We start from the raw sequence: 1,153,433 nt of genomic DNA, 5'->3' as shown, positions 1-1,153,433 counted from the left end.
TTTGGATGATACTTTGGCTCATGAGTAGGATTGTGTGTCCTTGGAGGGTACTTGAAAAGGGGGTAAGGTAAAAAATGATTATAATTGTAATTTGAGACAATGCTGCTTACCTAGCAATCTGTGATGATACTTTAATAACATATGCACTTATCAAGCAATCAAATAATCAAACTGTGCTTGATAATACCTGATTAATAGTACTAGAGTGATAAATAATACCAGGTAAAGAAGCACAAAGATTTATCATTGTAGAGGGAAAGAAGGGAGAGTGTGAGCACTGAGCAAATTCTATTCAATAGATTTGATCAAGAGAGGGAATAAGATATGTTCCTACTTAGGTTTAAAAATTTATCCTAATCTACAGGGAAGGGGGGACAGGGAAAGGGAAAGATAAGGGAAGAAGGGACTGATAAAAGGGAAGGTGAAGGTATAAGTGAAAATAAACTGAAAGTTAAATTTTAAAAGAAAAGTCATAGGGGAAAGGGAATAAAATTTTGGTGAGGAGTAATAAGAGGGAAGGAAAGAGAAAAAAATGGAGAAAGATAGTACAGAGGGAAACACAGAATTAGTAATCTTAACTGTAAATGTGAATGGGATGAATTGTCCCATAAAATGTAAATGGTTAGCAAAATGGATTAAAAACTAGAATCCTACAATATGTTGTTTATAAGAAACACATTTGAAGTAGAGAGATACAAGCAGGGTAAAGGTAAAATTTGTAGCAAAATATATTATGACATAGCTGAAGTTAAAAAATCAAGGGTAGCAATCCTGATCTCAGATAAAGTAAAAGTAAAAATCAATCTCATTGAAAGAGGATAAGGAAGGAAACTATATCTTCTTAAAAGGCACCACTGGCAATGAAACTATATCACTACTAAACATGTATATATGTATGTATGTAGGGGCATAGCATCTAAATTCCTAGAGGAAAAGCTGAATGGATTACAAGGAGGCAAAGACAGCAAAACTTTAATAATGGGGACCTCAATCTCCCTCTCTCAGAAATAGCTAAGTCTAACCAAAAAGTGAACAAGGAAGTTAAGAAGTTGAATGAAATTTTAGAGAACTTCTATATGATAGTCCTCTGGATAAAACTTAATGGGGATAGTAAAGAGCATACCTTTTTCTCAGCAGTACATATCACCTTCACCAAAACTGACCATGTACTAGGGCACAAAAACCTTATAATCTAATGCAAAAAGGCAGCAATAATATATTCTTCTCATCATGATGAAATAAAAATTACATGTCATAAAGGGTCATGGAAAGATTAACCAAAAAGTAATTGGAAATTAAATAACTCCATCTTACACAATGGGTGGATCAGACAGCAAATAATAGAAATAATGAATAATTATATCCAAGAAAATGATGCTAATGAGACAGCATACCAAAATTTATGTGATGCAGCCAAGGCAGTTTTGAGGGAAAACTTTATATCTCTAAATGCCTACAAGAATAAAATACAAAAGGAGGAGATCAATGAATCGGATATGCAACTAAAAAAAGCTAGAAAAAGTTCAAATTAAAGATCCCCAATTAAATACCAAATTATAAATTCTGAAAATTAAGGGAGAGATTAATAAAATGGAAAGCAAGAAAACCATTGCTCTCTTAAATAAAACTAAGAGTTGGTTTATGAAAAAGCCTATAATATAGACAAAACTTTGTTTATCTGAAAAAAAAAGAAAGAAGATAATCAAATTATGAGTATCAAAAATGAAAAGGGTGAACTAACCATCAATGAGGAGGCAATTAAAGAGATAATTTGGAGCTACTTTGGTGAACCATATGCCAATAAATTGGATAACCTGAGTAAAATGATAAATATTTACAAAAATACAAGCTGCCCAGATTAACAGAAGAGGAAATGTTACTTAAATAACCCCATTTCAGGGGCTGCTAGGTAGCGCAGTGGATAAAGCACTGGCCCTGCAGTCAGGAGTACCTGGGTTCAAATCCAGTCTCAGACACTTAATAATTACCTAGCTGTGTGACCTTGGGCAAGCCACTTAACCCCATTTGCCTTGTAGAAACCTAAAAAAAAAACCCATTTCAGAAAAAGAAATTGAATAAACCATCAATAAACTCCCTAATAAAAAGTCTCCAGATCCAGATGGATTTACAAGTGAATTCTACCAAACATTTAAGGAACAAATAATTCCTATTCTACATAAACTACTTTTAAAACTAGGAGAAGAGTTCTGCCAAACTCCTTTTATGGCATCAACACAGTGTTGATACCTAAACCAGGAAGAACCAAAACAGACAAAGAAAATTATAAACCAATCTCCCTATTGAATCTTGATGCAAAAAATCTTAAATAAAAATTTAACAATGAGACAAGTTATAATTAGGATAATACACTATGATCAGTTGGATTTATACCAGGTAGGCAGGGATGGTTCAATATTAGGAAAACACTCAACATAATTGAACATATCAATAGCAAAACCAACAGAAATCATATGGTTATCTCAATAGGTACTGAAAAAAATAAAATACAAGATCCATTCCTACTAAGAACACTAGAAAGTTAGGAATAAATGGAGTTTTCCTTAAAATAATAAAAAATATCTATTTAAAACCATCAAATATTATGTGTAATGAAAATAACTCAGAGCATTTCCAATAAAATCAGGGATAAACAAGGATGCCCATTTATCATCATTACTATTCACATAGTATTAGAAATGCTAGCAGTAGCAATAAGAGAAGAAAAAGAAATGGAAGGAATCAGAATTGGCAATGAGGAAGCAAAGCTTTCACTCCTTACAGAGGATATAATAGTATACTTGGAGAACCTGAGAAAATCATCTAAAAACTCCTTGAAACAATGAACAAATAATAAATGAACAATTCAGCAAAGTAGTAGGATATAAAATAAATTCTCATAAATCATAAGAAAGTAGTTACTAACTTCTTCAGGCAGTAAACAGCTAAGGTAGTTGGTTTAAGAGAAACAAAGCCAGTCATATGACAACAATCACTGACCCTGGACTCTCTAAGTCAACCCTCAAATTCAGCAATTTATCAGTATCATATAGATGATACTTTCCATGCCATCATTCATAAGATTCCATATATGAATAACAAAGCCCAAGAGCAAGAGATAGAAAAAGAAATTACACTTAAAGTAACTATAGACAACATTAAATACTTGGGAATCTACCTTCCAAGACAAATTCAGAAACTGTATGAACACAATTATAAAGCACTTCTCACCCAACTAAAGTCAGATCTAAATAACTGGAAAAATGTTAATTGCTCATGGTTAGATCGATCTAATATAATCAAAATGACAATTCTACCCAAATTAACTTATTCAGTGCCATACCAATCAAACTACCAAATAATAATTTTATTGAAGTAGAAAAAATAATAACAAAATTCATCTAGAGCAACAAAAGGTCAAGAATAGCAAGGGAACTGATGAAAAAAAATGAAAGGAAGGTAGCCTAGCTCTATTAAATAGATCTAAAACTATACTATAAAATGGCAGTCATCAAAACTGCTGATACTAGTTAAAAAATAGAGTAATGGATCAGTGGATTAGGCTAGGTTCAAAAGTAATGTCCGTAAATGACTACAGCAATCTACTGTTGAATAGACCCAAAGACAACAGCTTCTGGGATAAGAACTCACTATTTGACAAAAATTGTTGGGAAAACTGGAAAATTGTATGGCAAAATTAGGCATAGATCCATATTGCACACCCTATACCTTAATTAGGTTAAAATGGGGACAGGATTTAGATATAAAGGGTAACACCATAGATCAAGTAATAATCATCTATCAGACTTATGGAAAGGGAGTGAATTTGTGACCAAACAAGAATTAGAGTACATTATAAACTGCAAAATGAATGATTTTGACTTTATTAAATTAAATTTAAAAGGTTTTGCACTAATAAATTCAATGCTGCCAAAATTAGAAGGAAAGCAGAAAGCTGGGAAACAATCTTCACAACTAGGAGTTCTGATAAAAGTCTCATTTCTAAAATATATGAAGAATTGGAGAATATATGGAGAATATATATGGAGAATTTATAAGGTTTCAAGTCATTTCCCAATTTATAAATGGTCAAAAGAAATGAATAGATAGCTTTCAAATAAATAAATTAAAGCTATATATAAACATATGAAAAAAATGTTCCAAATCATTCTTGATTAGAGAAATGCAAATTAAAAGAACAATGAGGTATCATTTCACACCTATCAGATTGGGCAAGTTGAGAAAAAGGGAGACTTATCAATGTTGGAGAGGATGTGGAGGACTGGAACATTGACGCATTGCTGGTGGAGTTGTGAATAGATCCAACCATTCTGGAGAGCAATAAAGAGCAATCAAACTGTTCTTTCCCTTTGACCCAGCAATTTCAATTCTAGACCTATATCCAGAAGAAATCATAAAAAAGAAATAGGAAAAGTCCCAGATGTTCCAAAATATTCATAGTAGCTCTTTTTTTATAGTGGCAAAGAATTGGAAATTGAGAGAATGTCTATCAACTGGGAAATGGCTAAACAAGTTATGGCACATGAATACTATGGAATACTATTGTTCTATAAGAAACCATAAATGAGGGTGGCTAGGTGGCTCAGTGGATAAAGCACCGGCCCTGGAGTTGGGAGTACCTGAGTTCAAATCTGGCCTCAGACACTTAATACTTACCTAGCTGTGTGGCCTTGGGCAAGTCACTTAACCCCATTTGCCTTGCAAAAACCTTAAAAAAAAAAGAAACCATAAATGGTCAGACTTGAGAGAAGCGTGGAATGACTTACAGGATCTGATGCTGAGAGAAGGGAGCAGAACCAAGATAACAATGTACACATTAACAACATTGTGAGATGATCAATCTTGATGGAAGCAGCATCTCTCAGCAGTTCAGAGAGATAGGAGACTGACTATGAACACTGTTATCCCCATCCAGAGGTAGAAAAACAAAACAAAAACAAACAAAAAACTCAGTCCTTCAAAATCTGAACACTTTATAAAAAATTATCTCTTATGTATCTTTTCCCTTAATCCTAATTCCTCATACCAAAAAGACTAATCTGTAAACATGTTTATCAAAAATATGTATGTACAATACTGACCTGATATTTGCCACTGAGGGGAGGAGGGTGGGAAGGGAGGATGGAAGGAAATTTTGTAACTTAAAAAGATATATGTGCATATGGATGAAAAATAAATAGATAAAGATTCTACTCAAATAAAGATCATAAAATTATAATAGAATCACTCCCAGGTCATATCTAATTGATCTCCCACTATGAGCCTTGATGACAAGAATGAGAAGGGGCACATGCCTCATCTTCCTATATTTGAAAGCATGTAATTCAGCCCTGTTTAATTCTTTATCAGTGTTCATTCCTGTTTACTCTTTTATGTTTCTCTTCATTTTTAAGTTTGCATTTCCAAGTTTCTCCATGGCTCTGCTTTTTGGAACAATGAGTGTTGTGTTATGTTAGGATCTTAAAGACAGACTGAGGGCATGCAAGCTTTTAGTGCTCCCAGAATGCTGATCCAGAGCGAAGTCTGATTTTGTATTCCTTTTACCTTCCACCCCTATCCCTCCAACTCTGAAAGTTCCTGATCTGGGTTTGGATCTGAGCAAGAATGGACTGCCAACTGGAAAGTTCTGTTGGCTCAGAGTGACAGAAGTCTTCCTTTTGGCCCAGGATTCCCACTCTGGCTCTTCCTCTTCAAATTGGACTAGATATTAGAGTTGTCACTGCTTTGTGCCTGAGGTCTGAGTACTTACAGCAGCTTCTGATTTCTAAATGCTTTTTTCTCTTTACACATTGACCAAGATCTCCCTACCCAGGAATCCCAATGTAATGTGAAGTTCTTCTTCTTCTCACTCCCTGCTGGACTTGTGACACAAAAGTTGGCACTTATCCCTTTCAAGGTACCCTGGTATGAATTTAGAAAATGCCCCAGAATGGTTCTGAGACTTACTTTTGCTCTGCTCCACAGCTTCTCAGAGGATACTTGAGTGCTTCCCAGTAGTATGCTCCAAAGTCTCATACCACAATGTAATAAGTGTCCCCCTCACTATGCCAAGCCGGGCAGGACAAATGATTCATGATGATTTTAATTTTGATTTTCCCATCTGGATTTTCTTCTGGTGCCTTTCCTAGATCTAGTAGGAAAAGTTCCTAAAGAAAATTTCATTTTTGCTTCTTATCACTCTCTTTAAAAATATCTTCTTTGGTGATCTCTCATCTGCTCCAATGGATTCAATTACTATCTCTATACAGATAATTCTAAGATTTGCATATTTATAACTTGACTCTTCCTTAAGCTATACTTCCACCACTTTAGATACCTCTAACTGGTTGTTCTGTCTTAAACTATGTACCTTCCCAAATTCTCTCATAAACACCCCCTTTTCTCCATTCATACAACTATCACTCTTGTTTGGGACCTGGGATCTTACTATCAAAAATAAACTCAAGTCTCTCCTGACTCCAATCATCTTTTACAGAGCTGTCAAAATCATTTCTGGGAAGTGTAGGTCCTTACTGACTTCCTAATGCCTCCAAGATCAAATATAAAGGCCTTTGGTATTTAGAGCTCTTCAAAACATAGACTCTTCACACCTTTCTGGACTCATACTTTGCTTCAATTCTTTCCTACTCTCTCCTAGTTGCCATTCATTACACACAGCATCTCTTATCTCTAAACCTTTGAACTGACTGACATCCGTGCCTGCAATGCACTGTCTCCTCATTTCCTCTTTTTAGTTTGTCTGATTTTTTTTTAGGTTTTTGCAAGGCAAATGGGGTTAAGTGGCTTGCCCAAGGCCACACAGCTAGGTAATTATTAAGTGTCTGAGACCGGATTTGAACCCAGGTACTCCTGACTCCAAGGCCAGTGCTTTATCCACTACACCACCTAGCCACCCTTGTCTGATTTTCTTAAAGACAGTTCAGATCCCACCTTCTGCAATCTTTCCTGGTTCTCTAAGCTATTTGTACATTTCCCTTTGTGTTGTAAGGTTTTTGTTCCCCTGGTCCTTTTATATATAATGTGAGTTCTTTGAGGAGGACAATCCTTGCCTTTCTTGTATATCCATGACTTAAAACAGTGTCTGGGACACATTAAGCACTTAATATATGTTTGTTGATTCATTGACTAATTGACTAGTAAAAGAATGAATTTAATTATATTTAGAGAGATTCATCACCAGAGAATGCATTTTTTTAGTCATAGAAATTGTAGAAAAATATTTATCTCAAGATCTTACAATCTAAATATGTAGAGGGAATATTCAGATATAAAATAATGGGTTGTTGAATAATTTAAATATTCCTAAACAAATATTCACCTTACAGTTTTCTTCTTTTAGCCTTATCTTTGGCAGCTTTGAGGAGCAAAACTGTATTTACCTCATATAAACAATCAAATACCAATAAGCCTATATTTAATCTAATTCAACAAGTGATTATTAAATGTACTGACTTTTTAGTTAAAGGATTTGATTTCAAATCTCAGCATTATTTCATATAGGAACAACAAATTGCTTAACCTCTGTGGCCCTCTGTAAAATGAGGAATTTTGTTATATGACATCTAAATTCTAACATATATGATATCTTCCAATTCTAAATCTATGATCATATACAAGGTACCCTGAATATAAAAAAAATACTCTTTGCCCTCAAAGAGTTTGTATTTTACAAAAGAAGAAACCATCTTTGTGATAATAGGACTTTTTTTTCTTTAAAGGTTTGGAATATTTCTCTTTTTTATCTGTCAGGATTTTTAAAGATCTGCTTGTTTGGTTCTTGTCCTTAGTTATCAAAGAAGAACAAAGTGATATCACTATGTCTGAGACCAATTACAGTGTGTCTGACTGTGGCTGATCAGATCAGTAAGAGTAGGATTGCTCTATCACAGGTTGGGCATAAATAGTCTATGTGAACACCTGGGGTGGGTATTTTAAACTTACGTATGTCATGTTTCCTTTGAGTTGTTTCAGTCCTGCCTTCCTCATTGATGAGGTGGTCCTTTCCCTCACTATTCTGGGTAGTCCTTTACCAGTGTCTCCCATGCTGTATAATCAATTCTAAAGTTCTTCAGTGAGATCTTCAGGGTGTATCAGTGTTGCTTCTTCTGAGCCCCTTGCGTGTGTTTGATCTGTGTGAGTTCTCCATATGTCCACTTTCAAAACTTCTCCAGTTGCTGTAATCAATGGTTCTGTATATGAATGGTGTAGTGCTGGCTAGTGGAGAACCTGTGTTTTCTTGGTGTTAATTGTTAAACCAAAATTAGCACAAGCAACAGAGAATCAATCCATATTTTGTGGCATCTCAGCTTCAGAGGCTGCATTGAGTGCACAATCATCTGCAAACAGAAGATCATGCACTATCACTCCCTCCACTTTGGTCTTGATTTGTAGCCTTTTCAAGTTGAAGAATTTACCATTAGCTGACCTTGAGGCTATGTTCATCCTCAGTGAAGACATTTGACAATGTGGCTGAAAACATCATGCTAAAAAGTATGGGAGCAAGGACACATCCTTGTTTCACTCCATTGGTGATTGAGAAATTTTGAGAGCATCATCCATGATCCAGAACCCATCATGCATGTTGCCATGAGATTGATGTGCAATAATTATGAACTTCTCCAGGCAACCAAATTTTGACATAATTTTTCATAAACACTTTGACGGTATCAAAGACCTTGGTCCGATCTTCAAATGTTGTACACAGACCTCTGTTCTGTTCCTGGCATTTTTCCTGGGGTTAATTGGGCAGCAAGCACACCATATTGACTTTCCTCTACCCCTTCTGAAATCACACTGGCTCTCAGGGAGGTGACCATCTTCCAGGTGAAGGATCAGTCTATTGAGAAGGACTCTGGCAAGAACCTTGCCATCATGACTAAAAAAGGAATAATCCTGTAATTGTCATAGGATAATCTATCTATTCCCTTTACCTTTATAGTGATGGACAATGGAGAAGGAATTCTTGAATTCTCGGGGATAACCTCTTCATGCCATATAATTTGGAAAATTTCAGTCAGCTTTTGAATAAACATTGGACCCCCCACCTTGTAGGTCTCAGCTGGAATAGAATCAGCACCAGGTGCTTTGCCACTTGAAAGGAGTCAAATGGTACTTCACTTGGAACTTCAGCTAGGAACTGGTCAGATTTATCCTTCTAAAACCATTTATTTATTTCCTTTTTTTTCTTCTAGTTTTGATATGTGAGCAAGAAGAAGTTAATATTTGATACAATCAAGGTCAGCTTTATAAATAAGATGCCACCTAAACTGAGCCTTGAGATAAGGTTTAGGTTGTGAGAGGTAGAGATGACCAGAATATTCATTACAGACATCAGGGATAAATTTTTTTGTTTTGTTTTGTGAATGAATGGAAGTGAGAGAATTAATATTGAGTTCAAAGAACAGTTAGTAGGCACATTTTTGTCTAGAGACTAAACAGAGTTCTTGAGGAATAGTAATGGAAATAAGGTTGAAAAGATGGGCTGGAGTAATAACTGTTCATATAGCTAGATCATGAAGGGACTTTAAAGGTCTCTTGAGTTAAACTCCCTTACTTTACATACAAAAACTGAAGCCCAAAGAGGCTAAATGACTTGTCTTATAGAACTAGTAAGTACCTGAGACAGGATTCAAAAACAGGTCCTCCTGACTCCAAATCCAATAGTTTATCTACTACACCTTAGATTGTGGGATAAGCCTGGAAAGGTAGTTTGAAGTCTTAAAAAAAACCAGACTAAGTAAATTTATTTTATAGTTTGTATTGCATAGTGCATATATGCTGTAATTTTTAAAAACTGAATTGTATATATGAGTGAATTGGGAATCACTGAAGGCTATGAGGGGATATCATGGTCAGATCTGTCTGAGGGAGATTATTTGGCAGAAAGAATAGGAGTGAGGGGGAGAGGAAGGTGTATTTTAGAGACTTCAAGAAGGGAAATTTATATGAGTTTATTACAAGAGTCTACATGCAGGAGGTGATGAAGCACAGAACTAATGTGATGACTATTTAAGCTGGGAATACCAGAAAGATGTGAGATGTAGAGGGAAGATCAACAATAGCTCTAGGTGGCTCAGTGGATAGATGGCTGTGTCTAGAGTCAGCAACAACAGAAATTAAATCCAATGTCAAATGCCTACCAGCTGTGTGACCCTGGGCAAGTCACTTAATCACTATTTGCCTCAATTGCCTCATCTTTAAAATGGGGACATTAATACTTCCCAGGGTTGTTATGAGAATCAAATTAGATAGGACTTGTACAGCACTAAGCCTAGTACTTAGTATAAAGTACTATGTAGGGGTGGCTAGGTGGCATAGTGGATAGAGCACGGACCCTGGAGTCAGGAGTACCTGGGTTCAAATCCGGTCTCAGACACTTAATAATTACCTAGCTGTGTGGCCTTGGGCAAGCCACTTAATCCTGTTTGCCTTGCAAAAACCTTAAAAAAAAATAAAGTACTATGTAAATATGAGCTATTTATTGTTACTACTACTATTTTTTTTTTTTTAGTTTTTTGCAAGGCAAATGGGGTTAAGTAGCTTGCCCAAGGCCACACAGCTAGGTAATTATTAAGTGTCTGAGGTCGGATTTGAACTCAGGTACTCCTGACTCCAGGGCCCTTGCTCTATCCACTGGGCCACCTAGCCGCCCCAGTTGCTACTATTATTAACAATAACATCATCATATTAAATGTTTGGCTCATTGGGATAAAAGGAAGAAGGAATTATCAAAAGACATATTGGAGTTAAAGCACTTGCATGACTAGGAGAATGAAGTACCCTAAAAAGAAAAAAAGGGAAATTTAGAGGAGGGGGGAGGGAGAAAAAGAAGATGAAGAGAGACAACAAGGAGAGGAAGAATGATAAAGGGAGAGGGAGAGAAAGGAAGGGAGAGAGAAGAAGGATAAATGAAGAAAAAGGAAAAGAAAGGGAAAAGAAGGGGAAAGGAGTGGAGGAGGTTTAAGGAGAAAGAGAGGGAAGGAGAAGAGATAGAGAGGGAGAGAGAGAGAAAATGTTAAGAGAAATGTTCTTATATAATTTGCTGAAATAGCATAATCCAATTATCTTTCTCTTCTATAATTTTGATTCTAGAATTTCAGTAATTCTGAAGTTTCCTGGAATTATTGAATGAAAGAATTTTTTGTTGTTGTTGATTTTTCTTCATGACCCCATTTGGGGGGATTTCTTGACAAAAGATACTAAAGTGGTTTGCCATTTCTTCTTCCAACTCATTTTACATATGAGGAAATTGAGGCTAACAAGATTAAGTGACTTGCCCAGGGTCATATATCTAATAAATGTCTGAAGATTAGTTTATCTTACTCTAGACTCAGCACTCTAACCACTACACCACTTAGCTCCCCTTAGCTATAAAGAACCTTAAAGATCACTGTTTTAGAGAGAAATTATAAAGAAATTTTGTAGCACATTAATTATTCTTATCAGCTTTCAAGTAGCAAGAGGGAAGAAGCAAGGGTAAATCTCAGAGACCATGGGACCTGTGTGATGTTTGAGAGGAAAGCAGTAGTTGTAGATCTCAGGGACTATCCAACTTGGGTGATGCTGTTCTTTTGTACAATCACTTTCCTGGACCTTGGACTCCTACTCCTACTCAGCAGGTGTAGATGTCAACCTTCTAGAGCATGTTTGCTCTCTGGAATGATCTACCATGCCAAGATAGTTTCCCCTTTTATAACCTAGAATATACGACCCCTCTATAAGGTCATAGACACTCTGGAATCTGCCAGGCCAATATCGGTTAGATATCTTGTCATTTGTTTATCATCCTAGGTCATTCCAGAACAAGCAGCCTTCTTATAAAGCATGTGACAGACATAGGTCATTCCAGAACAGATAGAATTTTGTGATCTATAAGATGGAAGGGCAGCCCTGACCATCATACCACCAATATCTAGTGTAACCCCCTTATATGAGAATTAAGGAAATGGAAGTCCACAGATATATGTGACATCTCCAAGGTCACATTGCTGAGAGGCAGGCAGATCATGGCAGGGAACAGGCTTCCAGACTCCCATTCCAATGCAGACTTTCCTACCACACTGTCTCTCTAATCCCCACTCTGATTCCACCCCCTTGATCTTCCTTCCAAATCTGTCATCTTCACTGTACTGCTTCCAAATGTTTTTTCCAGTTATTTTCTGAGCTTATTTTTCCATTTCAGCTGTATTATGTGCCATCCTGACTTCTATTATATTAATTCTGCTTTTAGTTGCAGCCATTCATCTTCTCAAAATCACTTTGCTATTTTCCATCTTTCTCCCAATTTTGTCATTGTTTATTCTTATATATTTTAGGATCATTCAGTTATCAACTTAATTCTGCCTGAGATTTTTTTTTAATTTCATTTAATTCTTCTTTTAAAACCTATTATGCTTCCTGCCTCTCCCTCTCTACTTCTCTTGACTTCCTGGAATCTTTTATTCATTTGATTGTATCTCTAAGACTTCCTGGAATTACATCTTTTACTACTTCTGATACTTTCAGCATGTTTAACTTTTGTTGTTATATAATAAGAGTACCTTAATGCTGCTCCTAGTTACTAATATTTTGATATAGCAGAGTTCTTCAGTTTGTTGAGTGTTTTTTGGTGAATTTTAATTTTCTATTGAGTACTAATAGGTTTTTTAGGTTTTTTTTTTTTTTTTGCAAGGCAAACGGGGTTAAGTGGCTTGCCCAAGGCCACACAGCTAGGTAATTATTAAGTGTCTGAGACTGGATTTGAACCCAGGTACTCCTGACTCCAGGGCCAGTGCTTTATCCACTACGCCACCTAGCTGCCGAACTATTGAGTACTAATAGTAGCAGTTTTCTTTCTCTCTTTCATCCTTTTGTTTTCTTTGCTCATTCTCTTTTTTTTACTGTCTTTCTTTCTTTCACATATCTAGGCCTCCAAGTGATTTTTAACTAATATCAAAATCAAATCCACAAAGTCTTGCCACCTCTGGCAAAACTCAAGAAGACACTGGAGACTCTGTGGGAACACATCTTTCCCCTGTCTTCCCACTTCCCCCATGATTCATACAGATGTTTTGTCACATTCACTAAAGAAATTTGGAAATGTAGTCATTAAAAAATACCAGTCTCATTATTTTAAAGTCTTAGCCAATAAATCCTTGACTCCCACATCCTTAACTAGGGTAGGGTAACTAGAGCTTTCCCCAGAGTGATTTCTTGGAGCAGGGGGAAACCTCTTTCTTTTCCTGTCCCAGCTTCCCCAGCTTCTGTTTAGGGCCTGAAGGACACCTCTAGGGTTTTCTCCCTCTTCTTGGGGATTGTCCAAGGTTACTGCATCCCTTTGTCCTTTGTTGGCTCTGTTTTTTGTCACCATCTTTGCCTCCTCCCAGGGTCACCAGAATCAGCTATATGAGCAGGCCCAGTCCCTCTTCCAGGAGTTCACTTTCTGCTAGGAGGATATTGGTCTTCTGGTGAGTAGAGGAGGGAAGAGAAGGCTTTGGCTTTATCATGGAACCAATAATAATTAAAGCTGGTCCCATAAAAGATTATTTTAAAATAACTAATATATTTATGACAAAAAACTAAATTATAAGCAAAGCCAGAGAAAGCCTATTTAGAGCTTTCTCCTCTATTTTTATAGGCATGGTTGGAGGGGTAAGAGCTAATAAAAGGAATGTTAACAATTGGTCTTTGTAGCTACAACAGCTGAGACAGGTGGGAACAGATGAGTAAGTCATCTGGTTCATTCCACTCCCAGAACACTGATGTAGAAGACTATGAAGGCATTCAGACTTGCTAAAGGAAGATCAGTCTCTCCAGTACAATGAGTCCAGGTCCGTGAAAAACTGTTAAACAGTCCCTCACAATGATAGATGAATTCTACTTCTAAAAAGGGAAAGTAGCATAGTGGTATTTTATACTAGAACTCTGCCGATTTCAAAAACATGATGGGGGAAGGAGTGGTAACAAGCTTAGATTTTTAATTTTCATTTTTGAGGGAACAGAACAAGTTTAAGTTCATCCGAAGATCTTGATTGGTGATAATAAGTGTGACAAATGTTTCATTCAAATAGCCTTTATTGTAAATGTCCACGTGAAATGTTTAAGCTCCAAATGAAATCCTCAGCCCCAACATCATGTTACCACAGAAGATCTTACCCAGTTTCATGTGGGAGAAGCCTACAGCAGAAGACTGAAAGATTGATGTAATGTGCTCTTTTAAAAAAGCAACATCAAAATTTAAAATATGAGTATTGTAAGTAATACTAGACAATGGGCGAAGTTCTTCAGCACACTCAAATTCAGTCAGATTCAACTCTTCATGACTGACCCAGTTTGGGGTTTTCTTGGTAAAGACATTGGAGTGGTTTGTCATTTCCTTCTCTAGTTCCTTTTACAGATGAGGAAACCAAGGCAAACAGGATTAAGTGACTTTCCAGGATCACACAACTAATACCTGAGATCAGATTTTAATTCAGGAAGGTTCATCTTCCTAATTTCAGGGCCAGCACTCTATTTACTTCACCACCCAGCTGCCCCAAATTCTGCACATGAAAAAGCTAAAGAGCCTGCTTCCAGTAGAGTAATGAAGATGGGTAGTAGAAGTGCGTGCCCTGGAGAAATGATGGTGCATGTATAGTAGAGACATTTGGTAACTGTTTCTGTTCTACTAATTACACGGTTAGACAAAGTCTAAGCCAGGATCATGGTTGACTGGCTACAGAAAAATAAAAACTTGCATTTTTAGAGCTTTCTAAAGCTTAATAAATTATCTTTTCAGCAACCTTCCAAAGGTAAGAAGTAAACTGTCACCAGTAGTTTTCTAGATGAGGAAACTAATGCCTAGAGCAGTTGACTTTTTATATTAAAAACTTCCTCTAAGGGAGCAGCACAGTGGATAGAGAGCACTGGCTCTGGAGTCAGGAGTACCTGAGTTCAAAACCAGCCTGAGAAACTTAATAATTGCCTAGCTGTGTGGCCTTGAGCAAGTTACTTAACCCCATTGTCTTAAATAAAAAAAAAAATTAAAAACTTCCTCTAATATAGAGAAAGGGGCAGGAAAATCTGAATTCAAAGCTGGCCTCAGAAACTTACTAGCTGTATGACCCTGGGCAAGTCACTTATCCTTTTTTGCCTCAATTTCCTTACCTGCAAAAAATGAACAGGAGAAGGAAATGACAAATCACTAGAATTTTTGCCAAAGAAAACCACGTATAGATTCATGAAAATTTGGATATGACTGAAAAATGACTAAACAATAACAACATAGGCAATGGATACTTCTTGACACCCATTTCTGGAAGCAGTTTGTTTTAATCCCAGGAACACCTTCCCTCCTCAGAATTTCCTCTTTTTTTCAAAAAATGAAAGAAGGAAAATACCATCTTTTCACTGCCCTCTCTGCTATACAGGGGAGTTACCTCAGTGATACTAATGATCTTGGGCAAGCTAACTGATTTGTTCACTTATATTGACTGCTTCTTTATGATAACAGCTAATATTTATGTAATATTTCATATGTCTTATCTCATCTGATTCTCACAACAATTCTGTGAGGTAGGTACTATTATTATACCATTTTACAGATAAGGAAATAGAGGCTGAAAAGTTAAGAGACTTATTGGGGTCACATAGCTAGTAAGCCTCTGAGACAGAATCAATCTTTCTATAATGTCATAATATAGTCTTTCCTAACCCTAGATAATTAGGATTACAGGATTTAAATTGAGAAAGCAGCAAATTAGGGGGTTGTACAATATCATGGGAAGAACATTGGAGTTGGAGCCAGGAAACCTATGCTCAAATCCTATCAAGACCACCAAATTAGCCACATGTTTTTAGGCATGCTCCTTTGTTCTTCTAAATCTATTTCTTCCTTTGCAACTTGAGGATAATTAGTAATAATATTACCTACCTCAAAGGGTTTCTGTGGGATGAGGGGAGAAACACTTTGTAAAACACCATATACTGGGGGGCTAAAATATTCTGAGATGAGGATGATTTACCTTTCTGTAAGTCATAAGCCTGATTTACTTTATCTACAAAAAAGTTTTGTAGTTCAATCGTCCCCAAAGGGACAACTTGCACCTTACCCACTTCCTACTCTTAGGATAAAAAAGATCCAACCCTATTTTAGAAAAAAGATTTTCTCTACCCCACCCACCTCATCTACAATACCAAGGTTTCTCTGAAGGGGGAGAAAATGAAATCACAGTCAGAGAAGAGCCCAGGAAGGAATAAGCAAATGAACACTTGCTTCTTTTGCCAGCCAAGTTATTCAAGGCAAGAGGGTTGGGCCAGAGCAGGGCAGTGCTGCCTATAGAGTGACAGCACAGGCTGAGTCAACAGGAACCATGCCTACAGTGAGAATTCCTTTTTTGGAAACCAGGCTGCCTGACTCTTTCCAGGAGTGTTCAAAATCCTTGGTCAGTGACGCAATCCCACAACGAGCAAGAAACAACTGCTGGTTTGAAGAATTTGAAAAAAAAACAGGCCAAAAAAAGTTTTAAAATTCCATATTTATTTTGAGAGAATAAAAGGAAAAAAATTAGATTTAGCTCTTTCCCCACTAGGCTGCCCTGTTACTGAAAGAACTACTTAAGCTCTGTAGCAGGCTGGACCTACTAGCCTAAACAGATTTTAAGCAAAAATATTGGAGTTTTTTCCATTTACACTAAAAGAAAAAGTTTCTCAAGAAAGGGTTAAGGAAGGTTAGAAAGAAGGGGAAGGAGTCAGTGTCAAAAAAAGGCAAGAGTTTTTTTATTACTCATTTTTAAGATGTGCATGTGTTAAATGATTTTCAGAATGATTATTTTGAGTTATTTGTTCTTTTTAATAATCCCCAATGGTACTGCCGCATCAAAAAAACTGAAACACCATCATTTCAAGGGTAATTTATTCTATTAGGCCTTACCAGTTTCAGAATTATGTGATAAAACTATAGGTCAGCAGAAGGATGGGGTAGTGGGGAGGGGTAGGAGAGGGGTCTTCAGAGTAAGGGTTGTTCTAGCCTAAATAGACTCTCAGAGACCTATATCAGCTATTCATTTTGCTAATAAAAGCAGAGGAGAAAAAATAAGTTGTACTTCTGCCTCTGTTCTTTATTAAATCTCTTATTCAAATGTTAGCTCCTTTCAGTAGGAATCCTTGGGTATTTGTATGTATATACAAGGTATTGAATGAATACTTTATTGATTGATGAAAGAGGAAAAAGGAAATAAGTTGGTTTGATGGGTGGTGTAGGTTTTGGGTGCCAGAAGTCACCTAGTGGTGCTGCCAGATATGGGGAAGTGGGTAGAGTGCTGGTCCTGAAGTCAGGAGGACCTGAGTTTAAATTTAACATCATTTACACTATGTAACCTTAGTCACCTAACTCCAATTGCCTCACATCTGGGTCCATCTCCAGTCATCCTGATTCAGACTGGCCACTAGACTTAGATGGTTCTGGAGGAGAAAAGTGAGGCTGGTGACTTAGCCCAACACCCCCTCACTAAAATGCTTATGATGGCATCACCTCCCTAATGTCATGGTCTTCTTTGAGAATGAAGGACAAACATCATCAGAGACATAACCACCCAGACCTGGCTCATTTCTCTCCTTTTTGTTATTTTAGATGTCATGGATTAATTAATTAATTAGCTGACTGAGGAGGTGAAATGTGTTTAGTTGGCCATCTAATTGGGCACCAATTAAATGCAGGTAACCCATGATCCCTCTTGCTTGCATGTATACAAATTGCCACTAATCTTAGGTTCTATAGAGATCACTTCTGAAAGACTCCAACAACAAACCTCCCCCCCCAAATAAAACAACTAACATAAAACACAATGGGCAGCTAGTCTGTGCAGTGAATAGGATACTGGACTTGGAATCATTAGTTCAAATCCAGCCTCAGACACTTAAATCAGTAACTGTCTCAGTTCCTCATCTGTAGAATTAACTGGAGTAGGTAATGGCAAACCATTCTAGTACCCTTGCCAAGAAAATCCCAAATGGAGTCACAAAGAGTTGGATATGATTGAAAGAACAAAAAACATAAAATGCAAACCACATTCAGAGTAGGAAATGTGTCTTATCTCTGCTCTTCAAGTCTCAATCCCATGTTTGGGCCTTTATTTCTTTCATTCCTCCCTTCCCCCTTCCCTGAATTCTAAGAATTTGAAAATTTGCTTTTTTTTCAAAAAGAGTCTTACTGAAACAATCAGGGAGTGTAGGAAAACCAATCCAAAAAAAACAAAAGCCTTTCAAATAGCTGGAGGACTTGTTGCAACTTGGATCTAAACCTTTTCTCCCCTGGCACCTCTTACCAGCCAGAGAAGGGAAGAGAAAAGAAGAGGAAAGATTCAATCACTTTCATATCTTGTCATCTTTTTTCCTCAACAATCAATCTGAGGAAATGGGGTAAAGGGAAATATTGTATTTTGTCCAATTCATCTCAACCTGGCTAGGTTTCCCTAGTAATCATCTTGCCCACTGAGCCCCCAAATCCACTTTTCTTCTCTTCTGCATCTTTTCTGCCTATTCCTCTCTTCTCTAGGTCTATCCCTTCAAGAGATACCCATAGTACCCCCTGAGTTATTCTCCATTCTTGCTTCCCTCTGACCTAGGTAGAAACAGCAGGGGTATCCATCCACTCAAGGGCTCAAAAGGCAAAAAATCCCACATGGGGTCTGGACAAGTGTTCCTTTGCTTCTTCAAGTCAGAAAAATTGACATCAGAAAGTCTATTTGAAGATAAAAGAAAATAAAAACCTTAGGATTCTAGGAAATATAAAGCTTACCTTCCCACAAGCCTCACAAAATAACTCCAGTTATTTTATGAGATCTGAGATACATTAAAAGTGGAGAATTTTTCAATGATGAAAGTGATTAGTTAGATAGACTTTGAATATCTATCTATATATATAAGAACTCCAGTCATTCACCATGTTTAAAATTAAGCTTCTCTGAGAAGTCAAAAAACTGGCAAGCTTTAACTGCAATCTTATTTCAGTGAAGATACTGCATGTTTTGACCCTTCAATGCCCAGTAAATAATCTAAACTGTTTGCCAGCTCTTTATTTCTTTCATGTCATCCACGATCTGGATTGAAGACCCGAAAGTACTTTTCCCTCATTTGTTTACTAGAGATGTGATCTTATGTGAAAGCTAACTTTCAGAGACACATATATGAATTATAGAGGGCCCTGCCTACTGCAGTGAGTAAGCCAAAGCCTATTTTATTGAATCATATATTTATTGAGTTCTACAGAGTATATGCCTCTTCCCATTTCAGCCCTTGGAAGACTATTGTGTATAGCCTTTCTTCCAGGCTCACTTCTGCATATCATCCCTTTCATTAGCATAAAAGAATTTCCCAGGAAATAAAAAGTTGGCCACACCTAACTTTTACCTGTATTATTAATATTGAGTAGCAGTGACCAACTGTCTCCAATTGATGTGTCTAAGAATTTAAGCATCCTTGAAACCAATGGGAACAAAACTAAAAGAGCATCTACAATCTCTTTAATGCAAGGCACTGTCTCCCTATAGAAGCCACCCTTTGACTCTTGATTTCAGAGGAGGAGTAGAATTATCAGGGTCATCAAGCACACGTAACATGTAATTCCCCATGTAGATGAGAAACTGTCCGGTGACTTGGGCAACATAGGACATAAACCGCAAGAAGTGCCTAGAAGACAGCAGAAATAAGTTGAAAGCAAACCAAAAAAGGATCCAAAGATCTCATTCCTTGCTTGATTAAGCAATTTTAAATTATGATAGAAAAAAAATCACTTTACTCCTTCCATACATACCCTGGTCCCCAAAAACAATGGTTTGAAGGGTAAAAGGAGGCAACGGTTTCCAACATAAGTCTATTCCCTACCACTTCTGAAGTTAACTCAGTTATAATTAGACAGACACACCCTTTATCTAAGCCCTGATCTAAGTGGAATGCCAAGTTTAAATACTGAATAATATTGAATAGTCATTAATTTTCAGTAACTGTAGAATACTACTAAACCTTAAGAGTCTAATTGATGAAAATAATTAGTGTCGGCCTGAACTGAAGTTAGACACAGTAAGTGAAAGAAGAAAAACTTGATCAGTATCCCATTGCCCTTATAAAGGTATTAGTTAATTCATTCATTCCATTAGAGACAATCAGTTAAGTCATCAACTCAGAATAGTCTTTGGAAGTTAGAATTTCTCATGATTAAAAATATTCATCCTATCTTGCCTACCACTCACCACTGATTTTAGTATTAAAAATGAGTGATTCTTGTTTGTTAGAAATAACAGCTTTAACTTTTGTCCCTATTCCATTCAAAACTAAAAAAGAGGGTTTAAAAAAGAATTCCCCTTAAGTCCCTAAATTTGCGCCATGATCACGGCTTAGACAGGAATGGTATAAACTTCCCATGTGTTTTTGGTTGTGGGGGAATCTCTTCTGAACCTGTCTGGAGATGCCACAGACTAAATTACTGCTCTTTGTCAGGTGCAGCTTTTCTAGGGGCTTGTGCTCACAACAGTTGCTTAGAGCTAGACAGCTGGGCTGCTATCATCACAACTTTCTTAGTTTTTGTGGCTATTCATTGAATGTTTATTGCTTCTCAGGAGGCTCATTTGATCTTCTTGTTGATTTGAACTAATCAGAAGAAATCCTTAAGTTTGTCTTTCAGGAAAGTCCTTGCTGGGAATCAAATTGCAACAAGATGATTGCTAATAACTATCTTTTCCTAACTTGAAGGTACCTTGCTGCCTCCTCATTACTAGTGACATAAAAACAGTGATTTTTAACCAAATGACAAAAGTCAGATTAACTTTTTAATCCCAAGATTAATTGATAAACCTATTTGACTCTTATTATTTTCTTAAAGCCACATTCCTGACCTGTTCTACTACACTCAAGAGAATGGAGCTATAAGATCTATTATAGGAAAAATATAGAAAGGCAAGTTATTTCTGTTTCTGTCTCTCTTTGGTGAATAAGAACACAGTCCTCCTCACCAACTAGGAATTTAGAGGGAGCAATAGAATATCCATATAGGAGTTACCAAATTTTTGTATAAACATCCTAGGAACCTCCACTACCTTCCTAGAGACTCTCTTCAGGGAATCCTGTGGTCATAGGCTATGTTTCTTCTATGAAAAACAGTTCATCCAATGTTCTATGGGAACTCTGATGGAGACCCAGAGTAAAGATATTCAGAAACTTCTTAATCCATAAGCAACCCAGCATCTGAAATCACAGGAACTACAAAGGACCACTTAGTCCTAATTCCTTATGAAGAATCTCAAACTCAGAGGGGATGAAAGACTTGCCCCAAGGACACACAGTACTACTAATCTGATCAAATCAGAATCCATTGACTCCCAGAGCCCAGTGCTGCTTCTACTGTATCAGTTATAGGGACAGCAATTATGTACTTTTGATGTCCATACACAAGCTAATAGGAATCAAAATAAGCTCTGAGGTTAGACAAAGAGCTCCTCCTGCACCTTGCTATCAGTCATTATACTTTATTTATTATTTATCAAGCCCCTACTACATTCCAAGTATTTTTCTAAGTCCTGGAGATACAAAAAAAAGTAAAAGACAGCTCTCAAGGATCTTACAGTCTAATGAGACAACATTCAAACAGCTGTATATGAACAAGCTATACATTGGATAAATTAAAGATAATTAACAAGCCCTAGCATTAAGGAGGAACTGGAATGACTTCCTGTAAGAAGAAAGAAAGCTTCCAATTTAGCATTCTCAAACAATCAATAAGCATTATTATCAAGCTAGTATGTTATGTACCCGATCTATGCTAAGCATTGGGAATACAAAGAAAGGCCAAAAAAAAAAGTCCCTCTCCTCAAGGAGATTAAAATTAAGAGAATTAAAATACCAGTTACTGATGGAAAAAAATACATGGAAATAGTCTACTTGTATAAACATATTTAAGCCTCTAGAATGAACTTACCTCAACACAGCTTTGGCAGTTGTACATTTGATGTCATAGGACACAGAATACATCTCATACATGGTGGCTTTCACATTTAAACATCCAATGAAGTCTTTGGGATTCATTTTATACAAGTCAAAAGTGACTCTTGCTATTCCAGACCTTTTTGACTTCTGAGTAACGTATTTAGGTCCCTGTTTTGAGGAAAGATAGTTTTTAAAAGATAAAATAAAATTTTAAAAAATTCTAGCTAAACCAAACTTCTAGTTTTGTAACTTTGTAACTGACTTCAGACTTCTTTGAAGCCAGGGTAAAATATTGATGTTCATAGAGAACTTCTTAAAATGAGACCTACAATTTAAGCAGAGCTATTTGATTCAGAGTTTTGAATAATTTGTGACTTGCTCCAACATTGGTGCCACTGTGATTATGGCTCTGCTGCCAGAACTTTAGTGAGATAAAAGAGAATAAAATTAAAATTCAGCTTAGGGGCGGCTAGGTGGCGTAGTGGATAAAGCACTGGCCTTGGAGTCAGGAGTGCCTGAGTTCAAATCCGGTCTCAGACAATTGATAATTACCTAGCTGTGTGGCCTTGGGCAAGCCACTTAACCCCATTTGCCTTGCAAAAACCTAAAATTCAGCTTAAAGAAACAAGAGTCAGACTTCAATGAAATCTAGATAGAAGAGATAAAAGGTATTGAGATGTGTTCAGATTAACATGTTGCAACAGATATCAAATAGTTATTTGAGTGGGTCCTCTGCTCTTACTTGCTGACAATAAAGCACTTTACCATTCATTTTCAATTGAAAGGTAGCATGGTTTCCATTTTGGAGGAGCAGTCAGGTGGAAAATGTTGATATTATATTATTAGGAGGCGAGGTGGAATGAGGATTAAATGAGTTATCAATTTAGAGCTAGACAGGACCTGGCCATTCATCAAATCCACCTCCTTTGACTCTGAGAAAATGGAGACCCAGAGAAATTAAGAGATTTATCCAAGTCACATAGGTAGTAAGTGACAAGACTAAAATTTGACTTTAAATGCAGTATTGTTTCTACTCCCTCCCAAAAAAACTAAGCACTTCATTTAAAAAAAAATTCTCTTCATGAGGCAGAGAATGAGGAACAATATACAATGCTATGACATTTTCAGAACTCCATATTAGTTTAAGCTTTTTAGAACAAAAATATTTGAATTACATTATTAAAAATATTCCAACTGTTTTTGTCATCCAATCTTGTTTACTTATTATTTTTCTTTTTCCAAACTCACAGAGTTCTTTCTAAAATCCCTGAGCAGCAGACTACAGATGAACAATCTGCTAGAGACTCTGATCATAAGTCATTCCCTCACAGTCATATTGTCTCCTCAATGATAAGTGGTGGGTGGCCAAAAGTTGATGTGATCTGTAGTTAATGAAGAGATCCAAATTAAGCAGCAGCAAAGTCATAATCATGCCAGACCTATAAACCAAATCCCAAATCATCAGGGTCCATATAAGTAGCCATTATATCTGTTTTGAAAGGAAAGGTGCCTTAGTTGAGTGTAGGAGGAAACTTATACCAGAGCCCAGATACTTAACTCATCAATATCCAAGGACCCTGGAACTTATGGATTTATCCCATGAGATATAGAGAATGTTAGAAAACTATCTTCAAACCATATCTTTTCTTAAAAGGCTATAACAAATCACCTAATATTCTCAATCATTTAGTGGAGACCGACACCTCGTGGTCACTTTCCATATTACAGGTGACTGATTTTGATTGTCCATTTATAGCGTTTTCAGGATTTAAAATTTATTTATGCCTTTTTTTAAAATTTTACGCACAAAATCCGTTTCTCAATATTCCTTTACCCCTAGAATTAATTTTATATTTTCAAAAATTCTTGCCTCAGAACAATGTTATGAAATAGGTTTTACTATAGTGTTATCTCCATTTTCTAGACAAGGAAAATTACTATTTTGAATGGTTAAATGACTTGGTCATAGTCATAAAACTAGTAAATATCTCTCTGAATTTGGATTTGCACATAGATTTTCTGATTCCAATTAGTACTCTATACTATGTCAAGCTTTCTAAATGTTAGTATAAGCAGAGTAATCAAAAAAAGTTCCCATCACATCATATTTGCAGGTAGAAAACAAGGTCACCTTATCAACTTTGGTAGCTAAGTGTTACAGTGGATATAAAGCTCCTGGACTAGAGTTAGGAATCCCTGAAGTCAAATCTTACCTCTGACACTAGTTGTGTGACCCTGGGCAAGCCACTTAAACCCTGCTTGCCTCAGTTTCCTCATCAGCTGGAGAAGGAAATGGCAAACCACTCCAGTATCTTTGCCAAGAAAACCCCAAATGGGGTCATGAAGAGTCAGACATGACTGAACAACAATAAGAAAACAACTATTCTCTTTGATGAGGACAAGGGACCAAACCACATAGTATTCTCATTTTTATTTTAATCAACTAATAACTCATCAACAGATAAGACTCTTTATATGGGGTTTCAAAGTGTTTTTTCCTTATATATATCTAAGTATGTGCATATGAATACTTTGACTTATGAGGAAAGGAAAGTAAGTTGCAGTGAATAAATATTAGCGGTAGAGTTCTTTGGCCAAATCACTGTCTGTGAGATCCTGATCAAAAAACTTAAATTTTCAGTGCTCTACCTAACTCTCTAAGACTGTAAGTTGAAGAGAAGGTTACAACCTGTACTGGTAGAGAGTTTTCTTATCTAGGAGTTTATGCCAATGAAATCATAGGTCCAGTCCTTATCCTGCCCTATGATTAATTCTTACAACAGTGTATGCCTTTATTAAGATGAAAGAAAAAAGATCCAAGTGTTGAGTATGCACTTAAAAAAAGAACAGGACAAGAAACCAAGACAAAATTGATATGACTGAAAAATGAAAAAAATAATTAGAATTACAAAATAAAACTTGAAAGTTATCTTGATTTGTCTGGGACAGTCCCTATATCCCCAACTGTCTGTTAGGTATACAGGAAAAATGAAGAAAAGGAAATTTTTAAAAAATTAAGTGATTTGTTTTAAGGTCATACCTTAAACAAGGTCAGGACTAGACCCCCAGGTCTCCTTACTTCTATTTTTTTATTTTTTTTTTATTTTTTGCAAGGCAAATGGGGTTAAGTGGCTTGTCCAAGGCCACACAGCTAGGTAATTATTAAGTGAGGTTGGATTTGAACTCAGGTACTCCTGACTCCAGGGAGCCACCTAGCTGCTCCTCTCCTTACTTCTAGTTCAGTATCATTGCTTTACAATGTTTTCCCTTAAAGAACATGGAAAGAGTACCCACAAGTTTGAAGTTGAAATTTTTATTTTAAGCAATACTGAAAACCTGGGAAAAAATACTTCTGGACTTCAATCTAGTCTTCCCCTGGCCCATGGTGATCTTTCCTAAAATAAACTTTCTATAATCCTTGCTACAGACTCATTATACCACTACTGATATAGCCCTTTAGTACCATTCCATAATCATGCTTTCTGTCTTCTTTCTAAGCAAATTTCCTTCTCTTCTTTTCACTACTATATCCTTACTCTTCCTTGACCCCCATTTCTTCCCTCACCAAAATCTAGACAGTCTCAAATGAATAGAATAATTTCTTACTGTAAGCTCCATGACCCATCATGTTCAGGAATCTCTCTCTAATTAACTCTATGAATTTTCTGACCAAATAGTATATCCTTTCAATTAAAAAATTTATCAAGTATCAACTATGTGCCAGATGTTGAGTGAAATAATTTTAAAGATTAATAGATGAGTCTTATAACTTAATACCGTAAATATCTGAAATGTCCTTCTTTCTCTATTCTCCTCACTAACTTTTTACCAATCCTTTTAAGCCTAACTCAAATGCTATCTCTGGCATGTAGTATTTACTGATCACCCACCTATCCTCTCCTCATAGATCTCATAGCATTTTGTTTTATACCTCTCTAATGTATATATCATATAATTCTGTATATCATTACTCTCTGTTCTTTTCCCCCTACTAGACTGGAAGCTCCAAGAGGACAGGAACTAAGATTTCCATAAACTTTGTACCACTCTCCTCTGATCCAATAGTACAGATGAAACACTTAGTAAATATTTACTGAATAAATGTTGGCTGTTGGGATTGCTTGGTTCCCCCCCCCCCCAATTGTTCTTCTTGAAGACAGGGATATCTTCAGTTACCAGGCCACATCCGAATATACTGTAAATTGTCGATTACTGCCATAGAAATAACTATTTATTGATTCAGACAAGCCCCTCAACCTCTTTGACTTAATTCCTGAGGATACTACTTATGTTGGGAATATGGATAAAACTCTCACACTCCCTAGATATACATATCAGAAAAATACAAACTCCAACATTAGGAATTCTGCATATCTGCAGTGAGGCAAGAATTGGATGATATTTTTTCTTACCAGAGTCCACTTCTGCTCTTTTTCCAAGATCATGAAATGTGTATTATCTCCTAGAGTCTGAAAGAATTCTTCAGTATCCACAACTGTGCCATCTTCTTCTAATACCAAAGTAACCACTCCATTAGTAATTGATAGAGCATCCAGGGTCTAGATTTGTAATAGAACAGAAAACCAGTATCATTGACTTTGTAGGAAGTATGATCTGGTTCAGCTTTAGCCTTCAGTATAATCATCCATCTGATAACTTCCAAAGGAGACTACTGACATTACCAAGTATAGATAATGGCAAGAACAGACCATCACATATTTGTGTAACACTTTAATAATTTTTTTCTTTCACAAATTAAATTATATACCAAGGAAATAAAAATGAGAGATAAAGAACTCACATGTACAAGATTATTTATAACAACATTTTTGTAGTAGCAAAGAATAGGTAACAAAATAGATGCCTGTCAATTGGAGAACAATTAAATAAATTTTGGTATGTGAATTGGCAAAATATTATTGTCATAAGAAAGAAAAATAAAATGCAAGGAGGAAGGAAAATAGACATTTATTAAAAACCTATCTGTGTTAAGTATTTTACAAATACTGTCTCATTTGAGACAATAATAATAGACACTATTATTATTATCCCCATTTTACAGTGGAGGATATTGAGTCAGACAGAGGTGCAGTGATTTTCCTAGGGTCACCCAACTAGTCATTATCTGAGGTTAGATATGAACTCGGGTGTTCCTGACTCCAGGTCCAGTACTTTATTCATTTATACCAACAAGCTACCTCTATGTGAGGGATTCAGAGAAACATTAGAAGATTTTTATGAATGAATGTAACAATTGATTGCTATAATTTACTACTATGAAGAAAATTAACTTTGAAAGAACTTAGAGTCTTATCAAAGCACTTTAATCTTTAATCTTCAAAAAGTCCCACAACTTTATGAGTTAGGAAATTCCTCCATTCTATATATGGAGAAATCCATACTAGTAGTTAAGTGATTTACCTTTGGTCATAGTTATCAAGAATATAAAATTTAATCCAGGTCTTATTCCAAGGTTAGCACTCTTTCCACTGGGCTTTACTGCTTGTCCAAAATTAATTACTAAATGGTATTTTTGAAATGTAAAAATAAATGCCAATATGTTCTTCAGGCTATCACCTTGAAACAAAATAGCAGTTATATAAATCGTCAAATGGCTCTCCTTTTCATAACTTAATGGATTTCAAAGAAATATATAGCTGACCCCTCTCTCCTTTATTCTTTTGTTTCCCTTCCCTTAATGACTAAATTGGGAAAGAAGAGTCATTAGTCTAGGAGCAGTTAGGCAGCGCAGTGGATAGACCACTGGTCCTGGAGTCAGGAGGACCTGGGTTAAAATGTGATTTCAGACACTTAATAATCACCTAGCTGTGTGATCTGGGCAAGTTACTTAACTCCATTGCCTTGAAAAAAAAACAAACCAAAAAAGGTCTCGATTCATTTGCAAAAAGGGGGGGTGTGTCAAGTTTATCTAAAGTAATATCATTATAAGATGCATGCATGCATCTTCTGCAGTTCTTCTACTCTAATATTAGTGATAGATACTCTATATCAACTTACTTTGAAAATTACTCAAACATGTTTGATTGTTCCATTAAATTATACATGATTAAGGTCTACCATTCACAAAACCAATTATGGTCTTTTATATCATTTTTGAAAACTTAATATATGGCATGATGATCTCAACTCTTAATTTTCTTTCTCCAGTGACTTCCACATTGAAAACTTGTCAAAAAGGGGTCTGGCTCAAGTAAAAGTGAAGAGAGTCTTTGACTCTTCTTTTCCTTATCTCCCCTGAAAAAGTCCTTAAAATATAACATTCCCTATCATTCTCTCTAGACTTTTCCCCCAATGTTATTATCATTGACAACTAAAACAATTTGTATAATATTCTTCCTATAGATTTACTTGTACTCTATTGTTGACTCCAAGGCTTAAAATCAAAAGCCTATCTACAAATAAGATAAAAATCTACAGTGTCACCTTTGTTGAGTTTGACATTAAATTTTAGCTAGATGCAATACCACTACTAGGTCTATACCCTGAAGAGATCATGAAAAAGGGTAAAAACATCACTTGTACAAAAAATATTCATAGGAGCCCTGTTTGTGGTGGCAAAGAATTGGAAATTGAGTGAATGTCTATCAATTGCGGAATGGCTGAACAAATTGTGGTATATGTATATGTATATTATGGAAGACTCTTTTTATTAAAAACCAGGAGGGAGGGAATTCAGAGAAGCCTGGAAGGATTTACATGAAGCGATGCTGAGTGAGATGAGCAGAACCAGTAGAACATCGTACACCCTAACAGCAACATGGGGGTGATCCTTAATGGATTTGCTCATTTCATCAGTGCAACAATCAGAGACAATTTTGGGTTATCTGAGATGGAGAATACCACCTGTATCCAAAGAAAGAATTGTGGAGTTTAAACAAAGACCAAAGACCTTTAATTTTTTTTAAAAAAGTTGTCTTATTATGTAATTTTGCTATCTCTTATTTTTATTTTTTCCTTAAGGATTTGATTTCTCTTTCAGCACATTCAATTTTGTTCAATGTATAGCATGGAAACAATGTAAAGACTTATCAGATGGCATTCTGTGGGGGGATGGGGAGGGAAGTGAGATTGGGGGGAAAATTATAAAATTCAAAAAACTAAAAAAATGTTAACTGTCTGATTATACATTTGTAGCCTATATCAAATTGCTTGTTTTCTTAATAAGGGATGGGAGTAGGATAGGAGGAAGGGAGAGAATTGGAACTCAAAGTTTTAAAAATGAATGTTAATGATGCTGAATGAAGTGAGCAGAGCAAGATGAATATTTTACTCAGTCACAACAACATTAGGAGATGATCAACCATGATGGATTCAGCTCCTCTCTCCAGTTCAGTGATCAAGGACAATCAATCCTAAAAGATTTGTGATGGAAAATGTTATCCACATCCAGTAACTGGAAAAATAAAATAAAATAACATAACATAAAAAAGAATGTTAAAATTGTTTTTACATGTAACTGGGGAAAAACAAAATTCTAAAAAAATGTATTTTTTTAAAAATTTAACTTGGTAAACCTGCAAGTTAGCATTAATTCATTAATAGCATTATTCTTAATTCCTGAAACATATTTTTTCAGAGGCCAAAAAAAGAAAGTCCATTTCCAGAGTATGACAAGCCTTTAAAGAGATAGAAAAATCTTATTGCTTAGGATCTGACATTTGACACTGAGTTCTACTATGTGTATTGATTAGACTAACTATGACTAGTTAAATGAGAGCTTTGGGAATAATACCTTGCTGATGAGTTCCTTTAGTGTGTTGGCTGTCACCCCACGCCGGCTGCTTCGGTCATGATTTGAGACCCGGAAAGGTCGAGATGAATACATGAGGGGAGTTAACAGGACTCGTTTAGTTTGTGATCCCACAAAAGTCAAGGGCCTGAAAACAAAAGAGTCAAGTCAAATTCAATTCACTTTCAATTCAACACACATTTATTAAATAAATGCTTATTTATTTAATATAAGACCCTGGGGATACAAACTAAAATAGTCCTTGCCCTCAAGGAGTTTACATTCCCTTGTGGAATATAACACATAGGTGTGTAAGTATATAAAGTATGTATAAAGGCATACAAAATGATTTCAAGATTAACAGTATAATAATGGCTTGGAAATTCAGGAAAAGCTTTATGTGGAAAGTGAGAGGACCAGGGATCAGAACTATAGGTAGTAGAGACCAAAAAAAAAAAGGTTCAATAAATTAATTTTTGCCCCTAAGATACTAAGAACAACTATTCAATTTTTAAAAAAATGTTCTGTTCAATGTTGTGCAAAAATCATGTTCTGGTCATGTTGATGTGATCTAAAAAAAAAAAAAGGATCTTTCAGATTATTCTAAACTAGTTTCTATTGATAAATAAGGAAGATATTATAACCCTCTGCTTGTCTATAATATTGGTCACTCAAAACAATTAATCTGGAATAACTCCATGAAGATTTCCCTGATACTTTAAACTTACAATAATGACTAAGTCTCTTGGATTTGTCATCTGGGCCTCACAATTCAGCACTTCACCATCCTATTTCACATAGAGGGTTCTATCTATTCAGGAAGCTAAATATTTCATTATTGGTTGTGGAAACTCAGCTGATGTTCATTTTTTAAAATTATTTTATTTTGAATTTAAGAAAAAATAAGCATTTCCATAATACAGTAGAATAGAAAAGAGATGAATGCACATCAAACTGTAAATCTTTTATGTATAATTTTGCTATTCCTTTTAAATATGTAATAATCATGTACATTTCTTCTTTTCTTTTTTCTTTCTTCCTCTGCCTTAAAGATAGCTACCATTAGACACAAATATGTTTACAAACACACACACACACACACACACACACACACACACACACACCAGTGTTTCTGTAAAATCATTTTATACATGCTTCTATTTACCAATTCTTTCTCTGGATATAGATAGTGTCTTCCTTCATAGGTCCTTTGTAGTTAATTTGGGTATTTGTAATAGTCAAAATGACTTGGTCATTCAAAATCGTTCTTAAATAATATTGTTGTTACTGTATACAACATTTTCTTGGTTCTGCTTATTTCACTTTTCATTATTTCTATTCATATTCTTCTAAAGTCATCAAGTTCATGATTTCTTATAGCACTACTGTATTCCATCCTGATCATATACCACAACCAATTTGGTCATTATCTAACTGATGGGCATCCCCACAATTTCTGGTTCTTTGCCACTATAAAGAGAGCTACTAGAAATATTTTAGAACACATAGCCTTTTCCTCCTAATCATCTTGAGAAACAGTCTTGCTGGGTCAAAGGGTATAGACAGCTTAATGAATCTGGGCATAATTCCAGGTTGGGCTCCAAAATGGGTGAGTCAGTTCACAGTTTCACAAAAGTGAATTTAGTATCCCAATTTTTTCACATTCCCTCCAATTTATATCAGTTTTCCCTTCAACCATTTTAGTCAATCTGATAAGTGTAAAATGATATCTCAAGGTTGTTTTAATTTGTAGTTTTCTAATCAATAATGATTTAAACCATTTTATATGACTATAAATTGTTTTGATTTCTTCATCAGAAAACTCCCTGTTTATATCCTTTGATCATTTATCAATTGGGAAATGACTCATACTCCTAAAGATTTCACAAAATTGGGTGGGGGGGGGGGTAGATAGGTGGTGCAATGGAAAGAGCACTGGCCCTGGAGTCAGAAGAACCTGACTTCTAATCCGGCCTCAGACACTTAATAATTACCTAGTTTTGTGTGACCTGGGGCAAGTCACTCAATCCCACTGCCTTGCAAAAAGGAAAAAAAAAAGATTTGACAAAGTTCTTTATATATTTGAAATATGAGACCTTTAGCTTAGAAATTACTATCAATCCCCCTCCCCAATTTTATGTTTTCCTTCTGATCTTGACTGCATTGGCTTTACTTATTGAAAACCTTAATTTTATATAATCAAAATTATTCATTTTACACTTCATACTGCTCTCTAGTTCTTTATTCATAAGTTGCTCCCCTATACATGTTCATTACAAATTTTTTGTAATATCTTTATATCTAGGTCATGTATCTATTATATCTTGGTAAACAATTTAAGATATTAGTCTATTTATACCCAATTTCTATCAGACTGTTTTCCAAACAATTTTTTTTTACCAAATAACAAATTCTTATTCCTCTAAACTTAAGCCTTTATACTTATCAAACACACAGTTACTATAATCATTTGCATCTGTAAATTTTATATCTACTCTGTTCTACTGATCTCTCTATTTCTTAGCCAGTACCAGATAGTTCTGATAATAACTGTCTTATACTATATCTTTACTAAAACATGCAGGAACCTTTCTCAGTTTTTCTACCCTAACTTAAACCCCCCCTACTTTACCATTTTTTTCATGAGTTTCTTTGATATTCTTGACCTTTTTTTCTTCCAAATGAACTTTGTTATTATTTTTCCTAACTCAGTAAAATAATTTTTGATAATTTAATTGGGATGGCATTAAATATATAAATTAGTTTAGGTGAAATTGTCATTTTTATTATGTTGGTCCTGCCTTTCCATGAATAATGAATATTTCCCCAATAATTTAAATCTGATTTTATTTACATAAAAAGTTTTTTATATTTTTGTTTATATGGTTCTTGGATTTGTTTTAGCAGGTATACTCCCAGGTATTTCATACTGTCTCTTAGTATGTCTTCTTGCAAGATTTTGTTTCTGATATATGTATATATACATATATATGTGTTTGAGTGTGTGTGTGTGTGTGTGTGTGTGTGTGTGTATAGTGATGCTGATGATTTAAATAGATTTACTTTAAGTCCTGCTACTTTGCTAAATTATTGTTTCAACTAACTTTTCATTGAATCTTTATGATTTTCCAAGTATATTATAATGTCATCTGCAAAAAGAGATAGCTTTATTACTTCATTTCCTATTCCAATTATTTTTCTTCTCCTCATATTCATTGCATGAGCTCTTCTAGCTCTACCATCCTGTAACTGTTTTCCAAAACAGTCTGAACAATTTGTATCCTTCAAAATAAGTTGAAATAGAGTATCACTCATATTAAGTTAGGGTAGAAAAATTGCAGAAAGTGAGAGCTGCATGTGTATAGTAAAGGTATTTCTATAGATATCCTTAACACTTCCCATTTTCTGTAAATGAATACAAAACAATGATTCTAAAAGTTCTTACCCAATTTAGATAATGGAGGAAGGGAGAAAAAAGATGTGAAAGAGGAGCTGAGTACCTATAGATTCCTGTCTTCTCCAGCTGCTTCTTCTTGTCATGGCAGTACTTTATCCAAGATAATAATAATAATAATAATAATAATAATAATAATAATAATGTATTATTATTATTAATCAATGTCAATTACTAAACTATATGTCAAATCTTATTTCGGGTTCTGTAGAAAACATCAAAATAATAATATAAGACATGACTGTCTCTGCTTTTAAAGAGTTCATAATTTAGTTGAAGATAATTACATTATTGTGTTTAGTGGGCACAGAAGGAATAGGCCTAAGGCTTGCTATAGGATCTGTGTGGGATCTGTTGATTGATTTCAGAGGATCATTGAACTTTGATGAGGAAAATATATTTATTTTCACTAATCTCTAACAACACTGAAGCATTTCCTTTCATTATAGTTAAAAAGTTCAATTTTGTGAGGATTCTCTAGGCTTCACCAGACTCCTGAAGGACCATGACACAAAAAAGGTTAATAGCCTCTGTCCTATGGAGATTCTAGCCTCCATTAAAAAATGGCCACAGATACCCATTCTTGTTATAATTCTTGAATTTCTTCCTGTCTTTGAAAGTATATATTTCTTGGTCATAATCGACTGCTTTATTTACACAGAATTTTAAGTCACTAATTTGAAGGAGGAGCTCAGTTCTTCTAGGAATATGTATAATGGACTGGCTTTGTGATAGTTTTCCTCAATGTTGAGAACTTACTTTTTTACTTGTTTCCAGATTTCCAGTGGAGTTCTGAGAAACCTGATCTATTATTCTACTTGGTTTTCCTAGAACAGTCTGTTTCCTTCTTGATTTTTCTCTTAACTATGTTTTACTTAGTTAACTACCTTGAGTGTTTGTGTAGTTATGGCTACCAAGTTTGTAATATTCTTTCAAAAGGCAAAAATGAGTTCATCGATCTCATACTATCTATATGCAGACAAAATGATTTAATCAACTGATCTTCCTCCCTCAATCTCCAAGAACATAATTTTACTCTTTCCAGCTTTAATTGACCACGTTTTATGGTTTGTTTGTTTTTTAGGTTTTTTTGTTTGTTTACTTTGATTTTTGCAAGGCAATGATATTAAGTGACCTGCCCAACAGCTAGTTAATTAAGTGTCTGAGGCTGGATTTGAACTCAGTCCTCCTGATTCCAAGGCTGATGCTCTATCTACTGTACCACCTAGGTGTCCCCAGGTTTTATTTTTTTCAAGAACATAAGAATTTCTTTGGCAACAACTCTTGCTCAACAAATCCAGTTTCCATATGCTAAACATTGTGCTTATTCTTATCCAGGGTAATTATTATTTGGGAAAGAGAACAAGAAATGTTTTCTACCTCTAACAAGAAAAAGAAAGCCACAAGGAGAGAAACTAGGTTAGGTCACTAGTGTAATACTGAGCAAACAGGAAGAACCTTGGTTTCACATTCATCATATATCGTAATTGATAATGGGGTTAGATAAGGTATTCATGCTAAACCAATATAAATCTTTCTATGCCTCAAGTACTGTGTGGGTTTAGAAGGTAATCTGTGAAGGAGTTGGGATGTCCAACCTCAATTTAAAGAGATAGTAGCTAGTTTTCTAGCATCATACTTCTCATATTACTCAAATATTTGGGATCTACCATCAATTTATCAAAAAGAAGCACCTACTGATTAAGCGCCTACTAACTAAGTACCAGGTACCACTTACTATTAGGGATATAATGACAAAAGTAAAACAAATCTTTGACCTCAAGAAGCTTACATTCTAAAGAGCAGATGGCATATACAAGTCTACATATATACATAATATGTACAAAATGAATAAAGGGGAATTTTGAGTGAGAAGTTATCATTAGCTGGGGGGGGGGGGTAGTGAAATCTGGAAAGGGTTCATACAGAAGGTGGTGCTTGACCCGAAGGAAACCAGGAATTCTGAGAGTCAGAGAGGAAGTGAATTCTAGACAGTCCATGGAAAGGGATAGAGAAAGGAGACGGAACTTGCGTGTACAGAATGGTATGTAGGCCAATAGGATTGAATTGTAGTGTATGGGAAGAGAGAGGGTTGTATGAGAAGGGTCTAATTTGTACAGAACTTTAGTGCAAGACACAGTGCTAGATGTTTTCAGGAATACAAAAGCATGGACACTGACCTCAAGTAGCAAACCATCTAGTGAACTTTGAAAGCATCATGTGTTCTGTTGCATACTTTACCAAAGGAAGAGATGACATCCCCACTAATGGTCCCCTGGATATCCAGGGGAAATTTTTTTTTATCTTTTAGTAGTTCTATTTGCCAATACTTTCTGCAGTATCTCCTATTCTTGTAGTTAAATTCCAAACACTATGATTTAGTAAACCAAGGTTATTATTCTAAATGAAAGATCTTATAAATGGATAATTCATGTTATCCACTCAATTACTGTCTTAAACAATAACCACACACTGTTGAGTATAGCACATTCTTTGGTGCATTCATTTCAGTAGTATATGACATCATAATTGTGTAATTGTGAGGACACAAAATGACTTTGAATGATAAGGGTAAAGGTTCAGGAACTAAATAGTAATCATATTCCTATTTGTTTTATCTGTCTCCAACTGGAGAGAATAGTAGCCTACTAATTTCGGAAAAATAATCAAGAAACTTACTAATAAGTCTACTTAATGAAGAAATGATGTTATCACAACATTTTAGGAATCATTTTTATGACAATCTGATTGCATCTGTAATCATAAAATCATGAAACTCATCTAATCCAATCTTGACTAGATCTCCCTTTATTACCCAGATATGAAGTGTGGGGTCCACCTAGAGGCTAGCCCCATTCTGAAAAGCATTGTTCTGGGCAGTTCTTTAAGACAAGAAGTTGTTTTCCAACCTAACTCACCTCTCCCTGGGCAATTTGGCAATCCCCTATTGCAATGCTGAATTAAGTGTGAACACCAATCAGCATAGCTCACTTCAGCTTAGAACCCCCAAGCTCAAGAGATCCATCAGTCTCAGTCTTCTCATTAGTAGGTATTATAGATGTGTTCAACCACTGTCAGGTGTTAAAGTACAGCACTTTCCCACAGTTGACTTTGGAGAGACCCAATAAGACTTCAGAGTGATAGATTTGAAACAAAATAAAGGAACATTTTAACATTTCTGCAGAAATACTTTATGGTTCATATGTGATGACACATTTTAAAAATAGTGATCTGGTATAATACTGCTTCTAGTCTTAAATATTTAACAAAATAGTATCAATAATGGCTACTTATTGTTTAATAATTTCATCTTTTCTTTTTAATGGGACTAGTTTATGTGGTTCTTGATCACATTACTTTTACAGATGGGTAACTAAGAATCGTTCTAAACAGAAATGATAAACTATTGAAAATGACTAAAAAGAAATTTCTACTCTAGCCTAGTAAAGTATTGGAAGATCAGACATTGTTAAATTAGATTAAATCAGGCTTAAATTAGGCATAAAAATTAAGTATTGATGATACTGATAGTAGGTTTGACAAAAGCTTTGATCAACCAATTTTGAGCACTTGCTAGGTACAATGAACAAAAGAGGAAACAACCTTAATCATCTACAAAGAAGCACCAAAAATCTACATTCCCCCTTCAAGCAGCTAATGATTTAGTTGTTTAAGTGGATGCTATTAATTTAGGTACTTTCCATACTTTAATACCTATTATAACTGAATTCTCATATACCTAACAGAGACAATTACCTCTGAAAATTTATTTAGGAGCTTCCATCTCTGTTTCATCTTTAAGAGTAAGGGAATTCTGACTATTTTTCCCCTTACCACTGCTTTGAAGAGTTGATCAAATGTCAAGATATGACTCATGGGGTGAGGCAGATCAATCTGTAGAGTTGAATGTAAATTTATTATTCATATTCTAACTATTTTCATGAAGAAAATATCAATACCTCAGGAAATTTCAGAAGTTAGCATTACTCCCATTTTCATTATAATTACTTCCTTGCTAAGTAGTTTTACAGAGTTGAATGAATAATGCTGCTGGGACATGTTTCTAACATGCCAATGTCTTCACACTTTGGGATAGCTAGGTGGCATAGTGCATAGAACATTGGGCCTGAAATCAGGAATTCAACTTCAGACACTCACTGAGTGATCCTGGACAAATCACTCAGCCTCTGTATAATTGCTCAATTATAAAATTGGGAAAATAATAGTGCCTATCTCTCAGGGCTGTTGAAAAGCACAGCAGCACAAAGCACTTGATACATTGTAGGTGATTAATAAATGCTTGTTTCTTTTGTTTTCAATGGGTGATTTTGCTGTTTACTTTGATGTTGTTTACTTTCAGTTCTGGACTAGGAATTTGCCCTCTCCATCATTTTCTTTAGCCTGGAGAAGTATAGTACAATAGTAATAACTTAGGAGACCTGAGTTAAAATTCCAGCTCTGACACTTAAAATCTGTGAGACAGTGGATATACATTTTCTTCTTCAGGCTTTAATTTCCTAATCTAGAAAATGGGTTTAATGTGTTGAGAAAGAAGTAGTTCATAAGCCTTAAAGAGATATGTAGATGTGAGCTTTCATTATTCCTTATAAAAATATTTTTCTTGCATCTTACTCATCTTCTCTGTGTGACCTTGACCAAGTTAATTAATCTCTCTGTGTTCTAGGCAGTTCCCTAAGACTAGAAGTTGGAAAGAAGGTGCCAACTCCTAATGGTGAATGAAATTTTCTGTAGAAATGAAACTGCAGACCCAGTCTTGAGTCCTATTCTGTCTGACCCTCTTCTCTAGTCTCACTGCAACTACCTAGTAGAGATATTATTTATCCTCTAAACAGAATATGAAAACAGCCTAATAGGCTTTTTGTCTCTTTCTCATCTCAATTACACTCTTCATCCAAGTGCTAAACCGATTGATATTTATTTCTAGATATGGCCATATCATTCTGATTCTTAAAAAATCTCAAGTGGCTCCCTATAGTCTCCAGGATAAAGTTCAAACTCTTCTGCCTGGCATTTGGGCTCTTTCACAATCTCGCTTTTCAGTATTATTTCCTACTACTCCCTTTCACACCCTCTGCTTTCCAGGCAAATGAAGATACTCTCTCTCCCCTGATCAAGTCCTGGGCTCTTCTGTCACTTTGTCCTTGCTCACACTGGCCCATGTTTCATTTGCCAGCTGAAATCAAACTCACTTGTGTCAGTTGTTCAACTTTAAACTCAAATACAATTTCCATGAAGGCTTCTTATTTCTTCTCAGAAATAGTCCCCCTCCCATCTTAATGAGTTTTGTACCTATCTAATGCACTTAGCACAGAATACTGTGTATTGTCATTATCTAGGTTATCCTTCAATTAGCATGTTAGTTCTCTAAGGTTATCTTATCTAAACCTGTAATCTTTCCCAGTTGATTTATTCATGTATTAGTATGGTCCAATAAACATTTATTAAACCCTGTTTTAGAGAGGGAACTCTGTTAGATGCTGGGAAAGATATAACATTTAAATGAAACAGTGTGCCTACTCTTAGGTAGATTACATTCTAATGGAGGAGGTAGACACAATAAGTACAGAGATAAATAAAAGACAATTTTGAAAATTGTAAGCTCAAACAACTGAAGGAATCAGGAAATGAACAGAGAAAGAATGGGGTGGGGGACAGCTAGGTGGCACAGTGTATAGAGCACCGATCCTGGAGTCAGGAGGACCTGAGTTCAAATCCAACCTCAGACATTTAATAATTATCTAGCTATGTGCCCGTGGGCAAGTCACTTAACCCCATTGCCTTGCAAAAAGAAAGAAAGAAAGAAAGAAAGAAAGAAAGAAAGAAAGAAAGAAAGAAAGAAAGAAAGAGTGAAAGAGAGAAAGAGAGAAAGAGAGAAAGAGAGAAAGGGAGAAAGGGAGAAAGGGAGAAAGGGAGAAAGGGAGAAAGGGAGGAAGGGAGGAAGGGAGGAAGGGAGGAAGGGAGGAAGGGAGGAAGGGAGGAAGGGAGGAAGGGAGGGAGAGAAAGATTTGATTTTTGAAAGAGAAGAGTTTCAGAGGACTTGAAAAAAGTATGCCTTCTAGGAAAAGGGAATAGTTCCATTGAAGCATAAAATGGAGTCGAGTTCTTGAAGGTCTTAAACTCCAGAATAAGGAATTTTCAATTTTATGACTTTTTTCATAATCTTCATTCTTTTTGAGCTCTGTAGCATTTTACATCTCCCCCTTAACATTTCTCTTTTCCCTGGATTTTTGAGATAATGTTTTCTCTTGGTTTCTCTACCTATCTGGCCACTCTGACTCAACTGAGGATCCTCATTCTTACCCTGTCCCTTATTTGCAGATTTACTCCAAGGTATTATTCTGTCACTGGCTTTTCTTCTCAGGCTACACTCTTTGGATGATCTCATCAGCTCCCACAAGTTCAATTACCTGTTACATAGATACCTTCCAAATCCCTATATTAAGTCCCCTAGTTCCTAGCTCCTCTTCTCTAATCCTGTATCATCAATAGCTTATTGGATATTTTGAACTGAAAAAAAATGGAAATAACCATTTCAAACTCAACATATCCCAATCACAATTCATTATCTTTCCCGTAAAACTCATCTTTCTTCTGAATTTTCCTGTTTCTGTCAAGGGAACTACCATACTTCCAGTCATTACTTAGCAACTATATATCCAAATCAGTTGCAAAGTTTTATCAGTTCAAACTCCATAATTCATTCTCTCTCTCTCTCTCTCTCTCTCTCTCTCTCTCTCTCTCTCTCTCTCTCTCTCTCTCTCTCTCCCTCTCTCTCTCTCTCCTCACATGGCCCCATCAACTACTTAGCTCCATCAATCAATTCTAACTTGGACTTAACAAAATAATTTCTTTATTGCTTGTTCTACCTCTCAATCCATCCTTTGAACATAGCTGGCAAAATGACATTATTAATACACACATATGACTGTATCACACTCTCCCCAGTAAACTCCAGTGGCTCTCTATTGCCATCAGAATTGAAGACAAGCTGTTTGCTTTGGTGTTTAAAGACCTGTACCTTGGGTCCAGTTTATCTTTCCAGACCTATTACACTCTACTGTACTCTATGTATTCTTTTACTTTGCCAAACTGGCCTACGTTTTATTCCATTTCCTGTGTTTGTGGCTTGGCACAGGCTTTTCCTTCACACCTGGCACATATTCCCTCCTCACCTCTGGTTCTTAGAATCCTTACCTTTCTTCAGTGTCTAGCCCAATCACCACCTCTGATGGAAGGCTTTTCCTGATCCCCACTCCCCTGCTTCTATTCACTAGTACTTCCCTCAACTAAAATTACCTAGTATTTACTCTATGTATTATATATATATATATATATATATATATATATATGTTTGCAGATGACGGTGCTCTCAGTGCAGCCTCAGAAGCTAAGAAACAAGAAAGTATGGATCAGTTCTCTGATTCTTGTGCTAACAATTAATACCAAGAAAACACAGGTACTCCATCAGCCATCACCACACCATCCATATGTACAACCATCAATTATAGCAAATGGAGAAGTTTTGAGTACTGTGGACAAGTTCACTTATATACTTCCCAAGGAAGTACACATTGATAATGAATTTGACACAAGCATTACCAGAGTTAGCTCAGTGTTTGGGAAGCACCCAAAAGAAAGTGTGGGAGAAAAGAGGTATTAGCCTGACTACCAAACTAAAGATCTATAAAGCTGTTGTACTGACTTCATTGTTGTAAGCCTGTGAAACTTGTCCAGTCTACCAGTACCATGCCAGGAAACTGAATTGTTTCCATTTGAATTGTCTTAAGAAGATTCTGAAGATCACCTCACCTCATCAGACACTGGGGTCCTTTCTCGAAAGAAACTACCAAGCACTCAAACTCTATTGCAGAAAGCGCAACTCCAATAGATTGCTCATGTTCAATTGCCAAACATAAGAGTGCCAAAAAGACTATCTCATGGAGAACTCACACAGGGCAAGTGATTACATGGTAATCAGAAAAAAGCACTACTGAATTATGGAAGTAAACAGAAAAAAGGACACTGTCAAAGCTGTCTTAAGAACTTTGGAACTGATAGTGAGACATGGGAGATATTGGCACAAGGTTGCTCAGTAAGATGTGCCCTCATCAAAGAATGTGCTGTGCTCTATGAGCAAAGCAGAACATAGTAGATCAAAAGTAATTCAAGATATGCAAATGTAGAGACTCCACCCCAAATGTTCATATGGCCTATTTGTCCTGACCTGTGGTAGAACACATCAAACTTTTTTGGTCTGATCAAAACATAGTGATATCATTTTGGTCCTCTATGAGAGCAAAGGACAACCACCATATAAATGTAAACATAAGTGTATATATACATACATAAAATGTATATCCTTAAGTAAAATATGCATACATGTTATACATTAATATACACAAATGTTGTAAAAATTAAAAGATTTGCTTATTAAGCAAATTTTAAGATAAATGATTGAAATTCTGATAATTGATAAAGTGACTATCTAGGATACCATATTGGAAACATAGTCAAATTAAACTTACCACTGCAGTTATACATAATTGATCTTTATCTTTGCCATTTCCATCTATAAAAATGATTGCTTTGTCTCCTCTTCTAAGAAATCATCAGGAAATTGTTTGCTTCCAGATGCAGCTTGGGGAAAGTAGTTTTCAGGTAATCATAGCTAGAATTTGGCTGTAATAAACTGATATTAACTCATTCCTTGGGTGTACCAAGCTCAGCAGAGATACATAAGCCTTCTTGGAATTTCAGAAACTTCCTTAATCTTTTCTGTAACAAGACTTATTTAATCAAGTCAAACTAATATACAGCATATTTCTTATCCTTCACTATCAGGCACCACTTAACTTAGAGACTAACTATTTTCTTAAGCTTTAGTCTTCAACTTACATTACAATTTCATGTCATAGCTCCTTGTATATATTCCACATATAAAGAATCAGCATGTATTATAAATATGTAACTTTTAAATATATATCTTCTTAAATACAGAATGTCCATTCTTTAGGATGGCCAGTGGAAACATGAATCTTGACTGGGAAATCCAGAGGGCATTCATTATCTCCCTCCATTCCTTAAGTTTGCTACAAGAACTCTGATAGTTCTTGTTCAATAGACTTTATAGCTTCTTGAAGGCAGAAGCTCTGTATCTTCAGAGCCTTGTAGAGTGCTTTGCATGCAATAGGTGCTTAATAAATATGCATTGAATTGAAATATGAAAGCCAGTATTACTTGATGCAACATGAATTCCATAATTCCTATGTAAAAGATTGTTTTGAAATCCTTTGGTCCTAAAACTTTTTTTTTTGACAATTAAGTAACTAGTTGGTGAAGTACGTATAGTCTACATTTATATATTCATAGCAACTCTGTGAGGCAAATACTGTGGACACTAGAGTCTTCAATGTGCTCATGAAACAATGTGGGGCAGTGTATAAAATGCTGGACTTTGAAATATGTAAGACAAATTAAATTCTGCCTTTGAATCTTACAGCTGGGTAACCCTGGTCTAGTAATTGAATCTCCAAGTTTCTAAAACAACTCCTTGAACCTCCAACTGGTGATTTGCAAGGAAAGAAATCTTTCCACTATGTCATGTTGTCTCTTGAGTACTGAATATTCAGTCCATATCTTTTATTTGCAAATAAAACACAATCTTTAACATAGAGAAAGGGTTGCTTTATGCAACACCATGGATAAAGTACTCTACCTCCTGAGTTCCCATAGCTAAACTCATTCTCTTGCAAGGTTCAATGAAGCTTGGTAATCACACCTCATCTGAAACCTTTGCTCCTCTAATTGGATGTTAGAGTCATGTATTTCTAAATGTCCATTTAAGGAAGTGAGACAGGACAAACATCTGCTCATTTCTCATTGAGCTGGGTCCATTTTCAATTTCTTTGACTTTTTGTCCATGTTCCCAAACTGAGTGCCTTCTCCTTCCCTCCCCCCTTTCAAGTTTTCTTTTGTGTTTAGTCTTCCCCATTAGATTATAAGCTCTGAGGGCAGGAACTACTTTTCTTTTTAGTATGTTTTCGTATTCCCAATACTTAGTACAGTGCCCAACTCATAATAGATTCTTAATAAATGTTTATTGAGTTTTTACTGATTTGGGAATTAATCATTTCTAGATTTGGATTCACCAATCAATAATGTGTTTACTTGTAGTTATCACAGGATTAATAGGTTTGTCATTTGTACCTTAGTAGCATCTCAAACAGGGGGAGCTAATTGGTGCAGTGGATAGAATGCCAGACCTGGAGTCAGGAAGGTGAGTCTTCCTGAGTTCAAATTTGATGCATATACTGCCTGTATGGCCCTGTTTATCTCTATTTACTCTTCTGTAAAAATTGAGCCAAAGAGGAAAATGGCAAATCATTCTAGTATCTTTGCCAAGAAAACATCAAATGGGGTCATATATTTGGATATGACAAAATGATTGAACAACAACAACAACAACAAAAGCATCATTCACATATGTCCCCTTCTCTCCTATGACACAACTACACAACAGGATGTTGCAAGTTCTCATCACTTAATGCCTGGTTTATTACAGTATGATTGGATATGCATAACTTATATTGGATTACTTGTTATCTCAGGTTGGGGGGAGGAGAGGAAAGGAAAGAGGGTCAGAATTTGGAACTCACAATTCTTTTTAATCTTAAAAAATGTTTTAACATGTAAATGAAGAAAAATAAAATATTATATTTAAAATAATGCAATAGTCAGCAGGTTGGTCTCCCTGACACAAGTGTCTCTCTATTCCAGTCCTTCCTCCACTCAGATGACAAATTAATCTTCCTATAGTTCTGACCATGTAAACCTCTTAACACACACACACACACACACACACACACTTAAAAAACTCCACTTACTTTCTATTCCCTCCAGGATCAAAACTATATCTTACTTTTGGTTCTTAAAATCCTACATAACTATGCCCAAATGGCAATAAAACTATGAATAGCCTTTATCCAGCAATGCCACTATTAATACTGTATCCCAAAGAGAACAAAAAAAGTGAAAAAGACCCATGTGTAGCAGTTCTTATGAAGCCAAAGGATTGGAAATTGAGGGGATGCCCAATAAATGTGGAATGGCTGAGCAAATTGTGGCACATGAATATAATGGAATATTAATATTTTGTAAGAAAAATGAGTAGGCAGATTTCAGGGAAAAACCTGGAAAGACTTACATGAACTGATGCTGAGTAAAGTGAGAAGAACCAAGAGAACATTGTGTGATGATCAACTATGATAGACTTAGCTCTTCTCAGCAATACAATGATCAAAGACAATTCTAAAAGGTCTGCAATGGAAAATGCCATCCACATCCAAAGAAAGAGCTATAGAATCTGAATGCAGATCAAAGTATACTAATTTCATCATTTTAATTTTGTTTTTTGATTTTCTCTTCTTGTGATTTTTTCCCTTTTTTGTTCTGATTCTTCTTTCATGGCATGACCATTATGGAATTATGTTTAACACAATTGTATATATATAATCTATATCAGATTACTTGCTATCTTTGGATGGGAGAGAGAAAATTTTACAGAAATGAATGTTGAAAATTATCTCTACATATTGAAAAATAAATAATAAAGAAAAACATTTTTAAATCTACATATCTGCTATAACTGACTCTAATCATGCAGTCTCCTTACAGCTTATTCCCCTCCATGAACTTTGAGATCTAGGGATAATGGCCTTCTTTATGTTCCTCAAAAATTCCACTCTATCATCTCCCAGCTCACACTATTTTCACTGGCTATTCTCCATGCCTGGAATACTCTCCCTCCTCAACTCTACCTTCCTGGACTTCCTTCAAATCTCAGCTTAAGTCCTACCTTCTGCAAGAAAACTCTCCATCCTCCTTAATATTAATGTCTTCCCTCTGAAACTACTCTTAATGTATCTTGTGTCTTGTTTGTTTGTAGTTCTTTATAAGATGTCTCCTTGCTGTGAGTTGCTTTGAGAACAGGGTTTGTTTTTTGCCCTTTTGTTGTATCTTAGTAATATTGCCCAAGGCATAGTAGTAATTAATAAATGCTAGCTGATTATGTCCAGCCTGTTAGATCTAGGTGGGAATTTAGGGATCATACAGTCCCATGCCTAATTCTACACACCAGTAAATGGAAGCCCTGCGAAAAGTAACTTTTCCTGGGTCATATAGCTAGTTTGAGATAAAGTTATAACCGGAACCTGTTCAGGGACAGTTAAGTGGGTGAATACAGAACTGGGCCTGGAGTCAGGAAAACTCATATTCCTGAATTCAAATCTGGTCTTAGACTTACCAGCTGTGTGATCTAGGGCAAGTCACTTAACCCTTTTGGTCTTAGGTTTCTCATCTGTAAAATGAATTAGGGAAGGAAATGGAAAAACACTCTAGTATCTTTGTCAAGGTCTCAAAGAGTCAGATGAAGCTAAACAATAATAAAAAAAGAAACTATTTAGCTCTTAGAAAGACATGAGTTGAGTTTCCAGCAGCCCAGACTCTATCAGAGTAGCCAAGGGAAAAGGAAGTAATGGGAATCATGGTAGGAGAGAGGTAAAAGGGGTTATTGATTTTACTAAGGCTTGAAGGAGGTTGCCTGATTATTCTTAAGACTGTATAAGTCAAGATATCTTTCTGGTTTTCATAAACCCCTTTTTAGTCATGACCTATCGTTCAGGTAGTGATAGTTCTGGTAGATTTGGCAAAGTTAATATCTCCTAATTCTCATTCTAGGGTCCCTAGTGGCAGAGAGAATAGATTCAGCCTTGAAGTCAGGAAGACTTATTTTCATGAATTCAAATAGGCCCCCAGACTAGTTGTTTTTGATCCTGGGCAAGTCACTTAACACTTTTGTCTTGGTTTCATCATCTGTAAAATGAGCTGGAGAAGGAAATGGCAAACCATTCCAGTATCTCTGCCAAGAAAACCCCAAATGGGAAGAGTCAAACACAAAAGGAAAATCTACTAAACAAGCAATTTTCAATCCAAGGTTTATTCTACTATCCTGAACTATTCTACTACAGATGCAATTTAGTTCAATGACCCACATATGATATCTCTTACAATCCTCCAAGTCTTCATTTATTTCCTGCTATAAGTTATTCAGTTATGGAAATTCACTTCTTCATGAGGTAATTGAATTCAATAGGTATTTATTAAGTAACTATAAATACATTACACAGTATTTCACAATGGGGATAGAAAGCCAAAAATGAAGCATTCCTTGTCTTCATAGAACTTATATTTCACTTGGGAAGGGTGAAATATGCACAGATATATGCATTTCAAAACATATACAGAGTAATAATGACAGAGTGCTAAAAATGGAAGTAGGAGGAAGAAGGAGACAATTCAGGAAAAAAGACAACTTCAGAGAAACTCCACTTTAAATGTATATTCTGAAACCTCATGTGATTTCATGGATGCCTTTTAAAGATATTACCTCCAAAGACAGTCATAGACAAGATATGATCATTGAAACCTTTCAAGAAAACAGATGAAGAGCAACTTATCCAAAATAAGTAAACCCTAAAGAAACATTAAAAAGAACACTAGGTGGCCTTTACATTAGCTACCTAGAATTAGCTAAAAGAGAGACAGTGTTCAGGGATGTCACCTTTGGTGGTTGAGTCATTTCTGACTTTCCATAACTCCATTTGGGATTTTCTTGGCAAAGATACTGAAGTGGTTTGCTATTATTTCCTTCCCCAGCTCAATTTACAGATAAGGAACTGAGGCACACAGGATTAAGCGACTGGTGTCAGAGGTTGGATTTGAATTCACATCTTCCTGACTCCAGGACCTGAAATCTATCCGCTCCCTTATTCACTGTAGATGTGAAAAAACTGGATAACCATCTATCAGAGACAGAGGAGATCCCTAGGTAAGTAGGATGTATAATTAAAGTGTCAGGACCTCCATTTCTTCCTCTAGAAAATGAGAAAGGTTGGGCTAGATAATTGTCAAAATTCCCTTCCAGATTTAAATCCGACGGTCTCTTAGGCTCTCTGTTACTTTTAGAAACCGTGTGTCTGTGAAACAAAGCCCCTATTCTGAGATCCAGTCCAAGTCTTAACATTCTGTCATGACATGCTTTCTTCCCCTCCCTCCACCTCCGATTTGACAAAATTTCCACCAGGAAAACTAAATCACGACCTACCGCCTTCTAATGCAGAACACCAAGAGCCAACACCAATTCCAACGAGTAATGATTTTCATTGAAGAAGCTCTGGAGGGCATTTTCCCGTCCCAGGGGGCAACTATCCTACCAGTCCCCACTCCAAGGGGATGAGACACTGTCTCAGCCTCTTCTCCAATCTCCACCTTTTCTCAAACAAAGGCAATACTCTGGGCAGCAGTTTCGCAAATATTTCCAAAGCCAGAACATAAAAATAAAATAGACGGAGAGGTGGCCACTGATTTAGATACCTTGCCGTAGAGTAACATTTTATCATTATTAAATTTCTGACACTCGGCAGCTCTAGCAGGTTAAATTGGAACATGTACCTCCCTTTCCTCATTTTCTTTCTCCGCCACTTCCAAACGCCCAGATCCCTTGACCTTGAGAGTAGCCACTAATGGGTTACTCCCCACCCACCGTGCAGGCAGACCCAGGCGCCGCAGCGACCGGCGAGAAGCCCCGACGCTTTCCAGGGGAGCCCTGTGTGGGGCAGCAGCAGGTGCGTGGGGTGCGGGCGCTCCCGGCCAGGCACCCCTGGACTAGACCCTGAGGCGGCGGGTTGGGCCGGGAGGTCAGAGGATGGGAGGGTGGCCGCCCGGTAGAACAGCAGAGGACACGCAACGCCTAGCAGGGCAGGAGTCAAAGCCTCCAGGCTCCCTGCGTCCTCCTAACCAGAAGGGGCGGCTGCCCGGGCTCTGCCGGGACGCGGATGGGGCTCCTGCCTGGACCTGGACTGGCAGCCCGCGGAGAACGGGGGGCTGGGGGGACCGCACCGCGAGCCCACCTTATCAGGGTTCCGGCATAGTCCCTGGCGGCGTCCATAGCCTGGTGACCTCTGTGGTGGAGCTCCGAGGGAGAGTGGGCGGGTGGCGCAACTGGCCTCAAGCCACCCTCACACGCACCCCCTGCCCATTCTTAAGGCCCTGACCGCCGGGCCACGCCCCGCCCGGCCCGCCCCGGCCCTGACCCGGGGAGGTGGGGGACACCGGGGACTGGGGGCAGGTAACGGTGCCACGGGACAAGGAGGGGAGGGGGAAAGCGTGGCTCCTCAGGGCTGCCGGTGCGCACTTCCTCACTGATCGATTAACTTGTTCACCCGTTTAACAAGCAATTCTGAAGTGTTGTTTCTGCTTCTCTGGAGCATCGCAGACACAAACTGATTAACGAGAGGCTTGTTGTGGAGCAGATTCGGGAAACTGTTCACCGGGTCAAGCCCCCTCTCCTCTGGGCCTCCGGGAGTCTGCCCCGGGGCTTTCCTGTCGGGGGAAGCGTGACGGGCTATGCAGTGGGTCTTCGGTCCGGATCGCAATCCTTTCTGGAATTTCATGCTTGTTGGAGGATTTGCACCAATTTGTCTTTTGTCCTCAGGAGCTCCGCCATCACTCAGCAAACGACGTGCTCCCTTGGAAACCGCAAAGCGCCCCACAATCACTTAGCTGGATAGTTAGACCGCGTACTTCTCAGAGCAGGAAGGCCAAGGTGCTCTAGACATAATTAACAGCTGCAGGGTTTGGGGAGAGTGATCCTCACCTGAGAGCACAAGATGAGTTAAGATCATTTTGCAGACCAGGGGCACTGAATCAAATAAAGAATGCAGAGGACTGAATTAATCTCTAGTCCAAAATAGGCCAGGAGAAATTGGAAATGGACAATTAACTTGCAACTTTAAGATCAAGTTCCTATCAATCGAGCCAACAGAGCCGGCTAGAGACAGGAGGGTCAGGAATCAAATAGAAGTTTAATTTCAAAGTGAGGAGAGAACTTGCAAACAAGGACCGCAACTCTAGTGGGGGAAGAATCCACTTTAGTGTGGCTGAACCTTGATTTATATCCTTGTAACTAGACAAAGTGTCAAACGATGTGGTGTGAGGGGCAGCTAGGTTGCCCAGCTGATAGGGCACCTGCCCTGGAGTCAGGAAGACCTGAGTTCAAACGTGACCTCAGATCTTAATACTTTAAAAAAATTTTTTTAAACATTTTTTTTAGGTTTTTGCAAGGCAAAGGGGGTTAAATGGTTTGCCCAAGGCCACACAGCTAGGTAATTATTAAGTGTCTGAGGTCAGATTTGAACTCAGGTACTCCTGACTCCAGGGCCAGTGCTCTATCCATTGTGCCACCTAGCCACCCCCCTCTCAATACTTACTTAACTGTGTGACCTTGGACAAGTCACTTAACCCCATTGTCTTGACAAAAAAAAACAGGGGAAAAAACCCAATGTGGTATGGCCACAATAGTGAGGTTCAACAGCAATGGTGAGGTATGGGTGTCTAGTGACATAAAAATCTGAGTACAGATTGCTGTTTTGCCAAGTTCAGGTCACAGCTTGCTTGCTGGGTCTTATCTCTGGAAAACAGGGTGTCTCCTATCTTGACATTTCCCCCTTTTGACCAAAGGGAGAGGATCTGAAAGAATTCCTATCTTTCTGGCCAACAAAGAAGAGACAGATATAAGCCAACATGCCCTCAGAGGCCAGATAGGTCAGAATGAGATGTAGCTTAGGGATTTAGTTCCCAGAGGGAACTGATCCAGGAAGTGTTCCAAGTATCACTGCTAGTCATTGGTTACAAGCAGAAAAGAGAGGGGGGCCAAGAATGGAGAGGGGGAAAGTGCCAATACACACTTGAATCAGGGCCTTGGTTATTGGGCACAGAATAAAAAGGAAGAGAAAAAAACAACTAGAACAGTATACTCAGTCCTCACTCAGAGCTGTCTTTTCTGAATGTCAGCTGATTCTGGGTCCACACCAAATGAACCTTGAGGTCCCCAGAGGGTTTGCTATCCCCTCGGGAGAAGGGGTTTTCTTCAGATGCTGTAGGAGAACATGCCCACAAGTTTGACAGCTGTGGGAGTAATCAAAAGGACTTGTTATGGGCCCTTAGAAGACATATGGATTGATAATTGTGAGAAAAGTACTTGTATCAATCTTTGGAACTGGTCAGCATAATAGAAGTCCTGGATTAAGGATCTCTAAACAGCACACATAGATATAATCCAGTTTCCCGGCTACACAGGGGTTGGTTCACATAACGCAATAAAATTTTCTCACACTTCCCATACAACATTAAGTGTAGTAGAAAGCAAATTACTTAGAGGGTTTACAATGGACTGGTTTTGAGAAGGGAGATTTACATGTTACCAAGGTAACCAAGAAAACTTAAACATCTTGAAACAAAATACCAAAGCAGTACAATAGTTATCAATAATATTTAACTGACATCAAATCTCTTTATATCCTAGTAATCCATTCACAATATTCAGTTAACCAGAACATTTTAAGTCCCAGATGTCTTGTGTAGTTAGTTATCTGGTCCGTAGTAATTTTTTCTTGGACCATAGGCATTATTCTCAGGACAGCTCTAAAGGGGACTCTGCTTCTTTGGTCCCAAATCTAGAAGTTCCTAGATAACTCTGATTTAATATAATTTAATATAAGCACTTAAATTTGGTTCTTCAATCTTGAAACGTCAGAGAATTTCAGTTTATATGCAATTCAGTTTTTCTACAATGCTGTTTCTATCTTTACCTAAATGTGTATCTGATGTAAGAATCTTTTAAAAATTACCAAGGGTTCCAATTGACAAATGGTCAAAGGACATGCGGAGGCAATTTACAGATGAGAAAATCAAAGCAATCCATAGTCATTTGAAAAATCGCTCTAAATCACTACTTATTAGAGAAATGCAAATTAAAGCATCTCTGAGGTACCACCTCACACAAAGGGCAATAAAAATGTGCATACCCTTTGATCCAGCAATACCACTGGGTCTATACCCTGATGAGATCATGAAAAAGGGTATAAACATCAGTTGTACAAAAATATTCTTAGCAATCATGTTTGTAGTGGCAAAGAATTGGAAATTGAGTGAATGTCCATCAGTTGGGGAATGGCTGAACAAATTGTGGTATATGTATGTTATGGAACACTATTGTTCTATTAGAAACCAGGAGGCATGGGAATTCAGGGAAGCCTGGAAGGCTTTGCATGAACCGATGCTGAGTGAGGTGAGCAGAACTAGAAGAACATTGTACACCCTAACAGCAACATGGGGATGATGATCAACTTTAATGGACTTGCTCATTCCATCAGGGCAACAATCAGGGACAATTTTGGGCTATCTGCAATGGAGAATACCATCTGTATCCAGAGAAAGAATTGTGGAGTGTGAACAAAGACCAAAGACCTTTAATTTAAAAAGACTTATCTTATTATGTAATTTTGGAGCTCATATTTTATTCTTTTTCCTTAAGAAGATGATTTCTTTCTCAACACATTCAACTTAGATCAAGAAAACAGTATAAAGACTAACAGACTGCCTTCTGTGGGAGTTGGGAGGAGGGAAGTGAGATTAGGGGAAAAATTTTAAAACTCAAAAATAAATAAATAAATTACACAATAAAAACTTAATGAGGGTTCATCTACAAAATGAACTCTTCTGCCATTTAAGCTTATAAAAATATCTTAAAAATGGGGAAATTATTTCATTTTTACCATTATCAACATAATTTATAGGTAAAATCTTAATCTAATTTGGAGAAATTGGTGCTAAAACATTCAAAGTATGAATTTCCATGTCAGATAAATTTGAACCCAATCATATAATCCTGTTGCTGTCTCAAAATTTGCTATTCCATTTATTTAGAAAACTTTTACATCTTTGTATTAATACTTTGTCAAATTACTCCTGAAGCTTTCAAAAAAAGTTAATGACAGTTATGTGAAAAATCTACATTTTATTGATAAGGAAGTTGAAGTCATATAACCTGTTCTGCATTCTCACTTCATTAAATACTTTGTGATTTACTAATTTCTGACAAAAGTTTACTGAGCTTCTACTGTATTTAAGTCTATAAAAAACCCCTAAATATCCCTGTATTATTATCAAGAAGTTATCTTTTTTGTTTGTTTGTTTTGCTGGACCTATGATTTCATGAGAACATCTATTATTCAAATAAGTGCCTTCTCTGCAGAGCCTTAGAGAGTTACTTGCAACATTGATAGTGTACATGGCCTGTCTAGGGCGGCAAGCCAGTATATGTTAGATGCAAGATTTGAATCCAGGTCTTTTTTTACTCAGGAACCAGATCTCTATCTCAAGATCTTCTAGGTTACTACAGGGTAGGGGGGAAAAAAGATTATTTTCTCTCACATCTCTCTCAACCAACCCATCTACCAAAGTCCTATTCAAGATTTTACCACCTTTTCCCCCAAGTACTCTGAAATGTATGTCCTCTAGGTAATAAACTTGCTTCCATCTTAAAACTTCCCCTTTTTTGTTGCTTCCATGTCCTTTTACTCCCTGAAACCTGGCTCCTTCTTATAACAGAATCTTCAGCTACCTTTTCAACATTGGTTGCACTTTCACCCATTCCCTTGATTCATGGTAGAATTTGGGGGTTTGAAATACTTCTTGTACCTCATGATCACTTCTAGGTTCTTTTGGTACCACCATCGCTCAGTAAACTCTTCTCCTTTCAAGTCCATTCAATCCATATTTATCTCCCAATTAGGATTCTGGTAGCTTATTTTCTGAATTCTATAATATTCTTCTCCCTTCATTGATGAGTTCAGTCCCTGGTTAACAGTCTTTCAAGCTACCCCAACTCCCACCTTCATAATGAGGGACTTGATTACATATAGACACTCTCAACGTTCCTAATCTCCCTGGTCCTTAATTTGCTCATTGCTTATGATATACTCTTCTACCCCACCTCAATTATACACAGATTGTTAGACCCTTAATTTTGTAACCCCCTACAAGTTTCTTCCATGGTTATGAACGTTGATATTTATCTGATAAAAAAGAACTTTTTTGTAATTCTACCTTTCCCTCTGTCTTGCAACTCCTAATTCTATATTTTGTCTTTTGAACTCCAAACTGTCCACCCTTTAGATCTTTTCCTAGCTATTACCATTGCACTGGGTACTCTCCCCTTCTTTCCCTATCTTGACAGTTTGATGAATCAGTTCTACTCTACAATATACTCTTCTCTCTAGGTTCTTGCTCCCTTTTTCTATATCTTATCTTGTTCTACCAAGCCTCAACCTTGGATTATTTCCACCATGTGCTAACTTACCTCTTATTCATATGCTGGGTCCATTATAACTTTACATTCCATATTCTTAGTTGAATCCTCATTTATGGCAAATCATTCCTTTTATATTTCCCTAATCAATTCACTATCCCATCACAACAGTATCTTTTCCAAACCTCTTTATTCCTCCTCAAAATTCTCACAACTTTTCTTTCCCCTACCCTTTCAACTGAGAACCTTGCCTCAAACTTCACTGGAAAAAAATTGAGTCCATTCAACTGAAAGCTCTTTTATCTACCCTTTTCATTTTTCATCACTCAGTTACTTTCTTCCAAACATACCTCTTTACTCCCATTCCACATGAAAAGATAGCTTTGCTCAGGCTTTGTACGCACCATCCTGTCTTCTCCATCAGATTCCCCCTTCTATCATTCCCACTCTCTCTCACTTTCAATATCTTCCTGTGTTCTGGTTGCTTACATACTGTCTACAAGAACATGTTTCTGCCATTCTCCAAAAGCCCTCACTTGATCTGTTTATTCTGTTAACTATCATCCAATATGTTTTCCTATCTGTGGCTAAACTTGAGAAGACAATCCAGTCAATGCCTCTACTTCCTTTCCTCTTACTCTTTTCTTAATTTTCTACAGTCTGACTTTTGACCTCACCCATCAACTAAAACTACTCTTTCTAAAATTACCAATGATAATTGCCAAATCTAATGATTTTTTTAAGTCCTCAATTTTATTTCTCTGCAACCTATCAGGCTACAGATCATGCTTTTCATCTTCATACTCTCTTCTCTCTAGGCTTTATGCAGCACAGTCCTTTCCTTATTGTCCCTCATCTCTTTGACAATTCCTTCTTTCTCCTTTTTTCTGGATCTTTTTTCAGGTCCTCTTATCAGTCAGTGTACCCCAGGGATGTCTTAGGCTCCTCTATAGTATTCTTCTTGGTGATCTCATCAATTTCCAAGGATCGTTTCAATGTAGATTTTTCTCAGTATATTTATCTATCTCTAAATTCTTTCCCAATCTCCAGTATCACATCTCCAACAGTCTATTAGACATCTCAAAGTGGAGGACCTGAAGACATCTTAAACTCACCATATCCTTTCCCTTCAATCATCCCCTCTTCCTAACTTCCCTATTATTGTTATTTTTCATTCTCAAAGAAAACCATGACACCAGGGAGGTGAATGCCATGACAACCATATGCATTGAATTTCAATGAATGAATTTACTGTGCTAAATCACCAGCTTATCTTTCTCCTCTGGAGTCATCTAGGTCCAGTGGTCAGATATGAATCAGAATGACTAGATGATCCTGGATGCGAGGCAATCAGGGTTATGTGACCTTGGGCAAGTCACTTGCTGTTGATAGTATCTCCTTTCTCTCAGTCACCTAGACTTATAAGCAATGTCACTCTAAACTCCTCGTTCTTAATCCCATACTAAATCTATTACCAAGTTTTGTAGTTTATAGTTTCATAATATCTATTGTATAAGCTCCCTACTTTCCTTTGTCACTGTCACATCCTGCTTTATTGCAGTATCCTTCTGGTTGGTCTCCCTCTTTCAAGTCTCTCCTCACTCCAATCCATTCTCCAATTAGCTATTAAAATAATCTTCTTAAAGTAGAGGCCTTTTTCCTGTAAACTGCTCAATAGAGCTTACTACTTCCTATTAACTCCTATTTAGTTTATATTTTACATTATATTTCATATATAATATATAGATAATAATTTGTTATTATATTTTAGAACATATAACATAAATTTATGAAATCCTCTGGGTTTTAAATACTGTCAAAGCCTAGCCCTTTCCCTTCCTTTCCAGACTTCTTATTCCTTACTCCCCTCCTATATATATTCTACAATTCAGTGACAATGGCTTCCTTGGAGTTCCCCAGAGTTCCAACTAGATTCTGGTTCCATGCCTGGAATTATCTCCTAGCTCATCTTAGTCTCTGTTAAAATCCTGTCTTTTGACCTCCCTTAATTATAGTGCCTTCTCTCTGAGATTAGTTCCAATTTAGTCTATAGCTATATCAATATTTATCTTGTTTTTAGAGTTTGCATTTTCTTTTTCCCTATTAGATTTTGAGCTTCTTGAGAGCAGGAACTGATTTTGCTATTTTTCAAACATTCTTCCAACATTCCTTGAATTTATCACAGTACATATTAAGTGCTTAATAAATGTGTGTTGACTTTACTTGACATGTAATATTTGATTTCAAAGACTTTTCTCAACCCTCTCCAATGAGTACAGAGACAGAAAAAGCTAGTAGGTAGGGGAGCAATACCTAATTTCTTTAAGCTAGTAATTATTAGCTTTGGTCATATTATGACTGTTGTCTGCACATAAAGGGAAAAACTGCCATGAGTTAACTTTATTGCTTGGAGGGGCAACTAGGTGGCACAATGGTTAGAGTACCAGGTCTGGAGTTAGGAGGGCCTGAATTCAAATCTAGCCTCAGACACTTAATAATTACCCACTTAATGTGACCTTGGGCAAGTCACTTAGCCCCATAATTCTGCAAAAAAAAAAAAACCCAAAATCTTTATTGCATGGAAAATTAAAAACTGCTATTTATTTATATGAGAGGGGAAGATGATTTAAGTAGAATAATCTTACTTAGAGTAAAATCTTGGCTATTGGGGGGCCTGTGGTAAATGATTTCTGGATAATTGAGCTTTTCTAATAGTTCTTTTTTCCCCTAATTGAGTTTTTCTGAGAGTTTCTCTCTTACATCACACAACATATTAAAAAAACCTTTTTGAATGAAAAATTTCCTAAAATGGATAATTCTTTACCCTGTCTTGTTTAAAAACTTTAAAATTAATATATTTTTATTTTTATATCACTGAATAGATATATTTTCCAGTTAGTCATTCCCCTCACCTAAGAGGAAGAAAAACTTCATCAGATATACCATATTCTATCTTCTTCATGTCCTATTTATACAATGAAGGGAGGGAGATAGATGTCTTATCGATAAAGTATTGGATTTAGTGTTTGAAACCTACTTCAGATACTTGCTGTATGATCCTGAACACATCAATCAAGCTTTCTGGGCCTAGGTTTTCCCATTTGTGAATTGAAGCAGGTTGACTCATTGATCTCTAAAACACCTTCTAATTGTGAATCTTTGATCTTTTCTTTGGACTCAAGTTTGGCCATTATCATTTCACAGCATTCAATTTTGATTGTTTTGTTGTTCTTATTGTCATTTGTACATATTGTTTTCCTAGTTCTGCACATTTCACTTTGCATTAATTCTTATTTCTTCACATTCTTTTCTCTAAAATCATATTAATCATTTTTAGTGTTCAATAATATTCCAATATATTCACATACCAAAATTGTTTAGCCATTCCTTAAACAAAGGGGATGCCTCTTGAGTGAAGAATAGCTAACCATTGTCAAGATTCTAACATGCTTTGGTGCCAGTTCTCTGCTACTTCAAAAATATTTCTATAAATATTCCATTATATCTGGGATCTTCCTTCCTTTGTTCTGACTTAATTGCAAAATTTCCTTAATAATGTCCTCAAAATATTGCAAGATAAAACAAACAGGCAAATGAAGACATGGGCAATCAGCTTAAATGAAGACATAAATATGAATATTTTGAAGTGTAAACTCATATTTTCAATAAATGATTCCTCAGTATGATTATGCTATATAAGCTCTTTTTTAAGAAAAAAGACTATAGCATCTTGAATGAATTTTTTGATTCAAAGGTTAAGATCTTGACCTGCATGCTGTTAATTTATTTCTTAACCTTGAATTAACTTATGTCATTCCAATAAAAATCTGACTTGTTTTCTCTCTCCTCTCCTTCTCTCCCTACCTCCAGTCTTTTCTAAGATGGACAGTGTAAGAGTCCAAGATTTTCTTGTCCTTCCTCTTATGCCCCATTTGTTTAGCACAGGAAAATAGTTCTTTAGTTGGCTCACTTAATGGTGGAAAAAAAACATCCTTTGATTTGCAGAAGTAATGGAGACTGAAAATTATTTTCTTTCCCAATGTCACTGCCAGAATAGCTAAATCTAGCAGTAGGAGGTTTTTCAATTCAGTCATTTTTCAGTTATGTCCCACTCTTTGTGACCCTATTTGGGGTGTTCTTGTCAAAGATACTGGAGTAGTTTACCATTTCTTCTGCAACTCATTTTACAGATGAATAAACCAAGGCAAGCAAGATTAAGTGACTTGCCGAGGGTCACACAACTACTAATTTTCTGAGGCCAGATATACTCTCAGGAAGATGAGTTTTCCTGATTCCAGATCTGGTGTTGTCTACTGTACCATCTAGCTAGCTGCCCAGCAGTGGGAGGAATAGAAGCCAAAAGGACCACAGAATTCTATTTCAGAGAATCATAGACTCATGGAATATCAGACCTAGAAGGACCTTGGAGAGCTCAGACCTTGACTGTAAGAGATCCCAGAGACTAGTCTACCCTCTTTATTTTATAGATGAGGAAACTGAGGTTCAGGGAATGAAAGAAATTCATAGAAAGAATATGACACAATGACAAAGTTTAGTTAGTAGTTTTGTAGGTTAGTAGGTTAGGGAGAAATTCAAAAAGGCCTTAAATTTCTTCTTTTAAAAAAATTTAACTTTAAATGAACAGAAATAAAATTTCTTCCCTTCCCATGTTCCCTCTCCCAGTTGGAAAAAAATAAATCTTGTAAAAAAAAAGACAGAGTCAATACTGTAGGATGATTAGTTGTGAATGATTTAGCTTTTCTCATCAGTACTGTGACCCTAAACAACTCTGAAAGACTTATGATAAAGAATGCTATCCATCCCCACCCCTCCCCAAGCACAGTCAAATAAAACAAATTCACATTAGTCATGTTCAAAAAATTATATGTCTCTATCTAAAGATCTCGAGTTTCCATCTAAGGAATTTGATTTTTTTTCTTCTAGGCAATGGGGAGCCATTGAAAATTTCTGAGTTCTGGAAAACATGATCAAAGCTATGCTTTAATCTGGTACAAGTATAACTTTTACTCGCCACCATCAGGAGAGGGGAGGGAAGGAAGGGTGGTAGAAAAATGTGGAACTCATAAACTTACAAATGGATGAATGTTGAAAACTACCTTTGCATGCAAGTGGGAAAAAAATAAAATAATGAAGAAAAAAGTATATCTCTAGATTTACATAGACTTTTCACAGATTGACACATTTCACTTTAAATAAAACTTATTAGAAGCATATCAATTGTGCAGAGTGAAATGAAACTGTATTTTGTGAAAATTTAAAAAAAAAAGAAAAATTTACCTAGTGTCTTGTGCAGAAGGGACTAGATTTTGGAGATAAACTAGATTCTACTCTGAGAGGTAGTGAATTTGTTTAAACGAAGGAGAAGAGTATGAAAATGGAAAGTAAGGGAAAGATGAAGGAAAAAGCATTTTAATTTATCTAGAAACTGTTGTTATGAATAAAAAATATTCAGACTTGTTTACCATTTCAGAGTAATCGTTCCCTCTTGCCTCATACACACAAACCTTTTGCTAATACAGATTTGGAGGATCAGATGGTTATGTAACAGCTTCCCCAAAAGGCTTTGACTGTACAATTTGTTGTCAAACCATTAAGATCTGATGGAAGAGCTGAAGACCTATGACCCTATGGCCTTTGTATCTGGTACAGTTGAGTGGAGGTGGTTGGAACACTCTCTACTGTCAGATATTGAATTGCAAAACCTTGACTCATGAGACCAGTTGAACTATACAAGACAAGCAAAGAATTGAGCCACTCACTTCCATTTGTGGAACTATAAGGGTAGAAAAAATCTGCTTCTAATGCAAATACTTTTAACTTACAAATAATTCAAATTTATTATACTGGTAAAGGGCATAACACATGGCATGACCAGGGCTGGGCTTACCAGAATTATGAAGTTGGCAAAGTCTTTCTTTCAGGTCCCATTTTCTATTGTTACTTTCTCCTTCTGTGTTCTGGTACTCATTGTCCTCTTGTTCTCTCCATTTTTCTTGATTAATATCTACTCGCAGGAAAGGATCTGATAAAGTCATTCACTTTGAGCTGTAAAAAATTGCTAATGCTTAATGGGTTACCACTCTTGGGATGTGTGTACATTTTTATAACAGGGATATAAGAAGTGCTATAAAGCAAAGAGATGAAGTTCTACTGGAGAAATTTCTGACATCATTAAAATGATGTCATCCCAAAAGACCTTTTTTTTTAGATTTTTTCAAGGCAATGGGGTTAAGTGGCTTGCCCAAGGTCACACGGCTAGGTAATTATTAAGTGTCTGAGGTCAGATTTGAACCCAGGTCCTCCTGACTCCAAGGCCAGTGCTCTATTCACTGCACCACCTAGCCACCCCCCAAAAGACCTTCTTTGTATTCTAGAAATGACACCCTATATACACAGCTTCCTATTCCCCCAACATTGAACCTGTCTTATCCCAAATTTCAAAGTTGCATGTTCACTCGTTGAGGATCTCTGTTTTGTTGACAAAAATATTTTTTCTCTTTCTCCTTTCCCCAAGCAATCTAATGGCAAGAAGGAAAAAAGGAAAAAAAAAGATTTTCAGGAAATTACAATAAAATGAGTGTAATCCAAGAGAATAGGTGTGATGGTAGAATAGGAAATAGAAAATACAGCATTTTAATTCTTATGATGTTTTCTTTTTGGTTCTGTTTTGACACTGATTGGATAGCCACAATATGCTAAATGTTTTAACATTAGAAATAATCCTTTTATTAAGAATTCCTACCTTAATTTCAATGATAAATTAACTATAAGTGAGAATGAAGTCAGGAAAAGACTCACTATTGAACTATAATTCAAGAATTATAAATTTAGAACAAGGGTCATTTAGTCCAGTTCCTTCATTTTACAGATGAAGAAACTGAGGCCCAAGGAGTTAGGTTATTCTCCTGGTTTCATATAAGTAGTAAGTCTCATAGGTGGATTTTAACCCAGGACTTCAGTCTCCAGAGGTAGTAAGTACTTGTGCTCTGCCCTCAACAGTTTTGGAAGCCACATAAACATAGACTTACTTTAGCCTAATCCATGGTAACAAGAATATGAATGCTATTAGGCAATTTTGCCCAAAAGCTAGTGTGGTCAAAGATACAATTGTGAAAGGAGTTCTCAGTTTAGAAATTATTTTCTTAAGTTTTCTGAAAAACAAAGGGATCTTTCATTTTAGAATGTAAACCGAATTTTTTTTTTTTTGAGAGCAACTAAGTGCACTACATGAAAAACTTGTTGTTTGTCCTTCTTTCTGGAAGAGGAACATGATGCCATGACCTGCAAATGAATTGGATTTAATTGAGGGATGGCGGTTCAAAGTCACCGGCTCCTTCGGAGCCATCAGGGTTCAGTGGCAAGATAAAGATTAGGACAACTGGAGATGGCCCCAGGTGCTATGAGAGACTTTGGTCTTTTTAAGTTAAGGTCTTTTTCAGGTCTCAGTTTGCTTGAGGTAATCCCCTTTCAATGATTAAGGACCTCAAGAAATGAGGCAAGATTGGCCTCTTTTACATAGTTAAAAAAAATCAATCTGGAAGGGGGAGCTCCTCAGAGTTTCTGGCCAAAACAGAAATATTGCTTTTTATAATTCACTCTTGAGCCAATCACAGTTCAAACAATAATCAAGTGAGTCTTGGGTTGGGAACTATTGTTGGCCAGTATATAAGAGCCAGAGTGATTTGGGTTTAAGGCACGGTCCTTCAAGAAAAAAATCTAGCCAATAAATCCTAAAATTTCTTGCAAAGTTTTAGTGATCAGTATCTATATATCTTTATAGCTCTCTATTTAGGTAGGCAAGGAAATGAAGAGAAGAGATGAGAGTGAGGGAGAAAAGGAGGAAGGGAGGGAGGGAGGAAGGAAGGAAGGAAGGAAGGAAGGAAGGAAGGAAGGAAGGAAGGAAGGAAGGAAGGAAGGAAGGAAGGAAGGAGGGAGGGAGGGAGGGAGGGAGGGAGGGAGGGAAGGAAGGAAGGAGGGAAGGAGGGAAGGAGGGAAGGAGGGAAGGAGGGAAGGAGGGAAGGAGGGAAGGAGGGAAGGAGGGAAGGAGGGAAGGAGGGAAGGAGGGAAGGAGGGAAGGGAGGGAGGGAGGAAGAAGCTGTATACGATAAACTAAACCCCAGATTAACCAATCTCATTGGACAGCTATTGAAGGAACACGGTAGGCAGTAACTATGGTGTGGTTGAGCAAAACCAAAAGACAATTTCAAAACATAGTTTTTATAACTTACTAGCTAAGTGATCCTATTGCCACACCTTTCTGTGCTTAAAATTCCTCATCTTTAAAATAGGAATAATATTTCTTTTTTGCCCCATTTTGTCTTTTCATTAGTAGAATAGGATTTCAGATGAGGAAACTCCCTTGTTAAATTTTGATCTGCAACTTATATTCTCAGTGAATTTCAAGGGACTGGGAGCTTAAATGATTAGCTTATCTTCACACAGCCAGTATGTGTCAAAGACCAGACTTGAATTCAGGGCTTCATGTTTCATAAGACTAATTTTCTTTTCCACTACAACCCTTGTTACAGGAATAATAATAATAGTATCTACATTGATAATTCCTCTTTCTCACTAAGGTCTTATTTTGATACCTCATTGTGTTGAAGGGGTTTAGAATAATAAAGTACAAGTTTTAGAAGTCCTGCACTGAGACTTTGAACACTGGTCTGTGTCATCTAGGGGCCAGTCTAATATTTCCATCTACTTGAGAGGAGGGTGTCTTCACATAGATGAGGTTATGACTTTTTGAAACATTAAATTACTATATAAATGGCAATAATAATAATAATAATATCTAACATTTATTATAGTGTTTGCTATGTGCCAGATACTGTGCTAACCACTTTAGCATTATAATCTCATTCTATCCTCACAACAATCCAGGAAAGTAGGTGAAATTATTACCCTCATTTTACATATGAGGAAAATAGAGGTTAAGTATTTGCCCAGAGTCACATAGCTAATAAGTTTCTGGGACTGTATTTGAACTTGGGTCTTCCTGACTCCAGGTCTATCTCTCTTTCCACTGCACCACCTAATGTGAATGTTGTGATGATTAAATGAACTAAGCTTTATAAATCACTTTGGAAAATGGGAGTATCACAGAATTATAAAATCTATGAAGTGGGATCAAAGTGGGATCAAAAGCCATCCAGTCCAATCTTTTCTTTTTTTTGGGGGGGGGTGTTTATTTTGCTTTAAAGTCTTTATTAACCTGAATTTTAAAAAGACATAAAGATATATAAGTTTTTAAATGTGGAAACAATCACTTTTACAAGCAAAAAAATTGCAATAAAGGTTTATATATTAATGTGTCATAAAGAAGTAGAATTTTAATATTTTAACATACTATACAAAGAAACAAATATATAAAACATCTCACTACTACTTTAAGGTAATATGAAAAGTATACTCAGAAAAATCTTAGTAAAGTGACAGTGTAGTTTTCCAGCTTAAATTTGATTAGCGTTACACCCAACAAGGTGATCTAAGTTTCCATATGTCTTAGAATTGATCAGAGCCCAAAATACCTAAATAATGAGTGGGCAGTGGATTTAAGAAGACAAAACACAGCCTCTACGCCCCCAATATGAAGAGACAACAAAAAGTTAATTCTCAAGCACTTAAAAAAAATTTACACAATGCTTTTGATACTTAGGTTAAGATTATATTATTTATATTTATATTTATTATATTATATTATTGATAGCACAACCACTTCAATAAAGCTAGAATAAAAAGGTAGAAAGAGCTATAATGACTCTCATAGTTTATGCTAACCATAAAATAGCTCTAGGATGTGTAATTAATCTTTCTAGGGAAAATATTCTGCCTTTAATCGATAGAAATGACTTTCCACCAAACCAAGAGCCCAAAGAAATGGTTAACAATGAATAAAAAACTACCTCACCAAGGATTGTACTTTTTGAAACATGGGGGCGGTTGATAATGTTAAAGAATGAAATAACATTGTACTGAATCATTGATGATTGATGAGAATCCTCCGAATCTTCAGCATACCCACAAAGTGGTCATCTGGAATTTGCTTCAAAATTTTCAGTGAGGGGACTTTGCCTTCTCCTAAGGAAACCCATTCCTCTTTTGGATAGCTCAAATTCTAAAGAAGTTTTTCTTTATTTCCATAGTAAGCTTAAATTTGCCACTTTACATTTTATAGGATCATTGGAAGTGAACTCATAGGTTATCTCATTTACTTCCACTCGTTCTTAGCTCTGCATTTTGAAGACAATAAGGATGAGAGAGAAAGTATGGCAAGGTGCAAAATTTGGGAGTCAGAAGACTTGTTTTGAAATCCTGGCTCTACTACTTTCTATTTATGTGACATTGGACCAGTCATTGAACTTCTTTTTACTTCATTTTTATTTTTAAAGTGGGATAGAGATATTAGACTTTTTTTAGAATCAAAGAGCTAAAGTTGTATTTTACAGAGAAGCTAAGTTAGAACCAGAGAGGTTAAGTGATTTGTTCAAGGTCACACAGGTAGTAAAAGCCAGAATTTAATTTGGTCCTTTTTTAAGTTGCATTCCCAATTCATTGATCTCTTCTTTCTCTTTTATTCACATAAGCATTTAGAGATATAAAATTTCCCCCAATAACTACTTTGACTGTTTCCCACAAGTTTTGGTATGTTGCCTTATTATTGTCATTGTCTTGGACAAAATTATTAATTATTTCTGTGATTTGTTACTTGATTCACCTGTTCTTTAAAATTAGGTTATTTAGTTTCCAATTAATTTTCAGCACATCTTTCCATGGCCCTTTATTACAAGTGTTTATTGCAGCATGATCTAAAAATGATGCATTTAATATTTCTGCCTTTCTGCATTTGATTGTGAAGTTTTTATGTAAAATCCAGGATTTGAACTTAAATCCTCTGACTCCAAATGTAGTTCTCTTTTCAGCCTCTAATGGAGAAAAACAATTTATGATTTTGTTTATTTCTGTCCCACAATTGAAGTTTGCAATGGTCAGACATATAATACATAGTAATAAGTGATTATAATAAGCATGTGTGACAAATGTGAAGATTTAAATTTTTGAGATAAGAATTCACTACTCAGTAAAAATTGTTGGAAAAACTAGAAAGCAGACTAATATCTTAAACCATTTACCAAAAGAAGGTCAAAATTATATATGATCTTAGATATAAAGGGATATATCATAAGTAAATTAAAAGTAATCAAACATTAACTATGAGTGTTATGGATAGTGAAAGAATTTGTGAAGAAGAAGAAAAAGGGCATATTCTGAGGTATAAAATAGATGATTTTGATTACATTAAATTAAAAGAGGTTTTGTACAAATAAAACCAATACAATAAAGATTAGGAGGAAAGGAGAAAATTGGGGGAAAACTTTTATAGACAGTTTCTCAGATAAAGGTCTCATATCTCAAATATATAGAGAACTTTGTCAAATATATAATAATGAATAATTCCCTAATTGAGACATGGTCAAAAGGTATGAACAGACAGTTTTTAATGAAGAAATCAAAGCTATCTATAGTCATATGAAAAAATGCTCCAAGAGAAAAGTAAATTAAAGCAACCAATCACATTAAGCAAACTGGATAAAATGGTAGAATGGTAAAATTGACAAATATTGGAAGGTATATGGAAAAATTGGAACACTAATACCCTGCTGGTGGAACTGTGAACTGATCAAACCATTTTGGAGAGTAATCTGGAATTATATTCAAATACCCTTTGACCCCAAAGTGATCAAGGTAAAAGGAAAAGAACCTATAAATTCTAAAATATTTATAGCAGTTCTCTCTGTGGTGACAAAGAACTACAAATTGAGGAGATGTCCATCAATTGGGGAATGACTAAACAAGTTATGATATATGACTGTGACAGAATCCTACTGTGAAATAACAAGCAGGTTGATTTTAGAAAAACATCAAAAGACTTGCATTGAATAATGAAGAGAAAAATGAGTAGAACCAAGAAAATGTTGTACATAGAGCAATATTGTTTGAAGAATAACTATGAATGAATAAGTTATTCTAAGCATTATAAATACTCAAATCAACTATAAAGGACCTATGAAAGCAAAACAGCTGATAAATAGAAGTATATATAGTATGATCTTTACATATCTATATATCTATATCTGTGTCAAATTGTGGCCTTCTCTAGTCCAGAATGGAGAGAGAGAGAGAGAGAGAGAGAGAGAGAGAGAGAGAGAGAGAGAGAGAGAGAGAGGAGGAAAAGAGTCCATTCAGAATTTAAAATGTAACAAGAAACATAATAAAATAAAATAGTGCCAGTTAGGTAAAAAAAAAAAAAAAATTGGCAGTGGTCCTTGGCTACCTGAAAGAAATTCAAAACTATTTGGAACTCCACCTATCATCAACATTTTCCAGCTGTATGAATTGCCTCTATTAATAAATAATATTAGTTGTACACTTGCCATATTGTGATGGTGGTGGTGTTGACTCACACTTCATATTTTTTCTAAACATTTAAATAAGGATGAGACTCCAGTGCCAAATTTGTCTTTGCCCCTCCAAACTAGACCAAAGTACAAAACCAAGCACTTATTTCTGCAATCCATTTTTACTAGTTTCATTGGAAAAGTAGAAGTGCTTATGTTGATCATTTAAGAAATCATATCTTGATCCTTAATTCTAGCATTTATGCTTATGTAATTACATTTTACTTTCTTTACCTAAAGGAGATAGCCAAGTTGTAAAGATGCTTAGGTCAATGTCTTCTAGTTAAATTCACTCCACCTCATTCCTATGGCTTATTTTCTTTTTTTCCATCACTTTCTCAAAACTTACTTTTTTCAAGAAATATATCTTGACTACAGCTCATCAACTTTGTGTGATTTTCTTTTTCTATGTCACACATTTGCCTAATTGACACTGTTTTAATCTGCATGTTACTTTACATTTTCAGTATAGGTGTGTTTCTTTTCATCAATTGGACTTGTAAGCCTCAAGAAGACAGAGGTCTTCTTGTATTCCATTTCTTTTTTATTACCTTGAAGTGCCTAATAAAATTTTTTTTCTTATCAAATCTGTCTCTCTTTTTCATTTTATTTGCTTGTTTAATCCATTTACATATAAAATTATGAGTTAGATTTATATTTTTCTCCATCTCTCTCTAAAAATTTTTTTCCCCAAGCTATGATTTTTTTTCCTCTTCTGATGTGTGTAAATTTATGTTCCTTCATTTACTTTAACTTTTAACACTTTTAATACCTTTTAATTGTCCCTGTTCCTACTGGCGCTTTTCCCCTCGCTCATAATCCCCTCTCATTTGTTACCCCTTTCTCTTTAGGTTTTTATTTATTATTTCCTCTTACTTGCTTTTATATAATTATACATTTATTCCCTTTCTATGGTATGGAAATGCTTGTTTTATTTCTTAAGTTCAGAGCAAATAAACAAAAATTAAAAAAAAAGTCTTGCTATCTGTAGCATAGTAGGTGAGAGGGAAGTGCTGAATGAGCTCAGGGTCAGTGAGCATCACTTCCTGAATTCGAGGGCATTTTTTTAACCTTCTTTTGGATTCTGGGTGTCCTAGACCACAGAGACAGCTGAAGTTGCTTTTCTTTGGTGCATAATATCTGTTTTAGAGCAGTTTGAAGGGTCATGGGGGATGAGAGAAAATATCTAGACTGCCACCTTGTTGCTCACCAATAAAGCCCTTTACACTGAGAATTACTCATGATAGACTTTTTTGAGCATAAGAGGAAGGGTCCAGACTTGTGATCTGATTAGTCAGTAGAACTCCCTTGCTTTCTTAAAGGCTAGGTCAATGGAACACAAACTCTGGCAGGTTCAACAATGCTGGAATGTCTTGGAGTATAGCCCTGGTGACTGACTAAATCTGTTTTCTCAGGATCAATATAATCATTACATGAACTGGACATCTGATGATAAACTTGGTGGGACAGGGGAAGGAGGAGATGGAAAAAAATACAAAACTGTCCTCAGAATTTTGAAGCTCCCTCTGCTTCTAAAGTGATGGCAGCAGAGGGAAGAGATGACACAGAGAGAGCTTAAGATTACTTAGTTTTTAAATGGTCAAAAAAAATGTTAATTTGACTTTTGGTATGCTGAATGGAAGATCTTTGTCCATCCTCAATCAATTAGGGAATTAGGGAATCAATTAGGGAAATCTTACTGGAAAAAGATGAATTATATCAATTATGACATTCATATTCTAATGAATTTAGAAGAAAGAAGGAAATTAGAGCTAAATAGAAGGGTACTAACAAATATTCTTTGAAGAGAAAAAGTAAGTTCAGGCATGGTGGATTTTATTGTACTTCCAAAGGCAACAAAATAAAATGATGTAATGGGATAGTTGGTTGTTATGTATTTCAGTACTAATGATAAGTATCTGCAAAAGGACACCATAAAATAATTGTAATTTATATAGTAACAACATTTACTAAGGATAAAATAGCATAGAAATTTTATGAACTTTAACAATAGCCTCTAAATAAAATCAATATTCATTCTGATAACTAGTAAGTTCAATGCAAAGTGAAAAAGTAGGGATGGGGAGAAATATGTGGGAAAGCTTTGTTCCAAGAAAAAGGAATGTGAGAGACCAAAGACTTGTATATTTCACAGAAGGTGCAAAATTCTGTATCATGAACAATTTCTTTGAAAAAAAAAAGAATTGGGGTGGCTAGGTGGTGCAGTGGATGGAGCACAGGCCCTGGAGTCAGGAGGACCTGAGTTCAAATCCGACCTCAGACACTTGATAATTACCTAACTGTGTGGCCTTGGGCAAGCCGCTTAACCCCACTGCCTTGCAAAAAAAACCTAAAAAAGAAAAAAAAAAAGAATTGACTTTTGCTGGACACTGTAGACATTAATAACACTGAGTGCAACTCCTCTCTCATTTCTTCCTCTTTTCATGACTTCTCTTGATAATCTAGATCTCTTGTTTTTCCAAATAAATATTATTTTTTATCAAGTTCTATTCCTTTGATAATTTAATTGGTATAAAGTATATAAATCAATTTGTGTTATTTTGTCATTTTTATTAAGTTGTCATAATCTAGCCATGAGCACTCAATATTCTTCCAGTTATTTAAAGTTATGTAAGTTACTATTTCTTTAAGGAGGGTTTTGCAAATGAATCTATTCAAGTCTTTTCTGGGTATTGAATAGCTTTAGCCCTAGATATTTTATGCATTTTATAGTTGTTTGGAATGGGATTTTCCTTTATATTATTGCCTATATATTATTATCATTATATAGAAATGCAATTGATTTTTGAGGATTTATTTTGTAGCCTGCAACTTTGTAGCAAATTTTTGCTGATTCCCTAGAATTTTCCTAGTACCATCAACATATAGGGATACTTATATCTCTCCTTTCTAACTATTTTTAGGTCCATAATGTCTTTCTGTTGTCTTACTTGTGTTGTGAGCATTTTTCCAGAACTATGTAAAATAGTAGTAGGGAGAGCAGACATCCTTGTTTTACTCCTATATTTATTGGGGAAAGGTTTTAATCTATCCTTATTGTGTGCTTTAGGTTTTAAATACTTTTATAGTAAAAAAAAAAGTTATCTCTATACCTATACTCATAAGTGAGTATTGTGTTTTGTCTAAGACTTTTTCTCCATGTAATCAAATAATCATGTGTTTGGGGATGCTGTTGTTTTTTAATATAATCTGTTATGTTGATTATTTTCCTAATGTTGAACTATCCTTACAACCCTGGTATATTTTCAACTTGTTCAAAATGAAAGATTTCTTAGATTCAGCATCTGATTGCTACTGGAGAAGGATATAGTAAACCAATTTAATATCTTTACCAAGAAAACCTCAAATGGCACCATGAAGAGTAGGACATTACTGAAAAGACTGAACAAAAACTAAAGTCTATTTGACAAAATTTTGTTTAAAATTTTGAATCAATATCATTAATGATATTGATCTATCTATGTTTTACCATTCATTGAGTTAGGAATTAGAACTATATCTCATAAAAGAATTCTGGTGGGTGGGATGCTTCCTTTATTAATTTCTAAGGATAAATTGTGTAGCACAAGTTAACAGTTCTTTAAAAGTTCAATAGAATCCTCCTGTGAATCCATAAGGACCAGGAGGTATTTTCCCCCCTTTGGTAGTTCCTTTATAGCTAGTTGTTTCCTTTTTCAAAGATTGGTTTACTTAAGGTGTCTATTTGGTCTTCTATCAGTTTGAGTATTTTATATTTTTGAAAGTATAAATCAATTTCTTTTGTGCTTTCAGTTTGGGTAGTATATGACTTTGCTGAAAAGATCTGATTTGGGTTTTTTCCCCTGACTTTGTTGTGATCTCACCTTGCTCATATGCTTTATTGATTTGATTTATGCCTTCTTTTTAATCAGATTGAAGTTTGATGCCTTGTACTGTTTTTTCAAAGAACTAAGTTTTACTGATCATTATTTTTTTCAAATTTTTCTATTTTCCTCTAATTTTTAGTATCTCTTCTTTTGTGTGCTAATTTTATATTTCTTTATTTGTTGGCTATCTAATTTTCAAAATGCATTTACTTTATTGATCCCTCTTTTTTCTTTTCTTAGTGTGTGGATATGATTTTTCCCCCCATAAGGACTGCTTTAGTTTCATCCCAGAAATCATCATATATTATTGCATAATTATTATTTTCTTTCACAAAATAATTCATTGCTTTTGTGATTTGTTCTTTAGTCTACATTAGTCTACGTTATTTCAAATTTCATTGTAAAGTCTCTGGGTCTGTGCCTTTTATTTATGGTTAATGAGCTGATTCATATTTTTATTGTGTTATGATTTAGATTGTTTATACTTACTATTTCTATTTTTCATTTTTACCATTGTTGGCAATATCCCTGTGCCAATTACATGGACAATTTTTGTAAAAAATTCAATGACATGCTGACAAACACATCTTTTGCAGTCCCATTTAAAAGACAGCACAAGTCATAGCTCTAGTTTCTACAACAGTGTGTTCAGTTCTGTATTTTCCCTTTTGTTTATCTTTCAATTAGACTTAATCCAAAACTGAGAGGGATATTGAAATCTCCTGTCACCATTGTATTTAATATCCATGTATTCTTATAACTCAGTTAATATTTTTTATGAATTTGAATGCTAAGCCATTTGGAACACAGAACTTTATTATTGATTTTGGTGTGTAACCTATAGTTCCTTTCAAATTAATGTAGTTTTTCTCTGTTTATCTCTTCTTAAGTTTTGAATTTTTTTCTTTGATAACATAATCAAGTCCTTTTATGCACTTTTTTTTTTTAGGTTTTTGCAGGGCAAACAGGGTTAAGCGGTTTGCCCAAGGCCACACAGCTAGGTATTTATTAAGTGTCTGAGATCGGATTTGAACCCAGGTACTCCTGACTCCAGGGCCAGTACCTAGCCGCCCCCTTTTATGCACTTTCTAATTCTGTAATTTAGTCCCACAAAAAACATCACTTTGCCTGTTGGTGGTATGTAATGAAATGATTTACTTCATAATGTTTCAGGACTCTTTCTCTCCTATTACTTCTATTCTATTTCTACTTTTGGTCCCATCTCCTTGTGTAGATATAGAAAGAAATCTCAGTGGTAACTCTGGTGTTGTCTTTGGTTGCTGTTTTTGTTTACCTTTCATTTCTGTTGTCTTCGATGTTTGAGAAGGAAATGTTCTCTTCGGGGTTTGATTTTCTTTCTAAGATTGCTTCAAATGTTCCTTTATTATTGAACAGTCATCCCTTTTTCCATTTGTGATTGGGTTGGTTTGCAGGGTAGATCACTTGGACTATATCTTGAGTTCTACTGTTCTTCAGAACATATAAATCTACTCCCCCGCACCATGTTTTCTGATAGATGAAGAATGATTATATTTTTTTAAAAATTTCTTACCTTTATATTTGAAGGGCTTTCTCCTGATTGCTTGTACAATTTATTGTTTCTCAATGGAACTATTAAATTGAACCAGTATTTTTAGGTTTCACAGTATTGGTTTTTTTCCTGGAGGTAATTCATGATTTCTTTTGATTGGCACTTTGTTTTCTGTGTCTAGAAATTCTGTGCACTTTCTTATATTGGTTCTTGTATTTGGTGTTCAAGGTTTTTACTTTTTGAGTTCTTTTGGGAAACCTTTTATTTTTAAGTTGTTTCTATACAATGTTTACTAATATGGATATCATGCTTTTGAGCTTGCCACTATTTACTTAAATTTTTCTTGACTACCCTTCCTTTCCATGTACTTGCATTCTCAATCAATTATTATCTCTTGCTTCTTTAGTGAGACAACATTGTGAATTAAAAATTTTCTATTTTGTCAGTTATCTCTGTTGGTAAGCCATAAATTTTGCTCTCACAATTCTCATTTCTCTTTTAAAAATACACCATACTGTTTACATGCTCTCTTTAAAAAATAGATTCCTGTGGGCTGCATATTGAATTGAAAAGCCACTAATTAAAATTATCTATGTATTACTATATTTTAGTTTATTTCCATTTCAAAATTGTATATTTTAATTTTGTTTGGACTATATTCATGGACTATATGATTGAGGCCTCCACTCTACTTTTCATTTTATAATACTCATTCATAGGTATCTGAACTCTTTCTTGATCTGAAGGCCATATTTCCTTGTACTGTTAATGTCTATCCTGTTGGTTTATCTGCTTAAGCTTAAGATCTTTGAGTTTCTTCTTCCACAGATCTTTATTAATCCCCATTCTTACCTCCCTTATTTCTCCCCTATTGCTCACTTTCTCTCTCCTCTTTGATGGTGGTTTCTGGAGAGACTATTTCAAAGCATCTGTCTCCTTTAAGGTTGGACAACTTATAGTTCATCCATCTCAATTCCTGCCTCAAGGAAACTCAATTGGTTGCCAGACTCTTTCTCTTAGTCTTAGTGGAGTGAAACACAGATCCCCCTAAATATATCCTGTCCCTGTTCCCTCTTTCTTCAGTCCTCAGGTCCATCTCCGATGCAGCTTTCTATCATTAGTAGTTTGCAACTTCAAAGGGCATTGGGAGGGAGAGTTGCAGTCAGGGTATAGAGATTAAATGTGATGTCATCTCATAAAATAGAGAGAAATAGAACAAAAACTAATTTAAAGAAAACTTGACAAGCTGTCTAAGCAAAAGAATCCCCAAAGCAGTCAAGAACAAAAATGGAAGGACCACAAACAAGAAACATGGGAAAGTATTTACAATAATCTTTTTTAAAATAACAAAACTGAATGAATGAAAAATTATTTATTAGATATTTACTGTGTACAAGCTGAGGATACAAATACAAATGCAAAAATGGTTCCTGCTTCAGTGATCTTACAATTTAATAAAAGGAGACTGTAAATATGGCCAGGGAGAGGCACATAGATCTAGAAAGTTACCAGGATGTTGAGTGGGATAAAAGGGGAGCAGTGGGCAGAGTTGATATAATGATAAGAAAATGACATCAGGGAGGGAGAAAGGGAAGAGAGAGGAGCATGAGAATACATGTAAAACAGTTGATGAGGTGATGACTTGAGAATAGAGAGTAAAGTAAAGTGTGATTAGGTATGATATGAAAGTGTCAATTAGGACAATAGGGCCCCAGGATTTTAGGAAATAGAAGAGTTAAAATTTCTGGGCCATGATCCCTAGTCCAAGCAGCAGCAAAGTGATCATCAAGAAGATGACTGGAGAATGGGGGAAGAATTGTAGAAAAATAAAACTCATATATGTAACCCTTCCCAGTCCCTGCCTCTAGTCCCTTGTCAAAGAGATATACATACTAAAATTTTTAATGGTCAGGTTCAGAATTCTTCAATTTGCTATAAACTACTTAATGAAGAAGGACTCTGCCTTAGAAAAAAAAAGCAGTTCTTTCCCTTTGCCCTGGAAAAGTCACTCAAGAGAGTCACTCAATGTGCATCATTTCACAGAAATGAACTGAAATGCTCTGCACATAAATTTAGATAGAGACTGGAATAAGAATAAAGGCAGGTAGAGATGCTGTTTCTGGAACACCATCACAGTGTTATCTTTTCTGCTTTCCTAAGGTTGAATTGAAAAATGTATCTGGGCAGACCAGTCATTTCCAAATTTTTAATTCAGGAGAACTGATTCCAAAAGGTAAATTGGTAAATATATGCTTGGGACAGCATATATTAGATCACAAGCTTACTTGTATACATTCCTATTAGCTTATATTTCAGACCAATTTATTTTGAAATCTGGGATCAGGAAAAAATTAATCTCTGATTTATATGTTTCATTTTTGCAAATAGCTTATGAGAAAGATAGGAAATGGCCAGCATAATACATTAAGAAAGAGAATGAAACAGAAATTGGCTCCCTGTTGGAAACTATTGGAACTTTTCCTATGTGAGACACTGAAAGTAAATGAGAGAAAATTGTATTGATTAATATTTTACAAATTCCCCAAATAGGGTAAAAGTATGAATCCATTTTTTTTTCTTTAGTCAAAAGGTGAGCTCAGAACTAGGTTTTGTCTAAAGCTGGGCAAATTTTAGCTTCTAGTCATGTGGCCTTCCCCTACTGTTCTAATCTATACAAGCTCATAGAGACCTTCTTGGGTGGATGGGTGGGTGGAAGTAGCTGGAGATTAAAAAAACACCTAGTGAAAGGAGAAGTCTAACTGTAGGGGGAAAAATATTAACCATGCTCACATTCCAAAGGGAGCCTGGGGCGGGGCAGGTAGGGGGAGATTAAGAATTCCAATCTCTTCCTCTGCTGAAGCAGCCCAGTAGATCCCTTTTACTTTATAGAAATTATTCTTCATAATTCATTCAAAATGTGCAGTCTTCCCATGAAATTCAAATCAAAAAATATTTATTAATTCAATTCAATCTGCTTAAAAAAGCATTTATTAAGACCCTACTATGTGAAAAAGTGCTAGGCATCAAGGATGACAATAAAATAGTGGCAGTTTCTGCCTTTGAGGAGTTTAAATTCTCTTGGAACATACAACATATAAAGAAATCAGCAAATGTAAGATCTTGGAAAAGGAAAGAAGGCTGACAACTGGGAGAGGAGATAGTTAAGCAGTGTTAATAATGTTTTTTCATGGATATTGCCTTAGCAATAACTAAAAGCTCTAAGCAAATGATAATTAATGGCTCTTTGCAGTGATAACTATGAATTCTTAACTTCAACATGAGCAGATTAATGAAACACCAGTCAGGGTCACCTCTGTTTTTCGCTTCTATAGTTTCTCTAATATATTTTTTAAAAAAATAAAAAAGAATATATTTCCATTGTTTTGCTGTCACCTTCTTTTTAATTTTTTTTCATTAAACTTGTCCCTGAACATAATTTGGACTGAGACACTAGAGGTAGTAAGGGGAGAGGGGAACTTGTTGTACAGAACTCTGAATGACACTTGTGACCCCACGAAAGAATGAACTGAAGCTATTCTCAATGATAGAAATGTCAGGATTTGTGTGGACTGCCAACGGAGGGGGAAGGAGGAATGCAGCCTGGCATTGGTCATAGCCAGAAGACAGCAAAGGTCATCTAGACCAATATTCTGGACATTAGCTGTCCAGAGAATAATAATGCTTGAAATAAAGAACTCTACTTCTAATGCCTTATGATTGCCTCACAATAACTCCTCATGGTACTTGGCTATTCCAGTATCCCTTAAGTTACACAGTGGGTCAAAGATACACAGTATTACCAGAGGACCCATCTGGAAACAAGCTAAGCGGAAATTTTACCTCCTGTTTGCCACTAGATGGCAGTAGATATAAACTGCCTTTTCTATGGTTCAAGAGATTAGCCAGTACAGAAATGACATCATTTGGTTTGAAGTTTTTTCTTTCTTGTCTATCCTCCATTTTTCTCCCACAATTCCTTTCTTTGGATTCTCACCGCACAAATAAAACACCTTCCCACTGTATAATTATTATCCCCGTTGCTAGAGCACTAAATTTATGAGCACAATGCTCTGCATGCCTACACTATATATTCCCTGAAGATATGGAGAGTGTAAAAAAATTACTGAGTCAGTGTCTAATTTTACTGATGGTTGAGATGTTTTTAGGACTGATCTCTGGGTATATATGGTTCCTACAAAAGGCTACTTTACTTGGACTTAGATAATATATGTCATCTGAAACAGTGTAAAATTGGATGCTTTCACTGGTCACAGGAAGACAGTCTGGGTAGCTACAAAAAAGATTGAATTCTGAAATGCAACTTTTTCTCTAGATATTTGCAGCAAAGTCATTTATCTTCTAGTTCATAAACCAGATCTAGTCCTTGAAATAATTTCATCAGCAAGTTTGGATGGTTAATTTTTGGTCCACTTCAGAGATTAATTTCACTCTAATTTTTGCTTCAGAAAAGATTGTTTGGTAGTTTAAATATTAAAAAAATAGCTAAAGAACTGTTTTCCTGGATCATTGAAACTGAAAGGGACCTTAAAGGTCACCTATTCCAACTTTCTCATTTTACAGGTGAGGAAACCGTTTCAAAGAGGTAATTCACATAGTAAATTAGGGACAGAACCAGGATTATAATCCTAGTCTCTTAATTTCTCATTTTTTTTATTTGCTAACACTAATCAACTAATCATAACTTCAAAGGATAATGATAATAGGCAGGAACTTTTTCAGAAATTCAGAAATAGTGTGCATCAAAAAACTATTTGAGTCAAGACATGTGTTTTGTTGTACTAATTTGAAAAGTCACTGAATTAAATCAGCAAAGATAATAAAAATACTTAAATAACCAATATTTTGTGAGAAGATTTGTGTACTAATAAACTGACCAACAAATTCTGGAAAATAATTTGGAATTATATAAGAAAAATGTAACTATGTTATTTTATTATGCAGTGCTTCCATTAAGAAAAGGTTCCATACATACCGAAATATTTATAGCAATAATTTTTTTGTAGGAGCAAATAAAAACAAAAACCCCACAACAACTGTAAAAAATGTGGCTACAACTTGGGAATGACTAATTGTGGCATATTATTATAGTAGACTACTTTAAGAAATGAATTTTGAGACAATTTGAGACTTGTATGAACTGACACAGGGAAATGGGCAGAACTAGAAAAACAAAGTTTACAATGACTACAATAATGTAAATGAAAAGAATGAAAAAAAAGGTAGCTATACCCTGATAATGACCATCTTTGGTCCTAGAGAATAGATAAGGAAATTTACTTCCTTTCTCTTGGTAAAGAGGTGGGGAGGCTGGGAGAATGAAATGTGGCATATGCTACAATCTCAATTGTTATTAGTTTTGTTTCACTGTTTTCATTATTAAAAGATAGAATTTAGTTGCTGGGAGGTGATATCAAGAAATGACGTGCCAAAAAGAAAAGACATTAAAATAAACCTTTAAAACAGGGGGAAGTGGGTAAGGTTACAGTCTATTATTTATCTAAGAAAGAAAAAAAAAAGAAATTAAGTTTTATTATACCTAAGTGATCCTTAGGTTTTCTTTTGGCTTATCTATTGTTTTATTGGGGTGTTTTTTGCATAGGTCAGTGGCCACAGATAATGTTCTCCACACCTTCCTTACAATTTTCTTAGGTCTAATTAGATCTCTAAGATAATTAGTCAACAATAATTATAATAATAATATGATAATGATAATGTTGATGTTTTGTGCTTCCTTCTCAAAGAACACCAAGATAGTGGGCGGCTAGGTGGTGCAGTGGATAGAGCACCAGCCTTGGAGTCAGGACTACCTGGGTTCAAATCCAACCTCAGACACTTAATTATTACCACTTAACCCCATTGCCTTGAAAAATCTAAAAAAAAAAAAAAAAAGAACACCAAGATATCAGGTTGTAGAGGCCATGACAAGCATGTGAGTTGAATTTGAGTGAGGGGGTGTCACCAGATCTCACTTTCTCCTCTGGAGCCATCTGGGTCCCATGGCTAGATATAGATCAGAAGAACTGGAGATGGCTCTGGATGTAAGGCAAGCAGGCTTAAGTAACTTGCCTAGCTAGAAGTGTCAAGAATCTGAGGGAAGATTTGAATTGAGGTCCTCATGACTCCAGGGCAGGTATTCTACTCATTATGCCACCTAGCTGCCCTAATAATAATAATAATGAAGATGATGATGATGATGAAATAAAAATAGTTTCGTTGAGGCAAAGACTTTCACTTCTTTATTTACTATATCATAGTATTTGGCATATAGCCAGTGCTTAATAAATTTTTATTGATTGCTAGATTGACATGTTAAAAATATGCTGAATACTATACACATAATTTTGAACCTAATCAATGTTCCCATTTACAAACAGAATTGGCAATATTTCATATACTGAATCCCAGATTCTTTGAATGTTTACTAGAAGAATATCCTCAATAGTCTAACTAGATAAGAGTTTAGCCTTTGGAAATTCAGCAGGGAATTACATGGACTTTCTGATCCTAAGTTATTCTGAAACTTCTGACAAAGATGTGCCTCTTGGTGATCAGGTAATACAGGTAAAAAAGATAGATTTAAGATTGAGTCAATGATTAGCTGGGATGCCTCTGACTTATGATCCAAAGAACTTGACACCTAGAGTAAGGAAACTTCTAGTTTTGTTTTTGTTTTTTTGGTTTTTTTGGTTTTTAGGGGTTTTTTGCAAGGCAATGGGGTTAAGTGGCTTGCCCAAGGCCATGCAGCTAGGTAATTATTAAGTGTCTGAGGCCAGATGTGAACTCATGTAACTCCTGACTCCAGGGCAGGTCCTCTATCCACTGCACCACCTAGCCACCCCATAAGGAAACTTCTAGAAAGGAAATGACAATTTCAGGCAAGTCTCAGAGAAATAGAAAGAAAACCCTCATTATGGGGAAAACAACTGAGAAAAGTTTTCCCCAAGTCTGATGGCTGGATAAAGAAGGACTTCTGCCAGTTTCTAAAATATCTGTAATAGAAGTAGACTCCATGTTTAAAACTAAAATAGCAAGAGTAGAATACATTCCTCTGAAAAAGGAAGGAGTAACCCCTCAGCTACTCCTTTTATGAACTGGAACTGCCTAATTGAGATTGGGGGACTAATAGGACAATGACAAGGAACAATCACATCAGAAAGGACTATTACCTCTGGTGTGAGGGCTTGTCAAGCCCTTTTCAGGGTTGCTCATTCACCTTCGGCGTTCACCTCTCACCCCACTCTCACCTGTGACTCCAAGAAGCTATAGTGGCCATACTCCAGTAAAACTGTCTTGGCAGGCACACTAAACCAGATTGGGGGTATTCAACAAGCTTCAAATTCATTGGGAATTAAGAGGATATCTACCCCAAGCATATGAAAACTTCCCTGGGGGAATGGGCAGATGAGAACAACTGGTTCCAGTGGTTATGAAGCATGTGCTGTGGAGTACTTAGAGTCTGAGTCAGCCATAGGAAATGTCGAGGTCATCTATTGCATCCTGGACCATTGCCAGTCATCTTGATATTTGTCTTGTCAATAGACTTTGATGGAAGAGAGAGATGAGACTGATGACTTTGAGGAACTGCCTCACATAAATCCTGTTCATGAGCATATCAAAACATCATCCATGATGTCATCTCCTCTTGGAAAATAAAAGACAAAAACAATATGTCACATGAGACAAAGGCAGGTAGGGCTAGTGGGAGATGTGGGATGATGACATCACCAGAAGACATGGGCAGCCCCACAGGGTGGGAGGCATGAAGTATCCTCCACCAAGTGTGTCCTACATTTGTATTTCCCCTTGTGTGTCCCAGGATCATATGTACATTACCTATACATATAGAGAGTGTGTGCCCCTCTAGGTTGGCTTTGAGTCATACATGTTCTCTCTGTGTTTAACTTAATGTATAATCTCTTTGTACATCCAATCTTTCCAGTGAGAGCAAATATATTTGTGGAAGAACACACCACAGATTTTTCTTTCTACTTTTCTCACTGTTCTATTTCATTAAATAACTTTCCTTTGAATTGATTATATCCCCTGGCTGACTAGTTGATATAAATGCAATGGAGGCCTATGAGGTATGTTTTTAAGGGGAATAAAATACTGATAAAGTATCTTAAACTAAAGTATCCTCTATGATTTTCTGGGGTGCTACATTCCTCTGAGTTGCTTTACATTTTCTTTTTGAGGGAAACTGGTAGCACTTTGATGATAAATAACAATTCCTTGATCATTCCAGAAAGACATAGTGCAACTAATGTAGGTCCTTGCAAAATCCTCTAAGTTTCTTGTTATTCTTGATAATAGCTCTTATGTCCATCTCCCCTAGACAACTCCATTTGCCTTGTTAGTTCCTTGATAGCTATACCCAACTTTTATTTCTCTAACATGACTTTCCTCCTTCATCTAGCTTATTTCTCTTTGGTTTCTTCTCAAATAACACTCCCCTTTCTCAAATCTTCCCATTTCTAGCTTTTTTCACAATCCCTAAGCTTATTATTCCAGATATTCTTCACATTTTTTTCCCAGATCCTTCTTTTACTTCCCCCACCCTAGCCAAAAGTAGAAATACCAGTAGTTCCTTCCTCACAAGATTTTGTGAGAATCAAATGAGTTAATGATTATACAATGGTTTGTATACCTTAGAGCTTTAGAGTATAAAGTGTTCACTATTATTAATTGCTGGAAGCTCCACCTGCTTAAAATCTTTTGCCCTGCCCAAATATCACAATACAGGAAATTCTACCATTAGACTTTTCATTGGATTAAACAACCCTTGGGGGGGGGGAGTTGAAGATACAAATATCTCTGGGAAGCATAGCACATTAAATCTTAGAATATTCAATGCTGAAGGGTCCTAAGGAATCATCTGATTCAACCCTCTTGTTATGGAAATGTATTAAGAACTGGAACTTGTAAAATTTAAGAGATTGAGTCTAGGTCTTCACCTAATTCAATACATTTCTAATACATCAGCATCATTACACCTTAGTGTAAATCATTTCCTTCTGAGACAAGATAGAGGAACAGCATGAAAACAAGGAAATTTATGTTTCCAAAAGAGGAGATAAGAAAAAAAAACAGGTCAGAAGAGAAGCTTGACTGATCACAGTGTGGTTTGCAGATAGCCATGCTTGTCATTGTCTTTTGTCAACAGTGAATAATAAAAAGTTTCCTTCATTATACTCCAGGTGGGCAAGTAGTTTACACAGAGGTTAGAGCTCCAGGCCTGGAGTCAGGAAGATATGAGTAGATGTATGATGCTGGAAAAGTCACTTAAACCCTATTTGCTTCAGTTTTCTTATCTGTAAAAGGAGTTGGAGATAGAAATGACAAACCACTCCATCCAAGAAAACACCAAATGGTGTCAGGAAGAGTCAGGCATGACTGAAATGATGGAACAACAATATAAAAGATGTGAAAACCATCAAATGAAACTTGTAAGCAAAAACAAAGTAGGCAAAAATATGAACTGTTAAGGGGTATCATGGAGCACAGAAAGAACAGAACAGTACTTTTCATCTTGTGAATTTTCTTTAGGATAAGAACCCCCTTTTATACAATATCTGCTGTTACAAAATTTCTAATTTATTTTATCCTTATCATAACACTGTGAGATCAGCAGTATATATATAAGAAAGGACTAGTCCATAAGGGCCATTGGCAAGTATCATTCCTCCTCACATGTAATAGATATGTAGTGCTAGGTTTATTAAGGTTAAATGACTTGTCCAGATGCCTGTCAATTGGGGAATGACTGAATGGGGTGTGATGTATATGTATGATGGAGCACTATTGTTCTGTAGGAGGTTCATGGGGGATGGGATTTTGGAGGGGCCAAGAGGGACTTGCTAGGATTGATGTGGAGTAAGATGAATGGCCAGCTGTGGTGGTCTTGTTTATTTTAGCAGTGCAGTGGTCAAGGACAGTTTTGGAGGACTTGTGATGGAAGATGCCATTCATGTCCACAGAGGTAATGGAGTTTAAATGAAGACCAAAGCTTATTATCTTCAGTTTTTTAAAGTTGTCTTATATATTGTCATTTTTTCTCTCTCTGTTTTCTTTCTTACATTTGAATTTGATTCTTCTTTCATAATATGATCAATATGGTTCTATTGTTTAGCAGGTTATAATGTATAGCCTATATCAGATTGCTTTCTGTCAGGGGAGGAGGAGGGAAGGGAGTTGAGGAAGGAAAATGTAAAACTCAAAATCTTGCCAAAAAAAGCTTGGTTAAAACTACCATTGCATAAATATTTTTAAATAAATAAAATAAAATATTTTTTCCTTTTTTCTTTTCTTTTATTTTTGATCCAGCAATATCACTACTGGGTCTATACCCTGAAGAGATTATGAAAAAGGGTAAAAACATCACCTGTACAAAAATGTTCATAGCAGTTCTGTTTGTGGTGGCAAAGAAATGGAAACTGAGGGAATGTCCATAAATTGGGGAATGGCATAACAAAATGTGGTATATGTATGTGATGGAACACTATTGTTCTATTAGAACCCAGGAGGGATGGGAATTCAGGGAAGCCTGGAAGTATTTGCATGAACTGATGCTGAGTGAGATGAGCAGAACCAGAAGAACATTGTACACCCTAACAGCAACATGGGGTTGATGATCAACCTTAATGGACTTACTCATACCAACAGGGCAACATTCAGGTACAAATTTGGGGGTATCTGTGATGGAGAATGCCATCTGTATCCTGAGAAAGAATTGTGGAGTCTGAGCAAAGACCAAAGACTATTATCTTTAATTTTCTTAAAATGTATTATTAAGTAATTCTTCTATATTCTTCCTTAAGGATATGATCTCTCTCTCATCACATTCAACTTAGATCAATGCATACTATGGGAATGATGTAAAGACTAACAAACTGCTTTCTGTGGGGGGTGGGGGAGGGAAGCAAGATGGGGGGGGGGAAATTGTAAAACTCAAAATAAATTTAAAAAATAAAATATTTTTTAAAATAAAATAAATGACTTGCCCAGGGTTGTATAACTAACTCATAAGTGTCAGGGAGGGAGTCTAACTAAAAACAAAACAAAACAAAACAAAATTTAAAAACCCAAATAATTTTGGTCTTTCCTGGTTACATTATGCTTTGAACATCTTTTACTTGGATATGTTAAATTCTTAGTTATTAAATAGACCTGTTTTCTTATTAAATGAGAGGGTTGGTTTATACAATCTTTAAGGGAAGGGGGGAGCATATCTTGAGCATATAATAATACCCTTAGCTGAGTCTTTTATGATTATGATTTAAAAACAAGTAATAGATAAATGTGTGTGTACTCCTGTGGAAACATATATCACTCTGCAGGACGTGGTGAGGGCCATCAATTCACCACGTATAGGGCTGATTCAACACATGCCAATGTAGGGCAGGTAACAGACAATCTTAGAATAGACACCTGTGTCATCAGACCACTGGCAGCAGTCTGAGGAGTAAGGAATGGGGAACATGTATGGAAGAATTTCTTTTTTTCATGGCAGAAAGTATCCACAGGTGTGTACTCACCATACAGTGCTGGGAAGAGTAAAAGGACCATGATCTTCTTCTTCTTGGAACCTATGTCTTTTTTTTTTAATGTAGCCCAAGATCACATGGGATTTTTTTGTTGTCACTTTTCACTGCTGCTTCCTAATGATTCTACAATCCACTGAGATTCCCATATCATTTTCAGACAAATTGCTGTCTAACTGCAGCTCTCCCTTTCTCTGATTTGATGTGGGTTTTTGAACTCGTGTTAAAAAAAGACACCATTTATCCCTCATTCAGTTTGATCCTACTAGATCTAGCCTTATGTTCTAACCTTCTAGATCATTTTAAATCCTAAGCATTATCCATCTTGTTAGTGATCTCTCCAAACTCTTCAGATTTAATGAGGTGGCCATCTATACCCTTATCTATTGATAAAAACCATAGATTAAGATCCCTGACAAAAATAGTAAATATGAAAGTGCCAAATAGATTCCTCACATTCTCCTGGAGATTCTATATTACACTGATATTGAACCCAAAGAGCTGCTATTGTTTCAACCAATTATGAACCCATTTAATTCAATAGGATCAAAGGATAATAGATTTAAAACTGGAAGAGACTTCAGATGTTATCAGTTCTAAACTCCTCATTTACAAGTGAGGAAACTGAGGCTGAAAGTTAGAATGTTCCTGAGGCAAGACGTAATTTCAGGTCTTCTTTAAGTCCAATGTGCCAGGTAGCTGCATTAGCTGATAGATAATTGTATTATCATCTAGTCCACCTTCCTTAGTCTTTTCCATAACAATATTTTATGAGAGAGCTTTACTAAAATCTAAGTAAACACACAAGCTGATGACAGCCCAAGCTGGTGACTGGGTTTCTAGGAGCCCTTATTATGACTGAGGGGCAAAGAGAAGTACCTGACATTAGGTCACTAGTCAGAACTCAAAAAACAATAACACAAAAAACTTGAAGCCTGAGATATTATCCCCTGCACCTAGAGCCTAACACAAAGTCAAGAAATAAGTGGCTAAAAAGGAGGGGAAGGTAAGCAAAAGAGAAAGAACCCTACCACAGGTAGCTACTATGGTATTAGAAAAGATCTGGTTTCAAACTCAGAAGAAGATAGTAAAGTTAAAATAGTTACTTCTATTTTTTTAAAGCAAAATAGTCACAATTCTAAATTTTTTAGGAAGAGCTTAAAAAGAACTTTAAAAAATCAAATAAGTGAGGTTGAGGAAAAATAGAGAAAAATAGTAATGTAAGAAAAATTCAAGAAAATTATGAAAAGAAAGTCAAGAAATTGAAAAAAAAGAGATCCAATGACTTAGAAAGCAAAATAGCTCCTTAAAAATTAGTATTGGGAGGGGCAGTTAGGTAGTGCAGTGGATAGAGCACTGGCCCTGAAGTCAGGAGGACTTGAGTTCAAATCTGGCCTCAGATACTTAAATATTACCTAGCTATGTGACCATAAGCAAGTCACTTAAACCCACTGTCTTACAAAAACCAAAAAAAAAATTACTATTGCACAAGGAAAAGCTAGTTATTTCATAAGATACCAATAAATAATAATAAAATCAAAAGAAGGAAAAAAATTGAAGAAACTGAAGCAACTGACTTGGAGAATGGATTAAGAAAAGACAATATAAAAATTGTTGGACTACCTGAAAGTTTTGATTAAAAAAAGTCTTGATACTATACTTCTAGAGATTATTGAGGAAAATTTCCCTGACATTTTAGAATGAAAGAGTAAAATAGTAAAAGGAAAAATCTATCAATCACTGCATGAAAGAGATCCCAATATAAACACTAACAGGAACATCATAGCTAAGTTTCAAAGCTTGCAATTCAAGGAGAAAATACTACAAACAACTAGAAAAAATTATTTAGATACTGTTAAACTGCAGTCAGGAGAAAACAAGATTTAGCAACTTCTACATTAAAAGACCAAAGGTCATCAAACAATATATTCTGAAAAACAAAGGAGCTGGGCCTGCAACCAAAACTAACTTACCAAGGGCGGGTAGGTGGCACAGTGGATAGAGCACCAGCCCTGGAGTCAGGAGTACCTGAGTTCAAATCCAGCCTTATACACTTAATAACTCCCTAGCTGGGTGACCTTGGGCAAGCCACTTAACCTACCTAGTAAAGCTGTGTATTATCCTGAATGGAAAAAAAAATAGATGTTTAGTAAGCTAAAAGACTGTCAGGTAATTGTGAAAACTAAAACCAAATGGAAAATTTGACCTACCAGATTTAGGAGAAGGAAAATAGGCAAATACTAAAGCCTAATTATTAAGAACTTAATAAGGTCAAACACTTTACTTCTTACTTGGGAAACTGTTATCTATAACTGTTAAGAATGTTATCATTATGCAAAGACAATTTACGGCTGAGGAAATCAAAGCAATCCATAATAATATGAATATGACAGTTATTATTGGCCAGACTGGCCAATATGACCAGAAAAGACAATGATCAATGTTGGAAGAGATTTGGGAAATCTGGGACACTAATACATTGTTGGTGGAGCTATGAACTCATCCAGCCTTTCTGGAGAGAAATTTGAGATTATGCCCAAAGGGCAAAAGTGTATATCCAGCAATACCACTACTGGGTCTATACCCTGAAGAGATTATGAAAAAGGCTAAAAATATTACTTGCACAAAAATATTTATAGCAGTCCTGTTTGTGGTGGCAAAAAAATTGGAAATTAAGTGAATGTCCTTCAATTGGGGAATGGCTTAATAAACTGTGATATATGTATGCCATGGAAAACTATTGTTCTGTTAGAAACCAGGAGGGATGGGAATTCAAGGAAGCCTGGAAAGATTTGCATGAACTGATGCTGAGCGAGATGATCAGAACCAGTACACCCTAACAGCAACATGGGGGTGATGATCAACCTTGATGGACTTGCTCATTCTATCAGTGCAACAACCAGGGACAATTCTGGGGTATCTGCAATGGAGAACACCATCTGTATCCAGAGATAGAATTATGGACTTTGAACAATGTATTACCTTCAAATTAAAAAAAAAACCATTATCTTATTATGTAATTTTACTATCTCATACTTTTTCTTCCTTAAGGATATGATTTCTCTGTCATCACATTCAACAGAGATCAATGTATAACATGGAACCACTGTAAAGACTAATAGAATGCCTTCTGTGGGGGTGGGGGGAGGGAGGCAAGAATGAGGGGAAAATTCTAAAACTCAAAATAAATAAAATCTTTCTAAAAAAAGAGAATGTTATCATTACTTGAATAGTCTGAAAGAGCACACATAGATAGAAGGCTTCAAGTTGGGTTGAGTATGATTGTGATAAGCCTAAAAAATAAAATCAGGTAGGGAGAGGTAAAATGGAGCAATTATCTCATACAAATGAGGTAAGAATAGAAAAACTGCTACATTAAACACAAGTAGGGGAAGGGTTGCTAGTGTTAAAACATTATACTCATCAGAACTGGGTTAAAGAGGGAATAACATATACATTTTAAACAGAATAAAAGTTTTAACACAGAGAAATGAGAGGGTGAGGTGGGAGAGACTCTTAGAAGGGTATGTAGATCAAGAAATAGAGGATAAGGGGAAAAGAGAAGGGATTTTTAAAAGGGAGGGGTGAGGATAAGGGAGGGGAACCTGGACAATCTACCAGCACCATGTCAGGAAATTGAATTGCTTCCTTTTAAGTTGTCTTAGAGGAAAATTCTGAAGATCACTGGCAGGAGAAGATACCAGACACTTTAGTCCTTTCTCGGGTGAAACTGCCAAGCATTCCAACGTTATTACATCAAGTACAACTATGATGGGCTGGTCATATTGTTCGAATGCCAGATGTTGGCTTGCCAAAAAGACTATTTAATGTATAACTCACACAGGGCAAGTGCTCACAAGGGGGTCAGAAGAAGTGATGCCAGGACACCTTGAAGGTCTTTCTTAAAAACTTTAGCACTGATTGTACAGCATGGGAGACACTGACACAGGATTGCCCAGCATGGCATGCTCTCATCAATAAGGGTGCTGCACTCTATGAGGAAGGCAGAATTGAAGCAGCTCAAAGGAAACGTGACATATGTAAGTTTAGAGTACCCACACGAGGTATTCACATGGACTATTTGTTCCCCGACCTGTAGTAGAGCATTCTGAGCTCATATTGCTCTGATCAGCCATTGTAGATCACACTGTAATTTGTGTCAATCATATCATGTCTCAAACATGATAGTGATATCATTTTGGTCTTCTTCAATAAGAAGGACAAGGACCAGTAGGGTAAAGGGAAAAGATAAACAAAGAATTCTTAGAAGTGATGAGGAATAGGGAGGTAATGGTTAGAAGTCAACTAGACATTTGAGGAGGGATAGGGTAATAAGAGATGGAAATAAAAGTAAAAATAAAGGTACCACTAATGCAAAACAAGCAAATGTAACAATCAGATCTTAAACAAAGTTAAAACTAAACTAGATTGGGGCAGCTGTGGTGGCGGCACAGTATAATAGAGCACCAGTACTGGAATCCGGAGGACCTGAGTTCAAATGAAACCTCAGACAATTAATTACCTAGCTGTTGGGAAGGTCACTTAACACCATTGACTTGCCCCCCCCCCCCAAAAAACCCAAACTAAACTAGATTTAATTAAAGGGAATTAACAAAAGAACTACATTATTATAAAAGATACCATAGATAATGAAGATCAATATTAAACCTTCATGCACTGAATTGCATAGGATTCAAATTTTTAAAGGAAAATTTAAATGAATTTACTGATAGAACTAGACAGCAAAACTAGAATAGTGGGGGACTTCAGTCTTCTCTAGGAACTAGATGAATCTAACCAAAAAAGAAATAAGAAAGAAGTCAAGGAGGTGAATAGAATGTTGATAAGGGAATATGAAAGATAACTGGAGAGAATTCAATGGTAATAGAAAGGAACACCTTTTATTTCACTGGAATATGGTACTTCTGCAAAAATTGACCATATATTAAGGCATAAAAGCTTTACAATTAAATGTAGAAAAATAGAAATATTAAATGCATCCCTTTCAGAGACTATTATAATAAAATTATATTTAATATGGGACCATGGAATCCCAGATTAAAAATTATTTGGAGACTAAATTGCCTAATTTTAAGGAATGAGTGGGTTAAAGAACTAATCATAAAAACAATAATTTTATTAAAGAGAATACTAACTATGAAAGAGCATATCAAAACCTATGGTTTGCAGCAAAGCTGTAACCAGAGGGAAATTTATATCTTTAAATGCCTACTCAATAAAATAAAGAATGAGTAGACAAATGAATTGGCTATACAATTAAAAAAATAGAAAAAGAACAAACTAAAAATCCCCAATTGAATATCAAATTGGAAGTTCTAAAAATTAAATAAAATTGATTATAAGAAAACCATTGAATTAATAAACAAAACAAAGTATTAAAAAAACTCAATAAAATAGATAAATAATTGGTTAATATGATTTTTCAAACAGAAGAAAACTAAACAAAAATGAAAAAGATGAAAATATTACTCATGAAGATGAAATCCAAGCAATTATTAGGAGTTATTCTGCCCAATTATATGCCAATCAATTCAACAATTTCAGTGAAGTGGAAGAATATTTACAAAAATATAAACTGTATTGATTAACAGAAAAGAAAATGAATATCTAAATAGATCCATTTTAGAAAAAGAAATTGAGCAGGCCATAAATGAGTTTCCTTAGAAAAAAGCATCAAGGGGTGGCTAGGTGATGCAGTGGATAGAGCACTGGATAGAGCACTGGCCCTGGAGTCAGGAGTACCTGAGTTCAAATACCACTTCAGACACTTAATAATTACCTAGCTGTGTGGCCTTGGGCAAGCCACTTAACTCCATTTGCCTTGCAAAAACCTAAAAAAAAAAAATAGCATCAAGACAGGATGGATTTACAAGTGAATTCTATCAAACATTCAAAGATCAACTAATTTCAGTATCAAACAATTACTTGGAATAATAGACAAAGAAGTTGTATGAAATTCTTTTTTTTTGAAAAAATTATGGTGCTGATACCTAAACCAGAAAGAGCAAACATTAAAAAAAATTATAGACCAATTTCATTAATGAATTTAGATGCAAAATAAAATATTAGCCAGGAGACTGCAATAATATAAATATCTCAAAGATGATATATATAGTGATCAAGTGGGATTTATACCAGGAATGAAGGTATGTTTAAAAGAAAACTATTTGGTGGCTAGGTGGCGTAGTGGATAAAGCACTGACTGGCCTGGCCTTGGAGTCAGGAGTACCTGGGTTCAAATCCGGTCTCAGACACTTAATAATTACCTAGCTGTGTGGCCTTGGGCAAGCCATTTAATCCCATCTGCCTTGCACCCCCCCCCAACAAACAAAAAAACCCTATTAACATAAATGATTATATCAATAATAAAAATAACAAAAATCACGTGATTATATCAAAAGATGCAGAAAAGGCTTTTGATAAAATATAATACTCAGTATTAAAACATTCATATTAAAAACACTCAAAAATATAAATATAAATGAATTTTCCTTAAACTGGTAAGCAGTGGGGGCAGCTAGGTGGTACAGTAGATAGAGCATTGGCCCTGGAGTCAGGAGGACCTGAGTTCAAATCCAACCTCAGTCACTTAATATTTACTTAGCTGTGTGATCTTGGGCAAGTCACTTTATCCTATTGCCTTACAAAAACAAAAAAAAAATGTAAGTAGCATCTATTTAAAACCAGCAGCATACATTATTAGTAATAGGGATAATAAGCTAGAAGCCTTCCCAATAACATTAGGAGTGAAACAAGAATGCCCATTATCACCAACATTATTCAATATTGCATTAGAAATGCTAGTAATAGCAATAAAAGAAGATAAAGAAATGAAGGAATTAGAATAAGCAATAAGGTAATTTTCTCTTTGCTGACAATATGATGACTTGTATGAAATAATGATAGTGAAATGAACAGAACTAAGAGAACATTACAGATCTGTTATATCAATAATAAAAGTAACAAAAACCATATGACTACATCAATAAATGCAGAAAAAGCTTTTGACAAAATACAATATTGATTAGTATTAAAATTTTGGTATTAGAAACACTCAAAAACATAGATATCATCCACCAATCTATTTTGGTTTACAAAGCACTTCACCTATATAACCAGACCAACAAATAGCAATATTACACATGTTGAGTTTCTACTCCATTATCTTTATCTCCTTGATATTTTCTTCTCTCTAAATTTTTGTGACAGTGGTTTCTCCTGGTTCTACTCCTTGCTCCTAGATGAAATATTGATAGGGAGACAACCAAAAAACACTTGGAGATGCAGGCTGAAGTTTATGAGAGAAATTAAGATTGAATTTGGGAGTCACCTGAGTAGATATAATTGAACTGCTGGAACAGAAGAGATCACTAAGGTGGGAGGGGGAGAGGGAGGGAGAAAGAGAGCCAGAGCTAGAGAGCTAGAGAGCGAGAGCGAGAGTGAGAGCGAGAGCGAGAGAGAGAGAGAGAGAGAGAGAGAGAGAGAGAGAGAATGTGTCTGTGTAAGTTTGTGTGTGTAGGAGGAGGAGGAAGTGAAGCAAAAGTAAAAGGAAGAACAACAATAACAATAATAAGAGGGAGAATATACTTTGAGTGAAACCCATTATTTGTGAGATAGGTGTTGTATGTTGAACAAGCAGGAGGTAGGAGGAAAATCAATGTAAACCAGTGAAACAGATACAAAGGTAGATAATACTCAAGGCTAGGAGACAGTCAATAGTATCAAAATGTTTAAGGAGGGTGAAGACAGTTTATTTGATTCAGTAAGGTATGACAAGCAATTTTTTAAAAATATTTTATTTATTTGTTTTTCCAACTACATGCAACAGCAGTTTTTATCAATCCTTTTTTGCAAGGTTTTGAATTTTGCAATTGTTTTCTCTTCCTCCCTTCCTTCTCCCCTCCCTCTGACAGAAAGCAATCTGATATAGGCTCTATATTTATCACCATGCTTAAATATAGATCATATTGACATGTTGTGAGAGAAGAATCAGAACCAAACAGAAGAAAGAAAACATTAGAGAGAAAAAAAAGACATAATATATGAAAATTTTTAAAAATTGAAGATAATAAGTTTTGGTCTTCATTTAAATTCCACAGTTCCTTCTCTGATATGGATGGTATTTTCCATTATAAGTTTTTTAAAAGTGACTTTGATTATTATTCTCCTGAAATGAACAATCCCATGATGGTTGACTATCACCCCATGTTGCGGTTAGTGTGTATAATGTTCTTCTGGTTCTGCTCATTTCACTCAACATCAATTCATGTAACTCTTTCCAGGATTTTCTGAAATCCCATCACTCATACATACATATATCATAATTTGTTTATCCATTTCCCAATTGATGGGCATCCCCTCAATTTCTAATTCTTTGTCACTACAAAAAGAGCTGCTAAGAATATTTTTTCCATGTGGGATTTTTACCCTTTTTCATGATCTTTTCAGGATACAGACCCAGTAGTGTTATTGCTAGATCAAAGGGTATTCACATTTATATTGCCCTTACAAATTACCCTTCAGAAGGTTGGATCAGGTCACAACTCCATCAACAATGCATTAGTGTCCCAGTTTTCCCACGTCCCTTCCAACATTGATCATTATCCCTTTTAATCATACTGGCCAATCTGAGAGATGTGAAGTGGTACCTCAGAGATGCTTTACTTTGCATCTCTGATCAATATAATCTAGAGCAATTTTTCATATGACTATAGATGGTTTTGATTTCATTGGAGAATTGCCTTTCTATACCCATTGCCCATTTATCAACTGAGGAATGACTTGGTTTTCTTATAAATTTGACTCAGTTCTCTATGTATTTTAAAAATGAGTCCTTTGTCAGAAACACTAGTTGTAAAAATTGTTTCCTAACTTATTCATTTCATTCCTTTTAATCTTGGTTACAGTAGTTTTGTCTGTGCAGGAACATGTTAATTTAATGTAATCAAAATTAGTTTATTTTTTATGATGTTCTCTATCTCTTCTTTGGTCATAAACTGCTCCCCTTTCCATAGATCTGACAGGTATACTAATCCTTGTTCTCTTAATTGGCTTATAATATTATTTTTTATGTCTAAATCCTGTATCCATTTTGACCTTATCTTAATATAGGGTTTGAGATGTTGGTCTATGCCTAGTTTCTACCATACTAGCTTCCAGTTTTCCCAGGAATTTTTATTAAAGAGTTAGTTAAAATCTTTGGGTTTATCAAACAAAAGATTACTATAGTCATTTACACATGTCTGTTTTGTCCCTAATCTATTCTACTGATCCACCACTCTATTTCTTAGCCAATAGCAAACAGTTTTAATGACTGATGCTGTACAATTTTAGATCTGGTATGGCTAGTCCAGATAAGCAATTTTTGAGAAAAATTTCAATGGAGTTCAGAGTTTGAATCTAGATTGAATGTGGGTGGTGAGGAATTATAGTCATATATTATATATTATCATACTAATATAGATAGTATTTATATTGTACTTTAAAGTTTACAAAGCACTTCACCCATGTAACCAGACCAACAAAGCCTGGAACGTGTTCTTGCTGCATTTATGGAGGGATGTGTAAATTCTAATTAGTAGAGAACATTGATGCAAATTCTGAATCAGGATCAGAGATAGCCTGAGAACTTCAGAGGAGAGAGAGGCATATAAGCATGAGACATAAATTGGAAGCTACAGGTCTGTAGGGGAAGACAGCTCCTCAACCTGCCCCTGATTTTCAGCTTGCCTCCTTAGAGACATTGGAGATGTATCCCTTGAGCAAGACTAGGGTCTCTCTCTTGGTTGAGATGAGATTGTTCCCATCAAAATCTTTCATCTACTCATTCATTTTCTGGTTTAGTGTAATCTGAAGAATTTCTCTAATTTCTGTTACAGTACATAGTTTGGGAGTGTAACCAAGTTTTTTTTTCTAAACTTTTGAAACTGATGCATTTCTCTGACTAAGGTTCATTTGGTCATAACCCTAGTTTCAGAAAGTTCTTTGGATTCCTGAAGAGAACCGTGTGCTAGCTTTTCAAATTCTTCGACCATTGCCTTGCACCAAAAAGGGAAGGCTAGATTTCCAGTGGCTTCCCAAATACCATATAAAAGATGTCAAGCAATTCCTACAGCAAAATTTTTTAGATAATCTCTAAATTCCAGTCTTTAGGGCAAATATAGGCTTGTAACAGTTGGTGGATCTGTAAATCTTTATTGTACCAAGTATTTAAAAATAGACAAATTCAGGACACACTAATTACAACACATTCTATTCTATTCATAGTTCTTAAAGATCCCAAAACACAGACCTTTGTCTCTAGTTCTTAGCTCTAATTCTAAAAATTCAATATTCTTCCAATACATCATACTATGTTTCTTTGGTGATCTACAAAAAGTAAATGTTTCAATTTTATATTGAGGCATCAACTATAAAGATCCAAAACAGTTTCAACAATACTACAATCAAAATTGCTTTATCCGCATTTTAAAAAGACATTCTGAACCACAACAAAAAAGCCAAAGGATATTCATGACGATCTTTTTTTTTTTTTAGGTTTTTGCAAGGCAAACGGGGTTAAGTGGCTTGCCCAAGGCCACACAGCTAGATAATTATTAAGTGTCTGAGGCCGGATTTGAACTCAGGTACTCCTGACTCCAGGGCCAGTAGATAACTGTGACACCTAGCCGACCCTCATGATGATCTTAAAGGAAAGCACGATAGGGCCTGGAATCAGGAAGACTCATCTTTCTGATTTCAAATCTGACCTCAGAGCCTGGACAAGTCACTTAACCCTGTTGGTCTCAATTTCCTCATTTGCAAAATGAGCTGGAGCAAACTGCTCCAGTATCTTTGCAAGAAAATCCCCAAATGGACATGACTGAAAATAACTAAACAACCTTTGTGGGAAAAGTAGCATAAATGATTTCAAATATGTGTCTGATGTGAAAAAGAAGAGTGGGTCAGACATTTGGTACCCTTGAAATACTAACTGGTCAAGAGGAGGTCTCTAGGATAAATCTTCTGTGTAGGACTTGGGGAAAACACAGACAAGAATTACACAAAGGAGGGGGTGGAGAAGGTTTACAATTTGCAATGAGAGGAATAGAAAGCATATCAATAAAATCAGATTTATCCTAAGAATCAGTAATTTAGCATAATTGCCATTTCAAATTTCATACTTTCATTAATAATTTAAAAATTTGCTACCTTTTTGGGAAAAGCATCATTTAATCTAAAAGAAGGCACAGTGGAAGATTCCTGGATGAACCCAGCCATGACAAAAGAATTTCCTCCAAGATGATTCCTTTTCTGGAGAGCTTCAATTGCTTAAGAGGAGGAAAATGTTCAGTATCTAAATGCAGAACATCCAGATATTGGCTAGTCTTCTCATATTTTACCTGGACTTTTTGGCATCATGTAGCCTTTGTTGCTTCAGAGATGAAGAGCTTATAAAATGTACATGACCCCAGTCAGGACTTGAAGAGAGAGAACTTTGCAAGTGTTAAAAAGCAATTTCACATTGTTTGAGAACAAACTCTCCTGAGAGATGTCACAGCTATAAAATGTTATTTTCATTTCGGTTGCATCAGTTGTTTTGTCTTGATTTAAATCATAAAGGGCTATATGAATTTGGAATCTTAAACCAAAAGAAATCTCTGAGGCTATCTAGGGCTCAACCTTATTACTTTCCAGGTTCTAACCTTTCTAAAAACTGTATCTGTTACTAGGTTGATGTAGTAATTTATACAGTCCTCATTCTTTTTAAAGGACTTCCTTTTCTTCCTATCTTGTCTGTGTATGTGGCCATATGTGGATGTGTGTGTGTGTGTGTGTGTGTGTGTGTGTGTGAGAGAGAGAGAGAGAGAGAGAGAGAGAGAGAGAGAGAGAGAGAGAGAGAGAAAGGGAGGGAGACAGAGAAAACAGAGGGAGGAAAAAAGGGAGAGAGGGAGATGAGAGGAAGACAGAGGTTGGAATGATAGATTCTTAAGAAAGAGGAAATTAATTTAAATGTTTTATTTACCATAACAGCACCAATTTGAAACAAATTGCTAATAGTTGGGCATTGGACCTAATGTCCACTGGAGGTGACTTCAACTGAAAGCAGGCTGGTATTCTATGATTTCTAAAGGTTCTAAAATCTTTAAAGTATCAAGTCCAATTCTTTTATTTTACAGATGAAGAAACTGAGGCCAGAGAGGAAGTGACTGGTCTTGGGTGATACAGTATGTGTGTAAAGAATGAAGGGTAAAAGGAGTTATCAAATAAAGTATCTAAGGATTATTTGAGGATTGAGAGATTATTAACATCAGAAGGGAAGAAATAAGAAAAGGTGGCACCTGAACTGGACATTATAATAAGGCTTCTAAAAAGCTGAGAGGATGAGGTAATGTACACTAAGGATGGGAAAAGACCAGTTTGAATTTACAAAATAGGAAATGACATGTATTTGGGGAAATCTAGGAGGTCAGTTTGGCTGTAAAGTAATGTGAAATAAGGCTGAAGATAAATTGGTGCTGATCATAGAGCAGCTTAAATGTAAGATCAAGAAATTGTGGACAGGTGGAGCCAAGATGGCAACAGGAGAGGACTGGTCTCTTAGGTGCTCTTGAACAAAACTTATAAGCTAAGGACTCTACATTTTCAAGAGACAGAACCCACAGAGGGATCCAGTGGGGGCAGTTCTCCAACCCAAGGTAACCTGTAAAAGAGCGGAAAGGCTCAGCTCCACAGGGTCAAAGGGGTGGCCCACCAGAGGGGCGGCCCACCAGAGCAAAGGAACTTCAGCCTCCCAGAGGCAGCCCCAGGGTGCTGGGAGCTGAGGCTCTCAGCAGCAAGGGCAGTTTCCTGAGCTACACACCAGGGAGCAGCAGGCACAACTTGGGGGGAACAGTGGGGGGGACTTCTGCCAGAGCGAGCACATGAAGCCCAGCCCTCAGGGCACACAGCGAGCAGCATGGCCCAGCAGTCCAGATCCAGGAGCCAGAAGCAGAAGCCAGTAAGCAGGAGCCCCCAGGGCATGAATGCAGAGCCTAGAGAGGGGAGTGGAGAGAGACTGCCAAGCTCTGTCTTCTGTCCGTGGAACAGGATTCTGACCACATTCAGATCCTGATTGCAATTTAGGCCCCCCCCATAGAATAGCACACACCCCCCACCTCAGCCCCGTGGCAGAGGGGTGCACTTATTCACAGACCAGGAGGGAAGACAGAGCCTCACACACAGAGATCCTTGTGGGGGGGGTTGTCCCACTAGTACTCAAAAGTTCAGGAAGCACCCCAAAACCAGGCACAGGCTGGAGAAATGAGTAAGCAGAGAAAAAAGAGGAACACCATTGAAAAATACTTCGTCTGTGATCCCAAGAAGGATCAAAACACTTAATCTGAAGATGAGGAAGCAAAAGCTTCTGCATCTAAAGACTCCAAGAAAAAAACAGAAATTGGGCTCAGGCTATGACAGAGCTCAAAAAAACCTTTGAAAATCAAATGAGGGAGTTAGAAGAAAAACTGGGAAAAGAGATGAGAGAGATGCAGTAAAAACATGAAAAAGAAGTTAGCAGCTTTGTCAAGGAGATCCAAAAAAATGCTGAAGAAAATAACATGTTAAAACCCAGCATAGGTCAAATGGATAAAACAGTTCAAAAAGTTATTGAGGAGAAGAATGCTTTAAAAAGCAGAATTGGTCAGATGGAAAAAAAGATAAGAAAGCTCTCTGAGGAAAACAAATCCTTCAGACAAAGAATAGAACTCAGGGAGATTGCTGATTTTATGAGAAATCAGGATTCAATACTTCAAAACCAAAAGAATGAAAAATTAGAAGAAAATGTGAAAAAACAACAGATATGGAAAAAAGATTTAGGAAAGATAATTTAAAAATTATTGGAATACCTGTAAGTCATGACCAGGAAAAGCGCCTTGACATCATTTTCAAAGAATTATTACAGGAAAATTTCCTTGATATCCTAGAAGCAGAGGGCAAAATAGAAATGGAGAGAATCCACTGATCTCCCCGAGAAAGAGATCCAAAAAAAACAACCCCCAGGAATATTATAGACAAGTTCCAGAACTCCCAAGTCAAAAAGAAAATATTACAAGCAGCCAGAAGGACACAACTCAAATATCGTGGAGCAGCAGTCAGGATCCCACAGGACTTAGCGGCAACTACATTAAAAGCTCATAGGGCTTGGAATATAATATTCCAGAAGGCAAAAGAGCTTGGAATGCAACCAAGAATCAACTACACAGCAAAACTGAACGTCCTCTTCCAGGGGAAAAAAGATAGACTTTCAATGAACCAGGGGAATTTCAAATGTTCCTTTTGGAATGGCCAGAGCTGAACAGAAGGTTTAATCTTCAAATACAGGACTCAGGTGAAGCATTGAGAGTGGAGGAGGAGAAGGGGAAAATATGAGGGACTTAATGATGATGAACTGCATGTATTCCTGTATAGAAAAATGATACTGAGAATACTCATATGCACCTTCTCATTTAATAGAGCAGGTAGAAGGAGCTTTTATAGATGAAGCACAGGAGAAAACTGAATTTGAAGATATATTGTGGTGTAAAAATGGAGTCAATAGATAAAAGGGAAATAGGAGAAAGAAAAAGGAGAGGAGAAATAGGCTAAGTTATTTCATATAATAAGATTTTTCTTTATTACAATGAGCTATTGCAATGATATGGAAGGGGGGGAAGGCAAGAGGAAATGAGGGAATCTTCGCTCTCATCAGAGGTGGCTAGGAGAGGAAAGTGCATATATACTCAATGGGGTATAGACATCTGGAGTAAGAAGGAGAGGAAGGGGGACAGAGGGAAGGGGGTGGATGTGAGTGATGGAGGAGAGGATGATCACGGGGGGAGAGTGGTCAGATATAACGCATTTTCTTATTTACTTCTTACGAGGGGCTGGGAGTGGATGGCCTGTCCAGGACCATAGGGCCAGGTGGATGCTAGGCCTAAGGGGTGGTATGTGGCTCAGGGCCTCTTGGCCCCAGGGCCGGGGATTTGTCTGCTGTGCCACTCAGCTACCCCAGAGCAGAGACAGTGAAAAAAGAGAGAAAATATAGTACATGGTAGTGGAGAAATACGAAAGGAGGGAGTTGCAATCAGCAATGGCAATGGTGGAAAAATATGGAAGTAACTTTTGTGATGGACTTATCATAAAGAATGTGATCCACCCATGACAGAGCTGGTGGTGTTGGAAGAGAGACTGAAGCACATTTTTTATTATTTTGGGGGGGGGGGGTTGCAGGGCAAATGGGGCTGGGTGGCCTGCCTGGGGCCGTATAGCTGGGTGATTGTTGGTTGTCTGAGGCCAGATTTGGACCTGAGTGCTCCTGGCTCAAGGGCCAGTGATCTGTCTGCCACCTGGCTGCCCCTACTATTATCATTACTATTTTATTTTATTTTGGGGTTTTTTTTTGTTTTTGTAGGGCAATGGGGTTGGGGTGGCTTGCATGGGGTCACACAGCTGGATGATTGTTGGGTGTCTGGGGCTGGATTTGGGCTCGGGTATTCTTGGCTCCAAGGCCAGTGCTCCGTCCACTGCACCACCTGGCCATACCTACAATCTTTACTATTACTATTATTTTTTATTTTAATTTTAATTTTTTTCTCTCCCCTTTACTTTATTGCTCATGTAGGTCTATATTTTTTGTGGGAGAGGGGGTATTATGTTTACTCGTAAACAAGAATATTTTAGTAATGTATAAGAAAAATTATTTGTGCAAATAAAGAATAAATAAATAATAAAAAAAAGAAATGATCCTAGATATATGTGATGAGTACTTCCACCGCATTCTCAAGAAACCATTAGCAATCAATATTGAAGTCACTCCCTCTTTAGCCAAAACTCCTACTGAAGAAGAGGTTTTGAATGCCATTAGGTTTCTCTATAAAGGCAAAGTCTATGAAAAAAAATTGTGGAAATGAATAATATGAAAATTCTTATTTTACTATTTATCTGTTATTATTACTATGACAAAGTATTTGTATTTAGCTCACTTCTATACCTTTAAGATTAGGTGTGAGGAAAGGTCACTGTTCATCTAAAGAAATCCTAAATCAATTTACAACTGAGTAGATATACTTTGTTTTAGAGTAGCTAAACTCCATCAGATAAAACCTACACCCCTAAATCCCAGGCTTTGATCAGACCTACCCCTCAAGCCTGTAAAAATCTTTCATTAAAATTGATAAACTTAAAGTCTGGAGAAAGAAGAGATCATTTCTGAAATTAATGGAATTATTGATAACTGTCCTCTTCAGTGGGTGTGACTCAAAACACAGTCGATGACCCAAAATACAACTGGGAACTGCCAAATGGAAAAGTGCTAAAGATTCTATCTACTGAAAAACCTTGCCTTCTGACCATACTAGGGAATTTTAAAAAAAATGAACCATTAAGAACTCTTAACCTTGTGGGTTTTTCTTTTATGTAAAAGTACAGTAGGTCTAGTGAACATTAAACATATGAATGTTACTCTATTTGTCTTTTAAGCCAATTAATTTAAAAAATTTACCTTTGATAATGTTTTTGTTCTTTATTTTTGAAGACCATGACATCAGGAAGGTGATGCCAAGACAAACACATGAATTGGATTTGAGTGAGGAGGTGCTGTGCTAAGTCACCAGCCTCATTTTCTCCTCCAGTGGCTAGATATGAATCAGGATGACTAGAGATAGTTCTGGATTGAGGCCATTGGGGTTAAGTGCCTCATAAAAAGGCCAGAATGGAATAGCATCATGGTGGTGGACAACACCATCAAAACTATGAAGGTCAAGGAGGAAGTAAAGCCACAATGAAAAGGAAGTAAAGTTTATAGGGATTTGGGAAATTGCTTGTCTATTTATCCCACTCTGGAATGGGATATTGATACTTGCCCAGCTAGTATTATATTTCCTCATGTAGAAGATCCACCCTTTTCCAAAAAAATTTGGGGTCTAAAAACTGGGAGCATCTTATACAGTGGTTGTAGTTTTACTTGCATTTCCCACTTTTTTGTGCTTGTTGTGTTTGTGCTTGTTTCGCATTTGTTACCAGTATACTAGGTTACTAGCTTTTGCCATGTTCTACCTAGAAATGACTCAGAAAAAAATTTTGTGCACTGTTGAATTCAAATTCAAAGTGATCCAGTTTGCAAAAGTGAATGGAAATCATGCTGCTGAACATCAGTTTGGGCTTTCTCCAACTGAGAAAACAATCTGAGACTGGATATGAGACTGGAACGAGAAACCCTCCTGAAAAGGCCCCAGCAGTCAAAAGAGGCAAGTCAGCCAAATGATCTGATGTAGAGAGGGGATTGAAGAGCAAAGGGCAAGTGGAATTCCTGAGTCCACAAAGATGGTTCAGCAGGAAGCCAGAAGAATTGCTGATGAAAAAGAAATGACTGATTTCAAAGGAGGATACAACTGGTGCTTCAGGCTCATGAAACAGAATGGACCAAGCATGCGACCACACACCAGACTTGCCCATAGAGAGCTTGTGGTCAACCACAAACCAGAGCACAGGTAGAAGAGTTCCTAAGAGAGTGATTCGTCATCAAACACAGATGAGGATGTAATGGATGGGAGTTTTGACAGAGGAGTTATATGAATTTTATGATGAATAAAACTTGAGCTCAATAACTTTATGTAATGCATTTTTTTTTTCAAATTTCAGGTCCCCCAGAGTGGCTAGGTGCACAGCGGATAGAACACTGGCCCTGGAGTCAGAAGTTCCTGAGTTCAAATACGACCTCAGACACTTAATAATTACCTAGCAGTGTGGCCTTGGGCAAGCCACTTTTTTGCCTTGCAAAAAAAAAAAAAAAACCCCAAAAATTTCAGGTCCCCAAAATTAAGGTGGGTCTTATACATGGGAAAAATACACTAAGTAGCAAGTAAATGAAGCCAGATTCGAACTCCCCATCCACCTGATTCCAAGGACAGTGTTCTATCCACTGTATCACCTAGTTGCCCTATAATAGGGAATTACTGAAGGCTTTGGGGGGAGTGACCTAGTCAGACCTGTGCCTTAGGAAGATCATTTTAGTAACAGTAGTGGAAATAAGAGCAATTAATTTCAGAAATGATCTCTTCTTTCTCCTAATCTTAAATTTATCAATTATGCTTTTTACAGTAGTGTAAAAGGTGTTGAGGGTCTGAACAAGGACAGTGGCCATGGAAGTGGGAAGAAAGGAAAATTTGGGAGCCATATGACAGGTGATAGCATGGCCTACTGAATAAAGAGACCTGTGTTGAAGTCTTATCTCTAGCACATCTCGACTTTGTAACCCTGGAGGAGTTACTTAGTGCTTCAGGCAACTCTGACTTAACTGCAGAGTAGCTGTGTATTGGTAAAATGAGTCTTCTCAGGAGTTTCTCCTGCCAATAATATATCAGATCTAGTTACAAATTCTTTCTACCAATGTTTCTTGAATTCTTCAAAACATGCTTTATAGTTCATTCAATACTAAAGACTTTGAACATTTGTAGTCTCGGCTCAAACTATATTAAACATCCACTTACAAATTGCTCAAAAATATTAAATCTCTTTTAGATCTATGGTGTGAGTTCTCAACTTTTACCTGGAAGGGGATTAGAGAAGGAAATAGTCCTTTATGAAGCACTATTTTCTGACCGTTTGAAGAACCCTTACAGTAGGATGTTTTCTATTTTCTTTGGAATACCTGGTCTTCCCTCCACCCTGTACATAGGTGTAGCTGATGTTACTCCTACAGGGAAAGGTAGGGCCCATTGGGATGACCTTTGGCATTTTCAGGCCATTGAACTTCTGAAACAGAATGATCTCTCCACAACCCCCACTCCCAAGCAGCTTCCATACCTGACAAACTGGGCCCACCAGAAAGTAAACCCCATCAGAATTCAGACAAGAATTAGAGACTCAAGTACAGGACTGTCTCATTAGTTACCTGCTGGGATGATAGGAACATGATTTCATTTTAAGTGGGTGTTGAGCTTGGCTCCAGGCTAGAGTGGAACTGGCTCCTAGGGTAATCCTCAGGGTCTCTCAGCTATGGGGATCTTTACCTGACCCTGAGCAATGACTCAAAGATGAAGCAAATGAGGGAAGATGTGACTACAGGCCAGTTCTCCAAACTGCCATGGCTCATTTGTATACAATCAACCCATATTATCTTCCCACATTCACCACGGAAACCATTCTATCTCCCTCCTGCCTACCTTCAAGTTGCATAATACCCTCTGCTCAAAGCTGCCTCATATTTTTCATTTTCACCTCATCTCAGTGTCAGTAGCTATTTGATTTGACCTGACCTCTCTACTCTCCATTCCCTCCTTCCCTGGCCCTTCAGATCTCTTCTTTGGGAACAAAAATCATTTCACTAGTCAGGATCTGGCAAAGGACCATCCCTTTCAAAGCTTAATCTGATCATTTGTTTCTATAGCACAAACTTATCTTTAACATCTATTACTTGTAAATAAAAAGTAAATAGCAAAGAATTATGTGGTTAAAGTCCAAAAGAGAATCCACAAATTCTAAATTCAAGCCCAGTTTTCACTTGTCTTCTTGTACCTTGAATTGAAGCCATTATCTTTATGAAGGTGATATTACAGAAGTTAAATATTTACTAAATTCAGATGCATTCAGGTGATGCAGTAGTGGATAGAGCACTGGACTGGGAATTAGGAATCATCTGAGTTTAGATGGTGCTTCAGATTCCAAATAAGTCACCTAATTCAATTGTCTGTAAAGTGGGGATAATAAAAGCAACTATCTCTCAGGATTGTTGATTGGATCAAATGAAATAATATTTGTAAATATTCATATAATATTTATTTATATATTGTTATAGTCAATGAAGGAATTACTTCCCATTAATTCAGAGATTGAAATCAATTTAAATAAACATTAAACATATGCCATCTGCAAGGCACTCTGGTAGGAACTAGGATATGAAGACAGAAAGGAAACTTTTTATCCTCTTAGCACTTACATTTTACTTGAAGACAACACATAGAGAGATAAATGCAAGGTAACTTGAGGAGGGAGAGGTGGAGAATAAAGATCAGGTACTTGAGCCCACCCTCACAGGAAAATAAGAATTCTGAGAGAGGATAATGAAGAGATACTATATTTCAACTAGGGGGTGGAGGGATGTGAAGGAGGTTTAATCTATACTAAATAAGAGATACTATGTTCAGGTAACAGCTAGTTTCTATGGAAAGTAGAATTTCAAAGGAAGTGTTAGGAGGAATGGCTTGAAAGGTACATAATAAAGCAATATGAATCCATTGAAGATTTTAAAGTACAGAGACACAGCATAAACCCTGCTAGCTTGAAGAGTTTGTATAATTATCTTAGAGGGAGTTCTGGAAGGCTTTTGAGCAGTGTAGCAATAGTGTCAGACCTGTGCTTTAGGAAAGTTATTTTTGCCAGTATGTGAAGTCTAAATTAGAAAGGGGAGAAACTGTCTTAGATTAGGTTAGGATTATCAATCCAGGTGAGAGGTGAAGGAAGAGTGCCCTAAAGTGCTCGCCATGTAATTTGAGTGTAAATGGGAGATAATGTGGAAGTAGAAAGTACAAGATGTGGAAATGGATAGAATTGGTGAAGGAGGGAGAAAGAATAACAAAGGAAGAGAAATTCTAGTTACTAATTTAGGAAAGTAGAAGGATCACAAAACTGTTGAAAGAAAAAAGTTAGGAAGAGGAGTGAATTCCATTTTGGTCATGTAAGATGCCCACAGTACATTCATGTTGGAGCTGTCCAGTTGGCACTTATCAATGAGACTGAAGTTAATGAGAGATTACAGAAAATTGTGCAGATTTGGTAGTTATTTTGTTCATCATGAATGAATTGTTCACTGTGAATGACTAAGTCTATGGATCATTGGGAGTATTATAGAGAGAAGCAGATCCAGAACAATTTTAGAGTCTTAGTGGATACTCATATGGGAACAGGATAGAATAGGATGATGATGATCTAGCAAAGGAAACAGAAAAGGAGTAATTCAATAAAAGGACCAGGATGGAACAGCATCATGGTGGTGGGCAACACCATCAAAACTATGAAGGTCAAGGAGGCAGTAAAGTAAGTCACAATGAAAAGTAAGTGAAGTTTACAGGGATTTGGGAACTTGCTTGTCTATTTATCCCATTCTGGAATATTCTCCTGCTAAGAACATGATGAGATCCAGGAATAATTTCTATCCTTCTATCTTTCATCAACATCTATTTTATAAATAACATACATAGAATATAAATGTATATAGGTAATATAAACATAGATATGTATTATCACATATTATATATTAATATACACACACACATATATGTGGTACAGTAGATACAGCACCAGTCCTAGAGTCAGGACAGCCTGAGTTCAAATCTGACCTCAAGGCACTTGGCACATACTAGCTGTGTGACCTTGCGCAAGCAACTTGACCCTGATTGGCCTTGAATCCAGGGCCACTCCCAGCCATCCTGATTGATATCTGACTACTGGATCCAGATAGCTCTAGAGGAAAAAGTGAGGCTGGTGATTTAGCATAGCCCCCCTCCCCCAAATTTGATTCACTTGCTAATCATGTTATCACCTCCCTGATATCATGATCTTCCAGAATGAAGGACAAACACAAACCATCATCACCACCACCACCACCATACATAAATGGTATCCATATATGTTCTGTAAAGACTTCTGTCCCACTAATCATTACTATCATCCTGTACTACTAAAATCTTTAGAGTCCTCTTTTGGAAATTTCCTTTTCTCCCAGGAGCATTTCTTCACAGCTACCTTCCTCTCTATTTACTCACTCTATAAGTCATCACCTCTGTGAAGTTTTCCTCTAGACCTTAAATGATCTAGACCTTAAGTTTCCTGGAAGGTGGGACTGAGTTTCATATAATACTTCTGTTCCTCCCTCCTGCAGGGAGTGGAAAGCACAGTGTCTTACAAGTAGGAATGCTCAATTGCTATTGATTTATTGAACATTCATTGAACAAAGAGCTCCCTTGATTCAACAGCACACTTCTTTTGCTTGATGCTATCATTTAGATAACTGCACCAATGTTACACTTCATTTTGCTTAAACTGTCTTCCTGGACTAGCTTCTTTGTTCTCCAAGTAAGTAATCTAAATGGGCTTATTCTAAAAAGACATAGAACTGGGTCCTGGCCTCTCCTTTTCCAAATACTCAGCTGGAATTTGGCCTTCAGATTGACCTTCAGAGTGGAGACATAGGAGCACACTTGATTTTTGTTCCTGGCTCCACCTCCAAGGACTTCCAAAAAAGACAAGGGAAATTGAATGACAGTGGAGGTAAGTACTTAAAGTAAAGTGAAGGGATGTCTTTCTCAAGAAGGAAAAAAAAGAGGAAGGAAATACTGTTTTAAAAAAAAGCCTTAGCTAAAGGAGACTGCAAGAAAATACTCAAACACTGAAGCTATTTATAATTTTAGAAGCTCAAGTTCAAGATTTGAAATTCTAAAAAGAATCTCAAGGGAAAGTTTAAGATGTGCATGGTAATCTTGATAAATCCAGGTAATCATAGTAAACCCACATGTCCCTTTCTCCATTATTTATACATTTCAAAAATTAAGATACCTGGGTATGGAGAGACAAAATTTATTTTAATGTACTAATTTGACTTAATCTGTATTCTTAAAGATAACTTTAACTCCTACTACTCCTTGCCAAAAAAGGTTTTTCTAAGTTCCAGGAATCATGGTGACAAACCCTTCCTCCAAAACTTCCCCACCCACCCCAAACTCACTTTGTATTAATTTTGAGTTACTTGATATTACTGTATATATATATATATGTACATATATATAAATATATGTATGTATGTATATAGTTCTTATAGTTTCAAGTGCCAGCCTTATTTCCCAATAAGGAAACTTTCAGTGACCAAACAATATGTTGGAATCATCACATTTTAGGGTAAGAAGGGACTTTTAGGGATCATTTACTCCAGGTGTTCTTAATCTGGTGTCTGTTAACTTGGTTTGTTTTCCCTTACAATATTTTGATAATTGTGTTTCGTAAATGGTTTCCTTAGGTATTCCATGTGTTTATTTCATGTATTTAAAAGTAGCCTTTTGGAAAGAGTTCATAGGTTTCACCAGACTGGTAAAGGGGTCAAGGTATAATAAAAAGGTTAAGAAATCTTGCTCAAGTCAGACTTCTTTACAGGTGAACAAAATGAGGATGAAGACTCTCTTCTTTCCTATATCCCTACCAACCTCTAAGAAGTGGGGCAAAAGTATCTTCATTCACAGCATAATGTGCATAGGTTTAATATGCAATCCTTTCTGAAGGGTATACCTAAGTATCTATTAATAAATTTTTTTTCAGTCCTCCTGGGAGGCATCTAAAATGCTTCTATTATAGTAACATAGAGAAGAATAGTACCATTATTTTATTGTATTCTCCAATACCAGGTAAAAGAGAACTGTAGGCACAAACATAAGTGATTTATCTGCAGTTCTATGCTTTATTACCTGAGATCTGCATTATTAAAAAAAATAGAAATTTAATTATTGTTGCATATGTCATAGGAGAATTAGGTGTCAGCTGCCCCTACTTCCCATCCCACCCCACAAAATTCTTTTGAACTGTGATTGTAATTTTAGAAAGAAACCAACCAGAATACAAACCAAACACCAACCCCTGGTGGTAAGATATGTGAATTAAAGCAGGGAGGATACACACTTTAGTTGAACCATCCCTCAAGTCCCACCCTGAGGGTAGTTAGGAAAAATAAACATTGGACACTGAAAGCAAGCTGTTAAAGGTCTTCTATCCTCCAAGAAACCCATCTTGAAGTACATTTCCAGAAAGGCAGGCTCGTGGTTATAAGCAGCAGCACTTCCTTCCTTCCTTTGGTCACTTCTCATCATCACGCCCATAGTTAATAGTCTGTATTGCCTGAGCTATGAGCATAGCCATTTCTCTGGTACCAGCAGCAACCACTCTGCATGACATGAGATCAAGAGGGCCCCCTGAGGGAAAAAAGAAGGGAAGAAAGAGAGTGAAGCTGGCTGGTATCACATTGAGCATATTATTGTATGATCAATGTTGTAGAGCTAGATGGGACATGAAAATCTATCTAGTAAGGTCTCTTCATTTTGCAGTTGAGGAACCTGAGGCTCAGGAAGCTTAAGAGCCTTTACCAAGGGGCAGCTGGGTGGCACAGTGGATAGAGCGCTAGCCCTGGAGTCAGGAGTACCTGAGTTCAAATTCGGCCTCAGACACTTAATAATTACCTAGCTGTGTGATCTTGGGCAAATCACTTAACCCCGTTGCCTTGCAAAAACTTAACAAAAAAAAAGAGCCTTTACCAAGGTCTCATAGGGAAGAAGTGTGAGATTTGAATCAAGGACCTCTGATTCAATCCAGAAATGCTAAAGCCTGCAACTCTTACCTAATGGACTAATTTAGATGCTAAGGTAAAAACAAGGTTAAATATTGAGGAGCGTGTGTGTGTGTGTGTGTGTGTGTGTGTGTGTGTGTGTGTGTGTGAGAGAGAGAGAGAGAGAGAGAGATGCGTTATATGCAATAGAAATGAAGTAAAAGTGCCCAGATAAACATGAAAATAGTGAAGGGTATCCTGGCAAATTCTTAATAACTTCTCTCTAAAAGTATGTGACATACATTTAAATTTAATGTGCACAATTAACATTTTCTCCATTGTTCTTAAGTCTGAACAATAAATCAAGTCCTGATTTATAGTATTTGCTAATTTCTGAGGTGTAAATAAATGCTCACCCTGAAAATTTAATAACTGTCTTATTCCAACATTCCCCTAAAGCCAGCACTGTCTCGAAGACATTTGTCTATGTATTTGACCAGGGAATAAGGTTTTCTTGAATAATCACAATTTGAAAGTTCAAGTTTTCAGTCAGGTAAGATAACATGAGAGGAAGAAGGATGACTGAGTTCAAGCACAAAAAGGAAGTGACTATAATGATAAGGACCTAATCACAGGTGCATGCCACTCAGCCTTTATTTATTATAGCTCCAGTGTAGAGTCAATGCACAGCCAACCCCCCTATCCAGGATGAAAACTCTCTTCTTCCCTATATCCCTACCAACCTCTAAGAAGACAGTTACCTATTCCCTAGGATTTAATCCTAAATAGTGACTTGAGGGCATTTATCTCACATTATTCTGATCTCATGGACCATTTCATTAGTACATGGGGAGATCAGGCAGATAAATCCTGGAGAAGAAGCCAGCAGCAGAGGCTAATCTCTAATATTGTGGCAGAGATGAGCCAGCGTACACTATACAGAAGAGGAAGAAGTTCATAATTTTTTCCCAATGGAAGAGGTCAGTCACAAAATCCTCATTTTTAAACATTTGAGAGATATTGAGGGATGCAATTAAGACTGGTTTCCAAAAGAGGTACATGACTGTTTATCATGATATCTGTATCTTTTTTCTTTGGTCTGCACAATATATGTTCTACTGGTGTGCTGAAAATTCCAGGAAAAGTAATTACCGTTATTCCTTCCACATCGTAACTTTTCAACATTTTTTGAGTTAGCATAAGAAATTAGTGTAAATGGGAATTTGGGGGGGCTTCTGCAGAAGTCACAGATGACACATGAAGGCCAGTAGACTATAGAAAAAAATTTAGAAACTCAGAAATGCATAAAATTGACTATGATCAAATACTTAACCCAAATTTTATAAGGTACTATAAAAACCCATAAAAGGAAAAAAAATTTAGTTGGCTTCTCTGGTATGTAGGGAGGGTCAAAATATTTTACAGAGATTTTCCAAAGGGTGGGGGCGCTTGCCCTTCACGTGGAAGGGATAATTGTGAAATAGTTGTGTGTGCACATATGCATGTTTCAAGTGGGGTTTCCTTGGACCCTTGATTTTCTTGGACATTGTGTCTTTTGAACACACTAGATATATACATATATATATATACACACACATATACATATATGTATATCACAGTCACGTCACAGGAGTGAATCTGTAATGATAGCTAGGCTGCAAATCTGATTAAAAACTGAAACTATTTCCTTTTTTAAGGGTGATAGAGTTTCAGAGATGGTACATTTTTATCTTCAAGGAGAAAATAGAAGGGGAAATTTCTGCTGGCTTGAGTCCTAATATAAACCTTGTTAGTAATGACTACATTCCTTATTGGTAGTGATTACCAGTAGCTTTGGCTCACTTTATTTGGTTTCACACCTTGTTGGAAACTACAGGAAAGGTCAGCATTAAAACCTACTTGTCTTAAATGGCACTCCACTGAGACAAGCAGGAAACACTCCCCCCCACAATTTACAGTGCTTACAGTCTCTTCAATTGCTAGGTAACAAAGGTGAAACAAAACCAGAGAAGGGGAAAGTCACTCACCTGAAGTGTCTATTACAATACCACCCGCTTCCCTAATTATGACAGTGGCAGCTGCTAAGTCCCAACAATGTAAGCCAAACTGATAATATGCATCTGCTGCACCAGAGGCTAGGAGGCACAAAGCCAAGGTAGAGCTTCCAATCACACGTACCCTGTATCATCATGAAAAGAGGTAAAGAATTATTTCTAATTCTGGGAACACATACACACACATGTATCTGTAAATGAAGGCAGTAGCAGTAATCCTATTTCACTTCTGACTTTATATAGTGTCCAGCATAGTACCTGGAACATTATAGATAATAAATACTTATTAAATGAATGATTTCAAATCCTTCCTTTGGTACTTGAGTTATGTAACTTAGTGAGCAAATAATCTCTTTGAATCTATTTCTTCATCTGTAAAATGGAGCTAAAAACACCCACAGCATCTATTTCACAGATTACAAATACATGTAAAATGTTTTGTAAACCTTTAAATGCCACAAAATGTCAGCTACTATTATAAAAAGTTTAGAGACTGAAGGTAGAATGACATCTGTAAAGAACTCCCTCAGCCTTCAAACTAATTTTTCTAATTAGTCATTGTGTTAATGGTTTGATAAAATCTTAGATCTAGTAATAAATTCTAGATCACTGACAGTCATCTAATTCTACAAAACTATGGAAACCTAGACCAGAAAGAAAATCATCAAATGTGTCTTCCTTTTGACACCTGGCAGGCCTTTATAATCCCTGACTTTCAGGAATAAATCACATTATGTCCCAGTGCCTCTTAAAAGTTTCAGTCTGGTCTGCATTACACTGATACTGAGTCCTTATGGTTTTACCACTGGAATGTCTAGGGAGTTTTAGTAATATTGGACAACTGGTACTTTTCTGCTCAATCACAGGGCATTCTGGGAATTAAAAGTTCAATCTAGAATAGAAAAAATTCATACCCATGAGCTTTGGCATGAAGTAGCCTCTCCATGTTACTGAAGAACAATTTCAGAGTATCAGGATCACGTTTTGGACCAATTTCTGTTAAAACTAAAGCCTTTGAGAGATCTGTAATTAAAAAAAAAGCATACCCAGATTTAGACAAGTTGTTGCAGAATAATATGGACAGATTTAGAAGTATAATATATGCAATAATTACAACATTAAAAAAATAGAACTCTGAATTATTGAAGAACCCAACAATGATTCCAGATAGAAAAATGAAACCATACCTTCTTACTCTAGAAAGAGATGGGGAGACTCAAGATCAAAAGATTACATACTGTGTCAGATGTAGTTACTGTATCAGGTTTTGTTAATATTGTTATCTATTACAAGAGAGATTTCAGTTCAGAAGGAGTGGGATATATCCATAAATGACAGTGATGAAAAAGCAAATGACATCAATAAAATCTATTTTTGAAAAACTTCCAATCAAATAATCAGAAAACCCTTGAGAATCTTGACAATTTTTCCTCAATGAAATGCCTCAAACTTAACCAGTATATCAGAATTTTCAGCCTCTTATTCTTCAGAAGAATAAACCTCATTCAATCTAGACTGAGAAATTTAGAACTAGAAACTCATTTTCACCTAGCACATGAAAGCTTAATTACTTTGCTTAGGAAAAGAGACATGGTGAGGATAAATGAGATAAAAGAAAAAGCTGTCTTGTCAGTTTAGCTACTGCCTTCATTATTATTATTTCAAAATTTGCTTTTATTTTTTTTAGATTGCAAGGAGAATGCTTTCCTGTGCTCTTTTCCAGGAATAATAGATTATTCCAGGATTGTTGTGAGGATCAAATGGGATAATAATTGTAAAAAACACACAGCACAGTGACTGGTATATACTAAGCATTAAAAAAATTAGATTATTATCATTGCCACATTTGACAAATAATGTGAACAACCCTGCAAACTTTGTCAGTGAGCTAAAAACTGACTGAACTTCCAACCTCCTGAGAATCTGGATAAGTCAATTCTCCTCTCAGGGGCCTTCATTTCCCCTTTTGCAAAATGAGGTGACCTTTAAAATTAACTCCTATCTCTACAGCTATGCTCCTTTTTTTCCTTTTCCTTTTCATGAACCCATGATATCTAGAAGGAAAATGACTCCAGAATATCCTTGCTCAAATGCTTGAACAAATCCCAAGTCAGACCTATCCTCACAATGAGGAAAAGAGCTATCCTTCGAAGATTTTCTTTTCTATTTGTTGCAATCAAGCTCAGGTGGAATTGCTGCAGCTTTCTTCCTACCTGAACAGTCTTGTTTTGAGTCAGTGTCATAATCTAAAAATATCTCAAAGATGTTTAATATAATTAAGATGCAACAAATGGAAGGGAAAAGAGGATGCTTCTGAGGGTATATATATTCAAGATTTTATCCTTCAGAACAGGGAATGACCACAGATAATCAGATTAAATGCATCCACTCTTTCAGAGAAGTTACAGATGCCATCAAAGTTAGAAAGATAGATTGATAGAAGAAATTATAGGTGGGTGGTATCTAAGACTGCTACATTGCATTTCTGTAGTGATCAAAAAGCAGTTTCTTGTTGGCTTTTCTCATCCCTACAACCAAAAGCAAGAGAATTTAGCATATGCTGCATGTCCCATCAGGCCTAATTGCTCAGGCACAATATAGCCTAACCAGGTGTGTACTTAGAGTATAATAAAATAGATGTTGTTTCATGAAAAAGTAATGCAATTGTGCTTCATTTAATGAATTATATTAACAAGGAAGCAGACTGACCATATGAAGACAGTTTCTTCTTAAAATGTATCCTCCCCTGGAATTTCAAGGGTTTCTACTTTCTCACCTTAAAGCTTTTCTATGAAATACTTGCTCCTGCACAGGATGCCAGCTGCCTTCAGGGACTCTTGAGTTATTCAATGCCAGACACACCCAGAATTTTTCTGGGATCCATATTCTGTAAAAATCCAGTACCAGGAAGCCTCGTAGCTGAATATGCCATTGCAACAACAGACAATGGCAACAACTGATTCCAGCTGGTGATCACAATCTCCCAATACTCCATCTAGATAAGATCTTGGTTAATTTATAGATGCCTCACCCTGAATTCACATGGCATGAAACCGTGTTAGTGTTTTCTTAGAAAAAGGTCTCCTTTCATATCATATTCTCTCTTTCCTGTGGTACTGTTCAGTTCATAGTTTGGGGTTTTTCCCCCCATTAAGGGCATGGTTCCAAGCCCATTTTTCAATAATGTTTTTAACCAGAGTCTTAGTACACTTCTTAAACTATTTTAGAAGATCTTTAACCTACAAATCTTAGTTCATGCCTTGGCAGGTATTATTCTTGTTCCAGAGCTAGGGAGTGAGTATAGGAGAATGACTGAGAGGAAGGTGGGGAAAAAGGAATTGGCCTTGAAAACTCATTTGGGAGAACGACAGAACACCAAGGCTATGCTAGGACAGGTGCAATACTTGGTGGAAATATCATAGTTTCTGCAAAAAAGCACTCGTCACATTACACCCAATTTGTGAAAGTCCCACACATCAGTGCATCAGGAAGTACATATCCTCCCTCTTCCTCCACCCACCTGAGAGAGACAGAGAACTCTTAGTATGTTTCCCAACCACTTCTAAATCACTTTGGATAATAACCAAAATGCCTTGGGCTTACAGTGCAACCTGGTGGTTGTGATGTACTTATTTTATGCTGGGGTCCCCTCCCCCTATATCTTCCCTTCTCCTCTTTAACAATTTACAGCTTAGGGGGAGGCTAGTTGGCGCAGTGGATAAAGCACTGGCCCTGGAGTTAGGAGTACCTGGGTTCAAATCCGGTCTCAGACACTTAATAATTACCTAGCTGTGTGGCCTTGGGCAAGCCACTTAACCCCATTTGCCTTGCCAAAAAAAAATAATTTACTGCTTAGATAATTCTTTGTCATTTGTCAATTCTCTCTCCTGTAGATGCATATGCGTGCATACACATACACACACACACCTGTCCTTTTCCTCTTTCAGTTCTTTTTTAATTAGAACAAGAAAACCTATTTTTCCTCTTCCCTATCTTTCTTCATTCTATTTGTGACTCTGTCAGATCTATGGAGAGAGAAGTTTATGACAAACAAGAAATAGAGAACATTATAAATTACAAAATGAATGATTTTGACTATATTAAATTAAAAATGTTTTTCATAAATATAATAAAATAAATGCCATGTTTTGAAAGAAAACAGAAAGTTGGGAGTTTTCACAGTTAGTGTTTCTGATAAAGGGCTCATTTCTAAAATATATAGAGAACTCATTCTATTTGTGACCCCAAAATTAACCTAAGTTAAATGCTAGTGATATAACTATCAGAGAAAGGTCAAAACATATTTTGAAGTTTAATTAGACATGAGAGGATATCTCCAAAGTCTTAGTACAGTTTTAAGTTGTTTAATATAAAATCCTACTCTTTCAGAGTTAGAAGGGTCACAGAGGGCATTTAGTCTAATCTGTATCTGAGAAAAATTTTCTTCATTATCCCTTATAATCATCTAAATTCTTCTTGGAAATCTCCAAAGTTGGCAGCCAATTCCTCTTGTAAATACTTCTAACTATTATGAAGTTCATTTTTTAATAAATCCAGCTGGATTCTGCCCCTCTAGTACACCTACTTCTTGCTCTTAGTCTAGTTCTGACTACTTTTGCCAAATGAAACTACCTAATCTCATACCTTGAGTCAGGAAATCCTGAATGCAAATCTAGTCTTGAATATTCATTTAACTGTATGATCCTGGACAAGTTACATAATCTGTCTGGCTCAGTTTACTCAATGATAAAAAGAGAATAAAGGGTTGTTGGGAGTGCCTAACATATGGTAGGTACTTAAATGCTTCTTCTCCTTTCTATACCTTCATATCTCTTCCAATTCAATTAAACAAATATTTAGTAAGTATCTATTATGTCCCCAAAAGTACACTAAGTCCTGGAGATAATAGAGACAACCCCAAACCAGATCTAAAGGTCTTTACAATCAAATGGGGAGGAATGTTATTATCTACAATTCATGGGAAAGTGAGATCAGTGCAAAGAAGACATATAAGCAAAGCAGTAGCACAAGACATTTAAGGAGGGAAAGATCTTGAATATCTGGGGGTAGGACAATAGTCAGGGAGTCAGGGAAGATTTTGGAGAGGTGGCAGTATCAGCTAAATTGGGCTTTGAAGGCAAGGAAGAAAGAGAAGGGCAGGACAAAACCCAACATTTTGGGGGGGAGGATGAGGGGGGGAGAGAGAGGGGAAGAAGAGGAAAGGGAGGAGGGGAGGAAGGAGGAGGAAGAGGAAATCAAAGAGAATAAGGAAAATGAGGAGAGAAAAAAGGAGGGAGGGACAGAGGGGAGTGGGGGGAATAGATAGAGGGTAGAAGGAGAACCATAACAGTACAGTGTAGAGGGGAATAAGGGAAGATAGATCAAGTTGGTGATGCCAAGGGATTGAAAGCTAGGACAAGAGGGTGGCCTAGGGTTTAACTCAGTTTAAACAGGGCAGCTCCTTCCTCTCTATTGAGGGATTGCCACTCCCCCATTGAGAAATTATTCATTTTGTAATTTATAATGTTCTCTATGTCTTGTTTGGTCATAAACTTCTGACAGATCTGACGAGTCACAAATAGATGTCCTAGAGACAATGAGCATTTTCATCTCAGAAATAGGCAAATGCTACAAATCAGGATTTTTTTTTTTGTTTAATTGTCTAGACTTAAGGAAGTGATGTAGAAAATGTGAACAATGCAAGCTGAACTTTAAAATTTGACCTGAGCATTTTTTTCTTTTAATGGGCCAGTTGTTAAACATTTATATCATTTAGACAGGGTAGACCAGTACTTGGATGAAGCTAATGAGAAGCAGGAAAGATGAAAAGACTGACTTTTCCCTCCTCCCTTCAAGACTAAAGGATGCTTGCAGTTATTCTTGAAGATGGAGATCAAGCAGTTTCCCTTCTTTACAAACCACACTTAAAAGAAGTAAGCTAAGTGGTTTATTGAAAACACTGCTTCCTGCCAAAAATACTATAATAAAAATACTATAAATAAATAAATAAAAATACTATAAATTTTATCAGTCATAAGAGTACCAATGATTCAATGATTTTGCTTTAGAGGCATCTAGCTCAGATGCAGAGAATAGAAATTTTAATGTGGGGAAGCTAAAAACGAAAGATTTGTTATACAGAGCATATAAGAGATATTGGATCAGAGGAGCTGCTATAATACTTTTGTAGAACTAGAAGACTAGACAACAGATACGAGAGTCCTGTGTTTCTGGCAACAGTAAAACAAAGATATGAAATAGAAGGTTAGTCAGTCATGCAACCACCATTTATTAAGTCCCTACACTGTGCTAAAAAGCTCTGGGCATACCAAGGAAGGCAAAAGCATTTCCTATTCTCAAGAAACTCAAGAAGTTTAATGGGGGGAGACAATATGGAAAAAACAACATTCAAACAAGACAGTGGCAAAATAATTAGGGGTAACCTCAGAGGGAAGGTCCTAAGATGATAGGACTAGGAAAGGCTTCTTGTGGAAGGTGCAACTTTATTCATTTTATTTACTTTATTAAAGATATTATTTGAGTTTTACAATTTTCCCCCCAATCTTACTTCCCTCCCCCCACCCTCCCACGGAAAGCAATCTGTCAGTTTTTACTTTGTTTCCATGTTGTACATTGATCCAAATTGAGTGTGATGAGAGAGAAATCATATCCTTAAGGAAGAGACAAAAAGTCTAAGAGATAACAAGATCAGACCATAAGATATGTTTTTTTTTCTAAATTAAAGGAAATAGTCCTTGAACTTTGTTCAAACTCCACGGCTCTTTCTCTGGATACAGATGGCACTCTCCTTTGCAGACAGCCCAAAATTGTTCCCGATTGTTGCACTGATGGAATGAGTGAGTCCTTCAAGGTTGAACATCACCCCCATGTTGCTGTTAGGGTGTACAGTGTTTTTCTGGTTCTGCTTATCTCACTCAGCATCAGTTCATGAAAATCCCTCCAGGCTTCCCTGAAATCCTGTCCCTCCTGGTTTCTAATAGAACAATAGTGTTCCATGACATACATATACCACAGTTTGCTATGCCATTCCCCAATTGAAGGACATTTACTTGATTTCCAATTCTTTGCCACCACAAACAGGGCTGCTATAAATATTTTTGTAAAGTGATGTTTTTACCCTTTTTCATCATCTCTTCGGGGTACAGACCCAGTAGTGGTATCTGGGTCAAAGGGTATGCTCATTTTTGTTGCCCTTTGGGCATAGTTCAAAATTTCTCTCCAGAAAGGTTGGATGAGTTCACAGCTCCACCAACAGTGTAATAGTGTCCCAGATTTCCCACAACCTGGAAGGTGCAACTTTAGCTGAGATTTGAAAAAGCTAAAAGTGGAGAGATAAAGGAGATTACTCTGGGCGTGGGGGACTGCTAATGAAAACATCTGGAGTCAGGAGATAGAGTCCTGTAGATAAGGATCAGCAAGGAGGTAGACTAGAAAGATAGGAAGACACTAGATTCATAGAAAACAAGGTGAAAAGAAATGGAAAAAAAAAAAAAGAATAGGAACCTAAGGGGAGTATAGATCATATTCCGTAGAATAGGAAGGTGTAGGAGTAGGGCTACAAGCTGTCATGCAAGGTAAGAGAGTCTTCCCTGCAGGGGATGATAATTACCCACCAGGTATTTACTCACAAAATCTGGCAGTAGTAGACTGTAGGTGGTTTAAAGAGAAATGAGCACAACCGGAAGTCTATCTGTCAAAGAGATTGGGGAGTTGTTTTTGCCTCAATGTACTTACATGGCTGTAGCAAAGTGGAAGCTTCTAGATCCCCAAGGCATCAGACCAAGAGGTCAGTTATAGCAACCAAACATCTTTTTTTTGAGAAAGTGGTCCCGGAAGTTACAGTAGAAATTTCTATCTGGGGTGCAGGATTAGGAGAACAACAGGACTGAAGAAACAATGCCCTGCTGCTTCCTCAAATGATAAGAGGATACAGAAGGGAATAAGCATTTATGGAGCACCTACTATATGCCAGACAATGTGCTAAGCATTTTAATCTGAACCTCATAACAAGGCTTTGTTATTACCATTCCCTTTTTTACATATGAGACAACTGAGGCAAAATGGCTTGTCCCATTTCACACAGCTATTAAATGTCCAAAGATGAATTTAAACTCTGATCTTCCTGACTCCATAACCACTATTCTATCCATTCTACCATCTTAATAACCACAATAAAGGGCTCTGACCTCTGACTTCAGGTAGGAAAGTGGAAAAAAGAATTCTGAAGAGGAAGCCAGAATCATTAAAAAAGCAAGTGGTAGTGGGATGTCAAAATGGATATGTTGAAACTGAGTGATCTCATTTTTATGTGAAATACCTGTAAAGAGGGGAAGACTCAGTCCAATCCTGGGCTCTAGCTAGAGCAGAGGTTCCTCCCATTTTGGGGATTTTAGATCTATTTAACCTTCTGCGAAGCCTATGGTGTCCTTTGCAGAATAATGCTTTTAAATGTATGTAAAAAAGCATAGGATTACAAAGTAAACCAGGTAGTGTCATGGTACAACCTGCAGTCCCCTACCACTGCAGAGGCCAAGACTGATGTATTACTCAAGTTCAGGAGTTCTGACATGAAGAAGAATCAAAAGTGATGCATCAGATGTCTGCACTAAGTATCATGTCAATATAATGAGATTCTGGGAATTGATAGAAATATGCTACTCACGAATGGGTGAACAAGTTCAAGTTGGAAAAACAGAGCATGTTAATACTTCCATGCCAATCAGTGTTGGGATCAGGTTCATGAGTGGTCTCAGTCTCAGTCTGGACAAGATAGTCTCAAAAATAATAACAGCCACAACATCAACAAAGAAAACCAATTATGTTGAAATTCAGTTAGGAAAAAAAATGTTTAAATTCATGGATCCCAGGTTAAAAACCCCTGAGAAATAATTCCATGGAACACACTTGAAAGCTGGGTTCCTTCTGGCATCATTTGGCTTGGTTCCTTCTAGGGTGCCATTTGTATTGGATAAGAGCAAAAAGACCTGGTGGGATGATATAGTGAACCCTGGATGGTTCTTTGATCCCTGATAAGGGTATCTAGTGGAGGTAGCTATTTTTTTTTTAGGTTTTTGCAAGGCAAATGGGGTTAAGTGGCTTGCCCAAGGCCACACTGCTAGGTAATTATTAAGTGTCTGAGACCAGATTTGAACCCAGGTACTCCTGACTCCAGGGCCGGTGCTTTATCCACTGTGCCACCTAGCCACCCCTGGTAGCTACTTTTTAATTGACAACTAAGCTAGAGAGAGGCACCCATATACTAGACCTTAAAGAGAGTGATTCCATCCTCTTGACCTTTCTCTCTTCCTATCTGCAAAGCCTGACAGGCTTTTTGGAGGGGATAGGAACCTTCCCAAACCCTAGCAGGAAAGACAAACTGATCAGTTAGAATAGTTAGCATATTTAATGGTATGAGAGAGCCCAAGACTAGATCTCCCAGCCCTGACTCTCTTGCTTTGCATTTCTTTTCTGAACATAATGGATTGAGTGGTAACCCTAATTAAGGCTATCATTTCTAGCCTTGTAGGCAACCATGTAAGTTTGAGAGACTAGAAGCACAACTTTGTCTTTCTGAGAGGTTCCACAAAATGTTTCATATTTTGAAGTTTTAGTTCCAAAGAATAAGTCAAGTTACTATTTCTTAGTTTTGTTAATGCAAGTTTGAGTTTTTAGCATTTCTCTTGTTTGGAGGAAATAAAATCTTCCCTATACCAGAATAATATTAATTTTATGCCAGGTACCTTTCTAGTCCCTTTTTGGGAGTGTCCAGGCCTTGACCTGAAAGGTCACATGTGGCCTTCAAAGCCCATTCCTGCATCCATCCACGTAAACTGGAAAATGAAAGATGTCAAATGAGCTTTTGTTCAATTTCTTCTAATATAATTCTATCACTTATCATCAAAATCCAAGCTTCTGGAATATGATTTTTCTAAAAGGTTGGACACCTATGTTTATAGGATCCAAGCCTAAATTTTAAATGATTTTCTCCAGAGTTTTACTGTAGGGAATATAAGGAACCAGAAACTAGAGGAGAGCCTAACTTCTTTCTTTGGAGACCAGGCTTCTTTAGACTATGGCCCATGTTTCCAGGTCTGGGGTCCTCTGGAGACAGAGGATGAATGTTCCAGCATTCCTGGGCCATAACAGTTCTTCTATGTGTTCTTATACATATACACTGTACTCTGAGGTTTCTAAAAGTAACCTCTTCTAGTACGCAGATTCAATTTAACAGACATTTTTTAATTGTTTACTTTATACTAGGTGCTAGGTTGAGTAGAGAAGGTGAAGTGAATAGAAAGATGGAGTTCAAACCATTCCATTCCAGTTTAGCCTTGATTCCTTATATAGATGAAAAATGTCTTGATCTATCACAAATGATCTTGGACTAACTGCTAAAAGAACTCTGATCTTGTTTGGATAGACTGAGATCACTTGGTCATGTCATAGGATCATCTCTTTAGTTGTCAAATAAGTTAATAAAGGAAAAAAGTCCAGAAATTGAATTCTAGCCTTAATCACTTGAGAAGGAATTCTCTCCCCACTGCCCCAGGGGAAAAAAGATCTCAGTTTTGTTCTCCATCATTACTCCTTCCCTTTTCTCTTGACTATTAGGGGACTATCCTGCTTCAAAGAGTCTGGAAGATGTAGGACTCCCATTTTCTTTTCTTTTTTTTCTTTTTTGTTTTTGCAAAGCAGTGGGGTTAAGCAACTTGCCCAAGCTCACACAGCTAAGTAATTATTAAGTGTCTAAGGCTACATTTGAACTCATGTCCTCCTGACTCCAAGGCCTGTGCTCTCTCCACTATGCCATCTAGCTGCACCATTTTCTTATCAATGTACTAAATGGCACCCCTGGATCAACTGTCCTACATCATTGAAAGCCAATGACAGATTCAAGTCCTGGCTCTACAAGAACTCTGCAAAGAGACTACCATGCCTAGGGGATAACTTCTTAAGCATTCCATAAATGAGAATACCAAACTTTTAGCAATAAGGACTTGTGATCCTTTTGCCACATGTGCATTTAAATTCACTTTCTCTCTGGATTCTGTATATTTTGGAGGAAGTATCCCAGACTTGGGGAGGGGAATATTTTAAACAAGCTTTACTTAGTATGCAACCATGGTAATATACATTTTTTAAAAAGTCCTTAATGCTGGCTGATTAAATATTTGTCAACTTGATAACCTTGGGTCTTTAAATTGGAGGGGGGACATATGAAAGGAGAGAGGGAGAGAGGGAGTAGGTAGAGAAAGAGAGAAAGGGGAGGAGAGGAAGGGGAGGGGGAGGGAGAAGGACAGAGAAATCATGAATTTTCAGCCTAGGTTTGAGAACCTGACTCAACAGTGGTAGAAGAAGCTAGTAAAGGATACCAGAGCTTATATAAATTACATAAAGGTTTAAAAAAAAGTTAAAATTTTAAAAATCTAAAACAGCTGAGTGCTTATGCCTGTCACAGTCAGTGCTTAACAGACACTTAGTCTCCCCAAATCATGTAATGTTGTTAGAATGGTAAACTGATACAACTATTTGGCGGGGGGATTGGAGTTAAGAGATCCCAAGTTCAAATCCAGTTTCAGAAACTTGACATGTTACTAGCTGTGTGAACCTGAAGTCACTAAATCCTCACTGCCTAGAATCCAGGGCCATCTCCAGTCATCTTGATTCATATCTGGTCACTGGACCCAGATAGTTCTGGAGGAGAAAGTGAGGCTGGTGACTTAGCACAGCATCCCCCTCACTAAAATCCAATTCATGTCTTTTGTCAAGGAGTCACCTCCCTGATATCATCATCTTCTTCGAGAACCAAGGACTAACATCATCTTGACAATAGGTATATATTCCCAAGGAAATTAGGAACTGAGAAAAGGGCTTATAAATGTACAGGCAAAGGGGAAGTTGGGTGGCACAATGAATAGAGATCAGCCCTAGAGTCAGAAGGACCTCAGTTCCTATCTGGTCTCAGGCACTTAATACTTACTTAGCTGTGTGTGACCTTGGGCAAGTCACATAACCCTTGCAAAACAAGCAAACAAAATAAATGAACAGACATTATTTACAGCAGTCCTTCTTGATGTGGCAAAGAACTAGAAATAAACTAGATACCTGTCACCAGATAAATGGCTAAGCAAATTGTGACATATGAAAACAATGGAATTTTATGCAGCATAAGAAATGAAGAACATAACAGATTCATAAATATGGAAAGACCTGTATGAACTAATGAAAGGGAAAGTAAGCAGAATTAGGAGAACAAATTACAAAAAAATTTCAGTGATATAAAAGAAACTATTCTGAAAGATTTCGGAATTTGGATCAAATAAGATAATATTTGTAGAGCACATAAAACACTTCCTGGCACACAGAATAGCTGTTCATTCCTACCTTTACCTAAATCAGCCAACAATTATAATGTCAAAAGAATAATAATGAAATATACCTGGTACCTCTTGATAGTGCTGTTAGAGATTATAGGCATGGAAACAAGTGTGTATTCTCAGACTGGTCAATGTCTTGATTTGTTCTGTCTAGATTTAGTTGTTATAGAAGAAGGTGTCTATTCTTACATGGAAAAGGGAAAAGGGAGGTCAGAAAGAAATGAAGGTTGGTGGAACCCAAGTACGGCTAGTTGGTAAAATTCTAATTTAAAATATAAAACTAGTGTCATCACCAGCTTGTCAAAGACAAATCAATTCAAGAAAGAGCTGAACCCTCAAATTATAGCAGAGATTTCATTCATTGTAATGAAGTTCCATTTCTATGAAAGGTGTCAAATTAAGCATGTTTCTTTCCCGTTTCCTCAATCAAAATGCAAACTCAATGAACAAAGCCCAGACTAACCTGTCTCTCTGGATACTCGAAGCCTTTGTTCATTACAAAAGGCCCCCTGACCCCGTCTGCCAGTATATAAACGTTCTTCAGTACAGTGGTAAATCACTCCAAATTCAAGCTATAATTTTTATAAAAAGGAAAAAAAAGATAGATTAGTGAAATTATACCTCTGCATTACAAGTGGGAAATGACTACTGGTGACTATAAAGTTATGGTTGAGAATCATAGTGTGATAAATAAAATACAAATTGACTCATAAATGATGTAGAATGAAATGAGCAGCACCAGAACACTATACACATTAACAACATGAGATAATAATCAATTATGATGAAATTGTTCATTTCAGCAATACAATAATCAAGGAGAATTTAGAAAGATTTGTTATGGATAATTCTATCCATATTCAGAGAAGGAACTGTGAAGTTGAATTTAATTTCTAAAAATTGTCATATATTATGCCATTTTTTCTAATACTTTGCTGTTTGTATTCGATTCTTCTCTCACAATATGATCAATATAAATCTATTTTTAGCATGGATATAAATGTAGAGCCGATAAAACTTTGCAAAAAAAAAGGTTGGCAAAAACTACCATTACATTGGAAAAACAATAAAACATTTTTAATTGACTCATAAATATCAGTAAGGATTCAAAATTTAAAGAGTAGTTACAGAGACAAGAAGTTAATGGAATTCTCAGAAAGCATAAAGTTCACTTGGCCAAGTGAAGTGAACAGAACTAGGAGAACATTGTAGACATTAACAGCAACACTTTAAGATGATCAACTATGGTAGACTTAGTTCCTCTCAGTAGTTCAATGAACAAGGACAATTCTAAAAGACCTGTTGTTGGAAAATACCATCCATATCCAGAAAAAAAACTCTGGAGGAGTCTGAATCCAGACCAAAGCATACTATTTTCACTCTTTAGTCTTCCCCCCCCCCCCTTTTTCTATTCTTCTTTCACAACATGACTAAATGGAAATATATTAAACATAACTGTACATGTATAGTCTACATTAGACTACTCACTGTCAGGAAGGAGGGAGGGAAGTAGAAAAATGTGGAATTCAAAAGCTTAATATTGGGGCAGCTAGGTGGTACAGCAGATAGAGCACCGGCCCTGGAGTCAGGAGGACCTGAGTTCAAATCCAGCCTCAGATACCTAATAATTGCCTAACTGTATGACCTCATTGTCTTGCAAAAAAATGCTTAGCAAAAAGATTAATATTGCAAACTATCTTTACAAGTAACTGCAAAAAATAAAATAATTTTTTTTTAAAGTTCAAATTTAGGATAATCTGTAAAGACAACATTAGATAAATCTAATCTAATCATCTATTAGATGTGAATTCTTTGAGAATAGTGTTTATTTTTTCTTTATATCTCCAGTAGTTAGTACATAATAGGAATTTAACATTTATTGACTATTGACTAACAAAATAACCAATAATTAGTAAATAAATTTCTTGCAATGTTTTCATTCTTCAGAAAGGTTTCATTATTTGTGTTAAAAAGAAAGTTAACTGACTAGATGCCCTTAAAATTGCTGAAGTGTGAAGAATGTACTCCTATCACCAACCATAACATAGAAAATGTTATTGAAATGTCAACAAAGAGTCACCAAAGTACAAAGACAATCCTGTGAAGGTGTTGGGGGGGGGGGGATAAAGGGAAGGCCAAGGAAGGAGAAGGAAGAAATATCTTATCTACTCAAAGGACCAAAAATCCAGTCACAAGAAAAACCTGCTAATAACCTGAAAGGAAAAAGAAAGTGATTCAGTTATTTTATGTCAACATGCTTTGAACACATTTCTCCCTTTGTTTTCAGGGTGTGGGGCATTGGTAAAGCAGGTGAAAAAGGAAAGCAGGAAAGTTTGTCACACCCTCAATGCAAATATGAAAACGTGTAAGTCTCATACCTAGTGAGAAAACATCAAACTTCAAAAGTCCATCTGGCTTTTGCCCTGTTTGGAATGAGTTCAAACTAGAACAAACACTTATTCTGTCCAAATCTTGGTGTAAGATACCCACAGGGAGTCACTTACATTCTACAATTGATCCACAGTATTCAATCTAGAGTAGGTCTAGTAAGCTAAACTCTCAGTTTTAACCACAGTAGACTCACATACAAAGATTAGACCTAGAAATAATCTGACCTCTTGGGAGATCTTTGGCACTTGATGCCAATTTCAAGGTTTCTCTTCAATAGAGAGGATGGTCTAGTCTTGTGATCTGGAGTCTAAGACTGAACCAGACAGAAGAGACAAGAGAAAGTTCACTAAAGCACCTCATTACTTAAGGTTTGATGTGGACCTTCTTGTGGAAATCTATGACAACTATTTTGAAAAAGCCACTTAGAACATTAAGACAATATCAATCAGCTCTGAGAAACAACTGTGAAAAGATAGCCATCCTGCAAAAATTTTCAAGCCTAAGGTATTCTCATTGCTTCTTCATGTTGTTCAGTCATTTTGCAGTTGTGTCCGATCCTTCATGATTTTATTTGCAATTTTCTTGGCAAATATACCAGAGTGCTTTGCATTTCCTTCTCCAGCTTATTTTTAAAAATTAATTTTAATTAAAGATATTGAGTTTTACAATGTCCCCCCCAATCTTACTTCCCTCCCCCATCCCCCCCATGGAAAGCAATTTGTCAGTCTTTACTTTGTTTCCATGTTGTACATTGATCCAAACTGAGTGTGCCTTAAAGAAGAGACAAGAAGTCTAAGAGGTAATAAGATCAGACAGCAAGATATCTCCAGCTTATTTTGCTGATGAGAAAACAGAGGCAGTTAAGTGACTTATAGCAGGCTCACACAAGTAGTAAGTGTCTGAAGATGGATTTGAACTTAGGTGTTCCTGCCTCCAGGTCTCATGCTCTATCCATTGTGCTACCTAGCTTCCACACACTTAAATTCTATCACAATAAAACATCTTCTTGATGGCAAGGCCTGGCTGATTCAATATCCTTATTATGAATATTCAGTGCCACACTTCATTTTGGTTATGGAAATTGTACACTACACTCTTTAATGTCAAGTATAATATTTTAAATACAAATAATTCCTTTTTTCTTTTTCAATTTCAATATTAATGTTCTTTATTATCTTATCAGCATGGCAGAGAGAGAGCCAATCTTGGAGCCTGAAAGACCTGCTTTCAAGTCATGCCTCAGATACATACTTTCTGTGTGATATTCAGCAAGGCACTTAACTTCTTGGGGCTCCAGACCACTCTTGAAGGAATTTCCTCTTCTGGGAGTTCCCTGTAGCAATGAAATCATGTCTTGTCCCAATCCCTATTTTTACTTGTCTTTATTGTTAGCTCTTGGAAGTAGCACTGCTTCTATCCTAATGCAATCTGCACAATTCTGGAAAACAATCCCTTGAGAAATAAAACCAGGCAACTGCTCCTGTAGGTGCTGCAGCAGTCATAGCTACTGAAGAAAGACAGCTAGATAGCATGGTGAGTGGGTAGAGCACCTACTCAGAAGTCAGGAGGACCAGGTTCAAATCCAGCCTCAGATTCTTACTAGCTGTGTAACCTTGGACAAGACAGCATTGCATCCAGTGCTATCTCCAGTTGTTCTGATTCACATTTGGCCACTGGATTCAGATAGCTCTGGAGGGAAAAAGTGAGACTGGTGACTTAGCACAACACCCCCTCAGTCAAATCCAATAACTTGTCTGATGTCATGATCTTCTTTAAAAATGAAGGACAGAGGGGCAGTTAGGTGGTGCAGTGGATAGAGCACTGGCCCTGGAGTCAGGACGACCTGAGCTCAAATACGACCTCAGACACTTAATAATTACCTAGCTGTGTAACCTTGGACAAGTCACTTAAACCCATTGCCTTGCAAAAAGCAAAAAAAACCCTAAGAATGAAGGACAAATATCATCATCACTGAAGATGGAGAAAATTACTATAGTCCTTGGTACTGTCAAATGGCTCAACATCAAAAACCAGTATCATTTCATCAGCAGACATGATATTGAAGAAGAAGCATTATTAATATCCACTTTGCCAAAGTCCTAAGATCCATGGGATCTTTCCATCTGTCTTGCAGACAAAACCTTGCATATGTGTTCTTTTCCATTAGAACATGAGTTTTACTCTCTCTCTCATCCACAAATGACATACATCATATTAGCATGTTTCTCATGGGTTTCATATTGTTGTTTTCCTCAAAATCAGCATGGCTCTATCCTCATCCTCCTTGACCCCTTTTTGAAATTATGGCTATTTTCTTTTCTCTGGTTATGATAACATTGCTACCTCCTGATTTTCCTCCTATCTCTCTGGTATTTCTTTTGCATCCTATACTGGTTAATAGACTCTTTAGAATAAGAAGGGGTTACAGAGGCCAGTTAGTCTAGTCCATTCATGAATATATCAACAGTACAAAAACAATAGAAATTCCTTGTTTATGTGCAATTGCCTTTCAGGCAATCTAATTAAACTGATGGATTCATTTCTCAGAAGTATTTTTAAATTCATAGGATAAAAATACATAGAATTATAAAAGAAACCAATTTTTAAAAAATAAATTTATGTATTCAGATTAAGAAAAACCTGTTTCAGAACATATATTTTAAGAGGTAATCAATCTTTTGAATGCTTCTTAAAGACCTCAAGTAAGGCGGAAAACAGTGCCTGTCTAATTCTATTAGTGGACTGTTAAATTTCCTGTTAGATTAGGCCTAAATCTACCTCTCTGGATCTGCTTTTCATTCTATCCAAAAAAGATCAAGTATAATATCTCTTCCATGTAGCTTAGAAGGCATTGATCTTTCAGTACACTAAAGTTGGTAGAATTTTATTATTTGATCTGCATGAGTCTTCAAATGATCATTTTTGGTTATAGGTTTTTATTACAGTGATTAGGAAAGAACCCCTTCTTTTCCACAATTATGACTCTTTAAATAACCTCATACACATTTGATTTATATAAAAGTTCTATTCACAGTTTTAAAAAATGTATGTACTTTCTATTTTCCATTCTATCACATGTACTTTTCTAAAATTTTATTAAGATATTTTTTCTTTTCTTTTTTGTTTTTTTAAGGTTTTTGCAAGGCAAATGGGGTTAAGTGGCTTGCCCAAGACAACACAGCTAGGTAATTATTAAGTGTCTGAGGTCACATTTGAACTCAGGTCCTCCTGACTCCAGGACCGTGCTGTATCCACTGTGCCACCTAGCCTCCCCCTATTAAGATCTTTTGACTTCTTTTATTGCTTATTCTGTTTTTTATATTCTTATTTTCATCTAACTCTCAAAGAGGCATTTTAGCAAACTCAATAATTATTTGTTTTATTGCATATTTCTCCCTATAGTTCAATTAGCTTCTCCTTTAGATACTAAACCATTTTGTGTACTTGCATTGAGCAATGATATAATTTTATCTTTTGGGCCTTTAAATGTAATATAATTCCCCTACTTATCTCTTTTAACCACATATATCTTCATTGTTAACTTTCTTAAAAATATGGTGGTCACTCATATTTTTTTTTTGTTAAATGAGGGAGAGTAGATTCTACTCCAATCTATCATCTTAACTCCATATGAATTTTTAAAGTTTGCAAACATATTGTATTCTGTTTTCTAAGCCATTCTATCACCTTCTATTTAATGTGTAAATTTATGCAAATTATATTCAATAGTATGATTGGTATATGTGTTTGTCCTTCCAAAATATACTATTATAATGTCTTTTCTATTTATCTTGTTATCTTCTATTAGGTCCTTATATTTTAAGCTATTTTTTTTTCAGTCAATGAAAATCAACCCCCTCCAGACTCCTCCAAAAGAGAAAGAAAAACAAAACCCATATTAAAAACATGTACAGTCAAACAAAAAACTCTGTCTTTGATCGTATTCAAAAATATATTTCAGTCTTCATCCTGACTCCATCATCTCTTTGACAAGAAATAAGATAGCATGCTTCATCATGAATCCTCTGAAATTGTGGTTGGTCATTACATTGATCAGTTAAAAATTCAGAGTTCAAAGTTGTTTGCCTTTACAATAATGTTGTTATTATATAAATTGTTCCTGATTCTCTCCCTTAACTGAATTAGTTCCTACAAAAGTCTTCTCAGGTTTCTCTGAAACCATCCCCTTCATCATTTGTTATAGTACAACAGTATTCCAATTCATTCATATATTAAATTATTCAGGCTTTTCCCAATTGATGCGCCTACGTTTTTAATTCTATGCCATTGTTAAAAAAAACTACTATAAGTGTATTTATTCATGTGGTTCCTTTTTCTATTTCTTTGATCTCTTGGGGGTACAGATCAGGTAGCAGCATTTCGGGTATGTTCAATTTAGTCACATTTGGGGTATAATTCTAAATTGCTTTTTAGAATGTCTATACTAGTTCATAGTTCTACCAAAAGTGTATTAGCATATTTGTTTTTCCACAGTCATATCAGCATTTGTATTTTCCTTGTTAACTTTGTCAATCTGATAGGTATTTTATGGAACCTCAGAGTTGTTTTAATTTATATTCATGTAATTACTAGTGATTTAGAATATTTTCTCACATGACTAATGAGATCTTGGATTTCTTACTTGAAAAGTGACTTCATATACTTTGACAATTAATTGGAGAATGGCTCTTAAAAATTCTGATGGGGGGGCTAGGTGGCGCAGTGGATAGAGTATCGGCCCTGGAGTCAGGAGTATCTGAGTTCAAATCCGACCTCAGACACTTAATAATTACCTAGCTGTGTGGCCTTGGGCAAGCCACTCAAACCCCATTGCCTTGCAAAATCCTTTAAAAAAATTCTGATCAGCATAAAAAAATGTGTCTATATTTTGAAAATTTTTCATTCCATGAGGTTTGAAGATTATGAATATTTGATATAGTTACATGAATTGGAAATAATGCTCTTACATTTTTATGTAAATATTATTTTATTTGAATTATTTGAGCAATAATTCCAATATAGTCTATTTGTTGACTTTTCAAGGTAATTTTGAGGTCTGCATTTGCAGTATTGGGATGTCATCTTTTACTCCAAGAAACATAGTGAATTACTATGTATAACTGGAGTCACAAGATTTAAGAATTAAGTTGTGGGGGAGGCTAGGTGGCGCAGTGGATAGAGCACTGGCCCTGGAGTCAGGAATACCTGAGTTCAAATCTGGCCTCAGACACTTAATAATTACCTAGTTGTGTGGCCTTGGGCAAGTTACTTAGCCCCATATGCCTTACTTTGAGAACATCTATCAATCTTCTACCTTAGAGTGATAAGTCTGTTTTTTTGTTAATATTGTAAAAGTTTTGGTTTCAAATCTGTTATAGTTCATTTTGAAGTTCCAAAAAGAAAAATATGTGACCAAACTTGAATCATGTAGATGGTAATTATGTTTTATCCATTAAGTTTTGATGTTATAATGATAGTAAGTCCCATATATATAGCCACTGCCTTCCCTTGATGAGGTGATGCTTTGTCTCACCTGGAGATCAAGATGTTTTTTAAGTAACATCTTCAAACTGGCTCAATTTAACCTCCAAAGTCAAGCTAAAACAAAAAATTCATTATTTATTTTTAGTGTACATTAAGAATTTTGGATTTATCAAGAAAAATATATATATTTTAAATCACTGGACAAAGATTTCACAAGATGAATATTTTCACTATTCATATAACTTTAGGACATCTATGTACATCAAGTGACTAATAAGATGCTTTGAAGGGACAATTAACAACCCTTTGAAAGAATGCTCTGAATCATTAATAATGAGAGCTGCAAATCAAAACAACTATGAGGATTCATTCATTCATTCAGGAAATTGGCAAAAATGACTAATTAGGGGAGTAGTCAATGGAGAAATACTAATACACTGATGGGAAACCTGCAAATTTGTCCAGCCATTTTGAAAAGCAATTTGGAGTTATGCAAAGATAGTAATTAATATCTCCATGCCCTTTGATCCAGAGATTCCACTGTTCAGCATACATTTCAGGTAGGTCAAGGACACAAGAAAGGGCCTAAACATGCCAAAATACTTATAGCTATTTTTGTTGTAACAATGAACTAGAAATACAGAAGATTCACATTGATTGAGGACTGACTAAAGTTATAATGGAAAATTGTTGTAAAAAATGAATATCTGAATATAGAAACATGGGAAAACCTATAAATTGATTCAAAGTGAAGCAAGTAAAATCAGGAAAATAATATAAATGACTACAAAATAAAAAGAAAAAACAAAACAATTGCTACTGAATGCAATGAAGTTATGGTGACCAGGTTCAAGGCCAAAGAGGAGCCAAGCCTCCCCTCCTTCTTTGTCAGGGTCTCCCCCCTTTGGGACCATGAGTGTGGAACACTGAAGATAACTGTCAGTGTTTTGCATTGGTTAGCTTTTTTGAACTGGTTTCTTTTCCCCTTCTTTTTTTTTTTATTATCCTTTGTTTTAAGTCATAGCTTTCTGAGAGTAAAAGGGAGGTAGAATTTCCTACACTGGAAAATGTAGGTGATATAAAAAAAAAAAAAGAGGGATAAAGACTGGACCTTTGATATGGCAAAATTCCAGGATAAGGAAACTTCCTCTATCAAAGCAGGCCAGCACATTTTTTGCAATTTATTATCTTAAGGTGTAAGTCTAGAACATTGAGAGGTTAAGTGATTTTTTGTATAAGGTCATCCTGACAGTATGTGTCGGAAATAGGATTAGAACCAAGTTTTCTTGTCTCTGAAGCCAACATTCTATCCATTATAGATGTGTTATATCCATTATACCAGTTACCACTCTCTAAATAAGTTTAAAAAATTTTTTTTAAAGATCATTTGGAATCTTAACTTGGAAGTCACACTCATTTCCATTTAGACATCATCATCATCATCATCATCATCATCATAATATTATAATAATGGATATAAGGTTATTAGGACCATAAGGGACTCAACTCTCTCTGAAAGAAGACATGTTTTATATCAATTGTTCTCAACATTTATATCAATTGTTAGTGTCATGTTTTAAATGAAAAAGTTTTTTATGGGGCTAACAAAGAGTCTTGGTACAATAGTACTATTTTATAATTTTACAGATCATGTATAAACCATGACTATAGATCTGAGTTCAAAGGCTTTGAAAAACCTATAAAGAATGAATTTTATGATGCTTGTTCAATAATTACTAGATCATTTATAAGTTATTCTTTATAGTTCTGAGTCTTTGTGTTATAGCTTTTTAGTTTCTGGGTCAATATATGTTTTTACTTAGTTTAAATATTTTTTTAGTTATAGACAACAAGTAATTGGCCTATATTTGTAAGGATTGATATTATTATTGCTGTTTAGTCTGTGATATTGGCCAAGTTATTTATCATTTCTAAGTTTTAGGTTTCTCTTCTTTATGGGGACAATAAAACATACATGAGAAGGCAAGGAAAGTAAGGAAAGGGAAAATATATAACAATAATGATGATGTTAGCTAGTATTTATATAGCACTTCAAAGTTTGGAGTTTATCTCTCATTTAATCCTGAAAACTATTATGTAGATGCTATTACAATTACTATTTCAAAGATGGGGCAGTTGAAGAAGACAGAGGTTTTGCCTAGGGCCATACAGCTATTAAGTGTCCGCAGCAGGATCTGAACTCAGGTTTTCCTGACTCCATGTTCAACACTCTATCAATTATGCCACCTAGCTATCTATTAGTCTCAAGTTCTTCACTGATCCAATTTGCTTATTAAATATACAATAATTGTACACTATAGTTTTTAACTCTCTACCTTCCATAAGTTTGTTATGAAGTCAAAAGACATATAAAAGCACTACATAAATGACTTTCTAAAAATTTGGATCTACCACCTCCTATGCAAAACTTTTTCTGATCTCTCCAACTACCTGTATCTTATTCTTCCAACTTAGATTGTATTTATTTTTATATATGAACAAATTTGTAATAATTTAAGTATCTACATATACATATATGCATCTAAGTTTTCCCAACAGAATGTAAAATCCTGGAGAACAATTGTTTCCTATGTCTTTGTATCATCATTGCTTAAGACAGTGTCCAGACACATAAACCACACTTAAATGCTTAGTGATTGAATAACTGAAGTAAAATTTCCTGTTTGCTGCAAGCCAATCATGAGATTCTTTTTACTGTTCTCATAACTATCATTCTCCCAATAGTGCTACCATATAATCCAGGTAAAAAATGGAAGTTAGCCACTTACTAGAAAGTGGGAAAGAAAGATTAACTGAAAAGCCACACCCATACACCTTCACTACACCTCCTACACCCCTACTCCCTGCTATAATCACTTTAACAGGTTTAGATTTGTTTGCTGTGTTTGGTTATATTTGTACATTAGAAAGAAATGTACTTGGATTTAGTTGTCAACATTGAACATCCCCATAGGAAGAGTGCAGCCAAGGTCCTAAGATTGTAACTATACAAAGCTTTCAAGGAAGGATGATTAAACAAACAGATATAGACAATTGCTGTCTTTTGTACTGATTCTGAGTCAACTTCAACTTATCCAATTATAGAATACAATCTATATACACATACACAACAGATATATGTGCACACACACACAAACACACACAATATACCTCTCGATTAACAGCAAATCCAATGCTAACTGCCACTGTTGGAAATCTGCAAAGAAAACCAAACAATAATTTTTCATAACCCTGAATATCTTTAATAAATGTGCAAACCCTTAATAGCCACTGCAGAGTATTATGAGAAGGGTACCCAAGCACTTCACTGTTACTTTTATTTTTTCTCCTCTTAGAATCCTCAGTTTATAATGTTATAATGCTAATAATTTGATAGAAGCAAAGTCTTCTGAACTAGGCAGTGATGGTGTGGGATAAATGCTTGATGAACTACTTAATTTTCAATATCTCAGCCTCCTCATCTTTAAAATGCATATCTTTAGTACTTACCATCTGAGTTACTGGAAGGATCAAATAAACAATTCATATAAAAGGGTTTTGCAAACATTAAATAATGAGCTATTATTATTAATTTGTTGTTTTTCACTCATTTAAGTAGTGTCTAACTCTTTGCATCAGAAACCCCATTTGAGGTTTTCTTGACAAAGATACTGGAGTGATTGGCCATTCCCTTCTTCAGTTCATTTTATAGATTAAGAAACCAAGACCAACAAAGTTAAGTGATTTGCTCAGACACATAGCAAGTAAGTGTCTGAGGACAGATTTGAACTCAGGAAGAGAAGTCTATCTGACTCCCAGGTCAGTCATTCATCCACAGCTAGGCAGAGCCACCTAGCTTTCCCCTTATTATCAATTCGATTATGAAGTAGTATGTAAAGAGTAGTGGATTTGGAGTCAGGGGACCTAAATTCAAATTTCAGCTTTGTTACTGAGAATGGGTACATCACCATTTTGAGCCTTAGTTTCCTCATTTGCAAAATGAAGAGAATTGAGCCAGATGATCATTAATATTTTTTGTAGTTCCAAATCAAAAACAGTGGACTCCTTGAGACAAGGTACTGTCTTTTATCTTTCATTGCATCTTTAGGCTTAGCAAAACACATAGTGAGCTTGTAATAAATACTGGCTGACTGACTGATCACAATTACAGTAGTTATTTAGGGTTTATTTACTCTTCCAGCCTTGTATCATATTTCAGGGAAATGTCAGGACAGAGCCACAAGAGCAAAAACAGATATACACTCTAAGCTCTTCAAGTCATTGAGAGAGTGAATGAAGAGGTTTTCTGGGTGGAGAAATATCAGGTAGAAAAAGGTGCTCTAGGGTCAGCCACTACCCAACCACACACAACAGCAGTGGTGATAAAATGTCAGTCTGCCTTCATCCTTCTGTCAGTAATAATAATATCCTTAAGATGGCTCAGGGGTCAGCAGCTATTCATATTTAATCCTTTTTGTTTTTAAGGTCTTTGAATAATCAGTGACAGAAATCACTTTCACAAATTAAAATTAATATTATTTATTTTAACTTCTTTTTATTTTAACTTCTTTATTTATTTTAACTTCTAGACCTTAAGGGTTTCTTACCAGGGTTTAATTTGGGACTGCAATGGTGGAAGAAAAGGTTAAGAGTAAATGAATTAAATGGAAAAAAACAAACCCCTATTTGGTAACTATAAACATTTTTGCCACCATAAGAAAAACACAAAATATTTTCCCAGAAGAATTTTGAAAACTAAAGTCATTATTTAAATGCCATTCCTGAATAACATGTCTGCCCATGTTTCAATCTTAAAGCTCTTTAAAAAGGATGGAAGACTAGCATATGAATCACCAAAAGTCTTTTAGAAGTTTTTGGACCTGTATAATTCATGTAGCCATAGCTTTTATCACCTTTTAGTTCTTTGCAAAGCCCTAATTCAGTTCGTGCCTAGATTCTTAAGCTTTATATCCTTCCAAGTTACTTCCTTAGTCATCACTCTAGAAGTCTGGGTTAGGGAATACAAAAGAACTCTAAATTTATCTTTTGTATTCGGACCTCTACACCCAAAGTAAATGTTAACTGCTTAGAGGCAGCATCTTTTTTCATGCCGGCTGTTCTTAGAACAGTGCCCTGCACACAGTACAGGATTAATAAATGTTTGCTAAATTGAATTGTGAGTATTTAATACTCACAGTTCCATATGTAAATTATAAAAATGCTTATGGAGAGTTAAAAAATTTGATGATAAATGACTCATGTTATGAAAATGCACCTAAATGTGAGTAGAATATAATCTTAGTCTTAGAGAGTTTTCTAGAACATTGAAGGGTTATACCTGATTTTCCTAATGTTACATAGCCATTACATGTCAGAGATAAGACTTGAATACAGGTTTTCTTGATTCTAAGGCCATTCACTCAATCCTTTATGCTTTTGTATGTGAATAAAATAGAGGGTTAGATCTGTAAGGTTACACCACTGAACCACCTTTCCATCTATTACTCAGATTAGCTTCCATCTGGTGGTGCTATGCAGTCTTTCTGAACACTTAGTATGGGATCTGTTTCAGAAGTACCCTAGGAAAAGCAGCTAGTGCAATGAATGAACTTGGAGTCAGAAAGACTTAGTTTTGAATCTGAGTGTGTTCTAAGTCTGTTAACTTCTTTGAATGTCAGTTTTATCACCTATAAAATGCTGTCTGGTTTGTTTGTTTTTTTAACATTTTTGCAAGGCAAATAGGGTTAAATGGCTTACCCAAGGACACACAGCTAGGTAATTATTAAGTGTCTCAGGCCGAATTTGAACTCAAGTACTCCTGACTCTAAGGACGGTGCTCTATCCACTGTGCCATCTAGCTGCCCCTACAAAATGTTGTCAATAAGACCATAAGCTCCTACCTAATGGCAATTTTTTGAGGTTTAAATGAAGTAATGTATATGTAAGGTATTTTGTAAACCATAAAACCTAGAACAGTAAATATTATCACTTAACTTTAATAAATATACTTTCCAGCAAGGTAAATTATTTTTAATTTATGGAGTAAAGCAAACTTTTCCATAACACAGAACATGAAATTGTACAGCTTGCTATTCCTTTTAGATATATAATAAATGTAAATATATAAATTAACTTCTCTGGGTTTCTCTTTTCTCTCCTTCAAAACAAAGCATGATTAGACTAGATGACTTCTAAGGTCTCTTCCAGATTATTAATCTATGATTCTAGATAAACATTTTATAGGTGGGGAAAACGGAAACTCAAGAGTTAAGTGACTTACCCAAGGTGACATAAGCAAGTAAATGTGAGATAAGCTAGTAAATGTGAGAGTTACTTATAGGTTTCCTAACTTGTAGTCCAGAGCTCTTTCAACTACACCATGGGCCTCTTTGTGGCAGTGGGGTTGTCCTTGCTCTTCCAAGCCACCTGTCAAAGATATACTAGAACTATGACCTTCTTTCTTTCTGGATCAGTCCAGGCTTCATCTTTCAAATTTCCTATTTCCAGTTATTTTCCTTTTAACTATATAATTTACTCATACCTTTAAGTATTTCTTCTGCTTAGGTCAATAAAATTGCAAAAAAAAAATAAGCTTCTGAAATGATTTCTTCCTTTTTTTTTAAATTTTGAAATCTTTGAATTTTTGTAGTATTTTAAAATATTTAATTTATATGTATATAAAAAGTTATAAAGGGCATTTAAATTAAACTTTCCCAAATTATCTATTTTCTAAATTTAATATCTATTTCTCTAAATATATATCTCTAAATCTTTAATCCCTTAAAAATCTATTTCTGTTAAATGTCAAAAACATTAAAATTTTTTCAACATTAAATGAATTTTTCCTGTTTTTCCTTTAAACATCTCCATTATAAAATTCATCATCATCATCATCACCATAACCATCAACAATAAATAATTCAAATAAGTGATTTATTATGGTGTTTATTTTTCTTTTAAATACCTTGACACAAAGGGTTTTAAAAATCATACAGAGCATTTCCCTCATACCCACTAAGAGGGTAAATAGCAAATGTTCCTTTAAACAAATATCATAATAGCATTCAGACAATAATTAATTTTCCCCCCATTTCAACCTAAAAATATACTACTTCCACAAGAATGAGATCACTATTATAAAAAGGATTTACAAATAAGAATTTAAGATTCCTCATGATCTTATGCATACCTGTGTACAAAGTTGCAAGTACCATCAATAGGGTCAATGATCCAGGTAGGACTATCTGTGAGAACACACTTTTCCCCAGCAGCAGTAGATTCTTCTGCAATGAACCTGTAATTAAAATGGAATCAGCATATGACTTATGAGGAATCCACTATTGTTCCAAAAATTCCCCATTTTGTATTCTTAACTGACAGAATGATAGGATCTTAGAAGGGATCACTAATCACTTAGACCAAAACCTTCATTTTACAGGAGAAATAGAACCCTTGAGGCTAATAGTCAATTTCTAGAAGAACTGTGTTAATTTTCAGCAGTTAAGAATTTTACCAAATGATTTAAATTCTTTAACACTTTAAAACTGCTTTGAACTCTAATTTTAAAAGGGACATAATTGTATTTAACTGCAACTACTATCCCCAAGGTTACAAATGAATTTTTTTAATTATCAGAGATGAAGCCTTTTCTCAGTCATCCTTCTTGACCTCTCTGAAGTATTTGATCCTCCCTCCTGAATACTCCCTCTCCTCCCTGAGTTTTTCCATTCATTTGTCTATCCTTTCTTCTTAGTCTTCTTTGTTGGGTCATCATCCATGTGTATTCTAGGTCTCTGTGCTGAGCTCTCTACTCTTTCTCTTCTCCCTTTTCTCTTCTCCCTCTCCCATCTTATCTCTCTCTCTCTCTCTCTCTCTCTCTCTCTCTCTCTCTCTCTCTCTCACACACACACACACACACACATACACACACACAATATCTTAGCTTCCACTGGTTCACCTATCAGTTCTACTGAGATGGATCCCCAATCTACATTTATAGAGTCCCAATCTATCTTTTGAAATTCAGTTCTGCATAACAACTCTAATGAACACATCAAGTTCAATAAACATTTACTGAGTTGCCTGTTGTAAGTGCTAGAGATTCAAAAAGAAGAAAAAAGACAGTTCTTGCTCTCAAGGAGTCAATCTAACAATACGAAAAAAAGAAAATTGGTACAAATAAGTTCTAACCAGGATAAAGGATTATGAACATAAAAGTACTCAAAGCAAGATGGGTTAAGAAAAGCTTCCTGTTAATGATAGGATTTAATTGAGATATAAAGGAAGATAAGAGATGAGAGGAAAGCACTCTAAACCCAAGGAATAGCAAGAGAAAAATTCCTGGACCTGAGAGATAGAATGTCTTGTTCATAGAAAAACAAAGAGGTCAAAATCAACTCAAATTCAACATGTACAAAAAGAATTTATTATCTTCATCCATCCCAACTCCACCCTCTTCCTACTTCCAGGGTACCATCATCCTTCAAGTCACCTATTTCCTTTTTTTTTTTTTTTAGGTTTTTACAAGGCAAACGGGGTTAAGTGGCTTGCTCAAGGCCACACAGCTAGGTAATTATTAAGTGTCTGAGACCGGATTTGAACCCAGGTACTCCTGGTCCAGGGCTGGTGCTTTATCCACTGTGCCACTCAGCCACTCCCAAGTCACCTATTTTCACAAGTTCAGAGTCAACCTTGACCATTCTTCTTCCCTCACACTCATATCCAATCAGTTGCCAAGTCCTGTTGATTCTACATCTCCAGTATGTTTTCTATCCATTCCTTTCCCTCCACATACACAGCTATCACTCTTATTTGGTAAACTCTCTCTTAGACGTCTACAAAAGTCTTATAATAATTGGTCTCCTTGTCTTAAACTTCTGCCCTCCAATCCATCCTCCAAACAGCTGCCAGACTGATATTCCTAAAACAATGTGTGATCATGCCCCTAACCAGCTCAGATAACATCAGTAGCTTCCTCATTCCTCTTGGACAAAACACAAACTTTTCACCTTCAGGTTCCAGCCTGCCTTTTCAGATTTAATGCAAAGTATTTCCCTTAATATAGATTTATCATCTGATCAAACTCACTTACTTGCTTCCTTGTACCTTACATTTGTATCTCTTATCTCCAGTCTCTATATCGGCCATCTCCCATGCCTGGAATACATTCCTTACTTCTAACCTCTTTTAGTTTTCTTCATAGTTTCTCCATAGTTTTCTTAGAAAACCAACTCAAACTTGCTACCTCCTATAGAAAACCAATCCTAATCCCCCAGTTTTTATTTATCTTCTCCTAATATATCTCTTTGGATATATTGTCTTTAATTTTCTTTTATATGTTGTTTTCTCCCAATTGAAGAAGAGCTTAAAAGCATTTTTCATTTTTGTCTTTGTAACACCAGTGCCAGTCACAGATAGGTACTTAATAAGTGCTTATTGATTCAAATTGATGGTAGAAAGACTTCATTATGATTTCCCCTTCTTCAAAAAAATTCTTGCTCTGTCATCTCTTAGATAATTCAGTAGTTAGTTGGCTTTTAAGGATATACAAAACTCATAATCCTCTCTAATTTTTTTCCCCAAATAGAATGAAGTAAAAGAAAGACGTCAAATAATATACAAAGAGATAGTAAAGACTAAATAATTTTGGACTATTTCACCAGAAGAAAAGAGTGAAGGCAGATTTACTCTAACCTTCAATTACATAAAAGGTATTGTAATATGGTACAAAGACCGTAAGACTAAGGACCAGTTCATACTATTCCTAGATCTGCTATTAATTCATTGGGTGCCTTTGGAAAAGTCAATTAATTTCTCTGAGCTTCATTTTCCTCATATTTGAAATGAGATAATTGGCCTTGATTGGTCTCTGAAGTTCTTTCCAATTGTAAAGTAAGATTTGATGACTCCATGATATAGCATACATATGATGATTTGGTGTTAAGTTCTCAGAAAAATAATCAAGAAGGAATGGGCTTACAACAGAATAGATTTCAATGAGTTATTGGAAAAGATTTCCTATTTACAAGAATTATGTGATACCCAAACCCACAGTTTAAATAAAGATTTGAAGGAAGTTGATTTGTTTTTTCTTTTGATCTTGTAATTCATGGAGACTTTCCACCCCTACTCCCCAGATGTTTTCCTTTTTTTGCTAGCAAAATATAAGCATAATTTGGAGGTGAGGTAGGGAAACAAGAGCCTAAAGAAGTGAATTTCTAGGAAGCCCTCAGTTTTATATCCATGATGTAACAGTAGATTATTATAAAATAATTGCTTTACACCCAGAGTTCAGATTATCTCCACTTTTTAACAAAATGAAACTATATCATAAGGCAAATCATTTATTTCCTGTAAGAGCAACTGGTATTTATATTCAGTTCAAACTAAATATCTGATGACAAATTATGAAAAATTATGCCTGAATCAATCTACAATTTAAACAATAAACATTTATTAATTTCCTCTTATGGGTTAGGCATAGTATTTAGTGGTAAAAAATAACTGAAATAACAGAGGAAAAGGACCCAAAAAGATGAAGTGAATTATTCAAATTCACAAAGCCAGTTAGCAGGAAAGACAGAAAGAGAACCTAAGTCACCAGAGTCTCAGACCAGTGCTTTTTTCATTCAACTTAAGAAATGTAAAATAACAATGTAATTAAAAGGTAAGATTACAAAAACAAATGAATGTTCTTCAAGATCTTAAATTCTTCTGAAAATATAGCATATAAAGGTGAAATACACAAAAAATTATAAAGTTCTGTGAAATTAACATAAATCCATTATAAACATAAGGGTCCTAACATACTATATAGCATATATATAAAACACATACATATATAATTATGATGTGTCAGAAACTTGACTGATTTTATTATATCAATTGCAATAGACATTAATTATTTAGCAAACACTAATTTGTTTGCCTCCTTAAAATTTAGGAAAGCCTTGGAAGAATAATTTGGATAGCTTACATTTCTCTATTTTTTTTTAAAAAATTAAGTAGTATTTAAACTAGTGTCTTCATTTTTCCTTCTCAAAATTCCCTGAAGCAAGTAGAATCATTCAAAATAATTCTTTTTTAGAAATCACACCTTCCTCCCTTCTTTGCAAAGGATATAAGGTTTAAGTTACTACAAGGTACATACAACAAATACATAAATATATGTTGTTGTTTGTCCTTTGTTCTCCATGAAGACTATGACATGGGAGAGGTGATGCCATGCATGAGAATTGGATTTGAGTAAGGAGGGTACTATGGCAAGTCATCAGCCTCACTTTTTCCTCTGTTGCCATTTGTGACCACATATGAATTAGGATAACTGGAAATGGCCCTGGATGGAAGGCAATCAGGGTTAAGTGACTTGCCCAAGATCACAGCTAAATGACTCATAAAACTCATAAAATGCTGGGATCAAATCCATCCTCCACTACTTATTAATGACCCTAGGCAAATTGCTTGTCAGCCATTTCCTCATTCAGAAAATATTAGCACCTACCTTTTACTATTTAAAAATCTATACAAATGCTACTTATTATTATTATTATTATTATTATTATTATTATTATTATTATTATTATTCTTTGTCAGGGTCTCCCTTTGGGACCATGGATGTGGAACACTGAAGATGTCAGTCTTTTGCTGGTTAGCTTTGTTGAACTGATTTCTCCCCCCCCCTTTTTTTAATCCTTTGTTTTAAGTCAGTCAGAACTTTCTAAGAAAGCTTTTTTTCATTCTGGGAATCAAAAATAATTTTGGTTGCATTATCCAATATGTAAAGAAAAGCAATATGGGATAAGGTTGGAAAGGTAGAAAGAATGTCACCAAATTGAAAAAACTTTGAATGCCAAAGAATTCTGTATTGTTATCAAATAAATAGCAGAAAGGCACTGAAGATTTCTTAACAGTAAAGTGACAGATGTAGACCTATGACTAAGGAATAGTAGGTTGGTAGTAATATAAAGAATATACTGAGGAAAGGGACAGTAGAGATAGAAAGGCCTTTGCAACAGTCAAGGCAGTGATAAAGAGGTATGATCGAGAGAGGTGTTATATACAGATATTAGAGAGGACATAGTAATTGATTATGTATGAAAGGTGAAGAAAAGAGAAAAAGTCAGAGATAATATTCTTTAATCTGATCCTTTGCACTGACATTCTACAGTTCCTCCTCTTATTGGCTAAATTCTTTGTGAGTTTCCAACAGGAGGTGTATCTGCACCCTCTTTTCTCATTTTATTCTAATCTCAACATTCTATTGAAATTGTTCCCTCCAAAATTAGTAATAACCTTTGAATGGACAAATCTAATGGCTTTGCTCTCAATCTTCATCATTCTTGACCTCTATGTAGTTGCCAGTCATCAACATCTTCTGGAGAGTCTCTCTTCTTTCTAGGTTGTTTTTTTTTTTAATGACACTACCCTCTCTTGATTCTTCTTCTATTTATCTAATCATTTTTCAGTCCCCTTTACTACTGTATCTTCATCTAGGTCATGACAACAAACTATGTGGGAGTCACTTCAGGTTCTGTCTGGCCACTCTCTCTCTTCTCTTTATTTATTATCTTGCTTGATGATCTCATTAGCTTCCATGGATTCAATTATCATGCCTACTAAGATAATTCTAAGATTTCATGTTGTCATTGTTCAGTCATTTCAGTTGTATCTGACTCTTTAAGACCCCATTTGGGGGGAGGCTAGGTGGCGCAGTGGATAAAGCACTCCCTGGAGTCAGGAGTACCTGGGTTCAAATCCGATCTCAGACACTTAATAATTACCTAGCTGTGTGGCCTTGGGCAAGTCACTTAACTCCATTTGCCTTGCAAAAAAAAAAGGCCCCATTTGGAATTTTCTTGGCAAAAGATACTGCAGTTTGTCATTTTCTTCTCAGCTCATTTTACAGATGTGAAAACTGAAACTAACAGGGTTAAGTGACTTGCCCAGAACTGCATAGCTACTAAGTGTCTGAGGCCAGATTTGAACTCAGAAAATTGAATCTTCTTGACTCCAGGCTTAGCATTCTATTCACTGTGTCACCAAGATTCCATTTCCTGTTCTAATCTTCTTCCTGAGCTCCAGTTTTGTACAACTTACTACCTTTTTAAGATATTACAAATTGTATATGTGGTAGGTATCTAAACTCAACATGTCCAAACCAGAATTCAGCATCTTTCTTTCTCCCAAGTATTTCCTTCTTTCCAAATTTAAGGGAAGTCACCCAGGCCTTTAACACTGACGTCAAACCAGACTTCTTACTCTTTCCCACTCACATATGCAATCTTTTATCATATTAAAAATGATTCTTTAGTACCAATGAATTATAGTTTTTAACACAAATATGACAAAATTTATCAGTACTTTTCTGCACCTATCTGGCACACACATATAGTTTTAAATGTTCTTTTTATTGTGATTATCTTGCCAATTTTGAGCCACCATTATGTCCCTGGTATAAATCTAAATTAGAGTGAATGTTTCTTTGAATATATTGTTATTGTCTTTTAGCTATGATTTGAAATATAATTTAGCAAAACTGATTTATAATTTTTTATATTTCCTCCAGTAGTTTAGGTTTTAAGGTTATTTTTGTCTCATAAAAGGATTAGAATTGTCTTATTTTTTTTAAGAATAATTTACTTTCTGAAATAGTTTTAGAGATCTCTTTACTTTGACAACTGTTTTGTGTTGGTTAAACTTATCTAACAAACAGAGATAAACACAATGTCTTTATTCTATCCTTTTATTTTTCATAGAAAAAAGCTTGTTCGGGGCAGCTAGGTGGCGCAGTGTACAGAGCACCGGCCCTGGAATCAGGAAGACCTAAGTTCAAATTCAACCTCAGACACTTAATAATTGCCTAGCTGTGTGACCTTGGGCAAGTTACTTAACCTCAATGCCTTAAATAAATAAAAAAAATTTAAAAAAAGAAAAAAGAAAAGTTTGTTCCAATCAGGTTTACATGATTTATCAATCAATAAACCTTTATTAAGTATCTAATGTATAATAGGCACTGTGCACAATGGATACAAAAAAGAGGCAAAAGATAGTCCCTCTCCTCAAGGAGCTCACAATCTAAAGGAGAATATCACACACATGTACACAAACAAGATATATATAGATATAGATATGATAAATAGGAAGTAATTAATGGAGGGAAGGAATCTGAATTAAGGACTTGTAAAGGCTTCCTGTAGAAGATGGAATTTTAGTAGGGAGTTAAGGGAAGTGAGATAAGCCAAAAGGCCTTATCTATATATGTTACATGTGTCTAATAATTTATGTATTGTTCCCTAGAAAGCTTACTCCTTCAAGACAGAAACTGTTGTTTCCTTTCTTATAATCTCTAGTGTTCAGCAGACTATCTCACACAAAGGTATCCTCAAATAAATTTTAAAATGTATAACTAATATTTGTTAATTAATGTTGAATTACATCTCTCAGTCATAATCTAGATTTCTGCTTAAAGTGTGACCTTTTACTGCATGTATATACTCTCTCCCTTCTCCCAACCAAACCAATACTGAAGTATTGCTTTTGGAAAGGACATGTTTATCAACTCCCCTTTATGTGCTGTTTTCCCCCTATTAGAAAATAAATCCCTTAAGGACAGAATGAATTACTTTTGTATCCGTATCTTTCAGCAAAGTGCTTAGCATACAGTAATTACTTAATAAATTCCATTTTTACTATTTCATTCACTGCCCTTTCTTCTGTGTTGTACATTTTGATTTTTGCTCTAATTAACTAAGGCTATGAATGTAATCTTCTAAAAAACACTGATGCCCAAGCAGTGGATAGAGCACTGACCCTAGAATCAGAAGGACTTGAGTTCAAATTAGGGTTCAGACACTTACTGGGCTTTGATAAAAGTGTTGGATGAGTCTTCTGCCTTATAATTCTCTTTGTGAAGAAAGCATACTTTGTCCATTTATCAGGTATGTATTTTTAATTTTTTCCCTATCCTCCCTGAATCTGTTTTCACCTAGGAATTATCAAGAGTCAAGTGGCATGTTAACTTAGTTGGGTGGACTTCCGGCCAAGATGGCGGAGAGAAGACAGGCACAGTTCTAAAGTCTCCTGAACTCTTCCCCATCTATCACATGAAACAAACCTCTTAAAAGAAATCCAAACCAGGAAACCCAGAAAGAAAAGCCAGAAGAACAGCTACCTCAGGATTTGTATCCCGCAGCAGCCTTGGATGAATCCGGGCAGGTGAGTCTGGGTTCCAAGGGAGGATCAGCCCCAGATCAGCCAGATTAACAGCTGAATTGGAACCAGGAGTCTGAGGGCCCGAGAGCAGACCTGCTGGATCAGCGGTGGGGCTGGACGAAAGGGGCTTGGGTCCTTGGGAAAGCAGAGGCACTGGTGTTGGTGTTGGTGCTGGTCCCCTGGAGCTCGGGGACCAGGCTGGGGGAAGTATTCTGGTGCAGGAGAACGGCAGACACCATCCCTAGGCTCCTCGGGTCCTAGGAACTCTGTGGGCATGCCTCCATTGCACAGAGGCCTCTCCTCAAACAAAGGCAAATTACTTCTGCCTCAGGCCCAGGTGTGTGAGCAGAAGAACCAGCCCAGCTGAGGAATCACCTCAGGCCAGGGTAAAGCCCACCATTGATTGAAGGCAAGAGAATTCAATAGTTCCAACTCCTGCCTTTGGGCAAAGGGAGAAGGCCTCCCAACCAAGGTCACAGACACTCCAGAGAGGGCAACCAGCACCTCCGACTGGCCAGCCAGAGACACTGCACTCAGTAAAGCCTTCAGCACTCTCAAGCCCAGGTGAACCAGCCCCTCCCCCAACTCAAAGTCTTAGCATAATGAAGAAGGGTCAGGGGAAAGGTGGATCCATAGAAAAATTCCTGGAAGGGAAAGACCCCAACTCAGAGAGACCTGGAACCTCTGAGGAGAATACAATCTGGTCTCCAGCACAGAAAAACTTCCTTAAAGAAATAAGGAAGGAGCTTAAAAATTTGGGAGAGACAATTAATACCTTAGAAAGTACAATTGGACAAACACAAAAGGAGAATAAATCTCAGATCATTAATTGGACAATTACAAAGGGGATCCTCAAATGAGAAAATGCAAAAAGAAATTAATTCTCTCAAAACTTCAATTGATCAAATGGAAAGCTCTTTCCAAAGTAGAATTGACCAACTGGAAAAGGAGTTGCAAAAGGTTAATAAAGAAAACTCCTCCCCCCAAAAAATAATGGAGTCTACAGAAACTAATGACTCCATGAGACAGCAAGAGTCAGTTAAACAAAATCAAAAAATAGAAAAAATAGAAGCAAATGTAAAATACCTCATCAACAAAACCACTGACCTCGAGAATAGATCGAGGAGGGGCAACCTGAAAATTATAGGACTTCCTGAAAACATTGAAGAGAAAAAAAGCTTAGACTTAATATTACAGGATCTAGTGATGGAAAACTGCCCTGATATCATGGAATCGGAGGGCAAAGTAGTTACTGAAAGAGTACATGGATCCCCACCAGAAAAAGATCCTAAAATGAAAACACCAAGGAATGTTGTGGCCAAACTCCAGAACTATCAGATAAAAGAGAAAATCCTGCAAGCAGCCAGAAAGAAACAATTTAAATATCAAGGAGCCACAGTAAGGATCATGCAGGACCTGGCTGCATCAACTTTAAGGGATCGAAGGGCCTGGAACGAGATATTTTGAAGAGCATAGGAGCTTGAATGCAGCCAAGAATCCACTTTCCTGCAAAGCTGAGCCTTCTCTTCCAGGGAAAAAGATGGACATTTAACAAAACGGAAGAATTCCAAAAATTTCTGATGAAAAGACCAGAGCTAAACAGAAAATGTGGACATCAAACAGGAGGTTCAAGAGACACATGAAAAGGTAAAAAAGGGGGGGGCAGTAAAAGGAAAAAAAATGCAATCCAGTAAGTTGAAATTGGCTAAACCCCAGCATGGGGGTAAAAAAAAAAAGATTCTCATAAACCTTGAAAAATGTAACTCTAACAGAGAGAATACACCCAGCCAGAAATGATGGACATTCATGACCTATCCATGAGACTATTATCTAATGGGATGTAACTGGCTTTAACTCCACTTGGAAGAAAGACTCTAATAACTCTCAGGAATTTTGACTCTATTCGACAGAATGTACAGAACTAGAAGGCACAGACACTCAGAATTTTCTATGACTTAGACAGAAGGATCTTAAAAAAAACCACTACTGCCCTGAAAAGGGGAGCAGGAAAGAGCCGGGGGGGGGGGGGGGGGGGGGGGGACTGAATGGAGTAAATCTCATTACACTAAGAGGTACAAAAAAACCTATGGCAATAGTGGGGAAGAAGGGAACAGAGGAGAAACACCTGAATCTTCTTCTCATCAGATTTGGCTTAAAGTCAACCTACACATACTCAGTTAACTTTTAAAACATCTAACCTTTCAAGTATTAAAAGGGAAAAAGGGGAGGGGGGGAACAGAGAAAGGGAAGTGGAGTGGGGGAAATAAGGGGAAATAACAAAAGGAAGGGAAGGGAAAGGGGAAAGAAAAGGGGAGGGTGTGATATAGGAGGGCAAAAACACTGAAGGGGGTGGTTTTGAGAAACAAAAGACTGGGGAATATGGATAAAAGGTGGGGAAAGGGGGGAAAAATACAAACAGAGGGAAGATAGCACAGAGGGCAATAAAGAATTAGTAATCATAACCTTGAATGTGAATGGGATGAACTCTCCCTTAAAATGTAAGCAAACAGCAGAATGGATTAAAAACCAGAATCCTACAATATGCTGCTTACAAGAAACTCATTTGAAGCAGAGAGATACATATAGAGTAAAGGTAAAAGGTTGGAGCAAAATATATTTTGCTTCAGCTGAAGTAAAAAAAGCAGGGGTAGCAATCCTTATCTCAGACAAAGCAGCAGCAAAAATAGACAGTGTTAAAAGAGATAAGGAAGGAAACTTTATCCTCCTAAAAGGTACCATAGACAATAAAGTCATTTCAATATTGAATATATATGCACCCAGTGGGACAGCACCCAAATTCTTAGAGGAGAAGCTGAAAGAATTACAGGAAGACATTGACAGCAAAACTCTACTAGTGGGAGACCTCAACCTCCCGCTATCAGCTCTAGATAAATCGAATCATAAAACAAACAAGAAAGAAATTAGGGAGGTAAATAGATTGTTAGAAAAATTAGATATGGTAGACTTATGGAGGAAACTAAATGGGGATAGGAAGGAATATACCTTTTTCTCTGCAGTACATGGAACTTATACAAAAATTAACCATGCACTAGGACATAAAAACCTAATGATCAACTGCAGAAAGGCAGAAATAGTGAATACATCTTTCTCAGATCACAATGCAATAAAAGTCATATGAAATACTGGGCCAAGGAGATACAGACCCAGAACAAATTGGAAACTGAATAATCTCATTTTAAAAAATGAGTGGACCAAAAGACAAATTATAGAAAGAATTAACCATTTTATCCTAGATAATGATAATAATGAAACAACATACCAAAACCTATGGGATTCATTCACTCAGGGGATATATTATAGTTCTAAATGCTTATATGAATAAATGGAGAAAGAGAAAATCAATGAACTAAATATGCAACTAAAAAAATTAGAGAAAGAACAAATCAAAAATCCCCAATTAAGTACCAAATTAGAAATTCTAAAAATTAAAGGAGAAATTAATAAAATTGAAAGCAAAAAAACTATTGAATTAATAAATAAAACCAAAAGTTGGTATTATGAAAAAAACAATAAAATTGATAAACCTGTGGTCGATTTGATTAAAAAAAAGAAAACCAAATGCTAGTATCATAAATGAAAAAGGTGAACTCACCACCAATGAGGAGGAAATTAAAGTAATAATTCAAAATTATTTTGCCCAACTCTATGCCAATAAATTTGATAATCTAAGTGAAATGGATGAATATTTACAAAAATATAAGTTGCCCAGGTTAAATGAAAAAGAGATACCTAAACAACCCTATCTCAGAAAAAGAAATTCAACAAGCCATTACTGAACTCCCTAAAAAAAAAATCTCCAGGGCCAGATGGATTCACAAGTGAATTCTACCAAACATTTAAGGAACAATTGGTTCCAATCCTATACAAACTCTTTGGAAAAATAGGGAAAGATGGAACTCTGCCTAACTCTTTCTATGAAACCAATATGGTACTGTTACCTAAACCAGGAAGAGTTAAAACAGAGAAAGAAAATTATAGACCTATTTCCCTGATGAATATAGATGCAAAAATCCTAAATAAAATCTTAGCAAAATGATTACAAAAGTCATCACTAGGATAATACATTATGATCAAGTAGGATTTATTCCAGGAATGCAGGGTTGGTTCAATATTAGGAAAACTGTTAGTATACTCAATTATATCAACAACAAACCTATCAGAAATTATATGATCATATAAATAGATGCTGAAAAAGCTTTTGGCAAAATACAGCATCCATTCCTATTAAAAACACTAGAGAGTGTAGGAATAAATAGACTGTTCCTTAAAATAATTAGCAGTATTTATATGAAATCATCAACAAGCATTATATTCAATGGAGAGAGGCTAGAGGCATTCCCAATAAGATCAGGGGTGAAAACAAGGATGCCCATTATCACCACTACCATTTAATATTGTATTAGAAATGTTAGCAGCAGCAATTAGAGAAGAAAAAGAAATTAAAGGAATTAGAATTGGGAAGGAAGAGACAAAACTTTCACTCTTTGCAGATGACATGATGGTCTCCCTAGAGAATCCCAAGAAATCATCTAAAAAACTACTGGAAACAATTAGCAATTTTAGCAAAGTTGCAGGTTATAAAATAAACCCTCATAAATCCTCAACTTTTCTATATATGTCTAGCAAGAAACAGCAGGAAGAGCTAGAAAGAGAAATCCCAAATAAACTTAGTTGGGTGGATCTTAGCTCTTGGGAAGACATTTTTCACCATTTGTTCATAATGGAAAGAGAAAGTTAGGAGTCTGAGATGGGATTTGAACTCATCTTCCTGTCTCCAAGTCCTGCATTTTATACACTGTACCCTTTAGCTGCCTCTCATTAGCAGAATCAGTGCAGAAATGCAATGATTTTTGGATTCTTTGCTTAAGTTCATCATGAGCATAGTAAAACGAAAGAAGTAATGTTATTCATTCATTATTGTCTTTGGAACCACAGTAAAATCAATTGCTAGCTCCTTTTTTTTTTTTAACTTATCTTAGAATACACCTTCCACTTAGAATTCATTTATGTCTTCATGTTTCATTTATTATGGAAATGTCATTAGGAATATAATTCAGATCTTCTGGTGCTACAGAATCTTGGTCTCCAGATAAAGATTTGATATTTAGAGAATAAAAGGTTGAATTGCTGTCTGTGGCCATTTAAAAAACCTTGATTCTTAGATCTCTCTGCCTGCTTTCTTTCCAGTCATTGAACCATAATTACTAACCCTGTGGGGCACATGAGGGTGATATTCAGAACTGAGGGTCAATTTTGTATTCTTGGTTTCATGTGCTTGGCAAAACTACATTACCCAATGGAAACTTGTAGGTGATGAGCTTTTCTTTACCTATCTCAGGAAAACTGATACAGTCCCATCACCAGTCCTTTACATGTTTCAAATTTGATAGAATTTGCCAGAGCTTGTAATATGCTGGCTAGAAAAAGAATAGTCCCTGATCTCAATGGACTTGCATTTTCTCAGAAAATATGGGAGTTTAAGAAACATCTATAGGGAGATTATGACTTTTTTACAGAAGGTGGAACTTGAATTGAATCTTGATAAAAAGCATTCTGAGGCAGGGCTGAGAAGAACAAGTATTCCAGGCATGAGGAATAACAAATGCAAAACTAGAGAGAATGAAGGTAAAAGATCATGTGTGAGGATATCAAGTAAGTTAGCTAGGCTAGATTACTGAAAGAGGAGTAATGATAAGGATGGAAAGAATTGGGGCCAGCTTGTGAAGGACTTTTTAAATGATAGAGGAATCTCAATACCATCAACCAAAGAACACAGTTTTTCCCATTTTGGGAATGACTATTTTTTTTTAATTATTCCATCTTGAACTTGCCCATAGAATCTCAGTTGTGGAAACAGAGGCTCTGGGAGGATAAAGAATTACCCAAAGTAATACAGTTAGTGGATAAATAATAATAAAAAAGGACAACAATAACAACTAGCCTTTACAAAGCACTTTAAAGTTTGCAAAGTACCTATTACTTCATTTGTTTCTCACAATAACCCTAGTGATTTAGGTACTATTATTGACCTCCTTTTACAAATGAGGAAACTGAAGCTAAGAGAAATTAAAAGAATTGCCCAGAGTATGAGAGTTAATTGTCTGAGATAGGATTTGAACTCATCTTCCTGTGTCCAAGTCCCACACTATACACACTTATCATTTAGCTTCCTCTTATTAGCAGAAAATAAGTATATTAATTTATTCTATGGCTCTGTTTAGTTCCTATAATATCTACCTTTCTAAAAGATTAAATCCCGCATTACACAATAATGTGTAATTGCCTGAGTAGATTACAAAATTAGTGGATAGTCGCATGGAGGCTCAAACAAAATAATACCTATTTATCTGCTACCAAAATACCCACTAGGCCATGCAATTTCAAAGTGTGGTTTTCAGAATAAATTGATTTTTTTTATAGTAGAAGCAACATTAATTCAATCATATCAAGCCTCACAGCGACCTCAGAATCTTGATTAGTATTCTGAATAGTTTGGAATTGTCCCATTTCAACAACACCCAGGCTACATGAATCAGTTTTCTCTCCTATCTCTACAGAAACCTCAAGTATGAGGGTGGTTCCTAAATCAACCCCAAATAGTATCTTGGTTGACTTACTATATCAAGAATAAAAGTTATCAAGATGATTAATGTGGTTGCCCTGAGCCAAACAATTCAAAACACAACCATTTTTTAAAGCTTATGAATTTTTAAAGAAATGTAGACATTCTAGTTTAATAATAAATTAGAAAATATGAAAGGTAGGCAAAGAAAGATTGGGGTTAGAATATAAAGGACCATTAACAAAGAACACTGTGCCTTTTCTAAGAAGAATAGGGCCTAGAAGAAACAAAATATAACCAGAACATGGTTATTACTTTGCATCTGTATGGTATTTCTGCTTGCAGTGTGTTTCTGGCCTCTGTATTCTATCCATGGGTGGATAGAATAGAGAGAAGGGAATATTAGAGGCTGAATAATGTTTGTTCTTTTACTTTTAAGCTAACTCAGTCACCCTCCAGATTCATACTAATAGGAGTCATAAAAGAAATGCATCCACCAAAAATGCTATAAATACTCATTGGCAGAGAGTGTCATTTCATGGAGAGAATTTGGCAACCCCTAAAATAATCTAGGGAATCCAAGAGGAAATAAGAGCAGCATGAGGTCATGAAGAAGGACAACTGAGAAACTGATGTTTCAATACCAAAAAGAATTTGACCATTCATTTCATGAGTGAATGGTCAATGTATGCTGCTTATGTGTAAGGATCTGTGAGAAACATTTCTATGTATTTTTAATTGTAAGGGGGTCTGCCTCTTCCTCCCATTGGTAAAAATTATTATAATTCAGACATATTCAAGAAATTGGAGATTATAAAATTGTAACTATAGGATTTCATCTAAAGATATGGCTTCTCTCCTAATTACAATACACTTCTATTCAGCTGTTGCTTAGACCTACAGGGTTCCTACATGGTCCCTGGATTCTTGGATAATGAACTATTGGCTCTTCCAGTCATAGTGAAGCCTCCTCTTGGCTTAAAGTTATCCGGAACTAGTAAGTTATCAAAAACTCTCAAAAGGCTTCATGCTTTTCCTGAAGGTTTCTCTAGTACTAGACTAACACTCATGTCTTGGCCTGTTTCTTTCTGGTCTTTTCACTTTGTCAGAAGAATATTCATTTGCTGATTGTACAGATGAGTTTCATTGTTTGGTTAACTTTAGCTTCTTCCTCCTATATAGCAAGGAGTTCTCTTTTTTTTTGTTTCATGAATACCTTTGGCAGTTTGGTAAAGTTTAGGGATCTCTTCTATTATATAATATTTTAACAGCACAAAATAAAATTTAAATATATACATTTTTTTTTGTTTTTGCAAGGCAAATGGGGTTAAGTGGCTTGCCCAAGGCCACACAGCTAGGTAATTATTAAGTGTCTGAGACCGGATTTGAACCCAGGTACTCCTGACTCCAAATCTGGTGTTTTTATCCACTACGTCACCTAGCCGCCCCTAAATATATACATATTTAATTGCAAAGAAAAGCAATAATATTGAAATGTTATTATCAAAATATGTAATAAATCCCAAGTTAATATGACTTATGTTTAAGCAAACAAATGGAGATAATAGTAATAAAACTAACATTAATAACTAGGATTTAGTTCCTCTAAGCCTCACAATGACCCTGGACGATAGGTGCTATAATTATCTTCACTTTACAAAAAAAGAAAACAGACACAAGTAAAGTTTTAAGTGACTTGCCTAGAGTCACATGGCTGTTGAGGCTAGTTCTGAACTCAAGTCTTTTCTGACTCCAGGTCCATAATTCTCTCTATCATGCCAGCTAGCTGCCATAGTCTTGTTAATGACCACATGACCTGTACCTTTCTCCTGAGCACTTCTGCTTTGAATTAGTTTTCTCTAAAGATCATACTCCTTACTACTCTATTTGTTTCAAAGTTCACATTCCCTTCTAAGTCACCCTGTTTCATAACTAAGGAGGGTCAACAGGTCTCAATTTCATTTAAAGAACAGTTTTAATTACTAATCAAGTAATTAAGTACTAATCAAACTGTGGTTTGAGCTATCAGTTGTTTCTGTAACCCTATGTTCTTTTTAAGGAATATTTTTCAGCCAAGTAATGTCTCTCCCTTCCTCCTCATCCACCCAAATCCCAGGGGATTGGTTTTCTAGAATATTATTAATTTTCAATTTAAAAATAAAGCCACTATTTAACATATATTGAATAATAGTCATTATCTTTTAGGTGGAGGAAGGGGAAAAAGAAAATGGTTCCCCCATATGTACCTTCTGGCCATAGTAGGGAGAAAGATATCTCTAGCTCTATTCTTACAATAATTCATTGAACTATAACTTTATAGACAGAAAGAAGAATGGAATAATAGTTCCTAGGAAAGAAACTCACGATGGTGCACCCATGGATAGAATACAGATGCAGACTCCAAGTTTTTTTTGGGGGGGAAACATGCCTTAAAGCAGTAAAACAAGTAAGAGGTCATAACAGTTTCTCTGCCTATATTTATCCCACAGGCATTCTCTCACACAGTTGTAACTATTCCCATCTCCCCTTGTAATACTCTTACCTATGGGAAGGGAACTTCTTCCTTAGTTCAGAAATAATTAAATCTTCCACAAGATGATCTGTTTCTGTCACAAGATCTGCAGCTGATGTTTTTGTGGACACACGTTTTTCCTCAGTAAGGGCTTTTTTGATAATCTAATAAAACAAAATGTAGGTGACAAATTAAACTCATTCTAATCAAATATATTCCTCTGCTTATTAAGTATCATCTTTGGAAACAAGATGGGGGAGTGTACAAGTAAACTCTTACATATTGTATGTAAGTTTAATATATAGAAAACATTATATGTACATAATATAATAAGTATATACATACTTATGTATATGGAATCAATCTACCAATATACAAATAGAAATTATTTAAACACAACTAAAAAACACACTTTACAGAAATAAAAACACAAATAATTGGAGAGGCATCAATTTCTCATGCTGAAATAATTAAAATGATAGTAATCAACCAAATTAACTTAATAGTCAGTGCCACAATAACAGAAATTCAACTGGAGGAACGAAAGGTTAAGAATGTCAAGGGAGGGCAGCTAGGTGGTGCAGTGGATAGAGCACAAGCTGTAAAGTCAGGAGGACATGAGTTCAAATTTGACTTCAGATACTTAATTGCCTAGCTGTGTGACCTTGGGCAAGTCACTTAACCCCATTGCCTTAAATAAATAAAATTTTTAAAAAAGAATGCCAAGGGAAATAATGAAAAAAACAATTCGGAAGAAAGGGAGCCTTGCAGTACCAGATCTCAAACTCACTACAAAGCAATAAATTATGGAAATTATTTGGTACTGGTTAAAAAAATAGAAAAGTTGATCAATATTAAGTACAAAAGATTCAGAAGCAATCAAACAGTCACAGAATAGTATATAAACCCAAAAGGATTCCAAAGCGCTAGGGACAGATTATTTCACAAAAACAGTTAAGAAAATGGAAAAGTAGTCTTGGAAGAAATTAGATTTAGACCACTCTCTCACATAACACAACCCAATAAGCTCCAAACACATTAACCCTAGATATAAAAATTCATATCCTAAACAAATTAAAGAGATAAGAAAGGAGTTTGGATAGTGAATGAATGAATGACAAAATAAGAGATAGAAAAGATCATATGCAGTGAACTGGTCAAATTATACTGCACAGATAAAATAAATACAATTAGAATTAGAATGGAAAAAACCAACAGAGGAAAACCTTGGTGGCAAACTTCTCTAACAAAGTTCTGATCCAAGAGATAGGTACATAGATAGACAGCCAGATAGATAAATAGATAGATAAATTGACAGAGATGTTGATATAGATATATGTAATCAGTGCAAAATATCAGAATAGCAATTCCCAATATATAAATGATCAAAGGAAATAAATAGGCAGTTCTGAAAAGAAGACAGATAAGCTAACAATAACTATATAGTGTGCTTCAGAGACTTACAAAGTAAGTGCTTAACATAGATTATCTAATTTTCTCTTCTTAACAAACCTTTGAGGTATGAGATATTATTATACCCATTTCAGAAGGAGGAAACTGAAGCTGAAAGAGGTTAAGGACTTCTGCAGAGTCAAACACTATAAGTTGCTAAGGCAGAATTTAAATTCATCTTCTTTATTCCAAACCCAGCAATATATCCACTATTTAGCTATTATCAATCCAGATAACTGTGTCCAGAGAGTGAAGCTGGTGACTTTGCTTCACTTAGATGCAATTCACTTGCAAGTCATGACATACACCATCTCCTTGTCATGAACCTCTTCAAGAATGAAGGACAAACAACAAAAAATAACAACATATAAACGCTATCAACCAACTGAAGAAAAGTCTCTGAATCTGAAGGTAAGGGTAAGAGAAATGCAAATTTTAAAAACTCTGAAATTCCACCTCAAACTCATCAGATTAGCAAAAAGGACAAAAAAAAGAATCATCATAATTGTTATAGAAGGACTTTGGGAAGAACAATATACTAATGCACTTTTGGTGGAGCTGTAAAATAGTACAATCATTTTGGAAAGAAATTTGAAACTATACTCTATATTGCCCCAAAGTTGCTAAACTATGAGTCACTATTCTAAAAAATTTAGTATAGATGTATGAGATCAAAGAAAATATGAAAGACCCATATTTTTAAAACAACAATAAAAATAATTTCACAGGGTGGCTAGGTGGCACAGTGGATAAAGCACTGGCCCTGGAGTCAGCAGTACCTGAGTTCAAATCTGACCTCAGACACTTAATAATGACCTAGCTGTGTGGCCTTGGGCAAGCCACTTAACCCCATTGCCTAGCAAAAATTTTAAAAGGAAAAAGAAAGAAAGAGGATCACTCTATTCCAATATAAGTAGGTAAATCTTTATACACAGAATCCATTGTTGTAACACAAGATAAGGCAGCTAGCTGGTAAAGTGGATAAAGTGTTATACCTAGAGTCAGGAAGATCTGAGTTGAAATAAGCTGAGCAACCTTGCACAAGTCACTTCACATTTACTTGCCTCAGTTTCCTCAAATGTACATCTCCTTGGTCAAAAGTATAAGATTCTCAAACAATATTCCTGGTAAAAAAAAAACCACTGATTTCTTTATTGAGTACTCAGCCTTCATATCAGTCAACTTGCCAAACTTAGTAGGCAATTAAAACTCTTAGGTATTTTACTCTATGTTAACTACAAACTCAGGAGGAAGAGGATGCTGAGAGACTTGCCCAGTCAGGAAGAGACAACAAGAGATCAGACAGTACTATACAGGGTTAATAGTCTTTGAGGAGCAGTTTTGGGCAGAGATATCATGCAACTTTTAGTGTCAGGTCACACAAAGAAGGTTAATAATTTCCCCTATTTTCTGTTTTTGCATGAAAAGATCATCTCTTTCCTAGTTGAAGAATGGACCATTTTCATAATAGTAAATCCCAGAAAATAAAACTTCATGTCTAATCTATACTTTCTATCAATTTCAACTCTATATTTTTAAGACTTTTACATTTTTAGGTTTACCAACTCCTAAGGCTATTATGAGGATCAAATGAGATAATATTTGTAAATCACTCAGCACAGTAACTAGCACATTATAGGTGCTATATAAATGCTTATTCCCTTCCCCCTCTCTTCCCTTTTCCTCTGTTAGCCAAAAGTATCAATTGAAAAAAATGTTCTTTTGCCTACTCTGAAATGGACCTGCTTTTAGAAAATAAATGTTTTTGAATGTTTTATAATCTTGGTGGTTATGTTGTAGAATTTCACATCTTTTACCTTCTCCACACACTAAAAACCTCTAAGTCTAATTATCATCATTGCTATAAATCCCATAAACTTGGGTTTACACTTTTTATATTTGGATAAATATAAGTATTTGTATTTATGTATGGTAATTTGCTTGTTTTGTTATAGGAAGAAAAAAGTGGATATGTTTTTGGGTTATAAATTTGAACCTTTAAGTCCAGAATATTGATAATGTTCTGCCTTTCACCAATTTAGGGTTCTTAAAGTCATTAGCAAATCAAATAGAAATGCAATGAACTGGCTTTAATAGAAATCTGGTTTTTTTCAATTCTATTCTTGAATTTAGATTTATAGCTTCCATATATCCAAGCTGTCACCAATAGCCTGACTTATATCACAAAAAATAAAAGGATGTGTTGTGATAATTTTTATAACTAACAATATCAATACATTTATAATATTTATATAGCTCTTTAAAGTTTGTAAAGTGCTCTACATATATTATTTATTTTGATCCTCATAAATATCCTGTGAAATTCAGGCTATTTGTATTCATTTTACATATGAGGAAACAATCTGAGAAAGGTTACATAACTTGCTCAGGGGTCCAAGTAAGTATTTACACTTAGGTGTACCTAAGTCTCAGTGCAGCTAGGTGACAAGTGGGTAGAATGCTGAACCTAGAGTCAGGCAGACTCATTTTCAAGAGTTCAAATCTAGCCTCAGGCACTTAACAAACCATGTGATCCTGGGCAAGTCACTGAATCCTGTTTGTCAAAATGTCTTCATTTGTAGAATGAGCAGGAGAAAGAAATGGCAAACCACTGCATTATCTTTGCCCAGAAAACCCCAAATGGGGTCACAAAAAATTGGACATCAATAAACAAGGACAACTTCCTAACTCCATGTCCAGTAAGTTACCTCACTGCCAAATTAACAAAATTAAATACTCTCATTAAATTATGCTGAATTCCTACCCTACTTTATAAAGAAACAAAAGAAATCTATTTTCTGATAAGCTTTCACTTCATTTGCTCTTTCAACCTACTCTCAACAGGCTTAAAATAAACATTAACATTACAATGTGTTAGCAGTGTAACAAATGATCCCTTCAGTTTCTCAGTTTTATAGTTAACTCACTCAGTCTCTCAGCAAAAAACAAAAACAAAAAAAAACCCTCTTGCTTCTTTCTCTTTTAGCAGTTTTCAGATGACAGAAAAATCTTCTCTGAGATTGTTTCCTGTCAAAGATAAAGTAACAATACAAAGTCTATTTAATCAGGGCTAAAATATTAAAAAGCTTTTTCTTAAAGAGCTTAAAGAAAGTGTTGGGGAAAGCACAGATAAGTAAATACAAAAAAAATGACAAAGATAAACTATACAAGAAGTGCCCATTTGTTTTTAACTTTTCAAATAAGAAAAAATTCTATTGGAGAGGTATTATTGGGAGGTGGTGGAGTACAAAAAGTATCAGCAGTGCAATTCAAAATTGGAGTCCATATTCCTTAGACATGCATTCAAGACCCTTCTCAATTTGGTGCCTTCCAGGTCTAATCTTTTTTTCTTTTTGGTCAGTTATATATTTAAGAGCATTCCAGGCACACTGCTAAGCTCTGAGGATATCAAAAGAACAAGAAAAAAAAATGAAATCTGGGTCTACAAGTTTATATTCAAGTAGGGGAAAATAACAGAAGTGATAGGAGTGAGGTGTGTCCAAAATTAACCTCCCTTCTCCCAATCCTAAAGCAAATCAGATAGTAGGCTGCTTCCTCCTTCTGCCAACAGCCCAAAGATTGCCTTCTCGTTTCATTTAAAACTGACTTGGAAACTCATTTTATCTGCCTTCTAATGCATAAAAATGTGTTATTTATATGTGGGAAGGGGGAATGCCCCAGTGTTATTTTTATCCCAATCCTCCAAGGATGGTCAAAAGTAGCAAAGTATCAATGGCAATATTATAAATAGCTTAGAACATTGTAAAGGTAGTTTATCAATTAGTTCTGATTCATACATGCAGTAATTATACAAATAAGCTTCTTTCAAGATGATAAAGTGCTATGTCAGCAACTCCATAAAACTTTTACAAACCACAGAAAAGCCAAATAAAGTAAATGTAACTGAAAAATCCCCCAGACAGCAGAATATAATTCCTAGTTTCACCACATATTTGTCCAGTTCAAAGGGGGTACATTTAGACACTGGATATTCTAATTAATTATTTGTATGTAAATATAAGTTAAGCATAATGAATGATTTTGAAGATTTTTTAAAAACTGTGGCACAATATTGGTCCCATTCACCCCCTTACTACTTACATATTTTTAAAATGTAATTGCCAAATTTTTAAAAATAGGATAATTCTATATTAACAAGGAAAATGGTGATGGAATATTTTAAATACAAGTCAAGTGTTTTGTTTACAGAGAAGACTATTAGGTAAAAGCAAATTTGTTTTTTGACAGATTTATATCCACAGGTAAGATGGCCAAAAAAATCCCTCTACTGGTATTTGTTCCCACAGTTATTTCCTCTCAGTCTACTTAGGGATTCTAAACATTCCAAGGGGCTAGTGTGTGTCCTACTTTATCAGCTTTACTAAGCTACTCCGTTATTAAGTATGCATGCAAGTTCACAGACCTCCTGCACAGGATCTCTCTCACTAATTAATATCCTGTAAATATTTAAACCAGGTTATATTCAGCACATTGACCCTAGTCAACAAAACCTGGATTTTAACTTTGAGAGAAAGAGTCCTAATTTTCAATTCTAGTGTAGGCTTTGGAAACCAAAGTATTTCCAAAGACACAATATTATTTTTCTTCAGAAGTCTCTCTTTCAATCCCTGAAAATTTTACTCTTGCCCAATTCAATGAGCCACACTAGAAAATTCCTGATTGTGTATTAGTGTTCCCTTTCATGTTATTAAATCTCTACCATTCTCAACAACTTCCAACTATGAATGTTACAGAATCTGGATCTTGTAGCATACTATAAGGAAAAAGTGTTTTGGCCTGCATGAGAGAAACCGAAGTCCCAGAATCACAGAGAGCAGAAAGAAATCTTGGAAACTATCTTATCTAATTTGTACCTGAACAAGAAGGCCTTCTACATAATAACCAACAAGTGGTCAATTAAAAATTTCCTTGACGATTCCTGAGGAGAGGGTATCTTTTTTTTTAAGGTTTTTGCAAGAGAAATGGGGTTAAGTGGCTTGACCAAGGCCACACAGCTAGGTAATTATTAAGTGTCTGAGGCCAGATTTGAACTCAGGTACTCCTGACTCCAAGGCTGATGCTCTATCCACTGCGCCACCTAGCTGCCCTGGAGAGGGTATCTTCTAAAACAACTCATTTCACTTTTTAGCAAATTTTTTCTAACATCAAAATTTATCTCTCTGTAGCTTCTACCTACTGCTTCTAGGGTATATGAGGTTTTTAGGAGGAATAGCTCCTCTGAAGTGAGTGATCATTTCAAGGCTGCCCATCTATCCACCTTTAGTTTCCTTCCACCTGATTCACCCAATTCTTATCTATGACTCTAAGAAGCTGTAACATATGCATCTGCTACATTCCAGTAATGGGTCTCAGCAGATGGCCTAAACTAGGTTGAGGGTAACCTAACCATCAAGACTCAAACCTATTAGTAAATAAGGGAGATGTCTACCTCAAGCATGTGAAGACTTTTCCTGAAGGCTGAGAACAATTTTTTTTTTAACAAGCAATGAAGACAACTAAAGCAAGTTTTTCTGAAGGCTTAGAGCAGGGATGGGGAAAATTTTTTTCTGCCACAGGCCATTTTGTATTTATAACATCATTTCCAGGCTGCATAAAATTATCAACTTAAAAATTAGCCTAGATATATATGCAAAGGCAATTTACAGATGAGGAGATCAAAGCAATCCAGTCATATGAAAAATTGCTCTAAATCATTACTTATTAGAGCAATGAAAATTAAAGCTTCTCTGAGGTATCACCTCACACCTCTCAGACTGGCCAATATGACAAGAAAGGATAATGATCATTGTTGGAAGGGTTGTGGGAAATCTGGGACACTATTACATTGTTAATGGAGTTGTGAACTCATTCAACCTTTCTGGAGAGAAATTTGGAACTATACCCAAATGGCAACAAAAATGTGCATACCCTTTGATCCAGCAATACCACTACTGGGTCTGTACCCTGAAAAGATGATGGAAAAAAGGGTAAAAACATCACTTGTACAAAAAATATTCATAGTAGCTGTTTGTGGTGGCAAAGAATTGGAAATCAAGTAAATGTCCTTCAATTGGGGAATGGCTTAGCAAACTGGTATATGTATGTCATGGAACACTACTGTTCTATTAGAAACCAGGAGGGATGGGAATTCAGGGAAGCCTGGAGGGATCTGCATGAACTGATGCTGAGTGAGATGAGCAGAACCAGAAAAACACTGTATACCCTAACAGCAACATAGGGGTGATGATCAACCTTGATGATCTTGCTCATTCCATCAGTTCAACAATCAGGGACAATTTGAGGCTATCTGCAAAAGAGAATACCATCTGTATCCAGAGAAACAACTGTGGAATTTGAACAAAGACCTTAAATTAAGGAAAAAAACCTGATATCTTATTGTCTGATCTTGCTATCTCTTATACTTTATGTTTCTTCCTTAAGAATATGATTTCTCTCTCATCACACTCAATGTATACCATGGAAACAACGTAAAGACTGACAAATTGCCTTCTGTGGAGGGGTGAGAAGTAAGATTAAGGAAAAAAATTGTAAAACTCAAAATAAATAAAATCCTTAATTAAAAAAAATTAGCCTGCTCTTAGATTTATTGAATTTAATGTCCTACCTATGGTTGCCATGGCAGCACCAGACTAAATAATTTCAGGTGGCCATAAGGCCTCCAAGACCTGATGTTCCCTACCACTCACTTAGAGCTTGGTCAGACATAGAAGATGTCAAGGTCATCCATTACATCCAGGATCACTGAAAATTATCTTGACTTTTGTCCTGCCACTCTTGGACTTCAGTAACTCAGGGAAGGACGCTAATGAATTTGTGAAAGTCAGCCTCACTTAAATCCACAAGTCAAGATATTACCTTTGATGTCATTGTTCCTCATCAAGAACAAAGGACAAGCAACTAACTACCTATTGCTCCTAATTACAATTTGGTCTCTGGGACCAAAAGACAATAAGTAAAATCTCTCTTCTACATGCCAATCTTTACTTAAAAGTAATTTTCAAATTTTAAGTAAATTCATATGGAAAAACAAAAAAGTCAAGAATATCCAGGGATTTGATGGAAAAGGTGCAAAATAAGGTGGCTTAGCCTTACGAGATCTAAAATTATATTATAAAGAATCAGTCATCAACACTGTCTGGTACTGGCTAAGAAATAAAGTGGTGGATCAGTGGAATAGACTAGGTGCAAAAAAGAAAGCAGGATATGATTATAGTAATCTGCTGTTTGATAAACCCAAAGAGTCCAGTTTCTGGGATAAAAACTCTTTTTGATAAAACCACTGGAAAAATTGGAAGTTAGTATGGCAGAAACTTGGATTAGACCAACATCTCACATCCTATATCATCAAGATAAGATCAAAATGGGTACAGGATTTAGACATAAGCAAACTAGGAGATCAAAGAATAGTTTACCTGTCAGATCTATGGAAAGGAAGCAATTTATGATCAAGGAAGAGATGGATTAAAAACATCATTAAAAACAAACTAGAGGGTCAGTTAGGCAGCACAGTGGATAGAGCACTGGCCCTGGAGTCAGGAGTACCTGAGTTCAAATCTGGGCTCAGGCACTTAATAATTACCTAGCTGTGTGGCCTTGGGCAAGCCACTTAACCCCATTGCCCTGCAAAAGAAAAAAAAACTAGATAATTTTAATTACATTAAATTAAAAAGCTTTTACACAAACAAAACCACTGTAACCAAGATCAAAAGAAATGTAAATTGGGAAACAATTTTTACAGCTAGTATTACTGACAAAGGACTCAGTCCTACAATATATGGAGAACGGAGTCAAATTTATAAAAAAAACAAGCTATTCTCCAAGTGACAAATGGTCAAAGGATATACAGAGGCAATTTACAGATGAGGAAATCAAAAGCGATCCGAAGTCATATGAAGAATTGCTTTAAATTATTACTGATTAGAGAAATGCAAATTGAAGTACCTCTGAGGTACCACCTCACACCTATCAGATTGGCCAGTATGACCAGAAAAGACAATGATCAATGTTGGAAGAGGTGAGAAATCTGGGGCACTGATACATTGTTGGTGGAACTGTGAACTGATCCAGCCTTTCTGGAGAGCACGTTGGAGTTATGCCTAAAGGATAATAAAAATGTACATACCCTTTGATCCAGCAATATTACTACTGGGTCTATACCCTGAAGAGATCATGAAAAAGGGTAAAAAAAGCATCACTTGTACAAAAATATTCATAGTAGTCCTGTTGGTGGTGGCAAAGAAATCAAAAATCAAGTGAATGTCCATCAATTGGGGAATGGCTTAACAAACCGTGGTGTATGTATGTCATGGAACACTATTGTTCTATTAGAAACCAGGAGGGATGGGAATTCAGGGAAGCCTGGAGGGATTTGCATGAATTGAAGCTGAGTGAGATGAGCAGAACCAGAAAAACACTGTACACCCTAACAGCAACATGGGGGTGATGATCAACCTTGATGGACTTGCTCATTTCATCAGTGCAACAATCAGGGACAATTTTAGGGTATCTGAGATGGAGAATACCATCTGTACCTGAAGAAAGAATTGTGGAGTTTAATCAAAGACTAAAGACTATTACCTTCAATTAAACATGATTTTGTTATCTTATTTTTTACTTTTATTTTTATTTTTTCTCTCAACACATTCAATTTTGATCAATGTATAGCATTGAAACAATGTAAAGACTAATCAGACTGCCTTCTGTGGGGGTTAGGGGAGAGGGAAGCAAAGTTGGGGGGGGATTGTAAAATTCAAAAATAATAAATAAATAAAAGAAATTTTTCATGTCCTGCCACCTCTGCCTCCACCAAGTCTTCTTTTCCAGACCAAGCACTCAAACAGGCAGTCAATTAGTATTTATTAAGTGCCTACTTTATGCCAGACACTGAGGTACCACTGATAAGCATATGAAATACAAAGGCAAAAAAACACATATCTCAAATTAGTTCCTTCTTTCAAGAAATTCACTGTTCAATTAGAAAGACAACATGAAAGCAATTCGGTAGAAACAAGATATAAAAAAAAAAACTTTGGGGGGTAATTTCAAAGTGAAGAAGGCATTGAGATTAAAGACTTTGAAAAGTTTCTGGAGAATATAGGACTTTAGGTGAACCTTGAAGGGAACCAGGGAAGTCCAGATGAGGGGAGTAAGAGTACCCAGCTATTAGATAATGAATTCGGTTTTAGAAATTTTGTGTTTCACATATCTATGGGTCATCTGGTTTGAAATGTTTAATAGGCAGCTGAAGATACAAGATTAAGAGTTGAGAGGTTTAAATTGAACAAATGCAAATGCAAATTTGAACAAATGCAAAATTGAACTGCAAAGAGCTAGCAATTAAAAACAAGGGAACTGATGAGAACACTAAGAGAAACAGTACACAGAGAAAAGAGACAAGACAGAATATTTCTAGTTCCTGAATTCGGTACTCATATAGAATGATAGTGAATCCCTTCAGATTTTGGTGGTCTTTTTTTTCCTTTCTTTAGAGTTGTAGTACTACTTACCTCCGTGACTGACAGAGAATTTGAAAAATGCTCGTTTATTTGATTTGATATCCTCACCTTCTGTTTATCGGTCTTTACTTAAACCCAGACATTCTACAATTTGGATACAATATTCCAGATGTGATCTGATACTCTGGGTAGTACATAAACTGGATCTTCCCAGGCGTGTGAATATAATGCCTCTTTTAATGAAGCCTAAAATTGCCTCAACTTATTTATTTTTGCTGGCAAATCAATGTTAATTCATAGTTAATAGTCCACTAACATACCTCAGATCCTTCCATTTTTCCTTCTTTTCTTCCTCCCTCCCCCCCTCCCTTCCTATCTTGCTCAGGCTATAAATCTGAGGTTTTTAATAGATTCAATCCGACTTTGACTGTTTGCCCTTACTTAGGCGCCTTGAAGGTCCACTGCTTCTGCAGACTTACAGCATTAAAGCCAAATTTAGTGTGAACAAAGAATTGGTTTACTCTAGCTCAAATCTCACCATACTTGGACTCCTAGATATTTTTCAAAAGCACTATTATCTAGTCATATCTAACTCCCTATATTGTATTTAAGTTAATTTTTGGAACCTGAGTTTTTCAAATATCCCTCTTAAATTTACTCTCAGAAAGAAACAGATTGGTAAATTTATTTGAAGTAAATCTATAATCAGACATAAATGACATTCAGAATCTGTAAGCAATAATGCAGATACATTTTACATAGATAGAAATAACTATATAAATAGAAAAGACTAAAAACACATACCCAAAAGTAACAATGACTATAGAACATGAATGACTTTTTATCGAGAAAATATAAATCGTTGATATTGACATAGAAGATGATTAAATTCCTTAATAATCCAGATAAATAAAACTCAGACCACCCTTACAATATCATTTAATAATACCCACTAGCATGATAACAATATTTTAAAATGATAAAATCTCAATGTTGGCCAGGATGTAGGGAAGCAGACACACCATTTTTTTTTGTTTTTGCAAGGTAATGGGGTCAAGTGACTTGTCCAAGGTCACAAAGCTAGGCAATTATAAAGTGTCTGAAGCCGCATTTGAACTCAGGTCCTCCTGACTACTGGGTCAGTTCTTTATCTACTGTGCCACCTAGCTGCTCCAAAGTGTCAGTGTTTTAAAGGGCAGTGAAATCAAAGTTGCTAAATGGTTAATGCCTTTGGGCATGACTAACCTCTCCCCAATGGTATCATCAAAGGATATGAATGCATAAGAAATGCAAGCTATCAATAGTCACAAATGCTGATTTGAAAAAAAAGTAAATTAAATCATCTCTGAATTTTCTCCACATATCGTCCAGATTAGCATAACTGACAAAAAAAAATAAATGAATAAATAAAATGAATTAAGATGTATTAAATGCTTAATATGTGTAAAACACCGGAGATAAGATAGAAAGGTAAGTCAGTTCCTACTCTCCAGTAGTCCACTTCCTAATGGAAGAGACAACATGTGTGTGTGTGTGTGTGTGTGTAAAGCTTTAACTATAAGGCTGCTGGAAAGGTTCCTGGTCCTAATAGTGAAGTATCAAAGCAGAGAGTAATGCTTTCTTTAGCATCATTTCTATTGCTAAGATCATCTCATCTGATGCTGAATCATTTGAAAATGCCAAAGACTTTGGTGATGAGGCCTTTCTTTTCTGAGTCTTCAGTAGATGTGGCAGTAGCACCTGCAGAACGCTAGGCTACATCTCTTTAGAAATTCCTTCCCAGGATGATGACTGAGAGCACTAGGTTAGAACTTTTGCCATTATCAAGGCCCTTGGGGATTCAGTGTTTTGGAGGCAAGATAGTGTTCAAAATGACAATTATAACTCCCTGTCTTTCCCCCCAGCGTGCCTTGTTGCTTCAGTTAGACTATACATGAGTTGTAATTAGTTGACAGATAATAGGGATGACTGACTCCTCCAATGCAATCATTTCCCTAGATCAGGAGTGGAGAACATCTGTATAAGGCCAGCAAAATCATATGGTTTGGTGCTGCCATTGCTACTGCAGATATAACTTGAAATTCATTAAATCTGAATGTTTGGGAGAGAATTAAATGTTTGATCAACTATGGAAGACTAATTTTTAAATTGATAATTTTATGTGGCCCTTGAATGATGTTATAAATATTCAAATGGTACTTGACAGAAAAAAGGTTCCCTATCCCTGCCCAAAATGATGGTTATGAAGGATAGGCTGGAAATAAGGCTGGGATCTGGGGACCTGTCAACCTGGGGCATCCATGCCTATCTGTCTGCTGGTAAGAGCTGGTTAAGAATTGTTGCCATTGGTGATGGAGAAAGTGGACTCCCTCCATAATGATTCTTCCTCTTAATAATTTCTGTAGGAGCTAGTCTAAGGTGGTCTGATCATAAGTCTGATGGTTTGAGGGATACTTGTTATTTCCAATACTCTGACACTTAGCAATTATGTCCCTAAATCACTTAACTTCTCTCACAATTGGTTTCCTCATCTGTAAAATGGAGAGTAATAATAGCTCCTACTTCTTGAAATTGTTGTGAGGATCAAATAAGATCATGTATGTAAAGTACCTCATACATAAAAATGAAATGTAAATGTTAACTATTTTTATTATTTGGTTCTTTCATTCATCTCTATAAAACTATTTTAAATAACCAAATTTCTGTCATCTCACCAAGGCTTCTTGGTATCCATGCACTTGCTTCTTTCTTTTATAATATGTATAGATTTTTAAACATATTTTATATATTTAAGTAATCAATTAATAATTTATTTCCTTTGTAATCATATTTACTTTATTTTACACATTTAAAAACATTATTCCAAGAAGGAGTCCACAGATTTCTTCAGATTGCCAAAAAGGGAATATTTCGCACACACAAAAAAGATAGCAAGAACTATAGATTTCACTCAGAGGCTTTTTAATGTATTCCATAAGAAAAACATGGAATATTTTGTCAAGTGCTTAAAGTCTTTGTAAATTGTATCTATAACAGAGTAGCTTAGTAACTGTGTCCAAAAAGTAAATGAATATAGCTGTTCTTGGTATAGCTCATTTTTTTATTTTTTATTTTTTTTTGTATAGCTTGTTCTTGATGAAACTATACTAGCTTTTTGGGATCAATGCTTCCTTTTCTAGATGTTCACTAATTATCCCTTCAAAAATACACTCTATAATTTTGCCAGGAATTAAAGCCAAGCTCTTTGGCTTACATTTTGAATGCTCTGCCTTTCCTTTTGTTGAAAATGGGGCAACATTTGCCTTATTCCATTATTTTAAAGATTGCTGACAGTGGCACAGCAATCACATTAGATCCCCTTCCCCCTCAAAATACCCGATTCACCTTGGCCTGGAGATTTGAACTCATCCAGGGCAAATCAATTAGGTATGCTTCATTTTTGTTCTAGAATTTCTAGTTCAAAAACCATTCCCCTTGGTAGAGGAATTTGAAAGAAAGTAAGATTTGAGTTTTAATTCTCTTCATTTTGAATTGTATTTTGTATCCTAATTGTATCTTAAAATGCTCTACAAAATGCAAGCTATTATTTTTGTCTCCCACTTCTAATTTGTCTCCCTACCAAGTTTCCCTATCCAATCCAACCTTTACACAGGTAACAAAAGTTTTCCTAAAGCAGAGAACTTTCCATCTTACTCTTCTATTCTATAAACTCTCAGTGATCCCTGTTCTAGGATAAGATACAGGTTTTTCTGTTGACAAAAAAGTTCATTACAATCTGGTAACACCTTATCTTTCCAGATTTGTTATTCATTTTCCCTCTGTGCACATTCTTTGATCAAGCTATTTTGCTTGCTGATCCTCACTCATGATAGTTTATGATAGAGCGCTGGTCTTGAAGTCAGGAGGATGAGTGTCTGAATTCAACCCCAGACACTTGTCACTTACTAACTAGATGATCTTGGGCAAGTCACTTAAGCTTGACTGCCTCACATCCAGGGCCATCTCCAGTCTTTCTGATTCATATGTGGCCATTGGACCAAGATGGCTCTGGAGGAGAAAATAGGTTTGGTGACTTAGCATAGCACTCCCTCTTTCAAATCCAGTATATATGCTTGTGTTGGCATCACCTCCCTGATGTTATGGTCTTCTTCAAGAACATCATTATTTTTTTTTTTTAGTTTTTTGCAAAGCAAATGGGGTTAAGTGGCTTGCCCAAGGACACACAGCTAGGTAATTATTAAGTGTCTGAGGCCAGATTTGAATTCAGGTACTCCTGACTCCAGAGCCAGTGCTCTATCCACTGCTCCACCTAGCTGCCCCATCATCATTATCTTTTGATTCCATTCCTTGTAATGGCTATATCTTCCTAAGCTCCACCTCCTAGAATGCCTAACTTTTCTTCAGAGCTCAACCTGAACACACCTTGTATCCAAAACCTTTCCTGATATCTCACCATGCTAGTGTTTCTCCCCTCAACCAATTTCCTTGTGTTTATTTTGTGTGTATATGTATATATGATCTCCATATCTCTATCTGTATTTATATCCATATCTATTGTACTGTTGTTCAATCAGTTAGTCACATCTGATTCTTCTTTGTGACCCAATTTGGGATTTTCTTGGCAAAGATACTGAAATGATTTGCTATTTCATTCTCTAGCTTATTTTACAGAGGAGGAAACTGAGGCAAGAAGAGTTAAGTGACTTGCCTAAAGTCACACAGCTAATAAGTTTCCAAGGCCAGATGTGAACTCAGAAAAATGAGTTTTTTGTCTTCAGGTCCAGTCCTCTAGTCATTTCTTCACCTAGCCCACTATTTCCCTAAGAGAATATAAGACCCATCCATGATGGCAGGAACTTTTATTTTTGTCTTTGTATTCCCAGTGTATATAGCACATTGCCTAGAATATACTAGGCAATTAATAAGTTCTTGTTAATAGATTAAAACTCAAATTCACAGTTCAGACTCTGAATCTGTAATTGAATGTATTTATTCTGTTACCTACACTTGTTCACCCTTAAAAAAATATCTAAAGTTCATTGAACTCCATGTGCATTTATAGGAGTCTCTTTATATAATTACCCTCTCTTCTCCTCATTTGCAATTGTTTATCTTGATACTTCAGAATTTCACCTGAAATGAAATTTCTATCTTTCCCTGATAAATTTCACCAGAAAATTATAGTCCATTCAATTCTTATCATTTATCTGAAATTTTTGAAATTTAATATCCAAAATCTAGATTACATGTCAAACCACATATAGTTGTCTGCTCACTTTATCAAACATTATCAAATGGAGTAGTCATATTCTCTCAAGACTACTATCATTTCAATTTCAGTAGCCAGAGTTTTTGTTATTTTCATTTTTGTTGGCAATTTGATTGCAATAATCAAGCTCAGAATAACATTTTTTTTCTTTTCTTTCAACATCCCTTATGAAATGAAATTACACTTAAGGAATACTGAAAAATTAACTGCTCTGCTTTTGGTAGAGAGAGCTCCAGTGGATGTCTAGAAAACTGAGATTTTTATCACTGTTATATGATATATTCATGCCAGGTTTCTGATGTTTCTAGAATAGCTTATCTATTTTATCCTTGTTGGGTGGTCTGTATTATGTTTCCATTACAATATTGTTTTTGTTCCAGTCATTCCAGACCTTTAACTGTGTAGTAGAGTGCAAGACTTTAAATCAGGAAGAACTGGGTTCAAATTTCACCTCAGATACTTACTAACTTACTAACTGTGATCCAGAGCAAGTCACAAATTCTCTGGACCTCAATCAACTGGCTGATTTCATGATTTCCAGAAACTCATCATTCTGCTGGATAAAATCAACTTGGAAAACTCATACCACCTCTGATCATTTCCTACCCCACTAAAGATCAAGGACTATTTTTGCTTTTGACTTTTAATGGTCTCTGTTTAGTACGGAGACCTGTACTCAATCTACCACATAGTAAGATCCCAAGGATGACCCTGCTTTTTACCCACACTCTTTGTACAGACACCTGAAGTTTTATTGCTAATGTCTTCTAGAATTTTGTTTCCTGGGAATTTCTGACCATCTCTATAGTTATTTTGCTTCCTATATTGTATGTATGCATGTATGCATATATATATATATATATATATATATATGTATATATATATGTATATGTATATATGTGAAGCTTCTTCCTTACCCCTTCCTTTTTAGTTAAAGCCCTTTTGATGTGATTTGCAAGGCTCCAGGCAAATAATATTGGGAAAAAAAATAGCCTTGCTAAGTATACTCTAGGCTTGGTGAAGAATGTTTAATGTCTATTATCTTAGACAATGATCCAGAAATCTAACACCTATTATCCGATACTGGGAATATAGAAGGGCATTATTGCTACTCATCTCTGATCCATTATTGGATTATTTCTTATCTGTTGGCTCCTATGAGACAACCTAGCACAATGGACAGAACTCTGGATGGCAAGACCTTGATTTGAAATCTGCCATGGGTACTTGCTAGCTATGTGACACTGGCAAGGCCATTTCACTTCTTCCAAATGCCATTTTTTCATCTGTAAAATGAAAAAATAATTCCTGTAGTATTGTGTGGCATGACATAATGGATAAAGATCTGACCTCTGAGTCAGAAAGACCTGGAATCAAGGTGTGACCCTAGGCTAGTCACTTAAAGTCTCAACATTCCTAATTGTTGAGACATCATATTGAAGAATAGTTGCTGGCCAGTATTGTTAGATGAAATTCCTTCTACCAATGAAATCATAAGTCTGGAACAAAATATCAAAAACAGAAACAACCAACACTTTCTTTTTCTCTCTCTCTCTCTCTCTTTTTTTAAAGTTTTTGCAAGGCAGTGGGGGTTAAGTGGCTTGCCCAAGGCCACACAGCTAGGTAATTATTATGTGTCTGAGGCCAGATTTGAACTCAGGTACTCCTGACTCCAGGGCCAGTGCTCTATCCACTGCACCACCTAGCTGCCTCTAACCAATACTTTCTAAGGAGCTACTATGTGTCAGAAACTGTGATAAACACAGGGAATAGAAATATAAAGAGAAAGAAGACAGCATGCCCTCGAGGAGCTTATATTCTAATGAGGAAAGGGGAGAAGTACACATCAAAGAAAGCTAGAATGGAAAGGGACATATAGGTGGGCCAAGTCAACATGATGGAGAAAATCAGAGCACAACCTGGAAAAGAATGACACATGGCTGATCTGGATACCCTCCCTCATAGAGGTGCTAGGAAAAGCTGCAAAGGGTACTTCTAATATGTGAATTTGAGAGATCAAGAGTGAGACTTCAGGTTGAAGAGCTGCAAAATGGTAGAGAAGGTCTATAGTATAGCCTGGAGACTTATCTTACAGGCTAATTGTGGGGGTCAAATGAGGTTATGAGGAAATTGAGGTCCATTTAGTTTAAATGACTTGTCATCTCTTCACTCCCCCAGTCTTGCCTTTCTCTCTTTTAAGCTACTGCCTTCAAATTGTTGGCAGTGATGATAACACCATCTGTGCCCCTAAAGTCTTTAGTTTCTTGTCACATAAGTATCAGCAGTGTTTTCTGTATTCTTTCTGGAAGGTGTTATTTGGGTCCACATGAGTCACCAGATATTTGAAATGGCCATCAGGTTTGACAAATCTTGGGCAGTGTTCTGGCACATTCTCTGACAACAAACAGCAGACCTCACAATTGTTATTGTCAAATCAACAGTAATCTCAGAATCTCTCAGAACAGAGTAACCAACCACCATTACTCATTTGTTTTTCTTTTGACCTTTCCTGGATTATCTCTCATATGTTAGTACCCATGAATCCACCTCATCAAAAACATCCCTAACCATTCTACAGAAAATAGTAGCTGCTTCCTTTTATAGATCTAGCTTCCTCTTCTTCAGAGACTCAATCATTACTGAACTCCAAATAATCAGTGGTCCATGGTTCCACTGCTCCTTTATAAATCTTTTGTCAGCATCCTGACAAAATTAGCATTCCCTCTCATATTTTTTTTTAAAAAATAAGGGTCCTTTTTCTATTTTAAAAGAAATTTTTATTCTCCCTGGCAACCTGAGTAGTTGAGAGGTTAAGTCAAGCCAACAAACACTTTATAAGAGTTCCTATATGCTAAGAACTATCTGTCCCTGTTCTCAAGAAGCTTACCTAATGGGGAAGACAATATGCAAACTATGTACCAACAAACTACACACAGAATAAACTGAAGATAGTTTTAGAAGGAAGCTCCTAAGATTAAGGAGGTCTTAGGTTTCTGAAAGAAGATTCAACTTTATCTGAGACTTGAAGGAAACCAGGGAATTAGCAGGTGGAGTTGAGAAGAGTGAGAGTTCTAGGCATGGGGGAAAACTGGTGAAAATGCCAAGAGTCAGGAGATGGAGTGTTGTATGCAAGAAATAGCAAAGAGGCAGCATCGTTACTGGATCACAGAGTAATGGCAGGACAATAAGAAGACTAGAAAGGCAGGAAGGGGCCAGATAATGGAGGACTTTAAAAGTTGGAGGGATTTCATATTTGATCCTAAAGGTAATAAGAAATCTTTGGAGTTTATTGATTGGAGGGTGACATGATCAGACCTGCACTTTAAGATCACTTTGAATACTGAGTGAAGGACAGTATGGAGTAGGGGAAAAACTTAAAGAAAGAAAAACAACAGAAAGCTATTGCAGTGGTCCAGGCATGAGGTAACTGAGGCCTGCAAGGTACTTAAAAGAGGGTCAGGGGTATCATGGTCAGACCAGTTCTTAAAGATTATTTGGGTAGCTGACTGGAAGATGGATTAGAGTAGGGGAGGAAATTATAGACAAGAAGATTTGCAATAGCAAAAGGTAAAAATGATAACTTGACAAGTGATTTGCTTTAGGAGTATGTGGTATAAGAGAGAATGAAAAGTTGAAGATGCAAAGAGTAAGTTGCAAGCCTGGGTGACCGGCAAGGGGAAAAGTAAATCAATTCAATTTGGGGTATATTAAGATTGGGTACATTTAATGATTCTTTTAGACAGGGTCCTACACTTTCAAAATAGATAATATTTACTTGGCCATGAGAGAAAGATAAACCTCACACATTGGATATAAATAAATATCAAATTTTTCATACTCTCCACTTTGGGGGGGGGGAGAACAGCTCTTTTTCATTATTGCTAGTAGCTCTTCTGACCAAGTCTTTGAAAAATTGCAACTATTTATGGAGGTCTTCAATTTCAAAGCTGTCACATTTTTCCTTACTTCATTTATTTTCCCTTCTTATTAGCACTATAATAGGCATATCCTACTTGGCAGATAAGTATGACATAGTTGGAGATTAGGCTCAATATGGAGTCAAGAGTACCTTGCTATGATATAGGCTTTGTCATAAACTATCTGATTGACTTTAAACAAGTCATTTAACTTCTCTGGGACTCCATTTCTTCATTTATAAAATAAGGGTTAGAAGAACATTATATTTAGGTTTCCTTTCAACTCTATTATTTATGATCCTGTGATCCTAGAAACATTATTTCCCTTTTTTTTAAACCATTTTTCTTATCCTTCATTTCCTTCCATATTTCTTTCCCTTTACCCTTCAGTGTTTGTGCTCCTCCTCATTCCATATTCTAAACTTTGGTCTTCGTAATTCCAAAAATTGGAAATCTCCTTCATAATGTCTTCTCCTTTGATGGTATAACTTTATTTTATATAATCTCAACTGGGCTCTCTCTTCTAGAAGATATTGCTTATTGATTTCTAAATGATTCATTATAATACTCACCAATATTCTAAACCTTTTTTCCTCCCCTACCCATTCCACTAAAAACAAGTAGCCCCTACAAACCCTAAACCTATATTCTTTTATTTTTTAGGTTTTTTTGCAAGGCAAATGGGGTTAAGTGGCTTGCCCAAGGCCACACAGCTAGATAATTATTAAGTGTCTGAGATCGGATTTGAACCCAGCCAGGTACTCCTGACTGCAGGGCCAGTGCTCTATCCACTGAGCCACCTAGCCACCCCTACTGCGCCACGTAACCGCCCCAACCTATATTCTTGATCCTATTCTACCTTGTCTTTTCAAATTCTCACTAATCCTCATTCTCTTCCAATCAATGACTAAGCACATATCAAACTATATCATCTCCTTATTCAATAAACTCCAAGTATTCCCTATTTCCTTTAGGCCACATATAAAATATTCTGTTTGAGATAAAATGACTGTAACAGAGATCAAAAGAAATGTAGTAAATTGGAAAACAATTTTTACAACTAGTTATTTCTGACAAAGGACTCATTCCTAAAATATATAGAGAACTGAGTCAAATTTAAAAAAAAATATTCATCAACTGACAAATGGTCAAAGGACATGCAAAGGCAATTTACAGGTGAGGAAATTAAAGTGATCCATAGTCATATGGAAAAATTTCTCTAAATCATTACTTATTAGAGAAATGTAAATTAAAGCATCTCTGAGATACCACCTCATACCTCTCAGACTAGCCAATATGACCAGAAAGGACAATGATTAATACTGGAAGGGGTGTGGGAAATCTGGGACAGTAATACATTGTTGGTGGAGCTGTGAACTCATCCAACCTTTCTGGAGAGCAATATGGAATTAGGCCCAAAGGGCAACAAAAATGTACATACCTTTTGATCCAGCAATACCACTACTGGGTCTATACCCTGAAAAGATGATGGGGAAAAAAGGGTAAAAACATCACTTGTACAAAAATATTCATAGCAGCCCTGTTTGTGGTGGCAAAGAATTGGAAATCAAGTAAATGTCCTTCAATTGGGGAATGGCTGAACAAACTGTGGTATTATGAATGTCATGGAACACTATTGTTCTATTAGAAACCAGGAGGGATGGGAATTCAGGGAAGCCTGGAAGGATGTGCATGCACTGATGCTGAGCAAAATGAGCAGAACCAGAAAAACACTGTATACCCTAACAGCAACATGGGAGTGATGATCAACCTTGATGGACTTGCTCATTCCATCAGTGCAACAACCAGGGACAATTTTAGGGTATCTGAGATGGAAAATACCATCTGTATGCAGAGAAAGAATTGCGGAGTTTGAAAAAAGACCAGGGGTGGCTAGGTGGCACAGTGGATAGAGCACTGGCCCTGCAGTCAGGAGTACCTGGCTGGGTTCAAATCCGATCTCAGACACTTAATAATTATCTAGCTGTGTGGCCTTGGGCAAGCTACTTAACCCCATTGCCTTGCAAAAAAAATTAAAAAAAAAAGACCAAAGACTATTACCTTTAATTAAGGGGGGGGGAATTGTTATCTTACTATGTAATTCTGCTATCTCTTATACTTTATTTTTCTTCTTTAAGGATATGATTTCTCTCTCATCACATTCAACTTAGATCAATGTCTACCATGGAAACATTGCAAAGACGAACAAACTGCCTTCGGAGGTGGGGAGATTGAGAAAAATTGTAAAACTCAAAATAAAAAAAAATATTCTGTTTGACTTTTAAAGTCTTCACAACCTGACCCTTTTCTATCTTTCTAGTGTTCACATTACTCACTACCACACACAATCCAAATATAGTCTCCCTGTTTCTCACACCTGACCCTCCACTGCCAATCTCTGTGCCTTTTCACTGAATGCCCCTCATTCCTAGAATTTGCTTTCTCTTCATCTCCTCTTTCTGACTTCCTTAAAGACTCAGCTAAATTTCCATCTTCCTCAAGAGGCCTTCCCTTTCTCCCCCACACTTCATCCTTAGTGCTTTCTTTATGAGATTAACTGCGATTTCACATATGTAGCTTCTATTTATATTGACAGCTCTGTAAATATCTTCAATATTCATAGTTTCTAAATCTATATTTCCCACTAGCTTGTTTGTTACATAGAACTATGTGTAAGGTGACTGTACATATATAATCTATATCTCCTGGGAAGGGGGAAGGAAGAAAAATTTGGAACTCAAAATTTTATAAAAAAGGATGTTGGGGGATGGGGGGTGGGCAGAGCCAAGATGGCAACAGGAGAGGATGGTCTCTTAGGTGCTCTCACTCAAACTTATAAACTAAGGACTCTAAATTTTTGAGAGACAGAACCCACAGAGGGATCCAGTGAGGCAGTTCTCCAACCCAAGGTAACCTGGAAAAGAGAGTAAAGGCTCTGCTCCACAGGGTTGGAGGGGTACCCCATCAGAGCAAAGGAACTTCAGCCTCCAGGAGGCAGTCCCAGGGCGCTGGGAGCCATGGCTCACAGCAACGCGGGCAGTTTCCTGATCTACACCCCCCGGGAGCACCAAGCACAACTTAGGGGATCAACAGGGGGTACCTCTTCCCAGAGAGAACACGTGTAGCCCAGCCCTCAGGGCACACAGCGAGCAACCAGAAGCAGGCAGAGTGGATAAGCAGGAGCCCCCAGAGCATGAGTGATGAGCCTAGGGAGGGGAGTGGTAAGAGACACCAAGTTCTGTCCTCTATCCCTGGAACAGGACTCTAGGGTTCTGACCACATTCAGATCCTGATCACAATCTAGGCCCCCCATAGAACAGCAGGCCACCTCCACCTCAGCCCCATGGCAGAGGGGTATGCTTATGGTCATTCACAGACCAGGTGGGAAGACAGCTTCACACACTGAGATCCTTGTGGGGCTGTCCCAATAATACTCAAAAGCTCAGGAAGCACCCCAAAACCAGGCACAGGCTGGAGAAATGAGTAAGCAGAGAAAAAAACGAACACCATTGAGAAATACTTTCCCTGTGATCCCAAGAAGGATCAAAACACTCAATCTAAAGATGAGGAAGCACAAGCTCCTGCATCTAAAGATGCCAAGAAAAACAGAAATTGGGCTCAGGCTATGACAGAGCTCAAAAAAGACTTTGAAAATCAAGTGGGGGGGGCAGCTACGTGGCATAGTGGATAAAGCATCGGCCCTGGTGTCAGGAGTACCTAGGTTCAAATCCAGTCTCAGACACTTCATAATTACCTAGCTATGTGGCCTTGGGCAAGCCACTTAACCCCGTTTGCCTTGCAAAAAAGCTAAAAAAAAAATCAAGTGAGGGAGATAGAAGAAAAATTGGGAAAAGAAATGTGAGAGAGATGAGAGAGAAGCAGGAAAAACATGAAAATGAAGTCAGCAGCTTAGTCACGGAGATCCAAAAAAATGCTGAAGAAAATAACATGTTAAAAACCAGCATAGGTCAAATGGATAAAACAGTTCAAAAAGTTATTGAGGAGAAGAAGAATGCTTTAAAAAGCAGGATTGGCCAGATGGAAAGAGATGGAAAGAAAGCTCTCTGAGGAAAACAAATCCTTCAGACAAAGAATGGAACTGAGGGAGGTTGCTGATTTTATGAGAAATCAAGGACACGATACTTCAAAAGCAAAAGAATGAAAAATTATAAGAAAATGTTAAACATCTCATTGAAAAAACAACTGATATGGAAAACAAATTTAGGAAAGATAATTTAAAAATTATTGGAATACCTGAAAGTCATGACCAGGAAAAGAGCCTTGACATCATTTTCAAAGAATTATTACAGGAAAATTGCCTTGATATCCTAGAAGCAGAGGGCAAAATAGAAATAGAGAGAATCCACCAATCTCCCCGAGAAAGAGATCCAAAAAAAAAAACAACCCCCAGGAATATTATAGACAAGTTCCAGAACTCCCAAGTCAAAGAGAAAATATTACAAGCAGCCAAAGGGACACAATTCAATTATCGTGGAGCTGCAGTCAGGATCACAAAGGACTTAGCAGCAACTACATTAAAAGCTCGTAGAGCTTGGAATATAATATTCCGGCTAAAGAGCTTATAATGCAACTGAGAATCAACTACCCAGCAAAACTGAACATCCTCTTCCAGGGAAAAAGATGGACTTTCAATGAACCAGGGGAATTTCAAAGGTTCCTGTTGGAATGGCCAGAGCTGAACAAAAGGTTTGATCTTCAAATACAGGACTCAGGTGAAGCACAGAGAGTGGAGGAGAAGGGGAAAATATGAGGGACTTAATGATGATGAACTACATGTATTCCTGTATAGAAAAATAATACTGAGAATACTCATATGAACCTTCTCATTTGATAGAGCAGGTAGAAGGAGCTTTTATAGATGAAGCACAGGAGAAAGCTGAATTTGAAGATACAGTGTGGTATAAAAATGGAGTCAATAGATAAAAGGGAAATATAATGGGAGAAGGAAAAAGGAGAGGAGGAATAGGCTAAGATATTTCATATAAGATTTTTCCTTATTACAATGAGATATTGCAATGATATGGAAGGGGGGAAGTCAAGGGGAAATGAGGGAATCTTTGCTCTCATCAGAGGTGGCTAGGAGAGGAAACAGCATATATATTCAATTGGGTATAGGCATCTAGAGTAAGGAGAGAAGGGGGGACAGGGGGAACGGGGGGGGGGGGGATGTGAGTGATGGAGGAGAGGAAGGACCATGGGGGGAGAGTGGTCAGATATAACACATTTTCTTTTTTACTTCTTGCAAGGGGCTGGGAGTGGATGGCCTGTCTGGGACCATAGGGCTGGGAGGATGCTGGGCCTAAGGGGTGGTATGTGGCTCAGGATCTGTCTGCTGTGCCACTCAGCTACCCTACAGTAGAGACAAGAGTGAAAGGAGAGAGAAAATATAGTACATGGTAGTGGAGAAGTACAAATGGAAGGAGTTGTGATCAGCAATAGCAATGGTGGAAAAATATGGAAGTAACTTTTGTGATGGACTTAACATAAAGAATGTGATCCACCCATGACAGAGCTGGTGGTGTTGGAACACAGACTGAAGCACATTTTTTATTATTATTATTTTTTTGGGGGGTGTTGCAGGGCAAATGGGGCTGGGTGGACTGCCTGGGGCTGCATAGCTGGGTGATTGTTGGTTGTCTGAGGACGGATTTGGACCTGAGTGCTCCTGGCTCAAGCGCTAGTACTCTGTCTGCCACCTGGCCACCCCTATTATCCTTATTATTATTACTATTTTATTTTATTTTGGGTCTTTTTTTTTGGTTTTTGCAGGGGAATGGGGTTGGGGTGGCTTGCACCAGGTCACACAGCTGGGTGACTGTTGGGTGTCTGGGGCCGGATTTGGACTCAGGTGCTCCTGGCTCCAAGGCCGGTGCTCCGTCCACTGCGCCACCTGGTCATACCTACAATTATTATTATTATTTTTTTATTTTAATTTTTTTCTCTCCCCTTTACTTTACCACTCATGCAGGTCTATATTTTTGGGGGGGAGGGAGTATTATGTTTACTCTTAAACAAGAATAATTTAGTAATGTATAAAAAAATTATTTGTATAAAATGAGAATAAATAAATAAATGGGGAAAAAATAAAAGAAGAAGCTTATTGCAGTGGATACATTGCCCTCATGAGAAAGCCACTAGGGTAGAGGTATAGAAGTAGTCTGAGTCATCATGGGCTAATCTGGGTCTAAAGAGAAGATAGGGACATCATTATTTACTTTTCTTCTCTGGATTTGCCTTTGTAAACTACAGGGTTATGAAAGAGAGTTTTCTTCTTCATTTGTGCATTGGGAGAAATATTGATTTCCAAAGGAAAAAAAGAAAACAATGGATGTTGAAAGCTATCTTAACATGTACTTGAAAAATTTAAAACACTATTAAGGAGGGCGGCTAGGTGGATAAAGCACTGGCCTTAAGAGTCAGGAGTACCTGGGTTCAAATCCGATCTCAGACACTTAATAATTACCTAGCTGTGTGGCCTCGGGCAAGCCACTTAACCCCATTTGCCTTGCAAAAACCTAAAAAATAAATAAATAAAATAGAAGGGACCCCAAGAAGACAAGTAGTATATATAATCCATCCATACCTGAATAAAAATTTCTTCTATAAAGTATCTGAAAAGTAGATTGGTAATCCAGACTTTGCTCAATAACTTAAAGTTAGAGGAAATCCATTACTTCTCAAAGGAACTCATTCTACTTATGGATAGCTTTTTCTGAAAATCTTTCATTATAGCAAGTTTGAATTTTCAGAATACAGCAGGATTACCATTTTCTTCCTTTTTAATATTATGGGTTTATTTTTTTATATTAAAAAATGAAAAAATGAAACAAGGCTACATGACTAATGATTGAGAAATAGTTGGATAGTTTCTTGGTCTCAGTGAGGGCTCAGTTGTCATTAGGCAACATAAATTTGGTGGGGTTTTTTGACCATAAAATATCTGTTGGGTTTTTTTCCTAAATTAAAGGGAATAGTCCTTGAACTTTGTTCAAACTCCATGGCTCTTTATCTGGATACAGATGGCACTCTCCTTTGCAGACAGCCCACTGATGGAATGAGCAAGTCCTTCAAGGTTGAACATCACCCCCAAGGCAACATAAATTTGTAGTGGATGGATTAGTATGCTTCTAGTGATTCCTACAGGTTCATTCAGCATTTATGCTGAATAAACAGGATGGAAAAAGACACATAAAGGAATTAATCTGAGGCTGGAGATGGCAAGGAGTGATAGGCAGTAGAACAGGGGTACAATGGATTACAATATAGAGGACAGTATAGAGTTGAACTCTTCCCTCAGACCTGAAAAAAGAAATAGTTTTAATGCAAGGATGATAACCTGGGAAAGAACAAAAGTATAGACAGAAAGGATGTCAATAACCCCTCTAAAATCATAATTCCTCAATCTTCTCAGTTCCAAAAAATCATACTTCTTCATTTAACTTCAACCACTTAACATGGTCAAACCTTAAATGTCAACATCTCTCAAAACCACTCTGTCTCAAAGTTCCAGAATTTGGTGATCCCACTTTATTCATGCCCACACAATTCTTTTTAACTTTTGTTACTCTTTGATTCACCCTGAATCTATTCTTTACCCTTACTGTGATTCTCAAGTCCTTTCTCTTCTAGCTTAGATATCCCATGCTTATTTAGGTTTATACTTAAGTGTATCTATTTGTTGTTTGCCATATTAATATGTGTTCTCCTTTTTCCATCAGTTCCACTAATCCTACTATTCCAATTCACTTGTTTCTGGATGACCACCACAATTTTGTTTTTCCTCTCTTTTTTCTGCAAGGCCAGAGCAACACTGGAGAAAATGGTAATATTCAGCTGATTTCACTCACTACCAATTTGTTATACACAATCCCAGCTGGGCCTTCACAGCTGCTCAACAATCAAACTTTATCATTAATCCATGAGCCACAGTAACATTTTAAACCTTTTCTTCTTTCTTCTCTTCATCAACTATAGCTATAACCCCACAAATATGGCATATAATCCAGCTTCCTCCTTTGCTAAGAAGACAGAAGCCATTCCACTTAACTTTCCTGCCCTGGCCCTAGTACATGATACTTCCTCACTCATCTTCAATAAATACCATGTTCTTAATTCTGAGTGAGATGAGCTGAACCAGAAAAACATTGTACCCCCTAACAGCAACATGGGGGTGATGATCAACCTTGATGATCTAGCTCATTCCATCAGTGCAACAATTAGGGATAATTTGGGGCTGTCTGCAATGGAGAATGCCATCTGTATTGTATGCAGAGAAAGAACTGTGGAGTTTGAACAAAGACCAAGGTCTATTACCTTTAACTTAGGGGAAGAAACCTGATATCTTATTGTCTGATCTTGCTATCTCTTATACTTTATGTTTCTTCCTTAAGGATATGATTTCTCTCTCATCACATTCAATTTGGATCAATGTATACCATGGAAACAATGCAAAGACTGGCAAATTGCCTTCTGTGGGAGGTGGGGGGAGGGAAGTAAGATTAGGGGAAAAACTGTAAAACTCAAAATAAATAAATACCATGTTCCCCTGGTTTTCCTCCTACCTCTCTAGTTGCCCCCTTTTTTTAGTATTCTTCACTAGATTTTTGTTCCTATCTGACCACTTAATATTAATGTTCCTCATCTCTGATCCTCTTTTCCTTTCTCTACTCTCTCTACCCCTTTCTCCTTTCCACAACTCCTCTCCTCTTTTTCAGCAATCCCATTCCTTTAACTTCAAAATCAAATTCTAAGCAGAGAACTTCCCAATATGTATCTGCAGTCCTACTGTCTGCTGAACCCGACTCATTTCTATGTGATGATTCCACTGGCACTTCTTATTATGCCTAAAACAAAGGATTTACCTTAAGCATTGATATGATCATTTCACTTCACTATTCAGTATTCTCTCTACTGGCTCCCTATTACCTCTAGGATCAAAAATTAATGCCTGGTTGGCTTTCCAAACCCTTCACAACTTGTCTCCTATTTTTCCAGCCTTATTTGGTATCTACTGACTTTGTTTGACCTCCCAATACTCTATTTCCTTTCTCTGTCCCTTTGCACTCAACATCTCTCATGTCTTGGGAAAAAAAATCCCTAAATTTTCTTTCAAAACTTAGCTTAAACCCCACCTTTCCTTCCTAACTGCCTTTTCCATCCCCAAAGCAATTGCTAGTGCAATTTGAACTCTGCTAGGTTTTTCTTTATATACTTATTTGTTGTACTTTTACTCCCATGATGGTATGTAAACTCAGAACAGGGACTATTTTATATGTGTGTGTGTGTGTGTGTGTGTGTGTGTGTATTCTTTGAATTGCCAAATTTCCATCTCTGTATCCTCAGCACCTTACATGGTGTCTTGCATTTAGTAGTGCTTCATACATGTGTTAAATTCTTAAGTGGAAATAGAAATAAAGGAGAGGAGAAGAATTTAACTCATTAGTTGCTTGTTGGCATAAGATGAGGGAGAAACATTAAAGTCTATAATGAATGAGAAACTTTAGTGCTCTTTTCCAGGGACTGGAATAGTAGAAGCATTAATGCTATAAAGTACCATGAAAATAATTTAGTTAAATCCATTCATTTTATTGCTGAGAAAACTGGAACCCAGCAGAAATTAGGACCAAAGGATATTATTCAGTATCTTTTGGTGGCAGAAAGTGGAGTTATCACCCATATTCTATCTATATGATCCTTTTCCTACTATATTGTAATGTTTCTCAGCTATATTCTGAAAACCAAAAGTGCTCATGGGAACATGGTAGCCATGAAAATTACTCTGGCTGAAGAAGACCCAATTTGTTAAAAATTCATTATTTTTAACACCCTAAATGGACTAAATATCTAGACTAAAAGGTTTCTAAATTAGCTTTATGATTGTCTGGTAAGGTTATTAAAAAGATAGTTCTTCCATGAGGGTCACACTGAACTTGAATGGATTGTTTTCTACAGCCATGGTCAGTTGCCCTCCATCCTCTCTGCCAGGCAGGATGTATCAGCATAATGCTCAAGAGAGAGCTCCCAGAAACCAGGGAGTCCATGACTGGACTCCTAATTGCAGAATCTTTGCTCCATCTCTTCCCCCCCCCCCCCACCTTTTACAGCTTTTCTTGTGTGTTAGCAAAAAAAAAAAAATTGCCTTCTCTTTCTTTCAATCATTTAGACATTTCCTCTTTGTGTCATCCTCTCAACCTAACCTAGAAGAGTCCAAATAACAGCTTCTGAATCTCTGGGGAAGGTTTTTCCTAAAGTATCTTAGAAATCAAAGATTTATATAGGTCTTTAAAAATACAATGGTGATACACCTTATAAAGGAGGGTTTGAGGAAGAATCTGATAAGAAAGGGAGAAGGGTTTCATTCCTGGAGGAAGGTATGCTTTACAGGAAAATCTGCCAACTGTTTTTCTTTTCCCTGTCCTCCCAAGGTTTTGAAGGGTCTTTAGCTTTCAAGATTAAGAAAAACACAATGATAAATAGGCAAGAACATTTGCCCCACAGTTATAACAACAATCGCTATGTACAGGTTTGGGATCTTTTCCCACAGAAGAGAAGAAAACAGAAATCAAACCACAAGGATAATATTTTCACAATATGAATGATAATAATGAAATGAGGATCATATAATATACCAACTCCCCTCTTCATTCCAGAACTTTTCAAGCTCAGAATTATGCCAATATCCCATTCCAAAATCTTGTTACAGTTCCTTCAGAATTTGGGCTTGAAAAAAATGGTTTTTAATTATAATTGACCTAATCCCACTTAATAAAAATTCAATAACTGCCTTAAGCAAGTGGTAAATAGGGCAAATTTGAGTGACTTCTCAGGAAATAGCTCCCCCCCCAAAAAAAAAACAAAGCAAAAATGCCCTGAAAAGAGAAAATGGTATTTCATTTATTTAATCCATTAAGTTTTCATTAATCCTGCTGTTTGATCACTAGGTTTAATTCAATAAATATTTAAAGAGCACCTCCTATAGTTTTTTTTTAAGGTTTTTGCAAGGCAAACGGGTTTAAGTGGCTTGCCCAAGGCCACACAGCTAGGTAATTATTAAGTGTCTGAGACCGGATTTGAACCCAGGTAACTCCTGACTCCAGGGCCGGTGCTTTATCCACTTCGACACCTAGTCGCCCCTCCTATAGTTCTAACACTGTACCCAAGGACTGGTAATTTTAAATTCTGACTCTGAAATACTCTTTTAAAAAATTCCAGCTCGGGGAGTCAGGAGTACCTGGGTTCAAATCCGGTCTCAGACACTTAATAATTACCTAGCTGTGTGGCCTTGGGCAAGCCACTTAACCCTGTTTGCCTTGCAAAAACCTAAAAACAAAAAAAAAAGTTCCAGCTGTAATACTTATTCTGAGACTTGGGCACATCCCTTGACTCTCAGCTTCTCTGTGTATAAGATGAAGGCAGTGAACTAATCCTAAGATCATTTCTTAATGGCAAATTGCTGATGACTGTTTTGAGTTGTTAAACTGTTTGAGTAGTATTTCTTATCAATGTTCTTGGTGCATGAATTAGCATTCACTTGTCTTGTTTTGGAATCCTTGCTTTTTGGTCTCTTCTCTTGGACCTTACAGCCCAAAGCATGATTTTTTTTTCTTTTTGGAGGCAATCTGGGTTAAGTGATTTGCCCAGGGTCAAACTGCTAGTGTCTGGGGTCAGAATTTGAACTCTGGTTCTCTTGGCTCTAGGGCACATGCTCTATCCACTACCCCACCTAGCTGTCCCATCAAGTATGATAAATAAATTCAATCCTGGCTTTTCAAAAAGAGGACACTTTAACCTATAGTTGTCGGATCTGATGTTTGTTTTTCAATCTTGAATGGGAGGGGCAGCTAGGTGATACAGTGGATAGAGGACTGTCTCTGAAGTCAGGAGGACCTGACATTTAATAATTACCTAGCTGTGTGACCTTGGGCAAGTCACTTAACCCCATTGCCTTGCAACAACAAAAACCATGAATGGGGGGGTGATGCTGTGACAAGCAAGTGAATTGTATTGGAGTCCCTTGAGTCCAATGAGCCAAATCACAATCTACTTCCTCCTCTTCCTCTGGAATCATCTGGTTCCAGTGACCAGATATGAATCAAGCACATGGAGATGGCATCAAGGTTAGGTAACTTGCCCAAGATTACACTGCAAGTAAATATTAAGTGTCTGAGACCAAATTTGAACTCATGTCCTCCTGACTCCAGGGCTGGTGCTCTATTGCACTATATACCACCCAGCTTCCCCATGAAAGCTGGGTGGTACTGTGGCTAGATCTCTGGGCCTGAAAACAGAAAGACCTGAGTTCAAATGTGATCTCTTACACCTACTAGATATGTGAACTTAGGCAAGTCACTTAACTTTGCCCATAGTTAGCTAGAACTGTCAAAGGTCAAGGCCTGTGTCTCTTATAACCTCAGCTTTTTTTTTTAGATTTTTTTTTTCAAGGCAATGGAGTTAGGTGATTTGCCCAAGACACCCAGCTAAGTAGTTATTAAGCATCTGGGGTCAAATCTGAACTCAGGTCCTCCTGCCCCCAAAGTCAGTGCTCCATCCACTGTGCCATCTAGCTGCCCCAAGGCCTGTGTCTCTTAAACCTTCATCCGGTACTTCAATAGAGCACCATGGGTGCACCAGAGTAATGATATACACGAAGAGGACAAAAGAGAAGTGCAGTCCTCGCTAAGTGAAGAGAAAGCAAAGGTTTGTACAGGAAACAAAAACAAAGGGCTTCTTTGACTATATCTCACCCTAAGCTGAGAAACTAGGCAGGAACTCGGCAGAGAGATAGTTTATCTGACAGCACCACCAAATCCAAAAGATTACCAGGCCCGAAGAACACAAACACTGTCACCTCTAGGCTCGGACCCAGGAGCTGGGGGGTGAGAGGGGCGAGATGGGGGGAGGAGCGAGAGCCTGAGATAGGAAGTAAGGCCATATGGCTCCAGCCTCCCCGAAACACCTTCCCACGAGCTAAGTGTTAGCCTCTCAAACCACGCATCGGCTCCTGCCTAACCCAGCCCGCCGCGCTAGGCGACGGATGCCCGGGGCTTAGGTTGGGGTTTGTTTGGTCTTAAGAATCTTTAAAAGTCCCAAGGAACTGGGGGGCTCTGCTCTGAAGCCGCCCGCCTCCGGTTCCTCGGAAGGAGGATTTAGGAGAAGAGCGTGGCGGGGCGCGGGGAGCCAGGTGTCCCGCGGGTGCGGGACCTCCCCAGTCCGCTCCTCCCGCCCTCGCCCCCTCCCCGTCTCCGGGCGCTCGGGGAGGCGCCCCTCCACCGGGGGGAGGGGAGGGGAGGAGGGGGAGCCTGGGTCCCCCCGGAGCCCGGGGGCGGCCGCACGCGGAGGAGAGCCTGGGGGCCGCGCAGGCTGCTGACCTGTCCGGCCCGGAGCGCCAGCTGCGCCGCCAGCTCGGCACACTCCTTCCAGGGGTCCGCCGCCGCCGCCGCCGCCGCAGCCTCCTCTTCCTTGCAGGGCTTCATGGGTCCCCGGTCCTCTCCGGCGCCAGGCAGCCCTCCCTCCGGTCTTCTCCTGGCCCAGGGGGCCCCGACTGGCCGGGCAAGGAGCCCGCGGGCCGCGGGGGGCGGGGAGCGGCACGGCTAGCCCGGGTTGCCCCAGGCTTTAAACTTCCCTCCGAGAGCCAGAAACTTCTCCTTTTCCCTCGGGCGGGAGATGGGGGCCGCGGGCGCTGGGGGGAGGATGGAGGCTGCTGAAGGCGCCGGCAGCCTCGGACCTTCTCCCTCCCCGGGGACACGCTGCCCCGGCCCCCCGAGCCCCGCCTCCCGCCGCTCTCTTACCCGAAGGGGAGCCCCTTCCCCCTCCGGGCCGGAGCTGGGTCAGCCTGGTAGCTGGGAGAAGCGGAGGGGGTGGAGTAAAGCGGGGCGGGCGGGGAGCGAGCTTGATAAGGTCCGAGGGTGCGTGAGGGGCGGGGGTTATCCCCAGCCTCCTCCTGTCCTAGGACGAAGCGGGCCTGCCGCGCTCACGTAGGCTCCGTCTCTGAGGAGGGGACTCACACACAGAGCCCTCGGAGGGGGAGGGGGAGGTGGCGGTGGCCGGCCCGGGAGCCGCCGCGCCTGGCTGGGGCGGGGGCAGTGACTTACTTAGGGCCTCCTTGCTGCTCTTACCTGATTCACTGAAGAGCCCTTTTCTGCGTTTTAGCTGCCAAGTACGCTTCTGTGACTGCAGCTGTCCCGGACTAGGGGGTAGGCCAGGGTGGGAGGTGGGCCCAGGTTTCTGCCTGGATTCCTATTCTTTAATCTCCCCACTTGTTGGATCTAGCCGGTGGTGGTGGCTAACTTTGCTTGACCAAAAAAGTAGTAAGAGTTCTAGCAACAAAAAAATAGTGAGAATTTCATCTTAAAGAGAATCCTGATATGTTCATTAATTTTTCTCTTCCATTAAATTCAGTATCTCATCTGTTTTCCTCAATTATTGTTTTTTACTGGAAGTTCTCCATTTGGACAAGACCAACAACCCAGTTTTCCTTTTACTTCTCAGGCATCCATAGTGGCCAGCACAATACTCCTATGTTCCGGCTGAGGAGCAGAAGTGGGGGTGGGGTGAGGACAAAAACACCTTTTTTTGATTGTTTGTTTAGATGTTTAAATATAAACAACACAAAAAGTGTGTTGGGGGGGTTCCCTCTGTGACCTTAAAAGAAAAAAAAATGAGAGCCCTCTTCACTTTTCAATCAAAACCCATATTTGGAATCTTAAAATCCGTACTGGAACTCTGTCACACTCAGTGAGTGGACTTTTCAACCTTGAATTGTTCAACACTGGTAAATGCTGCTACTATCTTCTAAGCATAAATACAAGGCCTTTTCCCTTGGAGAGCCTGACCCGAGTGGCTTCTATTGCTTTCATTTCATAAGCTGCTCTGTATACAGCCTTTATGAAAGATGCTGAGCCACTTAAAAATTATACCATGGTGTTAGTTTTCATAGCTTGAGAACACAGTATTGCTTTCCAAATGAAACCTGGAAAGAACATTGGATGTGAAGATAGAAGTCCTACTTAATTAAATCCCAGCTGACACCTATTAGTTCTTTGCTCAATAAGCTGTGCCAGATGTGATTCTAGGTTCTAGCAATACAAAAAAAGGGCAAAATCTCAGTTCTTCCTTCAAAAAGCTTATATTCTAATGGGGTCATTCATATGGTAGGGTCACTTAACCCACTCTAAGCCCTATTTTCCATATTTGTAAATGTGGAAATATCTGTACAAGTGTATAAACACGCTTAATATTAATAAACTTACACTCCCTACCTCCTGTGGTTGTTGTGACTATAAGTATAATGGACAATATAAATACAAACTATTGCTTATTAAAACCCTGGTGAACCCTAAAAATTCAGCTATATTTCTTGTAACAGAATTGATTGTAACAATATTGTTACAATACAATATTGTTACAATGCTTGTAACAGTATTAACCATTTTTACACTGGAAATACTGTACTTAATATTGAAATTGTAAATGAGCATTGCTCAGAAACGTTGTGTTGGATAGAAAACAAATTGTCAGTAGCACATCATTAGGATGTTCAGCAGAGTCATTCAGGAATTTCTGGATCCTCTCTTGAGTCAATGAAATAATTATCTGGCCTTAGATGTTAACACTCTTCCTTATTCCTCCACGTTGTGTTTACTTGTCTCTCTCCTTCCTCCTCCTAAACAAGGATCCAATGCACTAGGGCAGCCTGACCCTTATTGGAAATTCCAGTGTGACACATGGATAGATCACAGAGTGAGTAACATTTGTCCTCAGCTTCTTCCCAAGTTATCTTTTAGCTACCTTTCTCCCCAGTTCTAGAGTATTGTATAATGAATTTGAATTTGGAGTCAGGAAGACTTGGATTCAAATTCCATCTCTGACACTTATTAGCTGTGTTCCTCCCTTGTAAGAAGACAGGGTTAGACTAGATGACCTCTAAATTTTTTTCTACTTCTAAATCTGTAATCCCAATCCAAAAAGCCTCATTGTTTATAGAAAGGATCCTGATTATCTTTCCAAAATGGGAATTATACATATTTCAATTGGTAATTCTTTAACACTCAAAACACCAAATCTCTGATAGTGACATTTTAGATCCCTTTTTTAAGTAACCCCCCAAAAAGAAGAAAAATAGCAACATTTTTCCAGGGTTCCCCGAATTTTCCTATATCAGCAATCATTCTGCCACTCCATGAAGCTGACTTTCCTGTTAGCCCATAAAACAGCTAAACACATAGAGGAGATTTTGTAATCTCCTTTCATAATACTTCTAGATATTACCTCCAATGGACATTTTCCACATAAATAATCAAAATCCCTCCTACTGTACCTAGAGGTTCCCTATGGAAATATAGAACAATTGTTTTTTTGACTATGGTTATATAACATACAGTATATGTTGTAGGCAGGATTTGACCCTAGGTCTTCCTAAGTCCTAGAAGTACTGTATACAGATGAGTAATTATTTCCCAGGTTTTGGTTTTTTTTTTTAGTATTCTCTAAACTAATGGAGATTATGACCAAGCATAAAATAGGAATCTCTCCTCTTGCATTCTCCCCATCTACCCCCAAAACATACACTACAGATCCCCATTAATTTTCTCTTCTTTAAGACAACTAATAATCCCTTTCCTGATGTCAGTCAGTCAGTCAATAAATACCTGCTATGGGTTCTGTACTGGGAAGACAATGAAAGGTAAAAGAGTCCCTCTTCTCAAGTCATATTCTAATGGGTAAACCAACATGCAAATAACTATGGATGGCAAACTTTATATTGAACAGAAACATAAGATGAACTTTCAACTCCCATCATTTATGTAACTGACATTCTATACTCTAAATTTATTTAAATGAGTAATATGTGTTTTTTAGACAAATTCATTCACAGAGATTGTTTACCTCCTTTTTTTGTTAGAAGTCAGTTCTCTGTTTACAAAACCTTCATCCAACCTAAATAAGTGTCATGGGACTTCACTTCCTCTAACCTTGTTGACTGGTTGGTGCCCTTCCATAAATGGAAATCAAGTAAAAAGAGGTTTTACAGTGTTCTTAGAGAAAGTAGAGCAACACTTAGCAAAATGCAATTAATAAGTGCTTAAAAGCATTTAAGAAAAGGAATCAAAGACTATCTTTTATCAGTTTATTAAAATTTGGCATCTTGAAATGAATAGAAGAAATAAAATTGAATAAAAGACTTACCTATTTCAGCACTCTACATCTTCATTAATAACCAATTCAAATAATGTGCAGACACATTTTCTTTGCCAATTCCTTAATAATTAGAGAACAGACCCTTAGAATGGGAAAATGGAATGAATGCAGTAGCTTTATGCCAAGTCTCTTTGTTCATACTGACAGATACTTCAATTTCATATGCTCTCCTTTACTACATAAACTACTTTTTTTCCAGAAATGGTTCTTCTACCTCTGGTCCTATACCTAAAATGAAAGAAATAAAAAAAAAAGACTTAGCTAAATTAATCATTAATTGATAAATTAGGGATTAGTCAGTCATTTTGAAAACACATTCTATGCCTTTTAAAGGCAAATTATTTATTAAATTAGAATTCCTGATAACTTGAAAAAATCATTTATTTAGATCTGAATTAAAAGATAAAAATCAAAATTTTTAAAAGTTTGTTATTTTTTTTTACCCATTAATATACTCTGGTAAGACCAAGACTCTTGCTGAGTGGGAAGTAGGGATCAAGGTGGGGAGCTCAAGAGGCAGAAATAGCTAGAGTGATTGATGAATCCATGTATAGAGAACTGAAGGAATATTTTGTTTATTTGGGGGGGGTTGTCTCTAATGTGCAGAAGATGTAAATTCCTGACCTGCATAATGGGTCTCAGTTCTCAGCCAAGGGGCAGCTAAATGGTATTGTAGATGGAGTCAGAAGGATAGGAGTTTGAATTTGGCCTCAGACACTTGATACTTACTACCTGTGTGACTTTACGCAAATCACTTTACCCTAATTGCCTTGTATCCAAGGCCATCTCCAGTTATTTTGATTCATGTCTGGACACTGCTGGAGAAGAAAGTGAGAATGTTGAATTAACATACACCCCTCACTTAAATCCAGTTCATGTGCTTGTCATAGTATTACCTCCCCTGATGTCATGGTCTTCTTTGAGAATGACAAACATCAGATAAATTCTCTGCCAATTCTCTTCTTTGGAGACTCTCCAAGTGAATAATCTTGGTGGAGTGCAACCTCCAGTAAGCTTCCAGTTTCAAAAGAGAAGATGAAAGAGGCCAACCCTACTACTTGTTGATGAAGGAAAAGACTCTGGAATGATATAAGGAGTTGACAGTCTCCATCATGTGCCAATTTCCAGTTTGCTACTCTAGAGACTTTAAGTGAAATTCAGGACCCTCTCTCTCTCTTTGTTGAGCTGAATTACCTCACTCCCAAAGGCCATTCTGTATCGTCTGGTATATATTCTTCAATGTATAACTTTCTCTGATATATGTTTTCCTACAATTTGAACAAATGGGTTTCTTTGCTATTCTCTATGTGTGTTCATTGTGAAAGCGTTAATGAGTGAGGAGGTGTCAAATCTTGAATATAGAACTTGAGAGGTCCTCTTCCCCTCTCCTCCCAAAAATAAAGCAATCATAAGTTAGATGGAACCAAATTATACCTCCTAGACTAGAAAATATTCTAAGTATTTAAGGGAGCAAATACTTATACCTATCTCTGAGGAAAATAGTAGCCTGTCTGCAACCTCCTACTTCCTATCTAACAGGAATGAAAGCCTCTCTTGAAGAAATGGGATGGGGAGAAGAGGCTAGACATGTCTATTCTGCCTTCCTTCAAGGTACACAAGGACAGACTTAGCACACATGGGTCTCCATATTTCTAACTAAAACATGCCAATTCTCTTTGTTTATTCCCATTTTAAGACATTAAAAGCCAATGTTCAAGAGTCACAAGTTCTAGCGAACTTGGGTGGTTGGCTGATTTGTTCTTGTCCTTTGTTATTGAGGAAGACCAAGATGAGATCACTATGTTAGAGATAGCTTAATTAGTTCCTAGCTAAAAAGTCACAGGTACTGACATGTGCTTTGTCACTTGATCCATATACCCTCTTTACCTATTTTTTCATTTTGATATTGTTTAATTATAACTAGATTCCCTGTGTGAACTGAATTCCTTAAATCCAGAGGCAGAGCTTTATACAAGCACTAAATACAGAATCTTGGACATAATTATCATGATAAAATATGTCACTTTAGAGTTTATAGAATATTGTTTTTTAAATAATTGTGAGGTAAGTAGTGCAAATAGTATTATCTTCATTTAATGCAGATGCATTAAATGTCCCACCTGCAGGCCATGTAAGGCCTACAAAATCATTTGGTTTGGTACTGCCATGGCAACCACATATGGAAGTCAAAATTTAATAAATCTGGGAGCTTTTTAGGGGCAAATTAAATGTATGACCAAATATAGAAAGTTAATATTTAAGTTGATAATTTTGTATGGCCCACAAATGACCCTGGCAAACTGAAAAATAGAAATGTTCTGAAACTCAGGCATTCTGACTTCTAGATCAATGTTTTCTCTCCACTATAATCAGGATCATAAGCTCTGAGCTCATATGAATCATATTCACTTTTGGGAGCTACTTCTTACATACTCATAGCTCTTTGGCTCATTATACCTCCACCCAGAGTTTACTCCAGGAAGATTTCATAATATCACTTATGTCTAAAATGCAAATATTGTAAGTAAAACAACCTTTATTTCTCCCCATATAGAATTTAGAAAATGAAGAACACTCTCACAAGCAATGAACAAATGCAGAAAAGACAGAGCTCACAATAGCCAGTAGATATTCACATAGCAATTTTTCTTCTCTGGTGATTCTCACTTTCCACCATATTCCTAAAATCTTCCAGGTTCAGCCCCTTGTGTGTTGGCCTCCTCTTAAAAGTGACCTCAATTTGGAAATTACCAGTGGGGTAATTCACCAAAATTCCAATGAATTTCTTTTCCTGGGAATGTGTTTTCTCTCACCTCACACCCAGAAGAAAAGTATCTCTGAGACTAGGACTGCCTAAAGAAACATATTTGGCATGACTAATCAGTCAACACATTGACCTTCTAGTGAGTCCCACTTTCTTTTCTTAGAGATCCTCAGAGGGTCTCTAATTTGGTATTTCCTGAAAGAGAAATATACTTTGTGTTTCTAAATAGACATGCTCCATTTTCACTGGTTCCACATTTATAGTTATCCCTTTCATATTCACAGAGGTTAGAGGCACAGTGCCTCTGCCCTCTGGAAAATCTTGATTTTTTTTTAGGTCTTCCCTTTGTACCAGAGAAGAAGTATGAATTATTAAAGATAAAACACGTTGATATTATACATATATTTTATGCATTTCTGAGTTTTTAAACATTTTCTGTGTCATTTGTGGCTTCTGCAGAACTTTCAGAAAATTCTCATTAAATTTCTTATGCCAACTCACAATAAACCAAAACCACGATGAGGAAAGTCATAATGTGTAATTTATTGCATTATCAGTATGCAAAGTACAGGTCCTTTACCCATCATAAGGGTTTACTTACCTAACATTAAAATTATTGCCCAATTCTCCTCTCTTACTGACTCATGCTTCTCAAGATATTTCCTTTCTCTTAATAGAATATTAGGTCCCTGAACTTTCCAACTTGGATTCCAACTTCTCAAGAAATTTCCCCACCTTGAAATATTAGAAGTTGCATTATCCGGAAACTTCCCTTGTGGGAAACATGAGCAAGCATATTTGTCTCTGCTATGTGCCTCTACCATAATGCAATGGTCATTGGCAATTAGAGATTGAGTTTTACCTATGTTCTCAGAAATTCTCCAGTTGAAAAATAAAAAGGGGAAAAGTGTTAATTAAAACTTTGTCCATCCTCTTTTATAAGCCAGTACAGAAGTATTTTTTCCCATTGCAATCTATCTCCCAAGAGTTCAAGCCAACTTCATCTTAACAGCTGCCATTACAGGATTTGAGTCAAAGTCATCACCTATAGGGAGATGCAATGAAAAGTCCCATACAAAAGCTTAGTAATTTTACTCACATCAACTTACTCGATTAACATCTACCACATTGCCTCCCTAGGTATAATTATGGATTATAGAGAAAATTGAATTCTAGTTTTCAATATAATTGTGTGCATGTTTTCCATTTATACCTTGTTGTCAAATGATAAATATCATCAAAAAAATGTATTAAGTGATTTTACTGTGAATAAAATGAAGACAGATTAGAGGAACATGTAGTAAAATAAAAACATAGTTATTGCCCTAAGATATTTAAATATGTATATAAATAAATGGATGGACATATATATATATATAAAAATTACCAATATTTATGATACACTATAACATTTATTTGTACAGGTGGAATCATAAATTTCCAAATTTGTAAGGGATCTCAGAAGTCAGGTAGTCCTCCTATTAAAGAAGCAATCTATTACATCATTCCCAATCTGTTATCTATTGTAAAATCTCCAATAAAATCTCTCACTATGTAGCCCTTTTATATTTAGAGGGTTCTAATTGTTAAAAGAAAAAAATTCTTCTGATATTGAACTTAAATCTGCCTTTTCCTTATATTTACCCATTATTCCTTGTTAAGGAATACCCTTATAGCATATATATGTGATACCAACCTATATAGAATCATTCTGGTGTCTCTTCCCCATGATAACTGTAGAGAATGAAAATGTTCCCAGTTAAGTCTCTCTTCTCCTTCAGTTATTCCTTAGAATCTTCTATGAATATGCTGTAGGTTGGTAACATCTTTCTTCAAAAGTAGCCTCAAGAATTGAACATGGGGGGCGTCTAGGTGGCACAGTGGATAAAGCACCGACCCTGGAGTCAGGAGTGCCTGAGTTCAAATCCGGCCTCAGACACTTAATAATTACCTAGTTGTGTGGCCTTGGGCAAGCCACTTAACCCCATTGCCCTGCAAAAAAAAAAAAACAACTAAAAAAAAAGAATTGAACATGATATCCTAGAAGTGATCTAATCAATATAAACTATAGCAAAACTGTCCTGTTCCTACTTCTGGAATCCAAACTTCTATCAATTCATGCGAAGATTTTATTAGCCTTTTTGACATACCATGCAGTTGATATGTTGAGTTTGCAGTTGATTAGAATGTCTAAGTCTTTTTCACACAAACTCCTTTTCAGTCTTCTCCATTTTGTACATCTTGACTTTATAAGCCTAAATGCAGAACTATATATTTATTACTATTAAATTTTATCTTACTGGATCCAACCAATGATTCCAAGTTGTCAAGATATTTTTAGGTTCTGATTCTACCAAGCAGTTTAGGTTTGATTTGAGGATAAGACTTTTGAACTTGTGACAACTATTGGGGAGGGGGGAATTAAATCCATGGAAAGGAGAATGTGAACTTTGAGAAATCTATTGCTCACTGGCAATATGCTCCCCATACTTAGGTATCAACTAATATCAGAATGAATCTTAAGCATACAAGTTCTTACTTTAAAAGGCAAGGGAAGAACATCAACTTAAAGTGATTCTAGAAGGCCCAGTCTAGCTCATAGAACCCTGGGAGAATATGTGTAATTTGGTCTGCTTTGGAGAAGATGCAGTTGTAGCCAATCTGGGATTTTGTGGGAAGGAGAGTATGCAAGATTCCCCAGGTTTGGACCTGAAGTCTCAGGTCATAGATAGAACTGATAAGATTTTTTCATATCAGAGATACCCTATAACAACCAGAAAATAACAAAAACAAGTGCAAGGTCATGTCCTGTCCTATTTAAAAGTTGCTTCCCCAGCATCTAGAGCAAAACCAACATTTTTGGTAGAAAACAAAGATAAAAATGTCATTTATCTTTCTGTATCACTTATTGCACTGATTGATCCAACACACACTGTTCATTCTATATTGACCCATACATTAGCAAAAGAAAGGAAAGAAAGGATTTAGAATGATAGGAATTTTCAGATTGATTGATGTTGATTGTGTTGCTTATTTTCCTTTGTGGCTTTTATATTTCTGGTACCAAAAACATTAGGGACTAAAGTAAGCATCATGAATTTGATTTCATTGAAGAAAAATAATGTCAGTTAAAAAAATGTAGCACTCATGTGGTCCATATTGAGATTAGGAAGGCAAGCTGCTAAGTATATAAAAATAGGCTCCCTGTTCATACTTCTCATGAGAGTGTAAGGTAAAGGTGAGGCCTGAGGATAAAGCTATGCAACATACTAAGTATGTTTCATATTACATAGAAGAATCAAAAGTTTTAGTGGAATATTTGAATAGTCATCAATTTGTGGAGAATGAAAAACCAGGAAACAGTAGCAGAAACCCTTGGAAACTCTAACCTATTGACTTCAAAAGCTTTCCAAAATGATTTAGCCTGAATTTCCTGATGGAAAATGTCAAAGTTGAACAGAAAATTTGATCCTCAAATACAAATTCAAGAAAAAAGCATTACTCTATAAGATTAAATTGTTTACATTCCAACATAGGAAGATGATATTTGTAACTCTTGAGAATTGTATCTCTTATTAGGGCACTTAGAAGGGATATACATAGAGAATGTGAATTTAGATTGGTGTTCATATGATGATGTTAAAATAAATTATGACATGAAAAATAAAGAGAGAAAAGGAAAGGGAGAAGCAGAATAGTACAAATTACATCACATGATGAGGCACAAAAGACCTATTACAGTAGAGGGAAAGAAGGGAGGGGATGAGCATTGTTTGAATCTTAGTCTCATTGAATTTGGCTTGAAGAGGGAATACCATACATTCTAAGTTGGATTTAGAAATTTATCTTATCCTACAGCAGGGGTGAGGAAACTTTTTCCTGCCAAGGGCCATTTGTATATTTATAACAACATTCTCTGGCCATACAAAATTATCAATTTAGCCTGTCATATTTGGTCAAACCTTTAATTAATTCACCCCTAAAGCCCTCCTAGATTTGTTAAATTCCTAGTCCCACCTGTGGTTGTTCTGGCAGCCTGAAATCAAATGATTTCAATAATCATTTAACCCTGAGCTGGTACTTTTTTTTAGTAGCAAAGATTTCAATGACATGATTCTGGGTGTGATACCTTATGCCATTACTCATTCTCTATACATTCAGAGAATTTTCCTTCCTTGTCAAGCACAAAAATGTTTCCATGGAATTAATGTTGTGATAGGAAAATTTACCAGCTTTCAAAAGACAGTAGTAGAAATACTGTTCTGTATTCTGACAATATTAGAAGTGAAATAACAATGAGAGTTCATATTTATAAAATACTCTATGATTTACAAACTCCTTTCCTAACAACAGCTTTGTTGCTATATAGGAACCTGAGACTCCAAGAAATAGAAAGATTTACACATAATCCCATGATTAAGAAGTCGCAGAGCTGAGATTTGAACCCTGACCATCTGCACCAAGTTCAGTTCTTGTTCACTTGTTTTATATTTTTTCATAGCTTGGGGAAAAAAATATCCTGTGCCTGTCAGAAGGAAAAGAAGTGACCATAAGGTTCTTTTAGTGTTATGTTTTTGGTAATAAAAATAGAAATTTCTTAACCCTATGATGACTAGAAAGTGGGACAATAATTTTACCATCAATAAAATACCTAACAATTTAGCCAACAGCATTAATTTAGAATTCATCTCAATTTGAGCAGGGACTAGGTTGAGATTGTCCTTTTTTTGGTAAAATAGGTTTTCAAAGAAATTAAATTTCCTATTATAGAATAGATAAATAGTGTAAATAATGTTAGAAGAAATGATTAAGATGTCAAAGGGAAAAATGCATTTGACTTATTTTTATAAGTTTATTATCAAGTACAGAAGCAAAATCAAAAACAAAAAAGGAATTAACAATATGAAAAGAAAAAATAATTGTACATATCCTCATAAACTTTGACCAAATAAAAGCTACATATGGTAGCTTGAATAGGATTGTGATAAAAATTCTGTGATATTTTTGTGACTAAATAACATAGGCTTATTGTTATTATTCTCTTTAATTACATTGAATAGTAGACATATATTGTCCTTTTGGCTTTCATTATATATCTTTGTATTCATTTTCTCACATTTCTTTGCATCCTTCAAATCTGTCATTTTATGTTACAATAACAAGTTATTCACTCACATCCAATTCTCCATGACATGATTGACAAAGATACTAGAATGGTTTGCTAGTTTCTTCTCCAGCTCATTTTATAGATGAAGAAACTAAAGCAAACAGGATTAAGTAATGACTTGCCCAGAGTCACACAGCTTGTGTCCCAGTCTAAATTTGAACTCAGGAAGATGAACCTTCTAGAATTCAGGACCAATACTTTATTCTTTATGTCACCTAACTGCCCCTAAATGTGTTCCTTGACTAGAACTATGTATGTGAAAGGATAAAAATCCATTAACTCTGTATAATCATAATAACCAAATTTGAACCTGAGAATGAAGTCAGAAAATACAATTTCCTCCCTTCTTTGCAGAGTGGGGAACACTCTCAATTAAAAGTAATGCATTGTTTGCTTTTATACAATTACTTCTTTCCTCTTTCTTTTTTTTTATTCCTGGTTACATGGGATGGTTTCATGCATTGGGGAGGAATATATTTGAAAATGGAGGCAATATAAAAATAAAAGTTATAAATAAAAATAGCTTTTCTAAGTGAATCAAATAAAATAAAAAGTTCAATGCAATAGCATTCCATTACTCTTGGTACCATTTTTTTAAGCCATTGAACCTCTAGTTTGTTTCTAGTTATTTGCTAAATTAAATAGTGCTTCTTGGATTCATTTTATGCAAATAAATATTTTTCTCCTTGTCAACATTTTCAGAATATAATGCGCATGCTACCCACTTCCTGATGGATCAAGACTTCATAATAAGACTTTTTATTTTTATTTTTTGGATATAGCCAATGTGGAAATTTGTTTTGCTTGACACTACATGTTTGTAACAAAGATTTTATTTTTCTTTTTTTCCTCAAAGGCAAATTTTCATTGCTTTAAAATTTTTTAATTCAAAATTTAAAAAGCAACAAAATTCTAGCAGTGACCATGATTATTTTAAAATTTTTCCACCTAAATTTATTTTGCTTTTCAAGAAGTATGTACCAGTTCACAGCTGCAAGAACACTATGTTAGCATGCCAATTTTTAACCACAGATAAGTCAATTTGAACTTTATTGGTTTTTTATTTTGCCAGTTATTTTAAAATTTAAAAACTTGTAAACCCTTCAATAGCACATGGAGGATGTATATGTATGAGTAATATACATAAACATGTGTAACAAATAATTATCTTCTTACAATGGATCCTTTAGTGACCTCTTCTAGGTTGTAATTTTTTGACACGGTTTAAGCCACTATGCATTTTAAAGTAATAAAATATATTTCATTTAAGATACTTCAACATAGGATTAAAGACAGTTATATTGGGGCGGCTAAGTGGATAAAGCACGGGCTCTGGAGTCAGGAGTACCTGGGTTCAAATCCGGTCTCAGACACTTAATAATTACCTAGCTGTGTGGCCTTGGGCAAGCCACTTAGCCCCATTTGCCTTGCAAAAAAAAAAAACAACTAAAAAAAAAAGACAGTTACATTAAAACACCTTGGTTGGAACTGTGAATTGATCCTACTATTCTGAAAAGAATATTTGGAATTTTTTTTAAGTGATTAAAATGAACATGCCATTTAACCTAGAGATCCCACTGCTAGACTTGTAGTAGAAATCCCTCTTCTAGACCCCCAAGGGGGGCTAAGGCAAGGGTTAGAAGTTCCATACACACCAGAAAAAAGCTAGAGCCAGAGATTAGCCTTGGAGACCTATTGCCTTTTGAATGTATCTCAGTTCCTTCAAGGCAGCCAATCAGCAATTCATCTCCCCACCACATGGCTATCGGACTAGAAACAAATGAAGAAAATTCATTTGTGCTCCAAACTGGGGAACAAGAATATTTGCATTTTACATGTCATCTTGTCTTTATAGAACCAGATTTACCGACCTCTTCCAAGTAGTTGATTGCATCAGCGCTTTTCTCCTGTTTCAAATTTATTTGTGAAAAGTGCTGTTTTTTTGGGTGTGTCTCCATCTCCCTCCCTCTCTGTTTATCCCTCCCCCCCCCCCCCCCCCCCCGCCCCCGACTTCGTTGAGTCTCTTAGGCTTTCAAGCTCTTTGTCTCTCCGTGTTTTGCTCTTTCTGTCTCCTTCCCTCCCCACCCATTTTGGGGAAGAACCCAAATCTGCTGTAATTTGTTTCTTTTCTGGCTCTGATAGTGTGACTCTGGACTCTGACACCATGTCTTTCACATGTCTTTCAGCTTCCTTTTATGTGTTGTCTTCCCGCCCTTTAGAAGGTAACCTCCCACAGGGATGGTCTCTTTTTATTTATTTATTTTTTTGTCCACTGTACTGCCTAGTTGCTCCTCCATATGAACTTTCACTGATTCCCCAGGTCTGGATTTCTCTCCTCTTCTCTGTTTCCTGGGACAGCTAGGTGGTGCAGTTGATAGAGCACAGGAGTTCGAATCTGGCATCAGACACTTGATTCTTACTGTGTGACCTTGGGCAAGTTACTTAACCCTGATTGCCTCGAATCCAGGGTTATCTCCAGTCGTCCCGATACAAAGCTTTGCCATTGGACCCAAATGACTCTGAAGGAGAAAGTGAGGCTGATGACTTAGTACAGTTCCCCCTCACTCAAATGCAATTCACTTGCTTGTCATAGCATCACCCCCCTGATGTCATGGTTTTTTTTGAAAATGAAAGATAAAACATTATAATTCATCGATAGTTCTCCAGCATCTCATCTATCCATATGAATTTTTAAAGTCTCTGATAATCCCTCTGCAATTATATGAAACCATTAACATTTCATTTTTTAGTTGGTATTTAGGTCTGTTCATTTATCCTCACTGTTAGGTATCAATCAACTTGTTATTTATCTTGGATTTCAAATGTTTTTGTTTAGACAAATTTTAATTTTTTATTAGGATTTTTTTACTTAATAGTCATTTATTTTTTTCCAATTACATGTAATGATAGTTTTCAACATTCATTTTTGTAAGATTTTCATTTCCAAATTTTTCTCCCTCCTTCCCTTCCCTCTCTCTTCCCCAAGACAGCAAGTAATGTGTTACAGATTACACATTTACAATCATATTAAACATATTTCCATATTAGTCATGTTGTGAAGGAATCAGAATAAAAGGGGGGAAAGCCACAAGAAAGAAAAATACAAAAAATTAAATTTAAAAAGTGAAAACAGTATGTTTTGATCTGCATTTAGACTCCTAAGTTCTTTTTCTAGATGTGGATGACACCTTCCAACACAAGTCTGCTGGAATTGTCTTTGATCACTGTTGCTCAGAACTAAATCTATCATAGTTAGCTAATCAATACATAATGTTATCGACAGTGTTCTCCTGGTTCTGCTCACTTCAGTGAGCATCAGTTCATGTAAGTCTTTCCAGGTTTTTCTGAAATCACCCTGCTCATCATTTCTTATAGAACAATAGTATTCCATTACATTCCTATACCACAACTTGTTCAACTGAAAATTCCCCAGTTATGGGCATCCTCTCAATTTATAAGTCTTTGCTACTACAAAAAGATATGCTATAAATATTTTTGCATATGTGAGCCCTATTCCCTTTTTTATGCCATCTTATGTATACAGATTTATAGTGATATTGCAAGTTCAAATTCTTAAGGTTTTTTTTTGTTCTTTGCATCTTGCTGCAAAGACCACTTACCTTGACTTTATTGTCCCTAAATACTTTTGGTTCAATGCCTTTTAAGTGAATTCATCCACATGTTTTCAAGCCGTGACATTTCCACCTTCATCAATATCATTTGTCTACAAATAATTACTACCATTGGGTAGTAACATTCAGATATGACATTTCCCAAGATGGTCTCTGTCATATCCTCTATTTGTGTCCCAGAAAAATAACAGATTTCTTCTGTTGTTTATGTCAGTTCGATAAATGGCTAATGCTTTACTCTTTGACAAAGAGTCATCCACTACCACTATCCATTTCTTTTTTTTTTAGGTTTTTTTGCAAGGCAAATGGAGTTAAGTGGCTTGCCCAAGGCCACACAGCTAGGTGATTATTAAGTGTCTGAGACAGGATTTGAACCCAGGTACTCCTGACTCCAGGGCTGGTGCTCTATTCACTGTGGCACCTAGCCACCCCTAGTGCTTACATTCTGTTAATTATTTCTTATTTAACTTGCATATTGCTTGCTCTGTGTGTATTTGTTTGAAATTTATCTTCCCCATTAGATTGTAAATTCCTTGAAGGAACAGATTGTCTTTTAACCTTTTATAAATTTAGAACTGTGACTGACACAAAATAGATGTTTAATAAAATGTATATTGCTTGAATGATTGTCTTTATATGCTTTAATTTCTCACTCCTCTTCAGAGTAGTCCTTCCTTGTGATTTAAAATCAATGAAAATGGATAAAGCACCGGCCCTGGAGTCAGGAGTACCTGGGTTCAAATCCAGTGTCTCAGACACTTAATAATTATAAGTGTCTCAGACACTTAATAATTACCTAGCTGTGTGGCATTGGGCAAGCCACTTAACCCCATTTGCCTTGCAAAAACCTAAAAGTAAAATAAAATCAAATCAATGAAGAAGAAATATTTGATCTAGGGATCATATTTGATGCTATATACAATATTCTTTCTTAGTAATCCTCTTCAATTCTCTATAACAAAAGTGGAAAGATATTTCATTATCTCGTTGGGATATAATTATTTTCCTTCCATCAGAGGTCAACTTCCTTTTACTTGATTGAAGATTCCCCAAGTTGCATGCTCTTAGCCCATGTGTGGAGAGCATGGCTTTCCTTGTAACTGTTTGAGTGATTTTGCAAAGTCCTCTGTCACTTAAATTCAATTGCATATTATGGATGTCAAAGTTGTCTTTGAAAATGAAGAACAAACAATTACAATAGTCACACATACTTGCTGGGGTTGTTAAGTGAAGTTTTCTTCATCTATAACAGACTTGTAGCCTTTCTTGCAATTTTATATTTGTTAATTTTGCAATGATCAGGATCCTGACAATGCCCTATTTAAAAAAAGTTCACATTTCTCGTCTGAAAGAGGGTCTCAAGCACAAGGTGGCAGCCTCTTAGTAACTATTTCTACCTCTTTCATTTTCCATCTAGTTAGATTTCAGATGTCTCTTTATTTCTTAACTCTCCTCAGTTGGTGTAACACCTCTGATTATTGGCCAGCTCATCGGATAGAGCACCGGCCTTGGAGTCAAGAGGAAAGGAGTTTGAATCTGGCCTCAGACACTTGATTCTTAATGACTGTGTGACCTTGGACAAGTCACTCAATCCTAATTGCCTCAGATCCAGAGCTATCTCTAGTCACCCTGATTCTTATCTGATAGCCACTGGACCCAGATGCCTTTGGAGGAGAAAGTGAGGCTGATAACTTAGCATAGCATCCCCTCACTCAAATCCAATTCATGGTCTTGGAGAGCAAAGAACAAATACCATCATCAATACTTCTTATTAGGTTATCAAAGTACCTTCCCCAGCTCAACCCTGTTAGAATTTCAGATCTGTAGAAAGATAGATTTTAAATTCAATAGATCTGCATCCATGTACAGTATCACTGCCATAGAACTGTCTGCTATGAGGCTATTTCACTTAAAGTTATATTTATTTGCTTGGTTTTTTTTTTCAGTATTAAATAGTCACATTAGGCAGGATGTTCCTTGATTTCAGTTTAGGAAATTAATGAAAAGAACTTTCCTAATACCCTTGTGAAGAGCAGGAGGTTTCATTGCCTTTTGAACAACTGTGCCAATTTGAGCCTGCATCTAAACCAACTGAGCACAGATGAAACAGATCTGTAACAAGGTAACAAAATTGGAAAATGATGGATTGAGCAAACATTTCTTCAGATTGAGTCTGTCTTTAATGTCTACTCCTTTCCCCTCTCTCTTCTGGGATCACACAGAATAAATAGAACCCCTTTAACACATAACAGCCTTTCATATATTCATAGATTACTTTAAGTCTTTTCTTAGATAATATTCCTTTAAATCAGGAGTTCTTGGGATCCATGCAAGGATTTGTGTGTAAATGTAGAGAGGAAAAAAAATTACATCTTATTTTCAAGAACATTAGTCTTCTTTGTTATCATTTTTATTTTATGTGTAATACTGATTGGCTCCCATTCCCTGAAGGGCAGGGATATTACATTTCACTTCTTTGCTACACTTGTCTAAAAATTCCAAATAGATTAGTTCAAGCCCCACTGATTGTGTTCTGTCAATTTTAGATGCTCCTAAAAACTTAGTTCCAATTATTCAACTGATTACCTTTTTTTTTTTTAGGTTTTTTCAAGGAAGTGGGGTTTAGTGGCTTGCCCAAGTTCACACAGCTAGGTAATTATTAAATGTCTGAGGTCTGATTTGAACTCAGGTACTCCTGACTCCAGGGCTGGTGCTCTATCCACTGTACCACCTAGCCACCCTCAACTGAGTCTTTTACAAAGGGATATTTCCTCCAAAATTTTGGTAAGAATAAATATACAAAGAAACTGTAGGACCTCAACACTTGGGAAGAAATAATCTCCCCTTCACTACTTAGTCTCAAGGGAGGGAAGGGGCATGGGTATCACAGCTTTCCTCAGTTTCTACATAGCATAATACCTCTAAGTTTCAAATCCAAAGCCTTCCTGGATTTATATTTTGGAAGTTTGGTTTCTCAGGAGCTGGCAGTAACATCTGATCTGAAATTCTGGTTCTAAGGTCAGCATGGTTTGAACTCCGAGGACTATATCTTCTCTACCTAGAATTGAAATGGCTAAACAAAATAGACCAAAACCCCAAAACCAATTCTTGGGGCCACAGAGTTTATGGGGTAAGGGGAAATAGATCTTTACATATTCCCAGATTAGTACTTGGGACCCATGCTATTAAGTTAAGAGAACTTTTATCCCTTGGATACTAGTAGAAGGAGAAGAAAAACTGGTAATGTTAAAGAAACACCCTGTTCTGATTATGTAGGTGATGGAAAGAGGCTACTTCTACCCCAAGGAAGGGCAACATAGTCTATCTTCTCCAAGAAGCAGTTCCCTGCTTTTTTTTTAATATATATTCTTCCATTTTAGGTGATTTGGGCAAACATAAAAACCCACTTGCATATGCATGTAAAAGTGTTCTGAGATGGGATCATGGATGTCAGCAGGCTATCAAAGGGCTTCAGGAATCAAAAAACTAAGAACCTTGTTAGATTAAGAACCCTTGCTTCAAGCACCATTTTAGGATATTCGCCTTTAATCTCCCTCCTCTGGATACTTTATGATTTATCAATACTTCCTAAAATGTGGCTCCCAGATTGGAACACTATATTGCAAAATGTTATGTGACAAGCCCTTCATAACCCATTTAGTTGGCTATAACCATAACACAAAACAAAATCTATGGAACTCTGATAGAAATCTTTACAAAAAGGCCCCACTAATACATAAATAATTCACTCAACCCCCTAACCAACAAAAATGACAACATGAATCCTTTACTGCTAATCTATCCTACTATATGCTAATAATAAAATATTGTCAAATAAGTCACCTTTGCTAGGATATACACCCACTGTAAATTCCACGTGCTCTGTTTCCAAGAAATCAAAGAACAATGGCCATAGATTCCTGGGAAGAAACTAGCCATCAAATGGAAACATAAAAATGAAAGCAGCATGTTCAGTTTGTTGGGTTTTTTTTTAAAAGTTTTTTTGCAAGGCAAATGGGGTTAAGTGGCTTGCCCAAGGCCACACAGCTAGGTAATTATTAAGTGTCTGAGACCGGATTTGAACCCAGGTACTCCTGACTCCAAGGCCGGTGCTTTATCCACTATGCCACCTAGCCGCCCCCAGTTTGTTGTTAATAAAACAAAATGTAGTTTTGACCAAAATGATGTCCCAATACCATCAATTCAATAGTCAACTGTAAATGGGGAACTGTTTTGCTTTTGTGAATTTAGAAAATTTAAGATCATTAAGCATGGACAATTCCTGGAGAATTAATAGTAATAACATCACATGGGACATTAGAAACAATTATGTACATAGCAAATTGAATTCAGTATGATTCAGACATGCCACCTAAACCTAATCCATGACTTGAAAGCATTGTCCTTGGATCTTCTAGTAAAAGAGCTCATCAGGATTTGCTAGTCCTTCCCATGGCTAGTTTGTATTCATTTTGGATATGATTATATATGCACCTGTTTTCTCCCCTTTTAGAATGAAAGACCCTTGAGGGCAAGAGAGGCTTTATTGCTTTATTGTCTTTGTATCCCCAATAATTAGGATTGCTGTGCCTGGCACAGAGTAGATATTTTATGCTTGTTGATTAATTGATTATCTTTGTTGAATACCATGTAGAAATAATGTACAAAGAAGTCATATTAATTTCTTTCTGCATCCAGAAAACACTGCCTATAGCTATATGAAATGATTTAGAATAAAGTCAATTAGTTCAGTGATGGCACTTGAAGAAGGTTAAAGGAAGTGAATGAAGTTGGCTGTTTTAGCCTCAGGGTAAAAACAATAATAGCTAGTTAAGTGCTTATTAGACATGATTTCACTTGGCCTCTCAAGAACTCTATGAGGTATGTACTATGAGTATTTTTATTCTCATCTTACAAATAAAAGCTCAAAAATGTTAAGGGGTTCCCCAATGATCACACATCTAGAGTGATACTCTATTCTCTACACCCTACTCTTTAATTAATATTCTAAAAAATGAATATTGTGTCTTTTAACCTATGAAGGCAAACTGACATTCTACCAGGACCCCGATCCAAAGAGATTCAGGTCATTATTATTTCTGTGTGAGGTGGTATGGTCCTTATTTTCTATATGACCATGGGTAAATCACTTTACCTGTTAGAAGAGGTGGGAGGGGTTCCTACCTTGATGAAATCATAGATCCATGTTTTATTGAGGTATCATTTCTAATTCTAGAAAATTTATCCCTCTCCAGATCCACCCTGGAGTCAGGAGGATCAGTATTCAAATCTGGTCTCAGAAACTTACTAGCTATGAGCCTGGACAAGTAACCTCCATTGCCTCTCCCAAAAAGTGATTTAGATCTATGGATTGGTATCTTTAATCCAGGAAAAGTATTCATAACAATTAGAGATGACTGACGTTGTAATCAATAAATTTCAGTGGGAATCAACTTTGTGCCAATTCTAACACATCAAACTTTCCTGAGAATTTAAGTAAAAATGACATTTTCTTTGTGAAAGAATTATGTTGACCTGAACTCAGTTCATAAGTTCAAACATATCTTTAAAATTAAAAGGAATGGGGGAAAGGGGGGGAGGGAACAACTAGTAATTCAAAAAAGAAAATCTTTAATTTTCTCAAAATATTTGGTAATCTAAAGAACAGCTCAATATAAAAGGTGAGGAATGTAAAAATAAAAATTTTACAGACTAAAAAATATAAAATGCCAGAAGGCCTCTTAAAATGAATTTTAAAAATATAGGATTAAATGAAAATATGTCTCTAAAATTTAGAGCCAACATGTATAATGGAGATAAATTCATCTATAGGAACAAAATAATCTCAAAAGAAATAAAGGTAGGTGGGGCAGCTAGGTAGCAGTGGATAGAGCATAGGCCCTGGAGTCAGGAGTACCTAAGTTCAAATCCAAACACTTAATAATTACCTAGCTGTGGCCTTGGGCAAGCCACTTAACCCCTTTTGCCTTGCAAAAACTAAAAATAAATAAATAAATGAAGATAGGAAAAGGACTTGGCAGTGCTAGATCACCAACTTGCAAAACTTTCCAAATAGTAAAAAGAAAAAATAGAAAAATTGATCAGTAGACCAAATTAGATTCACAAGACCTAGAAGCAAATAGACACTGTAATGTTCAATACAGGAAAATTCAACATTTATGGGGAAAAACTCATTAACTTCTTGAAAAGCTAGAATACAATCTGGAAGAAATTAGGATTAGAACAGAGCTTTGTATGATATATCACAATAAATTCCAAATGAATATATGATCTAAATATTAAAGGTCATATCATAAACAAATTAAAAACTCAGGAAGAGAGGTACCTTTTACAGCTCTGGATGGTGATTTGCCCCCAAATCCTCTGTGGAAGGCTATTCCAGGTTCCTCCACACAAGGAGAATGCTACCCAAACAAGGTTTGATATCAAATGAAGAAGGAGGCTGGGGAGTTCCAGAACAATTAATAATCAAAGTGGATTACTCATATGGAGCAGTCTGGGATGGCAGTCAGACAATATCTTTGATCCTCATAATAACCCTCCTCCCCTTTAGAGAATTATGGTATTTATAGAAAACAGACAAAGGAAAGTGAGTTGTAGAATATGTTAGTGAAGACTGGCTGATGCTTTTGGATTTCCTCTGCTCAGCACTCGCCTTGGGGACCAGACACCTGGTGCCACATAAGTGCTATTTGAGCTACCGTCCTGGACTTGTAAGGTTATAGACTAGATACATATAGTCATGATCCAGTAGTACTTTGGGTACGTTTTGGCTTACTTTAATATTAATTTGAGGAAAAGAAAAATGACTACTGTAAATAAAAATGAAGCTAGGAGGGTAGGATCCTCAGGATTTCTCAGTGATAAAAGTTGGTAGGAAAGCAGAGATGCTAAAAAGTTTCTTTTGTATAGTTCAAAAGAAGAAAAAAATTAGTCAGAAAGGGAGGGAGGAAGGGAGGAAGGAAAGAAGGAAGGAAGGAAGGAAGGAAGGAAGGAAGGAAGGAAGGAAGGAAGGAAGGAAGGAAGGAAGGAAGGAAGGAAAGGAAAGAGGAGCTTTGTAGCTCAATTTGCTAGCAATGGGGCTATCTCCTATTACTCAGGATGTTTGTCCTTCCTTCTAAAAAAAGATTGACATCAGGTAGGTGATGCCAGGCAGGTGAGGATCCAGAGGACAAATGTGGATCAGGATGGCTACAGATGGCCCTGGATGCAGTGGGAGACTTTGGCCTTTTAAAGTTAAGACTTTTCCAGGTCACTGTTTGATTAAGATAATGCCTATCCAGTGACTAAAGTTAGGTAAAAGAGATGAGGAAAAAAACACCAAGAATGATCCCTTTTATTTAGTCCACAAAAACAAATAAAATGAGGAGGAGATAGAAGAATAAAATTGAGAAAAGAATACTGTCTATAAGGACAATGCTGGAGAAAACTATCTTAAATTTGAATTTTACTAAAAACCCTCAAATTATGTATAATGAGAAAAATGACAAACTCTCCTTAACAGAAGCTCATAGTAACAATCTACTCTTTTGTTAATTTTGAATATAAAAAGTTTATATTTGTTGGTTCTTAAGTTCATATTAAAAACATTTATTTTTAAATGCCTCAAGAAAAATATATTGCAATACCAATAGTAGCAAAATCAGAATAAAAGCAAGACTCTTCATAAGACTAAGCAAAATAGATAATGAACACACTGAAGGAATATGGGGGGATTGTATTAAGAAAAACATCACTCATACTGTTTGATTAGATAAGTTCATGTTTATAAATGTAATTTGTATTACTTCTATGAAGCCTGGGAGGCTTGTTGTTGGTCCTATAATACATAACAAAAGCAGGAATCTGGAGTAAATGATTTGGGAGGAGGGTTGTGCTGGCTGGACCTCTTTTTCACCTGGAACCTACCTCAAAATACAACTATCTTATCACTTTCCGCCATCAAACTGAAGTAATGGATTATTATTGATGGATTATTGTTGATACTAATCATAGTCGTTATCATCATTGTCCTCATCATCATTTATTCAAACTAAAAGTGCAGTTCTCACTTTGGAAGGCTTTTCATAATGTGGGGAAATGTAGGGCATTGTTGGTCTTCACAGGGTGAAGGGGAGCCCCTTTGAAATCCATTACAAAGGGGGAATGGCCCCAGCCAATCCCCAAACTGGGAGAGCTCTCCCAATCCCATTCCAAAAATGACAAACCCAAGATTAAAAGAAACTAGTCCTTAACTGGTCAAGAGTGACCTAGAGATCTTGACCTAATGCAACTGAGTGTGCAATTAGGTAATTGAATATTATCTCACACACCCCCTTTGAATATTGGGGTTCATCAACATAACATGCTTCATATGATGTGGGGAGGAATCATATTAGGGACATGTCATGGGATGGGTGGACCTCTTAGACTTGTCTCATTCTGGGTTCATTCAGCTAAAGAAAGGAACAACCCTTACTGTAGGATGAGGAGGGGACAAGGTGAGAAAGAGGGGAAGGGATCCTAGGAAGAGGTGGGGGGCATGGAGGAGGGGAAAGTTGAGGAAAGGGGGAAGGGAACTCCAGAGGTGAGGGGGAGTTTGGAGGGAGTATTACAGTGAAAGGAACAGTCTAAAGACCCAACCCCAAAGTATACCTTGAGGGTCTATTGAAGGTCTTGCAAGCAGAGCTTTTGTTTTGTTTTACTCTTAGGAGAGTTGTCTTTTCAAATGCTAAGTGACTGGTATCCTGATTGGACCTTGCTAACTCCTCTGGTGCTTAATTTGATCTACAGGACGGTTAAGAAATTCAGAAATCTAAGTTTTAAAAACATTTACCTTTGAAGTGTCTGAGGTGGCATTTGTCCAGATCATCCTGAAGACAGGATTCTCTTCATTATACTAGAAGTTTGAAGGTTGTGATGGGGCATTGCTCCTAGAATGGTCAGAATCTGATTTAAAGTGTAACTGGGAGGGGCATCTAGGTGTCTCAGTGGTTAGAGCACCAGCCCTGGAGTCAGCAGGACTTGTTTAGGATTCGGCCTCAGACACTTAACTGACTGTGTGACTTTGGGCAAGTCACTCTTAACCCCATTGCCTTAAATTAAAAAAAAAATAGAATTGATAAATGGAAAAGGAGATTCAAAACCTAAATGGAGAAAATATTTTTGAAAAATAGATTGGGATTAGTAAAATGTAATGGGGGGAGAAGCTAGGTGGTACAGACTTGAGTACAAATGTGACCTCAGTGTGACCTAGCTATGTGACCTTGGGCAAATCACTTAACCCCATTGCCTTGAAAAAACCTAAAAAAATGTAATTGGGAAATATTTAACAAAACAAAACATAATGTTAATATGTGGTTTTCTAATGTTTCTATTTGAGTTTGACACCATGACACCTGTCTCTTAAAGAAACTTTTGTATTAAGAATGATTATTGTAATTCTTTTTTGCATGTGTATTGGGAATTAATAGTTTTCTTATGTTTATCAAAAGTGCTTCAGGTTTTTTTTCCCTTTTCCTCTAACTTTTGCTAAAGATTCTTTGCAGTACACCCTAAGAGCAGCTTCCATCAAAGTCATTTTGAGAATATTTATTTGTTCCTAAACTGAGCAGATTGCCAACCTTGAGATAACTTCCCAACTTCCATTGTCAACTGACTATCATCCTTAGAGAAGCCCGACCAGCATAAATTTCCCTCTAGACATTAGGGATCTGCATCTGAATTGATGAGGGTGTTGATTATGTTTCAAATCTATTACCTCAACCCCAACCAGCCATGAGAATAGAGAAGCTTGGTCACAAGCTAGGCATATCAGTGCTTGTAAATCTTCATAAATACTTATTATTGCAAGTGAGGAACAAAGTCAAAAATAGAGCTTTTTCTGTACATAATCAGGAATAATACAGTCTCATGTCCTGTGATGAACAATCAGGCAGGCAAAGAGATCATTCACTAAATGCTTATTACGTGACAGACTTGTTGCTGTTTGTCCTTCATTCTCAAAGAGGACTATGATATCAGGGAGGTGATGCCATGGGATATTATATTCGAGTGAATTGGATTTGAGTGAGGGGGGTGCTGTGCGAGGTCACCAGCCTCACTTTTTCATCTGAAGGCATCTAGGTCCAGTGGCCATATATGGATCAGGACGACTAGAGATGGCCATCTAGGTAGCACATCAGTGGAGCTACAATATAAACAAGTAAATTAGTGCCTATTTTATGGAGAAAGAGAAAGCAAAAGTTTCTTCCTAGTTTGATGATCTAGTATGTGGAGAGCTTATTTTCTTCATTAAAAGAACTGAAGTTTTAGAATAGGTGCTCTAAGTTGAAAGAAAGATGGCAGACACCAGTCTTTTATGGAAAGAGGTAGCTCCTCAACCAAAGCATAGAGAACCTCCAGAATCATAAGCCCAACAAAGTAGCATCTAAGAGAAATCATTAAATCTGGAGACTCTGTCTGGTAGATGCCATATAAGATCAACAGGGAACAACTTCAGTGGGAATAATGTTATGATATTCATAGAAGAGATCAATGGTACAGGTCAGAGATTTGAGCTGCCCCTGCATGTATGCATTCTTGTCTCACTTCCATTCATGTACAACCTAGCTATGACATGCACCCCACATGCATGTTCCTCTATATGTGATCCCTTAAATCATCTCTTTTCCCTTGATGGGGAAATGTTCTATTGCTACCTTTCTTGCTATATTATTTCATTTAATATCTTTGCTATACTTTTCTTTCCTCTTATTTCTTAACATTGACAAAATTCTCCTTAGGAAAATGAGATTTAATTATCTTTTTGCTAGCAACTGTAAAAAAAAAACCCTATTGTAATGGGTTTGTACAATCATCCTGGAGAGAATCTCATGTTTTATGGAATTTTGTGGCTGCTAAGACGCAGACATTCTGAATTAAGATGGAGTACTTGGCTATGTGACAAGATATGATACTCTTGCCCTCCTGATGGAGGCCTGAGGATGTGATATGAGGTAGCCATCCTGGGGCTATTAGGGAAATAACTTCATTGACTGTTACTAATCATTCTATGGTCCTTTGTCCACTTTCTATAAATATGCCCCAAAATCTCATTGAGGGGGGGCCCAGTTCCAACTTAGACCTCTCCCCACCCCCCCACAAAGCTTAGAAGAACAATTAAAGATACATATTAATAAATTTCTTTTGTTTTTGTTTTGTTTTTTAGTTTTTGCAAGGCAATGGGGTTATATGATTTGCCCAAGATCACACAGCTAGTTAATTATTTTTTTTAGGTCTTTTTTTTTTTTGCAAGGCATTGGGGTTAAGTGGCTTGCCCAAGATCACACAGCTAGTTAATTATTTTTTTTAGGTCTTTTTTTTTTTGCAAGGCATTGGGGTTAAGTGGCTTGCCCAAGGCCACACAGCTAGGTAATTATTAAGTGTCTGAGATCGGATTTGAACCCAGGTACTCCTGACTCCAGGGCCGGTGCTTTATCCACTGTGCCACCTAGCCACCCCTTCAGCTAGTTAATTATTAAGTGACTGAGGTCAAATTTGAATTCATATAGTTTAATTCTTTGTTAGAGCAAAAACTCATGAGTTTTCTCAACATATATTTTTCTGAACCAGTGACACTGACATTCCTTTCTGTTATGTGGAAAAAATATCCCATCTCTCAACTCTGGACATCTTCAGTGCCTGGAATATTCTCCCTCCTTAGCTGTACTTGATTAATAAGGTTGCATTGCTAGAGCTAGCACAGTATTTGGGAGGCTCCAAAAGAAAGTGTGGGAGAGAAGAGGTATTAGACTCACTTCCAAACTGAAGGTCTACAGAACTGTTGTGTTGACCTCATTGCTACGTGCCTGTGAAACCTGGACAGTCTTCCAGGGCCATGTCAGGAAACTGAATCACTTCCATTTAAATTGTCTTAGGAAGATTCTGAAAATCACCTGACAGCTGAGGTCCTTTCTTGAGCTAAACTGCCAGGCATTCAAATGTTACTACAGAGAGGGTAACTGGGATAGGTTAGCCACGTTGTTAGAATGCCAAATATACACTTGCCAAAAAGACTATTTTATGGAGAACTCACACAGGTTCACTTGGGGGTCAGAAGAAGTGATGCTGGGACACCCTGAAAGTCTCTCTTAAAAACTTTAGAACTGATTCTGTAGCATGGGAGATTTTGGTACATATGGCATGCCCTATGGCATGCCCTCATCAGAGAGGGTGCTGTGCCCTATGAGCAAGGCAGAATTGAAGCAGCACAAAGGTAATGTGATATCTGTAAGTTAGAAAGTCTAGGTGTTCACATGAACTATTCATGCCTAACTAGTGGCACATTCCAAACTCATTGATCTGATTAGCCAAAGTGGAATATACTGTAATTTTTCTCTAACATAATATTGCAGTTTTGATCTTCTTATTTATCACTTGCTTGTATATATTTGTTGATGGTTTGTTTTCCTCTTTAGATTATGAATTCCTTGAAAGTATGGACTGTCTTTTACCTCTTTTGGAATCCTCCAGGATTAGCTCAGGACCTAACACTGATTAGATGCTTAATAAGTATTTATTGACTGATTATTTTGAATTCATTCTATCCTCTGGCTAAAAGGTTATTCTGTGGTTGTGGTTTGTGACCTACAATTTGTTTGAGCAAATTCAAACTCATGGAGTATCTTGAACTTTGGATAACTTAGCTTTCCTGAGATTCCCATACATTAGGAAGATGGAAGGAAAGAAGGGAGGACACTTCATTTTCTTTGGTGTCAACTTTGGAGAGTTGACCCTGTTATCATCTGCCATTAATTTAAACATCATTACATACTGAAACAACCATTCACAAAGAGAAAAGGTCAAGGGTTTATTACCTAACAACTATGTTTCCCTTGTTATTGCCTCCTTATCTCAGAATCCAGGGTTGAAATTCCTTGTTCTTCCACTTCCAAACCTCTCTTAAATCTTCCTGCTCACCAGGGTACTTTTGTAGCTTCTCCTTATTACTACCTACTTCTACCTCATTTTATGTTTCAGTCATGGGGTCCATGGAAGAGAGGGGAAGATACAGGGAGGAGTAAGCCTGGCACTCTGCTGTCTTTTGTGAGCCAGACTTCAGGAAGATATTGAGGTTCCAAAGAAAAGGGAGAGGATGGAACTCTCAGGGAAGGGGGAGCAGAAAACAGATGCCTTGTTTATTTCCATGGGTACCCAGACAAAGAGAAGTTGTATGCAAAGGTACTTCATGTCCTGCTTTGTAGGAACTATGGCTGACTTTGCCTTTTTTTCTTTATCCACAGAGTTTTAAATAAATAGGCTTTCAGACCATCCTAAATGCCCCAGTGTCTGGAATTTCTCTTTTAGATCTAGGGGCCCCAAAGAGAAATGTTCTGCAAAAGTACTCTGGCTTAATGGTGCTAACTTTTGAGAAGCCATTCATCTATTTTTTACTCTCCTAGTTCAGAGACTAAGTATAATGAGGATAAGGCTCCTCAGCCCTTCCCCCAAGTATGTAAGTGTGGCTCAGCTTGAAGTGGGGCAAAGTTCATGAGACAAAAATAAAACCACATCACTATGGCAGCTCTTGACTTTGAATTTGGCTGTAGGGGTTTCTCCGAATGAACACTTGCTGCCCCCTAGTGTTCTTCCTTCCTATTTATATCTGAGGAAAATTTTTTTTTTGCATTAAACAAAATGAGATTATTATTCATAAATAGGTTTCTTAATAAAACATTCAGTTTTGAGGTAGCTATCATAGTGGCTAGAGAACTAGACTTGCAACTGGAAGAAATCTGAGTTCAAATCTGGTCTCAGACAGTACTAGCTAGGCAACCCTGGGTAAGTCATTCAACGAACTCTTTGCTTTAGATCTACTTTTCATAGATTTACTTTTTTAGGGTTATTGTGAGGATAAAATGTGCATTGTAAGTTTTAAAATGCTATAAAAATGTTAGTTATTTATTCAGTCTATATATTTTGGCTATATATTAATATAGCATGATGTCAATTTAATTCAACAAAAGATTTTAGTACCCGGTCCTGGGAATTCAAAGATGAAAACCAATACAATCCTTTCCCTTAAATAGGGTACATTAAATATCACACTAATAAGGCTGATACACATTGGGGCATAATGAAAGCAAAAGAGAGATGTAGACAAAATATTATGCAAAAATTAGAGGAGCTTATTCCAGAAATGGAGATTTTCCTACATCAGGGATTTTGAACTTGAGGTCTATAGACCCCAAAGGAATTCATGATCAAATTTCAGAGGGTCGCCAGCACAGAGTCTGACATATAGTAAGTGTTTAATAAATGTTGATTAATTGATTACATTTATCAGTCTACCTTCTCCAGGGTTCCCTTTTTCCTTATCAAGAGGCATTTTTCTTTCACCTTTCTTAATTTTAAACTATTTGCAACTTGTCATTCATATTGTCTAGTTTAAATCAAATATCTAGCATCTATAACTAAAAGAAGATTAGATACTATACATCTTTAACAGATTTTTTTTGGTTATATTATTCTTACATACCATTAAAAAGGCAGTTAGAGCAATTGATAAGAGTGCTAGGTTTGGAGTCAGGAAGACATGTTCACATTCAGTCATAGAAGCTTACAAGCTCTGTGACTCAGGGCAAGTCACTTAACTTTTGTCTGCCTCAGTTTCTTCAATTGGAAAATGGGGTTAACATGTTAACATTTTGTTACATACTAATAATTTGTTGTTAGAATAAAATGAAATTATCTTTGCAAAATGCTTAGCATAATGTCTAGAACACTTAATAAATACTTGTTTCATTTCTTCCTTAAAGAGGTTTAGAATTAGAACTAGAATCATAATTTAACTCTTTTAAACACATTAAACAAAATCTAACAAAATGTTTGTCTAAGTGATAAAATAATTTTCCTCTCCCATTCTCAAATGAGTTCTTGCTCTTAACTTTCTCTATTTTTAGCAATGGGTCCTCTCCCAGTAACTTACATTTAAAATCACAGAGGCATCAAATTCTTCCCTTGTCTTTGTCTTTTATTTCCAATCAGTCATCATCTTGATTCTTTCTTTTGTAAAACCTCTGGTAACAGTCCACTCTTTTCTATCCCCTGTAACAAGTATTCAAACCCTTGGCATCTCATTTAAAAATTACAGCAGTAATCTTTGACTTCAGTTTCTCCTCATGCCAAACAATCTTATATCTCTCTTTCAGATAATTCGCTCTTTTTATTATGCCACTATCCTACTCAAAAACATTCAGTTAAATAGTTAAATTAATTTTAGTTAAAGGTTAATGTTCAAATTTAGAGAAGAAATTCTTGGTCATCCATAATCTGTCTACTTTACTAATTTATTTCATCTTATTCTCAAGCATAAGCCCTCCAATCCAAGCAAATTGATCTCCTCCACTTTGTTCCTTAGGGAACACAACTTTTATGTTCCTTGTTCTGTATTTTTTCCCATGCCATATATTCCTACCTTGAAATCCTCTCTTCTTTTTTTTTTCTTAACCTATTCAAATGCTCCACATTTTTTCAGATATGGTTAAATCACCATTTTCTCAAGGAATATTTCCTTACAAATCCGTAAGAAAAACTGACTGCAAAATACTTACAAATAATAGTAAAGAATTGGAAATTGAAAAGATGCCCACCAATTAGGGAATGACTGAACAAATTATGGTACATAAATGTGATAAGAGTATTGTAAGAAATCATGAGTGGATGGACTTCAGAAAATCCAAGAAAAGCTTCCATTAACTGACACTAGTGCAGTGAGCAGAACCAGGAGAAAATTGCAAACATTAACATCAATACTGTGAGATGATCAACTATGATGAACTTAGTTCCTCTCAGAAATTCAATGATCAAGGACAATCCTAAAAGAACTGTTGTGGAAAATGTCATCCATATCCAAAGGAAAAACTATTTAATCCAAATGCAGAGTAAAATATACTATCTTCACTTTTTAAAATATCATGTTTTTCTTTCTTTCTCATGTATTTTTTTCATTTAGTTCCTCTTTCACAATATGACTGCTATGAAAATATGTCAAACAGTATTATACATGTACAACTTATATCAGATTGCTCTCTGCTATCAGGAGGAGGAAGGAAAGGGACGGTAGTAGAAAATGTGGAGTTTAAAAGCATGAATATTGAAAAGTATCTTTGCGTGTAAATGAAAAAATAAAATAACAAAATAACAAGGAGAACTACGAAACCTCAAAGAAAAATACAGCTTTGCTATGAGATCAACTAAAATTCCTAAAAGAAATAGTTGTAAAAGAGCTAAAAATTATATTATTAATATTAATGTCATAGAGAAAAGAATTAGAAAATAAATAGGTTTTGGAGGAAAGGCTTGAAAAGAGAATTAATAGCTTAACACAAATGTTACAAAACTTAACCAAGTATCAGACTCCTTGGAAATTGTTGTTCAGTCATTTCAATCATGTCAACCTCCTAGAGTTTTCTTGGCAATGATATTGGCAGGATTTGCTATTTCTTTCTCCAGCACATTATATGGATGAGGAACTGAGGTAAACAGGATTAAGTGACTTGCCTAGGGTCACATAACTAGTAAGGATCTAAGGCCAGATTTGAATTCCAAAAGACGATTTTTTTGACTTCAGACCTGGCACTCTATCCATCTGCCACCTAGCAATCCCCTTGAAAATTCAACTAGCCAAAAAAACAAATTGTTGATTCTTTGAGACAGGAAGAAATATTAAAACAAAGTCAAAAGATTTAAAAAATTAGTAGAAGATGTAGGGTATTTCATATAAACAACTGACATGGAAAACTGACAAGGAGAGATAATCTAAAAATCATTAGACTTCATGAAAATTATGACAAAATAAAATAATATTTCAAGAAACCATGAAATAAAATTGTCTAAACATATTATAAAGAAATGGCAAGGTGAAAACAGAAGAAATTCATAGATAATTTCTTAAACTACAACCCAATTAAAACTCCCAGGAATGTCATAAACAAAATTCAAAGCTCCCGGGTCTAAAAAAAAAAAATACTTCAAGCAGTGAAAAGAAAGTTTAAGTACTGAGGAACCAGTAAACAAGAATTATCAGTTACCACTCTGGAGGAGCAGAGAGCATGGGATATGATATTGTAAATGGCAAAAGATATAAGCTTACAAATAAGAATAATTTAACAAACCCTAATATAATTTTTTTTTTTTTGGTTTTTACAAGGCAATGGGTTTAAGTCACTTGCCCAAGTCATACAGCTAGGTAATTATTAAGCATCTGAGGCTGGATTTGAACTCAGGTCATCCTGACTCCAAGGCTGGTGCTCTATGCACTCCACCACTTAGTTGCCCTTAAGACCTAATAAAATGGATCTCTTACATGAGAAAAATGGATCTTTATTGAAACAAAGGTCTTTAAACATTACCAATAAAAAAATTTAGAACTGAGAAGACTTTTTTAAAAAAAATAAAACAGGGGAGTAAACATAAAAAAGTAAATGCAAGTGAGCAATTAGAAAGTCTCTTTAAGGATGAAGTGTTTATATTCTAATGAGGAAGGGAGAATGATATAAGCATCCCTACAAAAGCATAATGTCATCAGGATTATAGAGGAGTTAAATGAGATAGTGGACCTGGGAATTTGTCATATTTTGATCATCTTTAAAGCAGAAAAGAAAGGGAGAAGCAAAGGATATATAGGAGGAAAAAGAAGGCAATAGGGCATATGATTTATCTCATTCAATAGAAGAGCACAAGTAGAAGTTTATACAAGCAATAAAGAGAGGAGTGACATCACTTGAATCTCACCTTCATCTGATGATGATGATGATGAAAGGGAGAAGGAAGAAGAAGAATGATGAGAACTATGGAGAAAGAGAAGGTGGAGGAGGAAGAAGGAAAAAACAAGAGGAGGAGGAGCAGCAGCAGCAGCAGCATTTTTATTATGACTGTTATGGGCCAGATATTGTGATAAGTCCTTTACAGTTATTATATCTTTGATTTAACAACTCTTGCAAGTTGATGCCTCTCTTTCTCCTATTTTACAGTTGAGGAAACCAAGGCTAATTGCTCTTGGGGAGGCTATGCTAATATAAAAAAATTGGTGATACCATCTCCCCAAAGACACCAATGGATTACTTTATAGAACTAGAAAAAATAATAAGAAATTTTTGTGGAGGAACAAAAGGTCAAAAAACTCAAAGGAAACAATGAAAAAAGTGGACCTGAAGATGCCTTTGCAGTGTTGGGACTCAACTATAAAGTAGTAATCATCAGAACAATTTCATACTTTTAAAAAAAATAGAGGTTGATCAGTGAAACAGACTATATATATATATATATATATATATATATATATATATATATATACAGTATTCCTAAGCAAAATGAACCTTGTAATCTAGAGTTTGACACACCCAAAGACCATATCTCAAGATAAATTCTAAATACATACATTGCCTACACATACAATGAATATGATAAATAAAGTATGGGAACAGGGAAGAAATTAACATTCAGATCTATAGATAGGAGAAGAGTTCATGGCCAAACAATGGATACCAAAGCATACAGAAAATGGACAGTTCTGATTAGACAAAAATAAAACATTTTTTTAAACAAACAAATCCAGTGAAGTTAGATCAGATTAAGAAGAAGAAACACCAACAGCATTTTTATTGTGCTTGTTATGTACCAGGGAGTATGATAAATGTTTACCTATATAATTTCATTTGCTTTTCAAAACAACCCTTCGAAGTAGGTACCACTCTTTCTCCCAAACAACTGAATAGAAATACTACAGCACATTTTTCTGACAATGGTCTCATTTCCAAAATATATAAGGGATTGGTTCAAATTTTTAAGAATAAGAGCTATTCACTGCCAATCAAAATTCCAAAAAATTACTTTAATGAGTTAAAAAAATTGTAAGTAAATTCATATGGAGAAATAAAAAGTCAAGAATTTTTAGGGATCCAATGAAAAGTGCAAAAGAAGGGGGTTTAGCCCTACCTGATCTAAAATTATATTATAAAGCATCAGTCATCAAAACTGTCTGGTATTGGCTAAGAAAGAGAGTGGTGGGCCAGTGAAACAGACTAGGTGCAATAGCAGGAAACTATTCTAGTAATCTGCTGTTTGATAAACCCAAAGAATCTAGCTATTGCGATAAAAACTCTCTCTTTGATAAGAACTGCTAGGAAAATTGGAAGTTAGTATGGAAGAAACTTAGATTAGACCAACACCTCATACCCTATACCAAGATAAGATCCCAATGGATACAGGATTTAGACAAAAAAAACAATACTATAAGCAAATTAGAAGATCAAAGACTAGTTTACCTGTCAGATCTATGGAAAGGGAAGCAGTTTATGACTAAGGAAGAGATGGAGAACATCACTAAAAACAAACTAGGTGGTTTCTATTACATTGAATTAAAAAGCTTTTGCACAGACAAAACCACTGTAACCAAGATCAAAAGAAATGTAGTGAACTGGGAAACAAATCTTTACAACTAATGTTTCTGACAAAGGACTCATTTCTAAAATATAGAGAACTGAGTCATATTTTTTAAAAAAGCCATTCCCCAATTGCCAAATGGTCAAAGGATATGCAAAGGCAATTTACAGATGAGGAGATCAAAGCAATCCATAGCCATATGAAAAATTGCTTTAAATCATTACTTATTAGAAAAATGCAAATTAAACCACCTCACACTTCTCAGATTGGCCAATATGACCAGAAAGGATCATTGTTGGAAGGGTTGTGGGAAATCTGGGACACTATTACATTGTTGGTGGAGCTGTGAACTCATCCAACCTTTCTGGAGAGAAATTTGGAACTATGCCCAAAGGGCAACAAAAATGTGCATACCCTTTGAACCAGCAATACCACTACTGGGTCTATCCCCTGAAGAGATGATGAAAAAGGGTAAAAACATCACTTGTACAAAAATATTCATAGCAGCCCTGTTTGTGGTGGCAAAGAATTGTCCTTCAACTGGGGAATGGCATAGCAAACTGTGGTATATGTATGTCATGGAACACTATTGTTCTATTAGAAACCAGGAGGGATGGGAATTCAGGGAAGCCTGGAGGGATTTGCATGAACTGATGCTGAGTGAGATGAGCTGAGCCAGAAAAACTGTACACCCTAACAGCAACATAGGGGTGATGATCAACCTTGATGGACTTGCTCATTCCATCAATGCAACAATCAGGGACAATTTGGGGCTGTCTGCAATGGAGAATGCTATCTGTACCCAGAGAAACAATTGTGGAGTTGGAACAAAGACCAAAGACTATTACCTTAAATTTAGGGGGGAAAAACCTGACATCTTATTGTCTGATCTTGCTATCTCTTATACTTTATGTTTCTTCCTTAAGGATATGATTTCTCTCTCATCACACTCAATTTGGATCAATGTATACCATAGAAACAATGTAAAGACTGACAAATTGCCTTCTGTGGAGGGTGGGGCGAGGGAAGTAAGATTAGGGTAAAAAATTGTAAAACTCAAAATAAATAAAATCTTTAATTAAAGAGCTATTCACCAATTGATAAATGGTCAAGAATGACCACCAATCAGCAAGAAGCTCTCAGAAAAGAAATCCAAACCAGTGATAACCATATTTTTTTTAGAAAGCTCCAAATCACTATGGAGAAGTGCCAATCAAAGCAATTCTGAGGTTCTAACTCTCAACATATTGAGCAAAGTTGATAAAAAAATGAAAATGACCAATATTAGAGGGCATGTGGGAAAACAGATACATTGTTGGTGGAGCTAGAATTCTATTCCCCAAAAGCTATTAAGCTATGTATGCATATATCTGTATGTGTGTATATATATATATGTATATATATATATATATATATACATATATATATGTTGATCCAATAATACTATTACTAAATAAATATATCCCAAAATGATTATTGAAAGAGGAAAGGGTCTTAAATGTACAAAAATATTTATAGCTGTTCTTTTTGATGTAGCAAAGAAATGGAAATTAAGGAGGTAGCTAGTGACTGGAGAATGAACACATTATGTATATGTAATAGATTAATATTGTGCTGTAAGAAATGAAGAGATAGTTTAGAGGAAATTAGGAAAACTTGTATGAACTTACTCAGAATGATGTGAGCAGTGCCAGGAAAAAAATATAATTCTAGAACAATTGGATTTTAAGTCACACTATTAATAGTCACGGTCTGGACTGTTCACTTAATCCATTTCAAATTCACCTAACTGTGCTATATCACGTAGTCCAGATTAGTTCATTTTATCCACAAGAATAGTATGAAAGACTATAAAATGCTTTAATAAAATCTTGATAAATCTACTGCATTCCTCTGATCTCTTAGTTTAATAACCTTTTAAAAAGAGAGACCCTGTTAGTCTGACATGGCCTGTTCTTGATAAGGCTGCACCAAATGTTTATTTAATTTTTTTGATGATTTATTTATTTAGGTTTTTGCAAGGCAATGGGGTTAAGTGACTTGCCCAAGGCCACAGAGCTAGATAATTAGTAACTGAGGCTGATTTGAACTCAGGACCTCCTGACTCCAGGGGCTGTGCTCTATTCACTGTGCCTCCTAGCTGCCCCCTATACCAAATGTTTATGATTAATATTTTATTTTCTAGATATTCACTCATTCCCTTATTAATCCAGGATAGAACATTGTCAGAGAAAACAAAGTCAAGTTCACTAGTTCATATGTTGCAGCTCTCTTTCCTCCCGTTTATATTTACTCTTCTCCAGTCTTTCAGCATCTCTCTTCAGTACCTGAAATGTAATTCATTCTTGAAGTCATCTAAAGCATCTGGATGTCTTTGATTATATTCATTTCTTTTTTAGGGTTTTCTTCTGCAATGCAAATGGAGTTAAGTGGCTTGCCCAAGGCCACACAGCTAGGTAATTCTGAAGTGTCAGAGACCGGATTTGAACCCAGGTACTCCTGAATGCAGGGCTGGTGCTTTATCCACTGCACCATCTAACTGGCCCAATTATCTTCATTTTCAACACCTCATTAGCAATGGTTTGGTTTTTTTGGTGGGGTAAGGCAATGGGGTTTATTGACTTGCCCAAGGTCACACAGTTAAATAAGTATTAAGTGTCTTGAGGTCACATTTGAACTCAGGTCCTCCTGACTCCAAGGCTGGTGTGCTATCACTGTGTCACTTAGCTGTCCTCTCATTAACTATAGTTGCTCTGTCCTTTCCAGCCCACAAATTATTCTGATTGAGAAAATATGCAAAAGAAATGAGAAACTTTTTCCTTTTATCACTATATCCTCCCTGAACATGATCTCATATTCCTGTTTTTCTTTTCTCTAATTTAGTTTCTTAAAAAGGAAGTACTTAGCTTTCCTTAACAGTTTCAGCTCATTTTGAATTTTATCATTCCCAACATTACTTTTTTAATTTTTTAAAATTAAATTTATTTTTATTTAAGGCAATGTGGTTAAGAGTGACTTACCCAAGGTTACACAGCTAGGCAATTGTTAAGTGTCTGAGGCCGAATTTGAGCTCAGGTGCTCCTGACTCCAGGATCAGTGCTGCACCCCCCCCCCCCCATTATTCTTACAGAATCATACAGCCCTCTTGTATTAAATCGTTTGTTTTCACTTCTATCTTCTTTATAGCAGAGTAATTATTATCCAGGATTTTGTCTAAAGTGATAACATCAAGGAATTCCTCTGCTGGATGATCTATCCTTTGGCTGACTGTATTCTCTTGTACCTTGTCCTCTGCTTCCTCACCTAACAATGTGGCACATACACATTTTACCTATCATTTTGACATATCTGCAGCCATCTTCTTACCAAACCCCAGGCAATGAGGGTCAAATTGCTTCCAAATTTGGTCCCAACTGTTTCTGTTGCCTCTTTCCTCTAACCCACTTTCTGATGAACTCTTCAGTCTATTCCTGGTTTTCCCTCTCCTTTCCATCATGGAGTCCTCTATCCCAATCTATCACAAATTCGAGGGTTTCTTTCTGCTAGGCACATTTCCCTTATTTACTTTAAAAGCTTCCATTCTATTTCTCCACTTTGGTCTTCCCCTGATGTGAGGTTACATAACAGTGTGATATCACTAGAGAAACTCAGACTCAGAGGGTCCTCAGAGGACATCTGCTCCAGCATCTACCAAGATTACCCTATTCATACCGAGAGAAGTGTGTTGACCTTTTTTCAAGGTCTCCTGAGACATTTCATTCCGTTTTTGAATATCTTTGATTGTTAGAAAGTTTTTGTCTGAAAAATGCTGCAACAGCCACAATTCCTAGTTCTGCTCTTTGGAACAAAGACTATCTCTCCTCCATGTCAGTGACTCAAATATACTAGGAAATATTCATCATTTTGGTTCTTTTACTAGCTTTGTGACCCTGGTCAAGTCCTTTTTCAAGAAAAGTGATGGATTTATGGATTTTAAAAACGTTTCCAGGTACTGAATTACCCAGGAGAAGGGTAAAAATCATCTGGTTGTCAAACAGTGGGGGGAGGGAGAAAGAATGGGACTGCAAACTATAGGCTAGTGAACTTGATTTTTTTCTTAGAAATGTCTTAGATTAATAAAGGGATGGTTAGTGAATATTTAAAAAGAAATATCTAGAAAATGTAGTGAATCACAAATTAGATACTATATAAAATTTACTGTTGTCTTCATATTTACATTATAAATAATATTTAATAAAGCTATTTTAAGTACCTAAGAAGTATAGCATGGTAGGTTATAAATCCAAGAGAAGGAGAAATAGCAGAAAGAAAACTATTTGAGCTGAATAAAGAGAAGTAAAAAAATAAAGGTTAGGAAAGCAAGGTATGGAGAGTCAATCACTATAGGCATGCCTTCATCTATGGATGAAAGGCATCTTCCTGGGGGAAAGTAGAGAAAGGAAACTAGCAAGTCAAGGTAAGAGAACAGGGAAAGAAGGTAAAGGAAATTAAATGTAGCTGTCGGTACTAAAGAGGTGGGAAAGGAGAATGATTCATGGATTGTCAAATAGATCACCTACCCTAGTTTGCCCAAGAAATTCAGTGAGGGAACTACAAGGTAAATCAACACCTAGAATGGAAATCTGATACTAGTAGTAATCGGGGGCTTCCATTATCTAGATATCAATTGGACCCCCCCATCCCTGTCGTCCTCCCTTTCCCACAGCTTCTCTACCAAAAAGCAGAACAGTTCACCATTTCTCAGTTTATTATATTAATGCTAATTTTATCCCTTAAAAGGTGAATGATTCAAAAAAGGTGAATTCTATTCTGACTCAAATTGTCACCCACAGGGAAGGAACCATAGCTAGGAGGAAATGAATATAAGTAGGAAAACCTAATGAGAAAACGACTACTCCACCTTTCTTTGGAACATATTTTTATATTTTATTTTTACTGCGCACTTCAGAAACACCGAACAAGACGAGCATGTCCCTAAACACAACAGAACACAATAAAACACAATAGAAAGTATTCTACGTGACGCGGTGAGTCACTATGACATGCAGCTTATTTTTTCTTTTATAAATAAACTCATACGTGTAATTTTCAAAGCTTACTGATTTTTTTTTCTGGCCTTCCTTCTATCTTCTGTGCATTTAGAAGATTGCATCAATGATCCCGTTTTTATTTTTGGATAGCCCGTGCCCAGCCCCCCCCCCCCAGTACCGACAATTTTAAAACGACAACAAACAAACCCTCGGGACACACACCGATATACAGATTAATTGAGTAATAAATAATTAATATAATTAACGTATATTGAAGATAGACACGTTTCTGCATGGGAGCCCCGCGGCTCGCTCCGCACATGCGCCATCGCCGTCCTCGGGAGCCCCAGCTGCGCAGGCGTGAAGTCCTCCATGGGCGCTCCCCGTTCGCGCTTCCGGTTCCGGTTCCGGCCCCGCCCGTCCGCCGCCCGTCCGCCGCCCCGCCGCCGCCGCCTCAGTTCTGGGAGAGCCGCTGCTGCACGATGGTGATGAGCTCCAGGCAGAGCTGGATGACGTTGTTGCGGATGAGCGAGTAGTCGTTGACGGCGGTGAAGAGCGGCCGGTCCAACCAGGCCAGCAGGCTCTTGACGGCGCCGATCAGGTCCACCACGTGGTTGAGGAAGTCGTTGGGCAGCTTCCGGCCGGCGCCGCCGTCCTGGGGGCCGCTCTTCTTGCCCATGATGAAAGTCTCCAGGTTTCGGGCCGACGTGTTGAGCTTGCGCGACAGGACCTTGAGGTTCTCCGTCTCCAGGACGTTGTTGAGCGCGCCCAGCAGCTCCACCGCCTCCATGAGCAGCTCCTGGTGCGCCGCGCGGGTGACGCCCAGCTCCTTGAGCTGCGGCTGGGTGAGCCGGAGCAGCTGCTCCCCGTTGATCCGCCGCAGCTCGAAGGTCCGCACGTAGGGCTGCAGGCAGTCGTCCTGGCCCCGCAGCCAGCTCACCACCTGGCCCGGCGACCACTTGCTCACGGGTTCCATCAGGCGGGCCATGGGGAGCGGCGGCCGGGCGCCCCTGGGACGGCGTCCGTTCTCCCGCGCACAGTCCGGCCGCGCCCGGGCCCCGCCGCCAGCTGCTCGGCCGCCGGGCGCCGCGGGGCGTGGGCTGCGTGCGCTGCGGCGGGGGAGGGGCGCGGGGCATGCGCAGGTGCGGGTGCGGAGGCGCCGAGCGCCCCCTCGCCGCCGAGCGCCCCCTCGCCCCCGCGCCTAGGGCTAGGCTTGGCTTTTTCCCTTAATTTTAATTTTTTTTAAATTGTTTAATTGTTTATTATTTTATTTTTTTAATTGTTTATTTTTTCCAGTTACCTACAAGCACTCGTTTTTTTGGGGGGTAAGATTCACATTTTCCCCCCTCCCACCCCCTAACAGAGGTCACATGTGTAAATCTGTTAGAGACATCCTATTTTTTTCCTTTAATATCGTCATTTATGAATCATGTTGTGGGAGAAGAATCCAATCGAAACGGAGCAAAAAACATTTAGAGAGATAAAATAAACGTCATACATGAGACAACTTATAAAAAATTAAAGATGTTAAGCTTTGGTCTGCATTTAAGCTTCACAGTTCCTTCTCTGGATATGGATGGTATTTTCCATCACGTCTTTTTTTTTTTTTTAATTATTTAAATGTTTTATTTATTTGTCTATATGCATCTGTAGTTTACAAGAATCATTTTTTGAGCAAGATTTTGTGTTTTACATCTTTCTCCCCCTGACAGAAAGCGATCTGTTACAGGCTATACACATATAACCATGCTAAACATGGGTCCATTTTAATCATATTGTGAAAGAAAAATCAAATCCAAATAAAAAACATTAGCCAGACATAATACATAAGACAATGTAAGCTTTGCTCTGCATTTACACTCCACAGCTCCTTCTCTGGATATGGATGGTATTTTCCATCACGTCTTTTTTTAAAAAAATTATTTAAATATTTCTTTCTCTAACTATATGCATCTGTAGTGTACAAGAATCATTTTTTGAGCAAAATATTGTGTTTCACATTTTTCTCCCCCTCCCCCTGACAGAAAGCAATCTATTACAGGCTATACACATATAACCATGCTAAACATGGATCCATTTTAATCATATTATGAAAGAGGAATCAAATCCAAATAAAAAAAAATATTAGACAGACATAATACATAAGACAATGTAAGCTTTGCTCTGCATTTGCACTCCACAGTTCCTTCTCTGGATATGGATGATATTTTTCAACATAAGTCTTTTAAAATTGTCTTCAATTATTGTACTGCTGAAATGAACAGGTCCATCATGGGCGATCATCACACAATGCTACTGTTAGTGTGTACAATATTTTTTTAGTTCTCATTTATCTCAGCATCTGTTCAAGCCTTTCCAGGCAATCCTGAAGTCCTGTCCCATATTCTGCATATATTAGGAAACATAGGTATAGAGGTAGATATATAGATATACATGTTACATATGTATGAGAGATTCAAATGTGTATATATTATGGAATGAAATATATGCAATATATTTTATGATAAATATTTGACATATACACACACACACACACACACAGAAAAAGGAAGGTTAGTACTCTATCACACTCATACCACAATTTGTTCAGTCATCCCCTAACTGATGAGCCCCCTCAATTTCCATTTTTTGACACAAGAAAACAGCTACTATAAATATTTTTGTACATATGGGTTTTTTTTTTACCCTTTTTTGTAGTCTCTTTGGGATATAGACCTAGTAGTAGTATTGCTACAACAAAAGGTATGCACAGTTTGATTGCCTTTTGGAAGGAGTTCCAAATTACTCTCCAGAATGGTTGGATCAGTTTACAACTCTACAATAGTCAGTTCATTAGGGTCCCAGTTTTTCCACATCTGAGTTAGGTAGTTAGTCTTGATGGGAGAGTGTTCCACCAAGGTTTTGAAGGCCCTGACTACTTTTTTAAAGATTGTGCTTTGGAAGGAAAGGAAAGCCAGGAATAGATCAATAGGAATCCTAGATTTTTGTTTGTTTTTTTAGTTTTTGCAAGGCAATGGGGTTAAGTGGCTTGCCCAAGGCCACACAGCTAGGTAATTATTGAGGTCATATTTGAACTCAGTACTCCTAACTCCAAGGCCAGTGCTCTATCCACTTCGCCACTTAGCCACCCCCTAGGAAGCCTAGATTTTTATAAAGCAAATTTCAAAAGGTTGAAAAGATAGTTTTTGAAGGATAATTTTTCAGGACCTAAAATTCTATAGAGGAAGCATAATTCACGGAAGGCCTTTGCTCAAACCACAAAAGCACTAAGATATTGAAAACCATAACATAATAAAAAAAAGAACTTTTATTAAAGGTGATAAATGATGCACCTCTCCATTTCTTAACTAGGACCAAGTTGTTTTAATAAATACTTATACTTTGAGATCAGGTACTGTTAGATGTTCTTTCCATTTCTTTTCATTTTGTCTCTTGAGATTCTTGACCTTTTTCTTTATAAGAATTTCATCATTTTACTAATTCTATTAAAGTAATGCAAAACTTTAAGAAACAAAACTAATAAAGGTAATATTAAAAAAATAACTGGGAAAAATCTTTGCAACAAATTTCTCTGATGGGGTCACATTTCTAAGATATAGAAGGAATTGGTTCAATTGAGAAAAGTCATCCTCAATTGGTAAATGGTCTAGAATATGAATACTTAGTTCTCAAAAAGAAGAATTGTAAGCCTCTGACTCTACATTGATTGATCTTTTTCCTAGTATGCCATATTCCCTTATTTTACAATTGTGGAAACTGAGACCCAGAGAGGTCAATATGATTTGCTCAAAATCACACAGATAGTTGATGGCAAAACTAGAATTTAATTTAAACTCCTGTGCACCAACTCAAAATCCTTTATGCTCTTTCTACCACATTGGGTTAGAAAAATTTCATTTCCTTTTTGGACAGAATTTCAAGCCTAGATAGAATCTGGAAATGCATTGAGAATACAAATCTAGATTGAGACAGTGCCAAGTACTCAGGTACTCCTGACTCCTGGTGCTTTATCCATTGCGCCACCTAGCGACCCTTGAGTTAATTTTTTTTCTTTTTTTAGGTTTTTGTAAGGCAAACGGGGTTAAGTGGCTTGCCCAAGGCCACACAGCTAGGTAATTATTAAGTGTCTGAGACCGGATTTGAACCCAGGTACTCCTGCTGAGTTAAATTTTTAAGAAAACCAAAGAAACCAAGAAGTAGAGGTGGGGGTGAACGGAATTTTCCAGAATGGAATACAGTTCCTCAAAGACATGGAAGGAGAAATAGAGCATCATGTTTAAGGAATAGCAAACAGGATTATAGAATGAATGGAAGTAAGAAGGTTGAAAAAAAGTAGTAAGGTGGTATTTTTCTGTTTGACCTGGAGATAATAGGGAGTCGGGGCTAACAGCTAAACATGAGCCTTAGTACTTTGGTCATTGAAAGGAGGATGGGTTGAAATGGGGAGAGATCTGAGGCAGGGAAACCAACTTACCGAGCTATTGCAGAAATTCAGGTTTGAGGTGAAAAGAACTGAATCAGGATTAAGGCATTGCAAATGGAGAGAAATGGATGTGGACAGGAGATTTTGGGACTATAGAAATGTCATGAAGACAAATTGAATATGTAAGGTAAGAGAGAATTAGGAATTATAGATGACATCTAGGATACAACTCTGAATGACTAAGAAGAATAGTGGCACCCTGCATAATAAGAGGGGAGATTTTGAGGCAAAAGATAATGCATTTAGTTTTGAACATGTTGAATTAGAGATGTCTCTATTCATCAAATTTGCAAAAGACATGAATGTGGAAGGGATCTCTAACACATTGGCCGAAAAATACAAGATCCAAAAGAACTTGAATGACTAGTAATTTGGTCACTTGAAATTTAGTCAATTTGATATTTATTAGGAATAAAATTCTGAACTTGGATTTAAATAAACAATAGAAATTTATAGGATTTTAAATAAATTTAATAGGAATAAATAAAGTACTATATTTGGATTTTAAAATTAAGTTCCCCAAGGACTATATGATGGTAAGACCTGGTTACAAAATGGTTCTTTATTTGCAAAAAGACCTAAGGTTTTTCATGAACTTTAAACTTAGCAGGAGTCAATAACAGCAATACAACTGTCATTTATATAACCCTTTAAAGTTTGCAAGACAGTTTATGAATTCTCTTTGGAAAACTCTGAGGTAGGACATATGTATTTTTGTTTCTATTTTTCAGATAATGAAAATGAAGCTACTAGAGAGGTTGCTATAGTCATATAGTTATTGTTCACAGAAGCAGGTAGGCAACATAGAGTGCTGGGCCTGGAATGAGGAAGTCCTGAGTACAAATCTGACCTCATACACTAGCAGTATAATTTTAGGCAAATCACAGAATTTCAGTTGGCCTCAGTTTCCTTAACTGTAAAATAGGTATTAATAGCCCCTATAATTAAATGTGAGATGTCTGCCGTAGAAAATGTTTTTTCAATGATGGAAGTGGGACTTAATATTCACCGAATTCTTTGTTAAATTATACAGTACAGACTAATGGAAACCCAGTCCTTTTGGGAGGGAGTGAGGCAAGTTATATTCAAACTAAGTCTTTCATAATGCTGTTTCATTCAGGATGAAGCATTTGGTTTCCTGGGTCACAGATATTCAGATGTGTGCTGGTAAATGTTTGACAAACTGTTTATAAAACACACATTTAAGTTTAGCCACCCTATTAGCATTTTTCCCATCACTTCCTTAAGTCTAGACAGTTAACAGAACAATAAATCAAGTCCTGGTTTGTAGAATTTTCTGTTTTCCAAGGTGCAAATGTTTTCCCTGAAAATGGAATGATTGACTCTTGGGAGCTGGTAAGAGCTAGTTCTGGAGCACTCCTACATTTTTGTATCTGTTGTTTTTTGACTATGCAAAATTATAGGAGAACTCATTCTTTGGGGAGGATTGAATCAATAAATATTAGATGCCCTCAAATTTCCCAAAGCTGAGACTCACAAATATTCAGAGGTTTAGAAATTTGATTTGAGCACCAGAGGGAAGGATAGAGGTAGTGGTCAGCCTGAACATAGGAGGGCAGCAAGAGTGGTTGTGACCTCTTTATCTGTGGTCTTGTTAGTCTCACTTCTTAGGTTACATTCAGGGCCTAGGTAGTAGTGCTAGGTCAGACCTCAGCTCCCTAATCTGACTGGATTCTTTTCTACCAGGCAATGAGTTATTTAAATGCAAACCAGGAAAATGCTTAGAAGCATCACTACAGATTTAAGGATAATCAAAGTTGGAACTTGATAAAGGTACACTACCAGGTAATTTCAGGGCAGGTTAGTGGCTAACTAGGCTCATCAACAGGTAATGTGTCTGCTTCCCAAAAAAGGATCACTCAAGACAAGAGTATTCCATGACAAATTCTGACTTAGGGTTTAGAAGGAGGTAGAATATTCTACTGCAGTCAATTCCTTGTTCCTCTCTGGAAGATTAAATCTGGGAGGCTGATAACTTCTTTTTTTTTAATTAAATGTTTTATTTATTTTGAGTTTTACAATTTTTTCCCCCAATCTTACTCCCCCCGCCCCCAGAAAGCAATTTGTCAAGACTTACAACTTCTGATTAAAGGGGAGAGTCAAAATTGCCCTGTAAGCCTTTTGAGAAATCTTTTAACATTAGCCAATAGGAGACATGGGATGGTCCCACGTGTAACCTGTCCCACCATGTAAGATGTAATCTTGGCCTGAGGTATAAGAGTTCAGGTCCATAAATATTGGAGTATAAACCACTGGAGTGTCATTCTCTTCTTACTAATGAATTGTAGCTATATTTTTAGCTTTTCAAGAACTTACCAGGGACAGCTAGGGGATGTAGTGTATAACTCACTGACCCTGGAGTCAGTAGGACCTGAGTTCAGATAGAGCTTCAGACACTTAATAATTACTGTGCTGTGTGACCTTGGGCAAGTCACTTAACCCCATTGCCTTAAAATTAAAAAAAAAAGAATATACCAGAAAATAGCCGATCCTATGGAAGTTTGAACCAGATGTGGTAGAACTCCCAGGTCTGGTCCCTAAGCTCCCAACTTTCCCTTTGGATAGCAAACAGCTCAGCCATTGTTTTAGCTGTGGGATTGAGAAGTATAATTTTTTTTGTGTGTGTGAGGTAGTAATTGCCTTCTGAAGGAGTTTAGGGACTGGAGTATCTCATTGATTAAACACAATTAAAAGGTCCCAGCAGGTGGAAGAGAATGTGGTTCCAATTCTGTCTAGAAATATAAAGATCATAGGACTGGACTAAATCATTTTTTTTTTAAAATAAGGTAATTAAATCCCAGGATGAGGCAAGGTTCTGCAGTAGGTTTGTCCTGATACATATTTTATCAATGGATAATATTTATATTCACTGGACTGTGGGATATGTTTTGTCCCACACATTCTATGGCTATGAAATTTTGTGAGAAACAAGTAATATTAATCACAAGTAGCACAAGCCTCCAGTAGATGGAGCAATGCTGCTAAGCACATCAACAGCTTTTCCATGTATAAACTGATCATTATTTTAAACAATCTTTTTTCTTTTTATGTCACTAATATTGCTCCCAATTATGTAAGACTTTGAATTAAGGAGGAAATATCTCCAGCAGTCACTGGACAATAATCAAAGAAGAAAAAAAATATCCTGAAAAATTCTGTCATTCTTTCACTCTTTGTTTCTCTGTCTCTACCTCTGTCTCTGTTTCTGCCTGTCTGTTTCTGTCTCTTCTGTCTCTGTATCTCTGCCTGTTTCTTTCTGTTTCTGTCTCTGGCCCTCTTTGCCTGTTTGTCCTATTAGTCTCCATCTCCCTCATCTTCCCTCAGTGTCTCCCTCCCTCTGTCTCCCTCCCTCCCTTTTTTACATTGTGCTTTAAAATATGCTATCAGCATTTTTTATTCTTTTTGTGTCATTATGAAACTTTTAGAAATGAACTCGGTGTTCTCTTCAGGTGGTATTTTGAATTAAGCCTCAAAGGCAATGCTATTTAGTCTTCCTTTTGCCTCCTAATCCTAACTCAGGTATTAACTAGCTATGTGATTGTGATGGAGTTGCTTAATCAATTATTTGTAAAATGAGTGTCATATGGTTTCTCTAATCTCTTCCAGTTTTAAAATTCTATGATTTTATGATAGTAAAATCCTCTAGAATTTGTTAGAAATTTAAAAATGCTTAAATTGTTTATTGGCACTGACTATTCGTGATACATTCCTAGACTTATAACTTTGTGGTTGTACTTTCTAGTTACATATAATATAAGTAGAGAAGTAGATTTTATATATCTATCTTTATATTTATATATATATGTACATATGTGTATATATATATATTCCATCTAAAAATGGAGTTATAGAGTATTTCCTTATTCATCTACTAAAAGTAACTACTGATTACTTCTTAGTATAAAAGAATCAACCCAAGTATTATTTTTACTTCAAATTATGGGCAAAACTGAGCCACCTAGCTATCTCCTTACCTGACTCCAGATTGTGGGAGAAACTAGAAAAAAAATGGACTGTTAGGAACATGATTGATAACTTTAAGAAAATCACAGTGATTTCCTCTAAAAATGGATACATCATTTGTTTATTTTCTAATGATACTCTTCACTTTTGTTCAACTCTGTAACAATTTATAGCACCAGAGCAAGAAATTTAAGTTCAGCCTTCCCTGCTTCCTTTACCACAAACCTTCTTGGCCATCATTACACACTCTCTTGTTCTAACTCCAAATCAAAGATTGGAGGCACAACAGAGGCACATTCATACCAACGTTCTAATTAGAACCTTGAAACTTTTCTATCTACAAACCTTTCTACACTTCCCTGATCCTAAACTAGCAAAATTATAGAATTATAGAACCTCAAAGATTTTTGGGACCTTTGGGTTCATTTTGTTGTGTTTTGGTTGATGTTTGGTCATCTAGCCCCATTTCTATCTGGACAAGCATCTCCTATGCAACATTCCCTACAAACAATCATCCAGTCTTTGCCTGTACACATCTAGTGGTAAGGAAGACAATCAATTTCTGAGATGATCTTTTTAGTTTTTTTGTTGGTCCTGATTGTTAGAAAGTTTTTGTACTTGTTTCAAATTTAAAATTTTTTGCCTGCTACTTCTACCCACTGCTCCTAGTTCCATCCTTTGAAGCCAACAGGACAACCTTTCAAATGTAAAATAAGAATGATCATATATTTTTCTTCTCTGGGTTGAATATCTCCAGTTTCTTTAATTGATCTTCAAATGGCATGGTCTTGGGGTTAATCAGTATCTTGGTTTCTCTCCTCTGGACACCCTCAATCTTACTGTTTAAGTTCCTAAAATGAAGCAAAAGGCTCATCCAAGATGGTTGAAGAATAGGAAGTAGCATAGCTAAGCTCTTTCCCAAGCTACTTCAAAAAGATCTAGAAAACACAACAAAATGAACCTGGATCAGGGAATTAAAAAAAAAATCTCCTTGAGTCCTCCATGTTAGCATAGGGTAGGTTGGAATGATCCAGAGTAAGAAGATGATTTAACACAGAGGGCCCTGATTATATGCAGGAAGCAGGAAGAAATGCCAACTGGCAGTAATGTTGCCAATTATTTACTCCAGATCCAGTGCAAATTGAGGATGAGACCTACGCCCAGTGGGGCAGGGGCTAGGGTGGGTGGTAGTCTTTGTGGGAGCCTGCGAACTAACCAGAGAACAAGTGTAGAACCAAGTCAGGCAACAGCTGTGTGGCTCCAGTCCTAGGAATGAAGCAAGATCTCAGATCCATTCCCTGGTCCATTCTGAAACCTAAAGTAGAATAACCTGGAAATCCAGAATGAAAGAAAGAAGGAATGAAGGTAGAAAAGGAAAAGATGGGAGGAAGGAAGGAAAGAAGAGGGAAGGAAAGGAGTAAACAAGCATTTATTAAACTCTCTGTATTAGGCAAGGAAGTACAATGTGGCTCAGTGGATAGAGCCTTGGGCCTGCAGTCAGGAAGATCTGAATTCAAATATGACCTCAGACAGCGTGACCCTGGCAAGTCATTTAACCTCTTAATCCATAGGAGAAGGAAATGGTAAATGCCTCCAAATCTTTATCAAGGAAACCTCATGGACAATAGGATCCAGGGGTTACTAAGAGTTGGACATGATTGAAAAAACAAATGCCAGGAACTGTACTAAGCACTTTACAAATAAACACATAAAGGTTAATTGACTTGCCTGGTTCACATAGTTAATAAGGGTCTGAGACTGGATTTGAACTCAGATCTTCCTGATTCCAGGTCTAGTGCCTTTTCCAATGTGTTTGTTTCCTTCCATTGTGTTTGTTTCCTCCCTCCCTCCTTCCCTTCCTTCCTTGCTTCCTCCCTCCCCTCCTCCCTCCTTTCCTCCCTCCTTCCCTTCATTCCTCTCTCCCTTCCTTCTTTCCTTCCTTCCTTCCTTCCTTCCTTCCTTCCTTCCTTCCTTCCTTCCTTCCTTCTTTCTTCCTCCCTCCCTCTCTCCCTTTCTTTCTTCTTTCCTTCCTGTCTGGACTTCCCATTCTGGTTGCAAGAGCCTTTAGTTCTTTTACTTTGAAGTTGCATAGTTTTCCATTGTCAGATAGTAGCTGAGCCTGCTAGCAGTCTACTGCAGTACTAAGAGAATCAAATATTTTTCAAATGAAAAAATCATCCCTGCCCTCAGTTATACTGCTTTTGCATCTATTTGTACCTTTCCATCATGCTTTCCTTTTCCAGGATTGTCTTTTTATTTATATTTATATCCTCATTAGATCTTGGCATTAGTGGGTGCTTAATAAATAAATGTTTATTGACTGACTGTCATCTAGCCAAGTTATCCTCATCTTGTTCTCAGGAACTACATTTTAAAAATCTGAATATAAGACTTTACATTTACTCTATTAACTTTCATATTACTGGATTCATCCCAGTGTTCTAGTTTGTCAATCTCTTTTTGGATTCTGTGATTCAACCTCATAGTTGGTTATTCCTCTAGGCCTGTTTCATTTGAAGATTTGACAGGTACATCATCTTTGCCTTTCTCCAAATCACTGCTCAGATGAAAAATACAACAAGGTCAAGCACAGCAACCTGAGGACTCCACTAGGGACTTCACTCTAAGTTGAAAAAGACTCATAAAAGAGTGACTACATTTTAAATCCTATCATTCAACCAGTTCTGAATCCATTTAATTATTTGATCATCTTGACCACAGCTCTCCACCTTTCCATGGAAATAACTGAATATAAATAGCTAATAAATTAATTTTTGAATTCTTCATGGAATTTCTTTCCTTTCTAATCCTCTGCTACAGAAGCTGTCACATAGATTGGTCTTTTTTGGATATTTTCATCCTGACTGCTACAATTCAAGGTGATCCAGGGTCCCATGAAATAATGCTTCTGATTTCCTTTGCTTGTAAATCCAAGAACCAGTGGGCAAGAACCCATTTAACAGCATTTCTTGTATCTCCTTGCTTCACTTATGCTGAGAATATCAATATTGATATGATTCATTTCCTCCAATATGTCAATTTGTTGGTTGTTGGACAGGATCTCACATTTACAGTACCAATAGTTAAACCAGTGTTTATAGACAGTTGAAATGGGATGAATTGCAATAGGCTACAGCAAATTACAAATGAAAAATTGTTCAGCTAAAGCAACAAAAGGAATGTCATCCAAGAAATCTATTATAAGAAAAAAGAAGGGGGCAAAAATATGTCAAATGCAAGAGAAATCCAAAAGACAGCTTATTTTCCACTGGTGTTCACTATAGGTCATGGAACCTAGGGAAAGATCCCCAGCATATTAAATATTTTTCCATAGTCGATTTTCCCATAGCTGACATGAACAAGATTTGCATGGCTAGGTTAACAACATCAACAAGATCACAGATATACTAACATATGACAGTAATCAAATTCATTTAATTTTCATATCCTCTACCCTTCTTTCTGCTGATCTGTTCCCATCACAGAAGAAGTGGAAGGTAGTTGCAAAGAAATGAGGGTCATTTTGTATTTTTCTTTCTTTAATGTGTGGTAGATGCTTGGATATGTTTTATTTCTATGATAAGCAGAGGGAATTAAGGGGGTTCTCCTTGGGGAAACTGAGACAGATGGACACTGAAATTGAATTTTCCAAGTATAGTTTCACTTTTTAAAATTTGCTATTTGTTTTTTCTTTCTCCTGGTTCCCTGACCCCACCCCCAATTTATTCTAATTCTTTTTTCACAACAGGACTAATATGGAAATAACGTCTATCATGATTGTACATGTATGACCTATATTAAATTGATGATGATGATGTTTGTCCTTCATTCTCTAAAAGAACCATTACTTTAAGGAGGTGATGCCATGACAAGCAAGTGAATTAGATTTGAGTGAGGGGTTTGCTGTGCTAAGTCACCAACCTCACTTTCTCCTCTGTCATCTGGGTCCAGTGGCCAGATGTGGATCAGGATGACTGGTGATGACCCTGGATATGAGACAATCAGGGTTAAGATTTGCCCAAGGTCATATAGCTAACTGTCAAGTGACTGAGGGTGGATTTGAACTCAGACTCTCCTGACTTTAGAGCCAGTGCTTTATCCACTGTGCCACCTAGCTGCCCTCATATCAAATTACTTGCTGCCTTGGGGCAGGAGGAGCAAAGAGAGGGAGGAAGAAAACTGTAGAACTCAAAAGCTTATGAAAAACTGAATGTTGAAAATTATTTTTACATGTGATTGGAAAAAATTAAAAAAAAAGAAATTGGGATTTCATGAAATTGGGTCAAGATCATTAAGAAGCAATTTTTATGTGACAGGCACTTTGCTAAATACCAGGGATACAGAGGAAAAACAAAAAATACCCTATCCTCAAGGTATTCATGTTCTAATGAGAAAGACAGCAGGTAAGTAATTATGGACACAAAATACACATACAGAGCAAGTTAGCTTCTAACTCCTTTTCCTTTTGTTTTGTTTTTTTCTCCTCCCTTTGCCAAGAGAGGACTTATTGGGCTGCCTTTCAATTTAGCTATTAGGAAAAGAGAGAGAAAGATTTAGGTTATCTATCCACCATGCAGCAATGGACTTTGGCAATTGGATTTCCCAGATTACTGGTGTCATGGTACAATTTGTTATCTGCTGTGATAAGCAGCATGATAGCATAACTGAGATCCCAACCTGAAGCAGTGATGTAAGCTGTTGGCTGAGCCTGAGGGGAGAATGCCAAAAAATAATTCCAGAGTAATAGGATCTGCCATGCCAGCTATTGCAGAATGTAAGAGAAATGGAGTAGGGAAGAGAAGAGAAATGAATAGGGAAACATGTGACAGTTGCCTTCTGATTTAAACATCAAGGTCCCTTCTCATCAATGCTATCCCAAGCTTGTAAATCTGGGATGGTCAGAGGAAGTATGGGAACTGTTGGTATAAATGATAAGAGAAAAGATGAGCATTTGACATTTTTAATGCAAATTTTAAATGTTTAATAAAGAAAATGGCTATAATAATAATAATTGCTGCTTTCCTGTATTTCATAAATATGTTTAATCAACAGAGAGCAGCAAACCTCCCATCCAATCTAGGCTGGAATTCTATAGAACAATGAATGACCCTGTTTTTATAATTCTGAACAATAGTTTTCTATCAGGCTATGGATTCCTTCAAGGCCCAAGACATCAATTGTTCCTTTGTTCTTGTGGACAAAGTTATAGAATACATCATCTTAATAAGATGATGACCGTACTTGTAAAGTGACACAACATTTTGCTGCAAGACTACTGAAGGTAAGAGGTGAACCGGCATGGGATACTGGTCACTAGCTTAGGTATTGTCCCTGATACCTATCAAATAAATATCTACCATGTACTGATTTTGTCACAAATAGGTTGTCATAGTCAAAAACTGAATAATTCAGGGACACAATAAAAGGTAGTAGGTTGTAGTACAGAGATTATATCAGATAGGGAGGCATCAAGTCCTAAATGCAGATTCTATTTCAGACAATTAATTTAGGAGCATGGGTAAGTCAATATTTTAAGTTTGCTCAAGTCTAAAATGGGAATAATTATTATAGTTCTCATACCTATTTCACAGGTTTTTGTCATGATCAGACAAGATAATGCCCTTTTTGAACTTTCTGTCAGATATAGTTATTTTTTCCTTTTTCTGGAGGCAATTGGGTTTAGGTCACTTGTCAAGGATCACACAGCTATTAAGTGTTTGAGGCCAAATTTGAACTCAAGTTCTCCTGACTCCAGGGCTGTTGGTGATTTATTCACTGCACCATCTCTCTGTCCAATCATTTATGTTTATTGAGACACTAAATGGTATAGTGGATAGAAGACTAGTCTTGGACTGAATTCAAGGATTCTTATTCATCTGAGTTATTGGCCAAGGGCAAGTCACTTAACTTTCAGGAATCCAGACAATTGTAAGTCACATAGTAGTTGTGCATTAATGGAGGAAATTTCTATCCCAGGATTGCCCTATTCCAGTGAAATCACAGGTTTAGATCTTGTTGTTGTAGGAGCCTAAGATTCTTAGATCATACAGATTAATTCATTTTTCCATAAAGGGTATTAAAAATCATCATCAAGACTCAATTGATTCAGAAAACTAAAGTTGAACCTAAAAGTTGTAAGAAATTGTTAAAGGAACCATCAGTATATTTTTTAATTCCAAAATTCAACCCTGAATTTGAGACTGACATGAATCAGACGACTACCATCTCTCCCCCTCTCCCCTCAAAGAAATTATTATCACTATTATTCTAATGGTAATAAAAGCCTTTATACTTGACTAGGCTAATTCTCAAACTGTAGATATGATCAATGATTAGAGCTCTACTCAAAAGTCTTTTTGGCTTGGTAGTACCTGCCAAAGCCTATGCTCTCCTGGAATAGCCTTTGAGAGCCAGGGTTCAACTTTATACTATTATGGCAGGGCATTTTTGGAAAAGGTTATTATAAGATGAATGGAATATGCAAAGTAGCATGTTAAATGCCCAAAAGTGGACAGCACAGAATCACACAGGTTGACTTTTTTCCTCTAAAAAGAAATCTGTTAGGATAACTTTTCTAGAGTCCTTGATTATGCTCCCATTCATTGGGTTATACTAGAGCAATCATTCCTTATATGTGATTGAAGGAGCTCTATTCATTTCTTCAATTCTTGCCTGGACTATGGTAATAGCCTCTTACATAGTCTTTTTTTTTTTTTTTTTTGGTTTTTGCAAGGCAAATGGGGTTAAGTGGCTTGCCCAAGGACACACAGCTAGGTAATTATTAAGTGTCTGAGACCGGATTTGAACCCAGGTACTCCTGACTCCAAGGCAGTGCTTTATCCACTATGCCACCTAGCTGCCCCATCTCTTACATAGTCTTAATCGATTCTTTCACCCCTCTAATCCATTTTCACACATCTACTAAAATAATCATACTGTTATATAAATTGTTTTTATGCATTCTTTCTTTTTTTTAAACTCTAGCCATTTCTTTATCATCAATCAGACAAAATACAGATTAGTTAACTTGATATTTAAAATCTTCCACAATATGATTCCAACCTCTTCATACTGCCTTATTTCATTCTGTCCCTCTTTAGGAACTCTATCTATTGTATCCAAACACTATAAATTTGGTCACACAGGCACCATTCCTGGCTGAATCTGATCAGTCCTTTCACCCTCCACTCCTCTCCATATTCCTCTTAGAGTACTTTGACTGGATTTCTCCCCATCATTCTTATTTGTTTGCATGCTGTTTGCCCATATTTTAAGCTCCTTCAGGGAAGGTAGGAAGTCAATAAATCTTTACCAAACTGAATTCTGGAAATGAATTTTCTGGTCATCTCAACTCTTGCAGGATATGATCTAGAAAAAATGCAGGGTAGATAATTATTTTATTTTAAGCTGTTATATAATTATTTTTATAACTTCCCTTCAGAAATATGCCTATGTACATATACAAATATATTATGTGTAACTATATATGTGTATATGAATTTAACAAGATGGCATAGGTTATGAGTACTTATTGGTGGGTGGTGTAGCAGGATAATTTCATTCTTTTCTGCAACTGACAGAAAAATAGATTGTCAGTTAATAAAAAGTAAAAGTTGTAATTTATGAATTGGCCACCAGGTGACTCTACTCTCAAAGATCAGGAGCAGCCAGCAAGCATGTGCCAGGTTCAAAATTGATCTAGGGGTAAAAAAACAAGAAAATGGAAAATGACTCTGAAATATTATAATTATGGAAATCTCAAAGTGTCTCTTGACCCTCAGACCTCACATTTGGGAAATCTTCCCTTAGTCGACTAAACTTATTTATGAGATTTAGATAATTTACTGTTTATTGACCACAGGGTTTATTAAAGCATAGTAGCTTGAGCAACTTGTCACAAATATCTGAAGAGGAAAGTGTTAGTTTGCTTTTGCCTGTGAAGTGGACTGACTCCAGGACAGAATCTAGAATGGGAGACAAAGGAGGTAGTTTCATCTCTATCCTTGAAATGGTATATTGCTTGTGTTCATGTTAATATAAAAAGAGAAGTAAACTTGGGACTTATTTTAATGTTGGTATTTTTTAGAATTTTTATTCATGGGCCCTGGGAATAAATAATGGGAATATTTTTAAAATATCAGATGTGAACAACAAAAGCTTCTATTTACTTTTTCTATAATGTATTCTCCCACTAATGAAAATACAATCTTTACAGGGAATTTCAGTTCAATGACCAGATAGTCCAATCCTGATTATCAATTATTAGGATAATTATTTATTTGGTAGTGACTTTAGGTGCTCATATTGCATGTCAGTAGATGGAAAATCCAAAATGATCTGAGAACATATATCAACCATCTTGTTTCTGATATATTTATTACTTGAGACAAAAATATTTTAAAGCATGATTTCATCAATAGATTTCTGCAGAAAGAGGAAACCTAAGTAATTACTTAATCCAGGAATGTACTAGTAAATGTTTAACAACCTGCTATCTGGAAAAAAGTACAAACAAGAAACTTTTTAAATTTAATCTGAATTAACATTTTCACCATCAATTTCTCAAGTCTAGAAATCAATAAAATAACAAATCAAGCCATTTTTTAGCATTTACCATTAGAAGTATAAATGCTCACAATGAAAATTTAACAATGGATTCTTTTTAGAAGGTATGAACTGATTAGAGTACACCACTATAGCCATCTGTAATTATACTATTCAGAGAATTGAGAATGGGTTCCGTACTCAAATGACAAAATATTGAGTTCTTGTTGATAATATTTTTTTTTGTTTTATTTTATTTTGAAGATTGAGTCTTCTTGCCTTGCCTATCCTGGAAATAAAGGGCTACTCAGGATCCCAACTTCACTATTGATTTGGGTTTTTTTTTTTAGGTTTTTATTTTTTTTGCAAGGCAAATGGGGTTAAGTGGCTTGCCCAAGGCCACACAGCTAGGTAATTATTAAGTGTTTGAGACCGGATTTGAACTTAGGTACTCCTGACTCCAGGGCCGGTGCTTTATCCACTGCACCACCTAGCTGCCCTTCACTATTGATTTGTATAGGAATTTTAATCTGCTTTATATTTCTGAACTGAGCTAATTGATTCCTCTTAAACATTTTGTTCCACCCTCACTCCTATGGACTTACCAATTTGGTGCCAGAATTAGTGCAAACATCTGATCAGCCCAGGCTACTAGGGTTCAAAATCCCAGAGCTCAAGCAGTGCAATAGCTCTAGCCATCTCAGTATCAGGGATTATGCCTGCCATGTTGATAAAATTGATATAATGGGATTTATAATTCATATTGTACTCTAGATGGAAGAAAATAGGTAGTATTCATATCATATCCAAAATGATTTTAAGCTTCTCCCTAGCATAAAAAGCCTTTTTAAAATTTAATTTTAAAAAATTTGAATACAGCACACACTAAAAAAATTAACATTTCCATGTACACTATAAAACAGAAGAAGGGAGTTGTACATGAAATAATTTATAATATATAGAATGTCTTTAAAAGGATCTTTTGAATACCAGTATTCTCCTGGAGATACTATAAAGTTGTAAATCACCTTCACTATGATCTCCCAAGAACCAAAAGGCAATGGAGAGAGTTATGTGGAGGGCATTAAAAAAACTTCATAAAGAGTTATAATTATGGTAGGGCCCTTGGAGCTTTGCTTCACAGCACCAAAGTTTAAAGGGCATTGATAACATTATATATCTTAAGCAGGAGGAAAAAATTGAACTAAGAACCTTGTTATCAAGAATTGCTTAAAAAATGTCTCTAAGTGATTTAGTTCTTTAGCATAGCAGTCACCCTCAAAAGTGATCTCTAAATTCAGTCCATCCCAACCTGCTCTCCACAGTAGTGTTCTTTCTAATAGACAATTAGATGTTACAGGGTTTAGAGAAGTGAGCCTGAGTTCAATTTCAACCTTATACACTTTTAGGCTGTGTGACTTTGGTAATTAATAATTTCCGACTACCTTGGTATCTTCAACTGTAAAATAGGGATATGAATAGCAGCCATCTCCCAGGGTTGTTGTGAAGATTAAAAGGAATATTTATATAAAGTGTCTAATATAGTTCTTGGCACATTATAGGTGAATAATAAAATGTTTGTTTTCTTCCAACAAATCTTGCAACCTACAGGAAATTTCATCTACTATGCAACTCTCCACTCAGGACCATTATGTCCCAAGGCCTGATATCTCTCTGATGCTCTTCCCCTCCCTGTACCATTTCTCCTCAGTAGAGTTTTTCTTTAAAAGTTTTTGAATTTCATAGTATGTACCCTGGAATGCATTGATTGGCTGTGTGAGCCCTAGGATCAAAGTTCTAGCTGAAGAAAAACATTATAAAAGATATCAAGGACATAATATGTCTAATGTGAAAAGGTGGACTAGTCTCCATCTCTCTCTCTTACCGTATATATTTTGTATATTCTTTGCAAATATTTATATGTATGTGTACATCTTATTTTCCTTAACAGATTGTAATTTCTTTGAGGGCAAAGAGCATTGTTGACTTTGTACCTCCAATAGATAGCATGGTGCTTGGCATGTGCTTTTTTGATACCACTAGATAATTGTTCAACTTTCCAATGCATTTTATAATTTTTAGCACACAACTGAATTTGACTCACAAAATATAAACAAAAATTATGCAAAATCCTGAAATTTTCACTTTACTGTTTTTCATCACTTTTATCCTATTAGCTATCATTTTTGGTCAGAAAACATCTTAGAGACTATCTGGGGGTCACCAAAGTAGCCAGGGAGGGGAAGTTAGAGGTTTAAAGATGATCAGATACTTGTATTTCCAACCTTAAATGATGCTGACTAGTGCTCCTGTGATCCTGCGGCATTATACCCATGACCCACTAGGCAGCTTTTGAGAAACGAAAATTTTTGAGTTCCAGGAGTGTATGGTTGAAGGTCTGAGAGGAAAGACCATATGACAATTAGTCCACTTAGAGGGTTTGGATAACTGTGTTGTCCCAGTCCAGCACTGGGTGATTCACTGATATGTGAGGAAAACCCATAATGATTAGTCCATCTAGAGACAGATTTGGATATACTGTGAGTCCTTATTTTGTTGTCAGATATAACATACTGGCATTTTGCCTATATTTGATGGAGCATCAAGGTACCTAGCTGATATGGGAGAAGAAATCATACTCAAAGTCCAAGATTCCTGCAGCATCCAGACCACCACTAGTAGTTCTGTTTCTTATCAAATCAGGCTATAGGATTAAATGGTTCTGGAAAAGGCAAGTGAGAATATCTTTGCAGAACTACCCCTCACTAAAATAAACATGTGTAAGTCATGTCACCATTAACTTGGTTGGCATGGTCCTCTTTGAATGCAAAGGACAACCATTATATGTAACATTATTCCTTACATATTTTTATTTATTAATTCTTTCTCTGGATGCAGATAGCATCTTTCTTCATATGTCCTTTTTAGTTAATTTGGTTATTTATAATAGTGAAACTAACTTATTCACTCAAAGTTGTTCTCTCATACAATATTACTGTTACTGTATACAATGTTCTCTTGGTTCTGCTTATTTTATTCATTAGTTCATGCAAATCTTTCCATGTTTTTCTAAAATCATTGAATTAATCATTCCTTATAGTACATATAGTAGTATTCATTTCAAACTCAATGAATTTTCTTTTTTGCAAAATATAAATATTTTGTTTTCCAATTAAATACTAATAGTAGCTTTTATCAATCATTTCTTTTTTTATTAAAGATTTTATTTATTTTGAGTTTTACAATTTTCCCCCTAATTTTACTTCCCTCCTCCACCCCCCACAGAAAGCAATTTGTCAGTCTTTACATTGTTTCTGTGTTGTACATTGATCTAAATTAAGTATGATGAGAGAGAAATCACATCCTTAAGGAAGAAACATAAAGTATAAGAGATAACAAGATCAGACAATAAGATATCAGTTTTTTCCTAAATTAAAGGAAATAATCCTTGGACTTTGTTCAAACTCCACAGTTCTTTATCTGGATACAGATGGTATTCTCCATTGCAGACAGCACCAAATTGTCCCTGATTGTTTCACTGATAAAATGAGCATGTCCATCAAGGCTGATCATCACCCCCATGTTGCTGTTAGGATGTACAGTGTTTCTCTGGTTCTGCTCATCTCACTCAGCATCAGTTCATACAAATCCCTCCAGGTTTCCCTGAATTCCCATCCCTCCTGGTTTCTAATAGAACAATAGTGTTCCATGACATACATATACCACAGTTTGCTAAGCCATTCCCCAATTGAAAGACATTTACTTGATTTCCAATTCTTTACCACCACGAACAGGGCTGCTATGAATATTTTTGCATAATTGATGTTTTTACCCTTTTTCATCATCTCTTCAGGGGATAGACCCAGTAGTGGTATTGCTGGTTCAAAGGGTATGCACATTTTTGTTGTCCTTTGGGTGTAGTTTCAAATTTCTCTCCAGAAAGGTTGGATGAGTTCACAGCTCCACCATCAATGTAATAGTGTCCCAGATTTCCCACCACCCTTCCTACAATGATCATTATTCTTTCTGGTCATATTGGCCAGTCTGAGATGTGTGAGGTGGTACCTCAGAGAAGCTTTAATTTGCATTTCTCTAATAAGTAATGATTTAGAGCAATTTTTTCATATGACTATGGATTGCTTTGATCTCCTCATTTGTAAATTGCCTTTGTATATCCTTTGACCATTTGTCAATTGGGGAATGGCTTTTTTTTTTTAGATTTTTGCAAGGCAAATGGGGTTAAGTGGCTTGCCCAAGGCCACACAGCTAGGTAATTAAGTGTCTGAGGCTGGATTTGAACCCAGGTACTCCTGACTCCAAGGCTGGTGCTTTATCCACTACACCACCTAGCTGCCCGGGAATGGCTTTTTTAAAAAAATATGAGACAGTCCTCTGTATATTTTAGAAATGAGTCCTTTGTCAGAAACATTGGTTGTAAAGATTGTTTCCCAGTTTACTACATTTCTTTTGATCTTGGTTACAGTGGTTTTATCTGTACAAAAGCTTTTTAATTTAATGTAATGGAAATCATCTAGTTTGTTTTTAGTGATGTTCTCCATTTCTTCCTTAGTCATAAACTGCTTCCCTTTCCATAGATCTGACAGGTAAACTAGTCCTTGATCTTCTAATTTGCTTATAGTCCAACCATTTGTTTTGCAAGATTTTGAATTTTACAATTTTTACTCCTCCCTTCTCTTCCCCCAACAGATATGCATAGATCAAAATTAAAGGTGTTGAGAGGAAAAAACATCTCTTTAAGGAAGGAAAGATTAGAGATAGCAAAATTATGCAATATATAAGATGACTTTTTTAAAAATTGAAGATAATAATCTTTGGTCTTCTTTAAATTCCACAGTTCTGGATACAGATCCCCTAAAATTGTCCCTGATTATTGCATGTCCATCAAGGTTGATCATCACCCCATGTTATTGTTAGGGTGTACAATGTTCTTCTGGTTCTGCTCATCTCACTCAGTATCATGAATTAATTTTCAAAACACCAGAAGAGCTGTCATTTAGAGAAACCTTGAGGTGAAAAAATTTAAAAATAATGAACTCACTTAAAGTATTCCCTAATAAATTTTTTAAAAATAGGAATCTTTATATAAAATAATTACTAATTTGTAGCAAATGCTATGTTGAGGACCATAATGAAATAACAAACACCAAGTTAAGAAAATTCCTCTTGCAAAAGTATACTCAAGGGATTTAGACCTGTAGTGAATTACACTGAAATCCTGGAAGAGGAGTTATCCTGACCTGTATCTAAGACTCACCTTGCTAGAGATGAAGGAAAAAGACAATGTGGTAATGAACAGGTGGGACTTATTCTATTATTGTTGATTTTAAATGGGATATATATATATATATATATTGTGGTTCTTAATATATATATATATATATATATATATATATATATATATATATATATATATATTAAGAACCACAATATAATCTATTCTTTTTCTTTACTAAATATAGAAAGAGGGGGGCGGAGCCAAGATGGTGACAAGAAAGGATGGAGTCTTAGGCGCTCTCTGATAAAACTCATAAGCTAAGGACTCTAACTAAACTTTCGAGAAACAGAACCCACAGAGGGACCCAGAGAGGCAGTTCTCCTACTCAAGGTAACCTGGAAAAGAGCAGAAAGGTTCTGTTCCCTGGGTCTGAGGGGTGACCCACCAGAGGGAACGAACTTCAGCCTCCCGGAGGCAGCCCCAGGGCGCTGGGAGCCTCAGCTCACAGCAGTGGGGGAATCTCCTGAGCTGCACCCCGGGGAGCACCAGGCACAAAGTGGGGGAACAGTGGGGGACCTCTGCCAGAGCAAGCATGTGGAGCCCAGCCCCCAGGGCACACAACAAGCAGCGTGGTTTTTCGCAGCCCAGATCCAGGAACAGAAGCAGGCTGAGCCAGTAAGCAGGAGCCTCCAGGGCATGAGCCCATTGAGCAGAGGGAGGGGAATGAAGAGAGACTGCAGAGCTCTGTCCTCTGCTCCTGGAACAGGACTCTGGGGCTCTGAACACATTCAGATACTGATTGCAGTCTAGGCCCCCATACAGAACAGCAGTGGCCCCCCTCCACCTCAGGCCTGTGGCAGATGGGAGCGCATATGGTTATTCACAGACCAGGAGGGAGGACAGAGCCTCACACACTGAGACCCTTGTGGGAGTGTCCCAAAAGCTCAGGAAGCACCCCCAAAACAGGCTTAGGCTGGGAAAAAGAGCAAGCAGAGAAAAAAGAGGAACACCATTGAGAAATATATTATCTATGGTCCCAAGAAGGATGAATATACTCAGTCTGAAGATGAGGAAACACAAGCTCTTGCATCTAAAGACTCCCAGAAAAACAGAAACTGGGATCAGGCTATGACAGAGCTCAAAAAAGACTTTGAAAATCAAATGAGGGAGTTAGAAGAAAAACTGGGAAAAGAAATGAGAGAGATGCAGGAAAAACATGAAAATGAAGACAGCAGCTTAGTCAAGGAAATCCAAAAAAAAGGCTGAAGAAAACAGCATGCTTAAAACCAGCTTAGGTCAAATGGATAAAACAGTTCAAAAAAGTTATTGAGGAGATGAATGCTTTAAAAAGCAAAATTAGCCAGATGGAAAAAGAGATAAGAAAACTCTCTGAGGAGAACAAATCCTTCAGACAAAGAATAGAATTCAAGGAGATCAATGAATTTACCAGAAATCAGGAATCAATACTTCAAAACCAAAAAAATTAGAAGAAAATGTGAAATATCTAATTGAAAAAAACAACTGATATGGAAAACAGACTTAGGAAAGATAATTTAAAAATTATTGGAATACCTGAAAGTCATGATCAGGAAAAGAGCCTTGACATCATTTTCAACGAATTACTACAGGAAAATTGCCCTGATATTCTAGAAGCAGAGGGCAAAATAGAAATGGAGAGAATCCACCGATCCCCCCAAGAAAGAGATCCCAAAAAAACAACCCCTAGGAATATTATAGCCAAATTCCAGAATTCCCAAGTCAAAGAGAAAATATTACAAGCAGCCAGAAGGACACAGTTCAAATATCGTGGAGCTGCAGTCAGGATCACACAGGACTTGGCAGCAACTACATTGGAAGCTCGTAGGGCGTGGAATATAATATACCAGAAGGCAAAAGAGCTTAGAATGCAGCCAAGAATGAACTACCCAGCAAGGCTGAATGTCCTCTTCCAGGGAAAAAGATGGACTTTCAATGAACCAGGGGAATTTCAAATGTTCCTTTTGGAATGGCCAGAGCTGAACAGAAGGTTTGATCTTCAGATACAGGACTCAGGTGAAGCATGGAGATTGGAGGAGAGGGGGAAGATATGAGGGACTTAATGATGATGAACTGCATGTATTCCTGCATAGAAAAATGACACTGATAATACTCATATGAACCTTCTCAGCTAATAGAGCAGGTAGAAGGAGCTTTTATAGTTGAAGCACAGGAGAAAGCTGAATTCGAAGATAAAATATGGTATAAAAATGGAGTCAATAGAAAAAAAGGGAAATGGAATGGGAGAAAGAAAAAGGAGAGGGGGAATAGGCCAAGATATTTCATATAATAAGATTTTTCTTTATTACAATGAGCTATTGCAATGATATGGAAGGGAGAGGCAAAGGGGAATGAGGGAAACTTTGCTCTCATTAGAGGTGGCTAGGAGAGGAAACAGCAAATATACTCAATGGGGTATAGAAATCTGGAGTAAGAAGGAGGGGGGAGCAAGGGGAAGGGGTGGCGACGTGAATAAAGGAGGAGAGGATGGACCATGGTGGGAGAGTGGTCAGATGTAACACATTTTCTTTTTTACTTCTTGCAAGGGGCTGGGATTGGAAGGTCTGTCTAGGACCATGGGGCCAGGTGGATTCTGGGCCTAAAGGGGTGGTATGGGGGCTCAGGGCCTCTTGGCCCCAGGACCAGGGATCTGTCTGCTGCGCCACTCAGCGACCCTACAGCAGAGTCATAGTGAAAGGAGAGAGAAAATATAGTACATGGTAGTGGAGAAATAAGAAAGGAGGGAGATGCGATCAGCAGTGGCAACATTGGAAAAATATGGAAGTAACTTTTGTGATGGCCTTACCATAAAGAATGTGATCCACCCATGACAGAGTTGTTGGTGTTGGAACAAAGACTGAAGCACATTTTTATTATTATTATTATTTGGGGGAGGGTGCAGGGAAAATGGGGCTGGGTGGCCTTCCTGGGGCCACATAGCAGGGTGGTCTTTGGGTGTCTGAGGCTGGATTTGGACCCGGGTGCTCCTGGCTCAAGGGCCAATGCTCTGTCCGCCACCCAGCCACCCCTACTATTATTACTATTTTATTTTATTTTGGGTCTTTTTTTTTCTTCTTTTTGGTTTTTGCAGGGCAGTGGGGATCAGGTGGCTTGCATGTCACATGTTGGGTCTATGGGGCTGGATGTGGGCTTGGGTGCTTGTGGCTCCAGGCTGGTGCTTCGTCCATTGCGCCACCTGGCCATATCTACAATTATTACTATTTTTTTATTTTAATTTTTTTCTCTCCCCTTTACTTTATCGCTCAAGCAAGTCTATATTCATGGGGGGAAGGGGGTATTTTGTTTACTCTTAAACAAGAATATTTTATTAATGTAAAAAAACCCATTTGTACAAAATGAGAATAAAAAAATAAAATTTAAAACCTTAAAAATAAATATAGAAAGAAAATGAGATTGTCAGTCTATTTCCAATTTGTAGTCCCAGTAATAAATATCTCTTAATGATCAGCAGAAAATGCATAAATCTATGCTATTAATTTCCCTTCTATCAGAATGCTTATTTTGTTATAAAAATAGCTCCCAATATTCTACTCAGAATGCTACACTCTTAAAGAAACATCTTTTGGATTTTCTTAGAGGTTTTAATTTTGATTTTCCATTCCACATGTCCACTTAAAATATTTATCACAGTTAGTCAAGCATTAAGATAAGCAATTTGGTTATGCCATAAAATGGTTGATAGCAGCTACATTTAACTCTGCTTTTTTACTTAAAATAAGAACTACAAGAAACATTTTGTGAACAGTAACTAAAACATGACAAAACAAGTAAAAATATTATGTGGCATTTATATAGCACCCTAAGCTTTCTATACATTTTTCATTAGAATTTCAGAACAAACTCTTTGATTTGCATCTTTTAAAGGTAAAAATGAAGCATTAAGAAGTTATCTCTTTCATCTAAAATTACACAGATAGCAACCATCAGTCAATATTTGTATATAATTCTACTAGTTGTAAATTCTCACTTTTTAGATTTTTAACTTATAGCATTGTGTAAGTCTGAGTGATTATCTCTGACAATCACTGCTAGTACATAATTTCAACAGGTCAAGTTGTATTGGATAGTTTATATTAAAATGCATAAATTCTTTAGATATGTTCTAACACAATGAAAATTATTTATAGACATAGTAAAGTAATTTCATGTTTTATAAAGCAACATATTAGTTCTACTCTACTTCCTCCCATTTTATGGAGGTGCCCTTGGATTTATTAAAATTGGGATAATGTAGTATACAAGTTCTGACAGGTACTGTGACTATACTGGAAAAATTTAAGATTATAGACCCAGCAATGAGCAATGGGACTATATATCTTTTAAATTTGGAGAGATGACACCAGGCTGACTGCAGGATGATGATGAATTTTTGGCTGGAGAAACTCCCAAAGATCATGTACTAAATTAGAGAGGAACTGCCACCCTGACAATTATAGAATTTTGATGTATGAGGTATATGATTATACTTTATTAGATCTATGGTCACATACCTATCACCCAACTCTCATAGCAGCCACACCCTGGTAAAACCATTTTGGCAGACAGGTTAAACCAGGTTGACAGTAACCAAGTGTCTCAAATCTGTCAGTAAGGAGAAAGTAGGTGAAGACTTCTGCCAGAAAAATGGGTAGGTGAGAACAATTTGTTCCAATGACCAAGAAGTTTGCTGAAGTAGGGGCTGTGGAGAAATTAGAGTTTGGTCAGGTATTGAAGATGCCAAGGCCATCCATTGAATGCCAGGCCATTGCCAGTCATTATGACTTTTGTACTGCCATTGGATTTTGGTGACTCTAGCACTTAAATCCAATGAATTTGCAAGTCAGGTTATCACCCTATGATGTTATTATATCTCTTTAAAAATGAAGGATGAGCAAAAATACTTTATCATCATATGTAACTTTTAACTATATCCTCACACAATAACTCTACAGATTGGTGCAACTCACTACCTTCTGAGGCAGCACAGCTCATTTGTGGACTGCTCTTATTGTTAGGAAGTTCTTCCTAATAACAAAACTCGAAGTATCTCTTTGTAACATCTATTAATTACAACTGGATCTGTTTTATAAGTACAAATATAATCCTTTATTCAAATACTTGAAGACAGCTATCATGCCCCAGTCTCCCAAGACTTCTCAAGGCTAAGCATTTTTTAGTCTTTTAAAGTAATCCTCATGCCTTGGCCTTATTTCTCCTTTGCACATTCTTTAACTCATCAGTATCCTATGGCACAAAGAACTGAATGTGCTACCCCACATAAGGTCTTATGAGGTGACAATATAGAGTATCTCCTCTTTTTATTCCTAGAAATTGTTCCTCTCATAGAGAGGTATTTTTTTTAAACTGTCACCACACTGATAGCTCATATTGAGTTTGTAGTCCACTAAAGCTCCTTCCCCAAATCTTTTTCAAACTATTTAATCATAGCTATCTCATCTTGTTTGTGAAGTGGAAGAATTTATATTATCCTTACTTTAACATATTCAATTCAGTCCAAAGTTCTCTTAAATTTGCTGAGATCCTTTAGGATTATAACTCTTTGATTCAGCACATCAGCCATCCCTGTCAACTTTTTATCCTCTGTAAATCTGATAAGCATGCTACCTTTTCTCTCATTCAAGTCACTGGTTAAAAAGGTCAACAGCATCAACAGATTCTTAGGGCGTTCCATTGGAAAATTTTGTTATTCAACCAGTTCTGAATCCATCTAATTATAGTTTAGGCCATTTCTTTCCATCTTCTCTACAAAAATTAATATATATATATATATATATATACATATATATAATCAAAAGTTTTGTTAAAATCTAAGTTAAACTACATCTCCAGCATTCTCACTCTTTACTATCAAAAAAAATTTAATGTTATTAGTTTGACAGGACCTGATCCTGATAAAGTCAACATGTTGAGATTTTCCTCTAAGTCATTTAATATTTATGAGAATGCCAAAAAATTATGTGGATTTCTCATCTGTTGTCTCAATCTTATTACATAACTGCCTCACCTTCTTTATTGGTTATCCAGCTTTTTTTATGTCACTTTTTGCATGAAATTCATCATTGGTAATATATTACAAGTCTATTTATACCCTCTATATGTTTCCATACCCTCCTTCCGTGATCCATAATGTTGACTTTTCAGAGATTTTGTTATTTTGTCATTCATAGTTATATTGATTATGAAAGAATATTGATATTAAAACAGATTTCTGTTTCAAGGAAAAGTTTTTGGTACTTAAATGTGCTAAACATCTCAAATGCAATCCTTTTTGTTCCTTTCCCAATGTTTAATTCTGGCCCTATCTTATTGTCCATGTGTAGACTTTGTCCAAGGCAAATAAATACTGTCTCTCTCTCACTATATATATATACATATATATGTATATATATATGTGTGTGTGTGTGTGTGTGTGTGTGTACATATATGAAAACCCACTTAAGTATTGTGATTTTATGTACATATGTCAATATATAGCCTTACATATAATTTATTTTTATTAATATATCATATAATTACATTTTATATATTATATACATATATAATTTATTCATTTATAGATCAGTTCAACAGGTTGTTCATCCTCCATATTATAATCTTGATTTAATAATCATTCTTCAAATATTTTTTTCTGTGTGGATTGTCAGGCTGAAATTTCTAAGTGGTTTGGAAGTTTGAGAAGAAGATGATTTAGGAAGCTCTGTGGGGTTTTGAGACTTGATTAAATGCCTTGTCCATAGTTACATAGCTGGTAGAGAATTAGAACAAGATCTTCTTTACTAGAAGTTCAGCGCCCTATCTGGATGCTTCTGATTAATGTTTAATGATATAGCGGTCTAGTGAGGCAGCTCTTGAGCTCAGGTCTTCCTGGCTCTAAGATCAGCTTTCTGTCTACCACATCATGCTGTCTTTAAATTGATGTAGTATCATAATATTTATTACAATGGCATGGTTCAACCAATTGTCCTCTATTTCTGAAAATAATGTTTTGTAGTAGTATTCAAACAAGTTCCGAGTTGTCTTGATAAATTACTTTCCAGATATTTTATGCATTTGGAGTTATTTTGAAGAATTTCCCCCTATTTCTTCTTCTTCTTCTTCTTCTTCTTCTTCTTCTTCTTCTTCTTCTTTTTTGCAAGGCAAATGGAGTTAAGTGGCTTGCCCAAGGCCACACAGCTAGGTAATTATTAAGTGTCTGAGACCGGATTTGAACCCAGGTACTCCTGACTCCAGGGCCGGTGCTTTATCCACTGCGCCACCTAGCCACCCCCCCCCCCCATTTCTTCTTGATGGATTTTCTAAGTAATATACAGATAAACTAATGGTTTAAATTACAGAGATAATTTCAACATTCATTTTTGTAAACTTTTCTCACTTCCTTCTTTCTTCCCCCAAAGAGCAAGCAATCTGATCAGTAAAACATGCACAATCATGTTAAACATATTTCCATATTAGTTATATTGTGAAAGAAGAATCAAAACAAAAGAAAGAAAAAACAAAAATGAAGAATGTATGCATTGATCTTCATTCAGACAGGGCAGTTCTTTCTCTGGATGTGGATGGCATTTTCCATCACAAGTCTTTTAGAATTGTTTTTGATCATTGACAAGTGCTAAGTTTATCATAGCTGAACATCACATAAGTTACTTTTATTGTGTACAATGTTCTGGTTCTGCTCACTTCACTCAGCATCCTAAACTGATGGTTTTATGGATTAATTTTATATTCTCTTAACTGAAATTTTTGTTTTGATTTTTTAGAAATAGGATCTCTGAGGGCAGCCAGGTGGTGCAGTGGATAGAGTAATGAAGTTAAGAGGACCTGAGTTCAAATATGGTCTCAGATACTTATTAGCTTTCACCCTGGGCAAGTCACTTAACCCCAATTACCCCCTCCACTGTTAAAATAAAAAAATAGCATCTCTTGGATTTCCTATGCTAGAACAGGCTCTGTAATTCACTTTCCTAAGCTCCCATTTGTTCTGAAAGGATGGATCCTCAGAAGCTGGCTGGCTACTTGCTCCCCTTAAGGTTCTAGGGATGTTTATGGGTATTGTAGGGGCAAGAATAATATTGCTTACAAGTTTTCCTTCCTCCCATCTGCTTTGTTCCCCTCATTATCATTAAAAGAGTTAACATCTTTCCTATATCAATTATCCAATTAATTTCAATAAACTTTTAAAAAGAGATTTTTGACTGAGAAGATAAGAGTGAAGACTGAAATACGATGTTCCAGATTGAATCTCTCCTCTATACGCTTTGTTCTCTTGGGAGAGGAGATTCAGAATGGTTGCTATAAAACATTCCTCGCGTGTAATCTTTTTTCTCACTTCACAGAATCCACACCATATATACTTCTGGGTATGGCATAGCTACGCCTCCTTATTGAGATGTGAGTTGTGGTTGATTCCTCATCAGACTTGGCTACTGTAGCAGTTAGAAGATTCTTCTACAGAATCTAGTTCTTGGTTACTTATGTGCCGGGGGTCACACTTGAACTCAGGAAGATGGCACTCTTGGAAAAATTAAACGAGATGCTAAATTATAGCTGATTACCATAGCTGATTACTTTCTAAGTGTTTCATTTAAAAAACATACTCAAAGATGACCACTTGAATATACAGCAGAGAGCAATATAGCTATCAATCAAGTCAAGGGTGCAAAGCACCTTATTGGTGCATCATCCAGGACTGTTCCTTTAAAAATCTGAAAAGCTCGTTGTAGTATTCATATTGATATAAAGGGAAGAAAAATTCATAGCCATAATTGTGGGAGCATGGGTAAAAAGCGAAACTGTTATTGAAGGCCTTAATTCTGCCTGCACGACTTTGGGCAAGTCTCTCCACTGGGCCTTCATTTTCTCTTCTGTAAAGCGAAAGGATCGTATGATTATATATGACCTCTAAGTTCCCTTGATTGAAAAAACCCAGGATTCGTGGGAAGAAGAGGTAGAGGGAGGGACCAATAGTCCCCGCCCCCGACTCCTCGCCTTTCCCTCCCAGGTAGCGTCTATGGCATCTCCATCTCTATGGCAACGATGTGACCACAAACCGAAGCCCACTACCCTGAGTGCCTCACGCTTAGACTGTGCTCCTTAGTCTTGGGGTAAGTGGAGGATGGGCCGAGCAGCCCGAGACGCAGCATTCTGGACTGACAGTGCCCTCGTATTTGCCCTCCCTTTCTTGGCGCACTCCGGTTGGGGTTGGAGAGGCAGAAGGGCTCAGTGGTTGAGTTCTTGGAATTGAGCGCTTTAAACCCAGAAGGATGGAGAGCGTGCCCCCAGCCCCAAACTATCTCTTCCTGTCCCCTCCCCACATCCCCTCCTCCCCGGCAGTGAGTGGTGGACCTCAAGGCCCCCCTCCCCCCTTTTCTGTCTAGCTCTTGTTTGTCAGAGCCTCAAGCAAACTCCATCTCCCCACCCCTTCCCCATCTTTTTCACCTTCTCTTGTCGCCGTCTCCCTTCCCTCCTCCCCTCAATTCTGCTGCTTTTCGCCAACCGCTGCAGTCACTGAGAGAGCGGCCTGCAGTCGCCTCCCTCCCGGCTGCAGCAATTCCTCCTGTCTCTCTGCAGCTCTGTGGGGGAGCAATTCTGATTTTTGTTTGTATTTCACATCAAGAAACATTCCTTTATAAGCCCCATAGATGTAGAACTCTAGGAAAACATCGGAGATCATCCAGTTCAACCCCCTTATTTTACTGATGGTTCTATTAACAGAAGTTATGTCTTGCTCAAAGGTGCACAGGTAGTAAGTGGCAGAGCCCCGATTTAAACTCTAGTTTTCTGACTCCAAGGTAGACTTTTCTTTGGGTTATGTTTAATACTAGGTCTGTGCTACAAAAAATGAAAAACGACATATCCCTTAAAAAGCTTATGCCTATACTACTCAATGTGGAGATAAAGCAAGTGGGAACTGAGAAATTGGCCAACAAACATTAATTAGTTGATTGGACACATCAGGCACTGTGCTAAGTGATGATGTTGTTTGGCCTTGGTTCTTGAAGAAGACCATGACATTAAGGGAAGCAATATCATGATTAGCATATGAATTGGATTTGAGTGAGGGGGTGCTGGTATGAAGTTTCTGTCTAGTGTTTGGAACAACTCCACACTGCTACATATAATACAGGGTAAGCAGTGATGGGGCAAAGGAAACAAAAATCAGGTTAAGTATTAGGAATATTTGAAGAAACAGAGAACATAGTGGTTACAGTAGGAAAAAAAGCCTAGATGTGTGTGTGTGTGTGTGTGTGTGTGTGTGTGTGTGTGTGTGTGTGTGTGTGTTCAGATTTATATTATAGTTCTGTCACTAAATGTATAATGGGTATGTGGCTAGAAAGAGCATTGGATTTGGAGTCAGAATGATGGATAAGTCTAAAATGCATTGGACTTGAAGTCAGGAAGTTCTGAGTTCAAATACTACATCAGACATTTATTAGCTGTGTAATCTTGAGCAAGTCAATCAACCACTGTTCTTCAGTTTTCTCATCTGTAAAATGGGGATATTAATAGCATCTACTTCCCAGGTTCATTGTGGGGATTGAATGAAATGATATTTGTAAAGCAAATCTCAAAGTATTGTAAAAATTCTAGCTTCTTGGCCTTCAAGTGGAGCTGATGACTTTTGCACAGCTCTGCCTCACTATTTAAATGTCTCCAACTCACCTGCAAGTCAATATATCACCTTCCTGATGTCACTGGTGTCTTCAAGAATGAAGGACTAACAACAATAACAAATTCTGGCTATTATTGTTACTATTAACTGTCAGATGGGCAAATCTCTTAATCTGTGTTAATAATTATGCCTCAGTTTCTTCAACAATAAAAGTAGGGAATTAAACTAGATGGCAACTATGGTCCATGATTCTAGGATTACAATTCTGTGATCCTATGAGTTATCATTTAGAAAAGGGAATTAGTGAAGACTTAAAGGAAGAAGTAGTGATTAAGTTGATCCCTTGAAAGAAGAAGATATTGGATTACTTGCTTTCTCAGGGACAGGAGAAGAAAGGGAAGGAAGAGGAAGGTCAAGATCAAAATCTTAAAAAAAACAAATGTTGAAAACTATCTTTACATGTAATTGGAAAAATACAAAAAAAGGAAGAAAAGAAGAAAAGACTTGATAAGGAGAGACTATATTCTAGGTGTGTGTGTGTGGGGAGTGGCATAGCATGTACAGGTGCAGAGGTGGGAGTCATCATGTTGTGGCTGAGGAACTGCTGGTAGTCAACTTTGCTGTAATATAGACTATGAAGAAGAATAATGTGAAATAAGATAGAGTAGGTAGGTGGGAGTGGTATTTTGGAAAGTCTTAAACAGGTGAGACTCATTGTAGGGTTTTGATCAGGAGAGTGACGTGGGCCTTAGGAAGTTTATTTTGGCAACTGTGTGATGGCTGCATTACAGAGGGAAAAGAAAAGAGAGAAGGGAGACAAACCATTTCTCAACCTATTTCAATAGAGGTAAGAGGTGACCAAGACCTGAGCCCTTGTTATAGCCATGTAAGTGGAGATAAGGGAAAAAAATACAAGAAAAATTTATAAGATTATATACAAGAAAACTGACAAATATGGCAACTGATTCATCGGTACTAATGGAAGGCTCATTTCTTTCCCATTGTAGGAATTCTTGCCATTTTAAGTAGATGGAGTCATATAAGTTAAATTTACCTTGAACTTCTAAAACCACCATTAATATTGTTTATTTACAGTGACTTTGGACCAAAGGGTAGGATTTAATGAGACATAGAAAACTGAGAATGGGAGTGCTGTAGCACAATCTACTAGTTTCTGCTTTTTTAAGAAATTATTTTAATGGACTGAAAATCTCTTTGATACGGGAATTTCCTAAAACATTGAAGACTTCAAACTTCCTACCTCTTCTCAACCTATGCAATTCTGTACATGTCTTCTTATAACGATTTCAGAGGGAAGCCACCTCATATGAAGGGGAAGGGATCTTCTAGTTCTCTTGCTGTTGTGTGGATGCCAGGGTAACATTTGGACCCTTGTTTTGTTATTCCTTCTCACATCTGGTTTGAATGTTATATACACATAAGCTTTCAGCTTATTTATACCCACTGTTTATATCTCTCCTTTGCCCTTTGGATGACCTCCAATTTTGATTTCTTGAAGTTTGTGGTATTCCATGATTTGTTGCCATTTGTACCATGCAACTTTTGGTTTAAAAAAAGAGAGAGATTGGCTTATATTTCAGGAATAAACTTGAGGCCACTGACAGGACTTTGCAACTTTTATAATGTAATCCAGTCTGATATCTTCTTCCCATTTAAATATGGACCTACTTCATTGTCTATCTCATGTCTATCCAGAGTATATGTACCGATGCTTAATTCAATGTGCATAGTCCATCAATTGCATATCATATAGTATAGATAGTATTTTTATTACTTACTTTGTGGAGAGTTAGGCTGACCTCTATTGATTAATTATAGATCTCATTCAGTAAGTACCACACTGTTCCAGAGCTTAATGAGATCACAGCAATGTCACTGCAAAGAGCAACACCTAGGAGACCTCAGCATTGATATTCTAATTGTACTCTTTGAAACATATCCTTCATGATTGAAACAAACACATTCACTGAGGAAAGCCTCCTGTTTTTATGCCACCTTAATTTTTGATTGTCAGCATATCACTGAACAGAGCTATTGTTATGTCTGTCAGAGAATTTTGTATGATCTCAATATGCAGGGTAATACATAGCTAGATGAATAACCTTTAAGGAAACTTTTTTGCTCTACTGTATAAAATTCTTTTTAAAATAGGCAGTAAATAATATTGTGGGATGTTGATTTCACTATACTTTTTAGTCAGTTGTGTAATTGTGAAGATGATCTGATATTTAATAAATGTCATTTTCTTTTTCAGGTTTTTTTTTTTTTTTTTTTGCAAGGCAAACGGGGTTAAGTGGCTTGCCCAAGGCCACACAGCTAGGTAATTATTAAATGTCTGAGGCTGGATTTGAACTCAGGTACTCCTGACTCCAGGGCTGGTTCTCTATCCACTGCACCACCTAGCCACCCCTATTCTTTAATGCCAAAACATATAGAACATTGACTCATGTTCATTCAAAAAATATTTATTTAGCTTCTACTAAGAGAACCTGAAGCTCAGGAAACAGAGGCAGTACCCAGCTTACACCCTTAACTACTCATATTTCTCTTGAAGTTAAGGAAGCTGGAAGAAGTAATGAGCTTGTAACTCAAGGGAATTCACATTCATTAGAGATTTCAATTCCCTAATTCGTAAGTGATCCCATCATTGAATGCCAATGGTGCTTCAGAAGATTTAAAGATTAGAGTTGAGTGCTTATTCCATGAGTGGGTTATCTTCTGAGGATGCATCATCTTTGCCATTTTGGAACGAGACTATAAAACAGACACCCAATGTAACTTCAATCTCACCTGGAGAAACTGATCACCAGGTAATGACTGACTGTCCTGCTTCAAATCTATATTAAAAGTAAAGAACTTTGCCCAATAGTGCCCCTTAGAAACAGATGCCCCCAACTCAGGATATTGCCCTGACAGGACAATAAAGAATCTAAGGAGATTCCAGGATACTAGAAGACTATTGCTGGGGAAGCTGCTGATGAAAGAGAGCTTGCGGACTCCCTCCTCAAATTAGGGATATACGTGACACTTTGGATCAAACCTTGACTGCCCTTGCCTTTTAAAAACCCAACTTGTTTTAATTTTTGTATGACTTATACAGGAAGGGAAATACTATCATATTGCTCCTTAAATAAATAAACTTCAGTTTATTCTTGGTTTCATGTTCAAGATAAAAGCAATTCCCTATTCCTTCTCCTATCTCAGACCTCCCTACCTCTTCTCTTGGCTTTCTTCAAATCTTGGCTAAAATCCCACCTTCCACAAAAAGCCTTTCCTGATCCCCTTTAATTCTACAGAGCCTTCCTTCTGTTGTTTCTAATTTATCATGCATATAGATTATTTGTGTATAGTTCTTTATATGTTGTCTTTCCCATTAGATTAGAAGCTCCATGAGAGCAAGGATTGTCTTTTGTTTTTCTTTGTATCCCCTTTGTATTTAGTGTAGTGATAAGGCACTTTATGTGGATTATTTTTGAAAGTAAGTTTCTCACCATCACTCTTAGGTTTCTTCATATTCTTTCTCTTTAAGATAAAATTGTTGATCATAATTATGTACATTGTGAATCTAAATGGTGCTGCAAAAGTTGCATTTATCTAACAGGGATTGATGGTATGGAGGTGTTTGACAGAAGATATTGCTATTCTTTCTCTCTTTCCCTTCTTCCCATTATGTCCCTTATTCCCCTCATTTCCTTATCCCTTCCTCTTCTGCCTCATTCTCTATCTTTCTCTTCTTTCTTCTCTTTCTCTTCTCCATCCTTCCTCCCTCTCTTTTTTTTTAATTTTAATTTTTTTTTAGATTTTTTCAAGGCAAAGGGGTTAAGTGGCTTGCCCAAGGCCACACAGCTAGGTAATTATTAAGTGTCTGAGGTCGGATTTGAACTCAGGTACTCCTGACTCCAGGGCCAGTGCTCTATCCACTGGGCCACCTAGCCACCCCCCTTCCTCCTTCTCTTTTTTTCTTCTTTCCCTCAAAATAACAAGTGCTCAAAGCCACTTCCTCAGTGGGAAATTATTTCAAATCTCTGTTTACTAAAACTGCTATCTGAATGTAGTTGCCCCAAGTTGTCCCAAATTCACATAATTTCCCCCTGTAATTTTCAGGACCCTATGATAATACATATCTGAGTCCTCAGCAGGTAAAAATATTGCTTGGAAAGAGAATTTGCTTTTTTCTGCTTGTCTTCTGGGCTGCTCTTCCTTATTCTCTACTACTGATACCTCCCCTATTCATCAAAGAAATATATATATAATGAATAACTTAAAGAAATTGGGTTTTTTTTTGAGAAGTAGGCAGTAAAAATGTGAACAGACCAAAAAAAAAAAAAAGAATGAGGTGAAGACTCTGGGACCAGGAGGCAAGAGTTTCACTCCTGGGTTGTGGATAACTAACTCACCTAGTTATTATCTTGCTACAATCTTTTTCTTTTGGTGTCTTGCCATTCTATCTCCTGCAACTAGGTGGCCCAGTGGATAGAGAACTGGCCTTGGTGTCAGGCCTACAGGATCTTGAATCCAATCTCAGACACTTGATACTTCTAGCTGTGTGACTTTGGGTAAGTCACTTAACCCTGATTGCCTCATGTCCAGGGCCATCTCCAATGGTCCTGATTCATATTTGGTCATTGGACCCAGATGGCTCTGGAGGAGAAAGTGAGGCTAGTGACTATTTAATACAGCACCCCCCCTCACTCAAATCTAATTCATGTGCTTGTCATGGCATGACCTCCCTGATGTCAGTCTTTTTCAAGAATGAAGAACAAGCCATAGCAGAAAAAACAAGCTCTTCTTTCCTATCTCTTGCTAATTCTAGGTAGGATTTTCAGTCCTCTACCAATCACATGATTTCTGTTCTTCCCCTCCTTCAGGTCCAGAGGAAAAGCTGATTGTGTTTCTCAGGCACAGATCAAAGTGCTGGGGGATCCTTATCCTAACTTCTACTTAAACTTTCCCAGACTAGAGATGACCACATTTTTCTTTTACAGTCCCAGGGGTACTCCTGAGAGGGAGAAGGGTGTCTTTTTCCTAATCCATTGACTTGAACCCTCAATTCCAGTGTTTTCTTAAATATAACTAGTTATCTATCTTTTTTAAAAAAAATCATTGATTGATCCAGTGACAAATAATATCAATTAGTTTTCACAAAGAGATATTTGTTGAGAAGATATAGCAAGAAGTTACAAAGCATCCCCTCCCTTTCTCCAACATCAGAACTTTTAACACCCCTTTACTGCTCAGTTACTGTGGATATTGGGTTCAAATTACAGCATTCATCTTCTCAAGTTGATTTAGAATGTGGCATAGCTGTTGGCCAAGTTCTTCCCTTTGTTTTTTTGTTGTTGTTTTTAGGTTTTTGTTTTTTTTGCAAGGCAATGGGGTTAAGTGGCTTGCCCAAGGCCACACAGCTAGGTAATTAAGTGTCTGAGGTCACATTTGAACTCAGGTACTCCTGACTCCAGGGCAGGTGCTCTATCTATTGCGCCACCTAGCTGCCCCAAGTTCCCTTCTAAAGGACATATTGTCTCAGTGTCCTCCATCCACTGCTAGCCTGAGACTACAGGTTGCCCTCCTCAGGGCTGCACTCTTCACTGGGTTCTCATTGACAAACTCTGGCATGAACTTTAATTCTTGGATTTTGGGTAGTTTTTCTTTTATCCTTTAAAGTTCATACGGTGATAGCTTTCTCTAATACTTGTTGACTGAGAGAAAAAATACAATAAAGCCATTAAAATAGCAACATCATTCTCATGACAACAAGGCAACCCAGTTGGAAAGAGTACTTTGGAAGAGCAACTTTTGTTACCTCTTTGTTTTGGCTTGTAGACTTATAGCAGTCCTTGCCCCATTATAAACTGGAAGAAGAGGAAAGGCTGATTATATTAGTTAATGCCATTTAGATGCATACTCAGTTCCAATTCAGCAGCCAAGCAAAAGATGTTTTACCCCCATGTACTAGACAAGAAACAGACACAGAATAGAACCTTTGTTCTAGAGTGAAGAGAAAGTGAGGCTAGTGACTTAATACAGCACACCCAAATCCAATTCATGTGCTTGTCATGGCATGACCTCCTTGATGTCATGGTCTTCTTCAAGAATGAAGGATGATGGGGGTGGCTAGGTGGCACAGTGGATAGAGCACCGGCCCTGGAGTCAGGAGTACCTGGGTTCAAATCTGGTCTCAGACACTTAATAATCACCTAGCTGTGTGGCCTTGGGCAAGCCACTTAACTCCATCTGCCTTGCAAAAACCTAAAAAAAAATAATTTAGGATGATGTACCCTTATGTATCCCTAATTAATGTATACCATTATTCAGGGTCACCATATATCATTTTGAGGATTGCATCCTGCAGAGCACATTATGTATGTACCTAAGGACTGGTCTCTCCCAACCGAAGTTACAACGTATAGAATGCTGGACCTAGATTAAGGAAGATCCAAGTTCAAATCCAACTTCAGATATTATTTACTAATTATGTGACTGGGCAAGTAACTTAACCTCTGTTGGCATTCAGGTTTCTCAACTGTAAAATGGAAAGAAAAAAGCAAGAAGTTACAAAGCATCTTCTCCCTTCCCCCAACATCAGAAGTATAACCTCCCCTTTACCACCTCAATTACTGGAGATATTGGGTTCAAATTTAAAGATTTTGTGAGGAAGGCACTTATCATAATGCCATAAATGTTTAGTTTCATCTCTTACCCTTCCATCTCATTGACCAGCCTTCATTACACTTATCCTCATTCCTCAGTCAGGTCAATTCAATATACAATTCAGCTCTTATACTTTTCTAGATGTAGGAATATAAAGACAAAACAAAGCAGAACTTTCCTTCAGGAGGTAACTTTACTTGTATGTGTATGGAGCATACAATAAGTACTTGAAAATAATTTCAAGAGGGTAAGAGTAGTGTTTAGAGAATCAATTGATTAATCTTTAATTAATACCTTTGATAGTCATACCTTCTATTTTAACTTTAAAATAGTTTTATCCTATTCCTTCCCCTCTCCTAGATGGCATAGTAAATAAATCACTGGCTTTGGAGTTAGGAGGATGGGAGTTTGAATCCAGCCTCAGACCTAGCTGTGTGACCTTGGTCAATTCAATTAATCCTATTGTGTCACATCCAGAGCCATCTCTAGTCATCCTGATTCATATCTGGCTACTGGATGTAGATGGTTCTGGAGGAGGAAGGAGACTGGTGATTTAGCACAAATCTAATTCATGTGCTTGACATGCCATCACCTCCCTGATGTCATGGTCTTCTTTGGGAATGAAAGACAAAAAAATATTAATTCTTGTTCTATAAAGTATGTATGTATAGGAAGTCAACAAATGTATTTATGTTCCAAAAGTTCATTTGTAAGTCAGTTGTGTAAACCTTAGAAGTCATTTTCCCATAGGAATAGGGTTTTTAGTTGGGGTTGGGTTTTTAGGCTAGCTTATAAAAAACATATTTAAGCTATGATATAGATGACAGTAGTTGGCATTTTTATAGTTCTTTAAAATTGTTATACATATGTTTTATATACACAATGTTAATTGAAATTCTCAACAACTCTGAGGCCTACAGAAATTATTAATTCCATTCTACAGAAAAAGTGGGAAGATTCAGAGAAGTTTAAATGACTTGGTATGGTCTCATAACTAGTAAGTATCAAAAGTAAGATTTGAACTTCAAGTTTTACAAGCTATCTATGGGTAATTTCTCTGAATTTCATACAAGTGACATATATTACTTCTATGACCTATAGAATGACAGAAACATAGAAGTGTAGGGTTTGCTTTTTTTTCCTCAGAAGGCACTGTGATAATTTGAGAAAACCCTTATTTCCCTATCTCAGATGTTTCACAATGATACATTGATGTTAAGAAGGATACTTGATTATGCTAACCATATTTCCTTTTTCTTTTCTCTTCCACTATCCTCTAAGTCATGGTGCCACTGGTTTCTTGGTACATAAGAAAGAGATGGGATAACTCTGGAAATGCATCTCCTTCTCTGGAACCCCAGGGGAAGCTGCTACCTGTTCCTTCTGTGGGACTCAAACTGTGTAGTATAATTCAGGGAGTATTTGTATGTGCTTTCTATTAATAAAAAAGTCCTACCTGTGAAATGAAAAATATTTATTTAAAGATACTTCTTATAATTTTGATTTTCTGTATATTTTGATCTAAATAGAAAATGTAAGAGAAATTCAATTCAACAACAAACATTTGCTATTTTCTTACTCTGTTAGATGAGGACATATCATGCTAGCTTGTTATGAAGTTCATTAACATGAAGACCCAAATATTTTAAAATATCCAATCTGAGAAGATAACGGTAGGGGAATCAAGGTAGTTCACTGGATAGAGTGCTGGGCCTGGAAAATCCTATAAATCTGACCTCAAACACTTGACTAGCTTTGTGATCTTTGGCAAGTTTCTTCACTTTTACTTCAGTTTCCTCATCTGCAAAATAGTAATAATTACCACCCAGAGTTGTTGTGAGGATAAAATGAGATTGTACAAGGTAAGCTATTATCATTGTAAAGACAAAAATAGTCCCCATCCTCAAAGAGCTTGTATTTTACTAGGGGATATAACACACACATTTAGTAATTAAAGATAATTTGAGGGACATCAACAAAGGATTGAAGTTAGGGAAGGCTTGCAGAAATTTTTTTTTATTAAAACATAATGAACAGAATGATTTTAGAAAAACTTGAAAATACTTACAATGACCTGATACAAAGCAAAGTGAGTAGAACCAGAAGAACGATGTATACAGTAACAGTAATATTGTATGATAAAGAATTGTGAATGACTTGTGAATCTCAGCAATACAATTATCCAAGACAATACCAAAGGACTCATTATAAAGCATCCTATCTACCTCCAGAGAAAAAGCTGATATTGTCTGAATACAGACCAAAACATATTATTTTCTGTTTCATCCTTTTTTTTTAAATTCAAGTCTTTTTTTTTTTTTTTGAGGTTTTTGCAAGGCAAACAGGGTTAAGTGGCTTGCCCAAAGCCACACAGCTAGGTAATTATTAAGTGTCTGAGGCCGCATTTGAATTCAGGTACTCCTGACTCCAGGGCTGGTGCTCTACTGCATCACCTAGCTGCCCCTAGAAAATTCAAGTGTTTTTGAACAAAATGACTAATATGAAAATGTCTTATATGATAGCAACCCCCCCCCTCAACTTCATGAAACTGAAGTCTAAGACAGTAACAAAAAAGGGAATGAAGTTCAAGCATGGGGCACACCCAAGAAAAATTGTAGTAGAAGGCTGTACCATAGAGTTTTTGAAGGTTAGTATTATGAAATAAAAATGGGAAGATAATTTAGAGCTTTAAGAGCTAGACTGTGTTATGTCTTTGATCCAAGAGGCAGTGGGAAATCATTGGAGATCTCTAAATAGGTAAATAAGTAGATCTAAGCCAAAGGAAGATCATTTGGCAGGTGTATTGAGAATAGATTGTAGAGGGAAGAACCTGAAATACATTATTACAGCAGTCTAGTTAAAACATGATGAAGGCCTGAGTATGAGTTGAGAGAGGGAAGGGGGAATATAAGAACTCATATGGAAATAGAATCAACAAGAATTTTAGTTGATTGAGTATAGGTCAAAGGGGTAAGGAAGAATCAAGAATGATTTCAAATTTGTGTGACCCATAGGCTGGAAAAATAAATTAGGAAATTTCAAAGTGGAGGGGTGGGATTTTTGTAGAGGAAGATATTGAGAAGTGATCATTAATAACTAATGATATAGGGAGATTCAGATTTTCTCTTTTTTTTAAATTCTCATTTCAAGACCTTAGTTTTCTAAGGATTGAGCTAACCTCTTCTATCCAGACTCCACCCAGGAGGGGCAACTATTTCACCCTTTTCAGGTTTGGGTAGGAATAAATCTTTAAATAGATTATCCAAGTTTGGGGTTAATGCAGAAGTGACATAATCCAAATTCAATCCAACCCCCCCCCCCCCACCATTGTACTATCCATTATCTCATTGTTAGTCAATCTGTGTTTGAATGTCATCCTTGGGAGCATCCCTCTTCCAATGGGTATATAAGCCATGAGCCTACCTACCTAAGAAAGAAATGTCAAATGACCAGTCTTTTATCAAAATGCTGACATTATTTAAAAAATGATCAAATTACTTTGAGTCTTTTTAAAAATGTCACAGTACAATCAGTTCACTTTGGAATTTTTTTTTCCAGAGACTGAATCTCTCCTCCTTTCCCAGGCTGGCAGTGTAATGGCAACTCACTGTGCTAATCCCCCACTAAAACATGGAAGTTTCAACTTGTTCCATCTCTGATCTTTACTAGTGCAGTCCTCCTTAGATATCCTAGTGGTCCTATCTCAAACTCCAGGGGTGGAGGTGAGATGATGTCACTCTTTTGGTGCTAGACTTAGGGCAGACTCTATACCCAGGTGTTTCGGCATTTTGAGGGAATATCCATGCCCAACAAACAGTATCTAAACTATGTGATATCAGATTTTAAAGACAAATATGTATTCAAACAATTATTAAGTGTTCAAAGGATATGAATATTTTTAAAGGACATGAACATTTAAAAATATCCAATTTGACAAACAATAGTCATTCAAAAATTTATTCAAACTCTAATCAGAGAAATTCAAATAAAAACTTTGAAGTATTACCTTATATTCTTCAGACTGGTTGAAAACTTTTAGAAGATAAAATTGAACATCCACTACTCTTTAAGACACTTTGTTGCATTGTTGGTTCAACTGTAAAACTGGTACAATATTTTGAGGAAAAATGAGACTTAGAATGGTAAAATGATACCCTAATGAACAGTTCTAGGAAGTGGTTAGGTGAGTTTAGTATTCTTTCCTCTCCATTAACCCTATCTGTACAAAAGTATTTAGAATAGATTTAGTTGTAATAGGGAAAAATTGGATACAAACTGTGTTCTGTGTCCAGTGGTTGATTAATAGCTGAATATACTTTGGCAGTTCAATGGAAACAGAATGATACAATGGAGAGAGGATAGGCCTTGAAGTCAGAAAGGCCTGGACTCTAGTTCTACCTTTGATACTAATGTGATAGTAATTTTGTCAGCATGGGGAAAGTTTGGTGGCTAACTGGGCTTATAATCAGGGAAACTCATCTTCCTGAGGTCAAATTTGAACTCAGACATTTATTAGTTATGTGACCCTCCTTAAGTAAGTAAACCATGTTTGACTCAGTTTCCTCATCTGTAAAATAAACTGGAGAAGGAAATGGCAATTTACTCTAGTATCTTTGCCAAGAAAACTCCAAATGGGATTACAAAGAATTGAACACAACTGAAAAAAAATGACAATAACTTTGTAATCATGGAATAGTTATTTAACTTTTCTGTGTTATCTTTAATGATGGGAAAAGTTTCTGTACTTGTAATGTCTTTCCCATGCTGATGAAATTCTATTCCCACCCCCCATGTTTCTGTTTATTCATTCCTTTCCTCTATTGATATGTACATATATACATATGAAATATTTATATATATGCATATATTGAGAGTTGTAATATAAAATATGACTAATATAAAGATGTTGGAAATGTGTTACAGAAAAAATAGAATAAAGAAAAGATTAAATAAACATTAAAAGACTAAAATACATATTGACTATGTTCAAAATAACAATGTCCTTCATTTTCTTTCTTTTTTTTTTTTGCAAGGCAAATGGGGTTAAGTGGCTTGCCCAAGGCCACACAGCTAGGTAATTATTAAGTGTCTGAGACTGGATTTGAACCCAGGTATTCCTGACTCCAAGGCCAGTGCTTTATCCACTACGCCACCTAGCCACCCCTAGTTCTTCATTTTCAAAGAAGACCATAACATCAGGGAGGTGAGGGCATGACAGGCCCATTAATTAGATTTGAGTGAAGGGATGCTGGGCTAAATCACCAGCCTCACTTTCTCCTCTAGAGCCATCTGGTAGCCAGATATGACTCAGGACTACTGGAAATGACCCTGGATGTGGAGCAATCAAGGTTAAATGACTTGCCCAAGGTCACACAATATTTTACAAAACTGTACCATAGTGGGTGAAGATCTAGATTCTGAGTTTTGAAAACTGGCATTCAAACTTTGCTTCTCATTATTAGTATATAAAAAGTAACAACCATAACCTTTTTTTTAGTACACAGATGAAAAAAAGAATACAACCTAGAAAAAATAAGTTGCTATTGCTCTTATTTAATTTATATATTTTTCTTTTATTGTAAGCAGTACTTTTTAAAATTTTACTTGACATTTTGATTTCCATTTTTGTTTCTATTTGATGAGATTATTGTAGATAAGAATACTAAAAATATTCAAACTTAATCAAGTATGAAACCTATTCAAGATACACATGTCATTTTAATGCTTTATATTTTAAGTCTTTTGCATTTAGCAATATTTACAGTGACATTTATTTACTATGAACTTTAAAAATAGGCAAACATGAAGGGTTCTATGTTCAGAGAACAGAAGATGAGTGTATATGAAACTTTTAAAAAGTATTTGAATGTAAAATGAACTACCCATGGCAAGTAATGGAACCTCTTAATGTCCCAGGCTTAAAATCCAAGATAGGTGCTGATGTGTACTGGTAAAGGGAATTATTTGCTAGGAATTTGCTATTACCAACTAAATCATGAAAAGACTTAAATTTTAATATCATAGTTCTAACAAGCCCAGCTTGTTAGTGTTCCCTTCCAAATTTCCTTCTACTTTGTTCTGTGCATTCAGTTTGATTGAAGTGCATTTCTTTCATTTTTTAAATTTATTTTTTTATTCTCATTTTGTACAAATGTTTTTTTACATTAATAAAATATTCTTGTTTACAAGTAAACAAAATACCCCTCCTCCCCCATGAATATAGATAGACTTGCTTGGGAGAAAAAAGTAAAGGGGAGAGAAAAAAAATTAAAATAAAAAAAATAATAGTAATAATTGTAGGTATGGCCAGGTGGCACAATGGACGAAGCACCAGCCCTGGAGCCACGAGCACCCGAGCCCATATCCAGCATCGTAAACCCAACCATCACCCAGCCGTGTGACATGCAAGCCACCCGATCCCCACTGCCCTGCAAAAACCAAAAAGAAGAAAAAAAAAGACCCAAAATAAAATAAAATAGTAATGATAGTAGGGGTGGCTGGGTAGCAGACAGAGCATTGGCCCTTGAGCCAGGAGCACCTGGGTCCAAATCCGGCCCCAGACACCCAAAGATCACCCTGCTATGTGGCCCCAGGCAGGCCACCCAGCCCTACTTGCCCTGCACCCTCCCCCAAATAATAATAACAAAAAATGTGTGTCAGTCTTTGTTCCAACACCATCAACTGTCACGGGTAGATCACATTCTTTATGATAAGTCCATCACAAAAGTTACTTCCATATTTTTCCAATGTTTCCATTGCTGATTGCAACTCCCTCCTTTCTTATTTCTCCACTACCATGTACTCTATTTTCTCTCTCCTTTCACTATGACTCTGCTGTAGGGTAGCTGAGTGGCTCAGCAGACAGATCCCTAGTCCTGGGGCCAAGAGGCCCTGAGCCCCCATACCACCCCTTAGGCCCAGAATCCACCTGGCCCTATGGTCCTGGGCAGGCCTTCCAATCCCAGCCCCTTGCAAGAAGTAAGAAAGAAAATGTGTTATATCTGGCCACTCTCCCCCCATGGTCCATCCTCTCCTCCTTTATTCACATCCCCACCCCTTCCCCCTGCTCCCCCCTCCTTCTTACTCCAGATGTCTATACCCCATTGAGTATATATGCTGTTTCCTCTCCTAGCCATCTCTGATGAGAACAAAGGTTCCCTCATTCCTCCTTGCCTCCTCCCTTCCATATCATTGCAATAGCTCATTGTAATAAAAAAAAAATCTTATTATATGAAATATCTTGGACTATTCCCCCTCTCCTTTTTCTTTCTCCCATTCCATTTCCTTTTTCTATTGACTCCATTTTTACACCATATTTTATCTTCGAATTCAGCTTTCTCCTGTGCTTCAACTATAAAAGCTCTCTCTACCTGCTCTATTAACTGAGAAGGTTCATATGAATATTATCAGTGTCATTTTTCTAAGCAGGAATACATGCAGTTCATCCTCATTAAGCCCCTCATATTTCCCCCCTCTCCTCCAATCTCCATGCTTCACCTGAGTCCTGTATCTGAAGATCAAACCTTCTGTTCAGCTCTGGCCATTCCAAAAGGAACATTTGAAATTCCCCTGGTTCATTGAAAGTCCATCTTTTTCCCTGGAAGAGGACATTCAGCCTTGCTGGGTAGTTCATTCTTGGCTGCATTCTAAGCTCTTTTGCCTTCTGGTATATTGTATTCCAAGCCCTATGAACTTCCAATGTAGTTGCTGCTAAGTCCTGTGTGATCCTGACTGCAGCTCCATGATATTTGAACTGTGTCCTTCTGGCTGCTTGTAATATTTTCTCTTTGACTTGGGAGTTCTGGAACTTGGCTATAATATTCCTAGGGGTTGGTTTTTTGGCTCTTTCTTGGGGGGATAGGTGGATTCTCTCCATTTCTATTTTGTCCTCTGCTTCTAGAATATCAGGGCAATTTTCCTGTAGTAATTCTTTGAAAATGATGTCAAGGCTCTTTTCCTGATCATGACTTTCAGGTATTCCAATGATTTTTAAATTATCTTTCCTAAGTCTGTTTTCCATGTCAATTGTTTTTTCAATGAGATATTTCACATTTTCTTCTAATTTTTCATTTTTTTGGTTTTGAAGTATTGATTCCTGATTTCTGGTAAATTCATCAATCTCCCTGAATTCTATTCTTTGAAGGATTTGTTCTCCTCAGAGAGTTTTCTTATCTCTTTTTCCATCTGGCCAATTTTGCTTTTTAAAGCATTCTTCTCCTCAATAACTTTTGAACTGTTTTATCCATTTGACCTAAGCTGGTTTTTAGCATGCTATTTTCTTCAGCATTTTTTTGGATTTCCTTGACTAAGCTGCTGACTTCATTTTCATGTTTTTCCTGCATCTCTCTCCTTTCTTTTCCCAGTTTTTCTTCCAACTCCCTCATTTGATTTTCAGTCTTTTTTGAGTTCTGTCATAGCCTGAGCCCAATTTCTGTTTTTCTTGGAGTCTTTAGATGCAGGAACTTGTGCTTCCTCATCTTCAGACTGAGTATTTTGATCCTTCTTGGGCTCATTTGCAAAATATTTCTCAATAGTCTTCCTTTTGTTTCTCTGCTTGCTCATTTTCCCAGCCTGGGCCTGGTTTCGGGTGCTTCCTGAGCTTTTCGGACACTCCCACAAGTCCTCCCTCCTTGTCTGTGGATGACCATAAACGCCCCCCTCTGCCACGGGGCTGAGGTGGGGGGGCCCTGCTGTTCTATGGGGGGGCCTAGACTGTGATCAGGATCTGAATGTGGTCAGAGCCCCAGAGTCCTGTTCCAGGGGCAGAGGACAGAGCTCTACAGTCTCTCTTCACTCCCCTACCTCAGCTCAATGGGCTCATGCCCTGGGGGCTCCTGCTTACCGGCTCTGCCTGCTTCTGTTTCTGGCTCTGGGCTGCAGAAAGACCAAGCTGCTCCCTGTGTGCTCTGGGGGGCTGGGCTCCATGTACTGGCTCTGGCAGAGGTCCCCCTGCTGTTCCCTCACTTTGTGCCCGGTGCTCCTCGGGGTGCAGCTCTGGAGACTCCCCTGCTGCTGTGAGCTGTGGCTCCCAGCACCATGGGGGTGTCTCCGGGAGGCTGAAGTTCTTTGGCTCTGGCAGGCCACCCCTCTGGCAGGCTGCCCCTCCGACCCCAGGGGAGCAGAGCCTTTCTGATCTTTTCCAGATTACCTTGAGTAGGAGAGCTGCCTCACTGGGTCCCTTTGTGGGTTCTGTCTCTGGAAAGTTTAGTTAGAGTCCTTAGCTGATGAGTTTTATCAGAGAGCCCTTAAGACTCCATCCCTTCTTGTCGCCATCTTGGCCATTTCTTTCATTTCTTGACAAGTTTGGCATTTAAAATTTAACAAAGCATGTAAAGCAAATTTAACTTTGCCTATTTGTCATATTTTTTTCCCAGAATAAAAATCACACTATGTGCTGGATACTGTCTTAACATTGGTTAACTTCTTAACGTTGACTTTTTTGATTGTACTAGCAATTACACGGATTCTTTCTCAACATTCTTTTATGCAAATAATGAATTTTAAAAGATAAAACTTTTGGTTGTTTGTGCATAATTTATTCTTATATTTTTATGGTCATTTTGGAAAATGGAATAAAGGATACCATCAAAGAAGACAGACATGACATGTGCTAGGAATATAATTTCCTTGGAAAATCCTTTTGTTCTCTGAGTTGGTGGTTCCTGTTTGCCCCTTTTGATAGGAAGAAAAAATGAGGAAGTTGGTTGAAAACTCTGCTTTGAATTTATGGGAGGTTTGTAATCTTCCACCACAGATTTTGAGGTGGATTTAGAGGTTATCTTGCCCAATCTAGTTTTTTTTACAGATGAGGAAACTGAGACCCATGAGATTAGATGACTAGCGGGGTAACAGATGACAGAATCCTGTTTTTTTTGAATCCTCTTTCCTTGACTCCAAATTTCATTTTGGTATAGAACAGAAATCTCTTCGGTTCCCTTTTCTGCCATGGACTCATCTCTCCCATCCTGCATCACAGACGGGAACATCCCCATGGTTGAGATCGCAGAATCAATTTGGGTACTTTGGGAACTTGACCTTGAAAAGCTTGTTTGAAAGGTGGGTGAAATTCTCTGTGTTCCCTTCTGTGCGATTTCCCCACACAATCCCGCATTGTTAAAACTAAATTTTCTTTTAGGTTTTTGCAAGGCACGTGGGGTGAAGCGACAGGTAGGTAATGATGAAGCGTCTGAGGGCGCACTTGAACTCGGGTCCTCCGGCCTTCCAGGGTCGGTGCTCTATCCGCGGCGCCACCAAGCCGCCCCTAAACCCGACTTGTTAAAGGGAATATCTGCCAACTACGACTCAGCAGACCCCTGCCAGGCTGGGCAGCGACCTCGGTCTTCGACGCGCCCCTGCGTGCTCTCCATCCACAGCTCGCACCTGTGGGCTGCGGAGCCCACAAGCCCTCGCGAGCCGGGGAGCTGCGGCGCGCAGTCCGAAGGGCACCCGTGCGGGCTTCGTCCACTCTGGCGGCACTCGCCAATCGGAATCCCGCAAGCCCTCGCGCCCCCTCCCGCAGAACGCACAGCGGCCAATCGGCATCGACCTCGCCCTCAACCGGCCAATGAGGCGAAGAGTTGTATGGAAGTCCGAGGGGACCGGCTCCGCTTGAGAAGCGGCCCCGGGTTTGATTACTCGGTGGTTGCTCCGCTCCGCGGCTTCCCGGAAATTCCCGGCTCTTCCTGGGCCGACGCGGGACCCAGCGCGAGCGGCCGCGGCGCGGAGACGGCGGCCCGCGCCCCCCGAGCGCCGCTCTTTCACCTGCGGCTTGCAGTGCGTTTCTCCTAGTCTTTGTCTTGACTTTGCTTTTTTTCCTTCTTACTTTATATTGCGTTTAACTTCCTTTTATCTTATTAAGGAATCTTTCAAATGTCGCTGTTTCTTCCCAGTTCTCCTCTCTTAAGATTATGGGGTTTTTAAAAATTTATTTTTTTTTTTCAGTTTTTGCAAGGCAACGGGGTTAAGTGGCATGCCCAAGGTCACACAGGTAATCATTAAGCATCCGAGGCCGGAATTGAACTCAGGTACTCCTGATTCCACTGCACCACCTAGCCGCCCATTTTAAGCCATTTTATGAAAGGATTTTGCTTTTTAAATCATCTCCATAATTTTTGTCTTTTCCCCCTAAACTTGACTGCATCTTCTTAAAAGTATAGACACTCTGTGCTAAAATCGTTCTTTAGATCCTCTTGACTCTTTCATTTACTCATTTGTATATTGGGAGAGAACAAGTAGTTTTACGAAAGACTGGCTGAAATCAAGGCAAAGGTTTGTTGGAATACCGTATATTTTAAAAAAAAACCCATCCAAAATCTCTGTTGGGATAAAGTTCTCTAACTTGTGATTTATAGACAACAGACTAAATCTAGGTCAGATAGTTTTGTGTTGCAATATTAAGATTGTCTTGCTCTAGATAACATGGTCTCCTCATGCCAGGGCTAGTTTTATTGTGTTAAGTTTAAAATTCAAATGTTAGTTGCTAGTTAGTTGTTATTAAAAGAAAAGTATACCAGTTTAGTTTGGTGTATAAATAAGTGCTGGTTTATCCTCTATTCCGTCATAATAGATTAAAAAGACATAAGAAAACAGGTAGATTAAAGGACAAAGAGCCAAAATTTTACTGTGATTGCCCTAGTTTGTTTGGGTTTTTTTGGTGGGAGTTGGCAAAGAGGTAGGAGTATAGAATCTAAACTGATAATTTTTTTATTTTTTAATTCTGAAATATTGTTGATCTATTGGTGATATTCTATTTTCATTTATGAATGTTAACCTCATACTAAATTAGTGAGTTTAGTAGGTTTAAAAATATTTTAAAAAAGAATGTTTGTCAAAACCTTTCAATTTTATGACTTATTTCAAATTTTCATAAATATGTTACATTTCACGTGCAACTTTTGTGTTTTATTGATTTTTGCTCAGAAAATCAGAAAAGAAATGAAGGAAAATTTGGAAAACCAAGAGTGATTTTAATATTTATCATTCATTTGCTGGGGGGCAGGGTGTGTATATGATTGTATCATACATATGTAAAATATACAAATAAGCACATATTCTAACTACCTACTAATTTTCCAGTCTAATGAGCTAGGATGATAGATAAATGTACTCTCTTGGTAAGATAAAGCATTTGTTTTTATTTATTTGGGGATGGGGTATGAAATGGGCAGATTGTCATATTTGGTCTCAAATGTAGCTATTAGAACGAGACATGAAGTATGTTTAGGTTTGTGATGCACTAAACATTCATTTTCTCCTTATAGCAATTCAGTGATGTAGCTATTCTAAGTATTATTATTGCTCTGTTTTACAGATGAAGAAATTGAGGTTGAGAGAAGTGAAGTATCCAGGGTCACATAGCTAATAAGGTTTTGAAGCAAGATTTCAAATCCAGGTCTTATTGACTCCAGGTCCAGTGTCACATTGTTATGCCATAAAGTAAGACTGAAACTTACTTCACATGGCATAGGGACATTATTTTTCCTTCTTTTTAACTTGTAAAGTTAATGGTGGTAAAGAGTAATAGCTTCATTTAAGCTAAGTAGTTGTATTCCATCAATCCTTGGCTTTTTAATTTGAAGAATGTGCGGTTTAGCCTGCTTGAAAAAAGTAAAGATGATGTAAGAATCAAATTTAATGAGGTTAATGCAACATTAGGCTAGATCAAGGGAGGCATGGTGACTGGAGTGAGGAAGGTGGTAGAACAAGTTTTGGGAGCTTGTATTTTAGGAAGGACCTAGATAAGTTGATATTCATTCAGAGAAAGGTAACCAAGTTGGGGAAGGGACTGGGATGAGTTCCTTTTTTTTTTTTTTAAGGTTTTTTCAAGGCAATGGGGTTTAGTGGCTTGCCCAAGACCATACAGTTAGGAAATTAATAAGTGTCTGAGGCCAGATTTGAACTCAGGTATTCCTGACTCCAGGGCCACTGCTCTATCCACTGCACCACCTAGCAGATCCTGGGATGAGTTCTTGAAAGAACAGGAAATATTTAGCCTTGAGAAGAGACTGAGGGTGACATGATAGCTCATTTTAAAGCTTTTCTTGTGGAAGAGAGATGACTCTTGTTCTACCTGACCTAGAAAGTAAAACTGGGAACAATGAATGGGAATTTTAGATATAGATTTAGGTTAAATATTAAGGAAAATATCAATTAGAGATGTCTAAGAGTAGAATTGGGGTAGTGCAGTGGATAGAACATTGGCCCTGGAGTCAGGAGGACCTGAGTTCAAATCTGACCTCAGATACTAGATAATTACCTACCTGTGTGACCTTGGGTAAGTCACTTCACCCCATTGCCTTGCAAAAAAAATATACAAAACCAGAAAAAAATAGAATTCACTGCTTCTGAGAAGTAATTGATTTCCCTATCACTGATGATCTTCAAGTAGATCCTGAATGATCATTTCTTGAAAAGTTATAAAGGGAATTTCTGCATTTCTGTTTATGTGTGAAATGGACCTAATAACTTTCCAAGTCCCTTCAAACTGGGATTTTAGAATTCTGAGTAGTTTATGTATGAGAAGACTTAGAGAGTGACACATGGAGAATAGCAACAAATTCCTGGGTCTCTACAGCTTAGCAGTTGTTATTTTTTTATACCATCAGGACTCTTTACCCAATTTCAAGAACTTATAGGGTTCCTCTTTGCTATTATTTAGTTGAATGTGTCAATAAACCCAGATTTATTATCTCTGCTTTTTGTTCCTGATGGACTACCAAAATAGATATTAAGATGACAATGACACAAACTATGTAAATATATGGCTATATTTATGAAATACTTTTGCATGAAACATATATGAAGAAAATTTGGAATAATGTAAAAATCCAAAGAAAACTTAATGCTTTAGGTTTTGTGTGATGTTGCTTAAGATTAGATAAGAAACTAATCAAAAAGACAAGAGTCATGGCATGACTCTCTTTTATTTCATAATGAATTGGTTTTGTTAGATTCTTGTAGACTCTGTAGCCCAAAATGAAATGGAAATTTTCTCCTCATTGTTTGGTTAGCATTTCGTTCAGGAAAGAAAGCAAATTTAAAATTTGTTCATTGAACAAATCACTAGTCATGATGTAGGAGTGACAGTGTTTCTTAGTAGATTGTCAAACCAAACTAATGATGCAAGGCATCTTACAGGGTTGAATATACCATGCTGTCAAGGCTTTCTCTGTTTCAGATGTTCCCCTTTCCCATTCTTATCTAAAGTTCTTTAAGAAGAACTGATTTCTACTTTTTCCTCTTTTTTTCCAGAGGGAATGCCAAGCATCCTATGGACCACAACAATGAAGAAAATATAGAAGTTGCTAAGGTGATAGAGCATGAATGTGTTTTGCACATGTAATGATGATTATAGATTAGTAGGGGGAAGGTGGCAAAGAATTGGATAAATGCAATCAAATGCAGATTTTCAGTCTTTCAGAGAAATGTGTTACATTGGTTCTCAGAAGCTGTTTAAATAAAATGGAATTATTTCTATTTTAAAGATGTGGAAACTGAGGTTGAGAAAAGTTAAATTGGTTTTTTTTTAGAGTCATGTTAATCCCAGAAAACTATTTCATGTAACAACAGGGTTTTTCGGAGGATCATTTATGCCAATCATCCATGTGAAAAAAAACTTTTCTTTGTAAATTTTACCACTTAACCAGTGGCAGTTCTCTATATATTTAAGGGAAGTGGTAAAAATTAAAGCCTGTATTGGATACTCTGAAACTAAGGATTATGGTGTCCTGTCTACTTTATGTGGTTCTAAGAATTTTTCATTGCTGACAAGTATTTTTTTTTTCAATTTTCTATCAGATTAGTTTGGTATGACATTTATAGTTAAGGATCACATTTTCAAATTTATGTAGGAACAGTTTGTAGTCCTTTTAAGAGAGCCATCTCTGGAGAACTTGAATACAAGAGCAAAAAATTGCATAGATGGAAGCAGAAAAATTAGTTTTCTTTGCTAGTAATCTGGCTCCATAGTAAAGTAAACAACAGCATAATGATTGATTGTTGATATTTTATTTTTCTGTTCTTTAAAAAAAATCACTGCACTTAAGGAAAAAGAAACATGTATTACTAGGTTTAAATTTCCTTTCTTCTGATTATTTTAGGTGTTTTGTTTGGATCTGGATACTATATCTTGGCAAGGATACCCACATTTTCCCGAGGAAAATTCTCAATGGATTTAGTCCTTGGTCACTGAGACGTATTCCTTTGGACAGAAGAAATGACTAAACATAGATTACTATCTAGAATTTTGATTTTTCTTCGATTGAAGAGGAAGAACTGGTTCTTTTTGAAATTTGGATTTCTAGTCTTTGCTCTGATTGTGCTTTGTGAATATGTAATTTATTATTTAGTGATCTTTCAGTGTCACTGGCCAGAAGTTAAACCTATAGCTTCTGGAAGCAAACAACAGACTTCTGAACCAGTGCTGAGGGTTATATTTTTAGCTGATACCCACTTGCTTGGGGAAATAAATGGACATTGGCTGGACAAATTAAGACGGTAGGAAAAAAATTTTGAAACTCTATTGAAATTCTGTAGTTTTAAGGATGTAGCACTGCTAAGTGTCATCATCCCATCCAATAATCTGGTCAGACATCTCTGGCTTTAGGGAAATCTTTGGGCTTGCTTCCAAAAGCTAGATATTAGGGATTAAAGATACATCCTTGTCTTCTCACAAACACATTAATTATCTCATGGGTTTGAGTTTCTGGGTAAGCTGATTGGCAGGGAAATAAGCAGAGCCATTTCTGAGGATCCTATGTCATGATCTGTTTCCTTGTATTGTGAGTGTGCTTGCATTTTGCTCTCAATTGAGTAAAAGATGTATCTGAAGAGAGCTGCTGCTGGAAATGTTCCAATTCACCTTAGGGACAGGATTGGAGGAAGCTTCTCAGACCTGTTTGTTAATATTTTCTCTGGGGTGGTGTGATAGTGATATGAGGGGATAAAGATTAGGAGGAGGTCTCAACTATGATGCCAGCAGATATGGCTTTCTCCCTTTCAATGGTCTATGCTTTTGGTCAGAACCAGAGCTGCTAGGCCTAAAGCATGTGGTGTATTTTTTTATCCAAGATAATTTTTATCCTGCACCTTTCTTTATTATCCCCCCCCGCCCCCAATGGATTTACTATATGATTGATACTTCTCATTGGATGGAGAGCATATCTCTGGAACAGAGAAGGAAGAAAGGAAGATGGGAACTAGAAAAGATGATGGAACCGAATAGTGTCCTAAGTGGAATTCTAGGGTAGAAAATGAGTGATACTATGTTTCCCTTGGACATTGTTATTTCACTTTCTGCTTTACTAATTACATATTCCTCCAGATATTTCTTGGAAGTCTTCCTTTTGCTGTTGCTGCTTTTTCTAATTTATTTTTCTTCTGGTATGGAAGATCTGAAGACAAGAAATACTAAAAAACGACGAGCTTTGAGAGGCACCATGATTAACATAATAAGGCATAGTTGGCTGTGAGTGATACCTCTGAAGAGCAGTCAGCTGCTTATGCTGGTATTTGAAGGGTCAAAGAGCCCTTTCCAAAATAAAGTATTTTGCTGACATACCATGGGACCTGAATTTGCACCTTACTGTTGCAAAGCAGGTTAGGCAAATAGGATCCTTCCTTCTAATTAAGGAAGCATAGGGAGATTACAGGGGAGCTTCAGAGAAGTTGAAAAATCATATTGGCCAACTTCTTTGAGAGACAGTGAAGCTTTACACAGAGTGCTTTTTTGTTAATGTATTTTACATATGCAGGATTTGGTTTCTTGATAATCTCTTTCTTCTACCATTTCACTATTTTTGTCCAGTTGGATCAAAGGGAGAAGGCCTTTTCAGAGAGAGATCTGACTTTGACATAGTCTAGGTAATAATGATCTAAAATAGGCATTCTCTGAAGCTTGAAATAACTTCTACCAGATGACTAGGGTACTATTCAACAAGTTTTGCTTCAGTGGACAGTGTGGTATGTGAACACCACTTAGAGGTCAGGATTTAGCAGAAAGAGGTTATGACAGTTAAGTACTTTTTTTTTTTTTGGTGGGGCAATAGGATTAAGGTCACCCAGCTAGTACATATCAAGTCTGAGTCTGGATTTGACCTCAGGTCCTCCTGACTCCAGGGCTGGTGCTCTATCCACTATTCAATTTAGCTGCCCCAGTTAAGTACTTCTTAAGGTGGGTATTATCCTCATACTGTTTCTGATAAGAAGCATCTAATTCACAACCTTTTCATCCTTCTGAAGTTGGAAGGAATTGATGGGGGAAGGGCAGAGGTATAATTAAGATTGTTCTATTTACTTCCCCTGCCCTTCCATAGGTCTGTGACTCAGGATTTAGTTGTAAATCCAATCTAGAAAATGGGCTGATGATTTTTTCCCCTCTCAAAGGGAATGGCAAATGGAAAGGGCCTTTCAAACAGCCCTATGGTTACTACAGCCAGAGATTGTCTTTATTCTGGGGGACATCTTTGATGAAGGCAAGTGGAGTTCTCCTCAGGTAAGACATACGGCTCTACTTTTTGGTATTAAATAACATACAACAGGAAAGGATATCTTGATAATTCTTAAGACTTGGATAGGATTGGTTAGTTCTGTCCTGGTCCTACTGGTTTAGCTGCTAGTAATCCTATTGATAAGCTGAGTTAACTGAATCTTACATAGTTTCTATGTAATATCCACTTATAAACCTCAGAAGACAGAGTTCCTCAATATAAATTTACTACCTCTCTGTGAGACTGTTAGTATATATGGTGAAAGGATATTTCATACTCTTTTACCTATTCAATTAATCACATACACTACACATAAAAAAGTAACTTCTCTAGTCTTATCTCCTGCTACTCTTTTATTTGTCCATATTAGAAGGAAAATAAAGTGAAGATTTTTAACCATTCCACAGAATCTTTCTTCTAAGAAAAATATGCAGCAGGACTATCTTCACTTTGAATATGAGAATATCTTGTTAATGACTTTTTGTAATAAATGTTAAATGATTTCTATCACTCCCTTAAAGAGGAGCATTGTGCATAATTGTCCCATTTTCACCTCACTTCACCCTTCACTAAGTAAACTTTACAGTTGCTCTGGTATTTTTGGCCCAGCAGCAAGGAACTGACTAGTCTCTTGATTGTAACATGTTGGGGGAACTTAAAAATTCAGATGGCTAATTCTCCCTAACCATTTAACTGCATTTTAGAACGATCAGTTGTGAAAGGAGGTAAAGGATACATACAATGCATGTAAAGTTGCTGCTTTCCTAGTTTCAAAGAATTCTTACAAAACATACTTTGACAAAATTTTTTTTTAAATAACCAGTTAAGAATCATGTAATTTGAAAATCATCCAAGTTTTCCTATTTTGGATCACCTTAAAAATGAGGTTGCCAGTCAGCTTGAAAAATTTTCTTTGTCTATGTTAAGAAATTTGTCTAAATTCATTTTTTTCTTAGACTCAGGAAAAAATAAGGAACTTCTTTATATATTTCTCAAAACTCCTGCATGATTCAGTATCCCGTCTTAGTTTTAGAATGGTCTTGAAATTATTTTCATTTATCTCTCAATCTTCAACCTACTTTTCACTTCTGACCTCTTTTGGTTCTCCTTTCTACAACTATATCCAAAAGGAATTCTGATGCTTCATGGAAAAATATATTCTCTTTATTCTGGTCCAGTCATGGAGGAAGAAACTACTGAGCACCTTCTAAAAGCTTGTTCTTAATAAGGCATTACAACCTTAATGTTTTATGAGATACTTTTCAGAATCAACCCTTTTTTATTTTTGCCAGGGAGAGAAGTTAACATTTTTAAAAAATGATACATAGGGATACCTTTTCATTAAGAATCTGTGGTAGAATAAGCTGTTAATCAAAAATTTTGGAAAGAAGTGCATTACAAAAAAAAAAGAAAAACAAGTTCCAGAACTCTGAGTTTTAAACTAGACTGTTTTGGGACAGGTTTTTCCTCTCATTACATAAGCATCATATTTCTTAGCCAAAATGTAAATTAATGAGCCTTTTACTTTTCCTCTCAGGCCTGGACTGCTGATGTGGAAAGGTTCCAGAGAATCTTTCGACATCCACCTCACACACAACTCATAGTGGTTGTTGGCAACCATGACATTGGCTTTCATTATGAGTAAGTATTCATATGTGTACCACAATAATGGGCAGGAAATTTGGGAGGACAGTGTGTAAGTAACTATTGTGCAGAAAACCTCATTTGTGCTAAACACATTTTTTTAAAGGATGAAATAAGGAGATTATGTATTTCTGGTTAATATTATTTTAAATGTATGTTTAATAGCAATTTAATTTTCCCTGGGAATGAAATGAAATAGTTTAGATGTAAAGACTTAGAAATATACCAGATAGAGGCCTTGTGGTACTATGATTCTCACTGTATGGTCAGACCATATCTGTAGTATTGTGTTGAGAGGTTATCTTGATAGTCTTAAAGACCTGAAGACCACACCACAGAAAGAATGAAGGAAATTATAATGTTCACTCTGGAGAAGAGAGGACTTAGGGAGAACTAAATACAGTTCCTCAAGTATTTGACAAATTTTCCTATAGACCATAGATCAGACTTTTTTTTTGCTTGATTACAAAAGGAAGAACTAGGAATATTATTGCAGACATATTCTTTCTGCTCCATGTAAATTTTTTTCCAAATAAGTATAATTATTCAGAAATGGAATGGTTGGGTTGGATATCCTCTTATTAGAGATGTTGTATTAGGGATTTCTTCTAAGATATGGTGGGGTGGGGGGGGAAGGTTGGGATGAGAACCTCTAAGGTTCTTTCTATCTCTAAAATCCCAATCTATCAGAGTTTTCAATAGCATTGAGCTTTTACAATATTTTCCTATTCTATGGCTAGCTGATAAAATGTACATTTTTTTAAACAATTGAATACAGGATGAATACTTACAAACTACAACGATTCAAGAAGGCTTTTGACTTTGGGGAACTTTTTTCTACTAAAGGGATTAAGTAAGTATTATGCTACAAATGTTTATCAAGTTCTTTATTTTCTATAAACTCAGTTTTCCTTGTAAGACTTGGCAAACTTATTGTTTAGCACAGTATGGCCAGGTAAGGTCTTAGTTAATATTGATTGATACTGGGTCATATCCATGGGTAATTCAGGTTAGATTTGTTTCCAATTGGGGTGGAGAAGGGCATGAGTAACTCTCCACTATGCAAAATAACATTTCTTCCATTTGTTTTTAATTTATCACCTTATTTCACGAGATATTTCACTAGGTCTAGTATCCTAAGACTTGGTGACCAACTCTTTTATGATTAGAAGCTCAGATTCAGGAAGATCTGAATTCAAACCCCTTCTCAGATCTGTAACTGGTTGTATGATCCTGGGCAAATTATTTGACCCTTGTAAGTCTCAGGTTCTCATCCATAAAATGGGGCTAATAACTCTTACCTTACAGGGTTTTCGTGAAGATTGAGATAATATAAAGTGCTTTGTAAACCTTGAAGGACTATCTATATGCTGTTACCATTAATAATAACAACAATGATATTTTATATCCACATATAATGCTTTCTCTTCTTGACAGTTTTATTTTTCTTTTCTGGACCTTTCTGAGCTCCATTATACATTTTTTAGATTCACTGAATAGCAATGCATGTAGTATTCTAAGTGTAGATGTTTTCCACAACTGTAATAAAGTTTCCTTTTTTAATACATCCCTTCATTATGCCCCAAAATTCATTAGGTTTCTATTTTATTATATTTTTAGTGCAGTAGTACACTGAGATCTAAAACTAAGGAATAGTCAACAGTGACTCCCAGGCCCTTTTTCTTAGTTGAAATAGTTTATAACCCATCAGCTATTAAGTATAATTTGAGTTATTTTTTCCCCTTAAATAATTTAGTGTAAATAGTCATGAGTTCTCAAATACTGTCATCGTATAAGCTAGCTTTTTATTTATTTTTTTAGGTTTTTGCAAGGCAATGGGGGTTAAGTGGCTTACCCAAGGCCACACAGCTAGGTAATTATTAAGTGTCTGAGACTGGATTTGAACCCAGGTACTCCTGACTCCAAGGCTGGTGCTTTATCCACTACGCCACCTAGCCGCCCCTTAAGCTAGCTTTTTATTACTAACCCGTGGATCTTTTACTTTCTTGTTTAGATGTTTTTCAGTTTTATGAAATCTTCATTAACCATTTTGGGATTTTCTTGACATAGATAACTGGAGTTGTTTGCCCTTCCTTCTCCAACTCATTTTACAAATAAGCAAAAAAGGCAAACGGTTAAGGGCCTTCCCAATGTCATACAACTAGTGAATATCTGAGATGAGATTTGAACCAGATTTTTCATGACTTCAAACCTGCAGAGTAGTTTTAATTTTAGCCTTTCCTCCCCTTTATTGTCTTCTGTGCATCTAAGTCTCCTTCCACTGTCCAGTTAAGAGTAAGATCAGGGAACTCAAGCTAATTTTAATATTGGCATAAGGAAAAAAAAAACTTAATTAGGAAGGTAAATCTTTTACAAAATTATAAATGTCTTATTCATTTTAATATTATCCATTGTTTCACTAGTCTTCTATGCTTATATTCACAGATGAGAACTGACTGCACTTTACAATATCTTAAGACAGTTAAATTCCTTGATGTCTGAATTCTAATGATCAAGAAACATGAAAGAGATTAATTCTACTTTGGTATTGACAATCTCTATGTCATGGTAGCTGACCCAAAGTCACATCTTTATTGTTTAGGCCAAAACCAGAACTCTGTATTCTGAATATTACAACATATATTTTACTTTGTCATGTAATCTTCATAGAGTGTAGCTTTCAAGAATAAACCTTAATTTATCCTGAGGAGAGAACATTTAGGAATATAAAGGTCAAATTGCATTATAAAAATTTCTAGGAATTATTAAATATTAGGATTTTCATTGTATTACTGACTGGAATCATTAAGTCACTTGGTGGAGCTTAGAAATCTTTTGCAATAGGGATTTTTATTCATAATGATAGTCTAAGTGGTGATTTATGTGTGGCTGTGGATGAACCTGCTGTATTACCAATAAGACTTAAGCTCCTTGAAGTCAGGGACTGGATCCTTTATATTTGAATACTTAAAATGCAGCAAAGTGTCCATCACACAGCAAGTCTGTAATAAATGCTTGCTGATTAATAGATTCAGGGCAGTGTGAGCTCAAAGGGAATATTTTTCTGAATGTGATAATTGCTTTGTTGGGTAGCTACTAAAATATGAACTGAATTTTGTGTCATTTCATTTTTATTAATTTTTATTATATTTTATTTATATTTACAGGGAATTGTATAGCTGGAGTTTTATCTTCCATTTTTCCTCTCTTTGGAATTTCTAATGCTTTCTTAAAGGGATTCTTTTTTTCAGACTGGCAATGAAAGGAAAGAAAGGGTTAAAAAAAGAAAATAAAGTTTTAAAAGGTTCAAAAAAACCCCAAATTGTTTCCAAAAGGCTATATATTGTAGAAAGTGTAGATTATTATCAAGAGTCAGAGGACCTGGATTCTGTCTACCTTTGTGATATTTTGCAAATTACATTACCTTCCTGGGCCTTAGTTTCTTCAGTTGTAGAATGAGTTTGAATTAGATGATTTCTCAGCTCCCTTCTAGCTCTGTCTCTCAGCTTGTACTATACAACAAAGTACATATGATACTAACAAGAAAGAAAAGAAACTGTTTTGCCCTGTGCTATGTGTTCTTTTGCTAGCATAAAGCAATATTCTTTTCTGCCCTAATAAAACATTCTTCACTTTTATTAAATAAACTTTTTTGGGTCCTGTGTTTGCTGTTTCATTGTGAAAATTCTGTGCTGGTGGGGTTTATCAAAAAAGTACTAAGAAGGAAGATAATTAGGCACTCAAAGTTTTAAAAATGAATGTTAAAACTTGTTTTTACATGTAACCAGGGAAAAATAAAGTATATTTTATAAAGTACTAAGAATTTTTAGGAAAATGAAAATATTGTTTCCTTCTTAACCCTTTTAGTTTTGTGATGGTGAACAGTGTTGCAATGGAGGGAGATGGTTGCACTATTTGCTCTTCAATGGAAGCCCAACTCATTGAACTATCTTACTTGCTGAATTGCTCCAGACAGGTAAGGGTCAATGATAACATCATAGTAATCCTGTGTATGCCTCCTAATTGATGTGGCTTTTTTCTCCATACTAAACTATACTCCATACTAATGGAATTGTTCTTAACCACAATATTGCCTAGTCACTAGCATGATTCTTTTTTTTTAACCTTTAGGAGAAGTACCATTCTAGTCCAAAGTGTAGTGGTATTCAACAGCTTTCAGCATCAGCTCCTATCCTTCTCCAGGTAAGAAGAATGGGACAGTCTGGTATTTCTTTGTATGTATCAAGTGTGCAAAGGTTCCTTGAGGTCATATATAAAGAGACAGCTCTTTAATTTTTGGACAGCATTATCCTCTGTACCGGAGAAGTGATGCTAACTGTACTGGGGAAGATTCTGCTCCTCCAGAGAAAAAGAACATCTTATTTGAAGAGAGATATGATGTACTGTCCAAAGAGGCTTCCCAAAAGGTTTGTTAACTTACTAAAATGGTATTCAGTGTTACATAAATTTTATTATGTTTCTTTTTTAACAAACATTGTATCTTCTTAGTATTAAGTAGATTTTAGTGGCAGGACAACTTTTTTTGTAGACTGAAAGGCTTCTGGCAGTTGTCAAAGTTTTAGCTAATCACAGTAACCCATCTTTTCCATAATAGAACTGATTAATTTGATATAGTTTTAATATTAAATATACCTATTTCTCAATCTTTTTCTCATAAAGACTTTGCAGAACTTAAGCTCCTTTTGGCAGATCTGCAAAAAATTTTCCAAGAATGAATGTGTTTTTGTATCTAGAAATACATGAATAGGGCCAGAGGATTAGATTTTTCTCTAAAAGATATTAAAGAATATGATACAGCATGAAATCTTTTCCTATGTCATTTTGTGACATTTAATAGTAAATTTTATAGTGCTAATGGATTAAAATGGAAGCTCTCCCACCCTGAAGTTTCTTTATCAAAAATCTGAACACTAAATAATACTTTGCTTTTTTCCTTTAATATAGCTTCTCTGGTGGATTCAACCTCGATTGATTCTGAGTGGTCATACTCACAGTGCCTGTGAAGTGCTACACAATGGAAAAATTCCTGAAATCAGTGTTCCATCTTTCAGTTGGAGAAACAGAAACAACCCTAGTTTCATTATGGTAAAGTTAAAGTTTATTTTTTGTCTGATAGCTTTCATAAATATTTAAATCAACATGGGTAATCAACTATTTAACTGTTGCTACCTGTAAAAAATATACAAAAACCATGAATTCCCCCAGCACACTTAGTTTAGTACACTGCACCCACTTTATAAGTTTATCTCTGGGAGCCAAACCAGTTGACATCATTCAGAGGGTAACTTCAGTTAAGTTGAATTTGTTTTTAATGTGGGGAGTGAGTAGATGTAGTCTTTAGCAAAGTGGCATGATTATCTTTTGAAGAGGGTGCAGTGTAATTTTTTTAGATGCATTGAGAACAGCAGAAAGACTATTTTGCCTGGTTTATTTCATCCACTGGAAAAAAAGGATAATTTCTTCATCACTTACTCGTGACCATCTCATCCACTTGCTTTCCAAATTGGTGCATTTGCTACTGCTGAGAATGTGAAGGGCTGTCATGTTTCCTTGTTGACAAGTTCTGCCACTGCTTGGGACTTTAACATTAATGGTCATCTGAATTGAGCTTCTCACATCATGGTTGTGTTCCAGCAGCCAGTTCCAATGCACAATATACATCTTTTATAATATTTGCACTTAATAGTAAGATGGGGAATGTCTTGTTTCCAAGTTCAAAATACACAAACTTAAAAAAAGGTGTTTGTTGTTTAGCAAAAGTGCCTACAAGGAAAATTTCTTTGATTACCCCAGAACATGTATTTCTAAGTAAACAGATTTATTTTAGTGTCTTGTGGCATGAAAAAACAAAACCTTCTTACTCGCTCTTCTCAGTGATGCTCTTTGGTCTCAGCTCTCTAGTCCAAGTTTTATGATGTACCTCTGAATTCCTGGTGTGCCCTCTTTAATTTTTTTTTTATTAAAACCTAGCATTTGAAGAAGTTGTCTTAATAACAAAGTTAATTTCTCACCTCAGCATTCACTTGGGTACTCCTCTGTCCTTAATTTCCCTTACTGGTACTGGTTAGTGTCAAGATATCTTGTACAAGACAAAAGATTGTACACATCACCTCTGGCAAACTATGTCTCTTGTTAGGAAAATGCCTTTGGTGCACTCCTGTGATGATGAAATCTATTCTTTGCCCAGGATAGGAGCAGTCAAGAAATAACCCAAGTAGTTTGCTAATTCTATTGTTTTTTTCCTAAATTAGAACAGTTGTATTAAGACTACTATATTTGTGTTCTAACAACAGCATGTCTCTGTTTCTTTTTTTTTTTATTATTTTTTAGGGCAGCATAACATCAGTGGATTATTCCCTCTCCAAATGTTTCCTTCCACTTGAGCATACAGTACTGACTATCTATTGCACAGCAGGTATTTTGGTGGCTTTGTTAATATTTACTCACTGTCTGCCTTTGTTACACCACCATTTCTTTTCATCTCATTTCATTCGGTTGATACGGAATCAGAAAGCATAAGGCAATGTGAAGAGCAGGACATTTCTGCATTTAGTAACAAACCAAAGCGGAAAACAACTGAACTTCAGGCTGTATTCATGTCAGAGAATGACCTAATTGGATGAGTCCAAATTCAGGCCATCCATTTTTATGCACATCATAGAAATTCTAAACAATTGATATAAATTACTACAGGATAAATAGTTGATTGAAATGTTTTCATGCTGTAAAAAAAGTAACAAGTATCCTACAACAAATTGAATTGTTTTCTTGCTATATAATTTTTATCAAATATATGTATACTCAGATTGTATCTGTACAACATGTAAGACCTATTAGCCTCATAACTTGCATGCACTACAAACTCCTCTACCTTCCATGGCTGGAATTTGCAACCCAGAAAACACACTGGCAGTAGTGTATGTACATATCAGTGAGTGAACTTCTGTTCTAATATGACATTTCCTTCAGATTCCTAAATTTTATAAAGCTGTACATCTAGAAGGGGAAGCATAATCTCCTTTAGATACTATGATAGCAGGAAAATATTGTTTGGTAGAATTCTACTTTTCTCTGCTGAAAAGGATTATTATAATTGTTATTATTATTATTATTTAAATAGGCATAATTAGTTCTCTACCAGATAATCTTTAATCCCTTCTAGTGGTCAAAAAAGACACTTCTGAAAACTGGAAAAAGTGACCTATAAAAAGTTAAATTGATGTGATTCTCATTTTGAGCCAGAAATAATTTTTTAAAGTAGCCTGGATTTTCTTTTATCATCATTATAAACAGGCAACCTTGCACTTAATTCAAGGAATCTGTAAGAGAGGCAAATATTGTATATACATCACAGTATAGATGTTCATCTTATATGGGAAATTACTCCCCTCTCCAGTTTTTCCATATTTTTGGTTTCTTGAAAGACATCTAGAATATAGCTGCAGGTCCTCTCCCTTTCTTGGAAGTGCGAGGGGATTTGGACACAGGTTTTGCTTTTTCATATATCAGTCTGACCAAATGATCTTATGAAAACAGTAGGGTTAATATAATGCCGATGGGAGAAAACTCATGCAGATGCAAGAGAAGCTGTTATGTCATAAAATTAATTTGAAATGAAGAAATAAGAGCATTTACTGACATTTAATTTTAGGGCAAAGGAGAGCATTGATTTTAAAAAATATAGTATAAAAACCTGATTTGTGGGGTGAGTCTTAAAATCTAAACAAAGGATGGAGACAGTCCAAGTATTGGTAAAGAAAATTGATGAAGTAATGTAAGCTAACACTTTTCTAGGTTTCTGTTATTGCAACTGTAATTTTTGACATTTGTACAGGTTATTTCAGACACAGGAAAAGTATATACTCACACAGACAAAACACCCGTGTATAAAATATAAAGCAGTGTTATAGTTACTAAAAAGGACATGCCTTATTGCTACAACAATTCTTGCTTTTTATATAATGTACTGTACCATAACTTGTTTTTGAGAATGTCATTTGCATAAATTATTCAAGTTTGAGAAATATTCACACATTTTGATCCTACAATATTTAAAATAAAACAATTTTCTAATGTCTCTTTATTAAAAGAGAAATAAAAATGTCATCTTGCAATTTTCTTAGGTCAGATGTGGGTTTACACCTTTTTAAATATTCTGTTCTTGTATTTACTTGCACAATAAAATCTGCTGTTACAAAGATTTAAGATTTTTAACAGGGTGTTCTACATGTTCACAATCTGCCTGTGTGATTGTGAAAGTATTAATAACCAAAGAATTATGAAACACAGTCTAGAGAGGAAAAAAAAATTTCTTGGTTTCTCCCATTGAGAGACACAACACCTGGTTGCAATTTGGACCCAAATGAACTTGATATTTCAAAGCCTGAGTCTCCCAAAAGGAAAGGCAGGTTGCTGCAACAGCTTCTCACTGGGTAAGACCTTATTCATAAAGGTATAAGTGGTTAATTTGCATAATTTATATACTTTTTTTTACTAAAGTGTTTTCCACTTTTTTTTAATATAAACCAGAAAACCCCTAAATTCTACAGATAAAGTTCCTACCTCCAGTCATAGCTGCAGGTAAGGCTGACATCAAGCTGTACAGCGCAATCAAAAACATACTTACATCTTAGCTCAGTTTACAGGTACAGCCATAATCAAGGCACAAAGATCTTCTACAAGTATTTTCTTCAATAAAGTTGTACAAAATAATATTACATTTTACAGTCTGTACAATATAATAAACCAGCAGTAAAACAAAAAAAAATATATATATATAGAGAGAGGGAGGACTGGTGTCCAAGAATGACCTAAGCTAAATGGATCATTTGTGGACAAAAGAAAGAACAATTTAGGGTAGGGAGGAGTAGATTTTCTGCCTTGATGCAGTAGGCTAGAAATAGCTTTTAATTCAAAGGTCTGAGGTGTGTAGGGACACTCTGCTATGAAACCCCAGAAGAATTGCTTTTCTTCCCCATGCCTCTCTACTCTATGACCTGTGCCAGCAAACGGCTTCAAAGAGGAGGCCACTTTATTAGTTAACCTGCAACTCAATGCTAAAAACTGTGATAGAATAATAAATATCATAGTGCTGCTACATTGTGTGTATGCTTTCTCAACAGTATTTAATAACCTGATACAAAGTGCATTATTCTCACCTATCAAGTACTCTTCAGTGTTATTTTTTTTAAAAGACCCCTAACATGCAGAGGTTTGACTGTAGTGCCACCTGATAAGAGTCACCAGTTTATGTTGACATAACCTACTGGAAAAATTTAGTAGGTTTTGTTTGAAAATTTAAAAAAAATCCTAGGGAAAACGGAGGTAGCCAAAGGCTTAATGGAATGACAAAGGAGTGGCATACTGAAGGGAAGCCTGAACCTAGTGCCAAAGAAGCAGGAAGAATAAAAGAAAAACTCACTCTAAATGAACACCAGAGAGTGGGTGGGGAGGGCTAAATAACCAAAGTAAACAGATCCAGAGGCTAACAAGTGTCTAGAGTATATTCTTCCATCCTGTGTTGGGTAGGATAGAGAAATGAGAGAGAGCGAAAGAGAAAGGAGCAGATAATTGAAAACCACAGGCTCCATGGTGACCCTAATCACAAGAGTTCATACTGTTTAAGGTGCATCCTCTGAATGATGTCTCGACAGTCATTGAACACTCTGCGGATGTTCTCAGTGTCCACTGCACATGTAAAATGAGGGTAGCAGTAATGCTTGCCATCTCCAGTTGCCGTGCTTATCCTCTGCAAAACAAGAGTTTCCACGTAAGACTGTGTTTAGGAACTCTACTCCAAATTGAGCTTTCTCTTATGCTTTTGTTTCTTCAAAATGAGATGTATAGTAAATCTATTTGTGGAGGACTCAATCTGGATAAAACTTTGAACTTGGACTCTAGGCTATTGTTTCTTAAGAACACTATTACTCCCAGAAGAATAAACAAAAGCAGAGGCAATGACCAGGTCATACCTGGTCAAGTCTCTCATAGTCAGTGTTATAGATATTTAACTGCATTAAGGGAGGGAGCGTAAGGAATCCTTTTGATATTGGATATGTAATTGCTTCTATGACACTCCCATCACAAGTTAATAGTAATTTTCACACAAGGTAACAATCAACTCACCCTGATTAAAATACTTTACAAAGTGCTTCCCCTGCCCCCCCTCCCATAACCCTATGATATATTATCTCCCTTTGATGGATGAGGAAACTAAAGTTTAAAAAAACTGAGGGACTTACCTATGGTCAGAGAACTAACAAATACTGGAATCATGACTTTAAAAACACTTTTCTGGCTGAATTTGATGTTCTTTTCATTATAATAGTCTGCTTATGTAGGCAAGTGTCAAACATTATTAAGGATCACATGGCAATTATAATGGAGTTTCAATCATTCAACAAGAATTTAAGAGCCTTCTGTGTGCTCAGTATCACAAGGGATATAGAACACACAAGAACATGTATGTATATTATGTATCTATAGATACACATGTATATATATGTATCTACTCCTACACGTGCATATGCATTTATTTTTCCCTTAAAGAATTCACTCATAATCTGAGAGTCATACACACACACACACACACACACACACACACACACATACACATAAAAGAAACAATTATGTAAACAATGTAAGTGAAAGGCTAAGGATGTAGCAGTAAAGAAATGGTAAGAAAGAGTCTCCCTGGGACATCATCTTGGAGACACACTGCTTATCATGAGGAAATATAGATATTGATCATAATAGTGAGTTGGGTAAAGAGTCTGATTCAACAATTATTAAATGCTTGAAATACTTGTTCCATTTTTTTTATGGTATTATCTATAGGGGGAAAAAGAAAAGCAATCGTGCTTTTCCAGATTTTCTTTTATTTCAGAAGAGTTGTAGCATTATATTTAGAATATCTGCATGCATCTCCAATCATTGGTCAAATTGCTGCTGACTGATTCTCCATATGTATGAGATAGGACATCCTTTTCATGTTTAGGCAGATAAGAGAAAAACAAACTCCCGGCTGACTGAAATTGTTGCCTGTTTCTTGAGAATCACCAATATCATCAAAAAAAGTTCAAATTGTTTCTCAACTATGGTAAAAGAAATACTAATCAAAAGTAGGCCTGTGATCCATGCTGGAAAAAAATACATAGCTCCTGAGTGCTAATGCCCTGGAAACAGTTTTTGACTGATAATGTCTCAAATTTTCATTTATGAATAACAAAGGATCACCCCATTTCCAACATGGGAGAAATGGAATAGAAAAAAAAAGTAAGGAATTTACTTCAGTTTTCAGACATATGTTAGAAAAATACCACCTGGCATCAATCTATACTAGCAGGAAGAATCATGATGACTTAATTCCTTCTTTTTTATAGAGGTAAAGGAGTGTGGAGGAAAGAGTACCCAAGATAAAGTTAAGCAATCTGAATTTGAATGCTGGCTGATACTTACTAGCTGTTTATGACCCTTGGCAAATCACATACTTTTGGAATTTCAATTTCCAATATTTTTCTGGAGAGTTAAGATCCTACCATTTTATATTTCTGCCAAATTTCTCAGGAACTTCACAGAAGGGATTGAAACAGAATTATTGAACTCACCACTGTCTTTTCCTTGGCAACATTTCTCCATAGACTGTGATATTAAAACTAAAACTCATAATCATAAAAACTTATGTTTATAGGATGCCTTAAAATTTACAAAATTTATCACAAACACCACCCCAGGAGTCACCTAGTAGTATCTTTTCAGATCTCAATATTATGCTGTTTAATCATGCATTGTATCTCCAACTCTAAGTTCATTATTTGCTCTTGAGATTTTCCAGAAATTAAAGTCTAAACCTGGTGTCTGATCACCTTCTCTTCATAGTATCTTCCTTCACATTGTTAGTCTTTTTTTTAAGAAAGATTTTATTTATTTTGAGTTTTACAATTTTCCCCCCTATTCTTGCTTCCCTCCCCCCACAGAAGGCAGTCCGTTAGTCTTTACATTGTTTCCATGGTATACATTGATCTAAGTTGAATGCGATGGGAGAGAATTAATTTTAAGGAAAAAAAAATAAAGTATAAGAAATAGTAAAATGACACGCAATAACTTTTTTCCCCTGAAATTGAAGGTAATAGTCTTTGGTCTTTGTTCAAACTCCACTTTCTTTCTCTGGATACAGATGGTATTCTCCATCACAGATAGCCCAAAATTGTCCCTGGTTGTTGCACTGATGGAATGAGCAAGTCCATCAAAGTTGATCATCACCCCCATGTGGTTGTTAGGGTGTACAGTGTTTTTCTGGTTCTGCTCATCTCACTTAGTATGAGTTCACGCAAATCCTTCCAGGCTTCCCTGAATTCCCATCCCTCCTGGTTTCTAACAGAACAATAGTGTTTCATGACATACGTATACCAGTTTGTCATTCCTCAATTGAAGGACATTCATTTAATTTCCAATTCTTTGCCACCACAAACAGGGCTGCTATGAATATTTTTGTACAAGTGATGCTTTTACCCTTTTCATAATCTCTTCAGGGTATAGACCTAATAGTGATACTGCTGGATCAAAGGGTATGCACATTTTTGTTGCCCTTTGGGTATGATTCCAAATTTCTCTCCAGAAAGGTTGGATGAGTTCACAGCTCTACCAACAATGTAATAGTGTCCCAGATTTCCCACATCCCTTCCAACAATGATCATTATCCTTTCTGGTCATATTGACCAGTCTGTCAAGTTGTTGGTCTTGACAAAGCTAGAGTTTTTACTTTTATGCACTTTTGTGGGTATGTTCCTTATAGTCTTTACTGTATATAGCAGGACAGTAAGAAAAGCACATTTTATTATTTTGCTAAAATACTTTGCTAAATAATATATTTTACTTTCTGCTTTTCTTTTACAAATATACCATCACTCATTGGATAATATGATTGAAAGTTTTAGTTTTAATATGCTGGTCTATTATCTCTACGATTAAATTCGTGAGAATTTTGGTGAAAATATGAAATGGGAAAGTCTCAGCTCTTAATCCGAGAATTTTGGAAAGTGAAATTCCAAGAAGTGATGTGATTTGCCAAGAGGATTATCTCTTTAACATCTCCCTTTTCCTTAACCTCTAAATCTTTTGTTCCTTACTAATAGGCAGGATATTTCCTTGGGAAATTATAGAATCTCACTCGCAAAATGGGAAACAGATACTTAACCCCCCCCAAATAAATCCAGTTATTTGATAGAAAGAGAATTGAAAAACTACCTAATTTCATCAACTAAATTAAAAAATAATCTTGCCAAGGTGATTTCTTTGTTTTCATTATGCATATTTACAATGGGATTATATCAGAGAGCCAAAACTATAGGAGGGCCAAAAGAAATGACTAGAAGCTTTTTTTTTTTTGCTAGGCAATGGGGTTAAGTAACTTGTCCAAGGTCTCACAGCTAGGATAATTATTAAGTGTCTGAAACTGGATTTGAACCCAGGTCCTCCTGACTCCAGGGTTGGTGCTCTATTTATGATGTTACCTACCTGTCCTCATTTGGGAGCTATTTAAAAAAAAAGACCAAAATGAAAATAAGATAGATTTAGAATTGGAAAGAACCTTGGACATTACCTAGTTCAAAGCCTTCACTTTACAGATAAGGAAATTGAGGCTTAGGTAGTAAGTGCACAAAGTCACAAACAGTATGCCTCAGAAATAAAATCTGAATCCAGACCTGAGAGACAGTAGTTTTCCCTCTTATAATGGTAGGAAACTGTTTGCCATTTTCCTCAAATGTAATTATTTTCCCTTACATACTCATGATTTAATACTACTTAAAGATCTAGCTCTGAGAAGCCAACTGTCAGAGAATTCCTATATTCCATATTTCTTCTAGTTAACATGCTACCTTGAAATTGTCCAAAAATTCTTAGGATCATACATTTAGAACAACTTCCTTATTTTATAGATGAGGAAGCTAAGCCCATAGAGAGGTAAAACAACTTACTCAAATTTCACATGTATATTTTAATTTTCTCAATTAGGCTTTAAGATGTTTGAGATCAGAGAACTACATCTTGTACTAACCCTATCAGTCCCAAAGCCTTGGAGGCATACTTTAATGGTTTGCTTGATGAACGTATATTTTTTGATTACTTTTTGAATGTTTTCCAGTTTGGCTTTACTCGGGAACAGAAAGCCTAATAAAGAGTTCAAGATAAAGCCCATGAAAGGAAAGGGTGGTGGTGGGGAGTATAGAAAGGAAGAGAATAGAAATAGATTCTAGCAGAAAATTGACCAGAAAACTTGGTTTCCCCCAGAAAGACCTTCATAAGACTAAAGAAATACATTGCTAGAGATGGCTGGCCACCCAAACCTTTAACTATAACATGACTGATCCAGTTATAATTTAAAATTTCCTATTTCTGCAGATCCTTAGAGAGTCATAGTTTTGGTTGTGTTGTTGAATATTTTAGCATTTTCTGATTGGTTTCAAGTTGGCTAAAATTTATTCATAGTTATTTATAGGGTACAACTGGAAGAGGAGTTAATTTTTTTTAAGAACAGTCTGATTTGATGCAATAGTCTTTGGCTTATCTGTGCTTTTGAATGTAGACATAATAGCATATTGTGGATCTTAAATGCAGTCCAATGATAGCAAGTCATAACAGAGGTGGATACCTGAGATTGTAGCTTGTAAAATGTATTTTTGGAGTCATTCAATAAAAGTACCATGGGGTCAAAACGCTGATAAAAGTTTTAAAAATACTCACTAAAAATTCATCCCGGATAAAGAACTTGGCCCTCGTCACTTTGGGATCTTCACCTGCATCAGGTGTTGCTGTGAAATTAAGCAAAAATGTACTCAGATAAAGTCAAGTATAAAGTACCATTTTTATATAAAAGGTAAACTAAATTCAGTGTACCATATTATGCAGTATAAAAGACTATAAAAGAAACAAGAACTCATATCTACTTCATGGTTGAAGGTACAAAGCACCTTCCTGTCAGTCTACCTAACCCCAATCTAGTGTATTTTCTAGATTTGTTTGGTGGAATTTTTCTTTTGGGGGTTGGAGAGAGCTGATTGTGCTGCTGCTTGCTTCCCCTGCCATCTTGGCTCTATCTCCCACTAATCCTCTTGATGCAGACAAGCCTTATCTTCATCATGGAACAAACAGACCATTGAGTTAATCAATTTATTATCCCCAATCCTTCAAATCCTTCAGAGCTGAGCCACTTAGGGTCAACCAGAATCAACCAAAAAGGAGGTTTCATTTTTTTTTTTTGGGGGTGCCACTGAGTTCAATCCCCTCATTTTACAGATGAGAACTGAGAAATGTGAATGACTTATTCAAAACTACAGGGATAGTAAAGACCAGAGTAAATTCTGGATCTTTGATTCCAAAAATTCATTTAACAACACTACCTATATCAAGGTCTCAAAACTGATAGCAACCATCTATCTCTTCCAGTTCTAGATCTATCGTACCCTTAATATGTTCTTATGCTCCATTGATATAGAAAATGAAAATCAAAGAGAGCTCAATGGCAACTTCTCTAGGACTTTCTTTCATACATCATTAGTGGAAGAAAGATCAATATATGTGTGAAATTAGAAATGTGCTCCATATTGTCTGGTTACTTGTGTGATTATGAACAAGTTATTTAACTTATTCTCTGAGTCTGAGTTTTTTCAACTATAAAAAGAAGTTAATAATAAATGTACAATCATAGACTTGTGAGGAAAATACTTTAAAGGTGAGTTGCTAATTTTCCTGTATGAATGTATTTTCTTTAATAATTTTCCAACACTTACTTTGAATGAATCCAAGAAATGTTATGTAGAGCAAAATTAGACCCTTAGCATTTTAAATTGTCAGTTATTGATTCTGTGATTCAGAAATAATGTTTATAATATTACAGTGGCAAAACTGAAGGTACCAAAGACACAAAAGGCACTAAGTTCCTCCAAAGCAGAAATAATAGCAAATAATAAATCATATTTTGCATATTATGAACTACTGCTTTTCTTTTCTGGTGCAGTCTCTAATTAATCCCAAAGTAAAAAAAAATACAAATGTGGTAGGAAATAATTATGAGCATAAACCCTAAAAGACTGGAGGAAGGTAACTTTCCAAAATATAGATTTAGGAAACAAAATATAATTACACTCCAATTGGTAACTCCAAGTTATTTTTATTTGAAGATAGGTACAGTGGGGGAGAGGGAGAAAGTTATTTGTTTTCATCAGAATTGTGGTCTATTCCTAAAACCTGGACTCATAATGAAATCTTACCATCTTCAGGAACAGTATAGTTTGCATACTCAGGGAAATAATCTTCAATTTTGGATTTCCCTGCCAAGACTTTTTCTGCCAGCATATCCTGTTTGTTTAAGAACAAGATAATAGAAATGGTCCGCAACCACCTAGAAAGGAGAAATAAGAAAAAAATTGTTTGCCATCTTCCCGAATTTTTTATGGACTTTTAATTGCTAAAAACATTTTTCTATTAAAAAATCTTAATGTGCTGGGGGTGGGGGCAGCTAAGTGATGCAGTGAATAGAGCAACGGCCTTGGGTTCAAATCTGACCTCAGACATTTAATAATTACCTAGCCATGTGGCCTTGGGCAAGCCACTTAACCCCATTGCCTTGAAAAAACCCCCCCCAAAAAACTTAATGTGCAAATTCTTACACCCATCCATCCTCACTTTAACCCAATCACCTATTCAGCCAGTAAGACATTAAGAAAAATTTAAGTTAAGATATATCTTGTCACATGTCATTTTCAAACTCTTAATTCCTGCCCATGCTGATGGAATAAGTAAAGGAAGATGTGATGTAAGCTGATTGGTGCTAAAACTTAAAATACACTTATGAATTGAAAACAGATTATTTTTATGGATCCATTAAGATTTGGAAGAATCAGAAAAGCCAAACTCCAAAATTCAAAGAGTTAATCAAATTCGTGATTCATTAGTCACAAAGCTTAATTCATGTCTTGTTCAGCTCCTCCTCTTCCTCCCCCATATATCTCTTCTGCACCCCCACAGAGAGCCTGTCATTAAACAGGCCTAATTCAAATCATTCTATTTAATGTGCAAAAATGAGGCTGGTTCTGTTACTCTAAAAGGGAAACTATGGAAAAGTATTATTCTGCTGTATCTTAGTATCTACATAAATCAGGATAAGCTTTTAGAAAGTTTAAAACCTCAAAGGAATGAAGCACTTTAGTTCAGGATTTAAAAGAAATGAAAACAATGCATATGTGCATTTTTTTTCTTGCTACATTCTTTTCTATTATGTGTCTTATTTCCACAACAATGAGAAAGTTAGTAAAGACTGGCTGGTAGTGGAACTATTTGCAGGTTATTGTCATCTATGTATTTACAAAGACAACTAAGTCCTTCTCATTTGGTTTTTTCTTGTCCTTGGTAGAGTTTCCATTAAACATCTTAGAAAAGAGCTTTTTTTTTTATTATAGATTATAGAAAGAAGGGGAAGAGGATACGGTAGAATTTTTTTTTTTACTGTCAATATATATGCCACATGGCCACATAAACTGCTATTTCAAATTCAATTCAATAAAGATAAGCTTAGTATCAACTACTTGCAGAGCAGTGTGCTGGGCAATGGGGAAGGGACAAAGTTACAATCCCTAAATGAAGCTTATAATTTGGTATGGGAGATAAGACACATATACAAAACTTATTGAAAGCAACCAATAATCTGAAATAGGTTTCCTGACAATAAGAACTTGTAGTCAGAAAATCTAGTTCTCAAAATAAAAAAATAAATTATTAGTATTCACTGAAAACTGTGTACACTCCCTGCTAATTAGAGGATTGCAAATTAAAATAAAACTGGGATAATAACTCAGTTTCACCAAATAGGTAAAATATAGTTAAAAATGACAAAATTCAATATTGTTTCTATTCCTGGTAGGATTATGAAATGGTATAACATTTTTGGAAAACATGGCACCATTCAGTAAGAACTACAAATCTGGTCGTATCTTTTTACTCAGTTTTGCCACTACTAGGACTAAGTCCAAAGGATGTTACTAATAGGAAGAAAAAACCCTAGCTAGAAAGAAACTTAATTGTAAGATTACTTGTAATAGCAAAAGTCTTTAAATAACCCATTTGTTTATGGATCAAATTTGTGATTATACATATATATATCTCACATATCCATACATAATCACATTTATACACACACATACATTTTTATACAGATCCACAGTATACAAACACACACACACACACACACAAAATTGTAATTAATAATTACATTGTAATTAATAAATGTAAGAGATGCAGTGAGGCAAAATGTCCTGAATACTAAGCCAGCCTAAGAGGAGGAAGAAGTAGGTTCAAGTCCTATTATTAACATCCTAGCTGTGTGACTCTTCAGCAAGTCAGTTAACCTTTCAGTGTCCCAGTCTCGATCTCAGAGATTCTAGATGAAAGAACAGCTGTTTATCTCCATTGGCAGGAGGTTTCCTCACTAGAGATCTTTACATTAATAATATACAGGTCTGAGGGGCGGCTAGGTGGCGTAGTAGGGGTGGCTAGGTGGTGTAGTAGGGGCAGCTAGGTGGTTTAGTGGATAAAGCACCAGCCTTGAAGTCAGTAGTACCTGGGTTCAAATCTGGTCTCAGACACTTAATAATTACTAGCTGTGTGGCCTTGGGCAAGCCACTTAACCCCATTTGCCTTGCAAAAATCTAAAAAAACAAAACCAAATAAAAAATAATATACAGGTCTGAACCTTCCTTTTAAGGAATGATAAATATGAAAGAAAATAGAAAAATAAGAGAAAACTCATGAAGTGATAGGATGAAGAAAGCACAATCAGCAAAATCATACCTATTAAACTAGTAAAAACCACTAGTAAATAATATAGCAACACTATCCAAAAAAAAAAAAAGAAGAAAAAATTTAGGATAGACACAAATAGGCTACTGCTGTTGTTATACTAGATCCCTTCACAAGCTCTAAGATCTGGTCCAACTGGGCTAATTATTGTGATAATATATTTCTGTCCTGCCTCTCTGCGGCTATGTAATCTGTTCCCTATGTCTGGAATATACTCCCTACTCAAGTCCACTTCTCAAAATACTGCATAGTCTTTTAAGGTTTCCCATGTTTTCCATGAAGTCTTCCTCAATTTCCTAAGTGTTAATGTTCTTTCCCTTCTCAAATTACCCAGAAGAATGCAAGCTTCTCAGAAAGCATGGGCAGGAGTGTTTTGTTTTTGTCTCTGTATCCAAGAATGTAGTGGGCACTTAATAAAAATGTCTTGAATTCAACATATATAATAAAGCTATAAATAGGGTAACATTTCACATATGATCATATTAGATATTTGTATTTGAATATTCTTCTTGAATTCAAAAGAAAATAAACCGCTGACCACTTTCATTATATTAAAGGTCTGATATTTTCTCTGATACCCTTCCCTCTTTCTAAACTTAGGGCAATAGAAAAGATTGAATAGAACCAAATTATCCCCAGATAAGGATACATTGAAGAATGTGATAAATGCTATAGGTGAGATACAAGGAAAAATCAATGGGCACAAAGAAAGAAAACTTACCATATATCAGATTCAGACTAGTGCTCTGTTCATAGTACTACAGAATATAGGTTTTGAACCATGAAAAATTTGTGCATTTTCAAAGCAGAAATGGGAAATTTTCTTTATATACTTCTGGTGTTTTTACTAGGATCAGTGTATCCAGTCTAGGCATGTACAAATATTTTAGCAGACTAAAACTGACTTTGCATGAGGATTATTATGCTCTTCTGCCAATTTCAAAATTAAATGGATATTGACTTGCAAGGTTCTAAGCAGCATTTATAATAAACTTTATTCTGGAGAACTGAAGTAAAGCTTATTTTATTTTTTACCTATTATTCCAGATGCTTTTGAAAAGGTCCAGGGATTCTCGTAGTCTGTTAGTAGTCTGATCTTCCCTGATCACCATGTTGTAGCTACTGCAGGCTGCGACATAGATTATAGCAGTGACATCTTTGTGAGAGAAAAGAAAAGAAGTACTTCAGTGAGAGAATGGGTCTCTGTTGTAGTATTCAAGCCATACAACACTTCAAAGTGAATTGTGACTCAACAACTATTAGATATGGATAAGAAACAATAACAGCAAAAGTAACTGTGTTTTATAGCTACAAAAACATTTTACATGCATTGCATTATTTTATCAAATGTATGAGGTAGATAGTGCAAATACATGTGTAGAAACTAAGACTCAAAGGAATTATGACTTGTCCAATATCGGAGAGCTAGTTAAGTGGTACATTTGGGATTTGAAATCACATTTACTGACTCCAAATTCAGTATATACTATAGCTTCTGCCAATGAAATTAATTTAATGGAACTAATAAGGAATTTGCCCATTTGATCAATATAAATAAGAATTTGGGGCTGTTAATTCAGTTATGTACCAGAAATGTATGAAAGATTGAAGTACGTAGAAACTAAGTTATAATGAAGTATAAAAAAGTAAGAACATATAATACAAAAATAACAAAAGTAGTAGGAAATAATATGAGAACTAGATGTAAAGCAAACATTAAAAATTACCATTAAAGCATTGGATCCATTTTCTTCTTTCATCTCTCTGACCACCTACATCAAACATACTATTATAAAGCAAAAGGAAGTTAACTTACATCAGTAAATTTAATTCACTCTTGTAAATGATTTCAACTTAAACTTTAGTTTAAATTTAAATCACTTCAGCTGGATTGTTTAACATTAGCATGTTGGTGATACCTTATAAGAGGATTGCAATTACTACTCATTGTACTTTTATTTACAAATTGTATCTTTACTCCTGAAAAACATCCTGACTCTCCCACCACCTGTAAAAGTGCTTCTTCCTTCTTGCAATCATGTGCCACTCACTATTTCAATACTTTAATTCTTTTTTACTTTAGATTTTACTACTCTAATATTTTTCTTCAAACTTGTTATCTTACAGGGCCAATGGTTCATTTATCATATTCTTCATATCATTATTGCATACTTGATCAATTTCCATCTCTCTGTGATATCATTTTCCTCTGTGAGGATGCTAGGCACATTTATCAAATTGTCTTCTCCCAGTTTCCTACCAGAACAATTGCTATATTGTATTTTATCTCATTAAGAATGAGAAGACTCATTGGAAAAACAATTGACCTGGAAAACAGAGCTGGAGAGATAATTTAAAAATTATTGAACTACCTGAAAACCATGGTCAAAAAAAGAGCCTTGATATTATCTTTTAAGAAATTATCAAGAAAAGCTGTCCTGACATTCTAGAAGCAGATGGTAAAATAGAAATCGAAAGAATCCACTTATCACCTTGTGAAAGAGATCCCAAAATGAAAATTTTCAGGAATATTATAGTCAAATTCCAGAGCTCCCTGATCAAGGAGAAAATATTGCAAGCAGTTGGAAGGAAATAATTCAAGTATCTGGAGCTACTATTAGGATAACACAAGATTTAGCTGATTCTATATTAAAGGATTGGAGGACTTGGAATGTGATATTCTGGAAGGCAAAAGAGCTTGGATTATAGACAAGAATCAACCACCCAGAAAACTCGAACATAGTCTTTCAGGGGAAAAGATGAATTCAATGAAATAGGGGACTTTCAAACTTTCCTTATGAAAAGACTAGAGCTGAACAGAAAAATCTGACTTTCAAATATAAAGCTCAAGAGAAACATTAAAAAAGTAAATAGGAAAGGGAAATCATAAGGCATTTAATAAGATTAAAGTATTTAGATTCATACACAAGAAAAATATATAACATCATCTTGGGGCAGTTAGAAGGGAAAATATATATATATATACACACACACATATGCATAGCACACAGGTGTGAGTTGAATATGAAAGGATGGTATCTAAAAAAAGAAAAATTAAGGGGTGAGAGAGTAATATACTGGGAGAAAAGGAAAGGGGAGGTAGAATGGTGTAAATTATTTCCCATAAAAGAGAGACAAGAAAAAACTTTTACAGTGGAGGGGAAGGGGGGAGATGAGGGAGAATGAATGAACTTCTCTCTCATCAGAACTGGCTCAAAGAGGGATTAACATATACATTTCATAGGTTATAGTAATCTAAAACGGAGTGAGGGTGGTGGTGGTGGTGACAGTGTTGTGTGATAGTAGGAAGGGCAGATTGGGGGAGGGGGTAGTTAGAAGCAAAACACTTTTCAGGAGGGAGAGGGTGAAAGGAGATAAAGAATAAAATAAATAGGCCAAGAAACAGAATAGAGGGAAATTCAATCTGCCAAACTAATTGTGAAAACAATTTTGAAGTTTCTTTTTATAAAGGCCTCAATTTCTCAAACCTATAGAGAACTCAGTCACATTTATAAAAATGATAGTCATTCCCCAAATGGTAAATGATCAAAAGATATGAACAGTTTTCAGATGAAGCAATTTAAGCTATCCAAGGCCACATGAAAAAAAATGCTCTAACTCATTATTGACTGGGGAAATGCAAATTAAAACAATTCTGAGCTACTACTTCATACCTATTAGATTTGCCAATAGGACAGAAAAGGAAAATGACAGACAGTGGAAGGGATTTGGGAAAAATGAGACATTATTACATTGTTGCTGGAATTGTGAACTGATTCAACCCTTCACCAAAGGGCATGTAGTAATAACACTACTAAGTCTGTATCCCATAAGAGAGAAAAAACATTGAAAAAGAAAAGAATCTATATGTATAAAAAATTTACAGCAGCTCTCTTCTGGTGGCAAAGAGTTGGAAATTGAGGTGATGCCCATTAATTAGGGAATGGCTGAACAAAATGTGGTGTGGTAGGTGGTAGATGGGATACTATTGTGCAATAAGAAATGAAGAGCATGATGCTCTCAGACAAACCTGGAAAGACATGAACAGATGAAGAATGAAGAGTAAAATGAACTGGGTACAAAGCAACATCAACACTGTAAGATGATCAGATATGAATGACTTAGCTATTCTCAGCAGCACAGCAATCCAAAACTACTCTGAAGGATTTATGACAAAAAACTCCATCTATCCCCCAGAGGAAAAAAAAACTGATGGTATCTGAATATAGATTGAAACATAATTTTTCAACTTTATTTTTCTTGAGGGGTATTTTGTCTATATTTTCTTTCACCTCATGACTATCATGGTAAGATAAATAAAAAAGCATAACCTCTACATGAAAAACAAGAAAATTGCTATTTTACAAGGAAAAAAATGAGAAGTCAAGATGATGGAATAGCAAAAGCTATAGCTGAGCTTTCCTCTGCAACTATTCCCCAAAGATCTAGAAATACACTAGGTCAAGTCTTGATTGAGCAATTTGAGGAAAAATACCCACCACATTGTAATATCTTTTTAGTTAAGTTTTGTACACAGACACAAAAATGACTATAGACACTGGGGAAAGGAGTAAACCAAAAATGGCCATGAAGAGCATTCTAGCATAGAATAGCATACCATATCTAGGATCACCAAGTCTTAGATCTGGAACAGAAAGGATTAACTTTGTGCACAGAGCAGGAACAGATGCCAATTGTCAGCTATACTACAAATTACAAAGCTAGGTCACATATCTAGTGTGAACAGAGTAGGAGACCTGTACCTAGAAGTGGCAGTCTAGGGCAAGGAGAAGTCATAGGTCCTAGCTTGTGTACCGATTTGCAAAGCAATCAGTGGATGTTGGACTCTGACTGATCATGACTCTAACATGAAGTCCAAAGTCAGGAAGCAAGGTTGGAAGAATGACTAAACAAAAAACAGAACCCTACCTTAAAGAGCTATTAAGGTGAAGAGGTGCTCACAAATTGAAATGAAGAGAACATGAAAATATCTATACAAAGCGTCAAAAAAAAAATTGAACACAGCTGGAAAACAAATTAAATTAAATTCCTTGAAGAGATAATATGTTTAAAAAAGAGTGAAAATGATTTTCTTTTTGGTAAGGCAAGCAGGGTTAAGTGACTTGCCCAGGGTCACACAGCTAGTAAACATTATGTATCTGAGTCTGAATATGAACTCAGGTCTTCATGACTCCAGGGCTGGTGTTTTATCCACTGCACACCTAGATGCCCATAAAATGATTTTATACATGAAATGAGAGAACCAGGGAAATACCAATTAAGAATAAGGAGAGTAGGAGAAATATTGGAAAAGAAGTGAGAGATATGGAAAGAAGAATTGAAAAGAGAATTAACAGTTTGCCACAAATAGTCCAGTTTCAAAACTTTATTCAAGCAAGACTCTGAAAATTAGAATGAACCAAACAAAAATTAATGGCTATAAGAAACAACACAAAATATTAAAGCAAAGTTAAAAGACTGGAAAAAATAAAACTATTAGGTATCTCATATAAAAAAAAAGAACTGATCTGGAAAAATGATCAAGGAGAGAGACAATAAAACTTATGATATGCTACTTACCTCCTGACTGAGATGATAGACTCAATGTGCAAACTGAGATACATTTTTTTTTGGACACAGGCAACATAGGAATTATTTTGCTTGATTATGCATATTTGCTTCAGGGTTTTGCTTTTCTTTTTTCAATTGGAGGAGGTGAGAGGGAAAGTTAGATTTTTCTCAATTGAAAAAGTAAAAATAAGTTTAAAAATAAGGGCACAGGTTGAATACAGATAAGACTACAAAAGAAGAGATAAACTGGAAAAAATCTTTACAGAAAGTTTCTTTAATAAAGTCCTCATTTTCTTGACAAGTTGAAAAATTTATATGATCTGAAAAGAAATCATAGTATTAAAAGGTTTTATTTCTGTGATACATAAAAAACTCATTCAATAGTGTACTAATAAGATTTATTCAACAGTGGATAAATGTTTAAGGTACTTTTTACAAAGTGAAAAATCCAAGCTATCAATAATTATTTGAAAAAGTATTCAAATAATTAATAATTAGAGAAATGAATTTAAAACAACTCTGAAGTTTCACCTCATACCCTTCAAATGGATAAAAATTAATAAAAAAGGAAAATCACAAATGTTGAAGGGGCTGCTGGAAGACAGGGATATTAATAGTTCTTTTGGTAAAATTGTGAATGGTCTAGCTGGAACAATGTCTAAATATTATTAAACTGTGCATATCCCTGTAACATAGCAATATCACTATTAGACTTATATGACAAAGAGATAAAAGAAAAAGAAGAATTAATATATGCAAAAATATTAATTACAGTTCTTTTATAGTGACAAAGAAATAGAAACTAAGGAAAGGTCATCAATTAGGGAATGGCTAAAGAAATTATGTCATATGAATTCAATGGAATATTATGTCATAAAATCAATGAAAGGATGGTTTTAGGTATAAGTCTTGTATGAACTGACACAGACTGAAATGAGCAGAGCTAGCATTTATACAATAATGACAAAATTGTAGAGATAAAAAAAACTTTGAACTATGTTCAGTTTTTGCAAGGCAAATGGGGTTAAGTGGCTTGCCCAAGGCCACACAGCCAGGTAATTATTAAGTGTCTGAGACCGAATTTGAACCCAGGTACTCCTGATTCCAGGGCCGGTGCTTTATCCACTACGCCACCTAGCCGCCCCTATGTATATGTCTTACAAAGGTTTTTTTTTTTCCCTAGTGGAAGTTAGATGGGAAGAGAGAATAAATGCTTGTTAAAATGGAAAAACATTTTTTAAAATAGAAAAAGTTAGCCGCTGGAACAAAATTAAGGAAGCAAATGAAATTGTAATGCTAGAATGTGTGTGTATATATGTGACTTGTCCAAGGTCACACAGGTAATTCTTAAGTGTCTGATTCTAAATTTGAACTCAGGTCCCCCTGACTCCAGGATCAGTGCTCTATTCACTGCTTCACCTAGCTGTACCCAATGCTAGAATATTTTAACATTTTTTTTAAATCAGAAGTATGACAGCTTCCACATTTCTACTCAGTGTTGCAATTCTGCTATCATGCTTAATAGAGAAGTCAGAGACTTTTCTTTCTTTCTTTTTTTTTTTTGCAAGGCAAAAGGGGTTAAGTGGCTTGCCCAAGTCCACACAGTTAGGTAATTAGTAAGTGTCTGAGACCAGATTTGAACCCAGGTAGGTACTCCTGACTTCAGGGCCATTGCTTTATCCACTGCACCACCTAGCCACCCCTGAGACTTTTCTTTCTCCTTCATTGTCCATTCACTATTTGTCCTTAAATCCTGCCATTTCTTTATTCAAAACATCTCTTGAATTCACCACCCCTTTTTGCCATCTCCATTACAGTATTCTGGTCTATGGCCTCATTATTTTACACCTAGATCACTAACATAGACAAACATGGCTTGCTTGCCTTTATTCTTTGTGTCTCTCCTCCTATTCCCCCTTCCTTTTCCATTTAGTCAGTGTTTTAAAAACACAGCTTCTTTTCTTTTTTTGTTTCTGGATACCACTTCATGACATAAAAATAGGTAAGAGCTGAAAAGATGCCTTGAAGATCATCTCTAGTCTAAGTCTTTAATTTTATAATAAGAGTACTAAGGAACAGAGATTAAGTGGCCTTTCAAAGGCGATTCAGGTATTAAGCAAAAATGCCAGAATTTGAATCCAAGTCTTCTGACTCCAAATTAAGTCTTTCCATTGTGTCATATTGCTTCTCTTTTCAAGTAACAACATGTACTCCTAATACTTAGCTACATCAAATTCAAACTCTTCTTTTTGGTTTTTGAAGTTCTTTATTATTTGTCCTTATTTTTAACCATTTCCCCGGTTCTTATTTTATCATCACTGGGAGTAAGTTTCCCACACTTATGCCATGATCATTTGTTACTCTATTTCTTTAGTAATATTTTTTCCATCTCTTGGGATACTTTTTGTTTGTTTTTATAAATCCCACCCATATTTTCAAAGCCCAGTCAAGTTTACCTTCCTCCACAAAGTTTTCTTTGATTCTTCTGCCCATACTGACTTTCCCTCCTTTGATGAACTTGTCTTACATTTATATAAAACAGCTTATAGATTAGCCTTTAAAATTAATACTTTATAGATTTGAAGTGTGAGAGCAAAGATAAAAAGGAAATTCAAAGCATTTCTTTCTTTAAATGATATCTGTTTCATGTGAATACTCATCAATTCAAATAGAAAGTCCCTTGAGAAGTTATCAGGGAGACAAGTCAATGAAGAAGCATCTTTTAAGTTTTTACATTGTGCCAGATACTGTGATAAATGCTGGGAAATTCAAAGAAAAAGACAAAAAAAGACAGTCCCTGCAAGAAACTCACATTCAAATAATGCAGACTAGATGGAAATTAACCATATAAATACATGATAAATACAGTGTAGATGGGAGGTAATTTCAGAAGGAAAAGCACTAGCCATTGGGAGACCATAAAAGAATTTCTGCAGAACATAGAATTTAGGCTGAGTCTTGAAGGATTGAGAAATCTAAGAGGTAGAGCGGTAAGAAGGTAGAACATTCTAGGTATGGGGAGGCAGCCAATGTAAAGACCTAGAGATGGAAGACAGAATGGTGTGTGGGGGCAACTAAAAATAACTCAATACAGATGGATAGAAAAACATGTGGATAGGAGTCAAGTATAAGGACTCTGGAAGGGACCAGATTATGAAGAGCTTAAATGCCAAAGAAAGGACTTCGTTATTTTTTATCCTGAACATAACAGTTAAGAGCATCATTTGAATATTCTGAGAAGGGGGCAGGCAAAGGTAACATGGACAGTTCTGTAAATTAGGAAAATCATTTTGGTAGCTGAATGAAGTAAGATGATTTCCAAGTGAGGAAACCCTTCAGGCTGAGAGACAATTAGTAGGCTAATGAAATAGTCTAGATGAGAGGTAATAAAGGCCTGATCTAAGGTAGAGGCTATGTGGTGGAGGGGAAGGAGACATATAAGAAAGAAGTGACAAAATATCACAATGAACTGGATAACGGGGGCAAGTGAGAAGTGAAGATTTGAAGATTACATTCAATCTTAGAACCTGAGTAACTATGAGGATGATAATAGATTGACAATAACAGATTAACTTCAAGGAAGGAAATTTTTTTTTTTTGGGGGAGATAACACGTTCTGATTTGGGTGTGTTGAATTTGTAGGATTATAGCTCAGAAGAGATCAAAGCATCTTACCTCTGAGAATCATTTATATAAAGATGCTAATTTATTGGATTAGTATCCAAGGAAATCACCAAGTATGATAGTGTATAGAGGGAATAAAGAAGAACCTAGGACAGAGTCTTAGTGGATACCTATTGGAACATTCATAAGCAAAATAACTAGAGAATATAAGATAGAACATGACTGGGTACTATATTCTGAGAGGCATGCACAAATTTCCAAAGGAACTTCAAGAATCTAAAAGATGATTGTGAGTTAGAATTATTTAGGGAACATTTCTTGGAGGAGGTAGGCTATCAGGTGAGACTGAAAATATGGCTAGGATTTTCACTAATGGAAGGTATATGAGATAAGAGGACAGCATAAACAAAAGTTATATTATAGGAACAGTGTGGAAGCTAATTGGAGCATAGGGTTAGTAGAAGACAAGCTAGAGAAGCAAAAGGAAGTCAGCTGATGAACGAAAGTGACTATGAGTAATCCGATCCAAATTTAATAGCAGGGCCACTGAAGGAGGAGTGTTATAAAACTTTGATATCACTGTATGAAATTTCACTCAATAGTAGGATCAGTACGAGTTTAATGTGCTTCTATATTAAAATACTGATGGTATTTTGGTATTTCTACTTCTGTTTTCAATATAAATAACAAAACCCCCCTCAATATTCAATATCCTTAAAAAAAACTATAAACATCCAAATAACTACAGCAGTATCAAGAGCTAAACTCAACTAATCATCCGTTTTCATGTCATTTAACAGGAACTGAATATTACTTTCAAGTTCAAGTCAAAGAGGGCCCTATTTTTCTCCAGTTATAGAATTGTCCTTATAGCACTGTAATAATTACTGGCATTTAAAATTAATTGCACCATGAAAAGAGAAGCTGAAATTATATGACAGTAAAAAAATGTCTCTTTTACAAGCTGATCCCAGTACCAGTAAATGGATGGAACCAATATACTTACTGAAAATTTACTTTATCTACTTGAAATCGTGTTTCAAAAATTCCTGATGTCAAAACTCTGCATCTGAGTAGATCCTAGAAATATGAAAACATAAGTACATCAAATGATATGATTTTTCCTGTCAAAATTAATACCATAAGTGTAATTATAATGGTGATTTTATGCCAATTTGCTTTCATAGAAATACTGAAAGTTTGTTCTTTTATGAGAGCAACCTATGGGTATTATGCATCTAGTAGATACCTAAATTAATGAGAAGTTTTCTTCACAGGAAAAAAACTCCATTCCTCTCATAGAGAAGCTCTAATTCTGTTAGCACAAATGAAGAGAGGGTCACTTTAAGCTTCAGGAAAAATTATTAACAAACCATAAGAAGCTCAATTCCACATTTTTAGCTGATATAGAATCCTGTAGCAGATGGCAATTGATTATAGTCTAGTGGGTCTGACTTTTTTCACACTTCTATTCTACCTGAGTAAAAGGCTAGTATGGTCAAATTACTAGTCACTTTAAATTAAAGGATCAATCATCAATGAGAAAACCATATCATTTTACATACTTGACTTATTAAATATATTATCACCATACTATTGTCATATTATTTTCTTCTTCCTATGAACTAGGTTTTCTATTTAATTTATTGAACTAATCTGTTATGTGTTACTGAAGTACTCAACACCTTTAAGAGCATTATCTCATTATTTCTGCATGTTTGTGTGTATAACACATACATACATGGTCTGGGACATAGTTTAATTACTAAGAATAATAACAAAAATAATATTGATAACTTATTTTCTCATTTTTCATTACGAGTATTTTACATACACTCTTCATTTGATCCAGCTACCTTTTAGAGTCCTTCCTAGATATTTGAGTTTAGCTCAAAAATGTCAGAGGGCATTGGATAAATTCTAGATACTTCAAGTCATAGAAAAGAAATATTGGGAAGGATAGATTGACTTTCCTGGAGAGAGATGGAGACAAAAGGACTGCTTATCTTTTCTGGATGATAATTAGAACAAAATTTAGTTGGTTGAAGAAAGGAACCCCTAAAATGGCTTTTGAGTCTATGGAGTTGCTTTATGGTTCAAGGACACATCCCAGGGGCCAGGAGATATCCTTCTGTCACTTTACAAAAACAGCAGTGGATTCTGATACTACCCAGGACCAATGGAGAAACACTCCACATAAGAACTTCTTTATGACAATGCCCTAAAGAAGTGACTGTTTAAAGTACACTTAAAACCCTGGCAAAAGACAAGACACTAAATAAAGAAAGGAGAATATTTATATTGTTTGGTAAAAGAAAGGTTTGTCATTTTTGCTCAAAATTGTAATAGGAATGAGTTACCAGTGGTACTATTTCTATTTTTAGCTGGTGAAAATTATTTTGGTTCTGGCAATTTTATTGAATTGAAAAGAGGTTACTATCTGTTTATATTCCTTCTGCAGCACCATTTGGCTCTCTCTTTGAGATGACATAATCAGTAGTTACACTTACAAAATCGCCAATATTCATCTGTTTTAAAAGCTGTTTCCTTTTATTCCAGAAGGAGAGAGAAAAAGAACATTATCTTTGCCTTTCTGTAGACAGACACCATTAACTATTTTGCATATTTCTCTGTGAAAACACGCTGTTTATACTATTTAAAATATAAGCACAAACACACACCAATTTATCTTAAAATGAAAAAATAGAAATAAAAATTTAATATCTAAATTAGATTACAAGAAATAGCAAATTCTACATTTAAGCTTTCATGAAAGTACTCAAATAATAGAGTACTACTTACTATAAACATTTATAGAGTATCTGAAACTGTCTTATTTTGTATTTTGTGAAATTAATGATTATATTTGTTTCTCAGAGATACAAGTCACCTGGAAGATTTGCAAAAGAAAGAAAGCTCCCACATAAAGACATTAAATTATCTCCCAGTGAAAGATTTATTATGTTTCCCCATGTAATTTCTAAGGAAAGTCAAGAAAATCTTTGACTAAAGAAGAATGTTATATAATTTAGTAGGATGTCAGCTTAGGAATTTTCAACCTGTTAGTTGGGAACATGAGAGTGGCTTAGTGACATCAGAAAATTCAAAGCTTAAAATACTTTAATGTCATTTGAGATGGCTGAGAGAATAATACTCAGGAAATATTAATCGTAGTGTCATTGGTACTTCTATTTGCAGCATCTGATAAAAATTATGTTCTTTGTTTTAAAATTTTCTTTTATGAGTTTTTGGGGTGAAAATGTTAACATGTATAACAGAATTTTAAAAAACATGTATAACAGAATTTTTAGCTTTAAAAGCTGAACCTTTCTGAGTTTCCTTATCTTTAAAGAAATAGGAGGTTAGAGTAGATGACTTCTGATGTTCCTTCTAGTTCTATGATTTGATGATCCTGTTTTAGAAATTTAAAAAAAAATAGTTAAAAGTTTATAAGGTTGGCAGGTATGAAACCTAACTAAAACAAGGGGAAAATGTCAGTTTTCAAAAATAACTTGTTTATAGCATTGGAACAATTCTTAAGTTTCTGCCCAGGAAAATACTTGGGGACAAATACAATAAAGCAATATTTCCTATTTGTGTACTGCTTTAACTTTCTAAAATAGATTGACTGATATTTTCTTATTTTATAACTACCCTGTAACATGAATAGGTCAGTTATTTTTACTCTCATTTTAATGATGAGAAAAATAAGGTACATTCAATGATGCTATCCACATACTGAATTATAAGTCTAGGTTTCCTGACTGGAAGTCCAATGTTATTTACAAGTCCATATTTTACTTCTAGAAACTTCAAATAGAATTTTAAAAGGAAAAAAAAATCTCATTGGTAAGTATTCAAATGGTTTGGGTAGGTGAGCATGGTAGAGTTTCAAGATTTATCATAACTATTTTATTATCATCCCCAGTCTTTCTAATGCTCTTTGCATAAAATTGGAAGTTTTCATAGTTTTGAAAACAGGTGGTCACATGATCTTAACCTCACTTACCTGGTCTGTGGGTGTGTAGTCAATCAAACTGACGCTGTCAATTCTTTCTAGAAAGCTGAAATAAAAACCAACATACATTGAGAAAAAGGAATACTTCAGTATTTTTTCTTTAAGGTTGTTGTATAGAGCAATCTAGTCATTTAAAAAAAGGTACAATGGAAATAATTTTTAGCTAGAGATTAGCTAAAAAGGTCCAGAGAAGTTTCCTCCATTTATTTAAAAACCAATAAATTAATAAATAAATATTACATCATTTGCTATAAAAACCCTGTGAGGTAGGTATTATTGCTTTAACCATTTTAAAGATAAGGAATGTAAGAGATGTTAAGTAATTCTCTCACAGAACTAGTAAGTCAATAAACATTTATTAAGGGCCTAACACATACTGGGCATTGTGTTAAGTCCTGGGGGATACAAAGAAAGGCCAAAGATAGTTTCTGCTCTGAAGGAGCTCACAATTTTGATGGGGAAGACAACATGCAAACAAGTGTATACAAATAAACTATCTAGAGAGATGGCACTAGAATAATGAGGAATCAGGAAAGGCTTCCTATTGAAAGTGAGATTTTTTGATGGAAATTGAAGCAAGAGAAGATAGATGGTGGTAATGAGGAAGGAGGAAGAGTATTCCAAGCATGGGGGACTATGGTGAAAATGTCTAGAGTTGGAAATTGAAGAGTCTTGTTCAAAGTACAGCAAGGAGGCATTGCAGAATATATGTGTGAGGTAGGGGAGGTTTAGGAAGTTTAAGTTAGGTTTAAGAAGACTTCAAAGGTAGAAAGGGGCCAGGTATGCAAACCAGTGGATTTTTATGTAACCATTGGTTCAAAGGATCATTTGCATGGGACTATCCTTATTAATCAGTTTCTCAGAAACTTTCTGCCTCAAATATTTACCAGTTATGTGACCCTGCACAAGTCACTTAATTTATCTGTGCTTCTCAGTGTCTTTTGGAGTAAGAATAATAATAATTACCTCCTAAGGAAGATAAAATGAACTAATATTTTTAAGGAGTTTTATAAACCTAAAAATGTTACATATTATTTACTATTACTCCTCCCCCTCCTCCCATTACTTACTACTACTACTATTTCTACTCTACTACTACTACTACTACTACTACTACTACTTCTACTTTATTACTACTACTACCTACTAATTGTCACTACTACAACAGAATTTTAATGATAGAAGGAGCTCTAAACTCTAATCCCTTCACTTTTTAGGTGCAAAAATAAGTTCCAGACATATTAATTTGAGGAAACAGCTAAAATAATGGCACAGTTAGGGTTAAAATTCATCATCCTAAACTATTAGTTCAATTTCCTTTATACTATAACAGATAATTTCCAAATGCCAATACATCTGGGATGATGATGATCATGAACACTAAAATATGATAGGTTAAAATTTTATATTATATACACACACACACACACACACACACACACACACACACACACACAAACACAAAATGACATATTAAAAATCAGTGTGGGGGGTAGCTAGGTGATGCAACGAATAGAGCATCGCCCCTGGAATTCAAATCTCGTCACATACATTTAATAATTACCTAGCTGTGTGATCTTGGGCAAGTCACCTAATCCCACTGCTATGCCAAAAAAAAGTCAATGTGATTGGATATTTGTTAATCTATTATTCCTACTAATAAAGTACTAGTCAGTTTGCAGTAATTTCCCTTAGTAAAGGAGTATGCAGTCTAGTAAGGACTTTTATTTGGGTGCTTTTCATCTTAAGATAAGTAGAATTGCATTAAGTACTGCAAGATTCAAAAGATTTAAAGTAGATATAATAGGGGCGGCTGGGTGGTGTAGTGGATAAAGCACCAACCTTGGAGTCAGGAGTACTTGGGTTCAAATCTGGTCTCAGACACTTAATAATTACCTAGCTGTGTGGCCTTGGGCAAGCCACTTAACCCCATTTGCCTTGCAAAAAAACCCCAAAAAAACAACACAACCCTAAAGTAGATATAATTTCTGTCCTCAAAGCCCTTATATTTCTGCATTTAACAATTACTGATTAAACTACACTGAGGAAACTGAAAAATTGAACTAAATATGTATATTTTGATATAAAGAATATAGAGAAAGAGAAGAAAAATAAAAAAGATAAAAATCTTTTGTTATTTCAATAAGTAAACACTCTTGCAAAGAATAGGGTAAATATCTTCCTTCCTTGAGGTCTTTCTATCTCTAATTTTGATGGTAACCGAGTTGAGCATGTCAGTAAATGCTGCTGTGTGCTACATTAAATAAAAAGCTGCTCTCTGCCTGGACAAGTTAATTTTTGTTTGCTGCTGCTACTATTGAGATAATGTTCAGATGTGTAAATGGTGACAATTCACAATAATATGCTTTCAGATTATAATTACAGAGGTTGAAAACTACCAGCTTGTAATGGGGCAAGATCTAGTCTATGTTCCACATAAACATAGTTCATACCATAAACATGAAATGCTAAAATAAATATATGTAGGAACACTACACCACCCCTCCCAACAACAAATGCAGCATCCTAAAACAAAACCTGGCAGAAATACTAAAAGAAATCATTCCCTGCATGCCAAAACTGTAAAAAGGAAGCTAGAAATGCAATTTACTTTGCCAATAATTTTGGTTCTCCCTGCTGTAGTTGAAGATATTTGTATTTGCATGAGAGTTTTCATTCACACCATCTAGTTTCCCCTTCTGTTTGATATTGGTGTTAAGTAATAATTCACTATTTATATTACATCAAAATCTGCTGCCATATTAAAAATCCAAAACATTCTAGATTCTTTATGGCCAATGTAAGGCTGATTAAGAAAGGAGAATAACAGGCTTGAAAGAGTATGGCAGACATATTGAACTTCGAATGAATATGTTAAAGTCCTTTTGCAAAATCAGAATTCTCTCCAAGAAAGTACATTTTTAAAAATAAGGAATGAAAGTGAAAAATTCCAATTTATTAACTAAATTAAATTATGAATACACAATGTTATAATATAATCCATCAGGTGAGTGCATTAGTAATTGGCAGAGAAAAATATCATTTGTATCAGCTTAAAATACCATCAGCAGGAACTTTGAGCTAACACATATTGATTTAAACATTAATAGTTCTATGCTCCCAAGTTTTAGTCCTATCACTTTGTCTAGCAAGAGGCTGGATGGCCATTTGTCAGGTAAGTTGTAGGGTCTTTTTTTTTTTCCAGGTATATATTAGATTCAATGGATGCTGAGGTCCATTCTAGCTCTAGACTTATGACCTGTCCAAGGTCTCTTGAGTACTCAGGGGCAAAGCAGTGATTTGTATTCCACTGACTCTTGAAAACTCTTTCCATTTCACAATGCTGCCTTTAGTACATCTTAAGACTTCCCTGACGCTATCCCTTACATCACATTGCCTCTCTTTATACTACCTCATTATTTAATTACAGGCAGCTAGGTGGTATAGTGGATAGTGTTCTGGACTTGAAGTCAGGAAGACTTATCTTCCTGTGTTTAGATTTAGCCTCAAATACTTGCAGTGTGACCCTAGGCAAGTCACTTCATTCTGTTTATTTCAATTGCCTCATTTGTAAAATGAGCTGGAGAAGGAACTGACAAACCATTCCAATATCTTTGCCAAGAAAACCCCAAGTAGAGTCATGAAGAGTCAACTATGACCGAAACCAATGATCAACAGACAAAATCATTCCTGGACTAGCATAACTGGCTCTTACCTGTCTTCATTCTCTTTCAAATCTTATCTATCCTACACATATCCCAGTCAGATCAATATTCTTAAAGCAGTTTTTCTCAGGCTACTTTCTGTAGATCTTTAAATTTCCATAAATTGTTCCAGGGGTTTCATGGAAGAAAAAAAGTGCAATGGCAACAAGCACATTGAGCAAAGCTGTCTATTATCTATGCTGGACTCCATCACTCATCTCATCTGAGAAACATGCAGAACCATGTCATCCAGAGCCCGAAGAGTCTGTCACTACTTTGTGTCTTCATTGCCTATTTTAGTCAAAGTTTCTGCCTGGCACAGGAGCCTAGCCAAAACTGAGTCAAATCACTGTGAAGTGCTATTTCTCAACTCCACTTCTGAAAATGTTACCAATAAAGTCTAAGAGGTTCAAGAAAATAGTAGGAATAAGAATCAAGTCCTCTCTCCTCTCTGGGGCTATTTGTTAAATAGCTGAAAATTAAGTTCAAGAGAGAACCTCCAAGCAAGTACCTTGATATCCTATATTTCTGGCCCCATTTCTAGTTCTCTATACTTCTCAAAAACTAGCTTCCCTTCTTTTGCCTCAGTAATACTTCTACTACACTTCCCTTTGACTTCTTGCTCCACTGGTCCCTATACATTCCCATAAGCCCAGTATTTTCACCAGCCTCCATTATCTCTCCTCACATTCTTTAGTATTTATCCCACATTTCTTGTCTATTAATTTTTCCTTTGGTATAGTGATCACATGTCTCAGACTTCCTGGGACAGTCACTATTTTATATATTATATTCCATTTACAAACTACAAAGAAAAACTAAACATTTATCAGACAACATATTTCTAGCTTTGATTTGGAAAATCTGTTAACCATTCAGATAAGTTTTGTATTGTCCCTGTTAAGAGAGTTGAAATGAGGTTCCACAGGAAATGAGTTATTTTAGACTTTCATTTTAAACTGTCATCTGCAAGGCTCCTTTTTGCTGGGAACTCTGTAGTGAATAATATAGATTCTTTTAGATTCTTTATTTATTTTGAATGAATGACCATATCTTACCATCTGCATCTTCTCCCACTGGCCCCAAGGAAAGGTTTATTGTGGTTGAAAAGAAATAAGACAGGTTTAAAAATGATGACAAGATATTCTTTCTTCTGGAACTTATTTATTTTTTAGTAAAATTTTCAAAGGAGCAGAAATATTTTATTGCCTCTTTCAAAACCAAGTTTGTCTCATTTGTAGGTTCATACATTTTATGAATATTTTAAAAGATCTTACTATAGGAGGTCTATCAAGATTCCTAGAGTTTAGTTATTTTACTTACTTAAGGCAATAGGGTTAAGTAACTTTCCCAAGGTCACATAGCTAGGAAATTATTAAGTGTCTAAAGATGGATTTGAACTCAGGTCCTCCTGACTCCAGGGTAGATTCTCTATCCACTGTGCTACCTAGCTGCCCCCTAAAGTTCAGTTATTAGAAAAAATTTGAGAAAGGCTTCCACAATTTAGTTCTATCTTACCTATCTGCTACTTATCCCCTACATAGTTCACAAAACACCTGGGCTCTCCATTCTTTCCATAATCTACCTTCAGTTCTCCAAACCTAACATAAGTTTTCCTACATTCAAGGATTTCAATACAACCTTTTTTTTGCCTAGAATGTCTTTCTTTCCTCCTCTCTATTTTCCTTTTCCTTCAAGAACAAACAAGTTTTAATTTCTCTTCTTATTGTAATAATCTGAAATGATTTCTCTCTTCCATGAGAATAATTACTGTTTAAATAATTCAAGGTGTCCAAACATTAGCCTCATATGTCACTATTTTTAGATAAACGGAAATGTCTTAAACTAGATTATATAGAATCATACATCATATCCTAAACATTTCTATATGTCATACACTGAGAACACTGTTTTACCATTAGGAGGTATCTGATAAATTATAGTTGATAATGATTTATATACACGTCTTCAATGTTTTGATTGAATTCTGAAGAATCAGGATTTAACAATTTGTGCTGTTTTTCTTTAGGGTATAGATGAGACACAACCTTGAATCAGCCAATGGAAAGAGGGGCTAGACACTATATACTGAATCAATTAGTATTAAGAGATTAATACTAGTAAAGCACTGGCCTCAACATCAGGTGCCAAAGATGAAAATGCCTTTAAGGGCTTATAGTCTACTAGGAGGGAATATAACATCTACCCGGGAAGCAAAAATGATCAGTCAAAGAACCAACCAAACAACAAATATTTATTAATCATTTACAACTATATGAAAGACACACTTTGCTGGGAATTAGGGAATCCAAGATAAAAACCAAACAGTCCTTGCTCCCAAGCAGTTTACATTCTATTAAAGGATAAAACATATACATGCTGTCCTTAATAGAAGCTACTACTACTAGGACCACACCAACCAAGCAAATGATTAGCACAATGAATTGGACAATTCTGTTTCTTATAGTGAAGGGTATGCTATGCAAGGTGTTCTTCTCATTTGCCCCTACTAGAACTGTTTCATCCTATGGCCTGGTTTATGGGAAACAGGTCTATTGGAGGTGGTTTGGCTGCTGCAGCACATCATCAACGCCAGGTAAAAACTAACATGTGCTATCTAGTGACATAATGCAGCCACCAGGTACATCCTAATCTATCTCTTGAAGGGTTAATTGTCAGGTTGGCCTTTCCTCATAGACCTTCCTTGGTATCTCTTCCTCCTCTATCAGTGAAGAACCATGGTACCTCATTAATGTAGAGCAGCACTCATCTGGGAGGAGATATGACATCCTCATGGATCCTAGACCATCACTCGATGGAATTTCTCAGACATGATTGGCAATAGCTTTAACACTAGAGCAATGTCAGTGTGCCATTCTTAGGACTGTGCTCTGCTATTAGTATACTTCCTAAAGCTCAATCTCATCTGACACTAGGACAATGTCAGTCTCCCATTCATAGGACTATTCACAAAGAGACTCTCCCCAGGGCTCCCAAGATTCTCATTATCAAACTGGATGTCTCATGGCTCCTGACTCAGTGATCTGAACCTGACTCCTTTTAGATCGGCCGAGGGCAACAGAAGCTATAATCTATCCTTTTGGAATGGTACTCACCTATCTCTCAGGACCAACTGACCCATGATCAACTTAGTCTTCAAAGTTCTAGTCTGAGTATTTCCGGACTTAGCCTCCAAAGAATCCTCCTTAAAGGATTTAAAGTGTACTCGTTTCAATTATTGAGCCTCAAAAGAGAATGTTGATGTGGGGTAAAAGGAGTTCTGTTTTAGATATGTTAAATTTGAGATACTTATAGGAAAGTTAGTACAAAATGTCCAATTAAACATCTGATGACCCTAGGCTGGATATAAAAATAAATATAAAAGGGGATATAAAAGATTAAATAGATGATATAGTATCTTCATATGAATCCCGAATACAGACTGGAAAGTATAAATTACAGAAAAGCAGCTTCTACAGAAAAGCAGAAGGAGGGACGGCTAGGTGGCGCAGTGGATAGAGCACTGGCCTTGGAGTCAGGAGTACCTGAGTTCAAATCTGGCCTCAGATATTTAATAATTACCTAGCTGTGTGGCCTTGGGCAAGCCACTTAACCCCACTGCCTTGCAAAAACTAAAAAAAAAAAAAAAAAAGAAAAAAAAAAGAAAAGCAGAAGGATCCCAGAAGAAAAGCTACATCAGAGCAAGGGGGGAGCCTTAGAGATTCCAACAAAAAGATTTCTAGGTGTTTTTGCCACATGTACCATAACCATGAGCTTACTTCCCCCTGGACTCTGTATGTACAGGTAGAATGTCATAGTATATCACAAACTTTTTTTGGGGGGGCAGTATATTTATCCCACCTCTCTCTAAAATCTAATTTTGACTGACTGATATAAATTGGAATCAACAAGATGAACCAAGAAAAAGACTTGGAGTCAAGAAGACCCTACTTTAAATCCTGATGCAGACATTGTGTGTCTGTATCACTCTGGCTAAGTTATTTAACCTCTCTCTACCTCGGTTTCTTCAAATGTAAAGTAAGAATGATATTAGCACTTACCTCACAGAATTTTTGTGAAGATCAGATGTCATAACACACACATACATATATAATGTGCTATAAAGATATTATGATGCTAGGGGCTGCTAGGTGGTGCAGTGGATAGAGCACCAGCCCTGGAGTCAGGAGTGCCTGAGTTCAAATTGGACCTCAGACACTTAAAAATTACCTAGCTGTGTGGCCTTGAGCAAGCCACTTAACCCCATTTGCCTTGCCAAAAAAAAAAAAAAATTCAAGGAAAAAAAGATATTATGATGTTGTTTCTTGAAGAAGAAACTCATCCAAAGAGACAACTGAGGTAAGATACTCTAGAAGACCACTAATCCAAAATCTCAGGAGTGCCCCTTGTACCCTGAGGGAAGACAGAATAACTTGATCTGTGAACCTTAGCCTGCCAGAGAGAATGGGAGTGAGAGAGTAAGTGCAGAGCCTGCTACACTTATATAAGTTCAAAAAATCTCATATTTACTAAAGTACCCCACAGCACTCATAGTTTAAGATGGACAGGAATCTTGTGACTATCAGTTAATTTTATTCTAACAAGCATAATTCCAGTTATGGTATGATATAATGGTGAGGTTGAGAGTTGGTTTGATTTTGAAAAATGATGCTTTCACCTTTTTTTGAAATAACTAACTGCACTAATCAATGTATGCTTTGGTTAACAGTAAAAGCTTCCAAATTAAAAAAAAATATATATATATATGTATATCTCGAAGTGATAAAGTATATGCTTTCTACTCACACTTAAAGGAGAGTGGTTGTCTAAGAACTTGACCAATGGTTTATCAGAACAGCTCTCACTATAAACTTCATTATTCACTACATTTTAAGTTTCATATAGTAGAAATACTAGGTACAATGGGAAGGAGGTAATAGTTGAAGTCCTGGCAGAAGGGCTGAGTTTTAGGAGTGACTCTCCTAGTAGTCTTTAGTCATGCAATTTGGATATGTCACATGACCTTTCTGGGTTCCCATTTTCTCATTTGTAAAATGAGGAGGTTGAGCTTGGTGATTTCTTAGGTTTCTTCCTTCTCAAATATTCTATTTTATTTCAAAAATAGGTATTATGGGGGCAGCTAGGTGGCGCAGTGGATAGATTGCTGGCCTTGGAGTCAGGAGTACTTGAGCTCAAATCCGGCATCAGACACTTAAGAATTACCTAGCTATGTGGCCTTGGGCAAGCCACTTAACCCCATTGCCTTGCAAAAACTAAAAAAAAAAAAAAAAAAGTATTATATTACCTTCAAATACAGTTTAGAGATTTAAAAAAAATCTATAATTTGAGTAACACTAACAGGAAAAAGAAAAATCAAGGAGCAAGAATGTTGATTGTGTTGTACGTTAAATCTACCCACTCTTGAAAATATACTTTTTTTTTTTTGGAAAAGAAAGGGAAAAGGGGGAGGGAATAAACATGAGAGAAAGCCCAGGGCTTATGTGAACAATGATGTTATCATGCTCAATATGGAAGATCTTGATGGCCTTGTTAAATATCACTGTTTTTAATTTGGGAAGAGCCAATTCAAATAAGTCAAGGTAGAAAGGAATCCTATTGATTTGAAAAAGAAACATTACAGAAATAATAGCATGGAGAGCAACACACATGCAAATATATGTTCCTTATGCTATACTAACTGAACGAAAGATCAGGTGGAATGATCACAGTGTGGGTGTGGAAGAATGCGCAGTACCTTCTGTACAAAACTTAACATTGTACTTTTTTACTTGAAGTATTTTTTTTGCTAAGAGATTAGGAATCACATCCAAACACAGGAATTAATAACTAAAAAAAAGGATTTTTTGATAAATTTATGGATTTTTCTACAGGAAAAATATATTTAATGAACACTGAAATATTTCAACAGTTAGAGAAATGAGGAAAAATCTGATATACTCTTGCAAATATTGCTGTGACCTTAGCTGAAAGCTGTTATCTTAGACTCCCTTGTCCCTAGGTTCCTCATCTATGAATTAATTGGTTTAACCATGCATTTGCTAATGTCTCATTTATCCCTGAAATTCCATGAAAATTTCTGGCATTTTAATGTACCAATGTGCCATTTGAAAATAGAATACAATAAATAAAAATCTTAGTTTACAAAATTACAAATTCTTGCATGGCTTTTTAAAATATTTTATGAAAAAATTACCATTTTTCTCAATAGACAATTTCTCCAGCATATTTAAAATAATTACATTAGTGAAAAAGAGATTGGTAAATGATTTTTTAGGAAGACTAGATAAAGCAAGGTATGCCTGTGATAGAAGGGAAAAATGCTTGATTGTAATGAGAAGACCTGAATTAAAATTCTAGCTCTTCTAATCACCTACTGCTGATACCTTGATTAAGTCACTCCATTTTTTCCCCCTGAACCTCAGTTTTTCCTTTTTGCAGAATGAAGAGAGTTCAACTCCATGAAGTGTCTGAGGTTCCTTTCCAGTTATGATCCTATCTGAAAACCCGTTTGTGAATAAAATAAAATCCTATATTTTTGTAGGACAAAAAATTCAAATTCCATTCTAAAGATACTTCAGATAATATGATTAATAGAATGTGCAATAAGATATTAAATTCATTTTCATTTGTAATACAATAGCAACATAGAACTTAGAGATGGTAAAGCACCAAATATGTAAAGATGATACTTAATACTGAGTCCCAGAAACTTTCATTCTTTAAGCCTCATATATAAAATGGGGGTAATGCTTTATTAGCAACCTTACAAGAATTCCTTGAAGAAAATGCTTTATAAACATAAAATTGCTATAGGAATATGAGCTATTCTCATCTTACTTCTTAGCAGAATATAGATGGAGAGTTAAGAGTTTTAATATTTTCCTTTGTTTTTTTTTTTTTTTAGGTTTTTGCAAGGCAAATGGGGTTAAGTGGCTTGCCCAAGCCCACACAGCTAGGTAATTATTAAGCATCTGAGACTGGATTTGAACCCAGGTACTCCTGACTCCAAGGCTGGTGCTTTATTCACTACACCACCTAGCCGCCCCTAATATTTTCTGTTTACCATTGTTATGGCTTAAAATTTTGCTCTGGCATTTTCCCTCTGATATTTTCTTTAACATGGAGAAGAGAATTCCTTTAAAACCTTCTCTGACAATGAAGTCAGACCATGTAGTTGCCTCACTGGTGAGTTACTCCAAATTATCATAGCTAAATCCAGAGTATGGATTAGCTGCATAAAAAAGAACTATCACTTGCTGATATTATCTCTATGAGAAGTTTTATAAATATCTTCAGTGAGTTTCCAAGGAAACTCAGAGACACTTCAATTTGACAAGCTGGATTTGAATTTTACATTATGCAAGCAGGGAACATTGAGGTGCAGGGTCTGATACCCACACCCACTGGCACACATCAAAACTGTCACTGTATTATACCCTTGAAAAATTGGAATTCAAGGAACATCAGTGAGCTTCATAACTTCGACTCTTTTAGGAAGGTGCCTCAAACACATAAGTAACAATCTAGATAAAAAAATCCCAGTTCTTACCTATGGAATTACAAAGTGAGAATAAAATATAACTGATACTTCTACAAAAAGCAAATGGCACAATGAAAGAAAGTATAGGCTTGTAGAAATGAAATGATAACTATGTTGTTTCTCCTCTTCCTGAAAACAATCAGATTTCTAGTTGCCAAAGTAGTAAGATGGTCCTACTCCTCTTAGTTAATTGCTTCCATCACACTGGTTCCAAGGTTTCCATAAATCCAGCAAATGCTTAGTCACAAAATCTTAGAAGCCTGTTCTTTTGTTCTTTTCATATTTATTGAGCACCTATCATTTTAAAAGCACTATGCTAAACACTATGGAGAGAAAAGAGATGAATAATGTAGTCATTACTCTCAAGGATATTTCAAAATTTAGAGCTATTTATACTAAATATTAACCAACTCTAGTCTATATAGTTCACCAAATTGATATTGGGTATGGCCTTTCATCTGTACTTTTGAATTAATTTTAAATTTGCTCTAGTATTCTAATTAGACAGGCTTGACACTTTTCAAGTTCTGTTAATTTGATTAATTTCATCTTGTTGAGTGATATCGGTTCTATACTCTGTGTAATAAATTATGATATATGAAAAAACTAGAAATGAAGCCACTGTAATTTTTTGAATAGGAGAGTGGGGAGTGTCAGGTCAATCCTGTGCTTTAGAAAAATGAGTTGTGTGGCAAATGACTGGAGAGGCGAGATGAAGGAAAATTAGGAGTCAAAGATGGTGTTAAGATTGCAAATTTGGATTCCCTCAGCAGTAATAGAGAAATTTCCCATTTCTGTACCTTCTTATCCTGTGCAACTCACTCTTTCACTTAAGAGGAAAGGGGAAAGGGATGAAGAATGGCTTTTCCTAGTTGCTGTTCCACAGCACAGAGCCTGCTTGCTATGAGGTGTTATGAGTTAATGGGGCATGGGGGAGGCGAAAGGATTCTAAAAGGTGGAGGGAGAATTTTGCTATGCAGCAACTGCTACCTCCCAGAATTAGATTACAACTATACTTTGTAATTGTCTTGGATCATTATATTGATGAGAATAACAAGTCACTTACAGCTGATGACTGTATAATATTGCATTATGTGGACAAACTTCACCTGGTTCTGCTTACTTCATTTTGTATCAGTTAATATAAGTCTTTTCAGGTTCTTCTGAAAGCATCCTGCTCATTATTTTGTATAACCAAAAGTAATCCATTACAATCATGTATAACTTGATCAGCTAATTAATCAGACCAATTAATGGTCATACCCTCAAATTTTCAATTCTTTGCTCTGGGGTTAGTATTATCTAATTTCATTAGATAATGTCTTTTATAAAGCTTTGGGAAAGATTTTTTATGGATCAACCTATAACTAAAACAGTCTTTGAGAAAACTTTTCAGCATAAGGTTCAAAATTTGCCGAATACATAATACATGAATAGGAAGATGTAGGCAGTAGGAGTTTTCACTATTAACTTATTTGCTATACTCCTTGTCAGTTTGCTTGGATTCATCTTAGGCAAATTCAACTGAGAATCACAATTCATTTTGCCTCTTTAAAACTATTAGAGAAGTTTTTGGGGGTTAAGAACTAAAAGAAAGTAGAATCTTTAGGGATCTATACTTGGTTTGAACTGTTTCAACTATCCCCTTTATCCTATAATTTGGATAAAGGAATTGATGATATGCTTATTAAGTTTCTAGATTACATCACAAAGCCAGAAAGGGATAGGAGAGGATAATTTATATGGGGTAAAAAGAGCAGGATCCAAAAAAATCTTGACACTAAGCCAAATAGAACAAGATGATATTCAATAGGGATAAATTAAATGCCTTATTTTGGGGTTCAAAAATCAACATCACAACTGTAAGTTGGGGAAGACAGGTTTAAATAGAAGTTTTTCTGAAAAAGATCTAGGGCCTTTAGTAGACTGCAATATGAGTCAACAGTGAGACATGATTCCTAAAAAAGCTTATGATCTTGCATAGGGGGCATTACCTTTCAGGAAAAGGGAAATTTTTGTACCTTCCTACTCTTGTTTTGGTCAGACCATATCTACAGTACACCTTCAGTTTTGCACACCACATTTTAGGAAAACCTTTGAAAAACTGGAAGGAACCATGAGGAAGGGATAAGGAGAAAGGTGTTAATTCATATCATAAGACAATAAGTTGAAAAAATTAAGGATGTTTATTTCAGAAAAGAGAAGATTCTGAAGGAGGGAGAGGACAACTAGGTGAACAAGCAACTTGTGTTCAAGTATTTGAAAAGATATCATGTGCAAAAAGGATTAGAATTTTTCTGTTTGACGTTGGCAGGAAAAACTAGGAGCAGTGGGTGGAAAATTTAAGAAGGCAAATTCAGACTTGAGAGTAAGGAATAACTTCCTAATAATTAGGAGGCCCCCAAAGGATATGGGCTTCCTTGGAAAATGATGTTTCTTTTTGCTGGAAGTCAAGTAGAGACTAGATGACAACTCATTGGATATCTTATAGTATTTATAGGATTTCTTTTATAGAACATTTATAAGATTTCTTTTTGAGCGTGTGTTAGACTAAATGCTGAAGTTCCTGCAAATCAATGCAATTCTGTTCTGATTCTAGATTTTTGTGATTCTGTAAAGATTTATGGAACCTACAAAAAGGAAGTTATGGGACATGGTAACATTGTAAGCAACTTGTGAAATTTCTCTGCAAAGTCTTCCATGGGGGAAAAAAAAAGATGTGTCAGAAAACAATACAAATTTTACATATTCTATGGAATGGCTAAAAAATTTCCCTTAACATTTCTATGTTAAACCACTTTTTCCCCTAAATTTTTGAAAAATCAACCTTTGGATTAAGGATTTCTTTATGAAATGTGGCAGAAATTTTTAAATAGATTTTTCCAAACAATTGTTCTTCTTTTTATCATATGAAATATAACTTTTTTTTGCTCATAAAACACATTTATGAATAGATAAAAATGGCTGAATAGATGATCAAACAAGGTATAGGGATCTATTTGCTATGTCTGAAGAAACAAAAATAGTTATATTAGTGTACATCTAAAATGTTGAAAGGATTTTTAGCTATGTTAATAATTTGCAATGCTAGTGGGGGTGGCTAGGTGGCGCAGTGGATAGAGCACCGACCTTGGAGTCAGGAGTACTTGAGTTCAAATGTGACCTCAGACACTTAATAATTACCTAGCCGTGTGGCCTGGGCAAGCCACTTAACCCCATTGCCTTGAAAAATCTAAAAAAATAAAAAATAAAAAAAATAATTTGCAATGCTACTGCTTGAATCAAAAGTTCATGTTCCTCTAGCATACAAACTCACCTGGACATAATTCAAAAACCTTTATACCTTTTTTCAGGAAAACAAAAACAACAAAAGAACACAAAACAATTTTCTGAAATTCTCACCTTTTCCATTTAAATGAAGATGATTAAAATCTCCTAAGCACCTCAAGCATTGAAAAACTGTCTGCAGATTTACTGTCCTTTCAATTATGTTCATGCAATGGTAAGACTTGAAAATTAAAATAAGAGAGAGTCAGGAAATATAAAAGTAGTAACATTAACTCGCCCACACCGTACATATGCAGAATTTTGGATTACTAGTTATGTAGTTAAATATATACTTTATTATTCAGCATGTGCAATGTGGGCGAGTTAACGTTGTTATGAGAACCATAACTTTTGCATTTCCTGACTTTTTAATTTGACACCTAATATTGCATTAACATAACGTTTCTCTTTTGCACTGATTTTACTAATGCAAATGCCCTGATTGGTGTCAAAGTTACCAATTTCTGTAACACTGTCAGAGTTCAGTTTGAATATTAAAAGTCCTATTGAGTCAATATGCCACTTCCTATAGTAAAGTGCATTAACACTAATTGATTCACCTCATAAATTCAAACTTTAATCAAAAGAAATAGCCATCAAAAGGATCCAGTTCTTCCTTTCTCCTTTTAGAGAGTCATATTCCAATAGTAAAGAATGGGAGATGGTATTTTAAACATTAATTATATGAAAATTTAAATTTATTAAAGACAACTTAAGGAAGGGGGGGTTTGAAATATATAACCTCTGGGGTCTATTTCAGCTTCAGATCTATAATCCTATGATTCTGAATAATCAGTCACTTTGTGAAATGAGTTATCCATAGACTTCCCTTAAGGTTTATAGTTCTCCTAATGTATTTAAATACATTTTTAAAAAATTACTTGACATCCTACAACATATGGAAAAAATATGCTTATAAAAATGGCACCTAAATCAAATTTTGGCCAACCTGTTATAGTTGTACAGTTAAGTTGGTTTGAAACAATAGGTAAAATTTCCATATGTAACTGTATTGTGAATCTAAGATAATTGGAGGTGCCATGTCATTTTAGGGGACTCATATGGAGTGTGGGTAGTTCTTTTCTGTGGCACTGAAGACTTTCCTTCACTGTGGCTAACATTTTTGAAAGTAACTTCAGAAGACTATAAAAGTAGATTTTGTTGTGACTTATGAATACATTGTGGACAGCCTTTGCTCATGTTGCTTCTAATACTCAGGAGGCAAGATGGCACAGATAGGAAATATGCTTCTCTGAGTTAAATTCCTGACTCTAACACTTTACAGCCCATTTGAACCTGGGTCAGTCAATCTCTGGGCCTTGGTTTCTTCCTCTATAAAATGAGATTGGACTAGAAGACCTCTGAGTGCTAGGTCCAGGTCTATGATCCCATCTGCTTATCTAGTTCTAACCCCAAATTACAAGTTCAATTGACATCTCATTTACTCCACAGAGCAAAATTCTTTTTTTCCCTCCTTATTTCTTCTTGCTTTTGAACTCTCATAGCAACAACTTGTCTGTATTAGGTATTATTACTTATTAATTATTTTGATTAATTTAAAATAATAAATTATTATTAATTATATACATTATTATTTATCTTTCTCTGCATAGAATCTATCTACTTAAACAGATGATTCTTTGAAGATGAGAATGTGTCTTACACCTCTACATCACTCACCTTCAAGGTACCTGACATAGTTTATTTCAAGCATAAGCATTTTAAAAAAATTTGATGATTGGTATCAAATACAACATTCATCAATCATTAAACATTTACCAAAAGTACCAACTATGGGTCAGACACTGTATTAAGCACTAGGGAGCTCACTATCTAAGTGGGAGACAACAATATTTAATTCATTTCTTACTTTGCCAATTCTGGATATTTCAGGGTTTTAGGAGAAGGGGAAAGCATTTAGATAAAGAAAAACAGAACACTTAATCTGGATTAAGAATCCATGAACAATGATGATTACTTATGGCTACATACAGGTTATAAAAAGGTTAACTTTCTTTGTAATCAACCCATTTCCATTCTGTTATAATCAGAGTCATTGACAGATTAGCACTACTGTTTTGTTGATTTAAATTTGACTATTATGGTTTAAAAGTATAATGGATTAATACTGCATTTTAAGAAATGATGAAAGGGATGATTTCAGAGAAAACTGGGAAGACTTGTATAAACTGAAGGGAACAGAATTAAGAGGATAACATATTCAATGGCAATATCACTGTAATTAAGATCTCTGATCAATGCAATGACCAACTGACTCCCCAGAATTTGTGATAAATTGTGCTATTCTACTTCCTGACAGAAAAATAGTAGACTCAAGATGCAAAATGAGGCATACACTTTTGGACTTGGACAATGCAGCAAGGGTTTTTTCTTCTCTCTCTATGAAATAGGGAAAGAGAGGTTGGAAAAAGAGAAAACAATAGTTTTAAATTGAAAATAAGGTAAAACCAATATTTAAAAACCAGTACTTGCTTTGATTCAGATTATATCATACTAAGTCCATAAGGAGTTAAAACAGTATTGATAAATTAGAGGAGCTGCAAGAACACAATTTCTTCTTTTTTTAAAAAAAATATGCATTTTTAACATATCTTTTCTTAAAGTATAGTCTTATACATTTTTCTTAATTAGATCTTATTTTAAGGCTCACTAGACACTTCATAGTGGAGAGAACATCAGAAAAATGAGGATCACACTCAGCATGTACCAGGAAGGACCTATTGAAGACCATTAAAAGAAACTCAAAATAATTTTTGTATAATTCCCTGTAAAACCCCTAGTTTTAGAAGCTAGACTATGATGCTTAAAGTTGGGGCGGCTAGGTGGCGCAGTGGATAAAACACCAGCCCTGGAATCAGGAGTACCTGGGTTCAAATCCGGTCTCAGACACTTAATAATGACCTAGCTGTGTGGCCTTGGGCAAGCCACTTAACCCCATTTGCCTTGGAAAAAACCTAAAAAAAAATATAAAGTATAATGCTTAAAGTTAAAAAGAGAAAAATGCTAAAATAGATGTCAAACTCAGTTGAAGTTGCAATAGAAAGTTGAAAGATATATATTTCTTTTTTTTTTTTGTCAGGGGAGAAAAGAGAGAAAAACCAAAAGAAGCTACAAGTTTGTGGGTTGGGAAAGGATGAGTTGAAATCTTTTTTTTCTTTTAAGGAATAGTGTATGATAATTCTCTCAAGTGAAATGTAAACTCACTGAAAAATCAACCTTTTTTTTGTCACAGAGGCAGCAAAGAATCTAAAAACTTTAGGAAGTATCTAATAAATATTTTATGAATGAATTATAGAACACACTCAATGACTTACTCCACACCCCTATTCCTTATCTGCAATCTTCATTATTTTCCATATTTGTTTTCCTAAGAAATACTCTGAACTGCAGCCATTTAGCTGCATGATGTCAGAGTCATAAAATGCAGATTTCTAATGTAAAGGAATGGGATTTTATGACTTTGATCAAAAAAATTCTGAGTAAGCTGAAGAGGGCAGCATTTGCAAGCTTATTCTGATTTGAATCACTGTAATACCTACTTTTGGTGGTACTCTAGTGAGTGTATTGATAGTACCAAATTTCTTTCTGAAACCATTTTAGTTTTTAACAATACCAAAATCAGAAATGATAGAATTTCTGAAAAAATGTACACACTGCTACTCATTTTAAACAACTGTTACTTATAAATAGTTTTTATTTCTAATAGACAAATAGGTAAAGGGTACTAAACCTACAAGGAGATACATGTGTCTAGCTCTGGTGGTGAGGAAAGGGATTATCTACAATGTGAAAATGAGCTAAATTTAAAAATTTTTAAATGAGCTAAATTGTTGGCTTCTAATTCTTGTTTCAAGTAGAACCTGAGTTTGCCACTCTTCTTAGAGTAGGCTGTTAGGAATTGAAACATAGACTATGGAAACCATGAATCTTTCCCTGAGGCTAATGTGGAACGTGGGTAGACTGCCACATGGCCAGCCTGGGGAATACTAACCATTTGTGACTTTTACTTATGGTTGGTTATGTTTCAGAAATGAAGTGATGCCATGTTTGCTGTTGGAGACAGTTAATATTTAACAACAGTGACAAGATTAGGTGGACTATTAAGATATCAGGTAATCTCTCTAGGTCATTTCTTTTTCAGTGCTCATTTTTATCCACAGAAACTTTTTTTTTTTTTTGAGTGAGGGGGAGGCGGAAACCACACCTGTGATTGAAATGGTGTGGGGGAACTCCTGGTGATGAAGCTCCTTTTATCAATACAGAAATACTTTCTCTAAAATTTCTTGTCTGAAAGAGTTGTCTGAGGCAACAGAGTTTATGCAACTATGGACGTATACCAATAAGTATCAGAGACTTGACAAACAGATCTTCCTACCCTCAGTCCACATCTTTATCCATTGTGGCTCAGATCATACTATATATTTATAACATAATTAATGGAGTTAGGAGATGTCTTTTAAGTTTATTAGTATTACTAGGGGATTTGTTTAACTATACGGTTATGGTTTTTTGAAAGAAATTAAGGCATAAAAGAAAGGCATGAAAGGAAATTAAGGAAATCCTTTTTAGTTGGTAATAAACTTTTATATCACTTGCATAATATATATATATATATTACATAGATATAGATCATAGATATAGAACTAGAAAGGACTTTATGAATTCATCTAGTCTAATACTCTCCTTTTAAGGATGAACAAACTGAGGGGTTTTAAGTGATTTAGTCACCAAAGTGGAAATCTAGAATCTAGAAACTGGGATTTGTACTCCAAGCCCTTGCATTAAAAAATTCAGCACTCTTTCCCAATGCATTGTGAAATAGAATTTGGTTTCTGATAATATTAATAAATAATAATGATGATGATGTTTATATAGTACTTCAAATTTTATTTAAAACAATAGCACTACTATAGCATAGGCCAAAAAAATTTTTTAAAAAAGAGGTGAGCTTCATGCTACATTTTAAAAATTATTTGGTAATGTATATTTTTGAGTAGAGCTATCTGAAGTAAAATATGACTCATAGTTTCTTATATATATTTTAAAATGAGAGAGGCAGATTAGATAACCCACAAGCTCCCTGAGAACACTTGTCCTATGATATGATGATCTAAGAGTAAGCCTGTTGTCAATTATTCATAAATCTTTTTTGAAAATATCTGTAATATGAGTTGATTTTCATTAAAAGTTATATATCAAATTATCATGAAATGTGCTCACTATAAACTTTATGAGCCCAGTATTTCTGAAAGATCATATTCTTCTTTGTCGTGATGCTTAGAATCTAAGTCCTGTATTCTTAAAGGTTAATGTTCCTTATCTATAGGTCTGGTAATGTCACTTAGCTTAGAAATGCTCAATGATTTTTGATTATCTTCCAGGAAAAGTAAAAACTTCTTTGCTTAGCATTCAGAACTCCATAATCTTGGGACTGTTCATTATACATCTCCAGCTGTTTCTAAGAGTCTTATGATATGGTCAGATTAGACTAATCTCTGTCCATAAGTACCACTGTATTTTCCCATCTCCATGTCTCCATTCACACAACCCTTATTTTAATTCCTAGAATTCTTACCCAATTAAAGTGTAATTTAAATATCATTTTCTTCATTAGCTTCTCTGATCTCCTATATCAATGACAACTTAGACCCTTGGCTTTCATATAGCACTTTATTTTGCACACATATATAGCAGTATGATCATGTATTTTTCATGAACCCAGTCCTCATGGAGCTTACTACAAATAAGCTCCACGAGGACTGGGTTCATGAACAATATTTAGAGAGAAAAACTGAAACTGGATTAGCTAATCACTGACACATATTTATATCCTGCCAGGGATTATTCTCAACCTAGAATGAGATGCAAAGACATTGCAAGTCACTTTCTTGTTTGAATTTCCCTGTTATTTTTTTTTTAATTTAACTTAAGGATCTGTGATTTTACTGGTACTAGATTAATGTGGATAAAAATTCTTCTATAATTTAGCAGGATGTAGTCTCAGAAACTGCAAAATTTATCACTCTGTAATTAATAATCAGTCTACTTTAGACTCAATCAGAGAAAAGTTGAGGAGTCACTGATCTGGTTCAACTCTCATTTGACAAGAGATGAAATTGAAACCCAAGGAGGTAAATTGATTTGCTAAAGTCCCAGAATCAGTTAATGAACTCAGTTGGTTAGGATTCTTAGTTCTACAATCTTCCTAGTTTACCATGCTGCTTCTGTGTAAGCTGATTCAATTAGTCAGGTTGCTTTTTTTACTTTTCTTCCCATAAAACTTAGCTTCAACTTAGATTGAAGGCTGTTGGTTATTGAATAGAATTTCCTAATTAAAAACTCTGAAAAAGTAGGGTGTCCACAAGAAAATAATAATTTCACATATTTATAGGTTTTAGAAACATTAATAGGGGGTATGATTTTTGTATGCTTTTCTATTTTTTAGACCAACTTCTGCAGAACATCTATTTAAAGACTGTGTACAGCCTATGTGACATGGCCAAACCATTAACCTAAACAAATACACACCAACTTATTCAACTGGGAAAGGCATGATATTTTAAAATATGTATTTAGAAATTAAATCATCATTATAATAGTTTAGAATTTTTGACTTTTTATATTTTGAAGAGTTACAGAAGTAATGAACAAATGATATCATAACCCTAACCAAAAAATTCTCTTCCTCTCCAGAGGTTTTATTCAGCAATTCCCATTGATGGCAATATGAATTTTGGGAACAGCACTGCTGAGCAATGCAAATCTTTCTGGCATCTAAATTTAGCAAACCAACCACTTTTTAATCCATCAAATCTTTTTTTTTTCCCCTAAACCACTAGGATGTCTGTAGTGGACAGTGTTAACCCTATACTGAATAAAAAAGATTCTGAGCAAGATTTAAATGTGAAAACCAATAAGGAACATCAACATCAACACTACCACTACCACAAACTGTAAATACCCAAAGGAAGGAGATATATTTCCTATACAGTAACTTGAAATATCTTTGCAATTAGACAAAAGACAAGCAATTTCATTTAAAAGGTTAAAATGAGGAGGCAAAACTACATTTAGCATAGGTCTCACTTACTGCCTGTGTATGTGAAATAATATCCATCTTTTACCTGTGATCTGAATTTTCTTCCTTTTTTTTACTTTGGCCAAAACCATTAGTGGTAATAACCTTACACTCATAGAGCATGCGTCATTAAATTAACCTGACGTACAGAAGATATAAAGAAGTAACTTCTTCTACCAGTTAAATATAACCTAACTGAGCTTGTGTACAATAACAATTATTTAATAATAAGGTCATAATAATAACCTGGAACCAGAGGGGAACCAAATACTAAGCTTCAGAAGTTGATTTGGACATGTATAGAGAAACCCATACTCTTTCCCAACTCTACCCACACTTTCTATTTGCTTATTATAGAAAGGACTTTGACATTGCTGTTTTTGAAAGCTAAAACATGAAAAAACCCTTGTTAACATTTGGAATTGTCAAATGTTTCAGATTTATGAGCGCCAATTACATTCCCTCTTGTTTGGGGCTGTAAAAGGTTTCTGGAAAGATGTCAAAGCTAGAGAAAATTTAAAAAAAATCTTCCTTTAAAAGGTTGTTACAAACCCTCCTTTGCTTTTTCTATCTGAAATCTTGTCTTGGGCTTTTTTTTTTGGATGAGTAAAACCATTTGTCAACTTTACCATATCATCAGGGAGTTTTTAGGGTGTGTTCTACTTATCTCAAAAAATCTGAACATAGGGGCCTGGCCTTTTTTTGTTTATTTGTTTTAAAAACTTCACTGTAGGCTGAGGGCAGGAAGTGGCTTCTGTTATTTTCTATAGTGGAACAGTAACTCACTTTTGAACTCCCTGAAGGCATGTCTTGGGCTCTGCTGTTGATGGAGCCACATCGAGACATTCACCAGCAAAGTGGATATCACAGCAGTGCCTGAATAATTACAACTTTATATTTTTTTTAGGTTTTTTTTGCAAGGCAGATGGGGTTAAGTGGCTTGCCCAAGGCTACACAGCTAGGTCATTATTAAGTGTCTGAGACCGGATTTGAACCCGGGTACTCCTGACTCCAGGTGCTTTATCCACTGCGCCACCTAGCCGCCCCAATGCCTGAATAATTACATCAAAAATTCTGACTTTATTTTTAGATGACTGCCTCTTATACTGCTAAAATGAGGTTTTTTAAAAAATTAACAATTGAAAGAAATAGCAGATAGCCATCCAGACTGGAAAACTTTACCTCAGTTTCAGATGACATATCATTTCCTAAGCATATCCCTTATGGGTTTGTTAAAACTATTTGGTTTCACCTCAAATGAATTTGCTCAGATCACTTCTTTTCATAATAAAGATCATCAAATAATAATAATAGATTCTTATTAATAAGAGGCTCTACTGACTAACAAGAGTTCTCTTATAACAGTTTAAAAAAGAATGTTTTGCTTATTTCTTGAGATAATAAAGAAACATTATATTATGTAATTTTCTTCTTTTCATAATGAATGAGAATATAGTACAGTAGAAAGAATTTTGCTTTCTCACCTCATACTGACTGCAGGATACTTGGGTACTGAGATTAAAATCACTGAACAACTGTTCTATAATGTTAGGGGAAGTTTGTCATCAAAAGCTCCCTATAGCAATGAAATTACATGCATATAATAGATGCTTAATAAGTATATGTTAATAACCTAGACTCAAACCCATCTAAAAATCCCATAGTAAAAATCCTTCAATCAAAAGGAGCCTTTATTATTTTTTTTATTTTTTTAGGTTTTTGCAAGGCAAATGTGGTTAAGTGGCTTGCCTAAGGCCACACAGCTAGGTAATTATTAAGTGTCTGAGGTCGGATTTGAACTCAGGTACTCCTGACTCCAGGACTGATGCTCTATCCATTGCACCACCTAGCCACCCTGAGCCTTTATTATTACCACAAAGTCCTCTTTGTGGATTAGACATTATAGTTAATAGATTTAGAATAAAATACAAATGCCATTCTAGGTTTAATCATTGCTTGTGCAGTCTTAGGAAGAGTTAATAACTTAGCTGGAATCAGTGTCTTCAAGCATAATCTAGGGATAATGATAATTATTTTCTAACTTTCTCAGGGGGATATCTGAGACTTTAGTGTTTCTGTTATTCTGTTTGCTTTTTAAGTGCTATGTACTGCTTATTATTATCATCCTCTCTATACTTCTTTCCATTAGTGAAGGAATACACCTCTGGGGTGAAATAAAATAAATTGTTTAGAAATCACACAGTTATAACAATCAACATAATTTGCTAAATTGGAATTTAGCCAGTGACTGAGGCAGATGTTCCTCATGGATACTGTGGAAGCACTTGCATGTCAACTTCAGATTGGAGAAGTTTTGGCTTTTTTCTCCTTCTCCTTTTTCACACCCTCCCACATCACCTAAAATCTTATTGGTCATAGCCATCTATCAGCAACTGTGGCTCTTCTGTCCTCTCTCCAACACAGAATGCTACCAGAAATGACAGACAGAAGCATGTGATTAATTTGAGGTGGGCAGAGGAATCCTTGGGCCCAGTTAGAAAAGTAAATCAAAAACATTTATGAAGTCAAGTCAACCAACACTGAAATGCTTTTTATATGCCAGGACTATGTGAAGGTCTGGGGCTACATAAGAGGGACAAGAAACAGTCACTCTTTCCAAAGAACTCTTATTCTAATATGAAAAACAACTCTGTGCTACTAAGGCATTTACAGGATAAATAAGAGATTATCTCAGAGAGAAGGCATTAAGATTAAGGAGGAGTAGGAAAGACTCCTTGGAGAAGATGGAAGAAGAGAGTACGAAGAAAAGGGTGATCAACAGTGTGAAAGTAGGGAAAGCAGCTAAATGTTATAACCTGTTCTAGAGGAAAGACTTGTCTGAATGACAGAAAAGGAGCAGAGTTGAGAAATAGGTCTTCCAACTTGCAGTTCACACTACCCTTCATTTCCTATGTTAAAGAGGTTTGGAAATTTCCTATAACATACTAAATAAACATGTTTCAAGCTCTCCCTCTTTTTGCAAAATAATCTATTATCCCTTGTTAGAACAAAATATTTTTAATCCCTGTATGTAATGAGCAATAAGTTATGATGAGCAGTTTCTGAGCAACTTTTCTCAAGCCTCAGGTAACTGGTATAAAGAAGGAAATTGATAATTTCCATGACTTTCACCCTAGGAAGGCTGCAATAGATCTAAATGCCTTGAATTGTTATTTTGCTACCAAATGGAAATTACAAATACAATGCAAACAAAGGCAAACACTGCACTTAATTACTGACACTTTCCACAAATTGTTAAAATGGAGAAACTTCATTTGTGTTTGTAGCCCAATCAGTCATTTAACACAATGAGAATACAAACAAGTCTTAATGGCTTATAATTGTAGAAAATAAACTAGAAACTGATCCCTTGTCAATGCCATTCAAAATAAATGTAAACAATGACAAATATATTATTATAATACATGACTTTTGGTAATGCTTTTATTATGCAGTAAAAAAAGTACTAGTTTCAGAGTAAGAGACATGAGTTCAAACTCTGCCTTTTATATCTTATGGGATTTTAGGTAGGTGACAAGCTCTCTGGGTCTCATATTTAAAATTGGGAGTGGGAGGTTTACACTGGATGACTTTTTAGGGCTATTCCATTTCTAAATCTATGATATTATGATCAGTAACAAAGTTACTAGCTATTAACATCGCTTACTGAATACCATTATCAATGATTCACTGGAAAATAGGAAGGAAAATAGAAAGGAAAAATGATGTAGAACTGCTCTTTCAAATATATCAGATTTGTTCCATAACATTTTATGTGTGAATGTTGCTGGACTATACATACTAGAGAATATATATCAAAGATTCATAATTTCATATTAGCATAAGAACAGCATAAGAATGGTGAGATTCTATGATGAAGTCTTAAGAGGTGAAATAAGGTTTTTGTGGATCTTTTATTATGCAGTCACATAAATATTTTGTACAGGGATCAAGGCTTATTCTACTTTGCAGTTATCTGTATACTTAGAACTTTTTCTTTCCAAAAAGGAAACTATATTTTCAAAAGACAAATTTTCTTTACTTTTCTCATGAATGTTTTCTCTTTAATACCATCCAATACCGTCCAGGAAAAAAAAAAACATCACCTATAACAGACATTATGGGCAAATTCTGAAATTTCATAGATCACTTTCTGAAGGTTCTGAGCAAAGAGCCCTTCTCACACAAAATGATAATGTCCAAGTTAAAAATAACAATATGAAAGTACAATTCTTTTCTAATTTATAAATGAAACACAACACTACTAAAACTTAAAAGCCTGCATTTATTAATTTCTTTAAGGTCTGAAATTTACTTTACATCTGTCATTTGGTCTTCTCAAAAACCATATGAAGTCAGTGCTATTTTCATTGTGTTTTGTGGACTTGATATTAAGAGCAATTAACACAATCTAGGACTGTTGAAGTTCCTGCTATCTGAAAGAGGTGGTCTCAGAAACTGATGAAAGTCCTTTCCTTAGAGTTCTTGATTTTACACTTATTGGAAATGGGGAAGAGAAGATTCTTAGTCAGATAATGCTTGGAATAAATGGTTTAGACTAGTGATCTCAAACACAAATAGAAACATTCTGCCACATATTGACTTCAATTAATATCATCTAATTGTACTTTATTTTGTTAAAAATTTCCAAATTACATTTTATCCTAGTTTAAGCTACACTTGGTAGTTTTGTGATTGAACTTTGACACCTCTTTTGTCACCTCTGTTCTAGATTTCTTTTCCTACTCTGAAATCCTGTGTAATTCAACAAATATTATTTATTGAAATACAGAACACTGATTTGTGTTAGGTAAAAAAAGGTTTAGAAAAGACAATACATGGAGCTATAAAGTAATTTTTTTATAGGATCATTTGACACAATTATATGGATTCAGATAATTATAATACAGTAAATTATAAGATAGCTTAATGACAGATACTAAACAAATTACCATGAAATCTGAGGGGAAAATATTCTCTAAATTTTTGTGACATTGCTTCTTGGTTTTCCTTCTTTCTGATCAACTGTAACTATGTGACATAGTGGATAAAGCACAGGGTTTGGAAATATCTAATTTCAAATTCTTCAGATACTTAAAAAGCTGTGTGAACTTAGGCAAGCCATATAACCTCTCTGCCTCAGGTACCTCATTTGTAAAAGTAATAATAATAGCATCTCTATTTCAGGATAAAATGAGACAAAATTTGTAACAGGCCTATAGCACAGTGCCTGGAACACAGTAGGTACTTGTTCCCTTCCTCTTGTCCCTTATGGAGAACTCTGAAAACTTTAAATCACTATATAAATTCTAGCTATTATTTTCATGATTCTTTTCAGTTTCCTTTGCTGGTTCTTTCTCCCACTAACAGCGGGTCTCCCCTAAGAATTCCTTGGTCTTTTTTTCTCCCTCTATACTGTTTTGCTGGTGATCCCATTAGCTCCCTTGAGTTCAATTATCATCTCTATGCAAAAGCTTCTCAGATCAATTTAGCCAGATCTAACCTCTCTCACACTTACTATGTTCAAACTTACTCCCCCTTTCTCCCTGCAACCAATTCACTATTTATCTCTCTAACTGATCTTCCAAACTTCCCTGTTACTCTTTTATTTGGGGGAGTGGGGCAATGGGGTTAAGCTACTTGTCCAAGGTCACATAGCTAATAAGCATCAAGTATCTGTGGTTGGATTTGAACTCAGGTTCTCCTGATTGTCAATTATCCACTCTGCCACCTAGTTGCCCCCCCCCCCCCATTTCCTTTCATTCTTAAAGGTACTGCCATCTTCTTTGTAATCTCTGTGATCATAATTTTTATGTCATCCTTAAATTCTTTCTTGCATTCAACCCAAGTATCTAATACCTTTCCAAGTATTGTCATTTATAGCTTCCCAACATCACACTTCTTGATTAGACTACTTCAAGAGAAGATATCCAAAAGGCAGTTGAAAGTCTGTTGAATTGCAATGAGCTGTTTCATGCCTGAGGTAACACACATAAGAAGTGTTTGAAACCAGATCTCCCTGATTTCAAGTTGATTTGTATTTGAGGTGATATAATTTTGAGGGCAATGAAATCAATTCTCAAATGAAAAAAGTGTCACAGAAATAGAGTAAACAGATAGTAAACATTTATTCATTCATAATAAGGAGAGGAGGAAATCAAATGCTTGGAAGAACAAGAGTTTATTACAGAAAAAGTGATAGAAAAACATCAATAACTATCAACCCTTATGTTTACTTTCCAAACTCCATAAAATTCTTATCTCAATAATACACACACATGTATTCAGGTTCAGAATATACTTGATAAAAGTATGAAAATGTAACAAAAGTAGGCTTTCAAAAATGATATTCAAGAGTGCACTAGAATTTCTTTTTTAGTTTTTTTGCAAGGCAAATGGTGTTAAGTGGTTTGCCCAAGGTCACATAGCTAGGTAATTATTAAGTGCCTGAGGACGGATTTGAACTTAGGTACTCCTGACTTCAGGGCTGGTGCTCTATCCACTGTGCCACATAGCTGTCCATATTGAACCACCTAGCCACCCCACTAGAATTTATAGCCATGCAATTGAATAGGAAGAGCAGAGAGTAAAAATTCTCTCTGCTTATTAGTGGTTGACTATAAAAAATAATTTTATTGTACAGCAAAATATTCCCTGAAAATTCTTTTCCAACAAACATTCTTTTCCACTGATAGATGAGTCTATGGAATAACAGAGATAATTTAGCCACAGAGTTTTTAATCTAAAATAAGACATAAAACATACATATATACATTTATATATATATATATATATATATATATATATATATATATATATATATATGTGCTTACAAAAGTCTACTGTGATCTCAAATGTCTAAAATAGATTTCAAGGGATAGAAGGATTTTCTATGGGTGGTGAAATACTCTAGATGAGACTGTTTATGGATAGAATTATTGAACTGAGTGGAGTCCCAGAGACAAAATGAGATCACTAAAAATATTTAGACTTAATTGTTCATATATGAGCTCTTTCTCCCTGTATTCTGCTCAGATTATATGAGGATTTCCTTTTTCCAAGGGGTCATACTCCAGGAGTTTGTTGCAGGTAGATGAGACAATATTCACACTGCTTCAATCACCACCTAAAATCTTTCTGGTAAAATAGAAAATCACTAGTCTACCATTTCCCTTTCTACTGAGCGCCAAGGAGCAACTCTGCTGTTGTACTCTCCAGGCTTCCAGACATTGCCATCTTCCCTGTTACTATACCTAATGGATTCTTGGACTTTGCTATCTGATTTGAAACTGAGCTTTTGTATAGGTGTTTTCCTCCAATTAAAATGTTAGATCTCTGACAGCATCTATAGTCTCAGTTTTCTATTTATATTTCTTTGCTTAGCACATAATAAAAACTTAATAACAACTTTTCTACTCTATTCCAAGAAAAATTAAGGGAATGAAGAATGTCTATTGATTGGACTATGATATTAATTTGTATAAACAACCAAAGAAATAGTATCATGTCTTAGATGCCTCTAAAGTATAAGTTTGCCACAGAAATCACTTGGAAAAGAAAAGCAGGATTACATTTGGAAAACTGTGCCATGCTTTTAATCATCCCAAGTTTTTTCCTGGACAAAAGACAATAGTTGGTTATTAAAGTGATCAGAATTCTTAATGCTTTCAAAGTAGTTTTTCTTTATAATAATGTTAATGTAAAATTTGCTTTCCAGATTCTGTTCAACTCATTCTCTATCAGTTCATCCAAATCTTCCTAGGTTTGTCTAAAACCGATACTTTCATCAATTTTTTTGCTAAGTAATATTACATCATGCTCATATATCATAATTTGTTCAGTCCAAATTGATGAATATCATTAACCAATTGACAACCATTTTTGTAACATCAATAATAATCTAGTGATAGCTATGAATCATATAACAAAGAATTAAATCTGAATTTTACCCAAAGAGCAATAGAGAAATCCAAGGTGAGTGTGAGGAGGCAGCCTATTTCCAATGAAGAGTTGTATAGGAAGAGTGGCATACTGGATAGTTTAAGAGAGATATATATCACCAGAAAAGGATATGGGTCGGTGGTATTTTGATACTAGTGGATAACCTGTGGCTATCTAATGTGCTCCACTGCTTCAAAAGCACAAGTTTTGGAAAGAGGATGTTAGCATGTTGGGGGATGCCCTAGGGAGTATATAGAGAAGAGCAGCAGGTGTTGATGGATTATGACCTGAACCTATGGAGAGAGTACCCATGTTAGTGAGATCACAGAGCTACTGAAGTATAAAAGTAAATATTCCTTACAAGGTATTGTGAGAATTAGATGATGCCCATAAATTATTTTAAGTTCTTTGAAGAAAGAGGTGAGAGGTAGGAAATGAGGAAAAGGGGTTGGAGATATTAAGTCAATATGCATAGTAATCTACAGATGCTACCCCTTATTTCTCCCTTGGTAGCTCTGCATCACAGACTACTATGGCAGCTAATAGGAGCCATATAAACCTCTTCTTTTCACCCTTTTCACCCTCCTCAGGAATTTTTTCTTTTTAAAATATAGAGTGTGATTGAGAAGCAATGAAACTGATTTTTGTGTTAGTTCATGGAATCAGTCCCCTGACTTTGTGGTCATACTCCCTAGTTCCACTTCTAATATTCTTTTTTTTTTTTTTTTTTTTTGGTTTTTGCATGGCAATGGGGTTAAGTGGCTTGCCCAAGGCCACACAGCTAGGTAATTAAGTATCTGAAGCCACATTTGAACTCAAGCACTCCTGACTACAGGGCTGGTCCTCTATCCACTGAGCTACCTAGCTGCCCCCTCTAATATTCTTAATAATCAGATTTCCTTCTGATTGCTTTTGCTGTTTACTGTTACTGCACTGAAGCTGTAATATTTGTCCTAACTTTGTCTCCTCCTCTACTCCTCAACCTCATACATATACAACTTACAAAAAGAAAAGCTTAAGACTTCATAAAAGAAAAGGAAATAAGTTTGGTAAAAAATATAAACTTAAAATCAAATTTCATGAGACAAAGATGTGAAAATTAATTGAAGTTAACTTTATATATTTATGACATACAGCAATTCCTGATTGTTTGTACAAAATTTTTCCTATTAAAATTACCTGCTAAAAATCAAATGGGAAATGAAAACTCCCCCCCCCCCCCGCCAAATAGCGGCCAGGTTTTGCTGAGAGTTTTAACATGCATCAACTTGAAAGTCATGGACCATAAATTAGTACTGAAGAGTTTACAGTGCTAGAGAAAGCTCCTAATAGATATAAGAAGTAGATTTAGATCTGTAGTTAAAAATTATATTCTTTCTCTTTTTTTCCCTCTTTCTCTTCCTCCTCTCACATGCACACACATGCACACAAACACATGCGCACACACACACACACACACACACACACACTCCTGCTCTTTTGCTCTCTCTGCTGAGGTGTTCTAAAAATAACTATTCAAATGGATATCCTCCTTAAAAAGCTGATTACATAAACATAATTGCACAAAACACAAGTACCTGCACTATCTCGCTGCACAGTATAAATAGTTCAAAGTTACATTAAGCAGAGTCTGATTTTAAAATGCTATTGTTCTAAAGTTCAAGCCTTCTCTGACTTTCTTTTTCCAAAAAAAGCTTTTTCCATGGTTACATAACCACTTATTATTAGGGCTTGTAGAAAATGTATTTTGGGGAGGATTTAGTGGAGATTCTGCTTTTTAATTTTCACAGTAAAAATTAGATACCTTTGTTAAGAAGAAAAGTCTGAAAATGCAAATATGCTCTGTCACTATATAGAATATCTTTATGACCCAGAGTGCAAATAAAGCAGTGTAAAGGTATTTACAATTTCTTTATGTTTTTCTAGAGTGCTTTTGAGTCCAAATAAATGCCTTTATTTAAAATGTTCCTTATATATTATACTGTCTCCTTGGTGGCACCACTTCCTTAAGCTTGGACAATGCAATACTTTTTGGTTACTGCACCACACCTGACACTGAAAGGTTATCAGTGTGTTAACACACAAGATATTCATCTATACTTCTGTGAAGGAAGGACCCAGGATGTAGCTGTAATATTCAAAGTAGATTAGCATTTCTGATGTCATCCTGAGCCCACTGAGCTTGTTCTTACTACAGAAGCCTGGCAATGGACTATTTCAATAAGTAGGAGGTTGGGAGGAACCTAGTGATTACGCAAGTAGCAATTCTCTTTCCACTATTTGTCCTGCTAATAATATGTTTCTCAGTTCTCCTTATTTACTCTAGATGACTAATATAAGTATTTATTAAGTACCTACTATGTGCCTCCTGAGGCTCTAGTTTGATTTGATCAGTGGAAAAGTTTTTCTTTTGCCTATAATACTTGTAGCACTTGCTTCTAGATGTTTGAAAATTACAAACAAGTACAAAGATTTTATTTTTAATTTCAGAATCAAATATTTTACTATGATCTGGTTAGTCAACAAATATATATTCAATGCTTATATGTCAATTACTGTACTAAGTTCTGGGGTTAAATGCAAAGAAAGGCAAATATACAATTCCTTACCCTAAAGGAGTTCACATTCTAAAAATAAATATACAAACAATTATGAATGTATAAATTTTATACAAAAATATATGAAAGGTAAGCAACAGGAAAATTAAGTAAGACTTTTTCCAGAAGATAAGAGTTCTGAAGAAAGCCACTAGAAGGTAGGAGGTGGAGATAAGGAGGGAGAGTCTTCCAGGCATGGGGACAGCCAGTGCAAAGTGATGGAGTCAGGAGAGGGAGGATCATATGCAAAGAATAGCAATTAAGTGGAGGGGAGTAAAGTCAATCAACTGGCAATTATAAAGCACCTACTAAGTGCTTAATATGTGTATGTAGAAAGACTGTAAAGATAGGATGGGACCAGATTGTCACAGGTTTTAATATCAAAGAAAAGATATCATACTGGTTGTTGGAGTCACTGGAGTTTGATGAGAGGGAGGAGGAAATGACATGTGCTTTAGAAAAATCATTATGACAGCTGAGTAGAAGGTTGATGCGACATCACCAAGAAAACTATTGAAATAGTCTAGGTTAGAGGGGATAAGTTGCCTAAATGATAACTGTTGGCTCTGTGAGTAGAGAAAGAAAATGTGTGAAATATTGTGAAGGTAGAAATGATAAAATTTGGTTATGAATTAGATACTGGGGATGAGTACAAAAGAGGAGTCAATAATGAGACCTAGGCTGTGAACTTGGTTTAAGTGAGGAGATGGTGGTTCTCTTAACAGTAATAGGGGAAATTTAAAAGGGAGAGGATTTTGGATGGAAAAACAATGAGTTCTGTTTTGGATAAATATAATTTGAGATGCTACAGGCCATCCAGTTTGTGATGAGGGACTACAGATCTGGAGAGAGTTTAGATTTGGCATATAGATCTAGGAATCATCTGTTTAGGGATAATTGAACCCATGGGTGCTGATGAAATCTCTATGTAAGAGAGTATAGGGAGAGATGAGGGCCAAGGATAGAGCCTTGGGGAATAGCTACAGTTAGGGGTATGTGATGGAAGAAGATTCAGTAAAAGTGACTTCAAAGAAGTGGTTGTTGGATAGGTGGAACAAGAACTAGGAGAAAACAGTGCCACAATAATCTAGAAAGGAAAAGAATATTAAGAAGGGATAACCAATAATATCATAGTCTTCAGAGAAGTCAGTGAGGACAAGGATTGAGAAAGGCACTTAAGAGATGACTACTAGCTTTGGGGAAAGAAGTTTCAGTTGAATGATGAGGTCAGAAGCCAACTCATAGAGAGTTTAGAATCAAGTGAAAGAGAAGGAATAAGGGAAATTAGAGAGAGGAGAAAAATTAGAGGAAAAGGATGATAGCTAGCAGGGATGATAGGATTAAGAATTTTTAAAGGACAGGAGAGACATGAATGTTTTCTAATATATATATATATATATATATATATATATATATATATATATATATATATATATATATATATATATATATATTTAGGTTTTTCCAAGGCAAATGAGGTTAAGTGGCTTGCCCAAGGCCACACAGCTAGGTAATTGAATGTTTTCTAAACAGCAGGGAAAGAATCAGTAGATTCTGTTGTGTTGTTTCAGACATGTCTGACTGCCATTTCCTTCTCCAGCTCATTTTATAGATGAGGAACTGAGGCAAAACAGGTTAAGTTAAGTGATTTGTCCAGGGTAACATAGCTAATAAGTATTTGAAGATAGATCTGAATTCGGGAAGATAAGTCTTCCTGACTCCAAGTTTGCCCCAATCAGAGAGACTAAAGATTAGAAGAGAGGATGATAGGTCAATCTGCTAGATAAGATGAGATGGAACTGAAATCAAGGATGACTGTTAAGGGATGCTTGTCCTTTGTTCTTTTTTTATGTCTTTTTTAAAATTTGAGGCAACAAGGTTAAGTGACTTGTCCTTGGTCACACAGCTAGGTAATTATTAAGTGTCTGAGGCCAGATTCGAACTCAGGTACTCCTGACTCCAGGGCTAGTGCTCTAACCACTGTGCCATCTTGTCCCCTGTTCTTGAAGAGAACCACAACATCAGGGAGGTGATATCATGATATACAAGTTAATTAAGTAAGTAAGGGGGGGCTGTACAAAGTCACCAGCCTCATTTTTTCCTTTTGAGTCATCTAGGTCCAGAGACAAGTTCTAGATCTGATTGATTGGAGATGGCACTGAGGCAATGCCCATTAGTTAAGAAATGAAGCACAGAATGATTTCTCTTACCTAGTTAAAAAATAAAAAAGAAATTCAATGCCTAGACAGGGCAAGACTCTCAGAATTTCTGGTCAAAACAGAAATAAGTACTATTTATTTACTCTGAACCAATCAGGGCTCAAATGATGACTAAGAGGGGTTTGACCTGGATCTATTGTTAGCCAATCAATGACAGCCAGAGTGATTTGATTTTAGGGCATGGTCTTAAGTAAGAAATCTAGCCAGTAAACCCTAAAATATCTTCCAAGGTTTCAGGGATCAAAGATTAACATTCTTTTGGGTACAGCACCTGCAGGTAAGGGTATAATATCCTATGTGGACAAAGGGAAGGGAAGGGAAAGGAAAGAAGAAAAGAAAACCAGAAAGAAAGAAAGGAGCTGTGTTACCCAATCCCTTGAGTGAGACATAGATGATAAGAAAAGATAACAAGAGAATATTTCTGAGTGACATGAGAAGAGAAGGAGGGGAGAAGAGGGAACAGTAATTCTCTACTTGGATGTTTCAGTTTTTTTCAATGAAGTATAAGGTGAATTTCTCAGATAAGATGGTGGAGGCTTGAGGAGGAATGCAAAGGTTTGAAATAGCCACTGTGGTGAATGGAAGAATGAGTAGATATAGTGCAGTTTCATTATTTCCTTCAATTTTATTTAGCACTTTATGAATAGGAGTGAAGGTACTGGATGGTGGTACTAATCCAATGTTGGCATGTATAATGGGCACTAGGAGTTGAATCCAGGTCATCTCACTCCCAAGCTTCTATTACATAATTAGGCTTCTATATTAAGTAACATATAAAATGGAATATCTGTGATATGTATTTATTGACAAATTTACACTAAGTATAAAACTAAAGATAAGAGAAAGACATTAGGTACCTGAAAGAGAGAAAGGTTGTGCAATAAAAAGAGGGGCAAAGAATGGTTGCAGTTAGATTTGTTAAGTTTTATCAATACAAGACTGAATGTAAAGCGCTTATTTTTCTTACAGGAACCTAATAATACTTGTATCAGAGGCTATCTTCAGGAAGAGACTAATGTAAAAATAATATTGAGTTGGGCCTTTCTAGGTTTCAAACAGTCAGTTCCTGGCCCAGGCTTGCTATAAACTTGGTATTCAGTCATCTTGTTTATTAACTAATGGAACAAACCAAAAAGAGATGACCAACTAATGCTCATAAGGAATTGAAACATGTTGCACATTCCAGGCCAGAGTCCCCATTTTAAAATGTTAAGTGTCTTCAGTTGGTCTGAATGAAGATAATTTCCAATTCAGAATGTAAATCAGTGAGAATTTATCATCTTTTATTCAGAATTTTGCCTTACAGAAAGATTGAACATGGATATTTTTGCCTCTTGAAGATACCTTTAAAATTATAGCTGTGAGGGAATGTTACTTTAATAAGAACATGCTAAAATAGTTGTTGAATTGATTTGTGGCTCACACTTCACAATTACAGTAATAACTTGAATATTAAGCAGATGCAGACAGATGTCAGGAAAGATTGGCTAATTTAGAAGAAATGAATGACAACTAGAAGTTTAATCATCCTTGAATCTCAATAATGAACAAACCAAGCTAATAAATTTAATTTTCATAAACAGAAAGTTAAAGAACTTTGAATGTATTTGTATTCTCTGTGCTGAAAACAAATACTTAAACCATGTATGCCAGCAATCAGAAAAGGTATTTCTTCTTTATTTGGCAGAAGCAATAGGCTTCTATTGTAGTTAGAACAGTAGACTTAAAGCCAGAAGATTTTGATTATAATTCTGATTTTACTACTAACATTGAACAAACAACTTTTACTTTTCTGAGAGGGAATTAGAAGACATTATTTCAGAAGTCACATCTAGCTCAAACATTTTATCACATTTGATATACTAACAAATATGGGATATTTTTAATAAACATTCATCAATGTGATATCTCAAAAGAGATATCTAATAGAATATATCTAATACAAACATGTAGTAACAGTACAACTTAATGTCACAGTAGACAGGAGCTAGAACTAGAATTAGTGGACCAAGGTTCGAATCAGTTTCTATAGTTAATGGCAATGACTAAAAGAAGTCATTTAAACTTTCTTAGTTTCTTCTGCATTCTACTATATCAACTACCTAACTTGGAGGATTATGTGAAAAAATGCCTTAAATAACATAAAGCACCATATTAAAGTGTTTTAATAATTATAATGCAGAAAAAGTTAAAAATTGCATGTTAATGTTAAAGCTGGCTCAAAATATATTTTCTTTCTTTTTGTGTATGAAGAGTCTTTTGTGTGTGTATGTGTTTACTCACATATACAAATGTGGGAAAGGGACATTCTCATAAACAGAATAGAAAATCTACCAGAGTAACCAAATGGTTTTAAAGTTATGGCAAGATAATAAAGAAAGAAGGACCAAATATGTCCATTTGCAGCTTTTCCTAATTATAACCCTAAGTTTTCTAGTATTAGTGCGAAATTACTGCTTCCGTTTTGTAACAGAGTCAAGTTTTGGTTAGAGTATAGTCATGTAATATCAGAGCTGGAAGGAATCTCAGAGGTCATCTCAGCCCACCTCTACCCAAACTGATATAACTCTATGCAATCTGCAACAAGTAATTATTTTCCAGGGAAGAGAAATCTTTTATATTGTAGAGGTAGCCTATTCTACTTTTGAAGGAAATAATCAAAAAAATTATTTTCATTTGGAACTTAACACCTGCTGAAATGACAATTTTATTATACAAAATGGAACAGAAAGAGAACTGAATATGAGAAACTATGAATCCCTTCTTTCAGGATGCTTTCCCTTTTAACAGTACATAACAGATTTTTGATATTATTTTTTGAACTTATCTGCTTGTTTGTGGTTCCCTCTCAACATTCTTTTAGGTCTCCTCTGTGTCATTCCATTTTTAAAAAGATATTAATTTGGGGGCAAGTTCTTCATTTTATTAGCTAAAGTTTGACTTACTAAAACATACTCTTATTACCCTTAGTTCTGAACTCTGAGGTTAAGCAAATATCTAATCCAATTTCCATTTGGAAGATAGCTATCAGATTTCTCCTTCCCACCCTAATCTCATCTCCCCCCTCTCACCCCCAGTTTTCTCTTTTCCTAGGTTAAACATCCCATTTCTTTCAACTGATCCTTCCTTAGTATATTTTCTAATTCTGTTACCTTTTTTTTTCTAGATACATTCCTCAGAATACAGTGGATTATTATTACCTCCCCTCTTTCTTGATACCATGGCTCTCAATTTAGTGTAATCTTGCATTGGCTTCCTTGCCACACTGTTGACTTAAATAGTTTTTAGTTCACTAAAATTCCCAGATCAGTGCTGGGCCTGGATTGAGAAGGATCTTAGTTTAAATGTGACCTCAGACACTAGTACTGTGACCCTAAGCAAGTCACTTAATGCTGTTTGTCTCAGTTTCTTCATCTGTAAAACAAGCTGGAGAAGCCAAATGTAAAACATGCCAGCATCTTTGCCACGAAAATCCTAAAAGGGGTCACTAAGAGTTCGACATAACTAAAATAACTGATTTTACAGCAGAAACTCCACTATCTTATATTTATGAAGTTCTTTATTTGAACTTAAGGGTCAAATTTTACATTTACCCCTTTCAAATTTCAATAATAAGGTCAAGCCAATATACTAATTTAAGATCTTCAGTTTTCTCATTCTACTTGTTAGTTATCTCTTTCAGTTTTCTATCATTTGGTAGTTATTATTTGGCTTATTGGTGGTTGCAAATTTTAAGTATATATATATATATATGTATGGGTACATATACATATATAGAAACAAATATATACACATATATACCAAACATACACACATATAAATAGATAAGTATGATATAAAGTAGTGATATTAAAATGAAAACTTGAACTTCCAAGTGACTTAGATCCTGATCTTTTATCACTAAATTCTATTATAATTGGATGAAATTATTTCATGAAAATATATTAAAAATTTTTTTCAAATGCTGTCTTCCTAAGTATGCTTGTATAACTCCACATACCTCTTTTATATGCAATATAGTCTTCTTAACATATTTTATGCCTTCATGTTCAGGTATAATTTTGGTTTAGTGCCAAAAAAAGGGAGAAAGTCAGTTCTCTGAAGCATATATAGCAGAAAGTTACAGAATATATTTTGTAGTAAATTCCTCAGCAAAATAAAAGGTTAAAAACCAACTTTCAGCCTAAAAGTAAGTGAAATAAAAGAAGTGTATACAAAAATAAAACTGGAGATTCATAAAGAACTGGCTGTGTCCTTTTAAAAGAATTCTTCACTAGATGTATATACATTGATACTAATCAAGGTCACAGCCAAGGTGGAGAATAATCTCCTATGTACTTTTACCAGAATGGGAACTTTCTGAACCAAGAATTATATCCTTGGTTTTCACAGTGGTTTACAAGAGAGATTTATGTTCAATAGACAATAATTGTAGAAGTCACCAGAGAAATATATAATGATGGGTGTGTAAACATGTGCATACAGGCAAATTGTGCATTCAAGTTTTGTGCTCAAACTCTCAGCAATTTATGTTTGAACTCTGTGGTTGGATTTTCATGGAAGGAATGGAGTGTTTTAAAGTGCTATGTTTTTATGTCAATTGGAAAGATATTAGAATGAAAGCTCCTATAATTTTAGAGCTTAAAAACTGCCTTAGAGATGTTTTAGTCCAATTTTCTCATTTTTAATGACAAAGAAATGAGGGCAAAAGAGGTTAAAGATTATCCCAAGGGGCGGCTAGGTGGCCCAGTGAATAGAGCACCAGCCCTGGAGTCAGGAGTACCTGAGTTCAAATCCGGCCTCAGACACTTAATAATTACCTAGCTGTGTGGCCTTGGGCAAGCCACTTAACCCCATTTGCCTTGCAAAAACCTAAAAAACAAACAAACAAACAAAAAAATCCAAACCAAACAAAAAGATTATCCCAAACTTGCATAACTTATTAATATCATAACTTAGACTTTAGAATCAAGGCATCCTGGATCTCAGTTAAGTATTCTTTCCACCAACTCTCTAATTGAAACATCTTACTTTAGTGATTATACCTGCCACAAAGGAAAATGAATTTCAGAAACATGTCTATTTGCAAATTGATAGAAGGTCTGACATGTCCAATTGTATGAAACTATTTATACAAAGTGAAACTAGGAAAATATACTAAGTTTTTCCAACATATTAAGAAAAATATGTTGAGATGCAGGCAGTTTTTATAACATTAAATCAAATGATTAACGATGCAGGAGGTATACAACAAACAAAGTATGGGAGAGGGTTGTGATAAATGAAATTAAAAAAATGGTTTAGATAAGTAAAAAGACAGGTTCAGATGGGGACCATGAAAGAACTTGGAATCTATTCAGAGAAAGATGCAGTAGAGGAAAATCTGGGGTAAAAAAAAATAAAGTTATAAAGCAGGAAGCAAATATTTTATATAGCAAATTGATCTGAAGGTAGGTTAAACTCCCCCCCCCCCCCCCAAAATCCAATGTTGTTAGTATATCTAAATGTTGTCATCCTGGGCTCCTGCCTCTTACTTAAATGCCATATCTAGTGTATTGTCAAGTCTTGGCATTTCCATATATACACTTACAAGAATATGAGTATACTCACATGTATATATACAGACATATGTGTATACGTACTATATTTGGATGATATGCGTGAAGATTTAGTATATTATATACTAAATATTTGATAATGTACTAAAATATACTGTTTTACAATTTATGATAGTCATTAGGAGGAATTAAGAGATTAAGAGTCAGGTTCTAAGGGGTGGCTAGGTGGCGTAGTGGATAAAGCACTGGCTCTGGAGTCAGGAGTGCCTGGGTTCAAATCCAGTCTCAGACACTTAATAATTACCTAGCTGTGTGGCCTTGGGCAAGCCACTTAACCCCATTGCCTTGCAAAAAAAAAAAGAGTCAGGTTCTAGTTTTTGTCAAGAGGTAAGACTCTGAATCAGGTCTTTTTGACTCTTAACATTTAATCTTTATCTACTATTGATAGCTTCTGTGCTAAGAAAAGTCTTACTGGATGTCTGAAATAAGGGATATCCTGGTGTGATGGACATAGAGCTAGTCTTGGAGTCAGAGGACCTAGATCCAAGTCTTGCTCTAATCCATACTGTCTTTGTAATTCTCCCACTCCCCCCCCATGAAATACAAATGTACATTACTCCTAGATTATATATTCTAAATATACAATATAAAACTAAGAGAAACAATTTCTTTTTTTTCTTTTTTAGGTTTTTTGCAAGGCAGATGGGGTTAAGTGGCTTGCCCAAGGCCACACAGCTAGGTAATTATTAAGTGCCCGAGGCCGGATTTGAACTCAGGCACTCCTGACTCCAGGGCTGGTGCTCTATCTACTGCACCACCTAGCTGCCCCAAGAGAAACAATTTCACTGATACTATTAACATTTTGCATGAAAAGGAGATACTTGAAATTTGGTTTCCTAAGATTTTTTTGGTTTCCTAAGATTTTTTTGATCCATTTCACCAAAAAAATAACAATAGAGTTCTTTAACATATATATTTTTAGAGAAAAATAAAAGATTATATAATATTTAATTAAGATTATAAACTTCAGAGATGGAAACCACTTTGGGAAACATTCAGTTCAGACTGATCATTTAAAAGAGAAACTGATGTTAAAGGTTTTGGGATTTTGTGAAAGGAAATATACTTCAATTCCAGAGGTATTGTTTTTTTTTTTTAATATAACTTTTTATGTAAATTTTAAACTATTAGAGATTAAAACTGGACTAAGGATTTTGGGGTCCCCCTATATTTTAGGTCATTTAAGTCAGAACCTTACACTGACATGTGGTCCAAGGTGATTATCTAAATCAATTTCTGCCAAATTTTTTTTGAGTTTCCCCAGCAGTTCTTTTCTAATACATAGTCCTTTCCTCAGAATTTTGGTACTACTGTTTTTTTTCTAATTACCAAATAATTTTGATGACTTTTACAAGACAGTTTTAATTACAATAAACCAATGATCACTTCATTCTGACTTTTTTTCCTCCTTATTTCCCTTGAAATTCAAGACCTTTTGTTCCTGCAAACGAATTTTATAACTTCTCATTCTAAAGATTCACCTTTCTAATAGTTTGGTACTGAGCTAAATCTGTAAAATTAATTTAAAAAGTATTGCTATTTTTATTTTATTGGTACAACCTAATTATGAACATGAATATCTATTTCTAAAAGTATTTTGAAATAGCATCTCCAAATAAATATCTCAAAAATAAAAAGGAGTAAAATGTTTAAAGCCTATTTTTCTCAATAAAGACATTTTATAATAGAGACATATCATATATATATACATATATATGTATATACATATATATGTATATATGTGTATATATATATATATCTCCTTCAATTTTGTGGTAAGAGGTTGTATAGTGCAGTGGACAAACATTCCTTAAAGCCAGGAAGATTGGGACTCTTTAAACCTGGCTTTGATTCATTTTGACATTGTGACCTTGACAATTCAATCAACCTCATTACCCTAAGTAATCATGTTTTGCTCATGAGGTATTGAATTCTATTGGATAAAATTTTTTTTCTTTTCTGGAATTCCCTATAGCTGTGGAATCACAAGTCCAGTCTTATTATCCCTTCCCAATCTACCACCACATAAAATAAATCTCAATTTCCTAACAATGAGAGGAATGGAAAGTGGAAAGAATCAAACTATATCCATAATATAAAAGATAATGAAAAAGAGCAATAATTTATTATGCTATCTAGAGTCTTTTGAATGATAGGATCGAACAAGAAATATATAAATAGCAAATACTCAGAAACATTGTATAAAACCTTTAGCATATTCTGTACTAAAGAATATCTAGATTTTTAAAATAGATTAATTGGCTTATATAATTGCATGAAGTAAATGTGCTTAATAATGTTTCTATCTTATTCTATATAAATGTTTGAGGCAGGTGATGTGATGGACAAAATTCTGGACATGAGAGTCAGTTCAAATTTCACCTCAGATTCTTAGTTCAATGACTCTGGGCAAGTCATTTAAACTGCCTCAGTTTCTTCATCTATATCATCCAAAACAGGAATAATAATAATAATAATAATAATAGAGCCTATCTTTTAGGTGGTTGTGTTGACCAAGTGAGATAATATTTGTAAAGCACTATGTAAATGCTAGCTATTATTTTTATTACTATGACTCTATATACAAAACAGATTGGCAAAACAATCAGTAAGCATTTATTAAATATTTACTGTGTACCAGACACTATATTAAACAAAGAAGAGTCTCTGCCATCCAGTAATTTACATTTGTACAGGGAAGAAGAATATACATGCATGATATATAAAAAGCGTGTGGAAGCAGCATGGACTGCAGAAGTGTCAAGCTCTGGCTACAACACTCCCAAGTATAGAGAAAACCAGATTAAAATATAATTTGGAAATGTTTAATGACATTAATAAAAATACAATAATACTAGATAATGTGTTAATATGTATTTTTTTCAGTCAATATGTAATCCTCAGGGATCCTAATGTATGGTTACATGATCCTTGTTGCTATTTGAGTTTGATACCAGGGAGCTGGCCTTAAAACCAGCAAGTCCAGTTTAAGTCCTGTCTTTCATTCATAATGGCTGTATGACCTTGGGAGAGTCAATTATTCTCTTATTCCTCCAAGTCATTCTCTAAGACTATCAGCAGTAGAGAAACTGCTGACCTGCACTGAATGAGGAAATTTCCTAATCTTAATACCCACGAAATCACAGGATCAGTTCCTATATTTACAGTTCTTGTGCAAGAAATCTTCCCCTAATATCTTCTAATCCTGCATTGATGTAGGAAGGTGATTAGGAGATATAATGGCAGATAAAGCTCTGGAAAGCTTTATCAAGTTGGAAAGACTTTGAGTACAGAACCTAGATTTGACTGTATGACCAATTTGACCAGTAGAGTTAAATTTAGAGAAGTTCATCACAAGGGAGGCCACACGATGATGACATTTTTTGGCCATAGAAATTCCCTAAGAGCATCTACCGAGTTACAGATAATTGTAGTCTGCCTTAGTGGCATGCACAGAAATGTTTAAGATACAAAGAAGAATAGCCCTGTTCATTGACAAGTTATTATCCTGAAATGCAACAATTTATCCTGTTAATTTGGGAAAGCTATTTTCATTTAGTCAACAAGATCCACTCTCACACATTTTATGATATACATGATGAATAACAAAAAATATCAAGATGCTATTAAGAAGACAAAGTTTGAGCATTTTTTTTTGTAATCAAAGAATTGGAAATGAAATAGATGTGTCATCTTTAAGCAATATGACTTACGGGCCACAGTATAATTATTTCTAGTCTGTATTGCTTGTTTTGTTTCTGAGATATCTAAAATTTTATTTCTATTATAGATCCTTTTCCCTGGCAGCAAATTGTTGGCCTCCTCCCTTTGATTTGGCCTAACCCATGTGACCCTCCACCCATTTCAGTTCTGCACCATTGCTCTTGTACTATAAATAGTGACAGCTTACTTTGGCTCCTCTTTTAGTTTACAGAAGCACAAAGAGAAGAACCCCCTCCCCTCCTCCCAAGTGGGTGCGCGATGTACGACAAGCTGAGGATGGCCTGCCTCTGCTTTTACCATTAATTTTCTGGCAGCTCTCATAAAAAACAACAGCCCTTTCCCTTCTCAGAGTTTTGTTTTGCATGGAGATTCTGAACTACAACATAAATTGTATTCTCATTTTGTGGGTCAAGGAAGGAATTGAATAAGGATCATAATATCCCTTTTTGCAAAGCAGAAGTTCCTGCCAATTTCCTTTACTTTTTGTTTTACTGACAGAAACTGCACACACTTTTACAATGACCCTTGTGAACCACATTTCCTTGTTCATGTTTCTTCATTACATAAATATCATTCCACCTCATTAGCACTTCCCTTATAAAATACTATTTGTAAGAATTTATACAATTCAATACTTAGACCCAATATACAAGTAATATGGAAGTTTTCATTTGGTCACTTACGTTATTACAAAGTTCTAATGGATGGGACATATTGATAAAGAAAAGTAAGGTATAAAAATGGAAAAAAAACCCTGACTTTCGTAAATAAGACAATTTCTAGGAAATTAAAAGAATACCTGAATATTTCTGACTAGTGCTATGTGCTGTCAGAATAGTTTATGTTTTAAGTGTACAATTTCAGAAGTGTTTTCACACATGTTATCTTACTTGATCTTATAGCTATGTGAAATAGAAAGAGCATATATGATCACTTTTACAAATGAAGAAATGAAGATTGAGGAGCTAAGTAATTTGTTCAAGATTGACCCTTGACCTAATGTTGATCTTGATTCAGCTGGTTCAAGCAGGTGGCAAGGCTGAAAGAAGATCCCAGGTCTTCTGATTCCTATTTAAGAGTTCTTTCTACTGCAAAATGTCATTTTATAACCCCTTTTGTATTATGGAAACTTTTTTCATCCCCTGATAGAAATTCTACCAGGAGTATGTCTGGCACCACACAGATTAAGCACAACACAAGAGACCTTAAAGGTATCCAAGGAGCAATTAAAATTCTATCACTGCTTCAAAGAATAAACATCTTTTGATCAACATGCCACAATAACTACAAAGGAATTTTCTTTTGTCAAATAAATAACAGGACATGATTTATTAGGTCATAATTAATTATTACTAATAATGGTAATGGCTAGCTTATATAATGTGAAATGAATTTTTTGGGGAAAATTATGATCAGAAAGCATGAAAATTATTTGATGTTAGAAGAGTAAAGTTCACACTCATTGCTTATATTATGAGAAGCATTACAGAAGCATGTCCTATAGCAAAATTCATGTGGATGATAAATAGTAATTATTCAATGCATAGTATAACGGCCTTAACTGGTTCAAAAAACATATACTACAGCAAGAATTTCTAAAATCATACCCTATAAAACAATTACAAATTGACCCCTGAGCATTTTTCTTCAAATCTGTTTTTTTCTATCCAATAACTATGAAATAACAGTGCATGGAAATGACTGATTTCTATGATTTCCAGATTGTGTTAATTCTGTGATCAGGATAATCAGGTAAGCATCCCCAATCTGCTCGGCTGGGAGTATGTATGATGATGAGTCTTGTGTATTGGTCCTTTCTTCCCCAAGGCCTCTTGCTAAAGTACATGATTGACCTGATACTCCTATTTGTTCTCTATACATTATCATTGAGGTGCTTTGTCAAAAATGGCTGGTGACTGAGCAGGAAGAACCACTCACTCAATGGGCTTAAAAAAAGAAGGAGAAATAATTCATCCTTTTTTTCCTCCTTCCAATAACCTTTGAAGATGTAAGTATAATGAGTTAGAAAATTTGAAAAAAATATAATCCTCTTCCTTTGAATGTTGGGATCTACCAGGATTTAACCTAGTCCTTATGAATTCATAATTGGATCCCCATGGTGGAAAGAGGCACCTTAGTCATATTACATAAGATTTTGATTTTTTTTATTTTTATTTCACCCTGATAAATATTCATTAACCATTCTAACATGTATCACACACAAAGAATCAGAGAACTTCAGTGATGGGAGAAGCTAAGAGATGACATAATTCAACTGATACAGAACAAGAATCCTTTTAAAATAAAGCCAAACACAAGTCAAGAAAACAAACATTGATTTAGTACCTACTATGTGCTACATAGAGGTAGTTAGGTGAGAATATGGCCTTAGACACTAGCTGTGTGACCCTGGACAAATCACAATGCATTTGTCTTGACCTGCTGGAGAAAGAAATGGCAAACCACTCATTATTTTTGCCAAGACAGCAGGGGTGGGTGGCAGTTCAGGGGGTTATAAAGAATCAGAAATGATGGAATGACTGAACAATAACAACAACAATGTGCTACATACTATGCCAACCACTGGGGATAGAGACAGGTAAAGTTAGTCCCTGATTTCAAGGAATTCGTAAGCCAATGGGGAAGAAAACATGCAAACAAATATGTATAATCAAGATATATACGGATAAATTGAAGATAATTTCAGAGGGGAAAGCACTAGCATGGGGATCAGGAAATTCTTCTTGAAGGTGGGAACTGAAGGAAGAGAGGGAAGCCAGGAGGGAGAGATGAAGATGAGGCAAAGAGAAGAGCCAGTGAAACTGAATGGAGTAAAGAGATGGAATATTGTATGGCAGAACAAGGAAATCAGAGTCACTGGATCACATACTTCTATGGAAGGAGCAAGGCATAAGACTGGAAAGGAATAGGTAAAGGGGCAGGTCTGAATGGCTGTAAAGTCAAAGATCAAGTTTAAGAGATATGATGGAAAACACAAAATTAACAATAATCACTGTAAATGATGGGATAATTTCACCCACAAAAATGGAAATAGGTGGCAGAATGGATTGGAAACCAAAATCTTAACAGTATATTGTTTACAAGAAATGCATCTGAAACAAAGCTGAAACTGATTCCATTATGGTTTAGTTGAAGTAAAAAAGACACAGATAAAAATTATAATCCCAGAAATAACAACAGCAAGAATAGAGTTAATTAAAAGTAGTAAACTAGAAAACTACATTTTTCTTTTTTTTTGTGGAGGGAGTTTGCAGGGCAATGGGCTTAAGTGACTTACTCAAGGTCACACAAGCTAAGTATTAAGTGTCTGAGGCTGGATTTGAACTCAGGTCCTCTTGACTCCAGGGACAGTACTCTTTCCATTATGCCACCTAGCTGCCCCCAAAACTTATGTTTTTTTCTGAAAGGCATCATAGGCATAGTATCTAAATTCTAAAAGGAAAAGTTAAATGAGTTCAGGGAAAGTAGAAAGTAAAACTATGAAAGTGGGAGACCTCAATTTATCCCTCTAAGATCTTGATAAATCTAATAATAACAAAACTAAATGAAGAACATGAAAATAATTTTAGAAAAGTTAGATATGATAAACTTCTGGATAATCTTGAAGGGAAATAGAAAGAAGAAACCTATTTCTCAGCTAAACATAATACCTTGACAAAAATTAACTGTATATTAAAGCATTTAAAAAATCACCTCACAAACAACTACATAAAAGCAAAAATATTAAATGTATTTTAGTGACCATAATAAAATAAAAAACAAAGATTAAATGAATTAGAAATTAAATAATAATTCTAAAGAATGGGTAGATCAAAGGACAAATAAGCAATTTCATCAAAGATAATGATCCTCAAAATTTTTGCTGCCAAAGCAATACTGAGGGGAAAATTTATACCTCTAAGCACTTTCATTAATCAAAAGAGAAAAAAGACCAGATTAATTTGTTGTGTAACTGAAAAAAAAGCCTACAAATTTAAAACCAATTAAATTCCAAAACAGAATTATGAATATCAAAGTAGCGATTAATAAGGGTTAAAGAAAACAATCAATTAATTATTAATTGGAACCAGGAGGTGTTTTTTAACATTAAGTTTTAACATTAAGTAATTTTTAACATTAAGCCATTAAGTAACTTGATTTTTCAAAAAATGAAAGAAAACCAAAATTACTAATACCAAAAACAAAAAAAGGTGAATTCAGCACAAATGAAGAAATAAAAACAATGATTAAGACTTCTATCACCCAATTTTATCTCAATAAGATTAATCACCTAAATGAAATGGATAAATATTTAGAAAATGTAAATTGCCCAGATGAGTAGAACAGGAAAATAGAAGACTTAAATAAATTTCTCTTGGAAAAGGAAATTGAAAGTTATAAATGAACTTCAAAAAAAAATAGCAGGATTTGATGGATTAGTAAGCAAATTTTATCAAGATTTAGAGAAAAACGAATCATAACACTAGAAAAACACACATTGAAATGTGAAAAGAAGGGGTTCTACCAAATTCCTTATATAAGACAAATATGGTCTTGAAAATTAAAAGCAGAAAGAATCAAAACAGAGAAAGAGAGCTATAGACCAATATCCCTACACAGATTAAAAAATATTAAATAAACATTAGCAAGAAGACTATTAATATATATCATAAAATATATACAATGATATACCTGAATTTATACCAAGAACTCAGGGTTTATTCAATATTAGTAAAAATATAAACACAATTGACTTTAGTAATAACAAGAACAACAAAAAAATTATATGATTATATCAACAGATGCATAAAAACTTTTAACAAGATGCAAAATCCATTTATAAACCCAAAACACTAGAAAGCAAAATAGAGCTTTTTAAAAAAATGATAAATCTATCTCAATTCATCTAAAACCAAGAGCCAGCATTATCACTATTGGGGAAATGCTAGAGGTTGTTCTAATTTTGAGTAAATAAGCCATTTATTATAAATACCCAAATTAACTAAATTACAAAGGACATATGAAGAAAGATACTATCTTCATTCAAAGAAAGAAATGGTAAATAGAATTACATATAGAATTATTTCATATATATATATATTACATAAACATATTTGTGTCTATTGGCGGCCAACTCTAGAGTGGAGAGAGGAAAAAATTTACATGATAACTTTATTACATATTTAACAGGAATAGCAAGCTGTGCATAATAGATTTTCAGTTTCCTGAATGATTATTTTTATGTTATTATTGGAAATACTTCTTTAATTCCATAAATTAAAGATAAAAAATAAATAAAAATTCAAAGACCAGGTGTACAGTAATGATGTCTATTATAACAATTACTAAATAATTTATTCCAAGAAATGCTAGTTATAGCAATAAGAAAAATAAATCAAAAGAACAAACTTACTCAAAGAATAAATACAACTGCCATTTTTTCAAAAGATATGAGATCCAGAGTGTCAGCTGATAAACTTCAGACCAATCATTAGTATTTCTGAATATTAATAACAAAATAAAGCAGAAGAAAAATTACATTTAAAGTAATTCCATAAAGTATAAAATACTTGTGTTTCCTATCAAGATACACATAGGAATTAAATGAACATAACTACAAAACACTTTTTGGTAAAAATTTTATTTTTTCCAATTATATGTAGAGTTTTCATCATTAATTTTTTTTAGGTTTTTGCAAGGCAAATGGGGTTAAGTGGCTTGCCGGAGGCCACACAGCTAGGTAATTATTAAGTGTCTGAGACCAGATTTGAACCCAGGTACTCTTGACTCCAGGGCCAGTGCTTTATCCACTGAGCCACCTAGCCACCCCAACATTAATTTTTATAAGATTTTTGACTTCTGAATTTTTTCTTCTCCCTTCCCAAGATAGCAAGCAATTGGAAATGGGTTATATATGTGCATCATGAAAACATATTTCCACATTAGTCATATTGTGAGAGAAGAAAGAACAAAAGCAAAAAGCCACAAAAACCAAAAATAAATGAAAATAATATACTTCAGTTTGAATTCTGCCTCCATAATCCTTTCTCTGGATATAGATAGCGTTTTGCATCATTTTCCATCAAGAACACTCTTGAACACCTAAAAGAACTATTCTATAAGAAAGATCTTAACATTTCCGGTAACCATGATGGTGGTAACCATGATGGTGGTAACCATGATGGTGGTAACCATGATGGTGGTAACCATGATGGTGGGATCACAGATCTAGATCTAGACTTCCTGGAGAAAAAAGTCAAGTGAGCCTTAGGAAGTATGCTAAAAAAGGCTAGTGAAGGTGATGGAATTTCAGCTAAGCTATTTAAAAACCCTAAAAAAAATGCAGTTAAAATGCTGCACCCAAATGTCAGCAAATTTGGAAAACATAACGTGGCTACTGGATTGATGATGATAAGTTTATGTTCCAGTCCTAAAGAAGGGCAATGCCAAGGAATGTTAAAATTACCAAACAACAGCACTCATTTTATGCACCAGCAAGGTTAAAATTCTATAAGTTAAACTTTAGCAATATGTGAACCTAGAATTGCAGGAGTACAGGTAAGTTTTCCAAGAAACAGAGGAATTAGAGACTAAATTGCCAATTGATTATGGAGAAAGTAGGGGAGTTTCAGAAAACATCTACTTCTGCTTTATTGACTATTGAAGCCTTTAACTGTGTAGAGCACAGCAAAATGTGGTAAATCCTCAAAGAAATGGGAGTACCAGACCATCTATGGGTTCCTGTAGATGCAGGTCAAAAAAGCAACAGCTAGTAACTAATATGAAACAATTGTTTGATTTAAAATTGGAAAAAGGAGTACAACAAGGCTGTATATTGTCATCTTATTTATTTAACTTATATTCAGAGTGGATCATGTGAAATGCCAGGTTGGATGAATCAACAGCTGGAATTAAGGTAGCCAGAAGTATCAACAATCTCAGCTATATAGACAATATCATTCCAATGATCTAAAGTGAAGAGGAATTAAGAAGCCTCTTGATGAGAATGGAGGAGGAGAGTGTAAAATCTGGTTTGAAGATTAAAGTAAAAAAATACAAAACTAAGATCTTTGTAAGTGGTTCTAACACTTTTGGAAGCAAAGCCAGATTTTATATTTTTGAGGGCTCAAAAATCACTGCAGACAGTGACTGCAATCATAAAATTAGAAGATGCTTGTTACTTGGAAGGAGAGTTATAGCAAATTTGGGAAGTATACTAAAAAGCAAATATATCACCTTGCTGATATCCATTTAATCAAAGCTAGAGTTTTTATAGTAGCAATGTATGACTGTGAGAGTTGGACTACATAAGCTGAACACCACAGAATTGATTCTTTTGAATTCTGGTACTGGTGAAGACTTCCTCTGGACAGAAAAGAGATCAAATTAAAGTCAATACTTAAATAAATTTATTCAGGCTACTCACTGGAAGTTCAAATACTGAAGGTGAAGTTTAAATACTTTGGTTACATAATGAGAAAATAGGACTTATTAGGAAAAAACACACCTTGATATTGGAAAATACTGAAGACAAAAAAAAAGAAAGGGGATGACAGAAGATGAGATGGATAGATAGTATTACAGAAGCAAGAAACATGAACTTGGACATAACTTCAAGAGAGTGGAGGTTAGAAGGACTTGGCATGCTATGATTCATGGGATAACAAAGAGTCAAATACAACTTAACTGATCAACAATACACAGGTAAAGTCATCCAAATAACTGGATAAATATTAATTGCTCATGTGTAGACCTAGACAATAAAGTAAAATGATAACATTAACTTATTTATACGGTGCCAGACAATCAAACTACAAAAAGGATTACTTTATTGAACTAGAAAAAAAATCACTAAATTCACCTGGAGGAGAAAGAGGTAAAGAATATTAAAGGAATTAATGAAAAAAAGTATTGGAAACTGACAGAATGCCCATCAGTTGGGAAATGATGAATATGATGCAATACTATTGTGCTGTAAGAAATGATTTCAGAGAAACTTGGAAGAATGAAATGAAAGTGAAGTGAAGTGAATAGAACTAGAACAATTTATACAAGAACAATAATATGCTAAAGACAAACAATTCTGAAAGATTTTAGATCTCTGATCAATATAATGATCAACATGAATTCTACAGGATTTTAGATGAAACATATTAGTCACCTCCATATAAAAAGTGATAGATTTAAATTGCAAAATATATACTACTTTGGACATGACTAATATAGGAATTTGTTTCACTTGCCTATACATGTTTGTAATGAATTTTGTTTCTCTTACTTTCTCAATGGATAGGGAAGGAAAAGGTGGTAAGAATAAAGTTCAAAACTGAAAATTAAATTAAAAAAATAGAGAAAGATGAGTCAAAACACTCCAAATCTTCTGAGCCAAGGAAATTGCAAAGATGATGGCACATGTGACAAAAGAATCATAAATTATGTTATCTTGGGAAATTAAGGTGAAATTGAGTTAATCTTTCTAAAAAGGACTATCAAATCGATCATTTTGCCTGGCTTAGTCAACCCATTAGTTTACCATCTGAGGTAACAACTATTCTGACTTTTTTTTAGTGTAGTATAATGGATAAGATAACTGGATCAGAAATTGGAAAACCTAGATATGTTTCTCTTATTTTCCACTTACTAGTTATCAAGTTCTGGAAAAGTTGATTGATGAGGCCATTCTACTTACTGTTTGACCTTGAGTAAGACACTTAATAGCCCAGTTTCACAGCTATAAAGTGAGGGAATTATTTTGGTTGACGCTTTTTATCTTTACTCTCCAAGCTGATAAAAAAATGTTCTTTACCAATAAGCTCTTGTTACATTTCATGGTCCTTTCTTAATCCTCAACTTTCTTGTTCTAATTATGACTTTTGATTGTTCTCTCTTCCTGGATAATCTCTTTTTCCTTGGCTTTAATGACATTATTTTCCCATCCTATCTGTATCATTTTAAAATGCAAAGAGTACTGGACTTTGAGTCAGAGGACATTAATTCAAATTATAGCTCTGTCACTTCCATTTGGAAGAAATGTATGTGTCTCTGGTTTGTCACTTGCTAGATGTTCAATTCTGGGCAAGTTGCTTAATTAGGTTTGTTTACTTATTATATGTGTAACCTTGAACAAATCACAGTACCTCTTTGACTTCAGTTCTCTCATCAGTAAGATGAGAGAATTGGGCTAGTTGGTTGTAAAGGTTTTATTTAGCTCTCTACAGAGGAAAAAGCTGATGACTGTCTCACTTGGAGAATAAAGCTACCTTTTCTTTTGTGACTACAATAAAGGAAGAGAGTAAATATTGAGGAACAGAGGAAGAAGTATACTTTCCATTGTCTCAATATTCTCTGTCAGATACTGAGGTATCCAACATAGGCATGAATTTGTGAGTATTGGGGGTGATATTGGAAACGAGGTCAAAATAAAAAGTTTGAAACACTGTGGAGAATGAGAGAAGAAGACACTTTATTAGTATGGGGCAGTACAAAGGAGAATAAGAACAGGTCAAAGAATAAGAAGCCAAGTAAAGGGAAAAAAGGTGTATGATGGAAGGATATGACAGATATTATATCATTAATAAAATTTAATAAAATAAAATTTATCACAATATCATAAAGCTTTTAAGGTATAAGGTATATGTATCCTTGATAATCAAAATACATTTTAGAAAATTCAGACACTAACCAGGAACACAAGTAATTATATTAAAGACTATTAAAATTTAATCTAGCAGGTTTCACTATTTTAAAAGATTTTGGAGTTAAAAGATCTAGAGTAGGAGTTGGGAAAGAATGGTCCACCACATCATTTTAATATGATCCATGGGTATAAGATCGAAGGATGGTTTTTTACATTTACTTTGCTGACTCCTGTTATTCCATTTTTTTTTTATTTTCACCAATTTAACATATTCTTTGATGCCTCCTGGTCTGGTTAAAGGAAAGCTCAACAGAATTATTAAAGGAACATTGCTGAATAATTCAGAGGAATAATCATTACAGCTTCTATTAACTTTATTTCACAGAATACACAGTAGGTTTTCAGAACATTTTCATGTACTAAAGTTTAAATTATCTATAATACTGATTTAATATCAAAATTAACTGATCCATGTGCCTATCTGAATTTTAGTGATCAGTTGCCTTATCTAAAAAAAAAAAAAGCACATATTAGCCTAGATACTAGTGGTCTATTCTGTTGAAAACAATTTACACTTAGCAGGTCAGGTATGTAAAGGTTATTGAAAACCACTTTATTTTTTCACATTTCCAAAAGCATCAATGAAGTTAAAATATTTACAGTTTTCATACAAATTAATACACTGTGAAATTATTCTTCTGTATATTAAAATATAGTGTGTATTTAGAGTGAAACAACCACCATTGGTTTCTAAGTATATTAAATCTAAATGATGGTTTGAATATATTATTTAGTTACAATCTCTCCATAGCCTGCCAACTTGTGACTGATGATATAGTTTTTCTGCCATTTTCTTATAGATTTTAAAAACTGATATTACATTTTTATACTATGAAATTTTATTCTGTCTCTGTCAAAAGTGGTTGATAATAATTGTTTTTCCTTTTCTCAGTATTGTTATAGAGGTAGAATGAAATATTATATGGTAGTATCTTGTAAAGTATGATCTCCCTTACAATTCAATGCTATTTTTATATTATTTCTATCATAGGACTATGCACAAAGCAGACTATAAAATTTCCTGAATTGGATTTTTCTGAGTTTAAATTTTAATCTTAGAGAATGAATTTAGGATCATCAGAATATACTTCTTTATGACACAAAAATATCTTTATTAGGTAATGTATAGGTATTTTTTTTTTAGATTTTTCAAGGCAAATGGGGTTAAGTGGCTTGCCCAAGGCCACACAGCTAGGTAATTATTAAGTGTCTGAGAACGGATTTGAACCCAGGTACTCCTGACTCCAGGGCCAGTACTCTAACCACTGTGCCATCTAATTGCCCCAGGATTTTGTTTTACATTTCAAGAAATACCTTAAAAATTTTGCTAGTCAAAGCAAAAATCATTCCTTATACATTTGGATAAAGAGTGACAATAGGTGCAAATGCCAGACTTGTGAGGAGTCCAAAGGTAGGCACTGATTGATTTCATGCCTAGAACACATTATCTTTTTTTTTTTTTGGTACTTAAAGATTTTATTTATTTTGAGTTTTACAATTTTTCCTCCTAATCTTACTTCCCTCCCCCCACCCCTCACAGAAGGCAATTTGCCAGTCTTTACAATTGTTTCCATGGTATACATTGATCCAAATTGAATATTATGAGAGAAAAATCATATCCTTACAGAAGAAACATAAAGTATAAGAGATAGCAAGATCAGACAATAAGATATCAGGTTTTTTTCCCCTAATTAAAGTGAGTAGTCCTTGGTCTTTGAATGGCTAGGTGGCACAGTGGATAGAGCACGGGCCCTGGAGTCAGGAGTACCTGAGTTCAAATCTGACCTAAAACATTTAATTACCTAGCTGTGTGGCTTAGGGCAAGCCACTTAACCCCATTTGCCTTGCAAAAACCTAAAAAAAAGAAAAAAGTCCTTGGTGTTTGTTCAAACTCCACAGTTCTTTCTCTGGATACAGATGGCACCCTCCTTTGCAGACAGCCTCAAATTGTCCGTTTGTTGCACTGAGGGAATGAGCGAGTCCATCAAGGTTCATCATCACCCCCATGTTGCTGTTAGGGTGTACAGTGTTTTTGTGGTTCTGCTCATCTCACTCAGCATCAGTTCATGCAAATCCTCCAGGTTTCCCTGAATTCCCATCCCTCCTGGTTTCTAATAGAACAATAGTGTGGAACACATTATCTTATTCTAAGTAGATCATTGGAAATGTTAGTGATTAAAAACAAGCTTTATCCTTGACTCCTCACTCACAACTGTCAAATCTTGTCACTTCTATCTGCACAACATCTCTTGTTACACATTCTTTCCTTTCTGTACTCACCTGGCTATCCCTCAAGTTCAAACTTCTTTTCTAGACTACTGAAAAAGCTTATCTGGTTTCCCTGATTAAAGGTTCTTTCCATTATAATCCTTCCTCTATACAGCTGTTAAAATTTTCCTAATCTGTAGGTCTGACCATGTCACTACCACTGGCTTCCTGTAGCCTCTAGGGACAAAGAAAACTTCTGTTTGGCCTTTAAATCTCTATACAACCTGGTCCCTTTCTACCTTTCCATTCTTTTTTCACAATACTCCTATCTACTCATTGTATAATTTAGACTTACTGACTACTTTGTCTCCTTCCCCTATTCCCCAGACCCTTTATCTTCTATATCTGTGTCTTTGTATTGAATGCCTCCCATATTTTGAATGTGCTCTCTATTACCCATTCCCTCATGAAATTTCTGATTTTGAGTCAACTCAAAAGTCACCTTCTTCATGAAGTCTTTCCTAGTCCCCTTCCCTCCTAGATGCTAACATATTGTTATTATTAAAACAACTTATATTCTTGTTTTTTTCTATGTAACATAAATGTTTATAGATGTACATGACTCCTCTGTTAGACTATAAGCATCTTGAGGGCAAGATCTATTTCATTTTTATCTTTATATTTCTAGATCTTAGTATAGTCTCTAGCACATTGTAAGTCCTTAATAGCATAGACTGCATTATGTAATACAGGGCTGTTCAACCTTATTTTTTAAAAGTTTTTATTGAAACAATGGACAATATATTTTGAGTTACCATTTTAGTGAGAGCTCTGTGATGGCTCTGGTTTGTTTACTAAAGCATTTAGTAAACCCACAGTACATCACATATAATAGCACTGCTGTTGCATGTAGGCTGCATTTTGGATAGCCCTGATATAATAGGATGCTGGATTTGGAGTTAGGAGATTTGGATTTAAATTTTGGCTCAGATACCTGGTCCTAGACAAGACATAACTTCTCTGGCCCACAATTTCTTCATCTATTAAAAAAAAGTAGATTGGCCTCTCAATACCTCTAAGGTCCCTTAAAGTTCTAAATCTATGATTCTATAATTTTACTGAAAATTTATGGGTTTATGAGACAATTCAAGAAGGGAGGTAAAATGAATAATTCATAGGAATAAAGATAAGGATAAGGATTGAAGATGGAGCTTGTGATTTTCTTGAAAGCAAATAGGCAGTTTAAGAAATAAAAATGAAGACGGAATCTATTTCAGGCATAGGATATAGATCACTTATGCAAAGGCACAAAGGTGAAAGATGAGATTAAAAGCTAGAGAACAGCAAGCAGACTGGTTTGACTATAATAAAGAAATCTGAAAGGAAGTCGTATAAAACAAGCTGGAAAAGATAGTTTAGAGCTATATTATAAAATATTTTGAATTTATATTTTCTCTCCAACCACAGACAGCTACTGGAAATTCTATTCATTCTGATTAATTTCCCTTAAGTTGGGTACTTGTATTCTTCTGATCAAAAACTTCTGATAATCTCTTACTGCATCAAAAACCTATATATATATTTATGTATATTTATATACATAAATATTTTTTTAATTTATATACATTATTTCCAATTACTTCTCAACCAAAATCTTACATTCTTCCATATCTTTACTCTACCAGGATAATAGTGTTTTGTCTTTGTGCTTATAAATTGTCTTGTTTTTCCTGCATGTAATGTTCTTTCTTCTTTTCTCCATAGTCCCATCCTTGTGATGTGATGTGACCAGTTCACATCTTCTCAATCCCTGGAAGTCTATTTGACTAACTTCAGCCTACCTGACCTCTCCTTTCTTGAAACTTCTATGACATAAGTAATTTGTTACACATGATTAAATTAATGATAAATTGCTTCATGTTATTTGATAATTATGCTATAATCCCCAAATAAACTGTGAATTCTAAGAACAGTGCTTCTCAAACTCATAGATATCTTAAACTCAACATGCAAAACAAAATTCATTATCTTTCCTGCTAAACCTTCCCCTTCTCCAAACTTCCCTTCTCTACTACTGATTGTCTCACATCTAGGACTATCTCCAGGAGTCCTGATACTTTCCTCCTAATCTCGTTTTAGCCCCTTAAATCTGGCTTTTCACCTTATCATTTCATTTTAACTGTTTTCTTCAAACCTATCAATGATTGCTTATTTACAAAATTCCCTTCTCTATTTTTGATTGTTTCATGTCCAGGGCCATCTCCAGTAGTCCTGATCTGTATCTGGCAATTGGACCCAGATGGTTCCAGAATAGAAAGTAAGGCACAGCACCCCCTCACTCAAATCCAATTCATATATCATGGTGTCATCTCCCTGAAATCATGATCCTCTTCAAGGATGAAGGCTAAACATCATCATCATCATCATCATCATCATCATCAACATCTCTGTAGATAGCAACATTATCTTTTCAGTCCCTTAGGTTCACATCCCTAGGAGTCATCCTGAAATCCTCACTATCTCTTATTACCATATACTCTGTTGCCAAAGTCTTTTGATTTCATTTTTGCAACACCTCTTAAATATGGCCCTTTCTCTTTTCTTACACTGTTACCGCTGTAATATAGCCCCATACTATATCACATCTGGACTACTGAAATAGCTGACTGCTGGTTCTGCGTGCTTCAAGTCTCCCTCCATTCCAGTCTTCCATTTAGTAACAAAAATAATTTCCCTAAAGTTCAGGTCCAGTCATATTACTTCCCCAAGTCAATAAACTAGAGGGACACTAACCTCCTGGCTGTTCCATGAATAAGATAATCTATCTCTAGGCACTGGATATTTTCTACAACTGTTCTTCATGCCTAAAATTCACTCTACCCTCAGCTCTACCTGCTAAGACTTTTCTGATGATGAGATGAGATGAGAATCTTTTATAGGATACCTCTGCCAAATCCATATGGATTAACTACATTCAATTTGTCTGTGTTTAATATGGAGAATACTTAACTTTTCTTTTATGTATTTCAGCTGATTTTTGGAAAGAAGGAAAATGTCAAGATATGGTCATGGTCATGATATCTCTTATTGCCAAATATCTATGTACTAGTGTTTTATATAGCTAGGTCTGGATTCCATGAATTGATAACATTTTTTGAATTTGAACTGTATATTTACAATGTGATATAATCAATGATTATATTTTACATTAGAGTAACTTCAAATATTAAGAATCCAAATATAAAATAGTTCTTTGCTATAGTCATTATTCACAATAATATTGAACCAAATGTTTCCAATACTGGGTTAACCTTATACATATTATTCTCAGTTTATCCATCATTACTTTTATTTTCCAAAATTTTTCTCAAAACACATGTCCTTTCATAAGTCTATTCTCTCCCTAATAATAATAATAATGATGATGGTGATGATAGCATTTACTCATACTTTAAGGTTTACAAATAGTCTCATTTGATCCCTACAAGTACTCTGTGATGTGTATTACTATCTGCCCCCCTCCAATTTTGATTTAGAAATGTTAAATGATATGTCCAATGTCACATTTATAGTAAGTGCCTGAAATTAGATTTAAACACAGATCCTCCTGAATCCAGGTCTGACACCGTGCCAAGAAGCTATCTAGTTGACATCTAAGCCAATTTGTCAGTATTGCAACACACTATTATTTAAACAAGTATATTCTGTTTTCCTGTAAATATATTAGAGCACAGATTCTTAACTTGTTTGGTGTCTCTTCTAGAGTCTGAAAATTATTAGGCAGTTGAATTGACTTTCAGCAGCCTGGTGAAGTCTATGGACCTTTTGAATAATATTTTAAACGCATTAAATAAAAATATGAGTTACAAAAGAAAATTCTTCTGTTGTTATAAGGATCAAACAAGTGTAAATACATATATGATTTTATATATATGTATATATACATACACATATAGCCTTGTAAATCTTTATATACATACATACATACACATATAGCCTTGTAAATCTTAAAACACTAGAATGATGTGAGCTCACTGTTGTTATTGACCTCTGTGTCAAGGAAAATCTCAGTGGAATAAGAGAAGAGCTGGGGGGAAAGGGCTGAGGAGGGGGAATCTGCCACCTTTTTATCACATTCACAGTTTAAATCTGTAGTTAAGGTCTGTTATCGGCAGATTAGGGTGCAGAAGGGGAAGGGAACAAACATTAAGCACCTACTATGTGTTAAGTGCTAAGTGCTTTATGTTAATAAGAGGGCAGTATATGCTAAATACCAAAAAACTCATCCTAAATATAAATGATAAGGAATTATTTCCTCTCCAATCTTTTCTACTTCTAAGTAACTCTTGACCCTGCTGTTATCCCTGAACCCCCTAACACTATCTCAATTCCAACAGGATCACTTTCTTTGCTATCTCTTACCTCAACCTCTCCTCCTCTTTGCTCTCATCATGTCTTCTTTCTTCAGGTACATTTATTTAACTGTATTCTCCTTTCTTTTTTTAAGAACTATTACTCATCCAAAATATTGATATTTTGTGAGTTTTTTTTCTTCTTGAATGTATTTTTTTTTTGGAGAGGGTAAGGGAATAAGAGCATCTATGAACTAAAGTTTATTTTTCAAGTTAGGAGAAAATTACAGTTAACTGAACTCAACAAGCATATATGAAGGGCCTACTCTGTACAAGGCACAAGGATATAAAAACCAAATAAAAAGATAAGCAGTCCTCACTTGAGAGGGCGTTTTCTTGGTCAGTAGTTTTCTATATCAGTGAAATCACAGCTTCAGTCTCAATATTTTCCCTATGAAATCTTGGATAGGAGTTTAGGGGGCCCTTGGCATAGTTCAAGTACTTCAGGATAGTGAAGTAGGTCCTAGTTAAGAATCTGATGTACTTATTATTATTATAAATTTCTTGCAATCATCTAGAATCTACAAGAATAAAAAAACTGTGTGGTGAAAACTTTGGATTCCACAGAAATAACATTTTAAATGAACAAAGATCACAAAGAAGATTGATTATGTTGAAATAAAATATAAGTTTTTCCCCATCCACATTTTCAGAACTTGGAGGAGATTGCTCATGGACCCCCAGGTTCATAACTACTAACCAGATGGATTCCATACTTTGGGTTACGAATTCATAATTTAATACTTTAATAATGCCAGTGATTTTAAATTTGATTGTTAAAATATATACAGAATTTTATAAAAAGTATAGACTAACAGACTAACAGAATCACAAAGTTATAAGAAATGACAAAAATCAGCTGCCCCTAAAATGTATCCCTTGTTCTATGACATCTGAAAGACTAGCAGTTTTAAGTAATCTTATCCTTTGGCTTTTAAAGCAAAAGGTGTGGCACAGAATAAAAGGGAAGCCTAAGGGCCAATTATGGAGAGCTTTTCCTTCCCCATCTCACAACATTTGTAAATCCCATCATCTCCTCTTTCACCCACCTCACATGAAGAGGTAGCCCCTTTATCCTTGTTAAAACAAACTTATCAGTACATACCCATGATTTCCATCTCTTTCTCTCTAGAGATTTCCTCCTCTATAATATCTGATTTCTTCTTTCTCCCATCTACCAATGCCTTTCTTCTCTCTCTTGTCTTCCTCCCTCTAATGTCTTCCCCATCCTTTAAAAAGAACCCTTAACTGATAAAAACCATTACTGCTGACTATTATTATTTCTCTTACTGTCTTCTTTTCTGACAAACTCCTTGAAAAACTGTCTATACTAGGTGCCTCCTTTTTTTCCCCTTGCAGTTACAACCTGACCTCATCATTCAACAGAAACTGCTTTTTCCAAAGTTGTAAATGATCTCTGGATAGTCAAATCTAATGGTCTTTTCTCAGTACTCATCTTTCTTGACCTTTCTGTTGTGTTAGTGCTGATCAGCATCTCATCCTTGATGTTCTCTTCAGGTTTTAGTGACTGCTTTCTCTTCTCACCTAAATTTTCTTTAACAGCTTTTCATAACGGTCAAACCTATTAATTAAGAGTATCCCCCAAAGCTCTGACTTGGGCTCTTTTCTCCCATTAAAAGTTTCTTAACCTTTTATATATTAACCTGTTTATGTGTTAACTCCTTTGGCAATATGGCCTACAGATCAATTTTTAGAATAATTCTTTAAAATGCATAATATAGGGGCAGCTAGGTGGCGCAGTGGATAGAGCAGTGGTTCTGGAGTCAGGAGTACTTGAGTTCAAATTCGGCCTCAGACATTTCATTACCTAGCTGTGTGGCCTTGGGCAAGCCACTTAAACACATTGTCTTGCAAAAACTAAAAAACTAAACTAAAACAAAATGCATAATATAAAATATACAAATACAAAAGAAACAAATTATATTGAAATGCAATTATCAAAATATTAAAACCCCCCAATTTTAGATCCAAGGGTAAGAACCCTTTTTCTATATAGCTTGCTTACTTGAAATCTCATCAGTTTCCCTAAGAAACCTCTTTTTTAACTCTATGCGGACTGTTCCCAGTCATATAATCTCTTTTCTGAGCTCTAGACTCACATGAATTAACTGTCCTCTAACATCTCAAACTGAATGTCCCATAGGCATACCCCATTTAACAAATTTATTCATTTTCCAAATACATGTTAAGATAGTTTTCAACAACCATTTAGCTCCACATTTTTCTCTATCTCTCCTTCCCTCCCCCCTCTACCAGACAGAGTAATCTAATACATGTTTAACTATATAACTATGTTAAATATCTCATAGGCATCTCAATTTCAATGTCTGAAATAGAACTCATCTTCCTCCCCTCAACATTCACATCACCCACACCAATATTTCTCACCTCCTAATTTTCTTAATGCTGGAAAGGGTACTATTACTTTCTCAGGACTATGCTTGTAATCTCCTTGTCATCATCAATTTCTTACTCAAGCTTACCTTGAATATCCAATCTATTTTCAGGTCTTGATTTTACCTTCCTAACATCTCTCATATGTATCTCTTTCTCTCTACTCACATAGCCACCATCTGAAGTCAGTGTCCTAGGATGTCTCATCATGGTGCTGAACAGCTGATTTATAACATTCTTAACTTTTAGCCAATAAAACTACTTTTTGACACTGTGATTTCATTAGTTGTAGTAAATCCATAAAGATGCAGAGCTGCATCTTTAGACAACTTATAGTCTTAGAGAATTGTCTGGGACTCTAAGAGGTTAAATAATTTTCCCTGAGTCATAAAGTCAATTATGTCAGAGGACCTTGAATCAAAATCTTTTGATTATGAAATTGACTCTTTAAGCAACATGCCAGGCCCCGATGACATGGTTTTAGAAAGAGGAAAGATTTGATAAAAGAGTGATTATAACTAATGGCAGAGTGGATAGAATGCTAGACATGGAAAATTGTTTCCAGAAAGACCTAAGTTCAAATTCTGTTTTGGAAATTTACTATCTGGTGGCAGGCCTAGACCAGCAGGAGGGAAGAGGCAGTGGTAGCAGCAGTGACCAAGGTGTTAGTAGTTGTTGATGTCCTTCATAATCGAAGACCATGATATCAAATGAATGATAGCATTACATGCACATTATGCTGATTATAGTGAGGGGAATGTTGTGCAGAGATATTCTTCTCACTGCCTTTTCCAGAACTACTATTACTCCATGATGACCTGGATGCTATGATAAAGCTCATCTGTCACTCAGAGGTCTATGGTGCTCAGCTCTACAAATACACTGCCCCAGGCTTGAGCTCATTGGAAGCTTCTCCCTGGAGCTCCCACCAACTTCCCTAGAATCTGAAGTGTAACCACATCCAATCTCCACCACTCCACATTTGGGAATATGAACCCAACTCCCTTTCAGCCAAGGGCAATGCAGACTATTGCCATTCCCTTCAGAATGGTGTTCTCTTATCTCTCAGAACTGACTGACCCATATTCAATGGCTGTTGATTGAGGAAGGAAGAATGATACTGGCAGCTACAAGTGGGAGGCCCTAGCCATGACCAACTTCATGGTCTTTCTTCAAGAGAGGCATCACTGATAGGTGAACAAGAATTGGTGGAGAGTTACTCTTCTGAGACCCTGATGGAAATGGTGCTAAAATATTTGATTATGCTTTTGACAAAAATCATGGAAGGGGAGCTGAATCTTCTTCATGAGTTGCTGTGGGGATGACACAAGGGAAAAATTCTCTAGGACTTCAGGTGATACATCTTAATGCAGTAAGAGTAGACACTTGACTAGATAACCAGCTTTTGCCATGGGGTTGGAGACCCAATGTAGAAAAACACTCTAGTAAACAAAGGGAGTAGAGTCTGTGCTGGCTAGCAATTCAGCAGTTTCCCACTGATCTTACTGAAATGGTTTCCCTTCCTGAATATTACTCATTAGTACAACACTAATAAAGATGCAGCAGAGAATTCCTGCACATCATATGAATGCCATTATCCCTTATGATTGACTAAAAGCACCATGTGAATTCAACATCTGTGGCTGGTGTCAGGTGGCAAGGTACTGTGGTTCTTATTGTCAGCAGAAGGAAAGAAACACTGCTAGGAGAAGAAATGAACCTTCCAGCAAGAGCTTGAGCCAGAGCAATGACTGATCATTGACATCTTAGCAGTTAGATTCCTACTCACATAGGATCTGTGGACTCTTGATTTTGCACTGTTAATAACGAACTGTTTATTGAAGCTGGAAGCACTAAAGAATCCAATGATGCTTGCATAGAACAGCTACTGAATAGATCAAGTCACTTCAAGAGCTCTATGTTAGAGGACATAGCTTCACCTCCAGATTATTCTCAAGCAGAGACTACTGTGGAGGCTTCAAGCAGGAAAGCTCTCATTATTCATATGTTTATAAACTCATAAATCATTTTTGGCATTAAAATTTACATACAGAAGCATTTATTGTAATCTTAAAAAAAACTGTTGGGCTAACATGTCTGAAAATTGTCATGTAGAACAAGCTCATCACCTAGATAGCTGGAAACCACAGAAGCTGAACCAAAGTCAGAGGATGGGCTTCCAGCATCAGCAGATGCCTCAGAGAATGGTCTGTGTGGAAGTAATTTTTAAAAAAGGCCAAGTAAAGCATTGGAATAATTAAAAAATTACTCTTGATGCAATTCTGGTCAAGTCATTTAATGTCTCTCAACTTCAGTTTTCTCATCTGTAAAATGAGGATAATAACAGTACCTACCTAACAGGGTAGTTGTGTGGTTCAAAACAGATATGTAAAGTACTTTGTAAACCTTAAAGTGCTATATAAATGCTTGCGCTATATATATATATATATATATATATATATATATATATATGTATATATATATATGTATATATATGACTTAAAAGTTATTAAAAAACTATGTTGCTCAGAAACCTTATCAATTGCAAACCACACAAATAAACTGGTGTTAATGGTTTTAAAGTATATTTTCTTCACTGATGATACAATCTTCAGTGAGAAAAATGAAACCAAGATTTTTTAGGTAAAGAACTAAAACCACTTCCTTTTTGATATTTGTTTTTAACAAAAGAAAAAGAGGACAAGAAATGATGCTTCTCTCCTGAAATACGGTGGTTGTTCCTCCCTCACACCCAAAGACATCAATAGAATTCTATGGGTAAACAGAACCCTGACAGATACTCTTGTTTCCTTAGCATCTTTCACAAAATGAATTATGGTATTTGCTTCCAGAACAGATCTCATAGTTTTTTCCAATGGCTTTTTAGAATTTGCAGTGTCCTGAGAGATCATATTGTCCAAAGTCTTCATTTTAAAAATGAAAAAAAAAAAAAGACAGGTTGAATGAACAGCCATAGTTTGCACTAACATTTTAGGGTTTGTTTTTTTTTTTTTTGCAAGGCAAACGGGGTTTAAGTGGTTTGCCCAAGGCCACACAGCTAGGTAATTGTTAAGTGTCTGAGACCGGTTTTGAACTCAGGTATTCCTGACTCCAGGGCCGGTGCTTTATCCACCCCGCCACCTAGCTGCCCCTTGCACTAACATTTTAAATCCAACTTTCTTTCCACTATAATATGGGAAGACAAGCAGAAAATAACCTTTAGCGTCATCTCAAAAGAAAACTATACTTTTTCTTTCATGAGATTTTAAGTGATGCTCTGTAAATAATATTTACTTCATACTATACTATATTTAATAAATACATTTTTCTATTGGAGAGGACAGAGTTAGCAAGATAAAGTTATTTTTACATTGTTAATTTTTAAGACAGTGCTCCTTCTATTATGTTGTGGTTATATTTAGCAGTTATCTGCAAAGGACATCCTCTTCTTCTGTAACAAGATACAATAATCTTTTTTTTTTTTTTTTTTTTTTTTTTTTTTTTGCAAGGCAAACGGGGTTAAGTAGCTTGCCCAAGGCCACACAGCTAGGTAATTATTAAGTGTGTCTGAGATTGGATTTGAACCCAGGTACTCCTGACTCCAGGGCCGGTGCTTTAACCACTACGCCACCTAGCCGCCCCAAGATACAATAATCTTAATGTCTCTGATTTTTTAAATTGAACTGCTACAATAAGAATTCTTGAAAAAGTAAATGCTGAATTTAAATTCTCTTCCTTTTGGGAGGGATAAAAAATGATAACATTATAACAAAGCACTGAAATTCTTAGTACAATCTAGTGCTGAGAATGTAATATGGATATATGAAGTGGAGAAGAAAAAAATGTGCCTTGGAATAATCTTAATCTTAAGCATTTGTTTCAAAACAAAAATGTATTCCCATTTTAATAACTTTATATTAGTACAGTGGTAGAGTATGAAGGAACAATGATGGATCATGGCTAAAGTGGCTTTAAAAATCATAATGTAAAGGCAGCGTTCAACTTATATGCATAGGTAAATTCTTAAAAATCTGAGTATCTAAGGAAGTAAGAAGAAAACTACTGACTATAAATTTCTATTATGCATTTAACCTTGCATACTTTTTTTTTAGGTTTTCTTTGCAAGGCAAATGAGGTTAAGTGGTTTGCCCAAGACCACACAGCTAGGCAATTATTAAGTGTCTGAGGCCAGATTTGAACTCAGGTACTCCTGACTCCAGGGCCGGTGCTCTATCCACTGCACCACCTAGCTGCCCCCCCTAACCTTGCATACTTTTAACCAGTGTTTTACTATTTTAAAATAAACACCACATTAACTGACTATATATTAACTTTAATAAACATTAAGTACTTACTACATCTATAAAGCATTATTTTAGGGCTTGGGCATAAAAAGAAAGAATAAGACATTATTCTTGAACTAAAATAGTTTATAATCTAATATGGAAGTTAAAATATGTACAAGAAAAACTTAGTATTCCAAGAAAAAGAAATTCAAGATTCAAGAGAATAGAAATTAAGAATCATAGAATTTCAGAGTTGGAAGTAACCTTAGGTCATCAAGTCTACTCCCCCTAATTTTGTAGATGAGGAAATGGAGTCACAGAAAGGTAAATGACTTGCCCAAGGTCATACAACTGTATTAGAGCCAGGGTAAAAACTAGAACCTATGTTTCCTGCTTTCTGGTCTACTTATTTTTAAACATCATATTGAAAGACTGAGAAAATGAACCATAAGGTCCCCAAAAATCTTTCCATCTCTGAAATTCTAGCATTTAGAGTGTCCTAATTTTGACATCTACTTTTTATGAGGGAAAACTATTGCAGGTTTAAGGAATTATTAAATATGACTTTATTTGTTGGTAAAATCTGTGATTTCTTGGTTGTAAGAAGCTCTACTTCTATTAATGAAAATCATCAATGGTTCTTCAATTTATAGTCTCAGAAAAGTCGCTCATAAGTTGCCCATAATATGGAGACTATAATGGGTAAAAAAGAAAAAGAATCAGGAAATAGGATTCCAAGAAACATAAAAATATTCTTTGGCATTGAATTTTTTTGCCAATCCTGCATTCTTGGCACTAAATCATACTCAGAATTTCATTGCTTTATTTCATATTTTCTCTTTTTTTCAACTCTCCTTAGAAAGTAAAAAAAAATCAGAGAAAGATGAACGTTATTAAAAATATAGTTCATATATAGCCTAAACCAAAGTTAGAGCAGATGGTAGAAAAGGCAAGAAGGATAAGGCAAGAATCAAAGTAATCAATATGACAGGCTTCCTAAGTACATTAAAGGAGAACAAATACATTCAATGAAAAAAGTTTTAGCAATTGACAATGGTTTGCTTACAATCTAAGGAGTAATCTGATAACCAGGTTTAATATTTTGATAGACTACAAAGATTAGGAGGAATATTCAATATCTGAAAGTTTTGATCACATTTCAGAGGGCATTCTCCCTGACTTTTCACTTAAACAGTTCCTTCCTCTTATTCACATCCATTTCACCTCTTTATTCTTACTTCTACCACCTTTGTATATGCCCATATCAGCTAGCTAGCTGGCTAGACTATTTCAAGAGCCTCCCAAAAGATATTTATGCTTTCACTTTCCTGCACTAATTCCCTATTTAAACAATTGCTAAGTTTCTCTTCTTTAGATATAGGTTTAGTGATGTCACTCTTCTCCCAAAGACCTTCCAACTTAGCATATATTTTTTTTTAGGTTTTTGGCAAGGCAAATGGGGTTAAGTGGCTTGCCCAAGGCCACACAGCTAGGTAATTATTAAGTGTCTGAGACCGGATTTGAACCCAGGTACTCCTGATTCCAAGGCCAGTGCTTTATCCACTACGCCACCTAGCTGCCCCTTAGCATATTTGTTGATCTCAATACAAATGCTATATATTTTTTTTTCACTTACAGTGATTTCTATGTTAGAATGTCTATTTGTTTTTAAAATTTCTAGAATAAAATCCCTCAAATTCTTCCTTTTTTTCTTTTTTGAAAGATCTCATTTGAGTTTTACAAATTTCCCCTATTCTTGCTTCTCCCCCCCACCCCCCCCACAGAATGCAGTCTGTTAGTCTTTACATGGTTTCATGGTGTGCACTGATCTAAGATGAATGTGATGAGAGAGAAATCATATCCTTAAGGAAGAAAAATAAAGTATAAGAGATAGCAAAATCACATAATAAGATAACGGGTTTTTTCTAAATTGAACATAATAGTCTTTGGTCTTTTTTCAAATTCTACAACTCCCTCTCTGGATACAGATGGTATTCTCCATTGAAGATAGCCCCAAATTGTCCCTGATTGTTGCACTGATAGAATGAACAATTCCATCAAGGATGATGATCACCCCCATGTTGCTGTTAGGGTGTACAACATTCTCTTGGTTCTGTTCATCCTGCTCAGTACTAATTCATGCAAATCTCTCCATGCTTCCTTGAATTCCCATCCCTCCTGGTTTCTTTTATTTTTGGGTTAATATGTCTTTATTTATACATTATTAAAATATTCTTTCTTAAGAGTAAACATAATACCCCCTCCCCCACAAAAATATAGATCCTCATGAGAAATAAAGTACAAAAAAAGGGAAAAAATGTGTTTCAGTCTGTGTTCTGATATCATCAGCTCTGTCTCAGGTGTGTCACATTCTTTATAAATCCATCATAGAAGTTACTTCCATATTTTTCCACAGTTGCTGTTGCTGATTGTAATTCCTTCCATCCATTCCTCCCCATTACCATCTATTATATTTTCTCTCTCCTTTCACTCTGTTCCTCTTCTAAAATGTGCTGTAGGGTAGCTGAGTGGTAGAGTGGACAGAGCACTGGCCCTGCTGCAGTGGACAGAGCACCCGCCCTGGGGCCAAGAGGTCCCAAAGCCCACATACCACCCCAGAGATCGAGCAACCACTCAGCCCCGTGGTCCCAGACAGGCCACCCAATCGCAGCACCTTGTAAAAAGTAAAAAGGAAAATGTGTTATATCTGACTATTCTCTCCTATGATCTATCCTCTCCTCTATCACCCATATCCCTCCCCCTTTCTCTCCTTTTTACTCTGGATGTTTATACCCTAATTGAGTGAATATGCTGTTTCCTCTCTGAGCCATTTCTGATGGTTCACCTTCCCCCCCTTCCACATCCAAAATGATTCCTTTTCAAAGAAATCTTAGTCACCCAAAGAGTATCCCCTTTCCCTTCTTGAATTCCAAACTATACTTTTCTTCTACACTTCTTCACCCTTTTCTTCTACACTTAGATACTATTTTGAATATATGGTAAAACACTTTGTAAACATTAAAGCACTATATGAATGTTAGTCGCTGTTTTTATTGTCAATGTGAGCTCCATGAAAGCAGAGACTACATCTTATCTAAATGTATCTCTTTCCTAATTCCAGACCATGGCTTAATGTAATTTGGACCACAGCAATAACTGTCTTTGAGACCCTGTCCTTTCTATAACAGTGAACAGATGTTGCTTATGCAGTATCTTTAAGCAAAATAAAAATCAGACAGAGGTCTCAGCATATGACACTAGAAGGTATTTTCAGCGTTTCACTTTGACAACTCATTCTCATGATAGAATATAACCCTAAACGAATTGCAGGAGACAGTATGAGTGTGGTAGAAGAAAGGGAAAATGTTCATGCTGGCAGTGATAGTCACTGTGAAATGCTTCTTTTCTTTCCCTCTCCTTTATTGGAAAAGGTTCTAGAGTGAGAGAAAGGAGACCTGGATTCTAGTTCTAGTACTATCACTTTCTTGTACAAGCCTCAATAATTTAGTTCACCTCTTTGATGGATAGTCTTCTCATCTGTTTTGCTCAAATTCTTAAAGCGAGGGGCTATGCTTCTTATTTGGGAACATAACAAGTATTTAATAAATGATTTTCATCAGTCATCTATAAAATGAATTTATTGGATCAGCTGATTTTACCAAGATGGCAGTATGGCATGGTATAAGTGGATAAAATACTAGACATTGAAGTATGTAAAGAGTTTTAGAAGAGAAATACCATGAAAAAAGGGAGAAAAGGCAGATTAAAGTCAGCCTTGTAGAAGGATATGGCAATTCGGTCTAGTATCTTTGCCAAGAAAGCCCCAAAAGAGCTCACAAAGGGTCAGATAACTGAAAAATAACTGAACAACAACAGTCAGACTGTGAATTTCTTTTCATGCAAAAATTAATAAACAACCAATTTGCTTAGTAAGAAACTTGAAAGCACTGAAATCTTTAATAAGGGAGTGATGTGATTAAATAGGATCATTGATTTGGAGTTGAAAGGGATCTCAGAGACGTTCTGGCTAAAGTCCCTTATTTCAAAAAGAGGAAACCATGAAGGTTAAGTGTTGTGCCCAAAGTTATTCAGGTAATATGTGTTAATAGTGAGAACTGAACCCAAGTGTTTTGACTCTTAAGATAGGGCTCTTTCCATTACGCTGTTTCCCCACTGTATTAGGTCTTTGGAAATAGGATGATTACTAGACATTACTATAAAAGATAGACTGGTTAAGAGAGAGAGAGAAAGCAGAATGACACTGGATAAAACAAAGCAGGTGGACTAGATGATCTTGGAAACTTTTAGAACCTTTATTAATAATGTAAGGTCCTGTCTAGTTCTAAATCCTATATTTTTCACTTCTGAGCATGCTTGTTGTGCTGAGTAGAACCTCATCAGAAGGCCTGACAACATAATTTTTCAGGCAATAAGAAGCCCAAACACAGAGGAAAAAAGTGCTATTTCATCATCCTGCTAAAATCAACACTAATAATAGAAATTAGTCTAAGTTTGATAGACATTATAGGATAGATGCTAAAATAATATTCTTGCATTAAAAGAGACGTTACCATTTTCAATAACTGATGGTAAAGGGACGTTGATAAACTATTATTGTAATATACTGATCATCTGTACTTTTTTTACAAAATTGTCTGAGAAAATCACAGTATTCATCTTCTCTGTAAAAGGAATTAATTTAAAAAAGTGATGATGAAGTGAAGATATGGTCAAAACATGATCAATATGAAGAAGTTTTGTCAAGTTAAAAACTGGTTTAAAATGCCTACTGGGGCGGCTAGGTGGCGCAGTGGATAGAGCACCGACCCTGGAGTCAAGAGGACCTGAGTTCAAATATGACCTCAGATACTTAATAATTAACTAGCTGTGTGGCCCTGGGCAAACTACTTAACCCCATCTGCCTTGCAAAAACCTAAAAATAAAAATAAAATAAAATGCCTATTAATATGCAATATCAATCTAAAATTGATTGGCTAGAAAGTTGGTATATCTGGTACACTTGGCATTAAACAAAAATAATAGTAATATACATCTTTGTAAATGAGAAATATTTTCATGAGAAACTAAGATAAGACTTTGAGCTTTCAGAACCCTAATTATTTAGACTCCTACAACTTCACGCGAATACCTCCACTGCCTAACAAAACCATTTTCTGAGTCAAGTAAATAAGAAAAATCCCTAAATAAATTAATATTTCAAAAATTTTCCCTTTCTTTTTGTTCAATTTTAAGTTATAAAAATTACAGAAAGTAAACCTCTTATTATAAATGAATGTTCCTAAGAAAAATATAGTTTGGGAGAATTAAAAAGAGCAAAAAAACCAAGTGAAACTGATCTGGTGTTTTTTTTTTAAGTTTTTTTTTGCAAGACAATGGGGTTAAGTGGCTCGCCCAAGGCCATACAGCTAGGTAATTATTAAGTGACTGAGGCCAGATTTGAACTCAGGTACTCCTGACTCCAGGGCTGGTGCTCTATCCACTGTGTTACCTAGCCACCCCAGAACTGATCTGTTTTAAACACACAAGTAACATTTTCTTTTATGGACAACACTATTGTTTAGTGTTAAATTATAAAATAAGATCTTAAAAGATATAGAAAAATAAAGACATTCTGAAGATGTTCTGGCTCACAGCATGATTTATCTTACAGTCCAGGGTAGAATTCAGAAGCTGTGGAATCCTGATCTCAATTAACTGAAAACTTCCAAGAGAGTGACTTTCTGAATTCACTGTTTTAGGTTCAGGATGTCACTTGACATAGGGTTAAAATTTTATTTTCATTATCCATTAAATTCTAAATTCTACAATTAATTCTCTCTCTTTAAAAAAAACAGGGTTCTTCCCTCTAAATAAAGTAATTTTAAAACAAAACAACACAAAAATTAGAGGCTAACCTAGGGTTCATGTTAACAGCTGGTATAAACAGAGCCTTGACACACCATTGGAATGTATGACACAGACTCTTAGCAGAGCTTTGTTTAGATCCTAGAATTCCAAATAAAAACTGGATATTTTTGTTCTTCAATTTTTCTTTGCTGAAATAATCAATCTACAAACCAACAATGCCAGAAAGCAAAAGATAATAAATAGTTCATGAATTTTGACAAAGTAAATCATATCACAGTACAATCTTTGAAGAATCAAAATAATGGCTGACACATAGGCACAGTGGAAAGATCCAAAGAGAGTGTAATAATAGGCTACAAGACATTACTAACAATGCCATGCACCCAAGAATGGAAAGGGTACAGAAGCTCTAAGAAGAGTAAATAAACTAGAGAGATCATATAGTGAATGTGAATGATAACAAATACCAAATGAATAATCATCTAGAAAGATCTTCATACATTCCAGATAGATTCTGAGTATTTATGGGTAGAAATAAATAAGAGTCACATTGGACGAGAAAATGAGAACAGGTTGTGATCTGTACCTGTGGAGTGAAGTCTTACCTAGAAGGGATCAAGGCTCCATTGATTGAATTACTAAATTATATATGACATGCAAAATATTGATTATAAATTCTTAGATGGCTACCCTAAGTTAACCTTTTTTAAAAAAAATTAAATTTTTTTTAATACTTTGACGTTGTATTTAAAAAAAAATTTTCAAGTTGAGAGTGTTGGATTAGTGTGACCCCTGAGATTTCTTTCTGTAAGTCTAAAAGCCTATACATTTATGGATTTAGAATTACATGATAAAAAAACTTTCCTTCTTCAATCAAGGAAAATTATATTAGCACACACATATATATGTTTATATATATATATTATATATATAAAAAGAGATATTTATAAATAGAAAATAAATATATGATAATTTTATATTTAGAAATATAATACATATTTTTATAAGTAAACAAATAAAGAGAAGGGGAAAGAAGAGGGAGAAAAAAGAGGCAGAGGGGAGATAAGGAAAGGAAGAGGGAGGGGGAAAGAGGAAAAAAGAAAGAAGAGAGATAAGGTGATACGTAAAGACAGAAAGACAGAGATAGAGAATATGAGAATAATATCAATAACAAATGAGCAGTGTAATCAAGTGAATTGGAAGATTAACCTCTGAGTCTAGAAGTCATTTCTTATATCTACTATATATATGTGATCATGTATATGATGTATCATTAACTGGATAACTATGAGCAAGTTTCACTTACATATCCAAGAGAATTTTCCCTCAACCTTCTTAAATTCCCTATTTATTTTGAGGGCACCATTGTCATTTGAGTCACTCAGACTTACAAAATAGGTATCATCCATCCCACAGACTTCACTCATTACCATCCTCTACCCAGTCAACTAAGTCTTATTGATCCTACTTCCCCATTATTATCCCCTCTTGTCTGTACAAATAAGTCTCTACAAACTATAATAGTTTCCTAATTGGTCTCCCAGTTTTCCATTTTCTCCCATTTCCAGTTTATCCTTTCAGTTGCCAAGTTGGTATTTTCCAAAGCACAGGTTTGATAATGTCATTCCTGATCAAGAGCCCCTGGGGCATCCTATTATCTTTCAGTTCTAAATCCTTACATTTTAAATTCTAAGATAAATCACAAACATCTGTGTTTGACACTTAAAGCCTTTCACAATCTGGCTTAACTACCTTTCCCAACTGATTATATATTCTTTCTTGTCACAAACTCTGACAGTCAAACTGGACTGCCTGATTTTCCTTGAACATGACATCCTATTTTCTATGTCCATGCTTTTGCACATATTGTTCCCAGTGCTTCAAATGCCCTCAAAAACCACCTAGAAGAGACCTTTCTGCATACCTTCTGTCATTACCCTTTTCCTCCCATTTTGTATGTGTACATGTATGTATGCATGAATATGTATACATATGTGAATGTATATTTCTGTATATATATATATATATATATATATATATATGTATATATGTATATATGAAATCTCTCCCCCAATAGAATATAAACTCCTCAAGAGTTAGGACCTTTGTATGGGGGGGTAGGGAGGAGATATATAGTATGCTTACAGAATTGAAATTAATTTGATAATAACCAAAGAAATTCTTTTAAATTATAATTATACACACATATTTATATATACATTTGTATATACACATTTTGAATCAGAATTCTAGAATGCTTTTAAAATTATGAAGAATTTAATATAGAGGTGGGCCAGGATTTATAGATTTGTATTTATTCAATTGTTAAATAGAGTAGATTTTGTTATTTCATCTAAAATACATCCATTTCTTACTTTTTTTATATTGAATACAGATAAGAAGGGGATACACAATATCAGCTGAAATATTTTTACATGCTAAAGACTACAAATTTAGTTTTTATCTGTCTAGTGCATAAAAACCAAAAGATATATATTTGAGAGGATGATGAAGTATTGGCAGTGAACACAGATAGATGTGCAACAGGTATGATGCATGCAAATTGCTCAAGTAAAAAATAGCACAGGCATATACAGTTCAGACATTTATAACAACTAATCCACTTTTTTCTGCCTGTGTTCAATATCAAAAAGTGACAAGTGGATACATTTTAGGTGAAGTGACAGCAATATCATCTACTCATTTCCTTTCAACTTTACAAATGGATAAACAACCATCTAAACTCCAAATAAACTCTATTTTCCACTTTCCATTATTTAAAATTTTTTTAACATTTTATACAAGCCAGACCTTACATTTTAAAAGAAAGTGCTAAGATTATTACATGTTTTAGTCTTTAGTTCTTTTTTATCTCATAATTTAAAAAAGCCTTTGAAAAGTGAATATTAGTTATATGTCCTTTCACAATATCTCCCTTTTTATGTTCCCTTCTTCCCACTCATGCAACCAGAACTCTAAGAAGGCCTTCATTAACTCCCAAATGGATACTACAATAGTTTTCTAATTGGTCTGACTCCTTGCCTCAGGTCTTACTCTGTCTACAACATTCTCCACACAGCTGCAAAGGTAATTTTTAAGGAATGTAGGTTTGATTGTGCTGCCCTATTACATACTATTACACTTCAGAAGCTCCCAGCACCTTCATAATTAATTACAGAGCCCTTTGGCATTTAAAGCTCTTTATAATCTGTTCTTTCCTACTTTTGTAGTCTTCTTACATTTTATTCTCCTTCACATGACATTCGTTGTTTTTTTTTTTTTAAGTTTTTTTGCAAGGCAATGGGGTTAAGTGGCTCGCTGAAGATCACACAGCTGGGTAATTATTAAGTATCTGAGGTCAAATTTGAACTCAGGTCCTCCTGACTTCAGGGCTGGCGCTCTATCCACTGCGCCACCTAGCTTCCCCCATATATATATATATATATATATATATATATATATATATATATATATATTTTTTTTTTTTTTTAGGTTTTTGCAAGGTAAATGGAGTTAAGTGGCTTGCCCAAGGCCACACAGCTAGGCAATTATTAAGTGTCTGAGACCGGATTTGAACCCAGGCACTCCTGACTCCAGGGCTGGTACTTTATCCACTACACCACCTAGCTGTCCCAGCTGCCCCCACATATGACATTCCTAACACAAAGTGGTGCAATAGATAGAGCATCAGCCCTGGAGTCAGGAGGACCTGAGTTCAAATTTGACCTCAGACACTTAATAATTACCTAGCTGTGTGGCCTTGGGCGAGCCACTTAACCCCATTTGCCTTGCAAAAACTTGAAAAAAAAAGCCTAACACAATGTTTGGCATAGAATATGAGTTCAATGAATGCTTATTGCTTGATGACATTCACATTCATTCTATTTATTTCTGGTAGTCTAAGAAAAGGGAAAACTGAGAACTCTAATGAAGGACTTTTATGTAAATCAAATATTTTAGCTATCAAAAGAAAATAAATTATTTTTTTCTAAATCTTATTTTAAGAAAGAATGATGGAGTATATGTATATAAAAACTAAACTCATTTGAAATGATTCTCCTCTGAAAACAGTATAATACTCTATGACTAGGAAACAGAGGATTAGGCAGTAGGGAATACAGTGCTGTAAGCCATGAAGACTGACAAGCTTTACTGGTGACACATTTTGCTGATTATATCAGGTTCATCAAGGATACTGTTTTTCTACTTGTTTTTAAGTACTTAAATTGTCTCCTCTTCTAGGCTGAAGAAGGTGGCAGTGCTATGGTGGGAATTGAATTAGGTTTGGAATCAGAATTTCAGGGTTTGAATTATAACCCTATTACTTATTGCCTCTGTGAGTGGATTGTTATTTTATATCCTCCCATAACATGCCTCAGGGAGAAAATGGAAAATAAATTACAATTTTTTTCAAAGCATGTTAAAATGGCAAAGATTAGCTTGTGTTTCAGGTGCCTAGACAATAAATATTTTACTATTAGTGATACTTCATAATTATAAATACTCTTTTATTTTAAAAGAATTCTAATTAACCTATCACTCATTGATAAATACTTCTAATCTCTTGCCCTTTACATTTCAAGTTAGAATGCTGAACTTACCTTCTATCATTCTTTGCTATATCATTCCAAAGAGAATCCCACTCTTTAAATTTCATTTAATATTAATCCTTTCCTATCTCCCTTTGCTACCATAAGGCAAAATGCCAATATTTTAAATTATTAATTTTATTTTTCTATACCTCAAGGATACGCTTTGTTGGTGTGAATATTTTTTTAATGGACACAGTAGTATCCCTTCTACACCTTAGTAAAATGAGGTCAAAATATTTACCATCCTATAACCAACCTGAGGATGAATCTCTATGAACTGAGTTGGGCTGGACATCAGACAAAATTCATGGCTAAAGGCCCAGCACTTGAAACTTTTTCAGCTTGGGAAGGTCTGCCAGAACTTGTGTTCCAATGGTGGAGCCATTATTTTCTAAACAAACTGAAAAAAGATAGTCCTAAAATTGGAAAGCAAAATCTGCTTTATTTAATATAATGAATTTTTTCTTTCAGAAAATTTGTCTGACCTTATTTGCTCAGACCCAAAAGAAAATTGTTTGTTTTTCTTTATAGTAGATGGCTGGTGTGGAAATAGGATGAAGAATTTTGAGGAAAAATAAGGAGGAAATAGTGATCCAGTGATCAAGTTCTACTTGAATTTTTATGTATCATGGAGAGTAATATCACAGAAATAGATTTTTAAATGAAACTAGTAGCCAAATTGGTCTTTTTATGTTCACAAAATGGTTATTTACCTACTGGGTGATAATGAACATCTTAATTTAGTTAGATTTTATATCCTGTCTGTTCCCAAGGACAGGTAAAACATAACTGGAAAAACTGACCACCTGAAGCAAGCTCATCCTTCTAATGAAGTATTCACTACTGTTTTCAGTTAGGGTGACAGAATCTCAAATTACATAAATATGGATATATTTTAAAAGTCATAGATATATTCTTAGATTTAAAAGGCATCTTAAAGTGAAGTAGTCCAATACCCTACTGATAGCATGACCCCCCTCTACAGAATCCTAACTAGTCCAGCCTTTGCTAGAACATTTCTAGTGATGGGGAAATATCTATCTATTGAGGCAGCTCATTCCAAGTTTTGACTGCTCTAATTATAAAGTATCCTTTTCAACTGATCTAGTCCTACTGAGCCTACCTCCTGGGATGGAATATTTATATTTCTACTTTGTCTTTTTTCTACTTATTTTCTTCTTTATGTTTGTCTTTTTTTTAGACATCTGAAGTCATATTTTTAATTCTTTAAGTTAATATTTAAACCAAAATACTATTCTAACAAGTTTAAGTTTATAGAAGGCTTGACTAAAATCATTAGATTCCTTGATTTTGCAGTAGGAAAGCTGAACTAGCACCTAGGGTCCAAAGCAAGTAAATAACTTCCTGAGGGTCAAATGGTGACTAGAACCTAGGTTTTCTGTACTTCAGTACAATATTCAACACATTACAAGTTTGTTTCTGTTTGGACATTGTATACTGACAGAGCAACTTCTGTGATATAGAGGAAACAAAGATGGAGTAGGAGTGTTGGAGTTGCAAACAAAAGACATGAATGTTCAAATCCTGGCTCCAACTTATACTAGACAGGTCACAGGAATGCCTTCTGAGCTTTACTGAGATATAAGAGGCGTCACTGTGACCTAACCCATAGGGTTTGAGTGAGGGTAAAATTATATAAAACTTAACATTCTAAATGTGAATTGTCATTTGAAGGATAATAATTTTATCAATCAATAGAACTGATCATGGTGGAACTTTTTCTGCCAGAGCCTATCAACTTTCTCTGCAGAGTTTAGTCTTGGAGGGAATGCCTAGGATATTGAAAGATAAAATGCCTTGACCAATGTCATACAGACAGCATGTGTCAAGGATGGGAAGTGAAATCAAGTTGTCTGACTCTATGGCAAGCTCTCTATTTACTCTATCGGGATATCTTTCAGTGTCCTAGTTAGTATTATTTAAAAAAATTATTTAGAAAATAAAAGAAACTATGGAAATTGCCCATAATTAAAAGAAGTTTGGGACAGCAAGGTGGTATAGTGGATAAAGTGCTGGTTCTAAATTCAGGAAGACATGCCTTCAAATTCGACCTTAGACACTTACTAGCTGTGTGGCCCATAGCAACTCACATAACCCTGTTTAACCTCAGTTTCCTCATATATAAATAAGCTGCAGAAGGAAAGGGCAAACAACTCCAGTATCTTACAAAGAACTGGACATGAATGATTGAATAATAACAACAAAGCAGTTGAGACCAATAAAACTTTACAATCTTTTTTTTTCAAAGCATGCTTTTTTTTTCAACATCCTGATAGACTCGAGTTCTCCAGTCTATGTCTATTTCTCCGTGCAAAAGTTAATCTCTTCTAGGAAGTCTTCCCTAGCTAATTTTATATGGTTCTGAATATATACTAAGCTTGATTCTCTTTGGTACTTGATGTTTGTCCTTCATAACTGAAGAAGACAATATTGTCATATGCATGATGGCATGACTTGCATGAGTATGTTTATTATAGTGAGGGAAGTGTTGTTCAAAGACAACCTTCATACTTGCCTTAACCAGAACCACTTCACCCCATGGTCTGATTTGATATGAAACAGTACTTTTTTTTTTTTAAGTTTTTGCAAGGCAATGGGGTTAAGTGGCTTGCCCAAGGCCACACAGCTAGGTAATTATTAAGAGTCTGAGGCTGGATTTGAACTCAGGTACTCCTGACTCCAAGGCCAGTGCTCTATCCACTGTGCCACCTAGCCGCCCCAAAACAGTACTTTTAATGATGGTCTAATGCTGAGGGAATTCTTGACCCTTTGGTCAAGAACTCCATATCAGTGAGGCAACCTCAAAGTGCTAGTTTGTGATATCTGGTGATAAAATGGAGACTTACAGTATACATCTTGGTTTACTTTCAATAAAGTTGGACTGGGAGGTATCAATGGGGAGAACCAGTCAACTGAATCACACCAATGTGGCCCAACAAATACAATTTTCAGCTGAATCACATCACACGGCCCAAAACACATATCTAGTCAAATCACTCCATATGGTCTAATACACGCAACTTGTCACCCTGTTGGCCCTGGGACATTACATTAGTTATATAAATAAATGCAAATAGCAATGTATAGATTTATAATCCATATGTGTCAATACACACATGTACATATATGTGTATACTCCCACATATGTACATATATGTGTATACTCCCACATATCTTTCAATGTTCTACTTGGTAGTATTTAAAAAATAAACAAAAATAGTTATTTAGGAAATTAAAAAACTGTTAAAATTGCTTACAAATAAAAGCAATTTGGGCCATCTAAATGGCACAGTGCAGAGAATGCTGGGCCTTGGAATCAGGAGGACCATATTTCAAATATGGCTCAGCCATTCATTGGCTGTGTAAAACAACCCAGTTGTTTCCTCATCTATAAAATGAGTATGAGAAGGAAATGGTAAACTAGTCCAATATTTTTGACAAGAAAATTCCAGTGAGGTCACAAAAATTCTGACATAACTTTAAAACTAACCACCATTACTACAAGCATATACATCCATATTATACATACAAACATAGATATACACATACACATGAATTAGATACAAGGTGATTGGGAGAGGAGAACTAGAAAAATGGTGAATTAAGAGAGTCTTCATCTCAATTTGATGACTATATTTTGGTAGGATATATAAATTTCAATACCTAAAAAGTGAGAATATTTAATGTATACTAGGAAACTGAGCTTCAGGTAAAATTCTTAAATTACAGAGCAAACCTCTGATATAAATAAAGGTTAACAGAGCCAGTTCATTTTCCTCTCAAACCATCAATTTATTTTTAAGGGGCTGCTAAACCAAGATGGAAATAAGTATTCCACAGTGCTTTCACGTGCATATATAGAACTTTTTTTGTGCTGTCATAAATCACAGACACAACTAGCATTCTTCTTGGCAGCCTCATCAGAAACACCTAAGACTGATGACCAGGAGATTGGATTACGCCATTTCTCTCCTAGGTGGTCTCTCTGAGTCAGGGATTATGAGAACTGCTGGTATACTGTGGAGTTTGCATGTAATGGGCTGTACCTGTTCAGTTGAAAAAACATCCAATTTCAGCCCCCTGTTGTCAAGTAATTTTAAGTCAGTGCTTTAAAAATTTTCCTTAGAATCGAACATAACAATGAACTACCCCAACTTATAAAAGTTCAGATAACAAATGGAGTTTACCCAATCAAATCCTCAGCAAAATTGCAAAATAACTCTGAGAGTATCCTACCCTCTTATAAGCCCATATATTCTAAGATTCTCTCTCTATCAAAACCTGCCCATAGGAAACAAAGCAAATCAAATTTACCTTGAAGTGAGAAAAAAATTAATATTCAAGTTTTTTTTCTCTTTCATTTCTTAATAAAGATCAAATCTAAGGGAATTAGTAGGAAATTTCCAGGATGAAAGGGAGCATTTCTTAGGGGAAAGAGGATCTTTTTCTAATTTTTAAAATCATGCTATATAGGCGATTGCATAAGATCCATAAAACACTTTTCAGGGCTGCATCTAATGCATTACGTGAAGTCTGTTTTATACAAGGACACATATTTTTACATGTGAATAATCCATGTTTCCCATTTAATATTAAAGTGGAAATGTACCAGAAAAATTCAGTTACAAGATACTACCAAAGACCAACCAGCAAGATATCTAGCTAATTCTGACAATTCTTTAGTCTTAATTTTTAATCTTTTTTAGATGATCTTGATCCATAATTGAATTTTTTCAGATTAAAAAAATTCAGGAAAACACTTTACTATACTTCAGGATTTAACAAAGTAAGAAAATTACCATAAGACAATTCATAGGCTTCAGGGGGTACAAGGTTATATAGCAGCTTAATTGCTAGAGGAATGAATGAGCTTCTGTAATACTGATCATACAAACAATTCTGTTTTGCCACTCATATGTTTATAGTGCAAAATCAAGATCCTGACAAGTCTATAAACTCCTGAATCTGAGTCCAATTTATGTTGGAGATCACCTTTCCTATGCACTGTGAAAATTTTTATGTCATTTGGAAAACTACAATATGACCATTTTTGAATCCAATTTTCCAGTGATTAAAGGATGATGGTATTTTCCACACTGAATCCATATATATATTTATATGAAATCGAATGTGCTGTGGTTTTGACAAAGTCAGTCTACTAACCTTCAAGATACAGTATATGGAAAAGTTCTTTAAAATGGTTAATGAACCCCAAGAAAGAGATCCCAAAAAACCAACCCCTAGGAATACTATAGCCGAGTTCCAGAACACCCAAGTCAAAGAGAAAATATTACAAGCAGCCAGAAGGACACAATTCAAATATTGTGGAGCTGCAGTCAGAATCACACAGGACTTAGCAGCAACTACATTAAAAGCTTGTAGGGCTTGGAATATAATATACCAGAAGGCAAAAGAGCTTGGAATGCAACCGAGAATCAACTACCCAACAAAAATGAATGTCCTCTTCCAGGGAAAAAGATGGACTTTCAATGAACCAGGGGAATTTCAAATGTTCCTGTTGGAATGGCCAGAGCTGAACAGAAGGTTTGATCTGCAAATACAGGACTCAGGTGAAGCATAGAGAGTGGAGGAGAAGGGGAAAATATGAGGGGACCTAATGATGATAAACTGCATGTATTCCTGCACAGAAAAATGACACTGATAATACTCATATGAACCTTCTCAGTTAATAGAGCAGGTAGAGGGAGCTTTTATAGTTGAAGCCCAGGAGAAAGCTGAATTTGAAGATAAAATATGGTGTAAAAATGTAGTCAATAGAAAAAAGGGAAATATAATGGGAGAAAGAAAAAGGAGATGGGGGATAGGCCAAGATATTTCATTTAATAAGATTTTTCTTTATTACAATGAGCTATTGCAATAATATGGAAGGGGGGGAAGACAAGGGGGAATAAGGGAATCTTCACTCTCATCAGAGGTGGTTAGGAGAGGAAACAGCATATATACTCAATGGGGTATAGACATCTGGAGTAAGAAGGAGGTGGGGACAGGGGGAAGGGGGGGGGGATGTGAGTGATGGAGGAGAGGATGGACCATGGGGGGAGAGTGGTCAGATATAACACATTTTCTTTTTTACTTCTTGCAAGGGGCTGGGATTGGAAGGCCAGTCCAGGACCATAGGGCCGGGTGGATGCTGGGCCTAAGGGGTGGTAGGGGGGCTCTGGACCTCTTGGCCCCAGGGCCGGGGATCTGTCTGCTGCACCACTCAGCTGCCCTACAGCAGAGTCAGAGTAAGGAGAGAGAAAATATAGTACATGGTAGAGGAGAAATACGAAAGGAGGGAGTTGCTATCAGCAATGGCAAAGGTGGAAAAATATGGAAGTAACTTTTGTGATGGACTTATAAAGAATGTGATCCACCCATGACAGAGTTGTTGGTGTTGGAACAAAGACTGAAGCACATTTTTTATTATTATTATTATTTGGGGGGAGGGTGCAGGGAAAATGGGGCTGGGTGGCCTGCCTGGGGCCACATAGCAGGGTGATTGTTGGGTGTCTGAGGCCAGATTTGGACCTGGGTGCTCCTGGTGCAAGGGCCAATGCTGTGTCCGCCACCCAGCCACCCCTACTATTATTATTATTTTATTTTATTTTGGGTCTTTTTTTCCTTTTTTTTTTTTTTGTTTTTTCAGGGCAATGGGGTTGGGGTGGCTTGCATGTCACACGACTGGGTGATTGTTGGATGTATGGGGCCGGATATGGGCTCAGGTGTTCCTGGCTCCAGGGCTGGTGCTCCATCCATTGCACCACCTGGCCATACCTACAATTACTATTATTTTTTTTAATTTTAATTTTTTTCTCTCCCCTTTATTATTCAAGCGAGTCTATTTTTTTTGGGGGGAGGGGGTATTTTGTTTACTCTTAAACAAGAATATTTTATTAATGTATAAAAACATTATTTGTACAAAATGAGAATGAATAAATAAATATTAAATATTAAAAAATGGTTAATGAATTGGTTTTTCACAAAAGTTGATAATTGCTGTTTCTCTTTGATAATTGCTGTTTTCTCTTTTTTAATTAAATATCTCTAATTTAGCCCTTGGGTAATTTTAATGTTTTTGTTAAGTTATTATTTATTTTCAGTCCTGTCCAACATTTCATGACTCCAGTTAAGCTTTCTTGGCAAGATACTAGATACTAGAGTGGTCTGCCATTTCCTTTTCCAGCCCATTTTGGGGCAAAGAGGTTTAAATAACTTGCCCAAGGTCACAGAGCTAGCAATATCTGAGGCCAGATTTGAACTCAGGAAGATGAGTTTAACTGATTCCAGGACCAACACTATTCACTCTTCTATCTGGCTACCCCTTATTAATAGTAAAATTAAATAAATAGAAGACAGCATCTTTTTAAAAAATAAATTATTTAGATGATCAATTAAATGCTAGGGCCACAGTTGTTTTTTTTTTTTTTAATTATTCAGGAGTGAGGGAGCACTGGCCGCAGAACCTGCAGCGAGGATATGGAGAGGGCAGTCTACACGCCCAGAGCACAGCCCACAGATGTTTGGGGGTGGTGTTGGGGAAGACTGCAGGTTTCTCTGATCTCCCTCAGGGTGGGACTCTGCTGTTTGCCCACACTTGGATCCAGGTTGCAGTTTGGGCTTTCATGCTAGATAGCCAAGTGGGACCCCCTCCTTGTGGCTCCAGAGCAGAGGGAAGTATGGTGGTCATCTACATGTCAAAGCACAGGCAAAAGAGCATAAGACCTTGGAGGAATAAAGGTCCCAGTGCGGTGTCCCCCCCAAAGCCTTGGAAGTGCTGTAAATTAGTCTTGGGCTGAAGAAATGAGTAAACAACAGAAAAAGAAGAATCTGACCATAGAGAATTACTTTAGTCCCATGGAAGATCAAAACACATACTCAGATGATGACAAAATCGAAACTTCTGTATCCAAAAACCTCCAAGAGAAATAGAAAATGGGCTCAGACTATGGATGAGCTCAAAAAAGACTTTGAAATGCAATTAAGGGAGGTGGAGGAAAAATTGGGAGGAGAAATGAGAGCAATGCAGAAAAAATCATGAAAACCAAATCAACAGCTTGGTGAAAGAAATACAAAAAAATACTGAAGAAAATAATATGTTAAAAACCAGTTTAGGCTTAATGGAAAAAGCAAAACAAAAGACAAAGGAGGAGAAGAATGCCTTAAAAAGCAGAATTCGTCAGCTGGAAAAGGAGATTAAAAAGCTCTCTGAAGAAAATAACTCCCTCAAATGCAGAATGGAACTAAAGGAAGATAATGACTTTGTAAGAAATCAGGAAGAAATAAAACCCTTCCCAAAAAAACAAAAATTAGAAGAAAATGTGAAATATCACATTGGAAAAATCAACTGACCTTGAAAACAGATCCAGAAGAAATAATTTAAAAATTATTGGGCTATCTGAAAGCCACAATCAGGAAAAGAGCCTAGACTTCATTTTTCAAGAAATAATACAGCAAAATTGCCCTGAGATCCTAGAAGCAGAGAGTAAAATAGAAACTGAAGGAATTCACCACTGACCTCCTGAAAGAGATCCCAAAAGAAAAACTTCCAGGAATATTATAGCCAAATTCCCAAACTCCCAAATCAAAGAGAAAATTCTAAAAACTGCCAGAAACAAACAATTCAATTACCGAGGCTCTATAGTGAGGATTACACAGGATCTGGCAGCATCTACATTAAGGGCTCGTAGGGATTGGAATATAATATTCTGGAAGGCAAAAGATCTTGGTTTATAACTGAGAATCAACTACCCAGCAAAAGCTGAACATCCTCTTTTAGGTGAAAAGATGGAATTTCAATGAAGCAGGGGACTTTCAAATGTTCCTACTGAAGCAACCAGAACTGAACAGAAAGTTTGATCTCCTAGTACAGGACTCTGGTGAACCATAGTGGGAGTGGATGAGAAGGACTAACTATGAGGAACTTAATGATATTGAACTGTTTGTATTCCTGCATGTGAAGAAGATATTGATAACTCATATGAACTTTCTCATTTATAAGAGCTGTTAGAAGAAGTATATATAGACAGGACACAGGAAGGAGTGGAATATAATGGCATAATATAGTAAAAAGTTGGAGTCAATAGGTGATAATGGAACATACTGGGAGGGAGGGAAAGGAGATGAAGAAGAAACTAAGAAATTTCACATAAGAGTCAAGAAAAAGCTTTTTCAATGAAGTGGAAAGAGGGAAGGCAAAGGGGAATGAGTGAGTCTTCATTCTCATCAGAAATGGCTCAGAGAGGAAATAATATACACACTTAATAGGGTGAGGAAATCTATCTTACCCTAGAGAAAAATGACAAGAAAGGGATGGGATAAGGGGGAATAGGGGGAGGGAAGGGGGGAAGAGGTGATAGAAGAGAGGGAAAATTGAGAGAGAGGGTACTCAGATACAACACACTTTTGGACAGAACCAGGATTAAAGGAAAGAGAAAATAGAATAAATGAGAGTGGGGAGGAATAGAGTGGAGGTACAGCTAGTAATGGCAATGGTGGGAAAAATATTGAAGCAACTTCTCTGGTAGATTTATGATAAAGAAAGCAACTCACCCCAGAGACAGAGCCATGGGAATCTGAACACAGACTGAAGTACATTCTCTCTCTCTCTCTCTCTCTCTCTCTCTCTCTCTCTCTTCTCTCTTTCTCTCTCTCTCCTTCGGGTTTCTCATCTTCTTGGGGGAAGGGGGAGGGGGGTTTATGTATACTATTATAACAAAATTATTGTAATAATAGTAATAATAAAGAAGTAGGAGAAACAAAAATACAAAAAGAACCTTGTGTTGAGCAAATCAATCAGTGCCATTTTTTTTGCAAGGCAATGGGGTTAAGTGGTTTGCCCAAGGCCACACAGCTAGTTAATCATTAAGTGTCTTGAGTCTGCATTTGAACTCAGGTACTCCTGACTCCAGGGTTGGTGCTCTATCCACTGCACCACCTAGCCGCCCCTATCAGTGCCATTTTTCCAACAAGAAGGTGATCACATTATAATTGAGTCATTTTGGTAATTCTTACACTATTTCAAACTTTATAATTGTTATTATATTTGTTACCTAGTAATCTATGATCAGTGACCTTTGATGTAACTAATGTAATTGAAGCACCATGTCCATAAAACAATGTGAATTTAATTGATAAAAAATATGCAGTATCATTTTTATCTTTTTTTTTTACTAGTAAAGTGTTTAGGTTACCAGAAAAAAATTATTCATCTATTTCTTTGTGAAGTTGTGGGTACACACACATAAATACATATATACTATTCAGAGAATGGATGATGTAGAATTGAGAGGGGCCTTAAAGATCTCCTAGTCCAATTCCTTTACTTCATAGAATTGGAGCTAAATCTCAAAGAGTTCAATTTAATTTCCAAGATCACAGAGGTGGCATGTCTGACTTCAAACTCAGTGTTCTCTCTACCACACTCCCCTGCCTCCTCTCTGTACTGTTCATTCTCACTTCTATAAAGTTTGTCATTAGGGCAACTCTTTGAGAGCAATGCCTCCAAATAATAAAGGAAATAACAGATCAGTAACTTAAAAAAGATAGATGCCCTAATTGGTATACAGGTGATTCAAGAACATAACACTATCACACTTTAAAAAGATCAGATTACCTTATTAGATAAGTTAAAGACCGTTTACTGTGGAGAATGAGTGAAAAGCTGCATCTAATTTTTCCTAATTCTAGCACATGTTATGTATGTGATTGGGCAGAGAGGTGATAGAGTGGATGGGGCACCAGACCTGAAATCAGGAAGACCTGAATTCAAATGTGAGCTCAGTCAGGCTTTGGGCATGTCACTTAATGTTGTTTGCCTCAGTTTCCTTAATTGTAAAATGAACTGGGAAAGGAAATGGCAAATATCTCCACTTTCTTTGCCAAGGAAATTCCAAATAGGATCATAAATGCTGGTATGACTGAGAAATGACTAAACAACAACATATGAATGATCACAATTAATTATTTGGAATAATATTCTATAATTATATAGCAGTATAATTACGAAATGCATTTGAGATGCATATCTATTTGTAGTATGCATTTGATATCAGAAATCTCCCAAAAATTTAGTCAGAGGAAAAAATATCAAAGCAGAGATACAGAAGTTGAAACAAAATTCAACAACCTGAGAAATAACGAGTAAAAAGTCATTTATTGATTTTGGAAGAAAGGTTTTCACAGATGTTCAAGAATTTACTGCATTTATTAAAAATAGTATGAAATTGTTAAATATTCTCTTCTCAGTGTGAAATAGAGACTTGTTGCATGATTTTAGTTTTGAGGAAAAATAGTTCAAATCTTTTTCCTGTTATGTCAAATTGTCAGAACTCAAGGGGAAAATTCAACTTGGTCATGTATTTTCATCTGTTCCAAGTTTTCTGTCATATGCGAATATGAGAACTATATAGATTAAATTAAAAAATACTAGAGATAAAGAACAAATCAAAACTAGGTAAATGAAGTTTTTCCCTGCTAGAAACTACAGCTTTAATTCATGGGTTATTAACAGGTATCCTGCCTTTATTACAGTCTCTCCTATTTATCTTTCAGCTACACAAATTACTGAAAGGTCTCTGAATGATAATATTGAAAACTTAACTCAACATGATTCCAAAACTCCAAATTTGACTCAGCATTTCACATTAATTTCTTTACTTACTGAGGAGAGTTTTAAAAAAAATCAAAAGAAAATTATTAATTTGGACTGTCAAAGTCAGAATTCTCTATAATCTGGGTAATCAAGTGATATAATTAGTCAAATAACCTAGGTCCAGCATTGATGATTGGCAGTTGGCATGGGTTAAATTACATGTCCTAGATAATAATAATCCCTTTACTGAAAATTCTGGTAGGTGCTATTCAATTATGGGACAAATATAATGGATGATTTATGGCTAAGTAGTGCAGTTGATTGAATGCTGGGTCTTTAATCAAGAAAACGAGTTCAAATCTAGTCTCAGACACTGAATAGTTGGTTGACGTAAGCCTTGCAAAATGGGGATGATACAGAATCCAACTCTCTGGGTTCCTGTGAGGTTTAGATAAAATAATATTTCTAAAGCATCTAGCATAGTGCAGGGCGCACAGTAAATAGTTAATAAATGTTGGTTTCCTTCTCATCTATTTCCCCTTATAGTCGTGATCAAAAAGAGAAATGAATAGAAGGAAAGAAAAAGAAAATATAATTTTGTTTCTAACTTTCTTTTTTCTCCAATGGGTGAGAAAACAGTACGAATTATGTCATTAGTACTAATCTATAATGATTAGGGCTATGATGAGATATGAGCTGTGCTCCCAGTCTCTACTTGCTCCTGATTTGTCTCAATATAAGCCCTCTCTGCTCATCTAGTCCTGAATCTTAGACAATTAGCATGATATTTCCATTTTGGATACAGAATTGGGGGGTCTTAACTCCAGATCACTGTTAATCTAGGAGGAAAAAGGGGAGAGTCTATGTCCATTTATTAAATTACCTATAGTGTAGAGATAACATTTTGGAAGTCTCAGACACCCTGAAATGTTGAGATATAGGTCAAGCAACTTTCAAGGAATTAGGGGGTATGGCAACTACATTTCTTGGATGGAGGGAACAGGCCTTGATGCTGCTGCTAAGAAAAAGGGTCCCCAGAGGATATAAAAAAGGAAGCATACATACACAGATAAATAGGAAGAAGAGATGCTCAATACAAACTATCTACTTCTCAGTTTTGCTTTTTGTAAATACAATTTTTATCTCCAATCTTATTTACAAAGGCTGATTTGGGAGCAATAAATCCTAAAATACAACCAATTCCACTGTTGATAAAAGTGAATCCTTCAGACCAAACCAAGAATATTCTTTTTCCATCTCTTGTAAATAGATTCCAGTAATATGAATGTGACAAAGATTTGATTTCAGTTAAGAATGAAAGCAAACTGAAGGAACTAGAAAAACTGGGATTGGATACAAGGGTTTCTTTTCTTTTTTCTTTCTTTCTTTTTTTTTTCTTTAACATTTTTTTCCTGGCCTATTGAACTAAATCATCTAATCTGTGACACTGCTGGACTCTTGCAGTTTTATTCTTTTCTTTTCCTCTTTAATAGCTCAATCAATTACTCCTGTAGTGTTTTAAAATGTATTGAATGAGACTGAAAATAAATAGCAGAAACGTTTCAGACAGCTCTCATCAAACTATTTGGATCACAAGCTTTACTCCTAGGGTATTCTGAAATACATGGAATAAGTTTCAGTAAAAAAGTCAGAACATTTTGGGAAAGTTCTCATCAAAACCATCTGTATCTTATTCTGGCTTACTCCTTATTTTATTCAAATATTTTAGAATTTGGGAGGCCCTAGAATTGAAAATGTTAGTTAAATGTGAGGCACACAGATGAACACACAAACAACTGGATTTAGCAGTTGACTAGTAGCACTTGACCAGTTTCTAGTTCTGTCTTTAATTTTAACCAACCATTACATCCTTGTGCTAGTCACTTAAACTTCTCTGAAAATTAGGGATTTTCTTGATTCCCTACTTCTTCAGATGACAACTTAGTCAGCTGCCCACCACTACCTCTGTTTTGGGGGCATGGAAAAAAAGAAAGAAGTAAAGGCAGTGTTTGTGAAACACTAGCTTATCTTCTTACCCAGAAATAATTCCCGATCAGGACTATCCATGATAAAGCTAGGAGACAGGCCCTTTACTCATTTCCTCTGGCCAGGATGAAATGATCTTAAGTAAATCTAAAAATTAAGATTTTTTTGGCTTCCCCCATTAAAAAAAATCCCATCATTTACCATTCTTTTGTTATGTTGTCTCCTAAAACAGTAGGCAATCGTGTAGTTTAGTCAGGTAAACAGTTAAAATGGCTGATTTTTTTTTTCGTATCAGGTATTTCTATTCACTCTTTTTCTGAAGTATGAATACTGAAACCTGCCTGTTAATAGTAGCTTATTGTTTTTGCCAAGTTCAACAAGTTTCCTCCATTTTTCTCATGAATTTCCCATCATTACCAGTACAAAACTGTTGAATACAGCCTTAACCAGATTAAAATGTAATTAAGAAATGTTTAGGAGGTGGCTAGGTGGCGCAGTGGATAGAGCACTGGCCCTGGAGTCAGGAGTACCTGAGTTCAAATCCAGCCTCAGACTCTGAATAATTACCTAGCTGTGTGGCCTTGGGCAAGCCACTTAACCCCATTTGCCTTGCTAAAAACAAAAAACAAAAACAACAAAAAAGAAATGTTTAAGAAAACAAATAAAAATACAGTACAATGTAAGTAATATTAATTTGTGTTTTTCTAAGTTAAAATATTGCCTTAAGGGATCAGTTTTTACTTGAGTTTGACAACACTCATCTAAAGATACTACATCAATACCTATCTTCTTTTTTCATTTTGCTATATTCTACTGCTTCCTCCTTCAAATTGGAGACAGTTTTAAAATGTATCCTTTGCCTCCCCACTGCCACAATACAAATTTATACTGGCATAGTACTTTGCCCTCATTACTCAAATTTCCTCTTCTCCAATCCAACTAAAAATTACCCATTTACACTAACATCTTCTACTTTTCTGTCCACAAATCTGTTAGTTAAAAACTTTCTTGGCTTTCTCCTTGTTACAAAAAAGTTCAAGATTCTGCTCTTTGCACAGCCCACACAACGTAACATCCATCATCTCCCACTCCCTTCCAGTCCACCTAAGCCTCATTCCTCTTTTGTTTCCTTTGCCAGCTCATGCCTTAATATTCCTGCAGCAGCCGCCCAATGAAAGAACAACACGTTGCTACAGAAAAATAGCTAGCTTAGGTCTTCAGATCTATGGCCTGTGCTTTTAAAAAAGATGACTACATTGGAGAAGGAAATAAAAATGAAGATAATAAACCATTTATTAAATGCTTATGACATGCCAGATATTCTACTAAGTGATGGAAATACAAATATAACTAAGCAAGACAGTACCTGCCACCAAGGAGCTTACACTTACAATGAATAATGACAACCCACATCACCATTATTATTAACAACTGTATGTTATTCATATTATTTATGCAATGCTTTAAGGTGTGCAAAACTCTGTGGAATACCTTGTTTAATCCTCCATAAAGGGAAGAAGAAAGTGTGTGGGAGGTATGGCAGAAATAAGTGGAACATGAATAAAACATGGAGTTATAATTTAAAGGAACAATGAATGGGTCAAGAAGAAGCAAAGAGACTAAAACTAGAATGAAAAAAGACAGCTGAAAGAACTATTTGTATTTTAAAATGTATATCTGTAAAAATATGCACAAACAATATATATTTGTTTTGTTATATCAAGAGATCAATTTCCAGACTAAGCTCTTCTCAGCAATTCAGTGATCCAAGATAATTCAAAAGATCTGTGATGGAAATACTATGCACATCCAGAGAAAGAACTATGGAATCCAAATGCAGCCCAATGTTTACTTTCTTTCACTTTTTTAAAATTAGTCTTTTATTTTTCATTTTCCCTTTTGTTCTGATACTATGTTCAACATGATTATACTTCTATAACTTATAACAGATTACTTACTATCCTGGAAGCCAGGAAGGAAGGGAAGGGAAGGAAAAAAAAATAAATTTGAAACTCAAAATCTTACAAAAATTAATTAAACTAGGGGCAGCTAGGTGGCGTAGTGGATAAAGCACCGGCCTTGGAGTCAGGAGTACCTGGGTTCAAATCCGGTCTCAGACACTTAATAATTACCTAGCTGTGTGGCCTTGGGCAAGCCACTTAACCCCCATTTGCCTTGCAAAAACCTTAAAAATATTAATTAAAATATCTTTATATTTTATACTTTATACTTTACATTTTTATTTTCACGTAATTGAAAAAATATATAAAAATGAAAAAATAGCATTTTAATCCCCTTCCATTCTCCCTAACCCAAAAGACTTATTTGAGGGGCTTATGATGTGCAAGGAATTATGCCAATTGTTGAGGCAAGATGCAAAGAAGAATAAGACATGCTTCCTGTTCTAAAGACTCTAATAATTTAATAATTTAAGATAGAGAAGAAATGTTAAGGCTCTGAATGTATGCAAGATACAAACAAAGTGCTATGAGAACTCTAAGGCTGAAGGATAACTTCCAGATAGTGTAATCAGAAAAGTCTCTTTGGAGAAGTATTCTTCTTGATGTTGAGCGCACTCAAGATCTATCAAACTTCCTTTTGATGCACCACTTTTAATAGACTGCTAATTATCATTCTGTGCCCTGCCTCCTAACTACTTGTCAATATAGGATCACTGGCATAAATTTCTATTTGGAAGTTCCAATAACAAATTTAATGAAAGGAACCCCCCTCTAGCCAACTATTACAAAAACCCCTAGGGTTTATTCCTTTTCTCCCTCCTATTTCCCTCCCGAATGCTATTTGAGCAGTGGTGTAACTTATTCTTGAGTTGTATTTCTGGTAGTATTTACCAATTCAAAATTAGTATTCTTGACATTAGTCATTTTTTCTATATTCAAGTTCATTATCAAGATCATCATGAATAAAATGATATTGATAATGGAATTATGAATAGAGGAAATAATCCGGTTTTTCTGAAAGATTTGATAACATCTAAATAGAACCTTCAAGTTTTCTACCTATGCCTTTTCCCAAGTAATCTCTTCCTCTGCCTTCACACAAATCACACAAATACCTTCATACCTGGTATTTTTTCTCCTAATACTGTTTCTGGCTTCACATACTTTTTTTTTTTAGGTTTTTGCAAGGCAAATGGGGTTAAGTGGCTTGCCCAAGGCCACACAGCTAGGTAATTATTAAGTGTCTGAGACCGGATTTGAACCCAGGTACTCCTGACTCCAGGGCTGGTGCTTTATCCACTACACCACGTAGCCACCCCTTCACATACTTTTCTATTCCACTACATTTACTGTCTCAACCTGGAACATCCCTCTACTATGAGGGCACTGTTTTTCCAATGGTGAATTCCTTCTAGTGCTTTCATTTCAGCAGGTGTTCAGGCAAAGCATTTTAAATTCCTCTCCCAACTCTGTTTCTGACTTTTTTAGGCTTGCAACTTGTATGGGTAACTTCTTTCCCATTCCCACCAAGTCTCTTGTGTTCTCGATTAGAAAGCAAGCTTCTTAGGTTAGGGACTTTTTTTTTTGTTTTTAATTGTTATCTACAGTTATTAGCATAATGTCGACCATACAATAAGCATTTAATAACTGTTTGCCAGCATTAACTCCACAGTCTGCTACTTTAATTTTTTTTTTGTCATTAAACTGAATCCATTACCATCCTGACTTTTTGTCACTCTCTATTTGAAAATCTTCGTCTCTGAGAAATTCCTACCACTCAATTTCTCTGTTCTGGCTTTCTCATCAATGAGAAAAACAATCAAAATATGATTTGCCACTATAAATTTGCTTTTACAAATTCATGTCATATAATCTCACCTGGGACATCACTGTTGTGTGATATTAATTCTACTATGCCCTCCTTAATTCCTGATCTTATTTCCTTTAATAATTACTCCAAATCCATGCTTTTACTTAATATTAATGATATTCTAAACTTCTTAAAGCTATTTAGTTTCTTAGATCATAGAAAAGATCACACTTGAACTCTGCCATCTCTCTTCCATTCTTCAAATATTCTTAGGTCGCTCTCAACCCCAGAAAGCAATACCTGGAACTTAGAAAGGAAAACCATCCAGGTATGGTTTTCTTTTTCTATTTCCTTCAGCTTTTGAAAAATCTGTCCAGTATTTTTACTTTCTTGGCAAAGATACTAGAATCGTTTACAATTTCTTTATTTGTTTGTATTCTTGTATACAGTTTCTCGCTTTATTGTTTCAGAAAACTGAGGCAAATAGGTTTATATGATTTGCCTAGGGTCACACATCTAGGAAGTGTCTGAGACTAGATTTGAACTCATGAAGATGAGTCTTTATGATTCAAAACTTGGCACTCAATCCACTGTCCTACCTAACTGCCAATCTTATGCACTCTTTTATTATTGGCTCCTTCCCTTCAACAAGAAATCACTTTCTCACATATCTACTAGTTCTCAAATGATCTACTATTCAACAAATTCAGTAGTCTAGCCAAAATCCTTCTAACTTGTCCTGTTACCTTTTGACACTACTAACTGTATTGTTCTTCCCATCTCTTTTCTCTTGACTTCAGATAGAACATATTATTCTGGATCTCTTTCTATATTCCTAACTACTGATTTTGGTAACTGGCTTGCCATTGCTGTTGTGAATAGTAAAACTAGAACTTACCTATTCTTAAAACTAAATTAAATTATAGATAGTTCTCACTTTCCATAAGTGGGCTTTTCTGCAGAACTCTATGAAAAACAAGTTTTACTTAATGTGAATTTGCCAGCTGACATGGGGAGTGGAGGGAAGGAGGAAGAAAAGGAAAAACGTGCCATGGAGAAAAGAGGTTGGTAGCTTTCAAAGACGTGTGGGGAAAGAGAAGTGAATAGGAGAATGAGAAACATTTAAGGGCTGGGGCTAGTCCCTTGAAGGCCTGGCAGGAAGGCATACGGGGACCAGACAAGAATACACACGGTAGACAATAGGTGACATTTGGGCTGAGAAAAGATATGTGGCACTCAAATGCTAATGGATTACAGACACATGGGTAGGTGGGTAGATGGAACAAGGCAAAGGTCTCCTGTATCTCAGAAAAGGAGGTCTCAAGCCAAGCCCTGGTGACAGGGGTCTCTCTAAACCTCTTCTGCTTACTCCAAAGATGGGATGGAATAACTATCAAGCTGAGGAACAGAAGTTGAAAGAGAAAGTGGCATAATACTGCACAGTAAAGTTAATATAGCTTTGTTTCAGAATTCTTTACATAAAGTTGAATTTACCTATTATGAGAACTATAGAAAGTACTTTGCAGAAATATTAAAACAATATATAAATATAATTATCACTGAGGATAAATATTCTGAGAAGGGGATGTAAGAAGTTTATTAATTACAGGAATAGGGCAAAATTGGTAAATTTTTTAATATGGAAGTGATCCTTATGCTATTTAAAATTTTCCTTAATCTTGTGATTACATAGGGGGAACTTAAAATTTTCTTGGGATTATAATGACTATCCTACCATGAGATTTGTTAATGTGATCAAGACCAACTCCAAATTGGGAAGATACAGTAGTTTAAGATGCCAAATAAGATTTTACATTTGATCATGGAGTTAATAAGGAGCTATAGGATTTTATTCAGTAGAGGGTGAACAAAATGAGACCAATTCTTCTTCTTCTTCTTTTTCTTTTTGCAAGGCTATATCAAGTTTCTGAGCCAGATTTGAATTTAGGTCCTCCTGACTTCAGGACATTGCTCTACCTAGTCTCCCCCCGCCCCCATTTCTGTAGAATGATCACTTTGTCAGCTAAGAGCAGGATGGACTGAAACAGGGAGATAAGACAGGGAAGGCAATCAGAAGGTTACTAAGATACCAGATACTAAACATGGGCCTGAATCATAGTGATAGATGAGTAGAGAAAAGGAGACAGATATGAGAGATCTGAAAGTAGCAATGACAATTGATAAAACTTTAGATAGTTGGGGTCAATAAGAGCAGAGACGACACTGAAATTATGAGACTGAGGTGAACTGGATCATGGTGGTGTCCTGGGTAGTAATATGTTGATTAGAAAGAGTGGAGAAATTGGCATGAGCAGATTGATGAATTTTGGTTTGAACATGTTAAGTTTGAGATGCCTAGATCCATGTCTAGATGACCAAAAGGCAAATAGATGAAGCATGAAGATTCAGAAATGATCATTAGAACAGGCAATTAAGAAATAATTGATAGGGGCGGCTAGGTGGCGCAGTGGATAAAACACTGGCCCTGGAGTCAGGAGTACCTGGGTTCAAATCCGGCCTCAGACATTTAATAACTACCTAGCTGTGTGGCCTTGAGCAAGCCACTTAACCCCATTTGCCTTGCAAAAACCTAAAAAAAAATTGATAAACAGGGAAGGTAGTTTCAATTAAATTATGTGTTCAGAAGTGTACAAGGATTTCTCAAGAAATTTAGCTGAGGAGAAAAGTGTTAAAAGCCAACAGGTAGTGGGGCTGGTTGACAGAGCAAGGGTTTTAAAGATTGGGAAAACAATGAGCTCTGTAGGGAGAAGGGAGGAACTAATCAATAAATAGAGAGTCAAAATTAGAGAGGGAATGGTAATGCTAGTGGGGCAGTGTATTAAGAAGGAGGCAATAGTAGGGAAATTTCTGAGTGATGCTAGATAAGAAGGTTTCAAAAAATGAAAAATAAATGGCATATTTATGTATGTTTGTAGATTTTTTCACTACTATTTTTACTTTGATTTTTTTCCCCTTTCAACATTTCATATGGGTAATCCAATATTTATTTTCAAGGTAGGTCCTGGCTCAGGACTGTATTCTTGTGCCAGAAATCCAACCTCATGGCTCTAGGCCCACTAGAACTGCAACTACTTCAAGGAGTTCTGGTTTGTCTGGGGGTGTACCAAGGAAGCAATTCCAAGGAATAACCTTTTTAACAAGAGACAGAGCAAAATAAAGTACACTGGGGAAAGGAGAACAGAGTTCAAGTTTAATTTGAAAAAAATTACTTTGCAAATTTTTAACTTGGAAGCACAGTTATTGAGCTCATACAAAAGGCAGGTTTTCTAAGACTAGTTTGAATTTCAACCTCTCTTTTAACTCTGTGGGGCATTAGGTAAGTCATCCAACCTCTTGGTTCTAATCTACTTTACATTTGAGTTGAGAATATTAATCTGACATGGTTCTGAGAAGAGCCTTGTATTCAAACAAATAATTATAAGTGCTTACAGTAAGACTCATGAAATGCACTTGTCAGTTGTGCTTAACAAAACAACTACAAAATCTTTCTGGGTTTTATTTGTTTTACTATTTGTGTTCTTTAGATGGGAACTAGGATCAAATTAAAATATTCTGTGACTTGAAATATGTTTTCATTTTCATGGTCATCTAAACCTTAGTTGCCAAGATGGAGCATTTTTAGCACACTACTCCTTTCTTTCTTTGTTACAATGTCATCCTTAATGACAGTGGTAGTAATAAGATTGAAAATGTAATTGCAACTTGGTGATATATTAGTGCCTCACTTTTCTCAATAAATTATTGTTATTTTGTTAGGAAATTATCTGCAAGTAATATTTGTTGAAGGCAGTGTAATTTATTATTCCGTTGACTGTTTTAGACAAAGGTCTAATTGGGGAATAGTCCTTGATAACTGTTTAAAAGTACTTAATGGAGATTTTATATTTCATGACCATATAGACATCGCTTTATGGATAGTAATGTGATCTAGATTTACAACTTATTTATCAAAAACAATTGGTACAAAATAGTATTAAAACCAAAGTGCCTTGTCACAAGTGTGGAAAGATTATTCAATGAAAACGAAATTTCACATGTAATATTTCATGACTATATGCAGGGAAAGATATCTATAATGTTTCCCAATGGCACTATTTTACAACTTATTTATCTGGGTCTCAAATCAAATGTACCTGGGAAAAATTCTCAAGTTAAATCTCACAACAGTGAAATCTTTTCTTCGTGATTATTTTACATCCTATAACTTGGTTTCAAGATTATATTATCTTGTTATTTATAAAGTTTCTCTTAACAAGAGTCTTTCAAACCTAGGACAATACAAAAATAGCTTTGGTAAACACACTTGAATATTTCTTCCCATTCATCAAAAGAAATCAACTTATTTTTATATGATGGAATACAAGATCCTTGAGAGCAGAAAGTTTCATTTTTGCCTGCATTGTCTGAGACCCACAGAAGACCCTATAAAATTCTTTGTTTGATTGCTTATACTTGGTTGTTCTAATCAATCTGAGAAGTGATGCTATGCATTCTCATAATATAGGGAATGAGAGTAGGGGAGAGTTTAATAAAGAAGCAGGATAGAGCAAATGCTCTAAAGTCAAGCCTTCAAATGTGGCTTGATTATTTAGTAAGTACTGAGAACTCCCTGTTTATTAGTTAAATTCATACTCAAATGAGAATACATCCCAAAGAAAAATATAAATCACTTGTGGATTTTCAACCTTTTACCTTCCTCTATTAATATGCTAAATTTAGCTTTTATTATACTTAAAAAATACATTACATTTGTAGCTATTGAAATAGCTATAAAAAAGAACCAATTAAATAAACTATTGGTATTAAAATAGTAAAAAGATTTAGAAATCTTGAATATTTAAAAACTTCCTGAAGCACATTGTTTTCTAGTTGATAGTAAATGTACCTTTATTTGTAACAGCAGAAAAGAATGGACTAATGCTTCTATCAAGGATTGAATAAATGAGCAAATTTATGTATCAGAATTCTCTTTATAGTTTTGTTGTGAAGTCTATGCATTTATTTTCTTGAGAAAGGACTATTTTAATGCCTTATTTACAGTTAATATCAGTGAAATTTAAGTATTTAAATGAAAAATCAAATGTTTTATCATTTTTAAAGGACAATGAAAATTTTGATGAAAAGTAAAACAATTTAAAAAATAAATGAAATTAAAATGTTAATTAGTGAATTTGCTTTTTTGTATACCCATTGTAAATATTGATATTATAGGATTTTAACCAGCAATCCAAAAAACATAAGAAATTTTTATTGATTCCCATAATAAAAAGGCCACTTGCTTTTTCCATGCATACATATAAAAATTAAAAGGATTAAGAAGGCAGTATTAATCATGAATATAACTATTCTTCATAACTACTTTGCATGATTGCATTCTTGGATATAAATTTCACACACACACAAAAGAACCAAAACTTACTATTGTGCACAGTCAATCAGTTGGTATTCATTTGACCTCTCGAAGCATGCCTTTACTCCTTCATCATCCCAAAGCTTTTTTACATGATCAAAGAATTCCTGAAAATTAGAAGTTACAAATTAGAAAGTAGGTAATTTGTATCTTTTAAGAACTTAATAGTAAAATATTTGTTTCTAAAAATTTGCAGGAAACAAATACAAATTTTAAAGGAGAAAAAAATGTAAAGTCAGTGGTGGTATTCATTTATTGCAAATACAGCTGTCAGTATAACTTTTAGACTCTATCTCAATAATCAGTAACTTAACATTTCAACTTCAGCAGTTCAAAAAATATACTATAATTTCAGGTCCTGTTTTGGTTCCTGTTATTTATATTTTATATCTTAATCATGGTTTTGTCACAAGTAGAGAAAATGGATTACAGTGGTTGCAAAGAAATAACCTTAAGAAAAAAGCATTCAAAAATTATTTCTTATAATGTTGAATTATTTAATTCATTTTAAAATAGCAAAAATGAATCAAAACTGATATTTATCTGCATACTCTCAACAAATGGTCATTTCATAAATAGCAATTATATTTGAGGGTAGAAGGCAGAGTCCAGACTCTGGGAACTTAGTGTGGAAATTCTCTCAACAATAACTTGAAGCTCTTAATCTCAGTACCCACATAATATATTGGCAATTATAATGAAGAATTCTCCAAAATGACTGTTTTCCTAATTTTAAAGTAAAGATAGAATTATATTTCTGTAACTAGGGAAAATTAGGTGATTAAAATAGCAATATAAGTTGCAGATATTTTCATATTATGTCTTACTCAATAAAATGAACCTAGACTATTAGAGGTCTTTAGGAGAAAAATGAAAAGTATGGAACCATGAGCAGTATTTTAAGATGTCAATAATAACAAAAATATAGAAGTTTGAAGAATGAATACATTCATTAACAGCAATAATAAACATTTAAAGACTACTCTACAGGTCAGAAAGGATGTTAATGTGGAAGCAAACTGAGGTCCTTCTGGGACAAAAAATGAAGCATTCCTTGTTTTGGATAAAATTTAAATTCTACTGTAAGAAAGAAAAAATACCCAGGTAAGTAAATGCATGGTAACTTGAGGAGAGGGAGAACATGAGCTACTGAAGGAAATCAGAAAAAGTTTCACATAAGGAAGTGATACCTGAATAGAGTGTCTTAAAGGTAAAGCATCTGAGAGGCTGAAGTGATGACAATGTATGTCAACAGCAGGGGGTAGATAATTTGTGAAAAGACAGAGCACTGGAAAATGGAATCTGAAGTTAAAAAACAGCTTGTGGAAAATTTGGCTAAAAAGCACAGTGAATAAAAGGAGAAGAAATAGGAAATAAATCTAGACAGCCATGTTGGAACTCAACTGCAAAGGGAAGATATGTTTATATTTTATCCCAGGGTCAATAGGTAGCCTCTGAAGATTTTTACCAATTACATGACCAGGCTTATGCTACTACTTGGTTATAAAGTTGTAGTTGGGAAATAAAATTAACATCGGTAATCAAGCCTATATACTGTGGTGACAAAATACATATTGTAATGCTATGCACCTTGTGGAATGATAAAACATATAGCATAATCAATCCAGGACTCATGAAGAAAAATTAACTCTGATTTGAATCATTTAAATATATTACTTTGGATGCTAATTTGTTCTAGAATTATATAATGATAATGATGTTTTTGAGTGATTCTTTAAAGTGACAGAAGGAACTTTGGATGAGGATATCTAAACAAAATCAAGAACCTCATCTGCCTCCTGGAAAGTATTATTAATAAATCAATGGGAAGTTGATCAAAAGGGAAAAGGTCAACAACAAGTAAGGGTTTTAGACTCACATGAAATCTTTACATTGAAAGCCTTGTTGTGTGTGTGTGTCATGTGTGTGTGTGTGTGTGTGTGTGTGTGTGTGTTTGTGTGTGTGTATGGAACTGAACTTTTTAAAGCTTTTTTGTTTGTTTTTTAATTGTTTTTGAATTTTACAATTTTCCCCTCAACTTCGCTTCCCTCTCCCCAACCTCCATAGAAGGTAGTGTGATAGTCTTTACATTGTTTCTATGCTATATATTGATGAAAATTGAATGTATTGAAAGAGAAATCATATACTTAAGGAAAAAATAAATTATAAGAGATAGCAAAATTACATAAAATACTTTTTAAAAAAAATTATGGGTAATAGTCTTTGGTGTTTGTTTAAACTCTACAATTTCCTCTTTGGATACAAATGGTATTCTCCATCACAGATACCCTAAAATTATCTTGAGTGTTGCACTGATAAAATGAGCAAGTCCATCAAGATTGATCATCAACCCCATGTTGCTGTTACGGTGTACAATGTTCTTCTGGTTCTGCTCATCTCATTTAGCATCAGTTCATGCAAATCCTTCCAGGCTTCTCTGAATTCCCATTCCTTCTGGTTTCTAATAGAACAATAATGTTCCATAACATACATAAACCACAATTTGTTCAGCCATTCCCCACTTGATGGACATTCACTCAATTTCCAATTCTTTGCCACAACAAACAGGGTTGCTATGAATATTTTGCAAAAGTGATGTTTTTATCCTTTTTTCATGATCTCTTCAGGGTAAAGACCCAGTAGTGGTATTGCTGGATCAAAGGGTATGCACAATTTTATTGTCCTTTGGGCATAATTCCAGATTGTTCTCCAGAAAGGTTGGATGAGTTCTCAGTTCCACCAACAAGGCATTAGTGTCCCAGATTTCCCACATCCCTTCCAGCACTGATCATTATCTTTTCTGGTCATATTGGACAGTCTAAGAGGTATGAGGTGGTACCTCAGAGATGCTTTACTTTGCATTTCTCTAATTAGTAATGATTTAGAGCAATTTTTCATATGATTATGGATTGCTTTGATTTCCTCATCTGTAAATTGTCTCTGCATATCCTTTCACCATTTGTCAATTGAGGAATGATGGAATTCAACTTTTTTAATTCTCTTGCCAGGTCAATGTCTTCTTTATAACCTTATCTTAGGTTTTAGCTATCCTAAAATCAGACCAAGGAATGAAATGATTCTGGAAAAGGCAGTGAGAAGGATGTTTTTGCACAACATTCCTTTCACTATAATAAACAATGTGCAAATATTGTTATCATATATATGATGACATAGTCCTCTTTGATATAAAGGAACACTACTACTACTAGTCTGTATGATGGATTAAACTCAATGTTTCTGGTAGAAAAAGATAATTCCTTGGAATATTTCTATATTGCACAGGTCTCAGCCCTTGCAAAATCTGCTTCAATATCATAGCTTGAAGTCACAGGATTGCCAGATGCAAATTTACAAGACACAAATAATAGCTACTCTGCTCTTTTGGTGAAATTTTGGCTTCTTTAATTCTTGCTCTAAACTGACATCAGAGCTCTATTCCTACTCTTGGTCATGTAGCATAAAATCCCATTTACTAGTTCTTCATGATCCCCTTTCTAAGTCACATGTTGCTCCCACTTCTCCTAGACTCTTCTTCAAGCCAGTAAGTATCTCATGGTAGACAATTAGCTCATAGACAGAGATAAAATAAGAGACAAACCCTGGGAGCAATGAACAACTGATATTTCCCTGGATTAGTTACTCATTATTTCTATCTTCTTGTATTCAAGTTGATTCTTCTAGACTCATAGATTTAGAGGTGGAGAGTCCCAAGATAACCTCATCATCAATCTTCTTATTTTATATATGAGGAAGTCCCATAGATATGAAATTATTTGCCCAAAATTACATAGCTAGTAAGTTGCAGAGTTGGGATTTGAACCTAGTTCTTCTAACTAGAAAGTTAATGAGATTTTCAACTTCCCAAAGGAACACTTTTCTAAGATCCTGGTTCACAAAAGAAAGATAGCTTAGACATGCAGCCTACTACAAAATATTCCCCTGAAGTAAAAGATGGAAAAGTAAAGGGCAGGTTTCTACTATGTATGGAAATGCTTGTTTTATTTCTTAAGTTCAGAATAATAATTTTTAAAGTGAATGAATATCAATAAGGTAACAGACTAGATTATTACCTTGTGAGCTTTAAAAGGTCAGAAGAATAAAAAAAAGTTAGCTCATCAAACACAGTCAACAGAAGCAATAATAGAATCTGTTCTGCCCTGAAGAGTAACCTACCTGATTTAGTGAACACCAATTTGACTAATGATCAAAACACTCTATTTTGAAAGGGATCAACTCATCTGTTAGCTATGAAACACTCAGCAGTAATTTTAGGACTCTGCAAAGGAAGAAAAGGAGCCCTCAGGACAGAGAGATTCCCTTTCTTTCTTGGGTTCTAAGGGAGAATGTATGTTTTTTTTTTAAACAATCCCAGTTTGACTCATTTATTTTTTTCACATTACTACAATAGGTTTATTGAAAAAGTAAATGTAACCCCACCCCCACCCCCAAAGTGAGAGGAAAAAAAATACTCCAGTCTGTGTTCAGATACTATCAGCTCTGTTTCTGGGATGGATCACATTCTTTATCATAAGTCCATCAGAGAAGTTTCTTCAATTTTTCCTACAGTTGCTATTGCTAGCATTGTATTTCCTATCATCTTATTTCTCCCTACCTCCATTCATTCTATTCTTTCTCTCCTTTCACCCTGTCCTGTCTCAAAAGTGCATAGTATCTGACCACCCTCTCCTATGATCTTTCCTTTCTTCTATCACTTACTCTTCCTCTACCCCGTCCCCTTTCTCCCATCCCTTTCCTCTCCTTTTTTTCCTGTAGGGTAAGATAGATTTCTATATCCTATTAAGTGTATATGTTATTTCCTCTCTGAGCCACTTTCCACAATAAGGTTCACTCATTCCCCCCACCTTCCCCACTTCTACTCCAATGCAAAAGCTTTTTCTTGCTTCTTTTACATGAAATAGCTTAGCCCATTCTTTTGAAAGGAAAGATGTGAAAATGGAGGTCTGATTGATGAAGTAAATGTATTATGCTGCCCTAACAGAATAATAATCTAGCTCAACTCTAAAGGGGATCAGTGATTACCTGAAGTCTATAGTCTGAAGAAAAGGAAAGAATAGATTACCTGCTTTAGTCTATTTTAGAAAGAAAAAAAACTTGTTTAGAAATTTTAAAATTTTACATTAAATTTTAGAAAGATTCTAGGTAATACTATTAATTTGGAACCCTTATAAAAAGGGTGTTCATGCATTCTTTTTAGCACCTTCCTTACTCATTTCTTCATTCCCCACTCCCAATAAAAATAAAAATATATAGTGCCAAGTAGTCTTAATGTTTATGAAGCAGGAAATTATGAGCACAGATAGCGTGTGACTTATTTTCACTTGACAAATGATGCAGGACACTTTCCCTCATTCAGTACACATATTGACAAAAAGTCTCAGGTTTTGTGGTATATGTGCCTCGAGTCCCAGAGAGGAAGATAACTTTGAGGAAAATATTGCACATCATTTAGTGAGAGGTTTAAGTGAGTCTATGACAGTGGGGAGAACCTTTTTTCTGCCAAGGGCCATTTGGTTATTTATATCATTCACCTGCTATGTTGGTCAACCATTTAATTTAACCCTGAAAAGTTCCTATAGTTATTGAATTTTGAGTTAGATGCCATTGCCATGGCATCCAGATCAATGGGTTTCACATCCCTGATGTTCCTTGCCCCTGGTCTAAGAGGTCTCCCCTGAGGTGAAGTTGAATTGGGATTAAGTATGAATTTCTTGGTTGGGGGGACCCCTACTGTTTACTTATAAGCAAATGATCTCTTAAGAAAGAGCTCCCTTTTCTTCTCACCTCCTTTTTCTTTTTTCTCTTCCACTAGGTGCTCTCTCAGGTACTACTAGGTGCTCATCCCATCCTTATTAGTCAACTTGACTCAGGCATAATCTTCATTCCTTAGACTGAACAGGCCTAAAGCCTATGCTAATATTTAGATTGCATTAGCACCCATGTTTAACTTTCTTTCCCAATAATTTTAAGTAAAAAAAAATAGAGAAAATGAAGGAAATCCTTCCTTATCTCTTGACTTCATTGTTAGCAGTAAAACCTCTCAGAAAACCTCAAAAATGTTGTGACATTAGGGACAAGGGCATGGGAGACAGTGCCATACCAAATTATTTCCCTCTGAAAAAGGAAGATGCTCTGAAAACTACATTAAAAAAATCCAGTGCTAGAGATATAATTAAATCCTATTTCCCTTGCTGGATTAACATCATAAATGAATTTGGTCCAACATTCAGAAATAAACCAGGAAAGACATTTTAATTTGGTTTAGCAACAAACATGAACAAAAACAAACCAAAACAAATCTTAGTGTCTGAATGTGATGGAAAGGATGATCTGTAGTGAAACAGACCTTATTTTTACACATCTGGGAGTAGAGAGAAAAAAAGAATAAAAGTGATTTAAAATTATTTAATGTTCTTTATTTTACTTTAAACTGGTGAAGATAACAAATTATATGTACTTTTCATGTGCTGCACCCTTGAAATAACTGAGCACTTGGGCTATGACACTGGCAGACTCTTCAAAGGCATGGGGGGGGTGGGATGGGAAGGAGATTTGATGAAGTAATGACTAAAAAAAGTGTTTCATAGTTTTACATCAATGTCCCTTTTCAAAGTGCTTTTATATCAATATCTTGTTAATTTAAAAATAGCATGCATAAAAAAATTTAGAAAAAATTGTCAATAACATGTTTATTGTATTATGTAGCTTGGGTATATCTAAAAGCATTTACTTTCTGGTTACTTTTTAACTAAAACTAGAAGTTTGTTTTGCAAGGAAAACCTGGTTACTGTAATTCAGATAAAGCTCTCTTCTGATACAATTCAAACTAAATTGTGGTAGATTAATATGGCAAATATACTCTTCATTCTAATTCAAAAGAACTGATGTCTCTTTCACCAAATACAGAAAAGAACAGAAAAAACAAGCCAATTTAAAATATGATTATTAGTTATCTGTGATTTTATATGTAAATTAAAGCTAATTTTACTTTTTTTCCCTTCCTTCCTTCTTCCATCCTCCCTCCCTCCCTCCCATTATCCCTTCTTTTATACAGGATAGTATTTAAGATCATTATTGTGAATGCTACTAACTTTGTTCACACCTCTTCAATGTACTTTCCCCTTAATATTATGTTTTACACTGATGAAATAATGGGGGGAAAAACTGGATTTGGAGAAGACCTATGCTTTAGTTTTTTTCATGTTTAAATGGAGGATATTAATTTAGATAAAAGAGATTGAGCTGGACCTCTAATGTCCATTCTAGCTCTAAATATATGAGCCCATGAATAGCCATTTTAATAACTGGATTGGATTCAGTGCTAGGATAAAACAAGAAAAAGTACAGATTTGGTGAAAGAGCCTTGTTTTCAGAATCAATGGAGATGATTCAATTTTCTTTTTTGATTTTTGCAAGGCAATGAGATTAAGTGACTTGTTAGCCTTAATTTCCTTATCTGTGAAATGGACATAACAATAGGACCTATTTCCCCACGAATAAGACACACCCTTATCCAAAAAAAATTGGCGTCTAAAAACTGGATGTGTCTCTTTATACAAATGACTGTAGATTTTTTTTAATTGCATTTCCTTCTTTTTCACACTTATTGTCTTTGAGCTCATTTGTTACCAGTATATTAAGTTATGTTTTGCCCATTCTGCCCAGAAATGACTCAGAAAAGATTTTTGTACAGTGCCAAATTCAAATTCAAAGTGATACAGTTTAGAAAGAAAGAAAGAAAGAAAGAAAGAAACAAACAAACAAACAAAGAAACAAAGAAAGAAAGTGATACAGTTTGCAAAAGTGAATGGAAATTGTCCTACTGAATGTCAGTTTGGTCCTCCTCCAAACAAAGAGTAGATACAGAAGAAGAAATCCTACTGAAAATGCCCTTGCAGAAGAAAGACATGATAGACAAGTCAGCAAAATGACCTGATTTAGAGAGGGAACTGAAGAGATGAATTGAAGAGCAAAGGGCAAGTGGAATTCCTGTGTCCTCAAAGATGGTTCAGCAGGAGGCAAGAAGAATTGTTGATGAAAAAGAAGTGACCAATTTCAAAGGACACAACTAAAACGGAATGGACTAAGCATGTATCCACAAACCAGATTTGTCCAAAAGATGCCTGAAAGGTATGAGGAGAAAGTCCTTGAATTTCATGATGAATAAAACGAGTTCAATAACTATGTAATAATTTATTTCAAATTTTGGGCCCCCAAATTATACATGAGGAATCAAATCATATTGAACTTGTAATCATAATCAAATAAAATTTGACTATAAAAATTAAACAATGTAAAGTGTTTTTAAAACCTAAAAGCATGGGGCAGATAGGTGGTGCAGTGGATAAAGAACTGGCCCTGGAGTCAGGAAGACCTGAATTCAAATCCATTCTCAGACACTTAATAATTATCTAAGCTGTGTGACTCTGGGCAGTTCACTTAATCCCATTGACTTAAATAACAGCAAAAAAAAAAAGACAATAAAACCTAAAACCATTATTTAAATGTTAATTATTATTATTATTAGTTTTCTAATGATAAAATGAGGATTTTAATACCTAGTTCCTATCTCACAGGGATGCTGTGAAGCTCAAATGTGATAATGTCCTAAAGAAGTGCTATACCAACATAAAGCATTTAATAATTATTCTTATTCTAACTCTTATTACCAAGAGAAGCATTGTACTGCTAGAATTACAGCTTTGAATCCAGGAAGACCTGAATTCAAGACCCATCTCTGATATATCCCTGACTTTGAATACTCTCAGCCGTTTTCTAAGACTATATATATTGTATAGAAGGGGATTACAAGGTTCAGTCCCTGTTCCCCATCCCCCTAAAATTATTATTGTTAAAGAAAAATAATAAATTATTTGTTTTACCAGAGAAAAATATTTTGAAGTAAAATTCATGGATAGATGTGGCCAATCTACTATTAATGAACTTCCCTCCACTTAGGTTGCTAGTTTCTCTATTCGACAGCCAGGATGACTTCTATTCTATACCTCTCCACTCCTTAAACCCAAATCACTCTGATTTTTATTGATTGGCCAACAATAGGTCCTAACCCAAATCCACTGTTAGACCCTGACTGTTCAGAGTGAAATGTAAATAAAAATTGTCTCTGTTTTGGCCATAATCTGGGAGGGAAAGACCTCAGGTTTTCTGGCCAAAATAGAAATCCCTAGGTAAAAGAGGCCATTTTCTATCTCATTTCTTCCCAGCCCTTCATTGCTGAGGCCTTGCCTCAGTCTAATTGAAACCTGGCAAAGACTTTAACTTAAAAAGGTCAAGGTCTCCTACTTCATCTGGGCCATCTCCAAGTCATCCTAATCTATATCTTGCCACTGGACCCAGATGGTTCAGAAGGAGAAAGTAAGGCTGGTGACTATGCATATAGCCCTGGTTCACTTAAATCTAGTTCACTTGATGGCAAACTGAAATTTTCATGTAAATAAAACTTTGATACTTGGTTTAAAAAATTATTTACAATGAGAAATAAATTAAAATCAATCAATAATCAACAGTAGAAAAATGACTAGCATTTATTATGGTATGACTTCTTTATTCTGTGATATCTAAGCAAACTTAGAAGTTTGCCCAAAATTGATAGTTGGCAAATGTTTTCAGAACATATACTTTTTATTTTTTACCTAAACTGAAAGACTTATGTTAACTTTTTAAAGAAATGTTGCTGCCAACTTTTCCAGTTCTGGAATTTATTTACATACACATAAATACACACAAGGAACAAAATAATAAAAACAATCAAAAATCCCTTCTGCAATTGCCTTAAGCATATTCTACATTACATTGTTAGATAAACAACCTAATATTCTTGGACAGTGTCTATTTGAATTTATCTTTTTTTAAATCTCAGGTTTACAATTTATATCCTAGTTGTATATTCAGTTCTCTATTGACTCTAGAACTAGCTAAGAAGCTTTATTACAATCATTTTCAGTCCCTACTATTTCTTTATCTACTTATCTGTGACAGGTATCAAACTAGAAGGCTGTACAGGATGTTTCATATCTTGCCATTCTTTGATTTTATTATTTATAATTTCTGTATTTCCTCTAATCTCATCAGCCTTCTGTGTAAAACTGCTCAGAACAGGATTTCAGAATCTATGTTAATGAAACTACCCCCTCCAAATGATCAAAACTCTACCAAGTCCCTAGCAACTTTCTATATTTTCAAATTTAAATTCCTTAGAATTAACTAGAGGGAACAATGGACAATTTACAGTTTTCTAATTTCATTTAACATTTCTTCTCAGTATTTTTAAATACTTCAGTCAATGATATCAAGAGGGTTTGTCTACAACACTATAGTCTAACTGAAGTACCTTAGTAGCAAGACACCACTTTGTTCACAAAGTCAGTGTAATTTAAAAACCTGATTCAAATTAGACTTTTTATGCTTCAGCATCAATAAGTAAATCTTTCCATAACTACCTTCTTCTTCTGTTATTCTCATAGTCAAATCAAATTCATTTGCTTGTCAAGGCAACACCTCCCTGATGTCATAGTTCTCTTTAAGAATGAAGGACAAACATCACCATCAAGCTTCATGACTAATCTTGGTCCATACTATATGACATATATGGTATAAGTGCAGAGTTGAGAGTTCTAAAGATGTTCTAGAATTTCAAAGTTTTTGTTTAGGGAAAGATCATGGATCAGATTTTACAACTTTGACCAACTCTGCATTCAGGATTTTCAGTTACCAGAAGACTTTAAAATGGAATTTTCTAAAGTACTCAACCTTCACTCATATTATTTAATACAGCAAACAGTTCTTTTTCCTTTTTTTTTTTTGCTGGGTAATGGGGTTAAGTGACTTACCCAAGGTCACACAGCTAGGTAATTATTAAGTGTCTGAGGTCAAATTTGAACTCAGGTCCTCCTAACTCCAGGGCTGGTGCTCTAATCCACTGTGCCACTTAGCTGCCCTACAGCAAAAATTTCTAAAATATCTACTATGTCTATAATTTCTTGAAATATATTCTGAACTTTAGTCAACTGAATGGCTCTCTGATTTTTAAACATTCCTTGTGTTCTCCCACATTCTCTATATTGACTTTTTTGTTTATCGAATTTCCAGGAAATCTTTAAGTTCAACTCAAAAAATATTTTCCTTCATGAACTCTTCTATGTTCCACCCAATCCATAATGGACTTCTGTGGACTTCAAATACTACAACTCTTTAATGTACTTTTAAAATTTTGAGAATTACCATTAGCTATATAGAAATCATCATTTTATTAAATTGTAAGCCCCACGTGGGCAGGAACTGCTTTACAGCTATATCGATAAATATTTCCTGGTACCTTAAAAAGAGTTCCTAACACATAGCAGATGTCTAAGAAGTATTTGTTGAATTAATCAGTCTTATAAACCTATTAGAAAAATAAATATTTTTAGCTTTCATCTTTAGAGAGACTGAGAACAATGATACCTGGGACAAGTCAGTGTAATAACTCACCTCATTTCCCATCTTACCTGAGTCTCTCCTCTCTTTGATATGAACACATTACTTTTACCTAAATTTCCCTCAAAAATTACCATTTTAGCTTCTAATTTTTTTCTTCACAGTACTCCCACTTCTGTATCCAAGACACTCTGTCAAATCTTGTTTCTCTGAACAATTATACATTTAGGGAGAATGCCACAGGGATTCCATAAAAGAAAAATATTTGTGTGGGAACATAAGTAAAAATATGATCCATTTTCAAATTTTAAAAAATCTTGAAAATTTCTTCCAGATAAGGTAACTTCTAAATTACATTCACAAAGATTTTACTTTCTGTACACAGTATGAACTGGTACTATCCAAAATTTGAAATTAATTAATCATCTTTTTAAGTTAATCCTATTTTTGCTTCTCTACACTTCATAGGCAATGATAATATAAGTTCATTTCACTTTACAGAATAGCATTTTTGAGCAAAATACAAAATAAAACACATTTTTATAAATGAACTTTTTTTTATTTCATTATAAAATCAGAGCTTCTTTTTTTTGGGGGGAAATTCCAAAATATTGAATTAAAATTTCAATATCATGGTGCTGATCAATATGCAATGCCATTCTTCATTGGCAAAGGGACTGATCCCAAGTCACAGTACAATTGGGTATTAATAGCTTCTTTGAAGCTAAACTTCCCTGTTGTTTAGTCTCTATTACAATTCTAGCTTCTTAAAAGCAAAGGATGTTTCATTTTTTAAAATTTGTATCTCTGGGGTTTAGCAAAGTAATTAGTGCATTTTTAGCATAGTACTTAGCACAGCTTTTACAGGGCAGCTGTGTTACATATTAGACAGAACATTGCACCTAGAGTCAGAAAGATTTGAATTCAAATTGGCCTCTTATTAGTCATGTGACCCAAAGCAAGTCATTTAACTTTGCTTGCCTAGTTCCTCATCTGCAAAATGAACTGGAGAAGGAAATGTGAAACACTCCAGAGTATGTCTGTCAAGAAAACCCCAAAAGGATTCTGAAGAATCAAACACAACTGAAATGAGCCTGAAGAAAGCTTTTAATAACCCTTTTTAACTTCATTCATTCTCAGGCCTCAAAGGGTAGCAAAATGAACCATTGTAAAGATGGCTGGAATTTGGAGATGGACAAATCTGCCAGGTGGTACAGGTGGTCTGGGGAGAAGAGTATCCTATTACTTTCTTTCTTTCTTTTTTTTTTTTAGGTTTTTGCAAGGCAATGGGTTTAAGTGACTTGCCCAAGGCCACACAGCTAGTTAATTATTAAGTGTCTCAGGTTGGATTTGAACTCAGGTACTCCTGACTCCAGGGTCAGTGCTCTGTCCACTGTGTCACCTAGCTGCCCCCATATCCCATTACCTTCAGTCAGTCAACAAGCATTAAGAACTTACAACAGTGAGGAACTAGATTAAGTACTACAAATACAAATACAAACAAAATCACTTGCTTCAAAAAGCTTACATTCCATTGGGAGAAGGCTACACAAAAAATTGAAAAGTGGGAGGAGGAGAAGGCAGGAAAAGATGAAGATGCTGTTGGGATTTTGTAGACAAAGATGGGTTAGGAGTGTAGTCTGAAGAGGAATGGACACATGGTTGGCCTCCTTCTTAAATGGAGATTCTGGGAAGAACCACCCTTTCAGTTGGAGAAGCTTATAAGAGTGAGGATACTTCCAATGTGAGAAGTCCAAGGAAAGTGTGAGCTTCCAGAGTGAAGAGCATGAAAAGAACTCCAGAAAGGATTCTCAAAGAAGATGGGACTTTAGCTGGGACCTGACTGAAATGAGGGAAGCCAGGAGATGAAGATGGGGAGGGAGAGTTTCTAGGTATGAGGAGCAAGCAGTCCATGAATATGTCTGGAATGCAGAGATACCTTGCATGAGGACAGTAAGGAGGACATTATCAGTGAATTGCTGAGGACATGAGAGAGAGTAAAAAATAGGAAGACTGGAAAGTGACAGGATACTTCATGAAGAGCACTGAATGCCAGAGGGTTTTATAATTATACATTAGTTAATAGGGCCACTGTAGTTTATTGTGGGTGTGTATGAAAAGATCAGATCTGTACTGTAGGAAAATTAATTGACTATCTGAGTGGAAAATAGATTAGAAGTGAGAGAGATTTAAGGCAGGCAGAGAAATCAGGCTATTGTGATACTCCAGGTGTGAGGTGGTAGATGGTAGCAGTGTCAGAAGAGAGAAAGGGCAAAGAAGAGATTTGCAAAGTAAAATGAACAGGTCTTGGCAACAGATTCCATATGGGAGGCAAGAAAGAGTAAGGAGACATGGTTGATGTCTAAGTTATAAGCCTGGGTGATTGAGACCAGTGCTTTTAACATAGTGACCTACACTATCTTAATCAGTAATAAGAAAGTTAGGAAGAAGGGTTTTGAGAGGAAGAAATTCAGTTCTCTTTTAGACATATGTTGAAGATGCCCATGGGACATCTAGTTCAAAATAACAAATAGACAGGTGAAGATGTAAGATTGGAGGTTAAGGGGGGGATACAGCTATAGCTGAGAATCATCAGCACAGACATAATATTTGAAATTATGGGGAATGATGAGATCATCAGATTAAAAAAAATATAAAGGGAGAAAAGAAGAGGTTCCAGGACAGAGACCTAGCTACCCCCAGGGAATAACCTGGATGAAGATGAAGCAAAGATAACTGAGAAGTAGTTAGACAGTTAGGAGTAAACCAGGAAAAATGTGTCACAGAAATCTAGAAAGAAGATGGGATTAATAAGAAAAGGGTGATAGACTGTTGAGGGATCAAGAAGGATGAGTATTGAAAAAAGACCCTAAGTCTGGTAAAATGACTTTCATTTAAGGGATTCAGAAGCAAGGAGTCAGGCTGGTCATTACAGAAGCAGTGTCTTCCTTTGTCAATTCCTCTAAATTTGAAATTTTGTAATATTGAACACATATCAGTGTGCAGTCCCAGATTATTGGAAACTGAAAAATTACCCTTAACAGAAAATGAGCTTCCATGTGCACCTAATAATGTCCATAAATATGAAACTAGAGACCCTACTACCAGAAGGGTTTTGCAAGCTTTGAGTCATTTCAAGCAGTGTTGATAGATCTACACTGATTCAAACAGTCTCTCACCCAATTCCCGATACAAACAGTACACATTTGCAAGACAGACGGCTGAGACTAGGAGTACAATCTGTGACTGTGGCACAGGGAGAAGCTGACTCATATGGAGCTCAAAACCATGCATCTGGCCTCATCAGGGCAGGGTCTTAACCAAATGAGGAAAGTGGCCTCATACATGAAGGAAAAAAAGATAAAGATAACTAACAATTATTTCAGAGATGGTGCAGATAACTACTAGTTTTAAGATTTTCATTGGTCCAATATCATCAAGTTTGGTTGTGAAAGTATATAGATGACAATCTTGTTTAACTATCAAGCTGCCTGTTTGGACATGCCTCACCTATATCAGTGTCAGTCTTTCAAACACCTGCAATCTATTAAGGTAATCACAACACATCTACAACTTGTTATATACCCACCGAGTGATATGCCCAAGATCACTCATTAAGTGTCATATATATATATATATATGTATATGAATTTTACTAGACAACTTCTTTTAAGCCTATGTATTTTCAATGACACCATCATCCTTAGCCAAGATCAACAATTTTAATAAATAATGCTGTTGGGGAAAAGTAAAAAAGAAGACTAGAAAACCAGAGGAACCATATTCAGGGTAAGATGGAATGACAATGGATGACAGAAAGAAAACAGATCTACTTTTTTACTAATTGAATGACCTTTGCACTGGAATGAATTGAATAAAAATTTTTAGTAAGGAATGGAAGAAAAAAAATATAATACTGTCTGGGTTCAAGTCCTGTCCTTGGCTACATTAGATGTAAAACCCTGGGCAAGTTAATTATTTTCTTGTGTCTCAGGCAATTCTCCAAGATTACAAATTATAGATTAGATGCTGATCTTTCTTAAAGGAGGAAATATCTGTGCTGAGTTCCCTATAGTAATGGTTTAGGTTAGATTTAGATTAAATTTCATTTTATTTTTTATTTATTTATTTTTATTTTTTGCAAGGCAAACGGGGTTAAGTGGCTTGCCCAAGGCCACACAGCTAGGTAATTATTAAGTGTCTGAGCCCGAATTTGAACCCAGGTACTCCTGACTCCAGGCCAGTGCTTTATCCACTACACCACCTAGCTGCCCCTTTAAATTTTATTTTTTAAAAATGGAAATGACATAGTAGGTAAGAATACATACAGCAGATTCTAGAAAGTAATTTTAATGAATTTAAGTTACCACCTTCTGACAATCTACACCCACATGTGTGTCAGGTTATAGAAGGTTAATCAATTATGATTCTGATCCAGTGATCTGAGAAAGACAGAGGCGCTACAAGACTGGAAAGGGCAATTTAAATGTTGTTCAAATATTTGAAAAATGAAAAAAAAAGGTCAGAAATGGCAAACTGTAAGCTAGTGAGTTGATCTGTCATAACTTCTTTTTGATGAAGCTGTGTTGGTTTTTAATGATTATTATTTTTAAGTTCTAAATGCTCACAAACCAGTTAAGAGACTGCCATATCTATCCTATTTTCATTTTTTTGAACATTAAACTAGTCAGGTTTTTGAGAGATAGCAAAGTTTTGTAGTGAAAGGACTGAAATAAGCCAAGAAATAAGAGAGATAATGTGAATGAAAACCTCAGCATGCATCAGATTAAATACAAACCAGTCTTGGTTTCCTGCAGCATATGAAAGAACAATCCTGAAAGAAGGAAAATTACCCATGTGGAATGTTATTGGATAGAATTGTTATTCTTCCTTAAGGAGAGAAATGACTGCTGTCTAAAAAGCAAAAAGTATCACTAAAACTTTCTAAAAAGAATATAGTGCAAGAAAAAAGGTATAATGTTAGTTCTATTATGCAAATAAGAAGATAGGAAAGTTTTTTTTCCAACTAAGCTCTAAGTAAACTTTGCCTTGCTATTTAATATTAAGCCTAACCTTTGGAGGGTTAAGCAACATAATAGATAATAGAGTCCTGGTTCACTAATCTGTTAAATGAGGGGTTGGACCAAATAATTATGCTTTGACTTCCTCTGTCTCCTAAACTCTTAGCACTTCTATATCTGGCTTTGTTTTCAATAAGGAAAAAAGCCAGGTGATTTTTGCATCATTGATTAACTCTCAGAACTTGTTATAAATTCAGGACTTGTTAAAAGTATAGAAAAAATATATGACTCCATTGCAAGATATGTGCTTCTATCTGTAAAATGAGTACAAAGTTGTGATTATTAAAGTATTAATAATTAATGTAATCATGATAAGGTTGCCTCACTCTATGTGGACATTTAATTTTAGATAATAAATTTATGATTAGGTGAAATGAAATTCATAGCAAAACTCTTACAATACATGAGACATTATATATGTGCCCATGTTTCAGACATGCAGCCCAAGTTAAAAGTTGTTTTTATAGGTGGGGAAAAGGATATAGAATCAGAAAGCTTTTCTTTAGTTTTATATATGCTTTATTTCTGTAAATATTATTAGATGGGAGTAATCAGTTAAAATAGGAGTTCTTAACCTTTGTTGAGTTAAGGACTCCTCTAGCAGGAATCTATGAGGAATCTATGGATTCCTCAAATTATTTTTTAAATAATTAAGGATTGACAGAATTGTTAGCTTTCAGTTAAGACTGATGAAAATAAAGATGTGATTTTTTTCCATCCATTTTCATGGATTTTTAAAAATTTATCCATGGACCCCAGATTAAGAACCCCTGACTTAAAAGTGGTATATGAATATAATGGAATATTATTGCTCTGAAAGAAACAAGCCTGCAGATTTAAAAAGCAAAAACAAAAACTGGAAAGACTTACATGAACTGATGTTGAGTGAAGTGAGAAGAACCAGGAAAACATTGTAAACCTTAACAGTCAACATTATGTAATGATCAACTATGATAGACGTATTAGCTATTCTCAGTAAATTAGCAATCAAGGACAATTCCAGAACACCTGGGATGGAAATGCCACCTACATCTAGAGCAAGAACTATGGAATCTGAATGCTGATCAAAGCACACTATTTTCACCTTTTTTTAAATTTGTTTTTTGATTTTTCCATTTCATGTTTTTTTGTTGATTTCTTTTTTCAAAGGATGAATGATATGGGAATATGTGTAACATGATGGTGTTTGTATAAGATATATCAGATTACTTGCTATCCTAGTATGGGGGGGAGAAAAGGGTGGAAGGGGGTAAACTTTACAAAAATGAATGTTGAAAATTATCTTTATAAATAATTGGAAAAATAAATAAAAAATGAAGCATGAACTAAGAAAAAACACTCCAACTCTATGCTGGCAGTTTGTCAGATGCATGATACAAATATTTAGCATTCACAACTAAATTACTACATTATTTCATTTTATCATCAATTTCAAAGATTCCTTTTTCCTTTTTGCAAGGCAAATAGGGTTAAGTGACTTGCCCGAGGCCACACAGCTAGGTAATTATTAAGTGTCTGAGGCTGGATTTGAACTCAGGTACTCCTGACTCCAGGGCCAGTGTTCTATCCACTGCGCCACCTAGCTGCCCCTGATTCTTTTATGAAGAACTTTAAAAATAGGAAAACTATCTTAGAACTATTCATAGAAACCATAAGCATATACTATTTTTTGGAATAATCTTAAAGAACAAAACTCAAATTGCTGATGTCATCAACTAAGAATTTCAGGAAACATATCTTTACAAAAAATGTTATAGACATTTTTCAGGATTTCTATTTCCTAGCAGTGGTTTGCCATAAAACATTTTGTTTGTGTGGATTTTTATTAAGTCTTAATTTTAGCTCTGATAGCATGCAAAATTTATGGCACACATACGATGATTCTATTGCAAGTTCACCAAATTCCTATTTACTAGCAAAGAGATTATAAAAAAAGTCATGTAGCTGCTCTCAACTTTCATGTTTAAATGAATATTCTAGCAATGGTAGGAACTTCTATTTAAACTATCCCTTTTCCTGGATCTGGTCATTTGATGATCTTGTTTATTTGCATCCTATGACCAGTGTGATTGATTTCATCAAATTCACATATGGTCTTAGGGTGGGCTGTAGTAATATGAGACATTCAAGCACATCATGTTTTTCTTTAACTGATAATGTGTCTCACACAATACAGGGTAATGAACTTTAAGACACTCTGGTTTGTTTTTCATAGAAATAGATAAAATCATTGACAAATTTCATATCTGAAATCACTGGGCATGAATATTAAGAAAAAATAAAAAAGAAAAGTCGTGAAAGGAGAATACCACTATTAGATTTCAAGATGTACTATTCAATAATAACTACAAATAATATGGTACACGAGGAAATGATTAGAGAGCAAGATCAATGGAACAAAAATAAAAGGTTAGCTGGAAATAATTAGAACACAAAGTATAGAAAAAAGGCTAGTGTTTGATAAGTCACAACAAACCCATGGGAATTCAATGAAAATTGCTGGGAATACTGCATAGCTATATGGCAAAAAAAAAGTGTTTAGATACAGACCTCACATCTTAAACAATAAAGTCTAATTGAATGAGTGATCTAATTATTTAAAAAAAAACCCAAACCATTAAAAAACATGAAGAAAAAAAAGGCCATGCTTGTCTCAAACAAGCAAAAGGATGAAATTATTGGAGACAAAATTTTTTTTTATTATAAATGTAACACTTTTTTTGTATTACACTGAAAACTTTGCAGTTAATATAGAAAATAAAGATCTACAGTATTTGAAAGGAAATGATGTATATTAATGTATTTCTTAATTGCAATCATTCTTCAGGCAAGTGATGGTCAAAGGACATGAATGAACAATTTTTGAAGAAATGTCAGTAAAATGAAAAAATGGTCAAATTATCCAATATTCACAGAAAAGCAAATCAGGGCAACCTCACAATCCCCAGAACAGTAAAAACAACATTTAAAAAGATAAAATTAGATGTTGGCAGGACCATGGGAAAAATGTATTACTGCTGCTGTGTAGCTACACACTGGTTGTGAATGTTTTGGAAAGCAATATGGTAACACGCAATAAGAATCACAAAACTGGTCATATCTTTGGCCTATTGATTTTATCCTTCCCCCCTCCAATTAAAAAAAAAAACCAAGGAAAAGAAAAAAAAAGATCTCTATGTAAAAAGATAGTCATAGTTATTCTATTTGTGATATCAAAAACAATAAAAATTATAAGTCCAGTAACTGGAGAACAGCTAAATAAATTACATAAATATTTATATAATCAAATATACTATCCCAGAATAATAAATATCAATCATACAAGTAAATATGGAAAGATCTAATATGATGCAAAGGTGTGAAGATTCAGAACTGTATACTGAAGAGAAGATATATAAAAAGGGAAGAAGGAAAAATAAAAATGAAAGAAAACAAAGCTAGGGGTAGTAAAAACAGAATAATTGGAGACAAAACAAAAACATTTTTTTCTTTTAATTCATTAATTCAATTAGGATGAAATTTCATATTATATGTGATTTAATTTACATATAATTTTACACATATGATATAACATGACATGACAAAACATAATACACCATAACATAACATAATTTGTGATCTTTCATCTTATCTTGCCTACCCAGAGACACACAAGGGCTGCCCTTCACTCTGGCCATTACTTCTAATTCACAATCTCCTCTGTCCCTGGGACTCCAGAACTTTAGAGGGGAGCTTATAGGTGAGGGCTTCCATTGTCCTCCTTTCCTCCTATCAAGTAAGTGTCTGAAATGGAACCTAAACCCAGGTCTTCTGCACTTCAAATTCATCATCCTATTCACTATGCCACACTGCCTCTCTTTAAGATTTTTCTGAGTTTATAATTCTTATTGTGGAATCACCTATTTAATGCCTTGAAATAAAGTAAAAGATACTTTAAATACTAAGTTGTGTGGTCCAAACATATCTGGAAGCTGAAGTTGTCAGGGATTAGACTTGAGCTTTGACTTCCAGAACAGATAGACACGAGAAGAATAAAGACATTTTATTTAGGGAAAGATCAAAGGAAAAGAAGCACACATTAGTAGAATATGTATGGAATTCATAGAGTAGATTGACAACATATAGGGCAAAGAGTATTATATATTAAAAACTTCTGATGCCTCCCTACTGCTTTTTTTTTTAGGTTTTTGCAAGGCAAATGGGGTTAAGTGGCTTGCCCAAGGCCACACAGCTAGGTAATTATTAAGTGTCTGAGACCGGATTTGAACCCAGGTACTCCTGACTCCAGGGCCGGTGCTTTATCCACTGTGCCACCTAGCTGCCCCCTCCCTACTGCTTTTTGAAAGAAGTACAAATTCCTTAGCCTGGCACATAAGGTTCTTTGTAATTTGGTTTCAATCTATCTTTTCCAGCTTAATATCATATTGTTTCCCTTTTGGTCAGGCTTCGTTATTAGCCCATTTTGAAAAATCAATATTCTCTCTTATCTTGAATGTCCTTTCTCCCCCAACCCCTAAATTCAGAATGCTTATCTTTTTCCAAGCATAAATGTGGACCTACCCAGTGAAACCTCCTTTGATTGTTCTCATCATGTCCTACTTTCAGAATTTTTATCTCCCTTCAAGGCTCAACTAAGGTACTATTTATTCTGGGAAGTCTTCCTCAATTCTTATAGTTATATAAGTACTTTCTCTCCACAATCACCTCAAGAATTATAGAATCTTAGCTTTGAAAAGGATCTTCAGAGACCTTGGGAGTCCAACCTACATCTGACTAAAAAATCCATTTTATAACAGTTCTTAGAAGTCCAGTCTCTTTCATGAGAATCTTCAGTGAGGAATAATATAATACATTCTAATCTAGTCCATTCCATTTTTGGATAATTCTAATTAATAGTTATATCGTATATCAAACCTAAAGTTGTCTCTTTATAACTCTAACTTCATTTGGCCTTATTCCTCTTCCTCATGATAGCCTTTCAAATGCTTGCAAACAGATATCTTCTTGTCTCCTAAGTCTTTTTTGTCTCAAACTAAACATGATCAGTTTCATCAGTGATTCTCTTATGGTGTGATTTTTGAGTCCTTAGCTTTCTTCCTTTGAGACTTTAGGTTATCGATGTCCTTTATAAAATGTGGCAACTAGAATTGAAACATTGCATCCTCAAACAAGCTCTGGATATAATACTGCAGATGATTTGACTACATTCCATGTCATATATAAGGTGCTTACTATATTTGGATCTACTATATTACTTGATTAGGGCCTATAAGTTTCTTGAAGGCAGGATGGGTGTGTGTGTGTGTGTGTGTGTGTGTGTGTGTGTGTGTGTTTCTCTCTTTAGCTTCCTAATATAGAGACAATTTTCACACAGGAGGAACAATAATAGTAACTTGAATTTAATACATTGAATAGTTGATAAGGATAAGCAAGCTATTAGGATTAAATTAAATAATGGAAAAACTTGACAATCAGGTGGGGTATAATTTAGATTTGGTGTTGTAGGCAAAGAGTCAGTATAGGTTCTTGGGGAAATGTCCCCAATCACATAGCATCTGACTTATTCTCATATATATATATCTTCTGTCTCTTTGACAAGATTATAAACTCCTTGAAGGCAGAAGGTTCTTTGTCAAATATCCTTCCTAAATGATGTCCTACGTAAATGAATAAAGCAACTTAATTGTAAACTAATTTGTAATAATCACATTTTCTTAAAGGTGGCAAATTAGTAAACTCTTTTTCTGCCATTGCACTGATTTTGCACCTTGTTTAGATAGTATGTAGTTGGTGTTAAGAGTTTTAAAAAAATGGTTTCACCAAGTAAAATACCCTAGAGACAAATCACCTCATTGCTCTCAAACAAACAAGTATGATCTCTAGATAATCATCCTTTTGTTTGGGATGCAAAGGGTGTCCCTTATGGCTATACCAATCCCATCCTTCACACTGGTATGTATTTCTCACTCAACAAGGGAGTCTATTTTGCTATGGCTACAGAAAAACACCCAGCTGTTCCAACTCTTTCAGTTGGCAACAAAGATACAAACAGAGAGATAATTTAAAAATAAATTATGGCCATTAGAACTCTTTAATTTTTCAACAATGCTTTCATTTAAACCTTCATTAGCACCCCAGCATTGGCTTAAGAATCATTAAAAGCTGTTTAGCAATGGCCACCCTAATGCCCAGAGGAATAGCTTAAGGAATGCTCAAAGTCATCTTTTGCACCTTCTTGGTGCCAGCCTAATTAGGCACTAACTCTTGGGAACTGCTAACCTCTACTGTTCTTCCCTCCATCTAACAAAGATAGTTTTCTCTTGTAACCTCTGGGAATGTAATGATCATGCAATTATTCTACTAAGCATCTAAACATTTTGATAAGCAAATCAACAGTTAGGTTTCAAAGCCCAGAGCTGTCACTTTACACCTAACTAGATGCCAGTCAGAAGAGAATAAGAGAAAGATAAAAATAAGCATGTAAACAAGTATGTTCTCACTTTAATCATGTAATTTCATCCCTGTGAAAGAGTTTTAAATTTCACTTCACAATTCTAATTTACCAAAATGATGATAAATGTGCACTAAAATGAAGTCCACTTGTTAAGCCCAAGTAAGAAGAGCTTGGTAAACAGCATCTCCCTCTGGATATATTGATGTCATAGTGCGTCAAAGCTCTGGGAATCAGGATGAACTAATCAATTCCCAGGAGAATCAGTTCAGTTCTGGAATCATGTGGTAAAACCCTGATGAAAAACATGGCATATTAAATGTACACTTGGACACAATGATACAAACTACCACAAAACTAAGAATTTTGAGTTACATTATCAAAAAGAATAAGAACTAATCCTCAACAGTAAGTTTCATCCTTGAATAAATTTGGAATCTATTTTTTCAAATAGAATGTTACTTACAGTCCTTAAAGAGGTACAAAGGAAGTCTCAGCCTTGAACCTGTTTTCCTATAATTCTGTGCACAGCTACTGACTGAATTCATCACCAATAATCCCAAGATCCTTTCTTCTTCACACTTTCACATGTACCCCAAAATCCATGATACATTGTTACCCAAAGTAAAAATTGACTTTTCTTGAAATTTTGTCCACATATCACCAATGGATTATGAACTACATTTTGTTGTGCCAGTATTAATAATTCACTTAGTACCATTCTAACAAGGGAAAGTAGAAGGCAGGAAGCATGTAACTGATACAGAGCCAAAACAAGTAGAACTATTTATTTACCTCATCATAGCTTTTCATGTTGTTCCTTTGGAAAGAGCAGGAAGCTTTATTTGTGCCAATAGGATATAGGATTCCATAGTATCCTAATGTGGTTTCCAAACTGTAGAAACAATTGCCAGGATAAAGACTAGAGTAGAAAAGTGGGGAAGATAGAACCCTGTTTGTTTTTTTTAAAACAAATGAACAAGTCCACAAAATCCTATTTTAAGACAAAAAATCTTTAATGTTTACAATCCATACATTTGAAAGTGAAAAATAACTGAAACATTATTTCTGGGTGTAAGCATATTAAATAATATTTGAAGAATTTAATTTATGAGCCTATATATACTTTATTTTATGTCTTCTATAACAAAGTAGGTACTAAATAATGCTGAAATTACATTAGGAAATGGTGGGGAAAAGTAAAAAAATTAATTTTCAAAAATTAATTCCAAATAAACTCTGATATGGTAAAAATCCTTCTTTGTAAAGTCTGCTCTAAATCAGAATTCTAACAATTATAACATATGTTCTTATCAAATGTAAATCCTAGAATACTGTATTTTTAGGAGTATATGAGCATTTATATAAGCTGGTGTTCATTCACTACCTGTCTTAAATATGAAAGAAGATGAGTTTAATAAAACCTCTTTTGTATATAATAGGCATTTTTTAAAAGTAGAAAAGAAGAAAGGAAATAAGAAATGTGCCAGGTACTGTGCAATGCACTTTTTAATTATTAGATCATTTGAAGATGGTAAGTACTATTATCCCCATTTTACAGATCTAGTTACTGGGGTAAACAGTTCGGTGTCATGCCCAGGGTTACAGAGTCAAGATGTATTTGAGGCAGGATTTGAACTTATCTTCTTGAGTCCAGGTCCAGAACTACTTCCAATGTGACTCTTACTTGTTTCCATGACTACATATTAAGAAATTATTCCTTTTACTTATCTTTATGGATACCTATATGGCTATGACCATATGACATGAACATGTAACATGTATGATAAATTTTTCCCACAACAGCACAGATGTTCACTGTTCTGAAGGTTGCTGTAAAAAACAAAACAACTCTGAGCTTTTACAGCATCTATAGATTCAGAAGTAGAAAAAGGGGAGATGCTGTGAAAAAATATATTAGGCAAGTGAGCCCTGGATATGTCTTTCATGCAGGTTTACAATGAATAGCCCAGAAAACAGGATAGTCTTGAGTGGGGTGCTGCAACTGGGGGGCTTAGAACTAAAAGACACTTGTTGCCTAGGAAAAGAGGCTCTAGGAGCCTCTGTGAAAATCTCAATCTCTCTCTCTCTCTCTCTCTCTCTCTCTCTCTCTCTCTCTCTCAATTTTGAAGAGGGCTGGTTTTGTTTTCTTCTCCTCCCTCATGACCAAGTGGCACACCATGGTTCTCTGCTCCCAAGACTCATATTATCAAGATTAGTACTCTCAATCAGCAATATCATATAAAAAAGTTTCAATTCAAATCAATATATTTTTTAATTCCTCCTATTTACACAGAACTGAATTATACCCCTAGAAAGATAAAGTTTATGAGTCCCTGCATTCATACAGCTTATAGTCTAAGAAGGGATAAGATACACAGACACTGAAGTTTACTGAAGAGGTATAAATCAGAATGCTACAATAATCATTTATTGTATAGTTTCTATATGACAATGAGATATAATTTGTAATTTAAGAAATCAAACTTGAATTTAAGAATTTTGTGAGTATAATTCATCTATATTTAGAGATACATATGCAAATACATTAAAGATATTGTTATCAACTAGAGATTTGGGTGCGGACAGCAAGCAAAAATTTAAAAAATTCGTAAAAGACTTCTTAATTTTTTTAACTGCAAATCAACCTAACAATCAACTAGTGTTTATTAAGCACCTAAGCGCCAGATGCTGCCCTAGGTTCTGAGGATATAAATGCAATGATTTACATAGTCCTATACTCAGAGTTTACATATAAAGATGAAAATACAAGCATATATAAAAGTACATGTAGCATAACTATAAGGTGAACAAAAGTATACACAAAATTAAATACAAACTAGTTTTGTAAAGAAGACAATAGGAGATCAGGAAAGGATTCATATAGCTAATAAGCATCTGGGGCTGTATTTGAACTCAGGTCTTCCTGCCTCAAGGACATTGCTTGAGCTATGAAATGTAGGTAAGATGAAGTGTATTTCAGGCATGAGACATGGGTATTGCAAAGGCACAGATGTGTGAAGAACAAAGAAAAGTTATCTTGGCTAGATCACAGAGCATGGAGAGGATCAAGGGCAGTAGGAATGAATCCGAGACTGAAAAAAGGTAGGTCAGGTGAAATTGTGAAGGCCTCTAAACAACAAAACAGGAATTCATATTTATCTCAGAGGCAATAGAAAGTCACTGAATTGGGGGGAAAAGGGGAAATCCCATTTTCCTTTTTTAAGGAAAATTACTTAGGCAGCAATGTATAGAATGGATTGGAGTGGAGAAACACGAAGTAGGGAGATCAGTTGGAATGATTTAAATAATCTAGATGAGTCCTGGAGAGCATCTGAAGTAAGGAGGTAGCTGTGTGACCGTTGGAGGAGATGTTAAGAAGTTAGAATCAGTTTGATGAGGCAATTGAAAGTGAAAATGGACAAAAGGGAATTCAAGACAAAGCTATGATGACAAATCTGATTGACTAGAAGGATAGTGATGTTTTCTACAGAAACAGAGAAGTTTAGCAAGTACAAACTATCAATCAAAAAGGACTTAACAAGGAGTTGCTGCTTCTAGTCATACATTATCTACCCTGGTATGACTCTTGCTTAATTTTTGTGGATCTTTATTGATTTTTATTAAATTCTACAATTTCCTTATGTGAATCACATGAATTTTTTGAATTGAGTCAAGATCTTCAACAACAATGGAAACTAAAGGATGTGCATCAATTGGAGAAAGGCTGAAAAAATTATGACATATCAATGTAGAAGAGTACTTACTGTATTGTAAGAAATGTAGAAAAGAATGTTTTCAAAGAAATCTTTAAAGATGTGAACTGATACAGAGTGAAATTAGCAGAACTGAAATACCATTTACATAACAGCAACAACATTGTAAAGGCAAACAATTTTGAAAGACTTGTATGAACTAAGATCAGTGAAATGACTAACCATGATTCCAGAGGACCAGTGATGAGCATACTATCTATATTTCCTGACAGAGAGGTGATGGAGTCAAGAAGCAGAATGAGACTTAATATTTGTGGTCATGGTCAATGTGGGAATTTCTTTTGTTTGACTATATATTTATTATAAGACCTTTCTTTTTTTTTTTCCCAGTAGGGAAGAGAGAGGATTGAGGGAAAGTGAAAGCTAACGGGATTTTCCTCCCTTGCCCCCCAAAAGAGAACAGAAAGAATGCCAAAAGTAATCAGGATAATTTTGAAAATTAGACAGTGAACTTGTATAATTAAAGAGAAAAACAAACTTCATGTAAAGGAGTTTATCAGTTTTATGTATAATCATCTATTCTACACTGAATATTGAAATGCTTATTTTATTTGGCATTAAGTTCAATAAGTACAAGTAGATATGATAATAAGAAAATAAAATGAAAAAAATAAAAGATCACTTCCACTTCTAAAGGTCTATGATTCTATGAAGTTATTTCCTAAATGTAATTTTAGATTTAATATTAGCATTATTTAAAGTTACATAATTATTCTCTAAAATTGTCCTCTTCCCAATTATAAATCATAGATATATCTTTAGTAGAGCAACTAAAATTTTAGATATTGAGGATGTAAAAAAATTTAAATTTTGTATGTTTGTCAATAGCAAATTTCAGAGAATTTCAGAAATAATCTCACATCATGTTAGAAATTAATGTTTTAAATTTTTTTCTTTTTTAGAATATAGCTAAAGTGAAAATATATTTTGTACTATATATATGTATATGTATATACATGCATAAAATAGGCATTTTATTTCTTGTCTTCCAAATGGATAGGGGAGAAGTAGAAAAAGAGAGGGAATTTTGAACTGAAAATAAAAATAAAATTAAAAAAAATAAAAATTTTCCTTTTGCAAACATGCTGCAGAAAATGTACGGTAAAACCCCAATGATTTAGTCTAATTAGAAGTAAAATCCATCTGAATTATGGAAATGTGTGAATTAAAGAGGAAATGAATATTTATGAAGGTATGTGTATATATTTGCCTCTTTTATGTAATGTATAATTATAATATTTTAAGGTAACTTTAAATAGGATTTTCAAACAGAAGTTCTACCTCACTTGGAATGAATAGGCTGTCCAAATAAAATAAATATTATTGTATTAAATTCTCTGGTAACTACAAAATGCTTTGCTATAACCCCTGTTGATGACAAACCAAGTTGGTAATTATAGTGCTCTTCAACCTTCAAAAGTAATTGCAATGGAACAAGTGCTGTGTTTGAATTCAGATGTGTGACTCTGGCCAAGACACTTAATCTTTCTGAACTTTCTCAGTTTTATAGGCTCCCAGACTAAGATGATTCAGGCTAAATAACCTCTCTTGAGGCCCTTTACAGATTGAAATATTTGTATATAGTGTTATAGATACGGACACTTGAACTGAATGTACTGATTCCTATTCCATCCTTTTAATTTGCTAATGTTTTCTTGAAAACAATTCTGGGAAAAAAAAATTATCCTTACTTCAGGGTTCTGTGAGTCAGAGCTATACTTGCATATAAATGGTGTCTTTATGTATATTAAACTTCTTTCAAAAATATTCAAATATCCTCTATAATTTTATTAAGCCATTAAATTGTTTAGCAAAACTTTTCAGAGATTAGGATAAATAGAAAATTCAATTTGGTCCAGATAGATTTCTTAATTAATGTGATTTTTCCATATTTTCAAAGGATCTATCAACCTATTTCACAAAATTCCATTTTATTACTGATAGCATTTGTAACTTTTTTATAGAAACCTAATCCAGTAAACTATTGACAATATAGTAACTGGTCTAAAATCACATGCAATTGCTTTCTTTCTTATAAGTTAATTTTGCTGTTTAATCAATAGTATAAAATGGGCAAAAACTTGTTTTTGACATACACTGTTTATTTTTCTCATTATCAAATTAAGCAGAAAGAATATGAAAGTCTGCTTAGGAGGTGTGATCCTAAACATTATTTATATAAATAATTATTCTAGCAACATTTTTTAAACTAAGTAATATTATTGCTTATATGAGTATATCATTAGTTTGGTTAAGCAAATTTAGATTTGTATAAAGCTCTCTTTAGCATACATTTTTACAATTCATCTATGACAGTATCTGGACAGTTCTAAGATGATGAGGAAACAAAAGTTCAGCAAGATGAAGAAACCCAACCATCATCACAAGATTCAAGTCTTAGATCTTTTCTGACCCCAAGGCCAATAAATGCCTTTTCTCCTTCACAGTCTTATAACAGGTGATACAAAATATAAGATGCAAATCATATAGGTCAACAAAAAAAATACCACCACAAGCAGGGCAATCTTCATGAATTATAAGTACTGTATCTATATTAGAGAATTCAATGCTAACTCAGAATTACATATTGTGTACATGCATAGCTCTGAGTTATTATTATTTTTTTGCAAGGCAAATGGGGTTAAGTGGCTTGCCCAAGGCCACACAGCCACACAGCCACACAGCTAGGCAATTATTAAGTGTCTGAGACCGGATCTGAACCCGGGTACTCCCTGACTCCAGGGCCGGTGCTTTATCCACTACACCACCTAGCCGCCCCTTCCCTCTGAGTTACTTTCAAAGGAGTTTGGGGATTATATATTTATGAAACTCATATTTTCCTTTACTAAATATTGGTGCTTAAAATCTTTAAACTCAATGATGAGTGTTTTAGCTACTGATTCAAGTTCAGGGTCAAATTCCTATGTATAATTTTGAGATTCTTGAAGCACTATTTTTCTAAGGACCTTAATCTAGATAGCAATTTTTCAAAGGTGTGTTTTCTTCAAACAATTTAACTTGCATGGAAGTAGGGTGATACAGAATATGAAAAATGAAAGTTGAGAAAGGACAGTTTGTGGAAGGAAGTGGATATAGATGGCAACTTCATGAAATTGCTGAAATAAAATGTTATAATGCTTCTTAAAGATTTCCTTCCACTGAATTCCCATTGATTTTTTCCCCATGATTACATGAAGTAGACTCTCTAAATTTCTAAGCACAAAGTACAAAGAGATTGCACCAATAGGAAATAAAGCCCATGCTAAGTAAATTAGACTATGAAGAGGAAAGCTATTTGCAAATACAAAGCAAATAATTGATTCCCTATGCAGGTTTTATTCTCTATTTGGGATTTTCCTATTCAATTCATAAATGGTGTCAAATGTTGCTAGAAATGGAATCCATTTCTAAATTCATTTTAATGATATCAACATCATTTGTGATAAAGTCTCAGCATTGCTACAAACATGATTTTGAAAACAGTCTGATTTCTAATTAATCTATACTCACAAATTGGCATGTTATGTTGTATTCAGCTTTCAGCTGTGTTACTGAATATCATTCTATCATTTCTTTTCACTTCAGCTACTGACAAGATAAGCTTTCCCTTGGTCTTGGATAAGGGGGCAATTCTCATACATATATTTTCTAGGCAGTCTCTGTTATTTACTACATATGTTACCTTGGATAAGTCACTTAACTTCCAAGTCTGTTTCCTATTTGTAAGATTATAGGTTGGATGAGATACTCTCTACAAGTCTCTCTAAATCTAAATCCACTGGAGATGATTACAAACAGAAACCACAGTATTATCTGTAAAGTTATATGTCAGCTTCTGCTATACTCATCATTTTCTACTGGAAGCTCACTTTAGTGGAAAGTGCAGGGTTTGGAGTCAGGAGACCCGAACTCAAGCCTTAACTGTGCTATCTTCGAGCTAGCTCTGTGACGTGGGTGAACAATTTAATCTCTTTTGAGTTTCAGGTTCCTTAACTGTTATATCAGGATCTTCACACTTGTACTATTTATTTCACTATGTTTAGAAGGTAAGCATTTTATAAAACTCAAAATACTATTGAATTATTATTTTATTCTATATTTTTTTAGCCAGTGAAAACAACTTGGGGCTGCTTTAAAATATAAATCTGAATTACTTTTTCTGTAATATTATTTATTCTCCATGTGTATTTCTTAGTTTTTCAATTAGTTTATGAGCTTCTTGATACCTCTTACCATGTCTTCTCTATCTCCTTTACAACCAATGCAATACCTTGTACATAGTAGAAGCTCAGATGTGTTTCTGAATTAATTCTTTAACAGGAGATATAACAAAAGATTCCAAAGACAAAACTATCATTCTGGCTCAAAATTTACTGCACTATGTTGTGGGACAAAGTGCTGCATCATGGTAGTGCCTGAAATGGCAGGAAACAAGCAATGATTATGTGTGTGTGTATACGTGCATTCATATGTATGTTTGTATAGGTACATATGTAAAATACCTCTATGAACATGTGCACAATGCACATGTGTATAAATTTCAATTAGGAAAACTGGAACTATCTAACAACCATCTGGTTGGGGAAAGAACTTTGAGGTAATGAATATTTCAATTCAACATATTAATTAGCTACTATGTGCAAAGCACTAGCTATAGATACCAGATAATTATTAAACAAACAATTATCAGTTAACAGATAATATTGGTTACATCTGTATAGCACTGCTCTACATGTTTTCAAAGATTATTATGACAACTTTAGAAATCAAGAAGACATGATCATATTCATTTGAAAGAAATGTCAGCTGAAAATCAAAAAGGTTAGATGATGTACCTATATATTATACAGTATGTTAATTGAAGGTCTCAGATTAGAATTTTAGTCTTTGAGTCTCCAGAACTACTCCTGTCAGTAGATAATATATTGTTTGATGTAAATCTGCTAAAAAAGAGGAATGATTTCAGGTCTTATGGAAAGAATTAGTAAATAATACTCTACCCACCCCCTTTCACGTCTACCCTATCATTATTTCAGTATAAATCAGAGTTAATCACACCATCATGATGGACCTAATAACTATTCCCTTGATAGTCTCAGTGTTTTAATTGTGAAAGCCTCTTCAGGTGATAGTGGTCAAAGCTTGGGAGGAAGGATGGTGAAAAATAATGTTAAACATCACAATCATGCAAACAGTTTTTTCAGGGCCAGATGCAGAATTCTGGGAATTATATTGGCAGCTGTAGTGCACTAAAAGATTTAGGTCTTCCTGAAAAAGAATCAGAAAGCATCCCATTCCATTTTAGTCCACCTCAAATATAATACAGAGTACCTAAAGATGATTAGCTGTGTGAATATGGGGCAAAAGACTTATTTTATTTAAAGTAAGGCAATAATATTGGTATCATATTTCATCAGAAGCAGCATGGAGAGATGGAGAGAACTAACAAGCACAAGGAAGATCTGGATTCAAATGCTATCTTTGCCACATGTAAAAGCTGCTGAACCTACACTGGTTCTGAAGAAGTTTCTCATCTGGGAGTTTCCTGTGTGATCAATGAACACATGGGTGTAGATCACATCTATCCTTCATAAAATAGTTACAAGAGCAGCACTTGGCAAACCTTTAGAAAGGGTTATGATTATGCAACTTACTACTTGTTTTTAATCTAGCTAAGAGCTTCCTCTTCTCTCCTCATCTTAGATCACTCAAGAGGCCTTATTTCACTCTCTTCCTTCACCTCATCTCATTTGGAAAGATGCCCCTTTCCAGCAGATTTTCCCCCGTATATTGTTAACATTTATCTTCAATCTCTTCCTATCTACTGGGTGTTTCCCTGTTGCCTTACAAACATACTCTCCTAGCTATCATCCCATGTTTCTCCTTTCTTTTGTCACTAAAATCTTCAAGAAGACCATCCACATGGCCTCAAACATTTGACATTTATTAGCTGTGTGACCCTGGATTCCAAATCCCTCCTTTCATAGTTCCTAGCTTCCAATCTCACAATTCAACTAAAATTATTCTCTTCACAGTTACCAATGATCTTTTAATTGCCAGATTTGAATGACTTTTTAAAAATTCAATTCTCATCCTTCTGTACCTCTCTGTAGTATCTGACACTTGATCAATTTGCTCTCCTTGAAACCTTCTCTTTAGGCTTCTCTGCCACTGCTCTTTCCTGGTTTTCCTCTGACTTGTTTTGATGCTCCCTCTCTGTTTCATTTGCTGGATTTTCAACTATGTCATGTACACTAACAGTGGATATCCTCCAAGGCTCTATCTTAGGTCCTCTTCTCTTCTTCCTCTATATTACTTTGTCTACTGTTCTCATCAGTTCCCATGCTTTCAATTATCTCTATATAGAGGATTCTCAGATCTATTTATGCAGACATAACCTTTCTCCTGACCCTTAATCTCACATCTCCAACTAGACATCTTAAACCAAATGTCCTGTAGATGTCTTGAATTTAACATGTCTGAAATTGGACTCATTATCTATATCCCTCTCCCCCATACTTTCTGTTACAAACACTCCTCTCTTCCTAATTTTCTTACTATTGTTGAGAAGTTTACCATCCTCCTAGGCATCCTAGTTTATAACTTAAGTAACCTCTTAAATTCTTCAGGTTCTCTAACCCTCTATAGGTCCTTAATAAATACTGATGGATATTTTCTTTTTCATTTTAAAGATTTTATTTGTTTTGAGTTTTACAATGTTTTCCCCTAATCTTCCTTCCCTCCCCCACCCCCCACAGAATGTAGTCTATTAGTCTTTACATTGATCCAAATTGGATGTGATGAGAGACAAATCATATCCTTAAGGAAGAAAAAAAAGTATAAGAGATAGCAAGATTACATGATAAGATATCAGTTTTATTGCCAAGTTTTTTTATTCTGTTTTCACAATATTTCTCAGATATACTACCATTCTCCTCTCTGACACTGCACCACTCTGGTGCAGGCCCTTATCTCCTCACTTCTGGACCTGTACTCCCAGCAATAACCTGCTTTTTGGTAGGTATACCTTACTTAAGCCTCTCTTCATTCCAGATTATCTTTCATTCAGAATGATGTTTCTAAAATATAGGTCTGACCAAGTCCATTATTCAGTTACCTCTCTATTTTCCACTATGATAAAATATAAAACTTTTGCTCAGCTTTTAAAGCTTATCATGCTATGGCACCTCATATATTTTCATTCTTTTTACACTTTACTTCCTACCACATACTCTGTGATTCAGTGACTCTGTCTTCTTTGCTATTCCTTGTGCAAGATACACATCTTGACTACATTTCATTGCCCATCCTTTTCCTCCTGGCTTCTTTGACCTTCTTTAAGTTTTGGTTTTGTTTTTTTTTTGCTTTTGATTTTGTTTTTAGGTTTTTGCAAGGCAAATGGCGTTAAGTGGCTTGCCCAAGGCCACACAGCTAGGTAATTATTAAGTGTCTGAGGACCACATTTGAACCCAGGTACTCCTGACTCCAAGGCCTGTGCTTTATCCACTATGCCACTTAGATGCTCCCTTCTTTAAGTTTCAACTAAAATCACATAATTTTCAAGAAATCTTTCCTGTTTCTCTCTATCATATGTGTCTTCCTTCTAAGATTAACATCTCAAATTTTCTGTTTGCATATAGCTGTTTGCATGTTTTCTCCCTAATAAAATTTAATCTCCTTAGAAGCAAGGACTATTTTTACCTTTCTTTCTATCCCTATTACTTAGAACTATTCCTTGAACATAATAAGCAGTTAATATATGTCTATTGATGAACAAATAGTTACTAAAATGGCCATTTTACTTTAGGTACATGTGACACACATATATGCATACCTCTTTATTCCCATTCTTTACTATTTCAAGATGTGGACTCTTGTAATAATGTTCTTGTAAGTTTTCCTAACCCCAATCTTCTCAGACCCACAGAATTTCATATATATGTTACCTCAGTGGCCATCTAATCCAATCTCTATATAGATGGAATTTCCATCCCATCCTTCACACTGCTCTCAGATTAACTGGTCTCATGTATTTATCTGGTTATTTCACCCTTCCACTTAACAATCTTCAGTTGTCATCTCCTGAGTAAAATTCAACCCTCTTGGCCTAGAATTTAAAGCTTTCCAAAATGGAACATCTTTAATCTTTCAAGTCTTTGTATAATTTCCCTTATGCAGTTCATTCTTTGACTGAAATGAACTACTCTGAGTCCTAAACAGAAAGTGTACATTTCTATTTTTGTTCCCCAAGCTATTCTTCAGACTGCTCCCAATGCTCAGAATATCCTACATTCTTCACTTTGCCTATAGTTTCTTCTATATGTTCTTTTTTTTTAAGGTTTTTTGCAAGGCAAATGGGGTTAAGTAGCTTGCCCAAGGCCATAAAGCTAGGTAATTATCAAGTGTCTGAGACAGGATTTGAACCCAGGTACTCCTGACTCCAGGGCCAGTGCTTTATTCACTGCACCACCTAGCTGCCCCTTCTATATGTTCTTTTAAGCCCAAAACAAATGTTATCTTTTTTCTAAGAAGCCATTCTGATCCCTCTGATATTTTCCCTCAAATTTTACATCAAATTAATTTTTTTTAATGAACTTATGATGCAACATTGTGTTTATCACCCAGTGGGTACTTAATAAATTATTTTAAATTAATTAATATACAAATAACTTATAAATCTTGTTTAGCTATTCTAGCTAACTGATCTTGGGAAAGTCACTTCACATTTATAATTCTTAGTTTCTTAATTGTAAAAGGAAGGAACTGACTAGATAATCTCTATTGGAGCTTATAATGCTATAATTATTTTTATTTATTTTTATTTTTTTGTGGGAAGGCAATTGGGGTTAAATGGTTTGCCCAGCATCACACAGTTAGTAAGTGTCTGAGGCTGAATTTGAACTCTGGACCTCCTGATTTCAAGGGCTGGTATATTAAGCACTGTGCCACCTAGCTGCCTCCTTGCTATAATTCTTATTTGAGATAGACATCTAAGTTCCTTATATTCTTTCTCAGGTTTTCTGACTTTGAAGAAGGCACTGAATTCTTTGTTACCTGTGTCCTCTGAAAGTTTCAAATAAGGGAGCAAGTTAAGGGTTCAAAATCTCTATCATCTTTTTACAAATCATAGAATCTAAGAGAAAGGACCTTATAAATCTATTTCCTTCCCTTTTTTTTTTGCCTTTTTGCTTTTGTGAAGCAATGGGGTTAAGTGACTTGACCAAACTTACATGGTTAACAAGTATCAAATGTCTGAGGCTGGTTTTGAACTCAGATCTACCTGACTCCAGGGCTGGTTCTGTATCCACAGGACCATTTAGTTGTTCCTTTTCCTTCCTTTTTGACAAGAGGAAATTGAGATCTTAAATGGCCCAGGGATCAGCTAAAAGTCATAAAAACTTTAGTATCAGTATTAAATTTGACTTAAGAACTAATGCTGTTTCATTTGCAGTTTAAAATAAAACAAATATACATCATCATCCACCATCTTTCTGGGATTAATAAAGGGATGATTCTTCCAAGGTATAAGTGGATTAAAAGCATTTATTAAGTACTATGTGAGAAGCATTGTGCTAAGTAAGCACTGGGGATCCAAATATAAACAAAAAGAAAGACTCTTCCATCAAGAAATTAGTAATTTCTAGAGAAATCCTCCTTGCTGAGAACAGCCTCATATCATTTGAGAGAGGCTGAAATATAATAATCTAATCCTTTTAAGCCATTGTAGAGTTACCAAAGTAGGATTTTCAATCCAACCAATATTTATTAAATAATTACATAGCTTACACAAAGTTGTTCTGAGAATAAAACATTACATAAAATAATGTATATAAGACACCTTTTCAACTTTACACATCAGAGGAATTCCAGATGCAAAGAACAGCTTAGATAACTTACTGGATAGAAAAAAAGTCAACTATACCCCCAAAGTAAAAAGCAAAATAGTAAACACATTCCCTATCCATTCAACAACGGGATAAGGGTATTATATATACAAAAACAAATGCAAAGTATAGAGCACTACCAAGTACTTTCAAGAGGGTGACAGCACTCAGGAGGAAGGGTCAGAATGGTCAAAGACCTTGCTTAAGAGACAATACTTGAGTTCTTGAAGTTAGCGATTCTGTGAAAAGATGGAAAGGGAATATATTCCAGATAAAGATGGTAGGAAGAGGATATGAGCTATTATGTTGTATATGGGGCAGAGCTGGCAAGTCCCTTTGATTGGAACAATTTGTTATTATGACATTCAAGATTCAAGAACATCATATCTTGTTGCATTCTGATAACAGAAAAGGGAATATTTGAATCTGTGTCTTCTCATTCCAAGTAACTGTTGATGGAAATAACGAGATGTTATAGCTTATTAGAGGAGTCAAAAGTCACTTAGCTTTCTTCCTGGGGATGAAGGTTAAATGAAAATAAGAAGGGAACCAATGACTAAAAGAAATCAGATTTGCACACCCCTATAAGAAATGAGGAGGAAAAGTACATTTTAAATAGCCAAGATGAAGAAAATTCTTCTTTTCCAAGTTATTCTTTATTTGAATACTGTTTTATTTGGCAAACATATACATTTAACAATCATCAATTTAGAGCTCAAAGAGACCTTGGCGATCATGTGTGATCACTTCATTTTTATAGATGTTGAAATGAAAGTTCAGAGAATCAGTAACTTGAATCAAGGTCACACAGATGATAAATGGAAGAGATGGGATTTGAATCCATGTCAATTGGCTAAAAATCCAATTCTCTTTCTACTGTACAAGTGTCCTCCACAATTCTAGCATGCCAAAATTAATGGTCTTTGAAGGTCAAATATTCAAAGATACACAAAAAAGTTATGTCAAACCCTTTCAACAAGTAATATGAGAGCAATGCTTCACTAATGCAATTAATTCTTACTATTAGCATTTGTTTTTAGTTACATTTTACAAGATTTTTTTTTAAATTTCAACTAGGAAATCCTCTGAATTTTTTTGTTTAAAACTACTGAAACAATAATATATATATTTTTTGCAAGGCAAATGGGGTTAAGTGGCTTGCCCAAGGCCACACAGCTAGGTAATTATTAAGTGTCTGAGACCAGATTTGAACCCAGGTACTCCTGACTCCAAGGCTGGTGCATTATCCACTACGCCACCTAGCTGCCCCAACAATAATATTTTAAGAAATGTTTAAAAAAATTTTTTTTCCTTTACAAAGCAGTGGGGTTAAGGGACTTGCCCAAGGTCACACAGCTAGGGAATTATTATATGCCCAAGACCATATCTGAACTCAGGTCCTTCTGACTCCAGGACCTGTGCTCTTTCCATTGTGCCACCTAGCTGCCCCATTTTAAGAAATCTTAATTTTATTTCTGACATTCAACCAGTTCTTAAACAGCTATATGCAAAACATTAAGCCTATGCGCAAGTCAATACCAAGAATATATAAGATAAAGTATTCTGAAAGAGTTTGTCATTTAAAAATGGTGATAATAACTAAGCATATGATAAATGAATAAGATAAGAAAACAAACCCGCCCAGTACATTCAGATGGCTAAGTCATATCTAGCTTGGGCAAAGGAGGTCAGAAGCAACTGGGAAAGGATTTGCAGGGAGGGGCAGTACTTGGACTGACCCTAGGAAAGTGAGTAGAGTATTCACAAGTGGAAACTAGAGAGCAATCCTAAAATAGGTAACAGTATAAACAAAGTCACAAAGGTAGGAAAGCTCAAGCTATGCTTTGGGAACTGAATAGTCAGGGCAATTTGACTACAGAATAGAAATTATAAAAAGAAAAAACATGAAAAAGGGCATGAAAGATACATTGAAGGTATATTTTGAGGGATATTGAAAGCTTAGCTAAGGAATATCAGAGTAGATAACTGATGAGCAAAATATATAAATATAAATGTTTTATCCAATTCTTTTCATAATTTTCCCACAAAAGGACAGAATAACAAAAGGTAGAGACCTATCCTAACTTCTATTCTCCTTTAGTGGAGAACTATAATTTGCTTTTCCTTTCATCATTTTTCCCCCTTGAGAGAAGAACCTAGATGTACTATCTCTGCCTGAAGAGTAGCAGAAAGTGGGTGGGAATCCTAAAAGACTGGCAAAAGCAATTTGGCATAGCCATAATTTAAAAGATTTTGTGTTATAATCTGTAAAGAGCTGAAGAAACATCTGAGTTTTCTTGGAGAAGTAACAATAAAATGGAAGCCAGATCAAAACAATCAAATTCAATATCATAAATACTATATCTTTGATTCTGTTAGAGAATCTCATTAAAAAATGTGTGAAATAACAACATACTTTGCCAGAATTTGATTTCTCTGATTTGAAGGTTATTTCTAGACTTTTGTATTAGAGTCAAACTTCTATAACATGACAAGTTTCCACAGTAGGTTAGATAATATCATAACTCAAATTGTATATTACTAATATATTGATTGTACACATCTTAGTTATATTCTGAATTTGTACAATAAGGTGATTAAGTTATTCTCAGTTCTGAAGCCATACTTAACCTGAACCCAAATTCTTAGCTTCCTGGAAGCTGCCTGGTGGGTCATGGGAATAACACCATTGGTATGCTAGTTGGCATTGCTTATGGTCAAACTACAGTGGTATGTAATTGTCTTTGAACCTCCTACTTTCATTTTTTAATTAATGAAAACATTCTTGGCAAACACTTTCACTCTGGTCCAATAAAAAAAAGTGAAAATGTGACAAGTTGATGATTAGACCATTGAATAATGGTTAGCTATACTATGGTATGGCAAAGATGTTGTCAAAAATCACCATATTAGTATTAACCTGGCATTATTGGAGTGACATGGTATCTCACTGATACAGGAGGGAAATCACATTCATAAGGTCAAGGACTCCCACCAACATACAGACATCACCAGAAGTCCTGTTTTCTATCAAATTAGGCCAAGGGGTCAAATGGTTCTGGAAAAGGCAGTAAGGATGGCTTTGAACAACAATTCTCTCATTATGATAACCATAATGTGCAAGTCATGTCATCATGTATATGATGACATAGTCCTTTTCCAACATGAAGGACAACAACCTATATTTGTACACTATACTGGCATTGGTATCTTGAAGAAAGCATTAATTGATAATATATTTTTAATAAATCTTCACTGAATGAATGATTATTGAATAAATAAAAGTGGTTTTGCTTTAAATCGGTTAAAATAATACCTGTAGCATATTTTTAAAAAAATACATTTTTGTGAGCTTTATTATACAGTAATTTTAGCAAGTTATATCTAAAATATCTAATTTATTAACTTTATCTAATGGCAACACTGAGTTTCATAACTCATAAAGTTATAATACCTATATCCTAAAATTATGTCACAAAATTTTTATATGAGGCTGCCTAAGGTCCATAAAGTAAAACAGATTTAAGGCAAGTGACTCACAGTGGATTCAACTTAGTAGATATTCAATAAGTATTAAAGAATTAGAAAAATAATAAAACAAAAATATTTAAGAATTCTTAAAACAAGTTCCTTCAAGCTGTTATTCAAAATACTAACTTATTTTTTCCTTAACTTCATTAAATTTATTTTTTTCAATTAAAAGAACTTCATCTTATATTTCACTAGTTTCAACTTTGGCATTTTTAATAATTTATCTTGTTCTCTACATTTGAAAACTCTATAATAAAACTGGAGAATTATTGTAGAATTATTGAACTGTTTCCAGGAAAATGCCTAAAGATCATCCAGTCTAGTGTTTTGAAAATGAGGAATGAAGCTCCTATGCTTAAGAAACAATAATAGTATGACTCATGAATTCTTGCTTCAGTTTTAGAATCAGGTGATATCGATTGTTTTCCCAATATTTCTCATTTTTTGTTTTTTAAATTTCCTTATTTTTATTTATATAAAATTAGTATATAAAATGTATTTATGGGAAACTATTAGAAATGTCTTTTTTATTCTTCAGAAATTAACATTATCAACAACAGGAACCTCATTTTGTAGTATAAGAGAAAATGCAAGCTAAGAATAAAGGAAACTACAACTATATACTAGCCTTCTATTTTATTAAGTACATAATTATTCTGTAATTATGTTCTTTGTATTCAGCCATCTCATCTATTAACCCCTATTAGCTCAGAAGCTATTTTTGCTTGTTTTCTAATTTCAAATATTGCCTTTAGATACTTAGTACAGGATCATATAATATTGCAGTTATAAAGGAACCTTAAAAATCATCCAATCCTACCCTACACATTTTATATCTAAGAAATATGTATTTTATTCATAGCAGTCCTATTTGTGGTAGCAAAGAATTGGAAACTGAGTGAATGTCTAATCAATTGGAGAATGTCTGAACAAATTGTGGCATATGTACGTTATGGAACAATATTGTTCTATTAGACACCAGGAGGGATGGGAATTCAGAGAAGCCTGGAAGGATTTACATGAACTGATGCTGAGTGAGATGATCAGAACCAGAAGAACACTGTATACCATAACAGAAACATGAGGTTGATGATAAATCTTAATGGACTTGCTCACTCCATCAGTGTAATAATCAGTGACAATTTTTGGGTATCTGCGATGAAGAATACCATCTATATCCAGAGAAAGAATTGTGGAGTTTGAACAAAGACCAAAAACTATTGCCTCTAATTAAAAAAAAAAACCAAACATTATCTTATTATGTAATTTTGCTATGTCTTATATTTTATTTTTCTTCCTTAAGGATATGATTTCTCTCTCAACACATTCAATTTAGAGCAATGTATAGCATGGAAACAATGTAAAGACTAACAGAATGCCTTTTATGGGGGTGGGGGGAAGGAAGCAAGATTAGGGGAAAAATTGTAATTTTTTTTTTTTTAGTTTTTTGCAAGGCAAATGGGGTTAAGTGGCTTGCCCAAGGCCACGTAGCTAGGTAATTATTAAGTGTCTGAGACTGGATTTGAACCCAGGTACTCCTGACTCCAGGCCGGTGCTTTATCCACTACGCCACCTAGCCGCCCCTGAAAAATTATAAAAATTAAAAAATAAATAAATTAATTAAAATGTTTAAACAAAGAAATGTGTGTTTTTAAACATATCCCTTCAGTATTCATTATAAATAAGTTATTATCATAAGATTTTTATGACTCGTTTTTGTAGTTTTATACAAGTATCATAAGTATGGAGGGAGGTAGCATGGTACAGTAAAAATAGGATTTAATTTGGAATTAGTGGGTTCATATACTAGCTCTATCACTTATAATGTATGACTTTTAGCAGTCAGCTATTTTTTCTGGGTCCTGATTTCTTCAACTGAAAAATGAAGAGGTATCTCTCAACGAAGGAAAAAGCATTAGTTCTGACCCAAATTAAGCCACCCATTACCAAGTCACCAAAATGATTTCTTAATTGCCAGGTTTTTTTTAAATGTAATTTTTATTACTTTGTCATTAATAAGTAATTATTTTCTCTTCCTCCTGTGCTCCCTTCTTTTCCATGGGGGGATAGACATTGGAATGTTTCTTGTAACAAAAATGCTTAATCAAGTAAACTCCATATTTTCACATTAACCAAATCCAAAACTGTATCAATCATGTATCCCGAATCTATTATCTCTCTGTCAGGAAATGAATACTTTAATTTATTGTCAAATCTCTGGAATCATTTTTGATCAATGGATAAAGCAGAGTTCTTAAGTCTTTACCTCAGTTGAAATATAATAGATTTTTTTCTCCAACCACTTATGTCTTTATTATAAGCAACCTGTTTGATTTCACTTTCCAATCCAATCTGCTTTTTCCTTTCTATGGTTGAGTTAAGCCCATTTATATTTACAACTATAATGGTTAATGGTGTATTTTTCCATTCCTATTATTTGCCCTCTTCATTTTCTTCTTCCTCTTTATCAAAGAAAAACACAGTTTTATGAGAGAAACACAGTTTGGTCTAGACTTAATGCAATCTGTTTCTGCTGTACATTGTTCCTCTTCAGTTTTCCTCACCCAGAAGTCAATCACTGGTTGTTATACTTTGTTTCTTTTATTTTAAACTTCTTTATGCAATCCACCATCCCCAGTGTTTTACTTGGGACTATTTTCCTCCCTTAATGTACCATCCCTTTTATTCTCCAGTCCATCTTTCTCCTTTTCTTCCTTTTTCCTATTTAGTGAAATATATGAGCATGTGTATTCTTTCCTCCTCTGACTAGGTCAGATGAGACTGAGGTTCAAATATTGACTGCTCTCCTTGCTATATATCATTGTTTTTTTCCCCCAAGGCAATGGGGTTAAGTGATTTGCTCAAGGTCACACAGCTAGATAATTATTAAGTGTCTGAAGTCCCATTTGAACTCAGATCTTCCTGACTCCAAAGTTGTGTTCCATCCACCACATCATCTAACTGCCCTATATATATATCAGTTTTTATAGTTTTCTACATTCTGATTATATGAAATAATTTAGCCCCTTCATGCCCCAATTCTTCTCTGTATTCTTCCTCCCTTCCATTCTTTTTTAAGATGCCTGATGATGAGTAGACACATGTAAATCTTCCCATAGTAGAATATAAAGTATGCCCTTATTTAATACTTTCTGATTGCTTGTTTCATGTTTACCGTTTTATGTATCTCTTGATTCTTGTTTTGTAATTCAAAGCGTCAAATAGAAAAATTGTCAACTTGCTTTTTTCAAGGTTCTGAATATTGATCCTAATGTATATTATATGTTATATTAGACACATGAACATATGTGTGCATACACTGAGATATGTAAAGAATGCCAGACTTTTGTATCAAGAGTAACAAATTGTCATCTACTTTTTTTTTAGGTTTTTGCAAGGCAAATGGGGTTAAGTGGCTTGCCCAAGGCCACACAGCTAGGTCATTATTAAGTGTCTGAGACCAGATTTGAACCCAGGTACTCCTGACTCTAAGGCCGGTGCTTTATCCACTATGCCACCTAGCCGCTCCTGTCATCTACTTTTAATAAATTAATTACAAGACCTAAAAAGGCATATGAAATAAAAGTAAAAAACAAAACAAATGTGATCATTTACAAATATAATAGATCATAATAATGAGGATGTTTTGAGTCAAGGTTAGAGATGGATATATATGCAGAAAGGCACAGCAACATAAAATAATATGAGTGTGTATGAAAGCAAGGATCAGAGTTTATATAAAAATCATTTTTGGCATCATGTGTCACACAAAAGGAATAACAATTATTTATAGGAATGTTTCCTAATCAAGAAGCAAACCTACCATGTTTCCCCATGTATAAGATGCACCCTTTTCTGGAAAATTTGGAAGTCTAAAAACTGGGAATGTTTTATACAGTGGTTTAACTTGCATTTACTGCTTTTTGTGCTTGCTGTCTCTGTGCTCATTGTTTCACATTTGTTACCAATATATTAGGTTATGTTTTGCCACATTCCGCCCAGAAACAGCTCAGAAAAGATTTTCTTACAGTGCTGAATTCAAGTTAAAAGTGATCCAGTTTGCAAAAGTGAATGGAAATCATGCTGATGAATGTCAGTTATGTCTCCTCCAACTGAGAAAACAGTCTGAGACTGGCAACAGGAAAAGGAAACCCTACTGAAAATGGCCTGGCAGAAGAAAGCCATGAGAGGCAAGTCAGTCAAAATGGCCTGAGGTATAGAGGGAATTGAAGAGCAAAGGGCCATTGGAATTCCTGTGTCCACAAAAATGGTTCAGCAGGAGGCACAAATCTGATGAAAAAGAAGTGACTTATTTCAAAGGAGGACACAACTGGTGCTTCAGATTCGTGAAACTGAGTGGACTAAGCATGTGTCCATGCCCCAGGCTTGCCCAGGGAGAACCTGTGGTCAACCACAGACCAGAGCACAGGCAAGAGAGCAGGCAAAGCCTCTCCTAAGAGAGTGATTCGTCAACAAACACAGATGAGAATGAAAGGAATGGGAGTTTGGATGGTGATAAGAATTGTATGAATTTTATGATGAATAAAACTTGAATTCAGTCACTTTATGTAATACTTTTTTTTTTCAAATTTTGGTCCCTGAAATTAAGGTGTGTGACCTTGGGGCACTTTATACATGGGGAAATAAGATATATGCTAATAATATTTATACTCAATTAATGAAAATAGCTAGAATTGGTATAGTACTTTTAAGATCTGAAAAGCACTTTACAAATATAATCTCATTTTATCCTCAACAACCCTCTTATTATCCTTAGTTTGTAGATGAGAAAGATGAGGCAGATCTGGGGCTATATTTGTACTCAGGTCTTCCTGACTTTAGGTCTAATGTTTTATCCAATATGCCACCTAGCTGATGTAATGCATATTCGTGGAAAGGCACACAAAAATTACCTAGAATATTTTTAAACCTATAAATTAGATTATGTTTTAGATTGGAAGGCAGAAAAGTGACACGAGGAAGATACTGTGCTCAATGGAGATATCTGAGTAGGAATATGTATCATAATTGACTAAATAAAGAAATAAATTCTTTGTTTTACCCTAGGAGCATCCCAACTTTTTGGAAAGATTTGAAAATTAGGCTCTCTTTGTATATTTTACTAAATACTGTTAAACAAAATAAAGCTAGAACTAGCAAGTTTATTTCCTTGAGATTTTCTTCTTATTGCAACCTAAATCACTGCTTATTTTTCCTACCCCTAGTCCTGGTATGTTAAGGAGTGAATAATGACTGTCTACATCCTATTTTGCTTCCCTTGTGGTCCTGGCTTGTTTCCATTTACTGAATGATGTCCTTGTATTACCCTTTCATAAGGTCTCTAGATGTGATATCATTGCACCAAAGGATTTCAGGACAAAAATTTACAATTCCTGGTGAAAGACAGTGAGGAAAGAATCTAATCTGGTAATGATCAGTAAATTATTCATTGATAGATTCTTTTGAAAGTCTGGGAAAAATACATAAATAAATATGCCCGAAACTTTTACCGATATGAACACTTCATAAGTTGCTAAAGAATAAATAATGATTTTCTTTCACAGTATGTATTCCCATGTTTATGGTCAAAGGATATGAATAGACAGTTTTCAAATGAAGAAATTAAAGCTATATATAATCTTATGAAAAAATACTCCAAATAATACTGATTAGAAATGCAAATATGAGGTTCCACCTCAAACCTATCAGATTGGTTAAGATAACAAAAAAGGGAGAGGTTGTGGGAAGACTGGGATATTAATGCAGTTGGCGGAATTGTGAACTGATCCAATCATTCTGGAGAGCACTATAGAATGATGCCCAAAGAGCAGTAAAACTGATCCTACCCTTTGATCCAGCAACACCAATACTAGGCCTATATCAAAAAGAAATCATAAAAAAATGGGAAAAGTCTCACATGTTCCAAAATATTCATAGCAGCAATTTTTGGTAGTGACAAAGAATTGGAAATTAAGGGGATGCCCATTAATTGGAAAATGACTGAACAAGTTATAGTACTACTATTGTTCTAAAGAAACCATGAAGGATTGGACTTTAGAGAAGCATGGAACAAATTAACAGGAACTGATGCTGAGCGAAGGCAGCAGAACCAAGAGAACATTGTACTCATTAACAACAACATTGTGAGTTGATTAATCTTGATGGATGTAGCTCCTTCTCAGCAGTTCATAGAGCCAGGATAACCTTAGGAGACCTGCTATGGACAATGCTATCTACATCCAGAGAAGAAAAACAAAAAACAAAAAACAAAAAACAAAATAAAAAACCACAACCTACAGAAGCTGAATAAACGCTACATTCACTTTTTATAAAATTTCTCTTATGTTTTTCTTTCCTATCACATGATTTTCTTTCATTTCTCTTAATCCTAATTCCTTATTCAGAAAATGACTAATCTGTAAAGATGTTAAACACAAATGTGTATGTACAATATTCACCTGACTGCTGCTGAGAGGAAGGGTTGGGAAGGGAGGATAGAAGGAAATTATGTAACTTAAAAATTATGCATATGTAGTTGGATTAATGTTGAAAAACTTTCATTACATGTAATGGAAAAATAAAATACAATATCAACTGGAAAAAAAGGGTTTGATCCTGATTATCTATTTGAAATATCAGTCATTTTAATCTACTAGACAATCCCTGTAGTCTCCTAACAGGACATAGTAAGTACTGTACATGTTTACACAGAAAACACATGATGATTTCAAAACACTCCTCCTGAGTGTACTAGCATGTCTGTGCTAACCTATAGGTAGTCCCAAAGTACTGTATTTACCATTCACTTGGATTGAATTCACAATTAGGTAATATGGGTTATTACAACAATTGAACTCTGAAAGCAAGGTGAATCTCTGCTCATAGGCAAATTCATGCATAAATTAAAAAAACAACCTATAGTGCTGGAAAATAAATATCAAAGGAACAAATAAGCATTATCTGGAAGGTATGTGAGCACAGATTAAATCACAATTTTTGCAGAAAGGGTATTGAGACAATCAGTACAAAATAAGGTGCATCTCTTCTATTTTGAAATTACATATTTTAAATACTCATCAGAAATAGCTTCCTTTGTGTGTGTGTATATAAGTATATACACATATATTTGTGTGTTTTATATGTATATATACACACACACGCACACAAAAACATATCTCTAGTATTTACTAGTTGAATTGTTATATCACATAACCTCTCTGAACCTAAAAATCCTCATGTGTAAAATGGGTATAAAGACTGTACTTAGGGGTAGCTAGGTGGTGCAGTGGATAGAGCACCAGTCCTGGAGTCAGGAGTACCTGAGTTCAAATCCGGCCTCAGACACTTAATAATTACCTAGCCGTGTGGCCTTGGGCAAGCTACTTAACCCCATTGCCTTGCAAAAAAAAAAAACCTAAAAAAAAAAAGACTGTACTTAAAGTCTCAAAGTTAAAGAGAGGAAATTGCTCCTGAATTTAAGATGACTTATTAAATATTATTAGATATATGATAAAACAACTATTTATTGAAGTTCTACTATGCTTGAAGCCCTGTGGGAGGCAATTTAGAAGATACTAAGGAGAACAGTTTTTGTCCTACCCTCTAGAATTCATGACATCATCTAACAATATTATCTTAAATTTCAAAGCACTGCACAAATATTTTAAATTCTATTATAAAATCAGCCACATTTCCTAAAACTGACATCTTTGTCTTTATCACACACATCTTATTTAAATATCATTATTGGCAGTCACTTTTCATAGAGTTGTTAGTTGCTTAATTATTCATATTTCTACCTTTGGAATTGATTGTGTGATGTGGGAGACATTGGCAAAGGCCCACCTAGCATGGTGTACTAGAATCATAGAAGGTGCTTCACTCTATAAGTGCAAATTTAGACACATCTCCACTCCAAATGCTCCTGTGCACTATTTTTGTCCAACCTGTGATAGAGACTTCTGATTTGAACCCAAGTATTCTGATTATTCAAAGTTGTAAACATTGTATCTTAACTCCAATATAGTTAGGTCATCTTTGTCCTTTTTCAAGAGTGAAGGATAGCAACCAACCAATCAATCAACATTTCTAAAGGGGCAGGTTAATGACTACAAAATGCCTATTCTCCAGAAAATAGTAAGTGTATTAAATGAAATTTTTACCCATTGAAAGAGATCAGGAAGGTACACAAGAAAAAAATTTTAAAGGCTATGTATTTTAATAAATAAAAAAGACAATTTTGAAGAAACTATTTATTCCAGCTACAAAGATAGTGGTTGGGAAACAAATGTCTTCTGAGAGATGTTATTAACAAATCCTGCTAAAAATATTTCTGAGCCAACATAGAGATACTTGTCTGCATCCATGAAGATGCATATTTAAGAAACTTCCTGGGAACAGTAGATATTCAAGCTTCTGATGACAATATTCACGGAACAGGTGGCAGAGTAGAGAAGGCACAAAACTGAAGTCAGGAGAAAACCCTGATGATTGCTAACTGTTTGACCATCAAGCTACTTAATAACTTTGAATCTCAGTTTCTTCATCTATAAAATTTTGGTAATAATACCTTAAGTACTTAGTTTAAAAGGAATAGTCAAATGAGATACATGACATATGGAAGCTTTAGTAGGGCCTACTCCAAGACTGAAAAGCTTCAAGTATGAATTTAGTAATGGACTGTAGGTCTTATTATTATTATTATTATTATTATTTTTTAGGTTTTTGCAAGGCAAATGGGGTTAAGTGGCTTGCCCAAGGCCACACAGCTAGGTCATTATTAAGTGTCTGAGACCGGATTTGAACCCAAGTACTTCTGACTCCAAGGCTGGTGCTTTATCCACTATGCCACCTTGCCGCCCTGCGGGTCTTATTTCTAAGGAACAACCTAGATTCCTCTAATAATGATTATTAAAAGATGACCAACAAGATGATGAATTTTTCTGACCATGTCAACTAGCATAGACTATTTAGAGAAAGGTTTATGAATGCATTAAATCTCAGATCCTTAAAATATAAAAAAATAAAGAATTTAACTTTATGGATCCTGTATAGTAGAATTACTATCCATAAGATGACTAACACAGATACTACAAGGATTTAAAAACTCAGAGATCTGGAGGGTCTTCTATGAATCATGCAAGGAGATTCATTGATGAATACTTAAGAACCCACTGAAGAATCTGAGTCATAGTGAAACTTGAACCTATATACCAGGAAAATATGCTGAAATATAATTCTACACAGTGTAAGAATCAGAAATCATAGAAAATAAAAGAGCTATTAGCACTAAAGACTCAAGGCAAAAAAAAAAGACGTAGATGAGAAGGGATGAAATCTGTAGATAATAGGAAGTTAAAAAGGGATATAAAGAAGGCTACAGGGCATAAAAAATTTGTAGCAGAAAAGAAATTTAGGGAGAAGAAACTGGCAGTAGCAAAGAAACCCTCTAAGGAAAAGAAACTTGCAGCATGAAAAAAGGCAGAGAAAAATTCACTATATTCTGCATAAATTCACTATATCAATCCATCCATTGGGTCACAATCTATTATGACAATGTAAATATAATTTTTGTGAATTCTAAAGACATCAGAGTAGATTTGAAAAACAGAAACAAAATTTGTGACTCATAATTAAAATTTTCTTCTATCTCCTGACCCTCCACAAAGCCTAGCATCATCATTCTACTTGATAGAACTTAGTGATCCTCAAAAACTCTTTCCCCTGAGGATTCTTTCCCCTTCTTGAAAGGCAGAGCTAGTTCAAGTAAATGACTTGAACCATAAAGGAAGTAATATGTTTCTTAGCATTATGCACTATAACACTAGCATGTTAAGTACTACTACACTCTTTCCTTGGAGTGTCCAACACTGATTTTGCTTAAAATATTTTTTAAAAAATTAAAATTTTCTGACATCCACATCAGGCACATCAGGTTCTGGTTTCATCCAATCCAAAATCATATTTTGGTAGTTTTTTTTAGAATAAATTTATTTATTATTTCTCATTGAAAACTATCAAAAAGATAGTGTTCACTGTTCATTTTTGTAAGATTCTGAGTTCCACATTTTCTCCCTCTTATCCCTTCCCCTTCTCCTTCCATTGACAACAAGTAATCTGAGGTAGGCTATACATGTGTAATTATATTAAACATATTTTCCTTATTAGTTACACTGGGAAAGAAGAATCATAATGAAAAGAGGGAAAAAAAACCAATGAGAGAAAAAATCATAAAGCATAAAACAAATTTTAAAAATGTTAAACTGCATACTTTGGTTTGCATTCACACTCCAAAATTCTTTAGCCGGATGTGGATGGTATTTTCTATCACAAATTCTTTGGAATTGTCATTAATCATTGCACTGCTGAGAAGAGCTAAGTCTATCATAGTCATCACACAATATTGCTGGTTAACGTGTACAATATTCTCTTGATTCTGCTTACTTCACTCAGTATCAGTTTACATAAGTCTTTCCAGGCTTTTCTGAAGTTCACCCATTCATGATTTCTTACAGAACAATAGTACTCTATCACATTCATACACCACAATTTGTTCAGCCCTCACCCAGTTGATGGGCACCCCCTTAATTTTCAATTCTTTGCCACTATTAAAAGAGCTGCTATAAACGTTGTACATATCTTTTCCCCTTTTTTATTATTAGAGCTTTTGTTTTTGCTAAGAAGTTTCCCTAATAGATTATAAATTTTATCAAGTCAAGGAACTAACTCCCCAAAAGAAATTGTAAGGGAACATTTAACTGATATAAATGAGTGCAAGCCTCTTTGCTGTATAAATTACAATCTAGGATACTAAAAAAGTTGCAGATGATCACTGAAACCCTGTCAGAATTATGAAGGCAATGCTCAATGGTTGACTGAATGGTCATGTGTAAAGTTTATGGACAAATAATCATATTCCTGGCACCCTAAAAGTTGACAGAAAGATGAAAAGAATATAAGAGATAGAATCAGTATGCAAAAAGGTTCTGGAAAAGATAGAAAGATGAACTGAATCTAAAAAAAATAAATATGATAGGGATGAGTGAAAAGTCTTGCTGTTGGTTAAAAAAAATTAAGTGGCAGGAATAAAGGAGAGAGAAAACAAAGCTTAATAACAGTTCCATGTGAATAAGATCTAAAAGTTTTCACTAATGGCAAGACTCAGTATGAATCTTATTGATACCAGAATATCTCATGCAAAATTTAAGGACAGCCACACAGTGCTCAAAACAAGAAAATTAGTTGTTCCATGTTCTCTATCCAGATCAAGTTAGCATTGTAAGGGGAAACAAAAACTATATCAAACATGAAATAATCGAAGGAACTGGATGTTTGTCTTAGATCAAGGATGAACAAGTTTCTTTAGGGAAGATTTAGGGAAACGATCACTGTACAAATATATGAGGGGCTATCATGGACAAGTAAAATTCTATATTTACTATTCTTCATTCCAGTGAAAGTTGCAAGGAGGCAGATTTCAGTTAAATACTTAAGAAAGACTTTCTGATGATCAGATGGGTTAAAAATGTGACATATTGAAATCCTAGTTAGTAGAAATATTTAAGCAAAGGTACAGGAATTTGTCCAAATGCTAAGAATCTTTTAGTTCTGAAGCAGCTTTAAACTAAACTCAAGTCATATACATGTTTCTACATAATTATTAAAAAACTAAGAAAAATATTCAGAAATCTGTTTCTGTGTACTTCATTGCTTGTTTAAGCATCAAATTGCAATATATTTTAAACAGTAACAATGCTTTGTAGTAGAACTCATGGAATGTACTATGTCAATCTTAGTTTGAGTATAGGTCTAAAATGAACAAAGTTAAACGCACCAGCTCAAGGGTGGATCATTTTGCACTTTATGAAAAAAATATTTCATACCTAACTATTAGATGACATAATGTTCTAGAAACCAGTGTCTTTCCAGATCATTATAATTCATAGGATATAATATTACCTAAAAGAAACTAAATCCTACAATTAATATTGCTATTTCAATACTTAAGAAACAAAAATTGCTTTTTCATAATAAAGCACTTATATTGTTTTATTTCTAGGCAGTAAAGTATAGCATATTTTGAAGAGCTGAGTTCAAACCATACCTTAAATATTTACTAGCTGCGTCATCCTATACAAATCAAGAGACAAGCCCACCCTGTACCTCATTTTCCTTATTGATAAGAGAATAGGACATGATAAGTTTCTAAAATTCTAAATTTATGATCCTATTAAAATCCCACAATACTCTCCTTTTACTGTTGTAGTTCTTGTCCCTTTATAATGCTGACAAAACTTTTATCCATGTTCAAGAGCCTACAGTAGTTTAATATTTTTCTTCTGGATATTTAAGGTCAATGCCACCACTCATTGTATCTCATTTATGTTAGGCTTTTTTTCTTTATTTAATCTGAAATTTCTTCTTCGTCCTCTCTACCTATCTAAATATTCCTTAAATTCCTTAAAAAGTACTGCTGAAATTCAACTTCTTTGGCTTCTCCAAGTAAACATTACCTTTTCCTTTCACTGAACTACGCTCTTAGAGGTCAACTATTAAATAAACTATCTGTTGGCAAATATTGAACCTTATTTCTCTATTATTTAAATCACATGATGCCTATTAAATATGGTGGAAGGGATGGATTGCTAGGCTTGGTTCTGATTCTTATTAGGTTATTGACCATGAGCAAATCATTTCATTTTTCTAAGTCTCAGTTTTCTAATCTGTAAAATAAATATGATAAAAACCTATAGCACCTAAACTTTAAAGGCTTGTTGAAAAGATAAAATGAGCCAAGGCATATAAAATATTTTAAAAACTTAAATGGCCATGTAAATAGCTATTTTCTTTGGTGATATCATTTATTCATTTCTACCATACACCTTCCTAATCTTCATGAGTAACAGACATAGCTCAGTCAACTTAGGCTCTATTGTCTAAGAAGGAGGTTCCTAGTTCTGAGTCATGCATATTTCACTTTCTATTCTATTTTCTAGGGCTGGTTTCCCTTATGCCCAGGCTCACAGATTAGAATCTGAATGAGAATATAGAAGGAAAAGAGATAAACATCTTTCAGAAGCTTAATAACTAAAGTTTTTTGATGGTTATATTTCTTCAGGCAATTAATACTGAGTTCACTCAAAATTTTATCAAGTTTATTAAAACTTGAAATTATCATCTTGGCAAGTGAGTTGAGGATGAACAAGTTGTACCCATTAAATAATTAAGTAATTAAGAATTCATTATTCCCTAGCATTAGTTCAAAAGTGATCACTTCTCTTATATATTATCTCACAATCCAAATCAAAGATTTTAATTTCATCTACAGAACTTAATATTACAATGTGTGGGACAAAAACAATCTGAAAAATTCAAAATATGATAAATTGGAATATTAAAATAACCTAGAAACATGAATTTGAAAGTAGAAAGGACTTTTTTGAGGTCATCTAAACAATTTTTTTAGTTAAGGTCACTGGGGTCAGGAGATATTAAGTGATTTTACAAAGGTCACATAAAAAATAAAAAAGAGACTCAGAAATTGAACTTAGTTCTCTTGATTTCAAATCTAATGGTTTTTTCCAATATAACATAGCTAAATTAGTTTTTTAAAATTTTACTATACTTAGACACATAGAAGTATAACAGCCTTTAAAATACTACAGAACTTATAATTAATAGAATACCATCTTCCTATATATTTGTTTACTCCAAAGGAAAACACCAAATATTACATTTCAAGTTATCATCAGTTTTTTAAAACAATTGAGAAACTCAAAATTTCAGAATGAGTTTATTTGAGTTTACTTGCATATAACCAATATAAATTTAAACCTGTTAACAAATCAAAGAACTATTTTCTGAGTTCATTCTATCAGTTCTTAAGGTCATAAAAAGGTCCTGGGAATTGTTGAAGAGGTCATCTAGTTCAGATCCCTGTTTCCAAGAAAGTCAATTCTTGAACTAAGTCAGAAAGAAAACTGGCTTCCTAATACTTAAAAATGTATAAGGAAGGAGCCTTTCTAAAACTTCATTTAGTAATATACAGTTCGTTCAGTCTTTCAGTTCTTCTAATGTCTAACCTAAATCTTTTTGTTTCACATGAAACCCCAGTCTTTGTTTCTCTCACCTTTACAGATAGGAAATGTAAAACAGCTGTTCACCATCACCAATATTCTCATATATTTTCTAGACAATTATGTCCGTCTTTGGTCAGCTCTTCTTCCTGCTAAATAACCACAATTCCTTTAGCCTTTCTTATTTCCTAACTCTTTAATCATTTTTATTGCTTTCTTCTGGACTCTCACCAAATTTCTTACAGCTCTCCAGAAGCAAAAAGCAAAAATGTATACCAAATTATAAAAAAGATCAGTTCATTGCATTTAGATAGTCCATAGAAATGGCAAATACACATTCTTTAATTGTCCTGGCATGTCTTCCTCTAAGAATTAGAACAACTTTAGTAATTATTTCATAGGATTCTTTCATTAAAATGAAAATAATGCACTTTTTATAAGAATTTATAATAGTTATCCTTCTGCTTTCTTTTATAAGTTATTCAAACCATATTTGGAGTAGCTTGTGGCACAGTGAATGGAGTGCTGGGTCTGAAGTTAGGAAAATTTGAGTTTAAATCTGGCTTCAAATACTTACTAGTTGTATGACTCTGCCTGGGCAATTGACTGAACCTTATTTGCCTCAGTTTTCTCATCTACAAAATGAGGTAGAAAAGGTAATGGCAAACCATTCTACTGTCTTTGTCAAGAAAGGCCTCCCAAAAGGTCATGAATTATTGGCATGTCCAAAAATTGAATAAAGAACAACATACCATATATATATATGAATATATATATATATATATATACATATATATGTATATATCAAAATTCTCTTTTTTTCCCCCCACAAGGCAACTGGGTTAAATGACTTGCCCAAGGTCACATGGTAAAGTATGTATTAAATATCTGAGGCCAAATTTGAACTCAGGTCTTCTTGACTCCAGGGCTCGTACTCTATCCACTGTGCCACCTAACTGCCCCTTGAAATTCTTAAATCAGAATATTTATACCTCAGAATAAACAGTATCTATAAATGTTTATAAAGAACTTCAATGATATTATCTTTATTATATTCCACCTTTAAATAGAAATATCTACATCTCTAGATACAAAAGGCTTAATTCTTAACCGTGTGTGTGTGTGTGTGTGTGTGTGTGTATAATATTAGGTGCTAAAAATGAAATGGATTATATTTTCTAAGCAAATAAAAGGAGTGGAAGAATTGAAAATAAAGATCAACTCTGCAATATACAAGAAAGTAATTTAAAACATAAAGACAGAAAATTAGGGAATAGAAAAAAATTTAGCATTCAATCTAAAAAAGGTGGTGTTTAAAAAAGTAGTTGTAATCTTGACTTCAAAAAAGGCAGTAATAAAAACTCAAGGTTAAGAGAAATGAGCATAGGGGTGGCTAGGTGGCGCAGTGGATAAAGCACCAGCTCTGGAGTCAGGAGTACCTGGGTTCAAATCTGGTCTCAGACACTTAATAATTACCTAGCTGTGTGGCCTTGGGCAAGCCACTTAAATCCATTTGCCTTGCAAAAACCTAAAAAAAAAATGAGCAAAGGAACTTCCATTACATTTATAGATACCACATAAATAATAAAACAATGTCATTTTAAAAACAACATACCAAATTATAGCCTAAAAGCTCTTAAAAATAATAAATTAACATTCTGTTAGGAGACTTTAATGTTCCTCTTTCAGATCTAGCTTAATCAAAGAAAAAAGATAAATATAATTATCTTGCTTAAAATAAATCCAATACGTACAAATTCACACATGAATGAATAATGAATTTAGTAATGATGTTTTTAATGACATTTCCACACTTTTTTGAAGAAAAGATAAACCAGTTCTTAGCCTATAAAGAATTTTCAACACATGATCAATAGCCAGGAAAAGTCTTCAACAGTGTTGTTAAATAAACAAGGAAAGGATATCCCACAAAGATAAACACTTCTGAAAGTTTAAAATTGCAAAAGACAATATTTACCTTGAGAAGGAAAGCTCAGGGTCAAGCAAAAAAGAAGGCATGCTTTCCTCCCCTTGTGATCTAGCACTAATGGAAGACTGGTCTGAATATATTATTTTTAGTTTTACTATAGCATTTTAAGAATGGCAGTTTAGACTAGGACACTGCAAATCAGAAGTTCAAGTTTTGACTCCGCTATATACTCATATGATCCTAAGCAGCGAATTTTCAATGCAGCCAAGCAACTTTCTAAGACTAGATATTGCAGAAGAGTTTCAAATATTCAGTGGTTAAAAGAGTTTCCTCACTAGGAATTAATTATACCTACAATAGTTGAGTAAAAAATAAAGAAAATTTATGATTTTTTCTGAGTATTATTTTATTGTAAAAAATCTTAATTTTCTCCCTTAAACATCCAATCTTTAAAAAACCATGAAATTTTAGGAAATCAATTTTATTTGTTCTTGAAGCCAATTGCTTTCTTTTATGGCAAGACATCTCCAATTTCATAAAGTAAACCAATGAAAAATTAGCTTTGCTGGCATATTTTAAAAAGCAGATCTAGTAAGTAATAGAAATGTATTTTAATTTTATTATTGCAGCATAATAAAAAAACCTATTATAACCTATCTTGGACATTACACAAATGTATTAGACAGAAAAGGTAATCTATCCAACTCAAATCACTTTTATGATTCAATTATAATTAATTCATCTCTTTCTCCTATGCTTTTTTAAAAAAATTTTTAAAGGTTTTTTTTTTTTTTGGCAAGGCAAATGGGGTTAAGTGGTTTGCACAAGGCCACAAAGCTAGGTAATTATTAAGTGTCTGAGGCCAGATTTGAACTCAGGTACTCCTGACTCCAGAGCCGGTGCTCTATCCACTGCACCACCTAGCTGCCCTCTTAGACTTTCTTTTATGTTTAACTATGGTGACTTTTAATTCATTAATCTAAGCTTACGTGGTAAGTAAATGAAGACCGTATTTCAAAGAGTACATTATGACATCTAAATGTTCATTAAATGATACAAACATAAGATTCCTTTTAAGAAGAATATGTTGCCAATAAAGGACTTAAGTTGATCAATTGTTTTTTCTTCCTTAGGAAGCAACAGTACAGTATAATTTTTCAGACAACAATCTCTTTTGGCTAGCAGCCATTTTTTAAAGGAAGTAATGAATGTATTATACCAAATATCATCATCACTTTTTGTCATGCTATGATTTCCCAAGGAAGATCTTAGTAGTTAAAGTATCTAGTTGATCCAGTCCACACTTCCTGGAAATATCTAATAATCAAAATCACATTGGGATGTTATTTATATATAGTACTTCAAGTGTCTATCTTTAACCTGAACAGGAAATCTTAGTTTTTAGACAATATTTCTTTAGTGGGGGAAAAAAATTCATTTAGAGAAAAATGTGTGTGAGGTCTTGATGTTTGTGCTGCCTTAGGCTGTGGGTGATCCTTAAAGAGATAAACCATATTATTGTACTGCTATAAAGAAATGACAATAGTATATTGAAATTCTTGATATTAGGGATAAGAAAATCTGTTTATGTTAACACAAGTGAGTGGGAAGTAATTGGTGCAACTGAACAATTTTACATTAGCATTTTATGCTTTTCTTGTCACCTATTAAAACTATTTTTCTACAATTCATTTCAGAGTCAGTTTTATAACTTTTATTCTCTTTTTAAAAAATTGTTAACCTAAATGGGATTAACCTTCCCTACATGGATACATGTATGTACATCCTAATGCAGCCTTATATAGACATTTAGAAAAATCTGTGACACTAAAAAAAATTATCAAGCACCTGCTTTTCCCCCATTTAACTCATTACAATTTTAATCTCTCATTTAATATTTTATTACTCTTAATGAAGAGTACAGAGGTTAGTACATGTAGACAACTTTATTGAAGTTCACATAAACATAATAATTTCCATGACAATCTAACAAAAGATACAATATAAGTAGTTTCAACTCCCCTCCACTTTTTTTCTACAACTTTTTTTTTTAGGTTTTTGCAAGGCAAATGGGGTTAAGTGGCTTGCCCAAGACCACACAGCTCTTCCCTCCACTTTTAAACTCTCTCCTCAAAATCTTTGAGGCCCTAGCTTTGAGAGCATAAATGTATCACAGGTTTGGAGAAAAAAAATGGACCTCAAAAGAATAAAAATTAATTCCACAATAAAAAAATAGTAAAAAAACAATCAATTTAATGTTGCTGGAAATGAAAACTTTTCAATTCAAAATATAATAATAGTACATAGATTACTTTTGATAGTAATTGACCCTTATTAGTAAGTATTCCTATGAAAGAAGGTTTATATGGGAAGAGCAGGATTTATGTATTATAAATTAGTGGGTATTTATTCAAACCAAAAATAGCTCACTATTAAAAAAGACAAATAAAGTTTTAATTTATATGATGAAAGGAAGGAAACAAACATTTATTAATGAAAAAGGATCTGCAAATGGATCTATTAGCTATTCCCTTACTGGAGAAATGTTTAAAGAATATCTTAAAACAATGCCTTACTTCATATGGCAGTGATTGATCTAGATCCAAAATTCTCATAGGTAAAGAAAGAAAATGAGTCAATCTAAAAAAATAACTTAGCTTGTTTTTAATAGGAGCATAGATTGAGAATAAGATACAATTTAAAAGATGATTCAATACAAACTCCTCTTTTTACAGAGGAAATAACTGAGGCCCAGAGAAGTTGTGACTTGCCCAAGGTCACACACATAATAAATTAGAGTTATAATTTGGATCCAAAACTTCTGACACCAAATCCAAATCTCTGCTAAACTATTCTGCAATGATTGAGGCAAAATAGACAGAAGTTAGACTTCTATGATATAATATGGTTTATTTGTATTTTAGTAACTTATTCATAACTTAGTTCTCCTAAGACTTAAACTTTAATTGCTATATGGAATTCCAGGTCAACAAAACTTTAATACAATTCCGCAAATTTTTCTTAAGTACAAGGTATTGACCTAGGATTTAGGGATGCAAAGACAAAAAACAAAATAATCCCGTGTTATCTCATTAACTCTTCACAACATCCCTTTTAACTAAGTACTATTAATATCCTCATTTTACAGGTAAAGAAATTGAGACAGAGAAGTCAAGTGACTTGAACAAGGTCACATGGAGCAAATGGCAAAGTCTGAATTAAAATTCAAATCCTCTGATTCAAAATCCAGCACTCTTTTCAGTAAACAATGCTATCTTCCCAATATAACATAAATGGAATATATCAAAAACAATTATAAAAGGGATGGATCTATTTATAAAAATCTTAGAGAATAGTGAATCTTAGGAATTTCTCCTATTTATATCTTGGAAAAGTTGTATAAGTAAAATTTTGATACTAGATTCTTAAGTGCCCACTACCTTATACAGGGAGAAATCTTCTTTTCTTTTCTAATTGAATTGTTAATGATTTCTAAAATTTATTACTTTAAAACTTTCTTTTATCCTGGCCTCCCCATACAATAATTTATGATTATTAAATAAGATATCTGGAAAATGCTTAGGATGATATATAATATATTTAGGTAATCCATATTCTAACCTTCCATCATATAGACCTAATTTAATTTGTCTTTCTGTAAAACAAAATAATTGATAATATGAATAAACAGCTACTATTTTATATACTATATAATTCCTAATATTCTCATTAGTTTTCTTTATTAAGGACACATTACTAATAAGGGTCACTTTGAATCTACCAAAAAAAATCTATGTAATATTGTATTTTGAATCTAAAAGTCTTCATTTCCAGTAATATTAAATTCTATTTGCAGATAGTTAAAGCACATGAAGGTTTTGGCTTGAGACATTTTACTTAATGACACATAAAATAATACTTTTGTAGGTTCACCAAAGAAATCCAGAGGTGATGGTGTGTCCAATGAACCCAGGAGTCCAAATGTCTAAGGAAATGAGTAGAACTATTGCATCCTACATGACTGAAGTCCATAAGACAAGAGATTTAAAGTCAGAGGATTTAAAGTTGTTAAGATGACTTCCCAGTCAGAGAGACATTTATGTTTTCATTCTCTAGCTTGACAGATATTCTTTGGAAAAATCACAGACAAGTGTTCTTGGTAAGCCTTGCTTCACTATCACTAAATCTATGAGACTTCAAAGCACAATATCTTTTATATGATGCTTTAAATAAGTGGAATTCATAGAAAGAATTTGAAAAGACCTCAAGGTCATTTAATCCAGTCTCCTTCCCATCTAGAAGGAATACATATGAAGCATGAAAGGTAGCTGCCTTACTTTTAAAGATGTTCAGCAGATTCCTTCCATATATTTCCTCGTTTTCAATAACATTTCTTCCTTATCTTTTACTACAATAAGTTATTGAATATTCTATCAGGATGCAAATCAATTGGCCTTGGGCATTTTGGGTTTTTTCCCCAAGTCCCTGGGTTAAATGACTTGCCGAAGGTCATTCAGCTAGGTAATTATTAAGTGTCTGAGGCTGGATTTGAACTTGGGTCCTCCTGACTCCAAGGCCAGTGCTCTATTCACTGCGCCACCTAGCTGCCCTGGACATTGTTTTTAATAAAATTTTTTTTTTTTACTTTAATACAGTTATTTCTAAATCTTTCCAGTCTTCTCTTTTTTTGAGGTTGAGTGATCTCAGGTCCCATATATAGCTTACATATTTGAATAAACTGAATTATTCTGGTTGCAGTGTTCACTTACTGGCAGGTAAACTAATTTATTTAGTGCAGCTGTGAAATGGTCCAACTACTGCAGCAAATATTAGAATTATGCTGGAAAGGCACTAAACTGTTCTTACCCTTTGACCCAAAGAATCCACTACTGGGCATATATCCCATGGTGGATAAAGGCAGAAAAAAAGTACAAAGATAAAACCAAAAAATGCTGTTTACCATTAGGAAGAGTTTGATTTCAAGGATAGTCATTAAGGAGAATGATTTCTGGGAATCAAAAGAGGTTCCTGTAATCCCATCTTTCCCCAATTTCTCCTTTTCTCAATCAAGAGATAGCAATTAAAATTCTACCTGTTGATGTTTTATTTCTTTACGTCTAGAATTTGGACTCCACTAAAATATGGCACCTCTGAGAGTGACACTATTCCAAGTTCTATCAATTAAGCTTCAATGAAGAGATTCAGGAGGAGGGGGAGAGAACTAAAGTTGGAAGGAACTAATGAAAGGGGTTTGGGCTTGGGGTTGACATTGGGTTCCCTAAGGCAAAAACTTATTTCACAATTTTGCTTAAGGACAAGCCTAATTGAATCTTCAGTAGGACCTATTCTTAGATTTTGCCATTCTTTGTAACTCCAGTCCTCTCACTAGCTACAATATATCTGGATGATTGCTAGTATGTTTTAGGCTCATTGGAATAGTTTTAATAAATATCCATGTTTAAATGTAAGCTTAAATATTTACTTTTTAAAAAGATGATCAAATTTTAATAAATTCTTAATAAAGTACTTTAGTATTTATGCAAATACTTGAAAATTGAAAGGAATTTAATTCTTAGACTAGATAAAATATTTTGTTAATTGAGACAGACATAATTTTTAAAAAATACTTTTGCTCTGAAAGAGGGTCCTAGATATCATGGATAAATAACATCTAACCAGTACACATCAACAAATCCTTAAACAAATCCACATGTACATGATTGCATTTCACATCAGGGAACAGACCACTATTCCAAGTTCCTTTGGCTAATTATAAACAAGAAAATTAAAGGAAAATTAGAAAAATTAAGAACAGAACTTTGTCACAGAAATATTTTAATGTAATAGTTCTGAAAAGAAGAATAAAAAAACAGGTCATCAAATATGGCAAGAAAGAAGGGTAGGTAACCAATTAGAAAGGGTATTAGTAAGAGGACATCAAACATTACATTGATGTTGGATATCACAGATACTAAAGATGACTTTATCAACCAATAAATTGCCTCATAACTATTTTTAATATTACTGTAAAAAACAACACAATATTGATATTTTCTGTCTTAATTTTGTGAGTGACTAGCTTAAGTTTTTGTCTCATGATGCAATTCCTATCTGAGGTCACTTTAGGGAGATGAATATAATTATTATAATCATTATTCAGAGAAAGCCTAACATATAAACAAACGAAAGATTTATCCAATTATTTTTCTTCATCCTTCCATTCAATGTTTTCCAGTTTCATGTCGACTATATTTTAGTATATCAGAGAACCAAATATGCAAATAAACTAGATTTTCATCAAACTTTCAAGGAATTCTGGAAACAGTTAATATTGTATTTTTAAAAAACCTGTTGTGTACAGTTATTGCTTCCAGTTAGTCTGCAGGGATGACTCACATAAAGTTGTGAAGTTAACATTTACTCCTCTAAAGGGTTTTGTAAATGTATTTCCTTCTTTTGAATACATAAAACTGAAAAGCTTGCTACAGTAAAAAATTTAAAGCAACTAGGACAGAAAAAGAAAAGAGAACTAGAAAAAAAGTTTCAACCAATACTTCTGATGAGGGGTTTATATCTAAGAGATATAGGTAACAAACACAAAAAAATAATTCCCCAATGGATGTCATCAAAAGATATGAGTCAACAGTAAAAAAAAAAGAATTATAAGCTATTAACAGCCATATATGAAAGATTTCTCTAAATCACTCCTAGCAAATGTAAATCAAAACAGTTTTGACTTTTCACTTCACACCCAGCAAGTTGATAAAAAAGGGAAATGGCTAACATTGAATAGATATCGACAGACTGGCACAGAATTATACACATAATTACTGGTGTAGCAAAGAATCGGTCCAATTCCAGAAAGCAGTAATATTAGGAGAGTAACTAAAATGTCCATAATTCTTTGATTCAAGTATTTATTTGCTAGTCATGTACTCCAAGCAGGTCAAAGGCAGAAAAAGTTCCCTCTGCATCAAAATATTCATAATAGCAACTTTGTGTTTATGAAAACTTTAAACAGACTAGATGCTCATCAGTTGGGGGATAGCTAAATGAATTGTCCTACATGAATGTAATGGAATAGCGCAATAGAATATGCAGTGACAAATATAAATATTGCAAGAAATATGGGAAGACCTAATATGAACTGATCAAGAGTAAAGTAAGCTGTACCAATACAATGATTACAATGACTTAAATAAAAAAAATCCAAACATGCAACAATCCAACTACCAAACTTGAACATGTGTAGAATAATGCACAGTTAGACTCAATCAATATGTTAATCAATTTTGCTTAATTATTTCTCTTTCAAAATTTTTCTTTAAAAATATGGGATGGTCTTTTTTCTCTTTCTTTGAACTCTTCTATAACTTTTTGTGTATAATTTCAAATTGCTTTTCAGAATGGGTTGTACTCATTCTCAGATTCACCAACAGTGCATCAATGTATCTGATTTTCTGCAGTTGCAACAACAATTCTCATTTTCCTTTTCTGTCACCTTTATAACTCTGATGAGTTCACTTTAAAGTGGAATCCCGGAAGAGTTTTAATTTGTGTTTCTCTAATTAGTAGTGATTTGGAAGATTTTTTTTTCATATGGCTCTGGACAGCCTGGGTTTCCTCTACTAAGAAACATCTCTTCATATAATTAGGCAATTTATCAACTGGGGAATGATTTATTTTTTAAAAAGAATCTAAATCTAAATCAATTCTTTACATATCTTGGAAATGAAACATTTGTCAGAAAAACTAGCTACAAAGATGTTTGTTAAGATTTTTGTGTGAAAAATGTTTTTAATTTTATGTAGTCAAAAGTATTCAGTCTATTTTTTTGTGATTCTCTCTATTTCTTGCTTGCTCAGGCACTTTTCTTCTATCCCAAAATCTGACAGATTTTTTTTATGCTTCTTTAATTTTATATGAACATTTAGATCTAGATCACATGCCCACTTGGTACTTATCTTTGTATAAATGTTGTGTTGGTCTAAATATAATTTCTTATACTGTTGTTCAAATTTCCCAGCAGTACTTGCTAAATAGTAAGTCCTCCTAGTATATGGGATCTTATGTTTATCAAATTGTAGAGGATTAGATGAATTTGCTTTTATATTGTGTATAACTAATCTGTTGCAATGATCAATATTTCTATTTTTAACCATTCTTTTTTTTAATAATTGTGCCTTTTTGGTATAGTTTAAGATAAAAATTATTTACAGAGGTTCTTTCTATGGTGGTAAAAAACAAACTAGGAGCTAATACAATATCCACCAAGAAATAACTGAATTACAACAATGTGATGGAGTGAATATGATGACTAATATAAACAATGAAGAAATAGATTTCAAAAAGACATAGAAAGATATATGAATTGCTTCAGTTAAGTAAATAGAACCAGAGGAACAATTTATACTATAACATTAAGGCTATAAAAATGAACAATTTTGAGGATTTTTAAAAACTAATAATGAAATGAGAACCATGATAATTTATACAGTACCAACACTGTAAAATGTTACTGCTTTGAAATTTATGAGAACTATGATTAACACACAAGGACAATGAATAATTCTAGAAGACTGATGATGAAACATCATCTCCATTAAAGAAAAGTGACAGATTCAGAATGGCATATATATTTGTGTGTATGTATGTATTTATGTGTGTGTATGTACACACACAAATACAAAGATATTATCTATTGTGTGCAGTCAGTGAGAGAATTTGTCCTCCATGATGATGTATAATTGTTATTTTTCTTTTTCTTAAGTTATTTATATTGAATTTTACAATTCTTCCTAATCTCTCTTCCCTCTCCCCACCCCCCACAGAAGGCAGTTTGTTAGTCTTTACTTTGTTTCCATGGTATACATTGATCTAAGTTGAATGTGATAAGAAAGAAATATATCCTTAAGAAAAATAAAGTATAAAAGATAACTAAATTATATAAGATAATGGTTTTTTTAAATAAAAGGTAATAGTCTTTGTTCAAATTCCACAATTCTTTCTCTAGATACATTGTATATACCCCCAAATTATGCCTGATTGTTGCACTGATGGAATAAGCAAGTCCATTAAGATTGATCATCACCCCCCCCCCCCATGTTCTGGTTCTGCTCATCTCACTCAGCATCAGTTCATGCAAATCCCTCCAGGCTTCCCTGAATTCCCATTCCTCCTGGTTACTAAAAGAACAATAGTGTTCCATCACAAACATATACCACAGTTTATTAAGTCATTCCCCAACTGATGGACATTTCCTTGATTTCCAATTATTTGCCACCACAAACAGAGCTGCTATGACTATTTTTGTACAAGTGATGTTTTTACCCTTTTTCATGATCACTTAAGGGTACAGACCCAGTAGTGGTATAGCTGGATCAAAGGGTATGCACATTTTTGTTGCCCTTTGGGCGTAATTCCAGATTGATCTCCAGAAAGAGGATGAACAGCTCCACCAACAATGTATTAGTGTCCCAGATTTCCCACATCCCTTTCAACATTGATTATTGATTGTCCTTTCTGGTCATTTTTCTTTTTTCAATGGGGTTGAGGTAGGGAAAGAAAATAGGTTTTTGTTAATGTTTTTAATAGAGATGGATGTTATGCTACAAATGAGAACAGTGGCATGCATTTCCTGATGAGGTCATTATTTTAAATTTTACTTAACTTTTACTGTTACAAGATACTTCTCATGAAGTGAAGGCAATCTACAAAAACTGTAATCTAAAAACAAAACACATCAAAAATACCAAAAAATGATAAGCAATGATTCACTAGGTAGGGTAGACAGAAATCATTTAGAAATGAAGATGATATAAACACAAAAGATAAAAAGAAATTCAAAACCCTTTTCTCACAAGACGTTTATCAAGTTGGCAGGTAGTGTTATTACATTAATTTAAGGTTAAAGAACAAAAGGTCAAGGAGAGTAAAAGGTTTGCTCATGGGTCACACAGGCAACTCATTATTGGAACCTCCATTTGAGTTCAGTTCTTTTGGTTCAGGGGCTGCTAGGTGATGCAGTGGATAGAACCTTAGGTCTGGATTGTGAAATCTTCATATGTTCAAATCCAGCCTCAGACCTTTACTAGTTATGTGACCCTGGGAAGGTCACAATTGTTTTCCTCAGTTTACTTTTATATAAAATGAGCTAGAGAAGGAAATGACAAACCACTTCAGTATCTTTGTCAAGAAAACCCCAAATGGGGTCATGAAGAGTCCAACACAATTCAAATGGAACTGAAAAACAACTTTTGACTGGAGGAAAGCATTCATCACCATTCAATTCTGTTTAATACATTATAACCAAATGCTCCAACATCAAGTCATAGATTTCTATTTTAATACCATTCTCCTGATAGCTCTCAAGATTTAAAACACAGATCTTATGGAACATTCTTAAGGCTGCTTCTAGTTCTGAATCCAATGCATTAAGTAGAGTCTAACAAGCTTCCATCCCAAACTGCCTCCATGATCCCTTGCTACTGATAGATGAGACTAAACATCTGAGAAGATCTTCAGATGACCAGGAAACTTGTCCACAGATCACGTGGTCCCATGAAGTGGTTGCAAAAAACTAGTCCCATAAAACCCTAATTCAACCCCCTTTCTATTTTGGTGCTTAATTCCCCACTCTTAAAAGAGTGAGAATTTTTCTTGTAGCCCTCCAGCTGCTTCTCAAGACAGAGAAGAGGCACTTATTGATGCTGAGAGTGGGCTAGGACCTATGGGGTAAAATAAAAGAATGTTAAAAGTGGAAGGGATCTGACAACAGTAAAATACGCTTACAAAGAATGTAATAAATAAGAATTTTAGGAAAATACAGTAAATAAATATATCTAACAGAAAATTCTTTGAAAAGAGGTCCTATAAAAAAGTCGTGCCTAACAATAGAAATAATAACTAGCAATGTTTTGAGTATTAAGGTTTGCAAAGAATTTTACAAATATGTCATTTTATCCTCACAATAATCATGGGGTGAATTTTATTTTATTTTGTTTTGTTTTATTTTTACTAGGCAATGGGGTTAAGTGGCTTGCCCAAGGCCACACAGCTAGGTAATTATTAAGTGTCTGAGTTGGATTTGAACTCAGGTACTCCTGACTCCAGGGCTGGTGCTCTATCCACTGCGCCACCTAGCTGCCCCAGTGAGTTTTATTATTATCCTAATTATACAGATAAGAAAACTGAGGAAGACATTTTTCACACAGTTGGCATCTGAGGCTGGATTTAAATTCAGGTCTTTCTGGCTCTAGGTTCAGCATAATATTTTTCATCCAATCTCAGAAGGAAAATGGACTAAAACATAGGAGTATTTCAGTAAATTCTACATTTCCCAACAGTTACTTTTTTGTCAGAAGCATTCAAAACTCTTTTATATTCACAGGTAGAATGATATAATTAATTTATTGTTATATTACATAACAGAACTTCTGCTCGTAGAGAACAAAGCATTTTTTACTTACTCGTTTTCCAAGTTCATTTCTGTCTGTTCAATTCTTAACAGAACAATAGTTTTCCACTACATTCATATGCCATAGTTTGCTCATCCATTCTGTAACTGATAAGCACCTCCTCATTTTTAAGTTCAATGCACCTACACAAAGAGTTGCTATAAATATTTTTCTACATATCAGATTTTTTTCCCTCATTCTTTGATTTCTTTATGGTATATAACTTTAATAGTGATATCATGGGTCAAAGGATATTCATAATTTAGCAACTTTTAGGGCATAGTTCCAAATAACTTTTTTTAAGGGTTTTGTTTTTTTTTTTTTTGGTAAGGCAATGGGGTTAAGTGGCTTGCCCAAGGCCACACAGCTAGGTAATTATTAAGTGTCTGAGGCCAGATTTGAACTCAGGTACTCCTGACTCCAGGGCCGGTGCTCTATCCACTGCACCACCTAGCCGCCCCCCAAATAACTTTTTAGAATGACTGAACCAGAATAAGCTTTACAGATGGTTTCCTGTAGCCTTTCCTACATTTCTCAACTTCATTTTTTTGGTCAACTTTTACAATTTAATGGGTATAAAATAGAACTCAAGAGTTCCTTAAAATTTGAATTAGTAAATTTTTGAAGCATTTTTTCATATAGCTTTATTAGCCTTAATTTTTTCCCATAAAAACTGTCTGTTCATATTCTCTGGCCATTTACCAACTAACAAATGGTTCTTATTCTTTTAAAATATATTTACTTCATTTAATATTTTTTCAATGAAATTAAAGTCTTTTAAATATTCATTTTTAAAATTAATTCTCTTCCTACCTCTCCAGTCCTTGAGAATGCAAGAAAATATATCGATTATACATGCAAAACATGTTTCCATATTAATTAGGAAATTGTTTATTCTTATAAAATTTCTGATCTTTTTCTTTGAGTCATTTATCAATTGGGGAATGTTTCTTTTTTTTATAAAATTGAATTAGATCCTTATGTATCTTAGAAATGAGACCTTTATCATAGAAAGTTGCTACAAAGATATTTCCCCCCAATTAATTCCATTCGAATCTTAGCTATATTGTTTCTATTTGTGTGAATTTTTAAAAATTTCACATAATCAAACCGATAATTTTATTTTTTGTAATCTTCTCTTTTGCTTGATGAAACCCTTCCCTAGACATAGTCCTGAAAGGTAATTTCTACCTTGTTCCTTTAATTTGTTTTTGATGTCACATTTTATGTCTTGGTCACGTATTCATATGGAGTTTATCATAGTATATGGTGGAAGATGTTGGCCTAAAACTATTTTCATTCAAATTGTTGTCCAATTTTCCCAGCACTTTTTTCATATAATGAGTCCTTATTAAAGTAGCTAGAGATCTCTGGGTTTGTCTAACACTACAAAATATACATTACTTTGATTCAGTATATTGTATACCTAATCTGTTGTACTAATTGACCTCTTTACTTAAAAAGTACTAAGTTGTTTTGATGATTGATATCTGGTACTGTTAGGTTGCCACCTTCCTGCATAACCCTCTACCCCTATTATCCCCATGAGATTCTTGATCTTCTAGAATTTTTGTTCATAGAGATAAATTTCATTATGTTTTACAGCTCTGTAAAGTAATTATCTGGTAGTTTTGATTACTATGCTAGTGAACCAATAAATTTATTTAGATAGCATTCTCTACTTGTGACCAATTGGTATTTTCCCAATTATTTAGGTATATATTTATTTAAAGAAGTTCATAACTGAAATCATGTAGTCCCTTTGTATATTTTTTGATGCTTTCTGAAGTTATTTCAAATGGAATTTCTCTTTATATCTCTTCTTGATGGATTTGGTTGTTAATATATAGAAATGCTTTTGATTTATTTGGTTTTTAATATTTAATTCTACATGATTCTAATAAAGAACTATGAAAAGTCTAATGGAGAGAGCTCTTGATATACAGTCAGGAGACTGGGATTTATATAATTCATTCACCACTGAAAAGGTATAACAAATTAAAATGTCAGTTTTTTCATGGAAAATATGAGGAAAATAACACATCACTTGCTTAGAATACTTATGCATACCTCAGAAAGTTATTCTAATTCTCATGTCAGTCATCCTATCCAATGCAAGATTCACCACTAAATGAGCCCAATTAGTTGCTAAGTCTTATAAGTTTTATTTCCACAAATTCTCTTACATCTATCCATTTCTCTCTATTCACTCCACAGCTCCATCTTAGTTCAAATTTTATCACTTCTCACCTGGACTTCTAACTCTTCCTAACTCTTTTCATTTTGCCCCATATATCCCTTCTCCAATAACAGGTGGCACAGTGGATAGTATTTTAAAGTTTTTGTGTTTCATTCTTTGTATATAAGTATGCACATTCACATGTGTGTATGAAAATATAACTTTATATTACACACATGTACTGTACATAATACACATATATATGCATGTATGAACAAAACTTAAAAACTCCTGATTTAACATAACATGCTCCTAAATAGGGGTGAAATAAATAACTAGTTATATATGAGTAGAATGTGAAGTTATATATAAGTAGAAATATATATATATATATATATATACACACATGTATGTGTGTGTGTGTGTGTATATATATATATATATATATATATATATATATATATATATAAATGTGGGGATATATAAAGAACAAAACCTATTCCCCAACCTCTATTAGCACCCTATAGAGGAGGTAAAACTTTTTTACACATAGAACAATGGTGATTTGAAGAAGGATAGATACCATAAAGCAACTGAGGTTAGAAACTCAGAGACATATGATAAAATGTTAGTTTTTATGTTAAGGTAGGGCTCAATCTGAGTTTCCTGGATTGATTGTTGTTGGTAGATTTTCAAAAAGAGTCAATCAAGGGATCTGAGACTCAAGAATTTCATTAACAATAGTCCTAGTAATTTTTAAACATTCTGTACACACATTGAAGAGGTAGTGTTCTGTAGTGTATGGCAAGCTGAATTTGAAGTCAGAAAGACATGGGTTCAGGCCCTAGAAACACCAAGGTGTCACAATGTATAGAGAGTCAAACCTGGAATCAGGAGGACCCAAGTTCACATCCAGCCTCAGACACTTAGTAGTTATAAGGCTTTGGAAAAACCACTTAACCTCTGTATGCCTTAGTTTCCTCATTTGTAAAAATGGGAATTACAGCACCTTATTGAAAGGATAAAATGAGATACTATTTGTAAATTACTGCAAACCTTAAGGATGTAAATATGCTTGTATAGATATATTAAATATGCCAACCTTAAATTTGCACATATGTATACTATCATTATTAAATTCTTTAAAACTATTACATTAAGTTCTATCTGAAAGGACCTATGTAAATCTAAGTCTAATAATATTTTAACACTATTAAGTCCTGCCTCTAACATATTACTGACTATATGGACATGAGTAAATTGCTAACATTTAATATACAAGTAACAAAAGAAGAGTTAAATTGTTGCTGCAAGAGAGGGAATTCTGACAAACAGATTAAATAACAGGTCTAGACAAAACCAAAAAAAAAAAAGACCCAACAATAGTAGTAAACAAAAAACCCTAAATATCAAAAACATGAGTGTACATGAATATTCCTGTTATTTGTTTTCAAAGATAATGTTATTGATAAAGATTACCATCTTTATGATTATAATGATGATGAAAAGGGAGATGCATAGTAATACAGCTTCTCCACATTGAGCATAAAGTTTCACCTAGAATATACATTAATAACCTGTTATCTCAGACTTCATTCTTGGGATAAAAAGTCCTTCTATGCTCCCTCAAATTAAACTTTCTTGATGATCTCATACTTTGCCTACATAATACTATTCATTACTCCACTTCTTCTCATCTTTCGTTACTTTAGAAACCAAAATGACATCACTATGTTTGAAACAAATTACAGTGTGTCCGATTGTGGCTGATCAGACCAATACAAGCTTGGAATGCTCTACTACATGTTGGACACAAATAGTCCATGTGAACACCTAGGGTGGGTACTCTAAAATTAGGGATATCACATTTCCTTTGAACTACTTCAATTCTGCCTTCTTCATAGAATGTAGCATCCTCAACTGATGAATGAGGGCACACCATGCTGGGCAGTCCTGTGCCAGTGTTTCCCATGCTGTACAATCAATTCTAAAGTTCTTCAATGAGACCTTCAGGGTATCCCATTGCTTCTTCTGATGCCATTGTAAGTGCTTGCCCTGTGTGAGTTCTCCATAGAATAGTCTTTTTGATAAGTGTTCTTCTGGAATTCTAACAACATTTTAGTTGCACTCTATGAGATAATGTTGGAATACTTGGCAGTTTAGCTTGAGAAAGGACCTCAGTGTCTGGTATCCTCTCCTGCCAGATGATCTTCAGAATCTTCCTAAGACAATTTAAATGGAAGTGATTCAATTTTCTGACACATCTGTATCAACCTCATTGTCAGTGTGTACCTCTCTGGAAAGGACACTGCCAAGATAAATGAACTTGTCCAAAGTACTTAAAACATCTCCATCTGCTGTAATTGATAGTTCCACATATGGATGGTGTGGGTGCTGGCTTATGGAGCACCTGTATTTTCTTGGTGTTAATTGACAGACAAAAATTAGCTCAAAGGGCTATAAAACTGAGTACCTATTGATCCAACAATGTCACTGCTAAAAGAGATTTTAAAGGGGAGGAGGGTATATAATTTTATGGGAGTTTTTTGTGATGGTTAAGAATTAAAAATTATAGGGATTTACAAAAGATGTCTTGTGAGATGTGAAGAGGAAAGGCCTAAAACAATTTTGAAGAACCACGTGAAGTTTCCTAGAAGAGCTAATTGTAATTGGGTTTTAAAGGATGGTTGGAAAATCAACAGGTTAATAAAAGAAAGGAAGGATCTCCAGGCACGAGTAACACCCTGAGAAAAAGTATCTGAATATAATGCATATCATGGATGATGAAGTAGGATTGTCAGATATTTATTCAGTCTGGCTGAAGATTAGAATATTATATGCAATAAGGCTAGAAAGACAGAGTGGCATCAGATTGTAGAAGGATTTGTATGCAGGTAGTAAGAGTCTGAACATAACTTGAGAGGAAATATGAAATCAGTGATGTGATCTAAATGTGATATGAGTGATATGACCAGAACTTTGCTTAAGAAAGATTACCTTGACAGTATTATAATTAAAGGATGTAGAGAGGAGAGAATGAAGGTAAGAAGACCTGAAAAGGAGCTAATGCAATAGCCTAAGAAGCTGGTAATGAAGACCTATCATAGGAAAAAAGAAGTTATTTATTTGAAAAATGTTCTGCTAACAAGACTAATGGTACCTGAAAACTGACTGGAATCTTAATAAGAAGAGAAAGAGATGAATTAAAGATAACTCTCAGAGTTATGGATATAGAAGAATAAATTTGCAAAGTTACTGAAGAGTAAATAATGACTCATAGAAAAGTCAAAAAGAAGAGCAGGTTTACTAGTAGGTCTTATCCCAGACAGAGCATGAAAAACGGTAAAAAAAAATTGGTAGGGGAAAAGAATGTAGAGAAAGAAGAGAGATAGATACTTTGGCATGGTAGAGTTTGGTAGAGTTTTTCCCATATTCCTCCTGATCATACCACACCCATTCTGCATAAGCATAAAGTTAACATCTGTTCTGCAGGCTTGTCATTTATGTAGAAAAAACCTTTTAATCTTTCACCAAAAAAAAAAAATTTATTACATGCTCAAAATTCTAAAAGTAACAGAAACAACACAAATAAAAGGAAGGAATATAGTCTACTTGCAACTTGGTCTTAATTCCCTGTCCCTTCTACAAATAAAAGAAAATATTACAAAGGAATTAAAAAGAAATTGAACACAGACAAAATAGCTTTGAATATATAAACACTAAATATCATGGAGAAGTCATTCTAAAGCATTGGGGCAAAGGCTTAACTTTTGTAAATGGTTCAAAAGCTAAGATATCCCCTAATGTGTATGTGTAGAAGGGACAATTTCATGAAAAAGGCAATAAATGGAAACCCTCTTTTATTTTTTCTATTTAAGTCCTAGAATTATCCATATAAAAAGATATTAGTAAATATTTTTGGCCTTCTAATTGAACAATCATTATTTGACAGGGGGAAAACTCTATTTGAGTTCTTTTTAAAAAAATATATACATAAATATTTTATTTGTTTTCCAATTACATATAACAGTAGTTTCTACCAATCATTTTTTTGGCAAGGTTTTGATTTTACAATTTTTCCCCTTCCCTCCATTCTTTCCCCCCTCCTCAAGGCAATCTGATATAATCTTTTTATTTGTTTCCATGATATTCATAGATTAAAATTGAATGTGTTGAGAGGAAAAAACATATCCATAAGTAAGAAAGAAAATATTAGAGATAGTAAAATTATGTAATACATGAGACAACTTTTTTTAAAGATTGAATATAATAATCTTTGATCTTCATTTAAACTCCACAGTTCCTTCTCTGTATACAGATGGTATTCTCTATCACAGGATCCCTAAAATTGTCCCTGATTATTGCACTGATGTCGTGAGCATATGCATCAACGTTCATCACCCCATATTATTGTTAAGGTGCATAATATTCTGGTTCTACTCATCTCACTCAGCATCAATTCATACAAGTCTCTCCAGGATTTTCTGAAATCCCATCCCTCTTGATTTCTTAAAGAACATAGGTGTTCCATCACATACATATGCCAAATTTGTTCAGTCATTCCCCAATTGATGGACATCCCCTCAATTTCCAATTCTTTGCCACTACAAACATGTGGGGTTTTTACCCTTTTTCATGATCTCTTCAGGATATAGATTAGTGTTCTCTTTGAGTTCTTAACACCAGTGTTAATGCTTCAGATTTATAGTGTAGGCTTATTCATAACAATAGATAATATTGCTATAGCAATTTCACACACAAATCTCATGTGATTCATATGAGAACTTTTAAAGAGTAAGTATTATTATCTCTAGGAAATGAAGGCTTAAATAAATTCTTCTGGGCCAAAGAGCTTAAAAATGGAAGAGCTAAGACTTCAACCATAGTCTTATGACTCTTTTCTCTATAACACAGTTGTCACACTTGTGCATCCAAGTTCTTCTGCTGCCTTCAAATTAGACAATAAAATTTCAGTTCTTGTAGTAATGTTTAAACATACTTAAATAAAAATTCTTCATGCTCACAATTAGTAGAGTAGTTTAAAAAGTACTAGAGTAGGCTGTGTGATCTTGGGCAAGTCATTAGAGTAGTTTAAAATTTACAAAAGAATTTATTCATAACAACACTATTGTGCAAGTATTCTATATATTTTACAAATAATAAAGCTAAAATTTTAGAGAAGATAAATGACTTATTTATAATCAAATAGCTAGTAAATTGCAGAATCTGGTTTCAAACTGAAATTCTCTTATTCCTAGGCTAGTGTTCTCTGCTCCATATTATGAAAATAAAGTAGACCCAACAAGTTTTAAATAAATAGTTTCCCAATATAGCCCTTAATCCTCTATAGCACCAATCAATCTCAGAGGCCAACTTGAATAATTTGTATTTGAAAATAAGTCCCCTGAACAACATACATACCATCCAATTTTGCTAGACGACCTCCAATGAAAGAAAATCCTCTACCCTACTTTTCTGTCTTCCCTTAGCCTCTCCCCTCTAATCCATTACATTTTGGAATGCCAAACGTTTATTAAGTGATTATTTTGAGATGAGTTATGCACTAAGTAGGGGGATACTAATATCAAAAAACAAACCTAGACAATGCCTATCCCTCAAGGAGCTTACATTGAATGGATAATTCAAAACAAAATCACAATTCAGAATAAAACAACCCTGGAGAAATCATTTGAAGTACAGGAAGTGAAAAAACTGACCAGTATTTAAAAAACCTCTCCTTCACCAAACTGACAGCCACTTACTTCTGGTGCAAGTATGACAGTTTTAAGGTAATCACTAATGGGAATTCAGTCTATTTCATCACAATCATTACAGTAAAGAAATTGAAGTAATTCTCAATGAAACTCTCAATTCTCAATGAAATAATTTTCAATTATTTTAATTAGATAAATGAGAAATGTTTTACATCTAACTTCTATAGTTTTTTCTGAAGGAATAGCCTGGGCATCACTTAGGAGAAAATAGAGCCAGAGAATTTATGATTAATTTTGTCAAAGTATATTAGTGTTTTTAAAAGATCAGTTAACAAGGGGCGGCTAGGTGGTACAGTGGCTAAAGCATGGGTCCTGGGAAGCAGGAGTACCTGAGTTCAAATCTGACCTCAAACACTTAATAATTGCCTAGTTATGTGACCTTGGGCAAATCACTTAACCCCACTTCCTTGCAAACCCCTCCACCCCCCAAAAAGATAAGTTAGCAAAGTAAATGAAATTATAGAAATGACTATAATTATTGTAACTTGAATTTATTATAGCACTTTTGTTCTAAAAGCTAAACTGTTAAATTTAAAATTTTGAGAATTCATGAGGATTAAAAAGTAATTGAATTTCTTAAGTTGTCAAAATAATAGAATTTCCTACTTAGTTTCATTTAGCCTTATGAACCTCCTTGCTTGTGGCAATTTTACAAATGTAATAATATTTGGCATAAGAGAGGAAAAATTTTCTTTACCAATGTTTTATTTTTAAAATGTCAAGTGATTACAAAAAAGCAGAATTCATCCTTCAAAATTTTAAAACAAAACAAGTTTCATTCTAGCTCTTAAATAGCAAGAAACTATAACATAATATTAACATGTAGGGAATTAAATATTTAGATTTTAAAGAAAAAACATTAAATCTTGGGAAGTTGAATAACTTTTTAGCAAAGCAAAATGAAAAATTGATCTCTGCCTTTTTCATACGTGTGTAAATCCAGAACTGATAAACATGATCATGGATTTTTAGAACTTAAAAGAATCATCCAATCTCCCTCTCTAAAGAAAATGAAGGGGGCAGCTAGGTGGCGTAGTGGTAGAGCACCGGCCCTGGAGTCAGGAATACCTGAGTTCAAATCTGGCCTCAGACACTTAATAATTACCTAGGCCTTGGTCAAGCCACTTAACCCCATTGCCTAGCAAAAACCTAAAAAAAAAAAAAGCCTAAGGTAAAGAAAATGAGTTACAAAACAAGAGCATATAGATTGATAGTAAAGGCTAGGATAAGAATCAAATTCAGTATACTTTCCATCAACACCATGCTTTCTATGAAGATCTCATGTAAAGTTGTTGCATGTCAAAATGTCACTATCCAAATATTAGCAAGTTATTCGCCCACCAAACCAACAGAACGATTTTCATTCCTCTTATTTCCAAGGATACAATATACTTTCAGAAAATTCCATATATCGTCTCCACTGAGCCATATGATTCAGTGAGTTGACTCTTAAGATACAGTTCTTTTTCACTGAGAACTGCAATATATATAGCATGGGAGAAATGGGTGGGAAAGGATTAAGACTAGAAGTTTAAATTCCATATCTGACTCTGATAGTGGCCACTAACAATTCACTTGCCTCAGCTATAAAAATGAGTTATGTAATCTCCAGTACTTATCTCTCAAGATTGTCACAAGTCCCAAATAAGACAAAAGGCTTGCAAACACCAAAGCACTATGCTAATATAAAGAACTATTATTACTTTCATTACATATATTGCCTCCTCTGCTTCTTAAAAAAAAAACAAAATAAAACATGAGTATAGGTGATAGAATATAGAACTAGAAGAGATCTCACAGGGAAACTTGTCCAACTCCTTATTTAACAAATGAGGAAAAAAGATGTCCAGAGAAATTAAGGAATTTCTCCCCCATTGTCACACATCTTTTAAGTGTCAGGTCTGTATTTAAATCCACATTAAAAGACTACAAATTTGATGGGGCGGCTAGGTGGTGCAGTAGATAAAGCACCAGACCTGGAGTCAGGAGTACCTGGGTTCAAATCCCGTCTCAGACACTTAATAATTACCTAGTTGTGTGGCCTTGGGCAAACCACTTAACCCCAGTGCCTAGCAAAAACCTTAAAAAAAAAAAGACTACAAATTTGGTATGTATTTTCCACTAAATTATTGTTACTCTGGCATAGGGCTAACATCAAAATGCAACATGTCCCTTCAAAAACCACACAATAACAACACCCATTTAGTTTGGAGGATGGTATGCTTCAAGAAGATAATAAAATGCAATTACTAGCCAAAGAGTGGTTTATTAGTCCTCACTGGTCAAGCTCTCTAAAAATGACCAGGATAGAGGGGCATATAGAGAGTGAAAACATCATATGTATATAATCTGCATTTATCTCTTAGAAAATCTATGTGTTCTGTTTGTCCTCCAAAAGAGAAAGTTAAAGAAAGCTTAAGGAAAATAACTAAAGTAATTAAGTACTGAAAAACAGAATATGGGACAAGATTGCTACAAGTGTAATTATTTAACTTGGAAAAGACTTCGTTCAAAAGATAACAGACTTCAAACATATAGTGCTTACAAAGTCCTTCTGTTACTTTGACTTGAAATAACAATGAATATTCACATCAGAAGTAAAATGTGAAACTACATATATGAAAGAAAATGAAATGCAGATAAAAAAGTTAGCATTTCATAGCTTCAACATAGCTTTCTTTAGGATCTAGTTATCTTTCATTTATTTACCCCAATGGAAGGGAACATAATATTCCCAATGGAGGAGAACAAAATATTCCCAAATGGTTCATGACAAATTTCTTTTTCTGTTTGGTTTTGGAATTTGGTTTGCACTTACATTCACACGTCTGTGTGTGTGTGTGTGTGTGTATGTGTGTGACAGACAGACAGACAGACAGAATCTGGAAATTCATCACAATAACTATGAAACTATTTTAGAAGGAAGTAAAAATTTCCCAACTGTCAACTTCTCAATTCACCTCTGAATCATTTATCTCTACCCCTGCTTTTTTTCACTTCAGCTGAAGCAAAATACATTTTGCTCCATACTTTTACCTTTACTCTATATGTACCTCTCTGCTTCAAATGAGTTTCTTGTAAGCAGCATATTGTAGGATTCTGGTTTTTAATCCACTCTGCTATTCACTTACGTTTTAAGGGAGAATTCATCCCATTCACATTCAAAGTTATGATTACTAATTCTTTATTACCCTCCATGCTATCTTCCCTCTGTTTGTATTTTCCCCCTTCCCCCCTCTTATTCTTATTCCCCAGTATTTTGTTTCTGAATACTACCCCTTCGATGTGTTTGCCCTCCTATATCCACCCCCTCCCCTTTCTTTCCCCTTCCCCTTTTCCTTTCCCTTCCTTTTGTTAGTTCCCCCTTTCCCCCTCCCCCTCCCTTTCTCCATCCCCCCTCCCCTTTTCCCCTTTTTAGTATTTGAAAGGTTAGATGTTTTTTAAATTAACTGAGTATGTGTATAAGTTGACTTTAAGCCAAGTCTGATGAGAAGAAGTGAATCATTTATCTCAAAGATCACAGTGGATAGCCTCAGTTCTCAGGCTGATAGAAAATAGCAGGTCAATCATTTTCATTTCCTAACAAACTTGCCTCAGAGGGATGGGAATATCAGTGTTTTGAAGAGACATAGTTCAAATTTAGTGGGAGTAAAGCCAGATTATTAACAGTTGTCTTAAAAGTAGAAGAAATGTTTAAGGAATATATAAGCAAGATTTGTTGTCATTAAATATATGCCCATAGATTCCTGTAAGTTGGTTCTACTTCATTCAAATGATTTTACAACTCATTGAAAACATTCTTTAGTTGCTACTGAATGATTTCATAAAACTGACTTGATTCTTAACACTTAATGAAGACTGTAATTTTGATGAGAAAAAATACATTCATAGTTTGATTCTATACATATAAAATAGTAAAATACAGTTGTTAGAATTGAACTATCATAGATTATATTTAATATATTTAGTACATGAAGGATCAGTATAAAAATGAGGAAAATAAAAAAGCTCTTCACAGAAGTTTTTTTTAAAAAAGGAAACATGCAAGTTATATAAATTTCATTAAATTAGCCACAAAGGAAACCTCTCTATTTGAGGTGGTTAGAATAACCAGGAGTTCACTTAATCAGTTTAAAAAACCATATTTGATTCTCCTAATACGACAAATTCTACATAACTGGAAGGTAAGGGCATTACAGATGAAAGTTCAAGATCCTTCTTGCTCTATGGTAACTCAATGTTAACAGATGTTAAAAGAACTTACCATGTACCTGCCATGATAGTTCTAGGATTTAAATGAATTATTCTGAGGGAAAACTTCAACAAAAATGGAACTTATGAGTCACAGTACTAGTAATTACACAATTGGTCCTATATCTGAAGAGGACAGCAGAAATATATGCTAGAGTGATCATCTACCATTTTTTTCCTTCATAACTACTCTATATATTTTTTAGGAAACTTTTGCACAGTCATATCAGTTACCTTATCTCTAGAGAAAAACGAACTGCTAAAACTGTGGATCTTAATATTTTGGGGAAATCAATTTTTAATGATGACTTAAACTAACATTTTTTCTTTGTTTCTGGTGTTTGGATAATGAGATAAACTTCTAAGCAGAACAGCATATGGTTACAGTTGAAAAAAAAATTGAGAGATTTCTTTTGAATGAGCCACTTTAAGTGCAATAAAACATACAGGAAATCATGATGCTGGGGGTAAAATTAGCAACAAATAGTTTACATCAGCAAGACCACAAAAACCTAGAGAAAAATCTAAGTGCCAGAAAAAAGTCAAATAATACCTTGCCAAAATAAATTGTGTTGGTTAAATATAGCATTCAATTAATGTCACAAGTGCAGCATAAAAATTAATTTAAATAAACAGGAAGCCTTAAGCCAAATGAATTCTAATTTTCCCTTGAATAAGAATCAAAGATTTAGAAGGTAAGTTGGACTTTAAGAAAAGAATTCTTCAAAACAGAAATCAGAGATCATAAAAAATTGACACTATGAAGGCCAAAGCAATCATACCAAGATTTAATACCTGTGACAGTTTTAGCACTATAAACAGAAGCTTCAATATCTATTAAGGGTTAGAAATATGAATCATATGGCCAGAACTGTCTTCTATCAAGGTTAATTAAATGGGACAATATTTTTGGTCAAGTAAAGATCAACCAATTTGGTTAGGGGACATTTGCGTGGATATGACGAAAGCAGAAGCATACACAATGCACCATTTATCTGCTTCAATGTAGGTTTGGAAATAGGCATGAGTTTAAGCTATGTAAGGACTTTGCACTCTGGCATTAGTGGTTATAGCAAGTCTATATTCTTGTTGCCAAAAGGCTCATGACACCTACACCAAATAATTATGGAGGGCAGAAACCATGCATTCACCTACAAAGAGTTACTGTATTTTCACTTTCTAGATTTAGAGTCATCTCAGTGTATAAGTTTCTTGCTTTGAAGTCACTTAATTTATATTACCTACCACAACTTTTTATTAAAGTAAAGAAATAGTGACTAAAAGAGAAGTCAAAATAAAATATCTTTATAAGTTGGATTAACTTGTGTATTATCTCATTCTTGATTCCAGAAATTCTTTTCCCTATATATTCTTACCACTGTTCTAACAGATTGAGAACCAAAGAAGGAAAAGAAATTCCCTTACAAAACCATTTAGTTAATAATATTTTTTTTTAATACAGATGTGTCAGACTGTAAAATGCTTATCTTTTAAAAAATCAGACAGCTCAGCGGCAAGTAGATAGAACATTGAGTCAGGAAGGGCTATAAAACTGTGCAATACCACTACTATGTCTGTATCCCAAAGAGATCAAAGAAAGGGGGAAAGGACCTATTTGTGCAGAAATATTATGACAACTCTTTTTTGTGGTGTCAAAGAATTGAACATTGGACATCAATTGCCTGAATGGGTTGTGGTATATAATTGTAATGGAATACTATAAGAAATAATAAGCAGATGGTTACAGAAAAACCTAGGAAGCTTTATATGATGAACTGATACAAAGGGAAATGAGCATTCTACATGGTAATAGCAATATTGTAACAATGATCAATTGTGGGGGCAGTTAGGTGATGCAGTAGATAGAGCACCAGCCCTGGAATCAGAAGGACCTGAGTTCAAATCCAGCCTCAGACACTTAATAATTACCTAGCTGTGAGACCTTGGGCAAGTCGTTTAAACCCACTGCCTTGAAAAATTAATCCCTTCCCTTCAAAAAACAAAACAAAACAAAACAAAACAATGATCAATTGTGAAAGACTTAACTACTTTGATCAAGACATTGATCCACAACAATTCCAATGAACCCAGATTGAAAAAATGTCCACCTTCAGAGGGAGAGATGATGCTCATCCTTCATAATCAATAACAACATGACTACAGGCACTGGGTAAATCACTCAATCCCTCACTGTCTCAGTTTCCTCATCTATAAACTTAATCCTTCACTGTCTCAGTTTCCTCATCTATAAACCTAATTCCTCACTGTCTCAGTTTCCTCATCTATAAACTTAATTCCTCACTGTCTCAGTTTCCTCATCTATAAAAAGAAGGTTCATTAAGGATATAATATTTGTTTTTTTCTTAAAGATTTTATTTATTTAATTTGAGTTTTACAATATTCCTCCATCTTACCACCCCCCCCCAGAAAGCAATTTCTCAGTCTTTACATTGTTTCCATGTTGTACATTGATCCAAATTGAGTTTGATGAGAGAGAAATCATAAAGGATATAATATTTGTAAAGCACTTAACAAAGAACTTAATAAATGCTTCTCCCTTCTATTCCCCTCGCCCCCCAACCAATGGAACTGAACTGAAAAATGAAAAATTGAAAGGTTTAGAATGTAGGAAGATGAAATAAATACTTTCCATGACTTCTACTTTCCTTGAGGTGAAACTAAAATAATTTTATTGATTCACTAAAGATATTTACTGAGTATCTATACTACAGACAGGTTGATTTTTTTAAAGATTTTTTTGCTTTATTCATTTATTCATTCATTTATTTATTTATTCATTCATTCATTCGTTCATTTATTTATTTATCTATCCATCTACTTATCTAATATTTATTTATTTATTTTTGGCAAGGCAATGGGATTAAGTGGCTTGCTCAAGGCCACACAGCTAAGTAATTATAAGTGTCTGAGGCCAGATCTGAACTCAAGTACTCCTGACTCCAGGGCCGTTGCTCTATCCACTGTGCCACCTAGCCACCCCTAAGTTGATATTTTTAAAGGAATATAGCACTAGAGAATGTTGGGTTTGAATCTTAGCTAATTTAGTTTAAACTTTAAAGAGTCACAACCTCTTAATTTCAGTCTCCTCATCTGTAAATTTCAGATTCATTTAGACTCATGAGAAAAGTGCTTTGTAAAACCTAAAGTGCCATATGAATGCAATAATAATTATTATTATTTTGTAAATAATATTTGTAAATAATATTATTATTATTATCCATATATTATCCATAATAATGGATTAGGAATTGAAAGGGATACAAAAAAACTGTATCCTATCTTTTAGGAGTTTATGTTCTAGTTCAAGAGTTCTTTTGTTTTTGTAAGGCAATGGCTGAGGACAGATTTTTGAACTCAGGTCCTCCTGACTCCAGGGCTGGTATATCCACTGTGTCACCTAGATGTCCCAATAGTCTAAGAGTTCTTAGCCAAGGGTTCAAGAACATTTTTTTTCAAATAGTTTGATAAGTGTTTTTCATTATAATTGGATTCCTTTGTAATCATATATTATATTTTATTTTATTTTAAGTAATTAAGAATCAAAATGCTCAAAAAGAGTCCATGGAACCCTTGTTCTAGGGGAAAAGTCAATACACAAAGAATCAGACTCATAGATTCACAGATCTTGAACTAGAAGGGATTTCAGAGTCACCATGTCTACCCCTCTATTTTTATAGATGACAAAACTAAGGTCCAGAGAGTGAAAGTTGACTTGCCCAAAGTTAACCAAGAAGTTAGTGACAGAGATGGGGTTGGGGCCAGTGTATCTGTCCGAGGCTGTATTTGAACTCAGGTTCTCCTGAATTCAGGACTGGTACTCTATCCACTATATAGATTTATTTTTAATTCTGTTAAAGTGACAAAATGCAGTGTGATATATTGGAAAATCATGAATCATGAAGGGATAAATCCTAAGTCACAAGCAATAGTGTAAACTGGGGTGGAATTAATATCTTATTCCAAATCAAATGATGTTTCCATAATGTCATCCCATTTGGCTTGTCAAACTCTGAAACCTCCAAGAGAAACTAATGTAGAAGGAAAAGATATTAAAAACACAATTTTCCAAGAGAAATAAATTGTAGTGATACTGTATGAACAAAACAGTGAGCACATGCCTAGAACAGCCCCTCTCTATGCTAATAAATTAGTTACACAAAACCAACAACTGCTGAATGGTAGTCAAAACAAAATGATGGTCAAGTGTCAATTCTATATAGTATTTATCCAATAATTTTTTTTCCTCTTGGAGTTTTGTATCTCCTATTCTCTATGAGAAGAAAAAGATAAAAGATTTTCTCACAGCCATTAGGCTTCAGGCAGAATTTTGAACCTAACATCTTCTTGTTTGGCCAATTATCTACTGTACCACATTGGTTTTTATTTTGAGAAAAAAGTCAGGAATGGATTATGACTAGTTTTAAATACTCTGAATTAAAATGCCAATTCATAGTCTGGCCTGAAACACTTCAAAATGTCATTGACATGATTGATGCTGGAAGAGATGTAGGAAATCTGGGACGCTAATGCATTGTTGGTGGAGCTGTAAACTCATCCAAGCTTTCTGGAGCAATCTGGAATCATGCCCAAAGGGCAATAAAATGTATATACTCTTTGATCCAGCTATACCACTACTGGGTCTTCCCCCCGAAGAGATCATGAAAAAGGGTAAAAAAAACATCACTTTTACAAAAATATTCACAGCAGCCCTGTTTGTGGTGACAAAGAATTGGAAATTAAATAAATGTCCTTCAATTGGGGAATGGCTTAACAAACTGTGGTATAGGTATGTCATGGAACACTATTGTTCTATTAGAAAGTAGGAGGGATAGGAATTTGGAGAAGCCTGGAAGGATTTGCATAAATTGATGCTGAGCAAGATGAGCAGAACCAGAAGAACATTGTACACCATAACTTCAATATGGGGTTGATGATCAATTTTTATGGACTTGCTCATTTCATCAGTACAACAATCAGGGAACAATTCTGGGCTATCTGCTTTGAAGAATACCATCTATATCCAAAAAGGTAATTGTGGAGTTTGAATAAAGGCCAAAGATTATTACCTTTAATTTTTTAAAAAAGGTATCTTATTATGTAATTTTGCTATCTTTTATATATATTTTTTTTACTTAAGGATATAATTTCTCTCTCAACACATTCAATTTTGATCATGGAAAACAATGTAAAGACTATCAGACTGCCTTCTGTGGGGGCTAGGGGGAGGGAAGGCGAGATTGGGAGGAAAATTGTAAAATTCAAAAAAACAATAAAAAGAAAAATGTCATTGGTAAATGATGAACAAAATAAATAAAAATACAATACAAAAAAGTTAATATTAATTTGTAGTATCCTAAGTCAATATAGTTTATAGAGATCCTCTTTCTATTTGAGTGTATATTTTTTAAGTAATATATATAATTGCTGTATATTTCTATGACTTCAATATTGATGACAGTGGAGAATTTTTTTATATTGAGTATATTTTCTCAGAGAGGCAATACATATATAATTCTCCATTTCACTTCCACTTCATTTTCTCTTTTCTTTCTGTCTCCTTGGTCTTGGAGCTACATAGCTGCCAATCTCTTATCAAGTTCAACTATGTAAGAAATTGCATATTCAATTGATATTGCAAACAATAACTTTTCCTTCTTGTTTTCCCTGGATCAAAGGTACAAATATTTTCCTCCTTCTGTCTCTTTCAAGCATACAAATAGACAGCACACTAAGTTTCAAAAACATCACTGCTGAACACAACTTTGAAAAAGATTGCTGTGTAATTTTTCATTAATGGGCTATAGATAAGGATTGGAGTTGACATAGGGAAACTCGGAATGAGGAAATTTCCTCTATGAATGTAATCTATAACCTTGAGAGAGTGAGTTACCTAAAGCACTGAGAGGTTCAGAGATATCCCCTGGTCATGCACCTACTATGGATCAAAGGTGAGACATGAATCTTCTTGACTCTTAGGTCACCTCACTATCCCCTATGGTTTAACTTCCTCTTTGGTTAAAGATTATAATTTAATTTAAAATTTTCCAACAATTGTACTCCAATACTTGTCAGCTTTAAAGAAGGTCTTGGTGTGTCACATGTAGGTTTGGCTGCATTCATTGACCACATTTTTTCCTTGAGGATTGGGAATGGAAGTATAGTAACTAGAAAGGAGAAAAGGAAAAAGATGGCTGCTGATTGTGTATATGTGGACATAGGCTGAAGGTGTCCAAGTAAATAAATTGGATAAAGAGGACATTGGATTAACTTGTAGAAAAAGGGTGAGAAAAAGGTAATATTCTATCATTTTCCTATGCTGTTAGGGTCCTAGTAAGTGCCCAGGTGTGTTACTAACTAAAAAGAAAAAAAAGCCAAAACATACTACTTCTGTAAATGGCAGCAAGAAACTAAAAATATTAATGAAAATTGTCAAGCATAGTACTTAATTCATAGAAGTGTGGCTTTAGAACTGGAAGAGACCTTAGATTTTGAGTCCATTTTACATTTTACAGATGGGGAAACTGAAACTTAGAGAATTAAAAGGCTTGACTAACAACATAGAATTCAAATCAAGATCTTCTAGACTCCAAGTTCAGCAGTTCATCTACCACATAATTCTGCTTGTGTTCATAAGACACACCTAGGCATCCTCACTAAGAAGGAAGGAATCATTTCTTTATCTATCCATCTATAAAAATTTCTGTCCTTATCCATATAATTATTCTTCACCTACTACCACAAAATGTATCTATAAACAACTAGCAGTCTTCTTCCTCTTTTTTTCCCCGTATCCATGTTTACCATAACTTACATCTTCAGTTAGAACTCTTTGGTTAAAAACTGGCAAAGGAAAACAAATAATCTCAGGACATTGTGACATACCACGAAGTCTTCTGAAATAAATTAAACTCTAAGATCCTTTAACACAAGGACAATGTTTTAAAAGTGTTTTGAATTACTCCCCAATTGAAGTAGTTTAAGCACACAATGAATACTCAAAATTTTTATTGGATGAAATATGTTCATCTCTCATTAGAATGCTTAACTTTAGAGGGGAAATATAGCTAAGGTTCTATATAATCTATTCCATCTTTGGTCTCTGAATCTGACAGGTAGGTAAAGTGATTGTTGGGATCATTTCCATGACAGAACTTACACTGGAGACAAGATGGGTAAATCACAAAGTGATATAACTGATGTATGCTATTAAGAGGCAGGATAAGGAAAATATTTGTAATTATTACAGCTGCCCCAAAGTAGAATGAGTTGCTTTGGTAAGTAATTACAATAGTTGACAAATTTATAACACTTTAAGTTTTATGAACTTCTTTCCTCATTATAACCCTGGGGTGTTGGGGGACGTGGAATGCAGTGCATGAAGAGCAACAAGATTAACTTTGCTGAACCTGCAAAAAAGGAATAATGCATATTCTGAAGGACTTTAAATGCTAAACAGGAGCTTATATTTGAATTTAAGAGGTAATAGGAAGTCCCTGGAAATCATGGAGAAAGTTAATAACATGGTTATATTTGTGCTTAAGACAATCACAGATAGATTAGAAGAGGGGTTCTTAATCCTTTTTTGGTATCATGATTACCTTTGATAGATTGTTGAAAAATACATCCTGTGTTTGAATAACAGTCTCAAATATTTAAAACATATAGAATTTCAAAGGAAATAAATTATATTGAAATATATTAAATATTTAATATATTAAGTAAATAATATATTAATATATTTTTAAAAGTTCATGGATGGCAATTTAAGAACCCTTGGATTATAAAGAAGACTATTGCAATTGTCCAGGCAGAGTCACCCATTCAATTTTTAGAAGGCCTAAATTTGTATTTTTGCAACTTCTACCCAGATTATAATAAAAGTAATTTTTGCTTCAAACAAAAATTGGTCTAAATGATCACTGAAGTTCTTCTCAAATTTAAGTATCTGATTCTACCAAAAGATACATTGAAAAAGATCATAAGGATTAAGAAAAAAAGGTTCTAAAATCTACTGAATGAATCAGTTTATTTCTTGCTTGAGGTGTTTCATCAATATGACTAAATATAGTTATATATACATATATATATATGAATATGACACAAAAGGAAAAAATTTAAAAATAGACAGGATAGTAAAGGATTGCAAAGAAGAATAGTGACAAGTTTTATTTCCAATTTCTGTTTCCTATAGTTGAGTAAAACCAAAGTAACTTTTTTCCTGTGTTTAGCTGATGACCTGTCATCATCATATAATGTGCTGTCTTTTACTTGACACCAATATTATATTAGGATTATGTTTTCATCACTCCTTTTGTTTCTTTTCTTGTATGATTTCCTGTTCTATATAAATGACTATTTGTTTGATGGTTGGAGATGTTTGCCGTATTTTTTAAATGGATCTATAGTATATAATCCAATAAAAACTTTTCTCAATGAATATAGGACAAAATCCCAACAAATGGATTTTTCCAGTCTTTATAACCTCAGTCCAAAGGAGGAAAAGAACACTGCAACTCTGTTTCTAAACACTAACCTTTTTTCCCCCATTACCAGAATAAAGGCTTCTATAATAAATCAGAGAATTATAGACTATTATAACTGGGAAGGGGCTGAGAAAATTAAATACAAGCCTCTCCTTTTGCAGATGAAGAAAGTGAGATTAAGGGATATTAAGTAATTTACCCAGGGTCACAACTAAATAAGATGACCAATTTCTCCCATAGCAAAAGGAAAGTATCCAAAACAAATGGCTACAGGAGCAAAAACTGAAATATAGATAGTTGAATTTAAAAATTACAGTAATAATTTGTTTAAAAGAGAAATGCTAATGCTCTATAAAAAACAATAGATGCATGACTTCAACATTTTTATAGGGAGGTATTTAAATCTGAAGTTATTAAGTATAATCTTTCTCTTTTTACCAAGTACAGCTAATAAAGTGAAGCCTCAACCAGAACTTTCAGTCTGTGAGTCATTCTGCATGATCAGAATTTTCTGGATAGCTGAGGGTTTAATCTTTTAAAGTAAATCTAAATCTTTTGGATGGAAATCTTTCAAGAATGTGTTATGTTTCCCTGTTATGTTAAACCGAATTTAGTAAAATTATTAAGATTTTTTTCTGATGACTCAGCATATCAATGATCTTCATCACATTAATTCATTCACTGTATATTAATGCTTTTACATTTCAAGCACTGAAAAAAATCTGAAAATAGTGTAAAACCAAGCAGCATCTTATTTACTCTATTTGTTACCCACCTCCCCTTGGAGTTATAGCAGATATATTCCTGATCTGGGAAATGGGAGAAACTATGCAGTTCATTAACTATCAGTTTGGAGGAGGAGCATTTTAACCAAAGTAGACAGTTCCATATATGTTCAATATGATGCTATTTAGTATCGAGTCAGAATTTTTTCAACAAGCATACTCATGGATAAAGAAAGGTATGGGCACAGAGTAAACAGTATATTTTTATGGAGAATACCCTGATCTGGTTTTGACTTTAGGATGAGTTAATTACTACTTGTGTGATTCTGAGCAAGTCATTTACATCTCAGTGACTTTATCTATATAATCATGGGGTTGCATTAGTTGATTCCTTCTAGCTCTAAGTATTATCATCATTCCTCTTTGCATGCATAGTTGCGCAAGCCAATCCCTCATTCAAGTCACACAAGGTCAATAAATCATTTTTACTGGCATGAATCCAGACAAAGAAAAAACTGAATCAAGGAAAAGGGAAGTTACTTAACCAAGGTTAAAGAATAGAACTGAATTAAGTTCTGATTTTCCACTGATCTCTGCCCAACAAAGTATTTATTAAGTTTGGTTGTTGAAATTAGGTACAGTATTACACACTTATTTGGCCAACAAGTCAGTACCCCTCCCTCCCCCACCAAAAAAAAGATTTAAAATGAAATGTTTACTTTTTCCCCTTTTACCTTATTATTGCACAAGTTCAAATTTAGTTTAATTTTTAAAAAAATCAAAGTAAAATGTCATTACTAATTTCCTAGAATGCTTCATAAAAAAATCTATTTCTCTTAATTCTCCCCTTTTAGCTAGCTTCCTGTGGCAAAAATTCTCCAGACGACCAAAGGGGAACTGTGGTATGGCAAAAGTCCGTGATTTAGAGTAGAGGTCCTGAGTTTAAATTCCAGCTCTGTTTCTTGAGTGACTTTGGAAAAATCATTTCTCTTTCTAGGACCTCAATTTCTTATTCTGTAAAGTGAAGTGTTTGGAAAAATGAATTCTAGTCTCATACATAGATTTTGATCTCAGACATATATTTTCTTAAGTATAATCCTGGTTGAAACAGAAAATAGCTGAATCATGCTGGATCGTCTATAAAAACATCTGTTAGCCAGGAGTTGTGGGCCACTGTTCTATACCTAGAAAACCCTAGTGACAATTCTGTCCCTTCTGTATACATTTTAATGTCTCAAGAGTAAAGTGGTTTATGTGAAGAGCAGCTTCCTCGGTTCCAAGTGATTACTATTCTCACTACACCCCAAGTAAATCATCAGACTCATATGCCCTTGTCACATAAAATAGATACTATTACCCTCAAATTAGGGAGCTTCAAAACTCTGCCAAAAGCCCCCAAGAATTTTAGATTTTGGCCTGGAAAAGTCCTTAGATGTATTTATTCCAAGCTCTCCATTTTATGGAAGGATAGGTACATATAGGCTGTAACTTGCTCAAGGCCTAGCAATTATTTATTTAGTATTTATTTTACTTACTTATTTTCACATTACTACAATAGTCTCGTTGTAAAACATAGTATCCCCCCCGCCACAAAGACAGAGAAACCTCTGGAAAAATAAAGTGAGAGAAAAAGAAATAAAAATGTACTTCAGTCTGGGTTCAGATACCATCAATTCTGTCTCTGGGATGGATCACGTTATTCTTTATCATAAGTCCATCAGAGAAGTTGCTTCAATATTTTTTTTCCCACAATTGGCTATTCCTATTTCCCTCTATTCTATTACTCCCCACTTCCATTAATTCTATTCTCTCTCTCCTTTCACTTTGTCCCTCCTCAAAAGAATGTTATATCTGCCTACCTACAATCCTCCCTCTCTTTGATCATCTACACTCTGTCCCTCCTCCTCCTCCTGTCCCCCTTCCCCCATCTTTTTCTTCTAGGTTAAGATAGCTTTCTATACCCTATTGGGTCTCACAATTAATACTTGAACTTAGATGCCCTCAATTCAAACCTAATGTATTCCGTTGAACTTCTGAAAAGAATAGATTGTCACTTCTTTCTTTACAATCTTAGGGATGACTTTGGGCATTACCACAGTCAAACTGACAGCTGTGACCCTAGCTTAAAAAGACTAAGCTCTCTCCCTGCATTCAGAGCCATTTCCAATCATCCTGACCTAAATATGGCCACTGTACCCAGATGGTTCTGGAGGAGAAAGTGAGGCTTGTGACTTTTCATAATCTTCCCACACTTTAATTCAATTCATTTTCCTGTCATGCCATCACATCCCTGATGTCATGGTCCTCTTCAAGAATGAAGGTCAAACAACAAGGGATGACTTTTTTATAGAATCATAGAATTTTAGGGCTGGAAGAGATATTGAGAAATTATTTAGTTCTATTTCTTCATATGAGAGATGAGAAACAGATATTAACAGGCATATTAACTAGTTCCCATTAAGAATAAGGAGCTAGTTAAAAATTCTTGTTACTTTGTATTTTTAACTCTAAATGAAGATATAGGACTAAATGACCTCTCTCTCTCAAAGGCCCTTCCAGCTCTACTCACATGGCTGCCACCCTGATTTCAGACCATCATCCCCATTCTTTTTTTTTTTTTTTTGCAAGGCAATGGGGTTAAGTGGCTTGCCCAAGGCCACACAGCTAGGTAATTATTAAGTGTCTGAGACCAGATTTGAACCCAGGTACTCCTGACTCCAGGGCCGGTGCTTTATCCACTGCTCCACCTAGCCACCCCTAAAGCATATATTTCACTGAACAGACTTGATGAACAAATATAAAATTTTCTGATATTTAAACCCTTTCAGAACCCAGCCCCAATCTAAATTTTTAACTTTATTACACATTACTACCTTTCATTCACCTTATAATCCCACCTAATGCATCTTTAAGTATAGTTGATTTGCCCCTTTCCTACTAGCTGGTCTACAAATCTGAAATAAGCTCCCTTCCCCCTTCCACCCCTTAGAATCTGCTTTCTTTCAACTCCACCTTTTGAATAAGCCTTTCTTATCCTGTCCACTTACTAATGCCTCCCACTTAAGGTTGCTTTGTATTTGCACTGTATGAATATATATATATATATACATACATACATATACATACACACACACACACACACACACACACACACAAACTATACAGGTCTACCCATCCATATATCTATTCACCATCAAAACTCAGTCGCCATCAAAGTAAGAACCTTGAGAGGCTACTGAGTTTTTGTCTTGGTAACACCTAAAACATAGTGCTTTGCAAATATGAAGCATTTAATGAATGCTTTTTCAATCAATAATGAATGCTTCCAGTTTGATTTCCTAGTCCTTGACTTCACTACCTGCAGCACTGATCATCAGGCAAGATGAGGAAAATGTCTATCTACCATTCCCCCCACACTCCATACCACTTTCTTAGGGAATAAGGAACAAAGAAACATTGCTTTTGCTATGGTGAGGGAGGAGGTTATCTACTTTCACTATGGCTCAAATAAGAATTCCAGTGCTTAGTTACATAGAGTCTATACAAGATTTCTTTCTGTTCAGAGGGAGAGGGGAAGGGGAAGGGGAAGGAAGAAAGGGAGAAAAATTTAAAACTCAAAACCTTGAAAAAAAGTGAATGGTGAAAACTGCAATTGCATGTAGTTGGAAAAACAAATAAAATAAATTTAAATTTTATAAAAAAGAGTCCCTGCAAATTAAAGCATCTCTGAGGTACCACTGCACAACTCTCAGACTGGTCAATATGACCAGAAAGGACAATGATCAATGCTAGGATGTGGGAAATCTGGGACACTAACGCATTGTTGGTGAAGCTCTGAACTCATCCAACCTTTCTGGATAGCAATTTGGAATTATGCCCAAAGGGCAATAAAAATGAGTATACCTTTTGATCCAGCTATACCACTACTAGGTCTACACCCTGAAGAGATCATGAAAAAGGGTTAAAAACATCACTTGTACAAAAATATTCATGACAGTTCTGTTTGTGGTGGCAAAGAATTGGAAATTGAGTGAATGGTTTATGTATGTTATGGGACACTATTGTTCTATTAGAAACCAGGACAGATGGGAATTCAGAGAAACCTGGAAGGATTTGCATGAACTGATGCTGAGTGAGATGAGCAGACCCAGAAGAACATTGTACACCCTAACAACAACATGGGGGTGATGATCAACCTTTATGGACTCGCTCATTTCATCAGTGCAACAGAGACAATTTTAGGGTATCTGTGATGGAGAATACCATCTATACCCAAAGAAAGAATTATGGAGTTTAAACAAAGACAAAAGACTATTACCTTTAATTTTTTTTTTAAAAAAGGTATCTTCTTATGTAATTTTGCTATCTCTTATAGTTTATTTTTTTCCTTAAGGATATGATTTCTCTTTCAGCACATTCAATTTTGATCAGTGTTTAGCATGGAAACAATGTAAAGGCTATCAGACTGCTTTCTGGGGTGGGGGGAGAAAATTATAAAATTCAAAAGCAATTAAAAATGTGTTTAAAAAAAAGAGTCCCGATGCCTATGCCAAAACTCCATTCCACTTTCAGTGCTGTCCCTCTGATGCCCTAGACTTACTCAGCTTTACTTTTCCATTTAGCCCTCTAGAACTTCAGTTTCCTTTAACTCCCACCAGAAATTACTTTGTTTATGGTTTGTATTTAATTATACATATGTATATGCTGTCTCCACCTCAGTGAATTCTCTTTTTTTTTGGCTAGGCAATGAGGTTAAGTGACTTGCCCAAGGTCACAAAACTAGGTAATTATTAATTATCTGAGGTCACATTTGAACTCAGGTCCTCCAGACTCCAGGGCCAGTGCTCTACCCACTACACTACCTAGCTACCGCCTCAGTGCGTTCTTTTAAACCAGTGCTTACTTTGTTTTATTTACAGGATATAACATAGCACCTGACACAAGGTGAACATTTAATAAATGTTGTCTAAGTAAATTATTTACAACTTTGATTCAAAGAAACTAAATCAACACAAACAAAAACATGCATTTTTTACTTATTTGAATCACAGTTATAACAATTCACTAAGACATCCACTTTATTTTCTGAATATGTATCATATCTAGAATTATCTGAGCCAGTTAACACAGTGCGTATGCATGTTCAATTCCCACTTGGAATGCCCAGTTGGTTTTTTTTCTCTCTATGGTGGTCATTCATCCAAGGCAGCTACCTCACAAGGACCTATCACATGGGGAACCAAGAAAAAGTATAGTTAGTTTGACAGAACCCATCATCAGTATTATTAGAGTGGATAACAAATTGAATTAAACCACAGAGCTTCTGGCATAAATTGATATCATTAGTTTTTTGTAAAAAAAGAATTGCTGGGGCAGCTAGGTGGCGCAGTAGATAGAGCACCGGCCCTGGAGTCAGGAGTACCAACCTCAGACACTTAATAATTACCTAGCTGTGTGGCCTTGGGCAAGCCACTTAACTCCATTTGCCTTGCAAAAAAAAAAAAAGAATTGTTTAGTTAGTCATTATGGAGAAATGCTTCAATGGGTCTCAATTTCTTTGTTTTTATAGATGGGAAAGATGGGCTTAGATAATTCTTAACAGTTCATATTTTTATTGTACTTTGCTTACAACATACTTTTGAGGCAAGTAGAATAATCATAATTATTCTTATGTTAGAGATAAAGAAATGGAGGCTTAAAGTGATGTGACTTTCTTATGTGACAATAAGGAGGATGTGAGTGGATGGAGTCACCTTGGGTTATGCAAAGAACTGAAGCTGAGTTCTCAAAGGTTTATGCCAAACGAAGCTCCAGGAGATCCTACTGAATTAGGAGACTCAGAACTTGAAGGGCACTTGAACTTACTCAACTTGTTTCCTCATTGTAGGCCGCTGACTACTGAAAATAAATGTTCTGGCAGACCCTCCCTACACGCCTGAAAAGACTTCAAATGTGGTCCCAAGGATTAGTCTCGAAGTTTTCTGATCATTCATTTTTTGGCTATAACATTAACTTCTCTTCATTGATGGAGGCAGTACAAATGTGTAACAACATCACAGATCCTTAATGTAGGACTTAGTCTGAAAGCACAAGCAATTGTGAAAAAAAAAATGTACTATTCCAAAAGAGAGAATGAAAGGTCACAACCAAAATGTGGCATTTCAAGGCTCAATGTATTGTGTAACTGGTGTGGGACTCTCTTTACTATCACAGACTGACATCTGCTCTGCCACTTAAAGTAAGATCTAGGAAAACTGCCAAAGGAAGGAATGAATGAAGGGAGAAAGGAAGGAAGGAAAGAAAGAAAAAAGAGGAAACAAGTATTTATTAACTGCCCATTATGTGCCAAATACTAAGCCAAGCTCCTTAACAAATAACCTTAGGAGGTAGCTGCTGTCATTACCCCTATTTTATTGAGGAAACATAAGGAGACAGAGGTCAATTGACTTGCTCAGAATCAAACAGCTAGTTAAGTGTCTGAAGTCAAATGTGAACTCTGGTCTTCCTGATTCCAGCACTCAATCTACTGGATGAAGGTTGCTTTGCCAGTCACATAGCCAATACCTGAATGCAGGTTTTTCTGATTCATGCTATTTATCTTATGGTTATATTGCCTCTCAAGAAAAAACACACACATAATAACATTAATTCCCTATGCCAGCACACATGGAATTAATCAAAACCAGAGTTTATCAATTTTTCGGGAGGGGAGAAGGGGTATGTGTGTGTGTGTGTACACACACACACACACACACACACACACACACACACACACTACAAATTTCTTATTTAGAGATTCATGGATTGAGGAAACTATAAAAGTGAAAATAAGGATGATGCTGAAAGAAGAAATCTTCGCTCTTTTTCTCTAAAGCTGTATTAGATATTGGAGATAATCAGTAAAGTCATAGCCTGACTTTAGCAAAGACTTGGACATGGTGTGTACATGACATATGCCTTGCCTTCATGCCCCCTCTCTGATACTGGTTTTTTTTTCATTTTTTTCCCTTGACTAATAATAGTTGAAGCTCATTTAAACATATGTAAATAATTATGTGGAGTTTGTTACAAGTCTTAATCCAAATGATTATTTCTGCTCTTTTGCCAGATCTAGTAAAACTCAATTATACACATATACATATACACAACTCAAAAATCACTCCCCCATTTTGGGTTTGGAAAAGTCATTAATTTAAGAGATCATGGTTTATAACCCACAGGGTTAAAATCAGAAGAAATCCATTCTAGAATGGAATAAAATATATGATTGGCAAATGCCAGCAAAATTGTATATTTTCATTTTGAACATTTTTAATAGTTCATTCATACATATGTAAAATACACATACACACATAAATAAAATCTCCATTTCCAAGAGAATTTCAAGTAAAATTTGCTACTCACCCATCACATTAGGCACAAATATTACAATAAACTGATATCAACTGTTCTCTAAAAGTATTTTTTGAATACCATACATTATATGAGGAAGAATACTCATTATCTTCTCTGGCAAAATTTAAGTGAGACTTGGTCCATTATCAGGTCAAGCTATGTTATGGGAAATGGATTACTAATGGCACCAAATTAAATTATAATACAAAACAAGAGAGGAACAGTTAAGTGATAGAGAAAGAAAATATAGGTAATTAAGTTTTTATCTTGAATTTAACTTTAATTTTAGTGCTTAATTATAGTCATTCTTTATTGATTAATTCTATAATCATCATCCAGAGAAGAATAAACTGTAATGAAACTCAGTGTATATTAGGGACAGTGTCTTTATGCAGTGTCTTTAATAAAAGCCTACATTATAAGCATTATCTTGATTCTCAATAGAATTTTAAAATACCATGTTGATCACAAATAAATAATTTTATGATTGATACTTAGTATATTCTTAAGGAAATCCTACCTCAAAACTGCCAGCTGCAACATATTCAGAGATGTCAAATAAAATTAATATTAGTCTAACAAAATATCAACAGGAAGATAAGTTTATCTCCCTTAAAAAGTTCATTCAAAACTTTGTAAATTACTCAGGCTAAGATTCTGTGATTCTACCTCAGGGTTATTTGTGCTAACATCCTTTCATTAGCAGACATAATAAAAAATTCATGGTATTAAAAAAGAGCATATAAAATGTTCCAGTTTCTCTCTTTATTGAGTAATTCCAGTGAACTGAAACTGGAACTTTATTTGATTATGTTCTTCAGAGTGATAAGTGGCCCTTTTCCTCTCAATAGCAACTTTGATTGTTATGCTTAACACAATACTAACAACTTAATAATGCTTGAGAATTTTCCTAGAAATCAGATGGGTTAAAACTCATTCATATGATTAAGACTACACAGTTACCTAGCAATTTAACAAGAGCAAGGAGATTGTGGAAACACATTGTAAACAAATATTATCACCCACATCAGAAAGGCAAACTTATCTTCAGTCATGGAAACCTTTTTTGTTCTCCCTCTTTTGGAAAAAGGATGCTAATGATGACTTTGCCCATGAAAAAATTTTGTTTACTTCCCAATGGGAGTTTTACAAGTAAAGACTGATTTTAGAATTGCTGATGTACTGGAATCTATTTCTTCATCACTGCACTAAATGTAGATCAGTATTTTGGTGTGTGCAGTTACCCATAGATAGTTTCTATCTACCTGACAAGATTTAACATATTTCAGTTTATCTCAAAAAGGTAGTGTAGACATTTTATTTTTTTTTAATTTTTTTAGGTGTTTTTTTTTTTTGCAAGGCAAATGGGGTTAAGTGGCTTGCCCAAGGCCACACAGCTAGGTAATTATTAAGTGTCTGAGAATGGATTTGAACCCAGGTACTCCTGACTCCAAGGCCGGCGCTTTATCCACTATGCCACCTAGCCGCCCCTAGTGTAGACATTTTAAATGTGACCGACCAGAAGCAACTATCAGTATTTCATCCTTCTCTCTTCTTCTGAGAATTTTTTCCTGAATTTTTCTGAATTCACTTTTTTTATATAAAATTATTCTTATTTGATATAAATATTTTCTTTCTGGTCAGCATTCCTTTTGTCTACCTGTTACCTAAACTGCTGTGAAAGTGAGATATTCACAATTTTTAAGAGAATTCATCAGATTCTATTGCAAACATCAGTTTACTACTATTTATGTAGATAGTATCTCACTCCAAAATCTCTGATCACTGTATATACATTAATTACATTTCTTCCTTGTGATCAATCCTCAGATACAGCTAGTAACAAATTCAGGGTTCATGTGAGATAAAAAATTGCAACATGTCAATTTTTTGCATTTGAAATATTTCTTGCTAAAAAAGGGAGAAAAAGACTACATTCTTCATAATATATCATACCATAATTAATTGAAACAACAAGTCCATATGGAGTAATATCATGAAAACTCCATGTTTGACTTTGTTTTTTATGGGTTAGATAACTCACATTCAATATCAGAATTCACTAATAACAGGGATTTTTCATTTTTTTAAAAACCTCTTTACCAATCAATCAGTAAATTTAAGTTTTAATGTGAATTCAACTTTACTTTTAAAAGAGAAATAGGGGTGGCTAGGTGGCACAGCGGGCAGAGCATGGGCCCTGGAGTCAGGAGGACCTGAGTTCAAATTTGACCTCAGACATTTAATCACTTAGCTGTGTGGTCTTGGCAAGCCACTTAACCCTATTACCTTGTAAAAAAACTAAAAAAATAAAAAGAGAGAGAGAGAGAGAAATAAAGAAAATCAACAAAACTTAACTATGATTTTCAAAGCTTGAAGGCAATGTCCAAAGTGACAATTTTTTGACATACATATTTATGACATACAATGTGACAAGTTGTTTACATGATAGCATTGTCGTAAAAATGAAAATTTTAAGAGACCAGAAAAATAAGTTGCTATTCAAATGTAAACAAAACTGTAGAATACTTGTGAATACCAGTTTTAAATGCGACCTAAATTTACTTTATTTTTTTTTTTGGAGGGGTACAGCACTGCCATATATCACAGTGTTGATTTAATGCTGAGATAGCATACTTCCTTGCTCATAGTAAATGTTTAATAAATAATTTTTGAAGGAAATTTGCATGACTGTATTAATGCAAGCAATGTAATCAGTTAACATTTTGAATCTAGAGGAAAATCAGTTTTAAATAAGTCTAATAAAGATTTCTCTCTTTTGGCATAGTTACTATATTACCCTCTTCAATAGGAGAGTAAAAATGAGTTTAATTTATTCTTGTCCTTCGTTTTTTTGTTTTAGGTTTTTGCAAGGCAAATAGGGTTAAGTGACTTGCCCAAGGCCACACAGCTAGGTAATTATTAAGTGCCTGAGGTCGGATTTGAACCCAGGTACTCCAAGGCCGGTGCTCTATTCACTGCACTGCCTAGCCACCCCAGTTTAATTTATTCTTGCAAAGAATGGATAACTTAAAGTGCCTTTTATCAGGATTATTATTCATCTAGTTTCCATCAAACAAAATGAAATGTCTGTGTACTATTAGTGTCTGAAGCAATCTCAAAATTATGCTTACTATATGGAAATTTGATAATCAGTAAATCTCATTTTCATTTGGAATATTGGTCCTTTGAATGTCTAGCTCCGAATCAGTATAGAAAATACACAAGGCCTAGGAATAGATAAAGGAATTCCTTCTTTTAACTGGTTTCATTTGCTTTTTCAGGAGCTCCCTTGCCTATTTCCCCAGACTTAGGACTTGTAACTCTTTTCCCCTTCCTCATTTTTATCATCAAATCAATCACCAAGTTCTTCCAACTACTTCTCTATAAATCTACTAGTCTCCATTCCCTTCTCTTTTGTCTTTTCACTACTATAATTTTAGTTTGAGACCTTATTCATCTTTTGCAACAAGTATTAAAAGTCTCTTAATAAGTTTCCACATCACCAGCACCCACATACAATTCAATAAAAACTGATTAAATATATACCAAATGGAAGACAATGTAATAGTTTAACGAGTGAATAATATGGAATGACAACAAAAAAAGTTAATTAATGTTAGGTATTATTTTGATAGGTAAGCAGGGGTCTGTCAGGCAGTATGTAGAGTATGTGATAGTTAACTATATCTTAGTTAAAAAACCATTGGGATGACTATCTTCATTTCTGAGCTTTACACTTTAAGAAATCATCTTGCTATTTCTGCTTCTATTTGTTTAAGTTATACAGACTGGGCATTTTGTAAGCAGAAAGTCATCATAGTACAAGTTAACTATTTGCAAGCCTAACATTTTCCCTGCATCATATATCTCTTGCATTTATCATTTCCTTTTCACTCCCTTTTCAACTCCTGGTTCAGGTCCTCCATCTGGACTATCTGGTCTAATTCTCTAGTCTCATCAAGTCTCTACATAATTACTAAAGTGCAAAGAACAAATTTTGCCCATGTCATGCAAGTTTTAGTGGCTCCTTGTTAGCTCTGAGATTAAATGGAAGATGTATTATCTGGTTTCTTTTCTTTTTTGTTTCTTTTTTTTTATATTTTCTAAGGCAACGGGGTTAAGTGGCTTGCCCAAGGCCACATGGCTAGGTAATTATTAAGTGTCTGAGGCCGGATTTGAACGCAGGTACTCCTGACTCCAAGGCCAGTACTCTATCCACTGCACCACCTAACTGCCCCCTGTTTGCTTTTCTTAGCTATCAATTGCTTAAGCAGTCTTGATCATTCTTGATCAAGGCTTCCACACTACTCATAGAATTCCCTTTATCTTCACTATTCAAGAAGAACTAATTTAGCCATTCAAAATAACTGCAGTTCTATGAATTGCTTTCTTTAAAACTTTATTAAAGAGCTTTGGACATCAATGGCATCTGTTCAAATACCATATATAAAAGTATTTTTAAGTACATATATGTCCCAAATTTGCAAAACAATAAGGAAAGAAACTTTTAAATACAAATTCATATTTTCAGTCAATATTTCTACAAGAATATACATCAGTAGAAAGTGAATGCAGATTTTGGAATGAAGAAAACTTTGAAGTCTTGAAAGAGGAACAGCTAGAAAGTTATGTTAATAAAGACAGGAGACAGAAGATTTATATTTAATTTAAGCTTTGGAGAAGGGGAAACTTGTACTTAAGTTATATAACAGGAAAATATGAATTATCAGTCAAGGAAATGGATTTTTTATTCTTTTAATAGGTAGAAGTAAGCTGGAACTATTTGTTCCTCCATCACTCTTACCTGCTTGAAATGTACATAAAAACATATTCAAAGTATTTAAAATGATAATAGCTCTTAGAGAGAATCTTTTTATTTTATATTTGAGGCAACTGAGCTCGGTAAGAATAGTGATTTGCTCACTTTCATTTAGGCAGGAAATAGTGGAGCTAGGATTGAGGTCCCTGTCCTCTGATTTCTAATTCTGTGCTTTTTTTTTTCCTGTTGCCTCATAAAGTGAATTTACTTAACTAAGACCAGTTGCCCTGAGAAAAGTCCCAGGATGACTAAGCAGTTTCAACATGGCAGAATACTGAATGAAGCCAGGGAGTCCAAGGTAAAGGAAGTTTCTAGGAATTCAACAAGTTTTACAAAATTGATATGACAAGATCAGAAACTCCCTGAGGTGCTACTGACTTTCTACATTTGCTTCAGCATAAGCAACTACTATCACTTGAGGTTGATCTCTTGCATAACCTCCAATGGCTGGCTACTAACCTCATAAACAACAGACAAGGGCTGATTGTTATAATGTTTGTGCAATATGGAGGAAAAACTTGGTGTGTGACACTGGCTACAGAACAGAGGGTACCCCTAGACACTTGGGCAGCAGTGGATCATTTCCTTGGGACTATGAGTGAGACATATGGTTGGATCCACAGAGAGCTAAAGAAAGGAACATTAGGCAAATGTACAAATGTCAAAGAAGTGACCAAATAATGTCTAAGAAGTCTCATTATGCTTTATGCCATTCATCTTTAGATTTTAAAGATAGAGGGATAGGAGTAGACCTGTCTTATCATAGATTTAGAAAACTCCTGAGTGAGGAAACTTCCTCCATCAATCTACATCAGCATTTTATGTTAATGACTTGTTTACAGAGGTGGCACTAATATTCAAATTGAAATAGAGCTCTGGGTTTCATATCGACTTTTTGGTTGAGTTCTTTCAGCTGTGTCCAACTGTCCCTGACAAAATTTGGGTTTTGGAGGGTTTTTTTTTTTACTTTATAATTTGGCAAAAATAACGAAGTGGTTTTCCATTTTCTCCTCCAGATCATTTTTACAAAAGAGGAACTGAAGCAAGCAGGATTAGGTGACTTGCCTTGAATCTGATTTGAACTCGTGAAGATGAGTCTTCCTGTTTTTAAACCTATGCGTTAACTATTGTACCACCTAGCTGCCTTATTCATATTGACTTAAACCCACAAATTAATATTTATATAATATAATATTTTTATTTTTTGTTAAACTTTTTTCAAGTACATTTTAATCTGGTTTGGAGTTTTGTCATTTGTGAATTTGATATCTCCAGTTTGGAGAATTGAGTGTTTCAGAAGTGACTTGTCTAGGGTCATAAAGCTATTCAATACCACCAAAAAATTTTATATACAACCACAATTCCTATTTCTATCAGGCTGAGGAAATGGAAGATGTCTGTCTGCTAATGTTTATGCATCCATAAACAATAATTCTCCTGAAAAATAATTAAACAATAAAATAACAAACAAAAATAGTGTGTGTGAATCATAGAAAGGGTAAAGTAAGGGCCTTATCTACTTGCTGTTCATTCCCTTTCTGCTTCAGTTATACTGATTTTATGTTATAGTGTCTAGATATAAATTAATTACATGTCCTGCATATTTTTTCTTCAAAATGCTTTTCATATTTGACCTTTTCCTCCTCACCCACAACTTCCACAACCCTAACTTTATTCCAAGCCTCCATGACCTTACACTATAGTATAAAGGAAGTGTTATGTATGTTCAGACTTTAGGAAGGATTTCAAGTATATGAGGGATTATTACATGGAGAGGGATTGGGCCAGTCATGTTTGACCCTAGAAGGCAGATCTAGGAGCAATGAATAGTAGGTAGAAAGAAGTCAATTTAAATTATATTTCAGCTAACACTCCTTAATAATTTATACTATTCAAAATTAGAATGGGACATTTTAAGAGGTGGTAAGTTCCCTTTATTAGAGATTCTTTAGCAGAAGTTAGATGACCTTTTGTTGGGCACATAGTGGGAATTCCTTTGGTTATAGGTTGCGCAAGGTGCTATCTCTCAAATATACACACTGTATTCTAGGAAATACAGTCTCCTCTCTGTGCCATGTTTTTTTCCCTTCAACTATGATGTTTCCTTTATCATTAATTTTCCTAATCCTTAAAGTTTCAGTTGAAGTTGCAACTGATCAATAAAGTTTTCATCCATCCTATCCCAATCTGTCTCCTCTGTTTTGAACTCTTAAGAGTATGTAATCAGTAAGTTAATTTTGATAGTATGTCAATTTTATTATATTGGCTTAACCTACCCATGAGCAATTAATCTATTTCAATTAATTAAGTCTGTTTTTATTTCTGCAAATGTTTGTTTGTAATCATATTTATAAAGGTTCTTGTCCTATGGTGGATAACAGGATGCATTTCTTGACTGTATGTTCCAAGCTCTTTAAAAATTATTTGTACCAGCTCTATCCCAATGTATTATAAACTCTTTTAGGGCAATTTCTTCATGACTTAAAAGTTTTCTATTCAAACATGAGTACTGCATAACACGCACATTGTAGGTACCCAGTAAACAAATATTTCTTCACTGACCTCAAATACAGTAGTAACAGAATGAGTAAGTATCTGTAGGGCAATGATACTTAAAAACAGATTAGAGAGAAATATAAATCTTTCTGGAACAAAAGCTGGAATTTTATGCAAATTAGAATGAAATTATCATTTGGTTAAAATATGTTAAAATAGAAAAATAAGAGAACATATTGGCAAGAATGTTAAGAAAAAGTGATGAGTCATGATTTGATCACTGAAAATGAAACAACAACCTTAGACAAGGACAAAAAAAACAAACATTGATAACTATTAATAGCTGGTTTTACTATTCTGCAATGACTTAAGTGATAAAAATCTATCAGCACTGAGTACTTAATATTTGCACAATGCTGAACTAGGTCAAACTATTATAATCTAGTTGCAGAGACAAAATCTGTCTTAAAAATAACAGGATTTACAAATCAATAAATAAGTAATTATAAATACAATACAAATTATATTAAGTTACAAAAAGATTTCCAAATAATGAATAAGGTTAAAAGAGGTTAATTAAGGGAAGCTTCCTAGAAGAGATCAATTTTAGTAGTATTCTGGAGAAAACACCAAGAAAAAAATATGGAATGAAAAGAGTGGATTTTGTTGCAACTGGGAACTACACAGAGCTTTCAATGATTCCAAAGTGTTATCACACAAGACTTTTTAAACAACATTCATCTTGCAATTCTGTATGGTCTCTGAATTATGAGACATCATAATATCCTTAAAATCAAATCCATGGGTGACTTGAAAAGTAGTGGAGAGATACATGGTGGCACTTAGGAATGATAAGAGTTGTTAGGACAGGTATAGATTTTAGGGGATCCACTGATATCTTCCTGATAGCAAGAGAAAGTTGCATTTCCCGTGTCCTCTGGAGAACTTATGAGAAGATACAAGAGTTGTATGAATGGACTGTGATTTGTATCAGTGGTATAAATATCCAAATGACTATCAGATCAATTTTGTAATCTGAGGATAGAAGATTGAAAAATAGGTGGGTCAGCAATGCAATGAGAGTAGGGTAAACCAGAGTAGTAGGTTTGTGTCCACAGAAGACCAACAGGATAAAGACCAACAGGATAAAGTGCATTAAGTGGAGTCAGTTGAAGAACTTAAGGAATCATACAGGATGAATGGATATAGATGGGAAGAAATGGGTTTGATATAAATTATGGCAGATGAGGAAGTACCCTTACTACTGATATTATGGAAGCACTGAGATGTTGAAGTGCATAAAGATCATCCATTGGCAGAGAGAAAAGTTAGCCTCACTATCCTCACTATAATAACTTTTCCTTCAGTTTTCATTATTATTATTATTTTTTAGAGGTTTTTTTAAAAAATATTTTCTTTCCAGGCTTAGGAAACACTCCAAGTCATTTTTCTTTCAGGTTTAAGCCTCAGTGATGCCTTGTTGATGTTTTGGTTGTTTACTAATCAAGGAAAGTACCTTCTGACAATCTAGTAAGAAAAGGAAAAGACATTGTAGGTAATGGATAAAAGTATCTGAATCCATTACTTTCTGCAAACTATTTTCTTGTTCCACACTTCCATATTATTTCATTTCTCTGAAGCTGTCAGAGGAAAAGTTCTCAATGAATCTCAATTGTATTCTTTTCTATTAACTTGAATAATCAAGAGTTGACGGCTTTAACAGAGCCAACAACTTTATTAAAGAAGGGACTTACATAGGTGTGACCTCATTAACCTTGCATTAAAGAGTGATATACTGGAAGGGATATATTTCCCCAGCAGATATTTCCCATAGCTAACCTCATGCAACATTTTTAGGAAACTCCTAATCACAAAGTTCACATCAATCTGTATGTAATATTACAAGCATACCTACTTTTTCTTTCTCAAGTCAAAGGCCATCTGATGTAGAAATTGATAATCATCACATCAGAAATTACCATTAAAAGCATAAAAAAGTGAATCCCCTCTACTCTCCTTATTAGACCATGGTTGCTGCTTTCTAAAATCATTTGATAATCTCCTACTGAAGGATCAGTCTATCTAATACATAGGTAACCAAGTGATTGGGCAAATCTAAGGAGGTAAAGTAGGTCAAAGTCAAACAATTACACAATTCAGGATTTATTAATCACAATATATAACTTAAGATCATTTAAAATATGAATAGTTTACAAATCTTTCTTAAAAACCTCCAACATATCTACACCTTAATCAGTATTTAAATGGGGGTAGAAATAATGTTAGGGAATTCTATAAAAGAGAAACAAAAAAACAACATTTCATTTCATTTCTAAAAAAAACATCAAGCAAAAATACTGTTACATCTATACTCTGTGTCTTGTATTAAAACAATGAAAAATGGCTTGCATTTCCTGTGCCAGGTATGGGCTTATTTTCTCAGAATTGCCATTGTCATTCTGACAGTAATAAAAATGTTAATTATACCAAATGAAAATAAAAGTTAAACCTTTGCATAGAGGGACAAATTATTTTATTTGAAAATAAAGTTTCTTATTTGGAAATCTTTTCAAAATGAACAATTTCTATTACACACAGATAAGAATTTAAATCTCAGCAAATTAGAGCTAAAGTTGGGAAAGAACATTTTACATCTAGAATTATTTTGTTCCTTTCTAACATCTGCAAAAGAATAATGACTATAGAAATGAAAAGAAATGATTATTTACTCTTTGGTTTTTCCTCATGGCTACTTGATAAATCTGAAAAATATTATAAATTATAGTTGAAATATAAGCATTTCAATTGACATCAATAAGAAATATGAATGCAAAATATAATCAGATATTGAGTATATACACTCTAAAGTACAGTCAATAGTATATGCTTTGGTCTAAATTAAAAATTTTGGGTTCACAAAAAAACTTAAAATTATTGCAACCCCCCCCATCAGGGAAAAATAAGCACTATATCATAGGCACTTAGCTTGTTCTGTGATTTCTTTTCTCTATGAAAAGAATTTATTGTTAGAAACACAGTATCATATCTTTGGTCATTACACGACACCTAAACTATTCCCTAAACAACAGAGCTTTTGATTCCATCATTTTTTTTATTGCATTCATTTTAGTTTCAAGAATCCTTCCCTCTTCTTATGTATTTAGTTTGTTGGATCAGTCATGCAAAGTGCATTGTGACTAAATTGTCATTAAGAAGAAAATTCATTTCCGTTTGTCACTGCAGATCCATACTAGAACTACCCTCACAAAACAGAAGTGTAAATAAAATGTGAAACTTAAACTTAAATTTGTGAAACCCATCATAAAAATGTGAAACTTAAATTTAACCTAGTTTATTTGTGGATTAGACAGATCTGTGTCTTTTCCAGAAAAGAGTTGTTCCCTATCTTCTTAGACTATACTTGAATTGATGTTTAAAAACACTAAGGCAAGATTTTAAAATGTTTATAAATGACAGTTTGTGTTCTGTCACTAGCACCTAAATAGGTTTCCCATTATTAATGATTCTTCAGAAGAAATTACCTGATTTTATTGTCCAATTGTGATCGATAACACATTTTTACATTATAATTCAGTCTAGATATCTTTTAGGTATAAAGTAACCTATTACTAGATGTCATTACTAACTAGGGGTTAATACTAATATATTTTAATAAAAAAAAGATGAGGTCTATTTTGTAGGATAAAAAACATTATTAAAAGGTTGACTTTTGCCAAGCATTGTGGCAAACATTGTGGCACATGTTTATAATATCAGTTCCTGGGAAGGCTGAGGCTGGCTGATCTCTTGTTTTGGAGTTCTGCACTGCAGTAGGCTTAGACAATTTGTTGTCAGCACTAAGTCTGGAATCAAAATGATAAGCTCCAGGCCTAGGGGGGTTTGGGAGGTGGTTCAATGGGTAGTCTTAGAAGGGGTGACCCAGTCCAAGAAGGAAATGGAACCAGTCAAAAATTTCTGTGCTAATAAGTAGTGGGATTGGGCCCATGAATGGGCTCTATAATCTTTCAACAAGAGGAAGATGAATCTTAAAATTAAATTAAAGGTTGCCTTACAGGGATTCCAATCCCTTTAAAGCTATTTTCTTTGCTATGAACAAAACTTTGTGTAATAAGAATGTTCTGAAAAAAGCTGACTTGATCCAGCCCAGAAGCTAAATAATTTTTGTTTTTTAAAAGGAGGGAGAAGAAAAAAATACACTTCTAGCATAGATAGCATTCCCATGCAAATCCAAAAAAAGCACTTTTTAGAAGAATTAGCTTTGTAGAAATTCTATCATTTCTGCCCTTTTTAACCCCTTGTCATAATCTACTGTACTGTTTCCCACAAACCACATGTGTTGAATCATTTAAGACTTAATTTGGCATAAAAATAACATACACACACTGCAGCTTGTACCATTTCCCCATGAGAGAACTAAAAAGTTCAAAATGTTTTCTCTCAGTGATACATAAAACCAGGAATGGTAAAGAAAAAAGTCCTGACACAATGATATTTTTAACATCATATTTCTCTAAAAAAGAATGAGGGTCCTTAGCAATGGCCTTCTGTGTTGGTAAATCAAGCCAAGCCTTTCCAATACTCTCAAGTCTGATGAGTAGTTTAAAAAACAAAAATGTCTTTCTTGGCAAACTGTATATTTCAAAGCATTCTGAAGATTCATTGGCATTCCATTCTCAGAACTGAAAAAGCCTGGTGCCTTTTCTACTTTCAGTCCCTTAAAATTAGCTCACTTTTCTAAGAAAAACAGAGGGGAAACATATCTTTAATGGAAAAGAAATTCTAAAGTTCAAGTATATATTCTTCAACTGATGAAGACATTACTGCTATTGCTAATTTTTCACATGCTTATTATAGTATATGTAATTTGTGTCAAGTATTTATGCCAGATATCATTTTAGTTTTATCGTAGGCTTCAGGACAAGTTCAAAAATATATGGGGGGGGGAATGCTTTTCTCTTTATGGCAAAATATTTATAATGATAAGAGATTTGTAGAAAAGAACCTTGTGTCAAAATTCCAAAGATAACCCTTAGCAACTAGTTTTTGAAAAAAAATCTTAATTAAACACACATAGAGTAATATATATATATATATATATATGTATATATAAAACACAAAGTTCTTTCATCAAAATAAATACTAAAATCCACTCTGTTCTCTTACTATAATCATACCTGTGTTATCAGAATATGTAAAAAGAAACATGTTTAGTTATGAGAAATGACAAAATTAAATCTTTATATTTTATCAGTTCAAGTGGTTGCACTTCTAAAAATATATTGAAGGAATAAATTATCAATGATTATCAATTTAATGATTTATTCTTCTGTATATCCTTTAATGAAGCAGTAAGAAGTCTGGGGCAGGATTGTGAGTAAAAGTGGGAAAAACAAACAACCTGAAATAGCTAAGATACTCTAATTTATTAATGGCATGTAAAGAAATCTGTGAGGGTATAGACTTCCTTTTGGTTTCTGTCTTTGTCTCCTTATTACTTAGTCTAGCACCTTTCATTATGGACTAGGAGAGGAAAGAGACATATTACAACAATAAATATGGTCAGATATCTAATTTGCATTAACAAGAGGCAAGAAGTCATATGGTGATTACTGAATTTATGCCAAATTTACCAGAGTTGCTCTTTATTTAAATTAATACTAAGGTGAATCCTGAAGATATTTTGACCCAGAATTTCACTGCAAAATGAAATTTTCCCTGTCTCCAATTTCCTACTAGAGGCTGTTGTGGGTCAGTGAAAATGACCCACAACACTAAAACTAGTTATCCTCTCTCTGTTAGCTTGAAAGAAATTAAACACTTCCAGACAGAAAAAGTCATTTTCATTTTTTTTGGTCAAGTGCAGGACTAATTTATATATATATATACATATATATATATATATATATATATATACACATATATATACATATATATACACATATATATATATTTATATTTATATATATGGGACAGTGTACATGTATATAAAACATGCAGAAATATATACTCATAGGATTTAGATGTATACACACATGCAGACAGAACCACTTATTTACTTCTATCCTTATTGCTGGAATTTGCCTAAATTTTTCCTAGTGAAAACTATTAAAGTATATGTAATTTCAAGAATTTATCAACTTTACTACAACTATCAGTACTGTTTTTATTTTTATTAACTAAACATCTGTTTAACTAATATCAGAACTAGCTGTTTTTATTGAAATTAACTACATCTATTTATTAGGGCCTCTAATAAAGGATAAAATTAATTTAGAAAGGAAAGATGGAAATGAGCAACTAAGAGAAAAGATTTGAAAAAGAAGATCAATACTTCACAGTTATGCCTTAAACAAAATGCCATTACCTGGTTTAAATCTTGCTAGCTTTATGGAGATGAAGAGACAAAAAAAAAGTGGAAGTTATCAAGCAACCTAAGTGCCACATATACAAAGAAAGGCAAAGAAAAAACTCTCATTCTCAAGGAGTTCACACAATGTAATGGTTGGAGGTGGTAGGAGTCAATAGGCAAACAATCAAAAACAAATATACAGGGGCAGTTAGGTGGCAGTGGGTTCAAATCCAGTCTCCCTCAGACACTTAATAATTACCTAGCTGTGTAGCCTTGGGCAAGCCACTTAAATCCATTTGCCTTGCAAAAACTAAAACAAACAAACAAAAAACTCCCACAAATATACATAACAAGATAAATTGTAGATGATCAACAAAGGGATGACACTAGCATTAAGAGATAAGATATTAGATACATTATTGGTAGAGTTGTGACCTCATCCAACATTTCTGGAGAGCAATTTGGAATTGCACCCAAAGGGCAACAAAAATGTGCATACCCTTTGATCCTGCAATACCACTACTGGGTTTATACCCTGAAGAAATTATGAAAAAAAGTGTAAAAACATCACTTGTACAAAAATATTCATAGCAGCTTTGTTTATGGTGGCAAAGAATTGGAAATTGAGTGAATGTACATCATTTGGGGAATGGCTTAATAAACTGTGGTATATGTATGTGATGGAACACTATTGCTCTATTAGAAACCAGGAGGGATGGGAATTCAGGGAAGCTTAGAAGGATTTGCATGCTGAGCAAGATGAGCAGAACCAGAAGAACACTGTTCACCCTAACAGCAACATGGGGGGTGGTGATCAACTTTAATGGACTTGCTCATTCTGTTAGTACAACAATCAGGCACAATTTGGGGAATATCTGTGATAGAGAATACCATTTGTATCCAGAGAAAGAACTGTGGAGTTTGAACAAAGACCAAAGACTATTACATTTAATTAAAAAAAATCTTATGTAATTTTGCTATCTATTATACTTTATTTTTTTTTGTTAAGGATATGATTTCTCTCTCATCACATTCAATTTAGATCAATGTATACCATGGAATCAATGTAAAGACTAACACACTGCCTTCTGTGGGGAGTGGGGGGGGGGGGAGCAAGAGTAGGGGGAAAATTGTAAAATTCAAAATAAATTTTTTAAGAGAGATATATTAAAAAAAGCTTCTTGTAGAAGAGAGAAAGTTAGTCGGAAGTAGGAAGAAACTAGGGAACCAAGGAGACCGAAACATGGCCAGACCTGTACTTTAAGAAGATGAATCTGACAACTTAGTGGATAATAGAGTAGGAGGAACACTTGAGACAGACCAACTGTGAGGTTCTGAGGGGTGATAAGATTCAGCATAGTAACAAAGTCAGGTAAGAGAATGGTGTGTATTTGAGAGTGACCACAGCAATAGTGGTCAAAAGAATCTAATAAAATGACAATCAATGCAAAACTACCTAATCATCCATCTCCTTTAAAAATTTATCCAAAGGGGCGGCTAAGTGGCGTAGTAGATAAAGCACCGGCCTTGGAGTCAGGAGTACCTGGGTTCAAATCTGGTCTCAGACACTTAATAATTACCTAGCTGTGTGGCCTTGGGCAAGCCACTTAACCCCATTTGCCTTGCAAAAAAATCTAAAAAAAAAATTTATCCAAAGTCAAAATTTTCTCTTATGTCATGTTTAAAAATTCTTTTTTAATTATGTAAATATTTTATTTGTTTTCCTATTATATCCAATAGTAGTTTCTACCTATCATTTTGTAAGGTTTTGAATTTTCTAATACCACCCCAACCCCTGCAATATGATAATTTTTACATTGTTTCCATACAATGCATTGATCAAAATTGAATGTGTTGAGAGAAAAAACATATCCTTGAGGAAGAAATAAAATATTAGGGTTAGCAAAATTGTGTAGTCTTGTCTAAAAATTCTTAAAGTTTCTGGGAATGGATAAATGACATTTTTTACATTTTTTCTTTGTTTTTAACAATGCATGCTAAAGTCTTTATTAATTCAAAAATGCAAAAGGGGGTTGATGGAGAAATAACTAAGTTCAGATTATCTAAAATATTAATAATATTGAAGGTAAAATATTTAAAATTACTTATTTGTTCAAATATTTATATAATGTCCATCAAACTAATTTTTAACAGATATTTTCATACTCAAAAGTTAATACCATTGATAATACCTTTCTATTGTGATAGACACAAAAATCTCCAATCAACAAGTATATTTTAATATGTGAAGTATTCTGTTAAGAAAAACAAAACAGTTCTCACCATGAAAGACCTTATATTGTGAGGAGCCCCCCCAAAAAATACAGTTTTAAAAGCACAAGGAAGTTTTGGTATGGAAGACAATAGCAGCTAGTATGATTATAAGCGCGAAAGAATCAGAAATGCTCTCTTGTAGAAGGTAGACATCAATTGATTCTTGTCAGAAACAAGGGATTCCAATAAATTGGGGTTGAAGGAATGCATTTCAGGTACTGAGAACAATCAGTGTAAAGTCATGAAGATGGGAGATAGAGACCTGAGTGCAGCACTTTGAGCAGGTTAATATGATTGGACCCCAAAATGCAAGAAAAGGAGTAATATGTAAGACTGGAATGTAGGAAGGCATCAGGCTAAGAGCTTAAAATTACAAACATGAGTATTTTTGATTCTTGTAATTTACTATATGTTGTACGTGCTGGAGTGGGCAAGGTTGGGAGGGGTAGAGTGGCCCAATTTGCAATTTAAGAAAATTACTTTGAGCAGAATCAGGAGAACATTATATATAGTAACAACAACATAGTTTTAAGAACAACTTTGAATGACTAAATCATTTTGGCTACTATAAATACTAAAATTAATTATTAAGGACAGATGAAGGAAGATGCTATCTATATCCAGAGAAAGAACTGATAAATAGAAGTACATATAAGATGGTTTTAGATATATACATATATATATATATATATATATATATATATATATACATATATAATGGTAACCAACTCTTGAGTGGGGGTGGAATGAGGGAGGAAAAACAGGGAAAAAAAGAAAAAATAATTAAGCTACATTATTATATATTTAAAAGGAATAGTAAATTGTACATAATAGATCTACAGTTTCATGTGCAATTATCTTTTATTTCTATTCTACTATATCTACTATTATAGAAATACTTGTTTTATTTCTTAGGTTCAGAATAAAATAAAGTATAAAAAATTTAATTTGTAAGATAATGTCAAGGATGGATTAGAATAGGTTGCAACTTGAGGTCAGGAGACCAAAAAGGAAGCTATTGAAATGACTAGTGATAGTTGATGAAGACCTGGAGAAGAATGGCCATGATGAAGGAGACATTTGAGACACGATTTAGAGAGAAAACAAAAATGTGAAAATCTATCAATTGATTGGATATGAGAGATAAGAAAAAGAGAGAAGTTGAAATGAGTGACATCATGAGTAAAAACTTGGTTCACTAGAAGGATGATTCCTTCCTAGAAATAGGGAAGATTTTTTATGGATTGAGTTGGGTGACAACGAATTGTTGTTTGGCATGTTAAATCTGAAATGTTCACAAGTTAGCCAATTCAAAATGTCTCACATGCAGTTAGCAAAACAGGACTTCAGAGCTAAAGAAAAAGATTAATGCTGGATATAAAGCTTTGGAGATCATCTAAATAGATATGGGAGCTTATGAGATTAAGAAGTGAGAGAAAACAGAGAAAACAAAATAGGCCCAGGATGATACTTTGGGGTATACCCACAATGAGTAAGTATGAATAATCTTTTCCTTTTTTTAAAAAAAATCTATTTTTCAAAAGAAGTTTTATTGGTTTAATATTTTGTATTAGAAACATTTACAAATTATTCCCACACTTCATGAAAGATCTCTTGTAACAAGTATAATAGATAAGCTTAAAATATAATTATCTCTTCTGAAAGTATATGTTCACATTTGTAACATCAGAAAATGCAAGTTCACATCTGTAGCATCCCTCCACTTCTCTTTTAAAAAAATTATCAAAAATCTATTTTCTCACCCTTCCTATCATGATAAAGAAAAACAATTATTGTAACAAAAATGCTTAGAGACACTTATATGCATACATACATATATATATATATGTCTCTACATATGTGTGTGTTTATCTCATGCTGCATACTAGATCCATCATCAATTCTCCAATAAATAGCATGTTTCATCTTCAGTCTTCTGGAAATATAGTTATTATAGTGTCCATGATTATTACAGTTTTTCAAAGTAATTTTATTTTTTTCTTATAGGGTTGCTGTTATTGTACACATTGTTCTCTTGGTTCTGATCATTTCATCCTCAATACATTTATAAAATTCCTGTTTATTTTTATAACATTGATGTTATAATTTGTTTTTTTTCCTGGTTCTGTATACTTTACTCTGCATCAGTTCACATAAGTCATTTAATGTCTCTTTTGAAAGCATCTTATATCATTTATTTTTAAAAATAAATTTATTTCTCCAACTATATACAATGTTAATTTTTATCAATCATTTTTTTGCAAGGCTTTGAGTTTTACAATCTTTCTCCCTCTTTTCCCCTTCCCTCCCCCTTGCCCCTCATTAGAAAGCAATCTGATATAGGATTTTAAATTTGTAATAGCTAAACACAGAGTGAAATTGAATGTGTCGTGAGAGAAGAACTAGATCCAAACAAAAGAAAACATGAGATTCAAAATTACATGATACAAAGACAACTTTTAAAAATTGGAGATAATAATATAGCCTCATATTTTACAACACATTAGTCATATTCACTCCATCATATGCCATAACTTATTCAGTTATTCCTCAATTAATGAACATCTTAGTTTTCAGATTTTTGTTGTCATAAAAAAGATCTAATATAAATATTTTTAATTTAAAGGACATGTATGTCTTTCTTTGATCTCTGTTGGATATATACCTGGTAATGGGGGCAAAAGTTTAGCAACAATTAATTTAAATTGCTAATCAATTTTCAGATTGGTTATTCTTATTTTATAGGCCCACCAATAGTGCATTTATACACTTGCTTTCTCATAGCACTCCAACATTTGCCATTTTCCTATTTTCTTATTTTTACCATCAAATGGATGTGAGGTAGAATATTAGGAGTATTTGATTTTGCATTTCTCTAATTAGTAATGATTTGGAGTACTTTTTCTTATTTTTATAGTCTGGGTTTCATTCCTTGGGAACTATCTCTTTATAGGCCTTAGACATTTATCAATTCAGGAATGGCTTTTTTTTCATGTAAGTCTAAATCAGTTTTCTATATGCTTTAGAAATGAGACCTTTACCTGAAAAATTTACCATGAAGATCCACCTCCTTCCAAGTTAACCATATCTTGTTTAAGTTTAGCTTTATTGGATTGGATATGCAAAAACTTTTTAAATTTATGAAATAAAAATTACTCATTCAATCTTTTTTATATCTTCTTTATTTCTTGTTTGGTCACATTTTTTTTACTCCTAATATCTGACAGTTAATTTTTCTAATGCTTCTCTAATTTATTAATTATAAGAAAATCATCTGGAGTTTATCTTATACCTAACATTTCTAGAACTATGTTGAAGACTAGTGACAATGGATATCTTTGATTATCCCCTGACTTTTCCAAAAGGATTCCCCTTTATTTCTATTACAAATAATGGAAGTACTTGGTTTTATACATATACATAAAGAACACATTCACTTGTGTGTGTGTGTGTGTGTGTGTGTGTGTGTGTGTGTGTATAATTAATCATTTTGAAGAAAGGTCCATTCATTCTTATGTCTAGTGTTTTTTTAAAAAACAGAATTGTGTATTGAATTATCAAAATGTTTTTCTGCAATTTTGATATAATCAAGAATTTTGCATATTTTATTATTAATGTGATTAAGCTGATAATTTCCTTAATATTGAACCAATTCTATATTTTCAATATAAATCCAAACTAGTCAATTTGTATAACTTATGTGATGTTATTTTAGCCTCTTTGCTATTATTTTAATTAACATTTTTGTATCACTCTTCTCTGGCAATGTTAACCTTTGATTTTCCTTGTTTTGATTCACCCTGGTTTATGTACCAAGATCATATTTTTGTCAGTAAGAACTTGTAGGATCCTTTATCTGCTACTTTTGTAAACTGACAAAAGAATCAACTGACCCTTGAATGCTTGATGGAATTTATGTATGAATCAAACTTAGCCTAATTTTTTTTTCTTTGAAAGATCATGTCTGTTGTGTTTATTTTCCCTCTGAAATTGGGTTAAATGTTTTATTTCCTGTTCTTTTAATTTGAGTATTTTATATTTTCATAAATATTCATTTACTTCATTTAAGTTGCTGATTTTGTCAACATACAGGCAAAATAGTTTCTAATATTTGAAATTTCTCCTTCATTTTGATATGTGCAACATAATTTTCTTTTTTCTTATTTTTAATCAAATTAGTTAAGGATATATTTATTTTATTTTTTAAAAGTAGCTCAATGTTTTCTCAATTCAATTTTTGTTCTAAATTTTGTTAATTTCTTTTTAAATTTCAGTATTATTATTTTGGTGTTTGAGGTTTTTTAATTTATTGATTTTCTCATATTTTTAATTGTATTCCTAGTGCATTTGCTGTGGTTTTTTTCTTTTTTCTTGTAAATAAAAGTAACATTTATGTTTTTCTCTAAGGATTGTTTGGATTGCATGTCCCAAATTTTGGAATGCTATTCACTTCTATGATCACTTCTTTGACCAAACAATTCTTTAGAATTCAGTTGTTTCATTCCAATTGACTTTTAGGTATTGTAGGTATTGTATTTTTTTGCATTCTGAATAATAAAAGATGTACAAAATATTTTTCTTTTTTCTGCATTTCTTTGTGAACATTTTATGTCCCACGATCAGTTTTTGAAAAAAGTATAGTAACAAATAACAAACATTATCTACATCTTTCTATTTCATTCAATAATTGTCAAATTCAAGCATATCTAATTTTTAAAAAATCTATTCAGGTCCATCAAGTGGGGAATGGCTGAACAAACTATGGTATATGTATGTTATGAAACACTATTATTCTATTAGAAACCAGGAGGTATGGGAATTCAGAGAAGCCTGGAAGGATTTGCATGAACTGATACTGAGTAAGGTAAGCAGAACCAGAAGAACATTGTACACCATAAGAGCAACATTGGGTTGATGGCCTTTCTCATTCCACCAGTGCAACAATCAGGCACAATTTTGGGGTATCTGCGATGGAGAATAACATCTGTATCCAGAGAAAGAATTGTGCTGTTTGAACAAAGACCAAAGACTTTTACCTTTAATTTTAAAAAACCCCTTATCTTATTATGTAATTTTGCTATCTCTTATACTTTAATTTTTTTTCCCCTTAAGGATACGATTTCTCTCTTAGCACATTCAACTTAGCTCAATGTATCGCATGGAAACAATGAAAAAATAACATATTGCCTTCTGTGGGGGTGGGGGGGAAAGAAGCCAGATTAGGGGAAAAATTGTAAAATTAAAAAAATAAATAAATTTTAAAAAATTTATTCAGATCTTAACTTCATTCTTTTTTGGGGAGTACACTTATTTAGGGCTGATGGGTACAATAGAAGCCCCCTGTTATTAGTTTTATTGTCTATTTCTTTTTTATTTTTAGGATTTTGCAAGGCAAATGGAGTTAAGTGGCTTGCCCAAGGCCACACAGCTAGGTAATAATTAAGTGTCTGAGACTGGATTTGAACCCAGGTACTCCTGACTCCAAGGCTGGTGCTTTATCCACTATACCACCTAGCCACCCCGTCTAGTTCTTGTAATTAATTTAGTTTTTCCTTTAAGTCCTTTGAAACTATTCAATTAGAATAAGTAACTAAATTAATTGATTTTTCTGTAATCTTTCAACAAAACATGGTTTCCTCCTTATCTTTCTCCCTCTTTTTTTAAAGGTTTTTTGCAAGGCAAACGGGGTTAAGTGGCTTGCCCAAGGCCACACAGCTAGGTAATTATTAAGTGCCTGAGACCAAATTTGAACTCAGGTATTCCTGACTCCAGGGCCAGGGCTTTATCCACTATGCCACCTAGCCACCTCCTTATCTCTTTTAATTAAGCTAATTTTGCTCTTTTTTCATTATGAAATCATAATTGAAAATTATGCCTTTTTGGTGGTTCAGCTGAAGCAAAACAGCTTTTGCACTAAAACTCCTTATTTTAACTCTATTTAACTCTTTATGTTTCAAATATGTTTTCTGCAATGAACACATTTTTGGATTTGTCTTTCTATCCTGATAACCATCTTCCACTCTAAGAGTTCATCACCATTCACATTCATAGTTATGAGAGTTAGTTGATTATTTTTCTATGCATTACATTCTCTTTCACTTTGGCTTCTCTATATTCCCTTATCCCTGTTTTTATTATTACTCTTTTTCTCCCTTTTAATCTTTCTTCAATATCCTCTCGTAAAATTGAGGTTTAATTTGGTCATAACTAATCCTTTCTGAATCTATTATGCTTCTTGTTTTCTTTTTTTCTTTGTGCTGTTCCTTTCTTTATCTCTATTGAATTGACTGTTTCTATATCAAACCCTATGTATGTCTATGTTCTGCCTCATTTTGAACAGTTGAAATGAAAATATATTTCAAATCATGTCAATGCCCTTATTCCTTCCATATTTACATAAAGATGTTCTATTTACACAATTCAATTATATAACAACAAAATCCCTCATCTTTTATACTATTTTCTCTCTATGTCTTTTTTTGGTACTTCTTCAAAACATAACAAAAGTATTTATGGATCTTCTGATTTAACCAATCAGTTCTATGACCCTTTGTGACAATGGAATTCTAAAAGACTACTTTTAACACTTCATCCCCATTAGAATGTTAACACTTCATTCCTGATAAATTCCCTTTCATTGTGCACTTGTAAAGTACTAAAATTTTTCTCTTGATTTATATTTCAAAGTTCTTTTTCAGCTTTTTTTTTCAATCAAGAATATTTTAAAATGCTGTTTTTCATTATCACTCCATTTGTTTCGCTTATGCAAGGCATTTGGGATAAGTGACTTGCTCAAGGTCACACAGCTAGGTAATTATTAAGCGTCTGAGGCCAAATTTGAACTCAGGTCCTCCTGACTCCAAGGACAGTGCTCTATTCATTAAGCTATCTTAGCTGCCCCCCCATGCAATTAATACTCAATTTAGTAATAATAATAAAAATAATTGGCATTTACATAGTACCTACCATGTGGTAAGCACCATGTTAAATACTTTACAAACACCATCTTATTTGATTCTCACAGCAATGCTGGGAAGTATGTACAATTATTATTCCTATTTTTCAGTTCAAAAAATTAAAAAAAAATAAGATGAGGCACCTAACTCTAGATCAAGTGCTCTTAGTTCTAGATCTTTATCATTTGTCTTTGAGACTATCTGATTCTCTGCTCTTTTATAGTGATAATTGGTGAATCTTGACACATTTATTTCAACTGAATGTAGGTGAAGTTTATACTACAAAGAATCGTAGCACAACTGAAAAAAAAATTGCTTGGTTTGGGTTCAGAGACCTGGGTTTGAATGTTAAGATTATTTGAAACTACAGTGGAAAAAATTCATTAGCTCTCTTCTCCAGGGAAAAGAGCAATATTATTTTCTGAAATATAAAGTCTCTATTTTGGCCAGTGAAATTTTTGATGACTCAGCAACAAAGCTTCCATCAGCTTATGCCATCAGGAACTTATAACAAATAAATATTTGTTATGTCAGGTCAGCTGTCTTATTCTGTTTAAACTGCATAGTGAATCAACCATGTACTGCTTTAAACTGACTGACAAAAGTAGAGATCTGATCATTCATACATACATATTATTTATATTTACTTTTATGTCACTAAAAAAATTAAGTTACTTTATTTTGATAAACTGAAAAAAGAAGTATATGGTAGATGAAAGATTCAAATTGACCAAAACTACAATTCCTTTAAAATGTGGATGATTAAGAGCTTGTTGAAAATGGTTAGACTAACAGCTTCTGACTAAATAAATGTTAACTGATTCATTGATTCAGAGTTACACAGTCATTAAGATAGGAAAGGATCTTATATTAAGAAAGATTTCTATTAGAAAATGCCATTCAGGGGCGGCTAGGTGGTGCAGTGGATAAAGCACCAGCCCTGGAGTCAGGAGTACCTGGGTTCAAATCAGATCTCAGATGCTTAATAATTACCTAGCCGTGTGGCCTTGGGCAAGCCACTTAACCCCATTTGCCTTGCAAAAACCTAAAAAAACCCAAAACAAAACAAAAAAAGAAAATGCCATTCACCCTGACTGCAGACCAAAGGGCATACTAATTTCACTTTAAAAAATTTGTTTTCCTTTATCCTAGTTTTCTTCCTTTAGTTCTGATTCTTTTTTTCACAACATGACTGATATGGAAACATTAAACATGATTGTACATGAATAGCCTGTATCAGATTTTTTACTGCCATGAGGAGAAGGGTGAGAGGGAAACAAAGTAGAAAAATGTGGAACCCAAAATCTTACAAAAAGATGAATGTTGAAAACTATCACTGCGTGTAATTGGAAAAATAAAACAAAATAACATTTTAAAAGGCTTCTATTAATAATTAAAAATGTAAAACTTTTAATGTAAAATTAATGTAACATGTAAAATTTTAATATTAAGTTATCTTCAGAATTCATTTCTGTATAATGCCCAAAACAAGTGAAAGAATGATGTATTAGAAGCTAACTTTAACTGGGATAAATGTAAATTCCTCTACTTGAACTCAAAGAAAAAAAAAACCACACCTGTATAATTACTATAGACTAGGACAAGAAGTTAATAGGGAAAAGACCTAAGAGTTTAAGTGGTTTTAAACTCAATAAGTCATTTTTTTAATGAGACAGACAGAAAAAAAGTTAATGACATTATGAGACACAAGAACAAAAATTTAACATTCAAAATAAGGGAAGATAGGTGATAGTCCTGTAGTAATCTGCTCTTTTTTTAGGCTGTTTTTGGAATAATTATTTAGAAATCATATTTTAGGAATGATACAAACAGCAGCTTTCTTTCCTGAATTTTCTCCTATCCTACACATGTTCAGTACCCTATTCAAACCGGACCCTTAGCTTTTCCTTAATATATGCCCATGATTTCCAACCTCCATGACTTTTTTCATTCTATTCCCTATGCCTAGAATTTCTTTCCTCCCACCTCTGTACCTAATTAAAACTGACACCTTCTGATTCAAACAACTATCTCTTCCCCAAAGAAATCTCCCTTGGTTAATAATTTTCCCCTACCACATTTGTCACTCCCACCTATCTTATGAATTTTTTTAATTATTCATGTATGCCACAGAGATCTTGATGCCAAAGGATAGTGGTATGCAGATACTGTTCTCTGGGATATAAGAAAATTCCTCTATAGCTTCAGTTTTTCCATTATATGTAAAAGATAGATAAATATATGTATAACATATATCCATCTATCTCACAGTGAGGTTGTTTTGAGGATAAGTAAAGAAGCATCATATAAGTATTAACTATTGTTATTGAAATTATTATAATTATTATTAGCAAAAGCATCATTACTCTCCAAAATGGGATAAACTAGGAAAGAATAGTTCATTATAATTCCAAAGGGGTATTTTTCGGCATCCAGATGAAAGTAAATTGCTAGTATATAGTGAGGGAAATGACTGAATGGGCTGGGTAGGTAAAATAATGTAGTACAACCAGAAGATCTGGTTGAGTGTCACAAAAAGCTTCAAGATATAGCAATCATGGCACTTTTTATATTTGCTTCCATTTTGTCATTGTATTATTTGTCTCAATAGAGACTATCCATTTGGCTTATTTGTCCACAATGTCCATGAACATGAGAACAAATAATGGTCAATAGAATAGCTAAATATTGTACACATTGATCATAAGAGGCAGCATGGCATGATGGACAGAAAGTTGGTCCTTGGAATTAGGAATATCTGGATCCTAGTTCTGCCAAGTTCTATCTAAACCATTTAACCCCTCAGTAAATGGGGCTATTCTCTGACTGCAAATTATATGGTAGATGTCCTTAAATAGGGCAGCTGGAGGATGAAGTGGATAGAATGCCAGCCCTGGAGTCAGGAGAATCAAAGGTCAGATATGACTTTGGACACATCAGTTGTGTGACTCTGAGCAAGTCATTTAACTCGGTCTGTCTCAGTTCCTCATCTATAAAATGAGTTGAAAAAGGAAATGGCAAACTACTGAACCCTGAAATAAGGTCACAAACAGTTGGACACAACTGAAATGACTAAAAGATAACATAGATACAGTTTCCCATTGTGAGTACCCTTAACAAATGGAAAGCACAGATCTGGTCCAAAAAGTGAAATCTGTGTCCTGTCAATTGAGTTTGCTTTCAATTCTTAGTCCTGAAGGAGTACAAAGAAGAGCACTGTATAATCTCACCCTGACATATTCCACTACTAGACTATTAACTCCATGAAGATGAGGACTGTTATCCAAGGTTTATATAATCCCTAGCACCCTGCATAATATTTGTACTGAGTTGAAACTGGAATATATATATATATATATATATATATGTATATACACATATATATATGTATATATATATATATATATATTAAAACTAAGGTGGTGGTATGGAGACTTAAATCATGTCCAGATTTAATTGAAGAAATGGAATTTTGGGCATGAAGAAGAGAAGGTTTAAAGAAGAAAACATGTTATGTTACTGCTATTAATGGAATACTGGAAGAGTTGGAAACTGAAGATCCCCAATCATTGGATGAGAAGGCATGGATAAAATCCCACTAATGCTGGGATTATCAACTCTGATGATTTATGTATTTATCATCATGGATATAAATCATATGAAAGGGTAATAAATGGAAGCTGCAGGGAGGAGGATGTAGATTTAAATATTTAAAAAAGACTTTCTAACAATTAAAGTTAATCAAAAATGAAATATCCCTTTTGGAGTGGGGTGGTTGGGCAGAGAATTCCTTGTCACTCCATCTAGGAGAGTCCAGATGATCACTTATAGGTTATATTGTGGAGAAGATAATATTTTGGTAGGGATTGGACTAGACCTTTGAAGGACCTTTGAACTTTATGATTCTAAGAAGAAAACTTTTGGTGCAGATTTGGGATTACTGATGTACTCTAATATATGTTCATTTGCTTCTTGATTCCTGATTTGACTTCTTGGCTGCTATTTCAGCTTCTATTCAGCAAAAAATCCAGAGCACATATTATCTATCAAAAGGGGAAATTTTCCAGGTGTAATGACCCATGTTTTTTCCTGCATTAAGGCTGAGGAGGCTAATGAATCCCTTGAGTTTGGAAATTCTGAGTTGCAGTAGAACTAAAACTGATGGTGTGTCCACACTAAGTCTAGCATCAGTAAGATAAGACCCTGTGAGCTAATGGCCAACTTAATTGCCTAGAGCAGGCTGAACTACTTTAGGATCAGGTCAGATAAAAAAACAGAACAGTTAGAATTTTCATGCCCATTGTTGGATCAGGCTCAAGCAAATAGCTACTGTACTTATCCTGGGAGAGAGAACCAATCTCAAACTCCAGAAAAAAATTTTTCTAAAGGGAAATTTATAGCTTAAAAAGTCTGAGACTCTCTCTGAGAAAAAATAATAACTTAAAAAGCAAAGAAAAATCTTGGTATAAAAATGAATTCACAAGTGTGAGTAGACATGACCATTTCTAAAATCTATGCCCTTCAAATGGAAAAGTTACCCACCATTATGTAATCTGCTATGAGGTGCAAGTCAGTTTAATAAAGAAGAGTTATGTTCAATCTTAGTTCTCAATGATTTTCCAAAAATTTCTGAAACCTTTATACAGTTTTACTTTAGCACTGGAGTAAAACTAGGTTTACTACCAAATGAGAATCAGGGACAAAGAAAGTTTACATTTTCATAGCTAGTTTGTTTAACCTATTTTCCAATTTTTTTTCTGAGTCATCTCTAATTTCTTACAATTTAACTAAAAATTATGCTTTAAATATTTTATATTTCTTATTTAGTGCTTAAGTTTCATGCTATGTGTATAAAGTTTAGGGAAGATATTTTATTTTTCCCTTTGGGTTTATTCTGTTTTAGCTAAAGTCATCAGAAACAACTTTAACTTTGTACTTTTATGAGGCCTCTTTCAAAGTGTGTTGACTTTGTGGGTTGTTGGTTTGGTTACTAGACTGAAGATTTGTGGTTGGCAAAGTGTAGTACTTCTAAAAATATATAATTGAGAAATCAACCAATACAATTGTAAATGGGTAAAAAAAGCTACAACGGGCAAGCAAGTCCCCTTCATCCTTGCTCAGGAATACTTGCTCTGGCGAATTTTATAACATAAATGGTCTAATCCTCACTTAGCTGAAAACCAGTGTTAACCTCTCCACCAAACAAATCATGTGACTGATATATGACTGTACTTCAGTCTTGAAATTACTCAAAAAAATGATTCAGTTGCATCATTTTGGGTGTGTGTGTGTGTGTTCATTATTTGGGTGACTTTCCCTTTTAAAGTTAATTGGCACCATTATTTAAATGTTAAAAAGATAACTCTTGCTCAAAAGTTTTAAAGTCCTTCTATAATGTTTCATTTAAAATGACGCCCTTAGATTTAAAAGAAATGAATGTGTAAAGAATGTATAATGATATAAAAGTTATATCAACATATTTGGAGGAAAATTAAAATTGAGGAAGCTGGTTTCTTAGGATAAGGCCATCAAGATCAAAGAGAAGTGTTAGCGGCCAGGGAAAGGAGTTTCCATTTACTTTAGCTTCTAGTTCAAGTGGCATGAAACTCTAGTAAATTTCATGACAAAAGAGATAACTCAAATAATAATCATCTAAAATGTGACCTTCACTTTTTTGTCTCCTTTTTTCTAGTACATGGAATTTGACTAAAGACCAAATACCTGCTAAATCCCAACAGGAAAGACTAGTTATTTCCTTTATTAGGGTCCTGTTTACATTTCCATTGTGAAGGTTAATCATTTGTTTAAACAATATATTATGCCTTAAAATATTAGTAACCATGATGTTAAAAAAAGTTTTAATTTAAGTTCACTCTTTTATTTCCCAGGAAAGATCAGGGCATTTGTCCTCAAGGCAGCCATTGTTTAAGGTAATAAAAAAAAAAACCCTTCCTAATAGCTATATAAACATTCCTTACTGTTTAGTCTTTTTGCCAGAATGCACATGTGCATTTGAAAGCTGCCTATTACACTCAAAAATTAGTCCCATTTCCTACTTTCTAAATTTGTTACAATTTGAGTCTAAACTGTTAACCAGTTAATTCAATATCAACAATATCTAATATATATTCTAGAACTTAACATTGTGGGTGAGGATTTTGGTAAGCATTAATGACAAGTCTTTTAAAATTATTTTTGGATCCTTATTCATTTTGATTAAAGGCAACATTAATTGGTAAAACTGATATTAACCAGTTTTAAGACATCAGTTCATATATCCTCCCACTGCATAAATACGAAGCATCACTTATGTCAGGAATTCCATGTTCCTTGAATAAAAACAAATTCTAATTTATACTAAGTAGGCACCAGCTTCCAGGAAATAGGGTTCTTTTTTTTAGCCATTAAAAAGAGAAATATAAATTTGATCATTAATATAAAAATCATTTGAATATGTATTTTTCTCTGTCACAAATGCATATGAAAAGATCAAATATATACTGAGAAAATTGTAGGTGATATATGGTAATTCCACTAATATCACATTTAGATTTAGAACTCTGTATCTTTCAAAAGATTTTTACTTCTATTCTATCATTCAGCAATACAGACAAGCTTCCTGAGACAACTCTACCCACCTTCTGAAGACAAGAGGTCTTTTTCTGATATTAAGTGACATTTTGAACTTTACATGTAGGAGGAAAGTATCAGCAGTAAACAACCTATGTTCTGAGATTATAGGATTTTGTCATCCAGAAATGTAAGCCATGAATAAAATTTGTTGATTCGAGTTTAATGTAATGCCTTTAAACTGGAAAATTATCATCTCAATAAATAAGTTATCATTAATACATTGGTATAAAACTAATAACATCACTAATAATAATTTTATAATGCTTTAAGATTTATAAAGTACTTTTCTTTGTTGAGGTCTCAGTCTTATGGATAAAGAAACTGAAGCTTAGAGAGGCGAATATTTGTCCAAGGTGATAGAGCTACCTAGTGTCAGAACCAGAATATTCTTAAAATCATAATAAGAATACTAAATATTTTAGGACCATTCCACATTCTATAGAGTATTTTGTTCTATTAAAATTTAAAAACTAATGCAATAATTTTTTTCAGGTGAAGTTAGCTATAAACTTATAACTCAATTCTATCAATTAAGTGCCAAAATTTCTTTTAACACTATAATAATGGCAGACATATTTATTACCTAATACAATACAGAGTACAGAATGAATGTTTAGTGGTATTCTGCTGATAAAAATACTATAGGATGAACACTTTAATTTTCTTTTTTGAATGTAATCATTTAAAGCACAAAGATAAAATTAACCTCCAAAGTTTCCTGCATGCATATGCTGTGGAATTATTTTCTTAAACACTGAGCAGGTTAGAGCCTTGGTAAAAATATGGACAAGAAAAATAATGAAGAGAAAAAGGTACTGCTCATATTTAAGATAGGATGAATTGGCTTTTAATTTTCAAATATTTCTTGTAAGTAATTTGGTGTACCAAATTCCAAATATGATTTTTTTCCCTTTCTAGACAATCTGAAATAAAGATTGTGCCTACATTTAGCCCTTAGGATTCATATACTAAAAGGTCCATTCTATCAGATCACTAAAAGTAAAGAAAAATTAATGCTCCACATTTCAATCACAGGTATTGTAAGGTTTAAAACAGAATTAATACCTGTCAAATTTTTCAAATATCTATAGTTAAGCATAGCATTTATTAATTTTCTTATATTGTATGAATAATTGTTTCCATCTCCCCTCATATTTCCAATACAGCTTGGACTTATTTATTCTTTCTGTTTCTCTAACTTCATTGATAATTACTTTAAGAATTATGGTTGGCACTAAATAGTATATTTCTATATTTCCTTTAACTATAATGACTATTGGTTTAGTTGTCCTACCAATAGAGTGGTGGTTATATTTGGTATCCCACAACTATTTCCTTCACAAGAGTAGCATATTTTAGGTCAAAGTAAGCTCAAGCAAAAACTCCTGGGAAAGTTTTTCTTCATGCTGTTTTTTAAAGCTATATTCTTTTAGCTGCTGTTTTATGCAACTACTAAACTTATATAAGAACTAATTTTAATTTTTAAAATTTCAATATAATTCAAGATAGTCATTATGAATGTAGAAATGATGGCTTTTTAAAGAGAGGCAAAACTGATAAATTTTGCATCAACTCAGAAAAATGTGAGTATGTCTGTCTCTGTCTTTATCTAATCTATCTAAACCCCCAATTTAAGCAACCAAAAAGGGAAATTTAAATTCAAAATATGTAATATAATATTTGTTGTTCTCGATTAAAATCTCTTTACTTGAAATATGACAAAATTCACACTTTTCAAACAGTACTTGAAAATAATTTTGCATTGATATAGTCAAGAAATATTATTATAAATTTATTGCTATTGTTGTCATTTCTTAAGCCATGAGTAATAAAAATAAATTTATCTTCTTGAACAACTTGGTGTCACCTGAAATTGCAGTGCACACTCATTTCCAATTATTTAATGACCATTCATACAACTTTTTTAGTTAAAAGTCCTATATAAAATAAATACTACTTCTATTGTAATACCTGAACATGTATTACTATACATTCAAATTTAATTCCAACTTTTAAAAAGGTTTTAAATCATGTTGAATACTATGTATCTTATAGGTTGCAGTTATTTAAATATATTATTTTTAGAGGCATTTAAATATTTAGAGGCATTTAATTTAAATTCTAATATATATTATATATAATCATATAAGAAATGATGCTACTGTTTTTTATATTCATGTTAAAGAGTATTAGGATGTCTTAAAATTGCAAATAAAGTATTAAATCTTTGAAAATATTCTACTTAAAATATAGAAACCTTTTAAATCAAACTATATAAAAATGAAAAGTAAAATTTTATATCGCTATTTAAACATATGTAAGAAAATATGTATAAAATTTTCAAAGGTAATGCTGTTTCTATGTTTATTATGTAATTTGAGTTTTAAAATGGAAAAAACTTCCAGAAGAAGGATTATTAAAGTTTTCTGTGTATTTATATTCTGTTATGCTTTCATTTATTATAACTAGATTACTGAAACAGTCACCCATATGGAAATTTGTGAAGTTTACAAAAAGAAACAAAAAGAACTCAATTTTCTTTGAAGAAATTTTAAGCAGGCTAAAAATGAAAATATACTTAATATTTTAACTGAATTTTCTCTAGATCACTTCATACACTTAAAGATATCCACATCTATGTTTCTATCTGTGGATCTCTAACCCTGTCTATCTAGTTTTAATCACAAACTAACTAGATATGTGCTCTTTGATATGTGCTATACCCAACCGTTAATCATTTTATTGGCTTTAAGACCAAAGTTATTTTAGCAATAAACACTGAAAGTCAACTTAAGATTTTTTTCTTTTTTGCTGAGAAAATTGGTATATCTGAATCTGTGATTTCATTAGTGTGGAGAGCTTCCAGTATGGAAATTGCCTTTAGTCATGTAGATAAGAAACTTGGCCATAATTGGCAGTTCTAGATACTCAAATGGAATACTGAAAAAACTAAGTAACTTGCCTATTTCATATACCTAGTATGTGTCAGAAGTAGAACTTGAATCAGGTCCTCCTGATTACAAGACTATTCTTTTAACTGTGATGCCTTTTCAAGACATTAAGAGATGAAAAAAATATACTTATGCCAAGTTTCTAAGATTACTTTATTTCAATATTTTATTCAAAACTATGTTTGGGTAATACAAAATGTTTTTGAATACTGGAAGTAAAATGTGCTCTTAGTTTTTTCATTTTTCTTCATAAAGATTTAAAATGGATTAATAACTTTAAAATTTTTCAAATTTCAATCAACATTTGATCAAACAGCAATTGAACTTATAATGACATCACCAAACTCACAATCAAAATGAAAATTATTCCTACTTTAAAAAAAACTTCTCTTGACTTATTTAAAAATAAAATCTTCGTACAATAACAATATATTAATCATTTATAAAAATTACACATTACAGAATTGTATGATTTCACACTAAGGTAATCTGAAAATGAATCAATTCCTGAAGATTGAATTTACAAAATAAAATTAAAATGAAAGTAAGGTAGATTACAAAAGAAGCCACTCACTATATTATTCCCTCATAATTTCAAATATAGATGTAGCATTCATTAAAAAAACTAATCTTGTTCTGTATTTTGCAAAAAAAAAAGAAGTAGAATTTTATAGCATATTAAACAGTGGTAGGGGAAAAACCCACTGGATTCTGTTTCATAAGTCTTGGATTTTAGTTGTATCATCTTGGGCATGTCACTTAACATAAAATCTGTTTTCTCATCCATAAAATGAGGTAATTACTACAGGTCTGCCTCAGCAAGTTGCTTATAAGCATCACACTTGATCCTTATATTTGAAAATGCTTGGAAAAATTATAAAGATTTATACAAATGTAAGGTAAGGTATACAAGTTATTGTTTAAATTAAATGTAAGGTACAAAATTATTAATGTAGTTTATTTGGTTTTGTAAAACTTTATCACAGAATAGACAAAAACTTGATAAGAGTTTTACTGAAATGGTCTGTCTCGAATTATTATTTCTAAGTAATATACTATTTCAATCATTATAAACCACTGAACAACCAATAATTTTACATAGTTTGCGAATACTAGATTGAGGCACATGCAAATGTGAATAACTTTCCTGCTACTAACAACAAATTTGTATTTTAAAAAAATCACCTCCAAATCAATCACATTTGCTTTTATATCATCTGGTTTTTAAATTACTCTCAAAGAAACTTATCAAACATAAAATTCTGGAGCTACTCAGCAATAAATTCACTTTAAAATGCACCACACAGATTAAAGGATGGAAATACACATTTTAAATGGATATAGCATGTTAAAACATTACTTTCCTGGGTAACATAATCCAGGTCACATTATTAATTAAACATGAGTATACATTCTCACCTGACTTGGTTATATAATAATAAGACAATGGGCAGGCCTACCACATTTCCAAAGAGAACTAAAAATTTTCAAGTCAGCTGTATTGAGTCCTAATTTTTCTTTATTTTTTATTACTCCTAAATATCATATTTAAATAGCCTTAATATTTTATGAAATATAGTTTCATCCATTGGAAAATTATAGTTTATTAAGCACTTGATTTTTTTCTTTAAAAAAAGTTTCAGTTTAAAAGTTACACTAAATTAGATTCTCTAAATTCATTCAAATACAAACACTTCAGATTCTCTGTCACAGTTTTGGATCAGCAAGTCTATGAATACAGGGCTATCTTCATCTCTTTCTGAACTTATGAAAACAAGACACAGTAGAGTACCCAAAAAAGTCATATGACATTCATTTTCCTGCTCCAAAGCATAATTATCATAATACTTGTTATAAATCATCCATAAAATACTCTTTATTGATCTTACACCAACTTACATGCCAATCTCATCTGTTTAAATAGAAGCAAAGGTACTAAGTTATTCTGTTTTATTTCATGTCTCAAAATCAAGATTATTTAAATTGTTTTTTTCAAAGGACTGTCATTTTAGATAACTTAACCACCAAGTGAGCAATTAGAAAGTGTATGTGGGTGTATTCTGCAGTAACAGCTTTCTGTACAACCTAGTTCTATGTTAAATTTCAGATCCATAAGATGCCTGAAGTATTTTATCTTCAACATTCAAAGTGGAAGATTTATCAGAAACCAAATAACATTAGGACATATGAATCATGAAATAAAAATCAAGGCAACCTCTATCCTTCACTTCATCACACTACTTGAAGGCATCAGAACACATTACATGGTACATAACTGATCTTATAACTGTAAAAACTTATAATATCCAGAATTATCCAGGGAATGTCAAAAAGGTATCATAGGAAGAATTTTAGATTTACTATAGCCAAAAGAAGTTGAATATAGAGTTTCTATTGTTTCAGACTCTCAAATACAATACCATTAAGAAGTTAATGTTAATTACACACAGAAAAAACATCTCTTAAGCAGCAGCTATCATCAAAATGATAACAGATACTAAAGTTCCCCTCAATAATACAAACCATGAACCAGACAAGAAAAGCACTCCACTACAGTCAAAATTCACCTGTAATTCTAGCCAGAACACACCTCACATTTTCCCCAACTTAAATAATGATGGATAAGAGTATTAAAAATAAACTAGACTTATTTTAACTGCTGTGGATGCTATAAAAGTACAGAAAACAGCTCACCTATTCATCTCTTTTTCCAACATTTTATTATCAAAATGAATGCCTAGAAAGACATTTCAATTTCTTAAAATTTTAAGATAAGTAGTTATCTGTTATTTATTATTTGAATGCTATCTCCTTATAGAGAAACAAAGTTAAAATTTTATAACAGCATTCTTTCACAACTAGATTCTCTGAAAACAGAGAAACTTGACATTGATTTAAGCAAAATCCCAAACACCTTTGAAAATATTTACATACATTCAAAGAACACTAAATGTTTCCAGAATTAAAAAGTTTAACTGCCTTAAATGAAATAGGTACAAACTGTCTGCAATAAGCTCTCTCAATAGAGTATTTTAACAACCTTGAGTCCTCATTAAAAAGTTTAATATATTAGTTAAAAATACAATCCGCTGAGATATTTAACCCAAGACTTACCTGTGAATAGTCAAAGTCTGAAAGAGGGGCTATGCTCTTGATATAGTCTGATCGAAATTGGTTGTCTGGGTTGGCCAATGGAACTGGGGGTATTAAAGTGCTCATTGCTGAAACTATTGTCTAAAATTGAAAAGGAAAAAACCACCATATATTAATTTAGATAAATATAACATAGTCAAAATATATTCATCCAATGACAGTAAGATGGAATTTTGATCTACATATCATAGAAAGCAAAATATTTATGTTCTCCAAAAAACAGAGAGGAAACAAAATAAATTAAAATGTATTCTTACCACAATTGCATCTTTAACGTTTTTCCGGATGTCCAGTATTTTCTGTTTCTTTTCTCTGTATTAAAACAATTATTAACAATTTTATTTATCACTCCCATCAACTGAGTAGAATTTCAAAATTTTCAGCTATTTCTTTGGCATTTAAACCTTGAACATTTACTCTGCCTTGTTTCTGCAGTAGATATCAAGTGCAGCAACAGCTGCATTTAATTAAGACAGATAAGTCCAACAAGGCAATTGACTGAAAAGCCTTTCTTTGGGAATTGATAACAACCCACCTCCCCATTCTCTGATTATTTTTATGTATTTATGAACTCTATGCTTATTATTTCTTTATTATGTATATGTTTAGTCATAAACAGTACCCTGAATATACATCTAAATTTAACTCAGTATAATTATAGCTACAAACATTAAGTATACACTTCTACATATACATGCATAAACACCTGTCCAAAACATGTGTTCTCTTCTCTCTCTCTCTCTCTCTCTCTCTCTCTCTCTCTCTCTCTCTCTCTCTATATATATATATATATATATATATAATGTCTGTGTGTGTGGCAACCTATATGTATGTCTAGCATATTTACTATCATAAATCTAAACAAACAGCATATGTTTGTAATTGTGTAAATGAGTTGAAATTCATATGATAGCTGAAAGATAATCATCAAGTTATCAAGAAATTTGTAGAATGATTAATAGAAATTCAGGATAGTCCTCAAGACTGGTATTCTATACTTCAAGGCTACATGATAATTAATTACATTCTTAGACAGTTTCCTTTTGAACATCAGAGAAAAAAAGCTTCTGTCCAGTCATATATGCCTTGATACTTATTTGCATCTTTGTATTACAAAAATATAAACAATGAATATTTAGTAATTTGCTAGGTTAAAAAGTAGTCGCCATGTTGTTGCTACATAGGGGCCTGTGAAGGCACTGCAGTAGCAACAATATAAGATACAGTAGGGGGGATTGTAAGGGGAAAAAATGCAACCACACATTTTCTTCTTACTTAAAAAAAAATGACTGGACCATACCACAAACTTATTTATATGGGAAAAACAGTTTTGAGGAGGATGCAGGAATGTCACAACGGGTATGCAGCTTTGAAGTAAAACAAACAAATAAATAACAAAACTATCATCACTTCTTACTCTGGATTAAATCCATTGACGTGCAAGATCCTCATTTGTTTGACAATAGTGCTTTTTCCTGACTCACCAGCCCCTGCCAAGAAAAAAAATTAAATTGCAATATACGTCTTTATACCACTGACATTTCTCCAAACAAAACAGAATTAGTATTCTACATCAACACATACACACCCAAAATATACACATACATACATACATACACAAATACATACATTACAGCAGAATTACAGATCATTCCAGAGGTACCCTACTATCTTTCAAGCTCACAGATAATCTTAATTACCAAACAAAATCAGTCCATGTTTGCATGAAACAACACCCCCCACACCTTAACTGCCCTCCTCCATTCTCATCCAATTTTCCAGTTAGCTTATTGCTTCTCCTCTACATTTCCAGCCGTGGGAAGCTCAGGCAGTTGCATCCCCCTCCTGCCTTACCCAGCAAAAGCAAACGGTGAGTCGCTTTATAAGCAAGTCTCTCTTTCTGCAACTGCTTCTCTATTTTTTTGTTGGCCTCTCGTCGCTCTTTTTCGTCGAGACGCTGATCTTCCGTCTTGCTGTTGCCCAAACACCCCATGTCTGCCCGCTGGGTTGGATGTCAGTCAGATACAGTTATGTATTTATATAAAAAGCAATAGTGACTTATAGGTATTTATAGATTCCCTGCGACGGCTTCTCTCTTCCCTGCTAAGATGGTCTCTCGGTGCTTCCCGATCCGAAGCAGGTTTTTCCCTCACCCACCCCCCCCCACCCAACCCCCCCAAATGAAAAAAAAGGGATGCAAGGAAGATCCACGGAGAGGGATGTTTTTAAAGAAGAAAAAAAATTTGCAGCAAGGCTATAAATAGCATACAATGAAGGGGGGGGCGGCCCTTCTGGAAAAAAGCCTAATGCTGGGCTCTCTCCCTCTCTCTTCCCTCTCCACCGCACACACACATACACCCAGACACACTCCCTATATTTCCCTGTAAAGGTCTATTTCTGCCTTCCTCCTAACTCAGCACTGCCTCTTTCTGTGAGACCAGGAAATAGCCCAAAGACAGACCCCCAAAGTACAGAGATTTCCTCCTCTCTTTCTCCGGCTCTGAAAGTCCCTTCTTGCCGGTCTGCCTCTCCCCCGCTCTGTTCCCTTTCCCTAAGGCTCCGCGGCACCTCCAGAGAGGCGATTTCCACGGCTCGTCCACAGCGCACACTCACGTAACCAGTAGCACCCTCTCGGTGTGAGTGAATGAGAGCACAATTAAAATGCAGCCTCCCCACCAGCAGCGCTAGCCCTTGGTCTCTGCTCAAGCTCAGCACTGCCTCTTGCTGCCGGAGAGGTGAACAGCGAACTTTGCATTCTCTGGTTCTCTCTCCCCTCCCCCTTTCTCTAGCCTCTCCTCCCCTAGGATTTCACTCTAATACCAATTACATTTTTAAAAATTTGGGCGGGGGGGACGGGGACAGTGGAAGAGTCTTAGGGACCCGATGAATGGCCTCCGCACTCCCAGACAGAGAGGGAGAGGCGGTCTGAGTGGAGAATCTCTCTAGTCCGGCAATGCTGACCCCGCCTCTTTCCCACTAGGTGGGCACCGCCTGCACCCCGGCCACCACTGGGCTGCCGCCCCCTCGGCTCTGCAAATCTGCAAACTTCACGTGGCCGTGAAGCAGCAGGAAGCGGAGAACCAAAGGCGGAGCTGCTAGCCTTCCACATGCAGTGTGCAGTGCGGGTGTGAGGGAGACCGATCCATACACACAAATCAGGGGCCGAAGTGATACACACACCCCGACAGCGTCACCAAGTCTCTCTGTCTCTGTCTCTGTCTCTGTCTCTGTCTCTGTCTCTCTCTCTCTCTCGGCTCCTCCTGCAGCTGATGCGCAAGAGGCATCTTGATATGCGGTGTGTCATTCCTCCAGGAGTCTGGGTAATTTTGAGGAGAAACAAAAGCAAAACAAAACAAAACCAACCACAACCCAGCCTCCAAAACTGATGAAAAGGTCAGTGGAAGTGCTCTGTAATTCCATACTAAGTGGCGATGGGAAGAGAATGCAGGGTGACCAAATATAATACAGGAACCCCAACCCCTTTCCTACACCCCCCCTTCGACTGTCAGGATTCCCCCCCCCCCACATCCCCCCCATGGCTGAGAGTGATGTATTTTCTCCGCAGAAAAAGAGAGAGAGTGGGCTTTAACGTCCTCCTCCACACCTTTGCCTTGTGTCTGGAACCACCTAGAAATCAGCATATCTTTAAAACTGGTGATGCTACTGTAGAGTAATACATATGCTATCAGAGGCACAGGATTTAAAGAGTTTTCTCTGGTCACATGACCCCCTTTGTTCTCTTAATTTCCAACACTTTTTGCTCATCCAATCTTCCACCTTCCCCTCTTTCCTGATTAAATCCCACATCTTTTCTGTGCAGTGCCTTCCCTTTATGAATTTTAACAGCTTTTCCCAATGCTTGGCCCCCTTGGCCAAGACACTGCAATGGATGAAATCAGAACACCTGTATTTAAGTTTTTCAGTTTTGCTAATAAGGACATGAGGCTGGTCAGTCAGTTAACCCCTCTATGCCTTATAAGGATCATAGGCTCATAGAGGTCAATTGAGAGGATATCGAGTCTAATCCCCTCATTTTAAAGATGAGGAGGATAAATAACTTGCCAAACCCCACACAACTAGAAAGCCCCAGAGGCAAGATTAGGACTACATCTAACTCCAAAGTCATTGCTCTTTTATTACTGGATTACTCTACCCTTGCACAGAGAGATGCTATTTGCTTCAACTAAAAAGGAGGAGCAGATGTGAACTTAGGGCCATATTATTTTTTTAATAATTACAACGTTGTAAATCCTTGCATTTTTCAGTCAGTAGACAATGTATGCAATAAATATTAATAAAGCGTATTTAGATTATTTATGATATTCAGTTTTTGGAGGTAAGCAGCACATTATGAATAGCTGCTTTGTGAAGTGGTATCAGGACACTTGTGTTAGGATCCTGGTTTACTCAACTAGCAGTTATCCATGACAAATTCTACTGCAACTTCTCATCTGCAAATAAAGAATAATTATACTTCCACTCCATACCTCACGCTGAAATATATTACTTTATACCCAAGAAAACTGGATTTTATGAAGATGAGATATTGTTCAGCTGTTAGGGATCACAACTCCATTGTATCTTGGTGGATAATCTTCCTGAACTATGTCCCAGAATCCCATCAACTTCTGGCCAACCTGGTGATGAGCCTCTCTAATCTTTACTAGGCTAGCGCTCAGAGGGCAAACAAACAGTCCACTGTCTAGTCCTTACTTTCTAGCCTAGAAAGACTAGTCAGAGTTTCTGTCCTAGTGGCCTAGCAGTAGGTTTTATTGGGCTCTGTAAAATAAAAATAATGAAGTTATTCATATTTTCAGTCATGTCTGATTGTTGAATCCTTTGAGATTTTCTTGGTAAATATACTGGAATGGTCTTGCCATTTCCTCCTCCATCTCATTTTACAGATGAGGAAACTGTGATTAAACAGTTAAGTGATTTGCTCCTGTCACAGCTAGTAAGTATCTGAGGCTGGATTTAAACTCTAGAAGATGAGCCTGACTCTAGCTCCAGCATTAATCCACTACACAGACAATAAAGCATCTGGAGGAAAAAAAAGTTTCACATGGTAAAGACTTAATTAAATCTATAACTTCTTTGTTAAATGGGAAGCAGCCTATGACAGTAGAAAGAGTATTAAATTTGTAGTCAGTGGATCTGAATTGAAATCTCAGCTCTGCTTCCTACTATCTGCCACTATTTGTTAAATGAGGAAGTTGGACTAGATGATCTCTAAAAGAACCTATTTTTTAAAATATCTATGATCTTATGATAAAAATAGATAAAAACTATAAATCAGGGGTTCTTAACCTTTTCTGTGACATGGGCCTCTTTGGTGGTGTGCTAAGTCAACTATGGACCTCTTCTCAAATTTTTTTTTTTTTACTTCATAAAATAAAATACACTCAAGGAAACCAACTGTATTGAAATAGTTTTCAAAGTGTAAATATATGTGTAAAATGTATGTATATATGGGTGTATATCTCTCTATATATCTATATATGTTTATATATGTATAAATACAGTTATATCTATCTATCTATCTATCTATCTATCTATCATCTATCTTATCAAGTTCACTGGTCCCAGGTTAAGCACCCCTACTTTAGTACTCCTGTTGACATAAGCAGACATACAGCATAACTCATGAGCTGAGTTAAATGATGTAATCTTGTGGGAAGAAACCAAGTTAGAATATGTTCACACATGTTTGCAAGTTTACAACATTAGTCCAGCTTAGGTTTGATGAAGGATAGGGCAGTAAGGAGGTTAGATATTATATACAAAATAAATTTGTAGGAGAGGAGCATGAGTAATGAAAGTCTACTCTATCTAATAAGAAGTGACATTTTTTTAAAGTGGAACCTTGATCCAACAATGAAGTACATATCCATCTGCATGTGCAGACACATTTATAACTCTAAGTCAAGGATGTTCAACCTACCCTCAACCTACCCAAACTAAAACTACCCACCTATACTTATCTATAACTTAAGAGTCTTGGAGATTTGTCTGAAGTTTCAAGAAATTAAGTGATTTTCCATAAGTCACATAATTAGAACTGTTAAGTGTTAGAAGCCATTTAAATAACTAGGTCTTTCTAACTCAGATCTGGTATTATCTCCACTATTTACATATATATATATATGCATATACAGATATGTGTGTATGTAGGAAGTAAATTGTAATAAAACAAAATTGCTACTACTTTGTAACAAACTGAGTTTGAAATAGCAAAATGTACTCTTATTAACATGAATAAACATTAGTGTAAATTTGGGTTGGAGATTATAGGGATAAAGAACCAGACCTGCAATTTCATTAGTTATAAGGAAATTCAAGATGAAAAAAATTAATTTTACCAATAGAGGTTGGCATCTTTGATGCAATTTAAGAATCTTTAGAGTTGTCAGGAACATAGATGATTGACTGCCCCGGATCACATGGCTTATATGTGTGTGAGTTAAGATTCAAACTCAGGTGTTCATGGTTCCAATGTCAAATTCCTGATCACTAAGCCATACTACCTCTATTAGGCTAATAATAACATTTTATTTTCTACTTTTCGGATTCACAATCCAAGCAAAATTTTTTCCAATATAGGTGATAATGCTCGTACTATTCACTTTCCGGCATATTGTTGATTTTTTTTTTAGGAACACTGTGGTAATCAGATAAAATTGTAGTTTGGAGGTAGAAGAAGACAAAGAGATTATTTTCAGAAATAATTTTAAAAAAACTGTAAATGTCAATTTATTTATTTGAGGTTTTTGCAAGGCAAATGGGGTTAAGTGGCTTGCCCAAGGCCACACAGCTAGGTAATTATTAAGTGTCTGAGACTGGATTTGAACCCAGGTACTCCTGACTCCAGGGCCAGTGTTCTATCCACTGCACCACCTAGCTGCCCCGTCAATTTATTTTTTAAAAAATCATTCATGTGATTAAAAATTGTCTACATTCTACCTACAAAGAATTCTACCTACAAAATAACCTAGGAATCTATAGTGCCCTAGAAAACTTATAAAGAATTCCTGATCCTATGAAACATATTTTGGATATCCTGCTTTACACTGACAAAATCTTAATATCTATCAAAATTATTTTAACATGCTATATTAAGGAACTCAGGAGGTGTCACTCGATCTTTGAAGTGATCCATGTTCCTAGTCTTTCCCTCTTCAATTTTTCCTAATACTAAAACTTAATAGCATATGTTGTTTCTACCTAATACAATGACTAATACAGTACTGTTTCATTTTTGTCTTTTTTAACCCTGACACCTAGCAAAGTGCATAGCACATAGCAGAACACAAATAAACTTTGTTAAGATAAACTGAATATCCATATCACTAATCAAGAAGAATCTATTAAATATTTCTTCTATAAAAATGTATTCTCATTATTTAATAACAACACCAAAAGGGTTAGTTTAACAAGTATCCTATTAACCAGAACACTTTAATAAATTCAGCCTTTCTAAGCATATATGTGTGTGTGTATCACACAAAAATAATGGCTATTCAAAATAATGAATCTGAGATAAAATTCTGAAGTGTCTTCTGAATTATTAATGATTAAAATATATTCAGCACAGTTCTAGTACTTATGTTTCATTATATTCTAATTCTTTGAAAACTGGTAGGCCATATGTAGTACATAGAGTAACCTTATTAACCCAAATGCCATATTGCCTTACTTAAGGTTTGATAGCAATGAGTTTACTATATAGATTTTTCACAAATAAATTCATTTACTTTTCTGATTCTCCTTTTCCATTTCTCTGCCACTACCTTTGTCTCGGCTACCTCACCACTTGAAATGTAGGCTACTACTACTCTCCTGTTTCAAATCTATCCCTTTTCTTCCAAACCCACAGAGTGCTTATGTGATTAGATTAATGAATATGAAAAAAACACCACATTCTAATCATCTTCCCCTGCTCAAAAAAAATCCAATTATTGCCTTCCTATCTCACCCAAGCCATTCCACACTATAGTCTCAATTTATCTAGCCAGTCTACTTCTACCTGCCTCATAAACCAAACTAAGCTAGTCTATCACTATACTCCATCCAAATAGGTTTGTTTATTCTTACTTCTTTCAGTTTCTTTCCATCTATCTAAATCCTTTCATCTCTTCAAGGTCTAGTTCACATCTCAACTCCTGCATATGACCTAGTCTCAGAATCACTGACTAATTTGGAAGGGATTTCCAAGATCACCCAGTCCAACAGCCTTTACAAAAGTCTTCTTTGCAGCAACCTCAACAAGTAGCAAACCTTTGCTTAAAGATGTTGAGGGAGGGGACTATTACTATCTCCCAAGGCAGCCTATTTCATTTTAAGAGCACTAATTAATTGTTAAGGCATTTCTCCCTCTTGTTTAAACAAAAACAGCTTCTTTTCATGCTCTACCATTTGTTTCTAGTTCTGCTCTCTGCTGCCATGTATAAAGAAAAATTGTCAAAAACTTGAAGATAATGTATCATGTCTCCCACTATGTCCTTTCTTCAGGCTACATATCCAGGACACATCCATCTGATAATATCTCAAAGTCCTCCATTCTTTCTACAAGCCTTCTCTTTATGTATTTCAGAGTCACGATGCCCACTATTTTCCTCTCTTCACATTTACTTTTCATTCTTTGGAATTTGGCTTCCAAAAGCTTTCAACTGCAATTGCTCTCAGAGATTCCAGTGATCTAGTAATTGACAGATCTGATAGACTTTTTCCAATTCTTTTTTTGACCATTGCAGCATTTAACAATGCTGCCCACCCACAATATACTCTTTTCTCTGAGTTTTTACAACAATGTTTTCTCCTGATTCTTCAACGTGCCTGGCTTTGCCTTCTTAGTCTACTTTGTAGGATCAGTATTTTTGTCCTCCCTCTCTTCATGAGTCTAACCCAGTGATCTATTCTTGGATTTCTCATTCTCTTTATACCCTCTCAATGTGAGCTAAATGGCACAATGAGTAGAGCACTGACCTTGGGGTTAGGAGGATGAGAGTTTGAATCCAGCCTCAGACATTTGACACTTACTTACTAGCTGTGTAACTTTGGCAAGTCACTTAACCCTGATTGCCTGGCATCCAGGGTCATCTGATTCATATCTGGTCACTGGACCCAGATGACACTGGAGCAGAAAGTGAGGTTGGTGACTTAGCACAGAAGTCCACTCAAATCCAATTCATGTGCTTGTCATAGCATCATCACAGTCTTCTTCAAGAACAAAAGACAATATCACCATACCCTCTCAAGAATCTCCGCAGCTCTCCTAGATTTAACTACCATCTCTATGTAGATGAGATCTATGTATAAATATCCAGCCCTGTTTTTTCTCCTTGAACTCCAGTCTTATTTTACCAGTTGCCTTATCAGTCATGAAGGAAGGAAGGAAAATGTGCTAAAAACATCCTTGAACAAATTCCCCAAAGATGGCACATATTCAATATATTCAAAAAAGAGAATGCAGTATCTTTGCTCTCCATCCTTTTTGCTAACTTCTCTGTTTCTTCTGAGTGCATGTCCAGGTTCACAAAATCTCAGTTGTTGTTCAATTCTCGGCAAATATACTGGAGTGGCCATTTCTTTCTCCAGTTCATTTTACAGAAAAGGAAACTGAGGCAAATAGGGTCAAGTGACTTACCCAGGGTCAAATAGCTACTAAGTGCCTGAAACCAAATTTAAAGTCAGGAAACTGAGTCTTTCTGATTGCAGGCTTGGTAGGTAACCTATTGTAACACTTAGCTGCCCTTTACAGTCTCATATTTTTTTAGAAATATATCATCAATCTCTCTTCACTCATAAGGCCTATTTAGGCCCTCATCACCTTTGACTTGGACTACTGAAATATCTTTCAGTTTTTACTTTCTTCAAGTATTACCAAGTTGGTAATCCTAATGCACAACATCACTCCTGTCTAAAAAGCATTTCAGTGGTTCCTTCTTACCATTAGGATAAAATGCAAGTCTTCTCTTTTGCTTTTTTGTATAGCTGTCAATGTTAGTGTGTATTCATGCTTAATTGTAGCCTTCTTTAGGGTGGGAGGAAAGAGGAAAAAGATAAGGTAAAAAGTGCATAGCAAAAACCCAAAAGAAATACAACAAAAAAGCAAAGAAAAGCTGGACATCTTTGAAAACAATGTGTGGTATGGTTTTTCTTGAAATGGAAATGTATTGTTTTATAGTGAATCCTCACTTATGGTCTATTATGTACATGTCAATATTTTTTCTTTTTTTTTATTTTGTATTTAAATTTTTTTAAAATCCCTTCACAATCTGACCCCGATTCACCCTTTTAGATTAACTGTACTGATTTTCATGCCCTCTATGATTTAGTCAAATAGCAATGGTTCCTACGTATTTCCTGAGGCCAGCATTTTATTTCTCATTTCCATATTTATGGATAGGCAGATTATTCACCCATGCCTGGAATTCAGTTCCTCCTCATCTCCACCTCAGAATTCTTATTTTCCTTAAAAATTAAAGCTCAATTATTACCTCCTAAAGGAAGCCAAATCAGATTTCCCCTTACTGTTATGTTACTGTTTTCCTCCTCACTCCTAAAAGTTACTTTACATGTACTTTTAAAATATTCTTCACAAAAGAATGTAGGCTTTTTGAGGGCAGAGACTATTTTACTTTTGTTTATTTTTATTTATTTATTTATTTATTTTGTCTGTAGTACCTAACAGCAGCACTGTGTTAGCTGCACTAAGACTTGGGCGTTTAATGCTTCTTCAATTGAATAGAATCTTCCAACTCAATCTTTCCCATCTCTGATTCTTCATGATGTTTATTTATAAAATCATTTTGTCATCCAAGCCCTTTATCTAACTGTGTAATAGAAATCATTTTCTCAATTCAACTAAAATCTCTTTCAAGTCAGGAATTGGCTTAAATTCTGACAGTAATGGCCTTTGATTCTGCCAATTACTTTTTCATTCCTCATGATTGTCTTTTGCCAGTATTGTTCTAAAAATTCATCTTTCTTTTTTAGATATGTGCAGGAAGCACAGAAGGTCATTTTCTGCTAATTGTATACACAGAGGGTTAGCCAAAGACTATACTTAAATCTGCTCTACTTTATAGCTCTCCATTCTAACCAGAGATGTTGAGATTCCATTGTTAAACCAAGGGAATTAAAGATTTATGTGTCTGAATTTCACTGCCCCAAAATGATTTTCTCAAATCCTTATTCTACTCTAGGGTAGAGTTGATCATTTCAAACCTGTAGTATGCATAACATGGAGGAGAGGATAGCAGCGATCCTTTCCCATATCTATTATTAAGAACATCAGAGTAGAAATGGATAAATCTGTTCTTTCCTTAAAAGGTTGAAGGTGATGGGCTTCTTAATTATAACTTGAGAGGGATAGTCCTTTGATATTTATAGCTGGTCAGAGAGATGTGACTCTTCTACTAGGGAAAATGAGAGGAGAGAAATACTGCTATCCAATGCCCTCTTGAGGAGCAAGAAGTGTTGGTTTCCACATGATGGCTTCTACCATTCCAACTCATTCTGTTTTCTGATTTTTTCCAGTGGTATTGAGTAGGATCTTCTGTGGGGTTCTTATGACATGAAATGAGTCATACAGGCTTGAAAAACATGGACAGATTGTGAGTACCAACAATGAAGAAAAAGCAAAGACCTATTAAAGACCTATTTAAACATTTATTGACCATAGCAAGATTGAAGGCTCTGTGAGAACAAGACAATAGGAGTTATAGCATAAAATCATATAGAACTTTCAAAATCATCTGGTCCTGGTTGTCACTGCATAATATGGAGAACAGAATTATAAATAATGCTCAAAAATTTTTTGATGCCACTGCTTGATGCTATCAACTATTATAATAACATGAGGTGAAGCATTATCTATTATTTTCAAAAGAATAAATCGCCATTAGGTTTCCTTCCTTCCTTCCTCACTCATTGTCTGTCTGTCTGTCTGTCTGTCTGTCTGTCTTTCTCCTTCTCTCTCTCTCTCTCTCTCTCTCTCTCTCTCTCTCCCCCTCTCCCTCTCCCTCTCCTTCTCCCCCCCCCTTTTTCTTTTTTTCCTCTCTCTCTTTCTGGGGGAAATTGTTCTCATAGGCATTTATTCATAGGAGGACCTGATTCGGAATTTCAAAAGATAAGCAGTTATAGATGGGTTATGTGATAAGCATTTTTGGATGGGATTATTGATAACATCAGTGATAAACTATAATATTACTATATATATCACTTAAAATATATAACACAATTGATATAATTAATAACAAATATAATCAATAATGACATAATTATATAAATATATTATATAAAAGATTAAAATATTACACAAAATTTTATACAGCACATAAAATTATATAATAAAATTTCTTAATAAATAATTGATATTTATATAGAACTTTAAAATTTACAAAATGCTTTACATGCATTATTTCATTTAAGCCTCACAACAAACCTATGAAGTAGATATAAGGGTATTATTATTATTCACATTTAACAGATAAGGAATGAGACAGAGCCATTAAATGATGTACCTATAGTCATAGTTGTTTGCTATCCATTTTTTAAGAGAACCAGTGACATCATGGGGTGATGCTTTGACTGGCTCATGAGATGACTTTAAGTTAGGCAGAGTTGCACAAAACTGTTAGTCTTACTCTCTCTCTTCCAGAGTCATCAAAGTCCAATGGCAAGACAAAATTCAGAATGACTTACAACACCCCACTGATCTTGGCTATTTCAATATCAGATCAAACTAAGAATTTTAATTGCTTTCATATCACGCACAGAGCATCTCTGATGTGAGGACTTGCTCTCCTTTTTGTTTGTGTGAGGCAGTGGGATAAGTGGCTTGCTCAAGGTCGCACAGCTACAAAGTGTATGAGGTCGAATCTGAACTCAGATCCTCCTGATTCCAGGGCCTGGTCTCTAGAAACTGTATCACCTATCTGCCCCATTAAGCCCTTTTCAGAGCTGTTCATCCACCTGTGGTGTCCTCCTGTCCCCCGACTCTCTCATCTGTGGCTCCAAGAAGTTACAACATGCATAGTGATCATACCCCAGTAAAACCATCTCTGGCAGATTAAGGGTAACGACAGGCTTTAAAACTATTGGTAAGTTAGGGGGATGCCTACCTCAAGCATGTAAAGTCTTCTCATGATGAAATGGGAGGATGAGACTTTCAGTCACAAAGCTAATGTAAGAGGTAGATTTTGAACTCATCTTCTCCATTCTAAATCTAATCCTCTATCCACTACAGGTACAGTCTAATATTCCATCAGGTATTGAAGATAAGCTAGTACTGTTTAATAAATTAACAAAAGAAGACCGAAGATTCCTCAAGGGCAGGTTCATTGGATTCATTGTTAAAAAAGAATTTATCAGATCATTTTCCCCTAGGATCCAAAATATTTTTTTAACATCTTCAATAAGGCTATGTGTAAACATCTTTTTAGGATAAAGATGACAAAGTACTCATTGAACCATCTCTTCAACTATGATTAAGGATTATTCCCTTAGCATTTAAGTTTTTAAACGTGTTTTTGAAGTCAAAGGGACCTTAAAAGGTTTGCTAATAGGCAAATTACAGGACATTACTAATGTCTAGAGAAGCAACAACCAAAAAATTAAGGTATAGTGATTTTTCTTAGTTTAATATTCCTAAAACTTATTATTGATTGAAGGGATTCTGCCTTGATTGGAAATTTATTCAAAATTTTTTTTCCTGAGGTTGGGTACCTGGATAAATAAAATGCACAGAAATGAAAAAACTTACTTTCTAAGAGTTCTCATCAAGATAAAACTCTTAATAGAATTAACTTTTTGAACAGGTTAAATAAAAATACAACACACACACATATACATACACACATAAGTTAAATCCTTTTCATTCTACATCTTTTTTTCTATAAATTTATTATGTATATGTTATGCATATCATCTATATACAGAAATACAATCACAAATGTAAATATGTTTGTGTGTGTGTGTGTGTGTGTGTGTGTGTGTGTGTGTGTGTGTGTGTATAGTAAGGAAACTTCACTCTAACAAAGCAGATCAACAATTTCCTCTGCAACATAGTAATCTTAGTTACTCAGGGGCACTGAGATCTTTTGCAGAGGATCACACAGTTAGTATGTATGAGAGATAGGAACTGAACCTAGATCTGCCTCTACATCTAGTAGTACTCTTTCTTCTCTTCTCTTCAGCCATTAGCTACAGTTTTCTTTAGCCAAAATGCAGGCAGCCTCATATGCCTTCCCCACTCCCCCTCTGATTGTTTGGCTAAGCATTGCCACTGTTGATAATAATTCCACAAATGGTGACAGTGAATGCTCTGATAAACAATTTTTCTATCCATTAAGTAACCCATGTGAACCTATTTAGCCCAGGAGTATTCAAATCACATTATCCAGAACATGCTGTTCTGAATTTGCTTAAAACCCATAATCTTAATTTGTGTTGGATTTGGGGAGGGGGAAGTACTCCAAATGTGGCTGGCTTGCCAAGAAAGCTAATCTCTTTCCTTAGAAACATTTATCACATTAGCTTTTAAGGAGCATTAATGCTACTAAACAGTACCTATATGAATAGAGAGCCAAACAAATTAAATATGCATAATAATATTTTGTATATACATATGTGTCTGTATGTATGTGTGTGTGTTGTAACAGTGTGTATTTCCTGTCCTTAATATGGCTGTTGAAAAAAAAAGATATATAAATTTTCAAAGCAGTAATTTTCTTAGGGTACCTAAGCAATAACCTTTCCATTTTAAGCTCTAATTTAAATCAACACTACTTTTTCATTGGAATATTCAGTTGGAATCTCATTTGATTTGTGGATGAGACTGGGTGTGTCTCTAATTCAATGGACTCAATAAGGAGGCTCAAGGGTGGTGAAAGAATGCATACATTCAAAAACAGAGTGAACTTGTCAGAGCAGGTAAGTACTGCCTCATAGCTATCTATCAAAGGTTAATAAGATAACATAAAAAGTGAATCCTAAAAGAATCATGTGTCTTAGCAATACTTAGAGCATCAAAGTGACAATGACATGGAGCTACTTTTTTGGTTATTTTAGCTAATTTAAAGTCAGATATGATTATAAACTATCCAAATGAAAGGCATTTTTTTCATAAAAATTATAATTTTGTAAGAAATTGCTTTGCTAATTTTTTGAGTTGTTAAAATGATTTTTATGGAGTAATGAAAGATACTTTCTTTACTCAAATTAGCTCAAAATTAGGGAATCATTTATTTTTAAAGTGAACTTTAAGAAATCAATGAATTGCCATCTTTGTCTGCAAGCTGAACTCTTAGAACTCTTATCCCCAAATACATGTTAATTAATTCTGTTTTTATAGATGTTCAAGGTGAAGAAATACCTCACAAAGGAGACCCCACCCCAATTAAAAAAAAGTTTATTAAAACAATCACATTATCCCTTACCTAAATCTTCATGAGCCTGAGCAACTAAGATTACTATGTTGCAGAGGAAATCATTAATCTGCCTTGTTAGAGGGAAGTTTCCTTACTACACACACACACACACACACACACACACACACACACACACACACACACACACACACTCATTTACATTTGTGATTGTTATATATATACTTATACAGAACACATTTATAGAAATAGATGTAGAAAGAAAAGGTTTTACATATATGTGCATATGTGTGTGTGTTATGTTTTTCTTTAACCTGTTCAAAAAGTTAATTTTATTCCTGATGAGAACTCTTAGAAATTCTTACCTCCAAATACATCTTAATCCATTCTGTTTTTATAGATGTTCAGGTGAAGAAATACCTCATAAAGAAGACCCCCCCAATTAAAAAAATCTATTAAAACAATGACATTATACCTTATCTAAATCGTCAGGCTGTGTTCTAAGCTATTTTCTTATCTGGCGTTCGATGGAAATGATGATTACTGACATATTTTAATCTTTAAATCTTCTCTTCTTTAGGCTTAATCATTTTATATTTTTTCCTATATTGTTTAAACTCTTTTCTTTGCCTAATTTTCTAATTTTCATTTTCACATATCTCTGAATCTCTCTCAATATTGATGTTACTTTAGTGTAATCCAGGTGCCCTGAAAAGGGTTGAGCATAAGAAGATGTCAAGGAGGCCAATTCTATTTGAGTTGGCTCATGCCCCTAGGCTGTCCTGTCTTCTGTTTCCAAGGTGTCATTTCCCAGAACTTCTATTCATTACTGTCACTGATATATTCAGAAAGTATATACATTTGGGCTCTATTTAGACATACACATGTTCCAAGTCTTAATTGTCCATGATTTGCCTTAATATAAAGACTAATTAGGTTAACTAGGTGGTACTGTGTATAGAGTGCTGGGCCTGAGTCAGGAAGAATGATCTTCCTGAATTCAGATCTGGCCTCAGACACTTATTAGCTATGTGACCCTGTGAAATTCATTTGACCCTGTTTACCTCAGTTTCCTCATCTTCAAAATGAGCTGGAGAAGGAAATGGCAAATTATTGCAGTATCTTGGCCAAGAAAATCCCAAATGGGGGTCACAAAGAGTTTGACATTGAAATGATTGAACAAAAAGGGAACAAAGGTCAATTAACTGGGTCAAGAAGTAAACAGACAGAAGTGAAATGCAATAGCAATAGATCTTTCTACTTTTATTCATGTGCTATTTATTAAGACTTTATACCACAATTATAAATTCATTGTTACTGTTGTGAATGGAATACTATTAGCTTTGACATTACTATATAAGGTATATAGAAAATGTACTAGGTGTGTATAGATTAATTTAAAAAGCAAACCTGTTGGTATATACGCAGGACCAGAACAATTAACAAAAGCAATACCAACTGTTCATTTTGCTTGAGATTCAAAATTATTTTCTAATAAAAATCAGATCTCAGATGAGATTTAACTAAAGATAGGATTAAACTTAAATGATTTAACTAGTAATAATTACAATAAATGAATTTCAATCATACTTGTGAGATTTAGGCAGTACATGTGTTACTTGATGAGACTCTCACAAGAGTCTTGTGTGTGATCCCCACTTTACTCAGGAGAAAATTGACTTTAAGAAACATTAAGTCTTTTATAAGACATTGTAGATAGTGTATGGTTATGGAGTTAGGAATGCTTGAGTTAAAATTTAACTTCACATCTTACTGGCTATGTGACCCTGGGCAAGTCATTTACCTTCTTTCTATCTCAATTTCCTCTCGTATAAAATGGGGTTAATAATAGCATCTATCTTTCAGTTTTTCTGTAAAGACAAAATGCGATAATATAAATCTTTCTGCAAATTTTAAAGTACTATGTATAGCTATTATTTATTATTAAGAATCTAGCCTATAATCATATATAATAAATATGGTAACTGACTCAACTTCCACCTATTGAGAGGTAGTGGGAATAAAGAATAAAATGCTGGACTTGAAAGCAGGAAGACCAAGATTCAAATCCCATTTCCCATATTTACTATATGCTTCTTTACATTTTTTGGCAGTCTGGATTCAGAAGTAAAAAATTAAATATAAAATTAATAAATTAAATCGATAGTATATGTCCTTTTGGATCCATCAATATTATGCTTTCTTCACTCTACATGGTCAGATGATAAACTTTACCTTAGGACACAATATTGTCAAGACGTGTATTTCTTTACTTGTCTGATGTTCTGCCCAAACTGCAGCAATAATACATCTGCTTTGCAGTGGTACAGCATGTTAGATGAAACTGGCAGCTGATAATGAATGCAGCATCCAGCCTTGGTGCATAGCATCCACCCTTATCCAGTTCTTAAAAATGATTAGCAATTAAATGATTGGATTCAATTTCTGAAGTTTGTCCTTACATTTAAGGATATAAGTTAGGTATCTTTTTTTAAGTAATCAAAACCATAACCATCTTTTGGGCCTCAAATAACCTTTGCTAAAATGAGAACTCTTCAGAGGAAAGGGTTTCTAATATGAATATAAAATAGAAACTGAATTAATATATAAAACATTCTTGACTTTCCCTGCTGATTATTGAACTTTCCAAAATGTGTAGGAATGTACCAGAAGTACTGTTATTCTGGACCTGACACTGACCAATACTACAGTGTGTTACACACACTAAATACTAAATGCTTGCTGATCGATTTGCCCCCAAAAGGGATTAATGGATAGATGTGAGCCTGGAGGAAGGGCTTTCTTTGACTTCTGTAGCATTTTATTGTTGGCTATACTTTTTTCAAGATTTTATGATCTTGAAGGGGAGCATATCTCAAAATTGTAGCTGACAGGTTGCAAGGAAGAGCTGATGTACTGGATCCCAAAAGCCCTTGAAAGAATGGAGCAGTGGACTTAGGTTAACAAGATGAACTGCAATAGGGATGAATTGTAACTCCTTCACTTGGATTAAAAAAAATCAGCTGCATTAGCACAGAATGGGGGAGACATGGCTAGAAGGCAAAGTATGTTTGTGTGTGGGGGGGATACAGAGCTTTTAGGGAGCTGAAAGCTCAGTATGAATCAGTCTGTACTGTGATAGGGAAGCTAAAAGTGTTAGTGGACTCATAATGGAGGGAAAGAAATGTGAAATCTAGAATGAAGGAGGTGACAGTCCCATTGCCTGCCTTGGTCCAATCACTTGGTCCAATCCAATAACTGGGTTTAATACTTGTTGAAGTGATATTGATAGAACTGCAAGCAGCAGGCAGTACTGTATAGAGAGACAGCTGTGAAATCAGGAAAATCCAAATTTAAGTGCAGCCTTAGTCACATATGGGTGGTATGACCCTGGGCAACTACTTAACCTCTTACTGTTTTGTGTTGTAGAGAAGATGCTCACCTGCATCAGGAAGAAGAGTTCCCTCATCTGGGAGTTTCTGAACCAAAGAAATCACAGGTCCAGGTCCTATCCATAGTGATAAGCTAGAGAATAAACAGAAAGTGACCAGGCTAGAGTTTGGACCCAAAACAAAATCAGCAAGCATTTATTAAGTATCTACTGTACAATTGTACAGTATTTTTCCTAGGCAATGGTGATGCAAAAACAAAAGTTTACAATCTGATGGGTAAACATGCCCCCAAATAGATATGAAACCACTACCTATGAATTGCAATAGATTTGCAACTAATGCTCTAATGGGACAGATTTAAAGATCCCTAATTTCAGAGAAATTCTGCCCTTGAATGTGTAAAATGAAACATAATTGGGTGATTATGCACCCAGTTAGAGACAGAATATTTTCTATCAATGTGATAGAGGATTAGGATTCCAGCCCTGCCCTAGGAAAGGTCACTTTCTCCTATGTGGCTCACAGGGCTCTCCCTCAATCTCATGCTGGGGGAAAAGGGACATGAGGAAATGCAAAGGACAGAGTCAACCAGAAGTGTTTATGAAAAATAAGTTTTGAGTTTATAGAATTTTCAGATTTTGAATTTAAAAAAATAAAGAGACATACTTAGAAATGAGCTTTGCCCATACCCATGTGAAATAAATGAGGAAGGGTACAAAAGGATCCAATTTCTTACTGTTAGCTCTCCAGCCAAATGAGCAAGCTCCCTAAATAGAAACACAGTCTTCTATCTCGCCACTTCCCCCTTTAGCTCTCACTTCTTAGAATTTCCTTTGAAGGCTTGCATGTGAGGAGGAAAATGATGATGTAGGGCTACTATCACAGCTGTGGTCATACTGCTAGTCCAAACCTTACCAGAAATTGTCTCACATTCAAGTCAAGTCAAGTCAAATCAACAAGTCTATCAAGCAATTACTATGTGCCAGTCAGAGGCAGCTAGGTAGGTTAAGTGGATAGAGCATTGGGCCCAGTCAGGATAACCCGAGTTCAAATCCATCCTTATATATTTCCTAGTTGTGTGACCCTGGACAAGTCACTTAACCTTTCTTTGTCTTAATTCAGTAGAGAAGAAAATGACAAACCGCTACAACTTCTTTGCCAAGAAAACCCCCTAAGGGGTTATGAAGAGTCAGACACTGAAAGGACTGAATGAAAGCAACAAATATGAGACACTGCAAAGAGGAATGGGAATATAAATACAAGCCAACAGCAAGAATCCTCTGCCTTTAGGGAGCACACATTCTAATGGAGCAGTCAACAGGCAAAAATGAGTTGGAAAAAAAAGGGAAGGTATGGGAATGATGAGCAGGGTGGCAATGTTCTGAGAATGTTACTTGACTGATCTGGGTCTCAACAAAGAGGTTCTGGGTAACTCATTGATAAGAGAATGGGGTCACAGGGATGGAGAGAGAAGGCAGCCGAGGCAATCATGAAAGCAAATGTCAAATACCTTTGGGGGAAAGGTAGCAATAGCCAGGCAGCTTAGGAAAATCTTTAGACAAAAGGTGATACTTGAGCTCAATCTTGAAGGAAATCATAGCTATAATCGAAGATGGTATTGCTCTTGAGCTCATAGATGTTCCACACTGATGTTTATGAACTCTGAAATTTTATCTGATCACAATCTATTGCCATGTAGCCATCCTTTATGCCTTACAATACCAAAGACATAACACACACACACATACACACACACACATCCACATACATGGACCACCCTCTCTTTCTTTCCCTTCTAGAACCCTTGGTGAACCAGTTCCATTCCTCTTTTCTCAAGACACTTGCCCCCTTTGTCTTATTTAAATATTGCCCTGTCAAATCCCAGTTTTTAGCTTACTCCCAGGATCTGTTGCCTTTGCTGGAGGAAAAATCACAAAACCATGCTAAGTCCACTATAAATTTATTTTACATAACTACAATGGGGCCCTCATTGTAACAAGGTTATCATTTTACAATTCCCTCATTAATCACTATTCCACTCAACACAGGATCTTTTCTAAACAGAAACTTTTCATCCTTCTTCAAATGTTCCATACCTCCCCCTGTACCTTCCCTCTCTTTCAGTTAAGAACTTTACCTCATAGTTCATGGGAAAAAATGGGACCATTTGTAAAGAGGTTTTTCTTTTTCTCTCTTCCACATCTCATATCACTCAGTTGTCTTCTATTACCATCTCCACCTTCACCCTTGTGTCACGTGAAAAGGTGGCTCTTCTCTTGTTAAGTCAAATGCTTCTATGTGAACCCTTGATCCCATCTTAGATTGTCTTCTTCATCAGGTCCCCCATCACAAATAATCCATATTCTCTCACTTATATTCAATCTTTTTCTGTTTATAGGCTGCTTCCCCATAACTACAAGCATGGTCATATCTGCCCTGCCCTTAAAAACCCCTTATTAAATCCCTCTATCCACACTTTCATTCTATATCTCTTCTCTTCTGAGAAGTCTGAGAAGGCTCTCTGCAACAGATGTCTCTACTACCTTTACTCTTACTCTCAATTTCCTGCAATCTGTATTGATACCTTATCATTCAATTGAAACTGTTCTTTGTAAAGTTACCAATGATCTCTTTTTTCCCTACCTAATAATGGCCTCTCTGTAGTATTTGACCTTGTTGATCACCCTTTTCTCTTTGATAGTCTTTTTTCTCTAGGTTTTTGTTGACACTATCTTATGGTGGATCTGTTCCTATTTGATCACTGCTTTTAAGTTTCATTTGCTGGACCTTCATTAGATCATGGCTGCTAAAAGTAGGTGTCCCTTTGGGCTCTATTCCAGGCCCTCTTTTCTTCTTCCTCTGTATAGTTTTCCTTGGTGATGTCATTAACTACCAAGGATTCAATTATCATCTCTATGATGATGATTTTCAGATCCAAACTTCCTACTGAGCATTTCTAACTGAATTTCCAACAGACTACTTAAGCTCAAAAAGTCCAGAACTTAACTAATTTTCTTTTGCCCTCAAATCGATCCCTCTTTCTAACTTCCCTATGACTATCAAGAATACCATTATTGCCCAATTAACCAGGATCTCAACCTAGCTGTCATCTTGACACCTTACTTTCTTTCATTGACCACATACAATCTGTTGCCAAATCTCATTGTCAATGTCACCTTTGTAACATCTTTCCCTTCTCCCCTCCGCCTCTTTGACAACCCTGATATAGGCCCTTATCACTTCACACCTGGAATTCTGGTTGATGTCTCTACTTCAGGTCTCTCCACTCTAATCATGTCCACTCAGCTGTCAAAATGCTCTTTCTAAAGTATCACTCTGATCACACTATCCTTCTGGAATCTAATATTAAAGATAGGCAAATTAGAGCATCTTTGGGTTCCATCTTGCCAAAAAAAAATGACCAAAAAGAAAGAAAATGGCAAGTATTGTTTGGTCTGTGGAATGATAGGTATTAGACTTCAATCAATCAAAAAGCATTTATTAAGCAATTAATATCTGCCAGGGGTCTACAAGAAGAAACAAAAGTCAGTTCGTACTCTTTAAGGAGCTAGTACTTTAATGGAATCTGTGAATGAGTACAGCCATTCTGGAAATTTGGAATTACATATAAAAAGGTTTACCACTGCTAGGCCCATTCTCTAAAGTGTTGAAAGAGATAATTCTTTATGTACAAAAATATTTAAATTGTAGCTCTTTTTGTGGTAATAAAAAAGTTGAAACTAAGGAGATACCCATCTGAAGGGGAATGGATGGACAAATGGGAAGTGAGGAAACATAATATGAAAGAGACATGGAAAGACATATTAGGGAACCAAGATGGTGGCATAAAGACAGGGAATCACTTGAGCTCACCCCCAAACACTTCAAGTACATTTAAATAATGACTCTAAATAAATTCTAGAGTAGCAGAACCCACAAAAAGATGGAAATTATTTTCCGGCCCAAGACAATGTAGAAGTTTGGCAGGAAAAGTCTGTTGCACCAGGATGAGAGAGTAGAATAGTCTATCACTTACTGCAGGATGAGAGAGTAGAATAGTCTATCACTTACTGGCACCAGCATAGTTCAGGCATCAGTAAACTATGTACAGGCCTTGGGAGTGAATGAATCAGCAATGGCAGCAGGTGCTTCCAGAGGTCTCAGTCCACAGATGGAAAGGATGTTGAACAACTGGTCAGAAAGAGATTATGGGGTCTCTGCTAGCCCTGAGGTAGGACTCTATTGCCTTGCCCATACTTGGATTTGGATCACCATCTGAAGTGACAGTCCCAGGTGAGAGGAGAGGAGCAGGACCAGGGAAGAAAAGTGTACTTGTAGTCACTCACAGATCAGAGCAAAGACCAGAAGAGTAGTCAATACCTGGCCTTAGGTTCATACCAACTTGGAAGAACTGAAACTTACAGGTCTCTAGAAGTATCTCTGAAAATAGTTTCACAAAACCCCTAAAGCTTTGGACAGTGCACTCTCCACCTTGGGAAGTAGAGCCCTAATTTAACAAAGAGTTAAAAGTCAAGTAATAGCCTGAGCAAACAACAGGAAGAAACTTAGTGACTATTAAAAAGCTACTACAATGACAAGGGGGACCAAAAACACACCCTTAGAAGAAAATATCAAACTCAAAGATCTTACACCTAAAATTTCCAAGAAATTTATGAATTGATCTCAGGCCATAGAGAAACTCAAAAAGCATTTTGAGGTTCTGGGCTGCACCCACCCCGGGCCGGTGGGCAGGAGGGTACTTTGGTTGAAACCATGACCAGGTGGGCCCGAACCAACACAACACATAATAAGAAAGCTTTGAAAGCAACATCATGGGAAGACATGAAGAAGGGCTCTATGGAGAGAGGAACCCAAAATCTACAAAAGGATAAGCACTTTCATTCCAGTGGGCTCTCCCTTAAGAATGATCCACCCCAATCAAAAAACAAGAAAAAAAAATCTTATACCAATCAAGATGTAAATGGATTCATGGAATATCTAAGACAGAATGGGAATGTGATGGGAGATAGCCTGGAAATAAGACAAGAAATAACAACAGCTCTCAAAAAAAGATAGTCGCCGAGAAGGAAGGAGGTTGAAAAGACAAAAAATAAAGAAAAATGCACAGGTCTGTTATCATTGCAGAAAACCAGGCCATGGAGTTGCAGATTGCCCTGCTGTCCTTGAGAGTCAAGATATGGGCACTGGAATCTGTTACTGCTGTGGTTCCACTGAACATGAAATAACCAAATGCAAAGCCAAAGTAGACCCAGCTATGGGAAAATTTCCTTTTGCAAAATGTTTCATTTGTGGAGAGATGGGACATCTGTTTAGATCCTGTCCTGATAATCCTAAAGAACTTTATGCTGAAGGTGGTGGTTGTAGACTGTGGTTCTGTGGAACATTTTAAGAAAGATTGTCCTGAAAATCAGAATTCAGATAACAAGGTCACAGTTGGTCGTTGGATTGAGGGGATGAGTGCAGATTATGAAGAAATTTTGGAGGCTCCCAAACCACAACAACCCAAAAAATTAGTAGCCAAGGTTGTTAACTTTTATCGGTAGAAAGATAACACCTTAGATGTTATAGTTTATAGGTGGTGCAATGGATAGAGTACCAGACTTAATCCAGCCTCAGACATTTAATAATTACTTAGCTGTGTGGCCTTGGGCAAATCACTTAACCCCATTGCCTTGAAAAAAAATAACAAGTCATGTTGTAAATTGTAAAATTGTCAAATTCTTTTCTGATGTTTTGTGCACTGAAGAGGAATACCACCAGCATAAAACACTCAAAAACAACCATTTGAAGCTTAAATTGGGAGTCCTGGGGGAAACCTAATTCTTAACAAAGTAGTATCTGCAAAACTTAAATAATATCAAATGATAAATGTTTTCTTAAAAATAATAAAATTATTTACAGTCCAGAAACAAGACCTGTATATAGAGGTGAGCTTTATATATTTTTATAAAAGTTACATTTATCTAAGTAATTTATTTGAATACAGTGGTATTTTAAGAGCTCGAATTTTCTAGGCTTAAAATTTATTTTGCTTTTGTATATTTAATAAAAATGGCTTTACCTGTCTTGGTAAAAAAAAAAAGAATTTTAAAAATCAAGTAGGTGGGTTAGAGGAAAAATTGGGAAGATAAATGAGGGTCATATAAGAAAATTATGAAAAATGAGTCACAAGCTTGGTAAATGAGACCTCCCCCAAAAAAATACTGATGAAAATAACACCTTAAAAAACAGACAAGGTCAAATGATAAGAGACAAAAAACAATAAGGAGATTACCTTAAAAATCAAACTGGTCAAATGGAAAAAAAAAACCACACAAAAATTCACTAAAGAAAAAACTCCTTAAAAAGTAGAAATGGCCAAATGTGAATACAAAGTACAAAAGTCCACTGAAGAAAATAATTCCTTAAAAGTTAGGATTAAGCAAATGAAATTCAATAACTTTATGAGAAATCAAGGGAAAAAGCCCAAAAGAATGAGAAAAATAGATGACAAAGTGAAATATCTCATTGGAAAAACAACTGAGTATATTCTGGAAAATATACTGAGGGGAAATAATTAAAAAAATTTTGGACCACCTGAAAGCATGATCAAAAAAAGAACAACCTAGACATCATCTTTCAAGAAATTTTCAAGCAATACTGCCATTAGATTCTAGAGCCAGAGGGTAAAATTATTGAAAGAATCAACTGATCATCTCCTGAAAGAGATTCCAAAATGAAAACCCCCAGGAATATTATAGTAAAACTCCAGAATTCCAGATCAAAGAGAAAATAATCCAAGCAGGCAGAAGAAACATTTCAAGTATCCTGGAGCCACAGTCAGGATAACACAAGATTTAGCAACTTTGAAAGCTTGGATTATAATATGCTAGAGGTTTTGTAAAAGAATTAGAATTACAAGCAATAATCACCTACCAGCAAAACTGAGTATAATCCTTCTGGGGAGAAAAATGAATATTCAATGAAACAGAGAACTTTAAAGCATTCTTGATGAAAACACTAGAGCTGAATAGTAAATTTACCTTTCAAATACAAGACTCAAGAGAAGCATAAAAAAGGTAAACATGACAGGGAAATCATAAGGGACTTAATATGGTTGAACAGTTAGCATTTTACATGGAAGATGATATTTGTAATTCAAAAGAATGTTCTCATTATTAGGGCAGTTAGGAGGAGGGCACAGGTATGAACTGAATATGAAAGGATGATATCTAAAAAAATAAAAGTGATGAAAGCTATAACAATTAATGCTTTGACAGAAAAATCTGGAAGAGTTGTGTAAACTGATGAGGAATCAAATGATCAAAACCAAGTGAGCAAGTTATACAATAACAACATTGTCAAAACAAATGACCATGAAAGCTATAAAAACTGATCAGTGTGATGACCATTCATCATGGAGCATGCCATCTGCTTCCTGACAGAGAGATGATGGATTCAGGGAATGTCATTGAAAAAAAATCCATAGCCAATGAGGAAATTTGTTTTGATTGATTACACATAATTGCTACAAGGAATTTATTTTCCTACCCTATACCCCCACAAAACTGGGGTAAGAGGAAGGAAGGAGGAAAAAAATAGATTTCTAATTTTAAAAAATTAATTTAAAAAATCCAATTTTGATAGACTATAGAGCATCATAGAGTAAGTCTTAACTCTGGAAAGATAGGATTAGGCTAGGTTATTAGGATTTTTAAATTTATATTTGATCCTAGAATTATAGAGAGTAATATTCATAGACTTTCAATTGATTAGGAGAATAAATGAAAGGTATTGAGGATATTTAGACTGGAAAAAAGACAGTAGTCTTCAAATAATTGAAGGATTGTTCTATAGAGAAAGATTAGTCCTTTTGCTCCAGATGCCAGAACTAGGGCAAATGGGCAAGCATTGGAGGAATCAGATTTCAGCTCAACAGAACTATCTTCCTGTCTTGAAACTCCTTCTTTGGGCTTGTTTCCTCACCTAGAAAATGAAGAGGATGGACCCTGAAGTCCCTTCCAGCTCTATATGAACCTATGAATTTTCCTAATCATTAAAACTGTCCAAAAATGACATAGAATGCTTCTTAAAGTTTTTTTTTTTTTTTTTTTGCTTCCTATTGTAAGTTTTGTGGCTTCCTAAAACTGCAGGTGTTTGTATTACTTTTACTCTCAAGTACCACATATTAGGGATGTTTCACAGAGAAGTCATGCTCTGCAAATCTATATTTCTAATTAAATTACTGGTATGATAAAACTGTATTGGTTTTCTGGATTTAAGAAACTAATTCTAAATTTCTTCCCTCAATTAAAAAGATATTCCCTCCCTCAACCCCCATACCTTTATCAGACAAAAATCTTTTTTAAAATTTTATTTATGGCAGTGGGGTTAAGTGACTTGCTCAAGGTCACACAGCTAAACAATTATTAAGTGTTTGAGGCTGGACTTGAACAGAGTCCTCCTAACTCCAGTCCAGTGTTTTATACACTAGGTCACCTAGTTGCCCCCCTAAGAATCCTTTTCTTGAGTTACAGACTCAATTGTTCAATCAAAGGATCAAAAAACTTTTAATTCCAAAATCTTAATGGTTCTTTTTTTCCTTTCTTCTCTTCATTTGGCATGGTTATCAAAATGATAGAAGCAAAATAGGAGTTCTGACTTAGAACTCCTATTAGAAACTTTTTTAGACATGAAAGGTTGAGTTGGTGATCCTTAATGAGGGTGCAGGGGAATATAGTGACAGCTAGTGAGGGGGCAGATTGTGTTCACAGGATACAAGGGTGACTCTCAGGACTTCTTGATTTTAAAAAAATTCCTTAATATGCTTCACCAATTAAAGATTAATTAAGGTTAATAAGCTTTTCTTTTAAAATGCAACTACTTCCTCTACCTCCAAAGCATTAGTGTGAATTACTTTAATCAGATAATAGGATTGCTAGAGTTGAGTGCCAGCCTCTTTACTAAGATCCTTTAATAGGAATTTTCACTGGGGGAAAGTAAGAAGTGAGTATTTTTATCACATCAAAGAAAAGATAGAAAATGAGGAGGTCATAGTAGGGAACTTTGGACAGCCAGAGTAGTTGTCTCTAAAGTGGGGCATGATTAACCAATCAAGGTGGTTAGATGAATAGCAGTCTCCAGTCTACCACCTCTCATTGTAAATTACTGCCAGCTACTATTGTGCTATCACTCACTTACATACCTTCACCCAACCACCTCTCCTGGTTTGCCTTCCATGGCTACTCTGGGCACATGCTCCTTGGGGAAGAAAAGATGTAACAGAATCAGATCTGGCTGTCCTAGAAAGATGCATTGGCCATTTTCTACTCCTTCACTTAATCCCTTCCACAACTGCTTCACCCTTTGCCCTGTGGAAAGGCTCTGCCAAAAGTAGCAGACTCTTTGCCCTAGGACCATTATGAATGAGAAAATATCTTACATATAAAGTTTATCTTTCAATTGGAATGAGTAGCTCAAGATGAGTAGGTATTGATGAGCTGTGATTACATTAATCCCCTCTCTTCAAAACAAATACCTCCCCCCCAAACTTTCAAACTTCCCAATTAATACTCCAGTCCTTCCAGTCTTCCAGTTTTTCAACCTTGTCATTATCCTCAATGCTTTACTCAACTAAACTTGCTTTCTTAAAAGTTATCATTGATTTCTCAGTGTTCATCCTTTCTGATTTTTTGCCTCCTGGACCATTTGATTCTGCTAATTTTCCTTTCCTTCTGGAAGCTTACTTGGTCCTTTCTGAGTTGTCCTGACAGTTTTCTCTTTGTACTCTTCTATTCATCTAAGCACTTCTCAGTCTCCTTTGCTTAGTCAACATTCCTATCATATCCTCCAGAGCAGGTAATGTGGCACAGTGAATAGAGTGGTGAGAAGTCAGAAGTCAGAAACTTCCTGAGTTCAAATCTGAACTCAGACACTAGATGTATGACCTTGGGAAAGTTATTTAACTTTCCTTATCAGTTTCTTTATCCTTAAGATGAATTGGAGAAAGAAATGGCAAACCACTCCAATATCTTTGCCAAGAAAACCCCAAATAGGACACAACTGAAATGACTTTACAATAGCAACAACAATATCATACCCTCAAAGAGAGCCCCAAAGTTCTGTCCTAGTTCTCCCTCTTTTTTGGTATTTTCTCATATGGTAATTTTAATTATCACCTTTATGTAATTACTCTTAGGTCTATAAATTCAGTCTTCATCTCATTCCTGAGAATGAGTCCCATACCATGAAGAACCACTGAGTATTGGACATTTTAAACTCTATGTCTTATAATCATTTCAGACTTACGTCCAAAATAGGATTCACTGTCTGCCCACAAGAACCCATCCCTTTTCTCAACTTCCCTATTTCTTTGGGTATGTGCACTATAAAAAGAATTTGCTGATAGTAGGGATTGAACTTGAAAATAAAGTGAGGGCACAGGGGCAGTTCCAATAGGGGGTAGTAGATGGAAGGCAAAGAAGATACACACACATCTGGAGAGGTATTAACTTTGAAGGAAAAGTATTTTCCTTGTCCCTCTTGCCTTTTCTTTTGTTTAAATGAAAATTATCATCTGTAATTATCTTTAAAATATAATGTATTAACATATATGAACACTATATGTCAACATTTGTAGGTGTACTATATAATTGTTCATTCAATTTAGTCTAGGAAAGTTTGTAATAAGAAATTATGAGATTTCATTTTTGTCAGAAGTAAAAAAATCTATTTTGTTATGGAATAGTACTTGTCAAAATGTCAATTTTTAAAGAACTAAAAATCAATGTGCATATTAGATTCAAATTCATTTTATCTTCTTAACACTTACATGGGTACACATTTCTTTGAAAACTGAAATAGTAGATGCTTTTAAGTTCAAAACAGGAATAGCCGTATTCTATATACTGATTAATACATTTACCCACATCCAATATGACCCAACTCCAAATTATAAAAAAAAAACCAAACAGTGCTGATTAAAATGAATAACCTAACCCTGCTTAGAAATACATTCTTCATCTTGGCAAATCAGAACCAATTCTGTCACTGACTGGTCTATACCTATGTTAATTATTAGTATTATTAAAATTTCCTAGCAGATTTTCATGTATTTACTGGGGGCAATTTAAATGAATCACTTATGCATAAAAGCTTCCTATGGCAAATTACCACTCTGTATTAGTCATTAAACTGAAATACTTCAGTTAGTAAGCAATTGGGAAACTGAAAACACTCATTTTGAATCTACACTGACCTGAGTGAGGAAACTAATTATACCTCACTTTTACACAGTGCTTTAAGGGTTACAAAAGACTTTCCTCACAAGTCTGTGAGGAAAGCAGTGCAAATAATATAACTCTTCCTTTCTAGGTGAGAAACTGAAATGCAGAGACATAGATTTGCTCATAGCCACACAGCTTGCAAGTGTCCTTCTTTTGTTGCTAAAACTAAGCTAGGGTGATTCTTTCATTAAAAACTAATTCTAACCTTATTGCTCAAGAACCTCTGGGGAAAAGGCTATTTCTTGTTTTTTATTGTTATTTTTCTATTCACAAAGCAGGGCAAATAACCTCAATCTCACTTTTTGGTCTTTCAAGAGTGAGAATACAAGCGGTAACAATTGTATTTGACATTTACCTTTCTTATGCAACTCTTTTAACAAACTGTAATGATTTCTCTTTCTATGTCAGGATAAAGTAAGATAAGATTGGGGTACCATATCAGGTACCTAAGGCACTGAAGATCCCACAGATTATATAAGACTTCCAATTCTGGTAACAAAAAAATAACTTAAGCTCTAAAATATAAAGGCTAGTCTGAAAGAAATGATTCTTAATTTTTCCTTTAAATCATTTGGAATTTAGATAGAATGACCGACCACTCTGGAAGACTTTGAGCAGGTAGAAAAAGTTCAATTTAATGCCACTTCTTTTCTCCCCCTTCCCCTACCACAGTAGTCTCAAAGTGGTCCCTAACACCCCACTTAGACTTTTGGATCCCAAATTATCTTCTCAGGTTTTCTTTGTCCCTTTCTTGGAGCATAGGTCCAAGGGTATATGCATTATAAAAATTTGCTGACAGTAGTGACTGAACTTGAAAATAATGTGAGGGCACAGGGGCAGTTCCAATAGGGGGTAGTAGATGGAAGGCAAAGAAGATACACACACACACACACACACACATAGACACACAGACACCAGACACACAGACACACAGACACACAGACACACACCTGGAGAGGTACTAACTTTGAATCAAAGGAGTTTGAATCTAGTCTCAAGATATATGTGTGGGTATCTGATATACACCATGTAATGTATTTTATTTTGGGGGTGGGAGGTTTTCAAGGCAATGGGGCTAAGTGACCTACCCAGGGTCACACACTAAGTATCAAGTGTCTGAGCTCCCTGAAGACAGCAAAGGTGCTCTATCAATTGCACCACCTAGCTGCTCCCATGTACTTTAAACAGTAAAGACTTCAGACTTAATGACTTTAGTCTAAGAGTAGATGAGATAGAATAGAATATTAGAAATAATACTTTCCTCCCAAAGTCATGGGAATCAAAGAGACAACAATGCTTTGGAAACCTTAAAGAGTAGCTTTATAACTCTCTGTGATTATTATTATCTAATTTAAATCCTCTCTCTCCCTATTCTATTTTGCAAATGAGATAAGAAAGTCCAGAGAAGTGAAATGTCTTTTGGGGTCACACAATTGGAAATTTCAACCCAGGTCTTCTGGTCCACTATACCTCAATATCTTTATTGATTCAACAATCCATGTTTCAGCCTTCCAGAGAACATATTGACTTGTTTTCTTTGTTGTAAAAAAGTGAATTTTGGAACAGTATACTAGGTAGGGTTTTTTTTTTTAGGACATAACTGAAAATTAATGGAAAAATTGCAAACAAACAAAAAACCCTTAAGATTAATGGAATCATTTATGGAAGTTGATTTCAAATGGTTATAATAGGGGCAGCTAGATGGCACAGTGGATAGAGCACCGGTCCTGGAGTCAGGGGTACCCGAGTTCAAATTCGGCCTCAGACACTTAATAATTACCTAGCTGTGTGGCCTTGGGCAAACAAGTCACTTAACCCCATTTGCCTTGAAAAACAAACACAAAATGGTTATAATAAATCTACAAATAAAGGAATATGAATTTTAATTCTGCTCTAGTTCATAAGAGGCTCAGCAATTGCCTTACTGAGAGAATTATATAGATTAAAATATATGTATTTTATTGTATAATTTTTCCTAAGTATTAGAGCATGAGCTTTTCCCAAGTTTTAAGTGCTCTAGCAGAATAGTCTAATGAAAGAAGTGATGCTATTGTTTCTAGAAAGTATAGTATTGTCTACAAATTGAATAAAATCTCGTTTGCTTACATATTTTAATGATTCTTTTTATGCTCCTATATTTCACAATCTTTAAATTTTTTTGCTAATCCTTTACCTTTACATAAACTTTTACAGTGCAGAAGTTTAGCATATGAAATTGAGCTGGTAGTTCCCAATGTCTTCAAGGAATTTTCAACAAATATTTATTAAGCACCTCTAGTGTGCAGGATACTTTGCAAGTCACTAAGGTTGAAATAAAATTCATGTAAGAAAGTGGTGATGTCTTAACTTTGTCAGAGATCCTCCCTCATGCATAACTCTTCCCCTACTAGCACCAAGGCCAGAGCAACTTTATTTACCTTTTAAGCAAAAGAGAGGGAGAACGGAGAACATTGAAAGCAACCCATGAGCTCTAGGGGGAGAAAGCATCAAAAGACATGCTAATCACACTGGCCAGGGATTGAAGACATGATCTATTATAAAAATTCTAACACAAAATTACTCATTGTAGAGGCTTGTTAATTTCCATTTTGAGAAATAAAAATGGGCAGATTTTTTTAAAAAAGTTAACTTACATGTTTTAAAACTTTCAGTTGTAAAAAAACATTTCAGGTAAGTTGTATTTCTGCAAGAGATTATAAACATGTTATTATCTGACCTCTTAAATTAATTCTCCTACAATTATTGCATAACAAAAACCTCAAACATTTGCTAATCATTTAGATTGCTAAAAAATTTAATTTTAATAAGAGGCATTGTAGTATAATAGAAAGATTTCAAGATTTGTAGTACTAGAAATTGGGTTCAAGTTCTTTGTATCACATTTATTACTTGTATGACTGTTCAGATAACTTCCCAGACTGCTTCTTCTCTCAAATGCTTTCTAAGGTCCATTACAGCTCTATTAAGTTGGTGAGTCAGTCAATCACAGAAAAACTACAATCTAATATGATCAAACTAAAGTTAAATAGAACAGAAATAATATGAATCATCATATTCATTGCTAAACTTTCTTTAGAGTAGAAGTTCTTAACTTTTCTTGTGTCATCAATTCCTTTGGCACTTCTGGTAGAAGCTATGAATTGCTTTCCAGATTAATGTCTTTAAATGCATAAAATAAAAAAATATAGGGGTACAAAGGCAATCAATTATATTGAAATGTTTATCAAAATATAGAAAACCCCACTTCTCAGATATCTTGAAATCTAGTTACTAACCACAGAACCCATACTTTAGAGATTTAGAATACCATGAAGTATTGTATTCCTACAGCAGATGACAAACAATAAGGTATCTTATCAATATAGAGAAAATCACAGCAATGTTGGTTTCTCTAACAATTGTATTTTCAAATGTTGCTAAGATTAATGAACTCTTTATTTTTTAAATTTCTTTATTTTGAATTTTACAATTTCCCCCCTAATTTCACTCCCCCCCCACTCCCCCCCCCCACTGAAGGTAGTCTGTTAGTCTTTACATTGTTTATATGGTATACAAATGATCTAAGTTGAATGTGATGAGAGAGAAATCATATCCTTAAGGAAAAAGTAAAGTATAAGAGGCAGCAAAATTACATAATAAGATAATGGGTTTTTTTAAATTAAAGGCAATAGTCTTTGGTCCTTGTTCAAACTCCTTAATTCTTTCTCTAGATACAGATGGTAATCTCCATCGAAGCTATCCCAAAATTGTCCCTGATTGTTGCACTGATGGAATGAACAAGTCCATTAAGGTTGATCATCACCCCCATGCTGCTGTTAGGGTGTACAATGTTCTTCTGGTTCTGCTCATCAATGAGCTCTTTTTAAAAAACTGCTTAAACATATTAGTCATAGATGCTTTTAAAATCAATTAACATTGTGCCACTTATATTAGACTAAATAGTTTAAAATGAAGTTCAGAGAGTGTAAAATATCCTAATGCTCTCTTTATTTCATTATACACTCATTCATTTACAATAAAATGAAATTCCTTGAGAGCTGGGACTATTTTATTGTTGTTTTTTGTTTGATTTTAGATGCCAAACATCATGTCAGTAGAATTCAATTTAATTGAAAATAGAAGTTAAACAGAAGATTGTTATTCTTTTCAACAGAATATATGTTCCATTTTTAAGAAGCAAAAGACTAAGGAAAATGTATGGTGGCTCTATATTCAGCATCAGGAGGGAGTTAGGGTCTGGTTCCATGGCTGAGGTTTCTCTGATGATAGAAGAAATGACCTGAGAGAGAAGTGGGTACCTCAATGTCTCAAATGTGCATCCTTTGTAGAAAGCAGTCATTTTGTGAGGTTTCTAATTCTAGACATTGTTAGGCTAATTAGGGTAAAAGGAATGAAGATTAGGATATTTCATTGAGAATTTTTTTCAGTTATTATCTGAATATTATTTAGCAAACCCATCTTCTCTTCTCACCCCAAGATTATGATGTTTTTCTTTGTTCTTGAAGAAGCCCATAACATCAAGGAAGTAATGTCATGACAAGCACATGAATTAGATTTTAGTGAGGGGGTGTTGTGCTAGTCTCACTTTCTTCTCCAGAGCCATCTGGATCCAGGGGGCTGAAATGAATCAGGAGGCAGTCAGGGTTGTGACTTGCCCAGGGACACATAAGCTAGTTATGTTCTTGGGTCAGTCTACAAAAAAATGAAAAAAAAGTATAAAAACCTTAAGAGGGTCAAAGTCAGCTAGGACCCTAGCTGTGGAAATAAAATTCCTGGTGAGAGGACACAGGAAAAAATGTGGTGGAGTGATAGAAAACAATATGGCCAAGTTCCACACTACAAAATTTTTAAAAAGATCTAGAAAACACATTAGTCCAAATCTTGATGAAAAAATCCAGAAAAAATGATGACTCATGTCTCTAGTCCAACTTGGCATAAATAGAGAAGGTCTTCAGTTGGAGACCTGGTGATCAGGATGGGACAGAAGTATACCTTAAGGAGCACTCCAGTGCCCAGGGAGAGACTGTTCACTGGCACAAGAACTAGTCACATGTGGTGGAAAATACCATTCACATCCTGAGTATGGAGTTTGAATGAAGACCAAATTCATTATTTTCCAATTTTAAAATCTGTTTTATGCTTTATATTTTCACCCTCTCATTTTTCCCTTTTTGTTCTGATTCTTCCTTTACATCATGATTAATATATTTAAACTTATTAGTTTAGCATAGTTATATATGCATAAACTATATCATATTATACACTGCCAAGGGGAGGAAGTAGGGAGGGCAAGAAGGGAAAAAATGTAGAACTCAAAATCTTACAAAAAATATTGAATGTTGGAAATTAAGAGTAAGTCCCAGACTCATACCTGGGCTCTTCCAGATCCATACTGGGATCTGGTAGTCAGAACAGGTGCCAACAGGAAGCTTTGTTGCCTACTACCTAGTTTTGAGTCACAGATCCAAAGTAGACTAAGGAGATCTATGTAGGGGAGTGGCAGTGTACTGAGATAAGAGGAAGTTCAAAAGCTAGCACAACAGCAACGTTGTGGCTCAGATCTCAGGGAGTTCTTATTTTTAGCATCTAGCATAGCCTGCAGAGGATTAACCAGGGTAGGAATAATAATAATAACAGTGATAGTAATTAATAGTAATAATAATAATAATAATAATAACAATGATAATAGATAACATTCAGTCAAGTCCAACTCTTTGTAACTCCATGCACCATACTGTCCATGGGGTTTACTTGGCCAAGAACTGGAATAGTTTGCCACTTCTCTCTCCAGTGGATTAAGGCAAAAGGAGATTAAGTGACTTGCCCAGGGTAATACAACTATTAAGTGTTTGAGGCCTGATTTAAACACAGGTCTACCTTATTTCTTGCTCAATACTGTATCCACCAAATCATTCAACTCACACAATATGCCTATATTCCAGGCACCGGGCGGGCTAAGCACTTTATAATTATCTCATTTGATCCTCACAAATACCCTGGGATATATTATTTCCATTTTACAGGAAAAAAAATTGTGACAGAGGTTGTGACTTACCCAGGACCAAAGGGGAAACCTACAATTCTACTACTCTGAACTATAACTAGCTGATTGGGGGCAAGTCCATAAACACTTTACTAATGTTCATGCTCAAACCCAGGTCAGGAATTTTCAGAGCTCAGACCAGAGGGACAGCAATTAGATTTTGTCCTCAATCATGCCATTCTAGGAATAGAGAAAGTTTGTATATCCCCAGCTTGTCCTTGAGAGGCCATTATTTGCCTCATTTCTTTATTGGGTATGCCTCAATCAAACTGAGACCCAGGAAAGACCATAGCTAAAGACAATTAAGATCTCCTAATTATATCAGAGGCCATCTCTAATCATCCTGATCTACCTTTTGCCACTGGCCCTTGGTGGCTCTGTAGGAAAAAGTAAAGGTGGTGACTTTGCACAGCCCTTCCTCACTTAAATCCAATTGACTTGCATGTCCTAACAACACCTTCCTGATATCACAGTGCTTTTTCAGAACAAAGGACAAACAACAATTCTCTTTAAACTCATGCCTCAGAGTGAAGAGGCAATGAGTTTGCTGTGGTTAATAGAAGTTAAGGGAAAGACTAAAGGCAGTTGAAAGCCAGCAGTGACAGCAGTATGGATGACTTAAGTCATCAGGAGAGGATAAGCAATAAGGAAAAGATACCTGGGGGGATCATACTCCCCCAGAGTGGGCTAGTTTCATCAGAAGACAAGCAGCTCAATTGAGTAAAGGGTGAGATTTTTTTTTTATGTTCAATAGGATTTTTTTTTTGTAAGGCAATGGGGTTAAGTGGCTTGCCCAAGGCCACACAGCAGCTAGGTCATTATTGAGTGTCTGAGGCCGGATTTGAACTCAGGTACTCCTGACTCCAGGGTCGGTTCTCTATCCACTGCACCACCTAGCCACCCCATGTTCAATAGGTTTTATTAAAGATTTGATTTTCAGAAACTTCTCGCTCTGTATAATATAATACATTTAACTTTACATGAAGCTCAGATAAAAATAAAACTTTCTTTCAAATTATATTTTTCCATTAATTATTTTTTTGCAGCCAAAATGGCTGCTACATAAATTCTTCCTGATCTTTGAAAAGGAGTTACTGAAAAGGATGAGATTTTTAAGGGAGAGTAGGGAGCTGTATGGTAGCTTAGACAGCAGAGATGAAGTAATGAGAAATATATTGATGAGGGACAGTAGTCCTGAGTTTAGGGCAGGGACCCTCAGCAGCTAGGTGGCAAGTCAGAAGGACTGGAGTTTGAATCTGGCCTCAGACACTTGACTCTTACTAGTTGTGTGACCTTGCAAGTCACTTAACTTTGATTATCTCACATCCAGGGCCATCTCCAGTTATCCAGATTCATATCTGACCATTGAACTCAGATGGCTCTGGAGGAGAAAGTGAGGCTGATGACTTAGTACAGTACTCTGTCACTCAAATCCAATTCGTGTGCTTGTCATGGCATCACTTCCCTGATGTCTTGGTCTTCAAAAATGAAGGACAAGGGGTGGCTAGGTGGCGCAGTGGATAGAGAACCGACCCTGGAGTCAGGAGTACCTGAGTTCAAATCCAGCCTCAGACACTTAATGATTACCTAGCTGTGTGGCCTTGGGCAAGCCACTTAACCCCATTTGCCTTGTTAAAAAACCCCTAAAAAAATGAAGGACAAACATTATTATTAGGGCAGGGATCATTGTTTTGTTGATAGTGAGTGTTTCAGGGTGAGGCAAAGTACTTTACTAAAAGTTCATTGACCTCAATCTCAATAATTTGAACAGTGGGATAGTGCTAGGAGAAGACACATGGTCAGTAGAGGGCATAGAGATTAATAATAAAAACATTTCAATGTCTAGTATTTCCTTTCCTTCAAGATGGCTGTGACTGGCAACTGTTAAGTGTAATTTTGATTTATTTTTGTTAGAGACAGCTTTTTACTGATCTAATGCTATATCTTATAAACATCTGTAGTAGTAAATCCTCTCCTGTATATTTTCCTTGTGCCTTTTTGTTGCTATCATAACATATGTCAGGGCTAGTAGTTATACAGGAAAGAGTGACATTTCCAGTATAGAGTTAGGAACCCAATTCATCAGCCTATTGTGGTTTTTTTTTTTTGTTGTTTTGTTTTTAGTTTTTTCAAGGCAGTGGGGTTAAGTGGCTTGCCCAAGGCCACACAGCTAGGTAATCATTAAGTGTCTGAGGCTGGATTTGAACTCAGGTACTCCTGACTCCAGGGCCAGTGCCCTATCCACTGCGCCACCTAGCCATCCACATCAGCCTATTGTTGAGTTTTCATGACAATGAAATAAATGTATGTAGAAGTGAATTTTTGTGAAAACTCATTAACTGGTACATAATCATAAGTCATTCATATCTATGCCAAGGGCAGAATTACTACTAACCTGGGACTTTAAGTCTGCCTGATCAAACTACAAGCCTGTAATTCCTAGGATTCAACCTGAAAATAGCAGTTGCTTCAGGAACAGGATGATTGAAGAGAGAAATTGGTCTGGAAACAAGAGGTAATAATATATAGTAACAGAGAGCCAATGAAGGCTTCTTGCAGATGTGTCCATGTTTATGAGGCTCCCCATCACATTTGTTCTTGAGCTTTTTGAAGGTATGGGTTGCATTATATTTATGAATGAATATTAAATTCTAAATGTGAGCCTTGACAAGTTTTGGTTGGGTGTTGTGGCCCAGAAGAGTTAAAAGGTTGTACACTTCTGGTTTAAGATTTATCAGTTTTCAAACTGGAGGCTCAGCAATTATAGTTTTTCAGCTCAAATGCCCTTATCAAGGCCTTCCACTCTCCTCCTCCACACCTTGAATGCCTACTCCTGTTGTCCCAGGAAAATCACAGCTAGTGATATTCTCCCTCTTTGTTTTTGCTAGTTTATTTCTAGAAAGGAGAGATCTTGACATCCAATCCCAGAACTGTTGAAAGGCAAGAAAAAAAAGTATCTCTATCACTCTTGCTATAAGGATACATTGGGAAATGTTACCGAATTTCCAAACCAAAACCCTTAATATAGTTTCTATTGAAGTATTGTTATACCTGGTATTGAGCAACAAATAAATTGTTTTTTTAGTTCACTCATTTCATTTCAATATTTATCAACTTCCTGTTACTATAGGCAAAACACTGTGGTTTGAGAATTTTTCCTGTTCTATTTGTTCTTCTACTAATATTGAGGTTCAGTATGGAAGTTGTGTCTCCAAAGAATTCAAACTTAGAATGTTTCCAAACTCAAGTAAAGGCATCTGTTTTCTTAGTCAGGGTGACACTTCCAAGCAGACCTCTCAAAGAAGTGAACAATTCAACTGAGGAAGGGGTTGGCTTTTTAAAGTACAAAGATAGAAGTAATCAGGAGCTTATAAATGAGGTGTAGTAATTCAGAGACAAAATCTTTTCAGGTTAAGTAAGAAGCCTGTAGCTTTGTCTTATGCAAGGATGTCCTATTGATAGGGAACTTATCTTATTCCTCTGTGAACAGAGACCAACTGAGTTCCTAAGGCAGACAAGATTTTTGATTGAGGTCCCCTTACCTCATCACAAACACCTACCCTAGAACCTTATTCATAGCAATTGTCTGAGAAAGATTAGTCTAATAGAATTTAAAAAACTTATTGATCATAAAATCACAGATTTGTGCTGGAAGGTACCTCCAAGGTCATCTAGTTCAATCCTTTCATTTGAAAGATAAGGAAAATAAGCCCAGAGATGTTATTTGTCTAAGGTCACACAGGTTCTATGTTATCAGAAACCATTTTTGAAGTCTAGCCCTATGAAGGCACATAATAGGTATTTAATAAATGCTTTTGACTTGTCATGGGTATTTAGTGTACTCCAAGAAATGAATAAATCAGCATATTTGAAAACTGGATTACCTCTATACTGAATAATGATGTTCATCTTTCTTAATCAAAGAGGACATGTTGTCATAAACAGAATGTTATGACTTGCACAATTATGTTTATTATGGTAAGGGGAGTGTTGTTCAAAGACATCCTTCTCACTTGTCTTATCAGAACCATTTCACCCCATGGACTGATTTATAGGAAACAGGACTTTTGTTGATGATCTGGTGCTTTAGAAGTCCTTGGCTCCTGAATATCTTTTTCCTCCTGTATCAGCAAGGCACCTCAGCATGCCAGCAGGAGTGGGCAAAACATCAGTATGTGATATCTGGTGATGAAATGGTGACTCACGGCACACAAGGCACTACAACCTTTCAGCAAAGTTGTGTTACAACAATGTGGCTAATCCAAACATGTCTCTCAATGGACTAGTTATTAGTATGACCTTTCCTCTCAGATCTTTAAACAGTAGAACCTTTAAACAGAGTGTCCACTTGCCACTCACACTGCTCTGCTCTGTTAGTACACTCTCCCAGAACTTGAGCTCACTGTATAGCACCAGAACCACTGTGCTTTCCAAGGTGCAGGACCCTCTCTTGGGGTAAAATCATTTCAGCATGATGCCCTTCACAAAGAAAAGAGAACTCTCTGCCAGCTTCTCTGAGATTCATTGGATTATCACACTATGGTTCAGGGTGTCTGTGTCTGTCATTTTGAATTTGGGGATCTGAACCCGACTTCCTTTCAATCTATGGAGGGCATCAGAGCCATCACTTTAATATGGCGTTCAGGACTGACTGACCCATGTATAACTGCTAATCTCCATTTAATGTCCTGTACCTAGTAGATTTATTGGTGACAAAATATCTCTGAATTTTGCTATATTGGTGGGAAGAAAGTTTGGTCCTGAAGAACTAGGGCAGTGGATGATTCAACTTTCTAGGCAACTTGTTTGTCTTTGTTTAACAATCGTTACTGTCAGGAAGTTCTTTCTTATTCCTGGTTGACATTTTTTTCTGATGAAATTTAAGTTCACATATTCTGGATGTCACTATTGATGATGATGAAAAGGTAGTTACTATAAATATTTGTGAAGTGAATTAAGGAATGAATGGATATAATAACCTTTCAGGAAAGGTAAAATGAAAGTAATCCCCCCCCCCCTGAAATTCTTATCTAATGAGTGTTAGACATATAAAGGGAGTGGTAGTCTAGATTAGGTAGGACAAGATTATCAAGGAAATAAAGATTTAGTAAGTTACTAAAAGGTTAAAACCCCCAGTCATCTGAAAGCCTTTGATCTGGGAAGGAAAGATAGGAAGACATCTTCCCATGGGAAGAAGCAAAAAAAAAATGATGATATTCCATTATACAACCAATGTTGTGACTTTACTCTTATAGATACTGAGTAGACCCAATTATAACTGTGAGTTCTATGTTACTAAGGACTAAAGCTATAGAGGAGGTCTGGGCTATTTCTATTCCCCCTAAGTCCTTATTAGTCAAGTAATGGTAGTACCTTATAATGAAGGGTGTTTAGGATGAAAATTCGTCATACTTGCTGCTATAGAGCCCCTCAGGGGGCAAAGGGGCACTGAATTTTATTAATGATTCTTCTTGTTTATTATTTCCAAATGGGTCTCCTAATGATACTAACTGAAAACATGTTCCTTAGGTTTTAGTGAGGTGAGGGCAAGGCATTTTCATCTTTGCTTTTAGCATGAACCATAATGTATCCACTTATTATACTCTTGAGCTATATAATTTACTGTAGCTGATTTACAGACTTGATATTAGGCAGGGACTATTAAACTCTCTTGGCTTAAATCTCTTATATGTAGCTAATATCATCCCTCAAATATTCAAATACTGAAATGGATTTGTGTTCTCATTTATGTGATTGTTGCCTCCAAAGACACAACTATCCGTGCCTGTTACTCCCAGGGGACTCTGTTCATCTTTTTGTAGTCCACTGAAAGCATGAATTCAAATCATGCGAACATCAAGCGTCACAATGTAGTAGCAAAAAATCACTTTTAATTGATATGGGAATATCATTTCTAGCAAGTCAGAGTGAGGGAATAGAGAGAATGGGGATGATCAGAGTATAAACTTTACTAAATAGCTACCTGGGAACCTCCTGGCATAACTCCCGGTATAGCTAAAAATGATTCTCTTTGTTAATTCCATGTAAATTCAACAAATGTCCCAACTCCTGTATCATCCCATAAGTTCACCACTGAGGTTTTACCCAGCATTCTGGAGATCGTCCTTGACTGGTAAGGATACCAATTTAGCATAGGGACAATCCTCCACTTATCCTTCACTCACCTAATAATCAATCCATTTTCTTTTCCAATCAATCAATCAATGACATGCTTACCTCTGAGAGTTCTTTGTAGCTCCTTAGTTGTTATATATTATAGCCTATTTAAAAAAACCATGTGTCTTTTCACTGTCAGAGAGTGAAACTCATTTTTAATTTTTTTAGAGACTGCAGAGTTCCATAATTCCTAGTCATATAATATCTCTGTTTAGAATACTGGTAGTAAAAATATGGCCTTTTGCTTCAAGGGAATGTATCAGGTCATTACTGGAAACTTTGAAGTTTCCAAAAAGAGTTAACCCATTCTCAGTCTGTATAATTCTGGGTCCAATTTGTTGTCTGTTTGTACTTTCTATCCAAGATATAAGTACACTTACATGCATATATGTGTGTCTTGTGTATATGTATACTTCTGGATGTTTTCCAGAGCTATGTGATTATCTGAAAATAAATCTTCATTTATTTAATTTTTCCTATGTGTTTGACTGACAAGATGGATCTTTTTTTTTTCTAGGTTTTTTGCAAGGCAAACAGGGTTAAGTGGCTTGCCCAAGGCCACACAGCTAGGTAATTATTAAGTGTCTGAGACCAGATTTGAACCCAGGTACTCCTGACTCCAGGGCTGGTGCTTTATCCACTACACCACCTAGCTGCCTCAGGATGGATCTTTTAATGGAGACTGTGGTTACTTTATTTTTATTTTATTTTATTTTTTAGGTTTTTTGCAAGGCAAATGGGGTTAAGTGGCTTGCCCAAGGCCACACAGCTAGGTAATTACTAAGTGTCTGAGACTGGATTTGAACTCTGGTACTCCTGACTCCAGGACCAGTGCTCTATCCACTATGCGACCTAGCCGCCCCTCTGTGGTTACTTTATGCAATTAGTTTAACATTCCAAAGCAGAAGTATCTAGTAGACTTCACCACTGACGGGGAATTCTTCAACTTAGATTTTATGTTGAATTTCCTCCATGGTCAGGGGAAAATACCAATGACAAGCATATTCTTCTTCTTTTTATTCCTTGCTTGATATTCATGATCAGAAGATTGGATGTGATTGTCTTTCTGTTTAGTATCACAATTATCATAAAACAATTATATATTTCACTGATGTTCAGTCACCAGACCTTAATATGGAGGGGATCTGAAAGTCTCAAAGGTTATGCTGTAAGAACAACACTTCTGACAGGCTCTACTATGCTGGAAAGGTTTTGAGTACAGAATCTGGAGATGGTATTTGATTGGGTATCATCTCTGAGAAGTAGTCAAGCTAAGTTTAGAAAGGATCATTTCCAGATGGACACCAGGTGACAGAATTCAGAATAATTCATGAAAACTATTCATGAAAGCAGTAGAAGCCCTGAATTTGGAATTTGATGATCTATTTATTTATTCATTGTGTAGCACTGGGCAAGTTACTGAATGTCCCTGGGTCTTAGTCTTTTCATCTATAAAATAAGGATGTTTGACTAACTAGTTATGGATGTCAGTGGAGGGAATGAGTGAAATCATTGGATGTTTTTAAGAGTTGTAAAAAGTTATATTGAGCTTCAATACCAAGTTATGATAAAAATGATGGCTGTCTAATTCATGAGAAAGGTATTTTATTTATATATATAATTATGACATATGATTAAATCTTTGAAAAGTTTGAATATAGAAACTTTATATTTAGTACAGTTAAATTTTGTTCATTCCTGTAAGTCACAGTGTTATATTAGTTTGTTTGAACCTTCTTCTAGTCATGTATAGCAGATGCCTATTGTGCTTTTTCTTCTTTTTTTCTCCAGTCTGTATTTTTGATGCTTCTCCAATTTCTAGGATTCTCTTACTTATTTCTAATAGCTATGAGCAGTATTTCATTGTCATGGATTTTCTGGCTATGTATTATCCCATCTACTGTCATTTTTCATGGTTTAATTGATCAGAAACACATTCAGTACTGATAAGGATATTCATATTTATCCATAAATTTGACAGCTGGACTTAATTTTTTTGTGCTTGTTCTTTTTGAACATGCAGGATAAACTGATCAGAGCCAATGGAAATGAGATATGGAGTAAGAGAATTCCCAAGTGTCTTTGTTCATTAGTGATAATTCATACAAAGAATTAGAAACTTCTTCATTGTCACCAAAAATGTTGAATCAAATCATGTTTTATTTAAAAGAAAAAGACTTTAAATAGTGAGAATGTCCAAAAACAGTGCCTTAAGATGAGGGACATGTATTACTGATATAAGATACAATCTTCTATGTTGTAGACAATGAAGGTAATGAATGCTAGGAAATTACATTTCTGTGGTTTATAATTCACAGAGTACAAAGAGCAAATAAATTCTGTGGCAAGCTGTATGAAGGGTGTAAACCAGCTAATGTAAGATGGGTGATAGGCCAATTAAACTCTGCCCTTCTCTAACTTTCTGCAACCATGAAAAGTAAAAAAAAAAGTTTCTAATAGGAGCTGACAAAAGTACCTATGTGATGTCTTCAAAGAAATATTCTTTGTTTTGATTTTTTTTCTCTCAGAGATCAGTTTCTGAACAATAAAACAGACTTCCTTTAAGATTTGGCTAAATCTCTGCTGCAATCTCTAGGACCAATACTGGAGTCTTAAAATACATATTGCTTTATGCAGGAAGTAACTTGTATTTTTATTTATATCTATAAAAAATCAAACTTCTGCATCTTGAAAAGTCTTGGATTTTCATCTTCATAATGAAAATTTATTTAATCAATTGTAAAACATAGTGGATGAACACTAGATGTAGCCCGAGAAGGTCATGCCTGAAATGTACTCTGTCTTAACTTCCAGCTCTTAGAATCCCTTACTTCCTTCAACTCAACTCAAAATCCACCTTTTTTTCTGAAGCATAAATTGCTAATGTCCTCCTATCTTATATTTACTTACCTTATTTTAAGCTATATATACTTATACAAGATATTCCAAAAATCTTTTTTGACTTTTACCATTTGAAACTAAAAATGTTTGTCCTTCATTTTTTTTAGGTTTTTTTTTTGCAAGGCAAATGGGGTTAAGTGGCTTGCCCAAGGCCACACAGCTAGGTAATTATTAAGTGTCTTAGACCAGATTTGAACCCAGGTACTCCTGACTCCATGGCTGGTGCTTTATCCACTGCACCACCTAGCCACCCCTTGTCCTTCATTTTTGAAGAAGATCACAACACTGGGGAGATGAGTGAGAGGTGTGCCGGTCTAAGTCACCAGCCTCACTTTTTCCTTCAGAACCATCTGGGTCCAGTGGCCAAATATGAATCAGGATGCCCAGAGATGGCCCTGAATACCAAGCAATCAGGGTTCAGTGACTTGCCCTAGTCACAGTAGCAAGCATCTGAAGCTGGATTTGAACTACCATCCTCCTGAATCCAAGGTTACTGTTCTATCCACTGTGCCACCTAGCTGTCCTACCATTTATTTGAAACTATTAAAGTTAATACTCTGTATTCATACACACATATGTGTGTTAAAAATAAAGTATATACTGAATAAGCATCTATAGTTTAAAATTTCACTAAGTCTCTTGGGAAATTGTAAATGCCCATGTTGTCTCTTCCAAACGAGAAAGCTCCTTAAAAACCTCTCCCCAGGGACTTGTTTAGTACCTATTACATGTATCTCCTCTCTCTCTCTCTCTCTCTCTCTCTCTCTCTCTCTCTCTATATATATATATTATATATATATATATATATGTATATATATATATATTTATACATATATATATATATAAATTGATTTAATCCATGAGTAAATTGAGATTTATGTTAAATAAAAATATTTTCAATGAGAGTGAAATTAATCAGGGGTATCAGAAAAGGCCTCTAGAAGGAGGAGCTACTTGATTTTGAACTGAGGTTTGAAGGAATGCAAGACTTCTAAAAAGTAAAGGTAAGGAGGGATCCTCTTCATCCCAGGAACAGAGGAAAGAGGAGACTAACCAAAGGCAAGAAAGTGGGAGAACTCTTCATAATAAGAAACAATCATGACTTTTTAAAAATCATTTGCCGCTCTACTAAATATATTTTCTTGTTCAATTCAGTATTAGTGCAAATACTTTACTTAATCTATATTTGTTCAGTGTTTATATAACTTGAAATTCTCATGTACTTGCATCTTTTAAAAAAAAACTTTTCTAAATTTTTAAAGATGTATTGTGAACTCAGCTTTAAATATTTGCTTTAGATGATCAGTTCCTAGTTTAGCCCCTTTATATATCCCTTAACGCACACTGTCAAAGTCTAGTATATGGTAAAGAAAATGCCATTTTACCTTCTAGTATTTGAAGATGATAGTTGACTATTGCTTTGTTTAGCCATATTTAAAAGTGTGAATGCTGAGAATAGAGGTATGACGTAAAGACTTTTCAGGATCATGGTCTATTGGTATTGCAGCAAACTTTTGTTTATCCAAAGAAATGATAAAAAAAAAAGGCAAAATGAAAGCAAAAATTAAAAGCAGGAATTTCATCTCTAGAATTTTGAGTGCACTAAGAAAAGTTACTATTGCAGTACTCTTCTCCAGCATTTTTTTTCTTTGTGAACTATTACAGTCATTTTCAGTCAGTCATTGTTCAGTCATATCCAAGTTCAACATGACTGAAATGGCTAATGTCATCACTGAAAAAACTCTCTCCATCAGTAGAGGCAACAACCCATTTGCCTCTTTTTGTTTTGTACCATTCTTATACATATAAATCACCCCTAAAAGTGCCTGGGTGAATTTCCTTTGCTTCTGGGAATAGAATTAATATCAGAATTACATCCTTACAACTCACAAGTCTGCTTTTCACTTGAAGAGCAATGTTATTTTTCAGAATATACTATTTTCTCTCTCATAGGGAGGAAAAAGCAATAGTCGAGGCATGAGTTTCCCCCCCCCCCCATTGTCCCTGGTACTCTTATTCACTAAGCTGTGCTCCATAATATCCTAAGTTTCTTCTACTTATATTAATTTTTTCACCATTTAGAAATTGTTTGGGCATCTTTCTACAGAGATGGAGACAAATAGAACCAAGTTACAGCAAGAGTAGCTTCAAGAATAATTAGCTACAAGAGAGGTCGTTTAGGGGTCTTTTTGTCTTGCCACTTATTATTAAGTATAGTTTATTGGCATCACTGACCAAATTGCTGAAAAAAATGTTGCATGTGAAATTTGTCACTGTCTCATGGTACCCAAGAGTGCAAATATTGTTGAATCTTTTCTTCTATAGTAGAATACTATAAATACATACACACGTATGGGTATAGTTAAATTCAGGGAAGACCAGTACCTCTGGTGTGAGGAACCCTTCTCTCATCTGTTTTATATCTTTGGCATCCACCTGATTGATCTTCATCCCACCTGTGACTCCAAGAAGTTGTAGCATGTGAAAGGGTCAGAACTCACAGAAAGACTGAGTGATACAATTTCCCAGTCCAAGACAAGTTCTGCAGGAAAGGTCTGTTCCACCAGACTGGGGGTTGGAAAAAGCTGCAGCACAGGCACAGGCACAGGCACAGCCACAGCCACAGTACAGCATAGCTGGACCAGGCGCCTGGGTCTGTGGCAGAGGGGGCAGTTTCCAGACCTCCTAGCCCAGGGATCATTGGGGACAGTCAGAAGGGGTGGTGAGAGAACTCTGCTGCACCAGAGTGCAGAGTGGAGTACTGCCTCAGAGCATCCCTGTAGTGAGAACCTGCAGTGGGAGTTAGCAGAGCCACCCAGCATGTTCAGAGATCTCAGCCCATAGATGGTAAGGGGATCAGGGGAGGCTGAAAAGGTCTCTCTACTCTCCTTGGGGCAGGACTCAGATCCAGGTTGCAGTCTAGGCCCTGACACTACCATAGCTGAGCAGAGACCTTCCTCACAGTTCCAGGGCAGAGGGGAGGGCCTGTGGTCATACATATCCCAGAGCACAGGCATGAGAGCAGTCAAAGCCTCTCACAAGACCTTGGAGGAATTAAGGTCCCTGTGGGTTGTCTCCTAAATACCCCAATGCCTTGGAAGTACAGTAAATCATTCATAGGCAGAGGAAATGAGCAAACAACAGAAAAAGAAGAATCTGATCATAGAAAATTACTTTGATCCCATGGAAGATCAAAATGCATACTCAGATGATGAAAAAAAAATCAAAGCTTCTGTGTCCAAAAATCTCAAAGCAAAATAGAAAATGGGCTCAGATTATATAGATAAGCTCAAAAAAAGACTCTAAGAAGCAATTAAGAGAGGTAGAGGAAAAATTGGGAAGAGAAATGAGAGCAATGCAGATAAATCATGAAAATCAAATCAGCAGCTTGATGAAAGACACACCAAAAAATACTGAAGAAAACAACAAATTAAAAACCAGTTTAGGTCAAATGGAAAAAGTAACACAAAAGGCAAATGAGAAGAGTGCCTTAAAAAGCAGAATTGGCCAGCTGGGAAAGGAGATAAAAAAGCTCTCTAAAGAAAATAACTCCTTCAAGTGCAGAATGGAACTAAAGAAAGCTGATGACTTTACAAGAACTCAGGAAGAAATAAAACTATACCAAAAAAATGCAAAAATTAGAAGAAAATGTGAAATATCTCATTGGAAAAACAACTGACCTTGAAAACAGATCCAGGAGAAATAATTTAAAAATTATTGAAAATCATGACCAGGAAAAGAGCCTAGACTTCATTTTTCAAGAAATAATACAGCAAAATTGCCCTGAGACCCTATAAGCAGAGGATAAAATAAAAATTGAGGGAATTCACCACTCACCCCCTGAAAGAGATCCCAAAAGAAAAACTTCCAGGAATATTATTGCCAAACTCCAGAATACCCAAGTCAGAGAAAATACTAAAAGCTGCCAGAAACAAGCAATTCAACTACTGTGGCTCTATAGTCAGGATTACACAGGATCTGGCAGCATCTACATTAAGGGCTCATAGGGCATGGAATACGATATTCTGGAAGGCAAAAGATCTTGGTTTACAACTGAGAATCAACTACCCAGCAAAACCGAGCATCCTCTTTCAGGGAAAAAGATGGACTTTTGATGAAACAGGGGATTTTCAAACTTTCCAATTGAAATAAAAAGAGCTGAACAGAAAGTTTGATCTCCAAGTACAGGACTCTGGTGAACCATAGAGGGGGTGCAAGAGAAGGACTATGAGGAACTTAATGATGTTTTTATTCCTGCATGGGAAGAAGATACTGATAACTCACATGAACTTTCTCAATTATTTTATTTATTTTTTTTTAGGTTTTTTGCAAGGCAAATGGGGTTAAGTGGCTTGCCCAAGGCCACACAGCTAGGTAAATTATTAAGTGTCTGAGACCAGATTTGAACCCAGGTACTCCTGACTCCAGGGCTGGTGCTTTATCCACTGTACCACCTAGCCGCCCCAACTTTCTCAATTATAAGAACAGTTAGAAGGAACATATATAGATGGGGCACAAGAAAGGAGCTGAATATAATGGTATAATATAGTAAAAAGGTGGAGTCAATGGGTGATAAAGGAAAGTACTGGGAGGAAGAGAAGGGAGAGGAAGAGGGGGTTGAGATATTTCACATGAGTCAAGAAAAGGATTTTACAATGGAATGAAATAGGGGAAGGAAAGGGGGAATGAGTGAGCATTTACTTTCATCAGAAATGGCTCAGAGAGGAAATAACACACACTTAATAGGGTATAGAAATCTATCTGACCCTAGAGAAAAATGAGAGGAAATGGATCAGAAAAGGGGGAAACAGGGGGAGGGAAGGGGGGAATAGGTGATAGAAGAGAGGGAGTGGGAGAGGGTACTCAGATACAATATACTTCTGAATGGGGACAGGATGAAAGAAGAGAGAGAATGGAATAGATGGAGAGTGGGGAGGAATAGAGTGGAAGGAAATACAGCTAGTAAGAGCAACTCTGGGAAAAATATTGAAGCAACTTCTCTGGTGGATTTATGATAAAGAAGGCAACTCATTCCAGAGACAGAGCCATTGGAATCTGAAACACAGACTGAAGTACACTTTTTTTCTCTCTCTTACTATTCTTGAGGTTTCTTACCTTTTTGGGGGGAGAAGGGGGTTATGCTTTCTCTCACAACAAGATTATTGTAATAATATAAAATAGACAAAAAAGACATCATACCTAGATAAAAATAATAAATAAATAAATAGAAGTTGTAGCATGCCTAGAAGCTACAGTTCAGTAAATCATTTTGTTAGATGGACTAAACTGGGTTGAGGGTAACAGGGGGTTTTGAAACTGTTGGTGAATTAGGGTGTCTACCCCAAGCATGTGAAGACTTCCTTTGGTAGAATGGGTAAATAAGAACAATTTGTTCTATCACTCATAAAGGTAGCTGAAACAGCTACTGTGGAGTACTCAGGGCTTGTTTAGACATTGAAGACTCCAAGATCATCCATTGCATATCAGGTCATCACCAGCTAACTTGACTCTGACCTGACCCTGGACTGTGATGACTCTAGGAGAGAGTGAGGCCCACAACTTCATGCAACTCTGCCTCTTGCAACTTAAATCCAATTTGAACACAAAATAAAAGATATCACCTATACAATTTTACTGTTTTCCCTGTCTCAAAATTTTGGGTACCAGACAAGTGATAAAACAGTAGATATGGATACACTGGAATCACAATCCAGACCATAGGGATATCTTCTCATTGGAGGCAGCAGTGAATTGGGCAGGCCACTGGGTACAGGAGCAGTTTTTTAAGGATTGCACTGCTCACCTGGTGTGAGGAAGGGGCTAGAAAAGGTGTCCTAAATTTTTTTCTGCTTTACCTCACCTTGGATTGATTAATTTGGTATCACACCTTGCACTAGAAACAAAAAGAGTACAAAAATTCCACTCACCATAGCTATATGGAATGGGCACACACTCAGAGATAACATAAAATTCAGTAGACCCTGAAGACAGAAAGCTCTTGTTGTAAGAACTCAATAGTTATCACATCCAAACAGCATGCCTGAGTGAAAAAAAGCTGGCAAGTGAAAATCAACTTACTGAAGTCAGAGATGCAGAGATGGCTACATATTTTTCAGTAGTGGCTGCAGTGAAGGGGAGCACAGTGAAGTTGGTATAAATTTTGTAATCAAAACTAATCTAATCAACAAGCTTGTTATGTCTACCAAAAGGAGTGAATGACATGCTCGTGAAAATTTGATTGTCACTTGCAGGAAAACACCACAGCACCATGATCAGTGCCTGTTTTCACCATGACTAACCCTGATGAAAAAGTTTACAAAGACCTGGAGACCATTGTCATCAGCATGTCAAAAGAGGCCAAACTTATAATTATGGTTTACTTTAATGCTAATGTAGGCTCATACTATCAGACATGGAAGGGAGTCCTTGGGAGGAATGGAACTGGAAACAGCTACAGCAATGGTCACTTATTACTGAAGATTTGTGCTTCTCATGACCTCATTACTAACACTGTCTTCCACATATGTAAATACAATGGATTCATGGATGTACCCTTGCAGTAAACACTGATATTTAATAAACTATGTGATTGTAAGAAGAGATAGGATATGAGTGATGAAGGCAATGTGTAGCACAAAGTACTGGAGTGATCATAGAATTATCTTCTCCAAGTTAAATATTTGCCTTCAACCAAAGTGGCAGCCCCAAGGCAAAATGACTTCCAGAAGAATAAAGTCAACAGATTAAAGAGCTTCTCTGAGAAGAAGTTTGTTGTTAACTTGATGGGAAAGTTGAGCCAACACAGATTTAGCAACAGTGGAGCAGAAAAGGAGTGGGCAGCTTTCAGTGATTTGATGTACAGCACTGCATTTGCTCATCTAGAAGAAAACACTTGTTAATATCAAGATTGGTTTGATAAAAATGATAAGAAAATACAAAAGCTGCTAAATGAAAAATGAGGATTTCACAGGGTTTACCAGGAGGATAATTCATCCCTCACCAAGGAGAGAGCATTTAATATGATGTCCTGAAGGCTATTTATGGATCAAAGACCTATGGTGTATTTCAACTACTCAGTGCTTTTGGAGCCACAATGAGTAGTGATAGGTACATGATCCTAGAGAGATAGGCTGAACACATCCATAGTATTGAAGCCACTGAATATTCACTTAAGGTTGTAGAGAAGGATTGACTTTAGCTGAGATTTACAAGGTGGGAGTTCACTGCTCATACAAAAGCTGAGTGAAATTTTCTGGATTATGTGGCAAGAGGAGATTATTTCTCAAGAATTCAAGTATGCCTCCATTGCCCATCCCTATAAAGGAAAAGGGAATAGATTGTTCTGTAACAATCATGGGGCAGGGGTGGGGAGTCTCTCTCTTAGTCACTGCTGGAAAAATTCTTGTCAGAGTCCTTCTTAATAGGCTGATCCTTCCCTTGGAAGATGGTCACCCACGGCTTCAGAGAGGACTGACGAATGGTCAATATGGTTTATGCTGCCTAACAACTCCTGAAGAAATGCCAGGAGTAGAACAGAGGTTTGTACATTACATTCATAGATATGACAGAGATCCTTGATACCATCAGTAATCCTCATTACTTATGGAAAATTATGTAAAAATTTGATTGCTCAGAAAAATCCATCAGTACTGTATATCAATTTCATTACAGCATATTTGCCTGGTTTCTGGATAATGTACAATGCTCTTGTGCTTTCCCAGTTACCAATGGAGTGACACAAGGTTGTATGCTTGCTCCCATGCTTTTTAGCACGATTTGGTCAGACACGTTATCAAATGCTTTCAAAGAACCCAGCATCCAGATCAGCTATTGCAGTAATACTAAATGCTTCAACTTGAAAAGACTGCAAGCCAAGACTAAAAGTGGAGGGAGCGTTGGTGCTTGATACTTTGTTTCTAGTTGATTGTGCACCTAAATGTAGCCTCTGTAGCTGAGATGCAACAAAGTATGAAGAGTTTGTGCTGTGGTGCTAATTTTGGCTCAACAATTAATAACAAGAAAACAGGGATGGATACTCCATCAGCCAGCACCACACCATCCAAATACAGAATCATCAGTTACAGCAAATGGAGAAGTTTTAAATACTGTGGATAAGTTCATTTATTTGGGCAGCAGACTTTCTAGGGAGGTATGTGTTGATAATGAGGTTGACACATGCATTGCCAGAGTTACTCAGAGTTAACTGTTTGATATGCTCCAAAGGAAAGTGTGGAAAGGAAGAGTAAGACTGACTACCAAACTGATGGTCTACAAAGCCATTATCTAACCTCATTGCTATATGCTTGCAAACCTGGACAGCACACTCCAGTACCATACCAGGAAACTGAATCACTTGTGTTTGAATTGTCTTAGGAAGATTCTGAAGATCACCTGACAGGAAAATATATAGACATTAAGGTCCTTTCTCAAATTAAACTGCCAAGCATTCAATCTCTAATACAAAGAGTACAACTCCAATGGGCTGACCACCTTATTCAAATGTCAAACTCACGTTTGCCAAAAAGACTATTTTATGGTCAAGTCACACAGGCAAAGGCTCACATGATGGCCAGAAAAAAAATGATACAAGGACACTTTCAAGATCTCTCGTAGGAACTTTAGAATTGATTGTGCAGGGGCGGCTAGGTGGCGCAGTGGATAGAGCACTGGCCCTAGAGTCAGGAGTACCTGAGTTCAAATCTAGCCTCAGACACTTAATAATTACCTAGCTGTGTGGCCTTGGGCAAGCCACTTAATCCCATTGCCTTGCAAAAACCTAAAAAAAAATTGTGCAACATGGGAGACAATGGCATAGAACTGCCCAGCATGACATGTCCTCTTTAGAGAAAGTGTTGTGCTCTGTAAGCAAAACAGAATTGTAGTTAGCTCAAAAAAAGGCGTAATTTAGAGAAATCTACCCCAAATGTTCACATGGCATATTTGTGCCCAAATGTGGTATAGAATTCCAAGTTTATATTAGTCTAACTTGTATTGGACTGCAACTTGATTCTAACATAGTGATATCATTTTGGTCCTCTGAGAATGAAGGATAACAGTCATCTAACCAACCAGTTGAATATAACAGGATTTTAACAAAATGCATAATTTTTCTTGAAATGTTGTGTTATTGGTAAGTATATATGCAGGGGAGGCAAGAGGAGGAGAGGGAAGGAGTTTGCTCTGGTTTTGATGCTGGGGCTGATGGTTGTGATGGAATGTCCAGTTCAACTCTATTCAGTTCAATAAGAGTTTATTAAATGTCTCTAAGTGTATAGTGGTCACAAAGGCTAATAAACAAAACTAATTCCTTCTTCAAGGAGTTTACATTTTTCTGGGGGATTATGTTAAAGTATGTTGATAGGTATAATCCAAGACTGAGAAAAGGAGAACTAACAATTAGGGGAGGGGAAATTAAGGAAAATTTTAAGGGAAAGGGGCTCCTTTAGTCATTTCCAGACTCTTCATGAACGCATTTTCTTGGCAGAGACACTAGAGTAGTTTGCCATTTCTTTCTCCAGCTCTTTTTACAGATGAGGAAACTGAGACAAACAAGGTTAAGTGACTTTCCTAGAGTCATATAGATAATAAGTGTATGAGGAGGATGAATTTGAACTCAGATCTTCTTGCCTCCAGTTCTAGTGCTTAATCCATGTCACCTACCTGCCCTTTACTTTAATCCTCAATAAATGAATTTTTAATTCAACAGCTTTCCTTTTAGACTTTTCTACAGTCTCCATTCTTTAAGGTGTAATATCTATATACCTTGATTTTCATAATCCTTCTGCCCTTTTTTTGGTTAAAAATTATTTTATTTTTCCAATTACATGTAAAGTTAATTTTCAAAGTTCATTTTTGATAGGATTTTGAGTTACACATTTTTCTCCCTCCCTCCTTTCCCTCCCACTTTCCCATGACAGCAAACAATCTAAGATAGGCTATACATATACAATCATTTTTTTAAAAAGAAAGAGGAAAAATGTGTTTCAGTCTGTGCTATGATACCATTAGCTCTGTCTCGGGTGGATCACATTCTTTATCTTAAGTCCATCACAGAAGTTACTTCCATATTTTTCCACAGTTGCTGTTGCTGATTGTAATTCCCTCCATCTATTCCTCCCCACTACCATCTATTATATTTTCTCTCTCCTTTCACTCTGTCCCTCTTCTAAAATGTGCTGTAGGGTGGCTGAGTGGTGCAGCGGACAGAGCACGGGCCTTGGAGCCAAGAGGCCCTAAGCCCACATACCACCCCAGAGACCCAGCAACCACCTGGCCCCATGATCCCAGACAGGCCACCCAATCCCAGCACCTTACAAAACATAAAAAAGAAAATGTGTTATATCTGACTATTCTCTCTTATGATCTACCCTCTCCTCTATTACCCACATCCCCCCTTCCCCCTGTCCCCCTTCTCTCCTTTTTTCTCTAGACATCTATACCCTATTGAGTATTTATGCTATTCTCCCATTTCTGATGAGAGTGAAGGTTCCTTCATTCCCCCTCACCTTCCTCACTTCCATACCACTGCAAAAGCTCATTGCAAAAAAAAATCTTTTATATGAAATATCTTAGCCTATTCTACTTCTCCTTTCTCTTACTCCCACTACATTTCCCTTTTAGCCACTGACTCTATTTTTACAATATATTGTATCTTTAAATTCAGCTCTCTCCTGTACTTCATCTGTCAAAGCTCCTTCTACCTGCTCTATTAAATGAGAAGGTTCATATGAATATTATCTTTATCATTGGCAGGAATACATGTAGTTCATCATCATTAAGTCCCTCATAATTTACCCTGTGTGATCTTGACTGAAATTATACAATATTTGAATTGTGTCCTTCTGGTTGCTTTTAATATTTTCTCTTTAAATTGGGAGTTCTAGAACTTGGCTATAATATTCCTGGGGGTTGTTTGTTTTTTGGGATCTCTTTCCGGTGGAGATCAGTGGATTCTCTCAATTTCTATTTTGCTCTCTGCTTCTAGGATATCAGGACAATTTTCCTCTAGGAATTCTTTAAAAATGAAGTTGGGTGGCAAGGTGGTGCAATGGAGAGAGCACCGGCCCTGGAGTCAGGAGTACCTGGGTTCAAATCTGGCCTCAGATGCTTAATAATTACCTATCTGTGTGGCCGTGGGCAAGCCACTTAACCCCATTTGCCTTGCAAAAACCTTAAAAAAAAAGAAGTCAAGGTTCTTTTCCTGATCATGACTTTCAGGTATCCCAATAATTTTTAAATTGTCTTTCCTGAATCTCTTTTCCAGATCAGTTGTTTTTTCAATGAGAAATTTCACATTTTCTTCTAGTGCTGATCTATTGTATCTTGATTTCTTGCAAAGTCATCAGTTTTATTTAGCTCCATTCTATATCTGAACAATTTGTTTTCTTCAGAGAGCTTTCTTATCTTCTTTTCCATCTGGCCAAATTCTGCTTTTCAAAGCATTCTTCTCTTCAATAACTTTTTGAACTGTTCTATCCATTTGACATAAGCTGGTTTTTAACATGCTATTTTCTTAAGCATTTTTTGGATTTCCTTGACTAAATTCGTTTTCATATTTTTCCTGTATTTCTCATTTCTTTACCCAATTTTTCTTCTTTCTTCCTTACTTGATTTTCAAAATCTTTTTTGAGCTCTGTCATAGCCTTAGCCCAACTTCTGTATTTTGTGGAATCTTTAGAGCAGAAGCTTGAACTTTCTCATCTTCAGACTGAATATTTTGATCCTTCATAGGACTGTAGACAAAGTAATTGTCAATGGTCCAGTTCCTTTTTTCTTTTCCTTTTTACTCATTTCCCCAGCCTGTGCCTGGCTTGGGGGTGGTTCCTGAGCTTTTGAGTTTTATTGGGACACCCCCCCACAAGAACCTCAGTGTGTGAGGCTCTGATTGCTCTCCTAGTCTGTGAATAACCACAAATGCACCCCTCTGCCATGGGGCTGGGGGGTGGGGGTTGCTGCTCTAGACTGCGATCAGGATCTGAATGTGGTCAGAACTCCAGAGTCCTGTTGCAACAACAGAAGACAGACCTTGGAAGTCTCCCTCCATTCCCTTACCTTCAGTGGGCTGAGCATTCAGGATGCAGCTGCCTGGAGACTACTGCTGGCTGACTCCACAGACCTGCTTCCGTTTCCTGGATCTGGGCTGCCACGGCATGCTGTGCCATGACTGTGCTGAGAGCCTAGGTTTTGCAGAGTGCTGCAGCTACACTAAGGGCCTGGGCTTTGCACTTGCTCTGGCAGAGGTCTCCCTGCTGATCTTCCAAGTTGTACATGGTGCTCCCTGGGGTGCAGGTCAGGAAACTGTTTCTGCTGCTGGGAATCAGCACTCCCAGGTACCCTGGGGCTGTTCCCAGGAGGCTGAAATTCCTTTGCTTTGGCAGGGATACCCCTCTAACCCCATGGAATAGAGTTTTCCCACTATTTTCCAGGCTACCTTGGGCTGGAGAATTGCCTCACTGGATCTTTCTATGGGTTCTGTCTCTCAAAAATTTAGAGTCATAATTTCAAGATTTTTTGAAATATTTTGGAGAGAGCACCTAAGAGAGGCTCTTCTCCTGCCACCACCTTGGCTCAGCCTACAATAGTAATTCCTTCTACCCTGTTTTATGAAGGTGATGCTATTTGTTTTGGGTTTTTTTTTGCAAGGTAATGGGGGTAAGTGACTTGGCCAAGATCTCCCAGATAGGTAATTATTGTCTGAGGCCAAATTTGAACTCAGGTCCTCCTGACTCTAGGGCCAGTGCTCTATCCACTGCACCACCTAGTTGCTCCATGATACTTCATTTGTAAAAAAAAAAAACTGAACAAAATTTAAAGCTCAGATCTTTGATCAATCTTGGGTTTCTTTTACCTCCAATTTTTCCAGTGTTTACACCTGTCCTAGCTAATCATTTTTAGTACTTCCTTTACCTTGAGGGACCCTTCTAAATCCCTGGTGGCTACTTCATCTTGTGCCCTTTGAGACTGCTAAGTTATATGAATTCTCATTTCTATCTTCCTTTTTTCTACTACTCTACACTATAAATCTCAATCTTTGTTTATCTATTTCAATCCTACACCCCTTTGATTTTATACTTACTTCCAACTAGAAAGGTGATTATTTTATTCTAGACAGCAAAGATTGTCTTAGCAAAAACAAAAACTGGTCATTAACATAATGCCTTGGGAAAAAATTAGGTTTAGTAAGACTGTTAAGTACTACTCTGGCATTCAAATATTTATTTCACATAAACCTCATATTGAAATGAAAACATCTTCCCCCTCTCTAAATAAAGATTGGCTGCTAAAGGAACAGACTATAGAGACACATTAGACATTTTTATCTTTTTGAGGATTGTCTTATCCAGAGGAAAAGTAATATTAGTATCTACCATGGAAAAATTTGAAGTAGTTTTTTTTTTACTATAGGATTGGATGCTATTATTTATTTATTATTAAAGATGAAATTGTACCTATATTATTATTTTGTTTAGGTTTTTGCAAGGCAAATGGGGTTAAGTGGCTTGCCCAAGGACACACAGCTAGGTAACTATTAAGTGTCTGAGACCAGATTTGAACCCAGGTACTCCTGACTCCAGGGCCAGTGCTTTATCCACTGAGCCGCCTAGCTGCCCCTGTACCTATATTATTTAATTATACTTCTCTATTTATAATGAATTCCTTTTTTAATTTCACTCTTTATAGTTCTGATCATATAATTATTTAATTAAAAAGTATTAAACACATTATATTTCAAGGTCATGGGTGGTGGTGGTAGAGAGGAAAAGAAATAAGAAACAAAAATACTTTAAAATGGAAAGAACTATTTCTGTTCTTTGTATTTTTCTATAAGCATCAGTTCAACGAACATTAAGTAAATAGTGTAGTCTTTATAGATCATAACCACACAATTTGGGAATCATAGGATATATATTACCTATTGATTCATATTTTCCAGAATTAATTTTCTTTCTTTTTATTTCAGATTACGGCATAAGACTAAAAACTTGTGATAACTCACTTCATTAGTGTAAACTTCTTAATGAGTTTTAGACCAATAGGTTTCATTGTCATATCTGTAAGATCTAGCTTTCTAAGAAATGGAAGAGTGCTCACATCAGCAGGAAATTTCCTACTCACCCTTACTGGTGATCAAATCTATGAATTGGGTACCACAACTGAGAGCAAAAATATGCAAGGCATCCTGCCTAGGTTTTGTGCAATTAGACAGCAAATCTTTTGTCAAAGAAGAGGGACAGAGTGAAATTCATATACATAGAACCCTAAGCGAAACCCTAAGCATATACAAGAACCCTAAGCAAAAATTCATGTGCATGAACTATTCACATTAGCAGAGATATCACTAGAAATTTCAGCACTTTGGGGACAATATCTTGGCAATCCTACCCTTTTTTCTACTTTGCATATGTGACTTCTACTCAATTAAAACTTTTTTTTTATTTTTCAGAAAATTCCTCTATGTTTCCAAAGATGTTTTGGCAATTTCCCAGGGTGGGGGGTTAGTTTTCTGCCAGGATGTTAGAAAGTAATTATGTGCACAGTTCATGTACCAATTTAAAGCTATGACAATAATTTTAAAGTTGAGAAGCAGACTTTATCAACCTTTGCAAGACCTAGGGGAAATATAACTTCACTCCTCCCCCCTTCTCTGGACTCACTGGAAGAGTGTTACCATTCTCATCTCTTCCGGGAAATACACTAAACTAGCCAACTTTATACTCATTCAAAAAGACAAACAAATTGGAAATGGAAAAAAAAAGTCATACAGGAGCAGTAAATAGAGTACAGGAAAAGACCCAAACAACAAACTCAACTGGACATTACAATTTGCTTTGTTGCCATGGAATTTTAGTTTAATAATAGTATTTCTAAAACCTCAGTCCTGGTTAGCAGGGATTAGTAGCAAAACAGTTCTGACAGAGTATATTGGGAAGGGTAAAGAAATGGTCTGGACAAGTATTCCCACCCAGTTGGGGAACAGAAGTAGGAAAGACACATCATACGATTCTCATCTTCTCTCTCCAAATTTTTTGTTGTTATATTATTTTGTTGGGTAATTTAAGTTTTTCTGGTAGGGTGACTGGGAGAATAAATTGCATCTACTAGTCATTACTGCTTGATAACAACCACATAAAAGAGGTATGAAGAACTCAGTGAAACTCTAGCCTTGCCTCAATCCTACCTCACTTGAGGAATCAGCATATAATTATGCTTTCATTATAAAGGGGCTAGAGAAAACATTTGTTGTAGAGTTGTTAGATCAAAAAATCTGTTTCTTAATATATCTTTGGGGATGTGGAAATAATTTTTTTAACATAAAATATTAAAAAAATTTATGGTAAATAATTTTGATGGAATACTATTGTTCTATAAGAAATGATAAACAGAGTGCATTCAGAAAAATCTGGGAAGATTTATAAAACTGATGCAAAGTGAAATGAACAGACATTGTACATAGTAATAGCAACATTGTGAATAATTAATGTGAATAACTTGCATATTTTGCTTAATGTCATGATTCATGATAATTCTGAATAACTTATAGTGAAAAATTCTATCTACCTCCATGGAAAGAACTGATGGAGTTGGAATTCAGATCGAAGCATGCTTTTTAAATTTTATTTTTTTAATTAGTTTTTGCCTTTGTTTTCTTTTGCAATAAGGCTAATATGGAAATATAAATTTTATTTTTTAAATTTTTAATTAAAGATTTTATTTTGAGTTTTACAATTTTCCCCAATCTTGCTTCCCTCCCCCACCCCCACAGAAAGCAATTTGTCAGTCTTTACATTGTTTCAATGTTGTACATTGATCCAAATTGAGTGTGATGAGAGAGAAATCATATCCTTAAAGAAGAAACATAAAGTATAAGAGATAATAAGATCAGACAATAAGATAGCAATTTTTTTTTAAATTAAAGGGAAAAGTTCTTGAAATTTATTCGAACTCCATGGTTCTTTATCTGGATATAGATGGCATTCTCCATTGCAGACAGCTCCAAATTGTCCCTGATTGTTGCACTGATGCAATGAGTCCATCAAGGTTGATCATTGCTCCCATGTTGCTGTTAGGGTGTACAGTGTTTTTCTGATTCTGCTCATCTCACTCAGCATCAGTTCATGCAAATCCCTCCAGGCTTCCCTGAATTTCCATCCCTCCTGGTTTCTAATAGAACAATAGCGTTCCATGACATACATATACCACAGTTTGCTAAGCCATTCCCCAAATGAAGGACATTTACTTGATTTCCAATTCTTTGTCACCACAAACAAGGCTGCTATGAATATTTTTGTACCAGTGGTGTTTTTACCCTTTTTCATCATCTCATCAGGGTATAGACCTAGTAGTGGTATTGCTGGATCAAAGCGTATACACATTTTTGTTGCCCTTTGGGTGTAGTTCCAAATTTCTCTCCAGAAAGGTTGGATGAGTTCACAGCTTCACCAACAATGTTATTACACTATTGTGTCCCAGATTTCCCACAACCCTACCAACAATGATCGTTATCCCTTTTGGTCATATTGGCCAGTCTGAGATGTGTGAGGTGGTACCTCAGAGAAGCTTTAATTTTCATTTCTCTAGTAAGTAATGATTTAGAGCAATTTTTAATATGACTATGGATTGCTTTGATCTCCTCATCTGTAAATTGCCTTTGCATATCCTTTGACCATTTGTCAACTGGGGAATGGAATTTTTTAAAAAAATATGACTCAGTTCTCTGTATATTTTAGAAAAGAGTACTTTGTCAGAAACATTAGTTGTAAAGATTGTTTCCCAGTTTACTGCATTTCTTTTAATCTTGGTTGCATTGGTTTTATCTGTGCAAAAAGCTTTGTAATTTAATGTAATCGAAATCATCTAGTTTGTTTTTAGTGATGTTCTCCATCTCTTCCTTAGTCATAAACTTCTTCCCTTTCCCTGGATATGACAGGTAAACTAGTCCTTGATCTTCTAATTTGCTTATAGTATTATTTTTTTATGTCTAAATCCTGCATCCATTTGGATCTTATCTTGGAATAGGGTGTGAGATGTTGGTCTAATCTAAGTTTCTTCCATACTAACTTCCAATGGAAATGTAATATTTTGCATGACTTCACATATATAAACCATATCAAATAGATTGCCTTCTCAAGGATAGGGGAAGGGAGGAAGGGAAGGAGAGAATATGGAATTCAAAATTTTTAAAAAATGTAATTTTTATATGGAATTGAGAAAAAATAAAACAAGAGAGAAAAATTGTTATTTATTTACTAGACTGCCTTTTTTGCCACTGATATACTGGATTTCACAGTATGTTATCTTAAGATAAAAAAGAGTACAAACTTCTGTTTTATTGTTATGTAATATAGTAGACATATTATTATAAAACATTAAATATTTTTCTTATTTATTAATTTATGGTAAAACATTAATTTGAAAGAAATGAAAGGATGTTAAATCATAGAATCATGAAGTGTGAATTTTATTTTTAAGAGCTAGCTTAATGCTAAGACAAATTAAATTTGATTTGTTTTAATTAAAAACTCAATTTTTAATATTTGCTTTTAAGGATCAGTATAATTTGAAGCCAAGCCAAGGTCTTCAAAAATAATAGAGATTTTTAAAAAGGATTAAAAATGTCATATGTATTTGATTTAATCTTAATTCACTTAGCAATACTTTTTTCAAACGTAACAAGAAGTAAAATTTAGTCTAATTCATATTGACTTATCATAACTTCTAAATCTGCATCATTTGAAGGTGAAAAGTTTTACTGACATAAATATTATTAGGATCAAAGGATATTATGTATATATACATATATATATATATATATATATATATACACATAGTGATTTGCCAACCTTAAAAGGCTACATAAATGTTAGCTATCATCATTATTATAATATTAATTTTGAAAAAAGTACTAGAATAAACATATCTGTTGAATAATAAGAAAGTATACAATTGAATTCTAGCTGTTTTTGAGGCTTTCTTTTAAGCAGTAAATTATAACTTACTATATAGTATAAGAGGCATGTAGGTAGTTCATTAATAGAGTCCTGGACCTGGATTCAGGCTGTCAGATGCTTACTAATTTATGGGACCCTGAGCAAGCCACTTAACTATTGCCTGACTCAGTTTTCACATTTGTTAAATGAGGATAATAAAAGCAAAAACTTTTTAGGGTTGTTAAGATAAAATGAGATGAAATTTGTAATTTGTAGGATGTTTAACATAGTACCTCGCACCTAGTAGGCATGTAACAAGCATTAATAAATGCTTGGTTTTTTTTTATATCAGTTGCTTGAATGCTACTTTGATAAATTCCTAGGCATATATTTTATTCAGTCACTTGGGAGACAGCAAACTTGGAAAAAACTACTGCCTCTATAATTTCTCTAAGGATAGTTTTGTTTCAATGCTCCATATTCCCTTCACCAAAATTAAACAAATTTTCTATTATGCATCACTGAAATAACTCTGGCATGCTTAAGTCTCCTCATACCAATTTAGTCTTTAAAGTTTAACTGAATCCTTAAACACAAAAGAAAAGAAAACAACTAAGCAAATATATATGTATGCACACATGTGTATATAATATGCAGTTATATAGAAGTATATACATACATATATACATATAAATCATCTGTTTACTTTATTTCCTCACATGACAAGTCATTCTTGAGATAATTTCTTATTCTAAGCATCACTGCTTATATTGACAGTTGTTTAGAATATGTTATTCTTTGGAGATTCATGATAATAAAAGCAAGAACTGGAAAGAATAATTTAAGATAATGAGTAACTCAGGGTAACATTGCTATGTAGTTTATATCCTCTTATGTACTTGACTTTGAAGGTAGATAAATAATCTTACTTCCTCATCTGCAAATTGAGAGCTCTGGAATAGATAATCAGTAAACCACCTTTTAGAGGCAACCAGGTGATGCAGTGGATAGGATGTCCAGCCTGGATTCAGGAAGACCTAAGCCTTGGACACTTATTAGTTGTGTGATCCTAGGCAAATCACTTAAGCCTGTTTACCTCAGTTTCTACATTTATAATAGGAGTTGGATAAGGAAATTGCAAAGTATTTCAGCATCCTTGCCAAGAAAACCCCAAATGAGATCACTGTGTCAATCACAACTGCAATGCCTGAACAAAAACACAGCCTTTTATTACACTGACAGATATTTTTTGATATTCTGGGGAAATAGAACTAAGAAATATCAGGAAGCAGTGTGGAAAGATTTGAACGAATTATGAGCTTTCTTATTTTGCCTGTCTATGTGCAATCCATTCACCATTCATTCCCAAGTTCAGATAGTGTTACCTCTAAGAGTGATTCAAGGCACTAAAATCAAGCAGAGAAGACTGCTACTTAATCTGTCAGGGTTTCTGTTTTCTCAGCTATAAAATGGACATGATGACACTTATATTACCTCACCAGGTAGTTGTAAGGCTCAACAGAAAAAAAAGATAAGAAAGTGTTCTATAAAATTTAAACATTTTGTAAATGTCAATATTAAATGTAAATGTCATCTGATGGATTAAGAAAAAAGTCGGAAATAGGATGTTCTATTGCATGAGACAACTAGGATGCTGATGGAAATTCAAGGGTTCCCTTTTTCTTTATTTAATAAATTCTGTATGAAACTTTTTTAGCAAGGAAAAAATTGATACTCTTTTTGATAATATAGAAGATGTTTTAATAGTAAAATCTATATCATTGACATGCTCAAAATCAAAGTAATAAATTTAACATAATTGCATTAAATGTAGAACTAGGAGCACAATTTTGGTAAAATAGAAACAGTAGTGGACTGGAAGTCAGTAGGCCTTTGGTTAAAATCCAAGCTTTGCTGCTCTTGTATACCCTATTTAATTGTTATGTTGTTAAACTTGAAACAAGGAGATGTGACATATAAAGTAAAGTGAAAAAGTACAAAGCTGTAGAAATAGAACTAAAAATATGTTTCCCTCCCCCCACAAAAGATATTTTGAGTTTCTATTAATTTACTTCTTTAAATAAGATTTATCTCAAAGTATGTTTCACATATCATATTTTGGGTTTTTAAAGGTAAAGTTTTGTTTATTTGCAGATCATGTAACCAATTAGATAAGGGCTTGAACTAAAGTATTAGCAATGAAAATTAAGAGACTCAAGTTTCTTTCTTTCAAAAAATTATAAATTAAGGAAACACTGAAAAAAAGAGAATATGTCCATATAAAAAGTAGAACAGAAATAGAATATTATATGTGAAACCATTAATTGCTTATACGTACAACTTGCTTTATTAAAAGTATATAATGGAGAGGCTAGGTGGTGCAGTGGATAGAGCACCGGCCCTGCAATCAGGAGTACCTGAGTTCAAATCCGGCCTCAGACACTTAATAATTACCTACCTGTGTGGCCTTGGGCAAGCCATTTAACTCCATTTGCCTTGCAAAAAAAAGTATATAATAATTTTAACATAGTCAAAGTGTTTCTGTGTTTCTTTCTGAACTTCCAACTGTTCCTTTTTATGTATTTTTTAGAAGATGGTTCCATGAAGCTCTTTAATATCTTTCTTTTGGGGGGGCAATATCATTAGCTCCCTTAAAAGACTCAGTTTTTCCATTCATAAAGTGAAGGCATTGGATTAATTGATTTCTAAATTCCTTTTCCGCTCAAAATTCTAACATTAAAATGATTTTAGGAGTTCTCTTCAAGTCTTCTCACCCACCCCCTCCTTTCTTCCTGTTTATTGATGCCTTAAGTTTCTTGTAATAGTGAATGTGATGAAGTTCAACACATTGAAAACAAGGAATTATGAAGAAGATAAGGAATTTAGGATATCATTCAAGAAAAGAGTTCATGAAAAAGATGGAATGGTCACTTATGAAAAGTCAATGTTCTACTATTTGGTATCAGAAGACACCAAAAAAGGCAGGCAGCATGTCGAGTGTACTACCTATGATGAACTTATGGGAAGACATGAAGAAGAGTTATACTTGATGATCAGCTATGTTTGAGTTATCTTCATGAGATAATGTATTCATGTGAAAGTAAAACAATCTTTCATTTTACAATTAGGCTAACTTAATGTAAGTACTTTAGAGCCTATGTTAATAATCTCATATACATTATTATAAATACATATAATATAATATTATATATATATGTATATATATATATATATATATATATATATAGACAATGAATTCCTGAAGTTGGGGAACATCTGGGCACTGTAGGGTATGGGAAGGATAAACACAAAAGAAGAGATGGGACACCAAAAAGAAATTGAGCCTCTTTGAAAATTTTGTCTGTGTTAGACTCCATTTACCTTTAATTGTGATTAGAAAAATAGAAGCTATGTGCAAAGGTATTAACTTGGAATGAGCTGTAGACATATAACGTACAAAAATACTACTCTTGTATTATTTATGCAGGATATATGTGTATGTATGTTTTAAAAAGCCAAGTTGTTTAAGCTGTTTTTTTTAATAGAAGATTCATTAATCAAGGTGATGATTAATGAGTTGTCCCCACAGAGATTAGAACTGAAGTTTCTGGGAACTGAAGAGTTCTCTAAGGGAGGGAATACATACAGAAAACTAGTATCTGAGGTCAGAGCCTTTGAGAACATTTACACACACACACACACACACACACACACACACACACACACACACACACACACACAGACAAACACACAGGTTCCAAAAAGAGAATAAAACAAGAGGAGGCAGAAAAGAAACCTGATTGGTAGAAGATGGGAGGAAGAGTATTTGGAGTCAAAAGATTGACTTCAAACCCTGTCTCACCTACTGCTGAGTAACTTATGAACAACTTAGCTTGCCATTTTATCATCTTAATAGCTAGCATTTTCCTCCTTGCATTTTTATGACATTTGAGTGGTTTACTTCTCAAAAATTTCTAAATCTATACATTAATAGTTTATACTACATGATGCCATGGATTATAAACTGCTTTTCTGACAGTACAGAGCACTCCTAGGAAGGAAGCTAATATTAAAAAAAAAACATTACTACACCATAAAGACAAATGAGGGGAAAAATAGGAGAAAAAAAGGATACACCAGAAACTCATTAGAAATGTCCTAATTTTGGGGCAGCTCGGTGGCACAGTGTATAGAGCACCAGCCCTGGAGTCAGGAGTATCTGAGTTCAAATCCGACCTCAGACACTTTAATAATTACCTAGCTGTTGGCCTTGGGCAAGCCACTTAACCCCATTGCCTTGCAAAAACAAAAGAGAGAGAGAGAGAGAGAGAGAGAGAGAGAGAGAGAGAGAAATGTCCTAATTTTTAAATCAGTATTGTGAAGCAATTGAAATCTTAGATTTAGATTCCATTTTCTAAATATAATACAATTTTTCTAAATTAAATAAAAATTCTGTAGTTTCTTTTTAAAATCCCACCTTATCATTTGTATTACACTTCTAATGAAACTCCCAAGAAAGAAAAAATTAAAATAACTGTATGTTAAGTTTTACTGTAAAGTTGTCCCATGGGACAGAAGGAGGTATCTTTGCAATAACAGCTGTGAAATGGAACCAAAGCCAAAGGAATTCCTTCTGCTTATTAAACAAAAATAGAGGACTCTGCCCTTCGTTCTTATTCATAAAATCATAGAATTGGGCAGCTGGAAGAGCCTCAGAAATCCATGTGTCCAAATTTTACATTTGGCATATGAAAAAAACTGAGTTGCAGTGGAACTGAAATGATTTGTCTAAGATCACACAGTAAGTTGGTAGTGGCACATATGTGAACCTAAATATTGATTTAGAGAATAGAATTTTTGCCACTGTATCATATTATAGTCTTCCAGTTTGGCTCTAGAACAGTAGAGTGATGAGGCTACTCTCAGAAATGTCTGAGTTAAACCCAGCCTCAGATACTTATTAGATATGTGACCCTGAGCAAATCACTTAACATCTTGTCTGCTTTAGTTTACTCAGTTCTAAATAGTAGACTTCCCAGGTTTGATGTGGGGATCAAACTAGGTAATATTTGTAAAATGCTTAGCATAGTGCTTGTAGATGTCTTTCCTTCCTTCCTTCCTTCCTTCCTTCCTTCCTTCCTTCCTTCCTTCCTTCCTTCCTTCTCAGAGTGACAATAAAAGGAACTAAGAAGGTTGTTTTTACTTCCAAAGATGACTTTCACCTTCTAAAACTGTGCTATCCAACTCAGTACCACAAGCTTCCTAGCACATCTTAGTCTCTTTGTTCATGTATACAGACAAGCTATTCCCTCAGGTGCTATCATACAGTACCTATTTTGTCAATGGCTCCTGGCCATACTAAGAAATGATATACATTCATTTGAATATCAAAAATTAGAAATGCAATAAACATCCTGCTCAAGATGTTCCTAATCTTAGGAAACTTTACAATTATTAAATTAAAAAATTAAGAAAAATCTTTCATGTTAAAAGTACACGAAAACAGTAAAAATTGATTTTAGCACAAGACAGTAGAATTCAAATGGGGTATAGTAGGCATTTAATACATGTCTGCTAAAAAGATCTTTTCTGATAATGACTCCTTGATGCATATATGCCTTTGAAAGAATGAATGTCCCAATGATAATCAGCTTTGATTGGTTAATAATTAATAGAAGAATAAATATTATAATGCAAGATGGACCTAGCATGTTGGAATAATGTAGGGAATGAAAACTGGCAAGCTAGAGCCATAACTTTGGGATAAGGATGACTCTAAGGGCTGAGCTGGTAGGGTTGGGGTGTAAAGTAGGGCTGGGTGGGGCACCATGGCTGGATTAGGTGCTAGAGCTCCCCCTCCTGGCACTCTCCCAATGGATGCCTCCCTATGACCACCAGGCACCTTGGAAAGCATCGTGGATCAGGTGGCAACTGGTGAGCTTGAACTCTGGGGAGTACATCAACAGAGCAGAGTAGCATAGGTGCCAGGGATGGCAAGCTGACAGTGTCCTAGTGTTAAAGCTATTGATAATCATGTCATACTGATGTGTAGCTCAAAGGTAAAAGGTCTGAGAGGAAAGGCTATACTGAGGATTAATCCAGCGGGAGACAGGTTAGGATATATTTATTGGGTTCTTGCATTCTGCCAGATGTCACATACTGTGTTTGCCTGGTTGGAACTGCACCATGGTACCTCATTGATAGTTTTCTTATGTAGAAATTCCAGATTACAGAAAATGCATTTATGAAAATACATTTCAAATTCTTCCTGAAGGCTCAAATAACTCTATAGAAAGAGTACAAATACAAAGATCAACCAACTCCAGGCAATCTTACTAATTTGACCTATATCTATCTATTTGAATTATGGAAAAAAATGTTCTCTGAAAATACTTTCATTCCATTTGGGGGTTTATTCTGCTCCTGGCTAATAGAGATTTTTTACATAATTAATTTTGTCTTTATTCTATATTACAAATTGATACCTTCCAGAATTACTTTTTGTTTGATGAAGTGTTTGTCCTTACTAACTGATCACTTTAGAATGCATGGCTACACTGTAATTTAACTTTGTTGACACTGCATGTGAAGAATATTCAATTTCTTTATGTAGTACCAAATTAATTTACTTCAAACTCTCAGTGGAAAAATGTTTTGTATTTTTTCATTTTCATAAGTGAATTTCTGAGAGAAATAATAGTAATCAATCCCATAATTAAGGAAGTAACTTGGCACAATTAAAATCTTGGAATGTTCATTTTGATGACATCTTTCTTGTATAAAAGCACTAAAACAGAATCAGAAAATTGAAGTTCAGATCATAATTTTGCTGTGTGACCTTGGATAAATCACTGTAGGTCTCTGGCCTCATTTTTCTTGCTGAAGTGGATAGATAGAGTGTTGGCCAGGTGGTCAGAAAGATCTGCTTTAAGTCCTGCCTGTAACATATTCTGACTTGATGCCTCCAGTTCTTTAAATTAGAGAAATTCATTTGAGAAAAATCATTATTTTTCTCTTAAATTAATAATCAATTATTTAATTAGGACTGGGATTTTTTTACCTTTCTAGTTTCTCATTCAGAAATCAGTCCTTGTAGGTTATTCAGTCAGTATCTGGAAGGACATTGCTGTTAATGAGATTAGACTAATTTTCTCCCCAAATGGGGAAACTCATTTTCTACTCAGGCTTGGGGGTGGTCTACAGCAAAAGAAGCATAATAAAAACATACCATCCCCCTACCTTTCATTAAAAAGGTCCATCTTTCATATTTTCATATTTATTCTTCTATCAATTGTTAACCAATCAAAGCTGATTACCATTGGGACATTCATTCTTTGAAGGCATATATGCATCAAGAAGTTATTATGATTGAACTTTGATTTAGGAGAGATATCCAAATGACCTTTTTATTAACTACTCATTAGCAAAAATTACTAAGACAATTAATTACCCAGAAATTATGTCACTCAGACTTTTTATACCTCACATTCAGTTGTTGAGCTTAATTGATAAGTGTTCCCTACACCAATTAAATCAGAAGTCTGAAGTCCTATGACCCCTTCCCCATCCCCCCCCCAAAAAACCCCAAACAAACCTGGGTGGATAAGATAATTTCTTAGGGTTTTTTCCAGTTCATAAACCTTTGACTTTGAACCTTCATACAACAGCTTTTTCAAAGAAGCTGGCAGAGACCTTAGAGATAGTTAAGTTCAAGTTTTTCATTTTCAGACATTTTCTGAAGCTCAGAGAAGAGAATTTTTAAAATTGGAAATGGAAATCTTATTTTCTAGCTACTTGAAATTAAGATGAGATAATGCACAACATTCTCATTCCAAACAGAAAAGATATATGCTTGTGCTTCTCATATGACTTTTGTTCTCTTTTCTGGTGGTCACACTAAATGCTATATCATTTTCTTTGATTGTGGCTCCCTGCCAGAACACATAGGTGTCAATCTCTACTTCTCTGCAAGGTTATCAGCCAAAGTAGACATCCTTCTCTTACTATCTTTCACACCAATTGCATGGTTCACATATTTTCTTATCCTTTTCATCTCATTCTTGTATTTGGGTTTGAAAAACAGTAGGCCACATGAACTCTTGTTGAATAAGCCCAGCTAAGCCATAGAAGTACTGATTTGTAATCTAATTCTGTCCTCTTTACACAAATGTGTCAGAGGTTGAGAATGCTGAAGAAGGAAGAACATTCCAGTTATTCTCCAGGCCTATTTAAGGAGGTCAGGAAGCAGTCTTGGGGCTGGTGCTGGTTGGAGTGGTTGGAAATTGGGCTGGGTGTGGTGAAAGAAGGAGCTTGGAAGGAGAGCAGACCTTTGTTTATAGTTCCTGAGTCTGGGCAGTTAAAAATGGCAGCATGGGAGACAGAAAGTGATCAAAAGAACTAGAGAGGAAATAAATGGATGGGTGAGAAGACCTGAATGTACATAAAGCCTTGATTTGACTTGCAGCACAGAACCTAGTGCCCTCTCTATATGATATATAATATATATATATGTGTGTATATGTATATGCACATATATATACACCTATATATGTATAAAACACATATACATATATATATATATATGCACACACACATCAATGCATAAAATCAATTATGCCAACCAAATGAGATTTTTTGTCACTTACTTGAATACAGCATTTTCTAAGATAGTCCCAGGCTGTTTTTAGAAAGTTTAGACAAAAGGAAGAGGGGAGAAGATATGAAGTAGTACTTACAGCCTTTAGGGATAAGATTATATATATATATATATATATATATATATATATATATATATATATATATATATATATGTATGTATATATGTATATATATATATATACATTTATGAAAATATATTTCAAATTCTTCCTGAAGGCTCAAATAAATCTACCTTTATAGAAATAGTACAAATACAAGGATCAACCAACTCCAGATACACATATATACATATGAATTGCGTTAGGCATGTTACTAAAATATTACATTTCCAATTTATATTACTCATATTTATTTACAAATTTGTACTGGGCTAAAATTTTCCTCTAAAGTCTGAAAGTTTGCTTTTTCCCCCTCCTTTCTCTTTCGAGGAAAGCTGTGTGTGATTTATTGATTCTCCTCACCACCAACACTTGGCTAGCCACATGCTCAAGATCCCAGGAGGTGTTAACTGAGAAGGGATTCCCTTTCCACAATCATGCTGTGACTCTGCTCAAGGTCATGCAGCTATCTAGCAGCAAACCTGGTACTGAAACTCCATCTCCTGGTATCTAGTTTGGTGTTTTTTTCTCTATGCTTCATTCCATCATTATATGATGCATGTACTTACATAATACAGACTACATAGCATACTTTTTTCAAATTTATCATCCACAAAATGCAGTTAATTACATGATATAGGCCATAGAGCTCTAACAATTTGATTCACATGTTGAAAATTAATTTTTATTATGAAGATGGCACATAACACCAGTTAACAACCACACACCTTAGTCAATAGCTATATGACAGTAGATATTTTTAAGTAATCTGAACATGATTCAATGTAATAAGTCTTTATTAAGTATCTACTATGTACTGGGGGGAATAAAAATACAAAAAAGAAAATAGTTCTTTTCTTCAAAGAATTTACATTCTTTTGGAAAGAAATACCATGTATGAGGAAGCAAATATAAAATATAGAGAAAGTAAACACAAAGAGGGAAGTACCAACAACTGGGGGAATAAGGAATGGTTTTGGAAAGGAAATGGTGCTTGAGAATGGAGTCAGGATTTTCAAGAGACAGAGGTGAGGAGCAAGATTATTCTACCTATTGTGCTTGCTTGGTGCAGAGTTCAATTATTGAACCTATAAATATCTTTGAAGATCTGTACTTAAGAGTTTTATGTGGAAATTCCAGATTACAGAAAATTTCAGAAAACACAGAAAACTTTCAAGACCTAGATATATTAGCAATCAAGAATCAGAAGGTGTGTACAGAGATAATATGCCTTTAACCCATCTTTCTATCATGGAAGCTTGATTAGCTGTATTGGTTTAACTGCTATTCAAGGAAAGATACTGTGGCAACTTGACACTTATATTTTATACTGTTAATTACTTTAAAAAGTTTTTTTATTCTCACTTGAAAAACATGTATACATTATGACAGTTTATTTTTCATACATCTGTCATCTCTCAAAGTTTCTAAAGTTTTCAGTGTGAAATTTAGGAAAAAGATTTCATTTTTCCTTCTGAGTTTAATCTGATTGAAGTCATCAGAGATAACCTTAACTTTGTCATTTCAAAGTGTCCTCAGAAAATTCATTCTGAGGAATTCAGTTTGGTTATTAGATTTAAAATTTATGGTGAATAAAGGCTGAATTTCTAAAAAGATTATTGAAATATCATTTAATACATCTTTGAGACTATGAAGAAGAATTCTAGAAGTGGATAATTTCATCTTTTGTAAATACATGAAGCAATCTGAATATATCTGTCCCACACCTCTCTTCCATCCAAATGTCCCTAAACTCCCAGTCTCTGGTCATCCTTATCTCTACCAATGATACCATAATTGTTTTGGCTACCAACTTGACATTCTAAATCACCTTTGACCCCTCTCATCTTCTATCATATCCAAAAGGTCATCAAGTACTATCAATTCAACCTTGACCATATCCATTACTTTCTTTTCATTTCTACTGTTTTACTTTATCACTTCATCCTGAGGCTATGAATTGCAGTTTCTAAATTGGTCACATTTATCTCCAACCTCTCCTCAGAATGACAGAAGTTCAAGCACCTGAATAAGCATCTAAAAAGAAAATCTACAGAGGCATAACACAAATGAACTGTTAGATGTATGGGACCCATAACACTAAAGTGCCCTCTGAACCAGATTAAAATCAATTGGAAAATATTTAACAAAATAAATAAAATTACAATAAAACTTAAATAATATTACATTTTAAAACTATGCCAATATGTGCCCCATGAGGACTCTTATATATGGATTATTGACCTCTGTTTCTGTTTTAGTTTGACAGTGCTGCTCTAAAACATAGATAACAAATGACTAGTAAACATTTCATTGAGGAATAATCCTCAAATGGCAGTCCCAGCCTATTGTACTTTTTGATAACTCCAATTATTAGGAAGTTTTCCTTCTATCAAACTGAAATTTGACTATTCAACTTGTACCCACTAGAATTTCCACTGTCCACCAATCATTACTAAACACTAGTGGTGAGATTTATCTTTAATATCCACCTTCCACCTTCCAGAAAATTGTTTCCTTTTTTATACCTGATCATAAGTGACTCTTGTCTGTATTTTACCAAAAATTCTCCACAGAAAAATCTATGGAATATGTTGGAGGCTTTTCTCTCATTCTTTTTATTCTTATTGTTGTTCAGTGGCTTTATGGAGTAGTGGCTATGTTTTGTTTAGAAGTTTTTAAGGGTAAAGAGATAGGTAACATCAGTAAGTTGTGTGTGTTTGTGTGTTTGTGTGTGTGTGTGTGTGTGTGTGTGTGTTTCTAATAGGTTTTTTCCCCTTTTAAGTGTGCTTTCAATTCTGATATGTTGAAGTGATTTTTTAGAAACTGCTTAAGTTGGAAATACTGACATTATTTTTTTTTCCCTGCAGTACATTTGAAAAAGGTATTGGAACCCTTTCAGAATGAACAGTAAATTGAAATGATAGATGACATGCTTACAAATCACTCTTTTTACTAATGTTGACAGATTTAGAATACATTTCAAATTATACTTGCAAAAAAATCTATTTCCTTTTGAAGGTAATAAATGGTCTGCACTCTGACAAATGAAGTTGATTAAGTTGTAGAATTATGGTGAGGCTTGTTTCCTCCACTAAAAAGTGATGGTAAATAAGTATTTGTTTTATATCTTGAAGAAAGCATATTAGTGAAAGAATGGAGTTACACTTCTCCCAGATTATATATACTGACATTAGCAAACCTCACATCTAAAGTTCTAATGTGGTACCTCATTATTGTGAAGTCACCTTGAGTTCTCAGTTACTTTTTTCATTCAGTGAAGATCAACTTGTTGCAAATTAACTTTTTGCTGAGCAAACTTCCATTGTAGATGAAACTCAATTTCAGAGCTGAAGCTACATAAAGAAAAAAATGGGAAAAACAGCTTGACCTCATTTTACCTAAGTAGTAGGTAGGGTTTCTGAGAGTTGGTTCTTGAACTTGCTTCCTATTCTTCTCTTTCCCTAGGCCTGCTAACAAGTAAACAGCCTTTGTTTTATGCACAGGGTCTTTTCCCTTTCAGGCTAGTAGAAATGAAAACTCAGGGCTACCCCTTCTTTGCTATCTTGTGTCTTTTCTGATCTGGAACTGAATCTAGTAGAAGAGATCTGACTTTGTACTTTTTCCTTTCCAATTATTAATTTAAAAATTCTCTTTTATTTTACAGAAGCAATTATTGAAAAATTTATATATTGTTTAGCTGATGATCCCCAAAGGTCTATATGTTTGAAATAATTTATAGATTTTATATTCATTTCCAAGCTGATTTCTCCTATAGTTTAATGGTACAATATAATATAAATATCTTTTTTCCAGAACACAAACGTGGCATTGGATTTTTTTTAAATTCAGTTTTGAACATATACTAAAACGCAACAAAGAGATCTCAGGAGTTCTACCATTCCCAACAATAGACTCTACAGAGGATATATCAAACTCAAGAGATAGAGGAAATCGGGGTTTCTCTCCTTTTACCCCAATTTTATGCCCTAAGTATCACAAGGAATACACAGAAAATGACAACATATTCCCAGGTTTCCTGGTCTTATAGTCTAGTATGTATTACAACATTTATATGTATAAATGCATGTGTATATATACATACTTATACATGATTACGCATGTGTGTATGCATGTATATGTATATATTTGAATTAGATTTTAGTTTATAGGAATAGGGAATTTTCAATGAGCAAACCATACCCTAACAAATACAGTCTTAAATTCCTGAGCACTGAGGAGTGAAGGGACTTGCCTAGCATCATCCAGCCAGTATGTGTGAAAGGTGGGATTTGGAATCAGGTCTTCCTAATTTTGAGGTCAGTTCTGTATCACTGTGCTGTGCTGCCTTGACCCCTCAGTTTTTTCTGAAACATCTCCCTTGTACTAATCACTTCCACCTCTTTTCCCTATCTTGATCCCTTGGTGAACCAATTCAATCTTATACTGTTCTCTTCTCTTACCTACTTTCTTTGTCATATTTCTGACTGGGCAATGCCAAACTTCAGACTTGCATAATTCCTCCATTCATTGTTTTTATTTTACCATATACATTGCTGAACAAAATGGGAGAAAAGCATTCAACAATTCTGATTGGGTCCATTACAAATCTATTACACAACCTCAACTGGGCCCTCACTGCTATATTTAATCAATCCATTTATACCTGCTTTATCGACTCACAGCTCATCTTCCATAGTACCTCTTCTAAATTTTTATCCCCTATTCTCTCATCTGAGAACCATGTCTCATATTTTATAGGAGAAATTGAGATTAATCTTCACTAACTATTTCTAGGATTCCCCTTTTCCTCATCTCACATGATTCATATGTCTTCTGTCACTCTCTCCTCCTTTAATTGTCTCACATAATCAGGTGGTCACTAGCTTCCATTACGTCCCTACACAATCACACTTTCTTTCCTCTGTAACCCTAAAATTTTGATTTTCTGGAATCTGTCTGGCAGGTCATGGGACTATAGCCACCAGATCATGAGTTACCCAAGTCTGGGCAGAACTACAAAGCTATCTGATCATCTTCCCTTCAACTTCCATTCTTGACTCCTGAAAGCATTCTTGGCAAATATTTTTGTTCTAGTCCATTGGGCAGCTATGTGGTGCAATGGATAGAGCACCAGTCCTGCAGTCAGGAAGTGCTTAATAATTATTTATTTAATGACTGAATATTGTATGTATTAGAACTATCTGTGATGGTGCCATTTTATTATTACACAGTGAAATCTGAAAATATCATAGGCATAGAGTGGAAGAGTCCTAGAATTCACAGTAAAAATGAAGAAATTAAGGCTCAGAGATTTCCAGTGATGTTCCCAAAGTTTTACAAGAAGTGACAAAGCTGTATTTTTTACCCACATCTTTTGAATTCAGTCCCAGCACTCAGGATTGTCTTTTGTCCACTCTGTGTCTCCTCCAACTTCTAGCCCAGTACTTTTATTTCAGGTGCTTGGTTTTTTCTTTTTATTTATATTCTTCATATAGTTCTTATAATGAGAAAAAGGAGTTAAAGATCTTTTTTTTAGCATTTCAAGTGTTTTCTTCACAACAATTTTGTGAGGTTAAGTTGTGTAAGTATCATTTTAATATGAAATGTTACACCTGTAGCATTCTGCAACATCTAGAATTTGTAACAAAATCAAGATATATATATCACTCAGAAAAATTCTCTGAGAAATTCTAAATCATCACACATATAACATGCATAATGTTTTAAGATTTAAAAAATCACTTTCATTACAGGCACAATGCTTGGCAGGTGTTTAATAAATATTCATTGACAAACTCCCTGTCTTTAAATACAATATAGAATGTTAAAGTTCAGTAAAAGAGACATAGAGGGTTAAGGAGATTAAGATGCTATTTCTGGTTGTGTTCAGAGAAAACATGACATTTTAACTAGGGCTTGAAGAATGAACAGGGATTTCAACAGGTGGAAAGAAGGGAAGAACTAAAGCAATGGTGCAAAGATTGGGCATATCTGAGGAAGAACAAATTTGTCTGGCTGTAGTGAGGGAGTATGAAGCATTTTAATGAGAAAGAAAACAGAAAAAAGTAGGCTAGGGCAAGATTGTATGCAGCTTCTAAAGCTAGGCAAAGGAATTTGAACTTGATTCATTCCATAATAGGAAACCATAAACATTTTTAAACAGGGAGTTGAAATATTTAAGAAAGGTTTTGTTGGCTGCATTATACAGAAAGGAATAGATCAAAGAGAGATTGCAATAAGATAATCAGTTAAGAGACGACTTCAATAGTTAAGGCTAGAGCAAAGGACTAAATAAGAGTGCAGTGAACTGGAGATAAGGACGCAAGTAGGATTATACCTTTTACTAACCAGGAAAGGAAGATACCATTAATGGAATTCCTTGCAGGTCCTAATCTTTTAGAACCCTTGTCTGACACAGACCTTTAATTTAAAGTGTAAGGAAAGCGGACTTTTAAATCAATCTTTCCAGGGGTGGCAAGATGGCACAGTGGATAGAGTTCAAATCTGACCTCAGACACTTGACAGACTTGTTTATGATCCTGGGTAAGTCACTTAACCCTGATTGCCTTGCTATAAAAGAATAATCCACCTTTCCTGATGGTCAAAAGTTATAGAATTTATTTCAAAGCTAACACAAAAAAGAAATAAAATCAGTGCTAGAAGCAACTTTTGATATTGATCTAATTTCTTTATCTTTATTGATAAGAAGGTAGTTTGGTACAGTGAAACTAGATTTTGGAGTATAAAGAATCTAAATTTAAAACTTGACTGTACCATTCATTATATGTCCCCTAATCTGTCTAGGTCTAATTTCTTCAACTGTAAAATGAGGGGATTGGTCTAGAATGACTTCTACAATCTCTTCCAGCCCTTAGTCTTTGACTCTATCAGTTATTTAGTCAATTTGTTGATGGAGAGGTCCAGATCAGTGATTTCATTAATGTAATGATTTCCTCCCTCTGAGGGAAACCTCTTAACCAGTTCAAATCAGCAACTCCTAATTTTAGAGTTGCTGAATTACAGTTGCTATGTGTCAGAGGCATAGCTGGAAGCCTAGTCTTCCTGACTTCTAGGCCTGTTATCTAACCATTTATCTATGCTACCTGTCTTACCCAAAATGCCCATTTTAATTAATGCTACTTGGTTATTATATTTAGATTAATATTTTTAATTGAAGTTTTATAATTTTGTATTTGTCTCCTCAAAGCAATTTATCACAAAGCAGATAATTTCATAAATAAGAAATAATAATAATAATAAATGTCAGGAATTTTTGATAGTCCATTTGAATTAAGTAAAGAGGTCAATAGAAATAATGAGCAATTAGCAACATTTTATTTTAAAAAATTTCAAATACTTGAATGGAGTTTTTGTCTCCACAATTCATAACTCATAGAGCTTAATTTTAAAAGTTCTTTTCTCATCAATTTTGAACCCATTCCCATTTGAAACAATCTGCATTTGCTTATTCTTCTAAAGTTTTCAAACTCCTAATACCATCAGAGATGATTGCAGAGAAATCTTGAGCAAAAGTGGATTCTTTGCTTCAGCTGGGAAGTCAGCAATTTAGAAGGGTCAAAGTGGGGCAGGACACTTTAGCTAGAGGTCATGTATTTGACAAAAAGACTAAATGGGATCTGGAGGTATTTCACGTTTTTTTGCAGAATATTTGCTAAGGGGTACAAAGTTTCTTTTAAAGATTAATAGTCTATTGCCCTTTAGTTTGCATATTCTTTACTACCTAAGGCAACCTAAAACTCTCCATTCCTAAGGTTTCTCAAAACTGTATGTGAAAACTGCAACCACCAATACCCTCATATGCCCTCCTATAGTCCAAGAATGCATTTATTAAATTTTGGCAGTGGTGCTGGCTGTCCTCCATCTGAAAGAAGTACACAGGACATGTTGTATTTTTTTCTTGTCTCTGGGTAAATGCAAATAGGATTCATCCTTTGAAATCCCTCCCCCAAAACAACATGGGTTATTATTCTCCCTTAGAGGTCACCTTACTAAAGGAGTTAATCTCAGAATGGGATGGTCAAGACAATATGGTACAAATTTTAGAAAGAAGTTGGGAACTCCTCTTGGGAAAAAGCATTTGGAAAAATGTAGGAAATGTCATTTGGATGTGTGGGGGGAGGAGATTATATTTGACTTATTATTTGTATTTGGAGAGCCTAAGGAACAAAGGAGGAACTGACCTTGAACCCTGGATTTGAGATCAAATGGATATGACTTTTAGCAAATCATATAATCTCTCTGACCCTGATATTCTTCAGTTGTACAAAAAGGATTTGGACTAGAGGACTTCTGAAGTCCTCTTTCCAGTTCAACATCTAGGAACCTCCAATTTAAGTTGTCCAATTCCAACTAATAGCCCATTTGCATTTCACAGTTTTAACATTTAATTGCTTTCTAATTCTTTGAACTTTACTTTTATGACTCCAATTAGAATGGAAGGTCACTGAAAGCAAGATCTATTCTTGTATTTCTTTGGTGTTTTTCCTGGGGCTTTACATATCTCTCACATAAGTATTCAGTAAACATTTTTGAAGGGTTGGCTCATGGAATCATAGTATTTCTAGCATCAAAAGGCCTTGGAAATACCATTAGATAATCTTGGCTGCCATCTTTAATACTTTGAGAAGAATTGGATCAGCTTTCTTCATGATACTAGAGGAAAACTCAAGAGATACCTTGCTTCACAGGCTCCTAACAGTGGTGATACATGGGATCCCATGGTGACATCTTCTGCTGATCGTGCAACAAAAGTTCTAGTTGAAGATATTTCACCAAAGAGGGAGGGGATAAATATCTATATGATATGATAAACTTATATGGTACTTACTTTATAGCTTTATTCATGGGTCTAAGAGATATGATTAGAATTATAATTTAGAAATATAAAGGTAGCAGATATGAAGGAGTTTTTTATAGAGAAAAGATTGAATCTAAGGTGATTAAAATTTAAACTAGGTTGGTAGTAATAAGAGAAAATATGCAAATGGAGGTGATGGGGGAGGTGAGAGGAAGGAAAGTGTCAAAAATAGCTCAAAGGATTGAACCTGGATGACTGGGAAAATTGTAGAAACAGAAGTAGAAAAAAGAACATTTGTAGGTTAGGAGAAGGAGGACAATGAGATCACTTTTGTACATGTTGAGTTTGAGCTATCAGTGAGACTTCCAGGTAAAGGTAACTAGGAATATGTGGATGCCAAGCTGAAGTAAAGAGAAATATTAAAGTATTTAAGTGATAATTGAACCAAAAAAGATTATAGAGGGAGAAGAGAAGGTCCAGATGTGAACCTTCAGGGAATTCTCACAGTATTTGGGTATTTAACCTTTAAGGTTATAGTTCAACACTTATAAGCACATACACACATATACTCTAGGAGCATAGATTTAGAGCTGGAAGTGACCTAAATAGTCAAGAATTCAATTCCTTTATTTCGCAGATGAAGAAACCAAGTCACAGAGGAGATAAATTATTTGTCAGGAAGCAGGTTTTGAACTTGGGTCTTCTTGACTCCAAGTTCATTGCTTAAATGTTTACTGTACTTATTTATAGCATGGAAAAAGCTTTTATAATCATAGGATCTTTGAATTTCAAGCTGGAAGGAGCCTTAGAAGGAACTTTCAGGATTACCTAATTATTGTTCTGTATTTTTTAAGTTAAAGAAATCAAGTTTAAATGAGTTACTCAATGTCACATGGATAGTAATAGTGGAGCTGGGATTTAAGAATCATATGTGTAAAAAAATATCTAATAGCTATATAGAATAGATACAATAGAAGCATTTTGTCTAGACCTGTGTAGTATTAAGGAGCTTTCTGATGAAGAACCTCCTTGTATCAATGCAGATAGGCAATTCTGCAACATATAGTATAGGAGATGTTAATGGAAGAGTTAGGAGATTTTTTCTACGTTCAAAGACTCAGTATGTCAGAAGTTTACTCTTTTATCTACCTCACCACACTAACTCTCTTCATATGTGTGTGTACATACTTATTGATATACATGCACACACATAGGAAGTTAAAAGATATAATGTAAGGAAGACTAGGCTTATTGGAATTAGGCTCTGTTACAAGCCATTCCCCAATTGACAAATGGTCAAAGCATATGCAGAACCAATTTACAGATGATGAAATCAAAGCAATCCATAGTCATATGAAATACTGCTCTAAATCTTTACTGATTAGAGAAATGTAAATTAAAGCACCTCTGAGGTACCACCTCACACCTTTCAGACTGGCCAATAAAACCATAAAGGACAATGATCAATGTTGGAAGGGATGTAGGAAATCTGGGACACTAAGGCATTGTTGGTGGAGCTATGAACTCATCCAACCTTTCTGGAGAGCAATTTGGAATTATGCCCAAAGGGAAATAAAAATGTGTATATCCTTTGATCCAGCAATACCACTACTGGGTTTATACCCTGAAGAGATCATGAAAAAGGGTAAAAACAAGGGGCGGCTAGGTGGTGTAGTGGATAAAGCACCGGCCCTGGAGTCAGGAGTACCTGGGTTCAAATCTGGTCTCAGACACTTAATAATTACCTAGCTGTGTGGCCTTGGGCAAGCCACTTAACTCCATTTGCCTTACAAAAAACTAAGAAAAAAAAGGTAAAAACATCACTTGTACAAAAATATTCATAGCAGCTCTGTGGTAGCAAAGAATTGGAAATGTGAATGTCCATCAATTGGGGAATGGTTGAACAAATTATGGTATATGTACATTATGGAACACTATTGTTTTATTGGAAACCAGGAGGGATGGAATTCAGAGAAGCCTGGAAGGATTTGCATGAAGTGATGCTGAGTGAGATGAGCAGAACCAGAAGAACATTGTACACAGGCCATCATAATCAACTCTTTCACTTCACACATGAATACTAAGAGAGGTCCTGGAATCATAAGCTTTAGAGATAGAAAGTACCTGAAAAAATTTGGTCCAGTATCCTCATTTGATTCCTAAAGAAACTGAGGCTCAAAGAAGTGATATACAACTAGTAGATGGCATGAGAGGTATTTGAACTTGGGTCTTAATGCTCTGAATCCCATGGTGTTTTCACTGTATGCTAAAGGATTCATCTATACTCTAGATGCTTTTCATAACCTCATCCAAAAAATAAATTCTCAATCTTATTTTGAAAAAAATCTGATTGGGACCTCAGATCACTGGCTGGCTGAAATGAAGTAACTCAAGCAATAAGAGTAGGTAGAACACTGAGCAAAGGATGACAGTCATTTGCCATACAATCATCTGTTACCAGGCAACAGAGCACCAAGCAGTACAATGTGGCAGGCACACAGGAGAATGAATGCTCGCCCACCTCAGAGATAGAAAGCAAGCCCTGCAAAGCAGAGAGAAGAGCAGAGAGAAAAGGGAGTTATAGAAAGGAGTCAGGAAAATGATCTTCCTCAGAGGAGGAGTGAGGCCATAAAACTGCTTAGTGAATAATTTTAGGGGCTCTGAACAAAAGAAGCTGTATTTCAGGGTAGAGTGGGGATGGCTCCTGAGGACAGACAGAAGAAGAGCAGAGCTTCAGGGTTCTCCAAACACTTAATGACATTTAGGAACTACAAAATACATTTCTGTATTGTTAGAAAAAAAAGGAACATAAAGACTTTTTGAAAGGCACATGAAGTTATTAACTTGAGAATAGAAGAGGGGAAACATGTCAAAATGGTGGGATCAGAATTGGTGCTGGTGGCAGGACTGCAACCATGGTTTTAACATGGGTACTGAGCTCTCCTAGAGAGAGATATTCAAGTCAGTTTCAGAAAGTGTACATATATATATATATGTATATATACATATATATATATGTACATATATATATTCTCATTCTCTCTCTCTCTCTCTCTCTCTCTCTCTCTCTCTCTCTCTCTCTCTCTCTCTCTCTCTCCCCCCCCCTTTCATTCTCTTTCTCCTTCACTTTCTTTAAAAACATCTTAGAGGGAATTCCCTAAGTATAGCTTTCAGCAGAACAGGCAGAACAATGTGACCTAAGCAAAACATGCTTATTAAAATCATGTTGTAATAATTTAAAATTTTTTATAGTAGATCAGGGGAGCCTTATTCAAGTTTCCCTTTATTAAAAAGGCATACAAATAATTTCCAACATTCAAATGGTATTAGAAAAAAGTTTCAGCTGCTATAATGAGCTTCCCACTCTCTCTACCAAAAGGAGACAAAAATAGCTTAATGGAGTGCTTGCCTATAAGGATAGCCTCATGCAGCTATGGCTAATTGTCTCCTTAATATGCACAAATAACTCTGATTTTTTTTAGGAAAATAAAGCAATTTTAATAATTCTCTCTGATCCTTCTGGATGACTACCTATCATATATGTTATTGGGTAGACTACTTTTGAGTCTGGGTTAGATCAGAATATCACTAAGATATCTTCTAACTTTAAAATTCTGCAATTCTCACCCCCTCCACCTTTGACATCATTTACCATCACTAGGCAATGTAATGTGCTGTATAGATATCATTGGTAAAGTGAATGTGATTTAAAACAGCCTATGGAATAACAAACATCCCCAAATGTGTAAATCCCTACAAAACTGGAAAAATTTTTCCAAATCAAATGAAACTGTCAAGCTGTCTCTCTTTCTCTCTCTTTCTCTCTCTGCATATATATATATATATATATATATATATATATATAAAATGTATATTTGAAGCTGCCAACATACATATATTTGTATGTACATAGTTATATATATATGGACAGCTTCATTTGATTAATATCTGGGAAAATTTCATGAAGTTGTTCTGAATATGGGATAGAAAGAGTGCACAAAAACTGATTTCTTCATTGTTTTATTGTGCTAAACCAGAAGACGTTTTAGTTAAGGGGAGAGTTCTCAACATTTTTTAAATTGTGTAAGGGACATAAAGATGTAGGAGTTAGATAATGCTGGCAGCAACATAGCTAATATTCCTACTAAGAGTTTTTTTTTATCATTAAGAAAAAGTAGGTTCCCAAATGATTAATTGTTAATGATTTCTTAGTGAATAATTTGATGGAACATGCCTCGTTATTTTTTTTTTTAGGTTTTTGCAAGGCAAATGGGGTTAAGTGGCTTGCCCCAAGGCCACACAGCTAGGTAATTATTAAGTGTCTGGGACTGGATTTGAATGCAGGTACTCCTGACTCCAAGGCCGGTGCTTTATCCACTATGCCACCTAGCCGCCCCGCCTCGTTATTTTTTAAAAGGTTGATTTATCTTTTGTGATAAGTCTTGGTTATACAGTTTATTTCATTGCTTGGTTTTAATGATTGTCATAACTGAAAAAGATATCTCACAAAGATATATAGTTTCAGTTGGAAGAAGTATACTGTTGGATTACAAAATCATAATGCTTATTTGTTGATCCCATCCACTAGTTATGTAAAGATTTTTATTAAAATTCAGCTGATAAAAAAATAAAAAGTGGGGTTTCTTTAGGTATATTTTATCTTAAATTTCTTTCCTCAATCTCTTCATCCTGAAAAAATAAAAAACCTACCTCTCCCCTGAAGACACCTTATTCCCACTTTCCCTCACTTTTTCCTAGGAAAGCCAATTCAGTCCTAAAACAGGACTATGGGGAAATTAGCCTGAAGAAGAAAAAGACTCCAAGACAATCTGCTTAAGTATTTGAAGGGTTGTTGAGTGGAATAGGGATTAAACTTCTTGGCATCCCAGAGACCAGAACTAAAAGAACTAGATGGAAGCTGTGAAGAATCAAAATTAGACTGAATCCTAGGGGCAAAAAACTAACAATTAAAGTTATGGGGCCATGTGGTCTTTGGAAGTGGTGGAATCTCCTTCATTAGAGACTTTTAGACAGAGGCTAAGTGACCACAGGTCCATTATAGAAAATATTTCTTTTGAGCTTGTTTGGATTACATGACTGTCATGGTCAGTTCTAAAACTGAAATTCTGTGATTCTTCTAATTCTCCAAGACCATTTCCAAATCCTGTCACAAATACTCTCCTCCTTTAACTTTTTATCATTTGATATCCATTTTCCATCTCTTGGGATCCTTTTCAGGTAGATGCTGTGGCAATATAATTATCCCAGGATTTATCTTTGCTACATTCTCTCTTTCTACTAAATGATCAGCTTTAGGAATTTAATATAAATATCAATGTCCTGGACATCCCATTACCTTGCCTATCTAAACTCTGCAAACAGCAGTACAACCATAAAATAAAGTACTCTCTCTAATGGTTGTCTTGAACTATGTGTTGGTAGGAGCCTTTAATCCATAAACCCTAAGAAACTACTTTTATTTCTTTAAGAGCTATAAAGCACCTTAGAGATTGTTAGTCCTAACCCCTCACTTTACAGGTTAAGAAAGTGTGAGACTCTGAGATAATGGTAGAATTAGGACAAGAACCCAGGTCAATTAACTTACAAACTAGTGTTCTTTCCATTATGCTACTCTATCTCAGCCTCTCAACTCCTTCTCCTACCATCAACTGACCTAGTTTATTGGCCCTGCCTACATTCCTTTCATTTATTGCTTCTGATGGGATATTTCTTCCTTCCTCTTTTTTTTTTTCTAAGAGGACTAAAGAAATGAGAAAAGTTAGCCAGGCTTTTAATGCTCATACTATATTCGTAGGAACTGATGCTAGATCATAGCTTGTATTTCCTCTTCCTGAGCCAATGGAACCACAATCAAAATTATTCTTTTTAAGCATGAGACTATCAGTAGAGGGGATTCATGGTGGGGCTAAGTGAATTGTGGATCATACAAGTCATTGTGACAACTGACTATAGTAATCTAGTCAGAACAGATTCTGGTAAAGTAGAAAAAAAAAGAAATCAAAGGAAAACAGAAGGGTCTCAAAGAAATGTGTAGAAAAGTCTCAGGCTAGTTATGAATTTGCTGAAAATGCTTCATGCAGTATATCAATTACCACAGATACAGCATCCATAGTTAACAACACTGATTTGGTGACAGAAGTCATTGTGGAAAACCTGAAAATGAAAAATGATTTTTTCTGGAGGCTTGACAAGTTTGTGGCAAATCTTTGGCAGCAATATTTCCTCTTTGCAAATCACAATATAGTCAGTGAGAAAGAAAGAAAGACAGGCACAGACACAGAAAGAAAGGCAGAGACCTGGGGGGGGGGGGAGGATAGGGAAAGGGAGGAAGGGAGGAGGGAGGAGGGAGGAGAGAGACATACACACACACAGAGACAGAGACAGAGATAGACAGACAGACAGAAAGACAGATAGACACTTGTAAAGTAGGTTTGGGTCTGTGTTTCTGGATATTTCCATTGTGGTATCCTCACAAGAATTTGCTGTTCACTTAACTATAAAGTATGTCTCCTGTGGGCAGGGTTAGATAATACTGTATTTAAAGTAGAGATAGTTCTTCCATTATTGCAGTAGTGCAAAAATTGAATACTTAAAACATTCTTGTTGAATGAAGAAATTTTAAAAGTTTCTATTTTGTTTTCTTCATTTTATCAAGAAAAATCTTTTTGGAATACTATTAAATATTTCCTTGGAAGGCAGAAACTACTGTCTGTATCCTAGGTACTATAATATAGACATTTTCTCATGCTTTCTGAGTGGGGACATGGAAGCCAAAAGTAGTGAAAGTGTTTTCCAAGAAGTACCCAATCATTACCCAATTCAAGAAATATATTCATCCCTGATTGAGAGGCAACATGATGCCTTTCTTGCCATCAACCTTCTTTATTTCTACCTCTAGGATTTTACTCATGTTGCTTCTTCTGTCTCCTCTATTTGTTCAGATGTTATCCATCATTAGAAGCTAACATTAGTTACATCTCTTCCACAAAGACTTTGGTGATTACTATAAACTACACATTCGATGCATGTCCAATAGAGTCTTGAAGAGAACAGTAATAATATCTTATAAGGTCACAGAAAATATCCAAATTCCTTAATTTTATACTTTTAACAAGAGAGTTAGGATTTGTAGTTGAAATGCTCTATATTTTTCATATATTAATTGAAAAATTTATTCAAAATTCATATAGTAAGCTTTTATTAAGTACTTACTATGTACCAGGCACCATACTCATTGGGAAAATTTGACTTGGTGACATGTATTGTTTCTTTAATATACTGATTCAATGTAGGACTTCTCTCTCCAAAAAGAGATTTTTTTTTCAGACAAGGTAAAATATAATAAAGAAGGCAATTACTTAAGGAAATACAAATCTAGTTTTTAGCCTAAAGAAAGACAGGGTCAATTTTCCATGTGCATGATCATTTCTGGAGGTATTATGGAAATGAGCAAATCACAAATGGAATCTGTACACCACAGAGGTGCGTTTTGATCAGTGAAGTAAGAGTGCAAACTTTGGTTGGTACTAAGGTACTAGAAAGGCCTGGTGTACGATCTCTGTGATGGACAAATTTCTGGAGTCTGATAACCAGCCTTACTTAATTGAGTGAAGCTCATCAACAGGTTAGCTGAGTGCGTGTGTGTGTGTGTGTGTGTGTGTGTGTGTGTGTGTGTGTATGAAACCATGATGACTGTGAAAAACCACATACTATGTTACAATGCTCGTGCAAAAATACAGATCCTGGAACTATAAAACTTATTTAGCACTATATCCGCTATAAGAGAGACATAAGATGAGAGTTCTGGCTTTCTCAGTTTAATTGGAAAGGTAAAAGTATGCACATGAAACTAGTAGAGTTGAATAAGTGACAATATATAATTAAGTGCTATGTGGGTGGACAGGAGTTCAGGAAAGGAAGATTGAGTTAATATCAAAGCAACTGAGGTAGAGTTCATGGAGAAGGTGGTACTTGTCCTGGGCTTTGAAGGAGGGAAATAATTTATAAAGGTAAAAAGAAAAAGGGAGGAAATTCTAGATGGGGAAAAAGAGTGTTATAATAAAAAGAGTTTGAGATTAGGATTAAGATAGTTTGAATTGCCCCATGTTTGAAGGGCAATTACTTTGTTTCCAGGTCTTCGCTATCATAAAAAGTGTTACTAGCAAGACTTTGATATATTGGGACTTTATTTTCTCTCTTTGACCTCTTTGGCATATATGGCATCTCTGGGGTCAAAAGGTATACAAATAAATAAACAAACAAACAAATAAATAAATGAATAAATGTCACATACTCTCTAACTGACCTATTTTCTAAGTCTTTCTTTTGCCTTCTCTTCCTCTTCTTCTATAGCAGTAGTTAAAGGACAATCATGTTAAAAAAAAAGCACCTTAATTAAAAATTTCTTTTTGAATGACTGAACCAATTCACAACTCCATCAATATTATATCAGTGTGTTCGTCTTCATCAAGCCCTTCCAGAATTTATGACGTACCTCTTTTGTCATTTTTGCCAATTTGCTAGATGAAATCACAAGATTGTCTGGATTTTCAGCATTACTTTGGATACTGATAAGCTAGAAGCTTATTTAAAAAATGACTTATTTAAAGAATTATAGTGGTGGGACTTGAAACCATTCCACACTTGAAGGGCATGTTGAAATTTGGCCTGGGGAAAAGCAGACTAAAGTGGAATATGACACATGAAGGGTAGTCATATAGAAATAACATATTTTTTTTTGGCCATGGAGGTCAGAACTAGAATCATTAATTACATAATTAATTCATTAAACAATTAATTAATGGAATGACATTGGTGGGGTCAGATAGAAGGTAAAGGAATGACAATTTTAATCCATTATCAGGAAGAATTTCTTTAGATGTTCCAAGCTGTTCAATGAAATGAATTGCCTTGGTAGGCAGTAAGTTCCCTGTGATATCAGTAAATTTAAGCTTTCTTGAGGGCACAAAATACATATTTTTCATATCTCACAAATTATGCACAAACTGTATGCTCAATTAACATTTTTGAATAAGTAGAGAAATGAATGAATTAAAATTTTTGTTTGACTCCATAAACTTTTGCAAATATTTTGCCAAAGTGGGCTAGTCTTTGCTGTCTACCATTACATTTGCCCAAAACTATTTTGTATTTTCTTCAAGTTAATCATTCTTTTCACTTTTCCTAAAAAAAACCAACCAAACAAAAAAAACAAATCAAAGACCACTATTTCATTTCATTACCAGACACAACCTAGAAAAGAAAATATCTAATTCACCTTACTGGAATGTCCTCTGATAAATGATTAAGTCTTTCTGGGCCTTACTTCCTCATATATAAAAGAAGGGGAATTAAAGTAGAAACTCTTCTAGAAGTAGTAATCTCTCTATAAAATGCATAAGCACCACCTGGTGGTAAAAATCAGAAAATGTAGGCTGTTCCCACAAAACACCATGGAAAAAAATTAAGAGATGAAAATAAACTTAGACCTCATCAAATACAATTTTCTCATTTTACACGGTTTCCTCATAAAAGAAACTGAGTCCCTACAGTTTAAACTACTTGCTCATGCTAGTTTAAGAGCAGATTGAGGATCAAAGTTGTGTAAGGGAGGGGTGGAAATAATAGTACAATCTTTGTTTGGGGTCATGTAAAGTTATCTAAACTTTACTATCATTTCCCCATATATTTAAAAATCTGCCTTATACCTTAGGATATATATTCAGTCTGTTTTCTGCTACCCAAGAGTGAGCTTCAGAATCTTCTTTCCACTTGTCTACGTTTTTTCAAAACCACTACAATTTTTACATTTCTAATCATGTTTTACTTAGATATACTGGCATGTATTAGGCAGAGATTTGAAGTCAGATGATCAGAGTACATTGTAAAAGGGGGAATGGACTAGATGTGTGTGTTTCTTTCTCTCTCTCTCTCTCTCTAATTACTAGCAAGCATCTCAAAACCAGGGCTGAACTAGGATGGTCTGAGAGATTGGCAGGATCATGTTACATTGAGGTGTTATGACTTATGGTGTCTTTGAAAATTATATAATTACATCTCCACAGCAAAACAATGTTGGCTAGAACACTTTTTCTTTTTTTTTAAGGGTTTTGTAAGGCAAATGTAAGGCATGCCCAAGGCCACACAGCTAGGTAATTATTAAGTGTCTGAGGCCAGATTTGAACTCAGGTACTCCTGACTACAGGGCCGGTGCTCTATCCACGGTGCCACCTAGCCACCCCCAGTTTTCATTTTAAAATTTAAAATCTAGGGGGCAGTTAAGTGTCACAGTGCCTAGAGTGCTGGCCCTGGCATCAGGAAGACCTGGGTTCCTCAGATATTGCCTAGCTGTTTGACCTTGGGCAAGTTACTCAAACCCCACTGCCTAAAAATAAATAAAAATTTAAAATCTATTTTATATTTAGTTCCTAAAACTATATACAAAGGGCTATAAAACCACTAATGCACTTTGATCCAAAGGTCTAAATCCCAAAGAGACCATAAAAAATGGAAAAGGACTTAAATGCACAAAAATATTATAGTACCTCTTTTTGTGCTGGGAAAAAATTGGAAATTGAGGGGATACCTACCCATTAAGGGATGACTGAACAAGTGGTAGTATGCAAATACAATTGTTTTAAGAAATGATGATCAGGAGAATTTCAGAAAAACTTCAAAAGATTTACATGAAACATAAATGAATGAAGTGAGCAGAATCAGAACATTATACAAAGTAATAGCAACAGTGTACAATGATCAAATATGTAAGATTAAGCTCTTCTCAGGAATACAATGATTAAAGATAATTCCAAAGGACCCATGATGGAAAATTCTATCCACATCCAGAAAAAAACCCTGAAAAACATAAAATCTGAATGCAGACCAAATCATGCTTAGTTCATTTTTTTCTTTCTTGTCGTTTTCCCCTTTAGTTTTGATTCTTCTTTTACAACATGCCTAATCTAATAAATTTAACATGATTGTACATATAAAACCTATATCAGAATGCTTGCTGACCTAGGAAGGGATGAAGTGAGGGAAAAAGGAAGAATAATTTTCAAAATCTTATTAAAAGAATGTTGACAACTATATTTACATGTAATTGGAAAAAATAAACTACCTTTTGGGTGGAATATAACTATATATGCATACACATAACCATGTTTAGTTTCTGAATTCTCTCCCTCTCAATACTCTTCCTGCACTCCACTCATTAAGAAGGCAAGAAAAACAAAACGATTTTCAAAAAATGTATCAGAGGGAAGCTAGGTAGCACAATGGAGAGTGCCAGTTCATGGAATCAGGAGGCCCTGAGTTCAAATCCTATCTAAGATACTTGATCCTACTAGTTGTGTGACCTTGAGAAAGTCACAAAACCACTGCCTTGCAAAAACAAAAGAAAATGTAACAGAGCAATGATTCCAAGGGTAGCTTGTAATTAATATATTAACTCATACATTTGTGCAGATGTGAAACAGAGGCCAGGGTCTGTATATGCCATCTTATGCAGGTGTCCCCTAGATTGAAAGTAGTTTTACTATGTAAATGGAAATGTAATTAAATTGCATGAGTCAGAAAATCCTACTCTTCCAAACTTGTCACTGAGATATGACTATTCCAAAATGACAAATATTCCCTACAACTTTTAGAAGTAAGCTATTTATCAAGATGAAGAAACTGTATGGGAAATATATGGGCAGTGTGTTGGAGAAGGGCACCTGTCTTTTTGGCATTGGCAAACTGCTCACAAACATATCATTCTCATCCTGGGCTGTAAGTGCACGATCATTAACATGAAGGAAATTAAAAAAAAACTATATCAGATAATAAATTAGAAATTTGCTTTTTTCTCCATCAATTAATTAGATATTTGTTGGTTTTAACTAAAAGTGAAAAGCAAAATTAGCATCTTTGAAGGCAACATGAGGCACTGCTGATGACAGAGATGATAGCAGAGGTGGCACCTCTGGCTGTTGTTGGACACAGGAATGTCTGAGAGTATAATAAATGATTTAGGAGCTGTTATCAAAGCTAAAATTACTGCCAATGTTTTTACTCAAATTAATTATTGAGCAAATATTTCTGTGCCCAAACTGAGATTACAGCATAGCCTGGCATGTAATATTTTCCCATGGACAGGAAATGAAGACATATGGGGAAGGCTAGACAGGAATAACAAATAATGAAAATTGTGTTGCACTGCCACCTATCTCAGTAACTCTCCCTCCTACCAAGATAAATAGCTCTGTAAGTGCAATAACAGATAGGGTCAATTTATCAAATAGGGATTGGCTTGACTTGGTTTTATCTACCTGCTAGCAACCACAGAGTAATAGAGAACTTTGATCCCTCATTTCTACCTTTCTGTCCCCAAGCTCAACTGCTTTACCTCAATTATGGTGTTATTCTGTAGTTTGTAGGTGGACGATAAGTGGGATAAGAAGGGCAACCAAAAAGAAATATAGTGGAGATAAAGGGTCTTTCTTGGCACCTAGGATAAGTACTATAATAAGGTGTACATAAAAATCATTTAATAAAGGCTTAATTTAAATTATTTTTCATTTTTTTCAGACCTGTGATTTCATCTAAGTGGCGAAACCCTGGTGAGGAATTTTCTCCACCAATGGACATATGTAACTAAATTGTATTTTACAGCTTTAGAGATTTGGCCAGTTATATTGAGTCACAAAGTTAGTATGGGGTCAGTGGCAGAATTTGAACCCAAGTCCACCTGATTTGGAGGCCACCTCTTTACTACACCAGACTGCCTCTCTAAAATGTAACATAAATGACTGAATATTTTGGGCAACAAAACTTTATAAGTACTGCATAATTGAAGGTAATTCTCTGGGGGAAAACATTCCCTACATTTTTGATATAAAAGGTAATAGAAAGATAGCATTCAATTATAGACTTGTCATTTTCTTTTTGTAATCATGAACTAGTTGCAAAGCAATATGCTTTGTATCTTTCTCAAAATAGGTTAATGAAATGTTCTCAGTTGAGTACTAGCACAAAGGTAACATTTAGTATTACTTTGAAGTATCATGGAGCAGCAATTCCTTTCACCTGCAAGTTAAATAAAAGAGGCCCTGGGTCAGTTGTTATAGTCAGCATTTTTTGATTCTTATAGGCATTCTATCAGGACTACTTTCCTACCAGAAGACAATGTTTTTGCTAGCTTGAAATATTTAGGAATGCCATGCTGGTGAAATAAGTTTTGTGTTCCCATGTCAGGAGGTTAAGGGAGGTCAGTGGTAATTGATTATGTACCATAATTTAGTGTCCATGGGAGCTAAATATAAAATGAGGAGTATCGTATCAGATATTTCTACATATGTATGTATGAATGTATGTATTTATGTATATACATATAAATTTTTTTAAAAATGTGTAAAACTCAAATGGGAAGCCTTTTGAGACTTGGAAGCATTTATCTACCATGGAAAGAACATGTGATTTAAAGACAAGGGACCTGGACTCAAATTCCTGCTCTGCCATTAAGTAAGTCACTTCACATCTGAGGCTTAGTCTCAGTAAAATGTATGGTGGACATGATAACCTTTAAGATGCCCTCTCTTACCCCCAAATCAGCCCATATTATATGAATCTTAAACTTCAGGTGGTTGCACTTTTTTAGACTACTTTGGACTTCTCTATTATGCATTCTTTCCCCAAGACACCTGTCTTTTGGAAATCTCATAATCCTGATTCCTTTTGTGTACTGAAACTCCCTGAGTCCTTTTGTGTGTTGACACCCCCATCAGATTAAAGGCTCCTTGAGGACCAGAAATGTCTTTTTTCCTCTTTATATCTCTAGTGCTTAGCACAATATCTGGCAAGTAGTAGGTACTTTATAAATGTTTATTGACTGACTGACTCATTTGGCTCATCATTGTTCCTCATGATTATACCATGAAGTTTTGCTTTGGCAAACTTATTTCCTCAGTTGTGTGCATATTTCTTGCAAGAGCAATTTCATTGGTTCTGGTAAGGTGTTTACTATAGGTATCTCTCAGATTTACCATTATTTTCTTCAAACCAGTACCAAGGTTTCCGAGACTTTTATTTTAGTATTAATGACTTTAAAAATAAACATAACTTTGGTATCCTAAATCATTAAAATATCACAATGCTCTTTTGGAATGGAAAATAAAATTATGCTCCATTATTTTAATTATGAAATATTTTGACATTTTAATTTATATTTTAAAATTTTAAAGTTTCCAATACTATCTCATGGGGGAATGTCATTGAAATATACTTTTCTATATTTTTTCTTTTAATTCTGGACCTTGATCAGGGGATTTAAGTTTTCTTCCTGACTTCCTTCTACTATTGCACAGGTTCCAAGCAGACATTCATCTCTCCTCTTATGCTCTAGATGACTATGTCTGAGTTCCACAGAAAGGTTGAGTTATATAATGACTCCAGTACCTCTCTACTAAATGGAAAAAAACTTCAGGTGAATTCAAAAGCCCCTGACTTCTAATTCTTGTCGGTAAGACTAGCAATAATGGTCCAAAAGCCTTTTTCCAAGGGAATCTGAATAACAACTATCAATTCCCAATAGTCTTGACTTCCTAGCATGAATCACAATGAATTCAGGTCTCAACCCATATCCAGTCTTGCTAGAACCACATAAGAATTGTATAAGAACCCAATAAGACATTATTGACTGTGCCCAGGGTGCCCAGATCCCCAAGGGGACACTTCATTTACAACCTGAGCAGAACACCCAGCATTGATCCTACCAGACAACCCCTTCATTTTGTGAGCATCTCCCCTCAATAAATCTGGTTTGCTTTAGAGCCTCGTTTAGAGCTTCATGTTTTGGACTTTTTGTATTCTAAAACTTCCACAAACTTCTTAAGTTTATGTCATAATACAATAAAAGAGGCAACTGGGGGCGGCTAGATGGCACAGTGGATAAAGCACCGGCCCTAGAGTCAGAAGTACCTGGGTTCAAATCCGGTCTCAGACACTTAACAATTACCTAGCTGTGTGGCCTTGGGCAAGCCACTTAACCCCATTGCCTTGAAAAAAAAACCTAAAAAAAAGAGGCAACTAAAAAAGGAAGAAAGTAGGAACATCATTGAAATATTTTAAAATACAAAGAAAAAAATCAAAAGGAAATTTAGAATGGGTCACAGACAAGCGGGGCAGTTTTATTATTCTCATGATTAATTTAATGTGCACTTAACAAAAGGTCCTCAAAGGTCTGGAAGTGGAAGGGTCCAAGGTAACTACTTTTTTTCCCCTAACTTCAGAAAGTACATTCCTATTATCTAATAGGTATATTGTGCTTATTGAATAATCTTACACTGCCTTGCCTTAAATATATATTTTCTCCATTTAGGTATGTCTATTCTTCTAAATGAATAGGGCTTTGAATAGAGTAGATGTTTAAAATATGCCTGTTATATGAACAAATAGGATCTGGCACATTTTGAAGATCATAGTACATAAAGCTGATTTAATGTGCTTCCACTATTTTTCAGTTTGGATTATGCTGAAGTTGTGATTTTTTTTTACTGTGCAATAAATATACTGCCTTTTTCTAGAATATGTTCTCACCAAAAATGAGGTAATCATCTATACTGCTCAGACATTATCAAGGTTTGTCCTTTCTAATGACTCCCAGATATATAAACTGAAAACATCTTAGAAAGCTTAGAAAAAAATTATTTGAATCATACTATTAGGTAAGAGAACAATGAACCAAAAGATCATAACCAAAGTGTTATAATTAACAATTCAGTCTTAACACAGGTGACATACAGCATGCTGCTGCAAAAGAACTGGCCCAAAGGGCAATGTCTAATGGTTCTATTTTTTGTTTTGGGGAGGGGAGAAAATGCTCATTAACTCTAGGCAGAATCAGTGTAGGTAGATCTGTCAACTCTCTGGGGGGAAAAAGAATTAAATATATCTTATGAAGGTTAACATTTTTACCAAGTTTTTTTTTGGTTTCCAAAGAATCTGACTAACTAAACATATAGATAATTCTTAGTTATTTAAAATTGGGTTTACTATAAGAGATACTTCATTTCTCCATTTGTTCTAATCTGAATTTAAGAGGTACCACAAGTCTTACTAAGAGTTTCAAATAGAGTGTTAGGTCATTTATAAGAAGAGAGAGATTAGTTAATAAATGTAAGTGTTCACTAATATTATTATGTCCTATTTTTAACAGAGTAAGCAATATTCATTTGACCCAATGGGCAAACGTTCAGTATAGATGTATGAAAGAGTGCAACTAAGCAAGTCATTATTCTAGTATTTAAAATACTCTAGAAACCTTAAGGAGTTGATGTAACATCAAAAGTTATAGTTTACAACAAGGGAATTAACATGGGCAGTGGTTCAAAATAGATACACAAAAAGATCTGTCATGATCAGCTGAGAAATTTGTCTGACCAATCACCAATTTTGATCTTTATTCAAATATCCAAACCATTGTTCCATCAAATTTTTGTCATTCTGGTTGATTGCTTGTAGTCCCCTGGGATCCAATCTATTAATTAGTATTCTTTGTCATCTTGCCAGCAAGATATACCTAGCACCTTTTCCTAGGCGAATTTGCTTACAATAGTACCTATCAGGAGCAGCTAAGTAGCACACTGGATAGAGCACCAGCCTGGAGTCACGAAAACCTGAGTTCAAATCTGACCTCAGACACTTAATAATTACCTAGCTATGTGACCTTGGGCAAGTCACTTAACCCTACTGCCTTGTAAAAAAAAAAAGAATAACCTATCATCTCTTGCATGTGCTATGTTTTGTCCCAAAATGCCAAATGAAAGCCTTCAATCATGTCTTAGTCTATTGAAATTAGTAAATGTCTTTCTTTTACATATTTCATGAAATTATTCTCAACAAATATGAATATTCCAATGAAGAAAGACAAATTTTAAAAAGATTATATCAAGTTGTGTTGAACTTCTGTTATGCAGTTTGATTTTAAGTGCACATTAAATTTATTAGAACAAAACTGCCCTGATTTGTGTTCCTTTCTAAATTTCCTTCTTATTTTTCCTTGTATTTTGAAATATTTCAGTGATGTTCTTTTTAGTTTCTTTCTTTTTTTTTCATTTCTATTCTATCCATCAACTCTTCTCTATCCTAACTAGAAGCCATCTTTTATAAGCCTTAATCATAATCAAACCAAACAAATGAACATTTTGACTATGTTTGAAAATGTGTACATGACTTTCTATTACTAAGCCATTAGCTCTCTATCAAGAGGTAGGAAGCAAGTTTCATTGCTCTGATAACATGATTAGAGTTTTAAAGTCTCTATATAAAATGTTCTCCTAGTTCTACTTACTTCATATTGCATCACCATACATGTTTTGTTTTTTGTGAATTGATCATATTTATCATGCATTACCACAAGATATTCCATTAAATTCATATTCACAAATTTGTTTAACTATCTTGCTGATAAATCACCAGATCATAAGCTCACAGACCCAGAGCTCAAGTTCCAGGTTGAAATTGGAAACTGGAGCTGAGGAACATGATAGCTTGAAATGCTAGGTTTGGGGATGTATTTAATTGAAATTTACTTATATTTAAGGTTTATAGAATAGGGGTCATAACCATTGTCCATTTTTCACTGCTCTGAGACTCAGATATGTTTAAAACATACTTTTAAAAAACTATTTCGGGGGTGGCTAGGTGGCATAGTGGATAAAAGCACCAGCCTTGGAGTCAGGAGTACCTGGGTTCAAATCCGGTCTCAGACACTTAATAATTACCTAGCTGTGTGGTCTTGGGCAAGCCACTTAACCCCATTTGCCTTGCAAAAACCTAAAAAAAACTATTTCACTGATGTAATCTGCACATTTTTAAAACCTTAAATGGCAAGATTGAATCACCAATATCACAGCTGGCTTATCACCATTTAAGCCATGCAGCATGCTATGAAACTACTCTGGTGGTTTGGAGATGCAAGGATGACAGAATAATATATAAGCAGCTGTGATACAATGAGAGAAGTGGAGCCTTAAATGAGGTGGAAAGAAGACATGTGTAAATTAGGTATATACTGAAGGAAGAATGCAAAAAAGTTTGTTTACTGATGGAGAATAAGGATAGGGCTGACTCTTTTGACCTGCAGCAATCAGAAGTGGAATGGATCATTTCAAGAACATAACATCAGCTGAGCATGATGTAGAAACATAAACATGATATGTAAACACCACCATGAAAGATGGTTCCACTTACATTTGCTGAATTAAAGTATATATAGCATAAAAATGTAACTTTTGATATGTTTTCTGAATCACATATGGTCTCCTTCAATGATTCATCTACAAACACGAAGGAACTCTCATTATTCTCTTAATGTTTTACTTATAAAAAAGGGGATATAATTGTACTTTAACCATGGAATAGAGCAAAGGTTACTTGGTTCTGATAGGGACTAAATGTACTTACTACATGTTCTTTTCATGTCAAAAACCAAATCAGTAGGATGTTTTTCCCAAAAATATATGCCTTTGGTCAGAAGAGGTATGAGAAGAAAGAGGATAAATGAAAATTTATCACCACTACTGGGTACAAACATAGCAGGTGCCCTCTTGGTAATGGGTCATGTTTGCATATGAAGGATGGATGAGAACACACCAATTTAATATCTATGAATGGTAGAATTGTTGAGTTTTTTCCTTTCAGGTCTATAGCAAATGTCAACAAATCTTAGTGGAAAAGGGAAAAAAGAAAAGAGGAATAGAATTTAGAATTGAAACCTTTTTGGAGATGTAAGAATAAAGAAAGTAAGGATAACAATTTGGAAGAAGCCCTATTATCTCCAGAAAGCAAAAACCTTTCTTTATTAATCATTTATTAATTAATAAAATCGAGTGTCCTCAAAATATTCCAAGTGTGTAACATAACATTAAACATAATTTCTAATCCATATCAAAGTATACAATACCTGGGACAGCTAGGAGGTGCTGTAGAGAGATGTAAGGGAGCCCTTCTTTTTATAGTCTTCTCTTAGTTTGGACTGTATATTACTCTTTAAAAAAAAAGACATGAGGGGCAGCTAGGTGGTACAGTGGATAGAGCATCAACCTTGGAGTCCTGAGTTCAAATCCACCTCAGACACTTATTAGTTGCAAGTCAACTTAACCCCACTGCTTTAAATAAATATTTTTTTAAAAAAGTATAAAGTATCTAATAATTTGTTTAAGATATATGTTGGAGCTATTAGTACATTAGAGTAGAAGGAGGTTAAAGAGAGAAAACTTTAAGAAAAAAAGATGAGAAATTTGAGGATTGAAAAATCAAAATAAAATATGTCATCATCTTTAGCATCTTTTTAGGGAAGACTAGATCTGTGATTTCACTGGGTGAATAGGTTGCTTAGAAATGATAATGAAGAAATTACTTCCTTTAATGCAAATCTGTAATTGAAAGCTTCAGAATGTCATGAAGGATATGGGGAGATTGAAGGACCTGCTCAGAGATTCATACAACCAGCAGCAAACTATCCATTATGCTAAACTTCCTCTTTTTTCGTCATGTGGTGCATAAATGCAAGTATATATGTGTGTGTGTGTGTGTGTGTGTGTGACACACACATTATTGTATTTTGTATATACATAGGACAGATTCACAGAGCTCTGGAAGTATCTGAATTTACTCTTCTACCAGTAAGTACAATAATAGCAAAAAACTTAATAGCCTCAATTTCCTTCTTATTAACATCACATTTTGATGGAATGAATTTTATTTACAAAATTTGAAATGATTTAAAAATGTTTAGCAGTTGATATTGATGGCATATCACAATGCCTTGAATTTCTGATACACATGAAATTTTTATACATAGAACAGCTCTAAATATGGTCAAAGTAAAGTATTTTACTTTATATGACTTTCCATTACTTCTTTTTTTATAGGCTCTCACATCCCAATTTCGTTTTAAAAAGTACAAACTTCAATTTGAAGTTGTAATTACATGCAAGAAGGTTTCATACATACAAGCAAATTTAAGGCAGGACTGCTAGCTTCCTAATATACCTAGTGTTTTATAAACCTAGCCTTGACTAGTATCCTCCCTGCCCTACATATACTAAAAAAATAAGAAGTGGGGTGGCTAGGTGGTGTAGTGGATAGAGTACTGACCCTGGAGTCAGGAGTACTTGAGTTCAAATACAGCCTCAGACACTTAATAATTACCTAGCTGTGTGGACTTGGGCAAGCCACTTAACCCCACTGCCTTGTAAAAAAAACATAAAAAAAATGAGAAAGTTAATTTGTCTTTTAATGTTATCTTGAAACAGCTATTACCCTTTCAAAGTATGTGATTAGTATCATATTAAAATAGTCCACTTGAAATTTTATTAGGGTTTGAAGTCATAATTTTGATCTCTTCCTTGACCTAATGGAACTATAATGTTTACTATTCATTAATATTAGTAATATTAAATGACTACTCACCATTACTATTCAACAAAATTTTAGAAATGTTAGCCCAGCAAAACAAATTAAAGAAAGGGAATCAATAGAATAAGCTCTAGTAAAGAAAAAGTTAAAATATCCCTATTTATAAATTGTAAAGTTTATTTAGAAGACAGCAAAAAAAAATCAAGATAATGAATCACTTGAACAAGATAGTGAAGTTAGAGCTAGAAGGGCCCTGACAATTCATCTAGTCCATTGTGTACCCAGAGAAGTATTGTCTCTAAAACATACCTGGGGAAGCTAGGTAGAACAGTACTAAAATGCCACATCTTGAGTCAGGAAGACCTAAGTTCAAATGTGACCTTAGATACTTACTAGTCTTACTGTGGGTAAGGCCCTTAATCTTATTTGCCTTGTTTTCCTCATCTGTAAATTGAACTGGAGAAGGAAATGACAAACCACTCCACTAACTCTACCAAAAAAAAATCCCAAATAAGGTCATGAAGAGGCAGACACAACTGAATGACAACAAAACATACCCAAGTAGTATATTTTTACTTCAGGTGTCTTCCTGAAGACCTTTAACTCCAGAGGTAGCTTTTTATTATTCACTCATGGATTATTTATTCTAGTCTGCTGATCCTATTCTCAGCTGAGCCTTATTCAAGCCAGTCTCCTTGTAGTTTACATTCAATATCAGAACAAACTGAATCACTCATAGATCAATCAACAGTTAACAAAAGAAAGTTTATTTAGCCATAGCAGGAGAAGGATATTCTATTCAACAAGGATAGGCACTGAGAACCTACTGAGTTGATTCAGCTGAGCAAAGCTATTATAGTGATCTACCAGCCAAGCATGTGAGGAGCCCTCCAGTCCCACATGGCTGTTTTGTATACAGGTGATGAGGAAGTGACCTCAATAATCTGAAACCTTACTTCCCTTAGCCAACAAAACTTCAAGGAATGTTTTGATACTTGTTAAGGTAGCATAACTTCCATGCACAGAGAGATTAACATATTGTTCCTACCAAGGATCTCTCAGCACAATAGAAGGGCCAATTTTCCTCAATCAGATTCATTCCACTGCAGTGTTGTACTTTTAAAACTGGATACCTTTAGAAAGTTGGTAGAATAATACATTTACAATCATGGCTGAATTTATTAAATATTTAGCCATAAACCAATGTGAGATTTCTAGGAAGACAAATAGAACAATTTTTACAGAAACAGAGGAAGAATACAATAATTGGAGATAGAAGATCAATTAAGCCTATATAGTAAACAAAAAAACCACTAGTCTGTTAATCTATGAATTTGATGCAGTATTAAAAAAAATGAAAGATCCACAAGGGAGAATTAGAAAAACCATGGCAAATTTTCTATGAAAGAACAATCACAAGGTTATAATGGAAAATTATTAAGGAAAAAACTTGTTAATGACCAATTGAGAACTGCCAACTGATAAGACATAAATGAAATAGCATTTATACAGTACCTTAAAGTTTGCTGGGTACTTTACATATTATTTCATTTGATCCTGACAATAACCCTGTGGGGTAAGGTGCTAATATACCCATTTTACATGAAAGAAAATTGAAGTTGAGAGGGGTTAACTGACATAATACTTGAGGTGGAATATGAACTTGGGTTTTTTTGGACTCTGAGTCCTGTGTTCTTTACAGTTCACTCTTGCGCTTTATAAAGCAGAATTCTCCTCAGCTGTTCACTAGTGTCATGAGTAATGTCATGGGAGGGAATGTAACAGAGGGAGTCCCTACTGCTGAAAAAATTCTCTAGATGTTCTTATTTACAGATAACATTGAATTAATTGCATTGACCTCCAGAAGCCTCCTCAGTGAAAGTTTATAGAAACATGTAAGACTGGTCTTATTTAACCTACCAGGAAACCTAAATGGATTAAAGATCAGATATTGTTTAGAATATGACATTCATAGATTAATAATAATAAATTAGCATTTATTAAATACTACTATATCCCTGGCACTCAGAATACCTCCCCTAAACAAGAATAAATAATTTCTTGACCCCAAAAACCTTACATTCTAGTGAGTGAGTGGAGGGAAGAGGCAAGACCTAACTATATGCAAAATAAATACAGAATAGATACTCAGAGATTTGGAGGAGGTACTAGCAACTGGAGAAATCAGGAAAGGAAAATACTTGAGAAGATGTTTTGAGTTGATTCCTGAAGGAAGTCAGAAATTCTTAGAGGTGAGAAGGGAGGGTACTCGAGGAATGGGGGTCAATCAAGCCAGAGACTGGAAATTTGATGCATCACGTTTGTGTGTGTGCATGTGTATATACTGTCATATTTTAAAATATATTTAAATATATAAATATGCAAATAAACACACACATACACATGCACACGCACACACACACACCTTAGAAAAATGTGATGATGGAAAACAAGATGTATTCACCACTGAGGAACACATAGCAGAGAAGAAGTGAAACTATATTTAGCAAAGTGCTGAGCTTTTATTGAATGCAAACTGGATACTGCTGGAAAAACCCTATCTTTAATAGTATACCATATGGTTGTGAATCATAGAACATCCTGGTCACTGACGTAGCATCAAAATCGTAAACAACACAAAGGACAATAATATTTCATATCATGGAAGAATCTAGATTAATGTACGGTGTGGGATGGAGGAGCATAGATGATTCCTGAATCAAGGACTACTTCTAACTATCCTATCAGACAGGTGAAACAATACTTTCTATTTTCTATCTGCTTATAGGAATGAGGATAAAATTCCTCATTGCTATATGTTGGATATTCATCATCATCACATATGCGCCTTGAAGAGGAAGTCCCTAAATCATATTTGGGAATGAGAAATGGCAGGTGCAATAGCCTAAATGACATACTGACACCTATGAAATATTTTTTTTAAAATAAACAAATGAGGAAGTCTCCTAGAACATTGATTAAAACCTCTATAGACAATTTATAGAAAGATATGAATAAGAATCAAAGAGAATGAGTAGGTGTAAAATAAGTTACAATCTAAATTGGTAGAGAGAGTACCCAAGGATACATCAAATTGCCAAATTAAGTCTGTCATTATTCCTGTCTTCTATTATTCCAGGAGAGGCTGTGCTTGCTAAATGTGGTGAAGGGCCAATGCTTCATGACAATCTTTGCTTCAGCACTGAATTAATATCTTAGCATGATTTTAGGTGGCAATCAAATTTAAGTGGATAGAAACAGGTAGAACTTTTTCTTATTTCTGAACCTTGAGAATCTAATACAGAATCTAATAAATTCCTTCTTTAGTCATTTTTATTGTCTCTCAAAACTTCCTTTCATTAATCAAATTGTTTCCTATTTATTTTACCAAAATGTACTGTATGTTGTGTTGTTGCTAGCTTTAATCATGCTCATTTTCAGGCATTCGACTATCCCAGAAAAGATCCATGAAATCTGGAACTCCTTCTGTAGGAGAGTTATCACACTAATTTAAGTAGTTATATTAGTTTCTATGAAGTGATCATAGATAGAGAAGGTTTTGAGAGCTTTGTCTATATAAAAAGTAAAAGTTTTTGTGCAAATATATCTAGTATAGTAAAAAATAGACAGGGACAGGTAACTAACAAGTTTTTTTCTAATAAGTTTTTCTGATTAAGTTCTTATAATCAAAATATACAAGAAACAGATTTATAAGAAGAAAAGCCTTTCTTCAAGTGATCAAATGATGCAAAAGGAAATTTTCAAAAAATATCCAAGCTATTAACAATCAAATAAAAATACTTTAAATCACAAAAAGTTAGAAAAATGCTAATTAAATCAACTTTGAGGTACCTATTAGACTAACATTAATGACAAAGGAAAAGTAACAAATTCTGGAGAGGCTATGGGAAATGTACTATGAATGAAGCTGTAAACATTCTGAAAAGCATTTTAGAACTGTGCCCAGGAATTTACTAAATTCTTTGACCCAAATATAAAGCTATTAGATCCAAGAATAGAAAGAAAGAGAAAAGGGATCTACATGTACAAGAATAATTATAGTAAGTCTTTTCCTGGTAGCCCTAAACTAGCAACTCAGGCATGTGAATTTAAGTGGAATATTAAGAGTACCATAAGAAATAATGAAACAGATAATTTCAAAGGAAACTTAGAAAACTTCTATGACTGTATGCAGAGGATAGAAAGCATAAGTAAAATAATTTGTACAATGACAAATATATTAAAGACCTTAGAATACTAATAAATGCACTGATAAACAATGATCCCCCCCCACAAAAACACACTTACCTCCTCACAGAGAGGTGATGAACTTCAAATATATAGAGAGATGTTACATTTTGGGACATGATTAATGTGGGCATTTGTTTTTCCAGGATATGTTGTTTTGGTAACTGGTGGTACACTGGATATAGGTCTAGACCTGGAGTTAAAAACATGAGTTTAAATCTAGACTCAGATATTTTCTAACTGTGATCCTGAGATGTCACTTAAGTCTATCTCAGTTTCTTCACATGCAAAATGAATATAATTAAAGCATTTACCTCCTAGAGTTGTGAGAATGAAATGAAATAACATTTGTTTGGCACATTTATGCTCTGTGTAAATGATTTGTTAGGGGTTTTCTTGTGCTTTTTTCCCCCCTAAATGCTGTGGGAGAGGTAAAGATAAGGAAGTATTTTTAAAAATCTGATTAATTGATAAAAGAAAAATGAATACAGAGAATAAATTTAAATATATATATATATATATATATATACACATGAATATAAAACCTGAGCTTTTAATATAATTTTAAACCAGTTTAATTAGAATTTTTGCTTCTAGGGAAAGTGTTCTATCGCCCTCTACTGTTCTTTCCTTTAATGTGTTGTTCATGATAAAAGAGATAATATACCTTTACAGATATCGGGAGCATTAATAATAGAAAGAACCAGTATGTTCAAAATTTACAGTGCCTCTTTGGAGCAGATCAGTGTATTTTTATAATAGGAGGTGGATAAAAGAGTATAGAAAGAAAAATGGACAATTGCAATGCCAGAATTTTAATGAAATAACATAAAGAAAAGTCTCTACAAAAGTGGTACATACATGTAGGGGTTTGTCAGCCAATATGTGTGCTAAAATAAAATGTCTATTGCAGTTATTTGCTATATGCCACACATCTTGTGCTTGACTTCAGGGAAGGTCAACTAAGTTTTTTTTTTTAATAATCTATTTGATTCAGAGAGGAAGTCATATGAAGCCCCTGGGTCCTTGTCATGGAAGAGTTTGAGTTCTTTTTGAGAAAAGTGAATTAGATTCAGATGATCTGGATGTAAGCTCTGGTTTTGGTGTTTGTAATCTGTGTGAATTTCACAACATCAAATATGCCAGGCTCTCTTCTAGTGACGCAAAGATAAAAAGGGTATATTTTGGCAGAGATATACTGGTAAATATTTAACAACTGACTCTCCTCCTCCAAAAAAATGTATGCTGTATTCACTTTGGGGTTTAATCTGCATTATTTTTTAAATGCACCATTTAATGCAACATATTTCCATGTGTTCTCCAAGATTAAGCCATCTGATATGGTGATAGACTGATTTCACAGATATGTCCCTGCCTAAAGCTGTAACTTCTCTTTAACTTCAGGAAATGAAGTATGATAGGGAAATCTATGAGATGTTTCTAGCCTTTGCTGATTTCTGAAGTGTAAATGCTTACTCTGTAAATTGAACAATTAGTGCAGAAGTTGGAGCTGGCTTCAGCAGACAATGATTCCACCATCAAGGAGATAATACTTCTTAGGTCTCCTTAATTTTCTCATATATATATATATATATATATATATATGAAAAACAGTGTTTTACAAGTTGATCTATTAGTCCCCTTTGACTCTGAATCTCTGATCTCTCTTCTTTCCTCTCATCACAACTCATATGCCAGAACCTGTGGCAGAGACACAAGTTCTGTCCCTAAAGTCAGGACTGTTTTCAGACTTCCTTAGCTCAGGACATGCCTCATCCTTGCAGTGTTTAAGAGCAGCGGTGTTGGCAGTGATATTGTCTCTTAAAACACTAAAATCAAGGTGGTCCTACAAATAAGGGAAAACTCTTCTCCCCTTGCACCCTGAGGTGTTGAAGTTGAAGTGGTAACAGAGAACAGGTCCAAAATATACTCAGGGAGAAGATATTATTGGATGACTTGAATAAAAATCAATCTTTGGAGTGACAATCTGCAAGCATCCATGGGGCAAAATATGCAAAAAGATATATTGGATTGTAGGCACTATTTCAGTTCAAGAAATTTCTTAAATGTTTTTTACTCCCATGCCATTATAGTCATTGCCCTGGAAGTTGACTCAAAGTTTGTGGATGTGAGTGCTGAGAAGCATTTATCAGGATATCTGGGTCCTTACCCAATACCACACTTATCAATCTTCATTAAACTTTGAGATTTTCACTCACATTTTCTTAGAAACAGTGACAGAGTTACTCAAGTAAGCTGGATCTCAATTGAAAATTTTTCCTTTCCTCAGAAATTCCTCTAATCCCTGAGAAACAGCTCTTGGCCCAGGGATTTGGGAAGTGCCCAGGATCCCTGGCTAAGGCAGGATTTTGAGAGAAACAATATTTATAGAAACTCAAGTGTATGGAATGTTTCCAAATTTACAAAATATTTTATGTAATATTATCTGTTTTTATCTCCATGACAGTTCTATTAACTTAATCTCTATTCATTATTAACTACCCTCATAGTAATTAATCATTTGTTGCAGAGAAAGTCTACTGAACTGAGCTTTCTTTATTGTAGGGAATTCCTGTTCAGAATATTCCCTCTACTAGCTGTAGATTACCAGTCTGCCCCTTTTTATCAGTGTGGGGAAAAGAAAGAAGAAACCAGACCTGTAGTTTTAATGATAAAGGGAAGTCCTCTTCTGCATCCTAGAGACCTATCTGATGCACTAAGAAGTTAAGTGACTGATCCAGAGTCATACAGCTCACATGTCAGAGGGAGGATTTGAACTCAGCTCTTTCTCAAGCCCAGAATTTGTCCAAATCCATTGAGCTTCTTTGCCTTTCTGTTATGTACTTAGTCTTAGAAGTTAACAGGTCTGAAAAGTTTCCATTTCCCCAGGGTCATATAGCGAATGTGTCAGAGCTGGAACTCCAGAGGTCAGCTTTCAAAGTCACTTCTCTAGACTGGCTCTCAGGTAATAGTAAATAAATAACTAAATAAATCAGCAAGTATTCATTAAAGAACCTATTATGTTCCATATACCATTCTGGATATAAAACAGCTAACATTGATATAGTACTAAGTTTTGCAATATCCTTCATATTTTTGAATCTCCCAATAGTCATGTTGAGAAAGATTCTATTATGATGTCTACTGATAATGACAAAGATGAGCAGTAGAGATTTGCTAGTAAATAGTAAAGATGAAATTCAAACCCAGATCCTCCTCACTACAAATCTAGTGCGCTATACACTAAGATATGCTATTAGTTTCATTTTGCTGATGAGAAAACTAAGGCAAAGAGAGGTTAAAAGACTTTATATGGTTTTAGAGGGCAAATAGAGATTGCAATGATAGTGCACCAAGTTTGGAGTCAGGAAGACCTGAGATCAAACCTCAGGCACTTATTAACTATGTGACCCTGGACAAGTCACTTAAAATGAGCTGAAGAAGGAAATGGCAAACTACTCTAAGGAACTCTTAGATATTTGGATAATGAAGAAGAAGAAAAACAATTGAACTTTTTTTTTTTTTTTAGGATTTTGCAAGGTAAATGGGGTTAAATGGCTTGCCCAAGGCTACACGGCTAGGTAATTATTAAATGTCTGAGGCTGGATTTGAACCCAGGTACTCCTGACTCCAGGGCCAGTGTTCTATCTACTGCGCCATGAACATAACTTCTTAACTGAAAGAACACCAGACTGAAAATAAGATATGGGCCTAAGTTCAGATTCTATTAATTTGACTAATTTTATTGGGGCAAATCACTTCCTGTTTTGGGGAATCATCCTGCAGTATTGCAAAATGAAGGAGTTGTACTTGTTAATCCCCAAAGCCCCTTCTAACTCTAATGCTAATTTTTTTATTTTGATACCAATGAAAACAAAGGATACAACTATAGAAAACAAATGAAATAATTCATGCAAGCTACCATCAGCTGAGTTTCTTAAAATAGCACATAATCATGAACACAGTTGTAGAAGAGAAAGGAGATTGGAGAGTGTAATCAGATTAGAGGAAAGAAAATAGTAAGATCCTGGAAATCTTATTAATATGACTCACAGACTTTTATTGTTATAAAAGAACTTTTCCATCATTGAAAATAAGTCTATTCAACATAACTTGTTTTCCTAAGCCATTTTTACTATCATTAATATAGCATCACCATTTCACATTAAATATGAATAAGCAGAATGTCCCAGAGTATAAACTTGATTTTTCTCTGCTCTCCAGATGAGAAAAAAAATCATATTATAAACAGTAGCATTGCCATGTAATTTTCATTAATACAGTGACAAATGCTTTCTTGCGCAGAAGATAAAATATAGGAAATACCAATATATATTAACTATAAAATAGCTGTTGACCTGAATGGTTTCTAAATACAGTATAAAACCTACAAAAATCTGATGAAATCAGAGTCATCAACACTAAAGACATCAGAGATCTAACCAATACAAACAAAATTATTCTTAGTTTTTCTCTTCTCAGGTTCTGATTAGTCCAATGATACAGACATTTACTTCTACAACTGGAGAGACAAGAAAATTGCAGTTTCTGATATATACCCTATAGGTCAATTATCTTATGAAAAGTGCTATATATTTTCTGACAGTGTGATGAAATAACTATACTTCTTTTCCTGCTCAGAAGATTGTTAAAAGAAAAAAATCAGGGGGAAGCTAGGTGGCACAGTGGATAGAGCACCCCACTGCCTTGCAAAAACCTAAAAACAACAACCCCCCCCCAAAAAAATCATCAATATAAGTACAAATGTTCATTTCTTTTTTATTTTTGGTTTTTGCAAGGTAATGGGATTAAGTGACTTGCCCAAGGTCACACAGATAGGTAATGATTAAGTATCTGAGGTTGGATTCAAATTCAGGTCCTCCTTACTCCAGGATTAGTGCTCTATTACACCACCTAGCTGCCCATCACGTCTTTTTGAAAAGAGTAACTAGTACAGTCCAAAGTAAGGGAAGACTATAAAAAGAAGGGCTCCCTTACATCAAAGTCAGAACAGAAGAGGATGGGGTCAAGTGGGGCCAAACAATGAAACCATAGCAAGGTCCAAGGCCCAAGTGTGATTTGTACAGACTTTCATGAAAGCTCATTAAATTGAATAGTTAAAAATCTGAAAAGTATGCTATTTATGACTTAGTAGTTCTTTTGGGGAGTCAAACTATACTTATTGTTTGTTATCACTGATTTTTGAATTAGTACCAGTTACTCTGACTGGTATAGACTTATCATTCAGGATATTGACTTTTGCCCTATTCTGCCTCTCCCCTTTACACACACACACACACACACACACACACACACACACACACACACCAGGCTGCTAGTCTTCATTTCATTCTTCTTTTCCCCTTCTTTCCTATTTTCTTCTGTTCTTTTGTTTTTTTTCTCTGACCAGCTGAATAGATTTGTTTATTTAAATGCATTAGCTATCTGACCCTGCTTCAAGTCCTCAGAAAACTTGATAATGCTATTATCTATATTTTATTCAATTCATTGACAAAAATATTGAACAGATAGGGCTATTGATGAATCCTAGGGGCACTAAACTTGATACCTTCTAGGTACAAGAGCTCTCAACCTTTTTTTTTTACTTTTTTGACGATGTGATAAATCCTATGAATTTCTTCTCAAAAAGTGATTTTAAAAGCACAGAATAAATGCATAGGCTTAAAAATTATATTGAAATTTCCTAACCCCTCTGGGTTCTGTTAACTACCAGTTCCCTGTTCTAGGGAATCTTGGATTAATTATCATAAGTGTGTTCACCATCTTTTGAGCATTGAAGCAGCTCCAAATTCAAACAATATTCTGTCTCCTTCACAATGATGCAACAGAGCTTCAGTCAAATGTTTTGCCAAACTCCAGGTATCCCTATGTCTATAGCATATTCTGAACTATGAGTCTAGCAATTCTGTGAAAAAAAAGGAAATGAAGATAATTTGGTACAACCTATTCTTTTTTTTAATATTTTATTTAAGTTTTGCAATTTTTTCCCCCTAATCTTACTTCCCTCCCCCCACCTCCCACAGAAGGCAATTTGTCAATCTTTACATTGTTTCCATGTAGACTGATCCAAATTGAGTGTGATGAGAGAGAAATCATATCCTTAAGGAAGAAACATAAAGTATAAGAGATAGCAAGATCAGACAATAAGATTATCAGTTTTTTCCCCCTAAATTAAAGGTAACAGTCCTTGGTCCTTGTTCAAACTCCACAGTTCTTTCTCTGGATACAGATAGTATTCTCCATTGCAGACAGACCCAAATTGTTCCTGATTGTTGCAGTGATGGAATGAGCGAGTCCATCAAGGTTGATCATCACCCCCATGTTGCTGTTAGGGTATACAGTGTTTTTCTGGTTCTGCTCATCTCACTCAGCATCAATTCATGTAAATCCCTCCAGGTTTCCCTGAATTCCCATCCCTCTTGGTTTCTAATAGAACAATAGTGATCCATGACATACATATACCACAGTTTGCTAAGCTATTACCCAACTGAAGGACTTTTACTTGATTTCCAATTCTTTGCCACCACAAACAGGACTGCTATGAATATTTTTGTACAAGTGATGTTTTTTACCCTTTTTCATCATCTCTTCAGGGTATTATAGACCCAGTAGTGATATTGCTGGATCAAAGGGTATGCACATTTTTGTTGCCATTTGGGCACAGTTCCAAATTCCTCTCCAGAAAGGTTGGATGAGATCACAGCTCCACCAACAATGCAACAATGTCCCAGATTTCCCACAACCCTTCCAACAATGATCATTATCCTTTCTGCTCATATTAATCTGAGAGGTCTGAGGTGGTACCTCAGAGAAGCTTTAATTTGCATTTCTCTAATAAGTAATGATTTAGAGTAATTTTTCATTTGACTATGGATTGCTTTGATCTCATCTGTAAATTGCCTTTGCATATCCTTTGACCATTTGTCAACTGGGGAGTGGTATGACCTATTCTTGATGGCTAATTCTCAGTCTTCACTACTTCCTTCTCTAAATGCTCACAAACCAAACCTTAATGTACTAAAATTTTTACCAAGAATCAAAATTGAAATCAGGTCTATAATTTGAATTGTCCTCTTTATAAAAATGAGGATATTTGCTCTTCTCCAAGAAGTTGAATTAAAGTGGAATCTGAAAGAATATTTAGGATGGATAGAATCTTAGACACAAAGAACTAGTCTATGCTGATTTTATTCCTTTAAAACTTGCTATTGTTCTGGCTCATACTTTCCTTAGGGCAAACGAGGTAATTGAATGTTTAGGTTTAGAAGGCTTTCTTTTGTGGTTGTTTAGCTACAGGCAGCAAGTGGGAGGAAGACTAAACAGAAATTACTATCAACAAAGAACCTAAACAGAAAAGCTAATCATGCCAATAAAAACCTGAAAGCAGGATGTTAGATAACGAAATGAACTAGTCTATTCTAATCATTGCTTCTTTAAATTAACTCCAGCTAATAAAACTCTGGGTATAAATGACAATAAAAAATATAGCCTCTTGCTACAATGAAAGTGACCTTTTCCAATATTCTTACTATGGAAAAGAAACTGTTACATGTTTGATGGCAAATAAGTAATTTATGCAGCAGACATAACCACTTTATTTATTTGCAACTAAACTTGGAGGGAAATGTTTTTGATACAGTATATTGCAAAACCTAAGCAAATATAAGGAAAAAACCCTGGATTTTTTCCCACTATTTCTACATGTATATAAGTTCAAATTTTGGCCTAAATTGCTGTTTTCCAATTTCCTGTCATGCAAAAATATTCATCTACATAAACTTTTTGTATATTTTAAAGTTTGCTAATTTTTTATATCTTATATGAAATTTAAGACCTTCATTAAACTATAGATATATTCAATCCTTTTTTTAAATTCTATTATGCATTTGGTATTTATTAAGTTCAGAATAAAAATATAGGGAAAAAATAAATACTATTGATGTAGAGAATAATGGATGTAGCTTTAATGCTATTAAAATCTTGTTAAATGTGGAAGGTTTTTTGCTCCTGAGATATAAACTGAGCCCAGTTGATTGTGTCTCCTCTTGACCCCTGTTGTTTGTACCCTCTCCTCATTTTCCCCTTCATCTAACTTTGACCATAGATGTTGGTGTGACAGGAAATGCCTTGTTGAACTTAATGAATTTGTTGAACCTTGGGACAGGAAAGGACCTGTATGGTAGCCTGCCATTGGAAGATACCTGGCCCAAGGTGCAAGACCACTTCTCAAGCGCCACCCCTTGTCCAACCTACTATAGAAGGGTATCTAACAGAAAATGCTACTGCTTCTTGGCTCTTCTTTGACTCTAACTTCCATGCAGCAAGATGTGTTTTTCTCATGTTCTTTTTTTTTTTTTTTAAGGTTTTTGCAAGGCAAATGGGGTTAAGTGGCCACACAGCTAGGTAATTATTAAGTGTCTGAGACCGGATTTGAACCCAGGTACTCCTGATTCCAGGGCTGGTGCTTTATCCACTGCGCCACCTGGCCACCCCTCTCATGTTCTTTCGTAGGCCATGTGAAGCACCATGCCCCCCCCCAGGCCATGTGGCCAGACTAGGCCTAGCTTCATGGCTACCTGCCTCTCTTCTCTCCTCCTCTCTCCCAGCTCCCCCCACTCTCTCTCCCTCTTTGTCTCTGTCTCTGTCTCTCTTTCTCTCTCCCTCCCCCTGCCCTTCCCCCTGCCCCAGTCAGCTCTCTGACTCTTTCCTTATCACCCTGTCACTGTCTACCAAGCAACCATGCCAAGCCTTTTCTTATTCATCCTGTCCTAAATACAAATAATGATGAAAATACTAATTTATTTTATTTTCCAATTACATGCAAAGATAGTTTTCAATATCCAACCTTTTGCAAGCTTTTGAATTCCATATTTTTCTATCACTCTCCCTTTCCTCCCCCTCTATTGCAACAATTTGATACAAGTTGCACATGTACAATAGAAATACTGATGGGGCGGCTAGGTGGTGTAGTGGATAAAGGACCGGCCCTGGAGTCAGGAGTACCTGGGTTCAAATCCGGTCTCAGACATTTAATAATTACCTAGCTGTGTGGCCTTGGGTAAGCCACTTAACTCCATTTGCCTTGCAAAAACCTAAAAAAAAAAAATACTAATCCTTTTTTAAACAGCTGCTACCAGTTCAGATTAGTAAACGAAAAGCTAAATTTATTTTACAAATATATATACACATTTTAAAACTGGCATATGAGAACAATGTGGAAGATGTAGCTTACTTAGATTTTAACAAAATATTTTATTAATATCAATCTATATATTCTTATGGAAAGATAAAGAGATGTTGGCTAGACCTTCAGTGAAAAGATATCAGAACTGGCTTAATGGTCAGACTCCTAGAATTGTCATTGAAAAGTACTATGTCTTTGAGTGTAAAATGCTGGATTCACTGATCAGGAAGATATATTTTCAAATCCTATCTCAATTATTAATTTGTTTTTTTAATTACTAGTTGTGTGATTATGGGCAATGTCTCTGAGCCTCAGGTTCCTCATCTGCAAATGAAGATAATAATGCCACAGTACTTCACAGGGTGAAGACTCAAATGCAAAGAGAAAATATATATAAAACACTGCAAATGTTAAAGCATTCTACTATCTGTTGCTGTTATTACGTCAACTTTAGAAGGAAGTCTCCAGTGGGGTGTTCTAGGAATCTGTGTTTAACCTATGCTATTTGTCTTTTTTTTTCCAGTAATTTAGATAAAGACATAGATGGCAGACATAAAATTTGAAGATGGCATTAAGTTGGGAGAAACAGAATTCCAGATGATGCTATCAAAAATACACTGACAAACAACACTGAGATCTATTTAATAAGATGAGATTTAATAGGGGGAAAAATGTGAATTTATCTGACCTCAAAACAATTCTCCTCAGAAGTACAAAATATAGGAAGTATGGTTAGACAGCAGTTTTTTTTCTTAAAAAACATTTTATTAAGTGTTTACTATATGCTAGGCCCTGTGCTACATACTTTACAAATATTATCCTTACATCTACTCTGGAAGGTAAATAATATTATTATATCTATTTTACAAATGAAGAAACTAAGGCAAATAGAAAGTGGAAAAATTATGTGAGGTCAGATTTGAATTTAGGTCGACCTAACTCCATACCCCTATCTGCTACATCTGAAAAAAAAGTCTTAAAGTTATAATTTACTGCAAGCTAAATATGAATCAATAGTATATTATATTTATAAATTTTTTATATAAATCAATAGTATATTATGATAGCAAGAGAGATATCTTAGGTTGAATTAAGAGAGGTAAAACCTTTAGGTTTAGGGAAGCAAGAATCACTTTGTATTCAAATCTGTCAAATTACATCTGGAGATCTGTTCATTTCTACTCTATATTTTAGGATTGATATTGATAAACTTGGAGAAGAAAATGGCAAACTACTCCACTATTTTTGCCATGAAAACCCCAAATGGAGCCATAAAGAGTCAGACATAACTGAAACAATTGATCAAGAACAACAAAATTGATAAACTGGAGAGAGTCCAATGTAATACTTATGGAACTCTGTTATAGCCTTGGCCTATTCCCTTCCCCCCAGCTTCCATTCCTATTTCCTCCAGCTTCTGGTTTCCATCCGCCTGTCCTCAGTCTCTGATGGGTCAAGCTTAGGCTGGCATAACAGGAAATGGTATGATGGACTTAGAGGTCACATATCTTGGGACAGGAAGGACCAGTATGTAACTTGCCTATTGAAGAACACCTGGAACCAAGTGCTAGGCCACGCTTTCTCCAACCCACTACAGAAATTCATGTAAGAAGAAGAGTTGGTGCCCTTCTCTCTCTCTATCTTCTTGACCCTACCTTCTCCTTACAAGGATGGCTCTCTCTCTCTCTCTCTCTCTCTCTCTCTCTCTCTCTCTCTCTCTCTCTCTCTCTCTCCCTCTCTCTCACCTTCCCTAGCCTTTTGTTATTCACTTTTGTCCTCAAAGTGCCTGTTGCTTTTCTAGGAAGAGAAAAGTTTTTAATCTGTACACTTTGTAGCCTTCTAAAATAAATCATGAGCAGTTTTAAATTCCAGGGATGTATATGAATTCATTCACTATTCAAGACCCCTCCATCTCCATTTGGCAGCCCTAAACTCATCCACAGCAAATCAACAAATCAACTGTATCAGCAAAGGTCTTTGAATTCATGCCTTCTATGGATAAACAGAAAGAAATGAGTATGGTTAGCCTGGAAAAGAAAAATCTCAGGACAGGGTATGAGAGCTATCTTTCAGCATTTGAAAAGTTCATGTGAAAGAGAAATAAGGTTGGATTTTTGGATTCCAAAGGGTCATAAACAAAGGGCAGAAGTTGCAAAGAGATTAATTTTGGCTTGCTATAAGGAAAAATTTCCTAACAATTAGAGCTTTCCAAAAGTAGAATGGGTGGCCTCAAGGGATTGTGCTTTCCCTTGATCAGACTTGAGACACTGGGAAGTTTTTCTTTTCTAATGTGTCACAAAAAACAAAAACAAAAAAACAAAAAAAAAGCAACCAATTCAGACTTTGAAAAACTACCAAAAACTAAATATAATATAAAGCCTTAACTGGCTTTTCTTTATCTTTACTGTGACTTTCCACAATGCTATATATTGTCTTCTCTCAATTCCCTTGTTCCCAGCCCTATTGTTTCTCAAACCTTGTCAAACTCGTACCTGGAGGACTCCCATTATCCTCCTCTTCTGCTCCTACCAGTGCTGCAGAACAGAGATGGAAAGCAATCTGAAAACATGATGAGTGAATTCTATAGATATAAATAAATATATTTACATACATTATATATCCATATCCATATATATCCATATATATATATATATATATTAATGGTAGGCATGAATTTCAATCTCATACCAATAAATATCTATTGAACAATTCAAATTGAATCTTCCACAGGTATTTCAAAATCAGTATATACTTCATATAGAATTGTTTACCCATCCCTCTTCCAAACTCCCCTTCCAAATGGTTGAGGATACAACCATTATTCAAATGCCTTAGTTTTGTATCACTACTGTCATCTCTGGCTCTTCACTCTAACTCAAGCTACATATCCTTTTAGTATCCAAAATTTGTCACTGCTACCTTCAAAACATCTCTTTCATTCATTTAATTATCTCTGCCTACTCACCATCCATAAGGAATCCTTTTTCAATTTGGATTTCATGTTAAATATTCTCCTGACAGAGGCAAATATTTTTAGTGAGTATGACTCTTCCTGCTTTATTCTTCATTTTATATTAGTAATTAGAGTGTGACTGATTGAGTGTGTTGGCACATGTCTATAATACCTGCTACTTGAGAAAAGCCAATTGCATCCTGCACTGTCAGGCACCAATATGGTGAGCCCCTAGGAGTAAAAGGCCACCAGGCAGATTAAAAAAGGGTGAACCGGTCCAGGTCTGAAATGGAGTGGGTCAAGTCTCCTGTGCTAATTAGCTTTAAGATACTTGTACATTAGTCATGTTGTGAAAGAAGAAACAGAACAAAAGAGAAAAGCCATGAAAAACAAACCAAAAAAAAAAGTGAAAATAGTATGCTTTGATCTGTATTCAAGACTCCATAGTTCTTTCTCTGGACATGGACAGAATTGTCCATCTTGAGTCTTTTAAAATTGTCTTGGATTATTATATTGCTGAGAAGAGCTAACTCTATCATAGCTGATCATTGCACAGTGTTGTTACTGTGTTCAATTCTACTCACTTTACTGAGCATCAATTCTGAAATCTGCCTGAAATCATCATTTCTTATAGCACAACAGTATTCCATTACATTCATATTCCTCTGCTTGTTCAGTCATTCCCCAACTGATAGACATACCCTCAATTTCCAATTCTTTGCCAATATGTAAAGAGCTGCTATAAATATTATTTTACATATAGGTCTTTTTCTCTTTTTTTGTATCTTTGGCTTATAGACTTAGGAGAAGTATTGCTGGATCAAAGGATATGTACAGTTTGATTATCCTTTATCAACTGGGGATGACTTGTATTTCTTATAAATTTGACTCAGTTCTCTGTATATTTAAGAAATTAGGCCTTTATCAAAAACACTTGCTCTAAAAATTTTTCTCATCTTTCCTCTTTCTTTCTAATCTTGGTTACATTGTTTTTTGTTTGTGCAAAACTTTTCAATTTAATGTAATCAAAAATATATTTAGCATTTCATAATGTTCTCTCTCTTTTGTTTGGTTATAAATTCTTCCCTTCTTCATAGATCTGGCAAGTAAGCTATGCCTTTCTCTCCTAATTTGCTTTTGGTATCACCTTCTATGTCTAAATCATGTACTGATTTTGATCTTCTATTGGTATATGGTATGAGATGTTGGCCTATGCTTACTTTCTACCATATTATTATTCCACTTACCCAGCAGTTTTTTGTCAAATACTGAATTCTTATCCCAGAAGCTGGAATCTTTGGATTTATCAAACAGTAGATTTACTACTGTGGCTTGTGTACCTGATCTATTCCACTGATCCACCACTCTATTTCTTAGTCAGTACCAAATAGTTTTAATGATTACCATTTTATAATATAGTTTAAGATACAGTATGGTTAGGCCATCTTCCTGTTCTTCCAGTTGAATTATGTTATTATTTTTTCTAGTCCTATAAAATTATTTTGGTATTTTGATTATTATGGCCCTGAATAAAAAATTAATTTAGGTAAAATTATCATTTTTATTATATTAGCTCAGCTTACCCATGAGCAACTGACATTGTTCCAATTATTCAGATGTGACTGTGTGAAAAGTGTTTTCTTATTGTATTCATATTGTTTTGACTTGGAAAATAGACTCCCAAACATTTTATGTTGTCTACAGTTATTTTAAATAGAATTTTTCTTTATTCAACTAAGATTTACATTGATTCTCTAGAATTCATCATATCATCTGCAAAGAGTGAAAGTTTTGATTGGCTATTCTAATTCCTTCAATTTTTTTCTTCTCTTATTGCAAAAGCTAACATTGTTAGTACAATGTTGAATAGTAGTCATGATAAAGGACTTGTTTCAATCTTGTTTCAACCTTGATCTCATTGGAAAGGTTTCTACCTTATTCTCATTATAGCTAATGCTTGCTGATAGTTTTAGATAGATACTACTTATCATTTTGAGGAAAGTTCCATTTACTCCTGTCCTCTCTAGCATTTTTAATAGCAATAGTTGCTGTATTTTGTCAAAAGCTTTTTCTGTATTTATTGAGGTAATCATATGATTTGTCTTGGTTCTGGGTACATATTTTCCTAAATTCCTAATATAAATCCCACCTAGTCATAAAGTTCCTAGTGATAAATTGCTGTAATCTCTTTGCTAATATTTTATTTAAAATGTTTGCATCAATATTCATTAGGGAAATTAGATTGTAATTTTTTTTCTCTGTCTAGGCTATTCTTTGGTTTGGGTATCAGCATCACATTTGTGTCTTAAAAGGAGTTTGGGGTAGGGCAGCTAGGTGGCACAATGGATAATGCATGGGCCCTAGAGTCAGGATGACCTCAGTTCCACTGAGACTTCAGACACTTAATTACCTAGCTGTGTGACTTTGGGCAAGTCACTTAACCCCATTATCTTACAATATAAAAAAAATTAAAAAAGGAGTTTAGTAGGATGCCTTCTTTACCTATTTTCCCAAATAGTTTACATAGTATTGGAATTGTTGGGCAATGTTAAATGTTGGGTAGAATTAACTTTTAAGTCATTTGGCCTTAGGTTTTTCAATTTCTTTTCCTAAAATGGGGTTATTTAAGTATTTTATTTCTTATTTGTTTAATCTGGGAATTTATATTTTTATAAATATCCATCCATTGTCAGATCTATTGGCATAGAGTTGGATAAAATAGTTCCTCTGATTAGTCTAATTTCTCTTTATTGGTGGTGAATTCACCCTTTTCCTTTTTGATACTGGTAATTTTTTTCTTTCTTTGAATCTAATTAACCAAAGGTTTATCTATTTTATTGGTTTTTTTTAAATCCAGCTCTTAGTTTTACTTATTAGTTCAATAGCTTTCTCATTTTCAATTTTATTAATTTCTCCTTTATGAATAAATATTCTTTTCTTGAATGTTAATTTACTCAACATGATATGAATTATAGATTTATTATATTCACTTGGGATACAGTCACATGGTACTATGAGAGAGACATCAATAACAAATAGTACAGCTTTAGAGACCAGACACATATGACACTAAACTGAACCCTACAGAAATTAGGCTAAACAGCACAATTATTCTCTAAGGTGGAAATTTTTGTTGGGGGAGTGAGGGGAATGGACTTGTGATTTCATTGATATTGTTCATTCATTTCAGCTGAATTTGTGACCCCCTTTGGGGCTCTCTTAGCAAAGATACTGTAAATGAATCGCCATTTCCTTTTCTAGCTCATTTACAGGTGAGGAAACTGAAGCAAGCAAGATTGAGACAAACCTAGGGCCACACAGGTAGCAATTATCTGAGATTGGATGTGAATCCAGGTTTTCCAGACTGCACAGGCTTAGGTCTTTATCCTTCATGTCACCTGGTTCATTTGTATAGGAAATAAAACAAAAGAAACAGACAAAAAAATTCCTTCTACTAAGCAGATTAGTGCTTGCTCTGCAATTAAGCTGATGGAGAATTGAGATTCAGTATTTGATTGAGTGGGAACTTGAATGCAAATCTTTGTGAATGAGAGGCTCTTTATCTACCTGCTACAGAAATGGAAATGAACAAATGGAGTATAAGAATATATGAATACCTGCACAGCTGTATAGTTCTCTGATATTTTGACAGCAATATTATCAGGTATAGTGTAAAGGAGACCAAACCAGAATTCCCTCAATTTAGCAATGACTCTCTTTGTGATCTTGAGCAAGTCAAAACATCTCTGGACCTCAGTTTCCTCTTCTATTAAAATAAAGAGTTTGGGCTAGACAACCACTAATGAATGACCTTCTAGCTCCAAAATTATATAGGATTCATGAAAGGCTGTTATATGAATGGAAGATATCTTTTCCATGGTCTTGAAGACAGAGCTAGGAACAATAAGAATTTGTAGGGAGAAAGACTGTGACTTGATATAAGAAAATATTTCCTAAGAATTAGAACTGTCCCAAAATGAGCTGCCTTGGGCTATCATGAGTTCTCTATCACTAGAGTTCTTCAAGTGAAATTGGGATGATAATTTGTTGGTGATATTGTATAAAGGACTGAACCAGATAACCTCTATTATGATATATTTCTTTGCATTATCACCTATTGTTGCTGAGAAATGGAGAAGAATCCTGCACAAGAGCAGAGTTGGAGAGGTTTCAGTCAACTTTTAAATAAATGTTAACTTTTCTTAAAAAAAAATTACTTAAGCTAAAAGCATCACCTAAGCCTCAAGCTAGAAATAAAGGATTTTACATTTGCTATTGGGGAATACAGAAAGAACTTGGAAACACAATAGATAGAATAATTTAGCAAAGAGTATGCCAGTGAGGGTAGGTTGGAGTAAGTAAGCCAGGACAGGATGTGAAAAGTGCAAAGTTTAGAAAATAATAAGCATTCTTAGTCTCTGAATCTCATTTTAATTGGAACTTCTATCAAAGGAGTATACTGATAATCATCAAAGCAATGATGGTTTCTTGAAATCATGAAAACATATCAAATAATGAAGAGGAAAAATTTTATAAGAAAGAAAAAAACCAAAACCAATTAGAATTGTATCTAAATATATTTTTCAAATTTTCTCAAAGGACATTAGTCACTCTTTAAAAGTCCTTGGGTTGGGTTCTGGCAAATACTTTACAACTGTCTGGGAAAGACAAACATCCTCCCACAATGAGATAATACAAATTGTCACAGCACAGAGTACCCTCTTATTGCTATAAAATTTCAGCTTAAAAGAGGTTGAGTAAAAGAATTTTGTGAAAATAAAAAACTTTTCAATTTTAGATCTATATCTAACCATTTCATCAAACGATCATGATTTGCCTTAAGAAGCAATTTAATACTAGAAAATCAACATTTGATAAGCTATACATAGCATTTAGAAATGTCCAAGTATTGGACATTTCTTCTGCTCCCTACTCCCTGGCCAGTTCACCAATTGCTTTGCCTCTTGGAAACCATGCCATGAGGACTTTAACCCTTGGTGGTGGTTTAAGGGAGAGGAGAGGAGGAGGAGAAAAGAGATATGGATATGGAAAAGAAGAAGCATTTATTAAGTGCCTACTATGTGCCAGTTACAATGCTAAGCATTTCTATAAATATATTCATTTCATTCTCACAACTACTCTTGGAACTTTTTTTAACTATCTCCACTTTACAGTTGAGAAAATTGAGAAGCAGTTGTGATTTCTCCAAGGTCGCACAACTAATTCATGTCTGAGACTGGATTTGAAATAAGTTCTTCCTAACATCAGCCCAGATGCGCTAGCCACTGCCCAGTTAGTTGTCTCTCTTAATTGAATGTAAGCTTCTTGCATCAGGGGCTGTCTTTCTTTTGTATTTGTATCATTGGCTTAGCACACTATTTAGGACTTGATAAGTACTTAATAAATGTTTTCATTTAACTTAAAAAATCTTGACTGCTTGTGTTGACTGCTCCACCTGTTCCACTATTTTAGGAATATATCATTTCCCTACTTACTCTCTAGTCATCTTCTCACCAACTACCATGTTACCCCTCCCTAATGCTCCCACCACCTCCTATTTTGGAACCATGATCAAATTAATTCTGGAACTCTGCCAATACTTCTGAAAGGAGTATATCAATCAATTCCCCCTCTGTCCCAACTAACCATTCCTGTAACTTTCTCTACCTTCTCCTTGGCAATCACTCTTCTTTGTGTGTCTTTCCCAATGGCATATGAGCTCCTTGAGGACAGAGGCTGCCTTTGCTTCTATAACCCTGGGCTTAGCATAGTTCATGAGACCTACTAAGAGTTTATTAAATATTAATTCATTCATTCTTCATTCAGTCATCAGTCCATAGTTTCTTGAGATAGTTTCAAAGTATGGTTCTCCCAAGAGATACTTGGGCAGTCTCTTTTGTTTACTACAACTCCAGTTGATATGAGATGCAAAAGTTTTCATTCTTAGACAAATGGATCAAAAAACAATTTACTTAAACATCTTTTTAAAAGTTAAGAGGGCGGGGCAGCTAGGTGGCACAGTGGATAAAGCACCTGCCCTGGAGTCAGGAGTACCTGAGTTCAAATCTGGTCTCAGACACTTAATAATTACCTAGCCCTGTGGCCTTGGGCAAGCCACTTAACCCCATTGCCTTGCAAAAACCTAAAAAAAAAAGTTAGAGGGCAGGAGGACTAGGTGGAACAGTGGATAGAACACCAGCCCTGGAGTCAGGAGTACCTGAGTTCAGATGTGACTTCAGACACTTAATAATTACCTAGCTGTGTGGCTTTGGGCAAGCCACTTAACCCCACTTACCTTGCAGGGGGGGAAAAAAGGCCTTAAAAAAATAAAATAAATTTAGTTCACTGAATCAGTTATTTACTATGTGAAATTCACTTTCATGAAATTCTTGACCAAAATTTACTAGTGAAACATTTAATTAAGATGGAATTTTTGGATCTTTAACTCTAGGTCTAGATTGTTACTAGAAAAATCACATAGAAATTATCTGACAGAAATTTCTTTAAATAAAAAAAGAAATATAACCAGGTTTCCATTACTATTTGTACCAAGTGACCCAAAGAGTCTTCCTGTCTTCTAAAATGACCTATCTACATTTAGTTAAATAGTTAGAGGGAGCAGTTAGGAAGTGTCAAGAAGAGGCTTCCCTCTTTTGGCAAAACCCTACTTCTCAGAGATCTGTTTTTTCTCAGTTTCTTTTAATTTTTGAATTTTATAATTTTAAAAATTTGTTTCAATTGTAGAAAATACTTTTTTTGTTGCAGTCCTAGAATCTGGATGATTTTCTCAGTTCTGCACAAGTAAGTTATTTTATCTCTCTGACCTCAGTTTTCTCATTTGCAACATGAAGGATGACTTCCGAGTGACTTTCAGATCCACATTTATAATCTAAAAAAAATCGACGATTCTATGAATAGAGTTGTAAGAAGGTGATTAAATCACAACTGGCATAGATGAGATTACTCAAGTGAATCAAAAAGATACTATTATTTGCTATGGATCATTCAAGAAAAGTTGTTAGACAGTACTTTTAAAAAAGGAGAACATAATTTTGGAAGCAATTAAATCCAATTCCCATACAAGTGGAAAATTTGGGGTGTAAAAAGAATTTGTTTCTTTTAAAAATTCCACACTAACATGTTTTATTTTAAAAGAAAAGATCCTATGTTCCCAAATTCAGCACTTCACCACAATACATCCTTCAGGTCCTAAGAGTCACTAAAGGAGTTTTGCAGCTTTCCAAAGGCAAACCAGTCCTTTCTATCTGCTTAATTTGGGACTCAACTCATCCATTTGTATTACCTTATAACAGCAGGGTTTTCTATATTCATCTAATTTCATGTCATAGTCTGAATAATAAATATTCTTTATCCATTTGGTTTTTGGTTTTTCATCACTAAATGTTTAAACCTAACACTTCTGAGAGAATCTAGAACTCTAGAAAAAATATGTCTTTATAGAATTAATAAAGTTTTGATTTAGGCAATACTACAGCCATTAAAGAATTAAATATGGCTATGGCTATCACACATAAAACAGTAAAAGATAGTAGATATTAATAAGCTTTCTATATACATGCATTTATGTGTGTATATGGGAGTATGGAGAGAGAGAGAGAGAGAGAGAGAGAGAGAGAGAGAGAGAGAGCAAATAAAAATAATTAAAAGAAATGAAATATATCCCCAAGGAAACATGATCAAAAAAGTTTTATAGTAAAATGTAGGGATATCAGATGAGGGTTGAGCACATTCACTGGTTCCCCATAACAAATTAATCAGAAAAGGGTCACACAGGTTAGGCAGGCATGGACAGGCTGCATTCTGTATTATTAGAAGGAATATTCTGTTGTTCTGTTTGAGGAATTTTCTACTCCTTCAATTCATTTTATAGAAGAGGAACTGAGGCCAACAGAGTTAAGTGACTTGCCTAGAGTCACAAGATTAGTAAATAACTAAGGTTGGATTTGAATTCAAATCTTCCTGAGTCCAGACCTGGCATGCTACTTATTATTATTAACAAGAAGTTTGTGTGGCTTTTTTTTTAATAATTAGAGGAGGTTATATAACTTAAGGGAAATGAGAATTTTGTGACATTGGCCCTAAATAAGTTGCCAGGGAAATCATAGACTTCAGGGGTCATGTAGTTCAACCTTTACCTGTACAAATTTGCCATCAATGGCAAATGCTCATTCAGCCTCCATTGAAATCTTTCACTATGGAATTCATCGCCTCCTGATATAATCCAATTAATTTCTGATAAGAAAACTATTCTATTTTGTGGCAAAATTTACATTTATTAGTTATAAATTGTAATTCTGGCACCTCAAGCAAATTTACTTTGGCAGGAGAGAAAATAAGATTGTGGTCTGGAGATCAACCCATTATTGTTTGTGATAGGGATACCTGGGACCTGTACTAAATGCTATTCCTGGACTGAATGTGATTCAGAAGATCACATTCCCTGTCCCCCACAGCTTGGCACCTGCCCTTATAAGCATCTTGCTTAAAATGCTGGTTCTTTCACTTAAAAGCCATGAGATTTTTTTTTTTTATTTTTAAAACCACTTAACCTTTCTGGGTTTTAGTTTTCTAGTTAGGTTTGAACTAGTTATATCTTTTGTTCAACTTGAGCTAGTAAACACTTCTATCAAATCTGGCTTTATTTACCAAAACCAAGGCTACAATATAGATTTCTGGGATTGTTAAAATGTGATTTACTATATTTTGCCTTTATATAAGTTCTTATCCTGGTGTCTATGAACCCCAAAAGGAACTGTATATAGATTTTATTGGACTACTAGGGACCCATATAAAGTGTCAGAGCTGGAGTCAAGGAGGACCTGAGTTCAAACTAGCTGTGTGACTCTGGGCAAATCTAAACCAATTTGCTTCAATTTCCTCATCTATAAAATGAGTTGGAGAAGCAAATGGCAAACTACTCTGGTATCTTAGCCAAGAAAACCCCAAATGGGGTCATTAAGAGTCAGACATGACTGAAATAACTGAGCAATAACAATAGAGTTCAAGGGTTCCATGAATTTGGGTGAGAAAAACTATTATTTTCATTAACTGCTAATTGAAATTTATTAATGTAAGCAGCATAACATTACTCTGGGAAGAGAACTATAAGCATCACCAGTTTGCTAAAAGGGTCTATGACATATAAAATGGTTAAGGATCTCTGATCTAAACCAACTCCCTCATGTTAATGAAGAGGGACACTGAACTTGAGAGGCAAAGGGACTTTATAAATAACTCAAGGCTTTTATGTAGTAGTGATGGCTAACCCAGGTCATCTGATTCCAAATTTAGTTCCCTGTTGATCACTTTTTTCTCTTGGATACTTTCTTTTTTTCTAAGTTTTTATAATACCATTCTCTCCTTGTTCTCCTTATACTTCTCTGATCACTTCACAGTCTTATCTGTCATAACTGTGATAGTGCCTCAAGACTTTGACTTGAGTCACTTTGTCTTCTCCCTTTATATTTATGTCATGATTAATGAGAGCCCGATAATGTGAAATCTGATTTAATGTGAATTATCAAATTATATCAGGTCACATTTGACATGAACCAATATTCAATTAATGTGATGTGTGCAAACTAATAAAAGGGCTTCAGGATTATCAGTCTACATTTATCTATTGTAGTATGTGGATATGGCATGCTATATTAAGAACACTTAAAATGGACAAAAGGAAGAATATTACCGATGGAAATTCTGTCAACACTAAAACAAATATGATGTCACTGAATGGCATGAATGTGGTCATAGTTAACACTAGATGTTGGAATGCCGGAATTACATATAGCATGCAGAATAAATACAATTAGAAGAAAAAATTACAAAGTTGAATTTGCTTTTTGTTGTTTGCAAACAACCATGAAGAATGAAAGTTTATGGAGTGTCATTTAGCTGTATAGATTGGAGATCGTAATAAAAAATAAATTCTTCTTAGCAGGACAGCCATTCAGACAAAAAGCTTTAAGTTTACCTAGAAGTAAAAAGATAAAAGAAAAATAGAAGTAAAGTGAATAGTGAAGAAACTTTTTTGACAAGCATTGGATAGCTTGATCATTCTAAAAATCTGGTTTAATTGCTTGTCTTGGGGACCCCCGCCAAAAAACTAGCTAGATGTAAGAATGCTAACCCTTTGCTTAGTTGGGAGTCTGAACAAGGTGGTATGGACAGTTCAGTTCAAATATATCACCATTAAAATATCTTTCTACTTGAGAGTGAATCTTTGTATTTAACAGGTGACTTTTACTTTAAAACATAACAGATTTGTGAAGCTTTATTTTTTTTAGGATTTTCTTCCTTTTCATTCAGTTCCTCTACTTCTTCCTGTGCATGCTTATAAAACTTAATTGCTTACTTACTTCAAAGGTTTTAAACTCAAAATTACTATTTAAGGTTACATCACTAATCACTTTTTCTCTTCACATGAACTTTATTTTATATTATTTTTTTAGGGTTTTTTTTTTTTTTGCAAGGCAATAGGGTTAAGTGGCTTGCCCAAGACCACACAGCTAGGTAATTATTAAGTGTCTGGGGCTGGATTTGAACTCAGGTCCTCCTGACTCCAGGGCCAGTGCTCTATCCACTGTGCCACCTAGCTGGCCCTTCACATGAACTTTATCTGATTATATGCTTATTTGAAAAGAAGAGCTGTGCAAAATCTGTACAGGATTTAGTCATAAAAGACAATATTATAAGAAAACTAGGAGATCATGGAATAGTTTACGTGTCAGATCTATGGAAAGGGAAGCAGTGTATGACCAAGGAGGAGATGGAGAACATCATTAAAAACAAACTAGATAACTGTAATTACATTAAATTAAAAAGCTTTAGCACAAACAAAACCATTTTAACCAAGATCAAAAGAAATGTACTAAATTGGGAAACATTTTTACAATTAGTATTGCCGACAAAGGACTCATTTCTAAAATATATAGAGAACTGAGTCAAATTTATTTAAAAAAAACACAAAACCAAGCCATTCTCCAACTGACAAATGGTCAAAGGATATGCAAAGGCAATTTATAGATGAGGAAGTCAAAGCTATCCATAGTCATATGAAAAAATTGCTCTAAATCATTATTGATTAGAGAATTGCAAATTAAAGCAGCTCTGAGATACCACCTCACACCTATCAGATCGATCAATATGATCAGAAAGGACAATGATCAATGTTAAAGGGATGTGGCAAATCTGGGATACTAATATGTTGCTGGTAGAGCTGTGAACTCATCCAACCTTTCTGGAGAGCAATCTGGAATTATGCCAAAAGGGCAATAAAGATGTGCATACTTTTTTATCCAGCAATACCACTACCGGGTCTATACCCAGAAGAGATCATGAAAAAAGGGTAAAAACATCACTTGTTCGAAAATAGTCATAGCAGCCCTGTTTGTGGTAAGAAAGAAATGGAAATCCAGTGAATGTCCTTCAACTGGGGAATGGCTAAACAAATTATGGTATATGTATGTCATGGAATACCATTGTTCCATTAGAAACCAAAGGATTTCAGAGAAGCCTAGAAAGACTTGCATGAATTGATGTTGGGTGAGAGGAGCAGAACCAGAAGAACGTTGTATACTCTGACAGCAACATGGGGGTGATGATCAACCTTAGTGGACTTGCTCATTCCATCAATGCAATAAAAAGGGACAATTTTAGAGTACTCATGATGGAGAATACCATCTGTATCCAGAAAAAGAACTGTGGAGTTTAAACAAAGACTGAAGTCTATTACCTTTAATTTTAAAAAAAAGTCTTTTGTAGTACATAATTTTACCATCTCTAATATTTTATTTTCTCCTTAAAAGATGTGATTTCTCTTTCAACACATTCAATTTTGATCAATGTATAGCATGGAAACAATGTAAAGATTATCAGACTGCCTTCTGTGGGAGGGGGGGTAGGGAGGGAAGGGGGGAAGTGTAAAATTCAAAACCTTACAAAAATGATAGGTAGAAACTACTATGGTATATATTGTAAAACAAATAAAATATTTTAAAAAAAGAAAAAAGGAAAAAAAAAGAACAGAAGATCTTTGTAAAAGACCAAGGTAGGGAATGACAGAAAGATATCAAAGTAGGTTCCCACTTGAGATCCCAATGCTTCTTAACTAGAGTTATACTATATTTTATTTTTTATTTGTATATGAATTGCATTCCCAGCTACTCTAAGTTCTTTAGAGGTTGGAGAATGATGACTTTTCTGTATCCCCCAGTACAGAATCTTCTATCACCATTATATATGGTCAATAAATGGTTGCTAATGACTGCTTTGGAATTCATGGGAACAAGATATCTATTTTAATTTTTTTATATAAATACCTTCCTATCTTGGCAGGGTTCCTACTCTAACAAATCAAAAGAAACATTTTTGTCTGCCCAGAACATAGAAAGTGAATATATATGGCCTTTAATCAGGATCCTGTCCTCCCTAGTGACTCCTTTGTGAATGTTTTTATAATCTTGGATTTCTCTCTTCTGAGATGGAATCTCTCTTTCCCTTTCTTAACCAGATGCCTGGCTAAGATCCTGGAAGGTGATCTTCAGGTCAGCCAGTTTGTGGGACATAGAAATGCTAGACATGGAAATTCTTTGCACAGAAAAAAAATAGAATTTTCTTATTCCTGGAAAAAGAGAGAGAAAACACACAAAATGAGAGGATGGAAACTGCTGTCCATTTCAACTTTAAATCTAGGAAAACTGCCATGTATTCCTGACCTCATGAAACTAGGTATTTTATAATGACCTAAGTTCATGCGTGCTCAGATGACATCAGTGCCAAGTTTGACTCAGACCTGAATTAAAAGATGATGATGATGATGATGATGATGATGGTGATGACACTGGCAGTGATGATACTTGCAGTGGGGTGAAGTAGATAAAGGGTTATTTCAAAGACAACCAGATGCAGATCCCTTCTCTGACACATCCTGGCTTTGTGACACTTAGCAACTCATTTAAAGTTTCAGTGCTCTAAGCCACAGGTGCTAAACAGGCGAAGTGCTGACCCAAACAGTTTAAGATACAACTGGGAAATATTTAACAAAATAATTAAAAGTACAATTTTAGCTAAGTCATGTCAGAATCTTTATGACCCATTTGGGGTTTTCTTGAAAAAGATACTGGAGTGGTTTGTCATTGCTTCCTCCAGCTCATTTTACAGATGACGAAACTGAGGGGAAAGGATTAAGTGACTTGTTCAGGATCACACAGCTAAAAAGTGTCTGAGGTCAGATTTGAATTCAGAAAGATGAGTCTTTCTGACCTCAGACCTGGAGCTCTATCTATTGGACCACCTAGCAGACTCCAAAATACAATAGAGCATAAATATTGTTAATAGGTGGTTTTCTAAATCAATAAGCTTCCTGGAAGGATTCTTAGGTTTAGGCACTCCTCTTTTCACTTGAGTTTGCTACTGCTGTGCTAAGCAAGTCTATTTGTTACAGACAAGTAATCTACATTAGAATGATCTATACCCATTAAAGCATCAGTCTAGCACCTATCCCTAATATAAATGGCATTTGAAATCTCTGAATGGTATAGAAATTTCAATAAGTATATGCCAGAATGACAATAATTAAATAAGCTGTCATTGTTTGCTCTTCATTCTAGAAGAAGACCATGACATCAGGGAGGTGCTGACATAAGAAGAAAGAAAACTGGATTTGATTGAGGTGGGGTTGTGCTAAGTCACCAGCCTCACTTTCTCCTCTGGAGCCATGTGGGTTCAGTGGCCAGATATGAAACAAGTCAACTGAGAATGCCCCTGGAAATGAGGCGATCAGGGTTAAATGACTTGCCCAAGGTCACACAGCTATCAAGTGACTGGATTTGAACTCAGATCCTCTTGACTCCAGGACTGGTGCTCCAATCCCTGCCCCACCAAGCTTCGTGTTGTTCTAATTTATTCAAGCATTAACAGAGTGAATTGGTGCAAAAATTGCTAAAACTGTTGTTCTAGATAGCAACCAAATTTTATAGTGGCTAGATCCAGAATTGTCTGACTCAAAATTTCCTTCTGTAACCTGTATTTCTCCTCCTTCAGTAACAATATTAACACCACAGGTCACGACTAGGGTCTCTGAAGACTTTAGAAAAATTAAGTGAGTCTATGTATTTCTGGTTTGTGAGCCAAGTCCTAGGTTTCTGACCTTTTTCTTTTTAAATAATTTAATTAGTCAATTAATACATTTTACAAATATTTATTTTTCCATTCTATTTCCCCCATTGGATGACATGAAAAATAAAACTTTCATAATGAATATGAATAGTCCAGCAAAGAAAATTCCTGCAATAGCCATATCTAAAAATATATATCTCATTCTGTATTTTAAGGCTATTGCCTCCTTGCCAGAAGATGGGTAACAAGATAGATCTGCAGCAGTCTGAATTCATGGTCTATCATTTAATTGGTCAGAATTCTAATATTTCAAAGTTGTTTTTGTTAGTTTTATTATCAACACAGTAGTTGAGGAGTGAAGACAGTGGGCTTTGGGGGGGAATTAATTAGGGATTAGGGGTTGTTATGGAAACATGGAAAGTCAAGGAAGTTAGGCTAATGAATTCATTATTTCAACAAACATTTAATAGAGATCTACCATCCATTGTGATGGAGTAACAGGCAAAAAACCCCTTATATCTTATTGGAAGGGAAGCATATACACAGATAATTAAATATATGCATATAAATATGTAAATATATAAGTATACATACATATATTAATACTTGTATACCTATATGCCTGTATTATGTGTGTTCATGTATAAATAAGTGTGTGTATATATATATATATATGTATATATGTATATATGTATATATCTTGGTATCTAAGTCTTCATGACCCTGTGGACCATATCATACCAATACTATCCATGAATGTTTTTTTTGGCAAAAATACTGAAATGGTTTGCCCTTTCCTTCTCCAGTGGATTAAGGCAAAGGGTCCAAGTGACACTAGTATCTGAGACTGAATTGGAACTCAAGTCCCTCTGACTCCAGATCCAGTACCCTATTCTCCTGAGCCACCTGGCTGTATATATGTATATGTATATGTAGATAGGTAGATACATGCAAACATACATACATAGATGAACAGACAGATAGATTCCTCCCATCCCCATCCCCAGGTCTCTCATAATAGGCAGTAATTAAGTTGAACTTCAAAGGAAGCTTGGGATTTTAAAAAGTCAGAGATGAGGAGGGCATACATTTGAGGGCGGCCTAAACAAAGAAATGTGGAGTACAGGGAGCAAGAAGCAGGCCAACCTGGCTAAACCACAATAGGAGTAATGGACACTATATCCAGAAATGCAAGTTGTAGTAAGAATATGAAGGGTTTTACAGGAGGTACAGTTTTATCAAAGAAGCAACAAGGGAGCCACTGTTGACTTCCTCCAACAAGGGAGGAATATAGCTATGCTATGCACTTATCAGAGATGAAGAGAAGTCATTCTGCCAAAACTACATAGGTTATTCTTTAAACTACCCTAAAAATTAGAGATTTAAGGGTTTATTAGTATACCTTCTTCAGAACCTACTTTTCAAGAGAGGTGTGTTGTAGATTCCTCTAGAAAAGAAGGATGGAAAGCAGAGGTGCTCTACTGTAGTAGAGCTACAAAGTAAATGATAGGAAATAACAATTTTACTATAAGAAATTTACATATATAAAGTAGGTTGTCAGTGATGGTCAGTCCAAGGTAGAATAGACAGGTAAGTGAACTTAAAAATAATAAAAATGTGTAACTGGTAGAAAAAAGAATAAAGCTCATAATAAATCAATCAACAAGCATTTAAGTATTTATTGTGTTCCAGACAATTACTATGTGTCTGAGACTGGATTTGAACTAAAGTCCTCCTGACTGACTCCAGGGCCAGTACTCTATTCACTGCACCACCTAGCTGCCCCATACTTGCATTCCTGGTTCTATCACCTATTACTTCTTCTGTAATCCTCTCATTTAATGACTTCATTATTCACTAAAAAAATTTTCAGATCCCTCCCATCCAAAAAAAGTCTTTCTTAAGACTTTCTATTTCTATAGGCATGAGGAAATATACTTTCTAACTTTTCTGCCTCACCTAAGATTTCAGTATTACTTCAGATTTTATGAAAGCATTCAAAATGCAGGAAGAACTTGATATTGATGACATCTTAGAGAACTTTAGGGCTTAATGAGATTTAGAGCTTATCTAGTTCAATGTCTTTTGGAGAAGCCTGAATCTATAAAGATTAAATGTCTTGTTCAAGGTCATTAGAATTCAACCTCCTAAGTACTCATGAATGTACATGATTAGCAGTGGGGTAAAGTGCAGTTTTATCAAAAGCACATGACAAGCTTCTTGAATCTAAAATTAAGATAGAAAGCAAAATTTCTACCCTTTCAGTGGTGAATTTTCTCATTTCATAAAAAGAAAAATTTACTCCTCTTTGTAAAGGGATGCTTTGCGTAGTACCTCTATATAAGTATGAGGCCACAAACTGGTTGGGCTAACAGTCATCTTCCAGGATGATGGCCAGATGACTCTTAGATACCATTTATGTTGCCAAAGGCCAAGCCACGAACCAAAAGGCAATCCAGTAGACCAATAAGTACTATTGCCAGAGCTGTGGTTGAAAAGCAAGAAAAGGGAAAAAACTGACTCTGACATGCTGTTTAGGAATGATTACTTGAAAATGATGCTCTCTGTCAAAACATATTTGTGTTTAACATTTATGAAGGCTTCATAATTTCTCCTAAGGGATAACAGAATCTTTCAGACAGTGACATCCCTGGGAAACAAGCAATATTCAAAAGACATATGTCTTTAAACTAAGGCATTATTCTAAAGTTTTTCTTAAATTTTAATTTCATTTATGATTCTGAATTGGACAATTCAAGAATGAGGACTTTTTCTCATCTATTCCTACCCAATATTGTCATATTGCTATTTCTCTTTATTTTCAAATCCCAAAGGCTTAAATTGTGCACTGAAGATATCCCATAATAGTCTCAAATTAAAGACACATGAACTTAAGTTTAATTTTATATAAAATTTCATTATTAATCTTTGAACAGGAAATCTGATTTCAATGAACATTGAGCTTGGGAAACCAGAGAATAAAATATTTCTTCATATTCTCTTTCATTTCCCTACAGTAATGTACAATTTCCTTACAGAGCTTGCCTAATCACATTAGAGTTACTCCCAGTACCCTGATGGCTTTGCACAATTAACCCTGAGTTTTATAGTTGATTTTAATCACATATATACACAGACACACATACACACATCACTTTTTTCCTCCTTTCCTCTACAAAATTCTCCTTTCCTTTCCATGTAAAAGAGCAAGTATGAATTTTGCTCATAATTTATACATACCTAGTTACAGTTTTGAATTTGGCTGTTGTTTTAAAAGCACTTTATTAAGAATAAAATTTCATGGAGGGTAATTATACCATAGAGGGGACGTGGTTTATCAGAAAGTCAAGGGGTCCCCAAAAAGTTTTAAGTGTAGAGGAGACAGTATTTACTTTCCATCTCCAGTCCCTAATTGGGTGATTTTCCATGAAGGAACTCTTAAGTTTCATAACTCTAGTCTAGGACACATCCAGAAATGGGGAAAGTGTGGGCATACTTTGTTTCAGTATCCAAACACATATTTATTTAAGTGCTGTCCAGTAGTAAACATAAAACATCTCGAGGAACAAGGTATTTTGATAAAAGAAGAGGCTTACAGGAATCATTATAATGATAATTACTCACATGTTAGATAATCCTGAACATTTTTCAAAATATTTGGACATACATTGACATAGTTTCCTTTGCCACATCAAAAAATGGTTTTCCCTTTGTAGCTTGTATAGTCAGTCAAGTTCAGTATGAAGAACACTGAATTTAGAAGTCAGTAGATCTAGACCCTAGATCTTGATTCTATCATAACTGGCACTGAGATCTTAACTAAGTTATTTTTTCTCTCTGAGACTCATTGTCTTTAATTACAAAATGAGATAAGCAGATTCAATGATTTCTGAGATTTCTTTGAACTGTAAAATTTTATAAGTAAAAATATTTAGGTTCTCATATTCCCAACAATCTATTTTGAATTATATATTTATTGCACATGGATTTATACATATACCTACTCAAACACACATACACACATATATATATGTTTCCATTTCTTCTACCCCCTCTGAATTGTAAATTCCATGATATTAGGAATTTTATAAATCAATTAAATAATGTTTCAAGGCACTGTGCTGGGCAAAACAATGAATGCTGAAGGAGATATAGAGATCTTTGTCAGATTTATTCCTGCTTTGATTAGCAATAATATTTACTGAAAAAGATATAATCAAGGGCGGCTAGGTGGCGCAGTGGATAAAGCACTAGCCCTGGAGTCAGGAGTACCTGGGTTCAAATCGGATCTCAGACACTTAATAATTACCTAGCTGTGTGGGGCCTCGGGCAAGCCACTTAACTCCATTTGCCTTGCAAAAACCTAAAAAAAAAAAAGATATAATCGAATAACAGATTGATCCAGTAGCAGAGATAACAATTTCCTCATTTGAGGTAACAATTGATACATTAGCTATGCCACACACAGAAGTGAACTGGTTGGTGAAAAAAATAGTTGTCCCTATCAATTGAAGTTTTTGCCCATTCTCTGCAGGGGCTGAGGCATAGAGAGGAGAATGTGCCTTGGTTCTAGGAATGTTTTTGTTCTTTGGTTCTATATTATTTTAGGAAATATCTATTTGTGAAAGCTAGTTGATGTTAATTGCCTATAAGAAGATATCAACTGCTTAGAAAATAATAGATACTCTAAATGGTATTAGCAAATAATATTGGGGCAGTATCCACTGGTGATTGAAACCGGTGAAAAATAGAATGGGAGTTTAAGACAATAGTAGTAGAACCCCACTAGCTTTCAGATTACTCCTAGAACCTTGAAGAGGAAGTATGGATAGCTTGGATCTAAGGAGTTGACTTTCCAGTTGAATTAGGATCAGAAAATGAGCACAGAGCCAATTTATATGGGCTGCACTAAGATTATAGGAGTTACATTTTTAGAATTCAGAGGAAACATTGTAATAAAATGGAAGGAACACTGAACTTGGCACCTCTGTTATTAACTACTTTTATGATCTTTTTTTTAGATTTTTCAAGGCAGTGGGGTTAAGTGACTTGCCCAAGGCCACACAGCTAGGTAATTATTAAGTATCTGAAGTCAGATTTGAACTCAGGTACTCCTGACTCCAAGGCTGGTGCTCTAACCACTGCACCACCTAGCTGCCCCATTTTATGATCTTTGAAAAAACATTTAGCTTCTCTGAATATGAATTTCATCATCTGAAAACTAAGATTGTGCTGATAGCCCCTAAGATTCCTTCCAACTCTAGATTCTATGACTGCCTAGCTGTAGAAATCATGTAGTTCAAGTTCCCTTTTGTTTTTGCAGATAAGCAGCCCAGATAAGGTACCTAACTTGCTGAAGATCATACTAGTAGTAAACTGTCACACTCATTCAAATTCAGGTCCCTTGCCTCCAATTCCAGGATACTTGGTACTACACCTCACAGAAACAGAAGCTGGGGGCTAGAGGAAAGTCAATGATTTATCTAACTGAAATCACATGGCTCATATGAGGAAGAGTCAAAACTTGAAACTAAGTCTTCTGAACCCAAGCCCTGTTGGTTCTCATTCTCTCTCTCTCTCTCTCCTTCTCTCTCTCTCTCTCTCTCTCTCTGTCATACTAGATAAGGCAGATAAGAGATCTATCACAACAGCAATGAGTCTTTAAAATAGAAATCAGAGAAAGAAAAGTTTGGGGAATAATAAAAATTCAGGATGATGCCAAATGCAAATGCAAAATCAAATTTTTCAGGTAGCTTTCTAAAATAGATTTCTGAAGTAAGAATTAGTTGAACTATTCATCCAGATAACTTTTAAAGGGGAACAATTTCTTAGACTGACTGAATATTCAACATACTTTTAAATATCTTGTTAAAAATAATTATGGATCATGTTCCCACTCCTCACAAGAGAGTTTTGGACAGCCCTGAAAATAAAAAGATGAATTCTCAGCTACACTGTGTCTGTCTCTGGTTTGAGATGATAGTCTACAAAATTTCAGAAATGCTTATTAAAAAAATAATAAGGATCTTTAGATATATATATTAGATATATTTCATAGCATATATATATGTGTATAAACACTGAAAAGTAAAAGAAAACATTATTCAAGTGATCTGCTAAGGACAAATTTAAAGACTGAATTTTGTGCTTTGATCAGGTCAATGGGTCAATTAGAGTTTATTACTGCTGTCATTTTGCTTTATATCATATTCATCTATAAATATATTCTTCTCCACCTTTTCTACATAACAAGACATCCTTCATTTAAGAAAAACACTAAAAGGAAAGAGAAAAAAACCAATTTAGCAGATCAATAAACATATCAACAATCTGTCACCCATAATGTGAAGGGTTTGAAGATATATATTTATCAATTCTTCAGAGCCAAGGTCAATCATTTATAATTACACAGCACTCTGTTTCAGTTCATCATTCTTTCCCTTACTTTAAAGCAAGTTTCAGTACACATTATAATGGTGACAAATATATACTGTCTAACAGATCCAAATTTCACAGCAGGCAGGAAATCAAGTACTATATTATCCAAAGCCACAGTGAATTAAGTTCCTGGGATAAACAGGATATGTCAAGATTTATGAGTAGTTCCAGCAGACAACCAAACTTAAATATATAATCCCTGTTTTTCATTTGATAAAGTCCATATTTCCTAACAATATCTTTGAGAAGAATCGCAGACTTCCAAAACTATAACTCACCTGCTATCTTCCTGCAAAATTACAGATTTTATATCAAAATCACTCATAATGCCTAAAAAATTTTTATGCTTGGATGTGATCTTTTGAGAATATTGGCAGTTAAATGCTTCTGACTTTTTCCTCAGCTCCTACACATGTATTTCAGACTGAAAAAATGTACCCTTTCAAATTTGAGCAGGAAAATAGACATTTATAATACCCATTTATAAGGAGAATCTGTGGGTGTTTGAGACAGTACCTCAGTATCATACACTATTAAATATCTATAGTGCAACTGCACTCTCACTATTTATTTCTATTTTTGATCACTTATAACTTTTGGTAAATGATGTCTTACTCCATGCTTCCTCAAGGCTACTACTGAGGTGTAAATACAGAACTGCATAATTGTTCCAGGAGGGGACGGTTCTCCTCAAAACTAGATGCTTATTGCCAAACTCACCTTTCTCCCAACTAATATTTCTGTCTATTGGGGCCAATACTATGTCTTCTCTATTCCTGGAAATTCAGGCAATATCCTCATTAACCAAAGCAGTTACTCTTATCTACCATTACATCTCCTGGATCTCCCATTTCTTCATCTTCCTTTAGAGGTTCTTTATTGACTCTGGAGATAAAAGTCAAATATTAAATATCTCTCCTGGAATTGGAATCATATTTTTATAGTGGCATATTTTTCTTCAGTTTTCTAATCATGAGATGTTTTATTCCTGTCTTCTTATTTTTGGCAGCTAAGTGGTACAGTAGATAGGACTCTAGTTTTAGAGTCAGGAAGACTTCAGCTCAAATCCAAATTCAGACACTTATTAGCTGACCCTGGCAAAGTTAACAATCTGTTTCCTTCAGTTTTCTCATTTATAAAATGGGGATAATAATTTACCTCTCTGGTTGTTGTGAGGATTAGATGAGATAAAATTTTGGAAGGGCTTTACAAACTTTAAAGGAATATGTAAATGCTAGCTATTATTGTCATGGGGGGAGGGAAGAGAATAAACATTTATATAGCATGTGCTAGGCACTGTGCTAAATCCTTTACGAATATTATCTCATTTGATTATCATAGCTATTACTATCTGTATTACCCCCATTTTTTAATTAAGGAAATTTGATGAACATCTGCTCTTGAGGACTCAACATATCAGTGTCAGATTTTATACAGATACTTGATCAACTTGAGCTCTATGAAGCTCTGAATTTCCAAGATCAAGTAATTTACTAGTCTTAATCTCCCAAGTATCAAGGATTACAGGTATGTGTCATCACTGACCATCAAGGTGTGAATATCCCTTTTCATCTGAGAACTTGAGAAAGTTATCAATAGTTCCACTTCATTGCAAATTTTCTACAGGCATGAACTCCAGATTGAAATTTTGTCATTAAGACAACTCTCCACTAACAACAGAAACACTTTGGATCTCTTCCTCAACTCTCAGAGTGAATTTGTTCACCCTGATCAGTATCTCTTGATGCACCTGCACTCTCCTCACTTCTTTCTCCTTCCCTCTGCCCCCAGCCACAGCCAATCTGGCTTCAGAGTTTCCAAGGACTTATTCTCTAAACAAAATCATCTCTAGATACATGGCTCTTTCTCTGATTATTAAAAGGTTTCTGCTGCTTAAATGCATGCATATTTTTGAGCTATGGTTATTTTCTATGTCAATATAAATCCGTAGATTGTCACCAGAGGGAAAAATAAAAACCATGCACTTCAAATTCCTAGGATGTGGAGGTCAAAATTCAATATTTAAATCAAAAACAATCAAAAGCAGATTATGCTAAGCCAGGAGAAATGTCTTCCACCATGAAGAAGCATTAATTTGAGTTAGCTGAATTTGATGAAAATTAAAGAATAGAATAGGGTATCAAAAAAGCCAAGTAACTCCTCAAACTATAATCTAAAATAACATCTTGCAAAAATAGACATATCAATACAAAAAAGGTAATTACTCATATTTGTCTGAGGTAGCTCAAATCCAGTACTCTGTTCAGGTTCAAAATTTGGATGAAATTAGGCACTTGCAAGTCAACAAACAGTTAAAAACAAGAGGCTTATTGTGCCCTAAACCAACAAGGAAATGCAAAAGAATTTAGAACTACATAGCTTTTGTAGATGGCCTACTTTATTTGGTCTTCATCTTCCCATGGTTGGAATTTTTTACATTTTCAGGTATGTTAGGGCTATATATAGGGAACAATCATATCCTAGGGACAATTTTGTCTCTTTTTAGAGAAAGTTCCCCCAAATATGGAGGCAGGGTCTGGGTCTCTTCATGCTGTGAGTAGGAAGAAAGAAGTTGCATCAAGGAAATGCTGGGAAATATTAGTCCTACCATGATATTAAAAAACCAAAACCTCAACAGATATAATTATATCAGTTAAGGGAAGGGGACAATTTTTAACAAAATTCAATGCTCTAAAAATATTGAAAGGTATTTTTTTTTCATTAGGACAAAACCAAAAGTTACCATTTTTGAAATAGTGTAATAATATAAATGTTAGGTTTCCTAACAAATACAAGAGTAAAAGAAGGTTATGCACTCTCCCAACTATTGATTCAAAATGTCTAGAAATACATGCAGTAGCCATAAGAAAAAGAAACTAGTCATTAACATTGCCAAGAACATAAACTTATGCTTACATGCTGATGGAAATAGGGTTAACTGAGAAAATACCAATCAATAAAGAAATTATTTGAAATAATAATTTCAATAAATTAGTGATACAGTTACAAACTATCAGTATTTATATACCGTATTTCCCCATGTATAGGATGTATTTCAGTTTGGGAGCCCAAAATTTGAAAAAAATATTACATAAAGTTATTGAACTCAAGTTTTATTCATCATGAAATTTAAGGATCTTCTGCTCATAGCTTTCAGGCATCTTTTGGGCAAGTCTAGTGCGTGAACATACGCTTAGTCCATTCCCTTTCATGAACCTGAAGCACCAACTGTATCCTTTGAAATCAGTCACTTCTTTTTCATCAGCAGTTCTCATCTCCTGCTGAACATCTTTGTGGACATAGGAATTCCATTGGCCCTTTGCTCTTCAATTCCCTCTCTAACTCAGGACATTTTGCTCTCTCATAGTCTTCTGCCTCTCATGGCTTTCTTCTGCCATGGCATCTTCAGTAGAGCTTCTTCCTCCCATAGGCAGTCTCCAATTGTTTTTCTCAGTTGAATTGAGGATCAGTAACATGATTTTCATTCACTTTTGCAAACTGGATCACTTTGAACTTGAATTCAGGACTGTATAAAAATCTTTTCTAAGCCATTTCTAGGTTTAATGGCAAAATGTAACCTAAAATAGCAGTAACAAATGTGAAAAAATGAGGACAAAGCCAAGAAGCACTAAAAAGCAGGAAATGCAAATAAAAAATATGTACAACCACTGTAAAGGACTCCCAGTTTTTAGACCCCAAAATTTAAAAAAAAAGGTATGCCTTATATATGGGGAAATATGGTATATCAATAAAAAAGTGGAAGTTAATAATACAAAGAAAAATTCCAATCAAAATAGCTATGAAATGAAAAATGTGTCTAGATGTCAGTATATGTATATATATATATATATTTATATTTATATTTATATATAAAAGACATCTAGGGGCAGCTAGGTGGCACAATGGATAGAGCACCAGCCCTGGAATCAGGAGTACCTGAGTTCAAATCTGACCTCAGACACTTAATAATTACCTAGCTGTGTGGCCTTGGGCAAGCCACTTAACCCCATTGCCTTGAAAAAAAAACTAAAAAAAAACAAAAAACAAAAAAAACAAAGACATCTAAATAAATTACAAAATAACTTTGAAAGAGATAGTTAAATAATTTGAGAGAAATTCAATGTGCATGGTATATTGAATATAATGATGAGGATTTTGATGATGATACTGCCCAAATTAACTTATAGCAACTCTTTAAGAATATGCTACAGAGAAGTAATATTGTTGTTGTTGTTGCTTGTCCTTCATTTTCAAAGAGGACCAATTACATCAATAGGTGATGTCCTGACTGATATGTCAATCGGATTTAAGTGAGGCAAAGTTGTACAAAGTCTTCACTCTTCCAGAATCACTGAAGTCCAGTGACAAGAAAAAAGACAAGAAGCCTGACAATGGCTCAGGTTGTAGTGGACAACTATGACATCTTAGATGTCTGATCATACTGTAAGAGCTCCACATTGCCTGCTTCACCTACCTTTATGTTTTTTGGAATGAACTATTCTCAACCACAAGTCTTCCTGTTTGGTATAGACATCCCCCTAATTCACTGATATGTTTGTGGCCTGCCAATTATCTTCAACCTGGTTTTGCCCATCTGCCAAGACAGTTTATCAGGGTGTGGTACCTGTGCATGCTACAACTTCTTGGAGTCTTAGGTGAACTGAGTGCCAGGTAGACATCAAAGGTAGAAAAGGAGTCCTGAAAAGGGCTCAGCAAGCCTTCACTCACACCAGAGGTGCTTGAACAAATTTAAAATTTGAGTGAATTTTTTTGGTTGATTTTTTTTTAAACCAGACCTGTAATTTGATATAAAGAGGATACTCTTTATAAGGAACTTTTGCTTCTGCATCCTTATGAAGAGTAAAAGGGTACTCTTGTAGACAGGTAGTCAGTCAAAGTTAACCAAAGAAAGAAAACACCCAAGTTTTAAATTTTAAGCAAAAACTTCAAATGTTGTCTTAAAAAAAACTAATCTTAATCTAAATTGAAGTCTAATAAGATTATGTAAAGTCCTGTAGGTGTTTTAAAAGGCTAACAAATGGAAAAGAACAAATAGGAATAAAAGAATTGAGCTTTAAGTAGACTTCATACTTAATATGAGTCAACATGTAACATGACAACCAAAGATTTTAAACTGGAAGCTTAGAAACCACTTAATTCAACATCTTCACTTTACAACGGTGGCCCTAATCAGCCAAGTTAACCAATTTCACATGCACAAAATGTAGCAGAGCCAGGTCCTCTGATTCCACTTTACCACAGTAGACCTCTCTCTGTATCTAGACTACTATGTTTTGTTCTGGATACTTCATTTTATAAAGGGTATTGACAAACTTGACTGCATTCAGAGAAGAGCGACTGGGATAGTAAAGTACAAACCATGCCAGACGTGGAGAAGTTAAAGCAACTGGACTTAAGAAGATAAAACCAAGGAAATGACATAATAACTTTCTTCAAATATCTGAAGAAATAACATAGAAAATTTAGGAAACCTGTTCTAATTATCTTTGAAAAACTGATTTAGGAAAATGATGTCACACAGTGTATGTACTTAATAAATGCTTTGTGAACTAAATTGAATTGGTGAAAGTTGCAGAGAAATAATTGAAAATTGTAGCCCAAGGGGCAGCTAGGTGGCACAGTAGATAGAGCACTGGCCCTGGAGTCAGGAGGACCTGAGTTCAAATCCGACCTCAGACACTTAATAATTACCTAGCTGTGTGATCTTGGGCAAGTCACTTAGCCCCAGTGCCTTTAAAAAAAAAAGAAAATTGTAGCTCAAGATAAGGAAAATTTTCCAGTGAATTAGTTGTTCAAAAGTGGAATGGGCTTTCTTTGGGAGAGGATAAGTTCTTCATTACTGGAGGTGCAAAACAAATGACCACTGGTCAGTAATATAGTGAAGAATTTCTAATCAGTTATAAGTAGGAATAGATAGCTTCAGCAGTCAACGAAATCTAAGGTTCTATGATTCAATGACTGATGATGATTCATAATTAATTTCTCTAGCCAGACACTAAATTGATTGGTTACTTTTTTTTTTTTGCTTAAAGTCTAAAGCAAGAGAATTTGCTTGGGGTTATTTGAATGTATATGAATGTATGGATTTATGTATGTATATTCACCAAAGATGAAAAAAACTCTAAAGTCAAACAAAAAAAGAATCTGTTTTTCATACCTGAATGAGGTTTTCTATGAAAGTATGATTTATTTCTGAAAATGACAATATTTGAATCCATACAATCCATGCTTGTCTTTAGTTCATGCCTTTACAAGAAACCTGGTCACTTGGTTTTCTGTGAACTGGCTCACCAAAGCATCATGAAGTTTGTGACTGGGCTATTCACCCAATCACAGCACAACATCCCATAAATTGAATAAATTTTTTCTAAATTTCAAGGACTGTTCTATTTTATATATTAAAAAAAATAGTGGGGAGGCTACATGGCGTAGTGGATAAAGCACCAGCCCTGGAGTCAGGAGTACCTGGGTTCAAATCTGGTCTCAGACATTTAATAATTACCTAGCTGTGTGGCCTTGGGCAAGCCACTTAACCCCATTTGCCTTGCAAAAACCTAAAAAAATAAAAAATAAAAAAATAGGGTGTTCAGGAAGGATTAGCACCTCTGCTGTTGGAGTTTTCTGAGCCCTTTTCAGGAGTACTTGTCCTTTTTTAGTGGCTGCTTTCAGTCAATTCTCACCTGTGTCTTCAAGAAGTTGTAGCATGGGTAGTAGCCATACCCTGGTAAACCATCTCTGAAGAAGGACTAAACCAGGTTGAGAGTATCTGACAAGTCTCTAACCTGTCAGTGATTTGGGGAGGATATCTACAGCAGGCACGTGAGGACTTTCTCTAGTGTAATGGATCAATAAAAACAATTTGTTCCAAGAGCCATGAAGGGCAGACATTGTGTAGTGCTTAGAGCTTGAAGACACTAAGCTAATCCAGTGCAATCTGAGCCATTGCCAGGCTTCTTAATTTTTATTTTGTCACTGAACTTTGATGGTCTGGAAGAGAAAGTGAGGCAATAACTTCATGGCAACATTGCGTCAGTAAAATCCAAATCACTTCTTGAAGTCATTCATCTAATTTGAAAAATGAAGGATGAACAACCATAAAATAGATTTGTAATATAGAAATATCAGAATCAAGGAAAAATGATCAATATATGGATTGGTCACTGGAAGAACCAAACTTTCTACTTATCAAATGGTACTTGTTAGGAAGAAAGTCATTTCTTAAACTCCAGAATGCTAACCTCAGGCAAACTTTGCAAATACTATAATTAAGCCTTAATTAGACCACAAGCAATTTGTTTAACAAAAATTAAATGTAATTTCTAAATGGTTTAGATAAACATGCTATATTTTATGTTAAATGATTAAAAAAAATTCAGTAAAAAAAATCATGAAACAGAGACTTCCTAAGGATTTCCTAAGAATGCAAATAGCATTTATAGATTATTAATTAAAATTCTCTGAGGCAATAATAAAATCCAAAAATAAAGGTTTAGATAAGGCAGATGGGGGTTAAGTGGCTTGCCCAAGGCCACATAGCCAGGTAATTATTAAGTGTCTGAGGCAGGATTTGAACTCAGGGACTCCTGACTCCAGGGCTGGTGTGGCCCCCCTCAAAATTACTGTTAATGGACATTTTCTTTTTTATTAGTGTCTTCAATAATGCTGTGAAACCTTTTTAACCTACAAGAGACCTTTCCTGATCTCCCCTCCCCCTCCTCCTAGCTTTTGGTACTGGACTCTCTTGAAATTACTTATTTGTTGTTGTTTTTGAGTTATGGCTGACTCTTTGTGCCATTATTTGGGGTTTTCTTGACAAGGATACTAAATGATGTGCCATTTCCTTCTCCATATTAATTTACAGATGAGTAAACTGAGGCAAACAGGGTTAAGTGATTTGTCCAGTGTCACACAGCTAGTAGGTGTGATACAGAGAATTGTGAATGTAGGAAGTTTATAATTGGGAACAAATTCTGCAATCTTTAATGCTGTTAAATTTTGTTAATTGTGGAAGACTGTTTGCTCTTGGGAGGTAACCTGAACCCTGTTGTTTGTGTCCTGACCTTGCCATTGCCACTAGTGTGACAGGAAATGACATGTTAAACTTGAGGGTAGCCCACTTGGGACAGGAAGGACCAGTATGTCACTTCTCATTGAAGAATGCCTGACCCAGGAGCTAGACCACTCCCCAAGCATCATCCATTGTCCAACCTACTACAGAAGTGTATTTAAGAGAAAGACCTGCCCTTTCTTGCCTTTTCTTGACTCTGACTTCCACCCTGCAGGATGGCTTTTTCTCTTTTTTCCTTCCTAGACCATGAGCTCTAGGCCCTGGTGGCCATGTAGCCTGGGCGATCAGTGCTCGCTCACTCTTTCTCTCTCTCTCTCTTTCTCTCTCTCTCTCTCTCCTTCTTCTTCTTCCTCCTCCTCTTCCTCCTCTTTCTCTCTCTCTCCCACTTTTCTTCTCTCCCACTTTTCTTCTTCTTCTTCTTCTTCTTCTTCTTCTTCTCCCCCCTTTCTCCCTCACTCAGACTTCACCTTGTCCTAAAGTACCTGTTGCTTCTCCCAGAGAAGAGTTTTAATCTGTAATTGTAATAATTTATAATAAAATCCTAAGCAGTTTTAAAATCCCAGGGAGCACGTGAATCCCTTCCTCTTTCAGTAACCCTCAATTTCTAAATTTAATTGGGGAGCCTAATTTCCATTGACAACAAAACTAAATGATCTCTAAGGTTTCTTCTATCCTTAAATCCTTTCACTAAGTGAAAGTAGACTTTTGGGGGAGGGGCAGCTAGATGGCACAGTGAATAGAGCACTCAAGAGTACCTGAGTTCAAATCTGGTCCCAGATATTTAATAATTATCTGTGCGAGCTTAGGCAAGTCACGTAACCCCACTGCCTTAAATAAAAAAAAAACCCATTATTTTGTTAATTGTCATATTCTAGGCTATTATTTTTTAAAAAGGAAAAATAATCCTTTCACTCATTCATCTTTCCTAATATTTGTACTTCCTCTCCTATGGTTACTTTGATTAAAAGAATTATCTAGACACTGATGTATCTAAAATGAGAACTTTTAGGTCTTGAGGTTTGAAGGTACATGGGCCCAATGCAAGCAAACCTTCAATAAATATTTATTAAGCACCACCTGGGTGCTAGGCACTGTGAAGACACTAATAGTGAAGACAATAATAAAGCACCAGATTAAAATGAAAGAGTATATGCTTTTAAAGAGATAACATTCTACATTTCTTCCATGTTGCTTGAAAAGAGAAGAGACTGGGGTTTAAATCCTTGTTCAAATATTTTGTTGGGGCTGCTAGGTGGCACAGTCAATAGAGCACCAGCCTTGGAGTCAGGAGTACCTGGGTTCAAATGTGACCTCAGACACTTAATAATTACCTAGCCGTGTGGCCTTGGGCAAGCCACTTAACCCCATTGCTTTGAAAAATCTAAAAAAAAAATTGTTAGACATATAATCAAGGTTAAGCCATTTAACTTTTGTCAACTTCAGTTTCCTCCTCTGTAAAATAGAAACAACAGCACTTCCTACCTACCTCTCAGGCTCATTGTGTTTAAACTTTACAATGTTATGTAAATATGATAATTTATTTATGTTGTGTAATTTAATTATGTAAATAAGTAACCGTATTGCACACAATTATTTAATCTCCTTTGGCTTCCAGAAAGAGCAAGAAGCAAGATAGAATAAAATGAAAATGGTTTCATTTACTTATATTCATATACATATATATATATTTTTTTCAACTATCTATTGTTGACCTTTAATAACTAATTAAATTATATCAAAGGTCACTGGTCAAACCAATATCCTGAAGGAAGATTTACATTTGTGGAGATCCTGAGTTTGGAAGGAGTCTTCCCTTTAGGAGGGACCATCCCTCCTGTCCCCTTGGACACACTTCCCAGTGGATATGTGATATCCAGCCCTCATCCTAAGTTGGAGACTATTTCTCTTCCTTTGATGGACAACCCGGAGGTAACTTTTCAGATCCTGCTTTCTGATAGTGAAAAATATACGGATCACATTCCCTGACAAATTTTTGGAGGGTTGGCTCTCTAGTCAGACCCCTCATGCATACCAATGTAATCTACAAATTTAGAGAGATATGAATAAATATGGAAGTTAACCTAATTCTGCTTTGTTCCTTCTTTTTTAAAGAAAAATTTTATTTGTTCCCTCAACTGCATGCAACAGTAGTTTTCACCAATCATTTTTTTAAATTTTATTTATTTAAGGCAATAGGGTTAAGTGACATGCCTAAGGTCACACAGCTAGGTAATTATTAAATGTCTGAAGCCAAATTTGAACTCAGGTCCTCCTGACTCCAGGGCCAACGCTCTATCCACCACATCACCTAATTGCTCCTGTTTTGTTATTTCTTAAGGATTAAGACAAACTGAGGTTTAACACATATTTAACCTAATTATTATTTTAAGGCCAAAACTCAATGAGTTTTGGGGATCCCTCTCCTCATCATCCATTTATCTATTTCTATCCTAATTTACCTTTCTTGATTGATGAAGTGAGTCAAAGGAAATAAAAAGAAAAACATAGATTATAAAATTTTACCCTTTTTTAAATTGGAGATCCATTAAATTTAATAGCCTTCATAAATCATGTTAAGCTCCCTCAACAAAGTAGTCAACAGAAAGGCAGATCAAACAGAAACACATATACACATGAAAACACATTTGTGTTGTGCTTACACAAATATGTGTGTGTGTTGTATGTGTGTATGTGTGTGTATTTGTACACACACATATAGAAAGACCCAACTAGTAACCATCTGGGGGGAATAAAAAAAAAGTTTCTCGATCTTTTTAGGAGTATTTATAACTTTTCTTTTCCTGTTCTTGAAGTCTCAACAGGTTCAAGAGATAGAAATGAAATCATGTAACACAAGGACTATAAGAAGAGTGTGAGAGGGACTACATAAAGCTTTTCTAGATGAGTAACCATAAAATGAAATAAATGAGGGGGAAAAGAGTAAAGTAATGAAAAGCAAACTATTCTGATACAGGGACTTGCTTCACAGGTGACTGGTAGATCCTGATAAAGAGGTCTGTTGCCAGGGTTTGGTGTTGCCAAATTTAAGATCAAGAGTTTTGAATAGTGAAAGAATTCATGCATATCCCTGGGATTTAAAACTGTTCAGGATTTATTATAGAAAACCACAAAGTATACAGATTAAAACCTTTTCTCTTCCTGGAGAAGTAGCAAGCAGTTTTTAAGCTGCTAGAGGGCAAGAGAATAATAAAATGCTAGGCAAGGTTTGTTTGGGGGAGGGAGGGAGGGAGGGAGGGAGGGAGGGAGGGAGAGAGAGAGAGAGAGAGAGAGAGAGAGAGAGAGAGAGAGAGAGAGAGAGAGAGAGAGAACGAGAACTTTGGCATCTGCTGTCACAAGAGAAGTTTAGTCTAGTTTTTATAGTCTTGGCCATTCTCTGGGTAACTAAAGGGTCTGGAGACTGAGGGGAAAAAGGGAAATCCTTTCCCTTCTTACATGTCCAAAACCAGTTAAAAGGTTGAAAGTTGGAAGTGGTGGGAATGAAGAGAAGATACAAGTTTTACATTTAACTATGGAATAATAGGAGTCAAATTACATCACAAGAGCAGATAACATTTTTTTTTTGCAAGGCAGTGGTTAAGTGGCTTGCCCAAAGGCCACAAAGCTAGGTAATTATTAAGTGTCTGAGGCCACATTTGAACTCAGGTACTCCTGACTCCAGGGTCAGTGCTCTACCCACTGTGCAACCTAGCTGCCCCAGATAACATTTTTTTTGCAAGGCAAACGGGGTTAAAGTGGCTTGCCCAAGGCCACACAGCTAGGTAATTATTAAGGTCTGAGACCGGATTTGAACCCAGGTACTCCTGACTCCAGGGCCGGTGCTTTATCCACTACGCCACCTAGCTGCCCCCAGGTAACATTTTTTTATAAAGTTTAACCATATAAAGGATTACAAAATCTGTTCCCAATCATAAATCTCCTATATTCATAACTCCCTGCATAATATTTTCATAACTCCCTGCATCAGACTTGGGGCTCCAGTTTTAAAAAAGATCCCCCAAAATCTGAATGATAAATTGAATGGAATTGTAACATTATGAATTAAAAACAAACTCTCATTTGAAATTTACATATGAAACTTATAACCCCAAATTTAATTTGGAAAATGCTTTCAAAATTATTCTATTTTCATTCTAAAGAGGGAATTTGAAACTCGATTCTGCCAAAGACATGCAGGCATGCCTGGCTTTGAGTGAACCTGTTAGATAAAACAAGCAAACAAATAAACACATAAAATAAAATTTATGAAGTGAGATTATTCATTTTTTTAAAAAGTATTTTCTAGGTTAGAAAAAGCATCAGAATAGTTTGCTTTTCATTATAACATTTTAAAATGTAGCAAATCTCCTCACATGCACATACACATTTACAATGCCTTGACTTACAGAATTTTGATTTTCAAAAAACATGCCAGGAAATAACCCAATTGTGAAACCATCACGTTTGTACAAAACTTTTCACCAATTCTGAAAATTCAGAGGACAGTGCTACTTAAAAGTCCTTGCCACTGCTAGCCACCAGCATTCTTGGCATGGTGTGGTAGGGACACTGAACTGAAAAGCAAAAACTGTAAATGCTGGCCAAAAGGGCTGGGTCTAGAACCCTCTTCCCTCCTCCTCCTCCTTCCCTTCCCCAAGCAAAGTTTCGGAATATGACTATAGAATTCCAAAATCTTCTCAGTCTAGATTAATGCTGTCACAAATGCCTTTCTTCAGGACATCAAAAAGACAAAGCCTCTTCCAAATTATCTCCTTAAATTACTGTTCCACATTTTTGTTTGAAAACTATCTTCCTTTTCAATGCCCTTCCCTTCTCCTCATGGTGCCCCCAATTTCCCAAATACTTCATCTTAATTTAGTTACAGACTTCTCATTTCTCAGAAATAAGCATGACAAGGTCTAGAGCTATATGCTCCAAGGAGATCTAGTGTGTTACAATATCTTGACCTGGAAGATTGAAATAATGCTGCAGATCCTATAAATTGAAAAGCATTTATTGAGCCTTATTCCCTTCCCAAACTATCTCTTACAAAAAATAAAAAATTAATTAGTTATCTTCTTCCTCTGGTTTAGGCATGTTTAGTAGCTCCCTAGTCACAGTAGTTATATTTAGCATTAAGAAGAGCTTTATTTTTAAAACTAATTTTTATCAGTGTCTTTTTCTATATACTGACTAAATTTCTCCCTGAATCCCCCTCTTCTTCCTTCTACAGGTTCATAATGAATTTTTTAAAATAAAAATAAAGAAGGAAACATTGAAATATCAATTTGTTGAAAAAAATCTGGGAATCAATGCATAGTAGGTATTGTCTCAGACTACTTTGTAATTTGACAGCATTCATTTTTTCTTATTTTGGGGTGATTTTTTCTTTCCATTTAAATTGTTATAATCATTGTGTATATTGTTTCCCTGGAACTTAGAAAGAAAAAGTAATTTTCTCAGAGTCACATAGTTAAATAATTGTTGATGAATTTGTATCAAGTTCTTCCTCAGGTCAGGTCTCTTATTTTAAAGTAGCCGAGACTTGAACACCCTCACTTCTATCCACTAAACTTTACTAGCACTGGCTGCTGTACCTACTTGGAGCCCAGCATTAAGATTTTGAGTTGCCTGGAAAAATGCCTTTAAATTTTACAAAAACTTGGTTCAACTGTACACCCTAACAGCAACATTGGGGTGATCTTCACCCTTGAAGGACTCGCTCATTCCATCAGTGCAGCAATCTGGGACAATTTTTGGGTTGTCTGCAATGGATAGTGCCATCTGTATCCTGATAAATAGCTGTGGAGTTTGAACAAAGTTCAAGGACTATTCCCTTTAATTTAGGGGGGAAAAAGATATCTTATTGTATGATCTTGTTATCTCTTAGACTTTTTGTTTCTTCCTTAAGAATATGATTTCTCTCTTATCACTCTCAATTTGGATCAATGTACAATATGGAAACAAAGTAAAGACTGACATTGCTTTCCGTGGGGGTGGGGGTGGGGGGAGGGAAGTAAGACTGAGGGAAAAACTGTAAAACTAAAATAATATCTTTAATAAAAAAATAAATAAATAAAAAACTTGGTTCACTACAAGATCAAAGATTCCACTCTTGACTACATTTCAACTGTTGATTGAAATTGGAATATGGTATATACCCTACCAGGAAGCATCTGCACTAAGCAATTTTGGTCCTGCATCCATTTAGAAAAAATGACTGTATTTCCTTTAATCTGGCTATTAACACCAAGGATTAAAACAACACAGTCTTGTTCTGATTGTTTTTGGCTGGGGAAAGGGAGTGAAAAGGGCAGATAAAGAAGAAAGACTGTTATAGTGAGTATTACAGGATATGTGGGCTTTGGGCAAGTCACTTATAATGCTTTCCTAACACACCTTTCTATGAGAATTTTTAAAGATTTTTACATTGATGTTGTTTTTCATATCCTACTCTTACTGACCCCATTTGGGGTGTTACTGGCAAAAATACTGGAATGCTATGTCGTTTCCTTCTCCAGCTCATTTTAAAGATGAGAAATTGAGGCAAACAGAGTTAAGTGACTTGCCCTGGGTCACACAGCTATTAAGTGTCAGAGACCAGATTTGAACCCAGGAAGATGAAGAACTGACATTTTATCCATCACATAAAAATAACAAAAAATAAAAATAAAAACATGCTAACTATGTGAAATAATGACCTAGTTCCAGACTGAGTTAAAACATAGCTAATGACCTTGATTCAGAAATCTCTGCCATCATGGTATGAAGACTAGATCCAACCACAAATTAAACATGAGTTAAATTAATCAAACAGGCTTCCAAATTTGTTTTAAATTAAGAAACCAATCCTTAAATTTCAAACTTTTGAGAGAAGAACAACAAAAAAAGAAAAAAAATGATGCAGTGGGTTATTAGTTTATATATATATACACACACACACACACACACACACACACACACACACACACACATATATATATATATATATTTTTAGATTTTTCAAGGCAATGGGGTTAAGTGGCTTGCTCAAGGCCACACGGCTAGGTAATTATTAAGTGTCCAAGGCTGGATTTGAACTCAGGTACTCCTGACTCCAAGGCCAGTGCTCTATCCACTGCACCACCTAGCTGCTCTGGGTTATTAGTTTAAAAACAGAGGTGAAACCCCAACTTGAGTCACTAACATATTGGTTGGATTCTGATATTTTGTTAGTCAATTATGGGCTTAACAAAAGTAATTTATATCCCAATTATTTAATGGAATTCCCAAAAAGAAGAGTTTGATCCAAGATTGAAAGTAAGAAATGGGACTACATTTGGAGAGGTTAAAAAAAAGTAAGGAGTCTACCACCAAAATCTGGATGACCTAATTTGGCTTTGGAATATGTGGGATTCAACTCCTAGGTCATAGAAAAAGAAGAAAACCTTAAAGAATATATATATATATATATATATATATATATATATATATATATATATATATATATATATATATATATTACATTGAGATACAGAATCATAATCACCACACCTCAGGATTTAGGTCTTTTTCAAAAACTCTATATATTTTTTGCTTCTGTCCAAAAATATTCTCTACAACATCTATACTGATGTTTGACATACACAGGGTATTACAAATACACATATGCATAACTCTCTGCTGCCCTGCTAGAAGAACAGAATTTTAATGAAAGATGAAGCAGTCTCTCCCAAAGAAAGGACAACATATACATCACTCAGGAGCATGAAGATCACTGCAGTCCAACTTTTTTTTTTTTTTTTTTTTTGCTTTTAAATCTGGCCTTGGAGTATCAAGATTTTTATTCTGACAAAGTATAATCCAACTCCATCTTGTCTGGAAGAATAGATGTATGGTTGATTCTGTAGGGTTTCATAATACCAGGTGTCTCTATGAAATATATAGATCTGTCCAGCTGCAATAATCTGAAATTTTCCAAAAGTCACCAATTTGCAATTTTTATCAAATCTGTCTAAAGCAAGTTTGATAAAGACACATATGTCTTACTTTATGAACAGATCTGTAATGTGAGATTCAATTTAATTCAGACTTTATTGACCTATGTTCCAGGCACAGGAATATATAGATGAAAAGTGTCTCTCCTCTTAAGTTTTAGTTTATTTGGAGCATTAACCACTACTATGCACAAATAAATACAACACAAAGTAGAAAATGTTAAGGATAAATAGGAAGTTTAGACAAAATATTATTAAGAAATTTGAGCAGAGGGATCCCTTTCAGATAATGCTTTCAAAGGCTACATGGAACAAATGGTACCACCTCTTGGAATAACAATAGCCAAAGAAGAAATAAGGTAGAGATGGCACTTCAGGCAAAGGCAGAAAGATGGAAGAAGGCAGAGTTAGATTTAAGTTATACTGGCACCTCAAAGTTGTTTAGCATGGAAAAGGTTTCAAATGAATAAGTTGGAAAGATAGATTGGGGATAGATTGAAATGGGTGTTAAATAGTAAGCTAAAGAAGCCCATTCATCTTCTACTCTTCCCCATCTCCATCAAGCCCAAGAAGTCTGATTAAATTCTGGGTGCTATCATTTCCACAAACAAGACAGACAAATTACTGCCTCTAGAGTTAACACATTTCTGACCCCTCTAAAAGCTCCCATGACTCCACAAACCAAGTACTGCAGAATTGTTTTTATAATTAGCTCCTGTGGCAACAAGAAATGTGCATGGTTACTTTTCTTCATATTTAATTGTGAGAAAAATTCTATTCAGAGGTTATATGTTTAGAGCTAGGTCAAGGAAAAACCTATGCTAATTCAATCCATCTGGTTGAACATATGCTCAATTCTCCTCATTTTAGTTTTTGCTAGAGTTTTTCTTTTTTTTTTTGTTTTTGTTTTGCTCATAATAGCAGCAGGAGGAAAAATATTTCAATGTCAAATTCACTAACTTCATTACTATGAAATCTTGTTTTCAAATGTACTGGTGGTTAGCACAATATGTTTAATTATATCATTGTTAATGTTTCACGCCATCAAGCCTATCAGCAAGAAACCAGGGGCTATGGGAATCTGTTTTACCTCATCTTTGCTTCTTCCAGGACAATGCTTCTCTGGACACTGGACTCTGGAGATAAAACCATCCTGATATGACTCAGTTCATAGTACTACTCCAATCAGGCTTCAATTCCCCTGATTGGTTGAAGAAGTTGATCTAGCAGGCTCAGGACCCATCCAGTCATGCCCCAGAAATCTGTCTTGTCACTGCATTCCTTCATGAACTCTCTCTTCCACCTCAGTAGGTAATTAATTAGAAGGAAGCTATTCTACTGTAGTGGAAAGGAATTCATACATATCCAAATGACCAAAGAAAATCATCTCATCTGTTAGGGTCTCTCAGTTTCCTTATCTATTTAAGATAACGAGGCTTGATTAGTTATTCTCTAATGTCCTTTCTATTCCAACATTCTTGAATCTCCTCCATACTTAAAAAAAAGGCTATCCCCAGACCTTACTATCTTCTCATTGTATCATCTGATATCTCTTGCCTCAGCAAAATTCATAGAAAAAGCTGTATCAACTTGTCTTCACAGGTCTTCTATGTCTTTTCAACCCCCATGTAATTTGGTCTCTAACCTTATCATTCAACTGAAACTTCTCTCTCCAAAATTACTAATGATCTTTTAACTGCCAAATCTGATGGTTTTTTCTCAATCATCAAACTTCTCAATTTCTCTGTAGCAACTGACAAAGACACTCTTCTCTCGGGTTTTTGAAGCAGTTAGGTGGCAGAGTGGATAGAGAGCTGGATGTGGAGTCAAAAGGAATGGAATTAAGATATTGTCTTAGAAACTTTTACTAGGTAGTGGCATGATCCTTGGCAAGTCACTTAATTTTTCAGTATTTGTTTTCTCATCTGAGGGTAATAGCACCAGTCTTACTAAATTGGAGAGTCTCATAATCATGCTGGCTATAGGGTGATGACAGTTTTGAAGAGGACCTAGGACAGAACCCAGAGGAACACAAGTTAGAGATCTCACATACATTAAGTGGGTCCTTAGTAAATACCTCTTGATTAAATGGATATTCTTAATTGAGTGAGGACCAGGACGTAGAAAATCATCTCATAAATGTTTGGAGCCTAGTTCATTAAGATTTGAAATAAATGTCCAGAATATTAGCCATAGTCAAATACAAATCAAAAGAAAACACTTTTTTAAAGTAAACTAAAAATAAAAACTAAAGTAAACTAAAACTAAATCTATTAATGCTGAGGTTTGGCTTATAAAAGTCTCAAATTACCTTAAAATAACTTAAAAAAAAGAAACAATAAATAAAATATATGATGTATTTTCTAATGCAATTGTTATTAATAGCTTCAATATTACTATATTTGCAGATATTACCTTGTGTAATCCTTATGATTAATAGGGTAGTTATATTAAGTATTATTTCTCCTGTCTATAGATACAAGTAAAAGAAATAATTTCAATACACAGAAAGAAAGCATTTGACTTAAGCTTCAAAAATTATATTATATTTATAATATAATATACTTTTGACTATCTGTATAGTTTTGAATAATCAAAGTTTTGACTCAAATTCCTTTTTACACAATAATCAAAGTGACTATGTGTCTTGGTTTCTTAATTTGTAAACTGAGAGGTCTACTGTCCTTTTCTATTGCTCATTTCTACATCCAGGTATGCCATTTTTTAAATTTATCAGCTTACGTGTTCCTCCCTTTTTTACTAGGAAAAATTTTAGAATAAATTCAAGACATTTCTGCCACTTGTTTAATTAATCAGGCTCACCATTAGGTTTTTTTTTTCTTTTCACCATTAGGTTCTAATTGAAGACTAGGAGTAGATTTCTTTCCTGACTTATTTTTAAGGGTTTAAGGAATAAATAATGAAAGTCTAAAAATCATTCAATTTTGAAGTTGCTTACAATTTATAAAATATGTTCATATCTGAATTAAAAAATTATTTGGGAAAAAAAGCTTACCCCTTCCTTGTCTTTTTCAGAGCAGGATAAAGGAAGTTTCAATCTCTCCAGCAGGGGATATTTGGTAGCTGTGGCTGAAACAGTCCTGGCTAAGGTTAGAACCCAGCTTCCAGGTCCCATCTGGTCATTTTATTTGGGAATGGAAAAAAGCATATAGGCTGAAACTGTATGGTGACTCTGAACCAAATGGTTAGGTAATCTTTTGAGAGTGGTGAAACCATCACCATATTTCACCTAAAAAGGTCAGGATCTAACCTAATATGCTACTTCTGAATAGAAGAGAATAAAGTAACAGGGAAGTATATGTTCTGGATGGGGAAGGGGGAGACAATTTAGATATGTGTGTATCTGTCTTTATAGATAAGTATATGTATCTGCCTGAACTCTTATCGTAGTCTCTTACTTTCATCCATCTTGTGATTCTATTGCTCTCGGGAATCTACTAAAATTGTGATTTCTCTTAGATGATGATATTCTATGATATTAACCATATATCCAGGAAAATACTGATGTCAAAAATAAAATAAATAAAGAACTTTTTTGGAGGACAGAAAGAACCTAAGAACATTACAAGCACAAAACAATTTCCCCAATTTGATCGGGCATCATATTCTTCTCTTATTTGGTTCAATTTTTAGATATAAAATAATATGACAGAGCATTGGCAACAAAAGAATATGCATAAGTTATTTACTTCTCTGTAGGCAAGAGGATTCCCTACATCTGGAAGGATCAATACATTTGGGCATTACTCAAATTAAGTAGTTCAAGAAACCATCAATGCCAAAAACTTTTGAAAGACATTTGATAGAAGTATTTTTCTTTTTTTGGTAATTTTTCTCTTCTGGATTAACAGAAATCTATTTCTCTTTCACTTCTACAACTTTGGGGATGGGGTAAGAAAAAGAAATGTTTGGTAACAAATATGCATGATCAAGTAAAACACATTCTTTCCTTGGCTGTTTCCAAAAAAAATTGTCTCATTCATTGCCCTGAGTTCATCATTTTTCTGTCATAAGGTGGACAGCATGCTTATTCACTGTTATGCTTGAATAACAACTTTCACAATTGTTTGCCCTTAAAATGTTGCTCTGCTTCTGCTCATTATATTTTTCAACAGTTAACACAAGTATTCAAAATTGCTCATTTTTCTAATACTGATGTAACAGAAATGATTCTTCTGGTTCTGCTCATTTCACTCTCCATCACTTCCTACAAGTCTTTCTACAATCTGACAAATATCTCATTGAAACCACCTTTTTCTTCATTTTTGTAAGAAAATACTATTCTATTGAATTCATATATACAATTTGTTCAACTGCTCACCAATGGACATGCATCTTCTTAGTTTCCAAGTTTTTTAACCAACAAAAATATTTATGCTTTAGCAATATAGGTCTATACTTATCTCAATCTCTATTTTTTCGTCACTTTTTTTTTGTAGATAATTCTAAACTATTTTTTTGAACAAAAGACCAAAGAACTTTAATTTAAAAAAATTATTTTATTATGTACTTTTGTTAGCTCTTATACTTTATTTCTTTTCCTTAAGGATATGATTTCTCTCTCATCAGATTCAACTTAGATCAATGTATACCATGGAAACAATGTAAAGGGGGGTGGAGCCAAGATGGCAACAAGAAGGGATCCAGTCTTAGGAGCTCTCTGATAAAACTCATAAGCTAAGGACTCTAACTAAACTTTCGAGAGACAGAACCCACAAAGGGACCCAGTGAGGCAGTTCTCCTACTCAAGGTAACCTGGAAAAAGCAGAAAGGCTCTGCTCCCCGGGGTCGGAGGGGCAGCCCGCCAGAGGGGTGGTGCACCAAAGCAAAAGAACTTCAGCCTCTGGGAGGCAGCCCCAGGGCGCTGGGAGTCACAGCTCACAGCAGCGGGGCAGTCTCCTGAGCTGCACCCCAAGGAGCACCGGGCAAAAAGTGGGGGAACAGCGGGGGACCTCTGCCAGAGCGTGGAGCCCAGCCCTCAGGGCACACAGCCAGCAGCTTGGTCTTTCTGCAGCCCAAACCCAGAAACAGAAGCAGGCTGAGCTGGTAAGCAGGAGCCCCCAGGGCATGAGCCCATTGAGCTGAGGGAGGGGAGTGAAGAGAGACTGCCGAGCTCTGTCCTCTGCCTCTGGAACAGGACTCTGGGGCTCTGACCACATTCAGATCCTGATCGCAGTCTAGGCCCCCCACAGAACAACAGGGTCCCCCCCGACCTCAGCCCTGTGGCAGAGAGGGGCACTTATGGTCATTCACAGACCAGGAGGGAGGACAGAGCCTCACACACTGAGACCCTTGTGGGAGTATCCCAAAAGCTCAGGAAGCACCCCAAAACCAGGACAAGGCTGGGAAAATGAGTAAGCAGAGAAATAAGAGGAAGACTATTAAGAAATATTTTGCAAATGAGCCCAAGAAGGATCAAAATACTCAGTCTGAAGATGAGGAAGCACAAGCTCCTGCATCTAAAGACTCCAAGAAAAACAGAAACTGGGATCAGGCTATGACAGAGCTCAAAAAAGACTTTGAAAATCAAATGAGGGAGTTGGAAGAAAAACTGGGAAAAGAAAGGAGAGAGATGCAGGAAAAACATGAAAATGAAGTCAGCAGCTTAGTCAAGGAAATCCAAAAAAATGCTGAAGAAAATAGCATGCTAAAAACCAGCTTAGATCAAATGAATAAAACAGTTCAAAAAGTTATTGAGGAGACAAATGCATTAAAAAGCAGAACTGGCCAGATGGAAAAAGAGATAAGAAAGTTCTCTGAGGAAAACAAATCCTTCAGACAAAGAATAGAACTCAGGGAGATTGATGAATTTATGAGAAATCAGGACTCAATACTTCAAAACTAAAAGAATGAAAAATTAGAAGAAAATGTGAAACATCTCATTGAAAAAACAACTGATATGGAAAACAGACTTAGGAAAGATAATTTAAAAATTATTGGAATACTTGAAAGTCATGATCAGGAAAAGAGCCTTGACATCATTTTCAAAGAATTACTATAGGAAAATTGCCCTGCTATCCTAGAAGCAGAGGGCAAAATAGAAATGGAGAGAATCCACCGTTCCCCCCCAAGAAAGAGATCCCAAAAAACCAACCCCCAGGAATATTATAGCCAAGTTCCAGAACTCCAAGTCAAAGAGAAAATATTACAAGCAGCCAGAAGGAGACAATTCAAATATCATGGAGCTTCAGTCAGGATCTCACAGGACTTAGCAGCACCTACATTAAAAGCTCATAGGGCTTGGAATATAATATACTGGAAGGCAAAAGAGCTTAGAATGCAACCGAGCAAAACTGAATGTCCTCTTCCAGGGAAAAAGATGGACTTTCAATGCACCAGGGGAATTTCAAATGTTCCTTTTGGAATGGCCAGAGCTGAACAGAAGATTTGATCTTCAGAAACAGGACTCGGGTGAAGCATGGAGATTGGAGGGGGGGGGGATGCAAGGGACTTAACGAGGCTGAACTGCATGTATAGAAAAATGATACTGATAATATTCATATGAACCTTCTCAGTTAATACAGCAGGTAGAGGGAGCTTTTATAGTTGAAGCACAGGAGAAAGCTGAATTCAAAAATAAAATATGATGTAAAAATGGAGTCAATAGGAAAAAAGGGAAATGGAATGGGAGAAAGAAAAAGGAGAGGGGGAATAGGCCAAGGTATTTCATATAATAAGATTTTTCTTTATTACAATGAGCTATTGCAATGATATGGAAGGGGAGAGGCAAAGGGGAATGGTGGAACCTTTGCTCTCATCAGAGATGGCTAGGAGAGGGAACAGCAAATATACTCAATGGGGTACAGACATCTGGAGTAAGAAGGAGGGGGGAGCAGGGGGAAGGGGTGGGGATGTGAATAAAGGAAGAGAGGATGGACCATGGGGGGAGAGTGGTCAGATATAACACATTTTCTTTTTAACTTCTTGCAAGGGGCTGGGATTGGAAGGCCTGCCCAGGACCATAGGGCCAGGTGGATTCTGGGCCTAAGGGGTGGTATGGGGGCTCAGGGCTTCTTGGCCCCAGGACCAGGGATCTGTCTGCTGCGCCACTCAGTGACCCTACAGCAGAGTCAGAGTGAAAGGAGAGAGAAAATATAGTACATGGTAGTGGAGAAATAAGAAAGGAGGGAGTTGCGATCAGCAATGGCAAGATTGGAAAAATATGTAAGTAACTTTTGTGATGGACTTATCATAAAGAATGTGATCCACCTGTGACAGAGTAGGTGTTAGAACAAAGACTGACACACATTTTTTGTTATTATTATTTGGGGGAGGGTGCAGGGCAAGTGGGGCTGGGTGGCCTGCCTGGGGCCACATAGCAGGGTGATCTTTGGGTGTCTGGGGCCGGATTTGGACCCAGGTGCTCCTGGCTCAAGGGCCAGTGCTCTGTCTGCCACCCGGCCACCTCTACTATCATTACTATTTTATTTTATTTTGGGTCTTTTTTTTTCTTCTTTTTGGTTTTTGCAGGGCAGTGGGGATCGGGTGGCTTGCATGTCACATGGCTGGGTGATTGTTGGGTTTATGAGGCTGGATATGGACTTGGGTGCTCGTGGCTCCAGGGCTGGTGCTTCGTCCATTGCACCACCTGGCCATACCTACAATTATTACTATTATTCTTTTTAATTTTAATTTTTTTCTCTCCCCTTTACTTTTTTCACCCAAGCAAGTCTATCTATATTCATGGGGGGGGAGGGGCATTTTGTTTACTTGTAAACAAGAATATTTTATTAATGTAAAAAACATTTGTACAAAATGAGAATAAAAAATAAAATTAAAAAAAAAGAAACAATGTAAAGACTAACTGCTTTCTGTGGGGGGGTGGGGGAGGGAAGAAAGAATAGGGGGGAAATTGTAAAACCCAAAATAAATAAAATTGTTCTTAAAAAAACTTAGGAGGGGCTAGGTGGCGCAGTGGATAGAGCACAGGCCCCGGAGTCAGGAGTAGCAGAGTTCAAATCTGGCCGTATACACCTAACAATTACCTAGCTATGTGGCCCTGGGCAAGCAACCCAACCCCATTTGCTTTGCAAAAATAAAAAAAAAAATTAATTTTTTAAAAAGCCATAAAGCAAAAAAGAGTAGCTGCAGAAGTGGGGTGGGGAATAGAAGATACATTGCAAAGGAAAGAGTAGTGAGGAAGTGGAGGCACTAAGTATACATTTTTCAAGGCAGTTGAGAGAATAAGAGTAACTGGATAAGAGTAAGAGTAACAGTCTCATCACAGAATTTCAGACCTGGAAGATTAAGGTAGTTCAGGAGCCATCTAGTTCAACCCACATCTGAAAACAATCTCCCACTATAAACATCGTCATGACAAATATGGTCCTCCAGCTTCTGCCTGAAGGTTACACTATGTAAAATAATCCCTACTTAAGTTCTAGGAGGGGAGACTAAATGCAAACATAAAAAATAAAATTTTTAAAAAATTCAATTATCTGCAGTTCCATAAAACTGGAAATTCTCTCCAACACTGCCTATAATTTTTCCCACGTTCTCCCTTACCACATTCACAAGCTGGTGGTATTCAATTTCTGTTAGCAGAACAGCATTGGTTTCAACTATTATCCTTTGCCCTTAACAAAGAGCCCATCTTCTAATTCCATCAGTTGCTGGAAGCTGTTTTCTCCCTTTGCAATTCAACAATAACTTTGAAATTAATCCCATTCTTTGCTTCCACTCATCCAATCCTGTACCTCATTGCTTTTTATTGATTTTTAATTCTACAATGCATTGTATTTCATTGCCCTAAAATTTATATTTAAAATGGTCAGTGTAGCCCAGCGGCCCAAGTCTGGAAGACTTGAGTTCAAATGTGAATTCAGACACTTAATTACCTAGCTGTGTGACCCTGGGAAAGTCACTTAACCCCATTGCCTTAAAAATTTTTTTTAAAAGGTTATCACTTGTATTGCAATAGTCCATAAGTGAACACTAAGTTGAAAAACACATTGGATATAGCCACTTTGTGTGGATAACAAAATCAAAGACTTGAATTATTAATCTTTCACTAGACTCAGAACAATGTTTTGAGAACAATATCATCCATCTACCAACACCAATCTGATTCTAGAGTAACTGTACATTCAGAAATTCCTTTTCAAATTGGGACCTTTGGTTAGGTCTCCATAATAATTGCACCTTTAGGGACCATAGCTTTTTATTTAGGATTAGGGATTGTAATCCTTCAGAAAATTGACATAAAGTAGGAAAACACCTTCCTGGAAAAGGTCTTTTAATGAAGCGCTATCCTATATTGTATTGAATTTTATTTTTAATCAAAAAAGATAGTGTTCCTATATCCCATTAGTTAATTGTCAAGAACATTGCTTGCTCAAGAGATTTATTCTTAATTTTCTCTCACTGATGTCCTTATTTCTTGTACAGACGATACAAGTTTTTTTGTGTGTGTAGTTGACTACACAAAATAGGAATTGATGTCCTCACAAAACCTACAGTGCATCTCCTTCTAGTTCAATTTGTCTTTTCCCCCTTGTTGAGGCTTATAAGCACAACTGGGACTGATGTTCAGTCAGTATGGTGATTTTTTTCATTGTCCTAGGTCAGAGTTAAAATTTATTTTGCATTTTTTCTACTTGGCCTTCCATTTCACATACATTCAAAAATGCTTGTAAAGCATTTAACAATATCTAGACTACAGTCAGTACACTTTTATGATTGGTTCCTTCCTAAAGCACTTAGTAGGAATCCTGTAAAGTTCTTGTATTAAGAAAATTTCTACTAAGCTTTGAAACTAAGGGGGGAGAAGTGTGTAAAAAGTATATGGAAATGCTTAGAAATGCAAGATGGCATGTTCTGTGAGAGAACAAGGTGAATCTGACTGGATCATAGTAGGGAGTTTTAAGGCTAAAATGGATTTTCAAATCTAGAGTAGTTTGTATTTGACCCTAGACTTAAAAGGGAGCACAAAAAGAATGACATATTAAAATGTGTCAGATCTCTTGGGTAGGTTGAGGCAAAAAGTGCCTAAAAGTAACTTCCAAGTTAGATCCATGATCCAATAATCCTACTGCAGAAGTGCAGCAAATATATAGGGATATAACTTGATAACTGTTGGTGATGAAGGATAGATAATTCTTAGGGAAATGTAGGCATTTTATCAACCCACAAATTCAATACAAACTAATTATATGAAAGCAGCAGAAAAAAAAAGCTACAAGTAGTAGCTAACATTAACAGTATGAGGCACTATGTCAAAGAATTTTACAAAAATCATCTCATCTGAAACTCATAGCAACCCTGGGAGGTTAGATACTGTTGTTATCTCCATTTTATAGATGAAGAAACAGGCAAAGTTAAATTGACTTGTCCAAGGTCTCACAGCTATAAAGTCAGAGATGAGATTTAAACTGGGGTTTTCTTGAATTCAGACCTTATGCTACATCAATAAGTATAGAATTTTAAGAGGGGTGGTAAAGTCTTGGATGTTCTTTGTCCTTGTTGCTGCTCAATCATGTCCAATTCTGACTCCATTTGGGATTTTCTTGGCAAAGATTGGTATTTCCTTTTTTTTTTTTTGCCATTTCCTTCTCCAGTTCATTTTACAGTCAAGGAAATTGAAGTAAACAGGGTTGGTTAAGTGACTTTCCCAGTCATACAACTGATAATGATCTGGGGTCAAATTTGAACTCGGATCTTCCTGGTCCTAGGCACCTAATTGCTCTCTCCTAATCACACCAAATCAAGCATGTAATGTTCAGTTTGTGGTATTCCATTCTATAAGGACCAAGAGGATAAAGTATTTCATGTTATATGACAAGACAACAATATATAATGTTAAGACTCAGGAGTCAGGATGACCAGAGTTAAAATCTACTTTGGATTTTTTAGGGCCCAAAGTGAACAATTTTAACTTCTTGCATCTCAATTTCCTCTCCAATATTAGACAGCAACATCTTACAAGATTGTTGTAAGGATCAAATAAGATAAATTGAAAAGTTCTTTACAAACATTAAAATACCACATAAAATATTAACTATTTTATATTGAATGGTTGAAGCAAATGTTTAATTTGGAGGGGTCAGAGGGGAGGACCCAATAGAGATCTTTAAATATTTGAAGGGCTTTGATTCAATATGACTTGCTTAAGATTGTTTTATTTAAGAGTTGGGAGATAAAAGAGATGTGGAACTAATAAACAAATTTTCCAACTTCCCCCCACCCATTCCCCCTCAAAAATCTGTTTATGAATCTCTGAAATATTGATCTCATTCTTCCCTGTTCCTAAATACTCCCAGGATTTAGAGAACTTAATTGACCACTTCCAGACCTCATAATATTTTGTTGGGTTTCTCATCTCTATTCTCTCACCTTCTCTGTCCAAGGATGGACTAGCCCTTCAGCTTGAATGCATGTTAGAGCCCAAAGGGGTAACAGGGAGAGGGGAAAATGCATCCCCCTCTGTGAAAGGAGCTGGGGAATAAAGAGTAGTGAAATGAGGGGCCCCGTAGCTGGGATGACTGAAAGGAGGGCCTGGAGGTAGGGGAAAAGCCATAGGTCCCCCAGGGAAGGAGCCAGTTGCCTCAAAATCCTCTCGGGGTGAATTGCTTCCCCTGACCTTCTGGCTCCGGTTACAAAACCAAACCCCGACAACATCTTTGTCAAGGCCCAGCTGCTCAGCAGTATTGCTAATCTGCTGAAGTGTGGGTTTGGGACACTGGAGAAACGTGTTCTCCAAGCTTGCCCGAACTCCATTCTCAATGCTTCTGCGTTTCCTCTTTCTGGCTTGTTGAAGGACTGTCTCAGCCTTGCACATCTCCTGAAGGTGGTCATTGTCATCAAGCTGCTTCTAGCCACTTCTGTAGCAGAGGTCAGAGCTGACACATATTCTTGAAGCTAAGTTGTAGGGCCTCAAAGCGACAGATGGTGGTCTGGCTAAAAACCTTCCCAAAGAGTGCCCCCAAGGGGATGCCCACATCAGCCTGGGTATAACCCAGAGTGATCCTCTTCCGCTTTAGCTCCTTGGCAAACTGCTCCAGTGGCTCTGGGGAAGGGTCTCCTGTGGCTGCTCGCCTCCACTCTCCGCGGGCTCAGTCTTGGAGACTCGGGCAGCGGCGCCGGGCTCCGGCGCCGGGCTCCGGGGGCTGCCTCGGAAGGGCTCTCAACCCCGGCTCTGGCGTCGCCGTCGGCCTCAGTGATCTGCACAGGTGGAACCATCGCTCCCGCGTTGGGCTGAGGTTCACAGTAGACACCCCCTCCCCACATTTCGTACAAATGGCACGGGGCCATTCCCCACCCGTCGGGCCCCGGTCCGGTTCCAGTCCCTCCAGGTGGGCCTTGGAAACCCGGTCAATTCCACGTAGGCTCTGACCCTCCCGCCCCGCCAGCACCTGGGGGTGGCGAGAAATACTCAGGAGCCAGGTGTCCGGCCATGCGGAAGCGGGGTCCCCCGACCCGGGGATTTAAGGACTCATTCTAAACTATTTTTAAGAATGGTGGGACCCATAAAAAGTTTTACCCACAGGGTTTCAATGTGCCTGTTTTCCTATAGCTTCACCCAAAAGTCATTTTAATTTTGGGGGTGTGGGTAACTCTGCCACTTTGATACATGTGAGATAGAACTTTATTGCATTAATTGGAATTTCTCTATTAGCATTTCCAGAATTTTTTTCATGTGACTACAAATAACCCTTTTCCCCCCTTGAAAATTGTTGGTTCATATTCTTTTTTTTTTGCAGAGCAATGGAGTTATAAGTGGCTTGCCCAAGGCCACACAGCTAGGTAATTATTAAGTGTTCTGAGGCCGAATTTGAACTCAGGTACTCCTGACTTCAGGGCTAGTGCTCTATCCACTGCACCACCTAGCTGCCCCTATTAGTTCATATTCTTTTATCATTTATTAATTAGGGAATAAATACCTCTTATTCTTGTAAATTTGAATTTGTTCTTTACAGATCTTGGAAGTGAAATATTTATTAGAGAAAATTATTATAGAAACTTTTCTCTCGGTTTCCTTTTAATGTTATACTTTATTCGATTTGTTTATTGTTGTAGTACAGTCAATTAGTCATGTCCTCTCCTCATGACCTCACAGACCACAGTACAACAGTACTGTCCTTGGGATTTTCTTCACAATGATATTTGATGGTTTATCATTTCCTTCCCTAGTGGGTGAAGTCATACATACAGTGGTTAAGTGAATTGCCCAGGGTCACATAGCTAGAGAGTCTGACTCCAGGTCCAGTGCTCTATCCTTCTAGTCACCTACCTGCTTCATTCAGGTTTGATTTATTTGTATAAAACTTTTACATTTTATGTATGAGCATACTTTAAAAAAAACAACTGAAGGTTTGGGGCAACCCTTCATTGAGCAAATCTACTGGTGCCATTTTTTCACAATATAAGCACAATAATATGTGCTCATATTGTGTCTTTGTATCATATTTTAGTCTTTATTGCAAGGTTTCAATCTTTTCCATTATTTTCATATATTTTACAGTGATCTATGATTAGAGATCTTTGATGTTATTATTATAATTTTCTTGGGGTGCCATGAACCATGTCCAAATAAAATGACAAACTTAATGAATCTGTGTACTCTGCTCCATCAGCTTGCTTTTTCCCATCATTGTCCCTCTCTCCAGGATTCCCTATTCCCTGAGATAAAACAATATTGAAATTAGATCAATTAATAATTCTACAATAGACTTTAAAAGTTCAAGTGAAAGATGGATTCAGCAAACTTCATTGTCTTATTTTATGAAAAAAGATATAATTATTCCTACCTTCAGCGACCACCACCCTGATCAGATAGCAGTCAATAACATTGGGCCAAAACTCTCTACCAAATATGAGATTATGACTTGTTGAAGGTTTAGATGACAGCTAATGTTTTTGACAATAAAGTCTTGTTTAATTAAGGTCTTTGTGTATATTTTAGACATAATGCTATTTCACGCTTAATAGACTCCAGCATAGTGTATTACTATAGTAATAGGCTATAATACAGTTTTAACTTTATATTCCCTGGGAAATTTAATAAGAACTTAAATAACTCACTTTATTGTGATATTAGTTCATTGTAATATCTGGAACTAAACCTTCAATAATACTCCAAGATCCTCTCTATACCTAATTATGTAATGAATTTTTCCTCTATCAGTGGAACTCATAAAGTTTTTCCTAATTTATGTAATTTGCTTAAGATAAAAAGCAATTTTCACAAACAGAAACTTCAACTTCACATCTAAGGAAGTCCAAAGAGATATTTATTTCTCAAGGGCAAGAAAGGTCATATAATATAATATAATGTTGTATTCATTCAACAGTAAAGCAAGGATAAAATCTTTCAGGTTGCTGATGACTAAATGTAATTTTGCTCTTTTAAACAATTCTTTATCCCTCTCACTATCCTGCATTCATACTGAGCATTTTTTTTCAAATCTTTAATACTTAATTACATAACCCGGCAAAACAAATTCTCATATTAGTCAGATTTGAAAATTTATGTCTCTTTCTGCATTTTAAAGACATCACCTCTCTGTGAGGAAGAAAGTGACATGTTATGCATTTATTCTTTTTTGGATTCATAGTTGATCTCTGAAGATTAGAATTCTACACTCTTTCAAATTCTTTTCTTCTATACTCATATTGTTGTATTGTTCTATTAATTCTGTTCACTTTCCTATGCATGATGAGAAAACTGAGGCAAACAGGATTAAGTGGTTTATCCAAGGTCACACAGCTAATAAGTATAAGGATGACAAATTTGAATTCAGTTATTCCTGACTCAGGCTCAGTACTCTATCCATTTAGCCACAGAGCTGTCCTCTATCAAGAAAAAGGTATGCTTTACATTTTTTTGTACGTACAGAATCTTTTCGTCTTTCTTTGATTTCTTTGGGAAATCCTCCTCTATTTCCCTATCATCTTTCCATTATTGAGCAGAAGCCCATGCTACAGTGAACCACAGTCAGAAGTGGGATGGAAAAACAAAGCTAAAACCTGCTTTCCCTCTCAAACTTTTCAGTATCATATCATGTCATGGTACAGCAGTAGAAAAACAGTAGCTCTTATCTTTTAATCATAGACAGATAAGATGAAGAAACTGTAAACTCTTCTTGACCACAACTAAACTTTTTTCCTCAGTCACAATAGCATTGTCTTCTCTTTTTCAAGGGAAGTAGAAAGAGGAAATGTTGTATACTATATAAGGAAAAAGAAAAAATGAAAAGGCAGGGAGGTGACTGAAAGAAGGGAAGACAGAAATAGCAGAAACAAAAAAAATGGAATGGGAAAGTAAAAAGAAAAGAAAGATTATTTGTGGTCTCTGCAATAATTATAGAGTGACTCCTTTTCAGGTTCATAAAGAATTAGCATTTAGCCATGTCTCAAGTCTTGCCTTGAAATTTTCTCATTACTTTTAAAAAACTAGTCTAAACAACAATCTTGCGAAAAGTTCTTATTAAGCAGAATTCCATGTTATATAAGTGATCATGTGGCTTTAAACCCAAAATATTTTAAGGAAAAAAATTTCTACATTTCAAGATTTCAAGTATGTATTGTGCAATTTCCTCATGATATATTTATTATATTTAATAACTATTTCTTGAATAGATTATCCAAAATATAGATAGAAAATGTTGAAATAATTTTATGTGGCATTTTCTATTATATTTTCAGTTGATTTATTAAAAAAACCCACAAGGATTTCAATGAAAGTATTTCAAGTAATGAGATAATTTCTTACTTCATAAGCACAAAATAAAAATTACTGTAATATTTTCCTTATATTTTTTCAAAATACAAAACAAACTTTGATATTTAAATAACTTTCTTATGTGATTAAAAGCAAGTTGTATATAATAGATTTTCAGTTTCATGTACAATCATCTTTTTATTATACTATATTCTCAAAATCCTTTTTTATTTCATAAATTAAAAGTAAAAAAGAAAAATAGCAAATGGAAAAAATGGAACATTAAATCTAGGTATTTTCTTTCCAATATTATTGAAAACCTAAATGCCTAAATGTCATTGTCAGAGTTAGAATTAATTATTCTTGATTATTAATAAGACAAAATCTGTTTCTTCTCTTTCTCAGTGAAATAACATGGTGTAAAGGAAATTCCATATAAAGGGGGTACAAAGAAAAAGGGAATCTTGGCTCAATGGAAACAGCATCAGCTCTGGAGCCAACTGACCTGGGTTTTAGTTCTACTTCTGCCACTTATTACCTTCATGACCTTGAATAAGTAAGTTTGCCTTCAGTGGACCTTAAATGACCCTTCCAATCCTAAATCTATGAGCTTAAGGAGAAACTTGTGCTCTGCTTCTTAAACTTTCATAAGCAAGTTATACTCTTCTGAATCTTAGTTTTCTTGTCTTTAATGGAGATAATAATACTTAACTGTACTTAAAACCCAAAAAGTGAGAATATGTGCTAAGACTTTGAAAAGTCCTTTAAAAACTTAAAGAACTACCGCTGGAGAACATCCTAAGCCAGGACAGTACAAGACCTCAAGTTCATGGCATAAAAACAAGTCACTGAAACAGTATTTTCCCTCTGGGAGCTTAAATTCCATCAAAAACCCCAATCTATTCATGTGTAAATGCAAACATAGATTTTAAAAGATACACAAAGGATATAGGGTAATTTTTAATACTAGAGCTGGGAAATCAAGAAATGCCCCCAAAAGATTTAAAGAAAACTAGTCTGAGCAGTAAGAGTATGGAGAAAGTATATTCATGAGTGGACAGCCAGAAGGCATGGAGATGCAGTGTCTAGGAGATGGCATGATGCGTGTGAATGAGGAACAGCCAAGAGGCCAACGTAGTGGAAGTACAAGGTGCATGAAGGAGAATAATAAAATAAGAATAGAGGGGTAAATTGGAGCACCCAGTATAGGAAGTAATCTGCAGTGTTAAAAGGTTAACAGAGATGCCAAGATCAATTCCCAAGCCAGTTCCTTTCTCCCTAATTAGAATAAAAAACAACATCCTTAAAAAAAAGAGACTTAGGGAGAGACTGAGACAGAGAAATCTCTATAAAGGCTGAAATCAATACACAAGAGAGGTCTAGGAAGAATGACATATGGACAGTAGAGAGAATTGCATTTCAAACCTTGGCATAGAGGGTAGTCAAATTTAGTTTGTACAAAAAGTCTGAGAAGGAAATTGTAAAAGATAAGACTTAAAAGGGGATTAAAGTTAGTCTACAATATCAGGAACAAGAGTTTATCACCAAGAAGTGGGGGGGGGATTTACCCCTAAAAACATATCTATTGAAAGAAGGGTGCTCAGAACCCTGAGAATTAAAAGAGTTCACAATCCAAGCTATATTACATTCCTCATGAATAGTATAGTGAAAAGAGTAAAGGATTTCTTCTAATCGAAGGAATTGGATTTGAATCCCAATCCTGCCACTATTCTAAGTGACTTTGAACAAATCACTTAAGCTGAACTTCAATTTCTTAATCTGAAAAATGAAGGAACTGGATTTGTTCAAATGACCTCTAAAGGACCTTCCAGTTATATGATCTACGATTATCAAGAGGCACTGATATACTATAACAGATTGAATATGTACCCCAAAATATAACTGTCATTTTAAAAAGAACACTGAGTACTTGTTGATAAAAAGCATACATAGAGAATCAACACTTTAAAAGTCATTTAAATCCTTTGAATATGCTAAATATTACTATGAAAATATTATGATACTAATATTACCTCTATATCTTGAGTTGAATTTTTAAAAAATTATTTTTCAGTGTATAGACATACATATACAAACAGACAGAATCTCAAGTTATAACAAGGAAAATTTAAATATTCTTCATTCTTGTCAATATGTAAAAGAAAATATTAAAGGTTTACTTTGAGGACTGAGTGTTCTGCTATGGAAGAGGATTTACTTCAGATTCTTCAAAGGCACATCGTAACAAGGGAACAGGTGACAGTTCTGGTGACAGACTATAGAGTATCCAAGAACAAGCTTTAAAAATATGAAAGCAGTTTGACTACAAAGTGATGAATCTTTTAACCACAGTATTTAAGGTGAAGATAAGGTGAAATGTTCTTCAGTGGAGAATTTTTTCACAACAATGTAAACTTAAATACTATGAAAGATTGAAGAAAATGAAAAAAAATGTTTTTTAAAAGTGTAAATCAGGGATCTATGAACTTTCAAAATTATTTCCATAACTATTTTTAATATAATTAGTTTCCTTTGAAAGCTATGTATTTTATTTTGTACATTTAACAATATTATTCTGGACTTCCAGGAGCCAAGATGGTTCAGTAAGTAATAAATTGCCAAAATTTTCCCATATTCACCTCCAAACCTCAGGACAACAAGTAGGAGGAAAAATAGAAAAGGGGGAAAATACACAGCCAGTAATCATAACTGTGAATATGAATGGGATTAACTCTCCTTTAAAACAAAAGTGAATAACAGAGGGGAGCAAAAGCCAGAATCCTACAATATAATGTTTACAAGAAACACACTTGAAGCAGATAGGAAAAAAAAAAGAGTAAAGGAAAGGAGCTGGAGCAAAATCTACTATGCCTCAACTGAAGTAAAAAAAAAAGTAGGAGAAGCAATCCTAGTCTCAGAGCAAAAGCAAAAATGAACAAAATTAAAAGGGATAAGAAGGGAACCTACATCTTGTAAAAAGTACCATAGACAGTGAAGTAATATCAATAGTAAACATATGCATCAGGTAGTATAGTATTCAAATTCCTAAAGGAGAAGTTATGTAAGTTAGAGGTTCGTGCTCAAACAAGAGATAGAGAGCATTATGAAATGTAAAATGGATAGTTTTATTATATTAAATTAAAAACTTTTGCACAACCAAAGCCAATGCAAGTAGGATTAGAAAGAAATCAGAAAGCTAGGAAACAAGGTTTATAACAAGCATCTCTCATAAAGGTCTCCTTTTTCAAATATATAGAGAACTGAGTCAAATTTATAAGATTACATTCCCCAATTGATAAGTGGTCAAAGGATAAGAAAAGGCAGTTTTCAGATGAAGAAATCAAAGCTACCTATAATCTTAAGGAAAAGTATTCAAAATCACTTCAGATTACAGAATTACAAACAACTCTAAGGTGTCTCCTCACATCTATCAGGTTGACTAATATAACAAAAAAAGGAAAATGATAAATGTTGGAGGAAAACATGTGGGAAAATAGGGACACTGAGGCACTGTTGTTGACATTGTGAATTGATCCACCCATTCTGGAGAGCAATTTGGAAGTATGCCCAAAGGGCTACCAAACTGTGCATACCTTTTGAATCAGCAATACCATTCATTGCTGGTATGTAAAACCAGAGAGTTCAGAAAAAAGGGAAAAGACCTACTTGTGCAAAACTATTTACAGCAATCTTTTTGTGGGTGACAAAGAATTGGAAATTGAGGGGATGCCCATTAAGTTGAGAAATGGCTGAAAAAGTTGTGGTATATGAATGTAATGAAATATTCTTATGTAATAAGAAATGAAGAACAAGAAGATTTCAGAAAAACCTGGAAAGACTTGTATAAACTGATGCAAAGTGAAATGAGGAGAATCAAGAAAACTTTATTCATGGTATCAGCAACAATGCAAGATGATCAACTATGAAAGACAGCTCTTCTGGGTGTTTTTTCTTTTGATCTTTTTTCTTTTTTTAAAATTGTGACTAATATGGGGAAATACTTTATATGATGGTACATATATAACCTATCAAATTGCTCGTTTTAAGAAAAGGGGAGGGGAGAGAGGGAGGGAGAAAAATTTGGAACTCAAAATCTTATAAAAATAAATGTTAAGAACAGTCTTGACATGTAATTGGAAAAAATAAAATACTATTAAAAAATTAACATTCAAAAAATGAAATAAAAACAAAAATATTCTGAAAAAGGGTTCATAGGCTCCACCAGGCTGCCAAAAGGATCAATGACACCAAAAATGTTAAGAATCACTGATGGAGGATGATGTTTAATCCTACAGAACACATATAACATTTACCAAAAATATGAATCCTATTCTCTCATGGAATTTAGTGTCTAGTCTTCCCTTTCTGTGACCCCATGTTATTTTGTTTTTATTGTCCATGAATTTCTGCTTCAAAATATGGCAGTACTAAAGCTGAAAGATTAAAGTGGGGCTCTCAAGAAAAATATTCCTTATATTTTTCTTTCTCCCACATACTCTATTTCAATGTCAAAGGACTCTGCTATTCCTCAGACACCACATTCTCTCTCTCTCTCTGCTCTAGGAATTTCTGCTACCTATCCTTCCCTTAGACTCCCCCCGCCTGCAAGATTTTCCATGGAACTCCATTATTTTCTTGGCTTCAAGTTTTAGCTAAAATCCTGCAAGAAGCCTCTCTTTCTTTCGTCAAGTAAATGTCTTCTCTTTGATAATACTCACAAATTATCATACATACATATATGTATATGTATGCATGTATGTAAAATGTGTGTATTTATATATATCTTGTTTGTATCTAATTGTCTCCCTTATTGACTCAGAGAGCCTTGGAAGTAGGAACTGTTTTTTTATTCTTTTTTGTACCCCTAGTGTATAGCATGGTGCCTGTCACATAATAATTGCTTAATAGATGTAAGTCTAATTGTTTGTGTGAAAGAAAAACTAATTTATAAAGTCTATGAAAAGAACCTATTTTTTATTTTTTAATAAAAGATTTTATTTATTTTTGAATTTTACAATTTTTCCCCTAATCTTGCTTCCCTTCCCCCACCCCCCACAGAAAGAAGTCTGTTAGTCTTTACATTGTTTCCATGGCATACACTGATCTAAGTTGAATATGAGAGAGAAATCATATCCTTAAGGAAGAAAAATAATGTATAAGAGGTAGCAAAATTATATAATAGGATAACATGTTTTTTTTTAAATTAAAGGTAACAGGGGTGGCTAGGTGGTGCAGTAGATAAAACAGCAGCCCTGGAGTCAGGAGTACCTAGGTTCAAATCCGGTCTCAGACACTTAATAATTACCTAGCTGTGTGGCCTTGGGCAAGCCACTTAAGCCCATTTGCCTTGCAAAAAAACCTAAAAAAATAAATTAAAATTAAAAAATAAATTAAAGGTAATAGTCAAACTCCACAATTCTTTATCTGGATACAGATGGTATTCTCTACTACAGATACACCAAAATTGTGCCTCATTGTTGCACTGAGGGAATGAGCAAGTTTATCAAGGTGGATCATCACCCCCATGTTGCTATTAGGGCATACAATGTTCTGGTTCTGCTCATCTCACTCAACATCAGTTCATGCAAATACTTCCAGGTTTCCTGGAATTCCCATGCCTCCTGGTTTATAATAGAACAATAGTGTTCCATAACGTACATACATATAACCACAATTTGTTCAGCCATTCCCCAACTGATGGACATTCACTTAATTTCCAGTTCTTTGCCACCACAAACAGGGCTGCTGTGAATATTTTTTGTAGAAGTGATGTTTTTACCCATTTTCATACTCTCTTCATGGTATAGACCCAGTAGTGGTATTGCTGGATCAAAGGGTATGCCCATTTTTTTTTTTTTTGCCTTTTGGCCATAATTCCAAATTGCTCTCCAGAAAGGCTGGATGAGTTCACAACTCCACCAACAGTGTATTAGTGCCCCAGATTTCCCACATCCCTTCCAACATTGATAACTATCCTTTCTGATCATATTGGCCAGATTGAGAGGTGTGAGGTGGTACTCAGAGATGTTTTAATTTGCATTTCTCTAATAATTAGTGATTTAGAGTAATTTTTCATATGACTATGGATCACTTTGATTTCCCCATCTGTAAATTGACTTTGCATATCCTTTGACCATTTGTCAATTGGGGAATGGCTTGTTTTTTTAAAAATTGACTCAATTCTCTGTATATTTTAGAAATGAGTCCTTTGTCAGAAATACTAGTTGTAAAAATTGCTTTTCAATTTACTGCATTTCTTTTGATCTTGATTACAGTGGTATTGTTTGTGCAAAAGCTTTTTAATTTAATGTAATCAAAAGGGTCTAGTTTGTTTTTAGTGGTGTTCTCCATCTCTTCCTTAAGCATAAACTGCTTCCCTTTCCATAGATCTGAGAGGTAAACTATTCCTTGATCTACTAGTTTGCTAATAATATTGTTTTTTCTGTCTAAATCTTGTACCCATTTTGATCTTATTTTCATATACGGTGTGAGATGTTGGTCTAATCCAAGTTTCTGCCATACTAACTTCCAATTATCCCAACACTTTTTATGGAAGAGAGAGTTTTTAACCCAATAGATGGACTCTTTGGGTTTATCAAATAGCAGATTACTATATTTATGTCCTGCTAATGCATCTAGATTATTCCACTGATCCACCACTTTATTTCTTAGCCAATACTAGACAGTTTTGATGACTGATGCTTCATAATATTAGATCTGATAGAGCTAAGCCATCTTTTTTGCAATTTTTTTCATTAAATCCCTGGAGATTCTCAAATTTTATTTTCCATATAAATTTACTTACAATTTTTTTCAAACTCTTAAAGTAGTTTTTTGCAATTTTGATTGGTAGGGCACTAAACAAGTAGTTTGATTTTGGTAGAACTGTCATTTTTATTATATTAGCTCAGCCTAACCATGAGCAGTTGATGTTTGCCCAGTTATTTAAATCTGATTTTATTTGTGTGAGAAGTGTTTTATAAGTGTTTTCAACAAGTCTCTGAGTCTTCCTTCACAGGTAGACTCCCAGGTATTTTACATTTTCTGAAGTTACTTTGAATGGTATTTCTCTTTCTAGCACTTTCTGCTGCATCTTGCTAGTCGTATATAAAAATGTTGATTTATGAGGGTTTATATAGAATTTAGAGTTTATATAGAATTATATATAAGATAGAGTTTATATAGAATTGGAACCAATTGTTGCTTAAATATTTGTCAGAAGTCACTTGCAAATCCATCTGGCACTGGAGAATTTTTCTTAGGGAGTTCAATAATGGCTTGTAAAATTTCTTTTTCTGAGATATAGTTATTTAGGTATTTAATCTCCCCTTCATTTAACCTGGGCAACTTATATTTTTGTAAATATTCATCTATTTCACTTAGGTTATCAAATTTATTGGCATAGAGCTGAGCAAAATAATTCCAAATTATTACTTTAATTTCCTCCTCATTGGTGGTGAGCTCACCTTTTTCATTTATGATACTAGCAATTTTGTTTTCTTCTTTCTTTTTTTAATCAAATTGATCAGAGGTTTATCAATTTTAGTATTTTTTCCATAAAACCAACTCTTGGTTTTATTTATTTGTTCAATAGTTTTCTTCCTTTCAATTTTATTAATTTCTCCTTTAATTTTTAGAATTTCTAATTTGATAATTAATTGAGGGCTTTTAATTTGTTCTTTCTCTAATTTTTTAGTTGCATATTTTAGTTCATTGATTTCCTCTTTCTCTAATTTATTCATGTAAGCATTTAAAGATATAATATATCCTTTGACAGCCACCTTGAGTACATCCCATAGATTTTGGTATGTTGTTTCATTATTGTCATTATCTAGGATAAAATAATTAATTCTTTTTTTTTAATTTGTTGTTTGATCCACTCATTCTTTAAAATGAGGTTATTTAGTTTCCAATTAGTTTTGGGTCTATTTCTTCCTGGCCCAATATTACATGTGATTTTTATTGCATAATGATCTGAGAAAGATGTATTCACTATTTCTGCCTTTCTGCAATTGGTTATTAGGTTTTCATAACCTAGTACATGGTCAATTTTTGTACTGCAGAAAACAAGTATATTCCTTTCTATCCCTATATAGTTTCCTCCATAAGTTTATCATGTCTAGGTTTTTCTAACAATCTATTTACCTCCTTAAATTCCTTCTTGTTTATTTTATGGTTAGATCTATCGAAATCTGAGAGCAGGAGGCTGAGGTCTTCCACCAGTAGAGTTTTGCTGTCTATGTCTTCCTGTAACTCCTTCAACTTTTCCTCTAAGAATTTGAATGCTATGCTATTGGGTGCATACATATTCAGTATTGAAATTACTTTATTGTCTGTGGTACCTTTTAGAAGGATACAGTTTTCTATCTTATCTCTATAAACGATATCTATTTTTTCAGCTGCTTTGTTTAAAACAAGGATTGCTACCTCTGCTTTTGTCACTTCAGCTGAATTAAAATATATTTTGCTCCATCCTTTTACCTTTACTCTACATGTATCTTTCTGCTTCAAATGACTTTCCTGTAAGCAGCATATTGTAGAATTTTTAATCCACTCTGCTATTTGCTTATATTTTAAGGGAGAGTTCATCCCATTCACATTCAAAGTTATAATTACGAACTCTTTTTCGCCCCCCCATGCTATCTGCCCTCTGTTTGTATTTCCCCCTTTTTTCACTTTATCCACATTACCCTGTATTTTGTTTCTGAATACCACCACCTTCAGTGGGTTTGCCCTCCTATAGCCAACTCCCTTCCCCTTTCTTTCCCCTTTCCCCTTGATCCTTCTCTTCCTTCTATTAGTTCCCCTTTTCCTCCCCCCTCCACTTTTCCTCTTTTAATACTTGGAAGCTAATATAAGTTTCTTAACTGAGTGTATTTTGTTAGCTTTAAGCCAAATCTGATGAGAGGAAGATTCAAGCGGTTCTCACCTCCTCCCTTCTTCCCCTCTATTGCAATAGGTCTTTTGTACCAATCTCCTCCATCTTCCAGTCTACCTACTGTCCCCCTTTTTTAAGGAGACATTGTTTTTTAAATCATTCTATCTGAGTCACAGAAAAGTCATGAGTGTTCATCACTTATGGCTAAGTATATTCTCTCTAATAGAGTTACAATTCTCAAGAGTTATTAGAGTCTTTTTCCCAGGTAGGGATATAGCCAGTTTCATCTTATTGGATAGCAGTTTTTTTCTTTACCTTTTTTTATACCTTTTCATGTGTCTCTTGAGTCTCCTATTTGATGTCCAAATTTTCTATTTAGCTCTGGTCTTTTCTTCAGAAAATGTTGGAAGTCTCCCATTTCGTTAAATGTCCATCTTTTTCCCCCAGAACAGAAGACTCAGTTTTGCCAGATATGGATTTTTGGCTGCATTCCAAGGTCCCTTCCTCTTCAGAATATCTCATTCCAGGCCCTTGATCCCTTAATGCTGATGCAGCCTGGTCCTGTATAATACTTAATGTGACTCTTTGGTATTTAAATTGCTTTTTTTCTGGCAGCTTGCAGGATTTTGTCTTTTATTTGGTAGTACTGGAATTTGGTCAGAATATTCCTTGTTGTTTTCATTTTAGAATCCCTTTCTGGAGGGTATTGATGTATTCTTGAAAGGTTAGATGTTTTATAAGTTAACTGAGTATGTGTAGGTTGACTTTGTTTTGGAGGAGGCCTCAGTGCAATGGAGGCATGAACTCAAGAGTTTCTCAGACCCAAGGAGCCCAGGGATGGTGTCTGCAGCTCTCCTGCACCAGACCTCTCCCCGCAGCCCCTTCCCCAAGCTCCAGGGGTACAGCACCAACACCAGCAGCTCTACTTCCCCGTGGACCCAAGCCCCTTTTGTCCAGCCTCACTGCTGATCTAGCAGGTCTGGCTCTTGGGCCCTCAGACTCCTGGTTCCAATTCAGCTGTTAATCTGGCTGATTCGGGGCTGATCCTCCCTCTGAGCCCAGACTTACCCGCCAGTGCTCAGCCAAGGCTGCTGTGGAAGACAAATCCTGAGGTAGATGTTCTTTCTCCTGGCTTTTCTTTCTGGGTTTTGTGGTTTGGATTTCTTTTAAGAGGTTTGTTTCATGTGATAGATGGGGAAGAGATCAGGAGACTTTAGAACTGTGCCTGTCTTCTCTCTGCCATCTTGGCCGGAAGATCGATGTATTCTTTCAATAACTATTTTGCCCTCTGGTTCTATGATGTCTGGGCAGTTTTCCATCACTAAATTATAAAATGTTAAATCCAGGCTTTTTTTCTCTTCAATGTTTTCAGGAAGACCAATAATTCTTAGGTTATCTCTCCTCAATCTATTGTAGAGGTCAGTGGTTTTGCTGATTAAGTATTTTATATTTTCTAATATTTTTTCCATCTTTTGGTTTTGTTTAACAGAATCTAGTTGTCTCATGAAGTCATTAGTTTCCACAGATTCCATTCTTATTTTTAGAGAAGAATTTTTTCATTTACCTTTTGCAACTCCTTTTCCAATTGGTTAATTCTATTTTTGAAGGAGTTTTCAATTTGCCTGTGTAGTTTTGAGAGAATTATTTTCTTTTTGAATTTTCCCAATTGAGGATTCGAGAAAATTATTTGTATTATGTACTTGTTCAATTGTATTTTCCAAGGATTTGTTGCAAGGTGTTAATTTTCTCTTGAGTTTTTTTCCCAATTTTTCCATTGATTTTTAAATTCCTTACTGATTTTTTCAAGAAAGTCTTTTTTGGGGCTGGAGACCAATTCATATTCTCTTCAGAAGTTTTAGATCTCTCTGGTTATGATCTATTTCTTCTAAGTATTTCTCCATGCATTTCCCCCCACCCTGGCCTTTCTTCATTTTCCAAAGATCTTGTGTTGGGGGAGGGGCTGGGTCTCACAGGTTGGCTTCTGAAAACCCTAGAGGCTTTGTTCATCTGGCTTAGTAACTCCAAGTGGGTCAGCCAGTATGGGGTGTTGGTTGCTTTCTCTGGAGTATTTGAGGCCTTTTCCCTGGCCTGGAGGGAGTGAGGGGTGGCAGCAGGGTCTAAATTGTCCCTGACCAATGTAGGATGGATCCTGGGAGAGGTAGTCAATCTCCCTTTCAGCTGAGGGAACTCTGTTGCCCACACTTGAGCCTGAGGATAGGGTGGGGGGGGCACTTACTGTTTCTTCTGGGAAAAGGGCTACACTAAAAGTATGGATTTCAGGCCTCCCAGCACTGGGTTGATATCTATCTGTGCTCTGCAACTTTCTGTGCTGGAATCCACCCTCCAGCTCAGCTGGGACTCACCAGACCTCCACTCCCCTGACCAATGATTCCACAGCAAAAGTTGATACTCATACCCACCACTCACCAAAGCCTCTGCGACTAAGGCCAGTCCTCTGCCTTCACCCTGTCCCCCACTGGTTCTCTGCTCTCCACTCCCAGTTCACCCAGGGTCCCTTGAGACAGACTCTGTTGATAGGTGTTCTTCTCCTAGCTTCTTTTTCTGGGTTTTGTCAATTGGATTTCTGTTAAGAATTTTCTTTCATGCTATTTTTGAGGGGAAACCAGGAGACCTTAGCACAGTGCCTGTCTTCTCTCCACCATCTTGGCCGGAAGTCAAAACTATACTTTTTAGATAAACTTTTTATCTCTCCCAGAACTGCACCAAGCAAAAGTAATGCTATCATGCATGACTCATGGAACACAGTTTCTTGAGGCATAATGTAATTACTACGGATACAAAGAAAAAAAAAATTTAATTTATCTTCATATATCTAGTAATTATGTTATGCCTTGCACATGGCAGGTACTTAGCCACATGGAACAATATAGTCATTGGACTTGGAGTGAGGAAAACCCAGGTTCAAATATCATTTCTGAACCTTACTATGTGGTTGCCTTAGAAATTATTTAACTTGTGACTCAACTTCCTCAACTGAAAAATGAAGAAAATAATATCTATAGTACCCACTCATTGCATCATTTTGAGAATCATTGCAAGATGAAGATCATTTTGCAAACTTTAGAATGCTATCTAAACATTAGTGAATATGATAATCAACAAATGCTTGCTAAAAAAAATTAAATGGGTTTAGATTCTATATTTGTATGAGAAACAATGCTTCAAAAACATGAAGAGTCAAGTACAAAGCATAACAATCTTTTCAAACAGAAAAAAAATATTTTCCCCCACTGATGCAATTTGCAAGGCATTATTGGTACTATTTCAATAAATGGTTGTAGACTAATAGGACTATAGATTGAGAGCTAGAAGAAACTTCAAGAGGCCATCTAGTTCAATCTCAATCTTTTTTTTTTACAGATGAAGAAATTGAGGCCTAGACAGACAAGTGACTTGCTCAGTTACACAGGTAGTAAGAATCAGAGTGGGGATCTGAACCCAGCAGCTCTGATTCCATAACCAGAGACTTTTTCCAAGCAAGCCCTTTTGTGTTTATTTGAAAACCTTCTAGATAGGACTTCTTTGACTATATTTGGAGGAAGAAGTTCAAGATACATGAATTCCTTGCCTACCCAGGTTACTGAGGGAGATTCTGGTATAAATAAAAGAGTATATATCTATCTATCTATATCTATCTATCTATCTATCTATCTATCTATATATATATATATATACATACATGTATATATACATATATATATACACACATATATATATGGGATAATTAAAAGCCCTTCTAATGAGGAAGGTTGAAAGGTTACATGGTGAAGAGCTTGAAACTGTAGGAGTCCAGATTGCTCTTCAAAAAGACTATATGCTTATGGTTTCACTAGAATTGAATCAATTTACCTATTTGCCTGTCAGCAATAAGTTCTTTTGCTTTTAAATATTTTTGATAATTTAATATAACTCCTTAACAGTTAATTTGGTTTCTAAGTCAGTCTCTCTTTAACATTAATTTTCTCATCAGTAAAACAGAGAGGCAGGGAAAAGATGAATCTAGCTTTAAATTCTATGATTCCAAATTATCTGTACAAGTTAATGAAATTGGTTAGAGACTACAACTTAGACATTCTGACTTCCAGGCCAGAATTCTTCCCACTACATCACTAATAAATAAATTTCAAAATTGTGCCTGTTCCTAAGATTCTCTTCCAAACTAGGATGGTAAGTAATTCCATAAATTATGAGACCCATATAAAATGTGGGGCCAAAAATAACCTGGTATTAATTGCCAAGAAGAAACAGAAGGTGATGGATGAGCAAAGGTTCTTTGAGGCTAAATCATTTAGAGTTCTAAAGTTCATAGCAAAAGGCATATAGTAAAATTAGCAATGAAGACAAAGAACTGTCAATATGTTCCATGAATGTCATAGTTTTCCACAGTTAAATCATGGCAGTCTGCATCAATGTTCTTCAAGGGTCATACATTTTAGGTCACATTAAAGATGTCATCAAAGATCCCATTTAATTGGAACAGTCACTCTCTCTCTCTAAAATACAATTATTGAATAGTTTTCCTAGTCATCGCCTTATGCTTAAGGACAAAATATGAATCTAAGATAAAAATCAAGATTATGAATCTTAGCAACCAAGGGCAAACAAGTGGGTGGATAGTGCTGACCCTGAATTCAGAAAGACCTGAGTTCACATCCTGTCTCTAACACTTACTAGCTATGTGACCTTGGGCAGAGCATTTGACTTTTGTAGAGGACATCTGTAAAAATGAAGATAATAATAATAATACCTCACAGGGCTATTGTAAAGGGCAAGATAAAATAATATTTATATTGCTTCATAAATTATAAAACTAATTATTATTATGTCATCTTTGAATCAAGAAGTAGAGATTGCCCCTCTCAGATTGAATGTGAAGTAGATTTGGGGTACACAAAACTCTACCATTTTTTTCAAAGGGTTAGAAAATATCTATCCTGCTTTCATTCCAACAAAATCACTATTTAAGCAGGATCCTTCAAATTCAAATACATACAGAAAAACTAAGAGAGACCAAAATACTATGACCTGAAATTTGTTTCTTCAATCTTTCAAGAACCACTTGATAAAAATGACCAAATTTTTCTGAGGAACTTAAATGTGATATTTTATTTTCCCCTGAAACAAATTGAAAATGGCCTAAAGGATCAAAGAAATGACTAGTACTATTTTAAAGCTACATTTCATCAAGTTGTATCATTAACATGATCTGCATCTACTGTGAAATAAATAATTGCAATTACCCAAACTTTTTTACTGTAGATAATTTTAAGGATAGTTTGAATATCACTGGCAAATTAAGTAACTCAATATTTTAAAGAGTTTCTTGTTCCCCTCAGAATGCTTGATAATACATCTAACTATCAGATGATTAAATGAAATCATACTCACTACACAAATCCCAGATTGGGGAAAAGAGAAAGAGATCTGGGAATTTTCATGCACTGAACTCAATTCTGGTCCACAGTTTATGATAATAGGCAATATAGTTGATCTAATCTTAAGACTGAATGTAAGAAGCAAAGTTTATAGAACAAGAAAGGCAACAGTTCTAAAATATACCAACATTGTCAAATGATATCTGGAATATTTTGTTTAGTTCTGGATACTTCATTTTAGGAAAAACATTGATATCAATTGTGCCCAAATTGGTGAGATGACTAAAGATCCTGTCAAAGATAGCAACAGAAGGAAGTGGAGAATTTTCAGTCTGGAGAAGAAAAGACTTAGGGGATTTTCTTCAGTTGTTTCAGACATGTCCAATTCTTTATAACCCAACGTGTTTTTTTGGCAGAGATATTGAAGTGGGTTTGTCATTTCCTTTTCCAGCTCATTTTATAGATGAAGAAACTGAGGCAAACAAAGATAAGTGACTTTCCCAGGGTCATATAGCTAGTGTCTGAGGGCAAATTTGAAGTCAGAAAGTTGAAAATTATTGACACAGAATGTCATTCTATCTACCATGCCACCTAACTGAGGATACCATATAGTATTTGTCATTTGGAAAGGGAGTTATACTTGTTTTTCCTAGCTCTGTTGTCAGAAGTAGGAATGGTGGATGAAAGTTGAAGACAGGCAGATTTCAATTTGATATAAGGTAAAATTTCTTAACAATTTAAGTGGTAAAATGATGGAATGGAATCAAGGCATCACAGCACGGTGAATTCTTCACTGAAAATACTCAAGTGGAGACTGAAAGATGACTTGCATGGTATACTGTAGAGGAGATGCTTGATGAGATATGTATTAGAGTAAGGCCTCTCTGAGCCCTTAAAATTCTGTGAATCTCTATATTTTCTACTGACAGTATAAAGCTGGAAACTTTCCCTCCCAAGGAATCAATATGGTCCAACAAAAAGCAAGGAAACAAAAATGAACCTAGAAGGTTAACATACATTTTAAGAATTAGAAAAGTAGGGGTGGCTAGGTGGCACAGTGGATAGAGCACTGGCCCTGGAGTCAGGAGTACCTGAGTTCAAATCCAGCCTCAGACACTTAATAATTACCTAGCTATGTGGCCTTAGGCAAGCCACTTAACCCCACTGCCTTGCAAAAACTAAAAAAAAAAAAAAACTAAAAAAAATTAGAAAAGTACCAGTTGCATTCTATATAAAAAGAACATCTAGTAAGCAGCAGAATATCAAGTGCTCTTTTAAATCTATGTCTATTCTTACAGTCAAATGCAATTTTTTGAGTAGTTCTATAAGTGACATCTATGAAACTTATAAAGTGACAATTACAGTGCTCCTACCCACCCCAAATATTTGCTTTAATTAAATTTCCTTACTTTGGAAAAACACAAACAATGGATGAGTGTGATGAAAGAGGGGAAGGAAAATTGTAGCCAGGGTGGACACACGAATCACTAAATACAGAAGCATACCTTAAAATCATACAACATGATCATGGTTCAATTAAGAAACACAATGACAGGGGTGGCTAGGAGGTACAGTGGATAGAGCAATGGCCCTGGAGTCAGGAGTACCTGATTTCAAATCTGACCTCAGACACTTAATAATTGTCTAGCTATGTGACCTTGGGCAAGTCACTTAACCCCATAGTCTTGCAAAACCCCCCCCCCAAAAAAAAGAAAGAAAGAAAGAAAGAAAGAGACACAATGACAGAGTACTTTCACATACTTTACATAATCCTCAGAACAACTCTGTAAGTGGGTCCTACAAGTTTAAGATCTTCTATTAGCATATTTTCTTAAAATTTAAGAAATTTGAGGTCCAATGGGTCAAGTGATTTCTCCAGTCACAAGGTCAGTCACTGGTCAATCTGAACTCCCATGCAGGTATTCTCCGAGCCCAGTATTTTAACTGCTTCACCATAAAGTAGTAGATAGACCAATTAACTACAGTTTGAGTATATACGTTTAACAAATGTTTATTGAACTTAATCCAATACAGTGACAATGACACTTCCCTGAAGGGGGTATTTAGGAAAATGAAGAGACAGTATACCCCACTGCCACCTGTTCCTTTAGAAGGAATGGTATAACTGTAATTCATTACTTATATAGAACAACAGACTTTGTCATTTATTTAAACAATATCTCACATCTCCTTCTAGATTATAGCACTTTGCAAATAATAAAAACTCAATGGTGTATATTAATAATCATCATCAACACTATCTTTGAATACAAGAACATCTGTAGAAAAAACACAGGACTCAAAGTGAGTGAGGAAATTCCATTCCCCTTTTTGAAAACAGTTTGGATATATATAAAATGAAGACAAAATTTCTTACACTATCTACCTCACAAGATTGTCATAATGAAAGAACTTTGTAAAAGTTAATCTATATCTAAATGCATCACAATGACTTAATCATTTCCACTCAGGGGCAATTGCAGGAACAGTTAACCTGCACCCTTCCCTTCTACACCCCCCCCCCCCCCAAAAAGAGAAGAGATATTCTATGTTTTGGAGAGCCTGAAATCAAATCTTTTTATTCCCCATATCATGATGCTTCATTAAGGGGCTAACAAGCTTATAAACAGTTTTAAGATAAATATATTTTTATAACTTTTATTAAAAAATAGTGTACATGGTACAGTATGTGAAATACTGTTGTATGTGGCTCTTGGTAAATTCTTCATAGGAACTTCGAAGGGGTGTCAATTTTTTTCACTTGGTATTTGCTGCCACCCCCAGGATCAAATGTAAAGTGCAAGTTTTCCTTTCTGTCAACTTTTTGGGGAAACAAACAAAAAAACCCAAACATCACATTTCTCTTTCCTGGTGTTTACTGGAATGATCTCTTCATATATCATGCCCTTCTGGATGTTTCTGTAGAAGGATAAGGAATTTCAAAGACTGATTCTTACAATTTTCATAGACGCCCCTTCCTCTTAGTCCACCCATAGGTAGGAGCAGCAGTAGTTTCTTTCACACTGTGGTGACAAAACAAAAACTTCTGAATTTTACTTTAGTTATCGTATTAGAAACTCACAAAATGCCTTCATAGCCAGAAGTCTATATAGATAGGGAATAGTTCCATGTACCTTGACTCCTCACTCATCCTATATCTCCAGACTTTACCAAGTTACCATGGCTTGATGTTCCTATTTTTGAAATATCTCTCAACTAGATCCCCCTTTTCTCCTCTGTCACTATCACTACTCTGGTCTAGTGATAGCTCATTACACTTGAACACAATAGCCTTCAGTTAGCCTTACCTCAGGTCTCTCTCCAGATCTATCCATTCTCCATTCAATGATCAAATTGATTTTTTCTCAAATGCAGATCTGAACATCTCAATCACAGTCCCATGTTCAATAAACTCTATCAACTCTTTGTTATCTCTAGAAATTCTGTTAGGCTTTTAAAGCTCTTCATTATCTGACTCCTACTTCTCCAGTCTTCCCACACCTTACTCTTTGATGCACTGAATGATCCAGTGACTAGTTTTTTTTTGTTGTTGCTGGCACAAGATACTCTGCTTCCTAACTCCAGGCTGGACTCTATCCCTGGAATGTTTTCATTCCTTATATCTATGTCTTGGCCACCCTTAAGACACAGCTCAAATCCTGCCTTCTATAGGAACCCATTCTGAGTCCTCCCTCCCCCAAATGCCTTCCCTCTGAGATGATCTCCCACTTACAATGTAGATTATCTTGTGAGAACATTTGTTTGCATCTCATCTCTTATGAAAGAATGTGAGCTCCGCGAAAGCAGGGACAGTGGTTTTGTCTTTCCCTATATCCTCAGTGTTTAGCATAGAATAATTACACACAGTAAATGATTAATAAGTACCTGTGGATTGTCTGACTTACCCTCAAACCAAGGAGGTTCCAGGGGTAAGTCAGTGTCCAGATATTCATGCATACTGGCACATAAAGGATTTACAGCTGCATTCTATTAAGATTACAAGAGACTTTGGAAATTAACAGTCCAATTCCCTCATTTCATAGTCAAAAAACCCAAATCTAGAGACATTAAAGTTCATTGTCCAATATCATACAGTGAATAGTAGAGTTAAGATTCAAATTTCAGTCTTTTAGGTTCAGTGCTTTTTCTCATAGATAAACTCTTTTGCTTATGATTCTGGAAAAAGATGGAATCTGCTCTTTGAGCATCAGACTAACTATGCATATAGAAAGCCCTGTCTATCATTTGACCTTTTAGGGCAGGGTCTTTCTGCTGAAGACCATTTGGATTTTATAACATCATTTGCCCATTATATTTGGTTAAACATTTAGTTACTTTGTCCCTTAAAATCTTCTAGATTTATTGAATTTCGAATCCTGCCTGCAGTTGCCATGGTGCAGCACCAGACCAAATGGCCCTTGGGCTGGATGTTCTCTGCCCCTGATTTGGGGATGAATTCTTTGGCCATAACAAACTACAAAATACTTTCTACTCCTATTTGTTCCCCATCTACTTTTTTCCCCCCAATTATAGTCATATAGTATTGGAAAGAAGGTAGAAGATGATCAGAATCATTTTTTAAAATTCACATTCCACCTTTCTTCTCCTGCTGCATTGGCATGTTGGAGAGTGTTCCTCCCCTTAACGGTGTCTTCTTCCTTCACCTTATTCTTAGCAGACTCCATTTCCTTCCACTCTTTTTTGTGTTGGCCACAATAGGGTACCCTCCCTCCCACCCCTGCTTTCCAGAATTTCATATCTCTGCCAACTTCCCCCATTACAGGGCAAATTCTTTGACCATCTTGTTTGCTTGCTTATCTTGGTTTATCCAAGCATTTAGCAAATGCCTAACGCATAGTAGAAAGCATTTATTTTCTATCTGTCAATCTATATATCTGTCTGTCTGTCTAGGTAAATTAACACTTAATTCCTGGAGTTTTTTGAAAGATAAAATGAGATAATATTAGTAAAATACCTAGCACAAAAAAAACATAGAGCAGACACTAGATAAATATTATTGTTATTATTAATCAACTTAGCTGTTTTTACTGCAAATGTGAAATGGCTGTCTAGTGGTCAACTAATGGAGGAATGAAATTGTACTTACATTTGGCATTCTTACTATAAATGAAACTAGAATACAGAATAAAGTTGTATCTAGGTAGAAGACTGTCTCATAGGTTCTTCTTAGACAACTCAAAGAATTGGGAAAGTTTCATTTGATTATCAAAATGAAACAATAAACATCATTTCACAGGCCATTTGATCAACTGATATAATAATAATAATAATAATAATAGTAAAGATAAGTTTTTATAAATAGACTACAAAGAAAATAATGTGATAGGCTTAAGCGTTCCCTGTATTTATTATTTGTCTTTAATTTTGAAGAGGACTAGTGCCATCTTTATGTCTTGACTTTCACATTTATTAGATTTAAGTGAGGCAGAGTTGCAATAACCTCACTCTTTCTTTCAGAGTCATCAAATTCCAATGGCAAGTCAAAAATCAGATGTCTGGAGATACTCAAGTTGCTATGGATAACCTTCACTTCTTTGATATCTGGCCAGACTCTAATAGCTCTACACAGCACTTGCTTTGGCTGCCTTCACAGTTATAGAAACAAATTTTGGGCAGTTAGGTGGGCAGTGGATAGAGTGCCAGCCCTGGAGTCAGGGGGACCTGAGTTCGAATCCAGCCTCAGACATTTAATAATTGCCTAGCTGTGTCACTTAACTCCATTGCCTTGCAAAAATAAAACATAGAAAACAAATTTTTCTCGTGCGTCCATTTTGCCAGAGAAAGTCTTCTCATGTTTAGAAGGATATCTCCCTAACTAACCAATAGATTAGTTACCTTCCACCTGATTTAGTTCATCTGCCATGATGGTTTACCAGGATACGGCCACTCTACATGTACAACTTCTGGAAGCAACAGGTGAGAGTTGGGTAAAGGCAGACAAACCTTCTTGCAAAGCTGCAGTGAGCATTTCTTAGACTTTCTAGATGTAAGCACTGAAGAAGAATGCAGTTGCTTTATGTCTCTCTCCTTTAAAATGGTGAATACATCTTCAACTGGACTTTTAATTTTTCTCTTGTCTCCTGCCTTATTCTTCTCAAAACCCTCTATGAACTAATCCCTTTAATCTGTCTACCCTGTTCTCCCTACCCCCCTAATTTATTTTTAAAAGACTTGTTGACGGACATTCTGGGAATGTTAAACTTTGCAAACCAGGAGTTATAATAATAATTACTTATGCATTAACATTTATTTTAGAGGAATAGATAGATGTATGGAATTTACATGAAGAATTTGATATGATGATGATGATGATGATGATGATGATGATGATGATGATGATGATGCAAAACAGTCAATGGTCTTCACTGGTAAAGGGAATTTCTTTACCTGGTGTTCCTTTCACCAGGTAAGTAAAGCTATAGATCTGGACCAAGTTCCTTCACCTTTCAGTCACCCCAAAAAGAAAACAACATTATTGAGACTTCAATGAAAACATGAAAATAGATAAAGGCAGCAAAAAAACTTTTACAGGAAATAAGATTCAGGAATAAAGAAGCAGAGAGGTTAAAGAGACTTGTGAAATAACAAAAGTGTCCATGAAATCTCAAGTTTGCTCTCTTTGAAAAAAAGAATCAGCTCTTGGAAACAATAAGTAATGAGTAACATCACAGTGATGAAACTGATTTAAATTGGTCAAGAAACAATCCACCATTTCTATGGGAATAATTTTGTTAGCAAAATATAATGCAAACTTAGAAGATATGATCACAAAACCATTGACATATTTGTCAAGAGTTGGGATTTGCATCTAGAGGGAACACTGGTTTTGAAAATAAAAATATTTGGAAAATCTTACTGAGAAAGGTAGAGGAAAACTATGAGTCATATCACCTTAATATGGCAAAAAAGAAAAAAATTAAAAGCCTGGCAAAAGATTCATCTAAGGTAGGTCATTCTAAAATTATTTAAAGATGAAATTCAGAGAACCAAAAATAGATGAAAGACTGAAAATATCTTTATATGAAGATATTTATAAGAAATTCTCTTCATCACAGATGTCAAAATCACTATATTTGTTCTCCTAACATCACAGTCTCAATTGTGCTTCCCAGATAAATGGGAAATGACACTAAAGAACACAAATACAGAAAAATATCTGGATTAGTATATACATAGGAGGCTCATGATGAAGGTAATATAATTTTGAGAACATTGAGGAATTGATTCTCCAGTATTCTGAAGGAGAAAAGACCAAAGCCATGCAAAAAAGGCAATATAAGAAACCAATATCTGAAGAAATATATATATATGTAGATACATATACATATATATATACATATATGTATATATAGTTATTCCATGTAATTTTCATGAGCATAACCTAACCATCAGAGGAAGGTATCCTGGATGAGGATATTAGAATGATATAGTCAAGTTTTCACAAGTAAAGATGGGAAAACTGAGGCAAACTGAATTGCAAAGAATGATGAAACTATTAAGCCTTGGATCTGGGAACTGAACCCATGTCTTCTGACTCAAGGTTTATTGTGATCTCTCTATCCACCCTCACTCCCCCCACCCCCAGTCTTTGTGAGTTCTTGTGGAAAAAACAAAAACAAAAAACAAAAACTTAACACTTAATGACCAACCTTTTGTAATGAGACATTTAAAAAGTCAGCCATCTGGTACCTGATGTCAAAAATACAGTTCATCACTGGGTCAATACATGAAGTATTTTACCAGCTTGGTAAAACTTTTCAGAGTTTGTGATTCACTCAAATGGCCTTTGGGAATCCAAGTCATTATTTGTATATATGGTATTATACTGGTAGATTTTAAGTGAAAAAATAAAACTACTCAAATTGGTGACAAATTATTTTATTGCATGGCTAAATGATAAATTTAACATATGGGATTTGAAACATTAAATTTCTGGGAACAGCTTCTTCAGTTTGGGATTTTAGGCTTAAACTGTCATCAACTCATTCTCATGATATCTGTGTTAGAAATGTTACCTAGGAGTTCTGTTTCTTGTTTAATTGTTTTTTTTTTTTTTCAAACAGAATGGTTTTTAAATGCCTTGTAAATACATTGAAATAAGTAGTTTCCAAGTTTTGTACTGATTGCCTGCCAGGGTCACTATTTCAAAAAAGGGACCCAGGCATTCTTCATTTTAATCACATCTGGATTGTCTGGAATACCTCTCCACTTCATTACCCACCATGTAGATACCCTTCTTCCTCTTTCATCTCCCCTTTATGTTTTGTTTTCTCCAATATATATGCACTTCATAAAGGAAGGGATTGCTTTGATTGTTTATATCTATTTTCCCAGAACTTAACATAGTGTTAAGTGTTTAATAAATGATTTATCTTTTTTCCTAGCTATCTAGCCCCCATGGTCTTACTCTCTGATTATCTCTACTTTATCAGAGTATTAGACTCCAACTCTCATCTCCAAACAGTGCTAAGTGAGCTTTCACTCAATTTTTCCTGAACTTATGCCTCCCTATCCCTTAACTATCTCAGTACTCTCATTTGGCTTTCTTTTTCTATCTTCTTTTGAATCCTCCTTTTAAACTACTGAAGGGCAGGGGATTCTCTTGCTGGCTTTCATTTGTATTCCCAGGGTTTAGTTGAGAGTAAGCACTTAATAAATGCTATCTACTGTGGCAGAACTCCAGTACTGAGTCCAAGGCAAGGATGGAATCCATCTAGATATTGCTGTTTGTAGATGCTGATTTTATCAAGTCCTGAAAAATTGGAGTGCCTTCCAAATGAGATCTATAAACTTTCGAAAGAGTTTGACCTAACAATCTTATGATCTAGAATATATAGTTGAATGGACAGTTTTTATAGTTGGTCCATCAGTATGTATGTATGTATTATTTACTTGTTATTATATTTTATTGTTATATTTATTTTCATCCATTATTATATGAAATGTAATATTATGAAGGTGAATATAGCTACTGCAAATTGATATAGTGTTGGATACAGAATTGAATGAGAGGAAGAGAATTAGCTAGATTGCCTTTGGGAAACTGCAAGATCCAGTTTCTTAAAAATTAGTGGCCCATGTTGCTACCGACATTCCTCTTCTGATGTTTTTAGGTAGTCATGAGCATGATTTTCTGAAATTCAATCACTAAGTCACTCAGCATTTATTAAGAACCCACTATGTGCTAAGCACCATGCTAAGTGCTAAGGATACAAAGAAAGTCAAAAGATAGTCCCTCAAGGAGCTTATGATCTAAAGGAGACAAAATGCAAATAAATATATACAAACAAAACAAGCTATGTGTAGGATTAATAGGAAATAATCAATAGCAAGAGATACTAGAGTTAAGATGGATTGGGAAAGGCTTCTTTTAGAAGGTGGGATTTTAGCTGGGACTTTAAGAAGCCAGGGTAGCTAGGAGGCAGAGATGAGGGAGAGCATTCCAAAAATGGGAGAGACAGCCAGAAAAAATGCCTGGAATCAAGAGATGGAATGTCATATTTGAAGAACAGTAAGGAATCCAGTGTCACCTGATCAAAGAGAACTTGAAGGGGTTGTGCAGATTTAAGGTATGAGAAGACTGAAAATTGGACTAAATTATTTAATTTGAATGCCAGGGAATTTTGTATTTGATACTAGAGGTTCTAGGAAGTCACTGGAATTGACTCATGTGTTTGTGTGTGTGTGTGTGTGTGTGTGTGTGTGTGTGTGTGTCTGTATGTGTCTGTAAGTGTGTGTGAGAGAGAGAGAGACAGAGACAGAGACAGACACACACAGAGAGAGACAGACAAAAACAGAGACAGAGACAGAGAGAGAGAGAGAGAGAGAGAGAGAGAGAGAGAGAGAGAGAGATGGGGGGAGGGGAGAGAGAAAGAGAGGATCACCCAAATGACAATGGAGAGTTGAAAGATGGATATAAGCAGACTATAACATATCACAACATGGAATTACAAAAAAAAAATGATATAATGTTTGTCAATAAAGAAATGTTTGAGTGAAAAAGGCTAGTCACATAGAAAAAGGGAAGAAGAACTGATGGCAGGACTATATGCCCCACTGGTTTTGAAGTCAAGAGAAAATGAGGAAGACTATCAGTGTGTTGTCATTAATTAATGACCCTCTATTATTAACTTACCCTGAAACATGGACAAGGATATGAATGGGCTATGATCTGCATCATTATCAAGAGTACACCCATAGTGACTCCAGCTTCATTTGAGCTTGTGAGAGCACCAGAAACTGCAGTAAAGGATCCCCCCCAAATGGGTGAGGATCTGAGGATAGGGGAAATGGGTAGAGAGTGCCAGAGTAGAGGAGGAAGAGAATGAAACCCAAATGGTAATGTCCCATCTCTCTTAATACTAGAGTGGCTTACCTCTGTTGATTATTTAAAATTTATACTGTATATAACTTATTTGTATATAATTATTTGCATGTTATCTTCCACATTAGATTAACTCTTTGAGGTCAGAGCCTGGTTTTTTTTGCCTTTTTTTTTTAAACCCTAGTACTTGATCCAGCACTTAGCACATATTAGGCACTTGATAAATCTTTATGGACTAAGTTCTTTTCTTGTTTGTAAGGGATGCATAAACAATGTACTCTCTGAAACCAGGAATTAAAAACATATTTATGCATATATATATATATATATGTATGTATGTATTTATGTATCCACTTATAGGGTAGCTAGGTGGGGGGAGTGGATAGAGCACTGGCCTTGGTGTCAGGTAGCTGGAGGTTCGAATCCAGACTCAAGACACTTGTCACTTACTAGCTGTGTGACCTTGGGCAAGTCACTTAACCATGAGTGCTTCATATCCAGGCCATCTTCAGTCATCCTGATTCATATCTGGTCACTGGGCCTAGATGGCTCTGGAGAACAAAGTGAGGCTGGTGACATGGCACAGCACTCCCTCCCTCAAATCCAGTTCATGTGCTTGTCATGACATCACCTCCCTAATGTTGTGATCTTCTTCAATAATGAAGGACAACACTATCTGCACATACACATATACTTATGTGACAAGACATTATACATGTATATAACATAGATAATTATGCTACATGTCTAACACCGTAATTCAGCAACTGACAGTATACTAGTAATTACCTACTAATCTTTAGTTTGATGACCAGTCTTTCTAACAGAATCTTTCATTTTTTTGATCATAAGAGCTTCCATGTGAAGAAAATATAAAAAATAACAAAAGAACCTTTGATATGTTACCCATTTACCACCTTATTTATAATGCCCTTGATAATGTCTTTTACAGTTATTTTAATTAATATAAAATGGTACAAAAATAATCCTGAAGTGCTCAGTGGGAAGAATGAGATTCTTACCCTTTACTCTGAGATCACTCCAGGGGTAACACTCTAGGACTGGAGGGAAGGTTAGAAGAATTAGAGGTTTTAAGATTAACTGGATTCATGTTCAGTTTTAATTCTCTGGAACATCAAGAGTTCTGATCTTTCAATCCTTAAAAGCATGGAACCCTCATAATGAATGAATCTTCAATGGACAAAATTCTTTACCTAGGCTTCAGCAGTCTAAAACATGTATGACTTTCAGTGACACACAGGACAGTTTCCAAAACTCTCAGCCCTTATCTGCTCCCAACTCTAACCTTTAACAGTAGGTTAGTTGCTTTTGCCACCTCACTTCTCCTTTTAAGTCCTCTCTCTAGTCATCCAGGAATCCAGTGTCCTTCATCTAATCCTTTGTATCTAAAGTTTCTTACAGCAACATTCCAGCCAAGTTTACTCTTAGAAGGGTCCAGAGTTCAAAATCTACTACTTTCCCACATTCTCTGTAATTTGGCAATATGGTAGAGAAAAATAACATCAACTTAATCTACACTAAACTATGTCTGAGAGATAGATTTGTCTATTTGTATTTTAAAATATTTTTTAGATCATTATGAATAACTATTGGAATATGAAGGAAAATGTTTTTGAGGCATGTGTGTGGAGGGGACCATGATCCTTGGCTAATCTGGGCTCCTGTTCACAAACTCCCCTTCCTCCCTTCCCATAACTTAGACATGCTTAACAAATAATTTCTATGATCTGCAAAACTAAACTTCAGGTTATAGTTCTCTTCATTCTCAAAGATAATTTCCTCTGAAAATTGACAGTAATAAATTTTAATAGTGTTTATAACCTGGGATTGTCTGCTAATGATGTTCTTCAGAGTTTGTATGTATGATATGAGCATGGAAGAGTCAAGGACTTATCTAATAAAAGAGAACTCCGTTTGTATTAGCAACCTTTTGGCAAATAATGGGTATCTGGAAAATTTGTCAAAAGTTATCCTTATACCAGTGTATTTTATATATTGACCTTGGTGTATTATATCTTTATTTTGATAACCAAACTTAGGGAAAGGCAGGGAGGAATCAGAGGTTTCAAGCTTGGACACATTTGTCTTCCTTTGAATTTTTTCCCCTATTTTATAAGATATTTATCTTCCATTTCTCCTTCATTTTCTCTTTCCAACCAAACTTTTCAATGATGACCTGATGCAAATCAGTAGTGGGTTCAATTTAATCATGAAGGATGAGACTCACATTATAGATATTTATTTACAAACAAATATATATATATATATATATATATATAATTGATAAATATTTACTGCCCAATTTGAACTCATTTCCCCCAGTATCACATGAACATCATGAGTCATAAAATAACATTTTTATCTCATCTCTTTCAGCTCTGAAGATAATTTAAAATACATTTAAATTTTTAAAAGCATTTTCTGACACCCTCTTTCCCACTTCCTCACACATTTCTTTTTCTTCCTTACTGAAAATATGGTTTTTGCTTTGGGCAGTTTTGGATATTATCACTTGTTGTTTCTGTCTATAGATGAAAGAATTTGTAGGTAGAATTTGATAAGAGTCTATAACTCAATTTGGTAGGAATTCATAGCCCAGTTCAGTATCTAATGCCTCAAACCTCTTAAACTCTTTCATGCTTAGGAAAACTGCTTCTTAGTAATACCTTTGTTGTTAATACAGACTTGATTCAAATGGTACTAAAGAAACAGGTAGAAATTCAGTAGTACAACATTTCTGTTTTGTTTTCCAAATTCCAGCAAATAATTTGAAACAGAAGATATGCCACAGTATAAAAGAAGATAAATTATGCTAGGAGAACCATTTAAGAAATACTGGAGGAAAAGGAAAATGAAATTAGAAAGAAGAGATGTAGTCATATAGTAATAAAGATCATTAAGGCCTTCAGGAGAGCTTGGTGGTATGGAGAGAGAGGAGAGAATAGAATCAAAATGAGGCCCAAAAGAGGATTGTAAGTATCATTTACCAAAAGAACAGAAAAGAGATTTAGAGATCAGTACTTGATCACTAATACCTGTAAACACATTTTTTCATAGTAAGAAGTTGGGATGACCAGACTAAAGCAAGTTTTAACCTAGTATCAAAGAGGGAAGAATGGAGAAATATTATATGTAGAACTAAGTAAAAAAAAAAATACTCCAAATATAAATTTTTAAGTGAGCTCTGTACCTGCCAGTAACTCTCCAAATGAATTTCAGCAAGTCACTTCTCTTTAAATCTGTTTTCTTAAAAGTAAAATCACAGGACTAGACTAGATAATTTCTAATTTTTGACCTCTATATCTTATGATCTTGTGTTGGAAAGCACTGTTCTTACTGGGTCCTGGGAGAACTTGAAACTTAGAAAGAGACAATCCTTTTTCAAATATTGTATGATAACTAAGGGCACCAGGGAATTACAGTACAAAGTTCTATGAATACAAAATGCTGCTACATGCAACTGCAAGGGTAGGGGAGAAAAGTTGTTTGGGAGTGGGAGAAACAGGATGAGGGTAGGTTTCTTAGATAAAGCAACTGAAGTCAAGCTTTAAAAAGGATGAGTAGGAATTCAAAAGTCAAAGAGAGAGAAGGAGGAAATTCCTGGTATAGAGGATAAACACACCAGAAATGTCCCTTAAGTCCTCTTTTGTTGTAAACAATATGGGAAAATCTTTAGTTTGTGATTCTTTGAATCCCTATTGGACAATTAAAGACTTATTTTTAAAATATCTGAAGAAACAAAGACATAACTGCTCCCCAATCATAATGAGTGGAAAATGCCCTAAGTGCTTTATTTATCAAAAACATTTGGGCAAGTTTTCTGAAAGTTCCTCAAGGGAAAAGTGAAGGGAGCCAATCCAAATAATAAATGCCTTGGGGCTGGGCCTCCCATCCCCCCTACCCTATAAAAGCTTTCTCTCCCATTATTTTCTTCCTGTCACTAGTTAGTTGTTCAGAAATCTGCAAATAGTAAGCAGAAATAATTTTTTCACCTTTTCCTACAACTATGTTCATCCATTCAGCCATCAGTTAATGAAAAATGAGCATAATTCCAACAAATTTTATAAGTAGATTTTTATTAACATAGCTTCACATTTTAATAGATCACTTTTTCCCCTTCTTTTCTCTCAATCACAACTAAGCAGAATCATATAAAAATGTTCTAGCCATTGATATAATCTTTCTTTCCTCTCCTCAAAATTAGTTAACACAGGGGACCATGACAGATTTCTTTTTATCTAGAAAGATTAGACTATGTCCTACCTAATTATGGAACTGGCTTTCCTATTCTTCTCAGATAATGAAACATATTATCACTTTACATTTGCATATGTTAAATGCCACTACTTAAAGATTGCTCCTCTGGGAGTGTTGCCACATTTTTCACTCTCATCCCTCCCAATTCAAATTTTAAAAAAATTACTAGCACTCCTGGGCTAGTAGTCAAGTATTTCCAAAATGTAGTATAGTGGATGGCACATAGTAGGAACTTCATAAATGTTCACTGATTCATGGGGGAAATAGGAGGGAATAAATTAAGAAATGAAAATAAAATAAAGTAGAAATAAGTAAAAAACCAAATCTAGCTTATGAAGAAATAAAAGATAAGGAGTTAACATAGTTTAAGAGTACCATAATTTGTAAGATCCAGTAATTTGATGCAAAAGGGATTTTCCTAGTTTTTATTTGCTTTTTTGAAATGTGCCTTATGCAGATCATGATTTCTTCAACTGTCTGTTCAAATTTATTATAATATTTGAAATGTAGAAAAAACTGAGAAGTTATCATAGTACTATGATTTTAAAATCTGATAAAATAATGCAAAAAAGAGATAGTAATTTAATATCCAACAACCACTAATTTCAGTTCCCTTTATTTCATGAAAACAACTGTTCCCTACAACTTACTGAAAGTTTCCAAAATACATAATAAGGTAAATTTTGAATTAATTTTTTAATATTCACAGATCAGAAGTTCTAAGTCATCACATTGGATAAGCAGAATACACATTTTTACTATTTTTTTCTGAAAGATTTTATTTATTTTGAATTTTACAATTTTCCCCCAATCTTGCTTCCCTCCCCCCACCCCCCACAAAAGGTAGTCTGTCTAGAAATGAGTCTCATTTCTAAAATATACAGAGAACTGAATCATATTTTTTTTAAATTTTTGACAAATGTCAAAGGATATGCAAAGGCTATTTACAGATGAGATCAAAGCAATACACAGTCAAATGAAAAATTGCTCTAAATCATTACTTATTAGAGAAATACAAATTAAAACTTCTCTGAGGTACCACCTCATACCCCTCAGACAGGTCAATATGACCAGAAAGGATAATGATCACTGTTGGAAGGGTTGTGGGAAATCTGGGACACCATTACATTGTTGGTAGAGCTGTGAACTCATCCAACCTTTCTGGAGATAAATTTGGAACTACACCCAAAGGGCAACAAAAATGTGCATACCCTTTGACCCAGCAATACCTCTACTGAGTCTATCCCCTGAAGAGATGATGAAAAAGGGTAAAAACATTACTTGTGCAAAAATATTCATAGCAACCTTGTTTGTGGTGGCAAAGAATTGGAAATCAAGTAAATGTCCTTCAATTGGGGAATGGCTTAGCAAACTGTGATATATGTATGTCATGGAACACTACTGTTCTTTTAGAAACAAGGAAGGATGGGAATTCAGGGAAGCCTGGAAGGATTTGCATGAACTGATGCTGAGTGAGATGAGCAAAACCAGAAAAACACTGTACATCCTAACAGTAACATGGGGGTGATGATCAACCTTGATGGACATGCTTATTTCATCAGTGCAACAAACAGGGACAATTTTGGGCTGTCTGCAATGAAGAATACCATCTGTATCCAGATTAAAGAAATCGTGGAATTTGAATAAAGTTCAAGGACTATTCCCTTTAATTTATTATTTTTTCTTTCTTTCTTTCTTTTTTTTTTTTGCAAGGCAATCGGGGTTAAGTGTCTTGCCCAAGGCCACACAGCTAGGTAATAAGTAAGTGTCTGAGACCGGATTTGAACCCAGGTACTCCTGACTCCAGGGCCGGTGCTTTATCCACTGTGCCACCTAGCCTACCCCCTGGAGATTTTTTCTTAGGGCGTTCAATGATGGCTTGTTGAATTTCTTTTTCTGAGATACAGTTATTTAGGTATTTAATCTCCTCTTCATTTAACCTGGGCAACTTATATTTTTGTAAATATTCATCCACTTCATTTAGATCATCAAATTTACTGGTATAGAGTTGGCTAAAATAATTCCAAATTATTACTTTAATTTCCTTCTCATTGGTGGTGAGCTCACCTTTTTTCATTTATGATACTAGCAATTTGATTTTTTTCTTTTTAAAAATTAAATTGACCATTGTTGTATCAATTTTATTGTTTTTTTCATAAAACCAGCTCTTGGTTTCATTTATTAGTTCAATAGTTTTCTTGCTTTCAATTTTATAAATTTCTCCTTTTATTTATAGAATTTCTAATTTGGTATTTAAGTGGGGGGTTTTAATTTGTTCTTTCTCTAATTTTATTAGTTGCATATTTAGTTTATTGATTTCTTCTTTCTCTAATTTATTCATGTAAGCTTTTAAAGATACAATATACCCCCTGACACCTGTCTTGAGTGTATCCCATAGGTTTTGGTATGTTGTTTCATTATTGTCATTATCTAGGATAAAATAATTAATTCCTTTTTTTAATTTGTTGTTTGATCCATTTGTTCTTTAAAATGAGGTTATTTAGTTTCCAATTAGTTTTGGGTCTATTTCTCCCTGGCCCAATATTGCATGTGATTTTTATTGCATTATGAGCTGAGAAAGATGTATTCACTATTTCTGCCTTTCTGCAATTGGTTATTAAGTTTTTATGCCCTAGTACATGGTCAATTTTTATGTAAGTACCATGTACTGCAGAAAACAAGTATATTCCTTTCTATCCCCATTCAGTTCCTCCATAAGCCTATCATGTCTAGGTTTTCTAACAATTTATTTACCTCCTTAACTTCTTTCTTGTTTATTTCATGGTTAGATCTATCTAAATCTGAGAGCAGGAGGTTGAGGTCTCCCACTAGTAGAATTTTGCTGTCTATGGCTTCCTGTAACTCCTTCAACTTCTCTGAGAATCTGGATACTATAACATTGGGTGCATACATATTTAGTATCGAAATTACTTTATTGTCTATGGTACCTTTTAGAAGGATATAGTTTCCTTCTTTATCTCTTTTAACGATATCTATTTTTGTAGTTGCTTTATCTGAGATAAGGATTGCTACCCCTGCTTTTTTCACTTCAGCTGGAGCAAAATATATTTTGCTCCAACCTTTTACCTTTACTCTATATGTATCTTTTTGCTTCAAATGAGTTTCTTGTAAGCAGCATTTTGTAGGATTCTGGTTTTTAATCTACTCTACTATTCACTTCCATTTTAAGGGAGACTTCATCCCTTTTACATTCAAAGTTATAATTAATAATTCTTTATTGCCTTCCATGTTATCTTCCCTCTGTTTGTATTTCCCCCCTTTCCTCCTTTATCCATATTCCCTGGAATTTTTTTTTCTGAATACCACCACCTTCAGTATGCTTCCCTCCTATATTCAACCCCCTCCCCTTTTTTTGCACTTTCCCTTTGTCCCTTGTTACTTCCCTTCATTCTGTTGGTTCCTCCTTTCCTCCCCCTCCCTTTTTTCCCCTTTTAACACTTTAAAGGTAAAATAAATTTCTTAATGTAACTGAGTGATATATGTTAATTGTAGTCCAATCTGATGAGAGTAAGATTCAGGTGGTTCTCACCACCTCCCTTCTTCCCCTCTATTGCAAAAGGTCCTTTGTACTTTTTAATGTAATTAGATTTACCCCATTCAGTCTCCTCCATCCTCCCATCTCTTTACTGTTGCTTTTTAAGGAGGTATTATTTTTAAATCATTCTATCTGAGTCACAGACAGGTCATGAGTGTCCATCACTTCTGGCTAAGTATATTCTCTCTATTAGAATTACAATTATTAAATTATTAGAGTCTTTCTCTCAGGTAAGGATATAGTCAATTTCATCTTATTGGATAGCAGTTTCTTGAATAAGTCATGAGTGTCCATCTCTTCTAGCTAATTAAATTCTCTCTAATAGAGTTACAATTCTCTAGAGTTATTAAAGTCTTCCTCCAAGGTAGGAATATAGCCAATTTCATCTTATTTGATAACAGGGTTTTTTCCTTTTTCTTTCCCCCTCCCCCCCCTTTTTTATTTTACCTTTTCATGTGTCTCTTGAGTTTCCTGTTTGAAGTCCAAATTTTCTATTAAGCTCTGGTCTTTTCATCAGGAAAAGTTGGAAGTCTCCTATTTCATTAAATATCCATCTTTTGCCCTAAAAGAGAAGGCTCAGTTTTGCCGGATAATAGATTCTTGGCTGCATTCTAAGCTCCCTTGCTTTTTGGAATATCACATTCCAGGCCCTTCAATCCCTTAATGTTGATGCTGCCAGGTCCTGTGTAATCCTTTCTGTGGCTCCTTGGTATCTAAATTGTTTCTTTCTTGTTGCTTTCAGGGTTATCTCTTTTATCTGATAATTCTGGAATTTGGCTACAATATTCCTTGCTGTTTTCATTTTGGGATCCCTTACTGGAGGGGATCAAGGTATTCTTTCAATAACTATTTTGCCCTCTGGTTTCATGATATCAGAGCAGTTTTCCATCACTAGATCCTGTAATATTGAGTCCAGACTTCTTTTCTCTTCAATGTCTTCAGGAGGACCAATAATTTTTAGGATATATCTTTGATCTATTCTAGAGGTCAGTGGTTTTTTTGCTGATGAGGTATTTTACATTTTCTTCTATTTTTTCAATTTTTTGGTTTTGTTTAACTGATTCTTATTGTCTCATGAAGTCATTGGTTTCCACAGACTCCTTTCTTTTATTTAGGGAAGAATTTTCTTCATTTACCTTTTGCAACTCCTTTTCCAATTGCTCATTTCTATTTTTGTAAGAGTTTTCCATTTGACCAATTGAGATTTTGAGAGAATTATTTTCTTTTTGGATTTGTCCAATTGTATTTTCCAAGGATTTGTTTTCTTGTTGCAAGGTGTTAACCTTCTCTTGGGTTTCTTTTCCCAAATTTTCCAATTGTTTTTTACTGATTTTTACTGATTTCTTCAAGGGAGTCTTTCTGTGCTGGAGACCAAATCATATTCTCCTCAGAGGTTCTACATCTCTCTGAGTTAGGGTCTTTTCCTTCTAGGAATTTTCCTATGGACCCCCTTTCATGCTGGCCTTTCTTCATTTTCCTAAGATCTTGTGTTGGGGGAAGAGCTGGTTCAGAGAGGTTTGGTATTTGGATCCCTAGAGGTTTTAGTCACTAGGTTTAGTAACTCTATGTGGGCCAGCCAATAGGGGGTGCTAGAGGCTTTGTTCAATGTAATGTCTCCAGTTAGCCAGTAGGGGTGGTAGAGGTTTTGCTCACTGAGTATAATATCTCCTCCCGGCCAGTAGGGGGTGGTAGAGGCTTCTTCCTTCTGGTAAGTCCCAGACCATCAGTCCCATGGCCATGCCTCCACTCTCTAGTTGTTTCTAGGAGGAATATCTCTGGAGGTGGTCTTAGGCAAGTCTGGTTTTGCACTCTGTGCTCTGCGCTCAGAACACCCACATTCCCCAAAGACAGACCTTGAGGTAGGTGTTGTTCTCCTGGCTTCTCTTTTTGAGTTTTGTCAATTGGATCTCCATTAAGAGGTTTGTTTCATATTATATATGAGGGAAGATCAGGAGACCTTAGCACAGGGCCTGGCTTCTCTCCTCTATCTTGGCTATCAGTCGTTACTATTCTTTTTGGTATTTTTTGAAACAGTGCTTCCTTTGTTCCAATTCCTTTGTTTTATGGCTATAGACACAAAAATGTTTCTTGACGATCGTAATGGTACTAGCAAGTAGTAGAGCTAGGATTCAAATTCAGGCCTTTAGACTCCAGATTCAATTCCATACACTTTGAAAACTATAATATAATGATTAGGGACAATTTAGTTGTTAATCAGTATTAGCATCATGACAAGGTTTGAAATTCAGCTTCCTGTAATAAGATGATTATATTCTTAAATTTTGAGACTAGATGACTTCTTTTGACAAGTCTTCAAAAAACAATGAATAATATATCTTTTGGAATTTTAAATATCTTACAGATAGTTTTTCTTCAACCCACACAGTTATGACACAAAAACCTTTCATTTTCAAAATTATAATATGTTCTGGTTCCTAAATTCATCTGTAACCTTGTACAAATTGCTTGTTGGCTTAAACAGAACAAAGTTCAAAGAAACACACACACACACACACACACACAAACACACACACACTTTCTCTCCTTTCATGTCAAATTTGTTATATTAAAAATATTTTAAATTAATGCTTCCTTCTCTTTAGCTAACTGAAAGAAGGATGATGTTCTCTACGAAGCCAGTCCTTTCCCTCCATGTTCCTTTCCAGATTGATTTTTCTTTTGGACTAAGTTAAAGAAGCTGTTTGCTTCATCTCTTTCTTACCTTGCTTAGATCACTAATGAGTATGGCCTCATTAACTGAGATCTCTTGTAGAACTTAGCCTAAAAAGATCAAGGTCTCCCATTGCATCCAGATTCATCTCCAGTCATCCTGATTCATTTCTGGCTACTGGACCCAAATGACTCAAGAAGAGAAAGTGAGACTAATGACCTTGCACACTCTCCTTCATTTATATCCAATTCACTTGCACATCATGGCATCATACTCCTGATAACATGACCCTCTTCAAGAATGAAAGACAAACAATTATAAAAATCCTTCCTTCCATAGCAAAATCTTCAGTTTTCTAGATGCTTTATTACACTACTATGTTAATGAGTAATTATTATAAAGTCATTCTTCTTGAGGAATACACCATATAAAATGATAAGCAAATATTCACCCATGAATCTGGGTGAATGGTGATGATCCAAAAGTTAAATGTGCTATAGTCATTTGGTAATACTGATCTGAAGCTCTAACATGAAGTCAGGACCTCTTATACAAAAAAAATATCATTTGCTGAGATGTGAAATTGGCAATCTGGGGGAATTTGAAGTGAGAAGTAGAAAGAAAAGAAGGACAAAGTTTGGAACCTTGGAGTATATACACATGCTTTAAGGTATTCTGAAAATTGACAAAGTCAATAAAGGAGACTGAGAATGAGAAGTGAAAGGTGTATGTTGAGAACCAATTATTTACGGAGGTAAAGGAATGTGAAGACTGAAAAAAGCATAATATATTTTACTTTAGTAGGTTATTAGTAATTAACTGGTGACTTTGAGAGAACAAATACAAAATAAAGGTGGGGAATAGAAAAGAAATTATGAGACATTGAGGAGATGGTTAATAATGAGAAACTAATAGTATTTTGTTTAAAAACTTTTTTCATGAATGTGTCAGAAATAAAGGTAAGATATTTGGAATGTAATTGATTAAAATAAAGGATCAAGGATAGGATTTCTGTTTGTTTGTTTGTTTTTAGTACTGGGAAAACCAGAATATTTTTTCTAGGTAGTTGAAAAACCAGTTACATATCCAAAGTTAAACTTATCCATAGTTAAACTTTCAGAACATTATCACTAAATATTTTAAGGTTATGATGGAAATACTACAAATATTACAAAATGCCAGCTGCAAGTATCATCAATTCAACAAACATTTAAATTTTTCTATTATTCTAAGTCACAGCACTCTTTGTGGCTCACAATTAAAGCTAAATGAGTTCTTTTATTTCTCCAAGGCCTATATCTATTTTTCATAAGAACTATGCCAAAATTGGACTTTTCTGAAGAAAACTACCATGGAATGTGTTTCTTCATAGTTATTATTTTTTGTTTGTTTTTTTTTTAGATTTTTGCAAGGCAAATGGGGTTAAGTGGCTTGCCCAAGGCCACACAGCAAGGTAATTATTAAGTGTCTAAGACCAGATTTGAACCAAGGTACTCCTGACTCAGGGCCGGTGCTTTATCCATATCCACTACGGTGCTTTATCCACTATGCCACCTAGCTGACCCTGAAATTTCTGTATTCTTATTCTAATTATTCAAAGAGAAGTAGAATAGGGAAGTAGATTAAATATTAAAAATGGAACAATTGAGACAGGGTTGAAAGCCCACCTCTCCCAATTACTATTATGACCAGAGGCAAATGACTTAAGCTCTCTCAATCTTAACATCCTCATCCTAAAGACTGGGAGGATAATGATTTTAATACCTGTCTCATGAGTTTTTTAATGGGACTGAAATAAGATAATGCAAGAAAAGTACTTTATTATATTAAAGGGATTATATAAATATCAATTCTTACTATTAGCTACCCCTAACTGTTTCTTGTCACCTTCTCCAGTCCATTTTACAAATGAGGAAACTAAGCCAAAATGTGTTAACTGACCTTCCCAGTGTCACAAAGCTGGTAAGTATCTGACATCAGATTTGAAAACAAGAAGATTTGAAAACACCAGACCTGTTAATTTATCCACTGGGTCATCTAGATGCCTTATTATAAGACTATATATACTTAAAATATCATTTTCCTAAAAAAAATTGAATCTTAGAAGAAGCATATTATGGTCTAGTAAATTCACCTTGAAGCTATCCAGAGAAACCCTTAAAAGTATGTTCATTTTATTTGTTTTGAAGACATACTTTTTCTTTTCAGGGAGTTAACAGAATGATTCTAGGCATAAAAGGCATACAAGAACCCCAAAACTTTGGTTTGTCATTAGGTTTGTCATTTTTGTTGTTGTTGTTGTTGTTGTTTTGGTATTGACTCTAAAACCAATTCCTTCTTATAATGCTTACAACATTTATTGTTGAATTAGAGGATTGAAAATGAAATGGATCTTAAGAGATCATCAGTCTGAACTCCTCATTTTGCAGATGAAGAAACTGAGGCTTATAGAGAATAAATTTCTTGCTCAAAGTCATAAAAATAGTAAAAAAAAATTGAACTTAGGGATTTGCATACCACAGTCTTCATTTAAATTTCTGAACATATCCACTACCACTATTAATATCATAAAAGTTTATATGCATAGATTTATGTATTCACTTATTGTCAGTAGTAGAGAAAGGGGAAAGCTGCAAGCAAGACAAAGTATTTAGTTCATAAAAGATTGTGTCAAATCTTTTATATAGATTTGGAGATAGATGGGAACTTTAGAGGCTATGTACCCCTAAAAGTTCATGTTACAGATGAGAAAACTAAAACTCAAAGATTTAATTGGCTTATCCAAGGTTTCAGAGGTAGAATTGATTTAGAATATGGTCCCAAATTCTCTGACTCCAAATCAAGAGTTCTCTGCATTACCCTAAAGTTGATCATCTTATGATCCTGAGTTACACAATTCCCTTCCATCTCCAAGTCAAATACCAGTCATCAATGTAGCATTATCTTCTTTCATTTCCTATCAAACCTAATCATGAAAGACTCTATAGATTATTAGCAAAAATGATTTATTTTTAAGATCCAAGAGGGTGAATTTATAGTAGTTGTGGGTCATTGTTGATAATGAGCATGCAGCAAAATGTCAATTCAAAGAATAATTGAGCAGTCTATAAAGGCTGAAAAAAAGAATTATTTCTTTTTTTCTTTGGCTTTTGCAAGGCAATGGGGGTTAAGTTGCCCAAGGCCACAGAGCTAAGTAAGTATTAAGGGTCTGAGGCTAGTATGGAAACCAGATCCTCCTAATTCCAGCATTGGTGCTGTGTCCACTGTACCATCAAGTTGTCCCAAGAATTGTTTCTTTTGCAAGAAGACTAAGTGACTCAAAGTTGACAGAGTAGAACTAGTTCTAAATTACAAGATGAGAGACCCAGGCTCAGGTTTTGTCATTAACTAGATTATCTTGAGTAAATTACTTAATTTTGCTGAGTTTTATTTAGGAGAGGCATTTGCCTAGATATCTATGTTCCCTTCAAGCTCTAACATTGTAAGACCTATGAAAGTTAGTGAAATTCAGGTTATGAATAAAAGTCTACATTCTATTTATCATTCTCATTCTCTTCTGAGCACAATTACTAATAAATTCTGATGCTGGAGTAAGCAGTCTAGGAAAATGATATGCAGGTTACTTTATGGAATAAATATGGTCTTGAAAAGCTGACTGCAAAACAAATTATCATAAATCATATCACTTTACCCTGCTGATTTCCATTATGAAAGTGAAAAATGTGTTCCCAAAGAAATAATACTGGCCCTGGGATAGACTAAAAATCACATTTTAAAAAAATCATATTTTAAAATCTTTTTTGCCTTTTGGTTGCTTACAATTTGCAATTCCCTTGAGGTTGAGCTGATAGCAAAGAGGGATGTGCCTGGTGGGCTGCCTAAGTCTTTACACTACACTGGTAGGTGGTCCCTTTAAATGAGGTCACAGCAACCAGGCAGATGGCTCTCCCTCTGCTGAGCTTCCTGTCATACCCCTGTGGCTCTGGAAAGTCTGCAACTATTTGTGCCATTCCTCTGTATCCCCTTGCTTCAGCAAGCACAGTAAATTGTACAAATATGGCTATCACAGCCCTCCCTCTTTCTTCCCTCCCACCCACCCGCAGATGGTTGAGACAATATAGTACACTGCTCCATGCCTAGCAGGATTGTTCAGCTCTGAACAGACACTCAGAAAGGGCTAGTTAAATGAATGTGTGCCATCCAGTGCATCAGAGTTAGAAGAAAAGCTGAGGTGATGGCTGTACTTCAATGAGTAGCAGCAGGACTACCCTTGGAAGTGGTTCTGTGCTTTTTTTTTTTCCCTTGACAGCAAAGGGAGCAGCAGCTTTGACTCTCCATCATGGTGATAACAGCAAGAATGAAGGAGGAGGAGTTCTGCATTTTTGGTAGCTGCATGAGCTGAGACCTTTCTATAGAGCTTCCATACAGCCACTATAAAAAGGCTCTATCCTATTGTTATAAAGTTAAAATGCTGTATTATATTCAAATGTCCAGATAACCATTTTTCTAGCATCAGAACCCCTCAGGCTACACCTCCGAATAATCAACTTCCCCACCAAAAAAAGGAAAAATTGGGAAAGAATAATTGCTGTTGACTAGCAGTATAGGTGTGAATTTTGCTTCAGGTCCCCCTAATTGCTATAGAGTTCCTAATGCTGTTGTTTACAAGGGAAAAGGAATAAACAATCTATTCTCACCTGAAATGACAGGTCCCAGGTGCACTTTTAGGGGCTGCTCACTTCTAGAAGACCTATTGCCCCCACCCCCAGACAATCTGAGAATTTTACTATCTGATGATACATTGTACTATCACCAATTCCCCTTGAAATCACATGATTCATAGCCCTCAAGAAACATTTTCAGGTTATTTGAAGTTGAGCTTACAGAGATAAAATAAACCAGTAAAGAACTCTTCATCAGCTATCTATAGGGATAAGCTGAGGGTTGTTCTCTCAACTGCAAAATTCCAGGACAATTCCTCAGTACAGAGCTCCTACCCAGGTTCTTGTGATCTCTCCTCATGTGGTACTGATATCTAGCAGGTCATCATAGCCTGCCAGCTGATAGAGCTGTTCTGCTGTTGCTCTGGGCAGTGATGCAGGCTTCATATCACTGGGTAAAAATTTCCATTGTTTTTGTGTTTTTCTTCCAGTGAGTATCCCAATCAGCCTTAAGCTCAAATTATGCTTTGCCTAGACCTGGGGAATACCCCCAAAGCTCCTCTCTTCTGGTCAGGAATCTAATAGTTCCCTCCATACAGATTCAGTAGTATAGCATAGGACCCTGACTCTGAGTTTCTCTTTTGTGTTACAGATTTCAGAGCTCTTGCCTCACAGGGGGAGTGACCAACTATTAATGCACCCCATTTTTGTCCCAACTGTAACACGTCATTCTTTCTCAAATCCTTCTGCAGGTTATATTACCCAGGTAGATGGCAGGGTAGGAAAAAAAACAGCACAATCCTAGGTGGCTTCCTGTCCCATCTGTATTATGGACCAAGCAGAGAAAACCAAGTTCTACCTCAATCAGCTTCTTGCTACACATGACACTATTTTCTGTAAGCTTTAGGTTTCCAAAGATATACGTGACACTACAATCTTCTATGGGCTGCTTTAGGAAAATAAAATGGAAAGGCCCAAAATAACAAACCTTCTCTTCCAAACCTAGCTAATTATACTTCTAGGTTTTTGTGACATAAAGAAAATAGTCTTAATTTTTCCATAAAATTGATGTATTTTTTAAAAGAGGTATGGGGAGGGGGTTGTGCTAAGAAAGTTTGACTTGAAATAATCTCTGTTCTTTTTATTCCACCTTTTTTAGAGGGAACCAATATTGATATCTTATAATTATAATTAAGACTGATCAAGGACCACATTCAGGGACCTTCAAGAATCCTACTGGCAGTCCAAACACTGGTGACTGTATGCCCTTGAACTGCAGAAAATAAAATCCTCGTTAAATTTAACTTGTAGACTGAATGGGAGAGGACAGCATTTCTTTTAAAATAAAAATATCCTTAGTAGGAATCCTCTTTAATGCAAATTTGGGATCTATCAGAAAACAATTTAATTTAAAAAAAGTATATATTAAAAAATATTAGCTTGGTTTACATTTTAGAGCAAGAATAGATGTAGTCATAGGTGGAAAGCAGTAGAAAAAAGCAATGTTACCATGGGGAAATGGAAGGGTATCAAGAAAAAAGAAATTTACCCTTTGACAATTTTGCCTAAAGAGTATACTTGTTGAGTCACTCAAAATCAGTTAGTACCATCTCCTTTTGAGTCACTTGTTCTAAAGCACAACCGTCTACTTGACAGATCCATGATTCCATTGCCATAGATATTCTATAGAGACACATTACAACCCCTCCACATCTTCACATCTGTCATGACTTTTATCCATTTCATTACATGTCTCATAAATGAGCTATTTACCTAATGTAACACCAGTCTTCCAAATATATTTTCATATTTCAAAGGCTAAAAAAATCTGTATCATTTGGACTACCCATTGTCTCTTATTCCTGTTGTCTAACTCACCTACATTTTTTTTAAATGCTACTCTTCATGTGCAACTCATCCTTGGTTACATCATCCTATACCCTTATTTTTACCAAGGATCTTTTCATCTTCTTTGGGAAAATTTATAATTCTGAAAGGTTATTTAACTCTCCCAAGACTTCTGTTTCCTATAATTCACAACCACAGAACATCAATATGAGAAAATAGTGATGAAAGATGCACTTTGGGTGTGCCCACAATCTAAAATCACTGCACACACAACACAATGTCTAAAATTCAATATTGACATATCACCTCCTATATGTATCTTGGTTTAATTTGTTGATCTTTATTCACCCCCCCATTCAAGATAAACTTTTTTTTCCATTTTAAAATAAGTTTTTATTGATGTATTTTGTTTTTATATCACCATATATTTCTCCAATCCTCTCTCTGGCCTTCACAGAAAGCCATTCCATGTAACAAATAGCACTAAAGACAAAAAAGAGAAAACCCCAACATAATTGAGCAACAAAAAAAAAATCCTGAAAATATATGCAACAATTTGGGCCTTATACTTCTGGGCTTTCCACTTCTGCAAAGAGTGGGTGGTAAGACTCACCCTTCTCATATTTCATCATTCAAGAAATGCTTTTATTATAATTTTTATAATATTCCTTTTCAATTTTTATGGTTGTTCTTTACATTTACATTGTAATCATTGTATACATTGTTTTCATGGCTCAACTTCAGACTGCAACAGTTCATGTATTTCTTTCAATGTTTCTCTGAATTTATCATATACCATTTCTTATAGCATCATAATATCCCATTACATTTATGTACCATGATTTGTTTAGCCATTCCTCATATGAAGGGCATATACTTTGTCTCTAATTCTTCACTTTCATAAAAGGTTCTGCTACAAATATGTTGATGTACTTTGTTTTTGTATCACTATAGTTCAAACTGATCCTTTATACTGTCATAAGTCCTGGCTAGTATTTCACTCAAACAGAATTACCTCTGGGAAATTTCTTTTTAATGTATGTATGTATGTATGTATGTATGTATGTATGTATGTATGTATTTTTCATCCATATGCACATGCATATTTTTAAAATCTCCTTCCACCTACCCTTCCCATCCCCCCTGCAGTGAACTGTTAGATTAGCATTGTGCATACATATGTTTACAGATTACTATTAGTTATTTTCAATATGACAAACAAGGATTAAGGAAAAGAGATTCAAAAGAGTCCATAGTAACTCAGAATTTTTGAGCTCAAGAAATCAGCTATGGGGCAGTTAGGTGGCACAGTGAATAACTTCTTCAACCTGGAATAAGGAGGGATTGAGTTCAAATCAAGCCATGGACACTTACTAGCTATGTAACCCTGGAGAAGTCACTTAACTCTGATAAAAAAGAAGGAGGAAGGAAAGAAAGAAAGAAAGAAGGAAAGGGAGGGAGGGAGGGGGAGAGAGAGAGAGAGAGAGAGAGAGAGAGAGAGAGAGAGAGAGAGAGAGAGAGAGAGAGAAGGAAGGAAGGAAGGAAGGAAGGAAGGAAGGAAGGAAGGAAGAAAGAAAGAAAGAAAGAAAGAAAGAAAGAAAGAAAGAAAGATAGAGAAAGAAAGAAGAAAGAAAGAAAAAAGAAAGAAAAGAAAAAAGAAAGAAAGAAAGAAAGAAAGAAAGAAAGAAAGAAAGAAAGAAAGAAAGAAAGAAAGAAAGAAAGAAAAGAGAAATTCCATGTAACAAATACCATTTATAAAGACAAAAAGAGGGGAAAACCCCAACACAATTGAACGACAAATCAAAAAAGCCTGAAAATATATGCAACAACCATTTTTGTGAGCCTTCCACAAATATGTTGGAGATACTTCTTCTTAGCAATAACTTCCTTAGGTTATATAGAAGCCCTATAATAGAAACTCTGGGTGAAAGGGTATGGATATTTTAATTATTTCATCTGTATAATTCCAAAATGCTTTCCAAAATGAATGCACTGATTCATGATTCCACTAACAATGCACTAATGGGTCTATCTTTCTAACTGTTCTATTCTTTTTCTTTTACAATTTGCAAATTGTAAGTAAACACCTCAGTATAGTTTTGAATTTTCACTTTTCTTATTTCTTACTTGGAACATTGTTTTATGTGGTTGTAAATAGTTTGCAATTCTTTTGAGACTTTAATCATTCATCATTTGGGAAATGGATTTTTCTCACATACATATATACATGTATATAAATTGTTTAAATATTTAGATACCATTTCCTTATCAGAGTAATTTGATACCAAGATTGCTTTTGGTGCATTCATTTTGTTTGTGCTGAAGCATTTCTGTATTGTGGAATGTGTAAGGTGTCCAACAGACCCAATTTCTACCAGAATGGTTTTCAGTTTTCCCAGCAGTTTTTTCCCTTATCAAATGGAGTCCCCCCCCCCAAAAAAAAAGTTTTATTTCTTGGTTTATCAAATGCTGGATAATTAAGTTCCATGTTTTCTGATTAAACGTTTTTTAATCTGTACCACTGATCTAACTTTCTCTTTTTTAGCCTAACAGATTTTACTAATGCTGCTTTTTGAAGTCTGAAAGGATTATTCTCCTTTCATCCAAATCTTTTTTCTTGACATTCTGAATTTTTAAAAAAATGTTTTCTTATTAATTTTGATAAAATATCCTTTTGATAATTTGTTTAGCATTAAAAGTGTAAACTATCTTAAATAGTGGCATGGATCTGTGAAGAGCACTGAATATATCCTCACATGTTAAAATTGTTCTTTACTATTGTAAGGACAACTTTGTAAATAAAAATTTATGCAGTTCTTTTGTGTGCTTTGGTAGAAAGATGCTTCGATACTTACTGTTCTTTGTAGTTATCTAGAATAGGATTTCTCTTTGTATTATTGCTCTTGGGTTTTATTATTGTTATGTATAGAAATTTTGATTTCTGAGGATCTATTTTGTAACTTACAACTTTGCTGAAGATATTAGTCATCTCAAAGAGTATTCTCTCTTGATTCCAAGTGATTTTCCAAGTAAATCATTGCACCAAGAAATAGGAATATTTATCTCTTTTTTAAACCTATATACCTTTAGCTCATTTCTCTTGTCCTATTCTATTGTTATAATTTTCAGAACTATTATCAAATAATAGTAGCAAGAATGAGGCTTCTTGATTTACTCCTATATTTATTAGAAAAGTTTACAGTATTTCTTTTGTTACATGTTATGTTTGTTTTCAGTTGTAGACACTTTTTAGGATACTGAAAAAGGGTCCTTCTATGCCTATTCTTTGTAGGATTTTTAGTATAAGTGAATATTGCACTTTGTCAAAAGCTTCTCCACCACCACCTTTTTTGATATTTAAAATTTTAATATGACTAATTATGATGAGTTTTTAATGTTGAACCATCTTTGTATCTGTAGTATAAATGCAACTTAAGGTGAATGATTTCTTAAATGATTCACTGTAAGATGTTTGATAGTATTTTAGATAAAATTTTAGAATCAGTATTCATTAATGATATTGCTCTGTAGTCCTTCTGTGCTTCATCATTCCATAATTTAGGAAATAGGATTTTATTTCTTTCAGCATAAAATGAATCATGGAGGGTGCTTTTGTCTTTTTCTAAGGAGGGAATAATTGTCCTTCAAAAAATTTTATGAAATTCTCCTATGATTCGTCAGGAGTATTTCCTTTGATAGTTCTTTTTTGTTTTTTGAAAAATTGAATTATATGTCATCTCTATTTGGTTGTCTCTTAGTTTTGGTATTTTATATTTTGAAGGCACTTATCTTTTGGGTATTCTCAACTTTGTTTGCATATACTGTATAATAGGTTCTGATTATTCTCTTTATTTCTCCTTTTTTAAAAATTTCAACTTGATCATTTGTTATTTTGCTGATCTGGTTTTCTGTCCTCTTTTTAAAATCAATTTGAGTAAATATTTTCAATTTTCAGGTCTTTTCAGGTCAAAGTTTTATCAGTTTTATCTCTATTTTGGGGGGAGGATTTTTTCCAATTTAGGTTTACTAGTTGACTTTCTAATCTTTAAAATAAAAAGTATTTTAATCAGTCCTCTCTTTTTTTTAATCTTCTTAATGTGTTTGTACAGAAATCTTCAACTCACCCCTTCCCCAGAGGATCACTTTAGCTGCATCTCAGAAACTTTGTATATTGTCAAATTATTATAATTTTATTTAATCTAACTATTCTTTTTTCTATGCCTTCCACTCATTTCTAGGATTTTATTGTTAATTCCCCATTTGGATCTGTCTTTTTCATTTGTGAACCCTAAACTAATTATTAATTTTATAATGTTATGGTCTGAAAAGTATTTAATGTTTCTCCCTTTTTTACATCTATTTACAATATATCTTTATCTAAGCCCTAATACATGGTCAATCATCACATAGTCCTGAGAAATACATATGTACTTTAGCAGTTAAATTTAGGAGACATCATAATCAGTCAGGAATCTTTCTAGGAATTCCTTGAGTTCTGTTTCCTGTTTTTTCTTTCTGTAAGACTAATCTAAAATTGAGAAATGTTAAAATCTATCACAATTGTATTACTATCTATGCTTTGTAGTTCAGTTAATTTTGTTCATTAATTTCATGTTCTGCCTCTTAAAAATAAAGAATTTCTTTATTCCATTCTCCCATTATTTTTCTTCCATTTTGGTCTATTCTAGTTTTATTTTTTGATTCATGGTCTTTTTATTTAATGAATCCTTCTTTAATCTCTGTTGTCCTCATGGAACTAAGGCTCCTATAGTACCTATTTAGGGTTCCACCTTCTAGATAATTTCTGTATTATTTCCTTGTAGATCTTGGTCCTGACCCACTTTTTTTTCTATTTTTTTTTCCTATTGTACATCACTCTTAGAAATACTAATAGATAATACTTAGAAATACTAATTTCTACGAGTGATCAGGAGTGTACTACCCTCACTGGAATTTTCCTATGCTCCTATTTGTGTAGTTCATCATTATCTTTCACTTTCCTCATGTTCATTTTTTCATTATGCCTTAAAATCTCCTCCCTGAGTCAATGTCTTCCCCATCTTGGTTTCAGTTGCCCCTAAGAACACTTATTTCCCTGTGGGAGGCAGGATGAGTGCTTTTTTCTAAGCACTCAATCTTGGCAGATTATATCCATTACAAAGTCCTAATCTTCCTTTATAAAATATCCCTCTTCTCCAAAGGGAGCATTCATCAGTGGTATCCTCTCCCATCATTAAAACAAGATTTCCTAGTCTCTTTATTCATTTTTCAATCCTTCTCTTTGACTCCTCATTATCCTAAAGAATTTTTTCTTCCTTGAAGACTACAAGTATGTTATTTTCCTTTCATTATTAGAATCTGACTTGATATTATGGCACATCATATATAATCCTCTATCTTCTATCTTCCTTCTGCCAATTTATTTTCCCTTTCATTCTGTAATTTAGTCATAAAAAATTGATTCAACTGTATGCTGGGTATTGTAAGGTTTAGTTTATGATGTTTCAGAGCTGTTTCTCCACCATTAGTTCTATTTGACTTCTGTTTTTACCCATCTTGAGTGCATTTGAAAGAAATATCTTAATTTTCTCCCTACTGTTATTTGTTTTTTCTGTCATTGATTGCTATATTTATTTACCCTTCTTGTATTTCTACTGTCTGCAGAATGTGAAAGGCAAATAATTTCTTCAGGTCTGATTTTCTTTCTAGGAAAGCTGCAAAGACCTCTTTTTAATTTAACATTTATCATTTTTCATTAATGACTTCATTAATGGTCCCTTAACCTAGCCCTTCTACCTCATGCTCCCATCCCTTGAGGGAAGGGAAGAGGAAAGTTGGCACAGAACAATACCTTTTCTCCTGCTGTGCAGATTTCTTTTCTATTTCCTACTGTGTCTTTTTCCTGACTAATCTCTGTTTTGGAGGGAAGAGGAGTAGCAAAGCAGGACCTCCCATTGGACCTTTGGACCATGTGACTCCCATTTCCATACTACCTGTTTCTCTAGCCAAATTTCCAAATCTTTTGGGAAAATAAGTGGTTCCCTCCATGTAGTGATGAACATTCTTCCAACTAGACATATCCTTTATATTCCACTTAACTCCTATAGACTTTCATCCATTCCCTACCTCTTACCATTCACTCCCTTATTCCCATCCCTCTCCCACTCCCAAGTTTTCACTACACAACCTTTTCCCCTTCATCCTTAATATTTTCCTTTCCTGCTTCTTCCTTTTACCAGCAATTTCTGAAACCTGGCTTCCCCTCAGTACTTGTCCCTCCCTGGCTACCCTTTCCTGTACTGTCTGTACCATCATTCATTCTCCTCAAGGCACTCATTGGTTGAGGTGGGAGATGTTGCATATTCTTTCCCATTGCCACTTACAGGTCTCTGTCTCTCCCCAACTCCATCACTAAGAACAATAGCTAAATTTACATAACACCTATTACATGGTAGACACTTTTCTAAACAATTTACAAATATTAGTTCTCTTTATCCTTACAACAACTTGGGGGGAGGGGAAGAAGGCATGTGCTGTGATTATCTCCATTTCACGGATGAGAAAATGCAAACAGGCTGAAAGAGGTTAAGTATGACGTACCCAGGGTGTCACAGCTAATAAAAATCTAACCTATTAAACAGTTTTACCCTTGCAACATCTCTCAAAAGATACTCCCTTCTCTCCTCTACCCTTTCACCAGCAGCACTAGTTTTTTCCCTCATGACCTGCCTCCACTCTCCTCCTACTCCAATGCATCCTCCATTTGAGCATCAAGATGATATTCCCAAAACACAAATATAATTATCTCACTCCCAATTCAATAAACTATTTTACCTCCTTATAGTATTTAATACTGTTACTACCCTCTCCTTCTAGATATTTTCTCTTCTCTTGGTTTTTGTGACACTGCATTGTGGTGATTCTCTTCTTATCAATCTGACAAATTTTTCTCAGTGTTCCCTCAATAATCATTCATATTGCATTCTCTATGTCCCACATGTTCAACTGCCTGCTGAATATCTTCTGCTGAATTTCAGTGTCCCATAGGCATCTCAAATGCATCACATCCAAAATCATATTTGTCATCATTTCTTCTAATTACATCACTCATTCTAACTTCCTTATCCCTGTTGAAAACAATAGTACTCTTCTAATCATTCAGGTTTACAACAAATAAATCCTTGACTTTGAAGTTTTCTCTCTCCTTCAGATATGTAGATCCTACTTCAATATCTCTTGGAGCAAGACAACTATCCCATTTTAGGTCTTCATTAGCTAATCTTGAACTATGGCAACAGCCTAATATTTGGTATTCTTATCTTCAGTCTCTTTCCTCTTTAATCCATCCTCTGAACAGCTGTCAAATTGTTCTTTCTAAGGGAAAAACATCTTACCAAATCACCCCAATGATAAAAAAAAAGCTTCAGTGGTTTTCAATGGCCTCTAAAACAAACTCCTCTGTTTGCCATTTAAACCACCTCACAATTCATCTAACCTATCTCTTTCAATCTAATTATATCACAATGGAGACTTTCTGATCAGATCAAACTAGCCTCCTTGCTCTTTTCCATATATACAATATTCCACTTCTGTGTCTATGCCTTCATTATTTTCAATACCTAGAATGTTTTCCTTCCTTACCTCTAATTACAGGAGACATTAGCCTCTGGAAGATTCAGCTCAAGTACTACCACCTAAACAGTCAGTTGTTCATGTCTTTCTCTTACTGAAACCAATGGAATAAAAGAACATATTTTCATCAAGATTTTTCAATCAATATGACTGCATAAACAGAAGTAGAATAGCAGACCCCATATATCTACTCTAGGAAAAACTTTAAATTTTTAGCAGATAAAATAACATGTTGGAAATACACCATAAATGAGAAATGGAATCCTGGAAAATCAGATTTGACCAAACAGAAATCAATTATTTTATATGAATGACAGCAATAAATATTTCAACAAAATCAAGATTTAAGAAAGAAGAAAATGTAAATTTTCTTATATTAAAAAAATTGATCTGGAAATCAGGCAAGTATAGATAATTTTAAGAATCACTAGATTCCTAGAAACCATGATAAAAATAAAGACCACTATATTTTAAGCAATCATAAATGAGAGAATTTATTTTTATTGATGCATATATTTACAGTTGGCTTTATTTTTCTTTTTTCAACGATTTGGGAGGAAGAAAGAAGAGGGAAAGAATTTGAAATGAAAATAAAATTGAATTTCTAAAAAATCATAAATGAAAACTGCCCAGATCTATCTATCAGAAAGGAACCTAAAAAAAAAAAAGAATAGTCCCAGGAATAGCATAGCTAAAATCCAAAATTTCCATGTCAAAATTAAAAAACCCTGAACCACTGAGGTAAAGGAACCAGGAACACCCTCAGGATAACACAAGAACTGACAACTTTTACTCTAAATGAAAGGAGAGGGGTGGCTAGGTGGCGCAGTGGATAAAGCACTGGCCCTGGAGTCAGGAGTACCTGGGTTCAAATCCGGTCTCAGACACTTAATAATTACCTAGCTATGTGGCTTTGGGCAAGCCAGTTAACCCCATTTGCCTTGCAAAAACCTAAAAAAAATAAATGAAAGGAGAGAGAAAAATCTTGAAATACAACATTCTTGCAGGGGAAATATAGACTTAAAAAGTAAAGGATTAGCCAGTATATGTCTACCTACAGGCTCTCCTTTAAAAATGTACATATGAAACTTTTAAGTTTAACATTTTCTTCATCATTTTGTTAAGTCTTGACAATCTGTGCAAATAATCTAACTTTTCCCAGCCTCAGTTTCCTCTTCTGCACAATGGAAATAAAAAGAACACAATGAACATTGTAAGAATAAAATGAGATAACACATGTGAAATGCTTTGTAAATTTTAAAGTGTTATATAAAACTGGTAATAATCATCATCATATAATAATAAACTCAATACTATTCTGAGAGATGGGAGGGCAGAAATATAGATACATTTGTGAAGTAAGAAGAAAGAAAGGGATAGAACTTACTACTTCTCACAAATGCAGGACCTGAGAAGAAGAGTACACAAATATGGAAGAAACAACAAGGGAATGGAAATCAGATGAACATTACTTTTAGCTGAAAGAAAGGAGGGCTGAATACAGACTGACAGAAAAACACAATCAAGCTGGTTTGGAAATACATCATGTTCAATGAGAAAATAATTAGTTATAGGTGTCAGGGATGGGTAGGTTGCAAGGAAGGATACTATCAAACACAGAATAATCAAAGGCAAAACAAACTTTCTGATCCTGAAAGGGGGATTAAAAGGAAAAATAAAATAAAAGGCCTAGAATATGAGGGGAGTGCTCATAGGTTGGGAGACTAGAAGACAAAATTATGATTATATAAAGGTAATAGAAAATTACAGTATAAGAAATGATGGAAGATACAACATGATTAATATGGAAATATGTTTGATATAGTTATACATATATAACCTATATTAGATTGTTCTCTATCAAGGGGATGGGGAAGGGAGGAGGGAAGAAAATGTGAAATTCAAAACCTTACAAAAAATGATAGCTGAAAACTATCTTTACATGTAGTTGGAAAAATAAATAGATATTAAAAATAAAAGAAATGCTGAAAGAGACAATTTCAGAAACTACCAGGTAGCATGAACCGATTCAGAGTGAAATATGTAGAATCAGAACAATTAATATACAGAAAGCAAAGTATTAATAAAAACAATTTTGGAAAACTAAAGAACTCTGATTTATATTACATTATATCTCCAGAGATCCTACAATTTCATTTGTTTCACTAAGATTATTTGTTTAGAAAAGTTTTATAATGTTTTGTAAAAAATTTAAAGGTTAGTTTTTTCATCTTGGTTTTTTAATTGGGATGTAGGGGTTGGGGTAAAGGAGTTAACAATATTGATTAAAAAAAGACTTTTTGAAATATATATTATGTGTATATATATATATATATATATAAATATGTGTATGTATTTCATATATGTATATGAAATGTAACTGTATAATATATACATGTGTATATGTAATATATGTGCTTATATGAATATGAAATATATGTTCATAATATATAATTATATATTAATTCATAGAAAATAACAGAAGGAAATTCAGAAAGAAGATAAGACTAGTAGGACAACTATCAAAGTAATATGTGGAATTAATTATATAGGGTATCCCAAAAGTCTTAGTGTGGTTTTAAGCTATATTATTTATTATTATTATTATTATTATTAAAACATTAATACCTAATAGCTTAAAATCACACTAAGACTTTTAGGGTATCCTAAATCTCTATGTATATGTACATGTGTGTGTGTACATGCACGTGTGCCCACATATATAGATACGTGTGCTCTGTATGTATGTGTGTGTGTGTGTGTGTGTGTGTGTACACATAGATAGCAACTGCTTGGCACAATGAATAGAACAGCTCGTCTGGCATCCCCAACAACCCTCCAGATTCTAAACCTGGAGGTAGGAAAATATGAGTTCAAATCTGATTCAGACACTTAGTAATTCTATTTCCTCCCTAGTCCATCCCCAGCAAATAATAAATAGACGTATATCCCTCAGTTTCATCATCCGTAAGGTGCTGATTTAACAGAAATTACTTCCAGGGTTGTTGTGAAGATCAGATAAGATAAGTAAGTGTTCAACATAATGCTTGGCACATGGTAAGCATTATATAAATATTATTATAGTAAGCAGTACGAAATGGAGATTCACAGATGGAAACTAAGCTGGACATCAGGGCAGAAAGAACAGTTGCATATTACCAGTATAGGATTTGGGAGCTAGGCACCAGGACTGAAAAGGAAGTTGTAAGGGTTACCGCCTATAAATGGATAGGCACTCTTTCAATGGTCCCAGTTACTAGAAAAGCAGACTAGATACTGAGGGCAAAGTAATTGTACTATTTATTTAAGCTTAAATGGCTGGAGAATATCAAGCCCAAGGCTTAGATAGAAGTGGGAAGTAAAGCAAGTGTGTCTTTATGAACCCAACATCCCTCCTACTTTCCTTTTTTCCCAGCCTTTCTCCTCTCCATTCTTGCTTTCTCCCTGAGGAATATCTGACAGACTCATTAATATTCACATTTAACAGGATCTAAATCTTTCAGGGTCTTTCCTTCCTGAGAAATCTATACATTAATGCTCAATCCTTCTAGTGATTCACTACTTTCTAAGCATCGATGCCAACTCTTTAATTGCCATCCCTTCATTTTGCCCTGTCTTGCTATAGAGAATATCTCCAACCTATTCCATATGACAGCATATCAAACATTTGAAGGGAGCTACTTTGCTCCTCCTAAGTCTGCTCTTTTTGAGGCAATCTTGAGTCATTTGAACTATTCTTCATATGACAGTTTCCAGACCTCTCACTACCCTACTCTTCCTTTTTTAGATGGCATTTTGTTTGTCACTCTTAAAACACTGTACCCTGAGCCAAATACAGTACTCTAGATCTGATGTGAAGAGTACAAATTATATATTTCTTCCCTTAATCATGATAACATATGCCAATTAATATAATTCCAAATAACTGGTTTGGGAAGTCATTCCCCACTATTGGCTTATCTGAACTTGCAGTCAACTTAGACTTTAGATCATTTCCCCAAAACACTGTTCATAAGCCTAGTTTCTCTATACCACAAATATGCAATTGATAATTTTAACTTAAATGTAGACGTTCACATGATACCTATCACATTTTATCTTGTTAGTTCTAGCTCAGCATTCTGGGCTCTTGATATATTAGATCTTGATTCTCTAATATAATGTTTTAATGTTCTTCCTCATCTTTGTCTCATACACAATTTTGATATACATGCATTATAAAATTTCATCTAATTTATTTATAAAAATAGTTAACAATAGGTGGTGCAGAGGATAAGAGCATTAGTCCTGGAGTCAGGAAGATCTGAATTCGATTTTGGCCTTAGACACTTAATAATTACCCAGATGTGTGACCTAGGGCAAGTCACTTAACTCCACTGCCTTGCAAAAACCAAAAAAAAAAGTGAACAAAGTAGGGCCAAGGGCAGATTCCTGCGGCATTTTGCTAGTGATAGTCTCCCAAATTTCTATCAATTCATGAATCAAATATTCTATCAGTTGGAATTACACCTAATTCTACTATCATCTTCACTTGGAAAGTAGGGTGACAAGACTACATAATTCATATTTTTTCCAAAGATTTGATTCTATCATTCTGAAATACGGCCATATTTCTCCATTTTGACACATTGATGTGATTTTGTCATATAATTTGCTATAATCAAGACACACTACACCACATATTATATTTGTGAGATTTCCTCTAATATACACTTAATAATCCTATGTTTCAACATATTTAAAATGGGGATAGTTCTTATATTTTCTACCAGGGCTGCTGGGAGCAAGGGGCTTTACACAGCTTAAAAGTGTTAAAGTATACTGCTATTATTTGTTTAGAAGAGAAATTAAACCTATTTAATTCTGTAAGTCATAACCAAGAGTTATGAATAGAAATAACAGATTGAGCTTAACATAAGGCAAAAAAAAAAAAACCCAAACCCACAACTTTCTAACAATCAGGGCAATCTTAAAAATGGAATGAAAGATAGTGGGTTTCCCATTAGAAGAAATGATCAATCATCTTTGTTTACATTCTGTTTCTTGCATGAATACTGAAATAGTACTTTCTAAAACAACCTCCACATGTCTCAACTAAAAATACTTGCTACTTTCTATTGGTTTCTTGATCAATCCCTACTGGCCCAATTCATTTCCCCAATGTGATTTCACTGGCCTCCATAATTATTCTAAACCTATGATTTTCCACACATGGTAATGTTTCACAAGCATGAAATCTTAGCATCTCTACACTCTTCTACCAAGTTCAGTAATTACCAATCTGCTCCTAGGCTACAACTTATAAAAATTACTTTTGCTCCTAGGCTTCTACATGTCACTGCTGTCTGATTGAGCCAGCAGAGGGGTGGCAATCCATTTCATACTTTGAATTCAAGCACCTTAACAAAACTAAACTCAAAATAACTGAAAATGAGCTATTTTTTTTTATTCTTAACTTTGCTCCTCTAAAGTAGCTGCTTTGGCATCATCATAATTCACCCATTTCCCATTTCTTCCTCACATTTCATGGAATGATCAAATCTTCTTTTTCATAGAAGAATTTTTTTGTAATGCTACCAAAATAACTGAATCCCCAAATCCAATAATCCTTTCTTAACCTTGGTCCTTGTGGACTACTTTATATGATATGATACTAGTAACCATTTTTTTATTATGATTCTGCTTCAATATCACATGCAATTAGGAGTCACTTTACCTTTTTCCTTCAATTGTTCCTAAGTAAAAATGATTCCATCTTTAGTCCTATTTTCTAGCCATTCTTTTCCTCTAGGCAAATGTGCCTGGGCAAATATTAGAGAATGGACAGTGAGAAAAAAGTCAAAACTGTTTTTTTAATTCAGTTTTACATCATATATGTGTGTGTGTGTGTGTGTGTGTGTGTGTGTGTATCAACAAATGCTTTGAAACTGAGACATTTTAAAAGTATTATATCTATTTTCATTTAAGTGGCAAATTGTCCTACCTAGATATAGGTATCTATATAGGTAAATATAATAAACCTATATAAAGGGATATATATATATATATATATATATTATATATACATATATAGGTATATATATAATCTATATATAGGTATATATAATAGAATATTGTTGAGAACTTAAAAGTACATTATTTCTTGAAATTCCTTCCAACTCTAAGATCTAACATATATTAACTCTAAATTCTATATAGTTCTAAATGCTGTGAGTTTATATTCTGCATTTCAGAAACAGTTGAAAGTGTTTCTACATATTTAAGAACTTGCTGAGTGTTAGATAACCTTTTAACATTCATAAACAATGTTCACTGTTGATGTTAAGTAGTAACAAGTCACCATTTACAAAGTATTTTTCCAATTTATCTAGGTAACAATATCTCTATAATACAGAGAAATAAGCAAAAGTTTATTTGATTAGTCATATAGATTCTAAGTGGCAAAGCTAAAATTTGAACCCAAGACTTGATTTCAAGTATAATGTGCCTCTCTGGGCATAAAAATATGGGAAGAAAACAGTCATTACATGAAATGAGACAAATCTCTCCAACTTATCACCAACAATTTCTTTTGGACAACAAGTCTATCCCTAAGGACCAGAGTTCAGCATCATTAGTAATATATTCACGTAGAGCATATCTAGAAACTATGATGATTCTAGTTAAGAGAGGGCAGAGAGGGGCGGCTAGGTGGCACAGTGGACAGAGCACCGGCCCTGGAGTCAGGAGTACCTGAGTTCAAATCCGACCTCAGACACTTAATAATTACCTAGCTGTGTGGCCCAGGGCAAGCCACTTAACCCCATTTGCCTTGCAAAAAAGGGGGTGGGTCAGATGGACAAGAATTGGGTTTATGTGAGAGAAAAGGTTGCTTTTTTTTTTTTTAACAGTAATGTGGTACAGTGGAAGGGACATAAGAACATGGGAAGGCTTCTTGGTAATAATGAAGCACTGGTGAAGGTACAAGAATAATTTCTGTTTTTGTTTTTTTTTTTGGAAGGCTGTGGGGTTAAGTGGCTTGCCCAAGGCCACACAGCTAGGTAATTATTAAGTGTCTGAGGCCGGATTTGAACTCAGGTACTCCTGACTCCAGGGCCGGTGCTCTGTCCACTGTGCCACCTAGCTGCCCCAAGAATAATTTCTTGATAATATACTGTAAACTCTATTAGGTTATAGACTTACAATTCAACCAATGAATAAGTTTCTTATAGGGGAAAAACTTCCTCTCTGGCATGTTAGTAACTCAGTAAAAACTTGCTGTTTGACTACTGATCAAAGCAGCTAAGTGCACACTCAGGACCTGGAGTTAGAAAGATCTGAGTTCAAATCTTTATTCAGACACATTCTAGCTGTGTGACCTTAGGAAAGTCATTTAATCCTATTTGCCTCAGTTTCCTCATCTGGAAATCTGGAGAAGGAAATAGCAAAGCACTTCAGTATCATTGAGGTTCATGAAGAGTCAAACACAACTGAAAAGACTGACAATAACAAAAGCAATATTATTTCCCTTTGTAGGAACAGGACTTGTGATTTAATCATCACTGAAATTTGGTACATGCTTTGGAATCTTTGTTAATTGCCTGGGACCCTGAGAGACTAAGTCACTCTACCCAGGGTTACATAGAACTGGGTTTTGAACTCGGGTCCTCCTGACTCCAAGATTAGCTTTCTATCTAATATGTCATTTGACCTTTATATTTCCAATACAAAAAAAACCCCTTCTTTAACATGACAGATTCTCTGGGTATTTCTAATATCTTTTTGCTCCTTGGTTTTTTTAATGTCAGGATAAACATTTGATCTCCAATTGAAGTAAATTTTTGAACTCATTTTATCTCAATTTTTTCTAATAATCATTTCCCTTATATTTTATAATACTTATTATTATCAGCCTATAATTACCACTGAACACATTCTATGTAAAATTTATCAATAAACAAGTCTCCTTTTCCTTCCTTAATGAGTTCAGTGGCTAGCTCATAAAGTTTCTCTCCTCCCCAACTCCTGCCTCCATACCAGAGAATTTCAATATACATATTGAATCTCCCTAACCACTAATCGTATCCTCTGAGTTATTCAAGTTATTCACTCCCATGAACTACTCCTATGATCCACTCTTAGTTACACACAAAGGTGGTAATATCCTTCATCTTGCCATCATCCACAAATGTACCATCTTTATATTTAAGAATTCCAAAGGTGCCCTGTCTTGACAATCCTACTTTTGGTCAGCACCATGAACTCCAATCCCTTTATTCTTCAATTTTCTCCCATACCATAATAGTTGCCATTCTCTCTCTCTCTCTCTCTCTCTCTCTCTCTCTCTCTCTCTCTCTCTCTCTCTCTCTCTCTCTCTCCACTATTCATTGACCTCTGACCTACACATTTTGTATTGAAAAAAAGATTAAGAAAATCATGCAAACTGAGGGCTGAGTTCATTATATATTTATGTTATACAGCCTCACCTGGGCCCTCACCATTGCTGGGCAATCCTACTATGCCTCACTCTATTAATCCCTCCACAAAGCTCTCATGACTGTTTTCATTTTCTCAGCTGAGATCATTACCTTTGTTCCCTCAATTCTAAAAAAAAATACCCTCTTGATCCTTCTTCTCTTTCTATCATTCTATCTCTTCTCCCTTGTATAGCTAAATTCATCTACAATAGGCACTTTCACTATTTCTCCTTCCATTCTCAACTCCTTAAAATCTGACTTCTGATATTATCATTCCAATGAAACTGTTCTCTCCAAAGTTACTAGTGACTTTTTTTTATTTCCCAAATCCATCACCTTTTCTTAATCTTCATTCTCGTTAACCTCTTTGCAGCCTCTGATTCTTGTCCCATCTGATCCCTCATTTTTTGCCGCCTTCTTTCAGATCATTTACCTTCAAGATTTTTACCTGGGCCCTCTTCTCTTCTCCCTCTATACTTCTTTTCTAGTGATCTCATCAGCTTTATGGACAAAATTCTCATCTCCATGTTGATGATTCTTAAATCCTTCTATTCTGTCCTCAATTCTCTGCTGAACTTCAATCTCATACCTCTAACTGTCTTTCGTACATTTTGAACTGGATGTCCAGTAGATATCTTAAATTCAATATATTGAAAACCAGGCTCATTAAATTTTCTGTTAATATAATCTTCCCTTCTTCCTACCCTGACTTTGCCTATTACTCCAAATAGCATTCTCCTGGCACTTTAGGTTTACAACCAAGAAGTCACTTTGGACTCCTGACTCTCTTACCCCCTATATCCAAGCTGTTTTCAAGACCTGTTAATTTTACCTTTGCAATATCTCTCAAATATGCCCCTTTCTCTCTTATGGCACTGTCACCACTCTAGTACAGGCCCTCATAGCCTTATGCCTGGACTGCTATAAGAACATGCTGCTGGGACTGCCTGCCTTAAATCTCTCCCAACTCCAAATCATCTTCTACTCAGTCACTAAACTAAAATGATTTTCCTAAAGCTCAGTTGCCAATCATGTCAGCACTCTACTCAATAAACTTTAGTGGCTCCCTACCTCAGAATAAAATACATAATACTCTGTTTGGTATTCAGAGTCCTTCATAACCAATCCCCCCTCCTACCTTTTCCATCTTCTTAAATCTTACTCTCCACCATGTACTCTTCGATCCAGTGACACTGGCCTCCCAGCTGTTACACAAACAAGATACTACATTTCTCAACTCTAGGTATTTCCTCTAGCTGTTCCTCTAGCTTTTCTTCTTACACGTCATCTATTGATCTCCTTGGGTTCCTTTAAGTTCCAGTTAAAATCTCATCTTTTTACTATATGTGTGTGTGTGTGTGTGTGTGTGTGTGTGTGTGTATATATATATTGCTTTTTTAAAATATATTTTTATATTCATGTGCATGTTTTCTCCCCCATTAGATTACCAACACTTGAGGGTGGGGACTAATTTTTTTTGCCTCTTTTTTATCACCAGTGCATAGCACAATGTTTGGCACAGAATATGTGCTTAATAATTATTTAAGAATTGATTAAGGGGCAGCTAGGTGGTACTGTGAATAGAGCACTAGTCCCTGGAGTCAGGAGGATCTGAATTCAAACCCAGCCTCAGACACTTAATAATTACCTAGCTGTGTGACCTTGGGCAAATCACTTAATCCCATTGCCTTGCAAAAACCTGAAAAGGAAAAAAAAGAAAAAGAAGAGGATTGATTAAGTCAAACTATGGGGGAAATGATAAAAACAATGATTCTTCATTTATCAATTGCATCATCAACCCCAAGTATTAAAGTTCACTGTGCAAAGTTTCCTATATTTATATTTTAAAATATTTTCAGTTTCACCCAAATGTCTTAAGTTTCTTTTCCAAGAAAGTTATTATTAACTGACAAGCCTTTTTCTTACATTTTAAAAAGCAAGGTTTATAATTCTAAAATCTCATAATCTACTGATTCATGCCTAGAATTGTTAACAAATACAGCCTTTGGTTTGACTTTTAACAATAAAATACTAGGCACAATAATACCATAGATTCATATCTTAGTCTTCAATTGCTAATTAAGGACAACTGCACAGATAGGCTGCCAGTGTATTCTTTAGTGTTCCATTGTCAAAGAAGTGAAATAGTGCCTAGGTGCACTGAAGTTATAGAAATAAAATTTTTTAAGTAGGTTGAACCCATAAAAGCAAAATGAGTTTTTTTCATACAAAAGTAACACCAAAGAAACTTTGGTAATGAACTCATTTTAATACAAAGCAACACCAAAGAAACTGGTAATGAATTCAAAAATTGGCTGTATTTCAAAAAAAGCTCACATGACGCAGGAAGATTCTAAGAGTTTATAATTCTAAAATCTGTATCTCTCATTTTTAGTACTTCTTCCAGACCCTACAAAAGGAATGCATTTTTGCTATCACTTGAATATCTACAAAATCTTCTCTTCAAGCTTCTTTTCATTTCTTCCTTCTCTTCTCTGTCCTTCCTTCCTCTTTCCCTCTCCTTCCTTCATTCCAATAAAACTGTGAATGAGCATTTCTAAATTTATAGACATCTTTCACTCATAGAATACAGTATTTTTCAGGTTATTACTCATACACACGTGTGTATGTATACACACACACATATATAACTTTATATGCACACACATAAACTTTATTTGTTAATTTATACCTATTTAACAGCTATTATGAAGCATTACAGATTGGGTTTTTAATCAATTTGTACCATGTAATATGCCCATATTTCCAGTAGCTGCCACCAAGTAGGAGAACAAGCCAAGCAAGAATTCTGTCCTAGGGCACACTTGGCAAGATATGAGTCCACCATCCTGCCAGTGTTCCTTTAGCAATATAACATAGAACTCTTTATTCAAATAACACCATTGGTTAGTTAAATGCAGAAAGAGATTGATAAACAAAATAAGTTTTAAAATAAATAAAACCAGCTTGAATATCTTCTCAACTCAATTTCAATTCTTTTAAAATACTTCTTAAATTAAGCCAAGTCACCCTTGATTTACAAAACCCTTGTAAATCTCTGCCAGTTTAATATAGCTTTCATTTTAGAGTCCAATTTTTATAGTTATTCAAAATTAAATTTTAGAAATTTATTTTTAAAAATTAGAAGAGATATTAGCAATAGTCTAGTCCAGTGAGGAAACCAGGTGATAGAGAGGTCAACTGATTCCCTAAAAGTCATACAGAGTCAAATCCAGAACCTATTAATGAATCCTAAAGAGCATTCTCAGAGTATTTGAGTTAAAGGCATTATAATTGTAACCTCTCTCCCAGCAACTTAACAAAAAGTTAAAAGATCCTTGAGTGCTCTGAGAACGTTCTTTTCAATGACAATGACTAATCTTACTAAAGAAAACTTTTTTTTATTCCTTTTTCCCCTGATAAAAACTGCAAGTTCTCAAATATCTAGAATATCAACAATATAGTATTTCCCCTATAAACTCACTTTCCTATCAGCTTGTGGTTATTGTGGGTAATTAAATTATTAAGAAAAGAGAGAGAATTGGAGTTCCTTAAACTATCTCTCTTCCAATAAACTTTTTTTTTTTAGGTTTTTGCAAGGCAAACAGAGTTAAGTGGCTTGCCCAAGGCCACACAGCTAAGTACTTACTAAGTGTCTGAGACTGGATTTGAATCCAGGTACTCCTGACTCCGGGCCGGTGCCTTATCCACTGCGCCACCTAGCCGCCCCTTCTTCCAATAAACTTTTGTTATTTCTCCTTAGTGATCACTGGGTATCTGTTTTGTGTTAAGAGCAATTCTGTGTATAGAAAGCCAAAGAGGGTTATATTAGCCCTACATTTTAAAGGAATCAGGCCCTTTTGTCCTTCTAAAGGGAATAAGATTTAAGATTCAGAGGATAACTCCCAGACAGGTCACAAGTATTTAAGAGACTCTATCCTTTTCAGTAAAATTCCTTTTTTGAAAGTAGATTTGGTTTTCCAAGCCACCTTAAACAGTCTGCTTCTTGTCAAGGCAATCTATTCCAATATATTTTAAACCTTATTACAGAAAAGATCTTGGGCCAGCTAGGTGATGCAGTAGATAGAGTACTGAATGTAAAGTTAGAAATCTCATCTGAGTTCAAATCTAGCCTCAAACATTCAGTTGTATAATCCTTGGAAAGTCACTTAACCACATTTGCCTCATTTCCTCATCTGCAAAATGAGCTGGAGAAGGAAATGGCAAACCACTTCAGCATCTTTGTCAAGAAAATTCCAAGTAGGAACCTGGGACATTAATGCACATAACTGGAGTTGTGAACTGATCTAACCATTTTGGAGAACAATTTGAAATTATGCCCAAAAAGGCAATAAAACTTTGCATACCCTTTGACTCAGCAATACTTCTACTAGGTATATATATCCTAAAGTGATCATAAAAAAGGGAAAAGGACCCACATGTACAAAAATATTTGTAGCAACTCTTTTTTTGTAGTGGCAAAAAAAAATGGAAATTGAGGGGATTCCTACCAATTGGGAATGGCTGAACAAGCAATGGTATATGAATGTTATGGAGTACTATTGCCTGTAAGAAATTACGAACCTTCAGAAAAGCATGGAAAGACTTGCATGAACTGATGTTGAGTGAAATGAGCAGAACCAGGGGAACACAGTGCACACTAATTGCAACATTTTGAGATGATCAACTATGATGGATACAACTTCTCTCAGAAGTTCAGCAATCAAGTAGAATCCTGAGAGATCAGTTAAGAACAATGTCATCCACATTCAGAGAGGAAAAAAACTGGATTCTGAATGCAGAGCAAAGAATACTATGTTCACTTTTTAAAACTTTTATTATGTTTTTCCTTTCTTTCTCCTATTTTTCCCCCTTAGTACTTAGTACTAGTTCTTCTTTCACAGTGACTAATATAGAAATATGTTAAACATGATTTTACATATACAATCTATATCAGATTGTTTACTGCAGTGGGGAGAGGGGTGCAAAGGGAGGGTATGAAAAAATGTGGAACTCAAAAGCTTACAAAAGGATAAATGTTGAAAACTATCTTTGCATGTTAAAATAAATAAATAAGGAGAAAAAGATATTGACTAGGAAAAAAATTCCCAAAAGGATTCTAAAAAGTAAAACATGTATGAAACTAAATAATATTAAATTAACACAATAAAAATGTATTATAAAATGTTTTCTATATCATATTTAGTATACTGTCCTATGTTCTACTAAACTACATGAAATGAAATACCACACTTTTTGTGTGTATCTTTATAGTTAATATCATGTTTTTCATATAGTGAATGTTCAAACAATACTTTGTAAATGAAAATTCATATTCATATATTCATAAAAATATTCATTATTTATGTGCAATTAGGTGGCATCGTGGCTACAGTGCCAGGTCTAGAGTCAGGAATATCTGAGTTTAACTCTGCCTTACACTTAATATGTGACATTGGGCAAGTCACTTAATTCTTGCTTGCCTCAGTTTCCTCTTCTGTCAAATGGGGAAAATAATAAAACATTAACTCTTAGAAATGCTATGAGAATCAAATGATATAATTGTAGAGCACTTAGCACAATGCCTGCCACAAAGGAAGCGCTATATAAATGTTAGCTGTCATTACTATTAATTATGATTGTTATTATTATTAAGATTACATTACACATAGCTGAAGCTTAATTCATATGTCAAGATAGAATCAAGATAGTAGAGTAGTGAGAAGTAGGAAATAGGAAGAAGTAGAAACTAGCTCCTCCATCAAACCTTTTCTACTAAGATCTAGAAAATATACCAGCTTGAATTCTGATATAGAAATCCAAGAAAAAGTCACAGTGAGTCATTTTTTCACCACAGAGTAACTAAGGAGACAATCAGAAAAGTCTGTGGTCACTGGGATGGTATGGGATCTGGCCAGGAGCTATGTGGACCATTCTGGGATCCAGGAACTGAAAGACACCTGAGACTACGTCAAGAAGCACTGGGGCAGGAGGAGCTCCCAGGAGATCGTTGAACTAGCACATGGCTTAGGAACGTATGTTTTCTGGTAGTTCTTTATTCTGCTACATAGTTCTGGGCATAGGCTGGGAATGGGGCAATGGAATCTGTTCACAGTAGTCTTGAGAGTAATTGTGGTAGCCAACAGCACTGAGCTAGGAAAAAGCTCTGGAAGCAAACAGGAGCTGCATGACTCAGTTCCCAGAAACAGTGACTCAGCTCTAGCCTCCAGCTCAGAGTTGAAATTTGGAATGGAATAAGTAGAGCAAAAGTCTCAGACTCAGACTATAGTTTAGCGGCTCTGAATCTATAGAACCTCCTAGAGGCCAATAGAGACAGCACAGCAGCAGTCAACTCTCTAGGCTAAGACAACAGATCAGGAAATTACAGAGCTCAATTGAAGGGACAGTGAGCAGATCACTCTAGATTGCATCACTTTGAGAGCACTGAAAGCTTGCAGGCTCCCAGTCTAAGCTGTGAAGGCGCTAGAAAGACCTAAAAGAAAAGAAATACAGGTAGGCATTCCCCTAAGAAGTGCAGACTCCAGCACTAACATAAAATCCAAAGTGAAGAAGCAAGCTAGAAGAAATTAAACTAAAAAGAATCCCACCATAAAGAGTTAGTATGATGATATAAAAATTCCCAGAATGAGAGGCTGACTCAAAAATATCTGCAAAGTCTGAAAGAAAAATGCAACTTGGACACAAATCTAACCAGAATTCCTGGAAGGGCTAGAGCAAGAATAAAAAAAAAAGAGCTAAAAATAATTTTTAAAATCAAACTGACATACTTGAGGGGAAAATGTAAAAATAAATCAGAGCTATGGAAGAATTAATAGCTTTGACGATGTAAAAACTTTACCCCCAAAATAATTCTCTGAAAATTAGAATTGACAAAATAGAAGATGATAATTTGAATTAATTAAAGTAATTAAATTAAATAAAACAAAGTCAAAAGACAAAGTAAAATGAAATGTAAAGTATCTCATAGCAAAACAGCTAACCTTTAAAGCAAATTGAGGAGAAATAATTTAAGAATCACTAGACTGCCTGAAAGCTATGAACAACTAAGGAATCTAAACCATCAAACTTCAAAAAGTCATAAAAGAATGTGAATTAATTTATCAGCACATTCTGTGATAACAAAGAATGAAAAACAATACAGGTGCTTATTGCTTGGGCAATTGCTAAATAAACTGGGAATTATAAATATAATATAATATTAATGTTCCATAGAAAATGATGACTATGAGAAATTCAGAGAACCATACGAAGACTTGTTTGAAGTGACATAGAGTGGAATAAGTCAACTAGAATAATACCACCAAAGTCCACAATAACTAAAATAAAGGAAAAGAAAAGACTAAACACAACGTTAAATGCTGAGAAACTATAAAGTCCAATCATTGCTTTGGGAATAGAAGAGGAAATATACATTCCTCCTTCTAGCAGAGGTAAAGAACTAAAGGTACTGAAGGTTGTACATGATATTTGGTGTGGTCATCCTGCAGGTTGGTTTAGTTCTACTGCTTTTCTTTTATATGAGAGAAGGTTCATTTGTGGTGCAAAAGGGAAAGGGTTATGCCCAGAAATCACTATGATGCAAAAGGCATCAAAATTTATTTTTAAGCAGGAAAATTAATGCTTTATAATGTAGAAATTATCTTTATTCCTTCCAAACAATTTTTGCCAGATAGTTCTAATATCATTTGACTAGAGCTATTAGCCAAAGTATTAATAAACATTCACATTTATGTACCATGTTTAGGTTACAAAGTCCTATATCAGGAATCAAGAAATTCGGACTTAAATATAAAATCTGATACCTGTTATCTTTTTTGATATTGTTTAGTCATTCAGGTGTGTCTGATTCTTTGTTATCCCCACAGACCATACTCTCCATGGAGTTTTCTTGGCAAGGATATTTACCATATTTCCCCATGTATAAGACACCCTTTTTTGAAAAATTTGGGGGCTAAAAACTGGGTGTATCTTATTCAGTGGTTGTAGATTTTTTTACTTGCACTTCCTCCTTTTTCATGCTTATTGTCTTTGTGCTCATTGTTTCACATTTGCTACCAGTATATTTGATTATGTTTTGCCACATTCTGCCCAGAAATGGCTCAGAAAAGATTTTCATACGGTGCTGAATTCAAGTTCAAAGTGATCCAGTTTGCAAAAGTGAATGGAAATCATGCTGCTGAATGTAGGTTTGATTCTCCCCAAACTGAGATAACAATCTGAGACTGAATATGGGAAGAAACCCTACTGAAAACACCAGGGCAGAAGAAGATCATGCAGCCAAATTGACCTGATTTAGAGGTTGAAGAGATTCAGATAAAAGAGTTGGATTGAAGAGCAAAAAAGTGCCTGGAATTCCTGTTCCCACAAGGAAGGTTCAGCATGAGACAAGAAGAATTGACTGATTTCAAAGGAGGACACCATCGGTGCTTCAGGTTCATGAAATGGAATGGACTAAGCATGTGTAAACACACCAGACTTTCCCAAAAGATGCCTGAAAAAATATGAGCAGAAGGTCTTTGAATTTCATTATGAATAAAACTTGAGTTCAATAACTTTATGTAATATATTTTTTTCAAATTTTGGGCCCCCAAATCAAGGTCAGTCTTATACATGGTGAAATATGGTACCATATTGGTTTTTCCATTTCCTTCTCCAGTGGATTAAGGCAAAGAGGTTAAGTAAATTGCAAAAGGTCACATTGCTAGTAAGTTTTCTGAGACTGGATTTGAACTCAGTTCTTCTGACTCCAGGTCCAGTATTTTAACTACAAGCAACTGAGCTACTTCTTATTTTATTCCTTATAAACTATAAAGTTCCTAATATTCCTACTTCACAGATTTATTTAATTAGTGAATCAACAAATCAAAAACATGTCAAGAATTGGGCCTGTAATAAAAGTAATCTGTAAACCCTAAATCACTATGTGTGTGTATGTAATGACAGTATTTTTATCTAAAGCTATAAACCTTAAATTTTAGTAAGAATTCTAGTTTTTTTCAGAATGTTAAAGATGTAACATTTTATATTAAAAATGATACACTACTTAACCTTACAAAGTTGTGAAGAAAGCATTTAAAATGCTAAAGAAGCATTTTCCCCCATTTTTTTTGTGTGTGTGTGTATCTTATGAGGAAACAAACATGTATTAGGTGCTGTGGGAAACAGAAAGTTGGGATCAGATTTAAAAAACTGCACAACCTTGGAAAATTCACTTAAATCCTCTTTGTTTCAATTTCTTCGCCTTTAGAGCGACAGGCCTATACTAAATGACTTTGGAGTTTCTTCAAGATCCAGACCTTAGTAGTAAGAGAACACCGCCATCATTCATAGGTACAACACATATAAATATTGTCAGTCAACACATAATTATTAATCCCTTACTATATATGCTAATGACTAGAAATTTTAAAAAAGAGGCAAAAGACAATCCCTGCTCTTAAGGAGTACCCAATTTAATGGAGGAGTTGGAGATGAAAGAATGGAACTCATAAAAGTGATTGGGGCAGAGCAGGTAGATTTGAAAAATCATGTAATTAACTTCAGGAGAGTTGCTGAAATCACCAAGTGAAGTAATGTAGAGGAAGAAGAGAAGAGGACATGGTACAGAATCTTATGGACCTCCTAAAGTTAGAGGATGTGATCTGGATGAGAATACAGCAAAATAGTTGGACGAGCGGTCAGATTGGGAGGAGGAGAATTAAGAGACAATGGGTTTCTAAACACCCAAAGAGAAAAGAATATTAAGGAAGAGTGTTCACCAGTGTCAATGACTACAGATATGTTGAGGAGGATATGCATAGAAAAAAGGCTATTAGATTTGGCAATGAAGAGATCATTGGTAACTTTGTAAAGTAGCTTCAGTGGAATTGAGATTTGAAGGTAGATTGTGAGGGGTTAAGAAGAAAGGAGGAGGAGAAAAAGTAGAGGCAACTATTGCACAATATTGTAACATATATTAAATAATTACAAAAGAAGTGAGGTCTAAGGAGGAAATCATTAACAATCCTTAGGCAAGAGAAGGAGAATAAAGGCAGGTTCACAGAGAAGGTAGCATTTGAGTTGGGTTTTAGAGGGTGATTAATTAAAGAGAACTGAAATGGAAAGCACATTCTGGAAACCAGGAACTACTTGAAGTACAGTCCAGCCACTTGACTGTTCACTTGGCAGAAAATTATCAATCAATAAGTACTTATTAAGTACCTAATATGTGACAAGCATTATACTCGGGGTCAGCATGTAAGGTATAGGAGAATTGTATAAGATAAAGTTGGAAAGGGAGGTGGTCTCAAGTAGTGGTAGCCAGCTTTCCATACTAGTCTGAGTTGTATTTGGGAGGCAGTAGAGGGAACTGCTGAGAATTCCAAACTAAGGGAGGAGCATAATCTGTGAATAAGACAAGACAGAAGAGATGTGACTCATTCCATCAGGAGGGTCTATGAGTTATTAGAAGCTGCTTCAGGGGGCAGCTAGATGGTGCAGTGGATAGCGCACCAGCCCTGGAGTCAGGAGTACCTAAGTTCAAATTTGGCCTCAGACATTTAAGAATTACCTAGCTGTGTGGTCTTCTTGGGCAAGCCATTTAACCCCATTGCCTTGCAAAAAAAAAAAAAAAAGTTGCTTCAATGGGGGTAAAAATAATACAATTTTAAATAAAAATTAACAAAATAATGACTTGACCCATGACTGTTCCTACCTGAATCTTATAGCAAAAGATGAGAATGGGGGTGGTAATAATGATAAGGATAAAAAGAACTAGAATTTCTTTATCCTTTATAAACAAGAAAACCCCATACTACAAATACAAACATCCTAGTAGTATCCCTGAAAATTTATGTAATAAACTACCCTGGAACCAGAGTATTATTACAAACATTTATGTTGTTGACAATCTCTTAGACATAACACTGTTACATAAAAAAAACACTTAAGAACAACATATTTAATAAATATCAGTGTAGGGGCAGCTTGGTGGCGCAGTGAATAGAGCATTGGCCCTAGAGTCAGGAGGACCTGAGTTCAAATCCAGCCTCAGACACTTAATAATTAAATAGCTGTGTGACCTTTGGCAAGTCACTTAACCCTACTGCCTTGCAAAAAAACCCAAATAAATAAATAATACATACATACATACATACATACATACATAAGAATATACTGAACAATCAGTCACTAAACATAATGAAGGGGCAGCTAGGTAGGGTCATAGATGAAGTATCAGCCCTATAGTAGGGAAGATTCACCTCCCTGAATTCAAATCTGGTCTCAGACACCTACTAGTTGAATAGCCCGAAGTTGCTTAACCCTATTTGCCTCAGTTCCTCCTCTGTAAAAATGAACCAGGAGAAGGAAACAGCAATCTGCTCTAATATTTTTACCATGAAAATCCAAAATGGACTTGTGTAGAGTTGGACACAACTGGAAAATGACTGGGAAAAAAAGTTCATGGAATGAAAATTTAGATACTTTGCCAAAGAAATAGAATCATATAGATAAAGATGAGATACAGGTCATTCCTGAGATCCTATCTGCTACTAAACTTGTCTTAAAGATATTTTCAAAGAGACTACAAAAGATTGACTTATGCCTCAATATTTTAATTCATGAATGAATTTACCTGTGCAATGGTCTGCAGAATATCAAATATCAAATAATAATAGCAAGATAGCAATTCATTCTAGGACTATTAATATGTGAAATCTATTGAAAAGATAAGATTAATAATGAGAAAAATCATTTTAAGTCAACATAAAAATAATGCTAATTTATATAAAGCTTTATGTTTTAAAATCCTTAAATAAACTATTTCATTTTCTTCTCATAACTCAGTTCAATAGGTGTTGTTATCTCCATCCTAAAGATGAATGTGAGAACTAGTTTATTTGGACCCCTACTCATTTCTAATCAGTATTAATCAATTTGATATTTTAGATAAATCATGCAGGGATAATTAGATAGATTAGTTTTTATTGTGAGCCTCAAACTTTAATGTAATGTTCACTACTTGTTTACCAAGTTATGAGGCTTACTTGCAAAACCACAAGAATGGGGGCGGCTAGGTGGCACAGTGAATAGAGCACCAGCCCTGGAGTCAGGAGTACCTGAGTTCAAATCTGACCTCAGACACTTAATAATTATCTAGCTGTGTGGCCTTGGGCAAGCCACTTAACCCCATTGCCTTGCAAAAAGTAAAAAGACAAGAAACAAAACAAAACACAAGAATATTGGCAAAGACCTCTCCATCCTCTTTCGCTCAAATTTCATATCCAAACTCAGCATGGATGGGATGCCTTGATCTTTTGGAAAGTCCTCCAATTTACTTTACCTCTGGATAATGCTCTCTTGTCCAACATGAGCAGGCAACCATCTTATGACCATTTTGTCAGGAAAGCTGCCCCATACTCCAATCAACCAAAGACCCCTCTGCTAATACGCCATTTTTGGTCCTCAAGAGCAAGGTCTATCATGCAATGAGATTCTCTATTTTAATCAGGCCTCTTTTGTATATTTGGGTCTCAAGTTCTATAAAAACAAGATACTGAATGAAGTAAAGATCTCAAATCATAAGGAAGATCTGAGATTCATTTCATTAAAGGGGACAATGGACCCTTTGATAAAGTACCATTGACTCAGAGCTCTGTCTCAGTTTCTTTTATTGTAGTTTGAACAATTTTAATTCCCATAGCAATTAGTTGTTTCAGTGGACAGAATGCTGGGTCTGGAGTCAGTAAGATCTGAGTTCAAATATAATAATAATAATGTTTGCCCTTCATTTTCAAGAAGACCACAACATCAGGGAGGTGATGCCATGACAAGCATGAAAAGTGAATTTGAGTGAGCAGGTGCTGCACTAACTCATCTGCCACGCTTTCTTCTACAGTCATCTAGGTCCAGTGATGGATATGAATCAGTGATGATTGTAGATGGTCCTGAATGCAAAGCAATCAAGGTTAAATGACTTGCCTAAGGTCATACAACTAGTAAGTCAAGTGCCTGAGGCCGGGATTCAAGCTCCAGTCCTCCTGAATCCAAGGCCAGTACTCAATCCACTGCACTACTTAGTCTTAGACACTTATTAGTTGTGTGACCCTGTGCAAATCACTTAACCTCTGTCTTCATCCACTGGAGAAGGAAATAGCAAATCACTCTAATATCTTTGTCAAGAAAACTCCATGAACAGTATGGTCTACAAATCCTGAAGAGTTGGACACAACTGCACAATACTGACAATAGTTGAGGAAACTGAATTTCAAAGATGTTGTGATCTATTGAGGGTTATGCAGCTAATAAGTATCTGAGTCAGGATTGGAAATCAGATTTTCCTTATTCCAAGTCCAGCTCTCTGTCCTCTTAACCATGTAAGTCCATTAGGTTGTAACCATGTAAAGTAGCTAAACGATCCTTTTATAATTCTTACAGATTACCAAAGTGATTACATTATGCCTCTAAAATTCTGAGCTTTAGTATATTAGATGAATCTAACTTATTTTCCAAATTTTGAAGTACTATAATTAATTAAAAAAATTCTTTTCAGATAAAGATTAAGTTGTCCTAAAACTAATTTTTTTTTTCAAATTTTAACAGTAGAGTTGAAATTGGGACCTTTTTCCAGAAACTTAAAAAAAATCCTCAATCTTCTACTATACCATTTAGCTATCTAAATCTCCTCTATTTGACCTCAAACATCCTAAAAACCTTTCAGTAAAAAACAAAAATAAATTTACTTAAACTGGCAAATCAAGATCCAGTAAAGTTCCATGCATGATGCAACTTCTAGTTTCCCAAACTGCACTAGTACTCTTTTTATCTTGTTAAAAAACAGTATTTGTTAGAAGAGTTCATGTGAGGTTGTAACTTTAGTCTGATGTCTCAACTCAGAAGTTCTTCAGTGGCTTTACTTAATTGGGTGGAAGTGGAAGCAAAGGTCTTATCAGGAGAACTGGATTTGAATGCAAATTTCAGTACTTAGTAACTATGGGATCTTTGGGCATCTAGATAGTATTCTAACACTGTAATACAAAGGACTTGGGTTCAAATGTGACCTCAGACACTTACTAGCTGTGTGACTTCAAACAAGTCAGTTCTTCATCTGTAAAATAAACTAGAGAAGCAAATGGTAAATGATTTCAATGTTTTTGTCAAGAAAACCCCAAATGGAGTCACAAAGAGTCAGACACATCTGAAAAAAATAACTGAACAACTAACTCTTAGCAGACCTGGAATCTGCAAAACTTGAGTTCAAATAGACTCTGACTAGCTCTTTGACCCTGAGCAAGTCACTTAATCCTGTTTGCTTGAGTTTTGTGATCTTTAAAATGTATCTTTGCTGAGAAAACCCCAAATTTAGCCATGAATAGTTGGATGACAAACAAATCATCATCATCATTACCACCACCAACAACAATATGACCTTAATCATGTCACTGAACAGTCATTAAAGAACAGTTAGAAAAGCCCAGGAAGGCAAGAGTACCTGGGATGACCAAAAAGTTTTAGATACTGCACAGAATTTAAGAAGGATGAGAAACTGGGTGTTTTTTTAATAACTGTGGGGGTCCCTCTCATTCAGTTGTCCTCCAGTCAGGGTGGAGCACATACTTAGAGGATTTTGGTTTAGACAAGTAAATCACTTAATCTAGCTAAACTATAATTTCCTTATCTGGGAATAATAATACTGGACTGTTTGTCCCTTGGAGGACTATGGAGAGGAACAAATGAGCTCACCAAAATAAAGTGCTTCATAAATTGTACAGAACTATGTAGATGCCAGCCATTAGTGGCATTATTATTCATGGAAACTATTTCATCCCAAAGCAAATGGGGGTCTTTTCCCCCTAAGTCCAGCACTTAGTAACTCTTTTAGGTCTACACTATTTTCTTGTTACAATAGTTGAAGGTAAGCAATGTATTCCCCTACAAGATTATAAAAAACATGACAGTAGGAACCATTTTTCAATTAAATTTATTTCTTCCCAGTGCCTAGTCCAGTGTTAGTACATGGAAGTTTTGTTGGGTGAAAATAAATACGTAGCTCATTGTAAATGTACAAAAGAAAGATAATTTAAGTGAATCTTACTGCATAATTCTTTATTTTTGTTTTTAAAGAGAAATGGATTGAAATGCCATCCCAGGTCTCTCTACCAGTTTCACCACACCAGGTAGTATGGTTTAGTGGGAAGACCACTGACTTTAGATTAAGCAAAAAGTTCTACTTTGGCTTCTCCCTGTGTGATGAAAGTCATTTAAACTCTGGAGCTCACACAGCAAATCTATAAAAAGATGGTCTCTGAGCTATCTTATGAACATGGTTTAACTATCATTAAATGAGCATTTTCATCCTCAATTGCTTGTGCTTTCCCATCCAAAATTGCATTGTATATGCTCTATGAGTGTCTTGTGTGTGTAAACATATATTTATATGTATACATATATTATGTGTATCTTTTGTATATATGTATATGTATACATATACACATTCCCTCAAAATATTATAAGCTCAAGAACTATTTACTTAACTTTGATCTTTACATCTGGTCATGTAGCACAGTACATAACACACTATTAGTATAATTAGTCCTAATTACTACAATAATGAATCCCCTCATAGGCATTTAATGTTTGTTTGATTGCTTTGTTGTTTTTTTGCTATTTCAACAACCTGGTTTAGCTAGTCTGTGGAAGATTTTGTGGGTATAGCCAATGCACAATACCTTGATTTAAAGATTTTACTGGGGTGTAGCCCAAGGTGAAAGTTATTGGCAGGTGAATATCAAATGCAATTGAACAGCTCTGAAAAAAGGGCTCTGTAGTCCTCATATTAGAGTTTCTAGCCTTATTTTAACATCAGGGTAGGAGGGATTCTCTCAACATTCCTGTTTGTTTGTTTGTTTGTTTTTACTTTCATTCAGTTTTCTAGTTACCCCATGAAAGTTGAGGGTGGACTTTAAATAACTGTGTCTTCCAGACAAATGCTATGTATTGGTTTCTGCTGCTGGACTAACCCTGGTTTTTCTTTTTTGATGATGGTAATGACAACTATAATAGTAATAAATCACATTTGTAATGTACTCTATAACTTAAAAAGAACTTCTTGACAACTTGTAACCCAGAAAGTGAAAGTATTAACTTCATTTTATACATAACAAAATGGAATCTCAGAGAGGTTAAGCCACTTGCTCAGGGTCACAACACGAATTGCTGGAGCCAGAATTTGAACCACTACCCTCTCTAGACTTCATCCAGAATTTTTTTATCATGTCACCATGGTCTGATTTTAGGTCATTCTATCTCTTGGTCCCTACACTAGTCTGGTAACTAGTTACTGAATCTTGAATATGTGATTAGCACATCTTCTCTTTAGTATCTATGAACATAATTTGTAAAATGTATTACAGTTTTTTCACTGGTTACTTGGCCTTGAATTAATCCACCCTCCTATTATCTCATGCATTTCTTTGAATTTAAAGGTGTGTAACTTCCTAGAAACCAGTGGCATCTAAAATGTTTTCATATGATCTCAGTAAATTCTCACAATGAAGTGGGTTGAACAGGTAGTATTATCACCAGTTTATAGATGGAATGAATGAAGTTCTGACCCAAGACCACAAAGTAAATAGCAGAAATAGGAATGAAATCCCAGTCTTCCAACACTAGGTTCAGTCACTTACAATACTGCTTTCTTCTCATGTTGAGATTGTATGTCAAATGCTTCTGCAGAGCTGCTTTTCTTTGGTTTACAAAGTATGAGTTAATTTGGAATTCTATTTGAAATAACACTAACAACATCAACCCGACCCTTTCACAGTGTCAGGAAGTGCAGATCATTTCTTTGATAAAAGTAGCTCGATTTGATGCCCTGACCTTGCCATTTGATTTTAAGTTCAGAATACAGAAATATGAGGATTGGTTGTTTAGTAATTCTCTGAGAATCAGAATGTCGGCATTAAAAGGGATTTTATAGGTCATATAGCCTTTATTGGATGAGAAGAATGCTCTCTTAGTATCCCTATAAAGACATCACCTAACTTGGATGCTCCTGGGAAGGGGAAATTCTCTATGGCTCTGCAACTCACTGCCTGTCTGATACTGAGTAGGTTTCTTAAGTTCTCATGACCTCAGTTTCCACATCTGAAAGAGGAGTGAGTGCGTAGATCACTTTATTTCTAAGGTCCCCTCTAATTTTAATTCTGTTGTCTAAAGGTAACCCATTCCTTGAAAGATATCTCTGCTTCTTAGAAAACTCATCCTAAAACTAAGCTAAAATCTATCCTCTACAAAAACTCTCCATTGCCAGGGGGCAGCTAGGTGGCACAGTGGATAGAGTACAGGCCCTGGATTCAGGAGGAACTGAGTTAAAATCCAGCCTTTAATGGTCTAGCTGTGTGACCTTAGGCAAGTCACTTAACCCCATTGCTTTAAATAAAAAATAAAATAAATTTTAAAAAACCTCCCCATTGCTCTTGTTTCAGTCCTCTTAGAACAATCAGTGTAAGTCTAAACCCCCTTCTATGTGACAGTTCTTAAAACATTTAGGACCACAGGATTCTAGAGTTAGAGGTGAAAAGGACCCTAAAAGACATCTAGTCCAATGCTCTTAAAGGTGAACCTCCCATGTCTTCTCCAGGCCAAACATTTCTGCATGAATCCTCATGATTTGATTTCAAGACCCTTCATCACCCTGAGCACTTTCTTTTGGAGACTTGACTTTTTGGAATGACATGAAAAACAACACCTACAGATTAGTATGCTAATCCTAACCTATATAGAGTAATGTAAGAAACTTTACAAAAGCTAAAAAATTCTACAAAGGTGAGAATTTAATATCTACTGACATATTCTGAGTCCCTGTTCTCCGGGGTAAACCCCATCTTGAATCTTTAAATTATCTTTACCCTATCCTGCTTTTAGAGGTTATCTGAGCCAACTACCTCATTTTTACAGATGAGGATACTTCAGTTCAGAGAGTTTAAATGACTTGTCAAAGAGTGCACGGACAGAAAGTGGCAGGTTCAGAATCTAGACCAAGATTTGCCAGCTCCAAATCTAGCATTCTTTCTAATACCCTATGATTGATCATAGAATATATCTTACAATCTTACAATAGATTTTCTCATTTTGCCACCAGGAATTAAATTGGGAAGAGAAGGCCCAGGAACTCACTGTGGCAACCTATCCCAATAAATCCCTGTTGTGACTGCCACAACTAATCCAGGCACCCCTGGCTTTTCAGTGGCAACTTTAAGAGTGATTTATGACTCTGGATCTGTGTCTCATACCACAAAAAAAGGATTTCATCACTATTAAGAAGAGACTGGCATATTACTCAATACATTTTAGTAAGATCAACTTTGTGCCAATCCCATTGAGCCACAATTGATAGTCTTTCATTTATACCACTGGGAAGCCAAGCAGAAATGATATTCTGTTTTGGAAATAAGACTGTTGAACTGAACTCTGTTAAAAGGTTTGGGCTCTAAAGCTCAGTCTTATTTAAGTATTTTATAAACACTTTAAAGTTTACTATCTACTACAATTCCCAAAACATGAAAAGGGATAGGGGAAAACATAGATTCCATATGGTCCCTGACCACAATTAATTTAGTTTGGTCAGGGAGGAGGGGCAGACAATACATATAAAATGACATAGAGGCAATATTGTATAGCAGAAAAGTGTTGAATTTGGAGTAAAAAACAACTTAGACTCAAATAATGACTTGGTCATTGAATATCTGGAAGCCTCAGTTTCCTCATAAACAAAATGAGATGATCTTTAAGGACCCAATGATTCCATGAAGTGTTAAATTACATGGTAATTACCATAATTATTATTGAACTATTAGCTGGTATAATGGCCTGAAGTCAAAAAGACTAACCTTCCTAAGTTCAAATCTGGTCTCAGATAGGTAGTGTTCTTCCCTGGGCAAGCCACTTAACTCTGTTTGCCTCAGTTTGCTCTTCTGTAAAATGAGCTGGACAAGGAAATGGCAAACCACTCCAGTATCTCTTCCAAGAAAATCCCAAACAGTGATGGTCACAAAGAATTGGACATACATGAAAAATTACTGAACAATAATTACTATAAGAACTACAAGAATTTATGGGAATGAGAGCAGTCAAATAATTTAACTATTAAATTCTTTTAATCATAAGACTTTTATGACAACTCTGCATTTGAATAGGTCATATGACAATGCTTGAAGGAGAAACTGAAATTTGCAAATGGATATTTTGAAATATATGAAAAATCCAAGGGGAATTTTCCCCAAGAAGTTGAAACAGACCAACTATTGTGATGTCTTAAGTAGCTACATGTTAAAGATAAAGTGGACAAATGAGATACCTCAAATTATGAACACAGGACAATGCAGAAAACAGAATGTCTGCTTTTTTTTTGCTGTTTTCTTTGGAGAAGATCTCATTTCAACAACAAACTATCCATTACTCAAGCACAATTCTGGAAAATTAATCAGCTGGTGATAAGTATATCAGAAGAAAAGTTAAGATTCTACTCTTTCTCCTTCAACTGAATGGCTATAATAAAACCACTTGCAATGAAGTCCTAAGAAATCTAGAAGGCAAGCACCTGCAAGTGGTCCAGTTTCTAGGAGTTTACAATCTAGTAACCCCATGCTTCAATTAGGCTATTTGATGAAATGATATCATTAGTGAAAATTCCGAGGTTAGGAACTAAGGAAGAATTCCAAGAGCATGAAAGGTCTTGCTCTTCTCAGTCTTTGGCTTTAGTATTTTCATGTTATTTGTTCATGATCTGATCCTACAAAATGATCTGTTTGTGCTCACAGGTTTTTCTTTCAAAATAAAATATTTTCTAGGACATAATACTATTCCAAAGATCTTTTGAACCTCTTCAGAAGAATTGAAGAGGATGATATTCAAGGAAGGCACATTAGAAGCCATCAGGTTCAATATTTTCATTTTATAGATGAGTTTGGATATAAATGGGATAAGTGACTTAATAATAAGTATGTGAGAAAGGATTTGAATCTGCATCTTTCTAAATATAAATCCAATGCCCTATCCACTATATATCAGTTGAAAAAAGGAGGGTAAAACCACAGCAGCAAACAATAAATTAAAAAAAAAAACAGTCCAATATTCATCTATATGGATACTCAGACCCTTAATTTTATTTTCTTATTGCTCTTTTTTCCCCTCAATTCTGCAGTCCTCTCCTCCTCCCCTTGCCCCCCTGCCCCAGGCATTCTATCCATTATACCAGCTAATAGCAAAACATCCAGGAAGCAATCCATGAAGGGTTGGGAAGGGTATTTGTGTATATTACAAACTCTATTCAGGTAACCAGAAGGAATCATCAATACTAGATCTAATTCCTATTTTCTCTCTTCTCTCTCCAGTTGAGCTAATACACCAGAGTAATAAGATATAAAAAAGAAAGTAATTTTCCCTTGTCTTCCTTCATTTAACAATATGTCCTTTTCCCTATTTAATCTCTATAAGTTACATTAACCTCTATTAGCATGCAAATTCCTTGAGGTCCAATAGACTTATCATGTTAAGAGTAGGGACTAGTTTTTGTCTTTCTTTGACTCAGTGCTTACTACATACAGTGTCTGGCACCTAGCAGGCACTGAATTATCAACCTTAAATTAAAAGAAAGAAAATGACACCTTTTAGAGAACATCTACTTTAAAGAACTCACACACACACACACACACACACACACACACACACACAATTTTGTCTATCCTTTCTGGGTTTACATCTATGATGCCTCTGTTTGAATGGAAACATCAAAGATATAGAGATTATTGTTTCATTGAGATATACCACTTTTAATATGCTAATCATTACTACCCATCAACATCCAACATCTGCTATATGTCTACTTGGTGTAGCTTCCCATGACACCAAGCATAGGGGATGAATCTCAAGCTCAAAATGCTTACTTAGTACTTAGTACTTACTTAGTCAATAGCATACATCTAGTGACTCCAGAATATATATTTATTACTACCATCATCATGAAAAATTGCATCACTATTTTCAATTATGGGGAATGAAAAAAATGAAATTATAGCAACTAAGTTAGCCATGCTTTGTATAAATTTTCAGGTGAATTATGAAGCAAACTATCAACCCACAAAAGCATTCACAAATTTCTCCACAATTTCCAGTTTATCCATGATGACAGATCTGAAATCTAGTAGCTTCAATAACTCAAAAACATTGGCCAAAAATTTAGGGAATTGATTAGAGAAAACCTACTTTGTATCAGAAAATTCTTAATGAAAATTCTTTGTTGCCAAAATATTACAAAAAGTATGAATCTTATTGCTGTTGCATTTCCTTTTACAGTCTAACATGACATACTGTAAAAATCTTGACAATAATCATAAATGATTACTTTTTAGTTTTCAAACAACTCAAACTACTCTGAAGAATGTGAATGTTATTTATTTCATGAAATCAACACAAAGACAGGATTTGATTCATAAATTCATTGACTATTTTTATAGGCTATACATACCCATGTAATAGACTGGGTCCCTAGATATGTTCTTAAACTTTTATGCAATGGATACACATTTCGTTTTACATGTTACTTTGACTTTCAGAGTGCTAAAATGTATTTTCATCTTAATAATTTCATTTAATCCTCACAACAATCCATCTAAATAGGTGCTATTATTATTATTCCTATTTTACTATTGGGGAAACTGATTTGCCCTGGGTCACACAGTTGATGTTGGATTTGAATTTAGATTTTCCTGTCTCCAAACCCAGCATTCTCTCCACTGTGCTACCTACCATAACTACTTAAATGACTTGCCCAAAGCTAATGAATAGTAGGACCAACACATAAATTTAGTTCCTGTCATTCCTAGTCTACTACCTTTTCCCCCCATTATACAATTTTGTAAATTCAAGTCATCCTCTTAAATATTCCTTGAAAAGAATAATACATTGTTTCTACTTTATACACAATTATACAGCATATGACTGTAGTATTTCATTATTAATCACCTGGTAGTACATTATCCTTTTTTTAAAAAACTGAAGTTATCACATTCCATTTCCATACAGTACCCCCACCCCCTCCCCACCACAATTGTGCACAATTATTGTACTAGATGATCTGGAATTCCCAAGGTGGGGTTGCCAGTAAGTTATGCAAATACCAGGAAATAAAACCTAATATGAATGTGTCTGCCTTTCAGATACCCCATTGACCCCTGGAGTCCTGATAAATTCTAATCAGCTGTATTAAAGGGTTATGTTTAAAGGCCCTGAAAATGTCTTGCAAAATCTACCCCTTGGTTGAATTTATGCTTAGGGTTCCCAGTCCTAACACTTTGATTGCTAGAAGTCAGATTGGTTTGGCCAACTTCAGCAATCAAGAGGAGAATCTTACTGGTTTCTGTTTCTCCTGGGCTCCCTAGCTTTCTAGATTCCTGTAGCTGGGATTGTTTTCCTTGAGTCAGCAGTAGACCATATATGCTTAAGTCAAAGTTACCACAAAGTTTTCAAACCTGGCCTCAGACATCTACTGGCTGTGTGGTCCTAGGCAAAGCACTTAATTCTGTATGCCTCAGTTCCTCATCTGTAAAATGAACCAGAGAAGGAATTGGCAAACGACTCCAGCATTTTTGTTGAGAAAAACCTCAATGGAGTCACAGAGTTTGAAAAAAACAAACCAACTGAAATGATTCAAAGTAACCACAAAGACCCACCAGCAGAGGACCTAGAGGATGGTAGTCTCTAGTTGCCATATTCCCTGTCAGGTTCAGAGTTGATCCAAACTACTGCACAACTGGAAAGGTCCTGAAGGTTCTCCAAATAGGAGACAAAGAAGCGGAGAGAGGAGTACCCCACAATCATCATCCAGTGTCCTTCAGCCTAGCATTCAAACTTGAAAACAAATTCATACAGTAAAATACTAGGCCCTTTCAATCAATTTGCCCTCAAGTATGTACAAAATTCCTATTACAGGTCAACATCATATTAAGCACTGGGGATCCAAACATAAAGACTGAAATAATCACCACTCTGAATTCGTTTCTATAAGGACAAGGGAAAATGTTATAAAACCACATTAACACAAAGTTGAGTTTAAGGTACAGTTAAAATCTTCAACCAAATTTAGCCAGTTCCAATCCCACTAAAACTAAAAGTCTATTCCTATGCTGACACTGATTTAAAAAAAAATACTGTCTGATATGGTGGTTACTTTTGAATCAAACATGCTACTTATATAGGTGATCCAAAGTACTATTACTTATGTGCTCTAATAATGGGAATAAATAGATTCCCAAACAAAAATATTCCTTCCAAATTACAAGCTTTTTCCTAGCTGCATTGCTATTAAAAACTATGAAAGGTAGTGAATAATTTTTTCAGGGAGAATTTAACTCAAAATGAATTATAGTAAGATGTATTCATAAATTATTATTCATTTTTCATCTTCCAATCCTCTTTTACTTTCCCACTCCTAAAAGAGATAGAGGTTTAAATTACAGGACAAGAGTAAAATTTTGTAGGCACAATGAACCTTGGAGTATGTCTCCACCTTTCACAGTCATACAAACTTGTCAAAGGTGGTTTGGGTTGGTCCTCTAGTCCATCACTTTATTCAGTCACTTGTCCTACATCACATTCTAAGACCAAGTGGATTGAGAATCTACACTTTGACAACTAACAGAAAAAAAGTTTTTATATGATTTTAGGAAAGTATGTGAAAAGAAAAACTTTAAACACACCTACTCATCTGATAGTTAAAATACAGCAGGATTATAAGACCTTTGGCATATTTCTAACATACTTAAGCCTAAAAAAAAACCCTAAAACAACAGCAGTTTTCTTACTAAGAATTACAGACACTTCAGGTAGAAAATTAACACAATTTCTATTCTTTATGTTATGTGTTTAACACATTCATGATTCACATCTCTGAGGTTGTGAACATCTTACTCAAGTCAATGTCTTCAGCCTATGCATTTTCAAAGCAGAGTGCACTGACATTGTACATCTCTCATACATCCTACTGAATTGCACAGACGAGTGTCATCCCAAAAGTCTGTCCTTGAAAATGTCTAATTTTTAAATGCAACAGGTATTAGGAACCTATTCCTATCTTTTTTGGTCTCTACTGGTAAGCATTGTATTCTAAAAAGTTGGAATAATGTTTCCCAATTAGCAGATATTAAACACTTTTGCTGTTTCTATCGTTCAGACTTCCAGACAATGTTTCCCATTTACCAGATATTAGAAACTTTTGCTCTGTTTCTATAGTTCAGGCTTCCAGATAATAATAATAAACCTTGTGTTTTATTTTAAGGAGTTTCAGTGGTACTGTCACCAGCCAGCAATATGCTCATCACACTGAAAAAGCTGTCACAATGTATTTCTTTTCTTTTCTTATTTAATACTAGGATTAATGAGAACAGCGACAGCATGACTATTCTTGCTGTAGGGTGAAATATAGTTTACATAGGGAGGAATGCAAGCCAGACTCTTACTAAGTGGGTAATAAAACGACAAAACAAAAAAAAAAAGCCACACACACACACAACACACACACACCACCAAAACAAACATTACAAGGCCCACCTTTAGGAGTCTTTGCTTTAGCAATTCGATGGAAAGAAAGCTTTGTGGTTAAGCTAAAAGGCTTCAAAAAAAAAAAAAACCCCTTCCTTTGTCCACTTAAGACAAACTGCAGCAGGACTCTAACCCTCCTTACAGGAAATGCGATGCTCGGATTAGGTGGCCCTGTGGATTTCACCGCGCGGCAAATGAATCAACTGAGGGCCGGGGGGGGGGGGGGGTGTCTCTGGAGAGGCTCATTAATTAAATAACGAGAGACACTAGCAGCAATTGCACAACATCTTCCCCAAAGAGGCGAGCAAACCCCTGCCTGTCCGTCCGTCTGTCTAGGCTCTCCCTGACCCGTGTCCTCCAAGGGCGTCCTTCTCCCGACTGACTGTCGGGGAGGGCCGGGGCCGCCTGAGGGTGCTCGCGCCCGTCCCGAGCCCAGCCCGGCCCTCCAAGCTGGCCTCCGCGGTCCCGGGCTTCGCGCCTGGGTGGAGCAGCCGCGACCCGCGGACACGCAGGAGCTCGCGCTCTCCCGGCAGCCACACGCGCGCGGGCCCCCGCCGCCCGGCGAAGTCCAGGAGAAGATGGAGGAGGAAGGGGCCAGGTGCGGGCGCCGCGACCCCCGGGCGGAGGAGGGATGCGCCCCGCGCTACCTACCCAGGAGGAGGAGCCGGTGCGTCTGCTTGTACTCCCTCTTCTGCTCCTTGAGCGCCCGGTCGATGCTCTTGCTGACTTTCTTGGCTTCGCGCTCGGCCTCGCGCTCCTCCACGCGCAGCTTGTCCCAGTGCTGCTTGAGCGGCTGCTGCTTCTGCTTGCCGTGCTTCGGCGGCGGCGGCGGCGGCGGCTGCTTCGGCTTGTGCCTCCGCTCGGCCGCCCCGTGCCCCGCGCCGCCGCCGCCGCCGCCGCCGTTCTGCAGCACGAGCGCTCGGTCCCCGCCGCCGCCGCCGCCGCCGCCGCCCCCGGCCCGGTCCCCGGGACGGCGAGGCTCCGCGCAGCCCGGCGCCGGCGGGGCGGTGCGGCCGGGCTGCGGCGGCGGCGGCGGCGGCGGCGGCGGCGGCGGCTCCGACTCCGAGGTGGAGGCGTTGGACGCGGAGCCGCTGGGATCCCCGAAGAGCCGCGGCCGCAGACTGTAGCACAGTCCCATGTTTCACTACGGAGCGGGGTGTGGGGAGCCCGAGCCCGAGGAGGAGGAGGAGGCGGGGGCGGGGAGGGGAGGAGGCGGGGAGGGGAGGAGGCGGCGGCGGGGGAGGGGGCCGGGGTGCGGGGGGGGCCGGAGGGAGCACCTTCTCCGGCCGCTCCCCCCGCCCCCCGCCCCCCGCTCCGGCGGCAGCCGCTGCCGCTGCCCCCCGCTCCGGCGGGGCCCGGGGGGCCGCGACCTACAGCCGCATGCCCGCCCGCCAGCCGCCGAGGGGGGACGCGGTGGGCGCGGGCCGAGCGGGCGAGCGGCGGGCGCCCTCACGTCCCCGATGGGCCATTTTGCATTTTGCTCCTCCGGCGGCGGCGGCGGCGGCGGCGGCGGCGGCGGCTGCGGCGCTCTCGGCCCGGCCCGGCTCCGAGCTCCAGATCACCTGACACGGAGGGAGCGCGGACAGCGCCGGCGGCCCCCTCCCCCAACCCCCGGCTTTACCGTAAATACCGCTGCCCAAGAGGAGGGCGCAGCGCCGGACGCCCGCGGCGGCCGGCCCCCCGAGCTTCGCCCCTTGCAGCCCCGGCCCCCGACCTCAGCGGCCGCCTGAACGCAGTCCCTGGCCGCGGTCTCCCCTCCAAAGGACGTCCTGATTGGGACACTGAACGGTGAACGGTAAACATGAAACCCTGGGTGCTGAAGGCTAACCTGCCTGGAATTTCCTATATTCTTCACATAAACCGACTCCTGCCCGCTCTCATGCTCATTTACCTACATCTTCTTGCCTATAAAGAGACACACACAAGCTAAGGTCGATGCTTTCCTGTATATACAGTATGGACTGTACAAAGAACCTGCGTCCAATCTCTACTTCATGTGATGCAGGGAATCACGGATTTGGAATTGGAAGGTACTTTAGGATGCTCTAGTCAAACCTCTCATTTGACAGAAAGAGATACACAAAGAGGTCATGTGACATGCTCTAGGTCAAACAGAGGTGCAGGTCCTCTGGTCTTCCACTCGGTAGCACCACCACCGATTCTGAATCCTGACTCTGCCGAGTACTCCATATGTGACCTTGGACAAGTGATTTAATTTCTCCACATCTCAGTTTACTACGTGTCACCTTTTAGATAATTGATTCGGCCTCTATGAGGCTCAGGTGCTTCTGATGTAAAATAAAGGGATCGGACTAGATGTCCCAACCAGTTGTAAAGCTATAATTTGAAGAAAATCAAATGCCTCAACATGTATTTACATACCCTTCAAATAACCTTCAACCAATCCAAACCTTTAAACATCATATATCTTTTCCATATTAATGATAAATTTGCGGGATCAAAATGCAATTATAAAAGGATACATTGAATGTTTTCTTTTTCTTAACTATGAGCAGTAGTTCAAATCAGCATGATTTGAGTATGAGTATGTATCCTTTAATAATTGATTTATTTTCGTTATGGATTTTCAGTATGTTCTGCCATTTAGATGAAGTTAAAGATGGCATACTTATGTTATAAAGCTAGATAACTAAACAGGTTGGAAGAATGGGCAAAACTAGAAACATTGAGTTTAAGAAGGACAAATACAAATCCTATAACTGGGTTTTTAATTTGGGGGAGAAAGAGAAAAAATATCTTATATGAAAAAGGAATAGTTCAAGGAGACTGCAGATTCAATATGAATTAACACTATGACATGGTAACCAAGAAGTTAATTAAATCTTGGGCTGCATTAATAAAAAACTAGGTATCTAGAAGGAGGGAAATGATAGCACTTCAGTGCAGAACACACCTGGAGAATTGCCATCAATTCTAGGAGCCTTGTGTTAGCAAAGACATTTAAGAAGAAACAGAGCAACCTAGAGGGTGAGGGGACTCAAGAACATGCCATACAAGAATCAGTTGAAGGAACTAGGGCTATGGAGTTTGGAGAAGAAAAGATTTAGGGGAGACACAGGTTCAGAGCTGGAAGACACTTTGGAGGTCATCTAGTTCAATCCCTTCATTTTAAAAAAGAGGTGTAAGGAAGGAAATGAACATGTGTTGAGCATCTGTTGTGCCCCAGTCACTGTACTAAACACTTTACCATTATTGTCTCATTATATACTCAAAGCAAGCCTATGAGGTAGCTTTTATTATCCCCATCACAATTGAGGAAACTGAGGTAAGTAGAAATTAAGTGACTTGACCACAGTGACATAACTGAAGGCAGATATGAACTTGAGTCTTCTGGACTCAGACTAATAACTTTCTGCAGCTATAACATTCTTAGAGAAGAAAATGACCATGCTAAGAGGAAGTTATGGCTTAAAGGAAAAGGAAAATCTAAGACCAGAACAGCAGGACTTTTGTGAGTTGCTTAAACAAAACAGACCTAAGATGAATGTGAAGTATCCGTCTAGCAATTCTCCAAAATCTCTTTAAGAATTTTTACTTCCCAAGAGCTTATTACAGAGATGCTGGGTCATGAATTAAGAATTAGTTAACAACCATGTCTTTTTGTGGTGGAAGAATTTTTTTAAATGGCTTTATATTCCATCTGATACTTTTGTACAGTAAATACATTGCAGAAAAGACTCTTTAGTTCTTTTTAGGGGAGAGCCTGCTCATGAAATATATTTAAGTCTTGTAGTAAAAGGCATATGTTAGAAAAGGTGAGAATAAGCCTTAACCCTTATCTTTGGAATCAGAGTTCCCCAGGATGAATTTGAATCTGCTTGAACCCAGACCCAGAGCCCCTTTTCTGAGGGAACCCCTCCCTAGAAGAGAGGTGACCTCTAGTCCTGTGAGTTCCTAAGTGGAAGTAAAAATGATACACCAAAACTATATATTCTCCATGCTTGACAGTTACTCAGACTTTAATTAAATGTATTTGGGTGTCATATTGTTTAATGCTACTGAGTTGAGAAGATGACATTTCTAACTGGCTCTTGCTTTTTTGATTCTGGTATAATCTTATTAGAGAGTACCATCACTTTTTAACTGTGATTTAATTTCTTCCAACCTCAGTTTTTTCTTGGGCCAGAGGAGATCTGAATTTAGATGCTAGGATTCTATACTGCTGTAATGATTGTATTAATAACCTATTTTCTAGAAAATGAAGGAAATCAAGACTTTTAGGACAAAACAGATTAGAAACTAACTGATAATGGTTGAAGTTGTTTAAATTATGATTACAAAAGAGCGTTTTATGATCTCTGTAATTAAATAATATATAATTCCAAAAAACATGTAGATAAACAGTATTAATGATTTTATATGACCTTTCCTTATTAAAAAAGAAAAACTGTGGAAATATAGATTCAGGAGAGTTCCTGTTGTTCCTTTTCCTGGGAACCCCTATAGATATTTGCTTGATCTGGAGAATCATCTTTATTTTTAGAAAATGTTTTGAAAATTTTTATTTTATTCCATAAATTAAAAATAAAACAAATTTTTAAAAAGAAAACTTGTCAAACTTCTTGAGTTATTAAAGACATATGTGCAAAAAACCAAAAATATTTCATAAAAATACTTTCCTTAGTTGATACAAGTAGTAGAGTGAGACTGAAGGCCTTTGGCCCTCAGAGTGCTGAGTTTTTGCATTTCATGCTCAAAAATTTAAAGAGTAATGGAAAACTTAAGGGTTTAGATGTGGATTCTTTCTTCACTGAATATAAAACTAGGTCAGCAAGACTCATAAATGCCCAGGAAACTTTATAGGGTTCATGTCAAATCTATCTATACTTGAATTCCTCTTGCTACATTGAGATGATACTGACCAAAAAGGAACAGATTGTTACAAAGTCAAAAAAGTAAATTGATCAAAAGAAAAAAAATAATCTCAAAAGAAACTGATGACACAAAATTTTTTTGTCATGGGTCATTTATTTTTCAGACTCCATTCTTTAGGGTTTTTCTTTCAAAAATACTGGAGTGGTTTGCCATTTCCTTCTCTGGTTCATTTTACAAAATAGCAAACTGAGATAAATATGGTTGAGTGACCAGCCCAGGGTCACACAGCTAGTCTGAGATCAAATTTGAACTCATGGAGTTATTATGAAAATCAAATGAATTAACACAAGTGCTTAAAGCAAGGTAGAAACGCAATATAGTAGCATTAATACTGTGATTCATCAATATCTCAGAAGAGAGCATTCATGAATTACTAAGGACAAAAAATAATCTTCATTTGCTGGCCACCCCTCTTGTAAGGAGACATTCCAAACTGAACTAGATTCACAACACAACAAACATCGTGGCTATTTGTGAATGGTTTGTCCAACCTTCAGAAATCCATAAGGAGGCAACTAAATACTTCTTTAGTAGATTTTTGGAATGGATATTTGAAATCCCCAAAGTCAATCTTCTTGCCTTAGGATCATTTTTTTTTTGTTGCCATTGCTGTTTTGTTCAAGCATGCACTTCTGGTGGTTGACAACTCAGTCTTTCTTTTCCCTTTCCTTTTCCCACCTAAAAAGTTAAGGGAGAGAGGAGATAAAGAGTACATACACTGATAGGAATTAAGAAGAAGTAAAAAAAATGAACTTCCACTATTATAGAAAAAAGCAGAGTTTCAGATAGATGGGGACAACCTAGGAATGGAGCAATGGAACTGTAAGTGGGACCACAAAGGAGAATAAGATCTCTGCAAATGGGAAGAGAAACATTTGAGGTTAATGTCAGATGTCACAGAATCTCTTAATTGTCACAGGACCCACCAGTCAGTGAATTTAGGCTACTGAAATTTTTTCCTGTTAATGTCATGAATCTTTTGTAGGAGCTAATTCTAAACCTTTCTTGGGAGAGGAGCATGAGAAATGGTTATGCTTCCAGAAGATTGATGATTTAACATGATTTCCACCTATTGACAGACTAGAAACATATGTTTTCATATGCAACCAGTGAATGAATTTGTTTGATTTACCTATTCTTATGTGTTTAAAGGGAGAGATTTTCTTCTGTTGAAAAAATTGTTTGTGGGAGTGGGTGAATAACAAAGAGCATCAATGGAACATTTTAAAATGCACTGAAGATAGCAGAAATTCAGAAGAGGACATTGAGAAGCAGCAGGAACCTTAGTTCTATAATATTACATTTAAGGCAAATATTAAAAACAAACTTCATATAATTTAATACTCTCATAAAAAATCTTCATTTGGTATTTTCCTTGTGAATTTAAATGGTAATGTTCATTTTTTTATGACTTTCTGATACTTCCACCTTAAGGAATGGACCCTAGGACAGCCATGTTTACTCATTCATTCCTCTCTTAAGACCTGTACCTAATTCTGTACTTCTTTCTCAACCAGTCTCCAGAAGCAAAATACAACCTCTTGTAGCCTTTTCTTCAGATTTCTCATTTCTTCACAGAACCTTCTTTTTAAAGAAAGACCCAGAAACCAACCATGTTTACTCATTCATTTCTTTTAGTGACAGTCTTGACTCTCTCCACCATGCCCAGAGCAAGTACCTTCCCTTCCTTTTCAGCTTCTTTTTTTTTGAGTGTAGTTGTTATTCCTCATTAGAATGTAACCTCCTCAAATGCTGAAACTCTTTTAGCTTTTGTTTGCCCAACAATAGTAAATGTTTAATAAGCACTTGATAATAATGAAAGAACATTATGATAAATATATAAGAAAATGAAAAAATATTTTAAGTTCAAGTACTAATTGCAGTGAGATAATGTTGATAAAGTGCTTAGCACAACCTTGACACATATGTTTAGTAGGTGCTTTATCATTGCTGATTCTCTTCCCAGTCACTCTTCCCTTACTGGCAGAATCTTACTTGGGAAGAGCTAAAATGAAATAGATTTTGAAGTACTGAAAGAAAAGATTTTCTGGATAAAAGAGAAAGTCATAACAAGTATTAAATTACTGAGGAGTTTCCAAGATTAAATTTAGATCCATATGAGTGGAACTTGGGTGAAAATGGCTAGAATGTATTTTTTATTGTGGTAGTTCTTAGATTTAGGCTATGTTGATATTTTGGGGAAAGGGTCCAATAAATGTGCAATGGCACTGTAGTAGTGAGAAAAAAATACTTAAAAGCACTAGATGTGAGCTTATTGACCTTTGAAGAATTTATGTTAGGTTGTTGATAGCTTAGACTCCTTCCTTTGGAAACTGACCATTCATATCCTTTGATTATATCAACCAGGGAATGTTTCTTATTCTCCTCATTTTGAATCAGAAAATGAGCCCAATTGGTTCAACTATACCTGAAAACAATTTGGATCTTTGCATCCAAAATCACTAAACTGTGCATATCCTTTGACCCAGTGATAACAGTATCAGACTTATCCCTCAAAGATGTCATAGAAAGAGGAAAAGGTAACATATATGCAAAAAATATCACGGCAAAGAACTGAAAACCAGGGGGTATTTGTCAATTGGGAAATGTCTGAACAAATAATGTGATGAAAGTTAGTTACTAAATGCCCCAACTTTTTTGGTAGTATTTCCTAAAAAAGCTGAGGTCCATTATAACTACAAAAAAGATTGATATAAAAGTATTAAGAGAAAGCTTGAGACTGACACATCCTATGCTTTAGCTAAGAGTTAGATGCAAATGTTCCAAGAGAGAGCTTACTAATCAAGCAGTAGAGCCTCGAATTTCAAAGTAGCTACCAAATGAAAAAAAATTAGGGTTATTTGAGGGTTGAGATGTTCACTTACCTGGAGAATATTATTATGGCATAAGAAATGGCAAATATAAGGAATCCAGAGAATCATATGAAGAATTATTTGAAGTAATAGAGAGAAGAAAATATAATCAAGAGAACAATATACACGATTATTATTGAAATAAAAACAGCACAAAAAGTAGGTAAACTTAAAAAAATTGGAACTATCCTATTTTGTGAAATAACTATAGTACTTTAAGAAATGATTAGCAGTATGGTGTCAGAAAAACCTGAGAAAACCTTTATGAAGTCATGCAAAGTGAAATGAGAGGAACCAGATCAGTGAACACAGAAATAGAAATGTTAAAAGGATGATCAGTTGTGAAAGACTTAGCTTAACTACTCTGCTCAAGACAAGTCAAAGACAGGACAATTCCAGGAGACCCATGATGAAAAATGTTTTCCACCTCCAGAGATAGAACTGGTGAACTCTGAATATAGACTGAAGCATAATCTGTTTGCTTTTAAAATTTTCTTATTTTGTATCTGTTTTCTTTTATAATATGGCAAATGTAAAAAGTCATTTTTTTTTTGCATGATTTCACATGTATAACTGATATCAAATTGTTTATCTTCCCAAGGACAATCTGTCTCTTGGTTTCATCACTCACTGAAACATCTCTCTCCAAAACTATAAATGATCTTTTCATTGGTAAAGTCAGTAGTCTAGTCTCAGATTCTCATCTTTCTTGACTTGCCTGTAATATTTGATTTTTTTGGCCATTCTTTTCTCCTGGACACCTTGTTTTTGTGACACTGTTTTCTCTTGATTGTTCATATATCTAACCATTCCTTTTCAGTCTCCTTTACTGAATCACCATTTATATCATATCCATGAATATCATATCTCTGAACTGTGAATATATTCTAAGGCTCACTCCTATGTCTTATTCTATTTCATCTCTACATTTTATTATTTATTGTTTCTGATGGTTTTCTTTAGGTCTCATGGGTTTAATTATTATTTCTATGTAGATCTATGTTTTGAGATATAATCTCTCTCTTAAACTCCATTCCTGGATCACTCATTGAACATTTTTTTTTAGGTTTTTGCAAGGCAAATGGGGTTAAGTGTCTTGCCCAAGGCCACACAGCTAGGTAATTATTAAGTGTCTGAGACCTAATTTGAACCCAGGTACTCCTGACTCCAGGGCCGGTGCTTTATCCACTGCTCCACCTAGCCGCCCCCCTCATTGAACATTTCAAACTGAATGACTCAAAGGTATCTCAGACTCAATAGATGCAAAACAGAACTCATTTTTCCATCCAAACTGACCCTTCTTCTTTCCTTCCCTTTTATGTCAAAGACATCAATATGTTTCCACTCACATAGGTTTGTGAACTTATTGTTTTTTTTAACTTTTCACCTTCCTTCATCCCAGTTATCAAATAGTTAACAAATCTTGTTTCTGTCTCCACAGCATCTCTCAAATAAGTCTTCTCCCTACTCATACGGTCATCATCACTAGTTCAGGCCTGAATCACCTCTTGCTTGACTTTTGCAATAGCCTTTTCATTACTGTTGACTTCGAATCTCTTCCTCTCTAATCTATGCTTCAAAGGTTACCAGAATAATTTTCCTAAAGCAGGAGTGTGATCTTGTCACACTGTAGCCTCTCTCCACTCCCATTCAATAAACTGGTGATGCTCCTTTGCCTCAATGATCAAATTTAAATTCTTGTTTTGCATTTAAAGTTTTTTTTACTAACTGACTCTTTCCTATTTTTCTAGTCTTCTTACATGCTTACATGCCATTGCATTCTATTGTCTAACCATTCTGGTCTACACATATATGACATTCCATGTCTTTGCATTGACTGTCCATCACGCCTGGAATGTCATTTTTCCTTATCTCTGCCTCTTTGGTTTCATAGTTTTTAATCTTCCAGGTCCTTGCATCTTCTAGTGTTCTTCCCTCTAAGATTACCTGTTATCTGCTTCGTGTTCTGCATTTACCTATTTATGTATGTATATATATATATATATGTATATGTATACATATATATATATATATATATATATATATATTGGTTACTACATTAGAATATAAAGGCAATAAAGACAATTTATAAAGCACTTACCTTGTATCCAGTACTGTGCTCAGTGCTTTTATAATTATCTTATTAGATCCACACAATAACCCTGGAAAGTGGGGGCTATTATCAACCCCATTTTACAGATGAAGAGACTGAGGCAAACAGAGGTTAAGTGAGTTACTCAGGGTCATATACCTAGTAAATGTTTGATGTGGGATTTGAACCCACATCTTCCTGACTTCTGGTCTAGCACTATTCTAGTTCCTTGAAAATAGGGATTGTTTTGTATTTGTAACTCCAATTTTTGGTATAGTGCCTGATATATATATATATATATATATATATATATATATATATATATAGGAAAGTTTCAATAAATATTTCTTAAATGTCTGATTTAAATAAAACTTCCTTTCAGTAAAGCAGGGGTAAGGTAAAAGGAAGAAATCCTACATATGCAGGATGATGCATTTGTTTTTCAATTTTAATTTATTACTTTTGTTTGTTGTATAAAGAACAAAAGTCATCAATAAAACTTCTGGAAAATGCATTATAAACTACAGTACAGGAATGGTTAGGAACTATTACAGATATAAGAAATGTGTCCTAATTTATTCTGAAGTCCTCATGCTGCTTTAAAGAAGGAGACATTTGTTTAGATGAAGCCCCCATCCAATGTACATTCTAACTGAAAGAGTGTCAAATCTTTAATAATCAAAGCATTTACAAAGCATTTCATGGAGCCACACTTAAAAAATACAGACAACAGACCTGTCAATGCAATTAAAGTATTCTTAACTCCACACAAAACAAGAGGGAATGTTTTCCCCAACAGACACCCATATCAGCCAGGGGAAAAGAAAGACATTCCTTGAGGGGAGTAGAAACTCATGCTTTGAGGACGCCAGAGATAGGGTTGTCAGAGTTGCTTCTGGAAAACCTCTCTGGGCAGTTCCTTACCTCCAAACCTATACCTCCAGAGAAAGTGGAGAGAGGACAATAGTTATTGGAATGGTTCTCTGGACATCTCCTTGTCTCGTCGGTCACTATTTGGTATTTGTCTCTTTTCCTGATGCTCTTAATCATAGATAACTCCACTTGATCTATTGCTACCAATTCTCCACCTCTCCATCATAGAGAATCAGCTGGTTCTGCTTGTCCAACTGGGGCTTCATCTTGCCACTACTTCTTTAAACTTCTAATGCTTTATAAAAATTCAAATTGCCTAAGTTTCCAACTTTAGAAAAGTGTCATTACTCTCTAAGAGTCAGTCCCACTGGACTATATGTGAAAGTTCTATTGATCAAAATCTTTAGCCTGTCTTTTTCCACTTGTTTTTCCCAACTGCCTCTACATGGTGTCTAAAAAAGGCCCCTCAGATAGCTTTTGTGAAATATCTTCTCATTCTTCTCAACAGAGATTCTTTGATTCCACTGTAAGTTAGGACTAGTGAGTTTCTTTTTACCTCTTCTCCTCAGGTAACTGGTCCCCCACATTGTGTGTATTTCATTGTTCATTCTTCTGAGTCTGGAGATAAACAAATACACACACACACACAAACACACACATAGCCCCAGCCACACAGCTTTTTTATTTTATTTTTAATTTTTTTTTGAATTTTACAATTTTTCCCCTTATCTCACTTCCCTCCCCCACAGAAGGCAGTCTGATAGTTTTTACATTGTTTCCATGCTATACACTGATCAAAATTGAATGTGTTGAGAGAGAAATCATATCCTTAAGAAAAAAATAAAATATAAGAGATAGAAAAATTACATAATAAGATAATATTTTTTAAAAAAATTAAAGGTAATATCTTTGGTCTTTTTTTAAACTTCATTATTCTTTCTTTGGATACGGATGGTATTCTCCATCACAAATACTCTAAAATTGTCCCTGATTGTTGCACTGATGAAATGAGCAAGTCCATTAATCAACCATTGATCATCAACCCCATGTTGTTGTTAGGGGATAAGATGTTCTGGTTCTGCTCTTCTTGCTCAGCATCAGTTTATACAAATCCTCCCAGGCTTTTTTGAATTCCCATCCCTACTGGTTACTAATAGAACAATAGTGTTCCATAATGTACATATAACCACAATTTGTTCAGCCATTCCCCAATTGTTGGACATTCATTCAATTTCAAATCTTTGCCACCATAAACAAAGCTGCTATGAATATTTTTGTACAAGTGATGTTTTTACCCTTTTTCATAATCTCTTCAGGGTACAGACCCAGTAGTGGTATTGCTGGATCAAAGGGTATGTACATTTTTATTGCCCTTTGGGCATAATTCCAAATTGCTCTCCAGAAGTGTTGGATGAGTTCACATCTCCACCAACAATGTATTAGCACACACACACACACACACACACACACACACACACACACACACACACACACATTTTTATAGATCCTTTAAATTCCCATTATTCCCTGTCCTGAAAATTCCTTGAGGTTTTGAAGCACCTTAATGTAATTCTAAAATACTTTGGAGATGATTCTACTGTTGAACAAAGGCACTTAAGGTTTTGTAGTTTGGAAAACTCTTCTTCCTCTTACACAGAGAAATATAGCTACTTGCCAAGTAGCCTCAAGGGACAGAGTTTTGGAGTTATATAAACCTTGAAGATTCACTGATTTCAAGTTTCAGTACTTCAAAGTTGGTAGGTAGGGGCTGGAGTGACAATTTTGAGACCCTGAGAACATAGATTCATCTCCATGAAATTCCTCATTATCTCTCATCAGAATGGTGAGAAGTCTTTCCTATCTTAATGCTTTTTTGTTTTATTTTTTACTTTTAAGTGACATGCCCAGGATCACACTGCTAGTAAGTTATCTGAGATAACATTTGAACTCAGGTCTTCCCTTTACTCCAGGGTCAGTGTTCTGTCCACTGTACTGCCTTACTGCCTTTTTGGTACTGTTTTAGAGAAATAGTTGAGAAAGTTGAGATAAAAGGCACCATAATAGACTGACTGAACAAAGGAGACTATTGAATGACAACATATTGTTAAGACACCGTGAACATACTTATGGCTGATTCAGTCATTCTGTGAGGTAGAGGCAGGGTATAGGGATAGAGGCTACAAAAACTGGCTTCTTGTAACTCCAGGCAGTATGGGCTACAAAGAGCAAAGTAGCCAGTGTTCCAGACCAACAAATCTCCCTGAAGAAGTATGAAGAACTCCTACTCCCTGCAAAACTATTATTCAGGAATTCCTTCTAGAAGAGGAAGTTTGATTTCAGAGGTCAGGGTTTCCTGGTTTGAGAATGGTACCATATAAAGTTGAGTGATATGTTGCTGCAATTTTGGATGATAGGAGACATATATTTTGGGTTCATTCATGAGAGGAAACTAAAATGAGGAGAATTTAGAAAGTTAGACAAAATGTAAAAGCATGGAACTGTTTTGTTGAAAGGACCTTCCATCATAAATTAAGCTCCTTGTAATGATGTAATATATTTAAGATTTTGCAAACCTGAAAGTATTTATTATTATTATTATTGTTGTTGTTATCATTTAATTCATTTTAAAGATATATTTTAATTATCAGTTATAGTAGGAAAGGTCTATAAGCAGTTTAGGTAATTAAAATAAAAATTAAACAGGAAATACATTTAATTTTTTCTATCTATTACATTTTATTTCTAGTGTGACTTAATTCCATTATTATTAAATTTGTAACTTTTAATTTAATTTGCAAACCAGAAACAAAATGGGATTATGGATCTATTAATGAAAATTATGAAGGGATATTGAAGTCAACATAAACTAATGTTATGCTAACAATTTAAACCATACATATATATTAGTTTAATCTTTATCTCACTGAGAATTCAATTACATCGACTTGAATACATTTCACTTTCTTCTTTTAAACTTGCTTTCCAAGAGAAAGTGGTTTGTGATGCAATAGCAGATGATTGAAGCATTTGTATGTACACCCTGTTCATCTGATGAATTGGTATTTAGTTATTTTGTACATTTTGTACATCTTTAGCTTGTTCCGTTGGAACATTATGTAGGACTATCAGAAGAGTTAAGTAGTATTTAACTAAATTTGTTTACAAAATGGGGACCCTTGTAAATGGTTGGGCAAGAAATATATAAGTAATTTTAAAAGAATTCATTTTTCCTTTTTTTTGTCATCCTTGTATTGCCTTCCTCTCTTCACCCCACCCCTGCATGTGGATGTAGGCTTCTACCCAGTTACCATTTAAGATTAATTCAAGATCTACACAATTTTTAAATCTTGTTTAATAAAAAAAAAAAGATTCAAAAATCTGGTCCTCAGGTAAGCCCTCAGAGATTTATATTTAGACTGCTATTCTTTGTTCTTCTCTCTGATTTGACTTGGTCTCAAAAATGCCTTTATAATTCTTTAACTCATAACATTTTGTCCACACCAGATTCTATCTTGCCCTTATCACTCTATTTTGCATTGTGGTTTCCTATTTGTACAAAGGTCTTATCTTCCATTTTGGATTGTAAAATCCTTGAAGATAAGGACTAATTCTTACTTTCTATCCCCTTGGGGCAGTCCTTTTTATTGTGCTCAGTAAATGCTTATTGAAAGAATGAATCAATGAATGAATGAATATCTACCTGAAAAACCTCTAAGTAGGTTTCATTTCTTTCAACCAAAGGCAAAACTGGGAAGGGCAAAAGGGGACTAGCAGCTCAGTAGAATCAGAAAGAGATTAAGACCTGATAGGGATCTTAGCAATTAAGACCCTGATATTCCTTCTTTTCTCTCCTCTCAGCCCCATTCTTGATGAAGTTAATCCATGAAGACCAGTGAGATAAGTGGTTTTACCAAAATGTTATTAAAAAAATACAGAAATTCACAGGATCTATCATCTATCTATCTATATCTATATCTATAATGCAAACTAGAGATCTTCTTACAAGAAGATAAATTTGCTTTATAATAATGTTTGTCCTTCATTTTCGAAGAAAACCATAGCATCAGGGAGATGATGCCATGACAAGCATGTAAATTGGATTTGAGTGAGGGGGGGGATGCTGTACTAAGTCACCTACCTCACTTCCTCCTCCAGTACCATCTGGGGTCCAGTGACCAGATTTGATTCAGAATGAACATGGCCTCACTGATGGAAAATTCTTCAATTTGATAAGGCTACAAGCCAAGACCAAAGGCAATCAGTGATAGATGATGACTTACCCAAGGTTACACAGCTAGTAAGTGGCAAGAGTCTAAGGCCTAATTTGAACTCATGTCCTGAATCCAAGGTCAGTGCTCTAAACACTGCACCATCTAGCTGTCCTTAGCAGATAAATTTGCTCTATAGTAACTCAAAGACTTCAAAGGAGAGCATTTAGAAGAGAACTTCAACTCCTGAGAAAAATTTATAATGAATCACTAAAGAGATGATTAGTTCATCATCTTTGGTGATCTGGGAAAAGAAGCATTACAAAGAAATCACATGGCTTCTTGAAAAGAAAGCATGGCAGATTAACTTGATTTCCCTTCTTGACAGGATTAATAAACATAGATATAGAGGATGTTGTAAATATAGTTTATTTGGATTAATCACATTAATCTTTAATAAAGAATTTTGAAATACTCTATGGGAAAAGATGGAGAGAGATAGTTTAGACAATCATTCAGTTAAATTGATTCAGAGCTGATTGGATGACCAGATTCAAATAATACTTGTAAATCGTGAGGTAGAGTTGAATAATCTCATTTGTCAGGTAGTGAGGACTCATTTGTATGTCTGAATTGGACTATATGGACCCTGATGTCCTTACATTCTGTGTATCTGTTGTAAAGGTAGAGACTTTGATGCTACTCTAATGAAAACTCCAGACAGGTGGATTGAATCAAACAAAGGGTGTAAATGAGGTGTAAACAAATCCTTAATTTAAGAGTGAAGTGCTCTGATCATCAGATGATCACCCAGATGGCCATCAGATGGCCACCCAGGAAGTATTTATGATTGGTTGAAGAGAATAATTTAAGCCCTGTAGGACTATACATAAAACAGCAAGCCAGTCTGGCAGTTTGGAATCCAGCAGTGAAGTAATCAATTTTAGGCAATTCTAGTCTCCAGAGCACCTTGAGGAAGGATCTTGTAATGATACAGGAGAGCAAAGGGAAGGTGGGGAGTGAGCTCAATGTGAATTACCCCTTTCCCTACTCCCCTTGGACCATATCAAAAAAGATTGGACAAAGTAACAAAAAATATAGACAGACTAGAGCTGAGAAATGATCTAAAGACAATCTAGACATACTGAGGAAAAGGCAGTTTCAAGGTTCTACAAGAGCCCCACAGAGCTATACTGAAGGGGAACTTCATGATGACTCCACAAAGAGATGGACAGGGCTTTTAGTAACCAAGAGCTTTGCCTTCCTATCTTGGTTATGTGTAAACTCTATAGTTTAGCTCATTCTCTGAAGGAACCTAAAGGAATGGAAAAATGTATTCTCCCAATTTTTTGAGGGGGATGGTATTTTATAACTTTTTTCTTTTTATGCCTTCTTAATAGATTTTGGTTGGTTATCGAAGAAGATCAAAATAAAATCATCATGTTTGACAAATTCAGATCAATATGAGCTATTCCAGGTTGGGCATAAATAGTCCATGTGAACACCTAGGGTGGGAATTCTAAACTTATATATGTCATGTTTCCTTTGAGCGGCTTCAATTCTGCCTTCTTCATAGAGTGTAGTGCCCTCACTGATGAGGGCATGCCATGCTGGGTGGTCCAGTGCCAGTGTCTCCCATGCTATACAATCAGTTCTAAAGGTCTTCAATGAGACCTTCAGGGTATCTCAGTATCACTTCTTCTTACCCCCTTATGGGTGCACTTGCCCTGTGTGAGTTCTCCATAAAATGTATTTTTGGCAAGCTTCTATCTATCATTCTAGTAATGTGTCCAGCCTATTGTAGTTGTATTCTCTGTAGTAATGTTGGGATGCGAGGCAGTTTAGCTCAAGAAAGGACCTCAGTGACTGCTGGGTGATCTTCTTCTGCCAGGTGATCTTCAGAATCTTCCTAAGACAATTTAAATGGAAGTGATTCAGTTTCCTGACATGGCACTGGTAGAATGTCTGGTTTCATAGGCATAAAGCAATGAGTAGTACAATGGCTCTATTAGACCTTCAGTTTGGTAGTCAATTTAATATCTCTTCCCTCCCACACTTTTTTTCAGAACCTCCCAAATACTGAGCTAATTTTGGCAATGCATGTATCAACTTCATTGTCAATATGTACCTCCATGGAAAAGGACACTGTTAAGGTAAATGAACTTGTTCATAGTATTTAAAAATTTTCCATTTGCTGTAATTGATGGTTCCACATAAGGATGGTGTGGACTGATGGAGCACCTGTGTTTTCTTGGCATTAATTGTTAGACCAAAATTAGCACCATCAACAGATCCATATTTTGTTACATCTAAACTTCACAGATTGCATTGCTTACCCAATCATCTGCAAACAGAAGATCATGCACCAATACTCCCTCAACTTTGGTCTTGGCTTGTAGCTTTTTCAAGCTGAAGAATTTGCCATCAGTGTGGTAGCTTACTTTCAGGTTATGTTCATCCTCAGTGAAAGTGTTTGTTAATATGACTGAAATCATCATGCTAAAACAGATGGGAGCAAGGACACCCTTGTTATACTCCAATGGTGACTGGGAACTCTTGAGAGTATCATCCACTATCCAGAATTCAGGCAAGCATGCTGTTATGAAGGTGATGTACAATACTGATGAACTTTTCTGGCAACCAAATTTTGACATAATTTTCCTTAAACCCTCACAACTGACATTATCAAAGGCCTTGGTAAGATCTACAAATGTTGTATATAGACCTCTGTTCTGTTCCTGGCTTTTTTCCCTGAAGTTGTGGTTCCTTGATTTTTTATGAAGCCACACTGACACTCAGGGAGGTGACCACCTTCCAGGTGAAGGATCAGCCTATTGAGACAGACTATGGCAAAAATCTTACCAGCAATGACTAAAAGAGAAATATCCCTGTGATTGACACAGGACAATCTACTCCCTTTACCTTTACAGAGATGGGCAATGGAGGCATCCTTGAATTCTTGGGGAATAATCTTTTCATGCCATATAACTTGGAAATTTTCAGTCAGTTTTTGGATGATCAATGGACCCCACCACCACCACCTTGTAGATCTCACCTGGAATAGAATCAACACTGAGTGATTTACTACTTGAAAGGAGCCTAATGGCATTCAAAACTTCTTCAGCTGGAACTTTAGCTGGGGACTGTTGAGGTGAACGCTCAGTGTCATCTGTATTGATTGATGATGGTCTGTTAAGAACACTATGGAAATATTCAGCCCATCTCTCTAGGATCATGTCCTTATCATTAATCAATGTGGATCCATCAGCACTAAGTAGTTGAGATGTACCATATGTCTTTGGCCCATAAATAGCCTTCAGAGCATCATAAAAGCATTTTGGTTTGTTACTATCTTCATAAAATAGAATTTCATCTCCTTTCTTACTGGGCTAAGACTCCTGCATCTCTCTAAGCTTTGCTTGTACTTTATTTTTGAAATGGGTGAACTATCCTACTGGTAATCCCTGTGGAGTTCTCTTTTTCTCCTTTAGCAGCTTCTGCTAATCAAACCAGTCCTGGTGTTCTGAATCAGATAAGCAAATGCAATGCTGTATACCAGATCTCTGAAAATTGCCCACTCTTTTTCTGCTCCACTGTTGCCAACTGTGTTGACTCAGTTTTCTGTTCAAGTTAACAACAAAACTGTTCCTGCCCAGAGAGACACTAATCTCTTGACATTAATTCTTCTAGTTTTCATTTTGCCTTGGAGGCCACTGATTTGGTTGAATGTGAATATTTGGCTTAGAGAGGATGAGTCTGTGATCAACCCAGCACTCTGCACCACCTCATGTTCTATCTATCTCTTCTCCTTACAATCACATAATCTAATAGATGCCAAAGTTTGCTATGAGGATGCATTCTGGAAGTTTTATTGCATTTGGGTAAATGGAAGACAGTATTTGTGATGAGCAGGTCTTGAGATATGCAAATCTTTAGTAGAAGGTGACTGTTGATGTTGCTGTTTCCAACTCCATTCCTCTCAAGGACTCCCTGCCATGTAGATAATCTGAGTCTACTCAAGCATTAAAATCATTCAGAATTATAAGCTTGTCTTCTTTTGTTACATTGATGATAAGGGTTTTCAGGTCTTTGTAAAATTGTTCTGTGCCTATTCTCCCACCATGATGAACACTGATGATGGTGGCATGGCATTTTCCTGGAAGGGACAATCTCATTGTCATGAGCTAATCATTCACTCCTTTTGGTAGGCATTCAAGAATGTTGAGTAGATTAGTTTTGATTACAAAACCCATCCCAGCTTCATGGAGTTCCCTTTCACTGCAGCCACTCCTCACCCCAAAATGGGTATCCAGCTCTGACTTCAGTAAGCTGGCCTTCATTTGCCAGCATTGTTATTGCCAGGCTATTATTTGGGTACCATACTTGCTGAGTTCTCTTGCAACAAGAGCTATTTGTCTTTAAGGTCTATTAGATCTTGGATGGTATATGAGTGTGCATACATTCTATGCACTGATGATGAGTTGAATCTTCTTTGAAGAAGTTTTTGAACGTTGTTTTGTGTCTTGACCTCACTGTGGGATCCCCTGCCTGCTGCAGTAATCAGGTTAGGATTGAATAAAGACAATTTTTAGAACACCCATTCTATCCCCTTCCTCACATCAGGAGGTGAGCAGCGCCATCCATAAAAGTGTTGCTCAGTCCCCCAGGAGGCTGCTGAATCTCACTTCTGCTTTTAGTTGGGAAATGGTCCTATGGCCTGGGTTGCCTGTGTGCAAGGTTGTGATGACAGCCCCCAGTGTATCCCCACCTGTTGCTTCATCACTTGACTGTCACCACACCACTTTGAGGAATGGGTTATGAGTGATGTCTTTGTTGCTGTGTGTAAATTTGATTTAAGTGAGGTAGAGTTGCACAATGTCAACTGCCTTACTCTCTTGTCCAAAGTCATTATGACCCAGCATAGCAAGACAGAGTCAAGACAACTGGTGATGGCTCTGGATGTATTGGATGATCTTGGTGTCTTCAATGTCTAAGTGATGACTAATCAAGATCTAAGTGGCCCACAGTACCTGCTTTAGCTGCTTCGTGGCCATTGGAGTGAAATGTTCTCTATTGCCCATTCCACCACTGGAAAACTTCACATGCTTGGGGTAGTAGATACACTTTTAAAGAAACTAATTGATGTCAGCTTGTTGATTACTATTGGGGAAAACATCAGATGTAGAGTTGTGAATGACAGTATTAAACTCAGCCCCTTAAAATGTATCCCTAAAACCCAAATAAAAAAATAATTGTTGTCTTTTGGAAACTTAACAGTGTATTCCAGTTTGATTTAGTAGAATGAGCCTAAAGAGAGTACCACATAGAAAAGCATAGGTAAACTGCAGGAGACAGAATAAGCTTATGCATTAAAAAGATCTGTTCTTGTGAAAATTAAAGAACAAAGATGTGTGGTGGTGAATATTTGAATGAAAATAAATGAAGGGAGAAATTCATGCTACAAATCATCTGGACAGTAGGAGAATTAGAGAAGACGTTAATAAAATAAATCATAAGCCTAGTATGAGGATAGAGGCAATTCTACTATGGATACACCCATTAATTGCATCTCCCATTTAATTCATTTTTTAATAATGTATTATGGTTAGCTTTTACCTGTCATGCACCCTTCCAGTATCCTTTAGATGATCTTCAACCTAATTTTTCAGTGATATCTTTTGCTTCCATTGTTTTTTTTTTTAGGTTTTTGCAAGGCAAATGGGGTTCAGTGGCTTGCCTAAGGCCACACAGCTAGGTAATTATTAAGTGTCTGAGACCAGATTTGAACCCAGGCACTCCTAACTCCAGGACCACTGCTTTATCCACTATGCCACCTAGCCGCCCCTCAGTGATATCTTTTGGAATATTCTCTCTGCCAACAGCAACTATTGTTGTTTAGTTGTTTCAGTTATACCTGATTCCTTATGATTTTTTTTGGGGGGGCAGAGGTACTAGGGTGGGTTGTCATTTCTTTTTCCAGTTCATTTTACAAATGAGGAACCTGAGGTGAACAAAGTTAAGTGACTTGCCAGAGTCACACAGTAAGTAAGTGTCTGAGGCAGGATTTGAACTTGCATTCTTTCTGACTCCAAGTCTGACACTTTATATGCTGTGCTTTAGCTACCTGATAACAGCAGAGTTGCTAGTAGATTATTGGGTTGTTATTGCTAATTTTGTCATTCTAAGGGTAGAAGAAATTAAAGGAACTTCTATGGTAGGTTGAACAAGGAAGAACTAATTGTTACAGTAGAAATGGTAGTAATTTTGGGAGGAAGTGATTGATACATCTTAGATTTTTAAAACATAAGAAGAACAATTTTCAAAGGGATCATAGAAAGAAAATGTAGACTCCAGGATATTTGTAATATCACTGTCATGGGCATTACCTTCTTCAGCAATTAGGATTACCCATCCATGCTGACCTCTCTGGTATAATTCTTCTTTTTTTTTTTTTTTAGTTTTTTTTGCAAGGCAGCAGAGTTAAGTGACTTGCCCAAGGTCACACGGCTAGGTAATTATTATGTGTCTGAGACCTGATTTGAACTCAGGATGTCCTGCCTCCAAGGCCAGTGCTCTCTCCACTGTGCCACCTAGCTGCCCCTCTGGTATAATTCTTGCCCACATACTCCTATGACTTCACCAGATAATGTGTTACAGTTGGCTTATGCCTGTCATATACCTTTCCAGTACCTTTTAGATGATCTTCAACTTAATTTTTCAGAACTCAGAATATTCCAAGACTCAGCTACCCAGCATCTTTGATCTTATAAAGATGGCCCATTCAGAGATAACCGTGGACTCAACAAAATAATTTCGATATTTCTGGAAGTCAACCTTGTCAACTCTCTTTCTCCCACCTAACTCTCTGCTCAGTTAACTTAACACTTACAGTGTTTGTTCAAAAGTCTCAGTTTCTCTCTGTCTCACTGATCTCACTGTATACAGACAAGATAATTCAAGAATAAAACCCCACAAAACTGTAATAGTTTGTTCCCTGTCTGTAAAAATATTGTCAATTTTTATTATATTTCTTTTTCTTATCCTATGTGATTATTAACCACATCCTGTGCCTCCCAACTCTTTTATTTTTTTAGTTTTTTTGCAAGGCAAATGGGGTTAAAGTGGCTTGCCCAAGGCCACACAGCTAGGTAATTATTAAGTGTCTGAGACCGGATTTGAACCCAGGTACTCCTGACTCCAGGACCGGTGCTGTATCCACTATGCCACCTAGCCTCCCCCAACTCTTTTATTAAAGAAAATTTTAATGGTATTTAAGTGTGCATGTATTTTGTGTATTCTATCAGTCTTTTTATGTATTCTATCAATCTTTATTCTCATTCCTTATTCCTGACCTCTATTTTCCAGCATATTTTCCATCATCCCCACTTGTTCTTACTTTTGCACTGAGGGCATTAAAGGGAGGGTTAATTAAACCAAGCACTAGATTTGGAATCAGGAAGATTTGAATTCAAATTGAATTTTAGAAATTGACTAGAACTTAACACAGTACCTAGAATATAGTAGGCAATTAATACAGGTTTATTGATTGATCTAAAAAACGAAGCAGTGATTATAAAAAGCAAGCATTACTTTATCAAGAATAACTCATGCCAACCTCATTTTCTTTTTTTGACAGATTTATTAGACTGGTAGATTCAGGGAATGTTATAGTTTGCTTTGATGTTAAGAAAACTTTTTGACAAAGTGCCTCATGCTATTTTTGTGGATAGCTTGAAAAGATATGTTAGAAAATAATGCAGTGAAGCAGATTCAGAGCCAGTTGAAAGGTCTAACTCACTCAGTGGTGGTGAACTTTAGAAGATTCTCCTGCTTAGTATATCCAGGGATCTAGGTTTGGCTGTGGTGCTACTTCACATTTTTGTCAAAGATTTGAATTGAGGCATAGATAACATACTTTTCAGATTTTCAGTTACTACCAAGCTGGAAAATTCTACATATTTATGACAAAGTAGAGACAGAAAAAAGAATTGCTATGTTGTTTCTAGATGTCCAGAAACAGCAAAGGGGAAAACTCTCAAATGGGAAAGAGAAGAACCCAAGCTAACTAATCCAAGCTAAACTTTTCCTGAAGTTTCTTTAACTCTGGAGGCATGAGCCTTAGAGAGACTATTGTGCCAGATCTATTTCAGAGTGTCTTGGAGAAACTAAATATGAATTTAGTTTTTCTGGATGACCTCTGAAAAAAGACTAGTCCTAAAACCAGAATGGATATCAGAAATGTGCTGATAAATATTTAACAACCAGTTCTCCACTTCTCCCCAAAATAAAAATTCATGACACATTTTCAAACTTAATCTGCATTATTGACATCATCTCCATCATGTTCTGAAGTCTAAACCAACAATAAAAGAATAAATCAAGCCCTGTTTATAGTATTTGTTGATTTATTAGGTAAAAATCCTCACACTGAAACTCTATTCCATTCCTCAGATAGTCTCAGGACTTCTGTAAAAAGGAGTAAGCTTATTTCCTAGGATCTTCCCTTCAAGAGGAAAGTGATAACTTAACAGGGCTAACTTTCCCTTTATTTATGTCAAAACTTCTATTGGGCTTCACCTTATGTGACATAGTGTTAATAATGCTAGACTTGAAATCAGGAGACTTGAGCTTGAATTCTGTCTATTTGGCTTCACATCATTTTTATGCTTTAAAGTTTACAAAGCATTTTTTCACAAGGAACTTATATGATAGAGTATTTCAAGAATGTTGTATATCTGTTTTTCAGAATAGGAAATGGGTTTAAAGGTTTGGAATGACCCAGTCACCAGGATTTCTCCATGGGATTCACAACCTTTTTGAGTGTTTTTTTCCATTAAAATACTAGAGATAATATTTGAACCAACTCCCACATATGAGTATTGTGGAAAAAGCATTAGATATGTCCTAGAGAAATGTAAACTCTTAGTATCAATATGCTAAAGTGTAGTTATTTAGTTATTTTTTAAAATCACATCCAACTCATTATGACCCCTTTTTGAGTTTTTTTCCCAAAGATATTAGAGTGGTTTGCCATTTCTTCTCCAGCTCATTTTACAGATGAGGAAACTGAGACAAATAGGGTTAAATGAGATGAATGAGGATCACACATCTTGTAAATAAGAACTGAATGATGAATCTTCCTGACTTCTGACTCAGCATGCCATCCAGTGCATCCCCTGTCTGTCCTATATATTGGTATAATTATAATATTATGATCATCAGGCAATTGTGACAGTGTGAATAAAAGAGAAAGACTAAAAATCAGGGGAATCTGTATTCCAGTTCTAACTCTCAAACCTACAAAGTGGCTTTGGATAAGTCATTTAATCTCTAAGTGTCCTAGGCAACTCAATGAGACTATAAATTGCAGAAGAAGTACTAATTAGACTTAATCAAGGGAGTAAAATTACATGGCTTGGAATTTTTCAAAATTTTTTAATTGATGTTTTTCTGTTTCTTATGTTTTTGTAATTATTCTCTTTATATCTTTCCCCTATCCCTTGGAAAGTCAATTCCTATAATAAATAGTCTTTTCCTAGAAAAGAAAAAAAGTACAACTCATTCATATATGAAAAATAATTAAAAACATGCAGTGAATAATATTTGTGAACCTCCTACCTCCATGAAGCAGAGGGTGGGGGTTGGTAGTGTCCTGTTATATCTCTATTGGAATCCTATTTGGTTTTTAAAATTTTGTGACCTTTCACTTTTGATTTTTTGGTTTGTGGCTCTTTTTTCCATTTGTATTGTAGTTACTGTGCATATTGTTTTCTTGGCTCTACTTCATTCTGCATCAGTTCTGCATAGACACCTTTCTTTGTTTCTTTGTATTTATCATACATATTTTTTTTACATTGAATGAATATTCTATTACATTCATATACTATGTTTTATTTAGCTATTCCCCAATTGATGAGCATGGCATTACATTTTTTTAACTGAAGATCTCTTAATGGCCTTGTAAAGTTGAGAGTTAAAGAAAATGAAGACAAAAAAAGGTAATTTGAAATAACACAATTTGTTCTTCAGGGTCACTGTGTATACTATTGTGGCAAGAATAACTTGGGAATCAGGAGGTATTGATTCTAGCTTTAGCTCTGCCACTAATTAGCTGTGTGACATTGAGCAAATCATTTTACTTCCCTGGGCCTCAGTTTCTCATATATAAAATGAAATGTTGGAATATATGGTGTCCAAAGTTGCTTTCAGTTCTAAAATTCTGTGAGTTGAAATCTAGCTATTGGTGGAACTCAGAAATCCAAGTCCCCAATGCTGTTCTCTTTCTCCTCAGAATAAATTATGAAAAACAATAAACAGCAGTTATAAAGACTAAAATAACAATCTCTAAATCTAAAAACTTTTAATAAGAGGCAATTATTCACAAGGTGACAGGAAAATAATTACCATTTGGTTTCCTATAAGGGTTTTTAATGAACTTCTTTTGGGAAATCTAAAATTAGATTTTATTTTATATTTTCACACACCCTATTTGAGATTAGCAGTTTGAACTGCTCATGGGGAAATTACAATAGCATAATACTAAGAAATAAATGTGAAATTCTTTATAATCTAATTATAATAAAGAGTAAATTATGAATATATTTTTAAATGCCTTGGGCATAATAAAAATGAATAATTAACAATGAAGCAGGAAGCTGTCATCTTGACAAGCTGATAAAGTTGGAGACATTACAACAACTTTGAAAGTCTCCTGACCCTCATAAGCTGAGCTGTTTTTCCTGTGTTTCAGACTGGTTTTCCTGTCATAGAGTTTGGTTTCAGGGACACGCCAGCTCTAGAAACAACCTTGGAGAAACCATAGAGATGTTCATACCTAATTTTGGAAGTGCACTTATATGCATGTGTAAGTATGCATATAATGTAAGTGTATGTGTATCTGTATTGTTGGAGAACACAGCAGAACATTGAATAGTGTCATTTGGTTTAAACTGGGTTATTCTATTATTTCTACTGTTGTGATAGGATGGTTAGGGTTTATTACAGCAGAGAGAGTAAGGTAAATGGTTGTAGTAATCTTAGCATTGGAAGTAAACTAAGAAATCAATGGATCATATATCCTGCTATTTTCTCTCAAAATTAATAACCAAAAAAATTGAAGATGATATAAGGTTGTATTAAAAGAAGTCTGGTCTTCAGAGCATAGGGGGTAATGGTCCCACTATCCCCTGTCTTGATGAGAACACCTCTGGAGTGTTGGTCAGTTTTAGGTGACGAACTGTTAGTTAGTTTTTAGGTCAAAACTGAGAATCTAGAGAATGTCTAGAGTAGAATAATTTCAATCATATGCTATAACCCATTGATTCTACTATTGTAAATAAAGCCTGTTGCTTTGCTTATACTTCTTGAACAGTAGATATTATCTGGAGAAGACAATGAAACCATTCTCAGAATAATATTTTAAATGCATAAAACAAAATCATAGGATTACAAAGAAATGAAATTACATTGAACTGAAAAGGTACTTTTTCTCCATCCCAAGTTCAAGGACCTTCAGAATTTTATCTATAGCCTCCTTTTCTAGACATTTCACCTTACTGAGTAGTTGAGGCTCATGGTTATCAGTCACCTTTGAATATCCCCATTTCAGGTAACCTCTTTGCCTGCATATGTGTAGCCATGTCACCACATGTCTCACAATGAATAACTTATATATTATATAAGTATACTATGGATTAAACACCTACTATATATCAGATACTATTCTAGGTGCTAGGAATGCAAAGCTCAAAGAATGATGCAATCTTTTTCTTGATGAGCTTATACTCTATGACTGTGTTCATGCCCATTAACATCAGTCTACATGGATTCTTCTGTCCTGCTGAGTGTCTGTTTTGGTAACTTTAATGGTACCATCATGCTGTTCATACTTTGTGCCAAGGAGAGCCCTTGGTACTACCTGGTTCATTAACTTCTCCGTTCCACTCTCTGGCAGGACCTATGCCCACCTGGAGTCTATAAGACTTTAAACTCCCCAAGGGGAGAAACATTAGTATAGCTTAGTGGAAAGGTGCTAAAATTGGTGTTAGAAATGACTTGGCTTCAAATTTCAGTTTTGATATTAGCCTTGTGATCTTATATAATTTATTTTGTTTTTCATCTATGGAGATAATAATAATAATAATAATAATAATAATAATAATAATAGTTTTATTATTTATCTTAAAGGATTGTTGCAAGGAAAGAACATAACTCTAAAAGTACCATATAAATAAAATCCACAAATGTGGGTTATTATTATCTAAATCTTTGTGCTTCCTGGTACCAAGCATAACTCTGCACACATTTGATGGTTAATAAAAATTTGTGGCATTTATTTGTTGGTAATGAGGCTAATGAGAGCATAAGGAACATTGGCAGTAGAATGTGTTTCCTTTGAACCTAGCCTGGGTGATCTCCCACAGATCATGCTAAACAGTTCTTTATATGACTGTTCATGCTGTCTTCAGTTTGAAAATCTAGAGGTATGAAATTATGGCCTTCTCAAAGACTTTGGTTGAGATAACCTACCCAGGGGTTAGGGTTGGGAGAAGAAGGCACTTAAAGCCAACTGGTATTGTGACCCTGGAAAAGTCACTTAACTCTGTCGTAGTTCCTCATTTGTAAAAGTGAGATGGAGAAAGAAATGGCAAACCATTTCAGGATCTTTGCCAAGAAAACCCTAACTGGGGTCATGAAGAGTCATACATGACTGAAATGACTCAATAAAAACATTAAAAAAAGAGCACACCAAAAGAGTGCTCTATAGGTCTTACTGTCTTCTTTATGATAAAAAACTATTTGTAAGCCTTTTTTTTTTGCCATCGAACTCTCCAACATATGTTATTTTAAAAGGACTAACTCCTATATCTTCAGTAATAGAGCCCTGGGGTTTTCAGTAATGGCTTAAGGAGCTCATAGAATAAAAATATTTGAGAACCACATATCTAACTATATCTTCCACACCATAGTCCAGAAGTAGCTACCTTGCATTGCCTAAAATAGTGATTTTTAATGGGGGTAGGGGGCTTAATACTGTGATGGTAGCCATGAGATGGGAAAAAAAGTAATAATAGAGAGACACTCTAGGCACCACTGAGTGCAAGCCTTGGTGGCAGCAATTGGAAAGAATTTTTTAGTGAGCAAGTAGCATTTGTCTTGGAATGAAATCCTAGAAGACTAAGAGGTTGAGAGGATTTTGTGGCAGAGGGAAAGAGCCCCATTGAGAAGCAACTGATGAAGACTACAGAAGAGCACTAGCTTATTGCTGAAAAGGATATTTCAAGGCAGGACTGAAACAAGCCTACCACTAGCAGTCTCTTTCTTTTCCAACACCTTAAAAATTTCTAGCCAGAACTTTGCTGTTGTTTTGTTTTGGGAACTGAGGGAGGGTGGAGTTAGGGATGTGGAAGGAAGGCAAACTTAAGGAGAGTTTCTTTGTTCCTGGAAACTCAGGAGAAATGATAGCCATGTCCCCAAAGGGACTGAGAGTCAGCAAGAAACTGCTTAGCCTTGGGGTGACTTGGTCCCTTCTCCTGGAGGGAAAGCAGAAGCTTGGGGACACTCACAATGACAGTGGGAAAAATGTGGCTTCTCGCCTCAGCTACCACACAGCCAGAGATTGACTGTTGTGGGCAGTGGCAGGACCATAATCACCATCTAGAGTTCTTGCAGAGAGAGAATTGGGTTGATTAATAATGACAGACTTTTTTTCCTGATGTGCTGTGGGACTTGCCAATGATGTAGAATGTGAGAAAACAAACAAATAGACATTGTTTTTATTTTCCCACTGGTCTGTCTGAGAAGAGAAAGAAGAAAAGGTGAATTCAAAGTCACAAGTTTGGCAAGGTTCTTCTTTTATGCTCCATGGACCATGTCAAGGTGAGGAAACTCTGGCTCTGCAGAGAGCACATTAGTAAGTCCTTGTTTGTTTCTTTAGACAGAGGCATGCAGCACCTGAACAATGGCACAACCATTTCTGTATTCTAAATATAGAAAATTTAAAAATGAAACTCATGTAATTCAGTACAAGTGCTTTTTAGAAAGGTCAAACACAACTGCTAGAGATTGATTAATTAGCAAGCATTTATTAAGTCTACTATGTGTCAGGCCTTTGGGGATACAAAGACAAACAAAATAAAACAGTCCTCACCCTCATAAACTTATATTCTACCACAGGAGTTACTATAGAGATAAAACCTAAAGTACTTCTCCCAAAATGAGGAACCCCAGGGCTATTCTTTTAAAATTCAGGTTTTGGCATATGTGAAAGATCTCCTCCACAGGGGCTCCTTCTAGAAAAGCATTCAATGTACAAAACAGATCAAGTAAAGAAAAGCTATTTATTTCTTCTACCCACAAAAGAAATACTTAAAACATAAATGACTTATAAGTATGCACAGACAAATATTGAAAATGTGATATAGTTACCCATCATTTCTATTATATTATTCTAGGAGACTGATAGTTAAAACAGTAAAACTTTGAGAAAGTGCTGAACATATTTGCCTATTTTTCCTTAGTAACTCATTCAAGGTCCAAATGTTTTGGCCAGTCTTGCCCTAACTTGGACTTTCTTAGACCTTCTCTAGTGTCATTTTAGTAATACTCAGACTCCTGACTCAGACAAATGACTCAGGGTTGGCTCTGAGTTATTGTGGAGACAGACTCTTGCTGGGCAACTAGCACTTAGACTCAGGGGCCCCTCAAACTCCAGTCACCAAGTTGCTGCCAAATCTAGTAACATTCATTTGGGGATTATTGTTCAGTTATTTAGGGAAGAAGACCAAAAGTAGAACTGCTGGTTTGGGTCTAGAGATTTAGAGTCAAGTTTATATAATCAGAAACATTTTTAGTTTTGTGGGAATAGCCATCAGAATTTCCAGGAGTGAGTAGGAATAAGAGATTCCCCATCTGTCCTTGATAGAAGACTGAAGGAGAGACAGTCAGAGTCTCAACAAGCTGAACATATGGAGGAACAAGAGAATGATAGTGGAAATTATTTTTCTACTGAGTGGGTAGTACTTCTTATTTAGTGATCAATCTTCTCTGACCCAGTTCTCTTCCTTTCCCCAGTCACAGGCAACAAGGTTACAAACATGTTTCACTGGAAGTGACCTGGGTTTAGGTTTTTCTCCTAAGTGTTCTAGCTAACTTGTATATCACCTGGCTTCATTACTAATCCAACTTCCATCCCTCCAAATATATATTTGTGTATGTATATGTATATATATATATGTGTATATATACATATATACACACACACACATATATGTGTGTGTATATATATATATATATATATAATATATGTAATTTGAGAGGCTGTTAAGTTGTTCTGTGAATAAGTTGTCCTTGAGTCAGGAAATTGTTGTTCAGTTGTATCTGACTTTCACAACTCCATTAAGGATTTTCTTGGCAAAGATATTGGAATCCTTTGCCATTTTCTTTTCCAGTTCATTGTATGGATGAGAAAATTGAGGCAAGCAGCGCTAAGTGACCTACCCAGAACCACACAGCTAGTAAGTGCCCAATGTTGGATTTTAACTCAAGTATTCCTGTCCCTAAGCTTGGCACTCTATGTATCACGCAACTACTCAATCAGGAGTCAGGAAGATCTGAGTTCAAACTCGATCTCAAACATTCGGTCCCTGTGTAATCCTAGGCAAATCACTTAACCTCTGTTTTCTTAATTCACTGAGAAGAAAATGACAAACCACTCCAGTATACTTTCTAAGAAAATCCCCTATAGGGTCATGAAGAGTCTAAAGAACAATATATATATGTATATATACATGTATGTATGTATACACACATATGTTTATATATATCTATATATATAGAATATGCTTTTTAAAAACATATCTCTTAATAGCTCATATATTTTACAACATACATTTAAACTAACACTAAAGTTACACTAAAACTTTTGAAATGATGTGTGTGTGTGTGTGTGTGTGTGTGTAAAGCAATGAGTCTAGAATGAGGAAGATTAATCTTCATAAGTTCAAATCTGGCTTCAGATATGTGCTAGCTCTGTGATTCTGGGCAAGTCACTTAGCCATGTTTACCTCAGTTTCCTCTGAAGAAGGAAATGGCCAAGTACTTTAGCATCTTTGCCAAGAAAACCCAAAATTCTGCCATGGCAGAATTATTCCTGCTCCTTCTTCTGGACAAGGCAGGAAGGAACATTACAAAATGGGTCATATAAATTGAGAAAATTTATGTAGGAGTTTAATACTTATTTTAATATTGTTTGGGGAAAGATTTTGGGTCTGGCTTCCTAGAACTAAAACATATACTCAATAATTATCTTCTAGTATTATCATCACTTTCATAACTTTATACTTCTCTATGCTGCAACATCATTAAAGTCAATCTATATTTTCTCATCCTTCCAGATACCAAATTTATCAAAATTTACAGTCTCCCCAGTCTTTCTTCAGGTCCTTCAGGTTTTCTTTACAAATCTGGCATTGCTTATTTAGTATATGGAAACTACAATTATTGATTTGTTCATTAACTATGAGGTGCCATGAGAAATGACCATTAAATGCCTACTATGTGCAAAGCACTGTTTCAAGATTTTATCCATGTTACTTCCTCTCTATCTATCTAATAGGAATATAAACAATGTAGTGAAGCAATGTCCTATTTTTATCTTTGCATTCCTAACTCTTATCCCAGTGCCTTACAAAGAAAAATATTTAGTAGATGCTTGTTGAATTTCATTGAAAGATGATTAAGACTTGGCCTCTGCTCTCATGGACCTTATAACTGAGATCTATCATAAGCAAATATACAATATTATCCAATAAATACTCAATTATTGGATAGCTATAATTCAGAACAGAGCATCTATACTAAGTGCACAAGAATGTGAAAGAGGCAACATGGTGTAGTAGACAGACAGATGGTCTTAGGATTGGAAAGGCCTTGATATAAATACTATATCTAATTACCTAACTTCTAAGTGCATCTATCAACGATTTAAGATGATCTATGATAGATAAATTGATGATCAGCAGCAAATGGAATTTCTACATTGGGAGTTCTCTATACTGTACCAGCAAAATTGCACATTTGGATCAAAAAGAAAAGAGAGGGAAAATGTAAAAAGTGAAGAGAGCTAGATGTGCTTGGTGTTCAAGGCCACCTGGGTTTTAGGTTGTATTCCTGAGGAGGAATAATGTTGGTTGATTAAAACAAAACAAAAAATGGTGGCTATCCCTACTTCTTTTTAAAGTCAAACCAAAATATCAAATTGTCAGGAACAATCCAGAAGCTAAATAATTTTGTTACCCTTTCCAGAGAATATAGAATTGAAGTAGTAATGACTGGAAAAAATTTAGTTCATGGACAATTCTTTTCTTAGAAACCCCTCCCTCTCCACTTTCCACTATGTGACATGGGTGTACAAACATTATTCCATGTCTATGGATGAGGAAAGGAAGCTCAGTAAAAATGGACTTCTTCCATGGTCACTGAATTTTTCTTTATGATCACATTGTAGAAATCAGAAGAAGCAAGTAAGTATTAGGGACAATATTTCTACTGAAACTTACTTTTATAAATGAATTTGTATTTTAAGATCAATCAATTCAATTGCACTTTCCCTCTTCCTTCCTCCCTTCCCCCCCCTTCCTGGCCCCAACCCCTTATCATAATCTGTGGTAGGCTCAGAGAATTTCTATAAATTATGGAGGCATGTGATTTTGGAATTCTTATCCAGAGTTTGAAATATTGTACTGATGATAGCTGTTTTTATTTTTTTTAAATTTTTTAAAAAGTTTTTATTTAGCTGTGAACAGTCAGGTTGACTTGTCAGGGAAGCATATGTGTCTCCCATGCAAGAGAAAGCAACAGATCTAAGAATGAAGACCATTTTTGAAAAGGTCAACAACAGATACTTTATAAAAGTATTAATAGTAAGAGTTCATTACCATTCAGAGCTCTCCCAATGTGTCCTGATAACCATAAAGGCACTAGAAGAATTGTGAATTCTTATATTAAAATAATAATATATACTGGCAGGATAGTTAATGTCAAGGAGTTGATCAGAATGTACCTTGCATTCAAGACATCACTGCAGTTGCTTAGCCACATCTGTTAAGTCAAACACACAGGTCAGTGTGTATGTGTGTGCATGTATGTGTGTGTATGTTTACATATTATTTATTATCTAGTATGTTCCCAGAATGGTTTGTATGTTTGCATATGTATTTGTTATCTAGTATATTCCCGGAATGAAATAACTCTTGCTCTCAAGTAACTTACATTCTAATGGAGAAGAGAAGTACCATATATATATATATATGTGTATATATATATATATATATGTATATGTAATATATTTGTGAATAAATACAGATATATACAGTTGTTTAGTTATTGTTGTTTAGTGTGTTGTTATTGTTGTGTCTGACAATTCATGATTCCATTTGGGGTATGTGTGTGTGTGTGTGTCCCTATCGGTGTCCTTTTCTTAGTGTATTTGGATAAATAGCTGCAGTGGTACCTTGAATACAAGGTTCTTCCTGACCAACCCCTTGACATTGTGTAAGTATGTATGTATGGATATGGTATGATATATATGTATATGTAACAATATATGGACATGACATTGGTGTAGTAGACAGAAAGATGGTCTTAGGATCATGCATAATATATCTTCACTTTATCTACATACATATTTATGTATATGGGGAAGATTTAGAAGAAATAAATATAATGTATTATGGTCAGAATTGTGGACTATATAAGCATTTGAAGTCAATTTGTAGTTCAGAACTTCATATCTGAGTTCATGTGAACCAGTTAAGTGTTGGGAGCATCCACGTTTTCAAAGAACATTAATAAACTAAAGAGAAATTGTTGTGCAAATATGAAGTTGGTCTTGGGGTCAAGAAACCCTTCCTCTGACCTATACTGACTGTAACCCTGAATAAGCAACCTAACATCTTGGTATTCTAGGGAATTCTTTTAAGATTATAGCCTGAAGAGAAGGCACATCTAGAATGTTTCCTATATCAAAGAAATCATGTATCTAGTTCTTATCCTGTTCTCATGACATTCTGAGAGCTTAGTTCTTTTGCAGGGTTCAGTCTCTGGATACATACAAATTTTTTTTTATTACTAAATTTCTACTTCCTAACCCTTTTAGACATTTGTACAGTATTCCCTCAAAGTTTCAATGTCTGGAACTTGGTTCAAAGAGAAACTTAAGTCCATGAGGTCAAAGAGCACGTCCTAATAAGACTTTCAGATGTAATACATGTTCTATCTCTTCTTGTAAAAAGTTATTTCAGTTCATAAATAAAGGAAGCATAAGCTTGTTCTATGGTTATATATTCTCTTAAAATGCTTCATCAAGGCATTTTGTTTGTCACAGTCATTTTTATTAGGTTTTTGCAAGTCAAATGGGGTTAAGTGGCTTTCCCAAGGCCACACAGCTAGGTAATTATCAAGTGTCTGAGACCAGATTTGAACCCAGGTACTCCTGACTCCAGGGCCGGTGCTTTATCCACTGAGCCACCTAGCTGCCCCTGTCACAGTCATTTCTAAACCTCCTTCAGACTGAACTCTCCAAATTATTTTGTTTTAAATAAAAATATTTCATACAGTAACCATAACTAGATAACACTTTTGACAAAGTCCTCTTTGAATATTTCATCAAACCATAGAAGTGACCTTGATCCTAAAAGAATATGTCAATTGAAAATAAGCTCTGGATTGCTGGAAAATTATGAAAAGGATTCAAACATGGCTCTTATAACAGACAGCCTTTGAGAACCAGCCTAGCTAAATATGGAGAGACTCTTCATTGGGAGGCAGACCTCTTGTTGAATTCTTTGGACATGGCAACCATGAAACAGACACACATAAAATGGTCCTCCTTCAGTTCTGTAGAGCCTCCTTCTGCTTCTGAAGCAATGATGGCAGAGTAACAAAAAAGCAGGCAGGTGGTGCCAAGCATCACATATTTTTAGGTCATCAATCAATTAATTTTTATTAAGTACCTAGTATGTTCCAGGAACAATTATGGTTGCTGTGGATGCAAATACAAAGAATAAACCAATTCTTGCTCCTATATAACTTAGATTATAATGGGGGAGAGAAGTATATTTTATATCTACATATCAACCATCTAAAAAAGAAAATATATAATGAGAGAAATGGTTTTTTCTTTTGTATTAATGACTAATTATTGTATAGGACCTCTTAAAAGACTTACCCAACCAGGATGGCAGAGATCTGATCAAAGATAATAAAAGAAATTCTATGTTTAGATTAACAGGTGCATTTCTATTCATTGTGTTTGCTTAGACAGATACAGGAAAATGTGGATCCTTCCTTTTGTCAGAGGTGATATGAAAATTGATAAGTCTGTTTAGCAAAGATGTGGGAAATCCAAGTCATGTACTGTAAGACTTTTATTGCAATATTGCCCAACCCCCTCATTATAATATTCATTTTCTCATGAATTTTTAACCAATCAGAGTTGCTTGCCACTCTCAGGAACACCTACTCTTCCAAGAACATAGAAACTTTAGCTCACCATTAATGAGAGGTCTTTGGACTAAGAGAGATGACTAAAAGATCATCTTTTTTTAATCAAAGGATTCTAGCCTTACTAATATATGATTAAATTGTCCAGAAATTAAGTACTTTGAACATTTTAAAATGCCATGTTATTCTATATTTACATATCATGAAATGAATAAATACAAATATAATCAGAGAGTGCTTTTGTTGTTTAGTTGTGTCCAACTTCTTGTGATTCCATCTGGGATTTTCTTAGCAAAGATACTGGAGTGGTTTGCCATTTCCTTCTCCAGCTCATTTTACAGATGAAGAAACTGAGACAAACCAGATTAAGTGACTTGCCCAGGGTCACACAGCTAGTGTCTGACATTGGATCTGAACTAAGTAAAATGAATCTGCCTAATTCCAAGTCCAGTGCTCTATCCAATGTATCACCTGATTGCCTTTAAATTGTTTTGGAAAGAAGACATTAGGAGTTAGGGATTAGGAATGGGTTCATGTTGATACTTCAGCTGCATCTCAAAAAAGAGAACTCTATGAGGTGGAGATAAGGAGGGGATGCAAACTAGGCACTGCCAATGCAAAGGTACAGATATTGGAGACAAATTATACTTTATGAAGAAAAAAGAGAAAGCCAGTTTGGCTGGAACACAGAGTGCAGGGAGGAAATGAATGTCCGATGAGGCTATAAATGGACCAGATTGAGTGGGGCTTTAAAAGCTAAACAGAGGAGTTTATATTTTATCCTAGAAATAGACCATCCATAAACTTTAATTTGGCTGTTGGTATTCTAAATTTGTAACTCTCATCCAACAATCACACTGCTGAAGCAGATGGATCATACCAAACTGGATAATCTCACTATACATCAAACTAGAAGAAAGAAGGAAGTTAACCGCTAAAAGAAAGGATAAAACACAGGTGCTCATGGAAAAGTCAAAGAAAGGAGCTGTCAGAATTGACATTATTCCACACCCAGATTTTGCTATGCTTGTGAATTGACAACTTATAGTTTATCAATCAGTAGGTATATCTTAGCCAGCTAGTACAAATGAATAATAAATTGTGTTCAGAGTTGAACAGGTCTCCAGAGAGGAATTTGATTGATTTAAGTACTTTTCAAAATTCATTTAATAATTTCCAGTTTCACCTGTAAACAACATCTTTTTAATACCAGTATTGTGCCAGTGTTGCAGTGTGACTGTGAGTTGCAGAACTGAAAATGAGGATCACACAGAAGGCAATGAATAAGTACATGGTGGGTGTGAGAAGACTGGAACATAGAAGCAAGGAGGAACTTCACATAAATACATGTGTAAAAGATAACATCAAGGAAATGTATGATCAGAAGAAAAGTTAGGTGGTCATGTGGAAAGGTAAAGGGATGGGAAATGAGCAGTGAAAGAGCTCCTCTGATATGTTCCATATTTTAGGAAAAATTGAACAATGCCCCAGAATATTAGGAGTAATTTGTGATGAACTTGTGAGAAGACATTGACAAAAGCCACATAGGATAGGGTGGTATGCATAAGTTATAATCTGCACTGTTAGAGGGAATATCTAAATTGTTGTGATAGCATTTGAATATCTAACAATGTGTACAATAGTCTGCCTTAGCAGTCTCCCATCTCTCTGCCATGAGGGAGGAGACATGCTTTTTAGGACCTTCCTTCCTTTTTTAAATTACTCAAGAGTTCAACTTCTACTTTTTAATTTTTTTTTACTAATATTGTTACAGTAATATTTGTATTTTTTTCTCTTGATTCTGCTTATTTAGCTTTTCATTAGTTTGTAGAGATATTTTTACATTCTCTGATTTCTCATATTTGCATTAAATTTGCTTTCAGTTCCTTGTACCATAAAAAATACTGCTATATCTGACCTTTGCTTTCTATCTTTTTTTTTGATTATTGGGTGAAAAGGTTTGCATAGTTTAGTCACATTTCTCATACCATCCTAAATTCAAATCCAAGAAGGTTGGATCAATTCGCAGTTCCATCAAAAGTGTATTTAATGTGCCTATTTTCTCATAGTCCCTCAAGAATGAGTATTCCCATTTTTTGTCATCTTTACTAATTAGCATGTTGTTTGATTAAGGAGTTTTGGTTTTGATACACTCCTACAAAATGACACATTCTCATCAACAAAACTAAAAAGAGTATATTTAATAAAGTGATTATAAATCAGGTAGAAATAAATTAGTTTTACAGCTAAAGTAACCAGTAAGTCCCAATATAATAAAAAGAAGAGCAAAGCCTATAAACATAAATATTAAGAGAAAACATCACCAATTGGGGGATCTTCAACATCTGAATCAACAGTGACTGGGGAGTCCTGGGTTACAGCCTTTAGAGTCCTGATCAGGAAAGTCTCAGGCAGAGCTCCCTCTCCGTCAGTGAAACTCCAATCTGAAGAGGGTCTAATTAGATCTTAAATATCTTGAGAATAAAGAAGACTTCTTGCCAATTTTTTTGTGGAATAAAACCAAATTTTCCAGGTTGTCTGAGGAGGGAGCCATCCCTCCCCGAACCCCAAGAATTATGGTGTTTACATTCAGGAATGGCTAGTTCCTGAAGAGATAGGCAATGTTAATCAAGTACAGCCTTGAGAGTCTGGCCAGGACCAGTCAAGGACTTTCAGAAGTTATTTTAAATACTCAAGCTGTTTTAAATATGTATATGAGATCAGTCCTGCTCATCTCCTACATCAGTGGTGAATTGGGGGTCAGTGATTCTCTGTATACCAGTAATTCTCTGTAGCTAAACCATAAGGCCTTACCATGGAAAATCTAATATCTAATATCATCCCCTCCTTATCTCCACAAATCTAATATCCTATGTATTAACCATATACATGTCAAGGTGAAACATCAAGGTTGTCTTAATTGCATTTTCCCCTACTATTAGATTGCTTAGAACATACTTTTATGTGGTCTAGTATAATTTGCAATTTTTTAAAACAAATAAACAAATATTTATCTCCTTTGACCTCTAATCTGTTGGGGAATGGTTCTTGGTATGCTTCATATATTTATACCAATTCTAGGTATAGTTTGAATGATGTTCATCTATGATGATTTCATTCATTCTACCATTTCTCATTGAATTTTTATTCGATTTTTCATGTAAAATTAAAAAAAAATTTCTTCCATTATGAAATGAAAATCAATGGGAAAATTGAAGAAGCTTATTTTCCAACTGAACATATCAGGAATCTGTCAATTCTGCACAATACTTTCTGCTTGTTTACATCAGGTATTCAATAACTAGCTAGTGAAGGTAGGATTAAATGAACAAATTACCACACAGAAAGTTAAAGGAACTTCCAAAGTTACCTGGTATTCCCAGGAAGACATTAATATACTGGGATTTAATTACTGAGAAACTGAGTCAGAAATTGAATCCTGCTTACTTAGGGTTATACTAATATAATATTATTCTATATTTTAAATGTACAGATTGACTGATGTATCTTTCTTATAAACCTGTGAGAAAGAGTAAGAATGAACAATTATCATATAATGCATTATCTGTGTAGAAAAGTAATTCAGCTCATTGCTTTAGGCAATCAAGTATAACATCCTGTTGCTTTTGGCTTAGCATTTCTCTAACAAGTTCCACAAACCGGTTCTTTCTATTGATGATCTTGTAGTGTCAATTTCTGAAATGTATTTGTTGAGGTATTCCTTGATGTAATTCTCTGTTTTGACAAAGAATACTTTGGTTCTAAAAACCTATTTTCAATTATTTATAATTGCTATGAACATAGGGGCAGTTGGTTTTCTATTAAGTATTGTTTTATAACTGATCTTTAAAAAAACATTCATTTTGAAAAGTCCATATTTTGTGTGCCCACTGAAATATACATTCCTATTCTTGTATCCAGGACAAGTCATAAGCATAAACTGGGGAGTTGGCTCCCCTCTAATGAGAGTTAGAATAAGCAACAGGGGAATAGTAATTAAGAATTTCAGCTGGGGGATCTGGAGAAGATTTGTTTCTGAATTAGAACTAAATATTTTTGCCCTTTGTCTCTTACACAATCTTGGTAACCTTTTCTATGGGCTTCTTCTGTTCATTTACTTAATTTTTTGATAGATAAGTGTTTCTCCTCATTCCTAGGGTACCCTTCCATCCTTAAAAAAGTTTCTCTAGATATACTATTTAAGGAGACATACTATGTCTCTAGACATACTATTTATTCGGAGTATTTAAGGAAAAGATCTCTGTTTCTCAGCAAGATATAAACATTTTTTCCAATCTCTCTATAACCCAACTCTTGGCAGCTACTGAGAGGGTGGTGTGGTGTATTTGTGTGAACAATAAGTATGGGTCATTTCATTCTCCTAAAGGACAAAAGAAGGTTAAGGGGGTTCTTTAGTTTTAATACACAAAACAATATTTGGAAAAAATAGTGTCCTCAGGTTTTGCTGTGGCAAGAGACAGTTTCTACCAAAACCATTTTTTAAGAGGAAGATACTGATTGATAGCCACCCTGGCTCAGGATATTCATTTTCCACTCAGACCAGGAAGTCAATGGAAGCAGGTGTGTTGTTGGTTCCTTTGAGACAGTGTGCCCTGTGGGCCCTCAGGAATTACTTGTCAGCTGCAATTTTGCTGACTGACTCAGTGGACTGAGTATTGGAGCCAGTCCATGCTGGGCAAGGACTCCCAGTATAAGGGAAGTGAAGATGACCTTGGTTAGGTTACTTAGAGCCTCCCAGTTTCATTTTCTTAATCTGCAAACCTCAGGGTGTATCAAGGATATAATTAATTAATGACTACTAGTTGGAGCACCAGATTTTTAGTGGATCCTGCAAATATTCTGATAGGAAACAGTGCTCCCAAACTGTGCCAACTTTTGAAGGAGATTAAAAATGACAGCAGCAACAACAACTATTGTTCTTTGATAATTGATCATATTTCAAAACCTAAACTTTGTGTTGTCTAGTATTTGAATTTCATTGAATCACTAAAGATTAGAACTGAAAGGGATTATAGGTCATTTGGCTATATATTCTCATTGGCAGATGAGAACACTTATACATTCATTAATTCAACAAATATTTATTAAATCACTCATTATATACTAGTATATATGTATGGGGAGGAAGAGATAAAAATAAGTAAGATGGGTCTCTATTCTTTTTTTTAGGTTTTTTTTTTTTGCAAGGCAAATGGGGTTCTGAGACCGGATTTGAACCCAGGTACTCCTGACTCCAGGGCTGGTGCTTTATCCACTGCACCACCTAGCCGCCCCTGGGTCCCTATTCTTAAGAAACTTTTTTTACATCTAAAGAAAAGTAAGGTTAGTGTAGGGCAAAGAGCACTGGTTTTAGAATTAGAAGATCTGAATTCAAATTCTAGCTTTGTCACTTATGATGGTAGGAAAGTCATTTCCTTTCTCTGGATCTCAATTTTCCTCATGGTACAATGAAAAGAGTGCTGAATATGAATCCAGAGAACCTGGGTTCTAATTCCACTGTATTTCTTATTACCTGTGTAATAAGAAATTTACCTGGGCAAATCAACTAACTTCTCTAGACTTCAGGTCCCTTATCTTTTTAATAAGAGGATGGAATCTGATGACCTCTAAGGTCTCTTCTGAGGTTAAATCAATAATCCTATAAATAGATGATTTTAAAATTTCCTTCTGAATTCTAAAATTGAAATGTTGGCTTTACTTCTCAGTAAGTCTAACTCCTACTTGTTCAACTGATCATATTCCATACTGTTTCCTACAACAGATCACCCCTTCTTTCATTTTTTGACTTATTTTCAATCTCCCTTTTCACTGGTTCATTTCCTACTGCCTACAAACTTTCCTATGTCTTCCCTAACCTGAAAAAAAAATGGATCCTTCCATCCCTCTTAACAATTGTCCTATACCTCTTTTGCCTTATGTAATTAAATTCCCTGAAAAGATATCTGGAACAGGTGCCTCCACTTTCCTCTTAATCTTTTCTTAACCCTTTTGAAATATAATTAAAAAAATTTTTTTTAGGTTTTTTTGCAAGGCAATGGGGTTAAGTGGCTTGCCCAAGGCCACACAGCTAGGTAATTATCAAGTGTCTGAGGTCGGATTTGAACTCAGATCCTCCTGACTCCAGGGCGGGTGCTCTATCCACTGCGCCACCTAGCCGCCCCTATAATTTCTAACTTTATCATTTCACTGATACTTCTGTCTGCCAGTTTACTAATGATTCCTTAAGTTGCCAAATTCAATGGTTTTCTCAGTCCTTATCTTGCAAGCAGCCACAAAGAAACAATTCATATATCAGTAACACACAAAATATAGCAGATTCTTCATTAAAGAATATGATATTCTTGGGGTGGCTAGGTGGCGCAGTGGATAGAGCACCGGCCCTGGAGTCAGGAGGACCTGAGTTCAAATCCGACCTCAGACACTTGATAATTACCTAGCTGTGTGGCCTTGGGCAAGCCACTTAACCCCATTGCTTTGCCAAAAAAAAAAAAAAACCTAAAAAAAAAAGAATATGATATTCTGGTGAACAAAGAAGTTAAGATTATAACCAAGAATCACCTGCCCAGCAAAACTAAGTACAATTCTTCAGGGAAGAATTTCATATTCAGCGAAATAGATGACTTTCAAACATCCTGATGAAAAGACCAGAGTTGGATAGAAAATTTTGCTTTCAATACAATACTCAAAAAAGACAATAAAAAGTTGAAAGAGGATTCATAAGAAATTCAATAAGGTTAATCTCTTTACATTCCTACTTGGTAAAATGATAATGGTAACTCCTACAGTAATCTCCATCATTATTAAGAAGGAGTGTGCATAAAGTTGAAGTTGAAAATGAAGGAATGATATCTAAATAAATAGAATTAAATAATGATAAAGAGGAATGAGCTAGTAGAAGAGAAAGTAGAGTTAGAATGGACTAAATTATCTCTCATAAAAGAAGGGAGAAAGAACTTTAGCAGGGGAGGGGGAAAATGGGGGGAAATGGAGGAGTGCTTTACTCTTATCAGAATTGACTCAGAGGAAATAACATATACATTCAATTGAATATATAAATCTATCTTTCTCTAAAGAAAGAGGGGAAAAAAAAGAGGATAGAAGGAGATGACCTGATACAAGGAAAAATGAATTGGGGATGTTGGTAGTCAGAAGCAAAACACTTTTGAGGATGAACAGAATGAAAAGAGGAGGAAAATGTGATAAGTTAGGGAATTCAGATAGAAGGAAATACACAGTAATCATAACTGTGAAATATTTTTATAGCAAATTTCTTTGTTAATGGCCTCCTTTCTCAAATATATAGAGAGAACTGAGTCAAATTTATTAATATAAGAACCAATCCCTAAATTGAAAAATGTCAAAGAATATGAAATCATTTTTAGATGAAGTATTCAAAGGTATTGATGGATGAAAAAAATTTTCTAAATCAATATCGATGAGAAAAATTTAAATTGAAACAACTCTGGGGTATCACGTCAAACTTATTAGACAGGTTAATATGACAAAAAAGGGGATGTGGGAAAATTGACATACACCAATGCACTGTTGGTGGAGTTATGAATTGGAACAACTATTATGAAAAGAAATTTTTAAAATTATTTATTAATTCATTACTAAAATACTCTTGTTGTAAGAGTAAACATAATCCCCCCTCCCAAAAAAAATAGAAAAACCTCACAAAAATAAAGTGAAAGAAAACAAAAAAGAAAATTGTACTTCAGTCTGTGTTCAGATACCATCAGCTCTATCTCTGGAATGGATGCATTCTTTATCATAACTCTATTATTTTCCCACAGTTGATATTGCTAATTGTATTTCCTTCTGTTCAGTCCTCCCCATTCCCATTTATTCTATTCTCTCTCTCTCCTTTCATTTCATCACTCCTTAGGTGTGTTATAGGGCAGCCAAGTGGCACAGCAGAGTACTGGCTCTGGAACCAGGAGGACCCAAGACCAAATCCTGCCCCAGATACCCAACAACCACCTAGCAGCGCAGACCCAAGCAGGCTACTCCACCCCACTACCCTGCAAAAAACAAAAAAATGTGTTGTATTTGACTACCCTCTCCCATGATTTTCCCTCTTCTCTATCACTTTCACCCCACCCCCTCCCCCTATTCCTTTTTCCTATCCACTTCCTCTCCTTTTTCCTCTGGGGTAAGATAGATTTCAATATCCTATTCAGTGTGTATGTTGTTTCCTCTGGCCCAGTTCTGATGAGAATGAAGACTCACTCATTTCCTCCCATTTCTCCCCTTCCACTCCATTGCAATAGTTTTTCGTAAAACATCTTAGCCCATTCTACCTCTCATTTTTTTGGTATCATCTTGATCAATATGCTGATTTAGATTTCATGATTTTCCTGAATTGCTCTCATTTCCCTTCCCAATTTTTCCTCTATCTCTCTTATTTGATTTTCAGATTCATTTTTAAGCTCATCCATAACATGAGACCAATTGGACTTTGTCATCTTCTGAGTGTTTGTTTTGATCCTCCACAGAATCAAAGTAATTATCTATGGTCAGATTTTTTTTCCTGTTCACTAATTTCTCCAATCTATGCTTTGTTTTAGAGGTGCTTCCCAAACTTTTGAGTGCTATTGGGACACTCCCGAGAGGACTTCACCCCTGTGAGATATTATGAGAGACTCTGACTGCTCTACTGGTCTATTCTCTGGTCTGTGAAGGGCCACAAACACTTTCCTCTGTCTTGGAGCAATAAGGAGGGTTCCTGTTCTGCTGTGGCAGTAGGGGGCCCCAGATTGTGACCAGGATCTAGACAGAGAACCAGAGTTCTGGGATAGTGGAGAGACCTTGACAGTCTCCCCTGATCCTCTTACTTTCTGTGGGCTGAGCACTCTGAAAGTAGCTGCTTGGCGGCTCCTGCTGGGTGACTCTGCTCTGTAGGCCTGCTTCCATTTCCAGGACAGGTGCTTTGCTGGGTTGCACCGAGGGGCATGTTGGCCTGGACTCTGATCACTCTGGCAGAGGTTTCCTGATGATCTTCTAAGTTGTGCTTGTGAATCCTGGGTTGGAAGGTCTGGAAACTGCTTCCGCTGTCCCAAAATCAGGCACCCCCAGGAACCTAGGCACCCTGTGGGCTGTTCCTGGAAGGTTGGAGTTTGTTTGTTCCTGGCACAGCACAACCTTAGCTGTGCTGCTATCCCTTCCAACTCTAGTGAAACAGAGCCTTCCCACAGATCTTTCAAGTTACCTTGGGCTTTGAGAATTGATTCACTGAGTCTTTCTGTGGGCTCTGTTTCTCTAAAATTTTGCTTGAGTCATTAAGATTTTTGGAGTATTTTGGAAGAGACCGTCTGGAAATTCCTTCCTTCATGCCACCATCTTGGCTTCTTTTCTGAAGAGCAATTTAAAAGGAAAACGATCTATATATACAGAAATATTTATAGTACCTCTTTTTTTGTGGTGACAAATGATTGAAAAGTTAGGTGATGCCCATCAATTGGGAGTGGCTAACCACGTTATGATTATGAAGGAATACTATTACATTATAAGAAATGATGAGCAGAATATTCCCAATAAAATCTGGAAAGATTTAAATGAACTGGTGTAATGGGAAATTAACAAAACAAGAGAACATTGTACACAGTAACAGTATTATTGTACAATGATCAACTATGAATGATTTAGCTATTCTCATCAATGCAATCATTCAAAACTATTCCAAAACACTTATGATGAAAAAACTATCTATCTGCAAAGAAAGAACTGATGGAGTCTAAAATGTAGAGCAAAGTATACTTTTTTAACCTTATTTTCTCTTTTCTTGGGTCTTTTTTCTTTTACAACATGAATAATGTGAAAATGTATTTTCAAGACTGCATTTGTATAACCAATATCAAATCGCTTGCCTTTTCAATGAGGGAGGAGGAGGAGGAAAAAAGAAAGGAAGAGAATTTGGAAGTATGGGGCAAGTTAGGTGGCTTACTGAACAGAGCACCAGCCTTGGAGTCAGGAAGACCTAAGTTCAAATCTGACCTCAGACACTTAATAATTACCTATAATTAACTATGTGACCTTGGGCAAGTCATGTAACCCTCACGTCTTGCAAAAGAATAAAAAAGGGAAGCATGGGCGGCTAGGTGGCATAGTGGATAAAGCACGGCCCTGGAGTCAGGAGTACCTGGGTTCAAATCCGGTCTCAGACACTTAATAATTACCTAGCTGTGTGGCCTTGGGCAAGCCACTTAACCCCATTTGCCTTGCAAAAAAAAAAACCTAAAAAAAAGGAAGCATTAAAAATTGTTTTACATGTGAATTGGAAAAATGAAATATTAAAAAAATTGAGTTCTACACTTGTGTTATAAAATAAATATAGAAAAAACTTGATAAATACAGGAAAGGACTCTGTGTGTGTGTCTGTGTGTGTGTGTGTGTGTGTGTGTGTGTGTGTGTATTTATGCTTATGATCAAGTTCTTGTGGTCTAAATGTAATGCAAGTTCTAAATGAATCAAAAACACTCAAAAAAGTTAATACAATGTTAGACTGCAGAAAATGTGAAATAGCTTCCTCCAATTTCCACCTCTCTCATCTCCTCCCACAAACTCTTACCTCTTACTTTGACTCATTTGAAACCTCTCAAATATTCTTGTCTTTGCTTGAAAATATAAATTTCTGCATCTATCCTCTCTTCTTTCTTGCTAATCTCAGAAGATATGGACCCTTTTTTTTCTCTAAAGCTAATCCTAGAATCTTTTAGGATCTAGCCCACTGGTACCTCCTACCTTCTTGATTTTCTCTTTATCCACTTTCTTTATTACTTTATAAGCACACTCCGATTTTCCTTCTCTTTAAAAAAATTAAATCTCGATCCTAAAGCTTCCAATCAATACATACCTATTTTATTGCCTATGGTGCCTTTGAGCATACTATATATAGTTTCTGTGTCTATTGCTGTTAATCATATCTGTTTTTATTGTTAGCTTGACTGGCATTGTGACCCTACTCTTTTTAGTTTTCCTGAATCATAATAAATTCTACTCTAAAAAATTATAAAGATAGTCCTTATCCTGGTACTCTGGATACTATCCTTTATCAACTTCCTAAGAAACCTTGATGTTACTCTTTTCCCCTCCACTATCATTTTTGGTCTTTCTGAGTCCCAGAAAGGTTAAGGGACTAGACTACAACCATGCATGCATTAAGGGGAGGAAGGAAGATTTGAATTCACATTCTCTGACACAAATTTCATCTTTCTACTTCACCATATTGACTCTCTCTCTTGTCTTTCTTGCAGGGCAAATGCAGAAGTAACTTGCCTTAAATTACACAGCTAGTAAGTATCAAATGTTTAAGGTCACATTTGAACTCAGATCCTCCCTGATTCAAGGTGCCTAAACTCTAACTAGCATCTAGCTGCTCTCACACTGACTTGTTAAAAATAAATAGTACTATCTGTTCACCGGCTATCCTCTCCTAAAGCATCATCTCCTCAGCTTCTACAAATAGGCAACAGTATCTTGGTTTACTACTTTTGCTATGCTTTTCTGTGTCCTTTTCCCCCTTATATCCCCTAACATCACTATTCCCCAAGACTCACTTCTCTTTAACTCCCTCTGTATATATTTTTTCCTTAAAGAATCCATCAGTTTCATTCTTTTGATGATTATCCTTGTATTTGTATCTCTTAAATCTATCCCCTTACTCTTTTTTTTTTTTTGCAAGGCAATGGGGTAAAGTGGCTTGCCCAAGGCCACACAGCTAGGTAATTATTGTCTGAGGCCAGATTTGAACTCAGGTACTCCTGACTCCAAGGCCAGTGCTCTATCCACTGCACCACCTAGCTGCCCCTATCCCCTTACTCTTAACTCTGATTTAGGCTAAGCATTTCTGGATGTTTCTTCAAAGCCTCCATTTTGCCCCCATCTACATATTCCAAGTCATCCATCACCATTCTAAAAACATTAGCCCTCTACCCATCAGGAAATTCTCCTTACTGACTCAAAAACTGTCATTCTTGTTGGTCCTTGCGTACGTTATCTATATAGTAGGGAGGAAGTACTTTCCCTATCCCCAGTCCAGTTGATATAATCACCGAAAGAGACAAATAATGTAAATAAAAATATGTTAATGTGTCAAATTAGTGAAATGATAGACCTTTATCTGTGAAGTTTGAAGTTTCTCTGCTGGAGATTTATCACTTCTCTGATAATCTTTAAAAGCATGGGTTTGATAATCCAAGTAGGAAGCAATATTGTGGAATGTGCCCCTACAAGAAGGCAGTGGTGAGGCAGTAATCTTTATTGACATTCTTTCCTCTTCATCAGCCACAGAATTTAGTGTGGCTAGATTTGGATCCACATTCATAAAACTATAACTTTCCAGCCTTCACCAGGGTTATTACATTCAGGATTCACCTATTAGTCATAGATCAAAATAAAGACATTTACTGAGGCAACAAGGACCCTGCATACAGTGGGAAACAAAGAAAGAGTTAGACACTGATTGTAGAGAGGAATGGAACATGACTTCTGGTGGTAGAGTACAGACCCAAATAAGAGAACTAGACTTGACAATGGACAGTTGTAAAGAAGATCAATTATCCCCAACCAGAGGAAGAAAAAGAAAACAAAACAAAACACAAAGAAAAAAACACTTCTGAATCTGATTGAATACTTTATAAAAATTCTCTTATGTATCTCTTAATCCTAATTCTTCATGCTAAAAATCACTAATTTGTGAATATGTTTAACAAAATATGTATGTAAAATGTTAGCCTGATTATTCTGTGCTGAGGGGAGGGGGTGGGAAGGAAGGGTGGAGGGAAATTTTGTAACTTGAAAATATGCATGTACAAATGGCTGAAAATAAATAAATAAATAAAATTTTAAAAAGATCAATTGAGTGATTTACCCTACAGAAACTCTGCACCTGATGGGGATATAGTGGTGGTGGAATTGTTGGGGGGGATGTTTGGAAATAAGAGTGAGGACTCCAAAAAAGAACAAGGATATTGGACCTTGTGATTCTATATAGGCCTAACATGTTTCTTTCATGTGTGCCTCACTGGCAGTGTATCTTGTTTGTGTTCACTCTTCTTGCTGACATTGTATTGTTTATGGGGAGAATATTTTGTAGCTTTCATTCTTTTATTTTGAATATTCTTTTATTTTATTTTTTCCAATTATGTGTAAAGATAGTTTTCAACATTTATCTTTTTTGTAAGTTTTGAGTTCTACATTTTTCTACTCTCTTTCTTCCCCCTCCCTATGACAGCAAGCAATCTGATTTAGGTTATACATGTACAAAATGGAACATATTTCCATATTAGTCACGTTGTAAAAGAAGAATCAGAACTACAGGGAAAAACATAAGAAAAAATAAAAAACAAAAAAGAAATTTTAAAAAAGTGAAAATAGCAAGCTTTGGGTCTACATTCAGACTCCATAGTTTTTTCCTTCGGATGTTGATGGTATTTTCATTACAGGATATTAGAACTGCCTTTTAGAATTGTCCTTAATCACTGATTTATCATATCCTAAGGATCAGTCTTCACCACCTTTTTATTCACCACAATTTAAATTGTCTTTAATCACTGAGAGGAGCTAAGACCATTATAGATGATCTGCTGTTAATGTGTACACTGTTCTCCTGAATCTGGGTAGTGATTATTTTTACTATACAATCTCAATAAATGTCTTCATTTTGATCTATGATTAATAGGTGAATCCTGAATGTAATCACCCTGATGAAGGCTGGAAAGTTATAATTTTATGAATGTGAATCCAAAGAACATTTTTGAATCTATGAATTATGGATAGTCATCTCCTGGGATCCAATCTGCCAATGTGAATGTGAGTCAGGGGATATTCCAGAGAAATGCCATACCTGTATTGATCTCTTTTCTCTCTGTGGTCTGCCTAAACCCTATCCAACAGTCAAAATTTGGCTCAGGTTTTGTCTTGTCCATGGAAACTTCCTGGCCTACTCTAACCTTTTTATCCTAGTTTCTGAATTACTACACTGCTTAGAGTAAACTCCTTGCAATGTGGCAATGATTGAATTATTTTGTAGTTGTTTTATGCATGTTAGTTTTGTTCACTTAATTAGACTATGTCTATTTTATCTCTTCTTCAATACCTATAATCACATAGAAAGTGTGGGCATGTAGCAAGTGATAAAAAGTCCCTTTTTGATGAATTGATTAATTTGTTGATAAATTCCTTTTCAATTAGAGGAACCCTAAACAGCAGGATAAACTAATGTGACTTGATTTCAGTAAGAAGGCTCCAAGAGGACAGAATAGCAGAGAAAAGTAGGAAAAGGACAGGAACAAAGATCAACTTTGCCAACTTTCCAATTTTGCCTAGGGCCAGATCTGTTTTAGAGGACACATTGTGCTAAACTCTGCAGAGCTGGAACAGAGAAGCAGGTGTCTATATTTGTACACAAATTAATTGGTACAAAAAAAAAATGAGACAAGTTCCAGGTAGATTCTGATCAAACTTCAGGGTAAAAATAAATAAACCTAACCTAACAGTGAAATTTGCCCTTTTTAATAAATTCATTTCTTGTTAGAAAACAACCCTTAAATACCTTACTTTGATATGTATATACCAGAATGAACATAGTTTTGACTTCAGATTTCATGAACTTTTTTTTCTCATTTTCCATTTCAAGATTTAAAACATCATTTTAAAGTGAAAATGGAGTTGTGAAAGAATTGGGAATCAGAATCTTAAAATTAGAAGGAAATTTAGATAGAAAAAATCAAAGCAAGACATAGAAATAATGAGTGAACTACCTCATTTAAATAAAACATTAGCAACTTTCTCTAGTAGTCCTCCCCAGATATATTATGGTATTATGGAAAAGATCTTTTCCCTTAAAGATTATGCTTTAAGGTTCTTAAAGTTTTAGTGGCTTGCAAGGTTAGAGAGTATGGATCTAATATCATATTTTTGGTCATATCCTAAGGACCAGTCTTCACCTTTTTTTTGCTGGACTATTGCAAGAGGCTCATAACTGACCTCTCTCCTAAGACCTCCCAATATTGTCAGCAATCCATACTCTATCCAATCACCAATTCAATCTCCTTAAAAGTGAACTTTTCATCTGGATTGCATCCTGGATCAATCCTGGGATTGAAAACTTTCTCATGGTTCTCTATTGGCTACAGAATAAGGTTGGAACTCCAAATTTCAAAGCACTTCATAGCCTTTTCCCAAAGTGATTTTTAAAATTTGGCATTGTGTGGGCAGCTAGGTGGCGTAGTGGATAGAGCACCGACCTTGGAGTCAGGAGTACCTGGGTTCAAATCTGGTCTCAGACACTTAATAATTACCTAGCTGTGTGGCCTTGGGCAAGCCACTTAACCCCATTTGCCTTGCCAAAAACCTAAAAAAAAATTTGGTATTGTGTTCTTGTTATCAAAAAACTAAATATTGAAAGAAACAATGAAAATAAAAATCAAATGTAAAAATGTCACTTTGATCTAGTGACATAGACTTCCTAGCTCTTCCCTGACACTCCTCATCTCCCAACTTCAGGCTGTTCCCCTATGCCTGGAATGTTCTCCCTCCTGCTGTCTGACTACTGACTTCTCTAGCTGTCTCTAAGTCCCAACTAAAATTCCACATTATATGGGAAGCCTTTCTAACCCCTCTTAATTTCATCCCTTCCCTCTGGTACTTTTTCCCTTACTTTTCCTGTTTAGTTTGCTTTCTTTATATTTATTTACATGTTGTCTCCCCCTATTAGATTTTAAGCTCCTTGAGGACAGGGATTGTCATTTGCTTCTTTTTGTATCCACACATAATATCTGGTACATGGTAGGCATTTAATAAATAATGATTGATTGGCTTAACAAAAGTTAGTGAGTCCATCCATAAAAGAGTTTTTATCAAAAAATTAGATAAGCCAGTCAATGTTGGATGCAACAGACTCTTATTTAATGTATTCCTTGAAAAAGGGAAGTCCATTTATCTTAATTGGGCATGTCCAATTAGAATAGAATAGAATAGAATTTCTTTGCTCCCAAGGGGGAACAAAGAAAGGTCTATTAGAGCCCATTATCTGTGCCTTTACCCTGGAACCAAGACTGATCTCTCCAAATTGTATAGTTCCTCAGTTACCCTGGGATTGGGTATGATCAAGAAAGAAATACAATCAAGGATGCCCCAGAAATTCCAGGAAGAGAATCAGTGATCATTTCAGACCCCTGGTTCTGTACTTCAGGGAAGTCTGATCAATTTAAGAATCAAACAACAAATGTACTTTAGTCCCTACTTTGTGTCAGACACCAAGGATACAAGAAAAATAAAACACTCCTAACCCTTAAGGAGATTGCTTTCTATTGGGTGTGTGTGTGTGTGTGTGTGTGTGTGTGTGTGTGTGTGTGTGTGTGGCATTCACATGTCAAATTGGGAGCAACTAGGTGGCTCAGTGGACAGTGCACTGGCCTTGCAGTCAGAAGGATGGGAGTTTGAATCTGACTTCAGACACTGGACACTTGTACAACCTATGTGACCTTGGACAAGTCACTTAACCCTGATTGTCTCACATCCAGGACCATCTCAAGTTGTCCTCATTCACATCTGGCCACTGGACCCAGATGACTCTGGAGGAGAAAGTGAGCCTGGTGACGTAGTACAGTATCCCCTAATTCAAATGCAATTCATGTGCTTTTCATGGCATCATCTCACAGATATCATGGCTTTTTTCAATAATAAAGGACAAACATCATTATCACATGTCGAATTCTGGGCAAAATACTTAAAGGATAAATTCAAGGTGGAGAAAGTGTTAGCATCTGGGAAGACTAAGGAAGGTTCTCATTTGGAAGTTCTCATCTGAGCTTTGAAGGGCACCCCTATTTATAAGAGGCACAGTTGATGAAGGTGCGCATTTGAGAAATGGAAGACAGCTGGCAAAAAGGCAGGGGTGATGAAATATCAATTTACACACACATACACACACACACACACACACACATACACACACACACTTTTTTTTTGCAAGGCAATAGGTTTAAGTGATTTGCCCAAGGTCTCATAGTTAAGTAAGTATTAAGTACCTGAGGCTACATTTGAACTCAGGTCCTTCTGACTCCAGGACTGGTTTTCTATCTGCTGTGCCACCTGGGCTAGAGGGTATTTTAAAGATACTATTGTATCTTATAGTGAAGTTGGGAAAGTGGGTTGGCATCAGGTTATGAAGGATTTTCAATGCCAAGCAAAGGAGTATGTATTCAATTCTAGATATTACAAGGAGGCATCAAAGTTTATTGAGGAGGGAAGTGACATGATCAGACTTATGCTTTAGGGATATCACTATGACAGTTGTTTAGAAGATGAATTAGAAAGGATGAAGAATGGAGTCAGGGAGAAAAATAGGAAAACTATAACAATAGTCCAAGTGAGGGTTAAAGATGGACAGACCCTGGGTGATATCCATATGAATGTAAAGAAGGAAATAGGTACTAGAGATATTATGAATGTAAAATAGACACAATTTGGCAGCTGAGTGCACATACTGGGTAGGGGAGAGTAAGGAGTCAGAAGGACATATTTAGGAACAAAGATAATGAGTTCTGGGAGTCATGGAAACTCTGGACTTAGAGCAGAAGAGGGATCTTGCTCAGAAGAGTCTGATTTCCCAGTACAGATAGGGAGACAACAATTAACTAGGAAAATTGGAAGCTTCTAGTTCAGAAACTTCTACATATAGCAGATCCGACTAGAGAGAGACACTCCACAAAAGGACTCGGCTAAGAGAAATGGCATGCTTCTGAGAAGAAAGAACATGCCAAGGAATAGCCCTCTTTTTGTATAAATAAAGGCCATATCATAAAAACCCTAGATTTTTCTGGATTGCAAGTTATAAAATGAAAAATCTCATATACTATTGAGTTCTTCAGTTATGACTGTCCTTATGTATACATTATCAAATATTGTTACATAGCTGCATTTTTTACCTTTCATAACTTTATATGCTTTGCTATATCTATTTAATATTCATATTTGTAATTTCTTTAGTCTCAATAATTTCTCATTATCTTGATATATCCTGATCCCTCCTGTCTCCCTCCTCCCAATTTATCATTCAATTATCAAAACTATGGGTTTTCAATTTTTCATTAATACAAATAAAGTTTTTGTGAATACTTTTGTACAACTAGTTCTTTAAACAATATTTTTAGGTTTTTTTCTAGTATTGGGTTCACTGGGTCAAAGAGAATCACTGATTTTGTAACTCTTGTGGTATATTGCCAACTAGCTCTCCAAAAAAAAAAGCTCTAATTAAATCACAGTGCTGCCAGGAAATGTAATATAGTACTTGTTTCTCAACACTGGATTTTATAAATTTTAACTATCTTTGTCAATTTTATGAGCATATGGTGGTATATTTTATTTGCTTTAATTTACATTTTTTCTAATTATTAGAGTTTGAACAATTTTTCAGATGTTTAATATTTTGTGGTTCTTTCTTTGAGGCTTTCTTGATTTATTTGACCATTTGTTCACTAGGAAAGGGCATTGCTCCTGTAAAATTTGTATTATTTCCTTCTACAATGTTCATTTCATATTTTATTATTTTGTGGTACCCCCTACCCTGCTTTTACCTCAGGCAAGAATATGCTTGAGGCAAGCATTCAGGAGGAAAATGAAGAGGCAGGAGGGTGGAATCATCAAGCAGCTAAAGGAAAATACAAAAATGATTGAAAGGAAAGAACAGGAAGTGACATAGGTTCCTCCTGGTATTGGGAGTTTAAGAACCAGAGGGAGGGATGACAAGGACACGAACCTCACTTTGAGTTTATTTTATCACAGGAAATGAGGAATGATTAGGATACTATTTAATTTAGTCTCTAAGCCAGCTATGCATGGAAGTAGTCAGAAAGCAGAAAAAGAAGACCCAAACAATAACAGAATGGTGAGAAATGAAAACTTATTAGAGGAGCAATCAGTGACCTACTTATTGATTCACTGGGCATCCCTTGCTCCTAGAGATCAGACATATCTGGAAGAATGTGAATGCAAAACCTATTAGGGTCTGTTTACTAGTTCCTAGTGAGAATGGCTGATTGGGACATTTGAGACTAAGCACCTGAACTGTGTTCCTGGATTTGTAGTGTGCTTGTAGATAGATGGTTTTTAAAAAGCAGTGGTGATTGTTTTTAAAACATTTTATTTTATTCCTTTTGCTCTTATGGGTACAAGTAATTATGATTCTATGTTTTAATTTCATTATGCCACTTTGTTACATTATGTGCATTATTACATTATTCATTACAATGTAGCAAAGGGAAAAGGATAAAAATTTCTTGGTGGGTGGAACCTGAACCAATGGGTTATTTAGCCCACATTTCTAAGCTAACAGACAAGAATTACTACCCAGAAAAACAGTGAAACTATAGAATAGCAGTAGCTAGAGCCACCTTTGAACTTGTCCTAAACAGTTTTTGCTATTGGCCAGAACTCATAATTTCTGAGATGAGTATGGAATGGTCATTCTCTTATTTTCTTCAATTGATGTGACCAACAGTGCCCACTTGTGGTTAAATATATATTTGCCATAACTTTGTCTCATCTACCAGAGCAATCTTTTTACAATTCTTCCATGATCACTAAAGCAGCAGAAGGGGGCTACTCGAGACAGAAGGATATTTTAACTTATTCTCTGTTTCTTTATTTGCTGTAATCATGAAAATATTCAAATGGTTGGAACACATTACTGGTGATATGCTTGTGTGTATTTAATTAGGTTAGTTCACAGGAAGCATAGTTTATTGCTCAGGTCATAATTAAAATCTTTCTAACATAGTAGAGTCTATTATAGTTGGGGTTTTTCTGGAATATCTTTTGGGAGCTAAAGGTCACCTCCTCAGTAACCAGTAACTTATCATCAGATAGGAGAGTGGCTGGCTTCGAGTAAGGGCTTAATAAATGCTTAATCTATAGCATTTATGATATGTATATATATATATATATATATATATATATGTATTTCTCTTTCATCTGGCTGGCTAGGGCAGTTAGGTGATGCAATGGATAGAGCACCAACCCTGTAATCAGGAGGACCTGAGTTAAAATTTGACTTCAGACACTTACTAGCTGTGTGATTTTGGCCAAGTCACTTAACCCTGATTGACTTGCATCCAGGGCCATCTCTAGTTGTCCTGATTCATATGGTTCTGGAAGTGATTTAGCACAGCACCCCGTTACTCAAATCTGATTCATTTGAATGACAAAGTATCACTTCCTTGATGCCATGGTCATCTTTGGCACAGTAGATAGAGCACTGGTCCTGGAGTCAGGAGGATCTGAGTTCAAAACCAGCCTCAGACACTTAATAATTACCTAGCTGTGTGACCTTGGGTAAATCACTTAACTCCACTGCCTTGCAAAAAACAAAAAGAAAAAAAGAATGAAGGACAAACATCATCATCATCTGGCTATTTATCTTATGCATGCATGCATGTAGATATGTTGTATGTCTTTTTTGCTTGTTCATTGATATGAATACTCCTTATACTATGGGAGAACTCAAGAATGCAAATTTCACAAAGGATCATAGATCATGGAAACATACATTGTAGAAACCATCAATTCACTTCTACCTTTTTTAAACTGAATCAAAAATTGAGACCTAGGAAAGTTAATGACTTACCCATGGTCATAAAGACAGTAAGCCTCTGGGATGGGCTGTGAATCTAGGTTCTCTAACTCAAGTGCTGTTTTCACTGTATTTCACTGTCTCATGGAACGACTTAATTTCTTTGTAGTACTCATCTGAATGGAGCCTGACACAGTACTTGGCACATGAAGAGCACTCAGGAATTACTTATCTGACTTCTTGAGACCTTTGCAGAACAGAAGAAGGAAGGCAATGAAGTCCTTTCAGGCACGAAAAAGAAAAGGCATAGATAGACACACAATCCATGAGGCAGTCAACAAGGGGCCTATAGAAGCTAGTACTCAGAAATCTCATTAGATTCAAAAGCATTAATTACATTTGTATACATTCTGTTCCTTAAGTAAAAACCAATAAGGATAGGGATGGAATTTTTCTGTTAATATAAAAGAGAATAAATTGTCTGTCACTGTAGCTTTGTTTGCTTTGAAGATTTGATAGTTTTCCAGAAATTAGGGAAAATTAGTCTGGGGAAGATCAGTAAGGAGACAGATTTACTAGGTGTGTAAAGTCTTTCTTGGGACAAAGCTGGTGATTTGGAGGGGCATCATGGACTATTTTTAGGCCTTTAGGGTAACCAGCTAGTAAGTGATGACCACAATTCAGTGAAGAGAACAATGCAATGGATTGGAAGTTAGAACTAGGGTCTTATCTGCTTTCTGTTCTGAACTTGTCTGGGTCTTAGCTTAGTAATAATAGCTCATAAAAATAGACAACATTTTATATAGAGTTTTAAGATTTGCCAAGTGCTTTACAAACATTTATTCATTTTATCCTCACAACAACCTCAGAAGATAGGTGTTATTTTTAATCCTTATTTTACAGATTAGGAATCTAAAGTTAAAAGAGGTTAAGTCCAGGGTCTCACAGCTTTAAATGTCAGAGGGTGAATTTGAACTCAGGTCTTTCTGACTCCAGATCCAGCAGTCTATCTGTTGTGTCACTTAGTTGCCTTGGAGAGGAATTGAATTTGGGTTTCCCAGACTAATTTGGTCATGGAATGTTTTTGACCTTCAAGACTGATGCAGTCCATAAATGCTAGGGCGGGTGATCTGGGAACTTGGTTATATTTTACATTCTATAAATGTCAGTTATTATCACCATTATCATCATTATCTACCTCATATGGTTGTTATGAAGAGAGCACTCTATGAACAAGTCAAGAATTAAAAAACATGAACTATTTGTATCATTATTACTCTTTCCTTGCTTCTGTGGGTCCCTTTGACTGGCTGCCTCTCTCACAGAGGGGGGTTTTTAGGGCCCACTTTTCCCTGGGGATATGACAGCTCTTCATTTGTCATTTACAGCCGTCTAATCCTCTTCTCATCATTCCCTTTCTGTGTTGTCATTCTTTAGGGACAGATGTTTAATTAACATTCAGTTAGAAATGACTAAAAGTTCTAGGAATGGAAACTCTTTTCCTTACCTTTTCACTACCTTGTTCTATGACATGAGCAAGTTACTTAATTCTAAGACTACTTTCTACTTGAAACTGTCCCTGATTATCCTTGGGATAAAGGGGATTGGAAATATATAGAAACTAGAGGAAATCAATCCTACTTCCAATACTTCTTACATGCCAAAATAATTTCTAGATATTATAAATATTTGTTTTAGTTGAATAATATCATATTTAATATTTTAGAGATAAAAACACTAGACTGTGGAGAGTTGTTTGGGGAATAAAAAATTTAGATCAGTAGTTGATTCAAATACTCTCTACTCTTGATCTAACACAGTTTATGTACTCTTCCCAAGAGAATAACCTACATAGAATTGTTTTTCTTTTGGAAGAATTTGATTCAGTATGTGAAAAGCATCTTTCCTTTCAGGTGAGGAGAAGGAAATTGCTTTAATTTACTCCAATTAGAGACTGATGAGTAAAATTGAAAATCAAGGCACTAATAGGTTTGTGCCTTATTCCAGAGTAGCAAGGGATAAGTAATTACATGAGGAATATTTCCTACATCCCTAAGCACTAAAGGCACTTTTCAGAGGACATGGGGAAAGGAATATTCATGAATTGGCACTTAGCAACCTCCAATTGTAGCACCACAAAAAAATGAAATGAAAATTGCAGACTGAGACTTGAATAATAAAAATGAAATAGTTTTGGGAAACTTGGTGACAACTGGTTGTAGAGAAAGGACTTTTTAACTCCAAAAATTCTATTTATAAGGAAACTATTGTTCAGGGGGAAATGCACTCCCTTAATAGTAAGGAAGAAAACATATTGATAGGAGGAGACAAGGCAAAAGGAATTGAATAAGTAAAGGAGAGAGGAGGTTCCCATGGTGTGGTCATGTTAAGTGATCCACTACAATGGCTTAGTGTATCAGAATGGATCTTAGACTCCAAATGTAGAGACCTCTGTGTGAGTCTCAGATCTGCTTTCCACAGTATCAGCTGACATTTGTACAGTGTTTTAGAGCTTATGAAGAACTTGATGTTGGCGATTTTCTTTGATTCTTTTTTCTTTTTTTGTTTTTTGCAAGGGTTTAGGGGTAAGTAATTTGCCCAAGGTCACAGAGCTAGGTAATTATTAAGTGTCTGATGTCAAATTTGAACTCAGGTCCTCCTGACTACAGGGCCAGTACTCTATCCACTGTGCCACCTAGATGCCTCGATTTTCTTTGATTCTTACAACCCAGAGACATGTAGCTAGATGTTCGATTGTTTCAGTTATATCCAACTATTCTTGACCCCAGGAAGATAGAACAAATCTTCCTATCTCTATTTTTCAAATGAGGAGCCTGAGGCTTGTGAGACAAAGTGATATGCCCAAGGATATGTTGCTAGTATGGAACAGAGTCATGGCTTGAATATGAGTCTTCAATCTAAATCTAATGGCTTCCATTACACCCAGTAGGGGCATTTAAAGGCAATTCTTGCCTTTAACTTCTGAATCCACATTATCTCATTCAATAAATTGGGAGAATAAAATTTGCAATATCAATATGCCAAGGTCACTGTGAGGATCAGATGAAGCTCTTTTCAAAACATAGCACATTATATGAAAGTCAGAATTGTCATTCTTACTGGGGAGAGAGAATTATGTGACCCATATAGAATCAGAAAATTATGCACTTTTTTATTTTTTCTCTTTATTTGACTTTTCTTACAAAGTATGTCTAGACCCATAGAGAGAGGACAAATTTTTCATTTGTCCTCTGGCCTAGTGTAACCCTGATTTTCAAAGCTCTTCTATTTCTGTTTCTTATTCTTTGGGGATTAAGATTTAATTACCACATGGTTAAGAAATAACTAGAAATTCTAGGGCTAGAAGCTTTTTTTTTCTGGTTGCCAAAACACATTCTGTGATTTTTTTTTCTTTTCCAAGTCATTTGATTCTGAGGTCAACTTCTTGAAACTTTTTACATCTTCAATTGTAAGTGATCTCTCTGTGTTAGGAGTTCTTGTATTTTATTTATATCTCTGCTAGGTACTTCATAGACTTTCAGAGTTGGAAGGGACCCCATTAATCATCTAGTCCAACCTCTTCCTAAAAGAATTTTTCCTTTAACATATCTGTCATGTGATTACCTAACCGCTGCTTGGAGAGGGGAGCCCATTACTTCCCAAGGCAGTCCATTTACTTTTGGACAGCTGTTTAGAAGTTGTTGATGTTTTCTTCACATTAGGTCTGGATTTGACTCAACTTCACCCATTGTTTCTGGTTTTGCCCTCTGAGGTTAAACAGAACAAGCTTAATCCTCATGACAACACTTCAAATTCTTGTAGATGGTTTATTTCTCAAATCTACTTTAAAAAAATATCAAGTAAAATTTGTCCTTTTTTGGTTCTGTGAAACCTTTTCTTCTCCATAATCTTTCAGATTACCCTGAGTGCCCAAGATATCAGATTCTAGTATATGCCAGAGTTGTGTGTATGTGTTTGTCTACTTAGGTTAAACATCTCAAATTCTTTCAAATAATCCTTATGTAACATGACCTCAAGATCCTTTTTCTATCCTTGCTCTCTTGATGTTCTTCTTTTTTTTAATCAATGGCCTTTACTAAATGGTCATGAATACATGAACTGAATATTATCCTTCAGGTGGGGTCTCAGGACTAAGTACAGAAGAATTATCACTTCCTTATTCCTGGAAGCTATGACTTTCTTTATGAAGGTCAAGGTCACATGAGCTTTTTGTGCTACTACATTTAAATATGCCGATTCATATTGAGAATGTAGCCCATTAAGTCTTTTAGATTTTTCCAGATAAACTGGTTTACCCATGCCTTGTTAATTCTGATACCTGTATAGTTTAAATTTTTAACCCATGACCTTTTTTATTTTAATCCTAATGAATTTCATTTTAATCAATACATCCTAATGCTGACATCTATCTTTTTTTGGATGCTTACTAAATCAATCAAAATGTTAACTATTCCTTCCAGTTTATGTCTCCTACCAATTCAACAGGTATGCTGTCTGTGCCTTTATCCAAGTCATCAATAAAAATATTTCATAATAATAATAATAATACTAATAAAATAGCTAACATTTTGATAGTAGTTTAAGTTTCACAAAATGCTTTCTATAGGTTATGTTAATTGATTCTCACAACAGTCATGAGATAGATGCTACTATTATCCTTATTTTACAGATGACAAACTTGGTCCATGGTTGTTTATGGCATATACAGTACCCTACTTTCCAAATAAATTTTTAAGGAAAATACCTGGTGTATAGACCATTAAAGAGAGGGAAAAAAAAAGAAAGGATAGGAGTAGCCCTAGAGAAAACTAAGTCTTAGAAAGTTGATACAGTCATTCAAGTTCATTCTGCAGATAAAATAGTCCCAGTTTGGTTTATCTTGTTCAACATGGAGTCTCTTTCAACTCAGGAGCAAAGCAAAGAGATATCTGGTTTAAAGAATGTTTCAATAGAGGTTCCAAGATCCAAAAATGAATAATAAATTAATACCTGAAGTCCTGAAGCACTGCTATTAAGGACTTTTGCCAAGGTGACAGTTGTTCCATTAGCAACTATTCTTAGAGAACAGTTATTCAACCAATTCTGTATCCATTAACTTGTATTATCAACTAGTCCACATATTCCTTTTTTTCCCTACGAGAACATGACTCGCTTTATCAAATGCTTTGCTAAAATCAAGAGGAACTGTTTAGGGGCAGTTGTGCACAATGTAGGTCTGGAGTTGGGAAGTATTCAAATTTGGCCTCAGATACTAGCTATGTGACCCTGGTCAAGTCACTTAACCCTGTTTGCCTCAGTTTCCTCATCTGTAAAATGAACTGGAGAAGGAAGATGGGAAGATGACTTTGAGACTAGTTACTCAGTGATAACTTGGTCTTTACCTAGACTAGCCAATGACCATGAAGTATTAGTGAATAAATAATGAAAACTAAAAACATTTAATAAGAGCTTACTCTGTGTTAGATACTATGATGCAAGCTAGGGATACAAATTCAAAAAAGAGGGTCAGGCTATACGTAAAGAGGAATGGCAATCAAGGAAAAAATATTATTTTGATGGATCTCAAGGATAGTGGGTCAATCTATAGGAGAGTCCATTTATGCCCCCTTTTCAAAAGCAGCAGTACTGTCATTTTTATTATTATATTCAGACTAAAAGGCAAAAAGTGGTGGGGTATTAGTGGGGGGAGTGGTAATAGGGAGAGAGAATGCATGAACTGTGGCAGAGTCAGATGGTCTGGGTCAATGGCTAGGTAGCATAGTTTATTTTGTTCTGAGATTGACTAGATATCGGGGGAGGGTTGTGTAAGGGAAATTAAAACTTTGAGGATGACTCAAATTTTGAACTGGATGACTGGAAAAATAATGGGATCCTTAACAGAAACAGGGAAATTCTATAAGGAACAACTAGATGCCTCAATGGATAGAGGGAAGGATCTGGAGAGAAGAAGACTTGAATTCAAATCTGCCCTGAGACACTTATTAGTCAGATGCTCTTGGCTAAGTCACTTGTTTACCTAGGAGGTAGCTAGGTGGCTTAATGGATAGAGTACTGGGTCTGGAGTCAGGAAGACCTGAGTTCAAATCTGACCTGAGACACATACTTACTAGCTATGTGGCCCTGAGACAGTCACTTAACTTCTGTTTGCCCTAATCAATTAGAGAAGGAAATAGTAAACCACTTCAATATCTTGCCAAGAAAATTCCCTGGATGTTAGGGTCCATGAGGCCACAAAGAGTTGAAAACAATCGAACAACACCAAAGAGTGGTATATAATGAATTACGTTTTGGACATATTGAGTCTGATAATGAATTTCTTTTGGATATTTTTTTTTTGCTGCTTATGGAAAATGTCGAGTAGGTGATGAGAAATAGGGTGTTAAATCTTAGAAAAGAAACAAAATATGGAAATGAAGAGTTGAGCATTATCCACGTTAAAATGATAGTAAAATCCATTGTAGCTGATGTGATCACAAAGAAAAGGAATATAGAGATAAACAAGGCAGCTATGTGCTATAGGGTATAACTTCCTGGACCTAGAGTCAGAAAGGCTCATCTTCTTGAATTCAAATCCAGCCTCAGAAAATACTAGCTGTATAATCCTAAGGCAAGTCACTTTAATCTGTTTGCCTCAGTTCTTGTGAAAATGAGCTGGAGGAGGAAATGGTGAACCACGCCAGTGTTTCAGCCAAGAAAATCCCAAAAGAGGTCACAAAGAGTCAGATAAGACTGAAATGACAATTTTAAAAACCTCTGAGATAAATGAAGTGAGTATACAGGAGATATGTATGGTCCCTTCACAATATTACTTAATATCCTTCAGGTAAGGGAGATGGTTTTTAAGGTCTTTTTTAATTCAAAATTTTACAATTTTGTATTCTCCAACCTCATTTTCTATTTCTCTGTAAGAATCCTCTGCTGTAGCCAAACTACATATTATCCTGTGAATAACACTTGCTGGTTCCTGCCTTTGCTCCATTTGTTAAAGTTCTTCCCTTTCCTGGAATGCCAGCTTTCCTTTTGCCATTCATCTAAAAATTATCTGTCTTCTAAAGCCCAGATCAATTTCCATACCCTCCCTCTAGAGAACCCTTTTCACACTGCACTGTAATCCAATCTCTTCTTTTTTGTTATCTCCAGTAATACTTACTCTGTTCCTCTCTCTCTCTCTCTCTCTCTCTCTCTCTCTCTCTCTCTCTCTCTCTGTCATTCTCCCACTGGATCCTCTCTCTTTGTTAGGATAAGATGAGTTCTGAAATATGAAGCAAAGTATGTATCTACTAATCAAATCATTAAGCTTGGACTGTATCCCTAGACCACTCCCTTTTCTTGAGATGTCAATCAATAACTAATGTCAACAGATAACAGTTTAGGAAGAGGTCTAGTTGAATTACATAAAAGTAGAAAAGAATAAGTACAGACCCTTGTAATCTTAAACTGTAGTATTTCAGGTCTACTTCTGTTAGGTTAGAATGTCACTCTTGCTGGTTATCACTTTAGGATAAAATTAACAGAAAATTTATTTGCTTAAGTAAAGCTCCCATTTCCCCAAGAATGGGAGTGAGTTTTTGTTCATTTTCTAATATATTTTATTTTCTCTTCAATTATAAGTTGGAAATGATTCGACCTATTTTTAAAGTTTTGAGTTCCAAATTTGATTCTTTCCTCCCTCCCTGCCCTCCCCTCTCCCTGATATGGTAAGTAATCAGATATAGGTTTTATATGTGCAATCATGTAAAGCACTTCCATATTAATCATTTTGTACAAGAAGACTCAAATAAAAATGAAATAAAGAAAATGAAAAAAGCATTCTTCAGTCTATATTCCGATAATATCAGTCTTTTTTGCTAGTGGTGGATAGAATGCTTCATCACTAGTGCTTTGCAACTGATTTGGATCATTGTATTGCTGAAAGTACCTATGTCATTTACAATTCTTCATTGTACAATATTACTATTACTATGTATAATATTCTCCTGGTTCTGCTCACTTTGTTTTGTATCAGTTTGTGTAAGTCTTTCTAGGTTTTTCTGAAATCATTCTGTTTGTCATTTCTTATTACACAATGGTACTCCATCACAATCATATGTAACTTGTTTAGCCATTCTCCAATTGATGGGCATCCTTTTGATTTCCAATTCTTTTGTTTATTTTCTAAATCCATCAAGAACCAAGACCCTGCCACTTATCTCTCTATTGTTTCTTGACTGAGTTGCATTGGTATTGATCTACTGACTTATTTACCAAGTGATGTGGAATTTCCTTGAAGGTGGAGAGATAAGCCAAGGAATGAAAGGTGAAAAGGTGAAAGAATGTTCTTATAGTTCTTTAATGTTCTTCTTTCCTGTGTTTCTCTGACCTTCCTTTCTCATGTACCCAGAGAAATCCACAAGTTGCCCAAACCTTAGGGACTTTGCTAGGCATCATGAAATCTTTTTTTTTTTTTTTTGAGATGTAATATATAGGAAACAGCAGGGAAGTATCTAGCCACAGACCTGTTACATTGGCATAGAATTTCATAACTGAAAGGAACCTTAGAGATCCTCTATTATATCTGCCTCATTCTGGAATGAGGAATCAAGTTCAGAGAAGTTAGGATTGACTCAAGATCACATAACTAAGAGGTAAAATAATTAAAATTCAGTATAGCTTTAACTATTAAAAATTTTTTTAGGTCTTTTTTTTTTTTGCAAGGCAATGGGGTTAAAGTGGTTTGCCCAAGGCCACACAGCTAAGTAATTATTAAGTGTCTGAGGCCGGATTTGAACTCAGGTACTCCCGACTCCAGGGCCCATGCTCTATCCACTGTGCAAATTTTTTTTATTGCATTTTGAATTTTACAGTTTTCCCCCAATCTCACTTCCCTCCCCACCCCCAACAGAAGGCAGTCTGATAGTCTTTACATTGTTTCCATGTTTACAATGATCAAAATTGAATGTGTTGGGAGAGAAATCATATCCCTAAGGAAAAAATAAACTATAAGAGATAGCAAAATTACAAAATAAGATAGCTTTTTTAAAAATTAAAGGTAATAGTTTTTGGTCTTTGTTTAAATTCCATAATTCTTTCTTTGGATACAGATAGTTTTTTCCATCGCAGATACCCTAAAATTGTCCCTGATTGTTGTACTGATGAAATGAGCAAGTCCGTTAAGATTGTTCATCAACCTCATGTTGCTATTAGGGTGTAAAATGTTCTTCTGGTTCTGCTCATCTTGCTCAGCATCAGTTCATGCAAATCCTTCCAAGCTTCTCTGAATTTGCATCCCTTCTGGTTTCTAATTGAATAATACATATACCACAATTTGTTCAGTCATTCCCCATTTGATAGGCAGTCACTCAATTTCCAATATGCCACCACAAATAGGGTTGCTACGAATATTTTTGTACAAGTGATGTTTTTACCCTTTTTCATGATCTCTTCAGGGTATAGACCAGTAGTGGTATTGCTGGATTAAAGGGTATGCACATTTTTATTACCCTTTGGGTGTAATTTCCATATTGTTCTCCAGAAAAATTGGATGAGTTTCACAGCTCCACCAACAATGTATCAGTGTCTCAGATTTCCCGCATCCCTTCCAACATTGATCACTATCTTTTCTAGTCATATTGGCTAGTCTGAGAGGTGTGAGGTGGTACCTCAGAGATGCTTTAATTTGCATTTCTCTAATCAGTAATGATTTAGAGCAATTTTTTTCATATGATTATGGATTGCTTTGATTTCCTCATCTGTAAATTGTCTCTGCATATCCTTTGACCATTTGTCAATTGGAGAAATGGCTTTTTTTTAAAAAAAAATAAATTTGACTCAGTTCTCTATATATTTTAGAAATTAGTCCTTTGTCAGAAATACTAGTTGTAAAAATTGTTTCCCAATTTGCTACATTTCTTTTGATCTTGGTTTCAGTGGTTTTGTTTGTGCAAAAGCTTTTTAATTTAATGTAGTCAAAATTATCTAGTTTGTTTTTAATGATATTCTCCATCTCTTCCTTGATCATAAACTGCTTCCCTTTCTATAGATCTGACAAGTAAACTATTCCTTGATCTCCTAGTTTACTTATAATATTGTCTTTTATGTCTAATTCCTGTACCCATTTTGATCTTATTTTGATATATGGTGTGAGATGTTGCTCTAATACAAATTTCTGCCATACTAACTTCCAATTTTCCCAACTTTTTATTGAAGAGAGAGTTTTATCCCAGGAGCTCGATTCTTTGGGTTTCTCAAATAGCAGATTTCCTGTTATCTCTTTTGCACCTGGTCTATTCCATTGATCCACCACTCTGTTTCTTAGCCAACACCAGACAGTTTTGATGACTGATGCTTTATAATGTAAAGCATAAATATAGATCTGATAGGGCTAAGCCACCTTCTTTTACACTTTTTTTCATTAAATCCATGGATATTCTTGACTTTTTATTTCTCTGTATGAATTTACATACACTTTTTTCTAGCTCATTAAAGTAATTTTTTGGAAGTTTGATTGGTAAGGCACTAAATAAGTAGTTTAATTTAGGTAGAATTGTCATTTTTATTATATTAGCTTGGCCTATCCATGAGAGTTGATATTTGCCCAGTTATTTAAATATGATTTTAATAATGTGAAAAGTGTTTTACATTTGTTTTTATAGAGTTTCTGAGTCTGACTTGGCCCACAGACTCCCAAGTATTTTATATTGTCTGAAGTTACTTTAAATGGGATTTCTCTTTCTAGCTCTTGCTGCTTTACCATGCTAGTAATATGTATACATAATATATATGTACACACACACACACACACACACACACATATATATATATATATATATATATGAAAATGCTGAGGATTTATGAGTGTTTAATTTATATCCTGTGACTTTGCTAAAGTTGCTAATTGTTTCTAGTGGTTTTTTAGATGATTTTTTTAGGATTCTCTAGGTATACCATCATGTCATCTGCAAAGAGTGAGAGTTTTGTTTCTTCCTTCCCAATTCTAATTTCTTCAATTTCTTTTTCTTCCGTATTGCTGAAGCTACCATTTTTAACACAAAATTGAATAGTTAGCTATTAAAATATTAAAGGTAATTTCATTTTCCTCTTCTGATATTAAGAAAATCCCATATGTTATTAACCTACATTTGTGATAAAAACAATATTCTTTTAGTTTCTTTTTTTTGCTTCTCTGTTATGTATTTTCTGCTGAATTATTTAGAGTTTAGCATTTCTTTAATAAATGTGATTTATTAAGTGTGTGTGCAGCTGTGGGTGTTTGGTGTCCAGCATATCAGCATATAAAATTTCTGGTCTAAACATTCCCTTAACCATTGTTGTATAGGTAATTCTTTTAGAGCTTAGTTTTTGAAAGTTATGTGGGGGGCATTGAAAAAGGCATAATAATATTAGCTAACATTTATATGGTGCCTTAAGATTTATAAGACACTTTAAAAATATCTCATTTGATCCTTACAAAAGTCTTGACAAGTATGTGTTGTTATTATCCACAATTTACAGATAAAGAATCTGAGACTAATTGAAGTAATGTATCCTGCTCAGGGTCTGACTCAAGCCTCAACACTCTATCCTCATGATTTACTTAGTGTCACAAAATGTGTTAGAGGCTCTCCTTGAGCCCAAATCTTCCTGACTCTAAAGCCATTGCTAACTTGTACAAAACATTGCCTTTCAAATATATTTTTGGATGGTATTAAGGCTTATGATTTCATTGATGTTTTGCTTGGGATTCATTTTATCATGCCTTGGGTACTGAATAAAGGCCATAACTTGAGAGAAGGTCCTGGTATAGTGGCTAAAGAATTGACCTAGGAGGCAGGAAAATCTATTTTTTTTTTTAGGATTTTTTAAGGTGATGGGATTAAGTGGCTTGCCCAAGGCCATACAGCTAGGTAATTATTAAGTGTCTGAGACTGGATTTGAACCCAGGTACTACTGACTGCAGGGCGGGTGCTCTATCCACTGCGCCACCTAGCCACCCCAGGAAAATCTATTTCAATGATACCTCTGACATATATTGTTGTATGAACATAGTTAAGGCATTTAATCTCTGAGTTTTAGGCTGTTCTCCATGAGTTGAGATGTGATGACTATGAGTTGCAGAGGTGAAGCTTTGTATTTGTAGACAGAGTTTCTTCATCTTAGAGTTACTTTCATCAGTGAAATCCCAAAGTCCATCATATATCCCTTCACCTGAATTAAAATGCTTTTCATAGTAGTGCACTGAACATAGGACGCTACCTCCAAAATGGAAACTCTAAGAGGAAAAAGTGAAGTGGTATAGGTTGCCCTCTGCTGCCTGCTCTCAGGATTCCCACATTAATTTGATTCACTGTCTTGGGTCATAGTAGTGTGAAAGAAATGCTTTTATTCAAATCTAAGGAATTTAGCTTTGGGGGACCCTAAAGACTTTATGTATGAAATTCTTAGAAAGATAATAAGTTTGAAACTGAGCCTGGTAAAACTATTCATTATCAAGTAATAAAGGATATTGCCTTAAAAAAAAGTGGATGCTCTTTCCGGCTTCCCAGCTTCCAGGAAATTTAATAAACTTAAGATCCTGATGTTGCAAGATCCTATCAATCTAAAACTCACACCTGCTAAGCACTTCCTGACCCTGGGACCCTTCCTTCATTCTGATGGGAGAAGGTAGAGGTTAGATATGGATAGTTTCTCCAGATCTTCCATTTGAGAAAGGAACCCAGTGCCTTCATCTTATCATTTCCCACATGGTTGCACTCATCTAGACAACATCATGCATCCCTCCTCAATCACTCCCATCCCTATTCCCCTCCTTTCTTTTTATGTATACCTTACCCCATTAGATTGTGAGCATCTCAAGGACTGATTTTTGTCTGTTGTATCCTTATTGCAAAGCACAGTGATTGACACATTGAAGGCACTCAATAAGTGCTTATCAACTATGCACACACACATTACATATATATGCATCCACATATGTTTATATATGTACATATGTATGTTTATATGCATATGTATATCTATACTTACATGTATATTAGTGAAGTCAATACATACAGAAGTTTCTCCTCCGTATTAAGTCCTGTGCAAAGTACTGCCTTCCAGAAGCTTTCATTATTGTTTAGTTAGGAGGGAAAGGATGCATATACATACATGGGACAATCAGAGAACAATACACAGCAAATGTCATCAGTTGTGAGATTGTAAGTGCTTTTAGAAATCAGAGGAGGAAACACACTTTTTTAAAAATCAGTCATTACAGAATATTATTTTTAAAGTCTTTTCATTTTCACATCTTATAGTTGGAAGGGAAATTCAGAGACTTGAGTCTGAATCCTTGTTCTTTCTTTCTGAGGATCTTGGGCAAGTTTTTTAAACTCTCTTGTCCTCACTTTCCTCATCTGTGAAATGAAGAGGTTGGATGAGATTATCTTTTAAATCTCTTCTATCCCTTCCTTGTATGGATTTTAAGATCTTTGAAACCATTTAATCCATTGCTAGAGAAACTTGAATTACTTATCCAATATCCTAGTGTTCAGATTCTGGAGACCTCTAATAGCAGGGAACTAACTAACTACCTTCAAAAGTAGCCCATTGCATTTTGGAGCTGTGTTAGTTATTAGGAAGTTTCCCTCATTTTTCCAATATTCAAATGAATCTGTGATTCCAGATATAGATCTTTAGTAATATAATGATCTCCACTCCTCCTTAGTCTTTCTTCCCCTGCCTGTAATTTCTCACTCATTGCTTCTAATTCCACCTTTTGAATTCAAGTAAAACAAGTCTTTTCCCACTTCCAAATGACAGTCTTCAGATATTTGAAGGCCTCTCCCTCTACCCCCCATCTTGGTTTTCTTCAGGTTAAACTGTCCCAATTCCTTTATTTAACTGAATAATGTTGATTATGGGATGAATCACTCCCTCAAGTATTTACAACTGCCAAGTACAAAAGCCAAGTACAAAAATAAATGTATATGGTAGGACAAGATCAGTGATATAAAAGGGGTAGCTAAAAAAGATATCACTAAGGTTTAGAGAGGGAAGGAAAAGGCTATATAAAGTTGGAGATTAGGGAAGCTATCAGAATGTAATTGGCATTTGATTTAGATTCTTTTTAAAAATATAATTTAATTTTAAATTTGTTTTCCCCTCTCATCCATTAAGCTATTACTCAATAAATAATGAAAAAGAAAGGGAAAGAAAATAATTGGTAAAACTAACATATCAATGGAGCCTGTTGATATATGTGGTCTTACATACTCATAATCCCTCAACCCTGCCAAGAAGGGAGGGGTGGTAGCAAGGTCATCTTTTCTTTGGGGCTGTAGTTAGACATAATTATGTAGTATTTGACTTAATGGTTGTTTTTATTCTTTCCCTGTATGTTGTTATAGTTAGTATATATATTCCTGATTCTGTATACAAGCACTGTATACAAGTTCCTGCATCTTTTTCTCATGCTTCTCTGTGGTCTTTGTAACTATAATTTCTTAGGGTTCATAAGATTCTCACTGGCAGAGACAAAAGGAGAAGGGAATTCCAAGGAGAGAAAATAGGAGCAACAAAAGCATAGAGATTGGAAATGGCAAGGTAAATTTAGAGACCATGAGTCATCCAGTTTGGGTGGACTTTGGGCTCTATAAAGGGGAGTACTTGAATATAAAACAAAGCAGGAGGACCGGGGCCAGAGGGTGGAGGCCCTTGAAAGGCTGCATGAAAAGTTTAGATTTTATTTAGCAGGCAGTCATTGAAGATTTGGGGATGATTGAAAGAAATATTATAGAAATAGGACTGTTCACTTAGTTATCTATGTCAACACCATAATTAAAAACTAACACCTCACTGCTTTCTAGCATCTTGAAATGGAGGACATTGAAATGTCTCTTTCCTTCCTCCTTGTAATGGGCTCTATTCAGAACAGTAGGTTTCGGGAAAATAGGCACAAATTAGCCATGTGTTTAAGGAAGGAAGAAGATTTCTATTGTCAACAGGATAAAATCCCTGTGATTCAGAATCATTTGTTCTTTGAAAAGGGGATATTTCCACTGACCCTCAGATATGGGAATAAGGAAGGTATAAATTTACCTTTGACCTTTAGGGGAGCTGACAAACAGGCACAGGCTACAGCAGGAAGAAAGATATGTAAACTTGGCTTGACTCGACCAAGAGTAGTGATCAAAGTTGAAGAGAAATTATTCTGAAGTCTTTAATCTCTTGGCTCTTTTCCTGATGGGCAGGGTACCAAGAAACTACTCTAGCCTTTACCTTATCTTTGAGCACTTCCTGCTGGCTGAATGAACAAATAACAGCACCTCTCTGTTTCAAGGTCTGGGACATCTTATCAAGTTAGGCCTAATAGAACTCAGTTAACTCTGTCTAATTCCATCCTATCCACAGCAATGTTTGTGTGTCTTATATCTTTAAAGTTACTGTTAAGAATTATATTATCAACCTAAATAATTGCTTTTGATAGTTTTCTTTTTCATTGAATTACCAAGTTCCCTGAGACTCCATGCTTGTTTGCCCTTGTAAATATCTCTTCTCAAACAAAATTGTCCTTTTTTTCCTATTAGGATTCAGTTAGTTAATTGCTCAATGGATTCTGTCTAGAAGATCCTGGATTTATGCCTGGAAAGAAAATAAAGGTTAATTTGTGGCCCATCCCTTTTTTTCATGAATTGGCTTTAACAAACCTTATAGTATAGTTTTAAAGCTTTTTTTTTTTTTTTTAGGTTTTTGCAAGGCAAATGGGATTAAGTTGCTTGCCCAAGGCCACACAGCTACATAATTATTAAGTGTCTGAGACTGGATTTGAACCCAGGTACTTCTGACTCCAAGGCCCGTGCCTTATGCACTATGCCACCTAGCCACCCCTATAGTATAGTTTTAAAGAGAGTAGTATCCTTAATAATATGGGGAACAATAATAGATGATTATAGCTTTTACAACTCCAGAGAAAAGAGAAGTCAAGGAATATAGCTAGTTTGGCCAAGTGTGTTTGTGTGTGTGTGTGTGTGTGTGTGTGTGTGTGTGTGTGTGTGTGTGTGTGTAAACCAAAATGATTGAAAAAACAGAAGATAATATGAAATATCTTATAGTGAAAACAATTTACCTGTAAAATAGAACAATGAGTGAGAATATCAGTATTATTGTACTATCTGAAAGCCATGATTAGAGAAAGAGCCTAGACAGCATATTTCAAGAAATTATCAAGGAAAACTGACAAAATATTCTAGAACCAGAGGGTAAAATAGAAATTGAAAAAATCCAATCACCACCTGAAGGAGATTTTGAAGTGAAAACTCCCAGGAATATTATAGTCAAATTCCAGGTCAAAGAGAAAATACTTCAAGAAATCAGAAAGAAATCATCACTATGGAGCTCTGGTTAAAGGAATAGAAGTCCTGGAATATGATATTCTGAAAGGCAAAAAAAACCCCTTTTGATTGTAATCAAGGATTAATTGTAATTAAGAATAAACTAGCTAGAAAAACTGAGTGCAATCCTTCAAGGGAAATTTAGTTATTTAATGAAATAGGGGTCTTTCCATCTTTCCTAATGAAAAGACCAAAATTGTGTATAAAATTTCACATTGAAATGCAAGACTTAAGAGTAGCATCGAAAGGTAAACATGAAAGAGAAATCAAAAGGGCTCATAGGGTTAAACCTCTCTATAGGGGAAGGTGTTATATGAATCTTCTAAGAATTTTTATCTTTATTATAGCAATTAGAAGAATTCTAGATAAAGGGTATGGGGATAAATCAAATATTGTAGGTCAAGGTAAAAATAAGTAGGTGATAAAGAGAGATACCCTGGGAGAAAGGAGAAGGGGAAGGAAAAATGAAGAAAGTTTTCTTACATATTGCACACAAGGAATATCTTTTATAGTAAAAAAGTAGGTGGGGAAATACTTGAACCTCACTCACATCTAAATTGTTTCAAAGAGGGAAATATACATGTGTATTTGTGTAAAAAGGGAAGAATGGAAAGGGGAGTAATAAAAGGGAGGGTGATAAAAGAAGGCAGTAATTAGAAACAAAACAGATTTTAGAGTAGGGACAGGATAAGAGAGAGAGAGACAGATAAATATGAATGAAATGAAACAAAAAAATAGAATGGAGGGAAATACATAGTAATTATAACTGTGAATGAGAATGGAATAAATTCACCAATAAAATAGAAGTGGATACCATTATACTTTAGCTGAAATAAAAAAGACAGACAATATGTTTTACATGGCTTTACATGTAATCAATATAAAATTGCTTGCTTTCTCAAGGTGGGGGGAGATATGGGAGGAATGGAGAGAATTGGAACTCAAAAATTAAATAATAATGATTGCTAATTTATTCACCAGTTGTTCTACAATAATATTGCTGTTACTATATGTATATATATATATATATATATATATTAAATGTTCTCTTGGTTTTACTAATTTTACTCTTTGTTATTTTGTACAAGTATTTCATATTTATATAAAATTATTAACACATATAAATTCCTTATATTTCAGTAGTATTCCATCACAATCATATAGCATGACTTATTAATAAACAGAAGTATGTATATAATAATTTTATACACACATACCTATTTGTGTCTAATGGTAGGTGAAAAGTGGGGAAGGGGAAGCAATTTGAATGATAATTATGTTATACATTTGAAAGGAATAGCAAATTGTATAGAGTAGATTTATTTTTATTTTATTTTTAGATTTTTCAAGGTAATGGGGTTAAGTGGCTTGCCCAAGGCCACACAACTAGGTAATTATCAAGTGTCTGAGGTTGGATTTGAACTCAGGTACTCCTGACTCCAAGGCCGGTGCTCTATCCAGTGTACCACCTAGCTGCCCCTATAGAGTAGATTTATAATTTCATGTACAATCATTTTTTTTTATTGTACTGAATTATGGAAATGCTTGTTTTATTCCATAAATTAAAAAATTATGTCTTTTAGACAGGAAGCAGTCATAGTTATCTATACAGTATAAAAATATTACTGTACTTAATTGAAGACTATATTATATTAATATTATTTAATATATTAAACAGCTATAGTAATACAAGGTTTATAAGCAAGGTTTATAGTCAAACATGAAAAACTTACAATGTAACTAAAATACTTGGGAAACAAAAAAAAGACTTACCTTTTTTATGCATAATTGGGAACTATTTAACAAAATAATTAAAATAAGTTTAAAAAGTGGCTGATGGAGATAATCCACATCAATGTTATATGAGAAATCTGACTCAGGAATGTACATATCCATCTAATGTGATGAGCATTTATATATCATTTTAAGGTTTGAAAAATGCTTTACATATATCATCATATTTGATCTTCACAACAACTCTGTGAGAATGAAATGTTATTCCAATTTTACAAATGGGGAAAATAAGATTGCGAGGTTAAGTGACTTGTCTAGAGTCAGAAAGCTAACAAGTGTTTTAGGCAGAATACAAATTCTCTCTTCCTGAGTCAAAGTTCAGTGCTCTATCTACCATATTACCTATTTACCTAAGATTTAAGTTGAAAGAAGCACATGGTCTATTAGGGAAATCAATGGCTTATCAAGATATTAATTTATAACTAATGACTATTATATATAAAAATAGAACCTTTAACAAAAATCCTAGATATCTAAATCATAAAAATATTTTTTTTGTTTTTGCAAGGCAATGGGGTTAAGTGTTTTGCCCAAGGTCACAAAGCTAGGTAATTATTATGTGTCTGAGGCTGGATTTGAACTCAGGTCTTCCTGACTTCAGGGTCAGTGCTCTACCCACTGATATGTCAATACCTGTCACACAAAACTATTTTTATAAATATTATCACAGTTGCTTTTTAGTTGGATTATGATTGATGCTTCCTCAAAACTCATTTAGGTCTTTATGACTATGAACACATGGATTTCTCAACTCATAGCAAAGATAAAGGGAGAATAATGAAGAGGAAAAAGATGTAAAACCAGCTGCTCTGTTTTTAACTCAGCACTAGACTACAAGAAATTCAGGATTGTCCTTATATAAACTACACTTTTTAAAAAAAAACAATTGAAAGTTTTATTTTAGCTCATTTACAAGATAGAAATAATGGGCCTGGCAGATATTCTAAGGAAATCTTACGAAATAATAGTGTAATTATTTCAAGATGTTCAATATAAACTGTATATTATATATCATATTTTAAAATAATTTAACAGCCTAGATGGTCATAGAGGCATCTGGTGGTGCAATAGATAGGGAACTGGGTCAGGTTTGGGAAGACCTGACCATGGACAAGTCATTTAAACACTATTTGCTTTAGTTTCCTCAACTATAAAATAGGAACAATTCCCTACCTTGCAGAGTTGCTGTAAAGACTTAAATAAGATAATATTTGTAAAAGTGCTTACTTGCATAGTACCTGGAAAGAGATAAAAAAACCAACCCCCAGGGATATTATAGCCAAGTTTCAGAACTCTCAAGTCAAAGAGAAAATATAAGCAGACAGAAGGACACAATTCAAATATCATGGAGCTGCTGTCAGGGTCACACAGGACTTAGCAGCAACTACATTAAGGGCTTGTAGGGCTTGGAATATAGTATTCTGGAAGGCAAAAGAGCTTGGAATGAAACCGAGAATCAACTACCCAGAAAAACTGAACATCCTCTTCCAGGGGAAAAGATGAACTTTCAATAAATCAGAGGAATTTCAAATGCTCCTGTTGAAATGACCAGAGCTGAACAGAAAATTTGACCTTCCAATACAGGACTCAGGTGAAGCATAGAGAGTAGAGGAGAAGGGTAAAATATGAGGGACTTAATAATGATGAACTGCATGTATTTCTGCATAGAAAAATGATAGTGATAATACTCATATGAAACTTCTCATTTAATAGAGCAGGTAGAAGGAGCTTTTATAGATGAAGCCCAGGAGAGAGCAGAATTTGAAGATATAATATATTGTAAAAATGGAGTCAATGACTAAAAGGGAAATGTGCTGGGAATAAGAGAAAGGAGAGGTAATATTTATAAAACAATGAGATATTGCAGTGATATGGAAGGGGGAAGGCGAGAGGGAATGAGGGAAACTTCACTCTTATCAGAAATGGCTCAGAGAAGCAACAGCATACACACTCAATAGGGTATAGACATCTAGAATAAAAAGGAGAGAAGGGAGAAGGGGGAAGGAGGGAATGCGGGTGATAGAGGAGAGGGTAGATCATAGGAGAGAATAGTCAGTATAACACATTTTCTTTTTTACTTCTTGCAAGGGGCTGGGATTGGGTGACCTGTCCAGGACCATGGGACCGGGTGGTTGCTGGGTCTCAGAGGTGATATGTGGGCTCGGGACCTCTTGGTCCCAGGGCCAGTGAACAATCCGCTGTGCCACTCAGCTATACTACAGCAAATTTTAGAAGAGGGACAGAGTGAAAGAAGAGAGAAAATATAATATATGGTAACGGGGAGGTATGGATGGAGGGAATTACAATCAGCAACAGCAACAGTGGAAAAATATGGAAGTAACTTTTGTGATGGACTTATCATAAAGAATGTGATCGCACCGGCCCTGGAGTCAGGAGTACCTGAGTTCAAATCTGGTCTCAGACACTTAATAATTACCTAGCTGTGTGGCCTTGGGCAAGCCACTTAACCACATTTGCCTTGCAAAAACCTAAAAAAAAAGAATGTGATCCACTTGAGACAGAACTGACGCTATCAGAACACAGACTGAAACACATTTTTCCCTTTCTTTTACTTTATTTTTTTGGGGGGAGGGGTATTATGTTTTCTCTTAAACAAGAATATTTTATTAATGTATAAAAAATTCACTTGTACAAAAAATAAAAAAAATATTTTTCTAAGATACTGCCACTGCCAAAGGAGCAGTGACAAAAAGGTAAGGGGGATAAGAAACCCTGCTCTATACCATAACTTGCTCTGAAACCCTATTATATCTTCATATATGCCTTCAAAACTACATGTTTTGAAAGGAATAAACAAACCCTGGCAAGGGAAGGGAAGAGATTAAGTATTTATACTGCACCTACTGTAAACTACACCTTTTTAAAAAATGTTTTATGATTTTGTATCCCAAGAAAGTGATAGGGATGTAATTCCATTCTTCTGTAGTATCTTAACTCATTGATTGTTAGGCTATGAATATATATTAAGAATGTCAAACAGTTAGATTAATGCATGTGATGGTCCAAGAATTGTGATTCTTGAAAATTCCAATCCATTTTTTGTCATTCTATCAACTGACACTGTAGAAGCAAAAGAATGCCACAAAGGACCAAAAACCATTTTATATTTTTATCTATTTCATGGCTTTTATGATAGGCAGAAAGATTAATCTCCTGATGAGTAAAGTGCTGGTGATGAGCAGCAGCTAGATCCTCCACACTTAGACTGATGCTGTGACAACAGACACAGTCTGTCACAACAGACACAGTCTGTCACTGCCTTTCCATTTTGTGGAGTCTGCCAAAACGTATACTCTGGTGGAATACTCTTTGAAAAGCCAAGGTCACCTCCATATTAAAATTTACTTTTGTGAAGTAAGGCTTTTTTGGTAGACCTTATCCTCTTTGACATCTACCTCAAAAAATAAGGAATCTTCCAAACCCCTACCTCATGTAAATAATGATAGAATTTGACATGTAAAATTAATGATGTAAACATTGAGAGAAGATTTAGAACTATAAAAATGGAGGGTTGAAATTACATGGGAAGGCTTTCTAGAGAAAATGAGACTTGGTGGGAATGCAGAAGGCCTGGGAAGTCAGGGTGAGGTGTTCAAACTTGAGTCTCTAGTGAAGGACTATATCTAAAACTTTATGAAGAAAAGAAGAGTTTCACAAAAATCAAAGACCCACTGAGGAAGATGGGACTATGTTAATGAAAGACAAATAAGGCAGAACTATTCAACTCATATTTTGCTGGTTTTCTTTCCCAAAAACAGACTAGAAAGGACATAATAGGAACAGCTACTAGGGACCTCAAATCCCAAAGAAGCAGAGAGAGGAACTGAACTCAACTGCCATTGATGACTTCAAGAGGACAAAATGAATACCATCTCAGGTTATTGGAATGAATGGCACCTATAATTACAGAACTATTTTCAATAATCTTTGAAAGACCATGGACAATAGGAAAGGTCTCAGTGTATAAGGGAAAGGCAAAAAGAGATAGGAGTCCATAAAGTATATGTCAATGAATTTAACTTCAGTTTATCACATTTAAAATAAACACATGTTATTAGAGTGACAGGAAGTAAACATCTAGAGTAGAGAGTCATCTGTTTAAGAACATTTCTTCTTTTCTAGACTGCAGTACCAAGAGATACTTCTGGAAAGAAGTATTGGAGAAAGTTAAATATTTTGAAATTGGAACCAGCAAAGTATAGAGCAGTTGATTTGACTTGAATTTATCATAACATTCTGAAACACATTTATTAGAATGATGAATAGTGACTATCTAGAAAAGGAAGCCATCTAGAACAATAAGAACCAGTCTGAGTTAATCAGGAATAGGCTTAGGCTGAGGAGGATTGGGAACTGTCAAGAGAATCCAATGCTTGTAGTGTGCTGCATATTTTATTCATACCTAACATTCTAATTAAAGTTTAATATGATTTGATTTATAATTAAATCAACAAAGGATAGAGTCAGGGCTATAATGAAAAGGATAATTCACTGTTGTAGGACACTTAATGAGTTCTGAAATCTGATGTGATAAATCCACACCAAATCCTAAAATCAATAGTCTCAAAAGAATTGTTACCCCCAAGAGATGTGTGATCAGTCAAAGGAAGGTGGTACATGGGTCACATTCCTTCTATCCTACCCTGAACCTATTGTTTCTTTATCCTATTGTCTTAAAGATTTCTCCATTCCTTCCTTTCCTACCACTTTTCATGCTTTGTGGACCCCTCAAGGGATTTGTAACTTGACATAATTTGAGGACCTTTAATAAAATTTTACTTCCCCCTTCCCCCTTTCACCTCTGAGCTTCAGGAGGTATGTCCTTCAAACTCTCACTACTCTGAGGTAATTTTGAAGCACAAAATAAAGAGGAATGGAAAGATTACATTATCTTTCATTCCAAACATACCCTTCTTCAAAACTTTCCTAGTTCTGTTGTGGGTGCAATATTCTTCTAGTATACAAGTTTATAACTTTGGCAATGTTTTTGACCATTCACTTTCCCTCCATATCAAGTCAGTTGCTAGATTTGGTTGAGACTACCACTATATCTCTTACATCTATCTCCTTTTTTTACCCCTATAGATGCTAACCCTTATCACTTCTTGCCTGGACCACTGTGAAGGTATTTAAATTAATTTCTACAGTTAGTTATCTTTCAATTCATCTTTGCACAGAAGTCAGAAATGATTTCTTTAAGTTTAGTTTTGTTCATACTATCGTCCCAATCATTAAATGCCAATGGCTCCCCATTGCCTTATTTCATTTTTATCTCTTCCTTTTTTCTAAGTTTTATAAGACATGCAACTATTAGTACAATATGGAAGGGAACATTTATTAAGTGTCTATTAGACAACAGGCACTGTGTTAATGTTAATAGTTTATAAATATTATTTCATTTGATTTCCTTAGTCATCCTTTTTGTGGGTCATAGCACTTATCTGTTAGTTTAAAACAATGATTTCTAAATTTTTTGATCCACATGTCACCATCTGTTGAAAATTTTTGAGCACACACTCCTATGTGTGAACAAAAATCTGATATAATTCAATCCAATCAATATTTATTAAATATCTGTTGTGTCAGAGGCAGCTTGAGGACTCTGGTAGATAAGCACTGAGTCTGGAGTGCTGAGTTCAAATTTAGACACAGATACTTACTAGATTTGTGACCATGGACAAGTTATTTAATCTCTATTCCTTAATCCACTGGATAAGGAAATATCAAACCATTCCGGTATCTTTGTAAAAAACAAAAAACAAACCCCAACCCAAAAGAGGTCAGAAAGCAGTTCATGATTGAAATAATGAAACAACAACATGTGCCAGATACTGTGATAAGTGCTGGGTATACAATTAACAAAAACAAAGACAGTCCCTACCTTCAAGGAATTTACAGCCTAATGGGGGAAGACACACAAAAGGAGGAAGAAAAGTGCAGTTGAGGGAATCGGGATATTTTGTTCTGTGTTGGAGAGAACAGGTGGAGCAGCAAATGCAGAGCTTTTTTGTCCACTATTAAGGAAGACATTCAATATCATTTGGTACTTAACCCTCCAGCCCTCCAATCAGAGAGGGGAGGAGGTTGAGGGAGGTGGTTATAAATTATAAATATACTAATACAAATGTAAATTATACATATATGAATATACAAAGTATTGTGTGTTAGAAAATTTTTGTGGGGAACAAGTATTTAAGCATCTACCACCTACCAAGCTAAGCACTTTACACTATTATCTCATTTGATTCTTCTAACAATTCTGTGAGTTAGGCACAATTTGATTTTGTTTTACAGTTGGGGAAACTGAGACAAACAAATGATAAGTGACTTACTTGCCTAGGGTCACAAAGCTAGTTTCTGAGGTCAAATTTGAACTCAGGTCTTTCTTACTCCAGTCTCAAGGCTCTGTTCTCTGAGCCACCTAGCTGTCTTCAAGGAGAATAAAATAGCTGACCTCAACAGTTTGATCTCCTTGCCAATTAGAACACTATGACAGCTGAGATCCACATGGATTCATAATCTTACAGGGGAGAACAATGATTAGGTGCTATATTAGTACATGGAACAAAAAGTAAGGAGGAAAAATCAAATTTAGCAAGAAACCTAACAATCAGATAATTTCAATGGTATTAAATGATGAAACTTGGAAGTAAAACATTGCTGGATGAAAAAGAACAAATATCCATAAAGATTTCACTGTCAAACCCTGCTTTTCATTACTAAGTGAAATCACTACATTTAGATGCTAATATTGTAATCCCAGTGTACTACATAAGGAAGTAGAAGGGCATCAAAAATAATAAAACTGAAACAATTATAATATTAGTTCACATTTATGTGGTACTTTCCATACACTGGTAGTATGGCATAATCTGAACTTTGAGTTAGAAAGTTCTGGATTCACATCCTCCTTTCTCAGATTCTTACTAGTTGAATAACCTTAGGTGAAACATTTAACTACTCAACCTCATTTGTAATACAAAAATAATAATAGCACCTATCTCATAGGGTAATTATGTGGATCAAATGAGATAATCACAGTTAATATTTATAGCACTTTAAATACACATAACATATATTAAAGCACTTCACATGTCCTAAAGATCTTTACAAATTTTATCTCACTTAATCCTTTAAATAGCCCTGTGAATTAGAAGCTATTTTTTTCTTATTTTACAAATAAGGAAATTGAGAAAGAGAAGACAAGCAACTTGCCTGGCTAACAAGTATAGATTTCTAACCCTAGTCTTCTTGGCTCTGACTGAATCCTATACTCTTTTGGTTATATGATGTATTCTTTGTGAGAAAGTGTATATAGAGGGGGGATTACAAATTAAGTTCTCCTGGAAATATCTTACCAGTATTTACATGTGCTGATGTAAAATTTAAAATAAACCCTAGAGATTAACTGATTATGATTCTGTGAAAATTCAAAGATCACTTAATATATATAAAAATAATTAAATACATTACCCAATACTAGGCAAAACAAAGGAAAGTGAAAATAACTACATTAAAAAAATTGTTTCTTCCTCACATGCCTTAGTTTTTCTCCATATATCTATTACCAAATGGCCAAAATTAAAGATTTTTTTTCATTCCTACATTAATGCCTTTCTGTTCTTCAGTTTTGAAGGGCCATTGTTTTGATTTTTTTGGTGAGAATGTCTCCCCTCCCCCATCTTATACTTTGTGACTCAATCATTCGTTCCCTCAAATAAAAAAACTGAAAGGGAAATGTACTGGATTAAAAATCAGAGGAACTTGAATGCAATTCTTGCCTCTGTCATACTTGTTATGATTTTGTACAAGTCACTTAAATTTGCTGTGTCTAAATCCCTAATCTTGATATCCTATGTTATGATGTATTTGCCCAAGAAGAGGAAAGGAACTGAGTTGCTTTTCTTACCTCTTACATCAACTAACTGTTACTCCAATATTTTTTATGAGTTCCTTTATCTGTCTTCACTCACAGTGAGACTAAATATCGCATTACAGCCTTTAAACTGCACTCTAGAGTACTTTATTTTTTTAGAAAGATTTTATTTATTTGGAGTTTTACAATTTCCCCCCCAATCTTGCTTCCCCTCCCCTACCCCCACAGAAGGCAGTTTGTTAGTCTTTATGTCCTTCCCATAGTATGCATTGATCTAAGTTGAATGTGATGAGAGAGAAATCATATCCTTAAGGAAGAAACAAATAGTATGAGATATAGCAGAATTATGTAATAAGATAACATTTTTTTTAAAAAAAATAAAGATAATAGTCTTTGGTCTTTGTTCACAATTTTTCCACAATTCTTTCTCAGGATACAGATGGCATTCTCCATTGCAGATATCCCCAAATTGTGCCTGATTCTTGCCCTGTTGGTATGAGCAAGTCCATTAAGGTTGATCATCACTCCCATATTGCTGTTAGGATGTTCAATGTTCTTCTGGTTCAACTCATCTTGCTCAGCATCAGCTCATGCAAATCTTCCCAGGCTTCCCTGAATCCCCATCCCTCCTGGTTTCTAACAGAAAAATAGCTGTTCCATCACATACATATACCACAGTTTGTTAAGCCATTCCCCAATTGATGGACATTCCCTCAGTTTCCATTTCTTTGCCACTACAAATAGAGCTGCTATGAACATTTTTGACCAGGTGATGTTTTTACTCTTTTTTCATAATCTCTTCAAGGTATAGCCCCAGTAGTGGTATTGCTGGATCAAAGGGTATATACATTTTTGTTACCTTTTGGGCATAATTCCAAATTGTTCTCCAGAAAGGTTGGATGAGTTCACAGCTCCACCAAAGGTGTATTAGTGTCCCAGATTTCCCACATCCCTTCCAACATGGGTAATTGTTCTTTCTGGTTATATTGGCCAGTCTGAGACATGTGAGGTGGTACCTCAGAGATGTTTTAATTTACATTTCTCTAATAATTAGTGGTTTAGAGCAATTTTTCTTATGACTGTGGATTGCTTTGATTTCCTTATCTGTAAATTGCCTTTGCATATCCTTTGACCATTTGTCAATTGAGGAATGACTTGTCTTTTGTTAAAAATTTGACTCAGTTCTCTGTATATTTTAGAGATGAGTACTTTGTCAGAAACACTAGTCGTAAGAATTGTTTCCCAATTTACTACATTTCTTTTGATCTCGGTTATAATGGTTTTGTCTGTGCAAAAGCTTTTTAATTTAATGTGATCAAAATTATCTAGTTTAATTTTAATGGTGTTCTCCATCTCTTACTTGGTCATAAACTGCTTCACTTTCCATAGAAATGGCAGGTGAACTATTTCTTGTTCTCCTAGTTTGCTTATAATATCGTTTTTTATGTCTAGATCCTATATCCATTTTGATCTTATCTTGATATAGGGTGTGAGGTATTGGTCTAATCCAAGTTTCTTCCATACTAACTTCAAATTTTCCCAACAGTTTTTATTGAAGAGAGAGTTTTTATCCCAATAGCTGGACTCTTTGGATTTATCAAACAGCAAATTACTATTGAGTGGAATATTCCCTCTTAAGAATTAATATTCTTTTTTTTTTTTAGGTTTTTGCAAGGCAAATGGGGTTAAGTGGCTTGCCCAAGGCCACACGGCTAGGTAATTATTAAATGTCTGAATTTAATATTCTTAGCGAGGTCCTCTCAGGGTTAAAAATCATTAAAATAAAACCAGACTATTACCCTTAGACTGTTCTTAGAAGAGGGAGAGAGGCCTTGCATTCTGTCAGACACCCTTCCGATTCTGCTAGGGAGTGAAACAGTGGACCATTTCCAGAGAGACCTTGCATTGATTATGTTATGGAGGGAAATAGTAGAATACTTCCAGAGAAGAGACCTTGCAGTCTTAGTTAGCCACCTATTTGATAATAGACTGTGAGAACAGTAGCCTGCCTTCTCTTGTTTGATAAGTACTAAACTAAAGAGATAGTAGAGTTCCTTAGAAGACCTCCATGTATACTCAGACATTAATTCATTTAACAGAAGGTCATTAGAAATCTGTTTCTGATACCCTATCTGGATTGTGAGGTAATATTTTATGAAAACCTTTTATTCTTCTCTTTGTTGCTGGGTAGATTTTTTGTGGAAAGATTGTAACTCTGAAAACCTTAACCAATCAGGTTGGAAGAGAGGGGGCTAGGGAAGGGGAACCGTGTTAGGCCATATAATCTTGCTTGACTGTCACCTCAGGGCAACTCCTTGATCTTAACTACCTTTGTGAGACTTGGAGCATGTCCTTTTCTCTAGAAAAGCCAAAATAAACTTTCCTTTTTGCTTGGAGGAGTCTCTATATTTTTAAAATGGATTTTTATCCCCCACACTATAATCAATTCCTGCTATTGCACTGTCTATTCCACTGGTCCACCACTCTATTTCTTAGCCAATACCAGACTGTTTTGATGACTAATGCTTTATATTATAATTTTGGATCTGGTAGGGCTAAGCCAGGAATGTACTTTTTTTCATTAAATTCCTGGAGATTCTTGACTTTTTATTTCTCCATATGAACTTACTTACAATTTTTTCTAACTCATTAAAGTAATTTTTTGGAATTTTGATTGGTAGGGCACTAAACAAGTAGTTTAATTTTGGTAGAATTGTCATTTTTATTATATTTGCTCAGCCTATCCATGAGCAATTGATGTTTGCCTAGTTATTTGAATCTGATTTTATTTGTGTGAGAAGTGTTTTGTAATTGTTTTCAAGAAGTTTCTGAGTCTGCCTTGACAGGTACATTCCCAGGTATTTTATATTGTCTGAAGTTACTTTGAATGGAATTTCTCTTTCTAGCTCTTTCTCCTGCATCCTGCTAGTCATATATAGGAACGTTGAGGATTTATGAGAGTTTATTTTATATCCTGTGACTTTGCTAAAGTTGTTAATTATTTCTAGTAGTTTTTTAGATGATTTCTTGGGATTTTCTAGGTATAGCATCATGTCATGTGCAAAGAGTGAGAGTTTTGTCTCTTCCTTCCCTATTCTAATTCTTTCAGTTTCTTTTTCTTCTCTTATTGCTGAAGCTAACATTTCTGATATGATATTAAATAGTAGTGGTGATAGTGGGCATCCTTATTTCATCCCGATCTTATTGGGAATGCCTCTAGCCTATCCCCATTATATATAATGTTTGTTGATGATTTCAGATATTATTCTAAGGAACAATACATTTATTCCTACACTCTCTAGTGTTTTTTAGTAGGAATGGGTGTTGTATTTTGTCAAAAGCTGTCTAGAGTACTTTAAAGTTTAACGAGATGTTTTTCTATAGTTACCAGGAGAGGTAAGTGAAACAAGTATCATTTGCTGTCTCCAGTTTTCCAAAGATATTTATTTTATAGTTGATGAAACTGAGCTCAGAGACATTAAAGTAATTTGCCCAGGAAGTTGACCAGCAAAGTGTCAGAGTTGGCATTTAATTTCACACCATTTGGTTTCAAGAACTTTTCTCTTTCTAGCACAACATAAAGTTACAAAAATTACATCTTTCTACTGGGAAATTAGGAGGCACAGTGAATAGAGTTCTAAATTTGGAATCAGGAATACTCAACTTCCTGAGTTCAAATCCAGCCTCAGATAGCTATATTAACCTGGAGAAGTCACTTAATCCTGTTTGCTTTAGTTTCCTCTTCTGTAAAATAAGCTGGAGAAGGAAATGGCAAACCACTCTAGTATCTTTGTCAAAAAAATTCATTGGGGTCATTAAGAGTTAGACATGACTGAATAACAACAATCTTTCTACTATTTGTTTATATAGAGAAGAAATACTGAATATGAAAAATATCTTAAAGGGTATATACTTCTGATTTCAGTGGGAGAAAGTTAAGTGAGAGTAAGACACTAATTGAAGATAGACAAAGAAGATTAGGTACTTTGTAGAGGAGATCTTGTTCATTAAATGCTGGACTTGATGTTTTCACTTTTGTGTAGAAAAGTAAAAAGAAAAGTAATTTTAATATAGAATTGTAGAGTCTGGGAATTGTGAAGCAGGACATAGGTTGACTTTGAAAGAAGTATAACTAAAAGGATTCAAGTTGAAGTTTTCATATTGAAAGAGAGGAAGAAAGATTCAAGGAAGAAGAGAAAGAAAATATGAACTTGAGCAAAAGAAGGATGAAATCAAAGGATAATGATTTAAGGAAATGAATAAGTCCAGAACACTTGTGAAGAAGTTGATAAGACAAGGTAGTTACTTAAAACTTATTAAGGGGTTCAAAATAGCTAATTAGATAAGATTTTTCTAGGACCTTTGACCCCAGAACTTTTAGCAAGAATAATAAAAGACAGAGGATCTTATTTTCAGGAAGAATGGAAAGCAGGGACAATTTTGTAAAAATATGCATAAAATATATGATGTTTGCATTTCTACTCTTGCCAAATAAATGTTTTTGAAATCCAGACTAGTTTCCCCTTTGAAGAAAAGGCGAATAGATTCAAAGAATGCTTCAACATTTTCCATGTAGAGAGAATGGAGTGTTCCTTAAAATAGTAGAATGACTTCAGTTTGAAAACAAAATGTTGCTGAAGAGATAGGAATATGTATCAGAAGGCTGGAGGGTAGAATTATTGCATGATCCTTTGCCATCCTAGCTGTGTTCATTGATGCAATGTTAATCAATAGTGTGATAAGGCAGTTAGGATGCAATATTAATCAATAGTGTGATAAGACAGTTAAAAACAAAAAACAAAAACAAATAAAAACTGTACTTTGGCTACAAAAATTTATGGTTACTGAAACTGAGGAAGTGGTGATTCCTAAGTGCTATTTCTTGATCAGACCACATTTGTAGTACAAATCTTCAGACTGGGATTGCCATATTTTAGGAAGGACATTAATAAACTAGAGGTTCCAAAATAGGACAACCAGAATGGAGAGGGGCCCTTAAATTCATGCTATATGAGAAAACATTGAAGGAACTGATGATGCTTATCTTGGAAAAGAGAAGACTTAAGGGAGACCCAATAACTACCTTCCACTATTTGAAAGATTTTCAATGGAAGTGGAAAATGAAAGAGAATTGTTCTCCTAGACCTCAGAGTTTAGAACTAGTAACAATGGGAAGAATTTACAAAGTAGTCAATTTAAGCATTGATGTGAGGAAACAAACAGAGCTATCCAAAAGTGGAATGGGCTGCCTGGGGAGGTATGTCAAATCTTTAAATAAGGTCTAGATGACTACGTGTTCCGTGTGTAGTAGAGAGAATCTTGTTCCCACACCAAATAGAGTAGTTGGCCCCTAAGGTTCCTTTTGAATATGAGATTTTGTAATTCAGGGATACTAATTATAGGCTTTTAGAAATCCTTGTCCCCTGGGAACTTTTTGAAATGAAAACTCCATGAAAAAATACAGGAATTAATCAACAAGGCAGTGAAGAAACACCTCTTGAGTAATCACAATGTTCCTAGCACTGGGCTTCTCTCTGAAAAAAGAACAAAACAACAGTATCTCATTTACAAAAGGGCAGGAGCACCTAGCCAGTTAACCATAGAAACCGAGTACCAGAATAGCATGGATAATTGAAACTCACAGATAATCTCAAATGCTCTTTTTTCACCAGATTTGTTGGTGGTCTGACTTCTATCAAAATAGACTCCTTCAATAAGGATCCAATATAACTTGCTTTGAGTTTTTTGATGAGCTGGAAATAAGTTGTTTGGGATTCTATTCCAATGGCTGGTACTAATGAGTGTGGAACTTTGGCTGATTGGCTTTGTATATCAGTTTCCTCAGCTGTGAGACAAACCGTTTGGTGCCTTTTAGCTTGTTTTTTCTATGAAGATTCAATAAAATTCTATCTCTTGTCATTCATCCCTTTACATCAAGAATCTCTATTTCATGGCTACCAATGTTTCTTGCTGGAGCTGAATCATTCTACCACTTTCAAGTTTGCTACCTTTATCCCTTGTCACTATAACTGATCTTAACTAACCACCTTTAACTTTCTTCTCCACTCTAGTGGATCTAACCCTGACTTATCACCCATCAACCTCCAGAAAAATTTCTCATCCTCTGGTATTATACTTTATCTTTCTGTCAAACTGATCCTAGAGTCCCTAACTGGTAGTCCCACCCCATGTCATGCAATACAATTCTGATCTTTTTGGAGTAAATCAGGTCTTGTCTTCTATCATCCGGAAAACTATGAGGTGTGTGTGGGGGGACCATGGACTTCTTATTCCTACATTTTGGGTTATGGTAGGAAGAAAATAAGTATTTTTAAGCATTTCACTATGTATTTTACAAAAATCTCATTTTACACTTGCAATAATCCTGAGATGTAGGCTCTGTTGTTAGCCCCATTATATAGTTAAGGAAATCAGGGCAGCCAAAGATCAAGTGATTTGTCCAGATTCATAAAGCTAATAAGTGTTTGAAGGTCAGCCTGGTGCAGTAGATAGAGCACCAGCCCTGGAGTAAGGAGGATCTGAGTTCAAATTTGACCTCAGACATTTAATAATTACCTAGCTGCATGTCTTTGGGCAAATTACTTAACCCTATTGCTTGGCCAAAAAAACCCAATAATAAGTCTTTGAGACCAGGGTGGTTTTTTTAATGGTAAGATAATGACCTTAGACCTTGTCTAAGGTCACACAGTAAGTTCCAAGTGAGGCCAGATTTGAACTTAGTTTCTCCTGACTCCTGACTCTATTTACTCTGCTACTTAGCTACCCCATTGAGACATGGGAATTCTGAATTCAGATCTTCTTGATTCCAGGTCCAGGACTCTAACCTCTCCATCACCTAGCCATCTTCTAGCTGCATATTCCACATTGAAACCTCAAGTGTTTTCACCTTAGAAATATTAATCACTCATCCACCCTTTCTGGAGAGCAATTTGGAATTACGCCCAAAGGGCAACAAAAATGTGCATACCCTTTGATCTAGCAATACCATTACTGGGTCTATACCCTGAAGAGATTATGAAAAAGGGTAAAAACATCTCTTGCACAAAAATATTCATAGCAGCCCTGTTTGTGGTGGCAAAGAATTGGAAATTAAGTGAGTGTCCTTCAATTGGGGAATGGTGTAACAAACTGTGGTATATGTATGTCATGGAACACCAGTGTTCTATTAGAAACCAGGAGGGATGGGAATTCAGGGAAACCTGCAAGGATTTGCATGAACTGACCTGAGCGAGATGAACAGAACCAGAAGAACCTAACAGCAACATGGGGGTGATGATCAGCTTTAATGGACTTGTTCATTCCATCAGTGCAACAATCAGGCATAATTTTGGGGTATCTGTGATGGAGAATACCATTTGTATCCAGAGAAAGAATTGTGGAGTTTGAACAAAGACCAAAGACTATTCCTTTATTTAAAAAAACCCAACAAACCCGTTATCTTATGTAATTTTGCTATCTCTTATACTTTATTTTCCTTACTTAAGGAAGTAATTTCTCTCTCATCACATTCAACTTAGATCAATATATACCATGGAAACAAAAAAAGAAATATTAATCAATATTGTATAATTTTATTATATAGTAATAACATATCATTAATAAATAGTGAATAGGATTCATCAATGGATAGCTAGGTGGTGCAGTGGATAGAGCTCTGGACCTGGATTAGGTCTTGAGTTAGAATGCAGTTTTGGATAGTTACTAGCCATGTGACCTTGGGCAAGTTACTTAACTCCTGTTTGCCTTAGTTCTTTATCTATAAAATGGGGACACACTGGAGAAGGAAATGGCAAAACACTCTTTTTTCATTGCCCTGAAAACCCCATGGACAAGTACATGACTTCACAAAGAGTCAGACATAACTGAATTATTGAACTTGGGTTCATCTAATCAATTGAAAATTTTTGTACATCAGCTGTGTGTTGGGCAGTGGAAAAGAATCAAAAACAGTAGTGGTTCATTATATAGCACATTAGAGTTCATAAATTTCTTTTGTCACAATAGCTCAGCTAGATATGCAGGGATGCAGATAAGGAAATAGAAATGTAGCATTGTTAACTTGTTCAGAGTCACCGTTAGGAAATATCTGGAAGGGGTCTTGAATTTTTGAAGTCTTCTGTCTAGTATTCTTTCTACTAGTCTATGCTGCAGTGCTGCTCTCACAGAGCTCACAATTGAGCAGTGAATTTTCTGTTGGTCATATAGTTCAACTCCATTGTGGATTAGTTTTTTTGTGAGTTGATAGGGGAAGCTAATTACTATTTGTAATAGTTCTACAGGAAAATGTGCTGCAACTTTCAAACATAGAGTTACAAATGATCTGTTGGAACAAAGCTTGTTTGTAAGCTGCTGAAACTACAATACTATCAGAAAATTCTGTTTTTGAAATGTAGGAACCTGATGTGAATAACAATAGAAATGCACTGGAGCAGTAATTATTTGTGAAGGACTATCTCTTCATGGTGGTATCTTCCAAAGAGAGGAGGTGGTTGGAGGATCAAATCTTCATAAATCTGCTTAGAAATGACTGAACTGATGTTCTGAGAGAGCTCCTCTTTTCATTTAATATATTTAGCTTTTGTTTTAAGAATGCCCTAAGTGAAGCTGAGAGAGATTTTTTTTATCATTTTTTAAAAATAATTTGATTCTATGAGAATGATAGTTTACCAAACCAAGACCACAGAATACTTTTCTAGGTTATCTTCTAGTAAAGGAAAAGAGAAGTGAAATTTTATCTTTTGAAAGGTTGGTTGACTTAATAACTTTAATTGTCTAATAGCTATATAATTGATGAGGTAAAGCAGAACATTTATGGACTTTCTTAAGTATCCACCTATTTGTTGACAGTTTAACTTTAGCGAAATTAGAACATGCAATTCAGTCTTTTAAAAAAATCAATCTGTCGGAGTGGCTAGGTGGTACAGTGGATAGAGCATTGGCCTTGGAGTCAGGAGTACCTGAGTTCAAATCTGACCTCAGACACTTAATAATTACCTAGCTGTGTGGCCTTGGGCAAGCCACTTAACCCCATTGCCTCGAAAAAAAAAATCAGTCAATAAACCTTTATTAAGCAACTTTTATGTCCTAGGAACTGTGCTAATTGCTGGGGATATTAAAAATGTAAAAACATAGCCTCTGCTTTCAAAGAGCTGGGTCAGTGGATAGAGCACTAGTTTGGGAGTTTGAATCCAACCTCTGACACTTACTAGCTTTGTGATTCTGGGCAAATCACTTAATCCTGACTGCCTCGCATCCAGGGCCATCTCCAGTTATCCTGATTAATATCTGACCACTGGACTCTTTGGCTCTGGAGGAGAAAGTGAGGCTGGTAACTTAGCACAGCACCTCCTCATTCAAATCCAGTTCATGTGCTTGTCATGAAATCACTTCCATGATGTTGTGGTCTTCTTTGAAAATGAAAAACAAACATTAATTTAATGTGGGAGATGAGAAACAACTCCCTCTCTCCCATTTTCCCCGGCTATATATAACATAAATAGGAAATAATTAATAGAAGGAAGGCACTAGAATTAAGAGGGGTTGGAAAGATAGAATGGGGTTTTCAGCTGTAACTTGAAAGAAGTCAGAGAAGGCAGTAGTCAGAGATGAGGAGAGAGGGCAATGCAGGCCCAGAAGACAAAACAATGTATAAGTAGTAGTAGCTGATCCCCAGGGACTCAGTTGGCCAGTTTGAGTTGGACAATGTTACAATTTTTGTACAAATAGATTTTTCACCCTTTAAAAAAAAACTCTTGGCAATACAGAGCTAGTAGATTTTGGGATCAAAGAAATTCTTGATTTACCTTGTTGACAATTTGATCTCTCAAAATCTAGAAGGAACACAAACTCAGAGATGAATACTGATTCAAAGGGAAGAGCTGACTATTGATATGGAAATTATTCAAAGACCTTTAGAAGAACTTGCCCATATCAGCTTGGAATATGCAAGAGTGAAAGTGACATAAACATATATATTCTTCATAAACATATATATTTTAGGTTTAAGAAAATATTTAGAAACATCAGAATAACAATAGTTATAATTTTCCAGATCTCCAAACTCTAATTCTTATCAAAAAGGGAAATACATAATAATTGAAATTTAGTTGATAAAATTGCTAACAAAATAGTGTCTCAAAATTGCCACTTAAAAGGATGTCACAGACCCACAAGAATAGTGTTAGGAAGAGTAAATACTATAATGAGATGAAAATGGGAAAGGAGTCAGAAGATCAGATAGGCAAATGTTTGAATTTTTAAAAATGGACAGTGACTTTTGGAAGATATTTTCAGAAAACTGCTAGAATTCTTTTTTGAACAAATGATAACAAATGAATCTAATATATCTTTTTAAAGGATACAAATTGCTTTATATACATTATTTCATTTGATTCACACAACAACCCAGTAAGGTAGGTATTATTACTCTCATTTTATAGTTACTTATATGAGGCAAGGATTTGAACTTTTTTTCCTGATTCCAATACTAACCTTCTATCCCCTATGCCAGGTTCTCTCTATAGTTTGAGAAGCTGGGGTAGTTTGTGAGGAGTTAGATGAAAAAAGTAAGCATTGTTAACTATACTGATTAATCTCTTTTTTGACCTAACATCTTCCCACCCTTTAGAGTTGAGGTCACTTAATATCAGGTTTGTCTCTAGGACTAATCCAGTCCTTAGATTCAGAAAAATATGAAGGTCTCTCAATTCAAGGGGCAGTAAAGTACCATAACCTGCAGTTAGGAAGACCTGAATTCAAATCCAGATTCAGAGCCCTTGCTAGTGTGATCCTGGACAAGTCACCTAATTCTGTTTGCCTCAGTTTTCTTATCTGTAAAATGAGCTAGAGAAGGAAATGGCCAACTACTTCAATATCTTTGCCAAGAAAACTCCAAACAGGGTTATGGAGAGTAAGATGTGACTGAAATGACAGGATAATAACAACCTTGAATTCAGGGATGGTGACTTATTCTCAAGTCAGTTTTGTGGCCAATTGCTTGCTGAGATACCTTGTGTATTTTATCCACTGTTAGATGCCTCATCTCCTTACATGAGACATTTTCACTGACTGTTACTCATCCCTCTTCCTTTTCATCTTCACCTTACAGTTTCCCTGGCTTCCTTCAAGAATCAATTAAAATCTAAACTTTTACAGAAACTTTTCCTGTTCCACCTTAATTTTAGTGCTTTCCTTCTATTGATTATTTCCAATTTATTCTGTATATAGCTTGTTTGTACATAGTTGTTTATAAGGCTGTCTTCTTCATTAGCCTGTAAGGGCAGGGATATATCCTTTCCACCTGTAGAGTGTTTGGCACTTAGCAGAAACTTAATAACTGCTTATTGACCAATGTACTGACTGATTTGAAATGTTTCGTCCCTGTCCCTGATGATTGTCTGCATCATTTTATTAAAATAATTAGATCTCTTTCTTTACCTCTCTGCTGGAGGACCTGCCCCACTTGTTCTTCTTTGACAGAATTTTTGTTTCTGAACCAGGATCCTAGAACTTAGGTGCTCACTATCGGGTGCTATGTTATTTATATTTGGTATAACTATGCCATGATTGTTGGCTCCCTTTGAATCTGGGCTTAGTCTCTGACTGATATCTTTATGTTGTCTAGTTTTTGACCTCTCTGATGCCTATCTGGGCTTCCTATTACTACTTGATTATGAGACCCTAATGGGTCTGTTTATTTTTTCAGGTCTGGGTTGTCTTCGGTCTGACCTGCCACGGACCAAGATTCAATCCTGACAAGTGTGAGCATAGGTTTAATCAAGAATCCCTTGTGCAACACTATCTTAATTTCTTTTACTAGCCTGGTAGAATAGTTAGAGGTAGCCAAGTGGTGAAGTGGAATTAGCACTGGTCCTCAAGTCAGGAGGATTTGAGTTTAAATCTGGCCTCAGATACTTAACACTTGGGCAAGTCACTTAACCCTGACTGCCTCCCATCCAGGGCCATTTCCACTCATCCTGATTCTTTTTTTTTTTTTTTAGATTTTTTTTTTCAAGGTAATGGGGTTAAGTGGCTTGCCCAAGGCCACACGGCTAGGTAATTATTAAGTGTCTGAGGTCAGATTTGAACCCAGGTACTCCTGACTCCAAGGCTGGTGCTCTATTCACTGTGCCACCTAGCCGCCCCTCATCCTGATTCTTATCTGGCCACTGGATGGGATGGCTCCAAAGGAAAAAGTGAGGCTAGTGACAACATAGCACTCCCTTATTCAAATTTGATTCACTTGCTCGTCATTTACATCACCTACCTGATGTCATGATCTTCTTCAAGAACAAAGGTCAAACATCAATCAGATCAGTATTGTAGATACAAAAACCAAGATCTCAAGAGTTGGAAGGAACTTCAGAGGCAACCTAATAGAAACCATCTCTTAATTAGAATATCATCTGCCTTGTATATCTATCAAGCAGTCATGGCTTTTTTGAAGACTTCTGGTGAAATATACTCTACTTTCTGATAAATCTCATTCTGTTTAGGAATAACACTTTTTGTTAGGAATTTTTTCCTTAAATTAATACTAAATCAACTTCTCTATGAACCATAGTATATTTATTTAATGCTTACTGTGCACATTACTGTTAGATAATGGGTAGCATAGAAAATTCAGTTAAAGTCTCAGCCCTCATGGAGTTTACAATGTGATACATAACACACACAAGTAACCTTAATTATTGCACTTCCTCATTGCATCTGGGATCTCATCTTTGGGTACAGAGGTTCAATGTAGTCATACCTTCTCAACCTGTATGATTCATCCATATCTTCCTTTATATTTTTCATAGTTAGTCTAATGAGCATAATGGGACCTCTGATATAATGTGGGTACCGACATGGCAAATTGTTATCCCTTGCTCTTACAACATGGTAGTCCCATTTGGACCTACATCTCTTTAATATCTTTACATTGTTTTTGGTTTACAATCTGAAGCCAGGGACCATTCCTGAGTCGGGCAGCAACTGGATCCAAAACATCAAGAACCAGCAGGAGAATCTAGAGGCTGGGGGTAGCTTCTTCAAGATCCAAGAGATCTATGTAGCTCACCATCTCTGGACCAATTAGAACCTGTGGTCCTGGGAAGAAACCCTCAGTACAATGTGTTAAGAAGTTATGTATTATATAAGTTCCTTTGATCAACTCTTATGTTATGAATCATCCAAAGATCTTACTCTCCCAGTGGCCCTGTGGAAGCCTTCTTTTTCCCTGGAAGGAGCAGTTTTCAGGATCCCTCCCTCCCTCTGCCTCCCAGTCATTGATTTTTCAGATTCATGACTTATTCTTTCCTTTGGAGTTGTCAGGGTCCTCAGGAAGTTAGACTTGGGTGAGCCGAACAAAACTCAGAATTGTTTCTGGTTTCCACTCCCCTTTTCCCCTTTCCGTTCTTCCTTCTCTTTTAGGCAGCTAGGTAACCCAGTAGATATTTTGGAACTTGAGTCAGGTAGACCTTTGTTCCCTGGCTTCCTTAGACACTAGCTCTGTGACTGTGGACATGTCATTTCATACTTTCATTCTTAGTTTCTTCAATGGAAATGGAAATGGAGATAATATTAATACCTGTATTGCAGGGTTAGTCTGGAGAACAAATGAAATGTTAAAGGTTAGATAAAGCTAAATAAATGATAACTATAATTGTTATTAATTATTATTTTTAGGAGATGGTAATGTCATTTGATTTATCTTTTTCTTTCACTTTCTTGTTAAGAAAAGATTTTGAAAACTCACATAGTTCACACTAGAGAACAGCTGCATGGCATCAGACTCCAGGGCCATTTTGGGTCATGTAAAATTTTCTGAAGTTCTTTTTCAACACAGTTCCTCATTCAGTCTCTCATTTCAAGTTATGCATATAGGGAGATAAAGTCATCTTTTTTTTTTTTAGGGTTTTTTTTTGGCAAGTCAAATGGGGTTAGGTGGCTTGCCCAAGGCCACACGGCTAGGTAATTATCAAGTGTCTGAGACCGGATTTGAACCGAGGTACTCCTGACTCCAGGGCTGGTACTTTATCCATTGCACCACCTAGCCGCCCCTAAAGTCATCTTTAAGATCATAATTTATTTCATTATTCTTTTAAAAAATTCAGTGACCTTTTGTTTTTATATCATCATCATTTCCTGGAAATACTGTCCTCCTATTCCCACTAGAAACTGAATACTACCTTGTAACAAAGGAAAATAACAAAGGAAAAAAATCAAGTGACAATGTATGCAATATTTTCCCTAATAATTGCTCAATTGTCTACTGAAATGGGTGAGATAAATTTGTTTGTTCTCTAGGACTATTTTTTTTCAAACATTGACTTAAAACTCTTTTTTTTTAAAAACAGGGAACTTAAGGCACTTCTTTCACTTAGTGGCTTCCCATAGGTATGAAAGCATGAGCATGTCTTCATAAATGTCTGGCAATGATGTGAAGAAATGACTTAGTTCCTGGGAAGAGAAGAATTCAATGAGTCAAAAATATAATGACTCAAGTACAGTGAACCTCAGCTTATCACTCATATCTTCCTTTTCCATGATGATACCTGACCTTCTTTTATTCCCTTCACATTGGCAGGATATTCCTTTTTATTCAATTTTTACACACAAAATGTCAGGATCTGGCAGGATCTGCTCATAGATATCCTAAAAATAGTACCATACATTTTTGAGGTTTGGATTTCTTTGAAGAAATTTCTGAAGAGTCAGAAATAAAGGGTCAAGGAAAAGGGAATGCTTGGCATAGAATGTACAGGCATGGTATAGAAGGAACAAGGACACAGAAGTGGGTGAATAGAGGATAGGACAAAGAATGTGTCCATTTCTAAATTATACAAAAAATAGTAGTGTGACAAGTTAAGTTGAATCTTCAATTATAGTGAATCCAAGGAAAGATAGGTGGCACAGTGGATTAAAACACTGGCCTTGGAGTCATAAGGATGGGAGTTTGAATCCCATCTCAGACATTTGACTCTTACTAGTTGTGTGACCTTGGGCAAGTGTCCTGATTCCTATATGGCCCCTGGATCTAGATGGCTCCGGAAGAGAAAGTGAGAGCGGTGACTTAGCATAGCCTTCCTTCACACAAATCCAGTGTATATGCTTATCGTGGCATCACTTCTCCGATGTCATGGTTTTCTTCGAAAATGAAGGGCAAGCATTATTATTATGTAGAGAACCCTGAATGCCAGGAAGCATGTATTCTATTCATAATGCAAGGAGTGCCACTGAAGGGTTTTGAGCAGAGGAGTAATATGATCAGAGCTGTGTGTATTGGGAAGGATATTCTGGTAGTTGTGTGAACATACCTTTTGTTCACATCTTCTGTTGGCAATGGGCAGCAGTGGTAAGGCACAGTACCAGTTCATACAGTCTCTGATGTATAGGACTTATTTGGACTATTTTGGCTAATAATATTCCCCAGTTTCTTTTTTCAAATCCTTTAGAACTTCTCTTACATTAATTGTGCATTTTCTCATGGGTTTCTTGGTATTGTTACTCAAATGTTTTGGATTATTCACTTTTCACCAGTCATCATGCTGTCTTGAAAATCTATCTCTTAGTTCTAATTCTGGAGATATAATCAAACCAACACTTCCATTCATTTTACTCTCCTTTGGTTTTATGTGTGATTCTACTCTGCTTTGGCTTTATGCACTTCCTAGATCAAAATTTTGCAATGGAACCTAGCCACTACTTCTTTTATATGTTGTCTCTCCCTATATAATGTAAGCTTCATGAAGAGTCTATCTTCATTTATACATTTATATATTCAACTCTCAGCATAGACCTTTAGCATAATAAATATTTTTTTCATTCAATCATTCTCTCTTAAGTTAGATTTTTTCAGTTTTTCTTGTACCATCTTCTTTCCATTCACATAACTACAACCATCATTTAGGTTTTTTTTTTAATACTTCTTGTTGAGATTACTACTATAATCACATAGTGTTTTTCTTGCCTTTGTGTTTTTTTTAAGTCCTGGTCTATCCTTCACAGAGCTACTAGAATAATCTTCCCAAAACACACAACTGATCATATTACTTCCCTGCTCAAAACCTTTCATTGGAACTCCTTGTATTATGAATAGAATTCTCTACTTCCTTATTTAGTTCTCTACAAATCCACTAATCTTTACTTTTTGAGTTTATTAATCAAATTAGTTCTAAATCTATATAATTTATTGCAATCCAGAATACAATCTTTGATCTTGTCAATAAAGATATCATAAGTTTTGTCAAAGGCATTGCTGGAATCCAGACATATCAGGTCTATGGCATTCCCTTGATCTACTAGTCTAATTGAGATGAAGTTACTCTGGCACTTGTTCTATACAAACATGTACTGATTCTTAGTGGTTTTGTTGTTTTGTAGTGTATGACTCTTTGTGATCCCATTTGGAATTTTCTTGACAGAGAAAATAGAATGATTTGCCATTCTTACTTCAACTCTGAAAACTGAAGCAGAGTAAAATGACTTGCCCAGGATCACACAGCTAATAAGTGTCTTAGACCAGAATTAAACTCAGTAAGATGGAGATGAGCAGAACCAGAAGAACATTGTACATCCTAACAGCAACATGGGGGTGATGGTCAACCTTAATGAATTTGCTTATTACATCAGTGCAACAATTGGGCACAATTTTGGGGTATCTGTGATGGAGAATACCATCTGTATCCAGAGAAAAAATTGTGGAGTCTGAACAAAGACCAAAGACTATTACCTTTAATTTAAAAAAAAAGTTTCCTTATTGTGTAATTTTGCTATCTCGTATACTTTATGTTTCTTCCTTAAGGATATGATTTCTCTCTCATCACATTCAGCTTAGATCAATGTACACCACAGAAACAATGTAAAGACTAACAGACTGCTTTCTGTGGGGATGGGGGGAGGGAAGCAAGATTCGGGAAAAATTGTAAAATTCAAAATAAATAAAATCTTTAAAAAAAAAGAGAGAAGGTGGTAAGTAGATGGAAAAAAAGAAAATATTGCCATAAAAAATAAATTCAGTAAGATGAGTTTTTCTAACTTCAGGTCAAGAGAGACACCAGCACATCAGAATAAAAAAATAGTACTTTTGCTAATAATAAATAATAATAATAATAATAATAATAATTAATAGTAACAATAATAATAATGTTAAGGACAACAGATGTAACTGAAGTTACATTAACACAGTTGTCTAGAATAGTGGAATGTAATGTTGGAAGGGATCTTAGATATCAGAGAGCCCAACCACTCATTTTTTAGAAGCTGAGATCAAGTGATGTACATCAGGACTCATATCTAAGCAGAGTCCTCTCTAGGGTCTTGTATACATTAGTTGAAGGCCCCAAGTGCTGCCCCAAATTAGCACTGGGGAAAATGACTTACTTTAGGTTTGAAGAAAACTATCAAAGTCTTCATGTGAAAAGTTAAATATGCACATAAAGTTGTATCCTTCATTAACCTTAAGAATTGAAAGAAGACAGGTAAGGAAACTTGTGTCTCCTGGTAGCAAGCTAGGAAGAGGCTCCCCTGGTAATCATATCCACAAATGCTTCCGGATCTCCCATCAAGCAGCTAAAGTCCAGGTTGAGACTTCTCTATGTTACTATCCTTCTGCTAATTAAAGATCAGTTTGCATTATTTATATGCATATCCATTGGAGTCCTGCTGCTGGTGTCTCTCTTGGCCTTTTCTCATCCAGCCTCAGGTCTTCCATGCTGCCTTTCCTTCCTCTGCTAATTATAGCAGTAATGCTCCCTGTTGATTTTTGGGGGTTTTATTACTGTTTAGTTTGCTAAGTGTAGGTAGGAGGTATTTTGGTCATAGAATCATAAGATCATACATTTAAGAGTCATCAGAAACCATCTAGTTCTTTTTACAGATGCTGAAAGTCCAGGGAGATTAAGGAAATAGTCCAAGATTACACAGATAATAAACTCCAGTAAGATTTGGACCAGGACCTGTAATCAATTTTTCCATTGTAACCACCCTGCCTCCCCATAGAACAGGTAATAAGTTTTCAAATCACTTGATAATCCATTATCTCTGTCATTTCACTGCTGTGATTACTTCCTCCAAAGTTGCAAATGTTTTCCCTTTGACATCTTATCCTGATTCTTTTCTTTGTTTTCCCAGAAATCTACCACAAAGAATTTGCCTATTGTATAGTGGACATTCTTTGAGGTAGTTTAACTTTCTGTAGGTGCCAGTACAAGGGTGGTATTTTTTTAAGCCATTACTCTTTCACATATGAGTGAGCTCTATCTTTTTTTCCCTTTTCCTGATAATACATTTCTTTAATGACATCTTTCACATCATTTCTTGATAACTGTGACAAATCATTATTACTAATAAACTGCAACTATTTTATTCTTGAGATCATCAACTAGAAAGAACCTTAGATATTATATTCAATTTCCTTTTTCATTTAAACTGAAACTGAAGAAACTAAATCAATTGCTCAAGGCCATGCACATCATGAATCCTATAGTATTTAGAGGAAATGTCTTGTTTGGGGGGACAAAGATGCTTCTGGGTCACTGTCTCAGTGCAGCCTGATCCCACAGAGGTCTTCATGGTAACCTGTTCTTCAGCTAGGAGAGATTATATATTCAGCCCTCTGGAAAGGAAGAATGAGTAGTTGCCTTGAGAGATGGAATAGGATGGTACTTAAAACAGGGAAAAATGAACTCCAGTTGATGAAATTTAGGGCATTGAAAAAAGCTCAAATCAAAAATATCTTCTGGCTGTGGGCCCACAGCATTTTGATTTAGTTGTAAATTGGATATAGTTTCATTCATTTCAAGTTTTTGCCTGTTGGTATTTTGTTCCTTTGCAACAGACAGATAAGTGTTGATAGTCATGTTGGTCCTAGTAATACTGCAGCATATACCTAAAAAAAGCCTTGACATTTATGTAGTGTTTTTCATTTTCCAAAGTGCTCCCATATATATTGTTTCATATGCTACAGATATCCAATTTGCAGGCAACAAAACTGAGACTTGAAGAGAGTAAATGGCTTGTTCTAGATTACTCAGCTATTAAATGGCAGACTTAAGGCTAGATTTCTTTCTACCTGCTCTAGTGGTGCTGCAATGAAGAAAATGGTGAAATGAAGCTGAATTTATTCCCTATAAATTTATATTTCATCTCAACTGGGACTATGATGCTCTTGAAAATTCTTTCTGTCCTGCCCTTTGTCATTCCTCTGAATATATATTCCAAACATCCCCTTCTCTTTGACTAGTACCAATTCTTTTTTTGTGAGTGATTCCTAGCTTCTGACTTTATTGAAAAGATTGAACCCCTCTTAACTCCCCTGTACCATTCCTCAGAATTTTTCATCACCCACTCTCTGCTGTCTGCTCAATGAAGGGATGTCCCTTCTCAAGGCTAATTTCTCCAAATACTCTCTTAACTGGAGTTCTCCAATCTCCTCCAGCAGTTATAACTTATTTTAAACTGGATATTCAGGATCCCTCTTGGGCAGGATGAAATGCTGAGTCCTAAGGGAAGAGGGAAGAAATACTATTGATATTCTACCTGAATTTCTTGGAATTTGTAGCTCAGTGTCCCAAAGAAACAGATCTTGCAGTTTGGAATGGATTTGCCTGACAATATTGTGATTTGGCAGGGTTATATATGAGCCAGGGAAGTTGGAGAGCAAAACAGTGGCCATAGGAACAGGGCAATCAAGAAGCAAGGCAGATGCTACTCATAAGGACTGACCATGATGTTAAACAATGTGGTAGCCTTTCCTTGCTTACTACTCTGCTTAAGGCATAATCAACTTGATATACTACTGAGATTTCATGAATTTCTTATCTCTACCTGACTAATGGCCAACATTGCTTATTTTTAAAGGTTTTCTTAATTCTTTCAATAGTTTTGATAGTTCCATAGATTTTTTTTTTAGATTTTGCAAGGCAATGGGGTTAAGTGGCTTGCCCAAGGCCACATAGCTAGGTAATTATTAAGTGTCTGAGGTCGGATTTGAACCCAGGTACTCCTGACTCCAAGGCCGGTGCTCTATCCACTGCATCACCTAGCCGCCCCTGTTCCATAGATTTTTAAGGAGGACTTTCTTTAGAATAGAGGTTCTTAATCTGATTGGAGTTAGTAAATTTGTTTTTAAAAATACTTTGATAAAGTTATCTCAATATAGTTAGCTTCCTTTGTTATTTCATGCTAATTTTACTTTTAGGCATCTAAAAATATGAGTTTGAAAACTCCATAGGTTTCATCAGATTGTCTAAAAGAACTAACCCCTGCTTTAGATAAAGATAAAATGATATAAGTTACTGTTAGAAGTCTCATGTTTAAAGAACTGTGAATAAAGGGGAAGCCAATGGCAATTTGAATACTCAGAAATTAACTAGAATGGACAGATAGACTTTAGCTTTAGTCATTTAACAGCGTCATCTGGTTTGAGTGCTCGAGAACTTTATGATTATGATTTTTATTAATAGTCTGTGAAATTGGTGAATCTGAATCAAGCAGGTCCTCTGGCAGTTTAAGTTTGGAGTTGCAATGAAATGAGATATTTGTTGAGCATCTTTCAACAGTTAACAAAAGGAGATTTACATCTAAATGCTGCAGTGGATGCCATGTATAGCCTACAGTAATGAAGACCTGAGTTCAAATCCATATTCAGATACTGGTTGTGCAACCCTGGTCAAGTCATTTAACATCTGTTTGCCTCAGTTTCTTCATCTGTGCAATGAGGATAATAATAGTATCTACTATGTAGGATTGCTGTGAGGATAAAATGTGATAATAATTTTAATGTGCTTAGCATATTGTTTGGAACATAGTAAGGATGGCTATTATTATTAATATTTTCATTTATTACTATAACTGTTATTAGCTATGGAATAGAAAGGATATTCCAAGATAGCTAATGCAGCAGTTAGCTTGAATGGATGTAGCTCCTCAACTTCACAGGATGACATGTCTGGTCAAGAAGGGCAGGGTATGGTCACTCATCGCCTTGGTAATTCAACAAATCTGAAGAGCCTCAGCTTTTGTGGGCTTGTCTTTTTATATACTTGGATAAAAAAAGGGAAAGGAATAAGCATGAATAGTGCCTACTCAATACAGTGCCTGATACTATTGTGATTTGGCAGGGTTATATATCAGCCAGGGAAGTTGGAATAAGTCTGCAGTAGGAGAACAAAACTGTGGCCACAGGAACAGGGCAGTCAGGAAGCAAGCCAGATGCTATTCATAAGAACTGACCATGATGTTAAACAATGTGGTTAGTGATGACAGTATTGTGAGGGCATTGGTTTCTAGAGGAAGAGAAAATACCATAGGGCATAGGAAAAAAAATTGTGACCTTATTAATGCCTTATTAATTTTCTTGAAAGTCATTGACTACCAAGATATACATCTATCTTCTCACCTACCAAAAATCATTACGATGGTTTTAGGATGCCCTTTAGGAAAAAAAGCAGGAGCTAGATACCTCTGTTATGCAATTTATAGAGTTCTAGAGAGAAGGAGGTTCAGTTAATAGAACAATGGGTCTGATTCAGGAAGTCCGGAATTCAAAATAGGCTTCAGACAACTACCAATTGTGTGGCCTCAGGCAAGTCACTTAACATCTCTTTCCTTAATATACTGGAGAAGGAAATGGCAAATCATTTTAATATCTTTGCCCAGAAAGACCCATGGACAGAGAAACCCATGTAGTCATCAAAAGTTGGACATGAATGAACAACAGAGGAATGTAACATGTGTATAACACACACACAGACACACACAGATCCACATATATTTGTATTCTATGATTAATATAATCAATTTATAATTTATCTTTCTTCTTCCTCAAATATATATATTTATTTAAGTATATAGAAACATCCAATTCTTTCTATCTACTTATCTATCTATAATCTATGTATCTTTATTTTTAATGTGTAAATGCCAGTGTTCATCAAAAAGTTTTGAAAAGCTGGTTTGGAAGATAACCAAGATGCAGGAACAATGTCTGATTCTCCTTTTCAAGGGTATCATAGATAGCAGAATGTCCATGTGACTTTTATATATATTGACATATTTTGAGAGATATACAGATAGATTTATGTATTTATGCAAACACATATTTAAATATTCTAATAAATATATCAATTTGTATATTTGTCTAAAATTTAGATAATTGTCTCTCTCTCTCTCTCTCTCTATATATATATATATATATATGAGAGGGGAAATAAGTGTGGGATAGATGGAGAAGGGGAGACAAGGGGAGAGAGGGAAAGATAAAAGGGTTGAGACAGGGAGATATAAAAGAGAAAAAATAGAGAAAGAAAGAGAAACACATACAGAGATATCTTAGATAAACTTTATAAATAGACAGTGGTACAGAATGGAATAGGAAAAGGAAACTGAATTGTACTGCCTTTGGGAAATTGCCTAATATTTTTATCAACCTTAAGCCTCTTTCTGAAGCCAAAATGCATCTTTTCAATATCAATATTCTTCTGGTGTTGCTAGGAACATGGAACAAATGATTAGAAATGAGAATCATTCAAAGAATAATAATGATGTGGATTATGGTGAGAGCAGATCGCTACACATTACAAACAAGGCTTTATGAAGGAAAAGCAGAATATAAGATATCATCCAAGAACTACTCAAATCCATCCATGATCACATCAATTCAAAATTTCCACCCACAATGAATAATGATAGCTAGTATTTATATAGAGTTTTGAGGTGTACAAAACACCTTACATTAAATAATAAAACTAATATTTATATAGTGCTTTAAGGTTTATAAAGAACCTTACCAATTTTATTCCTTCTTGTTTTTTTTTTTTTTTGCAAGGCAATGGGGTTAAGTGACTTGCCAAGGTCATACAGCTAGGTAATTAAGTATCTGAGGTCAAATCTGAACTCAGGTCCTCCTGACTCCAGAACCAGTGCTCTATCCACTGTGCCACCGAGCTGCCCTAATTTTATTCCTTCTTAAACAACTTCTTGAGGTAGGTATTATTTCGGTCCCTATTTTACTGTTGAGGAAACTGAAGCAGACATAGGTTAAGTAACTTGTTCAGCATCACACAATTAATGTGTCTTAAGCAGGATATGAATTCAGGTCTTCTTGACTGCAAGTTCAAGATTCCCTGTTTCACAGAGATGGAAAGGAAAGATGAAACATCGTTGAAGGGATCTTAGAAACGATTTTCCTCTAAGGTTCCTTTTAATCCTGTGAGTTTATGATTCTTTGATTCCATGTGAATATGTTGTAAGACACTGAAATATCCCACCAATGATATTCCACCATGCACCCCGTGAAACTATGATATCTAGACATTTAAAAAGATAGATTCACCACTATTATTTTGTCAAGGTTTAGAGAAAATTATTCTTGGATCCTGCAGGAGGTCCTGGGTGAGTCCTTCTTGATGAATTCCAGAAGAATGATAACTTCCTGAGTGCAAGAATTTTTTTAATATTATCTTTGTAGTTACAGCACCTGGATAGGTACTTTGTACAAAGAAGATGCTAAATAAATGTTGGATAAAAATTCACAGTTGAATAATTTCTTGAACTTCTTATAGCCCATGTCTCTATGTCTTAAGCATTATGATACTCCAGAGGGTTTGTTATAAATTTAGTTTTTTCAAAGACTGACCACATCCAAACTCGACATTGTGAATTTGTCTGTCAGTCTATCTATTTTCATAGGTCATGTGACCATAGTCCCCAAGGCTACTGAACATCTTATAAAGAAAAAACTTCCTCCTTTATCTTTTCTTTAAGTCTTAAAATCCAAAATTGGAGGTTGGAAACTAGCTCCTGCCAGAAAAAGCATGATATAAAATTATTCTGAAAATAGGAGAAAAAGGGGACAAAAAAGAAACAAATCAACAACAGCAAAATTTCCATTTGGCTCCCCAGCCCCTTGGCAGCTCTCTTTTCCATATGCCTCCTTCTCCTTTATACATTTCCTTCTTAACCTTTAACTGGCTTTGCTATTATTAAACCTTGGATAACTGAAGCAGGCAGGGAAGGTGAGTCACCATGACTCATCAGCTGAAAATTGTCCTCTCAGAATAATAGCAACTATTTCCAAATAGATATTTCCTTTTTGACACAAGGCCATCAACATCCCACGTATTTGCCAGGTTTCTGGGGGATGTGAATGAGCATAGTATTTCTTTGGTTCTTTGTTGTTAGAAGTGGGGTATTCTCCTTCTCTGTTTGGGTCCTTTCTGTAGTTTGGTGATTGAAAAGATATCTCACGACCCAAATTAGGAAATAAAAATAGTAACAGGGCCTGGTACTACAAGAAGAGTTATCAGAGAGATAGTCAATGAATTTGGTGGGGGGCGGGACTAGAACTCCAGATAATTTGGAGGATTGATCTGGAGATGGAGTGGGGTATAAAAGGGGAAGAATTCATTCTCTAGTTTTGCCCTGAAAGAAATTGTATAATGATTCATCAGTCATCCTTTATCGTTTCCTCCTGGAGCTCAGTACTTTGTGGTATGATAGAAAGGTCTTGACCTGGAAATACGCTAATCTGAACTCTAGTCTAGAATCTCCCACTTAATAGTTTAGGAAATTATTAAACTGCACGAACCTCAGTTTTCTTATCCTTAAAAGAAGAGGTTTGTCCTGGGTGATCTCTAAGACAGTCTAACGTGAATATTTTTCTGAAATCATTATCATCATTGTAATTATCATTATCACTAAACTATAGCTTTTTGGCTTATAAAATACTCTTTTCAAAATCTTGCAAAGGATTTTTAAGCCCAATATTATAAATGAAGAAATGAAGGTTTAGAGAGGTTATATGGCTTTGCAAAAATCACATGACTACAAAGAACTGGAAAAGGATGTTCAATAGCCTGAGTGGGTCACAGCCAATCAATCAAAAATACTTAATATGAGTCTATTATGTGCCAGATACTTTTCTAAGTTTTGGGGATATAATTGGGGAAAGATATCAGATTGTGCTTTCAAGGAAATTCTATTCTATCAGGAAAGAAAGTGACAAAATATGGGAGCATATAAAAAATGAACTATATCTGGAAAGCTTTGTATAAAAAAAGGACATACTTCAATTTTTTATTTCAGTTTTGTGTGTATCCTTCTGTCCCAAGTGTACCTCTTGAACCCAGCATATTGTTAGAGTCTGGATTCCAATCCATTCTGTTATTCACTTCTGTCCCATATGTTAGTTCAACTCATTCACATTCATAATTATGATCACTAATTGGACATTGCCCTCTGTTTATCCTTCTATCTCTTTTTTTTCTTGCTCCTCCTCAAAAGTCTATGTTGCTTCTGACTGCTACCTCTCTCAGTTTACCTTCTCTTTTATCACCACCCCTCTCACCCATATTTCTTATCCTTCCTCCTTTTATCTCCCTATTGGGTAAAATAGATTTCTATACTCAACTCTTTGTGTATGTTTATTATTTCCTCTTTGAACCAATCCTGATGAGAGTGAGGTTCAAGCAATGCCCACTACACTGTCATTTTTCCTTCTACTATAAAAACTCTGCTTTCCATGCCCTCCTTTAAATAAGAAAATGTGTCCCATCTGCCTTTTCCTTCCTCCTTTCCCAGAATATCCCTTTTTCATTTCTACATTTTTTGGGGATATCATCCCAACTTAATTGACTCAAATCCATGCCCTTTGTCTATGTAGTCTGCCCTAAAATGCCTCAAAATTGTCCTAAATTTAAATAAAGTTCTTAGGGATTACAAGCATAATATTCCCACATAAGAATATGGACTTTTAAACTTCATTAACTTCCCTTGTGATTACTCTTTCATGTTTACTTTTCTATGCTTCTCTTAAGTCTTATGTTTGAATGTCAAATTTTCTATTCAGTGATAGTCTTTTCATCAGTAACATTTAAAAACCCTTCATTTTATTAAATACCATTTTTCCTCATCTAGGATTATATTCAGTTTTGCTGGGCAAATTATTCTTTGTTGTAAACCTAGATCTGTTTCCTTTAAGAATATTATATAATTTTAAACTTTCCACTGACAAATCTTGAGTGATCCTTAGTGTTGTTCCTCAGTACTCATATTCTTTCTTTTTGGTTGCTTGCAGTGTTTTTCCTTGATTCAGGAGCTCTGAGAATTTTCTGAGAATTTTCATTTTTGTTTTTTTTAGGAGGTGACTAGTAGATTTTGTTTTTTAATTTCTATTTTACCCTATTTTTCTAAGACACCTGGGCAGTTTTTTATTTCTTAAAATTTGATATCTAGGCTATTTAAAAAAAATGTATGGCTTTAAGGTAGACCAATGATTCTTAAATTAACTCACTTAAATCTATTTTTCCAGGCCAATTGTTTTTCCTAAGAGACACTCTACTTTTCTTGTATTTTTTCAATCATTTGGTTTTATTTTGTTATTTAAACTGTCTCATGGATTCATTAATTTCCATTTGACCAATTCTAATTCAAAAGGAATTATTTTCCTCTATAAGATTTTGTTTCTTGCCAAGCTATTATTTTTCTTATTAATATCCTACTTTGTTTCCTATTTTTTCCTTTTACTGCTTTCATTCATTTTATATAAAAATTGTTTTCACTTCTTATTATAACTCTTGCTTATCTTTTCTCAGTATTATTTTTTCATTTTATTTTATTTTTCCCAAGTTACAAGTAAAAACAAGTTTTAACATTTATTTTTAAAACTTTGAGTTCTGAATACTCTCTCTTTTTCCACCCCCTCCCTCCCTCATTGAGAAGATTGATGGATCATTGATATGGGCTAAAAAAATGAATATTCATGCAAAACATGTCCTTAATAGTCTCAATGTGAAAGAAAACATAGACTCCCCCCCCCCCCCAAAAGAAGGAAACCACAAGAAAAATAATGAAAAATGTATGCTCCAGAATGTATTCAGACATCATTAGCTCTCTCTCTCTCTGGGGATGGATAGCATTCTTTATCATAAGTCCTTCAGAGTTGTCTTGGGTCATATCACTGTTGATCATCCCATGATGTTGTTACTTTGTATTCAGTACATTTCCTATTGCATATGCTCATGTAAGTCTTTCTAGATTTTACTGAGAGCATCCTGTTCTTCATTTTTAATAGCAGAATAGCATTCCATCATAATCTCATATCATAATTTGTTCAACTATTCCCCAACTGATGAGCATCCACTCAATTTCTAATTCCTTGCCACCAGAAATGAGCTGCTATAAATATCCTTATACATATAAGTCCTTCTCCTTCCTGTTTTACATCTCTTCTGGAATTTAGATCTAGTAGTGGCATAGTGGCATAGTGGTATAGCCCTTAGGGCATCGTTCCAAATTGCTTTATAGAATGGTTGAATCATTTCACCACTCCTTCAACTGTACATTAATATCTCATTTCCCCCCCTACATCTCCTCCAACATTTTCATTCCCTTTCTCTTCTATTAGACAACCCAAAAGGAATAAGGTAGGACTTCAGAATTGTTTTAATTTGCATTTCTCCAAACAATAATGAGTTAGTACATTTTTAAAATAAAATCATATATAGCATTGATAACCTCATCCAAAAACTGTTCTTATCTTTTGATCATTTATCAGTTGGGGAATGGTTCTTATTTTTTTATGAATTTGATTCAGTTTTCCATATTTGAGAAATGAGGCCTTTATCAAAGAAATTTGTTTCAACATTTTCCCCCACAGTTAATATTGTTAACTGTATTTCCCTCCATCCTATTCCTACTCAGTCCTGTTTATTCTATTCTTTCTCTCCTTTCATTCTGTCGCTTCTCAAAAGTGTTTTGCTTCTGATTATCCTCCCCACCCACAATCTACCCTTCCTTCCATTACTCTACCCTTGACTACTATCGCCTTCATCTCCCACTTTCCTCTAGTTTAAGATAGATTCTGTATCCAATTGACTGTGTTTGTTATTCCCTTTCTGAGCCAATTCTGATGAGAGTAAGTCTTACTCACTCCTCCTTTCCTTCCTTCTCTTCCACTCTGTTGCAAAAGTTTTTTCCTGGTTCTTTTATGTGAAATAATTTACCCCATTCTACTTCCCCCTTTCCCTTTCTTCCAGTGCATTCCTCTCTCATCAATTAAGTTCATCTTTTTAATATATTATCTCTTCATATTCCCACCTTTGCTCTGCTTATGTAAGTTCCTTCTAATTACCCTAAAAAAGAGAAAGTTCATATGAATTATCAGTATCATTTTCCTATGTAGAAATATACACAGTTCAACATCATTAAGTCCCTTATGATTTGCCTTTCCTATTTATGCTTCACTTGAATCTTATTTTTGAAGATCAAATTTTCTGTCCAGCTTTTGTCTTTTCTTTTTTTTTATAGGCTTTTGCAAGGCAAACGGGGTTAAGTGGCTCACCCAAGGCCACACAGCTAGTTAATTATTAAGTGTCTGAGGCCGGATTTGAACTCAGGTATTCCTGACTCCAGGGTCGGTGCTCTATCCACTGCACCACCTAGCCGCCCCCTAGCTTTGGTCTTTTCATCAGGAAAGTTTGAAAATCCTCTATTTAATTGAATACTCATATTGAAAAAGTATGCTCAGTTTTGCTGGGTAGTTCATTTGTGGCTTAAATCCAAGCTCTTCTGGAATATCATATTCCAAACCCTATGATCCCTTAATGTAGAAGTTGCTAAATCTTATGTTATCCTGACTGTGGTTCCATTATAATTGAATTGTTTCTTTTTTGGTTGCTTGCAATATTTTCTCTTTGACCTGAGAGTTCTGAAATTTGGTTATAATATTCTTGGAATATTTTGTTTTGGGATCTCTTTCAAGGGGTGATTGGTGGATTCTTTCAATTTCTATTTTATCCTTTGGTTCTAGAATATCAGGACAATTTTCCTGGATAATTTCTTGAAAGATGATGTCTAGGCTCCTTTTTTGATCTTGGCTTTCAGGTAGTCCAATAATTTTTAATCCTGAATCTATTTTTTCAGGTCAGTTGTTTTTTTTCTTTTTTTCTTTTTGGTTTTTGCAAGGCAATGGGGTTAAGTGACTTGCTCAAGGACACAGATAGATAATTATTAAGTGTCTGAGGCTGGATTTGAAACTCAGCTATTCCTGACTCCAGGGCTGATGCTCTATCCACTATGCCATCTAGCCACCCCCACTTGTTTTTTCAATGAGATATTTCACAGTCTTCTACTTTTTCATTCTTTAAGTTGTGTTTGATGGCTTCTTGACTTCTCACAAAGTCATTAGTTTCTCTTTTCTCAATTCTGTATTTAAGGAATTATTTTTTTCAGTGAAATTTTGCATCTCCTTTTCCATTTGATTAATTATTTTTTAAGGCATTCTTCTCATCACAAGAATTTTTTTATCTCTTTTTCCATTTGACCCAGTTCTTCAGCATTTTTTGTGTCTCCTTTACCAAGCTACTGACTTGATTTTCTTGGTTTTCTTACATTACTCTCATTTCTCTTCCCAATTTTCTGCTACCTCCCTTATTTGATTTTCAAAATCCTTTTTTTAAATTTATTTTTTATTAAAGATATTTGAGTTTTACAATTTTCCCCCCAATCTTACTTCCCTCCCCTGACCCCACCACGGAAAACACTCTGTCAGTCTTTAGAAGAGAAGTCTAAGAGGTAACCAGATCAGACAATAAGATATCTGTTTTTTCCTAAATTAAAGGGAATAGTCCTTGCACTTTGTTCAAACTCCACAGCTCCTTGTCTGGATACAGATGGTATTCTCCTTTGCAGACAGCCCAAAATTCTTCCCGATTGTTGCACTGATGGAATGAGCAAGTCCATCAAGGTTGATCATCACTTCCATGTTGCTGTTAGGGTGTACAGTGTTTTTCTGGTTCTGCTCATCTCACTCAGCATCAGTTCATGCAAATCCCTCCAGGCTTCCCTGAAATCCCATCCCTCCTGGTTTCTAATAGAACAATAGTGTTCCATGACATACATATACCACAGTTTGCTAAGCCATTCCCCAATTGAAGGACATTGAATTGATTTCCAATTCTTTGCCACCACAAACAGGGCTGCTATAAATATTTTTGTACAAGTAATGTTTTTATCCTTTTTCATCATCTCTTCAGGGTATAGACCCAGTAGTGGTATTGCTGGGTCAAAGGGTATGCATGTTTTTGTTGCCCTTTGGGCATAGTTCCAAATAGCTCTCCAGAAGGGTTGAATGAGTTCACAGCTCCACCAACAGTGTAATAGTGTCCCAGATTTCCCACCACCCTTCCAACAATGATCATTATCCTTCCTGGTCATATTGGCCAATCTGAGAGGTGGGTACCTCAGAGAAGCTTTAATTTGCATTTCTCTAATAATTAATGATTTAGAGCATTTTTTCATATGGCTATGGGTTACTTTGATCTCTTCATCTGTAAATTGCCTTTGCATATCTTTGACCATTTGTCAATTGGGGAATGGATTTTTGTTTTAAAAATATGACTCAGTTCTCTGTATATTTTAGAAATGAGTCCTTTGTCAGAATCATTAGTTGTAAAGATTGTTTCCCAATGTTTCCTTATGATCTTGGTTACATTGGTTTTATCTGTGCAAAAGCTTTTTAATTTAATGTAATCGAAATCATCTAATTGGTTTTTGGTGATGTTCTACAACTCTTCCTTAGTCATAAACTGCCCCCTTTTCCATAGATCTGACAGGTAAACTAGTCCTTGATCTTCTAATTTGCTTATAGTATTGTTTTTTATGTCTAAGGCCTGTAACCATTTGGATCTTATCTTGGTAAAGAGTGTTAGGTGCTGATCTAATCTAAGTTTCTTCCATACTAACTTCCAATTATCCCAGCAGTTTTTATCAAAGGGAGTTTTTATCCCAATGGCTGGACTCTTTGGGTTTATCAAACAGCAGATTACTATAATCATCTCTTGCTTTTACACCTAGTCTATTCCACTGGTCCACCACTCTATTTCTTAGCTAATATGAAGCAGTTTTGATGACTGATGCTTTATAATATAATTTTAGATCAGGTAGGGTTAAGCCACCTTCTTTTGCACTTTTTTTTCATTAAGTTCCTGGCAATTCTTGACTTTTTATTTCTCCATATGGATGTACTTACAATTTTTTTCTAACTCATTAAAGTAATTTTTTGGAATTTTGATTGGTAAGGCACTAAACAGATAGTTTAGTTTTGGTAGAAATGTCATTTTTATTATATTAGCTCTACCTACTCTACCTATCCATGAGCAGTTGATATTTGCCCAGTTATTTAAATCTGATTTAATTTGTGTGAGAAGTGTTTTATAATTGTTTTTTTTTTTTAGATTTTTCAAGGCAATGGGGTTAAGTGGTTTGCCCAAGGCCACATGGCTAGGTAATTATTAAGTGTCTGAGGTCAGATTTGAACCCAGGTACTCCTGACTCCAAGGCTGGTGCTCTATCCACTGCGCCACCTAGCCACCCCTATAATTGTTTTCAAAAAGATTTTGAGTCTGTCTTGGCAAATAGACTCCCAAGTGTTTTATATTGTCTGAAGTTACTTTGAATTGGATTTCTCTTTCTAGCTCTTCCTGCTGTTTCTTGCTAGACATACATAGAAAAGTTGAGGATTTATGAGGGTTTATTTTATAACCTGCAACTTTGCTAAAATTGCTAATTGTTTCCAGTAGTTTTTTGAATGATTTCTTGGGATTCTCTAGGTAGACCATCATGTCATCTGCAAAGAGTGAGAGTTTTGTCTCTTTCTTCCCAATTCTAATTCCTTCAATTTCTTTTTCTTCTCTAATTGCTGATGCTAACATTTCTAATACAATATTGAATAGTAGTGGTGATAATGGGCACCCTTGTCTCACCCCTGATCTTATTGGGAATGCCTCTAGCCTCTCCCCATTGAATATAATGCTTGTTGATGGTTTCAGATAGATACTGTTAATTATTTTAAGGAACAGTCCATTCATTCCTACACTCTCTAGTGTTTTTAATAGGAATGGATGCTGTATTTTCTCAAAAGCTTTTTCAGTATCTATTGATATGATCATGATTTCTGATAGGTTTGTTGTTGATATAATTGAGTATACTAACAGTTTTCCTAATATTGAACCAATCCTGAATTCCTGGAATAAATCCTACTTGATAATAATGTATTATCCTAGTGATAACTTGTAATCATTTCACAATCCTTTTTGAGCACTTTCATGGCCTGAGACAAATTTATATTTTTCTTGAAGGTTTTGAATGTAGGAACTTTGACTTTGTTTTCTTGTGTGTGTTTTCATCTTCCCTATCACCAAAATTACTTTCCATGGTCAGATTTTTGTCTCTTTTGTTTGCTCATTTCCCCAGCCTTTCAGTTGCTTTTAACTCTTGTTAAGGTGGGTCACTGCTTCCAGGGTAGAGGGTACATTGTTTCAAACTTTTGAACTTTTTTGCAGCAGTTTTCAGAGATACTTCTAGGTTACTGCAAGTTTTCAGTTCTTTCAAGGTGGTATGATCTAAAGAGAGCTTTTACTATTCTTCTAGCCTGTGCTCTGGTTTTTGGGTGACCATAAGCACCCCTTACTGCCGTGGAACTATGAGGATGATCCCCACTCTGTTGTACTTCTGTTCCTCCTCTTCCTGGGAATGTGAAAGGACTGTAATCTAAATCTGAGTATCCGAAAAGTAAAAGAGTCCTGTTTCACTGATAGCAACAAGATACCTATATCTCCTTTTGATCTCCTTACCATTTGTGAACCTAGAAAGCTCTGGAAGAAGCGACCTCTACTGTTACCTCTTCTAGGCATTCTTGTTATATTTATGTCCAAACTATATTTTTCTTCCATGAGGTTTTGCATTTAGATTTTTTTAGGGGGGTCATCCTCTGAGTTTGTGTCTTGGTAAATTTCTGGGGTGGAGCCAAGATGGCAGTGTGAAGCTAACATGCTCCCAGAGCTTTTCCTTGTCAAAGATAAATGAGGCCTCTATTTGACATTCAAACTTTAGATCCCACTAAGAAAAAGAGAAGATTCAAAGAAATTTTCAGTGGTAGACATCATAGAGGATCTTCAGTGAAAGGGGGAAAAGGAGAATAATGTCCAAGAGTCAGGAGAGTGGGGCAAACCATCAGGAGGCTCTTAGCCACAGTACAATGCAAGTCCAAACATTTTGACAACAGCAGAGGTACCAGCATCTAGATAGCAAGCTAGCAGGGAGGATCCCAACCCCAAAGTCTGAACCCTGGGAACACCAGGGTAAAAGATAGGACTGTGTTGAGAACAAATCACTGCTATTTCAGAACCTGGACATAAAGGAGGAAACAAACATCTGCAAAGGCAAGGCCTGGACTGCATAGGCAACATCTTGTCCAATGACAAGAGAGAGATCAGACACCAGCCCCAGCAAAATAAAAGCTTGGAACTATACTCCCTATACCCCAGAAGTAGAGCTAAAATAACAAAGATGAGAAGAAAAGTTAAAAGAAAACTCACTATAGAATACTATTTTACAGACAAACATGACAGCAATGTCATGTCTGAAGAAGAAATCAGTGAAAAATCACTCACAGGGGAAATATCAAAACTAGTCTATAAATTGGACTCAAATACAAAAGCTCATCAAAGAGCTTAAAAAGAATTTAAAAACCAAAGAAGAGTAAAAGAAGGAAAATGGAAAAAAAGAATTGAGAGTCATCTGGGAAAATTATGAAAAATTGATCAAAGAAATTAACTCCCTTAAACCTAAAAATAACTAATTGGAAAAGGAAACACAAAAGTTAATTGAAGAAAATAAAACCCTAAAAATTAGAATTGAATAAATAGAAACCAATGAATCTACAAGACTATAAGATTCCATCAAACAAAATAAAAAGGCTGAAAAAACTGATGAAAAAATAAAATACCTTTTAGGGAAAACAAATGATCTGGAAAATAGATCCAGAAGAGATAATCTATGAATCACTGGACTACTAGAAAGACTAGATCATAAAAAGAAGCTGGAAAACATCATGCAGTAAATTATAAGGGAAAACTGTCCAAATCTGCTAGAACAAGAAAACAATATGGCCATTGAAAAAAATCTACAGAACCCTTCCAGAAAGAGATCCTAGGATGAAAACTCCAAGGGTGTTATAGCCAAATTCCAGAACTCTTAAATAAAGGAGAGAATATTGCAAGCAACAAAAAGAAAACAATTTAAATACAAAGGAAACACATAAGACACACAAGAACTATCAGCCTCAACACTGAAGGATGAGAATACCTGGAATAACATATATCGGAGAGCAAAGGACCTAGTATTACAACCCAGAATGTACTACTCTGCAAAATTCAATATACATTGTCAGGGAAAAAGATGGATGTTTAACCAAATAGAAGACTTCCAGAATTTCCTGATACAAAGACCAGAACTGAACAGAGAATTCAATCGCCAAATACAGGACTCAAGAGTTGCATTAAAAAATAAATGAAAAGGGGAAGGAAAAAAAAACAGAACAAAATTACTCAAGACCATCAAATTGTATACAACCCTAAAAGGGAAGATATAACATTTATAATTCTTGAGAACTTTACTTCTCTTAAGATAATTAAAAGGTCAAATATAATTGAAGAAAATGGACTTAAAGGATAATGGTATAGTTGGGTCTTATCTCTCCAGTGAAGAAGTCCAAGATAACTTCACTATGCAATAAAAAAGCCCTGATGGAAAGCAGAGTTGTTAACTTTAAATTTAAGTGTATCATTATCCTTAACTCACTTTAATTCTGTTGTAGTGATAAAGCTTAGCACCTTGTCTGATGATGGCATCATAAACTGAGAAGATTTGAGTCACTGTTTCTGTAACAATCATTTGTAAAATTCTCAGGTTAGACCTCTTGAACCTCCCACTACTTAGAGTCCTTTAAGATTCTTGCAGTTAATTAAATCAGGGTTTGACCTAATCTACCCTTCACTTAAAAAGAAGTTAAGTACCCCGGTGGGTGGGTGAGGGGGTAAAATGTGAAAGAAAATAGCCACTGCTTCACTTAACTAGTGGTTCAGTGAAGTGTGTGTGTATGTGTGTGTGTGGTAAAGTGTGAGAGAAAACAGAATTGGGGGGAGGGGCAAAACTAGTTCAAAAATGATCTGGCTTTGGATGATACTTTGACTCATAAGGAAGACTGGGGTCCTTAAAGGATTCTTGAAAAGGGGGCAAGATAAAAATGATTATAAATATAATTGGATATAATTTGAGACAGTGCTTCTTATCAAGCTAACAATCTGTGATGATACTTTGATAACAATATGAGCTTATCAAGCAATCAAATAATCAAACTGTGATTGATAGTACCTGACTAATAGTACTAGAGTGGTAAATAACGCCAGGTGAAGAGGCACAAAGATTTATAATTTTAGAGGGAAAGAAAGGTGAGTGTGAACTCTGAGTAAATTATATTCAATATACTTGGCTCAGAGAGGGAATAAGATACATTCCCAGTTAGGTTTAAAAATTTATCCTAATCTACAGGGAAGGGGAGGGAGAATGGGGAAAAGGAAAGATAAAGGAAGAAGGGACTGATAAAAAGGAAGGTAAAGGTAAAAGTGAAAATGAACTGAAAGTTAAATTTTAAAAGAAAAATCAAAGGGGAAAGGGAGTAAATTTTTGCCGAGGAGGAATAACAGAAAAGGAAAGAGAAAAATATGAATGAGTTTGTGTCTTGTGCTTCCCTGTTAGCATGTTATTGTTCATTCATTCAGTCCTGTCCAAATCTTAATAATCTCATGGGCTTCAATGACTGGATATGTGTGAGATTTCCAGCAAAAGTAGAATCTATGAATTTTTGGATTGCTTTGATAATTTCATTTTTGAAAAGAAAAGAGAAGCAAAATTTGTTGTTCAGATGTTCAGCTGTGTACAACTATTCATCGCCCCATCAATCATAGTCCCCATATTTGTTACTCAATAAACAGCATCCTACACTATCTCCTGAAGTCTGTTGAGGCTCATTTTTATTGCTTACATGACACTATCTATTCATCTCATCTTCTGCTGTGCTCTTCTCTAACATCAGGGGCTTTTCTAGTAAGTCTCATCTTCTCATTATGTAAAGTATTTAAGATTCAGAATTTGTTCTTCCAATGAGTGGTCTGGATTAATTCTTTCAGTATTGATTGATTTGATCTCCTTGCTCTTTCAGGTGTCTCTCAAAAGTTTCTCCAGCATCACAATTCAAAATTGTTAATTCTCTAGCACTCTACTTTCCTTATAATCCAACTCTCACAGCTATAATTACTACTCAAAAACCCCATAGCTTTGATTATATGGATCTTTGCTGGCAAGGTGGTACCCTTGCTTTTTAGTCTGCTGTCCAGATTTACTATTGCTGTCCTTCTAAGGAGCAAGCATCTTTCAATTTCTTGACTGCAGTCTCCATCTACAGTGATCTTTGAGCCCAAGAATATAAAATCTGACATTACTTCCCCTTGTCCCTTTATTTGTCAGGAAGTGATAGGATTAGTTGCCAAGACCTTAGTTTTTTTTCCCATGTTAAGCTTCAAGTCAGCTTTGACAGTCTTCTCTTTTACCCTCATCAAGATGCTTCTTAATTCTTTGCTTTCTTTCATAAGAGTGGTATCATTTGCATATCAGAGATTGTTGATATTTCTCCTGGAAACCTTAACTATGACTTTTGATTTAATCTAATCTGGCATTTTGCATGATGGACTCTATGAGTTAATCAAGGTGTTAATATTCAGCCTTTCCCCCCAAATCTTAAAGAAATTAGTTGTTTCATATTCAGTTCTAAATATTGTTTCTTGATCTCTAAATATATTCCTCAGGAGACAAATAAGATGATCTGTTACTCCCATCTCTGAGGACTTGTCACATTTTATTGTGATCCACACCATCAAAAGTTTTAATGTAGTCAATGAGAAAGGTATGGATGTTTTTCTGGAACTCCCTTGCTTTCTCCATAGTCCACTGAGTGTTGGCAATTTGGTTTCTACTTCCTTTGCTTTTGGAAAACCAGATTGTATTCCTGGTAATTCTTGGCTCACATATTGCTGAGGCCCACCTTGCAGAATCTTAAGCATAACCTTGCCGGCATATGAAATGACCACAATTATTCAGTAATTTGAACATTTCTTGGCAGTTCCCTTCTTTAGAATTGGAATGTAAACTGATCTTTCCAATCTCTAGGAGCCATTATTAAGTTTTCTAAATTTGCTGACATACTGAGTGCATAACTTTCATGGCATCATCTTCTAGGATTTTAAATAGTTCATCATTTCCACTAGCCTTATTGTTAGTAATGCTTCCTGGATTTCATTCCCCAGGATGTCTGGCTCCAGATCAATGACTACACCATTGTTATTATTGATGCTGTCCAAGTTTAATTTTTCTCTGAGATTTTATTTGTAGATTTTTTTGGAAGGGTTATTCTCTTGTTCTGAGTGTGTCTTGAGCTTCACTATTGCTGTAATAGTTCTTTATATTTTTTGTTTGTCGATTCCTCCAGCCTACTTCTTGACCTTAGACTTCATGTTAATGTTGGGCAATGAACTTTTCTAAGGGGGAAGGGAGGGGATAGCTGACTTTCACTTCTGTCCTATTATGTCCTTTTGTTGCTTTTTCAGTTAATTCTAGGGGTTGGTAAACTTTGAGTGGTCCTGAAGTGGTATGATCTGGTAGAATGAGCTTTTCAACATCCTTTTGGTTTTAGTTCTGCAAGGTTTGAGCCTGTTGTCTTGCCCTTGGTTGTAATTTTCAGTAGACTGTTGCTGGATTCAGCCAGTATTATGTCAATTAGAAATTCTGCTGCTTTTGAACAATCATACTGCTAGTACCTTTTTGATTTGGGATGCTGATCTCTGTTCCTGAGATTCGAGTCACAAAGCTCCTCTTTGCAGCCAGAACTTGTTTCTTGCTCAGTACACAGATGGAGTAATGTTTCTTCATCTTTATCTGTGTCCTGAAACTGGGTACTGAGCAGCAGAGCTTACAGATGGTACCTATTTCCTAAATCCATCACTGTCCAGGGATCCCTTGGGATTTTCTTCTGCCCTGGCATTTCTTACCTTGTGCCCTTTCATGGCCCTCTTTCAATCTCTGGCCACTGAAATGCTCTGTGCCATGGCTCTTTTGAATAGGCTCCATTCTCAGTATAGTGCGAACTTTCTTAAACTGTTCTGATCTGAAAAAATGACTCAATGTGATTTTCCCCCCTTTATCTTTCATGATTAGAATTTGATTTAGTGTAACTTCTAGATCTTTGTTGAGGAGGCCTAGTGATCAAAATTGCAATGCTTCCTCTTATTTTGTCAATTTGATTCTATCTTCTTGAAATGGATCTTTTCCATTTTTCTTATCATTCCATTTTGATCCTTGAATGCCTTTAGGATCTCCTTAAGCTTTCTCAAATTTAGTTCTACCTCTAGACTCAAACACTTGACATTTAGATCCTGGGCAATACACTTAACCCTAATTGCCTCAAAAAAAAAAAACAAATAAAAAAGTTACTCTTACACTTAACCACTTCTTTTTGCTATATGAGATGTTACTCTTCCCAATTTTCCATTAGCTTTCTTTGTAACATTTGCAAATAAGTGTCTATTCTAATGTAGGGTTGCCTTTGGCAGTCACTTCTCTCTTTTTGGCAAGTAAGTCAGATGATTGCTCTCTGAGATACTTTCTGGGCACTTTTAGTCTCTTTGTTAAGGTAATTAATTCATATTAGTTAAACTTATGAGTGAAATTAATAGTCAATGTTGATGTCATTTCTATTGTCCATTTCTCATTTTGATTTTCAATGTTTAAATAATCACAGATTTCAATTATGCACTATAATTTTTTCTCATTATAATTCTTTATATTGGTGTCTATTAATTTTAATTTTAGATCCAAGAAATTATACAGCTAAATTAGTAATCAATAGAAGTTTCTGTTAAAGTATAATCTATTTCATTTTTTTATGGACAATTAACAAATTTTCCTTAAATTTCTACTGTGAACTATACTCTGGGGTTACAAAGAAAAGCAAAACATAGTCCCTACTCTCAGAGTTCACAGTCTAGTGGAGGAGATAACATTCAAACAAATGTGTATGATGAAGATATGTAGACAGGATAAATTGCAAACAATTGAAAGAGGAGTTGAAGAAAGACTTTTTGTAGAAGGTAGAATTTGAACTGGGTTTGGAGGGAGGCTAGGGAAACTGGGAGGGTGAGATGAGGAGAGAGAGAGAATTCCAAACAAGAGTGTCAGGTATTATATGAAAATACCCATATTTGGGAGATGGAATTTCTTTATCAAAGATCAGCAAGAAGGTGTGTTATTGAAGAGTTGAGTATAGGAGACAGAGGAAGATAAATGAAGACTAAAAATGTAGGAAAATACCAAGTGATATAGAACTTTGAATGCCAAGAACAGGGTCTTCTATTTGATCTTAGAGATGATAGAGACTCACTGGAATTTGTTAATTAGGAGGAGGATGACATGGTCAGATATGCTTCTAGAAGATCAATTTGACAGCTTAATGAAGGATGGATTAGAGTGGGAGAGGATGAGAGTCAGATAGGCAACCAGGAGAGTTTAATACAACAAGGAGAAGATGACCTGCATCAGTGTTAGAGAAGAGAATGGAGTATATCAGAGAGATACCATGTAGATATGGCAGCAGATTGGATAAGGAGAGTGAGAAAGACTGAGGAGTTGAGTATGGCATCTAGATTGTGAATCTGGATAGTAGTTCCCTGGACAGTAACAGAAAATTTAGGAAGAGGAGGGAAAGAGTTGGCAGAAAGATAATATGTTCAGTTTTAGACGAGTTTAAAATACCTATGGATGTCCATTGAGATGTGATTCTGGAGGTTAGGGGAGAAGTAAGTACTGCATAATTAGCTCTGAGAATCATCTGCATAAAGATAAAAATTGAATCCATGGAAGCTGATGAGATCTTCAAGTGAGCTCGTACAAAGGGAGAAAGGAAAAGGACCTAGGACAGAGCAATGGGAGAATATTTATTGTTAGTGGGTATGGTCTGATTGAAGTTCTGCAAAGTTCACAGAAGAGTGGTTAGACAGTTATGGTGAAGACAGCCTTCAAGATTTTATGTCTTTCCAACATCTATGCCATAATGAGGTATCAGAATAGGATTTTGGGGTGTTATATATATACATTAATTATAATAAATTAATGTTTTTATATTATTTAAAGTACATAAGGAGACTTGCTAATATTTAAAACCCTCTATGTTGTATAGTTTCAGAGTGGTTTTAGTTTCTGTTTTGGGGATGACAGGATTCACAACTGTTCAAATTCTTCTTCCTTCCTTTGTTGGGGAAGGATGATTGGAGGAAGCCAAATTGGATTTTAAAACTTCAGATAACCCTCCAAGAAACCTCATGGAATCAAGAAGTTTTCTGATTGTTTGAAAGCTAGTCTGGGATTATAGGATTTATAAACAAACTGCCTAATTGTCTAGGTGAAGCACTCCTTAATGTATGTATTTAGGGAGAGTTGTTTTGTATCAGAAGATATTAATTCCTTGGAGGGCTAGTTACTTCTTGATTAAAGGGCATCATTAACCAAGATAAGTTTGGGAGACTATACTAACTTTATTTAGAAATTAGGTATTGGGGCAGCTAGGTGGCGCAGTGGACAGAGCACCAGCCCAGGAGTACCTGAGTTCAAATCCAGCCTCAGACACTTAATAATTACCTAGCTGAGTGGCCTTGGGCAAGCCAATTAACCCCATTTGCCTTGAAAAAAACCTAAAAAAAGTAAAAGAAATTAGGTATCATTTATTTTGGATCTTTGTAATTTTCTTTTATAAACACTTGTTATCTTCACTACTGTATTAATTCTTTATAGGTATATTTTCTTTCCTCTTGTAAAAAAAAGTTAAGTAAAAAAACTTTGAATAGCCTTTCAAATATATTTTTATAGTTCTGAGTGGGAGAAGATAGATCATAGAAAGAAAAGTGGAAGTGAATGCTAAACTCTGAAGTCCAGTTACAGTATAGGCATCAGTAGGGGGAGACAGATAACTAAAGATCATTTTAACACATCTCTGAAATCAGGGATCAAATCGGGTTCAAGAGGCCAAGAAGAGGCAGGAGATCCAGTATCTTGAGTTAGAAGCAAGAGCTCCAGGATGATTGAGAAGTTAATGACAGAAGCCTTAAGTAGTGTTTCATGCTTGTAGTCTCCTGCCCCTGGGAAGTCTGAAGTTGACTGATCTCTTGACATCAGGTCATCAGGGCTGAAGTGAACTGTGTTGATCATATAATTTGGGCATCAATATGGTGAGTCTCTGGGAATGGGGGTAGGGAGAGAACCAGTTTGCCCAAGGAGGAGCAAACTAGCTCAATTTGGAAATGAAGTATGTCAAAAGTCCCAAAAGTCTGGTTAGATTGGGAGAGCCAATAAGAAGGATGAAGGGAAGGGTGGACAGAAAAAGGAGAAAGAAAAGGAATAGGAGGGGGAAGAGGAGGAAGGGAAAAGTAGTAGTAGTAGGAAGATATATACTAGAAAAAGGACATATAATTTAATTGGGAATCATTCCATTGGCAATCCCCACACCTGTGTAACTGGGTTTTTAATCATGATATAGTCAGCGAAGGGTCTCTCCATACTCAATCTGACCTGATCCCCTTCTTCAAGCCTTTCCAATTTCTACTTCACTGGCCTGGTCTTTAAGAACCCATCATCAAATGTGGACAATGTTTAACCATGATCTTGTATTGGAATAATTAAGGCAAAAAGAAAATATTATATAAATTGTTCACTGCATGAAATATAAAATGAACGGGCTATAGCATGCCCAATTTTCTCACTTTAAATAGACTTAATGATAGATGCATATCAACATATGATTAATTGACCTGAAATTATTGATGCTTGTCATATAGAGAACTAATATTCTTTGACTGATTACTCTATTGTCTAATTTATTTTTCATGATCAGGATCTTAAGCATAGACAGCCACGCTTTTGCAGTGCAAAAGCTTATTATACTTATTATCTATCAAATTTGGTCAGTCATGGAAACATGAGGTAATTTAGATCAAATCTTTTGTATCCACTAAATTGTCTGGTTTCACAAATTAAGTTAGTTTCTCATTAAATATTGCGAGGTAACCAAGCAAACACTTGAGTTCAGGTTTTCTTCTAAACATCTATCTAAGGTAAAGAATTGGTTAACTTTTTGTTGTCCTGAAGGACAACAAAACACTCGAAGCTCGAAGAGGATCAAAATAAACACCACTAGCTATTAGAAAGAACTGTTTTCCATAACCTTGAGTTACTTGAAACTTTAAAGATTTCTTATTTTTTTTAATTTTCACTTTAACTTTAGTACAGTCAGTTCCTGAAGAAGGAATATCTGGCTTTCAGATGTACCTTATATATTAAAATCTTCCATGAGTAGTGACACACAACCTTCAGAGTCACTAGGAGGTCCCTGTCCATCTTGTTCCTATTGGGGACTTCCACCAGGATTGGTGACCATTCCCTACTTTTTGCTCTTTACTATTGCTATAACCTCAGAAATTCTACTGCTTCTGCTGAGGAGGGGTAGAGAGTAGATTTTCTTATTGGTGCTCTTTGTATTCTTTGTATTCCCAAGTTGAAATTCAAAATGAAGCTTTTATCCCTTTAGAACCAATCTTAATCATTTTATTAAAATTAGATTCTATGGTGCTATGAGAGTCACATAATGTAAGCTATATGACGACAACAAATGTGATAATGTTATTTCTTCTATGGAAAAATATTTTAAGTTCTACACAAATAATTTGCAGACTTTTGGACCATACTTTTTGTTTTAAGTGAGTGCCAGTATGAACTTTCCATTCCCTTTCCTTCCTTCACATCTTCCTTCTTTTTTTCCTTGATCCCTCCCTTTCTTTCTTCTCTAAAGAACAGTCATGCTACAAGTCAAGGCTAAATTGGAGGGAGATGATTTTTTTGTTTGCAGAAGGTCATGCACTCAATACAGCATTAATATATGGAACCATTAGATATAATAAATGGAGAAATTTTGAATACTGTGGATAAATCTGCTTACCTTGGCAGTATACTTTCTAGGAATGTCCACAAAGATGATGAGGTTGATGCACTCATTTGCTAGAGTTAGCTTAGTGTTTGGAAGGCTTCTAAAAGAAAGAATGGGACAGAAAAGGTATTAGTCTGCCTACCAAACTGAAGGTCTACAGAGCTCATTGTTGTGTGCTTGTGGAACCTAGACAGTGTAATAGCACCATGCTAGGAAACTGAATCACTTCCATTTGAATGGATTTAGGAAAATTTGAAAATTATTTGGTAAGACAAGGTGCCAGAGGCTGAGGTCCATTCTTAAGCTAAATTGCCAAGTATTCAAATTACTGAAGAGATTACAATTCAAGTGGGATGGCCATGACTTTGAAATGACAAAAGTACACTTGCCTAAAAGACTATTTTTGAAGAACTCACAAGACAAGTTCATTAGGAAGTCAGGATCAGCAATATAAAAGTACTTTCAAGACACCTCTGAAATCTTTAAAACTGAGTGCAAAATATAGGTGACACTTCCAAGGACTGTCCAGCATAGTAGGATTGAATCAAAAAAGATGCTTACTCTATGAGCAAAACTGAATTGTAGTAGAAAAGAAAAGTGAGATGGGCAAGGTTAGAGAAATCTTCACTCTAGATGTTCATAAAGAATATTTGTGGGGAAGCTAATTGGCACAGTGGAAAGAACACTGATCCTGGAGTCAGGAGGAACTGAGTTCAAATCCAGCCTCAGACACTTAATAACTACCTAGGTGTGTGATCTTGGACAAATCACTTAATCCCACTGCTTTGCAAAAACCAAAAAAATAAAAAAAGAACATTTGTGCCCAATGGAGCTCATATTGTTCTGATTAGCCACACTCAGACACATAATACCTTGACCCTAATAGAGTGATGTCATTTTGGTTCTCTTCAAGCATGAAGGACAAGTTAAACAATTCTTTACCTTGAATAGATATTTAGAAGAAAACCTGAACTCAAGTGTTTTCTTGGTTACTTTGCTATATTTAATCCATTATATCATGTTGCTTCTTAATCCGACAATGCCCTTATAACTGTGGTTATAAGTGAATTTTCTTTTGCAAAGAAAGCCCAAAGATCTTAAGAAGCCTGTATAGGTTGCTTATAGATGGTGAATTGAATGACTCTAACTCCCTCTTTAGTATGTGGCCAAGAATTTTTAAAAACTTTGAAGTTGATGGTAAATATTTATCCATTTATGATATGACTGTGCTTTCAGAAATGACATATAGCTCTCCAGTAAGACTACAAGATCACATCCTGAAACATGGAAAAGTGGAAAAGTAAAGTGGAATCAAGAGAAATCTGGATTCAGCTCCAACCACTATGCTTGTGTGAAAGTGTCACACAAGACCCTCACTGGATCTAATTTTTCTTATCTGTGACATAAAGGAAGCAATACTTATAGGTCCTACCTATATAGTAGATGTGGGGATCAAATGAAATTATATATGTCAAGTGATGCATAAATCTTAAAGGGCTATATAGAATGTTATTTCTATTTTTCTATTTTCTTCCCTCACTGAGCTTAAGACAGTTCTGGGCATATAACAACCCCTAGTAAATGCTTTTTCATTGATTTATGTTCTCTACAATGCTCTAAAAAGACAATATCAATTATAAGAAGAAGAAAAATATAATTGGAGACTTAGAGAATAAATTCATTATCTAATTTCTCTGGGAAAGTTCAGGATGCTTAAAATAATGTGAAAGGAAAAAAAGGTTCTAGTTCATATTTTACAGATAATTAATTAATTACTTAATTTCCCAGGGCATATGTTTTTCCCACCCGCTAAATTAGAGTTTAGATCAGGTTATTTCCAGCTCTAAAATTTGTGATGTGAAAATGTGGTTTTAACAAAAACATGCTATTCCTTTATGTGGCATGAGAGGGCGCTGTTGGCTAAAAAGATAACAATTCAGCGTGTTTATTGCTTGAACTATATGTCAGTTCTGAAAGCACAGTCGTATCATAAATGGATAAATATTTACCATCAACTTCAAGGTTTTAAAAATTCTTGGTGCCATATACCAAGAGGGAGTTAGATTCATTTAATTCATCATCTATAAGCAACCTATACAAGCGTCTTAAGATCTTTGGGTTTTCTTTGCAAAAGAAAATTCACTAACTCATGTTGATTGGCAGATTTCAAGACCAAATGAATTTTGGAGGTGGGATAGAAGGGGAATTTATTTATGAAAGAGATCTTTTTCAACTTTTCAACTTTTATTTTTTCCTGTTTATCCAAGGTAGAAGTTTATTTTTTTTCATATAGTACTTTGAGAAATAGTAAAATATATACAGGACAACTATATGTTTTTGGCTTATTATATTCCTTACAACATTTATAATTAAACTCCTTTCACATAACAAGGGGATTGGTAAACTTCCCTATTTAAGATTTTTGTTTTCTCACTACCTGACTCTTGACTTCTTTGTAGTATACCTCCTTTTCCTACTATTCCATTTATAATTGCCCTCTTGAAGAATATCATTGACCTCCTTGTTACCAAAATCCAATGTTTTGGTTTTCTTTTTCATTTTCCTCCTTCATCTTTGAACTTTTGGTTATCACTACCACCCTGCCTCCATCATCAAATTCTTCTCACTTGAATTCCTTGACAAGGAATTTACCTCTTCTGTGACCAATCCTGAATTTCCTTCTCTTTCTGTGAGGTCTTGTTTCTTCCCTTGTAGTTTTATTGATGTCAGTTTTATAGCAGCTCAGGACTATGCTCTCAGATATGAAGCAGCCTTGCTTAAAGTAGAACCAATTCTCATTGTAAGTTGATTCTGCATACAATCAATTTACATTACACCAGCTTTTTTCTTGATACCTGCAGAATAACATAGAATAACAGCATCCCTAGCTGGTATTTCCATTGTTTATGTAAACACAGGGTTGAGAAGCTGTGTTCTTGATGTCAGATCTAAATAGGTAAGCTTAAAGAAAACCATATTGGATCATACAAACAGTTTGTGAGGATAGACTTTCAGGATTGAAGACAAGGTAGCCCAACATTCATTTATATTTTTCTCTTGTGGAATGCATTAGCAATTTTTAATGATAATTTATTTTGTGTGGAGAGTGGCAAATGATTAACCCTGAGTCCTAGCTATTGTTGGTTCTTATTGCTATGATGCTGAAGATGGAATAACATTTTTCCAGCTGATGATTCTCATTACTCATCTTACTTTATTTTTGACCTGTGCATTTATATTTTATCTGCCTTGGTTTTATCCCTAGTGTGTATTTGTGTAAAGGGAGACAACATGATGTCATGAAAAGAAAGATGGACTTAGACTCTGGGAAAAGGGATAGTTAGGCGGTCCTGAAATTCTGAACCTGAATTCAAATCTGATCTAAGACACTTACTGCTTATGTTATCCTGGGCAAGTCATTCAACCCTGTTTACCTCAGTTTCCTCATCTGTAAAATGAGTTGGAGATGAAATTGAGAATTCATTGCAGTAAACCACACTAGTATCTTTGTCAGAAAAACTCCCAATAGGATCGTGAAGAGTCATGACTAATTGACTAAACAATAATAACAAAAAGAACTGGGAGATGTATTAAAAATACTATTTCTGATCTTTATTAGCTGTGTGACTCTGAGTAAAATACTTCACCCCTTTATGTATCATTGTACAGATCTGTAAAATAGTGAAAATCATACCAGGTATACCTAAGGACACTTGGGTGGCATGGTGAATAGAGGGTCAGGCCTGACTCATCATACTGAACTCCAGTTTGGTTTCAGGCACAAATTAGCTGCGTGACCTAGGGCACATAAACCTGGTTGCCTTAGTTTCCTAATCTAGAGAAGGAAATAGCAAACTACTCCAGTATTTTAGCCAAGAAAACCCCAAATGGAGTCACAAAGAGTCAGACCTATTTGAAACAACTGAATAGCAACAAAAACTCAGTAGAATATATTTTCCTAATTTCCTTGATGATAAGGATCATTTTACTTCTTTCAATGTATTACTAGCACCTAGATCAGTGCCTCGTATATTTTTGTGTTTTTAATTTTAAATTGAATTTAATTAAATAACTTCATTTTAATTTTTACATTCTCAAGGTATACAAGGACTGGAAGGCATTAGATTTAGAACCAATACATATACAAGATGCTTTGAATTCTTCAACTTGACTGGAATTCTTTCCAATCCCTATAGCCAATCCCTATATTCCAGGCCCTATATCCAATCACTAAATCCTATTGATTCATCCTTGACATTGTATCTGTCCTCCATCTTTTACTTTTTCTTCCTAGTACTATTATTTCTAATTTAGCTGCTTTGTACTGACTCTATGGATTATTGAGGTAGCCTCCAAACTGCTGTCCCAACCTCCTTCCAGTTTCTTCCCTTCTAATTCATCCTGCATAACATTGCTAGATAACTATTTATAAAATACTGTTTACAGAATTATATACCCTTTTAAAAAATCTCAGTGATTCCTTATTATCAAATGGAGTACAGTACACATTCCTAATTTGGTTATTCAAAACTCTCCTCAGTCTTGCCCCAAGACTACCTTTATGGGGTGATTAATTTAATGAGTTCCCCAACCAGGACATGAATCTTTGTTGCAAAGGCATCTCCCATAGATATAGACATTTGCCCTCATTCTTTGTTGAGAGGACAAAGGGAATTCTTTTTGAACTCCAGTCACTTTAGCTGCCTCTAAAACGACTGTTTTTTTAGAGCCAAGAGGATGGACTCATGACACAAGTATCCTTTTCCTGTAGTTTATAATAGTTGCCTATGAAATGACTTGTTCCCTCCCCCTTTCCCCTCTATACTTTATTTTTCTTGGGTTCCTAGGACTTAACAAAGTGAGGAATAGTGGTGGAAAGAAAAAAAAATCTATACTCTGTAAGAGAAGACAATCGTGATTTGAAGGTGAAGCACATGGTATGTGGTCTGTACTTCTAGAAGTGAGTTTCAAAAGAAGACATTCCATAATTCTAGTTTTTGAATGCCTTCTCTTTCCTTCTTTTCTTTTCCTAGGCACAACCCAGAGTCTAGAGATCCTAAGAATGAACATTTCTTGCCTTGAGAATTACCTTGTGTCTAATCCTGAGTTCAAGAATCCCCAATTTTGAGAGTTTCTGATATTGGATACCAACTTCATAGAGGGAGATTTCTTTAACAGTCTGCATCTCAGAGGCAGAGAAAAAGATCCTCCCCAGAGACACCTCCTGCAATTGAAGATACATGATGAAGACTTAGGAGGCCTGGACCTTATCAGTTTCAGTGCTGTTGCTGTGAGTTGCTCAGAGAGTAAAGATAGGAGATGAAAGAGGAGGATTTGATTATAAATTCCACAAAAGTCTTTGTTTTCTAGAGGAAATCTAATGAATCTAATCAGCTATATGAGTACTTCATTTTTCTGTATTGATTTGTAGGTTCCTGTGTCAATACTTTGTGTCTTAACATTTTTTTTTTTATGGAGGCAAGGTAAAGTCTGTCCTATACCTGTATCATATCCATATTGCACATCCAGTGCTTGTGTTAGACTTGAAGAAAATCATATTTGTGGAAATCTGGACACAACTTACAGCAAAGTTTTGTTTAGAGTTTCCTGGAATTTTACTCCAGGATGAAGACAGAAGCTAAAGAAGAAAACATATCCTCCTGGAATCAGGTCTCTAAGCCTGGAATCTGAAATGGGCTAAGTCTTGAATTTTTGGAAGGAGGGAGTGAAGTTGGGTTATTGGTCATATTACTTTAAAAAAAATCATAAAGCACTATTTCAACACCCATGACTTCTGAGCTTGTCATTCCTTGGACATGAGTTAGTTTTTCTCATCTATTTGTTTTTTTTCATTCTATATTTCCATGTATCAAAAATCATTTCTATTCTTCAAAGCCAAGCTCAAATCCTATCTACCCCATGAAGTCTTCCCTGGTTAACTCAGTCAGATGAACTTCAACTTCTGTGAACTTCTTTAGCATTTTAGCTACAGAGCTGCTAATATATTTCAGAAGTATAAATAATAGTAATAACTAATATTTATATAGCCAGATGCTATATAAATTGTGCTAAATATTTTAGAGTTATTAGCTCATTAATCTTTACACTGGGAGGTGGGTACTATGATTATCTCCATTTTACAGATAAGGAAACTGAGATAAATTGAGGTTAAGCAAATGAACTGTTACCTGATAGTCTAGTAACTCACTATTTAAAAAATTCTTATGGATACATTTTAAAATGCCACCACATAAATTTTGGGGGTTCAATCAGGGTAGTTCCATATTAAATTTAATGATCTTCCCAACCAACTGCCCTAATAGACTTTTTAGAAATTGTTTTGTATTAGCATCCTGTGGTGTTTTCCCTCTCGATGTCATTCTTCTCACACTTACTGAGAGGAAAACATGGAAATAAAGAAATAATTCTCTCACTGGTGGACTTTCAGGCATCATCATCAGGTAGGAGTAATATTCCTGAAAGACTTGCATAGTCTGCTTTGCGATACCTGAAATCAAGAATATTTAATTTAATTTCAATCTCATGTTAAATACTTGAAGTGGGTTAGGTAGTAGTTAAGGGAGTCAGCATTTATTTAGAAAATTGTGCTTAGGACATTATGTACATTATCTCATTGAATCCTCACAAAAATATTTTTTTAACTTCATTTATTCATTTTATTCATTCATTCATTTATTTATTTACTTTGTTTATTTATTCTTATTTTGTACAAATAACATTTTTTATACATTACTAAAATATTCTTGTTTAAGAGTAAATATAATACCCCCTCCCCCCAAGAAAATATAGACCTGTAGAAGCGATAAAGGGGAGAGAAAAAATTAAAATTAAAATTGAAAAACAACAACAATAATAATAATAACAACAACAATAATAATAATTGTAGGTATGGCCAGGTGGTGCAGTGGATGGAGCACCAGCCCTGGAGCCACGAGCACCCAAACCCAAATCCGGCCCCAGACTCCCAACCATCACCCAGCTGTGTGACCCCATGCAAGCCACCCCAACCCCATTGCCCCACAAAAACTAAAAAAAAAAGACCCAAAATAAAATAGTAGGGGTGGCTAGGTGGCAGACAGATCACTGGCCCTTGAGCCAGTCCAAATCTGGCCTCAGACACCCAACAATCACCCAGCTGTGCGGCCCCAGGCAGGCCACCCAGTCCCATTTGCCCTGCAACACCCCCCAGAAAATAATAATAAAAAATGTGCTTCACTCTGACTCACAAAAATCTTGCAAAATGAATGTTATTATTCTTATTTACAGATGAGGAAACTGAGGGCAACAGAGCTTAAAAGATTTGCCTTAAGGTCGCATAGCTAGTGAATATCTGAGGTAAGATTTGATCTCAGGTCTTCCTGATTTCAGGGCCAGCACTCTATACACTGAACCACATAGCTGCCTCAGCCTGCATGTGTGACTGTGGTTAAATCACTTAAGTTCTTGAGTCCTCAGTTTCAACATCCATAAAATGAAGAAATTGGACTTGATGCTTCTTAGTTCCCTTAGAGCTCTAAATTTATGATTCTATGATGCTATTAATGGACTTTGATCTTTGGAATTATTTAGCCTTCTGGGTAATATGTGAACCAGGTGGGACTGATCAATGCCATTGTTGCTTTCAAATCTCTGTAATCTTTTTTGTAGTAGAGCTTGAATCCCTGACCTTTCTGTAAACAGACCTAACCCCTTGGGCTAAGTTATGACTAATTACTTCACCAGATTGAGTGAATTAGGTCAGTTTCTATTTCATTGCTTTTGGTGTTTTGTTGAAGACTATATCTCTAGGAATGGAAAATTTGAATAATAAAAGCTAACTTTGGGGTTTTCTCTTTAGAACCATCTCTGTGGGAGACTGTGGCTTAATTAATTTTATATTTTAATCATTTATTCTCCTACCCAATTAAAATAATATATGGTAGAACACCATTAAATTATAGTTAGTATTTAAACCTGGATTTGTTTCAATCATACCTGACTCATTGGGAATCCATTTGAGGTTTTCTTGGTAAAGATACTGGAATAGTTTGCCATTTCCTCTATTCTTTTTACAGATGAGGAAACTGAGGCAGGAAGGGTAAAAGGATTTGGCTAGGACCACAAAGCTTAGAAGTGTCTGAGGTCAGATTTAAACTCAGGGAGATAAGTCTTTTTATTCCAGTTCTAGCACTCTATCTAATATTCACCTAACTGTCTGTGAAGGACAAATAATTTTTCTCTAATAAATCAATGCAATATTTATTGCAAAATAAACATTGAATATTTACTGTATATACAGCACTGCGTTAGGAATTAAAGGAAATCCTTGCCCTCATGTTTCCATGCTTTTAAAAAACTGAAAAGCATATAGGATTATTCATAATACTTAAGTACCTTCTGCAGAGGTATATAAACCAAATTTTTTCACTTGCAATCTGCACAATCTTATGGAACTTGCTCAATCTATCACTGATTTCTTCATTAGTAAAGTGAATGCATTAAATTCGACAATCCCAAAGGTCCCCTACAGCTTTAAAACTATGTCCCCTGGGTCCATCAGTTTTTTGCTCAAATACCTTAAACATAATAATACTCAAATTATATTCTAATACTAAATGCTGAAATTAAAAATTAACATATATATATATATATAGTGTTTTATATTTATACAAAATATATTCATGAGGTGTTTTAAGGTTTACAAAGCACTTTCTTTATAATTACCCCAAGATAGTAAGAATTAGTATAATTGTCATTTTACAGGTGGAGAAACTGTGGTTTAAAGAGATGAAGTCACTTACCCAGCACCATATAGATAGTTGCTTTTGGGTTCAGATTTGAATGCAATTATCTCCTGACTTGATGAGTGAACAAACAAACAAACAAATGAATGATGCTATCTTATGAGATGGCTTTTATTTCTGGTTTATACTGTTCTGAAAGTTGAATCAGAAATAATAATAATAATAATTAACTCACTCCATATTATAGTTTTTGGAAATTTAATCTCACTTATTTTTCTTTGGTCCCCTCACTACCACATATAGGTAAACAGATACTTCTATTTGGATCCCAAACATTCATGCAAAGGATCTAATTGTTCCAGTCATCTCGCTAAAATATTCATAATGAGAAACAAAATTGTCTTTCTCTTTTCAAGGTTCATTTTTTGACTTAGATGGGTACATAACCTTGTCAAATGCTTTTGTAAGTGGAAATCATCTATTCTCTTTCTTGAAGTTACTCAAAAATCCTTTGGTCTGTGTTTGTAAGGTTGAAACTGTGTTAAGGGCTCTGCATTTTCATTCAAAATTGTGTTGACAGAGTGGATTCAGGATGGAGAAATTGGAAAGAAGATATATTTACCTGATCTTAGCCTCTTGGGCCTTCCAGGCATTTAAGTCCTTTATTTCAGAACTCAGAAATGTAGAATTAACCACATAAGAAAAAGATCATTTGCCAGGTGCTCTATTCAATACTCCAATGGATTTTTGAGTCCATTTATTTGAGTTCCCTGAAATGAACTTGTTCATGAGTTTTCCATAAATTTTAGATGGATGGGGAAGCAAGCACATCGACTGATAGTTATTGTTTTCTTAGTCACCTTTTTTCACTATTGATAAGGATCCTCAATTTTTTTTCACACCTTTGGTATCTCATCTTGTTTCATTTTCTATGTATATGAATTGCTCAAGCCCTTATCACTGTATTGCAACCAGAATGAATATCTTTTATTTTTACTTAGCCTAATCTGGGTGCTTTTTTTGACTTTGATCTCTCTAATATCATCTCTAACCACCTTCCCAACTATCTACAATAGCATTGTTAGGGTCTAAGGGTGGTGGTTTCAATATCCTTAATTGAAAAAAACCATTTGTTAAAGTGTTGTTTTTCAGATCTCCATTTTTCTTCTGCTTTTAATCCTTCCACTTTCATCATTGATTACCCTTGTGATGACTTTAATTACTTAGATAACTTGCCAAGTTTCATTTAAATTATATTTACCCTCTGACTAGTCTGTTTTATGAGATGATATTGCTTGTAATCCTCCATTATCCCTCATAATATTTTTACAAATTAATTAATATTCTAACTTAACATTACCTCTGATAGCCATCTTTCTTCATTTGGCAAGTTAGTTATGTTTCTGCTGATTCAAGTACTTTATGGGCTATTTTGGTGTTTTTGTTATGACAATTTACATTGGCTAATAACCTCTTTCCCTTTGAAGTTCACAATATAGAAAATTTCTATCCAATCTTGATTGTGGTAGCTATTGTTTATATGTCTCCCACCATTCTTTCTCCTTTCTCAAGTTGTTCAGTACCAGGCTCACTGTCTTTCTTTCCTTTCCAATTCCTGACCTTATGTAGGGGACTAAAACATGATGCTTCTTCAAATTTTCTAATCTTTCAATTCTTTAGTGTCCTTAAATCCCATTATTTACTAGATTTTTTCATGGTCTCCAGAACCTCATCATCCTGCAAGAACATTCCCAACTCCCAACTGGGGTCCTCTCTACTAACTGGAGAAGGTGGAAGGCAAACAGTGAAAAGCTCCTTCCAGATCTTTTTTATTTTTATTTTTTTTAGGTTTTTGCAAGGCAAATGGGGTTAACTGGCTTGCCCAAGGCCACGTGGCTAGGTAATTATTAAGTGTCTGAGGCTGCATTTGAACTCAGGTACTCCTGACTTCAAGGTCAGTGCTCTGTTCACTGCCACCTAGCCAGCTCCTAGATTTTTTATTTAAGAAAGGTATCTAGGACAGCCTGATTATATTTTCCCACCCAATTTCATTACTCTAGACATCTTGTCTCTCTCCACTCCTCATTTTTCAGTGTCTTTTTATGTGTGTGTGTGTTTTAAATTGGATTGTGGACTTCTTAAAAAGAGGAAACTGTTTTTTCCTTGTTTTTGTAATTCTAGCACTTAACTTGGCACATAACAGGTGATTACTGTTTATTGACTGAATCACTGAATCTTTAACTTCACTTCTGATAACCATAAGTATTTTCACACACAGGATCTCATAATTACCCACAAATATTCCAATTCTTTAACTAAACTATGACCTTCTCTGTCAGACCACAATCTACTATTATTCAGTCTCCCTTTATCTTATCTCATATTTGTGTCCCTTATTGAAATTTCTAATCCCTCCACCCCTTACAACTCTCCAAGGTCAATACTTTTATTTACTTTAATTCCCCTCCTCCAGTCATGGCCTAATTTTTGAGCCAGTTTGATTCTATACTGATCTCTAGTCTTGAATCCCTTGTTAACTCTCCTACGTAGATGTGTGTGTGTGTGTGTGTGTGTGTGTGTGTGTTTGTGTGTGTATGTGTGTAAATGGGTATATTTGTTCCTATATCCATTGGTTACAATCCAGTTCCTACAGTTTTAGCTCTCTGGCAGCAGTAGCTTCCCCATTACCATCATCTTCATAGATTTATGTAGTAAATAGGATTGAAGTCAAAGCAATGGAGTCATTTCTCCGGAAGACAATCACTCAGTTTTGCTCACTGCCATCACTAGCATTTGTCATCACCTCCATCATCAAAAAGCTCAGTGCTGGACATTATATCATTTTATCTAGACAGTCGTTCTGCCATAAAAGAATTGGTGATTAAAGACAGATGAAATCACCAGAGATGCCTTAGTACTTAAAGACACTTTGTATATATACATATATATATATATAATACATATATACATATATGCATATATATGTATATATATATATCTTACAAAAGAAATGTGCAACTGTATTTATGCTCTGTTAAAATAGTCTTATAATGGTCTATACTGATGAGCTACTATTGTGAATTGTAAAGAAAAAGGAGAAAAATTTATGTCCTCATAAAAACCTTAGGTAACTTCAGGAAGTATGTAAAAAATAAATGAAGAATATAGTTTCCCTTTGGGTCATTGCTATTTCTATACAGTGGGTTGACACTTCCCCTTTTAGTCCAAAGAGGGCGCCATCAGTACATCTTCCTGATCAATGGTAACTTTCCTACATTTATAGAGATTTAAAAAGTTTTCAAAGACATAAGCAAGGCCTCTTTCTGTCCAATCTTTCCACCAACTTTGAACCTCATACACTATTATATAAGTAGTTATTTTGGGTGATTCTGGGTTGTACTTGTAATGCTCTGAAACGATATTATTGGTCAAACTGTATGTACATGGAAAAGCATTTATTAAGGGTTTACTATGCTGATCAGCATCCTAAGAACCATCAAGTTCTAATTTCAAGGAGCTTATATTTAAGAGGACAAGACATTTCATATTCGGAAAAGGGTTTGGGATTCATTTGCCCACAGCTTGGCATGGAGATAGCAGGAAAGTGATGTGCTGGCTTGAGACCAGGGCTAGATAAGATGCAAACTTACCAAGGGTGGGGAGTCTGAGTTTTTGTTGGAGGAGGTGGCGACAGTAGGCAGCTTGGAATTCTGAGTTGCAGGGCAATGTCTTACCTTTTCACTTTCTGCCTGCTCTTCCATATTTACGGGATAGAGGATGTGAGAATATTCCTATTTCACCCTTTCCTTCTTTCACCAATGATGGGAGAGGGACATTGAATGGTTAAATTTAGTGATTCCCTCAGCTCCAGGCTCAAGATAGCTGCAAGTAGACAGGAAGGCATTGAATTTGGAATCAGGAAGACCTGAATTCAAATCCAACCTCAGACACTTAGTGGCTATTTGACTGGGCAAGTCATTTAACCTCTATTTGTCCTAGTTTGTTCTTGTGCAAAGTGGGGATTATAAATAGAACTTACCTCCTATTGTTGTTGAGAGGACAAAATGGGATAATGTATCTAAAGTGGTTTGCAAGCCTTAAAGTATTATATAAGTACTATTAAGAAATGACAAAAGAGAATAAGAATAAGCATATGATTCCTTTTTGCTTTCATTGCTGATATCCCATCATAAACAGCCTTCATCAAATTGAATTTGGAAAAAATAATTTTCTGGGGTATCCCTTTGAAATAAAGGTCCTTCATTTCTTTCTTTCTTTCTTTCTTCTTTTTTTTTTTTTTTTAGTTTTTTGCAAGACATTGGGGTTAAGTGGCTTTCCCAAAGCCACACAGCTAGGTATTATTAAGTGTCTGAGGCCACATTTGAACTCAGATACTCCTGACTCCAGGGCCAGTGCTCTATCCACTGTGCTACCTAGCTGCCCCCTTTATTTCTTTTTTAATCACTAATATCTTTCCAGAGGTGAAGCAACCTTGTGTATTGTCTAGAAAAGTGGCCTTGAAGTCAGGAAGACCTGAGTTCAAGTCCTCCCTCTAATACATACTGACTGGTCCTATTATTGGGTGAGTCACTTAATCACAGACCACTCTCTAAAACTGTAAGGGACATACAAGATGCTGATTTAGATGGAAGAGAAAGTTCCCCACTGGGACACCCCTTTGCAGATGAAATCACAGGTCTAATAACAAATGTAAACCAAAAAATTTTTCTGGTAATGTATCATTGTTAATACCAGAATTGTATAATCTATGAAGAAGCAAAATTGAGGGTCCCTAAAAGGACGAGAGATGGATGTGAGTGGACTCCAACACTTTGTAAGGAATTATGGGGGAGAATTGGTATAAAAGATGTCATCAGATAATGAATGAAAAAACGTTTTAAAATCTCTTACTATGTGACACTGCTAAGCACTGGGGATAAAAATATGAGAGAGAAGTGACAGAGACAGAGATAGAAACAGAAAGAGGAAGGGACAGAGAGACAAAGAAAGAGAGAAAGAGACAGCAGACAGACAGACAGACAGACAGATGGAGAGACAGAGAGACCAAGTGAGACAGACAGAGAGATAGAGACACAGAAACAGAGACACACATAGAGATAGTGACTGACTTTAAGGAGCTTACAGTCTATCAGGACAAGACAAGTCATATAAGAGAGAGATAGCCAAAGAAAGGAGTTTGGATCTGGGGAGATTAAAGTGGGAAAGGGTGGAAGGAATGTGCTTCCTTTGGAGCAGGCAGATGGGCTGAATAGTATAAAGATTCATAATTTGCTTTACAAAGGTTTAATTACCAAACAACTGGGTTGGGTTCCAGGGAAGAAATTCCAAAGATGAATGGATTGATCCTTACAGACTGAGGTGTGGATTCTGAAAGACTCAGGTCTAGTCTGGTATGGGGACTGATTCAGATAGTATGATTACAATAAAAGATGAACTGGTAATATAGGGGTAACTGATGGACTATCTGCATATGAAGTCACTAAGCATCTATTAAGCACTTATTATAAGCAAGCTACTATGCTAAGCCTGGGAATGAATTTCTGCCCATGAGAAATCTGAGTCTTGAAGGAAGTTAGGGAAATGGAAGAGGTAGAGCTAAAGGTATACCATGCATGAAGACAGTATATAGTCAAAGAAATGTGAGATGAAGTGTCACATTTAATGAACTGTAAGTAGGTCACTGTAACTGCTGTGTGTGTGTGTGTGTGTGTGTGTGTGTGTGTGTGTGTGTATAAATAAAGTGTGAAAAAGACTGGAAAGATAGGGAAAGGGCAGGTTGGAAAGAGCCTGCAATGCCAAACTGAGGTTCTGTTTTTGTCTATGTAATGCAAAGGGTTTTAGAAGGAGGTCCTGAGCATGTTAGAACATCTCGGTGGCTTAATGGATAGAACACCAGGCTTAGAGTCAGGAAGACTGAGTTCAAATATGAACTCTTACATTTACCAACTGTGTAGCTGGACAAGTCACTTAATATTATTTGCCTCAGTTTGTTCATCTGTAAAATGAGCTTGAGAAAGCAGGTACAAACTGAAATAATATCTTTGCCAAAAAAAAAATTCAGATGAGGTCACAGAGACAGACACAACTGAATAACAACTACAACCAGAGTGAGTGAATTATGGGAAGAGTGACACAGGATATGTAGATATGAATTGGTTGCAATCTGTACTATTGGAGGGATCATCCCTATCGATGAGGTCATATTAAAATTAGTTCCTTTGGAAAAGTACTCAATTTAGAGTCATGGCATTTGATTCAAATCCCAGTTATGCCATTTTATTACAGAGAGATGTTGGGGGAAATAATTTCTATTGGGTTGAATTATTTTATTGGAACAGCGAGGGAGTTGAAATAAGTGATTTTGTGGGTCCCTTGACTACAGAATCCTTTCTGGTTCATTAGTACCCTTATGCTGCTTTGGATTTATCTAGGAAATTCCTCCTTGCAGTTGTCTAGTTCTCCATATTTAACACAAATCATAACAGCACAAAATGTTAGTCTTGAAGGAGATGGAAAATGGAAAATGACTTCTCTCATTTTATAAATGAGGAAACAGAGACCCCAAGAGAAGAATAGACTTGGCAAAGATCACCAAGCTGTATCAATGGTAACAAGAGCTTGACCTCAGGTGTTCTTTTTTTTCCCCTTCCCTAATATCTTCTCATCAGTCTTCCTTATTGAAACCATAGAATTGTAGAGTATCAGAGCTGAAAAAGAAGTTTGGAAATTGTCTTATTTTCCATTCCCATAGGATCCTAATGTACTAGAAAGCAGTGTTGTAATGGGCTAATCCAGTACCCATATCCCTTGCTAATGTGTTGGATAGTTAATGTATTGTCCTTCCCATAATGCCATAACCAAGTTAAAATGCACATGCCTCATTAAGAGGTCCATGAGGAGAAAGACTAATGGTGGGAATTTTATTTATTATTAATATCAGGCTGACTGTACAGACATTGTTGGGGGCTTTTAATACCTCTCAAATGACATCATATGACAAATACTCAACTTGTGTGGAGGGTAGATCCTGACCATCAGTTTCTGCTATTACTTCAGATTTTTTTGGAAGGTCTAAATGAAGATTTCATCAGGTTAGGGAATTCCCAATTAGGAAACTCCTTTTGACAATGCAGAGCAATTTATCTGAAAAGCTAAATAACTTGCCCAGGATAATATAGCCAGTATGTGTCTGGGGAAAGGCTTGAATTCAAATCTAGAGGAAAAACTTTAATCCCACTAGGTGATAATATATCTAGCTGCTCCAGATTTACTGCCATTAATTATTGACTATCAGGCTATACTGTATTTGACTTCAGTATCCTCATTTTATAATTTTCCATTCTGGTATATATCCTTGTGAGGCAGCTAGATGGCTATAGAACTCTCGATACAGAGTCAGGAAGACTGGAGTTCAAATTCAGCTTCAGACACTGTGCAACCCAGGGCATGTAAATTAACCTTTTTGTTTTAATCCAGTGAAAAGAAAATAGCAAACCATTTTATTATCTTTGCCAAGAAAATCCCATGGACAAGCACTGACATGCTATGATCCATGGGGTCACAAAGTGGGATAAGACTGAATGTCTGAATGACAAAAATCTGTCTGCCGCTAGGTGGTTGTAAAACTGAAGAGGCTGTGAGATTCCTAGAACCACTAAGGATCACAGGTTCTCTAGTTTGATCTTTTTACATTCAGAGTTGTAATTAGCTTGGGACCAGGACTTGTCACCAGGGACAAGAAAAGAGGATGGTAGAGATGAATGCACACCTTCTATTCTGCCCTGATTGATCATAGAATCAGAGAGTTTTCAAGTTGTAAGGAACTGCAGGGATTATTAGGTCCAATTATTAAGACTCAATTCCATAGAGATTATTATCATAACAAATACGAAAAATGGCAACACAGTTATAACTTGAAGACCTCTAATAAGGGGGGCCCATTATCTTTCAAGGTAGTCCATTCTGGTTTGGGAAAAGAAAGAAAAAAAATATAAAAATTTAAAGATTTCTTGGGAGATAGAATTAATAGTTACTAAAGAATTAGGGAGTAGGAGTCAAAGAAAGAAATTAGCAAGAAAAATAATTAATCCTGGGGACCATATGGTAAAATTAATTTTCTCTCTTTTTCTTATTTTTAGCTCAAAAACAAATTAAAGGAAATAATTCCATTTTAGTCTGAAAGCAAGAATACACACTATAAGGAAATGGAATTTGGCAGATTAAGTCTATTGATACTGACAAAAAGATTTCCACTTCTGAGGTGAAATGTTATGTTATTACTAGTCTAAAACATCAAACATGCCAGGGCTTCATAATCTGGGGTCTCTGAACTCCTAATGGGTCTAAGAATGGATATTAGTGTTCCTGTGAACTTGTATAGAAATAACCCCTTATTTTCACTAATAAAAATAAGTTTGATATTTCCTTCAATTATGTATAGGTAACAAACCAAAGTAGTGCTAATAATACCTATGACTTTGTCACTGATAGAAATCACAGGTATTAAATTAAATCATTGTAGCTTGTTACAGATATCATGAAGTGTCATTTATGCCCATCATGACTTCAGAATGACTGTAGTAATTATACCCACCACTAGAGCAGCAGGGATCATGATCTCTCTGTCCAAAGCCTATATTTCTGTAAATTTTGTTTCCTTTGTAAACCCATTTTATTTTATGCATTTAAAAAATATCATTCTGAGAAGGGTCCATAGGTTTCACCGATTGGCAAAGACAACTAAAACATACAGTTAAAAATCTCTTATAATGCCACTGAACCCCAAATGTTTCCAAAAAAAAAGACAAAACATACACTTTCTGGATTGGCTGCCCTCCCTGAAGGCACAAGTAGCCAGAGCCATTTACAAAACCACCAGAGAAGAGAGCAGGAGAAGAGCTATCTCATTTCCATTGATGAGATGCTTTACATTTTTCAGAACCGCATATACAATATACTTCCTTTCTTTTACATGTACCACAATACAACTCACACTGGATTGGGTAGGTCTGATCAGTGCTCAGCATCATGGTGTAAAGCTGGCTCAAATAGGTCTATTAGATCCAAGCTTAGTCCTGATGCTTATTGCTTAAATTCAGCCTCTACTGAGTTTGTTTCCTCCCATGGTTGTTTGCTAAAATGGAAGCATTTGCATGGAGAGCATCCTGGATGATCATCTTGAAGCAATTGAGTGGCACAATGGATCTAGAGTTAGGAATATCTGAGTTCAAATTTGGCCTGAGACACTTATTAGCTATGTGATCCTGGCAAAGTCACTTAACCTCTGTTTGTCTTAATCCCCTGGAGAAGGAAATGGTAAGACACTCCATTATGTTTGTCAAGAAAACCTTATAGATAGTATGGTCTACAGGGTCATGAAGAGCTGAGTAGAATTGAATGACTGAACAACATCCTGCAGGGGTCTTTTTAATGCTTTAAATTTGTGCCAAGTTAAATGAATAGCATGGAATTGTATTTACATTTCACTCCAACTGTATATAGTTGATACCATAATGTAGTAAAGTCTAGCTTGTATATTTGAATGAACTGGAACAAGGGTGGAAAAGGAGAAAGGATAGATTGAGATTCAGCAGGAATATTCAGTAGGATAAAGAAACTTGGTATTTGCTTTGAGGTCAGACCTGGTTTAGAAATCCCTACAAAATCATTGTCATTTGGGTATGAATATAAGTTCCTTATCTTCCCCCATTTAAAAGAACCATAGGGAGATGAGGGATTCAAAAGCCTCTTGTTTCTGATTCACTTTAGGGAAGGCATCTGGTAATCACACTTTAGCTTGAAAACCTCATTGCTTTAGCCCAAGGCAACTTTGGAATCAAAAAATTCTCTCAGGGGTTCTCAGGACTTGGCTTCAAAATAATGTGGTTTTGAAGAGAGTGGACTTTTACAGATGCTTACCATCTCATTTGAACCTTCCAGGAGAAAACAGAAGTGTGTTGGGGTGTGACATTTTTTTCCTTGACCTCACAGGGTCTGTGTGAGACCCTTTGGTTAATTTAATAATGCAGCTGTGTGTCTAAAAGAAACTGGCATTCAGACACATAACATACAAATGACCTGTTTATAGTCACATAAAATTTTCCCAGATTTTAACATATATGGTCTGAGCTGATAGTTAACAGCTCTTAATACTTTACTTTGCTTTACTGGGGGACTGAATTCATCCCATTCAGAGTTGCTTGTGTTACTATCAGAATTCATAGCAGATTTATATTGTTTGAAAAATGAATCAAGGCTAATCAATTTGTGAGGAGTCTGGGAAAATTGAGTGCTTTTTTTATAAAATTAGATTTCTGAAAATTATTAAATTTCCTTGAAATTCATTTAACTTGGTCCTGAGGTCTAATGTATATTGAATCTTAGTTGTTAGGTCAGAACTTCAGTATAAATGAGGGATTATTTGTTTAATCTAAATAGATTCATTACAAAGATTTGATTCCTGATGACATTGAAGTTGATGTGGGATTGAAGTTTAGGAGACAGATTAGGTAGCTTTGGGTGTCATTGACTAGAGATCATAAATATACTCCTGGGAGCTGATGAAATCACTAAAAGCAGGGGTGTAGAAGGAAAAGAAAAAATTAACCAGGGCAAAAAACTGGGCCTTATTCATGGTTAACTGTATGTTGTAATGGAAACAGTATTGGTTATGGGGCTAAAATATTTGGGTTCAAATCCCATCTTTTCCATTTCCTAGCTATGCAACACTGAGCAAATCACTTCATCCCTTAGGGTTTCAATTTTCAAGCTTGTAAATTGTAGATAAAAATACCTACAATATCTATCTCATATTGTTGTCAGAGGATCAAATGAGATAATGAATGTAAAGTAACTTTAAACTCTAAAGCATTATAAAAATGTCAGTCATTTCTAGTTTGACCAGGGCTTCTGACCAGTGGGCATGACCTCTGAAAGCCTAGCATCACCTCTATTACTGTTCCTCACACACAATATTCCATTTCTTATCTTTCCATATGTTTCCTCACTTCTGAATATTTAGAATCCTTAGTTTTCTTCAAAGCTCAGCTAAAACTCTGTCACCTATATGAGGTTTTTCCTGATCCCCTATGTTGCTAGTGCCTCCCCTCAATATTACCTTGAATTTATTTTGTCCATATTTCATATATATTTATATGTGTACAGTTGAGAGAGGTAGCATGGCATGGTGATTAGTACTGGCCAGAGTCAGGAAAAATGGAATTCAAATTTGACCTCAGGTACTTGACAGTTGTGTAATTCTCAGAGAAAGGTTTAATGTCTGTTTCTTTTTTTTTTGCAAGGCAAAAGGGGTTAAGTGGTTTGCTCAAGGCCACACGGTTAAGTAATTATTAAATGTCTGAGACCGGATTTGAACCCAGGTACTCCTGACTCCAGGGCTGGTGCTTTATCTACTATTCCACCTGGCTGCCCCTAATATCTGTTTCTTTATCTGTAAATTGAGGTTTAGACTAGATGGCCATTGGAATATATTGAGTTCTAAATGTGTGATCCCATGAAACTACAGTGTGTTTCTCTTCTGATAGAGTATAACCTTCAAGAGGGTAGGAGCAGTTTTATTTTTGTCTTCCTATTCCCAGACAAAATGTCCCACAATTAGTAGATGCTTAAAAATTCTTTTAGGGGGACAGCTAGGTGGTACAGTAGATAGAGTGTCAGCCCAGAAACAGACTCATCTTCTTGACTTCAAATCTGACCTCAAACATGTATTAGTTGTATGTGACACTGTGCAAGTCACTGAATCCTGTTTGCCTCAGTTTTCTTCATCTGTAAAGTGAGTTGGAGAAGGAAATAACAAAGCACTCCAGTTTCTCTGCCAAGAAATCCTCCAATGGGGTCACAAAGAGTTAGACATAACTGAAACAACTGAGGAGCAACAAAAAAATGATTGCCGATGAATTAATGAGTCTCTGAAGGATCTTCTATTCATCACTCTTCGGTGAAGGACCTGAAAAATGGAGAACTTCAGAGGAAAATCAACATATTGTTAAGTTCATTGGAAAGTGTTAGGGCTGGTCTTTTGAATCCTTATTTTTTTACCAGCCACTCTGACAATGAGTACCTTGTCAAGATTTCAATGTAACTTGTATGTTTCCTGGAGTTCCAATTCTGATGCTGAGATATGGTGTTTTTGCATTTATGAAACAACCAAGCAGATACAAGGTCTTGATGTGCCTGGAAGAATGTGGAGCTCATTACACTGGATATATTACAGATGGCTTTAGTCATGAATAATGAACATGCTTTATCTTTTTTTTTAAATTTTTTTTCAGATTTCTGCCCAGCATCACAGAATGAATTCTCTCCTGCTCAGGTCCTTTACAATGAGTTATTAAGCTGTTATTTCCAGGCCACTGTTATTCTCATTCTCTTCTGAAGATCACTCAAAAATTTTGACACAAATGATAGCTGAGACATTATTTATAATGGAAGTTCATTTCACTTCATTTTACTTCATTGCATTCTTGAAAAAAAATCCATTTCATTTAGGATGTATTTGTTAACTTGGAGTTAGGTAAGTGATGTATTGTAACACAGGTGACTCTGTAACCTACTGATGGTACTATATATGTCATGAAATGTACCCTATCTTAAATCAAAAGTTTTCTCTTCACCTCAGAATGTTGCAACCCTACCAAGATGGTAATCATTGAAATGAATGAAAATTTTAATCACTTCGTGGACAGCTTTATGACTGACCTCTATGAACTGAGTTAACCTGGTTCTCAGAAGACAGGTTCCATGATTTTTTCTTTTAAGTCCTTGAATTACTTTGTTTTATTAGTAGTTGAGTGTTAAAGTGGGTTTTGTTTAAGTTGATGAGATGCTTTAGGTTGGTTGAGTTTAGGAGAGTGAAAAGATAACTTTTAGTTGATGGCAACAGAAAAGATGTGTAAATTGCTCACTAAATTCAGTTTGATTTGGTTAACAGTGTATACCACCAATAATCTAAATGGCACATAGTACAGTTTTTTTCCTTTATGTTACATTTGAAAGTCTTCATCAATTTGCAATTTGGATACCCCAGTTGATCTATGGGTTCATATGTACTTAAAACCCTTTTATCATGAGTTTACTTTTACTACTTAGTAAAAACACAACTTAAATTCAAAGCAAATTTTAAAAACCAATAGCTAATATTTATAATGGTTTAGTACGTGTCAGATATTGTGTAAAGGTTTAGTCATTAAGTAGGCATTTAATAATTTAATAAAGAAAATATAATGAAAAATAACAAAAAATATTTCTCCCATAAACTTGGATTATACTCTCCTACAAATATGCAGACCATCAGTGGTAAAAATGGACACATCTAAGGACAACTTGTTCCTGTGACACTGCAGGGTCATTTATGTTTTCTTTGTTGTTATATCTTTCCAGGAGTCTCATGTAGTGTGCCGCCTTTTCCTGTGTGTACTCTTTGCCTAGAATATGTATGTGGCAGGCAGGTAATCTCTGTTGGGCATGGTTCTCTGTTACATTAAAAGACTGACTACTGTTTGATAGTGTGCAAAATGGTTCTGCTTTCTTGCTAATGGAGATACTATCTCTTTATATAACTAGGAAAAAAAAGAATACTGTCATCTCTTTGCCTGCTTAAGCAGGGATGGAAACTTACATCATTTGTGGGCCATACAAAATTATCAACTTAAAAATTAGCCTGTTATATTTGGTTAATTCACCCCTAAAATGTTCCTAGATTTATTGAATTTCAAGTGCCCCTGAAGTTGCTGTGATAGCACCAGATCATATGATTTCACAAGCCCAAGTCCCTGTCTCTGGCTTAAAGTGCAGGGGCTTAAATAAATAGTTCTTGTAGGAAGGAAGGGTTTTCTCAAATCCAGTCACAAGACTAGGAGAAAAATCCATAGCTAATTTTCATTTTCTTATCAGAGAAGTTTGTCAATTGTTCCAAAGATTACCATAAATTTTTCCTTTCTAAAAGGAGGGTCTCCTGAAGAAGAAGAGTTCTTTTCTGAAGAACTAAGTAAATTCTTGTAACAGAGATGTGTCAGTCAAGCAAATAGTGACCATAGAAACCATTTTAAAATCTCAACTACCTGCTTACCTGGGGCATTTAGTTTCAAAATGACTTAAGGTTAGAAGGGCTTTGTGATTCCTACTTAATGTTCCATTGCCAGACTGAATGCAATTGATACTGTTTTAAAATTTGCCTTTCTAACAAACCACAAAGGTCCATTTACGATTGAGGCTTCCCAGTTTTCTCAAACCCAACATTCTTATTATGTCTTATGTAAGTGAGTTTAAGAAAGATTTAAGGATAAATACCACCTAGATATTCCATTGGCACTTCTTTTTCCCCCTCAATATGTGTTTTAAATTTTTGCTCCTTTTATGTATATGTAGTCTAGGGCATAACTTGGCTTTGAGATTTGTCCAATATTTTTAGGGGGGGAATGTTAAAGAGACTATATAAAGTATATATCTTCTCTTCCTTCTGTATCCCAATGATGTGTCCTTTGGAAGGAGGGATTTTTTTTTTCATTGCTTAAATAGTGTTATTGTGCATTCTACGATCTTAGACACTAAATGCTTTTTGTATCAGTTGACCAATTGATCTAATTAAGTTGAAAGCTTCCAGTTCACTTAGAACTTGAGACCATGTTATGGGAAACTTCAGACAGCATTCCCAGCAATTTATAAGAAACTTAACATTATTGGTCATAAAGAATCTGGTTTTCTTAGTGGAATTATTATTGGAGATGATTTAGAGGCAAAAGTTTAAGTCTAAAATGTGAGTTTGATCTTGCAAAAAGATCAATCCATCTATTCATCCATCCATCCATCTATCTATCTATCTATCTATCTATCTATCTATCTATCTATCTATCTATCTATCTATTTATCCATTCATATCTCTCTCAAAGTCAAGCCTACATCCATGTGTGTGTTTCTATTTTTGTCTAGTTCTTTGGCAGGAATAGGAATAAGGGATGCAATAAGAACATTTATATTTCATTGAGAAGGCAGATTAGAAGTTAAATATTGTTCTTGACATAGCCAAAGGTTATTCAGATATGATATAAATATTAATACAATTTTTTAAAATAATGAAAATAATGTAAATTAAAAGATTTGGGGAAAATAGTAGAGACAATAAAAGAGACAATATGAAACAGTGAAAAGAGCATTGGATATGGATTAGGACCTGAATTTGAATCCTTGACTTGTCACTACCTCTTTGGGTCACTTTGGAGAAGTCATTGAATCTCCAAGGACCTCAGTTTCCTCATCTATAAAATGAGGGTGTATGATTTAGTGGCCTTTAGGTTCTTTTTCAGCTCTAAATTTGTGTTGATTCTATTTATTGAACTGAAATGAAATAAATGTTTCTGTACTGTCAAACCCACTGCTGAAGGCAAAGCAGATAGATGGTCAGCATTTGAGTGGTTCCCTCTGTTTGTATATAACATTACTTTTAAGTTCCATGCTGTGGTTGAATTTCCTTTCACAGCTACTGGAAATGTGAGCTACTATTGATATGAGAGCTTTTTATCTTACCTAGTCTGCTCTTTTGTATACATGTACTCAAAGATATTGGGGAAGAGATAAAAGAACAACATTTAAACTCTCTCATTGTGCAATTACCAAGCAACTAGAAGCTTATAGGTATTCTCCTAGAGTACTGAAGAGTTCCTTCTAATTAAGAAATACCAGATCTTTCCTCTTGGATCCCTCAGCAGTTTTCAGAATCATCAGACCCCTTCATATTGATACTAATAAATAAGTCATCTGTCTCAGGTCAATTAGACCAGCCAGTCTGTGGTCTTGCTGCAGCCAAGGGACTTGAGTCTTCCAAGAATCAAATACATGATTCTTTGTATAGATATATTCATCCAGAATTCTGCATCATGTGATGAGAATAGAATATTTGAGTAGGGAAACGTATCAATAGCCCAATCTTGCAGTAATGAAAATCAAAACATTAAATGATTAAAGTTACTCAGGAAGTAACTTGGTAGGAAGAAAATTTGACAGAACCAGAGCCTATGAGTTTGAATTTGATGAGGAGATTGTGGGTAAGGTACTAAGAAGAACATAAACACTTAAAGTACTAAAAGTCAGGTAGTTATTTATTCATAGCTATGCAAACTTCAAGTTCCTCAGTGCTACAGTCCTAGGGCAAGCACTGGCAGTAAGCAATATAGAGAAGGATGCATGTTTCAATCAAGAGCCAAGCTCTCTGGGTCTCTGGCCTTATATCTGATTTTTGTGCATGGATAGATTTACAAGGACTGAGGGATGGAGGAAGTTAATTAGTTGATGGTCAGTATTTTAGCTGCCCTTCCCTTCCTTATCAACCACAAGGGATTATAATTAGGAAAGTTTGCTAACTATGCATATATGGATTAGATGAACTTTGCTAAAGTGATTATGATTAGGGGTCTTGCATTCCTTGCTTAAAGGTAGCTGACTAAGCCAGTTATTGGATACATAAGACCTTCCCTGTATATAGGCCAGTCAATTAGTGGTCAAACATGAAGTCACTTCTATCAGCTAGGGTCTAGTAATAAATCAGTCCCCACAGGTTCTAAATCTATTCTTTCCATTAGAAAACATTAATGCTATTGACAAATCTTGTCTGAAGGACAGTCATCAAGATGGTGAGGGGAATTTAAGTTATGTACTAAGAAGAATGGTAGAGGTACTAGAGACTATCTGTGGGATCTTGGACAGACTAGTTAGCATCTCTGTCTCTCCTCAGTTTCCTTATCTGTAAAATGAGGAGGCTGTATTAGATGATTTTTAAAAATTATACAAATATTTGTTTTCCAATTACATACAATGGTAGTTTTATCAATCTTTTTTTTTGCAAGGTTTCAAGTTTTACAATTTTTTCTCCTTCCCTCCCCCTCCACCCAACAGAAGGCAATCCGACATAGTCTTTACATTTGCATCAAAGATATGCATAGATCTTGTTATGAGAGAAGAATCACATCCAAAAGGAAGAAGGAAAACATTAGAGATGGCAAAATTATGTTAATACATGACAACTTTAAAAAGTGAAGATAATAATCTTTGGTCTTCATTTAAATTCCACAGTTCCTTCTCTGGATACAGATGCTACTCTCCATCACAGATCCCCTAAAATTGTCCCTGATTTTTGGAGTGAGTATGTTCATCAAGGTTGATCATCATACCATGTTGTTGTTAGTGTGTATTATGTGCTTCTGGTTCTGCTCATCTCACTCAGCATCAATTCATGCAAGTCTTTCCAGGCTTTTCTGAAATTTCATCCCTCATGATTTTTTATAGAATAATAGTGTTACATCACATACATATACCACAATTTGTTGAGCCATTCCCCAATTGATGGGCATCTTCTCTTTGGGCATAATTCCAAATTGCTTTCCAGAAAGGTTGGATCAGTTCACAGCTCCACCAATAATGCATTAGTGCCCCAGATTTCCCACATCCCTTACAACATTGAACATTATCTTTTCTGGTCATATTGGTCATTCTGAGAGGTGTGAGATGGTACCTCAGAGATGATTTAATTTGCATTTCTGTAATCAGTAATGATTTAGTATAATTTTTTATATGACCATAGATAGCTTTGATTTCCTTGTCTGAGAATTGCCTTTCCATATCCTTTGACCATTTGTCAATTGGGGAATGATTTTTAAAAAAATTGACTCAGTTCTCTATATATTTTAGAAATGAGTCCTTTGAAAATAACACTAGTTGTAAAAATTGTTCCCCAGTTTTCTACATTTGATTTTGGTTATAGTGGTTTTGTTTGTGCAAACGCTTTCTTAATATAATGTAATCAAAATTATCCAGTTTGTTTTTTATATTTCTCTCTATCTCTTCTTTAGTCATAAAGTACTTCCTTTCCTTGGATCTGACAGGTAAACTATTCCTTGTTCTCCTAAATTGTTTATAATATTGTCTTTTATGTCTAAATCCTGCAAACATTTGGACCTTATCTTAGTATGGGGTGTGAGTTGTTGGTGTAATCCTAGTTTCTGCCATACTATCTTCAGGTTTTCCCAGAAGTTTTTATCCCAGGAATTGGATTCTTTGAGTTTATTAAACAGTAGATTACTATAATCATTTCCTGTTGTCTCTTTTGCAACTGGATTAGATGATTTTTAATTATCTCGTTCCTATGATCTAATGATCCTCTGCATGGAGAAGAGATTGATGAAAGAGAAGAGATTTAAAGAAGACATAAGAGTTGTCTTCAAGTACATGTGGAAAGAAAATCAAATTGGTTTTGTTAGGCTTTAGAGGGCAGAACTTGTTAACAACTGGTAGAAGTTACAGGGTCAAAGAACTTCTTGAAAACCACAGGTATCTGACAATAGAATGGTCCCATAACTTTTGATATTCTTAAACATGATGCTCTGCTTTCAATTCTTTGCTTTTGTGAAGACTGTCCCCATGTTTGACATGCTTTCCCCCTTCACCTTTGTTTCCTAACTTCCCTGGCCTCCTTCATGATTCAGATACAATTTCCCCTTTTGCAAGAGACCTTTCCTGATAAATCTCTCTTTCCTCCCTTCCACCATTAGTGCCTTCCCTCTGAGATTATTCTCTGATTGACTGGTTCCTTTAAGAATATCCATTGTGAGAAAAGTGCCCATGTTTTCATTTCCTTGTATGCTCTACTCCTGTCTCTCTTAACTTCCTCTAGCATGCCTTGTCTAGGTTTCTTCTCTCTTTCCCTCCCCCTCATTTTATCCATACCTGAATAGAAATTACTTCACAAAACCCTTCAGGAGTTCTCATACTCATTCAGTATTTGTCCAATTATGATTAGAAACCATGCATTTTTTGCTTCAAAGTAGCTGCCTAAGGCAGTTATTCGATCCATAAGAACTTCCCAGTATATAGGTCAGTCAATTAGTGGACATACATCAAGTTACTTCTGTCTGCTAGGGCCTAGTAATAAACCAAATCCCACATGCATCCTCATTTTACAGATAAGGAAACTGAGGAGACACAGAGATGCTAACTAGTCTACCCAAAAATACATAGGTAGTCTTTAGTTCCCCTACCATTCATTACGTCCTGAGGCAGTTTTCCAATTTTGCTCAGTTTTAATTATTAGCAAGTCTTCCCTGAGACTCAATTGAAGCTGACATTGAAACTTTCACTCATTGCTCCTCTTTCCCTTCTTTAAACAGGACAAATCTCATATCTCACTGATATGGCAGATCTTATATTCCCTTCAAACCTTCTTTAGGCTAACCCTTCCCAGTTTGCTCCATGGATGTTTATGTGGTATGATCACCAGGCCTCCCACCATCCTTAATGCTTTCCTCCATGTTTTCCTGTTTATCAGTATCCTTCCTTGACTATTCATTACTTCCCTTTTTACACTTTATATTTTCTAGCCAAACTGAACTTGCTCCACGTAACACTTCATCTTCTATCCTTGCACCTTTCCACAGGCAACTTGTAATAAGTTCTCTTTTCATTGTCACTCCTAATTTCCAGTGAAGTCCATTTCAAACTGAACCTTCTACATAAGTTTTTTCCTGATCTCTCTAGCTACTAATGGTTTCCTCCCAATAGTGATCACATATTTATTTTGAACCTTTCTTGTGTACACACACACACACACACACACACACACACACACACACACACACACAGATTATATCTTACAACCTCTGTTTGGGGAAAGTAGACAGCCCAATTAATCATCATTAAACTCCCACCTTTGCTTCTTATTTTACAGACTTTAACACTATGTGTCAAATGTAGTCTCAACCTGAAAGTCCCCTTGCAGTCTTCCTATGGTGAAACATCCCTCTGCCATATAGGTCCCCTTCTCCCCTTGGCCTCCATTTTGGAGAAAGGCCCAAGCTGGCCCACCTTCATTTTACTCCTAGCAAGCCTTATGATGTTGTGCATCTTAACACCATTCCATTATACCATACAGGGGTATTTTAAGTAATACTCTTACCTTTCGGTTCCTTTTGTGCATTATCTTCCTTTATTGCAAAGCAAGCCCCTTAAGGGCAGGTATTGCCTTTCTTTTTTCCTTGAATTTGTTTTCCCAGTGCTTGGCACAGAGTTTGTCTTGAGTAAATATTTGATAAATGTTTGTTGTTTACCTAATTTGTGAAAGATAAGAAATGTTTGTTGATTGACATAACTAAAGTAAGAAACCCCAAGGAGTCCTCTGAAGAGGACATTAATATCTGGACTGTCATCTCCCTTATTCTGGATTCTTTGCCTTTTCAATGTAGATCTTCAAATTCCTTAAACTGTCTTCCTGACCTTGCTAATTAATATCCTTCAACATAGCCTAGATTTCCCATTTACAGTTCTTATCCCTTGCAAATACATATATATATATATATATGTACATATATATATCTATATGTATATAAACTACTCTATTTTGAGAAGGCTATGGAAGGCCTATGGTAGAATTGAAATCTTCTAGTCTAAGTTCCTCTTGTTTGAGGGGTCCCAGAAGAATCGAATTGTCTTCTCAAATGGATTCACTTATGACCATATATCCCAGAACAACAGTTACTCTTTGCTCACACCTCATAAATTAAATTTATCTTCTCTTTTTAATTGAACTTGTTGATGTGAAGGGAAAATGCCTTTGTTATTGTGAAATTTCCATCATAGATTTGGCTGGTTCCAGAAAGTTGTAAACGCTGTTTGTCCTCCACAAATGCTGGCATTTGAATGCAACATATTCATCACCTCTGAGTCTGAGTTTTAACTGTGAGGATCAAGCTTTTCAGTTTGGGAGGTTTTTCCTTTGCTCAGGAGTGGATAGTTTTACAGTTGGACCTGGGTGATGATAGAGTTTCTGAGTAAGTTGACTTTAGCAAGTTGGCAGATAATGTGGTCAAGTGGTGATTGGGGAAAAAACAAAACTGGGACTTTATTATTATTATTATTATATATCTATAATAATACTGACAGTAATAACTAACATTTAGAAAGAACTTTAAGACTTGCAAAGACCTTTATTTATCTCATTTCATTTTCATAACAGCCCAGGGAGGCAAAATACTTTCATTGTTCTGCTTCCCATTTTACAGATGAATAAATGGAGGTTAAGAGAGGCCAAATGACTTGTCTCACATCCCACAACCTGAAAGTATCTAAGGAAAGTTTTGAAGTCAGGTCTTTCTTATTCAGTAAGAATTATTCCTTCCTTCCTTCCTTCCTTCCTTCCTTCCTTCCTTCCTTCCTTCCTTCCTTCCTTCCTTTTTCTTTTTCTTGCCTTGTCCACAGTCACACAGCTAGTAAATGTTGAATGTCTGAGGTCAGAGTTAAACTTAGGTCCTTCTTACTCCAAGACAGGTACTCTATCCACTGTTTCACTTGCCTTCTATAAGGTATTTTCTAGCCCTCCATTTATGATCCTATCATTTATGAATGTAGTAATAAGCATCAATTTGAGGGATATAAAGCTAATATTTTTGTAAAGATCTAGGTTTTATTTGATGTAAAAACAAAAATATGATTCACATTCAATTTTTAAAAGATGCACATTTGATAAAAGTATTATTAAAAAAGTGCTTTTAACCTTCATTTTCATCAGAAGTGGCTCAGAGAGGAAATAACATATTCACTCAATTGGGTATAGAAATCTATCTTACCCTAGAGGAAAGTAGGAGAGGAAAGGGATGGGAGAAAAGGGACAGGGAGAGGGAAGGTGGAGGTATAGGGATAAAAGAGAGGAAAGATCCTGGGAGTGGATAGTCAGATACAGTACACTTTTGAGGAGGATCAGGGAGAAAAGAGAGAGAGAGAGAGAGAGAGAGAGAGAGAGAGAGAGAGAGAGAATAGAATAAATAGGGGTGGAGAGGAGTAGGGTGGAGGGAAGTACAGCTAGCAATAGTAACTGGGAAAAAACTTTTGAAGAAATTTCTCTGATGGACTAATGATAAAGAATGCTATTCATCCCTAAGATAGGATTGATGGTATCTGAATACAGACTGAAGCACATTTTTTTCCTCACTTATTTTGCTTTGTTGGGGAGGGAATTATGTTTATTTTTTACAGCATAACTATTCCAGTAATTTGAAAAAAAAAAGTAAAGTGCTTTAAAAAAAGTACTTTTAGTTGCATCCTTCCCTGTCCACCCAGGCACTGGAAGTATTCACATTATGCTAATTTTGGAGCCAGGTGTCATTTCCAATAAGAAGTAAGAGAGGGTTCTGGTATCCTCAACATCTTAATTTGGGTACTCTAAGACCGATAAGGAACTTCTGAGCAAAATTTTTGGGCTCCAGAGTGTTTGGCTACCATGGACAACCTGAGAGAAAGCTATATCCATACCTAGATTTTTGTTGCTTAGGGCCCCTGAAAAGACAAGTTATTTCAGCTTCTAGAAGTCTTACTTGACTTCAGGAGGATGGGTACTGAGAGACTTTCACAATGATAATGATCAATTGGTATTCTAAGATATTTAAGTACAGGGAGTGATACACACGTGGAAAGAAATTCCTGATGGGGATTTCAAACTGGACTGATTCTTCTGGTTATATAAATCCTTCAGTTTATCCCATGATTCAGGGTATAGGCTGGGAGTGAAGAAAGAGGACCCATCAATCTAATTATTAATTCTTCACAGTCAGAATTCTGGTTAATGATTTCATTTTTTTGCCTTTATTCCTGATATTTAAAAAAAGTTTTAAAACCTTTGTATCATTAAATCATTTTTAAGGAAAAGTTGTTTTATTTTAATTTAAAAAATATTTTTCCAATTAATGTGCCTTTATTTTTTCTTTCCCCATTATTAAAAGAAAAAACAAATTTCTTGTAACAAATAGGATGATCTAGCAAAACAAATTCTTCCATGATATTTGTCTTACTACCCAATGGATTGCAAGCTTCTTGAAATCAAGGACTGAATGATTTTTATCTTTGCATTTCCTTCTACCTAGTATAGTGCCTTATTTATAATAGGCTCTAAGGCAGAGACTTAATTTTTTTTTTTTGGTATCATGCACCCCTTTGGTAGTCTGGTGAAACTTATGGATTCTCTTTCAGGATGTTTTTAAATATACAATAGAGTTATCAAAAATATTTCTTAAAAATATCCATGTACCCTAGGTCAAAAACCTCTGCTCTAAATAAATATTTATTGAGTTAAATGATATAGTTTCCCATTTAATGATACAGCCTTCAAGTTTGATAAGAACATTACTATTTATCTTTAGTAGGGATAATGTTAATAAAACCTTACCTTTGTGTAGTACATTAAAGCTTATATAAAACAATTTTCACATACATTATTTCATTTGTTTTACATAACAGGTCTGTGAGTTAAAGTTAAGACTGATTTTGCTCATTTTACTGATGAAGAACTGGAGATTATGGAAGGATAAGTGACTTATCTTTATATGTAAGTTTCTGAGTTGAAGTTGGTCTCCTGATTCTTAATAGAGTAATATATTGTGAATCTAAGTCATTATTTGAAGATTATGGGTTTATATCAGTTTGTTTAGCCTACCAGAAATCCTTAGAAACTGTCCTATTATCTATTTCCTAATCCTAGCTAGTACCTAGTTGCATAAGGACAAAAGAAAGAGCATCATTAGACCAACAAGCAAGTTTTGCTGATATATCTCTCTGGCTATCCAGGGTCTCACTGCTTGAAGGTCAAGATGATAAGTTTCACTTCTCTACCTCCCCTCTAGGGTTCCCTTTAGGTTCTAGTTTTAAGGGGTTTTGAGATTTCTAGGTTCTCTGCAAAGGACTTCATCCTCTTCTTATGGTGCTCCCTCATTTGTAAAGGGCAGTCCCCTTCACTCCAGGTCCATTTAGTTACTAATAGTTAAATTAGTAGCTAAATAGTAAAGTCAAAGGAATATTAACTTCAAAAGATATAGTCATAAATGTACAAATTTACTCCCCTAATATGTGGAGTTTTAATCCCCATCCCTCCATGCACCACCTCTGAAGAGGTGAAGGAAATTAGGTACACTGTTTGGGTTGGTTTCTGGAGTACAGTCCTAGTTCCAAATCCAAAGACCCTTTTGGCTCAAGTCCTAGGCACCCTGGTTTCTTTGGGATTTCCTGATGGACTGGCTGCCTGCAAAATTTCTCCTGTAATATAGATTTCAAGGTCTTTATGGCTCAAATTTCTAATTCTGGTGGGAATCCTCACTGGTACCTGAAACTGAGGACAAACAACTCAGAATAGAAACCCCAACTCCTCACCACCAGGTCCATTTATTTTGGAGTCTGGAATAGAGAGGGAGAGCAGAGGAAGGAAGTCCTTCCTCTCTTACTGTTTCAGTTCATGCCACCTGAACTGTGGGTGAGCTGACTCACAGGAAAGAGCCAGAAAGGCTGAAGGAACTTGATCTTCTCAGTTTCCCTAGTTTTAAAGACCAATCTGTTGTAGTTATGAAGTTAACCAAAGGAAGCTTCACTTATTTTTTTCTCCAACATATTCAATCTCCATTTTAAGAGATATGGGCATATTCAGGCAAATCCCCTTAAGGATGCCTCTAGGTTAGGTTAACTGAACATTCTCCAAAGGCTTCATTCATTATACTTGATACAATTCAGCTAATCCTTCCCATGCCCAGAGCAGGAAAAAAAAAATCTCATTAAATTTCCATGTGTTATACAAATTTCCATGTGTTCTATCAAATTGCTTACTTTTTTAGGGAAGGTAGGTAAGGAAGGAGAAAATTTGAAACTCAAAATTTTATAAAAAATGAATCCTAGGGGCAGCTGGGGGCACAGTGGATAGAGCACCGGCCCTGGAGTCAGGAGTACCTGAGTTCAAATCCGACCTCAGACACTTAATAATTACCTAGCTGTGTGGCCTTGGGCAAGCCACTTAACCCCATTTGCCTTGCAAAAACCTAAAAATAAATGAATCCTAATAATCGTCTTTACATATAATTGAAAAAAATAACATACTATTAAAAATTAAAAAAAATTTCCAGGGGGTAAGGCACTGTTTTTTTTTTTTTTTTTTGATGTATTGGAAAGGGCTCTGACCTGATTCAGAGATTCACATCTCAGCATTGACACTTAACAGATATATGTCTGACCAAATAAACTCAGTTTTAGCAGCTGTAGAATGGGAAAGATTATGTAGATTACTTTTTTAAAAGGGCTATTTAGCCATAATAATATAATTAGTATGGATAGGGTCAGAGGACTAGAGAATTCAAAGGGACCTTAGCAATCATATGATCCAATTTCTACATCTAAAAATAAAGGAGGCTGAGTTTCTGATTACCCTTGCTCCTTGATAGTCTCTTTTTTCTAAGCTTTTGTGACATTTCTCTTTCCTAGTTCTATTTGATTGCTCTTCAATCTCCTTTGCTGAATCTTCATGTAGGTCATGCCCCACAGGGCTTTGTTCTGGATTTTCTTCTATCCCCCTATATTATTTCTTCAGCTCTCATAGATTCAATGATCATCTCTATGCTAATAGCTCTCAAATCTACTTAATCCAGTCCTAAGCTATCTGCTGACCTTTATTCTTTCAACTCCAACTGCTATTAGATATCTCAAACTGGATATCCTATAGGTATCTTAAACTCAACATGTCTAGAACTCATCATATTTTCTCCTCCCCAACTGCCTCAACTCAGTACCTTTCTCTTCTTAACTTCCCTATTACTTTCAAGGGTATACTACCCTCTTCCCAGTCACCTAGCCTGGATACATAAGAATCATCCTTGATCTTCACTCCCTTTTACTCTCCTCTATGAATAACCAACTTGCTGCCAAGACATGTCAATTTTATCTTTGTAACATCTCTCATACATGCCCTTTTTTCTGTCAATAGCCATGACATCTTAATAGAATAATAAACTGTGAACCTAAGTCATTATTTGAAGATTATGGGCTTATAACTGTCTTTTTACCTATCATAAATCCTTAGGAACTGTTCTATTAACTATTTCCTTATCCTAGCTAGTATCTAATTATGTAAGGACAAAGGAAAGAGCATCATTAGACCAACAAGCAAGTTGGACCATTATAGTAGACTACTAGTACTTTTGCTGTCTAATATCTCCTCATTCCTTTCCATCTTCCATACATCTGCCAAAATAATTTTCCTAAAGTCTATCCATGTTCAACTGTATCATCTCCCTACTCAATAAACTCTAGAATCACATGTAAAATCCTCTTATCATTTAAAAGCCTTTTTAAGTTAATTCTGCACCTCTAACTTTCCAGTTATCTTACACAATACATACCACCATGTACTTCCTGAATGAGGGCAGTGATCTTGCAGTTCCTCAAGCAAGACATCGCATCTTTTGGCTCTGAGCATTTTCTGTAGTTATTCCTCCTCCCCAACCCCCATACTTGATTCCCTGGTTGCCTTCAAGACCCAGCTAAAATTCCATCTTCTACAGGAAGACTTTCCTAATCTCTCTTAATTCTTGTTCCTTTCCTCCATTGATTGTTTTCCAGTATTTCTTTATATAGCTATATGTGAGTATGTTTTTTTCTAAAAGATTATGAGCTCCTGGAGGGCAAGGACTGTTCCCAGAACTTTATCTACTATGTCTGACAAGTAGTAGATGCTTTAATAAATATTTATTAACTGATGACTGACACAGACTTGACCAAGGGCAACTGGGTAATAAGGAGTAGATATGAGTTTTAAATCCAGGTCTTCTGACCTCACATTCAGATCCCCCCACCTTATACAATACTATAATTTTTATTACAGAAAAAGTATTTAGGAGACCTGAAGTCTACCCTGGTTAAACTATTGATGAACTTTTCAACTTTGAACAATGTGTCTAATCTCCCTGAAATGATGGAGGTGAATTCTGATTTTTTAATCCAGATCTGTGGTTCCATTAATGTAGGTGACTTCCCTGTGAGGAAGCTCCCTCTTCAATGTGAATCCAGTAAAAGTCTTTCAATTTATAATTACTGAGAGTGCCTTGCCCAGGATCAAAGAGCCAATTGGAATTAACACTTTGAACTCCAGTCTTCCTTATCCTGAAGTTAACTCTCTAAGCTACCAGGTCATTGTGTAAGAATAATGATTTAACTCTAGTGGTTTGCTAAAAATAACCAGTCATATCACCTATAGATATCAAGAGTAAAAGGAATGCTGACTGGGGCAATAAGAATGAATTTTTAGTTAATTAGAATTTTTCTCTCATAGGCACCTGTTCCTCAACATTCTGAATAATTGAAGGTATTATTTTATGGGTCACAGGCAAAAAATTTTTAAACTCTGTTATTAACATTGACTATTCTCAAGCACTGATCATAATACTAGCTGAATTTTCATTCTCCTTTTTTATTATGAAGGTGAAGTAGAGAAATTTCTTAGTGTTCCAGAGGTAGAAAGAACACCAGATGCCATTGAAATGTAACTAATATAGCTGAACAGAAATTCCTTATATAACATTCTCAGCAAGAGGTCATACAACTTCTAGCAAAAGATCATTAATTGTTAAGGAAAGTTTTATTTATAAGGAGCCCCAAACTTCTCTTCATCTTCATCGATTATTCCTAATTCTTTTCTTGGAGCCAAGCAAAACAAATTTCTTTCTTCTATCCTGGTCCTTTGAATACTGAAAGAGAGCTTTCATATCTCTTCTAATTCAATGTTTTTTCCCCCTCAGCAATCATACCTTAGTTGGTTTAAACCTTTAACCCTCACATGATATGATTTTAAGTACCTTCATGATCCTTTTTGTCTTCCACTGGAATTTTTAAAGTTTATAAACAGTTTATTCCTTCTTTTCTCTACCTTTTCTGATTTTCCAGAATTCTTTCTCCACTGTACTCCAGTCACCTAGAAAAGTCTTCTATCACCTTGCTCCAGGAACTTTCTTATCCAGGGAGATTCCTCTGAGGCCATGGCACCCTTTGACTAGTTCCTTCTGGAATCTCCATATTCCTTCCTTCTTTCTGATTCTGGATTTCATTTTCCACTCTACTTACCTGAGGATTCCCCTACTCAAGACCAAGAGTCTTGAAGTCATTTGCTGTTTTTTCTTTTTTGCATGTATTTCTATCTCTACCACTTATCATAGTGGCTAGAAATACTTAATAATTATTTGTTGATTTGAATCTTTGACTTGACTAAATGTCATTCCTGAAATGTGGCTCTGAGAATTCAATAAAGCATTCCAAATGTATTCTGCTGAGGAAGTTGCCCTGTCATCGTTTTTCTTGACAATGCCACTTTAATGTAGCACTGCCTTTTGTCTCATATTCCAGGCATATGATCCTAGGCAAGGTAAATAACCTCTCTGATTCTAAATTTTCTCATTTTAAAATGCAAATAATATTTGTTTCACTTACATTCTAGAAGTATTAAGAAGAGCTTCACAAGTGTTAAAATGCTATATAAATTTCATTAGTAAAAACAATAGTGGACATAATGAGCTTATTGTACATTGCATGCCATTTCAAGATGGTTGCAGTTATGCTCACTTCATTCCTGGTCTGACTTACCCTCTAAACTTCTATTTCCTAGCTAGTCTCTTTCCTACCCTGTAGCAGGGTAGAAAAAAACCTCATTAAATTTCCATGTCTAAGACATTGTTCTTTCAGGAACTTTTTGATTGTTAAGTCCTAGGGATTCATCTTTCAGGGAAGCACTTCTGCCCTGTAGCTTACTCTCCTTATTGGTAAATCCCTACTCTGGTTATTATTTCATAAGGGACCTTAGCCATGCTCCCTTTCCTTCAATTCCCTCTCCAGGAGTCTTTGTTTCTTCATTGGTAGCATTACACATTTCCATTTCCCTGATATCAAACTTTTTAGTGCTTCCATTCCCCACCCCTTTAGAATGTAAACACTTTGAGGTGGGGATTAAGTTGTTTGCATACATTCTTATGCCTAGCCTAGTTCTTGGCAGATAAAAAATGTTTAATAAATTTTTGTGCATATATGCAGACATTTACCTATGTGACTGGCAATGGTTTCTATTCTATCCAGAAATTCTGAGGCTCTTCCCCTTCTGGACTGATTCTTTTATGAAGGAAGATTAGGCCATCTTTTGCCTCAATTCTTACCTAGCTCTTAATTATTGAATGAGCATAGCCTCAGACAAATTGAGACCTGGAATCAATTGATTGACATTTGGTCTTGTCTTGACATTTTGTCTTGCCACTGGACTTTGATGACTGGAGAAGAGAATGAAGATGATGATTTTGTACAATTCAGCCTTACTTAAATCCAATTCACTGGCAAGTCAACTCATCACCCTCATGAAGTTATTCCACCTTCGGGGAAGCTGAACAGACAAGCATGTTAACTTAATATACTAGAAAACAAGCACCCGAAAGTATATACATTTTCCAAGGCTGTAGAACACAAGGGTCCTCTTTGAGAAGGACAAACAACAACTAAAATGCTAATGTATGAATATCTTTCTATATCTTCTATCTATTTCATGATTTCAGATACATTAGATTATAGAGAGATCTTTTTGTTATTATATTTAAATATTTTAGCATAAATAAATGCTCTATTTTATCAAAAAACTTTCTCTACTTTTAAAGATATGATCATGCAACCTTTATTTTTTATATTGTTTATAAAATTTAGAAGCTTGTTATTATGACATTAAACTTTCCTCATATTGTGACATGCTTCTTTATGTATACTTTTTGAGTGTTCAAGTATTTGTCTATAGACATGTTGTTTAGTATTCTTGTTTTTCCTTGTTTTCTTCCTCAGCTTTTTCTTTATTTAGTTAGAGATGGTCATAACCCAACTAGCTACCCATGTTGGAGAAGGAGCTGGGTAGTCAATCATCTTTCACTATGTCTTAAAATCATCTCCATAATACAGGCATTCCTTATTTATATAAATATGGTTTGAGAAGTTTATAAATCCATTTGGGATCTGACCTTTTTTGCAGGAAGCTCTTGAGGGACTTTTTTGATCTCTCTTTCTGAGACTGGTGACTAAATTTGCAATAATGAAGATTATGCCATTGGGTAGATCACATTTCAGAATTACAAATATTCTGGTATGTGAGCTGTTTAAGTTCATAAAACATTTTTTAAAGGCTTCCCCTTGAATGATGATGGGTTGTAATCTGAAATATGCTCTGTCTGATTACAAGCTGCTATGCAAGGCATAATAGATGGTCTTTTGGAGAAATCAAACGCACATACACACATCTAAGAAATTCCAAGGGAATTTGTAAATTGCTTGGGGTTGTGATCTCCTGGTTGCAGTAAAACAGCATCTGCTTTGTGTGGGCTGCCCCGGTCCTTTCACAGGACCTCCGGGGAAGCTGAACAGACAAGCATTTTAACTCAATCTACTAGAAAACAGGCGCCCGACACAGCTAGTATATACATTTTCTTGGGCTGTAGAACACAAGTAGTCAGTGGCACAGAGGACTTATTTATTCTTGGCACTCAATTCATTCATTCAACAATTCTAGAGCACTTACCCCCCCCCCCCGAATATTATCCTTGATCCCTGGGGTCTTGTCCCCTCTGCCTGAGGGTTCTGAAGACTTATTACATACTTCAGTCATGTAAACCATGTGGTCACATATCTTTTGCCAAGCTCTCCTACATGTCTTGTTCTAATCTACTAGAGACAAAGGGAAATTAAATTTGGAGAGCTGAGGAATTTTTGATATGCTGATTGCTATAAACAACAACAACAACTAACAAACAAAAAAGCCCAACATCAGAAAAATAACTCAAAAACCAACTAACCAAATAAAACCACAGGCATCTGTTTTGTGTAAATTTATCAGGACTAGCCATCAAACATACTTTTGCTTGATTTAGACCTACTCACATCCCCCTCACTGGGAAGATTCAAGGGCAATTGACCTAATGATTTTCCATGTTATTACTGACTGTGGATAGTTAACCATGGTCATCCATTAATGCTTTAGTACTTCTATGGTTTATGATTTAATCAGTATGGATTCCACTCCACTGATATAATCTTTTCCTCATCTTAGTAGATGCCAATATTCTTTCTTATAGCTGAAAATAAGGAATGCTGAAACTTTTGGTAGTAAACCTTATGAACTTCCTTAGGACTGGTCTTTGTACAAGAAAAATAATCTGTCATTGGGTCCATACATAAAGCTTCTCTATTGTGATTGATCTATCATTGTAATATTTGTTTATTCTTATATTAAATTAATATTATTTTCTAAACTTTCTCTGGACATATTTTATAGAAAGGCCAAATTGAAAGTAATCTATTTTGTAGCTTCAGGAAAGACAGAAAAAACTATAGGAAAATTTTGGAAGAGGAAAAAAAAGTCTTTTTGTCTTCTTGAATAAGGTCAGTAAAAGATGTTATTTATATTTTAAAATGCAAACAATTTAGACAAACAGTTAATCTCATATGTATATTCATGATAGCTAACATTTATATAGTAGGTACTTTAATGTTTTCAGAGGTCTTTACATATGTTATTTTCTTCATGACTCTGTGTAGATATTATTATCTACATTTTACAAAGGAGGGTAAATGACTTGCCTAGGTCACTCAGGTAATATCAGAATCAGGATTTGAACTAACATCTTCCTCAGTCCAAGTCTAGTACTTTGTATACTACCATATCACCTAGCTGATATAATTGGCATAAGTAAAGCTCTTTCATCTTGCATTTTTCTCCAGATGAAATGTAGTGGTTTCCTTGAACTCTAACACATGTCCATATCAGTGAGTAACCAAAGGAAAACCTCCAACTGTAAATCTGTCACATTTTCTGTTGATGCTCTAGTTTTGAATATTTAAATATTAATGTGTTTGGCAGATGCATTAGGACAAGAATGATAAGTCTGAAACATATAGATGGTTATCTGAAACATTAAAGTTAGACAGATGGCCTTTGGGGTATCAGGGATTGACCAAGCATGCATTATTAATCAGACTGTAACATGTCATTACAATTCAAACCCAATTTTCTTTCACTTCCTTATGTGCTGCAAAACTAGGTACATTATATTGACTGAAACAAAGTATATTACAGATCAATATGATCAGCTTTAAAGGGAACTGGCAGTACAAGGATTGTATAAAATACCTTAAAAGAGCTTTGATATCTTCAACTGGAAATAGTCTTATTCTAGATATAGATCATCTTAGAAATTTTTAATGCTTTTGAAAAACCATTTTTTGTTACTCCAAGTAAAAGTGGAATTTTATATTTGTCTTCTTCACAATAATTTTGACTATGAACTAGAAATAAAGTAGCCAGTGAATTTTATGTAGATAAATGGACAGCTCTCTAATGTCTAGGAAATGGTCTAGCAGAAATGAGTATAGGGATTCAGGGCAGAAATGATCTGATTTTGAGTTCCAGAGTCTAATTCCAATAGATTAGTTAGGTGACCATGTCACCTAACCTCTGCTAAAAGAGGGATACTATTATACACACAGGAATGATGATGAAGATCAGAAGAAATGGATACATGAATGTAGCTATAATTTAACTGATATGAACTTCCTCCAGTGATGTCTTCTCATGTGGTTTAATTCTTTTTGAGTCCTCTCTAGGTGATCTACCCAAAGTAGATGACCTATCCAAAGTACTGGATATTGTCTGCTCAGTCTTTTGACATTCCATACAGTCAACATTATGTTTGGGCTAGGACAAGTTGTCCCTTATACTTGCTACATGAAGATTCTTTTTTCTTTTTAAAAAAATTGATATTTTATTTTTTCTTCAATTACATATAAAAACAATTTTGACAATCACTAAAAATTTTTGAGCTCTAAATTCTCTCCTTCCCTCCTCTCCCTCCACTTTCACTAAGACAAGCAATTTAATATAGGTAATAAATGTGTAGTCACAATGTTATGTTGTGAAAGAAAACAGAGTAAAAAAGAAAGTAGAGAAAAAGTATGCTTTGATTTGCATTCAGATTCCACCAGTTCCTTCTCTGGAGATGGATAACATTTTTCATCATAAGTCCCTGGGAATTTTTGTATATATTTTTTCCATATTGCCAGTTATGCCTTTTAAGGTGTTCTTCACTTCTCTGTTTTTTTTGTGCCTCTTTTACCATTTGACTATTCTGTTTTCTTAAGGTATTATTTTCTTCAGTTTTTTTCTTTTTCCAATCTGTTGACACTTTTTTCATGATTTTTTTGCATCACTCTCAATTCTCTTCCCATTTTCCTTTATCTCTCTTATTTGATTTTTAAAATACTTCTTGAGTTTTTCCATGACCTGAGATCAATTCAAATTTTTCTTTGAGGCTTTGGATGTAGCAGTTTTGATTTTGCTATCTTTTCCTGAGTGTATGCTTTGATCTTCCTTGTCATCATAGTAACTTTTTATAGTCAAAATTTTTTTTCTGATATATGCTCATTTTTCCAGTCTAGTTTTTGACATTTAACATTTTCCTAAAGAGGGGTTTGATTCACAAGTGGAGCAAATTTCCCAAGCTTCAGGCTTTTTATGAAACTGTTTTCAGAGGTAATTCTGGGGACCTGTATGTTTTTGATTCTTCCAAGGTGGTATGATGTCCTACCATCCTATACTTCACACTGGTTTGTGAATAGCCACAAGTACTCTTTTGTGTCTTGGAACTGTGACAAAGGTCTCTATTGCTGCCACAAGTTCTGGTTTGCTTGCATTCCTCCTTGCTCTGAGGCTGCCACCCAGGACTGAAAACTGGATCTGAGTATGGGCAAAGCAATTGCTTCCAGTGCCAGCAAAGATATACCTATAATTTCATATGGCATATGAGTACATGATGACTGATGACCTATCTGGTTAATAAGCTCTTCCACTTGGGGTATCTCCCTATGCCCCCTTCAGAAATATTTAATACTTGTCTCTCAATGCTTTCAACATTGTTTTACTTCTTTCATGGACATTATATGTATTCTGCCTAATCCTGCTTCTTACTCTTGCTTCTTTTTATTAATTGGTTTCCATTGTTATTTGTTGGTAGAAACAGAAATAGAAATTCTGCTAGATTTGTTTCATTTTTTGCCTGCTATTTTCATTATACCTTCATACATAAATGCTCTTGGGATGGCCCCACTTAGTTGGGTCTTATAACAAATTTTCTGCCAACTCACTTTCCCCCCCCCCTTTTTTTTGTGAGATGAACGCTTAATAAATTTCCAGTATAGTTCTAGTTAACATTTTGCAAATAAATGCCATCATTCAGATCTTGTTTGAAGACCAGTAAAGGAAGAAGTCTTTCTTAATGTTGTCTACTCCACTTTGGGGAATTACAAAATGGTTTGCCTGTTAGCAAAAAAAAAAGATGAAGTATTAGCTGACATTATTTCTGGACTATTTTGGCTTTGTTTTTATTACTATTTTACATCAGTTAACTTTCTGTTGGAAAACATGTTGATATCTTTTTCAATGATTCATTTTCTTTGTTTTCTTTATAACTTCTTTGAATAGGCCTGCCAGGTGGTGTGGTATGTATAGGAAGTTACTTCTCTTTGCCTTTCTAGTTTGGTATTTATTTTGGCCTATACAGAGCAGACTCTGTATGTTTGATAGGCTGACTGTAAAAAGCCAGACAGCAAATTCAGTAATGATTGTATAGTGACACCATGTTCATGAACTTTCTAGCTTGTGTTCTATGAAAACATACAATTGTCTCCATCATATGGTGGTATAATGGTCCAGGACTTTATCAATCAATTAATACATATTTATTAAGCACCTCATCTATTCTAGGAAGTGCTAAACAGGGACACAAAAATGGCAAAGACATTGTCTGCCCTCCAGGAGCTTACAATTTAATGGGGTAGCCACTATACAAACAAATATATATATATATATATATATATATATATATATATATATATATATATACAAAGTAAGCTATATGTATATAGGATAAATAGGATATAATTAACAAAGTGAAAGGCACTGGAATAAAGAGGGAGTGGGGAAGATTTTCCATAGAAGTTGTAATTTTAGACTTAAAAGAAGCCAGGGAGAAGTGAGAGCATCCTAGCCATGGGGGAGAGTCAGAGAGAATGTCTAGAGTTGAGAGATAGAATATCTTTCTCATGGAACAATAAGGAAAATAGTGTCACTGGATCGAAGAGTAAGTGATAGGGAGTATGGTGTAAGAATTCTAGAAATTTAGGAGAAGGCTAGGTTTAAATATTTCAGGAAGTGGAGTTAATATCTTGACAAGAACTCTCTTAATATTCAGTGGGAATTCTGTGTTATTGGTAAGGTTTAAACTGGAAGAGACCAGTTATATTCCAATAGAGAGAGAAGACCATCTTTGAACATATATGGTATTTGACTTCATCTGTGAAGGCTGGATAAGGCTTCCACTTAGATTACAATAATGGTGTTGAGACTTGAAATAGTCACTCTTTTCAATGTATTGTATAAATGTGAAACTAGTCCATATTTAATTACTTTGTCATCACAAATTTGCCTTCTGATAAACTGATGTTTTGGTTAGGAGAGGGCATAGAATAGCTACAGCACAGAAGATGCTTAAGGGACAGAGACAGAGACACAATGCAATTCTAGATGCCTTCTGGATCAGTGGATCAGTATCACACACACACACACACACACACACACACACACACACAGAAAAATGTCTTTGTAAACAGAAAATGCAGCTTTATCTCTTGTAAGACTTGGAGGATTACTTATATTTGATATCCTTCCCAATAGTAAAATCTACCCAATGATGACGCTGTTGTGGTCATTTTTAAAATCTACTAGCAATAGTAATCACCCCTCCTCCACTTCTTTTTCCTCCTCAACATTCTAGCTAAATACCACTTCTGTTTGCTAGCAATGGCAATGGTATGTAATTTACTGATCCCCATGGTGATTCTGAATTCACCTGGATATTTTGTCAACTAACAGTGGTTGGCATTTGGAGTTGGAAACTTTCCAGGCATGGGGAACAATTGAAATGAAGAGATGGAAAAATGCAGTGTGTGTTTAGAGAATGACAACAAGATTGGTTTGTCTGAGAAAAAGGATTCATGAGGCTGGTCCATTCTTCATAGCTATATTTAAAACAGTACAACTCCCTGGAATTATAAATAATCTAGTCTTTGTGGAAGGATACCCATTTTTTCAGAATTTTGAAGCTTATCTATGAAGGACTCCAGGACTGAGGAAAAAAAAAAACTTTATTTCTTTTCCCTTTTATACTATGCAAAATAAGGATGCCAGGTTGTATTTACATCAGTCCTCTTCATTTGTTGTAGAAAGAATAAACAGTCTTTCCCTAGGGTCAGGAATTGTTCATCTATGTGTATGGTAGTCACTGCAAATGCTGGTGACTTAAAAAGGTTTCTAGACTAAAATCAAACAGAAAATAAATTATGATCAGAAAAAAAATCCCTGAACAACACTAATGTCTGGGGAAGTAGAGAGAGAGGAAGCAGGGAGTAGTACCCAGAATTACATTAAGGTAATCTTTCTGTCTCTATTTTTTGGGGTTATACAATGACCTGATTGAAAACAAGCTTCTTCAGCAACCAAATATTCTTAGTAAGAATATTTCCTGGATGATTAGTAGTTTGATCATGATGAGACTTTGGACTGTAAAATTTACAGAATCTGTGCAGAATCATGGTGAACTGATTGTAGTCAAAGATGAGAAAAGAGCTAATGTAATATTAATTCAAACAATGAAAGAGTATTATATATTGGTTGTAGACAGCAGAAAAGGAAAAGGATGTGCAGCCCTATGTCAGAATTACTAAAGAGGTAAGAGATATTTCCCCACAATTCACAAGGGAAGTAAATAAATATTTATTACATTCTTTTTATGTGCTAAACACTATGTTAAGTACTTTACAAACATTTTCTTCAAGTGCCACAAAGTTAGTAAATATATAAGGCCAGATTTGAACTCAGGTGTTTGTAACTCCAGCATAGGGTTCAATTTATTGTACCACATAGTTGTTTAGAATTGATGCTATTAATCTGGGAGATTGTAGGATACATTTGTAGAGTATTCTGGAAGAAATCTACAAAATGAAGAACCTGTATAGAAGGGCAAAAACTTGGTATTGTCCAACTTGATTTCTTATGGTCTTGCCAGAATTGAAGCCAGAAATCCAAATTAGTGAGCCTTATATTCTTTCTTAGAAAAGGCACTGAATATGTTGTTGCTGCTTCACCCTGTAAATATCTTCACCCACCAGTAAGTTGTTGGGAGGGGAAGTAAAGTCAGTCCCATATGAACAGCTGCAAGAATTACAAAAAGACCAATACATGGAAAACAACACTTTCCCTTGTTACATGTCTACTCTGAGGACCCTTCTTCTATAGTGTAGATTTTTGATTCACTTTATTCTCTGATTATGATATTTATTGTGAATAAACATTGAGCTGATTAATTATCAAGATTTGTGATTTTCTGATGAGGCAATCATCACTTTACCACCTCCCTATGTCTTATTCTGGGGTTGAATTTGTCTTCAGTTTTTTCCCCCAGTCTTGTTCAGACTTTTAAATATCAATATGCCAAGTATCAAATAAACCATAAGATTTTAGAGGTTCCTATTTTCATTAAATAACAGAGCAAAACTTTTGTATTATGGAAAGGACAATGCAGAGGAAGAGGAATAGTGAATATGGAAGCAGGTAGGATATAATGCTGCCAAATGTAGCAAAGAACTATTTGTTCTCAATGATTACTTCTTTTGAAGAGATATTAAGGCAGTGGATTTGCTTCATTCTCCAATTCAGAGTTACAGGAGAAAGCTTTTGTTTCTGTAGCTTGGGCTTTTAGGGCCATCTCATGTGACGCCAACCTTGAGTGGTCATTGAGCATGCCCAGTTTGTCTGCCATGAACACAGCAGATTCCATGTTGACTGACTGAAGAGATTCAAAGGCCCCTTGAGGCCAGCTCCTTGTTAGAACTAGGTATGCCCAGAATTATGTATTTTATTCTCAAGGATATTGTACTTATCAAACCTGGTACAACCAACACAGCATCAACTAGTCACAGACTCTCTCAGTCCTGTATAAACTGTATTGCTCTCCAAAGCAACACCTTCAGTATCAGTAATGGCAACATCTTTTTTTTTTTAACTTTTGCTAGAAAGCACAAAGGAGTATAAAATCTAGTTCCAGTTCTGGGTAGGACAAATGATGCCTAGATGGATGATGAAGCTTAGCATCTCTACCCTGCTTCTCTCTTTTCTGGCCTTTCTCTCAGAATTTTCCACAGTCACCTGATTCAAGTATATATGCTGATGGATTCTGAAGAAGTTCCACAGAGATTCTGACCCAGGGTTATAGATTAAAATAGTAAAAGATTAAATGGAAGAGAAAGGTACTTAATAAATTATCTCATCTTTCTATTGAATGTTTTTGTTATTAGAGTATTCTCAAGCATAAGAGCACTTTTAGTATTCCATTTTCTAGAAGGGAAAGTGAGAGAGGATATTTAAGCATTAATTTGTGTAGCTAAGTCTTTGTAGGTATTGGGATCATAGATTTAGAGCTACAAAAGACCTTAGAGGCCATTCAAACCAATCCCCTCATTTTAGAGATGAAAAAATTGAAGTCCAGATATGTTAAATGCCTAATTAATCACATGCCTAGTTACTGTCTGCAGCAGATTTGAATCCTGGTCTTCATGCCTCCAGCTTTGGTGCATTATTCACTATACCATGCTACCTCTTGAGTCATTTAATGTTATAGGTTCACTACTAATACCTCATGATGTTATTGATATTCTTTCAAATGTATTAAAGAGACTCCATAAGACACCACTGTAAGTAAAACCATCATTGAAACATTTGTTGCTGCTCTTTAATTCTGTAACTACCTATTCATTTTAATATCACTTGATCACAGATTTCAAATTGGAAGTCATCTTTAGGTCAATCCCCTCATCTTACTTGTAATAGTTTTTCTGGTAAAATTTGAATTGGGTTTCTTGTGAAGGTGTACAAGTTCCTAAAAATCCCAGAATTATATTTCTTCTTAGACCGGGAAGAGACAAAGTCGTCATGAAATTGAAATGGTGAATGTTCTTCATTAGACTCCTTTATCACCTTAGTAGGGCTTCTAATTCTCTCTGGAGAAGAATGAGGGGGGAAAAGGTTACAGAGAAGGAGTAAGGGACAGGAGATTGAGCAGCAGATGGATGATACTTTTCAAGAGCCTGACTCTAAATCTCATAGACTGTAGAGAAAAGAGCAGGTCTCATCTGAGCCATCCTCTAAATTCCTCCAAAGACCATTAAATAATGCCCTAAAACAAAATCTGGAGTGCTAAAGCCCATAAAAGGACAGGATGAAGCAGTTTTCTAACTGAAAACAACTTAGAAGTTTGGCAGGAAAATCTGTTGCACCAGATTGAGAGTGGAACACAGTCCAGTGTAGGCTGGTCCAGGACAAACCTTGAACAAGGCCTTGGTAACGACTAAATAAGCAATGGCAATAAGAATTCTCAGCCAGATGGTAATGGGTTTGAACAACTGGTCAGAAGGAGATTGAAGGGGGTCTCTTTGTTGGCACTGTAGGCAGGGTTCTGTTGCTTTGCCAATACTCAGATCTGGTTTGCAATGGCAGAGTCCTAGAGCTTGTCAAGTGGGAATCCTTGTTACAGTTTTAGGGTTTAAAAAAAAGTGCTTGTGGTAACTCACAAACCGGTGCACAGTACAGGAGAACAATAAAAATCACCTCTTTCTACAACATGACAACTTAGAAGAGTCAAAATCTTACAGGTCTCCCAAATTACCTCTGAAAATAGCTTCACAAAAATCCTGATGTTAGGGACAGTGTCCCCTTCACTTGGGAAGCTTTAGCTTCCAATTTAGCAAAGAGTTAAAAGTCAAAAAATAGTCTGGAAAAAAGAGAAAACAACAACAAAAATTTCAACTGCATAAAGTTATTCTGATGACAAGATCAAAAAACACACACATACACTCATAAAAAGACAGAAAAAGCCAAAACTCCTATGTCCAAAGAAAGAAAAATATGAATTACTCTCAATCCGTGGAGGAATTAAAAATGATGTTAAAAATCAAATAAAAGATGTAGGAGAAAAATTGAGAGGAAAAATTAGAGTTCTGCAAGAAAACCATGAAAAAAGATTCAATAGTTTGATAAAGGAGGCACCAAAAATATTATGAAAAATGACACCTAATACAACAGAGTAGACCAAATAATAAAAGAGGTACAATTTAAATGAAGAGAATGCATTAAAAAGCAGAATTGTTAAATAGAAAAGAAGGTACAAAAAACCTTACTAAAGAAAATACTTAAAAATTAAAATTGAGCAAGTGGAAGTTAATGACTCAATGAGATATGAAGAAATATTAAAACAAAACTGAAGGAATGGAAAAATAGAATACAATGTGAAATATAACATTAGACAAACAACTGAACTGGAAAATAAGTCCAGGAGAGATAATTTAAAAATTGTTAGGCTTCCTAAAAGTCATAATAAAAAAATAAAGAACCCAGATGTTATCTTTCAAGAAATTACCAAGGAAAACTGCACTGATATTCTAGAACCAGAGAGTAAAATAGAAATTGAAAGAATCCACCATTTATTTCCTGAAAGAGATCCTAAAATGAAATTATCAGGAATATAACCAAATTCTAGAACTCTCAGGTCAAGTAGAAAATATTACAAATAGTCAGAAAGAAGCAATTCAAATATCATGGAGCCACAGTCAGGATAACCCAGGATTTAGCAGTTTCTACATTAAAGGATCAGAGGGCTTGAGATATCATATTCCACAGCAAAGAATCATCCACTCAGCACAACTAAGCATAATTCTTCACAAGAAAAAATGAATATTCAATGAAATAGAGAGCTTTCAAGCATTCCTGTTGAAAAGACTAGAACTGAGTAGAAAATCTGACTTTCAAATATAGGACTCAAGAGAAGCTTAAAAAGGTAAATGGGAAAAGGAAATTTTAAGGTTAAACTGTTTACATTCCTACATGGGAAGATGACACTTTATATCTCATAAGAACTTTCTCATTCTTAGAATAATTAAAGGAGCATACAGAGAGAGAGAAGGCATGGGTATGCATTGAATATTATGGTATGATATCTAAAAAAATATAAAGTTAAGGGATGGAAAAAGAGGAATATACTGGAGAAGGGGAAAAGTAAAATGGGGTAAATTATCTCCCATAAAAGAGACAAAAAAAAAAAGCTTTTACAGTGGAGGAGTAGATGAGGGAAGTGAAAAGAAATACCTGAAGCTTACTCTCATCAAGATTGGCTCAAAGAAGGAATAACATACACACTCATTTGGATAGAGAAATCTCTTATCCTACAGGAAATTGGAGGAGAAGTGGATGAGAGAATGAAGTGATGCATATGGATGGGAAGTTGAATTGGGTAGGCAATAGGCAGAAACCGAACACTTGAGAAGGAACAGGGGGAATGGAGAGAAAGAATATAATAGTCAGGGGAGGAAGAGATGGAGAGAGAAAATAAGTGTAAAAAAATTTTAGTCAAAAAATATGAACAGTCAATTTTCAGATAAAGCATTCAAAACTATCTGACACCATATGAAAAAATACTCTAAATCACTAATAGGACAGAAAAGGAGAATGATAAATATTGGAGGGAATGTGGAAAAAGTGAGACAGTAATGCATTGTTGTGAAGTTGTGAATTGCTCCAACCACTATGTAGAGTAGTTTGGAACAATATCCAGATATTTATTGCAGCTCTTTTTTGATGTCAAAGAATTAGAAATTGGGTGGATGTTCATCAATTGAGGAATGATGGAAAAATTTGTGGTTTATGATTGTGATGGAAATCTATTGTATTATAAGAAGTGATGAGCTAGTAGAAGCTCTCAGGAAAACATGTAAAGACTTACATGAACTGATTAAAAAAGAAAGTTTAGAACCAGAATAATTTATACAATAATAGCAATATTTGTAAAATGATCAGTTTGAACATTTTAATTGTTCTCAGCAATGCAATGATCCAAGACAGTTCTGACATGATGAAAAATGCTCAGGAGCCTGAAATCAAAGAATACTTTTTTCTAACTATTTTTCTTAGGTTTTTATTTTGATCTATGTTTTCTTTTGCAACATGATAATTATGGAAATATGTTTTGCATAACTACACACACATATATGACCTGTATCAAATTGCTTGCCTTCTCAGTAAGGTATGAAGAGAGAATTTGGAACTCAATTTAAAATATGAATGTTGAAAATTGCTTTAACATATAATTGGGGGAAAACAAAATACTAAATTAAAAAAATTCCTTCAAAAGGCTTAAAAAAGAAAGAATAGCAGGTAGTGACTGACTATAACTACTTAGAGAAACTGCTGAAACAATGAAAAATTTACCTCACCTGTTACTTCTTTTTGGTTTATTGCCACATGAAACAGGTGGCATCATCTATTATTGTTTCTTTGATATTTAAATTTTTTCTTTTAATTTATTTGCATATTAATCAGTGGTTTGCTAGATAAAGATAAGATGATTTTGAGTCCTGAGTTAATGTTTTTTGATATAGAGAAATCTCAAGAGAAGGTCACACCTTGAATTGGCTCTTGAGTGGGTAGAGATAGATTTTGCAAGGGAAAATCAGTTCTACCCATTTTTCCATTCAAATTATTCTCCACAGTAATATCTACTGGGCATCATACTAATGAGGCAATCGAACCCTGAGAGATTAAGTGACTTGTCCAAAAAGTAAGAGGCATGATAGTAATTTAGAAAAAATGGAAAAATGATATGAATAAATTGATAAATTCTGGATCAAAATCTGAATGAGTGACTGAATAAATATAAAAAAATATATATCTATATGTTTAGATTTTTCAAGGCAATGAGGTTAAGTGGCTTGCCCAAGGCCACACAGCTAGGTAATTACTAAATGTCTGAGGTCGGATTTGAACCCAGGTACTCCTGACTCCAAGGCCGGTGCTCTATCCACTGCACTACCTAGCTACCCCAATATAAAAAATATTCAATGAAGTGCTCAGTAGACGTCAGGTACTAGGCTTGACATGATTATCCTTACCTTTAAGGAGGTTACATTTTTGGTGGGTGGCTGGATTTGATGTGAGGCTGAGTCTTGGTCTAGTATTTTGGGACATGCAGTAGATAGAGTGGGCTAAATGGGTTCATTTACAGATACTCAGAAACTAATCAATGGGGTCTTGACCAGGAGCTACCAAGATGAGTGGATGGATTTCTTCAGAGATTAGGGCATGGATTCAGAGAATTCTGGATATTGAGGTCCTGATCTCAGGTGGAATGAAAGAAGAGTGGAGTACTAATCCAGGCGGGGAGGAACATATCAATGACAGTAAGGCATATGGTGAGCTAGTTTGAGTAATTGTTTCAATTGGACATTAATCCAAGATTCCCTTTATCATACTAGCATGAGCTATCTTAAACTCTTCTGGATAATCATGTTGCTATTGTTCAGTTGCTTCAGTTATATCTAACTCTTCTTGACTCCATTTAGTGTTTTATGGCAAAGATATTGGAGTGGTTTGTCATTTCCTTCTCCAGATCATTTTACAGAAGAGGAAAATGAGGCAAATTTAAGAGACTTGCCTGGGGGTACACAGCCAGTTATTATCTGAAGCCTGATTTGAATTCATGAAGATGAGTCTTCCTTACTCTAGGCCTAGTACTCTATCACTGTGCCACCTACCTGCCTTAGTAAGATTAAGATTGAACAAAGATCCCCCTTAAGCTTTACATATATTTTCCTATAATTATGTAATTAAAATTGAATTTATGAGAAAATAATTTAAACTGGGTTTTCAATCATTCAATTGAGAATTCTTGCCAGGGTCCCATATCTCTTGATACAGGTGCACCCAAGAAAACAGGTTTGAACTGTTCCTGAACTTTGATGTCTTCTGTGCAGCAAGTGCAACCTGGAAGATAAAAATCCCTAGAGATGCACTCAATACAGGAGTTCCCAAATAAAATACAAACCCACAGGGAAAGCCACTCAATAATAACAGACCACCCAAGCTATATTCTTCCTACATAAAAAGGCTTCACCTTCTTTCCAAGACAAATAGCACTACAACTGTAATAGAAAGTGTTATTCTTATAGAGTACTGTTTCTCCTTGCTTCCTTAGATTATATAAGAGGCCAAGACAACCCACAGCATTACTGCTTGCAGCTGCTACTTGCCACCCCCATAGTTCAGCTGTTTTGGCTTCCTTAGTGTAGTCTCACCACCAAGTTTTACCTGGGAGATCTCCAAGATAGTGACTCTTGCCATTCATTCCCTTTCCATGACTTGCCTGGGATAGATGACAGGCTTGCCAAGGGGAGGAATGTGCTAAACAAGTGATACTCCCTTCCCTTATCCATTCAGTGATTAATGACTGCTCAGGAAGTTCATGCTTAGAGCTTCTTCTTCTACTTTCCTCATTTTTTTTTTGCAAGGCAATGGGGTTAAGTGGCTTGCCCAAGGCCACACAGCTAGGCAACTATTAAGTGTCTGAGGTCGGATTTGAACTCAGGTACTCCTGACTCCAGACCTGGTGCTCTATTATTCACTGTGCCACCTAGGTGCCCCTCCTTATCTTTTTATATGTGAAAAATGCAGGTAAATTAAAAAACCCTTCCTTTCCATGAAAATTTTAGGGACCTCAGATTGGATGACAGTTTTAGAGATGCCATTTTATGTTTTTTATTTAATACATGGGCTTATAGAAACCGGAAAAGACTTGGTTTCTACCTGCACCTGAAAAATAGCATAGTATAGGAGAAAGTACACTAGACAATCATTTATAGAGTCTGGTTTTAGATCCAGTTATGCCATTAACTAACAGTATGACATTGACAATTGACTTCAATTTTGAGTTTTAGCTTTCTTTGTAAAATAAGGAGCTGAGCTAAATGATCCTAAAGGTTTCTGTCAATTCTAGAAATATATTATTGCTTAATGACTGAGGGGAATAGTTAGATCAATAATGTGAAAAAAATTGTCTGCAAGGTAACTCCCATGTATTACAGCCAATGGGTGGTAGTGGTGGTGAACTGCCAGTGAGTCATTCTGGGGATGTAGGCTGGTCACCTGGAGAGAAGAGTTCTTACCTTAATGAAATCTGGAGTAGTCAGTCCATTTATGTACTGTTATGTGACCATGGGTAAGAGATTAGATCTTTTGGCAGCCCAGGTAACCCTTTAAGAGTAGAAGTTTGTAGTAAAGAAGTTTGTAGTAGCTGATCTGCAACAGTGGGAGGAGTTTCCATTCAGGGAGTTCCTAATAATGATGATACAATTCCAGCTATAAGTCTCTCTTCTTCCAAACCTCTAAAAAAATTAAGAATCTAATCTTTCAGAAATCAGATTTATCTCCATTTCACAGAAAAACAAAGTCAGGAGAGAAACAAAAGGCAAAAAGGCATCTGATCTAAGTTTATCTAGAGTTGATCAATAATACTGATAACTCCCTGACTTCTAAACTTAGTATTATTTTAGAAATCTTGGAATAGAATCTTTTCATTTTCAAATGTGGAAACTGAGAGCCAGACAAATGATGCGCCCTACACAGAACTTTTTCCACTGAGTCTAAATCTCTTAAGTCCTACTCTACTCCTACACCACAAGAGTTATAATTATGTTTTGTTTTGTTTCTTTGTTTTGTTTTTTAGGTTTTTTTTGGCAAGGCAAATGGGGTTAAGTGGCTTGCCCAAGGCCACACAGCTAGGTAATTCTTGTGTTTGAGACTGGATTTGAACCCAGGCACTCCTGACTCCAGGGCCTGTGCTTTATCCACTGTGCCACCTAGCTGCCCCAAGAGTTATAATTATGACAAAAACAAATATCTTGTTAGTATTAGGTGTTTGCTGAGAGACCAATGAACTATTCCCTGTTCCTCTCTTCTATCCTTCTTGGCTTAATTTTATGATATTTATGTTTATTGAAAGATTAAGCAAACGAGGAAAATAAATAATGCAGAGGGTAGCTAGTAGAATAAAGGTTACTTCTGTTATTTTTTTTCAGATCCCTTTCAATTCTAACACTTATCTACCTGCCTTTATGATTTAGTTCTTTTATTTTAGTTTTTTGCAAGATAATGGGATCTAGTGACTTTCCCAGGGTCACACAAGTAGGTAATTATTAAGTGTCTTAGACTGGATTTGAACTCAGGTCCTTTGACTCCAGTGTGAAGGTTCTATCCACTATGATTAGTTCTTAAAAAATATTACTATTTGGTTGATAACCCTTGATTTAGTTCACCTCCTCTTATCTTTTCATTCCATAGAGTTTTAGACTCCTTCCATAGAAGGTTAGTTACAGTTTGGGATAGTCTATCATTGGTGGTAGACAATTAGATTTCTTTATGAAAACACACATAGAATGCTATTGAATTTTTTTGGGGGGTAGATAAAAACAATTTACACCAGAAAAAAACTCATAAAGAATTTACTTTTGGTCTAGATTCTAATTCAGTACCAAAATTCTTTTGTAAATACTTTGTCTACATGGAAGACCTGAAAGTCAACATAGTTGTGTTCTTTCTTTTATGCTAAATACAGATATCTTTGGGGACAACTTTTGACAGTAATATATAATTAATTAGCATGTGAAAATCCTAGTGATAACCTTAGAAAAAATAATAATAGAAAACTATTGTGTTGAAGTTAGGAGGGAAAAATCAGTGGATTTTTTTTTTTGAGGCATTTGGGGTTAAGAGTCTTGTGCAGTGTCACCCAGCTAGTTACTCTCAAGTTCCTGAGGCTGGATTTGAACTCAAGTCCTTCTAATTCTAGGGCTGACACGAGCGGTTGGCAGGTGAGGCAGAGCTGAACTTCACCTCTGTTTGCAAGGGCTGAGTGCATACACATAAGATCTATGAGACCACTTGTAAGTGATTTAATCTTTTAGTAGACCAGGTAACTCTCTAAGATTAGAAGCTTACAGTAAAATTGCTGATCTGCAACAGTAGGGGGTGAGTTTCCATTTGGGGTTTCTTGATGATGATGTTGATGAAACAATCATCTTCTCCCAAAACCTTGAAAAAATTAAGGACCTAATCTTTTAGCAATCAGATTTATCTCCTTTTCACAGAAAAAAAAAACACCAAAAAACAGAAAGCAATATGATCCAAGTTTATCTAGGGTTGAGCAATAATACTGATAACCCCTGACTTCTGAGCCTAGTGTTCTTACAAAACTCTTTCATTTTCAGATAAGGAAACTGAAGACCTGACAAAGGATGTGCCCGACCCAGTATTTTCTCCACTATCTTTAGATACCTAAGTCCTGCCCACCCCCCCACACACACTGTGTGAGCTGTAATTGAGGTAAAAACAATATTTTGTCATTACTAGGTGTTTGCTGAGAGATCAAAGAGCTATTTTCTGTTTCTCTCCCCTGTACCTTCTTGGCTTATTGTGTTTAATGATGGATAAAGCATAAGAGGAAAACAAATCATGAAGGAGGTGGGTGTTAGATTAAAGGTTACTTCTTTCATAAATGGAGGGAAAATAATTTTTCAGGTTCCTTTCAGTTCCAATAATGTTATCTACATGTCTATATTGTTTAGTTCTTAGGAATATTGCTATTTGGTTGAAAGCCCTTCACTTAGTTCGCCCTCTTTTATCTTTATACTTTTCATTACATGGAGTTTTAGACTCCTTCCATAGGTTAGCTATATAGTTTGGGATAGTTTATCATTGGTGACAGACAATTAGATTTCTTTGTAACAACACATAAAGACAACTATTAAATTTCTTTTTTTTGGGGGGGGCAGGATATAAAAACTTAATTTTCACCAGGAAAATAAAGATAAAGATGCTTTTGGTTTAGATTCTACTGCAGTACCAAAATTCTCCTTTAAATACTTTGTCTATATGGGAGATCTAAAAGTCAAAAGAATTGTGTTCTCTAAATTGCCTTTTATGATGAATACAGGATATCTTTGGGGACAACTTTTGAAAATAAAAAAAAGAGCAGTTGGTATTTGCTAATATGAAATTTATTTTTTTCAAACTCCTGAAAAGCTGATCCATTTCTGACTATAAAATTAATACTTTCATTATTTCATCTTAACTAGCATGTTAAAATCAGGATAATGACCTTAGAAAAAAAAATAACCAGGGAACTATTGTGCTGAAGATAGGAGGGAAAAATCAGCGATGTGGAGTGAGGGGACAGCATGTGAGGCAGAGCGTAACCCTAGGCAATCAGATGCCTTCAGCTCTGTCTCACCTGCCCCACCTCCCCCCAAATCCACATTGGGCTAGTCCATCACATATAGATCTCATTTGACTAATTAAATCACTTGATGAAATCTAAAAGAAAATCTTTCCCACAATTTTAGACCTTACCAGTATCTATTTTTAGATTTTCTCCATTCCCAAGCAACTAGTGTTGCACAACCTACTCTTGTATATATATTTACCTTCATATTATTTTCCTCTAAAGGATGTAAACTCCTGCTTCATTTTTACCTTTGTATCCTAGTACCTGGTGTAGTAATTGAGATTTCTTTTTCACTGAATTTTGTTGGTATTGGGAACTACCAGTGAAAACACTTTTTAACAGATTATTTCTTATTCAGTAATTTACAGCTTTGGAGAATTTCCTGGGGACTCTGAGAAATTAAATGATTGGTAGTCACATGTGTCAGGAAGGACTTAAACCCAGGTCTTGTATATGAGACTGGAGACCTATTTTCTGTTATTCTGCTTCTTACATTGCTGAACAGATAGTACAGATAACAAGGCCTGTTATGAGACTTAAATGAGATAATGGATATAATAGGGTACTTAATTTCCTGAGCCTTCTACTCTACTCTTGCTAAGCTCAAGCAACTTCTATAGAGCAAAATAGAAATATGCTAATAAATGTTTAATAACTGGGGGGGAAAAGTATGCACACTCACTGTTGAGTTTAATCTACTATAACTTCCTCTTAATTGAAGTTCTCAGAGAACTACTTGTACTCTAACCCTTGATCTCTAGGCTAATCCCAGGTGAGCTTCTCCCTCATCTTTCCCAGACCCAGATCTCCATATAATTTCTAGGTCAGTTGCAAACTTAATCTCTCTCCTTCACAGTCATCTTCAATTTTTCTCCTATCGAAACCACCGGGATTCTCTCCCTGTATCCCCTGGTATTGTCCAGAATCAGACCCCATGTCACTTCCAAATGATCCTGCCATGCCCTATGCCTTTTCAGCCTCCTTTATATTTTGTTTTCCTTCATTTGAATGTAAAGTCTTTGAGGGCAGGGTCTGTCTTTCTTGTTTGTATTGGTACATATATGACATAGTGTCTAGCACATATAAGTCCTCAGCAAATGTTTGATTTTATCATCATTGTCTCTTTTACTAGTGTATCTTAAAGCATTGATAGAGACTTATTTGTTTTATAAGCCAAATATTTTTCAGCAGGGCATTGGTTCACTTTGCTAACTCATCTCTTAGTAATCTGGTTTCTACTGTAGACAGAGAATATTGAGCTTCAGTTGAAGCCATAAATGAGCAAGATCTAGCTCCCTCTAGTGTATATTAATAATCAAGGAACATGTATCAATGCAATTAAAGGTCAAGCAGAAAAAGATATGTGTAGTAGTAATAATAATAGTAATAACAGTAACATTTATATATCACTTTATATAACATATTGCCAGATACTAGATAAATGGTTTATGATTATGCTTTCATTTGATCTTCACTAGAAGCAGAAGTTGAGACTTGTCCAGGGTCACACAGTTAATAAATTTCTGAGTTCATATTTAACCTCCGATCTTCCTGGCAGGAATTGGGCTCTTTATTTTCTGTACCACCTAGTTGAATGCAATATAGATCTATTTTAAATCCTTTTAGTTTCAGGAAAATCTTGACTGAAATCAAAGAATAAAAGTAAAAAAAAAGTCCTCTACAGAATAATATCATATTCCATCAACATCTCCTATCAAATTATTTCTGGCTAGGGGCAGGTAGGTGGTACAGTGGATAGAGCACTGGTTTTGGAGTCAGGAGGAAGGATGGGAGTTCAAATCCAGCCTCAGACAATTGACTCCTACTAACTGTGTGACTTTGGGCAAGTCACTTAACTCTGATTGCCTTACATCTAATCATTTCCAATTGTTCTGATTCATATCTGATCACTGGACCCAGGTGGCTCTGGAAGAGAAAATGAGTCTAGTGTCTTAGTGCAGCATCCTCCTCACTCAAATTCAGTTCATGTGCTTGCCATAGCATCACCTCCCTGATATTGTAGTCTTCTTTGAAAATGAAGGATAAACATTGTTCTTGACTGGGATAATTAGAAATGATCAATGCATGACCATGTTTGAAAATGCAAAGCCCACACTGACATTTGAAACAGGAAGAATTGCAATTTGAATTTGATAGCACATGAATTGTTTTACTCCTCTGCATTTAAGTATCTTTGCCAGGGACCTGGCTCAGATCTGGAAAATGGAGCTCACATAATAGGAGTGGGAATTTTAAGGATACATTTCTGCACAGAACCTCCAACCATTTATACACTGGAAATGCTGGGAAGTGCTTAACTGGGGAACAAGCCCAGGCTGGCAGATCAAGTTGGCACTACTGTTTGTATCAATAATTCACATTTTTACAACATTTTGACCATCAGGTTTAAGGTTTGCAAAGCACATTTTTCTCAGAGTAGCCTTGTGGAAAAAGAAATGCAAATATTTTTTACTCTCATTTTGCAGAAGAGGAATTTAACACTTGGGGAGAAGAGCTGACCTCCTCTTCATTCAGACCATTCATGAAGACCTCTATCTTCATTCAGATATTACATATCAGTGCCTGGATTCAAGCCCTGGTCTTCAGAAATCTCTTTCTATCACATCACATTGTCTCTGAAAGGTCCATGTGGTACCAAGAGACAAAGATTGCTTTTCTGTTTTTCTAAACTTCAGCTCCCAAACTCAGGAGAAGTCTCTCTCCCTTGAATCTCCCAGTTTGTTAGTCAATCCATGGTCAATAAATACATATTTACTGAGTGTTTATGAGACAGGCATTCTGCTAAGCTCTGGGAGATACAAAGGAAGACAAAAGCACGTTCCTTGTCCTCAAGGAGCTTATATTTTAATGGGGGTGACAATATCAAAATAATGTGGTACATAAAGCTTTATGCAGTGCAAATGGAAATTGATCTCAAAGGGAAGTCACTTTTAATTGGGGGAGTGGAAAAAGGAAGGGAAAGAGCATTTGGGAAAGGTCAAGGTGGAATCTGAACTGTCTTGAGGAGACCACGGAAGGCAGGAGTTACAAACAAGAAGGGTGACAATTCTAGTCAAGGGGGTCAACCAATGGCAAGGTATGGTTTTTCTCTCTGTTTCTCCCACTGTCTCTCTATCACTGCCTATCTTCATATATTTCAGGGTAAATTTTGTGGGAATCAAATAGAAGACAAATGCTGTTCTTCTGGCTTCCTTTATCAAGAGATCCAGATTCTCTTCAGGTCTTTGAAGGGAGAGAGAGAACAACTCTGGGGAGAAACCAATATTCTCAAAGTTTCCAGATCCTCTACATATATGGATACATTAATTTTGTATAATATATACATACACATATATGTGCATATATATTTGTGTACATATTTTGGACAGATACTATAAATAGATAATGACTGGAATACAGAATAAAATATAAGAAAAGTAGAATACAATAACTTTAGGAAATTGCAATTTTAATGACATGAAATTTCTCTGTGAAATAGAAGCCCATGATTTTCATATCAATATTTATTCAGGGTTGTATTGTGGATTGTGGAACACTGAAGTTTCCAAGAAATTTAAAATCACCAAATAAATAAGATAGAAGTTCATCTTGGATATGAGCAATATGTTTCAAACAAGCAATTTTGAAGTAAAAGTGAAGTAAAGGATGACATCAAAGAAATTTTTTAGCAAAAAAAAGAATTTGGACTGGTAATTGTTGGAAGTGAGGAATATATATATATATATATATATATATATATATATATATATATATTCTTATATATACCTCTATCTGTAAATTATTTTCCTTGTTAAAATGCAAGTTCCTTAAGGGGATAGATTGTCATTTTTTGACTTTGTATTCCTAGATTTTATCACAATATTTTAATAAATGCTTTTAAGTTGTTTGACAGTGTTTTCCCTTTATCCCCTTGTTATCTATATTGTACAGGCCCTTGCACAAGCATGTTGTCCCCTAGATAGACTGTAAGCACCTTAAGGACGGGGATTATTTTTAATTTGTCTTTTTATACCCATTGCATAGAACAGTTCCAGGCACATGTGGCCTATTGATATTCTTTTTACTACATTCATGTTAATTACAATTTATTAGACACTAAATACATATTAGGTAGGAAATGGAAAAATAAAGATAAAGGTAAAATAACAATCTCTTCCAAGAACCTAACTTTCTCTCATGGGACACAAATGTCTACACATACAATGTTTGTTTGTGTATGTAATGATGAAATTTTTACACTGTGGAATATTTAATTCAGAAGATGTAATCATCAATATATAAACTTATTCCTCCCAAGACATGGGAGGCATGATCCCCATTCCTCTTTCTATCCATTTCAATCTCTGAAAACTGGAAGAAGATTAGTATCACAACTTTGCTCAGTTCCTATAAAGTACCATTCCAGTTTCAAGTACAAAATCCTTCTTGGACTCAAGTTCTAGGCACCCTGGCTTCTCAGGGGTTCCATACCTGACTAGTTGGATGTATCAAGTAAGTATGGCTGAGTTACAGTCTAGATTATTGAAGAGAATATACTCATTGATTAGATCCTTGAATTCTTTATATATTACATTATTTGAAAGTAGTGGAGAGGCAGACAAACCCCCATGCAGTCAGATAGTTACCTGCCATACCCCTTTTATGGGTTGTATGAGAAACATTTCATTTAGACCAAACAATCCTAGTCTTCAAAACTCTATTCTTAGAACAATTGAATGTTTGGGTTGTGTGACTACTACAAAAGATAAATAGAAATTTTCATGAAGTTAAGATCACTAGCTAGAATTGTCAGAGGGTTAAGACATCATGACTATTTTCTCCATCCAATGTAAAAACTAAAGTTTCCTTCTCTATTTGACAGAGAAATGTTCAAAGGTTAAGTTTACCCTGACAAAAAACTGAAAAAAGTTGTGTCACCCAATTACCAATCCCAATTAGAAAATCTTTGTGGGACTTCTATAAATGCCACCTAAATTCAAAAGTTCAGGAGTTCGAATGTTTGATAGCAAGCCTTTGAATCAGAGAGAATTAAAACTATCATCTGGAATGAGTTAGGAGACATCTTCTGAATATTTGCCAAATACATGAATGTGCCTATTGCAGTGACTGCTGCAGTCCGGGAGGGAGCTATGATTCTCACAATTCTACATCGACTATGGAATATTTACAAGGTAACTGGTTAAGCATTTTTTTCTCCTTTCTTAAAATTTATATTGGTAAATGTCTATTTAGTGGAAAACTTTTCATTTTACACTTCATCAAAAAACCTAGCAGACCACTTTTCTTAGATTATCTCCAGCTATGAAGACAATCCCTGGCTCAGAAAAAATGAAGTAGGGACTTAAGTGTGATGGCTGAGGAATGAGCCCTTATGTTATTACTCAGTTTATTACTCAGTAAGTCCTTTGGTGTATCTGGTGTCTAAATTTCCCAATGTAACCCTAGTAAGTACTTTGTGATATTTATTTGCTCATTATAGCAAATAAGATGATGTCAGATGCAAAACTGGGAAAACAAAGTAGATTTACTTAATGAATATTTGGATTTACATTTTTGTCAGAACATTGTTCAGATGACTAGGGTGATGGTAATGGTACCTAGAGAAGTTATACCCTTGGCTATGACAGGAGAGGGAGGGGACGGGGGGACACAGAAAGAGAGACAGACAGACAAAGAAGAAGAAAGATAGAAAGAGAGAGAGAGAGAGAGAGAGAGAGAGAGAGAGAGAGAGAGAGAGAGTGTGTGTGTGTGTGTGTGTGTGTGTGTGTGTGTGTGTGAAAGGGGGGGAGAGAGAGACAGAGAGAGAGAGACACACACACACAGAGAGAGAGAGAGAGAGAGAGAGAGAGAGACAGAGAGAGAGAGAGAGAGAGAGACAGAGAGGCAGAGAGACAGAGACAGACAGAGACAGAGACAGACAGGGACAGACAGAGACAGACAGAGACAGACAGAGAGGAGTTGTAACTCTATTGGCTGCAGAATTAAAAAGAAAAACTTATCCATGTTGATCTGTTGAATCACTCTACATGTTTTTAAATCAGAGCTTCCAAGAAAACTCACATGAGTCGAGGGCTGCCTTTTAAAAATGTAAGTGTTGCTTAAAATTCTGAACAATCTGCCTTGTGTGTGCAATATTTTTCTTCCAAGAAGTTCAATGTGCCTCACAGATGTTCTCACTAAGGCCCATGAACAACAAAGAACCGCAACAATCCCTGTATTGAAAACAACAGAGCTTGTTTCTTGTGACTTGTTTCTAATCCAACATTTGCCTTCTGTTGCTCTTTTCATTATCTGCTCTTTCTCAGTCCATTTGTGTCTCCTTCTTGCCTGATTCTACCACTTATTTCAATATCCTTTGTCATCCTTTCTGTTGTGGTTAAGAAAAAAGTATTGTATCAGGAAAGGCATGTTGCATCATATTTTTCTGCCTAGTCTTCAAAGTCCTCCATAGAATTTCCCCCATCCTAACATTTCAGAACTTCAGTATATCAATTCTTCTGTTTGAGAGGCAGCATAGTACAGTAGTGGACTATAATCAAGAATACTTGTTTGAATTTAGACTGGTATTTTCTTAGGTGGTTGACCATGCAGAAGTGTCTTAATTTCTCAAAGCCTTAATGTCCTTATTTATAAAATGAAGACAATATTGCTTGTGGCACTTAATTCATAGGGTTGTCTTAAGGCTCAAATGAAATAATGTCTATGAAGTGCTTTGTAAATTGTAAAACCCTGTGTGTCAGTTATTGCAATGGGCACTACCTTCATGGATACAGTTTACCTTGATTTTGGTAAGTCATTTGATAAAATCTCTCATTCTCTCCTAGTAGAAATAATGGAGGGATATGGGTTAGATAATAATAGGGAGATCTTGAAATGGCTGAATGACCACAACCAAAGAGCAGGTATCAATCAGTCAATTAGTTTGAATGTAGTTCAGTACTACTAGAGAGCAGTAGATGGAGGAGAAATTATTGAACCCAATAAAATATTAGATAAGGAGTGATAAGTAATCCTACTTGGTAAAGGTTATGTTGTTATTTGGTGAGGATTATATTAAAGGATATAGAAAGCACTTGTTTTGCAGATGGATGGGGCAAAAATAGGGAAATTTTGGTAGCTGTTATTAAAATAAATTTTATCATATAATACATATACAATTGAAGTAATGAAAATGAGATGGCAGATGTTTTTGGTGGAAATAGTTTGTTCATTGGTTGTTTGAGCGTTAACACTTTGGGAAGATTAAAATAGGTGACTACATATTCTTCCAGATATTTGGCAGTGTCTTATAAGATGCTCTGCATAAAGGTCAGACAAATGAAATCTCCAGTGATGACAATTGTTGAAAGAGACAAAAGTTCTAAAGATGATGTTGTACTACTGTATTTCTCCATGTCTAAAATGCACCTTAATTTTGGGGCTTAAAATTTGAAGAAAATGTATTATATAAAGTTATTGAAGTCAAGTTTAATTCATCATAAAATTCAAGGACCATCTGGCCAAAGCTTTCAGGCATCTTTTGGTAAGTCTGTTTCATGGACATATGCTTAGTCCATTCTGTTTCATGAATCTCAAGCACCAGTTGTATCCTCCTTTGAAATCAGTCACTTCTTTTTCATCAGTTTTCATCAATTCTTCTGGCCTCCTGCTGAACCATCTTTAGGGTCACAGGAATTCCAATTGCCTTTTGCTCTTCAATCCATCTCTTCAATTCCTTCTCCAAAATAGGCCATTTTGCTGACTTGCCTCTCATGGCCTTCTTCTGCCTTGGCCTTTTCAGTAGGGTTTCTTCTTCCAGTAGCTAGTCTTTGTTTGTTTTCTCAGTTAGAGGAGGACCAAAATGATGGTCAACAGCACAATTTCCATTCACTTCTGCAAATTGTTCACTTTGAACTTGAATTCAGCACTGTAGGAAAATCTTTTCTGAGCCATTTCTGGGCAGAATGTGGCAAAACATAACCTAATATACCAGTAACAAATGAGAAACAATGAGGGCAAGGACAACAAGCATGAAAAAGCGGGAAATACAAGTAAAAAATGTACAACCACTGTGTAAAATGCTCCCATATTTTAGATTCCAAATTTTCCAAAAAAGGGTGCATTTTATACTTGGGGAAAATATGATAATTATTTAATTAACTAAGAATGTTATAAAATATCATAAGCAAAATTCACTGAAATATGATAGAGATTGACATAACCATCAGAATGGCAAAATTAAAAAAAATATGAAAAATGCATTTTGTCATGAACATGGAAGGCAATTGGATGAGGAAACTATAAAGTTCACCAATAAATACAGATAGGAAGATGGGCTCTGAATTAAAAAGGAGGATATTGGGCTTAATTTCATTTAGGAAATTGTCTAGCAGGCTCAATAATGCCAAACTACTTTCTGTGTTAAAATCAAATCTTTTCTTTTTAATTGTTAATATTCTCCTTGTGATGCCATAAGACTGAAAATCAAGATATGTGATAATCATGCGAATGAGTACCAAAATCTGAAATAGTTCTACATTTATTTATTTTTTAGATTTTTCAAGGCAATGGGGTTAAGTGGCTTGCCCAAGGCCACACAGCTAGGTTATTATTAAGTGTCTGAGGTCAGATTTGAACTCAGGTACTCCTGACTCCAAGGCCAGTGCTCTATCCACTGTGTCACCTAGCTGCCCCTGAAATAGTTCTAGAAAGAAATTTATTTGGTCATTTGGTAGAGAACAAAAGCCAAAAGTATCCTCTTTAGCTTTTGTGAGGTATACCTTATATAGGGTTTCAGAGAGGAGGTGTACTAGGTGGAGCAATTATACCATTTTGATGAGAAGGAAGTTTTTAGGCAACTCTGTTGAGCTATATATTAGTAAACATAAATATTCAAGTTTGGGGAATCCAAAACATAACCACTGGATGGACTCAAAACCTGGGTGAGATTTCAACAAAATTATCTGACTTCCTAGGGAAGTCACATAGTAAGGTCAACCTTAAGGGCAACTAGGTAGTGCATGGATAGAGCTCAGGTCTTAGAGTTAGGAGGACAGGAGTTCAAATTCAGTCTCAGACACTCACCACTTATTAGCTGTGTGACATTGGGCAAATCACTTTACCCTTATTGCCTCACATTCAGGGCCATCTGCAGTTACCCTGACCCATATGGCAGGTGAGTTAGCATCTCCTCACTCAAATCCAATTCATGTGCTTATCATGGCATCACCTCCCTGATGTCATGGTCTTTTGCAAAAATGAAGGACAAACATTTTTATAATAAGGTCAACTTACCTCTTTTAGGTCAGATAATTCTAGCCACATTAAGCCAGTTTCAAACAATATTAACCAATGATAAATAATAAAATATTTTTTCACATTTGCCATAATCTCAAAAGAACAAAAATTATGAAGAACACAAAGACCAATGTAAAAAAATGTGGTATGGGCATTTATTACCAATAATGATCTGTGCAACATTAACAACAACATCGTGAGTTGATCAGTTGTGATGGATGCAGCTCCTCTCAGAGTTCAGAGATCAAGGACAACCCTGAGAGATCTGTTATAGACAATGTCATTTACATTTAAAAAAAAACTATCATGGAATCTGAATGTATACTATATTCATTTTTTAAAAACTTCTCTTATATTTTTTCCTTCCTATCTCATGGTTTTCTTTCTTTTCCCCCATAATCCTAATTCCTCTTAAACAAAATGACTAATATATAAATATGTTAAACAGATATAGATGCACAACTTTTTAGAGACTGTTCACCACCCTAGGGAGGGGAAGGGAAAGGAAGATGGGAGAAAAATGTGTAACATATATTTGCAAATGAACAAATATTGAAAAAATGCTATGTAATTGGAAAAATAAAATAAAATAACAATTAAAATAATAATAATTAGTTCAAGAGAAATGTAAAAATATTATTAAGTACATGTTGAGTCAGTCATGTAGTAATAATAAAAACTGACTGATTCATCCACCAGTACCTCTAGCATTCCAGGTGCTTTCTCTAGGGAGAGCTGATGTAGAAGTAGACAAGAATTTCATGACATGAGAAGGTATAGTAGGATTGAAAACTCATTTAGTGAAAGGAATAGCCACATTTATGAAATCAAAAGGTCATTGATCAAATCAAAAGGTCATCAATAATAATGAAACTGACATTTATGCAATACTTTTAAGTTTGAAAATACACATCTCATTTAAGCCTCATGATTATCTTGTGAAGTGGAAATTAAAATTATTATTTCCATTTTTCCTTACCTAGTAAGACTTGGGGAAATTAAATGATTTGTTCATGGTCATATATCTGAATTTGAAATGAAATTTGAAATCAGGTCTTTTTGACCTAAGACCAGCATTCTACAATGAATGAACGAATTAAAGAATAAAAAAAATTTATGAGTGATTTCTATGTACTAAATGATGGAGCAGACATATAAACACTGCCTTCAAGGAATAAAGTATATCCAAGGTGATGCCTTGGGTTCATGTTTAATTGGATTTTTCTCTTCTTAGTTCATTGAGTTTTTACACCTTTCAGGTTCTTGGTGTATTAAAGGTGAAATTGCTTTATCTTTTGTGCTTAACATTGTATAATGTTGTACATAATTTCCATTTCATGAGACTTGAGAACTCAGAAGGATAGACAGAAAAAAATGATTAGTTCTCCATCTTACTGATTTTGTGACTTTGAAGTCCATTTTGATTTTGTTTTTTAATTTTTTGCAAGGCAATGGGGTTAAGTGACTTGCCCAAGGTCACACAGTTGGCACGTGTCAAGTGTTTGAAGCTGGATTTAAATTCAGGTCCTCCTGACTCCAGGGTCAGTATTCTATCCATGGAGCTACCTAGCTGTCCACTTGGAAGTCCATTTTGTAAGTTTCTTGAAGGTAGAAATTTAAAATGTAAAACCCTACAACTTCTCCATTAAGCAGTAGAATTTTAAATATATTTGAAACAAATTAACAAAATGATAGTTTTCTTAGGGTTTGATTAAATTCTTCAGTTAGGATCTGATTTCCCCAACATTCAATAAAGCAGTCACTGAATAACATTCTTAGAGGTGAAAGTTCTGTGACACTCATAAGGAATCCAGGCAATTACCCTCTGAAAATTTTCTCTGTGGCTTGAGATGAAGGTTACCCAAGGGCCAGAGTCTGATGATTTTTCCTGAAGTCATTTTTTATGCTAGAGAAAGACTCTTAGTCACTGAGAGACAATTCCTAGGAGACTGCAGCTTAGTGAAGTGATAAAGAACTGTCATATTTGAAATGAATGAGTTTACTATCTCTCCTGATGAATAGTTATTGTCACTTTCCCAACTCACTTCATGGTGTGTTAAAGTATTTATCTTTGCTTATACTTCTATTTTTCTCAGTCTTCATGTGGAAAGGAGATTTTTCTACATTTATTTTGACTCTCTACACAGATAAAAAAAATTTTTGGAGCCTACACTATTATAAAACATACATTTCTTTTTCAGGAAAAAAGGTCTGGAAGTGAAATCTGAGTGCTTGAATTTAGGGTATATATTAGAGAATTGGAGGAACTAAAAGATAGCAAACATTTGACCAGAAGGGAGATGATAAAAAGAGAATTATTAAAATTAGTGAAGGAAAGAAGCAAGTAACATTTTTTTTTCCCTTGACAGTTCATAAGTTTGTGAGTTTCAAATGTTTAAAAAAACAGTTTTTTTTTAAAAAGACTTAATTTTTTCCTTCTCTTTTCACTCTACCGAAATTTGCTAATGTTGGGAAGTATTTGGCTCCTCACATTCCAGAAGAGGTGGGAAGCAGTTTTGGAGTAACCCAATCAAACTGCCCAACCAGAGAGACTCCAAAGGGCTGAGAGATATTTGAGAAATCTGGAAGTCTCATCAAGTCTCTATACCTGCAGGAAATGCAATGATGCTTAGAAACATGTTCCTTCTCCCTTTGTTCTCTCCCATGATTGTAGAATTACCAATTCCCAACCTGACTTTGATGATGGAGAACCACTGAAAAATAAAAGGGATCAAGTATTTCTCATGCTAAGTACCTTCCTCTGATTTTGCAGTTGAGAGGATCTGAGTTCAAATCTAGCCTCAGATATTTGACATTTGCTAGCTGTGTGACTTTGGTCAAGTTACTTAGCCTTGATTGCCTCATATCCAGGACAATCTCCAGTCATCCTGATTCTAGGTCCAGACCACTGGACCCAGATAACTCTGGAGGAGAAAGTGAGACTGGTGACTTAGCACAGACTTCCCTCTCTCAAATGCATTGCATCTGCTTGTCTCTGTTGACATAGTCTTCTTCTAGAATGAAGGACAAATAGCAGCCATCCTCTTTATTATAGACATGGCATCCACAGCGAGACACTTGGGAAGAGGGTTAATGATTAGATTTTTTTGAGCTGTGAAAGACAATGGGAAAGACTAGTGGTAGGAAATGGTAACCATTTACTAGGTGTCTTGGAGAACTGAAGAAGGAGCATCAATGGGCATCACTTACTAAAAGCAGAAAAGCCACAAACTAAGGAATTAACTATTACATCATCAGAGTCTGTCCTATCCAAGACTGTGTCTGATGCTATACAGGCCTTAGGAATGTTCACTCATGGCTGGATGTCTGGATTTTGTTTTTAGCTCTTTTTGTTTTCCTATCCTCCCCTTTTTTAGATTTGTGAATTATGGGTTTTCAAGTAGATTTGGTGACAATATACTGGGTGATGTAATTTAGAAAACTCAGATTTTCTAGGAAGGAACAACGAGCCAGAAAGACCAGAAGGCCTTTGTGTCATATGTGAACTTTTGATACAGGGCTTATAATGGGAACATGTTAAAATATTGATTTATGGTAGTACTAGAGCAAACTTTTCCAAATAATGAGAAAAATATCTTCCAGTTTCTACAGTTCCACATTTATTTTATGTAAAAACAATTTTCTGGAGTACAAATTCTCAGGTTTTCTATAAAGTAATCTTTTAAAAATATTTATTTAATTTTGAATTTTATGATTTTCCCCCTAATCTTTCTTCCCTCCCCCCTACAGAAGACAGTCTTTTAATCTTTACATTGTTTCCATGCTATACATTGATTTAAGTTGAATGTGTTGAGAGAGAACTCATATTCTTTTAGTTTTTTTTTTTGCAAGGCAATGGGGTTAAGTGGCTTGCCCAAGACCACACAGCTGGGTAATTATTAAGTGTCTGAGGTCGAATTTGAACTCAGGTACTCCTGACTCCAGGGCTGGTGCTTTATCCACTTCACCACCTAGCTGCCCCAAGAACTTATATTCTTAAGGGGAAAAAATAAAATATAAGAGATAGCAAAATTACATAATAAGATAACAGTTTTTTTCTTTTAAATTAAAGGTAATAGGCTTTGATCTTTATTCAAACTCCACAATTCTTTCTCCCGATACAGATAGTATTCCCCACCTCAGACACCCCAAAATTATCACTGATTGTTGCACTGATGGAATGAACAAATTTATTAAGATTGACCATCAATCCCATGTTGCTTTTATGGTGTACAATGTTCTTCTGGTTCTGCTTATCTCATTCAGCATCAGTTCATGCAAAAATGAATATAATCTTAAAGAGAAATGAGAACTCCTATAATTTCATCTTTTAATTTAAAATATTATATTCATTTTGTTATTTTTGTGTCAAAATGGCATGACACATTGGAATATATATCCTATTAGAGAACCTATTAATACTATTTCATCCATAATGAAGTCTGCAGGAACCCTTTTATGAGAAAATGAGGAAACAGTCACTAGCTCTGGTAGATTTCTTTGCAGCTACCAATTATGGGTAAAATGGGAATATATATATATATATATATATATATGTATATATATATATATATGATAAAATGGGTATATAGCCATAAAAAACCATATATGTTTCTGAATCTTACCACTTCCCTTGTTTTATAATACATGATATTTTAGGAAGGGCATTGACAAACTGAAGTGTGACCTGAGTGGGGAAAACAGGTGAAAGAACTTGAAACTATGCTAGATGAAGATCAATTAAAGGAATAGAGGATATTTAGCAAGGAAGAGACCTTGGGATCATAGACTTTTAGCTTTGAGGGACTTGAGAGGTCACCTAATCCAAAATCCTCCTTTTACAAATAAGGATACTAATGCTAGGCAGGGATAAGTGACATTCCCAGAATCACATAGTGTCAGAGACAGGATTTGAACTTAGGCATGCCAAACACTAAATCCAACTTTTTATCAATTATTCTATATTTCTCTTTAGCATATAGGAGAGCTACTTTCATGGCTGCCATTTGGAAGAGAAGAAGGGCATGCAGACTTCTTCCTGGGCTCAGGGGACAAAATAGGAGCCAAAGGTTGACTTTGCAGAGAGAAATATTTCAATTTTCCGTCAAGAAACATTTCTTGAACTTTAGGGTTGTCCAAAGGTATATTGAGCTGCTCCAGAAGGGTCTATATTCCCAATTACTTAAAGTCTACAAGGACATTCTATTTAATTAATAATCAGGGAAATTGAGGAGAATATTCCTGTTCAGCTACAGGTTGGACCATCCAATCTTCAGCTTTTGAACTTCTGAGACCTTTCTCCTACCCTGTTTATTGTAGACTAATATCCAGAGTACAAGAACACAACTTAATTTTATACAATGTAATGGAAATTCACTGAAGTAAAATTATGGATATTGTCTTTAACTTGGCACAGGATTGGAACATTAAATGATACCTTCTAGGACTCTCTCAATCTCCTAATCTTTAAATCCTTTTACTAGTTATATGTGAGCATTAGTCCACCATCTATCCTTACTCCTCAGTTCCAGGACATGCTATTTAACCTTTAATTTCTTTTTGATCTCTGGAGAAATTTAGATCATTTTATATCACTTCTACTTTTTTATTGAAACTGCATTCTGAGTAACCACCTTCTTCTGTAACTTGGCCAGAATTCTTTGGGCCTTTGCCCCTAACTCTGCTGTCCTCTCTCTGCCCTCTCTGGGGTGCTCAGTGTTCAAAGTTCTTTATATTCCTGTTGGAGATTCTCATAAGATTCGTCTCTAGTTGTTTTCCTTTTGCAAACTAGAGTCTTAGATCTCCAGCAGCTGAATAGGGAATAAAATTACCCAATGACTGGAAAGGTTACAGAATTTAGAAATCTGAAAGGACAATTGTATTTTTAAGGGATTCTTGATAGAATATTCCTTTTATAGATCTGAAGGAGAGAAAGTATATTATAAATGGTGATTTGCTGGTAAATGTTAACAACCGACTCTCTGTGGGAAAAATGTACCCATGGCACACTTTTAAATTTAATTTGCATTATTGACATTTCTACTATCACTTTCTTAAGTTAGACAATCAGCAAAACATTAAATCCAGCTCTGATTTTGCAGCATCTGCTGATTTTCAAAGTTTAATTGTTCATAATAGTTTTTGCAAGGCAAATGGGGTTAATGTTAAATGTGGTTTGCCCAAGGCCACACAGCTAGGTAATTATTAAGTATCTGAGGTTGGATTTGAACTCAGGTACTCTTGACTTCAAGGCTGCTACTCTTGACTCCAGGGCTGGTACTCTATCCATGGCACCACCTAGCTACCCCACATAATGGAAATTTAACAATTAACTCTTAGGTTCATACTGACTTCAGCATATCCCTGGGTGTAAGGAATTTTATCTGAAGTCCTTATAGAGGACTTAGCACTTCCACTTATGGCCATCCCTGTGACCTTGAAAAAGTTATTTCAATTTGCATAATGGGGGATTGGAATGGAAGCCATGGTTTCATTGGTTTTGGGATATTGGGACAAGGGGATTCCCTCTAATAGTTCTCATTTTAGTGAATTGTTTAGGACACTAGAATTTTTGGATGCTTTTGTGAGGAGGGGTCACTCAGCCAACTATGTGCCAGAAGTAGGATGTGAACCTAGGTTTTCCTCACTCTGAAGTCAGCTCCTTATCCACTATGTTACATGAAAAAGTAGAATAAATGGCTCTTCAAGATCTTTTCCTAACTTCAAATCAATGGTATTATAGATGTATTGTCTTCAAGTTTCCTGTAAGCATGGTCAGTTGGGAAGGGGTCTTCCTTCAGCTAAGAATTGTGTAAGTGAAACCAAATACCACTAAGAAAAACATTTGGACTTGATCACTTGCAAAACCTGCTCTTCCTCAGTGGATGAAACCAACCCAAATTTCTGTCTAGAAAAGAGTGAGACCTGGGCAGAATGTTCTGCCTTTAACAATGTGTTAGGAGAAAATGGTTCAGGGCCAGAACTTACAAGAGATACTATAATCAGACAGCCTGGTTCCTTCCCTGGTAAACCAGTACCTCTGGAGAAAAAGTCCCCAATCATGGGGATAGCCCTAATTTGCCTGGTGGAGGTCTCTCCCCAAATCCTGGAAGAGAATGAATAGGGAGCACCTCAAAATTTTAACATTTTAGCTTCTTGCCTACCTACTATCTTAATTTCCTTTAAATAGATGGATTCCATTATGTATTCATTCATTCATAGATCCATACAGTCATTCATTCTTTCAAACATCCATTCACTTACTCACTCACCCCTTTGTTCATTCAGATATAGTTCTGGAGTTGGAAAAGACCTCAGTGGCTACCCAGTCTAACTCCATCATTTTACAAATGAGGAAATTGAGGTACAGAAAGGCTATGACTTCTTTAGATTTACAGGGAAATAAACAATAGAGATAGAATTAGAACCCAAGTTTTTGACATCTTTCTATCCTACTAGTTTCCCAGATTGAGGACATTATGTATTTTTGGTTGGTTTCAAATTGGCCATTAACATGTCATTAACATGGGAATTTATTTATTATTTTTTCAGGATATGGGGGCAGAGGAAATATATTTAGAATGCAAGCTTTTACAGAATCTGTATGGCACAGAGGATAGAGGAACTCAATGAAACTTAGGATCAAATCTTGTTTCTGACACTTGTTAGTCATGTGACCTTGGACATATCACAGCCTCTCAGTGCTTCATACTACTTTTTTTTAAATGTTTTATTTTCAATTTCTGGAATACAGTGAGTAATCCCATAATATAGTAAAATAAAAATGATTGTACATGAAATTACAAATCTATTATGTAAAACTTGCTGCTCCTTTTAAATGTATCATAACTTAATATAAATTTGTTTTTCTCTTTTTTGTTTTAAGTTTATTTAGTATTTTATTTTCCCTCGGATACATATAAAAACAATGTTTAACTGTTCATTTTTAGAACTCTGTGTTCCAAATTCTCTCCATTAATTCCTTTCCCACCCCTGCCTCGTTGAGAAGACAAGCAATTTGATAAAGGCTATACATGTGTAGTCATGCAAAAACATTTCCATAGCAGTCATGTTGTAAAATAAAAATATAGACTAAAACAAAAAATCCCTCACAAAAAATAAGCAAAGTTAAAAAAATAAAAATGTATGCTTCAGTTCATATTCAGACATTAGTTCGTTCTCTAGGGATAGATAACATTTTTCTATCATGAGTCCTTCAGAATTGTCTTGGCTCCATGTATTGCCAAAAATAATTAAATAATTCAGTTTATCATTTTACAATATTGCTGTTACTTTGTACACAGTATATTTCACTTTGTATCAGTTCGTAATTGTCTTTCTAGCTTTTTCTGAAAGCATGATGTTCATCAATTCTTAAAGCAAAATGGTATTCAATCATAATCATACCATTATTAGTTCATCCATTTCCCAACTGATGAGCATTTCATATATATATATGTCTTTTTGGATACAGACTTTGTAGATACATTGCCAAGTCAAAATTTTTTCCTTTTTTCCCTCTCCTTTCCCTACACCTTAATTATTACCCTTAGACACAGATAGGAGCCTATGTGTTTGTTTCTTTTTCTTTTTTTTTTTTTTGGTATGGCTATGGGTCAAGTGACTTGCCTAAGGTCACACAGTTAAGTATGTGTAAATATCAAGTGTCTGAGATCAAATTTGAGCTCAGGCCCTCCTGACTCCAGGGCTGCTCTCCCCCCTCTCCCTCCTCCCCCTCCCCCTCCTTCCTCCATCTTCTTTTTTTGGGGGAGGAGGTTGCTTATTTATTTTTGGCAAGGTAATTAGAAGCAAGTGATTTGCCCAGAACCACTCAGCTAGGAAGTATCAAATTTCTGGATTTGAACTCAGGTCCTCCTGACTCCAGGTCCTCTGCTTAGCCATGCTGTCAGATAGCTGTAGCCTGATTCTATAAGGTTTTAAAATATTTATAGCAGCTATCTTTGTGGCAGGAAAAAAATGGAAATTGTTGGGATGCCCAGACAATTTTGTAAGACTAATGGTCTCAGGGGTGGCTAGGTGGCACAGAGGATAGAGCACTGGCCCTGGAGTCAGGAGTACCGGAGTTCAAATCCTGCCTCAGACACTTAATAATGACCTAGCTGTGTGGCCTTGGGAAAGCCACTTAACCCCATTTGCCTTGCAAAAAAAAAAGACTAATGGTCTCACACAAGTGTTTTTGTGGAAGGAATTTCTTCATTAGGATTTCCTTAAGCCAATGAAATGTTAGGTCCAGATCAAATTATAAACAAATCCCTCAAATAAGGCCAACACAAAAGAAGTGATGTGTTCCAAATTACACAAGTAAATGGTAGAACCTAAACTCAAACCCAGGTCTCCAGATTTCCTAGGCCAAAGTGCTTTTTTATTATACTTGGTTGTCTCATATTTGGATAAACAGGTTTAGACAGAGTTGTTTCATTATGACCATTTCTGAACCTTATTTGTAAGATAATGAAGATTTGGTTAAAAGAATTCCAAAGTCCTTTTGGGTCTTCTATATCATAAGCTGATTATGTCCCAGGAACCACAGGTTTTAGATGGTGATATTTGTGGTCTTTTAAACTGTATTGAATCCATTTGGGGTTTTCTTGGCAAAAATTATGGAGCAGTTTTCTGTTTCCTCATCCAGTTCATTTTACAGAGGAAACGGAGGTAAATAAGATTAAGTGACTTGCTCTGGATCACCTAGTTGGTATCTGAGGCTGGTTTTGAACTCAAGACCTCTTGACTCTAGACTCTGGCATTCTATTCACTTTGCCACCTAGCTGTCCCTGAATTACTATCTTGAATTTTTCTGCTCTTGCTATGCCTTCTAAGTGTTTCTCTGCCTTAGTTTCACAGGTATTCATTTGGGTACCTCTGAAAGTCATTCCTTTGAAAGTCATTCATTTTATGGACTTCAGTTCAATTATGACATTTTTGAGCTTCCTCCTCATTCAGTGAAATTACTCTCTTTTATTCTGATTAGAAGGGCTGTCTGCCCTCAGTTACCTTTTACCTGGCAGGTCCCTCAGCATCGTTCAGACAGTGAAAGGTATAATTGATGGGCTGGATGAATTTTGTAAAGGATTGCAATGAGTTTTCTGCTTTCCTTTCTTACTGATTGCCAAGCATAGCATAATGAGGACATAACTAGCCAACTCATAGCCTGTGTCTAATTCAGCCAATCCTTGATTATCCTGGTGTGTTTTATTCATTTTGTATTATGTGTTTTAGTTTATAAGGTGAAGGCTAATTTATCCTTTCATTTATAGCATATTTATGGGCCCCACTCAACAAACAATGCAAGACAAACTTTAGGCAATGTTATGGAGTATACCCTGGTCTCTTGTCATTTTCATATACCTTTCCCTTTTTGCTCTTTCTTTCTCACCAGGTCTTCTCTATTCTTTTGTTGTTCTAGTATCCCCTTAGAAAACATCGAAGCTTAGCTGTTTCTACCACCTGATAAAAGCTGGTTAGGTCATACTTTTCCCTCACACCAAAGGTTCTTAACCCTTTTTTTGTGTCATAGACACAAAGTCTGTGGGTCTATTCTCAGAGTAATGTTTTTTAAATAATTTAAGAAAATCATAAATTTTATTTTGAGGTATGTGATTTTTTTTCCTCCATCCAAGTTCATGGAAGTCCCAGAAAATTATCTGCCAGGGTCTGTTTTATATATATGATATATATATATATATATATATATATATATATATATATATATATACATTTTTGAATTACCACTATAATATGGTGGATAGACTACTAGACTTACAGACAAGAAGACTTAGGCAGTAAAATTTGCCTTAGATATTTTATAGCTATATGACCCTGGGCAAATCACTTAGTCTCTCAGTCTTAGTTTCCTCATCTGTAAAATGTGATTAGTTAAAGGCATCTATCTCACAGAGTGGTTGTGAGGATCAAATGAGATAAAATATATAAATAAACTTTAGAGAACTATATAAATGTTAGGTATTATTATTTCTAGATAGAACCCTGATTCAAGACTGATGAATCCAAAGGAATTCTACCAGTTGTTTTCTAGACCACTTGTAACTGGTACATTAAATGTGCATTGAGGGATCACAGACAACTACTTTATCGAAAAGTATTCAGTTTCCTTTTCCCTGAACATAAACCAGGGCTAGACTATGGGTCATGCAGATTCAGTCTGCAGTAATGGACATGGATGGTTTTTGGGACAATCAAATATACCATTTCAAATCTCAGCACAAGAACTAACATAGAAGTCATTCTGTTGGCAAGGTGGCAAAATAAGGATGCAGATGCAGCCTTATATACTTTAGTTTTTCAAATCAAAGAGAAGATGGTGAAAATGACCTAGTGAACCACAAGTACCAGGTGGGGAAAATAAGGCTTTGTTTGTTTTTCATTGAGTTTAAAGTAGTCTTGCTCTCTTGTTCTCTTGGCAGTAGGCCAAGGGATATGGAGAGGGGAGCTTTCTCTTCATCAACAAATTCTGTGTTTAGAATAACTGAGTATGGGAAAAGAGTTTCTTAGTTTCTTTAAACTGTCTAGGTTTGGGAGTAGGAATTTTCCTGTATCCATGAGATGTAATAACTTGCACCTTCACTTGTTAGGTACTGCAAGAAAAAGATTTTGGAAAAAAGCAACTATGATGCAACTTTCAGCTTCAATTGAGCAGTACCCCAAACTCACCTTCCCTTTAAAATGAAAGGTTTTCTCCAAAGGGAGTCGAATCTCCTCATATCTGAAAATTGTCTCAGAAAGAGATAAATAGCAGACTGTAGAGATATAACTTAAAAAGTGGGAAAGTCATTTTTATGTGGAACCCGATTATACTTACGTTGTGCCATGGGCTGAACACAGGTCTTCTATTCATTCTTTTTTTTTTTTTTAAGATTTTTCAAGGCAATGATGTTAAGTGGCTTGCCCAAGGCCACACGACTAGGTAATTATTAACTGTCTGAGTTCAGATTTGAACCCAGGTACTCCTGACTCCAAGGTCGCTGATCTATTCACTGTGCCACCTAGCGGCCCCCTCCATTCATTATTTTTGAACAAATGAGTAAACATATGCAAAGCTCTTTGTAAACCTTAAAATATCAAATGCATATTATTATTATTATTATTACTAATTATTATATCTTGTTCTCCCTACCATCTAGTACCTCAGGTTCTCTATCCCTTTCTGCTGTGACACTTAAAAAATTTGTAAGATAACTTCTGAGTAATTAGTCATTCTATTAATAATGATAGCATTTTAATAAAAAAGGTCACTGGCACTCTCAAATGCCAAAGATCTCTCATGGTAGTAGGCTCACAGTTTATATGTCTTTGAAAAAGTGGATGTACCTGTTGTGGCAATCAGTTTTAATTAGTTAACAATTAATGAAAGAATGAATTTTAATTTGAGAAGTGGGCTAATTCCACCTAGTTTTGGGCAAATTAATCAAAGAATTTGTCTCCACCCAAATGGAGTAGAACACAATGGGCTTCAGCATCTTAGATTAAATTCCCTTTAAGGTTGGAAAGAGTCTTTCCAAGATCCAGGAGAGTTAATTCAATCTCATCATTAATGTCCTTCAAGAGACTGAACTGTGAAATGATGACTATACGAAAGGGGCAACTCTGGATATCTCTAAATCATTGGTTATTAATTATCATTTCTCTTATTGTGAATTCATTTCTTGGACTAAGTGATAGCTTTCTCTGCCCCAGGACAGTGATCTAAACTTTTAATGAGAAAAATACAAAGGAGTTTATCACTAATCCAGGAATTTTAGATAGTGTGGTACCAGTGAAGTGACAGAATTTGTTTTCTTTTTAGGTTTTTGCAAGGCAAATGGGGTTAAGTGGCTTGCCCAAGGCCACACAGCTAGGTAATTATTAAGTGTCTGAGGCAGGATTTGAACTCAGGTACTCCTGACTCCAGGGCCAGTGCTCTATCCACTGTGCCACCTAGCTGTCCCAAGTGATAGAATTTTTGATGGTGGTGTTATGAGTCTCAAATCACCCAGACAGTTATCTATTCTTAAGGTAAGTCCTAAATATTGATAGATTACTAGATAATTTGAGAGGCAGTGTAGTGTAATGGCTAGAGGATTGGTCTCAAAGTCAGGAAGATTTGAGTTCAAGTCTCACTTTCAACACATACTATCTATGTGAACCTGGGGCACTCTCAGTGTTATAGACAGCTAAGACGAATTTGATGACCTACATTGGAAGAGGGGGAGTACTGATCTGGGAGTACAGTCCCAGTCTCTATTCCTAAGCAAAATAAAGCAAAAAGATAAACCTGCAGCCAAAAATCCTTCATATGGTACATATCAAAGTCTAAGAAAAATAAGACAATATTATCCAGTTTCATTCATGTGATAACTCCTCTTAATTAATGTAGACAATCCAGAGTTTACACACTGATCAGTAATAAAAACCATGTTATATAAGGCTACATGTTTCTGATACAGGAACCAAAGATTTGTACCATATTTTTCCCCAAATAAACTTGGAATTAAGTTTTCTTTTGTGACTTGAAGAAGGAAGGATGTTTGTGGGATAGAACCCTCTATTGAAAGTTAGAAGACCTTGGCTTGAGTCCTGTTTCTGCCATCAGATAGTTATATAACCTTGAACAAGCCTCTTAACCTTTGTGGGCCTCAGTTTTCTTGCCTGCAAAGTGAAAGGGTTGCTCCAAATGATGTTCTAAAATTTCATGATTGATATGAATAAAAAATATGGTCTCCTCCTATATTTTAAGACTGAACTTTAAGCAAGTTTACATTCAATGTCATGATTTAAAGTTGGTCTTTTGTAGTTTTTAAACTTGCTGAAAGATAGAGGGTATCCTTTAAAGGTGAGGCTATTATATATCTGTTAATTCCTCTTTGGTAATGATACCAAAAATATTTTAAAAGCAGAAAAAATATTTTATCCTCATCATCTTGTCTGTCATAATTCTTTTGGATGTAAGTTGCTTGAGTGAGTCTGTTAAGATTAGTTTTAAATAGCATTTGGCTATTGATGGTGCTGAAGTATAATTCACATTTATTTCTGCAATATGTAGATAATATGTAAAGGATCTGTGATTTTGGCAATATTACTGATTCTTGATGTGGGTACTCCCTTTACAATAACAGTTGGCAAGCTTTCCATGCTTCAATAGAAAAGTTTTGAGAGTTGCTTGAGGCGTATGCAGGTTAAACGACTTGCCAGGATCATATAGCTAGTAGAAATAAGGAAAGAGATGTGAACCCAGGTTTTCCTGACTCCAGCTATGCCATACTGTTTATCTCTCTATTTCTGAAAGAGCTTTAAAATATTTAAAGGTTTAATATTAATATCTTTAGACATCACAAAGATGAAAATATTTTGAATAATGTATTAAAAATGCATTGAATTTACATGATTCCTTTTCTCCTCAAGAAACTCAAAATGCTTAGGAATAAATGTGTTGTTTTGGGTGTATTACCTTCATTACTTATGTTATTTTTCTCCTCTTCTGCATCAGCAAAACCTATGCATTGTTCTTTCAAATTTGCATGCAGAGGTGGTTCATAACTCCAAGCATAGTCTAACCTACAATTCAAAGTAATAATCAAGGTTGTAGTATGCAAGTAGTTATCCTCAGAGAGCCTATGCTTTTCTTTCTCTTCTCTTTTATTTCATTACTAGTGCCTAACACTTAATCAGTCAGTTAATGAATGTCCTTGTGATCCACTGTAGGAAAGAATTTGAAATAAGTAATGTCAATATTTGTATGAATGAGGGGGGAGTGAATTTATACAGCATTATGCTAAACACTTTTCACAAATATTATTTCCTTTGATCCTTACAAAAACATCAATTATACCAATTTTACATTTGGAGAAAATGAGGCAAGCAGTGAATTGTCCAGGGTCACAAATTTAGTCTGAATGAGTGGCAGTGAATGCATTGCCTCTCTAAGGTTAGATCATAGAATTATGGCCTTTCTTTACTTCATTAAATAATTCAATTATTAGCAAAGAAAAGGCAAAGTTTTTTTCCCCCTCTTTGCCCAGGGAAAACTTTCTTAAAATTACACTATACAATTCATTCATAAGGCCCATTTTAAAAGTAAGTTTTCCCTTCTTAATTTAGGATGATTTTGGGCTAGATGACTGGGGAAGAACTAGTTAAGAGTTCCTGTGTTGTCTTTCTTAACTACATACTACTTGTTCCCTTTATGAGGGAATAATACTAATGAATAACGTACAAATAACACTAATTATAGCCATTTGTATAACTTGTTTGCCATTTCTTACTAATTATTGTGAATATACAATAAAGATAAAGCATATCCAAATTAAATTAATCTCTCTTTAGGCCTCATTTGACTTATCTGTGGAAAGAGAAAATTGACTAGATTATATAGTCCTCTCCTGCTCCCATGAGAAATGATTCCACAAAATTTGCTCTAAGTTCTATATGATTACAGCTCTAAAATTTGTTCATGCATTTTTGGTGTTCACATATTATTGCTCATGTAAGACTCACCAGAAAAACAATAGAGGGAACATTGGTCTCTATGACATATTTTTGGTCCCATGACTGAAAAACTTTAACCTAGGAAAGGATATTTGGAGAATAGAAGAAAAAGTTTGAGCTAGATTGCCTTCCAGGTTTGCAATGATTGAAGCTTGCATATGTTTGATTTAAAATAGCAATCATAAGGCTCTACATAAAGGTAAGATGGAATTCAGAATATTATTGATAATAGTATTTTCATATTTGATACAAGAGTCTTCTAAATGAATGAGAGATGGTGTCAATGCATCTCTAGAGAGTCTATGAAGAACTGGTAGAGAATGCTTATGGGATTGCACAAAGAGAAGCATAATAACTTTATGCTTTATTGAAGGATTGGTATCATACCCTTGAGTCCTTAAGAGCATCTGAGGTGCTAATGTTCAATCAAGTACTCTTAAGAGAACCTAGATTTATTTCTTGTGATTTCACTGCATCTTAATAGATTTCTGTAATGAGTTAAGACATGGCAGATTTTTTAGTAGTGTAGGACCAACTTCTCAAATCACCGAGTAGCTTCCACAGAAAAGGTTATCATAGATTTAAGATATTCTTTGAATCTACAACCAATCAATGCATTACCTCTCAAGGCTCTACAGATGTACTTACCTCTGCCGGAGGACAGAATTAGTTCAAAATAAAAGCATTCAACCAATTACCACTACTAGAAAAATAGCAATACAACATTTATCATAGACCAGGGATATAATTTCCCACAACACACACATCATCATTGGAAAGAATAGATTTACATAAGAAATGTATGTAATATATGTAATATGTGTGATAAGGGCACATATATGGAAGGGGAACCCACCCTCAGAGACTTGAAGATTACTATATCCTCTGGTCATAATGACCTGTTCTTTTCTGACCTATATTGAGCAGGATATGTTGACTGCCACTAGGCATAGATTCTTTAGGCACAAAATATGGACATTTTCTCTCTAATTTCTGCCTGTCATCTAGAGTTTTTCCTATAGGAATCTCTCATGAGAAGAGTGGGCTCATTCATGTATTTTAGTTTTAAGGTCTTACAGATTTCTCACAGTCCTTTCAGAATGGCAACCCTTATACCTTCCCAGAGACCTCACTCTAGTTTAGTACTGAATTTCCTAATCCACCCAATCTGTATTTGATTATTAGATAACACTTGATCAATGAAACTATCAGATTTCTTGGGTCTAGTCATTCTGTTTCTTAATTCCAAAAACCCATTTCACTCTCCCAAACAGATGAGTCAATGGTAAAAGGCAGGGAAGTCATAGAGACAAAGTCAAACTCAGAGAATAAGGCTATTAATCTTTACTATTATGTCTTATCTAATTCTTAACTTTACTGAGAGTATGTGATAGTCCAAAGTCTGAAAACTTTTTAGATGTCAATTGGCTGGAAATGCCTTCTAGAATGGTAGGGTTTTTTTTTTTTTTGTAATTGAAAGGCATTATCTAAGAATAATATGAATATGAATCATATGAAAGTTATTATCCTACATAGTTTTACAGAGTCATGGTTAGAAGCTAATCTCTTCTGGTTGTTTTCCAAACCAACTACATTATTTCTGGTAGGGCAGAGCACTGATAACATTATTTAGGTGTACTGTGTGGAACAAAGGATAAGATGGCTCTGAGGCTGTAGTTGCCATGCCTTTGGTGGTATTTCAATCTGATCTTTGTCCTTTTTTGTGTGTCAGTTTTGTGGGTTTTTTGGTTCATAGAAAATTTCATGGGCAGGTTTTATTTTATTTTATTTTTTGTGAGGGGGTGACCAAAGACTTTGGGGACATGATCACTATCTTCAACTATTTAATGGGGCTATCATATGAAAGGAGAGAGAGAGAGAGAGAGAGAGAGAGAGAGAGAGAGAGAGAGAGATTAAACTTCTTTTTATTGCCCCCACAGTAAAAAATCTGGGATTCTTTCTCTTAGTTGAATTTGATAATCTTACCCCTATGTGGTATTGTTGATTCTCTGCTAGAAATTTGGATAAATAGATTTCTTGGTTATCAGCAGATAGCCAAAATATGGGCATTTATTGCAAAATTGGTGGGGAAAGGAGTCAAAACTTGAATATAAAATTTGGTGTTGTTCTCCCCCCCCTCAAGAATGACACAAATATTCAAAATTCATGAATCTGATCACATCCCCTAGGTTAATAATATTTGAGGGAACAGAAAAATATAATTACAGCCTTGCATTCCATTTCCCTGAGGAGAGTAGAGTGCTAGCCTTTGATCCAAATTTCTGCTGGTAGGAATTGAAGTTTCCTTTGGAGAAGGGTTAAAAGAGAAGAAGCTAGAGGTATCTATTTTGTCTTCTTTTGAAGGGGATAGCTCTCACTACATTTGGGGTATCTCTACACAACTATTCCAATATATAGCATAAATACACAGTCCAAATTTTGAAAAAGAAAGGAACTACTGCTAGTGGATGGACATTTGGTCACAGCCCAGTTGCCTCTGGCAAGTTTGGAATAGCTTTGAGAGAAGCATGGATTCGGGGAAATCTTTGGAAAGTGAAAAGGGCATGACTTTAGGCTTGTGGGTTACATGGAGACTTCCATTTTGTTTGACTTTTGGGAAGATAGCCTGGTTGTGGTAAGTTGTGGTGTGTTGTATTACCTCAGGTTTATGTGGTATAGTGGATAGAGCTCTGGGCTTTAAGTCAGGAAGAATTGAATTCAAATATGGTCTCAGACCTTTGCTATCTATGTGAAACTTAACTATTGTTTATCTCAACTGTAAAGTGGATATAATAATAATAATAATAATAATAACAATAATAAAAAATACCTACTCTAGAAGTTGTTGTGAGGATCAAATGAGATGTTTGTAAAGTGGTAAAGTGCACAGCACAGAATGTTTTTCAGTAGATTCTTAATCAGCTTTCCTTTTCCCCTCCTTCTCTGCTTCTCTCCCTCCCTCCTTTTCTTCCTTCCTCCCTTCACACAGTTAGCAAATAACTGAGACAGGAGAATGACAAAACCATCTGAATTATTTACCCATAGCTCTCATCTCTGAGGTCCTCTCACCCTGGAAGATCCCTTCTCCACTCTTGAATCCTACTTTTCCAACTGGTTTCTTATTTATTCTGGAACTGTCATTTGAAAAAAATTTCCTAGTCTAACTGTACTCGTTCCTTCACTCCCTTCTGAATTCTGTTCCTATTTTTTTAAAAATTGATTTAATTTTTTATTTTATAGAATAAAACAAGCATTTCCATAGCATAATATAAATAAAAAATTATACATGAAATTGCAAATCTATCATATACAACTTCCTATTTCTTTTAAATTTGTAATAAAATTATCATGTAAATTTCTTTTTTTACCTTTGCCTGAGCCACCCTAAAGATGGCTAGCATTAGGCACAAATAGGTACACACACACACACACACACACACACAATTATTCTACTATACTTCTATTTATCAATTATTTCTCTGGATTTAAGCAATGTCTTTCTTCATATGTCCTTTATTTTTGATTTGTGTATTTATAATAGTCAAAATGATTTAGAGGCTCAAAGTTGGTCTCAAAATAATATTGCTGTTACTGTATACAATGTTCTCTTGCCTCTTTCACTTTTCTCTTCACCATTTTGGATAAATCTTTCCATGCTTTTCTAAGATCACTGAGCTCATCATTTCCCATAGTACTGCAGTATTTCATCACATTCATATACCACAATTTGTTTGTCATTCCCCAATTGATGAGGTCTCTGCAAATTCCAGCTCTTTGCCATCACAAAGGGAGCTGCTATAAACAACTCATTCAAATTCAGTTATAAATACTATTTGTGAATTTTCCTACATCTTATTTATATTCACTATTTTCTTTCTCAATTTCTCTTTTTATCCTCTCTCCTTATCTTCTCCCTGCACCATCTCACTCCATCACACCCACCTCGTCTGACTCTTTTTACTTCATTCTCCATTATGTCTTCTTTTCCTTCTCTTCTCCCACCACCTTAAGGTTTCCTTACTATGTTATCTTCCCTTTATAGAATGTAAGCTCCTCAAGGGTAGAGATTGCCTTTATTTTTGCTTGTATCTGTAGTCCATTATTCAGCACAGTGACTGACACATAGTAACTGGTTAATAAATGCTGGTGATTTATTTGCAAACACCAGATTTGGCAAAATACTTTATTCACCTGAGAAGGGAAAAGATTAAACAAAATTGGAAATTCCCTGTAAATCTTCCTTTAATATTCTAGTTCATTGATGTGCTTGCTATACAGTTGAAACATTTGAGACATTTTAGCTTTTACATTAATGACTTCCTCCTTTTGTAGTACTATATATATATATGTCACAGATGATGAAAAGTGATAGTAAAACTTTGCTCCTGAGATAGCAGATTGTAAATTGCTCAATGTCCAAATGTCATTCAGTCATATCTTTAAAGGGCTGTCAGTTCTGTTGTTTGGCTATGTCTCAGTATCAACTGAACGAACCAAGTAATAATTCAGCAGTGGGGACTTTAACATCTAAATTTAGAAGTTGCTGATTTAATTCAGCATCCTTAAAATATTTGTTTTGGTCTAGTTTGTGGCTTGGCAGCTGCAGTTGGCATGCTCCAGAATGAGGACTATGGTTTTTGGTGAAGTTTCTAGCTCTCCAAAGTTAAAATCTGGGATTGATTGAATGCCTATGTTTCTCCAAATTGGTTCATATCCTCATGCCAATGAGAGTGGACTTTCATATTCATTCTAGGGATGATAGTTTCATCACCATTTTGATATTATTTTAATATGTAAATGTATATTAGCAATTTTCTTAGTATTGGATTTGAGAAATGACTGAATAAAATCAAATCTATGTCTAAATATCTGTATCTATATAAATATAACTATATATTACTTTGTCATTCTTTTAACACAAAAATATACTAGATATATTCTACAATATGATAAAGGGTTGAATGAAATACAAAGAACTGAAGATACCAAAAAAAGGCAAAAAACATAATCTCTGACATTTGAAGCTCAAATTCTGATGAGGGAAGCAACATGCAGACAACTGTGCAAAAAATGTATTTATTTAAAATTCTTCACTGTGGGAAACTGCCAATGAAGACATTTCTTTACCAATGTATATTAGTATCTTCTCTGCAATTTATAAACTTCAGAATGTTGTTTGGGGGCATTGATAGATTAAGTGATTTGTCCTGGGTCAACCTGTGTGATTGAGCGCAGTGTCAGAGAAAGGATTTGAACCCATCTTCTTGACTGTGAGGCTAGCTCTGCAGTCAACATGCCATGATGCCACTGACTAAATATTCATAGAATCATAAAACATTAGAACCAAATCATTTTTTGTTGTTGCAAAAATACATTTTAATTTATTAAATAAAATCAGAGATCATATTTTACTTATGCAACTTGTTTTGAGGGCATAAAAAATGCTATAGACATTTAATCAAGTTTATGGACATATAGATAGAAAAAGGAGGGTTTTGTTTCTTTTTTTTCTATTTCATAGTATTTTATTTTTTCCCAATTACATGTCAAGGTAATTTTAAATGTTCATTATTGCAAGTTTTTGAATTCCAAATTTTTCTACCTCCCTCCCTCCCTCCACCATGGGTATAATATATGCCCTCTTCCTAAAGTGGTGGCCAATTTGATATATGTTATATGCTATCAGGTAAAACAAATTCCCATATCAGTCACAGTTTGGAAAGAAGAAAAACCATCAAAAAACCTTGAAAAAGAATGGAGTAAGTGAAAAAAAATTTCAATATATATAGCCCATTAACTCTTTATCTGGATATGATAGCATTTTCCTTTTGTGAGTTCTTTGTAATTGTCTTGGATCATTGTGTTTCTGAGAAGAACTGAGTCATTTATAGTTGATCTTCAAACAATGTTGTTAACACTATGTACAAAGTTTTCTTGGTTCTACTTTGTATCATTTCATACAAGCTTTCTAAGTTTTTTGGAAATCTTCTTGGTTGCAAGAATTCCATTGCACAACAGAATTCCATTAGATTCATATACTACAGCTTGTTCAGTCATTTACCAATTAGTGGGTATGCCCTCAACTTCCAGTAGTTTGTCATCATGAAAAAGGTTGCTATAAATATATTTGGACAGATAGATCTTTTCACCCTTTTTATGATTTCTTTGGGATATAGACCTGGTAGTATTGCTAGATCAAAGGGTGTATAGTTTGGTTGTCCTTTGGGCTCAGTTCTAAATTGCTCTTCAGATTGATTTGATCAGTGCCCAACTCAAACAACAGTGTATTAGTGTCCAAATTTTCCCAAATTCTCTTCAACATTTATCATTCTTCTTTTTTTGTCATATTAAGCCATTCTGAGAGGTTTGAGGTGGTACCTCAGAGTTGTTTTAATTTTCATTTCCCTAGTTGGAAGTGATTTAGAGCATTTCTTCATATGTCTATAGATAGCTTTGATTTCTTCATCTGAAAACTTCCTGTTTATATCTTTTGGCCATTCATCAATGTATGCTCGTATGTTTGTATGCTTATAAATTTGACTAATTTCTGAGAAATGAGACCTTTTTTTTTTCAGATATTCTTACTGTAAAGATTATTTCCCAGCTTTCTTCTTTCCTTCTAAGCTTGGTTGCATTGTTTTTGTCTGTGAAAAATGTTTTAATTTAATATGATCAAAATGTTTTATTTTACATTTTATAATGCTTTCTATCTCTTATTTGGCCATGACCTGTAACTCACTTAACTTATCCTTTAAGTATTTGTATACTTTGTCACTTGGAGGGTGTTTGGTATACACACACACACACACACACACACACACACTAACATATATATATATATATATACATATATATATATATATATATGTTTAATAAGCTATCTGAGGGCAAAGAACTGTCTTGCCTCTTATTGTGTCTCTAGCACTTAGCAGAGTGCCTAGAACTTTCAACATTCAAACAAACACACACATACATATATAAAGGAAGCTAAATGTTAAACAGCTAGCTGATATAGTGGGTAGAGTACTGGCCTTGGAGTTAGAGGCCTGAGTTTAAATCCAGCCATGACATTTGGCACTTAATAGCAGTGTGACCTTGGGCAAGTCACTTAACCCTGACTGCCTTGCATCTTGGGCAGTTTCCAGTTATCCTGATTCATATCTGGCCACTGGACTCAGATGGCTTCAGAGGAGAAAGTGAGGCTGGTGACTTAGCACAGCATTCCCCCCCTCCCCCCCCCCCCAATCCAATTTATTTGAATGTCATGGTCTCACTTCCCTGATGTCATGGTCTTTATAGAAAATGAAGTACAGATATCATCATATATTTAACATTGATATTACTTGATTATTGATGGTGCTTTTTAGCAAGATGTAATTTCTTTCCTTTATCTGTTTTAATGAGGTCTATTTTTGGTTTTGCTGTGTTTGAGATTAAGATTGCTACCCCCTGCTTCACTCTCTTACCTTTAAAATGTGATTCTCTGCTTCAAGTGTGTTTCTTGTAAACAACCCATTTTAAGATTCTGTTTTTTGATCCACTCTGCTATCTGCTTCAGTTTTATGGGAGAGTTCATCCCCTTCTCATTCACAATTATAATTACCAACTGTTTCTCTCTATCCTATTTTCCCATCTATTTGTCCTCTCTCCTTTCACCCTTTACCTTTTTGACAATGTGTTGCTTCAGTTTACTGTCTCCCAGTCTTCTTTTTCTTTTCAGTCCTCTCTCCCTTTACTTACTCTCTTTCTTTCCTCTTTCAGTGTATGTTCTTCCCTCTTTGAGTCAATACTGATGAGAGTAAGGTTCAAGTGATGCCTGTTGCATGCCTGCTCATCTTTCCCTCCACTGTAAAAGGTGTTTTGAACATCTTCATGTGGAATAATTTACCTATCCTATCTCTCCCTTCCTTCCTCATATAGTGTACTTCCCTTTCTCATTCCTTAATTATTTTTAATGTTATTTCCTAAAATTCACTGTCTACCCATACTCTATGTCTATGTATATTCCTTCTATCTGAATTATTGGTGGTGCAACTTTTAAGTGTTAAAGGATCATCTTCTCATATAGTGATATAAACAGTAGTTCAGCTCCCTTATGTTTTCTTTCCCCTTTTTATATTTTAGCTTCTTTTGGACCTTGATATTGGAGTATACCTCTTTTTTTTGCCCAATTCTGTTCTTCTCCTTATGAAAGCTTGAAATGCTTTTATTTCATTGAATGTCTAATTTCCCTTAATTATGCTTAATTTTGCTATGTAGATGATTTTTGTTTGTAGTTCTAATTCCTTTGCTTTCTACTTGCAGTATTTTTACCTGTACTTGATAGTTCTGCAATTTGACTATAATGTTTCTTGGAGCTTTATTTTGAGATCTCTTTCCTGAAATGATTGATGAATTCTTTCAACACTTGTTTTACCCTCTGGTTGTAGGATATCAAAGAAATTTTCCTCATTATTTTCTTGAAGTATGCTGTCCAGTCTTCCTTTTGATTATGACTTACAGGTAGTTTAATGATTCTGGCATTGTCCCTTCTGGATCTATTTTCCAGGCCAGTTGTTTTTTTCAATATATATTTTTACATTTTCTTTTATTTTTTCCATTTTTTGAATTAGTTTAATTGATTCTTGATGTCTCATAGAGTCATTTATTCTACTTTGAAAATTTTAACTTTTAAGGAGTTGTTTTCCTCAGTTAGCTTTTTTGCTTTTTTTTTTTTCATTTGGTCAATTATACTTTTAAAGCAGTTGCTTTCCTTTTCTAAACTGTTGACTTTTTTTTCATAATTTTCTTTCATCATTTTAATTTCTTTTTCCAATTTTCCCCTACCTCTCTTAAATAATTTTTAAACAACTTTTTAAGCTCTTCCATGGGTTCTTTCTGTGTTTAAAACCACTTCTTGTTTTTCTCTGGGGCTTTGTCCTCTTCTGTGCCTTTTGTCACTTGATCTTCCTGTCACCATAATAACTTTCTATGGTCAGATTCATTTTTATGTTTTTTTTTTTGCCTTCTCCCTTTCCTTTAAATTTGAACTCTGATCCTAGGTTGGAGGGGGAACGACTTTAGAGTTCTTGTATCAGGGGCAGCAGGCTCTGACTGTTTATCTGATGCTGACCTGAGGCCCTTGGGGTACCTGAGTCTGATGCTGTACTGAGGGGATGTGGTTGGTGCTACTGGAAGGCCTAGGGGTCTGGCAGCTTATCTGGTGCTGACTAGGGGTTCTAGTGCTGGTTTCTTGTGTGTGCTGAGGTTGGTAGGGTGTTTCTGTGTTTCTTGGAGGATACATTGACGCATCTGAGGTCTGCTTCCTGGAGGTCCTTGCTTGTCCAGGGCTATGCTGATGCACCTTGCTAGGGGGAGCAGAGCTAACATCTTTCTCTTTGCTTAGGCATCCATATGGTTGATGTCTACCTGCCTGTCTGGAGCTAAAATGAAGCATGTGGCAATCTGCCCCCAGAGGGTCTTTGTTTACTCAGGGCTAGTCTGAAGCATGGGTGATTCTTGGACCAAATCCTCTTTTAAAGATCATCTAGTGTCAGTGCCACATTTTACAATTAGAAAAACTGAGATTCAGTGAGATTATTATTGGTCTCAAGATCATAGCCAGTTAGTGGTAAAGACATAACTGGAAACCAGGTTGCAGGCAAAGCAACATAAATCTCAGAAGCAGTCAATAAACATTTATTAAGCCGCTACTATGTGTCAGACACCATACCAGGTCTGGAGAAACTAAAAAAAGTTTAAGACAGTCCTTGCCCTCAATCTAATGGAGGAAGATAGCACGTAAGCAGAAGGTGAAAAGCAAATGGAGAGGACATGATGAAGTTTTGGAATCAGGCAGAGAAATGATCTGAGAAGGTGAGAATTTCAGAATTGATTTCATCTTGCAGAATGATGAGCTTCTGGAGATCATGAAGTCTATGAAAGTAGTTGAGTAGGAAATGAGGAGTTGAATTTCTTGAGATACCTCCATAAGTAGTAGAGCCTTGGGACTGAGATTTCCAATGTCTACTCTCCTTCCTTTCTAATCAAATTGAGGAAGAGGTCCTGGGGGAGGGTTTGCTCTCAGGATTATGGAATATTACTTGAAAGCACATATATTAGTTTATATTATATTACATATGTTTATATGTAATTTGTCTTAGTATTCAAGTAAGAATATATTCCCTTTTGTTAAATAAACTTTTTTAAATAAAATTTAGGAGAAGCAATGAATTAGATTTAAAAAAAACATGATCTCTAGATGAAAGGGAAAATGTATTTTTTCTTTCTGCTACTATATTGGATTTGGATACCAAACCATATAATCATGAGATAATAAATTTAGTGATAGAAGTCTTGTGAGTTCATATAGTCCAATTCCCTCATTATATATATAATATATATATATATATATATATATATATATATTATATATATATGAAAACTGAAGACCTGAGAGGCTGTTCATGGGCACACAAGTAGACAGTGGAAGTACTCATATTCTCTGATGCCAAATATAGTGCATTTCTCACTAACTCATGCTAGTCTTCTGTTAGAAATGCTATTCAACATTTAGGACAGATGTGATGACTAATAGACTAGGGAATGATACTCTGGCTATACAGGATGATGTCAATCTTCATAATTATCACTTCCTTCTGGGATTCTTACACCACAGTGATAGCCACTTATTATATGACTTCTGGTCTAATTCTGGCTCTAGTGTGGAGCAATCTGTCTATAGGGGTATAAGTTACTTTCTGATGAATAAAATCCATTATGGAGCTTGAAAAAAATGGTTGCCTGCATTGGATGGGTTGGGTGTATGAAGATTCAAGAAATGGCTTTTTGAGAATTGATTTGACATTCTGTCAGTGTCCATTCATCTATCCATTCTGCTTTTTTGTAGCATAATAATGGCCAATCTTGAAACCTCAGACACCACACAGCATTTTCATAGTATTACAAGGTAGCTCCTGACATGGCTGCATTTCCATAGAAGCTGCCCTCAGTGCATTAGCTACTTCTGCCAGGCGACCCAAGCAAGGTGTGCTTTTTGCATCGTGGTTTTAGGTATGCCTCATGAAAAATACCCAGGAGATGGAATATACTGGGTCTATATACTCTTCCTGATGTCCTCACTCAGATTCCCCAGGGGATATTGACATTTTGGCTAAACATTAGGAATTTAATATTTAATGTCGAAAGAGAAGCAATTCAAAATACTTGGAACCTGTGCTGTACCTCATGGCAATTATGAGCTCCCTGGGCTCCCCTTAAACAAAGAGCTTTGTTCTTTTAAAGCAATTACCAGAAGTAAAAAAAGCTTCAATGCCAGTAAAACTTTAAAAAGGCCCATCTGCAGAAAGGAGAACTGAGTTCAGGCTGTCTGTGGGTAGCTGGTGATCCTACATGTGACTCAGATTACAGGAGGAAAAGCCTGTAGTCAGGATTTTGCTCATCAGTTTATGCCCATATAGCTGTGGCTTCTGTGCAAAGCTCATCTGTGGTCAGTGGCAGTATTACGATTTAATTGACACTCTTATCCTAATCTGTTGCTATAAGGCATCATGCATTTGGAGCCTAGTGGAAGAGCTAGTGAAACAAAATATACAATATGAGCTTTGGGCTGAACAGGAGAAGGCATGTTGAGGTTTACTTTACCACCATGGAGATAAAGTGGTACCAAAGTAAACCTCAAGATTCCAGTTTCTTACTGAACCTAAGGGAACATTTCCCTTTCTCAGCTAATGCTGAGTCTGTTACTGAGCAATTTTTTTCCTTTGGCTAATGCTATTTAAGTGTTAGAATTCTCAAGAACAAAGTTTCTGCTTTTTTTTTTTTTTGGTGGGGGAGAATAATAGAAGCTGAGAGGAGGGGTGCCTGCCTTTAATCCCATTACTGGTAAGGTTGAGGCTAAAGGATTACTTGAGTTTGGGAGTTTTGAGCTTCAGTAGTGTTAAACCTGACTGAGTGCTCACATTCAATTTGACATCAACAGAGCGAGGCTCTGGGAATGCAGGAGAAGGGGGAAGAGGAGGGCTATTATTATTATGCCCATTTTACAGACTAGGAAAGAGATTGAGAAAGATTAAGTAATTTATCCTGGAACACACAGTTGATTAGTGTCTGAGACTCCAACTACACCACTCTATCCACAATACCGTATTTCCTTTAGGCTTCCTAACAATTAGAGGTGACTAACAATAACATAACAAAGTTTTCAAGCAAACATTAGATTACTACATCTTGGTCCTATTATAGAAAGCATTCTCTGTTTGAGAATTGAAATTGTTGATCACTGATGATATATTATACAAATTAAAAACCTATAAAATGATGGGAAAGAATAGTTAGGTTGTTTGGGAAACACACTAGTTTTGTGAAAAGAGCAGACCCTAGGAGAGAGAGAAAACTGAGATAATGAAAGAAAGGAGAGAGAGAAAACTGAGATAATGAAAGAAAAGTAAGTGATGGTGAAAGGGAACAATATAATTTAATTTTAAGACACTCTGTTGGTTATGAGTGTCTAAACAACCCTTTCCCCTACTTATAACTTTTCCCTTCTTCTTAGACTTTTCTCAATGAGGACAGTGATAACTATAGACATGGAGGACCACAAAATTTAGAACTGAAAAAGAAGGAAACTTATAAGCTATTTATTTCAGTGCTTTCATTTTAGAGATGAGGTCACTCAAGTCAAGTGATTTTCCCAGGGTCATGCAACTGGAAATTGGTAAAACATCAGGATTCAAACCCTGGCTCTTCCAATCCAGTAATCTTTCCAAGACATCATGCTGTTTTAGTTAGTATGATCTCTGAAAAAAGAGGATGCTTGTTTTAAATTGATTTTTAAAAAGTTTAAAGAGGAAAGAGAATAATGATTTTTCTTGATTATGAATATAATTGTAATTCTTTATTCATTGATATACCTCTGACATTCCTGGGATAAGTATAAAAGAATTGCCCTACCTAGGGCACTTCTATAAGTTTTAAGTAGAGACAACAAAGACTTCTAAAAATGACATAAAAGGAAAATGGAGGATTCTGAGAGAGATCTCATCTTGAACAAAGGATTACCATACATTAGAATTAAGGGACTTGGATAGTTAGGAGCTTGCACCCCAAGGACATAAATAGACAAAAGGAATGTCTAATCTATACCATGATATTTATATTTATACTTCTTGTAATAGCAAAGAACTAGAAATAAAGTAGAGGACCAATGATTCAGAAACAAAATAGGAAGTTGTTATGTTCCTGTTAGACTAGCTGCTCAGGAAGTATTAGGTTCCTGCCGGCTAGCCTATCCTTACCCAGGTGAATGTTTAAGGGGTGGGGGACAAGGATGGAAAGTTCTCCAGTACTCCAAGATCTCCATTTATTAAACCAAATACAAGTGCTTAAATATCCTTCCCAGTCCCTGGTCCACTTCCACTCCTGTGGCACTTTACAATCAACCAGTAAATAACACCCTGGTTGCTAGAGGATACCAGGCGATGAAATTTTACAGTACTCCCACACCCAACAATTCCTTACATATCCCCCTTTTAGTTTTTTGGGTTTTTTTGAAACAAAATTCCTTAATTCAATTACATGATGAATGCATGAATCCACAGATTTATTCTAGAATGGGGTCATGATTTGTGACATTTCCCTTACCATAAACATGTGATGATAGATGAGACAAAGAATATATAAGATAAGTAACTGTTTGACAATTATATCAACTTAACATCAAAATAAATCAGATAGTACAAATATCTCTTTCCCAAAAGAAATAAATAAATCATATGATTCAATATTCCCAAATTCCTAGAAACACAGTTTATCCCAATATAATTTCCTTCTGAATTATACACATACACATAAACACAAACAACAGAAACAATTCTCTTGAAACACATTTACCATGCTGAGATTAATTCCCTGGCTAGGACCAGGTCTCAGAATATAGAAACATCTTCCCACCTCTCTAGGTCAGTAGAGAGATGTGAAAACATCCTATTGATGATTAAATACACATACACACACATAACACACCAATTAAAAACAGTCAAGGAAAATAACTTTTGGCATCAACCAGGATTTCTTGAGGAACCTCATGCATATTTATGAAAATCTTGAAATAGCCAATCAGAAAAACCAAATGCATTCTTAAACAACCTCACAAAATTCAAAGCTAGCTACTCTATTACAGAGATATTAGCCATAAGCACAGGCTTCATTCAAAAGATGAAATCTGAATTTCCTAATCCCAGAAAAAAAGTCTTCTTCCCATTTTTTCTTAACTAATTGACCACGAAGTTTCCCAATCAATAGCCTAAGAAAGACGTGGTCATTGCCCAACCCCACCTCCCCAAACCAGGAAGAAGGCATGGGGGTCCCTTGATTTCTAAAACAAGTCTTGGGAGGGGGGCTACCCTTCTTGAATTGAAGCATGCACTCCACCTGAGACACAGGTTTGAGCTTCGAAGTTCCAAAAAGGAAGATTTCCCTTCTCCTTCCCTCTGCAGAGGGTATGGGTGGCAGAGAATGAGAGGGAGCATTTGAAAGAGTAAAAAGAGAAAAAGAGTTCCACCCAAAGATTTTCCATCTGTCCAGACTCCTTTCTTCATGTAACCAAAGGGATGCTTTTTGGATTGATGTCATCCTGTGTGCCACCACAGTGTCCCTTCCAGTTGAAATTTTAACAGTGTCTGATGGTCTGCTGAGTTCCTTCCTAAACAAAATGGGTATCAGGTTTGTGTTCCTTATCAAAGGGAGTTTATCCGGGACCAGGGGAAGGAGGCTACAAAGATACTTCCATTCAAGAGACTTTCCTTCTCCATTTACCAGCTCCATGTTCTTCAAAATTGGTATCTCAGTCATCATTTGACTTTTGTTCTCCAGACTCATATATGTGGTGTTCAGATTTGGAAAGTTTCCAGTCCACAGTTTTGTTACTAGCTCAGGATGAGGACTCATTTTACTTAGAGTCTTCTCTCTGAGTTTCTGGGAAGTTGCTGAGGAAAAATCAATGGCAAGTTTAGAAGGGACTTGCCTCACTGGGTCTGTGAAGAAAAAAAATATTCACTTTTCAAAGATGGGATATATCTCACTGAGAGAAACACTATATAAACAGCCAGGGCTTGAATGGCAAAACTCAAAATCCCTTGCCTTCTACATTTAGAGTAGGTTTTCCTTTCCACACTTAATGAGAAATGATCTTGTCTGCTACTTTCAAAAATTCTCTAATCTTTTTAAGGTTACTGAGCACCCTTGTCCTTTTATCCCTAATTTCTGCCTCATAGTAACATAGTAACAACCAACCTGTTAACTCTCCGACGACCTTTGCTCCCGGATGTCACCTGGAAACTCTTTTCCCTTGATTGTATCTGCTGGTCCTTATCCCAGACTCCAATCAGATTTCATGTCCCTGTTCAGGTGCCATTTGTTACATTCCTGTTCGACTAGCTGCTCAGGAAGTGCTGGGTTCCTGCTGGCTAGCCTATCCTTACCCAGGCTAATGTTGAAGGGGGTGGGAGACAAGGATGGAAAATTGTTTTCCTCCCTCCATTCATTGTTATGTGTTGGCTTTCTTGGAGGGCAAGAAGGGAAGAATACCTTGGGAAATGTGGGTAATGTCAATGTCTAACATAGCAATAAAGAGATAGGAATTGGCTATCCCACTGTGACTTAAAACTGTTTGTCCCTAAATATACATCTAAGATTTTCATATTTTAATAAACAAATACATTGTGTAATAATGAATAATGGAAGAATGTCACATTTTTTAAATTGTTCAGTGTCTGTGTTGTGTAGTAGAAAAAGGTAATTATCTTTTCTTGAAATGAATTAATTTCCATTTCCTTTGATTGATGGTCCCTAAAAAGGACACCTGAGCAGGTTAGAATACTTTAAGGTGATAAGAAAATTCCCTTAATGGGAAGGTGTTAAGAAAAATAATTTCAATAATCTATATACCATAGAAATTACCTATCATGGAAAGGGCCATTATGGATGGCCAGAAGCTAGGAATGGAGTCCACCAATAGAAAACAAAAGTTTATTTACCACAAATTGGAGAAATCATAGATATTGTTAAATCCAGACCTTCCAGTCAATGGGGTATGATTATAGGAAAACCGAAACATCTGGCTATCAGACTTTCTGTAATCTGGATGATGCATAAGTCAAGCAATCCCTTTTGGCCAGAAGACTATCTTAAATATTCTTCTACCCATAGCACTTGGCACAGTGTTTCTAGATGAATCATGACTCAAGGCTTGGAAAATACTTTCCTGATATTATCTCATTTGATTCCCACAACAACCTGTTACAAAGCTGCTATTATTGTCCCTTGTTTAGAGATGAGTAATCAAGACTGAGAGATGTTAAGTGCCTTTTTCAGGGTCACACAGTTACTATGTGTCTGAGGCAAGATTTGAACTCAGATCTTCTTAACTTCAAGTCCAATGCTTAATCTATTGTATTGCCTAGCTATATTTTTCCTAAATGGGAAATAAGTGGGCACATATGGCTAAGGGGGTAAAAAAAGCACTGGGTTTAATAATATTACTTAGAATTACTTAGTCTTTATATTTATCTGCTAAAAGTTTATTTCATTTTATTTAGCCTATTGTTTTATCCTGGCAATATTTTTAAGGATTTTGATCATGTCATCAGATATGTTAGTTATTCTTTCAACTTTGTAGCATTTTCAAATGTGATAATCATGCTATTTCTGTCTTTATCCATGTGTTAGATAAAAATGTTTACCAGCATATAGCCAAGCACAAATCCCTTATGCCCTCCCCCAGACACCTCCATCTTGGTTGACTTTGAACTCTTTATGTTGAGTCCTTCAACCAATTCTAGTCCAGCTATTTATTTTGTATACTTTAGAACATTTTCCCATCTTTTCCCATAACAATACCATAAGAGAGCATATTAAAGGCTTTCCTAATGTCTTGGTAGATTGTGTCTATAGAATTCTCCTGAACAACTAGTTTAGGAATCCTGTTGAAAAGTGAAATAAAGTGAGTGTGATATAATCTCTTGATGAAGTCAGGATGGCTCTTTGTGATGATTGCTTCCTTTTCTAGTTGTGTGGTACTGATCCCTTTAATATTTGTCATATAATTTTATCAAATATTCTCTACTTTGGAAATCTGGACAAAACGTGCCCCTCACCAATTTCGTAATACTTTTCCAATTCTCCACATTCTTTTGAAAATCACTAAAAATGATTCATTAATCATATTTTTCCAGTTCTTTCCATACTCTAGGGTGCAGTTCATCAGAAACATGTGTCTTGACTTCATGAACAGAGAAAGGGTGGATCATATTATCTCCCTCTTTAATTTGATTATCAAAGTTCTGTTAGTAATTTTTATTCTATCCTTTTTAGTAACAGACTATTCCCCTTGGCAGAGAAGGCAGAAGCAAAATAAAAACTGAGCCTCTCTGCTACTCTTAGTTAACATACCCCTCTGCCCTGAGCAGTATCACTACCTTTTCTTTGGTCTTCCTATTTCCTTCATTATAACTTTAAAAAATAATTCTTTGTGTTAATCTTACCTTGCCAGTCTAAACTCATTCTAAACTCTCACATTCCTGGTAATTTTACTATGGGACCATGTCACCCCCCCCTTTTTTACATGGTTTTGCTTCCCTCTTTTATATATGTCATTTTTTTTGCAAGGCAATGGGGTTGTGACTTGCCCAAGTTACACAACTAGGTAATTATTAAATGTCTGATACTGAATTTGAACTCAGGTCCTCCTGACTCCAGGTCCAGTGCTCTATCCACTGCGCCATCTAGCTGCCCCTATATATGTCTTTTAAGAAAGTCTAGGTTTCTTTGTTAATTCCTTACATAGCTACATCATTCTCTTCATATGTTTCTACATTGTCCTCCTCACCAGAATTATTTTCCTTGGTGCTTTCATAATTTCACTTTTCACTTTCCCATCTTCTTGACTGATTTCCTCTATAGTGTTTTAGTTCAGAAAATTGTCTCTATCCTTTTAAACTCTTTGAAATTTCTTTTTTCCCAAATCAAGGATGGTTGTCACACTATTTCTCAATTCTCTCTTTTCTCTTCCTCTAAAATAGAATGGTTACTTCCCTCCAAGGGAACTCCTCCTCCTTCCTTCAGCAACTAATTTATATTGGTAAGAATTAGATCTAGAATGGAAATTCTCATGGTTGGTTCCTCCAACTTCAGCAACTGTCTAGATAATTGAAGTCCTATATCCCTATTATATCATACCTGTAATTTTTTCCATAAACTCTATTTCATCTATTCATCTATTACTTCATCAATTCATATGGGACAGTAGGGGCTTAATAAATGTGTTGAATAGAATTTAATGATTATTGAATTGTTCTCTCTATTTGGTCTCTAACTTATTCTGATAGGTATTCATCAACTTCCCTAGGCTCAGTTTTTATTTCTATTTAGATGACTACCAAATCTCTATAGGTTCAATCCTGATCTATGTCTTGAATGCCAGTAGCACATCATCAACTATGTGACTGCTAGACATTTCCACCTAGAAGTCCCATTGCACCTCAAACTTGAAATATCTAAAATGGAGCTTATTATATCTCCCCCCCCCAAAATAACAACCTATCCTTTCTTCAGACTTCTTTAATTCTTTTGAGTGAAGTACAATCCTAGACATATGCTAGCTTTATATCTTTAAGGTTAAACATCCCTTTACCATTCATTTCCATTACCTATTCTATGCAATAGTTTGTCAAGTCTTGTCAATTCTACACTGATATTATTTTCACATTGTCTCTATCACAGTTGAGGTTCACATCTACCTTTCCTATGGGCTACTTTAATTTCCTCTTTCCCCAGATTTTTGTCTCTTCCTTCTCCAATCCATCTTCCAGATGAGAGCAAAATTAATTTCCCTAAGACACAGGTATGACCATGTCATTTCCCTATTAAACGAGTGAATGAATGAAAAGAATTCACTACGTGCTATGGTAAGTGCTGAAGCTATAAATAGAAAAACTATAGTTCCTGCTCTCAAGAAGCTCAAATTCTGATGGGAAGAGACAAAAAATAGCAAGTTTCAGATGCAAATCAGTTGTCCTTAGGTGTAGTGATAAAGCAGATAGTAATGCTTTTTCTTTAGTGTCATATCTATTAATAAAATTATTTCACTTTTGGATGTTGATTCATTTGACAGTGCCAAAGACTGTTGAAAAGAATTTTCTTGAGCAGTTCCTTAGTAAGCCTTGATTGAGGAGACTGCAGGGGCTGGAGCATCTGCAGAAGGAGTAGCCACCAGTGGATAGCCACCCTGGAATCAGGAGGACCTGATTTCAAATCAGGCCTTAGATACTTAATAATTGCCTAGCTATGTGACTTTGGGCAAGTCACTTGACCCCATTGCCTTAAATAAATAAAAATTAGAAAAACTTTTAGAAAGAAAAAATAACCACATTACACCTCTACAAGGTTTGAAGGGTTGCTTCCCTACACTATAGCTTTCAGAGGCAGGCTGGTTGGGGAAGGAGGAGATACTGCTGTTCCCAGGGTTACTAGACTCAGTTGTTTGTTAATGGTATATGGAAAAAACTGTTGTTAGTGTTAAGGAAGGCAGAACCCTTTCCTTGAATGATTGTTCCCCTTAAAGTTTGAATAGGAAGCAGACCTGGTTGTATGTGTGTAAAGCTATTCTAAAGGTTCTTGGGCTTAAAAACCTGTCTATGGCAGATGGTTGGTTTTAGTGAGAGTGGCAATGATAGGCTTCTTCTCCATAAAGGTTGCTTCCTTCAGTTATGGCTGCAAGGAGAAGCAGGATAGTGGCGTGGTTTCTACCAGAGTATGAGATGAGGTGGTACCTGGGGTTTTTCACCTTGCCTGTTTATATTGCCTCCTGTCTTTCCCCCAGGGGCCTTGCTGCTTTGAGTGGGCTGCCTAGCTTTTCTCATGATTCTCTATCACTTCTAGCATAAAATAAAAATTCTTCAGTCTGGTAGTTAAAGCCCTCCAAAGTTGGACTCTGATCTATGTAGCACTATAATTTTTTTAAAATATCTCTTCATATACTCTATGTTCTAGCCAAATTGGCTTTATAAGTTATTTCTTAACCTCAGTATTTCATCTCCCACTTTTGTGATTTTATTGAGAATGTCTCATGCCTGGTATGTATTTGCCTTTTTAGAATCTTTAATTCTCTTCAGAGATTGACTTAATGTCATTTCTTAATATAGAAGACATTTCTTGAACTATCCAGCCTTTAGTACTTTTTCCTTCCCCAAAAGACTAAATTTTTGTGACTAATCTGGGATTTACAAGACCTCTTGGAAGATGGTGAGATAATGAATAAGAAAGCAATAAAAAACACTAGGATAGTATATTGAAGTCTAAAGGAGATCATTGGAAAGATCAAGTTTAACTATTTGAACAGATAATTCCAGGAGAGAGACCCTGGAAAATTGTAATGTTTAGTTAAAAAAGAGGGAGTAGGTAGCATGTTGGCTATAACCACAGGTCTACCTTTTTCTGGTGCTGAATTCTCTTGCCACTAGTCCAATTCTACCAACCTAGGCACCTTCCTTCCCCTCAGGTGCCAGTGAAGTGAGTGACATTGGGATCTCTACAAACCTTGCCATGATTATAAGATTGATACTAAAGGGAAGAATGGTTCAAGAGAGGAAATGGAAGCCAAGACTCTTGACATAGGGAAAGAATATCTTTATCTCTTGCTGAAATAATATCTTCTCATCTGGTCGGCTACATCTAAAAGGTCCCACCAGAAGAAGTCATTTCCTCTTTTCCCAAATGGGGTATTATCAAATCAGCAATAAATCAGGAAATTTTCAGTGAAGAGATGCTTCATGGTTGACAGAATGCAGGCAGAGAATATCTGAGCATGTTTGAAGTGAGGGAATTGGGAGAAGGGTCTTTATACTGTCATATCTAAAGCATCATTATTTAAGATGGTGAAATGGGATGTCCAGTATTTGCCTTTATACCTTTATGATTCCCCAGTTGTGAAGTAAATGTGGCCATAAAGTTCTGCCCTTGTTATCCATAAGGCATTTTGTTGTGGGTACATATTAAATAAATCACAGCCCTTTCATCCAAAAGGCCTGTGTGTCATGAGACAGATCAATTTTCTTAATGTAATAATACACCCTGGCTTCATAAACCATTCTTTAGATATATGGGGCCTTATTTTGCTAGTTTGTGGGTGTGGTCACACAAAACACAAATTATAGTGTGCTACACAGCACCATTTCTCCCTCAGGAGTTCCAGGAGTACTTTTTTTTTTTTGACTGGAGAGAATCCTGCTTGAGTGTCCCTTCCTTTTGGATATAGAAACTGTAGAACTCAGATTGTCCAGGATGGCCAAGATTTCAAAAGTGGAAAATATACTTCCAATGGGGTTTTGTAAAACAGAGATCCTTTGTTAGATCACATGTCCTTATTTGGGGGTTTTGAAAACATGGTCATTATATTTATAGGAAATAAGCACTGAGCCCAGAGCCCATTCCCTGGCATGGATTCAAAGAAGGCATGAGTAGCACATGTGACACTGGGAAATTAGGACCAGTAATAATGTAACTTTTTGTAGCCTATTAGAATTTTCACAAACTGAGAAAAAATGCAGAAATAATTTTTAAGGCTGGCATTAACTAAGCTGAGTTTGAGATGGAGTCCAGTTTTTATATTTTATCTATAAAATTGAAGTAAAAATATGGTTAAATATAGTCGAACTTAGGAAATAAATTGGAGCTATCATTCTGGGGCAGTTTCACTCCTACCAGAGATGGCTTTTGTATGAAATTGTATTTATCATGATTATTTAGATATTTTCTGAATCAATAACTCTGCATTTGGAGAGAGGTGATCTAGTTTGGAGTTCCAGTTCTGCCATATACAATCTGTGTGTCACTGGTAAATTTCAGATCTCCTTGCGTGACTCAATTTCTTCATCTGTAAAATGAGTGGTTAGGGCTAGGGAAGTCTAAATGAACCTTCCAGGTATAATTATATGATTCCACAATCTTCAAACAACTATCAAAACTTGCTTAAGTGAAATGTTCTTGTGCTTTAGATTGCAGAGTGGCAGAAAATTAAAGGTAACTTTTATGGGAATGAGGTAATCAGCATTGGTGGTAGAAGTAATGATAATTTTTTTCCTTGCAATTTTTGGGTCTGTATTCACTAAAAGAGGCATTATAGAAGCTGCTTTCTAGCCCTTGCCCCTAACCTTTTGTTGACATGTAGTTGAAATATCTCCTGTCTCACCAACCCTGTGCTCTTTTGTAAACAAATCCAGAGCAATTTAGAGCACTGGTTTTGGGGCTGCCATTGGGTTCCAATGACAGCACTATCTATGGATGAGGGGAAAGTTACATTTTCTCATTAGGACTCAGTTTTTTCTATCTGCAAAATCAGGAACTTGGAACAGGTAATCTCTAAGGCCCCTTCCATCTTCCACCATCTATACATAGAGGTGTCTCCATTGCTTGTGCTTACTTCCCCAGACTTAAGCAGCTACAGGTGGAAATAGCAACTGTCTACTACTGCAGAGAGAATGCAGAAATACCTGGGTGCAGATGAAACCTTAATTCTGTCTTTATTTTAGGATTCTAGATTTAGAGCAGGAAGGTATATTAGAGACCCCTGAGATCTTTAAAAAGGGAGCTGACCTTCCAAATATCAAAGCTGAGATAACTGAGGCACATTGAGAGAAATGATTATTTCTCTTTTGTATTTAATAATTACTGAACTAGGAACACAGTTCCCCTTTATCTACTTCCTCATTTAGAAACCAACTCCTGTGGGTTACTCAGGCAGCCTTTGAAGTGCAGGGCTGATACTGGAGAACAGAACTCAGATCTGTTCAAAAGCTAAAGTTGGATGAATTGATGGATTCTGGAGTATTGTGTTTTACTCAGACCGGTCCCAGGAAGATGTAGCCTCTCCCTGGATGGGTGAAATGGATACAGAGAATTTTCTTTGACTGAAACTGAGTGATAGTAGTCATGTCCCCCAGTTCTTTATTAGAATAGGTCCATCACTCATTATAATATTCATTCTCTCATTAACTGTTAGCCAATTAGAGATGATTACCACCCACAGGTTCACTCATTCTTCCAAGGGCAAATCAGCAGTGAGTGGGTTTCATTATTTGTCTTTGGTCTTAGAGAGATGGCTAGCATTATTAATAAAATGACGAATTATCTAGAAACAATGTCTCGAACTTTTTATATGCCATAGCATAGAAGCACTTGTTCAATAGCACTAGGTAGTGATAAGGGCAGGATATGGAGCACAGTCATCATTCTCAAAAACCATAGACCTTACCCCTGCACCACATTGCTAGACAGTTGTATTCAAGCATTCTCAATTTATTTATTTACATAAGAGAAACAAAAATAAAACTAATTCTGACTCCTTAAAAACCATGTGACCTTCAACGGCTTACTTTACCCTCTCTTACATTATTAGCCAAATGACTCCTGTCCTGCTTGCTGCATAAGGTTACTGGAAAAGTCAGATATAATATTTGAAAGCACTCATTACACTGTAAATATAGTTATTGATATTCAATTGAATGTATATATATATAGTCTTCTCTATGCAAAGTACTATGTCTAGCATAGAACTATGGGGTTCAACATTGAGGTGAAATACATGCTAAAATCCCTTTGGATTTTCATCCAGAATTTTGTGAGTCTCTTACATCAATGGTATCATAATGAAATAGAAACAAAGACCACTGATTCATTCATGAGATTCTTTGTGTGTTGTTTTATCTACTTTATATTTAAAGTATTAGCTATGCTTTTGTATATATTTAAAATTTTGTTAAATATTTTCTGATTCCATTTGAACCTGGTTTGGGCTGCATTCAGTGCTGTATGTTTGACAATTCTATCTTATATCCATCAACCTAGCCTTTATTAATAAATGCTTGTGCCATGGAACCAGGAATGTATTGGAACCAATGTAGATCACTTGAGAGTGACTCTTGAGAGCTGATTGCTAAATTTTCATCATCATTTGCACTTTTAAAATCAGCAAGTGCCATGTCAAGGGTAGTTTTTTGCTGATTGTCTAGATTTAAGAAAAATGATGGATAAAAAGTTAATAAAGAAGAGTAAACTTAAGAGTGTGTCATGGATACAAATTCCCCACCTCTAGACAACCTTTTTATTAGTTTGCTTCTGTATGAGATTCCTGAATTCTTGAAGGTCATGGTAACAAAGCATGAACATTGGCAAATCCTTTTAAACTAGAAAGGCTTCTAATACAGGCTAGGTAAGTGATTGATAGTGTGTCTTTTGTCCACATACCAAACTGGTAACTTACATTTAAAATGTATTTATTTCTAAATGTACATAGTTTTTGATACATTTTCTTCCCCATTAGAATATGAGCTCCTTAAGGGAAGGTACTATATTTTTGTCTTTCTTAATATCTTTATGTTCCCAGTACTCAGCATGGTATCTGCCATTTAGAAAACAAAACATATTCATCACTTTATGATTTAATGACTGACTTGACAGAAAGGCTCATTACCAGGTTAATATCTGGGTATTGCATTCTTTAACTATAGCAATTCTCCAAAACCACTCTCTGAAGCCAAGTGATGTGGTGGTCAGCATCCAGGGAGAGCATGATCCAACTGGGGAAATCATGATCCTTATATTTTAGATGAAGAGCAAGTGCTATTCCATGACTTCTAAGATGGTTAATCTAGTGTTTAATACAGAGCTTGCTTAATAGATGGTTAACAAATGTATACTTATTGATTGGTTGACTGATTAATCTGTTTAGTATACTTAGAGGAGCTATCGGCCAGAGACATTCCAAGACCAGTCTGTCTGGCTGGTTTCTTCTTTTTCTGACTTTCATGACTGAAGAATGAAACAATCTGCTGGTGGGGGTTGGATTCTCAGTTTAGCATCATGCCAAAATACTAATATCTGACATTTATAAATATAACTTGGAGTACTCCAATTTATACATAATCTCTTGTCCAACTAGACTTCACAATTAAATGAGTTCTTTCTTTTTAATGAGGAACTTATTTTTTTCTTTTTTTTCAATTACATGTAAAAAGAAGTTGGGGGATGCATATTTTAAAATTTTGATTTTCAAATTCCCCCTTCACCTTTTCTTGAAAAGGCATACAATTTGATATAGATTATACATGTGCTGTCATGCAAAATATATTTTCATATTAACTGTTATGAACTCATTTTCTCTTTTTTAAAAATCTTAATATTTTATTTTTTCCAATTACATGTATTTCCAATTACATTCATTTTTGTAAAATTTCAAATTCCAAATTTTCTCTCTCCCTCCTCTTTAAGCAATTTAATATAGATTAAACATGCATAATCATGTTAAATTTCCATATTAGTCATGTTTTGAAAGAAGAATCAGAATAGGACAGCTAGGTGGCATAATGGATAGAACCAACTCTGGAGTCAGGAGGACCTGATCAAATCTGACCTCAGACACTTAATAATTGCCTACCTATGTGACCTTGTGCAAGTCACTTAATCCCATTGCCTTAAATAAATAAAAAAATTTTAAAAAGAGAAGAATCAGAACAGAAGGGAAAACCATTAAAGGAAAAAGCAAAAAAGCAAATTTTTGAAAAGTCAAAATAATATGCTTTGTTCTATCTTCTAACTCCATAGGTCTTTTTCTGCATGTGATGGCATTTTCCTCTGCAGGTCTTTTAGAATTATCTTTGATTATTGTATTACTGAGAAGAGCTAAGTCTATCATAGTTGATCATCACACAATGTTGCTGTTACTGTGTACAATGTTCTGGTTCTGCTCACTGCACTTAGCATCAATTCATTCAAATCCTTCCAGCTTTTTTTTCCTCCACATAGAGCCATTTTATTCCATTGCTTTCATATAACACAACTTAGGCATTCTCCAATTGATGGACATTCCTTCAATTTCTAATTCTTTCCACCACAAATGTTTTTGTACATGTGGGTCATTTTCCTTCCTTGTGATCTCTTTGGGATACAAACCTAGTACTGACTGATATATCAAAGGCTAAGCAAAATTTTATAACCCTTTGGGCATAGAGGAACTCACTTTCTAAGAATGCATTGCTAAAACAAATGTGAAGTGCTCCCTTCTTGGAAGTGAATGATCTTCCTCCCAAATTAGCATTCACTGCCCTGGAAAAAAATAGCTCATTTTAGCAAACAGAATCCCAGTAAACTAGAACACTTCCCAAGAGAATGAGAAGAATAATACATATATGTGTATATATATATATATATATATACACATATATGTATATTGATGTGTATAAATATAAGTATATATTTGATATATATATATATATATATATATATAAGATATATTTAGATATATAGATAGTCTTACTCTTTAAGGTGAATAATCTATTATTCTAAATCCAAGGGGGATAGCTAGATGGCGCAATGTTTATAGTCCTTGGCCTGGAGTCTGGAAGACCTAAATTTGGATTGAATTTAAGACACAAGCAAGCTGTTTGACCCTGGGCAAGTCACTTAACTTCTTCCGACTCTGTTTCTTCATTAATAAAATGATTTGCAAGCTCTAAATAACTTTATAAATGCCAGCTACTATCATTGAGAGGGAATTTAATTTGTTGCTAGTGCCCAATTTGACCCTTTATCAGTTAATAAATTTAGCTCTTTCTACATCATATGGCTACCAAAACACGTCTAATGCAGGTAACTGATGTATCTCTGAATTTGGAAGCCCTGGGACACAACTAACCTCCATCCAGTTGTATTCTACTTATACAATCAGTTGTCTCTTTGATCAATGAGACTCGAGAAAATTTATAATTAATTTTTACTCACCCATGTATAACAAAGGAAGTATGATTAAGACACTACATAGGTAGATGCCCTAAGCTTCTTTCCATCAATTATTTCTATCACCTTTCTTTTTTTAATTATATTTTATTTTTATAATTACATACTATGAAAGTTTTTCAACATTCATACATATGCATATGTATATTTTTAAGTTACAAAATTACCTTCCACCCCCCCTCCCTTTAGTGGTGAACAGTCAGCGGTGAACATTGTACACACATATTTCTGCTAAGTATGTTTACAGATTAATCATTTTCTGTATGAGGAATTAATTTAAAGGGAAAGAGATATATGAGATTTTTTTAAGTGCTCATCAGATTCTGAAAGTTTTTTTTTTAATTTTGTTTTGTTTTGTTTTTCTTCTCCTGGTTGGGGATAATATAGACCATTACCAGTCTAATACAGCTGCCCTAGCTCTCTAGACTGTCAAGAGGAGTTGCTTCCATCAAGGTGGTTCATCTCATAATGTTGCTGATGTATTCATTGTTCTCTTGGCTCTACTCCCTTTGCTCAGCATCAGATCCCGTAAGTCATTCCATGCTTCTCTAGAGTCCAACCATTTATGGTTTCTTATAAAACAATAATATTCCACAATACTCATGTACCATAACTTATTTAGCCATTCCCTATTTGATGGGGAATTTCCAGTTTCTAATTCTTTGCTACCATAAAAAAAGAGCTGCTATGAATATTTTGGAACATGTGGGACTTTTCCCATTTTTTACTATTTCTTCTGGATATAGACATAGAATCAATGTTGCTGGGTCAAAGGATTTTGTTAGGGACTGTTGTGTATGGGAGCACTGTAAATTATCTTCACCTGGTGCCCTTGAACACCAGAACCTTTTCTTACTAAGTGCCATGGGAGTGGAAGTGGATTAGATACTGGAGAGGTATTTACGCACTTGTATTTTGGCAAATAAATGGAGACATTGGAGACCTTGGTGTATAGGGAGAAACTTGTCTTCCTTGTCTCCCACCACTCCAGTGCTTGCCTGGGGAAAGATTGAGGGAGTCCAGAAAGGAACTCAACAAATTGGCACCCAAACAGGAACTTTACAAGGTTTGAACATTTTTATTACTCTTTGGGCATAGTTCCATATTACTCTCCAGAATGGTTGGATCTATTCACCACTCCACCAGAAATACATCAATGTCCCAATCCTCCCACAACTTCTCCCACTTTGATCCCAATTTCTCATCTTAGCCAATCTGATAGATATGAGGTGATATCTCAGAGTTATTTTAATTTGTATTTCTCTAATCAATAATGATTTGGAGCAGGTTTTCATATGATTATATGTTGCTTTAATTTCTTCATTTGAAAGCTGTCTATTCATATCCTTTGACCATTATCAATTGGGGGTCCATCACATTGCAAATAAAACCTTTATTAGAAATATCAAGTAGCTTAAGAGAAGATAAGCTCAAATTTCTTCTATATCTCTCTGCCTTTCTGTCTCCTTGTCTCTGTCTCTCTCCCCTTCTCTCCCTCCCTTCCAAAAGTATCCCATTTCTAAAAGGAAGGATATGAGGTTCATTTTCTCATGTTTTCTTTTTTCTTTTCTTTTCTTTCTCTTTTGTGAGTGAAGATTCTCAATGTAACCTTGATTCAGAAGATAGATGCTGTGGCCAAGCCTTTCAATAATACTGTAAAGAGCCTTAGAATTAATTTGGTTTTAGGATGAGCATGGGGAAACTTCTAGATTATAAGAAAACAGTGTAGCAGAAAGAGCACTTGATTGGAAGCCTGGTGACATTGGTTCTAGTTTTGGTTCTAATGCTAATTTGCAATGTGCTCTTATTCCAATTCTCTAACCTCTTTGGGTCTCAGTTTCCTTCTCTGAGAATGAAAATATGGGATAAAGTCTTTTCTAATTTCAATGTTTCATGTCCCAAACTCTGATTAATAATCTCTTCCCCACATATTATCATGACATTGGCGGTCTTTCTGAAGTAATATTATCTAGTCCTCTGAGTTGCCTATTTAATTAAGGCCACCAAAAGTATAATTCTTTATGAGATGTGCTTATGAGTTGTAGCTTTTTCTTAGGAATGAATGATCTTGTTTACTCCCTTGAGGTGTTCTCTGCCATAATAACTATCTTGCTTTCTGTAACATTAGTGTCCATGCTTTCAGGAATAAACATGATTGGGATAGATGATTCCTTGGCTTCATAAAGACCCTAAGGAATATTAGATAATGTTCAGTGATAGGAGTAAAATTCAATTATCCATTGTGCCAATGGTTTTATGCCTCATAAGAGATTCTACTTGAGGGATCTTTGTGTATTCCAAGTTGTTTGGAAACAATACATTGACAGTATTGTCTTCAGCTGAAAAACATTAAATGTTTGTTTATGTCCTCTGATGGGACTGTCAAAACCACTTAGCACCAAGATTATTGCAGTTGGGATTCAGTTTGTTCTTTAAAAGACCTGAGAGGGAAAGAGATAGCTGTTGTAATTCTTTAGAAACTCTTGAATATTTAGGGGTTGTTGAGCTTAGAAAGCACTAGATACTAAAAGTCTTGCTATAGGGTGGGATTTTAGTGACCCTATGTTTTTGATCACAATAATTTGTCAGAAAATATTCATTATGTCTCAAGAAATGAGATAAGCATTGGGTAATAGAAACACAAAAGTCAACAGTACCTAGTCTCAAAAAACTTACATTCTATTTGTAATGAGAACAAGCAGGAGGTGGAAATGGTGAAAATAAATATGGAAATGAGCATGAATGGAGAGATTGATCTCTTCTTACTTGTTTAGTTAGAATTAAGGATGCTAGGTGGTCTTGCATTTCTTTGTATAAATTTCAAGTATTACATGGATGGAGAGATTGATCTCTTCTAACTTGTTTAGTTAGAATTAAGGCTGCTAGGTGGTCTTGCTTTTCTTTGTATAAATTGCAAGTATTAAAGGTCATAGGAAATTATATTGTTTTTGGAGGGGTAGGGTCTACCTCTGATTTTATCTGTTGAGGGAATAACTTTAGATCAGTGAGAGATTAAGTGACTTTTTCAGAGTTATACACACACACCCTGTGTTGAAAATGCAACTTGAATCCAGGTCTTCTGGAATCCAAGTCAACTTTCCTGTCTAGTGTGCCTTCTCTAATAATCATAATACTTTTGCATATCATGTTTGGCAGTTACTAAATTTGAAAATTTTGCATTTAGACAATGCCAGCGTATTGAAGATTCTTATGTCTATATCTTGGTGGAACCCTACTATTTCTAGTATTTAGTTTACCCGAGGAAAACCTCACACTGGACTTTGATTTGGATATTTAAAAAATAAAAATTGTTGGAATCCTGGGATGGGAGTCAGAAGGCCACTAGTCATGTCAGTTTGTAACATGACAAATAATAGAATGTCAGGAAATTTAGAGATCAAGATCCTGATGTCTTTATTTGAAACTGTACTCTTGATATGGTAAAGAATTTCCCTCCCAAGACATCAAAAGGTAGTTTATGGGAGGGATGTCGTTAGGGAGCAGAGTTATAAACATGTAAGTGTTCACTAAACTGACCCTCTACTTTTACCCTGAAACCTTGTGAAATGCCAGTTTTCTTTTTAAGGGATTAGGCATGTCAAGACTGGTAATTTTATTGGCATAAGAAATTCCTGGTAAGGAAACTTGTCTAAACTGACTCTGAAGTCATTTCCAGGCTGTCTCTCAGCATCCCAGTGCCCTTCCCCAAATTGCATTGTTTTTGCTTTGGAATCAAGCACATATTTATTTTTTAAATAATATTTTATTTGTTCTCAAGTTATATACAATAGTTTTTGTAAGGTTTTTGGTAAGGTTTTGAATTTTACAATTTTCCTCCCCCCTTCCCTCCCCCCATACCCCAGAAGGCAGTCTGATAATCTTTACATTGCTTTCATGCTAGTCATTGATTGAAATTGAATATGTTGAGAGAGAAATCACATTCTTTAGGAGAAAATAAAATATTAGAGATAGCTAAATCATGTAGTACATAAGACAGTTAAAAAAAATGAAGGTAATAGTCTTTGGTCCTTGTTTAAACTCCACAGTGGGTACTCTTGGTAATCACTGTTGCAGATACCCCCAAATTGTCCCTGATTGTTGCACTAATGTAATGAACAAGTCCATTAAGGTTGATCATCACACCCATGTTGCTGTTAGGGCATACAATGTTCTTCTGGTTCTTCATCTCACACAGCTACATTTTATTGAAATCTTTCCAGGCTTTTCTGAATTCCCATCCCTCCTGGTTTCTAACAGAACAATAGTGTTCCAAAACATGCATGTTACCACAATTTATTCAGCCATTCTCCAAATGATGAATTTTCACTCAGTTCCAATTCTTTGCTTCCACAAACAGAGCTGCTATGAATATTTTTGTATAACTGATGTTTTTACCCTTTTTCATGATCTCTTCAAGGTATAGATCCATAGAGTATTGCTGGATCAAAGGGTATGCACATTTTTATTGTCCTTTGGGCATAATTCCAAATTGCTCTCCAGAAAGGTTGGATGAGTTTGCAGCTCCACCAACAATGCATTAGTATCCCAGATTTCCCACATCTCTTCCAACATTGGACATTGTCCTTTCTGGTCACATTGGATAATCTGATAGGTATGAGATGGTACCTCAGAAATGGTTTAATTTGCATTTCTCTAATTGGAAAGGATTTAGAGCAGTTTTCATGATTATGGATAGCTTTGATTTCCTTATTTGTAAATTGCCTTTGTATATCCTTTGAGTATTTGTCAATTGGGAAATGGTCAAACACAAATTTCAACAGTCATCTATTTTGTCTTTCCAGTTTTCTTACACCTTGCTCCTATCCACATACTTTGTGTGACAGTGACTTACTGTTTCTTCCACAGAACATTCCATTTCCTGACTGAGCATTTTTACTTAATTTCCCCATGCCTGGAGCACTCTCACTTTTCATCTTCACTTCCTGATTTTTTCAAGTATCTGGTAAAGTTATTTTTCAGGTTAGCCTTTCTCAGTCCTCCTTAACCTCCAAAGACTGCCTTTAATTTATCCTGTCTATATCTTTCTTTCTTGGGCATAATTGTTTGCCAGTTGTCTCCCCCCATTAGACTTCTGCTCTTTACCAGACTTGGTATTTCCAACACTTAGTACAGCACTTGCCTCATAGCAGGAGCTTACTGAGAAAAGGTTAGTTGAGGGATGAGATTGATGGACAACCTCTATATCTTTACCCACTTCCTCTTCTTGAAAAATCTCCCCAAACTTGGGCTATTTAAAAAAATAATAACAAAGAATTGGAAATCATGGGGGTTCCCATCAACTAGTGAATGACTGAACAAATTGTGATACATGAATTGAATGGAATGCTGTTGTGCAATTGTGGAAAATGACAAAAAGGATAATTTGTTGAAAATTGGGCAGACATGAACTGATGTAGAGTGAAGTGCATGGAATAAGGAGAAAAAATTTACAATAACATCTAGACTGTAAAAATAAACAAGTTTGAAAGCCTTAAGAGCTCTGTTTATTGCAATGACTAATGCTTATTCCAGAATAGAGATGAAATTTGGTGCCTAAATTCTGACAGAGGGGGTGATAGATTCAGGGTGTAGAATTAGACATAACTTCTTGGACATGGAATTTGTTTTATTTGACTATGTTTGTTAGAAGGTTTTGATTTCTTTTTCCTTTGATAAGAGAAGGAATAATTTTTTGTTTACTGAAAAAAAAGTTTAATTAAAAATTGCACAAAATGATTTAAACATGCCCTCCCAAAAATTACCATCATAAAAATATTGAATTTTGGAATCAGATAGAGTTACTAAATGGAAATAATTTACAAAAATCATTAAATAGATTGCCTATTTCAGTTTTGCCAAACTGATTTAAATCATGAACTTTTTTAGATTTGGTATGTATTGACAGAATCGATAAATTCTGAGTTGTGGGGTAGAATAGTGGTAGAAAGGATAAATGGAGCATTAGCTGTCCTTTCTAGATTGGTACTTTTTTGTTTAGACAAATAGAAAATCAGTGAGGAATTTCTAATAAACTGGATTGAGAATTACATCCTTCACAAGTTATCCTGAATTCTGTGGTCTATCCTAGCCAGTCATCTAGTCTGTTTGTGGCAGGGGGTTTCCTAATTGATGTACTATTTTGACAGGCAGGTCAGAAGATCTGGTCTTGAAATCCTTATTTTGCTTCTCTTAATCTTCAGTAAGAATTGTCCTCAGAGTAGCGAGATGAAAGGTTTCTGGTTAGGCTGACCAAGAAGCTGGTCCTACAGATTAAAAAAAAAAGGGGGATTTCTTCCCTAGGGGACTTAAAGGAGGACACATATAGCCACTTCTTATATTTTGCTTCCCTCTTTCATCTTTTTTTTCCTTCCTATCCTTCTCTTCTTCTTCCTACTCTACTCCTGCTGGTGAGAGTACAAGGCACACTTGTACTTCAGACTCCTCTATATTTTGCAATGTCTCATATGCGAGCTATCTCAGTCATTTTTTCCAAATTGGGATATAGTGAATAGATTTTTGTATTTGAGAACTCAGGATCTCAAAAGTCAAGACATCTCAAAGGCCATTTTATTTAGCCTGTACTTGAATACAAAGGCAGTACAACAAGTGAGAGAATATCATGAGTGATGAGGCTGAAATTAAATGGTTTTGAATGTTGACTATGACATTTATATAAGGTATAGGCTTGAACAAGTCACTTCCTTTTCTATGTCTCAGTTTTCACAACTGTATTTTTTATTTTATTTTATTTTTTTAGTTTTTGCAAGGCAATGGGGTTAAGTGGCTTGCCCAAGGCCACACAGCTAGGTAATTATTAAGTGTGTGAGGCCAGATCTGAACTCAGGTACTCCTGACTCCAGGGCTGGCACTCTATCCACTGTGCCACCTAGCCACCCCTTTCCACAACTGTAAAATGAGGACTTTGGATCAGATAATCTCTAAGATCCCTTCTTACGCTACAGTGATTAAAAAGAAATTAATTAATTAAATTTCATTCATATGCACATGTATATTTTTAAGTTATAAAATTTCCTTCCACCCTTCCTTCCCATTCCCCTCCCCTCAGTGGTGAAGAGTCAGGTTAGCATTGTATATACATATTTTTGATAAATATATTTACATATTAGTCATTTTTGGTATGAGGAATTAGGATTAAGGGAAAGAAATACATAAAAGATAATTTTTATAAAGTGCTCATCAGATTTTGAAGGGTTGGTTTTTCTTTTTTTGTTTTGTTTTTCTTCCTTTTCAATGTTTTAATAATCTTTTACAATAAAACCTATAAATATTTAGGTTATCTTTGTTTCATTGAAGATTGCTAGTAATATAGAATTCATTGTAACTTAATGCAATCCATTTCAGTTTTGAATTGTTATTTATCCTTTATTCTCAAAGAGGACTAATGACATCATGAGAATGACATCTTGATATCTCAAAAACCAATTCACTTGTAAGAGAATTGGATGTGCAGAGCCATCAGCCTCATTCTCTTCTCCAGAGTCATCAGAGTCCAATGGCAAGGTATGTAGTGGGAGACCTTTTCCTGCTGAGGTCTTTCCAAGGTCTCAGTTTGTGTAAAGTGAAGCCCATTCGGTAATTAAAGACTAGGCAGTAATTGAGGCAAAAAATGACCTACTTTGCTTTCACAAAAGAATGAATCTGGAAGGGGAAGACCTTCAGAATTTCTGTCCAGAAAAGAAACAATTGTCATTTAGACTCTGAGACTTCAAAATTGAATCAATGGACAAATGAGGTTTAGGCTAGGGTCTGTTCTTGGCATATATGAATCATAATGGACTTTGTCAAAGCTTGTTTTTTTCAGAGCTATATTTCAAGAAATTATCAATGAAAACTGAATAAGGATAATAGAGTTAGATTTTTTAAAATTATAGAATAAATAGGAAAGGAAAAATATCCAGAGTTTAAGTTTGTTTTGCAAAGTTTAAGTGATAGATATTTGTATTGCTCAGGACCAAGTGATGAAGAAGGGGGGAGGAAAATGAGGAGGAGGAAGAAACAGTTTTGAATAGCTCTAATTGTTAGGAAATGTTCTTCCTGTTAAACTTTTTCTGACCTGTGGAAGACCAAGTAACCCTCATTTTACACAACCCTTAAAATCAGCAGACCTGATCTTGAAACAATCATGCTGCTTACTTGTGTAATAATTTTACAAATAGTTTTGACTGTATTCCACAAATAATTTTACTTTGGTAGGTCCTAATTTAAAAAAAAATCTAGGAAATTATCTATTAGGTTCAATCCACCTGCCAGCAATATGACTCCAACCCACCTTTCTAGGATGAGTTTTTCCTATACATCTGTCTCAGGTGGTGAGAATACAAACCTCTTACTCATTGCCTTTTATAATACCTGTATCACTATGTTCTCCTTCAGAGATAGAAGTATTGTTATTTTATTTTTAAAAGACAAGTAGAATGTTTAAACTGTCAATTTGGAGAGTCTTATTCTGTGATGACTTAAAAGAAGCTAAAGAGACTGTCTTCTTGTTTCAGTCAGAAAGAAGTTAGAGAAGACAGAAAGAAAGAGTCTGGAGAGGCCTTCTTTTGGATGAGACTTCTCCCCTCTCTCTCCCCCCTTCCCCTTATCTTAGGAAGAAGATGAAGAGAATTCTTTAAAGAGATTTTGCTCTATACCTAGAATATAGAATAAACTAAATGATTCCATCTCCAGGTCATTTGAAAGAGTGTTTTGTCCCCACCCTAGCTTGACAAGATAGTGATGCTTCTTTTCCCCTGATTATCTGGAACTTGGGTGGGGAGCCTGAAAGAGAGTTTGTCTGTGGACTAAGAATTGCTCTGTGGTTTATAGATTTACATTTCTGGCCTGTTTTGGAAATCAGCCCAGTTTTTGATAAGGATTTGCTGAATGATTGGAAGATGAATCTTAAAGAAGAAGGATAAAATACATCAAGTAGTTAAGATAAGTTGTAAACTTTCATCCTATTATAATTTCATCTAACTTAAGCATTTCCCAAGTACTCTTGCATCAGAACCTGAGAATAAAAGACTTTGGAGGAAGCTACAACAGTTTGTGTGGTAATGGTGAAATAAGAATATTCAGAGAAGTGTTTTTAAATAATGAAGTTGTGAAGATAACAAGATATAAAGTCTGAACAATAAAGGCCACCTAAGTTGCCCATTGCTTCTGAAACAATACACTTCTATATCTTGTACCCTGTTTCCAATTAACCAATAAAGATTTATTAAGTGCTTGATATTTATATAATATATAATATATAATATATAATATATAATATATAATATATAATATATAATATATAATATATAATATATAATATATAATATATAATATATAATATATAATATATAATATATAATATATAATATATAAATATATTTATATGGCACTATGGATACCAAAAGAGGCAAAAGACAGTCCCTGTCCTCAAGGAGCTTACAATTTAATGGAGGAGACAACATGCAAACAAACCTACATACACACACACACACACACGTATATATATATGTATATATATATATACACATACATATGTATATATGTATATACATAAAATAAGTTTTTTTTACAGAATAAATAATAGAGGGAAGGTGTTAGAATTAAGAGGGATTAGGGAAAACTTTCTGTAAAGGTGAAATTTTAGTTGAAATTTAAAGGAAGTGAGGAGGTCAGTGGTCAGAGCAGAGGAGAGAGAGAACATTCCTGGTATGGCAGACAGCCAGAAAGAATGCTCAGAGCTGAGACAATAAATATCTTGTTCATGGAAGAATAAGAGGGCCAATGTCACTAAATCAAAGAATATGAGGTAGGGAATAAAGTCGAATACATTTGGAAAGGTAGGAAGGGTCTATGTTGTGAAGAACTCAATGCTAAAACTAGCATTTTATATTTAATTCTGAAGGCAATAAAGAATCAGTGGAATTTGAGTAGGGGGGGGTTACATGACTGTTTCTTCACTTTAGGAAAACCACTTTGGAGGCTGAATGTTGGATGGAGGGATATGATACAGGTAGATCCACCAGCAGGCTAGTAGTTTAGGTGTGGGGTGATGGGGTCAGCAGTAGAGTGGTGCAATGTCAGAGGAGAGTAGGGACATATTCAAGAGATATTGCAAAGCTGAATTCAATAGACCTTGTCAACAGATTGGATATAGGGGATGAGAGAGAAAGATAGTCTAGAATGACTCCTGAACTTGTGAACCTGAGGGACTGAGATGTTGATATTTCAGTTTAGGGAAGGAGGAATAGCGAAGGTAGAGAGGAGGTTGATTAGGGGGAAAGGCGCTAAGTTCTATTTTAGGACATATTAAGTTTATGATGTCTACTGGACATCCAATTTGAGATATTAGAGATATCTTAGAGGTAGTTAGAGATATGAGTTTGGGGTCAGCAGAGAGATTGGGCCAAAAGTACATTAGCGGCCCCAATTTTTCCAGATTCCCTCTAGGACTTGTTATTTTCCTTTTCTGTCTTGTTAGTCAGTTTGATAATTGGTATTTCAAATTTAACTTGCTCTAATCAATAGTGATTTAGAATGCTACCAATCATCTTAAGTTAAAGCAGGTAATCTAGTATCACCATAGCATCCACCTCAAGGGTGACCTTCTGCTGCAAAATTAGATTAGAGTTCAGCACTATTTTATATTCTTCTCAAATAGTCATCCCTATTCCTCTTTGGTTTCATTCTTTATGGTCTCAGCAATCTCCTTGATCTTGTTAATTACTAGCTATGCCACCATTACCCCCAAATAATATTTTGTGGGTGAGATCTTTCTTCCCTATTGAACTGCACTTGAATTAGGAATTCTGCCGCCAATAAAGTTGTCAAAGTAGTTCCACTGCCAACTCAGCATCTTGTGATTTAGTGTTGTGTGCTAGAGTCTTTACCTCAAGACAGACATCATTGAAGAACTTCAGAATGGAAGCTCTTTACCTCTAACATCAACAATGAGCCTGTCCATCTCTTGGGGTCCCAAGGTGATGCAGACAGCCTTGACAGTTACCTAGGAGGCAGCTGACAAGCTGACCTATCTCTTGGGAGCTGCTCATTTAACTCCTTCAGGAGGATATCCAGCATGGACATCATTTTGGATAGTTAATTCAGAACCCTTTCTTGACTTGCTCCCCTCATCATTCTGGAAGTCTCTGACATCCCACTTTTCCTAACTTTCTAATACCTAGGACCGATGACTAGAGATGGGAATGTAGTAGAAGGAATTTCTGCACTAGGCAGCTTGAAAATTATGTGATTTTAAGTTGTCCTTCATACCTTTCTGCTTATGCCTCCTGTTTTTTTTAAACTCTTTCATTCACTACCATGATGTATAACTTATAGCCCTAAGGGAAAAAAAAGCTAGTAAACATTTCCATTGGTGAAATATTTCTTCATTTTATTCCATTATTCCTTCAGTAAATATTTATTGAGCATTGAGACAAATTTGATTTCATAGGTGCTATTGAAGGGTTGAAGAATAAGAGGTATGACAAAAATATGTCCATGAAAGACAAACTCAATTGAGAACAGAATGAGTGATAGAGGTGGTAGGGAATAAAACTAATATTAGAAAGATGTACTCTTGTGAGATTATCCAGAAATCAGAGGGGAAAAGCATGGTAAAGGTCATTAGAGTGGTAATCAATTGATGCAGAAAGGGAAGAAAGATAATTGGAGTAGAAATCAGGGGACAAAGTCATTTTGACAATTATAAAAACACAAATTAAAAATAAAGGTCATATGAAGAAAGATGTTCTCTATTTAGAGAAAGAATTGATAAACAGAGGTTTTTATAAAATAAATTTACATATATATGCCAATTTGTATCAAATGTAGCCAGCTCTAGGACAGGAATGGGGGAAGGGAAGAAAAGAAGAAAAAAAATGTACATGATTACAAATACAACTTTGCTGTATATTTGGAGGGAATAGCAATTTGTACATGCCAGATTTACATGTTACATGTACAATCATCTTTTTTTAATTGTAATCTGTTGGGAAAATGCTTGTTTTGTTCTATGAACTGAAAACAAAATAAATTTTAAAAAAATCCAGGGAACAGATCATAAGCCTGTTGAAGAGTTTCAATTACCCAGATAAAATGGGAGCCTTCTCTTTGCCAAAAAGTAGAGAAATTAATAATCTCTTCATTTACCTTAAAGATGTATAAATTATTCAAAAAACAACAGGAATCCATAAGGAGATATGCTGTCCTGGAACTGGTTCTCACAGAGAGGGAGAAATCGATTCTGGTTTGGGGAGGTGATGGGAAATTTGTGAAGAAGTGAGGATTTCTTAGGGTTAACTGAAAAGGAGAAAAACCATAAAGGCACAAAAAATGCAGCCTCTATTTTGAAAAGGCAGATTTCAAAAGGTTTTAGAGGAAGGTTAAAGTTTCAAATGGAAGCTACCCTAGGAGAAACAGAAAGTTCTTAAGAATGAAATACTAAAGAAACAAATGAGAATTAAACTTGAGGAGAAAAAAGAGAGTTACTTACAAAGATTGAGGATATTTAAACTCAGGAAACAACTTTGATTTTTAAAAGACATGTCCAGAAGATGGAAGCAATGGTAGGCAATGAAGAACAAAAATGCTACAAATAGTAGCATGGTCTGGCAAGAATAGTGTGAGAAAGGCTAACATTCAGAAACAATCACTCAATAAGTATTTGTTAAACATATACCAATAAGAAGATATTGTGCTAGCTTCTGTGAATTTAAATTTATTAGAGAGACAGTCTCAGACTTTAAAGAACTTATATTTAACTAGATTGTAAAAAATACATTTAGAAATAAGGAAACATGCTTAGATATGTGTATAGGTATATGTAGGAATGCTGTTTGTACATAAACGTACAATTTAAAAGTACATTTGGAAAAACACTAATCTGGGGAATCAAGAAAGACTTCTTGAAGGAATTGGCATTTGAGATGAGCTTTGAAAGAAACTAAGGGTTCAGTGAGTCAGAAATAAGAAGGGAGATCATTCAAAGCAGAGGCACATAGAGAGGAGAGAGATGGACAGTCTTGCAAGGCCAATTGCTAGAGCAAAAGTGATGAACAATAATCCTAAAATGCTAGATAAGCTAGATTTGAGAAGGTCTTTAAATGAAAATCAGAGGAATTTGCACTTTATTTGAACACAATGAAACTTCTTTATCTGGACATGTCCAGAACTGTGCTTCGAAATATTGTGTTGGATATGTAAGGAATTATTTGGAGAGGGCAGATAATACATGCAAGAAGATCAGTCATTCATCACATGCTACTAAGCACTTAGTATATGATATCCCAAGATTTTACATTCACCCTTCCATTCACTCCATCTTTTCCAAGGAATCTCTGGAAAATGGAGACTTAAAACTTCTCAAATGGTGTTATGTTTTAGTTTTATATAAATAGAAATGAATACTATAATTTAGGAGATCCCAACATTCTGGGTGCTTAGAGATTAGCAAAACTGCTGGTACCTTCTTCTCTCCTCTTCTCCATTATCTATCTTCATTATTAATCCTGAGACTACAGAAGGGAACAGAAGAAGAAATGGCAAACACTCCAGTCATTTTACTAAGACCTCAAATCGAATAGTTAGAAACAATGGAATGACCGAACAACAACTATATATATCATAGATGTATATGCATGGACATATAGGTATGCATGTATACGTATATAGATACCGATGTATTTCATAAATAGATATTAAGGTCTATGTATAACATACACATATTTACACACATGAAATCTCTTGATTGACAAAATAATTCTGTGAAGTATTTAACTACAAATATTGTGTTTTAAGAAGGCTGGGGAAATAGTTCTAGATTCAGGTCATGAGATGATGAAAATCACCATTCCAAAAACAGCAAGGAGCATGCATGTATGTATACACACTAATGCACACACATATTTATATCTAGAAAAAATATATGTATTTAACTGATGATAAAGTTTGTGTGTATAAAAATACATGTGTATATGTAGCTATAATATGATCTGATAAAAATAATATATAACCAGAACATACATATATGAATATATAGGTACATATATAGATATGTATATATCACACAATGGATTACTAATACATATATATACACACATATATACACACACATATATATATTATATATATGAATATATATGCATGTACATATAGATACACACATTTTGAACAAAAGTTTACTTAACTGGTAAGACTACAATTTGTGTGTAATATAAGCTAATTATACAAGTATTATAAACACACACACACACACACACACACACATACTCAATGCATATATCAATAAGAGTTTATTTAACTGATAAGGGAGCACTAAGCCAACACAGAATAAGGATAAATGACTCAAGATGGAGGTCAATCATAGTTGCTTGTAGTAGAGAGGTTCCTTCCCTGCTTCCTCTCCTATATCTGTCTCTGTTCCCTTACAAGGAAGGTTGTCCCCCTATTCTTATCTCACAATAGCAAGTAAGTGCCTCAAATGTGTATGTACAATATTAACCTGACTGTTTGCCTCTGAGGGGACGGGGGTGGGAAGGGAGAGTGGAAGGCAATTTTGTAACTTAAACCTGTATATAGGTATGTAGATGAATGATGAAAAACTTTCATAACATGTATTTGAAAAATAAAATATCATTTAAAACATACTATATGAGGTATAAAGTCTCACCCTAAAATGTTAATTTGGTCACTTACTTGGCTAGTAAGAAATCAGGGTATGATTATAAGTCTTTTATCTTTAGGTACAATACTATTTCGCTTACTGTAATCTGCTTTTCAGGGAAAGATTATGCTGCTGGCAAGGACTATTTGACTTGAAATTTAATAGATTGATGTGGGCCTTCAATCAAAGAAAAATAAGTGGCTATTGCAATATTATAAATTGGATGCATTGGAAAAAATCTCATCTTGTTTTTGTCCTTTATGTTTCCAATTAAACTCAAAGTTCCATTCGCTTTTCTGGTTGCTTATGTAACTATTTCAACATACATTGCACATAAATCTGCTGGAGTTTTTTAAATTTTTTTTAACTTTTTAGGTTTTTGCAAGGCAAATGGGGTTAAGTGGCTTGCCCAGGGCCACACAGCTAGGTAATTATTAAGTGTCTGAGGCCGGATTTGAACCCAGGTACTCCTGACTCCAGGACCGGTGCTTTATCCATTGCACCACCTAGCCGCCCCTCTGCTGGAGTTTTTGAGCATGTTTCCAGTCATTGTACTAAAAGAGCATATATAATATTAGAAACCAATATATGTTTTAGATCCTGCCGTTGGAAAGTTTCAATTTCACTGAAAGGAGCATCTAGGAGTATGCTGATAAATGTTTAGTAACTGAATCTCATGTTTGGGGAAGAGAAAAATACATATGAGATACTTTTAAGTATAATATATATTTTTAACATTTTCACCATTATTTTTAAAAGTTCAGACAATTAACAAAATAATAAATAAATTAAATGCTTATTTGTAGCATTTGCCAAATTCTAAGACATATGCTTCCCTGAAAATTTATAAGTTGCTTCTTGGGAGCCCATTTATTTGTTCCAAAACATGCTTGACCTACTACCTCTCTCCATCTCACCTTAAGATCCTGATCAAATGTATTGCTAAAATCTATGCAAAGTCATTTATATAGTACTCCCATAGTTACCAGTTTACTAATGGGAAATGGGGTGAATTTGGTCTGACTTGTCCTTAGTATAACCATGTAGACTCTGTGACTTCTTCCTTTTCTAGTTTTTAACTTATCATTACTTTATGTTTTAAAAGATTGACAAGAACCAAAGGTAGTCTTGTAGACTTATAATTTACAGATTATATTATTTTATTATTTAAAAAATCAGTTCAACTTTGTCTTTTTTTTAGTCTTGTGGTCTCTCCCTTCTTCTCCTTACTTTCAAAGATCACTGAAAATATCTCATTATTCATTTCTGACATTTCTTTTAGTAACAGCCTTCATCTTAGCCTGGTGATTTGAAGTTATCATGGGCAACTAGGTGCTTTCTTATCAACTGTTTTTCTATCCTGGGTTATCAGCAACTCATTAGTCATATGAACCTAAGTTTAGATAAGTATTGGGTAGAAATTCAGAGTTAACTTTATTAGTTAAGAAACAGACATTTTCTTCTTGTTGATCCCTATTGCAATTCATTATTTAGTACTATGACACGTGCAAGCAGTATAGTAGAGAAGCAGTGTAACTAGTGATGGATTATACACAAGAGCCCTAAATAATGGATTATGGAGAGTACTCTAAAAGGTTATGTGTTCAGTTGCTGATGTAAGCTTGAGGAAAGAGAATACTGGGCTGGGAAAGGAGAGTAATAAGTAGGAACAAGCAACAAACCCATGAGAGTTTATCTTTTCACCTCTTTGATTGTTTTTCTTCTGTTATCTCCTTGATCCAGCTCAAAATCTGTCTTTTTATATGCTTTATTCTAAATGTTGTGAAGTCACTTGATGGTCTCTTTTTCTAGCTTTAAAAAGATTTTTTCATTAGTATGAGCCAATAAAATTGAGGTCTGAATTGTTTGATTGTAAGATTTACCTTCTTTTTTCTCAGACATCATGTGTGAAAAATTCAGAAGAATCATTTTTTCAATTTATATGAGAAAATAATTCCTCATTTCCTTCCCTAAAATTGTTTTCCTGTGTGATAGAGGAGTTGTTATGATAATCTTTTCAGAAGGGTACATGTAGTTTTTTGCCAGTCAGAAAAATAACAAGAATACTTGATATTTATATAGTATTTTACAGAATATTTCATGTGCATTATTTCAGTGGTGTCAAATTCAAATAGAAATGGGTAGCAATAATCCATACAGAAGGATCCTTGAAGAAAACATATTAAACAATATAATGTTATCTATGCTTTACTTAGTTTTTTTTTATTTTGTCAAGTACTTCCCAATCATATTTCAACCTATTCCAAGGAAAATTTGGAAGTGTTGTGGATATTGCCCTTGGGGTAAAATCATTTGATTTTAACCAATTTTGATTTGTTTCCTCATTTGTAAAATAAACTTATTGGACTAGATGTTTCTTTTTGTTTATTTTGCTGATGCCATTTTCAGTTTTACATCATATTATTTTCTGACTATATCTTTTACCCTGCTCTATCCCTCATGTATTGCACCAAAAATGAAAAAAAAAGTTCAGCTTAGCAATGCCAGCTATGGATTGACATCTGACAGTGCACATATTATTCCATCTATCCATCCAACCAATGTTTATTGAACCTTTGCCATGTTCTAGAGATACAAAGAAAGGCAAAAAGCAGTTCCTTCCATCAAAAAGCTTATATTCTAGTCAGGGAGACAGTATATGAGTAAATAGGCAGTAGAAGAAGCAGAGTTGAAGAAAAGCATCTATAGTGGGAAAGGTAGTGATAGTGATTGTTGCAGTCAAGTTGAGGATACTGGAAAGGCCTCAACAGAAGGTGAAATTTGAACTGAATCTTGAAGGAAGCAAGGCAGAGGTAAGGAGAGATATCATTGCAGGAATGTAGTATATAAGAAAATAAAAGGAAGGCAGTATGGTTTGATTATGGAATACAGAAGAAAATAAGATAGAAGACTGGAAAAGTAGGAAGAGGTCTGGCTGAAAAAAAGTTTAAGAAAGTCCCTTATATCTTCAACAGAAGCTGGGTGATGCATTTTCTCAATTCTTTTATAAAGCCAAATGGTTATTTTAATGACCTTGTTTGGTTTTATTTTTATTGTTCTTTCTTTCTAATATTGCTTTATATATATATATATATATATATATATATATATAAATATATATATATATATATATACGTTTATAAACGCACTGTGTTGGCGTGTATATGTATGAATATGTATCTATATAATCTTAATATATACATATGTGTGCGTGTGTGTGTGCCTCTATCTATCTATCTATTTATCTATCTTTTTATCTTAGGTTATATACAGGGTATCCTAAAAATCTCACTAAAGTTTAAGCTAAAACTGCACACTAAGAATTTAAGATATACAGTGCATTTGCATATACAAATTTCTATTTATAGACTAATTTCTAAAGTTTCAGTTAAAAATGTCTCTTACTTCAACCATAAATTATGGATAATTAGGGCAAAAATCAAGTTTATATAAAATTTTCTGTCCTTGTCTGTTTCTCCTCTCTGGATCTCTATCTCTCTTTCCCTCTCTCCTTCTCCAAAGTCGTCTTCATTTTTTGAAGACATAGCCAGTTTTTCATAGTTATTATGAGCTTGCTCTGTAGGTATGACTAAAACAATCAATGTGACATCAGCAGACTTTAATTGTAAGTGTAAAATAATGCCAATGAGAAAAATATTGAGATTAAGAAACTTCTTTCAAGCAAATTCCATTCTAATGGAATCATAATGATCTATTTTCAGTGATATGGGGATTCAATTATAAACAAAAGCCAAACACATAATGAAGGATGTTTATATCAAATATATATATATATATATATATTTATATATATATATAATTCTTATATCTGTTGCTTTTTTCCATTGTGATTCAGTTATGTTAATTATATCATACATTTTATACCTAAGTAGGCAGTTAAATCAAGAGGCAGAATATTGAATTAATGGAAATTCTCAGGTTTTTGTAATTCTCATATTCAGTTAACAGAAAGAAAATTTGTAAAGCATTAAGTATTACTTTTTATTATGATTAACTTCTGAACTCCTTTTCTGAAGTCTTCAGATTACTGTTGACTTATTAGATCTTTTTTTTTCCCCCAAGGTTTCAATAGGGTATGTGTTGCACCATATATTAGTGTTGGCAGGCCTTTTGACAACTGAGACCCTTCATATAAGCTAGCTCATTTTCCCTTAGGAGGTGAGTGAAGGTCTTTCTTGGCACAGGCATGTTATTGGCCTTTTGTGGCTTATCACTACACAGATTGTACTTGCAAAGCTTCTGAGCCATGTTTCACTATTTTCTGGCATGGGAGTCCTCGTGGAGGGAATGGAAATAATATGTGCCTGGGGAACTTGAGGTACCTTTAGACTAGGAGACCAAAGGAGTCAATAGTGTTGTCCTGGTAGAACCACATAGATGAAAATTTGGAAAATGATCTCCAAAAATGTATTTAAGGCACTTTTTTTTTTTTTTACCAAATCATCAATACTATGAAAATGTAATCTTCCTCCCTTGATTTTTTCCCCTTTCTTTCATGGAATCCAGGGAAATGGCACTAATCATAAACTGTGGAATTTAGCCAAAAGTATTTTTCTCCCCACTTCAGAGAAGCAAAATCTGTGGGAAGTTACTTTGAAATTCTTGCTTGATAAGGACTGAGTCTTTTGGATCCTAAAAAATAAACAAAAAAGAAACCCTTTCTTGAGATTTTGTGATTCTTGGGTATTTCCAAGACAGTATTTTTCAGATCAATTTAGCACCTAGTCTTAAATAAATACTTGTCCAATAATTTCTAGAAAGAATTTATAACAGGGGTTCTTAACTTTTTATCTTTTTTTTTTCGTCATGGACCATTTTGACAATTGGATGAAACCTATGTTTCTAACTCACAAAATAAAATGCATAGAATTACACAGGAAACCAATTATAGTGAAGTATAGTTACCAAAATATTTCTTAAAATAAAGTTAATGGAGTTCAGGTTGAGAATCCCTGCTCCAGACAATTTTCTTTGTGACTTTCTGATCTCTTTCCAAGGCACTCATATCCTAAGAGTCATTATTTGACCAGCATAAGAAAATGAGGGATGGATTCAGGAAATAGGTTAGGAGGAAGGGAATAGCATTTTATAGTCATCAGCAATGTGCTAGGCAATGTATCAAGTGCTTTACAGATAGCTTCATTAATCTCACCAATTCTATTTTTATTTGCATTTTACTGTTGAGCAAAATGAGACAAACAGGTGAGTTACCCAGGTCATACATTTAACAAGGGTGGATTTGGACTTGGGTCTTTTTGATTCAAGGTTCAGCACTCTATTGACCTACCTATTTACCTTGGTCACATGATATAATAGTCATGGGAAATAGTCATGGGAAACTTAAACTATTCAGGAAAAATAGCTAAGAAATTTATGTTCTATTTCCACGATAATTTAATTTCTATTTATTTATTCATTCATTCATTCATTCATTTATTTATTTATTTTAGGTTTTTGCAAGGTGATTGGGGTTAAGTGGATTGCCCAAGGCCACACACCTAGGTAATTATTAAGTGTCTGAGGCCAGATTTGAACTCAGATACTCCTGACTCCAGGGCCAGTGCTCTATCCACTGCACCACCTAACTGCCCAGATTCTAAGAGTTTTCCTAATCTTATACTTCCCCGCCTCCCCCAAACATCTAATGAATATTTTTGTTATTTTATTTTTTCATTTATACACAAAGACGGTTTTCATCATTCATCTTTGGTAAGTGTTTGAATTTGACATTTTTCTATCTTTCTCCCTTCTTTCCCTCTCCCCATGACGGTAATCTGATAGAGGTCATAAATAAATAATCATGCTTAATATATTTCCATACAACTAATTAATTTCTGTCTTATCAATTCTGCTTCAGTTATGCCTTCATATGTGCTCCTCCTTTACATTTCCCACCATCACCATCACTGATTAGATACTAATTGCTTGTCATGACTGCCAATAGCTACCCCCACTCCTGCCTATTGATCTCTCTGCCTCCTTGACCTCCTCTAATTTATCCTATATATTTTTTAACAAATTATATTCTGGGTCTTCTAGTCCCTAGAACATTATGGATTTATAAAGTGAGTGCTTGATAATGATCTTTTATGTTTATCAAAATGGTATAAAAAATTCTAAAACCTTCCATGGCTCCCCATTACCTACCAAACAAAGAACAAGTTAGGACCTTCATGTCTATTTTTTTTCTAATCTATCTTTCTACTCTCATTTCACTGTATAATTCTTCTGAAACTCTCTCCCCTATCTCTGATTAATGGCATTCTATCCAAACTTCTAGATTCAGTTTAAATTTTACTTCCTCTGTGGTGTCTTCCCAAATTCCCCCACATGAAAGTGACTTTCTTCTCCTCTGAGCTCAAAACATTTTATATTATCCTGCATTGATTGAGTTTGAATTTTGTCTCTTGCAGTCTGACATTTGATAAATCAGCTTACCTCTGCAAACCTGTTTCTTCTTTTACCGTAAAATGATTATAGTCCTTGTACTAGATGCTTCAAAGCATCATTTATTTGAAGAGAACAAGTATGAGATATTATTTGTGTTCACGGCTCATCTACCTTTAGACTGTGAGTCCTTTGAGGATACTTTATCTTTGTGTCGCCTTCAACACGTATCATAAAACATTGACTATAACAGATTTAATAAAGGTTGAATGAATTAATGTTGTCAGACTTGCTTAAAAATAAACATGAAAAGGCTTAAATGTTTTTGAAAAATAAATAACTCCCTATTTATATCCCCTTATTCTGTATGTATTTGGGAGCCCACGAAAATTTTCAGAAGAGAAGTTGCAAGATCATAGGCATGTTTTAAGAAGATTTGTTTTAGTAGAACTATATAGTTTAAATTGAAGTTAGGATAAGCTGGGAGGGGTGGGACTGGAGGCAGGAAGACCCATTAGGAGTCTATAATTATAAAAAAAACCAGGAGAGAGAAGAGAGGGATTGATTGAACTAATATAGTGGCAGTATAAATTGAAAGAGAAGCCAAAGTGAATATTATAAAGAGGATATTGAAAGGACTTCATATGTGATTGGATATGAGAATGAAAGAAAGAAAACATGAAGATAAGTCATGATTTCTTTGTTTTATTTTGCTTTTTAAAATTATGAATCTTATATAAACAAACATGAATATTGTAAGATATAAAGAAGAGGAGGAAAAGAGGGTTTTATATGAAACTGTGACTTTCTATTAATATTTCTTTTTTGTTTCTTTAAAAGTCTATAATAAATTTAATATAGTAGTTACAAAATTGCCTTATTTGTATGCTTTCCCTTCAGTACTTCCTTATGTTTTCTTCTGTATAATTAAAATATTTTTGTTCTTTTCTTCATTATTTTTAGACTTCTATAAATTTTACTAATTCTTTCTTGCAATCCAACTGGAAAAGAAGCCCTTCCTTATAACCAGAAAATATCATCATGCAAAATATGTCAAATTCATTCTCAGATATAGTTAGTTTATTTATTTGTTTTGCTTGAATTACAGGATTTCAAGGATAGAAGTCATCAAAAAATATCTAATCCAACCTATTCATTTTATATATGGGCCACTGAACCAGAAGGAAGTAACAATTTGCTCAAGGCTTCACAAAGAGATAATAGCATGGTGTTTACTAGAACATAGAGCCTCTCCAGAATTATGTGAAAACCTACTCTAACCACGTGACAAGAACTAATTGTTAAATTTTCATCATGAGCTACAGAACAAAGTTTTCTTTATTGTCTGGTTGATGGTCTAGATTTAAGAAATTGATGGAAAAAATGTTAACAAAACTGAGTAAACTCAATAGTGTACTATGATTACATTCTCTCTTTCCCTGCTCTGAGAGCTGTTTGTTAAATATTTTACCAGCATACCTCTGTCTGACTCTCAGTACAGTGCTCTCGCCACTGTGCAATGCTACCTCATGACTCCTTTGTCCAAGAACCTTGGATATTGTTGTTGTGACTGATGGAGATAAAGGTGAAATCATAACAGTTTAGGAAAAGGGAAGGTATTTTGTTTTGCTTTGAAGATGAGTTTCATAACTATGGGGCAAGATGTTGGAAAAATAGGTATTACACTAAGGGTGGGGTGGGGGGATTAGTTTTGGAGAAAAGAGTTTATTTTTACAGAAAGTATTTTCTTAGTTTTTGAAAAGTTTAATGGGGTTCTTTGAGTTCAGGTGGGTGTGTATGTGTGTGTGTGTGTGTGTGGTCACATGTGTGAGCCAGACACTCTTACATTCTGCTATATCTCATAGTAAACTGAGTGAAGGCTGGGCAAGGAAGTTGGCTGTGCTCGATATATTACTTAGATTTTGTAAAAAAGAAAGAGTCACACAGGCCAGAAGAGTAAGACAGCTTGATTCTCCCCAGTAATGTGTACTTAGTCTGTTTCGCTTCCAGGATGTCAGCAGTTTCTAACCTTTCCTGTGGGAGCTGAGAAGCACTTGAACCAATTTGGTCCAGAAAAGCTTCATGCTTTCAAAATAAGTCTCATTTTTCTCTTACTAGACATCTGTCTGATTTTAAATATTGCAAGGGTAATAAAGCATTTATTAAGGGTGAGTTTTGGGGAAATTGAAAAATAAGGGGCTGTAGTTTTGATACACCATACATCTTAGAAATATAGCATTTGCCTCTTATGTTAGCTTGATAAATAATATAGTCCAAAAATCTATATATTTTATATTGGTAAAAAAAAGTCTCTTTTTAAGAGTCTATTTGTAAATAAAGAAAACTCATGGAATATGAGAAAGCAATGATTTAATTATACTATTATTAGCACATCAAGAAAATATAATATAAAATGACAATAATTTCATTGCAAATTATATATATACATATTCAATGCATGTTTTCATTTTGTGATATACTTGATTATTGAAAAATGGTCAAATTCATATAACCGCCCAAAATATTATAATTGTACCCCATTTAATTAACTCTAAGATACCTTCTAGGCAAAAATTCTACGATTTTGTTTTTCATTTATAGATTGTGAATACTGGTGACATTAATTCTTTCCAACCCTAGAAGAATCCTGTGAAGATAATTTGGCAGGTATGAATATCCCCTTTTAATGATGGAGCTGTGACTGTGAGATGTCAAAGGACATGGCCACAATCAGTTGGATGCTTGTTGTCCTTTGTTCTCAAAGAGGACAAAAATGACATCACAATGTTAGAGTCAATTTGCAGTGTGTCTGTGACTATTCAGCCCAATATGAATTTGGAATGTTCTACCATAGGTTGGGCACAAATACTAAATTTTTGCATCTCTGTTTCTTTTGAGCCACTTCAATTCTACATCACTCATTGAGCAGAGTATCTTTTCTGATGAGGGTATGCCAAGCTAGGTGGTCCTGTACCAGTGCCTTCCATGTCATGCAATTGAGTTCTATGTTCTTAAGAGAGACCTTGAGAGTGGCTTTGTATTGCTTGTCCTGACCACCATGTGATCACTTGTTCTGTTTTCCACAAAATAGTCTTTTTTGGCAAGTGTACATTTGGCATTTGAACAATGTGGAATTGAACTCTTTGTAAAAGAGTTTGAATGCTTGGCAGTTTAGTTCTAGAAAGGACCTCATTGTTTGATATCTTATTCTGCCAGGTGATCTTCAGAAGATATTCATTTTCCTGGCATCATACTGTGATGAAGTCCAGGTTTCATAGGCATACAGCAATGAGGTCAGTAAGAAGTCAGTCTAATACCTCTTCTCTCCCTTGCTTTTCTTTAGAAATTCTACCCTAACATTAAAGTCACCCAGAATTATTAACTTGTCCTCTTTTGGCACATTGATAATAGGGGTCTCTAGATCTGGACAAACTTTATCTTTTAACTCATCAGGGTTCATCATGGAGTGTGTATAGGCACTGCTGATGGTGGTGTGTAATTTTCCTGCAAGTGGCAATCTCAGTGTCATGAGCCTGTCATTTACTCCTTTTGGTAGGCATACAATTTTAATGACTAGATAAGTTTTGATTGCAAAACTTTTGTCAACTTCATGATGCTCCCCTTTACTATGACCACTCCAGAAAACCAGGTATCTTGCCCCAACTTCAATAAACTGACCTTCATTTGCCAGCCTTGGTTTAATCAAGGCTGCTATTTGGAGGTGATACTTGCTGAGTTCTCTTATAAAAAGAGATGTTTGTCTTTCAGGTCTACTGGATTTTATGTTGTCTATATGTGTATACACATTCCTATACACATTCCATGTACTGATAGTGAGTGGAATCATCTTTGGAGAAGTTTTGGTGTTTTGACCACAGGGCGAGATCCCCACCTGCCATGGTAATAAGGCCAGGGATAGTTAAGCATACAACTTTAGGATATCTATTCATGCCCCTCCCTCACCAGGAAGTGAGCAATGTGGTCCTTAAAAGGATATTCAGACACACAGTAGGCTGCTGAACCCACTACTTCTTCCTGGGAGAAGATGACCCTATGACATGCGACAGCAGCGTGCAAGATTGTAATTATAACTTCCAGTGTATCTGCACATGCTGCTTCATCACCTGCCTGTCACCACAGTACTTTGAGATAGGTAAAAATATTAAAATGTTAGGGGGTGATGTTTTCTGATTAGTGCATAAATTGTATTTAAATGAGGCAGAGTTGCACCAGATTGACAATCTCTCTTCCAGAGGTGTCACAGTTCAGTGGCAGGACAGAGTCAAGATGATTGGTGGTGGCTCAAGATGCAGTGGGTGACTTTGGTATCTTTGGTCCAACCAAGCTTTAAGAACTCTTGCCATCAAGGTTGTTGGAACAAATTGCTGCCATCTGCCCATTCCACCAGAGGAAGTCTTACATGCTTGGGAAGCTAACTTTTTAACTCACTGATGAGTTTTAGACCTCTTGATAATACAGTTACAGTGCTAGTTAATGGAAGAACTGGGACCTGAACTCAGTTCTTTTGATGCCACAGATAGTAGTTCACTCTTAAACCATGTGTTTCTCTAAAATGTATGTGTAAATTTTATATTTGCATTGTACACACACACACACACATATACACACACACACACACACACATATATATATTTGTATATTTATATATATGAATGTGTGTGCATGTATACGTGTGGTAAGGGTCCCTAGTTCTACATAAAATCTTTCTTAACCTCATCAGGATTCATCATGATGAGAGCACAAGCACTGATGATGATGGTGTGGCTTTTAACACAAGTGGCAATCAATTTGTCATGAGCTTGTCATTCACTGCCTTTAATTTTTAATTAGAACTGAGTTTACTCTAACACTGAAATGACTGAAAAGGCCAATATTTGAATCACATTTGAAGATTCTTGATTATGCTGCAACTGTGGATTGCTTTGATGAATATCTGGTCAAGTCTCAGAGGTGGGTGTCAGTGTAGCATGGATGTGCATCACTGGTATTAAAGTTTATGTCACATCCTTGGAGACTAATAATAATAATAATAATAATAATAATAACAATAATAAATGTTTTTCCTTTTATGGGTGTTTGAGTTTTTAAAACAGTCAGAGGAATCTACTTGTGATTAAGGGGGTGATATAACTGGCTGTCTAAATCAAAGTTTGAGTATTTTTGTAGTGACTTTTTCCAGCTGATTTTAAGGCAATTCCCCCCCCCCCAAGCAACTTCCATACTGTCAACAAGGCTAGGGTCACTGAAACAAGTGTATTTCCCCTCTTCCGCTCCACCCCGCTCTGATGACTACTTTGTTGGACAGTATTTATTTTTAATTGTAAATCTGAGATATTGATTTTTAAAAAAATCCAACTTTTTTTTAGACCATTAGCTAAAGATCAAGGAATGCCTTTTTTACCCAGTTGAATCATCCTATCCATTATAGGTGCTAAATTTCCTCTCTTCTTCAGCATTGATGCTACTTTTCATCATTGTAACATGTTTCATGACCATTGGCAGCATTGTTTAGTCACTTCTCATGGCCTCATCATCATTCTGCATTATGATAATGCGTCGTTATACTGTGGTCCTAAAACATATATCAGTAATGAGAATACCTTTGTAATATGTTGTCACATTAGGCTTCCAAACTACAAGAGTTCCATAAAATTCCTACCTAATTACACTCAGAGTGGAAGTATATTTAATTGGAGGTTTCAGTGATGGCTAAAAATTATCCCCCAAATTTATTATTTAGATTCTTAGTAAATTTGGCTGACAGTGACATTCCCTTAGTGACTTTCTGTGTGACAGAATTAAATGATCAAGAGGAAAATGAAAATCATTTTTGTCAGACTGCTGTCAACATTAAAACCACAGAGATTCTTGGAGACTTGTTTCCAGAGAAAGGTCCAGAGGAAGAGCTATGTTAAGAGGAAAGCAAAAGATTCATATTTATAACATAGAGAGAACATTTTCACAATTTTTTTCAATACTCATTCCTTTTGTGGAGTTTTGACTGCAGCAAGATAATATGAGAAATGCTGAATAATGGAGTATCTTTTTCCTTTGTTGCATATCTTTGCATCCTCCACCAACACTACCTTGACTTGAAAAATAGTAGCTCACTATTTTTTCAAAATAGGACTCAATTCTAAATAAAACAAAAGAGTCTTTCAGGGAAATATTTCTTCACCAGAAATCTGTGTGGGTGTCACCAAAACCAAAACAACAAAACAGACATCCAAATGAGAATTCAATGTGAAACTCAAAAAGCAACTGGCTAGGAAATGGCAAACTATTAGGAAAAGTACTGAGCAACTCCTCCAGAAAGATCTAGAAACTGTGACAGAAAAAGTCACAATGGAGTACTTCTCTAACCCAAGTTGGAATAGGGAGTCAGAAAAGTTTGTGACCCCAGAATTAGCAGTTTGAAGGAAGAGCTAAGAAGTCCTATCCAAGGAAGTCTCTGAATATTAAAATCAAGCAAATAGAAGAAAATAAGTTCACAAGAAAGCAAGAGATACTAAAAGTTAAAAATATGAAAAAATAGAAGAAAATTAAATATATTTACTATCAGACACAATTGACCTGAAAAACAGGTTGAGGAGGGAAAATTTAAGAATAAGACTACCTGAAAGTAATAAAGAAGAAACATTTTTAAAAAGAACTTAGGTATCCTATTTCAAGAAGTTTAAAAAGAAGCTGTGTGACCTTGGACAAGTCACTTAACCCCATTACCTAACAAAAAACAAAAAAAGTCATAAAAGAAAATTGGTCAGATTTTGTGCCTTCCTCATCATCTCATATAGCCATGATGTCTTCATTATTTCCTCTTTCTCTCCTATTTCAAAAATCAAGGTGACTTTTTTCCATGCTAAAGTACAAGTAATCCTATTCAATCTTTTGTTATTCAGAAGAGTGTCTTCTCTTTAATTCTCATCCTTGTGTTTCTTCTGTCTGGTTCCATCTACAGATTGCTTCTCTGTTACCTGCAAACATGTCTCTGTCTTCCATACTCAAAAAAAAATCCTCAATCAACTAGCAATTGTTCCATGCCTTCTTTTTGTACCTAAAAATTTTAAGAAGACTGTCTACAACATATGCCTACACATATTTTATTCTCACTCTCTTCTTCACTCTCTATAGTCTGATTTAAAATACTCATTCACCTATCTGTATCCAAAGTTAGTAACAATTACTCTTAATTGCCCAATCAAATGGACTTTTCCCTATCTTCATCTTTCTGGACCTCTCTGAAGCTGTCAACATCATTGATTAACTTCTTGTCCTGGATACTTTTCTTTAGATTTTCTTGACATTTAATTTTTCCTGGTTCTTATCTTACTGATTTGACTGCTGCTTTTCAGTATCTTTTGTTAGATCTTTATCCAGGTCATTCCTACTAACTGGCACAGTCCATAGGATTCTTTACTGGACCCCCTCCCATATATATTATATACACACACACACACACATACACATATACATATATATATATATTACACATACACACACACATATATATATATATATATATATATCACATATTAATTTACTTGAACAGGTCCCATGGATTAAATCATAATATCTATGCTGATAATTCTCAAATTTACTTTTGAAATCAAAATTTCTCTGATTTTCATTCTTGCATCTGCTGTTGATTATTGGAAATCTCATACTAGATATCTTGTAGACATCTTAAACTCAACATGACAAATTAAAATAATCAACTTCCCTAACCCCCAAACCTTCTCCCATTCCTAAATTCTCTATTACTTTTGAGAGTGCCACCATCGTTACAAGGCATATAGACTTACAAAACTATATGGTATCCTTGAATATTTAGTCTCAAAGCCCCTCATTTACATTCTTTTGCCAAGACCTGTTGGTGTTACATTTGTAATATCTCTTACCTATTTGTCTTCTTCTCCTTTGTGTACTACTATTCACCTGTTATAGTCCCTCATCAGCTCATACCTAAACTATTGCAATACCCCTCACTCAAGTATTTCCCACTTTAGTGATCTAAGGTATAGGTCTGAAAATATCACTTCTCTAGTTAACATACTTCATTTATCTCTGTAAAATTTCTGTGGATAGAGCACTGGACTTGGACTTAGGAGGAAGGGAGTTTGAATCCAGTTTCTGGCTCTTACTAGCTATATGACCTTGGGCAAGTTACTTAACCCTGATTGCCCCACATCCAGAGCCATCTCCAGTCAACCTGATTCATATATGGCCACTGAACCCAGATGGCTCTGTAGGAGAAAGTGAGACTTGGTGCCTTAGCACAGCTCCCCTTCAATCAAATCCAATTCATGTGCTTGTCATGGCATCATGTTGTAGCCTTCACTGAGAATGAAGGACAAACATTATTATAATGAGAAAATACAATTGGTTCTGATTCCAATTTGCAATTGAATCTTTTTTGTATATTCTGTATCCCCAATAAGATATAAAATTGTTTCTTTGTATCTGAGTTAAGTTCAGAACTTCAACTTTTCTCTCTCAGGTGTTGTCCTATAAATTAGGTCCTGTCCCATAAATTACTTTAATTTAAAGAAATGTATTAACTCTACACATCTTACTGCTAATGTACAATTAAGTGAGACTTGTTACCTAGTTTATAAATCTTATAAGATATATATATATATATACATATATATGTATATATATATATATATATATATATATATATATATATATATGCAAGAAAATCTATTATCCCTGCAATACGTTTTGGCCTTGAAGAAAGTCTGGACTGTTATCCATGTGGGCCACCAATGAGTTTTCCCCTAACAATGAAATGGAAGGGGGGGGTTGTTGCTAATCCTGTGTTCCAAATTTCTATCCAATATATTGTTTTCTGTCATCTATGATACATCAGAATTTGTAACCAACTACCTTGTTTTAAGCTTTCCATTCTTTGTTCTCTTTTATTTCCTCAAATTATATAAAGGCTAGTGACTTACCAAAAATAAGTAGTAATAGAAAACACAAGAATCCTTTCTAAGAGATAAGCATCCCTTTGGATAATAATGAACCCTTGGAAATTTTTTTTTTTTTCAAGAGGAGCTTTTGGTTCTCACAAGACGATAAGCCCTAGAAGGAATATTTCCCAGAGTCAGCTAGGTGGTTCAGTGGACAGAGGACTGATCCTGAGTCAGGAGGACTTGAAATCAAATATGGCCTCTGACACTAAATATTTACTTATGTGACCTTGGGCAAGTCATTTAACCCCTTTGCCTCAGAAAAGTTAAAAAAGAGGAATATTTCATCTTTTATGGGGTGGGGGGCTACTCCAAGCCAGAAAAGGGACAATTCTGATAGAAGTTAGGGGAACTTGTAGACAGGAACTCTTCCAAACCTTTAATTGGGGAAGACTAAAGTAAATTAAATCAAAATAGCTTAATATATAAAGGTTCCAGAATTTGACCCATATGGGAGGGGAAACTTTCCTTAGTGCACACTAATTTTATTTAATATCTTTGTGTCTATCTTGGTATATGTTAGTTAATTTCCTGGGGTTTGATTGGCTGGATTTTTTTTTCCTTCAGAAAGAATGAATTTCTCTCTTTCTCCTGATGTCAAGTTAGGGAGGCAGAAAAAGATAAACATAAGTGAGATGGGAAAATATTTCCCACAATTTACAGAAATTTATTATATTATAAACTAATTAAACACTGAATTTATGACTAAAATTCATGTTCTCTACTGTGAAATAAATAATTCTTAATAAATTATTGTTTAATATCTTGATTCATTTTTGTTGTGTGGCCAAATTCACATAGCTTTTACATTAAGATACACACAAATATACATGTACATGTATGTGAACATATCTGTGTACATATATATACTCTTTCTCTTCAGAAACTTAAATTTCTCATTTTTTTGCAGAGCTGAGCCTCTGTAGTTGAACTGAGCAAGCATAAATATCTCCTTATTTCTCAAGTGTAAATTACCTTCTGTATTTAGCAATGTGTTGAACTAAGTTAACATTTTGCCCACACTTACAGAAGTAGGACATTTCAGTTAGCACAATACTCCCTTGATAGGTAAACTGATGTAGTGTCTTTTCCAATTAAGATAAATAGCCTGGTGAGTGTCCCTCCTATAAAGAGCTTTATTATGACCCTCATACACCTATATCTGGAATGTTGGTAATAATGAAAAATTACATCTATACTGTTCCAGGATGTACCTAGCCTAAGCACAAGTCAAATGATCTGTCTCATGCAATCAAAATATGTTCAAAACAAGTTTCTTAAGATTCTTTAATTTCCTAGGTCTTGGTTTTACTACTATAGAAGTTCTGCAAAACCCCATTGATCTCTGACTACTGAGGACTCAGATGATCTGATTTATTGGTGACTGCTAACTTGCAAATAAATCATTGCACTTGGAACTCTGAACCTCAGTTTCTCTTTGTCTCAGAATCTACCCTCATAGCTGTAAATTTCCAAATTGTGGTTTGGATATTTTAATAAATGCTGAAATATTTTAATGCCAAAATTAAGAGCTTAACAGTGAATGTTATACCAACATTTTAATCATTCCCCCATCCCAAAGGAAAAAAAAATATGTTGCAGCTAAGAAAGGAAGGTCATTTAACTGTTTAAAAAGTTGGTTTAACAGTGGTATCAGAGAAGTTTTCAAAAGAAAAAAGTAGAGTTTCAATTTACATTTTAAATAGATTTGGCCAATGGTGGGATTCAATTGGTTCACATCTGTTTGGCAGAACAGATACCTAATTTTATGTTGAGTTCAGTGAACCAGTTGTTAATTTATTTGAATACTACCACTGGATTTGGTGCTTAGAAACTATCTGCTTATTGTTAACTTTTTTTGCTGATTCATAATAAAGAGAAAGTATAAAGAATAAAAGTTTTGCATAAAGTAAATAAGCTTTACTATAACATATAATTTATATTCTTATGACTTTTACAAATTCAAGTTAGAAACTAATCAGTTTAGAGAAAATTTTGAATTGGTGTGTGTTGTGCAATTAGAAATTTTAATTTAATTATATGAGATTCCAATATTTAGTTGTGATATTAATTTGGAATAGTTTTCGAACAATTTGTCAAGAAGAAAATGAAATTCCTATTCATTATTTACAATAGATTAGATAGTAGTTTAAGACAAGATTTGAGGCTAGATCCATTCAAACTGTGTGATACAGAAATTAATTCTGCTAGGGCAGCTAGGTGGCACAGTGGATAAAGCACTGGCCCTGGAGTCAGGAGTACCTGAGTTCAAATCTGGCCTCAGACAATTAATAATTACATAGCTGTGTGGCCTTGGGCAAGCCACTTAAACTTAAAAAACCCTGAAAAAAAAGAAATTAACTCTGCTAATTAGTTCTGTTAATCAGTTCCTGCAAGAAATTAAGTGATATATCTGTTTTTCTGCCTTATGTGGCATAAGAAGGGTATAGGTAAGCTTAGGAACATTACCATAGATGTACTTGAAAGGACAAAGAAAGAGGAAATCTGAACAAACATTTCCATTCTACTCCTACATGGGATTATATTTCTAAGAAGTCTTCCTCCTCTACTCAGTATTGCATAACTGCAGCTCAAAGAAGGGAAGTAAATTTGGTTTAACAACTTTGCAATTGGAATTTTTAAGAACTGTTTTGCTTTTTGGTTCAAAAAAGGGAAGTTTATTTCAAGGAACAAAATGGCTGAAAGTGAAATTTTATTTGGAAAATGATTTTTCTTACTTCTGCAAATAATATAATAGAATTTAATATTTATTAGAATAGACCAAACTTTTTAAAAGCTAGTAAAGGTTTTGATAATGGCTAAGAACATTTTAGTGGATTTTTTGAAGTTTACAGTCAGGATTATGCATAGAAGTGCACAGTATAAGCACTTCTACACTTCAGGGAGAGTGGGAGAAATATGAAGTTGTTTGATTTTCTAGAGAATAATAAATTGTCATTAATTAGCAATAATTTCACAGATTTTAATGATTATAGGTAAATAATTGCAACTATGCAACTTAGGAAAAGTTTTAGTAAATCATTGATTTTGCTTAAAGGAGAAATTCATTGAATTGAAGATTAGTTTTATAGATTGAGATATGATTAAAATATAGAAAATTAAAGAATTGAATAATTAAAAGAAAATTTAGGAGGAGAATCTGAAGAAAATAAGTAAGGTGTGATTTTAAGGCCATTGGAGAGGCATATAAAGAAAAGAAAGAAAAAAGTTTTAGCATGTTGAAAAAATAATTGAGGGAGGTTTTTAGTTTACTTGATATAAGAAGGATATGTAAAAATATGTTTCTTTATGATATGGAAATTATAGTAATAGAAGTTGCAGATTGAAATTTTCAGAATCTAATGTAAGGGGAACGGAACTAAAAGTTGCTTCCTGTGCCCCCCCCCCCTTCCCATCTCTAATTGTCAAGGAAAGTCAGAGTATGGAGACAAGGATATGATCAGGCTCTCTGGATGATTTGAAAATAAATGGAGAGAAGCAGAACTAAGATGACAGAGAAAAGACTTGGATTTGTCTGAGCTCTTCCAAATTCATCTTCAAACAAAAGCCTAAAATGAATCATGGAGCCTCGGAAACAACAAAAGGGAAAGGTGAAACAAATTTCTAGCTCAAGAAGATTGACAGGAAAGTTCTTTATTACTGGGTTGACAGTAGAACACAGTCAAATATAGGTGGCACCCTGGCAAACCAGCAGCTGATTAGACCCTAGAAAGCCAGCTCAGGCCTTGGTAAATGATTGAATCAGTGGTTGCGACTTCCAGAGCTCTCAGCTCCAGATGGTAAGGGGACCTGATCACTGGATAGAGAGACAGTACTCTGTTAACATTGCCCATGCAGGAATCCAAGTTAAAGACCTGAATCACAGTCCTAGGCTGAGGAGAGACTCTAGCAAACTATAATTTGCATCTATAGGGGAGCTTGGACCATGGTCATAATTACATGGTGGAAAAAAGTACTTGTGGTCACTCACAGGCCAGAGCCAGGAAAGAAATGAACACATTTCTTAATTCATGCCATTTCAGAAGTAGTGAAAACTTATAGATCTCCAGAATAGCAATACAAGAATCCTGAAACTTGTGGCAATGCCCCCAACTTCACAGGAGCAGAACCCAACTTGAATATAAAGTTATAAATAAATAAAGACATAAATAATAAATAAATTCAAAAATGAATAAGCAACCCCAAAAGAACCTGACCACAGAAAGTTACTGTGGTGACAGGGAATATCAAAATAAATTCTCAGAAGAGTACCATGATATCAGAATGACTGCAGAGTCTCAAAGAAAAATTTGATTTGATCTCAGGTCCCCCAAAGATTCCTAGAAGAACTCAAAAAGCACTCTCAGAGGAGAGAAAAAATTGGAAAAGGAAACGAGAGTGAGGCAAAAGAATAATGAAAAAAATGTCAGTAGTTTGGTAAAGGAAACACAAAAAAATGGGAAAAGTGGACAAAAATTCTCTGAAAAAAACAACTCTTTAAAACATAGAATTGACCAAATGAAATGGAGATACAAAAGTTCACTGAAGCAACTACTTCTTTATAAGTTAGACTTATAAAGCTAGTGACTCCTTGAGACAACAAGGAACAAACAAAATGAAAAGAACAGAATAATGTATTAAATAACTCATTGGGGGAAAAAAAGACCCAGAAAATAGCTAAAAGAGAGATCATTTAGGAATTATTGGATAATCTCAGAGTTATGATTTAAAAAAAAGAGCCCAGATGTAGAGATGTAGCATATCAAGAAATTCTCAAGGAAAACTTCCCTGTTATCCTAGAACTAGAGGGTAAAGTGGAAATTCAGAGAATCTACCAATTGCCTCTTGAAAGAGATCTCAAAATGAAAATTTCCAGGAAAATTATTGTCATATTCCAGAATTCCCAGATTAAAGAGAAAGGAGCAATTCAAATCTCAAGAAAACTTAGTCAAGATAATATAGGTTCTTGCAGCTTCTATATTAAAAAGATCAGAGGGCTTGTAATATCATATTCCAAAGAACAAAGACTTAATTATTACAACCAAGAATCACCTAGCTGATTATAATCATTCAGGGAAAAAATTGTTATTCAATTATTCAGAGGAATTTCAAATGTTCCTGATGAAAAGAATAGAATTAAACAGAAAATTATATTTTCAAATACAATATAAACATAAAACGTTAAATTAATTACAAGTTATTCAATAAGAATAATCTGTTTACCTACCTTCATGGGAAAATGATAGTTGTAACTCTTAAAACCTGTACCACTATTTGGGCATTTAAAGGAGGATACATAGAACCTGTGAGTATAAGTTGACTTTGAAGGGATTCTATAAAAAAGTGAGGAATGAGAAAGAATATTGCACTGAAAGAAGAGAGGGAGAATTAAGTAAATTATCTCACATGAAGAGGTATAAAAGATCCATTACAGATGAGGGAAAGGGTGAATATCATTTAACCTTACCTTTCTTGAATTTATTTTTCTTTTAATTTAAAAAAATTAAAATTATTTTTAATTTTTTAATTTATATTTTTACTTATGTCAATTACTAAAATAGACTTGTAAGAGTAAATATAGCCCCCTCCCACAAAAATAAAAAAAAATCATGAAAAATAAAATGAAAGAAAGAGATAAAAAAATTTCAGCCTGTGTTCTGACTCTCAAAAATTTAGTTAGAGTCATAATTTTAAGGTTTTTGAAATATTTTGGAGAGGGCACCTAAGAGAGGCTCTTATCCCAGCAATCTGTTTTCCTTCTAATTTTGACAGCATTGATTTTATTAGTGAAAAAAATCTTTTTAATTTAATATAGTCAAAATCATTCATTTTGCAATTTATAATATATTCTATTTCTTGCTTGGTCATAAATTTCTCCCATTTCCATTAATCTAATAGAATATTTCTTGATTTATTAATTTATGTATGGGGTTGTACTTTATGTCTAAATCCTGTATTGATCTAGAGAAGCTAGCTAAGTTGTACTTTATCTCTAAATCCTGTACCCATTTGACCTATAGAAGCTAACTGTGTCCAAGGACACACAGGTACAATGTTTCCGAGTCAGAATATCAATTTAGATCTAGGATTAAAGATAAGAAGTAAATGTGGTGATGGCTATATGACTGGAAAAGAAGGAAAAGGATAAAAGAGATGTAGCAGAAGTAGAAACAATAAAAAAATGGCAATTTAATAGAGGGTATGAGATGTGGGTCTATGTTTAGTTTTGCCATACTATTTTCCACTTTCCCCAACAATTTTTGTCAAATAGTGAGATCTTATCCCAGAAACAAAGTCTTTGGGTTTGTCAAACAATAGATTATTGCAGTCATTTACTACTGTTTTTTTTCACCTATCCTAACTGCCGCTTTATAGTATTGTTTTAGATCTTGTTGAACTAGACCACCTTCCTTTACATTTTTTTCATTAGTTCCCTTGATAGTTTTTATCTTTCGTTGCTCCAGTTGAATTTTGATTCTGTTTTTTTCCTAGCTTGGTAAAATAATCATTTGGTAGTTTGATTGGTATGGCACTAAGTAATTTAATTTGGGTAGAATTGTAATTTTTATTATATTAACGTGACATAACCATGACCAATGAACATTTTTCCTATTGTTTAGATCTGACTTTATTTGGGTGAGAAGTATTTTGTAATTGTGTTCCTATAGTTTCTGAGTTTGCCTTGGGAGATAGATTTCAAATATTTAATATTGTCTACGGTTACATTATATGGAATTTCTCTTAACTATCTCTTTCTGACTTCTGTAGGTATATTCATATCCTGCTACTTTTCTGAGTTTGTTAATTATTTCAAGTAATTTTTTAGCTGATTTTCTTGGGTTCTATAAGTATACCATCATATCATCTGCAAAAAGTGAAAGCTTTACTTCCTCCTTGCCAATTCTGATTCCTTCAATTTCTTTTTTCTTCTCTTATTGCTAAAACTAACATTTCAAATACTATATTGAATAGTAATGTGATAATGGGCATCCTTGTTTCACCCCTGATCTGAATGGAAATGCTCCTAATATACCACTTACATATGATCTTTGTTGATGGATTTAGATGGATAATATTTATTATTTTTAAGAAAAACCATTTATTTCTAAATTTTCTAGTGTTTTTAATAGGAATGGATGGTGTATTTTAACAAAAACTTTTTCAGCATCTATTGAGATAATCATATGATTTCTGGTGTTTTGCTATTGATACATTCAATTATGTTGAGTATTTTCCTAATGTTGAACCACCCCTGCCTATCTGGTGTAAATCCTACCTGATCATAGTGTATTAATACTAGTAATAATTTGCTTTACTCTCTTTGCTAAAATTTTATTTAAGATTTTTGCATCAATATTTATTAAGGAAATGGATCTATAATTTCCTTTGTCTGTTTTGGTTCTTTCTGATTTATCTATCAGCACCATATTGATGTCATAAATGAAATTTGATAGAACTCCTTCTGTTTTTTAAAATGATTTATGTAGAATAGGAATTAATTATTCCTTAAATGTTTGGTAGAATTCACTTGTAAATCCATCTGGACCTGGAGACTTTTTCTTAGGGAGTTGATTGATAGTTTCTTCAATTTCTTTTTCTAAAGTGGATATATTTATTTTATTTCCTCTTCTGTTAATCTGGGCAGTTTGTATTTCTGTAAATATTGATCCATTTCACTCAGGTTATGAAATTTATTAGCATACAGTTCAACAAAATAGCTCTGAATTACCTCTTTAATTTCCTCCTCATTGGTGGTTAGCTCACCCTTTTCATTTTTAATACTGGTAATTTGGTTATCTTCTTTCTTTTTTAAAATAAGATTAACTAAAGGTTTACCTATTTTATTGATTTTTTTCCATAAAAGAAACTTTTAGTTCTATTTATTGCATCATTGGTTTTCTTGCTTTCAATTTTATTAATCTTTCCCCTGATTTTCAGAATTTTTAATTTGGTATTTAATTGAAAATCTTTATTTTATTATTTTTTTACCTTTTATTAGTTGCATACCCAATTCATTTATCTTTTCTTTCTTTATTTTATTCATATAAGCATTTAGAGATATAAAATTTCCCCTCAAAACTGACTTGGCTGCATCCTATAAATTTTGGTATGATGTCTTGGATAAAATTATTGATTATTTCTATGATTTACTGTTTGAGTCACTATAATTAAGTTATTTAGTTTCCAATTAATTTTTGATTTATCTTTCCATGACACTCTATTACATGTAATTTTTATTGTGTCATGATCTGTGAAGTATGCATTTATTATTCCTGCCTTTCTGCTTTTGATTATAAGGATTTTTTTTTTGCCCATTATATAGTCAGTTTTGATATGGGTGCCATGTATGCAGAGAAAAAGGTATATTCTTTTCTCTCCCCATTAAGTTTTCTCCAGAGGTCTATCATATCTAAGTTTTCTAAGATTTCATTCACCTTCGTAACTTCCTTCTTGTTTATTTTGTAGTTAGATTTATCTAGTTCTGAGAGAGGGAGATTGAGGACTCCCATTATTAAAGTTTTGCTGTCTATATCTCCTTGTAATTCACTCAGCTTTTCCTCTACAAATTTGGATGCTATATGACTAGGCTCATACATGTTTAATAATGATATAGTTTTATTGCCTATTGGGCCTTTTAAGAGCATGTAGTTTCCTTCCTTTTCCCTTTTATTGAAATTGATTTTTGCTTTTGCTTTTTCTGAAATCAGGTTCACTACCCCTAATTTTTTTTATTTTTTTTTAAGTTTTTTCAAGGCAAATGGGGTTAAGTGGCTTGTCCAAGGCCACATAGTCAAGTAATTGTTTAGTGTCTGAAGCCGTATTTGAACTCAGGTACTCCTGACTCCAGGGCTGGTGCTCTATCCACTGTGCAACCTAGCCACCCCTACCCCTAAATTGTTTTACTTCTGCTGAAGCACAATATATTTTGCTCCATCCTTTTCCCTTTTCCCTGTGTGTATATCATTCTGCTTCAAATGTGTTTCTTATAAACAAGATATTGTAGATTCTGGTTTTTAATCCATTCTGCTGTCTACTTCAATTTTATGGGAGAGTTCATCCTATTCATATTTGTAGTTAAGATGACTAATTCTGCATTTCCTCATGCTATCTTTCCCCAATTGTATTTTTCCTCTCTTTCATTTCCTTTTATACCTTCTTACCAACGTTTTACTCCCTTTCCCCTTCCCTTTAATTTTTCCTTTAAAATTTAACTTTCAGTTGATTTTCATTCATACCTTCCCAATCATCAAACTCTTCTTCCTTTTTCTTCCCCCCCCTTGTCTATAGAATAGGATAAATTTTTAAACCTAAGTGAGAATGTATCTTATTCCCTCTCTGAACCCAATCTATTTAATAGAATTTACTCAGTGTTCACATCATCCCTTCTTTCCATCTAATCAAATAGATCTCTGTACCTCTTCACCTGGTGTTATTTATTGCTAGAAGTACTAACAATCAAATACTATCAACCAAAGCTTGATTAATTGATTACTTGATAAGCTCAAAGTAACATCAAAGTCCAATCATGATTGATTCATTGTTTGACAAGCAGCATTGCCTCAAAGTCACTAAATACCCTCTCCTCTTCTGTCTCATTAGAAATATACTTATTGGGGGCAGCTAGGTGACACAGTGGATAGAGCAACGGCCTTGGAGTCAGGAGTCAAATCCAGCCTCAGATACTTAATAATTACCTAGCTATGTGGCCTTGGGCAAGCCACTTAACCCCATTTGCCTTGCAAAAACCTAAAAAAAAAGAATAAAAAATAGAAATACACTTTTCAAGAGTCTTGAATTACATCAAATTATAATCACATTATACCTTACCCCCTTTTCAAGTACTCTTTGTAAAATAGTGAGTTTTTATCCCAGCAGCTGATGTCTTTGTCTGATGGGTTTGTCAAAGATTAGATTGCTGTATTCATTTTGATGACTGCTGCTTTATAGTATAGTTTTAGAACTGGTAGAGCTTGGTCACCTTCCTTTACATTTTTCCCCATCAGTTCCCTTGCTTTTCTTGACCTTTTGTTGCTCCAGGTGCATTTTTTCTAGCTCAGTAAAGTATTTATTTGGTAGTTTTATTAGTATGGCACTGAATAAGCAAGTTAATTTAAGTGGAATTGTCATTTTTATAATATTAGCTCAACCTAACCATGAGCATTTTTGCATTTTCCCCAGTTGTTTAGTTTTGACTTTATTTGGGTGAGAAGTACTTTATAATTGTGTTCATACAATTATGGGTTTTTTCTTGGGAGACAGAGTTCTCATTCTGTCTCTTACTCTTGAGATTTGCTGTTCATGTATATAGAAATGCTGATGATATATGTGGGTTATTTTATATCCTGATACTTTATTGAATTTGTTAATTATTTCAATGAGTATTTTTTAGATGATTTTCTCAGGGTTTTCTAAATATTACCATCATATCATCTGCAAAGAATGAAAGTTTTGCTTCCTCATTGCCAATTTTGATTCCTTTATTTTTCTTTTTTTATTGCTACAACTAGAATTTCTAATACTATATTGAATATCAATGGTGATAATGGGCATTCTTGTTTCACCCCTGATTTTGCTGGAAACACTCCGAGTTTTTTCCCATTGCATATAATATTTGCTGATGGTTTTAGATATCTAATATTTATTATTTTAAGGAAAACTTTATTTATTCCTAAACTTTCTAGTGTTTTTAACAGGAATAGATGTTGCATTTTCTCAAAGGCTTTTTTAGCCTCTATTGAGATAATATGATTTCTTTTGGTTTTGCTGTTGATATGTTCAGTTATGTTGAATGTTTTCCTACTATTAAACCATCCCTGACTACTTGGTATAAATCTAACTGATTATGGTATATTATCCTAATAATAACTTGCTGTTGTCTCATTGCTAAAATTTTATTTAAGATTTTTGCATCAATATTCATTAGGAAGCTTAGATTATAATTTTCTTTGTCTGTTTTGGCTCTTCCTAGTTTAAGTATCAGCACCACGTTGGTGTCATAAGAGGAGTTTGGCAGAACTCCTACTTTTAAAAAAGTATTTATGTGGAATAGTAATTAATTGTTCCTTAAATGTTTGGTAGAATTCACTTGTAAATTCATCTGGACTTGTAGACTTTGTCTTCGGGACTTTAATTGATGGTTTCTTCATTTTTCTTTTTCTGAATTAGGGTTATTTAAGTAATTTATTTCCTCTTCTGTTATTCTGGGAAATTTATATTTTTGTAAATATTCATCCATTTCACTCATGTTATCCAATTTATTGGCATACAGTTTGGCAAAGTAGCTCTGAATTATCTCTTTAATTTAAAGTTTAAATTTAATTTTATTTGGTGTTATGTTCAGTTTTTTATATTGGGAAACTTGATTATCTTCTTTCTTTTTTTTAACTCAGATTAACCAAATATTTGTCTATTTTATTGACTTTTTCATAAAATCAACTCTTAGTTTTATTTATAAGATCAATGGTTTTCTTAATTTCAATTTTTTTAAATCTCTCCCTTGATTTTTCAGAATTTCTAATTTGGTATTTAATTGTAGATCTTTAATTTGTTCCTTTTTTAGCTTTTTTAGTTGTAAACCCAATTCATTGTTTTCCTCTTTCTCTATTTTATTCAGATAGACATTTAGAGATATAAAGTTTCCCCTCAAAACTACCTTGACTGAATCCCATAAATTTTGGTACATTGTCTCATTAGTATCATTTTATTGGATATAATTATTTATTATTTCTATTATTTGCTATTTGACTCACCCATTGTTTAAGATAAAGTTATTTAATTTCCCAATAGATTTTGCTTTATCTTTCCATGACTCTTATTCCATGTAATTTTTATTGCATTATGGCCTGAGAAGTGTGTATTTATTATTTCTGTCTTTCTTCATTTGATTAAAAGATTTTTGTGCCTAGTACATGATCAGTTTTGGTATAGGTGCCATGTACTACCTAGAAAAAGGTATATTCTTTTTTATCCCCATTAAGTTAGCTTTGTGTAGGGAAGAGCTCCAGGAGCATGCTAGCTTCACACCACCAACTTGGCTCTGCCAGAAGGGAGGTCAGATTGAAGGAAGTGGTGATCAGAACTACAACATTGATGAGGAGGAACAGTATGAAAGGAGAGGGAAAAATGTATAAACAGAACAATTGGGTAGAAGAAAATACTGAGTAATCATCATTATGAATGAGATAAACTCACCATAAAATGGAAATGTATGTTACAACTGATTAAAAACCAGAATCCTGTTTATAAGAACCACATTTGAAGCAGAGAACACATAAAGAGTAAAGGTAAAAGGCTATAGCAGACTATAATATGCTTTAAGTAAAATTAAAAAAAACTAAGCTAGTGATCATTATCTTAGAGGAAAAGCAAAAAAAAATCTAATTAAAAGTGATAAGAAGGAAATTTCATCTTACAAACAGGTACCAGCATCAAGTAAGTAAGATCAAAACATTTAACTATGTTATGACATCCACATTTTTAAAGAAGTTAAATAATTCAAGGAGGAAATAGAGAGTAAAACTATACTAACAGAGGACCTCAATTTTCCTTTTACAGAAATGGATATTCAGAATTTAAGAGATTAATGGAATTTTAGAAGAGTTAGATATGATAGATTTCTTGAGAAAAATGAATGGTGAAAATTTTTTTCTAAGTAGCATATTGCATGTATACAACATTTGAATATATTATGACATAAAATTCCACAATCAAATGCAGAAAGACAGACATATTAAATGTATTTTTTTAGATCATGATACAATAAAAATATGTTTCATAAATATCCACAGAAAGATAGATTAAAAATTAATTGAAACTAAATAATCTAATCTTAAAGAACAGGAGGGTCAAAGAACAAATAATAGAAACAATCAGTATTTTAATTAAAGAAAATGACAATAATGAGACATATGAAAATTTATGGGATGCCACCAAAAGAGTACTTGGGAGAAAATTTATATCTCTAAAACCTTACATCAGTGCAATGAAAGAACAGATTTTGCATGCAACTAAAACAAAACCAAATTTAAAAATCAACAATTAAATACATAATTGGAAATGCTGAAAATCCAAGGGAGATTAATAAAATTGAAAGTCAGAAAAACCATTGAACTAATAAATGAACTAGATACTTCCTTTATGAAAAAAATAAACATTGATTAATTTGATTTAAACAAAGAAAAAGAAAACCAAATTGCTTTTATCAGAAATTATAGGGATGAATTTGCCAACAAAGAATTTTTAAAAAAGTTAGAAACTATTTTTCAATATCGATATGTATTTGCAAACAATTAAATTGCCCAGAATAATAGAAGAGAAATAGAATACTTAAATTACTCCACCTTAAAAAAGAAATTAAATAAGTCATCTATAAACTATCTAAGAAAAAAAATTTCATGGAAAGATAGATTCACAAGTAAATTCCACTAAACATTTAAAGAAAAATTAATTCTTATAATTTATAAACCATTTGTAAAAAGATGTAGGCTACTACCAAATTCCTTTTTAGACACAAATATGATACTGATACCTAAATCAGGAAGCGTGAAAATAGAGAGGTAAAACTATAGATCAATTTCCCTAACGAATATAGATTCAAAATTTTTAAATAAAATACTCACAAGGAGAATACAGCAATATAAAATAGATTAAAAACCAGAATCCTGTAATATGCTGTTTACAAAAAATACCATGACCAGGTGAGGTTTATACCAGAAATACACACTAGCTCAGTCTAAGAAAACTACATAATTGACCATATCAATAAGAAAAACAGCAAAAGATCTATGATTATCTCAACAGATGCAGAAAAAAAATCTTTGACAAAATACAGTACCTAATCCTATTAAAATAAGTACTAGAGAACATAGAAATAAATAGAGCTCTCCTTAAAACAATAAGTAATATCTCTCTAAAACTATCAGCAAGTGTTATCTGTAATGGGGATAAGAAAAAAGTCTTTCCAATAAAATCATTATACTAGAAGTACTAGCTACAGTGATAAGAGAAGAAAAAGAAAGAGCAAATTAGAATAAGTGAGGAAAAAGCAAAACTATTACTCCTTGTATATTTGACTTCAAACTTAAAAAATCTTAGAGAATCATCTAAAACCTAGTTGAAATAAGGAGCAGCTAGGTGGTACAGTGAATAGAGCACCAGCCCTGGAGTCAGGAGGATCTGAGTTTAAATATGACTTCAGACAATTAATAATTATATAGCTGTGTGACCTTGGGTGAGTCACTTAATCCCATTGCCTTGCAAAAAAACCTAATTGAAATAAATAGCAAATTTATTAAGGTTTTAGGCTACAAAATAAACTCACAAACGTCATCAGTATGTTTGTATATTTCCTACCAAGTTCAGCTGAAAGAAATAGGAAGAGGATTTCAGTTTAGTTGCAGGCAATATGAACTACTTGGGAGTGTCCCTGCCAAGACAAACCCTGGAATGATGTAAACATAATGACAAAGAACTTTTAACACAAATAAAGTCAGATCTAAAAAAATTGGAAAAATGTTAATAACTCATGCATAAACTGAGCATATGTATAATTATCTATATAATATATAAAGTGTAGAAAATAAATAAATCATAATAGTATATCAAAGCAAATTGAATAGATTAAATAAAACTTATAAATATACATTATATTATAAAATTTTAAATATATAAAATCCATGAAATAAGTATGGGTGTGTATCTATCTATCTATCTATCTATCTATCTATCTAAAACAATTCTCCCTAAATTAAGTTACTTATTCAGTGTCATAAAAATCAAATTACCAATAATGTTTTATAAATCTAGGAAAATAATAACAAAATTCATCTGGACGAAATGCCAAGAATACCAAGAGAAGCAATAAAAATGTGAAGTAAGTAGTCTATCTATACCAGATGTCAAACTGTATTATAAAATGGTAATAACCAAAATAATTTGGTAGCGCCTAAGAAACAGAGTGATGATCAGTGGAATAGATTAAGTAGACAATGCACAGTAAGTAATGACCATAGAACTGCACTGTTTGATGAATGCAGACATTCCAATTTTGGGGACAAAACTTTTGAGAAACCTTAAAAACAGCATGGCAGAAACTCACTGTTGACTAACATCACACAACCATATTGAGATAATTCAAAATAGGTATTGATTTATACATAATGAGTGAAATCATAAGCAATTAGGAACAAACAAGAGATAGAGAGTATTATGAAATATAAAATAACTAGTTACCATGTGGCATCTGGTTTCTGGGCCTATATTCCCTTTTCATGTTGGTGCATAAACTTCTACCCTTCATTTACTAGATTCATTCTTACACAGAATCACACAATTTCAGAACTGGAAGGTACCTCTGAGGCTGTGTAGTCCAACCATGCAGTATACCTCTAGAGGGTGCCCTACAAGGGTTATGGAAAGGGTGAGGGGGAGCTCACTATCTCCCTAGGGATCCCATTCTATTCTTGAACAATTTTAATTATTAATAATACTTTCCTTAGAAATGAACTTAATTTTGCCTCTCAGTAACCTCCACCCAAGATTCATAGTTCTGCTCTTTGAAGCCCAGCAGATTAAGTAAGAGAACAGAAAGAATGAAGGCAGACTTTGCCCAGGAAAGATGGGAAGCAAAGTGTCAGTTGTAATTTTAAGCCTGGCATCCTCCTCACATCAAAAATTAGAGTCCAAAATTTAATACAAATTAAAATTGCCTTTAGGCAGCACTTCTATTAAATGTCTCTGGGAGCAAACATAGCACTTTCAAGAAAAAAATATAAATAATATATTTCTTCTATAACTGGAGATATTTTTCTTCTATAACATGATGTTAAAGGGACTAGTATCAAGTATATTTTTCTGAGGGAGAATTCATGATTGCAAGTATATCATGTTCTTGCGAAATAATTTGGGTGAAGCAACTTATCTGATAACAATTTTTTTTTCTTTTTAAGAAGAGATAAAAGCATGGGACAAGTTTTGGATTCTGTTTTATAGGGTGAAATAGATTCCAACACACGCTCTATCATGCCTTTCTGGATCTTGCTTCAACTTTTATACTTGTCTTTTTTTTTTCATTTATCAGTGATGAATGTATCCTATTGCTGAAACCCTGAAGTTTTGTAAATGACCTAAGGAAGAGTTTAATATGAGGTATTCAAGATAAAGCTTCAATTTTAACATTTGTGTCAAATAACATAAGGTTAAAACACTCATTCACTATTTAGAACCCATTCTCAAACCCCGCCCCCCCAAAGAAATAAATAAATAAGTTATTGTTTGGAAAGATTTCACTCTCTTGTAGCATTTGAAAGGGAGTATCTTTCATACATTCTAAGAAAGGAGAGTGCCTTCCAATACTTTTATGGAATGAGACCTATGTAATATATTTTGTTTATGAAATTAAATATTCCTGAAGGTCTTAAAATACTAATGGACTCATAAATTAGATGAAACAAATATTGACATGTAGAATAGGGAAAATAAGTCTGAAAAGTTATGAAAGTTATGATTTTGTAATGGCAGTGAAATATGTTTAAAAGATTTTATTTGGTCTAAGTACCTCAGATTAGATAGCTGTACAATTTTAGGCAAATTGTTTATCTCTCCCCAGACATGAAGGTAAGTGACTGCCATTGTACCCTAGGTTGTGTTGGTTTCTGCCATCCATCTTTTTGTTTTGCATTTGCTCTATGGCTGAACTTTCTTTTATATATTGACTTCCCCCCATTATCATGTGTTAGAAAGGGCTGACTTTTTTTTCTGGTTTGTAGCTTTAGCACTAAGCATAGTGATTGGTAAATATTACATACTTAAATGAATATTTTTCCCTTCTCTGGGATTCACTATATGAATTTATAAAATGAAGGGTTGGAATAAATAACCTTTAATAAAATGATTATCCCACTTTCTATTGCTCATGGCACAGTGTTTTTCTTAGAAATTATGTCTTATCTTGGGGAGATGATATAGTGGGTAGAGTGAAATCAGGAAGATATGCGTTCAAATGTGACCTCAGTCTCTCTGCTTGCTTCAGTTTCTTCATCTATAAAATGAGAGAAGGAAATAGCAAACCATTCTACTATCTTTGGAAAGAAAAATCCAAAGGGAGTAACAAATAGTTGAACATTACTGAAATGACTGAATAACAACAAAAATGCCATATTTTGAGAGTGAGAAGAGATTTGGCATACATACGTCAATTTTTTTGTTTTTAAGTTCTATAAAATTCATGACTCATTTAGTTGAAACTCAAAGCACATTTTCTGAGTGTCACTGCTCTGAGGTTACTATCAGCTTTAACAGTCAAAGATGTTAAGCAAGAGAGATGATTAAAGATCTAATGAGATCCCAGGATTGGAGTGGAAGGAACCTTTGAGTCATTCAACCTAATCCTGTCATTTTGTGGATGAGGACAGTCTTGCTGAGATGAATTGATTATAAATAACAAGTAGTAATGACATGCCAACCCTAATATAGTGTTTTCTTTATTTTGCTACCCTCTCTAGTTATTTTCAACTATAACAAGCCTTTACACAATTCCTACTTTGGTCTTTTCCAACTCCTTCACTGATTGATGTGAAGGTTGTGATTACTTCTTGTTTCTTCAATCTCTCCTTTGGAGCAGGATTTGGCAAACTAAGAAATCTTTGGCTAAATCAAGTGCACCACCTGTTTTTGTATGGCCAGTGAGCTAAGAATAGTTTGTACATTTTAAAATAAAGGGGTTTTTTTGTATTTAAAATGTATAAAACATTCGTAACTCACTGCTGTACAAAAACAGGTGTTGAGTGAAATGAACTAATCTCTGCCTTCAAGAATTCCCATGATGGAATCATATGTATTGTTGGAAGGAGAGAAATGATGGGTAAAATGGAGAGAGGAGGGACTAAGGTCATTTTAGAACTGCATCAGACTATAGTGATCATCTGATTGGAACCTCACCCCCCACCCCTCTTAACCTCTCAGGATTTCTTTTATGGAAAATGGAATATCTATTACATACCAACAATAGTGAGTAGCTAAGAGTGGTGAGTTTTAAATGCAAATTACTCTTAGGCAGGTAGATGGTCCAATGGATAGAATTTTGAGTCTGGAGTAGGACATACTTGAGATCAAATCCAGCCTCAGACACTTACTAGTATGACCCTGGACAAGTCACTTAATCTGCCTGCCTCAGTTTCCTTAATTGCAAAATGAGTTTATATTTGTAAGATGCATTACCCAATGTCTGGAAATTGTAGTTGTTATATAAATATTTAGACAATGAGCTCTATAAAGGTAATGTTCTTTTTACCTAGACTGTATAATGTTCAGATGCAATAGTCTGCAGGTAAAAAGCATTGGAACAAACTTTCAATTGTATTCAACTTCTGAATGAGCAAGGGAACATATATTGATCACTGAAATAATAATGGAAGATCAGAGAGAGGGGAAATCAATTAATCTATAGGAGCTAATAATCCCCACTGCTACAGGAGTCCCTCAAGCAAGGATTCTTGAATTAGTTTTTTCAGTTTTAGAATCTACATTTTTTTTTGGAAATTGACAAATGTTGCAAATCAGGAATTCGTTGAATGTTTTGTTGATTTTGTAGACTTAAAAAATGATGGAGAAAATGTTAATAAGGCAGATTAAATTTCAAAGTGTAGTCCTAAACTTAAGAGTTTATACATATCAGTACATATATTAGTATACCTCTCTGCTCAGGTCAGATTTTGATTTAGCATCATTATCCCTCCCTGTATGTTACATGAATAGACTTGTTTTATAATATAGGGAGGCATAGGTGAGTTCACTGATCCAGTGAACTCTAGAATAAGAAAATTTTCTGGCAATGCAGGTCAACATATTCTCTGCAACTTAAGACTTAAAGAATTCTATAGAAGATTGAGAAGTCAAATGACTTAGCCAGGGCATGTAGTCACTATATCAGAGGTGGGACCTGAAGTCAAGTTTTCTTGACTTTGAGGTTGTCTTCAGATTCAAAAGTCCTCAAGTATGTGGAGTTCCTTGTTTTCTGATTTGCCAAAATACTGTTTAGTTTCAGAACTCAGGATCATGAATAATATAGGTTCAGTGAATTTTAGCTCAAAAAGAAGATGTGATTATATTGAATTAAATCTTTATTGCCCTGAAAAGTCTGTCTGGAACATTATGATTTAAGAACTTGATTTGTAGGAATCATCTGCCATATCTGCAAAGAGACTGTAAAAGCAAACATTCCTTATAGCTATGGTTCTGTTAGACACTTAACACTTGAGACAGCCTTGAAAGATTTTACATTTTTTCTTTGTGCGCCTTCAGACCCAGGTCTAGCTAAAATTCACTGAACCTATATTATTCATGAAGTTTTAAAATGCAAGTGAAATTGTAAAACATAAAAACAATTGTATTTCCTATCCATTGGATTTAGACGCTGAGAATAAGAGTATATTTACAGTTTGGAAACAATTTCCATTTTGTTGGATTGTTTTTCCTCTTAAGCTAAAAGTTTAAGGCATTCCTCCCAGAAAGTCTCAGCCAAATGATGTGTGCCTTGGCTTCTTGCTACAAATCCAGGAAACTAAAATTTCTGACTTACTGGGTCAGAGGCTACTTAGTTAACATGAAAGGACAGTGCAATGGTGAGTATTATCGTTATCTGTTAATTCCATTTTTCAAGATAGCACTTTAATTCTAGCCTCTCCTTCCCTACTAATCACTAAATACAGATTTCTCTTTATATCTCTCTGCAGTGTTTCAGGGATATTCCATGTCCAACCTGTGTATTCTGTCTGAATGTAAAAATTGGGTGGATAAGAGCAGAAGTCCCCAGCTCTTCCTGCAAGTGTTATACTCTAGTGAGGACCTTTTGATTAGGTGACCACTTTCTTCCTATTATTTAAATCCAAAGGTAATATATAAGCAATGCACTTAATTTCTCCAGACTTTATTTTACTCATATGTAAAATAAGATTTAGTTTAGAGCACTGGTGTCAAACTTAAAAAAAAATGGGGTCATTGAATAATATGCAAGGGTCTTATATTAACTTAGAAACATACATATTAACATAATCTGTGTTTTATGTATCTTTGCTTTATTAAATATTCCACAATTACATTTTAATATGTGTTAGGTTTTATTTAGGAGTGTTGTTGCTGGGTGCCAGTGGATCATGTGTTTGGTAAATCTAGATTAGAGACCTCTAAAGTCCCTTCCAAATTTGGACCCTAAGATCCTTTGGTTTGATTGCCATGAGATCTGGAATGGCCACGAGTAATAATGATTAACATTTATAAAGGGCATAATATTATCTCCTTTGAACTTCAAAATAGCCCTATAAGATTATCATGACAAAGTTTATCTTAATTTTACAGATTATGATATCCATAAATAAAATGAGGAAATGTAAACTCAGAAGATCTCAAGGTCACACCATTAGTGTCAGGGCAGAATTTGAATTCAGGTCTAGTTAGCTCTCCTTTCTGATTCTCTCCCACTTCTCTAGAGTGATATCTTTTGGTTAAATCATTTTCTCCAGAAAGTAACTACTATAGCAGCAATAAAAAGACCAGCACTTTACTAATCAACAAGCATTTGTTAAGCACCTACTTTGTGTAAATACTGTTAGGTTCTTTAGAAATAAAGACATAAATGAACTAATTCCTGCTCTCAAGAGACTTTATTGTTTTTTAGGGGAGGATGTGCACACGTACATATGCATTTATGAACTAGATATAAGGTACTTTTGAGGGGAATGATAGGGAAGATTAGGAAAAGTTTATCTAGAAGGTGATGCTTGAATTGAGTATTGAAAAAGACTAGAGATTCTCAGAGGTGGGGGGTAGGGAGGGAGTGTATTTCAAACATGGAAAATAGTTGATGTTAAGGAAGAGAGGCAGAAAATATAGTTCCCTCTATGGAAAAGGGAAAGTCAGTCAGCAAGCTTATAATACATACTCAATAAATGATCAACACTATAAGAAGACTAGTTTGATTAGACCCTAGGGTGCAAGAAGGGAGTAATTTTTTTCCCCATAAGACTGGAAAGTTAGGTTGAGGCCAGGTTGTGAAGGAAGGGATTTAAATGACAGAGGCATTTATATTAGTTCCTAAAGACAATAGAGAGCTATTAAAATATTAAGTAGTAAAAATATTAAGCAGTAAAAATATTTAGCAATGACATGCTCAGACCTATGCTTTAGAAGTATATGAAAGAAGAGAGCAAAAGAAAGAGGATAGTACCTATTTCTACAAATATTTTTGGTAGCAGCTATTTTTTGTGGTGACCAAGAATTGGAAATTGAGGGGATACTCATTGACTGGACAAGTTGTGGTATATGGTTGTAATGGAATATTAGTAAGCTATAAGAAATGATGAGCAGGTGAATTTCAGAAAAATCTGGAAAGATGCAAGTAATGCAAAGTGAATTTGACAGAATCAGGAGAACATTGTATAGAGTAACAGCAATGTTGTACAATGTTCAACCGTGAATTAGCTATTCTCAGCAATATAATGATCCAAGATAATTCCAAAGGACTCATGATGAAAAATATTATCCACCTCCAGAGAAAGAACTCAAGGAAGTAAACTATTTTTCACTTTTTTGCTTTTTTTTCTCTCTGGTCTATCTTCTTTCATAAGATGACTAATAGAGTTTTTAAAAAAGCATATGGAGGGAAATGGTGTCAACGTGGTGGAATAGAGACAGAAATTCATATGAAGTTTCCCAAATAATCATCCAAAGAACATTATAATAATGACTTAAATCAAATTCTGGAGTGGTGGAACCACCAAAGGGACAGGTTGAAAAAATTTTCCAGTCCAAAATAACATAGAAATTTGATAGGAAAGTTCTGTCACATCGCAACAAAGGTAGAGCCCCTAACATGAGAACTTGGAGGTAGGTGCAGCAGTTTAACCAGTGACTGTAGCTTTCAAACCACAAATGGTAAGGAGGTTGAATGACTGGTCAGAAAGAGATTACAGGAAACCATTTGCTTGCACTAGGTTCAGGACCTCATTGCATTTGAAGTATGGGTTGAAGACCCAAGGTGAAGAGGAGGACTAGTTCTTATGCTGTCAGGAGAGTAGGATCCCTGGTCACAGTTTCAAGACCAAAAGGAGTGATGACATTTGTGACTTCAGGGCAATGGGGTCCCTGGTTACAATACCAGAGTGGAGAAAGTGCTTGTGGTCTCTCACAAGGAAGCAGGAGCCTTGGTCTCAGCTCCAAGGCAGAAAGAATACTAGCACTCGCAGCTACAGAAGAACAAGGACCCTTCTTGGGTAAAGACTAGAGCACAGGGCAGGAGAGTAGTGACTGCACCTTTACTGAGACTGCCCCACCTCGATAGCACTAAAGGCATATAGACCCCAGAACTAGCTCTGAAAACAGCATTATGAAAACCCAAAGCTTGGAATAGTGCCTCCTCTACCCTGGCACAGAATATAACTAAAATAAAATTAAAAGTCAAGAAAATAAGTTAGAAAAATAAGCAAACAAAGCAAAAGAACCTGACCATAAAAAAGTTACTATGGTGATAAGGAAGATGAAGACACTACCTCAGGAGACAGTGATGTCAAATCAACTACAAGCTGTGTTTAATAGACCCAGAGATCCAGACTTTTGTGCAAAGAACTCACTCTGATAAAAATTGCTGGGAAAGGTGGAAAGCAGTTTGGCACCATCTAATTATAGACCACATTTCACACTATATACTAAGATAAGGTCAAAATGTGTACATGATTTAGACAAAAAGAGTGATATTATATGAAAATTAGGGGAGCATGGAAATTTTTCTTCTCAGATCTATAGATAGGGGAAGGATTTATGATCAAATGAGATTGAGAAAACTAGAGGATGTAAACTAGATAATATTGATTACATTAAATTAAAATCAGCACAAGGTAATCAATGCTACCAAGTTTAGAAGGAAAGCATGAAAGGGGGGATTTTTTAATTTTTCTCTCATAAACATACATATATACATAATATATATATATATATATATATATATATATATATATACACACAGAGAGACAGAGAAAGAGAGAGACAGAACGAGGGAGGGAGAGAGAGACAGAGACAGAGAGAGAGAAATGGAAGAGAAAAGAGAGAAATATATATGTTAGTCATCTGTATAATGATGTTAATTAGACTCATGGAAATTGCTGAAATCATCAAGCAAAAGGATGGTAGAGAGAAAAGAAAAGGAACACATTTAGGAGACTTGATCTGAATGATGAGATAGTAAAAGAGATTGAGAAAAATTGGTTTGAGAGGTATAAATAGAAACAAAAATTCCAACAAAAATTTCAAAAAAATTCCAACAGCAAACCCTGAAATGTATAGGAGAGGGTGGTAAACAGTGTCAAATACCATAAAAAGGGAAAGATTTGGAAAAGACTGTTAGATCTAGCAATTCAGAAATCATTTGGCATCTTTAGAGAAAACTGCTCCAGTTGAGGACTAAAGATAGATTGTACAGGATTGAGAGGTGTGTTGAAAGAGAGGAAGTCAATGATTTTTAGATTTTAGATTTTAGATTTAGATTTTAGTTTTTCCCTTGGGGGGGGGCTAAATGAAAAAAAAGAAAGGAAAGATTTTGAATGATAAGTAGAAAGGGTGGAGTAATGATTTTAAAGACTGGGGGGATAATTGTACATATTTGAAGGTGGCTAAAAAAAGAGCTGGTAGATAGAGACAAGATAAATAATGTGAAGGGATTATTGTGGAGACAATGTGTTTGAAAAAGTGAGATGGGAGGGGCAAATGAAGAGTGGTTTTCTTGGTGAAAAGCAATATACTTTATCATCAGACACTTTAGTAAAGGAGAAAATGGGGAATAACAAAGGTTTTATGAGATGTGCAGAAAGGGAGAAGAGGGAGCTTACAGGAAAAAATCCCCTTTATTTTCTTAATTAAGCATGAGGCAATGTCCTTAGTTGCACAGGAAGGTAAGGACAGTACTGAGGCTTGAAGAGGGAAGAGGTTTAGAACAACCATTAGGGAATGAGATTGTGAATTAGAGAAGAATTATTACAGAACTCTTTTGTTGCAGTTACTTAGCTCAGCTGAAATTAAAATGTTATGGATTCCTCCATTTGTATTTAATAGAATGAAAGTAAGAATAATTAAACAGTAAGGATTGGCTCAACCTGTGAAGTGATATGACAAAAGATCAAGGATTTGGAGAGTTAGAGGATAGAATAACAAATTGACCAAAGGGTCAAAATTGGAAAAGGAAGAAAGTGAAGCCAAAGTAGAGATGGTAACCTGAGGAAGTATTTAAGGAATGATGGTCAAGGTGAGGAACCAAGAGTCACTTTAGGAAAGAATCGAGTATTATCAAAGGTTAGGACTGGATTAAAGGATTTCTATGTTCTTGATCAATGAAGTGAAACATTTATGGCTGGTAGCAAAATCAGGACATGGTCAAAGGTGTGAGTCACTGAGATGAAATAGAGAAATAGGTCTTGGGAGTTGAATAGTTGAGAACTAGGAGGGGGGGTGTTTGAGGTAGGTGTATGGTGCAGCCAGCTCTAAGAGATTTTTCTGAACTGGTCATTATATTTTCAAGGTGTGTATTTACTCTTCAGGAAAATAGAAGCACTGGAAATAGAAATGGCTTATACCAGTATCTTTCCAGATTTAACAAAGTTAAGAAAACAATTGACAAGGATGCCTGTCAATTAGGAATGGTTGAAAAGTTGTGGTATGCAATTTTTTTTAATTTTAAAATTTATTTATTTATTTTCATCCATTTGTATGTGCATATTTTCAAGTTACAAAATTTCCCTCCTCCCTCCCCACCCTCCTCCCCTCAGCAGGGAATATTCAGGTTAGCATTTTACATAAATATTTTGTTATATATATTTACAAATTAGTAATTTTTGGCATGAGTTGTGGTATGCAATTTGACAAAAACACTACTGTGCTATGCAAATGATAAGCTTGATGATCTTAGAACAACATAGGAGCAGCTAGGTGGCGCAGTGGACAAGAGCACCAGCCCTGGAGTCAGGAGTACCTGAGTTCAAATTCGGTCTCAGACACTTAATAATTACCTAGCTGTGTGGTGTTGGGCAAAGCCACTTAACCCCATTTGCCTTGCAAAAACCTAAAAAAAAAAAAAGGAAAAACATAGAAAGACGGGAGTGAGATAATGTAGCGCAAAATGAGCAGAACCAAGAGAACATAGTATCAGTAATAGCAATCTTGTTTTAAGAATAACTTTGAATGACTAAATCATTTTGACTATTATAAATATCAACAAAGGACTTATGAAGGAAGTCACTATCTTCACACAGGAGAAAGAACTGATAAATACTACATATACACATATATGCATTTGTTTCTAATAGTAACTATCTCTAGGACAAGGGGAAGAACAAACCTCAAAAATATTTTACAGAACTTTCATTATATTATTAAAAGGAATAGGAAGTTGTATATAATGGATTGGCAGTTTAGCATGTAATTTTTTGTTACTATTAAGCTGCTATTGAAATACTTATATTAGCTTATAAATTAAAAATAAAATAAAGTTATTAGGAGCAAAGAGTTTTTAACTCTCCAGATCTAAGACACTAGGTAATAAGATGGTTAAATTTTGACAAGAAAATGGTTTTAAAGAGAGGATCAGGACTTATTATAATGAAGAATTTCAGTTGGTGTACTTCTGTATTTATTTGGGCCATTATGAAAAATCTGGATGATTGGAGGGTAAAGATAGCATAAAGCTAGGATGACCCCATGGCACTCTTGTGAAGTCTACTGTGGATTGTATTTAAGATGTTTTGCCTTCATTCAAAATTGAAGGAAATGCTAAACTGTAGATAGAAATTAGAGAAAGTAGGGGTGTGATTTGCAAAGTATAGAGACTCAGAGAGTCCTTGCCTTTTCCTTTAAGGTAGTCTTAAAGCAGTATTTCCATTGTCCAAATTACATTACAGGTTGGTCAAATGTTTAAATCTTTATCAAGATCTGCTTTGTCTTCTGAAGCCTCAACTAGAGACTACTGTGGTTCATGGGTTAGGGACTGTGACAAGAACAGCAAAGTATTGATCATGGGAGGAGCATGGTACAGGGCAGAGGAATCATTGTTTCTCTCTGACTCCAACTTTTTAAAATTTAAGAAGTAAGGAGGACCTTTGCTAGTAAAAATTTTGTAGACTGGTAAAAATTTGCCATGGATGGTTCCAGTAAGTCAGTGGTTTAGGAGAAATACTTTAAATCCCTGAAACTAACTAGGAAGTCTTAGTCTTTAATGATCCTATATTTCTCCCATGTTGACCCCTGTAAAGTAGGCATTGGGATGGTGAGGGGTTAGTAGAATTATTGCTGTAGACCAGTAGCACATGATGGCCTACCTTCCAGATTCCTGATCTTGTCCATCTTTAACTATTTTATGTTAATTATTTCAGGGGTCTCTATTAGCTCTCATAGCTGAGAATTAAAATTTGGAAAGGAAGAGCAAAGTAAGGGCTGTAGGTGACTAGATTTCAGGTTAATTCCATCAGCTGCACTTTTTTTGGACTTCTCCATCATGCTCCCAGGAACATCATGGTCAGAAGATCCATCATGAAGTATGCTTAGTAGTCATACTTCATTACTACCTTTTAGTACCTGCTTGCTTAGAAGGCAGAGTGATGATAGCATTCCAAAGACCCATTTTTAAGGGTAGCATTTTACATTTTACAGATCAGACATCCCTTAATTTCCCATACAGTTGCATGCCTTTGAACTTCTCCATTATTTCTCCCTCCCCCTTTTAAGTTTCCTTTTTGTCTTTTGTCTTTATCCATTAGATTTTAAGCTCCTCAAGAAGTGACTCTTTCTTTTTCCATATATTCAGAATTTAACACAGTCACTAGCACATGGGTATTTAATAATTATTTATTGACTGACTGACTCACTTTAAAAGAAAATGAAGAGTTTATGCCTCTATTAACATTTATCAAGAATACAAATAATTTGCTTTCTCTGTGCCTGTTCCCTCATCTGTAAATGAAGTTAGATTCATGATGGTCTCTGAGATCTCTTCCAGTTCTAAAGTTGTGATTCTATGATTCTATGCTTATATATTCTATGATTATATAATTAAATATTGAAATGGAAATGTATCTATGATTATTTGGTATGAAAAAACTCTCTTTACCAATGAAAAACAAAAACATATGCAAATTATAGTCTTAGATGAAAGTTGACTGAGTCAATGTGAGGTTGTAACCTAGGTCACAGAGTCAGTAACTTTTAGAGGAAAGATTTGAAGCTAGATCTTCTTGACTGCAGGTAGCTCTTTAAATATTACGGTAGACCTCTTTTGTGATATGTTAGGTCACATAAGATCTGTAGTTCAAACTAGAAAAATGGCCTCTTTTGCCTTCTACATTCAACATTGCTTTTTTTTTTGATGGTTGGAATTAATCTTTTTTTTTTTTTTGTTTCTGAATTTTGTTAAGTTTTTCTTTTTAGAAATTTTGTTTGGTTGTTCACTTTTAGTCTCATTTACATCTTCTGCTGGATTTGTATTGGGTTGATATTTAATCTGTAATTCTGATATAATTATAACATTTGTTTCAGTTAAAGAGAAAATGACCACTAAGTTCATAAAAAGTTCATTGTTGTGAGTAAAGAAGTAGTTTGACTATAATTTCTTTAAATGCTTGATAGGGATTCACCCTGATACTGTCACTCTCTTAACCAGTCCAAAGATTCATGAAAAAACAAGACTTTCTATTTGAGAATTTATTGTAATTTTTAAAATTATCCAGTTTATCCACTATAAGAAAGTTATTTTTTCATTTTTATCTTGGGCATTAGGACACATTTCTTTGATGTTATTAAAGAAAATAATGCATCATTAAAAATTCCATGACAGACATATATCAAATACTTATTTCCATTTGATCTTGAATAACGAAAAATATTATTTCCAACATAGTCCTAAATATGAAACTCTTCAGTTAATCTATCAAATAATTGAAAATAACTTGCCCAGGTCTAAGGAAAAGATGAGTCAACATTTATATAATATTTTAAGGATTTTCCAAGTAATTATATCTTATTTCTTCTTCATAACCAAAAGGTAACTGAGTTAACTTTCCTCCTTATTCTATTTGCCTACATCAGGTAAACTATCTGAATTCGGTTTCTTTTTTAATATTTTTTCTACTTCTGGTAAGGTAGTCAGTCTCAGTTTTCTCATTAGTTTATTTGTCTTACAGATGAGAAAAATGAGCTCAGAGAGGGGAAACTCATGCCATTGAGTGTTAAACCTAGTATTCAGTCTTAACTTTTCTGAATACAAATTTGGTATTTTCTCATCTTTACCATGTTGGTTCCCATTATGAAAGCAAGGAACTATTTAAGAGACATAAGTTTTCACTTTTCAATTTAGTGCTTTGACATCATTTAAAGTTTATCCTTTTAAAAATATACTTTATTTTGTTTTATTTTTTCAATTACATGCAAAGGTAGTTTTTAACATTCATCCATTTGCAAGTTTATGAGGATCACATTGTCCTACCATCTTCCCTTTCTTCCCCCCTCCCTATGGCAGTGAACAATCTGGTGTAAGTTGTATATGTATAATTGGGTTTAACATTTTTATTTGACATAAAGTCTTATTCAAATATTTTCTTTTTACATCAAAGATAATTTCAGATATTATCTGAACACCCCATTAAGAACCAATACTTGAAACAACAGAAATTATTCCAGTAACAGAAATTATTCCAGTTGTCAAGCTAATCAGCAAATTGATTAGTTTTGATAACGTATGTTTATTTCTTCAATTTATCTTTCTTGTTTTATTGTTATAGGTAGCATTTCTAGTAAAAAATTGAATAATACAGGTGATAATACATTGCTGAGCTTTACTACTGTTCTTACTGGAAAATCCTCTAATTTAGCCTCATTACAGATAATCTTGGTTTTAGACATTTTTTAATAATTCCATTCATTACTACATTTTCTAGTACTATTAATAGGAATGGGTATAAAATTTTGTTAGTTTTTTCCTGCATCTATTTAAATATAATCATATTTTGTTATTTCTTATGTTTATATTTTCCTAATATTGACTAGCCTTTCATTCATGGTAATTATGTATATGGTCTTTGAGTTAAAATTTTCTTTACTAATATTTTTTTACTTTTTTGTAGCAAAATTCATTTGGAAATGGTCTATGGCTTTCATTCTCTGTTTTGTCTTAGTGATTTAAGTATCAAAACCATATTTGTGTTATAGAAGAAATTTAATAGGACTACTTTCCTTATTATTTCAAATAGTAAAGATAGTACTGGAATTAAATGCTCCTTTTATGTGTGGTAGCATTCACTTGTAAATCCATCTGTTCCTGGAGAGTTTTTCATAGGAAGACCAATTTATGGCTTATTCAATTTGTTTTTCTAAGAGGGTTATGTAAATATTCTATTTGCTCTTCTATTAATCTGAAGAATTAATATTTTTGTAAAGTAGATCCTAATAATTGCTTTCATTTCATCCTCATTTATAGTATTTACCCTTTTCATTTTTTGATACTAGTAATTTGTTTTTCTTTTCTTTTTTCTTTTTAAATCAAATTAATCAATGGTTTTTCTATTTATTGGGTTTGTTTCCTAAAGTTAGTTCATAGCTTCCTTTATTAATTCAATGGTGGTTTTATTTTAAGTTGAATTAATCTCTTCTCTGATTTAAAAGATTTCTATTTTGATCATTATTTGGAGTGTCAGAATCCTCATGCCAAAAGCAGCCTTCTCTTTCTACTCTTCTTATTTTAAGAGATACCCTATTTTCCAGACTGAAGGTCCACCAAGAAAGCTATTCTCTAAACTTGACATTACAACAATCCTTTGTGCTTACTTTAGCAACTCAACCATAGCAAAATACAAGAATTGTTTCACACTAGCACCAGGTGATCTCTGAGATCAGACAAGCACCTGCAATATCCCTTTTTGTATTTTATCTCGTTGTTATTCTCTTTGTTGAAATTATGGATAGTTTCTATGATTAGTTATTGGACCCACTCATTCTTTAGGAATAGATTATTGTTTTCCATTAATTTTTAGTCTATTCTAAAGACCCTTTACTGAATATAGATTTTATTGCTTTATATTCTTAAAAGCATGATTGTAATATTTCTTCTTTTATGCATTTGTTTATGACATGTCCCCCCATAATACATGGTCAATTGTTGTAAAATTGCCACAAACGTCTGATGCAAAATATGATCCTTTTTATTCTAATTAAATATTCTCCATAGGTCAATAATGATAGATTCATCTTTTTAACTTTTTTCTTGTTTATTTAATTATTAGATTTATTTGGATCTGAGAGAGGTAAGTTGAGATTCCTCACTACTATAATTTTACTTTATATTTACTCCTTTAAATCATTTAACTTTTCCTTCTAGAATTTGTATGCTCTGTCATTTGGTTTATTACTACAATCATTTCTTTTCCTATGATATCTTTTAGTAAAAAGTAGTTTGCTTGATCATCTCTTTTAATCAAATTTATTTTTGCTTTTGCTTTCTCTAAGATCATGTTTTCCACCACTATATATGTTTAATTTCACTGGAAGCATAAACAAATCTGTCATATTCACTTATTTTAACTTTTAGTTCATTTTTCTTTTTCAAGTGTATTTCTTGTTACAGTATTTCTGATAAAAGTCTCACTTCTCAGATATATAAATAAGTGAGCTTAATTCAAAAAAAGGAAGAGTCATTCCTTGATTAGTGATAAAAGAATATGAATAAATTGTTTTTAAAGTAACATCTCAAAGTTATTGATAATATGACAAAATCTCTAAATCACTAATAATTAAAGAAAAGGAAAATAATAAATTTTGGAAAGAATGTGACTAAATATGGACATGAATAGATTTCTGATAGAACTGAGAACTATTCTCAATCATTCTGAAGAAAAAAAATCAAAACTATGCTAAAAGTTTTCTAAAATTGTATTCACCCAGCAATATTGCTACTAGGTCTATATACTAATTAGATCAAACAGGGAGGGAAGGCAACTCTTTTTGTGGTGCAAAGAATTGAACACTGAGGTAAAGTTCAACAATTGTAGAATGGTTAAACAAATAGCCAATATGATTGGCTGTTCTCTTCCTTTTTATGGGTGAGTTCTTTCCAGACAGTTATGATTGCTAAATGTATATTTCCCATCATCCTATTCTCTTTTGTTTATCATTCTTTTTTTAAAACTTCTACCCTCTTCAAATGTCTGTCTTCCTTATAAGCACTGCCTCTTTTAATTTGTGTTGCTTTTTTTTACCTCGTTCCTCTCTTATTCTTTTCTTCTTATGTCTTGCTGAACAAAATGAACTTCTATATTCATCTTTATTTTTATATATTTTTTTCTTTCCTTGAACTAGTCAAAATAAGTGAAGTTCATGTATCAGATGCTTCACCTCTCCATGATTTTCTCTCCATTTATATACTCCTTCCTGTGAACCTCTTTTATACAAGCTAATTTTCCCCATACTTCTCTTTCTTTCCTTCTCCAAGTGCATCCCTCCTTCTCATCCTCCTATTTTTTTAAATTTCTCCATGACAACAAAGTCACACTCATTCCCTCTAGAGTACTTCTAACTGTTTTAATGATGACAAATTGCTTAATGTCAGTTGTTAGAATCTTATTCTTATATATGTTTTCTTTCCATATGGGAATGCAAATAAGTTCAACTACTTTAGCTTTTTTTTTAATGATTTCTCACTTGTATTTACCTTTCTATGTTTCTCTTAAGTTGTGTTCAAATGTTAACTTTTCTATTTAGATCTTGTCTTTTCATTAGTGATGCTTGAGTCTTATATTTCATCAAATAATTACTTTCCTACTGAAGAATATTGCTCAAATTTATTAAATGACTTATTCTTGATTGTAATCCTAGTTCCTTTGTCTTTCAGATAATATATTCAAAGTCCTTCATTAATTTAAGTGGTAGCTGCTAAATCTTGTGTAAGCCTGATTGTGAATCCATGGTATTTGATTTATTTCTTACTGCCTTCTCACAGATTTTTTCCTTGACCTGGGAGAAGTGAATTTTGGTTATAATATTCCTGAGAATTTTAATTTTGAGATGTCTTTCAGTAGATGGTTGGTGGACTCTTTCAATTTCTACTTTGCCCTCCAATTCTAAAATGGGCAGTTTTCCTTTATAGTTTTTTGAAATTTGATTTCTAAGTTCTTTTTTTTAATTATGGCTTTTAATAGTCAAATAATCTTAAACTATTCCCCTCTATTTTTTAGGTCAATCATTTTCCTTAAGAAATATATAACGTTTTCTTCTATTTTTTTAAAAAATAGAAGAAATTTTTGGCTTTGTTTTATTGTTTTTTGTTGTTTCCTAGAAGAATGTTTCTACTTGACCAATTCTGATTTTTAAGGAATTAATTTCTTCGTTATTTTTTTACTCTTGGAAATGGGAGATGTATGACCAGAGATTCTGTCTTTTATATCTTATGTTGCTTTTATAGCTCAGTGGTCTCCTGAATGTTTTTGATGCTGCCAACACTTTGTGATCCTAAGGAAGGTCTTATCACTGCTATTCTGGTTTGTAATCTGACCTTAAACAGGAAGACCTTTGTGTCTGTAATTGTTCTTTTTCATACTGGGACTTCAACTCAGAATAGGGGAATAAGCAACAGAGTTGTGAAATGGCACCCTTTCTTGCTCTCAGTGCTAGAGTAGGGATTCCCTGTGATGTCTTTATAATCAAGTGTTATTGGTACTTATGTTTGTTGGTGCTGATCTCCTCCCCACTATTGCTACTTACCATCACAAGCCAATACTGATAGCACCAATACATTTCTGCTGCTGGAACAGCCCCTATCCAAGTCTCCTGAGATTTCTTTTTATTTCTTTGGCCTGGAAAAAGGACTCACATTTTGTGATATTTTGTTGACTTTCCTGCTCAGAATTTTATTTGGCATGTGTTTTCAATTTGTTGTAGAGGCGATGTGTACAGAGAACTCAGCAAAGATGCTGACTTTACTCTACCATATTGACTATTCCTTCTCTTTATAGCTGAGTCCCGTAGAGATGAAGGCAGTTGTCCAAAATTGTAGAAGTTGTAGGGAATACATTTGAAGTTTGGGCCTCTGATTCCAAATCCAGTACTCTTTCCATTGATTCAGGTTGTTTCTAGATTGAGCAGACACTTGTTCAGAGAATTTTATTCCCTGCCTCAGAAGAGAGAAATAAACTAAATGAGTCTACTTTTTTTGGTGAGATGTATTAATATAATTACCCACAGGAAAAGAAGTTTCTCAAGTTTATAAAATAATTTACATTTAATAAAATGGGTTGAGAGCTCATAGTAATTAATAAATGAGAAAAGATTATGAGATTGTAATGAAGAAATAAATTATCCAGATATTACTTCATATCACTATAGAACACAAAAAATTCAAATTGAATCTATAGCACTGAGTTGATGTGGAGTGAAGTTAAAAGACATAAAAAAAGAATATGGTCAGACCCCAATATATTTTGGTAGATGGCTCACATCTTTAGACTTGTTACATGTAGGAAAGTGGCAGCCCTCTCTTCCAACAATGTGTTAAACACAAAAACATATATGTATTTGATTGCTTCAAGTTCCCATACGGCATTTTTTTTTCTTTGAAACCCTCATGCTGTAGATAGTAGAAGCATTATTTTTCTCCATTTTTGGTTGCTTTATTTTATTCTGGACTTATGATTTCATCACTATAGGAAACACCTGAGGGTGGAAGCACTCTCCACTGATGCAAGTCACAACAATTCACCTGAAATGTATTGAAATTGCTTGGGACTTAGAACCTAACTGATTTGGACTTCCAGAGACAGAGCCAACATGGCAGCACAAAACTAAGAAATTCCCAGAGCTTTTCCTGAAACAACTATGAATGATGTATTTAAATATATCCTAAAGTTATAGAACCCACAAAAACAGAGTGAAACAAGTTCTCAGCTCATGGAGGAACTTTAGTAAGGGTCTGTCTCACATGGGTAAAAGGAAAGTATATCATGGCAAAGGCAGAAAAGCTGGAAAGTCAGTGGAATGCTCTTAACCATAGCACAGCTTATTTCTGGACTCAGCAAATTAGTGATGCAGCAAATCAGCAGTGAGGGTCTCCACCCAGGTCAGAAGTAAAAATTAGAGCCTTAGGAATGCTGGTGCAGCAGGTGAGACTGGGTCAGATTACCCTAATACAGGAAACAAACAGCTACCACCTGACATACCATGGGCATGCTGTAAGCCAGGGACAAGACTCTAGGACCTAAAAGCCTGACATTATGCTTGCTTTGCCCTAGGAGAGAAGATCAACTATTAAAATGAGCAAAAAAAAATCACTAACCATAAAAAGCTACTGTTCTGATAGGAATGATAAAGACACCATCTCACAAGAGGAAAGCAGTGATGAAATGCTTACATGTGAAGATTCAAAGAGGTATCTAAATTGGTTTCTAAAAGAAAAAAGACCTTTCAGAAGAACCCCAAGAGAATTTTAAGACACAAAGAAGAGATGAAGAAGAAAAATGAAGAAAAGAAATGAAAGTCATGCAGGAAGATGATGAATAATTGGTTGAAGAAAAACAATTACTTCAAAAGTTAAATTGGCCAAATAGAAAAAAATAACTTCTCTAAAAGTAAAATTAATCAGTTGGAAAAGGAAATACAAAAGCTAATTGAATAAAACAAAACCTTAAATTAGACTTGGACAAATATAAACTAATGACTCTATGAGACCCACAACTCCATCAAAAAAAAACCTGAAAGGATGAAGAAATAGAGAAAAATGAAAATTATCTCTTAGGAAATATGACCAATCTGGACAATAGATCCAGAAGAAATAATCTTTGAATTATTGGTCTACCTGAAAACCACAATCAGAAAAAAAGATCCTAGAAATTATGCAGGGAAATATCATGGAAAACTGCCCTAGTATCCTAGAACAAGAAGATAAAATATTTCTTTAAAGAATCTGTTGATAACCCCTAGAAAGCGATCCCCAAATGAAAACTTCAAGGAATATTGTAGCCAAATTTCAGAATTCTCAACTAAAGGAGAAAATACTGCAAGCTGTCAAAAAAAAGGATAAATTTAAATATGGAGAGCCACAATCAGGATTATATATGACTTAATAGCTTCAACATTAAAGAATTGGAAGATCTAGAATATGATATTCCAGAAGGCAAAGGAGCTTGGATAATAGCCAAGAATCAACTACCCTGCAAAAATTCATCATATTCTTTCAGGGGGAAAAGATGGAGTTTCATTGAAATAGAGGACTTTCAAATTTATCTCATAAAAAGACCAGAACTGAAACAAAAACTTGATCTTTAAATATAAGATGCAAGAGATGTATAAAAAGGTAATTGGAAAGAAAAACAATATTAGTCAATAAGAATGAATAAGAAGACAATATCTGTATCTTAAAATTTTTATTTCTCTTGGGAGAGTTAAAAGAAGGATAATTAGACTGAGGATGAGGGTATAAATTGAAGGTGATGTGATAATTTACTTTAGCTCATGAGGGTTATATTTCTATTGGGACAGTTGGAGGGACAGTATATAGACAGTATAGGGATAAATTGAACATTATGTTAAGAATGCCTATGACTTTTGAGAATTATATTTCTATCAGAATAATTGAAATGATTATACTTTCACAGAGGGTATATAAGACAGGTATAAAACAAGAAATGAAAAAAAAAGGATTATACCAGGTGAAGAAGGCAGAAAGAAGTATTATGGGATAGTTATCACCATATGAATATTATCCTAGGCCTATTATACTAGAGGAAAAGAAGGGAGAGTGTAAACAGTTTTGCATCAAAGAGAGAATGACACACATTCCCAACTGAGATTAGAAATTTATCCTACTCTACAGGGAAGTAGGAGGAAAAAGGGGAAAGGACAGAGTGAGGCAGGCAGCAGTCAGAAGCAAAACATTAGTGAGGAGGGCTAAGTGAAAAGGGGAAAGAAAAGTCCAAATAGGAAGAAGATAGTATGAAGGGAAATAAAAAGTTTTTGATGTTGTTTCTTTCTCTTTCATGATCTTTTCATCACTTTAGTTCCAAATCTTCTTTTACAATATGCCTAATATGGAAATATGATTGTTCATGTACAACCTATATCAGATTGTTTGATGTAATGGGATGGGGGTGGGAGGAATGAAGGGAGGTTCATTGAAAAATATGAAACTCAAGCACCTGTCAAAGAAGAATGTTGAAAATTATCTTTGCTTGTAATTGGGGAAAAAGATCTTATATGGTCAATTGATTTTCTCTCATCCCAATTAATAAAATCACAGAATGAGGTAGATAACAGAGATAAGAAGATATTATGATAATAAGATTCAGAGGATAAAGATTCTGAAAAATCCACCTTTTAAAAACTGGATAACTTCATTTATTTTATTGAAATAAAGTGCATATTTATCTTCAAAAAAAAAGAATTTAACTGATTTTCCCAGTGACTACTAATGGTCATAACTTGATCCCAGATAAGAGAAATTTAATTAAAAGAGACATTAGAAGTGATATCTGAAAAAGGATTTCTTCTATAGCCTTTAATTTTTCTTAAATCAGTGTTTCAAAACAATGCTATTTAGAGTAGATGACCTAGTTTCCTATCTCACTAAGAAGACTGAGGCCATCTAATGTGAGCAACTCTACTCAATCATATTTTTCCAATCTTCTGATAGTCATCCGTCACTTAAATATAATAAAATGATGGTAACTATAATTTTATATAATGTACCAGGACTTGTACAAAGTGTTTTACATATATTATCTCATTTAGTCTTCATCATAACCCTTTGGTATAGGTACCATTATTATACCCATTTACGGATGAGAAGACTGAAGCAAACAGAGGCTAAGTGACTTTCCCAGAGGATAAGTGACTTGACCAAAGTCTCTCACACACACACATAATGAGGCTAGATTTCAATATGTTGTCTTCCTGACTCCAGGTCTGGTGCTCCAACTGTTTTACCATCTAGATGTTATACATAGTCTTCAAGAGTTATTGTCAATATTTTCATCATCTTATGTCAACATGATAATGAATCTCTTTGAACTTATTTAAGCTACTCTTTGGATAGGAGATATGTAGTTGTTAGCTCATATGTCCTAAGAAGATTTTCAAGTTTTTTGGGACTGGTCAGAGATCAGTCTCTGCAGTTTCACCTTTTCAGAAGAACCAAGGCTCCCTCCACAACTGAATGATATATCAGAGTAGGACTTTAGTGAAGGTTCACAGAGGACAAAGGGATAGACAACTCTACCAACATCTACTTTACACTTCCTTGAAGATCATTTGATAATTCCCTTGTTTTTTATTCTGAGGAAAAGACTAAAGGTATAGCACTAAAGTATTTTCATTCTGTCTTTCAATAGCCAACTCCCAAAGAATTGAACTTATTAAGTCAAGAAAAACAATGGTAATTGAAAGTGGCAATAAATTTAGTCTTATCTCTATCAATTCTTTTAGTCATGTCTCTGGAAAATAGAAAAATGGGTTCATGTGACTTTTCTCTGTTCCCCCCCCCATATGATTATAGATATTGTATCATGTGTAGTTATAAATAAATAAGTATATTCAAGGATGCAAGCAAGGTTAGGAAAAACAAGAATTCAGAATTATGAATGGTTTGATAATAGACCCCTAACTATGATTTGTTAGAGTCCATCATGGAAGTTTAGAGATTGGGAAAAACTTAGATGCCACTTAGATCAACTACTTTATATCACAGAACTCCGAAGTTACAAACAAGTGGAACTAGATCTCCTCATTCTCAGCTCAACCCTCTTTTAAATACCAAGTCACCAATTAGTTCTAAGGTTGGAGGATCATACACTTAGAGCAGGAAGAAAACTTAGATGCCACATAGACAACCTCCTCATTTTAGAGTTATTTAAACTGAGGTCCAAGAAACTAGAAAACTTATCTTTGGTTACATGGGTAGTAAGTGTAGAAGATATAATTTGAATCCAAGATCCAAGACTCCATCCAGAGTCACTCCTCTTTCCACTGAACCACATCACCTCTAACAGCAGATAGAAATGATTTATATTGACAAGTGGAAAGGAATTCAGTTAATTGCATTTTTATAGCCACTCAGTGACTATATTGTTGATTTGAAATTCTTTTTATTTAATGGCCTAAGGTACTCAACACAGATGAGATCACAGACTTTCTCTCACCTTTGTCCTCATATGCTGATCAACACTGAAAATGGACTAAATAATCTCAAAATTCTTTGACATGCTCTACATCTTATGAAAATAGTTATCATATGATTCACCTAGTGAAAGGTTAACACTTGTCAAAACTTTATGTTGTATTGCCAGTGTCTCTACACCATGTATGGGAAGTGTGAACTAGCATTTGACACACTGACTAGCTCTAGCAAATATTGTTTGGATGTGATTAGCAGTTCCAAAAGGATATTAAAGTATGACATTTTTTTGTTAAAATAATCGAGCCACAATCTTATCAGACAAATAATGTCTAAAAAATGACTTAGGTTGGGAAGAGTATTGAATAGTGTGAACTCATTTATGACATTTTTCATCATTCATTCTACTTGAAAAGGTCAGTGAATTCATGCAGGTTTCCAATTTACTGTAACCACAGACAGTAGAATCATTACTCTTCCTAGGAAGCAGAAACTGAAAAAAAAGTCCACTACCTCATTAGTAAGGTAACTTTGATCTACCTTTTATTTTCTTAAATAATTCACTATTCTTTCTGGAGGTCCTGTTGAATGGCACAGTGTACAGGCTTTCACAAAATCACGGGATGCTTAGATAATAAAACAAAATTCTTTGGCAGAGAGGAGATTGTTTATACTTTTCTTTTATTGCTTACTAAAGGCTAGCATTCTACTTTAAAGTGATCAATATTCCTGAATTGCATATTTTTTAGATGCCTAAAAGAAATACAACCAAATAGAGCTAAATGTTAACCCTTACTCTCCCTGATGGATAGTCATATTGGTGTTTTTGCTTTTCTAATGTTCAATTTTTACTTCAGTGGAAAGCAGGAATAGAACATCCTTGGGGGCTTATTCAGGAATAGTCTTAGGCATTATGGGTATTTACTCAAAGAACTGGTATTACTGAAAGCAGTAAGTTTGATACCTTATCTGTTCATGATTACCTAGATCAATAATGGTTGGATATTAGATACATGTTGAACATTGGGAATAAAAAAAGAAAAACAAGAATGAGGATTGAAAAATCCTATAGTAGTTAGGCAGGACAAATTTCATGCTTAAAAATTATTGCCATAGGGGTGGCTAGGTGGCACAATGGATAGAACACCAGCCCTGGAGTCAGGAGTTCCTGAGTTCAAATCTGGCCTCAGGCACTTAATAATTACCTAGCTGTGTGGCCTTGGGCAAACAACTTAACCCCATTGCCTTGCAAAAAAACTAGAAAAAATTATTGCCAGATCCTAGTAACTTGTGGTATAAAGAGAAAGGGCAGAGGAACCCATCTTGACTTTGTTGGAGTTTGTATTTCAAGATCTTTTATTACCCCACTTCCAGAGTCATCATATTGGGTGAGGGTTGAAGGCAGTATTCTTGCCTCCTATCTATAGCTTATAGTTATTTAGGGAAGGGGAGGGGGTGAATAGGATAACAGTGATAGAAATCAGGGGAAAAAATAATTGAGACAGTTGTATATGATTTGTTAACATACACTGAAACCTAAACATTGATTTGAATTTGTCCTGTGACTAATGCATCACCATAAGTTTTCTATTGTCTGCCTATCTTGAGAACAGGAAAAAATTCCTAGCAAAGAAAGAAATAGGCCTTGACTTACCTTACAACCATAAAGAGCTTCATAAACCTTAGGGAACCCATTCTGGTCTTATGACTTAATAGAAACACTAAATAAATATTGTAATGGAGAAATTTTTGCTATAGGTGATAAGGGAAAGCCTGTCTCAGTGTTCTATAAACTATAAATATCTGACATGGGAGTATTAAAACTCTATGGAACCATCTGAGTATTTCCAAAAACAGGAAAAAACCACAGGCCTACAAATCTCTCAAATCTTTACAACCAGAATATGATCTCTGAGATTATTTAAATGATTTCAATCTTATGTTTCAGAATTTTGAAGGATATTTTCTCTTGGCAAGGACTTAAGAAGTGCAACTCTTCCTATCCAGGTCACAGAATAATTTTCTTTATCAACCTCTGATGGCAGAAATCATAGTGATTTTTCAAAGTTCTTGAGGAAAAAAAATAACTTTCATGTTAAATAAGAGGAAATAAGGGGCAGTACACAATAGCCTAGAGGGTTGAAGCACTACTTTACCAAAATTCTTTTGGAGCTATTTAACTTCCTCCTCTAACTGCTGTCCAAATATATTGCAAAGAATTCAAATCTCATCCAGGGGATATGTTCCCTTCTATTTTCATCTCTATTCATCTTTGACCTATCTCCTTTCCTCAACTCTCCATCCCTTCCTTCCATTATATCCTAGAAGTCCTATTCCATAATTATCAAACTTCTCTTTCATCCTCAGTCTTTTCCTTGAACAAATTTTCAATTTAAATTCAATTCAATGAATATTTAAATTCCTATCATAGGCAATCACTGTGGTAGGTATCATATATAAAACAAAAATGAAAAAGACTTGTTTTCTTTGTGTGTTGAATCCCTCATTTAGATGTGCAAAATATGTCTCTCATAAGAATAATTTGATTTTCACATTTTGTAAAGAATTTTTTAGATTCACTTGCAAATCCAATTGGTCCCAGAGTTTTCTTTCCCCTAACCTGTAAGCATTCAATAATGGAATGCTAAACTTCTCTTTCTGATCTCAGTGGGTTAGAATATCCACTTCTTATTTTTAAAAGTTGTGTTTTATATTTTCCTAGTAAATTACCCATTTACTTTAAATTCTCAGTTTTATAGGTAAAAGTTTGGGCATAGTTTCTGATTATATTAATTTTATTATTCTCAATTCACTGGGATCAGCTTTAGAATTTTATCCATTTTTTCTGTCTTAAAATATAAATTTATATAATGGTGTTTCAGTATTTTTGGTTTCTTTAAAAATAATTCTTAAGATTTATTTTTTTTGGGGTGGCTAGGTGGCACAGTGGATAGAGCACCAGCCCTGGAGTCAGGAGTACCTGAGTTCAAATCCAGCCTCAGACATTTAATAATTACCTATCTGTGTGGCCTCGGGCAAGCCACTTAACTTCATTTGCCTTGCAAAAACCTAAAAAAAAACCCCAACAAAACAAAACAAAAAAATATTTATTTTTTTTCCATTAGAAAAAATCCACCTTCTCTCCCTTCTACTCTCTCTCCCAATTGATAAAGAAGGAAAAGTAAAACAAATTTCTTCATTTTCCATGTCCCCTTTTGATTTTCCCATCCCTTCTTTCTTGTTTGTCTGTAGTGCTATTTGTTCAATCCATTTATATGAGACAATTTTCCCAACATTCCTCTCTTCCAGTGTTTTTTTCCCCTCCCATTAGAGTTCCTCTATGATCCCTGATGATGATAGGTTTCACAAGAGAAATTTGTTTATATTAGCATGGAATCAACTTATCTATGTTTAGTCCCTTATTGTTGTTTGTTCATGTTTGTCTTTTTATATTTTTCTTACCTCCTACTGTGTGTAGAGTGTGTTCAAGGAAGACTAGTACCTGGGTGTGAGGGCTGCTGAGTCCTCTTCAGAGTTGCTTTCCATGTTTGATGTCCACCTGAGCCACCTAACTTTCACCTGTGGCTCTAAGAAGATGTAGCATACACAGTGGCCACCCCCAAGTAAACTGTTTCAGCAGGTTTTTTTGAGGATAATCCAGAGAGTCTCAAGCTCATCAATGAGTGTGTAGGGGGGTGTCTATCTCCAAACATGTTAAGTCTTCCCCTGGTAGAATAGGTGGAATGGAACAATTTTTCCAATGATCATGATGTCAATTGAAGCAGGTGCTGTGGAGGGCTTAGAACTTAGACATCGAAGACACCTAAGTCATCCATTGCATCTAAAGCCATCACCAGTTGTCTTGACTCTGTCTTGCTCTGCTGGATCATGATGATTTTGGAAGAAAAAGTGAGTTCTACCGCACTTAATTCAATTTACTCACCCAACAAAAGACATCACTCATACCCATTCCTCAAAGGTGCAAATACACTGGAAGCTGTAGTCACAACCTTGAGCACAGGTAGCCCAGGTCATAGGGTCATTTCCCCACTGAAAGCAGCAGTGAGATTTGGCACCCTCCTGGGTGACTGAGCAGCGCTTCTAAGAATCACACTGTTCATGCCCTAATGTGAGGAAGAAGCTAGAAAAGGTGCCTTAAAAGCTATCTACTTATCTAACTCTGGTCTAATTACTGTAGCAAGCAAGGATCCCACAGTGCAGTTGAGACACAAAAGAGTCTACAAAAACTTCTTCAAAGAAGATTCCACTCTATTGATGCATGGAATGTGCACACTCTCCTAGACGACACAAGATCCAATACACCTGAAAGACAAGGCGTTCTTGTTGCAAGAGAACTCAGTAGGTATCATATTGAACTAGAAGCCCTGAGTGAAACAAGGGTGGCAAATGAAAGCCAGTTTACTGAAGTCGGAGTTGGATACATGCTTTCTGGAGTGACCTAAATGAAGGGGAAAATCATGAAGCTGGGGTAGGTTTTGCAATCAAAACTATTCTAGTCAACATTCTTGAATGCCTATCAAGAAGAGTGAACAATAGACTGATGACAATGAGATTGTCACTTCCAGAACAACACCATGCCGCTCTCATCAATGCCTTTGCTCCTACCATGATGATCAGTGATGAAGTTAAAGAAAAATTTTATAAAGACCTGGAGATCCTTGTCATCAATGTACCAAAAGAAGACAAGCTTATAATTCTGTGTTAAATAATTCTGGATTAATTAATGTTAGAGTAGGCTCAAATTACCAGACATGGAAACGAGTCCTTGGGAAGAATGGAATTGGAAACAGTAACAACAATGGTCACCTACTACTGAAGACTTGGCCACCTACTACTGAAGACTTGCATATCTCTTGACCTCATCACAAACACTGTCTTCAATTTACCTAAACCCAATAAAAATTCCTGGATGTACCTTCATAGAAAACATTGACATCTACTAGACTATGTGATTGTAAGGAGAAGAAACAGACAGGATGTGAGAGTGACAAAGGCAATACATGGAGCAGAGTGCTGGACTGATCACAGATTCATCATCTCTAAGCTAAATATTCACATTCAGTCAAAGTGGTGGTCCCAAGGCAAAATGAATACTAGAAGAATTAATGTTAAAAAATTATAGAGTCTTGGAGGGAAAGCTGAGCCAATACACAGTTGGCAGCAGTGGAGTAGAAAAAGAATGGGCAGCTTCCAGAGATCTGGTGTACAGCACAGCATCTGTTCATATGGGCCAGAACACTTCCAAACACCAAGACTGGTTTGATGAAAGTGATGGGTAGATACAGAAGCAGCTAAATGAGAAACAAGGACTCCACAGGGTTTACTGGCAGGATAGTTGATTCATTTCTAAGAAGGCAGAATTTAACTCCATCAGAAAGAAACTTAGAGAGATACAGGACTCTTGGGTCAGTAAGAAGGTAGATGAAATTCAATTTTTATACAGAAAGTTCATTGATCATCCAAAAACTGACTGAAATATTCCAAATTATATGATATGAAGAGGTTATCTCCCAAGAATTCAAGGATGCCTCCATTGTCCAGCTCTATAAAGGGAATAAGAGTATTTATCTTTTTGTCATTGCTGGTAAGATTCTTGCCAGAGTCTTTCTCAATAGGTTGTTCCATCATCTGAAAGATGGTTACCTCCCTGAGAGCTGGTGTGGCTACAGAAAAGGTAGAGGAGCAGTTGATGAGGTGTTTGCTGTCTGAGAATTCCAGGAAAAATGCCAGGAACATAACAGAGGTCTGTATACATTTGTAGATCTGACAAAAGCCTTTGATACTGTCAGTTGTGAGGATTTATGGGAAATTATGTCAAAATTTGGTTGCCTGGAGAAGTTCATCAATACTGTATGTCAGTTATATGACATACAGAACCACTTGCATGACCGGGTTCTGGATAGTGGACAATGCTCTCAAGATTTCCCAGAAACAAAGGAATTCTCCTTGCTTTTTAGCATGATGTTTTCTGCCATATTATCAAACACCTTCACTGAGGATAAACATGGCCTCAAGGTGAGGTACCCCACCAATGACAAATTCTTCAACTTGAAAAGGCTACAAGCCAGGACCAAAGTGAAGGGAGTGTTGGTGCATGATCTTCTATGCACAGATGATTGTGCACTCATTGCAGCCTTTGAAACTAAGATGCAACAAAATATGGATTGATTCTCTGCTGTTTTTGCTAATTTTGGCCTAACAATAAACACCAAGAAAACACAGGTCCTCCATCAGCCAACACGAATGCAATGTGAAACCATTGATTGTAGTAAATAGAGAATTTTGAGTACAATGGACAAGTTCACTTACCTTGGCAGTGTCCTTTCCAGTGTGGTACTCATTGACAATGAGGTTGAAACACAGATATTGCCAGAGCTAGTTAAATATTTGTGAGACTCTGAAAGAAAGTGTGGGAGAGAAGAGGTATCAGACTATCTACCAAATTGAAGGTCTATAGAGCCATTGTGGTGAACTGATTGCTATATGCCTGAGAAACCTGGACAGTCTACCAGCACCATGTCAGGAAACTGAATTGCTTCCATTTAAATTATCTTAGGAAGATTCTGAAGATCACCCGGTAGGAGAAGAGACCAGACACTGAGGGACTTTATCGAGTTAAATTGCCAAACTTTCCGACATTACTACATAGAGTGAAACTATGATGGATTGGATACTTTTGTAAAATGCCAGATGTACACTTACTAAAAAAATCTATTTTATGAGAACTCACACAGTATAAATGCTGGTCAGAAGAAGCGATACTGAGACACCCTGAAGGCTTCAATGAAGAAGTTTGGAAGTGATTGTACATATTGTAAGCAAACTAGAAGATCAAGGAGTAGTTTACCTGTCAGATCTATGGAAAGGGATACAGTTTATGACTAAGGAAGAGAGGTGGAAAACATTATTAAAAACAAACTAAATAATTTTCATTACATTAAATTAAAAAGCTTTTGCACAGACAAAACCACTGTAACCAAGATCAAAAGAAATGTAGTAAATTGGGAAACAATTTTTACAATTAGTATTTCTGACAAAGGACTCATTTCTAAAATATACAGAGAACTGAGTCAAATTTATAAAAATAAAAGCCATTTCCCAATTGACAAATGGTCAAAGGAGTTCCAAAGGCAACTTATAGATGAAGAAATCAAAGAGATCCATAGTCATATGAAAAATTGCTCTAAATCATTACTTATTAGAGAAATGCAAATTAAAGCAGATCTGAGGTACCACCTCACACCTCTCAGACTGGCCAATATGACTAGAATGGACAATGATCAATGTTGGAAGGGATGTGGGAAATCTGGGTCACTAATGGATTGTTGGTGGAGCTGTGAACTCATCCAACCTTTCTGGAGAAGAATTTGGAATTGTGCCCAAGGGGCAACAAAAATGTGCATGCCCTTTGATCCAACAATACCAGTACCGGGTCTATACCCTGAAGAGATTATGAAAAAGGGTAAAACCATCACTTGTACAAAAATATTCATAGTAACCCTATTTGTGATTGCAAAGAATTGTAAATTAAGTAAATGTCCTTCAGTTGGGGAATGGCTTAACAAACTGTGGTATATGTATGCCATGGGACACTATTATTCTATTAGAAACCAGGAGGGATAGGAATTCAGGGAAGCCTGGAAGGATTTGCATGAACTGATGCTGAGCGAGATGAGCAGAACCAGAAAAACATTGTACACCCTAATATGGGGGTGATGATCAACCTTAATGGGCTTGCTCATTCCATCAGTGTAAAAATCAGGGACAATTTTGGGCTATCTGTGATGGAGAATACCATCTGTATCCAGAGAAAGAATTGTGGAGTTTAATCAAACACCAAAGACTATTACCTTTAACTTAGAAAAAAAATACTGTTATTTTATTATATAATTTTGCTATCTCTTATACTTTATTTTTCTTCCTTAAGGATATGAGTTCTCTCTCATCACATTCAACTTAGATCAATGTATACCATGGAAACAATGCAAAGACTAACTGATTGCCTTCTTTGGGGGTGTGGGAGGGAAGTATGATTAGAGGAAAAATTGTAAAGCTCAAAATAAATAAAATCTTTCTAAAAAAAAGAATTAATTGTAAAGTATGGGAGACATAGGCATAGGACCACCCGGCATGGCATGCCTTCATCAGTGAGGGTGCTGAGCTCTATGAGCAAGGCAGAATTAAAGCAGCTCAAAGGAAATGTGACATACATAATTTTAGAGTACTCACCCCTGGTGAGTTTACTTGGACTGTTTGTGTCCATAGAGCATTCTGAGCTTGTATTGGTCTGATCAGTCACAGTTGGATACACATTTGTCTCAAACATAGTGGTCTTCTTTGGTCTCCTTTGAATTTCTAGTCTTTTCATACAGGAATACTTGGAAGTTCTCTGTTTTATTAAAAATTCATTTTTCCTCTTGTTATAGGATTATACTCAGTTTTACTGGGTAAGCCATTCTTGGCTGTAAGTCTATACTCTGCCTCTTGGACTATCATATTCCAAATTCTCTGCTACTTTATATATATAACTACTTTATAGTTGTGGATGCTAAATTATGTGTGATCCTTACTGGATCTCCTTGGTACTTGAATTCTTTCTATCTGTTTGCAATATTTTTTTCTTTGATATGGAAAATTTGGATTTTGTCTTTAATGTTTCTTGAAGTTTTCATTTTCCCCCAATAGGTGAATAGTGAAGTCTTTCTATTTCTATTTTTAAGATATCTGGGATTCTATTGTGATTTCTTGAAATATGATATTTAGATAATTTTTGGTTATCTAGGAAACTGATGTTCTAGAATAGAATGATTCACAAACTTTCTCTCCTGTGCTGATAACATCAGATATAGAAGTCTGCTAGACTCTGGATGAGAAAAAAAGAGGCATTGGGTAGCACAATTGCATTCAGGGCAAGGTCTGTCCCTTTGCCACTGCTGGCATAATATTTATAATAGGAGATTCCATGTCTCTGAGGTCACTTAAGTTGTACCCTGTTTTATAACTAGATATGTAGAAACAGAATAAAACTTAGCAAGATTTCAATGGGCTTTACTGCCAGCATCCAGCCAGCTATCTCACTTGACCTGTGTAGCTAGTATAAGAATTGCTGAAAGTTTCTATAGTACTCAAAAATTTCTGTGTAGACAATACCTCTTGACATATATATCTAGCCTTCTTTCATGAGGTGACAACACATGATTTCTAGACTAGCTTTTCCATATTTGTTACTTTGGATTTTGAAATGAAACTTCAGTTGGTTTAATTGACTTTCTTTTATTATCAATGATGGAGAGTCCTTATATATTATGGTTGATATTTCAAATTTCTTCTTTAGGAAAACTTTTTTTCCCCAAATAGTTTGTCTGTTTACCTAGTAGAGAATTTTTCTCTTGATCATAGTATTTGAGTCAATTCCTTTTAAGAGGGTGACACAAGAGTCTTAGTTCACCTTAATATTGGATTTTTATCAGTGAAATTTAATGAGAAAAAAATTTTCTAATTTGGCCATTTCTGCCCTTTAAAACATTTTCAAATAAATATAATTACTATTATTTTATTTTTTATGAACATCTGTACCAGTCATTCAGCAAATACTAATTGAGTACTTATCATATACTGCTACCTTAGCTAAACGGGGTGAATACAAAACCAAAAATGAAACATTCTTCCATTCAAGGAATAAACACAGAAATGTTGACTATATCTGCATGTTGATAGGTAGATATATACATTAAGGGAATTCAAAAAGTCTTAATGAAATACTAAAATTTAATAACTTCTGAAATATGAGTGCTACAGATTTACAGAAACAGCATTTGAAGTGTTAATTATTTATGATATTTAAAATACTGTTATTTAAATATCAAAATTATTAAATAATTATTTAAAATTCAATTTAACCACTATCCTGTGCTATACATTACTCAAGTTGATTTTGAACTATGGTAAAATCTTTCATCACCTACTGCTCAGTAAATGGAAGGATCACATTTGTTATTCTAGATTTTAGATCATCCAAAGAATGATTTTTTTATTTATTCATGATGCTTTGAAATGATACCACAAAAAAAATTTAATGAAGATATGTCAGATGATCAAGGAGGTCAAGCATAACAACTTGTTACCAATCTGCTTGTCTAAAAAGGCCTCATTCAGAAACTATTGTGCATGTAATGAATAATGACAGGGTACCCCCATCTTATTACAATTAGAACTATAATTTCTTATTCAAAATGCAAAAATTAAATAAGTATGAAAGAAATTTAAATAAAGTTTCAAATGATTTTTGGATAAATTTGTAGTATTTATACTTCTGAATTGTTAAATACTAAAAGTATAATCAGCATTCAAACACTTGATAGATAGTTATAATATAGATAGATAATGACAGATTAAATTAGATAGATAGGTGTCAGATTAGATGGATGGAAAGATGAATGGATGGGTGGACAGTTGGATGGATGAATGGAATAAAGACAGCCAGATTAGATAGAAGACAAGATGACTGATGGATAGATAGATAAAAATACATTTTATATATCAAACTGTATACAACACAGTTTAGATAGACTCTCCCTATGTAGATCACCAAGATTCTGAAAGACTTCTTAGAGTGAAAGAGCCTATATACTGTTTTCTTGGAATCTCTTCTTAGAGATTACATGAGCTAAATGTCTTGTAGGTATTCAAGAAAATTTAGTATGGTTTATGGGTTCCAGTGGCCTGAGGAAAGATTCTTTTCTAAATTTCTGGAAGTAATAAATTAACAAGGACAAAGTAAAGTAATTAAGTACATTAATTTATATGATAAATTTTTAAACTTTGTTTACATTAAAACAACTTTAATATTCAAGATCTTTTTTGTTGAAATCACATATTTTTTATAAAACTTGGTATTGAGTTCATAAGATTTGATCATATATTCTTTAATTTTTCATTATGAATCATACTTCATATTATATATGTAGATAACTGAACAAGCTATTTTTCTAAGTCTAGGCTGCACTAAAATTTTTAGGTTTCAGGGTTGGCTAGGTGGCACAGTGAATAGAGCACCGGCCTTGAAGTCAGGAGTACCTGGGTTCAAATCCAACCTCAGACACTTAATAAATACCTAGCCATATGGCCTTGGGCAAGCCACTAAACCCCATTGCATGAAAAATCTAAAAAAAACTTTTTTTAGGTTTCTAAAGTTAGGCAATTTCCAAGCAATTAAAGCATATTTACCTCCATTTCATCTTGGATAAATTTTTAAGGTTTTTAATAATTTATGACAGTAGTTCAAGTTTGTCTTGTTGGATGCCACCCCATTTTGGAAATTCCTTTAATTTTGAAACAATTTTTTCATTATATCGACGTATTTATTAGCTCATGTTTCCCTTAATAAGGATAAGACTTCCAGGTTCAATTGAAGTGAAAATTTCTCCAGAAATTTTTTGGGAGAATGTTTTATATTCTGGTGAAGAGGTCCTTTTATAGGATTATCTGGATTTTTCTTTTTCACAATTGTCTTGGGATGTAGCCTGCATAAAAATTTTCATCCATAAAAAAGTCTCTTTGAATACTTAGTACTATATTATTCTACCTTATGCATGACAATATTTTTCTTTATGAAATAATGTGCAGCTTTATCCTACACCCCCCACCAATATTCCTCTTTTCTTCCTCACTAGAGGAATATACTGATACACTTTATAGAGGAATACAAAACTACTTCACTTGCTTTTAAGTTCCTCTGAAGGTCTTTGTTTATTATCTAAGAATTAAATAGCATGTTTTGATGCAAATGTTTGCCATTGTTTCCTGTTGTTTTTCATCTTCATCTACATTTTCTTTTGACTTTTGGTGCTTCTGATTCTGTTTCATTATTGACTCGAATGATCCTTAAAATTCTGAACTCCTCTAGACCAATAGCTTTTTCAACCTCTTTAAAAGAGACTGATATATATATATTCGTTAATAAGTCAGTAGACAATCATTTATTAAAAAGTTACTATATGAGAGGAGCTGTATTAAGTGCCAGCAATACAAAAAGGGAAAAGTATAGTTTGTCTACTCAAGGAGCTTTAAGAACTGTAACTTTTACATATTTCCTGTGAATAGTATCAATTCTTTAAAACCACAAGATTAAATAAAACCTAACCAAGAGAATAATGAAATACATGTGTATGGCATAAAATTCAGTAGTCAACTGAGAGAGGAATAATCAGCCCTTCCCTCAGGTCTTTTCTCCCCCAAAAGAAATTTAAAAATTCATTTTGATTTTATTTAAGAAATGTCACTATTTAGAGTCATCCTAGTGTCTGAAGAGGGCTGCATGCATGACCATTGCTATCAAATCACAACACATATAATTATTGCTTAATACCTTGTGATTTATACTTGTACAGCCATTATATAATCAGACAACTCATTTTGCCTCTCTGAGTCTTAATTTCTTTATTTGTATGAAGATAATAATATTTATGGTTGGTTGTTGTCCTTTGTTCTCAAAGAGGAACAAAATATCAGCACTGAATTAGAGTCAAGTTATAGCATGTCCATCCGTGGCTGATCAAACCAAAATGAGTTTGGAATGCTCTACCACAGGTTGGGCACAAATAGGCCAAATGAACATTTGGGATGGATTCTCCAAATTTGTACATCTTTCTTATTTTTTAAGTTACTTCAATTCTGCTCTGCTCAGAAAGCAAAGCAGCTTCTATGATGAGAACACACCATGCTGCATGCTGCATGCTGCATGCTGCATGCTGCACGCTGCAAATCAATTCCAAAGCTCTTAAAAAGAAAATGTGGGAGTGTCTGATACCTTTTTCTGACCACCCTGTAATCACTTGCCTCCATGAAATAGTATTTTTGGTAGTGTACATATGACATTCTAATAATGCAGAGTTGTGTTCTCCAGGAAGAATTTGAATGCTTGACTGTTTAGTTTGAGAAAGGGCTTCAGTCTCTGACATCTTCTCCTGCCAGGTGATCTTTATATTCTTCCCAAGACAATTGAAATGGAAGTGATTCAGTTTCCTGGCATGATGCTGGTAGACTGTCCAGGTTTCACTAGCATATAGCAATAAGGTCAACATAATGGCCTTGTAGAAGGCTCTGCAGAGGCTCCCAAACACTGAATTAGCTCTGGCAATGTGTGTTTCAACCTCATTATCAATATGTACATCTCTGACAAGTATACTGCTAAGGCAAGTTAACTTATCCACAGTATTTAAAACTTCTTCATTTTCTGTAATCAATGGTTCCACATATGGGTGATGGAGCACCTGTGTTTTTCTGGTATTAATGGTTAGAACAAAATTGGCACATGCAGTAGAAAATTGATCCATACTTTGTTAAATCTCAGTTTCAGCGGCTGCATTGAATGCACAATCATCTGCAAACAAAAAAATATCCTGTATCAATAGTCCCCCACTTTAATCTTGGCTTGTAGTTTTTTCAGGTTGAAGAATTTAATGGCAGTGCAATAGCTAAATTTGATGTCATGTTCAATATCCTTGAAGGTGTTTTACAATCTGGCTGACAATATCATATTAAGAAGCATGGGAGCAAAGCACATAATCTTGGTTCTCTCACTTGCTGACTGAGAAAGTGCGAGAACATTATCAATTACCCAGAATCTGGGCAAACATGCCATCATGAAATTCATATCCAGTAGTGATAAACTTCTCTAGGCAACTAAATTTTTGACATATTTTACATAAGCTCTCATGACTGACACTATAAAAAGTATTGGTCATATCCACAAATGTTGTGTACAGACTTCTATTATTTTCCTGGCATTTTTCCTGGAGTTGTCAGGCAGCAAGCACCATATTGAATCTTCCTTGGACCTCTCTGAAGTCACACTGGCTCTCTGATAGGTGAAGAAGTAGTCTATTAGAGGACCCTGATGAGAATCTTGTCAGCAGTAACTAAGAGTGAGATACTCGGGGCAGCTAGGTGGCACAGTGGATAGAGCGCTGGCCTTGGAGTCAGGAGGACCTGTGTTCAAATCCAACCTCAGACACTTAATAATTGCCTGACTGTGTGACCTTGGGCAAGTCACAACCTCAATGCATTAAATAAATAAAATAAAGTTAAAATAAAATAATATAAAAGAGTGAGATCCTTTTGGACTTGTCTCAGGATAACCTATTCCCTTTGCATTTATATAGATGGACAATGGAAATATCCTTGAATTCCTGGCTAACTTCCTCTTGCCTGGAAAATTTCAGTCAGTTTTCATTTGAAAAATGAATGCTCCCTCCTGCCACCACCCCACCTTTGAATAGTATCAACATCATGTGCTTTGCCTAATGAAAGGAGTCTAATGGCACTCAAAACCTCTTCTTTAGTTAGAACTTAAGCTAGGGATGGATTGATTTCAACTTGAGGTAAATGATCAGTGTCTTCTGCATTGATTGATAATGGGCTGTTGAGAACACTATGGACTGTTCAACCCACTTCACTAGGATCATGTTCTTGTCACTAATCAATGTGTCTCCATCAACAATAAGTAGTTGAGATGCACCATATGTCTTTGGTTCAAAAATATTTTTCAGGGCATCATAAAAAAGCACTTTGTATTATTACTGTCAGCCTAAAGTTAAATTTCATCTATTTTCTAAACTGAACTAAGAATCCTGCATCTTTCCAAACTTTTATTGTACTTTTGATGCAATTAAATGCTGCCTTATTAGAAATGGATGAACTATCTTGCTGGTAAACCCTGTGGATTTCTGATTTTTCATTTAGTAACTTCTGAATTTCCCATTTGAGTCAAGTCAGTCTTTTTTATCTGCAGGAATTTTGACCTGGATGAGCAAATGCAGTGCTATACACCAAATCTCTGAAAGTTTCCCACTCCTTTTCTGCTCCACCATTTCCAACTGTGAACTAGCTTAACTTTCCCTCCAAGTTCACAACATTCAGAAAAGCATTCTAAAAAGCATTCTGTTGATATTAAGTCTTCGTGTATTCACTTTGCATTAAGGCTGCCACTTTTGTTGAAAGAAAATAGTTTAGAGAGATTAAGTCTGTGATAAGTCTAGCACTCTGCACCACACATTGCCTTCATCATTTTCACATCCTGTCTCTCTTCTCCTTATAATCACAAAGTCTATTAGATGTGATGTTTGCTGAGAGGGTGCATCCATGAAATTTTATTGTGTTTGGATAAATGAAAGCCTATGTTGGTGATGATAAGGTAATGAGGTGCATGAGTTCAAAGTAAGTGACCATTGTTGTTGCTTCCAACTCCATTCCTCCCAAGGACTCCCTGCCATGTCCTGTAGTATGAGCCTGTTCTAGCATTAAAGTTACCTCAAGTTATAAACTTGTACTCTTTTGGCACATTGATGATAAACAACTCTAGGTTGTCATAAAATTTCACTTTGACCTCATCAGGGTTCAAGTGCAATTGCATTGTAATGAGCTTGGTAGCCATACTAGCTTGTTGACTAGATAGTTTTGATTACAAACCTATACCAGCTTCACAGCGTTCCCATTCACTGTGGCCACTTGGGAAAAACATGTATTCAGCTCCAACTTCCAAAAACTGGCCTTCATTTGCCAGTTTTGTTTCATTCATGGATTAATAGTGGATTGATAGTGGCTGAATGAGCTGTTCATCTTTCAGGTTTATGGGATTTTGTGTTTTCTATAAGTGAGCACATATTCCATGTACTGATGGTGAGTGATGGAATCATCTTTTCAGAAATTTTTGTACATTGGTTTGTATTTCTTCCACAGGATGGGATATCTGCCTACCATGGTAATTAGACTAGATTTGGGCAAACAATTTTAGGACAGTTTTTTCTAACCCCCTTCCTCACACGAAGAGATAAGCAAAGCAATCCTTACAAGGTTGTTGAGATATCCAGGGCTGCTGAATTTTCCTGCTGCTTCCAGTGAGAATACAACTCTATGACCTGGGCCATCTATGTGCAGTCTTGTGACTACATCTCCTAGTGTATCTCCAGTTGCTGCTTTGTACAGTTGCCTATTTCTACAGGACTTTGAGATAAGAATGGTAAAATAGTATGGATGATGTCTTTTGATTAGTGTATAAATTGGATTTAAGTGAGACAGTGTTGAACTAAGTGGTTGGTCTTGCTCTTTCAGAATTGTTACAATCCAGTGACAGGAGAGAGGCCTGATGATGATGCAAGATGCAATGGATGACTTTGGTATCTTTGGTGTCCAACCAAACTCTAAGAGTGCCACAGTGCCTTCACAGCCATTGGAACAAATTGTTCTTATCCACCATTCCAACAGGAGAAGTCTTCATATTTACATTGAGGCAGATGTGTTAAGATTCCCTGGTTACTCTCAACCTAGTTTAGCCCATCTGACAAAATGGTTTACCAGGATGTAGCCACTGTGCATGTTACAGGTTTTGGAGCCATGGGTGATATATGGATCAGAGGGACACCAAAGGTAGAAAGCAGCTCATAAAAGGGCTCAACAGAGATACTAGTCCTCCCTCACACCAGAGATACTATTCTGCTCTCAACACATCTTCCCCACCCCCACTGATATTTATATCATATACCTTAAGGAGTATTGTGAGTGAGGAATAGATGCATTTAAAAGCATCAAATGATTACTATGATGAAGACCTTGGACTAAGTGCTGTGTATGTAAATACATAAAGCATTTTGTCACTCAGTCAACAAGTATTTATTACATGTGAACTACATGTCAGGCTTTGTCTTAAGTGCTTAGCATATAAAGAAGTGCAAAAGTTTATGTTCAATGTATATAGTGTAAATGAAGGTCATTTTGGGGGGGGCATCAGGAAAGACTTCTTGAATTAGGTGGATTTTAGTTTTCTTGAAGGAATACAAGAGGCAGAGGGTGAAAGAACAATGCTAGCATAGAGGAATCTTCAATCTAAATATATGGTATTCATGTGAAGAACAAGTAAAAAAACATGGCTAAATCATAGAATGCCTAGAAGGTAGTGAAATATGAAAAGACTAGAAATAACAAGAAGCCAGGCTGTGAAATCTTGGAGGAAATGGAAAGTCATTGGAATTTTAATAAACTATAGGGAGACATGGTCAGTTCTGTACCTTAGCAAAATCCTATTGGTAGCTGACTAGAGGGTAGATTGGAATGTAATGAGATTTGAGGATGGGAAATTTATTAGAAAGCTATTGTGGGGGCAGCTAGGTGGCACAGTGGATAGAGCACCCATCCCTAGAGTCAGGAAGACCTGATTTCAAATCCAGCCTCAGACACTTAATACTTACCTAGCTGTGTAACCTTAGACAAGTCATTTATCCCCATTGCCTTGCAGAAACAAAAGCAAAAACCAGAAAGTTATTGTGATAGTCTCAGAAAAAGGTAATTAGAGCTTATACTTAGGTTGTGGCTGTGGGAGTGAAGTGAGCTAATACTTGCCTCAAGGAGCTTATATTTAAATAGGGTGGCAAACATATAGGGAGAGGTATCCCTATATGGTCTAGAAAATGAGCTTTGATCAGGGAAGTTTCAGAGATGATGAATGAATTCATGGAGAAATTGATTACCCCAATATTTTCTGTAATCTTAGTATTGTTTTGGAGTATATAGATGCAGTATCCATACTAGTATGGGAGGACTAGTACCTCTGGTGTGAAGACTTGCTGAGCCCTTTTCAGGGTTGCTCATCCACTTTTGATGTCTACCTGGCACTCAAATCTCACCTATGACTCTAAGAAGCCAGCCTGGTAAACCATCTTAGCAGAAAGGATAAAACTGGTTAAGAATAAATGATGAGCCATAAACCCTTTGATAAGTTAAGGCAGTGTCAACCCCAAGCATGTGAAGGCTCTCACTGGTGGAACGGGCAGATGAGAACAATTTGTTCCAATAACCATTAATGTGGCTGAAGCAGATGCTACAGAATGCTATGAGACATCAAAGATGCTAAGGTTATCCTCGGTATCCAAGTCCAACACCAGTCATGATGGCTTTTGCCTCCCCACTGGAGTTTGATGACTAGAAGAGAGAGTGAGTCTGACAATTTTGTGTTTCACTTAAATTTAATTCAAGGGAGTCAAAGTACCACTCGTGAAATCACTGGTTCTCTTCAAAAGCAAGGAAAAACCCCCAATGTTGACTTGATTATTATTCCCTAAGCTAGAAGTAGAAAGTTGCGGTATGGGACCTGAAGATTACCAAGAAAAAATGGTGGTCTGGATCAAGCTAAAAAATCATGAAATCTCACCCATTACAAGTCCCAGGTCAGGAGATTTAGGTTTAAGATGGAGGTGGAGGTTGGAGAAAGATATGAAGATTGACTATATAAATGTCATTTCTTTTTAGTTCAATTCAACTCATGATGTAGGGAAAAAAAATTCAGGAATATCATATATTTGCTTCCTTTACTCATTCAAAAATAGGTCATCTAACAGCTTCTGAAAAACAAAGCAAATATAAATGTTTTACTTTAATGGTTCCAAACAGTCAAAATAAATTCCTTGATGTAATTCAGTGGGAGAAAAATGATAAAGCAATGCTTTGTAGAACAAATGTCGTTTCTTCTATCCTAGGTGGTTTTACATCGTGGGATTCACATTAAATTTGAAGAAATAAATTATCTAGTCAATTAAATGTAGCATTTAAGATATTCTGGTGATGTAGCAAACCACACAGAGGGCTGAATGAGCAGAAATACAAATTTCTCCAAGCAGCCCAAACAGTGAATTATTACAGCACAAGAAAAATATACCCTAGTGTTCTCAGTTTGGCACCACAGAAACCATGTGACCACATGGACCCATGAAAGGGGAAAAAAGAAAGCAAAGCATGATAAGATGAAAACTCTCGGTGCTTCCACTTCCCAGTTTCCTGCCCCAAGGATTGGTCTGAAAAAAAAATCAAGTAAAAACCTGCATTTAGTGTTTGATTGATTGATTAATGGACTTACCTCAAACCTATTGGGCTTGCAGCCAGAATCAGTAAGTCTCACCACAGTTTGCAATTGCTTTCAACAAAATGGTCATTTAGGAGTGATGAAAGATTTAGAGATAAAGGTTTTTTTTGGTGAGATTTTGCCTTCTTCCCTTCATGTTACTTGATTCCCCTTATATGACATAGTTATTGAGCCATAGACCTTAGCTGGTGCCATTACAAATATTCTTTGTTCAACTAGCAAAGAAAATATCTGATCTTTGAAAAAAGTTAGATGTTCTAAAGATGTTTTAATACCTTTAAATTATGTCACCAACACAAAAGACAGGAATGCAGGGATTGACTTCAGAAGCTGGTTGGGTAGGAAAAAAAATCAAATGAACCTTGCACCCTGCAGTCAGTCTATGAATGCTTATTGAAACTGAATGCAGTTGAAAGCAACTTGAGCTCTTTTCATGGAGCAATTGATTTCTTGGTTAATTCTGGGAAAGTTATTTAGGCCTTTTAACGTCTTCTCCTCTCATCTATAGAGTAATTTAATGACTTCTTTATTCTCTCACTTATCTTCAGTCTCCACCCTCTACTAGCTGCTTCCTACTGCCTACAAATATTCCTAAGACTTCCCCCTTAAAAAAAAAAAAGCAACAACACACCTCTCACTTGATTCATCCATCTCTGTTAGCTATCTTCCCACATTTTTTCTCTCTTTTGTAGTTAAACTCCTGGAGAAGGTCATTTTAAATCTGATTCTACTTGCTTTTTTCTTCTTAACTCTCTATATCATTTCTAAATCTAGCAATGATATCGTAAATGCCAAAGTCAATGAATTTTTCACAATCCTCACTCTACTTGACCTTACTGCATTTGGCAACATCAATCCAAACTCTTTCCTGATACTCTCTTCCCTGTAGGTTTGATGACACTCTTTTTTTCCTAGGTCTCCTCCTATCTTACTTTTCCTTCTCAGTCTTCTTTATTAGATGTTTGTCCAGGTCATACTTGCTTGCTGTGGGTATTCCAGAGGTAGCTGATTTGTATCTTCTCTTTTCTCTCTATACTATCATTTTGGTGATTGTATCAGCTCACATGGATTCAATTATTATCTCTATGCCAATGATGATGAGATCTATTTATCCAACCCTAACCTCACATCTCCAACTGCCCATTGGACATATTGAACTGGATATTATATATATATATATATATATATACATATATATATATATATGTATATATATATATATATATTTATCTTAAACTCAAAAATGAATTCTGACTTTTCTCTAAAACCCTCTCCTTTCTCTAATATTACCATTATTGTTGAGGGTAAAAATCATCCTTCCAAGCAAACAGGTCCATATACCAGATTTCATTATTGGCTTTATTTTCTCAGACCCCCAAATGTGATTTATTGCCAATTTTTTCAACTTTACTTTTAAAATATCTTTCAGCCCTTTTAATACTGTACCATGATTTACAGGCTCTCATCTCCTCATAGTCCAATAGTTTGAATTATTATAACAGTTTACTGATTGGTCCACATACCCCTTCATTCCTTAGTCCAGAACAATTTTCACTCAGCTACAAAAATAAGTGTATAAAAGTAGAGAAAAAAAGATTTACCTGAAGTACAAATTTGACCATGTCATTCCCTCTATTCATTAAACTCTAGGAACTCCCTATTACCATGAGGATAAAGTATAAAATCCTCTATTTTGTGTTCAGAGACCTTCATAATCTAGTCCTGTTAAAACTTTCTAGATATTTTTATATATTACTTGCCAATAAGTATTGCAATACAATGACACTGACCTTCTTGATATTCTAGCATTCATCTCTTTACTGAACTTTTCTACTTACTGTTTTTGTCTGGAACTCTTTCCCTTCTCATTTCTGCTTGTTGACTTCCCTGACTTCTTTGAGGATTCAGATAAAATCTCATTTTTTCCTAATCTCCCTTTATACTAATATATGCTCTCTGACAATACTCTCAATTTGTCCTGTATATATGTATGCATAGATATGTATATCTGATTTGTACTTATTTTTTTATAGTGTTGCCACCCATTAAACAGTGAGTTCCTTGAAGGAATTGTTTCTGTCTTTCTTTTCATCTTGGTGTTTAGTAGGTTGCCTGGTCTAGAATAGGTATTTTATGTTAATGACTGACTGACTGACATGTACCAATGTGAGTACTATTCAAATTATAGTTGTCAGTGGGAAAATATTTTGTGGTCATGAAATGAATTCATTTCAATTCAATAAGCACTTACTAATGATCTACTCTTTACTATGCACTGAGAATACAAAGAGAAACAAAACATTTTTCCTGTCTTTACCAAATTTGTATTTTAATTTGGAAAATAACCAAATGTACTGATAAGAAAATTCAAAATATCAACTGGTAACCAAGGAACAAGTTGTGTTATGCACTGGTATACTTTACATGCCAAAAGAAGGTAAACTAGTCCTCCCTAATTGGGTGGATTCCCTGTATAGAAGAAAGGATGAGTCATGATCTAAAAACTGGAAGAGAATTCATATCCAAAAGATAGTGGACCTATTTGAGTAGACATGGTAAATACAAATAATTTCAGCAAGTGGGAGAGAGCACTAACCTCTGAAGGTTTGGGTTACATATTTGGTGGCAGCTGTACTGAACCTTGAAGGAAGCAGGAATTCCAGGAGTGAAGAGTGATAAAGAACAACTTTTGAGTAAGGAAGAAGAGGCAGAGCAAGGGAACAGTGAGCATTTGAAATGCAAATTCATTGCATTAGAGTCTGTCTATCTTATATTTTTATCAGCTGGTTGGTACCATGCATAGAATGCCCGTTCTGGAGTTAGGATGACTCATCTTCCCGAATTCACATCCAGTCTCAGACACTTATTAGTTGTGTGACTCTGGGCAAGTCACTTAACCCTGTTTGCCTCAATTTACTCATCTTTAAAATGAAATCAAAGAGGAAATGGCAAACCATTTTAATAGCTTTGCCAAGAAAACCCCAAATTAGGGTCACAAAGAGTTGGACATGATTGAATACGGTATAGTATAAGACAAGTAAAACCAATAGATTTTGTTTGGGCTCTATTTCCTCATTTGTAAAATGATGGATCTGAACTAGATCCTATCTCTTCTAGCTCTATGATCCTTAATGATTAATTATTACAGACCCTCTAATCCAACTCTTTCCTTTTTACATGTGAGGAAACTGACTGATGTCTGATAAGAGTAGATGGCATGTCTAAAGACCTATAACTAATAAGTGGTAGAGCTAAAATTTAAACCTAGGCATTTGGACTTCAAGTAGTATATTCTTTAATCACCTGCCTAAGAAATTGCAGTGAGTATAATGCCAAGTAATTTAAATGGCCACCACCAGTTTTCTAGGAACTAGTATCTATTATATTATTATTGATGTTTCCAATAAAAATACAATGTCTAGATCATGGCTTCTGACATGACTTGCTTCATGAGACTATAGGGAGGGTGAACAATGTATGAAAAAAATGTCACAAGAGAACATGTACTGAGCACAGAAATCTGCCATTTTCTGATAGGGCCAATCTTCCACACTCTAATTATTCTGTCATTTTCAGAACTAAGTTGTCAATGACTCTTTTGTTCTTTCCAGATCAAATATTATTCATTTATTGCAATGTACTGCTCCTGAGCAGTAGAATCTATGATTCACACCGTGTCTGGAAGTAGAATACCTCTTCATGCTCCTCATTTAAAAATGAACTATATCTTTTAGTACCTGCTCCTGGTTGATACTCCATGTGACCAATGATTTTAGGCTGCTAACTCTTGACTGAATATTTCTTAGCACCTCTATATTATACTGCTATGGTCTCATCCATCATGGGGCTTAAATGAAAATATAAACAATCATGTTTCTAGAGTAAAAATGTGGTTATAAGAATCTAATGTTTTGATGGATAAGGTACTTGAGCAATTGACTAAAGAAAATGTTACACTGTGGATCTGGAGAGCATCTTAATACAAGATTTATAATGACTTCTCTAGCTAGGGAATGATAGGCTGTTTCATCCTCTATCTGTCTTTTAGTGCTCTTGGCAAGTATTTAGATGGGGGTTTTGTAGGCTGGTATTTCTTCCACTGCCTAAAATCTTATATTATGGTAGAAATGGGTCCCATTCAAAGTCAACTTTTGACATTAGAAATCTTTTCAGGGGAAACAGGAGAAGCCGAGACAAAATTACTGACCAAGGAAAATTCCTGGATTACAAAAAAGGAATTCAAGTGACAGATATGAAGAAAAATATCAAGATACAGAGCAGACATTAAGTGATCTTTAAACCCAAATACTCTTTTATTCTGGTCAAATAAGAAACTCACTTTTTTGAACTTTGTAGACACACACACACACACACACACACACACACACACAGATATGAAGGCTGATTTGGCTGTATACTATGCTTAGCCACTATCTTAACTCCCTAGACTCTAATACCACCCTTGACCACTACTAGTATTCTGTCTCACAAACTACCTAATATGGTAGGTTGCATACATTACAGGGACAGATGCTTTGATATACAAACACAAATGCAAGGAGTAGAACACTACATTTCAGGTTTAATAAAACCTATTTAAATAGTCCATAATTTACTTAGTGCGTGTAAGGTCTCTGCTATTTTCCAGATACCCAAAAAGATCATCTTTCATGAGCTGCTGGGTCAGATAGTTATGACCTATGTTAATGACATATTAATATACTCATGAGAAAATGAATATAATGATTAGTCTAGACTACACTACACTACCTTGCCGATAAGAACACCAGGCCTATATTGCAGGGGAAATGTCATTTTTCCCAGAAATAAATAGAACTCTTGGGATATGTCATAAGCTAGCAGGGGGTACAAATGAAGTAATGCTTAGGTGGTACTGAACCACCACAGGAAGTCCCTAAAAAGCCAAAAGACCTACAGCAAGGTTGAAGTTTTTGACAGCTCTTATTACCATTTAAAAAGTTCTCCCAAAAAGCATTCCTTGTTAACTCATAGAAACCAGATCCTTTCAGTTGGAAAATGCTTTTATGAAACTTAAAGTTATATATGCCATCCAATCTTGGCATATCCAATGGATTACAGTTATTTCAGGGAATTATTTGCTTACAATGTTATTATGAGAACACTTTTTTTTTCAGTTTGAACCTTGATCTACCTGTATTTAATGTTTAGGACTTCTGCAAGTTACCAGTGGAAATAATCGATCAATGAGGTATCTAAGGTTGGTCACATTACCTGATGTGTATATATATATATAATATATATTATATATATATATAATTATTGTTCAAACTGTTCATCTGAATATTAATCATATGTCATCATTCTTCAGGAAGAACCATTGCCAAATTCAGTATATAATATTTTCTTGGTCAGCTTAATCTTGATATTATCCATTTGCCTAAATTCTATATATATAAAACCACAGTATAAGGAGCTAATTAGATGTCAAGCCCAAAACATTTTTTGAGCATAGAACTTTATAGCAACCGAGTCTTGCCTGAAATTATTTATTCTTTATATAGTTCAGCAAAACTGAGACCCTTGAATCCAGAATGGTGTGCTCAGCTCATAGCAAGAGATCCATATTTAATGAACTCCTTCATTCATATTTCCACTTATACATATTTTCCACAAAAGTAAGAAGAATTATAGTTATGTTATGATAGTCTGGTCACTGGGTCTTTACAGTCCTATATCTGACTACTTATGACTATTAGTGGTCATGTATTCTTTTATAGTATTTACCATATTACCTGAAGGGTAAGATTTGAGTTTAGGTCAAGAAATCTGTAGGGAAACTTAGCTTTTTAAATCTTGGTCCTCTTAACTTTAACGAATGATATTCCTGTACCAGAGGCAGGACACTAGACCAATAAAAATGCTCTACACTTCTGACTTTCATTGTTGTAGTCTTCCATTTGTCTGAGAGACTTCCACTGAGTATTGCTCCAATGTTTCATTATGGCATGGACATAATCTTGTGATCTCAAAGACTAAGTTAGGCAAGTATATATACTGGTTTATTCTAACCAGTTGGAAATTCTTTGTATGTTATTCTGATAATGGATTATGTCTACTTTATGAAGATCAATCAAGTTAAGTACAGAAAGGCTTACCCCTTATTCTTCCACTGAACCTACTCAAATAAAAATACAAAATGTCTCTGTCCTGTAGGAACTCCTTTCATTTTTGCAGTAATGGTAGTGGCAATGTAGAAGAATAGGTGACAGGGGTTGCTATGAAACTTAAATGTGTTTTTTATATAAATCTTCACTTTGCTATTAGTGCTTTAAATAGGAGAGACACTTGTACATACTTCTGAAGAAGGAAGAATTTAATCAGTCTTTGTATTGTTGCTATAAATGAAGTAAGGTAAAAAGAAGCAACTAAAAGGAATGATGGCCTAAGCTAAATAAATAATTAGTACATGTTGGTTTCATTATCAATCCAAGGGCAACAAAGAAACAATATTTAATAGTAGACTCAATATTTCAATACTATTGGAAAGTATGTTACAAAATACCACCATAAATGTGACATCTGTTACTGGATAAAGAGATTAAAATATCCTCTTTGTAGAGGGATTCTACCAAACAAAAACAAAAACAAAAACCCAAACTTGGTAATACCTTATAAATTAAATTAATATATATTTTAATATTTGTTTTCTTCATTACAAAAGTGGAAATTGGAGAGGATGATAAAATTCTAATTGAAAACATGGTTTAAAAATAAGAAATGAGAGAGAGAATAAAGGAACCGAAAACCATGCAAAATTTTCAAACCTACATCATGAATACTTTTCTGGAAATAGTTTTCATCATGACATCACAAAAGAAATTAGTTTTAGAGGAAATAACTAGTTACAAATGAAATAGTGAATTATGCTGTCCAAATCGGCTATTCAAAAAAATGAGAAAAAATAACATTTATTTGAAGCAGCTCAATCTTAACTTTTGTAAAAAAAAAAAACTGCTGATGCTGAAAAATGGGAAATGGGTAAAAGGAAAGACATCAGTGTGAACTTTCACAATTTTCCCATGATGTCTAACCAATGAAGAATAAATGACCACAGTAAGAGTAAAAGAGTCTAGAAACTGCCCTAGCTATTATAACCTTGATCTCCTTACCAAAACAGAAAGATATTACAGTCAGATGATGCGTATAAAAATTTGTGAAATCATATGAAGAAAAATAGTGGAAGATTATAGGTAATATGACCTCATAAGATCATGGAGGAAAACTGCTAACAAAAATGTGGGGAGAGATATGTTAGTTTATCCCAAGAAGATTTAAGTATGACAATAGAAGGACAACAAAAAAGTTGAAAAGTGGAATAATGCACATATTAGTGCATATTAGTTTTTCCTTAAATGATAGAAGAGCTACAAATGAAATGATAACATTTATACATTTAACATTTAAAGAGAAGATTGGAAAAGGCTTCAAGGCTAGAGTTAATATACCCAGAAGTGATCTGCTGATGAGAGATTAATTAGATTTCTCTGAATCCAGTGAAATGTCTGGAATAGAAAATATATTAAAGTTGTGGGAACAATCATTGACCTTTTAAATTACAAGACAGGAGGAGATAGAACCAAGATAGCAGAGAAAAGTCAGGAAGTTGTCTGAGTGCTCCCCAGTCTCTCTTGGAAACAATGTTAAATCAAGTCTCTAAAGAGATTCTGGAACAACAGGGCTTACAAAAAGACAAGTGTGAAATGTTTTTCAGTTTAAGATAAATCAGAAGGACTTGAAGAAAGATCTATAAGCTTATAATAAATCAGAAGGACTTGAAGAAAGGGAGCAAGCCCTGTAGTACAGAAGGTGTCTGGGAAAGCCAATAAATAGGAGGCTCTTAGCCACAGCATAGATTAGCAGCAAAGACTTTTGGTTCTAGATCAGTAGGCCAGTAGCAAAGCAGGCAGGTTTGAAGTCTCTAGGCCTGGTGCAGAAGGCAAATTGTCTGCTACACAATTTAGGGCACAAAAGGCATGGTTAGACTGGGCTAACTCAGAAGAATGAGCAAGCCTGCAGCAACTGAGACACTGGTGCAAAAGCCAGTGAATAGGCCTGTGGTCCTCAGCACAAGAAGTTTAAGACAGTGCTCACTGTGCCCCAGGAGCAGAGTTTGACTTGAAAAGCCATGGAATAAGCTAAAAATGGGCAAAAAACCAGAAAAGAACTCTGATCATAGAAAGCTATTATGGCAACAGTGAAGATCAAAACAAATGCAGAAGAGGATAATAATGTAAAAATGCCTACAAATGAAACTTCGAATAGTTCTCAAGTCCAAAAGCCCTAATTAGAAGAACTCAAAAAGGATTTTTTAATGTTTTTTTTGCAAGGCAAATGGGGTTAAGTGGCTTGCCCAAGGCTACACAGCTAGGTAATTATTAAGTGTCTGAGGCCAGATTTGAACTTTAGGTGCTCCTGACTTCAGGGCCAGTGCTCTGTCCACTGTGCCACCTAACCACCACTCAAAAAAAGATTTTTAAAATCAAGTAAGAGAGGTAGAAGAAAAATTGGGAAAAGAAATTAGAGTTATGCAAGAGAGAGTCAACAGAATGAAAGAGCAAGTATAAAACTGACAGAGTAAAACAATTCCTTAAAAATACAATTGGTCAAATGGAAAAAAATACACTAAAGAAAAAAACTCCTTAAAAATAATAGAATTGATTTAATGGAAAAGGAGGTACAAAAGTTAATGGAAGAAAATAATTCCTTAAAAATTAGAATTTGAGGGGCAGCTAGGTGGCGCAGTGGATAAAGTACTGGCCCTGGAGTCAGGAGTACCTGGGTTCAAATCCGGTCTCAGACACTTAATACTTACCTAGCTGTGTGGCCTTGGGCAAGCCACTTGACTCCATTTGCCTTGCAAAAACCTAAAAAAAAAAAATTAGAATTTGAAAAAAGTATTAACTGATGACACTATGAGGCATCAAGAATCAAACAAATCAAAAGAATGAAAAAATAGAAGAAAATGTAAAAATAACCTCAATGGAAAAAAACAATTGATCTGGAAAAAATAGATCTAGGAGAGAAAAATGTAAGAATTATTGGACTTCCCTGAAAGCCATGAACAAAAATAAGAGCCTGGAAAAAATCGTTCATGAAATTATCATGGGAAACCACCCTGATTTCCTAGAACCAGAGGGTAAGTAAGAACCAAAAGAGAACCAAAAATGAAAACTCCTTATGAAAATTGTAGCAGAATTAAGAAGTCAAGAAGATAATACTGCAAGCAGTCAAACAAAAAGAATTTAAATATCAAGGATCCACATTCAGTGTTAAACAGGATATAGCAACTTCTACATTAAAGGACTGGAGGATTTGGAATATGATATTCTGTATGGCTTAGATTACAACCAAGAAACAATTACTCAGAAAAATTTAGCATAATCTCTCAAGGAAGACAGACATTCAATGCAATAGGGCATTTTCAAACTTCCCCAATGAAAACAACAGTTGATAAGAAAATTAGTTGTTTAAAGTCAAGACTCAAGAGAAGCCTTAAAAGATAAAAAAGGAAAGGGAAAAAAATGTTATTCAATAAAATTAAACTGTTTACACCTCTACATGGGAAGATGATACTTGTAACTCTTGATGACTATATCTATTAGGACAGTTAGAAAGTGTATGCATAGACAGAGATAGTGGGGATAAATGGATTTTAATGTAATGAAAGAAATAAAAATTAAGGGGTGAAAAAAGGATTGTACTTGGAGAAGAAGATAGGGAAATATAGAATGGGGCAAATTATATCACATGGGAAAGGAACAACAGATTTATTACAATAGAAGGAAAGAAGGGATGGGAGGGTATTAGCATTGTTTGAACCTTACTCACAATGAATTTGATTCAAAGAGGGAATAACATACACTTAAATTTATTTTAACCTATAGAAAAGTAGGGAGGGGAAAGGACAAAAGGGAGGGATAGATAAAAGTGGGAGCAGAAGGGAGGGTAGAAGTAGGAGGGGAAAGGGAAAAGAAATGGGAGTGGATTGAAAGAATGGAGGTCAGTTTGAGGAAGGCAGTGGTTAGAAGCAAAACACTGGTGAAGAAGAACAGGATGAAAAAAGAGAAAAGTATAAATAGGGAATAATATGATAGAGGGAAGTGCAAAGTTAGTAATCATAACTGTTAATGTGAATGAAATGAGCTTTCATAAAATGGAAGTATTTAGTAGAGTGGATTAAAAATTAGGACCTACAATATGTTGTTTACAAGAAACATATCTGAAGGAGAGAGATAACACTCAAAGTAAAGACAAAAGGTTGGAGCAGAATATATTATGATTGTGTTGAAGTAAAGAAAAGCAGCTGTAGCAATTCTAATCTCAGACAAAATAAAAGCAAAAACAGATCTAATTGTTTTTAAAGTTTTTACTTGTTTAAGGCAATGGGGTTAAGTGACTTTTCCACTTACACACAGCTAGGTAATTATTAAGTGTCTGAGGCTGGATTTGAACTCAAGTCTTCCTGACTCCAGGGCCGGTGCTCTATCCACTGTGCCACCTAGTTGCCCCTTTATTTGACAATCTTTAATGAATATACATTTGTAGTGAAACCCTTAAGGAAGTTTACTTTATTAATTAGAGTAGCTTCCTACAAATAGGGGAATGTTTAAAAGGAATAAGATATTGTCAAAAGCAAAACTAGATTAATTCCTATTTGTAACTGTTTATTCTGTGTTTATAAAATGACAGTGGGTAAATCAAAATATAAATCATCATGATTTAAGAGATTCCAGAGTTTTATTTTTCACGATTGAAAATATGAATTTTGATCTGTTTAAAAATTGTGTTAAGTTCTACTAGAAAGGAAGATCTTTATAAGTAAACTTAACTGAACAAGACCTCTAGAATAGACCCTGGAGATACAGAAGGACATCAGATGTCTCCAGAAGAAAGATAATTGCACCAGAAGTTTGTTTTATTCTTTACTATATCCCGCTTGCATCAATTTGTATGAGTTATTTAATCAATTGAGATTGCTCCCTTTTGAGTTCTGTAACTTTAGGTAGACCTCATGTTTATTGCCTTTACCAGGAACAGATTGTCAGGATTTGCAATGTGACCCTGTAAGGATGACTATAAAAGATGTATATTGGGAGGTGTCAGACATATGGGTTTGGAGTAGAAATGGCAGAAAGGTAATCAGGAGAAAGACTTAGTGTAGTAGGACAAGACCCAGCAGCCCAGGGCAATCCTAGTTCAACTTCAGTGCCCCTGGTGGAAGAATGGAAATCCACCAATGATCCTAAAAATGGGCAGATAATTGAAATTAAGAACTTAAGACAGACTGTGTGAAAAGAAACAGGATATAGGGACCTAAATGCCTGTTCAAAAGAATAAAATATATATTGTAAAAAAAGTTAACTGTTATGCCTCTGTCTCAGGTCAATCAGTGATCCAGATAGTTCCCTTCCCACTGGGATGAACTAAAAATGAACAGGGAATAAGGTGAATGGTGGCACTATTTTAGGATGAAACTGCATAGGGAAGAGGCACCCTTAAGTCCTTTCAGGAGCTCTATGGATCAGAAGTATCAGAATATCTCCTGCCTCTTCCATAGCTATTGGATACCACACAGACTGTGTGAATGCTATCAGAATCCTGGGAGAATTGAAGATTTGTGTAGAACTGTGAAATGTGAAGAAATTACTCTCTCTTGAGTATCCCCAGGGCAGACCTATGGTTGTATTGAGAAGGTAAATTCTTGAGACCTAAATTTCCCTCAGACTGGAAAGACACCTATACACTGGTCCAATTAGTTTTTCCTCTTATTCTACCAAGTGATTGAATTTTGGAGTAAAAGGTATTTATAACATGGGTCTAAAGAATTTAACTTAAGAATTTGTCTGGATTGTACTGGGATCCTTAGAAGACATTTAAGGTTAGGTCCTTAGAGGACTTATTTAAGGCTAGGTATCAGGTGGATACCTGGATCTGAGGCATTTTCATTTTGGTGGATAACCATTAAAAAAAATGTGGATTGAATTAATTACATTTATTATGACCAACAGAGGTTTATTAACTATATCAGGGATGCAGTTAAATGAATAACCAGTTTACTTGATACCACAAGCAGAATAAGATGTCTCTGGACATAATGTTGGCAGAAAAAGGAGGTGTCTGCATCATGACAGGAGGGAGATGTTGAACTTTCATCTCTAATAACAACACTCCAAAAAGGGACTATTCCCAAAACCTTAAAAGGGTCTGAAGCCCTACCAGAAGAACTAGCAAAAAATTCAGGGATTGCCCAGACCTGATGGTTGGAGACATGGTTTGCAAAATGGAAAGGGATGGCTGTCTCTATCTTAATCTCCTTAACAGTAGTTACTGAAGTGTTAATGGTGATTGGATGATGTATAATATCCTGTGTAGAGGCGGTTAGTACAAAGGTTAATAGAAATTTCCATTACCAAACAAATACCAGTATAAAATAAGCAGAATAACTTTTATTTATTTGGCAAAATATAAGACAAGGAAAGAGAGCTATATGAGGAAGAAAAAAATTAAGTGAATTTGAGAAGTTGGAAAAGTATGTGGACCTAAAATTTGGATGAAAGAAAATGAAGGAATGTAAGAAGTGATTAATTTTCATTTTCAAACTAGTTATGTGAGACTGATGAAAACCAGTTTTAATTAGGTTGATGTATAACAAGGAGCAAGAAATGTGATCAGGGACAGATTCACATGAGGAAATTAGGTTCTTAGGATAGGCTGTCATCTCTATAGTACACAGCCATTAGAGAACAAGGTAAGGGCCTTGAAATTAGGGATAGGGAATAAAAAACTGAGGCTTTGCATTCCAATGATGTGCCTGTGGGTGCATTCTTAAAAATGTTGCAATAAAGGATCCTTTTTGCTTCACTAAAGGCTGTTCTGAGTTCTTGGTACCTACTTGTTTTTCTCAAGAAGAATTGATTTGCCCAGGATCACACAGCTAAGTATTGAAGTCAGATTTGAATATAGATCTTTTTCACTCCAAGTCCAGACCTCTATACACTGGACTATTTGTCTTTAGTAGAGATGGGGGAAAGGAAGAGAAAGAGGAGAGCAATTACCAGAGTAATAGCAAGTTTTCTTCCTTAGATGGGCTATAGATGGCCCAGGTAGGGAAAAGAATTAGGTATAGAAAATAAATAGGGAAGGATGCGATGTCCTCAGTGGTGGTAGCAAATGTGGGTTTCCTTTCTTTCATTACTTCTACTCTCTATTTTCTATGGATATTATGAGTTGAAGGTCCAGTTTACTTTTCACAGAATTACATATTTTTTTCTTTGCTTAAGAACTCATGTATCTTCCTCTAATTGTTGTTTTGAAACCATCCCAAATGAAGTCTTGAGGGATCTCAAATGAAGAATGAAAATAGTAATGCAGCTGAAAGCTCTGATAGCATTGTGTTATAGAGGCAAAACGAAATTGTTAGTTCTTCAACTTGGTCCCTTACTATTCCTCTTATTTTGAAAAGACTTGCAAAAGACTCAAGCATTGTTTTAGTAAGTTATTGTTTCTCTATTAGCAAATTTCATCATGCTTATGCAAGCTGGTATCATTGAACTATTTGTCTATAATTTATATATGAATAAAATTTATATTCCTTTGGATTTAGAACTCTCTAGGATTGCATGATATGTAATATATCCTGATATTCCAGAAATACCTGCACATAAATTTTAATACTAGAATGAACCTTAGAGTCCTTCTAGCTCAGGCACCTAACTCCAGCCCAATGGAAACATACATAAATTTTAATATATTGATGTCAACATATTAATCACATATAAAATATATTTAAAATTACATTTAAAATGAATTATTAATACAACATAAAGGATATGTAAAATTGTTTCGGATTCAAGTTTATTACAAACACAAGTTATAGAAAGCAAAATTAAAAAATAGCAAATATATACATTGATATAAGCTAAGAAGGTGCATTTAATTCCATCAAAAATAAATTGTCTTTTTTTAATCTTTAAGCATACACTGGAAGATTCAAGGATCCATATCCACACCTCAGCAAATTTGCTTTTGTAGATTCACACAGTGAACAACACCAAGTATAAATATTCTTCATCATCATCATCATCATCATCATTTTATTGTTAAAAATTAGCTCAAGCATTGGCAGTCTGTATACAGAAGAACATTATATACCCCTGTTTTGATAGGTATATATCGATTGATAGCATTTCCGGATTTGCAATTAACTTGCACATGTCAGAGCAGTTGAATTTGACTCACATTAAAAGTGACCCATTATTCTTTTATTTTTCATCATACATTCAATTTTGCATTACTTAAAATCATATTAAGTATGTTGTGGTTATTGCTGCTGAGTCTTTTCAGTCATGTCTGACTCTCCATGACTCCATTTGAGATTTTCTTGGTAAAGGCACTGGAGTAGTTTTCCTTTTCCTTCTTCAGTTCATTTTAAAGATCATGAATCTGAGACAAATAGGGTTAAGTGTGTTGCCCAGGATCATGACCTAGCTTGAATTCTATTAGGTACTTCTTTTTTGAGAGGAGAAGAAAATGATAACTTCATGGTCTCTTTCTTATCAGGACAAGAATCATTGTTTCTGGAAGAAAGAGGAACAAGATTCTACCTATGCCTCCCCAAAAGCCAAATTAAAAAAAACTCATGTGAACATATGTATTTTATATAGGAAGGGTATAATATATAATATTCACAACACTGAAATTCTTCTAAATGTTTTTCTGACATCCTCCCTATCCCAAACCTCTTAAGTCTAGATCTCTAGGATGATAATGATGATGATGATGATTGTGATAGCAGCAATAATCATCTTATAATCAATGTGCCAAAAGAGGACGAGCTTATAATTGTGGGTGACTTTAATGCTAGAATAGGCTTCGACTACAAGGCATGCTGGATTATAAGGATTATATAAGGAGAAGAAACAGAGAGGATATGAGAGTGATGAAAGCAATGTGTGGTACAGAGTGCTGGACTGATCATAGACTTATCCTTTCTAACTTAAATTTTCACATATTTATTGAAGCAGCAGTCCCAAGGCAAAATGACCATCAGAAGAATTAATGTCAAGAGATTATAGTGCTTATCTGAGCAGAAACAGTTTGTTACTAACTTGTAGGGAAAGTTGAGCCAAACACAATTGGCAACAGTGGAGCAGAAAAGGAGTGGGTAAACTCTCAGACTTTTGGTGTGTAGCACTGCATTTGCGCATCTGGACATACGTACAAACAACAAAGCAGGTTTGATGAAAATTATGGGGAAATACAAAAGCTGCTAAATGAAAAATGAGAAACTCACATGGTTTACTGGTAGGATGGTTCATCCATCTCTAAGAAGGTACATTTAATTCCATGAAAAGTAAAGTGCAAGTGAAACTTAGAGAGAGGCAGAATTCTTGGTTCAGTAAGAAGGCAGAGGAAATTCAGTTTTATGCATATAGGAACAATCCCAAATTCTTTTTATAACAACATGAAACCATACATGAGCCAAAGACCTATGATGCATCACAACTACTCAGTGCTGATAGTGCCACATTGATTACTGATAGGGAAAAGATTCTAGAGAGATGGACTGAACACTTCCATTGTGTTCTTAACAGACCATCATCAATCATTGCAGAAACCATTGGCCATTTACCTCAAGTAGAATCAATCTAAACTTAGCTGAAGCTCCAACTGAAGGGGTTTTGAATTCCCTTAGGCTCCTTTCATGTGGCAAAGCTGAATCTATTCCAGCTGAGATTTACCAGGTAGGGGGTCCAATGCTCTTACAGGAACTGAATGAAATTTCCCATTTTATATGGTATGAAGTCATTATTGACCAGGAATTTAAGGATACCTCCATTGTCTATATCTATAAAGGTAAAGGGAACATATTGACCTGTGACAATCACAGGGGTCTTTCAGTCATTGCTGGTAAGATTCTTGCCAGAATCTGCTTCAATAGGCTGGCCCTTCACCTGGAAGATGGTCACTGGCACAATTGTTATGGTATTTGCTGCCTGAAACTCCAGGAAACTGCCAAGAGCAGAACAGAGATCTGCATTCAACATTTGGAGATCTGGCCAAGGCCTTTGATACTGTCAGTTGTGAGGGGTTATGAAAAATCATACCAAAATTTGGTTGCCTGGAGAAGTTCATCAGTATTGTTTTTTAATGTCATTATGGCATGTGTGCCCAGGTTCTGGATAATGGACAATGATCTTGTGACTTCCCAGACACCAATGGAGTGAAACAAGATTATGTCCTTGCTCACATGCTTTTTGGCAGGTTTTCAGTCATGTTATCAAACACCTTCACTGAGCATGAACATGGTTTCAAGGTCAGTTTCCACACTGATGGCAAATTCTTCAACTGGAAATTGTATTTTTTTTTCTTTCTGGGAGAGGGTCTCAAGAAATCTAGCATCATGTCACATCTTCTTCAAGACTGAAGGAGGGGATCATATCATACTCTTGAAAACCTGGTCTTGAAAAAAGAGAATCTGAAAATGCCATAGTCTTTAAATATCATAAAATTATTGCAAAGGAAGAAAATATTAAATAGCAGTAAGATCTGAGGCATTTAAGTCATAGGCAAACTTTATTGGCCATTTGATGAGATAGGAGAGAACAATCTAAAATGAGACAAAACATAAATGAATAATATTTTCACAGAAGTACAGATGTCATAGAGTAAATATGCTAAAACTCAAAAAGAGAGAAAATCACAAGTATGAATTCAGACCTTTTCTCAGTACAAAGCATCATCATAAATAAATTATAGTTTAAAGAACAAATTAGTTTCTTATTTATGGGCATGGTCTGTTATTATTATAGTTATGGCTCTGTTCTCCAAAACATGTGCTAGATTCTAACCAGAAAGAAGATAACATCACTTGAGTTCAATGTTATTGAACAAGATATGTCCACCTGGCTACATGTACATGACTCATATTTGCCTGAGCATGTGTTTTGAGTATTAGTTTGGGGTTCTCTATACATGAACAGTAAACTAAAATATAAGTATTTCCAAGGGAAACTGGGACAGGGAACTTAACAAACTAAAGATTATAAGATGCCCAGTTTGGAATACATAAAAAGGGAGCAAAAACATACTCTAGCCTCTTAGGCCCCACAGAAGTTTTTTTTTGAATGAGTTATTATAAAGATTGTTCTGAAGCATCAATCAAAGAAATTTCCCCCATTCTTCAAAATCTATATGTGTGTGTGCCAGAATGAGCATTTTTCTTATTATTATTGGAAGTAATAGTATATTAAATATTTTTTCTTGAAAAAGTGAAAAGTTTAGATAGGGCAGTCATTGTAGTTTTGCAAATACCCCTCCAACAGGAAAGAGGTCCTTTATGGTAGAGCCTATAGAGAACTAATATTTTGAAGATAAAGGAAATGATGCCAATTTGAGCATGGTAATTGAAAGGAGATGGAGAAGTGAAGTTTCAAGAAATAGTAGTTATAAAGGACAGGTCATTGAGGTCTTATAGCCACTTCAGTGATATCAGTCAGATTCTTATTAAAGTAGATAGATGACTTCATCAAAATGAATTCTCCTTTCACCAGTAGATCACAAGGAAATCTCACTTTCTTATTCTAGCTATTTCTTTTAAAAATCACCAATTCAAAGAAACATGCATAAAATTACATAAAGTATTGGAAAGTGAGGAAAGCAGATCCAGGAAAAATAATACACAATAACTACAATAATGTAACAGGTATGAACAACCACAAAGTAATTGCTGCTGAATATTGCAAAATTATAAAAAAATAAGCTTGCTCCTCTGCCAAAGATATGAGATGCCTTCTTCTGCTCCTTGGTAGAGGTTGGGTTCAAGGATGTAGAACACTGACTATGATGTCATTTTTATTGGAATACTTTTTGCTGATTGTTTTCTCTTTTATTTCTTAAAAATTCTTTGTTGTAGGGGGAGGATTCTGGGAAGATGGCAGAATAGATTAGAAAATTCCAAGTTCTCCATATTTCCTCAATAAACAAGTCTAGAGTGAACCTAGAGCTGCAAAAATAAATAAGAGTTGGGACAGAATGTTGGTCCTCCTGGGACAACCAGAGAAGATCCAAAGAAAGATCACAGACAAAGTTTGGCCTGAATGAAGTATAAATGCCTCTAGGCTAGCTTTCTGAAACAGCAAGGGGGAACCCTAGGGACAGTTAGATTGTGGGGTAGTTTCCTCCTCAGTCATAGGAATTTTCACTTTCAGACTGAGTGGGATTCTGGCATCTGTGCAGTGAAGAGAGGAAAGCCCTGCTGATAAGGAACAGAGCAGGTCCAATTTTGTGACAGTTCCAGTCCTGGACAAGAAGGAACCAGCTCACCCCCCTTGAATGAAGTCTGGGGGAAGGGACATACTGCTCACTATGGACATTTATAGAACTGAGTACGGTTTTGGTTCCAGACCAAAGGGGAGAACTGAAGATTGTAGCCAGTAGAGGGTTCTCAAGGAATGTATCATTTACAGCACAGGTTGTGGAAAGGCCCCAACTGAGGCTTAGAGGGGAGAAAGGAGTGCCCAGGTTGGTCCAGGAAAAAGCTCCTAAGACCAGAGGCACTATCCCAAAACCACAAGACTAGAGGTAAATATAACAACAAGCTGCTAAAAATTAAAACAAAAATTAAAAATGAGCTGGCAAAGGAGCAAGAACTCACCCATAGACATTTACTATTAGGGAAGACCAGGGTTCATTTTGATACCTAAATTCCAAAACCTCTAGGTTAAGGAGAAAATATTAAGAGCAACGAGAAAAAAAATTCAAATATGATGGTATCACAATTAGAATTTAACAAGATCTAGCAGTAATTACATTAAAAGACTGCAGATGTAGAAATATTGAGGAGCAAAAACCTGGGGTTGTAGCTGAAAATATCATATCTAGCAAAGTTAAGCATAATCCTGGATGAAAAAAGATATTAAATGAATTGCCAGGATTTTGTTGCAAAAATTACTGAACTTAAAAGGAAATTTGACATACAAGATCCAAGGGAAATGCAAGATAAACATCAAAGACTAATTACAAGGGACTCAATAGGAACAAATGTTTTTCTATCTATATGTAGAAATATAAACCATATATTCAAGATTGTTATCAGTAATTTGATTGTTGAAAAAGAAAGTTTGAGATAGGACTGAGTAGGATGGGATTCTAAAATGGTGTAGGAAAAAGGAAGTCATTTCATACAAATGAAGTATTAGAGGAAGAACTGATGCAGAATTAGATGGGGAAGGAGAGCTGGTAGTTCTAGAAAAATATTCTCATCAGAGATGGGTTAAAAAGGGAGCAATACATACATTTATCTATACATCCACATTTATATATAAAAGTCTTTCAAATTCAGAAAGAAATAAGAGGAGGGGATTGGGAGAGAATTGAATTAGAGGATGGGGGGATAAGATAACGTATATAGAAGGGTATGAAGATCAATGGAAGGGGGGAATAAAAAGTATGTAAGGAAAAGATTCTTGAAAGGATAGTATATTATGGATAGGAGGGCATTTTTGGTAGCAAGTAGAAGTAAAGTAAATGAGTGAGAAGGGATTGTTGTTTTCAGGAAATGTTATAAAAAATGAGAGATACACACAAACCAAATATGTAGATATCTATGAATATGTATGTGTATATTTATGTATCTATCTATCTATGCTTATGTATATATAAAATGTGTATATATTTATATATGGTATATATGTATATGTATGTATTTATATGTATTTGCATATGTATATGTACAGCTATGCTGAATTGTAAACTTGTGTGGGGAAGGGGGAAAAGTAAACAGTATACAACAGAGAACAGAAGAAAATCTACATGGAAGCAAAGAAAAAATGGATAATTTTGAATACAGTTTATAGTATGTGTTATATAGGCTTTCTTGAAATGTAAATTTTTGCTTTATGTTTTGAATCCTTTCATAATTTGCTTCATTCATGACAATTTTTAAGTTATTTTATATTTGAGTTTTAAAAATAAAAATTTAATTAAAATAATGCTTTTTTAAATAAGGACTGATCCTAAATGGAACCAGTTCATAAAAATGTGGTAGAATGCACGAGTCAAAGCCAAGATCAGGTCATTTTGATGAATTAATTCTATATTACTTTGTTCTTTCCAAGATCTAGTGGCATTACCAGTCATGCTCTTTTAAGTTGAATTCATTTGTGTTAGAATGAAATATGTGGATATTCTCACAATATAATATGTATATACATGCAGATATGTAGATATAAATGTAGTACAATAATATTTTTACCTAATTTTCTGATGATTCATTTCTCTTTCTTTTAGATTTCTTTTTGCAAAATCTGTCTTTCCAGGGAACCATACTTATCTGTTCTTCTAAATGCAAACTTTTAATGAGAACTATAGCTTGTATGATAATTTTATTTCAAAGTTTATTAGAGAAAGAAGTAACCCTAATATCCTTAATTATTCCTAAAGAGTATCTGTACAACCCTCTTATTTTATAGAGGAAATTCAGAAAAATTAAGTGGTCCTCCAAAGGTCTGCTAGGGATTTTCATGGAACCAAATATGTTCTCTTTCTAGCTTCTGAGATATTACAAATAGTGAGTTGATCATCAGGAATCTATATTCAGCATGCTTACTTAAAGTGGAGATCAGTCTGACCCTAGCCAAAATTCCAACTGAAAATAGAGGTTTCTTGCATGTGGTAAAACTCCTAGTGCTGATTCTATTCCACCTGAAATTTATGAGGTGGGGAGTCCAATGGTCATATCCAGGTTATATATCATGAAACGGTTGTCCCCCAGGAATTGAAGGATATCTCCATTGTCCATTTCTATAAAGGTAAAGGAAATAGATTGTCCTATGATAATCACAGGGGCCTTTCTCTTTTAGTTATTGCTGGTTAGATTCATGCCAGAATCCTTCTTGTGGAAGATGGTAAACTCCTTGAGAGCCACTGTGGCTTCAGAAAGGGTCAAGGATCAGTAAATATGGTATTTGCTACCTGACAACTCCAGGAAAAATGCCAAGAGTAGATCTGTATACAACATTTGTAGTCTGACCAAGGCCTTTGGTGCTGTCAGTTGTGAAGGGTTATGAAAAATTAAGTCAAAATTTGGTTGCCTGGAGAAGTTCATCAATATTATATGTTAATTTTATTATGACATATTTGCTTGGGTTCTGGATAATGGGCAATGAGCTCATGATTCCCCAGGCATTAATGGAGACTGTGTCCTTGCTCCCATGCTTTTTGGCATGAAGTTTTCAGTCATATTATTAAATGCCTTCATTGAAGAAGAACTTGTGTGGGGAAGGGGGAAATCTGCATTAAGGTCAGCTACCATACTGATGGTAAATTCTTCAATTTGAAAAAGCTACAAGGCAAGACCAAAGTGGAGGGAGTAGTGGTATATGATGTTCTATTTGCAGATGATTGTGCCATCAGTGCAGTCTCTGAAGCTGAGGTATAACAAAATATGGATCAATTTTCTGCTGCTTGTGCTCCCTTTGTCCTTACAATTAACACCAAGAAAATACGTGGTCCATCAGTCAGTAATGCAACATCCATATGTGGAAACATAAGTTACAGAAAATGGAGAAGTTTTGCATTCTGTGGATAAATTCACTTCCCTTGGCAGTGTACTTTCCAGAGAGATACACATTGATAAAGAGGTTTACACATGCATTTCCAGAGCTAGTTCAGTATTTGAAAGGTTCTGAAATAATGTGTGGGGAAGAAGAGGTAGTGTTAGACTGACTATCAAAATGAAGGTCTACAGAGCCTTGGGGCTGATTTCATCACTGTATGCCTGTGAAACCTGGACAGTCTGCCAGCACCATGACATGAAACTGATTTTCTTCCATTTAAATTGTCTTATTCTGAAGATCACCTGGAAGAAGAAGAGAATAGACACAGAGGTCCTCTCTCAAGCTAAATTGCCAAGCATTCAAACATTATCACAGAGAGTGCATTGAATTGGGTGTCATTTGAATGCCAGGTGTACACTTGTTATAAAGACTATTTTTATGGAGAAATCACAGGGCAAGTGTTCACAGAGGGGTCAGAAGAAATGATACAGGGATACCCTTAAGGTCTTAAGAACTTAAAATTTATTGTGCAACATGGGAGATTCTGGCACAAGACCATCCAGCAAGGATGTACCTTCATCAGACAGGGTGCTTTGTTCTTTGAGCAAGGGAGAATTGAAGCAACTCAAAGAAAACATGAGGTAAGTAAATTTAGAGTAACCACCCCAGTTGCTCACATTGACTAATAGTGCCTTATCTGTGGTAGAACATTCTGAGCTTGTATTGATCTAATCAGCCACAGTAGGACACACTGTAACTCATCTCTAGCATAGTGATGTCATTTTGGTCTTCAAAAACAATGGAAAATAATCAACCACATATTCAGCACATCCTAGCTATGTTCCAGTCAGCGTGTTAAGTCCTGGGGTGTGGGTGGGGGAGGAGGTGTGATAGAAAGAAAGGCAAAAATAACCCCTATCATCAAGTAGCTCAAATTCTAATGGATGAGTCAACAAATACATAAGCTACCATGTATATCAAAGACATAAACATGATAGATAGAAGGTGATATTAGAGAAAGCAGCAGTATTAAGAGAGGATAATGAATCTTCTTGTAAAGGGTAGAATTTTAGTTGAGACTAGGAAATCCTAGGAAATCAGGATGATTTCTCCTCATGGGGAAGTATGTGTGAAAAAGGGAAAGCATCACAGAGATGGATCATTTGTGAGGACTAACCCTAGATCAAAGGGTTTTAGAGGTGAGTAAAATATCAGAAGACTGAAAAGTTTTAGGTTTGGTTGGCAGAAATTTGAACTTTTAGACTTAAAAAACCAATATGATTCATCTCTAGAATCATCAGTAATAAATGTTGAGTGGGCACAACTGCTTTACAGGCACTGAACAGAGAGAACTAGATAAAACTGATCCTTCCATATTAGAAGTTTATAATTCCAGGTAACAATACTTTCCATGAGTCATATAAAACTCATGTTGCAAAGCAGCATTTTGTTTTAGTTCATGGCTAAATAATCCATCACCTCCTGATAATGAGCATCTAGGCTGCCTTTAGATATCATCTGGATATAATACCTGAAATATTTCCAGCAATAAAGAATCTGTTAAAGCTGACATTTTAATGACATAACTTTTGAAGTTCCTGGGTCACCCAATGCCACCAATATGTGGCATTACATAAGGTAGTGTATTAATAAGGCATTATATTAGAGCAGAAACTTACAGATTGATAAAAGGCCTTTGATATAGGCTAATATAATTTATCTCATAGTTCCCAGATCTCCTTGAGAGCATTCTTAGCAAGAGATCATCCAAAGGAGCTCTGTTAAATTCTATAGGACATCTCTGTGAATCAAATGTGCTTCTAAAATTTCAAATCCACATGGAAATCCTTATTCTCCTGGATACCAATTTTATTCTTTTCACATGAGGGCAGAGACTAAATTCCAGGTCATGATAACAAATGACATAAGTAGAATACATATGAAAGGAGTGCTGACTTTTTTTGTCAAAATTTTATTGGTAATGTATTTGCTAACTTAACAGTGATGTAATACATAAATTTAATAAAGGAGCAATCCAAAGGACTTGTGTGCATGCATTACAATTAGTCAGAAGTTGTTGCTAGCAGTTTATAACAGTGGGGTTGATATATATATATATATATATATATATATATGTATATGTGTGTGTGTATACATTTCATATATTCAGAATATATATATATATTTATATATATACAGAATATATATATATATATATACATATATATACACACACACACAGATTCCAATGAAAGTCATACAGATTTCAAGAATGTAAATTTGTTTTAGAGTCACTGAATTGAGTCTGCAAGCAGTATTTTCAGTTATCATGGCTCAAAACTTTCATCATTTGTTTGTCTTTGATGGTACTGATTTTTCTCTATGAGTTAATTACTAACCTCTGCTAATATCTAGCTGCCTTTGGGGGATTTGAAGTTCTGTATAACTCAGATTTCTTTCTTTAAAGAAATTACCCAGCTTAAGTATAATGTCCCTTGTTACCATCAGTCACTCAGTACTTACAATGTCCCAGGTACTGTGTTTAATTTTGGGCATACAATGACCAAACAAAACAACATCAACATAATCTCTGCCTTCATTGGACAAATCTTCTGTTATAACGTTTTTCTTGAATAGTATGATCCATTTCCTAAGCCTTTTCATTGACTGTCGCCCATTCTTGAAATGGTCTATTTTTTTCAACCCTACCTCTACCTCTCTATAGTTCTGACTTAAAGATTCAGCTCAAATCCCCCCTTGTGCAGGGGGCCTTTTCTGATTCTGTCAGCTGCTAATTGTTGAGTTCATTAAAAAGTCCTCAAGGCCAGGATCATATTTGTGCTTATTTTTTTGTATCCCCAGAACTAAGCACAAAGTTTGAGGGCTTCAAAATTGCTAAATAACTGATTAACTGATATTCTATTGGGGGGGATAAAATATGGAGGAAAAGATAAACACAGAGAAAATGGAAAGTAGAGGAAATTCCTAACAGATGAGGAATAAGAAGCTTAGAACACTATCTCCAAACTTTCAGACATAGACTTAGGCTGATAGGCCCCAGCTTTATAATCAATGTAAGGACTTTAAAAGAAAAAAATCAGTCAATTGATCATTAAAGATTTATTAAATACCCACTATGTGCCACACACTATGCTATGTGCTAGCAACAAAAAGAGGCAAAACAAAGTTGCTGTCCTTAAGGAACTCATGACTGAATGGGGCAAACAATTTGCAAACCAATATATACAAAGAAAGATATACATGATACATACATATATGAAAAATAGAAAATAATTAAAAGGGGGAAAGCAATATAAAAATGGCTTTATCTAAAAAGCAATGGAAAGCTCTTGAATGTTTTTGGGTAGAAAATTAACAGGATCAGAGGCTGTTTATCATTCCTGGTTTATTGTAGCACTTCAATTTATAACTACTTCCTTATGCTTTAAAGAGTATACCAAGCATTGGACTGGGAATTAAGAAGACATACTTTCATGAGTTCAAATCCAGTCTCTATTAGGTATATGACCAAGAGTAAATCACTTAACCCTGTTTGCCACAGTTTCCTTATTTATAAAATGAGCAGGAGAAGAAAATGGCAAACCATTCCAATATCTTTGCTAAGAAAACCCCAAATTGGGGTCATGAAGAGTTGGACATGACTGAAAATGACTGCATAACAAATGATTTGATAAATAGATCCATATATATATACCCTTTCCATTTTTTCCTAAAGTAATAAATTTTAATGATATTAAAGATACTTAAAAGTCATCTAGTTCAACCTTCCTTTCTAAAATTCCTTTTGCAATAAGATCCAGCCTTTATATGTTGCTTTATAGTTTGCACATCATCATTATTCATGTTATCTCATTTGATCCTGAGAGCAACTTTGGGAGGTAGGAACTTTTATAATCCTTATTTAACAGATGAGGAACCTGATATATAGAGAGAATAAGTGACTAGTCCAGGAACACAGAGTCAGTAAAATGTCTGAGACAGATTTCACACTCAGGTTTTCCTAGTTCTGAATCCCAGACTCTATTCACTATGTCAACTAGTTATTTCATTTCTGACAAATGACTTACAAATCTTCTACTTGAACATTGTCTTTTGATTCAATCCAGTAAATATTTATTAAGCATTTTGTGCACAACATTGTGAAAAGTGCTAAGAAAAAAATAAGACAGGATTTCCTGGGCTTAAGAATTTGCAATCTAATGAAATAAGAGGAAGCTGAGAGGGGAGGGGAGAAGGTTCCTGGGTGCAATGATAATGGTTAAGTGAAATCCAAGGAGAGCAACTGGTGGGAACTGAAGAATTGAGTGACTTGCAGCCCTCTTTAAATGGAAGCTTTAGGAAGAGAGTTTTGTGTATGTTATGCTTCCCAATCTTCCTATCAGAGGGAAAGAGGATACTAAAGATACTAACGAGATATGAATACTAAAGTTGATGCAGTTTCTAGGATGTTGAATTTCTTGGTAATAATGATAGTAGAATTGAAACCTGGGGTGCAGTTGATGGGAAATGAAAAATTTACCAGATCAGAATACTAATTCTTTTTGGTTTGAATGCATATAAATACCTCTCTATTTCCCAAATGGTTTTAATTGTTTTTGCTCTTCTCTTCCAATTTGGTAATGTCCTTAAGATGTAATGCAGAATTTAGTACAATAAAAAACAATATTGGATTCTTTGCATAACATCCTTACTGATGATACCCAGCATATGTGCAAATACATACACAGATGCAGATTGATATAAATGTGTATCTCTATATGTATATGTATCAAATCTGTTGATAAGGGCATCCCACAGTCTGGATTCATGTTCCTGAGAACTGAATCTGATCTTGGGGGTTGCTCTCAAGATGGTCATTTAAAACATAAATTTTGACTGAAAAGCCAAATTTTGCTTTCAATTGGGAAAGGTCTAAAAAGGTTCCTACCTTGTATTCCCTGAGGGGATGTGGAATAATAGTTGCTCTACCTTCTATGTAAGCACTCAAGGTAATAGATAAAGACAACTTTTATTCCTTCTCCTAGACAGTATAGAAGATGTGAAAAGGTCATAGGAGCCCATAAACTTCATAATATTCTTCATAGAACCTTCTGAAAGAAATTGAACTTAGGGCTGCCAATAAGTTAATTCCCTTGACATTGATGCCTGCAAGGTCTTATACTGTATGTCTAGACTTGTAAAGAAAGTTTTTACTTTAGATCTCACATGTTAAGCAAACTCTTTTCAGAGTTGCTCAGCAAGTAACTGTCTTCTGATTAGATCTTCCTTGTCTGAATAAAACATTTTAATAATGGAATTCAGAAAAGTTCACATCCCTCATTTCCCCTAAAACAGTTTGAACCATGGCTTTCTCTCCAGTTGAGGGGTCATGACAAAAATTTTCTGCAACCTTCAAGAAGCATGCTGTTTCAGAAGTCACTTGATATCTTTATAGTGTCGGATCACTCCTAAACTTGGAGTTCCTTTTGAGACAAAGTCCAAGTTTGGAGCTTCCCAACAAGTCTTTCTTCAAAGATTACATTTGCTATCACACTGTCTAGAAACTTCAAATCCTCCCTGTAAATGATGCAGTAGTTATATAAGAGCTCTAGGCCTGGGGTGAGGAGTCCTATCTCAGAAATTTTTCAACTGTGTGAAATTGGGCAAATTACTTAATTGCTTTTGCCCAAGTCTCTTCAGCCATAAAATGAGTATAATAATAATATTAGCTACCTATCACAGTTGCTGTGACAATGTAACACAGTACCTGACACACAGTAAGCACTATTACAGAGGTTAAAGTTTAGAAACACTGTGATCTTCCTTCCTTGGGTCATGTGAGCTCTGTGAATGTTTCTTTTTTTAACCAGGTGTTTCTATAGAAATCTTTAATATTCTACCAACCACTTAAGATGCTGCTGTCTCCTATACCTAGACACTCTGTAGCTTAGGCAAGAATGTCTTTGGGAAGAAGGAACTCTTTTGGGAGGCCATGTGAGTTTGAGTACTTGTAGCTAGTCTTACGCTTCTGCCCTCAGAAATAAATAGCTGCTTCTTTCAGATTAAAGAAGGGGGGAAAGTCTCCACTCCCATCCCAAACATACTATAGACCCTGAGAGTCTTCCCCTTCCAGACTGATTTTTTTGAGTAGGTAAAAGAACATTTTTACCTTAGCCATTGATTGGGAGTTGCCCCAAATAAACTGAGACCTGGTAAAGACCTAAACTTCACTTTAGGCCAAGATGTCTCACTGCATCTAGGACCATCTCCAGTCCTCCTAATCTGTCTTGCCACTAATTTCAGATGACTCTGGAGAAAAAAATGAGGTTACTGAGTTTGCAGAGCCTTGCCTCACTTATTTACAATTTATTTGTAAGTCAAGACATCACTCTCCTGTTATCACTGATCCTCTTTGAGAATGAAGGACAATAATACTGCCACAGAAAAGCACAACAGAAAATTTACAAAAAAGTAAAAAGAATGAAAATTATTTGAAAATAATGAGACAAGTTAGTTATATACTGATACAGAGGGAAAACTTTGTTTTTGAGAATTCAGCTTCCTGGCTATACTAGTCCACTAGACTATCTTGAAGGAAGCTCCAGGCACTGCAACTCATCCTTTAGGACAGGCCAAGGAATGGCTACAAATATCATTTCGTTGACAGTTTCTGAAGCCTAACCAGACATTTCCAAGGTGTCAACTGGTATTTTCATACTCTACAGAGAAAGAGGTAAATTCATCAAATTGAAGGGGAAATTCCCTGATACAAAAACATACATATATGCATATATAAAAACTATTGTCTACATATAATATATAATACCATCAAATATTGTATGTGTATAAGTATATGCACATATAATATTTGATGATATTATTTATTGTATATTATATGTATACATAATAATTTACAGTGACTAAGATTCTTAAGCTATAAAAATAGCTCAAGACACATCACATTATGAACAATATCAAAGGTAATTCCTCCCCTCCCCTTATTTGCTCATGATGAAGATCATTTGCCACTTTTCTATCCACTCACTTAGTTTAATGAGTTCTTATTGTGGTTTATCTCCATCACTGTGGTGTTTTATTTCCCACAGAAGTCTTATGTCATCTACAAACTTAGAGATTTCATAAGCACTTCCTCTTCTACAACATTATGCACATTTCAAATATGCCTCATCAACCAGGGTTTCTGATGTTTACACTTATTCATTCATCGAGATTCCCCCAGAGGTGCTGATGATGACTGATTAGAAATTCTTCTTTACTAAAGCAATTAGCCATCAGTCAGTTAGTCAACAAGCTCTTAGGTGATAGAAATTATGCTAAATGCTGGGGATACAAAGGAAGGCAAGAATATAGTCCCTGTCCTTAAAGAGCTCACATTCTATTAGGAAAGACAGCATGTAAATAACTAGTCACATATAAGTATGTTAAATGGAAAGTAACCTTATAGGGAATGGGAGTGTGTAGGGAGAGACTGAGAATGACTTCTTACATAATTTGGAATTTGAGATGAGTCTTGAAGGATGTCATGAAAGTTAGTAGGTAGAGGTAAGGAGAGAGAGAGAATTCTGGATATAGGGGCAGTCCAATGCAAAGAATTGGAACCATCATGACAAAGAATGAGTAGACCAACATAACTGTTTAGTGTTGTACATGCATGAGAGAAAAGAAGATTGGAAAGGTAGGATGTGGCTAAATGTAAAGGTCAAAGATAAATGTAGATTTCTAGTATTAAGTAGGCTTAAGTAAAATACACAGAGGCATATATTAGTATACAATGGGGAAGACCTGATTTGATAGAAATTTGTATAGAAGATGTAGGCATTATAGTTCTACACAGGCTATAGATGAGACATTAAAAGGTTTCCTGAGTTGAAATGCAATGTCTAGATCACAATGAAATAATCCTTCTGAACTATGAAGTTTAAAATACCATGAAATGTGGAATGCCATAGTCAACTATATAGATGGGACATTCACAAACTAATGGGACTAAGATGTCCCATAAAGGAATTCCCTATATGGTATCCTTTTTGTGGAACATAGATTGGACTAGGTGATTCCAAAAATGCTTTTCAACTTAGTTTTTTCCAGAAGATAAAGTGTACTTAAACATTCAACATAGCAATTCAGCATTTAATTTAGTATCTTCTAAGTATTAGATACTGTTAGGGCATTTGTTGGGAAGTGAGTGGGTACAAAGATGAATAAGCTATGATTAATTGCTCTCATAGAGCTTACATTGATATAATTATACAGGTATTCCTAATACAAGATACAAATGTATAAAAGGCATAAGAGAGAAATAAAGTAATCACCATAAGAATTTAATGAAGGAATGATCACATCTTAGTTTGGGGGCCCAGAAAAATGATCATGAAGTAGGAGACATTTGAGCTCCACCTTGAAGAGTAAGATTTTAAGAGTCAAAAATCTGGAACCAAACATTATAGGTACAGGAAAAGATTTGGCTCAAAATATGGAGGCGAGAAAACACAGAATATATTTGAAGGAGAGGGAGTAGTTCTGCTTGGTTGATGTTCATTTGGTTGGTTGAGTTCATTTGGGGGTAGATATGGAAGAAGAAGACTGAATGCATTGGCATTTGTACATGGGACCAACCCTTTATATAATGAAGTAACGGAGATGAACTCAGTACAATTGAAACAAACTTGTATATCTATCTGTCTGTCTGTCTTATCTATCAATATATCATCTATTCATCAAATCATCAATCTATGGACAAAAAGAGAATTTGTTATATTGGACCATACATGTTTGCAACAGTGATTTAGGGATTTTGCTTTTTTTGTATTTTTAGGGGAATTTTTTCTTGTATTTTTAGGAAGAATGAGGATTTAGGAAGCAAGATAATGAA

At 35.2% G+C, this 1,153,433-nt stretch overlaps 5 protein-coding genes and 3 pseudogenes across 11 annotated transcripts; 4 read left to right on the top strand and 4 right to left on the bottom strand.

The window, feature by feature from the left end:
• Nucleotides 1–4,628: 4,628 nt before the first annotated feature.
• On the bottom strand, nt 4,629–48,273 carry CIDEA (cell death inducing DFFA like effector a). Of its 4 annotated transcripts, none has more exons than XM_074199459.1 (5): nt 47,338–47,735; nt 29,705–29,849; nt 26,364–26,510; nt 21,944–22,119; nt 4,629–4,726 (listed from the first exon to the last, which is right to left on the bottom strand). In XM_074199459.1, exons 1-5 carry the CDS (start codon nt 47,415–47,417, stop codon nt 4,702–4,704), a joined length of 573 nt encoding a protein of 190 aa, XP_074055560.1. In that variant the 5' UTR covers nt 47,418–47,735; the 3' UTR covers nt 4,629–4,701. The 4 variants fall into 4 exon arrangements, with proteins under 4 accessions (XP_074055560.1, XP_074055557.1, XP_074055559.1 ...); XM_074199456.1 differs by lacking the exon at nt 4,629–4,726 and adding an exon at nt 15,662–19,662 and having other exon boundaries at nt 47,338–47,728; XM_074199458.1 differs by lacking the exons at nt 4,629–4,726; nt 47,338–47,735 and adding exons at nt 15,662–19,662; nt 35,336–35,597.
• Nucleotides 48,274–105,633: 57,360 nt separating this feature from the next.
• IMPA2 (inositol monophosphatase 2) lies at nt 105,634–187,664 on the bottom strand. Its single transcript, XM_074207237.1, has 8 exons — nt 187,273–187,664; nt 153,801–153,934; nt 136,655–136,759; nt 132,637–132,682; nt 122,054–122,162; nt 110,107–110,215; nt 109,166–109,317; nt 105,634–106,788 (listed from the first exon to the last, which is right to left on the bottom strand). The coding sequence occupies exons 1-8, from the start codon at nt 187,375–187,377 to the stop codon at nt 106,673–106,675; spliced, it is 876 nt and encodes a 291-aa protein (XP_074063338.1). The 5' UTR covers nt 187,378–187,664; the 3' UTR covers nt 105,634–106,672.
• Nucleotides 187,665–258,535: 70,871 nt separating this feature from the next.
• LOC141499262 (uncharacterized) lies at nt 258,536–281,015 on the top strand. The gene is made up of 4 exons (XM_074202080.1): nt 258,536–258,614; nt 276,840–277,477; nt 277,646–278,375; nt 280,955–281,015. Exons 1-3 carry the CDS (start codon nt 258,536–258,538, stop codon nt 277,700–277,702), a joined length of 774 nt encoding a protein of 257 aa, XP_074058181.1. The 3' UTR covers nt 277,703–278,375; nt 280,955–281,015.
• Nucleotides 278,490–295,034, top strand: MPPE1 (metallophosphoesterase 1). Its single transcript, XM_074207176.1, has 10 exons — nt 278,490–281,012; nt 281,803–282,199; nt 284,087–284,195; nt 285,728–285,831; nt 286,613–286,687; nt 289,702–289,810; nt 289,966–290,037; nt 290,139–290,261; nt 290,800–290,940; nt 292,186–295,034. Exons 2-10 carry the CDS (start codon nt 281,919–281,921, stop codon nt 292,372–292,374), a joined length of 1,203 nt encoding a protein of 400 aa, XP_074063277.1. The 5' UTR covers nt 278,490–281,012; nt 281,803–281,918; the 3' UTR covers nt 292,375–295,034.
• Nucleotides 293,906–802,999, bottom strand: GNAL (G protein subunit alpha L). 4 transcript variants are annotated; one of them, XM_074207179.1, is made up of 13 exons: nt 802,916–802,997; nt 568,942–569,024; nt 551,528–551,600; nt 550,368–550,422; nt 550,072–550,191; nt 417,999–418,096; nt 317,912–317,966; nt 314,909–314,982; nt 306,435–306,493; nt 305,743–305,863; nt 302,124–302,254; nt 300,598–300,665; nt 293,906–295,603 (listed from the first exon to the last, which is right to left on the bottom strand). In XM_074207179.1, exons 3-13 carry the CDS (start codon nt 551,560–551,562, stop codon nt 295,457–295,459), a joined length of 963 nt encoding a protein of 320 aa, XP_074063280.1. In that variant the 5' UTR covers nt 551,563–551,600; nt 568,942–569,024; nt 802,916–802,997; the 3' UTR covers nt 293,906–295,456. The 4 variants fall into 4 exon arrangements, with proteins under 4 accessions (XP_074063280.1, XP_074063279.1, XP_074063278.1 ...); XM_074207178.1 differs by lacking the exon at nt 568,942–569,024 and having other exon boundaries at nt 802,916–802,999; XM_074207177.1 differs by lacking the exons at nt 568,942–569,024; nt 802,916–802,997 and adding an exon at nt 551,965–552,915.
• Nucleotides 324,152–382,192, top strand: LOC141496802 (zinc finger MYND domain-containing protein 19 pseudogene; annotated as a pseudogene).
• Nucleotides 573,485–574,544, top strand: LOC141502436 (zinc finger CCHC domain-containing protein 9 pseudogene; annotated as a pseudogene).
• LOC141496963 (POU domain, class 5, transcription factor 1 pseudogene) lies at nt 703,814–719,911 on the bottom strand (annotated as a pseudogene).
• Nucleotides 803,000–1,153,433: the final 350,434 nt, after the last annotated feature.

The sequence above is a fragment of the Macrotis lagotis genome, chromosome X (assembly GCF_037893015.1).
Source record: "Macrotis lagotis isolate mMagLag1 chromosome X, bilby.v1.9.chrom.fasta, whole genome shotgun sequence".
NCBI classification, from domain to species: Eukaryota; Metazoa; Chordata; class Mammalia; order Peramelemorphia; family Peramelidae; genus Macrotis; species Macrotis lagotis.
The sequence above is the reverse complement of the archived record's forward strand: the minus strand, read 5'-3'. Positions and strand labels throughout refer to the sequence as shown.

Excerpts from the sequence above, each read along its gene's own strand:
- LOC141499262 (XM_074202080.1), top strand. The coding sequence starts at position 258,536 with ATGGGCCGAGCAGCCCGAGACGCAGCATTCTGGACTGACAGTGCCCTC. Across the intron at positions 258,615-276,839 it reads CCCTTTCTTGGCGCACTCCG|GTTTTTGCAAGGCACGTGGG; the intron begins GTTGGGGTTGGA and ends ATTTTCTTTTAG. Across the intron at positions 277,478-277,645 it reads TCTTTCACCTGCGGCTTGCA|TTTTTGCAAGGCAACGGGGT; the intron begins GTGCGTTTCTCC and ends TTTTTTTTTCAG.
- CIDEA (XM_074199456.1), bottom strand. The coding sequence starts at position 47,417 with ATGCCCTCCAGAGCTTCTTCAATGAAAATCATTACTCGTTGGAATTGG. Across the intron at positions 29,850-47,337 it reads GTGTTCTGCATTAGAAGGCG|GCCCTTGACTTTTGTGGGAT; the intron begins GTAGGTCGTGAT and ends TTTTGTTTTCAG. Across the intron at positions 22,120-26,363 it reads AAGAGCAGAAGTGGACTCTG|GGACCTAAATACGTTACTCA; the intron begins GTAAGAAAAAAT and ends TCCTCAAAACAG.
- IMPA2 (XM_074207237.1), bottom strand. The coding sequence starts at position 187,377 with ATGAAGCCCTGCAAGGAAGAGGAGGCTGCGGCGGCGGCGGCGGCGGCG. Across the intron at positions 110,216-122,053 it reads TCGAGTATCCAGAGAGACAG|ATCTCTCAAAGGCTTTAGTT; the intron begins GTTAGTCTGGGC and ends TTTTAATTACAG. Across the intron at positions 106,789-109,165 it reads TATTGTAATAGACACTTCAG|GGGGCCCTCTTGATCTCATG; the intron begins GTGAGTGACTTT and ends TTTTTCCCTCAG.
- GNAL (XM_074207177.1), bottom strand. The coding sequence starts at position 552,103 with ATGGGGTGTTTGGGCAACAGCAAGACGGAAGATCAGCGTCTCGACGAA. Across the intron at positions 550,192-550,367 it reads ACGTTAAAGATGCAATTGTG|ACAATAGTTTCAGCAATGAG; the intron begins GTAAGAATACAT and ends TTTCAATTTTAG. Across the intron at positions 314,983-317,911 it reads ACTACACACCCACAGACCAG|GATCTACTCAGATGCAGAGT; the intron begins GTAAGTGAGGTT and ends TCATATTTCTAG.
- MPPE1 (XM_074207176.1), top strand. The coding sequence starts at position 281,919 with ATGACTAAACATAGATTACTATCTAGAATTTTGATTTTTCTTCGATTG. Across the intron at positions 284,196-285,727 it reads GCAAGTGGAGTTCTCCTCAG|GCCTGGACTGCTGATGTGGA; the intron begins GTAAGACATACG and ends TTTTCCTCTCAG. Across the intron at positions 290,941-292,185 it reads ACAACCCTAGTTTCATTATG|GGCAGCATAACATCAGTGGA; the intron begins GTAAAGTTAAAG and ends ATTATTTTTTAG.